Source organism: Pelobates fuscus, chromosome 5 (genome assembly GCF_036172605.1).
Source record: "Pelobates fuscus isolate aPelFus1 chromosome 5, aPelFus1.pri, whole genome shotgun sequence".
Lineage (NCBI taxonomy): Eukaryota > Metazoa > Chordata > Amphibia > Anura > Pelobatidae > Pelobates > Pelobates fuscus.
The window spans coordinates 67876401-68924924 of NC_086321.1; the positions used below are offsets into that span (position 1 = coordinate 67876401).

The 1048524-nt window shown below is 41.0% G+C and overlaps 4 protein-coding genes across 4 annotated transcripts; 2 read left to right on the plus strand and 2 right to left on the minus strand.

The window, feature by feature from the left end:
* Positions 1 to 1841: 1841 nt before the first annotated feature.
* Positions 1842 to 119068, minus strand: NPR3 (natriuretic peptide receptor 3). The gene is made up of 9 exons (XM_063456836.1): positions 119006 to 119068; positions 116922 to 117663; positions 98090 to 98212; positions 76596 to 76762; positions 41963 to 42098; positions 32012 to 32106; positions 20718 to 20844; positions 5024 to 5108; positions 1842 to 2318 (listed from the first exon to the last, which is right to left on the minus strand). Exons 2-9 carry the CDS (start codon positions 117595 to 117597, stop codon positions 2213 to 2215), a joined length of 1515 nt encoding a protein of 504 aa, XP_063312906.1. The 5' UTR covers positions 117598 to 117663; positions 119006 to 119068; the 3' UTR covers positions 1842 to 2212.
* A 123326-nt stretch (positions 119069 to 242394) lies between these two features.
* TARS1 (threonyl-tRNA synthetase 1) lies at positions 242395 to 277987 on the plus strand. Its single transcript, XM_063453962.1, has 19 exons — positions 242395 to 242565; positions 245813 to 245893; positions 248064 to 248254; positions 249270 to 249393; positions 250665 to 250786; positions 252390 to 252507; positions 254370 to 254434; positions 256396 to 256474; positions 257581 to 257727; positions 259170 to 259268; positions 260839 to 261005; positions 261623 to 261785; positions 263142 to 263279; positions 264797 to 264874; positions 272760 to 272860; positions 273041 to 273145; positions 273488 to 273560; positions 275107 to 275221; positions 277602 to 277987. The coding sequence occupies exons 1-19, from the start codon at positions 242506 to 242508 to the stop codon at positions 277748 to 277750; spliced, it is 2175 nt and encodes a 724-aa protein (XP_063310032.1). The 5' UTR covers positions 242395 to 242505; the 3' UTR covers positions 277751 to 277987.
* A 124044-nt stretch (positions 277988 to 402031) lies between these two features.
* ADAMTS12 (ADAM metallopeptidase with thrombospondin type 1 motif 12) lies at positions 402032 to 946098 on the minus strand. The gene is made up of 24 exons (XM_063453964.1): positions 945848 to 946098; positions 917500 to 917855; positions 772301 to 772472; positions 686870 to 687066; positions 674289 to 674372; positions 673613 to 673737; positions 635584 to 635733; positions 632930 to 633073; positions 630556 to 630700; positions 615748 to 615840; positions 591543 to 591688; positions 585249 to 585418; positions 584257 to 584387; positions 567796 to 567916; positions 549133 to 549377; positions 543813 to 543945; positions 499478 to 499604; positions 488391 to 488601; positions 483926 to 484987; positions 460600 to 460752; positions 459535 to 459708; positions 447586 to 447732; positions 443058 to 443214; positions 402032 to 402711 (listed from the first exon to the last, which is right to left on the minus strand). Exons 1-24 carry the CDS (start codon positions 945972 to 945974, stop codon positions 402572 to 402574), a joined length of 4710 nt encoding a protein of 1569 aa, XP_063310034.1. The 5' UTR covers positions 945975 to 946098; the 3' UTR covers positions 402032 to 402571.
* Positions 946099 to 997010: 50912 nt separating this feature from the next.
* RXFP3 (relaxin family peptide receptor 3) lies at positions 997011 to 998921 on the plus strand. The gene has a single exon (XM_063456837.1). It carries the CDS (start codon positions 997251 to 997253, stop codon positions 998523 to 998525), a length of 1275 nt encoding a protein of 424 aa, XP_063312907.1. The 5' UTR covers positions 997011 to 997250; the 3' UTR covers positions 998526 to 998921.
* The last annotated feature ends 49603 nt before the right edge of the window (positions 998922 to 1048524 follow it).

A 1048524-nucleotide genomic window follows, 5' to 3' on the forward strand; every position in this document is an offset into this window, starting at 1 on the left:
GTAAAACCTAAGGAATTCTTATTTCTCATGAAATTATAAAATGCCCACGAGGTATGCTTAAAAAGGAGAGATATTTTAAAATGAAAAATTACTACTATTAGATGATTTTTTTCCTTAAGTATTTTATCATATTATTTTAAAAAAAATTTTTTAAATACACTGCGTACTAAACATTGGGTGGGATGAATGCGAACTTGCAAAATTACATTTTCATTTTTTTGCTGCTTTGGTCTAAATCAGAGAGGGCCCTAATATCATTACAATGTGGCCCAATGACAGGGGTCCATCATATTTAACTACAAAATAAAATGCTTACTGTAGAAGCATTCCTTATCTCATTGCAGATGAAACCCTTTTCATGCTACTACTATTACACTAAATCACAGATTACCAACCTAATGCATTGGACACATTATGGGTCTCTGCCAAAAGCATTGTCACCTCACACCAGCTTGCTGTTTGGCCATTTCCCCATTTCAGAATATCCAAGGTTGAGTTAGTAAACTGTTTTGGTTGCCACAATTTTTTCATAAAATGCTTATTTTTATTTTTTTTTATTATTTATTTTATTACCGCTTCATTAGTTTGCTGCTTGTATTCTGAATTTGGAGAAATGTTGCATAAAGTATTTTGCTTGAAAGGACAATGTTCAAATAAAAAAAATATATATATATATATACCTCAATGAAAACGAAGTTGTATTTATTCATTCATATTTTTATTTTTTGGGGGGGTTATTTTTAAAAATAGCTTGCAAAAGCTGCAGATCTCTTATCTGCAGCCTTTGCAAGTCTTCCCCTTCTACATTAGCCCAGACTTTCTGTGACTGTCCAATCACAGACTTCCCAATGCCGCTCAATGAGAAGTCTTAGCAAGGCAGGTGCTCCAGGCATTTGCTGCCTTTTCGGTTTAGCTCCATTGAGCTAACCAAACCAGGAAGCAACAGGACCAGTTGTCTGATTGAGGCTAATTTATAAAATGTAATTTTCTATTGCAATCTGCATCTTTTGTAAAATAAAAAAAGAGGACACACTTGTCACACAAAATGCACTTCAGCAAGCTAAAATGCTTTAGGTGTTTGAAGCGTTCCTTTAACTTATTAATAAAAGGAACATGATTAAAACAAAATTGTGCATTCCTCTTTAAAAATGCTTGTTTCAATATCAGAAATGAAATATATATATATATATATATATATATTTGTGGATCAGAACATTTAAAAGCATTTATAGATAGTTTAATGAGTAACATTTCTAGCCACTAATAATGTTTGATGGTCCCAGGGCCGGTACAGTTTGCATCAAACGGGTTAAATTTAAATAAAATGTACACCGTAAACCTCCAGTCTAATTGTACAGCTGGGTTGTGCTGAAGTGAAGTGTTTTATTGCAAGGTTCTGCAACTTTCTCAAGATCACAGTCATGGCTTGTGTTCACTCAAAGGTGATCTTCACATTTACAGCTTGACGTCATACCAAAGGTTAAACTGCAAACCAACAAGGTGGACAAAATCACAGGCATGAATGCTTCATTGTATTGGGGTCTACCTAAACCGAATCAATACTAACTCTGCAGTACTTTTTTGTGAACATGGAAAAAAAATATATATAAGACCCATATTTGTTAAATCTTAGCAATTTACAAGTGGAAATTACCAAACTAAAAATATAAGTATATATAAAACCAGATGTAGCCATTGTTCACTGCTTAAAGCTCATGTAAAGGTCTCTCTGCGTTGTACACGTGCAATTATGACACAACTTGTTTTCAAGGACAGAATTGTTGTGCAGAATATTTGTGTCACAATTGTCTTTTTTTTTTTTTAAACCAATGCACCAAATAAACTCAAAGCTTAAAGTGCTGATTTCAAACCTTAACCACGAAATAGCATCCACGGACCAAAATGAAGAAGGTCTTTTACAACTCAAAATGAAATGCACACAACAATAAACAATAGGTAACCACCTATTTTAGGAACTTACTTAAGCATTTAACCGTGTCTCTTTAAGGCGTCTCTTTTTTCCCTCACGAGATGAAAGGCCATGTGGCATAATTTGATTAGTAAAGTGTTCCTGAGTTTCTAATAGAAATTAAAAAAAATAATAATTATAATAATAGGATTCTACTGCTCTGATGAATGGGTTCATTTAAAAGTCCCATCTAACACAATGATGTCTTTGGTTGCTTTTTAATAGAGAATGTGATCATGTTCCTTATGCTGCTGAAAAATGGGATCTAATGGAATCTTCTCTAAGTTGCCTGTGTTTTCCGATGTCATCTTGCCGGTTTCGTCTTTCAATGGTTATTCTGTATTTCTTCCTGTAATGGAAAGAACACAATATACAGATATGATTCCATCCATCAATTCTTTAGTTTAAAGGGTTACTCAAAACATCATAATCATTAACCTCCCTGGCGGTATGATTATGTCAGGAATTTTGTACCAAAAGCGGTACCATTTTTTTTGCATGGAAATTTGGTGTTATGTATTGTAGGCCAGTAATTACTTTCTTAAACCTGACCAAAAGTACTCTCAGATGTGATAAAGTTCGAAACATAAAATCATGAATTATAATCTAATAAATAATATACCGGTTCCCATTTTCTGTTCCTGGAAAACTTGCTATGCAGAGTAGCTGATTGCTGCTCGTTGTAGCGATTTGTCTCCGTGACAATCTTTTCAATGACGTCATCTGTGAGAAATAATTTTGGGTATGCCAAAGGATCATTGTGCTCAACGTCTACCTTCATCCCAGGTGATCCAGTAAACGAAAATCTTGGCGGCGGTACCTCATCCATACCACAATCAATAAGGCACCAAGTGCGCACATCACTGAGCTCGGGTGCAGAATCGTCGCTGTCGCTACTTCTCTGGTCACTGTCAGAGTCGGATGACGAATCTTGCCACGAATCGCTATCGCAGTCGCTCAATTCTGCGAGGGGCTCTGTGTCGCTGCCGCTGTCACTCATCTGATCCAAACCCGCTTTGGAGATGCTAAAGTGACGCTTTGATGCCATGGTAAAAAAATTATTTTATGGGCAGAAATTACAGCAAAAAGGGCAGGCAGGGCAGTGTAGGATGATCAAATTTCAAATCTGAGGTGATCTGTGTCAAATCTGAGGTGATACAATGTAATCTGACAGGATTTCACTGTATCACCTAACTTTATGTGTGTGTGTCACTTTTATGCTTGAAACATTTGAATTACCCACCCAGTTCCGCCCCCATGAGCCTCTGCGGCTCACAGAGACGGAACCAGGAAGTCAGATGGAGGCATCCGCCGGGGCTCTCACCGGCAATCAAGGCGCGGGGACATCGCTGGATCGCAAGGAGAAGGTAAGGAGACTCCGCTGCCAGCTCTGTTATCTACCCCGAGCATGACTCGGGGTTACCGCTTCTGGCAGCGAAAATTAACCCCGAGTCACGCTCGGGAATACCGCTAGCCTGGTTAAAGCACACTGTAGTAGTTATGATACATGGAGTATCTTGACCCCATTCCCCAGTTATGAGGTACACTGTTTAGCAACAATTTGCCCATCTTACCTAGGTCCATGCCAGGCACTGAGCCTCCTTTCAGGTCTGTGATGGACCTCCAGCTTCTGCAGAGTAGCAGAAGTCAAATGCTGATCCCATCGTCATTCATTAACTGAGAGCATCAGCTGACCGATCTCAGCCAATGATAATCTGAGTATAGAATTATGCACAGAATTGACATTAGTCAACCTGGAACTCTTGGTCCAGGCTAACTATTGATACCACAATCACACTGCTGGAGGTGGAGTTACACCTCCGGCATTAAGGGGGTTAAACACAGTATGTGCAGAGGTTTTGTTTTAGCAAAAAGCTGCACATACAGAACCCAGGCACCATGACCAGTTCCAATCACTAAACTGGACATGGTGCTTAGAGTAAACTTTTAATAAAAAAATTAACACTTAAAATAAAATTTATATATATATCAGAACTTCACAAAAGGCTAGTTCTGATGGATCCTAATTGAGATATAAAGTCTTTTTTTTACATTCAAGTAAAATTCACTCAATGACATTTTATCCAAGGCAATCTTTGACTGGTGAGTGTTGTTTCATTCCAAACAAAACCTCCCATTCTCCTATTTGCCAACAACTACTCTCTGTACATGCTATGATGCATACATGCAACCCTGTCCAAACTCGACCTGCATTTCTCACTGGATGTAAGCAGCCTAGCATACAAGTAAGCAGAACTGCTCTACAATGTTGTTCACATTTTCCACTGTCAAGGTTTTTCACTAAACTGTAAATTGTTGTGTACTAAAAGTGAAGTTACAATTTTAGGCCAAAAGTATAAATGATCTATGTACGATATGTTTTAACTTTGACTATTTTGAAATTTAGTGTGATTGGGTGCTTATATGTTACACCAATTTGCTGAAAACTTTGCTTTGGATGGCTGCAACTGCTGGGCTGCTGAGTTAACTCATCCAGGGGCTATTGGGCTCCCATTGCCATCTGACATTGTATAGACTAGCGTAGAAGTCTACTTCAGAATTAGATGAACTGCAGTAGAGGGGCTTAAGGGGTGCTATGGGACTCTCCTGACTATGGAACTAACGTGACATAAACCGAGTGAAACACTGTCTCTTTGAAAACATTTTGACACAACCTGAGGGGGACGTGGCCCCATGATTGCTACAATGAATTCTAGTGGATATTCTTCTTTAAAAAGATAGTCCACTCATATTCCTGGACCAATACAACTTATGTGTATTTGATTGGCTATATTTATCTCCCTGATTAAATATCTACAGTTTTGTTTAGCAATATGGGAAAGGAAAGTTCTGTAGCTTTCTGCACAATAAACACATCCCCTTTAAAAGCCTAAAACCAGTTGGACACAAGCCAAGGGACACTGATGCTTAATGTTGACTTAAACTTTCAATTCTATTGTCATCTCACTTCAACACACTGTGTGCTAGTAAGTAAACATCTTGATGACGTGCATTTGTAAACCCTGTTACTTCCCTAAAAACATTTTTGCTTACCTAAAAAAGTAGAACGTCATTAACAATCCTGTTCCTAAAAAGGCACCAACAACAATTCCTGTAACGGCTGATTCCCCAAGGCCACCTGGATGAAAAGAAAAAAACAAAAGAGTATAGTCAAAATATTACCTTAGAGGCTGGAATACTTCCACAGAACAAAGTAAGTTCAGATAAAAGTACAATTTAATGTGGTTTCTTTCCAATTGAGAATCTGCTTTCTTTATTGGCACTATGGGCACTCTTTCAGGGCAAAATGGCTAAACGCTAAAGCACCTGTTATCCTGTTGTAGAGTGAATTTTTCCTGATGCTCAGCCAAATGGACAATAGTTGAAGAGCCAAAGGTTAGCCATCATTATTTTTGTTGTAAAAGTCGTAAAACACATTATTTGCAACCCAATTATTCTTTATTTGTCACTATAGCAAGGTTGTCCTGGATTGAGCAGTTAGCATTCTTATTTCCATGGGACTCAACCAAGTTCCGTGCAATCTGCCGAGAAACCAGGTGGGAGCAAAGCTCAAAAATCTTTCTATTTTAGGATCAATTTTGAGAGCAATAGATAAGTACCATTTTCAGCATTTAATACAGATCATACCCAGGTGTATAATCTATAAGACATCTTAACCCCTTAAGGACGCAGCTTCAGAAGCTGGACATACCCTTAAGGACACAAACTATTTTTGCATTTTTTGCTGTTTGTGTTCACCTGCAATTTGCATCACTCTCATTTATTGCATCATCACATACTATATTTTGTTTTTTAAAGGACAAAATTGCCTTTTATTTGATGTGACATATACATATATAAAATCAAATTTATTATTAAAAAAAAAACACATTTTCTACAGTTTTGGTAATAATAGCGTGTGCATAATATGTCCAGCTTAGGAAAAGTAATTCTAAATAAATTGCATGATTTTGCTATTACATGACGAAAAGTCATGATTTTATTAAAGACACGGAGGCGAGTATTGCATATCCCTTTCTTTACTGTTGACAAATAGCAGCAAAGGAAACATACAGAATGAAAAAAGAATGAACATGTGATAACGTAGGCCCCTCCCCCTCAGGTCCCAGTATAACAGGCAGCACTTCCCTTCCATTTCCCTCTTTCTGCAGATGCGACCAAAGAACAATGTCCATAACTAGAGTAATGCGAGAATAAAGTCCCAAGGAATAACAGAAAAAACCGAGGAGGTATAACATCACAAACTGGGAAGTGTGGCCGTAGAATTCATAGGACCGATGGAGGACAGCAGGAGGAGACCAATAAACCGGACCCTTGCTAGACGTCTTGCCAGATTAAGCTGTGGAGACATAAAGGACAGGAGCCAACAGGTTAAAGTCGATACTTGTAACTAGTACAAGGTTACACCAGTGGGAACAAAGACCCTTGTATATACAATCCCACAAAACAATCAATGTTAACATATCCAGTAATATTGAAAACAACAATTATAAGGACGGCCCCACTTACCGTCCCAAACTATAACATAGGTGTATCGTGGTATGAGTAATATGGGTGGGGAGATATATACTTACCAGCGAGAGAGTAACAAAAAAGGGTGGGGCAATACTCGCCTCCGTGTCTTTAATAAAATCATGACTTTTCGTCATGTAATAGCAAAATCATGCAATTTTATAACAAGACACGGAGGCTCATATTGCAAGTTTAAAGCTGATCCATTATTACAGCGAATGTGTGTGGGGCCGGCCGAAAGTAGAATTCTCGGAAGGTAGATTCCCTAGACCAATCAGCTGTTCTCATAATGTCTTCCAGGCGGGCGCCCGCAGACATCATAGAAGAGGCCGAAGCCCCTCGTACTGAGTGGGCGCCGAACACTGTAGTGTCAATGCCCGCTTGGGCCAGCAGCCATTTCACCCAGCGTGATAAGGTAGTGCTGGAAACTGGGTGAAAAGGGGGGCGGAAAGATAAGAACAACTGACGGGAGGCAGTAGATCGGTGTGGTTCGGTGCGAGATTCGTATTCACGAAGGCAGGTCACTGGGCATAGCGAAGGAGAGGCAGGGAAACTAGGGTAGGATACCGCCTTGATGGAAGTCTTAGTGCGTCTGCTGATGTTAAAAGTTACCCCGTCCGGGGTGTATGACTTGGCATCGACATCCAGTGCACTGACATCCGAGACTCTCTTGCATGAGATGAGACAGAGCAGGCACACCAATTTGGCCGACAGCTGTTTGAGGGAGAGTCCTGCGTTAGCGGGCCAGGATGAGAGGAAAGTCAATACAACTGAAACATCCCAGGTCGTGGAGTAGCGGGGCCTGGGTGGCCTTGAAAATCTAGAGCCCTTGACGAGTCGGCACACTAGAGGGTGTTGTCCCGCGGGGCGGCCCTCGAAGCCTTGGTGAATCGCCGAGATAGCGGAACGGTAAAGGTTAATGGTCCTGTAAGCCTTACCGGCTTCGAAGAGAGACGTCAGGAACTGCAGGATCGTTGTTACAGGGGCCGAAACGGGATCCTCGTTCCGAGCCATGCACCAGCTAGCCCAAGCTCGCCAAGCTGACCCATATGCCCGTCTAGTGCCGGGAGCCCATGCTGCCGCCAATAAGAGTCTAGTTGCGTCCGAAACTCCTTGGATTTCCCAGGGTCCCCGGAGATTCGCCACGCCAGAAGTGGGAGAGAGCCCTCCAGCCGGAGGGGATGATAGCGACCCGTCGGGTCTTGTAGCAGGTCGTGGCGATCCGGCAGGAGTCGAGGGTAGTCCAACGTCATCTCGAGTATTTGGGGGAACCAAGACTGTGTCTCCCAGAATGGGGTGACCATGACTAGCTCCGCCCGGTGTTTGCGGGTCTGCAGGAGTGAGCGAGGGATCATGGAAAATGGGGGAAAGGCATAGAGGAGGCCTCCCTTCCACTCTTGTAGGAAGGCATCCACTGCCTCCGCCATTGGGTCCGGCCTCCAGCTGAAGAAGCGTGGGAGTTGAGTATTGAGCCGGGAGGCGAAAAGGTCTATGGTAAATGGCCCCCAAAGAGATGATATGTTGGAGAACACCTTCCTGGCTAATCTCCAGTCGCTGGTGTCTGAAAGATAACGTGAACCCCAGTCCGCTTGGACGTTGTGTAGGCCAGGTAAGTACTCTGCGTAGACCATCAGGTTCCGCTCCAGGCAGAATTCCCAAAAATCTTTCGCCAACCTGGCCAGGACCGCCGACTGTGTACCACCCAGGTGGTTGACATATCTCACCGCCGAAACATTGTCCATGCGGAGCCGAATACATGATAGGGCACGGTCCTTGGCGAAGCTGCGGATGGCGAAGGAGCCTGCCAGAAGCTCCAGGGCATTGATATGTAGTCGGGTTTCGGACTCCGACCACCGGCCCCCAGTTGAGATGCCCTCGCAGTGGGCTCCCCAACCGTGTAGACTCGCATCCGAGTCGATCGTGAATTCCGGCGTTAAGCCGAAGATGGCTTTGCCATTCCACGCAGACAGGTTGAGAATCCACCATCGCAACTCGTCTTTCGTCTCGTTGTCCAGGGAGACTAGGTCTGCGTAGGATGCCCCGGCTCTTAGGTGAGCGATTTTTAGGCGCTGTAGCGCTCGGTAGTGGAGTGGGCCTGGGAACACGGCCTGGATTGAAGAGGCCAGTAGGCCTATGAGGCGTGCCAATTGGCGTAAGGTGAGCTGGGGTCGGATAAGGGCCCTGCGCAATTCTTTGCGGATGGAACGAATCTTGGATATCGGGAGACTCAGCGTCGCTGCCCCCGAATCCACTTGGAAACCTAGGAATTCCAAGCGGGTGGCGGGGGTCAGGCATGACTTCTCCCAGTTGATTATGAAACCTAAGCGTGACAGGAGGTTTATGGCTAGTCGTAGGTGTGAGAGGAGGGTGGAGCGCTCCTGAGCCATGAGTAGAATATCGTCTAGGTAGACGATTAGTCGAACTCCTCGACTGCGTAGCCAGGCCATAACGGGCCGTAGAAGTTTTGTGAAACACCACGGGGCTGAGGATAGGCCAAAGGGCAGACAGGTGAATCGCCATATTTCGTGTCGCCAGTAAAAGCGTAGGAGGTCCCGAGAGGCCTCCGCTATTGGCACTGTCAGGTACGCGTCTTTTAGGTCTAGTTTCGCTAGCCAGTCTCCGTGGAGGAGGAGATCCCTTAGCAGGTGGATACCCTCCATCTTGAAATGGCGGTACCTGACTACGGCATTGAGGGGGCGCAAATTTATGACTGGCCTCGATTGGCCGCCTTTCTTTTCCACTAGGAAGATATTGCTTATTACGCCCGCAGGGCTGGGGGGTGCTAGGTCGATAGCCCCTTTGAACTGGAGGGATGAAAGTTCTTCGTCGATCCGACCGCGATCCTGGATGGAAAAGCGGATCGGTCGAGGAGGGGGAATGTGTGTAGGGCGGCAGGTGAGTTCTATATGGAAGCCCTGAATAGTGGCCAGTACCCAGGGATCTGAAGTGATTTGTGACCAGGCTGGGAAAAAATGTTGGAGTCTGCCCCCTATGTAACCCGGAGAAGAAATGTGTGGTAGAAGGCAACTCACCGTATGGTCGTCTGGAGTTTGGGTTACTCCGAAGGCCTCTGGATCGCCATTGACGTCCACGGGATGGAAAAAACATGGGGCGGGAGGTCTCCTGGTATTGGTGATACTGTTGAAAGGAGCCTCTTCCCGTGCCACGGGATTGGGGATAGTTGCGGCCGGACAGACGGCTCCTGCTTCTGCCGGCCCTGGTAGAGACCCGCCCCTGGAATACTCGCCTCATGGAGGCCTGGGCCTTGTCTAGAGCCGTGAATGCCCCCACATAACGTCCCAAGTCTTTGATGAAGGAGTCTCCGAAGAGGAGTCCTTGGGCGTCTTTGCCCGTCTCCGTAAGGGCGAGGTTGGCTAGTTTTGGCTCAATTTTGAACAATATGGCTTTACGCCTTTCAATAGACAGGGAGGTATTTACGCTCCCAGCAATACAAATTGCTCTCTGGACCCAACCTCTAAGGTCTTCAGGGTCGACCATGCGGTTCTCCGCTCTGGCGTCTTCCGCCAAGTCAAATAATTTGGCCAAAGGCCCGAATATGTCCAGGTGCTTGTCCTGGCAGGACTTCAAAGCGGACTCTAGTCCTTTACGGGGGTTCCAGCCCAGTTTAGTGAGGAACTGGGTCATTTTTGGATCAACCTCTGGGGTGTCACACACCTTGTTAGGCACCAGAGGCCTAGGACACTCCGCCCTCAATTTGTTGCGGGCCGCCTTGCTTAAGGGTTTTCTGACCCAATTTTCCAGATATGTGGCAACGTGGTCGGCTGGGAGCCACTCCGCCGACCTCGGATGATGAAGGTCATCCGGATCGAAGAGTGGGACCCCCGAAGGATCCACGAGGGATGGCCCCGCAGCCGCAGGGTTCCTGGTCCCCGTCTCGCCTCCGGGCATCTCTGCCTGAGCAGAGGAAAGGAGGTCGAGAGCGCCATCGGCGGAATCCGCATCAGAGTCGGAATCTGACTCATTCATAGCCTCCTCATTTGACCCGATTTCTGAGTCGGTGCCGCTCTCAATCTGTGCTCTAGCACATTTCCAAAGCCGCGCCCGTTCTGCCTGGCGCGGAAAGGCTCTTTTGCGTGGATGGGACACGCTTTCTGGGGCGACCGAAGGTACGCCAGTCATGGTGTTTCTGGAGGCAGAGGAGTGTTTAGATTTACGGGCAGCCTTTTTGAAGTCCCCTTTAGATACCTCTCCCTGGGGTGTCGAGGTGCCCGAGAGTTGCTCGTCTGAAGGACGGGGCAAGAGGGCTTGTGAAATGGTGTGGGAGAGGGTGGAGGACATAGACCCCATAGCAGCCATAATGGCGTCTGTCACCGAGCGCTGTAGCGCCAGAAACTGTGGTCCATCGGGTTGGGTAGTCCCATCCGCCATAGAAGGCGAAATATCTGAGGTGACAGGGGCCTCCGTTCTGATTACTGGGGAATCCGACTCCCCAGAGTGAGCGGACCCAGTAGATAGTCTGGGTTTAGGCATGATCAAGGACGTATGGGTTAGTCACCCAAACAATCTAAGCAAAGGAAAAACGCTCTCACCAGGGCCCAGACCAGCGACACACTAAGAGGTAGGGACAGAATGACAGAAAATGGCCGCCGGGAATCTCGCGGGATTCGCGGCACCCGCAAGCTACGCGGAGGAATAATGAAACAAGAAGAAGTGCGCAGAGAGGCGCTCGAGCAGAAGAAACAGACAAGGTTACATAAGCAGGGGAGGTCTGGGCCCTGAGGCTAGTGTATAACGACACAATTATTAACCTTCGAAATAAAAGACTAAATAAATACAAATTAAATAAAAATCCATTAAATTATCAATGAATAGTATATAAGAGAAAATATGGCATGTACTTATCTTTGTGTCAGAGCAGCAAAGAAAGAGGGAAATGGAAGGGAAGTGCTGCCTGTTATACTGGGACCTGAGGGGGAGGGGCCTACGTTATCACATGTTCATTCTTTTTTCATTCTGTATGTTTCCTTTGCTGCTATTTGTCAACAGTAAAGAAAGGGATATGCAATATGAGCCTCCGTGTCTTGTTATAAAATTAATTTATGTGTCTTGTTTTTCAAAGTGCATAATATGTATATGATTCCAGCTTTTTTCAAAAGTTACAGGATACAAAATACAAGGAGTAATATAAAATGTCAATGTGAAACAATTTTAGAAGTTGGTATGTTTGACTTGTAAGTTTAATAGCCGTCACAGAAAACAAAATTGCTACACAAAAGTATATATTTATATAAAGTACACATCACAGGCTATTTATCTAAGGGTATTTTGACACTTTTTTTCATAGCCATTTCCCCACCAATCTCTGTTAAATATTGTAGTTAAATTGTATTTTTTCTGTTGATTGACATACACACATAAAACACGTTTTTTTTAAATGTGTGTGTGCTATTCCTGGTCAAAATCACATATTGCGTTCAGCTACATCTGCGGAGTACAACAATACCCCCATTGTATGCCTTTGCCACTATTTTGGGAAGCTACAATGAAATATAAGAGGCAAGACTATTTCAGTTCCTATAGTTAGAAAATTCAAAGATGGATTTGATGGAGCTATGTCTTATTTTGGGGCATTATAGTAGTTTGGTTGTTCAAATGACCACACAAAGGCCTACCATTCGTGAAAGTAGACACTCCAGGGTATCTCATATGGCATATATTGTACCTTAAGATGTTGTCATTTGTTTACTGTTATATGTCAAACGTTGTGGTAAAAAAAAATATTTTTCACATTTTTTACTTAAGCATTACATTTGTGCTGGGCATATGGTATATTTGCTATGTTCCACCATGATCAAACACCCCAAATTATACTCAGATAACGCTTCTGAGTAAAACAATACCCCCAATGTATGCTTTTGACACTATTTTGTGATGCTACCGTGCCATATAGGAGACCTGGCCATTTCAGGTTTTAATAGTAGAATTTTGAGAAATGGATTTGAAGGGCCTATGTTTCAATTTGGGGCATTATAGTAGTTTGACTGTTTCAATAAACGCAAAAAGGCCTACCATTTGTGAAAGTAGACACTCTAGGGTATCTCATATGGCATATATTGTGCCTTAACATGTCACCCTTTTTTTCACCATTATGTGTCAAGGTTTGTGGTAAAAAAATATTTTTAACTTATGTGTTACATTTCTGCTGAGCATTTTGTATATTTGATATGTTCCAATATGATCAAACAACCCAAATTATTCTCAGATAACTCCTCTGAGTAAAACAATACCCCCAATGTATGCCTTTGGCAGTATTTCGTAAAGATACAGTGCTATATAGGAGACCTAACTATTTCAGTTTTTACAGTAGAATTTTGAGAGATAAATTTGATAGGTTTATGTCTCATTTTGGAGTCTAATATCAGGTTGCTTACTCAAACTTCCCCAACAAAGGCCTACCATTTTTTTTTTTTTTTTTTTTTTAAAGAAGACACCTCAGGGTATTTCAAAAGGCCCATTTTGAACCTTAGCATGGGATAATTTTTTTGCCTGTTAATACCAAGTCTAGTAGTAGTAAGTAAGCATTTTCTCTGCCTTTTTGACACACACTTTGAGATTTTACTGCATAGTTTGCAATCCTCAGGTGTGCTACGGCAGTATTCATGCTTCATGTGTCACTTAGCTATGTCGTCTGAGTACAGCAATACAAATTTGAGACTCGCCCATTTCAGGTTTGTTTCAAACTTTGAACTTTTACGCTGGGTCCATGTCCCATTTCGGGTCAAACTCTGAGGCGCTGTCTGTCACCTCTGAATCCACTGTCAGAATTCTCAAAGCCTCCTGGCACTGAACTTCCTAAGCATTTTGAACTTTTTACACAAGAACTTTAACAAAACAATGTTATAATACATTTTTCATTTTTTTTCAAAATTTTTGTGGATTTTTTTATTTCTATTTTTACCCCTAGCATACGCACTAAACTCCCCAATTTCACATGAACTATCATCCACCCCAGTTAACTAAATACAATATATATATATATATAGTCAGCGGTCAGATAACAGAAGAACTACAACAAAAAATATTAACTGTATTGGGAATTTATTGGCCCTGAGTATGAAATACTTTAAAGCAGTTCCCAATACAAAGGCCGGGTTGAGAGAGACAATCAGGGCAGTAGAAACTGGCTCCATTCGAATGCCCCTCCTGTAACACACCTTTTCTGGGGGGTCTTTTTTTGGGCAAACATGACCTGTCTGAATACCTCTGCTGCTAGGCCCTGCTGATGGCTTCCCACTGTGGCACTCCGTAAGCAGCCCAGAAATTACATTTCAGCGGAGGATTTGGCTTTTTGAAAAGGATGAATGCATTGTGAGTAGCCATTTTCATTAAATAAATGCCCACTTTATTATACCAGGCCCTGGTCTTTCTCATTATCAGATATGGCTGCAGCAGTTGATCAGACAGGTCAACTCCCCCCATGTGCTTATTGTATTGCTTAATGCAGACAGGCAGCCGTCTTGTTTCCTGTCTGCCACGAACTGCAACCCTGCGTGTGTGTTCACTGTGCATGGTAGTCAGGATGAACACCTCCTTTTTGTCTCTGTATTTCAGAGCCAGCAATTCGTCCTGGCAGAGAGCAGCCGTTTCCCCCTTTTTCATTTTTTTCTCTGCCAGAGCCTTCGGGAAGCCAGCGCATGTCTTGCGTACAGTGCCGCAGACCACAGGCTCAAAACAAAATAGCATTTTTTGGAGGGGTATGCTATTAGAATAATTATCAATGTAGAGGTGGTACCCCTTGTTCAGTAGCGGGTTCATTAGATCCCAAACTATTTTTCCGCCAGTCCCAACTACATAAGGGCAACCTGGGGGATCCCAGTGGCTATCTTTACCTTCATATACTCTGAAGGTATGAACATACCCACTGCTACTTTTACATAACTTGATGCCATACCGGGATCTTTTGGCTGGGATGTTTTGCTTGAACCCCAGTCTACCCTTGTACTTAATGAGATACTCGTCTATACATATATTTTTGGGGGGAGTATAAATTGTGCCAAATTCTTTATTCAAATGGTTAATTGGGGGCGGATTTTATATAGTTTATCATACTACAGATGGTCTCTTGGGTGGCACTTTGAATTATCATTGAAGTGCAAAAAACACAGTATTGATTCATATCTGGGCCTACTCATGGTCTGGGAGAAAATGGGATATTGCATACTGGATTTTTGGACCAGTACATTCAAATGCTGGGCTTTGTTATAATGCCTATTAGCATGGTTAGTGCCCAGAACTGTTTTAATTCTAGAACACTGGTGGGGTGCCAGCTCCCTTTTGTGGCAAGGTGACTTGCTGCATTTTGTGCCAGATACTGCGCTGCATAAAGATTTGTCTGTGTAACAATCTGCCTTAAAAATTCATCCCCAAGGAACAGCTCCATAAAATCCTGGGAGCTATAGCTGGTCACGTCTGCCTGAATACCAGGAGTGGCAGTGAACACAGGGATATCGGATTCAAAATTATTACGGGGCACCCAGTTATCAGCGCCAGGAGCACTTTCTTCATCTGTGTCTGGCACATAGTCATCCGCTGCACTCTCTGAGGCAGTGTCGGTTGCCTCAGAGTCAGCCGCTAATATATTATATGCCTCCTCAGCACTAAACCTTCCAAGCATGGTGAAAACGTAGAACTAAATAATGTTTTTTTTGGTTTGTTTTTTAAACTTTTTGAATACTTTTTCTTCCTGAACTTTAATAAGTTTTTTAACTTTTTTAAAACTCAGATCACTGCTAAACACAGTGCTTACACATAGCAAAGCAACTTTTTTTCTCTTTTTTTATACTTTTCTAAACTTTTAAGAACTTTTTTGATACTTTTTTCCCTTCTTACAAACTTTTAAAAACGTTCTAAAACTTTCCAACTTCCTAGCTACCCTAATTCTAGATTCCCCAATTTCCCCTAGTTTCCAACCACCCCAGCTAACTAAATAACTGATAAATAAAAGTAAAAAAATAATAAATAAAATATATTTAACCCCTGAGGATTAAAAAAATCTCTGATCACAGTAAAGTACTGTGATCAATATTGTGATCATTGCGGTCAGTGATCAAAGGGTTAATCCCTGGTAAATTTTAAATCAGAAACCGGTAAAGGGGGTTTTGACACTTTAAAACACTTTGTGTCTGTCAGGGACACAAAGTTGCACACAATCCATTTCTCTCCACTTCAGCACACACACAGAGGTGGAAGGAGGTGGATCAGAAGTCCCAGCAACACTGTGATCGTTGTGACTGGCTGTCACAGCGAACACATGTGCTGGGACAGCGCTATTGGCTGTTGCTGGTATTCCTCAAACGCCTAGGCACCCAGCAACAGCGTTAACCCCACAATTGCGGCGATCTGGCGTTAACTTTAGTAAATGACAGAAATTTTCCATCAAGCGTCCTTAAAGGTAGGTCTGCCTTGACGGAAAATTTCCGTTAATCGCTCTTAAGGGTAGGTTTGCCTTGATGGAAAATTAAGGGGTTAAAATAAAAACATCTCTCCAAATACAACTCTACCAAGCAATTCTCACCTCTGGAACCAGAAGGATTCTTAAGCCAGAGGTAGACAGAAGGCAACTTTTCAGATGTTGTTGCACAGCAGACTTTTGTATGCCTTGACTTTTGTTTTGCATGTGTAATTTTATTTGCTATCTGCCACTGGTCATTGAAGTATGGTCACCATGCTGGTTGTGGAGATAGGCTTGATTTTAACTGCTTGATTTTAACTGCTATCTTGTAAGTGCAATGATTTGTTAAAGGACCACTCTAGGCACCCAGACCACTTCAGCTTGAAGTGGTCTGGGTGCCAGGTCCAGCTAGGGTTAACGAATTGTTTTATAAACATAGCAGTTTCAGAGAAACTGCTATGTTTATCAATTAGTTAAGCCTTCCCCCTAATCCTCTAGTGGCTGTCTCACTGACAGCCGCTAGAGGCGCTTGCGTGATTCTCACTGTGAAAATCACAGTGAGAGCACGCAAGCGTCTATAGGAAAGCATTATGAATGCTTTCCTATGTGACCGGCTGAATGCGCGCGCAGCTGTTGCTGCGCGTGCGCATTCAGCCGACGGGGAGGAACGGAGGCGGAGAGGAGGAGGAGAGCTCCCCGCCCAGCGCTGGAAAAAGGTAAGTTTTAACCCTTTTCCCCTTTCCAGAGCCGGGCGGGAGGGGGTCCCTGAGGGTGGGGGCACCCTCAGGGCACTCTAGTGCCAGGAAAACGAGTATGCTTTCCTGGCACTAGAGTGGTCCTTTAATTTTTAATACCATCTGCACTAGATTCTTTTTTCCACTATCCTGAGCCATTAAGAAGACTCCTCTGAGGATTATTCATCTACTTCCTGACCCTAGTAATGGGAGAAATGTCTTATTATACATCTATCTAGTGAGTTCTCTACCACCCTCACCCTGATATTTTTATTGAAGATACTACACCATATATATCTTTATTTATTTTGAAGAGTATTTTGTAACTATTTATCAGGTTGTATAATATCTTTATTATTCACCGATTTGGTGTTTGTCTACATATACTTCTCATTTATTTATATATCTCATTTAGTACCTTTCTTGGTTTTTTTCTTTTGGTCTTTACTTAAAGGACCACTATAGGCACCCAGATCACGTCAGCTCAATATAGTGGTCTGGGTGCCAGGTCCATCTAGGGTTAATCCTGCAGCTGTAAACATAGCAGTTTCGGTGAAACTGCTATGTTTACACTAGGTCTAATCCAGCCTCTAGTGGCTGTCTCATTGACAGTCACTAGAGGCGCTTCCACGCTTCTCACTGTGAAAATTTATAGTGAGAAGACGCTGACGTCCATAGGAAAGCATTGATACAATTCTTTCCTATGGACTGATTGAATGCGCACGTCGGAAGAGGGAGGAGAGTTCCCCAGCGCCGAGGGAACGCGGCGCTGGAGAAAGGTAAGAGTTTATCCCCTTCAGCCCCTGCAAGGGTGGGACCCTGAGGGGGGGAGGGGGAAGGGGCATAAAGACCTTCTAGTGCCAGGAAAACAAGTTTGTTTTCCTGGCACTATAGCAGTCCTTTAACTCGGAGTGTCTATAAGGGAACACTTTTTTTCCTTAGAGGGCCTATTTGTGTTTTGGGAGCATATAGTGAATTACTTGTTTGTGTAGTTGTTGAACAGCAACCTATTCCCATAACCTTCATGTAACTAAATATTGGTTCATTTTCACTGGTGTTGCAATTATATACCAGTTTGAAAAACTTCCTTTTGAATGCCCTTGCTGCAAACACAATGAGTTGTATTTAAAAAGGAAAAACTAGAGGAATGAATGATGTGTATCAGCGTATGTCTCATCCATGATGCTCTTTACATCATCCTCAAGCTTTCCAGATATTTAAAACAGAAATGATAGAAATGTTATCTTTTGCATATGCTGTGTTCTGTTGCCCACCCACTCAAGCAGTGACCATTCTATGCATACGATTGTCTGTAGATTTTATGTTGCAAAAATCAATCAATTGCACTGATCCATTTTCGGAAGTCCTAGAATTGTTTGTTTATGCTCTGTGCTTCTTTAAAACACATGGTACCTTTATTCAGCTGTATTAATATCCCTCTAACTGGAATAAAAATAATGCATTTCCTTTTTATTAAGCACAAATAAGTTGGCAGCTTTCATTTTGATTAAAAATTGGCTCCACAGGATAGGTTTAGTGCTAAAACACCATGCTGCATGAGTGATGAGATATTGATTTAACAAGCAACGGTAACAACAGGTGCAGCAGTTTCCCCGTCCTTTCAAATAGCTGTTAAGATTTTTAATTAAAAGCAATTTGACTTTAGAGCCAGTATACAAGTAAGTATGACATTTACTGCATCCTATTGTACAGAGAATTATCACTCTTGCCAGCAATGTTCCACTTGAAATAAGACTTCCAATCTGTGCTCTTGGCATATGGGATTATTGTTGCCAGACCTCCACATATGCGTACTGGTTCCTGGCACCTTAAATAATGAATAGTCTGGTGACTGTGGTAATCCTTTCATACACTCGGTAAATACAGCTGAGAACTCTAGGTTTCCACTCATTTTATGTGTCCAGTTTACTCATTTACATATAGATCAAAGAGTTTCCTTAGCTCATCACGCATATTAACTAGGATGGCTTTGCTTTTTAATTCTGTTCAATCTGTAAGGAATGCTAGCATACAAAGGAGCAGAGAACTTGCAGTTTGCCAAAGGACTTCTTATTTTCTCTTAAATAAAGCTCTCTAACAAATACTGTGCATCGTGTGCTACTGATAATACTTGCCCTTTAAAAAGGAACGGTCGCTTCTCAGAATATTAAGTTCACTTATCACTATACCTGACAATTATGCATTTTTGGGAAGTGAAATAAAAATTTAAAGGGATGCTATAGGCACAAAATTAGGCAGTTATAGTGTATAAATCATAACCATGTAGTATCATTGTTCAATTCTCTGCTATTTAAGAGTTAAATCAACTCTAGTCACAACTCTCTGCATGTGACTTGCACAGCCTTACTGAACACTTCCTGTAAAGGAAGGAATTCAGTAGAATTTCCTATCTCTTGCTCTGTGAATAGCCTTCTAGTGCCTGCAGGAGCCTTCTGTTTGTGATTAAAGTTCAAGTTACAGAGCAGGAGATATCAACATCTATAGCAAATTTACAACTGATAGAAAATGAAACCTTTTTTTTTTTTTCATGCAGACTTTGTCAGTCACAGCCAGGGGAGGTGTGGCTAGGGCTGCATGGACAGAAACAAAAGTTATTTAACTCCTAAATAACAGAGATTTGAGCCGTGAGACTTCAGGGTTATGATATATACACCAAAACTGCGTAATTAAGCTAAAGTTGTTTTGATGCCTTTAGTATCCCTTTAAATGTAGATATCCGCACCTCTTTATCCTGCAACCCAGTGCCTATATTTTTGCTCCTTGTCAATCATTGTTGTAATGTTTGGTCTTTGCATCTGGCAGACAGCATAGAGAAACACACAGAGAACAAGATAAATGAAATGTTTCACTTTCTCCTCCTCCTATTTGCAATATTTGCCCTGGTTTGCCTAGTCTGAACTGGATTATAATTTTATTTGCTAAATATCGAGAATAAATTTAAATGAAAACTGAGCATTTCATGAAAAAAAGTTCAACACAAGTTATCTGTGACTTACAATGTTTTTATGCAGTGGTGTAAATTCCAGAAAAGTGACAATTCATCTTTAAAAATGAACAGTAAGCTTGAAAAGGTCAAAAATGCAGCAAACTCGCAAATGACAGACAATATTGAGGAAAATAACACAGCTATTGACTCAAGTTAAGAAGGGCTTGAAAATATAACCCACTTACTATTCAAAATTTCTTGGCATATTCAGACTTGTAACCAGCTTGGGAAACTGAGCTGATCACTAGTTTAAATGATTCCAGGTTTGACTATCCTGATGACATGACCAGAATAAGGGTACAGAGCAAAATAAAACATTTTTTATTATATCATTTTTCATAGACATATGTTTTTCTGTTAACAGCACAGAAGCGCAAGCTATCCTATTTAGGTTCTTATTTTTGTTTGTATTTTAATATCGGCTATATTCTCTATGGCTGTTTACTAAGAGAAAGTTTATTTTAAGCTGACCACTAAAGAGCAATATGTAACAGTTAATCAAAACCAACCAGGCAATTACATCCAGACAGCTTAAACCTGCTATATAATTGAACGTAAGTCAGTAAATTATTTCCACACTAGATAATTTAGTGAACATTAATAATTGGTTTAAGTTGATAAATGTTTTCCGGTGTTTGAAAATGAGCAAATAGTGAGAGTCTGAAATTAACTATTTTAAATTGAGTTCACTTAAACGAAAACAAGCATCATGGGTTATTTTTTTTTTATATTTAATTAAACGTATTATAGTCTCTGTGTGTATTATTTTGCAATACCTACATCAGTAAACACCTTTTTTCAGTGACTCTCTTTGCTTATTATTGCCATGTGAGCCATTTTATATACTCTTTTGTCATAAGCATCGCCTATAAAAACAAGAGCCACGCAGGTAATTAAGAGTTAGGGTGCCTGTATGAACCTTAACAAAACGCACAGGACTTTTTCAAAATGTGCATGGTCTTAACATGAAATTCCATGAGTGTAATCATATACAGTGCATTTACAGATAATGCTGTGCTAATATTTGACATACATTTTTTGATATGCAAAAATAATACTTACATGATTTGCACGTATTCCCTTGATCTGTTTTAGGATAGTCAATTTTTAATCTTCCATGACCCCACGGAAGTTTAACATTCGATCGCATTTCAAAACGCCCTTGAAGTCCATAGTAGTCTCCAATAACCTGCATAGAAGCATACGTGCAGATGGCTTAGAAATAATTGCAATACAACATGCCAGATTTTTAACATTTACTTTACTTTTGGCATTACGGTCTGGTTATACATTAAGTAAGAATAGTCGAGTTCTGTCATAACTATTCTGTGAATGTAATTATTGCAAATTTGACATCTCTGAACAAGGCTTACAAATTGCAATAATCTACTTTTAAGATCACTAATGTTCCAAATACTACATCATTTCTGTTTTGATTAAACTATATCATCCTTAGGACAAGGGGTTAAAACACCTTCAGCTACTTACCTTTATCCATCGCCGGCCTCCCTCGGCGCTGGTTACCTCTCCTCCCACTCCGACGTCGGCTCCCAAGTGGAGCCGAATGCACATGCGCGCGCATTCAAACAGTCCATAGGAAAGCATTTTGCTAAATTATGCAAAAGCTCTAGTTTATCGAGCATGCACAGGGTCTTCCACTAAAGTGTGAATAGTTGTGAATTTGTAAGTAATTTCAGTTGTTAGGTCAAGAATCTAACATTCAGAAAAAAAATGCATTTTTTCTATTGCAGATATTTTGGATTAAAATGTCAAATTCATTTTCACTTTACTTTCAATTTCTGACAGTTCACATTTTATTGAATGCCAGAGCCTAAATTCCAGTTTAACCAAAGCCCAGGCGTAGTTTCTCATCTTTAAAACTGTGTTTGCTGCCATTAGAGTACTTAATAGAAAACACATATTCAGCTATTTTAATGACTAATTAAAATTATTACATTCATTTTAAGAGACACACAATACACTATTTGGATCACTGCAATCTTTATTGGTTCTTAAATGAATTTTAATGAACATATACTCTGAATTCCAAAGATGTGTTTGGATGCATTACTTAAATCCCTTGTGCTTTATCACTTAAGGACTCAATCCCAGCTTATTGCGTACTATTGAAAAAACATGTATGCCCTTAGAAGACCCGCATTACAGATTATTCGGAGGTTGTATAAACTCACTTATCACTGGGTCATTTTAATATTGAGTTATTGTTAAAATCCAAGGACATCTGCATTTTACAGATACTGCAGAGACATTTGCAATTGGAACATTTAGATACTGGATTCTTCTCTGCCAATCTAGATTTTCAATATACACACCCAGTGCAAGTGATGGCTACATTTTGTCACCCCAGCTGTCATAAAGCATGTTTTCCATAATGGTCAGGGATCCATGTCTTGTTATTAATAACCTTTTATCATTTCTGTTATGTCAAAATTGTAAGGGGCTTTTTCAATGAATAGTGTGGATGGTTGAACTGTAAATTGGAAATTTAAAGGGATACCATAGGCATTTTAAACAACTTTAGCTTAAAGGGACACTCCAGACCCCAACAGAACTTTAGCTTGCTGAAAAACTTTATTTGTGAAGAATGTGTTATTTTTTTTACTTTGGAAAAAGTGCAGTTTTCAATAAAAATTGACACTTTTGTAATTATACTGGTTACACCCTCAACCCTGCTTTTAAAGCAGACAACAAGTCCTGTTACTTCCTGGTTTGGTTAGCTTATCTGCACTGAACTGAAGAGGCAGCAGTTGCCCAGAGCACCTGCCTTGCAAAGACTTGCCCTTGAGCTGCATTGGGAAGTCTGTAATTGAACAGTTACATGAAGTCTGGGTGGGTTTAGAAGGAGAGGGCTTGCAAATGCAGCAGTTTTTGCATGCTGTTTTACACTCCCTATGTAAAAATGCATAACTAAATGTATGCAAGTTTTCATTTGGGGTATAGCTACTAAAAAGTGATTTTTATTTATTTTGTATTTGGGCAGTGGAGTGTGACTTTAATGAAGCAGTTTTGTTGTAGATCATGCCCCTGCAGTTCTGCAGCTCAACTGTCCATTTGTAGCTCTTACCACATATCTACTGGCTGTGACTGACACAGCCTGCATTAAAAATATGGTTTTATTTTTAATCACATCTTAACTCACTTTACTCTGTAAATTAAACTTTAGCCACACACAGGGGGCTCCTGCAGGATCTAACAGGTTATTAACTGAGCAGGAGATAAGAAATCCCAAATTAAATACACTGAGCATTAAAGGAAGCTTAAACTTGAAATCTCTCTTTACAGGAAGTGTTTAAGAAGGCTGCGTAAGTCACATAAAGGGAGGTGTGGCTAGGACTGTATATAGTGATTTAACTCTTGCATGGCAGATAATTGAGCAGTGATACTGCACGGGCATGATCTATACACCAGAACAGCTTCATTAAGCCAAAGTTGTTTTGGTGGCTATTGTATTTCTTTAAGACCACAAATGACTACATGGAAGGATCATCCAATTTAGTTTAACAGTTTGAGCATTTGTTTCTAAAATTTTTAGAACGTATTCACTGTTTAGTGAATATACACACAATGGTGATACAATCCATTCCAAACCACGAGATTAACAGGGGGATGTTAAAAAAATGTTGTTGCCTGTCTTTCAACATTCATTGCTTTCTTTGGAATGTCAATAAGGAAGGAACACATACGGAAAAGAGAACAGATTTGAATACACGTATACTGTGTAACTTGTTTCCCATACAAATGAGGATAATCAGCATCACTGATCTCCCTGTTTCAGCGTTAGATTGTATCATTCAACTACAAAAAAATGGATATCTGTAAAACATGATTATGTTATTTAATGCAAAACAGAACGTTGTTTCAGTCTGTAGTTCATGCAAGTTAAGGTGTGTTTGATGGGCATAACCGCTTTACCCAGTGTTTGAGAGGCTGGTCTACTTTTTCAAGTAGAGTGCTTAACTTGTGTGTGGCTTGCCCACTGTCAACTGTCTCCGCCCAAAATTAAAAATAACAATAATAACAATAATGCACAGTATATCCCCTTTTATAATGGGCCTCGGGTTCCTGTTCTGATGGTACAACTAAGTTGTTATGGATGGCGTCACCTCTTTAGTTCCAGGACCCCTCCTTTCCTTTTTTGCATAGTGGGATATCTTTGGGCAAGGGAAATTGGAACGATAACAACTATGCTGATGAGAATACGAGGTATTCCAATGCTTGCTTTAGTTCAGAAAAAAAGGACATCTGGTAGGAAACAGCAGCTTTTAGAAGCATTCATTGGGGTGAGAGAGGAAGGGTTACACAGTGGTGAGAAAATGTTTGTCACATATTTCACATATTTAACACCTTGAATGTTATCAGATCATAATCTAAATACTAGTGGAGATGAAGATATGCACATTAACCCTTTCAGAAACAACATCATGTCAGGAATGTCATCATAAAATAAATTTACTTAATCCTGAAAAGGTTAAACAACTGATGGAAAGATGTGATGCTTTGACAACGTGCATTTACTCACAACTGATTTTACATTCGATAGGAGTGAGTGTAAAAGTATGCAAACTTCTAGATTTAGTGTCTGGTGGCTCCCCGTGGCAACAATAATCTCAAAGCTTTCCGGGAACTATTTTACCATTTGTTCTTACATAAAAGCTTTAACTGGATAAGATTTGAAGGGTTACTTGCATGAAGAATTAATTTCAAGTCCTGCTACACTATTTAAATCTGGTTTAACCCCCTTCACTACTAATATATGTGAGATTCTAAAAAGGATGCTTAAAATGTGTTTAAAACTTGGAATGTGTATTTAGAACATCAAATAAGGATCAAACTGCAATTCCCAGTGTGCAATTCTGAGGACTGCCTAAAAGATTGTACAGATTTACACAATTTAAATTTTAGAGAAACGGTTTTATAGATTATATGGTATCTTCATATCGTACAAGTGGCATAGAAGCAGAAATACAAATTTTGTTACCAAGCACGTCACAAAAGTAGCCTATCAATGTCTTACAAAATAAATCATGAAGGTTAATCTACAATGTATGTTGTCCAATGTGGGTGGAGGGAGCTGCTATTTATATACCTCGATTCACTAAGCAATGTAAATATTACAGTTATCCTTGGGAGTCAGGTTAAAGATACGTGATATTCATTATCACACATCAGACAGGCTTCCAAGCATAAATCAGATCAGAGAGTGGATCTCTTTCTCTAGCATAAGTCCTATGAAAGCAAAATGCTAGGGAAATAGCAGGCATCAGTCTGTCAATCATAGGTGCATACAATGATACTTCTGTATTCAGCTGAAAACAGTAAAATCTGTTAAAATCACACACCGAGAAAGCCGAAACATCAGATGTTAAAAATAAATATATATATTTTTTAAAATAATGAAGTCTGTGAGATCCCAACAATACCAGATGATGAGGACAGCAAGTGTCCTCTCCTCTGTCTACACTCTACAACTCATTGGTTGTGCAGTGGAATAGCCAATGACGCCCAATTTCCTAGCCACTTTTATAAAATATATGGCCCACATGAAGAGCCCAAGAGATCCTATATCTTGGGCCTTGTATAAAAATCATCACCCTATTAAGGGCCTAAGGAAATCATGTGCCTCTCCTGAGTAGGTTTGTTTTAAGGGGTGGTGGTCCTAATAGACCACATACATTTTTTGATTATTTTTTCCATAATGGAGAAATTTGATTGTCTCTCAATGAGAGTAGATCGGATCTCTCTTATTACTTGCTGACCACGTAAATTACATAACTTTATTTTATCATGGGTTATTTTACTTATTTAGTGAGACTATATGCCGGGTATCACTAGGTGTAACATTTTGGAGTTCTTGAAACTACAATGCCTTTTAGTGAATTTCAAATGGTATTGTAGCTTCCATGGTTTTCTATAGCACACTCCAAATGGAACCATTAATTAACTGCCATCTCAGCAGAGTTTAATCAGTTAGTGGACATCACTTTCTGCGTCATTTTGTATCTAATCAAATGTAAATCCCTTCACTGAAAATCTAGGTTTCATTGAGAATTCAGGGATTGATTTAGTTTTGCCTTAATTTTCCGTAGAAACCCAAAATGTAATCCATGTACCTAAAAACCCAAGAGGTCATTTATTTTTGGATGAAAATAATGTAAATGTAAACCTAAAAAAACAAAACAAGAACATTCCAGCTAAATGTTGTAATTAGGTTATCAACCACTACAAACTATTTGGTAATAATCCCCTTTATTTTTAAACAAATTATACCTATCAGCCAGTAGGTGTCCCCACAAAGACATTAGAAGTAGAATTCTGCCTGGTGGGTCTCACATGCAGAACCATCAGAGAGACATAAAAACCTTTCGATAGTGGCCGACCAAAAGTTCAAAAAATTTAAAGTAAATAAGGCTGACATTTTTCCTATATGTGAAAAATATAGTCAATGTAATTGCTAAATATGACACTACATTTTATTATTCCAAATTCTGTCTGTGGCTTACTTAACTAAATTGTGGTCGGAGCATGTTTAAATTGTGGTAGGAACATGTACATGATTAACACAGACGCACACTGTGCTACCAAAGTGTGACTGATCCTTAAGTAATCAAAATTTAATGATAATATTTCAGAATTTGATTCCATTCCGTAAAAACCCTGAGAACACATGGATTGTTTGTAATTTTGTCTTTCGCATATTTTTCCCATAAGAATGTCAATTATGTGAAAATACCTACAGCCAGCCAAAAAACATTTACTTAGTTTTAGAAAAAAAAAAACGTATTTCAAAACAATAAATGTTGTTTATAGCTTAAGCAAAAGGTCCTATAAGCGATTTTCGTCTGCGTCTGTTAGAGATATACTATTTACAAGCTGTAGGGAAAAGTATTTTACAAACACATTAGTGTTGCAGCAGTCATGTAAATAGGTCTATGTTCTCGATGTCAGAAGAAGGGAAACAAACCAAGCACATAGACTTGGGCTGATTATTGGGTCAGCTAAAACATGATGGCACATGATTCACTAAAATGTATATTCACTAAGCCATGAATAATAGCGTAGGTGATAGGAGGCCATGTTTAGAATGGCAATCAAGTATTACATTTATAATAATCTGAAAGAAAATGTAATTGTTTATCTACAGACATTGCACCACATGTATTTATCTTTTGGTATCTAAATACAAGGACATACGGTTTTCAAACTGGAGTGCATGCAGCAATGTATGTATTTTTTGTATAAGCTTTATTGTTAACTAGTGCTTTGTGGCAATGATACTTTTTCCATGACTCTTAATGCACATTGTTTCTCAATTGGAACCAGCTAAGGTGCACTTCCATGCTGGCAGCAAAAAAGTAGTTCTTTAAAATCATTCAGCTACCTTTTTGTTTGGCATAATAGTTACTTGGGGTGGGGGGGGAGGGGTTGGGGGGCAGTGGAGCCTGGATGCCGGGCTGACAATACATGCATCGCCTGAGTTCCTCAAATCGGGTCAGATACTCGCCGATAATCTCGGGCAGCTTGCTCACCTGGACCGGTGCCGACGATCTCCTAGTCAAGGAGACAACGGCGCACCTGGGGATACTAAAATTCAGCAATTACGCTACTGGAACGCTGACATCAAGGCTTGCAGCCTACACAAGCATGGGTTGCGGAGAGACGGCCGCTCTCTGAGTCCTTCAACCGGCGGAGTGAAACCTACACCAGACTCCCCCTACCCCTCTCCCCTTTGGACTGGTGGGGGTATTCCCAGTCTACCCCTGCCATACTCCTTATAACTCAGCTGGCTATACACTGCTGCCTTGCTACATACTCGAGCTGAAGCAATCCCGGCTAAAACGGCCGCCGCGCTTGATTTCACACACACCCAGCAAGAACCATGCCAGACTCCTTTGAGCAACTACTACATAAAGTGGATCTGCTCTTTGCAAGATTCTGGGCGAAGCTGGAGGCTCGTGGAGTGGAGACATCACACTAGTTACAGGAGGAAGGGCACAGCAATGACCAGCGGGAGGTGAGCGGGTCCCCTCCGGGCACACCAGCCCGTGAAGCATCTGGAATTACTCCATCAGGCCCACCTGGGCGTAAGACCACCAGGATATACTACCCCTGCATTTGCCATGGAGGCTGAATAACCACCGCCGCTGGCAGCAACGTACCACCAGGAGCTTCTGCCGTCTCTTGAGAGGGAGAGACTTGGCCTCATGTCAGAGAATCTGAGCTTGTGGCCTTGTAATGCCGGTCTTCCATAAAGCCTGGGACTGAAGGGCTCCCAAGCTCGACTCCTGCCTTGAAAAGCCTCCTGACAGCCTCCACACATCCCCAAACCAGGAATAGGCTGACTATGGACTCTCTGGACAGGGTCACCATTATCCAGACATTGAAATGTCTGCTACCACAGCTCAATGTGTTTAGAATGTTTTATTCTTTTTATGCTTTTCGTTATTACTCTTCACCAATAACTCTACCTCTGCTTTGGCGGGAAATGCAGATATGATTTTTAGGAGTGTGGCCTAGGTGGTTATTCTCAATTATTACCTTTGCGCAGTTTAACATGTTTAAAAAATTACTTGTCTTGGGGCATACTTATCACTATGTTGAGCATACTGCAATACCGTACCTATATCCTGCAAAAGGTGGACTCGATGTCCCTTTAATCCTAGTTAACCCCTACCTTACTATCTACTATGTATCTATGACGTTAATTACGCACCAAGCTGCCTACCTAAACCTGACATCATTGTTCTGCCGCAAACTATTCCCTATATGCATAGCAAGTTATATGTCCTAAGACGCGCAGTGTCACTCCTTTGACAATATTCTGATAAACTGCTTATGTAAACTCTGTTATTAACTTTTTTTTAATTTTGCTGTATTATCAACTGCCCTTTGCTGTTTTCGTTTGTATGCCTACCCTCTTGCCACTGCTGTCGGGGCAGCGCAAGTCTGTTTGTTCCTCTGCCGCACAACAAAAATCAAAATTTACAAAACAGTTACTTGGGAATAAGAAAACCCCACATGGATGAGTCAATAATAGATTTATTGCGGTATTTTTTACACACTTAACTTTCTAAGTCCTTCAGTATTAGGGAAAGTTTCCACACTAGTGCATCTATAACACAATAAATGTGTGTATAGCACCCTCGAAAACAAGGGACATCAATCAAAATGGAACTGTGCTGTATTATTTTAATATAAAAGTTGCATAAACATGTAATTTGAAATACATTAAGTAAATATATTGTTTATTATGTATGTAAGTTAATTTACATTTTTTTTTTTTTTTGTTAACATAATTTTTTCTAAAATATTGCTGTTATGCTATTAAAATACCTCACATTAAACAATATGATATGAAGGCAGTGTGTATGCCTACTTAGAAAAATAAATTATAAAGGATTCTGTTAAAAGGTAATTCACCAAATAGAATTTCAGAATATGTGCAGTGCACTAGATATTGGGTTACTAACCAACTTTCATTCTGTTCTGCCTTTCTTAACAAACAATAATCCACGGAATGTGCTTCGTTTAATGTATTTTTGTTCTGTAGTGCTATTTAGAGTAAATCATTCATAGTCTCCAGTAATCTTTAATATAATTCATTGTATCAGATCTGCAGAGAGCTTGGCACGTGCATACATTGAATTCCCCGATGTTTAACAATACAATGGAAGGAACGTGCTAAGTAATGTGATTCCGCTTACTTGTACATTCCAGCTAATATCACAAATTAAGTCAATGGCAGTTGCAAGCAAGTATGAAATACAATTCTCCATACTGACACTTTGTAAATCTTGAGGGCTATGGATGGAATTGGTCTCGTGCCATATAAACATTAAACTATAACCTCCGTTCAGGTCATCTGGAGTTTCTAAGAACACTTTTAAAACTTGGGGGAAGGCAATTAATATCTAACCATATAGTTTTACTTCTTACAGTGTCTAAAAGTTGCAGTGATCTGGGAGTCATGATTCATTGGATATCTCCAAACGTCCCTAAATTATCCTAATATATGTCTCTACTGATTTCAATGGGGACATGGTTGAGAAGTTCAATCGAAGGGAAGACTCATTAGAACCAATTTACCATTGAGATTTTCAAAACCCAGTGGAAGCTTGTAAATAACAAATGGTTGAAATATATGTTACATTACAGCTCTGAATTGTTATAAGCAAACAATGATAATAGTAACCTTCAACACAATGCACTGCTGAGTATTTCATTGAACTTCACTGAAATTATCCCATGGAGAAGACACCATTGTTTACCACCTCATTCATATCCCGAATGAGGGCCTCCCCGGTGCCCCATTAGAACATTCACGCCAATTAATCAGAACGTTTCCACTCGCAACCTAGGTGTGAAACCTCAAGAGAAGTAATTAATGAGTGCTTCCTCAAGTGGCCGCTGTTCGTACAAACTTCTTTCCCCCGAAAGAAGGTGCACCCCTTGTCTGGGTTTCACACCAGGACCTTGTGAACGAAGACTAGTGAGCAAGGGACTGAGGCGAGGGTCCCTGAGATTGGTGCGGGCACCCCTGAGGCACTGGCGAGCTGGCCAAAGAGACTATCTCTTTTCCCGCGGGTGGACTTTCCTGTGCCTGGGAGACAAAGGAATTATCCCTTTTTCCTGCACCAAACTCTCAGGCACAGAGGCTCTTTGGAAGAAGACCCTTGGCAGTTGGTGTGGGGAACCCTGGGGATTTAGTGGCGGGCTTCGAGGACAAAGGGAACAGAGTCCTTTCACGTGCTGGGACCCTAGGGAGAGGGAGGGTCTAGGGGCGTGACATTCTATGTGTGTGTGGTCAACCCCTTGCACGGGGTTATGTATAAAAGCCGTGTGTGGCCAATAAATTGGCTGTTGTACCTTCAGGACTGTGTGTTGTCCAGTTACTGGGGGAAAATGGGTCTCTTTGTAGTTTAAATGTCTCCTGATCCACTGAAGGAAGGCAATTAGCAGAGGTAACCGGTCGGGTTACCCGTGGTCCGCTACACGTACAGTGTAACGAAGCCCACACAAAAACATTTACACTCTTTCTTTAGTCTTTACATCTTTACTTTTTCTTTCATCTTCAGTATTTAAGTATTTTTCATGTACATTTTTCAACTATATAATTATATATATATATATATATATATATATATATATATATATATATATATAAATACAATGATATGGTTATATATGGACCTAATATTTTTTTTTACACCAATACAGTCTCTTAAAGATCTGTTTAACATCTAAAACGAACATGATCAAGTCTTTCTGGATACAGAAGGATATATAACATTCTTTAAGATTAAGATCACAAAGCTAAACCCGTATGCAAACAGCTTACATCACTATATTTCTAAAATACAACTAAACATCAGTTTCTTTTATCTAGACACAATACTTTTATCTGCTGGGAACAAGCAGATGGCGAGTAAGAGTATTCCATGTGTGTGATTGTATGTTGTAACCTTTCAATCCTTGTGCTAAATAGATTCTACAAAGCAAATGAGGTATTTACATAAAGCACCACTTTTTTATAGTTCACCTTGAGAGAATATATATACATGGATAAATATTAGCCACTATCAGTCCTACAAATGGCCTTTCACAGTTCTTTTATAAGTGATTGATATATCAAACCACCTCAATTAAATTACTAACATATAATGAAACTATTTTAAGAGCTATAGTGCTGCTTACAATACAAGCTCCTGGAAGCATCCTGGAGATGGGAACCCAAGTTTGGTCATGCAGACCCATGTTTACAGAGGCTATACTTACAAAAACTTATTTTGTACCATTATCTGGCACTTTCTAGTCCAGGGGTAAGCAACCTTTGGCACTCCAGATCTCGTGGATCACATCTCCCATAATGCCATATCAGCCACAACGCTGGCAAAGTATCAGAGGAGATGTAGTCCACAACATCTGGAGTGCCGAAAGTTGCGTACCTTTGTCCTACTCTGTGAGTTAGCGATTTTTAAAACAGTTTTATTTTTTTTGTTGTTTTAGGTTAATGGTTTTGTGTTTTAGAAAAAAATTATAAAAAATTGTAACAAACCAAGATACCCAGTTACCTAGTGAATTTTGTTTGGGTATAGAAAGTATAACAATAGATCACAAGTCACACACTGCTTCATTTCACCACATAGTTTAGTTACTATGAGCTACACAGCTCAACTCTGTGCAGTCTAAATTCTGATTGACCACTTTTTAAATTTGAACTCTCTCAGTCTATCACAGCCACACATTGCTGGTGTGAACTGGTATCTCAAAGGCAATGTGCAGTATCTGCCTTAATCTTACTTCCAGATGCAAAACCACTTATGACAAAATGTTCTTACCTCCTGTGTGCCTGCTTCTGGATCGGTCATGGCAATCACAGAAAAATCCCCATATCTATCTCCATTGGCATCGATTGACACTGGTCCAGCAATACCTAGAGAATGGAACATTTTTGAATTTTTAAATAAATTGCTTAAATACCCCCAGTTCCAAGACAAATATAACAGTGAGACCAACACAACAGGAAATCTCATCAGTCTTCAACATTTATGTTGGCAATCCAAAATGAATTGTAATTTCATCCTAGTGTCTGCATTCCTAAAAATACAATATCAGTGTTACACAGCATTCATTAAAAATATGTGACCTCTATATTACGGATATCATAGAACTAGACTAAAGCTATGGGGTAATTGACAATTGTCCCTGGATCCTTTTCAAAACCAAAGTTTTTCATCTCATATTTTGTAAATTCAAATTAGGACCAAACTGGCTAATCGCAAAGTGTTCCATCACAGGGTTCTTTTCAACTCTTCCTGATTTCAATAGCAGTTAAAAACAATATAAACACACAGGCTCGTTTACTAAAGTATGAACTTTCATGAATTCAAAGTAGAATTTAAGCCAAAATAGCCAAATACAAAATTAAGTTGACTTTAATTGGTAGAAAAAAAATTAGATTTCCCTTTGAATTCCTGAAAATTCACTCAGCAACCAATCCATGAATAAGCCTTATAAATCATATCTTGTAATGTCTATTGCATAGAGAGAAAATCAAATGTGATTGTTTTCTTAACTAAATCACAATTTTAGTACAACAATTATACCTGGGTGCCCGAACAAATTGTGAAATCGTGAAAATATTTTTTACTATTTTCTATGTAAACGGATAAAGAACGTTAAAAAATAATATTTGGAAATCAGCACTTCACTGAAATGGTAATAACTTGAGGGCAACAGTTTGCAGACCTCCTGCATCCCAAACCCTTTAAAGCAGCAAGATAAACGACTCAGTTACACCACCTAAAAATTTAAGGCAGATTTATTCAAGCTTGTTCAATATTGAGTGCTGGATTGAGGCTTTGGGAAGTTGGCAAATGGCAATACCATTTAGGCTCCAAACATTGCCAGGTCCACTTTGCTGTATGGTTGAATAAATCTGGTTCTCGTGTCCAAGTGATATTCTAAATGTGTAACAAGTATCAGATAATATCTGTTAGACTGTGTACATTGCTTACACTACTTGCTATCTGATTAATGAAAATATATAAAGGTATTTGCATATGAATATACAGGAAATATTTCAGAAATTGCCAGTAATAAATCATTAAAATTACAGATGGAAACTTAGCATATTTATATAGGTTGTGAAATACAATTTGTATAGTCTAGGCAGTTTCTATGCAAATAATCAGCCAACATTGGCATCCAGGCTTCATAAACATATATAAACATGCAAATATATTTATATACACATTTTTAGTTGCATTGTATATTTAATATCTTGTTAAACAGTGCATCAAAAATTTAATATTAATAAGTATTTTGTTCAGACTAGGAAGCTATCTCTGCTAGCTTATTATACTTTTTAATATAGTGGTGAGTGACTTTTGAGCATTTATTTTACTTGTTTTCAACTGTACATACAATCATTTCATATTCAGTGAATAGATCCTTAAGAGGATCTTATCCATGTGTACATGTGTCACTGTCCCCCCTCCTCTCCCCTGCATGTGTCCCAGTACGCCCTCCCCTGCCGACCTAGTAGTGTGCCAATCCAGAGGTTGCGGATCTTTCATTTTCTCTACCCGGACTGACAGGAAGTGCTCTCAGTAAGAACACTTCCTGTCAGTCTGGGTAGAGGAAACTGAAGATCTTCTACCTGCAGATCAGCACACTACAAGGTCAGCAGGCACAGAAGGGGAGGGGGGACTGGGACAAACTCACGAGAGGGTAGTGGGGTCTGAAACACATGGAGAGGACAGGATGAGGGGCTGTCACACATGGAAGGGTGAAGAGAGGAGGGGGTAGATAAGTAGATCATTCTCTGTGAAGTGACTAAAAGTCAATTCCTGTGAAAAAGGGGTGGGAGGCGGGCTTACAAAGGCTGCAGTCATAAGAACTGCAGCTTTTGCAAGCTTTTTTAGACTATACCCCCAATGACTATATGCATAAAAATATGCATGCATGTATTCATTGAAGATATAACTACTAAACTGTGGATGGGAGTTCTGTTTTTTTTTCACAAGTGTGGAGTGGTCCTTTAAAATTCATTGCAATTTACTTTTTTTATGAAATCAAGACAACATTTAAATTCATGCTGTTAATAGCTAGAATAGATTCAGTAATTTCAAATGTTATTGCATGTGCCATTGACAACAATTTAAGTTACTAATGTACTAATAGTACAACACAGATATTCTGTGAATTTTCTCTTATAAAATATCTTAAAATTTGTTGCACAGAAAATGCTTTATTTTCTGCTGACTTGTAGTTTTGTTAAAATACGAAGTAAAACGTATATTTTGTATCTGTATTTTTCAGTAGTGATATTCTAATGTCCATAAATGTCATGTTTATAAATTGCCCATAGCTTCTGAATTTAGAACTTTGGATAAGGACTACATGTAGAGCCAGTGAAAATCTCATTACAGGCTTAAGGGGCTCTACCCTGGAGTAGACTTCATAAAATAAGCTTTCAAAAATGTCAAGCCTATTTTTCTTCTTGGCATGAAAATAAAAGTTAAATAACAACTCCCTTCAGTAATATAAACACATAATAAGCTAACAGTCACCTCATCAACTTCTAAGAAAATGAATGATATCTTATCTATTTTAGCAACAGCACTGACAGTTATGGCATTAGACCGCGAACAAAAAGGAACATCCAGATACAATTTTCTATACGTTGTAAGGAAGGCATCATTACATTTTTTTTTTTACTATTAAAGTTTTCAATGGTAAAATGGGCTTTGGCTTCTTATGGTACACACATTAAATCTATACAGTGTGCTGGCAAAATTGCAAGTGCATAGATTAAATACCATCTTACCTTGAAGGAACAATCCAAAGTAAAAAAAAAAAAACTATATTCAACAACAGGCTAGTGGTGAGTGGACATTTTGACCCCTGTTGTGTACTAAAAGGTTGCCTAAACCTGCCCCTAACACTTTCATATAAAAGAATCAAATATCAGGTAAAGAGCCCTTTTAAAACCATATTTCTACATATCTGCAAGCAATTTGAATAAATGACATTAGGTGCACATTAAAACATATATTTTTACTATATGTTTATATACATTTTGATCTATTGCGTATATTGTACTCATGTGTGTACTTCTTGTGCTTGCAATGTGTTAAGCTTGGCTCTGTGTAATATAGATAATAGTTATTTTGAGATTTTGTTTTTACATTTAATTTAATGATCGTTAAAATGACAGCTAAATTATTTTTTTTCGTTTTTATTTTAAAGTGATGTTGCCATTTTTCAGCTTTTCATAAAAATGGGATCTATGTGACAAGCTCTATTTGACTGTGTTGGATTTTATTTTATTTCTTGAAACTCCAAAGCAATCAAAAGATAGACATGAGACAAAGTAGTAATATGTGTCACGAAGGCCTCGATTTAATATTGTTGGATAAGTGTCATGATCTGCGCTGTTCTGATGTCTGGACTTGGCTTCTGGTATCCAGTACTCCTGTTACTATTCTTGTTTAGTATTTCTTGGTTTTTGGTTTTCTATTCTGTATCTGGTTTTCTTTATTGCTGGGTTTCTGGGTTCATTCTTATATCCCGTCCCTGGATTTCCCAGTCTCTTGGTTTCATTTAAATGTTTGTTTTTTTGCCACACCCGTTGTTTTCCATTTTCCCTTTGGTTCCAGAGTTCCTGCTGGCAGCTGCTCAAGACTTCTGCCCTTTCTTGCAGGCAAGTACTATTGGTCTAGTATGGTTCTTTTAGTGAACATTAGGCAGTGTAGGACCTGCCGAATATGGGGTACATTGGCGTTGTAGCAGGCTTATGCAATGTATGATCATATAATGTAACTAAATCCCCATACTTTTCTCATTAGTGCTTAGTTATGTCTCCTCTTGTTTTGCCTAATATATCTTGTCTTGTTTTAGTTTGTATACCCAGTCCATGTACAGTCCTGTCCAGTCTTGCCCATGTTATGTTCATGTTTTCCTCATGTCTTGTGTATATGCTCTGGGTTTAGCTTACTATCCTTCTCTGGTTCTGGGTTCTACTAGTTTTGTCTTGTTTTCTTGTTTGGTGTCTATCCTAGCTTTATCTTGTTTCTAGTACTGGATACATTTCAGCATATGTCTGCTCTGGCTTCCACTAAGCTGCTACAGGGTCTTGGTTTGTGGCTGCACAAACGCTGGTGCTCAACACCAGGGGGCGCTGTGACCTCCTACTCTGAACATCAGGCATACTGGGTCCCGGTCCTGCACCGCCGCCCGGACAGTGTCTGGGTCCCGGGCATCGGACCGCCACCCTGACAATAAGTTTTCCCCATGATTTAATATTTTTGGATAAACTTTTAAAATGATTTCGTCAAAACATTAACAGATCAAAAATATATAATATATACCAAAATATATTGAAAACTATCAAAATATTACAAAATTAAAATATTTTCACAATATTAAATCATTTCAACAGTTTATCCAAAAATATTAAATCATTTGGGAAGCTTATCCAACAATATTAACATTGTGGCTGTAATGGTAAATCTTTTTGAATACAAAGTTTCTGCTGCCTTTTTCCATCAGCTGTTGGTTGTCATGGCTTGTATGAACAGGCTGAAGCGGACCCCAGGTAACCTGGCTGGTTACCCCTGCTAATTCCTCTTCTCAGCCAGAATGAAACTGTTAAACCCTTAAGCATCCATTCCCCCAGTAACTAGAAGAGACATAGTTCTGGGAGTCAACTGATTTCATACTGGGCCCACATGGCTTTTATGCCCTGACCCCTAACATGGGGTCTCCAACACAAACTTACAGGGTTTTCCTTCCCAGATAATTGCGTGAGAAAACTATAACTCAACTATCTCTCAGGTACAGAAAAACCTATACAAAATATACAATCCCCTAAAAGTACCCCCATTATAACCAGGAACACCACAAAAGTTACATCCATGGATAGCTCTGGTCTAAGTGTCCACCTTTGCCAAATCTCACTCAGATCCATTTAGCAGAATTGGATTGCAAGCAGGGTAAAGTTTTGACCGGTCGGACACGAGGTGATGGCCCAAAACAGTTACAGGGAAATCGGTGTCCCGGCCAGTCTGCATTCGGGGGTTCCTATGCGGAAACCATGCAAGGGATACTTGATTTCAGGAAGTGAATGCTCCCCCCATTACATGAACGTCGTTCGCATAGTTGTTCGGAAAGTAGGATGGGCAGAGGTATAATCTTTACCAGGGTTTGTGCGAGTGTCTAGCTGAAAAGAGTTACAGGTACTCTATGACCAAGTACTGCTGCCCACGTTCAAGAGACAAAATGGCGGCCACTCTTTTGCCGACCACGTGTATTTGGTTACACAAAAAGGCAGCCACCCAGGGAAAGAATTTATTAATTACTTCCCTTGCGGTTTCGCACTTAAGTTGCTGGTGGGTTCTAATGGGGCATAGGGGTGGTCCTCGCTCAGGAGTCGAATGCAGAGTGTACGTATACCATAACTAATAAAAAGTAAACTTCATGAAATAGCGGTATGTTCCACCACACAGGCATCATTGCAAATCATGTGCAATAGATGCTCATGGTACCGTATTTTGCATGCACAATACTACCTATGAAGGATCCCACAGTCTTGCAGGATCCTACTTAGACTCCGTTTTATACTCTCACACATGTGCAAGAGTACAATAGCAGATTAAGTCATCAAGACTTGAAGTATGGTTTTCAGAAGATGATAGTTCCAAGGAGGACAGCTTAAGTTAAGTATGCCTCCCTACCAGTTCCCTTTTAGCCACCTCAACACAAGCAGACATATTACTTTGTGAGGTCTTTGCGCTCTTCCCAGTTATGCATAATTTTTGTTTTTATTTTTTTCATATTCTATTTGTTGCATTCTTAATTTGTTTATGAAATGTAAAATATAATTTTGATTGATTGATTGACACTTTGAAAAAAGCATCCTGGGCATTTTAACCCCTTCAGGACCGGCCTGTTTTTGCGATGTTTGTACGTTAAGGACCAGAGCAGTTTTAACACTTTTGTGGTGTTTGTGTTTAGCTGTAATTTCCCGCTCTCTCATTTACGGTTCCCATACAAGTTATATACTGTTTTTTTCACGACAAGAAGGGCTTTCTTTACATATCAGTATATATATTATGTCATATATTGTATTTAAAAAAAATAATAAAATATGGTGAAAAATAAAAAAAAAAACATGTTTTTGGACTTTTACTTGAAAAATCTTTTACTTATCTACAAAAGCTAATGAAAAAAACTGCTAAATAGATTCAAAATTTTGTCCCGAGTTTAAAAACACCCAGTGTTTACATGCTTTATTGCTTTTTTTTGCAAGTTATAGGCCTATAAATACAAGTAGGAAATTGCTGTTTCAATATATATATATTTTAAATGTATCAATAGTGACATTGTTACACCGTTATCTGTCATAAATCCCCGAAACACACCTAACATGTACATATTTTTTAAAGTAGACAACCCAGGGTATTCAAAATGGGGTATGTCCAGTTTTTTTTAGTAGCCACCTAGTCACAAACACTGGCCAAAGTTAGCATTTATATTTGTTTGTGTGTTAAAAATGCAAAAAACGCTAACTTTGGCCGGTGTTTGTGACTAAGTGGCTACTAAAAAAAGCTGAACATACCCCATTTGCAATACCTTGGGTTGTCTTCTTTCGCAAATGGTATGCCATCATGGGGCTAATTCTCATTCCTTGGCTACCATACGCTCTCAAAGGCAACCTAACCAATCTGACAAATTTCAATAAAAAAAAAAAAAGTAAAATCAAGCCTTATATTTGACCCTGTAACTTTCACAAACACTATAAAACCTCTACATGTGGGGTACTGTTATACTCAGGAGACTTCGCTGAACACAAATATTAGTGTATCAGAACAGTAAAATATATCACAGCAATAATATCCTCAGTGAAAGAGCTGTTTGTGTGTGAAAAATGCAAAAAACTTCACTTTCACTGACAATATCATCGCTGTGATATGTTTTACTGTTTTGAAACACTAATATTTGTGTTCAGCGAAGTCTCCCGAGTAAAACAGTACCCCCATGTACAGGATTTAGGGTGTCATAGAAAGTTACAGGGTTAAACACAGTGCTAGCAAATTAAATTATCTGGACTTTTGGCCTGGGTTGGCAGGCAGGTCCCTCAAATTGCAATCATTAAAATTACTTAATTAGGTAAAAATATTACATAAATATGCACGTAGAATTTTAATATATATACATATTTATATATTTGACGTCTACGTGTATATTTATGAAATTATTTATGTAATTATGTATGTGGACATATGTATATTTCGTATTATTTTTATTTATTTATTTATACATAGATATATATATCATTACATTCTAAGTATATTTTGATATAAATATATATATATCAATATCAAAATACTGTTAGAATAAAACTGAATATATATATATAATTTTTTTTTAATTATTAAAAATTATTTTTATTTTTTGTTATTTATTTTTATTAACATATTATTTGTATTTTATAATAATATATATATACCATATATATAGTTATTATATATATTGTATATATTCGTGTGTAATTTAAATATAAGTGTATTTTTATAATTATATACGTATATATAAATATAAAAATACACTTAGTGTGACATTATATATATGATATATATACATATATTATATATAGGTATATATAGATATAATACATGTATATATAGCATATATATACACATATTTTTTTTTTTTTACACAGATTTTTTTTTTACACTTTATTTTGGATTTTTCACTTGCAGGGAGACTGCCTGTCAGCACAGACAGTCCCCCTGCAGGCAGACACATGGACACCTATTGCGGTCATGTGATCGAGTGATCACATGGCCGTGGGGTCCTGATCTGCCGAAGGGGGACTGCCTGGGCAGACAGGCAACCCCCCTGGACCGGGTGGAGCACTGATCGCCGCCGTGGGACCGACGGCGATCAGGTAAGTAGCCCAAAACCGTTATGACGGTTCAGGACCGTCAGCAGTCCAAACGCACGTTTTACCGCTGACGGTCCTGAACCGTCAGCGGTCGTTAAGGGGTTAAAGAAGGGGCAAGAAAACAGTCAGAATTAGCATCCAGCTTACACCACTCCTTATCCATTCTGCGTTCTTAGTCTGAGCCAGCTTTTATTAAGTGGCTCAGAAATATGTGAGTTTATCCATTTATTCACTATTTTAAATTATTTGTAAGTTTTTACCATATGATTGTGTTTCCTGTTTTGTTTCTGCAGGAATGCATCCATTGTTTTTGTGTGTGCTCTCACCACTTACATTACTATTATATTTGCACTTATTTATGTGTGGTGGAATGATCCACATAGGTGATAGTAGCACCTTTTTTTATTGTATTTTAACCTTTATATACACACCATTTTATAATATTGATTGTAATTATCAAACATTAAATTAATAATTAATTTTTTTTCAGTTGATTTAATTAATTATTTTCAATGATGTGTTTGAAGACAGTAACGTCAAACCTATTTTTTACCAAACACTGTTTCTTAGTCCCCTACTGGAGTTTTTAGACAGAATTTAAAGTGTTACGAAAGTTCTAAAATCTAAGTCCCCCTTTTCACAGCTATTTACCATCAAATCTTTAGCCCTTTTAAAGGAAGATGAGCGTATGGAACAATAGATGGATCCAATAAAGACAATCTTCGTTTGTTTATACAGAATAGATTACATTTGAACAATGTGCTCATGTTTTTTGGAGATAGGCATGCAGAATATTACATAAGAAAAGAAACCTCAAAAAATATGCCAGCTATGAAAAAGAAACATCGGCAGTTTGGTTTTTATCAAACTCTGCCTTTTACAATAACAAATATGAGAATGGAAAAAAAGGCAATTGCCATTGAATAGATTAAAGAAAACCCAGTGTGCTGCTGTAATGTTTTGTTTATTGCACAAAACAGCATGATAGCAGTTCTTCCCTACAACTGTTGTGTTTGGCTCATTCTTAGTATTTTAATGCAAACCTTCATGCCCTGGATTGTCCGAGATAGAATAGTCACATGCTCGTGCATAAAGTAAAACAGATCCGGGCATTGTACATCTTGTCCATATTTGGTGCATATTTTAATGCTGATAGATCACATATGTTAGAAAATAAAAACTTGACATTCCATGAATAAAGGGAAAATTATTTACGGTGCATTATCACGGGCTGAACAGCCTCTATACACATTTTAAGGGGGTATATTTAGCCCATAGACAAAAAAAACCTCAGTCTTTTAGATTGTAAGCCCACACATTATCTTGCTAAGGACTTTGTATTAAAAGTTGCTAGATGCCAAACTCACAGGCAGAGTATAATGTTCCATTTGTATTAGTACATGTTCATTATTGTCTACATTCTCTCTACTCTACAGCGCTGCAAAATATGTTGGCGCTATATAAATAACAAATAATGATACTCATGAAGACACATACACAGGATTATTCACCATGGAAATAAAACCAACAGGTGGTAAATTATATTGATGATTACTCCACTTTTATTCGAAACAAAACGGTTTGATAAATCTCCCCCAACGGCTCACATATTTATATTTTTAAATAAATCTTGGGTAGACATTCTGAATTAATAGAATGGAAACATATATTATTTGTATTGATTCATATTGTCATAGTTTGTGTGATCATGTAGCATTTCTGTGCAACATTTTCTTTTTAATTATAATACTTTCAAAAGAATGGCAATTACCACTAAGCAGTCCACACTCCACACCAAATAATTATTAACATTTTATTATTGCTCATCGTTTAGTACCTTCATACGTCCTGTTCCACATCTGCTGAACCACTTTGGCTCCATCCTTTTTACTTAACCCGCTTTTCAAAATCTCATGGAAGGCCAGAGCATAGAGTATTATAGCATCATGAAATCCTTCCACAAACATATTAACCTGAAATAGAAGGCAGCAAGGGTTATTCATCCCAGAAAGAACTTTCTTTTTTCATTAGACGTAGTATATCATTTAATGCTGCAGCCTTTATCAATACATTTACATTTTTTGTAATAAATCACAGTAGAACACAAGTCATTTTCATAAGCTTTAATTCTAACACGATGATCTGCCTTTCGGCCCACGTGTCTATTATGTCACATTGCAAAGTTGGAATACCTATTTCGCTTTAGTTGAAAAGATGTATATTTTTTGGTAGTGGTTCCTGATCATTCTGCAGACAGCAGTTGGCCTGCCTATTGGTACACTGTCCGCAGTCCGATATACATTGCTTAGGTGAAGGGTACTAATATGCTCACAACATTTGTTTTCATCTTTGTTTTCCAGTAAAGTCATCAAAATGAAAAAGGACAGAATGCAAACCCTAATATTGCACAACTAGGAAGAACCTCTCTCTTTGAGGCAGTTGAGCCATGGCTGCAAGCATGGCGGGCAATGCACAACATGGCTGAAAAAACTGTTATGCAGAATGTGTTTATGCTGATGTCAATAGTGATGTGGCTGCTATCAGCTTATAAAGCAGTTCCACTCATCCTATGTGATGAGTGCAGGGGCTTAACCACCTATATACATTAACAGTGGTGAAACTACCGCGGTCGCAGCTGCGACCGGGCCCATCACTCAAGGGGGGCCGGCTGCCCTGCGGACCCCTGCGACAATGGTGCCTGCCACCGTGTGTTGCAGCATGGTATAACCACCAGGGCCGCACGTTAAGGGGCCCATCCGGTGGCCCATGCTGTTAGGGTCACCCAATGGTTATGGGTTTCCAGGAGGCCCTGTCAGCGCTGTGGCACTTTAACGGCACGACCGGGCCCCCTTGGATGAGGTCGGAGACTTGGAGGAAGTGACAATCCCGGTCACTTCCTCCCAGCAACCACCAGGAGAGGAGGAAGTCAGAGTGGGAACTCTGGCTCCCATCAGGCTGAGCCACCACTGGACCCCACCCTCACCCTCCTGCATCTAAAAGGTAGGAAACAGGAGGTGTTTGTATGTATGTGTGTGTGTCTGCATGAATGTTTCTCTGTATGTGTGTGTGTGTGTGTCTGTGTTTGTATGTGTGTCTGTGTGTGTCTGCATGTGGGGGTGAACAACGTATTGGGGGAAGGTTGGGAGGGGCAGGGCAATTTTCGCACCTGGGCCCCGTGGTTGCTAGTTGCGCCTCTGTACATTAAACTAGACAGAGGTATTTTGAGCTAAAAATCAGACCCTGAAGAATGCGAAGCTCCATAAAGCAAAACCCTTCAGTTACTGGCTTTAGGATCTAGGTAATCTATTTATTTGAACATTTTTTTGTTAAACTATTATCTGTTCTGTTAAAATCAATGGTGTCAATTCCTGCCTATCTTGATCCTTTAAAATATAACGGATAACGGCTATTACAAGCTTGAACTGTAACACATTTATATGCATTACAAAATATTATGATGTTATTTTGTCATGAGGATTCCACTTTAACACATTGCTTTATAATATATTACTCACATACCAGCTCCATTTAATTTTCATTAAGTAAATAACAATATAGAAGAGACATTAAGTGGACATCAAATGTATATGTGTGCTCCTACACCAAGGCATTATAACCATGGTTATCGTGGTGACATGGGGCGTTAGGGTTCTAAATTGGGGTATATTAGGAAAAATGCTTACTTAGGGTTAGCGGGTCTTTAAGTAAGGACATTATCTATATCAATCCAGGAAGTACAAACACTCAGCTTTCTTTGAACTGTAACTCAGTGTATCCTGGCTGTTAGTGATGGAAGTTAGTTTTCTAAGGATGTAGTGTTGCAGCACCTGCACAAGGTAGTGCATAAAGAATGTTAAAATTACACTGCGCTCTTACGACTGCAGAGCCATTCTATTGGTTCTGCTATCACACTTACCATTATTAAAAATGATGAACATGTAAAGTATACTTATGACAAATGTTTTTGTAAACGTCTAAACGTGTAAACGTCTAAACAGTAACATTTAATGTATTGCGCTGTATCATCAACATAGAATTTTGTATCTGCTGTTTTCCAATTCTGAGTGGGGAACAGGGATGTAATTCTCCAATCTTGGGATGTGTTTGTTTACTCATTGGTCTCCCTCCGTGTCTGCTGATTCTGGATCATGCTCAAGATACCATCTCTGGACTAGTGAAAGGTTTAAACTGTCTACTCTGCATTATAACATTCTACAAAGGGCTGCCAGGAAAAATGTTTCACATCTACTAGTTATTTGGTTTCAAGGCAATGACATGTGTGAGATAAAATGTCAGAATCCAAACGCTATATAAGGCCTGATTAGTGGCCTGTAGACATAGGTAATGCCACACGGATCCAGAAGAAAGTCCTTGGGAAAGCATTGCACTGATTTATCACAGTGTTACATGAAAATAATGTATGATTTTGAAAACATTTATGATTTATATGTATTGTAATTCTTAGCTTATATAGAATTAGATGTAAATATATACCCCCTCTCACATAGGCATGTATGGCTCCCAAAAAGGAGAGTGTTTGCTGGTGCTGACAAGTAATCACTGCTGGAAAGGAATTATTCTCTGCCTTGATCTTGAATGTTATATTCTTTCAATGCAAATCTTGATAAGGAATATAAAAGGTATATTGATGCTTTTTTCTACACCTGCGGTAATACATTTAAAGATCATTTGTAAGATATGAAAGCCTCCTAATATATGTACACATTTCCATAGGAATTAAAATCTAAACCACCACCCGCATTTTATTGCAAAATATTTTTTTTATAGAAGTTGTACGGCCTCATGAATCGTAAATATTTCCTTGTCTGGTAAGTTTACTATCTGTAAACCAATGACAGAATTCCCAAGTTTTTGCTGTGCTGTTTGTAAAATACTTCACTTTCATATCACAAAACTACTGCCCCATCTTGAATTTAGTTTTCTGGAATCTATTCTTTGAAACCTACTTTACAACATTAGTGAGAAGTTATAAACCTGATGGGTAACAATCAAAAGAAAAGTCAGTGAACTCATTTTCCTGAAAACTGAATAAACATCATGGGAAATTTAGATCACAAACATTGCAATAGCAAATGTAACCATCAATGATTTATGTTAGATTTAGGTAATATCACATAGGTACCGACAGCAGTGCTAGAGAAGTGAAATTCTCAGAGAGACATGAAGCAGATTTGACCAGTTCAGGCAATATACCTCAAGGAGAAGTGGAGTGAACATTCAGCAATTACATACATATTGATGGAGTACAAAAGGAACTGGGTAAATACAGTTTTCTCATTGTATTACTTAGAAGGATAGACTTTAATTGCAGCTTTGTGATTGTCTATATCAGTGGTTGTCAAACCAGTCCTCACTACCCACCAACAGTCCAGGTTTTGTCAGTATCTCCATTGGAATAAAAAATGAAAATACATTAATCCTGGATTGCTGGTGGGCCATGAGGACTGGTTTGGGAACCACTGGTCTATATGCTGTAAGTGAAGTTATGGACAACATTTCTATTTGGCCAGTCTAGACCTAGATATTCTCTCCATACACGTTTCATCTCCGCCAGTACATACTATTTATCTCAGAGAAAGAGAAATATGAAGCCATTGATAGGCTGAGAGCTTCAGGTGTGTAAGGAGTACAGAGAGACCTAACACGCAGAGTGTAATAAATAAAAAAATTAAACATATACCATGCCTCTCTGCTGTTTATAACTGGATGGCTGCCCACTTCCTTAAACTAAACTTGACCAAAACTGAAATTCTGGTCTTTCCTCCCTCAAGTGTTAATACTCCTGTGCCTGTCTCCCTCCAAGTCAACGGTGCTACCATCAGCTTCCCCAAGCCGGCTCGCTGCCTAGGTGTTCTCTTTGACTCCGACCTCTCCTTCAAGCCTCATGTTTAATCTATCGCCAAATCCTGTCATTTCCATCTGAAAAACATTGCGCGCATCCGCCCCTACTTAACGCCAGATGCGACTAAGGTGTTGGTCCATTCCACTGTACTTTCTCGCCTTGACTACTGTAATCCGCTTCTCAGTGGTCTTACGTGCTCCCAACTTGTGCCGTTACAGTCCATAATGAATGCGGCGGCGAGGCTCATCTTCCTGTCTGCCCGCACCTCCCATGCCTCACCCTTCTGTCAGTCCCTACATTGGCTTCCTATAAAATATAGAGCTCAATTTAAAATTCTGGTTCTTGCTTTCAAATTTCTACATAATGCTGCTCCCATCTATCTATCCTCCCTTATACACAAGTATGTCCCGTCTAGGCCCTTATGATCTGCTGAAGACTTAAGTCTATCTTCTGTCCGTACTCCCACCTCTGATGCTCGCCTTCAAGATTTCTCAAGGGCTGCACCGTTCCTGTGGAATTTGCTTCCCTCCTCCGTTAGATGCTCACCCAGTCTCCACTCCTTCAAAAAATCGTTAAAAACTCACTTCTTCATAAAAGCGTATCAATTAAACTGTTAATAGCTCCCAACTGATTCCTCTTCTGCAACTGTCACTAGTCTAATACTATCCTTACCTTTTTGTGTCATTTTACCCCACTCCCTCTAGCATGTAAGCTCATTGAGCAGGGCCCTCAACCCCTCTGTTCCTGTGTGTCCAACTTGTCTGGTTACAACTACATGTCTGTTCGTCCACCCATTGTAAAGTGCTGCGGAATTTGACGGCGCTCTATAAATATCCTTATAATAATAATAATACCTTGATGTGGCCGGGTTAATGTACACAATGATAGAGAATGGTCATGGAAGCCAGAAATCCGGAATAGTAATATAACAATAGCCGAGTCAAAGGAGAATAGAAGGTAGAATAGTCAAACAAAGCCAAAGTCAGAAACAGAATAGTACACAATACAATATATACCATGCTATTAGGAACAAATCTTTAACCACAACAGAGCAATGACCTTTGCCCTAGGTCATATTTTTAAAGTGTGGTACTTTAAATTGATAGCCACGCTTTAAACGTTTTGGCGGGCCATGACTTCATCAGTGTCATGATGTCAGCGCGCATGTGCCGCATCATAAAAGGGGGCCAGGCTACAGCGGCTGGTGTTGGAACCGCTAATCCGAGAAGAGGGACCATGAAGAAGGTTCACCTTCACTTGGAGGAAGAGCACAGGCTGTGACCCAGCCTGGGCAACAGTAACAGTTACAGCCTATCAAACTATCCTTATAAAGTGGCAGCTGGGAGGAACTGGGAGGAATTTAGGGGATCCACTTTAGGGGAAAATCGTTGGAAAACTAAAGAAGGAAAGATGGTGCCCAAATACTCCTGTTCCCCATAACAACTTCAATGATCTGAAGTTGTTACGGAGGTTTGAATAGTCCTTTGATTTGGCATGTGTAATTATCCCTTTAGTTTCTCTTAACTATCTGGATACATACATAACATATCTTATAATTCTGGGCTATACACTGCTAATGTAAACCTGCAAACATTGATGGCTTGTTTACAGAATAGCCTATATTGTTCGTGAACTTCATATCCAAATAATAGCACTATTGTCTTATAATAAAAGTAAGAACTTTCTTAGTGGAAAAAATGAACAAATAATATATATATTTAAAAGTGTTCTTTGAAAAAAAAGTTGCTATACAAGAGCATTGTTTATTATGAACAGATGTGAAGGTATAATTTAAGATGGAAACATGCAGTTACCCAACAGATCTGGTCTGGTGACTATGAACAAAATAATGAATATTATAGGCTTGGACTTTCCCATGGCTTTATTAGCTTTCTCATTAACCCAATGTGAAATAGATTACATTTTTTCTTTTCTTGGAATTGTTTTCCTTTCAGCCACTAATAGGTGTAGGCGAAATGTTAATGTTTCCATGGAAAAAAAAGAATACATATTTCACAGTAATAGCACACACATTAGTGTACAGAATACAATGTAGCTGACTGAGGGTTCTGCAAAAAGTTTTCTCACATTGAAAGTTTGTGACTGTATTTCTGTGTACATCCAGTATATGGGAGGGGGGGTGGGGGTGGGGGGGGATAAAAACCAAAAATATAAAGGTTATTGAATTTGACATCATTGAAAGTGGTTTTGAGCAAATTAGAATTCCTTATTATGATGTTACAAGTGACAGGTGAAGAGATATTTAATTAAAAGACTTGTGAGTGTGTCTATAAATGGATTTATGCAATGACCTGGTTATATAAAAGTCTGGAAATAAGCATACCAAAACTAAAAGTGAATTGAGGGCACATCTGGTACATGCATTTCTCAGGAATGGTGCTGCCGTAGAGACCAAAATGTATACAGATTACTTAAACTTACTTATCTCAGTAAACCAATATGGGTATTAATATGGTGGAACTGAATCCACATATTTGTTTTTCAGAAATTGATGATTTTAAGTAGCCTTATAAAATTTAAAACTGTTTTTATGTAGGCCCTGTTCCTTAATCTGTAATATGAAAATAAGTATATAGCTTCTACTTCTAGACATATACAATTAAAAGCTTCAATACATCTTTAACCACCTAACAATTTAACAACTGTTTCCAGTACATGACAAAATGCAGTTGCTGATGCATGTTCTCAAGTCAAGAGATAACATTTTGCCTGTTTAGCACAGCCATGTGTTACTATCTTAGTACTTCAGCGCTTCCTCCACAAAAATGTGAACATATCTCACGGGTTTCCCTGTCTTTTTGATGGGTCTGGTACATGGCCAACACAGATGACGTAGGTCAGCCTCCACTGAACATTCTCAGGAAATAGTGATGACAACACAAGATTTAATTTTCAGAGTATTTGAGCTTGTCAAGTAACAGCAAGCCACAATGTGATTATGTATTGCATACAATATATATATATATATATATATATATATATATATATATATATATATATATATAAATTCCTCACAAATAGAAAATTAAATGTGCATATAATAAGTATTTCTATATGATTATGACCAGGGATGTTAAGCTAAATATCCTGGTGAAGATAAGGGGAATGAAAGCTGGTTGTCGTGTGCCTGACAAGACTTGTTGGCTTATAAGAGGGCAATAAGATTGTTAGAACCAAGACTTATATACTCTTTTTTAATATTTTTGGATAAACTTTTCAAATGATTGTTTTTTTTTTTAAATATATATATGAAAATATTAGATCAGCATTATTACATATGGATACATTATAATATGTTTATATTTAATACAGTGCTCTGATTTACACAGATGGCAGATAAAGAAAGTTATAGAAATGTAGAGTCAACAGAATAACAATAAAAGTTGAATCACTAAATAATGAATTGCTGTCAATTCAAAACCAAAACTGGTAATTGTAGGCAAAACATAGCTGATTTGGAAAAATCCTCCAATAATCTATACGTACAGCCTGGCTGGATTAATTCAAATTTCTCCATTCATTTTTTTGCTGTTTAGAGAATAAACACCAAACGTTTGATTTTGCATCCTGGAGGTAATACAGCAGATACAATTGTCAAACTAATGTCAGTACTTTTGATCGTGTTACTGACTTTGGATTTCCACTGAAACTGTATCACTACACTAAAAAGGACTTGATATCCACTAATATGTTTATCTGTAAGCCAGAGATCAGGGAAAAGCCTGCATAAAACTGATATAAATGAAATAAAAATACACATGGCCTACATTGTGCACAGCACTTTCCCATACCTTTCTAATAAGCTAGTGTTTACGTTTAGAATGATACAAAGTAAAAATGATTCTAAATGTAACCACCAGCTCATTAGAGACAGACTAGAGTTCACCATATAGTTACAAAGTTCAAGAGGAAATTAACAATCTGATCAACAGGGAGAGAAGAACACTTAAGAATGGAGCGAAGTGTAAAATTACTGAAAGTTTGCTGTTGTGGAGCTCTTGGATTCTGTTGATTCCTGTGGAGCTCTGTGACACGTTCACAAAAATCCTACATTAACGAGTTTTATAGTTGTGTAGTTATAAAGTTGTATAATGGAGTACATTCATGCACACCAAGCATTCAGAGCCAGTTAAGAAGATAAACTGCGCGGTAGGAAAGACGGACAATGTAATTTGCATAAAAGAGACAGGGTACGCATACATATTGCATATTATTATTTTCATTAGCAGTTGGTTAAAGCATTAACAATTTGTGTGGCTCTTTATATTTCTACAGTGGGTTTATAGAACAATAAGTCATTTTCAGACAAAAGAAGGCCCCGCTAAAAAGAGCTTACATTTTAGGAGCTTACAAAACTCTTTTTGGACAAGTGTAATAATCTATCCTTGGACAGAAAACTGCAACCAAATAAAATTATAGGCATAACTTTCTGAAAATAGCTAAAACTGAATGAAATTAGTCCTTGGGTTTAGGCTTAGATACTTTAATTCTGCAGCTGTAGAGATAAATGACCAAGGTCGACATAATAGCAGTTTCTTTTCAGATGTGCAGGTACCAGTATAATCCCCACCATGCGTTTTGGGCTTGGTTGAATGCAGACCTTGAAAACTGATTGTTAAACACAGCTAGCTGATATGCCAATATAATTGTTTCCTTGTTCAAGTGCTCAAGAAAGTCTCTTTGGTTAGTACTCAAAAGTTAAAAACTGCTTTCGCAACTTTGAAAATCATAACAGCTATGATACAAGAAACACATATTTTTTTTTTTTTACAAACTATAAATAAGAAATGTCTCTGTGATCCACTTGCTGTTTAAGTCTTTGGGTCATGTAGTAATTTAAATCAAACTTGGCACTGAGAATATAAAAGTCTACTTAAAAAAAAAAAGGATTTGTAATTAAGACTGATTGATTAAAACTTATTAACACTTGCTGAATTTCAGGTTGAAGTATTTTATAAGGGTAGAAATGAAAAGGTTACTCCAAGCTAGGGAGAAAACTATTTTACAATGGTTTGCTATTTACCTCTGTCCTTCCAGAATCTGAGCCTTAAACGGTGGCTGATGAGCTTCAACAAGCTTCAGCAGATCTGTAGAAGTCAAATGGCAATGATCCCATTCATTTCTTATCTGAGATCATTGTCAAGGCATCCTCAGCTTGTAAACAAACTTCTTTGCATAGAATATGCACAGAAGTAACATTAGCCATGTCGGAAAACGAATGGAAACTGATGGAGTTGCACCTCTCACTGCAACATAAAATATATCATGCCCCATGACTACTTTTAAACACCGATCTGGTCATGGTGCTTGGAGTAACCATTTAAGGCTCAGATTTAATAAAACATCTCTTTGAGAAGATGGCTGCTTTCTAAAAAGGAACAAATAAGGAACAGTTTGAAGTATGTTCTTTTTCCTTTATTAACTTATCCTTAACTTTTTGCTCCCTCTATAGGTAGTCTATATCATAGCCACAGTGATTTTATAAAAATGGTATTGTATCATTATGATTTTGTTATTGTGTCTATGGCAATGGTAGGCAACCTTCGACACCCCAGATGTGGTGGACTACATCCCCCATAATGCTATTACACCCATAATTATGGAAAGCATCATGGGAGGTGTAGTCCAAAACATATATGATACATATATGATACTTTTGAAATATAAAAACAAAAGGAACAAAAGGAACAATCAAGGTAGTTCATACAATCAAGGTAGTTCATACAAGAAAACCCATGTTCCCTTTGATAGAAAATTTGATGCCTACATTTCTCTAGATTTCCGTGAGTTGGATTCACTTGAGTCACCAAAGTCAAAGAGAACATGCACAATGACTGGAGAATCAATGGCATGCATAAAATAAAAATTCCATATTGTCCCTTTCGCTTGCCTCTGCCCAAGAGGGTGTGCAGCTATAGGGGTGCATTTTCATATGTGGTGTAACCAAATTTCGGAATAAAATTGATCAGAAAATGTACTTGTTTCAACGAGCACTCGACTGTCAGCCTGAGAGGGTAAGTGGCCAGGGGACCTGCTTTTGTGAGTGATGGACCTGTGAAACAGTACTGAATATGTCTTGATTGGGAAGCTACTTGGAGCAGCCATCAATCTCTATATTGATGGATTACACTGGAATATTCAGAGCTTTTACCCTTTTATAGCACACCAACGTTCATAATGTTCAGATTTTCAAAATATCTATATATAAAAATAACAGGGTGCATTTTTCTGATGCTGAACAACTGCATCTTCCACTAAATTATTATTGCATTTCTCACTGTATTCTTGAGGTTTAAGTCTTTAAATGCCTTGTGCAGATGAATGTACTCTTAATTGTTTCCAAAAATACAGTGCAGTGGTCAAGCATTACAACATATTGACATCAAGTGTGAGAGTCCAGGCACGTGGGTTTTCCTCTCACTCAGCATACAAGCACTGCTGGGTCCAAATCTAGGACAGAAATCCCGAACTCAACCATACAGAGTAAAATTATTCTTCATTAAAACACAGTAGCACATCCGAACACAATGTGCAGGGGGTGGGGGACACAGAGAAAGGAGACAGTAATGCATTTCATGCTGTGCAAGGCCCTTCCATCAGTTGTTTCTCTTTTCTTTTTTTTTTTTATTCCATAATTCAGAATCCTTAATCAAACAAACATGCTCGTCCAATGTGCCAATAGTTTGTTTCGTGATAGGGAAGTGAACACGTGACTCCGAGATACAGCACTTAACTTTCTTAAACACAGAGTTTCTCCAGCCTAAAATCTTTATTAACAAAACATATTACCAATAGTGCTTATGTCACAAGCCCGTGTAACTGAAATGGTATTAATTTAGGGGTTACAATACCTTCTCTTGTGCTCTTCTTTATGCTAATGTCATTCGGGTCATGCACTTTGGTAATAGTTTTTCTGCTGATTGAAGTATTTTTTATCGCGACAATGTTGCTACACAAGCTTTTTATTCCCTTGCTATTGGAACCTAGCTTGTGGTTTTACTTTCATGCTTTCAAACACAATTAGCCAAGCACTCTAAACGTTGAATGGACCTATTCATTTGGACAAATTATTCCCTAGCGGAGAGTAAAATAAAAAAAATATCCTTATTCTGTTGTAGACAGGCTAAACACAAAGCCTGTCTGTCATTAATCCTGCCTGCTTGTGGGTCCTGCTAACGAACACAACACCGACAGTGTTACATTAGAACATTCTACTTATTTAATTTGCTAAAACCACTGTCTTTTAGTCTATGCCATCCATACTTGTAGAAAACCATAATCTGTGTAATTTGTGTCAATGCCTGAACAGCAGTTTGGAATAAGACCAGATATGTGCTGATACATTTTAGGAATTTTAAAAAAGGTATTTCCTTTTCTAGACTGCCCTGTGCTCCCCAACACCATCTCTTGTAACTTAACTTTATCTGCCCTCCGAATGACACAGAGAATTGGGAAAGTTGCCAATACCGTGTTCTTAGTTTCTCCCCTGTCTGTCTTGCCCAATAGCACTGGATATACCATTAATTCCATGGCTTTGTGTGTAAGAGAAATAGAACTTTGGAGTTCTCTCTTGGTATTCTGGACCATAACAATTAGAGTTGGAACGGATAACGTCTGGGATACAGAGAAATAAATATGCCAAGGATCTGCCCTGAAATGCAATCTGGGTAAAAATTGTGGCTGAACATGTAAATATAGCGGAGTATCACTAGACTAGTACTCCACTTTACAATGATTGATTAAAAAACCCAACAATCATTGGTATCAATTTTGACATAATCAATGTTATTGCATAAACAGTAACTGTATATTGTTAATCATGCTGCCAAGGATAACGGTGGCAAGCAAAAACTCTCCCCCTTGGGTGGGAAATGAATAAAGTTTATTAGTGCCTAAAAAAGGGCAAGGTTTCAAACTTGGTTAGTCTTTGTCATGGTTGAGAAAGCTGGTTTTGATTGCTTAAGAAAGAACAAGAATGCTTGAAATATTGCTGTGTTTGAAGCACTAATACACATTTCTTTACCCCTATTTTTCACTTACCTACACACATTTAACGATTCAATGGGATTGGTGGTGTTGTACTTTTTTATTTGGAAATTAAAGTGAACCTGTAATGTTTGTGTTTCATTTCAGCTAAGCCTATTTATTTCTCTGCAATGTTACAATCGCACCATAAGTGCAAAATAGTGAAAAATATGTAAAGGAAAAAAAAACTTTAATTGACAGAGGAGAATTTGCCATGAAGACTTCCTCTTCTAAAAATGGTATTTGCTTTTTATGTTTTGTTTATATCTGAGTGGTCCCTGAGGAAGTCCATAAAAGGACGAAATGCGTAGGACAACCTGTGGTGACTCTTGATTATACCTGCTGTTTTTAACTTTGATGCAAGTGAATAAATAGTTTTTAAGCTACATCCTTTAACTTGCATTATATTGTTTCGTATTTTTTCTCTCTGAAATCATGGTCCATCATTGCTGAGAGTGAACACGAATTTTGGACATCTGAAGATATACCCATTCCCTGGGAAATCACCTACAATGCATTATTTGAGTGTAAGTGGCCAATTGTAAAACATATTATAATTTATTTATTTATTTTGTGCTTCAGAGGAACAAACATTCTTGCGCTGCCCCAACAGCAGTGGCAAGAGAATTAATATACATAGTAAAACAGTAAGGGCAGTTGATAATACAGCACATTTTTGGTGATAATAAGTTTTACAAGCATCGTGGTTCATACAAAAAGAAAACAGGAATGCCTAGAATATCGATCTACGCTGAACATTAGAGAAGTAATTGGCATAACTCGGTGATTGAGAGTGGTGAAGAAATAAATGCCTGTTGGGGTAGTTTAGGTCAGGCATTAGGTGTGTGTCAGGTGTAGTATGTGGTTTTCATCTCAGGTGAGGGCTACTCAATTGTAAGACCACTGGGTCCACATCCCTGTGGATGATTGCGTTTTGCATAAGTTGGGCACTGGCTCCCCAAGATGGGTGTGATGACGAGTGCATATTAATAGGGTTTGTTTGCATCTCCATTATGGCCTGTGGGATGGCTGGTAGGTGCTAAGACCAAGTATGTGCTTAGGTTATGTACCTACACTAGGCGGTGTCATAGCAGTCAGGGTGTAGCTGGTATAGTATTGTAAGCTGTTTCTCATAGTTTCAAGCATACAAAATAAGTGGGGAGACAGCATATTTACAAGAAAAATATTCAAATAAAGATAGAATGGTGCTCGTTTTGAGTAAAAACAGGTGCTTGAGGGTGACTGCGGTGAGTGGTGCTCGCCAGTGGGGTCCGGGATAACACCTGCCGGTCCAGAGGGGGGTGGGATAGCAAAGCGCTGGTCGGAGAACTGGGAGAGCGGCCGTCTCACCCCAGCTCAAGCTCAGTAAGGCCTCAAGCCTCGGTTAACAAAATTCAATGCTGCACAGGGTCGTGTAAGGTATCCCAGTTTACACCGTCGGCAGCTTAGCAGAGTGGGTACCGATCCGGGTCGTAATCGGCGTGTGGCCTGCAGCTAGCCCACAGTTGGAGGAGCTTAGACAAAACACGTCTGATCCGATCAGCAGGCAAGCTCCGCCCCAACATATTATAATTTATCATACACAGTTATGCACTATGTTGTTTTTATTCTGTTCTTTTAGCAGAATTTACCCTATCTTTTTATTTATTTCTCTGCCTAGTTTACAAATAAACGGTTTTGTTATCTTTAACAACCTAAATTAGTGATGTCGCGAACATAAAATTTTCAGTTTGCGAACTTCCGCAAATGTTCGCGAACGGGCGAACCGCCATAGACTTCAATAGGCAGGCGAATTTTAAAACCCACATGGACTCTTTCTGGCCACAATAGTGATGGAAAAGTAGTTTCAAGGGGACTAACACCTGGACTGTGGCATGCTGGAGGGGGATCCATGGCAAAACTCCCATGGAAAATTACATAGTTGATGCAGAGTCTGGTTTTAATCCCTAAATGGCATAAATCACCTAACATTCCTAAATTGTTTGGAATAACATGCTTTAAAGCACGTGAAATAAGGGGTGAGGGACCTACTAAATAACAATAAGGGGGGGACCCCCACCCCTGAGCGGTGGGTGGGGGCCCAAAATAAAGATAGGGGGGGGGACCTACTGTCCTCACCCTGGCCCCCCACCCCTGAGCAGTGGGTGGGGGCCCTAGATAAGAATGGTGGGGGGGGGACCTACCATCCTCCCCCCCGGCCCCCACCCCTGAGCGGTGGGTGGGGGCCCTAAAAAAACAATATTGGGACCTACTGTTACCCCCCTGGCCCCCACTCCTGAGCGGTGGGTGGGGGTCTTAAATAAAACGAGGGGGGGACCTACTGTCTTCCCCCCGGCCCCCACCCCTGAGCAGTTGGTGGGGGCCCTAGGTAATAATGGTGGGGGGGACCTACCGTCCTCCCCCCCGACCCCCACCCCTGAGCAGTTGGTGGGGGCCCTAAAAAAACAATAAGGGGGGACCTACTGTCCCCCCCGACCCCTACCCCTAAAATGACACAGAACACTGTGATTGGATGGCTTGAAAACCATCCAATCACAGTGCTCTGTGTCATTTTACACAGCGTGGGAAAATTCCAAAGAACTTTCCCACGCTGTGTAAAATGACAAAGAGCACTCTGATTGGCTTAAACCCACCAATCAGAGTGTTCTTAGCCTAATTGCAGGGCGGGGCAAGGCTTTATAAGCCTTGCCCCGCCCTGCGTAGCTCAGTCTGCGCGGAGCCCTCCATGGGTGAAGATGGATTATTTTTTGCGCTCGGGTTTTTTCTTTTTCGTGTGGTTTTTTTTGCGCTCTGGTTTTTTATTTTATTTTAAGTTTGTCGGGTATGATGGCTTTTTATTTGGCCTTTTTTGTGGCTGAAAAATGAAGATTTTAGAAAAAAGAAGACGAAAAAATGGTAAGTTTAATTTTTATTGTTATTTTATTCCCCCCTAGGGTGAGGGGAGTAGGTAGGGGATAGCTTGATTTGGGTAGGGGGGGGGTGACTAGGGGCTTGGGACCCCTAGTCACCTTGATTGGGGGGGGAGACAGTAGGTCCCCCCTTATTGTTTTTAGGGCTCCACCCACCGCTCAGGGGTGGGGGCTGGGGGGGGAGGATGGTAGTTCCCCCCCACCATTATTATCTAGGGCTCCCACCCACTGCTCAGGGGTGGGGGCCGGGGGAAGGACAGTAGGTCCCCCACCTCTTTATTTAGGGCCCCCACCCACCGCTCAGGGGTGGGGGCCGGGGGTGACAGTAGGTCCCCCCTTATTGTTTTTTTAGGGCCCCCACCCACCGCTCAGGGGTGGGGGCCGGGGGGAGGACGGTAGGTCCCCCCCACCATTATTGTCTAGGGCCCCCACCCACTGCTCAGGGGTGGGGGCCAGGGGGAGGACAGTAGGTCCCCCCCTCTCTTTATTTAGGGCCCCCACCCACCGCTCAGGGGTGGGGGCCATGGGGGAGGACGGTAGGTCCCTCCCCCACCATTATTATCTAGGGCCCCCACCCACTGCTCAGGGGTGGGGGCCAGGGGGGAGGACAGTAGGTCCCCCCCTCTCTTTATTTAGGGCCCCCACCCACCGCTCAGGGGTGGGGGCCGTGGGGGAGGACGGTAGATCCCTCCCCCACCATTATTATCTAGGGCCCCCACCCACTGCTCAGGGGTGGGGGCCAGGGGGGAGGACAGTAGGTCCCCCCCCTCTCTTTATTTAGGGCCCCCACCCACCGCTCAGGGGTGGGGGCCATGGGGGAGGACGGTAGATCCCTCCCCCACCATTATTATCTAGGGCCCCCACCCACTGCTCAGGGGTGGGGGCCGGGGGGAGGACAGTAGGTTCCCCCCCTCTCTTTATTTAGGGCCCCCACCCACCGCTCAGGGGTGGGGGCTGGGGGGGACAGTAGGTCCCCCCCCTCTCTTTTTTTAGGGCCCCCACCCACCGCTCAGGGGTGGGGGCCGGGGGGAGGATGGTAGGTCCCCCCCACCATTATTATCTAGGGCCCCCACCCACTGCTCAGGGGTGGGGGCCGGGGGGAGGACAGTAGGTCCCCCCCTCTCTTTATTTAGGGCACCCACCGCTCAGCTCCCCCCCACCTCCCGTCACCCATGTATGATGTAATGTTTGTGTTGTCTGTGTATGTGATAGGTGTGATGACTGTGTGTGATATGTATGCTATGTGTTGGCTGTGTGTGATATTTGTAATGGGTGTATTAACAGTGTGTGTATTAACAGTTGTACACACACATATGTGCAGACAGCCACACACACACAGGCAGACAGCCACACACATACACACGCAGACAGCCACACACATACACACAGGCCACACACACACAGAGGTAGACGGCCATACACACACACACAGAGGCAGACGGCCATCCACACACACAGAGGCAGACGGCCATCCACACACACAGAGGCAGATGGCCATCCACACACAGGAAGACATCCACACAAACATAGGCAGACAGCCACACAAACACACACAGAGGTAGACGGCCATCCACACACACAGAGGTAGACGGCCATCCACACACACAGAGGTAGACGGCCATCCACACACACAGAGGTAGACGGCCATCCACACACACAGAGGCAGACGGCCATACACACACACAGAGGCAGACGGCCATCCACACACAGGAAGACATCCACACACACATAGGCAGACAGCCACACACACACACAGACACACACACACACAGGCAGACAGTCACTCACACACACACACACACACAGGCAGACAGTCATGCACACACACACACACACACACAGGCAGCCAGCCATACACACAGACACACACATAGGCAGACAGTCACACACACACAGACACACACACACACAGGCAGACAGTCACTCACACACACACACACACAGGCAGACAGTCATGCACACACACACACACACACACAGGCAGCCAGCCATACACACAGACACACACATAGGCAGACAGTCACACACACACAGACACACACAGGCAGACAGTCACATACACAGTCTCTCTCTCTCACACACACACACACACAGTCAGTCACACACACACAGGCAGGGAGTCACACAGACACAGAGGCAGACAGTCACACACACACAGACACACAAGCAGACAGTCACACACATAGATACACACACACACAGGCAGACCATCACACACACAGACAGTCATACACAGACACACACACACACACACACAGCCAGACAGTCACACTCACAATGACAATCACACATAGTTACCTCTGTTCATTGTGGAGGCAGTGTAGCTCCTGGAGACTGTTTGTTGGGGAAGCAGGGACTCCTTCCTGCTTCCCCTGCAGCAGTTATCCAGCATGTTTAGCTCCGGCCCCGCCATCAATTTCGCCCTGCCGCACAGGAAGCTCTGCCCCCGCCGCAATTATTATTTTTTTTAAATCCCAGCCGGCCATGTGTGAGCTGTGTCGGCCGCAGGGTACCCCCTGCTCCATTGCGCCCTGTGCGACCACACAGCTCGCACACCCCTTAGGACGGCTCTGGCAATAACTGCCACAGTCAGGTTTGTAACCCCATGCCTGTGCTGTGTTTCTGGGCTTCCTATTGTTACATTCGTATAAAAATTAAATTTGTCGTCACCACATACTACACACTTGTGACAGATGTAATGAGCTTCTGCCCATCAGAGCAATATAAAATAAAATACAATTATTATTTAAAAAAAAAAAATATTATTTTCAGAATGTAAAATCCTCTATAAATTGTCAATAAAAAAAAAAAAAAAACAGAAGTCAACATTTGATGACCGTTGTGCTTTAATCTGCTAACCCATTCTATAATTTTTCTAGGATAACATTCTAATAGAGAATCAATCTCCACGGAAACCAATAGAATGTCTCTGCTTATTGCTCTACATTTTAAAAAGTGTGCAGAATTGCTCTTGAATCACAGCCCACTATGTTCCCATAAAGCAGAAAAAGTGAGAATATTTTATTTCACAGATTCCCTTTCTTTTTCTCACTCGTTTCAGTCAATATGAACCTTTCTGTACACACACAAGCATCAATAAGAAAACAGTATCTTCAAGTACGTCGGACACCACTAACCCTAAGGCAAACTGTAATCTATGTAATGTGGTTTTCTACACTAACCTCACATAGTATAACTTATAAAATTTTCTAATTTAGCTACTTTTTATTAATTTAACTTTAAACCAGAAATCTTCTCAAAATGGCATTTGGTGTTCAGTTTGTATATTGACGCTGTCTTGTTTTCTAAAGCATAAACCGTTCTTTTTCTCTTTTCTGAAATTCCAAAAGATGAAGGGGTTATTATGACTTTTCATTTAATTTGGCTTTTGTGGTTTTTATGGCAATCCCCAAGTGACCATTTTATTTCATCCCTGGTATCCTGCGTTTCAGGATCACTATCTTAGGAATGGAACACGGTAGGAGGATACAAAACCAGAGTTTAACAGAGTTGGACAGGCAGAATGAAAAAACATGCTAAACAAATAGCAGTCTGTGGAGGAGATGTATAAAAGATGAGCTTAAAGAGACACTGTAACTTTTTCATCTCATTGAAGTGGCTATAGTGTCTGTAGCAACCTGGTGCCGCCTTTCTGTTCATTGTTAAACTCTTTTTTATGGTTTAATGTCCCCCAGAGAACCCAGCAGCCCATCTCCACTTTTCTGTTTGGGCTAATGAGCATATATTAGCCGTGGCAGCAATAGGTGGCAGTGATTAGTTGAAAGTATTAGCTGACCGTCATTAGGCTATCGCCTATCACAGCTGCCACTGCCGATTATATTTGGTACAACTACCAGGAAGAGTGTAATCTGGCAGCTGGGCTGTAGGTGGCAAGGAACCCTCTTTCAGTGTTAAACTACTCAAAAATGTTTTAACACTAAATTGAGTTACAGCACATTGGACTCTAAGCACTACAGTGTTTGTATCTGTGTGTGTGTGTGTGTGTATTTGTATGTCTTTGTATCTGTGTGTGTCAGTGTGTAGGTCAATATGTGTATCTGTATGTCTGCATGTGTGTGTCACTGTATTCCTGTGTCAGTGTGCATATTTGTATGTCTGTGTATCTGTGTGTGTTACAGCCAGACAGTCACACATGCTCAGTTACAAGCAGACAGTCACACAAGCAGACAGTCACACATGCTCAGTTACAAGCAGACAGTCACACAGAAACACACACACTTACAGGCAGACAGTCACACAGAGTTACAGGCACACAGTCACAAGCAGACAGTCACACACACTCAGTTTCAAGCAGGCAGTCACACACACAGTTGAAGTCACACACAGTTGCAGTCACACACACAGGCAAAGTCACACAAACAGGTACACACAAAGGCACAGTTACATTCACACGGTCACAGTTACACTCCCGCAGTCACACACAGGCAGAAAGCCACACGCAGTTACAGTCAGTTACAGTCTCTCTCTCACACACACACTACAATCACACACAATTAGTCACACACACACACACACACAGTACAGCCACAGTGTAAGCTCGATCGAGCAGGGTCCTCTTCAACCTATTGTTCCTGTAAGTTTATTTGTAATTGTCCTATTTATAGTTAAATCCCCCTCTCATAATATTGTAAAGCGCTACGGAATCTGTTGGCGCTATATAAATGGCAATAATAAATAAAAAATAAATAAAGTCAGACAAAGGCAGACAGTGACACACATGAAGACAATCACACACGTAGACAGTCCCAGACAGTCACACACGCAGACAGTCCCACACACAGCCACAGTCACACAGGCAGTCACAGACAGCCATACAAACACACATAGGCAGACAGACATACACGCAGTCACACACACACAGGCAGACAGTCATACTCACAGTGACAGACAGTCGCACACGCAGACAGTCACAGACAATCATACACACACAAGCAGATAGTCACACACGCAGTCACACACAAAGACAGTCCCCCACAGTGTCACACCCAGTCACAGACAGTCATACACACACACACACACACAGGCAGACAGTCACACACGCAGTCACACACACACAGGCAGACAGTCACACACTTACCTCTTTCCAATGTGGGCAGCAAGGAAGGAGTGTAGGCAGTGCAGTTCCTGTAGCCTATTTGTTGGGGAAGCAGGGACTTTGTTTTAGCCCCACCTCCATCTCATGATAAGCTCTGCCCCTGCCGCTCTGTAAGCCCCGGCCCCACTGCCTTGGGCCCCTCCCCCTGCACAGCTGTCATCCGGCCATGTGTGAGCTATGTCAGCCATATGGCGACCCCTGCTCCATGGCACACTGTGCTGCCACACAGCTTGCACACCCCTAAGGCCAGCCCTGTGCACATATCTGATTGCAGCAGCCTCGCACATTTATTTTTACATTAGTACTGGGGTTGGGACCGGCACAATGTGCCACCTAAATATGGGTAATATACCATTAAAGGGCACTATAGTCACCAAAATAACTTTAGCTTAATGAAGCAATTTTTGTGTATAGATAATGCATCTGAAGTCTTACGGCTTATTTCTCTGCCATTTAGGAGTTAAATCTATTTTGTGTCTGTCCACACAGTCCTAGCCACAACTCCCCTGGCTGTGACTTTAAATGTTTTTGTCTACTGCTCTATAAATGTAACTTTAACTACATACATGAGCCTCTTGCAGTGTCTATCAACAGAGCAGAAGCAGAAGAAATTCTAAATTAAACCAAATTTGCAATTTAGGAAGTATAAACATTAGCCTACTCTTTACAGGAAGTGTTAAGGAAGACTGTGTAAGTCACATGCAGGGAGGTGTGAGTGAGTAGGGCTGCATAAATAAAGTGATTTACCCCTAAATGGCAGAGAATTAAGCAGTGAGACTGCAAGTGCATGACCTATACACCAAAACGGTTTCATTAAACTAATTTTGTTTTGATGACTATAGTGTAATATTCAGTATTTTACAACTCATTGACTACCACAGTTTATAGCTAAATTAGGGTCTCCACATGTACACAGGCTATATTTATATTTGCATTGTAAAGTAGCTTACAATTTAGTGAATAACATTGTAATTTAGGTAGTTTTAGCAAATTAGACTTTATTGAATAGAAAAATTTAAATTTAAATATGATTTTTCTTTCTATACCATCAATTCATATTTTTTCTACTATATATGTAGCCCACCTTGGTAGACACCTACACCAGTGTGAAGATACAGTGAAATATACCTTAGCACCCTACCAAAACTTCTATCCATTTGCAGCTAGAGTTACATTTACACCCATTGTACAGCGCTACGGAGTCTGATGGCGCTATATAAATAATAAAATAATAATAATTTATTATATTTTATGATTTTTACTTAACTTTACTACACTATTATTATTTTTTTCTAACATGTACCTCTTTATCTGGTTTACTATTTGAGGAAGTTACTTCTCCCATGTTTTCACATGAAGCAATTAGTGAGACTAGTTATCACATTAGAAGGGACAGTAGAAATTCCTGTGTCAATAGTGTAAAAAGACAGTGATTAAGATTAGCTCAATACTCATGCATTTTGACGACATTGGGAAGCTAAGCAACTCTTCCAGGTCACTTACCTTCTGATGTCTTCTATTATCATTGATACAATGGACATTCTAGGCACTATAATAATTTCATCTCATGGAAATGATTATGGTGCCTGGATTCCTCTGTTCGTGTGAAGTCATTTTCTAGAAAGTCAACACTGTGAGTGTCCCTGGCAGATCCCAGTTCAGCTGCCACTGGAGCAATGCTTAAGGGAAAAATTACACTATTCCTTAGCTATACCAATTCATACCAGAAATGGGTGGCTGTGATAGGCTGAAATTGGTCAGCTGGCATTCTCAACTAATCAACGGTTAGTTGATTGGGCTAATGCTTTTTCGTTAGTCCAAGTAGCAACACAAAAGGAATGGGCTGCAAGGGACTCTAGTCCTGGTCAGAAGAATGGTGCAAGGGAATTCCAGACATTATAACCATTTGGGTGAGAGCCTAAAGTGTCCCTTTAAATGACCACCCATGTACATATACAATATTAGTTCCTAAAGTACTGTTGTGTCATTGGAGTTTAGGTTCAGCAAAGGCCATAAGAATGAACACTGTTTGATCTGCAGACCTTATACAAATGCATACACTAAATGGATTTTTCTTAGAAATACCATGTAGTACAATGGGAATAAATCTAGTGGGTACAAATTTAACTTTGATTCTAATATTGATTAGAATATAGACTGACTGTTACTTTAATGTAACAAAAGAAAATAATTTTTTACCCACATTCCAGTACTATATGCGACAGTAGTTCTGCTCAAAGAAAGCCTTTTTTTCCAGTGGGATTTTCCTGTTACCTCACATTGATATGTGTGTGGCAGGAGTACTCAATGGAAGTAATCCAGACCACTGCTGGCCAACATCTTGGGGTGGGTCACATACCATTCAGAACCACAGGCTGGGTGCCGAAAACTATTAAATTAATGTTCTAACACAGCTAGAGTATTAAGGGGTTTTTCACTAAACAGTGAGTTATAGTAAATTGACAGAAACATGGGCCACAATTACAATGTTCAAAACAAGAGTGGAGTTAGACAATGAACACGTATTAGAATGTACAAGAAGATGCTAAACAAAAATATTCAATCAATCAATGAGGTTTAAGTATGAATAACCATTTTTGGCCAATATTTTAAAGCAGAGCAATTACCGTGAATAACGGTGAAATGTTACTATAACTGAGCCAATTGCAGAACTGTACTTTTACTAATAATACAAAAGTGTTAAAAATGTAAAAGAAAATCATATCATGGCAAAATAAAGCCAAATAATAATTGGACATATTATACATATTGTATGTGATATAGACAAGCCAATCCAACTGCTGTTTTTTTTTGTTTTTGGATTCATGTTTTTGGATTCATGTCATTTATGTATTATGTTTATTTAAGGGTACTGTTTACTGAGTGAAAGAGTGAAAATATATGTAGCCCCTGCTTTCATAGCTTTCTAAAGCAAAGCATTCTGTACTGACAAGCAGACTTCCAAACTGTAAGCAATGGCTGATGTTCACATGGGTTTAATCTTGAATCCAGCATACAGCGGAAGGTCTTCCTGAAATCTCCCAATTAATGTGCATGCACAGTGAGCACTGAAAATCTGTGATGTCAGAACTAGATAAGCGTTCCGGCAATCTTTCTTGATGAAACATTGCTTGGAAATATAAATCCCTAGGAAGTGGAGCATATCATAATTTTACATGACAATCCCCCAACAAATTTTACTGAATTTTTAATACATTTTTCACTTGTCTTTCACATGTACCATATCTGAATCATTATCTCATCTCTACGTTGGGGATTAGACGGAAGGAGCAGTTATTCAGAATTTAAAAAAAAAAAAATCGATAAACATCCAAGTTAGAGAATAATTTCATTTCAGAATGCTGATCGTGGAATGAAAAACAGCATTTACTGAATTCTTTTCATGCCAAGAACAGAGGTCGCATTAAGAAGTTAGAAACCTGAAGAGTTGAATCTCAGCTTAAAAAAAGCCAATGAATGAAGTGTTAGGAATTATTTTATAGAAAAGGCTGCATGTACAGATACATTGCTGATTGTATTTCCAAAAAATATTTACCATTATATTTGGAATTATTATCACAGAAGGGAAAGTTTGGAGAATCATTTTAAAAGCCTTTTGCTGTACTCCTTATGCTGTCTGATGCAATATGTCATAGTTGTTATGCTCATTTGCATTCAGTGTATGGTTTGAGAACAGGACTTTTGAGGACAACTGTATGTAGAAGGCACAATAATATCTTTGTTGCAGTGTTAGTTTATTAATCGATGTCAGGGCAAGTATATCAATGCACCATATCCCTAGAGATTGCACTGAATTCAAGGGACTATTGGTTACATTTCTATGTAAACACATCTGCCTGAAAATACTTTTCACACTTTAATTCTGCATTTAACAAATTATCAGGCTAAACTCTGAATCATTGGGAACTTGTTGGGGAATTACGGAGTTTAATATACTGTATATAGGAATAGACAGGTAGACAGACATACACACACTGGATCTTAGCTGGATCTTCTTTTATCAGCCTTTATGATCATTTATGTTTGTATTCATAGCTTAATAGGAACCATTGGTCTCTTTCCCAAAGTTCTTGTGTTTTTCCACATCTGACTGATAAAACCATACATGAACAGACTCTAATATTGATGACATATTGTAGATCTGGGCTCATAAACTTGAATCTTTGTTAGGTTCCTCTGTGGTTCTGTCAGGTACTGGATTCTCCCCTTTCAAAGGTTGGTGTGAGTTTCTGGTCTTTCAACAGTAATCACAATCATTGGTGACCAAGTGGTGAGGATCCATTTCAAGGCTTGCTTGATTCCATATTATATATACATAGTTACATAGGCTGAAAAGATACATTTGTCCATCAAGTTCAGCCTTTTAAGCAGTTTTGACTGGTAAGACTTTTCTCCTTTCTTTTGATTTTCATTATTTAGCTCTTTAATATAGTTTTACCATCTTAGCCTTCAAATAGGTTTTAAAGCCTCAAGATGAGCCACGTTTGTTAGGCCACAGGTTTTCTAGGAAAAACAAGGCCAATCCTATGAACTGCACAATAATAAAGCTATGGAAGGACATGTGTACCTCTTCCATGAAGTTTCTACATCTGTCAGGTTATTCCTAAAGGCTGGGAGGCTGGGCATCCATGCAAAAGGTCCAGACCATCTGACTCAGTTTAGGGAGAGAAAATCATTCAGAAGATGATAGTGTTTCTCTTGATGGATAAAGGCTCTTCTGATTTTCAAACGGTACAGATAATAGTGCACCTGATTCACGCAGTGAGGGAATATCTTGCCTCAGATCTTCTCAGTACCAGAATAGTAGTTATGTAACTTATGTTTACTCATGTAACTGCATGAAACCATCTTAATGTCTCTTAAGGTATATTATAATTATGCTAACAAACACTCAGAAATGTATTCAAAATAGATACACATAATATCCATAGTATTGTTTGTTCCTTTAATGCTTTATAATATATGTTTATTGTATGTGTGACAATGTAACGATAAATGCACTATATATGTCTCCTATTATATGTGCAACAATGTATTGGCATGTGCACTCCAGAACATACTTGAAAACAAGAGAAATCTCAGTGTCCCCTTCTCATTAAAATTTTACATATAAATTTAAATAATTGGTGCAAAAAATCAGTATATTTTTTCAATGCTTCAAAGTACATACCAAAAAAGTTGTGGTGGGGGAAAACAAGTGTGGATGAAAACACCTTCCACCTGAAGTGAGTGGATAGTTAATACATTGCTAAACACAAATACACTCAACAGTCAAGCCTTAATACTTGATTTTCCCACAGAAATCTCAGTTTAATAGTGCTCTGAGTACTACAAGGGATTCTGGGTAGGTGTATGCAAATGAGCTCAACAAAGACTTCAATAAAGACATGCTCCTACTGGCATACTTTGCACATGATTAAAATGTAACTGAAAGTACTGTGCTTGTTTAGATGTTCTGTTCCCTAAATGGGCTATCAAAGTACATCACAACCTCAACATCATCGTCTGTCACTGATCCAACTTTGCAGGGCCAGGTACACCACTCTAACGTAAAGGACCCAATGTTTACATCAGAACATCTCATAATTCCATAAATCCTCTATTATCTCAGAGATAACCAAGGCACCACGAGTAAAACAATCTGATTTTCTATTCTCAAGATGTATGCTGACAATTGAACCATGTCATGAACATCTTTAATTGTTTAAATATTTTTACAAATTATAGTATATCAACTTTTTACATATGTGCTATGTAATATCCAGCTGTGATGCAAATATTTATTATATAGATTTTGTCCACGCTACCATTTAAACAATACGTCCACACTTGGTCATGATATGTCAATTCACTCAAAGACGTTTCACTACAGGAACAAATGTTTGGGCATTCACACCACTTCTGATAAAAAGATACCTTTGCATTACAACCCTAAGAATGGTTAAAATAGAAGCAGACTATTACATATTGCCATTACTTGGGAGAATATATGCCACTCATACTCCTTTACCATAAAAGGTTATTTGTTTGAAATAACAAAGTATTCCTAGCATATTTTTGACAAATGTAAGCAAACAATGTAAGCAGAAATGATACACAATCAGCATACCAAAACATCTCTAAGCTATGAATATTGTGCTAAGTGCTCACATGACTTCCTGCAAAAATTCCTATAAAAAACAGATAAAGCAAATAACATATTCATATATCAGTCCAACGTTTTATCAAACGTAGATATTATTTCACAGCATGGATTGAAATGGTTGATAAAACAGTTACTGCTAAGCATTCATGAACTGTGAAGATTTCTCTTTTTATTTTTAGCATTTACATAGTGACAAAATATTCACAGTGATTTAGTTATAGAAACAGGATATTTAGAAGTGACAAATGGTCCTTCTCAAACAACCTACAATCTATGAGGAACTGAAGTAGGGGGATATATATGGTTAGGTGTCTTCCCAAAGGACACAAACTGGTGAGGTGATCTCACCGAGATTTAAGCCTGAGTTTCTCAGTTCTAAGACAGTGATGTTACCACGGCTTTTGAAAATCTGAAGTTATTAAATGCCAGTCACTGCTTATCACTGAAACACGCGATTTATTGACTTATTTATTAGTCTAATATTAGTTAGTCTCAATTTCCCTTCATCTCAGACTTATGTAAGCTATATAAATATGATCATCATTGATAAAGGCATTTCTTAAATTGTAAAATATGACAAAGTCTCTAGGTTTATCTATGTTGAAATCACTGTTATTTTTTAACCCCTTAAGGACACATGACGAAAATATTCAGTCATGATTCCCTTTTATTCCAGAAGTTGTGTCCTTAAGGGGTTAAGGTAGACATATATGGTTATGAAAAAGTTCCCAAGAATAAATTATTTGGATACACACCGCTGTACCTACTAATAACCCACCTCCAAATATAGAAGTGTGACATAGAATGCATTGCTAGTCTTTCTGCCTATATTCCAGATGCATTTCCATAATGTTATCACCAATACAGTGTTTCTTGTTCCAGTTCTAGTTTATTCAATATAATGCGTCATTTGAAACTATGTCTCAATATGCAAAGTCATATATTAGTTTACATGTTTTAATGAAAAATATAAAAATTTTTTAGCTCTGCTTACTTTGAGATGAAAAATTAATGACCTTGAGTTACCCTCTAAATATAAACTTGCGCTTGGTAAACCACTTACATCTCTTATGGTTTTCATTAGGTAAATGTTTTTGTTTTAAAACTAGATTTACATGACTTGAGCTTGTATTTGTCTCCTCGTATATCAATATACAAAACTAGATTACATTCCTTCTGGAGACAAGTTGGGGGGGGAGGGTGGGAGGAGTAGTCTATTTTAGGTTATTCAAACATGGGCAGTTTAACCATCACAAACTATTTTAAAATGTAAAAATAGGAAATGAAACAAAAACTCAAGTACTGGTACATAAAATAGGCTTGGGGGACACACATCTGCAAACTTCCTTACTTCTGAAATGGCCAAATTAAGACATGGGGTTGTGGTGTAACTGGACTAACACACCAGGTGCCATTGACGGATTATCCGAGTGCACACATCCAGCATATGTACACAATCTATTTTGTTTATGGTTCCAAAGTAGAAGTTTGGATTCTAATACAAAAATGAAATTCCCTTATATGTCTACTTTAGACTTACTTTAGATATATCTGATATGCAATTAAAGATGTTAATTAGTAGAATCTTCAGTTATGGCTATATTAAACCCCAACTCATGACTATGAGGAGCTATGAAAATCTTGTTATAAGATGTATTACAAGATCCAGATATGCTTAAATGAAGAGAAAATGCAATACTGCACTGCATCCCCTCTCCTAATGGAATTACTAAATAAAAAATAAAAAATAAAGATATAATGAGTTATGGAAACGTTACAATCGAGAAGTTAAAGATCGATTCTGCCATTGTCCTTTGAAATGTGTGTTGTGCTGTAACGGTCACATATCAAACTTCTAATATCCTTGTTATAAGACTAAATTATAGGACTAATTTGATAACTATACAAGGTATTTCTAATTATTTGTACTTATGTCTGTGGTTTAGGAATATGATATTCTATTTTATCCTGACCCACAAAAACTGCTCACAAGTAAAAACCTGCAAGAATGAGCAAATGGTAGATCCCTAGCCTGCAATGGTAGATCCCCAGCTAGCAATGCATCATGGAAAATGTACAACCGACGGTAATCTTTTTGCCATCCTTGTGCTGGGGAACGGCGACAAAATAACTTCTTGCACCACAGGCCTTTCTGCAATAGTTCTGACACTGGTCTAAGGGGTCCGTTTTAATTGTGATCTCTTGGATGTTTGATAGATAACTACCTAATTTGCTACCCTTACATGGGTTTGCTATATTTAAGGAAGCCAAATAAGGGAGCTATTTCCTAAACAGCAACATGATTTAGTATTCTTATACATGGCAATCCTAAATACGGATCCCGATTTAGGGAGATATAGGCTTAACTGGCAAAAGATCAAAATTAAGAAAACCCATTTTTTACATTTTGATCTTTTAGCCGTTTAGTAGATAATTCCCTAATTTACTATTCTTATTCAGGATTGCTATATATTATCAGATTATGATCATTTAAAACCCTTATCCAGAAATATTAAATCAAGGCTACAGTGTCAGTTACTGGAACTTAGCGTGATGCCATTATTTGTTGGGTTTTTTTTGCTATCTTACTAATGTTTTGCAAAATCTGAATTTAGATTTAAATGCTAAAACTATTAAAATTATGGATTTGTGCCTCCGGTTTTCTCCCTATGGCTTCCCAATATCTGCAAGAAACAGCATTCCCTAATCATGTATAACAGGAATGGGGAACCGTCCACCCTCCAGATGATGTGGACTACATCTCCCTTGATGCTTTGCTAGCATTATGGCTCTAAGAGCATTATGGGAGATGTAGTCGAAAACATCTGGAGGGCTGAAGGTTCCCCATCCTCGATGTACAAGCATACTTCACTCCTAAATTCAAAGCAGTTCAAGCTCCTCCGTTTCGGGCACCAAACACAATGGGATTGACTTTGGCAGTTTTGCAGCAACCAACTGGTCCATCTAATCAGCCTAGTTATTTGTTCTGCTGGAACAGGTTTTGCATATCTTCAACTATATTGAATTCGTTGTTTGTTTTATATGGTAAACATTTAAATCATTTAAAAAAAACAATCAAGTCCAACAAACTTAACTTTTCACACAATTCCTATTGTTTTTGTTGATCAAAACAACATTATATATCTCCTAAAATACAAAGTGAAGCCATTTGAAATTGTGATTTAAAACCAAAACAAATCCCTGGATAAAGTGATTATTAATATTGTTTACACTGCAAATGGCCAAATTATATATCTTTAGATGTTGTAGAACTACAACTACTATCATACTTTGTCAGCCATTAGTAGTGCAAGCATCACAGTTGAATTTTATAATATCAAGAGATCTACCTTTCTGCCACCTCTGGCATAGACTTAATTAATGGGTTACTTTCAACATCGTGACCACTTCAGTGATATTAAGTGGTCGTAGTACTTGGAGAATGTATGTGAGGCATTTCAGTACAGAGATATTTAAGTTTCCTCTTCAGATGTGTAACTCCGCCCCCACCAGAGTCATAAGCCAGCCGGAAATGAGAGTTGGTTAATGTCAAGTCTCTGCATATTTCTATATACAAACACCTATTTATGGGCAAAGAGTCCTCAGCTGACGCTCTCAGCCAATGAATGAGCAGCAGGATAAGCATTACACCTCGACCCATGGCGGAACTACCATGGTCGCAGGGGTCGCAACTGCTACCATGGGAGTCCGCCAGCTATGTGATGCCATATAACCGTGGACTCCAATTCAGTCGCATGCCTCACAGCAGCCCCACTTGACCTCCGACGAGAGACCCACGCCAGCTCTCCAGATAGGGAGACTGGGTGGTAAATGTTTAATTATAATATTAATAATTAGTGAGTGTGTGTGTGTGTGAGAGTGTCTGTGGGTGTGTGACTGTAAGTGTGTGTATGTTTGTATCTGTGAGTGTATGTGAGTGTGTGTGTGTATGTGTCTGTGTCTGTGAGTGTATGTGTGTGTGAGCGTATGTGTGTCGGTGTCTGTGAGTGTATGTTTGTGCATGTGAATGTATGAGTGTGTCTGTCAATGTGTGTGTGCGTCTGTCAATGTGTGTGTGCGTCTGTTAGTGTGTGTTTTTTTGAGTGTCTGCCAAATCAGTGAGTCTGTTTGTCATTGAGTCTGTGTGTGTCAGTGTGTATGTTTGTCAGTGTGCGTGTGTGTGTGTGTGTGTGTCTGTCAGTAAACAAGTGTGTGTCAGATCAGTGAGTCTGTGTCTGTCAGTAACGTCTGTGTGTGACTGTCAGTGTATATACACCACGGAGTGTAGCATGGCCGAACGGAGCAGGCTGCTTTACAGGAGCTTCTGTTTCCTGTACCGGACCGGACTGACAGGAAGTGCTCACTGAGAGAGCACTTCTTGTCAGTCAGGCCAGGTACAGGAAACTGAAGCTCCTGTACCGGGATCCGCTCTGCTCGGCCATGCTACAAGAGAGGTAGGAGGCACACCAGGAAGGGGAGGGGACCACTAAGGGGTGCACCAAGGTATAGGGAGGGAGAGAAACTCTAAGGGACAGGGAAAGGAGGAGGGAAGGAGAGAGGAACAGTAAGGGACAGGGAAGGGAGGAAGTATGGGGGGCTCCATGGCAATTTTTGCCCCGGGGCCCTGTGGTTTCTAGTTACACCTCTGCCTCCACCATGGAATGCTCGGGACCTGGCATCTCCCACAGTTTGCCCATTACCTGAGAATGAAACCAGGGTACTACTAACATCATAACTACTACCCATTAATTATATTGAGTTCTAATTACCCGTTGTAAATAACTTTTTTTATAAATCATTCTGCTGAAACATCAGATAACATTTAATGTTATCTTAACTTTTTTACTACTTTTAGGATTTCTTTAAATTACTACTTATCTTTATCCAACAACGTTTGCTTTGTATTTTTATTGCATCACTCTAAAAAATGTTTTACGGTCATAAATGTTTACTAAGCAGTTAGTGTAGAAGTTCATATATGTGTATATATATATATATATATATATATATATATTTACAGGAACTAAACTTTTATGCATGGTATTAGCTTGGTGAATCAATTTCCAGTTACAATATTATATGTAAAAATGAATTCAGCAAAATGCATGTGTTCATGTCTCATAGAGTTCTCAGCTGCATTAGGAAAGGCAGTATTGCTACAGTGACCATTTTTTTTTTTTATTGATTAGTTGCCTGGGACCTGAACAATATGATGTGCCCTGTTACAATCATTGGTAAGCACTGAAATTGCATGACGACCCAATTTTGAGTTCAGACATAGGGGGTAAGAACTACGGATTAAGTTTAGTTACATGCAATACTGCTATGCTCCCTTAAGGCTAGCCTTCTAGGCCTGGCATAGGCAACCTTCAGCACTGCTGATGTTTTGGACTACACCTCCCATGATGCTTTGCTAGTATTATGTGTGTTAGAGCATTATGGGGGATGTAGTCCACAACATCTGGAGTGTTCTAGGCAATCTTTAGATCAAACAAGTGTAGGGGTTAAGTTTTAGGCAAATTTGTGGGGGGTTTTCAGGGGATTTACTGAGAGTTAATGCTTAGCTAAAAAGCTGAATGCAAACAAATTTACTCAGATAATGCATTTCTAAGGGACTGCCTTTTACTTGACATAGGGATTATGGAGTTACTTAGGCAGGGGGAGATTTGCTGCAAACCTGCCAATAGTTTCACTATGTGCAGTTCTTTTAAACACCAGGGAGTCATAAATGTCCATTTTTTAATGGGGATATAATATATATATATATATATATATATATATATATTTATTTTTTTTCAAAGCTTAAAAGCTATATTATATCATGCAATAGCAGACACGAGGGGATGAATTATACCATCACCTATTCTATGGTTACTAAGATATAGTTACTATTTTTAGTCTTTTTGTCTGCTCTGTAGTAACGAATGTAGCGCTAAAAAAACAATGCAAACAAGAGAGTTTGTAAAACCACAAATATTCTGCAAATATTTGATATATCACCTCCAGCAGTGAGCTACCATAAGACAGATTCACTGACTATAGCCTTCTCCTTTCCTTACCAGTGGTTTATTTATATAGATATTTTGTTTTAATGCAAACTTTGGATGACTGAATATAACCAGTCTATTTAATGGTTGAAGTAGACCAGGAGCAAGAGAGATGGCAAGATAGACAAATTTGATATTTTTAGAGCTCATGGATGGAGAGGCCAATAGAGAATAATGAAAAATTAACAAACATGAAGATGCCAGCATAGTAATTTGAAGGAACATGGATAACCTGATTTATGTTCTGCATAGAATTCTAGATCACACATTGCATTTTAATATTACTGCCATTTTATATAGCGCCAACTTATTCTGCATAGCTTTACAATATTATTAAGAAGACTTCAACAACAAATGAGCCAAACTATTACAAAATTGGACAAGAACAATCGGGTGATGAGGACCTTGATCAAACAAGCTAACAATCTAGAGGATGCGGGGTAAAATAACAAAATAGGAAAGGCTGCATGGTGGATGGCAAAACATGATATGGTGGGAAATTAGCAGAATTGGAAGGTGAGAATGAAGAGGAGAATGGATCCACTAATTAGGTTGAGAGAGTAAGGACAGTAACCCTGGGAGTCCATTGGTTATTCTGAACAAGGTGGGTTTTAAAAGGACATTATAGTCACCTAGACCACTTAATTAAGTTTAAGCTGTCTGAGTGCAGTGGTACTGTCCTTTTACCATACACTGTAAAACGTTTTTATGAGAAACTGCAATATTTATAGCTGGCAGCCACTAAAAGTGCTTCCACTGACTGATTGATGGGGACGCTTGAATGTGCTCACTGCGCATTAGGTCCCCTACGCTGCTCTAAGATGAGCATTGGATTGGACAATCCTCCTATGTGATGTTAAGGGGGGAGGAAGGAAGTGAAAAGCAGCACTGAGGGAGCCCACTAAAGCTCCTAAAACTGAGGAAAAAGTTGTTTCTAATTATCATATAATAAATGTTTTTGCTATTAAAACACTGGTCGTGTTTACTACATTTTGCCACTTATCTTTAAAATTAGCATACAAGAGAGTCACATTATATTTAACTGGAGTCCAACATCACATGGTAATCACTATTTCTAACAAGCCTTTTTTATCTGCATATCCTATTAAACGTGTTTTGAAAGGCATACTGAAACTAAAATTAGAGACCCATCCAAAAAGACTCCCTATCGACAGCAGTAAGTTCCGTGGTATTTCGGTTATGATAGATTCAGCCCCTTTCGAGACAGATGCCAACTTGGTTCTCAAAGTAGCCGGTTATCTGGCTTTTTATGGTTTCTTAAGACCCGGAGAGTTTACGGTAACAAAATATCTGATCTAGAATTATGCCTTAAGATAGCAGACTTAATAAAGATTCATGATAATTATATTTTGTCCTTGCAACGTACAAAGACTAGTCAAATAGGTCACCCATTCCAGTTACCATACTACCCTACTGGGAATATGTGGTGTTTAGTTAAGGTTTTTGACATGTTAAAACATTCTCTCCATAAACGTAATCCCTCTTGTACACTAGATCAATTTTGGTGAAACTTAGGCTCAATACGGCATCTTTCACTGGGCACTCATTTTGTGTAGGAGCTGCTACAGCAGCATCCAGCCACAATACACCCGCACACATCATTTAAAATATGGGACGGTGGAAATCTTCTGTATACGGCAAGTACGTTCCACAACCAGAGAAGGAAGTTAGATCGTCTTTCTGTAATATTTCTATGTAATGTCATAAGAAGTGTTTAATAAAGGTTGATTTGCATTATGTGTTTTTCCCCTGTTTTATTACTGGCCTAACCTCTCGCTGGTTCCGGCACACTCCAACCGACTTTTAGTATATATTAAGTTCATAAGTTTAAATGCATATTTATACTTTATTGGCTGGTATATACTGACCACAAAAAAAAAAGGTGGGAATACTGGAATTGTGGGAGGGATTTAATTCCCTATAAAAACTCCACTAAACCCTCCCATTACCTGTAGCAACATCGTGAAGTAACCCTTCCACCGCTCCCTCTTTTAAACATAACTACAATCTAGGTGGGCCCTCTTTTATTACAGGCCTAACCTCTCATTGGTTCCGGCACACTCCAACCGACTTTTAGTATATATTAAGTTCATAAGTTTAAATGCATATTTATACTCTAGCGGCTGGTATATTACGACCACAAATATATATATATATACACACAAACACACATAAATACATACACTGAAAAATATTGTTTTTGTAAAAGAAAATGGTGTGCTCTAGTCATAGTTTCCCTTTAAATTGCACAGTTTGTTTACAGACAGACACAGTATCAGGCCGTAAACGATCAACTACTTACGTAATCATCATCGTTGAGTACTAGTTTCTGAACAGATCTCTTCACCTCGCTGGAAAAAGTCTCAAACTCTGGTTTCACTGATCTGAGTAGTGTAACTGTTTGGAGGGATGAGTATGCTTTCTTAGCGTCAAGGTCATACTTGTCTCCTCTCTTCCAAGAGCCATTACCTAGGGGAAAAATAAAAGTATTTACCATCTAAGCCAACTACCATATAGGTTCAGTTTCTCTCTTTTAGAATTCAGTACTACATGCTTCCAGCATTCAGTAAACAGAATTGAGCAACATGCTATAGGATTATTTTACAATAATTTATAATTCCAGGTGAGTAGAATTTTTTTTATAGTGGGGACTTTAACCCTTGTGTGCAAAATGACCACAAAAATGGTTGAAGCAAAATATGCTATTGAAATGAATTTCCTTAAAGAATTGTCCCAGAATTTTTTTTTTACTTTCTGCATGAGTATGATGGCACTTCTCTATTCAGCAATACAGACTTGGCCAAAATTCTAGGAGAATCAATCAGTAGTTAGTTAAAAAAGGAATCTGCTTAACGATCACAGAATGTGCAGAGTGCGGTTGCTCAAATGGAAGTTTGTAAAGAATTGCTCAGAGGGAATGCTGGTGATACCAATTTGTGTTTACCTAACTGGTTTTAATTAAAAGGAGATTACACAGAAAATTGTATTTTAGAATAATTGATAATACACCTAAAGTATGAAATAGGAAACTGATAAATAGGGTGTATTATTATTATTGTAAGAATATATATAGCGCCAACATATTGTGCAGTGTGTTAAAGTTATATATTGTGGATATATACAGGGCTGGACTTCCCATTAGGCAAAGTAGGCACTTACCTACAGGTGTATTGCCTGATGGGGCGCCTACTCTACTTTTAAAATGTACACTGTATTCTCACATATACAGACTGCAACAACGCACACTATAAAACATACTGCTATACATAGTGCTGCTACCTACACTGTTACAGACACATACTACTACTGACACCGTATACATAAACACCCTACTACACACACACACACACACACGGCTACACACATTGCTGTAAGTGCTGAAACTCCCACTGACACCATATACATACACACCCTACTACACACATAATACACATACTGCTACACACATTGCTATAGGTGCTGTAACTCCCACTGAAACCTATACACACACACTGCTACATATGTGCACACACTATAGACACTCTATATATGAGTGTATATATACACACACAACAATTTATTTATCATATTTCATCGATCGAGTTGGTTTTTTTTGGAAGGGGAGGATTGGTTGGGGATTGATTGGGTGATTGGGAATTGACAATTCTGTGATTAAAGGTTCCCATGATGTAAATCTGGATCTGGATATACAAGAGCGGAGAATCGACGCAGCGGAAAGGAGGTCAGTGATGGAATCGGGTTAAGTGTTAAAGGGGTATTTTAATTCTTTCCATGCCGGGGTTGGTGTAAAGGATGGAAGGCCAGAGGGAACAACAGTGTAAGGAATACAGCTATGTATTTCTTACACCATAGAATCCCTTTAACAAGCTCGTCGGATATCTTTGCTTTTACTATATATTTTTAACCCACACAGTATATTGAGTTCTTTAAACTTAGGGATATTCTAGAAAACTGTTGTAAAGAAAATGTGTGTATTACAATTTCAGGTGAAGGGTATATGTTGCAGAGAGAACAATAGCAGACAATCAAAAACAGAATACTATTAAATATGGAACTGAAAATTAATTTGCAATAAACTTGTACTATTTTTGTATTATGTTCCTGTTTATATGAAAAATAAAATAAACTCTTTGATACATAAAAGCATTTACAAAATATGAACGATATTTACAGCTAAATTAAGCATGTGTTGAGTGAATGAATTATTTTTCCTCTGGTGAATTTATCTGTAAACCATGTGGACACCAAAACCATTATTGATGGACTTTAGGCATGCCTGGTACACCGATGCTAATAGTGACTTTTTAACCAGTTGACTATTTCAGTGCCAGATGTAGGATAGTGATTTTCATTTTGGTAGTAAATTAACAAAGATCCGTGTGGCAGATGTACTAAGCAGTAAAAAGAAGACATTTATTGATAGACAACATGACAGTCTTATTCATTTCAATATTGTTTTTCAAATTGATAAACTGGCTCTATAGAAAGATAGAGGATATTTAAAATCTGTGCAACTAAACTACTTAGTGCGTGTATCTGAAGCTTTGCAAACATTTAACATGTATTCCATTTACTAAAGAAACATTTAATTCCTGAACTATGCACTCTGGGCAACTGCAGGAGCCTTGATCTAATCTTGGTTTTAAGTATTGTACACATTCTTTGTTTAATAAGCAGTTTCTATTGAATTTAGTGGGGAACTCATTTCGCTGATGATTTTCCAAATACATTTTCCCCAAATTAATCAGCAATTGGTGTTTTTTTTTAATTAAAGGGTTACTCCAAAAACCATGACCACTTCAGTGATTCGAAGTGGTCATTTGGAGTTTGTGGGTGCAGTGATTCATAGCAATATGCTGCACATACAGAGTTTAACCTACATACCAATATTAATTCTGTTCATATTTGGTGTCTGTCGTCATGCACAACATGCTGGCAACAGGCAACAGGCAACCATAGGCGTGCGCACGGGGTGTGCCGGGTGTGCCTGGGCACACCCTAATCCCGCGGCACGCCTATGTATATTGAGACCGACAGGGGAGATCTCAGGATCCCCACTGTCGGCTCATGCACAGCCGGCGCTATCCGAGCGCCGGCTCTGCTCTCAGCCTTCCTCCCCACTGACCCACATGCAGGGAGGGAGGCAGGAGAGGACCCGGCGGAGCTATTGCCGGCAGCTCCGCCGGGTTCCTCTCGCGAGATATGAGCGTTGCCGTGGCAATGCTCAAATCTCGCGAGAGTGAACTCTAGCCCCAGAGGGGCTAGAGTTCACTCTCCACTGGACCACCAGGGAAGGAATCAGCAGCAACAGGATCCCCCCTCCCTACAAAAGGTAAGAAGGGAGGGGGGATAGCAAGTAATGTACCCCCACAATCACCCACACACATACAGCACACACACACATACAAGACCCACAGGCATACACAGCACCCACCCACACACATACAGCACCCACACACATACAGCACCCACACACATACAGCACCCACACACATACACAGCACCCACACACATACACAGCACCCACACACATACACAGCACCCACACACATACACAGCACCCACACACATACACAGCACCCACACACATACAGCACCCACACACATACAGCACCCACACACATACACAGCACCCACACACATACACAGCACCCACACACATACAGCACCCACACACATACAGCACCCACACACATACAGCACCCACACACATACAGCACCCACACACATACAGCACCCACAGACATACAGCACCCACAGACATACACAGCACCTACACACATACAGCACCCACAGACATACACAGCATCTACACACATACAGCACCCACAGACATACACAGCACCTACACACATACAGCACCCACAGACATACAGCACACACACACATACAGCACACACACACATACAGCACACACACACATACAGCACACACACACATACAGCACCCACACACATACAGCACCCACACACATACACAGCACCCACACACATACACAGCACCCACACACATACAGCACCCACACACATACAGCACCCACACACATACAGCACCCACACACATACAGCACCCACACACATACAGCACCCACACACATACAGCACCCACACACAGCACCCACAGACATACACAGCACCTACACACATACAGCACCCACAGACATACACAGCATCTACACACATACAGCACCCACAGACATACACAGCACCTACACACATACAGCACACACACACATACAGCACACACACACATACAGCACACACACACACATACACAGCACCTACACACATACAGCACCCACAGACATACAGCACCCACACACATACAGCACCCACACACATACAGCACCCACACCCATACAGCACCCACACCCATACAGCACCCACACCCATACAGCACCCACACACATACAGCACCCACACACATACAGCACCCACACACATACAGCACCCACAGACATACACAGCACCCACACACATACACAACACACACAGCACCCACAGACATAAAGCACCCACACACATACACAGCACCCACAGACATACACAGCACCCACACACATACAGCACCCACACACATACACAGCACCCACACACATACACAGAACCAACACACATACAGCACCCACAGACATACACAGCTGCAACACACATACAGCACCCACACACAGCACCCTCACACACAGCACACTAACAGCACCCTCACACACACACAGCACACTAACAGTACCCTCACAAACACAAACAGGACCCTAACAAACACACACACAGCACACTACCAGTACCCTCACACACAGTACATTAACAGCACCCTCACAAGCGCACACACACACACACACACACACAAACAGCACCCTCACACACAGTACATTAACAGCACCCTCACAAGCGCGCACACACAAACACCCTCACCCACATAGCACACTACCAGCACGTCACACACACATCACACTAACAGCACCCTCACACAGCACACACACACAGCACAGCACAGTGTGTGTATGTGTGTGTGTATATATATATATATATATATATATATATATATATATATATATATACACATATACATACATACATACATACATATATATATGCGGCGTGTGCTTGTGCTTTAGGGTGCACACCCTAATGCAATAGGCTGCGCACGCCTATGCAGGCAACCAATGGCTGCATGGCCCCCACCCTCCAATGTCATACTTTCAGCCTGTCTTCTCCATGCGTCCCTCGCCTGGCAGCTATGGGGAGTGATGTCAGAAATCAAGAACTAAGCTAATGTGAGAACCTGGACACTAGGCTAGCTAACAGATAGTAGGCATAGATATACAGGCATAGAGTCTATGTCGATAGCCTGAATGGGGTGTGCAATATGTGTCACGTTGTATCCTAAAGTCTATGCGTTGGCTAGAGAGTTTGCTAGAACAATATATAGATAGTTTACCGGGGTGTAATTAAATTAAGTTGGAAGTACCATGACAAGCAACAAAGTCCTAATGAACTCTGTTAACTTGGAATCCTGTCCTGTCACCCTGAGTTTGTTACCTGGTGTCCCACAACGGACGACACTAAAAACTGTAAGCACCTCGTTAGCTTGTGCTGTGCAAATTGCACTGAGAACATTCAGCACATATGCAGAGCACTTTAACAGCATTCTGCACATGGGTTGCCATCCATAGTGGAACTGGCCATAGTCAGCCTGATGTGCTTTTAGGCCAGGCGGACATGCCCCTTCTTCTGACAGACACACCCCTTTGTGCAATGATATGCCAAGTCTAAATGTCAAGATAACCTATACAGAATTTCATTTTTGCACTTTTATTAGGGATATGCAAGACTTACTGCTTAACCCCTTAAGGACACATGACATGTGTGACATGTCATGATTCCCTTTTATTCCAGAAGTTTGGTCCTTAAGGGGTTAAAGGGAATCTATAGTGTTCGGAATACAAATCTAGTCCCCTACTGCATGCCCTAACTTTTCAATTACAGCCTGGGGCGGGAAGCGACACGCAAAAGAATGGGAGGGAAACACACAGAGGGACTGGGGAAAGAAAGATACACAAGGGGGGTCATAAGATACAGAAGAGGGTTTAAGACATACTAAATAGGGGATAAAATACACTAAAGAGGGTAAGAAAATCAAAATGGGGTTACAAGAAACACAGGTAAAGATGCTTTTTCTTTTTTTAAGGGGGAGCGGCAAAATGCATCTTTGCCTGTGTAGCCAAAAATCCTTGCACCGCCCTGTATGTCTGTGTCAGTATGTCTGTGTGTGTGTGTGTCAGTATGTCTGTCTGTGTGTGTGTGTGTGTTAGTATGTCTGTCTGTCTGTGAAAAGTATGTCTTTGTGTATGTGTCAGCGAGTATGCCTGTATGTGTGAGTCAGTATGCCTGTCTGTGTGAGTCAGTATGCCTGTAACAGTGTGTCTGTGTGTGAGTGTGTGTTTGTTAGTGTGTGCTAAAACCAGCAAGTGTGTGTGTGCTTGTTAGTGATTGTGTATGTGATTGCCCAGGAAAAACAAGAGAAAAATTTACACTTGTTCTACAATTAGTCTGCCATTAGCCTCTTTTAAGCTTTTTTTTTTTTTTTTTCATCTTCTGTGAGAAATAATGTAATGCAGGACCTGACATCATTACGATGTCCCTCGCTGCTGTCTCCTCCTCTGCGACGCTCCTCTCTGTTCTTCCGTCGGATGGTGGGCAAGACTGATCCCACCCACCTGCCGAGGAGACCTAATGTGCATGCGCATTACTTCTCCTCATAGGAAAGCATTGAAAATGAATTTCAATGCTTTCCTATGGGGATTTGAGCGACGCTGGAAGTCCTCACACAGCGTGAGGACATCCAGCGAAGCTCTAGCACAGGTTTCCTGTGCTATGAAGGAGGAAGTGACCTCTAGTGGCTGTCTAATAGACAGCCACTAGAGGTGGAGTTAACCCTGCAGGGTAATTATTGCAGTTTATAAAAAAACTGCAATAATTACACTTGCAGGGTTAGGAGTAGTGGGAGTTGGCACCCAGACCACTCCAATGGGCAGAAGTGGTCTGGGTGCCTGGAGTGTCCCTTTAATGCGATCACTAAATAAAATATATATTTTCTATTCTATTGTTGAAAATACTTGATTAATGACATACAGAACTGTATGTAATTACTAAGTAAGCTTTCCACTTGTTAATCTAAACTTTGCAAAAGGAGCCATTAATTTAGACAGTGGAATGCATTTAAGTAAAAACCTTTATTTACTTAAATTAAGAAGACACAATTTATATTTGAACAAATTGCATTTCTCATCTTTTCTCCTGCAGATGATCTAGTCATTTTGCCAAATAGGTAAATATAAATGATATTTCATACTGTTCTACCGCACTAGTCATGCTAGCGTCTTATGTGTTAGGTAAATGACATATTTTATTTGGGAAAAACAAATAATATTTTTAGAACACACTTTTCAGACATTTACTCTCTCCAGTTTAGAACAGGAGAGAGTACTGTCTATGCTGAGTGAGACAATTAAACCTTTCAAAGTTTGTCCTCAAAATAGGAATTGGAATCCTAAATAAAACATGTATTCTCCAATACAGAAGCTGCCAATTTGTTTGGACAGAACCAGGGCAAATCTCTGCAATGCTTTTATATTTATATGATTAAAAACCCATTAAAAGTTAAATATCCAGTACATTCTTTTCAGAGCGTGCTGATACGACAACATGTAGTTTATATTGAATTTAGTTTCAATGTACTTTAAACATCATGTGCAAATTAGTGACAACAACAACATTAATGAGACAACAATACTATACTGCCGAACATTGGGAGGGTAGGAAAGCAAGACTGGGTGAGCTATAAGGAGATGTGTAAGTCTAAATCATTGGTGATAGAGTGAGGGACAGTTACACCTCAAAATGAGATCAAGTCAACCTGGCATGTAGACTGGCAGTTGTATTGGCCAGTCCCAGTCAGGGCTGTCTATATCAGTGGTGAAACTACAGCCAGTGCAGTCGGTGCAGCTGCACCTGGGCCACCGGCTATGGGGGCCCATCGGGTGGCCCATGCACTTCGGCCCACCCGATGGCCATCTTTGACCAGGGGTCCAGTCAGGCGCCACGGTCCTTAACAGAGCGACTGGGCCCTCTGGTCTGTAAGAAGTCGCAGTGCTGGGAGGAAGGAGGAAGTGAACACAAGTCACTTCCTCCCAGTGTACAAAGGAGCCACGCGGGAGAGGGAGACAGCTGAACATGGGAGAAGAGGGAGTCTGAGAATCAGGACCTGGAAAAACCTGGCTCAGACTTCCATCATACTCAGCCAACTGCCACTGGACCCTTGAGAAGCCACCCTCCTGCACAATAAAGTTATGAAAGCGGGGCATGGTTAAAAAAAGTTGTAATCTTTGGATGTATATGTCTGTATATGTGTTATATATGTGTGTGTTAGTACGTGTGTATATATGTATATGTGTTAACTGTGTATGTGTGTGTATGTGTGTTATGTGTGTATGTGTCATCTGTGTGTATGTATGTCTTAACTGTGGGCATGTGTTATCTGTGTGTATAGGTTATGTGTATTTGTGTATCAATGTGTGTGTTTAGGGTGTGTTCTAGGTATGTGTGTGTCTGTGCATTTGTATGTGTGTCAGTGTTTGTATCTGTATCAGTGTCATTGTGTGTGCCTGCTTTTCTGCATGTGTATCAGTGTATATGTCTGTGTATATGTATGTGTGTTATTGTGAGTCTGTGCGTGTATATATCTGTGTGTTTTAGGGTATGTCTGTACTTGTGTACCTGTATGTGTTTCAGTGTGTATAATATTTTTGCCATTTATATAGCACCAACATATTCCGCAGCGCTTTGTCTGTGTATCCGGATGTGTCAGTGTGTGTCTGTACGTGTGTGTGTGTGTGTGTGTATCAGTGTGTGGCAGTGTATATGTGTGTACATCTCAGCATTCAAACTCCAACACTAGACACAAATACACCCCTGCATTCAAACATCAACACTACCCTACATTCAAAGGCAAACACTACACACAAGTAAACTACTGCTTACAAATTGCAACAGGTCATAAAAACACACAACACTACACACAAATACACATCTACATTGACACACACATACTCCATACTTACATTTAAACATGCAAACACTGCTCAGTGCTAAATACAATCAATCGAGGATGAGCATTATGGGAGTTGTTTAACACTTTGGGATCTAACTTTATTTTCATCCTTGTGATAGGGATGCCCAAAAAATATTATTGCACCAGGGACCTCTCTACTTTAATTCTGCCAATGGCCTATATGTAATGCAATATTGGAGCTCTATCAAGTCTAATGATGCAATCGTGCCGAACTTATTGTTTACAGAAGGGATACAAACTTGTAACTGTGGGAGAATAGCTAAGATTTAGTTATCAAATTGGGAGTGTTGAGAGACTGCATGGTTTATTTATAATCGATATAAATAAAACTAATAATAATAATATAATACCATAGGCTCCTATGCAAAGATAACATGTGAGGTCTCTTTCACAGATATCTACAAGGGACTTAAACTATCTCATATAGTTATTTACTAAAGTGAGAATTGTTGGGAAGTCAAAATGGATTTCAAAATTAAGGCCAAAGTGGCCCAAATGAAGCGTAGATGACTAGGATAACATTTCCAGTTCAAATATTTAGGCCTGAAATTTGGAATTCAACTTTAGATTCCTGACTGTTCTCATTTTAGTGAGAGGAACCCTGTCAGAAATTTCCAAACAAGAGCTACACAAGGAGTCATGGAAATATGTAGTCACCCACAAACAGCTCCATTCATGAAAAGAGAATGAACAGAGTACGCAACCAAGAACCTCTAAGCTGAGGTCATACTACAATTCTCATACTTCTCCAAGAGCCATCTGGTAGAGAATTATGGGCATGTAATCTGACAAAATCTGATGAGCGAATGTTTGACAGCCACATTTTAGATAATAGACACTAAATAGTGGCTAAACTTACTCACTTGCATACTTCAATGGTAGTTTTGCAGAATATGACTCACCTACATGACGACGCTAAACTCTGGTTCGTACAACTGAACTGATTGCCATTGTATAATTATATAATTGTATAATGTAACTTTTTTTTTTTTTTTTTTACTTTAGTACGTAGGGTGTTACAGAAAGGGAGCTTTTAAATAATTATATATATATAGCTTATTTGAGATTAATTTGTATCCGGCATCTCAGCACTTATTGCTCTTTTATAATGTTTAGTGACTGCAACAAATCATTGTTCTTTGATAACTGGAAAATGTTATCCACCCACACGCCTAGCAGTTCAGTTTTTCCAATCTTGGTTATATACCAACCCATCATCCCCTCCTAAACTTAAATTAAAAATAAATAGAGTTCTATAACTATTACAATGATGTGTATATTTGTACGCCCTTGTTATTCACTTGCATCTGATTTGAATATACATTAAACTACTGGCTTTCTGAACACATTACATGGATCTAAAATTGAAATAGAAAATTCATAGCTGTTTTTTGTTGACTTTTTTTTTCCAGAAAACTAGTTAGATGTTGGGGCTTTTAGAATAAACCTCTGGTTCTAGGACACTGTGAAGCTTAATTTTCCAAGATGAGAAGCTGAACATTAGAACCTTCTAAACTCTCACAAATTAACAGAGGCTTTAGAAAATGTATAGGGGGATTCTTTAAACATATGTTACTTAAGCTCTATTTGTAGAACCGTTGCACAGCAGTCAAAATAGGTGGATGTCTTTATTTGTCATTTATGGTATAAAAGCAGAAAGTATGATGCAAGGCGTATAACAAGTATGGTGCAATGGACAGGAGACATTGTACTGGACACAGGACATAGTGCAAGGAAAATAGGTTGGTGCTGGGTACAGGATTGAACTATTGAATGAAAAGCTGCCTGCCCCCTTCTACTCTTTCTGAGTGGAAATGGTAATCATGATCTAATCATGACCAATCTAAACTTTGTATTTTTGGTCAACTTCATGTTTTTAAGCCTTATTAGAGGTAGAAAGCTCAATATTCAGTTGAGGAGGTGACCATATTGAGTTGTTACCAGGTGAATGAATATATGTGCATGGCTGCGGTATGACTCAAAGACCAGAAGGAATACATGGAACAGTAAAAGAGGTGATATGCAGAAGGCAGGACTTGAAGTATAGAGCAGAGTATAGGAAATACGGGTCAGGCTGTGGCTGAACCTACCGCCAATTTTGTATGTTTTGCACCCTTTCATATGTTTTTTGTCTTTTTCCGTTCAGGAGTTACTGCACACAAACTATATCCATTCGTCTCCCAAACGAGGACCCCCCTGTGCCCCACTAGAACGTTGACACCAGCAACTTACGTGGAAACCGCAAGGGAAATAATAATGAATGCTTCCCCTGGGTGGCCACCATTTCGTATAACTGAACGCATATGGTCGACAAAAGAATGGCGGCCATCTTGTCTCCCGATCGTGGACAGCGGCACTTGGTCGTCGAGTGCCTGGAACAGTTTTCAGTTAGGCACTCGCACGAACCCCGGTAAATAATAGACCGTTGCCCGTTCTACTTCCCGACCAACTATGAGAATGACAGGCGGGAGATTCATACCCTGAAGTTAAGAGAATCTCTTGCATGGAGTCCGCACAGACACCCCTGTACAGAGACCAGCCGAGGCACCTATTTCCCTGGAACTGTTTTGGGCTAGCACCCTGTGTCCGGCTCGTCAAAACACTACCTCGATGGCATTCCTATTTCACTGAACCGATCTGAGTGATATTTGGATATGTTAGACACTCAGATCGGGGCTATCCGGGGATGAAACTTTTGTGGGGTTCCTAGTTATGGTGGGGGCACTTTTGGGGTACTGTATATTTTGTGTAGATTTTCTGTACCTGAGAGATAATTGAATCATAGGTTTTTCTCACACGATTATCTCTCAGGCACAGAGGATCTTGGGATTGAAACCACTGTGTTATTGTATTGGAGGCCCCATGTAGGGGTCTGTGTATAAAAGCCATGTGTGGTCTAAAATAAATCTGACTCCCAGAACTATGTTTCATCTGGTTTCTGGGGGAATAGATGTTTGCATGTTTTAATGGTTCCAGAGTGAAGGAATTAGCGGAGATTACCCGTGGTCCGCTACACAGGCAACATACCAAAACAGAGCCCAACACAAGTTTGGACAACATCTGGATAATCCATTTATTTTAGAGAGACCAAGAGCAATTATAAAATAAACCAAAACAGAGTGCAAGAGAATACTAAGAAAGAACAAAAACTCAAAAAGCTTGCCCTTCAGTGGGTTTCGGCTCAGTTCTTTTGTAATTTTTAGCTCATTTTCTGCAATTGCAGAAATAACCTGATCCACCTGCATTTCAGATATATTGCTATGCTATGGTTAGTTTGCAAATTTTCAAGCATGCTAGGCTGAACATGCGTTTATCATGGCTAGTTGCACTGAGGGTATGAGTATATAGCAGTACATTGTTGTGAAAGATGGGGTGTAGCTTGCACGTTATCAACTGTGTATTTATATCAGCAGCTCCACCACTAGTTATAAATCAAGTGTGAGTCGCCCCATGAGATGAGACTAGTGAATAACATAATACATGAACGGTTAAGGTAAAGGCATGTAAGGAACTATGACAATAAACTCTTTAGGAGGTGAAATAATGACGTTTAAACGCTTGCTACTTTACGATTAGTTAATGTGCAGAGAGCAGTTCATGTGATCAAAGGCATGGTGTGGAGGATCGGCTATAGTGGGACATGCTTGGCAGGCTGCTGTTTACTGCTTGTGCTCATCCGATCCCTTCTGGGCGCCAGGTGAGTCCCTGATACCTGGAACAACAAAGGCAAATCTCTGGCTGAGTGCCGGGTTCGCGGCTTGAGGTGGTGGAAGCTTGTTTTGTCGGGTGGTCGGATCTGTCCCGGTGGTGCTTCATGTCCGGTGCGGGATTGTGGTGGCTTAAGGTGGAGGCGAGTGCTTGACGTGGGGCAGGCTCTGCATTTCTGTTTGTGCCTCCGGTCCCGTCTTCGATGCCTTTTGCGTTAGTGGATTTTAATGGGGACTGCTTCGCTTAGCTGTGGTGGAGCTTGTTGGGGCTGTGGTGGAGCTTGTTGGGGCTTCCTGCTTATTATTTGCTTCCAAAATTGATTAAAGAGTCTGTCCAGCTTAGACTCAATATCCTGCCATGCTTTGCTGGTACCAGGAGGACACGCGGCTGCCGCCATATTGGGAGAGTCGCAGATGAGTATGTCAGCCTGGGCGGCTGTGCTCTGTGCGTCCATTAGCTCCAGACAGCCTCTCAGGGGTGGACCGGGATAACCCCCAACGGTCCGAGGGGGGGTAACGGAGCTCCTGCCGGGAAGTAGCTGCTCCTGGGCATCCCAGGATCGGGAGATCGGCCGCCTCTCTCGCCCGGTGAGCACCAGGCCACACTTGCCACACGGAGTTGCTGACCGCTATTAAGCATGTCGGGTCGGTCAGGTAGGAGCAACATTGCTGGGTCATCCCCTTCTGGGGTGCAATTCGCTTGTTGATAGCTGCTTAAAGTGAGATATTGAGGGAGTTCACACGAAGTGCGTCTTTCCTCCATGACAGCTAGGCCCCGCCCCCCGGAAGCTGCATTCTTAGTGAGAAGAGGGACAGTGTAGCTGCTGCTGATTTAATAGGGAAATCGATAGCTAGGCTACTGAATTCAGTGTCCACTACAGTCCTGAAGGACTCATCTGATCTCTGCTGTAAGGACAGCACCCCAAAAAGCCCTTTTTAGGGCTAGAACATCAGTCTGCATTTTTTTTTCCTGTGTAATCTAATTGCAGTTGTCTGCCTGCCAGCGTGTGTGTCAGGCTCACAGCGTATACTGTGCCCACTTGCCCAGTGCCAACACTCATATCTGGTGTCACAATAGCTTGCATTTAAAAAAAACAAAAACTTTTTTGACTAATATAATAGCAGTCAGTTTCCTTCACACGTGTGCGTTTCAGGGCCTGCCAGGGCACAGTGTCACACCAGTGCAACTCATATCTGGTGTAACAGTAGTGTACATTAAAAAAAAAATGTGCACAGTGCCAGTGCACAGTGCCACTCATATCTGTTGTCACAGTAGCTTGCACGCATAGTACCACTAATCGAAAAAAAAATGACAGGCAGAGTCACGCCACCCTGCAGGGGCCGTCGTGGTCGTGGTGCTGTGATTCCCTTTGGCCCTAGAATAATGCCCAGTGTTCAGAGGCCACGTACCCTGAACTCGAAAAATTCTGAGGACATAGTTGACTGGCTAACACAGGACACCCAATCTTCTACAGCTTCCACTCGGAACCTTGACGCACCATCCTCCTCCAGCTTAGCTTCGGGCACCTCTCAAGTTACCACTCGCCCGCCTGCCGCCACCACCAACACTAGCACCACAGCCGCTTCACTTGATCTGTCAGAGGAGTTATTTACACATCAGTTGGAAGAAATGAGTGATGCGCAACCATTATTGCCAGAGGATGTAGATAACAGGGATATGTCTCAGTCAGGCAGCATTACACACATGAACGTACGGTGTGATGATGATGATGTTGTACCCGCTGCTGCTTCCTTTGCTGAGCTGTCAGATACAAGTGAAGCGGTTGATGATCACGATGCGTCCGTGGATGTCACGTGGGTGCCCGCTAGAAGAGAAGAAGAACAGGGGGAAAGTTCAGATGGAGAGACAGAGAGGAGGAGGAGGAGACGAGTTGGAAGCAGGGGGAGGTTGTCGCAAGGAGCTAGTGGCACAGTCAGACAGCATGCATCGGCACCCGGGGTCAGCCAGACAGCACGCCTATCAACGCATGCTGTTGCCACCACCAGAATGCCGTCATTGCAGAGCTCAGCAGTGTGGCTTTTTTTGGTGTGTCTGCCTCTCACAACAGTTTGCGGTGTTTGCGGTGCGTTAAACGGGGAGTTTGGTCTGTCACTGTGAAGCGGGCGTAACCCTTACACTACCTGATCGATACAACATCATATCTGATGTTTTAAAGCACGTTATTCCAAACAATTTAGGAATGTTAGGTGATTTATGCCCTTTATGGATTAAAACCAGACTCTGCATCAACTATGTAATTTTCCATGGGAGTTTTGCCATGGATCCCCCTCCGGCATGCCACAGTCCAGGTGTTAGTCCCCTTGAAACTACTTTTCCATCACTATTGTGGCCAGAAAGAGTCCATGTGGGTTTTAAAATTCGCCTGCCCATTGAAGTCTATGGCGGTTCGCCCGGTTCGCCCGTTCACACACATTTGCGGAAATTCGCGTTCGCCGTTTGCGAACGGAAAATTTTATGTTCGCGACATCTCTACTTCTAAATAATACTTCTCAAGTATTTTTGTCACATTTATTATTTCTATAGTCATATATTCCCTCTATCATACTGAGTCACACGGCATGGTATTGTGCCTATAAGTTTTTATATCAACCTTACAATTCTGCGAAAAATTGGTTTGGAGGACAATTTCTTTTTTTTAATAAATAGATGCAAAAGACATATTTAGGCTTAAGTGGAAATAATCTTACAATCACCAAACACCATACAGCAAGGTTTACTCCTTTTGGAGGCATATTATGGACATAAATAAACCTTGAAGTTTTGATGAGTTGTAAGTGGCTTTGATTAAATGTAATAAAACCAAAATCTCTTGCACTTATTGGTCTGGAAAACATGTATCTCTCGCATGCTTGGTAATTGGCAACAGTAACATTTGGTACCAAGGGATAAATGAGTTACATATTTAAATGAATCAGATATATTACAAAGAGCATAAGATCATACAGTGGATTAAATTAAAATGAAAACAGGTTTCCCTCTTTCCATTGTTCTGGAGGATCATAGAACCCTTAAGTGATATAAAATATAAGTCCTAGCTTTTTATGTTTTGATTTTATTATTAACATGTATTATCAGATTTGGTTTAGATACATTCAAAGCTTGCTCTGTGTATTTTTTATTGTGTTTCCTCCAGCCTGAAGTGAAAAGTTATCTTGTAAGCAAGTCAAAATCACTAGGAGTATACTTAAACAATAACCAGAAAAATGACAACAACTAATCATTGTTAAATGTAATTTGTATTTATTGCCTGCATATAGAGCTAATTATTTTTCCTTGCAAATTGATTCCCTCATCCTCCGGGTTCCACAGTAATCTGCTTTGCAGTGTGGTTCCACCCTCTTTATGACTTTCTAGTAGACAATATTAAACCCATAATTGACATTTCAGCACCGCCCTAGAATGCTAGCACTTATATAACTGAATAACTTCAATTGCATCATTGCATTAGCGATTTAGTAAGACCTGACATGTGCTGTGCTCTCCCTCCAATTCCAAGCAACAATCTTTCCTTGAAAAATAAATAATGATTATCTGTGCCACACCACCCAATGCTCCGATCTGTGCCTAGTTTCTAGCTCAGTCATGTGTACGTTGCATTTTAGATACCAAGGGAAAGGAGAAAGGGAGGTCATGCTGTGTACTTAACATTTCAAGTCCAACACTACTAGCCAAGCTTTAAAACTTACTTGGAGGATCAATGGCACAGTTTCCACTGATGAATTCTTGGTGGGGATTACTAGGTATTTACTTACCTCTGCTGCAAATTTCACCAAGGTAATTTTCTTAGTGTTTACTGAGGTTAATAAAAAAGGGACTGTTACAATATAAAAATGTGAGAATTCCTCTTTAAATGAAAGAGCGGGTTTTCTCACGGTGAGAAATTGATGTTTGTAGAAAAAAAAACAGCCTGAAATAAACATAAAGACCAATGTTTTCAGCAGAGACCTCTGGCTAAACAATTCTGAGAGGTATGATGTGTGAGTCATGCCTAAAATTCCATGGGGTATAGCATTTCACTAAACACAAACTAGTCACTTTGTATTCTTATGCTAAAAGGGTGTTTTTGACTCGATGCTGCTGGGAGGTGAGTGGGAGTGTTACACCACATGCACGTAAGAGTTTATTTACTTAACAGCAAATTATGGTGAACAGACAACCAAATTTAAAAAAAAAGTTTGTCCAAAATCAGCATGTTAAACAAGTTTTTTTTTTCATTGTGGCTATTTTTCATAGTTTACAGTTTAGCAAATAAAGCTCAGCTCCATGAAAATGTAAGTTATGATGACTATTGTTAAGTAAATGTATATTTTTATAAAAAATAATACAGTTTTCCAAGAGTGTATATATATATATATTTATTTATTTACTTTCTCACCCGTCCAGGTGGTATTTTCATTTTTTATTTTTGTGTATTGCTCATTCTAGGGTCCTCTACTATAGGCTTGGGAGCCTGAGGGTTCTGAGCAGTATCTGGGAATATTACTGCGTTCACTTTCCACATCCTTTCTAGCTACTCTTTCAAACTTTGTACATATATATATACAGGGAGTGCAGAATTATTAGGCAAATTAGTATTTTGACCACATCATCCTCTTTATGCATGTTGTCTTACTCCAAGCTGTATAGGCTCGAAAGCCTACTACCAATTAAGCATATTAGGTGATGTGCATCTCTGTAATGAGAAGGGGTGTGGTCTAATGACATCAACACCCTATATCAGGTGTGCATAATTATTAGGCAACTTCCTTTCCTTTGGCAAAATGGGTCAAAAGAAGGACTTGACAGGCTCAGAAAAGTCAAAAATAGTGAGATATCTTGCAGAGGGATGCAGCACTCTTAAAATTGCAAAGCTTCTGAAGCGTGATCATCGAACAATCAAGCGTTACATTCAAAATAGTCAACAGGGTCGCAAGAAGCGTGTGGAGAAACCAAGGCGTAAAATAACTGCCCATGAACTGAGAAAAGTCAAGCGTGCAGCTGCCAAGATGCCACTTGCCACCAGTTTGGCCATATTTCAGAGCTGCAACATCACTGGAGTGCCCAAAAGCACAAGGTGTGCAATACTCAGAGACATGGCCAAGGTAAGAAAGGCTGAAAGACGACCACCACTGAACAAGACACACAAGCTGAAACGTCAAGACTGGGCCAAGAAATAGCTCAAGACTGATTTTTCTAAGGTTTTTTTGGATTGATGAAATGAGAGTGAGTCTTGATGGGCCAGGTGGATGGATTGGTAAAGGGCAGAGAGTTCCAGTCCGACTCAGACGCCAGCAAGGTGGAGGTGGAGTACTGGTTTGGGCTGGTATCATCAAAGATGAGCTTGTGGGGCCTTTTCGGGTTGAGGATGGAGTCAAGCTCAACTCCCAGTCCTACTGCCAGTTTCTGGAAGACACCTTCTTCAAGCAGTGGTACAGGAAGAAGTCTGCATCCTTCAAGAAAAACATGATTTTCATGCAGGACAATGCTCCATCACACGCGTCCAAGTACTCCACAGCGTGGCTGGCAAGAAAGGGTATAAAAGAAGAAAATCTAATGACATGGCCTCCTTGTTCACCTGATCTGAACCCCATTGAGAACCTGTGGTCCATCATCAAATGTGAGATTTACAAGGAGGGAAAACAGTACACCTCTCTGAACAGTGTCTGGGAGGCTGTGGTTGCTTCTGCACGCAATGTTGATGGTGAACAGATCAAAACACTGACAGAATCCATGGATGGCAGGCTTTTGAGTGTCCTTGCAAAGAAAGGTGCTATATTGGTCACTGATTTGTTTTTGTTATGTTTTTGAATGTCAGAAATGTATATTTGTGAATGTTGAGATGTTATATTGGTTTCACTGGTAAAAATAAATAATTGAAATGGGTATATATTTGTTTTTTGTTAACTTGCCTAATAATTATGCACAGTAATAGTCACCTGCACACACAGATATCCCCCTAAAATAGCTATAACTAAAAACAAACTAATAACTACTTCCAAAAATATTCAGCTTTGATATTAATGAGTTTTTTGGGTTCATTGAGAACATGGTTGTTGTTCAATAATAAAATTAATCCTCAAAAATACAACTTGCCTAATAATTCTGCACTCCCTGTATATATATTACCTCAAGCTGAGCATTAATGTTTTGATGTGGGGGAATACACGTGCTGTCAGGGGCACTGCATGCTCGGCTATATTATTTCCATGCACGACAAAAATAAAGATTTACAAATATATATATATATATAAGTATAAAGAGAGAGAGAGAGAGAGAGAGAGAGAGAGAGAGAGAGAGAGAAAGCACAAACCAAGAAAGTTATGGTGGGGAAAAATAGTGATTGAATACCCCTTCCACCTGATGCCAGTGGATAGTCAATGTTGAACACAAATCTGCACACCAGAAAAGCCATAAGACTTGCTTACTACTGCAAGGGATTCTGAATGCGCAGTATCACCTTTTTGCCTCATTATTCCATTTTAAAAATTCATTTATTTGAGCTTATTCTTGCTGTAAATGACAGCTTTCAAACACAACTCAGGGAGAGAAGCAAAACCAGTGAATCACTCATGGACAGCTGTTTTGTTGTTAATGCAACTCATCAGCATGAGATTGGTTACTGGCTTGCTATTGAGGCTTGGTGTTACTTGTGGAGCACAAACCAAGAAAGTTATGGTGGGGAAAAATAGTGATTGAAAATCCCTTCCACCTGATGTCAGTGGATAGTCAATACATTGTTAAACACAGATCTGCACACCAGTCAAGCCACAAGACTTGCCATTCCCACAGAGATATCAATTTTGCAATGATGTTACTAATGCAAGGAAGTAGTAACATCATTGCAAAATTGAGATCTCTGTGGGAATGGCAAGTCTTGTGGCTTGACTGGTGTGCAGGTATATATAGTGTAGATTGGATTAATCATATTAGTACAGTAGAAAAGAAGCCAAAATACCAGAGTATGCAGTATGCAATGATACCTTTTTTCTTGGACTAACATAATATTTCAAAGACAGGATTTTGAGAGTTTTCCTCTCTTCCTCAGGTCTGAAGCAATACTGATCAATCTGATAGAGTTTAACACTTAAAACAACTGATGTTAGAGAAGGGGATGGAGGAGTGACAGTATTGCTTCAGACCTGAGGAAGAGAGGAAAACTCTTGAAAGCTTGTTTTTGAAATATTTTGTTAGTCCAATAAAAAAGTTATCATTGCATTCTGCGATACGATTTTTTGTCATATATATATATATACACACACACACACACACACACACACACTTCAACGAAAGCATGGGTTGAGATCCAAAACAACAAACAGAACAGAAACCAACCATGGAATGTACAGTTTTAACCATTTAGGGAACAACAGTGTGGTGTCTTTTCTTGCCTAGAAGCTAGGGTTACCTGCTGATTTACAGCAAACTCAGAGACTGACAGTCTCAGAGAGGAGGATTATGATGCAACCCTTGGCCTTTTGATTTTTAGAACTGTTTCTCCCACCACAGTTACTCAAATGTATCAGGCATTTATGCTTCTCTTTTCCCCCTCCTGTCGATTTTGCTAGTGTAGGTGGATGTGTAGGTGAATTTAAGTGAATGTATTTTCGTCTTTATCTTGGAACTAATAAACGTTTTATCCCTAGTAGAGTGTCTAATAAGGATTAGTAACAATGACTGTTTACAGTAAGTTGTATGTGTTTGTCCCACACTGCACCGCAGAAGAGATTGTTTGAATAATGTTGGACCTTGTAATGAAATTATTTTTTTCACTTATAAAAAAAAAAAAGGCAAGCAAAAACTTCCCTGGCTATCTTTCTTTTCCTTGTTTAGTGACTAGTCAGTGCTTTTAAAATGGCTTGATGATGTGAAAACAAATAGTATATTCAGCCAATCAGAAAGAGGGCAGTGCATACTGGAAAATATTATGCTCTAAGCACAACAGACAGGTAATGTAAACAAAATTATAGTTTGAGTCACCAGAACACACAAAAATAAAAATAAAAAAGTAAAAAAAATAAAAATGTCTATTAAACTTTTTCTGGAGCAGTTAAGCCAGACTATATAAAGCTATGTGCCTAGTAAAATAGAAAATATATCAAAACTTGAATTCGCAAAGCTCAAGGCTCACTGGAAGATATTTATCAAAGTTTTCTGCATAGTGAAAAAAATGTAAAATCGTATTTATCTAAAAAGTTATGGTGTTTTTTATAGTATATTTTCCAGATTCCAAAGGAATTTCAGAAGACCGCAAATTTTCGCTGGTATAAAAAAAAAAAAAAAAAGGTTATCGAGCCTCCCCAGAATGTTGTTCGGCCATGATACAATGTTCAGAGTTGGAAGGGGGGCCCACAAGCATGGGAGTTAAATAGATAGAAACACAAAAGGGTGTGGGGTGATATATACTGAAGTAACATACTTCAAACCTGCATAAATATAATTATCTAGTTATTAGCAAGACATTTGATTTGAGAGTATGTCTGAGCTGTGAGTCCCCATTGGGAAAGTATAGTGCTACAGATTATTACTGTTATTTCTTTTTAAGAATGATGTATTTGCACATTTTATATTTAGCTGCCACGGAATTGTACTGATAAGAAATGGCAACGCTATGTGATCTAATGATGACTACAAACCCAAGCAGATGACTGAATTATTTTTTGTGACATTAATTACCTAGAGGATTTGGCCAATGAGGGGTGAGTGCACATTGAGTGGCAGAATTTGACTGCATGTAATTTAAGTAACAGGGCAAAACGTATTTCATCCATTCAGTAATAACAACATCCCACGATATACAGGAAAGTTAAATTTAGGCTTACTAGGTAATTACACTGACAGCAATACTGTTAAAAAGATAAATACATCGGTATATAGGTAACATTTTAAAAGGTTTAAATAGAAAAACATACAAAACTCTATTTCTATATTTTTAAATGCAACGGTATTAAATGACCTTACCGTAGGTTGAACTGTTGAATAGTTCTATGTTGAAGAAGACGCAATTACAGTTGGTCATGCCTTGTCGATGAGCAGCCAACATGATGTTCCTTACAGTGTCACTGCTTGCACACATTATCACCACTGACAGAGAAGGAAATAAAAACACAGATAACAAGTTAAAATAAAATATCAAGAAATTGTGTTGAGTGTTCTCTGGAAATTTAGTAATGTCAAACCAATAACAACAAAACAAAACACAGAAAACAGCACTGTGCCTTGATGTTTACTATGTTTAAAGGGAATTATCATTTAACTGTTTTTAATATGGTCTAGCAATTATAAATCTATATTACAAATCTAACAAGGACACCGTAAAATCACAACCATGAAATATGATAAAAATCAATACTATATAGAAAAAAAAATACATTCTCTTAAAATGCCAACAAACTGTAAATATTAGCCACACAAGAAGAGGCAACAGGGCTACAATAGTCAGCACTGGTGCCTCCTAATCGGTTCCAAAGGAACTCAAGGGCATCACCCAAAGTAAATTGAACAAAAACTACTAAATGGAGTCAGGATAACTCCTCACAAATATGTGGGGAATCCCTCCTCCATAAACAAGAACCTCTAAATGAATTAAGTATCCATAAATATGGTATAAGCCTTTGGTATAGAGGAAAAATAAAGCAGGATGGGACGACCGCCCACTTAAAGTTTGCGGACTCCCACTCCACCAAAAGAAGTTCCTTAAAAGTAAAAATTTGTATAGGTGGTATAAACCTTTATTAAAGCTGAATATTAGGATATTAAAATGTAAAGAGCCTAACTAGAACAGTAGGCTCTATGTGAAAAAACAAAATCCAAACAAATGTGACATTGTGAATCAACAGAGTGATAATACACCTTTAAAATTCTGGGTAAAGTAGTCTCAAAGGCCACTTCAAGTAGTAAGAGGATTTTAATAGCTATTATAAATATTCTCAAATTTGCGTAATCTAATAGTTCAGTAAGTCGATACCTCCAGAGTATCAATGTACAAATAATTAGTGGCTGTAGTGTGTAGAGGTTGTAAAAAATTGAACCAAAACACAGCCGCAGTGGACGGTTGCTGTCGGATGACAAATACATCTTAATTGTCATCCAAGGATAGCATCCAAGGATAGCAACCTTCTACTGCTTGCCCAAAGACCACAAGAATCTCCAAGTGCAGTAATGAAACAAGTGCAACACCTATCATGTGTAGCTTGGCCATAGTGCAGTTAAATCTTTTAAATCTTTTAATTCAAAAAAATAAAAAAAATAAAAAATGTAAACAGCCACACATAATAGCAGTACTAATAGAAATGGTAAGGTTCCATGATAGTTAATCTGAGAAGCAAAATAAATACTGGAGGAATCATGACCCACAGACCCCCTCAAACCTCTTTTTCTGGTACAAAAGATGGAATGATAACCTGGTCTGATACCTGGAACTTTTATGACCGTCTGGGGAGCTCCCAAATTTAAATTTTAAGACATTAAATAGATAATATCAGTGTTTAACATATACATATGAAATGCAAAAAATATAAAATCTAAGATTTTTATTTTTTTTTACGTTACAGGAACTCCATTAAAAGTTTTTTGTTTTTTTTAGATTTTTTTTACAATTTAGTACATATACCACCAATGGAAAAAATGCATTGAATTTTTTTGCATGTTTTCTTTGAGAGTATATAAAAAAAAAGAGCTTGCAAAAGCCGTAGACCTGCAGTAAACCCACTTTCCTTAACATAAACATTCAGTCTGTGCCAGGATATACACCAATCAGAACCTTCTCGTTGAGAAGCCTTAGTGTTGCATGCGATTGCAGCTTCCATATGCTTCTCAACAAGCTATAGTAAAGCTCACTGAGAATGGTGGAAGGCAGATACACCACAGCACGCCTGTCACCTCCGTTAGCTCTGGGAAGCTAACAGAAGTGACATGACAGCCAAACACGTGTTTCTGTCCCAAATTACAAACGGCTAATTTCTATAAATGTTATTTTTTTGTATTCTGTTGCCACTGGTCGAAGATTTTTTCACATGCGATATAAATGCATTATAATCGCAGGGTAGTAGACCTAAAAAATGCTACACTATTACTGCTGGCTGTCAGGATACTAGTTGATCCAGGACACAGAATTGTGTCACACCTATGACTAAAGGTAACGTCATAGAGGGCCTTAGAATGGCCGGACTTAACGTACCAAAGAATAGTCAGTAAACTTGCTAAGGTCAGGGACACAGAAGGAGACACAATGATGAGGGAAAGCCACAAGTCAAGGATACCAGAATACAGGGAAGTCAAAACAAAGCCAAATTTAAAAAACAGAAATAAACACACAGGAAAACTCTCTCGGATAACCTACTAAGGGAAACCACGACAGGGCAATGAGGAGAAGTAAAAATGTGTTTAAATAAGCCTCTTACAGATCTGATTGTCCGAAATCAGCCTTTGACCCCAGAACGTGCGTGTGCGTCTCGTGCGTGACTTCACACTATAAAACTTCACACTATAAAACTGAGTGGATCTGCAGCAGCAGGCGTCCACCAACATGTAACAGGAGTTAGATATACTGATGCATGTCCGCTGAGCGGCACTTCCGTTATTTTCAGGGAGGCAATTATTGTAGATACCGCAAGGTGAGGATGAATATGTTACACTGGCTCAGGCAAAATTGTAAAAATAATTCATTAATGTGATTAAAGAAACACTCAAAATACCATCACCACTACAACTCATTGAAGATCGGTTGACACTCTCAACCAAGGAGCAAAGCGCTGCACTATAGGGTCTAGCTGAGGTGAACTAAGAGATGCGGTTGCATATGCTCTTCGAGATTAGCAGGGGAACTGTCAACTGGTAAGAATTCAAACAGTTCTAATATGACTACAGACTACTTACAATTGGGGCACCAGTTGTGCTGGTAATGGTGCTCAGAAGGGCAGAATAAAAGAATATCTGGGGCACCAGGTGACAACAATATAACGTAACAAATATTTGTTTTAGTTTATTGCAGACCTACAACCCCTATGATGCTGAGCAAGCTTTAATCACTGCTTTACTAACTAAATATAAGCAGTCATTATAAATAGTGTAAGGCAATGATTCCATCCTCTACTTGGATTTTTTTCCATTATAGGAGCACTGAAATTATAAAGGATTTGCTACTTTAAAATGGCACCATCACGGTCTTCGGACTTTGCATAATTTGCAAAGATCCCGTCAGTGACATCCCTACTTTTGGTCCAGTGGGGGCCAGCCGAGAAAGGTGAGATTTACTTATGTGAACCTGCCCCTCGTGGGTGCCACCTTTTTTTCTGACCGATCCTCTACTACTCCTGAGAGGAGCCAACATCACCGCTGCACTCTTGCACATGCGCAGGAGTTCAACATAGAGGTCTATGATGGATCCCGCGAGATCTTCAACAGATACAGTGAATATCTCTGTAACTGTCACTAGTGATGTCTAGGAGTTTTACACTTCTAGATGGCAGTAGCTCCGCCAAGTGTCTAGAAGTGTCAGGCATAGGAAAAATACTTAGACAAAATAGTTCCTATTTTGTCTCAGTATATCTTTTGACTGGGTAGGAAATTCAGTGAAATTCTAACACAGTCAGTATGAGTACTTCATGAAGATTTTATCTTTATGAAATACTAATTTTACAGGGATGCGGGGGCATCAGTGCCACTTTAAGTTATGGTTTAGTCAGCATAGTTCCATATTAATTAACTTTGCAACTCACTTCACTGACAAGATCTCTACAACCAGGCAAGAGATCTCTCATCTCTCTCCTTCCTCTCACAATACTTCCCCCAACCTCACTCCCTCTGCTGTTCTTTGTTCACTCGCACCCGCTACAGCGGAAGAGGTTCCTGATCTACTCCAGTCCTCCCGCCCCACCATCTGTTCCCTTGATGCTATTCCCTCACATCTCCTCTGTACTCCGTCTCCTTCTCTTGCTCTGCCTCTCACTAAAATTCGCAATCTCTCCCTCTCCTCTGGCATAGTTCCATTACCCTTCAAACAGGCCACTGTAACCCCGATTCTAGAAAGCCCAACCTTGACCCTTAATCCCCTTCCAACTACCGCTCTATCTCGCTACTGCATTTTGCGTCCAAGATCATTAAAAGACTTGTGTATGTGAGATTGACAGACTTCCTCGAGTCCAATTCTCTGCTCGACCCACTTTAGTTTGGTTTCTGTGCTTAGCACTCTGTAAAAACGTCTCTGACTAAAGTGTCAAACGATCTACTCACTGCAAAATCTCATGGTCACTACTCTATCTTAATTCTCCATGACTTTCCGGTGCTTTTGATACTGTTGTTTATCAACAGCTTCTTGTCATCCTCGGTCTACGAGATATTGCTCTCTCCTCCTACCTCACCCACCCACTCTTTTTTTCTTGTGTTTCTTTCTCTGGCTCTTCTTCCCAACCTCTCTCTGTTGGTGTCTCCCAGGTTCAGTCATTGGTCCCCTACTGTTCTCGATCTATACTGCCTCCCTTGGTAAACTAATCAGCTCTTTTGGCTTCCAATATCAATTCTATGTAGATGACACCCAAATCTATCTGTCCTCCCGATCTCTCCCCGCCCTTCTTGACTAGTGTTTCTGACTGCCTCTCTGCTATTTCTAATTGGATGGCTGCCCACTTGCTAAAGCTCAACTTGTCCAAAACAAAACTTCTGGTCTTTCTCCCCTCAAGTGTTGCTACTACCATGTCTACCTCCCTCAATGTTAATGGTGCTACCATCAGCTCTACCACTCAGACTCGCTGCCTAAGTGTTCTCTTTGACTCCGACCTCTCCTTCATTCCTCATGTCCAGTCGATCGCCAAACCCTGCCTCTTCCATCTCAAAAACATTGCACACATCCGCCCATACTTAACTAGATGCGGCTAAGGTGCTGGTCCATGCCACTGGTCCACTCTAGCCTTGATTATTGCAAACCGCAACTCGCCCCATTATAGTCTATAATGAATGCATGGCAAGGCTCATCTTCCTGTCCGCCGCACCTCCCATGCTTCACCCCTCTGTCAGTCCCTGCATTGGCTTCTTGTAAGATATAGGGCTCAATATAAAATTCTAATTCTTGCTTTCAAATCTCTACATAATGCTACTCCCACCTATCTATCCTCCCTAATACACAAGTATGCCCCGTCTAGGCCCCTACGCTCTGCCGAAGACCTCCGTCTATCCTCTGCTCATACTCCCACCTCTGATCCTCGCGTTCAAGATGTCTCTAGGGCTGCACCGTTTCTGTGGAACTTCCTTCCTTTTTACGTTAGATGCTCACCCCCTCTCCACTCCTTCAAAAAATCATTAAAAACTTTTTCACAAAAGCATATCAATGAAACTGTTAATGGATAAAAAAAAACCTCACTAAATATTCAATGAATACTATTGTACCAATCTACTTCCCTAATACTTCCCTTACCTTTTGTGTCACTTTACCCCACTCCCTCTAGCATGTAAGTTCATTGAGCAGGGCCCTCAACCCCTTTGTTTCCGTGCGTCAAACTTGTCTGGTTACAATTACATGTTTCTTAGTACACCCATTGTAAAGCCATATGTAATTTGTTGGTGCCATATAAATATAATAATAATAATATTAATATAAACTCTGTTGCTGTGGTATTATACAGCTTGTGTACTTTAAATATCCTCTGCATACAGTAAACAGGATATATTAAAATACATGCAGGTCACTAGGGATCCCAATAGAGCATGGTGGACTTGAAAAGTAACTGTCCATTGCAAGTTTAATCTTATACACAACCTTCATTGCTAGGTCTTGCTTTAAATGAAACTTACTTTGTTGCACATAATAAAGATCACAGCAGCGTCTTTTCTCTATATGATACATTTAAGATAATCATATGTGTAATATAGATGCAAAGTCACTTTTTCTGAAAGTAAAACAAAAAACAAAAAAACAGAGTTGCAACTCTTTCCCTAAACTGAAAGGAAGATGGTAGTTTATCTTGGTTTTGGGCTTTTCTCTGGACTGAATCCTGAGCTGCAACACAGACTTTCTTTCTCTTCTCTCCCTCTGGTAATCTATATTACAGACTGCAGTTGAAGGACAGCTACAATTTTCAAGGAGGAATATAACCTAAAAAGAACAGTCTAACAACCACCATGACAACATATGCTCCTTGATTATTTATTTATTTTTTTCTGTCCCACTCACCCCTTTCCCTGAACATGTAGAATGAAGCGTAGGTTTATTGTTCCAATGCCAATTTTTATCCACTGCTGTATTGTATTGAAGTGAAGCATACAGCCATGATATAACCTGTAAGCCACCATTGCAAGTTTGTAATCACTTTGAAGGATGAAGATTGCAGGGAATAGGAATTTTCACCTGCCCCCTTTTTTGCTTGCTTCTATCCAAATCTTTTGTTCCTGTCGCCTATAAAGCATGCATAAGCTTTAATCCCTATGATCCCTGGAAAACATTAGGTAACTCAACAGGTACATGACAAACTAGATTTCAAAATAAAAAAAATAAAAAACTGTACATTCCATACATCTTATAGGATGGGAAGAGTTCTATGCATTAAAATAATAACTAAATATATTCATATTATATTATGGATTTCAGAGACTACATTTACCAGGTGTTTTGGAGCTGTTACTCTTATGCTTGTGATGTACTGATCCCATAATGTACTGCGAGACTCTAAGCTGACTGGGTGTCATGGGAATTATAGCTTGGACTGAGCTGACATGGGCCTCCATTTAATATTTTTGGATCAGCTTTTCAAAAGATCACAAACTCTCCAAATTATTTATGTACCAAAATTCCCATAGACGTTAATGGTGACACCTGTAGATAAATAATTTGAAAGACTTTGCTCACCTCATCTGAAAATCTAATCCAAAAGACTGAAATTGTGGCCATTGTCGGATCCTTAACTGCAGGTATAACTGATAGCAAGCCACATAACCAATCGTTGAGTGGTTGGAGTTAAGAGAAACAATGGCATCCTAAATATTTGGAAACCACATAGGTCAATACTTAAAAAAAACACTCCAGAGGTGGGTGTAGACAACAGACAGAAAGAATGGTCATTAAAAAAGCAAAATCAGGAGTACAAAGACAGGATAAGAGAGAAGGCTAGCAAGAACACACAGGATATTTAGAACAGCCATAAGAGGTCAAACCCATAAATGGATAATACAGGCTGTTTAATGCCCTTCCTTAGGTAGAGTGGCTCGTAACACACGTCAAATATTGCACTTCTTCCTCAGGTCTCATGCAAATAACACATGGATAGACTATACGGCAATAATCATTTTGCTAGGTCACGTAGATAATGCTGGTCAGCTGGCATGACTGACACAAGGTTAGCCGCCACTGACATATGGAATCTGCTCAACTTCCCTTATTTAGGCTTAAAGTTGAGCAGATTTCATTAATCTAAGAAAGGATTTTAGTTTTTAACTTTGCTCCTTAGCTGATCTGATATGTCTTCTATGATAAACATCTTAAATAATGTCAGATTATAATTTTAATTTAGTAGATGCAGTTTGCTGGCCTCAGCTTTGTGTTAACAGTAGCAGCTCCAGTCAAGTCTGATTTCTAGTTGTTTGTACAAGTTCGCTTTCAATATGCATAAAAACCTGTTTTTCTTGGCTGTACTACAAGTTCTATTTTTCTACTCTTTGTCTGGTTAATTAAAGCCCATCATAATTAAATAAAGCACACTAGCTGGATATGCCTACATAAATGCATCACTTGCCTAGGGGGTATGTTATTGTTATTTATTAAATACAAGTGCCTAAGATATTGCAAGGCAGCCTCCCAATGCTTGAGTTACAGCAGAGTCATGCTTAATGTGACAGAAATGGAACTGTGCACATTAAAAAACATGTGACAAACAGGAGGATCAGATGCCACTTTTGGATTTGTTTTATCATTTCATCATCTATTTGCCTCTAAAATGATTCATCTCCATTTGGACACATCAGAAACTCAGTGGGAATAAAATAACAAATAAATAAGAGCTACAATTAGTCCATCTAAAAGGTGACCCTAAATATCCATCCGTGCAAAACCGCCTAAGGAGTTAACCCTCCTAATTCTAGAATTCAATTATATACTAAAAGTGTACCTCTAAAGCAGGGGTGGGGAACCTTTTATCTGCCATGGGCCCTTTGGATATTTAAAACATCATTCCGGGCCATAAGAAAATGATCAACCTAAAAATTAGCCCGCTGTATTTGGTCAAAAATTTTAATTAACTCACTCCTAATGTGATGGCTGGAACTGCTTCTCTTTTGGTGTGATGCTAGCTGGTACTGATGATGTTGATACTCGCAGTGTGTGTGTGGGTGTGTGAGAGAGAGCGATGTAGTGTATGTGAGAGGGGTGTAGTGTGTGTGAGGACTGCAGTGTGTGTGGCATGTAGTGTGTGTGAGTGAAGGGTGCAGAGTGTGTGTGTGTGAGGGATGCAGTGTGTGTGTGTGTGTGTGAGGGGTGCAGTGTGTGTGAGAGAGGTGGTGTAGTGTGATTGTGTGTGAGGGGTTGCATTGTTTGTGTGTGTAAGGGGTTCTGTGTGTGGGGAGGTGCAGTGCGTTTGTATGAGGGGTTATGTGTGTGTGAGTGGGGTGCAGTGTGTTTGTGTGAGGGGTTCTGTGTGTGGGGTGCAGTGTGTGTGTGTGTGAGGTGGTGTAGTGTGTCAGTGGTCTTTATTGTGGTGGGGGGGATCTATATATTTTTTTTTTACTTAAAAAGAGTTAAAAAAATGTATGCACCTCCCCTCCTTCTTATCTCTGGCCTTGAAGGAGAGGACATATCACTGTGATCCCTGGTGGTCCAGTGGTTTTGTGTGCACTTTAGCCTGCAGCTTCTCCAGCTGCAGGCTGACTTCACTATTTTCTTCCCGCGTGCACAGCACTGTTAGAGCGTTGCCATGGTAACACCTGGCAATGCTACAACCTGCATTCTCGCGGGAGGATCACAGCCTCCCAGGTCCTCCTCCTATACTGCAGGCTCCCGGGTCCTAGCTGCCTCCCTCCATTCCTCTCCCTTAACAAACTGCCCAGTGACAGAGATCTTTGATCTCCCCAACAGCGCGAAAAAGGCAGACAATGGGGCCGGCTCTCCACAGGCCGGTCCAAATGATTTCTCCGCGGGCCAGATGTTGCCCACCCCTGCCCAAAAGGGACACCAAAAAAAGGTAATTGCCTTCAAAGTAAAAAGAGAGAAGAACAAAGATTATTTATTTATATATGACCTTCATTCAGACTTCTATTAAACAAAAAATAAAAATAAATAAGTAGGCAGAGGGCTGTATGATGTACACTGCTACATTGTTTCATTGATATAATTACTCCTGCATTTTGGTCTTCATTAAATATCCTCCCTAGCTAGTAACTTTTTACATATAATATATATACAATTTACAAGATACTTAGAGTGTTTTGATGTTTCATGTTCCACTATTTAAAGGAACAATATAGTGTCAGGAATACAAACATGTACTCCTGACACTATAGTCCTTGTATGGCTGTTTAGGTGCCCGGCCCCTCTCCAATTGCGCTGAAAATGTGTTTTTATTCACCTTTTCTCCAACACCGCGCTGGTCTTTCCGGGGCTAGCTCCTGCTGCTCCTGCTGCATGGCTGAGATAATCAAACTTGATGATCATACCCAGCCCAATGATTTACCATAGGAAAGCATTGGGATGCTATTGCACTTGCGTGACAAAACGCCACTCTGTGTCTATCAGCATCTACTCATAGAGATGCATTGAATTAATAAATCTCTAAGGAGAATGTTCAGCAGCTCCATGTACAGTGTGGAGACGCTGAATGCCAGTCTGAGTGACAGCTACTAGAGATGTTACTAGGCACTAATGTAAACACTTTTCTCTGAAAAGGTAGAGTTTACATTAAAAAGCCTGCAGGGACTGGCTTATAATGGAAAATTAAGTTATGCAATAACTGAAATGGGACATCTTAATGTAGAAAAGGCAAGAGTTAGGAAGAAAATAATTAATTAGAAAGAGAAGATGGAGAAATATTCTCAATATAGAGAGTATATCGAAAAGTAAGGTTGGGAGGAAAGGAATCAGAGAGGAAGGAAAAGTGAAGAAGATGGAGAAATATTCTCAATATAGAGAGTATATCAAAAAGTAAGGTTGGGAGGAAAGGAATCAGAGAGGAAGGAAAAATGAAGACTGGGAATAGAGGGAATGTTGATGGGGGCAGCAAAATCAGGTGTTAATAGTAAAAAAAAATCCTATTTATTCCATCACTGATGGGAGCCATTACTTTATCTTTATTTACCCAGCTCTGCAGGATACAGTGAAGATATCTAATTTTATTAAAATCTATCCATATAATCCATTGCAATACTTTTTCATTTAAAATCACAAAACTCATCAGTGCACCACATTTATTCCAAACAGCCAATTAATGCAATAAAATAAGAGGTAGTTTAATACTGGCCATTTTACAATAAGTAGAATTATTTTGGATCAAACAATACCCTATTACCCGTTAACCTTTTTGAGGTCAAGAGAGGCCGAGATGTATGCAGCTTATTATTTTTTTTAGCATTCTTACTGAACTTATCTTTGAGCTAAAGTCCGTATGCTTTGTGTGGTGTTTTGTTCAATACAAGTAGCTACAAAATGTGATTGTTAGTTCAGACAGAAGTTGGGATCTCAAGTGTTTCCTGGTATAACTTGTGCCATTGTTCTATGTGCCATGAAACATGGCCTGTTCTGGCTTAAACAGATGGATTGTTAGAGAATTCTACTCATTAAAGAGCTTAGCCCCTGGCAATCAGGGAACTTTCTCATATATAGGGTCAAGAGCCATGCAATTAAGTACGTCTAGCGTACATTTGATCATTAGCGAAAATACTTTAACTCATTGTCTGTTATCTAATCTAATGGCCAGGAACTTGTTGCTTAACCTTTCAGCTTGTGAATGCTTATGAACAGGGCCAATAATTACATGCATGAGAAAGTGAATGCCTAATTAGCCAAGAAAGTGAATACCTAATTTAAACAGTGAGCCACACAGAACAAATCACTCTCCAGGACCTGGACTGTGTTGCATTGTGAAGCCTACATGAAAGAAGAGAATAATATGCTCTCTGTTTCACAACTTACGCAAATGCAGTTTGTGTCTTTTTTTTAATACATAGGAGGGGTGACATTTTAGATTATTAGCAAATAAAAATATAATAAAGTGTAATATCCCATACATTATTTCTGAATGTAGATAGTGATGTATATAAGCATCGGAGTCAAGGATGAGACGTAGCATGTGATAATGTTTATGTTGTATATGTTAATATTGCTAACAGGCAAAATATCATTGAAACTTTGCACATACACATTTAAGCCATATTTAAAATAGTCTACTACTTCACTGTAACTGGAATAATGTTATTAACACTGTATACATATTGCTGTTTGTTTGGAGTTATACATAAATTTACTTTCACCTATGCACTAATGCTTGCCTTATGACAATATCTACTGTACAGGAGCCTACATGGATCAGTGTGTCCGGATCTCCTGAAACGCATCCAGGAAAGGTGGAGATGGGAATGAGAGCAAGCAGAAATAAGAGCCAACACACATGTACAAATCTGAATTGCTAAGTGTACCCTCCATAGTCAGTTTTGAATTGCTGATCCAAAGTGTCTCAAAGTGTCTAACCACATAGTAATTCAATTAGGGTAGGAATATGAGCCTTGTATGGTTAAAATAATAATCTATTTTACTTGAGCAGCCAGAAAGGATTCTGTTAATACAACTGACACAAGTGAAACTACTGACAACAAAGTTCACAGTGTGATAACAGTATCTGCTCTCAATAGAAATAAATTATAGGGAGCCATTTAATGGAGTCCTTACAGCCATTTAATTGTGTGCAAGTCACCAGGATTAAAAAGGAAACGGTCACCTCCCAGGATTTTTAATAATATGTTTACTTGTCTCTATATTTAACAAATATGCTTGTGTGAAGTATGAAAAACAAATAAAAGAGTTACTCTATCTATTAGAACCAATACAGCTCACTTGGGAGTGCCATTGCCCCTTTCCTCGGTAATGGTTCCAACCATATTGTTATGGTTCGCCCTTTTACTTGGGTGCTGCAATTCCCCTGATCATCTTTGGAGGCAGATTTGCAACATTCGGTTTTTGCTAAGCTAAAGAAGCCAGATATCAATCCTGAAGCTCACTGATTGGCTGAGAGCATCAGCGGACCTCACTCAGCCAATCAATGAGCATGTGTGCATCAAAAGCAGCACAGAACTGACATTAGCCAGCTCGGACCTCTGTATATTTCATAGTGAAATGCTGCACATGCAGACTCCAGGCACCATGAATACTTTAAATCACTGAAGTGGTCATGGTACTTTGAGTAACCCTTTAACACAGGGCTGTCCAACCTTGCGGCCCCCCAGATGTTGCTGAACTACAACTCCCATGATTCTTTCAATGAAGCAGATAACCAGGGAATCATGGGAGTTGTAGTTCAGCAACATCTGGGGGGCCGCAGGTTGGACAGCCCTGCTTTAACACATAGATGGTTTTTCAATTATGTAAATTCCAGAGAAATTACATTTCCTCTTGAAAGATAAACAAATGTAATTTTCTTACAGTGATATTTCCTCTTTCCTTCACACCTCTAAATGCTTTTGAAGTGTTCACAGGGTGAAGCATGAAGCAAAATTACTAACAAAACATATTTTTATCTTTGTAACACATCAAGGCAATGATGCCAAAATACTGCCAAGAGCACATGTGGTCAAGTATCTTTTGTGTCTCAAAATGCAGTACACATGCACTTGTACTTGGGAATCCAATTTATCCAGCCCATCTTCCATGCTTGTCTATTTTGGCCCAAGGTTTGACTTCCCATTTCTCTACAATTCCAAGTTTAGTGAATTATTCAATTAAAATAAAGAGACACAACAGTAATGTTTTCTAAAGACTCTTTCTTTATATAAAACTCAGCATTAACAATGCTGTTTGTCCGGTTTAAATAATAGATTCTAACCCACATACATTTGTTTTGTTGTGCAATTTGAGCTCTTATCTTAACCATCTCCAAAAGATTTTGAGCACCAGTTATAAAGCAGATATTAAAATTTTAAAATATACAAAATGGAAAAAAAATCAGAAGTGCTCAGGTGCAAACTGGGAATTGTAAACTCAGCAAAGGAGAAAGGTGCTTAAGTGAAATTATTATTCAAAAAGAAACAAGTTAAAACAACCTTCTTGGCAAGTTTGCCAAACAAATAATCATTTCAGAGGACTTTTGCTATTTTGACTTGAGATTTGTTGCTACATTTAAATAAAGTTTTAAGTTTGTAGCAATAGATTTAAAGGTTCTGGATCTCAGCATGCATTTGTGCTTTCCGAAGCATTTGGTCATTTCAAAGTAAATTTCAAACCTCATTTTGCAAGAGTGCACATACATGGGATAACCTGAAATTTGACATTTTTTAGACCAAAAAGTAAGAGTTTTTTTCTTAACAACTACTGGAACGATATACTGCAATTCTAAATAAGCATCAATAAGAACCAAGATTGACAACAGGGTCATTAGATAGGCAAAGTAATTCTCATATTCTATATCTCTATCTCTGGAGCTGCAACTTTATATTATTTATGGTGAATCCAACAAAGTTTTTCCACATTCTGCACTACTACAAATTCTACTGAATTCATTAGCACAATTGAGGAGTATGCTGAGTTAACGTTCTTAATACTTTTCAAACCCAGGTCTAAAGTTACAACAAATCAATTATCATATCAACACTTGGGTGAAATATTAATTATAATCAGCATGCTGAGATCGAATGGGTACAAAGGCACTTATAATTCTTTGCATTTTAGACTCTGTATCAGTAATTTTATATACACATTATTGATAAAACAGGTAAACAACTGTTTAAATATAAATCCTCTTATCACTCTATTAAAAGGAAAAAGTAATTAAAAAAAGCTTTGCGCAATTACGTTTATACCACTGTTCAGATTTATCAAGGTAAAGCTGTATCAAACCCGTGGCACAACTCTAAAGTGCAGGACATCCTTATTATATCCTAATAATAATGGTCTTGAATATTAATGTGGAAAGAAGTCATTATAGTAAATACAAATACTATCATAAACGTATAAAGAAATGCTATATGTTAAAAAAAAAACATGTATTTCTGTCACTATAGCTTCCAATATCACTATTAAGCTTACTGGCCCCTGTGTAACCTATGTAAAAGTTCAGTCGACTCAACTTTATTCAACTTTGCTCCGCCTCCTTGGCTAAAATCAGCAAAATTGACCACCTCAGGCAATCCAATGCTTCGGGAAGCTATTGCGTATGCACGGCAACATGACGCACTGTGCCAATCAGCATCTCCTCATAAAGATGCATTGAAAGCTGGGAAATGGTTCAGTGTCTCCATGCAGAGCGTGGATAGGCTGAACATCAGTGTTGCAAGTTGTGCAGCACTGACCCGGAAGCACCTCTAGTGGCCGTCTGAATGACTACTAGTAGTGTCCCTAGGCAGCAATGTAAACACTTTTAAATTAAAATGCCTGTAGGGACATGCTATAGAGACCAGAACAACTACATTAAACTGCAGTTGTTCTGGTGACGATAGTGTCCCTATAAGTAACTTCAAGATTCCTCAACATGTCAAGCAAATTTAAAGTTTGTTGAGATTAAACTGTTTAGTTTCATTCACAGACAACACAGACGGAGTGTAGGACGAGATGGCTTATAATATTAAATCACATTGTCCCTCAAGTAAACTATGAAAGTCAGGGACCACATTTGTTTTCCTCTTTAGTGGCGATAGACTTTTGCCCATGTGATTATGTAACTATTTATTTTCTATAGTAGTAACCTATTCAACAGTACTGTCACACAAATTTGCAAGCTTAAACTTGTTATCAAATAGTGACCTGGCCTATATATTCCATAGGTACCAACACTTTTTGGAAGGGCACCAACATTCATTCTTCTTAGATGCCAAATAATAAATTAGTAATTATACACACACCAGTGAGTTCCCATCAACATGTAATAACCAAGAGGGCTCTGTTAAATGTCCCTCCTATTCTTTAACCCTACACTCACTGGGGGTGTAGTTTAATAATTTTGAGAATAGGGGCCTTCTGCTTCTAATCTTTTTAACTATTTTTTTCAATCTAAAGTTGGGGAATATGATGGGGTTAATGGCTTCAGACCAAATAACCTTGTCAAGAAGAGAAGATGCAGCCCTAAGGCTTGAACATTTTTTACAATTGGCATGTTAATCAACTAAACCATCTTGCCTGCTATATAAATTATATTATTTTATATCTTGTAGAAATGATTTAAAGGGACCACAACATATACTGCATATACACCAAAGTATTTTTTATTTAAGGTAAAAAAAAAAAATGGAATGCAAATCTATTATACCTATAGAAAGAGCAGAGTTAATTGATGCAAACAATTGGCAGTACTGCAACAAGTACAGATATTATTATAAGACAACAGAGTCTTGCAACGCATGTCATTTGCATGAATGCTCTATTAGACATAAATATATTTGGCAACAGACTTTCATCAAGTGATGAAATATCATTGAGTAGACGTGTGTGACGGCGTGTCTGGAATAATGTAAGTATGTTGTAAAGCACTACAGAAAACTATAAAGATGGAGATGTCTACAAAAAACACAACAGGTTTTAAATTGAGTTAGCCTTGTAATGGATTGATTTACATAGAAACTATTTATGACATACTGCTTATTGCATTATTGGAAGGGAAGTATTACATCGTACCCAAATTTACACTAATGTCTTTCATGATAATCTCTTTTTAGGATTCCTTATTTTCTAATCACAACCACCGAGTGTTTTAGTCTTTTCCAGACCAAATCAATGCTCATACAATAATAAAGATTTGAGTGACATATATAATCCACTCAAAGCCTTGTTTCAGAGAAGTAATCAAGCGTGGTCAATACTAAATCATTTTAGCTACCATTTCATCTATGTCCTCTGGGGATATGGGGTGGGGGGGGTGTCTTATGTAATCATGTTTTGGAACAGAGTAAGATGATCACTAAATTTGTCAATGAAATTATCCTGTTATTGTTAACTTGGAAATATGCCAAGAGCAGACTAACTGGAGCACATATTGAATAACTTCCCATGAAATAATGTAAATTGGATGTGATTTCATATTTCATAGCTGCAGGGACATTCCTGCAGAGAACATAAATAATTATGTTTGGATAGACCAATGTATGTTTTTGTATATGCATTAATTTATCCTCTTCCTTAGAAGAAGGAGTATTGCCGCACTTTACGAAAAGTTATTTCCCCTTTCATATTCTGCACTTATCTCATTTTCCTACACGAATCAGACCTTAATGTTTTTATACCAGGCTTCCTGCCAGCTCTATGGTTATCTAGACACTCTAGACAAGGGGAGGCCAAAAGGTCGACCTCTTTCTGTTGCGGAGATAAAACTCCCATCATTCTTTGTAAGTCTTAATGTTATTTGAATTGTAGTCTTCCAATTACTGGCAATCTCCCTTTTCAGTCACCCCTGCTCTAGACATTGCCAAAGTTAGAGGATTTCATACATAGGTGTAGAAGCATCTAAGATGATGACAATATGGATTCAGGAACGTAAAAGTGCTCTGTGGCCTTAGATGTCACTTTCCCTTAAATTGGCTAAGGCAAAAAGTATCAATGAACACTTAGAGTGCCCACAGGTAGGTGGCTTTTCCCATGCACAATCATACAAAATATATCTGGTACAGTGATTTCACAAGGAATTTCAGACTGTGACAGTATGTTGTCCCATTACAACTGTTAACATATGTATTTACATATTCTTTAATTACCACCCTGTACTGAACTATATTACTTCCACTGGAAGGATAGTCTAGGCATCTATAGAATGTAAGCTCGATTGAGCAGGGTCCTCTTCAACCTATTGTTCCTGTAAGTTTATTTGTAATTGTCCTATTTATAGTTAAATCCCCTCTCATAATATTGTAAAGCGCTACGGAATCTGTTGGCGCTATATAAATGGCAATAATAATAATAATAATAATAATAATCTACTACCCTTTCTGTAATATAGTGTTTTCTTATATTAACACACAGTCTTAAGTCCACTCCCTACTTCAACCGTGACCTCTTGCTCCCATGCTTCTCGTTTTGTTGAAATTGAGGTCAAGTACATTCATGTATCTCATTTTATCAGTGTGTTGCTGTCAAGTTATCATATTAAGCACATTCATTTGCTTGTTTTATTGTACTGCATCTGTGTGTGATAAACAATTGAAGAAAGTTAGTCACTTCACCCAGGCATTCGAAGGGTTAGCCCCAATCTAAAGGTAGTTTGCATGGGATAACACTTGCATAATGCAGTTTTTCGTTGCTAATACATCTGATACCACGACTGTTTGAGTGGGTATTGCATGAATGTGATCAACGTGAGGCAGATATTAACTCCTTGAGTGTCAGTGTCTAACAGGGTGAGAAAACTAAACAGATTCAGAATGCATTGCACATTACTCTGGAATTGAAAGGGTCAAGTATTTTGCATTAGGTTAGCACTAGCACTAGTAAAGTTAAGCATCAAACTACAAAGAATTATTAAAAGTGCTCAATGGGGTGAACATCTACTCTAATCTCATGCCTTCCCCCAATCTTGAGTAGCACATTGTCTGTTCAGCCTTCCCCTTGGTCAACCCCAGCCAGTGGTAAACGACAGCGTACTGCAGTAAAAGTACATTAGCTCTTTTTGGATTCTCTTAACCTGCTCATTGCCAGTGAGGAAGCAACAGCTCCTCTGGCAGTGAATAGGTTACTAAACCAGACACTCCAAATACTTGTTTTATCCAGTGCAGCATACCTGGCTGCTAAGAATATATTAACTGGCAGTCTAGCTGACGAAGAAAGGTAATGCTCTACAAGTAAACCTAAAACATTTGCCAAGGGTCAGCAGAGGCAAAAGTTAAATATCTATTTGTTAAAAAAAAAATAAAAAAAATTAACTGGCATATAACAGCTCTAGAACATTGAATAAGGGCTGTGTGTATCTGTCATCTTTGGGCATGCTGCAGTTCCCTTGAATATTTTCTCTCTACAAAATGTTGTGCATTATTCTTTATCAAAAACGTGTCTCCTGGCACAAAACTGCAAATTATAACTAAAGAGAGTGACTGCACATTACTCTGTTTAAAGTTGAAAGTGGTACAAGATCTTTTCTCTATGCCTCATTGTCACAATGTCAGATGACAACATGCTTTTTTTTTTTTTTTTTTTTTTTAGAATACTGTCAAATCTACTCTATGAATCTTTGCATGAGATTAAGGAACTTTCTGTGCACTTTCTTAAAAGTGTGGGTTAAAAAAAAAAAAAAAAACATATTTAAATATCCATCCATAATAATTGATTGCACATAGACAGGATAAACCAGATCCCCAAGTATTGGATAAAATGAATTTATCCAATGAACTTGGGCTGCTGTACATTTTACTTGCAATGCAATCAACAGTTAATGTTAACATAAAAATTAGAGGTACAATGAATTATGTCTGGCACTGAAAGAAGTACCAGCACTAGTTAAAAATTGACAAATCCTATGTTAACACTCAAGGGCACCATTTATTAATTTATTTTTGTTCCCAGCACATGAATAATCTTTTGGATACGGTGCTTGCATTATTTTAAGCTTGACTTTTCTAGTAGCCAGTTTAGTGGCCTTTGCAATCCACTGACTATCTTTTCTATATATTACAACATGAGCCTTTTGCTAACACTCACCTCTCTCCCCTTCACTCTTAATGGAATGCACAATCCCATCAGCATCCACGTGCTTAGTTTCATCAAAGTCCTGGACGTTCATGGTATAACCTTCTTCTTTGAAGCTTTGGTGAACCCCTTCTATAGTGAAATAGCAGTTACGCTCCAGTTTGTCATCGCTGTAGAGGAGCATAGCCCTATCCCATTGGTGGTATTTGAACATGGCCAGAAACATCTCTCCCATCTTTGAGTAGGCAGGTGACACTCTAGTTAGATGCGTGTATTCCTCAGCCTTGTGGGTGAAACCTGTTGCCAAAGCACCGGCCGAAACCATGGGTATATTCCAGTGAGAGGCCAGCCTGGCCACCAGGGCGGCTGCATACTCGCACACAGGACCAAGGATCACATCAGGTTTCTGCTGGACAGCTGTGTCTACTAGATTGAACAGTGCCGTGTTCCCGCAATCAGAATTTTGATATGTGACACTGAAAGTTACACCTGGCAACAAAGAGTCATTCCCCTTAACAGATCTCAGAGCATATTCAATGGCAGGCTTAACCCTATCAATGGAGAACATATAGGTGTTATCCTTAGGTAAAATCACTAACATGTTTACTTTGTCCTCCTCCAGTGTGTTGCTCTTTGCTAAAAGAACCAAAGTCACCAAAAAAAAGTTAAATATTGGAAAAGATGACATCCTTCACAGATTCTATTCTCTGCACCTATTCCCTTTGGGTTCCTGGCTCTAGCAGCCTTCTATGCCCTAGACAGAGAATTAAAAAAAAAAAAAAAAAAAAAAAAAAAGGTTACAAATGTAACTCTTATTATGATTCAGTTCAAAAAAAGAAATTGTTTTTAAAGCAGGTCTTTCCTTAATGTTTCAGGTTCTCTAAGGTAACAGCCTGCACTCTCTCAATGATAGAGCATCTTCCGTTTGATCTTATTGACTCTCCTTGTTCCTTAGTATATCCTCTGTTTAAATAGTGTGGCAGCCAAGCCTGTTACCACACATGGTGCACTGAGGAAGACTTTTTTTTTTTTCTTTCTTTTTTTTTTCAAGAGTTACTCATTAACATTCCTGCGTCATTTCTCAGCCATCCGCCTCTTTCTTAAAGCTATACACTCTCCCTAGGCAGCAGCACACAGTATTGTTTTAGAAGTGAAAAAAAAAAAAAAAAAAAAGGCACAGGAAAAAACATCAATTTATATTGCAAGGGGGATATTATTATTATTCCACTGGTTTATATTATATAATCCAATTGCTTTATTGTTAATTGTGGTCAAGATACTTTACAGTTAATTGAAAGAAAAAAATATATATATCAGCATATGTATTATCACCATTATAAATGCAGGTAAAATTGTCTACATTGTAACAGGGAATTATAGGGCCAATACATTGTACATAACTTGTACAGGATAGTTTTAAAGTGTTTTTTTAAAGTGAAACTTTTTTCTTTTGTCATCAAATAGTTTTCTTATGAATAACTGCAGAAATCCAGTATTACAACATAACATACATTTTAAGCCACATTCTGCAGATATTTTGATCCTTTTTACAAGCAGACTCGGTTTTATCACACATATAATAAAAGTATCAATATTAGATTGACAGAAATCCAGCGGTGACCACAAGATAAAGCTTTGCTGCAAAATTGTGTACTTAACCCCTTCATGTCATTGATAATGAAGAGGGAGGGTCAAATGCTTTGGGCCCCCTGTTTTAACGTGACATATTTTAACCCTGGCTATACTGACTCCATACCTTTATTGCTATGATTCAACTTAATTAAAAAACAAAACAAAACAAAAAACAGCAACCTCCTTGATTATTGGAGGATAATATGCATTGCAATATTGCAATGCTGAGACCTCTGACACACCAGAGGTTAAGCACTGGGTGTCTAACTACGGCCACCAACTGCTGCACTTCAACTCCCACAACTCTCTGCTAGTCAAATGCTGGCAGAGAGTTGTGGGAGTTGGATCTCATTCCAGAAAAGCTGCTGTTGGACAACCAGGGGTTAACATATCAATTGCTCATTGATTTTTTTTAAAATGTATTTTATTATTATTATTAAATTTAAATCAGTGAATTTACTCACTGGACTGTCTTGGATTCCCTGCGGCTTCTGGTATGTTTGAGTGCACAGAGTGGAATTACAGCATGCTGCACTGTTGTTCAGTCTATCCATGTGGAACATTCTTTGGGAGTACTTTTTCACAATCTTGTGTAGTGCAGTTGGAATGAGAAGCCGTAGTGATTGAATGGCACCTAAGACTTCTCTGTCACTAGGCTAGAGGAAAAAAATAAAATAATAACATTTAAAATAAAAAATAAAAATAAAAAAAACCCAAAGGGGAATTTTGAAGTAATAACAAGAAAAAAAACAAGTAAACAAAAACAAATAGTTGGCTTTGTTTCCAGAAAGGTGAATGTTTAGCAGCATATGAATAATCATAGGAGAGACGGCAGTTTAACTGACTGAAGGGCTTGTGTTTCCCGGTAGATTTCACTGGAGAGTTGGAGGAGGAGTCGGGGATTACAGAGTGTGCAGTCATGCCGGAGTACAAGCTTACTCTCCCTGTCACAGTGTCTCCAGTCATACGGGCTAGCCCAAAACTTTCACTTTAACCTGAACTACACAGGGTTTTATTCACTAAACTGCCAATTGTGGAGAATTAACAAAGGAATTAAGAAATATTAGCAACATTGAAAAAAAAAAATAGCTAGGTGTCAAATCTCTTTCAGGTTTGGCTATTTTGTTTGCAGTATATATATTTAATTTGCTGTACCCTGGTCAGTTCTCCACAATTCAACTTCTACTGAACATAAAAAACAAAAGAAAAAAAAAATGGTTATGAAGAAGGATATGGTGGCTTTGGAACGTGACCCTAAATAGAATTTTGACGCACGTTCTGTTTGCACAGTCTGACAAGTTTAGAGAACTGGATCATCATTAAAAAGGTCTGTGCCTTGCGCACAAGAAGCAGCATAACAAGCATTTAGCCATTACTATGAGTGTATTATGTTATAGGCACACTTAGTGGCCATCTGAGGTCCTGCATGTTGTAATGAGCAGTGGGACGTTTTCACGACGAATATGCCAAAACTGTAGGTTGTCCATTAGAAGGGATGAATCAGTGAGCTGTTCATGGCATCTAGCTGTGAGCTGCTATTGTATGGAAACAATAGATTTTCTTTTTGATTTTTTTTCTTTTTGGAAACTAAAATGTTGCCTGGAGATTTGAGCACACATTGTGTGACATTAATGGCTTTATTCACTAAACAGTGAATTAAAAAGCAAATAGCAAAACCAAGGCATCAGTTGAATAGTTGAAAAACAAAATCTGAAACATACCTATATGCATCTAACTAGAGTGTCACCTGCCTACCTATTGTCAACCACCCTATGTTTTATAAATTGTCTTTTCAGCTCACCACATCTCACGGTTTATTTATACAGCTCATTTAAGTGGTCTGGGTGCAGTATCCCGTCCCACTTACTTCTGCAAGATAAATAACTGCAGTTTTTGAGAAATTGCAGGACAAAGACTGCCTCTAGTGGCTGTACAACAGACTAGAAGTGCTTCCTGGTCATAGACTTTTGGTGGCCTGACACTGGGCAACCTCGTGCTCTGCCCCTTAAATCCCCATAAAAGCAATGCTTCCCTACGGGGAGGGCCTAATGTGCTCACAGCGCATGCACATTAGCCCTTTCGACCTCATCGGACAGGGGGAACCAACCCAGCGTCGAGAGACATCGGCGCTGGAATCCAGTAAGTGACTAAAGCCTTTTTTTAACCCTTTAGATGCCAGATTGGGGGAATGGAGGACGGAGGGGGGTGAAACAGAGGGTTCTATAGTGTTAGGAATATAGCTTTGTATTCATAACATTATAGAATCCCTTTAACCCCTTAAGGACCAAACATCTGGAATAAAAGGGAATCATGACATGTCACACATGTCATGTGTTCTTAAGGCGTTAATCAATATACAAACTGCTAAGAGTACACATACTTTGTTTTTTTTTGTCAATCTTTGTTTATTAGAATATTTTTCAAAGTATTAAGTGGTACAGAAAATAGAAATAGAATGGCATTTAAACAACACATTAAGGTAAGTAAATACATCCTTCAGGCTGCTACCCCCTTCGAAGCGTATACATCAGGGGTTATGTGGCTTGGTATTTACGTGCGTTGGTGGTTGGACTTCAGTTCGCATGACCCCTAGTTGTCTAATTCGCTAAGGTTTACTGCGCCTCCTTTGGAGGGTCTAGGGGGTATGGAGGTATTACAGTTCTATATTTCACCCTCTGTGTCTCTGTCCTACATCCCAGGGCTCCCCCTGCCTTTTCCCTGTATTTGTTTGTAGCGTGTGTCAGGTGTCCCGGTGTAGTCCGGTTCATGTGGGTAGCCCATCTTCTTCTGTATTAACTAGTCTGTTCTCTCTACCTATTGTCTGTCCTATGTCACATGCCCCTAGGGGGTGTTATGAGACTGTCTAACCCGTTCGTGCATGGTATGTTTGCCTCCAGTTTACGCACCCTGAGATAGAGTCCCCACTATGTGTCCGAGGCGTACCTTGCCCCCTGTGCTTTAGGCGACCTGGAGTACACGTACTTTGATATTTTTTTCTGTACAGTGCATCATTTGTTTTACATACATCAGATGCCTAATCCTATCACTTATCCAATTTCCAACTCAAATTGTTAACCAGTCACCTAAAACTAAGATATAATCCAAAGACCTAATCCTAATTAATCTCTAAAACTAATTTTAACCCATATGCCTAACCTTTACCTATAAAGCCTAAATGAATCCTTTATAATAACTCTTGAAATAAATAGATTACCCTACACACAAGCTATTGAGAAATATAAAGTATATGGTATTTCAATAAATTAATTTAGGGAGTGGTCCACAAATGTACAGTTCACCAGGGGCAACATGAACTGTTGGGCCTGTTTATCAAGTCATGTTATGTGAGCCCGATAGCAAGGAATCAAATTGAATGGTGTTTTTTTATGCTTTTTTTTTAAAAAAAAACTTCAAATTCTTTATTTTTGTGGTGCAAATATTTAACACACGCTCTTGCAATGCCACAACATAGTTTAACAGGTACATGTTATATATGATCACTGCACACATTTTTAAATTAGGTAGCAGAGTTACAGGCTTAGCCAACATGTGTAAAGTATGTGGAAATGCGTAGTGAGTTGTCATCGTTGAATACCCAGACATGTTGATGATCATGTGAAAATAAGTTGTATAACAGGCTTTTAAATCATTAGTACGGGGAAATGATTATTGAAAATAAAAGAGTGAAACATGTACAATGCCCATGAGACTAAACAGCAGGGCCCAAGGTATGCAGACTATATGCACGGTGGTTGAGTAGGTAAGTATGCATTATGAGAAACAAGAGTGATACGCAAGATTAATGAGAGATGTTTAGAGTACCAGATTAATGTAAGACCACAGCATCGTTGTTCAAGATCAGCTGCACAGCAGGTAACCCCTGGTGGTGAGAGCAGAAGGGGTCTGTGGCAGTAAAGTTGCGACTGGGTAAGAATAATGCTCTTCAGGTTAGGTTTAGTCCCAGGGACCGTCCATGCCATTCACCCCTCGCCATCTCTTGTGCCAGGATCATTCGGTCCCGGCTTGAGACTAAGAAGTAGCCGGAGCAGGATGTCGCCAAGTCGTGTGGCAGCCGCTGGGTTCTGCTTGCCGGCACTTGGTGCTTGAGGGAGTGACTAAGGACTCTCGCCGCAGCATGTCAGGGAGTATTCTCTTCTACGCTGTCTCCTTTAGAGTGTCGCTGCTTCCTTCTGCCTGCATACAGCATGGCCTGCGTGTATATAGGCTAAGGCTTGTGAGAGTGCATGGCAGTCAGGCTCCGCCCCTCTTTATGCATCTTTTAATTCCATAGTTACATATTTTCATAGCTGAAAAGAGACTTGTGTCCATCAAGTTTATATTCCTCACATATGTTTTTGCTGTTGATCCAAAAGAAGGAAAAACCCAGCCTGAAGCGTTTCCAAGATTACTCATTAAACACTGAACTGAGCGAATGAAAATCTGAATGGCAAAATTTAGACTCAAATAGCCATACTGTGATTATAGCTGAATTTGAGAATTTTGCTATTTTGATTTTAATCTGCAATGCTTTTAGTGAATAATAACTTTGATTGTATCTGTTATAGAAGAGCAATGATACTCAATGACCTTCTTTAAATGTAAAAAAAAAATAAAAAAATCCCCAAATATTAACCACTGTAGTTTATAAGTAATGCAATACGCATCCCTCTGTACCTATCAGTTTATTGCAGGGTAATGTGACCGCTGATATTATTATTTTATTATTTATATAGCGCCAGCAAATTCCGTAGCGCTGTACAATGGGATATCACAGGTGCAATATTAAAAAAATACCAGTATACTAAAAGAAAATGAATTAGCATTTGTTATTGCTGCATTAACTTGTCATCTAGCCTCTAATATATTATTTTGCTAACTAATGTTTGTTTAGTTTTATAATTTAATGAGCTTTATAAGATTAACAACAGGTCATGGTGCACGTCACAGGTTAAGAAACAAATCAATTGCATGATAGCACACTGCCATCTACTGGACAAAAGACTGATTCACAGCTGCTTAAAACAGGGTAGCCTACTTGTAAATTGTATATATAACATATACATCTGGTTTTCTTTCTATGATTTGTGGTTATTGTTAGAAATGCTACTTTACTGAGAGAGCAATAGATATCTGGAAAAATCTTGATGTACTAAATGATTTCAATAATGTACAGGATGTAGCTATCTTGAAGAACAATCGAAAATGAGCGAGTTAGGTACAGGATATACAGAACTTATGTAACAAATATAAATGAACCCTAAAATGTATTGCCAGACCTTAGAATGGCTGGATTTAAAGTTAATATAGAAAAGTACAAGAAAGGCCACGGTCAGGGAAACAGAATGTGCGTAAATGGTAGACAAGATAAAAATACACGCTCTCCGAAAACCGAACTTGAAACTAAGGCAGGGCACTAAAAAATAGCTACTTTAAGTTTAGATAGCAAAAGGAGGGCTCTGATTGGACCACAGAAGTCACAACGCACTCACATTTGCGAGCATCAGAAACAAGGACCTAAGAAGTCTTAATAGGTTCTGGCGCGCCGCGGCTGGCGTCTCTCATACTTCCTTAAACTCTGAATAGAAGCAAATTGAAATCTGAATTGTGAAATTTAGGTGAAAATATCATCTATTTTAACAAATTCTGCTATTCAGATTTAAATTTACAACTTAGAGTTTAGTGAACAACTGTTATATTCTATAATTGTAGTATACAATAGCCAGTTTGTGCTTATCTGATGTTGCTCTGGTCTTTCTCATTTGAATTGAAAACGCTTAGCTCGAAAATAGAAATAACTTAATCAATAAAACTTCATCCTCTATGCTTTTTGACAAAAAAGAACTCTGGAAGATGCAGGTTGCAAGGAAGTGTTTTTGACCTTTTTAGTCATCCAAAGTGTATTCTAGTCCCTGACTAAGTTAGCATACGTATCCTTGATTTATTTTTAAGTCATGGTACTGCACAAATCAATATGTTTTGTAAAACTAGCACTCAAGCTTACTTGTTCAACTGACCAGGCCCATGTTTCGCTCTGTACATAAAATGGCAAAATAGGCTCATTGTAGGCTTAAATATCAGCATAACCAGCACCTAGGCCACAAAAATACCAATAGCTTATTAACAGTACATATTAATCTGGAAAAGTATATGATCCAAGCATTAAGTAGAATGTGCTGCCCAAAAAAATAAAACAAACCAAACAAAACAAAAAAAAAAGCCACAAATCACAGAAAGTACCAGTTCGAATGCACCATGATCATGCATTTCAAGATCGTCTATCAACATTGTAAGCGTTATATTTTGATGGTCAGTGCTATTCATATATGTTTCAAAAGCATGTGGAACTTACAGGTGTCTGGAAAAACATGGCCAAGCTGACAACAGTACAACAATGTGTGTACATTACATACAGATAATGTACAAATAATTTGTATTAAATGATTACCTGCACTTGGCTGCTCCACCTGCTGGAGAGATGCAGAAATGCTTAAGCCATACACTTCTGTTGCTATACATATTACCAAGCTGCTTTGTAGTTCCTAAAACATTCTTAGTTGTTTATTACCATAACTTCTCCTTCTGTATTTAAAAAACAGTACTTTTACAGATTGCAAAAATATCATCTAAAATCTATGAGCTTAACTAAGACTTTTCAACAGATCAAAATGTTGCTGGGTCTATTAATGGTAAAATAAAATCTTCTTCATTGCTTACACTGGAGTCATATATTTACATTTCAATATACAGATACACTGTCGCACACGCATACGGACACAGATAGACACACACACAGTAACCATCACCAGGCAAATGAGGAGAACCTTACAAGAAGGGCAAATAAAGGATGGACTGCCACGCAGAGAAGGAAAAAGACAGGAGGTCCAATTTTTACGGACGAGGAACCAAAATATGGTATTTTTAATCTATCTGATAAAAAGTACTGCTCCTCAGATGAATCTTTTACAAAAGGGTCTCACATATTTGCACCTTTTAATAACTTGGACAAATTCAGCCCTTACATAGATCTAAACCAGATCTGCCATTTTTTTTTTTTAATTCTTTCTTTTTGCTGTGTAAGGAAATACAATTGTGCTTGCAATACCCCAACAGCATAAGCAAGTATATTAAAGATCACAGCATAACAGCAGTAAGACATTCGAGAGGTTTGCACATTTTTTTGTAAAGGAAAGAGATGATAGGAAACAGGCTAAACAGTACTTCTATACAATATATATATATATATATATATATATATATATATATATATATATAGGAGAAGGAACAAATCAGCTGGTATAGACATGAAATTGTCAACTAAGAATTATGCAACATGACATGTTTAGGTAACAAGAATATTGTGAGTCCACTGGTACCAACACATTCACCCCAATGCCACTGCATAGAAAATAAAATGCATTATAAGAAAACAAAAGCATGTCAGATTAAGATGTAAAATGAGATGAGGGTGGCGTTTGCTTGGGTTATGTTATCTCTACAGTAATGCAGAGAATGCATGATAGTGTGTCCATGGTTAGCCGGTGCCAGGCATCGGGAAACATGAAGGACCTGCTAAATGGTCAGAGGAGGCAGCATAGTGTCAGTTTTGGGGCAAGCTCTCCCAGTCCCAGGTCTGTATGCAGGCCATCATCGCTGAGCCACCATAGTGACATAATGGGATCAAGTACTTTCTGTTAGGGATATAGCGGTAAGTGCAGCGCTTCAGATACCGTCGAGAACTGGCTGTCTTCCACCATCGTGGACGTTGCTTTGGTTTTATACCCCTCATGGTCTGTTGCCCAGGTGGGCTAGTGTGAGTAGTGCCACTTGATTTACAGTCCAGGGCACATTGACCACAGGTCTGGTCGTGTTCTCCGACCCAAATGTATATCTGGGGTCTCCCAGCCTTCTGCGGGTGACCTGTGCCTGTGGAGTAGTCTCCAAATGGACCGAGGTCTAGAAAGGTGTTGGCTGCCATCTTCCAGGGATGAGGTTTCCGCCGCTTCTTCATTCTCTGTTCCCTCACTTTTGGAGTCAAGGTAAGATGTTGTGGAGCAGTCTCTGGGTCGGGGTTTCCTCCAAGACAGGGCTGTAAGGAGCATTCCCTCTCTGCATCTCTCTCTGCACTGCGGTGGATTTTGGCCCAGAAGCTCTCCCACAATTGTGTAAAATCCTGCTCCATGCACTCCTCGTGGAGAGCCCAGGATGTTCCATGCAGGGTCCTTGCTGCTTATCACCGCTGTTTACAATAGTCGTGCGGGATATCTCCCACTGATTCAAAGAGGGGATGGGGGGGGGGGAGAAACAGGACCTGAGACAAAATATTAATCAGGATCACTAAAGTGAATATCTACATACTACCCTTAAAAATAAGAAGTGTATAAAATTCAGTATGGGCTGCGCCACAGGAGATAACAAGATATAAAAGATGGAAATATGTAAGTATAAAAAGAAAGTCCAGGAAGGGGGCGTGGCCGACCACGGAGCTGCATGGACGTGCTTTAAGCCAGCTCCTCTAGGCCCGATTGTGAATCCGCGTGCATCGGAGACTTTAAACAATAATGGGGAACCACAAGAAACAAGGTACTACCCACGAGAAATCAGGGAAGACACCTGTATCGAAATCGGGTACTTTAAACCAATACTTTAAAGAGAACTCAGATACTGATCCCAGCATCGAAAGCAACAAAATGGCTACGCCAGACCAGGGAACAGAGCTAAACCCTTCCAGCCCTTCGGGCTCTGAGCGCTCAATCAGAACTCTAGACTCGAGGAAAGAAGCAGACCTCAGGGAGCTAATCAGAAACCTACCTTCTAAATCCGATCTGGCTTCCATGATGGGAAGACTGGAGGCGAAAATGGAGTCCGTCGAGGCCGCAATGCAACAGGTAACCAACCGGGTCCCGGACCTGGAGGAAGAAAGAGACGTCACACAGGCCCAAATCTCTAATATAGCCAGCATATTAGAAACACAAGGAAACACATTAGCCGGTTTCCAGAGGTATGTCGACGACCTTGACAACAGGGGTCGTCGTAATAATCTGAGAGTGAGAGGCATGCCGGAACAACAGGGAGAGGATGTAACCATGATGCTCACCGAGCTATTTAACTTGCTTCTTAACAAACCAAGTGATAATCTTATTTTATTTGACAGAGCGCATAGGTCCCTAAGACCCAGAGGACTGGCGCAAGACGCACCTAGAGATATTATATGCAGATTGCATTACTTTTCCATCAAGGACAACATCCTCCACTCTCTCAGAGATACCACTCAACCACTCCTATTTCATGGAGCACCGGTTCAAATTTTTCCTGACCTTACATGGTTTACTTTACAAGCAAGAAGGTGCCTAAGACCAATAACGGCACTACTACGTCAACGCTCTATCAAATACCGCTGGGGCTTCCCTTTTGCCCTTATTGTGCAACACAAAGGCACCTTATCTTCTATAACTTCCTTCTTAGATGTCAAACCCTTCTTAAGAGCCTTAGACTTACCGGATACAGCGGTAATGGATTGGAACATACCTCCTACAACCGCAGAAGATACACCTGCTGCTCTAACCCAACGGGGATACACTCCAATGAAGAAGCGCCGTCCAGACAACCGTCTATTCTCCCCCAACAGACGTCCCACGGCAACCCAGAGGGAGATAAGAAAATAACTCGTCACTCCTCACCTCCTACCTTACGGAACGTTTGGAACTTATTCTCACACAACCCTGAGTCATGCGCAAACCCTATGCATCTACCGCTACTACTTACCTCCAAACACCTCTGGATTACCGGAACCCGGCTACACATACACCGGAGATCTGCACTGTAAGAAATAGCTTTATGCGAAACGACACAGAGAATATCGGAGCTACAATCCTTCGTGAGCCGAAACAAGAAGATACCATCACTGGCCTCAGTACTTTACTTCTTCTCTCCTCTTCAGGTCAACCACGCAATGACATTTCCTAATTGGACATCAAGGGGACTCTAACTCCATAGCTGTCACGTATGATTAATTTTAAAGTGGAATCTATGCCGGGTCATCCTGAGTAAGGTTGTATGCCTTTTAACCAATGAGACCACGTAATGTACAGCTTATAATATATGTTTGTTATGTATATAATCTGATATTCATAGCACCACTATCTGCCCCAAATCTCTCTAGCCCCACCCCCCCTTTAGCTACCCACAACTAGAAGTCGATTCATATGCTGAGCCTTAACGATAGGGATAGCAATATACGGTTAAGCTAAGTTAATATAAGTCAATTTGCTTTATACAAAACATAGATGGTACAACCTCCCCTACTAATTACTAAGGCCTTCCTACCTAGCTCATAGTAAGTCAAATTTTACATTATGCCACCAAGGTGAGAGCTAAGATTCTCTAAACTGTAGCTCAAGTCTAATTTCCAAGGTGTATATTGTAACCTGCAATGGGAAAAATTGCGTAAACCTGCTCCTCTTTTCCCTTCCCTTCCCGTTTCCCTCCTTCTCAGTTGGCAACTTAAGCCGTAAGGTTCCAAACCCCCCTACCTATTTGAAATAATTGTTGTTTGCCCAACCAGATTGCATGTTTAGATTCTTGCATTTAATGTACAAACTGTATGTATATTTCAATTGCTCTCCCCCCCTCCTCGCCCCTTCTGGATACCCTCATTCCCTCCCCCCCTCCCCCCCTCCCCCCCTCTCTACTCCTCTCCTACTAGGAGTTTGCGATGACACAAATAGTTACACAAGTTTTTGAGTACCTCGAGACAACCTCTAACATTAACACACAATTGTCTCCTAAACGATTTAAAACTTTAAATAGTGGATATCACTATGCAGGGCCAACAATCGACCACTTGCCCTAGAAATCAGCTGTTCCTCTTGTGCACGGAGAGAGAACCAGCACACTTGTCACTGACTTATAGAGTGACAAAACTCAGACAGGCGTTAGCCTAGCGAACATAACCAGAGTGTCCCGACACAGGCTTGAGGGGGGACCACCTAATCAGGCCCACCCACGCTTACCTGGCACCCCTCAGATAGGCATAACTCCCTGGCTACTGGACATTGGAGTAAAGTTATTTGTCTATTTCTTTTTGTTCCTTTGATTACGGTATTCTGTTTTTAATTCGTTCATTGTTTTTGTTTCCACTTCAATTTACAGCTGCTAAAGCGCTAGTTGATTGCAACCTACTGGTCACCTAACTAATAAAAAAAAAAAAGTAAAATACTCTATTGCAAGGAAAAATTTATAATCACGAAACAAGCGGTCACAGGACCACCCGTTAGAGATTGACTGTTTTTGGCGGTGACAACCCTCCATTCAACACCACCCCTGACCCAAGCGGGTCACATAGGTCACACTTTCTGACTCAACCCCTTGAGGATTAATTCAGACCGAGCAGACTAGACGAGTTAACAACGCTCTGGATTCTGATTACTCCAACCAAGACTACTCTAGGTCTTGGTGATTTCTTTATAGCAATAAAACTACTTTCCCCCTCCCCTCCTCCCTCCTCCCCCCATCTCCTCCCACTCCTCTTGAAAGGCACTGAACATGGCATCTATTAAAATACTAACACAAAATGCAAGGGGACTGAACACTCCCGAAAAAAGAACCATGACCTTAACTGACTTCAAAAGACATAAAGCCGACATTATATTTGTCCAAGAAACTCACTTCCGAGCGGACGCGACTCCCAACTTGCGCAATCATGACTACCCGACGGCTTATTATGGCAACTACTCAGGCTCAAAATCACGGGGAGTTGCGATTTTAATAGGCAGACTCACCCCATTTGCCTACCAAGACCACCAATCTGATGACTCGGGGAGGTTCGTCTTTGTTAAAGGGAAAATGGGAGACACCCAAATAACACTAGCTAACATCTACTTGCCAAATAGAAAACAAAACACATCACTGAAAAAGATACTTCACAAACTAACCTCCTTCCAAGAAGGCATTCTCATAGTAGGTGGAGATATAAATGTCTCCCTAGACGGCGACCTTGACTCTACAGCCGTTCCACAACCTCACCTGACTCAAGTGCGAAAACAAGTCAATAACACACTCTTCGAAGCCCAGCTCTATGACAGCTGGAGATCCATCCACCCTACACGTAAAGACTACTCCTTTTTCTCACCACCCACGGGGACTTATTCCCGGATTGATACTATTCTACTCCAACACAGATTCCTCCATCTGATTAAATCAGCTGCTTATGGGCCAATTACCTGGTCAGATCATGCTCCCTTATCGCTGGTACTGACAATCCCGTCCATACCTAACCCAACATCTCAATGGAAGCTTAACGACCTGATCCTTAACGATCCAGAAATAATATCGCAGTTACGACACACAATTACTACCTATTTTACCGACAACGCACACCCAGACAGCTCACCGGCCCTAATTTGGGAGGCACACAAAGCGGTAATTAGGGGCGAACTGATTAAGATAGCGGCCCAATTAAAACGGAAGAGAGAACACACAATCGCGCAATTAACCCGAGAACTGAAATCACTTGAAAGTAAACACCATCTCGGTCTCAACAGATTGGATGAATATAAAAACATATTAAAAAAGAGATCGGAATTGACCCTACTTCTGCAAATTCATGCCAAACGCAAACTATCGCTAACAAAACACACATATTACACTAAGGGAGGGAAGGCAGGCAAACTTCTGGCGCAATCTCTCAGACAACCCAAACAAACCACTTTCATAGCTGAAATTAAAAAAGACGATGGCACTATATCTCACCTTATGCCAGACATCATAGACTCTTTCCATAAATTCTACTCTAACTTATACAACCTTAACAACTCGCCTCCTTCATTTGAAGACATTCAACAATTCCTGGGTCCTAGGATTAAGCAAACCCTTCCGTCAAACGACATAACTTACCTAGACGAACCCATCACAATAGAAGAGTTCATGAACACTGTTAAATCACTTCCCCTGGGGAAAAGTCCTGGGCCAGATGGATACACAGGAAAATACTATAAAATATTCTCATCTACACTAGCCCAACATTTTACAGCAGCCTTTAACTTACCAAACTTAACGACCACCTTGCCCACTTCGGCACTGGAAGCTAATATATCTCTGATCCCTAAACCAGGCAAAGACCCTTCACTCTGTGGAAACTATAGGCCGATATCATTGATAAACATAGATCTTAAAATTCTGACTAAAATCCTTGCCATCAGGCTGAAACCCTTTCTCCCACTCCTTATACATCAAGACCAGGCGGGTTTCATCCCAGGTAGAGAAGCCAAACACAATACGACAAAAACCATAAACCTCATACATTGGGCACAAAAATACAAAATTAACAGTTCCCTGCTGGCCATAGACGCTGAAAAGGCGTTTGATAGGGTCAGCTGGGCGCTGCTTAAACACACAATGAAACACCTGGGATTCGGCTCTCGATGGCTGACATGGTTATCTACTATCTATTCGGTACCCACGGCAAGAATTCGCATTAATGGCCAACTATCGCGCCCAGTTACTATCACAAACGGCACCAGACAGGGATGCCCCCTTTCCCCTCTCTTGTTTGTCTTAGTTTTAGAACCCTTTCTACAAGGGATTAGAGATAACAATCATATCCATGGAGTTCAAATTGCGAATCAAGAATACAAGGTCATGGCATTTGCGGACGACCTCCTTTTCACCATCTCTAAACCTCTCTCCACATTACCACACATCCTTTCGGAAATGAAAATCTATAGTAAGGTATCCAACTTTCAAGCAAATTTGACCAAATGTGAATTAATGCCTATATACTCCTCTGCCTCCCAAAATAGATTGTTGAGGGAGAACTTCCATTTCTCATGGGCTTCCCGCTCACTTAAATATTTAGGAGTACACATTCCGTCTAACTTAAATGACATATTCGACCTAAACTTCCTTCCACTATTGAAGTCCGTGGCCGCAGATCTACAAGCGTGGCAGAGGCCGTGTTTTGGTTGGTTCTGTAGGACTAATATAATTAAAATGAATACTCTGCCCAGGTTGTTATACCCGCTCCAAACATTACCAATTTCGATACCTAACAAATTTTTTAAAACGGTCAGGACTTTGATCAACAACTTTATCTGGGCTAACAAAAACCCTCGCATAGCCTTCTCAATACTGAGCAACTCCAGAGAAAAAGGGGGTATCAATCTACCTGACCTTGAAACGTACCATAAGGCAATTCACCTTGCCCGAATATACGATTGGTCACTGTCTGACCCAAAATTACATTGGGTACAGATTGAAAACGCCTCCTCCACGATACCCCTAGAAGTACGACCCTGGCTACTCACAAATCCAGCCCAATGCCAACACACAATTGACAACCACCCTACAATTAAGCCCACTCTTCAGACCTGGCTTAAACTTACCAGGACTTCTACGATTGCTCCCCACCCTTCTCCCCTATACCCTATCACGCATAATCCAGACTTCCAAAGAGGGCTTTCAGGAACCACGTACAACCTCTATCACACTGGTAAGGTCATGCAACTTCAAGACATCTTTGATACCAACAATAAAGTTATAAACTTAACACAACTGGTCCCCAATATTACTCCAACTGGTAACCAACGGTTACAATACGCCCAATTAATCCACTTCCTTAAGAAGGCAAATCTCCTACACATAGAGTTAAGGGCACTGACCGACTTCGAACAAATTTGCTCTAACCACACAATCGCCAAGAAAGTACTGTCCACTATGTATAAGCTATTATGGAGAGCAAAGGAATTATCATTGCCCTCTTGCACAGGTAGATGGATGGAGGAACTCCAGATAGATATATCTCCAAAGGACTGGAGTACTATTTTTACGAAAGCACACAAATCCTCCACGTCTATTGCAGCTCAGGAAGGCAATTACAAGCGAATAACCCGTTGGCACTACACTCCGGCTAAACTTCAACAGATACACAGCCTTAAATCGCAGACATGTTGGAGATGTAATCAGGACCCAGCCCACCATGCCCACATATGGTGGCTTTGTCCTCACATAGCAACCTACTGGAAAAGAATACAAACCATGACACAAACAATACTCGGGGCCTCCATGCCTCTCACTCCGCAGTACTACTTGTTCTCCTTACCCCCTCCAGGGATAGGCAAAGACAAAGCATCATTGTTCAGTTACTTAATAATGGCTGCGTCGCAGCTCATACCTAAATACTGGAAACACATGCAGACCCCCTCTACCAGAGAGTGGATAAGTATAGTAGACGAAATCAGACAAATGGAAGCAATAACATTTGCACAAACGAAAAACTTCCAAACCTTCACCAAAATCTGGAAGCCATGGCTCCGCTTTCTAACCACCAATGTACTATCTGCATAGACACAAATTCAATTACTGCCTCCCTCTTCCCCCCCCCACTTCTCTCCCCATTCTTTCTCCCCTCCCTTACTCCCACTGCTCATGTTGTTCACTAACTACTCACACTACACATAGTCACATGCCACTCCTCGCCCAATCCAGAAAATAACCTCGTATACATGGATAACGATTTCTCCGCACAAGACAGTCGATCTTGTCCATACAAGCTCAAAGGGGAAACTTTCTAATCACTAAATGCATTAACCAGCTACATTGCATCAACTACGCTTTGCTTTCTTGTTATGTTATTTTTGTTTTTTGTTGGTTACGTTCTACGTTAAAATCAACATCTCTGTTTTTACAGTCTGACCCACAAATCAGATACTCATTTGCCGTATACTCTGTCAGAATACTTAATTAACTTTTATGTCATTTGAATCAATTACTCTGTCATATTATTGTAATTGCTTATCATTTGTAGTTGTTTCTTGCAACATGTTGTACCACTCTTTTTCCTACTTGCAAAATGAAAATAAAAACTTAAATTTAAAAAAAAAAAAAAAAAAGAAAGTCCAGAAATATATGGAGAAAAAAACCTTTATAGTCACACCAATGGTTTCTTTGGGATATGTTCAGGGTAGACTATGGGTTCTTAGAATCTGGAAATAGTGCCCGTGATCAGTCTCTCTGGTATCCAGTTATATATATATATATATATATATATATATATATATATATATATATATATATATATATATATATATATATATATATATATAAATAAAGGAGAGAAGTAGCGGAAAGGACCCAATAGTGCCGTATGTATAGTATAAAATGGTTATAGTAGAATAGTGATAACGTACTCACAATTTACCGAGCTATAGCTAGCTCTAGCAACAAGCGCTTGTAGTGGTTCAGCGACAACTGGGGCTCAAATGACAATAAGGGGTAGGGAGGCGGCAATAGTACTCTCAGTAGATAAAAACCGTGTGATTAGATTATAATAAAATATACTCACAAAGTAGAGAGCAGGCCAACTGCTCTATGGTATCAGCTTTGGTGGTATGATCCCACCTCGATTTCTTTGGAGTGATGATAAAAAATAATAAGAAAATATAAATATAAAATAGTTTAAAGGAATTTGGCACAAACCTTGGTAAATTATCCAAAAAAGGTTAATTTATTGCACATACAAAGTAAATAAAACATCCAGTAATGCTTCATCAAAATGGGGTAAGAACAAACATCCTGGCTTACAGAGTATATATAGGTGAAAGCTAATGAAAATTGGCGCCAAAAATAGCATCATAGGTAGGCAGCCAATTAGAAAAATAGCTTAATACAAACTTGAAATAGTGTTTAAAATATGAATGAGACAGATAGAAATTAAATTTTATAAAATGTGGATTATTATTAAATGAAAATTATATTAAAAAGAGTTTTGTGGGATTTCTAAAGTTTAATAGACTGTCGTTTGATTTAATGGCTACTCGTGATCAGCCACAATGCTAAATGGGAAATCTAGTGCCAAACGTGAGTCGCGAGTGCGCATGCGTGCGAACTGCGCTCCCACGGCATTGAACTAGTTCTGTGAGCTTTCATCAGTTTTCGTTGTTCGGCAGTTCAGTTGGCTAAATCCGTGGTTTGGTATTTAGTTCGAACTTCTAAACTGCTAAACGGGGGATAGAAGTTGCATTCGTGAATAGGAAATACAAATAGGCGTTCATTCAGCTGAAAAATTGCACTAATTGGGTAATACATAGGTTATAAAAATAAATTTTTATCCATAATAAAAATACACACTTTTAAATCAAAATAAGCAATCATGGGATATATAAAAAAATAAATAAAAACAAGCAATAAACTTATATCTAATTTATAATGAAGGATCTAGTATGGACATAACGACCTTAAAGTGCCAAGTGGTGCCTATATGGATAAAAATATATATATATATTTTTCAAAAATGTATTGTTTATAAAATAAAAAAATAATAATACACAATTTAAAAGGTCAAAGTCTACATTAAGACCATGGGGTGTCAGGGTTTTTAAATTGTACACCCACTCCATTTCTAATCTTCCGAGGATATTATTTACATTACCACCTCTCCATGGGATGGTGCATTTTGTTTATTCCTATAAACTTTAAAAGTTTGTGTTCCTTGTTATGAATAATAAAATATTAAGATACAGAATTATTTGGCTATCCTTTGATGATATTCCTGCAGTGTTCGCCTAGTCTAATTTTAAGGCTCCTTGTGGTCATCCCAACATATTTTAGCCCATAAGGGCATTCAAGTAGATAAATTACATTTTTCGTGTTGCAAGTGATACAATCTTTTATATTATAGGTTTTATTAGTTTTCTTTGATGTAAAATTTGTGGTTTTAGATGATACAGAGGGGTCTGTGTTTTTACATGCAATGCAACGTTTACAATTATAAAATCCCTTTGCCCCAGCTAAAAAAGTACATGTAGATTTCTTGTTTAGTGTATTGTCTCTAGTGTAAGTCATAGTTAAAATGGATTTTAGATTTGGGGCCCCTCTAAAAACGATATTCAGGCGCGTAGGTATAACATCCTTAAGGATATGGCTTTGTTTCAATAGATACCAATGTTTATTAATTATTCTTTTTTTTATGACCACATCTATTATTGAAATTGAAAATAATAGGAAGAGCTGGGGAATCTGATTTCTGTTTATTCTTATAGGTTAAAATATTTTTTGTTTCTTAATCGCCTCGATTGTGTTGTTAGGTGGTGAGTAGTGTTTCTCAACAAATTTGTTTTTAGGACAATAGCTTGTTCATTAAAATCTTCTATGCCAGTACAATGTCTGCGTAATCATAGAAATTGGCTTTTCAGGGCACTTTCTAGCCATGGTTTGTAGTGACAGCTAGACTGGTCAATAGCAGTATTTGTGCAGACTTTTTAAAAGAAAGTTTTTGTGTTGATTTTCCCACCTTTTATAAAAATATTCAAATCTAAAAAATGAATTGTCTCTCAGTATTCACAAGTTAAAAAGATACCTCTGTTGTTGACTTTAAGATAGTTAATAAAAGCATTGAGAGAATCTTCGGAACCTTCCCATATAAAAAATAAATAATCAATATATCTAAAATAGGACACCAGGTTTGCCCGCCAGGCATGCCCTCCCCATATGGCTTGTGATTCCCAATATGCCATGAAGAGGTTGGCATAGCTGGGGGCAAACTTGATGCCCATAGCAGTTCCCCTCTTTTGAAGATAAAAATAATCCAAAAAACAGAAATAAATATTGGTTAAAATAATATTGATACCTTCTGTGGTAAAATCTATCTGGGCATTTTGAATTCTTTTTTCCTCAGACAGAATACGCTTTACAGCTTGACAGCTTATATTGTGAGGGATAATAGTATAGCTGAGATGGGCACTCTAGGAAAAAGACTCACAGCAATAGAGTCCAAGGACGGAGAGAGGGAAACGACAAGTCCAAAATCTAACCAAGACCGTGACAGCGCTGGAGTCAAGGCACAGGAGGAAAAATATCCGCATAAGAGGAGTACCGGAACGGATCTCAGGGGATGACCTCCTGCCCTTCCTCCACCGCATGCTGACCCATATGGGAGCCAAACATGGAGTTGCCTCGGAGATGGTAATGACCGCATTCAGGGTCCGTAAAGTTGCCTCTGCCCCAGAGACATCATTGCTGTAACTAAGAACATTGCGGCCAGATCTGCTATTATTTCTCACTCGAGAGGGCTGAAAAGTTTAAACTTTGAGGGCTGCACGGTAGCTATATACAAAGACCTACCGTTCAGTGTACTAGTGGCGAAACGGCAGTTAGGCCCAGTTGCTGGTAGGCTGCGGGAGGTAGAGATCAGATTTAGGTGGGGAGCGGATGGATCACTGGTTGCGCAGAGAGGAGAGGAAACACTTACCTTAACCCCCGATGGTGACCAGGAGGCATTCCTCCAACGCCTACAAGTGACAGACACACTCCCGAAACGAGCCCATAAGGCCAAGGATAACACTCACCGCTGACCCACCCTGCCTAACACACGCATAATCGGGACACAGATCACCAGGCCACACGACAGCTGACCGATAAAAAGGCCCCCGAGCAAGTAAGACAGAACCTGCACTAGCACTAATTAAATAAGTTAGTTCTGCTGGACACATGTAAATAGTTATGCGCACCTATCTCAGTTAACATGACCCAAACCGGTAAATCAGAGTCACCAGCAAATAGAGGGATAATACCCCGCAACAGACGACCATACTGATATACAGGAGTACACGACAGAGGTCCCCACGTTGAACATACCCCTATAATGTACATAACTGAGACAAAAAGAATACTCTACCCAAGATATGTTGTTGTGGTTGTATCACAGACGAACCAATGTTGGTACCACCCTGTCATTTTTAAAATATGATACAGTTGTGTTTCTATGTATGGAAAATCAATAAAAATACAAAATGAAAAAAAGAAGATGGTCCAATACAGATACTCTGTGTTTTTTGTGTGGGGTCTGAGGGGAGTTTTTCGTACACTTCAGTATGATTAAGTTGCCTAGTTGCTTCTTCTATATACATCTCGCTTGATAGTATGACTACCCCTCCACCCTTGTCTATTGGTTTGATGACTATACTATTATCTTCTTGTAGTTGTTTTATTGCCATTCTCTCAGCTTGTGATACATTGTGGGAATCATATTTAGTATGATGGATTTTTTCAAGGTCTTTTTGAACTAATTTCTCAAACATTAACCCCTTAAGGACTGAGCCAAAAGTACACGTTGTGAACAAAACAAAACGGAAAGAAAACCTGGCATTTGCGCTGTATGTCTGTCCAACCGTAATTCACCTCTTTCATATTAAATGCACCCCCCCCTTATTATATATCATTTTAGTCAGGGGAAACGGGGCTTTCATTTAATATCAAATGTTTAGCTATGAAACATAATTTAATATGAAAAAATGGGAGAAAATAGTTCTACATGACATTTTAACTGTCAATGTCATAATTCTGTTTGCTTTTACTGCAATAAAATACACATTTTATATTTGTATTCAGCAAAGTCTCATGTGTAAAACAGTACCCCCTATGTACAGGTTTGATGGTGTTTTGGGAAGTTACAGGGTCAAATATAGCACGTTACATATGAAATTGAAATTCGCCAGATTGGTTACGTTGCCTTTGAGACTGTATAGTAGCCCAGGAATTAAATGTACACGCATAATGGCATACCATTTGCAATAGTAGACAACCCAAGGTATTGCAAATGGGGTATGTCCAGTCTTTTTTAGTAGCCATTTGGTCACAAACACTGGCCAAAGTTAGCGTTAGTATTTGTTTGGGTGTGAAAAATGCAAAAAAACGCCAATTTTGGCCAGTGTTTGTGACTAAGTGGCTACTAAAAAAGACTGGACATACCCCATTTGCAATACCTTGGGTTGTCTACTATTGCAAATGGTATGCCATCATAGGTCTAATTTTCATTCTTGGGCTACTATAGGGTCTCACAGGCAACTTACCAATCTGGCGAATTTAATGTGAAAAAAATGAAACACAAGCCTTATATTTGACAATTTAACTTGTAAAAAAAAAAAACACCATAAAACCGGTACATGAGGGGTACTGTTGTACTCGGGAGACTTCGCTGAACACAAATATTTGTGTTTCAAAACAGTAAAAAGTATCACAGCAATAATATCGTCTGTGTAAGTGCTGTTTGTCCGTGAAAAATGCAAAAAACGTCACTTTTACTGGCGATATCATCGTTGTAATACATTTTACTGTTTTGAAACACTAATATTTGTGTTCATCAAAGTCTCCCGAGTAAAACAGTAATCCCCATGTACAGGTTTTATGGTGTCTTGGAAAGTTATAGGGTTAAATATAGTGCTAGCAAATTAAATTCCCTATACGTTCGGCATGGGTTGTCAGCCAGGTCCCGCTAATTGTAATTAATTAAGATACCTAATTATGTAAAAATATTACATAAATATATATGTAGAATTAATATATGTATATGTGTGTATATATATATATATATCATTTTTGTAATATTTTTATTTACATATAGGTATATATATACGTATATATTTATGTATATAGATATATTATTTCGTTCTACGTGTATTTTGATATAAATACCGTATATACTCGAGTATAAGCCGAGTTTTTCAGCACATTTTTTGTGCTGAAAAACCCCAACTCGGCTTATACTCGAGTCAATAGTCTGTATTATGGCAACTTACATTGCCATAATACAGACAGGGTCTGGGGGGGGGCTGTGAGAGAGCGTTACTTACCTCTCCTGCAGCTCCTGTCAGCTCCCTTCTCCTCCGCGCCGTCCGGTCAGCACCTCGGCTTGAAATCCATCCAATCACAGTGCTCTGTGTCATTTTACAAGCGTGGGAAAATTCCAAAGAACTTTCCCACGCTTGTAAAATGACAAAGAGCACTCTGATTGGTTTAAACCCACCAATCAGAGTGTTCTTAGCCTAATTGCAGGGCGGGGCAAGGCTTTATAAGCGCGGAGCCCTCCATGGGTGAAGATGGATTATTTTTTTTTTTTTTTAATTGCGTCGGTTATTATGGATTTTTATTTGCCCTTTTTTGGGCTGAAGAAAGAAGATTTTAGAAGAAAGAAAACATCGAATGGTAAGTTTTTTTTATCTCTTTTTATTTTTTATTTTTTTACAGGTTTTTAGTTAATGTTCCCCCCTCATTATTTTTAGGGTGAGGGGGGTAGGTAGGGAGATCATTTTTTTTGGGGGGGGGAGGGTTAACTAGGGTCCCCCCCTTTGTATTTAGGGCCCCCACCCACCGCTCAGGGGTGGGGGCCGGGGGGGACAGTAGGTCCCCCCTTATTGATAATTTTAGGGCCCCCACCCGCCGCACAGGGGTGGGGGCCGGGGGGGGACAGTAGGTCCCCCCTTATTGATAATTTTAGGGCCCCCACCCGCCGCACAGGGGTGGGGGCCGGGGGGGGACAGTAGGCCCCCCCCCCTATCGATAATTTTAGGGCCCCCACCCACCGCTCAGGGGTGGGGGCCGGGGGGGGGACAATAGGTCCCCCCCTTATTGATAATTTTAGGGCCCCCACCCACCGCTCAGGGGTGGGGGCCCTTATTGATAATTTTAGGGCCCCCACCCGCCGCTCAGGGGTGGGGGCCGGGGGGGGACAGTAGGTCCCCCCCCTTATCGATAATTTTAGGGCCCCCACCCACCGCTCAGGGGTGGGGGCCGGGGGGGGACAATAGGTCCCCCCCTTATTGATAATTTTAGGGCCCCCACCCGCCGCACAGTGGTGGGGGCTGGGGGGGGACAATAGGTCCCCCCCTTATTGATAATTTTAGGGCCCCCACCCGCCGCACAGGGGTGGGGGCCGGGGGGGGGGGACAGTAGGTCCCCCCCCTTATTGATAATTTTAGGGCCCCCACCCGCCGCACAGCGGTGGGGGCCGGGGGGGGGAAGGAGAGTAGGTCTCCCCCCCCCCCTTCAACCACTATTGTGGACAGTAAGCGTCCCTGTGGGTTCGGGCTTCAGCTGTCAGCTGAAGCTGAAGCTGAAGCTGTCAGCTGAAGCCACGCCCACAGCAGTGCTGACAGGCTATCAGCACACAAAGCGCGTTCACAGTGCTTTGTGTGCTGATAGCCCGTCTGATGCATTCACCCAGAATGCATCGGACGAGAGGCCTTTTTAGTGCCTCTGAACTCGGAAGTCCCTCTGGTGGCCGTCTGATTGACTGCAACAAGAGGTGTTCCAAGCTTCCAATGTAAACACTGCATTTTCTCAGAAAACACAGTGCTTACAAGAAAAAGGCTCCGGGTAGCTGTAGCACTCACCTGAACAACCTCATTAAGCTGAAGTTGTTCAGGTGACTATAGTGTCCCTTTAATATTCCTTGTTACCCTCTTCACACTCCTGTCATGTTCCTGCCACCACCTTCTTAACCCCTTAAGGAAATGTGGTGGAATCTCGGTAAAAATAAATTTAGTAGGCCGAGATTACCACGTGGCATGTGTACGTGCATATGCTGACGTATCGATCAGTTGGTTGCACGAGGCAAGATACGATCAGTAGTGTACGGAGCATGTGCGAGAATACAGGATGTAGTATTCTCCTCCTCCATTGTGCTGGACAGGCCATGCGGTCAAGCAGGAAGTTAATTCTTATTTGTATTTATTGGTCAAGAGAATGTGCGGGTGGAGCTTAATATGGGAGGAGTTATATGCCTATATAAGGAGCCTGCACTATTGTCCGGGGCTCAGAACTTGCTGTATTTTGGTGACATTAGTCCCTCTGAGTCCCGATCGGTGATCTGAATAAAGAATCTCTTCCTTCCTGAAGAAACCTGTGTCCATCTCTCTGTGCTTGGTTTCCGTCAGTTTCTCCGGTATCATTTGGTGCATTGGCCGGGAAGCTCATCGTTCAACGGTAGATGAGAGGCAGAGGCGTGAGACGGTCTATCTTTGCCCACGTTCTCTACGGCTGCACCCCTGAACTTCTGCGTGGACCTCCCTTCGTCTCGGCGCCACTGGTCTGTTGTCCAGGAGATCATCGGCCTCTACGTAAGAAGTGCTGGGGTGTCCCCGTCGATGAGTGTGAACTCAGGTTCAGGAACGAGGAGGTAAGACGACCGCTGTTTTAGACGGCGTACCCACTAGGGGTATACCGATTGTGCGGTAGGCCCATAAGGGGTTTAAATCTGTGTATGGAATCTGCCCCCTCTGTCGGAGGGAAGGAGCGAAGGCGCACCGCTCAATCGAACGCTCTTTAGTAAGACCGTTTGATTTGGAGTCAGGCGGGGTTCTGTGTAAATAGCCCTAGCCGGACACCGGTGTCTTGTCTAGACTAGCGTTCTAGGGTGTATATTACGTTCGCTAGGTCGGAGGGACCGGGAGACTAAGCAGACTCTGATGTACATTATCGTTTGCTAGATCTCAACCTATCTTGGCTAAGTGGGAAGGCGTGTAAATTTGGAACCCACTAGACTATTGATAGAGTAGAAAGACTAAAAGGGTTCTGTTGTATATTCCGCCCTCTAGTTCGCTATATGTGGTGCTTGGGCAGTGTGGCTAACCAAAACGGATGTAGATAGTTTTAGGTAGTCCATCAAGGTACTGGCCAATAGTTTAGTTGGGATTGTATATGTGTTAAAGATTGTTAGTAAAGTGTATATCTTGTTAGATAGCGCGAGCTCAGCCGTCTAGCGAGAGTGTTAATAGTGTGTTGCTGTATTATAGTGCACGGTACCATAACCCTGTATATTTACTGACATTGTATATAAGTACTAATCATTGTCGTTTATTGCATGTTTAACACCATAACCACTAATAATTGTATTGTGACCTTAAATTGTGCTTTGACCTATGCTAACCGTACTGTAACCGCTGTTTGTAAAAGACGATGTTACTGGGGTGTGTTATAGACGGGTAATTCATATATAGAGAATTATAGCGTGGGTGACTGTATAGTTTCGCCAAAGGGCATAATATTGATTATTTAGTGACTGGTGTAGCAGCTGTGTGTGTACGGGAATTCCCTGAGTGTTTATTGTGTTATTGTGTACGTTTCACTTGGTAACTGTACCACGTGGTGCTGTTGCCGGAAGAAACGGGTGTGACTGTTGAATAGAACGTGTGCATAGTATTCGTTGTCAACGACGCTCCATTGATAAGTAGGGGCGCGTCGGAGTCGACGATTTTGGATCCCTTAGGTTGTATGGTAAAGAATTTTAAAAAGGGATTTACAACATGTGATTTTGGGGTTAAAATGTCCCCTGTACGTTTGGTCACTTTGTGCACTAGGGAGTGGCCTACTTTGGTTGCGGCATGGCCGCCACGTGGCAGTTTGGATCCAAATCTGGTACAGCGTGTACACGTGGCTGTATCAGGTAGGCCTGAACTTTACGGACAGTTTCCATATATTGATTGTTGTAGACAGGCCGTAAACGACTCGCCAAGATGGATTCGGATATGCCACGAGGAGCAATGTCGCCTCATGGTGGCCAGAACTTGTTTGTCCACTAGGACTACGGTTAGGCCCATTTTGGACACGCCCCCTGAGTCCGAGATCCCTATGCCGCCCCCTTACTTCCCTGTAGAGGGAAGTGATACAAGTACAGGAAGTTCCACCCCCACTCACCCATTGTCCCCATCCGCTTCCGCTTCCTCCTCCAGTTCAGAATCCACCCCCCGTCGTACTAAACCTCCCCTTCCGAAACCAATCCCCGTTAAACCCAATTATCCTGATTTGGCGCCACTTCAAACTTCCGGTCAAGCTTCTTCTAGCTTGGCTCGGAATATTTTATTCACCGGCCTTCCCCACAATAGAGCCTCTACATCCCCACGCCTTATTACCCCCCGACCGGAACCCATAACCGACGCCCCTCCACGTAGCCCTATACTAACCCGACAACTGACCGGTACCCAACAACCCAAACATTATCAGATGCCTCTTCGTTTGAATACTGGGTCAGCCTATCTCGATGCCACAGGTCAAATGGTATATGCTGACCCAGTCTTCGTATATGTCCCGTTCACGACTACCGATCTCTTGAATTGGAAGACCCACAATTCCTCGTACACTGAGAAACCACAAGCTATGACCGATCTGTTCACCTCGATAGTTCAGACATATAATCCGACATGGGCTGATTGCCAGCAGTTATTAATGACATTGTTCAATAATGAGGAAAGGACTAGGATTAACCAAGCGGCCATTAAAGCACTAGAGGATGAAGCCCGTACTTTAAATCAAGCCAATCCAGCAGCATGGGCCGCAACGCATTATCCTAATACCGATCCCGAATGGAACGTTAATGGCGCAGACATGCGTCAACTAAAAGCCTATAGAGACGCTATAATTGCTGGCATGAAAGCCGGAGGGAAGAAAGCCATTAATATGTCGAAGACAGTTGAGGTGATTCAGAAAAGTGATGAAGCGCCCAGTGTCTTTTATGACCGATTATTGGAGGCATACCGATTGTATACCCCCTTTAATCCGGAAGACGCTGATAATTCCCGAATGGTAAACTCTGCCTTTGTCAGCCAAGCTTACGGAGATATTAAGCGCAAGCTACAGAAGTTAGAAGGGTTTGCAGGATTGTCCATCACCCAACTAATGGAGGTAGCAAATAAGGTGTACATGAATAGGGAGTCAGAAAGTAAGAAAGAGGAAGAGCGCAAGATGCGTAAAAAGGCGGATATGCTAGCGGTAGCGATCGCAGGCGTAGATAGACGGGGCCCAGATAGAGGCGATAGTAGGTGGAATAGGGAGCCCCTGAGTAGGAATCAGTGCGCGTATTGCAGAGAAGAAGGGCATTGGAGAAGCGAGTGTACGCAAAGAGAGCAGTACGAGAGAGACCCACCGAGGGCAGGTTATGGAAACTTTAGAGGCAGAGCGAGAGGTAGAGGAGGCCCCGGAGGGAGTAATGGTAATAGAGGAAGTAATGGAAACAGAGGAAGTGTAAGAGAAGACCGGTACTATCCCGCAGCGCAAAGGTCCCGCGATAGAGAAGGTAGGGACTTTGTAGGATTGGCTGACACGGTCATGGAGGACTATTGATACCGACCGGGCTCCATCCCCCTTGGTCGAGCGGAGCCTATGGTCGATGTATCAATAGGGGGAAAAAGGAGTGCATTCATGATCGACACTGGTGCTGAACATTCGGTGGTGACTAACCTAGTTGCTCCTCCATCTGGAAGAACTATTACCGTAATAGGAGCAACTGGAAGAAGTGCTGCAAAACCGGTTCTTAAAAGTCGACTCTGTACATTTGGAGGCCACGTAGTAAAACATCAGTTCCTTTATATGCCTGAATGTCCAGTCCAATTGTTGGGACGTGATTTGCTTTCCAAATTACAAGCGCAGATTACGTTCCTACCAAACGGAACAACATCCTTAAAGTTTAATGGACCTTTAGGTATTATGACATTATCCGTACCAAAGGAAGAAGAGTGGCGACTTTATACAGCGTTGACTAGCCAAAACCCTAGGAGTGATGAATCCTTATTCAACATACTAGGAGTTTGGGCAGAGAACAACCCACCAGGACTGGCCCCCAATATTCCACCTATTAAGATCGAACTAAAACTTGGGGTTTATCCAGTAAGCCTATTTTACTGGTTTATCCAGTAAGCCTACGACAATATCACATCCCGCAGAAGGCTAAGAAGAACATTCAATCTTATCTGGATAAGTTCATACGGTATGGTATCCTAAAATTCTGTACTTCCCCCTGGAACACCCCATTGCTGCCTGTTCAAAAGCCCGGTACAGATGAGTATCGACCTGTGCAGGACTTGAGAGCAGTCAATGATGCGGTTGTTAGTATACATCCAGTTGTACCCAATCCGTATAACCTGCTTGCTTTAATTCTGGGCGGGGCTACCTATTTTACAGTCTTAGACCTCAAAGATGCCTTCTTTTGCCTCCGAATTGCCGCAGAAAGCCAATGTATCTTCGCTTTCCAATGGGAAAACGCTGTAACGGGCTCAAAACGCCAAATGACCTGGACAAGACTGCCCCAAGGGTTTAAAAATTCACCTACCCTATTTGGTTCAGCTCTAAGTCAAGATCTACTGGATTTCGAGTCCATCCCAGGAGAGTGTGTATTGTTACAATATGTAGACGACTTGTTGATAGCAGCAGTTACAAAGGAAATATGTCAGCAAGCAACACACGATCTACTACACATTCTCTGGAAGGCAGGATACAAGGTGTCTAGAAAGAAGGCTCAGTTGTGTTTGCCAACTGTCAAATATCTGGGATTCCATATATCTGAAGGTCAAAGGATAATGGGGCCAGAGAGAAAAGAAGCTGTGTGCCAAATACCGACACCCAAGAATAGAAGACAAGTGCGAGAATTCTTGGGGGCAGCAGGCTTCTGTAGGATATGGATTCCCAGTTACGCGATACTGGCAAAACCTCTGTATGCAGCTATCAAAGGTACAGAGCACGACCCCTTCTTATGGACTCAAGAACAACAAACGGCATTTGAAGATGTGAAGAAGGCTTTGATGAGTGCCCCAGCATTAGGTCTACCGGATCACACACGACCATTCTACCTGTATGTACACGAGCAAAGAAGAATGGCTGTGGGAGTATTGACACAGTACTTGGGATCATGGCAAAGACCTGTTGCCTATATGTCTAAGCAACTGGATGCAGTGGCCAGCGGACTTCCACCTTGTCTAAGAGCCGTAGCTGCAGCTGCCCTGCTAGTAGCTGAAGCCGATAAACTCACTCTGGGTCAAGAACTTTATGTACGAGTCCCACATGCAGTACAGACGTTGTTGGATTACAAAGGAAATCATTGGTTTAGTAACAGCCGTATGACCAAGTATCAAGCAATGTTGTGTGAAAACCCAAGAGTGCATTTAGAGACTGTAAATACCTTAAATCCAGCTACCCTTTTGCCACAACCTACTGAAAGTCAACATGATTGTTTGGAAGTGATGGATGAAGTATTTTCAAGTAGACCAGATCTTCGTGATTTTCCCATCCAGAACCCCGATGTTCAATATTACACCGACGGCAGTAGTTATGTGAAAGAAGGGATCCGCTATGCAGGATATGCAGTAACAACAATAGACAAGGTGATAGAAGCTCAGCCACTGGCAAAAGGAACATCAGCACAAAAGGCAGAATTGATAGCACTGACACGAGCGTTACAATTGGCTGAAGGTTTAAGAGTGAACATCTACACGGACTCCAAGTATGCGTTTTTAACCACTCATGCCCACGGAGCTTTGTATAAAGAAAGAGGACTATTGAATTCAGAGGGCAAAGAAATCAAGTACGCAGCTGAAATCCTACAACTATTGGAAGCAGTGTGGGAGCCGAAGGAAGTCGGTATTATACATTGTCGAGCGCATCTGAGAGGAGATGGTGATGTAACCAAAGGAAATCGGATGGCAGATAATGCAGCTAAGCATGCCGCTGAATCAGGAAGACAGGAATATGTGGAACATATAGCTGCTCTTATACCAACTCCACTGTCTCAATGGACTCCAGTTTATACAGCTCAAGAAGAGGAGTGGTTAAAGACTGAACCTGGAAAGTATTTGGAGAACAAATGGTATCAGTTAGAAGATGGGAGAATAGTTATTCCAGCATCACTAGCGGTAGAAATTGTCCAAAACTATCACAACGGGACACATTCTGGGAGAGATAGTACAGAAGAATCTCTCAGAAAACATTTCTACATACCAAGATTGTCCAACTTGACTCAGGCCATTGTACGAAGATGTGTAACGTGTGCTAAAAATAATGCAAGGCAAGGACCAGTAAAGCCACCAGGAGTCCAGTTTATGGGGGGACTCCCCATGTCCGATCTACAAATTGACTATACAGTAATGCCTAAATCTGGTGGACATCGCTACCTACTGGTAGTTGTGTGCACCTATTCAGGCTGGGTAGAAGCATGTCCTACTCGTACAGAGAAAGCAGGAGAAGTTGTGAGATTCCTGTTACGAGAAATAATACCCCGATATGGACTACCCTGCTCTATAGGATCGGACAATGGTCCAGCTTTTGTTCATCAGTGCCTACAACAACTGACTCATATGCTTGGTATAAAGTGGAGGCTTCATACGGCATATAGACCTCAAAGTTCTGGTAAAGTAGAGAGAATGAATAGAACTATTAAGAACCAGTTGGCAAAAATGTGTCAGGAAACCCAACTTAAGTGGAACGTTCTTTTGCCCATAGCTCTGTTACGAATTCGCAGTACACCTACCAGAAGGATGGGCCTCTCTCCTTTTGAAATCATGTATGGGTGACCACCTCCCGTACTTGGTAACTTAAGGGGGGATTTGAGTCAGTTGGGAGAAGGAATTACCCGGCAGCAGGTTGTAGAGTTGGGTAAGACTATGGAGGAGGTACAGAAATGGGTACAAGATAGATTACCTGTGAATATTTATCCCCCAGTTCATAGTTACCACCCAGGAGACCAAGTGTGGATTAAAGAGTGGAATAATGTACCGTTAGGGCCCAAGTGGAGAGGTCCTTATGTTGTTCTTTTGTCTACCCCTACAGCAATAAAAGTGGCCGAAGTGACTCCGTGGATACATCACTCCAGGGTTAAACCAGCAGCAGTCGATTCCTGGCAAGCTACAGCAGATCCAGAGAATCCCTGCAAGATCCGGTTAAAGCGCACGACTCAGTCGGAGTGACGAGGAACCTTGTGGATTACAAATTTTATTGTTTCAGAGATTGGTAAGTGAGTGAGAAGGCCATAATAAAGCCTGTCCGCTCACCGACGTGTAGTTTAAAAGTCAGGAAAAGTCTCGAAGAGACCCCTGTGAAGACGAGCAGAACTCCATTCCCTGCAGCCCTTACATCCTGGAAGCTGAGGTGCCATCGCACGGACGAAGACTGAGGATGACGACGAAAGATGTGTTTCTGATAATGTTTTTATATGTGTATTTTTATATTCAGGAAGGTAGAGGTACCGACACTCCTAGCTGTGAGGTATGCATTAAGACTACAAGAACAGGTAACCATATTTCCCAGACCCTAATTTGGCATTCGCAATACGAGTGTAAAGGAGATGTATCAAGATGTAGATACTTAAATATAGAATATAGTGTGTGCCATTTAGGAGTAGGAGAACCTAAGTGCTTCAGTCCAGAGTATCAACCCCGTACAATTTGGTTGACTCTCAGGAATGGAGATCCTCAGGGGACCCTAATTAACAAAACGGTGTTAGAATCCGTACATTCTTCGGGTGTTCTGTTATTTGATGCATGTAAGGCGATATCAAGTGGTAGAAAGCCGTGGAATGTATGTGGGGATCTTAGATGGGAGAGAACGTATGGGTCTAATGATAAATATATTTGTCCCAGCAGTAAAAATAAGTATGTGAGTCCTAGATGCCCAAATAGAGATTATAACTTTTGCCCATATTGGTCTTGTGTGGGTTGGGCAACTTGGGGACAGACAGCAGACAAGGACATGATTGTGACTAAGTTGCCTACCAATCCATACTGTAAGTCTATGGAATGCAATCCGGTCCATATTCTTATAAATAACCCTGACAAGTTCTTAGATAAATATGGTAATTTATTTGGGTTTCAAATATACGGGACGGGTTTAGACCCTGGGACAGTATTGTTTATAGGGATAGAGACTGATACGGTAACCTCCCAAACTCATCAGGTATACCCTTCCTTTTATGAAGAAATGAGTATAGATAATAAGATCCCCCATAATGCTAAAAACCTGTTCATTGATTTAGCTGAAAGTATTGCCGGTAGTCTTAATGTTACCAACTGCTATGTGTGTGGAGGTACAGTTGAACAATTAATATCTTCACAAGCCGATTATCATATGAGTGTTAGAGGTAAATCTGAATGGAGATTAAAGACCTCCATCATAGGTTATGTTTGCATAGCGAGGAAAGGAATGATGTATAATACTTCTGTAGGAGAGTTAACTTGTCTAGGGCAAAAAGCTTATGATGATACAAAGAATACAACTTGGTGGTCGGCTTCAAATGTCTCAGAACCATCTAACCCGTTTGCAAGGTATGCCAATTTAAAGGACGTATGGTTTGATTTATCCATCACATCTAGTTGGAGAGCCCCAGCAAATTTGTACTGGATCTGTGGTAAGAAAGCCTATTCGGAGTTGCCACAGGACTGGGAAGGGGCATGTGTGTTGGGTATGCTCAAACCATCCTTCTTCTTGTTACCTATTGAAACAGGTGAGACTTTGGGTGTTAAAGTGTATGATGTGAATCATAGGAAGAAAAGGGGACCCATAGAGATAGGCGCCTGGGAATATGATGAATGGCCTCCCCAGCGTATTATAGAGTATTATGGGCCAGCCACGTGGGCAGAGGATGGTACCTTTGGATATAGAACCCCAATGTATATGCTCAACCGTATTATAAGGTTACAGGCGGTGGTTGAGATTATTACTAATGAGACCTCACAAGCGCTCAATCTTCTAGCGAAGCATAATACCAGGATGAGGACAGCAGTATACCAAAATAGATTAGCCTTGGATTACCTATTGGCAGTAGAGGGAGGTGTATGTGGGAAGTTTAACCTGAGCAATTGCTGTCTTCAAATAGATGACGAAGGGCAAGCAATAGCTGAGCTTACTAGCCATATGGTTAAACTAGCGCATGTGCCTACTCAGGTATGGAAAGGGTATAATCCAAGTAGTTGGTTTGGTAACTGGTATGAGCAGTTTGGAGGGCTTAAGGCATTGGTAGGTGGAGTCCTACTGAATTTAATGTTGTGTCTACTCCTGCCATGTCTTATACCCTTAGTAGTTAGGTCTGTGCAAAGCCTGATAGAAAATATAGCAGAGAGGAAGGCTGCTGCACAGATAATGGCAATTTATAAATATAAGGCTCTAGATCAGGGAGAACCAATGCAGGAAGATGAGTGTTGAAAGATTCACATCATAGACAAGTCTGGTCTGGTCCATGGTAACTTGCGGTGTATGCAAACCAAGGTTAAGTGATGCCTCAAGTAATTGTGAAATATCAAGAGGCATCAAAGGGGGGAATGTGGTGGAATCTCGGTAAAAATAAATTTAGTAAGCCGAGATTACCACGTGGCATGTGTACGTGCATATGCTGACGTATCGATCAGTTGGTTGCACGAGGCAAGATACGATCAGTAGTGTATGGAGCATGTGCGAGAATACAGGATGTAGTATTCCCCTCCTCCATTGTGCTGGACAGGCCATGCGGTCAAGCAGGAAGTTAATTCTTATTTGTATTGATTGGTCAAGAGAATGTGCGGGTGGAGCTTAATATGGGAGGAGTTATATGCCTATATAAGGAGCCTGCACTATTGTCCGGGGCTCAGAACTTGCTGTATTTTGGTGACATTAGTCCCTCTGAGCTTGGCTTCCGTCAGTTTCTCCGGTATCAGAAACATGACAATGCTCCCCACAGCCTGCTCACGGGAGGATCGATCTGCTTGTCAGATCCCTCCCTCTGCCTCCATGTCCTCCGACACTGAAGCAGAGTAGGCGTCTGCCGTTTTGAGCAGGCAGGTGCTTACTCTGCATGGATGCCGACCTGCGCCAGCTGTCTCCCCCCTTCTGGCGACCTATGGCTGCGTGCCCACAGAAAGGGGTTCGCCATCACTGCCCTAGGGTATTTCAAATGGTGGTATTTTAACACTTTCCATGCACTAATTCTACCACCAGTCTTTGTCAAACTTTTGGGTAGTCATTTTTTGTGTTATTTTTCTCTCACATTGTACTTTAGGCATGGATTTTCAGTTCCTGTTAAGTGTTACTGACAAAGAACACCCCAATATGTGTTCATCAACATCTCCCGAGTACAACAGTGCCCCCAATGTACAGGTTTTATGAGTTTTTACATTGAAATTTGCCAGATTGGTTGGCTGGGCCTATGTTGCCTTTGAGACCGTATAACAGCTCAGGAATGATAATTAACCCCATCATGGCATACCATTTGTAAAAGTAGACAACCCATGGTATTCAAAATGGGGTATGTCCAGTCTTTTGTAGTAGCCACTTCGTCACAAAGGCTGGCTAAAATTAGCTTTTTTATTTGTTTTTTTGCATTTTTTTAACACAAAAACTGCACTTTTACTTGTGATTTCATCGTCGTGATAAGTTTTACTGTTTCAAACACATATTTGTGTTCAGCAAAGTCTCCCAAGTATAACAATACCCCCCCATGTACAGGTTTTATTGTGTATTGGAAAGTTACAGGGTCAATATAGGGCTTCCCCTATTCAGTTTGCCAGATTTGCTTGCTGGGTCTGTGTTGCCTTTTGAGACCAGGTAGCACAGGAATGTAAAATAACCCCATCATGACATACCATTTTCAAATGTAGACAACCCAGGGTATTCAAAATGGGGTTTGTCCAGTCTTTTGTAGTAGCCACTTAGTCACAAACACTGGCCAAAGTTAGCGTTTTTATTTGTTTTTTTAATAAACTTTCCCCCCCCTATTTATATGCAGACACACACACATATAATACGTGTGTATGCATGTATTTATATATGTGTATGTATGTATGTATGTATATAGGGAAGGCTGGGCCTGAAGTTATGGGAGTGGCTTTATTTCCCTTCTTAAGGATGCCAGACCGCTCCCCATTATTAGACTGAACTGTCGATTTGCATACCGTGACTTCCGGTCGGTGCAAATTGCCATTTTACTTACCTTCTACACAGGGGAACGCTTACCTGGTCCACCCCTACCTTTAGCCGTATTCACAAAGGGAGCCATAGTCTCAGTGGTCCACTTCCAGGTCAAGGCGGTAAGGAAGCCAACCTCGGGAGAAGTTCCTGCATTTTTCTTGAACGGTTTGGTCTTCTCGAAGGGTTTGGTCCTCACGAACTAATTGATTCAAACAAGCTGACTGCTGTAAGTTTTCTTGTTCATCCCGCGAACAGACCTCTCAGGGCCTGCCGGCCTTTCAGGCTTTCCATACGCACGTATCACTTGCTCTGACCCCACAAAATAATTTACCTAATTCTCACAAACTAATGCATGAATTTAAACAAAAGCCGCACAAACACAAGAACCGCAATGAGACTTTGACAACTCACATACGAACGCACGCATTTCAAACTATCCTTCTCGATTCATTCAAAGTCAGCTACCTCACTAACACTATTACTTTTGGTACTAATTAGCAGACACGAACTGGACAAACTACACAAACCACTCAATTCTCATGTCTGTCAATGGATGTATCAATCGGTTAAAGTAGATGCTCGCTAAATAGGTTTTATTAATATGATATTTAAATGGTTTATGGCTATTATGGTGGTATGGAGCGATAAGGTTTTTAAGTATGTATGTATTCCTGCTTTATTATACGTACTGATGTAAGGTTTTTAAGTTTTGTCGACGTAGGGATCATTTGTATAATTTCAAGTTGTTAGTGCTTCTGTTTGTCACTATGTTGAAGTATTTTGTTACTCATTAGACCTGTCAATTCAATACCAGTATGTTGGGGTCATACTGCATGTGTAAGGTCCACTTCTACTGGTCAATTTTGATGTTGCGCAGGCTATATTTGCTGTTGCCTGATATTTAAGTGATACCGTATATACTCGAGTATAAGCCGAGTTTTTCAGCACATTTTTTGTGCTGAAAAAACCCAACTCGGATTATACTCGAGTCAGTGTCTGTATTATGGCAATTTGCATTGCCATAATACAGACTGGGGCTGCAGAGAGTTTACTTACCTCTCCTGCAGCTCCTGTCAGCTCTCTCCTCCTCCGCGCCGTCCGTTCAGCACCTCGGTCAGCTCCCACTGTAAGTCTCGCGAGAGCCACGGCTCTCGCGAGACTTACAGTGTGAGCTGATAGAGGAGCTGACCGGACCGGCGCAGAGGAGGAGAGAGCTGACAGGAGCTGCAGGAGAGGTAAGTAAACTCTCTGACAGCCCCCTCCTCCCCCCTCACTGAACCACCAATGCCACTAGACCACCAGGGAAGTAGCCCCCCATCCCTGCTATGTATAAAGCAGGGAGGGGGGACGAAAAAAAAAATATTACAAATAAAATAATTAAAAATAAATATTAAAAAAATAATAACTAAATAAAATAAAATAATACAAATTAATCATAAAAAAATATTAAAATAATTTTTTAAAAAAATAAAAAATTGCCCACTCCCCACCAAAGCTCTGCAACACACACACACACACACACTGCATTCATACACACACTGCACACATACGCGCACACACACTGCACACATACATACACACACACTGCACTCATACACACGCTGCACTCATACACACGCTGCATTCATACACACACGCTGCACTCATACACACACGCTGCACTCATACACACACGCTGCACTCATACACACACTGTAAATAAATATTCAATTAATATAATTTTTTTAGGATCTAATTTTATTTAGAGATTTACCAGTAGCTGCTGCATTTCCCACCCTAGTCTTATACTCGAGTCAATACGTTTTCCCAGTTTTTTGGGGTAAAATTAGGGGCCTCGGCTTATATTCGGGTCGGCTTATACTCGAGTATATACGGTAATTAATTCAGGTCAAACAAGCGCTTGTCCATTAATTATCTTTACACTTTATCAGTAAATCCTGCCATTGCGCTTGTTTTTTCTTTTTAGGTGACTCAATTGGGTTATTCAGGTTGATTGCCAGTTCTCTTTGTTCAATCCATAGGTGAGGATATCTATCTCCTAATTTAAGTTACATGAGAGCATTGGTTTTTCAGTTATTGTGGTCAGTATTGATATTGCATGAGTCTATATTTTAAGTTTGTCTAATGCCTGGTTGGAGATAGTTTTAATTTAGGTAATGCATAAGCTTTGATTATAAATCATTTCATGCTTTGTCAGTACTTGCTGACGATACACTGGTTCACATAAATAAACATTATTTGGTTTTCACTCAAATTTTACCCTACGCTCACCCGGTGCATTATTATACTCATGTCACTAAGGCTCGATGCCTTAACCTATATCCAACAGCAACACCGTATAACCTGCACTTATGTTTCTACTTTTCCATATCTAATGTAGGAATATGTCTTCTTGTATATGTTTCTATATTCCAGGTCTTTGGCACTTAACCAGGGATTAGATGTTATCACTGGTGCTGTTTAGTAAGTTACCTGAATATTGCCTTGGTGTATATTTACAATTATTTTATTTCACCCGTTATGGTGGCTTCCTTCACTGCTTGCCTAAATTTTACTCAAGTGTATAGAATAGTCGCTTGACTATGTTACCACATTTTATGTCCCTTAACAGCATACCATTTTATCTTAAGTCGGGTTCTACCCTCGAGGAGGTCCTGGGCAGGGCCCCGCAATACTCCTCACATATCCCATTATATCTTAAGGTTTATTATTTAGGACTGCTGCCTTCACTTGTATACATTTTCTTCTTCCATACGGGTCAGGGGTTAGAATATATATTCGTATCACAGGCATTACTATTAGTATGTTTATTACAGGTTACGGAATACTTTTTTAGGGCAACAGTACTCATCATACCCCTTATATTCATTAGGTAGGTCTTTTTATTCAGTTGAATCCACGAACTGGCATTACATCCCACTCATGTACGTTACATCATCGTATCGTTAGGTTCTAGGTATCCACGATTTACTGCACAACCTCCTACTTATGGCCGACCATTACTTTACTACATACCGTATATACTCGAGTATAAGCCGACCCGAATATAAGCCGAGGCCCCTAATTTTACCCCAAAAAACTGGGAAAACTTATTGACTCGAGTATAAGACTAGGGTGGGAAATGCAGCAGCTGCTGGTAAATTTCTAAATAAAATTAGATCCTTAAAAAATTATATTAATTGAATATTTATTTACAGTGTGTGTATGAGAATGCAGTGTGTGTGTATGAGAATGCAGTGTGTATATGAGAATGCAGTGTGTGTGTATGAGAATGCTGTGTGTATGAGTGCAGTGTGTGTGTATGAGAATGCTGTGTATGAGTGCAGTGTGTGTATGAATGCTGTGTGTGTGTGTATGAATGCTGTGTGTGTGTGTATGAATGCTGTGTGTATGAGTGCAGTGTGTGTGTATGAGAATGCTGTGTGTATGAGTGCAGTGTGTGTGTATGAATGCAGTGTGTGTGTATGAATGCAGTGTGTGTGTATAAGTGCAGTGTGTGTGTATGAATGCAGTGTGTGTGTGTATGAATGCAGTGTGTGTGTATGAATGCAGTGTGTGTATGAATGTTGTGTGTGTATGAATGCTGTGTGTATGAGAATGCAGTGTGTGTGTATGAATGCAGTGTGTGTGTATGAATGCAGTGTGTGTATGAATGCAGTGTGTGTGTATGAATGCAGTGTGTGTGCATGAATGCAGTGTGTGTGTGTATGAGTGCAGTGTGTGTGTGTATGAGTGCAGTGTGTGTATGTGTGTGTGTAATGCAGAGTGTGATGCAGAGCCTTGGTGGGGGGTGGGCATTTTTATTTTTTAATTATTATTTAAAAAAAAAATTTGTTTCATTACATTTTTTTATTATTATTTTTTATTTTATTTAACCCCTTAAGGACTGGACTTTTTTTGCGATGTTGTACATTTGCGACCAGGCATCTTTTTGACACTTTTGTGGTGTTTGTGTTTAGCTGTAATTTTCCGCTCTCTCATTTACTGTTCCCATACAAATTATATATTGTTTTTTTCAGGACAAAAGGGGCTTTCTTTACATACCATTATTTATATAATCTCATCTAATTTAATTTAAAAAAAATGAAAAAATATGATGAAAAATTGAAAAAAATACACGTTTTTTGAATTTTATGTGAAAAATCTTTTACTCATCTACAAAAGCGAATGAAAAAAACTGCTAAATAGATTCAAAATGTTGTCCTGAGTTAAAAAATACCCAGTGTTTACATGCTTTTTGCTTTTTTTTTGCATGTTATAGGGCTATAAGTACAAGTAGGATATTGCGGTTTCAAAACATACATTTTTAAAATGTATCAATAGTGACATTGTAACACTGTTATCTGTCATAAATTGCTAAATAACACCCCACATGTACATATTTTTTTTAAAGTAGACAACCCAGGGTATTCAATATGGGGTATGTCCAGACTTTTTTAGTAGCCACTTAGTCGCAAACACTGGCCAAAGTTAGCGTTCATATTTGTTTGTGTGTGAAAAAAGTAAAAAACTAAATTGAACGCTAATTTTGGCCAGTGTTTGTGACTAAGTGGTTACTAAAAACGACTGGACTTACCCCATTTGCAATACCTTGGGTTGTCTTCTTTTGCAAATGGTATGCCATCATGGGGGTAATTCTCATTCCTGGGCTACCATACGCTCTCAAAGGCAACGTAACCAACCTGGCCATTTTCAATGTAAAAATATTTGACCTATATATTTGACCCTGTAACTTTCAAAAATGCTATAAAACCTGTACATGGGGGGTCCTGCTCTACTCAGGAGACTTTGCTGAACACAAATATTAGTGTTTCAAAACTGGAAAATGTATCACAACAATTATATCATCAGTAAAAGTGCTGTTTGTGTGTGAAAAATGCAAAAAAAGTCACTTTCACTGACAATATCATCGCTGTGATATGTTTTACTGTTTTGAATCACTAATATTTGTGTTCAGCGAAGTCTCCCGAGTAAAACAGTACCCCCCATGTACATGTTTTAGGGTGTCGTAGAACGTTACAGGGTAAAATACAGTGATAGCAAATTAAATTCTCTGGTCTTTCGGCCTGGGTTGGCAGGCAGGTCCCTTAAATTGCAATCAATAAAATAACTTAATTATGTAAAAATATTACCTAAATACGCACGTAGAATTTAAATATATATGCATATTTATATATTTGAAGTCTACGTGTATATTTATATAATTATTTATGTAATTTTGTATATCGACATATGAATAGTTTGCATTCTTTTTATTTATTTAAATATACATAGATATATATACAATTTCATTCAAAGTGTATTTTGATATAAATATATATATATATTAATATCAAAATACAGTTAGAATAAAATTTCGTATAGATATATAATTTTTTTTCAATTTTTTATTATTATTTTTAATTTTTTTTATTTAATTTAAATTATTTATTATTCGTATTTTATAATAATATATATATACAATATATATAGTTATTATATATATTATATATATATACGTGTGCAAATTAATTATAAGTGTATTTTTATATTAATATATGTACATATTAATATAAAAATACACTTAGCATGACATTATATATATGATATATAGACATATATTATATAGGTATAATATATGTCTATATATCATATATATACACATATATAATAATATTTTTTTTTTTATTAACTATAACTTTAAATTTTTTTATGATTTTACACTGGCAGGGAGACTGCCTGTCAGCACAGACAGTCCCCCTGCAGGCAGAGACTAGGACACCTATTGTGACCATGTGGTCGCCCTGTTGGGCGATCACATGGCCCCAGGGGTCCTAAACCGCCATGGGGAGACTGTCTGGGCTGCAGGCAGTCTCCCCACACCGGGAGCACCGCCGATCGCCGCCGGGGGAACGACGGCGATCGGGTAAGTACATTTTAAATTTAGGATGGTTCAGGACCGTCGTCGGTCGGCAACGCAAAAATGCCGATGACGGTCCTGAACCGTCCTGCGTCCTCAAGGGGTTAAATTTTATTATTTTTATTTTTTTTACTATTATTAATATATATACACATTTTTTCGTCCCCCCTCCCTGCTTGCTAGCTGGCTGGCCAGGGAGGGGGGCTCTCCTTCCCTGGTGGTCCAGTGGATGGGCACTGTGTAGGAGGGGGCTGTGGGGGCTGCAGAGAGATGTTACTTACCTTTCCTGCAGCTCCTGTCAGCTCTCTCCTCCTCCGCCGGTCCGTTCAGCACCTCGGTCAGCTCCCAGTGTAAATCTCGCGAGAGCCGCGGCTCTCGCGAGATTAACACTGTGAGCTGACAGAAGAGCTGAACGGACCGGCGGAGGAGGAGAGAGCTGACAGGAGCTGCAGGAAAGGTAAGTAACATCTCTCTGCAGCCCCCACAGCCCCAGTCTGTATTATGGCAATGCAAATTGCCATAATACAGACTATTGACTCGGGTATAAGCCGAGTTGGGGTTTTTCAGCACAAAAAATGTGCTGAAAAACTCGGCTTATACTCGAGTATATACGGTATCCTGTTAGGCAGAACTGGATATCTACTTTTACATGACATACCACACAGGTGCCTGTCACAGGTGCCTCATCCCAGGACCCTATTTAGCCTTGTACTGCAGAGAACTCGAGATGGAAGGATTTCCTCAAGTGAGTAACTCATTTAGCAGACTGTTGGCTGTTAGAGTAGGACCTGCCAAAGATGGGGTGCATTGACATTGTGGCAGGCTTATGCAATGTATGATCATATAATGTAACTAAACCCCCATTGTTTTTTGCCTAGATTAGGTGTTTTTAATAACATTTTTTTTTTTTTTTCCAGACATATACCTGGCTTATATAGTTTATCTGGTGCTTTTTGTTTCTAGCCTAGGTATTCTTGTCATCATAAATATCTCCTCCCTTGTTCCCTCTTCTCCAGCCCCATTCCTCATCTCTGTATTTAGTATGTTCTCTCCTTTGTTTAATAGGTCTATGGATATAAGAGGAGAGGAGACAGAGGAGGTAGTGTGCTTAAGCTCTAGTCCTTCACAGTGAGAAGTGCGGAAGCCACTAGAGGCTAGACAGCCACTAGAGGCTGGATTAACCCGAACGTAAACATAGCAGTTTCTCTGAAACTGCTATGGTTACAGCTGCAGGGTTAACCCTAGATGGACCTGGCACACAGACCACTTCATTGAGCTGAAGTGGTCTGGGTGCTTATAGTGGTCCTTTAACTTTGTTTGTCCAGAAATGGTAAAGCCTTTTATTTTTTTGTTTTGTCTTATTGAAGTTGCAAAGGGTTCTAAAACCATTATATAAAATAGCGGAGAAAGCGGGCAACCATGTCTTGTCACATTTTTTATATTGAAATTTTGTGATGTGAATCCTGACCCAATAACCTTTGCTGATGGATTCGTGTAGAGGTCTGATATCGCTTGTAGTATTGAACCTGTGATTCCAATTTGTTTGTGTCGCAACCCACCCTATCAAACGCTTTCTCTGCATCTATTGATAGTAACATTAGAGGAGATTTATTTTTTTCTGTTTCTTCTAATATATTAATTATTATTATGAGATTGTTGATGGCTGACCTCGCTGGTGTAAACCCCACTTGATCGTTGTTAATTAATTGTGGTATAACTATTGTTAGCCTTTCCGCCAGAATAGAAGAGAAGATTTTAATATCAGTGTTAATTAACAAAATCGGTCTATAGCTTTGTCTATTTTTGGGATGGGAACTATGTTTGTTCTCAGCAACTCTCCAGGACAATGTCCTGTTCTCATTATATAATTATGAATATTAACGAGTTCTCCTTTTAGTTGCTCTTTCATTAATTTATCAAATGTATTAGTAAAACCATCTGGGCCTGGGGCAGTCTTTGGTTGAAACTTAGCTATTGATTTGCTAACCTCTATTTCTGTTATCAGTTGATTTATCCTTTTTAGTTGGTCAGGTAGAATTTTTGGCATATGTATATTTTGGAAGAATGTATCTATTTCTTCTTCTTTACCGTATGTTTCTTCTGGTAAATTATATAGATCCTGATAGAATTTTCCAAATGCTTTTCCTATTTTTTCTGGGGTCAATAAATACGTTTCTTTATCCTTTATTTTGTATATTGCTCTTTTGTGTTTTTCTTTTTTGAGTTTATTGGTCATTAGTGCTTCTGATCTATTACCCTTCAAATACCATTTTGATTGTAGGGATTCTAGCTGCTTAGCTGGTTAGCCTTACCCATTAACTGATCATTCATCTGTTTTTCTATTTCTATAATTGTCCTTGCTGTTTGTATGGAGAGTGTTGTTTTATTTTATAGTCGCTTAGTGTTATATATAATTTAGCTAAAGGGGGTATTCCTTTCTTTTTTTTCTCTGGATACCATTTTTTTTGTCATATGACCCCTAATTATGCTTTTGTATGCACAACAGACCGTAATGTCTGGTGTGCCTTTATTTTTATTTTCTAAGAAAAAAAGGTTAGTTATTTTTTTAATCTCATCCACATTATTCTTCTTCTGTAGTGTGCAATCCTTTAGGCGCCAATCTTTGCGAAAGTTATCAAAGGTATCCTTATATTCTAATATAACCGGACTATGATCTAACCACGTTATATCTTTTATCGCTATTTTTTTATTTTTTTTTTGTAAAGTTACTTTTTATTGAGGTCAGTTGACAAAATAAAGAAGCAAGCAAATGTATCAAACATTTGAACGGTGGGACTCGCAGGTCTCCAAATAAATCACATCAGTAATGAAAGTGAGGGATACGCAGATCCACATCAAATAGGCTTACGAGTGAATATGACGTGAGAATGTCCGTTTTGCTTCATTTGTTCCCGGTGTGTTTAAGAACCGGTCAATCTTTATACATATGCATTAACAGTTGAGAACAACATAGTCTTCAGTAAACTACGGGACCCTTGGGTCCCTAAGGGTGTGGGTCAACAAGGCTATAGTAGGTGGATCATAGCGTTATTAAAGAATATTTCAGTAGCACATTCAACAACCAAACATTAGGTAAACATGTGTGCTTGTCGGTGTCAGCATTCATAGTATGATCGGCTTGGGGTCTAGTGTGGCGTTGCCGCCAGTTGTGGTAGTCAGTGTGTGTGGTGTCCTGTCTGAGGAGCAGTTAGTCCTGTGGGGCGTCATCACCCTCTTCTAGGTTTTCCCCTTCGTTCAAGTATCAGGGTGGGCGGTCATCCCAACCCCAACAAATTGGGGAGAGGGGGGGGGGAAATAGAGAGAGGGAGGGGGGGGTGGGGGGGGGTAGGGTTGGATCTGTCGCGGTCGTCCTATCTTCTCCTTGATCTTGAGTTGTGGCACCTTTTCCATCATGCCAGATGTATTGGGGCAACTGGTTTTGGGTGATGTCTTTACACAGTGTGGTCCATCGTTTCTGGGGGGTGGCTACATGGAGTTCCCTAATACGCTGTAGCACCGTAGCCTGGTGGTATTTGTTGAAGTCGGGCAGGGCGAGTCCCCCCCAAGACTTGGGAAGGCTCAGCCTACTGTGCGCTATCCTGGCTCTATCCCCTTTCCATATGTATTTGAGAATCGCTGTCCGGAGCGTTTTAAAGAAGGTGTGTGGTATGGGGCATGGGAGCGTGTGGAAGACGTAGAGTATCCTGGGGAGGATATTCATTTTCACCACTGCGATTCGCCCCTGCCAGGAGATGTGGTTATAGTTCCATCTCCCAAGGTCTCTCAACACTGCGGACAGAAGGGGCGTGTAGTTGCGTGCGTAGAGATCTTTCGCTGCAGGGGTAACCTGGAGTCCCAGGTATTGCATGCTATCTGCGCACCAGTGAAACGGGAATTGTCGCCTAAGTTGCCCGCATTCCTCCTCCGGCACCGTCACGTTGAGGATCTCGCACTTGGGCATATTGAGTTTGAGCCCCGATATGGCTCCGTACGTCTGAAATTCTACCAGAAGGTGGGGTATTGAGTCAAGGGGTTCAGCCAGGAAAAACATCATGTCGTCTGCGTACGCAGCGACCTTGTGTTCCTGCGTCCCACTTCTAAGGCCGAGTATTCTGGGGTTTTTACGCACTTTGTCCAGGAGCGGTTCCAAGGTGAGTGCAAAGAGAAGCGGTGAGAGTGGGCAACCTTGTCTGGTCCCGTTCATGATGTTGAAGCTCTCCGTGAGTGCCCCGTTCACTCGGACTTTAGCGTTCGGTCGGTGGTATAGCGTCCCGATCCAGTGTCTCATTTGGTCCCCAATGCCTGTCCTCCGTAGCGTTTCCATCATGAATCGCCAGTCCACTCTATCGAATGCTTTTTCTGCATCCGTGGATAGCAGAAGTAGCTTCTTTCGATAGAGTTTCGCCGCATGTTGGACCACGAAGAGCCGGAGGGTGCTATCCCTGGCTTCCCTGCCCGGGATGAATCCCGTTTGGTCCGGGTGGACCAGTCGCGGTATGTACTGTCGTAGTCGGGAGGACAGGACTTTTGAGAAGATCTTGATGTCAGCGTTGATGAGCGAGATCGGGCGATAGTTACCAACCTGTTCCGGGTTTTTACCCGGTTTCGGGATCACCGTTATCGTTGCCGCTAGGGACTCCTTGTGAAAGGATGCGCCCTCCCGGAGGCTGTTCAGTGCGTTGACCAACTTCGGGACCAACTCCTTGCCGAATTTCTTGTAATACTCTACCGGAAAGCCATCCGGCCCCGGCGCTTTACCATTTTTGGCCACCTTGAGGGCGAGTTTGACCTCTTCTTCAGTCACCGGTGCGTCGAGCGATTCAGCTTCCTCAGGGGTGAGTGTATCGGGGTTGAAGTCTCTCAGGTATTCTATGGTGTTTCTCTGTTTGCGTGCAGCAGCGGGGCCCTCAGGTGAGTTGTCCAAGTTATAGAGGTTCGTATAGAAGACCTCAAATTCCTTTGCGATAGCCTCGGGGAATTGCGTCAGTGCTCCTTGTCTGGTGCGCAGAGTGTGGACTTGGGCCCGATTTTGTGGGCCTCTTAACATTTGGGCCAGCAGTTTATCCCCTTTGTTAGCATGCCTGTAAAAGAAAACTTTGGAGCGTTGTAACTGTCGCGTATATTTTCGTTCTAGGATGTCAGTGAGTCTTCTCCTTTGTGTGACAAGATCTTTAAAAGTTTGGTCTTGTTGGGATTTCTTATGGCTCTGCTCTAAGGCCGCTATCTGTTCGGTGAGGTCGCGTATCTGCTGTCCATCTTCTCTCTTCTTCCGTGCTGCTATCTGAATTAGGTGGCCTCTGAGGACACTCTTGTGCGCTTCCCATATTGTCATGTCTGTCAGTTCCTCAGTCGCGTTCTCCTCAAAGAACTGACGGATGTGCCCCGCAATATGCAGTCTCGTCGGCTCGTCTAAGAGCAAGGCATCATTTAGTCTCCACGTCCTTTTTGTCGGGCGGTATAAGGGCGACTCCATCTCTACTTTTACTGCACTGTGATCCGACCAGGGTGTAGTTTGGATAGTAGCTGACCTTAGATAAGTCAGGCCTTCCTGCTGTACGCAGATATAGTCAATTCTGGAGTATCGACGGTGTAGCGTGGAGTAGTATGTGAAGTCCCTCTCCGTTGGATGTAGTGCACGCCACGCATCCATGAGCCGAAGGTCTCTGAGGGCCTTCAGGATGGTCCTGATCGTCGAGCTTGGCACGCTGCTCCGTCCCGTGGATGTGTCAGTCAGGGGGTCCAACGGGACATTGAAGTCCCCCCCCAGGATCAGGACTCCCTCTACGAATTTGGTTAGCCTCAACAGTGTTCTGCGGATAAAGCTCGCCTGTCCCGCATTCGCAGCGTATATGTTCGCGAGCGTGTATTTTTTCCCCATCATCTCCCCTTTCACGAACAGGAATCTGCCGTCTGCGTCCGCTATCTGGTCGGAGGCTGTGAATTGGAGTTCGGCCGCGACCAGTATAGCAGTACCTGCCTTTCTCATGGAGGGGTGGTTGCTATAAAAGTTGTTCGGGTAGTACTTGTTTTTGAGTAGGGAATTCGCTGCCGCTCTCAGGTGGGTTTCTTGTAAGAGCGCGACAGAGATATGTTGGCTCCTCAGGGTCCTCAAGAGATGGGATCTCTTTTCCGGGGCATTGAGTCCCCTGCAGTTCTGCGTGAGAACGGTTAAGGGTGATGGGGAGTAGGCCATCGCGGGAAGGGGGGGGTGTCGGCTTCGATCCGCCGGTGTACGGGTCAGGGGCCCAGCCTCGCCGGGCTACCAGCTGCACAGGAAGACAGAGGGAGGTGGGGGGGGGGAGCGGTCGCCTGGGGGCCCAGGAGGGGAGGGTGGGAAGCAAAGGTGTGTGTGTTGGTCCTCTCACAGTAACTCTTATGCTCCTCGTGTGTTAGTATCCTAGTGTGTGTTTATGAGTGGGGGTAGTTACCCCAAAAGTATCCCAACGTGTGGGGTTGGTACTGCCTTTTTCAGGCAAAGTCCCGTGTAACTGGGTGGGCGGCCTACGCTGTACCACTACACAGTGAGTACCGGAGCGGCGGCAAGCGCGGATCCCCCAGTAGTCCTGGTGTACTCGGGTCTAGGTCGGGTCGTGGCTCTCGCCTAGTGGCGACGGTCAGGTGTGTGTGTTCCTTATGGGTCGGGTCGGGTTCCTGTTCCGCTAAACATGGGTCAGTAGGTGTGCACATAGCGGTCGGGTCAAGTGCCAATGTGTACTCTCCATTTGGGGCCTGAGTCGTCCGTCAGGTGTGTCTCGTACCAATGTGGACCCCCAGTCCCCCGCGGTCCGGGCTCTCGGTATGATAGCTGGTAGTGTCATCCAAGCGTATAGAGGAAATAGTGCGCATGGCTGTCGGGAGCAGAGGGGCGGCAGGGGGGGGCGAGGGCGCCCCCCCACTGTACAGCATAATAAGCAATAGGAACATATGTCACACGGTACCTAAACATGAATAGCCCCCCCCCCACCCCCCACCCGGCCCAGCCAAACACCCACCCGCCAGGCAAGGAGTATCGCCTATACATAGGGCAAGTTATAAGTATCAGTATCATTGACCAGACAGTTCAGCATAATCATTATGACATGTTGCACAATTGTCCCCATTGTAGCAGAGCCCCCCCCCCCCGACATGCGCCCCCACCCAATAATGTCGTGGATCTTGTGTAGTCCATTAATAGGGCTGTTAATATATGTGGCCCACCATAACTCTTCCGCTGTACAGTCGCAGCGCTGCTGTAGATAGGGTCCATAAAGAACACCCCCCACTCAGCTCAATACCCCGTCTCCAAGCGGGAGCCCCCCAGTCCCCCCTCCCAAAGTGTCCACATGGTAATATAATGCTCCTTAGTGTGTGTGTTTCCATCAAAAGCTATGCCCCATGGTGGGGAGGGTCCCCGGGGGGACGAGTCACCTTTACGAGTGTGAGGGTAGCAGTTGGTATATGACTCATTATATGTGGTGGAAAGTACACATCCCCGACTGTACAGTGTGCGGTGTTTCCGTTATCTTAGCTGCGACTATGGGTGTGGTGCATGCTACCAATAGAGGTCATACCTCGTGGTGGGCTAGGTCCCTGGGGGGGACAGGTGTATGTCTATCTCAGAGAGTTATCAGTCAATGTGCAGCCCAAAATGGGGGTGGTGGAAAGTACTTATCTGTTCCTGTGCGGGGAATATCGTCTATGTCCTTTAATCGGGTGCGGCATCATCTCCGGACCACGGGGCAGGGGGGAGAGACACTCCGGTCAAGCTAGCCCGCCCGGCTATTCCTCAGCATGCGGTGCCGGGTTGCGCGGCCTGTGTGCTGGGGATCTGCGTGGTGAGTCCTCTCTGCGTCTCCTAGCGGCTCTCTGAGCGACGGGACCTGGGCGCTGTTCAAGGGGTCCCAGTATCCAGTCCGCAACTTCGGTCGGTGGTAGGCCTAGTCTCCTCAGGAATACAGGGACCTCATCTGGCCACCTCACGGGTACCCATTCATTGTCATGGCGAGCTAGCAGGCTAAAGGGGAATCCCCATTTATATGGTATATTTCTGCTTCTGAGCAGTTGCGTTACAGGTCGTAAAGCTCTGCGGGCTTCTAGTGTGAGGGGTGAGAGGTCCTGGTAGAGGGCGACTTCGGCTCCTTGAAACAGCCAGGTTTGTCTGGATCTTTGACATGATGAGGTCTTTCACCCTAAATTCGTGTAGGCAGCAAATGATATCTCTGGGCGAATTGTCTGCATTGCGGGGCCGGAGCGCTCTGTGTGCCCTGTCGAATTTAAAGGTCGGCGGGGCGTCAGGGCCCAAAATCTCCGTGAATAGGGCGGTGAGAGTAGCTTCCACATTCTCATCATTATGTGGTTCAGGGAGGTTACGTATCCTGATGTTAGACCTGCGGCCCCTGTTGTCCAGGTCTTCCGCCTGTCTCCTAAGGTGTAAGAGGATAGTACCTTGTCTGCTTATAGCCAGGTTGTTGGCTTCTATGCGGCCTGACATTGTGTGTTCTGCTGTTTCCAGGGCCTGTATGCGGGTGCCCTGTGCTGCTAGTTCACTCCCCAGCGTTGCGACCTCGGCACGAATAGCCTCATGTAAGGTATCAGATGAGGCCTTTAGGTCCGCTTTAGTGACCATGCTGGCGGTCAGGGTAGTCAGGGCTCTTATGTCTGCCCTGATGTCTGCTAGTGAGAGGATCTCCCCCTCCGGCGGCGTGGTCGGCCCGTCGGCCATCTTAGGGCCCTGTTCAGCTTGGGACGGTCGCAACGGCGTGCGAAGGTATCCGTCCAGCGGTCCGCTCTGTGAAGCGGGCAACTGCCCCCTGGGTGTCTGTGGGGCGTCTGGGCGTTTGGTGCGCCCCATTTAGAGAGTCTGTGCTTCATAATGTGCCCTTATTATCGCTGCGCGGGTCGGAGCTCCGGGATCAAGCGGCCGGTGCCATCAGCGTTCAAGCCACCTCTATTTTATTTTAACCAGATAAAGCATGGTCACATTTCCCAGCATAAGGTCAATTCTAGAATAAGAATTGTATGTTCTAGAGTAACATGTATAGTCTAAGTCTGAAATGTTCTCCATATATCTCTCAAGTTGTAGTTCAATAAATGTTGCAATCTTATTCTTTCAATCGTTCTGGCTCTTCCTATCTTTCACATGATCAATTACACAGTTGAAGTCCCCCATTAATAGTGCCAGTCCTTGTTTAATCTGTTCTATCTACTTGAGGACTTTTGAGATAAAATGTATTGTAGATTTATTCGGTGCGTATATGTTGGCTATTGTAAATAACTTATTATTGATTTTACATACTAAAATGATGTACCGGCCTTCTGGATCTAGTTGTTCGTGTTTAATATCTAGGGAAACATTTTTTTCAAACAGAAAGGTGACACCTCCTTTTTTTTTTTTTTTTAATCCATAGAATCGCTTATGATGGTGGGGTATCTTAATGACCCTACCGTATAGTGTTTTTGTTGGATTTTATCCAGTGTGTTTCTTGCAGGGCGCAGATTTGTACCCTATTTTTTTGTTAAAAACTCTAAGATTGTAGATCTGTTACCGGGTGTGTTGATCCCACAGGCATTTATTGAAACTAACTTAATTTAAACTTTTCTGTCTGTTCTTGGGGCTCTCTCTCTCCAAAGATATTATGAAACTAAAAACAAGAAAATATATATTTGCATTAAAAAAAAGTTTGGAATCAACCTAAGAAGTAGGTTTTGTATGGCATAAGTGCCCTGCCATACAGGATCTCGAGTAATATCAGGCATTACTCAAATATGGGTCCCACTTGTCATGTGGGAAAAGCGTGCTGAGGGTCTACGATCTAGAGGGAGCCCCCCTTCAAGTACTTTTAAGCATATAGGAAAGCGGTTTGCCAAGTTTGGATACCTTACAGGACACCCATAAGCCACACCCACCTTTTACCTTATATCTAATCCTTAAATTTAAAAAAAAAATTTTTTATAAATTATTTTTGTATTCCTTAATCTAATCTCTCTATTTAGAATTATTTCCCCCCCTTTTTTATATTACCCTTTAAGTATTTTTTAGATATCCTTGAGTGGGTGTGTTTATTTATGTTCCCTTAACCTACTTTGGAAAATATATTAATAATCTGTCAGGATCGGGACAGGGATCCAACACGCAGAGTACAAACAGTAGCCAGATACGTATACCGGACCTTAGAATGGCCGGACTAACGTAAGTAGTACCGTATAGAATGGTCAAAGACAAGCCGAGGTCGAGGGTAACAGAAGACAGGTAAGCGAGAGACAAGCCGAATCAAGGGTAACAGAGATAAGCAGAGTAAGGTAAACAAGCCGGGTCAAAACCAAAAGGGATAATAGAATACACAAGCACTGAGTGACTAGAACAAGCTAGAACCACGACAGGGCAATGAGCTAATGAAGGAATCTCTGTTAAATACCCTGTTCAGAGCAGTAACCACACCTCCGAGACGTCCTGATTGGTCCTGCAGCAATTGACTGACAGGTCGATCCAGGGGAGTGTCCTGATGATGACTTCCTGCCTAGATGGTGTAAAAGGCAGTCACTCCCTCGCGGCCGGCCTTGCATGACCGGATAGACCGCGGGGAAGGGAGTCATCAGACCGTCTGGATGGTGGAACAGCTAAGTCTCTACCTCTTTTGGAGGTAGAGACCACAGGTACCCTGACAGTACCCCCCCTCTCAGATACGCCCACCGGGCGGAATGAACCGGGACGAGATGGGAAGCGAGAGTGATACGCCCTGCGGAGACGGGGAGCATGAACATCCTCCTGAGGTACCCAACTCCTCTCCTCAGGACCATATCCCTTCCAATCAACCAGATATTGTACTCTCCCCCGGGAGATTCGAGAATCAATAATAGAGTTGACCTCATACTCCTCCTGACCCTCCACCTGAACGGAGCGAGGAGGGGCTATTGTGGAGGAAAATCTGTTACATATGAGTGGTTTCAGCAATGAAACGAGTTCGGAATGCGTAAGGTATTAGGAAGAGCTAAACGATACGCAACCGGATTGATACGGGTCAGCACCCTGTAGGGTCCAATATAACGAGGAGCGAACTTCATGGAGGGCACTTTTAAACGGATGTTCCTCGTGCTCAGCCATACCCTATCACCTGGAACAAAGACCGGAGCCGCCCTTCTACGTTTATCAGCGTGTTTCTTGACCAACATAGAGTTGTGCACAAGGATTTGTCGAGTTTGATCCCACAACTTCCTCAAATTGGCAACATGAACATCAACCGACGGCACCCCCTGGGAAGGAGAATCCGAAGGAAGAATAGACGGATGAAAACCATAATTCATGAAGAAGGGGCTTGAATGAGTAGAATCGCAAACGAGATTGTTGTGTGCAAACTCCGCCCAAGGAATCAAACCGACCCAATCATCCTGGTGTTCAGAAACAAAGCATCGTAAATATTGTTCAATTTTCTGGTTGGTACGTTCAGCAGCTCCGTTAGACTGAGGATGATAGGCAGAAGAAAAGTTTAATTTAATACCAAGTTGAGAGCAGAAGGACCTCCAAAAGCGGGAAACAAATTGGGAGCCTCTGTCCGATACAATTTGAGAGGGTATCCCATGTAGGCGAAAAATCTCCTTGGCGAATATCTCTGCCAATTCGGGAGAAGACGGAAGTTTAGGCAGGGGAATGAAGTGTGCCATCCTAGTAAACCTGTCAACCACGGTGAGGATAACAGTCTGTCTTTTAGAGATAGGTAGATCGACAATAAAGTCCATGGCCAAACAGGACCATGGTTTCTCTGGAACCTCCAAGGGTTGCAGGAGTCCACATGGAAGCGTATGGGGTTGTTTGGTTTTAGTACAAACTTCACATGCAGCGATGAACTCCTCAACATCCCTCCGTAAAGTAGACCACCAGAAGTCCTTAGAGATCAAGGCGTAAGTTTTGCGAATACCAGGATGTCCCGCCATCTTGCTATTATGTAAACACTGTAAAAGTTCCAGTTGAAAAGCAGGAGGAACGAAATGACGACCCGCAGGGGTCTGTTTAGGTGCGAGATGTTGCAACTTAATGATCTCGGCCAGTAATGGAGAATGAATCCTGAGATTCGTATTAGCAATGATATTGCACTTCGGAACTATAGAAGAAAGAACTGGTTCAGGTACAGTAGAAGGTTCATATTGGCGAGATAATGCATCGGCTTTAGAGTTTTTAGAACCAGGTCTGTAAGTCAGTACATAATTGAAGTGAGTCAGGAATAAGGACCAACGAGCTTGTCTAGAGGATAAGCGCTTAGCCTCCCCAATATATGACAAGTTTTTGTGGTCTGTCAAAATCGTAATAGGGTGTAGGGTCCCCTCCAACAAATGTCTCCACTCCTTTAAGGCTTTAATGACTGCTAACAGTTCCCTGTCTCCGATGTCATATCTGCTCTCAGCCCCAGAAAGTTTCCTGGAAAAAAAAACACACGGGTGTAATGGTTTATCTACCGCTAATCTTTGTGACAGAACCGCACCTACTCCTGTCTCAGAGGCATCGACCTCGAGTAGAAACGGCAAAGTCGTATCAGGATGGACTAATATTGGAGCAGAAGCAAAAAGTTCTTTGAGCCTCTTGAAAGCAGCGAGAGCTTCAGGAGACCACGTCTTAGTTTCTGCCCCCTGTTTGGTCATATTGGTAATGGGCGCAATAATAGACGAGTAACCCTTAATGAAGCGCCTATAATAATTGGAGAAACCAATAAACCTCTGAATAGCCTTGAGTCCCTTAGGTAATGGCCAATCTAAAATAGACTGGAGTTTGTCAGGGTCCATCTTAAAACCTTCCCCAGAAATCACGTAACCAAGAAAATCTATCTGAGACTGATCAAAGCTGCATTTTTCCAATTTACAGTATAGACCATGTTGCAGAAGTTTCTGTAATACCGCTCTGACCTGTCTATGGTGAGTTTCAATCTCCCTAGAGTGTATCAGTATGTCGTCTAGGTAGACAATGACACAATCATGTTGAAACTCCCTAAGTACCTCATTAATCAGATCCTGAAATACTGCAGGAGCATTGCAAAGTCCAAACGGCATAACTGTGTATTCATAGTGACCGTACCGAGTATTGAACGCCGTCATCCACTCGTGTCCCTGCTGGACTCTCACCAAATTATATGCCCCTCTGAGATCTAACTTGGTGAAGATTTTGGAGCCCTTAAGACGATCAAATAACTCGGTAATAAGTGGAATAGGATAGGCATTTCTGATAGTTATTTTATTCAAGCCTCGGTAATCGATACAAGGTCTCAGCGTGCCATCCTTTTTCTTAACGAAAAAGAACCCAGCCCCGGCCGGGGAAGAAGACCTCCTAATGAATCCCTTTTCGAAATTCTCCCGAATATACTCCTCTAGAACCAAGTTTTCCTGAACAGACAAAGGATATACATGGCCCCTCGGAGGCATAGTCCCAGGTAGAAGCTTAATTTTACAATCAAATGGCCTGTGTGGCGGCAAAGAATCGGCATTCTTCTTGTCAAATACTGCCTTTAAGTCTAGGTAAAGGTCTGGTATCTGTCTTTCTGTGGACTGAATAGGAGTCTCAGGTATGTTAACATTAGCTAATGGAGAAACCTTGCATAAACACCTATCCTGGCAACCCTGGCCCCACGAGAGTATCTCCCCTAACTCCCAATCGATAATAGGGTTATGTTTCTTCAACCATGGGTACCCCAGAACTATGGGAACGGAAGGGGATGAAATGAGCAAAAGAGATAAATTCTCCACGTGTAGGATACCAACATTTAAACTAATGGGTATGGTTTCACGAAAGATAACAGGGTCTAGTAGTGGTCTACCATCTATGGCCTCAACGGCCAAGGGTGTCTCCCTTAGCTGGGATGGGAAATTGTTCTTAATAGCAAAGGCTTGGTCGATAAAATTCTCAGCAGCACCGGAATCTATCAATGCCATAGCCCTTACTACTTCCTTCTCCCAAGTTAAGGAAACTGGTAGCAGAAGCCTGTGATCTTTATAATTAGGAGTAGAGGACAAAATAGAAACACCCAAGGCTTGTCCTCTAGAGAGACTTAGGTGCGAGCGTTTCCCGGACGGTTAGGACAGTTCGAGAGTAAATGACCCTTGGCTCCACAATACATACACAAACCCTCTCTTCTCCTGTACTGTCTTTCCTCCTCAGAGAGGCGGGTATAACCTATCTGCATAGGTTCAGGAAGCAAAGATACCGTGGAGTCAGGACTTGGAAAAGCGGGGGCTAACCTAAAAGAAGGTCTCCGGTTCCTCTCTCGAGTGTTCTGTCTCTCTCTTAAACGTTCATCTATACGAGAGATGAACGAAATTAAATCTTCTAAATTCTCAGGGAGTTCTCTGGTAGCAACCTCATCAAGGATTACTTCAGATAGGCCATTCAAAAATACATCCATATACGCCTGCTCATTCCACTTGACTTCTGACGCCAGAGACCTGAACTCTAGTGCATAATCCACCAGTGTTCGGTTCTCCTGTCTCAGGCGCAACAGTAATCTGGCTGCATTAACCTTTCTACCTGGAGGATCAAATGTTCTTCTAAAAGCAGCTACAAATGCGTTATAGTTATACACTAATGGGTTATCGTTCTCCCATAGTGGGTTGGCCCATCTCAGAGCTTTCTCAATAAGTAGGGTGATAATAAATCCTACCTTTGCCCTATCTGTAGGATAACAGCGGGGTTGCAATTCAAAGTGGATACTAATTTGGTTTAAAAAACCACGACACTTCTCAGGAGCCCCACCATAGCGTACTGGGGGGGGTAATGCGAGAAGAAGCACCCACTGTGGCTACCTCTAGACCTAAACTGACAGGAGAAACAGGGGTATTACGCATCTCCTCTGGTGGGTTATTGGCATGAGATAATAGAGCCTGTAGCGCAAGCGCCATCTGATCCATTCTGTGATCCATGGCTTCAAACCTAGGATCAGGAGAAGCCAGCTGACTGTTTGTACTTGCAGGATCCATTGGCCCTGTCGTAATGTCAGGATCGGGACAGGGATCCAACACGCGGAGTACAAACAGTAGCCAGATACGTATACCGGACCTTAGAATGGCCGGACTAACGTAAGTAGTACCGTATAGAATGGTCAAAGACAAGCCGAGGTCGAGGGTAACAGAAGACAGGTAAGCGAGAGACAAGCCGAATCAAGGGTAACAGAGATAAGCAGAGTAAGGTAAACAAGCCGGGTCAAAACCAAAAGGGATAATAGAATACACAAGCACTGAGTGACTAGAACAAGCTAGAACCACGACAGGGCAATGAGCTAATGAAGGAAGCTCTGTTAAATACCCTGTTCAGAGCAGTAACCACACCTCCGAGACGTCCTGATTGGTCCTGCAGCAATTGACTGACAGGTCGATCCAGGGGAGTGTCCTGATGATGACTTCCTGCCTAGATGGTGTAAAAGGCAGTCACTCCCTCGCGGCCGGCCTTGCATGACCGGATAGACCGCGGGGAAGGGAGTCATCAGACCGTCTGGATGGTGGAACAGCTAAGTCTCTACCTCTTTTGGAGGTAGAGACCACAGGTACCCTGACATAATCACAGTTTTTCATAGAATGATTTCATCATATGTACAGTTGCATTCATTTCATCATATATACAGTAGCTATTTACAAATAATTGCAAAACCCTCCATAAATACTATTTGCTTTTGCACGGTTTAAATTCATTATATGGATATGTGTACAGCTGGTAATGATCCCACTGGTGGTGTAGAGGCAAAGTGTTTAGCACAGTACCAAGTGCTGCTGCCTGTATGAAATCATAATAAAAGGAGAAAAATTACAAAAAATTCAAAAATAAAAAAATAAAAAAGGCAAAAAGACAAAAATAGAGTCATTGTGTGCAACAGTCCAAAAATATAGTGCACTATAATAATATCTATATATAGGTGGATCTCACTAGTGATGTCGCGAACATAAAATTTTCGGTTCACGAACGGCGAACGCTAACTTCCGCAAACGTTTGTGAACCGGCGAACCGGGCGATCCGCCATTGACTTCAATGGGCAGGCGAATTTTAAAACCCACAGGGACTCTTTCTGGCCACAATAGTGATGGAAAAGTTGTTACAAGAGGACTAACACCTGGACTGTGGCATGCCAGAGGGGGATCCATGGCAAAACTCCCATGGAAAATTACACAGTTGATGCAGAGTCTGGTTTTAATCCATAAAGGGCATAAATCACCTAACATTCCTAAATCACAATGGATATGGATTGACACCTGTCCTCAGAGACCCTGATACAGAGCAGAATAGGGACTGTTCGCCCTACATAGGGTCAATTGGCAGATATGGATTGACACCTTTCCTCAGGGACCCTGATACACACTGACAGAGCAGAATAGGGACTGTTCCCTCTACATAGGGTCACTTGGCAGATATGGATTGGCACCTGTCCTCAGGGACCCTCATACACACTGACAGAGCAGAATAGGGACTGTTCCCCCTACATAGGGTCACTTGGTAGATATGGATTGACACCTGTCCTCAGGGACCCTGATACACACTGACACAGAGCACAATAGGGACTGTTCCCCCTACATAGGGTCACTTGGCAGACATGGATTGACACCTGTCCTCAGTGACCCTGATACACACTGACACAGAGCAGAATAGGGACTGTTCCTCCTACATATGGTCACTTGGCAGATATGGATTGACACCTATCCTAAGGATCCCTGATACACACTGACACAGAGCAGAATAGGGACTGTTCCCCCTACATAGGGTCACTTGGCAGATATGGATTGACACCTGTCCTCAGGGACCCTGATACACACTGACACAGAGCAGAATAGGGACTGTTCCCCCTACATAGGGTCACTTGGCAGATATGGATTGACACCTGTCCTCAGGGACCCTGATACACACTGACACAGAGCAGAATAAGGACTGTTCCTCCTACATAGGGTCACCATTTTTAGCCCAAGGCAGCTCATCTCATCAGGCCTTTTTTAGTCGAATGTATCGCCCACTGTCAGTCCCTTCGGGATCCATCCCTCAGTCATCTTAATAAAGGTGAGGTAATCTAGACTTTTTTGACCTAGGCGACTTCTCTTCTCAGTGACAATACCTCCTGCTGCACTGAAGGTCCTTTCTGACAGGACACTTGAAGCGGGGCAGGCCAGAAGTTCTATTGCAAATTGGGATAGCTCAGGCCACAGGTCAAGCCTGCACACCCAGTAGTCAAGGGGTTCATCGCTCCTCAGAGTGTCGATATCTGCAGTTAAGGCAAGGTAGTCTGCTACCTGTCGGTCGAGTCGTTCTCTGAGGGTGGATCCCGAAGGGCTGTGGTGATGCATAGGACTTAAAAAGCTCTGCATGTCCTCCATCAACAACACGTCTTTAAAGAGTCCTGTCCTTGCCGGCGTGGTCGTGGGAGGAGGAGGATTACTTTCACCTCTTCCCCTGTTAGATTCCCGTTGTGCTGTGACATCACCCTTATATGCTGTGTAATTTATTTTGCAAATGCTGCATCCTTTCCGACTTGCGGAAATTCGTTAACATTTCAGCCACTTTCTGCTTATACCGGGGGTCTAGTAGCGTGGACACCCAGTACAGGTCGTTCTCCTTCAGCCTTTTTATACGAGGGTCCCTCAACAGGCACGACAGCATGAAAGACCCCATTTGCACAAGGTTGGATGCCGAGCTACTCATTTCCCGTTCCTCCTCCTCAGTGATCTCAATGAAGGTATGTTCTTCCCCCCAGCCACGTACAACACCACGGGTACCAGATAGGTGACAACGAGCACCCTGGGATGCCTGTTGTGGTTGGTCTTCCTCCTCCTCCTCCTCCTCAAAGCCACATTCCTCCTCTGACTGCTCTTCCTCACAATCCTCTTCCAGCGTTGCCGCAGGTCCAGCAAGCGATGCTGAAAAGGCTGTTTCTGGTGGTGGTGGTGATGGTGATCACAACTCTTCCTCTTCACGCTCATCTACGGCCTGATCCAGCACTCTTCGCAGGGCACGCTCCAGGAAGAAAACAAATGGTGTGATGTCGCTGATGGTGCCTTCGGTGCAACTGACTAGGTTTGTCACCTCCTCAAAAGGACGCATGAGCCTACAGGCATTGCACATGAGCGTCCAATAAGTGGCAAAAAAAATCCCAGCTCCCCAGAGGCTGTCCTAGCACCCCGGTCATACAAATATTCATTAACGGCTTTTTCTTGTTGGAGCAGGCGGTCGAACATTAGGAGTGTTGAATTCCAACGTGTCGGGCTGTCGCAAATCAAGCGCCTCACTGGCATGTTGTTTCGCCGCTGGATATCTGCAAAGTGCGCCTTGGCCGTGTAGGAACGCCTGAAATGGCCACACACCTTACTGGCCTGCTTCAGGACGTCCTGTAAGCCTGTGTACTTATGCACAAAGCGTTGTACGATCAGATTACACACATGTGCCATGCACGGCACATGTGTCAACTTGCCCAACTTCAATGCCGCCAACAAATTTGTTCCGTTGTCACAAACCACTTTGCCGATATCCAGTTGCTGCAGAGTCAGCCACTTGTCCACCTGTGCGTTCAGGGCGGACAGGAGTGCTTGTCCGGTGTGACTCTCTGCTTTCAAGCAAGTCAAACCCAAGACGGCATGACACTGCCGTATCCAGGATGTGGAATAGTACCTGGGGAGCTGGGGGGGTGCCGTTGATGTGGAGCAAGATGCAGCAGCAGAAGAGGACTCAGCCGAGGAGGTTATGGAAGAGGATGGAGTAGGAGGAGTAGAGGAGGTGGCAGCAGGCCTGCCTGCAAGTCGTGGCGGTGTCACCAACTCCTCTGCAGATCCACGCATTCCATGCTTGGCACCCATCAGCAGGTTTACCCAATGCGCAGTGTAGGTGCTATACCTGCCCTGACCATGCTTTGCAGACCAGGTATCAGTGGTCAGATGGACCCTTGCCCCAACACTGTGTGCCAGACATGCAATTACTTCCTTTTGCGCAATCGAGTACAGGTTGGGGATTGCCTTTTGTGAAAATAAATTTCGTCCGGGTACCTTCCACTGCGGTGTCCCAATAGCCACACATGTTTTGAATGCCTCAGACTCCACCAGCTTGTATGGTAAAATCTGGCGGGCTAATAGTTTAGACAAGCCAGCTGTCAGACGCTGGGCAAGGGTGCAGTTGTACCTAGATGGGTGTTGGACTTCCCACGACTCAGTTTCTTTTGGCACAGGTTGCAAATGGCATCGCTGTTGTCAGAGGCAGACACACAAAAAAAATGCCACACTGCTGTGCTCTGAAATGACGGCATTCTGGTGGTGGACACAGCATGCGTTGATTGGCGTGCTGTCGGGCTGACCCCGGGTGCCGATGCATGCTGTCTGACTGTGCCACTAGCTCCTTGCGACGACCTCCACCTTCTTCCAACTCGTCTCCTCCTCCTCTCTGTTTTCCCATCTGAACTTTTGCCCTGTTCTTCTTCTTGCCGAGCGGGCACCCACGTGACATCCATGGACGCATCGTCATCATCAACCGCTTCACTTGTATCTGACAACTCAGCAAAGGAAGCAGCAGCGGGTACAACATCATCATCATCACACCGTACGTCCATGTGTGTAATGCTGCCTGACAGACATATCCCTGTTATCTACATCCTCTGGCAATAATGGTTGCGCATCACTCATTTCTTCAAACGGATGTGTAAATAACTCCTCTGACAGATAAAGTGAAGCGGCTGTGGTGCTAGTTTTGGTGGTGGCGGCAGGCGGGTGAGTGGTATCTTGAGAGGTGCCCGAAGCTAAGCTGGAGGAGGATGGTGCGTCAAGGTTCCGAGCGAAAGCTGTAGAAGATTGGGTGTCCTGTGTTAGCCAGTCAACTATGTCCTCAGAACTTTTCAAGTTCAGGGTACGTGGCCCCTGAAAATTGGGCATTATTCTAGGGCAAAAGGGAAATCCCAGCACCACGACCACGACGGCCCCTGTGGGGTGGCCTGCCTCTTCCTGTCATTTTTTTGGATTAGTGGTACTATGCATGCAAGCTACTGTGAGACAAGATATGAGTGGCAATGTGCACTGGCAGAGGTTGGCAGAGTACACGCTGTAGGCCTGACACACCCGCTTGAAGACAAGTAACTGCTATTCAATCTATAACAGTGAAAAAAGGTTTTTGGTTTTAAATGCAGGCTATTGTGACACCAGATATGAGTGGCAATGTGCACTTGCAGAGGTTGGCAGAGTACACGCTGTAGGCCTGACACACCCGCTTGAAGACAAGTAACTGCTATTCAATCTATAACAGTGAAAAAAGTTTGTTGGTTTTAAATGCACGCTATTGTGACACCAGATATGAGTGGCACCGTGCACTGGCAGAGGTTGGCAGTGTACACGCTGTTGGCCTGACACACAGACGCTTAAAGACAACTGCTATTCAATCTATTACAGTGAAAAAAAAGTTTTGGGGTTTTTAAATGCACGCTATTGTGCCACCAGATATGAGTGGCACTGTGCACTGGCAGAGTACACGCTGTTGGCTGACACACAGACACTTGCAGATAACTAACTGCTATTCAATCTATAACAGTGAAAAAAATAAATTTGTTTTTAAATGCACGCTATTTTGACACCAGATATGAGTGGTGGCACTGGGCACAGTATCCACTGTGAGCCTGACACAGAAGCTGGCAGGCAGGCAGGCAACTGCAATTCGATTACACAAAAAAAAAAAGAGCAGACTGATGTTCTAGCCCTAAAAAGGGCTATTTGGGGTGCTGTCCTTACAGCAGAGATCAAATGAGTCCTTCAGGACTGTAGTGGAATCTGAATACACTAGCCTAGCTATACATTTCCCTACCAAATCAGCAGAAGCTACACTTTTCAGAAGGTTCAGAATGAATCTAAAATGGATACTGTACAGGAGGTGGGAGGGTCTGGAATGGAGGGTCTGCTGCTGACTGGCTGGAATGTGTCTGCTGACTGTGAGGGACAGGGTCAAAGTTTAGTCAATGATGAAGAATAGGGGGCGGATCGAACCGCGCATGTGTTCGCCCGCCGTGGCGAACGCGAACACGCTATGTTCGCCGGGAACTATTCGCCAGCGAACAGTTCGGTACATCACTAGATCTTACCAGTTTGAATATCCTCTTTGTCTTAAGAACTGAGAAAGCTGGAGGGTTTTCTAGTAGTAATAAAGTAGATGAAAATGAATTTGGTGAAACTACTCCAGCAGGCTGACAAGGCAAACCTTCCTCTGTAGTGTAATGATCCTGCTGCAACACCATCTGATGTAAAGATCACCTCACTGACACCAGGTGTGTATACGTGCGGTCAGAGTTACAGGCAGTCCTTGGGCTGCGCGCTCGGGACGTCCATGTCCCTTCAAAGGCCCCTGACTTGAGTGCGGTATTCATATTTATTTGTTTTTCGATATTATGAGGTTTTACCGGGGTTAACCTTGAATACCTGCACCTAAGACGTGATTGAGTGCCAGCACACATTGTATTTGTGCTTATTTCTGTATCGTTATATCTTGTTTTTCTTAGTGTTTAATGTGCAATTATACAATTTCCTTCTTAATTTAATTTGCGTCTTTTTTCTATAGGTGATTTATTTTCGTTTGTGTGTTGTTTAACTTATTGTCTGTGTACTTCATCTTATCCTGCCATATTTATACTTTTCTCCTTATTCTTTACTTTTGATATTGATTATTCCCTTTCACAATCTCTCCCGTGCTTATAAATTCTCTTGTATTCTTTCTTTTCTCCTTTTTTCCCTTCAGGTAGTTGGAGCCTCACTGTTTGTTGATGAGTGCTTGGGGACACTTCTAATGTTATTTGCAGTTAGCCAGTTTTTTAGGTCCTCTGCTTGGTCGATAGATGTAGTTTTTCCTTTGTGTGATATGATAATTTTAGTTATATCTTTTTGTTATAATATTATATCTCAAAATTGTTGTACTGTCAGAGAAAGTTTTCCTCTTTTTTCTGGTTGGCCATGAAAGGTCCTGAAATATTTTCAGGGTTTCATATTCTTTAGCGCATTTTTTGCTTCTTATAGGTCTCATTATTTGAGTCTTGAGTTTAAAAGAAGCGCAGCATATCAACACATCTCTTGGGAGGTGGTCTGGGACTCCTCTCGGTTTATATACTCTATGGCATCTCTCAATAGTAGGTATTCTGAAGTTCCATTCCACATCTAGATGTTTGATAAAATCTTCTGTGTATGGCTCCGGGTTTTTTGCAGCTACTTGCTCTGATATTCCTCTGAGTCTTAAATTGTTCAGTCTTGTTCTATCTTTCAGGTATATCAGTTTGTTATCCATTTCTGTCATTTTTCTTTACAATGCCAGGTGTTCCTCTCTGTGGACTTTTTCTTATTCTCTTTTTCCCTTCTCTTTTTTTTTCAATAAATTCCTTCTACCCTTTTCCTTTAATTTATTTATTTGTTTTTCTTGCTTTTTAAAATCTCCTTCTCTTCCTTTCTTCCCCCTTTGTCTATTTCGTCCTTTTCCTCCCCTTTTTTTAAACTTTCTTTTTTAATTGTCACTTTCCATTATTAATATAGTGCTGGGTTAGTGCAGGAGTTAAAGGAAAAAAGTGAGTGTCAGAATACTTGGCAAATGAGCAAGGACGGTATGTAAAGGGACTGGAAGGAACAGCCCACACCGAAAAAAGGCAGGGAAAACAAAAAACAACCACCTGCCCCCCAAAAAACAGAATTATAGAAATTACATGGGGATTTACCCCCACCTGAATAGAGCTATCAGCTAAATCACTCAACCCTGTGAGAGAAAATTACAAAGGCTTTAAGCCCTTTTCTCTTTAGTACCTTATTATTCTACTGACCAGGACATTGAGTATTGCTAGATATTTGTTCCCCTGTTTGCTATAAGCGTGCATTAATGTGTCCCACACTTAGCTTTGGATGATTTTCCCAGGCTGTCATGCATTCCGTATCCTCCTGTCGTGGCTGGCTGTGTGGTATCGCTCCAACCGGTCGGATTGCTGGTGACTCCCCCTCTCTTTACCCAGCATCAAGTTCTGCGCAGTCCTGAGTGGGGCTCTGTGTCATGCCGTGGGTATTCACCACCTTGCTGACTCCTGGTCGGCTCCCTCCGTCGCCCCCTCAGCCGCGTTACGCGAGGATGTGCGCGCTCCCGCTACGTCATCACTCCACGCCCCAGCCTATATATATATTTGAGAATAAATAATAATTATACATTTTATTTTTATACCAGCAGGGGGTTCAGGCACTCCCCCTGCTGGCAGCACTGTGGACACCTATTGCGGCCATGTGACCGCTCTTTTAGAGGGGTCACATGGCCCCTGGGGGTCCTAAATTGGAAAAGGGGTACTGTCTGGGCTCAGTCTCCCTTAGAAGAAGACCGATCGCCGGTGGGGGAATGGCGGCGATCGGTAAGTACATGAGGAGGGATAGGGAGGGGGTTCATTTTTTTTAAAATAATTTTTATTTTCTTTTTTTAACTTTTTTGTTAATTTTTTACATTTTATTTTAACTGAGTGGCTCGACCCCTCGAGGCACTCAGTACAGGCAGAGCATCGGAAGCCTGCCTAAAGGCTTCCGATGCTCTGCACTACACTGCCGGGCACCATGTGCGGCAACCCGGAAGTGATTGCTCTGGGGGGAGCAATCACTCGGGTGCTGGCTGTGTGGGGGGGTATTACACGATGCCTCGATATTGAGGCAACGTGTAATACCTTAGAGTGGCTGGAAGCAATCACGATCGCTTACAGCGCTCAAATTTACTACGGGCATATGAGGTACATCCACGGTCCTCAAGGACCGTATTTTGTCGGACGTACCTTATACGTGCGAGGCCCTTAAGGGGTTAATAGGCATGGCGGGATGCTTATTACAGACTACATTCCTCCAACCGTCTCTTTTTTTTTTTTTATCCTAATGTCCCTCTTTTCTGGGATCTCTATACTATTTGTGTCTAAGTGTATAACAGAGTCCCACAGCATCAATACTCACGGTAATATGTCTTTGTAAATGTGTAAATCAGTCTGTGTAAATAAAATGTATTGCTATAGTTCTAAATTACATTTTAGTTTATAAAATGCTATAAGTAAGTCACCTAAAATGTCTCAGAACACCCTCACCCCCGGCCCCACGTCTAAAATTAAAATGTTCCTCTTTGTTTAAAATTTTGGAAGGTACACAGACACAGCAGTAAGTATTATGCTTATCTCTTCCTTCAATTGCAGGAAAGGAAAAAAATAGTACAATACTCTAACAAAAGTGAATGCTTTACCCTTACAGGGTTACTCCAAACACCATAGCCACTTTAGTGATTTCAAGTGGTCATTGTGCTTGGAGTGTGTATTAAAACAGCATTTGAGTAAGAAAACTGCACATACATCATTAAAGTATGTTTTTGTGTTAGGGGCAAAAAGGCTGAATAAAAGAGAAAATAAGTGTATCAAAGTGTAGCATAGTGTAGGTAGAGAAAAAGTTGGTTGTGGTTTGCCAGAACCGACTATGCAGTAGGCCTGTAAATAAAGAGGGCCTACCCATGAGGTGTAATGAAAGGTATAGAAAGAGGGAGAGGAGGGTGGGGTCATGCAAATCGTTAAGGCACGTACGAGACAGAGGAAGGCAAGTAGTGGGTTTAAATAGGGAACCATGCCCCTCCCACAGCTGCAGGCCAAGCCTTCACATTTGTGTTAGGGGCAAAAAGGCAGAATAAAAGAGAAAAGGAGCGTATCAAAGTGTAGCATAGTGTAGGGAGAGAAAAACTCGGTTGTGGTGTGCCTGAACTGACTAAGCTGTAGGCCTGTTAATAAAGAGCGCAAAAGTAGATACGAGCAAGAATTTATTACAAACAACAAGTGAAAAAACATAATTACATGGACATATTATTAAATGCATGTCTAAGTTCTTGTATACAAGGTATATACAAGGTATATACAAGGAATATCTGAGGACTTCCATCGACCTAGAGTTTTAATTATATGGACTGGTATGTTCTTGCTTGAAGTTGTGGATGCCGCCCCTATTCTAAAAGAGTGACCAGAATAGTCGGATGGATTGAGACCTAGTCTTGTGTTTAATGATCTGATGTGTGTCATTAATTTCGTTGTTGTAAGGACTGAACCATTTACAGATAACAGTGGTTGGGAAGCTTGGATACTAAGAGAAAGTAAATAGGTGTCCAGGACTTTAACCGGGCACCATTTATTATGCGTGCAGTAATAAGGAATGCTAACGTGTTGTCCATCTTGGGTCGTTTTTGTGCGTGGTAGAGAAAGTACATAATAGTCCCCTAGTTTAGACAATATTGCAAGTTGGTCGTGGTAGTTGTGGTAACTTCTCGGGGCCTAAGAAAACCATAAAAAGTCAGGTATATTGCAGTTTTAATTATTAGGTTGGTGAGTTGATCGAAAGGGACAAGCATCTAATAGGTCTGACAGAGAATGAAATAGTTGGATGTCGATACGTAATCTCTTGTGTGTTTGAGCGTGTCTGGATCTCTGAATGCCTCTGAGTATGGTTTTAATCTGGTACGAAGACATGAAGCTGTGTTTGTTTGGAAATATGTTCAACATGTGATGTTGTATACCGGATAGGTATAGTTTGGTATTATGGAATAATGCAAGTTTGAGGTGGCAAAAAGAAGCAAAACCTAAACACAGATAGCATTGCAAAAGAGTCAGTAACGTTATATTCTAATAAAAACCTCTTAAATAAGGAGAAAGCACTTTCATATGCTATGCGCGTTTTAGAAGAAAGTGCCAGTCGAGAAAGATGACGGCCGTGAGAGTCCATGATCAGATCGGTTAGTCCATGATCAGATCCTGAAACGTAGGGGTGTCAGTGGCCATGGGAGAGGCCGTAGGCAGAGCTGTGTGGAATACCAGGAAATGAAATCGAGACAGTCTGTCAGAAGCAATACTTGCAACACCTGGTACATGAATACAGATCAGAAAAAATTGACTAGCTGCCAACCAGGTTAACTTCCTAAGGAACCTCATAATAACTAGAGATGACGAATGCCCTTTATTAATGATGTGACATGTGGCTTGGTTGTCTGAGAAACAGCGTACCGGACAACCCGACCCCGCGACACAGCAGTTGCTACAATCAGGTACATTTCAAAAAGAGCAGAGGTAGTGGAAAATCCCTCAATGCTCAGGACTTGTGCAGGCCAAGCACCCTATAGCCATTCATTTTCGGAAATGGCAGAGAAGCCGGCGGTGGCCACAGCGTCCGTACATATTGTGGGTGAATTTTCTGAAATTACAGGAACGGACATACTCCTCCTGTTCCATGAGAGTAAGAACCTTGCCACATGAGCAGATCCGCTGTGGCCTGGTCATCTTGCGTGATCCAGCTGTCATCGTTAGGAAGATCGAGAAACAGGGATAGTAACCGAAATATAAATGCTCGGCCTTGAGGAATAATCCTCACAGCAAAATTCAAGGACCACCAACAAAGATTGTAATTCCTTCCGACAGCATGACCTGGTTTGTATATATCGATCAATGCCATGAGAGTACGAGATGTATTTTATCTTTGGGCAGACTGGCCTGCATGGTAATAGAAACAAGCTGTATACCCTGAAAGGTAACAATGGTATTCGGACCTTCTGTTTTCTTGGGTAAAACTGGTACACCAAATAACAGGAAAAGAGCAATGGCTTATTTAAGGCTACATGGGGGAAAAGTGTTCTCTTCAATCATAAGGAAATCGGCCAAATAGTGTATGACTGCGGGACATCTATTAAAATTAAGGAGCAACCAGCACAGAGTCTCCGCAAAAATATCAAACAGTTTTGGGCTACTTTTAGAACCAAAAGTAAGCTGAGAGAAGAAGTAATATAGGCCCTTCCATTTAACACTGTGCAAATGCCAGAGTGTTGGGTGTATCGGAAGTAGTTTAAAAGCATTGACAATATCCGTCTTACTAAGCCAAGCAGCTACCTCAGCTTTTATGATAGCCGAGATGGTTGTCAATCATGGAATAGTGCAGCGAAAATTCCTCGGATGGAATTAAGGAATTCAAACTAGGAATTTACATCGAATAAGGGCCGGAGAGGTCAATAATCAACCTCTGTTTCATGGAGATCTTTCCGGTGACAATACCAATAGGGTTCGTCCTCCATGAAGTGAAAGGCGGATCTTGAAAAAGGACCTAAAAGAAAACCCTCAGCGACCTACTGTTGTAGGAGTATCAACCGCCTCCAGGTGTGCCAGGGCCGATTGCAGGTTTTTACACTCAAAGATACCCGACGGCATATGTATAATGCCTGTATGAAAACCCTCAGAAAAATCAGAGAGTAAGAAATCAACCAAGTGTCTGGATGGTTGAGAAGACAACATAGCTGACAAGGTAGTCACATTAACAGAGGTTAAGTATGGTTTGGGATATAATTTATTGGGGCACATAGTTTTTGCATGTGCACGGAAACACTTGGAACAAACATGCAAAAGCCTGCAAGCGCTAAAACTGCAGGTACCAGCATTAAAGTTATTACAGACTTGGGACTTCCCCAGAAAGTGTAAGGAGCATCCCAATTTATCCTTGATGACCTTGTCAGGTTGTGTAGAAGGGGAGGGAACAACAAGGGCGGAGGAAACCTCGGCTCTACTGGGACAAAGATTCGTAGAATGAGTCATGGAGGAGCAAACTGCACAAGCTGGAGTTCTTAGACCCGCAAATGTCTGCAGAAGAGTTCCGTGTCCAGTTTACTCCAATTCAACTTGAAACCAAACTGAGCGAATGCTGCAGATACCTTATCAGAGAAGGACCTGTGGTAATCGTTAAAAGATGTACCGCCGTATTTGTGTCCCAGGTCCACCAGATTGTGCAGGTAAAGGTCCAACTCTTGTCTCCTAGCAGGGTAGACCGAGCACAAAACATCCCTATATAACCCAAATGCCAGGACAAACTCCGGGATGGAGAGCTTCCTGTTAAGCCTGGGGTCCTGGGCCTTGATCACAACCAACAATTCACCATAGGCGTAAGTCTTATTATCTACGATATCCTGAGAGGCAATGAGGAGCAAAACTAGGTTTACGTCCTTGCCTTCCAAGATATCTTTCCTAATATTAGCCGGGACCATATGGGCCGGATCGACATCAAGCGGAGTATCTACGCTGGCCAACAAATTACCCGGTCGAGCCACAGGAGGTTCTGCCTAAACAGGAGCGGGAAGACTGGCTGTCGACTCAGCCAGAGTGTCCGTTTCTAATTTCTCCAACCTCTGATTGATCTGCCCCATAGATGTCATGAGTGAAGACAACATGGAGTGAACATCAGAGGGGTTAGCACCACTCGGGCCCTCTCCTGCATCAGCGTTATCCGTGGAGGCATGCAGAAACTTGAAGAGTTCAGCTTTCCTAGCGGTTGTTGGGAACGGAATTTGACATCTCCCAAGTTCCACAGTGATGCGAGGAATAGACCAGGATCTGATGGAGGTAGGTGTAGACGAATCTCCTCTGCGTGAAGGAGTACCAGACTTAGGCAGAGTGCCGGGCAGGAATAAGTCTTTTCCACCATCTGGTATTTGAGACATGCTAAATAAAAAAAGAAGCAACAATTAGTGTATATATGACCAATGTGAATAGAGGAACTAAAGCGGCCTGGCTTACTAGCTAGTGCCAAAACAATTAAACTACACCCTGTTCCAAATTATTATGCAAATTATATTTTTCTCATTTACCTAAATGATTGATGTAAATAACAGTCAGCATAATTCTCGTTATCAACTATTAAGAGTACAATTCAAATTTTATTGAACAAACTTCCTAATGATAACAGTATTTTTTTTAAACTTAAAAAACTTACAATGCACTGTTCCAAATTATTACACACTCTAAGTTTCAAAACACATTATAGGTTGTAAAGAACTGAAAATTGTAATTTGTTGTGTTTGCAGTATATTTACTGAAATCAAAAGCTGTTTCAATCAAACTTATAACAACATTGTAACAGGTCACGTTACATTTTAACATAGGATCCCTTTTTTGATAGCCACTTCACAAGTCTTGCATCCATTGAACTTGTGAGTTTTTGGACAGTTTCTGCTTGAATTTGTTTGCAAGATGTCAGAATAGCCTCCCAGAACTGCTGTTTGGATGTAAAGTGCCTCCCACCCTCATATATCTTTTGCTTGAGGATGCTTCAAAGGTTCTCAATAGGATTGAGGTCCGGGGAGGATGGAGGCCACACCATGACTTTCTCTCCTTTTATCCCCATAGCAGCCATTGATGCAGAGGTATTCTTTGCAGCATGAGATGGTGCATTGTCATGCATGAAGATGATTTTATTACGGAAAGCATAGTTCTTCCTTCTGTACCAGGGAAGAAAGTGGTCAGTCAGAAACTCCCCATACTTTGCATAGGTCATCTTTACACCTTCGGGGACCCTTAAGGGGCTGACCAGCTCTCTTCCCATGATTCCGGCCCAAAACACTGTCCACCACCGCCTTGCTGACGTCGCAGCCTTGTTGGAACAGGGTGGCTGTCCACCAACCATCCACTACTCCATCCATCTGGACCATCCAGGGTTGTAGGGCACTCATCAGTGAACAGGACTGTTTGAAAATTACCGTATATACTTGAGTATAAGCCGACCCGAATATAAGCCGAGGCCCCTAATTTTACCCCAAAAAAATGGGAAAACTTATTGACTCGACTATAAGACTAGGGTGGGAAATGCAGCAGCTACTGGTAAATTTCAAAATAAAATTAGATCCTAAAAAAAATTATATTAATTGAATATTTATTTACAGTGTGTGTATATAATGAATGCAGTGTGTGTGTGTATGAATGCAGTGTATGTATGAGTGCAGTGTGTGTATGAGTGTGTGTGTGTGTGTGTATGAATGCAGTGTGTGTGTGTGTGTGATGCAGAGTGTGATGCAGAGCCTTGGTGGGTGGTGGGCATTTTTATTATTATTTTTTAATTATTATAATTTTTATATATTTTTTTGTTATATTAATATATATTTTTATTTTTTTATTATTTATATTTTTATTTATTTTTCGTCCCCCCTCCCTGCTTGATACATGGCAGGGAGGGGGGCTCTCACTCCCTGGTGGTCCAGTGGCATTGGCAGTTCAGTGGAGGGGGGCTGGCAGGGAGCTCTTACTTACCTCTCCTGTAGCTACTGTCAGTTCCCTTCTCCTCCGCGCTGGCCCGGTCAGCTCCCAGTGTAAGTCTCGCAGCCGCGCTATGACTCTCGCGAGACTTACACTGGGAGCTGACCGGACCAGCGCGGAGGTGGAGGGAGCTGACAGGAGCTGCAGGAAAGGTAAGTAACAGCTCTCTGCCAGCCCCCCTCCTACACAGCCCCTTGTCTGTATTATGGCAATGTAAATTGCCATAATACAGACAGTGACTCGAGTATAAGTCGAGTTGGGGTTTTTCAGCACAAAAAATGTGCTGAAAAACTCGACTTATACTCGAGTATATACGGTAGTCTTCATGTATTTTTCTGCCGGATGCAGCCATTTCTGCTTGTGAGCATTGGTTAGTGGTGGCCAAATAGAAGGTTTATGCACAGTTGCAAAACTCTGGAGGACTCTATACCTTGATGTCCGTGGGACTCCAGAGGCACCAGCAGCTTCAAATATCTGTTTGCTGCTATCTGCTGCTATGTAATGGTATTTTAGCAGCTGCTCTCTTGATCCGATGCATGGATCTGGCAAAAATCTTCCTCAATGTGCCTTTATCTGCACGAACCCGGCTGTGCTTTGAATCAGCCGCAAATCTTTTAATAGTGCGATGATCACGCTTAATTTTTCGTGAAATATCTAATGTTTTCATACCTCGTCCAAGGCATTGAACTATTTCACTCTTTTCGGCAGCAGAGAGATCCTTTTTCTTCCCCATATTACATGAAAATGGTGCTCTGCTTAATAATGTGGAACACCCTCCTTTAGTAGCTTTTCCTTAAATTGGGCTCATCTGGCAATCTAATTATCACAGGTGCCCGAGATTGTTTTCAGTGATCAAAAGAGCCCTGAGACACAATGCCATCCATGAGTTAGTTAAACTGAAAAACAAAATATGTAATCTTTGTGACACTTAAATAGAATTTGCATAATAATTTGGAACAGGGTATAGATCGGTGACAGATGAGGCCCTGCTAGATGCCAAGCGGCAAGAGAGGCGCTATGTGTTGACGTGAGGGGATAACATGGCCACCTAACGTACTGTTGGCCTCTCGGTGACTTTTACACATAAGATAGAATGGGAGTGACAGGTGAGGCACTCTCTATGCCACACTGAGAGGTGACTAACTATGATTTAGCCAGAGGGGTGTAGTACCTCAGAGTATAAGGATGGGTGTTGGCCTCACGGGACCACTAACATAAGGCGAAGAGGTCAAGGGAATTACCACTATTGGATACCTAGGACCATAACAGCCAGCCACAGCTAACTAAGAGGGGAGGGCAGTGAGTGAGATAAAGGATGTACCTGAGGAACGTGTAACGAAAGTGGGGGTTAACAAGGGAGGATCGTAAGGCAGACCGTATCTGGAGTGCGGAGTAAGCACGTCAGAGTCCAGGTAGTCAGGCCGTATGGAGTGTGCCTGGAAATTGGCAATAGAAATCTCGTTGGTGTACAGCCCACAAGGCTTGTATGGGCCAGATCGTAGACCCAGTAACAAAACACATAACGTACCTGCCTGAAAATAGTGTAGTACAAGAAGTATGGCGGGCAAACGTGGTCCAGCTATGCAGTGTACGAAAACAGGTCAGACTTAGCGATGGGGCTGAAGAACCTTGGTATCAAACTGGACCTAGAACCGGAACACAAATGAAAAAGCGGACCTGCATACAAAACCCATATTCTGAGGGAGTGCACACAAAAATAAAAACATCAAGGAAAACAAGCCACAAGAACACCAGAACAAACACAAATAATTTTTTTTTTTTTAATTCTTCTTTTTTTTTATTAACGAACGATAACCAAAAGAACCACTAGGGGCTAGTCAAACGCCAGGAGCAAAACCACGAGGGTGTGGAGAATAGACCCAAACTGTGATGACGCCATGGGGCTGCGACCGCGGCGCTACGGCAGGATAAGTATCTTACGATTCAGAAGAGATGTATGGTTCGCATAGCCAAGGCTTGGAGCGCCAGGGATGACAGGAGAGCCGGATCAGAGCCCAGAATGACCGTAAATGAGCGGAACAGTGGGAGAACAGCAGGACCAGGTAAGAGAGTAAATAGCGACCGGAACCAGCGTCATGCAAATCGCTAAGGCACGAACGAGACAGAGGAAGGTGAGTAGTGGGTTTAAATAGGGAACCATGCCCCTCCCAGAACTGCAGGCCACGCCTTCACATTTATATTCTTAACATTGGAGTGTTCCTTTAAGCACAGTAGGAAATGGTTAACATAAAATGACCTGTTATGCATATAAAGCAACAGAGATGTAGAACCAATTAAAATGGCCAAGTCCACTAAATATATTGTCAAGAAAATAAAAGACAAAAGTCTCAAAATCATAGACTGTAAAGGATGGAATCATGATAAAATTTAGTTACAGTAGTGAAATACATGTCCCTGAGCACAAAGGAGTTACCAGTTACTAATAAAAAAAAAGTCATCACAAACCATTCTCTGTACAGGAATAAAAAACATACACAGATAGTGAAAAACTGAGATCAGAAAAAGAGAATACAGTTAAAACAACATGGAGCCTGAGACAAGTGCCATTCCAAATCTTTCCACAATCCATTTGGCCACCGCTGTCCTAGTGGAAGAAAGGAAATAAGGAAAGGGTAACTGAAATAATAATAACTAACCAGAACAAACATACACTGTGAGTGATATATACAAATACTGAATAAAACACAAAAGTAATCCCTGAAAAAACACACTCAGAAGAGAAAGGGGATGTTGGAATGTTGGTAATGTTATTTATTGTATAGGCTGATGGTTAATTGGTGGTCAGGACTCAGGAGTGATGCCGGTATCTGTATCTGTGAAGTCCCTAGTATGGGTTTTGATTTTATATTTTTTTCTTTATTACTTTAGAGAGTAAAATAAAGAAAAACCCATAGTCTAGTAAAATGAAGAACATAGAGGGGTTATTAGATTGCAGCAATGACAAGCTATTGCATATTGGCAAATGTTTTTGTGTGTTAGAAATTTGGAAGGTTAGAGTAACTGAAAACTATTTCAGGACAGAAGGACGTTCGGGAAAATATTTATGAGAATCATGTGTGAGCATTCATCTTGTCAGACAGTTTGGCACTCGCTGTCTCGTAGAGAAGGGTGTTGGACAAGGAAGCTGCCACTTTCTCTAAGAAATTCTGTAGTACATACAGGCATTCTCCTCAGCTATGCATTCCTCTGGAACAGCAAATCCCATTGTGGTTTGTGAAAGATATTTGGAAAGGGAGTAGGTGTTTTCTAAAGTACCCCTCCTATTTGAAGCAGATTTCTTAAACGTTGATGGGTTTATTAAGGACAAAAAGAAACCAGATTTGTTGAGAGACCAGAATACAGAGTGAATTGATAAAAAATGGTTTAAACATATCTATTAATTAGACTAAACCAACACTACTGCTGCAAAGAAATAGGAAAAGACTGCAGTATAAAACATCATTGAGAAAAGGTTGTTGGGCTAGAGAGTCCTGCTATTACTTGAAAAGACACTGGTGAGAAATAATTCAGAATATGGTAGACCATAATATTGGTTTGGTTGAGGCACTCTATAGAACACATCAGAAAACAGTAGAGGGTCCAGTTGTTCTAAAATTCTTCTTTACAAGCCATTATTGAGTTTATACATGATAAGACAAGTCATCTGTACCAGTCTGTATGGTTCGGATGTTTATCTAACTTTTTATGACAGACCAAGCTCTTCCTTGAGTTACACGATTCATTAAAAGGATAAATAATTCAACTTGATAAAGGCCAGTTGCAATGGGATATACCTGTATCTTTGGTGCAAAAAGAAATTATGTAATGTTTAGGATGGATTTAAGTCTATATTGTACTGTACTTTATGGTTTTAGTAAACCATATCCTGCACAGTCTTTCTTGAACATGTTCAAGAAAAACTATTGGCATCTTCTGATATCAGTCGAAATCTTGGAACACAAGCTAGTTCCTCTGCAGACTCTCAGTAGCTTCAAGCTCACATCATTGTATCTGTATGCCCGATCCTAAGTTCCAAGTGTCTGAGCCCGGAAGTCATTGACACTCTTGTTGCTGCCAAGAAAGATTTCATCAGTATAGTGTACTACAGAATCTAGAAAAAAAAAAAAATTCCTCCTGGTACAGGAAGATCCACTTCTACTCCAAATATAGGAAACCACAACAAAAAACAATTCGCGATATGGCTGTGTGAATCTACAGAGAAAACATAAAACAAAACATAGTGTGATATTGTTACAAAATGCAATATTCTGTGCGCCGCAATCTATTGCACTCACTAGATATAGGTAAGTAAAAGCGCTCTTAGGGTGCCTCCCCTGGTATAATGGGGGGCCAAACAATCCTTCTGTTCACCTCCGGATTCTTATTCCACCAAAAGACATCCACAGGTCAGGGTTCAAAATTAAAGAAAATGTATTCAATAAAAATATATATAGATATATAAGCAGTCACCAATTCAGCATAGGATATGGATGCAGAAAAAGTAGTCCTACGCGTTTAGTTCGTTATGAACTTCCTCAGGGACCGCAATAAAATAATCACCATGTATAAATACAAAGTACAGAATAAACATATCCTAAAACAACCCCCCTCCCTGTGTCCTTAAATAGGGCTAGTCCCTTAAGTCCATTGGTGGATTCAGTGGGTGTAGATCCTTTTCTTTTTTTGATTGGAGGAGGAAACCACCTCCATCAGCTGTTTCTCACTATTCCAATCTGAAAATAGCGCCTTTTTTCGGCAAGAACCGGAAGTCATCATCGCCGAAACCGGAAGTGACGTCGCGGGTACATCCCAGCGGTATTGTCTCCATAGCAACCGGACGTAATCGTCTCGGCCACAGTTAATATGATCAAAAGGGAACTAATTACAGCCCCCAAAATTCTGCTAAAGAGAAAGGTGTTAATCATATATGATTTAAAATACTTTCAGTTATTGTATGCACTGAATATTAACAGCACTTATTATCAAGTTATATTAGTCACTAATTTAATCATCAAAATCTGTAAGTGTATTAAATCAATGTCTAACCAAAAAGTGGTCAGACAAAGAAAATATATAAAGTAAAATAATCTTATACAAATACACCAAAAAGTTTCAATTTTTAGTTTTCAAACTAAAGAGACTTTTAGCTTAGAAATTCCACCATTTAAAAGTGAAAGGGTCTCTTATTCTTAAAGGAACACCTCTTCAAAAAAATATATATATGAACTGTTGTCACCAAACAGCCAAACCACAATTCTTGGCCGCCGAGATTCCACGCGACGTATTAGTCCGGCTTCACTACTTCACATTTTAAAAACGAACAGGACGAACAAGAATTTACCACAAACGTATGAAGGCATACTTTTGTTCGCAGACATATCCGCATTCACCTTGAGGAGGCGGCGGGAGTTCAGAGCTGTCACGAGAACCTTGCGCAACAGACTTCCATACTGCTTGGGATACCCAGTGAAATTTCTAATGCACAGAAACGGAAAGATCTGCACGCTAACAACTCCGGAGGAGAGCAGGAAAACATGGAGAACGGACTGTCCGGAGCCGCCAAACACATCCCAAGGAGAAACTAGGATCATGCCAAGCTGGACGAAGACCCGACGCAGAGACCGCTAGCACACAGACATTTGTTTCCTTCAAACTTTAACTTCCAAAAACCTCAGTTACAACCCTCCATACTCAGGCTATGAACTCTACACATGCCGTAGATAAGAAGCAGCGATTTACTTTATGTTTTGTGTTCTTTATAATGTGATTTTATATGCATTTACATGGGATCATACTGGTTTAGTGCTGAGAGGACAGGAGGGTGGTTATGTTTAGGGGATGTGGCAGGCACCCGGGGGTTGTGAGTGAGGGGGTATTATATTGCCAACCTAAGACCCTTGGACACTTGTGTTACCCACTGACCCGAGATTCTTACGGATGCTCCCACATTAGAACCACCAGACATATTGCATGAGGCCCAGCCTGGGCGCACGATGTAGCTAAGGCTGACCTAAGGCTACAACCTGATCAGATATGGGCTGAGGGGGGTTTCCCACCAGCGTGCAGCGTGCCACAGTGAGCAAGGTGACCTCCCCTCAAGATAGACCGAGTATTGGCCATGTCCTAAAATAGCACAATCTACTCTGACCTACCCTTGACTCATGTAAACTGACAAACACAAAAAAATATATATATACACACACACACATATATATATATATATATATTTTTTTTTTTTTTTCTTTTAACCCTTTTGCTATATATACTCAAGCTGCACTGGAGGTTAAACTCAAATTCCTTAACGCCAACTATCTGATAATGAGCACCAAATGAGAATTTGGCCATGTCGGCCTTGCTAGTTCCAGGAAGGAGCTCTTTGCTTCTACCCCCGCCAGCGCTATGCCACTACTATGGCACGGTTGTATACATGTTATTGCATTATTGTTTTCCCTTTGTTTATCCCCTTTCTTTTCGCATGGCCAGGTAGGTGGCCATAAACACAGCTCCATACGGCCAGGATACGTCCTCTCCAGGGCAATGCTGCATCTTATCAACAGCAACAGCAACAGGGGAAGGACACCCAGCTGGATACAGCTGGGACGGGTGAGCCCCCACAGGACACAGACTCCACACACCAAAACTTCTCATGATTTATCACCCTCCATGAAAATATGTACTTTTAATGTTAGAGGTTTGAATATATCAGTCAAGCGACACCTATTATGCAGGGAACTTAAAACGTTACAGGCGGAAATAGTCTGCCTCCAGGAAACACATTACAGAATGGATGACTTTAGAACACTCATGCAGGAGCAATATCCACACCAGTTTCATTCCACCAACCCCACCAAAAGCAAGAGGACCAGTTATGATTAGCAAAAATGTGGCATTTACTTTTCAATCTAGCGAAATTGATGTATTGGGTTGTTATGTTTTTCTGGTTTGTCTTAATAATATGCAATACACGATTGCAAACATATACAAACCAAATGTGAACCAAAGCAACTTTATTCACAAAATATTCGGAAAATTGTCTAAACAGCAAAGGGGACTGACTATACTTTGTGGGGATTTCAACCAAACGCTAGACCCCACACTGGATATAACCCTATCTCCATTTAGTAAAAGCTTTAGGAGCCTTAAAAATGGCTGCCAACAACTGCAAAAACTCCTACACACACACACAGCATTTTTACGACGCTTGGTCGATAATGCATCCCCATGACCGTGCTTACACTATTCCCCAGTGCACAACTCGTATTCATGCATTGACGGGTTTTATCTACCCGATTCTGCACTCTCTCAGCTATCACGGTGTGAAGTAGGGGATATGACATGGTCCTATCATGCCCTAGTTACTTTAGAGCTAAAGGACCACTACGAATTTATATTAATTTACCCTATTGCGAGTTTCTGGGTTCGTCCAAGAATTACGGACTAAACTCACAAACTACTTCAGATGATAACTCCACTCCTAGGATGCCCCCTTGCACGGTATGGAAGGCACATAAAGCGGTAATCAGGGGTGAACTTATAAGACGGGCGTCCTTCCTACGGAAGAAGGCTCGAGAAACACTTACCCAATGGAAATCTGAACTTTATCACCTCAACATTCAGAACCAAACTGCACCGTCACGGGACTTGAAAACTAGAACAGCACAACTCACACAAAACATCCACTGACAAGCGTTAGAACAAACCGGATACCATCTTCAATGGTTGAAAATTAAGAATTACACACAGGGAAACAAAGCTGGCAGGCTTTTAGCATCATGACTCAAAACTAGGCAAGCCAACCAAAAATGGGCATTTCTACTCTCAAAACAGGGAACGTAAATTATGATACCTAAAGCTATGAGTGGCGAGTTTGCAGGGTATTATGCAGATCTATATAATCTGAAACACAATGGCAAAACTCCTCAACCATTAGAGGAGAACATACAGGCTTACTTAAAAAACACTGACCTACCCGTCCTCACCCAGGAACAAAAAATACACCTGACGACACCTATCACCACTGACGAGGTACTGACAGCTATAGATACCCTCCCGACAGGAAAGGCGCCGGGAGCAGATGGGTTTGCTAATACATATTACAAAACCTTTTGCATCATACTGGCCCCACATCTAGTATAGCTGTTTACAGAGGCACTAACAGGCCGGTCTCTCCATACGGAGATACTGGCAGCACATATTGTCACTCTTCCCAAGCCGGGAGAACCGCCAACACTGGCCGAAAATTTCACGCCAATATCTCTGTTAAACAGGGATGGAAGCTTTTTGCCAAGATTTTTGCATTGAGACCGGGCAAAATCCTTTCACACATAATCCATACGGATCAGGTTGGGTTTTTGGCAAGCGGTCAGGGATCAGAAAACACCCGCAAAGTCCTCGATCTTATTTACAGTATGAAACGTCTCAACAAGGGCGGGGAATTGATCCTCCCATTAGACGCAGAATAAGCGTTTGACTGTCTCCATTGGCGGGTCCTGGAGGTGGTCATGAAAACGTTTGGGATACCAGAGGGGTTTTTGGATGCAGTCAGGGCCCTACATAGCTCGCCCACCACGCAATCTCTCTAAAACTGAGCTCCTTGTCTTTCCTCCTCCTAATACTGATCCTCCTCTTACGCTCTCCCTTCAGTCCATCCTTGCAAGCGCGCTGTCTTGGCATCATACCTGATTCTGGCCTCACCTTTGAGCCTCACATCCAGCATGTTGCCAAATCCTGTAGATTCCATCTTAAAAACATAGCCCGCATCCGCCCCTTTCTTTCACCAGATACTACCAAGGAGCTTATCCATGCTCTAGTAATTTCCCGCATGGATTATTGTAACCCTATCCTGACCAACTCCTGTCCGTTGTCTGCACCCATACGGCCAACTCACGCTTGCAGGACTTCTCATGGGCGGCTCCCTTCCTATGGAATAGCCTGCCTACTGCCATCAGACTCTCCCCTAGTCTTGCATCTTTTAAGAAGTGCCGTAAAACCCATCTCTTTAGGAAAGCTTATGGCCTCCAAGACTAACCTCTACCTCACATACCTGCCTCTTGCTCTCTCCTAAAGGGCACCTTATTTGACTGCAAATTCCTGTCCTAATGTGTTTTACACCCCACCTCCTATAGAATGTAAGCTCGATTGAGCAGGGTCCTCTTCAAGCTATTGTTCCCATAAGTTTTTTGTAATTTTCCTATTTATAGTTAAATCCCCCTCTCACAATATTGTAAAGAGCTACGGAATCTGTTGCGCTATATAAATGGCAATAATAATAATAATAATAAAAGTGGTAAATGCAGGCTTTTTTATAACTAATGGAACGAGACAGGGATGCCCATTGTCTCCCTTGCTCTTTAGCTTCCAGGATTAAGAATAATGCAGCTATGCATGGGATTAGCATAATGGAACGGGAATATAAATCCAACCTATTTGCAGACGACATCCTACTTACCTTAACACAGCCCCATATCTCACTCCTGAACCTATTTAAGGAGATAGAAGAATACGGGAGGATTTCATACTACAAATTACATGTCTCTAAGAATCAGGCTATGGGAATAGATCTGGCTGCGCTCCAAATCAATTTCCAGCTGGACTGGAAGTCCGACTATGTAGCTTTCTTGGGCCTCCACATTACAAAAACACTGGATGATCTGTTTAAATGTAACTATGAAAGACTACACAAAGAAATGGCCACAACGTTACAATCCTGGGAGGGGAAATACATTTCATGGCTAGGCGGTGGTGAAGATGCTCCTTCTCCCTAAGCTCCAATACCTCTTCTGAACCCTCCAAATTCAGGTCCCCCCACTCCTACATCACTAAAATACAAAAAAAAAATTCTCACACTTTATATGGGACCGAAAGAGGGCATGATTCGCCACTAGCTTTTTATGTGCAGTGGGGGAGGAGGGCAGACTGGAGTTGCCGAATTTTAGGGGGTACTACAGGGCGGCTTTGCTCTCTTCGGTGGACACAACCGCCCCAGTGGATCACTATGGAAACTTACTGGGCTGGGGTACAGAAGCTATATCAGATATTTTGGATACCGACAACACTGAGACCAGACGTTCCCTCTATGCTTCCCATGGTGAGACTTTTACTTTGGATGTGGGACGCAGTGAGAGACTGTTTGTGTTCTGACCTACTTTGGTCGAGGGCCACACCTGTCCCGAGCATACACTCCATAAACCCAACTTTTAATTATCCAACATGGACAGAGAGGGGATGTACCCATGTACATCACCTACTACAGGGAAGATGCATACAAGACTTTCCTGACCTTCAGGCTAAATTCAAACTACTGAGTAGGGCGGTCTTTTCCTACCTCCAATTAAAGTACGTGCTGATGGATTCTAACAGACATGACTCTAGTCTCACCCCCCTGTCGCTGTTTGAAAACGCTTGTATAGCTCCGACCACACCCAAGAAATTACCTTCTCTGATATATAAAGCACTTAACCAACCTGACACCAGAGACTGTGACAAATACCAAAATAAGTGTCAGATAGACCTCCAACAGACGTGTGCTGGCCCTACGTAGCAAAAAGCATTCAGCTTTCACAAGGGCAAAACGTAATGCACGTCCCACCTAGAGTTTATGCAAAACATTTACCCTTTGTTGGTAGATGGTGCCGACAAGATTGGCAAAAATATATCCAGGCCTGCCGGACACGCGTTGGAGATGTCTAGGTGCCGCCGGCACGATGTATCACATATGGTGGACATGCACCTCACTCCGACCCTTCTGGAGGATGGTCGAGCATACTCTCTCCTAGATACTAAAGGTTCGAACCAAGCTGAAACCAGAAATTACCTTGGTGTTTATTAACCCAGATAGGTTTTCTAAAAGTGATGTGATTCTGGTATATCATACGCTCATAGCAGCCCTCTCCCTCATAACTAGAGCATGGAAATCCGTTGTAGTTCTCGCACGCTGGTCCCTCTTACAGCAGCTTACTATAAATTTAGATTATGAGAATATATTGAGGAAACAACTCAAGTTCCAACAAGGTGTATGTCTTTGTATTACCAAATTGGAAACATACATAAAGACACTGCCATTGGATGCGAACCAAACATGATTCGGCAGTATACTATTGAGATTAAAAACAAATTATAATAAACGTATATCTTATGGTGCATACCATACAAATATGTCTACACGACATAATAATAAATAACTATCTGTTATACAATAAAAACTGTAAGACTAAACTGGAGAGGCTGATAAACTGTTTTTTTAAGGAGAATGACCCATCGGATACATCAAATCTAAATACCTGGTGCTCCTTTAAAGCAGTACTGAGAGGGTACCTTATAAAATTAAACCATGAAGTTAAAACTAAAGAAAAAAGACTAGGAGACTTGTATATTGAACTTTATAAACTTACAGAGGACAATAAAAAAGAACCCTCAATAGAGAAAGGTAGAAGACTAACGGAAGTCCAAAATAATATTGTACAATGTTTGAATATCAAAACAGCGAATAATATTAAAAAACTAAAATTGAGATTTTATTGTAGAGGGAATAAGACAGATAAGATGTTATCCAATAAATTGAAGAAACAACAGGCCAACGCTCAGATATTAAAGATTGTACACAATCAAATAACCTACACAAATCCAAAAGATATTGGCAATTGTTTTAGAGAATACTACGGAGCGTTATATAATATCCCTGATGAAGCCCCTATAAATAAGATTAAACAATACCTGACTAGTACAAACCTTCTAAAAATAGATCAGACTCAGAAGGAGAGTCTAAATAAACAGATCACAGAGGAGGAGGTAAATCGGACCATAATGAGAAGTAAGAAACAAAAAACTCCCGGCCCAGACGGATTCTCTAATCTATTTTTTTATACATTTAAATCTATTCTGAGCAAACAATTGGCATTAGCATTTAATAACGCAGTGCAAGTGGGTAGTTTCCCGGAAGAGATGACAAGAGCAAATATGCTGCCCATCTTGAAACAGGGAAAAGATCCAACTGCCATGTCCAGTTATCGGCCCATATCTTTAATCAATTCTGATGTAAAAATATTTTCATCCATTCTAGCAGACCGTCTTAAGAGTATTACTAGAACCTTAATCCATAATGACCAAGTTGGCTTTATACCAGAGAGATGGGCAGGTTCCAATTCAAGGAGAATTATAGACATTATAGATAACGCCAACAAGAAACATATTCCCCTTATGACTTTAGCAGTTGACGCAGAAAAAGCTTTTGATAGGCTGAATTGGAAGTTCTTAGAATTATCTCTAGAAGCATACGGAATAGATGGCTGGATGCTAAGAGGTATTATGTCGGTATATAAAAACCCTTCAACTAGAATAGTAGGCCCAAATGTCTGCTCAGACTGGGTATATATAAATAACGGGGTGAGACAAGGTTGCCCGCTCTCCCCTTTGTTATATATCCTCTCCATAGAACCACTAGCGGAAAATATTAGGAATAATGAAGATATAAAAGGCTACAAAATAAGGGATAAAGAATTTAAAATCAGCATGTATGCGGATGATATTCTGCTATCAATCACTGACCCAATCAGCTCTTTGCAACATTTAATGGAGGAAGTTAGAAAGTATAGCTACCTAGCCAATTACAAGTTAAATAATGAAAAAACGGTTGTTATGGGCATTGAATTAGACAAGAAAGCAAGGGAAGAAATTAGTAAAAAATACTCATTTATATGGGCGCCCCAGAAATTCGATTGCTTAGGTATAGTTATTACTAAGAATTTAGACAGAATGATGGAAGAAAACTTCTTAAAGTTATTAAAAAGTACAAACTCTTTACTTAAAGAATGGAGAAATATGCAGATTACCTGGTGGGGCCGTATAAATGTTATTAATTCCTATATTATTCCTAAATGGAATTATGTATTCCAAATGATTCCTTTAAAGATCCCAGCAATATGGCTGACGTTATTTCAAAACAATTTGGAAAATTTTATCAATAAAGGAAAAAAAAATAGAATTAATAGAAATATTCTCTCACTGAAAACCAAGGAAGGGGGATTAAATTTCCCCAATATAAAAGTGATGTATTGGGCAAATGTGATCACACATATGTACAGGGCCCAACTAGCGGGTGCCAAAGAAGAAAGTTGGTTTAATATTGAAATGGAAGATCTAGGTTTGAAAACCCCTGAGGGCATGATATGGAATACGAAAAGTCTAGATAAAATGGGGATCGACATTAACAATAATAGGATATGGGCCCAAATGATGCCAGTTTGGGAGGAAATTAAAAAGAAACTAGATTTGAAATTTAAAATAATGGATTCGGCAAATCTGAGGATTGTAGAAGCCAATCTGTCCAATTTGTCTTTAGAGAGCTGGCGAGTACATGGTATAATTAAAGTGTCACAGATATTATCTTCAGACAAAATAATGACTTTTAGTTCTATTCTACAAAAATATCACCTCTCTCAACGAGAGAGCTTTAATTACCTGAGGCTTAAATATTTTTTGCAAAAACATCTTAGTAGAAAGATAGGAAATTTATTTACTATGTTGAAACTAATATTCTCAAATCAGGCCATACCTAAAGTCCTGGCTAAAGCTATAGAGGTAATTAGAAATATTAAAGAAGTGTCTAGTTTTCCACAAAAGGATAAATGGGAAAAAGACTTAAGCTGTACTTTGGAACACCAAGATTGGTGTAAAGCCATAAATAACACACGTAGTCAGGTCCAATGCTTAAATCTCTTGGAGACCCACTATAAGGTGATTTATAGATGGTATTTAGTCCCGAGTAAATTATCTCAGATATACCCAGGAGTTACAGCTAGATGTTGGAGATGTGAAAAAGAGGTTGGTTCATTTCTCCACATATGGTGGAGCTGCTCAAATATTCAGCTTTCAATTGTGAGATTGATAAGGTTTATTAAAGATTTAACAGGAATAGAACTCGAAAGGAAACCAGAGGTAGTTCTGCTACATATGCAGTGGCCGAATATGTCACACTCAATAAGAAGTTTTATAATTCACTGTTGTATCGCATTTAAAATTGTGGTGGCACGGAATTGGAAATCAAATCAAATTCTGCCCTGGGAGGTTATTAAAAATCAAATTAACCTCCAGGCGAGGATGGAAAGAGATTTAAGTATACCATATCTGAATTCCCCAAAAAGATTTGATCTATGGCAAAGTTGGGTTAATAATTTAGAAACTATTCCCTGAATCATTGAGCGAAAAGAGCTCAGTTGTTTCCCATTGAATCAGTGGCCTGAGTATAGATACCCCCCCCCCCCCCGGCTTACCCTCTGGCTTACCCCCGCAGATAATGTTGCACTATGTATTGGGTTTGTTTGTTGGAATAAGTACTGACCTGTTTTTTATGTTTATTATTATGCAAAACAACCCATGTTTTGTTTGTCGGTCTTTCTGTATAAGTGTTTTGAAAAAACAATAAAAGAATTTATAAAAAAAAAAAAAAATATATGTCTACACGACAACACTTGATCCAAGCCCGCAAGCAACCCCTTGCAACCAGTGACACAAGGAGGTAAATCCTGATCAGTCCTGCATAGAAATAACCCCAAACAAATAACGATATGGAGTCCCTACATCGGTTGACCTACCAACACCCACCATCTGTACATAGTTCTACCCTATACATGGGTACTGTTGCACATATGGGAATATGACTCACGAATGAGTGGATATGGTCTGTATTAAGGAGGGAGTCATGAAGGGTATAGGCGGAGATGGGGGATCTCCTCGTCCCAGATGACAAGTTGTAGATGTCTCTCTATTGGGGCATGGGCCATGGCCAACATACTACATTAACCGAGAGTGGGAACATGTACATGTATATAGACAAGTATCAATCTAATGTTTATTAATGTATATGTGAATGTGAGACTACAGTACACTACTATGCAATCTTAGTGCTATCTACCCATTGTGTTGCCTCACAAACCCAACGCTGCAAGCGGCATGCCTAAAACTGAACAAATGTTGTGCAAATCTGAACTGTTATCCTTACCTTTCCCCCTTCTCTCTTCTGTATACAAAGATGATAAAAATAATAAAAATTTTCAAATTTGGAGAGAAAAAAAAAAAAGTTACCACCCATCATCTCTAAAGTCCAGATATCTGCAATCGGTTTCTGCACAAAAAAAACAACAAAAACTAGAGACTTTGCATCAGAACCATTTACCTCCAGTTTCTTCAGAGCAGTATCCAGATTTCTTCCTTCTATTAACTGATACCTTAGTGAGATTTTATTTTAGTCCTTTCAGCACTAAGTGAAGTTGCATTTCAGCTGGAAGACTGCAGTCAATGTTCTTACATGGAAAACTGTATTTTTGATAGCAGTGACTTTGGCTAATAGACTTGTGGAACTTCAAGCTTTAGCATCTGCTCCACCTGATCTGGTTTTTCATTTGGATAGAGTTCGGTCACAGTCCTCAAAACTTGAAGGGGCAGAAATCTTGTTGTGTAGTGTGTCAAACGCACAATACAGGGCTGTATGGTGGGTTGGGGGGGGGGGGGGGGGGAGGGGTAAACAGACCTTTTTATTGTTCAGATAGGTTGTTTATGCTTTATAATGGGAAAAAATAAGGTCTAATGGCATCTAAGTTCCCTGACAAGATGGGTTAAGGAAGCTATCATTCTAGCCTACAAATCTTCCAATGTTCTTCCTCCTCTTAACTTTCTCTCCTCTTAATGAAGGTTAATTCCACAAGGGCTATTGCTGCCTCATTGAATTCAGCTACTCCTACTCAAATTCGCAAAGCAGTTACTTGGTTGTCTCTTCACAAGTTCTCCAAACACTATAAATTAGACTTACAGGCCTCTGAGGATATACGAAGAAACGAATGATGAATAGGGTAGATCCAATAATTCACATAGCTATATGCAAACCATTGAAAAAGACCCCATTCATTGCCTACCTCAAAGCTGCAAAGTAGGGGGTAACCCAGAGAAAATACACAGAAAAGGAGACCCTTGAAACAAGGGGATCCTGAGAAGCAACTTTGGACACGGAAAAGGCACTTGAATGCCCGGTAACAGGAAAGAGAGAGAGAGTAATAGGAGAATGAACAGGTGAGAGATAATGAATCATAACCTGTACCCCCAACTTGCTTGATATATCATACTAGTACAAAATAATAGTAAAACTAGATGAATAGCCCCGCACGAGGGCTATAGAGGAGTAACAAACAAGAGAACCCCCAAAAATATCTCTCCAATAGCTGCCTAGTATGATATGTGGATACAACCACCTTAACTAGGGCAAACACACTAAATGCCTGCTACCGTTGGCAAACCGAAAAGTCACCTAATAAAAACTATAAAGTGCTACCTAAAAGTGTAAGACAAACATAAGAAAAATAAAGTAAAGGAAACGCTCGACGCGCGTTTCAGCGTGTATGCACGCCGTCGTCAGGAGCTAGTCAAACACTGTGTGCTCCCAGGCTTCTTAAATATCCGACATATCATGACCAGATGGCTTGCAGCTGATCGAGGCAAATTGAAGGTGTCATTCTGTCCCACCTCCTATGCCGCATCATAGCCGAGTAGTGCCTATGCATTGGTGGAAGTGTGGGTCAATCATAAGGTGATCCCACAACGGATCCGCCTATCCTCATTGCTGCACACACTCGGCGGCGGTCATAGGTTCAACAGCATGTCCGTCAAATGTGGGCGGACAAGGGGGAGGGGATGCAGTAACTAGCAATCCAATCGCCCTGAATCCTTCAATGCTGGGCTGTCCAGCTAAGTGGGAGTGTGAAGCTCCGTCAAAGAGGCGGGGTTTCATGTCAATCACTCAAATCTGGTAAAAGGGGATTATTCACTAAACTAGCACATCGCACATACACCGATTATGGTGCTTAACGAGGGCTAATAGATAAATAAACAAGCCACTTATGAGTGCCCACGATGGAAGATCATATTACGACATCTAACCCAAGCTTAAAGGTGGAATGAATGCTGCAAGACCAACTTTATAACTCCACTATCTTAGAGGGTTATGCTAATGCATAACATGGGTTAATACATCAAACCCATATGCTGCAAAGAGCTACAAAGAAAGACAGAGAGAGGGGCCATTAGTTAAACTGCGTTAAATGACAGTCCCTCAATTAAAGGGATAGTACTATTAAGTCAGATAAAGAGCTAGTGATTACACACAATGTTGTTCCAAAGAACAGATGACAAAAAACAAAAAAACTTTATTATTTACATATATACACCATTGCGCAGTCAGCAATTTAAGGATTTAAAAATAGTTCTAAGAGGGTGACTAGCCTATTAATCGTGGATGTTATAGTACCCTTTAAACTATAAAAATGGAGTAAATGAGAACCCCTCATTGAGTCCTTTAGGGGAGAGTGTTTTTAATTTGTAAATCCAATAGGACTCCCTTTGTCTCAATTTGCGGTCCCAGTCACCTTTACGTTGGGGCTGGGGTATAAGTTCTATGCCCATAAAACGTAATCTGCTGGATGAATTAGCATGATATAACTTCAAATGTCTGGAGATAGGGGTTTCCAGTCTCCTTCTGACAGATTTACAAATTAAAAACACTCTCCCCTAAAGGACTCAATGAGGGGTTCTCATTTACTCCATTTTTATAGTTTAAAGGGTACTATAACATCCACGATTAATAGGCTAGTCACCCTCTTAGAACTATTTTTAAATCCTTAAATTGCTGACTGCGCAATGGTGTATATATGTAAATAATAAAGTTTTTTTGTTTTTTGTCATCTGTTCTTTGGAACAACATTGTGTGTAATCACTAGCTCTTTATCTGACTTAATAGTACTATCCCTTTAATTGAGGGACTGTCATTTAACGCAGTTTAACTAATGGCCCCTCTCTCTGTCTTTCTTTGTAGCTCTTTGCAGCATATGGGTTTGATGTATTAACCCATGTTATGCATTAGCATAACCCTCTAAGATAGTGGAGTTATAAAGTTGGTCTTGCAGCATTCATTCCACCTTTAAGCTTGGGTTAGATGTCGTAATATGATCTTCCATCGTGGGCACTCATAAGTGGCTTGTTTATTTATCTATTAGCCCTCGTTAAGCACCATAATCGGTGTATGTGCGATGTGCTAGTTTAGTGAATAATCCCCTTTTACCAGATTTGAGTGATTGACATGAAACCCCGCCTCTTTGACGGAGCTTCACACTCCCACTTAGCTGGACAGCCCAGCATTGAAGGATTCAGGGCGATTGGATTGCTAGTTACTGCATCCCCTCCCCCTTGTCCGCCCACATTTGACGGACATGCTGTTGAACCTATGACCGCCGCCGAGTGTGTGCAGCAATGAGGATAGGCGGATCCGTTGTGGGATCACCTTATGATTGACCCACACTTCCACCAATGCATAGGCACTACTCGGCTATGATGCGGCATAGGAGGTGGGACAGAATGACACCTTCAATTTGCCTCGATCAGCTGCAAGCCATCTGGTCATGATATGTCGGATATTTAAGAAGCCTGGGAGCACACAGTGTTTGACTAGCTCCTGACGACGGCGTGCATACACGCTGAAACGCGCGTCGAGCGTTTCCTTTACTTTATTTTTCTTATGTTTGTCTTACACTTTTAGGTAGCACTTTATAGTTTTTATTAGGTGACTTTTCGGTTTGCCAACGGTAGCAGGCATTTAGTGTGTTTGCCCTAGTTAAGGTGGTTGTATCCACATATCATACTAGGCAGCTATTGGAGAGATATTTTTGGGGGTTCTCTTGTTTGTTACTCCTCTATAGCCCTCGTGCGGGGCTATTCATCTAGTTTTACTATTATTTTGTACTAGTATGAAATATCAAGCAAGTTGGGGGTACAGGTTATGATTCATTATCTCTCACCTGTTCATTCTCCTATTACTCTCTCTCTCTTTCCTGTTACCGGGCATTCAAGTGCCTTTTCCGTGTCCAAAGTTGCTTCTCAGGATCCCCTTGTTTCAAGGGTCTCCTTTGCTAGGCCTCTGAGGATACTGTTTTTGGGCATAAGATGTTACAGGCTGTGGTGAAATTATGTCTTCCCAACTAGGGGTGATTGCTTTTCTATCTCAGTTGTTGTGCACTTCCTCATCTGGAGGGAAAATATCAAATTTTCCTACCATATTTTTGTTTTTCCTTAGGATTAGGGACAGTGCATGTATATCGACCTCTATTTATTAAATATATTTTTGCAATTAATTAGTTTGTGTATTTTCTGGGGTTATGTGAGTCGATTGCTTTTTTATACCTTAGAGAGGAGGATTATTAGGTGTCTAGCTGCCTTTTCTTGTCCAGACACAGGATATCCCTCTAATCCTAAGGAAAAATAAATTTACGGTAAGAAATTTGATCTCTTGCTATGTCATCATGGGGTATTGAGTGTAGATTCATGTAAAAAAAAAATAATTCATACAATTGAAGCATAAGGCGCCAACATTAAAAATGAAGAAAAAGAAAGATGTCTGAAAAGGTGCCAGCGTGATGTAAGCTTGTATTGATCAGTTTACATCACAGCATCATGTACTGAACAATTGCAGAGAAAAAAAAAACATGACAACAAAAGACGTGGGGAAACAATGTGCAGTTTAATTAGCCATTTAAAACCCACAAATTAAAATCAAATAAAGATAGAAAAACACAAAGTTCTGTTCATTCTCTAGCCAAGGACCTCCAATCCTAGTATTAAATGCCAGAGTAAATTCACATTAACAGAAAACTACGGAGGTGGTTTTTATGCTATTGTGGTCTAGACATGTATTATTATTTTTTTAAATTGAAATCTGCCAAAACAATGTGATCACTTTTCATTCTGTATATCCTCTGTTCATATGTGGATTTTCTCTGTACACACGGAAATGTGATTCAACTTTTATTTACATACAAGTGTGTCCACATAAAGTGTTTGCCCCCAGCAAAAATAATGATGTCTCAAAAAATAATATTGAGTAAAACATAAGTGCTGCTCAGTCGCTAGAATCCCATTACTCTATTACTTCTCCTCTCTAACTTGTGTCTTAAGATGAATAAATGCCTGAAGTGTGAGAGGACAGACATCTTTCAATATGAGGGTTCTACCACTTAACAGCTTCAAAAAGTACCACCCTGTATGTTGATTTCAGAATGACATGTATGATCTTAGACTGGACTAAAAATTCTGAGGCTGACAGAAACTTATTGCTTGTGTTAACTTAAAGCCAATGTTACAAACAGTCCAAGATCTAAGAAGCCAGGCAGGGCCGGTGCAAGGATTTGCTGCCCTAGGCAAAAGAAAAATCTGCCGCCCCCCCCCCCCCCCCAATGTGACATCACAATGCCCCACCCATATGATCTGCCATATGAACTAATGCCAGTGCTGCACACAGTGTATGTTTACATTAAAAGGCCTGCAGGGACAGGCTATAGACACCAGAACCACTTCACTAGGCTGTAGTGGTTCTGGGGACTATAGCATCTCTTTAATGTGAGGTAAATTAGAGATTAGTGTCACTAATAATATACTAGATTGCCTACTTACAACCAGGTGAGGATGGTGATGGGCTTTGGATGCAGTTAGGCTCCATTGGTCTGGTGTACAACAGGATCTCTGGAGGCTGTTTGTAACTGTGGTCACAAAATTAAATGTTCTGGGAGAACGGGAAGCAGCTCCATTTTTTGGGGCCCCTTATACAGCTCAAGGTCTGGGCCCCCAGGGCCTGACAGTGTGTATGCCCATAAGGCCCACCCATAAGTCCACCTACATGTTCCACCCACGAGTTCGCTCACAGGTAGTGGAGTGTGTAGGGGATGTGTTATTGTAGAAGATCTAATGTGTGTGCTTATGGAATATAGTGTAGGGATACCGGTTTGTGTAGGTGATGCAGTGTGTTTTTGTGTAAGTGATAGAAAGCAGTGTGTGTTTGTGTATAAGGGATGTATTGTGTGTTTCTGGTTGTGTGTAAGGGATGCATTGTGTGTTTCTGTGTATGTGTGCAAAGGATGCATTGTCTTTAGGTGTAAGGGTTGCATTGTGTGTGTGTAATAGATGCATTGTGTGTTTCTCTGTGTGTAAGGGTTGCATTGTGTGTGTGTGCGCGCACGCGTAGTGTGAAAGAGCTCCCTGCCATGCCCCCTGTCCTATAGAGCTCTCCCTTCTGTCTCTTAGAGCTCTCCTCCTCCCCTTCGTGGTCTCTCTTCTCCTCCCCCGTCCCTTAGTGGTCTCTCCTTTTCTCCCCGACTTTCAATTAGTGGTCTCTCGTCTCCCCCTTAGTGGTCTCTGCTCTTCTCTGCACCCTCCCTTGGTGGTCTCTCCTTCACCCCCCCCTCCCTCCCTTAGTGGTCTCTCCTCACCCACCCTCCCCTAGTGCTCTCTCCTCCACACACACACCATCCCTTAGTGGTCTCTCCTCACACCCACCCACCCTCCCTTAGTGGTCTCTCCTCACACCCCCATCCCTCCCTTAGTGGTCTCTCCTCACACCCCCATCCCTCCCTTAGTGGTCTCTCCTCACACCCCCATCCCTCCCTTAGTGGTCTCTTCTCACACCCCCATCCCTCCCTTAGTGGTCTCTTCTCACACCTCCATCCCTCCCTTAGTGGTCTCTCCTTCACCCCCCCTCCCTCCCTTAGTGGTCTCTCCTCGTCCCCCTCCCTCCCTTAGTGCTCTCTCACCCCCCCCAGTCTCCACACTCATCCCCTCACTCAGTGAACTCCCCCCCCATTCTCCTCACCTCCCCCCCCGTGTGTTCTCCTCACCCCCAGCCCCGTGTGTTCTCCTCACCCCCGTGTGTTCTCCTCACCCTCACCCCCCGTGTGTTCTCCTCACCCTCACCCCCCGTGTGTTCTCCTCACCCTCACCCCCCGTGTGTTCTCCTCATCACCCTCAGCCCCCGTGTGTTCTCCTCATCACCCCCAGCCCCCGTGTGTTCTCCTCATCCCCCCCAGCCCCCGTGTGTTCTCCTCATCCCCCCCAGCCCCCGTGTGTTCTCCTCATCACCCCCAGCCCCCGTGTGTTCTCCTCATCACCCCCAGCCCCCGTGTGTTCTCCTCATCACCCCCAGCCCCCGTGTGTTCTCATCACCCCCAGCCCCCGTGTGTTCTCATCACCCCCAGCCCCCGTGTGTTCTCATCACCCCCAGCCCCCGTGTGTTCTCATCACCTCCCCTTCTCTGTGTAGCCTGGCCGAGCTCCTCTCCGGTCCGTGGTACAGGATTTTCTGTTTCCTGTACCCGGCCGGACTGATAGGAAGTGCACACTGAGTGAGCACTTCCGATCAGTCCGGCCAGGTACAGGAAACGGATGTTCCTGTACTGCGGACCGGAGAGGAGCTCGGCCACTCTACACACAGGGAAGGTGCGGTGAGGAGAGAGGCAGTGCTGCAGCCGACTGAGGCCCTCTATAGAGCGCTCAGGCGGCTGCAGCATTAGAAGGGCCAGCGATGAGGGCGCAAGGCGCCCCCTCCTTTGCGGCTACCTAGTTCGCCTTATAGGAAGCGCCGGCCCTGAAGCCAGACTGTAAGATGTAAGGTTAAAAATAGTTTTCATTCTAGAAGAAAAGTTGTTGTGGAAATAGTTTTTGATGAAGTGAGAGTAAGCCTGTCCAAAATAACGTTTTATGAGAACACTGAGAATAAACAAAAATGTAAGTGGTTGCTTTTTAGTAAGTTTCAATGCAGGTTTACAAAAACATTTCATATAGTATCATTATCATTATAAAGACTACCTCAGCTATTTGCATATCAGACTGATCTCACACACAAAGGCAATCCAGGATCAAAAGATCAGCTGGTCTCTCTGCATGAGAGCTACAGCAAATACAAGCAATCGCTCCACCCTTGTTTGTGCCCTGTCAAAGAAGGGATGCCTTGCTCGAAATACAATGGCAAGGCAGTCCACAATGGATTACCCTTTTTGACAACTTATAGACTTTTTGCTTCAGTGTTCTTACAGAGTCTGTTTATGTTTGCATACATTCCTGATAAAATCATAAATTCAAATGAGATAAAAAAAATGTCACTGCTAAAACGATCATTTCATCTCTAAAGTTAGGGTGGTAGGTTTGAATCTAAGGCCACATCAGGCTTTCAAGCTTCTGAGATAATATTTTATTGAGGATTCAATTAATTTTATTTAGCAAAACAAGAAGTCAAAATTATTTCATTCCAAGAACCACATATCTATAAACTATCTAGGTTTTAGCCAATAGAGTCAATCTATTAGGTATACTTTATATCCATGTCTTCATTTATGTTTGATTGGAAAGAGCAGCACAAGGTTTCTGCTTATTTGTGGAAGTAGATAACTAATTCAATAAGCTACTGAGTTATCTACAATTTACATACCAAAATCTGCTGGTCTCAAAATATTTTGTAGTAATGCTTGTTTATGATAGTTGCTATAGTTCTTTCAAGAGGCTATAATGTAATGCTACTTTTAAGAAAAAAGAAACGAAGAAAAGAAAAAGCCAAGCTTTAAAAGGATCACTATAGGGTCAGGAATACAAACATGTATTCCTGCCCCTATAGTGTTAAACCACCATCTAGCCCCCCTGGGCCCCTCATGCCTCCATAAATATAGCAAAATCTTCCTGTATTCAAGCCTGAAGCTGTAGATCTGCATGCTGTTTGCCTCAGAAAAACAAGCAGTCGGCTGACATCATCAGAAGTGGTAGCCTGCTACAATCACAATGCTTCCCCATAGGATTGGCTGAGACTGTCAAGGAGGCAGATCAGGGGCAGAGCCAGCATGATTCAAACACAGCCCTGGCCAATCAGCATCTCCTCATAGAGATTAATAGAATCAATGAATCTCTATGAGGAAAGTTCAGTGTCTGCATGCAGAGGGAGGAGATACTTAATGTGTGGATGCCTTTTAGGCAGCCATGACCTAAGAAGGATCTCTAACAGCCATCTGAGAAGTGGCCAGTGAAGTTATCACTAGGCTGTAATGTAAACACTGTTTCTCTGAAAAGACAGTGTTTACAGCAAAAAGCCTGAAGGTAATGATTCTACTCACCAGAACAAATTCAATAAGCTGTAATTGTTCTGGTGACTATAGTGTCCCTTTAAAATTGGCATGGTTACTTGCAAAAGAAACAATATATGTGAAGGCAGTATAAAAAGTTTACAATTTAAAATATATTTTACGGAGATGTTAAGTTGTCAAGTGATTTCTATAACCCTCATTAAGCAATTTGGAAAATCTGTAGATCTGTTCAATACAAACTCAGCAGAGAAACTGCAAAGATCCAGATGAGTGTTACAGGGAAACAGTTCTCAGGTCAGTGAACAATCTGGTTTAAGCAGCTTTCATGCAGTTCTGGTTTGGCTTTGATTTCTCAGTATGTTCTTTCTGGTTGGACTTACTTCAAGATATCTCACGAAATATGGTTCGTGGAATGATCATCACAGTATCACAATTATTGCAGTAACTGTCCAAGTTCAGGGCCTTTGACACAATCCACATTAAAATGTGTCTAGTAGAAAACAATTTGGATAACAGCAAAATGAAAAAGACAAGGAATAGGAAAGTTTAACTAGAAAGTTACACGAGATGCTAGCTTTTTAGCCAGTCATGTAATGACAGGAATGAATAAGTAGATAACTCCCTAATTCCCCACGGTATTAGGGAGCTATCTACTAAAAGGCTGAAAGACCTAAATTGGTCTTTCAGGCAAATTTACTAATACTAAGTAAAGATTACTTAGTATTAGTAAATTATGCCCCTACTCGCTGTAACGCAAGTAATTTGACTCCTAACTCTCTGATTGGTTACTTAATCCACCAATCAGAGAGTTATGAGTCAAATTACACAGCGTGGGAAAATTCCCAAGCTGTGTAAAATGACACAGAGCACTCTGGTGGATTTCAAACCAACCAGAGTGCTGTGACAGGTAAATGTAGAGACTCTGATTGGATGGCTTAACCCCACCAGAGTGCTCTGAGCCTAATTGCAGGGCGGGGCAAGGCTTTATAAGCCTTCCCCCGCCCTGCAGAGCTCAGTCTGCGCAAAGCCCTCGCCGGATGAAGATGGATTATTATTTTTTGCAATAGGTCGCGTGTCGCGGGTTGGGGCTCTGGAGGGGGGACCCCCTTTTTTTTTTCTTTTTAACAGCGAGCAGCCACAGTTTGCTCACTGTTTTCTAGACATGCCCCTATTCGCGGTATAGTGAGTAGGGGCAAAATTTACTAATACTAAGTAATTTTTACTTCGTATTAGTAAATTTGTCTGAAAGACCAATTTAGGTCTTACAGCCTTTTGGTAGATAACTTCCTAATACCGTGGGAATTGGGGAGTTATCTACCAAGCGGCTGCAAGAGAAGTCCCGAAGTGCCGAAGTCCCGAAATGCAAAAGTCCCGAATTTCGGAATGCCGAACCAAAAAATGTTCCCCATGCACATGCCTAGAATTCTCTGCCTGAAGAGGTAGTTTTATCAGAGTCTATACAAATGTTTAAACAGCAACTGGATGCATACTTGCAAAAAACATAATATTCAGGGAAATAAATTTAAATTTGTGGGTTAATAACTTCTTGATTCAAGGATAAATCTGACTGCAAATTGTGAGCTAGGTTCCCATCTGCATATACAGAGATCGGTGCTAGGAACCTGGCTAAGCCCAGCACCAGTCCCAATCAGCTGGTGACAGCCTGGGAGACCCTGTCTGGGTCTATACAGACCCTGAAGGATCATTACAAAGCAGCCTGCATCCCCACAAAAATATTTCCTGAATGGAGTTAAAAGGCACTCTGCAGCATTGAGTTTCAGCATTGCACAAAGCTAAAAATGGCCCCAGTTGTCTCACAGGTGACTGAGGTATCCACTGATACCAGGGGTTAGTGGTGTGAGCAGGAATTTAACACTGTGCACACCAATATAACTAAGTAGGAATTTAAATGCCTATTTAAAGAACCGCATGTAGTGCATCAAAAAGTCTGGGGCCACTAAAATTGGCTTCAGCAAACTCAGAGGAGCACCAGGTATCCAGTGATACATGAGGTTAGAGGGATAAAACCGTGCTCACAACACAAGCTTCTTACAGTCATGCAAACAGCTTATCTAAACGTTCAGGGCCACACAAAATAGCCCCATCAGACAGAGTGGAGCCCCAGGTATCTATTGATATCTGCGTCCCCTGGTGTGAGCAGAGATTGAACCCTGCACACACCAAAAATGCAAGGCGTTCTATGCCGTCTTACAGGTTTTAAAGGCCACTTTTTATGTAGGGCAGCATAGAACACCCTTACTGTGTTAAGGTGTTAATTTAGGTCTCCCAATTTTTAAACGCTTGAATTCAAAACTTTTACACCTTTGTATACTGACGTTATACCTTAATAACCTTTAATTGAAATTACAAGGAGTTAGAATATATATTTACTTTTAAGCTAATTTGTCTTGCAATATTGGAACAGGATTCGGAGTAAATTACGCCTTTGGCAAATTTGGCCTATCCATATGACAATTGCAATTCGTTTAGGGTGTTGTCTTGACCCCCAAATTCAGCAGATCTCATTGCAATTGAGCATGTGTGGGATTTGCTGGAAGAACAAATCCAAACCATGAGAGGTCCACCTCGCAACTTACAGGACTTAAAGGTCCTGCTGCCAATGTCTTGGTGCCAGATACCACAGGACAAGTTCAGAGATCTTTAGGAGTCCATGCCTCAACATATCATTGTTATTTTGACAGCACAAGGGGGACCTACATGATATTAGGCAGGTGGTTTTGAATTTGGGGGGGGAGGGACAACATGATATTAGGCAGGTGGTTTTGAATTCGTGGCTGATAAGTGTATATGCAAATTTCCTGTGTAAACAAACATTCCCACAGCAATGTACATTTTCACCCCCTCTACTAAACCCCAGCCAACCCTCATCTACTAAACCCCAGCCCCCACCCCCTCTCCCCTCCTGTTTACTAAAACCCTTAAATGAATTTAAAAAAAAAAAAAAAATAGCCAACAAGCAGTATCCGGAGTCCAGCCTCTGGCATACCCCCAGTGGCCCCATTCCACACCTTTAAAAAAAAGCGGATCTTCACGTTACTCGTTGAAACCCTCACACACACACAGAATCACTGACAGACACACACACAGACAGTCATACACACACATAGCCATATACCTATACATACAGAAAGCCACACACACACATCCATACACACAGACAGCCACACACACACTGGGTTAGTTTCTTACCTGGGGTCTAGTGGGGCTTCTTACCATTAATAACAACTCTTTGTACTCTATTTTTAAACCAATGTTCTACCCAAGAACAAGAATTTTCATCTAGACTGATTTGAGTTGAACACTAATCTAATGTGTGGAACTGTATCAAATGCCTTGGCAAAATCCAAATAGATCACATCCACTGCAACGCCCTGACCAATACTTCTACTTAAATCTTCATAAAATGCTTCATAAAACCATGCAGATTTTTGCTGATTACCTTGTTCTTCTCAAGAAATTCTTGAATATTATCCCTTAATAACCTTTCAAATACTTTTCCAGCCACAGTAGTTAAGCTCACAGGTCTATAATTTCCAGGAAAGGATTTTGAACCCTTTTTGAATATAGGAACCCCATCTGCCTTCCTCCAATCCTCCAAACACTTCCTGAAAGAAAAGAATCTTGAAAGATTAAAAACAGAGGTTCACTTATTTCTACACTTAGTTCTGGAAGTACTGGTGGATGAATACGGTAAGGCCCTGGAGCTTTATTTATATTAACTTTCTTTAGTTGCTGCAGCACGTTGTCTTGAGTTTACCAATTACAATTTTTCTGCAAGTTTTTAGCAGCTATCATTTGCACATCTATTGCCATGGGTTCTTCCTTAATATATACGGAGGAGAAATAGCTATTTTAAATTTCTGCCTTTTCCTGGTCTTCATTAACTAACACGCCTATTCCAGTTTTTAGTGTACCTACACTTTCATTTTTGTTTTTTTATTTATGTACTTAATGCTTTGGGGTTGGTTTTGCTCTCATTTTGAAGTTTAGCACATCTAATCGCCTTTTTGCACACATTATTGGCTTTCTTATATCTTTTATAGGATACATCTGATTTGTCCGATTTAAATGCCCTTTTCTTATTTTTAATCACTTGTTTTACTGCTCTACTAAGCCACATTGGTTTCAATTTGTTTCTTTTATATTTATTACCCAATGGTACATACTGAGAAATGTGCCTTTCTAATATTTGTTGGAAGATGTTCCATTTAATCCTCAGTGTTCTTTTCACTAAAGCGTTTATGCCAGTCAATATATTGTAAAGCTGCCGTTAACTTATAAAAATTGGCCTTTTTAAAATTATATGTATTAGTATACCTCATGTGCTTTTGTATTTCTGAGTTTATTTCAAAAGACACTATAGTGTGATCACTATTTCCCAAGTGCTCACCTACTTGAATGTTGGTCAAAAGATCAACGTTGATTGTTATAACCAGGTCCAGACAAGCATCTTTTCTAGTTGGTGCTTGTACAAGTTGTGACATGAAAACCTAATTCCCTTTGCTGAGCTACTAGTCCCTCTGTTCCAATTTATGTCCGGGTAATTAAAATCTCCAATAATTAAAGTGTTACCCAGATTTGCAGCTTTCTCAATTTGCTTAAACAGCTGTTGTTCCTAGTCAATATTAACATTAGGTGGTTTATAACATATTCCAAACAATAGTTGATTGCCCTTCTTTTGCCCCAAGCATATATTTACCCGCAAAGCTTCCACATTTTTTTCATCACATTCCACTTGCTTAAGATTTGGCTTTAACTCATGGTTGACATACAAACATACCCCACCACCTTTCCTGTTTTTACTGTCCTTCCTAAATAGTGTGTACCCATTTAAGTTAACTGCCCAGTCATGTGTCTCATCCCACTATGTTTCAGTTATGCCTATTATGTCAAATTGTTTAGTGTATGCTATTGCTCTAGTTTCCCCATTTAGTGATATAGGCTCCTTGCATTAGTAAGCATATACGGAGCTAAAGCCCATCTTTCTGTCCTATCTACATTTTGTAGATTGCTATGACCCTCCCCCCTACTACTAGTTTAAAATCTCCTCCAACCTTCTAGCCATCCTATCCCCCAGCAATGCAGACCCTCTCCCATTTAAGTGCAACCCATCACTGCTATAAAGGTTGTACCCAAGTGCAACGTCGGCACAGTGCTCTAAAAACCCCAAACCCTCCTTCCTGGACCAAGACTTCAGCCACGCATTGACCGCTCTAATCTCCCTCTGCCTTTCCACTGTAGCGCGTGGCACAGGTAATATCTCAGAGAATACCACCTTGGAGGTCCTTTTGTTAAGTTTGCTACCTAATTCCCTGAAATCATTCTTTAGAACCTTCCATCATCCTCTTACTTTGTCATTGGTACCAACATGGACATCCCCAGCCCCTCCCTTCTTACCTGTATGTTAGCTGTAGCCTTCTGTGTATCTCTTGCTGTCTTTTTTTTTTTTTTTCTTTCTTTCGATTTCCCTCTTTTCCCTTTAGGCTTGGTGTCCTTTCTTTTTGCACTATTTGTTTTATGGTCGTGTTCTGGTCACACATTTCTTATCAAACTTGTTCCTTTGGTTTTTCCTGCATTCCGATCACTGGAATACATATTGGAATTTAGGCCGCATCATACATGTGGAATGGCACAATTTACAGTTTTCAACTTCCGGTCTCCCCTTTTTGCATGGAGGTTCAGGCATCAAGAGGCTTCCTGATGCTTGCCATCGCTTCTGAATTCCTGTGGTCAGACATTTCCTTTTGTACCTTTGCTGCAAGTAAGTGCCCTTTTTCTATATTTTTGTTGTGCTACCATTTGTTCCTTATTAACTTTCCCATGCTTATATCTTTCTCCAGGATTTCATTCCTAGTTCCTGGGTTACTGCTAAAGTCAAGTACTTATGTGGCAGTTTTTATGGTATATTAAATATAGATACATTATTATTCTATTATTAAATTAAACACTTTATCTTCTCTGGTTTTGCTTTACTGGATATGGGAGTGTTAGAATAGTATTTTCCTATTCTAGCTGCCCATTTCAAGATGGAATCTCCCAGCTATACATAAAAAAATAGGTTGTACTCCAGAAGTTCTTAATAATACATATTTTAATGTTTTTGAATTTATACTTTAAAAAAATGCTCCATTATCTTGTCTGCTGCTTTTTCAGTTCACCTCATAAATCATCCTCCTAGAAAAAGAATAATCGTAGATCATGGACTTCGGTGCAGCGCCATCTGTTGGTTAAAGACAGATTATGCACATTAATTCTGATTTGCATAAATGTGAAGTGCAGACAAAATGCTCTGAGATTTAGATTTTATACGTTTCTCTGATGCCCCCTTATATGACAGTTATGTATTTTATCGTGCCTCTATAGAATATGTTTATGTACTATTTTAAGTAGCTCACCATAAGTTAAATGTAGCACTGTTAAAGGTTGGTCACAGTTTTAAAATAAATAAATTATCCAGTTCCTTTTGGAACAGTTTAGTCCTTTTCAGGAGCCAAGTGATAGAGTCTAAGAGTCTGTCAGACCCATAAGCACAAGAGCTAAACCCAAGGGCCAAAAAAGTCTTATAAAGATGGTGCCAAAAGCAGGTAAAGGGATTGGTTCCTATCTGGAGGACGGCATGGGGTCCAGGAGGAGGCACGGACAACATAGCGGGACAGGTCTAGATCCTAAACCAGGGACCAGCTATTCCCTTTTCCTGTTACACCCAATATGTGAGGCCTTGAGAAGGCTATGTCAGGAAGAAGACTGTGTCTTGTCTAAAACCAGCAGCTGGTCCTTCAGAGTGCGTCGGGATTCCAGCGATAGCCAGTTTAGCTCTTTTAACATGTTACAGTGGTGAGTAAAGTAGTTATATTCTAGTACAAAGCGACAGAATGAATTATATAACGTATTAAGTTTATTAAGGTGGGTTTATGGTGCGGGTGCATACCCTACATCCCCATTATCAATGACTGCCATTAGCATTTGTTGCACTGTTTCCTTACTGTAGGGCTTAGGCAGGATTTGTTTCTATCCAAGCCACATAGTTTTGGGTAAAGTTTTGAAGAGATTTTTTCAATGTGAAGGCCAAAGGATAGATTGGGGTCTTGCAACATACCTAGATATTTAAAAGAGCAGACTGATGTCAGTGTGCTATTCAAATTTGTTCTGATACACAGTTGATATTGTAGTTTATGTAATTTAGGTACAGTTCCTAATAATGAACAGTTTTGTCAGTGTATAGGAAGAGTTTGTTATCCGCTATCCACTTTTCTACCTCTGTGAATTGGTTTTGGAGCACAGCCTCAAGCTGCAGGAGCAGTGGTGTACCTACTACGGTCGCAGGGGTCGCAGCTGTGACCAGGCCCCTCACTGCAGGGAGCCCGGCTGCAGCCACGACCCATGTGACCGTGGTCTGCCCAGATGCCGCCCCCTCCGTGTTCCCCATGTCATCGGGGGGCCCAAGAGGTGGCCCGCTGGCCACCTAATGGACCCCCCGGCGGGCAGCAGAGTTCATGTCAGACGCGGCGAGGGAGATGTGTTCTCTCTGCTCTGCTCCCTCACGCGCCGGTGGAATATGATGTCATATTCCGGCTCCCAGCATCAGTAGACAGCCGCTAGGGAGCAGAGAGAACACAGCTCCCACGCCGCGTCTGACAAGAACTCTGGACCCCGGGGACAGATCGACGACATTTGAATGAGGTCAGCTGTAACCCAGGGCAGGTGTGTCGCTTTTAGTTGCACTTTACGCAGAGGGGCATGCAAATTCCAAACACGCAAGAGTTTGGACTGAAAAAAAATGCAATTGCAGAGTCTATATCTGGTATTAGACCTAATCTGTGCCATGCAATGTTCTTGAGATCGTTTAAAAAGTATTCAAGATTAAAAAATTTTTAAAAGACGTGGTGATTATAATCTTGGGATTTAGTGGCCTTTATTTTGCGTATGCAGTACACTAGACAGTGGTCACTGAAACTGTTAGGGAGAACGTGTTCTGTGAGGACAACTGGAGAGAATCCAATCTAGCAAGGTATGGTTATGGCTTTTAATATTAATGCAAGTTGGGGGGAAATGAATAGTGTTATCTGCAAAGTTTTAAACAGCGTACATGATTTATTATTTTTAGGATTCAGCCAATCAATATTAAAATCTCCAAAAACCGGTGCACTGGAAATCAGATTGGGATGTGAGCGGGGCGGAGCAATGACGTAGCGGGAGCGCGCACGTCCTCGTGGAACACGGCTGAGGTGCCGACAGAGGGAGCCTACCAAGAGTCAGCAGGGAGGCGTTTACCTACGGGATGAGAAGGGGCCCCACTCAGGACTGAATAGGACACAATGCCAGCAAAGAGAAGGGGTGTTCATCAGTAACGAGCGGCTGGAGCAACACTACACATCCAGCCACGACCGGAGGACACGGCACTTGTGAAAGCCTGGGAAAAATCATCTAAAGCCAAGTGTACACAGTATTGCACGCTGACAGCAAATAGGGGAACAAAGGTTTAGTGATATTTAATGTTTTGGCCTGCAGTATAACAGGGCCTTGAGGTAAAAAGGATTTAAAACCTTAGCAATTTTCTCTGGCATATCAGATAATTCCTTTCCGGTAGGGATAAACTCCCATTTAATTCCTACCCTTGTGTTTTTTTTGCTGTGTTTTTTTTTTTCCTGCCTCTGTCTGTGCGGACTGCTCATTCCAATCCCTATATACAATGTCCTTGTTCAGTTGCAAAGTAGGCTGATCCTACTTTTCTTTCCATAACTCCTGCAATCACCCACCATTTGTCAGGGTACCTGAAGCCTCTACCTCTGAGAGAGGTAGAGACTTAGAAGTTTATCCGTCCGGACGGCATGTCTCCCCGGCCCCTCGCGGTTCACTCGGTCTTGCTAACGCCGGCCGCGAGGGAGTCACTTCCTTTTATAGCAGGAGGACCAGAGGTCGACGTCATGACGCCAACCCGGAACGTCCTGTCACTCAAATCTCGGGAGACGAATCAGGACTCGCCGGAGGCGTGTCTTCTCTCTCTAACCAGGATACTTAACAGTGGCTCTCTCACTTACTCATTGCCCTGTCGTGGTTCTAGTCTGCCTAGTCACACAGTGCTTTGTTATTCTCTTGTCTTTTGGTTTTGACCCGGCTTTGGTATTTACTCTCCTGTCTTTCTGTTATCCTTGACCCGGCTTGTCTCTCGCTTACCTGTCTTCTCGTTCCCTCGACCTCGGCTTGTCTCTGACCATTCTATCGTAGTTCTACGTTAAGTCCGGCCATTCTAAGGACCGGTATACGTATCTGCTACTCTTTGTACTCTGCGTGTTGGATCCCTGACCCGATCCTGACATTACGACAGGGCCATGGATCCTGCAGGTACAAATTGTCAGCTTGGTTCTCCTGATCCTAGGTTTGACGCCATGGATCATAGGATGGATCAGATGGCTCTAGCACTACAGGCGCTGCTATCACGTCCTATTAATCCACCTGAGGAGATGCGTAATACGTCTGCTTCTTCTGTGGGTTCAGGGCTAGAGGTAGCTACTGTAGGTGCTTCCTCCCGAGTTACCCCACCTGTACGATATGCTGGTTCTCCTGAGAGGTGTCGTGGGTTTTTGAATCAGATCAGTATCCATTTCGAGCTACAGCCCCGTTCCTACCCTACTGATAGGGCAAAAGTGGGATTTATTATTACCTTACTCATTGAGAAAGCTCTGAGATGGGCTAATCCGTTGTGGGAGAATGATAATCCATTAGTCTATAACTATAATGCCTTTGTAGCTGCTTTTAAAAGAACTTTTGATCCTCCTGGCAGGAGGGTCAATGCAGCCAGATTACTGTTGCGCCTTAGACAAGACAACCAAACACTTGTGGATTACGCACTAGAGTTCAGGTCTTTGGCGGCAGAGGTAAAATGGAATGAACAGGCCTATATAGACGTATTTTTAAATGATTATCCGATGTAATACTTGATGAGGTAGCGACAAGAGAGCTTCCCGAGAATCTGGAAGACTTAATTTCCTTTATCTCTCGTATTGACGAACGTCTAAGGGAGAGGCAGAATATTCGAGATAGAACCGGTAAATCTTCCTTTAGACTAGCACCATCATTTCAAATTTCTGAAACCAAGACTCCACAGGTTTCAGAACCTATGCAGTTAGGCCTTACTCGTCTGTCAGAGGAGGAGAGACCGTACAGGAGAAGGGAGGGACTGTGTATGTATTGTGGAGCCAGAGGTCATGTACGTTTGAGCTGTCCCAGTCGTCCGGGAAACGCTCGCACCTAAGTTTCTCTAGAGGACAGACCTTGGGTGTTCCTCTACTCATAACTACAAAGAACATAGACTCCTATTACCGGTCTCTTTAACTTGGGAGAAGGGAACTTTAGAGACTATGGCATTGATAGACTCCGGCGCTGCTGAGAGTTTTATCGACCAAGAGTTTCTCACCAAACACACTATCCCATCCCAGTTAAGGAAGACACCCTTGGCTGTTGAGGCCATTGATGGTAGACCTTTAGTTGAGCCTGTGATTTTCCGGGAGACCACACCTCTTAACTTAACTACTGGTATTCTACACAAGGAGGAAATATCCCTACTACTCATTTCATCTCCTTCTGTTCCCATAGTCCTGGGATACTCCTGGCTTAAGAGACATAACCCCGTTATAGATTGGAGATCAGGGGAAATAGTTTCGTGGGGTCAGGATTGTCAAGAGAATTGTTTAAAGAAAGTGTCACCTCTTTGTAGTGTCAACACACTTAATAACGCTATCGACTCTACCAAAGTACAGATACCGTCCTTATATCAAGATTTAAAGGCAGTATTTGACAAAGGAAAGGCTGATACCTTACCACCACATAGGCCTTTTGATTGCAAAATTAATTTACTTTCTGGCACTATGCCCCCCAGGGGTCATGTATACCCTTTGTCTACGAATGAAAACTTAGTTCTAGAGGAGTATATTCGTGAAAACCTAGACAAGGGGTTCATTAGAAGATCCTTAAAAAGAAGGATGGTTCTTTAAGACCCTGCATTGACTACCGAGGTCTTAACAAGATCACCATTAGAAATGTATATCCGATTCCCTTGATCACCGAGCTTTTTGATCGATTAAAAAGTTCTAAGATTTTCACTAAGTTAGACCTTAGAGGTGCTTATAATTTGGTGAGAATTCACGACGGAGACGAGTGGAAAACTGCATTCAATACTCGATATGGGCACTATGAGTATACTGTAATGCCTTTTGGTCTCTGCAATGCCCCGGCGGTATTTCAGGACCTTATTAATGAGGTTCTTAGGGAGTTTCAAGATGACTGTGTGATTGTATACCTTGATGATATACTTATACATTCCAGGGATATTGAAACTCACCACGGACAAGTCAGAAGGGTTTTACGCAAACTTCTTCAGCATGGCTTATACTGCAAATTAGAGAAATGCAGCTTTGACCAATCCCAAACTACCTTTCTTGGTTATGTGATTTCTGGGGAGGGGTTTGAAATGGATCCGGAGAAGCTCCAATCCATATTAGATTGGCCTTTACCTAAGGGTCTCAAAGCTGTCCAGAGATTTATTGGTTTCTCCAATTACTACAGACGTTTCATTAAGGGATACTCCTCTATCATTGCTCCCATCACCAATATGACCAAACAAGGGGCTGATACTAAGAATTGGTCTACTGAAGCACTTCTGGCTTTTAAGACACTCAAGGAGCTGTTTGCTTCCGCACCAATTTTAGTTCACCCTGATACTACACTACCTTTCCTACTCGAAGTTGACGCTTCTGAGACAGGTATAGGTGCCGTTCTGTCCCAAAGGTTGGGTGTAGATAAACCATTACATCCTTGTGGATACTTTTCCAAAAAATTGTCGGGTACTGAAAGCAGATATGACATTGGTGACAGGGAACTACTAGCGGTTATAATGGCCTTAAAGGAGTGGAGACATTTATTGGAGGGTACCTTGCATCCTGTTACTTTTTTGACAGATCATAAAAACTTATCCTATATTGGAGAGGCTAAACGACTATCATCTAGACAGGCTCGTTGGTCCATATTCCTCACTCACTTCAACTACGTACTCACATATAGGCCAGGTTCTAAGAATTCTAAAGCCGATGCCTTGTCTCGCCAACATGAACCTGCTGCCGTATCTGAGCCGGTTTTGTCCTCTATAGTACCCAAGTGTAACATTATCGCTAACACTACTCTCAAAGTCCATTCTCCGCTGCTTGAGCAGATAAGGAGCTTGCAGCATCTGGCACCTAGACTGACTCCGCCTTCCAGACATTTCGTTCCTCCTGAACTCCAATTGGAGCGCTTACAGTGTCTTCACGAGAGTAAGGTGGCTGGTCATCCGGGTGTTCGCAAGACGTATTCTTTGATCTCCAAGGATTTCTGGTGGCCTTCGTTACGGAAGGATATTAAGGATTTTATCGGAGTTTGTGAGGTCTGTACTAAAACTAAACTACCGCATTCGCTTCCTTGTGGCCTTCTACAACCTCTGGAAATTCCTGACAAACCTTGGTCCTGTGTGGCAATGGACTTTATTGTGGATTTGCCTGTTTCTAAAAGGCACACTGTTATCCTCACCGTAGTCGATAGGTTTACCAAGATGGCCCATTTCGTACCTTTGCCTAAACTCCCGACTTCTCCTGAATTGGCGGAAATCTTTGCTAAAGAGATTTTTCGCTTGCATGGGATTCCTTCGGAGATCACTTCTGATAGAGGCTCCCAATTCGTTTCACGTTTTTGGAGATCATTCTGTTCTCAATTAGGCATCAAATTGAATTTTTCGTCCGCCTATCATCCTCAGTCTAACGGAGCTCCCGAACGAACCAACCAGAAGATTGAGCAATACTTACGTTGTTTTGTTTCCGAACACCAGGACGATTGGGTCGGTTTGATTCCTTGGGCGGAGTTTGCGCACAACAATCTTGTTTGTGACTCTACGCATTCAAGCCCCTTCTTCATGAACTATGGCTTTCATCCATCTATTCTTCCTTCGGTTTCCCCTTCCCAAGGAGTGCCGTCGGTTGATGTCCATGTGGCCAATTTGAGGAAGTTGTGGGATCAGACTCGACAGATTCTTCTACACAATTCTATGCTGGTTAAGAAACATGCTGACAAACGTAGAAGGGCGGCTCCGAATTTTGTTCCAGGCGATAGAGTTTGGTTGAGTACTAGGAATATTCGCCTTAAAGTTCCTTCCATGAAATTCGCTCCTCGTTATATTGGTCCCTACAGGATCTTGACTCGAATTAACCCAGTGGCGTATCGTCTAGCTCTCCCAGCTACTTTACGCATCCCGAACTCCTTCCACGTGTCATTACTGAAACCTCTAATCTGTAACAGATTCTCCTCCACAATCGCCCCTCCGCGCCCTGTTCAGGTGGAGGGTCAGGAGGAGTATGAGGTTAACTCCATTATTGATTCTCGTGTCTCCCGGGGGAGAGTACAATATTTGGTTGACTGGAAGGGTTATGGTCCTGAGGAGAGGAGTTGGGTACCACAAGAGGATGTTCATGCTCCTCGCCTTCGCAGGGCATTTCACTCCCGCTTTCCATCTCGCCCCGGCTCCTTCCGCCCGGTGGGCGTATCTGAGAGGGGGGGTACTGTCAGGGTACCTGAAGCCTCTACCTCTGAGAGAGGTAGAGACTTAGAAGTTTATCCGTCCGGACGGCATGTCTCCCCGGCCCCTCGCGGTTCACTCGGTCTTGCTAACGCCGGCCGCGAGGGAGTCACTTCCTTTTATAGCTGGAGGACCGGAGGTCGACGTCATGACGCCAACCCGGAACGTCCTGTCACTCAAATCTCGGGAGACGAATCAGGACTCGCCGGAGGCGTGTCTTCTCTCTCTAACCAGGATACTTAACAGTGGCTCTCTCACTTACTCATTGCCCTGTCGTGGTTCTAGTCTGCCTAGTCACACAGTGCTTTGTTATTCTCTTGTCTTTTGGTTTTGACCCGGCTTTGGTATTTACTCTCCTGTCTTTCTGTTATCCTTGACCCGGCTTGTCTCTCGCTTACCTGTCTTCTCGTTCCCTCGACCTCGGCTTGTCTCTGACCATTCTATCGTAGTTCTACGTTAAGTCCGGCCATTCTAAGGACCGGTATACGTATCTGCTACTCTTTGTACTCTGCGTGTTGGATCCCTGACCCGATCCTGACAGCATTAAATTAAGTTTAAGAAAGCCAGAAAATCAGATAAATGAAATAAAGGAAAAGGTGAGAGAAGGAGGAGATTAAAAGTAAGCGGAAAGGTAGATAAACTAAATAGAGGAAAAGCGGAAAAGGAATTCCTTTAAAAAAGGGAGGAAAAGAGAGGTGAAGGAATATAGACAAGATGGGGAGGAAAGAGAGAATAAAGAAAAGTAAGGAAAAAGGATAAGAAGGGCAAAAGATAATTGGATGCAAGTGGAAAAAGAAGAAGTGAGGGAAGATAATACAACTAATTAAAGATATTAAGGATACAAGAACCTCCAGGAGAGCGCAAAACAAAATGGCCATGAAAAAGACACAAGATGGTAAACAATTAAGAAAAGAAACACACCTCTTTTTTTTCTCACCACAACAGCCAAGAAACAAGACAAATCTGGAAGAATCCCTCATGACAATTACTACTACAGAGGGAGATATCAACAAGGGACACATAGAGGACAACCAAGGGAAGGAAGGAGTATGACCACCTACTCAAACATCTGGATAATCAATTTGAGAAGATGCAAGCCAACACCAGGGACATCAAGAAAGAATTACTAACCCGGATATTGAAAAGAAAAATGACAGAAATGGAGAACAAACTGATAGACTCAGAAGATAGATCAAGGCGGAACAACTTAAGATTCAGAGGAATATCAGAACAAGTAGCTGTAAAAAATCTGGAGCCATACATAGAAGATCTTATCAAACATCTAGATGTGGAATGGGACTTCAGAATTCCTATAATTGAGAGATGCCATAGAGTAAATAAACAGAGAGGAGTCCCAGACCACCTCCCAAAAGAGGTGTTGATATGTTGCGCCTCTTTTAGACGCAAGACCCAAATAATAAGTGCCATGAGAAGGAAAAAATGTGCTGCAGAATACGAAACCCTGAAAATATTTCAGGAACTCTCCTGGCCAACTAGACAGAAGAGGAAAACCTTCTCTGACAGTACAACAATCTTGAGAAAAAAAATAACATCATCAAGTACCGTTGGGGATTCCCCACAAAAAAAAAAAAAACATATTTTGACAGAGCAGAGAACCTAAGAAATTGTCTAACTACAAACAACATAGGAAGTGGCCCCAAGCACTCATCAACAAATAGTGAGGCTTCAAGAGGTACTTAATTTACAAGCACGGGAGAGAGTATGAAAGCACAAGGGAATAATTAATACCCTAAGTAAGGAATAAAGAAAAGTTCACAAATATGGTAGGATAATATGTAATACACAGTTAAAGAAAATAACAACATAAAAATGGAAATATCTCACCTATATAAAATAAAACACTCAATTTAAATGAATAAGGAAAAATAAGATATAATGACACAGGAAGAAACACATTAACACAAGGATATCTAAAAACACTTGAAGGGTGAAAAAAAGGGGGGGAAATAAGCCTATATAGAGCAATTAGATCAGGAAGAATACAAGTTTTAACACGAATATAAAAATATATAAAAAGATTCAAAAAGAGAGAAAAGGGAAAAATAAAAGGGAAAACAAAGGGGGAAAAAAAAAAAAGGAAAAAAAAAAATCACAATTTTTTTCCTTAGGATTAGATATAAGGTAAAAGGTGGGTGTGACTTAAATTATGGGGGTCCTGCAAAGTATTCAAAATAGGTAAACCGCTCTCCTATATGCCTAAAAGCGCCTGAAAGGGGGCTCCATCTAGATCGTATACACTCAGCACGCTTTTCCCACAAGACAAGTGGGACCCCTACTCGAGTAATGCCCGATATTACTCGAGATGCCGTATGGAAGGGCACTTCTGCCATACAAAACCTATCTTCTAGGTTAATTCCTGTTCGATACAAATATAAAATTATTTTCTTGTTTTTAGCTTCATAATAAATTCTGGAGAGAGAGAGCCCCAAGAACAGGCAGATAAGTTTAAATTAAGCTAGTTTCAATAAATGCCTGTGGGATCAACACACCCGGTAAAAGATCGATAATGTTAGATTTTTTAACAAAAAAAATAGGGTACAAATTTGTGCCCTACAAGAAACACATTGGAAAAAAAATTCAACAAAAATACAATAGGTTTGATATCCCATGAACAAAAATATATAGGTCAACAACAAAGAATACTAAAAATAAAACTAAATATAATTGTATATATGGGCAGCTGTACACCACAGACGAGCGACTAAAATACAAAGTGTAAATTATAACACAATATGTCCATAAGGTAATAGTTCAGGAAAATATTTATCGGTATAGTAAAAATAAATGTGAAATATAATGATATAAAGTGTAATATAATATAGTATCTAAAAACACTGCTGCTCAGAATAAATAAAAAACACTTGAACCACAGATACAGATCTAAACATCCAAGGTCCTAATGCTGTGAAAGCAACTAGGACCAGAATGTAACAATAAAGGGTATAATGAATCCGAAGTAAAAATGAAAATGCCGGGGGGGCGGGGCCTGATGGCCGACCAAGATGGACGCATGATACCGGAGCTCCTCATGCAAAGCTTCCAAATAGCCTAATGCTGGACTCTTAACTTTTGGCATAAACCTGCACATTAATGCCGAGGAGCACCCTAACGAGCAAGAAATCCACTTTGCCGGCTTTCTTGGCGGGCATAACTTCAGCAGCCTGCCGACATACTCGGCGGGGGAGGCGACCGAGCCTCTGCCCGAGATTGAAGATCCCCCGCTGTTGAGCCCTGTCCCCCCCCCTCTGGACCGGTGGGGGTTATCCCGGTCCCCACTGGCACATTCTTGGGGACCCCTATAGATCGCCTTAACACCCAAGCAATACAGGAGGCTGTAACCTACTACCCAAGATGGCTGTTGTACCGCAGACTACACAGCCCTTCCCACAAGCAATTACCTATGCTGAGGCGCTCCTGCAGGCCTTCGACAGATTGTGCGCCCAGTTCTGGGCGAAGCGGAGTACACGCACGCTCACCACTCTACCTACTAGCCCAGGCGAACTCCCCACGCTCGGGTCCGCGAACCAGCACCACGAGGCTGGTCCATGCAAACGTGGCCAGCATGGGACATCACAAAGCAGGAGACCCAAGCACCGGATGCAGGGGGCGCACAGCTGTCGCGTCCTGAAGGCAAGGAGAGGAAGACAGGGGCCGCGGCGGTGGCCGCTCACTGTTCCCCGCCAACATGTCACGGCGAGCCGCCCTGGAAGAGGCAAGCATTACCTGCATGGCGGGAAACCTGCCGCAACAGTGGAGAGCTGGAAGCTTGTTCCTGCAGCTGCCCGGCTCAGTACCACAACATGCCGTCCACAACATAATGGACAATCACACACGATCAATTGCCTTCCATCTGCGGGTATTGGCTGAGCAGACCAGTAACAAGTAAACTTGTCGGAGATAGACTGTTTTGTAGGCCAGTAGCTTATGATCTTTGTCCTGTTTCCCCTATGAAGCTAACGTCATAGAACACTCGCTTTAAATTGCTTACATCGCTTTAAAATTCTTATGTCGCTTCTCAGAAGGGGTCAGCACTGTATATTAGCAAGCCATACGCATGTGTTGCGGGTTATCAACACTTACTCTATTAGCGGACCCTAATGGACTGTATGTACTGATTAAGCTACCCAACCAGTGGTATTATCTCCTGTAATTAAGTAACTACAGTTCTATGTTAAAGCCTTAGTATTCCTCTTTCAGTTGGTAAAAATAGCATTTTATAACTTGATTATATTTCCATTCTACGTTTCAATACACATGTTTAAGCCTGACTAAATAAAAAAAATTGTGCTTGTTATTCATGTATCCCGCATGTTACACGTGGGAAAAGCCAGAGGACTGCTTTCGGGGCACATCTTGCCAGCCTGTATTATATACTTGCACTAAAAAAATAAAGAATAAAAAAAAAAAAAAAAAAATGAAAATGCCACAAGAAAAACAAGATAAAAAATGTATATACCCATATATATATATAGTAACAGCCAATGTCCTAATGCCGTCAAAACAACTAGAACCAGGATGTAGCAATATGGTGTAATGATATAGAGAGTAACAACAACGAAGGCTAGATCAAAATAGTAACATCACAAAAAAGGCATAGGAATATCCCTTTAAAAAGAAAAAAAAACAGATTTAAAAATAAAAATAAAAATCCAGGGGTAGATTAGCTAAATAATGAATAGCATAAAAAAGTAATGACCTGAAAAATAAATTAAAAAGAAAGGCAGGGCAACTCTATAACCATATACCTGAAGCATCAATATATAAGAAAATGAGCACAATGATATACAAAAGTATATCCGTGGGGGGGCCCTCCACAAATATGGAAGCTGTAGTAAGTAAGGTTGGCAGTGAATTGATGATTTAAGCTGTATAGTGCCCAGCAAGCTCAACCCCCGGGTACCTGAGTCAGACGGCACAGTTGTGAAATGATGTTCCGTGGATTAGATGAAAAGAAGAATCTCCCAATGTTAGCTGTAAAGGGGGAGCACAACCAGACTGGTAACACGTGGTACGCCGCGGCAGGTATCTTCAAAAAAAAGGTTGTGGCAAGGCAAGTGGAGCAGCGTGTAGATGATGATGCAGGTGATGATCACGTGGAATAGGAACGTCTACGCGTTTCGTCTCTTAGCTGAGACTTCAAGACTCCAGATCCTCTCCACTAATGAGGCTTATATACCTAAATGGGAGGCATAATTGCCTAAATGGGAGGCACCAAATTAACCCATGGAGGGTTCATTCCTTTGGAACAATTTACTCAACATACAATTTGAATAAAAACAACAATAAAAACATATAATGCTATAGATAAATATATCTTATAGAGATAGATCAGTAACCCTGATTCTGTATATGTTGGAACATTTGTTATAATCATATACATGACACAAAAAAAAACCCATATATATATAAATAAAAATCAGGGGGTTAATATGGAATCGGTATCAATTAGAGAACTATTGAAACTATAGGTACATGTAAAAGCATATAAATAAATAAAAATCAGAGGATTAATATAAAATTGGTATCAATTAATTAGAGAACTATTGAAACTATAAGTACAAGTAATATTAGAAAGTGAGAGTATAATAGTTATATAGTGAAACACAAGTCCATTAGACCAGAGATAGCATAGGGTAATTATATTTTTAAAGACGTAGCTGGTGTGGCAAACCTAGCAACTTCTAGACTGTATTGTAGAAAGGTTGTCTGTACTATGTGCTGTGTGTATTTTGCTATGTGTACTGTGTGGTATATGTAACTTTACTGTGTATCTGGGATTATGGTAATTCGCCTGCTGGCAGCCGTAAGCTACCAGCATGCGAGCACTTCGTTCGACGAACAGCGGCTATCCGGGCTGTTCGTGGAACGAATGCGGGCTCCCCTGATAGACCACACACTTAGAGGCGTGTGGCGCTTGTTAACCGATTGCAACAATGTTGCAATCGGTAATTAGAGGCTCTCCTGGGTGGCCGTCGTTCGGCTGCCGACCATGCGGCGGTCGGCCATCTTGGATCGTCTATTCTTCAGCGGTGTTTGGTCGTCGAGCACCTGGAACCGAAATCGGCTACTCGATGACACAAACACCGCTGGACTTCCAGACCGTTCGGGAGCCCGGTGTTCGGTAGGAACGTTCCCCTAAGTGCAATCGGTAGATTGAGGGGAACTTCCATGTATAACTGTATTTGTTGCGGCGTTCGGTCAGTTCAGCTGGGAACTGAGCGGTATCCTCTCAAAAGATGCGCTCAGCCCCCAGCTATCTACCGAACGTTCGGTTAACTCTGTATACCGAATAAAACTCAAACGGTATTTTAAAGTAAATTGTCAGCTTTGCTGCACGAGGGGATAATCCACTTAATCGTCCATTTTAGTGGGAGTATCCTTCTCGTGCAGCAAGGCCTGTTGGGAGAATTATGTTGCATGATGGGATAAATCCCCTGGAACCTCTGTAAGAAAACCCCTTGCATGGGGAACTGTATAAATATGCAAGCTTGTGAATATGCAAGCTTGTTTGACTCCCAAACTGTGTTTCGTCCGGTTATTGGGAGGATTGGGATATTGCCTTACTTTTCAGCGCTGACTGTGGATTTACCTGTGATACCTGCGGAGATCGTGGACTCTAATACTGCACTCCGCTACAGTTGGTCAAGTTCCTCATTAAGGCCATGTGGGGGTAAGAGTATTTCATTTGTAAATCCATTTGGATTCCGCATCTATGAGAACTCTTCTGCGCTTAGCAGTATCCCCAATTGTAGGTATAGTTTCAATGCCCATAACAGAGACATCTAAGGGATTACTGTTGTGCACAGACGCAAAATGACATGCTACTGAGGACTTTCTATCTTTATGAAAAATCGCATATCTATGCTCCCTAAATCTGACTTTCAATGGCCTAGTGGTTTGGCCCTCGTACTGCAGGCCACATTTACAAGTGAGAAGGTATACCACAAACGTAGAATTACATGTAATCCTGTCATTAGTAGGGTACGTTATCTCACTCCTAAAGGATCCAAACTGAGTGCATTTGTGACACATAAAACTACATGTGAGGCATCTCAGGCTCCCACATCGAGAATTCCAAGAGGCACTTAAATTGTTAGGATGGATTTTATTTTCAGTGTTGAATTTTGAGGGGGCCAGAATATTCTTCAGATTCTTACTTTTTCTAAAGGTAACCCTAGGTTTGTCCGGGATGCTGGATTTGAGTAAGGGAATCTAACTTTAAGATTAGCCAGTGTCTATATAAGATATCTATAATTTCATCAAATGCACAATTGAACACAGTAGAGAAAAAAGGCCCCTTGTTTTGAGATATATCCCTCGTACTGATCGTGTGTCATCTTTGCACGGGGATTTACTTTTTACAATAGCTGCAGTATCTCTAGATGTTTACTGGACTCCTCTATAGGGGATAGGACTGAGTGACAACCTTTCATAGGGTTCGTAGAAGAAGAAGGTATTAGTCGGGCTCTATCTGTACTTCTTGCTTTCTTATAGGCTGATAGAATAGATTTGGGGGGATATCCTTTATCCAGGAAACGGACACTCAACGTCAATGCTTCTGTTTCGAAATCATAAGTTGAAGAACAATTCCTACGTAGTCTGGTGAATTGTCCTTGAGGAACATTACGTATCCACGTAGGATGATGACAAGTGGCATGTAAAAACCCATTTACATCCACTTTTTTCTGAAAGGTTTTTATGTGAATATGTTCATTCGCTCCCCAAATTAGAAGATCTAGAAATTCTATTTTGAGCTTATTTTTATTGCAGGTGAATGCTAGCCCCCAGTCAGTAGAGTTGAGGTAGACCATAAATTCCTCTCTCAGTCCAGTCACCATTCCAAATAATTAAAATGTCGTCAATAAAACTGCGATAAAATATAAGATGTTTGTTCCACTGTGGGTTACGTAACAAGTAAGATTCCTCCCAGAAACCCATAAAGAGGCTGGCGTAGGATGGAGCAAAACTTGCTCCCATTGTTGTCCCCTTAGTTTGAAGAAAAAAACATGTAATTAAAAGTAAAATAATTATGTGTAAAAATAAAAGATGTAAAATCCATAATAGTTTGGGCTTGGGTTGAAGGTAGGAGAGGATCAGCAAAGAGGAAGTGTTGCAGAGATTGTAATCCCTTTAGATGGTTAATATTTGAATATAAAAGCAGTGACATCAATGATAACCTAGATATAGGTGTCCTTCCAGTTTATATCCTGTATGAGGGATAAAACATGACCTGTATCTCGTATATAGGATGGTAGGTTAGGAACATAACATTGGAGATGGAAATCAACCCATTTAGAAAGCTGACATTGGACGACCAGGGTTTTTTTTGAATATTTTTTTGTATTTTGGGCAAATAAAATATAGAGACATCCTCAGCTGAAGACAGGAGGTATTATTTTCTTTTTTATCAATAGTTTCTTTGTTGAATACCTCTTTAATGAGTCATTGTAATTCTTTAGAGAAACGTGGGGTGGGATCAGAAGCTAACTTCAAATAATAGTTCTCATTACCCAAGATTCTTATAGATTCCTTAAGATACTGGTCTCTGTCAAGTACAACTACCCCCCCCCCCCTCCTTTATCAACATTTTTTATAATAATCTCCTTATATTTACTGAGCAATCTTTCCCATGTTTGTGATTCCTACTGAACCAGACTGAGAGACCATTTAAAAGCTCAGAAACCCTTTGCAGGTGTTATGTCTTACTTAGCTGATTAGAGTGGGACACTGTGAGCCTAGAATTTTGCACCTTTTCACAATATTCTAATTTACGGAGATTGTGGAGTTGGGGTTTTCATGAGCTGTAAGCCATAATCATCGCACTTATGACAAATCATGGCTTGAACTATCTTGCTTTGCATGTAATGCATCTCATATATTAGTTTCCCCTTTTACGTTGCATTACTGAAATAAATGAACTTTTGCACGAGATTCTAATTTTTCGAGTATCACCTGTAATAAAAATAATATCTATCCCCAAAAAAGAAAGGAATACCTCCTTTAGCTAACACATATATATTTCTCACACTAAGCGACTATAGAAAACAAAATAAAACAATACCCTCCACACAAACAGCAAGGAAAATTGTAGAAATAGAAAAACAGATAAATGATCAGTTAAAGGGACACTGATCAGTTAAAGGGACACTGAACAACTTTAGCTTAATGAAGCAGTTTTAGTGTATAGAACATGCCCCTGCAGTCTCACTGCTCAATCCTCTGCCATTTAGGAGTTAAATCCCTTTGTTTATGAACCCTAGTCACACCTTCCTGCATGTGACTTGCACAGCCTTCCATAAACACTTCCTGTAAAGAGAGTCCTATTTAGGCTTTCTTTATTGCAAGTTCTGTTTAATTAAGATTTTCTTATCCCCTGCTATGTTAATAGCTTGCTAGACTCTGCAAGAGCCTCCAGTATGTGATTAAAGTTCAATTTAGAGATTGAGATACAATTATTTAAGGTAAATTACATCTGTTTAAAAGTGAAACCAGTTTTTTTTTCATGCAGGCTCTGTCAATCATAGCCAAGGGAGGTGTGGCTAGGGCTGCATAAACAGAAACAAAGTGATTTAACTCCTAAATGACAGTGAATTGAGCAGTGAAATTGCAGGGGAATGATCTATACACTAAAACTGCTTTATTTAGCTAAAGTAATTTAGGTGACTATAGTGTTCCTTTAATGGATAAGGCAGCCAAGCAGCTAAAATCCCTACAATCAAAATGGTATTTGAAGGGCAATAAACCAGAAGCATCAATGACCAATAAGTTCAAAAAGGGAAAAAAAACAAACAAAAAAACACAAAAGAACAATATACAAAATAACATATAAAGAAACTTACCTACTGACCCCAGAAAAAATAGGAAAAGCATTTGGAAATTTCTATTAGGATCTTTACAATTTACCAGAAGAAACATATGGTAAAGAAGAAGAAACATACGATCAAGTTCATCAACAAGCTCAGAAAAATAATTTATTAGAAGAAACAGAAAAAAATAAAACTCCTCTAATGCTACTATCAATAGGCGCTGAGAAAGCATTTGATAAGGTGGGTTGGGGTTTTAGGTTTGCAACATTAAAACAATTTGGAATTACGGGTCCAATATTACAAGCGATATCAGCCCTCTACACGGATCCATCAGCAAAAGTTATAGGGTGAGGATTTACATCACAAAACTTTAATATAAGAAATGGGACAAGACGGGGGCGGGGCCGGACCGCCGAGCTGGATGGCCGCAAGACAGATCAGCTCCGGCAATTCATCTAACGTTAAGCCCTGAAATCATGATTCTCGAATGCAAGGCTGACCAGCAACGGCGGCCCTCAATGAGCAGGGGACACTGGATCTGAGGAGAGGCTGGCTCCTTGAGCTGCAGTCCCTTGGAGGAGAGACCTTCACTGTCCCGGTGGGGGCCTACTGTGGCGGTGAGCGGGACAGACGGCCGCTGCTCCGCTATCCTGCCTAACGGTGCCCACTCAGGGACCTAGGCCCACGAGGAACTGGCCCCGTTTCCCCCCCTCTGGGCCGGGGAGGTGATCCCGGCCCTCACCCCGGGGCCCCGACCGCTCTAAAGCACCGAGGACAAAAGCAACCTCACAACCTTGACCCGCAGCCTCTATTAAAGATGGCGGAGGCCATGTGCGCCAGTGCCTATGCAAAGGAACTACTATCTGTCTCCCCGCACTACTTGTAACCTGTGCAGCTCACAGACATCGCCGGACTTAACACCCGCAGCAGCTACCACGCAAATTCAAGTGCCCCAGCATGACACTCACCATAAGACACTGGAGCCAGGCGGAGGAGACGGAGACACAGTCAAGCGTCACATACCATCGGAACACAGCCTGTGACACCTTACTCTCCACACAAACCAGCCTCCCACGCTGGATGCCGCAAATCACCCTCGGACAGCCGCGAAGCATCTCCCGACGACAGCTGCAGGAACCGAGACATATGCAAAAGCCCACAGGAAACATCTGTATGTAACGCAAATGTAAGTTACTCTGTCAGGGTTAACCAAACTTACTAAGCATACTCATGCGTGGCCACAGGGGCCTAAGGGGTGAACCTTATCCTACAAAGTAAAAGCAACCACCTAGCTTCTTACAAGAAGCATGCAATGCCTACCTATTTTGCTCTACGCTGCAAAGCATATACTACTGTTGCATAATACTCGACTTATTATTCTACTTTACATGCCTGAATTGTTAATCTTGTTAATTCCCATATTGCTTAAAACAGGCACAGTTCCAATCTTATACATGTCTCAGGGACATATTGATCGACGAAACGCTATGCATGACCTTAATTAACTCTATTGTCGCACGTAATATATCCACACACAAGCTATGAGAAATAGAACTGACCTCTCATGTTAATATCAAATTGTGCAAGTACTACCATGTACTTCGTTGTTATACCTGTAATTGAAAAGTTTGTGGAATGCCGTTGGGGTACCACATACGCGTTGTTATATCTTTATGCACAACAAAAATAAAGAATTTAAAAAAAAAAAAGAAACGGGACAAGACAAGGCTGCCCACTTTCTCCGTCATTGTACATAATTGTTTTAGAACCCTTAGCAACTTCAATAAGACAAAACAAAAGAATAAAAGGCTTCACCAACAAGTCTGGACAAACAAAGTTAAACATATATGCAGATTATATTCTATTAACATTAGAAGATCCTGAAATCTCTGTCCCAGAGTTACTGAAGGAAATACAAATATACTCTAAAGTTTCAGGATATAAAATAAACTTAGAGAAATCAATATATATGGTTAAAAATATGGATAAAAGAGTAACTAACTTTCTTGTACAAAATATTGGGCTTCTAGATAATAAGGATAGACTAAGTTATTTAGGTATAATTATAACGCCAGATTTAAAAGATCTAAGACAAGTCAATTTTCTACCCTTACTAAAACATACTAACAAAAAATTAAAGGGTTGGGAAGGACTAGGCTTCTCTTGGACAGGTAGAATTAACATTGTAAAATCATGCATTTTACCAAAATGGACATACTTATGGAGAATGATACCTCTGAACTTCTCAGAAAATTAGTTAGCATTATTACAATTTGTATGGAGAGGCAAAAAAGCTAGGGTGAAAATGAAAAATGTAGCTAGGTCAAAGCAAGACGGAGGTTTGGGTTGTCCAGAAATTAGGCAGTGCTACATGACTAGCAGACTCTTTTATATTTTGCTCACCCAAAGTAATATGGCAACCAAAGAAACTTGGTATATTATGGAAAAAACGAAAACAGGGGTAAAATTTGTCCTCATTATTTTGGATTTTAGATCTGAACAAAAAAGCGATTGAGGGCGCACTGAGCAAATCACAGATACTCAAAGAATTAACGAGCTGGTGGGATAAAAATCACATGCAATATAGGATTCAGAAATAAAATTATAGAGGTGCTTCCATTTTCTATGATCTCAGATATGTTGGAAAACATAAAAATAGACACCTGGAAAACTGGTGGGTGGAGGGGGTCAGGGAATTCAAAAATATAACAGTGGAGAATAAAATCAAACCCTTTAGGCAAATTATGGATGAATTTAACATCTCCAGGAATGAAACCTACAACTACCTGAGAATTAAGGGTTTCATTTCTGAATATTTATCCAAGAACAATGAGGAGAAAAATCTAAAACTCAGACATCTCTAAAGAATTATAAAATCTATTGGCAAAAATGCGCCAAAGTTATATATGGATGTAGGCATGATAAACCAATAGGACTGATTAATAAATGGGAAAAAGAACTACATGTTTCTATAGAAGAAGAATGAACTAGTTCCCTAAATGAAATATATATACACATATACATTGCCTAAATCTCACAGAAACACAATTCAAACTCGCTAATAGATGGTATTTGACACCTAAACGTCTAAATAGAATCTTTCCAGAGACATCAGACAGGTGTTGGAAATGCAATGTCAATGAAGGTAATCTGATCCACAGCTGGTGGCATTGCGCTCCTATAAGTCAATATTGGAAGAATGTAATCACGGTAATTTATCAAATAACTGGAATGAAAATAGGTTTTAAACCTGAAGTAGTTTTATTAAATCTAAAGTGGCCCAAATTGCCAAAAAAAACAAAAAAAAAATACAAATGGTAACAATACATATTATTACGGCAGCTAAACTCCTACTAGCACGTATTTGGAAAACAGTGACTATTCCACACACCCAAGAACTAATTACTCAAGTTATATGGCAAGCGAAAATGGAAAAGTGTTGTAGCGGAGCCCTGGTATTCCACAGGTTAACTCCACTATAGATCCCAGTGAGGCTCAGGAACAAGTAGTAAAAACACCACGAAGCAATAATTCCAGCAAACAAGTAATCCACGAATATCCCCATACAGATCCCAATGACTGGACGACACACAGCATCAGGAGCAGAACTGACGTTTAATCCACACAGTCTCCTTATAAAGCATTCTACCATGCAAGGGAGGGATTCACAGTAATTAGTACAGTATCCAATAGTGTAACCGTTACCTCCCACACATCTCCTCCCCTCAGTATGACATACTGTAGTTTTCCCCCCGAGTTCTGAATGTACCCCAAAACAAGTAGTTACAATAATACACAAGGTGGTATCCGAAAAGGGTTCCATGGGTTTTGGCCCTGCGGTCGGTCTTTGTTCGGGATGTAAAACACACATAAAATACTGCCATCCACGATTAATCTTGTATTCGTATGGACCCCCTTGTTTGGTACTTTGAACCTACTGAACGGGAGGCTGATTAGCCTTCCCGTTCGGGAGTTACGGAGCCATGGAGGTCTCAGCGGTGTTCGGGTAATCGAGTGTCCGATTTGAGTTCCAGACACTCGATGACCAAACACCGCTGAGATTTTCGTGCGTAAGATGGCTGCCGCCACGTGTTCGTATACCGAACGGCAGCCACCCAGATACATATCTAAAGTACCGATTAACCTGCGGTTAGAGAAGTGTGAACGCTTAATAAGTTACATACTTCTCTCTGGGGTGGTCTATTGGTTCGGTAGTTTACATTCGTATGGAGTACGGATGGAAACTACCGAACAATCATTCGAATCCCACATACATTTTAACCATAGAAACAGAAACAACACACGAATTGCAATATTATTACAGTCTTTTAGGACAGCCCTGGTACCATCTGCTACAGGGGTATACTAATGAACTTAGGAAACCGATGCACCCAGATAGAAAACTGGGACATATGGATAAATAAACTGGAATCCATAATTCAAGAACCGGCATAATGGAGTAAAAGTTCATATGGATCCCGAAGATCCCACGTTAACGGGCAAACAATAAAGGACAGAACAATAAACAATGTAACATCATACATAATAGTGTGTTCTCTCTCTCCAAGGACAGGTAGATAAAATAAATCAACAACGAAGAATCTATAACAAGAAGCTAGATAAGGTAGGGGGAGGGACTAGAGCTCTTATACCTATAAATGTATTAAACAAAGAAGAGAATATATCAATACAGAGATGAGGAATGGGGTTGGATAGGAGGGAACAAGGGAGGAAATATTTATAAAACAATAAAAAAAAAAAAATGGAAAGGGTTTCTTGCCTCACTTGTGTCAAACTACAATTCAAAGCAGAGGTGAGGGAAATCCCCCACATTCGATGAGTTCAACATATACTTAAATTGCTAATCGTGCAAGATTATTATTATTCATATTAACATTTATATAGTGCCAAGTTATTCTGCAAAGCTTTGAAGTGGTGTTAGCGTCTCTTAACGTTTTCACTTAAAGGACCACTATAGTGCCAGGAAAACAAACTCGTTTTCCTGGCACTATATAGTCCTTAGTTCCCCCCACCCGCTGTGCTGAAGGGGTTAAAACCCCTTCAGCCACTTACCTTAATCGAGTGCCGGGCTCACTCGGCGCTGGTGACCTCTCCTCCCCCTCCGACGTCAGCTCCCGAACTTCAAACCGCCCATAGGAAAGTATTACTCAATGCTTTCCTATGGACGTTCTGCGTGCTCTTTTCCTATTGAGCGCAGCGGAAGCGCCTCTAGAGCCTGTCAGGAAGACAGCCACTAGAGGCTGGATTAACCCTGCTATGTAAACATAACAGTTTTACAGCTCCATTGTTAAAACCTGGGGGACCTGGCACGCAGACCACTTCATTGAGCTGAAGTGGTCTGGGCGACTATAGTGGTCCTATAAATGCAATTCAACTCATTGAGAAATGTATGACTGACCAGTTGTACGCTTGCGTGATTTGTTCACAAAGCAATATTCAAAAATATTAAGATATAGGTTTTTCCTAAATGCTTGAATTAATTTCTTCAATTGAGTATTCCTTTAAGTATCTCTTGTGTAAATTATAAACAGAACTATCACTACAGAGATTAAACAAGGGCAGCACTTCCACGATTAAGTATTTAATTTTAACAGTATTAGTGACTAAAGCATGACCTTTCAGCAATTCGAATTTAATTTCTAATTTTAGTTTTAAACAACTGCACTGGAAGAATGCCAGCTACTTGTTTGCCTAAACATGTCACTTCACTTCCAATTCTTGAAAATTCACACTCCAATGAATATAACCCTCACAGTGTCATAACTGAGTGTTTACACAACTAACCACCTGAAGCAGGACAGCCCTCCCCTTGTCACTGCCTTGTCACAAACTCCACATGGACTAGAGGCAGCATGACGTCATCATTCCAAGCGAGGCCTGGATTCTAAACGTAGAGCATGAAACCTCGTCGTCGCAAAGCTATAATGGTGCTGCGCGCTCTTCTGTTTATAACTCTGTGCCACTGAGGGGGGCGCGCGAACATGACGCACGTCCGAGCGCGGTTTGCGATTCGCTCTCTGGGCACAAGCCCTCTCTTGGAGTGGGCGGAGCTAAGCGCCTCGCTGCCTGCTATTGGCTGTTTGCGCCTGTCACGGGGTTTAGTAGTAGTTTGCCGGTTGCATCAGCCGGTGATTGTCAGTTCTTTCGGTTTCTAAGCAGGAATCACCGGATCAGCCCCGGCACACTATGAGCGAGAACGTAACCGAGCAACTGGGCAGCATGAACTTGAACAAGGGAACCGATAAGGCAAGTACCCGCATGGCGCTCCCTGCCCTATGGGACTTCATGGGACATGTGCTGCTGGGGGAGATGGGGCTTAATCTGGTTAATCTTTGTTGTAATGGATTTTGGCTTTAATGACCTGGTGGAACAAGGAACTATTGTAATAATGTCTAATAATTCTACCAATGGCACGGGGATTGGGGTTTAATAATTCTACCAATGGCACGGGGAGGGGTGTTTAATAATTCTACCAATGGCACGGGGATTGGGGTTTAATAATTCTGCCAATGTCACGGAGTGGGGGGTTTAATAATTCTACCAATGGCACGGAGTGGGGGGTTTAATAATTCTACCAATGGCACGGAGTGGGGGGTTTAATAATTCTACCAATGGCACGGAGTGGGGGGTTTAATAATTCTACCAATGGCACGGAGTGGGGGGTTTAATAATTCTACCAATGGCACGGAGTGGGGGGGGTTTAATAATTCTACCAATGGCACGGAGTGGGGGGTTTAATAATTCTACCAATGGCACGGAGTGGGGGGTTTAATAATTCTACCAATGGCACGGGGATTGGGGTTTAATAATTCTACCAATGGCACGGGGAGGGGGGTTTAATAACTCTACCAATGGCACGGGGAGGGGGGTTTAATAACTCTACCAATGGCACGGGGAGGGGGGTTTAATAACTCTACCAATGGCACGGGGAGGGGGGTTTAATAACTCTACCAATGGCACGGGGAGGGGGGTTTAATAACTCTACCAATTGCATGGGGAGTGGGGGGGTTAATAACTCTACCAATGGCACGGGGAGGGGGGGTTTAATAACTCTACCAATGGCACGGGGAGGGGGGGTTTAATAATCCTACCAATGGCATGGGTGGGTTAATAATCCTACCAATGGCATGGGTGGGGGTTAATAATTCTACCAATGGCATGGGGGGGGTTAATAATTCTACCAATGGCACGGGGGGGGGGGTGGTTTAATAATTCTGCCAATGGCACGGGGAGGGGGGGGTTAATAATTCTACCAATGGCATGGGAAGGGGGGGGCTAGTCATTATTCTAACAAAATGGTGGACTAATTATTATTCTAATACTGGGGATGGGGTTTAATAATTATTCTAGTGGCATGGAAAGAGGCTAATAATTACATTTTAGTGACATGGAGGACCAGTCATCTATAATGGCTTATTTTTCTCTCGCCTTTAACCCCTTAAGGACCAAACTTCTGGAATAAAAGGGAATCATGACATGTGACACATGTCATGTGTCCTTAAGGGGTTAAAGGCGTATCTACCTTAAGACTCATGGCCTGTTTTTGATGTCTGCTTATTCTAATCTAGACCATTATGTTGGGCGTATAGTGCACATTATGCAGTCAAAGCAGTTGTTCTGCCCTGTTACTTGTCTAACTAGTCTTCATCTAACCAGAATGTGGTCTGTTGTATGCCTTTGTAAATAGTAAGGTCATTTTTATATTGAAGATAATCTGACCGACTATGCTGCATTGGGTATCTTAATGCGCTGTCGATTTATGTTGCTCATAACCGGCACAGTATCTACCTTCACTCTAGTTTTTCCAGCTAAAGTATTAAAATAAAAGGGTGTGTCGCTGAATGTACCCGATGGTGTATTTTCTTGTTTGCTTGATTAAAATTCCTAATTGATGTTTAAACTATATTTTCCCATAGAAAAAGGGTAAACTTCAGTCTGTAAATAGGGCAGTCTTACAGCATGGAAGATGACTTTGGATGTCAACATAAAAATTAAAGGGACACTATAGTCACCAGAACAACTACTGCTTATTGAATTTGTTCTGGTGAGTAGAATCATTACCTTCAGGCTGTAAATTACCTTCAGAGAAAATGCAGTGTTTACATTACAGCTTAGTGATAACTTCACTGTCCACTCCTCAGATAGCTGTTAGAGATACTTCCTGGGTCATGGCTTTAAAAAATGCACCTCATCAATTGGGGTCTGTGGTCAATCCATTACAACCTATTCCTCATAGTACCAGTACCAGGGGCTACATGGCACCATGGGCTTCAGAGCACTCCATGGCCCTCTGCCCTAACTATACATGGATACTAAATTTGATTTTAGCTAAAAAGTCCAATGTCATTCTGATCCAAATACTTTAATAATCAGCCTTCATAGGAAGAAAGCAGGGTCCTGGTGCGTTGAAGAAATATTGATTTTTCTACTTGGTGTGGATGCCCTTAGAACATGTTCTCTTCACCTGTAACTGATAAATACATTTTGCTGCATTGCGTGTTTGTTTACCTACGTGATTCTGCTACTTCACTGTTCAGCTGATCTCTCAAATTAAATAATTGTGGTATCCTAATGCCTCAGCGTGTTTCATTAAGATATTTGTGCATATTCTCTGAGCTTTGTGATTGTAAAATGAATCAGTAGATACAATTAAAGGGATACATTTTTGCATCCAAACAACTTTTAGTTTAATTAAGCCGTTTTAGTGTATACAACACGTCCCTGCAGTTTCACTACTCCATTCTCTGCTATAGAGGAGTTAAATTACTTTTGTTTCTATTTATGCTGCCCTGGCCACACCTCCCCTGGCTGTGATTCACACAGCCAATATTAAAAATGGTTGCATTTTCAATCAAATGTTACCTTTCTTTAGAAGTTTTTATATCCTGCGCTGTAATTTAATCTTTAATCACATGCGTCTCCTGCATGGCCTAGAAGGCTATCCGAAATTCTACATTAAACAGACTGCGTAATAAAGGAACCGTGAATATCTGCTTTCCTTTCCAGGAATTGTTCATGAAGGCTGTTCAAGTTACATGCATGGAGGTTTAACTAGGGCTGTATAAACAAAGTGATTTAACTGCTAAATGGCAGGGGATTAAGCAGTGAGACTACAGCGGCATGATCAATACACCAAAACTGCTTCATTAGGCTAAAGTTGTTTTGGTGCCTATAATGTCCCTTTACCATAATACAGCATTTTGTCTGTTACTGTCATTTGTACCGGATTGTGGTAGTGTAAGGAACTGTTGTGGGACAAGGATACATATTTATTTTACACTAACTTCTGATTGCTAGAATACATCTTGCAAAGACAGTAAAGTTTTAAAACAACTACAGTTATATATATTATTGTTTCCTACATCTCTCTAGACTTGGTTAGGAAGGTCTTATAAAGTATAATTGCACTTTATTAATCTTTGGCATCTAGGGTTCTATGAATCCCTGTAGCCATGTATGTCAAAAAACGCTAACATCTACTTTTATCTACCAGCCAAAAGTGGAAGGGGGAAAACCCAAAGAAGCAGGAAAGAAAAAAGGCAAGGATGGATCTGGTGGTGATGGTCGTGCAGAGGTAAGATGGCCAGAGAAAACAGAAAAAGTTGGATTTTTGGTTTGTGTTTGGGTAGCATTATCTTAGTTGCTGTCTGCTGTTAAGTTATGAGATTTCTTTGTGTGAAATTTGGAGATGCTTACTTAGAAAGAGTAATGGCTAGACATTTTTTATTAAATAACTTCAGATTACTGTGTTTTTCTTTTATGAGACGAAAAACCGCAGAATACTATTACACTTATCTATACTCCATTTCTGAGTAAGACTCCTCTCTGCAGTTGATCACCCTCCACTGACATCATTAAAGGACCACTACAGCCCATTGTAGTGGGTATGGTGCCTGGAATGCCTGCGCACCCTCCAAGAGTAAGCAAACAGTTTAAGGATGGTTTTAACAGTTACATGGTCCATGGGCACTCATAGCCACTGCCCTGTTTACGAGTTGCACGGGTCCACTCTCATTGGCTGAGATTGTCAGCTGAGTGCTTTCAGACAATGAAGACAGCCCTGAATTGGGTTGTGCTTATCAGGAGCCAAAAGTGGCGCAGGCTCCTGTGGAACCCAGATACGTTGTTAAACCATTGTTAAACTGTTTGATTCCTGTCAGAGGGCGCCACCGTATGTATCTAAACACCAAAAACAATTAAGCTAAGGTTGTTTTGATGCTTTGAGTGCCCCTTTAATAGTTTTGAGGAATGGAAGTCACATCAACCGTTTACACTTTGGAAATATCCATCAGCAGCTTTTACTATATGCCTTCTGTGTGTGATACACATAATGCCATATCAAATTAAGTAGCTGCTATTACGGAAGGCATATCAGTAATCTAGCTGTTGGCAGAACAAAGTATTCACATTCATCTGGTAAATAGTGGAGTAGATCCAACTCTTTACTAAGCAGGGTCCTGCTGCTTGCACAGATGTCTGGAAAAGGCAATGTCCAATTCTTTTTTTAAAATTTTTTATTTTTTTATTTGCATTTCATCGTTTCAGAATTTTTCAGGTGTAAACATTTCCTCTTTATACTGACCTTTTTAAATTAGAATTGCTTAGAAAGGAAATTCATTCATAGGTTACAGTTATCAATTCTTTTTAATGTTTGTTAGCCTGGAGATAATTTTCTTTTTTTAATTTTCCAGCACAAATTCTCTCTGGCAAGTTCTAGGACTTGGAACTATCTAGCAGGACCTAGCTTGTAAGATAGCGGTCTGTTTCAGAGGTTTAAGACCCTTGCTTTGGTCTGCCTTATCCCATGACCCCACAGTTGGAATAGGGTCTAGGAGGGGTAAAATACTAATCATTGTCAACCGTTCAGGCTAATCTTTAGTTTGGGGATCATCCCAATCGGCAAGGGAGCAGCAGTGACTTAAACCTGTTTTGTCTTTGTCTGTATACCTTTCTGTTTACAATGTTGATTCCGTAATATATGCTGTTTTAGCCTTACATTGAGATTGCTGTGGCAATGGTACATTTTATAGGGGTTTTCCATGTATCGTACCTACTATAGTAGATATGAAGCCAGGGGTACTCGTGTGATATTTTACGATAAGTGAGCAAACCATTTTTTCTTAATTGTTTCCCTCTTACTTAGTTAATACTGTGCACCTGGACTGTTGCCACGTCAACTGAATGGCATCTGGCTTCTTTTGAGCTGCAGAAGCAGGATGCCTATTCTGTTCATTCACTCTTTGTCTTAAAGTGTCAGATAAGTGCTCTCAACCAAATAATGAACATGAGGGCATTGAATATGCACAGAATTAACATTAGCCAGCCTTGAACACTCGTTCTGTCTGCTGGAGGTTGAGTTACACTTCCGGACAATTTTTTTTTTTTATTTCAAAATTTGAAAGCATGAACTAGCAAATGTTCAAGTAAATTATAATTGTATAAGTTCATAACTTTCTAAGATCAAAATAGCTGTATATTCTGCAGGTTTAGTGACGGCAATTACTTCTACAATGTGGAGTGCTAGATGCAGCTTAGAGTTGGTAATATAAACTCTAGTTGTGTATAATTTTAATATATCGATTTCAGTGTATCATTTTTATAAATTGATTTCACTGGTACAATATACTGGCTAACTGTACGTCATACAGCTCATTTAAGGCAGACCATGTTATCCACAGGATTGTGCCCGACATTAATCATTATTTAACCGTGGTGCTTTTCTATTTCTTCTTTTTAATCTTTAGTTGAATCCTTTACCTGAATATATCAACCAGAGGCTTGACATTTACAATAAACTGAAAGCAGAACATGATGCCCTTCTAGCAGAGAAAGCCACAAAGGACAGTAAACCTATCAAAGTCACCTTGCCGGATGGCAAACAAGTAGATGCCGAATCTTGGAAGACCACGCCATATCAGTTAGCCGCTGGGATCAGGTAAAAACAGACCCTTGTAGCAGCAACAGTAAAAACATTAATTTCAATGAATTTATGGGAAAATACTATTGACTAAATTTTGCCGCAGATTTTGCCGCATCTTTGTTCCTGGCCTGTATGTTCTAGTCTAAGACTTAAAAAAAATCAAAAACAAAAAAAAACCCCAAAGCATGAGCCATAAAGCTGCCTCCTTTGGGAATTTTCGGTAGATATTTTCTGTGGATAACTGCATTGAGCCTTTCACAGATACATATTTTACTGCATTCGGAAGAAATTGTAGGGGAACAGATGATTGTAATAAATTTTACTCTAAATCTATTTCTGTTTTTTGGTTGTGAAAAAGTAGTGCGTTTTTTTTTTTTTTTTTTAATTATTATTAGTTTTAAGTTGTGAATTTTTATCCTCACATTCTTGTTTGTCATTAATAGACTAGGTACAAGGATTCTCTTCTTATGTTATCTTGTGAAACTTGTCCTCTCCCTATTGTTGTTGGCTCCCTACTTTATTTACTAAAAGCATGCTTGAGTTGAATTTATGCCAAGTTTAAAAAAAAAAAGGAAATGATTTTTAATTTCGAGATACACTGTTATAAAATCACTAGTGCATAAACCTGTTCTTTATAGTCATGAATATGTTTATAGAGCGGTATTTAAAGGGATCCCATCACTTTAATAATGTGAACGTGTAGAGATCCTGAAACTGTATATTTTTTCTTTTCTACTGAGACCATAGTAAATAAGCACAAGGGTTCAGTAATTGTAACTGTTGGAGGATGAAAAGTAGTATTTTGACAGACGTGTACTTAGTGTCCAAATACCAGAAATTGCTTTATTAACTCAGTAGGCTGATCACTTTTTAGCTATGGTCAAAACAATGCCAGTGGTCAAGTTGTTCTTCTTGACGTTTATAAGATCTGCATTAGAAATGCTGTCTTTCTTGTATGTTTTGACCCTAGTGCCTGTTTTTCAAGTAAATGTACAATGCTAATTCTATGTGAAATGTTTGTGTTTTACAGTCAAGGTTTGGCTGATAATACTGTTATTGCAAAAGTAAATAAAGTTGTCTGGGACCTTGATCGCCCGCTGGAGGAGGATTGCACTTTAGAACTGTTGAAATTTGATGATGAAGAAGCTCAGGCGGTAAATATTGAATAGTGAAATCCCTATTTAGTTTTGCTCGCTATGTTCATTAAATTCACTGTGTGAGTCTGGAATTCTGTTTGCGTAGTTAGTGTCACCCATAGCACTGCAGTGACTTATAGTGGAAACAATTTGTAAAATAGTGTAGAAGTGCTAAGTATACAAGAAAAATAACATTAACATTTTCTATTAATTGTCAAACTCGGACTTCTCATTAGCACTGATTTACTTAAAGGACCACTTCAGCCCAATGAAGTGGTCTGGGTGCCAGGTCCCCCTAATTTTAACCCTGTACCTGAAAACATAGCGGTTTAACAGAAACTGCTATGTTTACATTAAGCGATAATCCAGCCTCTAGTGGATGTCTCCCTGACAGTCACTAGAGGCCGCTTCCGCGATACTCAGTGTGAAAATTGCATTGAACTCACACAGCGTGAGTTCAGATCCCCATAGGAAAGCCACTCAGGAGCTGACGTCGGCAGCGGGAGGAGAGGTCACCAGCGCCGAGGGAGCCCGGCGCTGAATTAAGGTAATCCACAGTGGGAGGGGGTCCACGAGGGAGGTGGGGACCTAATAACCATATAGTACCAGGAAAACTGGTTAGTTTTTCTGTCACTATAGTGCTCCTTTTTTTTTTATTATTTCCATTTCTCCAAGATTTCAGTTCATTGTCTGCATAAAGGCAAAAACGATATACCATATAGTAACACTAAAAAAATCCCTCACAGCCAAAGTAATTATAGCTTTTTGCCAAAAAGAAATAGTGTAAGGAGTCTGTGTAACCCCTACAACATCTGTGTCTGTCCCCTTTAAACAATCCAAATTACTGCAAGCAAACACCACACATTTATTGAAAAAGAAACCAAAAATAATTGAAAGAAATTAGTTGAGGTCTTAATCCAATATATTTTGCTGGCAAATTGAATAGCTTACAAGGAGTAGATATCTTCCACACTCTAGATGTTGCGGACTACATCTCCAGTGATGCTTTGTCAGCATTATGGCTGTAAGAGCATTATGGGAGATGTAGTCCACAAGTTCTGGCGTGTCAAAGGTTGCCTACCCCTGGCTTAGTGTACGGTTTACAGTTCAACTTTACCTGTAACAAACCATATTCTTTGTCAGTCACAAAAATTCCAAATTAACTTTTCAGTTTAACTGCTTTTCACAGTTTTGTAGTTTTGAGATTTATCTGTGAGTGGATCAGTTTCATAGCTGTGATTGATGGCTAGTATTTGTGCCTTCTTTGATTTTCTGACTTAACTTACTAGGTATACTGGCACTCGAGTGCACACATTATGGGAGAAGCGATGGAGAGGGTATACGGCGGTTGCTTGTGCTATGGACCACCTATTGAAAGTGGTTTTTATTACGACATGTATCTTGAAGATGGGTGAGTGGATTATTTATTTTCATTGTACTGTATATCTTGTCAAGTACCTGCAGCACTTTAACATAACCTTCCCATTTAGTAATGAGGTTGCCGGTTAGCATATTTCTAACAAGGTGTAAAATCTCAATCCCTAACGTACTGGCCACCACATAGGTAGATGTACATCATTTTGTTGTAGATTTCCGTTTCTCTGTAGCATGGAGTGTATTTGAATGCAGGGGCATTTTTGTATAGTTACTCAATGTGTCTGTGTGAAAGCTCAGTTTATATTTGTATAAACATTCTATCGCTTGTGAATGTAGGGAATTCAAAACAGCCAAGGTGAAAACAGGATTGTCTTAAAGATGTTTTCTAATTTGACTATTGTAGCCCAAATTTGAACAAATCTCCCTTTGCATTCCCAGAAATTCTCACTTTAGTGAATAAGCCTGTACATTTCATAAAAGTACATTTTAATGCCAAAATAAAATGTAAGCCACCTGATAGCAGTGCGCTTATATAGTCGCTGAAGCACAACTCCTGTGGGGCGGAGCTTCACACGGCTTGTAGAGGCTCTAGTCCAGGGATAGGCAGCCTTCGGCACTCCAGATGTTGTGGACTACATCCCCCATAATGCTCTTACACCCATATTGCTGGCAAAGCATCATGGGAGGTGTAGTCCAAAACATCTGGCGTGCCGAAGGTTGCCTATGCCTGCTCTAGTCCAAGAGTCTCCAAGGTCCCCTGTTGGCTTCCCTCATACCTCAAATCTCTATTATAGCAGTAACTGTCTAGCTGGAGCCCAAATTCCTCTTTCCAATAGTGAGAATGCAGTTGAAAATTTTGAACCATGTTTCCAATGACCTATAAATATGTTGGCTATTTTAGCTTTATGTTTGTCGTTTTGTTCACTTTAACATTTCTGACTTTCACATTATTACTGTCTGACTTATTGTTCATATCTTGGAACTCACAGCGTTTCGTGTATTTGTTTGATATTGTCACTGGTATCAAGCGTTTTGCTTTAGGAAGAAGTCACTCTGTTGCTTAGATACTGACTACTAATCTGAAACTTAAACTCAGTCTTTTGGAAGATAATGGCAAATCTGACAAAAGCAAACAGATCCAGTTTGAGACAATGGAGTGCAATGTTTCTAAATGGCTTTTATGTTACCTGATCTAAGTGGCCCTTGTTATAGTACTTATTTAAAATCCTGTCTAATAATGGACGTGGTTAATGGTTTTTTAAAGTTTAAACAAATAGCTGTAGTAAATGTGAAATTCTTTAACACAGGAACCAATATAACCAAATCTTCACAAATCTATTTTTATTATTTTGTGTACTCTTTTATAGTTGATGTATAGAAAACATAATTTGTTTGTTTTTTTGTTTGTTTTATTTTTTGTTCCTTTTTATTTTTTTATTTTTTTTGTGGGGGGGTAGTTTTTATATTTATAAAAACTGCCCCATTAAAAAAAAAATAAAAAAAAATTCTAACTTTAAAGATGTTTTACCAGAATACTTCAATATTCTGCTGTATTGACTAATATTCAAATAAGTCAATTAGAAGGTTATTTACATGCATTCTACTTTATATCCCACCTTTCACTGTCTGCTTGCCAGTGGTGTGTCCAGCAATGACTTTACTGGCCTGGAGAACCTATGCAAGAAGATCATGAAGGAGAAGCAACCATTCGAGAGACTGGAAGTTAAGAAAGAAACTCTCCTGGAGATGTTTAAGGTAACAAGCTAAATGGCTGTGGGATAATCTGGCTGCCACACAGGAAACGGACACATTTCATTGTTTCAGAATACAGCTACATGTCCATATTGTGCTCGTCGTGTTTTCCAGAACATGAGATGTTGTAATTTATATTCCTTATCAATTGGCTATAAGTAATGTATTCATTTTTCTATATTCTGTGTATGCATCGATAGTGAAACTCACATTCATTTAGGCTTACATTTCTTGTGTTGTATGTGGGTTTGTTTGTTTTTGTTCGCTGTATAAAGACAAAATAAGTGAAGCTGTAAAGTCAGATAGGTCCATTTCAGTTGTCCTATTCAGTATCGGTCAGATTTTAATTTTACTCCCTCTCAGCAATTTTCTGCACACTCAGATTACTAGTAAAAGTTTACATGTTAGCATTTTAGTGAGGGATTTAGTTTCCGCCTGATTTTATCATTGACTTGAGAAATAGCCTAGGATTAGAAGTCTTTTCAGTTTACTTAGGGCTGGGAATGCAAACAGATACAAATCTACAGGTGAATGAATGACCCATAATAACCGGATATCCTGAAAAGCTATGATAGGTGCTGGTGTAAGACTGGCCAGCCAAACCTTTTCCTTCAGGGTCCAATTTTGCAAATCTACCTAATTGGACCACGGTAATTAGAAGCTCAGATAAGTTTGTAAACCTTATCTCTTGATTACTTGATTAACTTGTCTCTTGATTACAGTAATTTGAGGACCTGTGTATTTTGACTTTTTTTAAATTCTGAACATATACACAGCATGTCTCCTGTGCATGGTCACAATCTGTGCTATTGTACAGTATAACATTGTGTTTGTGTAGTATGTAATTGTTGGCATTTTGGTCACACAACTGATAAGATATCAGCATGGTTAAAAGAAAAAAAAATGCAGAGCACAAACTTATTGCTTAAGGAGCTTCAGGTGTCGATCTTGTACTGTCCAAAGTCTGTTCTTCAAACATGTTAAACAGGATGTGGAAAGGGATGCTGGAATTAACAGGGCCTTATTGATATGCATCAGGTTAACTTTGCTTTCTATAAGTAATGATTTCTATGCTGGGTGTAACCTTTGAGAATAATAAGGTACTTTATAGTGTTTGTGATTTTGAGTGGTTTTATTCTAAGAACATTCCAGCTTTTTCATGTGGATTGACAGGGCACCCAAAACCCAACCCCTCTGCTTGGGATGTCATAGGAGGAAGTTTGAATTGTGTCCAAAATATTTGTACAGGTGTGGGATGCAACTGTGTCGAATCACTGTACACCCTATTGGCACTGCTAAAGGCTCCATGTAGAGCAGGAACATGTTTTAGGGAAAGAGAGAGAATGTATCCCAGTGTCCTTGCACCATGAGAACTGCCCGTTTAAAGTGATTTTAATATATAAGCTAGAAAAATAATTATTCATCTATATTGCCTCCTAGAGCACTAAATCTAAAATGTTATCATAAAGATAAATTATATTATTTGATATTAGAGCTTTTATAAGCAAGGCATCCATGACACCAACACACTGCCTTAACTGTTATCACATAAGCAATATGACAGGGACGGCAGTCACTTCCTATAATGATTTTTAAATATCACTACGATGCAGAGAAGGAGATCTGCCCACAAGAAGATTCTCCTGCTCTATTCTGTCACTCAATCCTTGGAATATGCTGATAATTGACATTGGGGCAGGGATACCGTATTTTCAACTTTAAATATCCAAATCTAAAAATTTGCTATTGATTTATGTTTTAATTGTTTTTTTTCTTTCAGTAGAGCACATGTCTATGTACCAGTGAGTGGTTGAACAGCAAGTGTCTGACATTTTTTTTTCCCTTCTTTTTTGTTCTTCAATTAGTACAACAAGTTTAAGTGTCGAATTCTAAATGAGAAGGTAGATACACCAACCACAACAGTATACAGGTGAGAATTCATTTTATGTTTTAAATCTAACATTTATGCAAGAAACAATGTGCAGTGTCTCTGTTCCCCTTAGTCCTGCAATGTAAAACATTCCAGTTCTTGAGAAACTGCAATGTTTATATTGCAGTACTAAGACTGCCTCTAGTGGCTGTTTACCAGACAGCCACTAGAGTGGCTTCCAGGAATTTACTGGACTCTGGGTCCCCTAAATAAAGGACGTTCAGCATCAGTGAAATCCACAAATGCTTTCCTATGGGGAGGGCCTAATGCACACGCGCGTTTAAGTCCCCCATGTCGGATGACGTTGGGAGAGTTTGTGTGCTGACCCAATGCCGAGGGACATCAGTGCTAAAATTGGGTGAGTAACTTAAGTATTTTTTAACCCTTTAGGTTGAGGGGGCTCTAGTGTTAAGAATACAAATCTGTACTTCTCACACTATAGAATCCCTTTGATTATTCTCTTTATTTTGCATCAATAACATTGGACAAAAATTTAGGTTTCTCTGGGTTTTCATGTAGCTCAACTGGAAAGGTAATAATTGAAGTACTCTCTTACTGTGCCCATGAAGTTGTGCAAGTATTTATATGATGACCTCAACAGTGCTATAATAAGCTAACTGAGTGTCTTTCCTGGTGTGGACTGTGGGAGCTACTAAGCCTGGCACTTGCAAGTCCAGGGACTTCAAATATACAAAATATGGCCAGTACCAAATAATAATGGTCTCCTTACAACCCGCCATGTCATGAACTTTCCTATGTCTATCCTTGCCCAAGGTGAAAAACAATTTAGAATGGAGGCCTCTGCAAAATGATCTACAAAGAGTACTGGTTAATGAATTTAATTTTTTGTAAAGAAGAGCCTTGTGATGAGAATCCAAAGATGTGATATAATGGTTCCCAATAATTTAAAAACAGAGAAATACTGAAAAACCCTTTGTTCTCTAAATTGGATTGTGTTGACACCTCCCAGTGTAAACACATAGGTTAATCTGGAAAAAATACAACCCCACGGGGGTTTGTCTGATGAGATCCAGGTGTTGAGAATGGTCTTCCTGGCAGCCACTTTTGAATAAATTTAGAGTGCTTAGGGGGAAATACTGAAATGTACAGTTTCAGAGATAGCAGCACTGGAAAATGTAAAAAAGATTCAATATTGGTATACATTTCTGACCAAAATTCACTTATCTTAGATCAGCCACAAATTAGTGGAATAAACCAGCCCCTTCCATCCCACATTTCAGGCATTTGCAAGAGTCCAAATTTAGTTGGTGTTGGGAAGCCGTGACCAAATAGGCATTTACTGCACTCCACTGATGGGAAAAGGGATTTAGTGATTTATTTGTCGTTTTGAGAATGTCATCAGTGGAAAGAGAAAGGGTGGAAAAGCTGTCCATATGTAAATACAACTTATTGGTATAGGGTAATTAACTATTTATTTTTTTACTGGTCTGGGATAACCTGATGGAGTAACAGGGTTAGGCATATTGACAAACTAGAGAGTCTAGGATGTTGGGCTAGACATTGTTTTGTAAATGGATTACAACTGAAAGTATATTATTGTTTGAATTTGTAAGTAAGCAAAAAAGGGAATGTGAAGGAAATGGAATTTGTCCTGATGTGTAAGAATTAAAATGTTATAATTGTGAAAGTATAAACTGTCACCAATATAGGGTAAATAACTTTTATGCCAGGAGTACACAGTTAGGGTTGTTATACTGTTGTGAAAATAAGCATTAAGATGGATTGTGAGAAATCTCTTGAATATTGATATCGGTTTTTGCATAAATTTAAAGGTGCGCGTTAAGCTCCGAACCAGGTTTAATTTTTTTTTATTTAATTTTATTTTCACCATTCAACAATGTGAAATTGCCCTTTGAGAAACATAGGTGTAGCATATTGTATTAATGTATATAATGCTCTGTTTTAATGTAATTTCTTTTTCCCTTTTTTTCTGATTTCAGGTGTGGCCCTTTAATAGATCTGTGCAGAGGACCCCATGTGAGACATACTGGAAAGATTAAGGCTCTAAAGATCCATAAGGTATTACATTAATACCTCCTTAATGACAGAGGCAGTTGTCCAACTTCTGAACTAAAACAAAATTTTAAATTTGTGCTATGTGTTTCACATTAAGTACATGCATATATACTATTTATTGTTTTTTCTCTGGGTTTCTTTTTTTCTTCTTTTTTTTAAATCAAAGTCCTAACGGCAATAAAGCCCACTGTTTTTTTAAGATGGAATGCCGTTAAAGGATTAAAGCATTAAAATTTAAGGGATTTACATCTGTCCCTGCTAGATGGTCTGTCTTGTTTGAATTGGGAGAAGAAAGTTGATAGCGGATAGGACAGGAACCTTTAATAAACCCAAATTCTGACAATCCACAAAAAACACTTATGTATTTACACATACTGATCTTCACATATCTAATTTATAATTGCACTGACAGGCATCATATACACCATTGGGTCCTCATACCTTGAAACATTATACATAGATTGTGCATTCACACACATACATACATACATACACATTGTGTCAGTCTACCCATATATCTCTGCACTGCATTCACGTAGACTTCATGATACAAATAAGCCTTGCATTAAAGAAGCACTATAGTAATGCAAAACTGTATTCTTAACACTAAAGTGTAACTCTGCACCCCCACTCCCCACTGGCTCCGCTTCTGTCTTTTCTGACATGCGTCGCACATGCATTAGCCCTGCCTCATAGGAAAGCATCGAATCAGTACTTTTCTGTGGGTGGACTTGACACTGGACGTCTTCGTCCAAAGCGTGCGGATGTCTACTTTGTGTCCCAGAACTAAACTGTGTGAAACAGCAGCAAGCGCCTCTAGTCGCTGTCTTGTAGACAGCATTTAGACGCAATCTTAACCCTGCAATATAAATATTGCAGTTTCTCTAAAACTGCAATGTTTAATATTGCAGTTTTAAGAAGACAGAGACAGTGCATCCAGATCACTTCAATGAGATTATGTGATCTGGGTACCCATAGTGTCCCTTTAAAACCTAAAGCCATCCACATGCATTTGAGGTATAGAACAAATTTTAGCTGTGCAGCTAGCTCAGGACTTCGTGCCCTGATTACTGTGTTACTCTGTTTTAACCTCATATTTTTTTCCCCAGAACTCCTCCACCTACTGGGAGGGTAAAGCAGATATGGAAACACTGCAGAGAATTTATGGAATTTCCTTCCCAGACTCCAAAATGCTGAAAGAATGGGAGAAATTCCAAGAAGAGGCCAAAAACCGAGACCATCGAAAGATTGGAAGAGTGAGTTCAGCCAGTCTTGGTTCAGTGGTATTTTAATCCCTTGACATTCTAGAGGGGGGATTTAACTATAAATAGGACAATTACAAAAAAACTTACAGGAACAATAGGTTGAAGAGGTCCCTGCTAAAATGAGCTTACCGTCTATAGGAGGTGTGGGGGGTGGTAAAACACAATAGGACAGGAAAGGAGAGAGTAGAGTGCTGCCCGTTAGGAAAGAGCAAGAGACAGGTATGTGAGGTAGAGGTTACTCTGGGAGGCCGTAAGCTTTCCTAAAGAGATGGGTTTTAAGGCACTTCTTACACGAGTGGAGACTAGGGGACAGTCTGATGGGGGTAGGCAGGCTATTCCATAGGAAGGGAGCCGCCTGCTAGAAGTCCTGCAAGCGTGAGTTGGCTGCATGCTTGCGAGCAGCGGACAGGAAATGGTCACGGAGAGAGCAGAGACACCGAGAAGGGGCATACCTATGGATCTGTGAAGAGCTATAAGAGGGGCTAGAATTGTTCATAGCCTTATAAGTATGTGCTAGCACTTTGAATTGACTCCTATAGGATACAGGAAGCCAATGTAAGAACTGACAGAGGGGTGAGGTGTGAGAGGACCGACTAGAGAGGAAAATCAGTCTGGCGGCAGCATTCATTACAGACTGTAGTGGGGTAATACGCCTTTTGGGGAGACCAATCAGGAGAGGGTTACAATAATCCATGACAGAAATTACTAGAGCATGGGCTCCTTAGTAGCATCGTGTGTAAGTATGGGGCGGTTGTAGGGCTATGTTTTTAAGATGGAATCTACAGGACTTGGTAACATACTGGATGTGAGGCTCAAAGGTGAGGCCAGAATCAAGTATGACGCCAAGATAGAGTGCTTACAAGCATGGGCTGATGTGGATACAACTAACTTAAAGGGAGAGTGAAGGAGGAGTATCAGTATTAGGAGGAGGAAAGACAAGGAGTTCGGTTTTAGAGAGCTTGAGCTTGAAAGCGGGAGGACATCCAGTCAGGGATGGAAGAAAAGCAAGCAATGACACGGTGCAGGACGGCAGGGGAGAGGTCCGGGGAGGAGAGGTATATCTGGGTGTCATCAGCATACAGGTGGTAGTGGAATCCAAAAGAGGCAATAAGTTTGCCAAGAGAGGCAGTATAAAGAGAAAATAGAAGGGGACCAAGGACAGAGCCTTGGGGGACTCCAACAGAGACAGGACGAGAGGAGGAGGTATCATTAGAAAAGGAGACACTGAATGAGCGTTGGGAGAGATAAGAGGAAAACCATGAGAGGACGGAGTCACAGAGACCGAGTGATTTGAAGAGTTTGAAGAAGGATTATAATGATTACCATATCCTTTATAAACTTACATATTTAGAGGCTTTTGATTGTAGAATTTCTTATAATTACATTTATTCTACTACATCGGAATTAATGTGTGCGTTTCTATATTGTCACAGGAACAGGAGCTTTTTTTTTTCCATGAGTTGAGTCCGGGAAGCTGTTTTTTCCTCCCTAAAGGAGCCTATATTTATAATCAACTGATCGACTTTATCAGGGTAAGTAGTTTTTGAAATGTAGTCAAATTGCTCTTACTTGCTTGTCCTTGAAGGAAAGACTTCCTTCTGTTGTTCCTATCATTTTAAATATTTACAGCTGGTAAACTAGGACAGGCCATAATAGTCATTTCTAGTATTCTTGACCATCAGGATTTATTGGGTGCCAAAGAGTTATATAAACTAGTTTTACACTTATGCCAGATCATGCTTCTAACTTTTGCAAAGTGTCACTTTGTCACAAAATTCAACCTTTTTTTCTGAGAAATGCATTGAAATTTGTATTTTTTTTTCTAATATACGCTAAAGCGTATCCCATCACATTAGCCATGCTGAATTTATTTTTTAGTTAGGTCTATTGACAATAGTAGCCCGCTGTCCTATGTTGTGCTATTGCATCTGGGGGTTTGCAGTTAACTCTTTAGTGGCACATCGACATTGCAGATGGGTTTTCCTAGCTTCTTGGAGTGCATTACATATCTGTCTTTTGACTTATGCCCTCAATGTGTGCCCAGTAACTGAAGTAATCCTTTGGCAGTGTTATAACTGAGCAAACCACTGATATCAGTGGAATACCTGCTCTGGTGGTTGTAAGATGCTCAGAAATTAGAATCCTTGTGATGTTGAGTAGTTTAATTTGCTTTCCTAAACTCAAAGAGTAAAACCAAAAAAATTTAACGGCTCCTGCTAAAAGTATGTTGTAGCTGTTGATCAACTACCGTATATACTAGAGTATAAGCCGAGTTTTTCAGCACATTTTGTGTGCTGAAAAACCCCAACTCGACTTATACTTGAGTCAGTGTCTGTATTATGGCAATTTGCATTGCCATAATACAGACTGGGGGCTGTGGGGGCTGCAGAGCGTTTACTTACCTCTCCTGCAGCTCCTGTCAGCTTCCTTCTCCTCCGTGCCGGTCCGTTCAGCACCTCTGTCAGCTCCCAGTGTAAGTCTCGCGAGAGCCGTGGGGTCATAATGCGGCTCTCGCGAGACTTACACTGGGACTTGCAGAGGGAGCTGACCGGACCAGCGCGGAGGAGAAGGGAGCTGACAGGAGCTGCAGGAGAGGTAAGCAAGAGCTCTGCCAGCCCCCTCCTACACAGTGCCCATCCACTGGACCACCAGGGAGGGAGAGCCCTCCTCCCTGCCATGTATCAAGCAGGGAGGGGGGACGAAAAAATTAATACAAATATAAATAATAATAAAAAATACACACACTGCACTCATACACACACACTGCATTCATTATATACACACACACTGCATTCATTATATACACACACACTGCATTCATTATATACACACACTGTAAATAAATATTCAATTTAATATAATTTTTCTGGGATCTAATTTTATTTAGAAATTTACAAGTAGCTGCTGCATTTCCCACCTTAGTCTTATACTCGAGTCAATAAGTTTTCCCATTTTTTGGGGGTAAAATTAGGGGCCTCGCCTTATATTCGGGTCGGCTTATACTCGAGTATATATTGTACTTTCTTTTCTTAGTTTTGTGGAGATTGGGTATTTTTAAAAATGCTTTCCACCACTTATTTAATTTTTTTTTTTACTTTGTAGCAAGAGTACAGGAAGCGAGGTTTCCAAGAGGTGGTCACCCCAAATATTTACAACAGCAAACTGTGGCAGACCTCAGGACATTGGCAGCACTACAGTGAAAACATGTTCTCATTTGAAGTTGAGAAGGAGATCTTTGCTCTCAAGCCAATGAACTGCCCTGGACATTGGTATGGAACCCTACACACTTTGTTTATCTTCATGTTACAGGCAAAGCCTGAAATCAGCAGTTTGATACAATGATTAGATATTGTATAGACTACCTGCTCTATGCCCAAAGAATGGTTAAAATCGAATTGCTAAAAATGGGAAGGAATAGAAAAGGGGAATGGAAAGGAAGCGAGTAGAAAGAAAGGAAAAGGAATAAAGGGACTATCCAGTGCCAGGAAAACAAACTAGTTCTTATAATTATTTTTTTTGGATACATTCCACTGATGGTATCTAGAATTCCTTGATGACATTATTTTCTCTTAATATCCTATGTATATTTCTTTTTTTCCCCCTCTCTCTTCACATAGGGATGGTTAATAAGACCGTTATATTCTATTTTCTAGGGCTCCTTTCTAACCCCTGGGCCATAGGCAACTACCTATGAGCACTTTATGGTGAATCCTGCTCTGAGATTACTTGTATCCAATGTAACATACCACTGTGTATAAGTAAAACGCCTAGATGTGTGCAGTCCCTTTTTACTTTGTGTTATAGTTTGTTTTATTGACCGGTTGTAAATTTAGAGACTCTTAATAAAATAGTAAATAAAGCTGATTTCATGTACACATTTATCTAGTCTAATGTTTGATAACCGCCCTCGCTCTTGGAGAGAGCTGCCCTTGCGGATGGCTGACTTTGGAGTTCTTCATCGTAACGAGTTATCGGGGGCCCTGACAGGACTGACCAGAGTAAGACGGTTTCAGCAGGACGATGCACACATATTCTGTGCCATGGAGCAGGTAGGGAACGCAGACTCCATGTGAAGATGCAATGATATTAAACTTCTTTACGTAGTATTGTGAACATTAAATAAAATATCCAAGGCTCTAATAGTAGGTTGGTTACATGCCTAGATGATCCATATTTTCACAATGCTATGAACTGGTATTTGCTTACTGCATTAGAAAGGGTCTTGACTATATTGTACAAGTAAAAAATGTAGATTGTATTTATTCTCACAAAAGGAAGCAAAGTCTTAAATTTGCAACATTTCAAATTAAGCATGCTACACAGTTGCGTCAAGTCTTCACAAGATGCCTTCATCAAGTTACAGAACTAGCACCTTCCAATTTATATCAAAGGGTAGAGACTTCATTTTTTAAAGGGTTACTCCAACCACCACGAAAACTTCAGTGATTTGAAGGGGTGATGGTGGTAGGAGTATGTATGTGCAGTGTTTCTGCTTGAATAACAGAGCATCCAGAAAATTATTGTTAATTGTGTGCAGGGGGCTAGCTGTACCCCTGGCACACGTGACATTGGCAGCCTAGAACGTTGCTCCCTCCTGCATCTCTCTGGTGCACACAGACCTTTTTTTTTTTTTTTTTTTAAGCAGTCTAAATGGTCCAATCACAGGCTTCTCTATAATTGGCATCTTAACACTAAATCACTGCTTGCTTTTACTGTTTCTCATACTAGAATGACTTATAGACTCAAAAAAGGGCTTCTGGGTAAATCAGAACTGTACATGTGTAAAGGACACCCTCAAATGTGTGTCTTCACGGTTTCAGGTGACTGGGTAATTGATTTGAAAGCCTTTCTTTATACTAGTCTGTTTCACAGTATGACTGAGACAAATCCATTAAATTTCCTGTTAATGGGAATAGTTTTTCAACGATCACAATTACTTGACTTTGACAAACTGTCTGCTGTCACGTTATTTTTATAGCCAGTTTCTTTTACGTATGGTTGCTTTTTTTATGATCATATAAGGGAAATCTATACAGTGAGGGGAAAAAAGTATTTGGTCCCCTGCTGATTTTGAAAGTTTGCCCACTGACAAAGAAATGATCAGTCTATAATTTTAATGGTAGGTTGCTTCTGTGGACAAAATCTTTGTGCAGCAGTTTTAAATAGTAGTGTAAATTGTACACAAGAGGGAACAGTCTGTAATCAGTATGTACAATGTATTTGTGCAATTTTTAGTTGTATTGTGCCTTTGTGAGCATTGTACGGTTGAACCATTACTACTCCAGTAATCCATGCAGTGTGAGCTACCTCTTCACTGTCCACTAACGGAAAGCCAGTGCAACATCCCTTCATAATTCTAAAACGCAATTAGTTACCAACGCTTAATTTTACTACTTCAACTTCAGATTGAAGAAGAGATCAAGAGTTGTCTGGATTTCTTACGCTCTGTTTATGACGTCTTTGGATTCACGTTCAAACTGAACCTCTCTACCCGTCCAGAAAAGTTTCTTGGGGACATTGAAGTGTGGAACCAAGCTGAGAAGGTAGGACCACACTGACTGGTTTATATGTGTTTATATTGACCAAGTAGTCAAAAACTCTACTGTATGCTCATCTCACTTGGGGTGCGGCACTTCTAGCTGGCTTCACTGTTGGCGTATTCGTTTGGATTTTCTCATTAATTAAATGATTGCTAAACCTTGGTACTCCTGCTGTTGTGGACTCACTCATCCAAATGACTTGCAAAGGATGAAAAATGTAGTCCTCAACAGCTGCAGCACAAGAGGTTAGTCATCACAGTCCTGTTTTACTCATGGCAAATGAAATGTGTTAATGTGTTTGGTATCCTTTAAAGCCTCATTAGCTTTGAACAGCTGCCTCAATCTGTTCATAGTGAGCAATGAGCCAAGTTCATAGCTTTAAGTCATGTGATGCATTTATCTAGCAGTGATAAATGGAATGCATCTATAGGCTATTGCTAAGACTCAAAAAGGTTTATTCACTAACCTGTAAATTAAAAATAGAATTTAAAAATTTAGGTTAAAATGTACCCCGTGGCTGAGATCATGAAATTTGATGAAATTGGCTCCAATCACCATCTCCTAGTAGAGATGCATTGAATCATTGCCTCTCTTTGGAAAGCGTTCAGCATATTCAGGCAGAGTGTGGAGACGCTGAATGCCAGTGCTGCACGCTATGCAGCACTGATCCAGGAAGCACCTTTAGTGGCAGTCTGAGTGACAATGTCTCTAGGCAACAATGTTATTACTGTAATTTCTCTGAAAAGCATTGCTTACATTGAAAATGTAACACAAAGAAATGCAGGAAAAGTATTGTGTTACATGTTCTCTCCTCAGAGGGTTTGAGGGTTACCTTCTGTTGGGCCGCTGCCTACCTTACTTCAATTTTATTAGCGCTGACCCTTTTCTTATTTTTCTAACATTGAAAAGCCTGCATGGACATGCTGTAGACACCAGAGCAACTACAATAAGCTGTAGTTGTTCTGGTGAACACAGTGTCCATTTAACTTTGCAATAGGGTTTTATTTTCACCATAGCTCAGCGTTAAGTCACTGTACCCTCAACTTTGACGGGAACTTAGAGTTCACTTTTTAAGTGAAAATAGGTGAATTAAAACACAACTGGCTTGGATATTGTTTTCCAATTCATCAGGTTTGGCATTAATGTTTAAATTCACATTGAATTCCTCACAATTTTACTGAATTACCCTGCAGAAGATTCACAAAATTGAAGAGTCCTGTAGTACATAGATCTCCTATTTTCAAAATGGATGTCTTCGTTCAGCTGATGTGCTGACTGGGTATTTCTATACTGTGTGTAAGACCCAAATAAATTAAAGGACCAGATCTCTGATGGGAATATAACTCCAAGAGAATGCTATTCATTGTTGATTCTGTAACGTCCTTGTCTATAGTATACTGTGCCAAAGCTGACATCGTTTGCATCCTCTCGCTAAAAGTTCATTTGTGGCGCCTGAAGATAATTCACATCTTTATTTCATACCATAATCCAAATTCTCATAAACAATATTTTATTTTCAGCAACTTGAAAACAGTTTGAATGAGTTTGGAGAGAAGTGGGTGTTAAATCCAGGAGATGGAGCATTCTATGGGCCCAAGGTTGGTTTTCATATTTTTTTTTAATTTAATTGCATACTATGTGTGTATATACAGTAATTTTTCCTTTATTTTCAGTGTTTGTGTGCTGAGGATTAAAGTATGTTATGTGCCTAGTTAAATACTTTTATTTATTTATTTTTATGTTTCATGTCTCTCCATCTGCCTTTGTCGTGATCTTAATCACTACCATTTTCTATAACACTCCTCCATCTTACACCTTTAATCTGCCCTACCAAATCCCTATGCACTTCCTTTCCACTGTAACCCTGCCATAACCCTACTACATGCTTCAGTACATCCCCATCACCCCGGCTCTGTCACATCGTTCCCCGTCACCCCGGCTCTGTCACATCGTTCCCCGTCACCCCGGCTCTGTCACATCGTTCCCCGTCACCCCGGCTCTGTCACATCGTTCCCCGTCACCCCGGCTCTGTCACATCGTTCCCCGTCACCCCGGCTCTGTCACATCGTTCCCCGTCACCCCGGCTCTGTCACATCGTTCCCCGTCACCCCGGCCCTGTACCATTGTTCTGCCTGTCCCACATTGTTTTGGACATCCCCAACACTACAGATCTACCTGCACCTACTCTTCTTCACAATTCTGTCATTTCTTTATGCAATTCCTTTTCACCGCAGCTTGGGCTCATTGTTCTGCAATTTCCCATCACCACAGCTCTGCCGCATCTCTCTGCTCAACTCTATAACCGCAGTCCTATGACACCGTTCTGCACTTCATCTTAAACAGCCTTGCCATTTTGCCGTGTACTTCCCAACAACCATAGATCTTGCACCCATGCCTCTTTATGTTCCACTGCCGTAGACTTTCTGCATTACTTTGCACTTTTCATAACCCTCCGTCACCGTAGCCCTCTTGTATCCCTCTCAACCTCTTTATCACCATAATAAAATACTACTCATCTCTTTCTTTCTGTTACTGCTTCTCTTTGCGTAACATTGCTTTTGGTCAAACTTTATTTACGCCAGAAAAGGGTAAACCGAGTACAAAACAGAGTACAGTGGAACCTGCATTCCTATATATGTGTAGCGTTGCAAATGCTTTCAAAGTCTCCTATAGTGTATACAAACCTCATTCACTGGCATTTAAAACATACCAGATAGTAAAATCCGTTTCTACATGTTATTTAGAGGATGGTGTAGTTCCTTGACCAAGCACAAGAGGGCATTCTATGCGTTATGGATGGATTATTTTAGACATAAATAAATTAACAGGGTTTTGCTCTTATGCTCTGTATATTTATCAATAAATATATTTAAACTCCAGGAAAATCTTTCCTTCATGTTCTCTTTCCAAGTGCCACCATCAGAATGCAGTCCGTTCAGGACTTGTTACATTGGGCTACTTACTAAAGTGAGAATTGTAAGTGAATTTCAAGTTTAAGGCCAATTAGCTGAGCTATAGAAGCATAGCGGATTTAGAGATTTTTCTCCAGCTTGTCTATTTGAAGTTTCAAATTCACTTTCAATTCCTGGTAAATCTCACTTTGGTGAATAAACCTGGTTTAGTTATAGCTGAATGAACTTTGACACAAGGTTCCACTTTATTTAACGCCCAGCTATTCATATAATTCCAGTCTGTTTCAAGACACGACAAATTCTATGGAATAATGCTTGTTTCCAATATGGTGGATTTATACAGTGAGAGGTTCCAAGAGCTGCTGCAGGAATGTCTAAAATTGATTGTATTCTCCTGGATATTGGCACCTGGAGACTAAATTAAAGGCTAACAAACCAAACTGATGAAATACAATTTTGCTTATTCGTCTGTGTGGATCTACCATCCTCCCCCCTGAATCTGATCTAGTGTCAACATCAGTGTGTTTTGGTAATTTATTCTCTAACTTTCTGTATTTTGAGGTTTACATCTAGAATACTGTTTTTTTTTTTTTGTTTGGTTTTTAAGAGGTAAACCACATCAGTTGGTGGAGTTTAACGTTGTATCCATCTTCATTTAGATGGTCAATGCTGTATTTTCTAGTAGGGATTTAATTTGGCAGCAAGGCATCCAGCTCTCCACTATGCAGCAAATAAAAGCACAGAAGAGAATATTTACAAGTGTCATTATTTATTCAAGAAGATTTATAAAAATAAAAAAAAAAGAAACTTTAAAAGAACACTCCAAGCACCTTACCACCTCAGCTCTCTTAAGTGGTTATAGTGCCAGAGGTGCTCTGGCGCCCCACTAGTGTAAGCTGTTGAAACTGTTTTTGAATGGTTTGACTTCCGACTTTGGGTGTGCTGGATGCCACTTCCCACCTTCACTACTAATGTCGAAGAACCAGTCGCTTCTAAGCAGGATGCAGAGTTTAGCTCATTGGCTGATCTTGAGTGGTTATGGTGCTCGGAGCTTTTCTTTAATTTTGTAGTGATATTTGATGCTGGTTTATTTTAGTTGTGTCCTTTTCTCAAAGTCCAAATCTGGTTCCTGCCATCCCTGCAGTTATAAGTACTTACATGTTGACATTCTTTGGTATCATAATGTTATGCTCCTAAGAATTGGATTCATAACTTTGTACTCCAATCCTGGTGAACAGGTCTTCTCTGGTACCTCGTCATAGCCACCATACAGCTTCAAGACATGTCCGATTGTTCAAAAACCATAATCTTTAGTCGATAAGCTCTGGATGTTTTCTGAACCATATTCCTCATACTGTCTAATCAGCTTAAAAGTTGCCTGGGCATCGTTGAACTATAGTTCACAAATATGCGTCTGTGCCATAAAGGCTCTAGAACATTTTATGGCTAATGATCACGGCATGATGATTGCCTTAGGGATTTTACCATGGTATTTCACACAAAAAAATAATTGCATTCTATTAATTGCCTTGCAGGATGTGATAAAATAAGACAAGTTTACGATTTTTATTAAACCCAAACATACTATAATTTTATTAGATTTTTTTTGCTTATTTGCAACTTAAAATAAAAGAGGAAGTTATTTCAATATTTCTTAGATCATTACAAGTAGCCGAGAGACTGTCCTCAAGGGACAGCTTGTGTGGACCTGAATCTAGATCGCTTATTGACTCATAATAAAATATATTGCACTTTTTGACGAATAGTTTTCCGATTGCATGAAAGCCTTTGCTTGAGTAACACGCTACATCCCTCTGGAATTCAGAGTATATGAGAGACTGTGCATTTGTGTTCTGCATTTGCATAGCTAAAAACAATCAAACAGTGGTCAGTTAATAAGCATGGATATGCTTTGTAGTTAAGAGAGACTAGTCAACACATGCCAACCAGAATACAAATGAAATGAAATTGCAATAGCACAGCTTAACATTGAATTCATGAATCCAAACCCATATCATTCTCCTGTAGAATGATACACTGTTAAAATGTAACTTTTGCGCCAGTAAATCTAAAGAAAATGTGGGTAACAAAGAAATTGCAGTTTAAAAAAAAAAGAATGGATTGTAATATGTGGATTTTGCTAAGAAACAGAATAAACTAAGGCTAACTAGATTGATTTTTTTTTTTGTGTGTGTGTGGAATATGGTCCATTAAATATGTCATTATTTAAATCAGTCCAGTAACGTATTGTATCTATGATGGGATTGTCCTTGTCTACCTTGGCTCCAACACAAGTGGCAACTTTTTCACTTGGGTCCTAAGGCAGCCACAACCGTACTGAAGAATTGGAAGACTTAGTGATATCAGTAGGCTAATGCGTGCCCTCATTGTGTACAGAATTTCGAGTAACAATATTTCTAAACCCAACAGATGCACCGCATCAAGTTTTCAGCATTATAGGCACCCAGACCACTTCAGCTTAATGATGTGGTCTGGGTGCCTGGTCCAGCTAGGGTTAACCCTTTTTTCTATAAGACTGCTATTCTTTCTAGAAACTGCTATGTTTATAAATGGGTTAATCCAGCCTCTAGTGGCTGTCTCATTGACAGCCGCTAGAGGCGCTTGCGTGCTTCTCACTGTGAAAATCACAGTGAGAAGACGCCATCGTCCATAGGAAAGCATTGTAAATGCTTTCCTATGAGACTGTCTGAATGCGCGCGCGGCACTTGCCGCGCATTCAGCCTAGAAGGAGAGCTCCCCACCCGGCGCTGGAGAAAGAGGTAAGTTTAAACCCTTTCCTCTCCATCCAGCCCGGCGGGAGGGGCTCCCTGAGGGTGGGGGCACCCTCAGGGCACTATAGTGCCAGGAAAACGAGTATGTTTTCCTGGCACTATAGTGGTCCTTTAAACCAATTTAATTGTGTATTATATTTGGGAACTAGAAGGTGATTTTTTTTATTACTTTCGGACACCACTAAATCCTTCTTTGGAGCTTTATGATGGATGTGCTCCAAGAGGATTCACAAACTGATTTACTTCTCTTTTGAGTTATATTTGCTGCTTAATTGTTTTTTCACAAATACATGTATTCATGGTGTTTTACTAGAAGCAGTCACACAATATCCTAGCTACAAGGTAAGATTTTTAAAGCCTAAAAATACATGCATTAGTAGTTATACTACACACAGCTATACTTCCGTTAGACAAGCACCTGTAGGTGGCACTGTTGTAACACTACAAACACCATCCCTGATCCACTGTAAAGGACACCTTTATTGCACTAGAGACTCTATTTTCAAGGACTTTATCCTTTTTAAGAATATATAATAACTTTCAAGGATTGCGGCATACTCGTTTGCATTAAATTTTTTTTTTTTTCATTGCATGAGGTGACTTGTTCCCAAACTATATTTTTGGTGTATGCCTGTTCTAACCTGTGAATGTTTGAAAAATTGATATATGTAACTTTTAGATAAAAAAAGTGAGTGTTCTGGATTTATAACGACATTGCTGTATAAAATACTGAACCGTGAAGCAACCGACCTGAATGGCCGCACGCCAAACGAGCTCTCCAGCAAAACAGCACATTGGGCCTGATAACGAGGACCCAGCTGAACAAAACCGGCATAAACTGACCCACAGACTACCACTAACGACATGGGTCGTAAAACTAAAAAACCGAAGCCCGACAACCCACGGCAACATCAAAGTATAGGAGACATGTGGAAACACGCGCTGGGCGCCCAAGGCCCAAACATGGCCGCTTACGACGGCTACAGCTCGGAAGTATCCAACGACTTTACCACAGAAGCAGAGATGGTGACTCCACATATGGGGATGCCACCCCGCCAGTCACCTCCCAGATGGAGTGTCCCTTTAACATTAAAGAAACTAAATCAGAATGCACAAAATATAGGGAGGGCTAGGTGGGAGTGCATGGAAGGAAGATTAAGCGGGGAACAGTGCTCCGGCCAGTCGTGTCACGTGTGCCCGGCATGCAACCTTTCCCTGGAACAAAAGTGCAGGTTACTCTGTATGTGCGTTTAAAGCAGAAATTGTGCACATACACACTCCTACCACCATGACCACTTCTAAAAGCAGAAGTGGATGGAGGAACCCTCTAATAGTAAGGTGACATCTTAACAAAAGGAGTTTCCATGTTTCCAAAATGGTTCCTCTGCTTTTATGGCCACCATGCCTTATACCATTCATAATGCAGTCACAACAGGTCAATGTGTTGGAATGGGGTGCAAGAAATGCATTCTTTCCCGCGGCATGCAGTCACCAATCAGATTTAGCATCAAGAGTGGGGACCTTTTTCTCATGTTGCTGTCAGATTCTTTACTTGTTAGGTAGATTGGAGAATCCCATGATCTCTCTAAGATCTCTCATCCTCCATTTGAGACTTCCCACTTTTTTACATAGCTCTGGTAAGTTGTATAAACACGGATACCACATTTAAAATAATGAAAGCAAAAATTAAAAGTTTTGTTCCCTATTCTCTGAACCCAGCGTCTAAGCTAGAAGAAAAAAAAAAAAGACCACCTTGTCAAACGGAGCAGTAAGGAATAGGTGTTTTTAACACTTAACTTACCTTTCAATTGCTCTTACCTATTTGGCCTATTATCTACTTGACAGCTCACTAACTGTGCTTTAGCGTTGTTGAACGTGTAAATACCATTTAACTTGTAGTGGAGAAATGGACACGATTAAATTAATTGTGTAAAGTAACAAACGGAATGGATTTACCAGGCAAGATGAAGTACGTACAACAACGCTAGAGGGATGTGCTCAGCTCAGGGGCTGTCAGATAGATAATCGTGCTATACATCAATGCACAGATTGTATACATTGTCGCATCCACTAGAAGCTTTTAGATATTATTTACACATTATGATTAGGCTTCTAAAAGACTGGTTTTGACACAATCATTTGGGGGGATTAAAATGTGACTGCTTATTACATTTTTTTTAGTCTTCTTATTAAATTTAAATTTAACCTTCAACCCATTTATTTTGGCAACAAATCCCTTGCTTCTCCCCCTTCACATCCATTTCTGTCTTTTGCTAATCTGTTCTTTAAAGAATGCTGAAGATTCCATATTCCTTTCAATACCTGTAAAATAATGACAGTCAGTACCAAGTGAGATCGATTATTTTTCCCATCATGCATATATTAAATCAATGACACGTGACATAAAACCACTGTTTGCACAATATGTTTCTCTCGCAGTTGGGGACTTTAGAAACTCTCCAGGGCTTTGTTGTGTGGCAAATGATGTTACCGACCCCTCGTTAAAGAACACATTCTGTGTTTGACTTTAAAGTAAAATGATTGATTTCTTTTATTTTCCTCTGCGGAATGCAAGCATTGAGAATCCAGATAATGAACAGCCTGTTTGCCGTGATTCCGTTGGGATAAACTCAATCAAGAAAGACTTGGGTGAAAATATATTGCTTTTGTCAGTGGAAACTAGCAACAGATAATTAAATTACCAAGATATTTAAAAATTTTTGCTACTCCTTTAAATACTTTTTGCTTTGTTTTCTTTTTCTCTACTTTACCCCTAATAAGAACGTTTTTAATATGTATGTATGTTCTATCTATCTATCTCTCTCGATAGGACTCCAAGGTATTTTTAGGAAAAATTAAAGTTCTTTTATTCTATCGACATTTCAGTTTTACAATAATAACTTTCTTTCATTAAGATATATAATATATATACTTTTCAACATACTATATTTCTCTCGGGTGTCAACAAAATATGTGTTGGTTACATATATCTCTTGTGGGATGTTATACGTTCATGCTGATGTGCAGTAGAGATACCATACACGGTGTATAATTGCCACTTCTCCTGAAAATCTGCTTTACGCTTGCTAAAGTCCACTTCCCTAAGAGCTAACCCTCACAGAGTATACACAAACTGTCTTGTTGTAAATTGTAGCATTGACTTTATCAGTACTGTAGCATTAACCCCTTAAGGACACATGACATGTGTGACATGTCATGATTCCCTTTTATTCCAGAAGTTTGGTCCTTAAGGGGTTAAAAAGTTACTTTGTAAAAAAAAAAAAAAAAAAAGTATTTAGCCCCTTAACCCCTTAAGGACCAAACTTCTGGAATAAAAGGGACTCATGACATGTCATGTGTCCTTAAGGGGTTAAGGACCAAACTTCTGGAATAAAAGGGACTCATGACATGTCATGTGTCCTTAAGGGCTTAAGGACCAAACTTCTGGAATAAAAGGGAATCCAGACATGTCATGTGTCCTTAAGGGGTTAAATACTTTAGTGGGTTAGGTAACTCCAGAGGTTGTGGACTACATCGCCCTTAATACATTGCCAACATTTTGGATGTAAAAGCATTATGGGAGATGTAGTCTAAAACTTATGGAGTGCCAAAGGTTGCCTACCCCTGTACTAGGCCTTTTACCATAACGTAAAAGAAAAAGTCCTATAATTTGCTCTATAATGTACTTGCTGTCAGACACATAGTGATACTGACCTTGAGTTTTATTCTTAGCACACCAATCCATATGCTAAAATGCTGCTGTACACTTTCTCTTTTAGATTGATATCCAGATTAAGGATGCGATTGGAAGATACCACCAGTGTGCTACAATTCAACTGGATTTCCAGCTGCCAATTCGATTTAACCTCTCATACGTTAGGTCAGTGGGAATACTAAATTAGTGCTTTGGGGAAAGTTGACCATAAATATGCACATTTTCTAAGCAGGAAAAGTCACTACATTGGAAAATACATTGCCCTATTCAATTACTTTAGGCTATAATTTTTAAATCTTCCAGCTTGGTGAATAAATGTTAAAGTCTTCTCTTTATCTTTTGTAGCCCGGACGGCGATGACAAAAAGAGGCCAGTGATTATTCACCGGGCCATCCTGGGCTCTGTGGAACGAATGATTGCTATTCTTGTTGAGAACTATGGAGGGAAATGGTAATTTAAACTATTTACACTGCATTTAATGTAATAAATTTCCTCTTTTTGATGATAGAGCAGCTTGATCATATGTAAGGTTTAATCATTCGTGTTTAAGACTTTTATGCACTTTACCCTGATTTTCCTCTCTTCGTACATCTCACTGTTATTATTTACTGCACATATTTAATATGTTACCAGTTGTGATTCATGGTATCATAGATATTTAGCCAGTTGCATCAACTGCCTATCTGCACGAAAACCGCCTTTTATCGGCACCAAAAGTCTGTGTTTTGTGATTAAAACACAAATTTTACTTTATTTATTAATCCTGTTAACATGATGCTGTTCATTTTACAGGCCATTCTGGCTCTCTCCTCAGCAAGTGATGGTGGTACCAGTGGGGCCAACTTGTGATGAATATGCCCAAAAGGTCAGACCAGAAATTTGTATTTGTTATCTCAAACATTTGATATTTGTCTTGATCACACTTAAACTTTTTCCTGCGAGATTTTGAAATGCTGATTAGTTTAAACATTTTAAACTATTTCACCTGAGTATAGGTTCACACCTGAACTTGTGACTTGTACTGATAAACGCATGTGAGGATAATAGCCAATCAGAATCTGTACTTTCAAAATATTAGCTGCTTACCTCTCACCATTCCCCTGGTATATAAATATATATATATATTCTACTTTTTTGATAATGTTAAATTCTGTGTATCTATAACCTCTTAAAGGACCACTATAGGCACCCAGACCACTTCAGCTTAATGAAGTGGTCTGGGTGCCAGGTCCAGCTATCTTCTTTAAAGATAGCAGTTTCCTTTAAGGACCAATGACAAACTTATTCCGTCAAGGTTGTCCATGCTGCTGGTAACTGGGAGCCTCAGGTATCATTTTATTCCTGCGGCTTCTCTCTGTCAGCTTGGGCGAGAATTAATGGTGGCCCCAGACTGACCGATGCTCTGTTTAAATCCCCTCTTGTTAAAATGCAGTGTGAGCAGAGTTAAGTCCCTGCTCACACCAGGGAGTTACAGGTATCACTGTAAGTGGCATTGATTGACAGGTGAGCTGCATGCTGAACTCAAAGGGAGACAGTAGTGTAAGTAAAGTTCAATCCCTGCTCACACCATGAAACCCAGGTATCAATAGAGCTCAAAGCAGACAAATGCATGTTAAAGGGAGGCACTAAGTCCAAAAAGTCCCAGGAAAGCAGCTCTACACATAAATCAGAAACTCCTCACCAGAAGGAAAAAGTAAAAAAAAATCAACAAAATGCAGGGATGGGTTTAGTACTAGAACTACAGTGTGATGTGATTATGGTGCCAATAATGTCTCTTTAAAGTATATAATGTCTCCACTAGTTTAACTGCAACGTTCGGGTTAAAAAAAAACCTTTTAATAAATCTGTCTTCGATGTGGGATAACCAAGAAAGGGATTACCAGCTGCGGATTTGCCCTCAATGCATGTCTGCTGGTGATAGAACCTGACTGAAATTATCATAAAGAGGAATAAATCTTTATCTGTCTTCATGCAAAGCCCTTTATTAAAGAACAGTTCCCAGCAAATATGCTGAAATGTTATAGTATCACAGAATGTTAATGTGAGATTACTGCAGGTTTTAATTGTGTGCAATTTTGTCATACTTATATGCACTGCGTGTTACTGTGGCTTGTGGTGCTATCGAGCTCTGTGATTTACTCCCACACAAAGTATTCTGTATGCTTAGAGTTATAATGGGTAGAATAGTGAGTACATAGTTATTTGAGTCTCTACAAGGCACTTTTGCTCCAAAAAAATGTCTGGACGATATCACTTAGAAGGAGGCAGAAGTATGAATTTCCAGAATTCAGATTATAGGCAAGAAAGTTACATTTCCCCAATGCTATTGACAATCTAGTGCTTTAACTTAATTTTTTTTTCTGTCAATTTTATTTTTTATTGTTGATGTATCGTCATTTTGCACCGTGTAGGTCAAGGAGCAGTTCCACCATGCTGGCTTCATGGCAGATGTCGATCTGGATCCAGGCTGCACTCTCAATAAGAAGATCAGGAACGCACAGTTGGCTCAGTACAATTTCATTCTCGGTAAGAGGCCATTTGTCCTTATTATTTCAGATGAATTGTTGACATCTTCTTCTTAAAAATCGAAATATTATTTCAAACCTTAGATTGGTACTAGTTTCGTACTGGAAACATTTTCTGGTTTAGATTTTTTTTTTTTTAAGTTTTGTCTTGTTCGTTATTTTGTGTTTCTATACATAGTATACATTTTTGCCATTTTTCTTTGAGGAATTATTTCTCACGTGTTTTGAATAGTCTCATCTGACAGCTATATGTGGTTTGCTATACCAGCGTGTGGTAGAAACACTTATTTTAGTCTTACAGAGATCAGCGGCTTCCAATCTATTTCCATACATTTCAATATGTCTGTGCATGCGAACATCAACTTCCAACTTAGATATTTTTTTTACCTCCCTTGTGAATACTGCTGTGCTACGCTATAACACATTTTCCCCGTTTTACAGACCTTAATTACTCAAGTTCAGTTTTTATAAAACCCCAATTTTAAAAAGTTCCAGCTTTATAAACAAAATAAGCAAAAGCTCTCCAAACTTGTTTTCAGTTTTACTGTTTCACGGAAAAACATTTTAATTCATTTTCCAATCGATTCAATACCGCTAGAAAGGTTTCCACGTGATCTACAGAAGCTGCTATTAAAGTCTATGGGACTTTTGGTTATTAAATCATTTGGATTTTTTTCTAACAGTTCTAAATCATTTAGACAGCTTATTAAATCGATGCCTTGGTTTAACAGAGGAAGCTGCCCTCATTTTACAGACTGTGCATTTACTGCTCAGTAACTACGCATTTCATTCTAGCTCTTTTCTGATTGGATGAATCTACCAAGTAGTTTAGTTTATGAAAATATAGATGTGATGTTTAGTGGGTCCATTAGATTTATTCTCCAGTCTCTCTCTCTCTCTCTCTCTCTCTCTCTCTCTTTAAAGTAATGAGAACTAACTTTATAGTAAATGTGATTTGATACAAACATCAGTTATTTGTTAAAGGGACACTATAGCCACCAGATCAACTACAGCTTATTGTATTTCTTCTGGTGAGTAGAAACATTCCCTTCAGGCTTTTTTCTGTAAACACCGTCTTTTCAGATAAAATGCATTGTTTACATTACAGCCTAGTGATAACTCCATTAGCCACTCCTCTGGTGGCTACTAAAGGTGCTTCCTGGGGCAAGTGCTGCAGAGTAAGCAGCACTGCAATTGTGTCTCCACCCTCTGCATGCAGACACTGAACTTTCCTCATAGAGATGCATTGATTCAATGTATCTCTATGAGGAGATGCTGATTGGCCAGGGCTGTGTTTAAATCATACTGGCTTTGCCCCTGATCTTCCTCCTTGACAGTCTCAGACAGTCCTATGGGGAAACATTGTGATTGGCTCAGACCACCACTTCTGATGATGTCAGCTGTTTCAGAGGCAGACAGGGGCAAAGCCAGCAGCCTCAGACTTGAATACAAGTAAGATTTTACTATATTTGGCGGGGGGGGGGGGGGGGCAGGGGGCTAGATGGTGGTTTTAATACTATATGTTCAGGAATACATGTTTGTGTTCCTGACCCTATAGTGTTCCTTTACGGTTTTACTAAACATTCTATGTGTGGACTAAAATGCTCCCAAAAACAGGAGATAATAGTTGCGAGTTGTTCTGTTTGGGCACATTTGTTATGGATTATACTGTCTTCTGATTTATCATAGCTCTATTGATTTAGGAGGGAGATTGTAACTTTATTAATTTATACATACATACTAGTTCTGGAGGTACGGCAGTACCAGGACAGAGCATGGATTGGACAGCGATAGCTGTTTCTCCTCCCTGTTCCAAAAAACAATTTTAATAGATTGTGGTATAATTGTATCCCTATTGAAACCAACCATTTGTAATTCTTATAGTGAAAGTACTGTCTCATGACTTTTGAGTCTTCTCCTTTTTAGATGCTTGACAAAAATATGATAAAGTGCTCTGTTTTCCTTTTTTTCCCTCTTTTTTTAGTTTAAACTCTGTAGTTTAACAGCAACGCAAACAGGTATAATATTTGACATGGTACCGGTTTAGGGATCCTAGTAAGAGATCTCTAAATAGAACTCAATGATAACCTGCTTAATAAAAGTTTGAAGGATAGGAGCTTGAGAGAGAGTAGATTTAGAGAAAGATTTGCCGATACCTGTCTGGAAGAAAAGCTAAAATCCATAATTAAGTTCTAGATTCTGTCTACTGTGACTCTTCTGCTGGATGGTGTCCTTTTGTCCTGTTCATAGATTGTTTGGATTCTTAAAGGTCGAAGGAAAATGTTCTGTCCTTGATGCTGTGTGTGTCAGCCACATATGCATATATAATACCAATCTGTTTAAATGTTTTACATTTGTTTACTTATATATATTTTTTTTAGTGATTGGAGAAAAAGAGAAAACCAGTGGAACAGTAAATATCCGTACAAGAGATAACAAAGTACACGGCGAACGTACAGTTGAAGAAACCATTGCGAGACTTCTTCAACTCAAACAGTCACGAAGCAAACATGCAGAGGAGGAATTCTAGTTACTTTTTTTTTTCCAGCTGAAGAAAGACAGAAAATGTTTAAAAAAGTTGTTCATCATAAATTTGAGATACCACTAACTGAGCCAAAAAAACAAACTATGTATTTTGTCCAGTGCTTGTTAAAAATAAATACTGTTCTCAGGGGCAAAGGAAAAAAAAATTCTGAATGGATCGTTATCGTGCATATTGTCTGCTCTTTTCCCAAATGTTACAAAACAGTCTATTGATTTATATTTTTTTTTTTTTTTTTTTAATTCTTTATTTTTGCAGTGCTTATAATGGTTACAGGCATACATATGGTACCCCAACGGCATTCCATACGTTGAATTCAAAGCATCAGTTACAGTGGGTAGTAGATAGACAATGCACCTTTTTTTTTTTTTTTGGTAGTACATAGATAACAAGCTGATAAGTATTGCATTATTGTTTATCATGCTAGGTTAAGTTTGCGTTTAAGATTGCGTGTAACTCAACCAGTCACCCATCGGGTTGTAGTTATGGTACAATGACGGCAAGTTATGACACAGAGATTGCTGATCCATGTATAGAGATAGTGTGAATAGGTTAAGCTTATGCTACTAGGTCTGGTCGTATACTAAACATAAGAATATCTTATTGTGATTTGTGGTTAGCAGAGTAACAGGCTCTGGTTGAGTGGTAGTATGTGAAAGACTGCTTAAAATTAGGAACGTGTTATGAAACAGGGAAAACAATTACAGTGTTCAAGACATCCAGCTATGCATATTGGTGTACAAATATTAAGAAAAAGTAGATAAAGCAAGAAGAGAGAAAAGAACAGAAAAATGTGAGGTATCAAGCATTACTGGTTCAGTCCAGTCCACCCCTCTCAGCCGATGCCGGCTATGGAAGCTTGACAGGTGGGCCGGGGATAGTAGCAGTTCTTAGTGTGTACTGGAGTTGCCGCTACCCTGCCGTGGACATGGTGGTCGCCAAGCTTGGGTCGTATGCCGGAATTCCAACCCAGCTGTGGGGGAGCGTGGCGTCCAGTTGTCGGGTCTCCTCTCCTGCCCCGGAGCCTTGTGAGAGCTGGTGCCTTCCTGCCACGAGCCTGGGATCCGTATTGGTCCAGGGTCGTCCCTTTCGGGATAGTGCGGTGAGTTTTGGTCGCCCAGCTAGGTCGTCGTTTCACTGCTCTCCGCCTGTGTGGCCGGCACTTTTGGGTATTGTGCCCAGTTACTCTCGGCCCGGGAAGGCGTGTAGTGTGGGATTCAGTAGCGTGGAGCTTAGTAGTGCCCTGAAGAGGAGGGGGGTCTTGCTGGTGTGGGGATTTGCGCTGGGTCTTAGGGCGGCCTGCTTGGTTGTCTCGCTCCAGTGTGGGCGAAGGTGGGTGTGTGCACCCAGTACGTGTGGCCTTGCGGCCTGCCATACCGGCTATCGGTGGCTGCGCGGCCGCCTGAAAGGCCAGAGATGGGCGCTCGTAGTGGCGTCGGCGGGTGGTTGGCCTAATCCACGAGGCCACAAGTTGTGCTGCTCGCTGGTAGGTCACCCCTCTGTCCAACAGTGTTGTGCAGAAAGTCAGACACAGCTGGTCTAGGGCTTCCAGAGGATGGGGTGTAGTATGGCTGACCTCTTTCTTTTTCCATGCTCCCCGCTGGACGGCCATTTTGGCTGGGCCTCAAGTGCTTTGTGGGATTGCGAGTTGTGTGGTCGGTACAGCTCGCTCACAGTTTTAGGGTGCTTGGTACAGTCGCTTGATTGATTGTGCCGGGATATCCCTCACCGGCCAGGGGGGGTGAACGGGGTCTTGGGGATTACAGCGCTTTCCGCCGAGCCGCTGGCGGGGAGGTCGGCCGCCTCTCCCGCGCCTGCACCCGTTGGTAGGCCGCAACCCTATCTCCGCAGCAGGTCGCCTCTCCGAGTCCGGCGATCCGGCTAACTGAGCCTCGGGGGTCTCACCGCTACTCTGCTGTGTCAGATTGGTAGGTTCGGTGGGATATTTTCAGGTACACGTCGTTTATTTGCCGGTTCTCGTACGGAGCTCCGGTTTGGTGCGACCAGTCTGTTCGGCGACCAGGCCCCGCCCCCTATTGATTTATATTTTTATATTGCACATCCTTTCTTTATTCCTTTTGTCTTCTAATTCTGACTTGTTGGTGTATATTTTTTTCAGTTATGTTCAGTGTCCATCCAGCTGATTTATAACAACCAACACTTCTAAACACAATGTACTGTGGATTATTCAAAACACCTAGCAGCACGAACAAGGTTCTTCTCCTCTTACATAGATTAGAACAAACTTTCATTCAGTAAAATGTCAAGGCTTTAAACATATTGCTAACATTACTAATAAAGACATGTATGTGTCTTTACCCTGTTCTAATTTTATTTTTGTTGTAATAACTGTTTTGGACTCTTAAGGTTTTCTGTCTACTTTTTCCTGTATAGCAACATCTCACATGTGAACAATTGCAAAATCACTTGGGTAATCATAAAAAGAATGTTCTAGTGAGCATTCATACATTTAATTTTTTTCTAGATAGACTTGGTGGTAGTGACTAAGTATATATCAAAGCTGCTTATACAGGAGAGAATTAAATTGCATCTCAGTTGGATAGATGTATAAGTGTCAGTAGGAGAAAAGTGCAATTTTGGTGAAAAATAGAAAATGTGCATCAATCAGCAGGAAAGGTCCATTGGTTTCCATAGTGATTGATACATATTTAGAAATTTGTATGCTGTACGTTTTTATAAATAGACGCTGATTTTGTTTCCTAAATGTATAGAACTGTGTGTGTTTTTCATGCTCCGAGACGATAATGTTAAAGCATAGTTTTATAATGTACAAGTACTTTTCAGTGTGCTTTGTTCTCTTATATGAGATTGCTGATACAGGGGCTTGGACAGGGTGATTCTAAAACATTATTTTTTTATTTTTTTTTCTATTTCAAAGTGCTGTATGGCAAGTATAGCATTTTCTGTGTGCTATGATCATATTACTGAAAGTCTCGGATGTCTTGCAGACTGAAACAGAATTTAATACAGAATTGCCCTGTATTTGGCTCCATACATTGTGCTCTCAATCCTGAAGTTTCAATCCCACCAATTAAAAAGGACCCCACCGTGCAATGGAGATAATGTTATCAAGCTCGGTTCCGAACTCTTTTCCCACACACCATATTTTGGTCAAAACAATTAACTTTTTGTTTTTGTCCAAGCACCATAATCATTACAATGTGTGCGCCTGTGTTTGCAAATGATACGGACATTAAAATTAGATAAGTCAATATCGTGTAAGGAGGGTATTACTTCGCTGCAAAGGGGATTGGATAAATTGGGGGAATGCTCAGTGAAGACAGCATTTAATATTGATAAATATAAAGTTACGCATGTTGGGTTTAGGAATGCACAAGTAACTTGCACTAATTGCAACTGAATTTGGGAAAACGATAAATGAGGACTTTGGAATAACTATAGCCAGAGTAACTGGACAAAATCTGGTGAAAACGATCGCAATCCAACTGCAGTGCTAGCTGGCAAATACTCTAAAACCCTCTGTGGGGTGAAGGTTTATGTATATGGCTTATCAGTGTTTACTAGCCAACTGCCGCATGACAAAAAGTATAAACCCCCCAAAAAACCTTATGGGGTCATATAACCATAATGGATGTAATGTATCTCCATAAGTCACCACATCACTGTGAAATGATGGGTGTACATACTACTCCCCTTTGCCTCCAATTGTAGGCATTAGGTGGGGACCTTATGTCTGCTCCCCTGGTTCCCACCCATGCTGGCGGGTGGGGGCACTCATATTTAAAAAAAAAAAGAGGGTGGGCTTAGTCCTAGTGTCCAGGCCCCCACCAATGCCGATCAGTGGGAACCCTAACATTTACAACAAGGGGGGCAATCTACTGTCACATCCCTCAGCCCCACCCATGCCTGTAGGTCTTGGCCACAAAATAAATAGGAGAACTATTGTCCCATGTGTGGCAGGCGGGTGCCTTAAATAGCTATTCAATAGGGGGTGAGCATAACATTGTCTCTACCCTCAAAATAATAGTAACCCCTGTGGGTGGCCAGAAGTCCCCAATCCCATAGCCAGCCCCCAAAAATAAAGTCCATACCCCCATCACACTAATTCTAATTTTTGTGAACCATTTAAAAATAATTTCAAACCAACCAATCCGATTGCTCTGACAGATCTTTCTTCTCTCAAGACTTGGCTGTCAGATGCTGTTATTGGTTGGCTTGAATATATTTAAAATGGTTCACAAAAAAAAGAGAATCTGTAAAGCATATTCTATATTTTCCAGTCCTGTGTATGTGTATGTGTGTGTGTGTGTGTGTGTGTATATATATATATATATATATATATATATATATATACACACACGAATGATTGAGTAATGCAAAATAAATACATATTTGGTTTTATAAATCTTAACTTTAGCTTAATAAAGCAGTTTTTGTGTATAGATTATGCCCCTGCAGTCTCACTGCTCAATTCTCTGCCATTTAGGAGTTAAATTACTAGTCACACAGCCTTCCAAACACTTCCTGTAAAGAGTCATCTAATGTTTAAACTTAATGGTGTTACCTATAGGCTCTTGCCACGGCCGCATCAAAGCTTACCCATAGGAAAGCTTTGAATCCCTGCTTTCCTATGGGGGATTTGATGATAGGCATTCTAATGCAAAGTGTGAGAAAGTGCAATGCTTTCTGAGGTAGTAAAACTCTGGAAACATCTCTAGTGTCTGTCTGGAAAGCAGCCACTAAAGGTTGAGTAAAACTTGCAATGTAATAACTGCAGCTAAGATAAATATTCCTATGAGTATTCTCATATGCCTGTCTACCCGGGATGAAACTGACCTTGTCAAGATGAATATACTTTGAGAGAATATGACTCAGGTGTGAAGTAAGGAGTTTTGCAAAGCGTTTGGCATCAGTGTTAAAGAGAAATACGTCTAAAGTTATCAGGGAGGTGAGGCTTGTTAGATTTAAGTATAAGAGTAATAGTAGCAAGCAAAGAGTCCTCATGAAAGAGGTTGCCATCAAGCATGGAGTTAAAAAGGAAATCTTAGTGCAGGAAAGTGTTGTTGTAAGCAGCTGTGATTCCATCCTTAATTAGGTTTCATTAAAGAATGAAGTACAATCCCTCTCTGAAGGATGACGAGTCCTCCAAAGATCCACTATATTACGCACCTGAATCCAAGTGGCAAAAGAGTTTATCTCTGCTGTATAAGTTGGGTGGATGAGATTAACCATGTCTCTGAGTGATTAATTGGGTGGCAGAGCACAGCGTTAAAATCACCTCCAATAATAAGAGAACCTTCTTTATAAGTATCCAAAAATACAAAGAGAAATTACCAAAATTCCATATCTAGTGTAGTAGGAGTATAAACACAATTCAAGGCATTTGGCCAGGACATGACTACAGTCCACCCCAGATAACTAAAAATGACCTAACATCAGAGGGCCTAGCCTGAGCATGTCAAACCTGTGGCCCACAATTAATATATTTGTGGCCCGCCTGCCCTGGGGCTGCGACCAGCTGCAACACAGGAAAGATATTTCCTGTCTGATTCTTGCCTTCCCTCCCATTGGGGAGGGTGGAGTGTCTGTCTGTCTGCAGAGCAGGCCAGCCACTCCCCTTCCCACCTGCTCGCAGTGCCAGAGGAGCATCTGCCCTGCTTGCAGAGAAGAGCAGGACTGGAACTGGAGGACGGGTGGCTCATCTTAAATTAGAAGAAGAAGGGCTTGGGGGATCTTCCTGTGTTTTGTGTTAAATTGGGAAAAGGGGGCAGTATATTAATTTGGGATGGGTGAGGGCCAGTGTATTAAATTAGGGGGGTGGGGAAGTGGGCACTGTATTAATTTGGGAAGGGTGGGGGCCAGTATAATAATTTGGGTGAGGGAGTGGGGGCAATGTAATAAATTGGGAGGGGGAGGGTCAGTGTATTAATTTGGAGGGGAGGGAGGGCAGTGTATTAAATTAGAGTGGTGGGAGGAGGGGCAATGTATTAGATTGGGTGGAGGGAGCAGTGCATTAGATTGTATTTAAAGGGAGACTCCAGGCACCCAGACCACTTCTGCCCATTGGAGTGGTCTTGGTGCCAACTCCCACTACCCTTAACCCTGCAAGTGTAATTATTGCGTTTTTTATAAACTGCAATATTTACATTGCAGGGTTAAGTCCTTCCCTAGTGGCTGTCTACTAGACGGCCACTAGAAGAGACTTCCGTGTTCATGTTCATCAATTTTTAAAACAACGCTGGGCGTCCACACGCTATGTGAGGACCTCTAGCGTCGACGAAATCCCCATAGGAAAGCATTTTATAATGCTTTCCTATGGGGAGGTCTAATGCGCGGCAATTGCCACACATGCGCATTAGATCTCCCCCGTCGGCGGGGGAGGAGTGTAGGCGGAGCCTGACCCAGCGGCGAGGGATATCGGCACTGGACTCCGGTAAGTCACTGAAGGGGTTTTAACCCCTTTAGCAACTTGGGATGAGGGGTGGAAGGGAGAGGGGCAGTAGAGGGTCCTGCAGTGCCAGGAAAACGGATATTTTGTCCTGGCACTGGAGAATCCCTTTAAGGAAATGCATTGGATTTGTCGGCAGTGTATTAGATTGGATCTGCATGGAGGCGCTCCCCATGGAGATGCTAATTGGCCTCGCAGCTTTTTGCCACACATGCCCAATAGCCATTCAATGCTTTTCTATGGGAAAGCATTGGATTGACTAAGATCATCAAGTTTGATGAGCTCAGCCAATGAGAATATCACACTCGTAGGACTTCACAATCAACAAGATAACGTCATTTGTTTTTTACTGCTGTGCAAAAGCATACATTCACCATATCAGTCCCATTAACAAACTGTTCTTAATATGTCAAGGTAGTAGGACTGAAACATTGGTTACATGCAAATGCACGTCTCCTTAAAATAAATTTAGTATTTTGTTTACTTTGAAGCTCTACGAGCGTGAGGACGTCCAGTGTCAGTTAAGCAACTTTTGTTATACTGTACCTTTCTAAATAAACCTATGTTTCTATGAAAACTGAAGTTTTTGTTTTATTGCGGCCTGTGTTAGCCTTTGCTTTTGACATGGTTGGCCTAGCCTATTGCAGACAAAAAATACCAAAAGCCAACTAATAAGTACTAGGGAGAGATTATTTATTTATTTATAAAATATTTTACCAGGAAAGATACATTGAGATTTCTCTCGTTTTCAAGTATGTCCTGGGTCAACAAATCATTGCATTGTTACAATTAGGGTACAATAAAATACAAAAACAATATTAATACACAATAAATACAAAATTTAACATAGAACAGGTAGGAAATATATAATCAACCATGACAGGTGCATTCTGTTTTGAGGTATGTAGAGAGGGATCTCTTAAAGGACTTTAGGCTTAGGGAAGATCTTAAATTGTGCGGGAGGTCGTTCCACAATTGCGGTGCTCTGTAGGAGAAGGAGGATCGGGCTGCTTTCTTTTTATATTGAGGTAGACTAAGTAAAGTGTTGGTACTGGATTGGAGGTTATAGGAAGTGGGAACAGCCAGGGAGAGCATTCTGCTCAGGTAGGGTGGGAGTTTCCCAGAAAAGCTCTTAAACACAAGGCTGGAAAGATGAAGGGTGCGTCTGGATTCCAGCGACAGCCAATTTAGTTATTTTAGCATGTCACAAATGTGGGTCCTGTAATTACATTGTAGCACAAATCGGCAGAACGAGTTATACAATGTGTTGAGTTTCTTAATGTAGGATTGCGATGCAGATGCATATACTACATCCCCATAATCAATGATTGGCATCAGCATTTGCTGTACAATCTTTTCCTTTACTGTGACAGTTTGTAACTATTTTGTTAACACTCAAAAAATACCAATATTTTGTAGTTAGACTGACAAGTAGGGTAGTTTTTTTATGTTTATTTTTTGTAATTTTTTTGTGTTTATATTCTTCTACTATTTTGATATCTATGTTGCTTGAGTGTTTACCATTGTTTCATTTTTGTCCCTTATAGTGTTTACTAGAAATCCCTTTTTTTGTTTTTTTTTGTTCCAGTTTTTTCATTCCATGTATTCTTTCCTTGTCCTTATTGCAGTATCTCAATGCATTTTTATATAATTTTCACCGTATCCCTTATGAATTATTTAAGTGTATTATTTTATTATTATTATTATTTTGAAAGACCATCAACAGAAAATAATAGTCCCAAGCATACCTGATTTCTCCTGAAGAAGTGTGTTTCTAAAGATTTTTTGAAGGAGTGGAGACTGGGTGAAAGTCTAACGGAGAAGGGAAGGAAGTTCCACAGAAAAGGTGCAGCCCTGGAGAAGTCTTGGAGGCGAGCAACTCGATGTGGGCGAGCATCAGATGTGAGGATAGACGTAGGTCTTTGGCAGAGCGCAGGGGCCTCAACGGGACATATTTGTGTATTAAGGAGGATAGGTAGGTTGGAGCAGCATTGTGTAGGGACTTGTAAGCAAGCACCAGAATCTTAAATTGAGCCCTCTATCTAACTGGAAGCCAATGTAGGACAGAAGGGGGAGGCGTGGGAGGTGTGGCGAACAGGAAAACGAGCCTCGCCACCGCATTCATTATAGATTGCAGCGGTGCAATCTGGGAACACGTAAGACCACTGAGAAGGGGATTGCAGTAGTCAAGGCGAGAAATAAGAAAAGCATGGACTAGCACCTTAGGCGCGTCTGGTGTTAAATAAGGGCGGATCCGAGTTATGTTTTTGAGCTGGAAGCGGCAGGATTTGGCGATTGACTAGACATGAGGGGTGAAGGAGAGAGAGTCAAAGAGAACACCTATGCAGCGAGCCTGCGAGATAGAGGTGATGGTGGTGACGTTGACGTGAAAGGAGATAGACACGGGAGTAGCAACATTTGAGGGAGGAAAGACCAGAAGTTCTGTTTTGGACAGGTTGAGTTTAAGGAAGTTAGCAGCCATCCAGTTGGAAATCGCGGAGAGGCAGTCAGAGACATGAGTCAAGATGGGCGGAGAGAGATCAGGAGAGGACAGGTAGATTTGTGTGTCATCTTCATATAAATGATAATGGAAGCCAAAGGAGCTGATGAGTTTACCAAGGGAGGCAGTATAGATAGAGAACAGTAAGACCAAGGACAAAACCTTGGGACACGCCAATAGAGAGGGGTTGTGGAGAAGAGGCAGAGCCAGAGTAAAACACTAAAAAAGCGCTGGGAGAGTTATGAGGAGCACCAGGAGAGAGTAGAATCCTGTAGACTGAGATTACAGAGAATGAGAAGAATCTGTTGATGATCAACAGTGTCAAAGGCAGCAGAAAGATCAAGGAGAATTATAATAGAGTAATGGCCGTGATATTTAGCAGCAATTAAATCGTTGGATACTTTGGTCACAGCTGTTTCAACAGAGTGACGAGCGCGGAATCCAGACTGAAGCGGGTCAAGCAGAGCATTGGATTCAAGGAAGTCTGTCTATCTCGCATACTAAACTCTCTCAAGGATCTTGGAGGCAAATGGCAGTAGCGATATGAGGAGTTGGGGTCATGGTTGGGCTTTTTCAGAATCAGCGTTATGGTTGCATGCTTGAAGGGTGAAGGAAATGTGCTAGAGGAAAGGGAGAGAATAAAAATTTTAGTGAGAGGAAGAGCAAGAGAGGGAGACAGAATGCGGATGAGATATGAGGGAATAGGATCGAGGGAACATGTGGTGGGGCGGGAGGACCGGAGCAGAGCGAAAACCTCTTCCGTTGTAGTGAGTGGGAATGAGCGAGTGGGGCTGGGTGAAGTATTGGAAGGGGAGGGAGAGAGGTTAGAGATCTCTTCCCTGATTGTAGAAATCTTATCAGTGAAGTGAGTTACAAAGTTTGAGACGGACAGGGTGGTAGAAGGAGGGGGAGCAACAGGGTGAAGGAGAGTATTAAAAGTGTGAAATAGTTGTTTGGGTTCACGGGAGAGTATGGTTATGAGGGTATTGAAGTATATTTACTTTTGCAGAGGAAAGAGCCAGATTGTAGCATACATTTATAGTGGAGGAAGTTAGGTGCAGAGTGAGACTTTCTCCAACAGCATTCAGCAGTTCTTGAAATTTTTTGGAGATATCAGGTCAACTTGGTGTGCCAGGGTTGTAATTGGGAATGCTTGCTGTGTTTAAATGTAGGAGGTGCCATGATGTCTAGTTGAGAGTGAAGTTGTAGACTGAGGTTGCAGAGTTAGGGTAAGTGAGATTTTAGAAGGGTAAATGGAGAGTTTGGAATTTGGTGGAGAAATGCTGGAGATCAAGGCAGTGGAGGTTTCTGCGAGATCTCTGCCTATTTTTCTTTTCATTACCTCTGTCAGGAGATTTTCAATTGTAACCCAGTACTGTATCACTTTTGGGCAGTCCCACCACATGTGAATACCTTTAGTCCACATCCCCTTCAGCATTAATCGGAAATGGTTTTGCCCATCCTAAATTGCTTAACTGGTATGGTGTACCAATTTTAGAAGGGTTTTGTAACATTGTTCAAGGTGTGCCACACAAATGGATGCTTTTGGAAGTGGTTTCCCAGAAGTCTTGCCAGTCCCCTCCCTCGAGTGTTTGCTTCAAGTCAGTTTCCCATTGTGTGTTATAGGTAAGGGTCCTTATCATCAGGGGAACTTAATTGGGCATACATTGTGGTGATCAAACTTTTTTGTGGGCTTTCAATCATGCAGAGTTTTTCAAATAACATTAATGGGGCTTGTGCAGCTGCACATACTTGGTGATGTCTAGCGTAGTGTCATAGTTGGATGTATCTAAAGTAGTCTCATGTGGTTAGTGGGGCCTGTTTTTAAGTCGTAAAAGATTATGAACGTGCCATTGTCATAGAGTTGACAGTTTTTTTCTAACCCAGATAAAGTCATTGATCGACGTTTGCAATGTTTTAAACCCCTATGTTTTTTTACATGTGTTTTTCATTTGTAGAATGCAGTATATGGTGGCAATGCAAATTGAGCATGCATGGATTGGGGTCATTTTTTTTAAACATCCCAAGTTATGGAAAATAATCTGGGATATCTCTTTATGCCATGATATATAATATGTCCCGCCATGCACAAGTTAATTTTATTTGTTGTAGCTTCCACTATATAAATAAGACTTCTCATCTAGCACTGTTGTACATACACACAAAGGCTTACATTATTCATTAAATGGCTGGTGGGATTTATTTTGTTGTTTGTAATAATGGATAAGGTTGTGTTTCAATATATTTCCCTTTCAATCTCTTTCTTTTGTTATTGCAAACTGGAAAACTAATGAGGGTATCTTCATTTGTTCAGGACATAATTACCTTAATACAGTGAGGATTATCTTCTCAATGTTCTTCCTAGAAATGTATTTTACATGAAGCTTATAGTATAATGTATTGCCCTGCAGAGTGCTTGCTGTATCACTGAGGAATTCAGAAAACGCACCTTATTATCCCTTGAAGAAGGTTTAAACAGTGTTATTTTTTCAGTTTGGCATGACACAAAAGACCAGCAATTTTGCATAGTTTGCCTTTCACTTGTTCAAACATATCATCATGTACCAATTTTAAAGCATAGATAGTGCTCTTTTGTGATAACTTACATGAATATCCTGTTACTTATTATCAATAAATTATATATTTTTTTAAAAAGTGAAAAAATAAACAAATTTTGTCACTGTTTTGTCTATAACAATTTGTACAAAACTAAGGTAGCTGCAGAACAATACCTAAAAATAATGTAATTAATTAATCCTGGCTCGAAAATGCCTCACATGGATTCGATTTTCTTTCTTTTATTTTGTTATATATAGGTCATATGTTACAGCGAACGCATTAGAGGGATACTAAGCATTTAAATAATATTAACTTAATGAAGCAGTTTGAGTTTTGTATATCACTGTTCGGAGTTTAATCAGTTTTGTTTATGTTTATGTAGCCTTGCCACACCTCCCCTGGCTCTGACTCAAACAGCCTATATGAAAATATGATTTTATGTTCAATCAGCTGTTGAAGAACAGTGTGTTCACTTTAGAAGTTATCTTCTGTTCTGTTAATTAAACATTGATTCACACATTTAACACATTTATTCACATTTAAAACACACTTTGCAATATTGGATTACAAAAAATGTAAGCTCTTTTTCAGGAAGTGTGTAAAGGGGCTGTGTAAGTGTCAGCCACGGAGGTATGGCTAGGGCTGCATAAATGCAATAATTGAAATCCTAAAAGGCAGAGAACTGAGCAGTGAGACTGCAGGGGCATGATTTATAAACCAAAATTGCTTCTTTAAAGGACTCAAGTTACTCTTGGCTCTATAGCAGGGGTTCTTAACCTGTGAAGGGTGCCTCCCCTGGGCAGGTGCAAAGGTGTTAGTGTGGAGGTGTGACATTCCTCATTAACATTTTTATAAGTGTCTGGATAATCAAAACTCATAAAATCAAAGTGTTCGGTAAACGAAACAACGGCTGTTTTTGAGTGTGGTTGTGTTTGGTAAAATGAAGACTACCTGTCCATTTAGTTTAATTTAGAACCCATAAACTTTTACCAAACCCCATGGTTGGAAATGACTCACACAAAACTTGCTTACAACAATTACAAGAACAGTAGAAGATCAATCAAACGACAACTCAGCACTCGGCGTCCATTATTGTTAGCTTACAATGCACAGTCTGATTGACTGCAACAGTGGATATTTCATTTTAATTAGTGTTAGATTAGTTAACAGTTTGTCTTTCCTCTTCAATCAGGGCCGGTGCAAAGAATTTTGAGTACATAGGCAAAGATGCATTTTTCCGCCCCCCAAAAACATCTGCACCTGTGTGCCTCTTAACCGCCCTTTTGTGTTTCTTATCCCGTCTTTAAATATCTGACTCCATTTAGTGTATTTTATCTCCTATTTTTGCCTTTGTGTGTCTCCTATGTCTCCTCTTTGTATGACTCTTACATCCTCCCACATTTTGTGTGTCTTACTCCTCCCAGACCCTTTGTGTGACTCCTTTTCTCCCAGCCCTTTTGTGTCTTTTACTCTTCCCAGCTCCTTTGTGTGTGTCTCTTTCCTTCTCAAGCCCCGCTGTGTGTTTCTTTCACATCCAGCCCCTCTCCCCGTCCCTTAATGGTCCCCTCCCTTCTCTGACCCTTACTGTTCTCTCTCCTCCTTTCCCTGTCCCTTAGTGTTCCTCTCCCCTCCCCCCTCTGTTCCCTGTCGCTTAGTGTTCCTTTCCCCCCTTCCTCCTTTTCTTGTACCTCAGGGTATTTCTCCCCTCCTCACCCACCCCCATAGTGGTCCCCTCCCCTTCCTGGTGTGCCTCCTACCTTTCTTGTAGCATCGCTGAGCGGAGCGAATCCCGGTACAGTGAGCTTTTCATGTCAGTCCTGCCAGGTACAGGAAACAGAAGTTCCTGTACCACAGTACACTCCGCTTGGCCACGCTACAGTCAGGGTGTATAAACACTGACAGTCACACACACTCAATGACAAACACACAGACGTCTCTGACAGCCAGACTCACTTATCTCACACACTCATTCATTGACAGACACTCACACGCACACTGACAGACACACACACACACTGACAGACACACACACACACAAACTCACAGACACACATACTGACAGACACACATACTCACATGCGCACACACACTGACATACACACTCACACACACTGACAGACACACTCACTCACACACAAACTCATAGACACACTTACACACACACTGACAGACACACATACTCACATGCGCACACACACACACTCACACACTGACAGACACACTCACTCACACACACACACACACTGACAGACACACATACTCACATGCGCACACACACACTGACAGACACACATACTCAAACACACACACACTGACAGACACACATACTCACATGCGCACACACACTGACATACACACTCACACACACTGACAGACACACTCACTCACACACAAACTCATAGACACACTTACACACACACTGACAGACACACATACTCACATGCGCACACACACTGACACACACACACTGACAGACACACTCACACACAAACTCACAGACACACATACTCACATGCGCACACACACACTGACAGACACACACACACACACAAACTCACAGACACACATACTCAAACACACACACACTGACAGACACACATACTCACATGCGCACACACACACTGACATACACATTCACACACACTGACAGACACACTAACTCACACACAAACTCATAGACACACTTACACACACTGACAGACACACATACTCACATGCGCACACACACTGACACACACACACTGACAGACACACTCACACACAAACTCACAGACCCACACACTGACAGACACACATACTCACATGCACACACACACTGACACACACTGACAGACACACACAAACTCACAGACACACATACACACTGACATACACACTCACACTCACATGCACACACACACATACACACACACAGTAATTAATAAAGTAATTAATAATAAATAACATTTAAATTTCCCACCCAGCCTCCCTACCTGGAGTGCTGGTGTGGGTCTCTCATTGGTGGTCCAGTGAGGCTGCTGGGAGGCGTGCGGCTGAAGTGGATTAGGAGGCGACGAGAGAGCTCTGAACATAGTGTGTATAGGGGATGTAGCAGGTGTGTGCATTGGGGCTATCGTGTATGTGTGTGTGTAGGTGATGTAGTGTGTGTAGGGATTGTAAAGAGTGGTATTTAGGGAATGTAGTGTACAAAAAACAAAATATAAGTGGAGCTCTGAGATACCTGTACAAACGAATTTGTTGAATATGTAGGAAAATATTATAACAATAATCTGTAAATAATAGACAATCAAATCATAGTGCAGATATTTGTTGTAAAATATGGATAATTATACAATACAAATTGACAACTCACAAATATAGAAAAAACAATAAAATTCAATTGATCAAAATAACATAAAATAAGTCCAAAACGCGTTTCGCCAATGATTGGCTTTCTCAGTTGGTATATTTGTCTTGCTGTATCTTTCTCCTCTTTTATATGGCCTTGATGTGTAGATTGCCGGCATCTGTGAAACCGGAAATTCACTCCGTGGAACGCACATGCAGCTGACTTATTTTATGTTATTTTGATCAATTTCATTTTATTGTTTTTTTATATTGAATTTTTATCTTTATCAAATAAATTTCGTCTCAACTACTTTTGGATTTTCCCTGTCCACATCTATCTCTTACAATTGGAAGTGGAGGAGACCAGGAGGAGACAAAGAGAGGGAAGTGGATCTCCCTTAAAAGGATCCCAAGGTGTATACCACTAGAGCCAGGTGGCCTCTTGGCTCTATATTTGTGAGTTGTCAATTTGTATTGTATAATTATCCATATTTTACAACAAATATCTGCACTAAGATTTGATTGTCTATTATTTACAGATTATTGTTATAATATTTTCCTACATATTCAACAAATTCGTTTGTACAGGTATCTCAGAGCTCCACTTATATTTTGTTTTTTGTACACTACATTCCCTAAATACCACTCTTTACAATCCCTACACACACTACATCACCTACACACACACATACATGATAGCCCCAATGCACACACCTGCTACATCCCCTATACACACTATGATACCTCCTCCCCTTGCCCTGTCTCAGTTGGAGTTCCCCAAGGCTCCGTCCTTGGTCCCCTTCTATTTTCTCTTTATACTGCCTCTCTTGGCAAACTTATTACCTCTTTTGGATTTCACTACCACCTGTACGCTGATGACACCCAGCTATATCTCTCCTCCCCGGACCTCTCCCCTGCCGTCCTGCAACGTGTCACTGCTTGCCTTTCTTCCATCTCTGACTGGATGTCCTCCCGCTTTCTGAAACTCAATCTCTCAAAAACTGAGCTCCTTGTCTTTCCTCCTCCTAATACTGATCCTCCTCTTTCGCTCTCCCTCCAAGTTTGTGGTACCAACATCAGTCCATCCTTGCAAGCGCGCTGTCTTGGCGTCATACTTGACTCTGGTCTCACCTTTGAGCCTCACATCCAGCATGTTGCCAAATCCTGTAGATTCCATCTTAAAAACATAGCCCGCATCCGCCCCTTTCTTGCACCAGATACTACCAAGGAGCTTGTCCATGCTCTAGTAATTTCCCGCATGGATTATTGTAACCCTCTCCTGATTGGTCTCCCCAATAGCCGTACTGCACCCTTACAGTCCGTAATGAATGCTGCTGCTAGATTGATTTTCCTCTCTAGTCGTTTCTCTCACACCTCACCCCTCTGCCAGTCCTTACATTGGCTTCCTGTATGCTATAGGAGTCAATTCAAGGTACTAACTCACACCTATAAAGCACTGAACAACTCTAGCCCCTCTTATATCTCCTCACAGATCCATAGGTATGTCCCTTCTCGGTCTCTCCGTTCTGCCCGTGACCACCTCCTGTCCGTTGTCCGCACTCGTACGGCCAACTCGCGCTTGCAGGACTTCTCGCGGGCGGCTCCCTTCCTATGGAATAGCCTGCCTACCGCCATCAGACTCTCCCCTAGTCTTGCATCTTTTAAGAAGTGCCTTAAAACCCATCTCTTTAGGAAAGCTTATGGCCTCCAAGACTAACCCTTACCTCACATACCTGTCTCTTGCCCTCTCCGAAAGGGCAGCCCACCTTATTTGATTGTAAATTCCTGTCCTAATGTGTTTTACACCCCACCTCCTATAGAATGTAAGCTCGTTTGAGCAGGGTCCTCTTCAACCTATTGTTCCTGTAAGTTTATTTGTAACTGTCCTATTTATAGTTAAATCCCCCTCTCATAATATTGTAAAGCGCTACGGAATCTGTTGGCGCTATATAAATGGCAATAATAAATAAATAAATAAATAAATATGTTCCCTACACAAACACACACATTCTCACTCTCTACAGCACCTAGCCACACATATTACAGCGCAAGTATAACACAACTGAAACCGACCTATTTACACAAAACAACATACCACTATCAGCTCATTCTACACATGCAATGCCACAAGCAGGCTCCAAACGCACAAACTTTGTGTACACTTTCCTGGTCCTTTGTCCTCTGGTATCCCACTTATGGAGACACCAGAGACAACTCACAAGCAAACACAGCATGTTAATACGTTTGCTTGTGCAGTGCAGAACAAATACAGGGCCTTTTTCTCATGCAAGAGCTCTTCTGCAGAGCTCTGCGCATTGAACCAACATGCTCACTTTGAGAAGGGGCGTGTTTGTCATCAGTGACTGTGGAAAACTCTCCTTTTTATCCGCGTTTGCCACAAGCTCCTGGAGAAGCCTGCTTGCCAGCCTCCTGCCCACAGACTATGGGCCGTGCAGGGAAACCTGTAAAAGACTACCAAACTTGACTGACTGTTAGCACCGATTTCCCTGGAACTGTTTTGGACATTATGACCTCCAGAAAATTCCTGAACCCCTGAACCGAGATGGGTGATTTTTAGATATGTTGTTCACCCAGATCGGGGGTATCAGGGGATGTGGACTTTTATGGGGTGGTTTTAAGGTACTTTTTGGGGTTTCATAAAATTGTATGTTTTTTCTGCCTTGGAGATAATTGGGTTAGATTAGTACAGTTCCTGATTCAATTATCTCCCAAGCACAGAGGAGGAATTCTATTGTTTGTGTATGGGAGTGTCTCACTGTATGACTCTGTATTTATTTTTTTGTTCACTTTGTATCCCTGTGCCCAACAAGGCCCACCTGGGTGTCGCCCTTGTTGGGAAACTTGCATAAAAGGCTAGTGTGCCTCCATTAAAATGCTATTCCAGCTTACACTCCAAAACTGTGTGTTGCCCTGTTATTGAAGGGAAAGAAGATTTACTCCTGTGTCTGCTGTTTCAGCTTACAGGGGATTCAACGGGGAAAGTCCTTGTAAGGACTAGAGCTAATTCCCCATTCATCTCCAGGAAGGAGCGGTTCCAGGGCCCCAGGCAAGCCACGGCGACTGAGGACCAGAGTGCTGAGGTTTGTCCCCTGTTCCAGCTAGGAAGCAGTACTCTGGCAGAGGTACCCAGTCGTAAAAGAGGTGACTGTAAATAGTGCAGTCAATTTATGGGCAGTCATGAATGTAGGCTGGTTCCCAAGTTATAATAGATTTTGGCCACGTAGTAAGAATAACAAAGATTAGTCATACACCAGGTAGACAACATACTTTACAGCAACCTCATAAAAACTGTGAGGCAAACATGGGAGTAAACCTACAAAGATACATGTTGTGTTTATAAATGTGTAGGAAGCCTTTGAATTTGATTCCAATTTCTATGAGAGAAGAAAAGAGTAAAACATTGTTCACTGGTTCTTTGATTGGGTACATAAAGCTACTCAGAAAGCAAGATGAGCTATATAAATATTTTACAACACGTTTTAGAACCAAATATATTCTGTATATAACTTAAAGGAACACTATAGTCAGGGGCAGACTGACCGGTCGGGCACTTCGGACATGGTCCGAGGGCCCGGCCGGGAGGGAGGCCCGCCATCAGGGGGCCAGCCGCCCCTTTAAATGCTGCAGCTGCCTGAGCGCTCTCTTAAGAGCCTCAGGTGGCTGCAGCTTCTCACCTCACCCCCCCTCCCCTGTAGCGTGGCCGAGCTGCACTCCGGTCCGCGGTGCCGACCGGAGTGATAGGAAAGTGCACACTGAGTGTGCACCTTCCTGTCAGTCCGGCCGGGTACAGGAAACAGAAACTCCTGTTCCGCGCGGAACAGGAGTTTCTGTTTCCTGTACCCGGCCGGACTGACAGGAAGGTGCACGAGTGCAGCTCGGCCACGCTACAGGGGAGGGGGTAAGAACAAAGAGGGAGGGAGGGAGGGGAGGGGGTAAGAACAAAGATGGAGGGAGGGAGGGGAGGGGGAGGGGGTAAGAACAAAGAGGGAGGGAGGGGGGGGGAGGGGGTAAGAACAAAGAGAGAGGGAGGGAGGGGGAGGAGGGGGTAAGAACAAAGAGAGAGGGAGGGAGGGGGAGGGGGTAAGAACAAAGAGGGAGGGAGGGGGGAGGGGGTAAGAACAAAGAGGGAGGGGGAGGGGGTAATAACAAAGAGGGAGGGGGAGGGGGTAAGAACAAAGGGGGGGAGGGGTTGGTAAGAACAAAGGGGGGGTGGTAAGAACAAAGAGGGGGAAGGGGGGGTAAGAACAAAGAGGGAGGGGAGGGGGGTAAGAACAAAGGGGGAGGGGGGTAAGAACAAAGGGGAGGGGGGTAAGAACAAAGAGGGAGGGGAGGGGGGTAAGAACAAAGGGGGAGGGGGGTAAGAACAAAGGGGGAGGGGGGTAAGAACAAAGGGGGAGGGAGGGTAAGAACAAAGAGGAAGGGGAGGGGGGTAAGAACAAAGAGGGAGGGGGGAGGGGGTGGTAAGAACAAAGAGGGAGGGGGAGGGGGTAAGAACAAAGAGGGAGGGGGTGGTAAGAACAAAGAGGGAGGGGAGGGGGGGTAAGAACAAAGAGGGAGGGGGTAAGAATAAAGAGGGAGGGGGGTAAGAACAAAGAGGGAGGGGGGTAAGAACAAAGAGGGAGGGGGTTAGAACAAAGAGGGAGGGGGTAAGAACAAAGAGGGAGGGGGGTAAGAACAAAGAGGGAGGGGGTAAGAACAAAGAGGGGGTAAGAAGAGAAAGGGAGGGTGGGGGTAAGAAGAGAAAGGGAGGGTGGGGGTACGAAGAGAAAGGGAGGGGGTAAGAAGAGAAAGGGAAGGGGGAGTAAGAAGAGAGAGGGAGGGGGGAGTAAGAAGAGAGAGGGAGGGGGGAGTAAGAAGAGAGAGGGAGGGGGTAAGAAGAGAGAGGGAGGGGGCAGTAAGAAGAGAGAGGGAGGGGTGGTAAGAAGAGAGGGAGGGGGGTAAGAAGAGAGAGGAAGGGGGGTAAGAAGAGAGAGGGAGGGGTAAGAAGAGAGGGAGGGGGAGTAAGAAGAGAGAGAGGGGGTAAGAAGAGAGGAGGGGGGAGTAAGAAGAGATGGGGGAGTAAGAAGGGGGTAAGAAGAGGGGGAGGGGGGAGTAAGAAGGGAGGGAGGGGGTAAGAAGAGGGGGAGGGGGGAGTAAAAAGAGGAAGGGGGAGTAAGAAGAGGGGGGTAAGAAGAGGGGAAAAGTAAGAAGAGGGGGTAGGGGGAGTAAGAAGAGGGGGTAGGGTGTAAGAAGAGGGGGGAGGGGAGTAAGAAGTGGGGGGAGTAAGAATAGGGAGGAGTAAGAAGAGGTGGGAGTAAGAAGAGGGGGAGTAAGAAGAGGGGGAGAGTAAGAAGGGGGAGTAAGAAGAGGGGAAGGGGGTAAGAAGAGAGTGAGGGGGGAGTAAGAAGAGGGGAAGGGGGTAAGAAGAGAGTGAGGGGGGAGTAAGAAGAGGGGGGAGTAAGAAGAGGGGGAGGGGGGAGTTACCACGGCAACGTTACGGCTCTTGCGAGAGTAAACTCTAGCCCTGGAGCTACGGGCTAGAGTTCACTCTCAACACTGTGACCACCAGGGATTCCTGGTGGTCGCAGTGGTGAGAGTGAACTCTAGCCCCATAAACACACTGCCCCCACACACCATACACATTCACACACTGCCCCCCATACACCCACACACACCATACACATTTACACACATTGCCTTACACACACACACATACACTGCCCACCCATACACACACAGCCCCCCATACTAACATTGCCACACACATACACAGCCCCCTCATACACACATTGCCCCACACACCCTACAAATTCACACACTACACCCCCTCACACACACTGAACCTTTCACACACACTGCACCCCTTACACATTGCACCACTGCTCCTATACCCTACTACAGCCTCATATCCCAGCAGACCCCAGGTAAGTTGTCAAACTGTTCTTAAACAGTTTGACTACTTACTCTGAAAGGGGGGCCCGGCCCTCCTGGCACCATAACGACTACACAGAGCAGTAGTGGTTATTGTGCATGGATTATTTCTTTAAATAATCTACAAGTGCCCCAGTAGCCAGCAAGCCAGCCCACAGGCCAGCCAGCCAGCCCACAGGCTGGCCAGTAGCCAGCCAGCCCACAGGCCACCAGTTAGGCTTACAGCCAGCAAGCCCACAGCCTGCCAACCGCAGGCAGCAAGCCACAGCCTGCCAGCCAGCAAGCCACAGCCAGCAAGCCACAGCCTGCCAGCCGCAGCCAGCAAGCCAACAGCCTGCCAGCCGCAGCCAGCAAGCCCACAGCCTGCCGGCAGTAGCCAGTAAGCCCACAGCCTTCCAGCAAGCCCACAGACTGCCACCCAGCAACAGTAATTAAGGTAAGAAGAGCCAACTTGGCCTAGGTATCAGCGAGCTATGTTGTGTTGCTATATTGTGAATAGGAACCAGAGTGTTGGAGAGACCCCCCTCCAGGCCCCATTAGACTCCATTGTAGTCTCTAATGGGACCTGGAGGAAATTCTTTCTAACACACTCTCTAAAGGACACTGAGATAGCCTCTGCTAGAAAGACCCCCCTCCATGGCCCATTAGCCCTCAATTGTAGTCTCTACTGGGGCCTCGAAGGGATTATTGCACTTTTGTTCCTTGTGTCTAAAGATTGTGTAGGGTGTGGCTGGAGGCGGTGCATGGAGGCGGGACATGGGTGGCGCTTGCTGCGGAGTATGGGTGGGACCTGTCAGGGGGCCCTTGATTTATTTTGCCCGGGGGCCCTGAGGGTTCTCAGTCCGCCCCTGACTATAGTCACCTAAATAAAGCAGTTTTAGTGTATAGATCATTCCCTTGCAATTTCACTGCTCAATTCACTGTCATTTAGGAGTTAAATCACTTTGTTTCTGTTTATGCAGCCCTAGCCACACCTCCCCTGGCTATGATTGACAGAGCCTGCATGAAAAAAAAAACTGGTTTCACTTTTAAACAGATGTAATTTACCTTAAATAATTGTATCTCAATCTCTAAATTGAACTTTAATCACATACAGGAGGCTCTTGCAGGGTCTAGCAAGCTATTAACATAGCAGGGGATAAGAAAATCTTAATTAAACAGAACTTGCAATAAAGAAAGCCTAAATAGGGCTCTCTTTACAGGAAGTGTTTATGGAAGGCTGTGCAAGTCACATGCAGGGAGGTGTGACTAGGGTTCATAAACAAAGGGATTTAACTCCTAAATGGCAGAGGATTGAACAGTGAGGCTGCAAGGGTATTTTCTATACACCAAAACTGCTTCATTAAGCTAAAGTTGTTCAGGTGACTATAGTGTCCCTTTAACTTGTTTCCTCATATCAGGGTTATGTATATTCAAGGCTGAAAAAATAAAGAATGTACTGAAGGCAAAAAGGCAGATGTTCTTGTACTGATTATACAAATACATTCTGTAACAAATACTATTATTGTATTTAATCAGATAAGAAGAACTTGTTTCTGTGGAACAAGGCTATATGAGAAATAAGATAGTTTTTATTCCTTTTGATAGTTATTTTATCTCAGAACAATACGGTACGCGATGTACTTGCCAACTGGAAAGTAATTCTGGAAATACTTTAAACTGAACCCAAAGTTAAAAATAAAAGACAGGACACTAAGATCAGCCATTAAGGGACACTGTAGGCATCCAGACAACTTCAGCTCATTGGTCTGGGTGCTGTGTCCCTTTTGCACCTAGTGCTGCAATTTAAACATTGCAGTTCCAGAGAATGTTTAAATTGCAGCACTAAGTCTTCCCACAGTGGCTGTCTACCGGAATTGTAACAGACTTTTGGTCCGTTATCTGACGCTGGACATCCTCACGCTCTGCATGATAACCTCCAGCATCAGATTTTTCCCCATAGGAAAGCACTGATGCAATGCTTTCCTATGGGGATGTCTAATGCGTTCGAGTTTTTAACCTTTATTACCGGTGAGGGGGGCAGGAGAAGGGATCGATAGTGCCAGGAATACAGCTTTGTAATCCTGACACTACAGTATCCCTTCAAGAATCCCTTTCAGCAAAATGTTATGTGTGATGCAAAAACCACACTGTTCATAACTCTGGGGACACTATCCCTATGTGAAGCATTGTGGTAGATGCGTCTCATGGGGATGCTTCTCATCATGAGTGAATTGGGGAATTGTGGGAAACTTGATAAAATCAAATGCAGGACAATTTTAAAAGCAGTTCTGAGATACCAGACACTGAGGCCGAATTCCACTTGCCAATAGGATAATTGCAATAGGCATGCGCAGCACATTACATTAGGGTGTGCACCCAGAGAAAATTACCATCTTAATTGTACTTAAAAAAAATATTAATTGCAAAACTAATGCAGAACATGTAAATGGTAGCGCTGGTAATAATCTAGTTATGGAGAGATAATGATCTTTTTTATATATATATATATATATATATATATATATATATATAGATATAAAGATAACACAAACGCTTGCAAAATTGTCCATATGGATGTAGACAGATACAAAGAAAATCTTTTGACCCTGCATTAGGGAGTTCTTGGGCACACCTGGAACGTCCATTGCACAAACCTACACCTGACTTGCAGATTTGTTTCAGACCAAACTGCAATTTGGCTTAATTTGATTCCGGAATTCCAAGCCGAAATATACCCACATTATGGACTAACCAATCTACACAATGCTAAACATGTTTGGGAGAGGGGTGTCAATATTATTAATTCCACCTTTGGTGCCAAAAAGAGAAATAATTGATGACTAGGGAGCAGTCACTAAATGTTTATTGTATTCACAGATTAAGTGAGAAGTGTGCAATACAGGGAAGATATGAGGAGCAGTGATATATTATGCATTTAATAAATATATATTAATTAAGATAATTTTTTTTTTTACTCTTGTTTTTCTTTCTATTTGTTACTTTTTTTTCTCACTTGATTTGTGAACTAAATGGCAGAAAAAAGCTCCTATCAGCACACTGCTAAATATATATATATATATATATATATAGTATTACATTATGCATTTATTTTGCAGCACACTGATTCTCCCATTTTTATGCTTTTTTGGTTTGTTCCCCTGATTCAGTTTCCGAAATGAAATTCGGCTGATCTGGACCGGCATTCGACTGAATTTCAGTTGTCTGAAAAAAACGTTCTATCTTCAGAGAAAAATTTTGCAGAACCAAACATTTTTCAAAGTAACCGATGATAATGACTATACATAAACAGCCAAAGCAACACTGGAATGATTTAAAAATCAATGATTGAGAATCTGTGGAATTATATAAAAATGGCTTGTCACTTTAACAAAGCTTGAGTAATTTTGTCAAGAAAAATGGGGGAAAAAATAAAGAACCTAAATGTGCAAAGCAGATAGAATCTTGCCCCAAAAGATTCCTAGCTGTAATTGAAGACACGTGTTTTTGCATTGAAGCAAGAAATGAATTCTTGCGCAACCAATGCTTATAGCCAATCACTGCCATAAAGGTTGGATGATCTTTATAATGCCGAAGTGTGAATTCCACACTATGAATGCAGGCAAGAAGGGGCCAGTCTTTTGGGTGACTCCCAAATGGGTTGACAATAAATTTTTATTATCCAGAAATACAGAGACACCCCACCACACAGTTTTGTGTGCCATATACTCACACATTTGATGGCCAGATGTAATCACAAATATGTGTTTTCTTTAAGGAGGGCTTATTTATTTATTTATTTTATATTCTAGTATATTGATGGGACATTTACAGGACAGTATGTCATAAATGTTCCTTCTTTCTCCATAGCAACCAGTCACATAATGCATGGTATTATTCCAAAGGATTATCAAGAGAAAATGACAAGGATAGAATATCAGAACTTGCAGAGAAAATCATCTATCTTTGTGTATAGATCACAACGGAACTGACAACCACATACTAGTATCTCTCATTACATTATCATGTGGCTTTGAAATAGAAAGTACAAATTGTACCTTGTGGCTTCTAATCAGAACATGACATCTAGAGTCCTTCAAGCCACCCAGCAACTTTAGGCCAACAAAGCTGTGATTTGATATTTATGATTATTGCATGTACCCTTCAAACTACAGAGAGAACAATGTGACCAATTTCTACTACATTAAGTAATGTCTTAAATATATCATTCATAAGCAGATGCCCAATGTTTGCATATTAGGAAACCAGATTGTCACATAAAACACAGTTAAAGGGAAACTCCAGATCCCTAAAGCGCTTTAGCTTGCTGAAATACTATGTGTGAAGTATGTGTCCTATTTTTTATAATTATAATTATTTATAATCCACTAAGGTAGATCACGGAAAGGGCAAACTTTATTGTAGAACATGGTTAACAACATGTCATAGAAATATGTGCAGACCTCATAAGTGACAGGCAGTCCAAAATCTTCAAAAACATTTCAATTAATGCAGCTTCTATCTTCCGCAGGGGATTCCAAGGTTAAAAAAAAAAATGCAATGATACAAAAAAATAAATAGGGAAAACATGCACCGGCCAGAAGGGGGAGGGGGTGGAAGCAAAAATATGAAAACAAAAACCCTTACAGTAATTCTGGACGCGTTTCGCGTCTGTCCTGATGTTGATGAATCCAAGCACAATAACCACTACAGCACAAGTTGAGTACTTACAGTAAGGTAGGTCTTTGGAATTCCTGGCACCATAATAGTGTTGTGGTTATGATGCCAGGAGTTCTATGGTGTAAGGGTAAGTAGCCAATTTGCTAACACCTGGGATCCACTGGACTGGCATCTCATCCTTTAGGTAAAAACATATAATTTGAGAAGTAATGATATCTGCAGTCAAAGCTCAAGTTTTTTTTTTTGTTTTGTTTTTTTTTTACTTATTTGTTTAAACTGCTCTGCACCTTAAAACCTATTGCCACCAGTTCACCAAGCAGGTTTTACAATATTATACATGCTCATTTGATCAATTAATTTCAGATGGTGTCACAAGGCTGATTATTCATTAAATATTTATATAATTCGAAATGAATTTAGGAGAAATGACAATATAATTAAAATGGTTATCATAAATTATAAATACATGTCATAAGAAAATACTATTAATTATTAATATTAACTTGCAAGAGCTGTCACCATTTCGATTTGATTGGGATAATGATTAATTTTGATCATTGTGATTTTCAGAACTGCTACACAGACTTAATAAAAGCTTGTCAAATTAAATGAATATGTCATGTTTTTATAACTCCTAGCATCACTTAAAAGGAATAATCATAAAGGGGAGTAGATCATTTTAAGAAGAACATTAGCTATCAGCTGTTTTCCTATTTCTTCTCTAATTAACCTCTTTTTTTTTTTTTGCTGTTGATGCCTCCTGTAAAAGAATAAAAAGGCAACAGCGCTACGGAATTTGTTGGCGCTGTATAAATAATAAAATCATAATAATAATAGCAGCAAATGAAGTATAACTCCTGTCACTACTTGTGTGTATGTACAGGCATTTTTCAATCTGAATTAATTAAAATGGAAAGCACAGTATAATGGGCAGATTATTCTCAAAGGGACACATTAGGCACTACAGCCACTACAAATATTGTAGAGGTTAAGATGCAAAGATTATTTGAATGATGACCTTGTGCAGAGAGAGACCGAGCAAAACATGATAAAACGCTTCAGTAATTGATGAACGTTTAAGGACCAAACTTCTGGAATAAAAGGGAATCATGACCTGTCACACATGTCATGTGTCCTTAAGGGGTTAAACTTTACATACTTCAAGATTACATTTTCAATGTGCATGTGGAAAGAAAGAGAGGGAGAGAGAGTGTTTATTTTGTGGCAGATTAAGCCAAAAGGCTCATCAAATCTTCCAATAAATCATGTGAAAACTAATTAGTTTACAGGATATACTTATGTGTATCCCAGACATTTTTTTAATTCCCATTTAACAGGTTATTTACTAAAAAGAGAATTGTTAGGAATTCAAGATGAGCATTAAATTTAGGGCTAAAGTAGCCAAACTGGAAGCATAACTGATTTAGAGATTTTTTTTTTCCAGTTCAGTTACTGTAGCCTGGAATCTGACATTCAATTTAATTTCAAACAATTATCACTTTAGTAAATAGCCCTTGCAGTTTTTTTTTTGTTACCATTTCTATTGTAAAATTTGGAAATCTACTTAATGGATCACTCCCCTTTTCTGTAAGTCTGTTACTTTTTAGTTAGCGTCTTAAAACTTTTCCCTAGTCCGTGAGAGCCTTAACTTTATTAATATCCCCTTTCTCTCTTCTAAGCTGTGTATTTATGAACCATGAACTCTCACTTTGTAAGTTTTTTTTCTTTATTTGACTTTTATTCAATCTCACAATTGCAGAGTTAAACATGGTGAAAGTGACATCATATAAAACGAAAAACGTATAGATCAGGTCAGCATAGAAAATAGTAGGCAAACAAAAGTAGAATAAGTGTTTTAGTGTTAAAAGAGATGGTAGCTTAGATTCTAAACAGAACACTGTACATATAACTCTGGGTGATATAACTATTGCTGCACAAATGTAATTGGTTAAGTGCGCTTAAGGCTAGTAATCACCTCAAGCTTATTTGCTAATGTCATTCTCAGAAACCATAATCCAGTGTTGCATCGTAGGAATATTATTAATGCGCACAGTGTATAATAGGAATGATCACTTGGTAGAGGTGGTAGGATGGATTGCAGCTCTGGAATGGTTAATTTGCTCATAAACGAATATGCTATGTGTCTGATCACAGAAAAAACATTTGCAAAATACATTATTCATTTGAAATCAGGAGTGGGGTCTCTCTGCCAACGTGTGAAACTTTTCACCCCATGGGACATTTCTTAGACTCCATGGCTTCACACATTTCTGATGTATTTTGTTCATCAGACCTCTGTCTTTTTGCCATACTAATTGACAATTAGCAGTCAGGAGCAGGGCCGGCCTTAGGCCTTTGGGCGCCCTGTGCGAGAAATCTTCACAGCGCCCCCCCTTCCCGTCCCCCCCTCCCCCACTCCTTCCCCCTTCCCACACACCCTGTCACACACACACACAGGCAGACAGCCATACACACGCACACACACAAACACACGCAGGCAGTCACACACAGACAGCCACACACAAACACACACACAGGCATAGAATGTGACGGCAGATAAGAACCATTCGACCCATCTAGTCTGCCCGGTCAGTCACACATAGGCAGACAGCACACACAGACAGTCACACACACACAGACAGAAAGTCACACACACAGTCACACACACACACACAGGCAGACAGCCACACACAGACAGAAAGTCACACACACAGACAGAAAGTCACAAACACAGACAGTCACACACACAGCCACACACAAACACACACACAGGCATAGAATGTGACGGCAGATAAGAACCATTCGGCCCATCTAGTCTGCCCGGTCAGTCACACATAGGCAGACAGCACACACAGACAGTCACACACACACACAGACAGAAAGTCACACACACAGTCACACACACACACACACACACACACACAGGCAGACAGCCACACACAGACAGAAAGTCACACACACAGACAGAAAGTCACACACACAGACAGTCACACACACAGCCACACACACACAGGCAGACAGTCACACATACAGGCAGACAGTCTCACACACACACACACACACACACACAGGCAGACAGTCACACACACACAGACAGTCACACACACACACACAGTCACACACAAACACACACACACACACACACACACAGACAGTCACACACATACACACACAGTCACACACACACACACACACAGGCAGATAGTCACACACACACACACACACACACACACACACAGGCAGACAGTCACACACACACACACACACACACAGACAGTCACACACACACATAGACAGTCACACACACACACACAAACACAAACACACACACACACACAAGCAGACAATCACATAGTTACCTCTGTTCCTTGTGGAGGCAGACAGGCAGTGCAGCTCATGGATTCTGGTTGTTGGGGGAAGCACAGGGACTCCTTCCTGCTTCCCCTGCAGCAGTTAGATGGCATTTGAGCTCTGCCCCGCCGCACGCTAAGCCCCGCCCCCGCCGCACACGATTAGCCCCGCCCCCTTCGCACGCTAAGCCCCGCCCCACCGCAATTTTTTTTTTATCCCGGCCATGTGTGAGCTGTGCGGCCGCAGGGCGCCCCCTGCTCTATGGTGCCCTGTGCGGTCGCACAGCTCGCACACCCCCAGTGGTGTATCCTCAGGCGCCCCCCTCCCGCCCGCGCCACCCCCATCCAACCCTTCCCCCCGCCCGCACCACCCCCACCCTTCCCCCGCCTTCTAAATACACACACACACATTCACTTACAGATACGCATACACTAGCTAACAGAAACACACACTCGCTAACAGAAACACACATACACTTACAGACACACACTAACAGACACACTCACTAGCAGATACACACACACTCACACTAACAGACACACACACACGCACTAACAGACACACACTAACATACATACACATACACACACACACACAAACAGACATACACACTAACAGACATACATACACACACACACACACTAACACACACACACACACTAACAGACATACACACACACACACTAACAGACACACTAACAGACATTCACACACACACTAACAGACATACACACACACACTAACAGACACACACACTGACATACACAGACATTCACACACACTAACAGACATACACACACACACTAACAGACATACACACACACTAACAGACATACACACACTAACAGACACACACACTGACATACACAGACATTCACACACACACACACTAACAGACATACACACACACACTAACAGACATTCACACACACACTAACAGACATACACACACACACACACACACTAACAGACACACACACTGACATACACAGACATTCACACACACTAACAGACATACACACACACACTAACAGACATACACACACACTAACAGACATACACACACACACTAACAGACACACACACTGACATACACAGACATTCACACACACACACTAACAGACACACACACAGACATTCACACACACACACAGACATTCACACACACACACACATACTCACTCACTCACATATTTAACCCTTTTTTTTTTTTTTTTAAATTTAACCCCCCCCCCCCAGCCTCCTTACCTTTGGGAATGCTGGGGGGGGGTGTCCAATTTCTCCCTGGTGGTCCATTGGCTGCTGGGCGGCGCTAGCGAGGGAGCACTTCCCCTGAGCTGTCTGCTCAGCTCCCTCGCGCGCCTCAGAGTGAGGCTGGGAGCCGGAATATGACGTCATATTCCGGCTCCGCCTCCCAGCCTCACTCTGCGGCTTGCGAGGGAGCTGAGCAGACAGCTCAGGGGAAGTGCTCCCTCGCCGGCCGGCCGCCCGCCCAGCAGCCCGCCCGCCCTGCAGCCCATCCGGCATGTCTGTTAGCCGCAAGGCTAACAAGACATTTGCCTTGGGCATTTGGGGGGCGGCTTTTTTTGCCGCCCCCTGGAAAATGCCGCCCAAGGCAAATGCCTTGTTTGCCTCGCGGCTAATACGCCCCTGAATACGCCCCTGCACACCCCTAAGGCCGGCCCTGGTCAGGAGACAATCCTCTGCTAAAAGTCATAAACCAGAAACCTTAATAATAACAACCCAGAGATGAATAATTGTGCTTCCTGTTACACAAATTCAGAACGGTAAGAGCTCACCCTACAAAATAAGTCTAAACATGACTAGTGCAACTTAAACTGTTTGAAGGAACTGAGCAAGTCTGCTATATTACATCATAGACAGGTCTTGTAAGATGTGTAGGAAATTGTTCAATTGCGACCAAAAATTATTTCCGTATCACGCACACAACAAAAGAGAAACATGTTTTGTTTTTTTAAAACTCCTTTATAAATATTGGTGCTAAAATTGGCCTAATGATGAGAGAGAAAGTGTAAAATAAACTTTCACAGTTACTAATTTCCTCTTTTATAATGACTTACAAGTCAGTTTGGAAACCTGAGATGGGGCAAAATTGTGTAATGTCAATGGAATGCAAAAGAGTATGAGTTAGTGTGCTTACTTCGGGAGTCAAAGCTAATTTTGGTTGAGTTCCAGATACTATCATAGAAACATAGAAACATAGAATGTGACGTCAGATAAGAACCATTCGGCCCATCTAGTCTGCCCAATTTTCTAAATACTTTCATTAGTCCCTGGCCTTATCTTATAGTTAGGATAGCCTTAGGCCTATCCCACGCATGCTTAAACTCCTTTACTGTGTTAACCTCTGCCACTTCAGCTGGAAGGCTATTCCATGCATCCACTACCCTCTTAGTAAAGTAATACTTCCTGATATTATTTTTAAACCTTTGTCCCTCTAATTTAAGACTATGTCCTCTTGTTGTCATAGTTTTTCTTCTTTTAAATACAGTCTCCTCCTTTACTGTGTTGATTCCCTTTGATCCCCCCTGTCCCATCTTTCCTCCAAGCTATACATGTTAAGATCCTTTAACCTTTCCTGGTAAGTTTTATCCTGCAATCCATGAACCAGTTTAGTAGCCCTTCTCTGAAGTGCTCCCCTGGACAGAAAATGCCATTACTTTAGCAGCTAAATAAATAATTAGGATTTCTGTTAATTTATCCTTTTTATTTTTAACTGTTAGTATAAATTATATGTTTATTTGACATCTATTTTTCTTATGTATGCAATGTGAGTTTTCTTTTTTTTTTTGGTCATACTAAATAATCCTTTATTAAGTTCTGCCTTAGTCTGGTAAATTATTTGTTGAGACCCATTTAATAGCATCTTTGATTACATGGATATTTTACTAGCACCCCATTTATAAATTGTTATGGTGGTGACAACGTTTAACTTTAGAGTTACATGTCATTGAGGTTAAGTGGGATTTTTAAAAAAAAAAAATGTTACTGTCTGGTGCAGACAAATAGTGATTTATTAATGCTTTCCAAGTGACAAGCATGCTTTGAGTAGTGTGTGCCACGACAACTAAAGTGAGAATTGTTGATAATTCAAATAAAATTTTAAATTTAAAGGACCACTATAGTGCCAGGAAAACATACTCGTTTTCCTGGCACTACAGGGTCTCTAGATCCCCCCCATCCTCAGGGCCCCCCTCCTGCCGGGCTCTAAGGGGTAGAAGGGGTTAAATCTTACCTGTTTTAACCCCGCCGGGCTCCCTTGGCGCGGGGAACTCTCCTCCTTTTTGCCATCATCGGCTGAATGCGCATGCGCGGCAAGAGCTGCGCACATTCACCCAGTCCATAGGAAAGCATTCTCAATGCTTTCCTATTGAAGCTGGCATCTTCTCACTGTGAATATCACAGTGAGAAGCGCGGAAGCGCCTCTAGCGGCTGTCAATGAGACAGCCACTAGAGGCTGGATTAACCCATAGGTAAACATAGCAGTTTCCCTGAAACTGCTATGTTTACAATAGAAAGGGTTAAACCTAGATGGACCTGGCACCCAGACCACTTCATTAAGCTGAAGTGGTCTGGGTGCCTAAAGTGGTCATTTAAGGACAAAGTATCCGAACTGGAAACATTTCCCAAGTCAGCTATGCTTTCCGTTTGGCTACTTGGCCATAAATTTAAAATTCACTTTGAATTAATTTCAAATTTCTAACAGTTCTCACCTTATAAAATAAATTAAATATTAACCCTATAGTATATAATGCATAAGTTAAAAAAAATCAATGAAGCACAACTAGATGCTAAATGTGCACACACAGTTCTACATACAATTTACTGAAGGACCAAACAACAAACATTTCAGATTACCCCTTGATCAATACCAGAAATGTCCTTACTTAATTAAAGTACACTAACATATATGTATATATATATATATATATATATATATATATATATATATATATAAACAGTAGTGCAAACAAATACAAAATTAACCCAGACCCACGCCCAGTAAAGAGATGTATCCAGACACTATCAGTTGCCTCAGCCGTCATTTTCACGCTATTTGTTGGGGGTTCCACAAGATTGGCACGGTCACATGTTGCGTTCTGACGTCAGATGCAGGGTCTGACGTATTTGGCATTTGGCATTTGGCTGTTGCGAAGTGGAAAAAATACCGAATTGTTTGATGAATTTTAACCAGATTTCAAAGTCACAAATATATTAAAGTGAAAATAAATAACAACATTTCGGGTGGATTTGAGCCGAATTTACACTTCAACAACAGCATAAAGAGTCACGTTGTTGGCAAAATATACAAGATCTGTCTGAAAAGTATCCAGTTATGTAATATGAAAAAAAGAGACATATTGTGATACAAGATACAAGAAACATTGTACATAGGACAATGACGCATCAGTCCCCTTCAAAGTAGCACCTTGGGACCTCAAACAGTTCTTCCGGTGTCTTTTTCACCTTACAAAATACTGTGCAAATTCCTTTGTTGGAATCGCCATCAGCTGCCTCATCGTATTTACCTGAATCTCATTTATGATCTGAAATTTCTTCCCTTTCAAATGTGGAAAAGTCACAAGTCACCGGGAACCAAATCTTTCAATAGATTCTTGACCATTTTGAAGCATTTGTACCACACTTTTATTTGCCCTGCGCAAGTTGCATCATCCCCGAAAGCCTTCTGAATCATCCAAATAGTTTCTGCGATGGAATGTTCAATACAAAATTTGATGAATATTCCTTGCTTTACTCGCTCAGTCATTTTGAATGTGATGGACCACACAGTACACATGATCACTCAACAGCGTCTAGTGCCCCCACTGACTAGTACAGTGAAGTCGTCATTGTTCATGCATGCACATTCCAGTACACTCTCCTTGGCTTCATAGCTTACATCAATGTCACTCAAACTGTTCTCCTTATATTAGCAATAGCTGGACTATTTCCAGACAGACCTTATATAATGCATAGTATGGGGGCACAATATCAGTTGCTCATCTGTATATATTCTTTTGTAAAAAATATATGTGGACAACTTGGATAATTTAAAAAAAATATTAAACTGGTGAGATCATCCAGGGTTGCCTGCGTTATGTATTAGAACTGATCTTATAGGCGAGAATCAGTCTGATATGCAAATGGTATAGGCTCTCTTTGTAATGGGACAAGTGAGCAAAAACTATTTTGAGATCCATCAAAGGGCAAGCTATTGAGTTTTTCTAAACCTCGAACCATTCTCATATTCTCTATTTTTGCTTCAATGCAGAATAATTGTCCTGTTTTTAAGTGGGAAAGCTCTAATACAAAGCTGAAGCTGAAAAATTCAATTTTGTCCCCAGAATGGCCGTCAGATTAATCAAGAAGCATTTACCCTACATTGAAAAATTATATCCTTGAATATTCTGTTTTTGCAGGTATGCATCTAGTAGCTGTTTAAACATCTGTACAGACTCTGATAAAACCACTTCTTCGGGCAGAGAAATCCATATCCTTATTGTTCTTATGGTAAAAAAAAACATTCCTTTGCCTTAGACTAAATCTTCTTTCTTCCAATCTAAACGCATGACCTCATGTCCTACATAAAGTCCTGTTTGTGAACAGGTTACCACACAATGGTTTGTATTGGCCACAAATATATTTGTATAATGTTATCATACCCCCTCTGAGGCGAGAAAAAATCTTAAATAAAGATTGACAAAAAAAAATAGTATTTTTGCCTCACATTTGCTGCGGATAATAGAATGGTCAAAAGACAACGTCGGGAAGCTCTGGAAAACAGTAGAGGAAGCAGAAGCGGGCAAACCGCTTTCTGGACTACCCTGGGGCCGAGAGTCAGTGGATGGGAGGGAGATGTCCATATACACACGACACACTCTGAGAGTGTGGAGGAGGGCCTCCAAAAATGGTAACATGTCGCCATTCTCTTCCCCCCTCCTACCCCTAACACACAATCCTGACTTCCCCCCGGGACTAGACCCGAGAGCCCTTCACAACATTCTTCCGGGCAAGACTCCTCGCCTACACCACATCCTCCATGCAGGAGAATGTAAACCACTAACAGCTCTACTAGGAGAGACACCCCCGACCTTCATGCACCAATTCAGGTGCACCCAACTGAGCAACTTCATTCGAACCCACAAGGCTCAGCGCTCACTAGGGGTCAGACCACAATAGAAGCGGTTAGCGCACGCCCAGATCTGCTTCTACATGGAATATCCTATCTATACTCCATGCTACAACTAGAAACCCCGTCCGAAACACCCCTCTTCATGGGAAAATGGGAGACGGCCCTACACATCACACTCACGGACACGGAATGGGAATCCATCTGCTACCTAACACACCACTGCTCAACACATAGCAAAACACAAGAGACAGCATACAAATTATTAACGCATTGGTATAAGACACCACACCTCCTACACCAAATTGACCCAGATCACTCTGACCAATGCTGGAGATGCGAAAAGGAGGTAGGAACCATAAAACACATTTGGTGGGACTGCGAGAAGATCAAAACATATTGGGAGGGGATCCACACGGTCCTAAAGAAGTTCTCGGATGCACCCCCCCCCACCGGAGCCGGCGGCAATGCTCCTACACCATACAACTGTCCCCCACTCCAAGTACAAAAAATCTATAACCATTAGAATACTCAACACGGCCAAACAGGTACTCCCCCAATTCTGGAAACAAACCGTAACACCCCCGCTACTAACATGGTTTAACCAAATGGAAGAACTTAGGAAAATAGAGGAACTGCCGATGACGGCCAACCTGACCCATAAGACTTACTTGGACATATGGACACACTGGATCCTTGAGACAGCAAAAGAAGGATTCCAAAGGAGACTCAGAACTAACGGACACCAAGACACGGACAGATAAGACCAAAACCCACAATACACACGACTGGAGACGACGGACAGCGGACGCACCCGAACTCCCTCCCACCCCCGACACCCCCCGATGACCTAAGCTACACGCCTGCCCCAGCCCCCAAGACCGCACCAACCTTAGGGAGAACAACGGACTCCGAACAGAGGCTTACCCAGCCACTATGGGACCCCAGCTAACAAGACACACAACCCTGGCAACTAACGAGCCAAACACACCTCTGACTTACCATATCACTCAGCCCCCAAGGGGTCAGACACACGAGAGGTGGGCCCTGACATAGCAAGGGGTTAAGGAAGACAGGGAGGGAAGGAGCTAACTCTCACTTCTGCTGAAGACAGCAACATACGGACTAAGCTCCAACTGCTCTGGAGACTTTCACTCCACCTGCCTCCCACGCACACTTAAGCACGCAGGTATTGGGGGTGCTTTCAACCACCTTACACTCGAATACTTGTCCAATCAGAAATATAACTAAACCGACAAAAGGGACCTGCGAGTCCGACAACAATGTGGGCCTGCGTGCCCGAACTGTTACTGATGACTTACCTTGCATTATAATTTGTTAAGGAGACTTGCGAGTCTCACAGCTTTTATATGATTGAACGATGAAAGGAGAAATAATAAAAATAATATTTACAAAAAAAAATAAATAGTATTTTTGTACAATTACAATTATTTACATAGCATAGCACTATACAACAGGTAAACAAGACAAACGCTTAATCTTACTAAACCATGACTGACATACTGGAACAGTAGGTGGAGAGGGCCCTGCCCAAGCAATATTACAATATAAAGCAGTGGTTTCCAAACCAATCCTCAAGGCATGCCTACCAGTCCAGGATTTAGGGATTACCCAGTTGTGGCTAAGATGTTTTTAAAAAGAAGAAAAAAAACACCTTGGCACAACTGGGTAATCCCTAAATCCTGGACTGGTAGGCTGCTCTATGGACAGGTTTGGAAACTACTGATCTAAAGGGCTAGCTGTATAGATCAGAAATGTTGAGCTAAGGTCTCTCAGCTATTGCCAGATAATAACTAATCATGATAAAGAATTATGGGAGCTCTAAAAACAATAGCTGAAGCTAGTGAGTTTGAAGCAACTCATTTATAGACAATTTACATTTTACAATGTAATGATAGCCCATGTGGAAATCCAATAATTTAAAGAACATTCCAAATGTCATGACCACTAACGCTCTCTGTAGTGTTTATGCCCTCTCTAATGTAGCTAATCAAATTGTTTGTTAATGGTTTGACTTTTTACCTGTAGTGGTTATGGTGCTTTGAGTTTTACTTTAAATGTTCTGTAGGTTCAGAAGGTTTTTGATGATGAATTCATCCAAAAGATAGAGCTCCTTCATTTTATTTAAAAATACTTAGCTAATACAAGTGAGTTATAAAAAAGTTAATGAGAACTCAAGGTCAGACCACTATTTTTTAAACTCTGGTATTATAAATGAAAAGTCATCTTGAATAGTACAATAATCAATGTCACCAAGGCTATCTGCTCTAAATGTATTAAAAAATATGTATTTTATTTATACAATATACACATTCAGAATGCATTACATAACAATACATTATAGGTACACTTGTTGAATGAGCATTGCAGACAAAAAAAGAATGATAAATCATAAAATTAGAAATGTTAATGCAGAATTAAATAGAAAACTGATCCATTACCTGAAATTTTCCAACAAATAATTACTAAAAAGGAAAGAACTCTACACTTTACTAATGGAGCATTAAATACAATCATAATCCTCTCAGAGGGGATATAATTGCATTTGACACATTCAATTCATTGTCTGTAAATCTATTCATAAACAGGGCAAAAATAAGACACAAGGTTATGCATTTAGACTGCATTTAGACTGGAAGAAAGGAGATTTAGTCTAAGGCAAAGGTACGCCTTTTCACAGTAAGAACAATAAGGATGTGGAATTCTCTGCCTGGATAGGTGGTTTTATCAAAGTCTATACAGATGTTTAAAAAGCAATTGGATTAATACTTGTAAAAACATAATTATCAGGGATATAATGTTAGTTAGTGGAGTAAGAGCTTCTTGATCAAAGGAGATATCCGACTGCCATTCTAGGGGTCAAGCAGGAACGTTTTCCTAGTTTGCTGCAAAATTGTAAGTATATCAGACTGGGTATTTGCCTTCATTTGGATCAACATATATATAGAAATATATCACTTTAAAACATACAATAAATAAATATAGAGACTCCTAAAATTGTCTCACCACAAACACCCAAAATAAATGAAAAGGAAAAATTAAAATTACAGAGTATATAAGGAGAACTCTAAGAGAATACAGAATACACCCAAACATGTATATACAAAAAAATATATAAAACCTGATAAGGCTGAAAAAAAACAATCCAGGAGAGAAAATATTACACAATAGTGTAATATGTGCAAAAAAAGGAAACATGGGGATGCGGATGGGTGGGTGGGAAGAAATGCACTCACAAATGTAGATGACATATAGGCTCTTCTCTTCTGCTGAGAGAAGATTCTCCCTTCAGTACACTGTAAGTGGAAAAGAGTGTTTTTTACTCTATTTCTTACAAGTGAATATAATTATTAAATATTGTGTTCTATATAGTATTGTACAATTGGGTGCCATTTTTATTTTTTCAGACCTTGATTTCATGTGTTTCTTTTTTTGTATATATTACGCTATTGTGTCATATTTTCTCTTCTAGATTGTTTTTTTCTCAGCCTCTACAGGTTGTATATAATTCACAAAATAACTTCCTACAAACAAAATCCTAATCTTACTAACATAGATGTTCCTTATTATCATGGTTTAAACTAAATAAAACACGTTTCACCAACCTTACAGAATGTCATTTGCTGCACTCTGGTCCTTGCTTGCAGCATAGTATGCTGCTTCCAGCCATCATAAGAAAAAACTTAATAAAAGTTTCCCCCCTTACCTGCCTACCAGGAAGGGATTTATTAAATTTACTGCTGCTAATTAATTGCAGCTGAGCAGTGTGTTGGAGTCAGTCTTGACTCCTGGCCTGGACTCTCTTTCTCTCAGTTGTCTGTAAACTGAGTAGTGAAGCATCGGCCTGGCCTACTCTCCAAACGCTCAACCCCAGGGTCCCACATATAACCATATTTCTCATTATGTTGCACACAACACATACTCCTCCTGAGGCTAAACGTCATATGCCTCTCTAAAACATTTAGAGGGAATATACACACATCACAGAAAACACCATGCACCTTATCACACTGTTAAATAAAAACTAAAACTAAAATAAAACCAAATGCATGTACATATTTATAGTTCAAATAATATCATAGGTTAAACCCCAAAAGAAATATCAGAGAAATGAAGAACATATAATGGAGAGTCATTGTAGGAACATCCAAATATAAAAAGCTCCAAGCAAATTGTCACCTGCATTCTTGTATGGCACTCCTAACATATTTCTTAATGCACCAACAAAAATGTATTTACATTCCCCCAGTTATTTACATACTTATTTTAAAGAGTGTGGATTTTCAGTAATTTTTAAACATTTCTGGGGGCATTGTTGTCAGAAGAAACAGCATAGCAAAGAACAAAAAACAGCATAAGGAATTTTAAATACCACTTCATACAGTGATAACCTTCTAACCTGTTTAATAAATACTAGTGATCAACTTTATTATAATACAAATGTATGCTTTTATGACAACCGCAAATTATTTGCAGAACAGCAAAATACATTCTAATGACATCAACAAATACAAAAATAGTAAACACAATATACTTAACTGACTAATATAAAAGCTGAGAACTCCATACAGCAATTAAAAAGGTACTCATAATTATAGTGATGTTATAATGCCCCAATTATAACACTGTTTATGAAAATGAGTGTCAATACAGCAGTATATGTACCTCATGAACAGCATTGATTAACTACACCCAGTACTCACAAACAACCAAGCCCTGCAGAATCTTTTAAGCAGAGGTCTCATCTCTTGAAGGCTGCCCACCCTCACCACCCCATGGTCATTACCATACTCATAAATAGTGCAGATCAGCTGTTTTTCAAAACACACCAATCAAGTCACTAAACCTCTCCTCACCTGAAATCCTTCTGTTAACAACCTGCACCCGTAACCATGGTTTAATCACTCATAGGGATATGTGTGTGTATATATATATATATATATATATATATATATATATATATATATATATATATAAACAGAAATAAAGATATATATATACCTATGATTATATACATGCATATGTATAATCTTCATATCTATACAACAAAACACATTTTCTCTAAATAATGTTCTCCCTTCTATTTTTCCCTTTCACACTAACTACACTCATTACTAAAATATCCCTATCCTTCTGCTCACCTCTCCCTGGCAACATCATCTTCATTACTTCCACTTTACTCCCCTTCCCTCTCTATTCATCCCATGCTCTCTACATATTCCTTTCCAGTCTATCTCCTCTAAAGTCTCCCAAATCCTCTATATATATGCCCTCCTACAAAACGTTTAAATCCTACTCCCACCTTCACTTCCTTTATCCTTCTGCTCCTAGCAGCTGGCAATGTCTCTCCAAACCCCGGTCCCATCTCAGCAAACTTACCAAGTACTAACTCAAGAAACCACACTAATCTCATACCCATTTCATGTTACTATTCCTCCAAATGCTCCTTCAATACTGCGTTCTAGAATGCATGCTCCATTTGCAATATTACAAAATCCACTGCTGTCCTCGACCTCTTCATCTCTCGTTCCCTAGATTTACTAGCCTTTACAGAAACATGGCTCTCCCCCTCTGACACTGCTACCCTTGCATCTTTATCCTTTGGTGGTCTTCAACTTACCCACAACCCAAGACACTCTGAATTTAAAGGTGGTGGTGTAGGGTTTCTCCTCTCACCTAACTACTCCTTCAAACTTCTACCTAGCCCCCTTCCCTCTCTTCCCCATCACACAAAATTCATTCGATTCACCTTTTCAAACCCTTCTCTGCTAACATTTCCGTTATTTATCATCCCCCTGGTTCCCCACTCCGCTTCCTTGACCACTTTGCTGCCTGTCTACCCTATTTACTCTCTTCTAATATTCCATCCCTAATTCTCGGGGACTTCAATATTCCCATTAACCCACCTTTGACCTCAGCAGCCTCTAAACTACTTTCAATTACTTCCTCTCTTGGGCTATCGCAGTTGGCTAATTCTCCCACCCATGTAGCTGGCAATACCCTCAACCTCATCTTCTCTAATGCATGTACAGTATCTAATATCCGCAACACTCCATTTGCTCTCTCTGACCACCACCTCTTATCATTTGCTCTCGAGTACCCCCTCACCCAACAACCTCAGCCTAACCCCCACAACTCAGGAGGAGCTGTCACCTGATATTGATTCACAACTGCTATCCATCCCATCCCTCTCCTGTCCCTCACGGGCCACTCCCAAATATAACACTACCCTCACCTCTGCCTTGAGCCCTGCAGCCCTGCTCCAAAAATGCACCTCGAGGAGGGCATGCTCACAGCCGTCGCATACTAAATTGACACACTACCTGCAAAGATGCTCCCATTGTGCTGAATGCTCCTGGAGGAAGTCAGACTTTCTCCATTATAGATTCATATTGTATTCATACAGTGCAGCCCTTGCCCTCACCAAACAGTCATACCTTTCCTCTCTCAATAGTCTCCCGAGATAGCTCTCCAATTCTGAAGAAAAAGACAAGTTGCCAGCGGTACAGTTGGAAACAGGTAGGCCAGAAATGGGACCAACCTGTAGAGAAACGTCCATGACCTCTGCCTCTAGTTCCTCTGGCTCTGTCTGAGCCTCTGTTGTAAATGGACCTCTGTGTAGTGGTCGGTTAGAAAATGGATGAAGGAGGATAGGATCTGGAGCCTGTAGACCAGAAGCTGCTGGTGACTCAGCTCTGCTGCCGACCAGCTCTCCAAAAAACAGCCCTGTTCAGTGGGGCGAGAAAAAACAGTTTGAGCGATGATTGCACCTTACTTAAGGTCATAGAAAGGTTGACGTGCTTTTCCACTTTGGCAATGAAAGGTTCACCGAAGAGAAGACCTTTTTGATCTTAATTCCAGCAATTTCATGTCAATTCTCAGCAGTGCTGATTTGCGCCGTTTGGCACAAAGTGTGGCATTGGCATTGCCTAGCAGGCAGATTGAACGCTGGACCCATTCTTGGAGAGCGTTAGGGTCAAGCTGTGTACCCTGGGTGTGAGTCAGGTCAGTAAAGTAAAGCAGTTTTGCTGTAGGGCCGAGGAGATCCAGCAATTTGTCTTGCGTGGCTTTAAGACCCTTTTTTAATGCCTTTCCATGGGTCCCGGCCTGACCGAGACCTAAAGACCACTACAGTGGTGTCAAACTCCAGTGTAATGGCCACTTTGTCAGGCAATGGTGGTGTTGGGTTTGCACAAACTTCTTTCTCCATGGGTTTAAGGAACCAGTAATGTACGAACCGAGCCAGATGATCTGGGAGTCTCCATTCTGATGACCTCGGATGTCGGATAGTGCGAAGGTAGAATAGTGGGATCCCTTCCTTGCTCATCCAGGAAAAGTCCATCTTCAGGCATCGTGGTCACCAGGCAGCTCAGGGTGTCCTTGAGGTGACCTTCTTCCTTCAATACTATTTCTCTGACATACTTAGAAGACGTCTGAGGCATATCCTCTGATCCTCCAGGTATAGGAAATGGGGCTCACCACAGGTGTACACCAGAGCTGTACCTCATGAGATGATCAGTATACAGTGCACGTAACAAGCACTGATAGTCCTGTATCATATGGGGACTTATCCCAGTAGGATCTGCATCAGCAGGACCCGTATATGTTTAGCTGGGGGCTAAACCCAGGTGGTGTGCCTTGATAACCCAGAGGACACCCACGTCAGTAGATAATATACTTGGCACAATATGGGAATGATATGATTACCTGGGGGCTCACCCCGGGTGGTGTGCCTTGAAAACCCAGAGGACACCCGCATCAGTAATTGTACACTTGGTACAGTTTATAATATATCCATGTTAAAGGGTAGTAGTGATTGCCCTCAGACAGCATATAATACACTCAGTCCAGAAATTCCACATACATCTTATATCCAATACTGTATTGGTAGTCTTGTATCAATTGGAGAAATGACAGGCAGTATAAGTGATCCGGCAATATGAAGTAAGTACCTTCAGTTGATATACAGTACTTGAATGGGGACAGGTAGTGGTAATTCTAGTCCTGAGGTCTACTAAAGTCCTGATCGAGTGAATCTGGAATGAAGATCTGAGGCAATCAGAAAAAGAAGTGGAAGATGAATGAGTCCACGAGGTGCCAGACTCCTTGTGCCAGACTTGCCCAGAACCCTGGTAGCGGGCAATGTGTTGTGAGTCTAGTAGGTGCCAGTGAAAGGGGGAACACCGTGTAGTGGTACAAAAGGGGGATTCCCTTGAGTGATATGGGAGACATAATAGCCTCATAAAATTGGGGTTCACCCAATAAGACCCCACCGTGAGGTTTGGTACCTGAGAGGGGCTCACCCTCTGAAAAGACGCTCGGAGGTGTGTAATTTAATTACATTGGGGCTCACCCCGTTGTACTCGAGAGCCGTAACCCCTTGGTCTGCAAGAGTATTCAGTCCAATCACATAGGTATTAACATTGCAAGTAAGATACCATATGTTACGGTTGCCTCCAGGCTGGCTGGAAGTTGGACCGTAGAAAGGATGCTCCTAGCGCTCACCAAAGGACCATCAGCACCGTAGCCACCATAAGCACTGCGAACTCCACGAACCACCGCTGCTGGGCTGGTATCTCGCCGTCTGCTCTGCGCCCTGGACCTACGACCAGGCTCCAGGTTCCAATAGGTGAACCTTTCCCTTCTGTAGAGCGAAGCAGGATCAGGAACAAGAGCTCTTACAAGAGCTCAACAGCTAAGGGATTATGAAGAGCATAGCAATCCCTGTAGTGATTATAGCTGTCCCCTACAAACATGAGTCAAGGCTGCAAGTTAGAGGGTCAGAAGAGGTCTGAAGTGCTGGCACACCCAACCTGGCTTTTATTGAGGTACAGGCAAACAGGACACTCCCAGGGGGAGGCATAAAATCACCAATAACAGCAAAGTGCAGCCCACAGGTTCCCTCCCCTCAGCTTGGGAGATAATTGAGTTTCCTACTGTATCTACCCAATTATCTCCAAGCTAAAACTTACACATTTTTATACATTTCTATAACTTTCCCATTTTACATGATACATTAATAAAACTTACATTTTTATGAACAACATAAATTGGGGAACAACATACTCAAAATTCGTGAGAATCTGTCCAGTGGTTCCAGAGATATTAAAAAGTCTCTTTGGACCGGCCGCACGCCTGTTTGCATGCCCACAAACAGTTCCACAGATTCAGGCTGTGTGGTCGGTCTATCTCTGCCCTGAAAACCAGTAAAGTCCCATCCGAAGACGGTGTTCGAATAGTCGAACGCACTTCGACATCTGTCGAAGTGCCGAAGTAAACCGCGGTTAAAACCTCCTCGGGGGTCGCTAGTTGAGGACGATCGGTTTCCCATAAAAGGATGATGAAGTCCCATTCGAACGGGTGTTCGGACGTTCGAACGGGACTTAGTCTCTGGCTGTGGTGTCGAAGGATATGGGCAGGTACAGGTCACCGCTGCCACGTGTTCGAATGTAATGGCGGCCACTTCGACTACTTCGGCGACTTCGGTACTTCGGCGGCTTCGGTACTTCGATTGTATCCGAAGTTCAGTATCGAAGTACCAAACAGTTAAAGGATCCAGAACAACATACCAGAATCCTTTGTGCCTGAAGGTAAGTCTTAAAAGGTAATATATTCCAGGGCCATAGTCACGAGGAAGGAGGCTGGCCATTAGGCTTCTCCACAATCCAGGGAAGCAGGGCAATGTTCTATTTAAAAGGCCAGTTACAAATAACGATTTGTAACACCATATCTTTGTAAAGTCTGCTCCGGTAGAGCTATACGTAATAATAATCTGGGGGCTCACCCCAGGTGGCGTGCTGTGAAAAATCCAGAGGACATCCACATAGTAGTAAGATACACATGGCATAGTACAGAATAATCTCAGTGGATGAACAGGTCTGTAATAATTCATTGGTATTGTCTTTTAGACAGCCATATGTAGAAAATCCATATATATGCTACACTGATGCGAATAAATTCCAAGTATACACCTGTATTAGTCCTTTGTACAAGCAGATTCAAATAGTTTTAGTAAGCAGTACCTTCCACAATAGGTATATTGGGTAGCAGGTTGTGAAATTTCTATCCGCAGAGTCCAGACCGAGTGATTCCCGATCTAGAATTACAGAAAAAGGATGGTCACCGGGAATCTCGCGAGATCCAACATGGCTGCCGTTCACGTGCAACGGGCCGCCAGCTGCCGCCCGCCAAAACTAACCAATATATTAAGACTAACCCTGCAAACCCCCTCCACCCTATGCACACCCTAACAGTGTCCCCTGACAGAAGGATGAGCGTGAACGTGGCGAAAAACGGCCGTGAGACACCAAGAGCCCTGAGGCTGATAAGGCAGAGGATAGTTAGTGACAGTCTGAGGGAATAATGCCAGAGGGCAGAGGAGGGAAGAAAACTCCAAATAATATACAAAAACACCAATAAAACCCCAACAGTCATGAAGTAATAGATGAGGGGTGACAGAGAAAGTAGAAACAAGTCTGAATAATCAATTTTAAAACAGTGAAATCTAAAAGAATAAGGTAGAACAAAATACTCTGACCTGTGCACTATCTGGAGCAGCAAAGAAAGAGGAAGGGTGTGGTCTTACAGGGTCTTTTGTGTAACATCCTCCTTTTTTCTGATTGGTTGTTTATGGTTCTGTGCTGCTGGAGATTTTCATTTTGTCATGTTGTAAAATTATAAATGCAACACTTTTGTTTTTGCCCCCATTTTTCATGAGCTGAACTCAAAGATTTAAGACTTTTTCTATCTACACAAAAGGCCTATTTCTCTCAAATATTGTTCACAAATCTGTCTAAATCTGTGTTAGTGAGCACTTCTCCTTTGTCGAGATAATCTATCCACAGCTGTGGCATATCAAGATGCTGATTAGACAGAATGATTATTGCACAGCTATGCCTTAGGATGGCCACAATAAAACATGGAACCTATCATTAATAAAAAATTAATAACGGACATGGAACCTATCATTAATAAAAAATTTCAGATAAGAGACCATTTAACCTGCTACTCAAAGGGGGTAATTTACATATTAAAATGCCCATGTAACCTTGTGTATGTCGGCCGAACAATTCGAAATTTGAACACCAGAGTGGCAGAACACACAAGGAATATAAAAAATGGGGTAGAAACACATAGCGTCTCAAGTCATTTCAAAAGAGTTCATAATTCAAACCCAGACGGAATGTTTTTTAGTGCAATCAAATTGGTGAGGAAAGATTGGAGAGGGGGAGACTACACCAAAAAAATAGGAAGGGAAGAAATGAAATTAATTTACGATTTTAATACCATGGTCCCACATGGATTGAACAATGACTTTGAATTATGTCATTTTATGAGCTAATAGTCCCTTTCTATAGTGTTAAATGCTTTTTAGTCTTGGGAAAAAAATTCTTACTGATTACATTAATTTCCCACCATTTTTAAAAAAATTCTGTATACCTTGTAGAGACATCCATAAACTGCCACTAACATGTTACCTTTTAAATCCATCTATATATGTGCTTATGGGATACCATTTATCTGTTAAACTTTGTGTGAATCATCTATTGAAAGAATCAAGCCAATATGTTGTTTGGTAGTTAGACATAATAGATTTGAAACGGAAAAAAAAAAAAAAAAAAAAAAAAAAAAAAAAAAAATGAGATTTTTTTGCATGTTTTAAACTATGTCCCCAATATAGGTTGTGTCTTTAAGAGGTGGAACGCATATGCGTTCCACCAGAAAAAGCCAACAAAGAGGAACACATAGAAACGAAACGCTGGAACGCATGTGCGTTCCATCGCAGTGAGGAATATGAAAGCGGATGCGCATTGAACCAAGCGCCGGAACGCACGTGCGCTCCACCGAAATGAGGAATCCGGAAATAGATACGCACGGTGGAACGCACGTTGCGTTCCACAAGATGAAACCCGGAACCCGGAAGTGGGAGAGGGAAAAAAAAGGCGCACAGAATCCGACCAGTGGAGGATATTTAAACAAGAAAGAGAGGAAAAGATCCACATAACAGCCAACTGAGGAAGCCTTTTGTAAGGCGAAACGCGTTTTGGACACTGTTACAGACTATTGAATCAAACCAGACCAATATTTGGAACTTATTTTTTATCTTTTGTTTTATATATATATATGTTTGATTTTATATTTGAAATTTTTATCTACAATAAAGCACCTTTTTTCTGGAACTCCTTTGGGATTTTGCATCTCTATTAGCAGCAAACTTAAAGGGAAAGCACAAAGCACCAAGCACCCTTAAAAGGAAACACCGATCCCCCAAAGAGAGAAAAAGGATTGGGACATCCTTGAATGGTCCAGAGGCGTATACCACCTGAGTCATATGAGGGTATGACTCCAGGCTTGTGAGTTACAATATTTCAGCTTATGCACTTTTAATGCCCATTTTTACAGTGTTGCACTATTGTCTGTATATTTTTGTTTTACAGAATACCGACTGTATCATATTCTTAGGAGCTCCACCTTTTTGTATGTATGTGTATTATATGTTTTGAAGTGGTGTAGGGGTTACCACTTATTAGGTGTTTGAGCACAATCTTCCAATTAGTGCACAAAATTGGTTTTATTACTTATATTGTTTTAACCCCTTGCACGAAGTGGGAGTGATAACTATTGCAATATGGCTTTAATTGAAAGTAGGGAATACTCCACTAATAACATAGATCAAATGTTTGCCTTAACAAATGACCCACCAACCGAAACACCATTTGTAGACTCAGAGAAATGTAAATACAATTTAGAAAAAACCCTAATAAGAGAGATGAAAATCAAATGGGAGGTAGCTACCCTAAAAAAATATGTGAGGGAAAGAATCACACCAAGAGGTCTCAGATTCCAAAAAAATCCTTCCTTTGATAGAGAAGATGATGGTTTTATGACGGGGTGGAACAAAATGTTGGAGGGCTTCTCATTTAGCACAATGGGCTATATTGTTTCCAGACGAGAAGAGACCCTAACACAAATAGATAAAGACATCAAAATCTGGAAAGATAAAATAAGTGAATCCACTAATCCTGAGTTATATAGTCAAATAATGAGGGATCTAAAATCCAGAGTAGAAAAAATAGAAAAAGACGTGATTGAAGTAAAAAAAAGTAAATACTTGAGGGACAAAAATGACTATAAAACGGGTAACATCAATATCATAAACAAACAGAAATTGAGGTATAATAAAGAAATAATACCATATAAGAGATATGATGATCACTCACAGAAAACGAAATATATAGGAAAAAGAAAAAGTAGATCACCCTCTAGAAACAAAAGAAGCGAAAGAAATCGGTCACCCCCCAAAATAAAATATACAGACAAATATAGAGAACAAAGAACAAATATAGCACCCAATTGGAGATTAACTAGGGAACAGAATCAAAGAGATAGAAGAGAGGAGAAATGGTCGGAACCACAAAGACAGGAACAAACCTTCCCCAGATGGAGAGACCACAGGAGAAACTGTTCTCCTCCACCCAAATATACAAACTACAGAAGCTACAGCCAAGTAGTCAAGTTAGGCCCTCAAAAAACTGAGGAAACAAGAGGTGCGACATGGAAGAGAGATGAGAGGAGGAGAAGAGACGATAGATATTCTCCAGAGTTACATAGACATAGAATAGAGAGGATAGATGGAGAATACTCTGAACCAAGACAAGGAGACGCATCTATATCGACTCCTTTTCAGAAGGACCTAACAGCAGAGAGATCGAAACAACAACGCCAGATCAGGATTTGGGAACCTCCAGGCAAAAGACAGAGATCGGCAACAAAAGAAAGAGAGGAAGAAAAAGAAGAAGAGAGACATACGGAGAAGAGAGGAAAGAGATAAATTCAGAAGGAATCTTCAACCTAACGGGGAATGAGTTACCCGTAGGGGAAGTAGCAATTCTACAAAAAGGTTTGAAATTTGCACCTACCTCTGATCTAAATAAGTTCGATTTTTTTATAGATATCAATAAGTTTATTAGGAATCTGAGCCTAAAGAAATTTTTCCATAACAAAGAAGAGAGAGTGAATGATGAAGTACCATCAGAGTATATACACACAGAGCTGAAATTAAAATCAGATTTTTTTCCAAAGCATCTCATCTCAGATGAGATAAAAGCTTTCGAAATTATGGTAATGAAAGATATAAAGAAAATCAAACCATTAAATAGATACCAGCAAAATATGTCAGTTAAGGAGAGAGGAGAAATAAAAAAATTAAAACAGAACCAAGAAATTGTAATTAAACCGGCAGATAAAGGAGGGGGTATAGTGGTCATGCCGAATGACAAGTATTTACAAGAAGCGGAACGAATCCTTTCAGATCCAGGCACGTATAAAAAATTAGAGAATAATCCGATAGAGAACATAAAGAAAAAATTTGATGATTACATTGAAAAAGGTTTAGAAAAGGGTATTCTAACTATTAAGGAAGCCAAATACTTGTCAACTCCACATCCAAAGACACCAGTATATTACCATCTCCCAAAAATACATAAGAATAAGGAAAATCCACCGGGGAGACCTATCATATCTGGGATAGATTCTATCTCAGCCAAGGTGTCGGAGTACCTCGACCATCTGCTACAGCCTCTCGTGATAAAGAATCCGGCGTATCTGAAGGATACCATTCACATACTACAATTAATGGATGAGATGACCTGGAAAGAAGGGAATTTTTTGGTCACGTGTGACGTGACCTCACTTTATACTATTATACCGCACGAAAAAGGCCTTGAAGCAGTACAGTATTTTTTAAACAAACACAATTTTAAGGAGGAACAAATTTTATATATTTTAGAAGGTATTCACCTGATCTTAACCAATAACTTTTTCTGGTTCAATGAAACTTTTTACCTACAGGTTAGGGGAACGGCGATGGGCACCAAGTTCGCCCCCAGTTACGCAAACTTGTTCATGGCCTATTGGGAGGAGCAGTTTGTGTATCAGGGACACCCATGGGGGGCGGACTTGGTGTGCTACCGCCGCTTCATAGACGACATATTTTTCATTTGGACAGGCACAAATACAGATTTGAATGATTTTATTTTGTACCTAAACAACAACCAGTGGAACATCGTTTTAACAGCACAGATTAGCCAGAACACAATCAATTTTTTAGATTTAGAGATCAACATCAAAGATAATAGGATCATAACACAAAACCATTTCAAAGAAGTCGATGCGAATGGGTACATTGACAAAAGAAGTTGTCATTATGCCCCCTGGTTAATTAATGCCCCCAAGGGCCAGTTCTTGAGGATTAGGCGTAACTGCACTAATGACCATGATTATATAATACAAGCAAATATAATCAAAACACAGTTCATACAAAAAGGATATGAGGAAGGTAAACTCCAGACTGCATTAGAAGAAGTCCTAAGAATCCCTAGAATAAATACCTTGAAGTATAAGGATAAAGAAAAAAATGGAAAATGGAACGGCAACAACGTCCCATTCATATGCAGTTTTAACGGAAACAATAGAAAAATAAATAACATTATTAACAAACACTGGCATATCCTAAAAGACGATCCAATTTTAAAAAATATTTTATCAGATAAACCCAAAATAATTTATAGAGGGGCCAAGAACCTAAAAAGCACTTTAGTACAGAGTTGCAATAAAAAGAAAACACCCGTAAATAGTACTTTTTTAAACATGAATAAAGGGTTCTATGGCTGTGGACAATGCCTAGCATGCAGAAACACCAAAAGCAAGAAAAGACACATCACGGACATGGAACCTATCATTAATAAAAAATTTCAGATAAGAGACCATTTAACCTGCTACTCAAAGGGGGTAATTTACATATTAAAATGCCCATGTAACCTTGTGTATGTCGGCCGAACAATTCGAAATTTGAACACCAGAGTGGCAGAACACACAAGGAATATAAAAAATGGGGTAGAAACACATAGCGTCTCAAGTCATTTCAAAAGAGTTCATAATTCAAACCCAGACGGAATGTTTTTTAGTGCAATCAAATTGGTGAGGAAAGATTGGAGAGGGGGAGACTACACCAAAAAAATAGGAAGGGAAGAAATGAAATTAATTTACGATTTTAATACCATGGTCCCACATGGATTGAACAATGACTTTGAATTATGTCATTTTATGAGCTAATAGTCCCTTTCTATAGTGTTAAATGCTTTTTAGTCTTGGGAAAAAAATTCTTACTGATTACATTAATTTCCCACCATTTTTAAAAAAATTCTGTATACCTTGTAGAGACATCCATAAACTGCCACTAACATGTTACCTTTTAAATCCATCTATATATGTGCTTATGGGATACCATTTATCTGTTAAACTTTGTGTGAATCATCTATTGAAAGAATCAAGCCAATATGTTGTTTGGTAGTTAGACATAATAGATTTGAAACGGAAAAAAAAAAAAAAAAAAAAAAAAAAAAAAAAAAAAAATGAGATTTTTTTGCATGTTTTAAACTATGTCCCCAATATAGGTTGTGTCTTTAAGAGGTGGAACGCATATGCGTTCCACCAGAAAAAGCCAACAAAGAGGAACACATAGAAACGAAACGCTGGAACGCATGTGCGTTCCATCGCAGTGAGGAATATGAAAGCGGATGCGCATTGAACCAAGCGCCGGAACGCACGTGCGCTCCACCGAAATGAGGAATCCGGAAATAGATACGCACGGTGGAACGCACGTTGCGTTCCACAAGATGAAACCCGGAACCCGGAAGTGGGAGAGGGAAAAAAAAGGCGCACAGAATCCGACCAGTGGAGGATATTTAAACAAGAAAGAGAGGAAAAGATCCACATAACAGCCAACTGAGGAAGCCTTTTGTAAGGCGAAACGCGTTTTGGACACTGTTACAGACTATTGAATCAAACCAGACCAATATTTGGAACTTATTTTTTATCTTTTGTTTTATATATATATATGTTTGATTTTATATTTGAAATTTTTATCTACAATAAAGCACCTTTTTTCTGGAACTCCTTTGGGATTTTGCATCTCTATTAGCAGCAAACTTAAAGGGAAAGCACAAAGCACCAAGCACCCTTAAAAGGAAACACCGATCCCCCAAAGAGAGAAAAAGGATTGGGACATCCTTGAATGGTCCAGAGGCGTATACCACCTGAGTCATATGAGGGTATGACTCCAGGCTTGTGAGTTACAATATTTCAGCTTATGCACTTTTAATGCCCATTTTTACAGTGTTGCACTATTGTCTGTATATTTTTGTTTTACAGAATACCGACTGTATCATATTCTTAGGAGCTCCACCTTTTTGTATGTATGTGTATTATATGTTTTGAAGTGGTGTAGGGGTTACCACTTATTAGGTGTTTGAGCACAATCTTCCAATTAGTGCACAAAATTGGTTTTATTACTGGCCACAATAAAAGACCACTCTAAAATGTGCAGTTTTAACAATGCACATTTTATCAATGCACAATTAATGCCACAGATATCGCAAGTTTTGAGGGAACGTGCAATTGACATGCTGACTGCAAGAATGTTCACCAGAGCTGCCAGTGAAATTAATGTTCATTTCTCTACCATAAGCAGTCTCCAAAGACGTTTCAAAGAATTTGGCAGTACATCCAACCGGTCTCACAATTGCAGACCACATCCAGCATCTTCACCTCCAAGATCGTCTGAGACAAGCCACCTGGACAGCTGCTGCAACATTCGGTTTGCATAACCAAAGAATTTCTGCACAAACTGTCATAAACCGTCTCAGGGAAGTTCATCTGCATGCTCATTGTCCTCATCGGGGTTTCGACCTGACTGTAGTTCATTATGGTAACTGACTTGAGTGGGCAAATGCACCCATTCTATGGCGTCTGGCACTTTGGAGAGGTGTTCTCTTCACGGATGAATCCCGATTTTCACTGTATAGGACAGATAGCAGACAGCGTGTACAGCGTCATGTGGGTGAGCGGTTTGCTGATGTCAACATTGTGAATCTCGAGTGGCCCATGGTGGCGGTAGGTTTATGGTATGGGCAGGCGTATGTTATGGACTACGAACACAGGGGCATTTTATTGATGGCATTTTGAATGCACAGAGATACAGTGACAAGATCCTGAGGCCCATTGTTGTGCCATTCATCCACGACCATCACCTCATGTTGCAGCATGATAATGCATGGCCCCATGTTGCAAGGATCTGTACACAATTCCTGAAAGCTGAAAACTCCCAGTTCTTGCATGGCCAGCATACTCACCGTACATGTCACCCATTGAGCGTGTTTGGGATGCTCTGGATCGGCGTACAATACAGCGTGTTCCAGGTCCTGCCAATATCCAGCAACTTTGCACAACTATTGAAGAGGAGTGGACCAACATTCCATAGGCCACAATCAACAACCTGATAAACTCTATGCGAAGGAGATGTGTTGCATTGCGTGAGGCAAATAGTGGTCACACCAGATACTGACTGGTTTTCAGACCCCCCTGGACCACCCCAATACAGTAAAACTGCACATTTTAGAGTGGCCTTTTATTGTGGCCAGCGTAAGGCACACCTGTGCAATAATCATGCTGTCTAATCGGCATCTTGATATGCCACACCTGTGAGGTGGTTGGATTATCTCGGCAAAGGAGAATTGGTCATTAACACAGATTTAGACAGATTTGTGAACAATATTTGAGAGAAATAGGCATTTTGTGTACATAGAAAAAGTCTTAGATCTTTGAGTTCAGCTCAGGAAAAATGGGGACAAAAACAAAAGTGCTGCGTTTATAATTTTGTTCAGTGTAAGACAAAAGTTTGATAGGATAAAAACAAGATTTGCAAATTTATTTGATGAAGTAATACAATATCTGTATTTTGTAACTTGTTTCATTTGGCAAAATGGTGCCATTGTTAAGAAAAATGGTTACTATTGCTACATTATAGTGTGAAACAGTGTTTATCTGTAAAATTTGACATGTGATAAGAGTATACCTGGATTATTAAACTGTTTAAGAGGGGGGCATGGTTTGTGAAATGTATGGACAATCTATATTTCAGGAGGGTATTGTAATAGGAAGGAAGTTTGAAGATCATTTAACATTACACAAATGCAATGTCCAACAGATGGCAGATATAATGAGAAGAAATAAGAATGTTTTGGAGTCCATGTAATTCAATGTTAAATGGTATAATAATAACATTGATATGTCAATAAGCCATTGTATTGATAGTGCACATTTCTTGTTTTAATGCAGGTAAACGCAACAAATCTGACAATTAATAAGGAAAGAATTCCTATAGACAACAGGACATCAGCTCTTGCAAAATTTGATGGAAGCTTCCACAGAGTCAATTTTATATAGAAGATGAAGAGACTTCAACCAAAGTCAATAACTAACACGAACATACATATCAATACCTAAATATCATTGAAAGGAAAGCAGACAATGAAAAGTTATTTAATAGTTATGAGTGCATTGATACCAAGAGAAAGAAAATATAAATGTGTAACACAGAGAATAATATCACAAATTATAGTATTATTAACTATTATATTATGACCTATACATATGATGTTGACTAATACATGAGCAAGTAAAACCAGAAGGATGAAAAAATTAAGCTCGTGAGTATTTAACTATAACGAGTGTGTTCAATAGTAATTTTAATAGATTTTCAGGAATTAGGAAATTGTGGATATTGAGGTGAAGTAAAACTAACTATGGTAAGAAAAGAAAACTAAGTAGGAATGATTCTTGTTGATTCATTTTATGTAAGTGTATAAATAATGAATATAAGATTCATCCTTATACTAACACTGAAAGGCATTACACAATGCACATCACACATAGAAACACATTACAAACTAATATACAGATGGTACGTTATACCGTCTAGACTGTGTGTCTCCCTGAGGAAGTGAGCGCAGAGCTCACGAAAGATGTAGGAGTGAGAACACAGCGAACACCAATACCATCACGTCCTAGGACGATCTGAGTGCCGGATCACGATCCTCCGGCTTCAATCTACGCGCGCAACCAGAGAGACGTTTGAAGCAGGCAGACGAGCACACTACACAGGATCCATTTTCAGCACAAGTACAAAGTAAACAGCCACGCTACACAGGAGGATTCCTGAGACTGTTTCAATCTTTCAGCTAACTTTGTAGCATCTAAAGGGATCACTTAGATAGAATATACTACAAAAAAACAGGTTGGATTACATCTCTGAATTTTTACCCACTTTAAGACTTTAGATATTTGCTTAATGTGAGCTAGACATTCAAGCTCTTTGTCTTTTGTTTTTTCTCTTTTCTATTTAAGCTTTTAGAAGCATCAAATATGTATTTTTTCTTAAAGAATTTTTACTTGCTTTTTAAAATTCAGAATACAGGATTTTTTCTTTTACTTAAAGCTATATGTCCCTCTGCACTCTTTTCTGTTTTTGGGTAGTAATATTGTATATATAGGAAATACTAAGGACTTGTAAATATTGTATTTTATCAATTTATAATATTGTTCTCCAAGTAGTTATGATGTAAAAGAGACAATTGGATATCAACACATAGCTGAAACAGAGGGTGTTTAATGTAAAATAAACAGTAAGAATGATAGCATCTTAACCTTCGAAGAATTGTTATTTACCAGGAATGGTGGCTATATCTTGACGTATACTCCAGGACTGTGATAAGAAAGTGATAGGAATAATGTATGAATGGACAAGTCACTGACATTGTGTTATGGTTTTAAGACTAACCATAAACAGAGGCAATTATAGAATATTGCATATTATATTCACACATTAGATATGGGTGTCTGGATTGAGCATAAGTGACAGATGTTATCAATAAGGTACAATGGCTTTCTTTGTCTGATAATTCTGGAATGTGGTTCCGAACCAGTAGAAATCATATGAATGTTCTTATTTCATTGGTTTAGCTACACAAAGAAATGTTGTGTCACATACATCCTTTATTTAACTGGAGTGCTGAGGGTAGGTATGCTGCATAGTGCATTTTTTAACTTCTCAGATTTTAAGGACAACGTCTCTATCTCTCCCTTACTTAATCCAGCAATTAACATCTGCTGTTGAATTTCCATCATTCTGTAACATCCTTTGTTTTTTTTGTCTTCATTTAAGCTGAATAAACCTAAATAATCACAAGTCTGATGCATATTGATATTTCTAACTGACACATATTAGAATTTTATTAAAGACACGGAGGCTCCTATTATGCATAACTCTTTCTTTATTCCCTCAGCAGCAAAGATAGAGGAATATAAATATTATCAAAATGAAAGAAAAAAACTGTATAGGCACACAGGCAACCAATCACATAACAGAGGAAGTAACTATAAAAGGCCTGTGTCTCCCACAATCCCCCTCTTTCATTGCTGCTCCCTCAGACCAGCTAAGTATTTTGCTCCTCTTGTGTATTCATGCTCATTGATTTTATCTTGTCATTGTGCTTTTATATACATGTTTGTTGATTACACTGAATTGTTTACTGTTTATGTGACTATTTTTGCGCTCTGGTGGTGTGCCTGGGGAAATCCCCATTTGTTTTAGTGTTTCCCCGCCGGGGAGATTCCTCTCCGTGCTCCCCTGTGCCTGCGTCTACCCTGTTGCTGTGAGTGGTGCGCTGGCCTCGGGCGCCGTTTTCCCGCGGCCCTCGGCCGACCGCGGCTCTCCCCTCAAGCTCGCGAGCTGCCCACGCGGGTAGGGTGCATGCGCCCCTTCCCCCGCCTGGAGATCGGTATCTGCTAGGCTTCCATGTGCGGCGGCCATTTTGGAGGCAGAACTCCTTGCAGCCGGCCGCATTTTCTATCCTGCTCACGTTCAGCCTGCCGCTCTTCTTGCAGGCCACTGGGTCCCCTGGGCACACCAGCAGCCAGGTTATTCTCTGTTTTTTTTCCTGTGGGTTACTCAACCCTGATATTTGCACTGTTCAGTTATTGTCAGGGATTCCCATATATATATATATATATATATATATACCATTGCTATTTTGCTGCTTCTATGCAGGATAGGGATGAGGGGCCAGAGGGCCTTGCTGAGGACTTTACCCAAGATAATCCTGAGGGTACTGTAGCCTCCCAAGAATTTCAAGCCCTACTGGATGCTACTATTGCATCATCTTTGCAGAAAGCCTTTGCATCTGCCATGGGAGCGGTGTCATCATCATATTCCCAGTCCTTGCAAGCTATGCTTTTACCCTCTATGGCGGCCCCCACCCTCCTAGGTGTCAGGACCCCCCCGCCTTCCCCAGCCATGCCTGGAGCCCGTATGGCGACGGCTAAGGCTAAGCATGTCGACTCCCACTCCTCGATGCAGGTTCTACCTGCCATGATGGACACGCTTGAGGCGGTCACAGATGGCACGCCTCCCATGCGCAAAAGAGCCCCTGGCCAGGCTAAAAAGGCTAGACTATGGAAACGGGCTAGAGCCCATGTGGAAGGGTCGGATACCGACCGGAGTGCGGAGGCTGACTCAGACGTGCTAGAATACGTCTCTTATAATGAGGTAGAATCGGGTGAGAATTTGCCACCTACGGGTGTGACCCTTTCTGTGACCCCTTCTGGGACACTACACAGGGTCTTCTGGCTGGCTCCGCCTGGGATGGTGCGGCACTGTTGAATCCGCAGGGCAACCCCCTGTTCGACCCAAGCTATACGAACTCCTGGACGCCGCTAAAGCCGGCGACTCTGCCCTTGATGTAGATGTAGCCATAGAATGGGTCCAACGTGCCATTTGTCTCCTGGGGAATGCGAACACCGCTATGTTGGCTGAGAGACGTAAAGCAATTTTGCTGAAAATTGACCCCAAGCTAGCTACCATGACTGTGGCAGAGCCGAGCTCATCCAGCGATGAGATGTTGTTTGGTGATACCTTCGTGAAGGACCTCGGGTCCTACGTTAAAACCTTTACGGCCATTGATAAAGCACAGGCCAATATGAAGCGTGTGTTTGTGGAGGGGCCGGGCACAGTAGGAACCGTCCACCCGGCCGTCGATTCCGAGGCTCATTCCGGGCTAACGGAGGTTCCTTCTTTCCCTCCCGGGGATTCCAGGATCCGAGGACACCTCTCTTCTTCTCATGGGGTTCCAGATACCCCCGTGGTGCCACTTCAGGCAGACGTCCTTATGGTGAGTACCCATTCTTCCCTTCTCGCTCCAGAACGGGTGGCGGGCAGGTTGGCCTTGTTCTTCTGGGGTTGGGCGGCTGTGACCTCAGACACCTGGGTGCTCCAGTCAGTAAGAGGTTATCACCTCATTTTTGTCTCTCTGCCTGTCCAACTTTCTGTCCCCAGAGAACTGTATCTTCCCTCGGAACAGGAGGAGTTGATTTTGGCGGAAATCAAAGAGATGCTTATGAAGGGTGCGATAGAGGAGTTGCCGTTTGCTGCCCCAGGTTTTACGAGCAACCTCTTCCTAGTACCAAAGAAAGAGGGTGGTGTTCGACCAGTGATAAATCTCCAACCCCTCAATGCGTTCCTCCGTTATCAGCATTTTCAGATGGAGGGCATCCATTGCCTTAGTGACCTCCTCCGTGCGTCGGACTGGTTGGCAAAACTGGATCTAAAGGATGCGTATTTCACTGTCCCCATTGCGGTAGAACACAGAGACTTCCTCCACTTCACCTGGCACGGGAAATGGTGGCATTTCACATGTCTACCGTTCGGTCTATCCTCGGCTCCTTGGCGCCTCCGTATGCGTGACGTACGCCTAATTATTTATCTGGATGACATTCTAATCATGTCCCAGTCCAGAGGTCAACTGCAGACCCACGTGGAGTGGACGGACAATCTGCTCCAGAACTTAGGATTCATGATCAACTGGGACAAGTCGATCCTGACCCCAGCTCAATCGATGGAATTTTTGGGGTTCAAGGTGGATTCCATTCAACAATTCCTATATCTCCCGAAATCCAAGATGAAAGCCATTCAGAAAGAGCTTTGGCGAGCTCTTCGAGTGTCGGATTTGTCCATCAGACAGTTGGCAAGAATTATCGGTCTACTCGCAGCCTCCATTCAAGCAACCTTTCCAGGTCCATTACACTACCGAGCCCTCCAGCGGCTCAAGGGATCGCACCTCTGCTCAGGTCATTCTTACGAGTCCAGGATACGGCTGGACGAGGAATCCAGGGATGAACTGGTGTGGTGGTTGACACACATGGAGGCTTGGAACGGAAGAGCCATTTTCGGTTCCATACCGGACGTGGTGATAGAATCTGACGCCAGCTTACACGGCTGGGGGGTGCGTTGTGGCAACGTTTCCACAGGAGGCAGATGATCCGAGATAGAGAGATCCTTACACATCAACTGCCTGGAACTCTTGGCAGGGGCCTTCGCGATTCGCAGCCTTACCCCAGGTCGGGTGAATTACTGCGTTCTCCTCAAGATGGACAATGTATCGGCAGTACGTTATATAAACCACTTGGGGGAACCAAATCCAAGATGTTGGCTCTATTGGCGAAGGATTTTTGGCAATTTTGTTTGTACAAAAATGTCTCCGTGACGGCAGAACACATCCCGGGTCTGGACAATTCGGGGGCCGATTGGAACTCGAGACATTTGAGAGACTCGGGAGTTTGGCACTTTCACGCTTCAGTGTTTCGAGGCCTAGACAGGTTATGGGGACGGTTCGTGATGGACTTGTTCGCATCCCGCCTGAACAACCAGTTACCGGAGTTTTACAGTTGGAGACCAGGCAGCGGTGGCGATGGACGCTTTCCTTCAGGAGTGGCCGACTGGCCGCCTATATGCCTTTCCCCCGTTCAACATGATTGCTCGCACAATCTCGAAGTTGGTTCGTCACGATTGTTCCCTGATGCTGATCACCCCTCTGTGGCTATCTCAGCCATGGTTCCCACACCTGATGGAGTTGTCGATAGATTATCCACGGCTGAACCCGGGTTTTCAGGAACTCCTCCTTGATCCGGATTGGAACTCACACGGACTGGTATTACAGAACCAATTGCCTCTGATAGCGTGGCTCCTTTCAGGGGACCTTGGAATGTCCCAAGCGACTCTCCTGCTCCTCGATAACGCCTGGGCTCCAGGTACAAGAGCAGCCTATCGCGCTTCATGGAGTTCCTGGTCTGGGTGGTGCATGGAACGGTCAATGGATCCCGTATCTGCCCCTCTCCATATGATCTTGGAGTTCCTCACACACATGTTCGAATCGGGTAAGGCGTATCGTACTATCAACCTTTTCCGCTCAGCAATTTCAGCTGGACATAGAGGAATGGATGGTTCGCCCATAGACAAACATCCTTTTGTGTGTCACCTTCTCAAAGAACTTCACCTCGCTCGACCTTCTAGGACTCGTTTTTCTGCATTCTGCGATGTCAACGTGGTGTTACAATTTTTGTCGTCATGGTACCTGAACCAAGACTTGACACTTAAACAAATCTCTTCTAAGTTAGTGATGCTTCTCTGCTTAATTTCATGTAAAAGGGTGTCTGACGTCAGGGCCCTTGATTGGGATGCCATTACTTTTACCCCTAAGGGTATCTCGTTCAACATATCCAGAAGGACTAAATCAGCATCCAAATCTTTTGTATACCCTAGATTCTCAGGGAATCCGGCATTATACCCGGTAGAGTGTCTAAAGGTATATCTGGATATTACACGGCCTCTTCGTTCTTTGGACTTGCATCTGTTATTCATATCATTTAGGTCTCCATACCGGCCCGTATCCACCCCAACTTTGGCTCGTTGGATACGCTGGCTTCTCTCTTTAGCTGGCGTTGACACTTCTATCTTCAGGCCCCAGTCAGTACGTGGAGCCATGCCATCGAAAGCTTCTACAGTTGTCTGTCGTCTGGAGGACATTCTGTGGGCTGCGGATTGGTCTCGGGAGTCGACCTTCCGTGACTTTTATTTCAGACCGATCAACCACATCACATCTCAAGTGATAGCACAGCTTTAAACTTGGATAATAGGAGCCTCCGTGTCTTTAATAAAATTCCCAGATTTTACTACTAACATGACGTAAAGTCATGATTTTATTAAAGACACAGAGGCAAGTATTATTCCCACCCGTCCTCCTGATATTGGGTCATTGGATGAGATGCGGTTGTATTTTCAGGTATGTTACTATCTGGTCTGGTTCTGGTGTCTTACATATTTAAATGATTACACTGTTGATGTTTGGTTTTATATGATTATATACTAATAGTTTTTTCTATAATATAGGTTGAATTCCTAAAAAGCTATTGACTTTTTGCTTGGTAAGTCTTCAGTTTGGAGTTTGGTTATTACCATATTTCTCTCTCTCTTTTAGCTTGAAGTTATCGTTTGGTTCCGGTTTTCCTACTCTTGCCTGGTCTTCGGTTCTCGCAAGAAAGAGGGGGATTGTGGGAGACACAGGCCTTTTATAGTTACTTCCTCTGTTATGTGATTGGTTGCCTGTGTGCCTATACAGTTTTTTTCTTTCATTTTGATAATATTTATATTCCTCTATCTTTGCTGCTGAGGGAATAAAGAAAGAGTTATGCATAATAGGAGCCTCCGTGTCTTTAATAAAATCACGACTTTACGTCATGTTAATAGTAAAGTCTGGGAATTATAATATATATATGTTTATATATATATATTAACATCATGGCAAGCCACCCTACAAGAAGAAAGAAGAGGAATACATATATATATTATAAAAAGTTATTTTTCTACACTCTCTTACATGTTTGTAAGTTCTGTAGGGGTTTAGTATCCTTGTACTACTTTATAATTTTCAATGACACTAAATTAAAAAATAAAAATAGAAAGAAATCCCTAATTATAAAGCCTGAAATCGGTAGTATATAAACATCATGTCAGAACAAAACAGATGATTGCAAGGATTTCTGCTGCCCTAGGCAAAGATCCATTTTGCCGCCCCCTCATGTCACTAACTCACTGACAGATACACACTGGCAGACACACACTCACTGACAGATACACAGACACACACATTCACTGACAGACACACACACTCACTGATAGACACACACACACGCTCACTCATTGACACACATTCACTCACTGACACACACTCACTCACTGACAGACACACACACACACTCACTGACATACATATATACACTCACTGACAGACGTACACTCACTCACTGACAGACACACACACACACTGACATACATACACTCACTCATTAACAGACAGACACACACACACACACACCCTAAGCGAATGCCTAGTTCGCCTAACGGTGGTGCCGGCCCTGAGTATAGGGAGTGTTGTCTGTTACATTAAGCATTCTGAATCCCAATTATCACAAATATCCCCCAACTGATAGAATATATAGCCCTCCTTAAAGTTTAATCTCTACAATTTAGGTTACACAGTTCTCAGTTAAATACTTGAGGCATCACCCTTTCATCTACTATCTCAGATCCAGCTAGCCACTCGCCTCCTTTTAATGTAAAATAAAATTGGACTTCTCTTGTTGCTGTCCCCATTTTTTCCCACTTTCTTTTTAGTGGTTTAACTTCTGACTGGCTCTTGCAGTGTCTGCTCCCTCCGCAGACACAGTTAGCATAAGCTGATAAGTCACTGTGCTTTTTCCCCCCCACACTCAGTGGTGATAACTGACACAACAGACTGGATGGGTGGGAAAGTTTTGCTCTTGTGAGGGTAGAAGGGTTGAGTGGGTGGTCAATTGCGCTCCTACTTTTTTTGTTTAATTTTTGGATACATTTTCTATTTTGAACTTGAAATTACTTCTACTCCCTATTTTCATTAACACAAGATTGCGAAAGGAAAATTATTACAATCAATCATTCTAAAATTAAGTTTTATCACTAGAGATGTCCCGAATAGTTCGCTGGCGAATAGTTCCTGGCGAACATATGCGATGTTCGGTCCGCCCCCTATTCGTCATCATTGAGTAAACTTTGACCCTGTACTTCACAGTCAGCAGACACATTCCAGTCAATCAGCAGCAGACCCTCCCTCCCAGACCCTCCCACCTCCTGGACAGCATCCATTTTAGATTCATTCGGAAGCTGCATTCTTAGTGAGAGGAGGGACAGTGTAGCTGCTGCTGATTTAATAGGGAAAATTGATAGCTAGGCTAGTGTATTCAGTGTCCACTACAGTCCTGAAGGACTCATCTGATATCTGCTTTAAGGACAGCACCCCAAAAAGCCCTTTTTGGGGCTAGAACATCAGTCTGCTGTTTTTTTTTTCCTGTGTAATCTAATTGCAGTTGCCTGCCTGCCAGCATGTGTGTCAGGCTCACAGCGTATACTGTGCCTACTTGCCCAGTGCCACCACTCATATCTGGTGTCACAATAGCTTGCATTTAAAAAAAACAAAAAACTTTTTTGACTGTAATATCATAGCAGTCAGTTTCCTTCACACGTGTGCGTTTCAGGGCCTGCCAGAGCACAGTGTCACACCAGTGCAACTCATATCTGGTGTAACAGTAGTGTACATTAAAAAAAACCTAGAAATTTGACTGTGAAATAATAGCAGTCAGTTTCCTTCACACATGTGCGTTTCAGGACCTGCCAGGGCACAGTGTCACACCAGTGCAACTCATATCTGGTGTTACAGTAGTGTACATTTAAAAAAAAAAAACACTTTTTTGACTGTGAAATAATAGCAGTCAGTTTCCTTCACGCGTGTACGTTTCAGAGCCTGCCAGGGCACAGTGTCACACCAGTGCAACTCATATCTGGTGTAACAGTAGTGTACATTTAAAAAAAATATAAAATTTTGACTGTAATAGATTGAATAGCAGTTAGTTGTCTGCAAGCGTGTGTATCAGGCCTACAGCGTCTACTCTGCCAACTTCTGCCAGTGCACAGTGCCACTCATATCTGTTGTCACAGTAGCTTGCACGCATAGTACCACTAATCAAAAAAAAATGACAGGCAGAGGCAGGCCACCCCACATGGGCCGTCGTGGTCGTGGTGCTGTGATTCCCTTTGGCCCTAGAATAATGCCCAGTGTTCAGAGGCCACGTACCCTGAACTCGAAAAGTTCTGAGGACATAGTTGACTGGCTAACACAGGACACCCAATCTTCTACAGCTTCCGCTCGGAACCTTGACGCACCATCCTCCTCTAGCTTAGCTTCGGGCACCTCTCAAGTTACCACTCGCCCGCCTGCCGCCACCACCTACTCTAGCACCACAGCCGCTTCACTTGATCTGTCAGAGGAGTTATTTACACATCAGTTGGAAGAAATGAAGAGATGCGCAACCATTATTGCCAGAGGATGTAGATAACAGGGATATGTCTCAGTCAGACAGCATTACACACATGGATGTATGGTGTGATGATGATGATGTTGTATCTGCTGCTGCTTCCTTTGCTGAGTTGTCAGATACAAGTGAAGCGGTTGATGATGACGATGCGTCTGTGGATGTCACGTGGGTGCCCACTAGAAGAGAAGAAGAACAGGGGGAAAGTTCAGATGGGGAGACAGAGAGGAGGAGGAGACGAGTTGGAAGCAGGGGGAGGTCGTCGCAAGGAGCTAGTGGCACAGTCAGACAGTATGCATCGGCACCCGGGGTCAGCCAGACAGCTCGCCAATCAACGCATGCTGTTGCCACCACCAGAGTGCCGTCATTGCAGAGCTCAGCAGTGTGGCATTTTTTTTGTGTGTCTGCCTCTGACAACAGCGATGCCATTTGCAACCTGTGCCAAAAGAAACTGAGTCGTGGGAAGTCCAACACCCACCTAGATACAACTGCTTTGCGAAGGCACATGATCGCACATCACAAACACCTATGGGATCAACACATGAGTACAAGCAGCAGACAAACTCAAAGCCGCCATCCTCCTCCTGGTCCAGCATCTTCAGCCACGTCAACCACTGCTGTCCTCCTTGCCCCCTCTCAACCATCCGCCACTCCGTCTCTCGCCTTGAGCAGTTCCTGCTCATCTGACCACAGTCAGGTGTCTGTCAAGGACATGTTTGAGCGTAAGAAGCCAATGTCACAAAGTCACCCCGTTGCCCGGCATCTGACAGCTGGCTTGTCTGAACTCTTAGCCCGCCAGCTTTTACCATACAAGCTGGTGGAGTCTGAGGCGTTCAAAAAATTTGTAGCTATTGGGACACCGCAGTGGAAGGTACCCGGCCGAAATTTCTTTGCACAAAAGGCAATTCCCAACCTGTACTCGATTGTGCAAAAGGAAGTAATGGCATGTCTGGCACACAGTGTTGGGGCAACGGTCCATCTGACCACTGATACCTGGTCTGCAAAGCATGGTCAGGGCAGGTATATCCCCTACACTGCGCATTGGGTAAACCTGCTGATGGCTGCCAAGCATGGAATGCGTGGCTCTGCAGAGGAGTTGGTGACACCGCCACGACTTGCAGGCAGGCCTGCTGCCACCTCCTCTACTCCTCCTACTCCATCCTCTTCCATAACCCTCTCGGCTGAGTCCTCTTCTGCTACTGCGTCTTGCTCCACATCAACGGCACCCCCCCAGCTTCCCAGGTACTATTCCACATCCCAGATACGGCAGTGTCACGCCATCTTTGGTTGACTTGCCTGAAAGCACTCCTGTCCGCCCTGGACGCACAGGTGGATCAGTGGCTGACTCCGCACCAACTGGAGATTGGCAAAGTGGTTTGTGACAACCGAAGAAATTTGTTGGCGGCATTGAATTTGGGCAAGTTGACACATGTGCCGTGCATGGCACATGTGTGTAATCTGATCATACAACGCTTTGTGCATAAGTACCCAGGCTTACAGGACGTCCTGAAGCAGGCCAGGAAGGTGTGTGGCCATTTCAGGCATTCCTACACGGCCATGGCGCACTTTTCAGATATCCAGCGGCGAAACAACATGCCAGTGAGGCGCTTGATTTTCGACAGCCCGACACATTGGAACTCAACACTCCTAATGTTCAACCACCTGCTCCAAGAAGAAAAAGCCGTTAATGACTATTTGTATGACCGGGGTGCTAGGACAGCCTCTGCGGAGCTGGGATTTTTTTTGCCGTTACTGGACGCTCATGCGCAATGCCTGTAGGCTCATGCGTCCTTTTGAGGAGGTGACAAACCTAGTCAGTCGCACCGAAGGCAACATCAGCGACATCATACCATTTGTTTTCTTCCTGGAGCGTGCCCTGTGAAGAGTGCTGGATTAGGCCGTAGATGAGCGTGAAGAGGAAGAGGAAGAGTTGTGGTCACCATCACCACCAGAAACAATTTTATCAGCATCGCTTGCTGGACCTGCGGCAACGCTGGAAGAGGATTGTGAGGAAGAGGAGTCAGAGGAGGAATGTGGCTTTGAGGAGGAGGAGGAAGACCAACCAAAACAGGCATCCCAGGGTGCTCATTGTCACCTATCTGGTACCTGTGGTGTTGTACGTGGCTGGGGGGAAGAACATACCTTCAGTGAGATCACTGAGGACGAGGAACGGGACATGAGTAGCTCGGCACCCAACCTTGTGCAAATGGGGTCTTTCATGCTGTCGTGCCTGTTGAGGGACCCTCGTATAAAAAGGCTGAAGGAAAACGACCTGTACTTGGTGTCCACGCTACTAGACCTCCGGTATAAGCAGAAAGTGCCTGAAATGTTACCGAATTACCGCAAGTCGGAAAGGATGCAGCAGTTCCAAAATAAATTAAAAAGTATGCTTTACACAGCGTATAAGGGTGATGTCACAGCACAACGGGAATCTAACAGGGGAAGAGGTGAAAGTAATCCTCCTCCTCCCATGACCACGCCGGCAAGGACAGGACGCTTTACAGACGTGTTGTTAATGTTGGACATGCAGAGCTTTTTAAGTCCTACTCATCGCCACAGCCCTTCGGGGTCCACCCTCAGAGAACGACTCGACCGACAGGTAGCAGACTACCTCGCCTTAACTGCAGATATCAACACTCTGAGGAGCGATGAACCCCTTGACTACTGGGTGTGCAGGCTTGACCTGTGGCCTGAGCTATCCCAATTTGTGATAGAACTTCTGGCCTGCCCCGCTTCAAGTGTCCTGTCAGAAAGGACCTTCAGTGCAGCAGGAGGTATTGTCACTGAGAAGAGAAGTTGCCTAGGTCAAAAAAGTCTAGATTACCTCACCTTTATTAAGATGAATGAGGGATGGATCCCGAAGGGACTGACAGTGGGCAATACATTCGACTAAAAAAGGCCTGATGAGGGGGACGTAACAGGGATTAAACTGAATTTGAAGTAGGAGGACCGACCAAGCATCTTTTTCCATCTCCCGGTTCCTAAAATCTATGCCATATACACGTCCCCTGGTAGGGGACGTAACAGGGATTAAACTGATAAGAATAGTACTACTTAACACACCACTCCTATCTGGTGGCACATTAGATTACACGCGCAGTGCCCCAAATTTGAAGTAGGAGGACCAACCAAGCATCTTTTTCAATCTCCCGGTTCCTAAAATCGATGCCATATACACGTCCCCTGGTAGGGTACGTAACAGGGATTAAACTGATAAGAATAGTACTACTTAACACACCACTCCTATCTGGTGGCACATTAGATTACACGCGCAGTGCCCCAAATTTGAAGTAGGAGGACCAACCAAGCATCTTTTTCCATCTCCCGGTTCCTAAAATCGATGCTATATACACGTCCCCTGATAGGGGACGTAACAGGGATTAAACTGATAAGAATAGTACTACTTAATACACCTTATAATAATGCAGAGAGAGGCAACGCAGAGAGAGGAGTCTGAAGAAGAGGAGTCAGAGGAGGAAGGTGGCTTTGAGGAGGTGGAAGACCAAACACAGCAGGTGTCCCAGGGGGCTTGTTGTCACCTTTCGGGGACCCTTGGTGTTGTACGTGGCTGGGTGGAGGAAGAGACCTTCAATGACAGTGAGGACAAGGAACGGGACATGGCTAGCTTGGTATCCAACCTTCTGCAAATGGGGAGTTTGCGGTTTTGCAAATGGACTATTTGCGGTTGTTTGCGGTGCGTTAAACGGGGAGTTTGGTCTGTCATTGTGAAGCGGGCGTAACCCTTACACTACCTGATCGATACAACATCATACCTGATGTTTTAAAGCACGTTATTCCAAACAATTTAGGAATGTTAGGTGATTTATGCCCTTTATGGATTAAAACCAGACTCTAGATCAACTATGTAATTTTCCATGGGAGTTTTGCCATGGATCCCCCTCTGGCATGCCACAGTCCAGGTGTTAGTCCCCTTGAAACAACTTTTCCATCACTATTGTGGCCAGAAAGAGTCCCTGTGGGTTTTAAAATTCACCTGCCTATTGAAGTCTATGGCGGTTCGACCGTTTCTCCCGTTCGCGAACATTTGCGGAAATTCGTGTTCGCCGTTAGCGAACGGAAAATTTTATGTTCCCGACATCTCTATTTATCACCTTTATTTTTTTTTACTTTTTAAATTCAAATACAGAATAATCTAATTTTGGCAACTCAGTACTGGCACTGCCAAAACGCCCGCTCTGTGTAGGGATTAGACCAGGGAACATTGTATTCGTTTTTGTACATTAGCACAATCCTAGGCAGTTTCTGGCAGTTCAAATGTTTTTTTTAGAATATTGACATGAACTAAATTCTTTCAACCCCCAACTGTTTTTGTTCTGTAGAAGTGCTTCAATAGAAGCAAATTTTGCACCCTGCACAAGTCTACTATTTTCTTTTGTTATCAAACACTGTACTTCTTTAGGAAATCACGAGCTTCATAATCAAGAGACACGGATTGGCATGAAAAGTTTAGTTTCGATAATCAATGAAATGTTTCAATAATAGTCATACTGCGGCTGAGGCACAGAGATGGCGTGGGCCTGAGGCACACACACAGCTCTAGCAGAGCATATTAAGTAATTTTCATTATATCACTTGGGAAGTGGGTAATGGATGAACAGGGAAAGTAAAATGCAATAAACCGGACACAACACATTTTTTTTTACTGATTTTTCACTAGTCACATCAATCAAGTTATCTTGGAAATCAATTTACCATAGGGAGCTTAGGTTCCTTCCTATACGTTTTATCTGTTTACCATAGATGATTAACTAATAATGTATTTCAAAAAATAAAAAAGAGAAAATAAGTAAGGCACATTTGCAATTTATTTTCTTTCTCCCCCCACTCCCTCAGTTTGTACCAATCTGTTTGCTAATTGATTTTCAAGTACTGTAAATCATTTTGAGCAGTAATATTTCAATTGGTATACGTGAGAATGTATTTTTGGTGTTCATAACATGTGGAATGATTTGGGGTATTGGTTATTCGTATTATGTAATCAAATTTACTTTGTTTATAAGTGTTCATAACTCATCAACAATACACTTGATTATTTAATCTAAGCTATAGGAATTAAGTTCACTTATCCAATAAAAATCAAAATAGTGTCAAAAGTAAGGGAATGGGTAGGGCGGAGCCTGGATCGCAGGGAGAGCCGACGCATGTCGGCCAAGCTCCTGCGGTTCTGCTGGAATAAACCGCATCTTACACTTACCCGCACGATGGTTTCCCCTGGAATCAGATAACGAAGCCTGGGGGCGACATGGGAAAAGGGCTAAGAAGCCCTATAAGAGAAGAAATCATGACGGTGACTGCAAGAATCTAGGTGATGGAGAATTACATCTTCTTCTATGAATCACAGGCAAACAGATACCAGCTACAGGCCTCCCACCAGGCCATGCATGCCAGTATGGATGCCCTCAATGATGCGCAGAGGTGCACCAACCGGAAAATCTGGGGTATAACCGACACAATCAACGGGCAAGAACTGCCACACTTTACTAGGTGCCTAGTGGCCACTCTCCTACCCCAACGCCAAGCCAAAGGCATACAAATCAACCACTGCTTCCAGCTGCCTAATTTGGCTAGGGTTCCAGCCGATGCCACACAAGATGTCCTGGTCCGCTTTCCTCTGTTCGAGGACAAAACAGCGATTCTGGAGGCTCTACAAGGCAAAACACCCTATCAATTTGAAGGAATGCGACTTCTCTTCTTACAAGTCCTCTACCACTCCACTTTAGGCTGTAGGAGATCCTTTGCACAGGTCACAAAGGCCCTACGATCAGCCAATATCCCCTACAGATTGGGTCCATCCCGTATATTGATGGCTAACAAAGATAGACAGTCTCACCACATTACATCTGTGGCCGAGTCCGCAACCTTCCTACCAGCACTGGACCTCACTCAGTTCAAAGGTACCCCGGCAGAGTCGAGGCAAACCTGGAATGTATCTAGAGTTGTCCCCTTCACCCCTCATGCAGCAGTGGACACTGGCTGAAAATAGCATGATACCTCAGCAACTCACAAGGAGACGGACCTGACAAGGGTCCTATTTCACTCATACTTTGCTATAATGTTCTTGTGTTGATTCTGTAGGTCTCCTATTAATTTATTTTACTTAACTGTATTTTATTGAATTTAAATACTCTTTTTTTTTCAATAATAGACAAATTAAGCTAAAATCTGCCGGTATCTCTGATGTGTTATACTCTAGGCCCCCCTTTCTGCTCTGGGGATATGGTGCACACTACCCATAGTCTAAACACTCGCTGAGCTCCAGCACTTATATGACACCTCGCTTAAGACCCACGGATTACTATTAATCACACAAGTGATCTCTGCGCTTACCACACCTGCAGGAGTTTTGCAAAATCTCCACCTGATCATCACTTTATTAAACCCCATTATTGCAGCACTTTTTAGACCAAGCCCTCACCTTTCATTTCTTTTATTCATATTATTTTTAAAATAAAAATAAACTAGTGTTTTGTTTTAAATATAAAAGATAAATACATGCCGTTTTGTTCCAGGCACCTTTCTGCTTCACTAAATTTTGTCCAATGTTTGATTGATATTACTGTGTCTTTACATGCAAATATTGTTCTGCTATGGTTTGTATTTTATTTTTGTTTAATCTGTTCAATTGGTAAAGTAAAAAAAAAAAAAGTTTTGTTTTTTAAAAATAGTTTTTTCTTTTCCTGTGTTCTGTTTTTCCCCCCTCTTTTGTGCTGCTGCTTGATTGATTTGTGGAGTGTTCATTAATTGCACCTGTGTGGGATTTGTATCCCCATAAAGGCACACCCCTATCTCATTGAGCTTGCTCACATTACTTGAAAGCAAACACTATTAAGTAGACTCTTTCAAGTAGGAGTTAGAAAAGCAGGAGTTAAAACTAACAAGGTAATTGTTTTATTGTTCTGTATCTGGGGAAATGAGTGTTAGCAAGATTGGTGGTTTGCCTCAATGCACATCTTGTTGCATGTATGGATGCCTGGATGTACCCGTCCAGGGTCCATACCTCTGTGACAGTTGTGTGCGAGTGGCTTCTCTGGAAGCTCAGATTGGAGATCTCGAGAAGAAAATCGCAACTTTGAGGGAGATTGACAATCTTGAGAGGAGTCTGAGTTTAGTCGGGACAGGTAGTGGAGAGTGAGGAGATAAGACAGATGGGGAACAGGCATGTAGCTGGGTGACAGTGGGGCAAGGAAGCGGGGGGGGGGGGAGAGAAGAGGAAAGGGCTAGCTAGTCCTGATTTGGTGCAACCTAGCAGATTTGCCCGTTTGAGTGAAGATGTTGGGAGCATCAGCTCAGGAGTAGCTGTATTAGAGGAAGCTGTTACTTCTAACAGCCGTGGGAACAGCCCCTTTAGTACGTATGGTGATCAAAATGTAAGGAAGGCAAGACAGGTTGTGGTGGTAGGGGACTCTATCATTAGGAGAGCAGATAGGGCAATCTGCCGCTCTGATCGACTCAACCGATTGATTCAAGGATAAATCTGACTGCCATTCTGGGGTCAATAAGGAATTTTTTGTCCTAGCTTGTTGCAAAATTGTGCTTCAAACTGGGGTTTTTTTTTGTTTTTTTTTTTTTCTCTTTTGGATCAACAGCAAAAAACAGGTGTGAGGAAGGCTGAACTTGATGGACGCAAGTCTCTTTTCAGCTATCTAACTATGTAACTATGTAACCGGACAGTATGCTGTCTCCCGGGTCCTCGGGTCTGGCATGTTGCTGGGAGGGGCTGGGGATGACCCAGCGGTCATGGTCCTTGTTGGTACCAATGACAAAGTAAGAGGAAGATGGAAGGTCCTAAAGAATGATTTCAGGGAATTAGGTAGCAAACTTAAGAAAAGGACCTCCAAGGTGGTATTCTCTGAGGAGATATTACCTGTGCCACACGCTACAGTGGAAAGGCAGCGGAAGATTAGAGAGGTCAATGCGTGGCTTAAGTCTTGGTGCAGGAAGGAGGGTTTTTAGAGCACTGGGACGACTTTGCGATTGGGTACAACCTTTATAGTAGTGATGGATTGCACCTAAATGGGAGAGGGTCTGCAGTGCTGGGAGATAGGATGGCTAGAAGGTTGGAGTAGATTTTAAACTAGTAGTAGGGGGGGAGGGTCATAGCAATCTACAAAATGGAGATAGGACAGAAAGGAGATGGGCTTTAGCAAAGTATAAGGGGGTGGAGACGGGGGAGGGTCAAGCTCAGAACAGAGAAACTATGTAATGTTGATAATTCACAAAACGTACAAGTGACTCATGATATTAAATGTATGCTTACTAATGCAAGGAGCCTAAATAACAAAATGGGGGAACTAGAGGCAGTAGCATACACTAAACAATATGATATAATAGGCATAACTGAAACATGGTGGGATGAGACACACGACTGGGCAGTTAACTTAAATGGGTACATGTTATTTAGGAAGGATATGAAAAACAAGAAGAGTGGTGGTGTATGTTTGTATGTCAACCATGATTTAAAGCCAAATCTTAAGCAAGTGGAATGCGATGAGTAAAATGTGGAAGCTTTATGGGTAAATATCTGCTTGGGGGAAAAGAAGGGACACCAACTATTGGTTGGGATATGTTATAAACCACCTAATGTTAATATTGACGAGGAACAACAGCTGTTTGAGCAAGTTGAGAAAGCTGCAAATCTGGGTAACACTTTAATTATTGGAGATTTTAATTACCCTGACATAAATTGGGACAGAGGGACTAGTAGCTCAGCAAAGGGAATTAGGTTTTTAAACTTGTTAAATGACACCTTCATGTCACAAGTTGTACAAGCACCAACTAGAATGGACGCTTGTCTAGACCTGGTTTTGACAAACAACATTGATCTTTTGACCAACATTCAAGTAGGTGAGCACTTGGGAAATAGTGATCACAATATAATGTCCTTTGAAATAAACTCAAAAAAACAAAAGCACATGGGGTATACTAAAACACATAATTTTAAAAAGACCAATTTCAATAAGTTAACGGCAGCTTTACAATATATTGACTGGCATAAACTCTTTAGTGAAAAGAACACTGAGGATAAATGGATCATCTTCCAACAAATATTAGAAAGGTACATTTCTCAGTATGTACCATTGGGAAATAAATGTAAAAGAAACAAATTAAAACCAATGTGGCTTAGTAGAGAAGTAAAACAAGAGATTAAAAATAAGTAAAGGGCATTTAAAGCATTTAAAGCGGACAAATCAGATGCATCTTATAAAAGATATAAGGAAGCAAATAATGCGTGCAAAAAGGCAATTAGATTTGCTAAACTTCAAAATGAAAAAATGATAGCTAAAGAGAGCAAAACCAATCCCAAAGCATTTTTTAAGTACATACATTCTAAAAAAAACAAAAATGAAAGTGTAGGTACACTAAAAACTGAAACGGGTGTGTTAATGAAGACCAGGAAAAGGCAGGAATTTTAAATAACTAATTCACCTCCGTATATATTAAGGAAGAACCCATGGCAATAGATGTGCAAATGATTGCTACTAAAAACTTGCAGAATAATTGTAATTGGCTAACTCAAGACAAGGTGCTGAAGCAACTAAAGAAAGTTAATATAAACAAAGCTCCAGGGCCTGACGGTATCCATCCACGAGTACTTAAGGAACTAAGTGTGGAAATAAGTGAACCTCTGTTTTTAATCTTTCAAGATTCTTTTCTTTCAGGAAGTGTTCTGGAGGATTGGAGGAAGGCAGATGTGGTTCCTATATTCAAAAAGGGTTCAAAATCCTTGCCTGGAAATTATAGACCTGTGAGCTTAACTTCTGTGGCAGGGAAAATATTTCAAAGGTTATTAAGGGATAATATTCAAGAATTCCTTGAGAAGAACATGGTTATCAGCAAAATCAGCACGGTTTTATGAAGAACAGGTCATGTCAAACTAACTTGATTGCGTTCTACGAAGAAGTAAGTAGAAGTATAGATCAGGGTGTTGCAGTGGATGTGATCTATTTGGATTTTGCCAAGGCATTTGATACAGTTCCACACAATAGATTAGTGTTCAAACTCAAGGAAATCGGTCTAGATGAAAATGTTTGTTCTTGGGTAGAGCATTGGCTTAAAAACAGAGTACAAAGAGTTGTCATTAATGGTAAATTTTCAAACTGGACAGAGGTGGCAAGTTGTGTCCCTCAGGGATCTGTTCTGGGACCCCTTCTATTTAAAATGTTTATAAATGATCTTAAAGACAACATTGAAAGTCATGTTTCAGTGTTTGCAGATGACACAAAACTCTGTAAAATAATACAATGTGAGCAAGATATTACTTTGCTGCAGAGGGATTTAGATAGACTGGGGACTGGGCACTGAAATGGCAGATGAAATTTAATGTTGAAAAATGCAAAGTTATGCACTTTGGTGTAAAGAATACACAAGCAACATATACCCTTAATGGAAGAAAATTAGGGATAACAACACACAAAAAGGACTTGGGAATTGTTATAGACAACAAACTATGCAGCAATATGCAATGTCAATCAGCAGTGGCTAGGCCAGTAAGGTATTGCCATGCATGAAAAAGGGCATTCATTCTCGGGACGAGGATATAATTTTGCCTCTTTATAAATCACTGTTAAGACCACATATTGAATATGCTGTGCAATTTTGGGCACCTGTTCTAAAGAAGGATATTATGGCACTAGAAAAAGTGCAGAGGCGGGCTACAAAATGAATAAAAGGAATGGAACATACCAGCTATGAAGAAAGGTTAACACATTTAAACCTCTTTAGTTTAGAAAAACATCGCCTCAGAGGGGATATATTAATATTATACAAATATATTCGGGGCCAATACAAACCATTGTGTGGAAATCTATTCACAAACCAGACTTTACATAGGACACGAGGTCATGCGTTTAGACTCGAAGAAAGAAGATTCTTCATACTTGAAAACGAGAGAAATCTCAATGTATCTTTCCTGGTAAAATATTTTATAAATTAATAAATTAATAAATAAATAATCTCGTCTAAGGCAAAGTAAAGGTTTTTTTACTGTAAGAACAATAACAATAAGGATGTGGAATTCTCTGCCTGAAGAAGTGGTTTTATCAGAGTCCATACAGATATTCAAACAGCTACTTGATGCATACTTGCAAAAACAGAATATTCAAGGATATAATCTTTCAATGTAGGGTAATAACTGCTTGATCCAAGGATAAATCTGACTGCCATTCTGGGGTCAAGAAGGAATTTGTTTCCTAGGTTGTTGCAAAATTGTGCTTCAAACTGGGTTTTTGCCTTCTTTTGGATCAACAGCAAAAAACAAATGTGAGAAAGGCTGAACTTGATGGAAGCAAATCTCTTTTCAGCTATGTAACTATGTAACTATGCACAACTAAAAATAAAATAAAGAATTTTAATTAAAAAAGTACCGGGATATTGGGGTTGTGATCTTGACACCTACATCTTAAACAGCTTATTGGCTAATCAACACCTGTTAACATGTCAATAAATATCACATGTGAAATTGCTATTTACCTACTTGAATTCAAATGTTTTATGATTTTTTTTTGGAAAGTTAAAGAGAAGAATGTTATTTTGTTAATAAAATGTGACAAATAACCAAAGCACTACTCAAGAAAAAAATAACAGTTAAGAAAATTCATCTGATTAATCTAGACATTCTGTTATATTGGTTAGTAGCTGTTTTATAATGGCAATATAATAATTAGTGTTTGAACAGATTTTAATAATTAAAACATGCTTTGTAAACTTTATCTAGTTGCATCTGTTATTTTAATTAGCTTGTATAACATTTCTATTAGCAAATTTATTCCTTATCACAGTCATTTCATAACTTGGCAAATCCTCATATGAATTGTAGTCATCATTGAACTTAATTTTCTCGCTTAATTAACTTCAAAGTTTAGGGAAATGCCAAGAACGTGTTCTTGTGGACTGATAAGTCCACAATAATGCGAATTATGTAAGTTTCATCATAGTTGAGTTTGTGGAATATTATGGCAGGGCCGGCGCCACCTGTAAGACGACCTAGGCAGCCGCCTAGGGCGCATCTTACCAGGGGGCGCCGGATCCCTGTCCCAGGACCACTGGGGGAGGGGGGTGAAGGAACACAGGGGGAACGGGGGTGGGGAGGTCCACTAGGGGTTTGGGAGAGGGAGGACCACTAAGGGGGGAAGGAAAGCCAAAGGGGGGTAAGGAGGGAGGACTACTAAGGAGAGGGGAGGAGGGTAAGGACCACTAAGGGGGGGGAGATTACCACTAAGGGGGTGGGGGGAGTAGGGGAAGGTCTACTAAGGGGTTTGGGAGAGGGAGGACCACTAAGGGGTTTGAGAGAGGGAGGACCACTAAGGGGGAGGGGGAGTGAGAAGACCACCAAGGGGGGACTGCAGAGGGACAGGGGGCCAAGGGAGAGCACTAAGTGACAGAAGGGGAGAACACGGAGGGACAGAAGGGAAGGGGAAATCAATAATTGACCGGAGGGGAGGGCACTATGAATTTTTAAAAAATAAATAAGGAGCTGTTCCCCTCTCAGTCCCTATCTTACCCCACAAACCCTCTCTTTTACACTACACACATACACAATGCATCCCCCCCCACACACACAGAAACATACAATGCATTCCTACTCACACACAGACACACCCGAAACACACAATGCATCCCTTACATTCTCTTACATAATTAATGCACCCCTTACAGACACACACTGCATTCAATTACATACACAGAAACAAACCTTGCACCCCTTACACACACACACACACACACACACAGAAACATACAATGCATTCCTTACACGCAAACACACACTACATACCCTATAAACACACTACATCCCTTACACAAATTGCACACATAAAACATCCCCAACTCATGGGTGGGCCATGTAGGTGGATTTATGGGTGGGCATTGTAGGCGCATGCCCCCTGGGGGCCCAGACCTTGAGCTGTGTAAGGGGCCCTAAAAAATGGAGCTGCTTCCTGTTCATTAATTGTTGTGAGCACTGTTAAAAACAGTCTCCAGAGAGCCTCTTCTACACCAGACCTGTGGAGCCAGACTGAGCCCATCATCAGCCTCTTGTCCTCATCTGGTGGTAAGTAGGCAATCCAATATATTATTAGTGGCACTAATCTCTAATTTACCTCACATTAAATGGATACTATAGTCATCAGAAGCACTACAGCATAATATAGTGGTTCTGGTGTCTATAGCCTGTGCCTGTAGGCTTTTTAATGTAAACACACTGTCTTTTCAGATAAAAGACACTTTGTGAAGACTGGCGTTGGCCCATATGGTAGAGCATATGGGCGGGGCATTGTGATGTCACATGGTGGGCAGGACATATGGGGGGGCGGCAAATTTTTTTTTGCCTAGGGCGGCAAAAATCCTTGCACCGGCCCTGATTATGTGCAGGAATTTGCAAGAATTCCTTGAGTAAATGTTTGCAAATGTCTAGAATGTGTTTCCTGTTTTTTTTTTTTTTTAAAGTTCATTTATAGGTTGCCACAGAAATTATGTCCACTACTGCACTATGTAGTTCTTCTCCATTTATATACTAAGTGAGGAAGTAATTGAATTGGAGGACATCACTATCAGACAAAGTTATCATGCAATAAAAAGTTAGGGTGGAAATGCATACATCCCAACTTATTGCATGAGATATGCTGTTGGTCTCTAGATATTGACAGAGCGTATTGCATTGATTCACATTTTAGTGTTGTATTATTTTCAGAATTCTGGTAACTTGAGGACCGTGAAAAAGATGCTGACCACAAGGACCTGACGATGTATCACATTGTGAGATCCCACCACTAACTCACCTTTATTATCATATGGGCAAAGTCCCACCTAAAAGGTATACTCAAAAGGAACAAAATGAGTTGTGGATTTTCAAGAGTCAACATAGAACCAAACATTTTCAGATTTTTTTTCAATACATATTACAATAGGTCCACTGAAACTCCACTGTTACAAATTCATACATAATTACTTCCATGCAAAATGTAGAATTCGCTTGATACAATCTGTATTGCAGTTTGCCGTTGGAAAGCTACAGGATAAGCAATTGCTGGGCTTTTGCTTCATGCTTCATTAATGAAGCAGTCCAGCAATATACCTTCATTCACTCTCTGGGCAATGTGATTGCTTTGGAAGCCAATTACAATGATTGTACAATTTGACTGACAACATTTAACACATGAGTAACATTTAACACACTTCACCAGAAAGTGTGAATTTACAATGGAACAAAAAGTCATGCATGAATACCTAAATTGCTTCAATGAAGGTTATTAATGAAGGTATTGAATTAATATGTCAATGGTGTTTTGTTTTCTTTCTCCATACAGTCACTGAAAAGTAAAACAACAAGGGAGTGAGAACTGACTTGAAGAATTAAATCTAATATTAGTTAGAACAAAATTCTTACATAGCTAACTTGAATAACTTTGTCTACTTGAGCTCTTAAGGCCTGTGTATTATTATCATCATTATTATTATTATGTACACCATCGTATTACCTAAGGCAATGCAGATCTTTTTGAAACTTTTTATTAAGTCAAAGATTGCCTGTGCATCATGGAAACTATTGATCACAAACATTTTTGGGGAAAAGTTTTCTATGGAGTGATACAATTCAACTGGCATAAAATGTCACATGCATTTTTGCTAATGTTTTTGCTAAGTAACTGTGACAAACTATACTATTATTTTTTTTTTAAAGCCACCAGAGCAACTAACCCCATAATGCTATTATACTTTAACTACGGTACATCCATAATGGGAAAGTCGGTGCTTGGAAATGGTTGTGCTGCAAAGTTTATTTCATATTTATCTATTCTGCACTTTTCATCCAAGTAGTATTTGTTGGGGTAAGGGATATAACTACTCCCAAGTGGTAACAGGACCTCTGTAAATGATTTATCGAAACAAATTATCTTCAATGTGTCTATCCAGTAAAGACCAACTTTGTGGAAACGAAATGTGAGAAATTGTTGGAGATGTGACCTGTTTGAATTTGTGTTCTGACCCACGTTCTTCAGATACAAGTAATTTAACTTCACTTAAATCTATGACCACTTATCTGATGGGCATTAAAACTACACGGAATGGTTATATGATGTTTAGGAAATAGCAAGTTAAATCATTGAACATAGAATGTTTTTGGAACCATAGAATGGCAGTTACGAGTTATATGATGCAATCTTTTGCAGATGGATTAATAGTTTACCTTGGTGAAGTTAAACTATTTTTTTTGTAATGGAAATTTGTATTATATTTTAACAAACAGTGAAGACTTGGAAAAAAAAAGTCAGAAAAAGGTCAAGACAATTTCGGTGATAAATAATTGAAATCAGAGATTGATACTGTGTGTGTAAAACAACTTCGAAAAGTCTTGATCCCCCTGTTCAGTTGTCAGGATCCCTCAGCATCAGCATCTCTCAGAGATATTCCATCCTGATACCCATATTTCCCATTTTCTATGTACATTACTAAGTCTTTTTAAAAAATAAACACACTGGCTGCAGGAATTGTGTCCACGTTTCACTTGCTTGTTCCTTAAGATTTAGAAGTTTACATTTTGCCGCAATAATTTGTTATCACTTTCTCTACCTTATTTGGTTTGCATTATAGACTCATTCTTGCAGATATCTGGATACAAACGAAATAATTCAAAATGTGAAGGTTTAAATATTCCAGTTATCAAGCTGGATTTCTTGGACATCTTTTGAACTCCGAAAGAAAATGTGATAAATTATGAAACCTTTGTGTGAAAGCCTTTATGTAGCAAACTATACTCCATTATATAAGTCACTCATATCCCTTTAAACCAAGTTGACCCCTTACAATCTAGGAGTGGTTGTATTCATGCTTCAAAAATGTTGTTTTTTACTCTAACATTTTTCTTTACTCAGGACGTTGCCAATTAAGTTGGATTATCACGATTTGAGAAATTAGTTGGATAAGTGCTAACTTTTTTGTGGTCTGAAAAAAGAGCAAGGGCCTTTAATTTTATCCAAAAACGGAAGTGGTCTGGGAGTTCCTTACCTTCTTACCTTGCTATCTCAGATGTTAAGATGGAACTCACCAAGAGGATCTTCAAGCTGGGTAGATATTGAGGGGTAATTCAATCAGATTCCTGCTGTTGATTTCCCTCCATTCCCTCCATAGGAACAAGACTTATGGGTATTTAAATGAAGGGAAAATCAACAGCAGAAATCCGATTGAAAAAGCCTTTTCAACAAGGTGAAATGCGTCTTGGACAGCCAGGACTTTTACATTGACCATTACTATATGGTATTTTTATTTATATTTTTTATACATGTTTATTCAATAAATAGTTTTTATTTTTCACTGAGTCCTATGAGCTGCAGCATATTATTCCTGCTTTAAAAGAAGAGTTATGCCCTCTTAAAGGCACAGTGCCTATTATACTGAGAGCCCAGTCCACATTGGCTCTCAATAAGGTCAGCAAGTATTTGCACCAACTTTATTGTCATATTGGTTTAAAGGATAACACACTAGGATTTTGTTCCATTTCTCTTTCTCCATTTTATGAGTGCCTAGACGTCAATATAGAAGAAGTCTGGTATTCTCTCTAAATACCTCTGCGTTTCTGACTTGAGCCTATCCTTCCCAGGCTCTAAGCCATGTGAGTTTGTTATATTTGACCTTTACCACCACATTGTTAAGTTCTAAACATACTACACTTTATTGTTCCCATGTATCTCTTTCTCCAGATATTCTTATATCTTAAATGTGTATCCCTTATCATAAGGGTAAGTTGTTAAAAATTAGCGCTCCACTGGGTCTGTTTGTTGTGACAATCTTGTCCCACTCAAATTACTCCACATTCTTACAAATATGCATGCATTTAATTATGCATTTTTTCTTTGGGGGTATATCTAAAAACAGACCCCACCACACTCTTCACACATAAAACGTTTCAGCAAGCTAAAGTTCTTTATATGTCCGGAGTGTCCCCTTTTTAACACTATTAAAAGGCCATATTTTAATTAATTTCCATCAACCCTGTCTCCTGCTGAGAGCATCAATCATATTTTCAGTGTGGGCTAAACCTCTTTTGCATATCCCTGTTTGGGAAGCACAGGCTTGTTTCCCATAACAGGTTAAAAGTCCCATAGTGAGTAAATAAAATGTATCTGTTCTCTCTCTCCATTGTCAAATTACTTGTACAAAGCTGCTGCAATAAACCATAATAGCTGTTTCTCTCCTGTCTCCATGCTGATGCTGATTACCCTCTCGCACACAGGCTGCCCCTCCTCTCTACTTCTCTTTCCAAATATATTTTATTAAAGATATATTTTTACACTAACAACAACTTTTACAATGAAAAAAGAAAAAAACACATTTGTTATACATACATTCTGATGACAATAACCAATTCATGTATACATAACATGACAAAACAATACCTAGTTCAGATAATCACATAATATAATAAAACATGTTGTTAAACAATTTTCTTTATACAAGCAATCAAAACCTGTATTCTCTTTTAATCTTTGTTTCCCATTCGTCCCAGTAGTGTATAAGGTTATCTAACTGCAGAGAATGTTGTCTGAGAGCCAGTTCGTACCCCTTATTTTCTAGTATATAATTAAAAACTTCTTTAATAGTAGGGGTTTTTGTTGACCCCCAGTATTTGGGGATGACCGTAGTAGCAGCTAAAAAGATATGTCCACTTATAATTTTATATTTTTTTTTCAATAGTTACAGGGAAGAATTTGAATAATGCCAATTCTGAAGTGAGAACAGGAATATTAGAATTTACTTTAGATTAATTTATGTATTTCCTGCCAAAATTGTGTAAGTTTAGGACAATACCAAAAAACATTTGAAATCGAGCCAATCATTCTACAGTTTCGCCAACATTTATCTGAATATCTGGAATACATTTTTCATAATCCCTACTTCCTCTTGCAGGTATTGTGTTCCCTAAAACTGAGTTCAAGCAGAAGAAAGGATAGTTTCCCCGATAACGTGCATGTGGAGTACAGCCTTATTTCTGTGGTTATGAGCACAGGATCAACTCAGAATGAACTGGTAGGGAAAGGGGCTTTTAAAACGTCAGATTTTTGAGCAATTTAGACATTTTCTAGCAATTCCACAAGAACAATGTATAGATGAAATCTAATTCTCTATCATTTAATCATTTAAGATTAAGTTGTATTATTTGTCATGGCTGATACCCTTTAATGGTAATAGGATTTGAGAGAAGAAAACATTGCATTAGCGTTTTTAACAAAATTCCCTCTATGGAATAGAATGCTACATCTGATTGTTTTAAGCTGTATATCTCACCATCACCGGCTAAATAGATCAAGTACAAAATGTTGTTATTCTTGCTCTCAAATAATATATTTTGAAATTAGATCCCACATTTCTTCATGTGCTGATCTAAAAACCCTTAAAGGTTTATTCTAGTTGTGAAATATTCTGCAAGTCTACCAATGTTGAACAGATGATTAACTTGTCATAATCTCAATCTGCCTGGGGTTATATGAGTGTTCAGTAGATTAAAAAATATAGTTTGAATGCTTTTTGACCGAAAATTATATTTTTTTCTCTATGTATGTCATAGGAAAAAATCTGACATTTGTTCAAGACTCCATGATGTACCCTGTTATACTTGTGCTCAGTGTCTGTCAGATTTTGATCTGTATTTATCTTTAGCAAGATTGTATTTCCTAGAGGTTGCATAACTTGGTGGTGGTTCTGCTTCAGTGCAGAAATAGGGTGAAAAAAAAAATGAAAGCAAGTTAGAAAAAAGAAACACGAGAGACATTAGAATTACAGAGTTATCTACTAATGTGTGAATTGTTAGCAATTCCTTCCAGTTCATTTTAGCGACTCACCCCGCTACTTGATAAATGTATTAATTTCATTTCATACTGAGTACATCATAATAATCAACGTGGTGTTTGATCTATAGTGAACACCTGCTGCCTCCTCTGATATTATGAAACTGGTACTCTGCAAAGAGATATATTTCCCAGAAGAAAGTTGGGTGCAATTTTGTAACCTGACAACCAAAGTATTTTATCTCTGGAAAGAGGAGAAATCTAATTTAAAAATAATACTTGCAACTAATTCTAAACCGTTTCTCAATGATGTATCAATGAAATTAGTATTGCTGTGCAAAAACAGGAGCTTACTAGAGATGTGAATATATTGCAAACTTTCCATTTATAATTCCAACTATGACCTCAATTTAATCCCATTATCAAAAACCCCTCGATAATAAATTTGACTGTTCTTGGCTGATATTTTTAAATCAAATTTGGCTGGATTTAATGTTAGCTGAAATTCAAGCAGCTGAACCCAATAAACAGGTTTGCAGCTAGGAATAAAACTGCAGCTAAATGTGCATTAAAAGCACATTTATCATCCTTTTTTAATAGCTGACCCTGTTATGGTATCTTTGTGAGTCAATATGGTACATATAGTTACATAGTTTACAAGCTCAGCCTTTCTCCTGTGATTGGGGTCCCCAAGCCCCTAGCAAACCCTCAATTAAAATAATTCTGTCCTCCTCCTCACCTACTTACCATCAGAAGTCTTCTTTCTTCTGAAATCTTCTTTTCTCCAAAGGACAAATAAAAAGAAAGCATTAATTTGTGATGCTATTATTAATAAAAAAAAAAAAATCCTAATTACATTTCATTAAATGTAATAAACTCTGGAAAAAGAATGAGAAGTGGACATTTTGTGACCATTGTTTTTTTAGAACAAAGTTTGAGTCCTAAATATCCTTTTAAGACTGGAGTTAGAGGAGGAGTTAAACAACGTTGTGCCTGATCTTCATGAGTTTCCATACTTTCAGCATTTTAGCAGTTGACTCCAGGATGTAATTCGTTCCCCGGTCATATAGTGTCAGACTTATAACATCAGTCATCATTAGTCCTAGAAGACTAAAAGTAGATGGAGCATTAGTAAACAAAACCATTGACATTTTGTTCTTTCTATGATTCTATTAATACCCTGTATTCATTTGAGTCTTTATAAAGTTCTTCCATCGAGCACAAGTAACTTCCTTTAGACTCACTTTAGAAATGATTGCTCTAAAACATACAAGGGGATATATAATGCCATTAGAACGGATTTCAAATCCTTCTATTCTGAATTAATGTCTGCCAAAACCCAGTAGACATATCAGTTTAGATTATTTTGCCCTCATTTTCAGAAAAATAGACAGACAGTCTCTTACTAATCCCGAAGTGAAGCAAAAGTTTGGCATAGCTGAGAAAAATAGAACTAAAAGTGTGCACAATTTAAACCTTGTTTCTGGGCAATCTAACATGAACACAAAAAATAGAACATGACAACAATATCAAAACCATCTCAACCACTGATTCATAAATATAAAAAGTGCATCAATTTCTAAATTGTCCATTCATTGGTTTATGGACAGAAGAATATGGATTTCACATTATATGTCTGTACATGAAAATAAAATAGGATAGAGATGACTATTTTTTCCTGTCGCGGGAGCAATCTTTGCATTTAAAGTTTCATCTACAATCCGTATTACCTTTGTCCTTTTGTACAGCACTTAGGGATATGTTGGTAATTTAAAAATAAATAAAATGAGCATATGGCAAGAAAAAGGGTATATCTAATTTTCCTGTTTTTTGTCATTTTGTCTCTTTCCCCTTCCAAATATGCGACATGTTTTTCTGACAACTCTATTTCACTTTAGATTGCGAAACAGCTAGTACCACGTTCATATTGATGCTTTTGTTACAGTTTTGAGTCTATACAACTTGCATCCCCGTGGATTCAATGCGGCTCCTCTATGATTTCCATCTGACCGACACAATCCCAGATATATTTATTTTCTTTATACTTTGAAAAAATCCCATTCTGCCTTGCAAGCACCTCTTATCTATCTGTTATCACAAATGCTTTAGGGAGACAGAGAGCAGGAGAAACAGACAAAGAGCAAGAGAGATACAGTTCAGATAGACAATGAGATCGAGAAAGAGAGAATAAAGCAGATATGGGTAAGCATAGCAGAGATGGCAAAAAAATATGACAATGTTGCAATGTTATACAAAGATGCCGAATGAGAATTCAATGTCTTTATGTCTTTCTTCATTTTTAAAATATGACTACACTGCAGAACTTAAAGCGGCACTGTCATGCCGAACTTACCTTTCCTCAATCTCTTCATCTTCTCCTCCTCGCTCAGGATCTGTTCTTCTTTTATTCCTGTCTTCTTTAGTTTTCTTTAAAATCATAAGACAAAGTACGGACTATTTGCCTTATGGAGGATTCCTCCGCTTGACCAGCTCTGACCAGCGGAGGAGCAAAGTGTGCTTCATTTCCGCTGGTCAGAGCAATTTTCCCATGATCCTTACCTTTCCTCTGTGTTCCCGCGATGCTTCCTGTCATTTTAGACGAAACTGCCGAATTGCGTTCTAACTGAATGAGAACAGTATGTTAGTTTGTTTTAGAACGCAATTCGGCACTTTGTTCGGATCGGAATTTCATTCGAATGAATGTTTTCTTGTTTTGAAACACTAATATTTGTATTCAGCAAAGTCTCCCGAGTATAACAGTACCCCCATGTACACTTTTTTGAAAGATACAGGGTCTAAAATATGGGTCACATATTTTTACATTGAAAAAGGCCAGGTTGGTTACATTGCCTTTGAGAGCATATGGTAGCCCAGGAATGAGAATTACCCCAATGATGGCATACCATTTGCAAAAGAAGACAACCCAAAGTATTGCAAATGGGGTATGTCCAGTCTTTTTTAGTAGCCACTTAGTCACAAACACTGGCCAAAATTAACGTTCAATTTAGTTTTTTACTTTTTTACACACAAACAAATATGAATGCTAAATTTGGCCAGTGTTTTCAACTAAGTGGCTACTAACAAAGACTGGACATAACCCATATTGAATACCCTGGGTTGTCTACTTTAAAAAAAATATGTACATGTGGGGTTTTATTCAGAGATTTATGACAGATAATAGTGTTACAATGTCACTATTGATAAATTTTTAAAATGTATGTTTTGAAACCGCAATATCCTACTTGTACCTTTAGCCCTATAACTTGCAAAAAAAGCAAAAAAGCATGTAAACACTGGGTATTTTTAATCTCAGGACAAAATTTTGAATCTATTTAGCAGTTTTTTTCATTCGCTTTTGTAGATGAGTAAAATATTTTTCAAGTAAAAGTAAAAAAACATATATTGTTTTCAATTTTTCATCATATTTTTATTTTATTTTTTTAATTAAATTACATGAGATTATATAAATAATGGTATGTAAAGAAAGCCCCCTTTGTCCTGAAAAAAACAATATATAATTTGTATGGGAACAGTAAACGAGAGAGCAGAAAATTACAGCTAAACACAAACACCACAAAAGTGTAAAAAGAGGCCTGGTCGCAAATGTACAACATCGCAAAAACAGTCCAGTCCTTAAGGGGTTAACAGACCTTGGTCTAGAAGCCTAACCATACTCCCAGAATCTAGTAAAGCATTTACATCTCTTCCCTCTACCATTACAGTGCACCAGGGATGACCCTTCAAACCAATCATTTTTGATATACTAAACGAGAGAAAAGAGAGTAATAATCCCTCTCATAACCAGTATTCCATTGCAACAACATTCTCAGGACAGTAATTTGCAATATGTCCATATTCTTTGCATTGAAAACACTTAATGTTAGATTTAGGCACACTTTTTGAGACTTGTGTACCCTATTTACTGGGATCTTCGGAGTCCTAGGTTGGAGAGTTGCAGAAATTCTCCAGCGGACACATACCGCTCCACTAAAGCAACTAGTTCCTCAGCCGTTTCAGGACCACTCTTGCTGACTTAACGCCATAGGGAAATAGGCAATCCTCTCAGGAACCGGTCCATCACAAGCTGTTCCATGATGTGACTGGCTGAATTAACCTCTGGCTGTAATAATTTCCTGGCAAGATGTATTAAGTCAAATATTTGTGACCATACAGCTTTGTCTTGGCTCTAAGCCCATGTGTGAAATCTATGGGCCCGAACCGCTGTTGTGACTCCCAAGTGGACTAAGATTTCTGCTTTCAGCTTCTTGTGGTCACAGGCTTGTGCAGGATCCAAATCATAACATGCCTTCTGTGGCTCTCCACTCATAAATGGAGTGAGGAGGCTTGCCCATTCAGACACAGGCCAACCTTCTCTTTCAGCTATCCTTTCAAAAGCCATCAGGTAAGCTTCTACATCATCTGTGGCCACCATCTTTTGCAAATAGTTACTCTCAGAGGTTTGGAACTATGTGGCACTCCCACAGTATACCTGAAAAGCCTCTCTGATAGGTCCTGAATCTCCTGCTGCATGGCATGAGTGGCATTTTGCTGCTGCTCTTTCTGAGCAAACAACAGTTGCTGCAGGACTGTAATGTGTTGTTGTTGGGTGGCTGTAGTTTGTTGCCGGGCAGTGGTAGCTGGGTGGCTGCAGCCTGCAGTAAAGCCTTAACAACATCCTCCATGTTGTTGGTATTGGTTCCTTTTACAGACTGTCAGTGTGGTGCCCACATTCTCCACCATATGTGTGTGACCTGGGACCATATAACCACACAGTATTAATGATAGGAACACCACACAAAACGTATTTCTTGTAAATGCAGTCTATTTCTTTATTAAGAGGTCTGGCAATTTAAACAAAAAGAAAAACCTTGCTCTTCTGAGCACTAACTGACAGTTTTTTCTAACTGCTGTTGGGCGGTTTACACACTTCCAACCAGGGCCGGTGCAAGGATTTTTGCCGTCCTAGGCAAAAGAAAGATTTGCCGCCCCCCCCCTCTCCCACCCACCCTCCCTTAGCGGTCTCTCCTAACCCCCCTCCCCTAGTGGTCTCTCCACCCCCCTCCCTCCTTTAGTGGTCTCTCCCTCCCCCACGTTCTCCTCAACCCCCTCCCTGTGTTCTCATCTCCCCCCGTCTTCTCCTCTTCTTCTCCCCCGTGTTCTCCTCTTATTCCCCCCTCCCTGTGTTCTCCCTGTGTTCTCCACTTCTTCCCCCCCTCCCTGTAATCTCTTCTTCTCCCGCCTGTAATCTTCTCTTCTTCTCCCCCCTCCCTGTAATCTTCTCCCTCCCCCCTGTAATTTTCTTTTCTTCTTCCCCCTGCCTCCCTGTAATAGTCTTCCCCCTCCCTCCCTGTAATACTCTTCCCTCTCATTCCCTGTAATACTCTTCCTCCTCCCTCCCTGTAATATTCTCCCCCCTTCCTCCCTCCCCCTTCCTCCCTCCCCCCTTCCTCCGTCCCCCTCCCTCCCTGTAATACTCTCCCTCCCTCCCTGTAATATTCTCCCCCTCCCTCCCTCCCTGTAATACTCTCCCTCCCTCCCTGTAATATTCTCCCCCCTCCCTCCCTCCCTCCCTGTAATACTCTCCCCCCTCTAATATTCTAACCCCTCACTCCCTCTCTGTAATACTCTCCCCCCCATTAATATTCTCCCCCCTCCCTCCCTTTAATACTCACCCCCCCCCCCGGACGGGTTGCGGACCGCAGAGGAGCTCGGCCACGCTACAGGGAAGGGGAGGTGAGGCAGTGCTCTACAGAGCGCTCAGGCGGCTGTGGCATTTAAAGGGTCGGCGATGGGGGCGCAGGGCGGCTGCCTAGTTCGCCTTATAGGAAGCGCCGGCCCTGCTTCCAATAATCTTCTTCCCCCTCCCTCCCTGTAATTTTCTTCACTCCCCCTCCCTCCCTGTAATATTCTTCCCCCTGCCTCCCTGTAATAGTCTTCCCCCTCCCTCCCTGTAATACTCTTCCCTCTCATTCCCTGTAATACTCTTCCTCCTCCCTCCCTGTAATATTCTCCCCCCTTCCTCCCTCCCCCTTCCTCCCTCCCCCTTCCTCCCTCCCCCTCCTTCCCTGTAATACTCTCCCTCCCTCCCTGTAATATTCTCCCCCCTCCCTCCCTCCCTGTAATACTCTCCCTCCCTCCCTGTAATATTCTCCCCCCTCCCTCCCTCCCTCCCTGTAATACTCTCCCCCCTCTAATATTCTAACCCCTCACTCCCTCTCTGTAATACTCTCCCCCCCATTAATATTCTCCCCCCTCCCTCCCATTAATACTCACCCCCCCCCCGGCCGGGTTGCGGACCGCAGAGGAGCTCGGCCACGCTACAGGGAAGGGGAGGTGAGGCAGTGCTCTACAGAGCGCTCAGGCGGCTGTGGCATTTAAAGGGTTGGCGATGGGGGCGCAGGGCGGCTGCCTAGTTCGCCTTATAGGAAGCGCCGGCCCTGCTTCCAACAATACAAAACACAAATTTGAGCACAGACATTTTTCAAATAAATGTTTCCATCTCCTACAGAACATGAAGACTCTTCCTTCCCTGTAATCTCTTCTCCTCCCCCCTAATCTTCTCTTCTTCTCCCCCTCCCTGTAATCTTCTCTTCTTCTCCCCCTCCCTCCAATCTTCTCCACTCCCCCCTCATTCCCTGTAATCTTCTCTTCTTCTCCCTCCAATCTTATCCACTCCCCCCTACCTCCCTGTAATCTTCTTCCCCCTCCCTCCCTGTAATTTTCTTCACTCCCCCTCCCTCCCTGTAATATTCTTCCCCCTGCCTCCCTGTAATAGTCTTCCCCCTCCCTCCCTGTAATACTCTTCCCTCTCATTCCCTGTAATACTCTTCCTCCTCCCTCCCTGTAATATTCTCCCCCCTTCCTCCCTCCCTCCCCCTTCCTCCCTCCCCCCTTCCTCCCTCCCCCTCCCTCCCTGTAATACTCTCCCTCCCTCCCTGTAATATTCTCCCCCCTCCCTCCCTCCCTGTAATACTCTCCCTCCCTCCCTGTAATATTCTCCCCCCTCCCTCCCTCCCTCCCTGTAATACTCTCCCCCCTCTAATATTCTAACCCCTCACTCCCTCTCTGTAATACTCTCCCCCCCATTAATATTCTCCCCCCTCCCTCCCTTTAATACTCACCCCCCCCCCCCCCCCGGCCGGGTTGCGGACCGCAGAGGAGCTCGGCCACGCTACAGGGAAGGGGAGGTGAGGCAGTGCTCTACAGAGCGCTCAGGCGGCTGTGGCATTTAAAGGGTCGGCGATGGGGGCGCAGGGCGGCTGCCTAGTTCGCCTTATAGGAAGCGCCGGCCCTGCTTCCAACAATACAAAACACAAATTTGAGCACAGACATTTTTCAAATAAATGTTTCCATCTCCTACAGAACATGAAGACTCTTGTAGAGAGAAATGCTGTCTCACACCCTGCTTGTCCTTCTACCTGTGAATCCCTTACAGGGAAATTTTATAGCAGCCTTGTGCTGATCATTGTCCACAGGTGAGCAACTACCTGGGTGATCCAGAACTCCTGTACTGGATTGCTCACCTGCTGTGCTGCATGTAAACTGTGCAGTGGAGCACTGGCCTCCCTTCACTCCAAATGATCCACCCCACGAACCTATATTAAATCACAGAATAGCTCTTACTAAAACAGACAGGCCTTCTTCCTGGGGCTATTAACTCACATATTCCAATACTTTTGGAGAAATATGCACTCCATTCATAACAATGCCTTGCACTCTGTCACAATACATCATCATCTAAGATGGTCTCATCACTTTCTAGTTCTTCAGAAACATAGAAACTTAATGCTAGAATATATATACATTGCTATTGCATTTCACTATAATTCTAGCAAATTAAATTACAAAAATAAAATAAAGTGGTAAGTAATTTACTATGTATGAATCCACAAAAGGTAAAACAGAGAACAACTGAGATATTAATTACATTTTGGCTGCCATAATTTCACATTTACTGTAACCTGGAAAAAATTGCATGTTCAGTGCAATTTGAAAAAAATCAAAAACTATGATTTATCTTTTCTTATGTGCCAAAAAAGTATGTGCAGATTCCTGTCATCAGGACCAGTACAACCATAAGGCAGCACAGGTGTGGTGGGACTCCTTTTGCCAACTCTTGGCGTCGGCACAGCATGTCAGATGCAGGCCACTCTGATCACCCGCCCTTTTATAAAGTTTCATATGCGTACCGACGTCATAGCGGCAATGCTGCAAAAATTCTCATTATCCAACGCCCCTGATGGTTTTGGGGGCATGGTGTTAAAGCAAAAGATGCTCCTCTATAAGTAGAACACCTGTTGCCCTTGCTCAATGCCCTATTGTGGTTCACTTGTTGTTCCCTCTAGTGCTATTGTTCCCCCCTGATAGTTATTCCCTAATGTTATCCTGATCTCTGGTTTTCCTAGACTTTGGCTATCTCCTGACTTTCTCTCACCAATGGGGCTTGAAGGAGAAAGAGACGGAAAGGGTCTGGGGAAGAAAAACTTGGAATGGCTGGAAAAGGGGAGAAAAAACATGCAAAAGGACTGGAGAATTAGACACACTGAGGGGCTGGACAAGGGGAAAAATAGATGCACAAAAGGGCTGGGGGAAAAAGACACAAAAGGCGCTGGGGGGAGTAAAAGACACACAAATGGGGTGGGGGAGTAAGAGACACAAAAGGGGGAAATGGGGATAAGATACACTAAATGGGGGTGTACATATTCAAAGGGGAGGTAAAGATGCATTTTGGGGGTGGGAGGTGGTAAAAATGCATTTTTGCATGCATAGCAAAAATCCTTTAACTGGCCTTGACTGTTGTTCAGTACCTTCTTTAAAACCCTCATCAACAAGAAGGGGAGATGATGGCACAAAGGAGGAATAACTAACTGCAGGTGAGTACATCCCTCTCCACTTCATGCCCTACACTGCACCATCTAGTGGACATACCACCTGAGTGCATAGACTACCATAATGTGCCAGCCCATCTTTCAGGCAGGATAGATGGATGGATGAATAGATAGATACTATTTGCTCCATTTGACTGTTATTTGATGTAGGTATGCAGCAACACTGTGTGATTGCTATTTGCCAATATATTATTACAGCCAGTAACAGGCTGTTAGCTAAACATATATTTTTATATGATGACAAAGTATATTATTTTGTAAGCTGCAGACTTTTTTCCAAATACATTTGCATAAAGAATAGGCTAATACATTTGTTTAGAAATAAGAAGAACATGCAGTACAATTTTTCATACAACGTACAATTGCAAAAAAAAAAACCACTGAAATAACAGGTTATTAGGGGTTCATGTTTATATTCTTTGTATTTACTGAAATGGATATTTTGTTAATATTTATCTATGCTGTAATGTTTTTTCTGCCTCTGCAATAATGGAATATTTTAAAAGCCCCACATGAGGCTTACTAACCATGGAATAAAATATTATATATTTTATAAAAAAGAAAAATGAAATTGTTAGTATTACTGTATTGGTTTCTTAAGCATGTTTTTTTTTTGTTTTTTTTTATAAATGTTCTAACATTTGTCTAGGGCAATTAGTAACCATGATCCAGTCCTGATAATAGACTGAGGGCACAGTTCTTTAACAGTTCATTTTACCCTGGATAGTTATTAGCCCTCCTAATGCAGCCAAATCACGGTTATCCATTCGTGGTCTCCAAAACAACCCTCTCCTATAATTCTTTCTTATCCAGTCATCCCGTATCATCATCATCTACCCTCTATTTTTAAACCATTTGTGTATCTATTCTTCATTTGTATTCCAATTTTGTCTCACTCATGATCTCACCCTACCTCATCTCTTTCATTTTGTGTCTTTCTCTCCCACTCCCCATTTGTGTCTCGCTCCTAGTTGTGTCTGTGTTCCCCATCAATTACTTATGTTTTTTTTTCTCCCAGGCATCTCCTTAGCAATTATTTCCTCATGTTATTATTGTCCACTGAAGTCTATCTTGCCCTTATATTCCATTGTCTGCCTCCCACCACTCTCCATATGTATCTCCCATAAACTGTTACCTCATTGTTCTCACTGTTTGCTGCATCTTCAACCTCAGTACTTGTCTTGTTCCAACAGCTTCTTTGTGTGACCCCAGCCCTCATAGATCTCTATATCTTCCCTATAATTTATCTTTCTTCCCATACCCTTGATACTCTTGATCTGCAAAATGTCTTCAGTGTAGCTCTGGCACCAGGTGTGAAACATTTTAGGAATTCACTTAAAGGGACACTATTGTCATCAAAACAACTTTAGCTTAATTAAGCGATTTTGGTGTATAGATCATGACTCTGAAGTTTCACTGCTCAATTTTATGCCATTTAGGAGTTAAATCACTTTTGTTTCTGTTTATTCAGCCCTAGTCACACCTCCCCATGTTGTGACTGACACAGCCTGCATGAAAGAAAATGGCTTCATTTGCAATCAGATGTAACTTTGCTTTAAACGTTTTAATCTCCTGCTCTGTACATTGAACTTTAATTACATATGAAAAAAGAAGAAAAATACAGACAGTCTTTGGATAGAAATCAATCCTAGACTATCTGTATAACCTGGAGATAATGTATAGTACAGTAGCATAAGAAATAAACTCGTTACCATGTACTAGGATAGAGCCCAAGAGCTTTCTATAAAGTGTAATATGCTCAAAATTGACAACCCGTAATTGACAGCCCGAGATACCTTAAGCACGCCTACATCTGACGGAAGGTATCCGGCATATTGAATGCCCTATTAGTCTACACACGCCCACAGTACATCTATGGGCGTTCCCTAGCGACTACACGCGAGGCTGTCTGAATCTGAAAGCCCGCGAGTTAGCTCCGCCCTCACGTAGACCACGTGGTTACGCATACCACGTGGCCGGACCCGATACACGGAAGGATTGCCGCATTATTTGAAACACATGGGGAACACACTCCCCTTACACCGATTGGCTGGAGGTAGGGCGATAGTGCTGGCATCTAGAGCATTTAAGAGGTAGGATTATCAGTAGTAAGTTTTCCCCTGACGAAGGTGCACTCTCTAAGCACCGAAACGCGCGTTGAGCATTTATATTCACTGCACAATGACACTGGGCACTGATTGGCACTTTAGCACTATGAATCTCACTTAATTCTAAATCTCATTATCATTTTCTCTTTGTATTCCTATGCCTGTCTAGTTAGTTTACCAGGGAGAGAGGCTTTGTAATTCTTATAGTTAGCCTATTTCAGACTGACTTTCTGATACCTTCTATTTTCCGTCTCCGTGAGGCTCTATTTTTTTAGGAGCATCGTCCTGTTTGGAATTATCTTGTATATAAAAGGTGTACTGCTATGTAAGGTATTTACCATGTATTGCAATAATACATCATGTTGTGTACCTGTATAACTTACAGCAGACACCATTATTATTTGGCTTTTCAATTATTGGATACAGGATTTCTGTGTGACACTGCATTTAGGATGGTAATATTTGGAATATAGGATACTGGACCCTTTCTCATTTAGTCTACAACATTTTTGAATAAAGCTGTTACATAGGATGGGTGATCAGACTATATAATGACATACATTGGATATCCTATATATATATATACCTACCTTGCAGTTGGCATAAGGAATATTAGTTTTGAGCATATTACACTTTATAGAAAGCTCTTGGGCTCTATCCTAGTACATGATAATGAGTGTATTTCTTATGCTACTGTACTATACATTATCTCCAGGTTATACAGATAGTCTAGGATTGATTTCTATCCAAAGACTGTCTGTATTTTTCTTCTTTTTTCATAGTATTTATATTTGGGGTTAAGCCCCATTGAGACCCCTGGAGTCTCCTTACGGTACGTTAGACGCTGGCGTGTGTTTGTTTCTCCCCCTGTTTTCTCTTGTGGGGTTGGAGTTTACAGATACACACACTCTGTCTAATTAGTTCTTTGGTTTTTTTTTTTTTACTTTAATTACATACAGGAGACTCCTGCATGGTCTAGCAAGCTATTAGTAGAGAAGAAGATAATAAACTTTAAATTAAACAGAACTTGTAATAAAGGAAGTGTAAATATTAGATGACTCTTTACAGGAAGTGTTTAGGAAGGCTGTGTGAGTCACATGCAGGGATGCATTCCTAGGCCTGCATAAACAAAGTGATTAACTCTTAAGTGGAAGAGAATTGAGCAGTAAGAATGCAGGGGCATGAAGAATGGTTAACAAATTTAAACCTATTTACTTTAGAAAAACGTTGCCTGAGAGGGGATATAATAACATTATACAAATATATTCGTGGCCAATACAAACCATTGTGTGGAAATCTATTCACAAACCGGACTTTACATAGGACACGAGGTCATGCGTTTAGACTGGAAGAAAGAAGATTTTGTCTAAGGCAAAGGAAAGGTTTTTTTTTACTGTAAGAATAATAAGGATGTGGAATTCTCTACCTGAAGAAGTGGTTTTATCAGAGTCCATACAGATGTTCAAACAGCTACTAGATGCATACTTGCAAAAACAGAATATTCAAGGATATAATCTTTCAATGTAGGGTAGTAACTGCTTGATCCAAGGATAAATCTAACTGCTATTCTGGGGTCAAGAAGGAATTTTTTTCCTAGCTTGTTGCAAAATTGGAAGTGCTTCAAACTGTTTTTTTTGCCTTCTTTTGGATCAACAGCAAAAAACAAATGTGAGGAAGGCTGAACTTGATGGACGCAAGTCTCTTTTCACCTATGTAACTACGTAACTATGCATGATCTATCCCAAAAAACTGCTTCATTAAGCCAAAACATTTTGGTGACTATATAGAATGTTTAAGCATGGATAACTAGGTCCTAAATACTCTTTGCTCTATCAGTTTTATTTAACAAAGTGAGAATTCAAAGTCATTTTCAAATTTAAGCCCAGAGTAGCTAAAGTGACAACATAGCTGACTTAGTTTGCCTATTTTGACCTTATATTTGACATCCACTTTGCAATCTCACTTTTGTAGACCGGCTATGTTTCCTGAACCTTCATCCAATAATAAGAGTGCCAAGGGGGTACAGAATATTAAGCCCAATGCCCAAACCCCTGGCCTGTAGCCTGTAGAGGAACTCATTCCACTCATGCAAGATCTGGAAATGTGCAGAAATTGTCACCATCCCTACGGATTCATTAAATTAAGTTTCAATGGGTCATACCATTGTGTCAGCAAAATGAGGGGTGATTTTGCCCCTATCGACAAAGATTGCTATTTTATTTTTTTAATATATATGTGGACAAAATGCTTAAATGCAGATATTATTTTTACATTCTGTTGTTATTTTCTGTAAGTAATGCCATAAAGTTCCTTAAAAATACCTATAAGCACGGTATTGGGCCATTTTTTTTTATTTATTTTGTCGCACTCACTGTACGTGAGAAAGTTATATTTTCGAACACGTGTGAAATATTGAAAGATAAGAATACAGTAAGCGGTCTAAAATATTTCATTTTTCCAACCCTGTGTTTCAGTAATATTGTTTCTAGCAAAATGTGCTTGGTAGTGAAAGAGCTAAACAACAAAATCCTTCCTTCCTAAATATCCCTAAATATATCTGAACACTGAAGATGACCTATCATATTCAGCATAGTCAACCAAATTCAAAAAGTTCCTGAATATAACATGCCTCTACCTTTCTGAGGCATTTTATTTTTTTTCACCTGGTTTGCTTTTGTCAGGATCGGGACAGGGATCCAACACGCAGAGTACAAACAGTAGCCAGATACGTATACCGGACCTTAGAATGGCCGGACTAACGTAAGTAGTACCGTATAGAATGGTCAAAGACAAGCCGAGGTCGAGGGTAACAGAAGACAGGTAAGCGAGAGACAAGCCGAATCAAGGGTAACAGAGATAAGCAGAGTAAGGTAAACAAGCCGGGTCAAAACCAAAAGGGATAATAGAATACACAAGCACTGAGTGACTAGAACAAGCTAGAACCACGACAGGGCAATGAGCTAATGAAGGAAGCTCTGTTAAATACCCTGTTCAGAGCAGTAACCACACCTCCGAGACGTCCTGATTGGTCCTGCAGCAATTGACTGACAGGTCGATCCGGGGGAGTGTCCTGATGATGACTTCCTGCCTAGATGGTGTAAAAGGCAGTCACTCCCTCGCGGCCGGCCTTGCATGACCGGATAGACCGCGGGGAAGGGAGTCATCAGACCGTCTGGATGGTGGAACAGCTAAGTCTCTACCTCTTTTGGAGGTAGAGACCACAGGTACCCTGACAGTACCCCCCCTCTCAGATACGCCCACCGGGCGGAATGAACCGGGACGAGATGGGAAGCGAGAGTGATACGCCCTGCGGAGACGGGGAGCATGAACATCCTCCTGAGGTACCCAACTCCTCTCCTCAGGACCATATCCCTTCCAATCAACCAGATATTGTACTCTCCCCCGGGAGATTCGAGAATCAATAATAGAGTTGACCTCATACTCCTCCTGACCCTCCACCTGAACGGAGCGAGGAGGGGCTATTGTGGAGGAAAATCTGTTACATATGAGCGGTTTCAGCAATGAAACGTGAAACGAGTTCGGAATGCGTAAGGTATTAGGAAGAGCTAAACGATACGCAACCGGATTGATACGGGTCAGCACCCTGTAGGGTCCAATATACCGAGGAGCGAACTTCATGGAGGGCACTTTTAAACGGATGTTCCTCGTGCTCAGCCATACCCTATCACCTGGAACAAAGACCGGAGCCGCCCTTCTACGTTTATCAGCGTGTTTCTTGACCAACATAGAGTTGTGCACAAGGATTTGTCGAGTTTGATCCCACAACTTCCTCAAATTGGCAACATGAACATCAACCGACGGCACCCCCTGGGAAGGAGAATCCGAAGGAAGAATAGACGGATGAAAACCATAATTCATGAAGAAGGGGCTTGAATGAGTAGAATCGCAAACGAGATTGTTGTGTGCAAACTCCGCCCAAGGAATCAAACCGACCCAATCATCCTGGTGTTCAGAAACAAAGCATCGTAAATATTGTTCAATTTTCTGGTTGGTACGTTCAGCAGCTCCGTTAGACTGAGGATGATAGGCAGAAGAAAAGTTTAATTTAATACCAAGTTGAGAGCAGAAGGACCTCCAAAAGCGGGAAACAAATTGGGAGCCTCTGTCCGATACAATTTGAGAGGGTATCCCGTGTAGGCGAAAAATCTCCTTGGCGAATATCTCTGCCAATTCGGGAGAAGACGGAAGTTTAGGCAGGGGAATAAAGTGTGCCATCCTAGAAAACCTGTCAACCACGGTGAGGATAACAGTCTGTCTTTTAGAGATAGGTAGATCGACAATAAAGTCCATGGCCAAACAGGACCATGGTTTCTCTGGAACCTCCAAGGGTTGCAGGAATCCACATGGAAGCGTATGGGGTTGTTTGGTTTTAGTACAAACTTCACATGCAGCGATGAACTCCTCAACATCCCTCCGTAAAGTAGACCACCAGAAGTCCTTAGAGATCAAGGCGTAAGTTTTGCGAATACCAGGATGTCCCGCCATCTTGCTATTATGTAAACACTGTAAAAGTTCCAGTTGAAAAGCAGGAGGAACGAAATGACGACCCGCAGGGGTCTGTTTAGGTGCGAGATGTTGCAACTTAATGATCTCGGCCAGTAATGGAGAATGAATCCTGAGATTCGTATTAGCAATGATATTGCACTTCGGAACTATAGAAGAAAGAACTGGTTCAGGTACAGTAGAAGGTTCATATTGGCGAGATAATGCATCGGCTTTAGAGTTTTTAGAACCAGGTCTGTAAGTCAGTACATAATTGAAGTGAGTCAGGAATAAGGACCAACGAGCTTGTCTAGAGGATAAGCGCTTAGCCTCCCCAATATATGACAAGTTTTTGTGGTCTGTCAAAATCGTAATAGGGTGTAGGGTCCCCTCCAACAAATGTCTCCACTCCTTTAAGGCTTTAATGACTGCTAACAGTTCCCTGTCTCCGATGTCATATCTGCTCTCAGCCCCAGAAAGTTTCCTGGAAAAAAAACCACACGGGTGTAATGGTTTATCTACCGCTAATCTTTGTGACAGAACCGCACCTACTCCTGTCTCAGAGGCATCGACCTCGAGTAGAAACGGCAAAGTCGTATCAGGATGGACTAATATTGGAGCAGAAGCAAAAAGTTCTTTGAGCCTCTTGAAAGCAGCGAGAGCTTCAGGAGACCACGTCTTAGTTTCTGCCCCCTGTTTGGTCATATTGGTAATGGGCGCAATAATAGACGAGTAACCCTTAATGAAGCGCCTATAATAATTGGAGAAACCAATAAACCTCTGAATAGCCTTGAGTCCCTTAGGTAATGGCCAATCTAAAATAGACTGGAGTTTGTCAGGGTCCATCTTAAAACCTTCCCCAGAAATCACGTAACCAAGAAAATCTATCTGAGACTGATCAAAGCTGCATTTTTCCAATTTACAGTATAGACCATGTTGCAGAAGTTTCTGTAATACCGCTCTGACCTGTCTATGGTGAGTTTCAATCTCCCTAGAGTGTATCAGTATGTCGTCTAGGTAGACAATGACACAATCATGTTGAAACTCCCTAAGTACCTCATTAATCAGATCCTGAAATACTGCAGGAGCATTGCAAAGTCCAAACGGCATAACTGTGTATTCATAGTGACCGTACCGAGTATTGAACGCCGTCATCCACTCGTGTCCCTGTTGGACTCTCACCAAATTATATGCCCCTCTGAGATCTAACTTGGTGAAGATTTTGGAGCCCTTAAGACGATCAAATAACTCGGTAATAAGTGGAATAGGATAGGCATTTCTGACAGTTATTTTATTCAAGCCTCGGTAATCGATACAAGGTCTTAGCGTGCCATCCTTTTTCTTAACGAAAAAGAACCCAGCCCCGGCCGGGGAAGAAGACCTCCTAATGAATCCCTTTTCTAAATTCTCCCGAATATACTCCTCTAGAACCAAGTTTTCCTGAACAGACAAAGGATATACATGGCCCCTCGGAGGCATAGTCCCAGGTAGAAGCTTAATTTTACAATCAAATGGCCTGTGTGGCGGCAAAGAATCGGCATTCTTCTTGTCAAATACTGCCTTTAAGTCTAGGTAAAGGTCTGGTATCTGTCTTTCTGTGGACTGAATAGGAGTCTCAGGTATGTTAACATTAGCTAATGGAGAAACCTTGCATAAACACCTATCCTGGCAACCCTGGCCCCACGAGAGTATCTCCCCTAACTCCCAATCGATAATAGGGTTATGTTTCTTCAACCATGGGTACCCCAGAACTATGGGAACGGAAGGGGATGAAATGAGCAAAAGAGATAAATTCTCCACGTGTAGGATACCAACATTTAAACTAATGGGTATGGTTTCACGAAAGATAACAGGGTCTAGTAGTGGTCTACCATCTATGGCCTCAACGGCCAAGGGTGTCTCCCTTAGCTGGGATGGGAAATTGTTCTTAATAGCAAAGGCTTGGTCGATAAAATTCTCAGCAGCACCGGAATCTATCAATGCCATAGCCCTTACTACTTCCTTCTCCCAAGTTAAGGAAACTGGTAGCAGAAGCCTGTGATCTTTATAATTAGGAGTAGAGGACAAAATAGAAACACCCAAGGCTTGTCCTCTAGAGAGACTTAGGTGCGAGCGTTTCCCGGACGGTTAGGACAGTTCGAGAGTAAATTACCCTTGGCTCCACAATACATACACAAACCCTCTCTTCTCCTGTACTGTCTTTCCTCCTCAGAGAGGCGGGTATAACCTATCTGCATAGGTTCAGGAAGCAAAGATACCGTGGAGTCAGGACTTGGAAAAGCGGGGGCTAACCTAAAAGAAGGTCTCCGGTTCCTCTCTCGAGTGTTCTGTCTCTCTCTTAAACGTTCATCTATACGAGAGATGAACGAAATTAAATCTTCTAAATTCTCAGGGAGTTCTCTGGTAGCAACCTCATCAAGGATTACTTCAGATAGGCCATTCAAAAATACATCCATATACGCCTGCTCATTCCACTTGATTTCTGACGCCAGAGACCTGAACTCTAGTGCATAATCCACCAGTGTTCGGTTCTCCTGTCTCAGGCGCAACAGTAATCTGGCTGCATTAACCTTTCTACCTGGAGGATCAAATGTTCTTCTAAAAGCAGCTACAAATGCGTTATAGTTATACACTAATGGGTTATCGTTCTCCCATAGTGGGTTGGCCCATCTCAGAGCTTTCTCAATAAGTAGGGTGATAATAAATCCTACCTTTGCCCTATCTGTAGGATAAGAGCGGGGTTGCAATTCAAAGTGGATACTAATTTGGTTTAAAAAACCACGACACTTCTCAGGAGCCCCACCATAGCGTACTGGGGGGGTAATGCGAGAAGAAGCACCCACTGTGGCTACATCTAGACCTAAACTGACAGGAGAAACAGGGGTATTACGTATCTCCTCTGGTGGGTTATTGGCATGAGATAATAGAGCCTGTAGCGCAAGCGCCATCTGATCCATTCTGTGATCCATGGCTTCAAACCTAGGATCAGGAGCAGCCAGCTGACTGTTTGTACTTGCAGGATCCATTGGCCCTGTCGTAATGTCAGGATCGGGACAGGGATCCAACACGCAGAGTACAAACAGTAGCCAGATACGTATACCGGACCTTAGAATGGCCGGACTAACGTAAGTAGTACCGTATAGAATGGTCAAAGACAAGCCGAGGTCGAGGGTAACAGAAGACAGGTAAGCGAGAGACAAGCCGAATCAAGGGTAACAGAGATAAGCAGAGTAAGGTAAACAAGCCGGGTCAAAACCAAAAGGGATAATAGAATACACAAGCACTGAGTGACTAGAACAAGCTAGAACCACGACAGGGCAATGAGCTAATGAAGGAAGCTCTGTTAAATACCCTGTTCAGAGCAGTAACCACACCTCCGAGACGTCCTGATTGGTCCTGCAGCAATTGACTGACAGGTCGATCCGGGGGAGTGTCCTGATGATGACTTCCTGCCTAGATGGTGTAAAAGGCAGTCACTCCCTCGCGGCCGGCCTTGCATGACCGGATAGACCGCGGGGAAGGGAGTCATCAGACCGTCTGGATGGTGGAACAGCTAAGTCTCTACCTCTTTTGGAGGTAGAGACCACAGGTACCCTGACAGCTTTTTTGTACTTTTATTTTGAAGAAAGACTATAGAGGTAGGAATAACAAACTTTCTAACGCTCTAGATTACCTGGCCCTCCAGCTATGAAGTCGCCACTGCTTGCCATAAAAAAAGAAAAAGAAGGGGGCGTGTCCTGACCGCACATGTGAGCGGACGTGAGAGACCGGAGCTCCTCCGATATCGCGGCTAACACAGCTTGATATAACCGACGGATCGCCGGCAAAACGCACACTATACAAGGGGAACCGCTCTGCTACCCGATGGCGACAAAACCGCAGAAGAAAATGAAACAAAAAACCATAAATGCCCATCTGGAGAAAACACTGCCGCCGGAACACGGTGAGCAAGATGGCGCCGGTAGGCCGCGATCCCCAGAGTGTTACTCTGATACTGGTGACTACAGGCACAGACCAGACAGCCCAGCCACAAACTCATCCATCAGAGCGATCATGCAAGAATTAAAAACCTCATTTAAAACGGACTTACACCAAATAGCAGCAGACATCAGATCTGACATCAACAGCATTGGGGAGAGGACTGCACGCCTGGAAGAGCACACAGAGGAACTAACAGACGCGCATAACTCCATGGCAGCAGCCTATACCTCCTTGTCACAAAAGATCAAGACACTGGAAGAGAAAGTTGCTGACCAGGAAGACAGAAGTCGGAGGAATAACGTACGCATTAGAGGTATCCCAGAATCTGTGACACAGACAAGTTTAACTAAATACGTTCAAGATCTCTTTAGAGTGCTTATCCCCTCACTAACTGAATCAGAACTGCTCCTGGACAGGACGCACCGTCTCCCTAAGCCCAGACATCTCCCACCTGACACGCCACGAGACACCATTACCAGGGTCCACTTCTACCCTGTCAAAGACCGCATTATGCAGGCAGCCAGAACCACGAGCCACTGGCCAGCGCCCTACAGTGATGTTAAGCTCTTCACAGACCTCTCATCGACCACCATGATAGCGCGCCGCACTTTCGCGCCCATTACTGCAGCGCTGCGGGCAGCGAACGTCCCCTACAAATGGGGCTTCCCCACAAAGCTTTTGATCAAGCGGAATGGCGTGGATAAACCAATATTCAACCCAGAAGAGGGAAAGAGAATTCTCCAGTAATGGGACATTCCACTACAATCTGACAGCCCTAAAAGGGCCCTGCAGACCACCGCTGCACCAACATCGCTAACCAAAGGCTGGGAACACCCAATGAAGACTTCCCGCACACCCTCTGATCGCGGAACCTCCCTAACCTGAAAGGACTGCTGGTTCTAATCAAAATTGGTGTCAACCGAATGGACTAGACGCACAGGTTTTATGTTTTGTATCATTTGCTTAATCCCCTGTATTTTATTTTAACTTAATAATGTCGGTTATACAATACAATTCATTGTTAATGCCGCGACCGGGGGTAATGCCACCCGGACTCACTATGTCATACATTTGTACTGTTGTAGATCTTCAGTGCTATAGATCTCGACATCCTGCCCTTAACGGGCCACCCCCAAGGCTCCCTAGTAGCCGTAAATATCCGTTACTTCAGGTACCTTGATGTCACCCCTAGGTGACACACGGAACATTGTATATAGTTCTCACCCAGTTACCCCCACCCCTTCCCTTGTGCGTATACCGATCACCTGTCCCATTTACGATCTCCACTATGACTCTAAACCCTTAAGAGCTAACAAAACTACAGCAAACCCCGTCATTATACCATGGTGATTAAGATCATGTCCCTAAATACGAAAGGGCTAAATTCACCAAACAAACGCAGGCTGGCCATACAAGAGGCTAAGAAATGTGGCGCTCTAGTAGCATTCTTCCAAGAGACGCATTTTAGATGGAAGGATAAACCCAGGTTTCACTCCAAATGGTTCCCCCACGACTACCACGCTTGCTATACAGCCAAACAGCGAGGTGTGTCTATTTTAATCAGCAAAAATGTAGTGTTCTCTTTGGTCCGTAAAATAGCAGATAGGAAGGGTCGATATCTAATTATCCAATGTTTACTTAATAATGCCCCGTACACGCTGGTCAATGTCTATGGCCCCAATGAAAACCAACATGAATTTATAACCTCAACCCTAGCAATCCTTGACATGTATAAATATGGGGAGGTAATTATTGGAGGTGACACAAATTTCTTACTGGATAGCAAGTCTGACTCGTCCTCTGCTACTGGGCTCTCGCGATATACCATGCAACAGAGAACGGTTCTCACAGCCAAAATTTGCAATACACTAGCTTCACACCGTATGATAGATCCATGGCGCATCCTCCACCCCACAGAGGTGGACTACACCTGCCACACAGCTGCACACAACAGCTACTCCCGCATAGATCGCTTTCTAATTCCAGCTACCTCCATGCCTAACATAGCAGAAGCCACTATTGGTACGATTACTTGGTCCGACCATGCCCCGATTACCCTCAGTATTAAAGAAGCATTTCCCAACAAAGGGACTGGCACCTGGAGACTCAACGAGTCCCTTCTAGCCGATCCATTCGTAGTGTCGCAGATCACCGATGACCTCAAACATTATTTTGCTGAAAACACCACACATGCTACCTCCATAGAACAGGTATGGCTGGCACATAAAGCGGTCATACGGGGTTGCTTTATAAAGCATGCCAGTAGAGCTAAGAAACTAAGGCTAGCACGCTACAACTCCTTAGTAACGGAAATCACCACACTGACACACTCCAATAAACGCGACCCAAGCACGACCACCTATAAAAAACTGTCAGACCTCCAAAACCAATTACGTAACATAGAAATGGCCAAAACATCACACCTATTGCGCAAGGCAAAGCATAACTTTTTTGCCAAGGGAAATAGAGCTGGTGCCAAATTGGCTTCACAACTAAAGGAGAGAAGTGTCGCCTCCAGAATTGCCTTCCTAATAGATAAACAAGGGAACAAGATATTGAACCCACAAAATATTGTTGATCTCTTCGCAAATTACTATAGTGAGCTATATAACCTCAAAAACGACCCCAATATGTCTCTACCGACCCCTAGCGACATCAACGGCTTTCTACAGGACCTCGACCTACCGACGCTAAAAGACGGAGACCTAGATATACTGCAACGACCATTCTCCACAGATGAGCTCGCAACTGTAATCTCACAACTCCCTGCTCACAAATCCCCCGGCCCAGATGGCTTTTCAAACGCTTACTACCAGAAATTCTCAACCATTCTTGCACCACACCTCCTAACGCTCCTTAACCACTGTGCCTCCGTAGGTGCCTTGCCTGATGAGCTGCTGCTGGCCCACATTTCCACCCTTCCCAAACCCGGCAAACCCCCCACACAGTGTAAAAACTTTAGGCCTATCTCCCTGCTTAACGGAGATGCCAAGATATATGCCAAGCTTATCAGCAACCGGCTAGCCCCATTACTCCACAAATTAGTGCACAATGACCAATCCGGGTTCATAAAAGGCCGCCAAGGCTCTGACAACACCAGGAAAATCCTAAATATGCTTTCCTCACTAGACTCAAGAAACTCGAAAGGCCTCTTTCTTGCCCTTGACGCGGAGAAGGCCTTTGACCGATTAAACTGGGCATACATGGTCAAGACTTTGCACAAGTTTAACTTTCCTACATCTACTATTAGGAGTATAATGGCACTGTACCACAAACCAGCGGCCAGAGTCTCCCACGGAGGCTTCCTGTCCAGCCCCTTCCATATCACAAATGGAACACGACAGGGTTGCCCCCTATCCCCCCTACTATACATCCTGGCCCTAGAACCCCTGGCATGTAAACTTAGACTGCACCCCGACATACGAGGCATCCCTATAGGAAGCAAGACATATAGTTTGGCTCTCTTCGCAGACGACATCTTTATAGCACTGACAGACCCCATTCGCTCTCTACCTCATATGCTGACTCTCATAACCCAATTCGGAAAAGTCTCCTATTATAAATTGAACCAAGACAAAACACAGGCCCTACCTATCAACCTACCGAACACCCTAACAGATACCCTTCGCTCCACATACAAATTTGACTGGAGGCATACATCCATCACATACCTAGGGATTAAAGTGGCACCCTCCATCCCGACCACAATAACATCAAACTACACCCCACTGCTGGCACTCTGTAAGACAGAAATGAACAAATGGAAACACACCATGATTTCTTGGCTAGGGAAAATCAACGCCTACAAGATGATGATTTTACCCCGCATCCTCTATGTCATTCGGATGCTCCCCCTCAGAGTTCAGCCCAGTTACTGCAAAACATTACAAAAACTATGTAGTGCGTTCATTTGGGGAGGCAAAAAACCCAGAGTGTCCATATCACTGCTACAGACAGCCACCCGCTTAGGAGGGGTTGGGCTACCAAATATCAACCAGTACTACAAGGCTGCAATTTTATCCTCAGGTGTCCTCTTACATACACCACCCAACACGATACAATGGGTAGACATGGAAAGGGAACAGTTTAGCAATCAATCCCTACTTGACTATTTGTGGACCCCCAAAACTCTGCGACAGAGACGGCAGAACCTCTTCCCAACTACCCAGCTCACAATAACGATATGGGACGAATTCATGAAAGCAATAGGGCACAACACCTACTTTCACCCCAAATCACCTATCACTGCCCTCAGAATGGTAGTGCCAAACATACCGCTACAAGACTGGCGCGATGCAGGGCTTACAAAAATATCCCAACTAATGACAAACAAAGCAGTGACAACCTTCCCAATCCTACAGACGCAGTGGCGACTCCCAAGTCGAGCCACCTTCTCTTACTTACAACTTAAAAGTGTGCTACAAGCACACGCGACACCCCCTCAGGACTCCCAAGATCCACCCTTGCCCACCCCACGCCTGCTATTAGACAGATGCTGGTCCGCTCCTACTAAGCCCAAAACCCTTTCTATGTGTTATAAAGCTTGGCAAGAACTCACACCACACAAACCGTCCCTACATAAAACCCAATGGGAAAAGGACTGTGGGATAACACTGTCAGATGAGGAGTGGCTTAAAGCTCTGAACGGGTTGTCCAAACGGACACGGTGCTTCTCCCATGTGGAAGCCCACAGAAAACTCCTGTACAGGTGGTACATGACCCCACAAAGACTACAACATCTGTTCCCCATGACAGACCCGATATGTTGGAGATGCCACTCAGCCACAGGCTCGCTATTGCACCTATGGTGGTCCTGTAGGGATATTCAGCCTCTCTGGACTACCGCAAGGTATATCTTAGACAACCTAGGCATCCCACAATTCACCCTGACGGCATCTATTTGCCTACTGTTGTTATTCCCAACAGGGATAGATTCAGGCCACAAACAAATTCTGACGTTGGTTCTAATGGCATCCAGAAACCTCTTAGCACTCAACTGTAAATCCCGTGTCTGTCCCTCCCTAGCCCAGTTAGAGGACAAGATAGAGCAATTCCGTTTGTATGAAAGATTAGCAATTACGTCCTCGACTCATGTTCAACAATTTGACGCCACCTGGGAGACATGGGGAAAAATGATTAAAGGGAAATCAGCGAAGAGACAACCACTGACGGACAACTTGTGAACGCTGGCTAGACAGCTCACTGAGACCACTATAACCTCACAATGTAAGTCAACACTGGGACAAGGCTTTTTCTAATGAGCATAGGTAATAACCACGCACCCTTCCCCCACCCTCCCTGCCCAACCCACGGTTCTCCCCTATTCAAGTTCACATCCTCCTCCATCACCGATTCTGGTACCCCAACATGGTCCATACCATCCGTACACATATAGGAATAGAAGGTAGACCGAGACACCCAAAGACTGCCTCAAACATTAGTGACGAAGTCACAGATGTGACAAATCTCAGGTTCAAGAGAAAATGTTGGATGTATTGTCCTGAACATCGTAGATGTGTTAAGTAGAATACCCCATGAATAATTTTACCATGCTGTATTGTGTCTACCAATATATGGATGGAAGTTTTGTATTGATACCTAAACCTCCTATTCTTTATTCTGTACCCTGAATCATTTTTGCTCATGAAAAATAATAAAATATAAATTTGAAAAAAAAAAAAGAAAAAGAAAAACTAACTTACCTACCTTTTACCAGTGCCAAGACTCCCTCAGCACTGCTCACTTCTCCACCTCCAGCGATGCCATTGAGTAGGTATGGTCCTATCCATCTACTTTCCTCATAGAGACCTAATGTAAACGCCATGTGCACATCTAAGCACTGTATTCAATATTCTATGGGCTTCCGTGTCACGTGAGCAAGTTTTATTCGGTCAATGCTGCAGAAGCGCCTCTAGTGGCTGTCAGTATGGCAGCCACTTAAAGGTGGACTTAATCCTGTTAGGTAAACATTTACATTGCACAGTTAAAAGGACATTGCCTTTTGAGATTAAGGGATCTGGGGGATAATAGTGTCCCTTTAATTTTTATTTTATGGGATGTTCACCTCATGATATGTGTGCTTTGGCTATTAATGCTGGATATGATAATGGTTAAATTATGGGTTGATGAGGCCAGTGGTGTATTTTGGTTTTGGGCTGCCCAAGGCACACACACACTCAGTGACAGACACACACACATTCACTAACAAACATACACATTCCTTGATGGACACTCATACACACTCATTGGCAGACACACACACACACACTGACAGATGTACATACACAGACATTCAGTGTCAGAAACACATACACACTCACTGGCAAACACATACACACTCACTGACAAATACATACTCTCTCACTGACAAACACATACAAACTCACTAACAGACACACACATACACACAAACACTGAAACTAATGCACTCACACTGAAACTAACGCACTCACAATGTAATTTTTTTAATTAAATTTCAATCTACTCAGCCTCCCTACCATTGGGAGAGCTGGAGTGAATTCTCAATTTTCCTGGGGTCCAGTGGGCATACATTTAGTGCCAGATAGGCAGTTAATGGAGGCGGCGAGGGAACTCTGATCTTCCTGCTCAGCTCCCTCACATGCCTCTTAGTGATGCTGGGACCGGCGTGACATATCCTGACTTCGGCATCACTAGAGAGAGCGCAAGGGAGTTGAGTAGGAAGTACTCAGGGGACAGCGCTCCCTTGTCGCCCGCCTCCAACATGAACAGATGTCAGCCTCGGTGGGACCCTAAGGTAAACCAGCCGGCCAGTTCTAGGGGCCCCAGGACAAGAGGCTGACAAGGCATCTGCCAGGGCGTTTGCCGCCACCTGGAAAGTGCTGCCCAAGATAAATGCCCTTTCAGCCTCGTGACAAATACAATGCTGGATGAGGCCCACATTGATTGTTATTAAGCCGTGATTACAGCATTCCTGGTCTCCATCTTCTATCCTTCTTGTTTGTTTTACTGCTACAAGTTGAGCTTTTATCTATTAAACAGTTTAGTGAACTGAAAAAAAGCTGCAAACTTCAGGTTAAAGCTGCAACTCTATTAATGCTGCCCAGTTTTCATATTTTAAATAGTTAGAATAATAATATTTGCACATTTTTACCTCAAACTTTTTCATGATTAAAGTTGATATTAGTCAGACACGTTTTTTCAAAACCTGACACCTAATTAATCTGCTGGATGCTTCAAAGCGTCTTACTCAAAAGGGAAACCACAAGTAGCTAAAGAACATTTAACAATTTTAATTTCACACTTGTAATTTCATCAGTACAATAAAGATTTTTCTATTTAAGGGCATTCTTGTTACAATGAGAATTGGTTTGAATAAAATCTAATTTATGAAGTGTTCAGTGTTTTAATCAAACAATATTACATATTGTTTCATTAAAACAAACATACAGTAATACATATATTTACATATGGTATATATAATATAAATATACATATTTATATATGTACACTACATAAAACATAATGCACTCTTGGGAATCTCACAACATCTTGCACTATATGTATTAAGGCCGTTTGGCCTGTATTTGTGGGAGGGGCTTAAATTAATTCACTCCCCTATATAAGGGACACCCCTTACCTGACTCATATCACTTGAGGTCAGCATCAGAATGATTTCCACTTCCGGGTCATCCAGACACCATTTTACCTGATTACTCCATGAGGTTTTCTAAGCAGAGCTGTGTCAGGAATCCAGCCACAGGCTTTTCCGGCCTACCACCTTCTTTCTTCAATCCATCACCGTGGATGGTGTCCAAGTGACTCACAAACCGTAAGTCGACCTACCCGTTACGCCAGGCATCAGTCCCACGGCACCATGCACGGGTCAGGTCCTCACTTTACGGCTGCATTTTGTCTAAGTCTGTTCTAAAACCATTGCAAGTTCATGCATATCATTCGTTTAAACCCCCTACTGGTCTTTGGGTGTACTACAGGCTTCTTAGACATTATCGCATTTCCTGTACAAACCAACGAACCACTGCATTTTTGCCTACACACTGACCCCTATCGGTCATTCAGTGTACTACAGGCTTCTCAGACATTATTGCATTTCATGTAAAAAACAACCACTGCATTTTTCACCTACACACTGACCCCTATCGGTTATTTGGTGTACTACAGGCGTCTTAGACGTTTTTTGCATTTTCATGTACAAACCAATAAACCACTGCATTTTCACCTACACACTGACCCCTACCGGTTTTTGGTATACTACAGGCTTCTTAGACATTATCGCATTTCATGTACAAATCAACAAACAACTGCATTTTCGCCTACACACTGACCCCTACTGGCCTTTTGGTGTACTACAGGCTTCTTAGATATTATCGCATTTCATGTACAAATCAATGAACCACTGCATTTGCGCCTACACACTGACCCCTACCGGTTATTCAGTGTACTACAGGCTTCTCAGACATTATTGCATTTCATGTACAAACCAACAAACCACTGCATTTTTCACCTACACACTGACCCCTATCAGTCATTCGGTGTACTACTGGCTTCTAGGACATTTTTGCTTTTCATGTACAAAACCATAAACCACTGCATTTTCACCTACACACTGACCCCTACCAGTCATTCAGTGTACTACAGGCTTCTCAGACATTATTGCATTTCATGTACAAACCAACTAACCACAGCATTTTCGCCTACATGCTGACCCCTACCGGTCAATCTGTATACTACAGGCTTCTCAGACTTTATTTCACTTCATAAGCAAACTAACTACAGCATTTTCGCTTTTATACTGACTCCTATCTGTCAAACGGTAGGATTAACCCCTTAAGGACATATGACATGTGTGACATGTAATGATCCCCTTTTATTCCAGAAGTTTGGTCCTTAAGGGGTTAAAGGGTATTTTAACATACAATCCGCATTTCTGACCCCTACTGGTCAACAGCAAAACTGTCTTCACATGTCATATACAATTTACCAGCCAATATAAATTACACATAAGATTTTTTTAAACATAACCATAAACCATAAATTAAACTCCAGCACGGGCTCAACTTCAGGTTTAATTCACAATAATTTAAATTTCACATCAAGACCAACAGTGGTTCTATCAACACTGCCACCTACAGGTCTGTCAAGTACGTTGACAATTTTCATGGGGTTTTACAAACACCAAAACACTGACACCTATAGGTCAACAGACAAACAACATTTCACATACCAATCAGTATCCAACTACACTGCCACCTATAGGGCACTCGGCAGATCTCCAGTGCACTTGCATTTTGCAACACCATGTTCACTGACCCCTACCATTCAATAAGACATACAACAATTCACATAGCAAGTAGTATATCAACATCTGGTATAAATACATATATATTATTACACGGTAGCAGACGCATCTGTATATACGTAACTGGTAATATAGTTCACATACATTTTTCACAGCATGCTGCTCACACAACAGACTCTCCCCTAGCAAGGGGACATACAACTTACAAGGTGGGGACAGACCACATTTTCACTTGTACATACGGCACTTAATGGGTTAAGATTGATACATATTTAACCAGTATGGCTACGATGTTTAATATTTACACATCACGGCAGTTTACTTTTCACATATACTGTACGTATTAAGATAAGCTTGGTCTATGCCACATTTCCTTATGCCACATTTCCTTATGCCATATGGTTTTATCCATTCAGGTTAGTTACTACTAAAAACCTATACGGATTGTCAGGTTCAATACCATACTACCAGGTACATACACCTGCTCACGTAGTTATTCATCTCTTACCTTCCCTGGAATAGTAATAGTGTACTGGCAATTAGGGTTCTAGGGCCCAATAGGTATTACCCCCTTTTTTTCTCTGCATTATGCTTCGGTTAGTGGTCCCGCGAGGCCAACACCCCGCCTCACACTCGGAGGCATACACCCCTCGGGCCACTCATGAACTAGCCACCTCGCATTGTATCATAGAGAGGGCCTCACCTGTCACTCCCCTTCCTATTTTCTGGTTACTGTCACCGAGAGGCCAACATCCTGCCAAAACATTCAGTGGCCACACAAATCCCCTCGCGCCAAGCATAGAGCCTCTCAAGCCACTTGGCAACTAGCAGGGCCTCACCAGTCACCAAAAAACACCAAGCCTAATCGTTTCACCTTACGGCTTAGCTAGCAAGCCAGTACAAGAACCCTGGGTATAAATAATAATTGCAATCTTTATTGTTATGTATTTCTCCAAAAGATGGTGAAGAATCACCTCTTCCTAGCACCCCGGCTAGAATTGACAACACCTTCAAGCAGAGGAGATGTTGCTAGTCCAGCAGCAATCAGATCCTGGACGATCCCACACATTACCACCGACCTAAGGAGGTGACAAATCCCCTACCCTGCTACAGCAAGGAAAGCAGAGTTATTCAAACTCCTCCATACATCACCGGACAACACGGAGGCAGGGGAAGGCCCAGCTACATCAACTCAGGGGACACCCAGGCTATGCTAGCCTCACTCATAAACTCATGAGCCAAAAAAATAAATAAAAATAATTTATGATAGACTGGCAATCTCGAGTTGGTCACCACAGCCCTCACAAGGCTGGGCCTCACGCTACTCTACAACCAGCACCAACCGTAACTCGGTTACCTGGTACAATCAATTCTTATGACACAAGACGTTAACCCTGCACGTATGATCCCAGCACATTGGGGAAGCAAGGCATATATATGTGTGATGGTCAGATCCAGGGATTCCAGGTAAATCGGGAACTGACCATCCCTTGGTTGGGTTGGCATTTGGAATATGTAGAGATGTTTATTTGTGCAGGTACCCATACAGAAGGGAGTTTGTCCCAAACAAATGGACAAGCACTCTCAGGCTCCAGGTACCAGCACCTCTGAACTACCAGAGACCATTGATATGAGTAGTTGCATTGCATATAGACTGTTGCATATATGTTCAAATGGTTCAGGGCACATGACAAACCATGTGTCCCAATACAACTTACAAATAACGTACTCACCATCTGTACACACTAATGCATTTTCAACACTAGTGACTCATCACCCTTCCAGACTTGTAGTAGATTTACTAAAGCTCTGGAGCTTCAAAGGGCTCCCATACAGGTATCATAAACACACCTTCAAGGAATATAGCATGCCCTCACTTACAGTCAGCACAACAAAACCATTGGCTGTAAACACACTCATAGCCAAGATTTGCAGAGGGGTCTTCCAATCTCCACCATTTACAGCATGGCACCAAACACAAACACATAGGTATTGTCACAAGGAATCTTCCCTTAAACAAAGACTAACCATAGACTTATTGGCACCACACACCTCCGCTACCCCAAGTATCAACTCCCTCATACCTTCCGAGGAGTTTTCTTACTATACAACACCATTGATCTACCTTTACAGCTATCACTCAAGCATGGGTTGAAGCTTGGTTAAGTAAGACCAATATCATCAACGCAGTAAACGGCTACCACCTACCCTACACACTGGCACTTACATGGCATAAATTGGGAAATCCTTTCCCTGCTCAACTTTCGAGCTACAGATTAGCCTACTAGCGATATTCGCATATACTCTGTGCTGGTTATGATAACATATCCAGAGGCCTTAGTCATACACTATCTAGAAGACTTCTTGTTGATCAAAGATAACATATTTTTCCACTAGAAGCCTCACGGCAGCTTAGTCTTGTTGACCACTTCGGCGTCCCAGTACCCCATAAGAAACAGAAGGCTCAGACACTATCATCACATTACTGGGCATATGACTTGAGTCGGCATCCATACACGCAAGTTACCACAAGACAAATAGGGAACATTTTCAACTACATCAATCACTACCTCCTGCTTAGTACTTACAACTGCAAGGAACTACAATCACTACCTCCTGCTTAGTACTTACAACTGCAAGGAACTACAATCCCTACCAGGTTCCTTAATTTTGCCATGCCAATCATACCACAAGACCATGCTTTCACATCCAGAGTACTTTCCCCTTTTTTCCACACTTCCAACATGACGATCAGAGGATGTCCCTAGACACCTCAGCAACAGCAGACGTGCACATGGGGGGGATTTCTTAACCACTTGGCATGGTAAAAGCATGTTCCTTCCAGGATTGTCTGACACTTCTCCAACCAGATGGTCAGATGCGACGTCTACCACGGGTTTGGCAGTGATCTACCGGGAACAATTGCTTTGGAGCTGTTGGCCATGGCATCCAGGTTTGGAAATTTTTCCACCACCTCAGCCCCTTTGGGAGATCTACCCCATTGTAGCAGCTGCTGTGGCATGGGGTAAATCATGGTCAGGGTCATCAATCCGTTGTTACTCAGACAACTAGGCACATGTCATATCATCAACAAACGCCGCTACTCTTCCATAAGGTCATGATATTTCTGGGGAACTCACTTGGTTGGCCACTTATCACATTTCACTTTCATGTACCAGACGGGGGTATGCATCCCTGCCGACAATTGTCTCATTTATATTCCAGGAATGTTCATCATACGCTTCCTACAGCCGCCCATACAGGCACGGCCACTCTTTTGTTCCAGAGACAAAATCATGGATTAGACATACTCATGAAGCATAGCATGCACTATCCCATTTAGCACTTTCATCCCATACTTGTAGAACACATAACACAGCTTTTTACCTGGCTTAAAGAATCTCATTGGAACACAACATAGCTCAACCTGTCATAACATTTCTCCTAGGTTTTGCTTCTTTTTGCCACCTTAAACTATCTCACACACCATTAATTATATATTTTACAGGCATTAAACAACACAGGATAACCTATGGCCAAAACTACCATAACTTCATGCTATCATACCAGACAAGAATATACTCAGAGGTTTTCAGGAATCCATTCCCCCACAATACTCTCAGAGATTACCAATAGTCATCCAACTTTTCATCCTTATCGGACCTATTAGATCTACAACCATTCAATTATACTACCAAGTCAGCCATTACCAGCCATGCACAGTGCCTTTTATGCCTTTCCCGGTCCAGAGAATCCACTACCATCACCACCACTCAGACAGATCATTGTCTTCAATGATCCCATGTACGTAAACACATATATCATTACCTATTGGCTCTACCACATTCCGAAACGAGTCAACACGGACCAACAGTAGAGATAACATACTATCCTACCCACAACAAATGGTGTCCACTTTCGGTCCTAGATTCCTACCTTCAAAATTCTTCCAGGAATTAAATACTGTAATGCATTTAAGGAAATGTCTGGTTAATTTGTATATATTTGTTGACTGTATTAAATCTTTGATTATTTATTTTTGCCCTCTTTATTTACAGGCCTACCGTATCGTTGGTCTCGGCACACTACAACCGACTTGCTCCCTTTATACTATCCTACGCTTATGCTGGATCCTTACTCCATATACGGCTATTTGCCCCTTACACAAGTATTAAGGTTGTTTGGCCTGTATTTGTGAGAGGGGCTTAAATTAATTCACTCCCCTATATAAGGGACACCCCTTACCTGACTCATATCACTTGAGGTCAGCATCAGAATGACCATCCCACCCACTCCTCATTTCAACACTTTCTCTTTTCTTTCCATTTACTTTACTTTCTTACTCCTTGGTGGGCCCTCTTTATTTACAGGCCTACCGTATCGTCGGTCTCGGCACACCACAACCGACTTGCTCCCTTTATACTATCCTACGCTTATGCTGGATCCTTACTCGATATACGGCTATTTGCCCCTTACACAAATATAGTTTATCATTCCATCTAAATGCCTTTGAGTTTTAAGCTGCATTTGGAAAGATCATGCATCCCCCAACCCTGCAGACAGCACCCCAACCATTTAAGATATCTGGTTGGATTTGAACTCACAGTTCCAGCATCCCAGTCAGGTTCTTGCACTATATATAGTTTCATCATTCCATCTAAATGCCTTTGAGTTTTAAGCTGCATTTGGAAAACATAAGAGACCTGCCTGGATTTGGACTCACAGTTCAAAATAAAAAAATAAAAATAAATAAAAGCTGATTGATTCGTAACACAGTATTCTCCAAAAGTACATTTGTCTGTTTCCTTTAATTTGTTTGTGGTGATGGTGGTGGTGTTGTTGTAGCAGCAGAGGCCGGTACCTGTAATATGTATCTCTAAAGAGGCTCAGAGCTCTTCAATTTGTTCATTGCACTGCATACACTAAGCAATAACCAGGGGAGCTAGAACCAGGACATCAAACTCCTTCTAAAACCAGTGTGGATTGAAATGAACCAGTGTAAAATATTTCTGTTAGATACATTTTCAATCACCTTGACTTTGCTGAGCAGCCAACTTGGCTACAAGTACAAGTCGGTTAAAAAGCCTGTTTAACTAGTCGTATAATAAAATATATTCCACCATGTTTTTATGCAGTGAACATAAATTCCTTCATTATGGAACCAACCCCCATAGACTGTAATATCAAGCTCAAGTTCATAAATAATCCATTTGGAGAGTGCGTTTTTTTTTCCCCCCCTTTAAGTTAAAAACGGGAAACATAATTGTGATCTATACATTTGTTCAGAGATATATAATTGTATGCATAACAAAGGTGGTCTGGAATGCTTTGCTAGGAATCATTGACATATAGACAACTTCAAGCAAGAGAAGCTATATACAGTAGATAAAACATTAATTTTTATAAAGAGAAAAACTTTACTGAAATATAAAGTTGTGTAGCTGTGTACATTCTGGGAAAATAATCTGAGTGTCTAAACATCAAAACTATTGCTTTTAATTGTTGCATCATGGTCATCCTGGATTGATCGTTCTGAACCCTTCAGATTCCTGTTTGATATATCAATGTTCTGTGACCATGAAGTAAACAATGTCTATAAATAATGTATACAGATATCACCCTCTGAAGAATTCTCACATGCAAACTAACAGAGAAGCCTTGATTCTCTTATATGTATGTAATATATATTTCCTTGAATGTTGAACACATCTATTAAGGTATTTAAAGTTTGCAATACTACTACATTTTTGATAAATAGAAGAAGAAATATTGAAATCATATATTTGTTAATTCAAAATTAATGAAGCAACGTTTAGTAGGGAAAGCAGTAAAATAATATAAAATAAATAATATCTATTAATGCATTAACTGTCAGTATTTCATCCAGTTTGTACCAATATTTACACCAGAACACTTGAATAATAATTAGTGCTAGTAGAAAAATTACCTTCAACAACATTGGAAAATGGTATGATGCAAGATAGGCTTGTGCACAGTGGAGACATTTAATTTATATTCATCCATGCAAAATATTCAAGAAAATGAATCAGAATAAACAAAAAGGGCACACAAATGAGCCAATCAGTGACCTGCAAAATATAAATATTATGTATATATTTCCTAGTGTGCTGATTTAATTTGGTTCCAAGATATAGTTAGAAAAAGTAACTAATAGAGAGGAAAAAGAGGAGTAGCAGTAAAAAAAAAAAAAAAAATATATATATATATATATATATATATATATGTTTAAAGGCTGCATGCCTGTATTTGTGGTAGGAGTTAGCATTCCTATACAACCCTACACCCCCTTCTTACCTTTGCCGTTGCGTTCAGCTCAGGAAATCATAGATAGAGCTTCTCTCCTGCTGCTTGGCAACTAGCAGGGCCTCACCTGTCACTGGGTAGATAGTTTTTCGCTTTTGCACTAGTTATAAAGCCAGTTCTACAAAGTTTACATGGATATGTTAACAATTTTAATGCAGGAGTGTGTAGTTTCAGTGCCTGCAGATTACTGCACGTGTGTTCTATATTGGATCCATGTGCCCTTCAAAATTGAACCCCAAGCAATGACTAACTGAGGTGAAGATAGACAATTTGACATACTACTCGAAAACTCACCCTTCCCCTCACTTGGTGGAATGCATAATTCATGGGTTTTCACAAAGTTTCCACACTGGGCTAGTGTCACTCCCTGTTGGTACTTTAGAATGCCCCAACCTCCTATCCGCTGTGTATGACCCGCTAACAGCTGATGATCTTATTGGGAAAGAAGTTCAAAAGGGTTTCCCTTTTCTTCCTGGCGCACAAATCCGATGGGATTGCCACCAGCAAATGCTCGCATAAAAAAACTGGGCTTTATCGGACATGCTGGACACACAACCATTTGACCCTCATACAAATTTGGTCTTAAAAAACACTATGTACTTAGCATTCTATGAGTTCTTGAGGCCTAGGGAGTTCACGATAGCAACCCAATCAGACAGACATTTGTGCCTATTAAAGACTTAAAAACGGTGAACAATCACTATATTTTGTCGCTCAACCATTGCAAAACTAAGCAATCGGGCCATCCGATAGAAGTGCCTTTCTACCCACCCAAGAATTATGGTGCCCGGTCAAAGTTTTAGACACTCATTTACACCACGTTAGTGACACATCCATACATTCAACACTCTTTACTCTGCTAGGCAGTCCCTTCCAAGTTCATGTTCTATATAAGAACTCTGTGCATTAGATTAGGATGGGACTCTACCTCTTACTCTGGGCACTTATTCAGAATAGGGGCTGCATCCCGTATCGATACACCTGTTCACATCATTAAAAAGTTGGAACGTTGGAAATCCGCGGTATACAATAGGTACATACCTTCACCAGAGAAAGAGTTAAGAAAAGCATTTAAATATCTTGTGTTATAATCATGTTTGCAAGAAAGTGTGTTTTCTGCATTCCTTTTTTGCCCTCTTTACTACAGGCCTACCCATATGTCGGTTTTGGCACACCCACACCAACTTCCTCCAATCTCAAGGTATTTCACGGTCTCTGTATTACCGACCACAAGTTTAAAGGCCGCAGGCCTGTATTTGTGGGAGGAGTTAGCTTTCCTATAAAACCCTACACCTCCTTCTTACCTTTGCCGTGTCGTTCAGTTCACCCCACCCACCTCAGCCCTCTTTTTACTCCAACAATTCTCCCAAGGGGGTCCTCTGTATTACAGGCCTACCCTTATGTTGGTTTCGGCACACCCACACCGACTTGCTCCAATCTCAAGGTATTTCACGATCTCTAAATTACCGACCACAAATATATATTTATATGTTAAATAATTATTAAATATATGGTATCTAAATACATTATTACACCGTTTTCATATTGGTCATTTCTTACGTGATCTATGAATAAAATTAACATTTAGTGTCTGTTCCCTAACCATTAATTGTCTTTTTTTTCCCCATCAATCATCATCTCTTTTTTGATGGCATAGAAAGTTTTTATTGTTATATACTTGTGAGTTGGTAGTCATTATCACAAGTATAGATTTATGCCTTCAACTAGAAATAAATGAAAAGGTTTCACTGTCAGTGGAGTAGCTAGAGATTTTGCCGCCCAGGGCTGACCCTGAGTCTGCCGCCCCTATCTTGACCCACGTCATGCCCGTTGCAGACGCAGGATCCGTGGCTGCACCAGACATACCTCTTTTAAGCACTCAACTTTAGCAGTCCAACACAGTTTATAACCTTTTCAAGCTTTCTTAAGATATACACCCAATTAATTAATTGGGGGCATATCTACTAAACAGTGATTTTATGGGGGATGGGGAGGGTATGTTGCCCATTTGGGCAGAGTGTTCCTTTAAATTAGTATTGTTACTGAAGCACATCAGTATATTTAACTTTTTATTGCTGTGAAACGAAACACTTAGGAATGAAATGCAGCTTATTGAATTTAATTTTGTTTACACATTAAAAAAAAATATAAATTTATTTTTTGGCAGGGAGGGAGTGGGTGTGTGGAGGGGGGCTGTGAAGGGTGCAGGGATGAGTAGGATCTATACAGGGAGGGAGGGTGACTGTGCAGGGGAGGCAGGGGAAGAGGGGAGCTATACAGGGGAGGAGTACAGGGCCGGACTGGGAATTAAAAGCAGCCCTGGAAAAAAATATTTACCAGCCCCATAATGCATCGCGCCAGCATAGTGTGCAGATACAGAGTTAGAAAAGATAACTTAAAATTAAAAATTATTACTCCAACGTAAAAAAAAAGCACTCATTGGCTTCAAAATAAACAAAAGTGCTGATTTATTATAAGCAGACGTGCCTTTGCATGTAATCAATGTTTCAGTCCAACTACCTTGACATATTAAGGAAAGCTTGGTAAAGGGACTGAAATGGTTAATGTATGTAGGGCACAACTGTAAAAAATTGACGTTATCTTGTTTATTTTGAAGTCCTGTGGGTGCGCTCTTTACTTTAAATATGTTATTGTGCTGGAGTATGCACCTAGCAACCAGACTCGGACAATATCTGCTTATTACATATGGTACATATTAATGACATTTCTCTGTGTATTATGAATATATAAATGTACATTAATATATGTGTAAATATAATGGGCATGATTATATATATATATATATATATATATATATATATATATAAACTAATACACACATTAATATACATGTCATATACCAGTGGAGGATCCAGAGCCTGATCCCGGGAGGGGCACTTGTAGATTATTTAAAGAAAAAATCCATGCACAATAACCACTATTGCTCTGTGTAGTGGTTATGGTGCAAGGAGTGCCGGGACCCCCTCACAGAGTAAGTAGTCAAACCGTTTAAGAACAGTTTGACAACTTACCTGGGGTCTGCTGGGATATGGGGCTGTAGAAGGGTATAGGAGCAGTGGTGCAATGTGTGAGGGGTGCAGTGTGTGTGAAAGGTTCAGTGTATGTGTGTGGGGGGGGGGGTGTAGTATGTAAATGTGTAGGGTGTGTGGGGAAATGTGTGTGTGTATGGGGGGTTGTGAATATGTGTGTGTGTGGGGGGTTGTGAATATGTGTGTGTGGGGGGGCTGTGTATGTGTGTGGGGGGCAATGTGTGCATGGGACAGTGTGTGAATGTGTATGGTATGTGTGTGGGGGCAGTGTGTCTATGGGGCTAGAGTTCACTCTCAACACTGTGACCACCAGGAATTCATGGTTCACTCTCGTGAGAGCTGGAGCATTGCCGTGGTAACCGCGGCAACGCTCTGTGCTCGTGCGAGAAGGACGCAGAGGAGCCGGCTGCCCGCACGGTGCCTGTGGAACGGGGAGGGAGATCGGCTGGCAGTGGAGAGCCTCGTGGGGGGGGGGGGGGGGATAATCTACCCTCTCCTTCCCAGTCTCTCTCTTAACCCCCTGCCTCTTTCTCCCCCTCTCTTGTGTGTCTCTCTTCTTTCTCCCTCTGTCTCTTTCTCCCCCTTTCCCGTGTTTCTCTCTCCCCCACATCTCTCTTCCCCTCTGTCTCTTTCACCCCCTTTCCCTGTGTTTCTCTCTCCCCTCTGTCTCTCTCTCCCCCACATCTCTCATCCCCTCTCTCTCTTTTTTGCCCCTTTCTCTGTGTTTCTCTCTCCCCCACATCTCTCTTCCTCTCTGTCTCTCTCTCCCCCTCTGTCTCTTTCCCCCTCCTTTCCCTGTGCCTATTCCCCCCTCTGTTTTATTTCCCCCCTCCCATTTACCTGAGAGGAGTGAGTGGGGCCGGCCGCATTCCACGCTGGAGCCGCCGGTCCGGCGGCACTCCTGTCAGGCTGTCACTAATGCTGACTCACTGGGGGCTGAAGGAGTAGGGAGGAGCATGTCTCTCTACCATGCTCCCTCGCGGTTCCCACAATTCCCAGCACAGGAGGTATGTGCAGGGGAGGTGAGACTGTCAGGGAGGTAAGGGGAGAGTGGATTTGTGCAGGGGAGGGAGGGGGGACTGTCAGGGAGGCAGAGGGAATTTGTGCAGGGAGGGGTCTGTGCAGGGAGGGAGGAGATCTATGCAGGTGAATGAGGGGGGACTGTAAGGGAGGGAGGGGTTCTGTGCAAGGGGGAAAGGAGATCTGTGCAGGGAGGGGGGCTGTGCAGGGGTAGTGGGGATCTGTGCAGGGAGGAGGGCTGTGCGTAAAGAGAGTGGATCTGTGAGGGTGCAGTGAGGAGGAGACTGGGCAGAGAGTAGCATACCTAGTGTCCCTGTCAGGCTGCTCTTCCTCTTCACTCTGCAAGTCAGGACTGGAGAAGACTGGTAGTGATCTCACTTCCCATCCTCCAGCTCAGCCTCTTCCCCTCTCTCATTCACTGGTAAGCAGAGCAGAATTGCTACCAGGTCTCACTCAGAAGGGTGGAGGAGGGTCACTGGTAGTATGGGAGCGAGCAGGGACCTTGCCGTCCCCAAAAATGTGCCGGTGTGGACCGCCCTCCCCCGCCCCACCCTTGCTATGTCACTATTCACTATGCTGGTGTGAAAATATATTGTGTGTATTTTTAGTTGGAAATTCCATCAAAAGCAAAGTATCATTCAAAATGAACCTAGGTATACACAATAATTATCTTGTGTAACCAAAATGTCTCAATTTCACCGTTTATACTAATACAATGAGAGGGAAAAACACACACACACACACACCTACACTCACATTCACAGCCCCTCCTTGTGTCTCTTCAGTAGCCCCAATTCAGCGTACCTGGCAGTCTTCTTTGTATCACGGCGCTCTGTGTGTGAGGAGAGAGCAGGGAATGTGATGCCACTTCTCCTCTCCACCCCTCCTTCCAACACATAGAAGGTCATGCAGGCAGGATGCAAGAGACTTCTGCAGCAGTGGGCTCTGGGAAATGGCCACCATCACTGTTTCTTCTGAGGTCAATCTCTTGCACCAACTTCCAAACCAAAAGGTGATAATTATAGCAGACGGCCCTGGGGCTGCGCTGATTTACATGGTGGCAGTCAAATTGATTGGCACTGGACTAAAAAAAGATGCATAAAGAATTGCTAGCTGATACAGGCAAGTGACACCTCTAAACTGCTTGCCGCCCAAAGGCCCTGGCCTCAGTGGCCTTATGGCAAAGCCTGGCCTGGACATGGGTGTATTGCACCAGTGAATTAACCAACTGACTTGATAAGCAATACGGTGGTTGTTAAAAAGCCTGGTAAACTAAGAATCTGTATAAAATCTGTATCAAATTTTTGTAAAAACGGATATCAGGCACTTCATATTTTAGATATTCTTATAAACCTATGCCTATACTTGAGAATGTCATGTACAAAATTGCTAAGGTACAAATGTTAACTCATGATGCATTTTTGCAATGTATGTTGGATAATGAAAGCACATACAATACAACTTTCTCGACCCCGTTGGGCAGAAAGAGAGGACTCAAACCAACTTTTGATGTCTCCGTGGCACGTGAAGAATGTCAACAAAAACATAAAAAACTCCTATGTGGTCTCAATGAAACTGATGGCATACTAGTCGTTAGTTCTGGTGATACAGATGTTGAAGCAGAGCGTGATTATGACTGTAAGCTGTTGACATTGTTGGATCGTTGCAGACAAGTCCACGGTCAACAAAGTTTGTTTCCAAGGGAACGTGTAATCGTCAGAGAGTATGAAAGCTGACCCAGAGAAAATCAGAGCCATACTGGAGATGTAAAATCTCTGCAGCACTTCACTGGCTTTGTTACTTACTTGTAAAATTTCTGCACTTATGTTTTCTGGATGAGAATGCCATTTACCATTAGCTTCCAAAGCACGATAGTGCGTTGTAGTGTCTTTATTTCTTTACATGAGAAAGTCTTGAGGCAAGTCCGAAAACACATCCACCAGAATGTAAAAATGATGTCTGTTTGTGGGTGTACTGTCCATTTATACTGCAAAACACAAATACCAAGCATATGTACTATACAAGACATTGCATGATGCAATGGAGCCTATGAAGAATCCTTGTAACATACTCATAGTGCTCAGAACCTTCCTCCACCTTTATTTGTCAATAGTTGGCACATGTACATCATGCTTCTGGAAAGGTAAGGGTCGTCCTATCATGTGTCTTGCAAATCATTCCTTAAACACCGAATAAAAATTAGCATGATTGGAAATAATTTAATCTACAAGCATATCAAACTTATCAAATGCATTTATTGGCTCAGTTGATAGATTTATGAAACGTACTGTAAACATATTGTAAACATAAAAGCACCAATAATTGAATGTACTAGTTCAACTGTTCTTATCTTTGTTCTTTTGGTTTTCTATACAAGTTTTATTTCTGAATTTTTAAAAGAGAGTATATGACTATTTGCATTAGGTTTAAAAAATATATTAACATTATTTTACATTTTCTGTAAGGGAGCATAGTTTTGATACTTATATAGAATGTAATTATAATTATTAATAAACAGACATGAGAATCCCAGTTATATGGCTCTCGGCAACAAACATTTTGAGAAGTAGATGTTTGGAAAGAAATTTAAATCTGCCAAGCACTGAACTTGTATGGAAGGAATTTTTATATTTTGAAAATATAATGCTCTATTCTGGTATTTCATTGATTTCATAATTTTATTTTTTTACTTTATTTTTGTAATTTACATTATAAAAATTCTGTTGCATAAAAAGTAAATAGAAACATCATGGATTTTGTTGAGTCTGTTATGTCTCAGCCGCCTTGAAAGTGATCTTCTTGCTGCCTACAGGTAAAACAGCACTGATTCTCAATATTTTTCACCAAACATTTGCCGATAGATTTTACAGTTTTGCAGAAGTTTACCGACATTTTGTCCTTTTTGCACTGTGGATCTGCAAAGCAAAAAAAAAAAAAAAAATAAAAAAAAAAATTTACCTAACCTTTTCTTTTCTTTTTTGAGTATTTAATACTTTTGCAAAAATATTCAAATTTAGATAATACTGAATACAATTATACAACCTACAAAATCGAAAATAAATATAAGGATTTGCTCTTATAAAAAAGATACCAGTAATTTGTTCTGAAGTAAAAGTTTAAAATAATAAATCTTTAATAAACGATTGTACAGAAAATTATTTGTATTGATCAATATCTCTCAATTTACACATAAAACAACAGAAATAATGAATGGTTAAACAAAATTAAGTAAAACAAAAAAATAGGTATGCTTATAAAATTATTTAAAGATATTTAAAGACTGGTCACATAATCCAATTTTACCACCAAGCCACGTGATATGTCCAAACTGAAGATGACAGTGCGCACTATATAAAGTTATCACAGATAATAATAATAATAATAATAATAATAAAGCAATAGATTGTTAAGCAACTATGTTGCTTGGTCACCAGAAAGTGGAGATAGCAGGGGTTCCAAAAAAGTGAGAGATAGTGGAATGCAACTGTAACGGAGCTCCGTGTACTCCGACCGAGTACCCTCCGTTGATGGATGCTCCTAGCGCTCTCAGAGGACTCCAAGCACTGCAGACGACACCACAACCACCGCAGACTCCACAACCGCCGTAGCTTAACTGGAGCCGCGCCGTCTTCCTTCCACCCTGGATCGGCTTCTGTCCTCCAGGACCGTGTGGGGAAGACCTCTCCTCCAGGAGAGCGTATCTGGAACAAGCTCTTAAAAGAGCTAAGTGATTAAGAGCTCAGGGGAATATGCAGCGCATAGCAATCCCCAGTGTGATATAGCAGTTCCCTCCAATAACGAGACAAGGCTACGTATTGAGGGTCAGAAGAGGTCTCTGAGGACTGGAACACCCAGCCTGCTTTTTATTAGGATAAGGTACACGCAGGACACTCCCAGGGGGAGGATGAAATTAACCAATAACAGCATAGTACAGCCCACAGGTTCCCTCCCCTCAGATAAACAGTTAAACCAATTATTACATACAATAAAAATACAGTTTTCACATACACACTGTAACTTTAAAACCATACATTCAATTTCAATAAAAGTTGCATATTCAGACTCAGCATACATCAAACATAAACACTTCCAAAAATCAGCCAAATCCCTCCAGTGGATCAAAAGTTAGCTGGAAGTCCTTAATGACCGACCGCAAGCACAATTTCCTGCCCAAAACAGTTCCATAGATTTGGGCTGTGCGGTCGGTCAATTTCAAGCCGAAAAAACGACTAAGTCCCATTTCGAACGGGACTTAGTCTCTGGAGCTGCAAGTTCCGTATGGGAGAAGGTAAGGGTCAGCGGTGTTCGGCAGAATGTGTAGCCGATTTTGGTTCCACAGAATCGTTAGCATACACCGCTGACCGCATTCGAGGAAACCAAGATGGCCGCCGCCACGTGCAATTGACCGGCAGTAACCTCACAGCCTGGGAGGTAAATTGCCTGCACACTTTAACTTCTGGGTGGTCCGCCTGTGTGGTACTTGGTTCAGTAAGCCCTATTTACTGAACCAAGTGGGAGAAAGCCAGGGGCAAGTTATTTTACAGGTCTGGGGACATAGTCTTAAAGGGGCATTGTTCAGCAAAGTCACAATATGTCCCCAGACGGTTCTTAAAGGGCCATACACACCCAATAAATGTTAATAAGTTTTCAGGGGCACAATCTTCCAGGGGCCATAGTCATGAGGCAGGAGGCTGGCAAACATGCTTCTCCACAATCCAGGGAAGCAGGGCAATTTCTCATTTAAAGGGCCAGTTACAAATAGCGATTTGTAACAGCAACCTCCACTACAACTCAGAGAACACTGGAAGCACTCTTCACTGAGCTAAACCCAGCAGTGCAAGGTCTAGCTCAATGGCTGATAGTGATCTGCTGATGCTTCCAGAGAATGTGTTAGCTCTGCACTAGATGGCTTAGCTCTGGATTACTCCTTGCTCTCACAGAGCTATTCAGGGGGTTGGGAGAGGGCTTAGCAGACTGCAAGGAAGATTTAAAATCAGTGGTTATGGTGTTTGTAGTGTCCCTTTAGCGATATCATCTAGTTTATATAATAGACTGCACCTCCAACAGAGAGAGCTTACACCAGAAATGAAAGATGTAGTAGTTAGCAGTTACACCAAAAGGCTTTGTGCCCTGCCTATATCAAGACTTACGTACATTTTTGTGAATATTGTGATCCTTGTCTGTAGATAGCACGGTCCTCTAGGGCAAAAACATGCACAGTCCTTTGGCTTTTATATAATCCAGGCAACTTTATTGTAAATCCACACAGGAGACAGCAGTAAATGTAACCATAAATGAAATAATGTAACACAAATCCCTATAACAAAAAGCCTAGCTCGTCTGAGCACTAACTCACATCAGATTCCCTATCTCTCAGGGGTTAAACTAAACAAAACAATATTGGTTTCACCAACCTAGAGTCTTTGTCCACTCTCAGCACTCCAGTCTTTCTTCTCAGCACTCCTAGTGCTCCAAGCCAGCACTCCCAGTGCCTCAAGCCAGCACTCCCAGTGCCTAGTCTCCTTGATTCTCTTACTGGAGAGAACACCCTCTCTCCTACCTGCTTCCGGAGAGGAAGCCAGCAATCCCCCTGTACCTGCCTAGCAGGGAGTGGTTTATTCCCACTGCTGCAGCCGATTACCTGCAGCTGGGCAGTGTGTTGGAGACAGTCCAAAAACCCTGGCCTGGATCTATGTCTCCCATGAAAACCACTAAACTGTGGAGTGGAGCATTGGCCCTCCCTTCTCTCCAAATACTCCACCCCAGGGGCCCATAACTAAACAACGCTTTGTGTTGTACAAAACACAAACTACATATACTCCCCCTGGGGTTAAATGGCTTCTCTGCCTTCACTTTATCACATATCCTCCCCCCCAGCTCAGACCCATCGGGTCGAGCGGCCTTAAAACACAAACCGTGAACATTCACGTCACCTAGGGCTGTACCAGCCCTGACTTGCTCCTCAGTTACAGGAAGTGGCCTATTGTAGATGGCTGCTACCTTGCCCCCTTGTAGTTTAAGGAACCTCCACCCAAGTGGATAACCCAAATAGTTAGCTTCCTCAAATCCTAGATAACACTTGTTAGCGGTCAAACCGGCAGCCCTTACATTATGCACAATTAACTGGACCTTCATCAGGTGTGCTTCACAGTCCACCCTGTGAATCACCACATCACCAAGGTGGGCAGCTGCATACTCTCTGTGGTGCCAAAGTATCCTTTTCACCATATGCAGAAATAGGGCCGGTGCACCACGCAACCTGAATGGCCATACTTTATGTTGTAATAATCCCTCGGTAGTAGAAAGCGCTGTCCTTACCTTTGCTTTCTCTGTCAGGGGAACCTGCCAATACCTTATGACCAGGTCCAAGGTACTCAGATACCTGGCCTTACTTATACGCTCTTGCGTTTGAGCTGAATGTACTACAGGGCATTTAACATTTACAACCTCAGTGACAAACTCTACCTCTGCCTTGGGGTATGTGCGGGTGTCACCATGTGTACATACAATATTAAACATTTGTCTTATATCACATTTCTCTGGCTGAAGCAGAACACTTTTCAAAGTAGCCTCGCTCCCTGAATCAATTAGTGCTTGTGCACAATTCCCTTCCACCATCACCACTTTTAACTGTGCTGTAACATCACCACCAGTCGCCATACACATCTTTAAGCAGGTCAATACAATCCTATGCAGAGCCCTTAATACTATGTCACATTGTATTGTCTCTTCACTCTCAGGACTGTTATATGTAATATGTCCTTGCAGGTGGCAGTTGAAGCATCTGAGCTTTTTCTCAGTCTGGTCTCGTAGCCATAATGGGACTTTTGGGTACACTCTACCATCATATTTATATTGTCCCAGGCTCAGTATCAGGTTTTCTCCTTTCTTTCCAGTTTCCCCGCTAATATGGTTGTTAGCGGATCTAGGCTGAAGTTCAATACGGTGTGGCTCCTTAGCAGCCAAGTTCCGCTCAATCATCATCATCATCTGCTTCCACATTCGCAGCTTCTGATTTGATAATCTCTCAACGTCGGAGTAACTTTCAAGCGCAAACTTTACAAAGGCTTGGTGTGTAATTAGCCTCTTTCTATCAGCTAAAGGCTTGTCAGGGTCTGCAGATATTTGGTCATATTGGTAAGCCTGCATCTTCTGGAAATGGCGGATAAGACTCTGCTTTCGAATCTTCAGCTGGGTCCACTTTTCATCCCACTGCCACACAAGCCACAAGTCATTAATGTTAAGTTCTGGTTCCACATATTCTTTTCTGTAGAATGCAATAAAGGGGACCCCAAAATGCTGATTCCTCATGAAATTTAGGGCCTCTCTGATCTTCTGTATAGTGCTTGGACCCTTCCTGCTGAAGGTGGCTCCAACTTGTCCACGTTCCAGGTAGTCCGTGCTTTTCTGTTGAGATATTGTTGGTGTTGCAAAAGTATTTCTATATATCCAGTCAGCTTCTTCTTCAAGCTCATCATCTTCATCGCCTGCCTCATCAGGTGATTGTTGGAAAGAGACTTCTACATCGTATGGATTTTCCAACATTCTCAATACCCGCTGTACCTCGCTGAAATCTCCCTTCTCAGCTGCATCAATTGCGTTTTGAGCAATATAATTTCTGAGCACAAATGCCGGATTGTTAGAGTCCATTATTTTCACACGTTCAGCCACAAATGTATCATTATCCCCAGTAGTTGCTTGGTCTTTTGACAACCGAGTGCTGTACTTGTGAAGCCATTCTTCCCAGAGTGCACGGTTATTACTCAGTAGCTGGTCTTCACTGGACTCTTGCAGTTTATTGTAGCGTTCGATACGATTAAGCTCCTTATATATGTTGGCTTTTGTTCCATTCAAAGCAAATAACTGAGGGTTACTCTGCGCTAACATCAGCATCACCGACAGTTGTCTTGGATCCATTTTGGGTTTGAACACCACCTTTAACTCGTCCAAGTTACTTTCAAAAGCTGAATTTTCCAGGTGCTCAACCTCTTCTGTCACCAGCTCATCCTTCACTGGAACAAGTCCCTCCATGAAGGGCTCCACAATACCCTCCATCAGTTCTGCTTGCTCGGCCTTGAGTGGCCACCTCCCAATGTCAGCAATGCTTTCCTCTGGGCTGTCTGGCGGTCTCCCTGCTCCCTCAGGGGTGTACAGAGACGCAGTTATGGCCTCTCGCTGGGTCATGACAGCCCCGGTATCAAACAGCCGGTCAGGCATTCCGAGCTCCGCCTTTAATTCCATGGCTGTGTCCCCAGAATCTGCCAGCTGTTCCAGGTAGTCAGTGCACCCAGGCCTTGTAGCAGCAGCAGGTGTCTCAGAAATATTTAATTCTGCTATGCCAATGTCATCTACATTGTCACTTTCGACTTGGTTGGGCTTAGGTGCAGACATACCCATCTTGTCACGACAGCTTGGTTCTGTAACTGTCGCTCTCTCTTGACTTAGATCAGAAGCAGCTACTTTGCCTTTCTTATTTTGACTTCGTTTTGCCACTACTTCTCTGCCTTGCTTTTCTCTGCCAAACTGTCCAACAGCTGGTTGCACTTTTTGGGTAGCCTCTTCTACTAAACAGTGCACAGTATTTTTTAGCTCAACTGGGGTGCTTTGCTTCTCTCTATTAAGCTCAGCTCCTTCGCTGTTGTCTTCTCTGACTCCCCAAGTCAGTCTGCTTCTCATGCCTTTAACTTGTTCACTTGGGTGAACATCAGCGGCTTCTGCTTCATTTTTCTTTCCCTGGCTGTATCCACTAGCTTCACTTGCACCTTCCGGGTGGGTTTTGCTTACGACCAACACTTGGCCTTGCGTACATTTATTTCTCATCTTTGCAGTTTTCTTTAGGATGTTTCTGCATGCTTTGGTCTTATCACCTTTACATGGTGTATTTTTACTTGTCTCATGCTTTATAGCACACACCGACTTTACACTGCTGGCCTCAGCCACAGTCTTTCTTTCCCCTTTCGTTGCCTTGGGAAGATTTATCAGCACCTTTCTGTTTTCTAATGTCTTTCCAGCATTCTCTTGAAACATGCAAGATTCAGCTCCTGAGCGTGAAAATATTTTTGTTTCTGACTCTTTTCCCAAGACCTCTTTTTCTGTTGTGATGCCATTCAGAGCAAGTTTGAGGCTTTCATGTGAAGCTACAATGTTTTGCTTTTCAAATAAACACTTGTCAACTTCAGTTATCAGTTTGTCTTGTTCTCCCTTCGGAGTCCTCTGACCTTTCTTACTTTGGCGCATGTCATCAGTGTCACCATCACTGCCTCTTGACAATTCTGCTTTTTCCTTTAGTTTTGCTGGTCTCATTACTACCTTTTTTTCTTTTGCTTTTTGTTCCTTGGAGGATCCAGCTGCCTTTTCACCCTCTTCCACATTATCACTACTTTCAGGCTCAATTATATCCTTCTTGCCTTCTGACTCTTCTGCGTGTTTCTCAACATAACGCTTTGCTTCCTCCATGCTTTTCAGCTTGCTAAAGACTTCTTCTACTGCCTCTGTTATCTTATGCAGGATGTCAGTAGCTTGGTTACGGGGTCCCTTGTCCCCACGCACCCTGCAGGGGGCAATCTGCAAATCCTCAGTAAGGGCAGCTCTATGCTCCTGCTGAGCCTCCCTCTGGTTCTTAACCTGTGCAGCCAGGAAATGGTTGGTGTCTTGTTGTATAGCATTGGCCTCTTGTTGTACAGCGGTTGCCTGTACCAGAGCCTTCAGCAGGTCCTCCATTATAGCACCACACAGGTAACAGTCTTAAAGGTACAGTGTTTTTTTTTTTTTTTTTTTTTTTCGATTAGCAGGTCTGACAAAATAAAAGTCCTCAATAAGCAGACCAACGGATGACTGGCACACCCACAGACCCTCAATGTGCTACTGTGCCCGCATTCTCCACCATATTGTGATCCTTGTCTGTAGATAGCACGGTCCTCTAGGGCAAAAACATGCACAGTCCTTTGGCTTTTATATAATCCAGGCAACTTTATTGTAAATCCACACAGGAGACAGCAGTAAATGTAACCATAAATGAAATAATGTAACACAAATCCCTATAACAAAAAGCCTAGCTCGTCTGAGCACTAACTCACATCAGATTCCCTATCTCTCAGGGGTTAAACTAAACAAAACAATATTGGTTTCACCAACCTAGAGTCTTTGTCCACTCTCAGCACTCCAGTCTTTCTTCTCAGCACTCCTAGTGCTCCAAGCCAGCACTCCCAGTGCCTCAAGCCAGCACTCCCAGTGCCTAGTCTCCTTGATTCTCTTACTGGAGAGAACACCCTCTCTCCTACCTGCTTCCGGAGAGGAAGCCAGCAATCCCCCTGTACCTGCCTAGCAGGGAGTGGTTTATTCCCACTGCTGCAGCCGATTACCTGCAGCTGGGCAGTGTGTTGGAGACAGTCCAAAAACCCTGGCCTGGATCTATGTCTCCCATGAAAACCACTAAACTGTGGAGTGGAGCATTGGCCCTCCCTTCTCTCCAAATACTCCACCCCAGGGGCCCATAACTAAACAACGCTTTGTGTTGTACAAAACACAAACTACATATACTCCCCCTGGGGTTAAATGGCTTCTCTGCCTTCACTTTATCACAATATATTCATATATTTAAAATTTGGAGATTAAAAGTTTATGAAATTTGAAGCCATGCAAGTCTGTTAAACTAAAGCAAACTAAAATAAAGACAGTGGCAGGAAGTTAAAAACCCCTGGATATATCTAAGCAAAGGAGGGATGACCAGATTGTATGACAGGCAGTATGTAAAATAAATGTGAAGTTTATACATATGTGAAGAATACAAACTTACCTAATGCGTTACTATATATATATATATATATATATATATATATATATATATATATATATATATATATATATATATATATAAACTTTTTAATGCATAAAATAAATGAGAAAAAGAGTGTAACTCTGTTAAATAAATAAAAAAGGAAATAATTAAATGAACAGGCTCTGCTCACTCGATTTATCTTCAATGTCCCTTCAAACACTGGAAAAATAATTCCTGTGGGATGTTGAAGCTTTTTTTATTTTTTTTAACAGACTTCAAAAACATGTTAAGAAGTACCAAAGACTTAATTAAAGGCGACATGCGATTTATAGTATTGATTTACTTCATCACAGGAATTCAGAAAGATCAATTTCTTACACAAGCAGACTGAGAGATCTCATCACTTCAGATCAGGGGAGGCAAAGCTCAGCTGCTATCTCTGTAGGACAGGGAAAGCGGCAATCATTGGACAGAAACGCAACAAAATAGTTTCCGGTCACTTAAACTGTGGGGCATATTCACTAAGCGGTGCATTGTTGTTAATTGTGTAGCTACTTGGAAAATGCAGGCTAAAATAGTCGCACAGCATAAAATCTTGGCAGACTTGCTTCTGCAGACACCTCAACTTGTCTTGTTATGTATGGAATAGGCTCCATTAATGGTATTTTTTTTTTTTTTCAATTTTCTTGTTTTCTTTGTCATAGGTGGTGAGGATAAAGCTGCAGACTCACTTTGCAGGTTTTTTTTACATTTTAAAGGTTTTTAAAGAAATAATTTTTTTGTCCTCCTAGTCCCCTTATTTTTCCTTTTATTTATCTTTTTCTTTTGAATTTACTATAGTTTTTTGTTTAGCTATAAAAAGTAAAAAGTATGAATTGCTTTTTTTTTTCAATTTGTATTTTTTATTAGAGTTTGGATACTCGTAATATATCTTTACCGTGATATTAAAGTAATAACAAGATTATAACAATTTCAGAGAGTACAACTTCGCCATAATATGAAAGTGTTAACAAGACTATATCAATGTTCAACATCTGGATATAATAATAATATAATAATAATCGTCCGCTGGGGCTGCAGTATTGGCAGAGGTGCAGTGAAGTTAAAGTGGTGACCCTTGCGCCAGTGGCGTAGCGTGGGTTGTCAGCACCCGGGGCAAGGCAAGTAATTTGCGCCCCCTAACCCGTGGAGTGAGCGGGTGATTAGTGACAGAGTGAGGGAGGGAATGGGTGACACAGTTACAGAGGGTGGGGGTGACTAGTGTCAGAGTGCGGCAGTGGGTGACTAGTGACAGAGGGAGGGGGTGACACAGTGACAGAGTGAGGGAGATGGTGACTAGTGACAGAGTGAGGGAGGTGGTGACTGTCACTAGTCACTCCCTCCCTAACTCTGTCACTAGTCACCCCCCTCACTCTGTCACTAGTCACCCACTCCCGCACTCTGTCACTAGTCACCCCATCCCTCCCTCTGTCACTAGTCACGCACTGCCGCACTCTGTCACTAGTCACCCCCTCCCTCTGTCACTGTGTCACCCATTTCCTCCCTCACTCTGTGTCCCTCACACTAGTCACCCCTTCCCTCCCGTTCTCTGTCACTAGTCACCCCCTCCCTCCCTCTGTCACTAGTCACTCCCTCCTTAACTCTGTCACTAGTCATCCCCTCCCTCACTCTGTCACTAGAGTGAGTGGGTGACTAGTGACAGAGTGAGGGAGGGGATGACTAGTGACAGAGTGAGGGAGGGGGTGACTAGTGACAGAGTGAGGGAGGGGGTGACACAGTGACAGAGTGAGGGAGGACGTGACACAGTGACAGAGTGAGGGAGGGGGTGACATGGTGACAGAGGGAGGGCGTGACTAGTGACAGAGGGAGACTAGTGACAGAGTGAGGGAGGGGGTGACTAGTGACAGAGGGAGGGTGACTAGTGACTGAGGTGACAAGTGACACAGAGTGAGGGGGTGACTAGTGACACCGTGAGGGAGGGTGACTAGTGACACAGTGGGGGGGTAACTAGTGACAGTGAAGGGGGTGACTAGTGACACAGTGGGGGGGGTGACTAGTGACACAGTGAGGGGGTGACTAGTGACAGGAGGGGGTGACTAGTGACACAGGGGGGTGACTAGTGACAGGGGGCGACTAGTGACAGGGAGGGGTGAGTAGTGACACAGCGGGGGTGACTAGTGACACAAGGGGGGTGACTAGTGACAGGGGTGTGTGACTAGTGACACAGGGAGGGTGACTAGTGACAGGGGGGGTGAGTAGTGACACAGGGGGGGTGAGTAGTGACACAGGGGGGGTGACTAGTGACACAGGGGGGGTGACTAGTGACACAGGGGGTGACTAGTGACAGGGAGGGGTGAGTAGTGACACGGGGGGTGAGTAGTGACACGGGGGGTGAGTAGTGACACGGCGGGGTGACTAGTGACACAGGGGGGGTGACTAGTGACAGGGGGGTGACTAGTGACACAGGGGGGTGACTAGTGACAGGGGGTGAGTAGTGACACAGGGGGGGTGAGTAGTGACACAGGTGGGGTGAGTAGTGACACAGGGGGGGTGAGTAGTGACACGGAGAGGTGAGTAGTGACACAGGGGGGTGACTAGTGACAGGGAGGGGTGACTAGTGACACGGGGGGTGACTAGTGACAGGGGGGGTGACTAGTGACACAGGGAGGTGACTAGTGACACGGGGGGTGACTAGTGACACAGGGGGGTGACTAGTGACAGGGGGGTTGACTAGTGACAGGGAGGGGTGACTAGTGACACAGGGGGGTGACTAGTGACAGGGGGGTGACTAGTGACACAGGGGGGTGACTAGTGACACGGGGGTGACTAGTGACACAGGGGGGTGACTAGTGACAGGGGGTTGACTAGTGACAGGGAGGGATGACACAGGGGGGTGACTAGTAAGGGGGATGACTAGTGACACAGGGGGGGGACTAGTGACACGGGGGGGTGACTAGTGACACGGGGGTGACTAGTGACAGGGGGGTGACTAGTGACACAGGGGGGTGACTAGTGACAGGGGGGTGACTAGTGACGGGAGGGGTGACTAGTGACACGGGGGGGTGACTAGTGACAGGGGGGTGAGTAGTGACACAGGGGGGGTGAGTAGTGACACAGGCAGGGCCGGACTGGCCCACCGGGATACCGGGAAATTTCCCGGTGGGCCGCGGCACCTGGGGCCGGCATGCAGTCACGGCCAGCCTTAGGATTGTGTGGGGAGAGCAGTGCGGCCGCACAATGCACCATGAGCGGCCGACACAGCTCATTGAAAAATTGATCTTGCCTGTTATAAAACCGACAGAGGCGCTATGACTTGGAACGCAGCCGCATGGACTTGCTCTCGTGCTGCCTGTTGTACTGATCAGAGCAGCTCCGTGTGGCTCGTTCCGGGGGAAGTGACGTCACGAGTGAAAGGGCAGCACAAGCCGCGCGGAGCTGCTATGATAAGCAGTACAGGCAGCACGCTGAGTTCATGAAATTCTACATCAGGTACAGGTAAGGTCCTCATTATCAATGACTGGGACAGGGCTGGAGTGGGGGAAATCATTAGAATCTGTAACTCTCTAAAGGAGTGGGTTTAGAGGAGATTGGGGTACCATTTATGGGGAGAGGGATTAGGGTTTGATCTATTATTGGGGGATTGGGGTACCAACTATGATAGGAGGGTTGGGGAGAGGGTTTGGGGTACTATACATATAGGGAGAGAGATTGGGGTACTGTATATGGGGAGAGATTGGGGTACTGTGTATATATAGGGAGAGGGATTGGGGTACTGTATATATAGGGAGATGGATTGGGGTACTGTATATGGGGAGAGGGATTGGGGCACTGTATATGGGGAGAGGGATTGGGGTACTGTATATAGGGAGAAATATTGGGGTACTGTATATGGGGAGAGGGATTGGGGTACTGTATATAGGGAGAAAGATTGGGGTACTGTGTATATATATATATATATATATAGGGAGAGATTGGGGTACTGTATATATAGGGAGAGGGATTGGGGTACTGTATATAGGGAGAGGGATTGGGGTACTGTATATAGGGAGAAAGATTGGGGTACTGTATATTGGGAGAAAGATTGGGGTACTGTATATAGGGAGAAAGATTGGGGTACTGTATATGGGGAGAAAGATTGGGGTACTGTATATGGGGAGAAAGATTGGGGTACTGTATATGGGGAGAGGGATTGGGGTACTCTATATATAGGGAGAGAGATTGGGGTACTCTATATATAGGGAGAGAGATTGGGGAGAGGGATTGGGATACTATCTCTGAGGAGGGGAATTGAGGTACTATCTATGGGGGAGGATTGGGGTACTCTCTAGGGGGGAATGGGACTTGAGTGTTATCTATGGGGGGGAGAATTGGGTGAGGAGAAAAATCAAGGCCAAGAGGAGAATGTAGTACTATCAATGGGAGAGATGAAGTGCGTGTTTCTACTATAGGGGGGTTTGGGTACTATCTATGGGGGAGAGGAGAAACATAGGCTATTAAATATGGGGGGGTAGGCAACTAACTACAGAGAGCAGAGACTGGGCTTCTACCTATGAGAAATAGGGGAGAAAAATGGACTACAAGCTATGGGGCAGTAATGGGCTACTAGCTATTGGAGATGGGAATGGACTACAGACAATAAGGGATACAAATTCACCACTTCATTCACCCAGACAGTGCAAACCATACACAAACACCCCTGCATTCACAAAAACACCTTGACCTACTACACACCTACGCACCTTTAAGCACATCAAACATCCAGACATGTCCCTGCATTCACACACTGACTCTCCACACACATGTCCCTACATTCAAACACATTGACCTGCTCCATATATGTGCACCTGTATCCATACAAATATACCCCAGCATACATACAAACTGAAGTTGTGTGTGTTTATACCCGAATAAAAAAAATAAAAATATAACCATTTAAAAAAACAAATACTGTGCACAAGCATTTGAGGTGGCTCATAACATTTCACACCTGGCTGGCAATTCAACCCCTTCTTATCTGCATTCACACACCAACATTTCCCTGCACTCCACTATCCTGCTCCAGTTACTAATTTATAAACGTAGAATATATATAGCTGTGTATATACACACACACTCTCACACTCTACATGGTACAATGACTTATGGGGCTGGCATACATTTTTTTCCAGGGCTGCTTTGTATCCCCAGTCCGGCCCTGGACACAGGGGGGGGTGACTAGTGACACAGGGGGGGGGGTGAGTAGTGACACAGGGGGGTGACTAGTGACAGGGGGGGTGACTAGTGACAGGGAGGGGTGACTAGTGACACGGGGGGGTGACTAGTGACACAGGGGGGTGACTAGTGACACGGGGGGGGTGACTAGTGACAGCCTCCTGTCACTAGTCACCCCACCTGTGTCACTAGTCACCCCCCGTGTCACAGGGGGGGGACTAGTGACAGGAGGGGTGACTAGTGAAACGGGGGGGGGTGACTAGTGGCACGGGGGGGGAGTAGTGACAAAGGGGGGGTGAGTAGTGACAGGGAGGGGTGAGTAGTGACAGGGGGGGTTATTAGGGACACAGTGGGAGGGGGGAAGGGTGATTAGTGCCTACCTGTCTCTCTGCTTCCTCTTCTCTCCCAGGCTGCTGCTCCTTCCCCTGCTGATCGGGCTCTGTGTGAGAGGAGTAAACAGGAAGTCCCGCCTCTCCCATCACACAGAGCCGCGAGGGACAGGAGAAGGAGACCTGGCAGAGAGGAGGTGAAGCTGCCAGGTCTCATTTGAGGATGAGGGGGGGGGGTGACATGCAGAGCGGTAGGTTGTGGGGCCCTGCACTCCATCAGGGGCCCCACAACCTATCAATGAAATAGTTTTATTTTTTGCCGTTCCAGTTGGAGAGATCTCTGATCTCTCCAGCTGGAGCATGGCTGTGGAGCGCGCCCCCCCAGATGTTGCGCCCGGTCCAGCAGGCCCCCCCTGCACCCCCCACGCTACACCTCTGCCTTGCGCTGCAGTTGGTCAGCTGTGCGGGAGCTGAAGGTATGTGTGCTGCACCTATGTATCAAGGATTATGAGTGTCTCCTTGACATTGTTGGTATGTACATGCTCTTCTTCGGACCATGATTGCTTTTGGGCATACGCTGCGATGCAGTGTCTTCTTCCCTGGATTCCCTTCTGTCGGTCTCTGGGAAGTGCAACTGGCGGAGGAACTCCTTTTGGTCGTCCATGGAGGTCAGGGTAAGCATCTGGTTTCCCCGTGGTACCGCCAGGGATCCATCAGCTCCCCATCGGTATCTGACTCCTGCTTCCCGTAGTTGTTTGGCAACTGGTGCCAGCTGTCTCCGTTCCGCAAGTGCGGCGAATGGGAGATCCCCATATAGGGCCATCGTGCTACCCTCCATTTGCACAGTGCCCAGGTCTCTGGAGCGGGACATGATAGCGGAGCGAGTCGCCATGTCCTTCGTGACCGCTATAGTGTCTTTGGGTGCGTCTCCTGGAGCTGTTGCAGCTTTGCGGATTCTAAACGCTGAAAGTATTGTGTTGGGGTCAGTGCCTCCTTTAAGGCCCATTGTAGACATTAGGCGGTGGATGTAGGGTACTAAGGCCTCTCCCTCCACGCTTTCTGGTATTCCTCGGAGGCGTATGTTCCGCCTTCTATGTCGAGCTTCCTTAGTGGTGATAGTCCGGGTAAGTTTCTGGACTTTGGAGGTGAGATTCTGCATTGAGTCTTGGGAATGCTGTATCTGGTGCTCCCTTGCACTTTCCTGTGTTTCCATTTCTGTGAGCCTTTTTTGGAGGTCCCCCAACTCCTTCTGTGTGCTTAGTATGTCAGCTCTCCACACCTCTCTCATTTCTGTTAACAGGTCTCTTATGTCCTTTTTTGTTACAGGGGATGACTGCCTCTGATTCTGAGTCAGGACACTGGATGTCAGTCTCTGCTGGAGGCGAGGTAAGACTTTCCCTGTCATCCTGGGATTCTCCTGAGTCCTCCTCCTTACTACTAACTGCGGACGCCATCTTGGCGGCAGCCTGTGGAGTAGGCCTTGCAAACGAGAGCCGAATATCGGTCATTTTGGGTGTCTCTGGGTGGTCGACCTTTCTTGTTTTTGCGCCCCATTGGTGTCTCTGTACGGGAGGCGTATGTGTGGCCGTGTATGGGAGCCGTTTGTCGGATAATTGTCTTACTTTATCGTGCGCTGGTACGGAGCTCGGCAGACAAGACACGCGTCTTGTTCGCTCGGCAGTCGGCCACGCCCCCGTATGAATTGCTTTTTAATGACAAGTGTTATCTTTGACCATGGGCAGGGTTTAGGCAAAGTTATATATCTCAATAAACAGACAATTGTTATAAAAAAAAAAAAAGTTGTTTCTCTTTACTTTATGTTACGCTTCCACAGAATGTCCAGTTGTTTTGCAGAGGATTTACTCCCTAAATAGTGATTTGAAAACAATGGCAAAACTAATAGAATTTTTCCAATTCAGCTATTTTGACTTAAATATCTAAATGTAATTTTTTTTTTTAATTCACTATAATTCGCTATTTAACTTAACTTTCCTGGGTGTCAAATTCATACATTCTGCACATAACCTGTATAAACCCAATTATCTTAAATGACTCACTGATATAAAGGAGAGATTATGATCATGGCAATGAAAATATCTTTCCTTCTCAGGGTGTATAGCAGCGGTTCAAATGGTTATTATTCCCAAATTACAATATTTATTTCGAACCCTTCTAATTTTTTATTCCAACCTCTTATTTTTTTTTTATTTAAATTTGACAATTTTTATTTTGTCGGTTATTCAAAACATAAGGGACACAGAAAAAAAGGTGGGGGAGGGGGTAAACGAGACTGGAATGTTACAGACATATTCGTCACAATGGTACATAGCATTACAGTTTGTACGCATTACACAAGCTTAAAGCTTGGAACTGGTTCCATAAAGTCTTGACACTGACCTAGGTACAATGTTAAGAGACCTTAATAAGTGTGGTGGGCCTTGCTGCTGTTATCCATAGTGAGTTACTATTTAATGTCGCCCTATTGGCAAGGTGGTGCACTGCACCCTTCCCCAACTGGTGTCGGATGATGTCACCCTGCACTTTTCTCTATTGTTTATACGGTAGAAACCCTATGTAAATATGTATTGTTTTTGACCTTTAATTGCCAAGTAAACTACAAACAAAAAACATTTTGTTGTATGAATCAAATATGTATATGTATTTAAAGGACATCTATATATATATCTCACATGTTCTAATCAGAAAAGATTGATTGGATCCATCATGTTCATCCTTCCTTACATCTGTTTTTGCTGTTAATCCAAAAGAAGGCAAAAAGCCAATTTGAAGCGCTTTAGACTTTTCAAACAAACTAGGAAAAAAAAATCTACTTGACCCCAGAATGGCAGTCAGAATTCCCCTTCGATCAGGAAGCTGTTATCCTAGATATTACAAATGATATCCCTGAATATTATGTTATTGCAAGTATTTATCCAGTTGTTGTTTAAACATCTTTACAGACTTTTATAAAACTACCTATTCAGGCAAAGAATTCCACTGTCTTATTGTTCTTACTAAAAATTATCTTTCTTTTGCTGTACACTAAAGCTCTTTTTTTCCAGTCTAAATGCATGACCTTGTATCCTATTTATAGTCCGGTTTATGAATAGATTTACAGACAATGGTTTTTATTGGACCTGAATATATATTTTATAATGTTATCATATCTCCTATGAGTCCCCGTTTTGCTAAGCTAAACAGTTTTTCTATTTTCATTCCAAGAATTAGTTTTATCATGACAATACCTTACTGGCCTTAGCAACTGCTTATTGTAATCACACATTGTTGCCTAGTTTGCTGTGTATAACAATTCCCAAATCCTTCTTCTGCATTGTTATACCTAATTTACTACCATTTAAGATGTAAGTTGTTTGTACATTCTTTACCCCGAACTGCATAACTTTGCATTTTTCCACATTAAATTTCCACATAAAATTCCACATTACATTTTATCTGCTAGTCGAGCCTATCTATATTGCTCTGCAGTCAAGTAATGCTCACACAGAACCCACTTATCACTTTTGCCCAGCTTGAAAATTTACTATTCATGACAACTCTCTGTCTTTAATCCAGTGTTCGACCCAAGAACAACAATTTTCATCAAGACCAATTTATTTGAGTTTAAACACTAACCTTTTATGAGGAACCATATTGAATACCTTTGTAAAATGTAAATACACCACATCAACTGCAACACCCTGATCTATACCTCTACTTACTTATTCGTAGAAGGCAAATAGGTTAGTTTGACATAACCTATGTTTCATAACACCATGCTGATTTTTAATAATAATGTTCTTCCCAATGAATTCCTTAACAGTATTTCTTAATAACACTTCACAATACTTTCCCAGCCACGGATGTCTATAATTTTTAACAAATATGTTTTATTATTTTGTGGGTTACTCCCCAACTTCTATCAGAGTGACAGTGGCCATTTTTTTGTTTGAACTAATCCACCACTAGCCCCCTGCACCATCAGGATTTCTGGATCAGCTCCTATGTTATATTAGTTTTTGAACTATAATTTTTAACCTTTTTGAATAAAGAAACACAAACACACACACACACACACACATATATATACATATACATAAACAAAGATAGCTGCACTCACCTAAATATTCGTACATTATAAGGGTGCTGATGGGGGTCAATTCATACAACATATGAGATCCAGAGAACTCATTCATTCACTAAACAGCTATTTCAAAGCTCACAGAATGTAATGGTTAAAAAAACACCTACCCTAGGAAAAAATAATGCGGCTTTAGTTACACTATTACATTCCGTGAGCTTTGAAATTGCTGTTTAGTGAATGAGTAAGTGCGCTGGATCTTGTATGTTGTATACTTATTTATTTTAATATGTATATGTTATAAATTGTAAGTTTATGTAAAAAAAATGAAAGAAGCTCATCCCTAACTTTAGTATATGACCGGATCCTTCAGCCATATACATCCACCTTGGGTCAGACAGTGTTTGAAAACCGACTCGTCTTGGTGTTCTTTGCTTTGGTGCAGGAAGTGAAGCAGGAAAGATCATAGAGACTGTTATAGAGAATTTTAAAGCTCTGTCTGACCAAGCAGCTTTACCACCTTGAGGATTAAGAAGCTGTTTGAATGCTGTATAAATGTAATCAGTACATCTTATCTAACAGCAGGATATACATAAGTTGCTATAAGCCTGCATTGAAAATAGATTGCTTAAACAGGATGCAGGGTAATGACATATTGGTTGCCTAGCAGGGAGAATGTACAACATTATTTAAACAGAAATGACTTACCAATTTAGAAAAAATAATCGTTGCATTTTGGATGTGAACACGAGAAGAAAGCAACATGTAATTTACTATGTACACATTTTTTTTTAAAAAGTCGTACTATAAAGCTTATAATAATAATCCAACTCTTGCAATAGCCTCGATTTAATTCATAAAAATCTGCAGCAAAATCTATTCCATTCTCCATTCTGTTTTTCAAATTATGTATCTACAGAAGTCATCCTTACATTCCATGTGAATTTTACAGATAAAAATAAATCTAACAGATTGGAAACATTTGTGATGCTGATTCAAACAAATTCAATTGAGGCCTATATGCTGATCAGTCACAACATTAAATCCACCTGCCTAATATCGTATAGTATTGTGCTGCCAAACAGCTGTGATGTATTGAGACATAGACTCCACAAGACCTCTGAATATGTCATTTGGTATTTGGCACCAAGATAATAGCAGCAGGTCCTTTAAATCCTGCAAGTGGCAAGGTGGTGCCTCTATTGGTTGAATTTGTTAAACCAGGAGAGATCCAACAGATACTCAAATGGATTGAGATCTGGGGAAGTTGGATTCGAAGGAAATACCTTGAACTCTTTGTCACGTTTCTCATATCATTTCTGAACATTTTTGCAGTATGGAAGAGTGCATTATTCGGTTGAAAGAGTCCACTGCCATCAGGGAATCCCATTGCCATGAATGGGTGTATGTGATCTGCAACATTCTCTAGGTAGGTGGTATGTGTCAACGTAACATCCACATGAATGCCAGTACCCAGGATTTCCCAGCCGAACATTGCTCTGAGCATCACACTGCCTCTGAAGCCCATGGATCAGCGCAGTCAGAGGAATGGGCCTTGACAGAGCCAAGGAGTAGGCAGGTGGAGCTATAGATTCGGGGGTGGGGTTTAGGGTGGAGCATGCTAAAGGGTGTGGAAAAGTGCGAGTATATTAAGCGGCCATTTTAGCAAACGGCCATTTTAATTCAGAATCTGCACTTACCTGTTAATTGTTGGCAGGCTGTGTGGTTTCTTTTCTTCTGTTTTTCAGATGGCTTCGCTTGAAGAGATCCTGGACGGTGTGAGAGCAGCAGTGAGAGACAGGGGGATGGCATGGCTGCAGCAGCAACTGGCGGTTCCTGGGACCAGCGGTAACCCCCCAGCGGCTGTGGAGAGGCGTTCGGTGCGGAGGGCGAGACCGCCCCAGCGGCTGAGCCCGGGCGTGATGCCCGCAGCGCGTCGGAGACGGAGTCCTTCCAGGGAGGCGAGCGGATCATCGGTTGGGGAAGCAGGCCGGTCAGAGCCAACGCAAACGCCGCCGGCCCCGTCTGCGCGACGTGGCGCCGGTAAGGCAAGGGTGGTGATTAGGCCTGGCATGGTGTCGCGGCCTACCACGAGGAGCGCTGCTCGCAGGACGGCGGGCGGCAAGGCGGCAAATTTAGCGACGGCCTCCGAGGAGACCAGGACCGCAGAGGATGTCGGAGGTGTGGATGGAGCCCAGACACGTCCCGGTGAGTCTGCCGCCGGTTTAAATACCGGCCGGCAAGGAAAGACACTGGGGATTGGGAAGGACGGGCTGACGCCACCTCAGAGGGCAGCAAGGGATTCCAGTGGAGGGGGACTTGATCATGCGGGCGAGGCAAGGCCCAGGCAAGGCAGCGGGGGGACGGCAGGACAGGTCACCCAGCTAGGGCAGCAGGACCAAGTCAGGGCGACAGCGGAAGGGGCTTCCGTTTGTCAGGGCCAGCGCAGCGCTTCCCCAGTGGGAAGGGGAGCGGACAGTGAGGGATTGTCCCAGGGGTATGACACACACTCTGACAGCGGGGTTAGGAGTGTACGGGAGGGCCATAAATGTTGCTCCCGGGGACGGCATGATTACAGAGACAACCCTAGGCCTGCGGATTACAGGAGGCGGCGCGGGGCAGGCGCCAGGCAAAACCGGGCAGGGTGTGTCAGGGAGAGGAGCCCGTCTACTGACGGGTGCAGTAGGCGGGGATCAGTCTGCAGGGCCAGGAGGAGAATGGAACGGCGCAGCGAGTCTGGGTCATCCAACGGGAGCACCCAAGGACGGCCGGATAGTTCTTACGGCCCAGAGGGCCTGGCTACTAGGCGGGAGAGGCACAGGGTTGACGACAGGGAACGTAAGGAGGAAGGGCGGGTAGATGGGCACTCGAACAGACTACCCAGGTGTTCTTCTCCCTACAGGTCACGGAGCGGTACACCTACGGTCCCACGGCGGGATCTGGCGGAAGGGAGTCGGCGTCAATTGGACACCCCGGAGCCGCACGCGGCGGAGGGAAGGAAAACGACCCCGCGGCCTTCCGCGGCCGGAGGCTCTGGCGGTGAGTTGCCTGTTACATCACATTCTGATTCCATGTTAACTTGCCTAAAATCATTGTTAGATTCATGGGGCGGTGGGGAGGGGGCGTCACCGCAATTTTCGAGGGTATGGGTTCCGGAAGTAGGTTCCGGGACGTCGGGTCAGGCGAAGGGGGCGGTGAGTGGTGTCTCCGGACGGAGCACGCCCGAACCAGGTGAGAGGACAGGCTTAAGTTCGGTAGGAGGAGGGGAGGTTTCTGACGCGGCGCGGCAGAATGTACATGTCTCTTTCGCGGGCCCCTTGGGATTTCACCTGAAGTCTGAGGTGAAGGACAGGATTTGGAAAGGTGAGTTTGTAGAGGTTTTTTCTCTCCTTCCTCTGGAGGAGTTCCTTGATCTAAAGGATGAGGATAAAAAGGATGCAAAGAAGGAGGAAGAAGAGAAGAAGCGTAGGTATCGGAAGATACCCAAGACGTTTGCGAACTGGTTGCGGGCTTTTTGCATACTGGCCAGCGTCATCGGGGAAAAGTTTCCCGATCGCTGTTCGCAACTTTTCTGCTACTTGGACGGGATAGGGGACGCTTACCGGGCGTATGGTGGGATTGCTTGGTGGAGATACGATGAGCAGTTCCGCCAACGTTTAGCAGCGAACCCGAGCATGAGATGGGATCAGATGGATCTGCCCCTGTGGATGCGGCTCATGATGGCGCAGAAGGCTGCGCCCTTTCACGGGGCGGCCGGTGCAGCACCTGGAGGAGCGGCGCCGGCCGGACAAAAGAAGGGTTTCTGCTGGCTTTTCAACGAGGGCCAATGTAAATGGGGCTCGTCGTGCAGATTCAAACACGAGTGTTCCGGTTGCGGCGGTACACATGGAGTCAACAGGTGCTTCAAGAGAGGCAAATCGACTAGCGGGGGAGGTCCCAGTGGCGCCACGGCCCCCGCCGCTGCCACTGGGGGCAACTCCGGTGAAGGTAGGCGAGATGCTACCGTGGCTAAAGCGCTACGCTAATCGGGCTGATGCGGAATTTTTGAGGAAAGGATTCACAGAGGGGTTTAGGATACCGTTTAAAGGGAAGGGGTCAGGGACTTTATGTTTGAATTTACGATCCGTTCGGGATCACCCAGGGGTGGTGCGGGACAAATTGATGTCGGAGGTACGGCTTGGCAGGATGGCGGGACCCTATGCGGTCCCACCTTTGCCGAACTTGAGGGTGTCTCCGTTGGGGGTGGTCCCCAAGAAGGAACCAGGCAAATTTCGGTTGATACACCATTTGTCTTACCCAAAAGGGGCGTCTGTTAACGACGACATTGACGCGGCCCTAAGCTCTGTGTCATACGCGTCATTCGATCAAGCGGTTGAGTTGGTACGGAGAGCGGGGCCGGGAGCGTTGATGGCGAAGGTGGACGTGGAGGCGGCTTTCAGGTTGCTTCCTATTCACCCGACATGTCACCACTTATTGGGTTGTTTCTTTGATGAGGGTTTTTTCGTGGATTTGTGTTTGCCCATGGGCTGCTCTATTTCTTGCTCATACTTTGAAAAGTTTAGCTCTTTCTTTGAATGGGTGGTGCGCCTGGAGTCGGCTGGGGGTGCAGTAGTGCACTATCTGGACGACTTTTTGTGCGTAGGTCCGGCAGGGTCCGATCGTTGTGGGCAAGTACTAGGGGTGTTGCAATGGGTGGCGCAGGTCTTTGGGATCCCGTTGGCGGCTGAGAAGACGGTGGGCCCGACGGTATGCTTGAGCTTCCTAGGGCTGGAAATAGATTCGGTGAAGGGTGAATGTAGGTTACCTGCGGATAAATTGACAGCGCTCCGCCAGCGGGTGGGGGTAGTCAGGGGTTCGAAGAAGGTGACCTTGAGGCAGTTACAGTCCCTGCTGGGGAGCTTGAACTTTGCTTGTAAAGTGATCCCTATGGGGAGGGTTTTTTGCAGGCAGTTGGCTCGAGCAACCTGCGGTGCGCGATTGCCGGGTCATTATATCAGAGTCTCCGCTGCGATGAAGGCGGATCTGGATGTTTGGTTGTGTTTCTTACAGGAGTTCAATGGTCGGGTGTATTTTAGGGATGAGGCGACATCATCAGAAGCGATAGGCTTATATACGGACGCTTCCGGGAGCGTAGGTTTCGGGGCCTACCTGGCAGGGAGATGGTGCGCGGAAGAGTGGCCAGAGGCGTGGAAGGAAAGCGCCTTGATCAGGAACCTGGCCTTCCTTGAGCTCTTTCCTGTGGTAGTGGCGGTATCTTTATGGGGCGAAGAGCTCGCGAACAGGAAGGTGATCTTTCATTCTGATAACATGGCGGTGGTGCAGGCAGTTAATAATATCTCGGCCTCTTCGCTGCCTGTGGTACGGTTGTTGAGGCGTTTGGTGCTGCTGTGCATGTCTTGGAATATTGTGTTTAGGGCGAAACACGTCCCGGGATTGTTGAATGTTATCGCTGACGCCTTATCTCGTTCGCAGTGGGAACGTTTTCGGGCAGCGGCGCCGGGAGCTCAGGAGACAGGTCAGTCATGCCCGGCGGAGATGTGGCGGCTCGGGACGTCTTGCTTGGGGGCTTTATAAGAAGTTCCCTGGCGACCGGAACGTGGACAGCGTACACCAAGGTATGGTATGAATGGGAGGAGATGATGGGGCAGTCTGGAGGGGCGAATTCGCCGGCAGGTAGGTTGGACACGCTATTATGGTTGTTGTGTCGGTTATTCGCGGGAGGGGCTTCTCCCGCGAAGGTGGACCGTTACATGTCAGCATTAGCATTTTGGTTTAAATTCACGGGTAAAGAGGATATTACAAAAACTTTTTTGGTGAAGCAGGTGTTGAGAGGCTTTCGTAAAGGACGTAGGACTGTAGACTCGAGACGGCCTGTGTCGTTTAACATTCTGCATGGCTTGACTGAAAGGCTGCATGACGTTTGTACATCTACGTTTGAAGTGCTCTTGTTTACCGTGGCTTTTGTTTGGGCGTTTTTTGGGGCGTTCCGCATCGGCGAACTGGTCAGTTCTAATAAGTCCGGGACGAACGGGATCCGGTTCGAGGATGTGGTGCTGGGGCAGGACAAAGTCGAGATACGCCTGAGGTGCTCCAAGACGGATGTCTTTGGGAGAGGTAAGACGATAATTTTGTTTGCGTTGCCAGGGTCGGTAGTCTGCCCAGTAGCGTGTGGGCACAAATACTTGGGCGTGTGCCCTCAAAGCTCGGGGTGCTTCCTCGTTCACGAGGATGGTCTTGCGCTGTCGCGCTTCCAATTTGTCAGGGTATTTCGCATGGGGCTGCAACAGTTGGGTTTGCATCCCATGCAATTTGGGACTCATTCATTTCGCATCGGGGCTGCAACGGAAGCAGCGCGGCTCGGACTCGGGGATGATCGGATTAAACAGATAGGTCGGTGGGAGTCCGCGCGTTTTAGGTCTTATGTACGAACAGATAAGTTGGTTTGAAGGGGGGGTCTGGTTGGGTTTGAGTTGTGGTGTCGATGCTCTGCTAGTTAATAACTTGTGTTTCTTTCCAGGTCGGGTTGTATGGTTGGTGGGTCACTCCTACGTTTATTGGGCGCAGAAGAGGGCCGCAGTTCGGAGGAATGGAGCACAACTGGGCTTTCTTCAGGACACTGTACAGTTACAATGGTTTGGTTTTCGTGGTTTCAGCTGGCAGAGCATTAGCGGAGTGATTTTTGGTAAATTGTTGGAAGGAAATCCCCCGGACGTAATACTGATACATGGTGGGGGTAACGATTTGGGGCTTATCCCTCAGAGGGAGCTAATTAGGAGAATGAAGCGGGATTTGGATCGCCTCCGGGAGCGGGTGCCGGGAGTGGTTATAGTATGGTCTGAGATGGTTCCTAGATTTAATTGGAGACACGCCAGGGACACAGCTGCGGTGGCGAGATGTCGGGGGAAAGTTAACAAGGCCATGTCTGTTTTTGTTAGGCGGTCAGGTGGGGTCCCGGTCAGGCACTGGGAGCTAGAAGGGATGTTACCTGGGTACTATCGTAGGGATGGGGTACACCTTTCGGAGGTTGGTTGTGACTTGCTTAACCTCGGTTTTCAGGAGGGGATTTCCCGGGCCCTATTTCTGTGTGGTGGGGGGCGCTCAAGACATTAAGGGATCAAGTCTCGGGCTGTGGCGGGATAGGGCTAGGGTAATTGGGATGGAAGTGGATTAGCAAGTGGCTAGGCTAAGCTTAAGTTGAATTAGGCCAGAGTTGGAAGTGGTCTGTTGGTTCGAGCTCATCGGTGGCTCCGAACCTGGTGGTGTAGGGGTGTCTCGGTACACCCCTACAGTTAATAAAGTTATAATTATGGGGCCTCTTTGGTAGGCCGTGTGTTATATTTATGTGTTATTTATATTGTTATATATTGTTTATGGTATGGGGTCATTGTCTGGGTTAATGCTGTACGGATGGGGGTGGGGGTAAATTAATTTATTTGGCAATGACCCCAATTTGTTATCTTGTTTATTGAAAAATTTAAATAAAGCTGTGGACTTTTATTTTCCAACAGAAAATTGGTGTCTGTGTTTATTGGTGGGTTATGGGGAAGAAAATGCCACAAGCCGAATAACGACTGTGCGCATGTCATGAAGCCCATGGATCAGCGCAGTCAGAGGAATGGGCCTTGACAGAGCCAAGGAGTAGGCAGGTGGAGCTATAGATTCGGGGGTGGGGTTTAGGGTGGAGCATGCTAAAGGGTGTGGAAAAGTGCGAGTATATTAAGCGGCCATTTTAGCAAACGGCCATTTTAATTCAGAATCTGCACTTACCTGTTAATTGTCCCTCCCACCCTCCCTAGGTTTTTAGCAGGTCCCGTTTTGTCACAGCGGCGGGATAGGGCTAGGGTAATTGGGATGGAAGTGGATTAGCAAGTGGCTAGGCTAAGCTTAAGTTGAATTAGGCCAGAGTTGGAAGTGGTCTGTTGGTTCGAGCTCATCGGTGGCTCCGAACCTGGTGGTGTAGGGGTGTCTCGGTACACCCCTACAGTTAATAAAGTTATAATTATGGGGCCTCTTTGGTAGGCCGTGTGTTATATTTATGTGTTATTTATATTGTTATATATTGTTTATGGTATGGGGTCATTGTCTGGGTTAATGCTGTACGGATGGGGGTGGGGGTAAATTAATTTATTTGGCAATGACCCCAATTTGTTATCTTGTTTATTGAAAAATTTAAATAAAGCTGTGGACTTTTATTTTCCAACAGAAAATTGGTGTCTGTGTTTATTGGTGGGTTATGGGGAAGAAAATGCCACAAGCCGAATAACGACTGTGCGCATGTCATGTAAATGATACACATGCATCTTGATATCCACCTGTTATTAAAGTAAATGTGATTCATCAGACCAGGCAACCTTACTCCATTACTCCATGGTCCAGTTCTGAGACTCACGTCCCCTTTAAAGGCGCTTTTGGCAACGAACAGAAGTCATCATGGGCACTCTGACTGACTGCAGCTAAATGATGCACTGTGTGTTCTGACGCCTTTCTATCATTGTCAGCATTATGGTTTTTGAGCAAAGGTTTTTGAGGAATTTGCGCTACAGCAGCTCTTCTGTGGGATCGTACCAGACTGGTTGTACTTCGCTCAGCACATGCATCAATGAACCTGTGGTGCCCATGACCCTGACACAGTTCACTTGTTGTCCTACCATGCAACATTTTTAAAAGGTAATAACTACTGCTTACTGGGAACACCCTACAAAATGTGTTGTTTTGTAGATACTCTAACACAGTCATCTAGCCATCACTATCTGGCCCTTGTCAAAGTAACTCAGACCTTTTTGCTTGCCCATTTGTCCTGCTTCCAATACAGGAAATTCAAGATCCGACTGTTCACTTGCTACCAAATATATCCCCTTTGACAGATGCTATTGTAACAATATAATCAATGTTATTCACTTCACCTGTTAGTAGTTTTAATGTTGTGGCTAATCTGTGTTTGTCATATATGTCAATAATCTGAGCCCTAAAATCAAAGGTATAGCTCTTTAACTGAATTTTAAAACACTTTCTTTATAAAAAGTGTTTGAGGACAGGAGACAATAATAGCTCTCAACCGAGCTTATTGGCTATGAGAAGCATTGGATTAGAGGAGAATGCAAAAGACATTAGCAGGCTTGTTGACTTTTTTTTTTTTAATCAAAGGGAGATGAACAAAGGTCACAGCAAATAAAGAAAACTTGTTGTCGCAAACAAAATATTATTTTCAGGACTATAGTTTCCCTTTAAGCCATGCTCAACTGATTCATACAGCCCATCTTGTGCACATTGTTCCTTGACATGAATATGTTGGCTGTTAAGAACCAGCCAATCAGCTCCATGTATAATATATATTAAGAAAAAAATAAGACTACTATCAACTTTCTGCAATTGGTTGAGATAATATTGATTATAAAAAAAAAGTTTATAAAAAGAAAATTAGAGCAAATGAGACAAAGTATAGTTTCATGCATATATATTTTTGTTGCATCTTGTGTATGTTCAAGAGTGCAACATCGTGGTCTATGGACGATTCTGTGAGGCCATGGGAGACTCCATAAATCAAGTTCTTCCAACAGTGATCACTAGTGATGTATGTGGGAATTGATACAATTTGATGGGAAAAGCTTTGCAATTTGCAAACTTTTATCTTGTCCATAAAACAAAAGAGTAACTATTTTGTCTTATGATGCATTTAGATTGTCCTGGATTTTTAGTTAAATACATGATTGTTTTAGAAACTATTAATAAAGTGGTCAGAGGTACCAACGTCCTCAATTGGTACAGGTAATATGATAATCTTTCATATGATATGATATTAATATATGAGTTTATTACATTGCTGCAGAATGTGTTGACACTTTATAAATAAAGTATAATAATATTAATTTCTTTACATTTACTCTTCACTACAAAGAAAAGCAGATTTAACATTTTCTGTCCAAAATGTGTAAGAATGCATTCATTCTGTATAAAAATACATTAAGAATTTAATTCAAGAGGGAATACAAGATGATTCAAATTTCAAAGCATAATACACATTTGTGAATATCTTTGAAGGTTCTATTATATCGTATTCCAGGAACTACGTCTATGGGTATGTGGATGGGATATGTATGTAGAGAAATTTGCTCAGAAGAACTGGACTTACTGATGTATTCCACATATTACACTCTGGGGCATAGAGTATAAAAGACGGCTAAAAAAAATCTGAATATTATATGCACAGGAAATCTGAAATACGGAACACTCACAAGGTTAGAAGCATATCTGGCATGTTTGAGATAAGAGTTTTTTTGTTATAATCTATCAAAGAAAAGCAGCTATTACTTGTGTTATTTATGTATCTTCTCACTGTATCTGTCTGTATTTTCAGAAAGCAGTTGTGATGCTACAAATTTTCAAGGGTTCAAATCTCATTTTGGTCAAGGTCCCTGAGTAATGTCTCAAGATGCCTGTGCATTGACATCAGTGGGTATTCATAATGAGGTGTCAACACTTTTATTAAAGAACGAATCATGTTTGAACTATGCGAAAAGTGGTAAATTTGCATAAAAAGCAATACATTTTGAATATACAAAATTAGATTAGCTGTGTTCGCGGAGATTAACTCACTGTAAAACATAAATGGAAACATAAGCGTTCCTTTCGTAAATGCAATCTATATTTAACTCAAGGAGACCAATGTTTCAGTCCCGTTAGAACAGTTTTCTTGAGTATCAACTGCTAATTATTATGGGTGGGTTCATTCTAAAGTGGCATAAGTAGCGCTCCATAAAATCCATTATGATCCAATAAAACCAGCAGCATCCTTGTGTGTGTAAATTATGGCTGAGAAGACGTGCAAGTATATTTGACAGTATTGTTCAAGTTTTGGAATTTCAGGTCAGCAGAAGAAGGGAAGATGTAAATATTTAATGTTAAATAACGTTTTGTCTGTACATCTTGAAGGTAATTTAGGATAGAGTCCGTTTAATTTCTAAGCGCTCCAGCTCTGTTAATAAAGAGAATACCATTTACTTGTGAAAATAAATATATCGTTCTTTTCAAGGATACCTAGAAATAAGTATTCATTTGAGTCTGATCGTGCATCTAAGCTTTCATTCTGAACTAATGTTAGGCTTTTTAAAATATATCTCCATTTCATCATGCTTTTCGTGATGCCAACAATGTTAAGAGTTCAGACATGCACTTGTATCTCTGAAATATCCTATTTCTTCATCTTTAAAGCAGTTTGTATTTCTCTTCACTTGGATCCAAGCTGACTTGGGCGATTTCTGATTCTTCAATGATAACAAATGATATCTTTGTCCCTTTAATCTCTGTGTTAGCAAGATTCAGTATCTGACAGTTTTATGTTGGTAAGAATTTATATTACTATGCATACTTTCATTTTAAGGGCATAATAATATGACTTGGATGTTCCAATATTACCAGGATTGTATTACATGGCAGTAATTGGCATCATTCTGCAGCCAATTATTTCTTAATTAAATATGCCACATTACCTAGATGATCTGTGATCTGAATGCTAAATGGTTATCTTATATAAAAAAACATTTTCAGTTACCTGGGCAATCTCGGATATCATTCATTGCATTTTAAATAGGATTGATGGGATATTTCACAGTGAGAAAGATCTATTATCCTAAACAAATTATATAAAAGAATGTCTGTGGTTTTATTATATATTATACTTCTGAATTACATAGAAACATAAAAACATAGAATGTGATGGCAAATAAGAACCATTCGGCCCATCTAGTCTGCCCAATTTTCTAAATACTTTCATTAGTCCCTGGCCTTATCTTATAAATAAGATACCCTTATGCCTATCCCATGCATGCTTAAACTCATTCACCGTGTTAACCTCTACCACTTCAGCTGGAATGCTATTCCATGCATCCACTAAGCTCTCAGTAAAGTAATACTTCCTGATTAGTGATGTCCCGAACGGTTCGCTGGCGAATAGTTCCTGGCGAACATCGCATGTTCGCGTTCGCCACGGACGGCGAACATATGCGATGTTCGGTCCGCCCCCTATTCGTCATCATTGAGTAAACTTTGACCCTGTACCTCACAGTCAGCAGACACATTCCAGCCAATCAGCAGCAGACCCTCCCACCTCCTAGACAGCATACAATTTAGATTAATTCTGAAGCTGCATTCTTTTTTCTTTTTTATTATTTTTTTGTTTATTATACATTATCCTCCATAGCCAGTAACCTGTGTTTATTATACATTATCCCTCATAGCCAGTAACCTGTGTTTATTATACATTATCCTCCCATAGCCAGTAGCCTGTGTTTATTATAAATTATCCTCCCATAGCCAGTTGCCTGTGTTTATTATACATTAGCCTCCCATAGTCAGTAACCTGTGTTTATTATACATTATCCTCCCATAGCCAGTAACCTGTGTTTATTATACATTATACCCCCCATAGCCAGTAACCTGTGTTTGTTATACATTATCCCCCCACAACCAGTAACCTGTGTTTATTATACATTATCCCCCCATAGCCAGTAACCTGTGTTTATTATACATTATCCCTCCCATAGCCAGTAACCTGTGTTTATTATACATTATCCCCCCCATAGCCAGTAACCTGTGTTTATTATACATTATCCCCCCATAGCCAGTAACCTGTGTTTATTATACATTATCTAGTGTAACAGTAGTGTACATTTAAAAAAAAAAAATACAGGGGGCTTGTTGTCACCTTTCGGGGACCCTTGGTGTTGTACGTGGCTGGGTGGAGGAAGAGACCTTCAATGACATCAGTGAGAACAAGGAATGGGACATGGCTAGCTTGGTATCCAACCTTGTGCAAATGGGGGGTTTGCGGTTGTGCAAATGGGCTGTTTGTGGTGCGTTAAATGGGGAGTTTGGTCTGTCACTGTGAAGCGGGCGTAACCCTTACACTACCTGATCGATACAACATCATACCTGATGTTTTAAAGCACGTTATTCCAAACAATTTAGAAATGTTAGGTGATTTATGCCCTTTATGGATTAAAACCAGACTCTGCATCAACTATGTAATTTTCCATGGGAGTTTTGCCATGGATCCCCCTCCGGCATGCCACAGTCCAGGTGTTAGTCCCCATGAAACAACTTTTCCATCACTATTGTGGCCAGAAAGAGTCCCTGTGGGTTTTAAAATTTGCCTGCCTATTGAAGTCTATGGCGGTTCGCCCGTTCGCGAACATTTGCGGAAGTTCATGTTCGCGACATCACTATTCCTGATATTATTTTTAAACCTTTGCCCCTCTAATTTAAGACTATGTCCTCTTGTTGTGGTAGTTTTTCTTCTTTTAAATATAGTTTACTTGGGATTCAGCCACTATGTGGTAGATACACTCCAACCACCACAACAACCTTGCATAGGTAATTGAACAAGAAGGTCCCTTGTCACTGTCAAGAAAAAAACATGACAAGCACTTTCAGGAAGCCCAGGAAGCTGGACAAAAAGCATCAGTGTCAATGTCACTCATTATACCTGGAGCCAGCATGTGAGGTGACACAAATGTACCAGCACAGCATAGAAAGACAGTTCAACATGTGTAGATGCTGTGAAAAAGGGACTACTTTGACAGACAAAAGGCTGAGGAGTGTCTTTCTTGTGTTTAGAATTACTGCTTTTTTAAGGTTATTCTTGTGTTTTGTTTGCAAAGTAACATGAAAAGCGAGCAGTTGCTGAAATACTGGAGACCAACTGTAAGGTGAAACAGTTTAGCTCGAACAGTTTGAACTGCTCAATGTGGGTCAGAACTGAAGATCAAAATGTGAGTTGTGCATTTCAAATGAAAGTCACACAGGCACAGGGTGAGAAGCAGTTTAGATCATGATAGATTCCAGCATTTTTGCACTTCAACTTCTATAATTCTCATCTCAGCCACGCAAAAATGAGAAATGCAGAAGTTTCATTTTAAGTTGCCAGTCTGTCTGTCCATCTAATTGGTGTTACAACTCGAAACATTTTATATCTGCATTGAATTTCCCTGTGGCCTCTGGCCATGTCACAAGTACCATAGTTATCTCTTTACCTACCTTATATCAACATGAAACTAATTAGCCTTTGCTTCTGCAGGTAAAAATTATTGCTACTGCAATTATTAGTGAAATTGTTGTTTCACCCAGCTACTGAACTGTGAACTCATTTTAGTTGCTAAAAATTATATACGTAGACGGTGAATAGCAGGAATATATAGGTCATAACTATAATAATAATAATAATAAGCATTACTATCATCCTTTATATCTAAGGAACTAAAACAGTCTACTGTAATTTGTATAAAACCAAAAGTCATTACTGAAAAAAAAAAATTAAAGCTGAATTGAAGGAACACTATAGTCACCTAAACAACTTTAGCTTAATGAAGCAGTTTTAGTATATAGATCATGCCTCTCAGATTTCACTGCTTAATTCACTGCCATTTAGGAGTTAAATCACTTTGTTTTTGTTTATGCAGCCCTTGCCACACCTCCCCTGACTGATTAACAGCCTGCATGAAAAAAAAAAAAAAACTGGTTTCACTTTTAATCAGATGTAATTTACCTCAAACAATTTTATCTCTTGCTCTGTAAATTGAACTTTAATCACATTCAGGGGGCTCTTGCAGGGTCTAGCAAGTTATTAATATAGCTGGGGATAAGAAAATCTAAATTCAACTGAATTTATTATAAATAAAGAAAGGATAAACTTTAGATGACTCTTTACAGGAAGTGTTTAGGAAGGTGTTTAGGAAGGGAGGTGTGACTAGGGTTCATAAACAAAGTGATTTAACTCCTAAATGGTAGAGAATTGAGCAGTGAGGCTGCAGGGGCATGTTCTATACACCAAAATTGTTTCATTAAGCTAAAGTTGTTTTGTGGCTATAGTGTCCCTTTAACGAATGTTTGATTTACTTTTCCTTTCTAATTATTAATATATTTTTAACTTTCCCTTACAACTTTTCCCTGCTTATAAAGTGCAAACTCGGTCCGCTTATGTAGCAGTAGACACAATTTATTATAAACACCATTAATTACAGTTTGGAGAAAAACTCACTTTGCATGCTTAAATAGAATTATAATCTTGATATTTTTGTTTTGTTAGAAGGGAAAAAAAAAAAATATATTTCCAGTATATAAGTACATCATTCAACAGTGTCTGCTCTGCAATTTTGCTGATATATTAATATAGCAAAAAGAACTGGTCCGACAGCACATGCAACTAAAGCATTGCAGAGGCTACTTCAAAGGAAGGGAGGGCCAGTATGCTTGGACGCCGAGGATCCAAGGTTCTGATAAAGCATTGGCACTAAAGACACTAATGAAGACAGATGACATAACCATTAAATCGGCAGACAAAGGAGGGGGAGTGGTGATTTTGAATACTACCGATTATGAAGAGGAGAATCGGAGATTGCTGAATGATGCATCTACATATGAATTATTAAAAGAAGATCCCACCCTCACTTTCACAGAGAATCTGAAGACATTATTGGAATACGGTAAGGAAAGGGGGATTCTCAATGAAAGAGAATTCAGGTATCTAAATGTGAAATTTCCTAAGATACCGGTCTTTTATCATCTACCCAAGATCCACAAGAGCGTACAAAACCCCCCCGGACGTCCCATTATATCTGGTATAGGATCTCTAACAGCAAACCTATCAGAATATGTAGATCAATACTTGCAGAAAATGGTTTTATGTCTTAAATCATATCTCAGGGATTCCACGCAAATTCTTAATGTTTTATCAGATTTTATTTGGGAAGAAGACATGTTTTTAGTAACTGCTGATGTCACCTCGCTATATACAGTTATAAAACACCTTCAGGGATGTGAGGCAGCACAATACTCACTGGCTGTATACTCAGAACTGCAAAATGACCAGATAGATTTTTTAATACAATGTATTGCTTTTATCTTGACACATAACTATTTCTGGTCAGATGGACAATTTTATCTACAGTTGGAAGGTACTGCCATGGGGACACGTTTTGCGCCAAGCTACGCCAATCTATTTATGGGCAAGTGGAAGGATGAATTTATTTGGGACCACTGCCCGTTCTGCGCAAAACTGTCCCTGTGGCGAAGATACATCGATGATTGCTTTTTTATCTGTAAGGGAGACCTGGAATCATTAGAAAGTTTTATGTCTTATCTTAATCACAATCCGTATAATCTTTTATTCACCTTTTCGTATTCAAAAGAAAAAGTTGAGTTCTTGGATTTAAGTATCTACATTGAGGAAGGAAGGAAAACTACATACAAAAACTTTTAAAAAGAATGTAGACTGCAACAGTTTTATACCGTACCACAGTCATCATAAACCAACATGGCTCAAAAACATTCCTCAGAGCCAGTTTAGAAGAATTAAAAGAAATTGTTCGCAGCCGGAAGTATGCAATGTACAAATGAAAGAAATGAAACAAAGGTTTCTAACTAAAGGTTATCCGACTCCACTTTTGGACAAAGCCCTCACAAAGATGCAAAATATCACAAGAGAGGAGACCTTACAGAAAAAGGTAAACATTCAAAGAAAACAAGATCAAGCACCAGCATTTATTACACAGTTCAACAATCAAGCATCTACGGTACAAGAAATTTTGAGAAGGCACTGGGATATCCTGAAAAGTGATCCCAGTTTGTCCGATATTATATCAGACAATCCCCAGATTATCTATACAAAAGCACCCAACTTGAAATTAATGCTGGCACCAACACTAAAATCCACGGCACATAAGCGTAAAGAAATTCAAAATAAAGGTTTTTCAAGATGTAATAAATGCCAAGGGTGTAAAAATAACCCCCAACAAGAGAAAATGAGAACGACTTTCACTTCAGCAATTGATGGAGTTTAAAGTGATGTCAAACATGGATTGTGACACCACTGGAGTAATTTATCTAATTACATGTCCATGTCTTAAGCAATATGTCGGGAGGACAAAAAGGAAACTTAAAACACGAATTTCAGAACATATCCGGAATGTGAAAAAAGGTTTGTTCACACATAATCTATCCAGACACTTCAAAGAAGCTCATGGTGGAAATCCAGCAGGTTTCAGTTTTATGCCTATCGAGAAGGTAGAGACCAATTGGAGGGGAGGTGATCTGGAAAAAAGTCTAGACCAAAAAGAAGCTAAATGGATCTTTACTCTGAACTCCCTAGTACCCAACGGTCTTAATGTTGACTTCGAGCTTAATGCTTTTTTATAAAAAAAAAAAAATTTATATAAAAAAAAAAATAAAAAAAAATAAAAAATTTAAAAAAAAATCAAAAAAAATTAAAACATTTTTTTTTCATGTTATTCTATAATCTGATTATTTATATCTGATCATTTATATCACTATTTCTATTTTTCTATTTTTCTTTTTCTTTTCTTTTTTTCTTTTAGATGACTATTTCCTTTCATCCTGCTCTTCTATTTAGTTTTATCCAATTTTAGGTATATTTGCTATTTTAATATATCCTGTTTTTAGCTCTAACTCTAGTCTTGGTAGATTTGTTCCCATTTTAGAGGGTTTTGATAACACTTTATTCTCCCTTTAGCATGTATGGCTCTCTTCCCATGGAGAGTATCCCATAATAATCCATTAAGTGTCTATTATCTATTCTATTTCATCTCATTTTTCTATTTCTATCTCTATATTTATTATTTTTTTATTTATTTTTATTCTTATTTTTATTTCTATTTTTATTTTGAATGACCTTATGTGTGCCGAGTATATTCTTTGAGTTGAGGGTGCCGGTTGGTCATTCAGTTATTACATTGTTGCTAATGTGATGGTCTCAGTCTAATGAGTTTAATAGCTCTAATCAGTACCTCCTAAGTGTGTGTATTTCTTAACCAGCCAATTTTCTCCCGATATTTGTCCTTTTAATATGGTCTTTGTAATATGGTCTTTCTAATATGGTCTTTTTAATATGGTCTTTTTAATATGGTCTGTCTAAATTAATATTATCATAATATGTATGTTATATTCCATTTATTAAGTTTGATGTTCCCCAAAAGGTATGCTTAATTATTATTATTATAATATGAATGTTATTTTCATTCTGTTGAATTAGAGAAGAAGTGAAGATAAGTATTAAGTTCCGATCTAGGTCCTTTTGATGTTATTCTCCTGAGCCACAGGGATGTGTTACATTGCATTATTATATTTATATGTGATTTGCACTTAGTGATAAAATGACATATATCGCATCCCTGCACTGTTTATGGCTTATTATAAGCTGATCATGTATTTTTGATTTCTATTCTTATTTATTTATGCCTACTACTTTTTATTTTTATTTTATTTTATATCATATTTAAATTTAAATTTCTTTATTTCTTTATTTCATCTATGTATGTTTTTTTTTTGTTTTTTTTTCCGCATTTGATTGAAATGTCTTATTTGCAAATTGCTATTTCTTTATTTCATCTATGTATGTTTTTTTCCGCATTTGATTGAAATGTCTTATTTGCAAATTGCTAATTACTGACTTGTAGGTTTATAGATATATATACTGGTATTAAGCAAGGTACTGATATGCCTCTGATGAAATTGGGCAATACCCTTTGAAACGCGTAAGGCTACAATCCACATTGGAAAGTTTTGAGAACTAAGGCCTGTTTGGAGAAAGCATCTGTTGGCTATCTACTGTTTCTGCCTGACATCACCGAGATGGCTCACCTATCGATGTGAGGTCGGAGGTGGACTAACCAAGACTGCGGACGCCGTCCTCACCGGTTGCTGCAACATCCACTTGGTAGAAGACGAACATCATCCACAGCCATCCAGCATCATCGGTCAGGTTATTTAGCCAATTTTGCTTTCTTCTTTTTTGGAGCAGTTCTATAATATTTTATTCACCTATATTTAGATGATTTACCTTTTTATTAATTAAATAAAATAACACTCTATTTTTCACCTACAAGTTTTTATCTTTTATTGGCATCACACGGATTATACACGGATCCTGTCACGACTTTAACACAGTATATTTTTTATCTTTGATCGCTACAGCCACAATTATCACTCTCAGGCTGTCAGCCCAGATTTTTTTCGGTGAGAGACTAAGCATTTTGGCTGTTAGTCAGCAATACTAATTAGCCCTTATTTTATTTCCATTTACATTTTTATGTTTTGGTTTATTTACTGACATTTTGGATCTATTTTTTCGAATTATCACTAATTTTCTACTTTTGCACTTGATCTTTCTTGTATTGAAAGTATATAAATTCATAAATACCCCAGTTGATCTTGCTATTTCATCCAGCAGATCAAAGGTGGTTTATGATACACACTCTAAAAGACTGGTATATATTATTCATCCAATTTGGGACTTATATATTTATACTTGGACTATTTGCTGCTATGAAACATAATGCTGTGATTTTATACTGAGTATAACTTTGTCTGCCTGAGTACACACATTTGCATTTTAAGAATTTCCTCATTTTTAGAAATTTGAATTTTATTGTGTAACTATAAGGCATTCTCTTCTTTTTATTGTAAAAGCTCCTGGATAAATCCTGGATACATCATTCAACAGTGTCTGCTCTGCAATTTTGCTGATATATTAATATAGCAAAAAGAACTGGTCCGACAGCACATGCAACTAAAGCATTGCAGAGGCTACTTCAAAGGAAGGGAGGGCCAGTATGCTTGGACGCCGAGGATCCAAGGTTCTGATAAAGCATTTCATTCTATTCCATGATACCAAGGTTCTGGGCCATAGTTTTACATTGCATTGATAAACAACATTTACTACATAATATGCTGAAGGAGGCCAGTCTCCATCATAATTGAGTCACAGTGCATACGTTATAAATCAGTTTAAGGGAAGATAGAGCAGCTGAACTATTTTCAATGAACACAAGAAGGTCAGTGTACGAAGGTTAGTGATTATTAGTGGTTCTAATACTTTCAAGAACTCATAGAATCTCGATTTAGGGACAAAAACATTACTTGTTTACAGATGACCTAATCTAACCAAAGACTCTTGGCAAAGAATCAAAGAGTCCATGTAGATGTGTTGATTGGATCCAAATAATAATAAGTATAAATAAGGTCAGTTTAGTAGTTTTCTGTTCATTGCTTCACACTTCATTTGAGATACCCTACAGCTTGGAAAGGGCAGAAATAGGGTAGAGGCTGAACAAGATAAAGAGATAACCAGAGAAGGATTAAGATCCCATGGGGCCCTAGGCCGGTTACCAGTTTGGGGGCCCTCTTCATTCCTTGCATAGGAAAGGTTAAAGGAACACTATAGTCACCTAAATTACTTTAGCTAAATAAAGCAGTTTTAATGTATAGATAATTCCCCTGCAATTGCACTGCTCAATTCACTGTCATTTAGGAGTTAAATCACTTTGTTTCTGTTTATGCAGCCCTAGCCACACCTCCCCTGGCTATGATTGACAGAGCCTGCATGAAAGAAAAACTGGTTTCACTTTCAAACAGATGTAATTTACCTTAAATAATTGTATCTCAATCTCTAAATTGAACTTTAATCACATACAGGAGGCTCTTGCATGGTCTAGCAAGCTATTAACATAGCAGGGGATAAGAAAATCTTAATTAAACAGAACTTGCAATAAAGAAAGCCTAAATAGGGCTCTCTTTACAGGAAGTGTTTATGGAAGGCTGTGCAAGTCACATGCAGGGAGGTGTGACTAGGGTTCATAAACAAAGGGATTTAACTCCTAAATGGCAGAGGATTGAACAGTGAGGCTGCAGGGGCATGTTCTATACACCAAAACTGCTTCATTAAGCTAAAGTTGTTCAGGTGACTATAGTGTCCCTTTATTAGGGACAATCAATCATGGTTCCTGGGCCCCTTTCTAGATAGTTCATTTAAATGCACATGCACTATTTAGGCAGGATATAAAAACAGAAAGGGGAGTGGTTTACATGTTAAAAACTGAATTAAAATCAAGTGTTATGGGAATGGTATGTGATGATACAGCAGAGAAAGTGGGATGCTTATCAGTAGAAATGTTCATGAAAGATAACAGAAGATTTTCAATAACTGAAGAAATGTATAGCAATATATGATATACATTATGCACTTTCGCCATTGAACATGATCCTGCATGGCCTTACTAAGCTGTGCAGGAGAAGACTGGAAGCAAAGTCTGTGGCTGATTGTACCCGGAAAGACCCAGGTTTGAGTAAAATGGCTTGACTGTGGCACTCTTGGCACCATAACCAATACAACGTGCTTGAAAACTTGGAGACTACTTCTAATCCTTTTATGGGAAGCTACCTCTTACCTGATTAGATACTGATTAGCTTATGCACTCGAAGATAAATGTTCTATACACAACTGAAAATTGGCATCTATAAATTGGCAATACATGAATTGTGAATACATATTCATCAATCTCTTTATAAACTTCATAAACTGAAAATATATTTTAACTAAAAAATTTCCATTTAAACCCTGCTTAGAGAATATAAATTAGAAATTTCTTAATTTACAGTAACCGTTATATATGCACAAACAATCTGACTTTCTTAGATGGATGAATGATCGAGTTACCATGATTTTTTCAAGAGTAATGACTAAGAGATGGCCAAGATAATTAGCCAGCAGGCATGCAATGCTGATCTAATGTCATCATTAAAAACTGATGAGGTCTGCTGTATTATGTTGACCTTATGACATGAACTGCAAATGCAAATGCTCATTATAGATATTAAATAATAGAAATCAAATGTACACAAAATGCACTGTTAGGTCTATATAATATAACTTTAGTTGGAAATAACAACTATTGGACATGTGCATTCTTTTCGAACGAAAGCGTTTTCAGACGAAATTCCTGTGGTTTTCGTATTCGTCAGCAGAAACGTAAATGAAAGAGCAACATACCATAATGGAAACGAAAGGAAAGTGGAAATGCCGAATGATTACCTTTTCGTTTCCATTAGCGTGCGCAAAAAAAAAAAAGGCAAGGAGGGAGCCGGCATCTCTACCAGCTCCCTCCTTGTAAAAAAAATTATTACTCCCCCCCCCCATATTAATAAATGGGAGGTTTAATCCTCCTGAATGCCCCTACTCGCGGCATTGCCGCGAGTAGGGGCATGTCGACTAAACAGCGAGCTGCTCACTGTCATTACACACTAATTATAAATCAATATGGGGGTCACTCTGACCCTCATATTGATAACAGGGAGATTAAATCCTCCCTATTGACCCTACTTGCGGCATTGCCCTCCCCAATGTCCCTACTCGCGGAATGCTGTGAGTAGGGGCATATCGCCTAAATTTTAATTTTAAAACACTAGGGACTGGGCGGCTATTGCTGCCCAGTCGCTAGTTAAATAAGGGGGGACCTGACACAGGTCCCCCCTTCCCCCATGGTGTAGGGAACCTTTTCCCTACAGTGCCAGATATCTGTTGGAGATGTGGACAACCCAAGGGTACAACAGCTCATATTTGGTGGCTATGCCCAGTCATCCAAGCCTATTGGCGGAGACTGGTCTGTCTGATCACATCTTTAACAGGTTTTCGTATACCTCACACACGCGGAACGCTACATATCCTATTACATACTAACCCAATTCCTAAACAACACCTTTTGCCACTCAAACATGTTATTTTATCCTATAACTTATAATAGTACTGAATTGTATTACCTGCCAAACTTCAGCTATTAAACATGAAATAAATAATATATATATATATATATATATAAAAAAGAAATATATTATATATATATATATATATATATATATATATATATATATATATATATATGTAAAATGAAAACCGAATTACAATTTGTAAGCATTATACAGTAGTTAAATGGAGGAGATTTTTCCATCGTGAATATGTTGCCTTAAAATGTGATGCGTTTTGAATTCACTGAAATTCACTGTTTAAAATGTTTTTCGTCTTACCTATATTTTGTCTGCAGTCTTGGTTATTGCATTTTTGAGTTTCTTGTGGCTTCAGCTCAATTTCTTCACAAAGTGTGTCATTCAATGTGCTGTTATTATCAACATTGAAACACTCAATCTTCCTCCTCTGTACACCGTCTCCACAAGAAGCAGAGCACTGAAATATTAGAAGCATTAAAATTCTTGTCATTTTTATATTTTAGTGTACTATGGCAGTTCTACCTCATAAACAGAAGACAAGAAAACAGTTTATTTACAGATACTGTAAAATGTTTAAAGTTCTATCTTCGTAAGTGCTTCTCCAAAGTAAGTGTATATTTAGTGCCATGTTATTCTTGGGGTTTCCAGGACTACATTTGCGGTGCTTTCAGGAATGAAGAGCTGCTCCCGAAACTTTTTTCCAGTGAACACATTCAATAATGCCTAATTTTTTTTCCAAGTTGGCCGGTGTGGCCTAAAATTAGAAATTTGCGGTAAATTCACACTTTAGTGGATAACTCTGCATGGACTGGCATGTTACATATTGGAGAAGGATTTGCTGGCATCTTTTAATATCTTCTAAACATCTACCATGTACCTGCCAAGGTATTTAAACTTTAAATTAAAGGGTTACTCAAGCACTTTTTAAACAGAAATGTTTTTTGTGTTTTTTATATTTTATTTCATTTACAATGCCCTAATGGGAGTTGGTTATTCGCCTACTCCTCCAAACCCTGTAAAAGATAAAATTTACTACCTCAGCCTTTGTCTCCATGGTCCAATCAAATGCTTGTAATAGAGAAGCATTAGATTGGAATGTTCACCTGGCTCAGAGTGGATGCGCGGGCACTGAGCAGGGAAGGGGAAAGGGAAAGAAGAGGAGATAAGGAGTTGAAGTAGACAGAGGCAGGGACGTGAAACAATAAAATGGAGCACTTTGGGAAGCAGAGAGAGCTTAATTTAAGAAAAGATTGAAGATCAAGTCTTTCCCTTTCAGGCACTCTGCTATGTCGATGACATTGTAGTCTATTATTCAGGTTTGGCATGGCAGAAGGATCTTCTACCAGGTAGCTCTGGTTACCTTTAAATACATAAAACATGCATGGCTCTCCCCATGTGCTATATGGTACTCTGATGCAAAGAAATAGATACATCACATGCATGCATGCATGAGACTAGAAGAATATAAATGCCTGTAGATTTAAGCAAAGGAGTCATGTAAAATCTGCTTTGCGAAGTTCAAGTGATTCCCAAATAGGTTCAGACAGCAGGCAGTGAGTGGGATGTTGACAGGAATAGTAAGAGTTAGCATACCAACAAATAAATTACAGCTGTGGTGCCTATTATGGTATTAGAGAAGGGATTGGTACTTATGAAGATATTTTGTTTGGATAGGATCCATGAACTTTCAAAGATAACCCAAAAGATATAACTTAAACGGTGAACCTAAAATAATAGATTCACCTAAACTAAATGAAAGGACATGAATATTGTGTTATACTCAAATTTAGAACTATTTTTGGAACAATTGTGCTTTGTTCATAATTGCATTCTGACAGAAGCAACAGCATAAACCCTTTCATGCTGGGACACATGCAAATATGATCACCAGGGTATCCACCTATACCCCAGCATCATATGTATGTGAAAATTGCTGAATAAACCTACATATCGGGGTGAGATAATAGTTACCCCTATGCTCACCCTGTCACAAACACTCCCCACACGAAACCCCAATTGCACTAACCCTATCACAGTCACCCTGTTAACAGTAACCTTGTCACACTAACCCCACACTCACTTCTGCTCACTCACCCTGTCACACTAACCCCACACTAACTCCTGCTCACTCACCATGTTACACTCACCCCCTCCACACTCCAAAATCCAATTTAATAAAGAAGACTGAAGCATGCAAGACAAGAAAATAATAGAACCCGGAAGCCTGGGTTGTTTCAGGAATGGAGATACCCTAACAAGCAAACCAAAAGGAAACAGTAAAGTCTGCAAGCAGATAGAGGGTAAACAAGAGACAGGCCGAGGCTAGGCTAACAGAGATACAGAGAATCAATAGTCAAGTCAAGGTCAGGATAACAAAGAGCGAGAATAGTCAAAAAAGCCCAGGTCAAAAAAACAGTAAATCCAATGCATTATATATACGCACTCTCAGGTTCCAAGAAACACAATAGAGCAATGAATAAAGGACAACAAGGAAGTGTATATACCAGGTTGTTATTGGTTACAGAGGGATGTGATGTCACAAGTGTGTACACATCATCAAAAAGTGCCACATACACTGACAAATGGGAAACCGACTTGGGGGAAACCCTAGAGGACATTGACTGGCAGGACGTTTGGGAGGCCAACACCAAAACCTCCATCTGTGTTACAATGCAGGAACCACACCGGTCCAATTGTACCACATGAAAAAAAAACACCTACCGATCTTTGCTGGCGTAACTGCGGAGAAAAAGGGACATACACCCACATGTGGTGGCACTGCCCTACAAGTAAACCCTTTTGGACAGACATCCAAACACTGATATCCCAAATACTAAGCAGACCGGTAGACCTGAACCCTTTGACATTCCTGCTAGCCAAGCCCCTTGACAACCAGAACAACAATTGCCCAGACCAGAACAACAATTGCTCAACAAAATAGCACTGGCAGCAAGAAGGGCCCTGGCCCAATCCTGGCTACGACCCACCATCCCCCCCCCAAAGACTATGGTACTCAATAAAATTAGAGAATGTCACCTCATGGATAAATTGATGGCCCAAATAAGAGGCGCCACGAAAACATTCACTAAGACATGGAAACCATGGGAAAACTACATTGACAAACAATAAAACAGACAACTAAACAAAGGACACAATACTCAAAAGACGACCAAGACGGATACCCCCCCTGACCCCTCTACCGCTAGGTCGGGATAACCGGTATTCTGGCCTACAGTTCAACACACTACAGCCACCAAAACAAGATGGCAATTTAAGCGTACTGTTACAAAACTTTAACAAGGAACGGACATGGCTAGCTTGGTATCCAACCTTGTGCAAATGGGGAGTTTGCGGTTGTGCAAATGGACTGTTTGTGGTTGTTTGCGGTGCGTTAAACGGGGAGTTTGGTCTGTCACTGTGAACCGGGCGTAACCCTTACACTACCTGATCGATACAACATCATACAGTAGGTCCCCCCCCTCATTATTTTTATGGCCCCCAACCACCGCTCACGGGTGGGGCGGGCGGGAGGACAGTAGGTCCCCCATAGTGATTTATGGCCCCCACCCACCGCGCAGGGGTGGGGGCCGGGGGGGAGGACAGTAGGTCCCCCCCCTTATCCTTATTCCCCTGTATAACAATGTTTGGCATTTAGTGAATATTCCCCATTCTGCTCTGTGTCAGTGTGTATCAGGGTCTCTGAGGACAGGTGTCAACCCATATCTGCCAAGTGACCCTATGTAGGAGGAACAGTCCCTATTCTGCTCTGTGTCAGTGTGTATCAGGGTCCCTGAGGACAGGTGTCAATCCATATCTGCCAAGTGACCTTATGTAGGGAAACAGTCCCTATTCTGCTCTGTCAGTGTGTATCAGGGTCTCTGAGGGCAGGTGTCAATACATATCTGCCAAGTGACCCTATGTAGGGGGGGCAGTCCCTATTCTGCTCTGTGTCAGTATGTATCAGGGTCTCTGAGGACAGGTGTCAATACATATCTGCCAAGTGACCCTATGTAGGGGGAACAGTCCCTATTCTGCTCTGTGTCAGTGTGTATCAGGGATCCTTAGGATAGGTGTCAATCCATTTCTGCCAAGTGACCCTATGTAGGGGGAACAGTCCCTATTCTGCTCTGTGTCAGTGTGTATCAGGGACCCTGAGGACAGGTGTCAATCCATATCTGCGAAGTGACCCTATGTAGGGGGAACAGTCCCTATTCTGCTCTGTGTCAGTGTGTATCAGGGTCTCTGAGGACAGGTGTCCATCCATTTGGATTCAGACACAAAGATGAGGGAAAGCCAAAAGTCAAGGATACCAGATATCAGGGAAGTCAAAACAAAGCCAAAGTCAAATACCAGAAAATTAAGATCAGGAACGCACTCTCGGATAACCATAGGCATGAAACCACGACAGGGCACTGAGCAAGAGGAGAACTGAGCCTAAATACCCCTCCTGTGGATCCGATTGGCTGTAACCGGCCTTTGACCCCAAAGGCAATTATCAGGTTTCCATTTGCTTGATTGCTGCTCAGCACAAACCCTCCTGTGGATTTGATTGCTGCGCGGCACAACTTTTCCTGTCAGGACAGTAATGTTGCTCGGTACAGCTTTTCCTGTTAGGACAGTAATGTTGCTTGGCACAACGTTTCCTGTCAGGGGAGTAAATGTCATTAACCACATTTTTATGTGCGGATGAATACTTGACACTACCATCAATATCTGAGATTTAACTGTAAAGGAACATCCTGATTTCTTCAGACGTACCCCATGACTTATATGTACTATGAGTTGGCTAACTGTGCTTTACATCAAGCATATTAAATTAAATCCTTACGTCTGTCCAAGAGTGTGTTTTCCATCTGAGGCATGGCTTCTCATTGCAATTTATAGTAAACACTGGAATCTTCTTTAAATCACATCGGTCATCTATCGGGCAAATCACTCGTCTTTGCCGAATGCCACTCCCACATGTCTTAGAACACTGGTAAAGTATTAGATGGAAAAAAAAACTGTTATTATAGACATCACATATTTGAGTATCCATCTGTTTTATTGTAGAAACCTATTACAAAAAAATAAATGTGTGAAAATAACCTTCAAGAAATTTGTCCTGGCATTGCATTTTCTTTTTAACTAAAGTATCTGTACTGATACGAGGAAGTAGTTAATTCTGGTTACTATGGGGTCAGGCCCTCATTTTTTTACATTTAACATTACATTGCAAATTTGGACTTTTTTTCTACATCCCAGGAAAGTGACCGTTCTAGCAGAAATGTAATAAAGTAATTTGCCTTTAAGCTATAGCAATCATGTCAGCTTGATGATGATGTTCCTATTAGTTTAGAACAATCAAGCTTTAAAAAATGAATACTCATCTATTTTCAGACTACACTTTTGACCTTATCATTATAATTCTCACTCTGCACTATATGAATGTTAAGATGCTTCAGTACATGAATAGAACAGTGATTGATAACCTATTCTTCAATTTTAAATTGACCTCATTAACCCATTTTTCAATTGCTATGTAACATTTAAACGCAAAATATAAGAATATTAATTTATGCAAGACAGCTTAATTAAGCCTTTCCATATTGCATTAGGTTGTGCACCTTTTTTTCCTATGCTATTTTTAATGGACCTAGTAGATACTATTTAAGGAGCACTAGATGTGTAGGTTAGTTGGCTGTGTGGCAGACTATAAACTTCTGATTAATCCTGTATTGCCCACTAAGGGCTAGGCGATGGCTCCAAAGGGAGGTACATGACATAACAGGCATTGCGACAGAAAATGCCTTCAAACTGTTGCATACATGTAATAGGAAATGAAAAATATTAAACACCCATTTGCGGGGGTTATAAAACAGCTAGAATGAAGCAAGTATCCAAGGAACACACTAGATAAATAGTTTATAATTTTTGATTTAAAGTAACGGCTGACAACAGATGTGGGGGTGAAAGTTAGATATTCCCTGTTAAAAGTATTAGAATTCCGAGCATCTACTTGCTCTACATCCTTCCATGGAAAAAACTCTTGTCTTTAAATATGAAAATCCTGGTTTGTGGAAAACACAGTTTCTTTTCAATAAACAAGGTCCCACAAGTTATGTGACTGCAGACTTTACATGTAATTATTATAATGTGAATCAATAGAGAAATGTTTCTGTATGCTCATTATACAAGGTGAGGGTTTATTGTTTTCCTTTGTAACACTTTTTCAGCAAAATTACTAAAGTAACATTCCAAGAGTTAAAAAAAAAAAAAAAAAAAGACAAAACAAAACAAAACACCAGTAAATAAAGTGATTGTATTGTAGATAAGAAAGAAATCCATTATGTCAACAACAAAAGAAAACGTGAATTTGTATAAACAGAAAAAAATAAAACATACTCCCACACAATCTGTTCGATATAGATCAGAGATAAATTCCACTAATAACTCCTATAATTTTGATTCAAATATTGATGATTATACGTGACACAATGAGCAACACCTTCATGACATGCCAAGTGAAAACTATTTTGAATATTTGAATACCAATCCAAAGTTACCTCCTTTTACGGAGGAATGTGTGTAACCAAGTGCTTAAAGAATAAGTGATTTACAGGCAGCTCTATAAACTTGTGTGGAAATATCCTCTTTTCCACTAAACAATCATATAAACTACAGTGCGGTATAAGTGACAAAGACCTACACCTATAAGTGAAATGCTCAAACACATATAAAGCTTACCAAACGTTATTTCGTTCAATAGTGCAGTATGAAGTACATGCCAAAAAAAATACAAAAAGGTACAATATAGTGCAGATGGTATTTAAAATAAGAATACAGGAATAATAATATCGTAGTGAACTGTGCACTCACATTTCAAGGAGCCTGTATATAGAAACACTGGCTCCGTACTGAGGCTTGTGTGCTTATTATGGTAGCACCACCCTTCCACTTCGGCTTGGAGTAGTTCTCATGAATAAAACATAAAGAGAGAACGAACCAATGTGTAGACTGTAGCAATAAAACACGGATGTAGGATAATAAATGTGGTGCTCACCTGGTCCTGAGTTTATGGGTCCCGGCTCTAAGGTGTATAGGTTTGGTGCCAATTTAAATAGGGATGGCACTGCCCATATGAAGATTCTTAGAGGCTCCAAAAAGGACTTGAGCAGGATCTTTAGTAGAATAACAAATTTATTGGTATATAATATAGTAATTAAAAAATAATAAATGTTAAAAAAAGTCCTTTAAAATGGCCAATACGCGTTTCATTTTCAATAGAGCTTCCTCAGTCAGCTGTAATGATGGTCCTCTGAATCTTCCATTTTAAATGTCCCTTAGGTCCAGGGCCGGCGCTACCATAAGGCGGCACAAGCGGCCGCCTTAGGGCGCACGGACCCGAGGGGCGCAAAAATGTCTGAGTGACCGGCGGGGGCACGGAGAACTCCGCTCCCGCCAATTTCTGCAGCAATCTGCCCAGGAAACGTGCAGCCAATGAGGAAAGGGGGCGGAACAACGAGGAGCGACCGCGGCGAATATCTTCCTAAGCTACAGGCTGCTGGGATATGTGACATCATATCCCGGCGGCCAACTGCTGTGGAGAGAGGAGGGAAGCTACAACAGTGCAGCGGGGCCTATAAGCAACTATAAGAAACAGTAAGTGTGTGTGTGTAATAGTTAGTGTGTGTGTGTAAGAGTTAGTGTGTGTGTAAGAGTTAGTGTGTGTGTGTGTAAGAGTTAGTGTGTGTGTGTGTGTGTGTGTGTGTAAGAGTTAGTATGTGTCTGTGTGTGTAAGAGTTAGTGTGTGTGTGTGTGTGTAAGAGTTAGTGTGTGTGTTAGAGCCAGTGTGTGTATATTAGAGCCAGTGTGTGCAAGTAAGAGTTAGTGTGTGTGTGTGTTTGTGTGTGTTAGAGCCAGTGTGTGTGTCTGTGTAAGAGTTAGTGTGTGTGTCTGTGTGTATAAGAGTTAGTATGTGTCTGTGTGTGTAAGAGTTAGTGTGTGTGTGAGACCGTGTGTTACAGCCAGTGAGTGTGTATTAGCAGTGTGTGTAAGAGACTGTTTGTGTGTGTCTGTTAGAGCCAGTGAGTGTGTATACGCAGTGTGTGTGTGTGTGTAAGCAGTATGTGTGTAATGGTCAGTGTGTGTGTGTGTGTGTGTGTGTCTGTTAGAGCCAGTGAGTGTGTATAAGCAGTGCAAGTGTGTAAGAGACTGTGTGTGTATACGCAGTGTGTGTGTGTGTGTGTGTGTGTGTAATGGTCAGTGTGTGTGTGTGTGTGTGTCTGTTAGAGCCAGTGAGTGTGTATTAGCAGTGCAAGTGTGTAAGAGACTGTGTGTGTGTATACGCAGTGTGTGTGTGTGTGAGTGTGTGTAATGGTCAGTGTGTGTGTGTGTGTGTCTGTTAGAGCCAGTGAGTGTGTATAAGCAGTGCAAGTGTGTAAGAGACTGTGTGTGTGTGTGTGTGTGTGTGAATATAAGCTGTGTGTGTGTGTGTAAGCAGTATGTGTGTAACAGTAAGTGTGTGTATGTGTATGTGTATAAACGAGTGAGTGTGTGATGCAAGGGGGTTACGAAAAGTGGGAAGAAGACACAAAACACATAAAAAAAATGCCAGACAGGGAATACAATATACAAAAAGGGAAAACAAGAGAAAAAGGTAGTAAAATGCACAAAAGGGGCAAAAAAATGGGTAAGAAGGGCAAAAGTGGGAATATTAGACAGACAGGTGAAGATAAATTTTGGGGGCAGCAAAATGTGTCTTCGCCTGTGTAGACAGAAGTCCTTGCACCGGCCCTGCTTAGGTCCTCCTCTTTAATGATCTTAATGCATGTCATCCAATCACAGTGATGTGTATATATTTCTTATTTGGGGAAATTTATGTGTACATCTTAAATTGGCCGGATTTTCGGCGCCTTCATTTACTATTATTTTCATTGGTGAACAGTGGTGGTTGGCGGAAGTGCTCGGGGTCTGCCGGGACGGTTGGCAGAAGTGACATCCAGGACCTCTGTGAGGGCAACTCAGCCGCCGCCTAGAGACTCCCAGAACCTCCAACCCTGCTACACGCCTCTCATGCGTGCGGGTCGGAGGGGGGAGACTGTGACATGTGGAGGGATGGTCCGCGAGCACATCAGTTTGTCCCGCCTATCGGGCATGTCGATGTGCCCGCAAGCTCCTCCCCCCTCCAGCACAACTCTGCAATAGACAGAATATGTGTATAAAAGAATAAGCAGAGAGTGGGGGAGAGAATATGTGGTGGAAGTAAATAATGTACAAAAGAGAGTAGAAAAGAGAGTATACAATAGTTATGATGGGTACATTATATACATGTGTCCAAAAGCTTAATTTGATGTTTATGGTAACCCATAATACTTAAAGTGCATAGAGTGTATTTAAAGTGATAGACTTACATTTAGTGTCAATATTAGATTGGTATATATAAAGATTGATATCCTTATGGATACCATATATACTCAAGTATAAGTCGAGTTTTTCAGCACATTTTTTGTGCTGAAAAACCCCAACTCGACTTATACTCGAGTCATTGTCTGCATTATGGCAATTTACAGACAGGGGGCTGTGGGGGCTGCAGGGAGCTCTTACTTAACTCTCCTGCAGCTCCTGTCAGCTCCCTTCTCCTCCGAGACGGTCCGATCAGCACCTCTGTCAGCTCCCAGTGTAAGTCTCGCGAGAGCCGCAGGGTCATAATGCGGCTCTCGCGAGACTTACACTGGGACTTGCAGAGGGAGCTGACTGGACCGGCGTGGAGGAGAAGGGAGCTGACAGGAGCTGCAGGAGAGGTAAGTAAACGCTCTGCCAGCCCCCTTCTACACAGTGCCCATCCACTGGACCACTAAAAAAATAATTAAAATATTAATATAAAATAATTAAAATATTAATAATATTAAAAAAAATAATGCAATTAAAAAAAATATATTAATAATATAACAAAAAACTTAATATTAAAATAATGATATAAAAAAATGCCCACCCCCCACCAAGGCTCTGCATCACACACACACACTGCATTCATACACACACTGCATTCATGCACACACACTGCATTCATACACACACACTGCACTCATACACACACACTGCACTCATACACACACTGCACTCATACACACACTGCACTCATACACACACTGCATTCATACACACACACTGCATTCATTATATACACACACTGTAAATAAATAATCAATTAATATAATTTTTTTAGGATCTAATTTTATTTAGAAATTTACCAGTAGCTGCTGCATTTCCCACCCTAGTCTTATACTCGAGTCAATAAGTTTTCCCAGTTTTTGGGGGTAAAATTAGGGGCCTTGACTTATATTCGGGTCGGCTTATACTCGAGGACATACAGTATTTCATGTATCCAATAGGATATTAAATCTATATTAATTAAATATGGACAAAACTATATCCTCAATAATCATTAAACCGCAAGGGATTGGACCACTAAGTGGGAGATTGTGTATATAAAATATATTATAAAATATATTTATTTAATGGGTTCCAAAAATGGAGTAAAAAGAGCATGAATTGTCTGAATAAAATTGACAGGTAGAGATGTCGCGAACATAACATTTTCCGTTCGCTAACAGCGAACACGAATTTCCGCAAATGTTCGCAAACGGGCGAACCGGGCCAACCGCCATAGACTTCGATGGGCAGGTAAATTTTAAAACCCACAAGGACTCTTTCTGGCCACAATAGTGATGGAAAAGTTGTTTCAAGGGGACTAACACCTGGACTGTGGCATGCCAGAGGGGGATCCATGGCAAAACTCCCATGGAAAATGACATAGTTGATGCAGAGTCTGGTTTTAATCCATATAGGGCATAAATCACCTAACATTCCTAAATTGTTTGGAATAACGTGCTTTAAAACATCAGGTATGATGTTGTATCGATCAGGTAGTGTAAGGGTTACGCCCGCTTCACAGTGACAGACCAAACTCCCCGTTTAACGCATCGCAAACACCGCAAACTGTTGTCAGAGGCAGACACACCAAAAAAATGCCACACTGCTGAGCTCTGCAATGACGGCATTCTGGTGGTGGCAACAGCATGCGTTAGTTGGCGTGCTGTCTGGCTGACCCCGGGTGCCGATGCATGCTGTCTGACTGTGCCACTAGCTCCTTGCGACGACCTCCCCCTGCTTCCAACTCGTCTCCTCCTCCTCTCTGTCTCCCCATCTGAACTTTCCCCCTGTTCTTCTTCTCTTCTAGTGGGCACCCACGTGACATCCACGGACGCATCGTCATCATCAACCGCTTCACTTGTATCTGACAACTCAGCAAAGGAAGCAGCAGCAGGTACAACATCATCATCATCATCACACCGTATGTCCATGTGTGTAATGCTGCCTGACTGAGACATATACCTGTTATCTACATCCTCTGGCAATAATGCTTGCGCATCACTCATTTCTTCCAACTGATGTGTAAATAACTCCTCTGACAGATCAAGTGAAGCGGCTGTGGTGCTAGTGTTGGTGGTGGCGGCAGGCGGGCGAGTGGTAACTTGAGAGGTGCCCGAAGCTAAGCTGGAGGAGGATGTTGCGTCAAGGTTCCGAACGGAAGCTGTAGAAGATTGGGTGTCCTGTGTTAGCCAGTCAACTATGTCCTCAGAACTTTTCGAGTTCAGGGTACGTGGCATTATTCTAGGGCCAAAGGGAATCACAGCACCACGACCACGACGGCCCCTGCCTGTCATTTTTTTTTGATTAGTGGTACTATGCATGCAAGCTACTGTGACACCAGATATAAGTGGCACTGTGCACTGACAGAAGTTGGCAGAGTAGACGCTGTAGGCCTGACACACATGCTTGCAGACAACTAACTATTACTATTAAAGTCAAAAATTTAAAAACATTTTTAAATGTACACTACTGTTACACCAGATATGAGTTGCACTGGTGTGACACTGTGCCCTGGCAGGCCCTGAAACGCACACGTGTGAAGGAAACTGACTGCTATTATATTACAGTAAAAAAAGTTTTTTTTTTTTTAAATGTAAGCTATTGTGACACCAGATATGAGTGGTGGCACTGGGCAAGTGGGCACAGTATATGCTGTGAGCCTGACACACACGCTGGCAGGCAGGCAGGCAGGCAGGCAACTGCAATTAGATTACACAGGGAAAAAAAAAAAACAGACTGATGTTCTAGCCCTAAAAAGGCCTTTTTGGGGTGCTGTCCTTACAGCAGAGATCAGATGAGTCCTTCAGGACTGTAGTGGACACTGAATACACTAGCCTAGCTATCGATTTCCCTATTAAATCAGCAGCAGCTACACTGTCCCTCCTCTCACTAAGAATGCAGCTTCCGGGGGGTGGGGCCTAGCTGTCATGGAGGAAAGATGCACTTCGTGTGAGCTCCCTCAATATCTCACTTGAAGCAGCTATCAACGAGCAAATTTCACCCCAGAAGGGGATGACCCAGCAATGTTGCTTCAACCTGACCGACCCGACATGCTTAATAGCAGACAGCAACTCGACAGAGTCTTACTTACCTCCGCGTGGCAAGTGTGGCCTGGTGCTCACCGGGCGGGAGAGGCGGACGATCTCCCGATCCTGGGATGCCCAGGAGCAGCTACTTCCCGGCAGGAGCTCTGTTACCCCCCCCCCCCCCGGACCAGTGGGGGTTATCCCGGTCCACCCCTGAGAGGCTGTCTGGAGCTAATGGACACACAGAGCACAGCCGCCCAGGCTGACATACTCATCTGCGACTCTCACAATATGGCGGCAGCCGCGTGTCCTCCTGGTACCAGCAAAGCATGGCAGGATATTGAGTCTAAGCTGGACAGACTCTTTAATCAATTTTGGAAGCAAATAACCACAGCCCCAACAAGCTCCACCACAGCTAAGCGAAGCAGTCCCCATTAAAATCCACCAACGCAAAAGGCGTCAAAGACGGGACCGGAGGCGCAAACAGAAATGCAGAGCCTGCCCCACGTCAAGCACTCGCCTCCACCTAAAGCCACCACAATCCCGCACCGGACGTGAAGCACCACTGGGACAGATCCGACCACCCGACAAAACAAGCTTCCACCTCCTCAAGCCGCGAACCCGGCACTCAGCCAGAGACTTGCCTTTGTTGTTCCAGGTATAAGGGACTCCCAGGGTCTGCACCTGGCGCCCAGAAGGGATCGGATGAGCACAAGCAGTAAACAGCAGCCTGCCAACCATGTCCCACTATAGCCGATCTTCCACACCATGCCTTTGATCACATGAACTGCTCTCTGCACATTAACTAATCGTAAATTAGCAAGCGTTTAAACATGTCATTATTTCACCTCCTAAAGAGTTTATTGTCGTAGTTCCTTACATGCCTTTACCTTAACCATTCATGTATTATGTTATTCACTAGTCTCATCTCATGGGGTGACTCACACTTGATTTATAACTAGTGGTGGAGCTGCTGATATAAATACACAGTTGATAACGTGCAAGCTACACCCTAAACATGACAGCCATCTTTCACAACAATGTACTGCTATATACTCCTACCCTCAGTGCAACTAGCCATGATAAATGCACGTTCAGCCTAGCATGCTCAAATATAACACACTTCTGTCTAAAAAAAATACAAAAAAAAAGAATAAAAAAAAAGAATGCAGCTTCCGAATGAATCTAAAATGGATGCTGTACAGGAGGTGGGAGGGTCTGGGAGGGAGGGCCTGCTGCTGATTGGCTGGAATGTGTCTGCTGACTGAGGTACAGGGTCAAAGTTTACTCAATGATGACGAATAGGGGGCGGACCGAACATCGCATATGTTCGCCATCCTTGGCGAACGCGAACAAGCTATGTTCGCCATGAACTATTCGCCAGCGAACTATTCAGGACATCTCTATTGACAGGTGGAACATATCTATTTAAATAAAATGAGAGTTCGAAGTCTACATTCAAACCCCGAGGTTTTAAAGTCCCGAGATTGAATATCCACCTCATCTCACTCTGTCCTAAAAGTTTATTAAGGTCCCCTCCTCTGGTAAAATTTGGGATAGGGCATGATCTTGTAGTAGGATGGGCCAATGTTTATTTAACATTTTTCTTAGTGCCCTAAAAATTTTAAATAAACATTGGCCGATCCTACTACAAGATCATGCCCTATCCCAAATTTTACCAGAAAAATCCAAAATAGTATTTAGGGGTGCCGCTAATTTAAATAGATTACTGGTAAAAAAAAACCATATTAAGAAAACAAAGGTCACTACTTTCCTAGACAAAGCAAAGGGTTTTTATGGATGCGGTACATGTTTAGCGTGCAGGAATCCAAACAACAAAAAAAGACACATTAAGAAATTCAAGAATTTTACTAATACTGAGGAATTCCCCATTAAAGAACTTATAACCTGCCATTCGAGTAATGTAATATACTTATTGGAATGCACTTGTGGCTTAAAATATGTGGGACGCACCAAACGTAATTTACACATAAGGATTGAAGAATACATCAGAAACATCAAGAGGAAATTTGACGGACATAGCGTATCACATCACTTCGCACTTACACACAACAGTGACCCAAGAGAGCTAAAATGTATGTGTATATATAAGGTTAAGGGTAATTGGCGAGGAGGGGACCTTAATAAACTATTAGGATAGAGTGAGATGAGGTGGATATTCAATCTCTGGACTTTAAAACCTCGGGGTTTGAATGTAGACTTAGAACTCTCATTTTATTTAAATAGATATGTTCCACCTGTCAATTTTATTCAGACAATTCATGCTCTTTTTACTCCCTTTTTGGAACCCATTAAATAAATATATTTTATAATATATTTTATATACACAATCTCCCACTCAGTGGTCAAATCCCCATTTGCGGTTTAATGATTATTGAGGATATCATTTTGTCCATATTTAATTAATATAGATTGAATATCCTATTGGATACATGAAATATCCATAAGGATATCAATCTTTATATATACCAATCTAATATTGACACTAAATGTAAGTCTATCACTTTAAATATATTCTATGCACTTTAAGTATTATAAGGTTACCATAAACATCAAATTAAGCTTTTGGACACATGTATATAATGTACCCATCATAACTATTGTATTCTCTCTTTTCTACTCTCTTTTGTACATTATTTACTTCCACCCCATATTCTTCCCCCCACTCTCTGCTTATTCTTTTATACACATATTCTGTCTATTGCAGAGTTGTGCTGGAGGGGGGAGGAGCTTGCGGGCACATCAACACGCCCGATAGGCGGGACAAACCTTTGTGCTCGCGGACCATCCCTCCACATGTCACAGTCTCCTCCCTCCGACCCGCACGCATGAGAGGCGTGTAGCAGGGTCGGAGGATCTGGGAGTCTCTAGGCAGCGGCTGAGTGGCGCTCACGGAGGTCCGTGACGTCACTTCTGCCAACCGTCCCGGCAGACCCCGAGCACTTCCGCCAACCACCACTTTTCACCAATGAAAATAATAGTAAATAAAGGTGCCGAAAATCCGGCCAATTAAAGATTTACACAGAAATTTCCCCAAATAAGAAATATATACACATCACTGTGATTGTATGAAATGCATTTAGATCATTAAAGAGGAGGACCTAAGGGACATTTAAAATGGAAGATTCAGAGGACCATCATTACAGCCGACTGAGGAAGCTCTATTGAAAGTGAAACGCGTATTGGCCATTTTAACCCCTTAAGGACCAAACTTCTGGAATAAAAGGGAATCATGACATGTCACACATGTCATGTGTCCTTAAGGGGTTAAAGGACTTTTATTGAGGACTTTTTTTTTACATTTATTATTTTTTAATTACTATATTATATACCAATACATTTGTTATTCTACTCAAGATCCTGCTCAAGTCCTTATTTGGAGCCTCTAAGAATCTTCATATGGGCAGTGCCATCCCTATTTAAATTGGCACCAAACCTATACACCTTAGAGCCGGGACCCATAGGCTCAGGACCAGATGAGCACCACATTTATTATCCTACATCCGTGTTTTATTGCTACAGTCTACACATTGGTTCGTTCTCTCTTTATGTTTTATTCATGAGAACTAGTCCAAGCCGAAGTGGAAGGGTGGTGCTACCATAATAAGCACACAAGCCTCAATATGGAGCCAGTGTTTCTATATACAGGCTCCTTGAAATGTGAGTGCACAGTTCACTACGATATTATTATTTCTGTATTCTTATTTTAAATACCATCTGCACTATATTGTACCTTTTTGTATTTTTTTGGCATGTTCTTCATACTGCACTATTGAACGAAATAACGTTTGGTAAGCTTTATATGTGTTTGAGCGCTTCACTTATAGGTGTAGGTCTTTGTCACTTATACCGCACTGTAGTTTATATTTTGAATATTTGGCTGAATTATTTTTTTAGAGTAGCTGGGACTTAGATGTATATTCATCCGAATTGTAATTGCACAATTAGAGCAATTAGAGCTGTAAATGCAGACTGTTCAGACTGCAGAATTAAAAACTAGAGTTGTGCAATTACAATTCAGATGAATTTGGGCAGATTGGCTGTTCAGACAAAATCCATATCTACGAAGAGCTATATGGATATATATGACAAGTGCTATGGCCGAGCAAGTATGTTTAATTTGCTATTTGGAGCATGTTGTACCCCAAAATCGATGATTGATAGGAAAAATGAGGCTAGACCCGAAAGCAAGAGATTAGATAATCTTTTTCCTATTTTAGCCTAGTGTTACAAGTTTCTTGCTGTTAATGGGGATACCATTGCTAATGTGGCGACGTTTTCCATGTCAATGTAAGGAAGATTCAATAATCAAATACCTCACTCCATGGTTTAGCAAGCCACGTCAAGCAGTGTTCCAGATTGCAGGAGCTGTTCTGTTGTGGATTATGTCCATGGGATTGGCAGTGAAAAGGTCTAAGAGCTCTATTTTCCCGAATATCCATGCACTGGACTTCTCTGGTCCTGAAACCACCACCACAGTTTGTGGAGCACTGTTCAAGAAGACATCCAGAAGGTTAAGACATATTATATGTTACTATACTTTACAAGAATGCAAGTATTTGTGGACCACCAAAGTTCTGGATTTAAGGATTACCTACCTCGATCATGTTGTTAGTGGTCAAAATAATTGTTCATTTCATGGTCAATAAAGATAGGTTTGAGGAACATACTATAATTTAACAGCATGCATTCTATTCTGGTTCGGCTTATAACCGGTAAAATGTATGTATGTATAGACCTGATATTAGCACAGAGAAGAAGTACTAGAAGATGAGCTTTAATTTAACAAAATTAAATGAAGATTCTATGTAATGCTTAATCAAAAACTAACTACCACCAACCCCCTATTATACCCAGGTACACAAATTAACAACTAGCAGATATTCTAGCACCATGGTTATACTGATGTTTAATTACATCAAAACAAACTGCAAACATTTAGAATAAAGTAGATGGAAAAAACAAAACGTAATGTTTAATTTCATGTAATCAATGGGGCTGATGAGGGGGTGGGATTCATTGGATGACACGAAGACTTCCAGTTTTTTTTTTTTTAGGTTTTTTAGAAACACTCCCAGATGTTTTGATACAGAACTTGGGGATAGAAACCAGAGAAACTTTGCACCATAACCATAAAACATCCCTTTAAAATGAGGTATGATGGTAGTTAGATGCAAATGTTATCCTTGTGCCAAGCTTTACAGTTCAGAGCTAACAATTAATGTATAGCAACTGCAAAGAGGTCATTTTCAACTGACAGTGTGATGACAGGAGACTGAACATAACTATGCATTGTTTTCCTGTAGACTGGGAGATGTTTCCTTCATAAATTAAGTCTCTGTGAAAATGTTTTAAATTAATTTGGAAAATTTGTAAATTACCTTACTCCAATTTCCTGTCCTCCAACTGGCACAAGGACGGAGATGGCATTTCCTGGCAGGATCTGGCTTTTTTAGATTGTGGCAGTCAGATTCTAAAGTTGTGCTGCAGTCAACTGTTCTCCATTCAGCTCCCAAACCACATGTCGTGGAACACTACAGAAATAAAAGTATGTAACGTGTTAGTGTTAGCAGAAAAAGATTTAAAAAGGCAGTGATTGCTTTTACTTGTCTAAATACAATAATATAAGTGTTTTTGGTTTGCAAAGTAAAAAAAAAATATTATTCAAATGATAGAATATAATATTGCAGACTCCCTCCCCTCTGCCTAACATGTTAATGTTGCAAATATATTACGTCAGAATCCATTGTATTCTTTTGTATAATATGGTGGAATTTATATAAAATAATAAAAAGGGAATTTCAATGCAATAGACAGACAGACAGTAAGCAGAAAAATAAAAATGTTATATTGAAAAATAGCAAAAAATAAAGCAAGGTAGGCACACTTCAATAATAAATACGTGCTAGCCCCTTTAAATGGAGCCCTGTAAGAACTAGATATTGGGTGCTCACTTACATGAGGTTCTATCCCCAGAACAAACCCCAAAAAATGCAAATACAAGTTGAGTAAGGAGCATAACCATAAATGTTTATATACAGAAAAACTTTATTAAATGGGTACACACTGACACCATCTCATAAAATATGAAACCAAAATAAAAAGCCTTAACATATAGTAAGGCAACTGCCAGAATAATTCTGGATATATATATATATATATATATATATATATATATATATACACACGCCAAAGGCGTGATGCATGAAAATAACAAGGTATCAAAATTCCTAGGTAACTGGATTTTTGGATCAACAGAAAAAACATATGTGAGGAAGGCTGAACTTGATGGACTCAAGTCTCTTTTCAGCTATGTAACTATGTAACTATGTATGTAACTGAATGAGATATCCGTACAATTCAAACCCCCCCCAAAAACAGATACATATGGAAAAAATACAGAAAGCATACCAGACCTAGTGAGAATTGAAAAAATAGCAACAGATCCTTCAAGTCCTGCACGCTGCGATGTATGGCCTCAATGGATCAGATTTGTTGTTCCAGCACATCCCACAAATGCGTAATTGGATTTAGATCTGGGTAATTTGGAGGCCAAAGCATTTGCAGTGTCAAACTTGTCAAACTGACTCAGTTAAATTTTGCTTGCCCATTTTTCCTGCTTCCAACAAATGCTGCTGCGTAATATATTTCACCCCCTGACAGGTGCCATTGTAATGATATAATCTATGTTATACACTTCACCTGTCTATTCACATACAATTTAGGAGTGAAATCACTCTTGTTTCTGATAATGCAACACTATCCATTCCTCCCCTAGATGTGACTGACACAACCTACATGACAAAATTGTTTTATTTTCAACCAGACCTTACAGCACAGTGTGTTTACTTTAGAAGTTTTTTTAAAAAGCTCCTGTCCTGTTAATTGAACTTTATACACTAGTATTCACTAGAAATAGTGAACAAAGAGCCTTGGTGCAAGATTTAATTTTTTTTTGAGCCCCTACCACTCCAGACAAATTGACCTCTAATTCCCCCAAAATATCTGTACTTACAGCTGCCAAACAGCCAACTCTATAGTCTAAGGACCCTACATCCACCATGCCAGTTCTCCCTATTTTGGACCCTTTCCCTGTCAATTAACTCTCACCCAGTCCAAATTAGATTTGCCACATTTGCCTGCCTTTTTACCTTCTCTGTTCCAAAATTAGATTTTAACATTTGCCTGCCAATTAACCATCTCCCTTCTCTATTTAGATTGACACATTCCCCTGACAATTAAACCACTCCCTTAAATAGTTGGCTACATTTCTCTTCCAATTAGCCCTTCATTCCCCCAAATAGATCTAATTCTCCTTGCTATTTACACACTGTGGAAGGGCCCTACCCTGGCTCCTAATGTGCTGGGAACTGTCATATTTCTGCCCTCACTGCCTGGCAGACATCTCCTCCTCCTGACTGAACAGCTCCAATCGGTGGCCTAGTAAGGCACTTGCCAGTAACACAGGCACACAAAATGTAGTTTAGACAAACATTCATTCAGTATGCAGCTCCCAATTTTCATGCTGTTCACAGACACACCTTCGATATGCTATACAGAGACATTCTATGCCATTCACGGACATCCTCCATGCACTTCACAGACACACTCCATGCAGTACACACCACATCATACATTTCGCAGACAGCTCATGCAGTCCACAGACACACCACATGTTTGAAATTATGTAGACAAATGAAATAAAATTGATAAATTAAAGTACCAAGGTAGCAAACAGCCCTTCACAGCCAGACATCAAACCCCAGTCCTCTTGTACTTCTTTTGACAGACAGACTGACTCACTCACTCAGCCATCACAGTTCTACAATCCCAAGGCTCACCCAGTGCAGGCTGAAGTAGTTGCCTCCTCTATAGAGATGTCCCGAATAGTTCACTGGCAAATAGTTCCCGGCGAAAATAGCTTGTTCGTGTTCGCCAAGGATGGCGTACATATGCGATGTTCGCTCCGACCCCTATTCGTCATCATTGAGTAAACTTTGACCCTGTACCTCACAGTCAGCAGACACATTCCAGCCAATCAGCTTCAGACCCTCCCTCCCAGACCCTCCCACCTCCTGGACAGCATCCATTTTAGATTCATGCAGAAGCTGCATTCTTAGTGAGAGGAGGGACAGTGTGCTGCTGCTGATTTAATAAGGAAATCAATAGCTAGGCTAGTGTATTCAGTGTCCACTACAGTCCTGAAGGACTCATCTGATCTCTGCTGTAAGGACAGCACCCCAAAAAGCCCTTTGCCTGCCTGCCAGCGTGTGTGTCAGGCTCACAGCGTATACTGTGCCCACTTGCCCAGTGCCACCACTCATATCTGGTGTCACAATAGCTTGCATTTAAAAAAAAAAAACACGTGTGCGTTTCAGGGCCTGCCAGGGCACAGTGTCACACCAGTGCAACTCATATCTGGTGTAACAGTAGTGTACATTAAAATAAAAAACTAGAAATTTGACTGTAATATAATAGCAGTCAGTTTCCTTCACACGTGTGCGTTTCAGGGCCTGCTAGGGCACAGTGTCACACCAGTGCAACTCATATCTGGTGTAACAGTAGTGTACATTAAAATAAAAAACTAGAAATTTGACTGTGAAATAATAGCAGTCAGTTTCCTTCACGCGTGTGCGTTTCAGGGCCTGCCAGGGCACAGTGTCACACCAGTGCAACTCATATCTGGTATAACAGTAGTGTACATTTAAATAAAAAAAAATTTTTTGACTGTAATAGATTGAATAGCAGTTAGTTGTCTGCAAGCATGTGTGTCAGGCCTACAGCGTCTACTCTGCCAACTTCTGCCAGTGCACAGTGCCACTCATATCTGTGGTCACAGTAGCTTGCATGCATAGTACCACTAATCGAAAAAAATTACAGGCAGAGGCAGGCCACCCCGCAGGGGCCGTCGTGTTCGTGGTGCTGTGATTCCATTTGGCCCTAGAATAATGCCCAGTGTTCAGAGGCCACGTACCCTAAACTCGAAAGGTTCTGAGGACATAGTTGACTGGCTAACACAGGACACCCAATCTCCTACAGCTTCCGCTCGGAACCTTGACGCACCATCCTCCTCCAACTTAGCTTCGGGCACCTCTCAAGTTACCACTCGCCCGCCTGCCGCCACCACCAACACTAGCACCACAGCCGCTTCACGTGATCTGTCAGAGGAGTTATTTACACATCAGTTGGAAGAAATGAGTGATGCGCAACCATTATTGTCAGAGGATGTAGATAACAGGGATATGTCTCAGTCAGGCAGCATTACACACATGGACGTACGGTGTGATGATGATGATGTTGTACCCGCTGCTGCTTCCTTTGCTGAGTTGTCAGATACAAGTGAAGCGGTTGATGATGACAATGCGTCCGTGGATGTCACGTGGGTGCCCGCTAGAAGAGAAGAAGAACAGGGGGAAAGTTCAGATGGGGAGACAGAGAGGAGGAGGAGGCGAGTTGGAAGCAGGGGGAGGTCATCGCAAGGAGCTAGTGGCACAGTCAGACAGCATGCATCGGCACCCGGGGTCAACCAGACAGCACGCCAATCAACGCATGCTGTTGCCACCACCAGAATGTCGTCATTGCAGAGCTCAGCAGTGTGGCATTTTTTTTGTGTGTCTGCCTCTGACAACAGTGATGCCATTTGCAACCTGTGCCAAAAGAAACTGAGTCATGGGAAGTCCAACACCCACCTAGGTACAACTGCTTTGCGAAGGCACATGATCGCACATCACAAACGCCTATGGGATCAACACATGAGTACAAGCAGCACACAAACTCAAAGCCGCCATCCTCCTCCTGGTCCAGCATCTTCAGCCACATCAACCACTGCTGTCCTCCTTACCCCCTCTCAACCATCCGCCACTCCGTCTCTCGCCTTGAGCAGTTCCTGCTCATCTGCCCACAGTCAGGTGTCTGTCAAGGACATGTTTGAGCGTAAGAAGCCAATGTCACAAAGTCACCCCCTTGCCCGGCGTCTGACAGCTGGCTTGTCTGAACTCTTAGCCCGCCAGCTTTTACCATCCAAGCTGGTTGAGTCTGAGGCGTTCAAAAAATTTGTAGCTATTGGGACACCGCAGTGGAAGGTACCCGGACGAAATTTCTTTGCACAAAAGGCAATCCCCAACCTGTACTCGATTGTGCAAAAGGAAGTAATGGCATGTCTGGCACACAGTGTTGGGGCAAGGGTCCATCTGACCACTGATACCTGGTCTGCAAAGCATGGTCAGGGCAGGTATATCACCTACACTGCGCATTGGGTAAACCTGCTGACAGCTGCCAAGAATGGAATGCGTGGCTCTGCAGAGGAGTTGGTGACACCACCACGATTTGCAGGCAGGCCTGCTGCCACCTCCTCTACTCCTCCTACTCCATCCTCTTCCATAACCTCCTCGGCTAAGTCCTCTTCTGCTGCTGCATCTTGCTCCACATCAACGGCACCCCCCCAGCTCCCAGGTACTATTCCACATCCCGGATACGGCAGTGTCACGCCGTCTTGGGGTTGACTTGCCTGAAAGCAGAGAGTCACACTGGACCAGCACTCCTGTCCACCCTGGACGCACAGGTGGATCAGTGGCTGACTCCGCACCAACTGGAAGAAACTGAAGAAATTTGTTGGCGGCATTGAATTTGGGCAAGTTGAAACATGTGCCGTGCATGGCACATGTGTGTAATCTGATCGTACAACGCTTTGTGCATAAGTACCCATGCTTACAGGACGTCCTGAAGCAGGCCAGGAAGGGGTGTGGCCATTTCAGGCATTCCTACACGGCCATGGCGCACTTTTCAGATATCCAGCGGCGAAACAACATGCCAGTGAGGCACTTGATTTGCGACATCCCGACACGTAGGAATTCAACACTCCTAATGTTCGACCGCCTGCTCCAACAAGAAAAAGCTGGTAACGACTATTTGTATGACCGGGGTGCTAGGACAGCCTCTGCGGAGCTTGGAATATTTTTGCCACGTTACTGGACGCTCATGCGCAATGCCTGTAGGCTCATGCATCCTTTTGAGGAGGTGACAAACCTAGTCAGTCGCACCAAAGGCACCATCAGCGACATCATACCATTTGTTTTCTTCCTGGAGCGTGCCCTGCGAAGAGTGCTGGATCAGGCCGTAGATGAGCGTGAAGAGGAAGAGGAAGAGTTGTGGTCACCATCACCACCAGAAACAGCCTTATCAGCATCGCTTGCTGGACCTGCGGCAACGCTGGAAGAGGATTGTGAGGAAGAGGAATCAGAGGAGGAATTTGGCTTTGAGGAGGAGGAGGAAGACCAACCACAACAGGCATCCCAGGGTGCTCGTTGTCACCTATCTGGTACCCGTGGTGTTGTACGTGGCTGGGGGGAAGAACATACCTTCAGTGAGATCACTGAGGATGAGGAACGGGACATGAGTAGCTCGACATCCAACCTTGTGCAAATGGGGTCTTTCATGCTGTCGTGCCTGTTGAGGGACCCTCGTATAAAAAGGCTGAAGGAAAACGACCTGTACTGGGTGTCCACGCTACTAGACCCCCGGTATAAGCAGAAAGTGCCTGAAATGTTACCGAATTTCCGAAAGTCGGAAAGGATGCAGCAGTTCCCAAATAAATTAAAAAGTATGCTTTACACAGCGTATAAGGGTGATGTCACAGCACAACGGGAATCTAACAGGGGAAGAGGTGAAAGTAATCCTCCTCCTCCCACGACCACGACGGCAAGGACAGGACGCTTTACAGACGTGTTGTTGATGGAGGACATGCAGAGCTTTTTAAGTCCTACGCATCGCCACAGCCCTTCGGGATCCACCCTCAGAGAACGACTTGACAGACAGGTAGCAGACTACCTCGCCTTAACTGCAGATATTGACACTCTGAGGAGCGATGAACCCCTTGACTACTGGGTGTGCAGGCTTGACCTGTGGCCTGAGCTATCCCAATTTGCGATAGAACTTCTGGCCTGCCCCGCTTCAAGTGTCCTGTCAGAAAGGACCTTCAGTGCAGCAGGAGGTATTGTCACTGAGAAGAGAAGTCGCCTAGGTCAAAAAAGTCTAGATTACCTCACCTTTATTAAGATGAATGAGGGATGGATCCCGAAGGGACTGACAGTGGGCGATACATTCGACTAAAAAAAGGCCTGATGAGGGGGACTACTTAACACACTACTCCTATCTGGTGGCACATTAGATTGCACGCGCAGTGCCCCAAATTTGAAGTAGGAGGACCGACCAAGCATCTTTTTCCATCTCCCGGTTCCTAAAATCGATGCCATATACACGTCCCCTGATAGGGGACGTAACAGGGATTAAACTGATAGGAATAGTACTACTTAACACACCTTATAATAAAGCAGAGAGAGGCAACGCAGAGAGAGGAGTCTGAAGAAGAGGAGTCAGAGGAGGAAGGTGGCTTTGAGGAGGTGGAAGACCAAGCACAGCAGGCGTCCCAGGGGGCTTGTTGTCACCTTTCGGGGACCCTTGGTGTTGTACATGGCAGGGTGGAGGAAGAGACCTTCAATGACATCAGTGAGGACAAGGAACAGGACATGGCTAGCTTGGTATCCAACCTTGTGCAAATGGGGAGTTCACGGTTGTGCAAATGGACTGTTTGCGGTTGTTTGCGGTGCGTTAAACGGGGAGTTTGGTCTGTCACTGTGAAGCGGGCCTAACCCTTACACTACCTGATCGATACAACATCATACCTGATGTTTTAAAGCACGTTATTCCAAACAATTTAGCAATGTTAGGTGATTTATGTCCTTTATGGATTAAAACCAGACTCTGCATCAACTATGTAATTTGCCATGGGAGTTTTGCCATGGATCCCCCTCCGGCATGCCACAGTCCAGGTATAAGTCCCCTTGAAACAACTTTTCCATCACTACTGTGGCCAGAAAGAGTCCCTGTCGGTTTTAAAATTCGCCTGCCTATTGACGTCTATGGCGGTTCGCCCGTTCACGAACATTTGCGGAAATTCACGCTCGCCAGTCACAAACGGAAAATTTTCTGTTCGCGACATCTCTACTCCTCTATTATCCACATGGAAAGACTGATTCATTCTTGGATAAGAAGGGATGGGGCTAGATGGAGAATCCATTGCTACCTGCCACTCATGGAACCTTTCCTGACATTAAAAAACTGTGTTGTGCTCTCAGCTCTGTAGGAGCCCTCAATGCAATCCCTCCCCTAATTGGAGGCAAAAAGTGGTCCCTTAAACTTTAGTGGGGCTCAGTGCCACTGCACCTGCTGCACGAACAGTGGTACCGCCCCTGACTTTACATACAGGAGGCAACCTCTAGCAGACTATTAACAGAATATGAGATGATAAATTCTAAACTAAACACACCGTGCCATAAAGGAAGTTTAAAAGTTATATCTCTCTTTACAAGAAGTGAGTAGAGAGACAGTTTGAATCACAGTCAGGGGAGCTGTGGCTAGGGTTGAATAGACGGTCACTTTTTTTACTACCCAGATCTCCGGTATTAAAAATGACTGATTTTAAGTAAATCTCCAAATACACTGTGGCACATGATGCACAAATAATATTATCCTGAAAAATGTCTCCTTAAAGGAACCTATAGTCACCTAAACAATTTTAGCTTAATGAAGCAGTTTGTGTGTATAGATCATGCCTCTCACGTTTTACTGCTCAATTCACTGCCATTTAGGAGTTAAATTACTTTGTTTCTGTTTATGCAGCCCTTGTCACACCTCCCCAGACTCTGATTGACACAGCCTGCATGAAAACAAAAACTGGTTTCACTTTTAATCAGATGTAATTTACCTCAAACAATTTTATCTCTTGCTCTTTAAATTTAACTTTAAACACATACAGGGGGCTCTTGCAGGATCTAGCAAGCTATTAACATGGCAGGGGATAAGAACATCTAAATTAAACAGAACGTAATTCAATAAAGAAAGGATAAACTTTAGATGACTCTTTACAGGAAGTGTTTAGGAAGGCTGTACAAGTCACATACAGGGAGGCGTGACTAGGGTAGATAAAGTGATTTACCTCCTAAATGGCAGATAATTGAGCAGTGAGGCTGTAGGGGCATGTTCTATACACCAAAATTGCTTCATTAAGCTAAAGTTGTTTTGGTGACTATAGTGTCCCTTTAATCCTAATTTGCCTTACAAAATATGCATTATCATAATGTTACATTTCCGGTTCCGCATTTCTGTAGGCTCTCTTTATTTTCAAAATGAATTTGTACATCCATGGCCACTTCTAGCAATTATTTTTGAATTCAATTCTTTTAATGAAAATTTGTAGCTTAGAAAAATCTCTTGGTAAATATTTTTTTTTTTTTTTTTTAGAAAAGTCTTACACGTACACAGCATTTGTATGTGTCCAACTGCATAGCTTAAAAGTGCAGGCTACCTAACTATTTCTGACATGAAATCTTGTAAAAAAAAAAAATTATATAACACCTTAGCTGGGAAAAGTTTAAAGTAGGTTAAAAAGTAGAAATTCACAATTTTGCACTATAGTAAAAAAAAAGGTAATTTTTTTGTAGAAATATAATACAGCTACAGCTCTAAAGTATCATTATAATTCTCTGTAAGAAAAGGAAGACTGCCTTTTTAATCACTAGTGTCATATCTAAAGTCATGTCAGATCCACATAGTTGAACGATTTTCTTCCTTCTCCTCTTTATTGTCAAATCTGATGTGTCAGTGTCACACTTGTCTTTTGAATTAAGCTTATTCACTCTGAACTTGGAAACCTATTTTGATTACTAAGGATATCACCCATATTCAAGTGGAGATTGAACTCTGTATTCAGAATCAGAACTATGAAACAGCGAATAAAATTTCTTAATATTTTATCCATCTTGTCCTTTCTCTTATTCCATTCTATATCACTGTAATTTTTTTTAATGATTTTTTAATCCCCCAAAGCTCTCCTTATTTTTGTTTCCACTTTAACCCACTCCTTCTAACTCATATGAAGTTTACTTTGCTTTCATATTTAAAATATATATATATATTTTTAATAACACACCAACATCCATGTGTCCTTCTAAAGCCATTTCCGATTGGAATCTTCTCTTTAGTGTCTCTGAGCAAGCAAGGTGCTGCAGCTTCTGGCAAGAGATCGGAAGGCAACCTGAGCACCTCACTAAGTCTATCAATTTGTCATATAAGCAACCTGCAGGTCAATGGTAAATTTGAAAAAGATGGAGCGATCTGTAGCTAGATGTGAGAAGTCAAAAAGGTATATTCAGTTCAAGATCTCACCCTAAATATAAATCACCAAAATGACATTCCAGTGGTGGCTGGGGCTTAACCGCTATAGATAACAAACAGAAATAGAATATCCTCACTAAAAAGAGAACAAAGTAACTGTTTAAACAGGTGGATATAGTCTGGATAATGATAGAAAGCTAGTACACAATTAGAAAAACTATCTAGGAACCAAAATTAAATAGATGAGTCAGGGTAAATACTAAAGCAAACTTGCGTTTCTCTGACTGTAAATTAACTTAAAATAATCCCTATCCCATTTATTTAGGTAGGCCAGGCATCTTAAGGCATCTTATTATTATTATTATGTTATTATTTATATAGCGCCAACAAATTCCGCAGCACTTTACAGTGGGTGGACGAACGGACATGTAGTTGTAACCAGACAAGTTGGACACACAGGAACAGAGAGGTTGAGGGCCCTGCTCAATGAGCTTACATGCTAGAGGGAGTGGGGTATAGTGACACAAAAGGTAAGGATAGCATTAGACTAATGACAGTTGCAAGAGAGGAATCAGTTGGCAGCTATTAACAGTTTAATTGATACGCTTTTATGATGAAGTGTGTTTTTAACAATTTTTTGAAGGAGTAGAGACTGGGTGAGCATCTAACGGAGGAGAGAAGAGAGTTCCACAGGAACTATGCAGCCCTCGAGAAGTCTTGAAGGCAAGCATCAGAGGTGGGAGTACGGACAGAAGATCGTAAGGGCCTAGATGGGACATACTTGTGTATTAGGGAGGATAGATAGGTGGGAGCAGCATTATGTAGAGATTTGAAAGCAAGAACCAGAATTTTAAATTGAGCCCTATATCTTACAGGAAGCCAATGTAGGGACTAACAGAAGGGTGAGGCGTGGGAGGTGTGGGTGACAGGAAGATGAGCTTAGCCGCCGCATTCATTATGGACTGTAACGGCGCAAGTTGGGAGCACATGAGACCACTGAGAAGCGGATTACAGTAGTCTAGGCGAGAAAGGACAGTGGAATGGACCAGCACCTTAGTCGCCTCCGGCGTTAAGTATGGTCGGATGTGCGCAATGCTTTTGAGATGGAAATGACAGGATTTGGCAATAGACTGAACATGAGGCTTGAAGGAGAGGTCAGAGTCAAAGAGAACACCTAGCCAGAAAGCTTGCGTGGTGCAACTGATGGTAGCACCATTGACTTGGAGGGAGACAGACACAGGAGTAACAAACACTTGAGGGAGGAAAGACCAGAATTTCAGTTTTGCTCAAGTTTAGTTTAAGGAAGTGGGTAGCCATCCAGTTAGAAATAGCAGAGAGACAGTCAGAGACACTAGTCAAGAGGGACGGGGAGAGATCAGGAGAGGACAGGTAGATTTGTGTGTCATCTGCATAGAAATGATATTGGAAGCCAAAGGAGCTAATGAGTTTATCAGGTGAGGAAGTATAGACGGAGAACAGTAGGGGACCAAGGATTGAACTTTGGGGGACACCAGCAGAGAGGAGTTTGGGAGAAGAAGCAGAAGAAAGAAAGACTGAAAGATGTAGGAGGAACAGCAGGAGAGAGCAATATCTTGTAGACCGATATTGCGGAGGATGAGAAGAAGCGGTTGATGATCAACAGTGTCCAAAGCCGCAGACAAGTCAAGGAGAATTAGGATCGAGTAGTGACCACGAGATTTTGCAGTGAGTAGATCATCGGATACTTTGGTCAGTGCCGTTTCCACAGAGTGCTTAGCACGGAAACCAGACTGAAGTGGGTCTAGCAGAGAGTTGGACTCGAGGAAGTCTGTCAATCTCGCATATACAACTCTTTCAAGGATCTTGGATGCAAAAGGCAGTAGCGAGATAGGACGGTAGTTGGATGGGGATTTAGGGTCAAGGTTGGGCTTCTTTAGAATTGGGTTTACAGTTGCATGTTTGAGGGGCGATGGAAATATACCAGAGGAGAGAGAGAGATTGCGAATTTTATTGAGAGGTGGAGAAAGAGAAGAAAAGAGTACGGATGAGATGCGAGGGAATTGGATCTAGGGAGCAGGTGGTGGGGCGGGAGGACTGGAGCAGAGAAGAAACCTCTTCCAATGTAGCAGGTGCGAATGAACATAGAACAGCAGAGGGAGTTAAGTTAGGGGAAGTATTGTAAGGGGAGGAAGAAAGATGAGAGATCTCTTCACGGATTGTAGAGATCTTCTCAGTGAAGTGAGTTGCAAAGTCTGAGGCGGTCAAGTTAGTAGGTGGTGGAGGAACAATAGGGCGAAGAAGAGAGTTAAATGTGTTAAATAGTTGTTTGGGTTCGCGGCAGAGTGTGGTTATGAGGGTATTGAAGTAATTTACTTTTGTAGAGGAAAGAGCCAACCTGTATGAGCTCAGGATAAATTTATAGTGGAGAAAGTCAGACGCACAGTGAGACTTTCTCCAACAGCGTTCAGCAGTTCTGGAGCATTTTTGGAGGTATCGAGTCAGCTTGGTGTGCCAAAGTTGTTGTTGGGGGTATCTACGGCATTTAAATGTAGAAGGTACCATGATGTCTAGATGTGAGAAGCCATCTATAGTCCAGGTATAACCCATATATTCCACTAAAGTAGTGGGTAAGTGGCAAACAGAAAGCGATTTCTAAAAAAGAATATATGCAATCCCATTTGGTAATTGCCAAACATATATAGGAGAGACAGCAAACGCAGTCACCTGAAAAAGACCACATATAAATATTTCGCAAAACTCTATATATGGTCCAAATCCAACATTGCCAATTACCCTGGCTACTCCACCTCATGGTAATACCATTGATGGTAACATCCTATGATGGAAATGTTTTTCAAATTGGTAACAAGTGATAGCAAGATAGTTAGAGGTTCATACTGGGAAATTCTGCAAGACATATAGGACTTAGATGGAGGTTCCTCTTCCAAAATAATAATGTCCCTAAACACTTCTTTTAGATCAACAGAATAGTTGTGAAAGGTTGGACATGTAACTAATCTATGACTTATGATGTCTCCAGCATCACGGGTGAACTTAGTGGACCTAGGAATACTCTATTAGTTTTTTATGGATACCAGTAACAAGTGGGTTTAGCAAATGTTCCTCAGGGAAAGCCAGGAAAGACCAAAAATTTTAAATGGCTAAATTAACATTTCCCCGGATATATCCATGGCAGCACTATGTATGGGTATAGCTCCTCCCCTTCTCAATTGGACAGGAACAGCTCCTAAATAAAAGAGACCCCCCCCCCCCCCCCCCATATCCTCTCAGTCTTTTTTTCCTGTCCACTTCTCAGGGACAGTGGAGGTTGCATCTCCTAAAATTTTCTTTTGTGACTTATTCGGGTCTAATTGTACCCCTGGCCCATGGGGAGTTCAGCCTCTCTCCCCATGGAAGCCTCAGGACATGGCACCTCACCAAGGGCGACCCCTGGAGGATTCTCTCCTTAGCGACTGGGGAGCTATGCTGCAGTAACCCTATAGGTAGCAGCTGGATGTGCCAGACCCAGGGAGGTGGTAATTCCCACAGAAGGGTTCACCTACTTGCTGCAACAAATTTGGGCTTCTTGACTTTCCCAATAAAGATGGCCTGCCCTATCCTCAGGATGTAAGTGGCAGTGGATTAAGAACTTACCTGACCGGGGGTGGGCTCCTGTTTCCTTATGGCTGATCCATTCCGGTCGTGGAATGCATGGTGGAATGCACGCCGATATTGCTAGCACTTCAGGTTTCGTCACTTCCGGTTCGTCAGCCTATCTTTTCCCTCTCTCCAGCAGTGGAACGCAGGTAGAACGCACGACAGAGGAAGGCCAGCAGCAGGATTTACTTCCTGGTTCGGCATCCTATATTTAAAGGGTAAGAACCTCTATTCTGTCAGTATGCTGTTTGATGTATCTCTGCATAACTGGATTAAACTTCTGTCTTCTGGCTGCAGGTAAGTTACATTTCTTGTCCTTTTATTATCATTTCTCTATTCCCCAGTCCTTTTTCAAGGCAATAATTGGTTGTTGGAAATTCAAATTTTTTTCTAGCTGCCCATACTATGGATTCCCCCGGTCAGGCTTCGAGAAATAGGTCGCAATCTAGAGGTTCTGAGTAAGTCACTACAAAAATTTTAGACACAATACTATAAAAAAAAAAAAGAGAGTGCATTTCAGACTTCTGACTGGAGGATTTTCAGTTCTGCCCACAGATCCTCATACAAGAAAAAGAAGGATAAGACCCCCTTGTGAAGCTTGTGACGACAAGGTGCTTCCTTGGAAAAGGCTCTGCTTAGCTTGTCTTAAAGCAGCGGCAGGCCATGCTGAACCGGATCCAGATGTTCTCTCTTACATCCGTCAAGCAGTTTCAAAGGGTCTTCGACAGTCTGAGAGGGCTAAGAAAAGACGTATATCTTTTAGCCCAGAGGAATATGCTGACTTAAGCTCTGACGAATATGTACCCCCGGTATTTGAGCAAGACGAGATGTCATCTCAAGGTGAAGAATATGGGGCCTCTCCTGTCTTTATAGACAGTGTTAAAATAGAAGCTTTAATCAAGGCAGTTCGTGATACCTTGGAGCTTAATGATAAGAGAGAGGAGGAACCAGCTTCTAGTAAGCATTTTGCTCACCTGAGAAGGCGCAATCCTACTTCTCCATTACATGAGACCATTGAGGACCTCATTAAGCAAGAATGGAAGAAGGCTGAAAAAAGAATCACTATTCAGGGTCGTTTTTCTAAACTATACCCTTTTAAGGCTACGGACAGTAACCATTGGGACCTTGCCCCCAAAGTAGATGCAGCAATTGTCCGATTAGCCAAAAAGACCACTCTTCCATTGGATGATGCCGGTACTTTAAGAGATCCAATGGATAAACTTATGGACTCAAATTTGTCCAAAGCCTATATAGCCTCTGGCTCTGGGCTTCCTCCTGCTGTAGCCTTGACATCTGTCTCTAGGGCTTTGAAGCAGTGGATGGATGACCTAAAAGAGGACATATCAAGTGGAGTCAGTAGATCCAGCTGCTGGAATCCCTAAGGAAAGTTAAGCTGGCTATTGATTTTTCATCAGAAGCTTCCATAGATTCGGTTAAAACCATCTCCAGAAGCATGGTCCTTACTGTAGCATCAAGACGTGCTCTTTGGCTACGTAATTGGGTGGCAGATAATTCTTTAAAAAATAGCCTTTGTTCCCTCCCCTTTCAAGGAGAGATGCCCTTTGGCAAATATCTGGACGAATGTATCAAAAAGGCAGTAGAAGGACGAAAGGCCTTTCTTCCTCAAGATAGACGTCCTAAAAGATCCTTTCTGCAGGACAGACGTTCCTTTCGGGACAAGGACTTTTGACAATACAGACCTGGTAGAGAGTTTTCCAGATTCCAATCCTGGAAAAGTGGTCTCTCCTCTTCCAAAACCAACCGAGGACGTGGTGGCAATGGCAAGCCTTCAAAGCAATTCTGATGGGACACCAGTCCAGCCCAAGACTTCTTCACTTCTATGAGGTCTGGGCTCCAGCAATACAGGACAAGTGGGTTTGTAAAGACCCTAAAATCCGGCTACTACCTGGAATTCTCGACAAACCCTTATCCCTGGTTCATGTCTACAAGCATGCCTATGGAAACAGAGAAAGCAGTGGCCATTCGGTCTTTTGTTTTTTCCCTTTCAGCAGAGGGAGTTATATGTCCTGTTCCTGCAAAAGAAATTGGGGGTTTATTCCAGACCTTTTCTCACTCCGAAAGCATCAGGGGAGTGGAGACCAATTTTGGACCTTCACGAATTAAACGAAAATCTGTATGTGAGAAAATTCAAGATGGAATCAGTAAGTTCCATTATAAAAGTCATCTCCCCAGGCAACTGGTTAATCTCTATAGACCTTTGAGACGCTTACTTTCACGTTCCTATTGCTCCACCACATCAGAAGTTCCTGAGATTTGCGATTCACAATCAGCATTTTCAGTTTTGAGCCCTTCCCTTTGGCCTGAGCACAGCTCCCAGGACTTTCTCAAAGATCCTGGTTGCCTTAATAGCATATATCCGTCTGGAAGGCATCTCAATATCCCATTATCTCGACGACATCTTGATTCTCTCACACAACAGAGATATTCTCCTTCTTCATCGAGATCGGGTTCTTTTAATTCTTCAAAAATTTTGATGGTTGGTAAACCTCAAGAAGAGTCAGCTTTCCCCCTCTCAAGTTATGATATACTTAGGGGCAAGATTCGACACAAGTCTCCCTATCCTTGGACAGGGGGAGTGGCGGAAACCGCCTCGCCACGGGACATTGGAGGGGCCTGGCTGCCTGCCTCCTACCTGCTGACTATGGACCCTGGAAAATTGGTATGTTTGAACTATATTTGGGCATGTTTTAGTTTATATTGCTGCTGGCCCTTTTAGAATCATCCGTGGACATATTGGGACGTTTGGGAATAATGTCCCTTTAACCCCTTAAGGACCACACTTTTGGAATAAAAGGGAATAATGACATGTCACACATGTCATGTGTCCTTAAGGGGTTAAGACTTCGTAACATATCACAGTAATACTGTCTTAAATATTATGTAGGTATTTATGTGTTCGGTTAAACTGGGGATATGTAGAAATGTGTGTTTTATGTGTTAAATGTATCAGTATGTAATTTTATGTCTTTTACTGTCTTTTTGTCTGCCATGTGGGTAATGGAGTTTTGCCTCTGTCCTTGGAGATAATTTGATTCCTTCCCCAATTATCTCCAGGCCAGAGTGGAGGGATTGTGAGGCATTGTGGGAGGTAACCGGTCTGAGCTGGAAAGTCATGCTGACAGGGGTTTTAAAAGATACTATTACTAACTTTTGAACCCCTGGTCTGATTCATGCCATTTTTTAATATGTTGTTCTCCTGAATGGATTGATTGTGGATATGTATTTTTATGTGAATGTGATGTATGGTTTTGAAGTTATAAATATTGGGTAAAAAGTATATTTTAAACTGTATGAATAATGGGATTATGTGTCACACTAAGGGGAGGGGATGTGTGGGTTGCACCCGTGATGCTATTGGTTATTTTCAACCTCCCCCTGGGTGCGTTCTGTTTGTACCTTTTTGTAATAAAAGCCAGGCTGGATGTGACAGTCCAGAGTTCCTGTTTTACCCTCAAAGTGAAGTGTCTTCTCATTATTGGGGGAAGGATTTATTGCATGCTGTTCCAGTTGACTGCTAGGAGTGTAAGCCTATTCGTATGGTTCCTATTCAACGGTCTACAGCATTCCTATGCTTGAGAAGATTCATATGCTGCATTGGTTCAGTGATTGTGGTGTCTGCCAGAGTGCTTGGAGTCCTCAGGAAGCGCTAGGAGCATCCTTTAACGGAGGTACCTAGTCGGGGTGCCAGGCGATCCGTTACAGGGGGCTTCGTATTCAATCAAAGATCCTTCGTCTTCTGCCTCTGAACTCCATCCCGGCCCGGGAATTTATGAGCCTTCTGGGAAGTTTCTCCTCTACAATAGGCCTTACGAGATGGGCCCAGTGGCATATGAGGATTCCACAAGAAGGGTTTCTATCCCAGTTTGCGAACAAGGGTCTGAATCAAGCAATCTCTTTATCATCAGAGATCAAGAAGGAACTGGCATGGTGGCTGATGAACGAGAATCTATATCAAGGGTATACTCGGAACAATATCCCTTGGGTTACTCTCACGACGGATGCATGCCAATCAGGTTGGGAAGCTCATTTGGGCCTTCTTCATGTTCAGTGGCAGTGGGAAAACAAACAGTATCCTCTATCCTCGAATGTTTTAGAGTTGCAAGCAGTCTTCCAGGCTCTTCTGCACTTTCCTTGTCTGAAACAAAGTTGGGTGAGAGTAAGGATAGACAATACCTCTGCAGTTGCTTACATCAATCATCAGGGGGGTACAAAGAGCAAACGCTTAATGAAAGTGTTGACCCCACTTCTGTCCTGGTCAGAGAAGAATTTGAAGGGGATAAAGGCAGTTTACCTTCCGGGAAAGAACAATCAAGTGGCGGATTTCTTAAGCCGAGTAACCCTGGATCCCACAGAATGGGAGTTAGCCCCTCTCGCATTCCAAAGCATAGTCCAGAAGTGGGGTTTTCCTCAGGTAGATCTGATGGCCACAGCGAAGAATCGCAAAGTGGGAAGGTTCTTCTCGCGTTATTTCGACCCTTTGGCGGAAGACCAGGATGCTCTCTGTTGCGAGTGGAAGTTCCATCTGGGGTATGTTTTTCCCCCCCAACTCCTCTGATTTTCCCCCTGCTAAGAAGGATCCAGCAGGAGCAAGCGACAATTCTCGCAGTGATTCGCTTCTGGCCCAGGCGGTCTTGGTTTCCCCTGTTGCAGAAACTCTCTCAGGACATTCCTCTGAAATTTCCAGATCAACTCAGTCTCCTACAACAAGGTCCGATCTCTCACCCATCTCCTCAGTCTCTCAATTTAAGGGCTTGGAAATTGAGAAGCAACGTCTCTCCAGCAAAGGCTTCTCTTCTTCAGTAATTTATACTCTTCTGAATGCCAGGAAGAAATCCACTTCTTCAGCTTACTATCGTATTTGGGACATCTTCTGTAGCTGGTGTTTGGCACATAATATTTCTCCTTTGTCTCCCAGTATCTGTGACATCCTTCAATTTTTACAGGACGGATTTGACAAGGGTTTGAGTTTCAGCTCCCTAAAAGTGCATAGTTCAGCTATCTCTGCTCTGTTAGATCGGAAATTGGCATTTGATCCAGATATTGCTAGATTTTTTTCAAGCCATTCTTAAACTTTGCCCTCCAGTACGGTCTTGCTCCCCCTCGTTGGGATTTACCTCTGGTTTTACAGGCCTTATCTGATTCTCCGTTTGAGCCCTTGGAGAGTGTTTCTATACTTACTCTTACGTTGAAAACCGTTCTGTTGGTTGCCTTGACCTCAGGTAGAAGAATCTCCGAGCTAAGCGCTCTCTCCTGTGAGTCTCCCTTTTTGATTCTTCAGGAAGACTGTGTGATCCTTCGTACGATTGCAGCTTTCAGACCCAAGGTGGTTTCTGCTTTCCATATGAATCAGGACATCATTTTGCCAGCCTTTTTCCCTCATCCCTCATCGGAAGAAGAAGAGAAATGGCATTGTTTGGATCTGGTGCGCTGTTTATCTACATACCTGAACCGGACTTCAGACATAAGGAAGACATCTAGACTTCTTCAGGTTGCAAGAAGGGTCAAGCCGCTTCTTCATCTCATTTTGGCCGATGGATCATCTCAGCCATTGATCAGGCCTACTCAGCCTCCGGAGTTCCTGTCCCTCAAGGCCTTAGAGCTCATTCTACCAGATCCTTGGCCACTTGGGCAGCTGCAGCCAACATTTCTGCGGATCGCATTTGTTCAGGAGCAACATGGTCCTCCTTCAACACATTTATCAATCACTATCAGTTGGATGTAGTGCGTTCATCTACCACAGAATTTGGTAGAAGTGTCCTCTCTGCTGCCTTATAGTTTATGGACCAATAAACCGTATTTGCATAGTTTTATGCATTGTGGTTATTATTCTCCCACCCTTACTCCTTTAAGCTTGAGTATAACCCATACACAGTGCTGCCATGGATATATCCGAGGAAAACAGAAAATTTATGACATACTTACCGATATTTTCTTTTCCCGGATATATGCCATTACAGCACTGCAATCCCACCCTCTTCTGAAATCCTGTGTTGTTTCGTGGCTTTAAACTAAGACTGAGGGGGTATAGAGGGGAGTCTCTTTTATTTAGGAGGTGTTCCTGTCCAATTGAGAAGGGGAGGAGCTATTCCCATACGTAGTGCTGCCATGGCATATATCCGGGAAAAGAAAGTATCGGTAAGTATGGCATAAATTTTCTGTTATCCTACCGTGAACTCCACTTCTGGCTGCTATCATGACTACTCAGGCAGTTTCTACCTGTCCATTGTAGGGACAGGATAGACTCATGTTTTTATTTTTTGTTCCAGCAGAGTTTGGAACGCAAGACTGTATTCAGGAGGCCTTACTCAGTATATTTGCTGCAAACTGCGGCTCTCTGGAGGCTTCCACAAGTAGTATCTTTGTCTTCATACCATCTAGCCATGTTGAGTCCTATAAATGGCATGAGCACATCAGGCAGATATGTGCGGAGCCCTCGCAGGTTGCATTGTGTTACACTGTGATCGAAGAGTGCTAATCGATTGATTGAAGCCCAAATTGAAATGTAAATGTCCAGTGTGATCCTTGTCTGCAGTTATCAGGGTCCTTTTGGGTACAAACATGCACAGTCTTTAAAAGTAACTTAATTCCAGGCACTTTATTGTTGAGCTTCACCACAGAGACAGCAGCAAATGAAAAAAAAAACAATAATGTAACACAAATCCCTATAAGCAAAAACCTAGCTTGTCTGAGCACTTACTAACATCAGGTTCCCTATCTCTCAGGGGTTAAACTATAACAAAAATAATATTGGTTTCACCAACCTAGTGTCTTTATCAGCTCTCTGCACTCCAGTGCTTAGTCAGCCTGCTGCTTCCAGCCCTTCAAGAGAGAAACAAACATTCTCCCCTTACCTGCCTAGCAGGGAGGGGTTTATTCCCACTGCTGCAGCTGATTACCTGCAGCTGAGCAGTGGGTTGAAGACAGTCCAAACCCTGGTCTGGACCTAATCTCCCAGGAACAAAACAATAAACAGCGGAGTGGAACACTGGCCCACCCTGCTTTCCAAATGCTCCACCCCAGAGGCCCATAACTAAATATTAATTTAAGTTATATACACACACACTCCCCCTGGGGTTAAAGACCATATGCCTCTCTGAACAATGCAGTTGAAATATAAACTCCCTCACAGACCACCCCATTCACCTTATCACACCAGGTACTGGACATTTAAAGCCAATGCTAGCTGATGAAGGCTCCAGATTGGATCCTTTCAGCTACTGTTGTGCCACCATCTTGACCCAGGCACACAAGAGGCTTTTTAAGACAGTGTTATACTGTCCTAATATTTTAAAAATATATTTTTTCTCTTTTCGAGTCCAGTTAACTTAATATTTTATTATTTCTTTATTAGGATGTCTAATTCGCAGATGAAGTGGTCAAAGTGGAAAAAATAAAGACTGTGACTAAGAACAAACACTCAAGCTGTGCAGGATGTAGCTTACCGCTACCTGAAAGTTTAAAAAGATAGAGCAATGAATGATATGAAAGTGAAAGTACAAGATGTCTATAGAAGTGTCAGCTATTATGTCCTGGTTCCAAGATAATTTACAAAAAAACTTTTAGGAAATAACAAAGCATCTTTATAACCTGTCCCTCCCTCGTAAGAATTTAAACCTTTTACCTTGAAGTAAAAGTAAGAAAAGACCAAAAGAACATTCTGATTCTAGTTTAGAAGACACTCCTGTGTTTTCTTCCAGTTCTATATTTTCCAGGGATCTATGAAATAAACTGTCTGTTTTTATTGATGACTATGTTCATAAGTTAATTGAAGAGGTCATTTTGTTATTGAGGAAGAAAGTCCGCATTAAAAAGAGTGTTAAATACTACTGCCATGCAAAGCATGACTCTAATGTCTCTTTTTATAGAGCTAAAGTTGTTTTGGGCACTACACCGTATATTTTCTTTTCCACAGTATTAGAGGCAGTATAGGTCCCCCTTGATAATAAATGTTTGTACTTTTGCAAGCTAATTGGTGTCTTGTTATTATTCTTGACAACTTTGAATCTGCGTAACCATTATAGCAGCTAAAGGTGGAGTTAAGAGTGGGATATGGTAATTTAACAAAATTAAATTGTAGGTTCTGACTGTCCTAACCTTGAGGGACAGCTGCTAAACCCACTTGTTTGTACTGCTGCTATTCCTATGGAAAAAAAATGTGGATGAGTAAAATGTAGTCAGGGCCGGCCTTAGGCCTTTGGGCGCCCTGTGTGAGAAATCTTCACAGCGCCCCCCTTTCCCGTAAAAAAATTATAAAATGTCACCTGAGGAGTACACAGCTGAGGATACAGAGATTTCACCTATGTATTGCCTCAATGCAAATGTAAAAGAAATGTTATATAAATCAAGCTATCCTTTTGAATTTATTATTCCTATTTGTAAAAGACAAAAAATGAGAACAGGTAAGTTCTTCTTCCATAAAATGCGATAAGGAGAACTGTGTATTTTTATCATTATAATAGATGATAAAGTGAAACCATTTAAATACATAAACAACTTTTTCTTCATAATTAAATAAACAAAATCTATTTAAACTTCACATGTCTACCTATTTCAATCTAAGGAAAAAAATATCAATGTGGCTATTTTTAGAGATGCAGGTGTGTATTTTCTGTGAGTGCAATGCAATCTAGAGAAAGAACATTGCATTGTGTTGTTTAATTGTCCCGTATCAAAATTTATAAATGCAGGCTGCAGAATGAATAAGTTGAGTCATAGAGAGCACCCTCTTCCCAGATCGATGGAAAGCATTATATGACTAGATGTGAATTGTCCAAATGGTAATTCACTCTTTACGCAAACATTGTGCAGTTTCATCCCTATGACACTGCCCCTGTTGGAGTGACACCTCTTGCAGCTAAAAGGGTGATCACTGTATGTGGCTACAAGATAAGTCTTTCTAAACCAATAAAATTAATTAGACATATCCGAAAGCTACAAATGGGTTTTAATGTTTTGTTTTTTTAAGAAGTTTTTTTAATAGAGACACTCCAATGGCCACAAACAAAAAACAAAAAAAAAATAAAAAAAATCACTGTTTAGTAGATCTTTGAAAGCTCTCATCGTCTTCACCTAACCGGAATTTCTGTGGCTTTCCAATAATAAACTTCATAATATAGCTCAGTCTTTGCAAGGCTGGTGTTTTGAACAAACTGCAGCCTTTTGAGTTTAGCTCCTCAGAGCTAAATAACTCTGACGGAACAAGACTTTTTGTCTGAATGACATCCTCGCCTTATAACCAGAAAATTACATAAAACCTAAGTTTCACTGCAGGTAGTTAAACATTTTATCCAATCAGCTCACGGATCGTAATTATTTGTAGAAGCTGTAGATATTGTACCATTTTAGGTGTCCATTCTAGTACATTACTTATTAATTAATGTAAGCACTCTTTTTGCTATTTTAGAATTCTACACTTTTTAGAGCTTATATCTTTTTAAGCATATGGGTAACTAAGATTTATGGCAAGCCATATCTATTTTTTTTTACTTATTTGCTACTGATGCTTAAAAGAAATGCATAGACAATGAAATAAAATAAAAACATACAAAATTGCTTTTGACAGATATAAAGTGTTATTATGTTTTGTAAAAATAATAATATTAAAAAAATACCTATAGCTCTCCTTCCAAATATACAGATAAAATGTAAATTGTATTTATATTTTTTATCTATTTCAGGACCAGATCTGTATTTATGCCCTCAAATTGTGTACCAAGTAATAAATAGAAAAATTATGATCTTTTAAAGGTATTTATTATATTGACATTTCATTCCACTCTCTGCTTCAGATCTCTTTAATCCCTAAATTACTTTTATTTAGGAGAACTTTTATTAAAAAACACATGTTGTAAGATGCTGTCAGATGTTAATCTTTCTTACCTCACTCCAATTCCCAGTTATCCAAGAGATGGTATTTGACATACTAAAAACAATGTCAGTAATATTTATATGAGCTTCTGGATTCAATAGGCCAATATAACTTGAATTTAGCTTTTTAGATGTATCTACAGATATATTGGTATTGGTGGCCTGAACATGATCCTTCCCTTCTGAGTCCTTGACTATTGGATCATCTAAATTATTTTCAGTTATCGTAGCATTCTGTTCCGACTCAATGACAGATACAAAGACTTCGATATTGAAAGTTTGTGGAATCTGTGTTGTAACGAGATTGGAAGCTGGAGTTGATGATTCTGTCTGATACGTTATAGTGCTTTTATTGTCCTGTATCATGATAGATTTGCCTTTATGCCTTTTACTTCTGGATTCAATTATGGAATTGAAATCACTATCATCATTTCTATCTGGGTTGTTGGTTGACACAGTCATTTCCTCTGAGTCTGTTTGTGTTTCCGATTGTTCCGTTATAAAATCATATCCTAAAGTAATGTTTTCAGGTTTTCTCGTAGTGGTCAATATAGTAGAAGAATAATTTTCTGTTTTATTTTCAACTTCTGCGCTTGGTGAAGTTTCAGTGGAAACTGTTGGAATCAATTTAGTGGAGTTCAAAATAGTTTTCTTTTTATTATTTTCCACCAGCACAAAGTCATACTTATAATCAACATTAAAATGGGTGGAATTTGGAATTTCATTGATCTGAAAATGTTCTTTGATGGAGTTCACAGCTGGAGATAACATTACTGTAGGAGCTACTGATGAAAACGATGTTGGTAACTTTGTTACGCGAGGTAATCGATTTCTATTATCTTGAAAAATAATGCGTTTCACTGGACCACCTGCTTTTTTGTGGATTACTTTGACTATTTTTTTAACATATTTGTGCTTCATAGGAGCTTGAGGTGCTTTGTTATGAACAAGACATTGCTGAAGTCCACACAAGGCTTTGGAATTTGGTTTCTTCAATATCTCACACGGTTCATTATTATTTTTTGAACACGTAACATTCCTTGTCCGTACTCCACCACCGCATGTGACCGAACACTGCAAAGTAAGGAAACATATGTTGCAGGATTACTTTTGTAAAAAACGTTGAGCCATTAACTTTTTTGATTAGATTTAAATATCCAGATGATAATATAAGGTTCCTTCACAGTTTTTTCTTTTTTAAATATATGTTTAAATCGCATTCTCCTTAGTCATTATATTTAAGCCTCAAATCTCTTTGACAATGAGAGAAAATAATTATGTAACTAAGCTTGTTAGACAATAGTGCTCCTCAACCTATTGTACCTGTACCATTTTGTAATTGTCTCATTTATTGTTAATTTCCCCCTTTACAGTATTCTAAAGCCAATATAAGTTGGTGTTATATAATTGCTAATAATAATAATAATAACAATAACAAAATAAGAGGGCACATTTATCCATTAATTATATAATTTGAGCTTCTTATCTAGCTATATTTTAATTTCCAATTTACATTAAAGGAACACTTTACTCATTTAGGAGTTAAATCACTTTGTTTCTGTTTATGCAGCCCTAGCCACACCTCCCCTGCCTATGATTGACAGAGCCTGCATGAAAAAAAACTGGTCTCACTTTCAAACAGATGTAATTTACCTTAAATAATTGTATCTCAATCTCTAAATTGAACTTTAATCACAAACAGGGGGCTCTTGCAGGGTCTAGCAAGCTATTAACATAGCAGGGGATAAGAAAATCTTAATTAAACAGAACTTGCAATAAAGAAAGCCTAAATAGGGCTCTCTTTACAGGAAGTGTTTATGGAAGGCTGTGAAAGTCACATGCAGGGAGGTGTGACTAGGGTTTTTTTAGTAATACAAAAAGTTTGTTTTTCCTTTTTAAAAGAACATGCTTAATACCAAATATAGCGTATGAGGTCATTTTGATGCGTTAATGCTCTAACTATTCTCAAACAAACATTTGTCTATAAACGTATTACCATTAAAGTCACTTCTTAAGATCTTTGATCATCATCATGTCTATAAGAAGCATTGGATTCTGTGCTTCTCTGTGAGAAAGATCGAATTTGGCCGAGATCATCAAGGTGATGATTTCATAAGAGGCGACTGCTGAGAGGGGTCTTCTTTCCAAAGTTGGATTAAGTGTGTGTTTAATGACTTATCTGTTTTTATTAATTTTAAAAGGCTGACCCATAATATAAAAAAAAATAAAGGAACTGTCTAAGGTTGAAAATACTTATTCTTAACTTTAGAGTGTTTCACTAATATTATTTGGGAGTTAATTTTATGATAGTATCCTCTTAACTTACCTAGGCCTCAATTTGATATTGTTGGATAAGCTTTCCAAATTATATATTAAAATATGAAAAAATATTACAACATTATATATTTTTTCTTAATATTAAATCTTTTTAAAAGCTTATCTGAAATTTTGAATAATTTGAAAAGCTTAAATTTAAACAATATTACATTTAGGCTATGGTTTGTAAGCTTTAGGCTTTATATTTGAGACTTATTTTATCTGTCTAACCCCACTGCTTTTTCATCATCATCAATAAAAAAATCATGCTAGCCAATATGTTTCTACATACTGTTCCTGAGCACATTATTCTAATCTCTCAATGTGTAATAGCAAATTTCAGTAGCTATATCTTTGTTTTACATGACCAAATAAGCTTTGAGAAACATTGGATTCAGCAAAATAAGGTCCCATGACATATTGCACTGTCAAGGCTAAATTAATTTATTAATGATTGACACTGCCCTTCTGAAATTCTCCCATCTTATTTTTAAATGTTCTAAGCATAATTGAATGCACATCTTTTTAATATTCTTGATAATACGTGTTAATCAGCCTACTTTATGATGATGCTTTTATGCAGAATTTGCTGAAAGGTTGATACCCAGCTGAGAATTTTGAGAATTGACTCTCATGATCTTTTGCCATCTTATGAGCAAATCAAAGATTTTACTAAAATTAATATTACTCTTCAATCATTGAAACACTGGTTTAACAGTGACTGATAAAAGTTATATAATGTAACTTTTTGTGTTATTTAAGATTTTAAGTAATTTTGTATATTACATTTCAGCTTCTTGCTCATACAAACACATATTTCCATAGGGCTTTATTCATGTTACATATTATGCTGTCACTTAGAAATGATCTATAGTGACTACACAATGAAGGTAACAAAATCAATCAATATTTTAAAAACAAGATACAAAGTATCTCCCTTATAAATCAAAAGTGGAAAGGCATATAATGTGGAGGTAAAAACTAATATGGTTTACCTACACAGTAATTCCCCACGCTATAGAATAAACAAAACATGACTCCTTCCAGTCCTCACAACAAATATATTCAAAATAGTGGATCTACAGTAGGAATAAAATAAAGATCATAGTGTACTATTATAAACACACCATATAGTAGTATTAATGTAGCACTCACAAACAAAAATTGATTGAAGGCACATCGATGATTAAAGTTGGCAGAAAATCTTCCACTTGTGAATGGTCATGTAGGAGAGAAAATGTAAACAATAAATGCAGACTGGTATGGTGTGTTTATGATAGGACACTATGATCTTTATTTTATTCCTACTGCAGATCCACTATTTTGAAAATATTTTATAACAGCAGGAGATTATGAAATATGTAACTTGTATCATGTGACTTTGGAGTGCTCTACTTTTTTGTTATCCACAATTTTACAAATCTACCCAAATGTATCATAAATCATTAGTGAAACAAACATAAAAGAGGAGACACCTCCCTATAGAGTGATACATTTTATTCACCCAAACCACATTTTGTGTTTTGTAAACTTGTTAAGTTCTAAGATAGGCAACCAATTTGTGGGCCTGTGGTGCAGCTTTCTAATTCCCACCAGCCATGCCTCCAGACTATAAAACCCCAAACCTGCTAATCCTTTGTCTTTTGAATAGGGGTCTGCCACTTTTCGAAAATACTCTAGCACGTTTTGCCCAACACTACTTATATTCTGTCTCCACAGGGAAAACTGAGAAGAGTGATCTCCACACCCCACACAATTACAAAGTTCCCCAATTTGACTGTGACATTTCTTAAAGCAGTTTATGTCTAAGCAGCAAAACTTGTTTTATCATTTTGTATGTATAAGACATGACTTATTAAATGTTTTTAAATGCTCTCATTGTGGAGACATAACTCAAACTAGATTGGAAGCAATCATATAAAGTTCATCCATATGGTACAAATCTAGGCACAACCAACCCAGTATGCTTAGATACATTGGTTATTATTTTGTATTTTAAGCATGTGTTAACCAATCCAAAGTGACCAGAAACATTGAGAATAAGCTGACATGTCATTGTAAACATAACTAAGATGTTACATGTTACATTAGAAAAAATAACAAGTTTATTCAGCTGCGGTGGGATCCTGAAGATAAACACATTTTGTTAAACCAGTCTTACCTCACTCCAGTTGCTAACTGTCCAATCTGAAGGACATAAAACATCTCTGTTGCACGACATATAATCTTTCGGCTTAGTGAGGTGGTGACAGTCTTCCGAGGGAAGAGCTTGTTCATCTGATCCCACCGTTCTGATACACAGGACAGTTCTTTTCTTCTCACCAGTTGTTCCACATGTAGTTGAACATTGTTGCCATTCTGCAGCCCACCACCTGCAACAGAATATCAGCATAATTCTTTTAAAAGTAGGAAGAACCTTCCAGTGGAGATCCAAGCAAGCAAAAGCTAAATCAATGAATATCCTAAATAGAAGTATTATGAAACCAAAAGAAAATGTTTTATTTTCAGATGGAAAAACTGTTTATAGCATAATAAATGCGTGTTAAGTTTTGGAGGAATTGTTGAACATTCCATAAAAATATGTGCAAAAGAGGAAGACATTTGGAAATGCTTTGTATTTCCATCAAATTAAATCAAATAAAAAGACATACTTCCTGGACGAACTCTTTTAACCAGCTTTTACTTATAAACTATTTTGGGCAGTAATCAACTAGAAAACACAAAACATTCAATACCTTTAAACAGTAGTCTAACGGCCTGTTTATACGATCCTGGAATAATTTTATAAATACCACCAGAATTAAAGGTTACTCCAACCACCATGACTACTTCACTTAGAAGTGGCCATGGTGATTGAAGACTGTATGTGCTCCGGTTCAATGTGAAATACAACATAGGGAGATAATTGCACTTTTGTACCAAGGGTTAGTTACACCCCTGGCACACATGACTTTGGTGGCCTGGAGCGTTGATTTGGACTGCCAAATGTCAATTCTGTGCAAAAGTTATGTCTGCAAAATGCTCGTTGGCAAAGTACATAATTAGCTTCTCCCCTGCAGGCAGCACATACAAGAGGAAGTGTTTGTGCCCCATCCCTTACACACTCCATTACTTAAAAAAAAGTTTAGCTTCCTTTCCTCCCTATCTCTGTCCCCACGTCCTCCCTCCCTTCGCCAGCTCAGAATGGCCATATGTACTCTGAGCCGGTTAAACTGTCCACTTTCTGTAAAAAGCCTTTAATTGGACTTCGCAAGGGCTGGTTTTATGTCAGATGGAGAGTGTCAAGAAGCACTGGAAGTCAAAGGATTTAAGGTAAGTTTTAGCCATGTGTATTATTTATTATAGTGTTTGGCGGGGGAGGGGGGGAACCTAAACAATAATGTCCAACAGACTTAAAAAAAAAAAGTGGAAAAAAAGAGTTACCCTTAAGACTGGTTTAACAAAGTATCCTATAGTCTGTGAAACATTCTATAATATGTAAATACAAAGAGATTTTCTCCTAATTGGTTATATTTTAATACATTGGATGGGAATATTGTCACTATTGAGGCATGACTCCATTGTGATATTGAATAGATGTCTTTTTTTATTTGCAGGTGCCTCTATCTATAATCTCATTTTGAATAGTTTTTTTGCAAATGGTAGAAAATGTTATCTTTGATTATTCCATTGATATTTCTCTACCATATATGTGAGCATTATCTTATTGGGTTGTTGAGGCATTTATCTTTTTTTTGTGTTAGAACACAATATACATTGTAGTATGCTAGTCTTACAGGTGTGCAAATGGATGTCTTGCAATTTCTTCAAATTTCTAGACAACAGAACATTTAGCTAATGCTTGTAGTTCTTTCCTTTTAAATCTTATATTATATATTATATCTACATGGGCAAATATAACATACAGTTAGATATTGTGGGATGCAGCTAAGCTTCATGAGAAATTGTCAATGTTTGCCATCACTGATTACAATCAGTATCACTATTATCTATTACTAATGAAATGCATTTGTTTTACGATCATGCAGGACAATAGACATTGCAGTAAAATGTCACTGTGAGACTTTGCAAAAAGTCAGTATTAGAAATGCATTAAGAAAAGTATCCAGACTATTTTCTTCCTATAAATGCTATAAATGGCATTATTTATCATTCCAATGCTGGATTCTATTGCAGTAAATAACACCTGCAATTTATAAGAAACATCAGTTTGATTCTATGTTTAAAAGGTCATTTCCGACATAAAAGGTCCCTTGACTGATAATAACTATAATCAACACATAAAAACAGTCACTACAATGCTTTGTGATGTACATTTTGCTTGGATATGGAATTATGTGAAAATCCAAAGTGCATTGCATTGCTTAGATGTGCACAATCTATATTTCGAATTATATAGATACAACTTTAGCTCCTTCCTACCCCCAAAAATTAAAAGCTAAATTATAGGTTACACAATGAGCACGAAAGAAGCAAAATAGCTGACAGAGAAATATGGGCTTTTTTTTTGTTGTTGTTGTAAGTATAACACTGTTTATATCTTGATTTTATATATGTACGTTGTATGTGACTATACATGCAAAGTGCCATTTGATCCAAACATGTTGAAAACCAAAAGCGATATAGAAATAGTTTCAAACTATTTACATTTTAGATTGATAGATCTTTGATTTTCATTACATCTACAGGAAACATTTGTTTGTTTTGCTTTACATTTGTAAAAACACTAAAAATAGTTAGCATTTCACTAATGTCACAAGAGACGTAATTATAGTTATTGCAAATAAAGCAACCAAAAACAACCCAGACTTTTTCCAAGTCATTGTATTTGAAAAATGTTAAAATAAATATATAATAAATGCATTTCAATAAAAATTCCAATTTTTTAACCCTAAAATAATCTCAAACCCCAACTCGCAGTATCAGTTTTTTATAGAGTTTTCAATTAAGAATATTACTTCTTATCCAAATTGTCTAACTTAACACTAACACCTCTCACTTAAAGCCATTTCTGCATAATAAAGAATATAAGGAATATGACATAGTATTCTGTTAGACTTTTTATTCTATTAAGTGGGACTTTATCAGATTGCCCGCTATGTATACATATATTACCTCCCATTCATTTATTGAGGGCTGATGCATTCCCAAGCAGCAATAATAGAGTACTACTTGAATTCAGTTGACAGAGATACATAAAATGAACTCATAAATAATATTAGTGAAACACTCTAAAGTTAAGAATAAGTATTTTCAACCTTAGACAGTTCCTTTAATTTTTTAATATTATGGATCAGCCAAGTCATTAAACATACACATAATCCAACATTGGACAGAAGACCCCTCTCAGCAGTCGCCTCTTTTGAAATCATCACCTTGATGATCTCACAAAACAAATTAAATGTCTTGTTCATTGTTTTGTGATTAGTCCATTGGCTGTTTCAGAGCTCGGAATTGGGGTATTGGGGGAAATGGGTAAATAGCCAATCAGTCAAAACTGGTCAATTCATCCGAAACTGAACGCAGAAGTCTAACATATTCCCAATGAAAATAGTGTTCAGTTAAAAATTATGTAACTAGAATGTGTTGTATATAAAATCAAATTTAGAATATTGATAGGATATTCATGTTGCTTCTAATTTAAACCAGGACAGTCCTGGAAAGGCAAATAAACAGTCTGCCCTCCACTAAATCTGATATGTTTGATATATTGCATTATTATTATTTTTAATTGACATGTAGACAAAACACAGACCAAGTCTGGAACTAATAAGGCCACAGCTTAACATTCTTTAAACATTTTACAAAAAAAAAATAAAAGAGATACATTTTGCATTTAGACATAGGTTTGACAGTTGACATGCTAAATTACCAGGAAAGAATATTTTATAATCCACAAAAATAAAGGATAATGGTCCGCTGTACTCATTTTTTGTGATTATATACACGTGTGTATATATTTACAGAAGATAAGCTGTAGTAACAAAAACAGCATTTTCTTAGTTTTTTCTCTTACTATTCAGTATCACTCTCTACTAGGTTTTTTTAAATTTATTTTTCTCCCATTTATGCTGCCTTGACTAATAAGAATCGTGCAGACCTCGTACTCATTGGCATGCTATATAGAAACTGCAGGTTAGGTGCCCTACGTACCTAATATACTGTCATGACCCTGTTTTGTGTTTCATACCTTTTTGTATGTTGTACTTTGTCAATGTCCTTGAATAAAACTTTACCAAAAATATTACATTGAAACAAATCAATACTAGTACTATTCAGATATATAAACCTTTTTCGTATGTTGTTCGAACAAATTCTAAATAAATCACTGGTTTGAAGGACATGTTCCATTTTCAAAGCTCTGCACACATCTTGGATTAACAAAAAGTAGGATTATTCACTAGCACAATAATTCACGTAACACAGCGTTTTGTATGGATGGACATAAAGCTGTGAAAATTGGTAAATTCCAGCCAATTCTAATATTTACTAAGGCTATTCCGTCAGAATTTGGTAAGCCTAACCAAATTTGCACCTATAAGCCAGATGGATTTGGTGTTTGAATAAAAAAATCAGTGTTGTTCACATCCAAACTCTGTACAAAGTAACGTATATATACAAATATGTGCAAATAACTGATTTTACTATGAATAGTGACAGAATGTATCCAGCAGGATGCATATTCGCAAGATATTGTTCACTTGCTTTTTGCAACTCTTGAAGAAAGTTCAGAGAAGGGCTACTAAACTGGTTCATGGATTAAATGATAAAACCTACAAGTTAAGGTTATAAGATCTTAACAAGTATAGTTTGGAGGAAAGGCGAGACAGAGGGGATATAATAGAAACATTCAAATACATAAGGGAATCAACACAGTAAAGGAGGAGACTATGATAAACTACCACAACAAGAGGACATAGTCTTAAATAAGTTGGTCAAAGGTTTAAAAATAATATCAGGAAGTATTACTTTACTGAGAGGGTAGTGGATGCATGGAATAGCCTTCCAGCTGAAGTGGTAGAGGTTAACACAGTGAAGGAGTTCATGCATGCATGGGATAGGCATAAGGCTATCCCAGCTATAAAATAAGGGCAGGAACTAATGAAAGTATTAAGAATATTGGGCAGACTAGATGGGCCGAAGGGTTCTTATCTGCCGTCACATTCTATGTTACTATGTTAGGCAAAAAATAATTTGCTGCCCTCCCATGTTTTGACATCATAGTGTCCTTCTCATATGTTCCATCTCACATATGATCCATCCCTTTTTACAATATTTACTTGATTTTGTCCCCCTCAGCCCCACTGTATGTCTCTTTGTTCCCCAGACTATTGTGTGTCTCTTCCCCCCCAACCCCACTGTGTGTCTCTTTGATCCCCCAGTCTCCCTTCTGTGTGTCCTTGTCATCCCCCAGCTACCCTACTGTGAGTCTCTTTGTCACCCATCAGCCTCCCTGCTGTGTCTCTTTGTCACCCCCCCCATGCTCCCTTCTTTGTTCCTGTGTTACCACAACAGCCTCCTTTCTGTGCGTCTGTGTCACTCCACCAGCAAGCAATCCTTTTGTGTGTCTGTGTCATCCCCCCATAGGGCGCTTTGTGCTATGTGCTCCCCTCCTGCCGGTCACCCAGAGACTGTGCCCACGAGGACCTGGTAATGGTATCCTGATGTGTTAGCCTTATGTTAGGAGTTACTGGTCAAGGGAAGTGTATGCAATTTATAGATTAAGCAGTTGAAAGTTTTAAACTGGACAATTCTTCTAAGGTCATCATGCATGTACTGTAAGCTAAATACCACTTTCTCTTATAAATATAATGTAACAAACTAATGTTCCGCTACCCCGAACGTGGGAAACATAATACTAGTATGAATAAAATAGATGAAGAAAATATAAAAGACATGTAATTGTACTTAAAGCTGACACTGCAAGTCCAGATCTTTGTTTATTATATGTACAAATATATTATATATATATATATATATATATATATATATATATATATATATATATAAAATATACTATATCTATATACATACAAAATCCAGCACACTCACTAATTTAGTAAACAACAACTTAAAAGATCAAAAAAATAATTTTTTTTCTTTTCTTCTAAACACCTGACTAATAATGGAGATTTAGTTACAGTATATGATCACACATGCATCAACCTACCACAACATCAATGTTCCCCACTTTTAAACATGTTTGTGTGTGCATAATTTTATGTAACTGTCATTTAGCTCCAATAGTTCATGCAATGTTCACTTTCTAGGTGCAGGTGTTACGTTAATTGCATTGTGTAATTTTTGTCTATTTTTATGCGCTTGAAAAATAAACAGATATTTTAATGATAAAGCATACGTTCTCTCTACATTTTGTTCCAGGACTATGGATTTCAATTACCTTATATTTCAGATCTGTCACCATCACATGATACTCTAAATGTCAGCTGTCTCTTAAAAGTACTCCTTTTTGTCACCTCTACATAAAAAAATAATTGATGATCTGGGATTTACATTTATAAACACTGCATGATTTGACACCATAAAACATGCCTCAGATGATAATGGAAGTATAATTTCACGATGATTAATGTGTTGTAGGGTCCGCTTTTTTGTGTAATTTAGTTTTAAGAAAGCATATCAAGAGATCAACAAGCACAAAAGAAACTTCTAAGAGGTATATTCATAATAGAGTGAACTAATATTTTTCACAAATCACCACCTCCAGACTACAGAATAGAAAATTGTATAATTTCCTTATAGTCATATTTTCTATTTTTGTTGAGAGCGTTGGAAGCAAATATATAAAAATAGATGCATTAGAACACTTAGTAACACAACCTCCACAACATGATAACGCAAATTAAGACTCCTTTGATTTTCAACTGTTTGATATATCAGCAATAGTCAATCTTCTATCTCAGTATGTTTGGATGCAGTTTCAAAACTCTATATGTTCTAATTTGTGTGGGTAAAATATTAGTATGCTTATATGTGTAACCATGAGTGTATATATGTAGTTTGTCCAGGCTGTATGCTCCATTAACCTCCTCCAAAATGTCCTTATTTTGCAATAATTATTGCAACGCTTTACAATAATTGAAAGGGGAAGAGCTAAAGAGGTCCCTCCTCAAACAAGCTTACATTCTTTGAAGACTGGAGGTAGGCATTGATGTATATATTGTGAGGGACACTTACTGTCGAAGTGTCCAGGGACACTTACTGGTGAGGTGGACTAACCGGATTTGAGAAGCATTCTCTCATAAACAAGCACACACAGTAATCACTGCAGCCGGTAAATAAAATGCATCTCACAGGAAAACGGTGTGTCACGAGGAAGTGCCTCTTTAGGCAAAGAATTCCTTATCTGTAATGGTCTTACATTTGGTCCCCTTTCTGACCTCCAATGAGGAGTGTTGCCCCTTCCTATCCTAATTCCTTACCTCCCAAATTGCACAGCGATATGATAACATCAGGAAAAATGAAGCTACACAACTGAATGCACACATACGACATACATATTACATGGATGTATGACAGATAAAACATTGCTTAATAGTGTTAGTGAAGTACATACATACCCTCCTACAAAACTTTCAAATCCTACTCTCACCTTCACTTCCTTTCTATCCTTCTGCTCCTAGCAGCTGGTGATGTATCTCCAAACCCCGGTCCCCTCTCAACAAACACAGCACATACTAACCCAAGCACCCACACTAATCTCATACCCATCTCATGTTCCTCTAGATCCTCCTTCAATACTGCCCTCTGGAACGCACGCTCTGTTTGCAATATAACTAAATCCACTGCTGTCCATGACTTCTTTATCTCTCGTTCAATAGATTTACTAGCCTTAACAGAAACCTGGCTCTCCCCCTCTGACACTGCCACCCCTGCATCTTTGTCCTTCGGTGGTCTCCAACTTACCCACAACCCAAGAAACTCTGAATGTAAAGGTGGTGGTGTTGGGTTTCTCCTCTCCCCTCACTGCTCTTTTAAACCTCTTCCCACCCCCCCTTCCCTCTCTTTCCCGTCATTTGAAATACACTCAATTCGCCTTTTCAAACCCTTCTCCGCTAACATTGCTGTTATTTACCGTCCCCCTGGTTCCCCTCTTCTCTTCCTTGACCACTTTGCTGCCTGGCTACCCTATTTCCTCTCTTCTAACATTCCATCCCTAATTCTCGGGGACTTCAATATTCCTATAAACCCACCTTTGACCTCTGCAGCCACTAAACTACTTTCAATGACTTCCTCCCTCGGGCTATCACAGTGGGCAAATTCTCCCACCCATGTAGCTGGCAATACCCTTGACCTAATCTTCACTTATGCATGTACAGTAACTAATATCTGCAACACTCCATATCCACTCTCTGATCACCACCTCTTATCATTTGCTCTTGCGTACCCCCTCACCCAACAACCTCAGCCTAACCCCCCTCAACTCAGGAGGGACCTTAATTCTCTGGATATCCAACAGTTGTCAGCTGACATTGATTCACAACTGCTGTCCATCCCTTCCCTCTCCTGTCCTTCACTGGCCATCTCCATATATAACTCTACTCTTACATCTGCCTTGAACACTGCAGCGCCACTCCAAACAAGCACCTCAAGGAGGACCCGCCCCCAACCATGGCATACTAAATCAACGCGCTACCTGCAAAGATGCTCCCGTTGTGCTGAACGCTCCTGGAGGAAGTCTCGTACCCAATCAGACTTTCTCCATTATAGATTCATATTGTGTTCATACAGTGCAGCCCTTGCCCTTGCCAAACAGTCCTATTTTTCCTCTCTCATTAGTTCATGTTCCCGCAACCCCAGGCGTCTCTTTGACACCTTTAATTCTCTTCTTCGCCCTGCTGTGGCCACCCCCAAAACTAACCTTACTTCTGATAACTTTGCATGTTACTTCACTGACAAGATTGAACAGCTAAGGAAAGAATTCTCCCCTCCTTGCCTTTCTGTTTCTCAATCACACATAGATCATGCATTTCCTACCCTTCAGACATTCTCCCCAGCTACTGACCAAGAGGTGGCTGCTCTTCTTTGCTCCTCTCGCCCCACCACTTGCCCGCTCGATCCTGTCCCATCTCACCTTATCAGATCTCTCTCCACTTGTCTCGTGCCTTCTCTAACACACATCTTCAACTGCTCACTCTCTTCTGGCATCGTCCCTGCTGACCTTAAACATGCCACTGTAGTACCTATACTAAAAAAACCATCCCTCGACTCATCCACCCTCTCTAATTACCGTCCCATATCCCTGCTCCCTTTTTCCTCAAAGCTTCTGGAAAGGCTTGTCTTTACCCGTGTGTCTCATTTCCTCAATTCCAACTCTCTCCTTGACCCCCTTCAATCTGGCTTCCGCCCTCTCCACTCTACAGAGACTGCCCTTATCAAAGTCACTAACGACCTAATCGCAGCTAAATCCAAAGGCCACTACTCCATACTAATTCTTCTTGACCTCTCAGCAGCCTTTGACACCGTTGATCATGCTCTCCTTCTTCAAACTCTTCAATCACTTGGTCTCTGTGACTCTGTCCTCTCGTGGTTTTCCTCTTATCTCTCCCAACGCTCATTCAGTGTCTCCTTTTCTAATGATACCTCCTCCCCTCGCCCTGTCTCGGTTGGAGTTCCCCAAGGCTCTGTCCTTGGTCCACTTCTATTTTCTCTTTATACTGCCTCTCTTGGCAAACTTATTACCTCTTTTGGATTCCACTACCACCTGTATGCTGATGACACCCAGCTATATCTCTCCTCCCCGGACCTCTCCCCTGCCGTCCTGCAACGTGTCACTGCTTGCCTTTCTTCCATCTCTGACTGGATGTCCTCCCGCTTTCTGAAACTCAATCTCTCAAAAACTGAGCTCCTTGTCTTTCCTCCTCCTAATACTGATCCTCCTCTTTCACTCTCCCTTCAAGTTTGTGGTACCAACATCAGTCCATCCTTGCAAGCGCGCTGTCTTGGCGTCATACTTGACTCTGGTCTCACCTTTGAGCCTCACATCCAGCATGTTGCCAAATCCTGTAGATTCCATCTTAAAAACATAGCCCGCATCCGCCCCTTTCTTGCACCAGATACTACCAAGGAGCTTGTCCATGCTCTGGTAATCTCCCGCATGGATTACTGTAACCCTCTCCTGATTGGTCTTCCCAAAAGCCGTACTGCACCCCTACAGTCCGTAATGAACGCTGCTGCTAGACTGATTTTCCTCTCTAGTCGTTTCTCTCACACCTCACCCCTCTGCCAATCCTTACATTGGCTTCCTGTATGCTATAGGAGTCAATTCAAGGTACTAACTCACACCTATAAAGCACTGAACAACTCTAGCCCCTCTTATATCTCCTCACAGATCCATAGGTATGTCCCTTCTCGGTCTCTCCGTTCTGCCCTTGACCACCTCCTGTCCGTTGTCCGCACTCGTACGGCCAACTCGCGCTTGCAGGACTTCTCGCGGGCGGCTCCCTTCCTATGGAATAGCCTGCCTACCGCCATCAGACTCTCCCCTAGTCTTGCATCTTTTAAGAAGTGCCTTAAAACCCATCTCTTTAGGAAAGCATATGGCCTCCAAGACTAACCCTTACCTCGCATACCTGTCTCTTGCCCTCTCCTAAAGGGCAGTCCACCTTATTTGATTGCAAATTCCTGTCCTAATGTGTTTTACACCCACCTCCTATAGAATGTAAGCTCGATCGAGCAGGGTCCTCTTCAACCTATTGTTCCTGTAAGTTTATTTGTAATTGTCCTATCTATAGTTAAATCCCTTCTCATAATATTGTAAAGCGCTACGGAATCTGTTGGCGCTATATAAATTGCAATAATAATAATAATAATAAGTAAAGTATGTTTATTGTTTTGTTCTTCAAATTTGTTGGCACAAATTGAATCCAACAGTTATTCATAAGAAATTTATAATTTTAAAAAATAATTAATTATGTTGTACCATGTATTAATAAAAGATACTTGGCAAGTTCTAATTGCCTAGACCCTTAATTTAATGAATATTTGACTCCTGAAACTGATTCTTTCTTCTTCTCCCAGTTACAAGTGCTGTGTACCCTGAGTATTGTACAGGAAGATGTTGGCTTGTCTTACTATGTGGAACAGTTGCAGCTGTTTGATACACAGTGGTGTCATTCCAAACCATTGCTAATCACTAAATCTTCTTTTGGGAACTGAATAAACACACATGTGCAAACATTCTACCTGTACCTAGTTATAATAGTTAATGGTGGTGATGCATGTTACCTGGGGGGGCAGTCTTCCATGAGACACTTTTTCTGCTTCGGCATAGGTTGCCTGTCTGGGTCACAGAATGTATTTTTAATAACTCCTATTCCTCTGTTCACACATCGTGCAATTTTCCGCTGAACTCCTGTGAAGCAAATCCAATAATATTATTAAAGACAAGAAACAATGATAGGATGTTTTGTAAAACTGTTTTTTTTTTTTTTTACAGTATATCCCCTTGCTATAACACATCTCTGCTTCCATTTTAATCATTAAGACAAACTATCCCATAGATCATGTGCATTAAACAACCTGAAACGAGTTTAGTTGTCTGGCAAAAAATAATGTCTGACCATGAAAATACCAGAAGCTTTATTGTTCAGTGAGACTATACTATTAGTCATAGCCAACTAGACTTGTACACTGCAGATACATTTGTTTTGGCTGAAACAGTACATCTGAAAATAAAACTAAAATTCAGTAAAGCAGAAATGTATGCAAGTTGCTGTTCAACTTGTAAGAATTTCATCCACAGAACAAGATACAGGAATATGAATGATGAACCAAAGGGCACAAAAATAAGCCAATCAGTGTACCACAAAATATGTGCATAATATAAACATTATATATATATATATATATATATATATATATTTTTTTTTTTTTTTTAGTACACTGATAAGTGCATTTTCCACCATTTTGTTCACAAATTAAGTGAGAAAAGGTGACCCATAATGGGAAAAAGAAGTGGAACAGCAACTATTAATAAATATAAATATAGATTGATTTTTTTTACTGCTCCTTAATTGTTTCCTCACTTCTCACTTAATCTGTGAATAAAAGCAACATTTAGTGCCAGTCCCCTAGCCATTGATCATTTTTTCCCTCCATCAATTTTGGCAACACGGACGAACATGCACATCAATTGCACAAGTAATATGTTTCGTGATTAATCTATATGGATATGCATTGCATTTCATAACAGAACAGATCTTCAAATCTAGAACACACATCAAATTACCTTGACGTCTAAATACAACAAAAGGATAGACGACTTAGGGTTAATATTATGCACATAGGTGCTCACACAGAGTGTTCCAGGTTTGCCCTCATAGATTAAAAAGAGAATCTACAACGATAGAGCTCCATGCTTATCCATATATTTTTGTTATTATCCTTTTCTTTCCACTTGGTTATATTTTTACTTTTATTTCACTGACTCATCACTTACTCTTATTTTCTTGTACGTACACGCAGACATCTCACCACAACGCCAGAGACAGGCACCACAACACCCAAACATAACGGGATCTGTACAATGCCCTCCAAGACGCAGGCAACCTAGCAACGAGAGGCGCCTTAACAACCCCCCCATCCCCCGCCACCCCCTTAGGTCAGGAGCCACACTGAGAGTGCCAGACTGCCACTAAGACATCTAATGGACCGACGTCCACAGAAGCATGCACAGCACATAGCACATAGTACCCAGAAGATACACATACCCTGGCACTAGATACGCACAATGAAATCATCCTGAGATCACGCACACGCGTAAGCTCCTGCACAGCATAACACCTTCATGTAACACAAAGGAGCATACCTCACATCCTACGCCTGTAGTATACCGTGAGCGCAACACAACCAACCACTAGCCTGTAGAAATCTAACTAGCTCCGGGTTTGACTTCAAACATGATCATAATAAAAAAGTGCTAGCCAAGCGCATTTTATGGTATAGCTTGACACTAACCCCAAACACTGAGAGTATACTCACGATTGTTGACTAAATGCAAACTGACGATCTCATGAAATGCTGAATGTAACTTTCTTGTACAACTGAGCACAGAAAAATAAAGAATTAAAAAAAAAAAAGTACTGCAAAATAGTGCTGCAAATGCTTATATATAAAGGGCAGAAATTCTCCCAGGATTCATTCTATTTATGTAGCACAGTTTTGAGGGAAAACTTGAATCTATGTTTTTTTTTTCTCTTGTCTTCTTCACCTGTCATAAAAAAAACAATCTACAGGTATCATGTATCTTTCTTATTACGTTCAACTCTGGAAGTTCTAGTTCTTTTTAATTTTGACCATAATAATCACAATAATTATATTGGCATTAACACAGTACATTATTTATAAGAGGCATACTAGCACAGGATGCATAGTGACAATATATGATGACAACCATGTCCATAAACACCAGAGCACTACAGTTGGGAAAGGTACAAATACAAGCACTTAAACATCAGAAGAAAATGGCTCCACATTCCACTCTGGAATGCAGGTGCAGAAGGACCTAGGCAAGATGGACCAATATATCATGTCCCAATGTGGAATCCAAATGATCTAAAAAAAATAACACAGAGTTCCAAACTGGAACCCAAAAATTAAAATCCAAAAAAACTTCTAATTCCAATTCCAATATTTTAGGATGATATAAAAACTATGTGAACGTAAAAAAAAAAAATGGAATAGTTGATTATATAATAATTCTGGGGTTGTAGCTATATATAAGAAAATAAAGAAATCTCCCAATGCCCACATATACTCCAGGGGCAAGATGGAATTCTTCCACAATTTGATAACAGTTCCATGGGGTTAAAGTATAAACTAGCACTAGACTAGACTTAAATGAACATCTGTACCAGAGAACTTCCAGTATGGTTACATATTTATTTTGTTCATATTCTACAAGCACGAAAACTAGGCATTGGCATTATTTGTTTTCCTCTGGCTATTTAACAGCTATGACATGTTTTTGTGTTTGTGGTCTTTTCAATTTGTTTTGTTATCTGTCTGTGGTAATGTCGGTTACAATTTCCTGATGTACAACTCGATAACTTTTGTTATTTTACTATATGCTTATTTTCAGAACAGTCCTAAATGAGTACTGGAATGTTGATGATGAAAGTGTTTTGTATAATAAGACATTCAATGAATAATAGATGTTATATAAGTAAGACCTTTCTCAGTCACCGAACCAGTTTGCACACATTAAACCTATTAATAGCAATAAAGTCATCTGGTGGAATATATATTTCATTTTTTTTTTACTAGTATGTTACACACATACAGTTAATTGAAATATCTTATTATAAATAACATTAAAGTAGAAAAAAAAAGGTTTAAACAAAAAAAAATTATATTTGCCATTTCAGCTACCGTGAGCTAATTTTGAAAGACACCTTGAGTTAATTTTGCAAATCAATTGTCAATTTATATGAGCTCATTGTTTCATTATCTAAACCCTCACGTGTTTGGAAATTCTCAAGTGCATACATTGCAGTTGTGGCTCATGAACAAAATGGTTAAACATTTTCAAATTTTCAAATTAAGCAAACGGACCAGCAAGCATTTATTCCTTAAACATCATGTAAATATATGAGGTATTTTGCCATAATTAAAGATTATAAAATCATCCTGCATAATTATTCCAGTAGGACTTGAAACTTTCACATATATGATTTTAATCTAATAGCGAGTGACAATGAAAACCACCCATAGTACTGGCCTCTATTGGAGGGAGGGATGGGGGGTGGGTGAAGATAGACCACTAAGGGAGAGAGGGGGGTGAGGAGAGACCACTAGGGAAGGGTGGGGGTGGAGGAGAGACCACAAGGGGAGAGGGGTGAGGAGAGACCACTAAGGGAGGGAGCGTGGTGGAGGAGAGACCACTAGGGAAGGGTGGGGGATGGAGGAGAGACCGCTAGGGGAGGGGGTGAGAAGAGACCACTAAGGGTGGGGGGTAGGAGAGACAATGAGGGGGGAGATGAGATACCACTGGGGAAGGAGGGGGGAGGATAGACCACTAATGGGAAGGGGGGGAGAGATTACTAATGGGAAGAGGGGGGGGGGGAGAATAGTACACTAAGAGAGGCAGGGGAGGAGAGTAGAGACCACTGAGAAGGGGAGGATAGACTAATGGGATGGGGGAGAGGAGAGACCACTATGGGACAGGGGAGAAGAGGAGAGCCCACTAAGGGACAGGGAAAGCTCTATGGGGGTCGGAGAGAGCACTAAGGGATGGGGGAGGGTAGGAGAGAGCACTGGGAGACAGGAGGGGAGAGCTCTAAGGGACAGGAGGGGAGAGCAGTAAGGGACTAGAGGGGAGAGAGGCTGAGGAAGGGGGGGGGGGGAATAGAAGCACAAAGGGGCTGGTAGCACTCATTCCCTATCCTACCCCACAAACTCTTTCTTTCACACTACACACACAATGCTTCCCTATACATACACAGAAACACACCATGTTTCCCTTACACACAGAGAAACATACAATGCATCCATTACACACAAAGACAATGCATCCCTTGCACACATACACAGAAACACACAATGCATCCCACACACACACACACACACACACTGCATCCCTTACATACACAGAAACACACCTTGTATTCCTTACACATACAAACACAGATTCACACAATGCATCCCTTAACCACAACCAGAAACACACAATACATCTCTTACATACAAACACACACTGCTTTCTATCTCTTACACAAAAACACACTGCATCCACTACACACACACTGCATCACCTACACAAACTGGTATCCCTATACACTACATTCAATAAGCACACACTTTAGATCCTCTACACTAACACGTAACACATCCCCTACACCAGACATAGGCAACTTAGGCACTCCAGATGTTTTGGACTACACCTCCCATGATGCTTTGCCAGCATTATGGATGTAAGAGCATTATAGGGGGATGTAGTCCACAACATCTGGAATGCCGAAGGTTTCCTATCCCTGCCCTACACACTCCACTCCCTGTAAGCGAACTCATGGGTGGAACATGTAGGTGGACTCATGGGTGGGCCTTATGGGCATACTCACCGTCAAGCCCTGGGGGCCCAGACCTTGAGCTGTGCAAGGGCCCCCCAAAAATTGAGCTTCTTCACGCTCTCCCAGAACATTGACTTTTGTGACCACAGTTACAAACAGCTGCCAGAGAGCCTGTTCTACACCAGACCAGTGGAGCCAGACTGTAGCCAGAGCCCATCATCATCCTCATCTGGTTGTAAGTAGGCAATCTAGTATATTATTTGTGGTACTAATCTCTAATTTACCTCACATTAAAGGGACACTATAGTCCCTAGAACCACTGCAGCTTAATGTAGTGGTTCTTGTGTATATAGCCTGTCTCTGCAGGCTTTTTAATGTAAACACGTTCGTTCATATGGCAAATCGAATGGGTGGGGCATTGTGATATCACACGGGTGGAGGGGGGCGCAAATTTTTATTTTGCCAAGGGCGGCAAAAATCCTTGCACCAGCCTTGCCTTGAGTGCATTCTATTTTTAATTTTATGCTGCGTATTTCAATGTGGGATATTTGCACCCAGGCAAGCAGTACTATGCTGGTGGAGTGACAGCAGCCTTCTATTGTAGATATATAATTTATAATAAAATAGATTTTCTCACCCCTCCTGGGTGGTATGTTTTTCCTCATTCTTGGGTCCTCTACCAGAGGCTTGGGAGTTTGAGGGTTCTGAGCAGTATTTTAGCTGTTCCTAGAACTGCAATCTTCAGGACAGCAATCTCATATGTCCCACCTGGAATTTTTTGAGAGTCATGGCCCCGAGTGCTCCTATCACAACTGCCTTCACTTTCCACATCCTTTCTAATTCTTCTTTTAGTCCTTGGTATTACTCCACCTTCTCATGTTCCTTCTTCATGATGTTATAATCACTGGGTATTGCCACATCCACCACACCTGCAATCTTTCATTCCTTGTCTACCACCACAATGTTGGGTTGGTTGGCCAGCACTTGCTTGTCTGTCTGAATATTGAAGTCCCACAGGATCTTAGCCCTGTCATTCTCGACTACCCTTTGTGGTATCTCCCATCTAGACTTAGGCAGGTCCAATCCATATTCTGTGCAGATGTTTCGGTACACAATCCCAGCAACTTTCATCTTTTTACCCATCAATCTTTTTTTTTAGGCCATTGGTGGCACTCGGAATCATGAATCAAACAAACATGCTCGTCCATTGTGTGAGTTGTTTTGTGATTAACCTATATGGTGGTGCCAAAATCGGGAATTTTCACAATGTAGCACATGGCTTATGAATTTTCTGTAACTCTACAGTATCCATAGATAGTGATGTCGCGAACACAACATTTTCGGTTCGCGAACGGCAGACGCGAACTTCCGCAAACGTTCGCAACCGGCGAACCGGGCGAACCGCCATTGACTTCAATGGGCAGGCAAATTTTAAAACCCACAGGGACTCTTTCTGGCCACAATAGTGATGGAAAAGTTGTTTCAAGGGGACTAACACCTGGACTGTGGCATGTCGGAGGGGGATCCATGGCAAAACTCCCATGGAAAATTACACAGTTGATGCAGAGTCTGGTTTGAATCCATAAAGGGCATAAATCACCTAACACTCCTAAATCACAATGGATATGGATTGACACCTGACATATGACATATTGACACCTTGACATATGGATTGACACCTGTCCTCAGAGCCCCTGATACACACTGACACAGAGCAGAATAGGGACTGTTCCCCCTACATAGGGTCACTTGGCAGATATGGATTGACACCTGTCCTCAGAGACCCTGATACACACTGACACAGAGCAGAATAGGGACTGTTCCCCCTACATAGGGTCTCTTGGCAGATATGGATTGACACCTATCCTAAGGATCCCTGATACACACTGACACAGAGCAGAATAGGGACTGTTCCCCCTACATAGGGTCACTTGGCAGATATGGATTGACACCTGTCCTCAGAGACCCTGATACACACTGACACAGAGCAGAATAGGGACTGTTCCCCCTACATAGGGTCACTTGGCAGATATGGATTGACACCTATCCTAATGATCCCTGATACACACTGAAACAGAGCAGAATAGGGACTGATCCCCCTACATAGGGTCACTTGGCAGATATGGATTGACACCTGTCCTCAGGGACCCTGATACACACTGACACAGAGCAGAATAGGGACTGTTCCCCCTACATAGGGTCACTTGGCAGATATGGATTGACACCTGTCCTCAGAGACCATGATACACACTGACACAGAGCATAATAGAGACTGTTCCCCCTACATAGGGTCACTTTGCAGATATGGATTGACACATGTCCTCAGAGACCATGATACACACTGACACAGAGCAAAAAAGAGACTGTTCCCCCTACATAGGGTCACTTGGCAGATATGGATTGACACCTGTCCTCAGAGCCCCTGATACACACTGACACAGAGCAGAATAGGGACTGTTCCCCCTACATAGGGTCACTTGGCAGATATGGATTGACACCTGTCCTCAGAGACCCTGATACACACTGACACAGAGCAGAATAGGGAATATTCACTAAATGCCAAACATTGTTATACAGGGGAATATTCAGTAAATAAGGATAAGGGGGGGCTACTGTCCTCCCCCCCGGCCCCCTCCCCTGCGCGATGGGTGGGGGCCATAAATCACAATGGGGGGACCTACTGTCCTCCCGCACGCCCCCACCCGTGAGCGGTGGGTGGGGGCCATAAAAATTATGAGGGGGGGGACCTACTGTATGATGTTGTATCGATCAGGTAGTGTAAGGGTTATGCCCACTTCACAGTGACAGACCAAACTCCCCCTTTAACGCACCGCAAACAACCGCAAACAGTCCATTTGCACAACCGCAAACTCCCCATTTGCACAAGGTTGGATACCAAGCTAGCCATGTCCGTTACTTGTCCTCACTGATGTCATTGAAGGTCTATTTCTCCACCCAGCCACGTACAACACCAAGGGTCCCCGAAAGTATGCTAAAAAACTGAAAAAAGAAAAAAATCTCCCAAGAAGGAGATCTAAAACTGGCATAGGAAAAGGTTAGACAACTATAATAAAGTGATACCTACAAATCCTAGTGAGCATAGGTGTATAATAGAGGGAGAAAGGGAAAGCAGAGTAATGCTTCCTAATACCGTGGTTAGTACCCTTTGTTAAAATAAATTCAGTAATGGACAAAAGTCTTTATTGTATCATTTATAAATAACAAAGGGATACTATACTCATTTCCCTATAGTGACTAATCGTGTAATAATGGTAATACTATTACCTATTATATAATATTGGCAGGGGCAAGGAAATTCCCTCTAAGGAGATGGGTATAGGCAGAGAGTATGGAGACCGGAGTGATAAAGTGTCAATAAGGTGATATAAAGTTAAATGTATCACAGACACACAGCCACCCTTTCTCTTAGCTAGTTTCCAGAAATGATGGATAGGTAGAAGGGCTATAAAGACTCAGAGAGGTCTAAGAAGAATCCTCTAAACTAGCGCTAATCTCCTTAAACACCTTCAAGGGTGTTCTAAGCTAAAGCTCAATCTAAACGTTTAGATGACTGCCTGATTTCCCATCACAGATGCTGGCTAGGAATAACACTGTGCAAGTCAAAGAGTGGGTCTAAGTGCCCATAGTGCAGTAAATTGTCCCTAGTGAAGTGAAAAAGAGAATAACGAGCTGGCGCCCAAGAGAATAACGAGCTGGCGCCCTATCAGGGGAGGTGTATATGGCATCGATTTTAGGAAGCGGGAGATGGAAAAAGATGCTTGGTCGGTCCTCCTACTTCAAATTTGGGGCACTGCGCGTGCACTCTAATGTGCCACCAGATAGGAGTGGTGTGTTAAGTAGTACTATTCCAATCAGTTTAATCCCTGTTTAATCCCATGTGCCTTTTTTTTTGTTTGGTTTTTGAAGCCACAGTGCAACACCAGAGGCCCGAAAAATTAGGCATGTACACATGCCTGAAAAATTAGGTATTGTAAAAATTGATGTTTGTTTCCCAGGCAGAAAGTGCCCTGAAACATTGCGGCTTGAACCCTAGTTGGTGGTGGATAAGTCACGCAAGTCAACCGGCATTCAGAGCTAAAATACAGCAGCGTGTGGACCATTTTTAGCCCAAGGCAGCTCATCTCATCAGGCCTTTTTTAGTCGAATGTATCACCCACTGTCAGTCCCTTCGGGATCCATCCCTCATTCATCTTAATAAAGGTGAGGTAATCTAGACTTTTTTGACCTAAGCGACTTCTCTTCTCAGTGACAATACCTCCTGCTGCACTGAAGGTCCTTTCTGACAGGACACTTGAAGCGGGGCAGGCCAGAAGTTCTATCGCAAATTGGGATAGCTCAGGCCACAGGTCAAGCCTGCACACCCAGTAGTCAAGGGGTTCATCGCTCCTCAGAGTGTCGATATCTGCAGTTAAGGCGAGGTAGTCTGCTACCTGTCGGTCGAGTCGTTCTCTGAGGGTGGATCCTGAAGGGCTGTGGCAATGCGTAGGACTTAAAAAGCTCTGCATGTCCTCCATCAACAACACGTCTTTAAAGCATCTCGTCCTTGCCGGCGTGGTCGTGGGCGGAGGAAGATGACTTTCACCTCTTCCCCTGTTAGATTCCCGTTATGCTGTGACATCACCCTTATACGCTGTGTAAAGCATACTTTTTAATTTATTTTGCAAATGCTGCATCCTTTCCGACTTGTTGTAATTTGGTAACATTTCTGCCACATTCTGCTTATACCGGGGGTCTAGTAGCGTGGACACCCAGTACAGGTCGTTCTCCTTCAGCCTTTTTATACGAGGGTCCCTCAACAAGCACGACAGCATTAAAGACCCCATTTGCACAAGGTTGGATGCCGAGCTACTCATTTCCCATTCCTCCTCCTTAGTGATCTCAATGAAGGTATGTTCTTCCCCCCAGCCACGTACAACACCACGGGTACCAGATAGGTGACAACGAGCACCCTGGGATGCCTGTTGTGGTTGGTCTTCCTCCTCCTCCTCAAAGCCACATTCCTCCTCTGACTCCTCTTCCTCACAATCCTCTTCCAGCGTTGCCGCAGGTCCAGCAAGCGATGTTGATAAGGCTGTTTCTGGTGATGATGGTGACCACAACTCTTCCTCTTCCTCTTCACGCTCATCTACGGCCTGATCCAGCACTCTTCGCAGGGCACGCTCCTGGAAGAAAACAAATGGTATGATGTCGCTGATGGTGCCTTCGGTGCGACTGACTAGGTTTGTCACCTCCTCAAAAGGACGCATGAGCCTACAGGCATTGCGCATGAGCGTCCAGTAACGTGGCAAAAAAATTCCCAGCTTCCCAGAGACTGTCCTAGCACCCCGGTCATACAAATATTCATTAACAGCTTTTTCTTGTTGGAGCAGGCGGTCGAACATTAGGAGTGTGGAATTCCAACATGTTGGGCTGTCGCAAATCAAGTGCCTCACTGGCATGTTGTTTCGCGCTGGATATCTGCAAAGTGCGCCATGGCCGTGTAGGAACGCCTGAAATGGCCACACACCTTCCTGGCCTGCTTCAGGACATCCTGTAAGCCTGTTTACTTATGCACAAAGCGTTGTACGATCAGATTACACACATGTGCCATGCACGGCACATGTGTCAACTTGCCCAACTTCAATGCCGCCAACAAATTTGTTCCGTTGTCACAAACCACTTTGCCCATATCCAGTTGCTGCGGAGTCAGCCACTTTTCCACCTGTGCGTTCAGGGCGGACAGGAGTGCTTGTCCGGTGTGACTCTCTGCTTTCAAGCAAGTCAAACCCAAGACGGCGTGACACTGCCGTATCTGGGATGTGGAATAGTACCTGGAGAGCTGGGGGGGGTGCCGTTGATGTGGAGCAAGACGCAGCAGCAGAAGAGGACTTAGCTGAGGAGGTTATGGAAGAGGATGGAGTAGGAGGAGTAGAGGAGGTGGCAGTGTCACCAACTCCTCTGCAGAGCCACGCATTCCATGCTTGGCAGCCGTCAGCAGGTTTACCCAATGCGCAGTGTAGGTGATATACCTGTCCTGAGCATGCTTTGCAGACCAGGTATCAGTGGTCAGATGGACCCTTGCCCCAACACTGTGTGCCAGACATGCCATTACTTCCTTTTGCACAATCGAGTACAGGTTGGGGATTGCCTTTTGTGCAAAGAAATTTCGTCCGGGTACCTTCCACTGTATCCCAATAGCCACACATTTTTTGAACGCCTCAGACTCCACCAGCTTGTATGGTAAAAGCTGGCGGGCTAATAGTTCACCAAGTAAGAAATAAACCATAAAAAGTAGGTGCGCAAAATAGATGTATCCCTTTAAACAATAGAATGTGTAAAGCATGCAAACTTGTCATGCAATTAGCTATAAAATCGCAAATACAAACACTTATTGGGATAACACCATATATCAAGTGACTTATGCAGGGAAGTGTACACTGTTAAAGAATAAATAATAAATACTTGCACAGGTCTGCTCAGATGGTCCGATCTGGAAATATAAAGAGACACAGACCTAGTGCAATATTGTTGAAACAGATAATTATAACTAAAAAGGAATGTTCCAAACTCACAATTGTGGAGTGGTTGTAGTACCACTCCAGACTATCTCGCTCTGGGAGGATCAGTCCCCTGTGATCGTGGGATCCGATAAATTGACAACTGGAAGCAATCACTCGGTATCCGGTCCGTTTAGAAGTAAAATTCCATTTATTTCAACATAAAAGATGTGTTTAAAAATAACAAACAAGTATATTCCTGTTGCTAGTTTGAGAGTTCAATGAGTCCAGAGTTACGTTTTTCAAAAAAACGAAAGTAGTAGTTCTCTTACTCTGTCTCCGACTCTCCCAGCCAGCGAAGTTACTTCCGACTTCCGGTTTCCGGTATCACGCAACGCGTTTCGCCCCGCCTCTTGGGGCTTTCTCAAGCGTAAATGTGGGTGGCTCCCAATGTCTCTTAAATAGTGTTTACCCAATAGCCCAATTAGTTTCTTGGCAAGCATCATTACTCGAACCTGTTATGCAATACTCATAAAATGCAAATGTATCTCAAAAAACCAACTTCTAGTGTGTCTTATCATTTGGTTACAATTGGTTAAGGATACATACATATGCCAAAACAATGCCCAGAAAATGGAGAGAGGAAATGTGTTAATACTTTAGAATAGAAATTTATACCACAAACATATGTATGAAAAATAATAAAAACGACAATAATTCTTAAAAAGAGCTTGTCTTTTAGTAAAATAGAAGTAATTTAGCATGATGGCTAAATACATATTTAATCAATACATCTTATAAATAAAAAAAAAATTAATAAATAAAAATAGAAAAAAGACAGCCTTAAATATATTCACCGGAAAATTTCACCAATTCACCAGAACCAAAAAAGGGGGATATCTCCTAAACATATACTAATCCATACACGTTATAATCTCTCTATAAAAAGCTAAATGTTAGCTATACTAGTCGTATGTCCCCAATGAATGCCAGAGAGGAATTAAACACTAGAGGAAGTTAAAGAAAATTAAAAAGGTCAAAATCGATATTCAGTCCTATAGGGGTTAATGTATCCATACAGTAAGCCCATTTCATCTCTTCCTGCCCGATTTTCTTAATGAAGTCGCCCCCTCTCCAATCTTTGAATACTCTTTTGATCCCGATAAAAGAGAGACCTGAAGGGTCTTGGTTGTGTGCCTCCTTAAAGTGATTGGAGACGCTGTGACTTGTGACCCCCTTCCGAATGTTATATACATGTTCACGTATCCTTACATAGAGGGGCCGTGTGGTTCTCCCAATGTACTGGAGACCACAGGGGCATTCTAAAAGATATATTACATTAGTATTTCGACATGTAATATGCTCCCTTATATCGTATTCCTTTTTATTTTTAGTTGACCGAAATTTGTACACTATTTTCTCAGTCCGGCGTGTGTCTCTGCACCCCAGGCAAGTTCTACATTTGAAAAAACCTTTCAGGTCCCCAAATGCATTGTTAGTTATCGGTGGGATTTTTTCTTTTATGAAGCTTCTCACCAATGAAGACTTAAAACTAGGTGCTCCCCTGAAGGTGATATTTGGTTTTTCAGGTAATGTATCACCGAGATCTTTATCCATTTTTAGGATATGCCAGGATTTATTAATCACTCGTTTTATTGCTTTATGCTCTGAGTTAAAATTAAACACCATTAGATCTTTTGGGGGGTCCTTTCTACTGTTTATAGATTTCTCTAAAACATCCCTCTGTGTTAACTTTTCTACCTCATGCCATGTTTTGTTTAGAATATCATCAGGATAATCCTTCTCCTTAAATTTATTCAATAGCTCTTTAGCTTGTATCTGGAAGGTGTTGTCCTCTGTGCAATTCCGCCTCAGTCTCAATAATTGCCCTTTCGGGATACCATTGAGCCAGGGTGAATAATGGCCACTATTATATGCCACATAACCATTGGCATCCACCTTCTTAAAGAAGGTTTTGGTCTTCAGTGTATCACCCGCTACGTAGATATTCAGGTCTAAAAAATCAATGGCTGAGGGACTGATATTATGGGTAAGTTCAATTCCCCAGTCATTGTGATTAAGGAACTTCAAGTACTCCAAAAAAGTGTCCTCAGTGCCATTCCATATAAGGAACATATCATCTATGTACCGGCGATAGGCAAGCACGTGTGCACCCCAGCCATGGTCACCATAGATGAAACTTTCCTCCCAATGGGCCATGAATAGGTTGGCATAGCTAGGTGCATACGTGCTGCCCATCGCCGTTCCACGTAACTGCAAAAAAAATGAGGAATCAAACCAAAAATAATTGTTCTGGAGGGACCACCGGATACACTCCAAGAGAAACTTCACTTGTGAGGGGGGTAGATCATGGTATTTCAACAAAAAGTGTTCTACCGCTGCACATCCCCTGTCATGCGGAATGCAGGTGTAGAGTGAAGACACGTCACACGTAATCAGGAGGTATTCTCCCTTCCATACAAAATCTTTCACCATATCGAGTACGTCCATAGTGTCCTTCAAATATGATCTAGTAAGAGGAACAATAGATTGTAAAAATGTATCTATGTATTTGGAGATATTATAGGAGATGGACATAATGCCCGACACTATGGGTCTACCCGGGGGTTCTTCCAGATTTTTATGGATTTTCGGGAGTATATAAAAGACTGGGGTTCTCGGGGATTTGATATTTAGAAATTCGTATTCCTTTTTGGAGAGGATCCCTTCCAGTCTACCCTTGTCCAGAATTTTTACAAGAGACTTTCTTATCTCCCCTAATGGGTCTTTCCTCAGTTTCTCATATATCACCCGGTCCTCTAATTGCCTATTGCACTCTGCCACATATTTTGTTGTGTCCATCACCACCAAGTTCCCGCCTTTATCTGCGGGTTTGATGATGATCTGTTCATTTTCTCTAAGACCCTTCAATGCCTGTCTCTCATCATGTGTGAGGTTCGGCTCTTGTTGTCTCTTTTACAGCTTCTTTAGATCTTGTGAGACCACCCTCTCAAAGGTTTCTATTGCACCCTGTTTTAAATAACTTGGGTAGAAGGTGGACCTGTTTTGTAGATTGGAGTGTTTGAACGGATCTTCCCTCTCAGCCTTATTATATTCTTTATTGGAGTTGAGGAAGAATTTTTTGATAGATAGTTTTCTACCATATTTCAGCACATCAATGTGCGCTGTGAATGGGTCGAACTTTCTAGATGGAGCAAACTTCAGTCCCTTATTAAGCACTTTAGTCTCATTATCACTCAGCGTATAAGTCGAGATATTAGTAATGCCAACCGGAACTATCGGTTGTATCTCTTTTCTTTTTTGTTGTTTCCCTCCTCTACATCCTCTAGGCTTGCCGTCCTGGTTCTTTTTGTTGGAAACTCCCTCCTCATCGGTGTTCTGTCTAAAAAATCAGATCCTTCTTCTTTATCTAGGACTGAATATCGATTTTGATAAGTGTTCCTGTTGGAAGACGTGTAGTGTTGAAAGGTATTTTTATTAGGGGGCATATATTCCCTCCTTTCTTTTTGAGATCTAACATTATCTCTATTCGTCTGATAATTACGTTCAGTTTGGCTATATTTCCTTCCCCGTTTAACAACTTGTACCCAATCGTCTTTCTTTTCTTTTTCATGGGGCTTAGACTCCCTTTCCCTCCACGGGGTTATCTTTGGTTGGGTGGGCTTTTCTGTAACAAATTTTACTCGGTCCTGGCGTCTATAGTGATTCCTCTGTGGGGTTATGTCAGAGCTATTCCTCTCTCTTTGGAAGTTTCTGACCCTCCCCTCCTCATAATCCCTCTTATCTCTCTTATATTTCTTATATTTGGTATCCTTGATTTCCCTTTCTATTTTATCCAGACTTTTTTTAGTTCTATCTGATAATTCATTAAAGTCTTCTGTTCCCACACAAGGTTGCAATTGCTCCTGTATGGAATCAACTTGTTTGTCAAGTTCCGTCAAAGACTCCATCCTACATGAGATAAGGATATTCATGCATTCCATTGAGAAGCGCTCTAATGCCGCATCCCAAATAGCTGCATATTTAGCGTTTTCCTTCTCAAAGGTGGGTTTCTTAAAGAAACGAAGACCCCTAGGGGTAATGTTTTCTTTCAGGTATTTTTCCATTGTGGCAATTTCCCATTTATACTTAGTTTCTTTTATAAGTAATTTCTCCAAATTTTTAAATATAATGTCAATATTACTGTCAGTCTGTTCTTTAATCTCTACCTGATCATCCTCCTGATCAAAAATACACTTTCTCCTTCTATGATCAAAAACTGACATATTCGCAGCCCCTAATTCCAATGTATCAGAGTAAAACAATATAGAATGTAAATAGAATAGGATGGCGCAGAAATATGGAGAAAAAAATTAAAACCAATGAATGCAGCAACCTACAAGGGGATCTGATACAATTCACCAAGTAAGAAATAAACCATAAAAAGTAGGTGCGCAAAATAGATGTATCCCTTTAAACAATAGAATGTGTAAAGCATGCAAACTTGTCATGCAATTAGCTATAAAATCGCAAATACAAACACTTATTGGGATAACACCATATATCAAGTGACTTATGCAGGGAAGTGTACACTGTTAAAGAATAAATAATAAATACTTGCACAGGTCTGCTCAGATGGTCCGATCTGGAAATATAAAGAGACACAGACCTAGTGCAATATTGTTGAAACAGATAATTATAACTAAAAAGGAATGTTCCAAACTCACAATTGTGGAGTGGTTGTAGTACCACTCCAGACTATCTCGCTCTGGGAGGATCAGTCCCCTGTGATCGTGGGATCCGATAAATTGACAACTGGAAGCAATCACTCGGTATCCGGTCCGTTTAGAAGTAAAATTCCATTTATTTCAACATAAAAGATGTGTTTAAAAATAACAAACAAGTATATTCCTGTTGCTAGTTTGAGAGTTCAATGAGTCCAGAGTTACGTTTTTCAAAAAAACGAAAGTAGTAGTTCTCTTACTCTGTCTCCGACTCTCCCAGCCAGCGAAGTTACTTCCGACTTCCGGTTTCCGGTATCACGCAACGCGTTTCGCCCCGCCTCTTGGGGCTTTCTCAAGCGTAAATGTGGGTGGCTCCCAATGTCTCTTAAATAGTGTTTACCCAATAGCCCAATTAGTTTCTTGGCAAGCATCATTACTCGAACCTGTTATGCAATACTCATAAAATGCAAATGTATCTCAAAAAACCAACTTCTAGTGTGTCTTATCATTTGGTTACAATTGGTTAAGGATACATACATATGCCAAAACAATGCCCAGAAAATGGAGAGAGGAAATGTGTTAATACTTTAGAATAGAAATTTATACCACAAACATATGTATGAAAAATAATAAAAACGACAATAATTCTTAAAAAGAGCTTGTCTTTTAGTAAAATAGAAGTAATTTAGCATGATGGCTAAATACATATTTAATCAATACATCTTATAAATAAAAAATTAATAAATAAAAATAGAAAAAAGACAGCCTTAAATATATTCACCGGAAAATTTCACCAATTCACCAGAACCAAAAAAGGGGGATATCTCCTAAACATATACTAATCCATACACGTTATAATCTCTCTATAAAAAGCTAAATGTTAGCTATACTAGTCGTATGTCCCCAATGAATGCCAGAGAGGAATTAAACACTAGAGGAAGTTAAAGAAAATTAAAAAGGTCAAAATCGATATTCAGTCCTATAGGGGTTAATGTATCCATATAGTAAGCCCATTTCATCTCTTCCTGCCCGATTTTCTTAATGAAGTCGCCCCCTCTCCAATCTTTGAATACTCTTTTGATCCCGATAAAAGAGAGACCTGAAGGGTCTTGGTTGTGTGCCTCCTTAAAGTGATTGGAGACGCTGTGACTTGTAACTCTGGACTCATTGAACTCTCAAACTAACAACAGGAATATACTTGTTTGTTATTTTTAAACACATCTTTTATGTTGAAATAAATGGAATTTTACTTCTAAACGGACCGGATACCGAGTGATTGCTTCCAGTTGTCAATTTATCGGATCCCACGATCACAGGGGACTGATCCTCCCAGAGCGAGATAGTCTGGAGTGGTACTACAACCACTCCACAATTGTGAGTTTGGAACATTCCTTTTTAGTTATAATTATCTGTTTCAACAATATTGCACTAGGTCTGTGTCTCTTTATATTTCCAGATCGGACCATCTGAGCAGACCTGTGCAAGTATTTATTATTTATTCTTTAACAGTGTACACTTCCCTGCATAAGTCACTTGATATATGGTGTTATCCCAATAAGTGTTTGTATTTGCGATTTTATAGCTAATTGCATGACAAGTTTGCATGCTTTACACATTCTATTGTTTAAAGGGATACATCTATTTTGCGCACCTACTTTTTATGGTTTATTTCTTACTTGGTGAATTGTATCAGATCCCCTTGTAGGTTGCTGCATTCATTGGTTTTAATTTTTTTCTCCATATTTCTGCGCCATCCTATTCTATTTACATTCTATATTGTTTTACTCTGATACATTGGAATTAGGGGCTGCGAATATGTCAGTTTTTGATCATAGAAGGAAAAAGTGTATTTTTGATCAGGAGGATGATCAGGTAGAGATTAAAGAACAGACTGACAGTAATATTGACATTATATTTAAAAATTTTGAGAAATTACTTATAAAAGAAACTAAGTATAAATGGGAAATTGCCACAATGGAAAAATACCTGAAAGAAAACATTACCCCTAGGGGTCTTCGTTTCTTTAAGAAACCCACCTTTGAGAAGGAAAACGCTAAATATGCAGCTATTTGGGATGCGGCATTAGAGCGCTTCTCAATGGAATGCATGAATATCCTTATCTCATGTAGGATGGAGTCTTTGACGGAACTTGACAAACAAGTTGATTCCATACAGGAGCAATTGCAACCTTGTGTGGGAACAGAAGACTTTAATGAATTATCAGATAGAACTAAAAGAAGTCTGGATAAAATAGAAAGGGAAATCAAGGATACATAATATAAGAAATATAAGAGAGATAAGAGGGATTATGAGGAGGGGAGGGTCAGAAACTTCCAAAGAGAGAGGAATAGCTCTGACATAACCCCACAGAGGAATCACTATAGACGCCAGGACCGAGTAAAATTTGTTACAGAAAAGCCCACCCAACCAAAGATAACCCCGTGGAGGGAAAGGGAGTCTAAGCCCCATGAAAAAGAAAAGAAAGACGATTGGGTACAAGTTGTTAAACGGGGAAGGAAATATAGCCAAACTGAACGTAATTATCAGACGAATAGAGATAATGTTAGATCTCAAAAAGAAAGGAGGGAATATATGCCCCCTAATAAAAATACCTTTCAACACTACACGTCTTCCAACAGGAACACTTATCAAAATCGATATTCAGTCCTAGATAAAGAAGAAGGATCTGATTTTTTAGACAGAACACCGATGAGGAGGGAGTTTCCAACAAAAAGAACCAGGACGGCAAGCCTAGAGGATGTAGAGGAGGGAAACAACAAAAAAGAAAAGAGATACAACCGATAGTTCCGGTTGGCATTACTAATATCTCGACTTATACGCAGAGTGATAATGAGACTAAAGTGCTTAATAAGGGACTGAAGTTTGCTCCATCTAGAAAGTTCGACCCATTCACAGCGCACATTGATGTGCTGAAATATGGTAGAAAACTATCTATCAAAAAATTCTTCCTCAACTCCAATAAAGAATATAATAAGGCTGAGAGGGAAGATCCGTTCAAACACTCCAATCTACAAAACAGGTCCACCTTCTACCCAAGTTATTTAAAACAGGGTGCAATAGAAACCTTTGAGAGGGTGGTCTCACAAGATCTAAAGAAGCTGCAAAAGAGACAACAAGAGCCGAACCTCACACATGATGAGAGACAGGCATTGAAGGGTCTTAGAGAAAATGAACAGATCATCATCAAACCCGCAGATAAAGGCGGGAGCTTGGTGGTGATGGACACAACAAAATATGTGGCAGAGTGCAATAGGCAATTAGAGGACCGGGTGATATATGAGAAACTGAGGAAAGACCCATTAGGGGAGATAAGAAAGTCTCTTGTAAAAATTCTGGACAAGGGTAGACTGGAAGGGATCCTCTCCAAAAAGGAATACGAATTTCTAAATATCAAATCCCCGAGAACCCCAGTCTTTTATATACTCCAGAAAATCCATAAAAATCTGGAAGAACCCCCGGGTAGACCCATAGTGTCGGGCATTATGTCCATCTCCTATAATATCTCCAAATACATAGATACATTTTTACAATCTATTGTTCCTCTTACTAGATCATATTTGAAGGACACTATGGACGTACTCGATATGGTGAAAGATTTTGTATGGAAGGGAGAATACCTCCTGATTACATGTGACGTGTCTTCACTCTACACCTGCATTCCGCATGACAGGGGATGTGCAGCGGTAGAACACTTTTTGTTGAAATACCATGATCTACCCCCCTCACAAGTGAAGTTTCTCTTGGAGTGTATCCGGTGGTCCCTCCAGAACAATTATTTTTGGTTTGATTCCTCATTTTTTTTGCAGTTACGTGGAACGGCGATGGGCAGCACGTATGCACCTAGCTATGCCAACCTATTCATGGCCCATTGGGAGGAAAGTTTCATCTATGGTGACCATGGCTGGGGTGCACACGTGCTTGCCTATCGCCGGTACATAGATGACATGTTCCTTATATGGAATGGCACTGAGGACACTTTTTTGGAGTACTTGAAGTTCCTTAATCACAATGACTGGGGAATTGAACTTACCCATAATATCAGTCCCTCAGCCATTGATTTTTTAGACCTGAATATCTACGTAGCGGGTGATACACTGAAGACCAAAACCTTCTTTAAGAAGGTGGATGCCAATGGTTATGTGGCATATAATAGTGGCCATTATTCACCCTGGCTCAATGGTATCCCGAAAGGGCAATTATTGAGACTGAGGCGGAATTGCACAGAGGACAACACCTTCCAGATACAAGCTAAAGAGCTATTGAATAAATTTAAGGAGAAGGATTATCCTGATGATATTCTAAACAAAACATGGCATGAGGTAGAAAAGTTAACACAGAGGGATGTTTTAGAGAAATCTATAAACAGTAGAAAGGACCCCCCAAAAGATCTAATGGTGTTTAATTTTAACTCAGAGCATAAAGCAATAAAACGAGTGATTAATAAATCCTGGCATATCCTAAAAATGGATAAAGATCTCGGTGATACATTACCTGAAAAACCAAATATCACCTTCAGGGGAGCACCTAGTTTTAAGTCTTCATTGGTGAGAAGCTTCATAAAAGAAAAAATCCCACCGATAACTAACAATGCATTTGGGGACCTGAAAGGTTTTTTCAAATGTAGAACTTGCCTGGGGTGCAGAAACACACGCCGGACTGAGAAAATAGTGTACAAATTTCGGTCAACTAAAAATAAAAAGGAATACGATATAAGGGAGCATATTACATGTCGAAATACTAATGTAATATATCTTTTAGAATGCCCCTGTGGTCTCCAGTACATTGGGAGAACCACACGGCCCCTCTATGTAAGGATACGTGAACATGTATATAACATTCGGAAGGGGGTCACAAGTCACAGCGTCTCCAATCACTTTAAGGAGGCACACAACCAAGACCCTTCAGGTCTCTCTTTTATCGGGATCAAAAGAGTATTCAAAGATTGGAGAGGGGGCGACTTCATTAAGAAAATCGGGCAGGAAGAGATGAAATGGGCTTACTATATGGATACATTAACCCCTATAGGACTGAATATCGATTTTGACCTTTTTAATTTTCTTTAACTTCCTCTAGTGTTTAATTCCTCTCTGGCATTCATTGGGGACATACGACTAGTATAGCTAACATTTAGCTTTTTATAGAGAGATTATAACGTGTATGGATTAGTATATGTTTAGGAGATATCCCCCTTTTTTGGTTCTGGTGAATTGGTGAAATTTTCCGGTGAATATATTTAAGGCTGTCTTTTTTCTATTTTTATTTATTATTTTTTTATTTATAAGATGTATTGATTAAATATGTATTTAGCCATCATGCTAAATTACTTCTATTTTACTAAAAGACAAGCTCTTTTTAAGAATTATTGTCGTTTTTATTATTTTTCATACATATGTTTGTGGTATAAATTTCTATTCTAAAGTATTAACACATTTCCTCTCTCCATTTTCTGGGCATTGTTTTGGCATATGTATGTATCCTTAACCAATTGTAACCAAATGATAAGACACACTAGAAGTTGGTTTTTTGAGATACATTTGCATTTTATGAGTATTGCATAACAGGTTCGAGTAATGATGCTTGCCAAGAAACTAATTGGGCTATTGGGTAAACACTATTTAAGAGACATTGGGAGCCACCCACATTTACGCTTGAGAAAGCCCCAAGAGGCGGGGCGAAACGCGTTGCGTGATACCGGAAACCGGAAGTCGGAAGTAACTTCGCTGGCTGGGAGAGTCGGAGACAGAGTAAGAGAACTACTACTTTCGTTTTTTTGAAAAACGTAACTCTGGACTCATTGAACTCTCAAACTAGCAACAGGAATATACTTGTTTGTTATTTTTAAACACATCTTTTATGTTGAAATAAATGGAATTTTACTTCTAAACGGACCGGATACCGAGTGATTGCTTCCAGTTGTCAATTTATCGGATCCCACGATCACAGGGGACTGATCCTCCCAGAGCGAGATAGTCTGGAGTGGTACTACAACCACTCCACAATTGTGAGTTTGGAACATTCCTTTTTAGTTATAATTATCTGTTTCAACAATATTGCACTAGGTCTGTGTCTCTTTATATTTCCAGATCGGACCATCTGAGCAGACCTGTGCAAGTATTTATTATTTATTCTTTAACAGTGTACACTTCCCTGCATAAGTCACTTGATATATGGTGTTATCCCAATAAGTGTTTGTATTTGCGATTTTATAGCTAATTGCATGACAAGTTTGCATGCTTTACACATTCTATTGTTTAAAGGGATACATCTATTTTGCGCACCTACTTTTTATGGTTTATTTCTTACTTGGTGAATTGTATCAGATCCCCTTGTAGGTTGCTGCATTCATTGGTTTTAATTTTTTTCTCCATATTTCTGCGCCATCCTATTCTATTTACATTCTATAGGGCTAATAGTTCAGACAAGCCAGCTGTCAGACGCTGGGCAAGGGGGTGACTTTCTGACATTGGCTTCTTACGCTCAAACATGTCCTTGACAGACACCTGACTGTGGGCAGATGAGCGGGAACTGCTTAAGGCGAGAGACGGAGTGGCGGATGGTTGAAAGGGGGCAAGGAGGACAGCAGTGGTTGACGTGGCTGAAGATGCTGGACCAGGAGGAGGATGGCGGCTTTGAGTTTGTGTGTTGCTTGTACTCATGTGTTGATCCCATAGGCGTTTGTGATGTGCGATCATGTGCCTACGCAAAGCAGTTGTACCTAGGTGGGTGTTGGACTTCCCACGACTCAGTTTCTTTTGGCACAGGTTGCAAATGGCATCGCTGTTGTCAGAGGCAGACACACAAAAAAAATGCCACACTGCTGAGCTCTGCAATGACAGCATTCTGGTGGTGGACACAGCATGCGTTGATTGGCGTGCTGTCGGGCTGACCCCGGGTGTCGATGCATGCTGTCTGACTGTGCCACTAGCTCCTTGTGACAACCTCCCCCTGCTTCCAACTCGTCTCCTCTTCCTCCTCTCTGTCTCCCCATCTGAACTTTCGCCCTGTTCTTCTTGCCGAGCGGGCACCCACGTGACATCCATGGACGCATCATCATCATCAACCGCTTCACTTGTATCTGACAACTCAGCAAAGGAAGCAGCAGCGGGTACAACATCATCATCATCACACCGTACGTCCATGTGTGTAATGCTGCCTGCCTGAGACATATCCCTGTTATCTACATCCTCTGGCAATAATGGTTGCGCATCACTCATTTCTTCAAACGGATGTGTAAATAACTCCTCTGACATACCAAGTGAAGCGGCTGTGGTGCTAGTGTTGGTGGTGGCGGCAGGCGGGTGAGTGGTATCATGAGAGGTGTCCGAAGCTAAGCTGGAGGAGGATGGTGCGTCAAGGTTCCGAGCGGAAGCTGTAGAAGATTGGGTGTCCTGTGTTAGCCAGTCAACTATATTCTCAGAACTTTTCAAGTTCAGGGTACGTGGCCTCTGAAAACTGGGCATTATTCTAGGGCAAAAGGGAATCACAGCACCAGGACCACGATGGCCCCTGCGGGGTGGCCTGCCTCTGCCTGTCATTTTTTTTTTTGGATTAGTGGTACTATGCGTGCAATCTACTGTGAGACCTGATATTTTTTTTAGGTTGGCAGAGTACATGCTGTAGTCCTGACACCCGCTTGAAGACAACTAACTGCTATTCAATCTATAACAGTGGAAAAAAATGTTTGGTTTAAATGCACGCTATAGTGACACCAGATATGAGTGGCAATGTGCACTTGCATCGGTTGGCAGAGTACACGCTGAAGGCCTGGCACCCGCTTTAAGGACACTGACTGCTATTAGCTTACAGTGAAAAACTTTTTTCTTTTAAAAGGCATGCTATAGTGACACCAGATATGAGTGGCAAAGTGCACTTGCAGAGGTTGGCAGAGTACACGCTGAATGCCTGAGACCCGCTTTAAGGACACTGACTGCTATTAGCTTACAGTGAAAAACGTTTTTCTTTTTAAAGGCACGCTATAGTGACACCAGATATGAGTGGCAAAGTGCACTTGCAGAGGTTGGCAGAGTACACGCTGAAGGCCTGACACCCGCTTTAAGGACACTGACTGCTATTAGCTTACAGTGAAAAGCTTTTTTTCTTTTTAAAGGCACGCTAAAGTGACACCAGATATGAGTGGCAAAGTGCACTTGCTGAGGTTGGCAGAGTACACGCTGAAGGCCTGACACCTGCTTTAAGGACACTGACTGCTATTAGCTTACATGGAAAAACTATTTTTCTTTTTAAAGGCACACTAAAGTGACACCAGATATGAGTGGCAAAGTGCACTTGCTGAGGTTGGCAGAGTACACGCTGAAGGCCTGACACCTGCTTTAAGGACACTGACTGCTATTAGCTTACATGGAAAAACTATTTTTCTTTTTAAAGGCACACTATTGTGACACCAGATATGAGTGGCAAAGTACACTGGCAGAGGTTGGCAGAGTACACGCTGAAGGCCTGACACCCAGACGCTTGCAGACAACTAACTGCTATTCAATCTATTACAGTGAAAAAAAAATTGTTTTTAAATGCAAGCTTAAGCTATTGTGACACCAGATATGAGTGGTGGCACTGGGCAAGTGGGCACAGTATCCACTGTGAGCCTGACACAGAAGCTGGCAGGAAACTGCAATTACATTACACAGAAAAAAAAAAGTAGACTGATGTTCTAGCCCTAAAAAGGGCTTTTTGGGGTGCTGTCCTTACAGCAGAGATCAGATGAGTCCTTCAGGACTGTAGTGGACACTGAATACCCTAGCCTAGCTATCAATTTCCCTATCAAATGATCAGCAGCTACACTTTCCCATGTCTATCTAAGAATGCAGCTTCAGAATGAATCTAAAATGGATGCTGTACAGGAGGTGGGAGGGTCTGGAAGGGAGGGTCTGCTGCTAATTTGCTAGAATGTGTCTGCTGACCGTGAGGCACAGGGTCAAAGTTTACTCAATGATGACGAATAGGGGCGGATCGAACCGCTCATGTGTTCGCCCGCTGTGGCGAACGCGAACATGCTATGTTCGCCAGGAACTATTCGCCAGCGAACAGTTCGGTACATCACTATCCATAGACTAATAGAGGATTCTGAGGATCCCTGCTGTATATTTTATGGGCCATTCGATTATTTTTCCTCAGTTTTTTTTTAATACATGGGACAGGCAAGTCTAGAGGTTAGCTAAATAAAATTATGGAAAAATGTGTTTCATTATCTGTAGTGCCATTGTTAATTGTCAGTGTTCTAGATGTACTATGATTTTAGTTCCCATCCACCCAGCTATCTTATATTAGAACTCATATATATTTACACTGTCAGGCTCAGTACAATGCCATTAATAAGCTTGACAATAAGGTTGACTGCTTAGCTTGTGCCTATGTATGAATTTTTTTTTTAAATGCATTAATAATGATTTATGATCTAATGTTTTAATGTAAAAAAGGACAAAACTGCAATAAATATAGCAACTGCACTAAAAATTTGAACAGATAAATGCCCTTTAAAAATTGCATTATGTCATCTCTTTTATGATGTTCAATAGATGAAAATATTATAATGTATATAATTATAACATAACACCAACATGATATATTAAAGTAGCCCACACATATTTTAATGGATTGAAGGACTCATTATGAAAGCGCCCATTAACATCAGGCCACATGCATATTTACTGCTGTAAACCCAGGTACATCTAATAAAGACAACTCAATATATTACAGTAATTGTTTGGATGAAATGAAATGCCAGTGGACACATCAAATTTGCCAGTGAAATGAAGTGTGGTGCAGGCGTAACTATAGCGACCTGACTACTCGTACAGCTCAAAGTGACAGGAGGTTAATCACGCATTAAACTATTCTCTAAAAAGGACATTTTATTCTGAAAGTCAAATGAAGATGGATGTCTTATATCAAATCAGTGACAGAAGGTGGAGGCATCTTATCAAGCTTGAAACAGCTGTTTTTGTCAGCTAGAAAAATATCCATTGAGTGGCATAAAAGTGCGAATTTTACTTTTTCTAGTATTCGTCACAAGAAATTCTAATATGTCTTGACAATAGTTATATGCTGGATTAGACTGGCACTTTTCCACTGTCCCAACACACTATCCTGAAATTATTTTCCTAGTATAATGCAAAAACAAGCTTCTTCGTTAAGGTACTTTTTTTTTCTTTCTAAAAATTGTCAGATAAAGTCACATGTTATTTTCAATAGCATGACTTGGATTTAAGAAACTAGAATGTCTACTGGCCTTCCACCCCAACACCAAAGTACAGCACTACAACCTAACTGTGTGCCTGTGTCTGGTAAAGCTCGGTCAACTGCAGATGTTGTTTGTCTAACAGTCGATCAGCATGGGATACGTAAGGCCATTTGTGTATTACAAGGTGAAAGATATTGTTCAATTATTGACTCATCTGTGCTTCTGCATACACAACAGGTGCTAGCTTTTTTTTCTGAAACACTCATTCCACAATCTTTTCTTTACTAATGTAGCAACGTTTTTTGATGCAATAATTGTGTTGTCTTTATGGTCGCTTGTAATAAGACATTATTCTGCATAAGCAAATAGACAGAGAATGCATCATAACGTCTACTTTATACAGACGCACACAGTGGCCATTGTACTGAAGCAGCAATTGATTTTATAACATGACAGGAGGCTTCATATTTGCTTAAGTCTCTGTTTACTAGAACTCATCAGCAGCACATTAACATAGAGAAAAGAACAACCAATCAGAAAAAAGTAAAGCAACCATAAAAGGCCCCTCCCCACCAACTATTTCCTCTTTCTTTGCTGCTCCGCATCAAGCACAGGTCAGAGTACCACGGCCTCCTGTTTTTATATGGGTGGCTGTGGGTTATTTTTGTATATATATATATCTTTATTATGTATTTTATAAGGTGTTTATGCCGTCTTTGTATAGTGCTGGGGTTTTTAGTTTAGTCTATGTTCTTTTGTCTGCTCGTTTTCCTGCTCCCTGTGGGGACTTTGGGGGTTTATTCCTTGTCTTTTCCCTCTCCCCAGCCTTCTCTGTCCCACTCGTTTTTCCTTCTCCTTAGTGAGGATTTACATGTGTGCAGTTTTTGTTTTTTCCCTGTGTGATTTTTTTTTCTCGCGGTTCTATGGACCGCCTCCCTTTGTCTGACCGCCGGGGCCGCGGAGTATGACTCCAGGGGCCCCACGTGTACGCTCCCACCCGCTGGCACTGTGCGACGAGCGGGAGCTGTCTCCCTCCCTCCCTCTCTCTCTCCTCGGAGGGGAGAGGGCGAGCTGGCCACGTGGGAGTGGCAGCTTCTGGCCCTTTACCATTCTCCCACCGGCTTCCTCGTGCAAGCCGGGGGAGGGACTACCATTCAGTTTTAGCTGCACCCTTCAGGTGGTGTGCTGGCAGGTGGCTGCCTTTGTGTGATGAACTTTGGTTTGCTCCTCACCACGGTCGCAATAGGGAGTGGAATCCGGAATATCCAGTGTTATGATATCATGTACTATAGATCTGAATTTGTCTTTGTATGTTGCTGAAATTGGAGATTTAGTGTTATTGTTCCAACGGTCTGATTTTTCTGCATATGGATTAGGGATGCACTAATACATATCTGGTCACCATAATACTAGTATATGAGTCCTTGTTAGGTTATGTACATGTTATATGCCTACTTCTACTTCTCCCATGAGATCTTTTTTACGGTTATGTTGGCCATTATTATGATTGGTGTTTATATACTATATATACTACGGCCTTGATTAAGAAATACATCCGGTTACTCCTTGGTATTTTTTTAATTCATTATCCTTTGGTTTTTTCGCTAAACTGTGGATTGGATTTTTTTCACCAGATCACCTCTGTTTCTTGCCACCTGGTGTTGGGGTCTGTGACGCTATATACATATATATATATTTTTTTTTATATGGCTGGTTTTGATGCATTGGTTTGTGTTCCGCTTACTGGTGCTATTATCACTTCAGGTATCCCTGTCTTTATCTCTACCGTGTTGCTGCCCTTTAGTGGGAACACATGTTATTGGACATACCAGATGGTCTTAATGCCCCATGCACCCCCTCTATTTGTCAGGGGCACCTACGGGCGGAGGACCCCCTCTAAAGGTGCACAGTCCACTACTGATTGGAATCCATACGGACTACCCGCAAGAACGCCTGCTTGAACTGTGCCACTCTGATTGGCCTGCTTGAACTGTGCCACCCTGATTGGCCTGATTTGTTACTGCCACACTGATTGGCCTGCTTTGTCTGTGCCACACTAATTGTCCTGCTTGTCTGTGCCACATGGATCGGCCTACTTTGTCTGTGCCCTTGTCACGGAGCGGCAAGCCTACCCACTACACGCTCACACTGGTGACTGACATGCGCTGCCTTACTTGCCTCTGCCACTATTTTGGAGTGCTACCCATTTATGCTGAGGGTGGCATGCCTTCCCTATACTACTGGAGGTCTCGCTACCTCCGGTTACCTCCCTACGGAATCCTCGGCCCAGGGATACTGGTGGCTGGTGGTGGTTCATGTGGCGGTGGCCACCTCCATGGGAGAGGCGTGGGGCATGGTTTTTCCCTCAAACTCTCCTAGGGTGGGGCACTAGAAGAGCCCCTGAAATGGCAGGCGACTCAGCGGAGTCAGACTTTCCTGGACGAGAACAGGCAAGTGCGCAGAAGCTCTATTGGAAGGGTGAAGGCCCTGAACCCAGCTCCGGAAGGGTAAGGCTCTGGCATAGCATCTGGGCCCGATGCTGTCGGCCTTGCCGGCCAGATGCTGCCGCCTGTATGGCACAGGGAAGGAGGTCTTAGTACCTCTCCCATCCATGGCAGCCCTAGCTGAATGGCGGGCAGACCAGTTCCCCTCGAATGGAGGGGACGATTGGAGCAGGGACTGTGACGATGTCCACAAGAGGCAATGGGAGACGGAGGATACATTCGCGCATGAGAAACGACGATTGTAGTTGACAAGGACGCCTCCCTGGAAGCCTCCGTCGAACCCCGTTATGACCCTGAGTAAATTCGACATCTTGAGGCTCGGAATGGTCCCTACCCGTGCACCCGGCACAATCCGTGCATGGCGGGGTCCGCAGACCACTGGAGTGAGAAGTCCGCAGGAAACTTCAGGCCTCCGTCTGGCGCAGGATGGACTGATGAACATGGGCCCTCTACACAGGATGTTCATACTGGCCGCCAAGACTTGTTCAGAGGATGCTGTCCTGGACCGGGTTTCATTACGGGACTGGGCCCGGCACCCCTGTTCCTGTTGGGCAATAGGAAGATTGCTTTCTGCTTAGAACACACAAGAGCTCGCTCTGGGTTTGCAGGGATAACAAGTAGTTGGTACTAAGGTTGGAGGACTTGGCCCCCCGGGCTATGGGTCTTCCCTTTGGGGAAACCATTATAATGAGCTTCATCAACAGGTGGTTCTGTTCACTTCATGGTGTTAAGCCTGGCTTTTCCATGAGGAGGACCTTTCACCATGAATCATCCTTCCACTTCTGGCCCTTCTACTCACTGAGTTCGACCAGTCGTGGAGGGAGTAGGGCCAAGAGGACAGTTTTGTGTATCCTTCAGACGTGCAGGTACCTCAAGGTTTTGTCAGGGATTTATTCTATTCTCACTTACGGGACCCCCTCTGGCTGCGAGTTTGGGTCACAGGACATGCATAACCCTATGTCCCGGTGGACAACGAGTGCCAAAGTTTTTTCGCTATAGTCAGACGGACCTCGCCAATTTCACCTGTCATCCTATTGGCCTATGCGTGGTGGGTCTTCCCTTTATCTGAGCGATCTACCCAGGCCCATCCCATTACAGGGCCCATGGTCGGTGTTGGACTTGGTGTTCCCCATATACCACCTGGAACTGTTGGCGGGATTATTGGCAATTTGGAATTTGCGAGTCACTTCCTGATTGCTGCGCCCTCCTCCGGATGGACAATGCTTTGTCAGGGCTAAGCTTCAACCGCCTGGGAGGAATCTGCTCCCGGATTCTCTTTAAGATTACGAAGGTGATCTACGGTTTGGCTTCCCGCGCAGCCTCCAGGCAGAACTTCGGTCGGGGAGTGGGACCTACCGACGGATTGCTTCTCCAGACGTTGGAGGGATGCCAACGGTTGAAGGATCGCTCGTCCCACCTTCCTCGAGATCACAGACCGGAGAAGACCTTTGTCGACTCATGAATGAACTGACAGGTCCTGACCAGCTTCGGCGGACTCATGGATACGGTTTGTTCAGTGAGGGACATCCTCCTCCACGTGTGTTCCTCGTAGGGAGCTGATGCGTTAACCGATTGGGGGCCTGGACTCTTTTCAGGGGAACCTGGAGTCTGAGACGTTATCACGTTCGGCTTGGACTCCTGGGCCCTTGGGACTAGGCGATGCTATTGGTCAGCATGATGGTCCTGGTGTAGTGGTGCCCAGAACGGGATACAGATTTATTTATGGGCTTTGTAACCAGTGTTCTGGGCTTCTGGTCCTACCTGTTTGACCTGGGACGCCCATTTCGTTGGGCTTTTGTGGCTAGACCGATGGTCCACATACCGATTAGAGGTTTCCAATTGATCAGGACCCGGCTGGTTGGCAGATGTCTCTGAGGTAGGTGATTGTCACAACCTCTATGACTTGGTGTTCTTTTCTTTAGGATGGACGCGCAGTTTGTCGTTCCTCTGGGATTGACCTGATTCTCAGGATTTTTCTTTTGTCTATGTTTTTTGCCCTCTTATTTGTCTTGTTTCCTTCAGACGTGTTTCAGGTGCCCAGGCCTTAGATGTCGATGTTTTCCTTTTCCCTATGGAAGGGGTCACTCTCAGGAGATCTCTATGTACTGGTTGGATTTGTCAGCTAGATTTTACCAGTATTTTCCGTGACTCTTCTATGCACTGAGTAGCGTCAACGCTTTTCGTTAGGTGGCGATTCCTTCACTCTACACCTTTCTCGTTCCGGTCAGTTATTGATTTCTTCTGTGGAGCTATCGATCCAGTCTCGTCTTCTTCCTTGGAGCCATGGTTTTTAGGTTGGCATTGGCGGGGGTGTAGTCGACCTTCTGGACTTTTCGGTTAGTGGCGTGGCGGCCTCAGACTCCGGCATGGCGGGTGCATCTTGCCAGGTCATCATACAGTCAACTCCTGTTTCTGAGAAGGTTTCCTTTCTCCTATTCTAGCTGATCGTGTTTCTTTTGCTTTGCTGTCGGGGCGTTAAAACAGCAAATATGAAGCCTCCTGTCATGTTATAAAATTGTAGATTATACTAGCTTTAGTGTAACTATAATCTTAATTTTATCAATGACAGGAGGCAAATAGTTCCCTCCATGTTTTCACCCTACCCTGGTTCCTTGTTTGTTTTATGTGACCTCCTCTAGTTGATAGGCTGTTCGCCAGGACTGTGTTTAGGTAGGTCAATTATTTGTCTTCCTGAGGGAAGTCAGGGTATGATTTTAGGAATGTTGTACTGTCGGTAATTGATTATGGGTATTCATGTTTCACAGTACATTTTATACACTAATCTGTGTTTTTGACTCTGTTTATCTTGTTTCAGTTTAATGGTTTGTCTACTGACCCAAGTTCAAGATTTTCTTCGGGATAAAGTTCAAGGAGTTATCTACTGTTCCACGCTCATTTCGAGTTTGTACGACAGTCATCAGTTGACTTCATTTGTGTTCTTAGAATGCAACTAATGAGTTATTTTGTTTATGTACTTTTTTTGTCGCAGCTCCAAGAGGAAATAGTTGGTGGGGAGGGGCCTTTTATGATTGCTTTAGTTTTTTCTGATTTATTGTTTTTTTTATGTTAATGTGCTGCTGTGGAGTTCTAGTAAAGAGTGACTTAAACAAATATTCGCCTCCTGTCATTAATAAAATTAGGATTATAATTACACTAAAGCTAGTATAATCTACAATTATGTAGTACCATAAAAAGTTATAGTTTCAGAAAATAATAAACAGTTCTTAATGTCCCTTTATATTCTTTACAGTACAGTAGCCATTGGCAATATTCCATCATTTCCAGTTCATCTCTGTTTGTGACAAAGCCCACACTGAACAAATGTTAGGTGGCAGTTTATATCTACATAATACTGTGCATGCTGCTCTGATAGAATTCTATGATATGAGAACCATAAGGACTAAGATCTCCCTTTATATTTATCTTGTATTGCAGAATCACATTCAATGAAAACTATTAACGGGAAACACTTATACAAGAAAATGGATAATGTCAGTGGCTTCTGTTTGTTTTTTTTTTTCTGTCGTATGTGAGGTGAGATAAAAAAACTAAAGTAATAACATTACAGCTGATCTACTACCATACTATTGTCATCGCAACTGGCTTATTACATTTGTTAAACACAATTAAACAATAATGCACCTTATTTTACCGTTTCTTTTTAAGAAAACATATGGAATGTACAAAAAAATTATAAGGTTTATAGCGTACCATAAAACAGAATTTAATCCAAGTCATTTTATGAGTAAATTCAACTGGTTAAGAGCAGTGGAAAATATTTATTACCTCTTCACCAGACCCAACTACCAATATAATAATGTGTTTCTATTATAACCAAATGTCTGCTAGTTATTGCTTGTTATTGATTAAAAATAAATAAAATGAAAGACCCCAGACCTATTTAACCTTGAGAAACTCAGGGTACCTAAAATCACTAAAATTGAAATGGCCTTGTACCGAATGTGACAAATCCATTCACTGCTGTATGGGACCATTCAGACAATATAGACAACATATGGAATTCAACAATGTCCAGAATTTGTAAATCATGCACTGAACCTTCATGAATTTTGTCTGGATTTCAGCCTTACTGAACTCTGTCGGATGGCTGAGATCCAGAATGAATTGATTAATTCCAGGCCTGTGGCTTCAAATCCGGCTCTGGATTTATAAAAAAAAATCCAAGCTATTTGCTTGATGGCAGCACTAGCAATAACAATATAAGGGAGGCATTGTTCCCTCATATGCCACCGATTGCTACGCAGCAGGTGTGGGCACATGTCCTAGATGTTTAAGACTAGCGACTCTCCTAATTGTTTTAAACCAGCAACTAACAAAATAACAGGTGATGGGTGGGGGGAGAACCTACTGTGCCCTCTGGTGCCCCCAAGTAATTACATTCTACCCCTTAGCCGCCTGGGTGACTAGGGGTCCCCAATCCCCTAGCGACCCCTTAATAAAAATTATCTTACTCTGCCCCACTCACCACAAAAAATTGTGAGTGGGAGGCAATTAATTGAATACCTGTTCCATCATCAGTCTTATTTATTCTAATTCTGTTTTTCAGTCCCCAAAAAGGCCTAATAAAAGTCCTAAATAACTGAAGTTATTTATTTTTATTGGGGTGTAGCTAGGGGCATGGGGACCCCAACCACTGAGAGGGCATGGTAATATTTGATGGTTTCGAAAATGGCAAGTCCACCCCAGTTATTTTATTATTAGCTAGGACCCCACCTGTCACCTATTGGTTTCTGTGGAGTGGAGAAGGGAGTGACACTTATCTCCCCCATTGTTAATAATATTAGGGCCCCCATTTTTCTTCAATGTGCATCCAATCCGAAACATTTGGTTTACCTTTGGTTGCCTTGCTGTCGTTGATAAATCTCTGAATCCTGTGCTTTTAATTGGTTTGCATGCTGATAGTACTGATTTCCAAATGCTTCCTGACATATGATTCATTTGGCTATAGTAAATCTGATAATTGCCAATAATTGCAATGAGAATTCAATAATTTTCACTGGATTTTGTCTAAATGAAATGTTTATTGGATAACCTGGTACAGTTCAATTAACAAAGCAGTAGAAAACTTGATTTTCTACTTGAAAATGAAACCCTTTTTCATGCAGGTTGAGTGAGTCACAGCCAGGGAAGGTGAGACTAGGATTGTATAAAAGAAACAAAAGTTATTGAACTCATAATTAACAAAGAATTGAGCAGTGAGAATGCAGGGGCATTATCTATACACAACAACAGTTTAATGCAGCTAAAGCTGTTTTGGTGCTTAGAGTATCTCTTTAAATAAATCTTTACAAGGGTCAAGATGGTACCAAATTCTTCCAGGAAGGAACTTGTCAATGTCAAACTAGACAGACAATGTACTTTATGTCTTTAGGTTTATGCTTTTATACATGTAATATCTACAATAAGGGGACTACTGTGATAATTCATATAGCAGGGAGTTCTGGGAAATGTGAAGATTGAAATGTGCAGAGAGAAGTTCAAGTCGGGATGGGATAGAACAGGAGTTTGAAGCCAGACCACATTAATTTTTTTATTTATTTTCTAAATCTGGGAAATGTAGGGATGCATATGAAAACAGGTAAGCTATTTTACCATGGGCTATTTAATTTGCGCAAAATGTTCATTGAATTTCTCCAAGTGCCTAGAGTGTTCATTATGACTAGCCACGCATTTATTGTACTATTTTGTTGAATTAATAACATCTGAAAAGCCCCGGGGTTAAAATAAATATGTAAATAAAAACCAAAACACAATTATTGATTAATCCTGAAGGCTCTGTGTAAGAATAACATTTCATGAATCAGTCTGTTAATGTGATTGAATTTTCTATCTGAGTTGGAAAAAAAAAGCCTAAAATGAATTTAAACAGAGCTTCAAACATCCATATATTAGGTGCAAGTACAGGTATGATTCACAATTCTACAGCAGTGATTACATTTTGTGTTGCAGCAGTGATTACATTTTTGTTGCTGGCTTAATTCTCCTTTTAATATTCTTGCAAAACTCAGAGGGAAATAAGATCTTTGCATATTTCAGAAACATCGATTGCAGATTTTTTTAAACTGGAAACAAGAGCACCTATTGCCAGGAAAATGGTGCATTCAGTATACAGATGTCCAAACATATTGAAATCAGCCAAATGGCCTTGAATTGGACAAGTCATAAATATAAATAATATATAAGTATTTTTTTTTTTTAAACATGTCCATGTTTCTGGAACTATCACTAGTGAGATATTTCCAAAAGACAACAAAATCTTAGTTTATGGTTTCTATTTCATTTTTCCGGGTTTCCCCTGTAGGAGTGTGTGCATGCACAAATATGGCATTTCTTTGTAGACACTTGGTGCATCATGGGACAATCATGTCACCCTGAGTATAGAAGTATTGCAGATGTATGAATGATATATGCAACTAGGGAATGTCTTTCATATAGAATGAGTTTGGTGATGCTTGCCATTTGTAAAATAATATTTATAGTATTTTTAATTAATTCTGAAATGGTAACCTTATCTTTAACACTCCAGTCTTCTAGAGTCCTCAGACTGGGAGCTTGATTTTGCTCTCTACTAGGCTGGACAATAGTTTACTCTGTTTGATCTTTGTTCTACAATGTTCATTTCTTTAGAAGTTGTATGCCAATTCAGGCCTTTTTTCCAGCACAGTATCATAGAGAGATTTCCTTGTACAGGCGAGATGACTTAGATATGGTTGCAAGTGGGGTATTTAATATCTCTTCCGAACCATGTGTTCTATAACATACCCCTACATTCCGGATTTAGTCAGATTAGTTTGTCCAATCTTTTCCTAAATATCTTTTTTTTTCTGAGCGCTATAGTTATCATAAAATACATATTATAATTTCGTTAATATGTATTCTTATGTATAATAGTTAAGTTGACAAAACATGAAAATGGGTGGAGATTAAACAAGGTTCTGTTTCAGTTGCCAGCCAAAGATCCCACAATCCATCAGTAAAATTGTTTACCAAAAAAAAAGGAATCCCCCCACACACAGTACAGTTCTTAAAAAGCACAAGAAGCATATAATTGTGAGTAAAATTAACAACTGCCTGTGAATGGGGTGGGAGCTGTAATAAATAAATCTTTGGAGACAGATGTCTGAAGTACCATGACATCATGAATTTGGAATGATGAAATATATGAACAAGCCAGTAGCTTGTCACTATAAGTGTTAATTGCACAAGGCCAAGAGTTTGCCATTTTATTTCAATTCAAAGTATCTGAGGAACAGCCTTGTTTAGATAAGTACCAGTGAAATTAATACACCTGGTTAGGTTGGTAGTGGAGATGCACAGTTTTGAAGGATATATCAGGCTAAACATTATATAAACATTTTTTTAAGAGCATATATTTCTTAAAAGGTACCCATTTTTGGATCAATAGTGCTGAGAAATCATTGCACGACATTAGTGGGGAATTTTATGTACGGTAAAGTGCAATAAGCTGCCAAAAGCCTGGCTTTGGATCAAATATACACATCTCCATGGTCAGTGGCAAAACCAAAATCTAGAATATATGGTAACTAGCAGTTTAAGATTAGATTGCATATTGCTATTCTTTAATATATTCAGGGAGACCCACCAGTTTTAGGACACAATATTTAAAAGGGCACAGGGAACAATTGCCTAAATTTACAGTATTTTCAGACATCTGCACTGCACAAAGAGGGGAGGTGAGGCTTTGTCTCAGGAGTGGAATGCCTTGCCAGGCTGATTAATGATTAAGAGATAGTAGTGGCATTATTACAGGCCTAGAATCCTTGATTTTGTTTTGCACACTATTGTACAAAAAATGGATTCTAATAAAAATACATTCTAAATACCTTCTCTCTATTCCTGTGCTTCTCTCTCTCTCTCTCTCTCTCTCTCTCTCTCTCTCTCTCTCTCTCTCTCTCTCTCTCTATATATATATATATATATATATATGTGTGTATAAACCAAGAAGAAGTGCACTTGAAGGATTTCTTTTATAACATAATTTTCATCACTTTATTAAAGGGACACTATAGTCACCTGAACAACTTCAGCTTAATGAGGTTGTTCAGGTGAGTGCTACAGCTACCCGGAGCCTTTTTCTTGTAAGCACTGTATTTTCTGAGAAAATGCAGTGTTTACATTGGAAGCTTGGAACACCTCTTGTTGCAGTCAATCAGACGGCCACCAGAGGGACTTCCGAGTTCAGAGGCCCTAAAAAGGCCTCTCGTCCGATGCATTCTGGGTGAATGCATCAGACGGGCTATCAGCACACAAAGCACTGTGAACACGCTTTGTGTGCTGATAGCCTGTCAGCACTGCTGTGGGCGTGGCTTCAGCTGACAGCTTCAGCTTCAGCTGACAGCTGAAGCCCGAACCCACAGGGACGCTTACGGTCCACAATAGTGGTTGAAGGGGGGGGGGGGAGACCTACTCTCCTCCCCCCCCCCGGCCCCCACCGCTGTGCGGCGGGTGGGGGCCCTAAAATTATCAATAATGGGGGGACCTATTGTCCCCCCTCGGCCCCCACCCCTGAGCGGTGGGTGGGGGCCCTAAAATTATCGATAAGGGGGGGACCTACTGTCCCCCCCCCGGCCCCCACCCCTGTGCAGCGGGTGGGGGCCCTAAAATTATCAATAAGGGGGGGGACCTACTGTCCTCCCCCGGCCCCCACCCCTGTGTGGCGGGTGGGGGCCCTAAAATTATCAATAAGGGGGGGACCTATTGTCCCCCCCCGGCCCCCACCCCTGAGCGGTGGGTGGGGGCCCTAAAATTATCGATAAGGGGGGGGAACCTACTGTCCCCCCCCCCGGCCCCCACCCCTGTGCGGTGGGTGGGGGCCCTAAAATTATCAATAAGGGGGGACTTACTGTCCCCCCCGGCCCCCACCCCTGAGCGGTGGGTGGGGGCCCTAAAATTATCGATAAGGGGGGGACCTACTGTCCCCCCCCCGGCCCCCACCCCTGTGCGGCGGGTGGGGGCCCTAAAATTATCAATAAGGGGGGGGACCTACTGTCCTCCCCCGGCCCCCACCCCTGTGTGGCGGGTGGGGGCCCTAAAATTATCAATAAGGGGGGGACCTATTGTCCCCCCCGGCCCCCACCCCTGAGCGGTGGGTGGGGGCCCTAAAATTATCGATAAGGGGGGGGAACCTACTGTCCCCCCCCCGGCCCCCACCCCTGTGCGGTGGGTGGGGGCCCTAAAATTATCAATAAGGGGGGACTTACTGTCCCCCCCGGCCCCCACCCCTGAGCGGTGGGTGGGGGCCCTAAATACAAAGGGGGGGGACCCTAGTTAACCCTCCCCCCCCCCCCAAAAAAAAAATTATCTCCCTACCTACCCCCCTCACCCTAAAAATAATGAGGGGGGGAACATTAACTAAAAACCTGTAAAAAAAAAAAAAAAAAAAAAAAAGAGATAAAAAAAAACTTACCATTCGATGTTTTCTTTCTTCTAAAATCTTCTTTCTTCAGCCCAAAAAAGGCCAAATAAAAATCCATAATAACCGACGCAATTAAAAAAAAAAAAAAAAACGAGCGCAAAAAAAATAATCCGTCTTCACCCATGGAGGGCTCCGCGCAGACTGAGCTCCGCAGGTTGGGGAAGGCTTATAAAGCCTTGCCCCGCCCTGCAATTAGGCTAAGAACACTCTGATTGGTGGGTTTAAACCAATCAGAGTGCTCTTTGTCATTTTACAAGCGTGGGAAAGTTCTTTGGAATTTTCCCACGCTTGTAAAATGACACAGAGCACTGTGATTGGATGGATTTCAAGCCATCCAATCACAGTGCTCTGTGTCATTTTACAAGCGTGGGAAAATTCCAAAGAACTTTCCCACGCTTGTAAAATGACAAAGAGCACTGTGATTGGATGGCTTGAAATCCATCCAATCACAGTGCTCTGTGTAATTTTACAAGCGTGGGAAAATTCCAAAGAACTTTCCCACGCTTGTAAAATGACAAAGAGCACTGTGATTGGAAGGCTTGAAATCCATCCAATCACAGTGCTCTGTGTCATTTTACAAGCGTGGGAAAATTCCAAAGAACTTTCCCACGCTTGTAAAATGACACAGAGCACTGTGATTGGATGGCTTGAAATCCATCCAATCACAGTGCTCTGTGTCATTTTACAAGCGTGGGAAAATTCCAAAGAACTTTCCCACGCTTGTAAAATGACAAAGAGCACTGTGATTGGATGGCGTGAAATCCATCCAATCACAGTGCTCTGTGTCATTTTACAAGCGTGGGAAAATTCCAAAGAACTTTCCCACGCTTGTAAAATGACAAAGAGCACTCTGATTGGCTTAAACCCACCAATCAGAGTGTTCTTAGCATAATTGCAGGGCGGGGCAAGGCTTTATAAGCCTTCCCCCGCCCTGCGGAGCTCAGTCTGCGCGGAGCCCTCCATGGGTGAAGATGGATTATTTTTTTTTGCGCTCGTTTTTTTTTTTTTTTTTTTTTTAATTGCGTCGGTTATTATGGATTTTTATTTGGCCTTTTTTGGGGCTGAAGAAAGAAGATTTTAGAAGAAAGAAAACATCGAATGGTAAGTTGATTTTATCTCATTTTTTTTTTTTACAGGTTTTTAGTTAATGGTCCCCCCTCATTATTTTTAGGGTGAGGGGGGTAGGTAGGGAGATATTTTTTTTTGGGGGGGGGAGGGTTAACTAGGGTCCCCCCCCCTTTGTATTTAGGGCCCCCACCCACCTCTCAGGGGTGGGGGCCGGGGGGGACAATAGGTCCCCCCCCTTATTGATAATTTTAGGGCCCCCACCCGCCGCTCAGGGGTGGGGGCCGGGGGGGGGGACAGTAGGTCCCCCCCCTTATTGATAATTTTAGGGCCCCCACCCGCCGCTCAGGGGTGGGGGCCGGGGGGGACAGTAAGTCCCCCCCCCCCTCATTGATAATTTTAGGGCCCCCACCCGCCGCACAGGGGTGGGGGCCGGGGGGGGGACAGTAGGTCCCCCCCTTATTGATAATTTTAGGGCCCCCACCCGCCGCACAGGGGTGGGGGCCGGGGGGGGACAGTAGGTCCCCCCCTTATTGATAATTTTAGAAAGCGAGCTGAGCTGTCAGTCAGACAGCTCAGCTCGCGAACGCGCATTCCGCGCACATGCGCGGTAAAGCGCTCAGGTTCTTCATAGGGCGGCATTCAATGCCGCTCTATGAAGAACGCGATTGGTGCAGCGCGAAGCCGTCCCATTGGGCCCCGCGATTTCGTCATTTTGACGAAAAAGGGGGCGCGGCCGAGCGGGGAGCTCGGCGCTGGAACGGAGGTAAGTTTTTAATATAAAACACCGAATTTTTTTTTTTTAATGAATGAAAGTTCATATAAAAGCAAGAAGGAAGGCTGGGGGACCTGTCTTTCTTGCTTTTATATGGTGACTATAGAGTCCCTTTAATTCATAAGAAGAATATCAAAAAAGTATCAATGTTTCAATCTTTTAACATAGATTTTTTTGTTGTAAAAAAAGTGAAGATTGTGTAATAAAATAAATCATTTGAGAGTACTTTTTATTAGTACTAAAAAACCTCCATTAGAAACCAAGTACTAAAAAATTGAGGTTTTTTTAGTTACCTCCATTTCTGTCTCATTAGAGATTTTTGCCAGACGTTGGCAGGTGGGCTCATCCTCTCATGGCCATTGGAGGTAACTAAAAAACCTCCATTTGTTTAAAAATACATAGGGATTAAGGAGAGAGCGCAGGTAACTTGTTTTTCTTTGCTTTTTACTATATATCGGGGTTGATGTGTACTGTAGTCATTGCAGCCGCCCAGTGATGGGAGTGAGCGCAGGACTTTTCTTTATGCATTTGTATCCATTTTTTGTATTACTTAGCCTTGTTACAATGCAGCCGCCCATCCCATGTGTTCCCTATTAAGGGTTAATAATGTATAGGGGTGTATATAAAAAAATACCCCTTTCTGTCTCATTAGAGATTTTTGACAGAAGCTCAAGGAAGCAAAGTGAATGGTTAGAGTTAGGACCCACCTAGGGGGGTCTGCCATGACGTTGGCAGGTGGGCTCATCCTCTCATGGCCATTGGAGGTAACTAAAATACCTCCATTTGTTTAAAAATACATAGGGATTAAGGAGAGAGCACAGGTAACTTGTTTTTCTTTGGTTAGGACAATGCACCCCTCCACACTACACACATTATTCAAGAATGGCTTAAGGAACATGACAAAGAGTTTAAGATGTTGCCTTGGCCTCAAAATTCCCCCAATCTCAATCCGATTGAGCATCTGTAGACTGTGCTGGAATAACAAATATGATCCATGCAGGCCCCACCTCGCAACTTGCAGACTTAAAGTATCTGTTGCTAACGTCTTGGTGCCAGATACCATAGGACATGTTTAGAGGTCTTGTGGAGTCCATGCATCAACGCATCAGAACTGTTTTGACAGCATGAGGGGGATCTACACAATATATGTTGTGGCTGATAAGTATATACTCCTCTTCCTGAGTTGTGTTTCAAAGATATTGTATACAGCAGATACATACTCCAAGGAATCCATGTATAAAGTGGAATTATGAGGACAAAAATGTGGTTCTTTGTTGAGTTAATTTGCATATGCCTACCCAGAATCCCTCGCAGTAGTGAGAGCACTGTTAAAGTGAGATTTCTGTGGGAAAAGCAAGTCTTGTGACTTGACTGGTGTGTGTATTTGTGTATATGAATGTATTAACTAACCACTTACTTCAGGTGGAAGTACACGTTTTTCCCCACCACAACTCTCTTGGTATGTGTATATATATATATATTAGATATTCATTTCATGAACTGTGTAACACTCAGGAGGACTGTAGAGTGACTCTATAATGTCACTCTCTCCCAGGGCCGGCGCTACCATAAGGCGGCCCAGGCGGCCGCCTTAGGGCGCACCGGCCCTGGGGGCGCAAAATCAGGCTGACCGGAAGGAGGGAAGCGCACTGCGCTCCCCTCCAACCGACGACCTGTTGTAGCGTGGCCGAGCGCCCGGTTTTGCGGGCGCTCGAGGGAACACTCTCCCATGTGTGCTTCCTCTTCAGCTCCCTCGTGCGTCGCATACTGATACCGGAGCCGGAAGATGACGTTATCTTCCGGCGCCGGCATCCCTACGCGGTGCGCGAGGGAGCTGAAGAGGAAGCACACATGGGAGAGTGCTCCCTCGCGCCCGCCCGGGAGCCAGTCAGCAAGTCAGCCAGCTAGCTAGCTAGCCAGCCAGCCAGCTAGCCAGCCAGGGAGGGAGCCAGTCAGCCCAGGAGCCCAGCAGCACCACTGGACCCCAGGGAATCCCTTCAGCACTTCAAAAAGGTAAGGAGGCTGAGGGATTAAATTAAAAAAAAAAACATGTGTTAGTGTGAGTGTTAGTGTGTGTGTGTGTCTGCTAGTGAGTGTCAGTGTGTGTTTGCTAGTGAGTGTCAGTGAGTGTGTCTGCTAGTGTCAGTGAGTGTGTCAGTGAGTGTGTCTGCTAGTGAGTGTCTGCTAGTGAGTGTCAGTGTGTGTCTGCTAGTGAGTGTCAGTGAGTGTCTGCTAGTGTGTCAGTGAGTGTGTCTGCTAGTGAGTGTCAGTGAGTGTGTCTGCTAGTGAGTGTCAGTGTGTGTTTGCTAGTGAGTGTCAGTGAGTGTGTCTGCTAGTGTCAGTGAGTGTGTCAGTGAGTGTGTCTGCTAGTGAGTGTCTGCTAGTGAGTGTCAGTGTGTGTCTGCTAGTGAGTGTCAGTGAGTGTCTGCTAGTGTGTCAGTGAGTGTGTCTGCTAGTGAGTGTCAGTGAGTGTGTCTGCTAGTGAGTGTCAGTGAGTGTGTCTGCTAGTGTGTCAGTGAGTGTGTCTGCTAGTGAGTGTCAGTGAGTGTGTCTGCTAGTGAGTGTCAGTGTGTGTCTGCTAGTGAGTGTCAGTGAGTGTGTTACTGTGTGTCTCTTACTGAGTGTGTTTGTGTGTGTATTAGTGAGTCTGTTTGATGTCTGTTAGTGAGTGTGTGTTTGTCAGTGAGAGTGTATGTTTTGTGAGTGTGTATGTATGTCTGTCGCTGAGTGTGTCTGTCAGTAAATGTGTGTGTCTGTTAGCTGGTGTGTATGCATCTGTTCGTGAGAGTGTGTGTGTGTGTCTTCAGCACTTACCTTTCTCTAGCGCCGGACTCCCTTGGCGCTGGGGATCCCTCCGCCTCTCAGCTCCGAATGCTCTTGCCGCGCACGCATTCAAACCGCCCATAGGAAAGCATTACTCAATGCTTTCCTATGGACGTTCAGTGTTTTAGAATAGCGGAAGCTCCTCTAGCGGCTGTCAGTGAGACATCCACTAGAGGCTGGATTAACCCTCGGTGAAACATAGCAGTTTCTCTGAAACTGCTATGTTTTCAGCTGCAGGGTTAAAACTAGAGGGACCTGACACACAGACCACTTAATTGAGCTGATGTGATCTGGGTGTCTGTAGTGGTCCTTTAATTGTGTGTGCATCTGCATGCACTGGCGTACATACCGCGGTCGCAGGGGTCACAGCCCTGCAACCCCTGCGACCAGGTGCCCGCCGCCATGTGTTGGAGGGGGCGAGGATATGAATGACAACATATCCCTGCTCCCTGTGTACCACACAGCGCGGCTGGCGCCCTGTGATGGGGCTGGGCTGCAGGACAGGACTCCAAGGAGCCAGACAGCATGCATCCAGGGGACAAGATTGAACTGATGTAAGTATGTAATTGTGTATGTCTCTGTATGTGTGTATGTCTCTGTATGTATGTATGTATGTATGTAGGTCTCTGTATGCCTGTATGTCTTTGTATGTATGTTTCTGTATGCATGTATGTGTCTGTATGTTTCTGTATACCTGTATGTCTCTGTATGTACAAATGTATGTGTCCGTATGCCTGTATGTCTCTGTATGTACAAATGTATGTGTCTGTATGCCTGTATGTCTTTGTACGTATGTGTCTGTATGCCTGTATGTCTCTGTATACCTGTATATATGTATGTGTCTGTATGACGGTATGTCTCTGTATGCGTGTATGTGTCTGTATGCCTGGATGTCTCTGTATGTATGTTTCTGTATGTCTGTCTATGTATGTATGTATGTGTCTGTATGACGGTATGCCTCTGTATGTATGTCTATATGCCTGCATGTATGTCTCTGTCTGTGTCTGTATGTCTCTGTATGATTATTTCTGTGTTTGTTTTATTTTAAACGAGGGTGGGGGGCACCAAAATGCATCTTCGCCTGTGTAACTAAAAATCCTAGCACCGGTCCTGCTCTCTCCCTCCTCATACACTACACTCTCAAGTTCAGTATTTCATAATATCAGCCAAGGTAATTGAGAAGAGATGGCTTTAGGCTCCTTGCAAGGCAAATGCACAAGCTGCAATGCTTTATACAATATAGATACATGGTAGATACAGGTTAAGATACAATTTATTATCTAATAATCACATTTTTAGCATGTTATGAACACATAAAGGAAATTTTCCACATCTGTAACGTTATGTAATTTAATTTGAAAAAATAGCAACATATGTGTTAACTAAATGTAAATGTTTCTCTAAAGGTACTTTGTAGTACCATCTAGTTATAGATTACCATATTGTGCTAGTTGTTTTTTTTTTTTTTTTTTACCAGTTTCTATATTTACCTGTGCCACATGTCACACTACAGTCTGTCCAGCTTCCATATTTCCAGACATACTCTGATTCAGTCTCATTTTCTGTATCTTTTTGGATTAAATATTCATATCTAACTCCCGGATTGCTCTCCTGAAACAGAAGCTGTAGAACAAGATTCAAAATAACGCTGAGAAAAATACAATAAAATTGTGCCTTCTTTAATGAAAATTCTGTCCTTTTTATCTAAGCAACAATAAATCGCTCATAAATATTATATAACCTTGATTAATATTAAAGCTAATTAATACCACCAGATGTTTCAAAATAATGAATGATGGATTTGGAAATTGAATTACATTGTCAGTTCATACTTCTCTTATAAATATTGATCATTATTTATGAAAGGCACAGTCTAAGAATCAAAATTATTTCAGCTTGATGAAGCAATTTTTAGGAATAGATGCTGCCTGTCAGTTAAAAAAAAACAGTTGTGTTTCTGGGAAAATGAACTGTTTTGTTTTTGCAATGCCTATTCCTCTAGTGGCTGTCATTCAAACAGCCACTAGGGGGCTCAGACTAAAATAGATCCATAACTATTTACTAACTTTGCATGCTGATGTTCACAATTATTCCATATGATTGTAAACAAGTTATCAAGCGTGAGGACATCACACAGTTAGAGGATTGGGCTCTAGTGAGAAGTCTGTTCTGACACTTAATTATATACAGTATCTCACAAAAGTGAGTACATCTGTCACATTTTTGTAAATATTTTGTGTACAGCATGTATAACAGTGTAAATCTGCTTTCCCCTCAAAATAACTCAACCATGTCTAGCCATGTTGAACTTCCAAAAACCAGTATGAGAGAGTGTGACAGCGATAACACAACATTTAACACACCTGCTCCCCATTCACACCTGAGACCTTGTAACACTAACAAGTCACATGACACCGGGGAGGGAAAATGGCTAATTGGGCCCAATTTGGACATTTCCACTAAGGGGGTGTACTCATTTTTGTTACCAACAGTTTAGACATTAATGGCTGTGTGTTGAGTTATTTTGAGGGGACAGCAAATTTACACTGTTATACAGGCTGTACACTTACAGTCAGGTCCATAAATATTGGGACATCGACACAATTCTAATCTTTTTGGCTCTATACACCAACACAATGGGTTTCAAATGAAAGATGCAAGATGTGCTTTAACTGCAGACTTTCAGCTTTAATTTGAGGGTATTTACTCCCAAATCAGGTGAACGTGTAGGAATTACAACAGTTTGTATATGTGCCTCCCACTTTTTAAGGGACCAAAAGTAATGGGACAGATTAACAGTCATAAATCAAACTTTCACTTTTTAATACATGGTTGCAAATCCTTTGCAGTCAATTACAGTCTGAAGTCTGGAACGCATAGACATCACCAGACGCTGGGTTTCATCCCTGGTAATGCTCTGCCAGGCCTCTACTGCAACTGTCTTCAGTTCCTGCTTGTTCTTGGGGCATTTTCCCTTCAGTTTTGTCTTCATCAAGTGAAATGCATGCTTAATCGGATTCAGGTCAGGTGATTGACTTGGCCATTGCATAACATTCCACTTCTTTCCCTTAAAAAACTCTTTATTTGCTTTTGCAGTATGCTTCGGGTCATTGTCCATCTGCACTGTGAAGCGCCGCTTAATGAGTTCTGAAGCATTTGGCTGAATATGAGCAGATAATATTGCCCAAAACACTTCAGAATTCATCCTGCTGCTTTTGTCAGCAGTCACATCATCAATAAATACAAGAGAACCAGTTCCATTGGCAGCCATACATGCCCACGCCATGACACTACCACCACCACTGATGAGGTGGTATGCTTTGGATCATGAGCAGTTCCTTTCCTTCTCCATACTCTTCTCTTCCCATCACTCTGGTACAAGTTGATCTTGGTCTCATCTGTCCATAGGATGTTGTTCCAGAACTGTGAAGGCTTTTTTAGATGTTGCTTGGCAAACTCTAATCTGGCCTTCCTGTTTTTGAGGCTCACCAATGGTTTACATCTTGTGGTGAACCCTCTTTATTCACTCTGTTGAAGTCTTCTTTTGATTGTTGACTGACACACATACACCTACCTCCTGGAGAGTGTTCTTGATCTGGCTAACTGTTGTGAAGGATGTTTTCTTCACCAGGGAAAGAATTCTTCGGTCATCCACCACAGTTGTTTTCCGTGGTCTTCCGGGTCTTTTGGTGTTGCTGAGCTCACCGGTGCGTTCTTTCTTTTTAAGGATGTTCCAAACAGGTGATTTGGCCACACCTAATGTTTATGCTATCTCTCTGAGGGGATTGTTGTTTTTTTTCAGCCTAATGATGGCTTGCTTCACTGATAGTGACAGCTCTTTGGATCTCATATTGAGAGTTGACAGCAACAGATTCCAAATGCAAATAGCACACTTGAAATGAACTCTGGACCTTTTATCTGCTCCTTGTAAATGGGATAATGAGGGAATAACACACACCTGGCCATGGAACAGCTGAGCAGCCAATTGTCCCATTACTTTTGGTCCCTTGAAAAGTGGGAGGCACATATACAAACTGTTGTAATTCCTACACCGTTCACCTGATTTGGATGTAAATACCCTCAAATTAAAGCTGTAAGTCTGCAGTTAAAGCACATCTTGTTCATTTCATTTCAAATCCATTGTGGTGGTGTATAGAACCAAAAAGATTAGAATTGTGTTGATGTCCCAATATTTATGGACCTGACTGTAGTACTTTACATTGTAGCAGAGTGACATTTCTTCAATGTTGTCACATGAAAAGAGATAATAACATATTTACAAAAATGTGAGGGGTGTACTCACTTTTGTGAAATACTGTATATCAGTCAAGCCATAAGACATGGACATGGCTTACTGCTTAAATTGACATTTTTATAAATGTTGTAAAAAATTAACAACCCCAGTTTGAGAACATTTTGATCCCAAGAGATAAGGGGTTGAGTGAGGTTACTGATCATCATTATTTAAAATCTATATTACGGGCATATAAACCTAGAAAAAGAGATCTATGTTTAGCAACAATATCAGTACTTACTTTAGAACATGCATGATGGTTGACAGCTAATGCTGATATAAAGCACTGCCCTTTGCCAGCAGACTCCTCTGTGAGTTTAGATAAACTAAGGATATTAGGCAAAAACTGCAGGCTTGGTATTTTATTTTTTCATATAATTTGTAAAGGATCCATAATGTAATTAACAATGCCATTTATGATGTTTACTAATATACGTGTTTAGGTATGTGTCCATAATGTGTTAAATCATCCACTAAAATAATTTTACCTCAATGAAGCCATTTTGGTGTATAGGTCATGTGCCTGTAGTCTTACAGCTTAATTCTCTTGCAATATAGGAATTAAATCACTTTGTTTACACAGTTCTAGTCAGACTTCCCTGCATTTGACTTACACAAACTTTACTTTCTGTAAAGTGAAATCTAAAGTTTGCACTTCCTTTATTGCACATTCTTTGTAATTTAGCATTTATTATCTCATGCACTGTTAATAGCTTGCTAGACCTTGCAGGAGCTTCATGTGTGTGATTAATGTTTAATTTACAGAGCAGAGCGTAAATATTTCTAAAGTAAGTTAACATCTGATTGAAAATTAAAAAAAAAAAAATTCATGTAGGCTGTGTGAGTCCTAGCCAGAGGAGGTATGGCTAGGACTACAGAAACATAGTGATTTAACTCTTAAATGCAGAAAATTGAGCAGTGAAACTGCAGGGGCATGATCTATACACCAAAACTGCTTCATTAAGCTAAAGTGTTTTAGTGCCTATAGTGTCCCTTTAAGTTTATAGACCTTTATGTCTAGTTATGAGGGCTTAGTTAAATTCAGGGGCCTAGAGAAGGGGCAAACCCCTTCACACCCACACCATAACCACTGTCATAATTTGGCAAGTAGCCCTGTCCATGACACACAGAAACAGTTGCAATAGGATACTATGCAGTGCCATTCACTTGGACTTTACATCTTTACCTCTGAATTAGGAATAAAATTATTTATAAGGTCCCATGCAATAAAATTCAAAAAGTAGTTTTTGTAGCAAGGAAGTCTGTGATTGTTAAAAATGTAACAAAAATATAAGCTTTTCGTGAATTCTTTAACCTCTTCCCGACTGTGGACATACTAGGTACGTTCGACAAAAAAAAGGTCGTTAATGACCTCGGACGTACCTGGTACGTCCGCGGCAAATATGAGCACTGTACTCACCTGTACCGGCGATCCGCGCCAATCCCGGTCAGGGGAGACTACCCGAGACCCCAGCAGCCCCCCTGCTGCAGCTCAGGCCACCGTGGTCCTCGAGGGCCATATGAGCACCATGATCACATGGCCGCAATAGGAGTCTATGGAGCCGCCAGCAATGCAACGCTCATTTTGAAAAAAATGGTTTGGAAATCGCAAAGTGCTACTTGTACTTATTGCCCTTCAAACTCAGGACAAAATTTAGAAACTATTTAGCACGGGTGTTTTTTGGCGGTTGTAGGTGCAGAACAGATTTTAGGGGTCAAAGTTAGAAAAAGTGTGTTTTTAAAAATTATTTCATCATATTTCATAATAAATGATATGATATGATGAAAATCATGGTTTCTTTCAAGAGACCATTTAATGGCGAGAACAACTGTACATAATATATGTGGGAACAGTAAATGAGTAAGAGGAAAGTTACAGCTAAACACAAACACTGCAGAAATGTAAAAACAGCCTTGGTCCTAAACGGTAAGAAAATTGAAAAACGGTCTGGTCACTAAGGGGTTAAATATGGTAGACAGTGAATTCTGCATAGAAAGAAATTTATTATTTCTGATCTGTAAAAACATTTTAACAAATATTTATGCTAAAAGAAATCCAATTGCCTTATGTAAATGTGCGTGACTAATTCAAGTTTGGAATATTTACACTGCACTGAGATCATGTCACATTAATATAGAACACTGAATAAATGTAATACATTTATTTAAAAGCAGATTTACAACCTTGTTAAGTATTGAGAAAAGCCTTGACATAAAAAAAGCCATAAAAAGTATATAAAATGTAAATTTACCCTTCAGCTATGATGTCTTGCAAAATACTGTTCAGACTTTCAAATATTTTGCAATGTTGATAATCAAGTAGCCCATTTTCAAGCTCTCTTCATGTGAGTCTTGATCATTCTTGACAGTTAATATACCAGAGGTTAAGTAAATCAGAACCGTGTTTAACCAAAAATATTTTTCTTGTTTGTAATCTGTGTCTAACATAACAAGCATTACATCCCCTATCACAGAATTTATAATAAGTCTCCACTTACAAAAGTAACATTAACTACCTGTATCCAGATGGACTCATTTGTAGGGCCTGAGGCTGTCAGATTCTCTAAATCTCCATTCCGCTGGTAATGAAATGTTGTTCCTGCCACTTTGTATTCTCCGTTCCACTGTATTATAAAACCTCCATTTAAGTAATGCTTTTCTGGATCTTCACTTCTAATTGCAAGGAAATTGCCCGCCGCTTCCACTTCTTCGATCTTTATGTCTCTTGCACCTATAGGAATCTGCCCAATGTCAACATAACCTAAATAAAAAAAAAGAATTAGATGGGTATATCACATAGGGGCAATTGGTAGCATGAAAGCCAAGAAGAATTGTGAGTTTGAAATAAATTAATTTGCATAAAAAAAGATTATAAAAGCTATTAAACTTGTATATGCTTATACCCAAGCTTTTCAAAATGTTTCATTATCTCTTGTTCTCAAGTACAGAACTATGATTTGTGAGATTTCACATAGTTCATACATGTGCTGAATGCATTTCAATGTAATAAATTACGTTGGAGTTGCAGCAGGATTCATTATTTATGGTCATCGGGGTTTGTAGACTGGACATCAAGTGAAGCTGTAGCAAATTGTTATTAAAGGAAGGACATTTATTTTTCTACTTTCTCTCTCTATGATTGTCTGCTATATAAAAATGTATTTGTAATTATGTGAATCATACTAATATCTAGTTACAGATCTTAGGAGCTCCATAATTCAAGATACCCTTGCAGAAGAACAGAAGAAAACCAACATGCTCTATTTTGGGAGAAGTGGGAAAATATATTTAGCACATTATATGTAGAGTGACAGGGAGTAACGAAAGAGCCACAGGGGAAGTACACTTTTTAGAGAACGGGGGGTAACCCCAAAAGTAACATAGCAAAAAAGGGAGGGCAAAAGTGTACCAATGTATATTGAGTAGTTGCTCAAAGATACGTAAATGCAGAGAAGACTAAGGTGAGCTATACAGAGTATTCAACTGTAGGACAACGTCTACCTTAGGTAAATTGCTCAGCAAATTTAAGCAAAGAAAAACAAATAAATTTTATTCATAAATGTTAAAACCATAACGTGCTAGTGTACAAAAGTGTAAACCTAAATTAGTGATAACCTGAAATCCCAACATAGGTGTAATAAGTAAAGGAAATAAATAAAAGAAAACAATCTCTTCCAGGACTTTTATATCTATATAGTGGAGAATATCAGGACTGTTGAGTTGTCCCCGGGCCGCTGGGTAGGTGTGTGAAAACCCTCAAACCCTTCTTGCGGTAACACTGGGAAAAAATACGTATATTGTAGGTCAATATGATAAGGCTCCGTCCCGAATTGGGGATGTATAGGTAGGGATAGACAGAGGAAACAAGCACTTGCTCTCCGTGACAACGGAAAGATAGTGGCGGTCACGATTATATAAAAAATGCCACAGTGTAGCTGGATTAGTAACTTATTGATGGTCTAGTTGTTAGATAATTCGTGACCTCCTGTTTTAAGCGTATATTGTTGCAGTGGTAGAACTGTCCATATGATAACAGCAGCCTAGAGTTATAGGTAGTCCCATATAGCATAAATTATCGGCTATTTGTACCATAGCGAACTCCTCCAATAAACCACTGTTAAGTGTGGTAAACAGAGCAGTGGTTTAAAGGAAGAAAAGAAGTTCCTCCCCGTGCCTACATGGGCACCTAGCGATACTCCCGCTTAACAGACAGAATATCTTGAAATGTTCTTAAGTATATGATAACTTAGTGCAGAAAACAAGCCATGTTAATAAATGGTCTAAAGAAAGGAACAGCCAATCCCCGTGCCTTCAAGGGCACCTAACACCCAACCTGCTCGAACAAACAGAGTAATAAGAATATACTTTGGTATATGTTTGCTATATATGGTAAATAAAGCGAAGTTGGTTCGTTGTCTTATTAGGAGAGGAAATTGCTAGTCCCCGTGCCTTCATGGGCACCTAACAGTAATCCCACTTGGTCGCTAAGAGTATCTTGGATGTGCCAAAGCAGATAGTAAATATCGGGGGTCGTTATCGCTAGGTAAGAAATAAAACTGCTGCTGTGACAGAGTTACTCTGCCTTTACGCTGGAAAACTGTGCCTTCGAGGGCACCTCAAATCTAACACCCCTGGAAGAGATGTCTGTCCTCAGAGTAGCGAGGAACTAATAGAGAATTCTAACTACTGGTGCGCTGCAATATAGATCAAATGGGCACACTCCAAGCCTCCGAATCCAGGCGAAGTTAAATACAGTTAGAAAATAGCGTGGTCGCTGGTTACAGTGCTTCCCACTAAATCATAGGAGAAGTACTGAAGGACACCCTGACGCGCGCGTTTCGCCCGACCTGGCTCGTCAGAGGGGAACCGGCCGGTACACTGCGTCTGGTTTAAATCTGGAGGTAAGAATTCCTATTGGATGAGAAAGACCATCGTCTGATAGGTGAATGCTCATTCCGTCATTGATGACGGAGTTAGTAGGCGGGGCTTATTCGCAGAGGTTGCTTAACCCCTTCAGTGCTGGGTATGATGACAGGAACACGAGATACAAATGTTTAGTATTGGAAATACCAATACTTGGAGCAGGCATAGGGGAGAATGAGTGAATTGGATTAGTGGATGCCTATGCTTGGTTGTAGCTCATTATTAATAGGGCTACAGCATGATTATGGTATTCTATCTACAGAGTTATGTCTCTGAGATGATGCTAGGCAGAAGTCTGTATTACTTCTGGTGTATAGGTGGACCGACCAAATAATATATACTCTCCAGTTATAGTGGACTAGACCCCCAGTGTGTGGTGACCGAATGTTACTGAGGTGTCATGTTACATGCTTAAGGCATCGGTATTCTTGCAGTATGTTCATTGGTGTATGGAAGGGGTAAAATTGAACTCTTCGTTCAGACCGTCAGGTGTTAGTGTTTTTAAGGCATAGATCCATCTGGACTCTTTCATCAGGAGAATTTTATTAAAGTTCCCTTTCCTGGAGTTTAAAGTTAGTCTCTCCAGTGCCTGAAATGTGAGATGTGTTGGGTCACCCTGATGGTAGTTGCGGACATGGTTCGATACTGGAGTGGAGATGTTTGGGTTAGTAATGGAGCAGATGTGCTGTAGTATCCTGCGTTTCAGTTGTTGGTAGGTTTTTCCCACGTATTGGATATTACAACTGCATGTAATTAAATACACTACCCTAGTGGAGCTACAATTAATAAACTCCTTAATTTTATATTCTTTTTTTGTTATGGAGCTTGTGACAATTTTGGTGGGTTTAATGTATTTGCATGCTTTGCAGTGTCCACAGCGATAGATTCCAGTAGTCTGCGTTAGCCATGTAGATTGCAGTGGTTTGGTTGGTTGGTAAGTCATCAGAAATAATCACGCCTAAATCACTTTCCTCAGATGTTGAGGTTAGCACTCTATCAAATATTCTGTACTCTGCCCTTGGGTTTTTATGTCCAAGATGCATTATCTTGCACTTATCCACATTAAATGTCAGTTGCCACAACTCTGACCATTTTTCTAGTTTACCTAAATCATTTGCCATTTGACTTATCCCTCCTGGAACATCAACCCTGTTACATATCTTAGTATAATCAGCAAAAAGACATACCTTACCATCAAGTCCTTCTGCAATATCACTAATAAAAATATTAAAGAAAATGGGTCCAAGTATAGATCCCTGAGGTACCCCACTGGTGACAAGCCCAAGCTTCGAATATACTCCATTGACTACAACCCTCTGTTGCCTGTCAGTCAGCCACTGTCTTACCCATTCAACAATATTGGAATCCAAACTTAAAGATTGCAGTTTATTGATAAGCCTTCTATGTGCAACAGTGTCAAAAGCTTTACTGAAATCTAGGTAAGCAATGTCTACTGCACCACCCTGATCTATTATTTTAGTTACCCAATCAAAAAAATCAATAAGATTAGTTTGGCATGATCTCCCTGAACTAAACCCATGTTGTCTGTGATCTTGAAATCCATGTGGTTTTAGCTGTTCAACAATCCTATCCTTTAACATGGTTTCCATTACTTTCCCCACTATCACTACTTTACCTAAGATCACATCAGGAGAGATATTATTCCTTATTGGAGAAGACTCTAGATAGGAGAGCAGGTACAAGAACACACCAATTAAACTCTTAGAGTACAATTTCTTAAAGGAACAATTTAGTGTTAGGAATTCTTATATATATATATATATATAATGAATCCATAGTACATTCACAGATGTACCAAATGATTTACTTAAAAGGGCCTCAATGGAGGATAACCCACAGCATGATCTCAAATGAAGTACAGAGGTGTCTCTAAGTACACCAAGGTACAAAGGACGTACTTCATTTGATTCTAATATGTATTTCTAACACTAAAGTGTGCCTCTGCCAGGGCGGCATCCCCTTTGAACCCCCCCCCCCCATCATGAAAAGGTCGAAAACCCTTTCAGTCACTTGCCTGGCTTCAGCACAGAGAAGTCGTGCTCCCTCTCTGCTGACTTCAACCGATGGGGGGACTAATTGCTCATTCATGACCTTCCCCATTTCCCATTCTCCTTCACGCATTAGGGCTTCCCCATAGGAAAACATTGAATCAATGCTTTCCTATGGAGATTTATAGGATGGTGGATGTCCTCATGCAAAGCGCAAGGACGTCCAGCGTCATTCCCAGGAGTCAATCTGTGTGAAACTACAGGAAGCACCTCTAGTGGCTGTCAAGTTTTCTTTCAAGCACAATGGTACATGTAGCTGTATTTTTACTGTGACATATTTGGAAGAAAATAAAATTAATCTGTTCAAAATGTTGGTTGCAAAATTACTTTGTACTCCATAATAACGAGCTGTTGGCATAGAGGACTATTTGTCTTCTCAAAATCCGAGCAGGTGCTCTTGACTCTGATGAATCATTTAGGGCTTTGCAGAACAGGAGAACACATTGGACCAACTGCAACAAAGGGGCCTGTACTGATGTACTCTTCCCAAATTGTGAGATATATTTATATATATATATATATATACATATATATATATATATTTATAGTGAAGGGGGTAAGGGCTGCGCTAAGAGCTAAAAGCAGTAGTCTATAACAATAGAAACCAGACCAAATGGATTCTAAATGGATTAACAACAACAAGTATGCCTACATAGATGATAAAAAGTCTCACTTAAAACAACAGAATAAAAATAACAGAATGAAAAATAAAGTAAAGTCCGTCCGGATAATAAAATATTGAATGTAGAGGTTGATAAAAAATCATATAAAAGCCTCACTGGTACAGCTGGAGAGGGTAGGGGTACAGTCCTCGGGAGTTGATCAGCCTGGATTGTTAAAATATCCGTATATGTGAAGATAAAATATAAAAACGACAAGCAGCCGATAGTGTAATATAGTTAAATCCAATGGTAAAATAAATAAAAGGGAGATAATACACTCACATTTGTGAGAGCTCTAGCCGGCTCTGGGACGCAGGGCATGTAGCGGTATAATCCCCATTAAAGGATATACTAAAGAGATGCGTCCATCAGTCCGGCCTGGTTTATTCAGTGCTCCAAGGTATATAAAAAACAGCAATAGTGCTCTCAGTATATAAAAGACGAATAATACAATATAAATAAAATATACTCACAAGTATAGAGCAGGAGGTACTGCTCTATCAATACAGCATTGGTGGAATAATCCTCACCTAGGATTTCTTGAGTCAGGATACAATAAAAAATGCCAGGAAGAATAAAAACAAAAAGTGCATATAAAATACAATAAAATGAAAATTGGTCCTATAAAATGGGTAACCAAAAGACTTTTATTGTTAAAATACACAATTTAAAACCATTAACGCGTTTCCCCTTTAAGGCTTTTTCAAAATGGAAGTATAGAAAAAGCCTTAAAGGTGAGACTTTTTATCATCTATATAGGCCTACTTGTTGTTGTTAATCAATTTAGACTGGTTTATATTTTTATAGACTACTTTTAGCTCTTAGTGCAGCCCTTACCCTCTTCACTACTTCTAGTTTGTTTTAAAAAGGGTCTTGAGGTTTTTCCTTTTTTTGGGGTTGCTGCTTATTACCGTATTTATCGGCGTATATCACGCACTTTTTCTCCCTGAAAATAGGGGAAAATCATGGGTGCGTATTATACGCCAATATCCCATACTATTGTGTGCACACTTCCTTTCAGTCCCGCCGGAAACCGGAACCTGAAATTTAAGTTCCAGTACCATGGTGCGCGCTGTGAAGTCGGCCCACGCTTCAAGACAGGTAAGTAAATATGGGACAAGAGGGAAAGTGCACTAAGGGACACTATGGGAGGGGGGGACACTATGGGAGGGGGGGACACTATGGGAGGGGGGGGACACTATGGGATGGGGGGACACTATGGGGCGTGGAGAATACTATGGGAGGGGGGAAGAATACTATGGAAAGGGGGGGGGACACTATGGGAGGGGGGGAAGAATACTATGGAAGGGGGGAACACTATGGGATGAGGGGGGAACACTATAGGAGGGGGGGAGAATACTATGGAAAGGGGGGGGGAACACTATAGGAGGGGGGGAGAATACTATGGAAAGGGGGGGGGGAACACTATGGGATGAGGGGGGGATACTATGGGAGGGGTGGAAATTTCCTGGAATTTCCTTCTGAAAATGAGGTGCGTGTTATACGCCGGGGCGTGTTATACGCCGATAAATACGGTATTCTGTTATTTAGCGCTGACTCTTCCCTCCTGTATATATATATATATATATATATACATATCCAAAAATCTTGAGATAATTTTTGCCCTATAAGATCGACGGAGAATGAGGAAACTAAATCCCTAACAACGATGATATATGGTAAGAGGTGAGTTTTATGAGATGATGATTCATCACGATTTTGTTAAATTAAGGGACCTCACACAGTTCTTATGCTGCTTCGAGAGCACTTCAAAAATATGCCAGGGTAGTGCTACCCATCCTTGGTCCATGAAGCTCAGAAGCCAGATTAAAAATTGAAATATATATCAACAGTGAAACGAGCAATATGTAATGCAACACATCGATTCTCTGTGTTATTACAAATATGGTTATTAAAACGTTACATTCAATCCAGTCTTTCAAGTATTCTATTTATTCTCTGTAGTACAACTTTTGCAAAATGTCTCTGCAATTTTTCTTGATACACTTAAAATGTATCAAAATAAAATTGGAAATTATGCTTCTAGCACATGTTCTTCTACTTGAAAGATCAATGAACTAATATTTCATGTTATCCCAAGTAATTATATTTTCTTATTAATGTAACTACTTTAACACTTGCTAAAAAAAAAAGAAAAAAACGTAAGAATCTAAGAAAATCTTATTTCAATAGCAGACGCTAAAAGAGTTGAACTGTTATTACAATATAAATAATTTTATAGACAAAAGTATTTATAAAGAAGCATTTGCTATTTTTTTCAGTATGAAATAGGGCCTAAAACAATGTCAACCCCATCTACCCCTCATGTTATATTTATGAATGTACAATCTGTCACTGCTATAATCTAGAGTGCCTCCATTTTGTATTCCTGTCAATCATTGTTGTAAGCTCTGTCCTTTCCTCTAATTAGACACATACAGTGGAAGAACAAAATGTTCTGTATTTCCTCCTAAAATGCATTGTGTGCCCAGGTGTGCTTGGAGTAAGGTGGATTGTGATGCAATTTAATACATTTGTAATCTAACACATTGATGCCCAGGTCAAAAAACAACTTAAGTCCATCAAGTTGAACTTGAAACCCATTCTTTTATGATGTTGATAAAAAAGAAGACAAAAAACAAATTGTAGCAATTATGCCACAAAAGGGAAACCATTCCTTCTTGATTCCATGATAGCAATCAGATTTTTCCTTGGATGAACAACCTGTTTACATATACATTAAATTATGTTATTGAATATTCCATTCATGCAAAAAGCATCCAAGTCTTTTATAAAGAAATATCTATAGAATCGGACGACACATTTTTATTCTTGCTGTAAAGAACCCTTTTCTTTGCTGTAAGTGAAAAAGCCTTACTTCGAGTCTCAATGGGTGACCTCTTGTATGTTTTATATTCTTGATAATGAACAGATTAGAACATAGTAGTATGTACTGAACCTGTATATATTTGTATTGTGCTACCATATCTCCTCTGAGGTAACTATTTTTTAAAGAAAACAAAGTAAGTTGGGTTTTCTAGCCTTTCCCCATAACTGATGTTTTCCATCCCCCTTACTAATTTTGTAACTTGCCTGTGCATGTTTACTATATCTGCAATACCTTTCTTTAAAACTGGTTTCCAAAATTGCATCATAAATTTAAGGTGGGGTCTAACCATTAGATTATAAAAATGCAAAATGATATTTTGATCATGTGAAAACAACTTTTTTTTATATATAAAAGCACCTTACTAGATTGTGAAACTACAGGGAGCCATTGCATACTGTTGACTAGTTTGTGATCTATAATTGTTCCCAAATCCTTTTCACTTAATGTTTTCCCTAACTCAACCCAATTTAATGTATAAGTGCCTTGTGTGTTCCTTATTCCAAAATGCTTGATTTTAAATGTATCTGTTTTGAATCTCATCTGCCACTTGCCTGCCCAGCAACGCAATTTATCCATGAATAAATTTAAAAGAAATTTTAGAGTTACATTAAAAAAGGTTTTACACAAGTTATAGGTGATTCGCAATGTTTTATTTAATACTGAAATTTACAGAAAAGTGTCAGTTCTCCTTTAACCCCTTACCGACGAGTGACGGACGAGGTCAGTCACTCAGGGGATTGCCTTAACGACGAGTGACGGACCTCGTCACCCGTTAAAATTAACCCCAGATCGGGCTGTCCCAGCACATGTGCCCGCTCTGACAGCATGTCAGAGCGAGCACATGTGCTGTGTATACTTACCTTCTGCCTCCCTGCACTTCCGGGTTCACTGTGAAGTGCAGGGAGACGGATCATCAGTATCCTGCCCCCTGTTGAAAAAAAAATAAAGTTAAATTAAAATCCCACCCCCCTTTACCCATTTTAATAAAAAAGTAACCCCTTCCCTGCCAATTGATCACTGACTACAGTGATCAATTGGCAGGGATTACATTTTACTATGATCTGATTTTTTTTTTAACCCCTGAGGGTTAATTCTTTTTTTTTGTAACCCTCAGGGGTTAAATGTATTTTATTAATTAATTTAAATATTTTAAAATTATAAATTTAGCTAGCTGGGGAGGGTGGAAGTTAGTGGGGAATTGGGGATTTAGTGTTAGGCTAACTAGGGGTTAATGTTAAAAAAATGTTTTAAAATAAGCTTTAAAAAGTAAAAAAATTAAGTTAAAAAAAGTTTTAATAACGTTTAAGTACAAAATTAAAAAAAATAAACCCTTTACCCAGTCCAAATAAAAATTAACCCCTTCCCTGCCAGTCGATCACTGCCTACAGTGATCAAAATACAGATCACAGTATTATACTGTGATCTAATTTTTTTTGACCCCTGACGATTAACTTTTATTTATTTTTTAACCCTCAGGGGTTACATTTATTTAATTAACTAATTTAAATATTGTATAATTAAATAATTTGCTAGCTGGGGTGGGTGGGAGTTATGGGAAAATAGGGAATTTACTGTTAGTGCTGCTTACTGCTAGTTAGGGGTTAACGGTAAAAAAAAAGCTTAGAAAAATGTTAAATCTGTAAAAAAAAGTTTAACGAAAGTTTAGGAAACTTTAAAAATATTAATAAGCAAAACAAAAATTTAAAAAATAGTTTTAAAAAGTTAAAAAGTTTTAAAAAGTTAAAAAATACATTTAATAATGCTCATTACCACTACACCTGGTACAAGCTAGCGGAAAAATGATCCCACGCTAAGGTTCAAAATATGCCTTTTGAAATATCCCAACATGTATAAACCGGGTAAATTGCTAACCGACTAGTATATTAACACTGTTCCTCGCATTGAGGCCTCTCAACATCTAACTAATAATACTGTTATCATTTGTTGAAATCTCTACAACAATCTCACACCTTAACTACTTAAAGCATGTATAATCTACTGCATATAGCGTGTTTAAAACATAACATTTAAAAATGTGCTGATATTATTAAGCCACAAATGTACAGCTGCTGTATCTATATCTTTTGAAAATGCTGCTGTGGCATTGACACACAATTTTTTACCCCCTGCACAAAGAAAAATAAAGAATATAAAAAAAAAAAAGGCAGAAAAAATGATTATTACCACTACACTTGGTACAAGCTATCGGAAAAATGATCCCACGCTAAGGTTCAAAATATGCCTTTTGAAATACCCTGGGGTGTCTACTTTAAGAAATGGTAGGCCTTTGTGGGGTAGTTTGAATTTAAAACCTGCGAAGATGCTTGGAAATTGCACATAGGCCCAGCGTCAAAATTCAAAGTTCGGTAAAAACTGATATGGCTTGGTCTCCTATATGGCACTGTAGCTTCACAAAATAGTGCCAAAGACATTCATTGGGGGTGTCTTTTTACTCAGAAGACTTAGCTGAGCATAATTTGGGGGGTTTGAACTTAGTGGCACACTTGAAATATACAAAATGCCCAGCAAAAATGCAATCCGTATGTAAAAAATGCACAAAATAGTTTTCACCACATACTTTGTCATATATTGGTGAAATAATGGGGGCATGTTAAGGCACAATATGCACCTTATGAGATACCCTGGAGTGTCTACTTTTACAAATAGTAGGCCTTTGTGGGTTTTTTTGAACAGTCAAACTACTATAATACCCCAAATGGAAGCATAGGCTCATTAAATCCGTCTCTCAAAATTCGACTGTGAATACTGAAAAGGACAGGTCTCCTATATGGCAATGTAGCTTCACAAAATAGTGCCAAAGACATACAATGGGGGTGTCATTTTACTCAGCAGATGTAACTGAATACAAAATAAAACTTTGTACAGAAATAGCACACACCAACGTTACAAAATACACATGAGAAGTTCTTTGTTATAAGTTTGTGTGCCAAAATCCCCAAAAATAAAATTTTACTCCAATATTTAGCAGAGGTTGGCGGTGAAATGGCTACGTAGAAAGTGTCAAAATAACCTTAGGTAAATAGCCTGTGGTGTCTACTTTATATAAATATATACTTTTGTGTGGCAATTTTGTTTTCTTTTATGGCTATTAAGCTTACAAGACAAACATATCAAATTCTAAAATCGCTCCACATTAAAAGTTTATTTTACTCCTTGTGCTTTGTGACCTGTAACTACCAAAAAAAACTTAAAATCCCAGACACATTATATATTCTGTAAATCAGAACAACTAAATGAATTTATTTTTTATTACTTTCCTTAACCTGTACTAAATGTGCACACATTATTATTGCAAAAACTGTAAATAAAAATAAAAATTTTGCATTTTTTTTGCATTTTTCTGTATTTTTTTATAATAAATAAGCATATATATATATATATATATATATATATATATATGTGTGTGTGTGTGTGTGTGTGTGTGTGTGTGTGTTTGTGTGTTACATCAAATTAAAGCCCTTTCTGTCCTTTTAAAAAACGATATATAATATGCGTCGGTGCAATAAATTAGTAAAATGCAAATTGCAGTTGAACGCAAACAGCAAAAAATGCAAAAAATGCCGTTGTCATTAAAGCGGCACTGTCATGCCGAACTTACCTTTCCTCAATCTCTTCCTCTCCTCCCCCTCTCTCGGGATCTGTTATTATTTTCTTCCTGTCTTCTTTAGTTTTCTTTAAAATCATAAGACAAAGTAGGGACTCTGTCTTATGGAGGATTCCTCCGCTTGACCAGCTCTGACCAGCGGAGGAGCAAAGTGTGCTTCATTTCCGCTGGTCAGAGCAATTTTCCCATGATCCCTAGCTTTCCTCCCAGTTCCCACAATGCTTCCTGTCAGTATTGCCGAACGTCCTGTCACTTAGACAGAACGCCGGCAAAACTGCCGAATTGCATCCTAACAGAATGAGCACTGTTTCTCCATTGGTGTTAGGATGCAATTCGGTACTTTGTTCGGATCGGAATTTCATTCAAATGAATGAAACTCCGATCCGATTCATTGCTGTGGCTGCATCTTGCAGCCGCTTAGTAGATAACTCCCTAATTCCCACGGTATCAGGGAGCTATCTACTAAAAGGCTGAAAGACCTAAATTGGTCTTTCAGCCAAATTTACTAACACCAAGTAAAAATGACTTGGTATTAGTAAATAATATGCCCCTACTCGCTATACCGCGAGTAGGGGCATGTCTAGTAAGCAGTGAGCAGCCTGTGGCTGCTCACTGTAGAAAAAAAAAAAAAAAATATTGCCCCCCACCCCTAAATGACGGGTGGGGGCCATAAAGTAAAATAAGGGAGGGAGACCTATTGTCCCCCCCCCCGGCCCCCACCCCTGAGCGGTGGGTGGGGGCCATAAAGATAATGAGGGGGGGGACCTACTGTCCTCCCCCCCGGCCCCCACCCCTGGGCGGCGCGTGGGGGCCATAATGGTAATAAAGGGGGGGGACCTACTGTCCTCCCCCCCCGGCCCCCACCCCTGGGCGGCGGGTGGGGGCCATAATGGTAATAAAGGGGGGGACCTACTGTCCTCCCCCCCGGCCCCCACCCCTGGGCGGCGGGTGGGGGCCATAATAGTAGTAGGGGGGGGACCTACTGTCCTCCCCCCTGGCCCTCACCCCTGGCCGGCGGGTGGGGGCCATAATGGTAATAAGAGGGAGGGGGACCTACTGTCCTCCCCCAAGCGGCCCCCACCCCTGGGCGGCGGGTGGGGGCCATAATAGTAGTAGGGGGGGGACCTACTGTCCTCCCCCCCGGCCCCCACCCCTGGGCGGCGGGTGGGGGCCATAATAGTAGTAGGGGGGGGACCTACTGTCCTCCCCCCCCCGGCCCCCACCCCTGGCCGGCGGGTGGGGACCATAATGGTAATAAGAGGGGGGGGGACTTACTGTCCTCCCCCCCCGGCCCCCACCCCTGGGCGGCGGGTGGGGGCCATCATAGTAATAAGAGGGGGGGGGACCTACTGTCCTCCCCCCCCGGCCCCCACCCCTGGGCGGCGGGTGGGGGCCATCATAGTAATAAGGGGGGGAGACCTACTGCCCCCCCCCCCGGCCCCCACCCCTGGGCGGCGGGTGGGGGCACTAAGTAAATTCCCCCCCCCCCCCATCAAGGTGACTAGGGGTGCCCAAGCCCCTAGTCACCCACCCCCCACCCAAATAAAAAATGCCCCTACCTACCCCCTCACCCTAAAAAATAGTGAGGGGGGAATAAAATTGCTAACCTGTAAAGTAAAATTAAACTTACCATTCGACGTCTTCTTTCCCCAAAAAAGGCCAAATAAAAAACCATCATAGCCGTCGAACTAAAAATAAAATAAAAAACCCGAGCGCAAAAAAAAAAAACCTGACGAAAAAGAAAAAACCCGAGCGCACAAAAAAATAATCCATCTTCACCCATGGAGGGCTCCGCGCAGACTGAGCTCCGCAGGGCGGGGCAAGGCTTATAAAGCCTTGCCCCGCCCTGCAATTAGCCTAAGAACACTCTGATTGGTGGGTTTAAGCCAATCAGAGTGCTCTTTGTCATTTTACAAGCGTGGGAAAGTTCTTTGGAATTTTCCCACGCTTGTAAAATGACACAGAGCACTGTGATTGGATGGCTTGAAATCCATCCAATCACAGTGCTCTGTGTCATTTTACAAGCGTGGGAAAGTTCTTTGGAATTTTCCCACGCTTGTAAAATGACACAGAGCACTGTGATTGGATGGCTTGAAATCCATCCAATCACAGTGCTCTGTGTCATTTTACAAGCGTGGGAAAGTTCTTTGGAATTTTCCCACGCTTGTAAAATGACACAGAGCACTGTGATTGGATGGATTTAAAGCCATCCAATCACAGTGCTCTGTGTCATTTTACAAGCGTGGGAAAGTTCTTTGGAATTTTCCCACGCTTGTAAAATGACACAGAGCACTGTGATTGGATGGATTTCAAGCCATCCAATCACAGTGCTCTGTGTCATTTTACAAGCGTGGGAAAGTTCTTTGGAATTTTCCCACGCTTGTAAAATGACACAGAGCACTGTGATTGGATGGCTTGAAATCCATCCAATCACAGTGCTCTGTGTCATTTTACAAGCGTGGGAAAGTTCTTTGGAATTTTCCCACGCTTGTAAAATGACACACAGCACTGTGATTGGATGGATTTAAAGCCATCCAATCACAGTGCTCTGTGTCATTTTACAAGCGTGGGAAAGTTCTTTGGAATTTTCCCACGCTTGTAAAATGACAAAGAGCACTCTGATTGGCTTAAACCCACCAATCAGAGTGTTCTTAGGCTAATTGCAGGGCGGGGCAAGGCTTTATAAGCCTTGCCCCGCCCTGCGGAGCTCAGTCTGCGCGGAGCCCTCCATGGGTGAAGATGGATTATTTTTTTGTGCGCTCGGGTTTTTTCTTTTTCGTCGGGTTTTTTTTTTTTTGCGCTCCTGTTTTTTATTTTATTTTTAGTTCGACGGCTATGATGGTTTTTTATTTGGCCTTTTTTGGGGCTGAAAAATGAAGATTTTAGAAAAAAGAAGACGTCGAATGGTAAGTTTAATTTTACTTTACAGGTTAGCAATTTTATTCCCCCCTCACTATTTTTTAGGGTGAGGGGGGTAGGTAGGGGCATTTTTTATTTGGGTGGGGGGTGGGTGACTAGGGGCTTGGGCACCCCTAGTCACCTTGATGGGGGGGGGGGAATTTACTTAGTGCCCCCACCCGCCGCCCAGGGGTGGGGGCGGGGGGAGGACAGTAGGTCCCCCCCATTATCGTTATGGCCCCCACCCGCCGCCCAGGGGTGGGGGCTGGGGGGGGGAGGACAGTAGATCCCCCCCCCCTTATTACTATTATGGCCCCCACCCGCCGCCCAGGGGTGGGGGCCGGGGGGGAGGACAGTAGGTCCCCCCCCCTTTTTCCATTAGGGCCCCCACCCGCCGCCCAGGGGTGGGGGCCGGGGGCTGGAGGACAGTAGGTCTCCCCCCCCCCCTTATTACTATTATGGCCCCCACCCGCCGCCCAGGGGTGGGGGCCGGGGGGTGGAGGACAGTAGGTCCCCCCCCTTATTACTATTATGGCCCCCACCCGCCGCCCAGGGGTGGGGGCCGGGGGGGGGGGACAGTAGGTCCCCCCCCCTTATTACTATTATGGCCCCCACCCGCCGCCCAGGGGTGGGGGCCGGGGGGGGGGACAGTAGGTCCCCCCCCTATTACTATTATGGCCCCCACCCGCCGCCCAGGGGTGGGGGCCGGGGGGTGAAGGACAGTAGGTTCCCCCCCGCCTTATTACTATTATGGCCCCCACCCGCCGCCCAGGGGTGGGGGCCTGAGGGGAGGACAGTAGGTCCCCCCTCATTCCCATTATGGCCCCCACCCGCCGTCCAGGGGTGGGGGCGGGCGGGGGAGGACAGTAGGTCCCCCGTTCCCCCCTTATTACCCTTTTTTTTTTTTTTTTTTTTTACAGTGAGCAGCCACAGGCTGCTCACTGTTTAGTGGACATGCCCCTACTCGCGATATAGCGAGTAGGGGCATTGGGGAGATTTTAATCTCCCTTGTGCTATTATGGGGGTCATATTGACCCCCATAGAGTGAGGAGGGGACCTGGGGGGCTTATGAAGTGGTGGGGAGCACTGCTCCCTGCCGCTTCTGTCTTTACATATTGCAAGGAGGGAGCTGCACACCGGTAGCTCCCTCCTTGTAATAAACCGAACAAACAAACGAACACTGATACACAGTGTTAGTTTGTTCGTCTGATTTTTTCTATTCATTCATTCGTCTGTCTGATGAATGAATGAATAGGTGAAATTCCCGTTCGCATGTCCAGGTGTTTCACTGGGCATGTGCGGGAATCTCACAGTCTGTGTAGTGTGGGTAGATGACGTGTCCCACAGGGACTTCACCTACCCACACAAAGATGGCGGCGCCCTGAATATAGATCGGGGCAGAAAATAAAGAATAAAAAATAGGTAATGTGGGGGGCATAGGGGCATTTGGGGATGACTAGGGGGTCGATTGGATGTAGTTGAGGCGGGAGGGGGGTTAAAAAAAAAACGGAATTCGGCATGACAGTGCCGCTTTAAGTGAAAGACAAGCGTCTGAAGCTTTGTCCTTAAGGGGTTAAGGGTTACATAACCATCCCCATAGAAAAATACAGACAAACAAAACATCCTGTTTATTCATTAATAAGAAATGTGAACTATCTAGTTCTATAGAATAATACTAAAGAGCTATACAATAGAGACAATACAAAATTCAGACACCTAACAAAAGATTTGCTTTAGCACTAAATAATACTGCATTGTAAGGAATAGGAACACAAACTCATTGCTAATCAACACTATTATGCTTGAGGTGATAATAAAAAGAGATATATGTACATGTGCAATAAATGAAATTTACATAAATGTATAATGTGCTTAGAGTACCTTATAACAGCAATTCAAGTGTGAAATCTATTAAGCTAAAAAGAATGTCTGACATGTTCTCATTTATATGTTTAGCTCATAGCTTTGTTTATTATTTATATAGTATATGCATCTTTAAAAAAAAGTGTTTATCATACTAGAGAACTAAAGTGGGGTTACACTGAATCTCCATAAGGTATGTTTATTGTAGTACCATTTAAAAGAAAATATATGCAGCATGTTCTTTTATTTATCTTTATATTGATGTTAAGTTCAGGATAAAAAAAAAAATTATATATATATATATATATATATATATATATATATATATATGTAATATATTTTTTGCATGTGTTATGTATTATGGTACATAGTATTTTGTAAAAAAATAATTTAAAAAAATCAGTAATAAAGACATGATCAATAACTCGAATAATATGTTTGCAGTACCCACTGGGAACAGATATATTTGTGTACAATTAGTTGATTCGAAATATTAACGAAACAATATATCAATAGGAATACAAACACGTATTCCTGAAGCTACAGTGTCATTATGCCTGGTTAGATTATTGGGCCATCATGATTGAGTTAAGTTCAGATATTGACATACCTTAAAGCAATATCGTAAATAGTATAGTGAGAGCAAGTATTTATACACCAGATATAAAATAGATAAAATATATTAAACAGGCAATATTACCATATGTCTTGGATGTCCTAAAAATATAAAATAAAGGACATAGTATAGCCTGTATGAAATGAATAAAATAAAATAAATATCATTTTTTTATAATTTCCTGGAGACCGCAATGCTGGAAAAGTAGGTTAAGTTGATCTCTGTCAGAATCCCCTTGTGTCAATTGATGAGAACCAAGTCAGGAAGTACAGGAACAAACTTTATTTGCATAGCATAGCATATAATGGAATCTCCCAAGAATACTGCACTAACGCGTTTCGACCGTTATGGTCTTCATCAAAGTGCTGTAGTATAAAACAAATTTAGCGTTTAAATACATTAAAAAAGGCGCGCATTGTGATTTCTTCGCCGGTATACTTCCGGTTTCCGTCTGTTACTCCTCGTCGTTTAATTTCCGGCTTCCGGTCACGTTGCGTGTCACAGGGCATTTCCAGATCAGCGGTCATATTCCCTTTGCGTTCCAGCGAAACTCTGGTTCCGGTCAGCATCAATGAGTTTTTCTCAAATGTCTTTTGTACCATGTACATAATATAAATAAACAGTATAAAGAGCATCCATTTTATACATATTTATCCATTCTTTGTACTGCTATTCGGAACTTTGGTGGGAAAGCTTATTGGAATAAAATATTTTACTCATTTTAACACAGTAAAAATTATTGAAAAGGATAACATATATATGGGAATATGTCATATATCACGAAATATATAAAAACGGAATATATAAAAAACTAAATATAACTTTCTGTGTGATTTGGAGTGACTCACACTTGGTGATTTGAGCACTTTTTTACCAATATTCCTTCTTTTTTACTGTGTTTTATTAGTATTGACATACCTTAACCTTATCACCGTGCCAGTCTCCGTTCTGCCGCACCAACCCGGGGCTTAGGTCATCAATCTTGAAGGTCTTAGCCAACCCAGTGCTTCCCCAAGGGAAGCATTAGGAAGTTTGTGTGCATGCGCAGCAAAACCTCTCAAATGCTTTCTTGGTGCACAATTGATTAAGAACTGAGTCTAACTTGGTTCTCACAAGGGAAGCGCCAATGCACCCAGACCACTTTATTGACATGGGTGCCTTTAGTGGTTATTTAATATGTATATCTTTTATGCTCTGTTGTTAAATTTTCCCAGTTCTAATTGCCACCTAATAATGCAATCTACCAATTCTAAAAATAGTAAACAGAAATATATTGAATATCAAGATTGTACTTAGTAAATGTAGACTCTTATGGCAATCACCAGTAATCAGGATCGCTAAAGTTCTGATTTTTTCCTGAACTCTAAATAAAAAATATGGTTTGATATCAGCCTTGGGTCTGTAATTGTTAATGATCCATTATTTCACCCTTCTATAATAGATCACAGTTAGGATCCTCAGTGCCTCTTAACTGTTGGTGCAAAGTCTTACACAATATATGTCTGCGTGATTCTCACATTTGAGAAACAGATCATGAAAACACTGGAATAGAATCATAGAAACAACCTTTTGTATGCCAGTGTAACAGATTTAAATCATTACACAAATCTAACTGTTGAAAAAAAAATCTTACCAAATCCTTCAGTTTGATCAAATTCTTTTTTAATTGTGTGACAGCTTGAACCATCTCCAAGACACACTCCACACCGATCCTCTGTAGCATTTGATTCAATCTCAAAGTCACAACCAACAGTCTGAAAGACAAAAGGTAGGAATCTATTTAATCACATTTCAGTTTGTAGTTTTATCTACAGAATTTGTGGCCATACCATATACAGCATTAGGTCGAACTGTCAATTTTGTTACACAGATGATTTTTGATTTGATTAAAAAACAGATTAAACACAAACTTGGATTTGAAGACCTTGGAGTGCATCCCTTCTTTTGTTTATTATATATTCAACATAGGGTTTGCACCCAGGCAAGTAAACTATTGAATTTTTTGAAAGTGGTATGCCAAGCATATTTATAATTCATATATATATTTCTCAAATTTACAACTCATTACACTGATCAGCCACAACCTTAAAATCACTGACAAGTGAAGAGAATAACATTGATGATATAATTTCATTGGCACCTGACCTGTCAAGGGATGGGACATATTAGAATTTAATGTGTCGGAAGCAGAAAAATGGGCAAGCAAAAAGATTTGAGTGACTTTGATAAAGTCTAAATAGTGATTGCTGGATGACTGTCTTGTGAGATGTTCCCAGTATGCAGTGGTTCGAACCAACTAAAAGTGTGCAAGGAAGGACAAACAGTGAACCGGCATTAGGGTTATGAGTACCCAAGGCTCATTGATGCACGTTGGGATAGAAGGCTAGCACATCTGGTCCGATCAGACAGAAAAGCTTTTGTAGCTCAAATTTATTAAAAACTTAATGCTGGCGATGATAAAATGCGTCAGAACAGTGTATTGCAGTTTGCTTCATATATGGCTGCATAGCCGCAGACCGGTAAGAGAGCCCATGATTACCCATGTCCACCTCCGAAAGAGCCTTCAATGGGGATGTGAGCATCAGAACTAGACCCTGGAGCAATGGAAAGAGGTTTCCTGATCTGATGAGTCACATTTTCATTTAGATCAGGTCAATGGTCGGGTGCCTGTCTGTCATTTACCTGGAGAAGATATGGCTGCAGGATGCACTATGGGAAGAAGGCAGGCCAGTGGTGGCAGTGTTATGTTCTGGGCAATGCTCTGCTGGGAAACCTTGGGTCCTGCCATTCATGTGGTTGTTAATTTAAAAAGGTAACACCTACCTAGAGATTGTTGCAGACTATGTACACCTCATGGTGTTCCATTATGGAAGTGACCTCTTTCAGCAGGATAATGGAGCCTGCCACACTGCAAAAAAATTGTACAGGAATAGCTTGAGAAACATGACAAAGAGTTCAAGGATTTGCCTTGGCCTCCAAATTCCCAAGTGCTCAATCCGATTGAGCATTTGCGGAATGTGGTGGAACAATAAAGCAGATCCATGGAGGACCCACCTTGCAACTTGCAGGACTTAAAGGATCGGCTGCTAATGTCTTGGTGAAAGTGGAGAAAGCCCTTATACAGGTGAAAATTCTCTTGAGATTTGGCTGTTCAAGCACTCTGATGGGTTAGCTTAGAAGGCAACCCATCAATTGGATCTTAGTCATATTGCAGAATGCAGGAAGTTTTCCCACACTTTGCGATAGCTGACATAGTGATGGATTCCTTTTACTGCATATATTTATTCCAGCATTTTTTTTGCAGTTCAGGTATTTTTTTAATTTTCAATAATTGTGTCAGAATTTATGGATTTTTATTTGCCCTTTTTGGAGGCTGAAGAATGAGAAGAAAAAAACCTCTGAAGGTAAGTAAAACTTTTTTTTACAAGTTTTAGATTTATTGGTCCCCTCCTCACTATTTTTAGGATTGGGTAAGAAGTTTATTTTATTTTATAATATTATTATTTATTTTAGTGGTTAAGGACTCCTCTTCACCTGGGAGGAGGGGCGGGGGTGACCATACCAATATTTGGAGGGGTAAACAATGACATATCAACCTCCCTCTATTCTATTATTAGTAGATGCTCGACAACAGTAGAATACACATTAGGTTGAATTAAGACAACAACTTGAGGACAAATAGTTATGAATCCAAGCAGATTGGTTGCAGACTTTCTATGGTACTCCTGAAATGTTTTGCATATATACATGTCTCAATCCAACTACTAAGGCTGTGGATTTATACATGGCACACCTAGATCGCACAAATAGGTAGATGCAGATTGTGACGAAAGCACCTTCGTCACTGGGATTTGGAGAGGCCTGCTTGCGAGCCTCTTGCCCTGTGGCTATGGCCCCTGGGATGTATTGCCCTTTAAAAACACTATTTGTGCATATTGGGACTTGGCACAATGCCCCTTTAAACTTTCGAAGTGGTCGAAGTGGAACTTCGAACCACCGAACAGCCAGGCCACACACAAGTGGAGTGTGCAGCCTATTTAACTCCCAGGTTGGGAGTTAACCACAGCCAAATTGCCGAACGGCTGGGTGGTCGCCATTCGTATAGTCGAACACGTGGCGATGGGCATCTTGTTTAGTCGAACGTGTTCAGATGTGTTTTGTCATCGAGTTCATGGTACTCAAATCGGACAATTCGAACGGCACTTTAACATTGACTATGTGCACGAACGGTCCCCGTTCAACTATTTGAACTGAACTTAGACATTGAAAATAGACCGGCCGCACAGCCTAATTCCCTGGAACTGTTTTTGGCATGAAATTATACATGCGGGCGGTCAAAAGAGACTTCCAGGAATTTCCTGAACCCCTGCTCTGATCTGGGGGATTTGTGTATGTAACGGAGCTCCGTGTACCCCGACCGAGTACCCTCCGTTGATGGATGCTCCTAGCGCTCTCAGAGGACTCCAAGCACTGCAGACGACACCACAACCACCGCAGGCTCCACAACCGCCGTAGCTTAACTGGAGCCGCGCCGTCTTCCTTCCACCCTGGATCGGCTTCTGTCCTCCAGGACCGTGTGGGGAAGATCTCTCCTCCAGGAGAGCGTATCCGGAACAAGCTCTTACAAGAGCTAAGTGATTAAGAGCTCAGGGGAATATGCAGCGCATAGCAATCCCCAGTGTGATATAGCAGTTCCCTCCAATAACGAGACAAGGCTACGTATTGAGGGTCAGAAGAGGTCTGAGGACTGGAACACCCAGCCTGCTTTTTATTAGGATAAGGTACACGCAGGACACTCCCAGGGGGAGGATGAAATTAACCAATACCAGCATAGTACAGCCCACAGGTTCCCTCCCCTCAGATAAACAGTTAAACCAATTATTACATACAATAAAAATACAGTTTTCACATGCACACTGTAACTTTAAAACCATACATTCAATTTCAATAAAAGTTGCATATTCAGACTCAGCATACATCAAACATAAACACTTCCAAAAATCAGCCAAATCCCTCCAGTGGATCAAAAGTTAGCTGGAAGTCCTTTATGACCGACCACAAGCACAATTTCCTGCCCAAAACAGTTCCATAGATTTGGGCTGTGCGGTCGGTCAATTTCATGCGAAAAAACGACTAAGTCCCATTTCGAACGGGACTTAGTCTCTGGAGCTGCAAGTTCCGTATGGAAGAAGGTAAGGGTCAGCGGTGTTCGGCAAAATGTGTAGCCGATTTTAGTTCCACAGAATCTTTAGCATACACCGCTGACCGCATTCGAATGACTAAAATGGCCGCCGCCACGTGTTCGGCTGCCGAATGGCGGCCACCCAGCACTCGGCAATTAACCTGCAGTAACCTCACAGCCTGGGAGGTAAATTGCCTGCACACTTTAACTTCTGGGTGGTCTGCCTGTGTGGTACTTGGTTCAGTAAGCCCTATTTACTGAACCAAGTGGGGGAAAGCCAGGGGCAAGTTATTTTAAAGGTCTGGGGACATAGTCTTAAAGGGGCATTGTTCAGCAAAGTCACAATATGTCCCCAGACGGTTCTTAAAGGGCCATACACACCCAATAAAAGTTAATACATTTTCAGGGGCACAATCTTCCAGGGGCCATAGTCATGAGGCAGGAGGCTGGCAAACATGCTTCTCCACAATCCGGGGAAGCAGGGCAATTTCTCATTTAAAGGGCCAGTTACAAATAGCAATTTGTCACAGTGTATATGTTGTTTACCCAGATAAGGGCTATCCGGGCATGTATGTAATATTTATGGGGATATGTTATGTTTTGGGGTGTTTTCTGTACTTTGGGGAAAATGTGTATTTTTTTGCCTGTGGATAATTAGGTTATTCTATTAGCTACTTTAATTATATTACAGGCAGAGGGGAGGGTTTGTTTGCTGTACATGGGAGTTTCACAGACTGTGTGTTTGTTCTTATTGGTCTGTAAAATTGGGAATGCGGTGTTCCATCAGGTCCAGGTGTGCCTCTGGCCTGAGGAATTGTATATAAGAAAGCCTGTACCAATAAAGCCTCAGACTTGTTCTACCCTTCATGAAGTCTTGGCTCATGTTTGGGGGACTGCTATAATCACTATACTCCCCAGAGTATAATCACTAAGCTCTTGTAAAAGGCTTGTTCCTGTTCCTGCTCTCTGGATTAAGAGAGGTCTATCTACTGGAAGCCGGATCCTGGTCTTGGATCCAGAGTGGGTGGAAGACGGCAAGACCCCAACCAAGCTGCATTGCTTCGTGGGGTCTTCGGTGGTTATGATGTCTAGTGGAGTGCTTGGAGCCCTCGGGAAGCACTAGGAGCATCCATCAATGTGGTGCCAGGCAATCCGTTACACAGATTATACCCAAAAATGTTATATTTTAACCTGTTCCAATCTTTGTACGATGAAAGTGGTGTGTTCTCTCTGTGAACAACACATAGAAACATAGAATGTGATGTATGTAATCTTGTTATTTTTCTCTTCTGTACATGACTGTAACTTTCCCAATAAAAATCTATAATAAAATAAAAAGAAATGATGAAAGTCTAAACGTAATCTGTCAAAAGTCAAACCTGTATTCCTGCATATTTTTCCTTGAAATGGGAGTAAGAATTAATGGAACAATCACCTTTGTTTTTTTTTGGTTTTTTTTAAATAAAGCTCTTCTCCTGCTCCCATGCAAAACCGAGCTTTCTTTTATATCACAATTGAGTTTGCTTTTTATGTTGCACTGTTGAGTTTCCTATATCAAGATGTATCATTCAATGTACCACATCTCATGTTATATAGCTCAGGGTGGAAATAATATATCCTTATGACAACATCTTTCATATTGCTCTTGTAGAAAAACAAAGTATCAAGAATTTTATAAAACATCTTGGAACCTTACCTTTTGAAAACCCCAGGTATAGACAATATATCTTATATAATATCTTAATTGGTTTCCTGTGTGCAGTTGACCGCTCAATTTATTCACCCCCAGCTTCCTTCTCATTTTCTATTTACTGTACCCTTCTACATTAGAAAGCACAATTGAAATGTTACTTAAAAAATGAAATATTTAAATTAAACCTAATGTATATAAATGTATATGTAGTTTCAGTAAATACACTTGCTCATCCAAGTACCGAGGGAATTCTTATGTGTTAAGAGACCTATGGTAATTAATTTGAAATCATTGATTTTTCTTGATGTACTTCCAAACTCCAAAATTGGAAACACTAAGTGGTAGATGGAATCAACAAAGAAGGTATATTTGGTGATAAAGGACTCCTTTAGTGACAAGAGCATGAAAACGAGCTCTATGTCTCCCATTGCCTGCATATCTGCTCCTCTCTGTCACATCCTCTCCCTTCTGGTCTCTCAGTCTACATGTTACTCTCAACCCTCCATTGTGCCTGTAACACATGTAATTCTGTGTGCTCACTTCCTTAAACGCAACCAGTCAAAAACAGAACTACTGGTCTTTCCTCCCTCAAGTGTTGCTACTCCCATGTCTGTCTGTCTCCAAGTCAACGGCGCCACCATCACCTCTACCTTGCAGGCTCGCTGCCTAGGTGTTCTCTTTGACTCCAACCTCTTCTTCACCCCTCATGTCCAGTCGATTGCCATATCCTGCCGCTTCCATCTAAAAACATAGCCCTTATTTAACACCAGACGCGGCTACTGCAATTCCCTTCTCAGTGGTCTTACGTGTTCCCAGATTGCACCACTGCAATCTATAATGAATGCAGCGGTGAAGCTCATTTTCCTGTCTGCCCACACCTCCCACGCCTCACCCATCTGTCAATCCCTACATTGGCTTCCAGTTAGATATAGGGCTCATTTTAAGATTCCGGTGCTTGCTTACAAGTCCTTACATAATGCTGCTCCAACCTACCTATCCTCCCATTGGCAGAAATGCCTCTGCCATGTGTTCTTGGAGGGGCCTGCTTGCCAGACTCCTGCCCACAGACTATGGACCCTGCAGGGAAACCTGTAAAAGACTATCGAACTTGACCGACCTTTAGCACTGATTTCATGGAACTGTTTTGGGCATAGGACCATGTGCATGGTCGGTCAAAATGATGACTTCCTTGAAAATCCCGAACCCCTGAACCGATCTGGGTGATTTTTGGATATGTTGGTGCCCCAGATCGGGCTAACAGTGAATATGACTTTTTGGGGTACTTTTGGGGTGTTGTAGTATTGCATGTTTCTTGTAGTGATAGATAATTTAAATATATGTTTGTGTACTCAAGTAATTATATTTCAGGCACAGGGGAGGGATTACCCTGTTTTATGTGGGAGTGTCCTGGACCTGAGAGTCAATATAATCATGTGTATGTTTTTACTTTAGTCTACTCTCAGGACCAAGTGGGAGTGCCCCTTGCATGGAGACCTGCAAATAAGGCCAATTGTGGTTGCCAATATATTAGTTTCTGCCTACCCTCAACCTAGAGTCGTATCTCATGTGTAGGGGGGAACAGCTGAGCTGTATCTGCTCTGGGGATTGCTATATCACTATACTTCCCTGGCTTATAATCACTTGCTCTTGTAAGAGCATCCTGCTCTGCTCTCTGGCTTAGGAGAGGTCTACCCACTAAAAGCTGGATCCTGGTCTTGGGTCCAGGGTGGGTGGAGGACAGCGAGACCCCAACCAAGTTGTAACGCTGGAAGTGGGGACTACAGTGCTGATGGTGTCTGGTGGAGTGCTCAGGAGTACTCTGAGGTACTAGGAAGCAGCGATTGGCAGAGGCACCCGGTCGGGGTGCCAGACAGTCCAAACACTTCCTAATACACAAATATGTCCCCTGCGCTGTGCCGAAGACCTACGCCGCCTATCCTCTGTCCACACTCCCACATCTGATGCTAGCCTCCAAGAGTTCTCCAGGGCTGCACCTTTTCTGTGGAACTCCCTTCCCTTCTCCATTAGACTTTCACCCAGTTTCCACTCCTTCAAAAAATCTTTGAAAACACACTTTCTTCAGGAAAGCATTTCATTTAAACTGTTAGTGGATTTCCATCTTCTTCCTCCCCTCTCCTGTAACTGTCAAAAATAACCTACTAAGTTCTCAGTGATTACTTTTCTAGCAACCTATTGCATTAGCCCTACTTATACCCTTTGTGGCACTATACCCACCTCCCTCTAACATGTAAGCTCATTGAGCAGGGCCCTTAACCCCTCTATTCCTGTGCGTCCATTTGTCTGGTTACAATTACATGTCTGTCAGTCCACCCATTGTACAGCACTATGGAATTTGCTGGCACTATATAAATAATAATAATCATGATCACTATGCTCCCTGTTTAACCCCTTAATGACGAGTGACGGACAAGGTCTGTCACTCAGGGGAAACCCTTAACGACGAGTGACGGACCTTGTCCGTCACGCGGTAAAATTAACACCATATCGCTGCAATCGCGGCGATCGCGGGGTTCATGGTACTCCGGTCTGCCTCTGTACTAGAGGCAGACCGGGAACACCCCATCGGGCAGCCCCAGCAGCAGTGCTCGCTCTGAGAGGCTGTCAGAGCGAGCACATGTGCTGCATATACTCACCTTCCACCTCCCTGCACTTTGGGTTCACTGTGAAGTGCAGGGAGACGGATCAGTGCTGATCCTGCCCCCTGTGTAAAAAAAAATAAAGTTTTAATAAAATCCCACGCCCCTTTACCCATTTTAATAAAAAATTAACCCCTTCCCTGCCAATTGATCACTGACTACAGTGATCAATTGGCAGGGATTGCATTTTACTATGATCTAATTTTTTTTTAACCCCTTAGGGTTAATTCTTTTTTTTTAATCCTCAGGGGTTAATTTTATTTTATTAATTAATTTAAGTATTTTAAAATGATATATTTAGCTAGCTGGGGAGGGTGGAAGTTAGTGGGGGATTGGGGGGATTTGGTGTTAGGCTAAATAGGGGTTAATATTAAAAAAAGTTTTAAAATAAGCTTTAAAAAGTTAAAAAATAAGTTAAAAAAACGTTTTAATAACGTTTAAGTAAAAAATAAAGAAACACCCCCCTTTTACCCAGTCCAAATAAAAATTAACCCCTTCCCTGCCAGTCGATCACTGCCTACAGTGATCAAAATACAGATCACAGTATTATACTATGATCTAATTTTTTTTAACCCCTGACGATTAACTTTTATTTATTTTTTAGCCCTCAGGGGTTCAATTTTATTTAATTAACTAATTTAAATATTGTACAATTAAATATTTTGCTAGCTGGGGTGGGTGGGAGTCATGGGAAAATTGGGAATTTACTGTTAGTGCTGCTTACTGCTAGTTAGGGGTTAATGGTAAAAAAGAAAAAAGCTTAGAAAAATGTTAAATCTGTAAAAAAAAAGTTTTAAGAAAGATTAGGAAAGTAAAAAAAAAATAATAAGCAAAACAAAAGTTTAAAAAGGAAAGTTCCAATAACCAACCATCTAAACTACTCCAAATTGGAACATGGACACAGCGTAAAACTTCAAAGTTAGAAAAAAACTGAATGGCTGTATCTCAAATGTGCCCTTCAACATCTACATATACCTGGCAAAGGTACATACGGGGTTTTTGCTGTACTCAGACCACATAGCTGAGCAACATATGAAGTCGTAGCACACATAGGGTTTGCAAAATATACTGTGCAAACTCACTTTGTGTGTCAAAAAGGCAGAAAAAGAGAGGCGGAGTCTAACCACTGAAGCGAACGGCCACATGGCCGCAGAGCTCTGGGACAAAAACGGAAAAAGCAACTGATAAAGGGGGGGGATACACCACCCTAAACACACATCAGGGGGAACCCCTACCTCACCCGAACCCCATGGGCCGCAAAACCAAAAAACAAAAGCCCGACAAGCCCCGGCCGGGCATGAACATCGGGGACCTGTGGAAGCAGGCCCTGAGCACCCCAGGCCCCAACATGGCGTCCCTACACGGCGGCTGTTCAGTCTTCGATGACGGGACATCGGATGAAGCGGAGGGGGAATACTTACCGGTACCGCAGAGGCACTCGCCGGCATGACAGGTACCCCCGCCGCCTGCAGCGCCCTCCACGCCGGTCACAATGGAAGCGATCAGCAAGCTAATGGCGGACCACAATCAAAAAATGTCAGCAGAGGTGGCCACAATCCGAGACGACCTGCGCAGTCTGTCAAGCAGACTAGGAGTTGTGGAAGGTAATTCCAACACCCAGGCAGACCAAATCAAAGAACTGCAGCGGGCGGTCACAGAGCTTAAACAACACAATATCCTCACGGAACGCAAAAAATTGAAAGTTCGGTAAAAACTGATATGGCTTGGTCTCCTATATGGCACTGTAGCTTCACGAAATAGTGCCAAATACATTCATTGGGGGTGTCTTTTTACTCAGAGGACTTAGCTGAGCATAATTTGGGGGTTTTGAACTTAGTGGAACATACGAAATATACAAAATGCCCAGCAAAAATGCAATCCGTATGTAAAAAAATGCCCAAAATAATTTTTTACCACATACTTTGGCATATATTGGTGGAAAAATGGGGGCATGCTAAGGCACAATATGCACCTAATGAGATACCCTAGAGTGTCTACTTTTACAAATGGTAGGCCTTTGTGAGGTTTTTATGAACAGTCAAACTGTTATAATACCCCAAATGGAAGCATAGGCTAACTAAATCCGTCTCTCAAAATTCTACTGTGAATACTGAAAAGGGCAGGTCTCCTGTATGGCACTGTATCTTCACGAAATAGTGCCAAAGACATACAATGGGGGTGTCCTTTTACTCAGAAGACATAGCTGAGCATAATTTGGGGGGTTTGAACTTAGTGGCACACTTGAAATATACAAAATGCCCAGCAAAAATGCAATCCGTATGTAAAAAATGCACAAAATTGTTTTTTACCACATACTTTGGCATACATTGGTGAAAAAATAGGGGCATGTTAAGGCACAATATGCACCGTATGAGATACCCTGGAGTGTCTACTTTCACAAATGGTAGGCCTTTGTGGTTTATTTTTTTTTACACAATCAAACTACTATAATACCCCAAATGGAAGCATAGGCTCATTAAATCCGTCTCTCAAAATTCGACTGTGAATACTGAAAAGGACAGGTCTCCTATATGGCACTGTAGCTTCACAAAATAGTGCCAAAGACATACAATGGGGGTGTCATTTTACTCAGCAGATGTAACTGAACACAAAATAAAACTTTGTACAGGAATAGCACACACCAACTTTACAAAATACACATGAGAAGTTCTTTGTTATAAGTTTGTGTGACAAAACCCCCAAAAAACACAATTTTACTCCAATATTTAGCATACGTTCGTGGTGAAATGGCTACGTAGAAAGTGTCAAAACAACCTTAGGTAAATAGCCTGTGGTGTCTACTTTATATAAATATATACTTTTGTGTGGCAATTTTGTTTTCTTTTATGGCTATAAAGCTTACAAGACAAACATACCAAATTCTAAAATCGCTCCACATTAAAAGTTTATTTTACTCCTTGTGCTTTGTGACCTGTAACTACCAAAAAAAAACTTAAAATCCCAGACACATTATATATTCTGTAAATCAGAACAACTAAATTAATTTATTTGTAATTACTTTCCTTAACCTGCACAAATTGTGCACACATTATTATTGCAAAAACTGTAAAAAAAACACAACATTTCTCATTTTTTATATATATATATAGACAGAAGCGTGTGGAAAAACCAAGGCGCAAAATAACTACCCATGAACTGAGAAAAGTCAAGCGTGCAGCTGCCAAGATGCCACTTGCCTCCAGTTTGGCCATATTTCAGAGCTGCAAAATCACTGGAGTGCCCAAAAGCACAAGGTGTGCAATACTCAGAGACATGGCCAAGGTAAGAAAGGCTGAAAGACGACCACCACTGAACAAGACACACAAGCTGAAACGTCAAGACTGGGCCAAGAAATATCTCAAGACTGATTTTTCTAAGGTTTTATGGACTGATGAAATGAGAGTGAGTCTTGATGGGCCAGATGGATGGGCCCGTGGCTGGATTGGTAAAGGGCAGAGAGCTCCAGTCTGACTCAGACGCCAGCAAGGTGGAGGTGGAGTACTGGTTTGGGCTGGTATCATCAAAGATGAGCTTGTGGGGCCTTTTCGGGTTGAGGATGGAGTCAAGCTCAACTCCCAGTCCTACTGCGAGTTTCTGGAAGACACCTTCTTCAAGCAGTGGTACAGGAAGAAGTCTGCATCCTTCAAGAAAAACATGATTTTCATGCAGGACAATGCTCCATCACACGCGTCCAAGTACTCCACAGTGTGGCTGGCAAGAAAGGGTATAAAAGAAGAAAATCTAATGACATGGCCTCCTTGTTCACCTGATCTGAACCCCATTGAGAACCTGTGGTCCATCATCAAATGTGAGATTTACAAGGAGGGAAAACAGTACACCTCTCTGAACAGTGTCTGGGAGGCTGTGGTTGCTTCTGCATGCAATGTTGATGGTGAACAGATCAAAACACTGACAGAATCCATGGATGGCAGGCTTTTGAGTGTCCTTGCAAAGAAAGGTGGCTATATTGGTCACTGATTTGTTTTTGTTTTATTTTTGAATGTCAGAAATGTATATTTGTGAATGTTGAGATGTTATATTGGTTTCACTGGTAAAAATAAATAATTGAAATGGGTATATATTTGTTTTTTGTTAAGTTGCCTAATAATTATGCACAGTAATCGTTACCTGCACACACAGATACCCCCCTAAAATAGCTAAAACTAAAAACAAACTAAAAACTACTTCCAAAAATATTCAGCTTTGATATTAATGAGTTTTTTGGGTTCATTGAGAACATGGTTGTTGTTCAATAATAAAATTAATCCTCAAAAATACAACTTGCCTAATAATTCTGCACTATATATATATGTTACATCAAATTAAAGCCCTGTCTGTCCTTTAAAAAACGGTATATAATATGCGTCGGTGCAATAAATTAGTAAAATGCAAATTGCAGTTGGACGCAAACAGCAAAAAATGCACAAAATGCTGTTGTCATTAAGTGAAAGACAAGCTTCTGAAGCTCTGTCCTTAAGGGGTTAACCTCCTTTTGTTGTTGTTTATTTTCCCCATTCGCTCCCACTGTCCATATTCCTTTAATTTGTCTCCACATCAGAAAATATAAGAATCACTCAGCTAGATTGCCCGATAAATTGGGTTGTGCATATATATGGCAATTAATGAACGTGTAAAAATTTAGTTTTACTTTAGCATAATACGATTTCAATGTCTCTTTATATTCTACAAAATAACACATTTTCTTTGCTAGCCATAAAATACATGAAGCTATGGAGGTTTCTGGGGGATTTTTGTTGTAAATCTTTATTCAAGGCAGGGATTTAAATGTCGATGTCCAAGCCAATAAAAGGAGGAAGTTTTAAGAATCTTTACAAGAGCTGTCTGTCAAAATGATTGAGCCAATGATTAATCCATTTGTGCTGATGTGAGTCTATAATGAAACCCTGTATTGTTAGAGAGACCTGAAGATTGACTTTACAGATCCCTAGGCTTTGTTATTTACTAAAAGACAAGAACCATTTCAATTATTTACTGTGTGAAATCATTATTGTCAATTCCTTCAACATCTATAAAACCAACTTAGCTAGCAGTAATAATACCAGGCGAATGTAAAAAAAAAAAAAAAAAGAAAGAAAGAATGAACATTTCAAAGTAAGATGAAATTATGTCTTTAGAAAAAAATAACAAATAAAATAAAATGATGGTGTTTTGTATAGAGACCTTCAATGAAATGATAATTTTTTGACAATTTGATGCAATTTAGATTACAATTGATTGGCAGCAGATGATAACTATTCCCTCTGTCTTCTATCTCTGTTTCCTTGTTGCTATCTAGTCTTAAGTCATTCAGAAACAACAAACCACATAATTGACAACATTACACATGTGGGCACTGAATCATTATATAGAAAGGTCTGTAACTAAATGCAATGTTTATTTCCATTCAGCAATGCAAGGTTTTTCTGGTTTCAGGGTTTTTTCTTTTGGGGACATCTGAGATAAGTCCCAATAAGGATCAGGTCAAGTGCAATTCCAGAGCATTTCAGCCTGCAATAAGAGTAGTGAATGTCCAGCCCTACGTGGATACTCTGCATGACTGCCTACCATATGATGTCAAGGGTAATTTTTTATTGTGACCCTCAATTCTCTAAATGTGAAGTTGTGGACATTTTTCAATCTTTATTGCTATGTAGGGATATGGAGTGGAGACCTCATTGCTGACTCTATTATAACCAGGTGAGGTGTCTGTGTGCCTGCTTTTAACTATTTCTTTAATTTAGATGCAGCATTGTTACATAGTTGTCTAGGTTGGAAAAAAAAGACTAAAGTCCATCAAGTTCGACCCTGAAGCCCAATCTTTTATGCTGTTGATTTAAAAGAAGGCTATCTCCAATTGAGCCACAAAAAGGGAAAAAATACGTTTTGACTCCATAATGGCAATCAGATTTCTCCCAGGATCAGCAACCTGCTTACATACATATCAATTATATCCTTGAAAAAATATTCTGTTTATACTAAAAGGACTCTTCAAATTATCTACAACACTTTCTGTTTGAGCATTTGGCTGGTATCCCTTAGCACTTCTTGAGCTAGTGGTAGATGTGTCCAAAATCTTTCTTTAAGGGCAAGTTAATGCTGAATGACAAAATAGCTATAAAGCAAATTGCCTTAAGCAATATTGCTACCAGGTGGGTGTTTAGCATTATTTTAGATATACCTTGAAGAAACAAATGCATAATTAAATGCGTGCATGTTTTCATTGGTATATTTACTAAACTGTGATTTTTTTACAGTGGGATGTCCCTTTCAGGACTACCTAGATAGTGACAGCATTCCTTTTGCTACTTGTACAGTCTGAAGTTGAATATAAAGGGAAAGGATACTGGCTTTCATAAAATGACCTTATTCCGGCACATACTAGTAATTGGTAATTAGCCCCATATAGCTTTCTTTTTCAGCAGTTATTGTTACTCTGATGATCTATTGTTACTTCAACATTAAATTTCTTTTTTTGCATGTGCTGTTTCCATTATTATGTCCACCCCATGCGGCATCTGTAGGTTGCAATTAAATTCACTGATCACACGATTAAACCTGACGTGGATAAATGAGCTGGCTCATATAAAGTCCTCATGATTGGATGTGATTAGGCAGTTTTCTCACAGGTACAAAATTATTTTTCCACAGTGAAAAGTATAATGAGAGGGATTAAACATATAGATTAAAAGTGGGATCTGCAAAAATCCTATTCAGTAATGCATACAGCTTTCTTAGGGACAGTGCAGTACAATTAAAAGAGAAAATAACTACCTTGAAAATAAGGATTAATTGTGCTGTTTATAATTCAGAATAAATTACAGGCTCAAAGAAGAAAAAAAGAACACAGCTGGTTTTGTTTCGTGTTATGCAATGCTTACCTTGATTTGTCTGTATATTTCAATATTAATGAGTGTTTCTGTTTTTGTTTTTGATTTTTCTTGCAATAGATCGGGTTTTATAAGATGCGATTTCACAAATAGAACCTTTTGGACTTTGGAATAGTCTTTTAGTAGATTTGTATTTCTAGAACTCTCTCTATTGTCCTAATCTAATCAAATGCCTCTACAGTTTTCAGCTGTGATAAAAAGTCCAAGATTGCAGATAGTTATGAGTAAGGAACCGTGTCCCATACATATTTTGCAGGTGATCTACTTTTCTCTATACATCTTACATTCAAACTCATTTTACGTAGTTATATCGAGTCAACACCAGCACAGATAATATGGCACATTTTGTTTGACCCTTGTAAGAGCACAGCTGGTTACTTATACAAGTTAAACTCTACCATTAATGTCATATGCTACAGGACCCATGCTTGTTTTAGGAAAGTTCTCCTCCAATCAAAGTACATGGTCCCTATGTAGGGAGCTGCTACTTTAACTCAAACGTGGCTGCTTATATTAGGACAACATGGATGTGAGGTTGATATGCATAACTTGTGGGCAATGATATGAATGGTCTATTGGGATGATCATGATGATATGGATGACTTGATTCATTATGTTGATGGTTGGTTTAGGTGAGAATGATTAGTGTTTGCTAAGTATATAGAGGAAAGGTACCATGGGCCATGATATAATTGCATTAAATGAGCAGCTGATAAGGAGAAATGTAATGAGTCATAGAACATAATTGTAATAAAACATTTATAACTGGAAGAAGGGACAAGATTTGAAAGTAAAAGACATCAAATAAAAGGCAGGGGAGGAGGGGGCATGTGATAAGTGGCATAGAATAAGGGACACAAAAATGCTGGTGTGATTGGATACTTGGGTATATGAAGTTGCTCTTGAGAGCTTATGGTAGCAGGCAGTTAGTTAGAGAAACATACAATATTTTCTTTGATTAGTGTTCATATACCGTTACAATTATAGGCAGTATTGCATAGGTCATTTTTACATGCATGCATAGCATTTATTGATCATATCTGTAGACTACAGTGAGGAGAGCACTATCAATACTTAGTCTTTTTTTAAGTGTTCCTGGAAATCTTGGTAACTAATGGGGACTCAATCCAAAATGGTTACATCACCTGCACACCACAATATTAACATTAACACTGGGTTCAATTAGACAGCATTCTAGTTAACGCTATATTATTTTCTAGATAATTTGTATTTTTTGTAATTAAAAAGCTATTCCCTGATTTACACATAATAATTCAAGAGATATAAAAAACACCTTGTCACGTTCATAGGAATGGTACATGGGTTCTAAATAGAGATAATATAATCATAAAATAATTATAAAGAGAACACATGACTACTCCGATCATAGAGGTATTACAGGACCCCCCTTATAAGCAGCACAGAGATAAAAGTGGCTTGCCAAATATTAAAAGGAATTACATCAGTTTCTTGCATCAAGTCAGATGTTGGTTAGGTATATCATAAAAGGGATATCACAGAACACCTAATTCTACAAAAGGGTATCTAAAATGGAAATGATGCTTTCATGTTTTCTGAAACTTGTTCTGTAATGTATATAGTCAAGGAATGAAACATCACAGAGCAGCAATCAAAGAGCAGCATCACATTTAAGTAAGTGAAACACATGAAATACCTTACACATGCCATTAATACAGACGTCTCTACTGTTTTCTTCAAAGCACGGAGTACCATCAATTACTGAGTCCAGCAACTTATCAGCAAAGTTAGCACCCACGGGCTTGCAGTTGAGTTCGCACGGATTAGCTGCATGAAATATAAATACATTTTTAGTATGTTATTTGTAGCAAATAATTTCAATTAAGGTTTCATGTTTAATCAGAAATTGTGGGATTAATTGTGAGTGATAGTATATGATTAGTTAAATAATTTTCAATTTAACAAATTTAAATACTAATGCAGTTTACTAATTTATTTTCTATTTTAGCTGTGCATCTAAATATCAATTTATCTGCTAAATGTTATTACGCACATCTTATATATATATAGTAAAATGAAGTAATATGTTGATTATACATACACTGAACAAAATGTATAAATGCAACACTTTTGTTTTTGCCCCCATTTTTCATGAGCTGAATTTAAAGATCTAAGACTTTTTCTATGTACACAAAAGGCCTATTTCTTTCAAATATTGTTCACAAATCTGTCTAAATCTGTGTTAGTGAGCACTTCTCCTTTGCTGAGATAATCCACCTCACAGGTGTGGCATATCAAGATGCTGATTAGACAGCATTCTTACAAGACTAAAACATACTCTCTAAAATTAATTGTTTCCTTCTATCGTAATTATCCTATAGGTAGGCATCTGTGTTTGTATGTGCGTGTGTGTTTGCAATTTGTATACCAAGTGCATTTTAATTCTGATCACTATCTCTACTAAGAAATTGCTTTTATCTAAGTACTGAGTTATATCATCTAAACTAAGGGTAGGCAAACTTTGGCACTCAAAATGTTGTGGGCTACATTTGCCCTGATGCTTTGTCAGCATTATGACTGTAAGAGCATTACGAAAGATGCAGTCAAAAGCATCTGGCAAGCCAAAGGTTACCTAGCCCTGTTCTAAACCATTAGTCAGCTCAACATGTTATTTTATTAATGACATACCTGTATTATACAGAGGAATCCACTGATACAGTTCATTTTTGTATGGTACAGTATCAAATTCACTGCATTGCATCTGACGGAAGGATGGAGTATCCTTAGGGCATGGGAATATTTTACAAATTCTGTATCTTTTTCTTTCTCCAGTACAGTACTTTCCTCCATATTTTGGCCTGAGGAACAAGACTTCATTTAAAACATAACATAGTTCAAATTATGCAACTTCACAAAGAAAAGAAAAAGCATCTTACATTCCTTTTATAGAATCAGAGTAGGCAGTTTACAATTATATCTTAGTTCTTCTTCTTTTCAAGTTACTTTGCAAAATAATAAAACAAATGACAGCCTAATTTTTTTTATTGCACCTTAACGCCTCAATGCTCTGATATATAGTTCAGTTATTGCAAGGTCTGTGAACTTGTTTTGTTTAAATAACTTAAGGCTGTTCAAGTTTAGTTTATATGTCAGAGATTTCAACGGCTGAGGCTTGTGAAATATTGTCTGGATTGCCTTTTTCATAAAATATTTAGAGTTAGTGCTTGCAAGGGTTCTCGCTGGTAGGCAGTGAATTTAAAGAAAGCATGTCCGGGAGTTTATTATGTACATATGCAGTAAAAAAGTATATTCTCAAGATCTTGTTACATGTCATTATATGTTGTGAAAAATAGGAATTTATTACCGTATTTATCGGCGTATAACACGCACAGGCGTATAACACGCACCTCATTTTTAGAAAGAAATTCCAGGAAATTTCCCCCCTCCTCCCATAGTATTCTCCCCTCCCCCCCCCTCCCATAGTATTCTCCCCTCCCCTCCCCTCCCATAGTATTCTCCCCTCCCATAGTATTCTCCCCTCCCATACTATTCTCCCCCCCCCTCCCCTCCCATACTATTCTCCCCCCCCTCCCCTCCCATACTATTCTCCCCTCCCCTCCTATACTATTCTCCCCCCCCTCCCCTCCCAAACTATTCTCCCCCCCCTCCCCTCCCATACTATTCTCCCCCCCCCTCCCCTCCCATACTATTCCCCCCCCCTCCCCTCCCATACTATTCTCCCCTCCCCTCCTATACTATTCTCCCCCCCCTCCCCTCCCAAACTATTCTCCCCCCCCTCCCCTCCCATACTATTCTCCCCCCCCCTCCCCTCCCATACTATTCTCCCCCCTCCCCTCCCATACTATTCTCCCCCCCTCCCCTCCCATACTATTCTCCCCCCCTCCCCTCCCATACTATTCTCCCCCCCTCCCCTCCCATACTATTCTCCCCCCCCTCCCCTCCCATACTATTCTCACCCCCTCCCCTCCCATACTATTCTCCCCCCCCTCCCCTCCCATACTATTCTCCCCCCCCTCCCCTCCCATACTATTCTCCCCCCCCTCCCCTCCCATACTATTCTCCCCCCCTCCCCTCCCATACTATTCTCCCCCCCTCCCCTCCCATACTATTCTCCCCCCCCCTCCCCTCCCATACTATTCCCCCCCCCTCCCCTCCCATACTATTCTCCCCCCCCTCCCCTCCCATACTATTCTCCCCCCCCTCCCCTCCCATACTATTCTCCCCCCCTCCCCTCCCATACTATTCTCCCCCCCATTCCCCTCCCATACTATTCTCCCCCCCTCCCCTCCCATACTATTCCCCCCCCCCCCTCCCATACTATTCTCCCCCCCCTCCCCTCCCATACTATTCTCCCCCCCCTCCCCTCCCATACTATTCTCCCCCCCCTCCCCTCCCATACTATTCTCCCCTCCCCTCCCATACTATTCTCCCCCCCTCCCCTCCCAAACTATTCTCCCCCCTCCCCTCCCATACTATTCTTCCTCCCCCTCCCCTCCCACAGTGTACTTTCCTCCCCCTCCCCTCCCACAGTGTACTTTCCTCCCCCTCCCCTCCCACAGTGTACTTTCCTCCCCCTCCCCTCCCACAGTGTACTTTCCTCCCCCTCCCCTCCCACAGTGTACTTTCCTCCCCCTCCCCTCCCACAGTGTACTTTCCTCCCCCTCCCCTCCCACAGTGTACTTTCCTCCCCCTCCCCTCGTGTACTTTCCTCCCCCTCCCCTCCCACAGTGTACTTTCCTCCCCCTCCCCTCCCATAGTGTACTTTCCTCCCCCTCCCCTCCCATAGTGTACTTTCCTCCCCCTCCCCTCCCATAGTGTACTTTCCTCCCCCTGCCCTCCCATAGTGTACTTTCCTCCCCCTGCCCTCCCATAGTGTACTTTCCTCCCCCTGCCCTCCCATAGTGTACTTTCCTCCCCCTCCCCTCCCATAGTGTACTTTCCTCCCCCTCCCCTCCCATAGTGTACTTCCCCCCCTCCCCTCCCATAGTGTACTTTCCTCCCCCTCCCCTCCCATAGTGTACTTTCCTCCCCCTCCCCTCCCCTCCCCTAGTGTACTTTCCTCCCCCTCCCCTCCCCTCCCCTAGTGTACTTTCCTCCCCCTCCCCTCCCCTCCCCTCCCCTCCCATAGTGTACTTTCCTCCCCCTCCCCTCCCCTCCCCTCCCCTCCCATAGTGTACTTTCCTCCCCCTCCCCTCCCATAGTGTACTTTCCTCCCCCTCCCCTCCCCTCCCATCCCATAGTGTACTTTCCTCCCCCTCCCCTCCCCTCCCATAGTGTACTTTCCTCCCCTCCCATAATTACTTACCTGTCCTGAAGCGTGGGCCGGGTTCACAGCGCGCACCGCGGTACAGGAACTTTAATTTAAGGTTCCGGTTTCCGGCGGGACTGAAAGGAAGTGTGCACACTATTGTGCACACTTCCTTTCAGTCCCGCCGGAAACCGGAACCTTAAATTAAAGTTCCTGTACCGCGGTGCGCGCTGTGAAGCCGGCCCACGCTTCAGGACAGGTAAGTAATTATGGGATATCGGCGTATAACACGCACCCACGATTTTCCCCCTATTTTCAGGGGGAAAAAGTGCGTGTTATACGCCGATAAATACGGTAATTAAACAGCAAAGTATAGTGAATTGAAAACTAAACGGAAATATTAGGTAATAAGTATGTAACCAATAGTATGTGGATACAGCTAGAAATAGAAAAAGAAAACAAACTATAGTGCGATACAATTTAAACAATATAACTTTGCATAAGACTGCACTCACAGGAAGTGTAGATTTACCAACATGTAAAAGGTTCCTCCCCTGATGACATAGGAGACTGAACTACACTACCCGTTCTGATGACTTTCACCAATGATATATGAGGACTTCAGCAGGTATATGGCACAAATGAATGTATTAAAATGTATAAAAATATCAGCTATCTAAACACCCATACACCAGAAACATCAATTAAGTATAACTACTGGTGGATGTCACATAATATCTATATTGGGTAATTAGTGCTGTTTTTGAAAAAAAAAAAGTTCAACACATCTATAGCAGTTGTCTATATTAGCCTAAATTTTCTTACAATTTGGTGTTTAATGAGTAAACCCCTTAGATATGTATTTGCATTGGCTGGATTAGGCAGAGTAGGCACCTGCCTACATGTGCCTGACCACTAGGGGGCACCTGTTTACAGCACATATGATGTATCTTTTTAAGCTTAAATAGGCTAGTGGGGAGAGATACATACCTGGAGATTTAGCCATTGCCATCTGTTGACTAGACAGACTAAATAGCAGGGCTGCAGGAACAGTTATAGTGGGTGTACAATTCAGTGCCGTCCCAGCTCCTCCAGTGTATTTGTGTGAGACTGAACAGGAAGAGGAAGGAGTCCATTTCCATCTCGCTAATAACCTCTCACACAGAAGATGCATTACAGGTGGAGCAGGAATGGTCTGAATGACACACACTGTATAACAACTCCTGCAGCTCTAATATCATCACTACGTGGCTGGTCTACTGAATACACAATATGGCTGGTGTACTAAAGACATAGGTGGGTGAGAACTTTGTAAATAGCCCTTCAGCGCTCAAAGTCTAAGCCTGAAAAGAAACCCTTTACTTTAATCCTATGTTCTAACTCCATTTAAAAATGAATCACCTCATGTACCCAAATGCTAAATGTAATCCAACTTTAGCCGTAAGCCAAATAATCATAAACAACTTTTATACTACAACCTTAGCCACATGCAAGCTGTTAATCTTCTTAACAGTAAAAACCTTATGTAATCTAACTCTAACATTAACCCCTATCTAACCGAATCCCTAACCATTTATATCACTATGTCTGACTCTGCTTGCGTTTACAGAGTTGTGTACACTCACTATACCGACAGATTCACACAAAACGAACACAATACATTACAAGCAGAGCAGAAATATGCACATACACACATTTATGCATATGCAGTTGTCCAATATAAATATATGTCTTTTCATAGAATCCCCCTAACCATTTATATCACTATGTCTGACTCTGCTTGCGTTTACAGAGTTGCGTACACTCACTATACTCACAGATTCACACAAAACGAACACAATACATTACAAGCAGAGCAGAAATATGCACATACACACATTTATGCATATGCAGTTGTCCAATATAAATATAGGTCTTTTCATAGAAACATAGTATGTGACGGCAGATAAGAACCATTTGGCCCATCTAGTCTGCCCAAATTTTCTAAATACTTCCATTAGTCCCTGGCCTTATCTTATAGTTAGGATAGCCATATGCCTAGCCCACGCATGCTTTAACTCCTTTACTCCTTTACTCTACCACTTCTGCTGGAAGGCTATTCCATGCATCCACTACCCTCTCAGTAAAGTAATACTTCCTGATATTATTTTTAAACCTTTTCCCCTCTAATTTAAGACTATATCCTCTTGTCGTGGTAGTTTTTGTTTGGCATGATCTCCCTGAAGTAAACCCATGTTGTCTCTGATATTGAAATCCATGTGTTTTTAGATGTTCAACAATCCTATCCTTTAACATGGTTTCCATCAGTTTCCCCACTACTGAAGTAAGGCTTACTGGCCTATAGTTGCCCGACTCCTCCCTATTACCTTTCTTGTGAATGGGCACAACATTCGCTCACTTCCAATCTTCTGGGACTACTCCTGTTAACAATGATTGGTTAAATAAATCTGTTAATGGTTTTGCTAGTACACCACTAAGCTATTTTAATAGCTTTGGGTGTATTCCATCAGGTCCCATTGACTTACTTGTCTTTACTTTTGACAGTTGAAATAGAACCTCTTCCTCTGTAAACTCACGTGTAATAAATGACTCATTTATCCTTTTTCTTAACTGAGGTCCCTTTCCTTCATTTTCATCCGTAAATACCGAACAAAAATATTCATTGAGGCAGTCAGCTAGACCTTTATCCTCATCTACATACCTTCCTTCTTTTGTTTTTAATCTAACTAATCCTTGTTTTACTTTTCTTTTCTCATTTATGTATCTAAAAAAAGTTTTGTCCCCCTTTTTTACTGACTGTGATATTTTCTCTTCTGTGTGTGATTTGGAAACTCTTATAACTTGCTTAGCCTCTTTCTGCCTAATCTTATAGGTCATTATGTCTTCCTCACTCTGTTTTTTTTTTTATAATTACTAAATGCTAACTTTTTGTTTTTTACTATTTTAGCCACATCTGCGGAGTACCACAGTGGTTTCTTGAATTTTTTGCTTTTACTGACAAGCCTAATGCAATTTTCTGTTGCCTTCAGTAGTGCAACTTTTAAATAATCTAATTTATTTTAGACTCCATTTAAATTGCTCCAGTCTGATAATGACTCCTTTACACATATTCTAATTTTAGAAAAGTCTGTTTTTCTAAAGTCTAAAACTTTTGTTTTTGTGTGGTTTGACTCAGTCACTGTTCTTATATTAAACCACACTGACTGATGATCACATGATCCTAAACTTTCACCTACAGTAATATCTGATACCAAATCTCCATTTGTTAACACTAAATCTAGTATGGCCTCTTTACGAGTTGGCTCCTCAACGACTTACTTTACTGAGAGGGTAATGGATGCATGGAATAGCCTTCCATCTGAAGAGGTAGAGGTTAACACAGTAAAGGAGTTTAAGCATGTGTGGGATAGGCATAAGGCTATCCTAACTATAAGATAAGGCCAGGGACTAATGAAAGTATTTAGAAAACTGGGCAGACTAGATGGGTCGATTGGTTCTTATCTGCCGTCACATTCTATGTTTCTATAAGTAACAATCCTGAAGGACTAAAGGTATATAAATGCTTATAGAATCCTAAGATTGCATTATTTAATGATTATAAAACACAAATTCAGCATTATGAATTCTTTATATCACATGATTTTATTTACTTTCACGTTGATGTCTGAGCATCTGTTTATGAGTGACATGAGATGTGTTGGTGCTATACTCACACAGGGCTATTACATTTCCTTTCTGCGCTCTGTATTCCAGCTCCGCATGTTCTTGTGCAATGAGACCAAGAGCTCCATGCACTCCATCCTCCATTTATAGTTTCCGGCTGTTTTCCTACAACAATACATTTACCATTGAAACACCACTGGAAAAAAAAAAGAATAACATTTTAATTTATTTGTTTTGTAAGAGGTTTAAAAAATTGAATCAAACACATATTGAGGAGCATAAACACATGATTCCTCACCTTTATTTCCCAGTCTATTTTGATGTATGCACATAATAAAAACTATTGTTACCTTTTATGTTCTGCTTTGAGCTGATTTATAAGAAGATCATAAATGAGACAAAGCTATTTTTTCCTTCATACATATGCCTAAAGCAAATGAAAGTCAAGTAGATTTATAGTTTATATCTATATTCCATGCCTTGTGTGCTGTAATATTTGAGTAATGTCTAGATTTTCTATAGATCTATTGATGATGTATAATCGAGCATTATATAATTTAGTCATTTCCCCCAGAGAACATTGGCTAGTATTGTCAAAAGCTTTGGTGATCTAATTTTGCACTGTTATGTTAACTATTATTGGCTGAGCAACTGTAGCGTTAGTAACTAGCCTGGGCTAGTTTTACCACAGGTATTTTAGTTTGCGCAAGTAAAAACAAAAAAACTTGCTCACCACACAAAGAATCATAGCCCTCAGCATTTGGAACACTGAAGGTTGTTTAAGCTTCGATATTTTAAGCTTGTGTTACCTTTCACTATGTCCATAGCAGCTGTGGCTGAAATTGTTGGCCTCCAATGATGGAGAATGGCACACCAATAACTAGTTATTTAATGTTCCACAAATAGCTCTTTAACTGTACCACACAGAATAGTAAATTAAGGCATGAGTAGAATGTTTGATCTTTACCATTTCCACATTCTGGAACAAGTATAAAAAAAATAAAATTGTCAACAACACATTCGTCCCATGCAGCTTGAGTTTGTGAATGTAACTAGCGCTAATTTTAAATTAATAAATATATCCTAAAATAATATCTTCAGGTTACTTTTTTAAATCTTCCATCTGACCACTAATTGGTAATGAAGAATACAGTTTTTTTTCTTTGTTTATGAATGATAATATAAATTCTTTATAGTTATTCCCCCTTGTCGGCCCACCTCCCCAAGGAATCTCGGTATAACGTATATGGTATGTGTGTGGATGTTGAAGTATGGGTATTTCTGGGTTTTTGGGGGCTCTTCTTCTTTTATAGTTATAATTTTTTGTACGACTCTTTTTACTCCTTCTCTTTCTCCTGTATTTAGAGTGTCCCAATCCTTAGCATTCAAAATAGGTATATTTCATAGGGCTTCCCCATATTTTGGGGTTTAATGCCGTCTAGGGTTAGGGGCAGCCGACTGTGATAAGAATAGGAAAAGGGGAAAAAGGGGTATGAACTTGGAAGTGAATAATCGATGAAGACTAATAAAGGGAATAGTTTATAACCCAGTTTGGGTTATTATAAGTACTCATACATTGTAAATTGATAAACTGTCCGTTGTCTTTGTCGTTTGTTGTCTTTGTCGTTTGTTGTCTTTGTACTTTTGTATTATGTTTCAAAGTAATATTATTGTAAAGTATTTTTTATGTAAATTAATTTTATATACTTTGTGATAAAACTAATAAAAATATTTAAATAAAACATTTTAAAAAAATATAGTTTTTTTTCTTTGTGTATGAATGATAATATAACACATACAGCTACAACTTACCTATGTTTCCTAGTAAATATTTATTAAAGGGACATTCTAAGCACCAGAGCCACAACAGCTTAATATAATTCTGCTGCAAATGCTGCCTTTTTAAAGAAAATGCAATAATCTAGCTCATTAGTATAAAACTCTAAGGTTAGGAATTCATATTTCTTTAAGAAATACCAAGTGGAGTGTAAACGCTGGAATGTAAATTAGTGATTTATAAATTTGCCGTTTGGAAAATAGTTGGGCAATTCCGAGTTTAAAAAGTACTGTCCATTGTCTTTAACTGTCTTTTTTATCGTTACTTGTTCATAAAATAAACAGTGCTGGGTATTAATTGTCCTAAAAAACATTTCCTATTGTTAGTTCTGTATATTTCTCTGTAAAACAATCTCCATAGGATTTAATTTACTAAACAGAAATTATAGGGAATTGAAAAACAAACTGATAAATTTAGGCTAATGCAGCCAAGCTGTGACTGGAACTGATTGGGGGGAGTTTTCCAAATCATTAAAGTTCAGAGTTTAGTCAATAAAACCCCTTGTGTTATGAAAAATTACATAGAAACATAGAAACATAGAATGTGACGGCAGATAAGAACCATTCGGCCCATCTAGCCTGCCCAATTTTCTAAATAATTTCATTAGTCCCTGGCCTTATCTTATAGTTAGGATAGCCTTATGCCTATCCCACACATGCTTAAACTCCTTTACTGTGTTAACCTCTACCACTTCAGATGGAAGGCTATTCCATGCATCCACTACCCTCTCAGTAAAGTAATACTTCCTGGTATTATTTTTAAACCTTTGTCCCTCTAATTTAAGATTATATCCTCTTGTTGTGGTAGTTTCTCTTCTTTTAAATATAGTCTCCTCCTTTACTGTGTTGATTCCCTTTATGTATTTAAATGTTTCTATGATATCCCCCCTGTCTCGTCTTTCCTCCAAGCTATACATGTTAAGATCCTTTAACCTTTCCTAGTAAGTTTTATCCTGCAATCCATGAACCAGTTTAGTAGCCCTTCTCTGAACTCTCTCTAAGGTATCAATATCCTTCTGAAGATACGGTCTCCAGTAGTGCGTACAATACTCCAAGTGAGGTCTCACTAGTGTTCTGAACAATGGCATGAGCACTTCCCTCTTTCTACTGCTAATACCTCTTCCTATACAACCAAGCATTCTGCTAGCATTTCCTGCTGCTCGGTTACATTGTCTGCCTACCTTTAAGTCATCAGAAATAATCACCACGAAATCCCTTTCCTCAGATGTTGAGGTTTGGACTCTATCAAATATTCTGTACTCTGCCCTTAGGTTTTTACATCCAAGATGCATTATCTTGCACTTATCCACATTAAATGTCAGTTGCCACAACTCTGACCATTTTTCTAATTTACCTAAATCATTAGCCATTTGGCTTATCCCTCCTGGAACATCAACCCTGTTGCATATCTTAGTATCATCAGCAAAAAGACATACCTTACCATCAAGACCTTCTGCAATATCACTAATAAAAATGTTAAAGAGAATGGGTCCAAGTACAGATCCCTGAGGTACCCCACTGGTGACAAGCCCAAGCTTCGAATATACTCCATTGACTACAACCCTCTGTTGCCTGTCACTCAGCCACTGCCTCACCCATTCAACAATATTGGAATCCAAACTTAAAGATTGCAGTTTATTGATAAGCCTTTTATGTGCAACAGTGTCAAAAGCCTTACTGAAATCTAGGTAAGCAATGTCTACTGCACCACCCTGATCTATAATTTTAGTTACCAAATCAAAAAAATCAATAAGATTAGTTTGGCATGATCTCCCTGAAGTAAACCCATGTTGTCTCTGATCTTGAAATCCATGTGTTTTTAGATGTTCAACAATCCTATCCTTTAACATGGTTTCCATCACTTTCCCCACTACTGAAGTAAGGCTTACTGGCCTATAGTTGCCCGACTCCTCCCTATTAACTTTCTTGTGAATGGGCACAACATTCGCCAACTTCCAATCTTCTGGGACTACTCCTGTTATCAATGATTGGTTAAATAAATCTGTTAATGGTTTTGCTAGTACACCACTAAGCTCTTTTAATAGCTTTGGGTGTATTCCATCAGGTCCCATTGACTTATTTGTCTTTACTTTTGACAGTTGAAATAGAACCTCTTCCTCTGTAAACTCACGTGTAATAAATAACTCATTTATCCTTTTTCTTAACTGAGGTCCCTCTCCTTCATTTTCATCTGTAAATACCGAACAAAAATATTCATTGAGGCAGTCAGCTAGACCTTTATCATCTTCTACATACCTTCCTTCTTTTGTTTTTAATCTAACTAATCCTTGTTTTACTTTTCTTTTCTCATTTATGTATCTAAAAAAAGTTTTGTCCCCATTTTTTACTGACTGTGCTATTTTCTCTTCTGTGTGTGATTTGAAAGCTCTTATAACTTGCTTAGCCTCTTCTGTCGTTCTGAGTGTTATGCACAGGCAGAACTTCAGAGAATGACAGTGTGGAAGCAACCTGCCGTATATCATTGGCAAAAACACTAAAAACTTCCTTAACCTCTGAAACCTCATTGCAAGCCAAGTCATTTGTCCCTAGATGGACAAGTACATCCAATTCCCTTTCCTGCTTTGCTCGCTTAACAATATTACAGATACGTCTCCTGTCTCTGTGAGCAGTAGCTCCAGGAAGACACCTCACAAGACCACCATTGTCCATCTCCACACCTCTTATGATGGAATCCCCCAACAACAACTGCTTTCTATTAGGCCTCACCATAGTCTCCAAGCCTCTCTCCACAACATCACTAGCCTCAGTGCCTCTCTCCACAACACCACTAGCCTCAGTGCCTCTCTGCACAACACCACTAGCCTCAGTGCCTCTCTGCACAACACCACTAGCCTCAGTGCCTCTCTCCACAACACCACTAGCCTCAGTGCCTCTCTCCACAACACCACTAGCCTCAGTGCCTCTCTCCACAACACCACTAGCCTCAGTGCCTCTCTCCACAACACCACTAGCCTCAGTGCCTCTCTGCACAACACCACTAGCCTCAGTGCCTCTCTGCACAACACCACTAGCCGCAGTGCCTCTCTCCACAACACCACTTGCCTCAGTGCCTTTCTCCACAACACCACTAGCCTCAGTGCTTCTCTCCACAACACCACTAGCCTCAGTGCCTCTCTCCACAACACCACTAGCCTCAGTGCCTCTCTGCACAACACCACTAGCCTCAGTGCCTCTCTCCACAACACCACTAGCCTCAGTGCCTCTCTCCACAACACCACTAGCCTCCGTGCATCTCTCAACAACACCACTAGCCTCCGTGCATCTCTCCACAACATCACTAGCCTCAGTGCCTCTCTGCACAACACCACTAGCCTCAGTGCCTCTCTGCACAACACCACTAGCCGCAGTGCCTATCTCCACAACACCACTTGCCTCAGTGCCTTTCTCCACAACACCACTAGCCTCAGTGCTTCTCTCCACAACACCACTAGCCTCAGTGCCTCTCTCCACAACACCACTAGCCTCAGTGCCTGTCTCCATAACACCATTACACTCTGAAAGTGCAGAAAATTAATTATGTAGAGCAACAGACTGTGCAATATGCCTTTTATCCACAACTCTAAGTCTACCAGATCCTACAGTGATCCATCTGCCATTCCTATTATGTCTCTGCGGCAGTGGGTTTGCAGCAGGTCCAGCCTGAGTTTGTTTACCAGATAATTTACAAATCTCAGACTTTAAAAATACAATCTCCTGCCGCAAGATAGAGAACTGTCTACAGATTAGACAACAACCAAACTTCCAAAAAGTGGAACGTGAAACAAATGCATAGCAAATATAACATTGAACTAACTCTGCTTTTCCAATGAGGTGAATAATTTAAATCAAACAAATCTTAACTTTTTATTTATCCTCCTGAATACCTCAGATTACCTCCAGGTTATCTCCAGAATATCTCCAACCACACACACTTAGAAGCAACACTCTCCAGAATATCTCCAACCACACACTTAGAAGCAACACTCTCCAGAATATCTCCAACCACACACACTTAGAAGCAACACTCTCCAGAATATCTCCAACCACACACTTAGAAGCAACACTCTCCAGAATATCTCCAACCACACACACTTAGAAGCAACACTTAGATGAAGCAACCAAGCTATATTAGCCAAGCTAATGACAACAACCCTTATATACTCCTAAAATCACCACCCACTAGGAATGTTTAACACCTGGGTAGGCCTCTGCTTATTTGCAAACAATAGCTAATTTAAACAGCAATCAATAGCAGGTAGCTAACTAATCAAATCAAATGCCTTATAATTACCAACAGGAAATCAAACCTTGTGCAATCAGTAACCTTTTCCTACAGATGAATCTTACCTGTAACAGTAAAAAAGAAAACTCTTAGCACAAATCTTAGACAGTTGAAGCTTCTGTAAAACTCTCCAGAATATCTCCAACCACACACACTTAGAAGCAACACTTAGATGAAGCAAACATTCTTGTTAATTATCAAAATTTCAGATGGCTTTCAGATTAGAGAAACACTTCAAGCACCATAGCCACTACAGCCTGCTTTAAGAACAATTTGTCAACTTAGCTTGGATACATTAGGCACCTATTATCACCTTCTCTCTAGCCAGAGGCTCTGTGAATTTAGCTCATATAATATTTAGCTAATATACTGAGGAGCACTAACTGATGATTTGGCAGTGCAGGACTTAGTTCACTGGTTGAAAGGACACAAGTGAGACTCTTAGCCATGAGGCATCCATGAACTGCATGGGTTAGCTCAGGGGAGCCAACGGAAACTTAACATTTTGTTTTTTCTAAGAAAGTGCATTTTATCAGTTAACAAATATTTTAACTCTTAAAGTAAATACACACTCTGTGTGTATTTGTCTGTCTATCCATCCATCCGTCTGTCTGTCTGTCCGTCCATTGATCCATCTACACACATTTAAATTTATTTATGACTTGTTTTATTTCTATTTATAATTCGTTCAGGTGTAAAAATGTATGCACATTTGAGATACCTATTGTTTCTGTGTATCATATTGTTACTTCATATCCATTAACATGACTATTTTAGCAGTAACCAATGTTACATTTTCTATACCATGTATACCATATTAAAGCTTGGTTTCTATTTTCATAGTCTGAAGGCAAATAATTAACTTTCTATATAATTTTTAATTACATGAAAGACTGCACAAATGCATGGTGGGAGATAAGGACAATTTAATGAGTTATTCAAATGAATTCCTCAGGCCTCGACAGCAGTGTGTTTTTTGAACCTGGTTACATGAACTTACATGAGAATAACTGAGCTCCCGATTGAAACATTTATGGCTTACATGACTAGATCTGGATAATGTGCATGACAAATTAAGGCACGGGGCTGGCTTTGGGGTTCAAGATTGAAATAATTATTTATGGTTAGTGTTGTCGAACGGCGAACGCGAACTTCCGCGAATGTTCGCGAACCGGCGAACCGCGCGAACCGCCATTGACTTCAATGGGCAGGCAAATTTTAAAACCAACAGGGACTCTTTCTGGCCACAAAAGTGATGGAAAAGTTGTTTCAAGGGGACTAACACCTGGACTGTGGCATGCCGGAGGGGGATCCATGGCAAAACTCCCATGGAAAATTGCACAGTTGATGCAGAGTCTGCTTTTAATCCATAAAGGGCAGAAATCACCTAACATTGACACCTGTCCTCAAAGCCCCTGATACACACTGACACAGAGCAGAATAGAGACTGTTCCCCGTCCTCAGAGACCATGATACACACTGACACAGAGCAGAATAGAGACTGTTACCCCTACATAGGGTCACTTGGCAGATATGGCGGGGTCGTGGGAGGGGGAGGATGACTTTCACCTCTTCCCCTGTTACATTCCCGTTGTGCTGTGACATCACCCTTATACGCTGTGTAAAGCATACTATTTAATTTGATCAGCATGGCCACTTGAGTTTTTATAGTTTTCACGCTGCTTGTAGTTTATATATGGTTCACAAAAAATCAAACAAACGATAAAGTAAACATGTAAGGATTCAGAATATTCTTTCAAACCCTTACACATTGTGTGTACGTATTTTTTGTCTTAAGTTTGTGGCTTTAAATAGTTTTATGTTGTTTCTATGATGTGCATAACATGTTCTTGTAAATGTTTGTTAAATTTTTCCTGGAATTGTAATTTTTGAATCTGAATAAAGATAGTCAAATCCCTGATACACACTGACACAGAGCAGAATAGGGACTGTTCCCCCTACATAGGGTCACTTGGCAGATATGGATTGACACCTATCCTAATGATCCCTGATACACACTGACACAGAGCAGAATAGAGACTGTTCCCCCTACATAGGGTCACTTGGCAGATATGGATTGACACCTGTCCTCAAAACCCCTGATACACACTGACACAGAGCAGAATAGGGACTGTTCCCCCTACATAGGGTCACTTGGCAGATATGGATTGACACCTGTCCTCAAAACCCCTGATACACACTGACACAGAGCAGAATAGGGACTGTTCCTCCTACATAGGGTCACTTGGCAGATATGGATTGACACCTGTCCTCAAAACCCCTGATACACACTGACACAGAGCAGAATAGGGACTGTTCCCCCTACATAGGGTCACTTGGCAGATATGGATTGACACCTGTCCTCAAAACCCCTGATACACACTGACACAGAGCAGAATAGAGACTGTTCCCTGTCCACAGAGACGATGATACACACTGACACAGAGCAGAATAGAGACTGTTCCCCGTCCACAGAGACCATGATACACACTGACACAGAGCAGAATAGAGACTGTTCCCCGTCCACAGAGACCATGATACACACTGACACAGAGCAGAATAGGGACTGTTCCCCCTACATAGGGTCACTTGGCAGGTATGGATTGACACCTGTCCTCAAAGCCCCTGATACACACTGACACAGAGCAGAATAGAGACTGTTCCCTGTCCACTGTGGCGAAACCAACCTCGCCACTGGGCCCTCGAGAAGCCTGTTTGCTAGCCTCCTACCTGCTGACTATGGCCCCTGGGTTATTTGGGGCATATTGTACTTTATATTGCTGCTACTGGCCCTTTAAAATCAGCGATGGACATATTGGGACTACTGTCCCTTTAAGACTGTGGAGCATATTCCAGTATACTGCCTTTAATATTACATATGTATTTATGTGTTGAGTTTAACCTGGGATATGTATGCAGCATTCATCTGATTGTTCGGTAGAATCACTCCATTCATTATATTGAGTGAAACTACCGAACAACCAGACCACCCAGGAATAATGTGTCTCCAATTACAGTTTGCAACAATGTTGCAAACGGGTAATTGGCAATCAGTGTAATGTATTCTTTGTCCTCTGGGTGGCCGCCATTCGGGAAACAAACACGTGGCAGCGGCCATCTTAAACTACCGAACAGCGGTGTTTTGCCGTCGAGTGTCTGGAACTAAAATCGTACACTTGACTAGGCAAACACCGCTGAGACCTCCATACTTCCAGAAATTCGTATAGAAACTACCGAATGACCCGCCGTTCGGTAGAAAGAACCCCACAAACAAGGGAATTCATTCAAACCCTCTCCAGGCTCTATAACACAGGCAATTCGTCTGTTTTCATTCCCTTGTTTGTGACCGACCGCAGGGCCAAAATGCATGGAACTGTTTTCGGATACTTTACCCATGCGGTCGGTCAAATCTTTGGAACCCCATATCTCCCGAACCGTTCATCCGAATGACTTGAATTTTGAATATGTTGTCCCCCTGAATAAGGGCTATCCAGCGATGCTGGATTTAAAGGTGTACCCCCTGGTTTTGGGGTACATCCAGAACTTGGCTGGAAAAGTGTACCGGATAATTGGGTTTAATGTTATCTGAGGGGAGGGGATGTGTGGGCTGAACCATGTATGTGATTGGTTATTTTATGCCTCCCCCTGGGTGTGGCCTGTATGTGTATTATTGTAATAAAAGCCAGGCTGGATGAGACAGTCCAGAGTTCCTGTTTTACCCTCAAAGTGAAGTGTTGTCTCATTATTGGGGGAAGGATTTATTGTATGCTGTTCCAGTTTGACTGCTAGGAGTACAAGCCTATTCGTATGGTTCCTATTTAATGGTCTACAGCATTCATATGCTTGGGAGAATTTAAAAGGTTTCTCAGGATTTGGTGATTGTGGTGTCTGCCAGAGTGCTTGGAGTCCTCAGGAAGCACTAGGAGCATCCATTAACGGAGGTACTCAGTCGGGGTGCCAGTGGATCCGTTACATTGGTGGCAGCGGTGGGATGGCGTCCTAGTGTGAGGTAAAGCAGCTCGGAGACACAGTTCGTTTAGATTACAAAGGGAGGGCAACGCTAGTACCCGTACAGCGTCCCTATCCACAAAAGAAGCAACTGCAGCAGGGCAAGCATGGCGCCCAGTTACAGTCAAGAGAGGTTTGACGCTGTGTTGAAAATGATGCTGGCTTTCTTTGGACCAGAACCCCCGGAGGAGAAATACATACAGAGCATAAGGAAAGCAGCGGCAGCGTATCTGCAGGGTCTAGCAGATTTAGACAAAAAGAGAGCTGAAGGGGTCGTCCTTCCTCCCCAGCGGCAGTCTACGGTTCAGGGAGAGGAACCTGTTATCCCCTCTCCCCAGCGGCTGAAGGTGTGTAAGGGAGAGGAGTTTGTTACCCCCTCTCCCCAGCGGCAGCTTAGCACACCAAGGGGAGACAGTAAGCCCCACACCAGCGCAGATGGGGCCGTGGTCTCTGCGCCCGAGTTACAGGGGGCAGAGGTAGTGGGTCCTACCCCCCAGCAGCAGCGTGATTTATTGGGAATTGGGAGCCCAGTCTCCACTCCCCAGCGGCAGTGTGATTTGTTGGGAATTGGGAGCCCAGTCTCCATTCCCCAGCGGCAGGCTGAGTTACAGGGGGCAGAGGTAGTTGGTCCTACCCCCCAGCAGCAGAGTGATATGCCGGGAAGGCAGTGTGAAGTGCAGGGAGAGGAGAGCAGCGTCCTCCCTCCCCGGCGGCAGGCTGAGTTACAGGGGGCAGAGGTAGTTGGTCCTACCCCCCAGCAGCAGCGTGATTTTTTGGGAATAGAGAGCCCAGTCTCCGTTCCCCAGCAGCAGGACACTGCATTGGGAGGAGAGACAGTCGGTCTCCCTCCACAAAGATTGGAAGTATGCCTGGGAGAGGAGATTGTTACCTCCTCTCCCCAGCGGCAGACTGTTCTAATGGGATAGGAGCTGGCTACCACCTCTCCCCAGCGGCAGCTTAATGTACCAGGGGGAGACTGTAAGCCCCACAACTGTGCAGATGGGACTGTGGTCTCTGCACCTACAGCACAGGGTGTAAGGACAGTCAGTCCTGTCCCCCAGCAACAAGGCTGCTTAGCCAAAGGGGAGACAGTCGGTCTCCCCCACCAACAGCAGAGCTGCGCAGCTAAAGGGGAGACAGTCGGTCACCAGCAACCAGGCTCCAACCAGACTACTCCCGTGGTAGTGCTGGCATCAGGGCAGAGTACCGCTGGTCTCTTCCCACTCAGCAACCCACCAAAACGGCCTACCAGTCCCCCACACAGCCGTGGTGAGGCACCTGGACAAGTTTTTCCCTTACTCAGGTGTAGTAACCATTTATTGTGGGTGGGCTGTACTGCTGTTTCTGTTTTGTGGGTGGGCTGCTGGACTAACAAGGGCACTGACCGGCAAGAGGTCAGGTACCCTGTTAGTCTGTTTGGAAAAGGGGAGAAGTGTGGCGAAACCAACCTCGCCACTGGGCCCTGGAGAAGCCTGTTTGCTAGCCTCCTACCTGCTGACTATGGCCCCTGGGTTATTTGGGGCATATTGTACTTTATATTGCTGCTACTGGCCCTTTAAAATCAGCGATGGACATATTGGGACTTTTGGGACTACTGTCCCTTTAAGACTGTGGAGCATATTCCAGTATACTGCCTTTAATATTACATATGTATTTATGTGTTGAGTTTAACCTGGGATATGTATGCAGCATTCATCTGATTGTTCGGTAGAATCACTCCATTCATTATATTGAGTGAAACTACCGAACAACCAGACCACCCAGGAATAAGTGTGTCTCCAATTACAGTTTGCAACAATGTTGCAAACGGGTAATTGGCAATCAGTGTAATGTATTCTTTGTCCTCTGGGTGGCCACCATTCGGGAAACAAACACGTGGCGGCGGCCATCTTAAACTACCGAACAGCGGTGTTTTGCCGTCGAGTGTCTGGAACTAAAATCGGACACTTGACTAGGCAAACACCGCTGAGACCTCCATACTTCCAGAAATTCGTATAGAAACTACCGAATGACCCGCCGTTCGGTAGAAAGAACCCCACAAACAAGGGAATTCATTCAAACCCTCTCCAGGCTCTATAACACAGGCAATTCGTCTGTTTTCATTCCCTTGTTTGTGACCGACCGCAGGGCCAAAATGCATGGAACTGTTTTCGGATACTTTACCCATGCGGTCGGTCAAATCTTTGGAACCCCATATCTCCCGAACCGTTCATCCGAATGACTTGAATTTTGAATATGTTCTCCCCCTGAATAAGGGCTACCCAGCGATGCTGGATTTAAAGGTGTACCCCCTGGTTTTGGGGTACATCCAGAACTTGGCTGGAAAAGTGTACCGGATAATTGGGTTTAATGTTATCTGAGGGGAGGGGATGTGTGGGCTGAACCATGTATGTGATTGGTTATTTTATGCCTCCCCCTGGGTGTGGCCTGTATGTGTATTATTGTAATAAAAGCCAGGCTGGATGAGACAGTCCAGAGTTCCTGTTTTACCCTCAAAGTGAAGTGTCGTCTCATTATTGGGGGAAGGATTTATTGTATGCTGTTCCAGTTTGACTGCTAGGAGTACAAGCCTATTCGTATGGTTCCTATTCAATGGTCTACAGCATTCATATGCTTGGGAGAATTTAAAAGGTTTCTCGGATTCGGTGATTGTGGTGTCTGCCAGAGTGCTTGGAGTCCTCAGGAAGCACTAGGAGCATCCATTAACGGAGGTACTCAGTCGGGGTGCCAGTGGATCCGTTACATCCACAGAGTCCATGATACACACTGACACAGAGCAGAATAGAGACTGTTCCCCGTCCACATAGACCATGATACACACTGACACAGAGCAGAATAGGGACTGTTCCCCCTACATAGGGTCACTTGGCAGGTATGGATTGACACCTGTCCTCAAAGCCCCTGATACACACTGACACAGAGCAGAATAGAGACTGTTCCCTGTCCACAGAGTCCATGATACACACTGACACAGAGCAGAATAGAGACTGTTCCCTGTCCACAGAGTCCATGATACACACTGACACAGAGCAGAATAGAGACTGTTCCCCGTCCACAGAGACCATGATACACACTGACACAGAGCAGAACAGAGACTGTTCACCGTCCACAGAGACCATGATACACACTGACACAGAGCAGAATAGAGACTGTTCCCCGTCCACAGAGACCATGATACACACTGACACAGAGCAGAATAGGGACTGTTCCCCCTACATAGGGTCACTTGGCAGGTATGGATTGACACCTGTCCTCAAAGCCCCTGATACACACTGACACAGAGCAGAATAGAGACTGTTCCCCGTCCACAGAGACCATGATACACACTGACACAGAGCAGAATAGAGACTGTTCCCTGTCCACAGAGTCCATGATACACACTGACACAGAGCAGAATAGAGACTGTTCCCCGTCCACAGAGACCATGATACACACTGACACAGAGCAGAATAGAGACTGTTCCCCGTCCACAGAGACCATGATACACACTGACACAGAGCAGAATAGAGACTGTTCCCCGTCCACAGAGACCATGATACACACTGACACAGAGCAGAATAGGGACTGTTACCCCTACATAGGGTCAATTGGCAGGTATGGATTGACACCTGTCCTCAAAGCCCATGATACACACTGGGGGGAGCTACTGTCCTCCCCAACCCCTGCGCGGTGGGTGGGGGCCATAAATCACAATGGGGGGACCTACTGTCCTCCCCCCCTCGGCCCCCACCCCTGCGCGGTGGGTGGGGGCCATAAATCACAATGGGGGGGCCTACTTTCCTCCCCCCCGGCCCCCATCCCTGCGCGGTGGGTGGGGGGCATAAATCACAATGGGACGGACCTACTGATAGGAGTGGAGTATTGTTCATATCAGTTTAATACCTTCCGCGTCTCCTATCAGTGGACGTGTATATGGCAGCCATTTTAGGAACCGCACACCTGGGACCCGAGCAAGGTCACCTCGTTCAAGCTGCTCTGGTTCCTTGATGAGCCAGCTGCCCGTGAGTTAACATGTCCCGTGGAGTAGCACTCTGTCCTGTAAAGCCTCACCACAAAAAAATTAAATAAATAACAGCACTTGGAGTGGTGAGTTTAGTAAATGTTCATATCAGTTTAATACCTTCCGCGTCTCCTATCAGTGGACGTGTATATGGCAGCCATTTTAGGAACCGCACACCTGGGACCCGAGCAAGGTCACCTCTTTCAACAGGCGACATGATTTGGCCCTGTAAAACTATCCTGGATATTCTCTACAATTTCTATGGATATGGGATTGATTTATGTAACAGGGAGATGGAAGAAGATGCTTGGTCGGTCCTCTTACTTGAAATTTGGGGCACTGCGCGGGCAAGCTAATGTGCCACCAGATAGGAGTGGTGAGTTTAGTATTGTTCATATCAGTTTAATACCTTCCGCGTCTCCTATCAGAGGACATGTATATGGCACCCATTTTAGGAACCGCACACCTGGGACCCGAGCAAGGTCACCTCTTTCAACAGGCGACATGATTTGGCCCTGTAAAACTATCCTGGATATTCTCTACAATTTCTATGGATATGGCATTGATTTATGTAACAGGGAGATGGAAGAAGATGCTTGGTCGGTCCTCTTACTTGAAATTTGGTTCACTGCGCGGGCAAGCTAATGTGCCACCAGATAGGAGTGGTGAGTTTAGTATTGTTCTGATCAGTTTAATACCTTCCGCGTCTCCTATCAGTGGACGTGTAAATGGCAGAGATTTTTAATTGTTGAATCACCTCCCCTTTTTAGGCCAAGGTGGGAAGATGCTTAGACCACTGGTATATTGGTGCCATCTTGGAGGATTTTTTTTTTGTTTGGTTTTTGAAGCCACAGTGCTGCACCAGTGGGCCTAAAAATTAGGCATGTACACATGCCTGAAAAATTTGGTATTGTTGCAGGCGCTGCTGTAGCAGCGGCCAGAAAAATTGATGTTTGTTTCACAGGCAGAAAGTGCCCTAAAACATGGCGGCTTGAACCCTAGTTGGTGGCGGATAAGTCACGCAAGTCAAACGTCATTCAGAGCTAAAATACAGCAGCGTGTGGACCATTTTTAGCCCAAGGCAGCTCATCTCATCAGGCCTTTTTTAATCGAATGTATCGCCCAGTGTCAGTCCCTTCGGGATCCATCCCTCATTCATCTTAATAAAGGTGAGGTAATCTAGACTTTTTTGACCTAGGCGACTTCTCTTCTCAGTGACAATACCTCCTGCTGCACTGAAGGTCCTTTCTGACAGGACACTTGAAGCGGGGCAGGCCAGAAGTTCTATCGCAAATTGGGATAGCTCAGGCCACAGGTCAAGCCTGCACACCCAGTAGTCAAGGGGTTCATCGCTCCTCAGAGTGTCGATATCTGCAGTTAAGGCGAGGTAGTCTGCTACCTGTCGGTCGAGTCGCTCTCTGAGGGTGGATCCCGAAGGGCTGTGGCGATGCATAGGACTTAAAAAGGTCCGCATGTCCTCCATCAACAACACGTCTTTAAAGCGTCCTGTCCTTGCCGGCGTGGTCATGGGAGGAGGAGGAGGAGGATGACTTCCACCTCTCCCCCTGTTAGATTCCCGTTGTGCTGTGACATCACCCTTATACGCTGTGTAAAGCATACTTTTAATTTATTTTGCAAATGCTGCATCCTTTCCGACTTGTTGTAATTCGGTAACATTTCCGCCACTTTCTGCTTATACCGGGGGTCTAGTAGCGTGGACACCCAGTACAGGTCGTTCTCCTTCAGCCTTTTTATACGAGGGTGCCTCAACAGGCAGGACAGCATGAAAGACCCCATTTGCACAAGGTTGGATGCCGAGCTACTCATTTCCCGTTCCTCCTCCTCACTGATGTCATTGAAGGTATGTTCTTCCCCCCAGCCACGTACAACACCACGGGTACCAGATAGGTGACAACGAGCACCCTGGGATGCCTGTTGTGTTTGGTCTTGCTCCTCCTCCTCCTCCTCAAAGCTACAATCCTCCACTTCCTCACAATCCTCTTCCAGCGTTGCCGCAGGTCCAGCAAGCGATGCTGATAAGGCTGTTTCTGGTGGTGATGGTGACCACAACTCTTCCTCTTCCTCTTCACGCTCATCTACAGCCTGATCCAGCACTCTTTGCAGGGCACGCTCCAGGAAGAAAACAAATGGTATGATGTCGCTGATGGTGCCTTCGTTGCGACTGACTAGGTTTGTCACCTCCTCAAAAGGACGCATGAGCCTACAGGCATTGCGCATGAGCGTCCAGTATCGTGGCAAAAAAATTCCCAGCTCCCCAGAGGCTGTCCTAGCACCCCGGTCATACAAATATTCATTAACAGCTTTTTCTTGTTGGAGCAGGCAGTCGAACATTAGGAGTGTTGAATTCCAACGTGTAGGGCTGTCGCAAATCAAGCGCCTCACTGGCATGTTGTTTCGCCGCTGGATATCGGCAAAGTGAGCCATCGCCGTGTAGGAACGCCTGAAATGGCCACACACCTTCCTGGCCTGCTTCAGGACGTCCTGTAAGCCTGTGTACTTATGCACAAAGCGTTGTACGATCAGATTACACACATGTGCCATGCACGGCACATGTGTCAACTTGCCCAACTTCAATGCCGCTATCAAATTTTTTTCGTTGTCACACACCACTTTGCCGATATCCAGTTGCTGCGGAGTCAGCCACTTTTCCACCTGTGCGTTCAGGGCGGACAGGAGTGCTTGTCCGGTGTGACTCTCTGCTTTCAAGCAAGTCAAACCCAAGACGGCGTGACACTGCCGTATCCGGGATGTGGAATAGTACCTGGGGAGCTGGGGGGGTGCCGTTGATGTGGAGCAAGACGCAGCAGCACAAGAGGACTCAGCCGAGGAGGTTATGGAAGAGGATGGAGTAGGAGGAGTAGAGGAGGTGGCAGCAGGACTGCCTGCAATTCGTGGCGGTGTCACCAACTCCTCTGCAATGCCACGCATTCCTTGCTTGTCAGCCGTCAGCAGGTTTACCCAATGCGCAGTGTAGGTGATATACCTGCCCTGACCATGCTTTGCAGACCAGGTATCAGTGGTCAGATGGACCCTTGCCCCAACACTGTGTGCCAGACATGCCATGACTTCCTTTTGCACAATCGAGTACAAGTTGGGGATTGCCTTTTGTGAAAAGAAATTCCGGCCGGGTACCTTCCACTGCGGTGTCCCAATAGCTACAAATTTTTTGAACGCCTCAGACTCAACCAGATTGTATGGTAAAAGCTGGCGGGCTAATAGTTCAGACAAGCCAGCTGTCAGACGCTGGGCAAGGGGGTGACTTGGTGACATTGGCTTCTTACGCTCAAACATGTCCTTGACAGACACATGACTGTGGGCAGATGAGCGGGAACTGCTCAAGGCGGGAGACGGAGTGGCGGATGGTTGAGAGGGGGCAAGAAGGACAGCAGTGGTTGACGTGGCTGAAGATGTTAGACCAGGAGGAGGATGGCGACTTAGAGTAGGCGTGCTGCTTGTACTCATGTGTTGATCCCATAGGCGTTTGTGATGTGAGATCATGTGCCGATGCAAAGCAGTTGTACCTAGGTGGGTGTTGGACCTCCCACGACTCAGTTTCCTTTGGCACAGGTTGCAAATGGCATCGCTGTTGTCCGAGGCAGACACACAAAAAAAATGCCACACTGCTGAGCTCTGCAATGACGGCATTCTGGTGGTGGACACAGCATGCGTTGATTAACGTGCTGTCGGGCTGACCCCGGGTGCCGATGCATGCTGTCTGACTGTGCCACTAGCTCCTTGCGACGACCCCCCCCTGCTTCCAACTCGTCTCCTCCTCCTCTCTGTCTCCCCATCTGAACTTTCGCCCTGTTCTTCTTCTTGCCGAGCGGGCACCCACGTGACATCCATGGACGCATCGTCATCATCAACCGCTTCACTTGTATCTGACAACTCAGAAAAGGAAGCAGCAGCGGGTACAACATCATCATCATCACACCATACCTCCATGTGTTTAATGCTGCCTGCCTGAGACATATCCCTGTTATCTACATCCTCTAGCAATAATGGTTGCGCATCACTCATTTCTTCAAACGGGTGTGTGAATAACTCCTCTGACATACCAAGTAAAGCGGCTGTGGTGCTAGTTTTGGTGGTGGCGGCAGGCGAGTGAGTGGTATCTTGAGAGGTGCCTGAAGCTAAGCTGGAGGAGGATGGTGCGTCAAGGTTCCGAGCGGAGGCTGTACAAGATTGGGTGTCCCGTGTTAGCCAGTCAACTATGTCCTCAGAACTTTTCAAGTTCAGGGTACGTGGCTTCTGAAAACTGGGCATTATTCTAGGGCAAAAGGGAATCACAGCACCACGACCACGACGGCCCCTGCGGGGTGGCCTGCCTCTGCCTGTCATTTTTTGGGGGGATTAATGGTACTATGCGTGCAAGCTACTGTGAGACCAGATATGATTGGCAATGTGAACTGTAACAGTTCTGCAGAGCACACACTGTAGGCCTGACACACCCGCTTGAAGACAAGTAACTGCTATTCAATCTATAACAGTGGAAAAAAAATGTTGTTTTTAAAAGCACGCTATAGAGACACCAGATATGATTGGCAACTGTCAAAGCACGCTGGCACAGGTCTGCAGAGCACACGCTGAAGGAAGGACTGACAGAGCCGCTTGAAGGACACTGACTGGCTGCTATTAGCTTACACTAGAAACCTTTTTTCTTTGTAAAAGCACGCTATAGAGACACCAGATATGATTGGTAATGTGCACTGGAACAGTTCTGGAGAGCACACGCTGAAGGAAGGACTGACAGAGCCGCTTGAAGGACACTGACTGGCTGCTATTAGCTTACACTAGAAACCTTTTTTCTTTGTAAAAGCACGCTATAGAGACACCAGATATGATTGGCAATGTGCACTTGAACAGTTCTGCAGAGCACACACTGTAGGCCTGACACACCCGCTTGAAGACAAGTAACTGTTATTCAATCTATAACAGTGAAAAAAAAATTGTGTTTATAAAAGCACGCTATAGAGACACTGGAACAGTTCTGGAGAGCACACGCTGAAGGAAGGACTGACAGAGCCGCTTGATGGACACTGACTGGCTGCTATTAGCTTACACTAGAAACCTTTTTTCTTAGTAAAAGCACGCTATAGAGACACCAGATATGATTGGCAACTGTCAAAGCACGCTGGCACAGGTCTGCAGAGCACACGCTGAAGGAAGGACTGACAGAGCCGCTTGAAGGACACTGACTGGCTGCTGTTAGCTTACACTAGAAACCTTTTTTCTTTGTAAAAGCACGCTATAGAGACACCAGATATGATTGGCAATGTGCACTTGAACAGTTCTGCAGAGCACACACTGTAGGCCTGACACACCCGCTTGAAGACAAGTAACTGCTATTCAATCTATAACAGTGAAAAAAAAAATTTGTTTTTAAAAGCACGCTATAGAGACACCAGATATGATTGGCAATGTGCACTGGAACAGTTCTGGAGAGCACACGCTAAAGGAAGGACTGACAGAGCCGCTTGATGGACACTGACTGGCTGCTATTAGCTTACACTAGAAACCTTTTTTCTTAGTAAAAGCACGCTATAGAGACACCAGATATGAGTGGCAACTGTCAAAGTACGCTGGCACAGGTCTGCAGAGCACACGCTGAAGGAAGGCCTGACAGAGCCGCTTGAAGGACACTGACTGGCTGCTATTAGCTTACACTGGAAACTTTTTTTCTTTGTAAAAGCACGCTATAGAGACACCAGATATGAGTGGCAACTGTCAAAGTACGCTGGCAGGATTGTGCAGGGCACACGCTGAAGGAAGGCCTGACAGAGCCGCTTGAAGGACACTGACTGGCTGCTATTAGCTTACACTGGAAACCTTTTTTCTTTGTAAAAGCACGCTAAAGAGACACCAGATATGATTGGCAACTGTCAAAGCACGCTGGCACAGGTCTGCAGCCTGATGTTATAGCCCTAAAAAGGGTTTTTTGGGGTGCTGTCCTTACAGCAGAGATCAGATGAGTCCTTCAGGATTGTAGTGGACACTGAATACCCTAGCCTAGCTATCAATTTCCCTATCTAATCAGCAGCAGCTAAACTTTCCCTCCTCTCACTAAGCATGCAGCTTCAGAATGAATCGAAATGGATGCTGGGAGGGAGGTTGGAGGGTGTGGAAGGGAGGGAGTGCTGCTGATTGGCTGGAATGTGTCTGCTGACCGAGAGGCACAGGGTCAAAGTTTGCCCAATGATGACGAATAGGGGGTGGATCGAACTGCGCATGTGTCCGCCCGCCGCGGCGAACGCGAACACGCTAAGTTCGCCGGGAACTGTTCGCCGGCGGACAGTTCGGTACATCACTACTCACTAGGTATGGAGCTTCAGACCAGCCCCAGTTTTATAGGCATATAGTGGTAAAATCCCTACCAATTGATTTAGGTGTCTTAAAATTTGGTAAATACAACCTCAGATGAACAACAACATATGGCATATTGCACAGTGCCATGATTTATTTAACAAAAATAAAGCAAAAATGAAAAAGTCATGTGTGAAAAACTAAGTACACCATTAGTGCTTCTATAGAAATTAAGAGGCTAAGTAGCAGACAGGTTCTGCTAATCAATTGCCCCTGATTGATCATCAGCAAGTGTAACCACCTCTATCAGAGCAGTTCACTGGTCTGGAGTATCCAGGTATTTGTTAACACAATGCCAACAATGCCAAGGAGTAAATACATCAAATGATCTTAAAAAGCAATTGTTGCAGCCCATCAAACTGGGAAGGGTTATAAGGCCATTTCCAAACAATTTCAAGTCCATCATTGTACTGTGAGAAAGATTATTCAAAAGTGGAAAACATTCAAGAGAGTTTCCAATCTTCCCAGAATGTTCCAGCAAATTCACCCCAAGGTTAGACCGTGCAATGCTCAGAGAAATTGCAAAAAAAAAAGACAATAGTTGCATCTCAGACAGTACAGGCCTCAGTTAGCATGCTAGATGTTAAAGTTCATGACAGTACAATTAGAAAAAGACTGAACAAGTATGGTTTGTTTGGAAGGTTTGCCAAGAGAAAGCCTCATCTTTATAAAATGAACATGGCAGCACGGCTTAGGACAAATTTATTGGAACAATGTCCTTTCTACGGACGAGATAAAAACACAGTATATCAGCACAAGCACCTCATACCAACTGTCAAGCACGGGGGTGGAGCAGTAGTGTAACTTTCAGTCATTGAGTCAACCATGAACTCTTCTGTGTACCATGGTATTCTAGAATCAAATGTGAGGCCTCTGTCAGACAGTTGAAGCATGCAACAGGATAATGATCCCAAGCACACCAGCAAATCTGCAACATAATGACTGAAAAAAAAGAATCACGGTATTGCAATGGCCAAGTCAAAGTCCAGACCTCAATCCGATTGAAATGCTGTGGTCGGCCCTTAGAAGAGCTGTGCATAAACAGCTGTGCCAACAAACCTCAATGAACCGAAGCAACGATGTTAAGAAGAGTGGGCCAAAACTCCTCCACAATGCTAACATACTGATTAAACCATACAGAAATCGATTACTTCAAGTTATTGCTGCTAAAAGTGGTCCTACAAGCTATTGAATCATACGGTGTACTTCGTTTTTCACAAATGGCTTCTGCATTTTGGCTTAATGTTGTTAAATAAATCATGACATGGTGTAATATATCATGTGTTGTATTTACCTAATTTTAAAACCTGATAAGGCACAGATTATTGTTAATATTTCCTGATTTGTAAAACCATAGAATTCAAAGAGGGTGTACTTAATTTTTCCCATGACTGTATATGTATATACATACTCACACACACACACATACCTAGGGTGCACAGAATGCAAACAAGAAGGTGGAAAAAGAAGAGTATTTTACTTCAAGTTTGTTTAGTCACTCATAAGAGTCATTTTCATTTGGAAAAGTAGAAACCTCTATATTTCAAAGGATTTAAACAGCAGTATAAAACATATTGCCACAATTAGATCATATCACTCATAAATTACATGTGCAAGTGAAAGACCAAATAACAGAAATCATCTGTTATAAATAAGACTGCATAGAATGTAATTTTACACTTTCTAACTTGAAAATGAATAATTTGTTTATTTCTGTAAACCCATCATTTTTACTGATTGTAAACTAAATTCTATGAATACTAGTAGAGTACTGTGTACACATTTTGTAATGCATTTCAAAAAGAAAAAAACAATAATGTTTGACATTAAAATGATGGAAAAACAGGTTTATTTTATTTGTTTATTATTTTTTTATTACCAAGAATCCGATCAGTATTCCAATATAACTTGTCTGTAAGCATCATAAACCGGAAGGAACAAGAATAGTTCCCACGCATTTCTAGTTTGTTTTGGAACTCTTTGGATCTCTTTTTGCAAATCACTGTCTTACTAAGCTCTGCTTCCATTTGTTTTCTAAATCATTTTTAATCATTTCGAAGTCATTATGTTTCTGAAAATGAGGATTAGGTTGGAATAACCATTTGTATATTCTTACCAAGTCCTTGCTTCATTTCTATTGTAAACATATAGCTTAAAAATAATTCTCATTGTCGTTGAAAAAAATAAGAAGTAACATTTTATCTTGATTTAATAATTTGCTATTGTTATTGATCAACTTATTTATATTTAATGAGTTATTACTTATTTCACATTTTCCTGTGTCCTTTCCTAGTTTTTTTTTCATCAATGGTACATATCTTATTAGAGATTGCTCTAGTCTACACATATACTGTTTTGAGGTTCGTTAAAAAAGTCTTACATCTTTATGAGGAGATGCTGATTGGCCAAGGCTGTGTTTGACTTGTGCTGGCTCTGGCCCTGATCTGCCTCCTTGACAGTCTCAGTAAATCCTATGGGGAAGCATTGTGATTTGCTCAGACCAACACTTCTGATGATGTCAGCAGACACAGGCAGTTTCAGTGTCAGACCGGGGCAGAGCCAGCATCTTTGGACTTGAATACAAGTAAGGTTTTACTATATTTAGTGAGGCTAAGGGGAGCCAGGGGGGCTAGATTGTGGTTTTAACACTATAGGGTCAGAAATACAAGTTTGTGTTCCTGACCCTATAGTATTCCTTTAATTGCTAAATTTATTAGGATAATGTGTTGATCACTCTCTAGATTTCCTGTATACCCAGATGAAAAGAAACCATACATTTAGCAATTTAGGAACAAAGAAAAAAAATATCATTATGACAGACACTTGGTAGTAATGGAGCCAAACAACTATTTCAGTATGATATGTTTGATCATCCTTTATGACATGTCCAGCAGTGGTTTCCATAACTCGCATGTCTGTGTATGGACTTTTAACCCCCAAGTATTCAGTAGTTTTAGTTGCTGGTCTTTTTCTTCACTCCATTGAATCTGAAGGTCTCCTTTGTCTCCATGTTTCCTTTTCTTGGTTTACATGTCTCTTTTGATCAGTAATTCTATAGATTAGTTAACTCTCTGTTTTCTCAGTGCAATGGTCTCTAACCACACAAAAAAAAAACAAGAACATGTGTCTCTTTTTAGCCCATTTGTTCTTGTGTCTTAGGTCTCTTAGACTCAGTCCCTAGATCTCTTCCATTGTTTTATCCATATGTTTTCAATTGTATTTCTGATTAAATATATTGGACATGTGCTCCTAGAACTTTAGAATGTGAATGGTCTAGCCAATGTACAGTAGACCACATGAACATGATTGTAGACTGGAAGAACGGTTAATATTGTATATAACACATTTAAAACAGAACCCTTAAACTCTCCCCCTTTTATTTGGATCTGACTCTATAGATCTTGGTATTAACATAGTGAAGCATCTCTAGGGTTTACATAGGACGGTTCGGAATAGACAAAATTGGCTCAGATAATACTTAGAGCCAGTGGGTTGAGGAGGGGTCATATAAGTGACTCTAATAATATAAACTGGAGTCTCTAGCTTTTGTATTTGGATCACCACGAAAAATTGTAGTGTATAGCATAAAGCACTACCTTATATTCCAAGGCTGGTAGCTGCTAAACTATTTGTTTTAATTGATTCAATTGCATATATTTGATATTTTTGATTTTTTTTGGCATGCAAATAATCAAATGAGTTGGTATATGAGCTGCAAGTCATGCCCATTTAATAAAAAAGTCACCTTGTTGTCGCCACATCTTGTTCCATCTGCTGCAGCATCAAGTTTTGATCGGCAAGAATGATCTACTAAGCACCACAATGTCTGGCACACGTTCTGAAAGAGAAGAGTGAGTTAATAAGTGTTTATAATTATTATGAGCAATCATATATAACAGATAAACAGAGTCCAAATTAGCTAACGAACTTAATATAGAAAAATATAGGGTATACAAACATATACATGAGACATATCAATTACATCTGCAGGATACTAGTAGAGATAAATTCTTCTAGTGCCGTGACAATTCCTCATTCCTTCATCTCAGCATATGCTATGGCATCATATCACTGTGGTGAATAAAGCAATAGAGGCAAGTAAAAACCATACTCACCTCTGGTGCATATCTGTGTTGGGATGAATTCATAATCCTTTGATGCCTCAGGTGCACTCATGCACACTGAAAGGTATCTCAGGTACGCGACAGAGAGATTCTTTACGTGTGCACATGCCGTCAAGATTTTCTCTCGAGGTGCTGGACGTGAGCATGAAATCTATATTTTTATAGCTGTTTTTAGATATAATTTAACTATAGGATAATTAAATGAAGGTGACAATATTGACAGCATACAAAGAATATGCAGTTTATGTTCTTTGATCATCTTCAATTCCTTCACTTGTTAATAATTTCATACCAGACACAACATTCATAAAGAGGGACAATATTCTGGGGAATATGGCTCTAGAAGCAGCCAGGGGCTGTGAATTTAGATGACTGCATTATCTACCAACAGCCAATTACATAAAATGAGCAACTAATTTTGAGATACACCATAGTAATTCATATGTGTCAACTATCTTCTATCCACACAAAACATAAAGGGAAGAGCATAATTGGGCTAACCAAGGAGAGCATAATTATGTGGGTCCCAAAGAAGGACATTTGATAGGTATGTGAATTATCATAAGTGAAAGAATAGAATAGCTTGAGGAAACAACAACATCAAAAAAGTTCCAATGTAATGTAAGTGTACCTATAAACAAGGAGAGATGGGAGTAAGGTTCCGTCACTACTGGTAAGGAAATAGATTGATAACCAAAGCTCCAAAGAAAAGAAAATGCATAAACCCTCAAGGATAACAGGAAAATGGCCATTATTTAAATTACACATCACAGCTAGGACATGTAAGGGAGCATAAGATCAATGTTGATGCGTTTCATGCCTTTATTGGCACGTCATCAGACAAAGGTACAGTTGTAATCAAAATTATTCAACCCCCATTGAAAATTAGGTTTATTGTTGAAATTTACACTTTCATCTGTTAGTTACACTTACAATTTATATTTCTCTAAAACATAGAATATTAGATTATATATTATTCCTCTGCCGGAAAACTAAAACAACATTTATAGTTAACCACAACTTCACTTTAATCTTCTTTTTTTTGTTTATCACTGTCAGGAAAATGGTGTTCAGAGATTCACCCTTTGAGATAAAGAGCATGTCATTTGAGGTAGATGCAATAATGATAACCATCTCAACATTTCCCTGAGCCCCTTTCAGCAGGCATATTACTGTAACACATGGCAAAAGAAATTTAATTATACCCTGGAGACTGTTACTACAGTATAAGCATCAAAGAGGAATCCAGTAATAGATCAAAATAACCATCTCAGTTCAAAAATGTTGCAGTTACTACAGCTCGTTCATAAGGTCACACTATGTGAAAGCAAGAACTATCTCCTATTAACTGACTTTGTTAGCAGGAAGATGTAAATAGTGTTAGTCAAATAAAGAATATAATCCTAGGCACGTTGTCACTGTAGGGATCCACAGTGAATTGATACATTAAGAAAATCTCTATAACGCAAAGGAGATTTCCTGCCAAACTAAAATAATTTACTTATACATATCTTTGTTATGTTACTCGCACCAAAGGCATAATTAAGTCACAAATACTGCCAATGTCGTAACTTTAGGGGCTCAATCAGTTGGTACTCCATTTACTTGACTTACATTAATGTTGTTAATGAAAGGCTGGTTTCAAAAGGGGAAAGAATAAGAAACTAAACTTTGAAAAAAAGAAAAGAAAAAAGAAACGCGTACTCATTAACTTATTGACTGGTGATTAGCAGTCAGTGCAACATTCCAGGTGATAGGAGATAAGATAAGGAGATAAGTTTAAAGGAAGAGAGCTATATATGTGTCTAAGCATGTATTGGTGGTATTGGACTAATACTATTGCAAAGAAAAACAGTGGAAAGAGGAAATAGAAGGGAGATGAGTACTGAGCTTTAAGAGATTCCAACTGAAACATACTGTAAAGTGGAGCTGATGAGATACAAGGAGATGTTGATGGAGCAGTCAGAGAGGTAAGAAAGAAAAAGGGGGGGCCATTAAAAAATGTAAATGCCAACTTCTTAAACACAAATCAACACTTTCAACAAATCACAAATTAACAAATTTGAATTCCCAATATATAAACATAAAAAAGAACCATTCTGCCCATCTAGCCAGCCCAATTCTCTAAATATTTTCATTAGTCCCTGGCCTTATCTTATAGCTTGGATAACCGTATGCCTATCCATCCCATGCTTACACTTCCTTACTGTGTTAACTTCAACCACTTCAGCTGGAAGGCTATACCATGCATCCACTACCCTCTCACTAAAGTAATACTTTCTGATACTATTTTTAAATCTTTGCCCCTCTACGTTAATTTTATATTCTCTTGTTGTGGTAGTTATTCTTCTTTTAAATATACTCTCCTCCTTTACTGTGTTGTTTCACTTTATGTATTTTAATGCTTCTATCATATTTCTCCTGTATCATCTTTCCTACATGCTATACATGTTACGATCCTTTAATCTTTCCTGGTAAATTTTACCCTCCAATCCATGAACAAGTTTGGGAGCCCTTCTCTGAACTCGCTCCAAAGTATCAATATCCTTCTGTATATACGGTCTCCAGTACTGCGTACAATACTCCAAGTGAGGTCTCACCAGTGTTCTGTAGTGTACTGCGAATACCTCCCCCTATACAACCAAGCATTCTGCTAGCATTTCCTGTTGCTCTATTATATTGTCTGCATACCTTTAAGTCATCTAAAATAATTACCTATAAATCCACGTCCTCAGATGTTGAGGTTAGGACGGTGTCAAATATTCTTTACAATGCCCTTTTTACACCCAAGGTGCATTATCTTGCACTTATTAACGTTAAATGTCAGTTGCCACAGCTCTGACCATTTTTCTAGTTTACATAAATCATTTGCCATTTGGTTTATCTCTCCTGGGACATCAACCCTGTTGTAAATCTTAATATCATCAACAAAAAGATATAGCTTACCATCAAGACCTTCTGCAATATTATCAATAAAATATATTGAAGAAAACAGGTCCAAGTACAGATCCCTGAGGTACCCCACTGGTAACAAGACCTTGCTTCAAATATACACCATTGACTGCAACCCTCTTTTTCCTTTTACTCATCCATGCCTAACCCATTCAACAATATTGTATTCCAAACTCATTGCAGTTAATTGATAAGTCTTGTATGTGCGACAGTGTCAAACGTTTTACTGAAAACTAGGTAAGCAATGTCTACTGCACCACCCTGATCTATTATTCTAGTTACACAATCACAAAATATCCCTAAGATTAGTTTTGCATGATCTCCCTGAAGTTAACCCATTTTGTCTCTGATCTTGAAATTCCTGTAATTTTAGTTGTTCAACAATCCTATCCTTTAACATAGTTTATTTTACTTTCCCCACTTCTGAAGTAAGGCTTGCTTATCTATAGTTGCCTGACTCCTCCCTACTACCTTTCTTGTGAATTGGCACAACATTTGCTAATTTCCAATCTTCCTAGACTACTCCCATTAACAATGATTAGTTAAATAAATTTGTTTTGCGAGTACACAGTTCTTCTTTTAATAACTTTGTCTGTATCCCATCAGGCCCTGTCGACTTGTCTCTAACTTAGACAGCTGAAATAGAACATCTTCCTCTGTGAACTCACATGTAACAAATGACTCTCTTTTTTTTTCCTAACTGAGGTCCCTTTCCTTAATTTTCATCTATAAATACTAAACAAAAATATTAATTGAGGCAGTCAGCTAGACCTTTATCCTCTTCTACATACCTTCCTTCTTTTGTTTTTAGTCCAATTAATCCTTATTTTCTTTTTCTTTTCTCATGTATGTATCTAAAAATGTTGTATCCCCCTTTTTACTGACTGTGCTATTTTCTCTTCTGTGTGTGATTTGGAAGCTCTTATAACTTGCTTTGCCTCTTTCTGCCTAATCTTATAGATTCGTCTATCTTCCTCACTCTAGTTTTTTAGTTATTATATTGCCCACTTCTGCACAGTATTACAGTGGTTTCTTCACTTTTTTGCTCTAAATGACAAGTGTAATGCAATTTTGAATTGCAACTTTGAAATAATCCCATTTCTCCTGGACTCTATTTAGATCGCTCCAGTCTGATAATGACTACATTACGCATATTCTAATTTTAAAAAGCCCTTTTTTTCTAAAATCTAAAACTTTTGTTTTTGTGTGGTGCAAAACATCACTGTTATTATATTAAACCACACCGACTGGTGATTACTGGGTCCTAAACTTTCACCTACAGCAGTATCTGATACCAAATCTCCATTTGTTAATACTAGTATGGCCTCCTTACGAGTTTGTTCCTCAACAACTTATTTTAGAGATAATCCCAGGAGGGAGTTTGGAATATGTGCACTCCTGGCAAAAGCAACTATTTGTTTTTTCAGTTCACATGAAGAAGATAAAAGTCACCCGTGATGAAAACCCCCCCTTCAATGTAATTTTAGCTATCTTCTCAACTAGTAGATTATCTAACTCTTCTACTTGTCCAGGAGGTCTATAAATCACACCTACACGAGTTACTGTGTGATTACCAAATTCTAACGTAACCCAAACAGACTCTATGTTCGCTTCACTAACTCATATTTGGTTATATTTTACGCTATTCTTTAAATACAGAGCCACCCTTCCCTCTTTCCTGCCTTTTCTATATAAAGAGTACCATGGTATTGCTGTGTCCCAGTCATTTTTCTCATTATACCATGTCTCAGTAACAGCCTAAATCTACATTCTCAGATGCTATTATTGCCACAAGTTCATGGATCTTATTCCCTAAACTGCGAGCATTTGTAGACATGACTCTGAGGTTATCATTTTTTAACACACTTGCTACAGGCACATATAAACCACTTTAGATAATTAATAACCAGCATTACACAACCGGAAATTTTGGCTATGTGTTGTGTATCGAAACTCAACAGAGAGAGAAATCTTGAGTACATTCTCAAACAGAAAATAGATTTTGTGGAATAAGTAGCTGGCTACATTCCATGCTTGTGCTTTGAATAAAAGCTGGGATTTATCACCTGTATTGCCTTTTGTTTGAGTCCTAGACAATGACTCATATTTCATATTTTGAATTCTTTTTAGCAAAGAATATGATTTGTTTTTCTTCTTTGTTCTTTGTCTTACAGACTGGCAAAATATTTCAGTAATTTTAGACGCATACATTTGTTTGAATTTGTTACTGTAGGACATTTCCGCCTGTATATCAGCTTTCCATTAATTAATACACATGTTATTGCTACATATTCACATATTACATATTTAAACATTTTTGTTAATAAAGTTAATAAATCCCAGAAAGTAGAAATCATGGATATATATTATATTTTTTCTTAACAGTTAAAATTAATATATAAAATGAAATGTTTGCCTTTCCATTTTTAGAGAAATATTTTAGTCTTCTTCAATAGGCTGAAATGAATACACTATAATAATATGATTTAGCACTGTACAATATTGGAAACAATTATGTGCATGTGTAATTGGTAATTAAGTTCTTTCAAACTGCATTTGAGTATTTTTGATACGGCACATTTGTTTATATATTACCATAATATTTTAATTAAGTAGTATTTTGCTTTACAGGACTTCAAATATACTAGCACTTCACAATTCACAATAATAGCACTTTAAATGCAATGTGATGGATTTCAATATAGTATTTGCACTTGTAACAGCACTTTATTATCATAGCGATGGATGGCACTTTAAATGTCTAGTGTTTAATATCTTTCCTTAGTATTTATATGATATATTGTCATATTCCATACTTTTAATGGAGGCAATTAAATAACTATATAGTCATATATATATATATATATATATATATAATCTTTTTTGAATATATATATATATATATATATATATATATATATATATATATATATATATATATATATTCAAAAAAGATTTAAGGGAGCACATTAGGTCTTCAATTCAGTGAAAAAAGTTATTGTATTTTTTAGAAAAAATCAACGTTTCGACCCTCCTGGGGTCTTTATCAAGATCTTGATAAAGACCCCAGGAGGGTCGAAACGTCGATTTATATATATATATTCAAATATATATAGAATAAATACATTAATAACATTAAAAAAGGGGAAAGGTAGTAGTAGAGATAGAGCAATTCTGGATTTCTATATATCTAGGTATATCTTTTTATTATTTGTATTAGTTTGGAGTTCTGTAAATTCATAATGATAAAATGATTGGTGTTAATGAATTAAGTATAAGACCAGTAGGACTGCACAAATTAAAATAGAGCCATGGCTGGAAAGACTGTTTCAAGTTTTGACATGAGATCCAATGGGAAATGGTGGAGTGTAAGAGAAGGAGGAACTATCCCCAAAATATGAGAGAGGAAAAGAGGAGACAAGGTCAGATGAAGTACATCACTGTACACGTCAGAAGAAGTGAACTAGGGATTACTACATGCTTGCCGGTGAACAAAATCGAAAAGAGAAAGAAAAACTGCTGTAGTATGTTTTAAGCATGTTTGCTGTGTGAGCTTTCTTGAGAGATACATGTCTTTCAAATCAATAAATAAATAGGGTTGCTGTTATGCCATTGGGTTATAGCTGGTCTCTCCCTCAAGCATTTGAAGATTGAGGATTAAGTGTTCTATGGTCTGTGGGAAATGTTCCTTCACATATCAAAGCTATTTAAACCCAGAGTCAGTTGGAAGGGCTCTGGTATATGTGAGTGCTGTTTTAAAGGGATTTATCAAAGGGTTTTATGTTTTGTTTCTTTTTTTAGCACCAGTGGTCTTAGAGTTTGTTTATATTTTTCAGATTTTTGTGTACTATTCCCAATGATAACAAAATTACTGTGTTAAGTATTATAATCTATTGTAAGTTTAGAGCATCACGACTGATGGGATACAGTTTTTATGAACACTGTAAAGCGTTATGATTGATGCTATAACAGATTAATTATTACATTTTATTATAGTATTACACTTTAGTTAATTTCTCTGCACTAATATAAGTACTTTTAAAAGTACCTTTTGCACATATAGATGCTTTAAAATTTCACTTTGCACATTACAATTTTTTCCCTTACACCTGTAAGACTTTTTGTGTCGTTTCCTGACTTCCTAACTTAAAGTTACTCATATTAGTGTATTATATTTTAGACTAAAACATACTATACATTACAAATTCATATTTCAGATTAGAACACATTTTAACCCCTTAAGGACACATGACATGTGTGACATGTCATGATTCCCTTTTATTCCAGAAGTTTGGTCCTCAAGGGGTTAAACAGTGAGAATTTGTGCTACAGATATAAATGTACAAATATATAAAAATAAAATACATGCCAATCAAATAATGCTGGTATAGAATGTTAGGAGATGTTTCATTAAGGTTATTTACATATGGCATGGTACATATTTATTACTGGCATTTATAAAGCGCCAACATATTCTGCAGTGCTGTACAATTGGGAAAAACAACACAACAGGAACAGACCAATACAACAGGTAGAGGGCTCTGCCCGTGAGCTTACAATCTAAAGGTTAAATTGGGAAGATGAGAAAAGAGGTAGCTGAGGGATTTGTATGTGATGGCAGAGATAGTTAATAGTATAACTGCAGCAGCTGATAGCATGTGAAAGGAACGAGGAGGTGATTGGATGTGGTTCCAAACAGCTAGAAGAGCATGTTATATGGTTAGAAAGAACCGGGGGGGGGCAAGAGGGTGGGTAGAGCTGAGCAAAATTAAAAGGCCTTGATGCAGGGATGGATGATGACTTCGGGCTAAGAAAGAGTGATAAAACAGTGACTTTAAAAGGAATTTACATCTGGGAGTGGCAAGTAGGGGTTGAATGGGGGTTGGGGGGTAGAATGGACCAGGCTAGCCATTTATGATGAAAAAGTAAGTATTTACCAACCAAAATTCTAACAGCCAGATTATTAATGACTACATGTAACATCAAGTACAAAATGTTACAGTAGTAAACTATATGTAACAGTGTTAGTATCTGTGATAATTGTGATAAAATTCCAATTAACTAATTAGGTATGATTGATTGATCACTAATGAGCAAATTAATCTATTATAGATAGTTAAGATGGCACTTGTCTGTAACTGTGTCGCACTAAGAAATTCAACTAAGCTGACATTGCATAAAATACTTAGACTGTGTAAGATGACATTGCATAAAATACTAAAACTGTATTGCGCTGATATTGCATAGAATATTCCATAGCGTGTCTGGCCAATATCCAAAAAGGCCCTTGTGTGTAAGAGAGGGACTTGGTATTAGAAAGATAAAGAGTAGGGACATAGATAGATAAGATGCCGCATGTGTCTGGCATGGGCCTTGGGGGTCATGACCGGCCTGATCAACCGTACTGACTACCTAACGTGCGTGACAAGATACATGCTGGGCTGCACTGATAAGAAATACAAACTTGGTAAAAAGTATAAAAGACGGGGAAACTTGGCACTCACTTGGAGAACTACCCACCTGTAATGCGGACGCGTGTTGCTGGTCTCTGCTGTTCCCAGAGAGGGTCCCTCCAAGCCTGACTGTCTGAGTTCCCCCGGTCGTGCAGCGAGGACGTAACCAAGCCCCCTCTAAATGGTGATGTATACTTAAGTTGATATATCTAGATACTAAGCTGTTTTGATGTGAATGCATGCAGCTACTTAATGAGAATTAAGCTTATTTTGTCCTGGGTCCCTTTATGGACAATAAAGTGTGATGTGAATTATTATCTGCAACGTGGTCTCTGTGTGATTTCTGTTTCCTATAGCTCAATATACTCATTCCGAAGTGGGTTGTGTGCCCGCCAGTATCGTTATAAGCCTTATTAGGTAATTGATTATTACTTTTTGGATATTGGTGCTTCATGAATTTAATGATTAGGCACAACATTTTGGCGTAATCGGCAGGATGAGTATTAATTGAGCAGGGAAACTTGAAATCAATTTAGTTTTGAAAGTTGTTAGAATTTGTTTAGAGTTTGCTGGAACTGTTTGCGTAAGATAAGAAAATTGTGTTTAGGACTTGTTAGAACTGTGTATGTAGATAAGGATATTGTGGTTAGAAATTGTTAGGACTGCTTAGGCGAATTGTAAGTACAGTTAAAGTGAAACTAACATTGTATAAGGTTTAATTTTTGCTGCGACACGGAGGAAAGAAAAGACGTTTGCAAGCTGTCAGTTTCTTCCGTGCGTTGCAGTAAAATATGTTATAGAGATTTTAAGTTTAGGAAACAAACACTACAGTTTCTAAAGTTTCTTTTGAACATTGTGTAAACTTGAAAATGTTTGCATGACTTTGCAAGAGCAAAATTGGTGAGTGAATGCTCGATCTAACAAGATTGAGGAGTGTTTCAGAAGATTGATTGAAGAATGCAAGTTGTGCTCAGTTGGTAGACGCCCCTATACATCTTAACGGTGTGTAGAACGCCAGTGCCGCTGGGGAGCGATACCCTCAAACAGGCTAGCGTCCTGGATGAGGCTGAATTGCTGCTAATTTAATAAGCTCAATACCAGGTATTGAGATAAGGTCACCAAAACCACGAGATTGTTTGGGGTGATTCTGGCACGAATGGGTGATTGTGCTTGGTCAGTTAACAAGTGCCCCTACGCACCTTAACAGGTGCTGGAAGCCAGTGCTGACTAAGGAAGTGAATGAAACGGTTGTTCCTGAAAGTGCAAGACTGTTGGCTCGATTCATAGACGCCCCTATGCACTTTACGGAGTGTGTAGAAAGCCAGTGTGGTCGGGAAGCGCAAACCTGCAGCCAAATTAGTCATTTGGGCAGGCTTGAGTGAAACATAAAACAATAAGCCAGACACTAGGTGTTTGGATTAGTACATATTCAAGTGAAATTAACTAAAACACATAGTACACACATCCCCCAAGGAGTGCAAGTATATTCTAAATCAATCATAGGGACTTTGCACAATGTTTAAAAAGAATAAGAAACAAGGTGATGATGCCATCATTCCCGGATGGGAGGATGAGCCATATGCGGTGATTGCCAGTGAATGGGCCCGTTCAGCTGGCAAGGGTAACGATGACTGTGAAAAAAGTGAAATTGACATGCCTACTAACCTTCTTGATTGCCTGACGAAAATCCCAAAAGATAAGTGGCAGAAAAGAGGTTGGGTAATACTGAATGCCTATAGACAAACACACAAAGCTAAATGTCTTATGGAAAAAGAAAAGCGTTTGTATGAAATGTTATTGCAAAAATCTGTAATGAATGTGACTAAGGCTAAGGGTAAGGTTGGAACTCGTAAGATTAGCAAGAGGAAGATGCAGGTGTGCCTGGCTCAGGTAGGATCCAATTGGGATCCTGACACTTGGGATGGCAACATCTGGAGTTCAGACGATGAGTCTGGTGGAGTAAATGCTTTGCCTGTGGTCATAAGAAAATTGGAGTACACTGACCTGGGGCAAATTAGCAAGACCTCCATGGAAGACTACACTCAACAGGAGATGGCTGACATTCTTTCAACCTTCAGGCAGCGGCCAAAGGAACCGCTGGATGAGTGGGTTGTGAGACTAGCCGAGACAGGGGCGGGAGGCATCAATCTTGATGCCATGGACTCGCCAAAGTTAGCCACTATCTCAGAGGATGAGAATGTCAGGAGGATGCTGTTAAACGGACCCCCTGCCATAGAGGGGAATCCGGCTTCACTCACCCTCCTTGAGCTTGTCCAGATAGGGTTAAAACTGAGGTATCCATCTGTCAGTGACTGGCCAGATAATGACAAACCTTGGTACGGGCTGACAGATGCAGTAAGGAAACTGAAACAGGAGATGGTCAGACAGGCTATCCAGAATTCCCAACAGCTGGATAGACTGATGGAAATGCCTGTGACAGTTCAAATGAGAAATAAGATTATAAAGACCGCCCCTCCAGCATATAAGCAGGTAATAATGACACTGCTTATAAATCAAACAGGAAACTCATTGCAATTGGTTACTGAAGCCATTATGCAATTGGGGGAATTGGGAGACCTGGGAAACCTGTTAGGAGACCTGGGAGACCTGGAGGTGACGGACTCTGACCAAAAGGATTGACTAGTGAGGCAGGCTCCAGTGATTGACTTTTCAGTAAAAGACCACAGACCCCATGTAAATGTAGAAATTCACTGGAAACATAAAAATGTTGAAAGGGTTACTGCCCTTGTGGACACTGGAGCCGAAACCACCTTAATTTATGGTAACCCTAAGAAATTTTCTGGATCACCCTATGTGATCACAGGTCTGGGAGGTAAAAGGACAGAAGCAGTCCAGACCTGGGTAGAACTGAAAATTGGACAGTTGCCCAAAAAGAAGTATTCAGTTTTAATTGTCCCCATACCTGAATACATAATTGGTATTGACATCCTTGACAACACTGTGATACTCTCCAAGTCAGGACAAGACAAATGGGAATACGTGCCCTCGGGCAAATGTTATTTGAGAGAATAAGATGAGTCATATCTTTACAGGCAAAGCTCATTGGTCCGGCTGTTATTGTGATGGTTGCGCTTACTCTACCCCTTTTGGTCGAATCAGATACCAACAACGAGATTGGAGGTTGGGACCGGAGTGATTCCGCAGAAATGAAGTGGAAAGAGATCGAGATGCGAGTAACCTGCCTGACTTATGACTGTCCAAACATGAGGGCAAGCCTGTATGGAGAAGGCTATTTCAGCCACAACGACACTGAGAAGATGAACTATATTAAGCTGCCGCACGGATCATTTGATATGTTAACGTTAGAATCTACAACACCCTTTGGCTGCCATATACTATATACACATGTTGACTTTAATATTACTTCAGAGGAACTTACCCAATATTGGGTGGGTTACGCAAATGAGCAAAGCACAAAGCGGACATACACTGTTATAGAGAATAGTGGTGCAACCTACTGCTGCACTAACAGCACCCCTGATACCTTTACCTTTAAACGTTCTGATGTAAGTTGTATAAATCACCCTATCCCTTCAAAAGGATTCTATTGGCTATGTGGGAGATGGGCTTATAAAAAACTCCCATGTAAAATGCAAATTGATTGTACCTTGGGAATGGTGATGCCCGCCATTTACCCTACTAAAACTTTACCTGAAAGCGCCCATCATCATTGGAGGAAACGAGACACCGGGTTATCAGGGTTTAAAATGGATAGAAACGCACAGTTTTGGGTCTCTCTTTTTCCAATGGTGGGGGTGGGAATGATGATAACTAATTTAAACCTTTTAATTGATTCCCTTGATGATGCCTTTAATAGCACAGGACTTGCTATTAGCTTACTTACTTATGAGCAAGAACAGATTAGACAGGTAGCTTTGCAAAATAGAATAGCCTTAGATTATTTGCTTGCAGCAGAGGGGGGGGTATGCAAAAGAATAGGAGGCAAAGCATGTTGTGTGTGGATAGAAGATAAATCAGGGAAAGTTAAACATGAGCTTCATCACTTAGAAGAGATACAGAAACGCTTTAGAAAACCACTGACCACAGATGACTTGGAACACTGGCTAGCTAATGCTACACAAGACTTTGACTGGACATTTGGTATAGGATCATGGATAGGAGGACTTGGGATGAAAATATTAAAGGGAATTGTGTGGTGTGTTTTTATTATACTCTGTATTTACCTATGCTACAAAATTGTTATTTGCTGCATTCAAAGAGTAACTACATTTAAAAAGCAAATGTTAGAAGTGTGATAAATGTTGTTTAGAGATAGAGAATGTTAAGCGGGAAGAGGCATGTCCTACGGGTGACCCTCGACTCGGAGAGCTTTAGTGCATGAATTGGTTCCAGGTGTGAATGGAACAATATGGGGATCAGTGGGTTAATGGGCTTGCCCCCTGCTGATAACCTGAATGGCATGCGTAAATGTGTGAGGTTTTGCTCACTGAGTGATCAAGGGATGGAATGTGATAATTGTGATAAAATTCCAATTAACTAATTAGGTATGATTGATTGATCACTAATGAGCAAATTAATCTATTATAGATAGTTAAGATGGCACTTGTCTGTAACTGTGTCGCACTAAGAAATTCAACTAAGCTGACATTGCATAAAATACTTAGACTGTGTAAGATGACATTGCATAAAATACTAAAACTGTATTGCGCTGATATTGCATAGAATATTCCATAGCGTGTCTGGCCAATATCCAAAAAGGCCCTTGTGTGTAAGAGAGGGACTTGGTATTAGAAAGATAAAGAGTAGGGACATAGATAGATAAGATGCCGCATGTGTCTGGCATGGGCCTTGGGGGTCATGACCGGCCTGATCAACCGTACTGACTACCTAACGTGCGTGACAAGATACATGCTGGGCTGCACTGATAAGAAATACAAACTTGGTAAAAAGTATAAAAGACGGGGAAACTTGGCACTCACTTGGAGAACTACCCACCTGTAATGCGGACGCGTGTTGCTGGTCTCTGCTGTTCCCAGAGAGGGTCCCTCCAAGCCTGACTGTCTGAGTTCCCCCGGTCGTGCAGCGAGGACGTAACCAAGCCCCCTCTAAATGGTGATGTATACTTAAGTTGATATATCTAGATACTAAGCTGTTTTGATGTGAATGCATGCAACTACTTAATGAGAATTAAGCTTATTTTGTCCTGGGTCCCTTTATGGACAATAAAGTGTGATGTGAATTATTATCTGCAACGTGGTCTCTGTGTGATTTCTGTTTCCTATAGCTCAATATACTCATTCCGAAGTGGGTTGTGTGCCCGCCAGTATCGTTATAAGCCTTATTAGGTAATTGATTATTACTTTTTGGATATTGGTGCTTCATGAATTTAATGATTAGGCACAACAGTATCATTATAGTAAAGTAATAATCTAGAAACATATGCATGCATATGGTAGACAAGCATAATTATTTGAATAACTCAGAAATTATATACTTATTAATGGGAGCATTACTGCATTATATAAGCCATAATTGTAATTCTATTTCTGGATTTATTTTAACCAAGCTAAATTTAATTTAGTAATGTTAATAGATATATAATCATAAAAGGAAAATATAAAACTGCTGTTCACCCTATTTCCACATTTGTGCTCTAATGTACATGCTTAAATATTGATTGAATATGACCTTGAATTATAATGACGGTCTAGTTGTATATGAAAAAAATAATTCATACTACAAGACTATAAATGGTTTTCCAAGATCTTGGGTCCTTAAAAAAACAATAATTAATTGACTACTGGACATCCCTACTAACAATTTGCACACACAGGCAGACTTTTTATGATAAATTCAAGTTAATCATTAGAGTCAATTTACCTTACATTTCTACACTATTTATACTATAAATTGAGCTGCAGATAGTTTGGCATTTTTATTTCATGGCTGCATTCTAACAGTAAATTTATTTATCTTACAATCTGCTTCGATGAACTACAACACATAAACAAGATGTTTTGTAAAAATGAAGTATAAACTTACATCCACAAAATCACAAACAGTTGCATTAGGTCCATATTGCAGTTGACACTGGTGGCTAAGATCATATAAGACTCCAGGAGCAACCAGTGGAGGTTTCACATCTTTCTTTATTGGAACATCATCAAGACAAAATCCCCATCCTCGACTAAAAAAAAGCCAACATAAACAAATTATAATTTACAATAGAACATAATATGCTTTTATTATAAATTCCATTTTCTTTGTCTTTGTTGCTTTTGGTGCCTTAAGGAAAGTCTAAAATCACTGTCAATACCATTAACAGTTGTACTTTCTTTCACATTAACTATGTAGTCATATGGTGTAAAGTTATTTGTCAGGAACATGTATTTTTTATATTATTGCCTTTTTAAATAATTCTGTTCTTCCTTTTAGTTTATAAGTCCACTGACAACATTGTTTTTAAGACCGCCCTGTCAGTGAACCTGGTAAAACTGTCGTCCTACTTTGCCTTTCATGTTTCAACTAAATAATTTTTGAGGTCTCAGAATCTCCAACTCAACTCAGAACTGATTTTCCACTGACCTCCCTGGAAATTCCTTCAGAATCTACAAATTGGATCTTTATACTCACCCTGTATCCTGCATTACCCATTTGGACTTCAAATGTTTCCAACTCAGCAGCTGAAAGCTAAATTAACTCTTTTTTCTGCACTCGGCTACAGCCAACCAGTTTACGAGCCTGTATATTTGTGTGTTTTTTTTTCCATAATGTAATTGCTTTCAGTAGGTTTCACTAATTTGCCTCAAGACTTGGGCAAATCCCCATTTTCTGTTACTTTCTTACATTTCAACAATCTGCCGTGAACTTGGTTTGTATTCCTACTACTAATTTGTTAATTAATTTACTAGGTGAAGCGACTTATTTTATTCAGCAGGACTGCTTTTTTTTCTCTTTATATTGTTCACAATCAGTTCTGATTCAGAGTGTGTGATGTAAATAAGACTTTTGTGTTTATTATATTTCATCATTGACAATAAAGGTTTCTGCAATTTAATATACAATTTTCTTGTTTGATCTGCAAGTAACAGGAATGAATATGACATTACATATTGTTGAATTAATGCTATAAAAAATATACAGAGAACATTCTTCATAAAAAATACTCTTGCTATTAAACAACAAAAAGCAAACAAAACTCCACAACTATTACTTGAGATGCTTTAGGTAAATATAAAAGTTATTGATGTACTCAATATACTCTAATTACAACAATGTATCACTATCAGAGTAAATATAACAAAAAATAAAAAAGGCTGAAAATGCAGACACACGTGCTAACCACCATCACTATTTCACACAGAGAGCCAGAAGTTCTCTGTCTGAGCCAAACCTGGTGTTTAGGGCTTAACTCATTGACTGAGAGCATTCTGATATTCTGGTGTTCTCAGCCAATGATTTAGCCCTACACTGCACAATTTAGCTCTAGAGAGCTACCAGAAGCTCCTACATATTTGCTTCTGTCGTTTGCCTAAAGTAGTAGAGGTTGGGAATAATGCTTTGTGGACTCCAGGTAATAAATAAATCCATAGCACCTTAAAATAAAGGTTAGGGTGAGTCAAGTACACCTAAAAGGTGGTAGTTCTCAGCAAAATACCAATGATGAGCAATTCCAGAAATTTGGTGAGTTTCTTTAGCCAATTAATTGAAATGAAAATGTATAAACAATCTGGAAAAAAAACAAAAACATGCACATATATCAAACATGCTGCAAGCTCAATTCTGGAAAGTATTTTACAAGTGGGATTATTCATTATACTCTTAATTGTAGTAAATTAAGATCTGATCTTGAATGTTTTTCCAATTCAGTTGTAGCCACAGCTTGGCTATTTTTGCACCAAAATGCTACCATTCACATTTTAATTTACTATAATTCAGAATTTAGTGAGTAATTCTGAGCTTTCAATGAAATCAAGGGTGATTCAACTTGGGGGAAGTTGGGATCCTTCAAAGCTAAAGTAGCACAAAGAAGCAACATTCAGTTCAACATTGGAGGATCTGTTGTGATTCTCCCTGAAAAAGATCTACAGAACTCCATGACAAAAATGGAATAAAATGTAATACAAAAGCCATGATATGGTCCAAGCTCACATCAGTAGTGATTTGTTTAAATGAATGCTTATCTCCACTAGGCCTTAGCTAAGGTTCCACTCTGCGTACATTACTTACTAGAAAACTTATTTTTTTGGCATTTTGTCTTTGTGCGCAAGCATTACTTTACCTAGAATTACATTGTATGAACAGTAGCACCACAATTCACAATCTCATTTGCTTTCTATTTGTTTGTTATATAGCTGTTTTTCATGTGAACTATGATGTTTGCTAAAATCATGGAGAACAGACAAACTTGACTTACTCTAAGAAACGTGTGATATATTCTTTACTACATAAGGACCATGTAAGAGGTGAGGAATCATATTTCAGTTGTCGAGACATAATGTATGGGTGTCTTCCAATAAATTCGCAATCATTACCCTGTCCATCATGATGAATTCCAAAACTGGAGGGGGAGAAAAAAAATCGCAGCATATATGTAGTTTGTTTTTACAAAAACAGGACCTTCTGAAGTCAGTTTCTTATAAAATTAGAATAAAACATACAGACAACCGTAAAATGAACTCATCAGAATGCCATGTAAGACTTAACTGTTTAAAAACATAAATAAATACCATCTTAGATTCTTAGAATATATTCCCTCAGTCATTAGTCCTGCTTATCTGCACATATTAAGCTAAATCATACAGTAGATTTGAATATCAAACACTAATTTATGGGCATATCATTAGATTATTCATATTAAATTACTCAAATATATCATACATTGAAATTAATGGAAATTGCCTTAACAAACATACATTTAAATAACTTTCAGAAGTCAACTGAGTTGCTATAAATAAATGTGCTAGCATTTGGGCAGGTTTAGTCCTAATGGCTTCCTGTTTACTTGTCTTAAGTCTTGGAATGGCAGTTAAGTTCAAAGGCAATTTAAATATATTGTAGGCTAACATGATATTGTACCTAAAAAGTAATGCGCAATCACGGTGATTGCTAAGATTACGGCATTAAAACTGATATCTTATTCTCCAGGGTGTCTGGAGCAGAGCATTCCTGCAATATTGTTGAGAGATTTATAGGTTGATTTGTCAGTCTGTGGCAGGTAACACAAAACGAGTTTAACTGCAAATAGCAGTTTAAATAAATAAATAGCATTTTAAGTTTTTTTTAGCAGACTATTTTTGGAACAGCTGGCTGTGGGACACTTAATTAAGCATGATATATCTCAAAATTATAAAATTTGAAACTGGAATTGAGGAGGTGTGGGCCAATGAGACAATGCACTCCATTATTGATAGTATCTCAAAAAACTACAAATCCACCCGTGAATTGAGTGATCTGTGCCAACAAAACAAAAAAATATCAAAAATGCACTTAACTTAAAGGTACAAAGCTTCCCACGGTTATCTCCCAGCTGATAACCATATAACGTGACTGTACAGAAGATAGGAAATGTAGGGATCCTGCTAGTATACCTACAATAAAGGACAAAACATAGCGCAAATATTGTCTAAAAATATAATATAATGTAGTGATTTTATGCACTCACAAATTCCAAGTTGTTAGAGCGTTTTATAGGTGCCTCCCCACGATGTGGATGGGGGGTTTGAACTCCCTCCTCAAGTGATAGCCGATTGGGTGCCTGGGCTAGCGAGATGGTCCAAAAGCTCCAGCCAAAAGGATACTCCAAAACGCAATTTATTCACACATAAAGTAAGTAGGTATACAAAAGCATAAAAACAAGTATATTAAATGTCCACAGGTCCTACGCGTTTCATTCTTTTTCAAAGGACTTACTCAGGGACCACTTTCTATAAAACAAAGTAAACATACAGCAAACCAAAAGGCAATCTGAGGAAGTCCTTTAAATAAGGATGAAACGCGTAGGACCTGTGGATGTTTTATATACTTGTTTTTATGCTTTTGTATACCTCCTTATTTTATGTGTGAATAAATTGCTTTTTGGAGTATCCTTTTGGCTGGAGCTTTTGGATAATTTCGCTAGTCCAGGTACCCAATCGGCTATCACTTGAGGAGCTAGTTCAAACCCCCCCACATCGTGGGGATGCACCTATAAAGCGTCCTAACAACTTGGAATTTGTGAGTGCATAAAATCACTACATTATATTATATTTTTAGACAATATTTGACCTATGTTTTGTCCTTTATTGTAGGTACACTAGCAGGATCCCTAAATTTCCTATCTTCTGTACACTCCATTATTGATACCCTGAAGCAGGTGTTCTGAGAACCTACTTTTCATTACATAGTTTAAGAAAAGAAGAGAAAAAAAATCAGAAAAAAATAAAATAAAATAAAATATGGATTGAGAGACAATGAGGCAAAGGGATTAAAATTAAGATATTAAAGTTTCAGATGAAGGTCACTTTAACAAAATACAAATATCGTACCTAAAACCTACTAGGTCTGAGACAAAAAAAAACATGTAAAGTACCTGTGGAGTAAAAAGGTAATTGCAATGATCTACACAATAAAATTAGCAAGGTACGCTTGATGAAGATACTGTCATGTCTGACCCATTGAATTTTGGACAAACATAAACCCATTTATTTATATAATACATTTATTAAATATAACTAGATTTATTAGACTGACTAATGATATCAGGCAAAAAGTTACAGCAAAGTCTACTAGATGGAGAAAAGAAGTGGGGTTGTTAGTGCAGTAGCATATGTCAAAGACATTATGTGTTAGATAATGGAGATAAACAAAGTAAAAAAAAAAAACGATAGGTAGAAAAAAGCACAAATAATATGTTTTGCCTCAATGAAAAAAATACAGCTTACAAAACACCAATGTCTGGCTTGATTTTATCCTTTAACATTACAAAATATTATTACCCAAAATGGTCATTACCCATTGTACCAAAACATCAGAAAGGCACAAGCATGTATTGTAAAACAATGTGTCAAACTGCTGCTCCAATAAATATACCTGTGTCCCAGCTCATGTGCAATAGTAAAAGCAACTGGGAGACCTGAATCCTCATTAATGTTGCAGCTTCTGAATGGCTGACACATACCAGACAGATGGGAAAGACCTAAGGTTTCACAAGGAATGTTTCTGCCGGCACAAATATCTTTCCTGTAGTGAAGTAAATGGAGAACATATATTATACACAAACAAAGATGAAGCAAGTGTCAATGTAAGCCAAAAAATATGTTTGTTTTTTAATTCATACAAAATGTGCAAAACTATTTCATTTTTCTATTTTAAGTATATAGTATAGTATCACTATATTAAAGTAATGTAAAATGAACAAATATGTTACACTTAAATATTTGGTAAGAATTTTCTTACTAACACTTTTAATACTGTAGCAAATGGTAAAATAGTAAAACATTTCTGTGTGTTCAGAAGTGTCTTTTTTTAGACAGTTTTTTTGTCACTATTGCCGAACTGTGATGCCATTATTTTACAAATTCTCATAGTTCTCTATCTATAGAATATCCCGCCCATACTTTTAATTTAATTCCACAATTAATAAACATAACGTGAAATTTCTTAATGTTTAGTCAAACCCTAATCCTCTATACAAGAAAATTTTTTTGAACATTCCCATGATGCCAGGCCCATTCTGCATTCCATGACTAGCAACATACTACTCAGCCGCTGCCTCTCTTGTCTGCGATAGTTTTGACAGAAGACACAAGTTCTCCCTTCTTTGTGTCTTGTTGCTACTTAGATTATAGTAAATTAGTGGCACAGTTGTAGCGGTACTTACCTTATCCGGGGGCCGGCCGAGGTCCTCAGTTCCCGCCGCTCGGGGCTCGGATGACGGCGGGCACTGACCGCGGGATGCAGTCACGTGTCCCGCCTAGCTCCAAGAGCGCACCGCGCGTCTCGAGCACACTCTTAAAGGGGAAGTGGGAGCCAAAAACTAAAATGGTCTCCCATTGGCCCCTGTCATCCCACATTCCCCATACACTCACATTTTGGGGGCGTGGATATGACAGGGGCCAATCAAATTAAATGTTAGGGTATTTATACTTACCTCTCCCTTAACTCCCTGCCCTATCGTGGTTTCTATTTCAGTTCCCTTTAGCGCTTGTTGTGTTCAGTTGTGATTTTTCGTGCTTGACCTTGGCTTTGTATCTGACTCCGTTTATCTCTTTATCCCTGTTTTGTCCTGTTTGCCGGCTTACTGATTACTGTGTACCAGACCTTGGCTAGTTCTTGTTTTTGCTGTCTCTTTGTACCCTTGACCTCGGATTGTTCCTGACTCTGTATTTCTCTACATCTAGTCTGGCCATTCTAAGGTCCGGTAAGACGTATCTCTGCTCTATATTGTCAATTGTTGGACTAAATCTTGCGAGTTGGGGTAAACTACCGTGACATTACGATAGGGCCATGGACCCTGCAGATTTAGTTCAGCAAATGGCTTCTCATGAGGCTAGATTTCTAAAGCAGGATCACCATATGGATCAGATAGCCCAGGCTCTCCAGACGCTTTTATCTAGAACTACTCCGGTAACCGTACCAGATCCTCCTGCACCTCTTGTCCCAGATGTATCTACCATGCCTAATGCCTCTGCACATTTAACCCCTCCTCCTAGGTATGGAGGGGAAGCTAAGACATGCAGGGGATTCATTAATCAAGTGGAATTCCACTTTGAGATGAATCCACGTTCTTTTCCCACTGATAGGTCTAAAATTGGGTTCCTTATGCACCAACTTACTGATAAAGCACTTGAGTGGGCGAATCTTATTTGGGAGGCTAATGGACCTATGGTGCATGATTTCAATAGCTTCCTTACGGCTTTTCGTAGAACCTTTGACACAACTAAAAGGTTGAAGAATGCCGCCAGAGCATTAATGAGAATTAAACAGGGATCTAGGTCTGTTGCTGACTATGCTATTCAGTTTCGTACCCTTGCTTCACAGGTAGATTGGACCAACAATGGGCTAACTACTGCATTTACAGAAGGTTTATCTGACACTTTATTGGATGAGGTAGCGGCTAGGGATCTTCCTATCCCATTAGAGGACCTTATCGACTATCTCATTGATATAGACAATAGGATTTGTGACAGACTCTATACTAAGAATAGGAATAGACGTTTTGTTACATTAAATACTCCTAGAGTTGCTAATCCTGAGAGTTTCAAGGTATCAGAGGAGGAACCCATACAATTAGGGGTTGCCAAACTCTTTGATGCTGAAAAATTGTATAGGAGAAAGGAGGGACTTTGCCTGTATTGTGGTAGGAAGGGCCATATGTTGAAAGAATGTCCCGTGCTTCCGGAAAACTATGGCACCTTAGGCCATATAGGGGACTGGTCTTGGGTGTGATATCTAAGTCCCCAAAATTGCCTCTTAACCAATTACTTCTCCCTGTTTCTCTGCATATGGAAAGGAATTGCATAGCTGGTAACATATTAGCCCTGGTCGATTCAGGGGCAGCTGAGAATTTCATAGATTCTGGTTTTGTTAGGGAAAACAACATACCCATTAGAGAGAAGAAGACACCCTTGGCCGTTGAGGCCATAGATGGTAGACCATTATGCTCCCCAGTTATTACACATGAAACTGAACCGTTGCATATGTATACAGGGATTTTACACTTAGAAACCATTCGGTTTCAAGTCATCACCTCTCCTTCCTCTCACATCGTGTTAGGGTACCCATGGTTACGTTCTCACAATCCCATTTTTGACTGGGAGTCAGGACAAATAGTATCTTGGAGTGATGCATGCCAAGAGTCTTGTATCGTTAAAATCACCCCTTTAAATTCTATTAATGTTCTTACTACTCCTCCTTTGTCTCCTGTTATACCTCCTCAGTACTTATCTCTTAAGTCTGTCTTCGATAAAAGGGAGGCTGACAAATTACCGCCACATAGACCCTACGATTGTGCTATCGATTTATTGCCTGGCACTATACCTCCCAAAGGTAGGGTGTATCCTTTATCTCCTCAAGAAAACCATGTCATGGAGGAATATATTAAAGAATCTCTACAAAAGGGGTTTATAAGGAGATCCTCTTCTCCGGCAGGGGCTGGGTTCTTCTTTGTGTCGAAGAAGGAGGGCGATTTGAGACCTTGTATCGATTATAGGGGTCTAAATAAAATCACCATAAAAAATGCTTACCCTATACCTTTAATCACGGAATTATTTGACAGGCTCAAACACGCCACTGTATTTACTAAACTGGACCTTAGAGGTGCATACAATCTAATACGTATAAAGAAAGACCATGAATGGAAAACTGCATTCAATACTAACACTGGTCATTACAAGTACACTGTGATGCTTTTTGGTCTTTGTAACGGCCCAGCAGTGTTTCAAGAATTTATTAATGACGTCTTCTTAAAGTTTATTCACACATTTGTAATAGTGTACTTGGACGACATATTAATATATTCAACGGATTTGCATACTCATCATATGCATGTTAAAACAGTTTTGAAAACCTTTCTTGTTAATGGACATTATTGTAAACTAGAAAAATGCTTATTTGATCAATCTGAAATCCAGTTTTTGGGGTATTTAATTTCAGCTAAGGGTTTTCGTATGGATCCCCAGAAGCTTTCTGCTGTCATAGAATGGCCTCTACCTCAAGGTTTAAAAGCCATTCAGCGTTTTCTTGGTTTTTCTAACTATTATAGATGCTTTATTAAAGGTTTTTCTTCTATTGTAGCGCCTATAACCCGTATGACTAAAAAGGATGGTAATACTCGTGTCTGGTCCCCAGAGGCGCTTGAGGCTTTTGAATTTCTTAAGACTACGTTCGCCTCTGCTCCTATTTTACAGCATCCTGTCCCTTCTTTGCCTTATATTCTTGAAGTTGATGCTTCTGATATTGGGGTAGGTGCTGTCTTATCTCAAAGAGAATCACCTGAATAGCCATTACATCCTTGTGGCTTCTTTTCCAAACAGATGTCCAAAGCCGAAAAGAATTATGACATAGGCAATCGAGAACTCCTTGCTATTATTTTAGCACTTAAGGAGTGGAGACATCTATTAGAGGGTACTAAGGATCCCATCCTCATTTTTACAGATCACAAAAACCTTTCCTACCTTAGTGAAGCCAAAAGATTGTCTTCTAGGCAGGTCAGGTGGTCACTGTTTTAATCTCATTTCAATTATATCATCACCTACAGACCAGGTGATCGTAACACTAAAGCCGACGCTCTGTCCAGACAATTCGAAACTACCGACAAACAAGAGTTTGATGATACCCCTGTCATTCCCCCGGACGGAATAATAGCCACTACGGTTCTATCTATTTCTTCTTCACTCTTGCAAGTTATACAGGCTAAACAAAACATGGCACCTAGAGAGAGACCTACTGATAAACTGTTTGTTGATGTCCCCGAAAGACGGGACATTATGTCATTATATAATGACACCAAGACTGCTGGACATCCTGGTATTTCTAAAACCTTGTCAGTAGTTCCTAGATATTTTTGGTGGGCTTCCTTACGCAAGGACGTCACCGATTACGTACAGGCATGTACTACTTGTGCCAGTATGAAATCTTCTCATAGAGTTCCTTGTAGGTTGTTGCACCCGTTGCCCATACCCGAGAGGCCTTGGTCCAATCTAACCATGGATTTTCTTGTTGAATTGCCTCCTTCGAATTGTAAAACAGTCATCCTGATGATAGTGGATCGTTTTTCTAAGATGGCTCATATTGTGTATCTTGTCAAATTGCCCTCTTCCAAGGAACTTGCTTCTATCTTCGCCAGGAAGGTGTTTCGGTTGCATGGTAATTGTATCCGATAGGGGTAGCCAATTTATTTCCAGATTCTGGAAAGCCTTTTGTTCAGAGATGGGTATTTCTCTCTCGTTTTCCTCCGCTTACCACCCCCAGTCTAATGGAGCTGCTTAACGTGCCAACCAATCCCTAGAGCAGTATCTTCGTTGTTTCGTATCCCACCATCAGAACAATTGGGCTGACCTTCTTCCTTGGGCTGAGTTTGCTCGTAATAACGCTGCTCATGAATCTTCTGGTAAAAGCCCTTTTTACGTTGTTTATGGCCGGCATCCTGTTGTTCTTCCAGCTGCATTCTCCTTACTGGGCATGCCAGTTCTGGATGAGCATTTGTCTGATTTACGTACTACTTGGGAGCAGGTTCAGCGTTCTTTGGTGGACTCCGCTGCTCGCCAAAAGGTTCAAGCTGACAAGCATCGCAGGGCGGCTCCATCCTATGTCGTGGGGGAGAGGGTTTGGCTTTCCACTCGCAATATTCGCCTTTGTGTGCCTTCTATGAAGTTGGCTCCTCGTTTTATCGGTCCTTTTCGTATCTTACATAAAGTTAATCCTGTTTCGTATGCCTTGGATCTTCCTAGGAACCTACGTATTCCTAACGTCTTTCACACCTCCTTGTTGAAGCCCCTCCTGTGTAACCGTTATACCTGGCATGTTCTCCCTCCGGCCTCCTATTTCTGTGGAGGGTCATGAGGAGTTCGAAGTCGCTGCTGTGCTTGACTCTCATTTTCTCAGGGGTCGCCTCCAGTACCTGGTGCATGGGAAGGGCTATGGGCCTGAGGAACGCAGTTGGATTTCCGCTGAAGCTGTTCACGCTCCTCGCCTTGTGCGCTCCTTCCATCCTCCCCGCCCGGTGGGCATGTTTTCGGGGGAGGGGGGTACTGTAGCGATACTTACCTTATCCGGGGGCCGGCCGAGGTCCTCAGTTCCCACCGCGCGCGGCTCGCTCGGGGCTCGGATGACGGCGGGGACTGACCACGGGATGCGGTAGTGGGAGCCGAAAACTAAAACGGTCTCCCATTGGCCCCTGTCATCCCACATTCCCCATACACTCACATTTTGGGGGCGTGGATATGACAGGGGCCAATCAAATTAAATGTTAGGGTATTTATACTTACCTCTCCCTTAACTCCCTGCCCTATCGTGGTTTCTGTTTCAGTTCCCTTTAGCGCTTGTTGTGTTCAGTTGTGATTTTTCGTGCTTGACCGTGGCTTTGTATCTGACTCCATTTATCTCTTTATCCCTGTTTTGTCCTGTTTGCCAGCTTACTGATTACTGTGTACCAGACCTTGGCTAGTTCTTGTTTTCGCTGTCTCTTTGTACCCTTTACCTCGTATCGTTCCTGACTCTGTATTTCTCTACGTCTAGTCCGGCCATTCTAAGGTCCGGTAAGACGTATCTCTGCTCTATATTGTCAATTGTTGGACTAAATCTTGCGAGTTGGGGTAAACTACCATGACAACAGTATATAACTGACAAATCCCAGCACTAGCTGATGCTGTGGCATGTTTTTACAATTGAGTATAACAAACAGTTAATATCTGTTGTCTGTATGTTCTAGTACTCCATATAGAATTTTAGGTTTGTTTTTTATTCCAGTAAAGTTTAATCCCCTTGAGTAAACTTTTTAAATCCTGAGTATTTTATTATTTCAAGCATAACAAGTACACATTGAATTAAATGTTTGTAAACTGAAAGAAAAATTCGTTTTGACCAGCACCAAGAGTGCTAGAATAAAGCATAATGAAAAATGTCAAAAGTATACATTTCAAATTCACAGTGACAAAATTTAATTATGGAACAAAATCAGGTGTGAAAGTTGAAGGTAGGAATGTTGCATTCCAAAATTGAATTATAGAATGTAGAACACAAAGTCAGATCTTAACAGAATGGGGACAGAGATAACATTGAAATCAATTATTAGCCTGTTTGAGGATCACGTAATTGACATAACAAATAAACAAAACATATGTGGAACCCTGAGTGTTAAATTTTTGTGAAAAAGCCCACAAAAGAAGTCATGCACACTTCATAGAATGGAACTTTTAACTTGCAAAGTTAAAAACATAAAGTAAAAACATAAAAACAAGCAGGCTAGAAGAGTCATATTTATGACTCACAGCAATAGCAAAAGCTATACATTACTTATAGATATGGAAATCTATAAACAATCATGTAGGAAAACCAATGAGGACTTTCCATTTCCATATATTCATATATTTGGTGACCTTAATTGATGACTACTTCCAATACATCATGACACATTTCATGACATACAACAATGAATAGCTGGAGATGATTCAAGAATGTTGTAAGAACTACCAACTACAATATCCAAAATAAATAAGAATAATTCATACAGATAGTGGTGGAAAATACATAAAAAGGATGATGAAAGAGCAGGATACCAAACTTCTGTGGTCATACAAACAAAATAGAATGTTAGAAAAACAGAAATGAAGCCTAGTGCAGATGACAAAATCTATACTTATATGGATACCACACTCTCCTGGATTTGAGGGTGCAAAAGGGCCTGAGGTTTCTCCAATCCTCACAATGTGATTTACAAAAAAGTAATAATGGTCGGCCCTGTTGTGGGCCGAAACGTTGTTTTGATTCCGCTCCAATAAATCTGCCCACTGGGTAGAACTTGAGTGCCTGGACCATCATTACTTTTTTTGCAAATGACAAAATATATACTGTCCGATCTAAATATCCTTAAAATTGTCAGAAAGCAAGATTAAGCCACAACAGGATATTTTGATGCAAACTTATTTATACATTTCAACTAAAATATTACAAGACACTATAAATCCTTCTTTAACACTAACGCCAATAAGTACCGCGCATTGCTGGCCTGCATGATAGCGAAAAGGAGAGCGGCTACATATATCCCCAGGATGAGGACAGGAGAAGGGACCCCAAAACAAATGCCGCCAGATATCGCGGAGGTCATTCGGAATTACTGCGTGAACCTATACTCACTCCCAACGGCCGCGGGGGCACAGCCAAATGATACCATGGAGAGACAGGTTGAACAATACCTTGCAGCCCATGTGGCAAATGCCTTAAACCGGAAGCAATAATTGAACTAGAAGCACCCATCACGCCAGAAGAAAAAGCATGGGCCTTAAAGAACACTAAGTTGGTCAAAAGCCAAGGCTCCGACGGCCTACTGTCATGATACTATAAGCAGTTTGCAGATATCCTCTTGCCCCGCCTGCTAAAAGCACTCAACTCCATAAGGGAAGGACAACAGATTCCCCCCACAAAGCTAGCTGCGAACATCTCCCTGATACCCAAAGAGGGCAAAGATGTAGAGCACTGTGCAAATTACTGCCCAATTTCCCTACTTATAAATGAAAGTACAGAGTCACAGCGTGTTACCCAAATATATACCAACAACACTCAAAACACCCGTGTGGTAACCTCTCTATCCACACTAAAAATCACAGCAAATCATATACATACAGTGGGTGGAATGTTGTGGTTCAGGATAAGATACAATGATGTTTAAGGTCGATGAAGTAACTGTGGAGATATGAATATACAAATACCTAGTGCAATATTGTACTGTAAAATAAAGCTTCAACATACAGTATATAGCTCAGTACTCACAAGGAGGGAGCCAATCGGAAATGGCTCAATCCTGACGCCTGTGGGATAGTTAGAAGGGATCCCACTCCCTTCCAAAGTGCAGGTGCTTTTCTGTATCTTTCAAAAAGGAATGTCCACGCCAATGTGAACTTGGGGACTAAGTCCTTTTATTGGTAAGATAAAAGTGGATATACAGCACAGCAAAGTGCAATGAAATAAAAGCAAAAAACAAAACAAACTTGATAAAATCACTGAAATAGTGCTATAGTAAAAAAGTCCACTATGGGGTAAAAGAAATTACTTGCAAAACGCGTTTCGCCCAAGTCCTGGGCTTCCTCAGTTGCTACAGGTGTCTTTCAGGTATTTTGTTTATATACCCACTTCGGAGGGTGTTCATTTCCGGGTTCGCGCCGGTATCTCCACTTCCGGTTGCATATCAGTGACGTACTTCCGGTCCGCGGTCCTGTTGTTGGAACGCATGTGCGTTCCAAATCGTCAATAACTTTATTGTTCTTTAGCAAAGTCCCATATACATGTTAAATCCAATGTCCACTTAATGAAGTGGATAAAAGAGCAGAAAGTGTTAACAGATCTTCATATTTAGACCATCCAAATGGCTGGAAGTATATAAATTCAGTTATTATTGGGAAAATATGATAATGGGGGAAACAGTAAGCTTGTTGAGAAGGTGATTCATAAGTGGAACGTACTTCATTTAAAAGTGCATAAAATAAATACTGTGGTAGGAAATCTGTGGTTAGAGCATCAATAGGAGTATATAATTTCTAAACAGAATTTAAGGCATAAATAATTATAAAACGAAATAAAAAGAAATACTAAAAATGAAAATTGATATTAAAAAGTTATAAACAGAATTAAAAACTGTAAAATCACTTTTCCATACATGTTATAAAAAATGGCATATTTCAAAGTCTGCATTGAGGCCGTTAGGTATGAGGGTGTTGAAATTAAAAATGAATTTCATCTCTTCTTTGCCTAGTTTATTAATATAATTGCCTCCCCTCCAATCCTTTTTAACTAATTTAATTGCACAAAAGAATAGTCCTGTAGGGTCCTGGTTATGTCGAGTCTTAAAGTGTTGGGAGACAGAGTGCGTTTCCAGACCTTTTTTTATGTTGCGGACATGTTCTGCAATCCGTACATTTAGAGGTCGTATGGTTCTTCCTATATACAGGAGATTGCATGGGCATTTGAGTACATAGACAATTCCCTTTGAATGGCATGTGAGGTGGTCTTTAATTTTATATGGGCGACCTATTATTGTGCTTATGTCTATGAAGTGTCTTTTACTGTTTTTAGTGCCTCTACATGGTAGGCACTCTCCACACCCGTAAAATCCTATCAGGTCATTGATAAAGTGCTTAGGTGCTGTGGTTTCTAAATTGCTTCTAACCAGCGCATTTCTTAAGTTGCTGGTGCCTCTAAAAATCATTTTTGGTTTGGGAGGTAAAATATCCTTAAGTATGGGGTCGTCTTTCAGGATATGCCAATGTTTATTGATGGCTTTCTGTACTTTTCTAGCATTTCCATTATATTTACTGATAAAAGGGACTCCTTCGTAATTGTGTGTCATTGTTTTAGGTTTGTATTTTAAAAGTTGATTTCTTTCCAGGAGTCTAACTTCTTCCATGTCTTTCTTTAGGGTGTCCTCATTATACCCTTTCTCTATGAACTGTTGTTTTATGTACTCAGCCTGTTTGGTATACTCCGTTTCTTCTCTGCAGTTCCTCCGAATTCTTTTGAACTGCCCTTTGGGGGCATTGGTTAGCCAGGGCTTATGATGGCAACTATCTCTGTTGATGTAACTGTTAGAGTCCACCGGTTTGAAGTAGTTCCTGGTAAAAATACGTGATTCTTTGATATAAATATTCAAATCTAGAAAGTTAATGTTGTTGTTACTCACTTCACTAGATAGTTTGACGCCCCAATCATTGGTATTAAGGAATTCTAAAAACTTTGTTAATTCACACCTACTGCCTGTCCAGATAAAAAATATGTCGTCTATATACCTGCGGTAGGACACCAAGTTCGCCCTCCATTCATGGCCACTAGAAATAAAGGATTCTTCCCAGTATGCCATGAACAAGTTTGCGTAGCTGGGGGCGAACTTGGTGCCCATCGCTGTACCGCAGATCTGTAAGTAAAAACAATCTTGAAACCAGAAAAAGTTGTTGGTTAAAATTAGTAAAATCCCTTCTAAAATGAACTCTATTTGTTCCTTTTTAAAAGATGACTTCTCTAAAAAGTATTTGGCTGCTTCTATTCCTTTATTGTGGGGGATGGCACTATACAATGAGCTGACGTCACACGTGACTAGGAAATTCCCTTCTTGCCACTCCGTCTGTTCTAATATTTGTAGCATGTTAATAGTGTCCTTCAAGTAATATGGCGTTTTCACTACTAAAGGTTGCAACATGATATCGATATATTCGGATACCCGTGTGGATACCGAGTCAATACCCGATATAATCGGCCTGCCTGGTGGATTGTGTTGGTCTTTATGCACCTTCGGTAGGTGATAGAATACCGGAACTTTGGGATAATTTATGGACAAGTAATCAGCTTCTTTTTCATTGATAATCTCCAGTTCTTTTCCTTTGAGGATATATTTCTCGAACTTTTTTTGTATTTCACTCATAGGGTTTGATGGGAGCTGTCGGTACGTCAATGGGTCCAACAGAATTCTGTCCGCTTCTTTGATGTAATGCTCTTTGTTGAAGATGACAATCCCTCCCCCCTTGTCCGCCGGTTTTATTACGATGTCCTTATTTTTGCTCATCTCTTTGATAGTTTTTTGTTCTTTCCGGGATATGTTTTGTTGATAAGGGGTGGTTTTCTTGATCTTATTGATATCTTTCATGACCATGATCTCAAAGGCCTTCATTTGGTCCGAGATCATATGTCTCGGAAAAAATGTGGACTTATTTTTGAGGTCAGAGTGTATGAAGGTGTCATCTTGTATAGTGGTTGGCACTTCCCTTTTATCGTAGAAGAACTTTTTCAAGGATAATTTCCTAATAAAATGGTTAAGATCAATAAAAAAATCAAAAGAATTAAAATCTGCTGTGGGTGCAAACTTCAAGCCTTTTTTTAAAACCAGTGTTTGTTCCACTGTAAGATCCTTCTGTGTCAAATTAAAAATGCCTTTTATATCCGTTTCCTGTTTCTTTTCTCCCTGTAATGTTGTTCTTGCTCTTCTTCTTCTTCTTCTATGCTCCTTTGTCTCTTCCCAGGGGATTCTTGGGGAAGAGTCTTCTGGGACCACTGCAGTCTGTTGTTGGTTGGGTCCTTCCGAAAAAACAGGGAGGACGAAGATGCTGTTCTCATTGTTGTTGCGTCTTGCCTTAATTGTGTGTGTGGTTCAACAGTGTTTGTTATTCCTAAATCCCTGTTCCTCCTATTTTCTATTGGTTTCTTAACTGCTCCATTTTCAGTGGATTTCCTTGGTGTTCCATTTTTAACCACTGAACTATAACTTCTTCTGTCTTCATTCGAAGTGTGCCTTCCTGGTCCTTGGATATTTTGTTCCCGGTATGTGTGGCGACGTTGTCCTTGTATATCAGGTTCCCACCGAGTGCTTTGATGTTTTGGTTGGGATCTCTCTCTATGGTTTCCTGGTCTCTTTGATGGGGATCTCCCTCTGTAATTGCCTAGTCTCTTGTGATTGTCATACCCCGAATATCCTCTCTTTCTGTCGTTCCTATTCTTGTAAGGACTTACTTCCCTTGGTTTTCCATTTCCATTTTGTTTTCTTACATTTCCTGTTTTATAATCGTTAACATCCCTGAGATATTTTCTTTTTTTGGTTTCTATCACCATATTTTCTACTTTATCTACTTTCGTTCTGATGTCCTTAATTATATTATTAAAGACTTCGGGGCTGGTGTTTTCAATGAGGCTCTCTTTCCACTTAATAACATCCTCATTGAGTTTGGGCAGGTTTTCCTCCCTTCTGGCTACAATGTAGCCCATAAGGCTAAAGGAAAAACCGTCCAACATTTGGTTCCAACCTGTCATAAAGTGAGGGTCATCTCTATCTGAGGTAGGTTCTTTCGTGAATCTGAGCCCTCTCGGGGTTATTCTTTCGTTAAAGGACCACTCTAGTGCCAGGAAAGCATACTCGTTTTCCTGCACTAGAGTGCCCTGAGGGTGCCCCCACCCTCAGGGACCCCCTCCCGCCCGGCTCTGGAAAGGGGAAAGGGGTTAAATCTTACCTTTTTCCAGCGCTGGGTGGAGAGATCTCCTCCTGCTCTCCTCCTCCGATCCTCCTCTTCTCCTCCCCGTCGGCTGAATGCGCACGCGCGGCAAGAGCTGCGCGCGCATTCAGCCGGTCACATAGGAAAGCATTCATAATGCTTTCCTATGGACGCTGGCGTGCTCTCACTGTGAAAATCACAGTGAGAATCACGCAAGCGCCTCTAGCGGCTGTCAATGAGACAGCCACTAGAGGACATAGGGGGAAGGCTTAACTAATTGATAAACATAGCAGTTTCTCTGAAACTGCTATGTTTATAAAAAAATTAGTTAACCCTAGCTGGACCTGACACCCATACCACTTCATTAAGCTGAAGTGGTCTGGGTGCCTAGAGTGGTCCTTTAACGTATTTGTTTAATGTTGCAATCTCCCATTTGGTTTTCATCTCCTTTATTAATGTTTTTTCTAGATTATATTTACTCTTATCAACATTATTATAATCTTGTGCCGGGGTACTGTCTTTCCCCCCTATGAAACACATGTCTATATTTTCAATACGGTAGTTCCTGTTTTCCAAAAATGTCATTTTGAAATGAACTAAGGGACGCTTAACTCTGTGAGAGGATATCAATACAATATATAAATGAAAGTACAGAGTCACAGCGTGACCATTTTATTAGGAAATTATCCTTGAAAAAGTTCTTCTACGATAAAAGGGAAGTGCCAACCACTATACAAGATGACACCTTCATACACTCTGACCTCAAAAATAAGTCCACATTTTTTCCGAGACATATGATCTCGGACCAAATGAAGGCCTTTGAGATCATGGTCATGAAAGATATCAATAAGATCAAGAAAACCACCCCTTATCAACAAAACATATCCCGGAAAGAACAAAAAACTATCAAAGAGATGAGCAAAAATAAGGACATCGTAATAAAACCGGCGGACAAGGGGGGAGGGATTGTCATCTTCAACAAAGAGCATTACATCAAAGAAGCGGACAGAATTCTGTTGGACCCATTGACGTACCGACAGCTCCCATCAAACCCTATGAGTGAAATACAAAAAAAGTTCGAGAAATATATCCTCAAAGGAAAAGAACTGGAGATTATCAATGAAAAAGAAGCTGATTACTTGTCCATAAATTATCCCAAAGTTCCGGTATTCTATCACCTACCGAAGGTGCATAAAGACCAACACAATCCACCAGGCAGGCCGATTATATCGGGTATTGACTCGGTATCCACACGGGTATCCGAATATATCGATATCATGTTGCAACCTTTAGTAGTGAAAACGCCATATTACTTGAAGGACACTATTAACATGCTACAAATATTAGAACAGACGGAGTGGCAAGAAGGGAATTTCCTAGTCACGTGTGACGTCAGCTCATTGTATAGTGCCATCCCCCACAATAAAGGAATAGAAGCAGCCAAATACTTTTTAGAGAAGTCATCTTTTAAAAAGGAACAAATAGAGTTCATTTTAGAAGGGATTTTACTAATTTTAACCAACAACTTTTTCTGGTTTCAAGATTGTTTTTACTTACAGATCTGCGGTACAGCGATGGGCACCAAGTTCGCCCCCAGCTACGCAAACTTGTTCATGGCATACTGGGAAGAATCCTTTATTTCTAGTGGCCATGAATGGAGGGCGAACTTGGTGTCCTACCGCAGGTATATAGACGACATATTTTTTATCTGGACAGGCAGTAGGTGTGAATTAACAAAGTTTTTAGAATTCCTTTTACCAATGATTGGGGCGTCAAACTATCTAGTGAAGTGAGTAACAACAACATTAACTTTCTAGATTTGAATATTTATATCAAAGAATCACGTATTTTTACCAGGAACTACTTCAAACCGGTGGACTCTAACAGTTACATCAACAGAGATAGTTGCCATCATAAGCCCTGGCTAACCAATGCCCCCAAAGGGCAGTTCAAAAGAATTCGGAGGAACTGCAGAGAAGAAACGGAGTATACCAAACAGGCTGAGTACATAAAACAACAGTTCATAGAGAAAGGGTATAATGAGGACACCCTAAAGAAAGACATGGAAGAAGTTAGACTCCTGGAAAGAAATCAACTTTTAAAATACAAACCTAAAACAATGACACACAATTACGAAGGAGTCCCTTTTATCAGTAAATATAATGGAAATGCTAGAAAAGTACAGAAAGCCATCAATAAACATTGGCATATCCTGAAAGACGACCCCATACTAAAGGATATTTTACTTCCCAAACCAAAAATGATTTTTAGAGGCACCAGCAACTTAAGAAATGCGCTGGTTAGAAGCAATTTAGAAACCACAGCACCTAAGCACTTTATCAATGACCTGATAGGATTTTACGGGTGTGGAGAGTGCCGACCATGTAGAGGCACTAAAAACAGTAAAAGACACTTCATAGACATAAGCACAATAATAGGTCGCCCATATAAAATTAAAGACCACCTCACATGCCATTCAAAGGGAATTGTCTATGTACTCAAATGCCCATGCAATCTCCTGTATATAGGAAGAACCATACGACCCCTAAATGTACGGATTGCAGAACATGTCCGCAACATAAAAAAAGGTCTGGAAACGCACTCTGTCTCCCAACACTTTAAGACTCGACATAACCAGGACCCTACAGGACTATTCTTTTGTGCAATTAAATTAGTTAAAAAGGATTGGAGGGGAGGCAATTATATTAATAAACTAGGCAAAGAAGAGATGAAATTCATTTTTAATTTCAACACCCTCATACCTAACGGCCTCAATGCAGACTTTGAAATATGCCATTTTTTATAACATGTATGGAAAAGTGATTTTACAGTTTTTAATTCTGTTTATAACTTTTTAATATCAATTTTCATTTTTAGTATTTCTTTTTATTTCGTTTTATAATTATTTATGCCTTAAATTCTGTTTAGAAATTATATACTCCTATTGATGCTCTAACCACAGATTTCCTACCACAGTATTTATTTTATGCACTTTTCTCAACAAGCTTACTGTTTCCCCCATTATCATATTTTCCCAATAATAACTGAATTTATATACTTCCAGCCATTTGGATGGTCTAAATATGAAGATCTGTTATCACTTTCTGCTCTTTTATCCACTTCATTAAGTGGACATTGGATTTAACATGTATATGGGACTTTGCTAAAGAACAATAAAGTTATTGACGATTTGGAACGCACATGCGTTCCAACAACAGGACCGCGGACCGGAAGTACGTCACTGATATGCGACCGGAAGTGGAGATACCGGCGCGAACCCGGAAATGAACACCCTCCGAAGTGGGTATATAAACAAAATACCTGAAAGACACCTGTAGCAACTGAGGAAGCCCAGGACTTGGGCGAAACGCGTTTTGCAAGTAATTTCTTTTACCCCATAGTGGACTTTTTTACTATAGCACTATTTCAGTGATTTTATCAAGTTTGTTTTGTTTTTTGCTTTTATTTCATTGCACTTTGCTGTGCTGTATATCCACTTTTATCTTACCAATAAAAGGACTTAGTCCCCAAGTTCACATTGGCGTGGACATTCCTTTTTGAAAGATACAGAAAAGCACCTGCACTTTGGAAGGGAGTGGGATCCCTTCTAACTATCCCACAGGCGTCAGGATTGAGCCATTTCCGATTGGCTCCCTCCTTGTGAGTACTGAGCTATATACTGTATGTTGAAGCTTTGTTTTACAGTACAATATTGCACTAGGTATTTGTATATTCATATCTCCACAGTTACTTCATCGACCTTAAACATCATTGTATCTTATCCTGAACCACAACATTCCACCCACTGTATGTATATGATTTGCTGCAATTTCCCTACTTAACTGCAACCTGAAACTATTCACCAAAATCAATGGCTGCAGAACCATCTACCTGATTTGATTAATCCGGACCAGGTGGGATTCACTCCCAAGAGAGAAGCACAAGATAACACTATCCAAACACTCTCCCTGCTTCATCTAGCTAAGCGCGGCTCAGAGGGCCTTCACAGACATTGTCCACAGACGCAGAGAAGGCTTTCGACAGAGTAGAGTGGAGCTTCATGTTCTCGGTGTTGGGGGCAGTAGGCACTCATGATTGACTGGATCAGAGCTCTATACATGACACCTACAGTGAGCGTGTGTGTCAACAGAACCTTCACGGAAACCTTCCCGATCCACAACGGCACTCGACAGAGGTGCCCACTATCGCCCTTTCTCTTCGTCCTTGCCCTCGAACCCTTCCTAAATGCAATACAGAAAACTCAAAGCTAGAATTAAACACGATACTCTCACACTACCAAAAGATGAGGGAGGCTTGGCCCTGCCAGACTTCAGAGAATACTACCAAGCTACACACCTCTTGTGGATAGTGGAGTGGACCAAACACGGAGTGGCCAAACTGTGGAAGGAAATAGAATCAGACCTGATCGCTAGGCCAATTTTGGTCCTACCATGGCTAGAACAACAACAAAACACACAACTGGCCGCATCCCATCCCCTCATCAGCGCAACCTTGCAAGCTTGGATGCACGCAAGCATTCACGCTCACACTTATTACCTTGCCATCCCCTCTGCTACCCATAGTTTACAACATGGCTGTTCCCCCTGGAATGGAAGCCAGGACTTTTCAACGTCTGCTGAGACAGCGGCTCCCCCAGATCCGCCAATCCATGACAGGTGGGAAAGTTTGAACAATCGATTTACTAGTAAACATTTTATGCTTGCTTTAGATACAGACAATTGGCAGACTTTATATCATCAACTATCCCTGGACACTACATTTCGAGAGACCTCACAGAATTCGAGGGGTTTATCCATCCTCTACAGCATGATCATGAGACTCCGGAAAACACTTACCCTGAGATTCATGGGGAATTAGAAGGAAGCATTAAACACCACGTTCACACCTAAACAGTTGTCCATAATATGTGACCTCATGCAACACTGTGCCCACTCTAATGGAGTGCAGGAAACCACATACAAACTACTCTCATAGTGGTACGGCACCCCACAAACCATACATTCATTCAACTCCACCACAGAAGGTAAATGCTGGAGATGTGGCAAAGAAAAAGGTAATCTCATACATCTATGATGGGAATGCTCCCTGATATTAGACAACCATCTACAAAATAGTGCAACAGTTCTCAGATGACCCACCACCACTGCAACCGGCACCCCTTCTCTGGCACCACACAAAACTGCGCTCCTCAGTATACAAAAAATTCCTAACGATCAGTATCCTCAATGTGGCTAAGAGCCTGATCCCACTCTACTGGTAAAAGCAGACACCCCCACCTATGACCCTATGCAACACCGACTTCCAAGCACTCATTCACCAAACAGAGAACCAAGGCGAATGTGCCCCATGATGTCTCAGACAGAGACGCAGCATAACTACACATCACACCTGACTACCCGCCCTGAACCAGGTGTGCTCCATGACAACAGGTCAACCCAATACACCACCTTACTATACCCACACCGTGCTGCATGTGACATACACCCATTGGACACTATAGCAACACAAGAGCCTCACAACACCCACGCCGACTCCCTCTGAGGACAGCAAGACATAGATGCCTACCCAACTAAGGGTATACATATAACGCCCCTGCCACATGAACACATCCCAGGCATACGACATACAATATGACCCACCAACACCTCACAGGCCACCAGCTGAAGCACGAAACATAAGACGTGAATACCAAACTCCACACCACATGATCACTATCCTTACATCCTTACACTATCCTTACACTTACATAGACAAGCACATATCTCCTCTTCCTCAACGCCCTCTTTTTTTTCTCCTTTTTCTCACCCTGTTTCCCCCCCCCCCCTTTTATTTTTTTTCTTCTCCCCACTCTCCTTCTTTCCCCCTGCCGGCGCGCAGCCGGGCATATTCCAGGAACGTGATGCAATTCATGAAGCATCACAACCCGAGACAACTAAAGAATCTCTGGTTACTCTCCATGGTCTCATCACCCTCACAGATGAGAAGACAAATCACTGCCTGTAGCCTAGTGAAGAGACCTCACATTTATGGTCTCCATCGGCCAATATCCTGAACCCGTAGGAGTCGCGATGAGACTCCCATAGGAGATCTGCGATAACCACTCCACAGGGCTTATTGATTAGATAAGACAGGTGGGGGGGGGGGACATATGACTCCCACCACTTACTCCCAATAATCCATATACACCACTCACGTCCGCCCGGCCACACGGCCAGTCACCAATACCATAGTGCACTACTCTGACACTGAAAGTACCCTTCACATAACCGGATGTGGTGGGGAGAAGGGGGGGAAGGAGGGGACATCACTCCTCATGGCCGAAACCGGCAAAACCTAGGGGTGAGGCGGGTGTGGTTGGCAACTGAATCAATACACACATGCCAAACCCGGGGGACCCATTTAGTACTCAAGACTACAGGAGGGGACCAAGACACCTGCATACCAGGCTCAAATATCCACAGATTTCGAATTGTTTCTTAGGAAAATGTAAGTCCATCATACACCCGAAAATAGGGACCTGCACTTTCTCGCAATATGCTGTGAATCTACTCTTACTATGAGACCGGCATGTCTCAGCTCTCCTTACTCATGTGGAGATCTGCTTATCTCGACTCACCAAATGTCACTTATATTTGCATTTTCTCTGAAAAATTGGAAAAAAATTCTTCAATAAACAGATATTTACAAAAAAAATATTAGAAGACACAGCCGTAGAAGGAGTAACGGTTGCACATACTTACTATGCTAAAGGTTATAGAATTCTGCAACCAATAAGAGAATTCTGCAAACTTGAATAAGTCACAGCAAAGTTGCCTAAGGGAGATGACAACAAGTAAAAAGAAGAAATCCCTTCATCTGGATGTAAAGCTATTGGAAACTATAGGCTTTTAAAGTCAGCTATATTGCAAAGAGAAGCATTGACAGATACAAGGCAAGGTTAGTTACTAAAGAAGACCATGATGAAACTTGATCATTAAAGATACTGAATTTTTTCTTTCTAGTAGTGAAGTATCACCCTATCGAATAACAGGAAAAGCAATGCAAGCAAAACACTTATATGTCAAAGTTGTTTTGAGAACACATCAAACATTTTTAAGACAAGCTGCAAGAACATGGAATCAAAAGGTGAAAGGCATGCTTATAAAGAAAGTAAGATTCATGCTTATATTCCAAGACTCAAAATGACAAATAGACATTCATTCGAATTTATTGCAAATACATTATAATTAATAATTAATTATAAATACGTTTACTAAGTATTTTCTGAATTAAAACAGAGCTTCAAAATTAAAGAACATTTGTCCTTACGATGCATAATAGACAAGAAACCAACAGCACAAACAATATAAAATGGAGATATCTGCTGCACAATGTATAATGCAACGTGTTAACATCATACAATATTCTTTTAAATATTCAAGGGCAATATAATAAGTGTGCTGAATAAATTGACCACTTTTATGAAACAAAATTATCATTTAGGAATTAAGTTAAAAAGAAAACCTTCATGTAGCAAGAAACAGATATATATTTTGATACACAACAGTAGCAGAAATGTAGCTATATGCAGGATTTTGAAACAGCAATCCATAAACCTATTTCCATTAAGTTCACAATGTTGTTAGTGCTATCCATTCTGTAATGAACCTCCAACCACGTTAAGGAATATATGAAGCATGATGAGATTTCTCATGCATTCCACATTAAAAATGAAGTGTTCCTGTAGCATTCTGAATGTAAATGAATGTTAGCAGGTATTAGTTTGTTTTTCTTAACAAAAGGGCATCCAATTAATATATATATATATATATATATACTGTGGAGGCTCCCAGCAGGCTCGAGTTTCCTATATTGCATATATGAGTATAGACCAGGGGTCGGCAACCCGCGGCTCCGGAGCCGCATGTGGCTCTTTTGAACCTTTGCCGCGGCTCCGGGGCGGATACTAGGGAGGGGAGGAGGCGCATTGTGCGCCCTGACACTCCCCACTGTGGCGGGCGCTGTAGTTACGCACCGTCCTGACGTCTCCTTCCCGCCCGCTGTCAGATCGGAGGGCAGCGGCGCGCATGCAGGTCTACGACTGCGAGGAGGAAGATGACATCCGTCCAGACTCCCGTCAGCAGCAGCAGCAGCAGCGTGCCAGGCACCAGTGTGAGGTAAGTGAAGTGATGCCTCGGGGGGGGGGGGGGGGGGGGTGTGAGCCCGGCCCACACACTTACACAGACAGAACTTAAAGACATTTTTATCCAATTTAATGTGCCACTAGTGTACAATGTATTTTTTTTTTTTTTTTTTTAAAGTGTAATTTATATCATATAATAAAACATAAATCCCAAGTATTCCTATTTAGGAGGAGAAGTCCCTATTTCCCAAATTCCTTTGTCACTCATTTCTATCATCATTGCCCCTCTTTTCTAGGAGCTCCATTTTGTTGGTGAGTCTACAGCAGAGCTCCACCAAAATAATACTGACAGTAGTATGTCTTTAAACTACAATAAATGTGTCTGAGTCTACAGCACAGCTCCACCGCAATAATACTCCCAGTAATGTGTCAGAGTTTGTAACAGAGCTCCACAGTAATAATACTCCCAGTAATGTGTCTGAGTATATAACGGAGCTCCACCACAATAATACTCCCAGTAATGTGCCTGAGTTTATAACAGAGCTCCACCACAATAATACTCCCAGTAATGTGCCTGAGTTTATAACAGAGCTCCACAGTAATAATACTCCCAGTAATGTGTATAACGGAGCTCCACCGCAATAATACTCCCAGTAATGTGTCTGAGTGTATAACAGAGCTCCACAGCAATAATACTCCCAGTAATGTGTCTGAGTGTATAACAGAGCTCCACAGCAATAATACTCCCAGTAATGTGTCTAAGTGTGTAACAGAGCTCCACAGCAATAATACTCCCAGTAATGTGTCTGAGTGTATAACAGAGCTCCACAGCAATAATACTCCCAGTAATGTGTCTGAGTGTATAACGGAGCTCCACAGCAATAATACTCCCAGTAATGTGTCTTTAAACTACAATAAATGTGGTTAGAAATCGGTCTGTATAAATAAGATATATTGTTCTTCAAGTATTCCTTTGTCCATTTGAAATGTTAGGAGGCATGTTAATACTTGTTAATAGATACTACTTGAAATCTGCTGTAGTAAACTGTATGATCAGTCATAATAATGAAATTAAATGTGTTACGCATAACCAGCTTTTGTGGACAATTGTGACCATAATACATAAAGGGTAACTGAGCATAGCGCAGCCATAATCCTTAGTAGCTGGGTTACTAATACTTTGTTGTCATCTTTTTAAGCAATCAGAAGGAAAAAAAAGTGACAACAAAGTTCTTTTTATAATGACGAGGATGACATTGGGCCCTCATTATTAATTATTATTTACATCAGGCACTGATTATGATTTATAGTAGACTGGGGCCCTGATTAATTTTCTATGGCATTTTGGGGCATTGATTTTGCTATGGGGCCCTCTGATTTCTAATTACGTCCCTGTTTTGGACCCCCGGTAGGCCAGCCATGGATAAAGGCAAGAAAAGAAAAATTTCTGAAGAAAACAGAGTGTTTAATGATACATGGACAGAATCATTTGCATTCTCTACTGACAAGACTGGTTTACCAGTATGCTTAATATGTGGTGAGAAATTTGCAAACAACAAAAAGTCAAATATTGCAAGACATTTCCACAATAAACACACAGCCTTTGCTGAAAAATATCCAGATGGAGATGAGAGACGAAAAGCCATTGCAGAACTTATGAGGAAGGTTGATAGGAGCAAAAATAATTTCAAGAAGTGGGTGAAGTCTGCAAATTCCACAACATATGCTAGTTTTGTAGCCGCTCAGGAAATAGTCAAGCACGGGAAGCCGTTCACAGATGGAGAGTATATAAAAGAAGCATTCATTAATATTTCGGAACATCTATACATGGACTTCAAAAACAAGAATGAAATTGTGCAGAAAATCAAAGACATGCCTCTCTCTGCGAAGACTGTTAAAGACAGAACCCTAAAAATGGCAGAAAACATTAGCAAACAGCAAATTCAAGACATTAATTCAGCTGTGGCGTACTCCATCGCCTGTGATGAGTCCAAAGATAAAAGTGATATTGAACAAATAGCGCTGTTCTGCCGATATGTGAACTCTTTTGGGCCACAGGAAGAACTGATTGAGCTGATACCACTAAAAAACCAAACAAGGGGTGAGGATATCTGTAAGGCTGTCCTGGACTTTTTAAGTGCTAAAGAAATAAACACCAACCACCTGGTCTCAGTGGCTACTGATGGGGCACCGAGCATGAGAGGAGCACAGAAGGGCTTTGTGGCTCTACTGCAGAAGGCGCTGGGTAGAACACTGCTGTCATTTCATTGCATCCTGCACCAAGAGGCATTGTGTGCTCAAACATTTCCCCCTGAATGCACAAAAGTGATGGATGTGGTCATTCAGATTGTTAATAAGATAATGGCAAAGGGTTTAAATCACCGCCAGTTTCGTTTGCTATTGGATGAGGTGGAAAGCACATATTCTGACCTCCTGCTTCACAACAAGGTCCGGTGGCTGTCCAGAGGCGAGGTGCTAAAACGCTTTGTCACATGTTTGGAAGAAGTAAAAACCTTCCTGGCCAGCAAAGAGCTCACCTTTGCTGAGCTGGAACAGCCAGAGTGGCTGGAAAAATTACATTTTATGGTAGACATGACAGCCCATCTAAACACGCTAAATACAACCCTTCAGGGGAAAGGAGGCACAGCCCTGCACATGCTGGAGGAGGTTTTGGCATTCGAGCGCAAGTTGACAGTGTTTGTCAAAGATTTCCAGAGAGGTACACTGTCTCACTTTCCCTCTTTGAGAGAGTTCAAACAAAGTCATGATACGATAAATTTGGAATATTTCAAGTCTGCAATCACCGCAATGCAAAGCTCGTTTGGGAAACGATTCTGTGAGTTCAGAGAGGAAAAAAACACATTATCCTTCCCTGTCACTCCCCTGGCGATCGATCCATCCCTATTGAATATGACTGCATTTGCAGGTGTAAGTCAACCTGATCTTGAGATGGAACTGGCCGATATAGCCGACAAAGATATATGGGTGTCCAAGTTCAAATACTTGACCGCTACTCTTGAGGATGTTGCCTGTCAGAAGGCCATTCTGGCTCAGAATCATAAATGGAGTGATATTGAAAACCTTCCCAAACAGGACAAACTTGTATTCGAAACATGGAATGCCATCCCCAACACTTATATAAACATGAAAAAGTATGCATTTGGAGTCCTGTCGATCTTCGGTTCCACATATGTATGTGAGCAGGTCTTCTCCAACATGAACTATATTAAAAACAAACATCGATCACGCCTCACAGATGACAGCTTGCAAGCCTGTGTGAAAATGAAGGTGACGTCTTACAGCCCTGATGTGCAGACACTGAGCACTGAGGTTCAGGAGCAAAAGTCCCATTAACCAGGTAAATTAAACATTTTAATTAGCTATTAATTTGCAAAAATATATTTTACATTGTTAAGTGAAAGTCCTTGTTTTCTTCAGATTGACAGCTGACTGCACGATCCTGTATATATAGCATTAAGGTAAGAAACAATATATGCAGTGTTATATTTGTTTTAAATGTCGCAATGGTTTTGCGGCTCCCAGTTTTTTTTTTTTCTTCGGAAACTGGTCCAAGTGGCTCTTTTTGTCTTAAAGGTTGCAGACCCCTGGTATAGACCATAAAAACTGAATAGATTAATCTTAAAACATAAGCTGTATTATGCAGAATTAACACAACCAGTCATAACATAGGACACATTATATATATATATATATATATATATATATATATATATATATATATATATATATATATATATATATATGCATTATGAATTACTGTGATCATTTAGCACTGTATACTGACTGCCTGTGATCATTATCAGAAACTCTGTCAATACTTTGTGGCTCATAGAAGTATGAACCTTCCATTTGGCATGGGAGATTGAGATATATTTCTTTTTAATTCTTAAACAAACAGTTCCTCCACTAGTGACCTTAATTCTTGAGAAATTCACAGATATGAACTCCATTACATTCAATAGCCACAGACACAGCTTTAAAATTACTCTGTCACCAAAAATTATCTAATTATCTAAATTTTATCTCATCTGTTTTTATATTGCTCCCTGTGTCTGAGCTTTACTTTATTTATTACCGAGTGCTCTAGTTTTTATTAAATACATAAATAAAAGTAAAGACTACTTTTCTTCATTTTTAGCAGTCAAGTTGAAAACAATTGGCAAGGTTCTGTTTCAGTTGCCAATCAGATTTACCCACAATCCATCAATATTGCTGCACCCAAGTATTTAGATCCAGCACAATGCCTGTATCATAGAGCAGTTAGCCTGCCCTATACATTGTGAGTATATTTTATTACATTTTATATACAAGCATTATTGTACTGAGAGCACTATTGCTGTTTATTATCTTCTCCCTGAGCTCCAACTTCTGGAATAAAAGGGAATCATGACGGAATATATCCGTCATCTGTCCTTAAGGGGTTAAAGAACCATGTCAAAGAACGCTCACCACATATCCCAGAGGCGGGGATTATACTGCTGTATGCCTACTACACTAGAGCTAGTATAAGCTCTATTAAATGTGAGTGGATCTACTATATTTAAATACTTTTTATCCACTTTTGGAACATACTGCACCATCACTGTTTTTTGTTTTATCTCCCCCCCCCCTGGCTGTCTGTCACTACACCCAAGAGGATACTCACCGCATATCCCGTAAGCGGGGATCATACCACTGCAAGCTATTCATACCAGAGCTGGATTAAGCTCTACAAAAAGAGCGAAACTCTACAACTTCAGAGACCAACATAGGACCAAAGTTCCATTATACTGGACTCTATTTCAAAATGATTACCTCAACCAGGACTTTTAATTTCATTTACTTTGCTCACCGTCGCAGTCCCATCCCTTTGTTTGTTTGTGACTACGTGGCTACTAAAAAAGGCTGGACATACCCCATATTGAATACCATGAGTGGTCTACTATAAAAAAAAATATGTACATGTGAGGGGTGATTCAGAGATTTATGGCAGATAACAGTGTTACAATGTCACTATTGATCAATTTTAAAAGTATATATTTTGAAACAGCAATGTCCTACTTGTACGTATAGCCCTATAACTTGCACACAAAAAAAAGCTAAGAACATGCTAACATTGGGTATTTCTAAACTCAGGACAAAATTTAGAAACTATTTAGCATGAGTGTTTTTTGGTGGTTGTAGATGCATAAAAGATTTTGCGGGTCAACGTTAGAAAGAGTGTGTTTTTTTAAATGTTTTCATTATATTTTATCATTTATTTTATAGTAAATTATATGATATGATAGAAATAATGATATCTTTAGAAAGACCATTTAATGGTGAGAAAAACAGTATATAATATGTGTGGGTACAGTAAATGAGTTAGAGGAAAATTAGAGCTTAACGGTAAGAAAATTGAAAGACAGTCTGGTCACTAAGGGGTTAAAAAACCCTATTATTTTAGAATATCTAATATTGCATAGAGCATACAATTAAAATTAGATTTTGTTACACTTATATTAGATACCCATGCCTCAGGTAGACCTTTATTGTGAACTAGTTGTGATTGTTTATCATTACAGGTAGCATTACCTAAACAGAAACAGTTGAAGAGCTCCCTGTCACAGTGCTGGTATTGCCAATTTGAAGCATAGGATCTTCACTGTTGCCAGAATATTCAGTTTACTAAACTAAAGCAACTTAAATGATTCAGTCCAGGTATTCATAGCAAAACCCAACTAAGATCAAAGAGTTTATTTTTCTTTCTTCTCTTTTTGTCCTCGTTCTCTTTCCTGTCCTCTGACCTCTCCTGCTTTCTGTAACCTTAGTTTCTACGCAGATCAGAAACATGTACCACATTATTATTATCATTGTATTCATAAAGCACCAACACATTCAGTAGCACTTTACAATGGGTGGACTAACAAACATGTAATTGTAACCAGACAAGTTTGACGCATAGAAACAGAGAGGTTGAGGGCCCTGCTCAATGAGCTTGCTTGCCACTGGGAGTGAGGTAAAATTACACAAATGGTAAGGGAAGAATTAGGGAAGTAGATTGGTACAATGGTATTTAATGAAGACTTAATGTGGTTTTTTTTGGAGCCATTAACATTTTAATTGATATGCTTTTGTGGAAAAGTGGAGACTGGGTGAGCATCTAACAGAAAAGGGAAGGGAGTTCCACAAGAACAGTGCCGCTCTAGAGAAGTCTTGGATACGAGCATCAGAGGTGGGAGTACGAACAGAGGATAGACGCAGGTCTTCGGCAGAGCATAGGGGCCTAGACGGGACATACTTGTGTATTAGGGAGGATAGATAGGTGGGAGTAGCATCATGTAGAGATTTGAAAGCAAGAATGAGAATTTTATATTGAACCCTGTATCTTATGGAAAGCCAATGCAGAGACTGATAGAGGGGTGAGGCGTGGGAGGTGTGGGTGGACAGGAAGATGAGCCTCACCGCCGCATTCATTATAGACTGCAATGGGGCAAGTTGGGAGAACGCAAGACCAGTGAGAAGCGGATTGCAGTAGTTAAGGTGAGAGAGGACAGTGGCATGGACCAGAACCTTAGCCGCGTCTGGTGTTAAATAAGGGCGGATGCACGCTTTGTTTTTAAGATGGAAGTGGCAGGAGTTGGTGATAGACTGGACATGAGGGGTGAAGGAGAGGTTGGAGTCAAAGAGAACACCTAGGCAACAAGCCTTCATGGTGGAGCTGATGGTAGCACCATTAACGTGGAGGGAGACAGAAACAGGAGTAGCAACACTTGAGGGAGGAAAGACCAGGAGTTCTGTTTTGGACAAGTTCAGCTTAAGGAAGTGGGCAGCCATCCACTTAGAAACAGCAGAGAGGCAGTCAGAGACCCTAGTCAAGAAGGGTGGGGAGAGATCAGGGGAGGACAGTTAGATTTGCGTATCATCTGCATAGAAGTCTTGAAGGCGAGCATCAGAGGTGGGAGTACGGACAGAAGATAGCCGTAAGTCTTCAGCAGAGCTTAAGGGCCTAGACGAGACATACTTGTGTATGTAATAGGTAGGGTAGACAGGTGGGAGCAGCATTATGTAGAGATTTGAAAGCAAGAACAAGAATTTGAAATTGAGCCCTATATCTTACAGGAAGCCAATGTAGGGACTGACAGAAGGGTGAGGCGTGGGAGGTGCGGGGAGACAGGAAGATGAGCCTCGCCGTCGCATTCATTATGGACTGTAACCACGCAAGTTGGGAGCATGCAAGACCACTGAGAAGCGAATTACAGTAGTCAAGGCGAGAAAGGACAGTGGAATGGACCAGCACCTTAGTCGCATCTGGCATTAAGTAGGGTCAGATGTGCGCAATGTTTTTGAGATGGAAACGACAGGATTTGGCGATAGACTGAACATGAGGCGTTGTCACATCCTGTTCCTAGCTGTGGATCATTCTGGCGATGGCTTCTGGTATCCAGTACTCTTTTTACAATTCTTGTTTAGTTTTTCTTTGTTTTTCTGGTTTTCTATTCCATGTCTGGTTTTCTTTATCCTGGGTTTTCTGGGTTCATTCCTTTATTCCGTTCCTGGAATTCCCAGTCTCTTGGTTTTCTTTAAATGTTTGTTTTATGTTGCCACACCCATTCCTTTTCCATGATTTATTTTGTTTCAGTTGGTTCCTGCAGGCAGTTGCTCAAGTTCTCTGCCTTTTCTTGCAGTTAAGTGCTGTATGTGCTTTATTATGGTTCATTTAGCAGACATTAGGCAGTTAAAGTAGGACCTGCCAAATATGGGGTACATTGGCGTTGTGGCAGGCTTATGCAATGTATGATCATATAATGTAACTAAATCCCATTGTTTTTTCACATATAGTACTTAGTTATGTCTCCTCTTGTTTTGCCTATTATATCTTGTCTTGTTTTTTTTTGTATTCCCAGTTCATGTGCAGTCCTGTCCTGCCCATGTTATGTTAATGTTTCCCTTATGTATTGTGTACATGTTCTGGGTTTAGCGTCCTTTCCTTCTCTGGTTCTGGGTTCTAGTAGTTCTGTCTTGGTTTTATGTTTGGTGTCTATCCTAGCCTTGCCTTGTTTCTGTACTGATTACATTCCTGCTGCAGAGCCTCCATATTCAGCTCCTGGGAGGTCTGCTTATTTCCAAGCTCCTAGTTCCTGGGATCCACTGAAGCTGCATCAGGGTCCTGGTATGTGGCCACACAAATGCTGGTGCTCAACACCAGGGGGCGTGCGGTTACCCTGCTCCAGACCCTGCTAATCCACTTGTGACAGACCCCTTTTGGAGTAATAGATACCATCTCAGAGAATTGCCGTTGTACTTGGATTATTGTGGATTTCGGGTACTTGTGGATCCGTACGGTACACGCAGCCACGTGGAGAGAACAAAGGGTCGCGGCCATTTTGACCGCATGAACTAATGACCGAACACTCACGAACTTTCCACACGACGAATTTCAACCTTACCGGTAAACTACGCCCATGCTGGTCGACAGATCCAAAGTACCGAACTAGAGACACCAGATCCAAGAGAGAGTTTTCGTTTATGTTATATGGTTCCTGAGTAAATGGTGCAAACGTGTATCTAGCGAACGGCCCAACCGATCTAGGGGATTTTCACGTATATTGTTCCCTTAGATCTCCGTTCCCTAATACACGTAGTACAGTGCATTTTCGTTATATATTGTGTGTGTTATTAAACGTGTAATAATCGTGAAATATTCTGCCCGGTACAGTGGGAGTGACTCCCACTGTAAATGTATTATCTCCTCCGGATACGGGGAGGAGTTGTTGTACGGCATAAAAGCCCGAGTTGCAGAATAAAGATTATTCCTACTTTGACCCTCAACACAGAGTCTCGTCTCGTGCTTGGAGGGGATGGCTATTATGCGGATTCGTATTTGCTGGGAACCTGTTATGCTTTAGCTGACTTCATCTTGGGGGGGAAAGGACACCTTCTCAGCGGCGTAACCCCCTACTACACCGGGGTGCCGCTACACCACTTCTACACTGTGACTCCTTCTTTCAACATCAGGCATACTGGGTCCCGATTGTCCGACCGCCGCCCAGACAGTGTACTACACCGGGGTGCCGCTACAATTGGTGGCAGCGGCGGGATCGTTCTTTCACCCCAGAGGGACAGCTACCGAGAGCAATCAGGATGGAGGCCTACTACGGAAGGTTGAAACGATCTACCCTAAAAGACTTGTTGGAGAGCCGTGGTCGTTCGGCTAGCAACAAAAAGAAAAGAGACATTTTGGCAGAATTGGTCGCATTGGACTTAGCTGAACAGAATGGCGAACTGGGTGTCGAACCAAACCCAGAACCGGAGATCGCATTGGTCCGAACCCCGGAAGACGAACGATTCGACCACGAGGTGAGGGTAAGGCTGGCTCACTACGGACCAAACCCCTCACCTAGGATCGTGACTCAAGTAATTGCGGCGGTCGATGCCAACCGGCGCCAGACTTCAGCCAGCGCCAGTCCAATTGCTGGGACTTTTCAAACTCCCGAGGAAAAGAGGAAAGTACACTTTGCCGCTTTTAAAAATTTTGTGGAAACAGAGGGGGAGATTGACCAATACTTAGCGGATTTTGAGCGTCAATGTGCCCTACATAAAGTACCCTCCGAGGAGTGGGTTAAAATTTTGTCTGGCAAATTATCCGGACGAGCCAGTGATGCTTTCCGGGCGATCCCGGACCATGAGGTGGGAAATTATCGCTTGGTCAAGGAAGCTCTATTGTCCCGATATGCGGTAACCCCCGAAGCATATCGGAGACGCTTCCGGGAATCCCGAAAGCAAACCGGTGACTCCTACACCGAATGGGCCTGCCGATTACAACGCACGGCTGGCCACTGGATGGATGGGTGCCAAGCTACCACCGCGGAGGAGGTATTACAATTGTTTCTGTTGGAGCATTTTTTTGAAAAGGTGGACAAGGAGCTCAGAGAGTGGATTCGGGATAGGAGACCCCTTACCCTACCCGAAGCCGCCCGGTTGGCCGACGAGTATGCAGACGCCCGCAAACCCGACCCCTCGGTCCAAAAGACAGCTCCCCGAGTAGAAAGCCGCCCCGTCGGCCCTACTCCAACCACCCCCGCTAATCAACCTAGCTACAACACTTCCTCCCGCTTCGCCCAGTCCAGTGCCACGGACCGCCGGCGGTGCCATAGGTGCCAACAGGTGGGCCACCTGAGAGACAAATGCCCACTAGATCCAGCTCGACAAGCTTCTTGGAGGAAGCCCGCTGAAGGGAACACCCGGCCCTTTACCTCAGGGGCCCATTGCATTGAAGACCAGCCCCTGGGGGAGGAGCAATGGGAAATTTTGCACGAGGCCAACCCCCTATATGCGGCTGCCGTAGACAACCGGCAACATCACCGACAAACAGTTCGAGTAAATGGACAAGTTGTCAGTGGATTACGAGACACTGGGGCCACCCTAACATTGATCCAACACGACCTGGTCCCAGAAAAAGAACATACTGGACAAACGGTGGCCGTTAGAGTGGCCGGGGGTGCGGTGCATCGTCTCCCCACGGCCCGAGTGCATTTGGATTGGGGGGTGGGAGCTGGCCAAGTGAATGTGGGCCTGATGAAAGGGCTACCAGCGGAAGTCCTCTTGGGAAATGATTTGGCCCCTCTGTTGTCCGCTTTTGCCCCTCAAGGCCCTGCTGGAGCCTGCCCTGTCACCACCCGGGCTCAGGCTCGTGCCATTGGAATCGGTCCGCCGGTCGCGGAGACCCAGGTAAGATCTAACCCTCCGACTGTGACCTTAGGACAGACCCCCTTAGACTGGGATACCCCTGAGACTTTTGGGAGGGAGACGCGGGAAGACGTCACTCTACGAAAGTATAGGGATAAGGCTGACAAAAAGGAACCAGGGACAGATGGGGAAAGCTACGAGTGGGTGGGGGATAGACTCCCCCAGGAGCCCGCAACAGGTAAAAACCCCGTCCCGCAGAAGCAACTAGTGCTACCGAAAAAATACCGGCAAGAAATCCTGAGGATCGCTCACGATATACCCTTAGCTGGCCATTTAGGAGTACGTCGCACGGGCCATAGGATTACCCAGAATTTCTTCTGGCCAGGGTTTAACCGGGACGTGCGACAATACTGCAGAACCTGTGACACTTGCCAACGGGTGGGTAAGAGGGGAGATCGCCCGAAGGCTAAATTAATGTCGATGCCGATCATTGGGGAACCTTTCTATAGGGTCGCCGTCGACATTGTAGGCCCCCTAGCGCGACCTAGCCCATCCGGTAAGAAGTACATTCTTACTGTGGTGGACTATGGGACCCGGTACCCAGAGGCAGTACCCCTGTCAAATATTGAAGCTGTGACGGTAGCCGATGCATTGGTTAAGATATTCACTCGGGTGGGGTTCCCTAAAGAAATCCTATCCGATCAGGGAACCCAGTTCACTGCCTTACTCACACAGCAGTTATGGAAAGTGTGCCACATTAAACCCCTGCTCAGCTCCCCGTACCACCCCCAAACTAACGGTCTCTGTGAGCGCTTTAATGGGACTCTCAAACAAATGTTTACGGACGGTTGCAGAGACTGGGAGAGATTCTTACCCCACCTGTTATTTGCGTATAGGGAGGTCCCCCAAGAATCTACGGGTTTTTCTCCCTTTGAGTTATTGTATGGGAGGAGGGTGCGAGGGCCCCTCGATCTCATTCGGGACCACTGGGAAGGGGAAACCGAACAAGCAGGGACGCCTATTGTGCCATATGTCCTGGAACTCCGGGACCGCATGGAGCAACTCTCCCTATTGGTAAGGGAGAATCTCCAGGCGGCCCAGGGGCGACAGAAACGATGGTACGATAGGGGTGCCCGGCAACGACTATTCCACATAGGGCAGAAGGTATTGGTGCTAAAACTGGTGAAGGACAACAAACTGCAGGCTGCGTGGCAGGGTCCTTACAAGGTTCTAGCCCAACTCTGTGATACCACCTACCTTATTGCCAGCTGTGCAGATGAAAGGATCCAGCGATGTGAACATGTTGAAGGAATACCAAGAAAGGCAGGAAGATATTCACGCTGTTTGTGCCCCAGCTACGGATGACCCCGAAAGGTTACCCCTACCTGACCTGCTAGAAAGGGAGACTCACCCCGACCCAATTAGCCTAGTGAAGCTGGGAGATCGACTGAACCCTACTGAGCTGGAGCAAGCTAGACAGCTCCTATGGGAGAAACAGAGTACCTTCTCCCAGGAACCAGGATACACCACCCTGGCCATACACAAGGTAGAAACCCCAGGGCAGGCCCCCCTCCGACAACCCCCTTACCGTATTCCGGAAGCCGTCCGGGATGGGATGCTAAAGGAAATACGGGAAATGACCCGGCTGGGGGTCATTGAGCCATCAGACAGTCCCTGGGCCTCTCCCGTAGTCCTAGTCCCCAAGAAAGACGGAACCACTCGGTTCTGCGTAGACTACAGGCGACTGAATGAAAAGACTACCACTGACGCTTACCCCATGCCCCGGGTAGACAAATTATTAGATCGCATAGCCAGGGGTAACTATCTCTCTACCATAGACCTCTGCAAGGGTTATTGGCAGATCCCCCTGGCCGAGGATGCCGTCCCCAAGTCGGCATTTGTCACCCCGTTTGGCTTATACCAATTTAAGGTCATGCCATTCGGGATGAAAAATGCCCCGGCTACGTTCCAGCGAATGGTGGATCGGCTCCTCGATGGATTCCAGGAGTTTGCGTGTGCATACCTGGATGACATTGCGATCTACAGTGAGTCTTGGGAAGAACATTTAGTCCACGTAGGAGTAGTACTAGATAAGATTCGGGCCGTGGGCCTGACACTAAAACCCGAGAAGTGCCATTTAGGAATGGCCGAGGTCCAATACCTGGGTCACCGAGTAGGGTGTGAAAACCAGAGGCCGGAGCCTGCCAAGGTTGAAGCAGTAGCGAACTGGCCCACACCTAATACTAAGACCCAAGTATTGGCCTTCCTAGGGACCGCCGGGTATTATAGGCGTTTTGTCCCTGATTATAGTACGATAGCCAAGCCCTTGACTGACTTGACCAAGAAGAATTTACCTAGACAGATCCTGTGGTCTCCCGCTTGCGAAGCTGCATTCCAATCTCTCAAACATGCACTTGTTAATGCTCCTGTCTTGGCTGCCCCAGTACCTAACAAACGTTTCCTTGTCCATACAGACGCTTCCATGTATGGACTGGGGGCTGTGCTGAGCCAAATCGGGGAAGATGGAAAAGAGCATCCGGTCGCATACCTCAGCAGAAAGTTGTTACCGAGGGAAGTGAGTTATGCGGCCGTAGAGAAAGAGTGCCTGGCCCTGGTATGGGCATTGAAAAAACGAACCCCTTATCTTTATGGACAAGAATTTTCCTTGGTAACCGACCACAATCCATTGGTATGGCTTAACCGGGTCGCAGGAGACAATGGCCGATTGCTAAGATGGAGCCGTGTGACAGACCCCTTTTGGAGTAATAGATACCATCTCAGAGAATTGCCGTTGTACTTGGATTATTGTGGATTTCGGGTACTTGTGGATCCGTACGGTACACGCAGCCACGTGGAGAGAACAATGGGTCGCGGCCATTTTGACCGCATGAACTAATGACCGAACACTCACGAACTTTCCACACGACGAATTTCAACCTTACCGGTAACGTACGCCCATGCTGGTCGACAGATCCAAAGTACCGAACTAGAGACACCAGATCCAAGAGAGAGTTTTCGTTTATGTTATATGGTTCCTGAGTAAATGGTGCAAACGTGTATCTAGCGAACAGCCCAACCGATCTAGGGGATTTTCACGTATATTGTTCCCTTAGATCTCCGTTCCCTAATACACGTAGTACAGTGCATTTTCGTTATATATTGTGTGTGTTATTAAACGTGTAATAATCGTGAAATATTCTGCCCGGTACAGTGGGAGTGACTCCCACTGTAAATGTATTATCTCCTCCGGATACGGGGAGGAGTTGTTGTACGGCATAAAAGCCCGAGTTGCAGAATAAAGATTATTCCTACTTTGACCCTCAACACAGAGTCTCGTCTCGTGCTTGGAGGGGATGGCTATTATGCGGATTCGTATTTGCTGGGAACCTGTTATGCTTTAGCTGACTTCATCTTGGGGGGGAAAGGACACCTTCTCAGCGGCGTAACCCCCTACTACACCGGGGTGCCGCTACACCACTTCTACACTGTGACTCCTTCTTTCAACATCAGGCATACTGGGTCCCGATTGTCCGACCGCCGCCCAGACAGTGTCTGGGTCCCGCTCACCGGACTGCCACCCTGACAGGCGTGAAGGAGAGGTCGGAGTCAAAGAGAACACAGAGGGAGTGAGCACCATTGACTTGGAGGGAGACAGGCCATCCTGACAGGCGTGAAGGAGAGGTCGGAGTCAAAGAGAACACCGAGTCAGTGAGCACCATTGACTTGGAGGGAGACAGACACAGGAGTAGCAACACTTGGGAGGGAGGAAAGACCAGAATTTCAATTTTGGTCAAGTTAAGTTTACGGAAGTGGGCAGCCATCTAGTTAGAAATAGCAGAGAGGCAGTCAGAGACAGTAGTCAAGAGGGACGTGGCGAGATCAGGAGAGGACAGGTAGATTTGTGTATCATACGCATAGAAATGATATTGGAAGCCAAAGGACCTAATGAGTTTACCAAGGGAGGCAGTATAGATAGAGAACAGTAGGGGACCAAGGACTGATCCTTGGGGGGGCACCAACAGAGATAAGTTGGGTAGAAGAAGCAGAGCCAGACAAAAAACACTGATAGAGCGCTGCGAGAGGTAGGAGGAGCACCAGGAGAGAGCAATATCTTGTAGACCGATATTACGGAGGATGAGAAGAAGCTGTTGATGATCAACACTGTCAAAAGCCACAGACAAGTCAAGTTCAATTAGGATAGAGTAGTGACCATGAGATTTTGCAGCGAGAAGATCATTGGATACGTTGGTCAGTGCCATTTCCACAGAGTGCTTAGTGCGGAAACCAGACTGAAGTGGGTCTAGCAGAGAGTTGGACTCGAGGAAGTCTGTCAATCTCGCATACAATGAGTTTCATTTACTACCTCACAAAGTAGGGCTCTTTTGATTACATTGTTCATAACATTAGTTAATGTTTGAGGCTCTAGTGCACAAATTTCTGCACAAATGTTGTCCTTGAGCAGTTTGTTCACTTACATCCGCTCTTTCAGATATCCCCACAAGAAATAATCAGGAGCTGAAAGGTCAGGCGAACAAGTAAGTCAATTAATCTTGGAATTTCTTTAAATTAACCTCACACTGAACAGTTGTGTTAGGATGTTCATTGTGTCCTTGGCTGCACTGGCAATAGCCTCATCCTGTTGACACCACATTTCAGTATGACTTTCCTATTTGCATGAAAATAATGGACCTTCCATTTTAAAAATAAGACTCCGTTATAACATTTACCAACAACAACAAAAATGAACTACTAACAAATAGGTTATTTACCTGTCAATTCCTACTCTGGATTTTTTGCCTACCCTTTGTTAGGGTCCTGCAGACACCCATTGTGCATGTTTTGTTGTTTTGTTTTTCATGAAGAGGAAGGTTTTATCACCGCTATCCATAGCAAAAATTGGCTATTTATTGCTTCCATTATTTTCATTGTTGTTTTTAATATTGTATTGCAGTATACTGTTTATCACAAGGAATGCCATTGTTAAAATTAAATAGCAATAATCTGAAGTGTATTTGTGCCCATTTTACCCATACATCCCTCAAAATAGGAAAACAATAACAAAAAAAGTGAGGAAATAAAAATGAACAAGCAACTCAATATTGCTAGTACTTGCAGGTCAACAGAATGTTCTTCAAGTGGTTTCTCTGTATAAAATCAATTTATTAGAAATAAAATGTCTTTGCTTTATTTCTTCTTTTTGTACTTCTTTTTAGTAACTGCAAAATATATATTGCAGCAACTGATGAATTTTGGAGCATATCCTCATTCAATGTTTGCTATCCATTTCATAATAGATTGTTGCAGTCAAACATATCTGTTATACTTAATTACAACATTCATCCTTAATAAAAGGAACATTTGCTGCACCAATAAGAGAGACTTATGCAGAATGTTCATAATAATCTCTTAAGCTACTTATAATAAAGAAGTGTATTGTAATGTATGAATATAAAACCATATGTCTTTTATCCTTTAATAATGAACTGGAATTTTTACAACACAAATAAAACATAATTAGACACTGAAAATCTGTTGGCAATGATGCATTCAACTGTGTATACATCTGTTTTTAAATACATACCATATTATTCCTTTAACCCCTTAAGGACCAAACGTCTGGAATCAAAGGGAATCATGACATGTCACACATGTCATGTGTCCTTAAGGGGTTAAACTACAAGAAAATAAATTAATTAGACATCAATCTGTTATGAGGCTAATACTTAGCGTAAGCCTTGATCTGAGAGTTAATGCTTGCCAATCCTGGCACTTGCTCACAATGGTGTCCTGGTTATATTTATATGGGGAACCCCAATGCATTTATCTTGCCATAGCTTACAATTTAGTAAAAAAGCAAAAATTCAATATGTATTCATTTATTTTCTAATCAAACAGTGTTTTATCAGTTTTTTGCTAGTTAGAACTATAGCAGAATGAATAACTTTGAAAACATTTTGCATTTAATTATACTTTATTTATTGCTTTATTTTGATAGATATTTACCACAGACTCCAATCCATGTTCCCAAAGACACCTAGCCCAAATAATAACTGGACATAACGATGCCAATTCCGCTCCTAATACCCATAGGGTTAGATGGTTTCCAATCTCTCAGTCGCTAAAGAGTCCTTCCCCTTAACCTACATAGCACAGATGATGCATTGTCCTCTGATCTGTATTAGATAAAACTAAGCTACCCTACCTCCAACAGCCCCAAAATGCCCTGCTCTCCGCTGTGGCATAAAAACTGATTAATAATCATGTAATACTCTGTTCTGATACAGTAGATAGCATGATTGACAGCACACAGCTACTTTATCAGCTAACCCATGCTGCAAGCCCAGAGAGTAGTCTACTAAGACAACTTTTTATTTTTGCCTGAATTAAATGTATATTTTGCGAGCAGCAGAGACTTTTTACAAAACAGGCAAGTTTAAAAAAACAGCAGAGTTTGAAAAAAACAAAAACAAATTTAGTTACTTTGGCTCAATGAACTGTCAATTGTTTTTTTTACTCACACTTCTACATAGAGATATCATGGTATTTAGCATTCCATTAAGACAGAGGAAGAGAGGGCTTGGAAAGCAATTACTTAAAGCATTTTTTGGAACATTGTGATAAGTACCTGGTTAATAACACTGCAACGTCATGATGCGCTGGGTGCACATCGCTCTTTGGATTTATGCTCTTCTGCCATTTACAAAAGCTGGCAAGGGTATGATCAGCATGATGAACTATTTTGAGTCCTTCCTGATTTAAAAGAGGTCATTGCAGATGTTAATCATATCGATGTCATAATTGAACATTGATAATATCAAATAACATTCACATAACACAATATTCAATGCTTAATGAAGACACGTATCGGTCAAACAAAATATTCACTACAAGAAAATATATTGAAAATATTTACTTATCTGGACTTGCCTGTAGGCATGGAAGAAGATAGCAAGATGAAAAAAAGAGCATTGTTGCAGTACCTTGTAAAAACATTTTATTGGACTGTATTTTGCAATGGCATGCTTTTTTGCCCATTGCTTCATTTGTTTCTCTAAGCAACTTTCTAAAGCAGGTGTAGGCAGACTTCGGCACTTCAGGTGTAGACTAAAGTGCCGAAGGTTGCCTACCCCTGCTCTAGAGCTGTTAGTTCCTACAAACATGTTATTACAATTTAATGCATGTCTGTTTGCGTGCATCTGCTTAACTCAAATGATATAGCTTCTCAGCATTTGTCTATCTTTATGGAATGATTGTACCCAGCTAGCAATATATATTAAAACTTACAAAACATAATTATTTACCTCTTCCTCTTCAAGTAAAATCAGACGGACCACTTTAATATGAATTGCGTTGCCAATGCTTGGATCATGAAACAACCCTGCAACCTGTTTTAAACAAAGAGAGAGGTGTGATTATTGATTATTTGTAACTAGACAGAATTAATTGTAACAGCAGCTAATGCCAATCAATGTTTCCAGTTTTCAGTGTCCTTTGAAACTGAAAAGAACAAAGCATAATTGCAAAGCTCTTTGAAGCTGTTACTTCCTTCGTTCTCTTTCTTTTCTCGTTATTTTATTAACAATTTACTGGAACTATTAAAGATAGCCACATTTCATATATTATTACTTGTAGAGTAAAAAATAGATAAAAACAACAATGAAAAAGCTAATACGGAAGAAGGAGAATTAACAAGTACCAACAGGGTTATTAACTAAATTGAGAACTTAAAGTGAATTCAAATTTAAGCCCAAAGTATTGAACTGAAAAAATACTTCAAGTCAAATATGCTTCCAGTTCATCTACTCTGGGTTCAAATTTGAAATAAATGTCAAATTCACTTTTAATTCCCATCAGATCTCATTTTAGTAATAAAATCCCTGCAAACATATTTTAGACTGCACGTATGCACGTTACGATGTTGATATAAAGCAAATACTATTTGGTTCAAATTGCTAAATATTGAAATAAACTTCATTGGTTTCATAATGATGATTACACTGACGATAATCAATGTAGCACTGTGCTTCCGAATAGCACCTACTTTTGTCCTTATGAATCTTTCTCAAAATAACAAAGGTTGATCTTCATGATAGTTCATGTTTCAGATCCAAATAATGCGTGGTTGGGTTGTTATTGGGATGTCTATCATTGTCCAGTGTCACTATCTGGCATTGAGGAACATGTAAATCAAGAAAGCTGGAAGTCCATAGCTGTAGTATTTGTTGTAGAGGAGAACACATGTAATAGAACAGACACTAATCAGGTGCTACACAATTAGGGCTGTCTCCAATCTGACTCTCTCATAGCAAATACAGAACTATTGGGCACTCTGGTTCTCTCCAATTGCACTTTTGTTAAATATCACACCATAATGTTTCAGTTTTAAGAAGAGCCTTTTTCAAACAAATGACTGTGTTCTGATGTCCAAATGATTAAACTCCTATCATATCCTTTACATTTGTATTTCCAGTAATGTATATTAATTAAAACAACATATGCAATATATGTTATCATTATTTGACGTTTTACAACATTTTAAATTTTGCCTTGTTTAAAATTAACAAACATCCAGTTTAAGAGAATGTTTCCACATTTGCTCAGCAACAGAAAGGCATCTCACTATGTATCCATATTAAAGGTTACACACTGTACTGTAATTAGATTTTTATAATATGTATCATGACATCAGTTTGCACATAATAAGATTTTTCCCTGCATAGCCGGTAGATATAACATATTGTTATTAAATCTTCCTAATTGCCTGTAAGGCAGGTTTACCAATGTTCTGGATAGTTAGATTTAAAGAAAATGTCTATATTTTATGCAGTGTAATTCAGTTTTATGCTGGTAAATGATGTCATCTGTAATATAGTCTAAAACGGTTATTGTTGATTTTGTTCATTGTGTTTAAAGGTATCAAAGTTCATTAAGTATCTTGATTTTTACATCTTTTGACAAGTGTAAAAGTTTTTTACATATATATAAATATAAAGAAATAACCTACAAACATATAACTTTGACATAACTTAGACACAGTACAGAGACAGATACAGACCAGGAGCAACCTTTTAACTTTATCTTTTAGGTTTTCTAGTCGTATCTCTTAAGAATTCAATATATTAGATTTAAAACTTTTGCGCAAGGTATACAAAATTTGTTTGTCTATGTTTTAAAATTTTCCCAGCCATATATCAAATAGATCTTGTTTTTTGTGTTGTTGGTGGTTGAATTGGGCAATTATTTTTCCATACGAAATTGGAATTTCATTTGACTTAAGTAATGATTTTTTTTGGAAGGAAATATTAGATTTCCAGTTCCTGGCAATCACGATTTTTGTCGCAATAAGACAGTGAATTCACAAACATCTGTATTCTTTTGAGATTACATCTAATTTCAAATGTAATAAAGCTGTCTCTGGGCACCATTACAAATTTTCATCGGATAATACATTGAAACTGTCAAATGCCTACTTCCAGATTGATTTGACTAACGGACATGACCACTAAATGTGTGTAAAAGTACCCGACGGATTTCCACATCTCCAGCAGTTCGGGATATAATTAGAATACATTTTGGATAGTCTGGATGGAACTAAATACCACCATGTATATATTATATTGGCATTCTATTAGAGTAAGACAGTATATATGTTTATATAACTATCATAATGAAGAACACCATTCAAATTCTGAAATCTTCAATTCTTACTCCTTGTTCCAGATATTTATTATTTTTAATGGTTTATCATTTATGAATTTGATCAACTTATTAACCTTAGAGGTAATTTTTTTAACCTTCTCATGAAAGAACATTAGTTTCAGATGCTTTTGAACTACTGTTGAACTCTTTAACAGAATTGTTTTTAAAAATATTTTCATTCTTAGAAAAGTAAATATTTCTTTATTTGATATTTGGTATTTTAATATAATATCTGGAAAATATATTAAATGGCAAGTCTTTAAGATTTTTTTTGTCTTAAACCCATATATTTCTTTATTTCATCCCATGCCTGGATTATTTGAGCTAGTATGGAAGATTTCTTGAATCCGTGAATTCCTCGCCACTATTACACCATAAAAAAAAATGTAAATAACTATACATATATATAGAATAAAATTACATATATATATATATATATATATATATATATATATATATACATATACATAAACCAATAGAAAGGAGTGCACTCAAGAGGACTTCTTAGAAAAAATCTGTTCAGTTTATTTTGCAAACGTGCAAACATTCAAAGACGATCAAGTCGATGTTTCAGTCCTCGAAGGACTTTTATCAAGACAGTGAATAGTGGGAAAAATGGTGATTTAAATACGGTAAAGCAGAGTTCTGATTGGAGAGTGAACTATACGAAAGAGAGGTTGTGATGTCATCAGTGCTGTGTGAAAATTCAGAGAGCGTTATCCCGGATAGAAATTAACCCTATTGAGTGTGAACTAGTGATAAGGATGTAAAGAAAATGAGCTGCCAAGATACGGAAATTCCGCATACTCCGACGTATTTAAAACACAAGGATGATACGTAAAGAAAGGAGGATAAGGGTGCCACCCCAAAATACAGATCTACTAGAGATCTAAGGAGTAAGTACACATATACAGATACCGGACTGGGATGCTTTTTTTCACAATCCACGGCGGCATTTGGTCGCCTAGCAACCACGTTTTTTCCCCCTGTGATATGTCATAACGTGATGACGCAATCGCGGCTTCCAGCACTTCCGGGTTAGTCTCGGCTTGCAGGTGATGGGTTCACGAGATTTCTTCTCACTTCATTGGTAAGTCACTTAATTGTTATATGAATATATTGTCACGTGTGTATGTACAGTGGTCTTGAAAAAGACCTTTAGGGGTCGAAACGTCGATTTTGTTCACCTAAATAAACCAGTTTCCACTTCATTGAAGACCTGTGAGTGCACCCCTTACTTTATGTTTGTGTATATATATATATATATATATATATATATATATATTTTGTTATAAAATTCGGCTGTGCTGTATAGTGTTCGTTAAACAATATAATATACATATGTCAATGTAGGCTTTGGTAGCACTGCATGCAGTCTAAGAGATTTGAACATGAACTAGGTTTGAGTACAAATTGCAAAACTGAGACTGTGATTATAGTGTAATTGGAGACCTCAGGATTTACAATGAAAAAGCATTCATAATATAATTATAAACATTTGAGTTTCAGTTAGCTATGCCGAAAGAGCTTCAGTACCTGGAATAATTAAATGCTATTATTTGTGAGAGGTGTACTGGGAGATACATTGTAAGAAAATGACAACAGGGGATGAATTGGGAGAACTGTACTGAAAATCAAGGAAGCCTATTGGGGTACTTTTGTAATGACATGAAGGGGTGCTGCCCTGGAACAGCACTGTCACTTTAAATGTGGGAACCCATTCAGCAAAGAAATAAATGCCAAGACACAAATAATTAGGATAAATCAAGAGATATATATATTTACAGGAAACGAAAGGAAAACGCAAAACAATATATATACATACACATACATACATACACACACAAAATATATACAGTAAATCAAAATTAGCACTAATCGTGCAGGCAACAAATACTGTAATAGTCCTTGGGTATAAGGGTAGGATTGTGCAGCTACCACGAGTATCAGGTAGGGCACAGGTCCAGAGTCACAAGACAAATATAGTGATATCAAGATCCAAAGGAGAATCAATGAACATATCTGCAGGGACAGGATCACTGGTAGTAAAGCCGGGACCACGGAACCAGAACACAGGATCGGAGGACACAATAACGAAGGACCAGGAGGACACAATAAAGCAGGATCAGGAGAACACAGGACGAAGACCAGGAGACACAGGACACAGGTCCAAGTCAAAGTATGCAGGAGCCAGGAGCACAGGGAAACAGGAAACAAAAGGCAATGTGGCAAGGAGTGAGGGGAGAACCCAAACTAAATAGGTGCTAAACAAGGACCAGGTGAAGTGCTTAATGAAAAGAAATCAGGAACAGAGCCAAACAGAAACAGTGGTGAGTATGAGTACTGCACGAGGGCAAATCAGCTAAGGAGTGTTGTGACAACTTTATTGTATTTATTGACTGCTGGTAGGCAGAGAGTATTAATTTTGGGTTTACAGAAGAGAGAGGAATTAATCCAAGGAGCACTGTTAGTGCCAGTACCAGTGGTATATAAAATGTTGAGGTTAGCAAAGAAAGTGAAATATACTTTGAGACAAAGAAAGCATTTGGTGTATGTTGTCATTATGAATGTGGAAGTGCCTCGAGTGGACATGGTTTTATTAGATGTAGTTTTGCTAGACAGGAAGTGGGGACTATGTTGTCCTTGTTTTTTAAACCAACCTGGCTCTATCCTCCTTCCATGCAAGCCATTACCTTCTTATTATATTACAAATCAACCATCATATTCTACACTGTTAACTCACAACAATCATAATTCAACTCACTGCAACTCACAGTACTCTGCCTCTGTATTCACACTAACCCTATCATCACTTATTCCTTCCCACTAACCACTGCACCCCTTAAAGCCATGCTCTGCATAAATACTCCTCACGCAGTTACACTATCACAAGTATTATACGTTTTTCTGGCATACTATTCTTGCAATAGTAACAACTACTACTACAGCAATAGCCTTCAGTCAGAACACTCCCAACCACATGTACTCCAACAAATAACACTCACCAAATTCCATTACACATTTTTTTTCCTCTGACCATCACATAGTGTCTGATTAATCACCTGAAGTTCAAAACTATAACCTTATCTCCTTGCTTGTAAAGCTGAGCAGATTTATCACCAACATAATTTGAAGATGTGACATTTACAAATGGTCTGTTTATCACATTGGCCTGTATACATGATGTTGGTTTGTAATTTCTTGCACTATGCATTCCATTGCCTTATAAAGCATACACATCCATTTACAAACTTTAGCATCTTCTTTTCATAAGGCAAAAATGTGGTTCTTTGTTGAGCTCATTTGCATACGCCTACCCAGAATCCCCTGCAACAGTGAGATTACTGTGGTAAAGTGAGATTTATGTGGTAAAAAACAAGTCTTATGGCTTGTCTTGTGTGTGTATTTGTGTTTAACATTGCATTAACTATATATATATATATATATATTTTTTTTTTTGCACAGCCTGGACAATCAATATAAAATGAATAAACATGCATTGCTGTGCATTTCTTTTCACAGAACAACCAAGATGCTCTTGTGAGACATAAGAAAAGCAATTCATTGACTTTCTCGTGCATGCAAGTTTTGTTAACTCATATATTTCATTTTCCAACAAACTGGAGGAGGGAAAAGAGTAAAACATGAAAATCTTCAATGTAGCGAGCAATAAAAGAATGTGTATATTTATATATTTGTACATTTTAAAAAATATATATTATAGTAGAAAAAGTGTGTATTGCTGAAGAAAAAACTGGTTCAGTATTTTATTAAAATATTTTTTAAAGATATGGCTTTTTACTGCTGAGAAATAGCACGACCCCTGTTTTGCCGACTACATGAAATTGTAAATCCAATCTAAGCTTGTTCATGAAAAGATAAGTTTTCATATTTTACAACTGCAATAAATCATTTTTAAAACGAAGTTAAACAGAGTAATGATTTCAGTCACATTTAAAGTGATGAATTTTGCATGTTAAAGACACTGTGTCTTATAATATAACAGCGTCTCTTTTAATTTCACAGTCATTTTGTATTTATTTACATCATACTAACTTTTGTTAATGAATGCATAGATAAAGAATTATTTCCAAATAAATTATACTTACTTCCACACTTGTTCTCTGCAGTGATACACTGTGTGTCTTAAATTCCCAACATTCAGTGCTCTCTTCTCTTTGTTAATGCATTTATATTTAGGTGTGGTTATTTTAAGAATGTCTTTTGATCAGTGCATTTGCCTGGAATTTCTGTGTAAATGCATGAAGATGATGTTTTGTTTATTACAAATGCTTTTAAATGGACAGTCCTAGACGGGAACTAACTTTTTTTTTAATTTGAGTATATAAAATAATAATTAAAAACATAGATATTTAACTGCTGTGTGCACAGGCAAGTGTAATAAGTAGACAAGACCCAGTCTAGAAAAGGAAGAGAATCCAACAATCAAAGCATATCATTCTGGTGTAGATTTTTTTTTTTTTAATTATACCAAAAACCACGGCCCATCAGCAGTTTAAAGGTCCAATAATCACAAAGGATGAGTAAATCTGCTCAGGTATACTGTGGCTAATATGTGATTATTGACAATCTAGTTGCCATTTTGTGAATGGGGTTGTTTATGTCATTCCACGAAGACTGATGCTAACCTAACTAGGACTTGGAAAATCATCCTTCATAATAGTTTCCGGACCCCAAAAAACGTTTAGATTGCTGAAATCCTTTATGTGTGATGAGTGGGTCCTCTTTTTCATTTTACAAAAAGTTTAGTTTTCAATAGAATGTGGCATTTTTATAAATAAAAATTGCTACAAACCCCTGGCTTTCAAACAGACATCTGGTCCTCTTTATGTCCTGGTTGTTTAGCTGAGTGGAGCTAAGCTCAAGAGTAGGGTAATTGTCCAGAGCACCTTCCTTTCAAAAACCTCTCATTGAGCTGTAGGGGAGGACTCGCACAGGCAGCAGACCAGTGATCTGAGATTTTTGGAAACTCCTTTTAGATATATGCCCAATAGAAAAATGCATAATTAGATTAACACATGTGATGTGAAGATACATTTAACCAAAGACTGTTTCTGTATCCTCCAAGATGGTATCACCTGTAATATTAAGTTTGGCATCATCATTGCTGTACAAGCCAAGAGGATGCAAATGCAAATGAGAATGTCGATGTGATCCCAAGGAATGTTAATGCAAATATATTAAAAGGGTTATGACTTGTGTGGCGGTACTTACCTCACCTGGGAGCTGGCCGGGGTCCTCAGATCGAGCCGCGTATGGCTCGAGCAGTCCTGCTTCCACACGCGCCGCGCATCGCTCAATTTTCCCTTCTGAGCGGGCCGCGTGCACTGGCCACTATGAGCGTTCACGCGGCCTGCCTGGCACTATGAGTGCGGCTCACATCATGAGCGTGCTCTTAAAGGGGCAGTGAGAGACAAAACTAGATTCAGGCTCCCATTGGTCCACGTCATTCTGATGCCCCCACACACGCACGTTTTGGGGGCGTGGGTATGACATGGGCCAATCAAATGTTGGTTAAGGATATTTAAACTTTCCTAACCCTTTCCTCTTTACCCTATTGTGGTTTCTGTTTCAGTGCGTTCTCTGATCTCTGAATTTATCTTTAACCCTTTCCTGTCTTGTTTGCCCATCTGTCTGATTACCATGTACATGACTCTGGCTAGTTCTTGTTTTCACTGTCTCTCTGCTACCTCGGCTCGTCACTGATTCTGCTTTTTCTCTGTGTAACGTTTAGTCTGGCCATTCTAATACGTTTTCTAGTCTAGTTTCCTAGTCTTGTCCTTTTCCATCCTAAATGCTGCATGTTGAGGTTTTACACCGTGACAACTTGCATGATATTATCCCTTTCATAGCCATAAATAACCATAATTCCTTCACTGTACAGTCTATAGACTACTGTACTGCTTATTATTTAAAGTATTAAAGCATTCAGTGTAAAAGCAAAACTAAACAATAACACAACATGTAGGCTTTGATATATACAGCAACATTAAAACAGCCATCATAAAGTTAAAATTGACCTGTCAATAAAATGATATTAATTCTTAAAGTAACAATGGCTCAGCAGTATTTTAGTAATCTTTTCCAACATACTTGTCATAGAATAAAAATAAAAAAAACTGGGGCCAGATCAACCCACCCTCTTTCTTTGTCTGTAGATGTGTTAAGATTTAAACATATGCAAAATGTGCTCTCAGTCAGGGAAAGGCAATGTACATGCTGGAAAATAGATTCTAAATGCAAAAACAATAAGGAATGTTAGTGAAAATGTATCATTAGAAATAATTTGGTGAACTTTTTACTTCAGTTTTAATACCATTATTTAGTGTATAAAAATCTGTTGTTCATTTAAGTTAACATGTGTACTTTAGCATTATAATATATATATATTTGTCACGGCGTTTATTCGGCTCCACAGGCGAGTGACCGCTCTCAATCATTGCAGTCACATGGAGAGGAGGGAGAGTGACTTACCTGGATCCGGGCAGCATGCCACAATCTACACTGCCACTACAGTCCCCAGCCAGTCCATTAACAATAAGGATGCTGTCCACTACAGTTTCACAACCCAATATAGCTCCACCTTCAATCAAACAGCCCAATTCAGCAAATTAGGAGTGTTGTGGTTTCCACTTGTTGGTAATCTGAGAGTGCGTTCTTGTTATTGTTTATCTGGATTTTGATCTTGGTGTGTTCCTGTCTATCCCCTATTTTGCTATCCTTGACCTTTTGGCTTGTCTATTAATTTATGCTTCTGCCTGTGTCCTTGACCTCAGCTTGTTACTGATTATTCTTTGTACTTTAAATCTGGTAATTCTAAGGCCTGGTAATATCTTTATCTACATTAGTATGTTCTCCGTGTTTAACTTAATTCTGCATGTTGGGTCACTGTATCATCCTAAAATATATTATGGTAAGGTAGGTAGGTTGGAGCAGCATTATGTAGGGACTTGTAAGCAAGCACAAGAATCTTATATTGAGCTCTACATCTAACTGGAATCCAATGTAGGCGTGGGAGGTGTGAGCAAACAGGAAAATGAGCCTCGCTGCCGCATTCATTATAGATTGCAGAGGTGCAATCTGGGAACACATAAGACCACTGAGAAGGGAATTGCAGTAGTCAAGGCGAGAAAGAACAACGGCATGGACCAGCACCTTGCTGCATCTGGTGTTAAATAAGGGCGGATGCAGGCTATGTTTTTAAGATGGAAGCAGCAGGATTTTGCATTCAACTTGACATGAGGGGTGAAGGAGAGGTCAGAGTCAAAGAGAACACCTAGGCAGCGAGCCTGCGAGGTAGAGGTGATGGTGGCGCCATTGACTTGGAGGGAGACAGACACAGGAGTAGCAACACTTGAGGGAGGAAAGACCAGACCATACATCTGCCTAATTATGACTCTCTGATTGACTTTCCATCCCTTTGTTTGTCAAAATGATTCTTTGGGTTCTTTATGATGATCCTCTGAATTGTACCATTTGGAAATTATCTCAGAATTTTCTACAAGATTGTAATTAGAGTATGTATTAATTTAGTAATTAAATTTTAATCTACGGATTCACTTCAAGGTATTAGCTAAAATCCACATTTAAAATGGCGACATTCCATGCAAAGTATAGGAAATCAGACAGTTATCAGACTGGTTATCAAGGTTTAAAAATAATTTCAGATAGTATTACTTTACAGAGAGGGTAGTGAACACATGGAATAGCCTTCCAGCTGAAGTGGTAGAGGTTAACACATGAGGGAGTTTAAGCGTGCATGGGATAGACATTAGACTATCCTGGATAAGGTCCTGGCTAATTAAAGTATTTAGAAAATTGGGCAGACTAGATGGGCCAAACGGTTCTTTTCTGCCGTCACATTCTATGTTTCTATGTTTCAATGTATCGTCCCCAAACTGGCTACTTAGATTCATATTCAGACATTACAATGTTCATGTTTTCTTTTCCAGGAAATTCATAAATCGGTTGAGGCTTGATTTCTAAGCAACTTAACATTAACTCAAAGTTATCTTTGTGGAAGGAAGAACCATTTGGGATAATATGGATTAACTTAATTAATTTGGAGGTTATGTTAACAAAATCCAGTGAATAGTAAGTTTAATGAATATTCCCTCCATTTTATAATCTTGAACACTATTTTTTACTTGGCTGGGAGATCTCACTCTTATCAGTTTTATACTGGTCCAGGTTGTTCCAGGTGGTTATGAGCTTTATAATGGAAAAAAAACAGTCAATACTGCAAGTTAAGCTGCATGTAAAGTGGGAAGTGTTTAACAAGACTCCACATCCAAATTATTAGGTGATAATAATTAAATGTCAAACGAGGAGCCACTGTGACTGTTTGTAGGTAAAATAATGAACTCTTCAACAATATTCTGACTTTTCCATATTTGTTTTTCAGTGGCTTTATATACATATATTCCCATATGCCTATTGTCACGACAAGGGTGCATAATTCATTATTGCACTGTGGAATATTGTCCTTTAATGTAATTTGTGTAGTGCGTAGATGAACTGGCTGGGTGGTAGAGGTGGTATTGTCAATGTCAAAAGGGTTAATTTAATTGTATGGGAGGTCAGAAGGTTTATAGCCTTAATTCCTCTTTGAAGCTTGGACCCCCACAGAGGTCAGATGACAGAAGGGTTAAAGTAAATTGGATAGGAATGTGAAAGGGGTCAGATGGGGTGACCAATCAAAGGCTCTGCAAGGTGTGAGATTCTACACTTGAAAAGATTGAATGTCTGGTACCAATGTAAACTAGCTGGCTTCAGCCATATGGCCTGTACTTTTTAATTGATGAGGTAATTTCTTTGATATGTTCATTAGCCTTGTGTTCAAGTATCATATCCAAAAGAAACATTAATATGTGCCCACAGACTAATTAAGCCTAATTTTTATTATATATAAATGTCGAAGCACCATCTTCTAAACAAGTCTAAAGATGATTGGTTTAACTTAACCATATGGGAAGGGATCGGGGTGTCTGCTATATTGGGTCACAAGTAAGAAGTATGTCGTATCTACGGAATGGAGAAATTGTAACAAATTGCAAGATGAAATTATTATTTCTGTGGCAAGTACACAAGAGGAGATTTAACCAAATGTTTCCATTTGGATTGATGTTGGTCTGAAACACAAGGAGATGGTCACTTATTGTCTCTATAGAAACGTCTTAATTCCACCTCTAGGACAAGCCTGGTAATCCACAGGGTATATATCCAATGATACTGAGGGTTGTAATTGTACTTGCTTGAGGGCCCAGAATCTAATTCTAAGTGAGTCACCATCTTTCCTACCAGAGACCCCCTGGGGCAGAAATTTTACTTTGAAAAGCTGAAAAGGACTTCTGTTATTTCAGCCCTTCTGTTTTTATCTGTCGTTGGTGTAAATAATTTGTTTATCATCTATTTTTTGCATGCACTGTGACTATTTTTTGCTCATAATAAATATTCCTTTATTAAGTTCTGCCTTGGTCTGGTAAAGAATCACGTTACCTGAAGAGACTAATTAGTATTTTGCAATTACATAGATATTGTGCTACGTTACATTTGGTGGGTTTTATTAGTAAGTTTCCTGGGGGACCAAGGCACCCCATTTATAAATTGTCTTGGTGGTGGCAGCGTTAAAATAGTAATAGTTATATTATTATGTTTAAGTGTGGGTGGTGTTTAGGAGGATTTTATCATTATTTGCGGTCTAGTGCAGACAAATAGTGAACTTTAACCCTTTCACCACCACAGCTACGTCACGCACACTCTTGAAGTAGGGTGCGTTGGTGACACCTATATCTGCATATCTTTTTGCTATTGATATTAAATATAAGGAATTTATATTAATACATAGAAACTAGCATTCTAAGTCTAAGACTGTATTATAGATAGACCATCAGGAAAGTCACAACATACTAACAGAATTAGTAGAAAACTCCAATATAAAGAACAAACAAACAAAATACACATTACAGATCCACTGAATGCTTGTCTGTCATTTAACTGCATCATGGATTCTTCATTTGAGTAATGGGTAACCTTGCAATAATATATGACATTATTTACTTGTGTCCTATTCCCCTTTGGTATTGCAAATTATGCCTGGGAATGGATTTTTATATACCAAAACACAACATATATCTTATTTGAATGCATGCATTGTACATACCATGTTCATTATCGTAAATATATAGGACTCCACATTGTCACTGCCATGATATTCAATCATTTTAGTATCGGCAACAACTAGTGTTTCCACCCATCTCTCTTTGCTCACTGATCGTTGTGAAATCTTTCTGTCTTTCCGATGTTTTCTTTCCCACTGTTCCCGTTGTCGCTCTTGTCTGAGAGCAGAACTGAAGCTGTCTACGATTAAAAGCAAAAGATAAGGAATTAACATAGTAACTGGGTCGGAAATAAATGCAAGTTTATCAAGTTCAATATGTCACTTTATCATGAAGATACTTTCCTTCTGATAAACTTGCTAAAAAATATCCAGTCTTTTCTTGATAGTATCTGCAGTATTTCATAGAACGTCCATTGTTGGTAGTGAATTCCAGGGTTTTATACTTGTATATGATATATTGTATATATACAAAACAATACAATACAATGCAAGTATGAAAACCATTATCTTCTCATTTGCTTTTAATAATTTGTAGTTGATGTCTAATATAGTATTCATTGAATACAAATGCCACAGCTGTAACTTTTTATTCTTAAATTGTGATTTTTTTTATTAACAGTACAAATAATCAAATAGAAGGGTGAGAATTGTGTATAAATAAACAACAATAATACAAGATAATGATAAATAAATGAAAAGAAATCACACACTTTTGCTTGTTTTTTTCTTTCTGAAGTTGTTTTTGTGACTATAGAGTCTGTTTAATACTTTCTGGGTAGGTAATTTATACACCACTTGTTAGTCCAAAAACATAATACTGGATTTACTGTGAGCCTTAATTAACACTGTACAAAATAAGGAGTTGACATTCACTATTTCAGACGTTACTTTATTTCTACCCTCTTTTTCCTCACTTTCCATTTCTTTACCCTTGTTGTTCATACTAAATTACAGAAATGCATTGTCCTAAAAGTATTCACATAACATATACTTGATTGTCATATCAGGCTCATCAATATTTAGTTTGTTTGTTTCACTTACATACCTTGGATAAAACTCTCAATAAAAAATATTTACATCCAATCAAATATTTATATTAGTTTATTATGTATGTATCACTTTCGCAATTTTTTATGATCTCAATAATTTTATGCTTGTGGACAGTTAGTAACTGTGCTGCAATATGCACTACATTTTGTTTTACATTAAATATATCATATATAGAGATTTATTTTTTTTTAAAAATTGTTTTTACTGCTCCTCATTTCCCCCCTCTATTGGCCATGTCTCACTTGGTCGGAGAATAAATCAACATTTAGTGGGTATCCCCAGGTCATCAGTCATCTTTTGTTTCCATCAACCATTTAATTTAGCAGCACAGACAAAACTCCAAATACCAAATCAAAATAACATGTTCAGCGATCGTGACACTTGTTTGCTCTGTTATACATCCTTATGGTTCTCCGGAGATACAGAATTCAGCCGAACGGCTGATCGGCCCAAATTTGTTTGGAACGCAATTCGCCCGAATCTGAATGTGCAAGTCTAACATTCATCATATATTATGAATAATGTTGTTACTAACACACCTGGTACCCACATTTATCTATTTTTAAGAATAAATCTTCACTAAATCCTTGCAAACTGATCTTCCTTTTGTTTAAATCTTCCCTACTTTCTTGCCAGTTTAGGATTGTAAACAATTTTCAAGTAATTTGTATTTTGCATTATTTTGAAAGTGACACTCCAGGCACCAATACAATTTATGCTCGTCTGAGCTTGGGGTTTTGGACATAAAGTACTGCTGTTTATTTCTTACACTTCAATTTTCACTTTTCATTGTATGTCTATCTGTCTGCCTGTGTATTTTGTTTATAATGTATTTGTAATTTTGCCCCTGTGGGTGCACACATTATGTGAGTACCGCTGGCCTTCTCTGAAAAGAGAACCCTGCACAACTCTTAATAAATGAGTGCTAGCTGTACATGGAAGCAGTGTTTTATTATTTTGCATCATACCAAAATCACTCTTAAATTTTATATAAATAATCAATGGTATTTTGCATTTCGAATGCAGCTAACTTGGCTCTCCCCAAGTTAAAAGGCAATCCAGGCATGCCTAGAAGGATATCAGCTACACTTTACCGACAATGCCTAAAGAAGGCCAAAACGATTGTCCGGGGTTGCTGTATCTGTTGTGCAGAGAGAACTTTGGCATTTTAGTTCTGGATTGCTCTTATGGGTGGGATTAGTCTTGGAATATGTACTCTATTTAATGCCACAAGTGAGAAAAAACTATTTTGAGACCTCGGCGACAGTTACCGAAGGGCAAGCTACTGAGTTCCTCTAAGCTTTTGTCTGTTCTCAGAGTTCTCATATTCTTATTATTTGTATTAGAATGCAGCTAAGTCTATTTTGACTTTGAGGTTGGCTGCCTTGTAACCGTGATGGGTTCAAAAGGTGCAGGATGGAGATGATGCTGGTAGAGACTCTGATTGCTGATGCTTTAGCATCTTAGGAGGGATATGGAGCTAGCTGGTTTAATTATCAATTGGCAGTACCCTTCTCTTCCTCAGTGAGATACAATGTAACCACTGAAAGCTGCTTTTGTCAATGTACAGCTCTTTCCGGATATCTCACATGAGAAATGAGAACTGTATATGTGTATATTTACATTACTTTGGTTGTGTTCTTTTCATTTCTTTTCTCTTCTTCTAGAATTCCTAATATTCCCTTAACTGCTAAATCACTAGGTTTCCAAGGTTTCGATTGTGTAGATTCTCCATATTTGCTACTTCATTAGATATCTGTTTGTGTTTATTGCTATTCCCATAAGAAATATATTGGAATTATAACACAATATTTACCTGTCATATATCTGTACCTTTTTTTCGTTATGAAGAGAGAAGATACATCTTTACATTTCATATTTCCATATATTTATTCATGATTTACTTGTCCTTTAAACCTTTGAGATCAAATGATATAAAAGTTCTGAACCGAACCCTGTTCAATATAAGTTTATAGTCTGAAGTATTGTGATGAGTATGTACTGTTCTTTTAAATTAACAAAGTATAAAATTAATATGCCTTGGTGCATTTTTATATTTCACTAAATATATTTCCTATTTTTCACTCATTATACAGCTGGAAACACTTGATATGTTAATTGTATGTACTATTGTGTTCACTAATGCTTTAGCCTGCATACACATAAACAAATTCTTTTTGAAGCCATTAATCTAACACCAACTTAACATTGAACTTTTCTTCATATGATTGGCAGTGAATGTAAAATTAGAATTAATTGTTATGGAAATAGTATTTTCAGGGGAAATGACTACAAATATATAAAGGCAAAAGTTAAATATTTAACAACATTCATAGAAAAAGTTCCATATCAGCTCGTTAACACTTCCATTCTTTTAATTTGCATAAGCATCAGGTCAACAGTGTATACTTTCTAATTAAGAAGCAACATATTTACTGAGAATTAGTCTTTCATAGCATTCCTTGGCTGGCGCTGTAGTCTCCCAGGTTTTTCAGATGTCTACAGAAACCATGGAAGAATGCAAATTATTCTAAATATGTATTCTAAAAAAGTGTTTTGATAGAAAAATGAAAGCACCTCATTATACCGATTTGGCAGCCATGCTAATGTTTTATGTAACTTTACAAGTGATAATATTTTGTGAGACTAGCTAATCTCTTTACTTAACTGGAATAGATAGGTGCACTAAAATTCAGGATAATCCGGGTCTGTCAAACCATTATTTCTAATATCTGTTCATATAACGGAGGAAATCTAAAGGGGCACACAGCACCTTACAGCAAGTTGACATTTGATTAGGAACTGTATAGCACAAACCTAATCAAGCTTTGTTTGCAATAAATTCCGTAGTATACTACGCAGCAATAGATTTCAACAATTATATAAATGAAATATTGAAATTCAAAACGTGTGTTTATTACCTAGAACCTCCAGTCTAATTTGAGCATTTCATTAAAGTGACTCTGTCACTTTGCACGTTCTTTTAAAATTACAGGGACACTGTTGGCACCAATACAACTTTACAGCATTTGACGAAATTTGGCCTTGTTAATATGCAACTTATTTTTTATTTTTTGCCTACTCAAATCTTTTTCATTTTTGCATCCAAAAAATGTTTAGCTCACTCAGTGCTGTCAGTGGCTGAGCTATGTGCATACATTTTATAAGGAAGTATTTTTTTGGAATGAGGGGGCGTGTCTAAGAAGTCGGGCTTATGGTGCAACAGTCTGCAAAACAGTAGAACACTATAAAGATTTGAGCATGCAAAAATACAGTATATATTAATGAGGCCAAATTCTATAAAGCTGAGTTGCTGCCCAGAGTGTTACTTTCAATATTTCAGATTCTCTCTTTCTCTTTGGTTTTATTTTTAAATTCATTTTAGTTTTTAGTTATACATAAGACGACATAGTCCTTTTTTATCATGATGTTTTCAGCAACTTTTGAAAGGAGGTAGATTTTTTTTCAAATCATGTATTTGTATAAGAATTAGAAAAATAAATCCATACCTTTTAGTATATGACAGGATCCTTTAGCCACATACTTGCACTTTTGGTCAGACAGTGTTTGAAAACAGATGGTTAGTCTCTCTGGTAGACATGTGCACCAGTGAAATTTTCGTTTCGTACCAATGAATTCGTACTAAATAAAAATTAAATTTTTCCATTCCGAATTTCGTCCGTAAAACATTCATTTTTCGGATGAAATTCGGTAAAAAATAATTCGTTTTCCTCCTTGTAATAAATATAAAAAATTCTCACCCCTGCCTAAATTAAAACCTATGGGGCTCACTATGACCCCCATATTAGTAAAAGGGAGGTTAAATCCTCCTGCATGCCCCTGATTGGTTACCTGTAAGGCTCTGCGTCAAATTGCAGGGCATGGGAAGGCTTTATACGCCTTTCCCTGCCCTGCAGAGCTCAGTCTGTGCGGTGCCCTTGTTGTTTACAAATAATTTTTTTTTTAAGCGTCGAGATTATTTTTTTCGATGTGTTTTTTTTTGCGTTCGGGTCTTTTATATTTTATAAGTTTGTCGGGTTTAATGGATTTTAATTTGGCCTTTTTGGCGCTGAAAAAAGACATTAAATGGTAAGCTTTTTTTATTTACATATATTTAGTTTTATTGTTCCTCCCCTCACAATTTTTAGGGTGAGGGGGGTAGATAGGGCTTTACTTTATTTTTTTGGGTGGGGGTGTGACTAGTGGCTTGGGGACCCCTAGTCACCTGGGGGGGTATTTTTTATTTAGCCCCCACCTGTCACCTATGGGTGAGGTCTGGGGGGAAAATAGGTCCTCCCCATTGTCTTTTAGGGCACCCACCCGCCACTCATGGGTGGGAGCCGAAGGGGACAATAGGTCCCACCTTATTGTAATTTAGGGCCCCCACTCGCCGCTCATGGTTGGGGGCCATGGGGAGGACAATAGTTCTTCCCCCATTGTCATTTAGGGCCCCCACCCACTGCTCATGGGTGGGGGCCAGGGGGAGGACAATAGGTCTCCCCTCCCATTGTTTATAGGGCCCCCACCCGCGCTCATGGGTGGTGGCCGGGGGAACACAATAGGTCCCCCCTTATTGTCACTTAGGGCCCCCACCCACCGCTCAGGGGTGGTGGCCGAGGGGGACAATAGGTCCGCCCTTATTGTCATTTAGGGCCTCCACCCACCGCTCAGGGGTGGGGGCCAGTGGGGGGGGCTTTTTTTTTTTTTTACAACAGTGAGCAGACACAGGTTGCTCACTGTTTACTAGACAAGTAGGGCCCAATATAGTGAGTAGGGGCAGATTAATAACTAATACTAAATAATTTTTACTTAGTATTAGTAAAGTTGGCTGAAAGACCAATCTTGGTCTTTCAGCCTTTTGGTAGATAGCTCCCTGATACCATGGAATTAGGGAGCTATCTACTAAGATGCAGCCGCAGCACGGTTCGGATCGGAATTTCATTCATTTGAATTACATTTCGAACGGAATTAAAAGAACCAAATGTTGTCCTAACATAAATAAACAAACTGTTCTCATTCTGTTAGGGTTAAATTTGGTAGTTTCACTGGCGTCCTTTCTAGCCCCAGATGAAGGCGCAGTATTTTAGCGCCGAAACGTACGTCAGGCGTTTTTATATTGCTTTATGTTAGTTTGTAGTTAGTTTCTTTGTGATTCAGTTTAGCTTGTTTTTAACAATATATTTTTTGTGGGGAGAGCATGAGGAATGGGATTTTTCCTGTCTATGCAGGATTAGAAATCATTATGAGGCTTGACAGCTCTTATTAGAAATTACTTTGTCATAAGTGGTATGTAGGGAATTGAGGTTACTCAGTAATGTGTATATATATTTAAATTCTTATTAAACGTGCATATTTATGTAATATTTTTACATAAGTAAGTAATTTTATTGTTTTATAATTTGAGGGACCTGCCTCACAACCCAGGCTGAAATTCCAGAGAATTCAATTTGCTAACATTGTATTTAACCCTGTAACTTTACACGACAACCTAACACCTGTACATGTACATATTGTTTTACTCGGGAGACTTCACTGAACACAAATATTAGTGTTTCAAAACAGTAAAACATATCACAGCAATGACATTGTCAGTGCAAGTTCAGTTTTTTGCATTTTTTACACACAAACAGCACTTTCACTGATGATATCATTGTTCTGATATGTTATACTGTTTTTAAACACTAATGTTTGTGTTCACCAAAGTCTCCCGAGTATAACAATACCCACCATGTACAGGTTTTATAGTGTTTTTGAAAGTTACTGGGTCAAACATAGGGCATGATTTTCCTTTTTTTTTTCATTTAAATTTGCCTGGTTGGTTATGTTGCCTTTAACAGCGTATGGTAGCCCAGGAACGAGAATTACCCCCATGATGGCATACCATTTGCAAAAGAAGACAACCCAAGGTATGACCAGTCTTTTTTAGTAGCCACTTAGTCACAAACACTGGCCAATGTTAGTGTTCATAATTGTGTTTTGCATTTTTAACACACAAAAAAATATAAATGCTAACTTTGGCCAGTGTTTGTGACTAAGTGGCTACTAAAAAAAAAAAGACAAACTGGACATACCCCATATTGAATACCCTGGGTTGTCTAATTTAAAAAAAAATATATGTACATGTGGGGTGTGATTCAGAGATTTATGACAGATAACAGTGTTACAATGTCACTATTGATAAATTTTAAAAATAAAAATGACACATTTTGAATCTATTTAGCAGTTTGTTTCATTAGCTTGTGTAGATAAGTAAAATATTTTTCAAGTAAAAGTCAAAACATGTTTTCTTTTAAATTTTTCACCATATTTTTTTTTTTTTTTTAAGTAAATGATATGACATGATACAAATAATGGTATGTAAAGAAAGCCCTTCTTGTCCCGATGAGAGAGAAGAAAATTACAGCTAAACACAAACACTACAAAAGTGTTAAAACAGCCCTGGTCCTTAACGTACAACATGGCCAAAACAGTCCGGTCCTTAAGGGGTTAAAGGTGTGTGTTTATTTCTCTAATAAATGAATCATCTTCTGCTAACAGACATGTAATTGCATTTGATTTTTTGTTCTTTCTCTTCCAGCCTGCTAAGTTATATCAGGCCAGCAGAGCCAGATTAAGTGCCCAGTGGGCCTGGAGCTGAGAATTATGATGGGGCCTAATTACAGAATCTTATCGACCAAAAACACTAAAACAGTCATACCTCCCAAGCGTCATGTATCTGATGGAGATGGTGTTGGAGGTAAACTCAAAGGATGCAGCTATATAAAAACACAAACTCTATGCTAATCTCTCTCTAATTTATGTTTTCATCTTTCCAGTAAATCCAGAACCCCTAACAGCAGTGTCGAGTGAAGCAGGAAGTCAAAGGGAAGGGTAAAAGGGTGTGCCACTGACACAAATCACATGACCAGACCTGCCAAAAGGGGTGAACATGCCCAAAAAGGGGGCATATCTGTCCAAAGAATTGGAAGGCCAGCCTGGCATGAGTGCTGTCCAACTAAGGGCATACTATGCAGGCAGCACCCAGAACTTGACATAAATGCATCAAATGATGAGCCTACTCCACGCTTTCTAAGGACTGTCCCCTAGCCCTCACATGTCCACTTGTCTCCTTATCGTCTTACTCTTAAGCTTCCAAACTTAAAGGGACACTATAGTCACCAGAACAACTACAGCTTATTGTATTTGTTCTGGTAAGTAGAATCATTCCCTTTAGGCTTTTTGCAGTAAACACTGTCTTTTCAGAGAAAATAACTCTACTGGCCACTCCTTTGACGGCTGCTAGAGGTGCTTCCTAGGGCAGTACTGCCTAGTGTGCAGCACTGCCATTCAGTGTCTCCACCCTCTGCATGCAGACACTGAACTCTCCTTATAGAGATGCATTGATTTAATTTATCTTCATGATGAGATGCAGATTGACCAGGGCTATGTTTGAATTGTGCTGGCTCTGCCCCTAGTCTACCTAGTTGACAGTCTCAGCCAATCCTAGGGGGAAGCATTTCAATACATGATTGTGTTCCTGACCCAATGGTGTTCCTTTAAGCAAGAGTATGTGAAGAGTAGTTAGGGTTGCCACCTTTCTTGGAAAAAAAAATACCAGCCTTAATCATTTGTATAATTAGTTATGCGTGACATCACATGATGTAAATCACAAGGAGTGACATAAGAGAAAATTCTGTAAAGCAGTTTGAGTCTGCTGTATAGAGGAATTGCTCCCAGTGTCTCCCTGTTTCCAAGTCTCGCAAGTCACCCAGTGTCTCAGTGTCCCTATGTATCACAGTACCCCCATGTTGCACAGTCCCCTAGTCTCCCAGTGTCGCAGTGTCCCCATTTCTCCCAGTGTCCCCATGTCTCAGTGTGTTCCCATGTCATTAGGATACTAGGGAACACAGTGAGACATGGGGACACTGAGAGACCTGGGGACACTGGGAGACATGGGGGCACATGTGAATACAGACATGGGGACACTGGGAGACATGGAGACACTGGGATACATGTGGACACTGAGACATTTGGGGACACTGGGTGAAATGGGGACACTGAGACACAAGGGACACAGATACATGGGGACACAGACACTGGGAGACATGGGGACACTAAAACATTTGGGGAACTAAGACACTAGGGACACTGGGAGACATGGGAACACAGACAGTGGGAGACTAGGGGACCCTGGGAGACTAGGGGATACTGAGACACTAGGGACACTGGCTGGGAGACAGACACTTGGGGACACTAGGAGACATGGGGAGACTTGTGGACATAGACATGGGAGACATGGGGACACAGACATTTGGGGACACTGGAAGACATTGGGACACTGAGAGACATGGGAACACAGACACTGGGAGACTAGGGGAAACTGAGAGCCATGGGGACACTGAGCCACTAGGGACACTGGCTCTGGGACATGGGGACACTGTGTCCCTAGTGTCTCCATGTCCCAATGTCTCAGTTTCTCCCAATGTCCCTATGTCTCACAGTGTCCCCTAGTGTCTCAGTGCCCCATGTTTTCCAGTTTCCCCAAGTATCTCAATGTCCCCAGGTATCCCAGTGTCCCCTAGTGTCTGTGTCTCCATGTGTCCCCTAGTGTCTCAGTGTCCCCATGTCTCCCTGCAGCCTTTCACCCCATCCTTCACTTACCTGAGCTGTAGAGCTGCTGTCTGGACTCTCTGTGCTGTGTAGCTGTTCCCCCACGGATCAGTGAGTAGTAGAGAGAGGCTGGGATATGCTGTAACTTCCTATCCCTGCCTCTCTGACCCCTACTGGCTGGTGCTGGCATTGCAGAGTAATGTCCGTTTATACTGAGAAAATTACCTGCATTTGTATTGCCGGTATTACTGCAATACCGGCACGGCCACGCAGCCTCAAATACTGGCTGTGCCAGTAAAATAAAATAGTGTGCAGCATTAGATTCAGCTCGCACCGCTTCCTTTGGTTTTCAAGCAGCATCAAGTTCATAACTAAACATATGTGAACTAACATTCTATGAACTAACATTCTAACAGCGTGATGCAAACTCAAATAAATTCATATACATCGATTGCTTAGATATGTTTCAGTGTACTAATAGAAAAAAAAAACACTGAACAAACATATCTATTTTTTGAGTATGGGAATGACCTAAATTTAGTGGGAAATTAAGCTGAATCACATATGTTACTCAGTGTTTTTTACAATAAATAAATCAGAAAATGAGGATACCTGAAGAATATCACCATTGCAGTTTTTTTTTATTCTTTATTTGTGGTTTTCATAAAGTTTATGACATGGTAACAGGTAAAGAGTTAGGAAGTAGTATAACATCACATCATAGCATTGTATCACATGTTGACATTTGATCACTACTGCAGTTTAAACTTTTGTTATAATGACTTGTGAATTCAATCTAATCTAGTCTACAGCAGAAACATTTTGGAACTTTTTAGGAGCTTGATAGAATTAACAATGAGTGCGTGTCTTTATATAAATTAAGCTTGTGGTATTCAAGGAGTGTCGTGCTAACTTATAAGCTGTACAACGTGTACGGAAAATATTAATTGGCTATGTTTTGTATATCTAACTCGTTATTTCACATAAGCCTGAGGATATTAAACTTTAAAAATGATTCCTCTAAAGTTTTGAACTATTACTAATTCAATTCTTAATTTAAATTCTTTATGATGAATGGTTGATTAAAATGTAATTTTCCATATTTTTGTGCGGAGCGCTGTAGATGCACTAAGAATTGAAATATGTGTGCTTTGAGCATCATATTTTTCCTAAATACATGTGCCGATGGGACTGCATATGTTAAACTTATTTAAGTCTGTTCTCAGACAGAAAGCATCCACAATAATTGTAAAGAAAAAAAAAAGATATAATCCAAAATATGTTTTTAGTGTGAACATAATATATTCAAGTTATGTATTTGTTTTAGAAGTTAAAGAATATTAGTTCAATGGGCATTCGATGACTTATGTTTTAAGTGAGTTAACAGGCCAAATCTAGTTGCTTACAGTAAACACATGGTTAGATTGAAGTGTATCCTGATTAGCAAGAAGTGAAAAAGCAGGTTTGGTGCTGACAGTGGCACTCCAGGGTTTAAACAGCACTGTGATTATAATATCAATATGACATGGCAGACATATGAAAAAAAGGTTCTTGACACACGTTCATAACTTCCATCTTTTCCTAGTTAGTGTAAAATGGAATGCACTGCATGTCAAAGAATATTGATTGAACTTTACTTCTGCAGAGGAAAGACATGAAACAAATGTGTTCAATATTGCATCATAAGATCAAATAGTAGTCTAAGCTTCGTTTTATTCCAAGGAGAGGATATATATTTCCTTCTCAGTTGATCTGGAAGTTAGGAGAAGTTAGGGATGCAATTCCTTAATTTAGACATTTCAGATGGGTAACTACATTAACCGTGATAGACAGTGCCAAGGTTATTTATCAGTGGATAAGAGCGTTTAAGAATATGTTTTTTCTCAATAATCCGTTGACTGGCATTGCATTTGATTAGTTAACCTCATTATATGATATAAAATGAATAACTGTCCATCCAAGCAAGGGGTCTTAGATCGGGGGGCCAGGTCACCCTTTAACAGTGCACTAGACTGGGCTCCTGTCACAGTGTTAGTTCCCTTGGCAGCATGGTGGGAGGAAGTGAGTTCAGGGTACTTCCTCCAAACTTGCTGAGAGACGTGCAGGGTGGCAGTAGCAGCCACATACACAGAAGGAGGGAGGAAAGCTTAAAACTATGGCTAAGGCTACGCTAATTGTTACTTATGTTAGTGTGTATATGTGTACCTGTGTGTCTGTGTGTCAGTTTGTATGTCTACCTATGTTTGTATGTAACTGAGTGTGGGCATATCTGTGTCAGTGTGTCAGTGTGCGTGGCGTGTATATGTGTGTAGCAGTGCATACATCCCAACATTCAAATGCCAACACAGCACACACATACGCCCCAATATTCAAATATTAAAATGAACACAAACATACCTCTGTATTGAAACACCAGCAATGTACACAAATATACCTCAGTATTGAAACACCAACATTGCATATAAATACATCTCTGCATTGAAGCATCAACATCGAACACAAATACACCCCATGTCAACACAGCCCTGCATTCAAACACCATTACTATAAACACACCCCTGCATTCAAATGCACACACTACATACAAACACACTGCTGCATTCAAATGTCAACAGTGCATACAAACACACAACTGCCTTCGAACGCCAACACTTCACACAAATATACTTTTTTATAGTTGTAAAAAAAATATTACATTTATGAAATTATGTGAAGTTGTTCTTTGTGCTCACTTTATTCTGTTTGTGCATGTGTGTGTGTATATATACATTTTATGCAAATCTTTTAATTTTATGCATTCGGCTTTCATATTGAAATGTAACTGAAATCAAATAGCAACATTTAGACAATAATGGTTGATTATAGCTATAATATGTTGAAGAGTTAGAACATTTTTGACAGAAATTTGCCATTCACATTTTATTTAGCTGTAGTTTAAACCATTTTTTAAAGGGAAACTATAGTCACCCAGACCACTTCAGCTCAATGAAGTGGTCTGGGTGACAGGTCCCTCAGGTTTTAACCCTGCAGATGCAAACATAGCAGTTTCAGAGAAACATTGCAGGTTTAAGCCAGCCTCTAGTGGCTGTCTTCCGGACAGCCACTAGAGGCACATCTGCGATGCTGGAGGCATTTAATGCTTCCATCACGCAGAGCGTCCATAGGAAAGCATTGAGAAATGCTTTCCTATGGACACTTTGAATGCGCGCGCGGCACTTGCCGCGCATGCACATGCTGCTCTGCTGACGTCGGCAGAGGAAGCTGACGTCGACAGGGGAGGAGAAGTCACTAGCGCCGAGGGAGCCCCGCACTGGAAAAAGGTAAGCTGCTAAAGGGGTTTTAACCCCTCCAGCGCCACGGGAGGGGGACTATGAGGGTGGGGGCACCCTCGGGGCACTATAGTGTCAGGAAAACCGCTTAGTTTTCCTGACACTATAGTGATCCTTTAAGTTAAAATGTCTATTATGTGTGAATTTCCTGAACTTTACAAAGACAATAGATCATGCTAATTTGCAAGAGGTCAGAGGAGGCAGGCAAAGATAGCAAGATCAAGCTTTGTTACCTTCTACCCCTCTTAGGGGACCTGAGGGTGGTTGGGGGCGCGAGCTGTATGGGCGCTGGCGTGCTTCCAGTGCAGGATCTGGGTGTGTTTGTCTCTTCATTGCGGGCTTTGTTGGATCTCTGGGAGTGCTGCACAGGGGTTACTCCGGCAGTGGGGCTGGCGGGGTTGGACAGTCAGGTTCTGTTCGCGTGGGGGTGTCGGCTACGGCGGGATCATCCCCTTTGGGGTTGGCTGGTCCATCCTCGTCTATCTTGGTGACTGTCCCAGTAGTTCCTGTTGCACTGGTTTCTTCACCCATGCCCGGGCTTGGGGGCTGCTAGTGCAGGGGAGGTGGCGCAGGCGGCGCATGGGACAGCTTAAATGTACTGGTTGGGCCTTCTGGGCCTACACCGGAAACCTGAGGTTAGGGAGAAGATCTGGAAGGGTGAATTTGCTGACATTTTCTCCCTGCTTCCATTGGAGGACTTACCTCCACCGGACAAGAATGGTGAGGAATCGGAAAAATAGAGACAACGGCTTCATTTTCTTAAGATTCCGAAGACTTTTGGTAACTGGGTTCGGGCCTTTTCTATCCTGGCCAGTGTCATTGGGGAGAAGGCCCCTGCCAAGTGCTCGGCCCTTTTTTGCTACCAGAATACAATTTGGAACGCGTGTCAGGTGTATGGGGGCCTTGGGAGGTGGTGGTATGATGAGCAGTTCCATCAGCGGCTCACGGTGCGCCACGCGGTGGGGTGTGACCAGATGGATATCGGGCTATGGCCCGCGATTATGACCCAACCAGGGGTGCACCAAGGGTGCTTATCGTTGTTTCTCAGGGGGCTGGCACGGCAAGGACACAATCTGCGTTGGCCGGTTCCCATTGACTCGGTTGTTGCTGGCAGTTCAATGAGAACCAATGCAAGTGGGGAGCAAGTTGTAAGTTCAAGCACGAATGCTCAGTTTTCAGGGGATCCCACCCCGCTTCCCGGTGCTTCAAGCGCGGGAAGGTGGGGGGAAGACTGATGCCTTGGGGCCTAAGGGGGAGGACACCGGAGCATGTTGTCGCGACGAGAAATCCGTCCATAAGAGAATGGTTGTATAGAGTTGAAGGGATAAAACAGATGGAGGGAATAACCTATGTTATTGTGAAAAATTACGCCACCTACACCCGGATATGGGAACCATGGGGTTGCTTTATACAAGAAGGCACAGAATGCCCCCCATCAGGTACCTGAGCCAACACGTTCATACAACACAATTATAAAACTTATGGTGTAAACTTTAGGTTATTTAGCACACACTAAAGACGCACGAGAAGTTAAATATCCGACACATCTCGTATCACCCCACTGAGCTAAGAGTGTCAGTTATCTTTTGTGAGGTCGTTGGCTCTGTTATTCTTCCATCACGATTAGACATTGTCACTGGCAAAACAAGACTCCACACTGGAAACCTAACATATATATAATGTAACCATGTTTTATAGAAAGAAACAACAATGTATAAAAATGTAACCAATATGTTTTATTATATTATTGCTGAAGTCATAAGTGAATTACGACAACCTACACCCGTATAACGCATAGTATAACATTTATGCGACTCTAACAGGAATCAGAACTAGGTTTACAATGTATACACTGATTTAAAAAAATTTCATTTGTTTGTATCTGCTCTTGTATAACTTATGCATTACCTTGTACAAAAATCCTGTTATATTAATGTTCCAATTGGTAAATTATCTCTGTTATGCTGAACAAAATTAATAAAAATGATAAATTAAAAAAACAAAAAACATTCCATGGATGTAATTGATTTTGTTCATATTCATATGCATTTACCTAATATATTCCTGTTTTTGAACTGAGCGTTTATCTTCTCAGTCTAACTGAAGCTGCATTTCTTTTTTTTTATCTTCCCAGAACTTAATGACTCCTTTTCCTATCCATCTTATGTTTAATGTAGTTCCACTCTTAACTTGCAAATCATGTTAATTGCATCTCATTTATGGCAGATCAATAAGGTATTTTCAAAATTATAAGTTAATTGGTATTTATCAGAAAATAAGCACCAATTAACTTTTACAATCAATAATGCTTTATTGAGCTATGTGTGTTGTTAAACATGACCTAAAGGTTCAGTAAAGATAAGAGAGTTGTTGAAGAGTTTAATGTTTTCAAGATGTTGGAACAAGGGAGATCTTTTACAGAGAAACACAGTCTTTACATTTGACAGTTAAAAACCAAAAATATTATATTTACTAAATGAAGAGTTTTAGCGCATTCAAATCCCAATGCAAATCTTACATAGCAAATCTGGAGAACAAATCTCAAATTATTTTTTGTTTTTGTCATTTTATATCAATGTTCGGATATGCCATTATGTCCTTCAAAGCCTGGGCTTTAACTTGGTTAGGATCGATAACTGGGACTCCCCTTTGTCAATTTGAGCCATATTTAGTAGCTCCAGGCTTACAGATGAGCTGTATGCATACAGCCCTTTACATGGTATTTAAAAGCCCACGGCTGGAACTTGTTAAATCCTTGCTCACACCAGGGAGACTCAGGTACCATCATCAAGCTGCCCTGGCCCACCTAAATATAGCAACAATTTACCTTTATTCCAGTATGCTGCTGCTGGCTCTGCCCCTGATCTGCCTGTTTGTTTGGCATCATCAGAAGTTGTGTTCTGAGCCAATTGCAATGTTTTCAAATAGGATTGGCTGAGACTGTCAAGGAGGCAGATAAGGTGCAGAGTCAGCACAAGCCAATCACAGCCCTGGCCAATAAGCTCCTCATAGAAATGCATTGAATCAATGCATCTCTATGAGTAAAGTACAGTGTCTCCACACAGAAAGTGGAAACACTGAATGGCAGTACTGCAGTATGCAGCACTGCCTCAGAAAGCACATCTAGCAGCCATCTGAGGAGTGGCCAGTGGAGGTATCATTAGGCTGTAATGTAAACACTGCATTTTATCTGAAAAGACAGGGTTTACAGCAAAAAGTCTGAATGAAATGATTATACTCACCAGAACAAATATAATAAGCTATAGTTGTTCTAGTGACTATAGTATAAGTATAGGGTTATGTTTAGGATATAGGGTTAGGAGGTATGGCAAAGGGTTAGCATTATATATGATTAACTGCAATCCTGACATTCACAGTTTTAATATAACCACAGTGTATGTCTGTTTAGTAAGTTAACTAGTATTCTATATTTATCAAAGAAAAAAAACCAGGGTCTTCCAAGAGAGAACGTACAGGTGCAACAGGATATAGGTTTCACCTTTTTGTTCTCTCTTGGAAAAGCAGGCCCTTTGCCTCTTTGATACTTGAATGCAATTTTTGGTAACTTTTTATAGCATTATATTTAATTTTAATAAAGACTCTTGGGAATATAACAACTACAGCCCCCCAACCAATAAATCTCATTCCAAATTATAAATAGGAAGTGTTCACTTCACAATGTCAATATGGACACTACAGTGAGGCCCTTGGTTCTCTGAACCATTCTTAAAAGGTTTGATATTACACTGGCCGGTGGTTCCAGGGGACTCTAGGCTACATAACCACTACAGTGGGCTACAGTGGTTAGGTTTGTTGCAGCAAACCTATCTGTGGAGTATTTCATTTCAAAAGTACTCTATTTTTCAATGTCATGTCTAACTCTTGGAGACATGACAGATAGAGATAAAATGCACCATGAAAAGAGCTATAAACATTTACATGACAAAAGCTACATTCTTCCATATGAATGTGCCATGCACATCATCACACACATACATACACATAGAAGGAGCCGCACACGTCTATATTAGAGGAACCATAATTCAAGACTGATCTCAATGTGATATTCAGGATTCTAAGGCTAAAACCTTTCAAGCACAGGTATGTCAGAAATCACTGCTATTCAAATATTCAGAATTATTATTATTATTATTGCCATTTATATAGCGCCAACAGATTCCGTAGTATAGCTCTTTCCCTGCATATTTTTTTTGCAAATTTGACAACACATTCATACTGTAAGTCTTATTATTCCATTTCTGAGAATATTCACATGCTCGTAACATAGCAGTCCTTGTCTGTGCTACCAGTTTCACTAAATGTTAATACATAGAAACATAGAAACATAGAATGTGACGGCAGATAAGAACCATTCTGCCCATCTAGTCTGCCCAATTTTCTAAATACTTTCATTAGTCCCTGGCCTTATCTTATAGTTAGGATAGCCTTATGCCTATCCCACGCATGCTTAAACTCCTTTACTGTGTTAACCTCTGCCACTTCAGCTGGAAGGCTATTCCATGCATCCACTACCCTCTCAGTAAAGTAATACTTCCTGATATTATTTTTAAACCTTTGTCCCTCTAATTTAAGACTATGTCCTCTTGTTGTGGTAGTTTTTCTTCTTTTAAATATAGTCTCCTCCTTTACTGTGTTGATGCCCTTTATGTATTTAAATGTTTCTATCATATCCCCCCTGTCTCGTCTTTCCTCCAAGCTATACATGTTAAGATCATTTAACCTTTCCTGGTAAGTTTTATCCTGCAATCCATGAACCAGTTTAGTAGCCCTTCTCTGAACTCTCTCTAAGTTATCAATATCCTTCTGAAGATATGGTCTCCAGTACTGTGTACAGTACTCCAAGTGAGGTCTCACCAGTGTCCTGTACAATGGTATGAGCACTTCCCTCTTTCTACTGCTAATACCTCTCCCTATACAACCAAGCATTCTGCTAGAATTTCCTGCTGCTCTATTACATTTTCTGCCTACCTTTAAGTCATCAGAAATAATCACCCCTAAATCCCTTTCCTCAGATGTTGAGGTTAGGACTCTCTCAAATATCCTGTCCTCTGCCCTTGGAATTTTACGTCCAAGATGCATTATCTTGCACTTATCCACAATAAATGTCAGTTGCCACAACTCTGACCATTTTTCTAGTTTACCTAAATCATTAGCCATTTGGCTTATCCCTCCTGGAACATCAACCCTGTTACATATCTTAGTATCATCAGCAAAAAGACATACCTTACCATCAAGACCTTCTGCAATATCACTAATAAAAATATTAAAGAGAATGGGTCCAAGTACAGATCCCTGAGGTACCCCACTGGTGACAAGCCCAAGTTTTGAATATACTCCATTAACTACAACCCTATGTTGCCTGTCATTCAGCCACTGCCTTAGCCATTCAACAATATTGGAATCCAAACCTAAAGATTGCAGTTTATTGATAAGCATTCTATGTGCAACAGTGTCAAAAGCCTTACTGAAATCTAGGTAAGCAATGTCTACTGCACCACCCTGATCTATAATTTTAGTTACCCAGTCAAAAAAATCAATAAGATTAGTTTGGCATGATCTCCCTGAAGTAAACCCATGTTGTCTCTGATCTTGAAATCCATGTGTTTTTAGATGTTCAACAATCCTATCCTTTAACATGGTTTCCATCACTTTCCCCACTACTGAAGTAAGGCTTACTGGCCTATAGTTGCCCGACTCCTCCCTATTACCTTTTTTTATGAATGGGCACAACATTCACCAACTTCCAATCTTCTGGGACTACATGCTCATCAGGTTGTACCATTGCATCTAGTTTCTACTCTAAGAATCATTACAAATCAATATACAATACATGTGTGTCAGTTCAATGACAAAGACAGGCTTGTACAAAGATATTAACTACAGTGCTTGGTGAATCCTGCATTAGCAACTCCACACTAAGATCCTCCACCCTAAGGCATTGGCATGCATAAAAGCAGCATCTAGCTGTAATACAGATCATACCAGAATATGTTCAGGGGAAATAAACCTGGGTATATCTGGGCTGTCACCAGATAATATGGTCACAAAGGCTTATTTTTATTAAAGATTTAAAGGTCCCAATGTCCCACTGCTGCTTTGATTTCGACTGTTCCAGCAGTGAGTGGTGGTACATTCACCAACATAAGAACAAAAATGAAAGATTAAAACTTAGCCTTTGTTGTATATTAATTAAAATATACTGTATTTGGAAAGGTTACCATATAAATAGTGACAAATGGTGGTAAATCAGACGAATAAATGAAAGTATTTACAAATATGGAATGAAATTATCTATATTGGTGTTAGAACTACTAAATGTCCGTATAGAAGTGAAGTATTTACAAAACCAAATGAAGATTAAGTATTTACAAATAGAAATAAAAAATGAAAAACAACCTTATAATAATAATAATAATAATAATAATAATGAACCAAATATGTGTTGAGATAGAACCCAAGTTTATAATAAAATAGTTTAGTCCTATATCCTCAAATTATAGTGGTTCTGAATCACCCTGGTGTTCAACTGCATAGAATGTACAACTAAATGTCTTCCAGAATAAAGCATTGCAGCATTTCCAGTGCAATATTTGACCTTTCTTTATATTTCTAAGATATTCGGACACTCTCATGTGAAGACATCTAATTGTTCTTCCAACATATAGTAAACCACAATGTCATTTTAGTAAGTATATAACACATTTTAGGAAACAAGTTTACTGATCTTTCATTTTAAGTTTTTTTTTTAAAATATTCTTCAATATCTGTGTGCCTATGTGCCTTGTTATGCAGCTAGTTTCCCTGCAAGAGGAACATGAGCCCCATTCATAAAATCATACACTCTTGTTTAACCCCTTAAGGACACATGACATGTGTGACACGTCATGATTCCCTTTTATTCCAGAAGTTTGGTCCTTAAGGGGTTAAGAAATGGCTGGCTTTGTTGACCTTAAACTGCTTTGTACTAGGAGACTTTTTATATTTTTAGAACCCCTGTATGTAATTGATAAAAGGTTCTTTAAAATTGGGTAGTCTTGCAAAATGTGCCAAAATCTCTGAGTTGAACTATGAACGTTCCTATTGTTTCCGTTAAAATTAGAAATAAAATCAGCTGGCTCGCTGCCTAGGTGATCTCTTTGACTCCGACCTCTCCTTCACGCCTCATGTTCAGTCTATCACCAAATCCTGCTGCTTCCAGCTCAAAAACATTGCGCATCCGATCTTATGTAACGTCAAATGCGACTAAGGTGCTGGTCCATTCCATTGTCCTTTCTCGCCTTGACTACTGTAATCCGCTTCTCAGTAGTCTTACATGCTCCCAACTTGCGCCGTTACAGTCCATAATGAATGCAGCGGCGAGGCTCATCTTTCTGTCCACCTACACCTCCCACGCCTCACCCTTCTCTCAGTCCCTACATTGGCTTCCTGTACGATTTAGGGCTTAATTTAAAATTCTGGTTCTTTCTTTCAAATCTTTACATAATGCTGCTCCCACCTATCTATCCTCCCTAATACACAAGTATGTCCCGTCTAGGCCCTTACGCTCTGCTGAAGACTTACGTCTATCTTCTGTCCGTACTCCCACCTCTGATGCTCGCCTTCAAGACTTCTCGAGAGTGCATCATTCCTGTGGAACTCACTTCCCTACTGTGTTAGATGCTCACCCAGTCTCCACTCCTTCAAAAAATCATGAAAAACCCATTTCTTCATAAAAGCGTATCTATTAAACTATTAACAGCTCCCGACTGATTCCTCTCTTGCTACTATCATGAGTCTAATACTATCCTTACCTTTGGTGTCACTTTACCCCACTCCCTCTAGCATGTAAGCTCATTGAGCAGGGCCCTCAACCCCTCTGATCCTGTGTGTCCAACTTGTCTAGTTACAACTACATGTTTGTTCTCCCCCTCCCCCCCCCCCCCGTAAAGCACTGCGGAATTTGTTGACGCTATATAAATAATAACATAATAATAATAATAATAATAATTATATATTAGAACTTTGGAAGCCTGTTTTAGTATCAATTACTGAATAATAACTCAAAAGTATCATTAGGCATACCCCAACATAAGGAAAATTCTATGTTCCTGTCATACATGAAGAATTGAGAGATCGTGTATTCTTTATTATTTATTATTATTATTATTGCAATTTATATAGCGCCAACAGATTCCGTAGCGCTTTACAATATTATGAGAAGGGATTTAACTATAAATAGGACAATTACAAATAAACTTACAGGAACAATAGGTTGAAGAGGACCCTGCTCGATCGAGCTTACATTCTATAGGAGGTGGGTGTAAAACACATTAGGACAGGAATTTGCAATCAAATAAGGTGGACTGCCCTTTAGGAGAGGGCAAGAGACAGGTATGTGAGGTAAGGGTTAGTCTTGGAGGCCATATGCTTTCCTAAAGAGATGGGTTTTAAGGCACTTCTTAAAAGATGCAAGACTAGGAGAGAGTCTGATGGCGGTAGGCAGGCTATTCCATAGGAAGGGAGCCGCCCGCGAGAAGTCCTGCAAGCGCGAGTTGGCCGTACGAGTGCGGACAACGGACAGGAGGTGGTCACGGGCAGAGCGGAGAGACCGAGAAGGGACATACCTATGGATCTGTGAGGAGATATAAGAGGGGCTAGAGTTGTTCAGTGCTTTATAGGTGTGAGTTAGTACCTTGAATTGACTCTTATAGCATACAGGAAGCCAATGTAAGGACTCGCAGAGGGGTGAGGTGTGAGAGAAACGACAAGAGAGGAAAATCAGTCTAGCAGCAGCGTTCATTACGGACTGTAGGGGTGCAGTACGGCTTTTGGGAAGACCAATCAGGAGAGGGTTACAGTAATCCATGCGGGAAATTACCAGAGCATGGACAAGCTCCTTGGTAGTATCTGGTGCAAGAAAGGGGCGGATGCGGGCTATGTTTTTAAGATGGAATCTACAGGATTTGGCAACTTGCTGGATGTGAGGCTCAAAGGTGAGACCAGAGTCAAGTATGACGCCAAGACAGCGTGCTTGCAAAGATGGACTGATGTTGGTACCACAAACTTGAAGGGAGAGTGAAAGACGAGGATCAGTATTAGGAGGAGGAAAGACAAGGAGCTCAGTTTTTGAGAGATTGATTTTCAGAAAGCGGGAGGACATCCAGTCAGAGATGGAAGAAAGGCAAGCAGTGACACGTTGCAGGACGGCAGGGGAGAGGTCCGGGGAGGAGAGATATAGCTGGGTGTCATCAGCGTACAGGTGGTAGTGGAATCCAAAAGAGGTAATAAGTTTGCCAAGAGAGGCAGTATAAAGAGAAAATAGAAGGGGACCAAGGACGGAGCCTTGGGGGACTCCAACCGAGACAGGGCGAGGGGAGGAGGTATCATTAGAAAAGGAGACACTGAATGAGCGTTGGGAGAGATAAGAGGAAAACCACGAGAGGACAGAGTCACAGAGACCAAGCGATTGAAGAGTTTGAAGAAGGAGAGCATGATCAACGGTGTCAAAGGCCGCTGAGAGGTCAAGAAGAATTAGTATGGAGTAGTGGCCTTAGCTTTTGGATTTAGCTGCGATTAGGTCGTTAGTGACTTTGATAAGGGCAGTTTATGTAGAGTGGAGAGGGCGGAAGCCAGATTGAAGGGGGTCAAGGAGAGAGTTGGAATTGAGGAAATGAGACACACGGGTAAAGACAAGCCTTTCCAGAAGCTTTGAGGAAAAAGGGAGCAGGGATATGGGACGGTAGTTAGAGAGGGTGGATGAGTCGAGGGATGGTTTTTTTAGTATAGGTACTACAGTGGCATGTTTAAGGTCAGCAGGGACGATGCCAGAAGAGAGCGAGCAGTTGAAGATGTGTGTTAGAGAAGGCACGAGACAAGTGGAGAGAGATCTGATAAGGTGAGATGGGACAGGATCGAGCGGGCAAGTGGTGGGGCGAGAGGAGCAAAGAAGAGCAGCCACCTCTTGGTCAGTAGCTGGGGAGAATGTCTGAAGGGTAGGAAAGGCATGATCTATGTGTGATTGAGAAACAGAAAGGTAAGGAGGGGAGAATTCTTTCCTTAGCTGTTCAATCTTGTCAGTGAAGTAACATGCAAAGTTATCAGAAGTAAGGTTAGTTTTGGGGGTGGCCACAACAGGGCGAAGAAGAGAATTAAAGGTGTCAAAGAGACGCCTGGGGTTGCGGGAACATGAACTAATGAGAGAGGAAAAATAGGACTGTTTGGCAAGGGCAAGGGCTGCACTGTATGAACACAATATTAATCTATAATGGAGAAAGTCTGATTGGGTACGAGACTTCCTCCAGGAGCGTTCAGCACAACGGGAGCATCTTTGCAGGTAGCGCGTTGATTTAGTATGCCATGGTTGGGGGCGGGTCCTCCTTGAGGTGCTTGTTTGGAGTGGCGCTGCAGTGTTCAAGGCAGATGTAAGAGTAGAGTTATATATGGAGATGGCCAGTGAAGGACAGGAGAGGGAAGGGATGGACAGCAGTTGTGAATCAATGTCAGCTGACAACTGTTGGAGATCCAGAGAATTAAGGTCCCTCCTGAGTTGAGGGGGGTTAGGCTGAGGTTGTTGGATGAGGGGGTATGCAAGAGCAAATGATAAGAGGTGGTGATCAGAGAGTGGATATGGAGTGTTGCAGATATTAGTTACTGTACATGCATAAATGAAGATTAGGTCAAGGGTATTGCCAGCTACATGGGTGGGAGAATTTGCCCACTGTGATAGCCCGAGGGAGGAAGTCATTGAAAGTAGTTTAATGGCTGCAGAGGTCAAAGGTGGGTTTATAGGAATATTGAAGTCCCCGAGAATTAGGGATGGAATGTTAGAAGAGAGGAAATAGGGTAGCCAGGCAGCAAAGTGGTCAAGGAAGAGAAGAGGGGAACCAGGGGGACGGTAAATAACAGCAATGTTAGCGGAGAAGGGTTTGAAAAGGCGAATTGAGTGTATTTCAAATGACGGGAAAGAGAGGGAAGGGGGCTGGGAAGAGGTTTAAAAGAGCAGTGAGGGGAGAGGAGAAACCCAACACCACCACCTTTACATTCAGAGTTTCTTGGGTTGTGGGTAAGTTGGAGACCACCGAATGACAAAGATGCAGGGGTGGCAGTGTCAGAGGGGGAGAGCCAGGTTTCTGTTAAGGCTAGTAAATCTATTGAACGAGAGATAAAGAAGTCATGGACAGCAGTGGATTTAGTTATATTGCAAACAGAGCGTGCGTTCCAGAGGGCAGTGTTGAAGGAGGATCTAGAGGAACATGAGATGGGTATGAGATTAGTGTGGGTCCTTGGGTTAGTATGTGCTGTGTTTGTTGAGAGGGGACCGGGGTTTGGAGATACATCACCAGCTGCTAGGAGCAGAAGGATAGAAAGGAAGTGAAGGTGGGAGTAGGATTTGAAAGTTTTGTAGGAGGGTATGTATGTAGAGGATTTGGGAGGAGTTGGTGGAGATAGGCTGGAAAGGTATGTGTAGAGTGCATGGGATGAATAGAGAGGGGAGGGGAGTAAGGTGGAAGTAATGAGGATTGTGTTGCCAGGGACAGGTGAGTGAAAGGATAGGATTACATTGTTGTATACCCGAATCGATTTTTCCAAACTTAACCTCATTTTCCTAAATTGTCAAAGAACAGACACCAGAAAGTAGGCATGATTTAAGCATGAAATTCAACAAATACATCAAGATGACATTAACTAAAATGTTCAAATCCTTCATAACTGCTCCCTGAAACCTTTTTCTCTGCAACTAATACTGTTTAATACTGACTCCTATTACACAACCAAATGATTTCCTTAATTTCCTACTTCATCAAATAATATCTTCCTGTATGTTCTCTTAATATGATTCAAGGAAATGTCAAAATTCCTTTTACATCAAGCTGAACTTTGTATGGTAGTAGTTATTCATAATAAATTTGATGCCACAATGAGGTTACTCCTTTGCAAGCAATTATTTGCATTTCAGAAAACTGTCACTTCATTTGACGTTGTCGATGAAACGATAAGCACGTTAAAAGAGCATTTCATGACAAGGGTTGTACAAGAAAACAACTAGTTTAAAGTTGCCTTTTTTCTCAAGGCATTTAAAAAAAATAATTAGAATTTTCAATACAAAATGAAGTGTAAATTACTTAGGCTGTGTTATGCTTTATTGCCTATCCTATGAGAGTTTTTGCATGAGCTTAATTTATAATTGCTGCTTTTAAATGGAGAATGGAGATTATAATTAATGATCAAGAGATATCCCATAACATATATTTATTTTTCAAAAGAGAACATTTATTATCAATTTTTGTTTTGAGCAAAAAATTGTGGTGCCCTAGCAAAAAAAACAAAGCAAAACTAGCTATAAAAATAAAAAAGCTATAGAGTTACCCTTTAGGTGTTACCAAGATAGATTTAGATTAACCCTGAAAGGCAACTTTTAGTGCTAAAAATAGATAACATTCATGCTTTCAAGACTATAGGCTCCTTTATGTCCACCCCCTTTGCTATTAAAAAAAAAAAAAAAAGTTTAAAATAAATTACTTACCTCATTTCCAGTGCCAGGACATCTCAGCGGCAGCTGTACGTGCTGCCCGATCTGCTTCAATCCAATGCTTCATTTATAAAAGCAATGAATTGGAAATTGGAAAAGTATGTGTAGCCAAAGGCAGGAAGACAACCACTAGAGGTGTGTTAAACTCTGCAATGTAAACATTCTACAAAACTGCAAACATTAAAATAAAACCTAAGTAATTTACATTCAGAATTACCAGTAAGAAAGAGAAATGCAGTCAATTACAAATGGGTCAATTACAGAATTTTAAAGTAAGCGAGAATAGCATTCTCTTTAACCAAAGCATTGGATTAATAGTAACTTTTCTTTCTGAAAATAATGGAGATTAATTTTGATCTGTACAGATGGAACATTTTATTTTTGTTAGCTCCAACATCTTCCACAGCTCTTTACAATGGGTCCATGAAACATACAAATAAAATTAACTTACAGATTTGACTTACAGGAACAAGAGGCACTGGATGCCTCCATCGAACCATCAAGGGTCCTGCAAAGAATGGCCTCCTTGAACCTCCAGCAATTAAACCCCCTGCTGACTAAAGGAGGCCACACACAAACTCTCCTACACACAAACAAAACTCAGACTCCTTCAAACACAAAATTCAGCCACCACACACAATATACTCAACCAGCAGACAGAAATGAAAAAAACTGACAAATCAGAAACTGGGAACAGGAAATACAAGGAATGCCCACTTGGCTACTAGAATCACATCAGGGCAACAAGGAGTGGGTAAGGTAAGTATATATAGGATAATTGTGTATGCCTGATCCTATAGTGTTAAAACACGTTAGGTGGTTGGCACCTCCTTGTCCCTCTTAAAAAGGTATAAAACTTTATACCAGCACAGCCCAGTTCTACTGGCACTGGGTCAATCCCTGTAACAATACCTTACCTTTCCTCCTCGGTCCCGCACAGCAAGGCATCCTCTTCCGGTGAGCGGCACAGCCCTTCTGACGCCGGCCGCTCACACCGCTCGTCGTCTTATGATACGGCGCATGCTCGCCATAGCCGTCAAGTAAATGCCGACGTAATTCGTACGCGGCCACGCCCCTGGATCTTTTGGGGGAGTGGTTTTAAAGCAATATACCCCACACTATAAAAGGGAGCCCCTGACAGTGGTAAGGTGCCCTAGTGTGGTTCTTGTTGGTTCCGATAGTGCTCTTAAGCTACTTTATTGATTGTTTCCTGGTTATTGACTATTGGCTTTCCTTACTGACTACTCTACCCTCTGGTTCCCCGTACTTTGGCTAGGTTATCGTTTATCCATCTTCCGTACTCCCTTGATCTCTGGCTATTCCTTTTGACTACTCTAAACGTTAGTCCGGCCATTCTAAGGTCCGGTATATGTTCTATTCTGGGTTACACTCTGTGAGAAGGGGTCACTATCGTGACAATTCCTGCCCCACCTCCTTGGCTGAGATCATCAGAATTGATAATCTCAGCTCCCATAGGAAAGCATTGCGAGACTAATACACACCAACCCCAAAATGCTGCACCAATCAGCATCTCTTCATAGATAAGCATTGAATTAATCCACATTATGTGGAACATACAGCACTGACCCAGGAAGTACCTCTAGTGTCTGTCTGAGTGCCTGCCACTAGAGATGCTTAACTTATATTGGTCCACATCATAAGGTAATTCCTTATGATTCATGGATGGTAGAAATTCTTATTTGCATGACTGAAGATGTCATCATTATGCTCCAAATTCGGTCTGGTGAATTTGCCATTTGGAGCTGCATTGGGGTCCACGAAAACCCAGACACTTATCAACGTGCAGCGTCGAAGAGAATGCTGGGGGACCAAGGTAAGAAGCATAGGTTTGCGACACACAGGCACATTTAACCACCACATGCACCACGAGAAACTGAGCCCAGTGCTCTAGGAGAGAGCATCCTGCCAAGTGTCCGGGCCTGGGTAATCTTAATCCCACTCTGATTTATTTTTTACCACTACTGTCTAAAGTCTGAATGTTACCTGTTCATAATAGTAAACAATCTGGTACCATCCAAGTGCTTTTGGATGCAAAATCTCTGGTTTCAATTCTGTTACTTTTGGTCCAGAACACAATTCGCTCATAAACGTAAAATAACTTAGAAAGAAAACAAAAGACTTTAAACTCAACTTTATTCCACTGTAATCCACTGTTGGAACAGTCTTTTTTTGTGCAGCCACTCTGCTTCTTCCAAAGTCATCAATACTGATCTTGGACTAATTCAATGCTTCTCACTGGGAAGCACTGGAGACCTACTCCGCAAATGCCTTCCTATTACCACGCTTTGCCAATCCAATGCTCCTCTATGAGAAACATTAGTGGCATTTGACATCATCATGCTGTCTGACAGCCACTTGGAGCATTTTTTGTCCACAAACAAAAAACTAGTTGTCAAGGTTTTGAGCACATATATTTTCCTGTCAGATATTTAGGCATATGTAATTAGCATTATTTTTTATTTTATTTTTATTTATTTTTTTACTAAGGTTACTACATATTTAGTCTGCAATAGACAGATTCTCAAAAGAATGAAAATGTTTTTGAAAAGCTTTTGCAGTTAATTATTTTTTCCAGTAGCTGAGTACAATACATCTTCAGATTCTTCTGTTAAATAGGTTGAGTTCAATAGGTAAGCTATGCTTTCTCTTCATGTTATGATGGTTGCTGCCCTATTACAACATTCTGAGAGTGTATCTGTATAACAACGTAAACCCTTTCTTAGAAATATGAAAACATCAATATGCTGTGTTTCCCTGAACTAGGAGTTTATTTTCATTGAACACCAGTAATAATAATAATTGAATTGGGCTGAAATGAAAAACACATTTGCTAAATACAGGCCAAATAGCAGAAACATTATATGTTATGTTACTGACTCTTTTATGGCCTACGTTTTGTAAATCCCATTTTTAATTCACTATAATGTACTGTCTAACCTAGGCATGTATAAGTGGCACACCAGGTGTGTCTTGTTACACCCTAGTTTGTCCTCTTTTTATATTAAACAAAAGTCTCAGATGCAAAAAAACGCTTGGATGCAAAAAAGGGTTAAACGTGTGATTTTAGGGTCTAACCCTATTTAGAACATCTAAGAATAACTCATGAAGACTAAGTGTTTGAGGTTAACAGAGTGAGGGAGTTTAAGCATGCGTGAGATAGGCATAAGGCTAACTTAGACTAACGATAAGGCCTGGGACTAATGAAAGTATTTATAAAATTGGGCAGACTAGATGGACCAAATGGTCCTTATCTGCCGTCACATTCTATGTTTCTATGTTTAATCCCACTTCCACCAAAATACACAATAGTGTGCACACTTCCTTTCAGTCCCGCCGGAAACCGGAACCTGAAATTTAAGTTCCAGTACCGGCGGGACTGAAAGGAAGTGTGCACACAATAGTGTGCACACTTCCTTTCAGTCCCGCCGGAAACCGGAACCTGAAATTTAAGTTCCAGTTCCGCGGTGCGCGCTGTGAAGCCGGCCCACGCTTCAAGACAGGTAAGTAAATGTGGGATATCGGCGTATAACACGCACCCATGATTTTCTCCCTATTTTCAGGGAGAAAAAGTGCGTGTTATACGCCGATAAATACGATATATATAGTTGCCAGAAAGATTTCCCTCAACGTATTGTAACTTTGTAACAGGGCTAAGGTCAATTACAGTAGGGTAAATAGTTCACACTAGTTGTTGGAATATAAATGAACATTATTTGATGGTTGGTCAGAGTCAGATCTAGACAAAAGTCTAGGTATAGTCTACACAAAAAGACAGTCAAACATTCTTAATATGAACAAGAAGACTCATTAAGAAAAAAAAAATGAAACATCCCAATTTTCTTGTCCCAGACTTTTGAGTAATTTTTAAATAAAACATGCTATATTCTTTATAAAAAAATTTAATGTACAACTATCAACTCAAACTGTTTAACCCTTTAGTGACCAGACTATTTTTCAATTTTCTCACCATTAAGAACCAGGGCTGTTGTTACATTTCTGCGGTGTTTGTATTTAGCTGTAATTTGACTCATTTACTGTACCCACACATATTATATACAGTTTTTCTTGCCATTAAATGGTCTTTCGAAAGATACTATTATTATCATCATATCATATAATTTATTATAAAAATAATTATAAAATATGCTGAACTTTGACCCCCAAAACCTGTTACGCACCTACAACCGCAAAAAAAACACCCATGCAAAATAGTTTCAAAATGTTGTCCTGAGTTTAGAAACACCCAATGTTAACATGCTCCTAGTCATTTTTTGTGTTATTTTTAACACACATTGTACTTTAGGCATGGATTATCAGCTCCTGTTATGTATTACTGCCAAAGAACATCCCAATATGTGTTCAGCAACATCTCCTGAATACAGTGATACCAACCATTTACAGGTGTGTCAGTTTCTCTGGGGGCTAAAAGACCTTATTTAGAGGGTGCACATTCCAGTTTTCCAACTTGGAATTTTCACAGCTGGTCATCATGCACCCATGTCCTATTTAGGACAATTTTGAAGCTGGCCAATGTAATTTACCCCCATCAAACCATATATTTTTGAAAAGTAGACACCCTAGGGTGTTTCAAATTGTGTTATATTAACACTTTCCATGCACTAATTCTACCACCAGTCTTTGTCAATCTTTTAGGTAGTCATTTTTTTGTGTTATTTTTCTCTCACATTGTACTTAAGGCATGGATTCTCAGTTCATGTTACTGACAAAGAACACCCCAATATGTGTTTAGCAACATCTCCTGAGTACAGTGATACCACCTGCATAGGTTTCTTGGGTTGTTTGGGGGTGAAATGCCAAACTTATGACATGTGTTTTTTTTATTAAATTTGACATATCTTTTTTGCCTATCTTCTTTTTGGGGGCCTTTTTACATATTCCAATTTATTTTCTTGCCATGAACGTGCATATATTTGTAAAGTTGACACCCCAAGGTATTGTATATGGAGTGTTTTGATGCCTTTGATGCAACCATTTTAGCCACAAAATTGGAGAAAATGTGCTGTGGTAATTTTTCAATTTTCATTTTTACACAGACATTTGTATGTGATTTAGGGGAGCCTGTTGTTGGTTATTGCAAGAAAACACTTCAGGTTGTTTTCTGCAAGGCCTCCTGAGTACAATCATGCCCCCATGCATAGGCTCATATTTGCCGCAGATATACTAGTCCTAAGGACTGGTTTTATTTTGGGAACCTACCTAGTACGTCCGCAGTCCTTAAGGAGTTAAGTGTGTAACACAGTAACACAGAACACAGTCAGTGCAACAATTACTGCCCACTAAGAGCTGAATGAAATAGTCTAACAAACTTAGCCATTGACTGATCCAGCAATACTTGGTTTTTGTTTAGCTTAGCCCAATGCTGTAATAACTTTATTTATTCATACTGGAAGTAGAATACTTCATATTTCTAAACCCTCTAAAGGGAGTGGAGTTTAATCTAATATAAAGTTATAGAAAATAGAGTAGGAGAGGGAAAAAAGAAGAGGAGTGGAGTTAGTGAGTAGATTTTGGTTAGTGGGCATCTCGTTCCTCCACCCAACAGCAAGCTATCATAACCTAGAGCTTGGATACTGCATTGTGACACTGAATGCATTCTAAGTCTGCACACTGATCTGGATTCCCTACAACTAGTAACACATTACTTGTCTCCCAAGCCAGGAGCCACATTGCTTCTCACAGGTGCCCAGACTGCTGACTGGGCTTCAAAGAGCTGGGGCCCCGGACAACCCTCCTGATTCAGAGCTCAGGACAGACACAGAGAGAAGAGCACATCTTCCTAGCAGCTGGAACTGTGTGAGCCTGTGTGCTGCTCCTGGTAGGTTTGGGCTGTGACATGCTTGGAGCTATTCTGCATTGGGATGAGGATCCGAGGTGACCTAAACTTACTCAGGTCATCCAAACCACAGTTTATACATTTTAACAGCTACAGGATAGGAGCAATGTATACTATATACATTATTTGAAAATAAGAAAAGTGGTAAACCGCGCCAGAAAAATGTGTTACAATAACTCTTATTATTGTATAAACTGTGGTTTGGATGACCTATGTCCTGCTGGTTCACTGCTGCCTCAAACATTTTTGGTTTTATAGATAGCGCCTAAACTTCTCTTTACTTATATACATTATTTACTGGTACAGGAGGAATGTATATATATTAACTACTGATACAGGAGGAATGTGTATATAGCATATTAACAGGTACAGGAGGAATGCATATATATTATATTAACAAGTACAAGAAGAATGTGTATATACTATATTAAGTCTTCACTTGTGTGCGAGGCACTCAGCACACAGGCAGAGCATCGGAAGCCTGCCCGATGTCTTTGAATGCTCTGTTACACTGCCAAACCGGAAGTGGTCGCTCCTGGGGAATCCTTAAGGGGTTAAATATAATAAACTTTTTCACAAAATATGAAAGAAGATTTTTTTTAATGAAGTATATTTTAAAAACAAAAAAAGAAAAAACTCGTCCCTAAATGTGATATATGATGATCCTTCATTTATAGAAATGCACTTTGGATCAAACAGTGTTTGAAAACCAACAGTTAGTTTATGCAGGGAAGACTGTTGAATTTGAAACACCGTTCAATCAAAGTTATATGCATATGGTTGAAGGATCCTGTTATTTACTAAAGGTATGGATGAGTTTTGTATTTTTTTTTACATAAACTTAATTTCTTCAAAACGTGATGGTATGGTATGGTATGGTGTACTCTTAAAAGCTTTATTAGAGGACTATTAATTAAGTATGGTTCTGAACTTAAAAGGAAGAAAGGTGATAGTCTCCAAAAATTAAGAATTAAATTGGCTGAGAAAGAATATTTAAATAAAAAAGTAACAACTAAAGAACTAACTGAAGAAATAATCAAATTAAAATTATCTATTAAAGATAAAATATATGATTCAGTAAATAGGACCCTTACACTTCTTAAACAAAGATGGTACCACAATAGTAATAAAATAAATAGAGATCTCTCAAATAAACTTAAAAACTATAATAAAGACAAATCTATATATAAAAAAAAAAATTTCAGGTGATTGCCATCTAACCCTACCAAATGATATTGCTAAAGCATTTGTGGACTACTATAGTTCCTTATATAATCTGGACGAAGTTAAAGCAACCGACCTAGAAATCGATAGATTTTTAAGTAGCCTTAAACTCCCTAGAATAAAAAATTTAAATCTAGAAAGACTCCATGCTCCAATTTTATTAACGGAGATTATTGAGGCAATTAATAACTTAAAACCTAATAAAGTGCCTGGTCCAGATGGATATCCGGCAATATTCTATAAAACTTTTCTTAATTCCATTTCTCCTATCCTATTGGAAATGTTTACAAAGGTATCTACAGATCTTCCCTTCCCAAAAGAAATGATGATAGCCTCAATAATACCTATTCCAAAGCCCGACAAGGATCCTACTCTAATTACTAACTATAGACCGATCTCATTGATCAATACGGATATTAAAATATTCTCTAGTATATTGTCCAAACGTCTTAAAGATACTATTAGTGATATAATTGGAGTGGATCAGTCAGGTTTCGTAAAGGGAAGAAGCACTACTGATAACACTTGCAGGATCTTTAATTTAATACCGTATTTATCGGCGTATAACACGCACTTTTTCCCCCTGAAAATAGGGGAAAAATCGTGGGTGCGTGTTATACGCGGATATCCCATAATTACTTACCTGTCCTGAAGCGTGGGCCGGCTTCACAGCGCGCACCGCGGTACAGGAACTTTAATTTCAGGTTCCGGTTTCCGGCGGGACTGAAAGGAAGTGTGCACAATAGTGTGCACACTTCCTTTCAGTCCCGCCGGAAACCGGAACCTTAAATTAAAGTTCCTGTACCGCGGTGCGCGCTGTGAAGCCGGCCCACGCTTCAGGACAGGTAAGTAATTATGGGAGGGGAGGGGAGGGGAGGGGGCGGGGGAGGAAAGTACACTATGGGAGGGGAGGGGAGGGGGAGGGGGAGGAAAGTACACTATGGGAGGGGAGGGGGAGGAAAGTACACTATGGGAGGGGAGGGGGAGGAAAGTACACTATGGGAGGGGAGGGGGGGAAGTACACTATGGGAGGGGAGGGGGGAAGTACACTATGGGAGGGGAGGGGGAGGAAAGTACACTATGGGAGGGGAGGGGGGGGAAGTACACTATGGGAGGGGAGGGGAGGGGGGGAAAGTACACTATGGGAGGGGAGGGGAGGGGGGAAAGTACACTATGGGAGGGGAGGGGGGAAAGTACACTATGGGAGGGGAGGGGGGGAAATACACTATGGGAGGGGGGGGGAAATACTATGGGAGGGGGGGGGAATACTATGGGAGGGGAGGGGGGGAATACTATGGGATGGGGGGAAATACTATGGGAGGGGAGGGGGGGAAATACTATGGGAGGGGAGGGGGGGAGAATGCTATGGGAGGGGAGGGGGGGAAGTACACTACGGGAGGGGAGGGGAGGGGAGGGGGGGAAGTACACTATGGGAGGGGAGGGGGGAAAGTACACTATGGGAGGGGAGGGGGGGAAATACACTATGGGAGGGGAGGGGGGGGGAAATACTATGGGAGGGGAGGGGGGGATACTATGGGAGGGGGGAAATACTATGGGAGGGGAGGGGGGGGAAATACTATGGGAGGGGAGGGGGGGAATACTATGGGAGGGGAGGGGGGGAGAATACTATGGGAGGGGAGGGGGGAGAATACTATGGGAGGGGAGGGGGGAGAATGCTATGGGAGGGGAGGGGGGAGAATACTATGGGAGGGGAGGGGGGAGAATACTATGGGAGGGGAGGGGGGAGAATACTATGGGAGGGAAGGGGGGAGATTACTATGGGAGGGGAGGGGGAAGAATACTATGGGAGGGGAGGGGGGGAGAATACTATGGGAGAGGAGGGGGGGAGAATACTATGGGAGGGGAGGGGGAGAATACTATGGGAGGGGAGGGGGGAGAATACTATAGGAGGGAAGGGGGGAGATTACTATAGGAGGGGAGGGGGGAGATTACTATGGGAGGGGGAAGAATACTATGGGAGGGGAGGGGGGGGAATACTATGGGAGGGGGGAGAATACTATGGGAGGGGAGGGGGGGAGAATACTATGGGAGGGGAGGGGGGAGAATACTATGGGAGGGGGGATACTATGGGAGGGGGGAGAATACTATGGAAAGGGGGGGAGAATACTATGGGAGGGGAGGGGGGGAGAATACTATGGGAGGGGAGGGGGGAGAATACTATGGGAGGGGGAATACTATGGGAGGGGGGAGAATACTATGGAAAGGGGGGGAGAATACTATGGGATGAGGGGGGAACACTATGGGATGAGGGGGGAATACTATGGGATGAGGGGGGAATACTATGGGATGAGGGGGGAATACTATGGGATGAGGGGGGAATACTATGGGATGAGGGGGGGGGATACTATGGGATGAGGGGGGGGAATACTATGGGAGGGGGGGACATTTCCTGGAATTTCTTTCTAAAAATGAGGTGCGTGTTATACGCCGGTGCGTGTTATACGCCGATAAATACGGTATATAAAATGAATGAAAGCAGATTGGGTTCGGTTGTGATGGCCCTCGATGCCGAAAAGGCCTTTGACAGGGTCAACTGGAGATTCCTTGACTCTGTCTTGGGCCGGTTTGGCATCGAGGGCCAATTTAGGAGCAAGACTATGACACTATATAAGAACGCTTCAGCAAAAATCAGTAATCCTTTTTTCGACTCAGATATCTTCGAAATTAATAATGGTACTAGGCAAGGCTGCCATTTGGCCCCACTATTATACATTTTGTCAATAGAACCCCTAGCTGCCTTGATCAGGCAAAATATTAATACAAAAGGAATAGTAATGCAAGAAAGTGAAGTTAAGATAACTTTGTTTGCAGATGACATTATTCTTACTTTAGTTAACCCTCAGGTGTCAATTACACACCTTTTAAGCGATATAGCTATATATAGCTCCTTTTCTAACTATAAAATCAACATAAAAAAAACCCTAAAATTTATCCTACATATTACCGTATATACTCGAGTATAAGCCGAGTTTTTCAGCCCATTTTTTGGGCTGAAAAACCCCAACTCGGCTTATACTCGAGTCAAGGTCTGTATTATGGCAATTTGCATTGCCATAATACAGACCGGGGGAGAGGGGGGCTGGCAGAGCTGTACTTACCTGTTCTGCAGCTCCTGTCAGCTCTCTCCTCCTCCGCGCCGTCCGTTCAGCACCTCGGTCAGCTCCCAGTGTAAATCTCGCGAGAGCCGCGGCTCTCGCGAGACTTACAGTGTGAGCTGACAGAGGGAGCTGCACGGACGGCGCAGAGGAGGAGAGAGCTGACAGGAGCTGCAGAACAGGTAAGTACAGCTCTGCCAGCCCCCCTCTCCCCCCCACTGAACTGCCACTGGACCACCAGGGAAGGAGAGCCCCCCTCCCTGCCATGTATCAAGCAGGGAGGGGGGACGAAAAAAAAATAAAATAAGAAATAATAATAAAATAAAAAAATAATAATAAAAAAAATAATAAAAAAAAGGGGGTATAAGGACCACTGTGGGAGGGGGGGGGGTATAAGGACCACTATGGGAGGGAGGGGGTGGGATAAGGACCACTATGGGAGGGAGGGGGGGTATAAGGACCGCTATGGGAGGGAGGGGGGGGGGGATAAGGACCACTATTGGAGGGAGGGGGTGGGATAAGGACCACTATGGGAGGGAGGGGGGTATAAGGACCGCTATGGGAGGGAGGGGGGGATAAGGACCACTATGGGAGGGAGGGGGGGATAAGGACCACTATGGGAGGGAGGGGGGGGGATAAGGACCACTATGGGAGGGAGTGGGGGGATAAGGACCACTATGGGAGGGAAGGGGGGGGATAAGGACCACTATGGGAGGGAGGGGGGGGATAAGGACCACTATGGGAGGGAGGGGGGGGGATAAGGACCACTATACCACTATGGAAGGGAGGGGGGGATAAGGACCACTATCGGAGGCAGGGGGGTGGGATAAGGACCACTATGGGAGGGAGGGGGGGAGAAAAGGAACACTATGGGAGGGAGGGGGGGATAAGGACCACTATGGGAGGAAGGGAGGGGGGGGATAAGGACCACTATGGGAGGGAGGGGGATAAGGACCACTATGGGAGGGAGGGGGGGGATAAGGACCACTAGGGGAGGGAGGGGGGGATAAGGACCACTAGGGGAGGGGAGGGGGAAGTAAGGACCACTAGGGGAGGGGAGGGGGAAGTAAGGACCACTAGGGGAGGGGTGAGTCAGGACCACTGGGGGAGGGGGGTGAAGGAACACGGGGGTGGGGAGGTAAGGACCACTGAGGGAGGAGGAGGGGAGGTCAGGACATATGGGGGGGGCAAATATCCTTGCACCGGCCCTGCACACACTGCATTCATACACTGCATTCATACACACACTGCATTCATACACACACTGCACTCATACACACACACTGCACTCACACACACACTGCACTCATACACACACACACTGCATTCATACACACACACACTGCACTCATACACACGCTGCACTCATACAGACACTGCACTCATACACACACGCTGCACTCATACACACACACGCTGCACTCATACGCACACACTGCATTCATTATACACACACTGTAAATAAATATTCAATTAATATATTTTTTTTAGGATCTAATTTTATTTAGAAATTTACCAGTAGCTGCTGCATTTCCCACCCTAGTCTTATACTCGAGTCAATAAGTTTTCCCAGTTTTTTGGGGAAAAATTAGGGGCCTCGGCTTATATTCGGGTCGGCTTATACTCGAGTATATACGGTAAGTGATGTCGAGAGAGAATTAATAACCAAGCAGTTTCATTTAGCTTGGGCTAAAGATGAGATTGAATACTTGGGGATAAAGATTTCTCTTGACATCCCCAGTGTAATCCAAATGAACTATGAAAACCTATTTGGCAATCTACAACATCAAATTGCCAAGTGGAAACGAATAGAACCATCTTGGATTGGTAGAATAAACATGGTTAAAGCATTTCTGATACCGAAACTCTTATACCTTTTTAGGGCAATTCCATTTAGAATTAAGATAGAAACGCTCAACCGGTTTCAAAATCTTTTTTCCAACTTCATATGGGCTAATAAACCTCCTAGGATTGCTTTTGAAATACTACATAGAAGCTACCCGAAAGGAGGCATAGCATTTCCGGATGTGTATAAGATCTATGAAGCCTGTAAAGCTTCCCAGCTATTAATGTGGATGAATATGGATCAAGATATCTTATCATGGTTTAGCATAGAACAAGAAAGTAGTCCTAAAGATAAACTACCTATTTTGGTATGGTTAGGCCTACTAGACTTAGTTGTATTGGAGAATAATTTTTTCCCCAATGATATTCTAAACGATATGGTTATAACTTCTAAAATACTTATGAAGAAACTTAATTTGAAAGATAGAATATTTTACGACACCCCAATAGAAGTTCTACGTTATATATTGATAGATCTAGACATTAAACCCTGGCTCCAATTAGGGATAAATAAGATCTCTGACTTATGTGAAGGAAATAAACTGATTATATTTAACCAACTACAATTGAAATATAACATACCCACAAGCGATATATTTAAATATCTAAGACTAAAGAATTTCTTAATGTCTAAATCAATCTGTAAAGAACATTATATAACCTTTCAAATTGTCAATAGTCAAAAAAAGGAAGTATCGCTAGATTCTCTAAATTGTTTGACCTAATGGACCAGGACTTTCAAATCCCTTCCTTTAAAAAGTGGGAAATCGATATTGGTAAATCTATACCTTTTGTAGAATGGATTGGAGGTACTCAATTAGTGAAACAATCTATTCATAATATATCAATATTAGAAACCCATTTTAAACTAATCTATAGATGGTACTTTGTTCCAGCTAGAATGCATAAGATCGATCCTACTCATAGTAAAATTTGCTGGAGATGTGGACTGGAAAACGGTACAATATATCATATATGGTGGGAATGCCCTAAATTAAACAATCTAAAAACTCAAATGTTTGAACTAGTAAGTTCTTTATACCCAGATATTAAAGAGATCAGCCCACAAATGTTTTTGTTTAATATAGGTCCCCCTACACAGGATAACAAGTTAAATAGACTATTGACTCATGTTTTCTTTGCAGTCAAAATCAGTATCGCTAGAGTGTACCCCCTGACTGGACAGAAATCATGACCCAAATTGAATTCCAGCGTAAAATGGAGATGAGTTATGTTTTTAACTCACAAAATAGGAAAAATGAGAAAATCTGGTCCCTCTGGACTTCCAAATATCCAAATCAGATTTAAATATATTTCTGCACTGTCCTTTTCTCTCGCAGCGGCCCGGGTGGAGGAGGAGGGGGGAAGAGGGGGAGAAATCTTAATTTTAATTTTGATTTCTTAATTTAATAGTTATTTTTTATTTATATTTGTGATTGTTATAGAAGTTGACAATCCTTTTTTTTTCTTTTATTCCCCCCCCCCTTTTTTTGTTTTGTTTTGTTTTTGTTTTTTTGTTTGTCTGTGTGTCTATTTTTAATGTTTATACATAATCTAAATATTTTGAATATTTTGATAGATATCATCACTTATATTGCACGTCTATATTAACATGGGAGGTTATTATCTAATGGCATAATTATGATATGCGTGGAATGATGAAGTCTATATGTTATAAACAAATGTGATTTTATGTATTTTCTGAAACTTTTTTCCTGAATAAATATTATAAATATAAAAAAAAAGAAAACCAACAGTTAGTTAATGCAGGGAAGACTGTTGAATTTGAAACACTGTTCGATCAAAGTTATATGCATATGGTTGAAGGATCCTGTTATTTACTAAAGGTATGGATGAGTTTTGTATTTTTTTTTTACATAAACTTAATTTCTTCAAAATGTGATGAAAGGATTATTATACTAAAAAAATAGTTTTGAGGTGACTGTTGTACTTTAAGCCTGTATAATGAATAAAACTAAATGTTCTTTATTATATATTGTTCAATAATACACCTGTACTGTCATGCTGTTTACTGAATAAAAACCTAAATTGTTTTACATTTTTTAACCTATAATGTAACACAGGATGAGCGCAACCACATATTGCCCTAAACTAAAATATCCACTCTTAAAAAAGTGAATAATTTGCCATTATCTCATATATAATATTTCAGCACTAGAATTTAGCATTACAACGTTTTCTAAACTTGTTGTAGTGCAAATTTTATACCAGTAAGCAGTGTTATGAAAAGATCAATGCATGTCAGTTGAAAGAAGGCTTGAAGCAAACATGCATTGATCTTTGACGCTGTGCTCATTAAGTTTTGAAACCTAGACAAAATAATCTGGAGCACAGATTGCAATTTATCCTCAACAAACCACATATCTCAGATAATTTATGAAGTTTGACTTATTGGCTATATTCCTTTTTCACACATTCACATTTTCTTAACACTTAGTGTTGGGTTGTGTGTGTGTGTGTAAACAGACGGTGAAATGAGTTGGGTTTAATGTATTGGTGACCTAAGGTGGTGGCTAATGGACCTTAACAAAACAAAGCATAATATACAACATTTAAACAATCTCATATTTTTGGTTGCAGGGTAACATATCACAGAGGCATGGACATAAAGCTTCTCTGAGTTGAAAAATTGTAAGCAGATGTAACATTTGTAGCCAGATACTGGATCCCTAGTCAACATAGGCAGTTGAACAAAGAGTAAATTGTAAAGTGGTTGATATAAACATTTGTTGGAATTAGACTTCTATTAACTAATTGTTTTGTACTTGGTTGAATGCTCATATACCAGGGTTCACTGTCAACACAAACTCTATGAATTTAGATCTAAACAAGAAAAAATAAATCTGTTCAGTTCAAGGAAAATTAGGTATTTTATGAGTTGACATTAATATCTAAGTATCTGGGTGTTCATGAAGGTTAATGATTAATCAAAGATTGCTTGATGAACCAAATAAACTCAAGAGCATAAAAACAGTCAGTGGTAACAGGAGAACGAAACAACATCTAAAACAAAAATTCTATAATTGGAAAATTCTTGAAAGTCCTAAAGAAATGCAGATATATAAGCTAGAGCTGTCATCGTATGTGGGCAGAATGAGAGAGCAACATACAAACACATATGCACACAGTCACATACACACAAACAAACACACATACAATCAATCAGAAAACTTCACGCAGACCATACAGTTCCACTTTTTCAAAAACTACCAAGACCATGTTATGCACCAAGACTATATTTCTCATAAAGTGGTTGAATAATATAGGTCTGAGCTAAATTGTGTAAAAAAAACATCTTTGCAATTTATGGTTATAGTGAATGAATAAAAAGACTTCCCAACAGATTTTCCAACTTGTATTGTTTTCAGGGAAGAAACACAATGTTTGGGGTATGTTTGTTTGTTTGTTTTTTGGAACAAATGCCTTAGCTGAAATCAGTTCAAGAATTGTCATTACTTTACAGCAAAATTGATCCAGGGTATTTCTGATGTATCCTGTCAAATAATTTTAATAATGGGAAGCAGAGTATGTTTTCTGATATAGTTATGTTCCTTCACTGATTCAAGTAAATACATTTCCCTTCCTAATCCTCCCCCCCTCACTCCCCCCCTCCTTAAAATTATGGCACATCATGGCATCATTTGTTCTTTAACTATTTCAGTTAAATCGTTGAGTTTATTAATTTTTAAAACAGCACACCTTATAGCCCAGTTGCATTAGCTATTATATAATGGTACAGTAAGTACTAGAAATAACTGACATTGCTTATGACATATGCATAATTGCTAATTCATTATTCATATTTTAAACTTAAAGCATTGTAAACAAAACATTGACTTGATTGTGATTTACAGCGATAAATACATTGGAACTAGAAATAACTATGTTCTGGCCCTTTGGAAAGTCAAACAAATTATTATTTGAAGTAGAGTATATTGAATAAGGTCAATGTCCTGCTTTTGAAGCTATTCTTAATTGATACTAATGTTGAATAAACATTTCGTCTAAATGGAAATTTTAATGAGTCACTTAACGAACAGTAGGACATCAGAACTGTACATGAACACCTGCTGCAAACATTTTCTATGATAATCTTTAGGTTGCTATGCACTAACATTCACTAGACATAAATGTACATACTGATTAGTTAATTATTCTGAATCATAAAAGTTGAAACAAAGAAGGCATTTTTAAATTAAAAAAGTATTGAAGTATTGTACAAACACTAACAGACTCTGCTCTGCAAACACACACTTTGATTAAACAGGAAATGGTAAAAATGAGTTTTCTCTATACAAAAATGTCTTGATATTATACACTGATCAGCAACTACATTAAAACCACCTGTCTAATATCATGTAGGACCCCCTTGTGCTCCCTAAACAAATGCATTAATCCATTGTACTCCCCATTGGGCTAATGCATTGAGGCATGGATTTTGAACATGTTGAACATGTTGAACTCTTTCCCATGTTCCACAAACCATTAGTGAGTATTTTTTGCAGTGTGCCAGGGTGCATTGTCTTGCTGAAAGAGGCCACTACCATCCAGGAAAAACATTTTTATGAAGGGGTGTACGTGATCTGCAACAATCTCTAGGTAGGTAGTACATGTCAAAGTAATATCCACATGAATGCCAGGACTCAAAGATTCTCAGCATAACACTCCCTTCGCTGGCCTGCATTTTTGTCCCCATACTGTATCCTGCTGTTACCTCTTTTACAGGTAAACGACAGACACGCACCCAGCCATACATCTGATCTAAAAGAAAACATAATTTATCAGACCAGGCAATCTTCTTTCATTGTTGCATGGTCCAGTTCTGACACTTACATCCCCATTCAAGGTGCTTGCAGTGGTGGGCAGGGGTCATTATAGGCACTTTGACGGGTCTGCATTCCTATATGCAGCAAACTCCAAAGCACTGTGTATTCTAACACCCATATATCATGACCAGCATTACATATTTTTTAGCAATTTGAGCTACATTAGCTCTTCTATGTGATTGGACCAGAAGGGCCTTCGCATCAATGAGCCTGACGCCTGGTCACCAGTTTTCCTTCTTTGCATCAATTTTGTGTAGATAATAACAGGAAATCTCCACAAGACGTTATGTTTTGGTCATGCTCTGACCTTGTCTTATAGCCATTACTGGTGTCTGGCAGCCTCAAGTGTCTTTTTAAGAAATTCCTACCTAGACACTTTTTGTGTTTTGCTGTATGATTTTAGGTGTTTGGGGAGTAAGCCTTAGCGTGGCAGCAGTCACCATATTTTACACACTTATTGCCAACATAGTGTTATTTGGTCTAGTCATCACTATTTAACCATTGTCAAAGTCACTCATAACTTTTTGCTTGCCCATTTTTCCTGCTTCCAACACATGGAATTCAAGAACAGACTGTTCACTTGCTGCCTAATATATTCCACCCCTTGACAGGTGCCATTGTAACAATATAATCAATGTTATTCACTTCACCTGCCAGTGATTTTAATGTTGTGGCTGGTCAGTATACATCAGGGGCGTACCTGGAGCATTTGGCACCCGGGGCGGATATTTGGCACCCCCTAACCCCATCCCCTTAAAAATGTTACAAAAATATGTTATGTCTTTAGCACTGAGCAGTGTTTTTATTTTTATTTTTATGTATTTAGCACCAAGCACTGTTTGTGTGTTTGAATGTAAGCATGTTTTTGAATGGAGTATGTGTGAGTGAATTTATGGGTGTGTTTGCACGTATTGGCATTTGAATGCAGAAGTGCATTTTTCTGTAGTGTGGTTTTTGAATATGGTGGTGTGCTTTTATGTAGGGTTGACATTTGGATGCAGGATTGTATTTGTGTGTAGTGTAGGCGAAATGCTGAGATGTATGCACATATACATACATACATACATACATACATATACACACACTGGCACACATACACAGACACATAGGTACACACATGCAGTTACATAGAAACAGTCATACACAGACAAACACTGGCACATACAGATAGACACAGATACACACATATAGATAAAAACACACACACATACAGACACAGAGAGAGACACAGGCACAGATACACATACAGACACATTGATACAAATACAAACACACAAACAGATACACAGACACACACTGACACATACACATATACCAACACACATACAGATACACAGACATATATGTATAAGTGACAATACTATTTGTATAGTGAATGCAGTGTGTGTGCTTGTATAGTGGATAATGATGTGAGGGAAGGGGTGATGGTGGGGGGGTGAAGTGAGAGGGAGCTCAGGAGGGGTGAGGATGAGAGGGAGGGGGTGATTGTGAGGGGGGTGATTGTGAGAGGGTGATTGTGAGAGGGAGGGGGGTGATGAGGAGAGGGAGGGTGGGTGATGTGAGAGGGAGGGGGGATGGGTGATGGTGTGGGGGGGTGAAGTGATAGGGAGGGGGTCATAGTGAGAGGGGGTGATTGTGAGATGGAGGGGTGATTGTGAGTGGGAGGGGGTGATTAGGAGAGGGGGTGATGAGGAGAGGGAGGGAGGTGATGAGGGGGGGGGGGGTGATGAGGAGAGGGAGGGGTTTATTGTGAGAGGGTGGGGGGATTGTGATAGGGAGGGGGGTGATGAGGAGAGAGAGGGGGGTGATTGTGAGAGGCAGGGAGGTGGGTGTTGGTGGGGGGGTGAAGTGAGAGGGAGCTCAGGGAGGGGGGTGAGGATGAGAGGGAGGAGGTCATAGTGAGAGGGAGGGGTGTGATTGTGAGAGGGAGGGGGTGATGAGAGGCAGGGGGTGGGTGGTGGTGGGGGGGTTAAGTGAGAGGGAGCTCAGGGAGGGGGTGAGGATGAGAGGGAGCTCAGGGAGGGGGTGTGGATGAGAAGGAGGGGGTCATAGTGAGAGGGGGTGATGAGGAGAGGGAGGGGGTGATGAGGAGATGGGTTGATGGTGTGGGGGGTGAAGTGAGAGCGAGCTCAGGGGGGGTGATTGTGAGAGGGAGGGGGTGATTGTGTGGGGGGGGTGAAGTGAGAGGGAGCTCAGGGAAGGGGGTGATTGTGAGAGGGAGGGGGTGATGGTGTCGGGGGGTGAATTGAGAGAAAGCTCAGGGAGGTGGGGGTGATTGTGAGAGGGAGGGGGTGATGGTGTGGGGGCCGAAGTGAGAGGGAGCTCAGGGAGGGGGGGTGAGGATAAGAGGGAGGGGGTGATTGTGAGAGGGGGGTGACTAAAAAATTAACTTGGTGGTCAAGTGGGGTGGTCCAGTGAGGTCCCTGGTGGTCCAGTGGGGTCCCTGGTGGTCCGGTGGCCCTCATTTCCGGTCTGCAGTTCCGCAGAGCTGCAGACCATGGATCTCGCGAGATCCAATCAGAGCGTTGCCATGGTAACCCGCAGCAACGCTCTGAGTGGGCAGTGCTCGCGAGACACATGGTCTGCAGCTCTGCGGAGCTGCAGACCACCGGTCTGGGTGATCGGCGCAGGAGGGGCATTGTAGTCTGCCCCAGGCACCTGCCTAGTGAGTGGCACCTGGGGCGGACCGCTCCCCCCTCCCCCCCCCCCTTAGTATGCCACTGGTATACATTCATTATACGATATAGTGAAGCTGAATCAGGGTTAAATTCTGGACCATTACAGGTGCCAACAAACAAGGGTATTAGTAAAATTTGGAATATGCAGTTATTCAACAGTTAAGTCATTTTTATTTTGTGTACCTGACCCCATCTGCATTATCATCACAATTTTTTTGTACTTGCCAGTAGTTCAGATCTGGACTGCTGATTTGCTTAGCCATGTATGTAAATGGTATTCTCTGTAATGGCACAAACAAAATGGTATTCTCTGTAATGGCACAAACAAAAACTACCTGTATGAGGACCCTTGATGGGCAAGCTTTTTACTTGTTGTCCATCTTCAGTTTTTGTTGCTAATACCTAACTAGCAAAATGCTCACACTTGAGTTGTTGTTTGTTCTAAGTGTTCTCTTGCCATCTGTTTTGGTCAAAGGAGGAATACTTTATTAAATGGACAAGTACAAGAACCCCTACAACTTGATGTAGTGGTTCTCAGGCCAAACGACTGCATTTTCTAAAAAAAAAAAAGAAAAGAAAAAGGCAGTGTTTACATTGGGATTTAATGCCACCACCTGGATGCAGTCCTGCAAAGATTGATTCATCCACAAAGAAATGAGGAGATGCTAATTGCTGCAATTCAGTGATTGCTGTGAATGTGCCCTTGCCTCCTAATGCTACTCTATTGGAAACCAGTGGATTGGCTGAGATGGTGCATCCTCGGCAGAACAGTTGCACCGGGGAAATAATGTAAATCAAAAGCTTTATTTACTTAGTTAAATGGCACTCATTAATCAAATTAGTTAGTTTATGTTATGAGTACATGTTTGTATTATTAATGTTAGAGTGTTCCTTGAACCAATGTCCCATGGAATTGGGTCGGGGTTGTCCTCCTCCGATATCAGCAAATGGTACAAACCTAATGCACATATACGGTAAGTGCCGCACACCCTTTAGGCTTTCCCCATAGGAAAGAAGGGACTCAATGCTTTCCTATGGGTTTTTCATGCAAAGCGTCAGGATGTCCTGCATTGTTTCATGCTGGACATGAGATGAAGTGGTCTGGGTCCCTATAATGTCTCTTTAATGACTTAGAGTATTACCACTGGCCACTGACCAAGCACCATCACCACTATAGCTTAATGCATTGGTTATGGTGCCAGGAAGTAAGGAGTCAAACAGTTTTTGAATGGTTTGACTTTTTGCATGGTGTCTGCCAGTGTCACACACCACCTCCTCTACTAATGCCAGAGAGTCAGAAACTGTTAGGCAGAAATGTATGTTTACTCTTCTGAGCTAAGCCCTGCAATGTAAGGCATAAGTCAATGGCTGAGAGTATCAGCTAGCCGCTCTCAGCTAGTAAGTTAAGCCCTACCCTGTATTGAACAAGGTTTGTGTGTATCCATATTTTAAATAAATGTTATTCTACATTTTTAAAGGGTGAGAAGGATACCTGAGAATCGATTAGAGTTTTAGATGTCATTTTGGCTCTTTTTGTTGGCATAGAAAGTGTTAACAAACCTGCATTGTACCATTCCCATGTTGTGTTCTTCAAAACTAAAAGTCACATTTCTAAACAGACTAATTCTGGAGCCTTGAGAATGGAATTTATTGTGTCCCAAGAGGTTAGCTATGACTCTCCAATCTCAAGTTGGCTTTAAAATGTATATCAACATTAACTCCTGACTAATATACAGGCATTTGTTTAACTCTGTTATAAATATTAAATGTATTATAATATTTACTGTAATTGAATTTATTGAATTTATAACATGTTTATTACCTCTTGGCAGAGCTGGTCTTTAGCTGGCAGTTACCCAAATTCGTGAAATTGTTTGATATATTTCCTCCTAAGTATTTTTATTGCAATAATTTAGTCCAGTTTATTTTAATTGCTGCAACTGCAATTATACTAGTGTTACAAAAAGTAATCCTGAGTGTTATTATAATTAATCTCTCATCAAACGAGATAAAAGACATACTACAGATATGCTTATCTTTGAAGAAAAGTTTGAGTTAGTTCTAAAACAATGAACGTTCAACTGCTATTCCAATGAGATGATGAAGGTCGACATTTTTCACAGATTGATTATGCTAACTGTCCATAAATATTTGTATAAATGTCATTAAATAATGAATGTTTTCATAATAGATATTTTTTTTAAAAGCAGCTAAATCACCCTGAGGGCTATTTTCTTATTTTGAGTAAACCTCCAAAGGTAACACATGCTAGCTTCTTTTCTGTTGAATCCATGGATGCAAGCCATGGAAGTTATACTTAACTAAAGCCCTCCATTTCCCCAGGTAATACCATCTTCTTTCTTCAGCTATTTGCTCCACTGCATGAAGTAAAACTTAACTGAAGCCCTCCATTGCACCGGGTAATACCATTTTCATTCTTCAGCTATTTGATCCACCACAGGATTCTATATTTACAAACTCTCCTGAGGCGCAACAAGAACCCTTTTCAAAAGTTGATGGAGGAAGCTTCACTAATTTGGAAAAAGTTTAAAGAGGTTTTCTAGTGCCTAGTCACCTGTCCAGTTCTAGAAATAACAAGAATTAGATTTCGGTGGTGGGCACCAATCAATGTGATCGCTGTGTAGCATGCCGCTATATCTTTAAAGATTCAAAGATTATTACTAATACCAAAAGGAGAGTCAAATTTCCTGTGAAACACTGTTTTATTTGCAATACCTCTGGAGTAGTGTATCTACTCACTTGTAAATGTGGTATGAGGTATGTGGGCAAAACATTATTTTAAAAAGAGAATTATGGAACATGTTCACTCTATAACATCCTTAAGGGATATGCCGGTTGAACGCCATATGAAGACATACCATAAAGACTCCTTATGAGGTATAAAATTTGCAGGTCTCGAAAAAGTGTCTCTGGGGAAAAGGGGTGGTGATCTGGATGTAGCCCTTAGAAAAAGAGAGTGGTACAGGATCTACAAGTTAGATATCTTGGCACCCAATGGTTTAAAGGAGGGCTTTACTTTCACCCCCTTCATTGGCACATAGGGCATGAACCTAGAGTTACTGAGGAAAGGGATTATCATTATCTTTATCATTATATCAGTTTTTGAACACAAGGTTGCTGTAGTCCATTTTCAGTATAGTTAAAAAGGATGTTTACATTTTTCGAACAGTTTATAGTCAGTATTTGCTAGCCCTCTAGTTTTTTGGTAGATTGTTAACCATGTGGTAACCTTAATAATATTCACCTCTGTAATATATGACTTATTTTTGTGAGTATCTATTAAGTTATACATTGTACCGGCCAACTAAATCTGCCCTTACACAGTTACTGTGGATGAACGATGAGTGCTGCTCCTATTTGCCACATTCACTTACCGTATATACTCGAGTATAAGCCGACCCGAATATAAGCCGAGGCCCATAATTTTACCCCCCCAAAACTGGGAAAACTTATTGACTCGAGTATAAGACTAGGGTGGGAAATGCAGCAGCTACTGGTAAATTTCTAAATAAAATTAGATCATAAAAAAATTACCGTATATTAATAGAATATTTATTGACAGTGTGTGTATATAATGAATGCAGTGTGTGCGTATGAGTGCAGTGTGTGCGCATGAATGCAGTGTGTGTGCGTATGAGTGCAGTGCGTGTAGGAGTGCAGTGCGTGTGTAGGAGTGCAGTGCATGCGTATGAGTGCAGTGCGTGTGTGTATGAGTGCAGTGCGTGTGTGTATGAGTGCAGTGTGTGTATGAATGCAGTGTGTGTGTATGAATGCAGTGTGTGTATGAATGCAGTGTGTGTATGAGTGCAGTGTGTGTATGAGTGCAGTGTGTGTATGAGTGCAGTGTGTGTATGAATGCAGTGTGTGTGTATGAGTGCATTGTGTGTATGAGTGCAGTGTGTGTATGAATGCAGTGTGTATGAATGCAGTGTGTGTGTAAGAGTGCAGTGTGTGTATGAGTGCAGTGTGTGTATGAGTGCAGTGTGTGTATGAATGCAGTGTGTGTGTAAGAGTGCAGTGTGTGTATGAGTGCAGTGTGTGTATGAATGCAGTGTGAGTGTGTGTGATGCAGTGTGTGTTTGTGTATGTGTTGGGGTGGGCATTTTGATTATTGTTATTTTATTATTTTAATCTTTTTTTGTTATATTATTTATTTATTTTATTAATTATTATTTTTAGTTTTTGTTAGATTGTTATTTTTTTTAATTATAATTTTTTTATTTTATTATTATAATATTTTTTTTGTCCCCCCTCCCTGCTTGATACATGGCAGGGAGGGGGGCTCTCCTTCCCTGGTGGTCCAGTGGCATTGGTAGTTCAGTGGGGGGGGAGAGGGGGGCTGCAGAGAGCGTTACTTACCTTTCCTGCAGCTCCTGTCAGCTCCCTCCTCCTCCGCGCCGTCCGGTCAGCTCTTCTGTCAGCTCCCACTGTAAGTCTCGCGAGAGCCGCGGCTCTCGCGAGATTTACACTGGGAGCTGACCGAGGTGCTGAACGGACGGCGCGGAGGAGGAGGGAGCTGACAGGAGCTGCAGGAAAGGTAAGTAACGCTCTCTGCAGCCCCCACAGCCCCTGTCTGTATTATGGCAATGCAAATTGCCATAATACAGACTATTGACTCGAGTATAAGCCGAGTTGGGGTTTTTCAGCACAAAAAATGTGCTGAAAAACTCGGCTTATACTCGAGTATATACGGTATATCTGGCTTTAAATTCTCATTGAAGGATCATTGTAATATAATATACATGAATACATCTTAATCTGATCTTCATCTCAATATGACATTCGTCATAGTGAGTATACCAAAGGTGATTTTGATAGGGGTGGGGGCGGTTTAATGTCTCTATTGAGACATTGGTTCAAAGTAAATCCCGCCTATCTCCCCCCAGACCTTCTGTGTCTCTTTTTCCTCTTCTCCAGTCCCTCTGTGTCTCTTTCACCCCCAGCCCATCCACAGGCTCTTCTGTGTGTCGCTTTCATCCCCAGCCCCTCTGTGAACTTTCTCAACCCCAGGCCCATCTGTGTGACTTTCTCCATCCTCATGTCCCTCTGTGTATCTTTCTCCCCACTCAGGCCCCCCTTTGTGCAACTCTCCCCTCCATGTCTCTTAGTGTTCCTCTCTCCTCCCCTCCATGTCCATTAATATTCCTCTCTCCCCTTACCTGTCTCTTAGTGCCCCCATCCTCTTAATGTTCCTCTCCCTTCTCTTTTAGTGTTCACCCCTACCCCAGTGTTCCTTTTCCCTTCCCTCCCCTGTACCTTAGTGCCCCCTTAATATTATTCTCCCCTCCCTCTTTTTTAGTGTTCTTCCCCCCCTCCCCTGTCCCATAGTGTTCTCCTTCCCCTTCCCTGTCCCATAGTGTTCTCCCCCCTCCCCTGTCCTATAGTGTACTTCCCCCCGTCCCATAGTGTCCTTCCCCCTCCCCTGTCCCATAGTGTTCTTTCCCCCCTCCCATGTCCCATAGTGTTCTTTCCCCTCTCCCCTGTCCTATAGTGTTCTTCCCCCCCTCTCCTGTCCCATAGTGTTCTTTCCCCCTCCCCTGTCCCATAGTGTTCTTTACCTCCTCCCCTGTCCCATAGTGTTCTCCTCCCCCTTCCCTGTCCCATAGTGTACTTCCCCCCCATCCCATAGTGTCCTTCCCCCTCCCCTGTCCCATAGTGTTCTTCCCCCCCTCCCCTGTCCCATAGTGTTCTTTCCCCCCTCCCCTGTCCTATAGTGTTCTTTCCCCCCTCTCCTGTCCCATAGTGTTCTTTCCCCCTCCCCTGTCCCATAGTGTTCTTTACCTCCTCCCCTGTCCCATAGTGTTTCCCCCCCTTCCCCTGTCCCATAGTGTTCTTCCACCCCGTCTCATTGCTTTCCTTACCACCCCACCCATCTGAGAGTGTTCCTTACCACCTCTCCTCCCGTGTCCCACAGTGTTCCTTATCACCCCCTCTCCCCTTTCCTGTGGTGTTCCTTACCAACACCCTCCCCTGTCCCATAGTGTTCCTTACCAACCCCCTCCCCTCTCGCATAGTGTTCTTTATCCCCTCCCCTGTCCCATAGTGTTCTTCCATTCCCCTGTCCCATAGTGTTCTCCTTACCACCCCACTGCCCTGTCTCATAGTTTTCTCCTTACCCCCACTCACCCATCCCATAGTGTTCTTCCTTACCACCCCCTCCCGCTGTCCCATAGTGTTCATCCTTACCAACAACCCCCGTCCCTTAGTGCCCCACTCTTCTCCCCCCCCTCCCCCCAGTCCTTACCTCTCTTTGTAGCGTGGCCGAGCAGAGCAGACAGAGGTACAGGAAATTCGGTTTTCTGTACCCGGCCAGACTGACAGGAAGTGTTCTCTCAGTGAGCACTTCCTTTCAGTCTGGCCCGGTACAGGAAACTGAAGTTCCTGGACCACGGTGCGCACTGCTCTGTTCGGCCACGCTACACAGAGGGACAGGCAGGAGGGAGAGCTGTGCGCCCACCTCCTGCCGGTCACTCTGATCTAGCACCCCTGGGCCAGTGCGCTTGTGCCACCTTATGTACGCGCTGGCCCTGCCTGCAGGACTACTAACTACTTCCTGCTGTGGAAAAAGTGCAGGAACTCCATTCCCATGCGTTCCTGCAGGACTCGAGCATTGCCCTTGAAGCAAGACATTCGGGCTTCATTATGGTATATTGGCTACTTAGTATCCACTCTAACTAGGATGAGTTCTCATCGAATTGTAACAGTTTTCTCTCTTGTTTGGTTAACTTTGTTGCCTATTCAGTTGTACATAGGTAACATATGGTTAAATCCTACAATAGATCTCTTCCTTACTTTGTGTACTAGACTTACACTTGGCAATCTAGACATACCCTTGGACTCCCTCTATGCAAAATATATCCAATTTATCTAATTTAGCCAGCTCCTCCATGTCTATGTATACCTCCCCTCTCCCCTATGCCTGTAGAGGCTTTTTAATTGGTCTTTCTGTCTTTTCTCTTTTTCAATTGCCCTCTTGCTTATACTCAATAAAATTGTGTGTTTTTTTCAATTATTTATTGTTATTTTTTTTTTTTTACTATATTGTTTTAAAGGGACCTTTCGTGTCTTTTGAACCTTTGAGTCCATTAGACATTTACGTGTTTATTTATATGTGATATATAGAGTAACTCCCTTAGCACACCATCTGTCCCCTTCAGGCACTCGTCTTTAGTTAGAGTCCTATTCACCTCAAGGAGACCCAATTATCAATCAATACCTGGGACTACCTTCGGTGAGCTTGGACCATTTTTAGAAGCCCCAGACTGTCACACGAGCTGCATGCAATGCTAAAATCAGCATGGCATGTAGCTCTTTAAATAGACATTTGAATGCCTATAGCTAGATCGCGATGGGAGCAGGGTCACATAGAGGTGGAATTACACTTGGGCAGCAGATAGGTTAAACTCTGAATGTACAGTGTTTCAAAGCAAAATGCTGCACATACAGACTCAAGGCACCATGACCATTTCAAATCACAGAAGTGGCCTTGATGCTGCGATTAAGCTTTAATGAGCAAGAGGTACCTGGGCACCTCTTTAAACCTGAACTAAAAGGAAAAGAAAAACCCCTAGAATAGCCCCTGTACCTGGTTTATCACTAACCTCCAGTTCCTCCTCTGCATACAGGGTGAATAAAGCAAGGGATATTTTTTTAACCCCCTCCAGCTAATACATGCATCCCAGAGATGTCACACTTTTTTTTAAATTGGCCACTCACTTTCTCAGGCAAAGGGTTTTGTTTGGTTGTTTTTTTTGTTTTTGTTTTTTTGTGTGTTTTTGCCATTCATACAGTGGCGTACTAAGGGGGGGGGGGGTGGGGGGGGGGGCGGGTGCCACTGACTAGGGGGGTGCCATGACTTGCAGTGTCATGTGTCACCCCCCATCATTACGCTGCGCACAGCCGCAGCACCTTTGCGGCCAAACACCGGCAGGACTTCCTTCTTTATGAGGAGGAGGGGAGGAGCATTGTGGGCCGCGGCGTCGCGCAACGTGATGACGACGTGCGCAGCGCCGTCAGTCCGCCTTCACGGATCTTAAGCGGAAGGATCCATTTCCGGGCGGTGAGGCACCCAGTGGTCGGACTCGGCGGGCAAGCAAGGCATCATCAAAATGTAAGTATAAAGTAGTTATTTTATGTCTGGGGCTGAATTAATTAAAGGGGGGGTGTATTAACTAGAGGGGGGTGTATTAATTAAAGGGGGGTGTATTAATTAGAGGGGGGTGTATTAATTAGAGGGGGATGTATTAATTAGAGGGGGTGTATTAATTAGAGGGGGGTGGATTAATTAGAGTGGGTGGATTAATTAGGGGGGTGGATTAATTAGAGGGGGTGGATTAATTAAAGGGGTGGGTGGATTAATTAGAGGGGCTGAAATAGTTAAAGGGGGGTGGATTAATTAGAGGGGGTGGATTAATTAGAGGGAGGGTGGATTAATTAGAGGGGGGTGGATTAATTAGAGGGGGGGTGGATTAATTAAAGGGAGGGTGGATTAATTAAAGGGGGGTGGATTAATTAGATGGGGGTGGATTAATTAGATGGGGGTGGATTAATTAGAGGGGGTGGATTAATTAAAGGGAGGGTGGATTAATTAGAGGTGGGCGGATTAATTAGAGGGGGCGGATTAATTAGAGGGGGTGGATTAATTAGAGTGGGTGGATTAATTAGAGGGGGTGGATTAATTAGAGGGGGGTGGATTAATTAGATGGGGGTGGATTAATTAGAGGGGGTGGATTAATTAGAGGGGCTGAAATAATTAAAGGGGGGTCGGATTAATTAGAAGGGGTGAATTAATTAGAGGGGGTGGATTAATTAGAGGGGGGTGGATTAATTAGATGGGGTGGATTAATTAGAGGGGCTGAAATAATTAAAGGGGGGTGGATTAATTAGAGGGGGTGGATTAATTAGAGGGGGTGGATTAATTAGAGGGGGCGGATTAATTAGAGGGGGTGGATTAATTAGAGGGGGTGGATTAATTAGAGGGGGTGGATTAATTAGAGGGGGTGGATTAATTAAAGGGAGGGTTGATTAATTAAAGGGAGGGTGGATTAATTAAAGGGGGTGGATTAATTAGAGGGGGTGGATTAATTAGAGGGGGGTGGATTAATTAGAGGGGGTGGATTAATTAGAGGGGGGTGAATTAAAGGGAGGGTGGATTAATTAAAGGGAGGTGGATTAATTAGGTGGGTGAATTAATTGGGGGTGGATTAATTAGAGGGAGGGTGGATTAATTAGAGGGGGTGGATTAATTAGAGGGGGTGGATTAATTAGAGGGGGTGGATTAATTAAAGAGGGGTTGTGGATTAATTAAAGAGGGGTTGTGGATTAATTAAAGAGGGGGTGAATTAATTAAATAGGGGGTGGATTAATTAAAGGGGATGTGGATTAATTAAAGGGGATGTGGATTAATTAAAGGGGGTGCAGCACGGGGGAAGTTTATTTAGAGGGGGTATGTTTAATTAAAGGGGGTGCAGGTTTTTTTTTTATTAAGGGGGTTGCAGTATTTTATTTATTAAGGGAGGATGTGCACTGCAGATTTTTGTTTTTTATTAAGGGGGTGTGCAGGGTTTTTTATTAAGGGGGGTGTGCATGTTTTTTTGTTAGGGGGGTTGTAAAAGTTTTTGTTTTTTATTAAGGGGGTGTGCAGGGTTTTTATTAAGGGTTTGCAGGATTTTTTTTAATTAAGGGGGGTTGTGCAGGTTTTTTTTTTTTTTAAGGGGGTGTGCAGCTTTTTTTATGTGTAGGGAGTGTATGAAATGTATGTGATCGGGGTGCAGGGTTTTTATGTGTAGGGAGTGTATGAAATTTATGTGATCAGTGTGCAGGGTTTTTATATGAAGGGCGAAGGGCAGGGGTTTTCTAGAAGGGGCGAGACAAGGGGCTTTGTAGAAAGGGGCAGGGGGGGAGTTTTCTAGAAGTTTCTCACCAGCCCCTTTCTACAAAAGCACTGGTCTTCCCCCTTCTACAAAAATGGCGCATTTATACAAAACCTCTGCCCTAGCCGCTACATCTTTTGAACTCAAATCCCTTTCCTATGCTATTTCTAAGGATCCGCTCAATAAAGTGGTATGGGTGCCAGGTCCCTCTAGTTTTAACCCTGCAGCTGAAAACATATGTTTCACTGAGGGTTAATCCAGCCTCTAGTGGCTGTCTCACTGACAGCCGCTAGAGCCGCTTCCACAATTCTCATTGTAAAACTCACCGTGAGAAGACGCTGGACGTCCATAGGAAAGCATTGAGTAATGCTTTCCTATGGGCAGTTTGAATGCACATGCGGCTCTTGCCGCGCATGCGCATTCGGATCTAACGTCGGCAGGGGGAGGAGAGGTCACCAGCGCCGAGGGAGCCCGACGTTGGAGAAAGGTAAGTGGCTGAATAGGTTTTAAGGGGTGACCTCTTCTCCCCCGCCGACGTCAGCTCCCGAGTGGAGCCGAATGCACATGCACGGCAAGAGCTGCGCGCACATTCAAACAGTCCATAGGAAAGCAAAAAATTGTGGGTGTTTTCTTAAATTTTTATTATGGGGGGGGGGGGGGGTGCCACACTCAGGGTCCGCCCCGGGTGCCAAATGCTCTAGGTACGCCCCTGCATTCATAGCCAAAGAAACTTTGCCGTTTGTACAGTTTCTGTTGTGGGATTTGTTTTCAAACGTCTTTTTTGGCATTGCTTCAGAGATACAGCAGTTAATAAACAACATGTTGCCGTACATTTGCAGTGATGCCAGAGAAAATTAACATTGGATTCTAGTAAATCCCCTGTATGTTATTTAAACCAATATGAGAATACTCTAATGAGCTGAAGTGTAAATGTACATATTTTTTATTTTGGCATCAAATGTCTGCATCTTAAGTCAAAGTATTAAATAAAAAAGGTTTTCTTCTACACTTGTAATATGGAAGTTCAAAGACAAATAACTTTTAATATTATAAGATTACAGCTCTTTGCCAGAAATATTTGGAAATGAAGGATGTTTGTTTGTTCCCGGCCTACAAAGGATTATTTTAAACTGAATTAAATTGTTTAATTGCTTGCCTTGAATTTATTTAGCATATCAGCTAAAACGACAGCTGTTTCCTGTGATTTGAGATTTCCAAGCAAATATACAAAATTGTTTCATTTCTTTAATTCTTGTTCACCCAGGACAAGTCTAAGCATGCCAGATATGATTTACTAAAATACAAGTTAAACTGGTTAATTACATTGTTACTGTTATTATTAGATTTTCATTAAAAAAATGGCACTAATATTTACGGAGCCTAATTATGAGAAATAGCTACAATAAATTGTAGCTCATAAAACAGTAATGAACACATACACACGTGTTTGAGAGCCTTGAACCTTACAGATTAAAGAGGAAAACCAAACGCAGGGTGTGTGTGATGAATTCCACAGAAAAAAACACAGATTGTAAACTCATTCATAAATTGTAAGCTCGTTTATAAATTGTAAGTTTGTTTGAACAGGGCCACCTTCCTCTCCTGCCTCTATTATATTCTATATATAAATTACTTGTTCTCAAATGTCCCCGTTTTATAATTGTTAAGTGCTGGATAATCTGTCACTATATAAATGATAATAATCAGGGCCGGCCTTAAGTGATCAGGTGCCCTGTGCGAGTCCAACACGTGGTGCCCTCCCTTCAGCAAAACCCCTGGCCCTTCTACAATAGCCCTGTTCCGCCTACTACAAAACCCTTCCACAAAACCCCTGCCCCCCTTTCTACAAAAACCCTGCCCCCCTTTTTACAAAACCTCTGCCTCTTCTACAAAACCCCTTCTCCCCCTTTAACAAAACACATGCTATAATTATTTATATCTACTATACAGCAATGTACAAATAATATCACTGTCCCCTCTTCTACAAAACCTCTCCCCTACACCAAAACCCCTAGCCCCTTTTTTACAAAACCCCTTCTATAAAACCTCTGCTCCTCCCTAAACCAAAACCCCTTCCCCAAAATCCCAGCTAGAAAACCTCTGCTCCCCCTTCTGCAAACCCCCACACACACAAAAACACCTGCCACCCTTAAAAAAAACAACAATCTATTTAATAAAAAAAAGCAATAGTTATAACAAGAATGAGCAGACTCACATTGAAGCTTGCTGCTCCCTGGACCCTCCTGACAGTGTCCCACACTGCCAACCTTGATACCAAAGCACTGACGCCCTCCCTCACACTCACTGTGCGGATCCTTCCGCAAATGACTGTGGAGGCGGAGCATGCTCTTCCTCCATGCTCCTGAACTCCTCTCTCTCCTGGCCGCTGCTCTCTTCATAATTTGCAAGTCAAGTGCACAGCACAATGCACTTGACTTGCTCTGCACATGACTCGGGCCGGCCTGTGAGTGACTGAGTGCGAGCTGTGTCGGCCACCTGGCGCCCCTGTTGCCATGGCGCCCTGTGCGGCCGCACAGCTTGCACACCCCTAAGGCTGGCCCTGATAATAATAATAACAACATAGCTAAAATAAATAAATAACTGCATATCTCAGTTTGGAACTTGGGAGTGTTAGATACAATGCCTGTCTGTGTTTATGTGCATATCAAGCTGGGAACTCTGGGATAGTTTTGGAAATACGATTTCTCAAGCTTCTATGCCTCAAAATCAACTTAAAATATGCAGGTGATGCATAACAATATTATTTTGATTTTGCGCTTTGGGGAGTTTTATCTTTTGGTCTCACCACAATATTTTTGGTACCTAACTAATATAGGTATAAGAGAAATGTATGGTAAGATGTTGGTAATAGGGAATAGAGGTTGACAAACCTCTGATAAGCAGCATAAAAATATGGTTTGTTTGGAAGGGTTGCCAGAAGAAAGTCTCTTCTCTCTAAAAAGAACATGGCGGCATGGCTTAGGTTTGTAAAGTTGCAACTGAACAAACCACAGGCCTTCTGGAACAATGTCCTTTGGACAGAAGAGATCAAAGTGAAGATGTTTGTCCATAATGCACAGCGCCACGTTTGGTGAAAACCAAGCACAGCATGTCAGCACAAACACGTCATACTAACTGTCAAGCACTGTAGTAGAGGAGTGATTTTTGGGCTTGTTTTGGAGTCACTGGACCTGGAAACCATACAGTTACTGAGTAGACCTTAAAGCTGGGTCAAAATTAGGTCATGCAAAAGGATTATAATCCAAAGCCCACTAGTAAGTCCACAATGGAATGGCAGTCAAAGTCCTGACCTCTACCCAATTGAAATGCTGTGGCGGGTCCTTGAGAGAGCTGTGCATAAACAAATGTCAGCAAACCTCAATGAAGCAAAGAAATGTTATAAAGAAGAGTGGGCCAAAATTCAAAATGATATCAGAGACTGACAAAGTCATACAGAAACGATTACTTCAAGCTATTGCTTCTAAAGGTGGTTCTACAAACTATTGAATCATGTGTACTTAGTTTTTCACACATTGCTTCCTTATTTTGCCTTTACTTTTGTCAAATAAATCATGACACGGTGTAATATGCCATGTGTTGTTGTTCATCTGAGGTTGTATTTACCTAATTTAAGACCTACTAAGGAACATTGTTATTGTGTCCTGATATGTAAAACCATAGAATTCAAAGATGGCGTACTTTATCCTATGATTGTATATAGTGGATGCAGAGTGTGTGTAGCGGATTAAGTATGTTTGTAGTGGATGCAGAGGGTGTGTATAGTGGATGCAGTGTGTGTATATAGTGGATGCAGTGGGTGTGTTAGTGGATGCAGTGTGTGTTTGTGTAGTGGATGCAGTGTATGTATAGTGGATTCAGTGTATGTGTTAGTGGATGCAGTGTGTGTTTGTGTAGTGGATTCAGTGTATGTATAGTGGATTCAGTGTATGTGTTAGTGGATACAGTGTGATTTTATGTAGTGGATGCAGATAGTGTGTATAGTGGATGCAGTGTGTGTTTATGGTGGATGCAATATGTGTGTGTGTGTGTGTGTGTATAGTGGATGCAGATGGTGTATATAGTGGATGTATTATGTGTATAGTGTATGCAGTGTATGTGTAGTGGATGCAGAGGGTGTGTATAGTGGATACAGTGTGTGTATAGTGGATGCAGTGTATGTATAGTGGATTCAGTGTATGTGTAGTGGATGCAGAGGGTGTGTGTAGTGGATGTAGTGTGTGTTTGTTTAGTGGATGCAATGTGCATGTTTGTGTCATGGATGCAGCATGTGTGTAAATATGTGGGGTAGGATAGAGTCTGCATTTTGTGGGCAAAAAGCTTTTCATTTAAAAAAAAAATATATTATGTAATTGTAATTTGAATCCCCCTCTCAACCATTTACCTGTGGCCAGAGAGAGGGAACATTACACCACTCCTTGGTGGTCCAGTTGTATTGTGCAGGCTGTAAGCTGCCATATAGTAAAGAGAGGGGCCAGCAAACATAATCTTCCCCTTGTGGCAGGTCCTGAATATCTCTTGTGAGCCCAGCATGCATGCCATGTGGAATGTTGCCCCATAACATTGGGAATCTGCTGCAGGGGGAAGATGGTGCTTGGTGGGCTCCCTCTTAACTATACATGCAGCCAGTGACCAAGGGGCATGTAGGGGAATATATATATATTATGCACATTTGAAATGTGGGGCCCAGGTCCACCATGCCCCCTAAGGCAGCTGCATCGGTTGTACCCCCCCTAATGGCGGTCCTGCCTGACACATATAACCAAAACAGTCTGTTTAAGTGCTCACAAACTATTTCTGTTTTTCACACTATTGAAATGTTATTAAGATTTTGTGATTGGGAGAGGATGGCGTTAAGGTCCAGAAAAAAATGAATACAGTTTTACCTTTTTATCTTATGTAGCTTTTCACATGTTCTGCCCAGGAATGGCTACTGGTAAATAGAAAATTCCAATTCCTAACCATATAAATATTGCTGATGTGAGATGGATTGTAAACTGCCTCAACTCTAATTTCTTATAATGCATCAGTAGATTATACCTGTATCCCTCCAATATTGGCAATATTGATGTATGTTTTAATGACTCTACCTAATCATCAAAAGAACTCTTGTTTTTTTCCAGGCTCAATGATGACAGTATAAGCAAAATATTAACAGTCAATAAATAAATAAATAAATAAATCCTTCTGCTTGGCTGCCAAAAGCTAAATCTCCCCCCGAGTTTTGCTTAAAAGCTGCTACCAGTCTTCCACAGAGAGATTAGGCGTTTTATCACTCCAAGGCTAGGTGATCAAAGGCACAAGTTGATCAAATCAACCCAGGGCATGCTCTATAGCGAGGGAGATATCGCACAGCATAATGGAAGCAGTTGATAGAACAGTGACTTGAAATGAATGTCAGAAAGAATTCTGGGTGGTATGTGTAAAATCTTCATAGACTTTAATAAGTTAATAATACTTATTTTTACTGTAAAAGGCATTTTCAAAGTAGCTGTTCCCACAAAACAATCGTCTTAATGTTTTATCCTCAAGGCTAGTTCTCACTGTGACTCTTTACTATTATTCAATCATATTGTATTAAAGACAAATGTTCAAAGAGTCTGTGGAATACTGGACAAGTTTACACATTTATTATTCAGCCAAAGCAACAGATTTATTAATCAAGAACTTAATATATTTGTAAAAAAAAAAATGATATTAAAAATTATCTGATTCTCTAAACTATTAAAAAATGATATACAGATTTACACAGCTGCAGTAATTAGCAATTTACAACTCTCAATATTGTTTAAAACTATTCTCATGGGAATCTTTAAAGAAACACTGTACGCATCATAATCACTATAGCTTTGCTGGTTATGGTGTCAAGAGCGCCCTATTGCCCTCTCTGAGTAAGCAGTCAAAAACATTAAGACAATATTTTTTAGGGACTATAACCATTCTAAATGGTGTTGAATAATGATCGTTATTTTATATATTTGTCTTTCACTGTATATAGATGATTTGCCGGTTTGACAAGGTTCGATCCTTTCCTTACTCAGTGAGACAGATAGGATTTGATTTAATAATTTTTAGATATACGCTTTTAACATAGGCGTGCGCAGCCTATTGCATTAGGGTGTGCACCCTCAAGCACAAGCACACGCGGCGTGTATATATATATATATATATATATATATATATATATATATGTATATGTATGTATATATATTCACATATATACACACACAAAGCTGTGTGTGTGCTGTGTGAGGGTGCTGTTAGTGTGATGTGTGTGTGCTGGTAGTGTACTATGTGGGTGAGGGTGTTTGTGTGTGCGTGCTTGTGAGGGTGCTGTGAATGTACTGTGTGTCAGGGTGCTGTTTGTGTGTGTGTGTGTGTGTGCACTTGTGAGGGTGCTGTAAATGTACTGTGTGTCAGGGTGCTGTTTGTGTGTGAGGGTACTGGTAGTGTTTTGTGTGTGTGTGTTAGGGTCCTGTTTGTGTTTGTGAGGGTGCTGTGTGTGTGGGTGCTGTATGTGTGTGTGCTGTATGTGTGTGTGGGTGCTGTATGTGTGTGGGTGCTGTGTGTGTCTGTGGGTGCTGTGTGTCTGTGGGTGCTGTGTGTCTGTGGGTGCTGTGTGTCTGTGGGTGCTGTGTCTCTGTCGGTGCTGTGTCTCTGTCGGTGCTGTGTGTCTGTGGGTGCTGTATGTGTGTAGGTGCTGTATGTGTGTGGGTGCTTTGTATGTCTGTGGGTGCTGTGTATGTCTGTGGGTGCTGTGTATGTCTGTGGGTGCTGTGTATGTCTGTGGGTGCTGTGTATGTCTGTGGGTGCTGTGTATGTGTGTGGGTGTGCTGTGTATGTGTGTGGGTGTGCTGTGTATGTGTGTGGGTGTGCTGTGTATGTCTGTGGGTGTGCTGTGTATGTCTGTGGGTGTGCTGTGTATGTGTGTGGGTGTGCTGTGTATGTCTGTGGGTGTGCTGTGTATGTCTGTGGGTGTGCTGTGTATGTCTTTGGGTGCTGTGTATGTGTGTGGGTGCTGTGTATGTCTGTGGGTGCTGTGTGTGGGTGCTGTGTATGTCTGTGGGTGCTGTGTATCTGTGTTGGTGCTGTGTATGTCTGTGGGTGCTGTGTGTGTGTGTGTGCTGTGTATGTGTGTGTGTGTGTGCTGTGTATGTGTGTGGGTGATTGTGGGGGGTGGAGGTGGGGGTACATTATTTAATATCCCCCCTCCCTTCTTACTTTATGTAGGGAGGGGGGATCTTTCCTTGCTGCTTTCCCTGGTGGTCCAGTGGAGGTGGGGGCAGATCAGTTATCCCCCCTCCCTTCTTACCTTATGCCTGGGAGGGGGGATCCTGCTGCTGCTGCCATCCCTGGTGGTCCAGTGGAGAGTGAACTCTAGCCCCGCATGGCTAGAGTTCACTCACGCGAGATCTGAGCGTTGCCGCGGCAACGCTCAGATCTCGCGAGAGGAACCCGGCGGAGCTGCTGGCAATAGCTCCGTCGGTCCTCTCCTGCCTCCCTCCCTGCATGTGAGCCGGGGAGGGGAGGCTGAGAGCAGAGCCGGCGCTCGGATAGCGCTGGCTCTGCATGAGCCGGCAGGGGGGATCCTGAGATCTCCCCTGCCGGTCTCAATATATAGGCGTGCCGCGGGGATTAGGGTGTGCCCAGGCACACCCGGCACACCCCGTGCGCACGCCTATGGCTTTTAAATGGTTTCATATTTTTAGTTAAACTTTTAAACTGATTTAATATTTTTTTTAAAATATTTTATTATTATTTTGATATTTGTTTTCAGATTTTGCTATATTATTTATTTATGATATATATTTTTATATGTTTTAGTATTTCGAAAAAAATACATCATTTTAAAAGTTTATTCAAAAATGTGTATATTTTTTTTATTTACATTTTTTTTTTTTTTTTGGAGTGCATATAGAAAAAAGACGAATAGGCTTACAATGCCCCAACAGCCAAGGGTAGCACACCAACAATAACAGTGCAATAGACAAGATACATTGTGAGAGTACAGGACTAGTTTTTTGTTTTTGTTTATTCAGGTTAGTCAAATATGTCTAAAGTGAGTAGGTTCGACTAAGTGAAAATATTAGCTTGTTAGACATGGATATCAGTTGCATAAAACTAATATATGAAAACATGTTTAATTTGGTAGTGTAGCTACTTTAAAGTAGGGTTAGAAAAGGTAAATTAAATGGTAGCTGGCTAGACAATTGTAAAATAAAATAATAATAATAACAGCACTAGAAACGTTTTAATAACATGTTAGAGTATAACCCCGAAGAAGCCCCTTTGTAGGTGGCCTAATAGGAGAGGCATGTGGTGTGTGTCATGAGATGTGAAAACATACTTATTTAGTGTAGTAAAGACATATAGGACTGAACAATATGACAGGTGGGGCACCCATCAAAGTAAGAGGGTTGAGGTGGGTAGCCATAAGCTGTGCGGTGTTGAGTCTGCATATCGGCTTCATCCTATGACTTCCATGGGCAGAATACTTAATTGCGGCAGGATGGAATACTATAGGCCCTTGAGCCCAGATGTGGACTTGCTGCTCCAGTTGAAGAGCGAGATCAGGGTCTCCCTCTGGCTCAACAGGCGATCCGCAAGATCTAGCTGGTAGCCACAGCTGGTGTCTCACAAATGGTCAAAAGGGGGTAATGGGGCATATGCACAGTGCTGTATGTTGCTGGGCGATCCTGGCCTGGGAGATCGGCCACTTCTCCCACCCAGTGCTGCTTAGGCCACAGGGTTCAATCTTTATAGAAAACAAGCTCCAGTCAGATCACTGACCTCAGCAGGCTGCTTCAGCTAGCTTAAGGATCAGGTAAGTTGCTTGGCATTAGTTAAATCGGGCTTGTAGAGTCAGAATAGAGCTTTTATTGCCAGTATAGGAGAGGAGCTCAAGCAAACCACATCTCTCCACCATGGCAGTCAGGCTATGCCTCCTTTATCCAAAAATATTAAATAATTTGAAAAGCGTATCCAAAAATAGTAAATCAAGGCCATATTTAATAGACTTGTGCATGGTGAGAATATTTGACTCGGCATAACCATTTTCAATAAAAGTAGAAAAGTTTTGAATGCTCGAATTTGGGCCGAATGCCAGTTAATTTATGGCAGAATTCATGAACCAAAACAGATGAACCAAAAGGAGCAATAATTTGCTAATCCATGGAATACACACACAATCTAAGTACTGTATCTAATTTGCCGTATATTGATAAGAGCATTTTCCCACCATTTGGTTCATAGATCAAGCGGGAAAATGTTACCAACAGAGGGGAAAACAGGAGGAGCATTAAAATAAAAATCAAGATTTGTATATTTTAAAAACTTGACTTGCTCGGCCATTGCACGTTTTTGGTTGTTCCATGATTCTGATAAATTTTGGTTCAAAGTTCGGGTATTCAAACAATTGGCCAAAATCTGGACGAATTGCAGTTCAGCCCGAAATCAATCTCTAAGTCTAATAGTTAGTGTAATATGTGAAAATATTTGCTCTAAAGCTGCGTACCATACCGTCCACAAGTCAATAGTGAAAAAAAACTAAAGCAGACATGCAATCATGAGGTTTTTCGTTGTTTTTAAAATGAATTATTACAGAGCATGTTGCAGGGTATGAGAAGGGATACATCAATTAATCTGATAATGAGATATTTTACATTGTGAAGGTTGAACAGTAAAAGACGAGCATTATTTTCTCCATATTATTCAGTTTAATGTTGCTATAATGTTGAAGCTGACAACCAAATTATGAGACTGGACAATATAGCACACAAGTACTGCAATAATTATATAATGCATGGAATGTAGGTTCCTTAGAGAACCTAATGACATCCTTATTGCAGGCATCCTTGTGTTACTCACAAATGCAATTTGAAAGAATGCTAGAGATTAGGAGTTGCCTTATTGCAGTAATTATCTGACGTAGGGCCAAATGCAATCACTGGACAACAATAACAACAGAACAATTATGCTTTTAGATATAAAACAGCCATGTGGATTTTGTCATATAGATCTTACCATAATTACTGTCCAATTATAGTAAATTGTGTTAAATTTTACCTTTGTAACATTAATCCCATCATTTTCCATGTGGTCAGATTGATTTCATGATTATATTCGGTATATACTGTAGCTTTAGCATACATTTACCATTCAGTGTTTAATATTTATCTGTTTTATATTTAGCAGTCTTGTGCTTTATTATTGACATTGGTGTTTTGTTTTTTTGTTTTTTAGATCTCAGCCTTTGGCACTAGTACTTGACAACAGTACAACATAAATTCTAGCTTTTATATTTTTATATATTTTTTTAAAATATGTTCCATGTTAAAGGTGAACTTCTTACCAAAATTATATAACTGCTACTTCCCAAGATCAATATATATATTTAACAATTTTGTTTTTGTGAAGTGTGACTTATAAAATCAAATGTAGAAATTAACATCTATTCAGCAACTGGGCGCATCCATCTTAAATTGTTGTGGGGCTGGAGGGAGGCAGAGATATTCTGACGTGTGGCTGGAGGAAGGTGAAGGTTAGACAATATGAGGGCGGAGTAATGATGTTATGGGTGGTGATGGAGTTACAATGATTGACCAATCACATGATGGTCATTTAGATGAGGAATGCGATCCAAAATGCAATCCAAAAAGCAGTAGGTTGCCTAAGACAAAAATCATTTTAAAAAGTTTAAAAAGCCATTTTCCAAAACTTTTCAATATACGTGTGTGGCGGAACCCACCTCACCACTGGGCATTGGAGAGGCCTGGCTGCCCGCCTCCTACCTGCTGACTATGGACCCTGGTAAATTTGTCCTTTTTTTTTTAAAATTCTTTATTTTCATTGTGCATAGGGGGGTACAAACATGGCTGCAATGCCACAATAGTGATTACATGCCTTCGCAAAGCTGACAATACTGTTACATGGGATTAAACTGCACACATTTTAAATTGTTAGAGTGATGCTGAGTAAATCAGGCTAGTAAATGCGAGTAACATTAGCAAGAGGTATTTACGAGAAATAAATTGACATGACTGATGTAGATTAGTAGCCTGCTGAATTGCTAAACATTATAATAAGCAAAATGGACAATCTGTCAAAAGACACGAGTAGTTCAGTAAAGCGTCAGCAGTAAAAGTAAAAATTAGCATGCAAACAAGCAGAGTCATATACAGTAACTTCCAGCATTGAGAGTGAATTTCTAGTTTACACAGGCTTATGTGGTTGTGTCATGTTAGCAGGAATATTTTACTGTGGACATTAGGGGCTAGCTCTGTTGTGTCAGGTACGTGATGAATGAGGTTTGGAGTTAGAGCAGTAGCCTATGTCAGGGTGTTATAACCGCTGGGTATGTATATAGAGTGTTGGCTGAGGTTAGTGTGAGTTGTCAGGATGGTCACAGCAACAGAATGTGTGGGAGAGTGATATAATAACAGTATAGGAATCATGGAGACAGAACGAAAGTCACTTTGATATTTGTGCGCTATTGGTTCTGCCGTGTGGCTAAGGAAGTTCTTGGGTCCCTCAGCCAATTCCCATTATGGGGTAGCTCCGTGCGTGGGCTTTCTCCCGAGCTCCGGCTCCTGGGTCGTTAAGCCTATGTTTCTTCGGGGCTCCAAGTTGCGCCTCTTCAAGGGTGTCCCGCGGTCTGGATTTCACTCCAACGCTAAACTGTGGGGTGGACCTCCATGTCATGCCTCTGTTAGTCGCAGAGGCTGTAGAGTGGAGGTACGCCATACCGGTCCCAGGTTCTGGTGTCATATGAGGTAGATGTTTGTTGGGCTTGCCTGACGCTCCAGCTCCTGTGTTTTTGGGAGCGAGTGTCGGCACCCATGCCATGCGGCTCCCCCGCCTGCCTCGTTGGTCGCTGGTGTCTGCTTTGGGCGGCAGTTTTGGGGATTCGAGGTAGGGGCCCATAACAGCAGCGCCGGGTTACCGGGCGGATCCATGGGGCCACCGCTTTCACCGCTTGTCTGCGGGTTAGGCCCTGGTTGCAGAGTATCGTCCAGGAGCTCTTACAGTGCTGATCAAAAGCCTCCAGGGGCCCTGTCGCTTGTTTGGTGCTTGTGTCTGTTGCTGTGGTTTGCTGCTGGGCCGCCATCTTGGGTGCGGCTCCTCCGCGTCTCTGTTCCCAGAGAGACTCCTAGTTGCCGGCCAGTGGGGACCGGGATGACCCCCACCGGTCCAAGGGGGGGGTAGGAGCAGAGTGGGTCTGCTGGACGTACCAGTCGGCAGGGAAGTCGGCCGCCCTTCCCCCCTTAGCCGTCTGCAGGCCTCAACGTGTAGCCGCGGTTTACGGTACCGTGGATGCCTGCGAAAGGTATCTGCCTTGTCGTCGCAGTATCCCCGGTTGACTTAGCCTAGTGTGGCGTCAGTCGCTTGGAGGTTTCCGGGGTTTTTCCCCAGAAGGTCAGTTCATCGAGCGGGAGTTCAAGCCGCACACGTCCACTCAGCTCCGAGTTCAATCTCCGCCCCCGGTAAATTTGTACTTTTGAATGCAATATTTGGGCATATGGTATTTTATATTGCTGCTACTGGCCCTTTAACCTCCCTGGCGGTATTCCCGAGCGTGACTCGGGGTTAATTTTCGCTGCCAGAAGCGGTAACCCCGAGTCACGCTCGGGGTAGATAACAGAGCTGGAGCTGGTAAGATGTACTTACCTCCGCCGCGATCCGCTTCGGGAGGACTGCCTCACAGCCCAGGCAGCCCTCCCACGGCAAATCAGGCCCACGGGGGCCATGTGATCGCTCTCAAAGAGCGATCACTTGGCCCTCTATAGCTGGCTGTGGATCTGCCAGCAGGGGGACTGTTTAAAATATCAGACAGTCCCCCTGCTGGTGGGAAGTATAAAAAAAAAATAAAAGACAAGTGTAAAAATAAATTAAATATATTTTTATATATATATATATAATATGTATATATATTATATATATAATATATATACATATTATATATACCGTATATACTCGAGTATAAGCCGAGTTTTTCAGCACATTTTTTGTGCTGAAAAACCCCAACTCGGCTTATACTCGAGTCAATAGTCTGTATTATGGCAATTTGCATTGCCATAATACAGACTGGGGGGAGAGGGGGGCTGGCAGAGCTGTACTTACCTTTCCTGCAGCTCCTGTCAGCTCTCTCCTCCTCCGCGCCGTCCGTTCAGCACCTCGGTCAGCTCCCAGTGTAAGTCTCGCGAGAGCCGCGGCTCTCGCGAGACTTACACTGGGAGCTGACAGAGGGAGCTGCACAGACCGCGCGGAGGAGGAGAGAGCTGACAGGAGCTGCAGGAAAGGTAAGTACAGCTCTGCCAGCACCCCTCTCCCCCCACTGAACTACCAATGACACTGGACCACCAGGGAAGGAGCCCCCCTCCCTGGCCAGCTAGCAAGCAGGGAGGGGGGACGAAAAAAAAAAGATAATAAAAAAAAATTAATAATAATTAAATAATAAATAATAATACAAAAAAAATTATAATATAAAAAAAAAAATAATAATAATAATTAATAATATATCAAATGCCCACCCCCACCAACACATATACAAACACACACTGCATCACACACTCACACTTCATTCATATACACACACTGCACTCACACACACTGCACTCACACACACTGCATTCACACACACTGCATTCATACACACACTGCACTCATACACACACTGCACTCACACACACACTGCACTCACACACACTGCACTCACACACACTGCACTCATACACACTGCACTCATACACACACACTGCACTCATACACGCACTGCACTCATACACACTGCACTCATACACACACTGCATTCATTATATACACACACTGGAAATAAATATTCAATTAATATATACGCACACACACTGCACTCATACACACACACACTGCACTCACACACACACACACACTGCACTCATACACACGCACTGCACTCATACACGCACTGCACTCATACGCACACTGCACTCATACGCACACTGCATTCATACGCACACACTGCATTCATACGCACACACCGCATTCATTATATACACACACTGTAAATAAATATTAAATTAATATAATTTTTTTAGGATCTAATTTTATTTAGAAATTTACCAGTAGCTGCTGCATTTCCCACCCTAGTCTTATACTTGAGTCAATATGTTTTCCCAGTTTTTTGGGGTAAAATTAGGGGCCTCGGCTTATATTCGGGTCGGCTTATACTCGAGTATATACGGTATGTAACGTCATACAAAGTGTATTTTTTTTTTTTTTTTAAATTCTTTATTTTTAACAAGGTTGAACACCATTAATACAAACAATATTAATACAAACATCACATATCTGACTTATTCATGGGTTTAGGCATGGAAAAGGTACGATATACAAAATAAAACACAAGTGTTTAGCAAGATTAATAACTTATTCGGCAAATCGTCTTTGAATCGTTCCAGATATGTGAGCGGTGTCCTACCAATTTTCAATATATATAAAAAATCAAGGATATCTGGTATGGCCATCCTGCCAGAAGTAGAGGTTCATAAGTCAAAGCTTACTAACACATAATAGCAGAGCCTCCAAAATATCTGAGAATCCCGCCCCTCCCCGGTGTCTGGGGGTGCTAAATGGCGTGACTATATGCAGTGATCGGTAATCTGTGCTATAGTGACCCTATCCAAACAGTACAGGGGCGGGGTTCATTAAATCGTGGTGGATGTAGTGTAGCCATACACATGAATATTAAAGGAAGTAGAAGACATAGAAGAACTTGAACTAGGAATATGAAAGAAAATAGGGAAAGAAAAGAGAAAAAAGAGAAGAGTCAGAAGGGGAGGAGGGGGACGTGAAGGGGGGGGAAGAGATGGGAAAGATGTGTGGGAGGGGTTGGCATAGTCACAGAGCCCCAAGCTCCCGAATAAATAGTCATGTCTTGTGGTCCTGACCTAACCTCCCTGTACCCGCCTGTGGGCAGCACAACCCCCAAGGGGCTGTCCGCCCCCTGGTGGTGTCCCAGCGTAAGCCCCCATGTCTCTGCAAAAAGGAGAAGACAGGTCCAGCTCCCGTGGGTCCTAATCTCCTAAGTTACTATCTACCCAAGGTGCCCATATTCTATCGAACTTCGCATTCGTGCCCCTGACCTTTGCAGTGAGTTTATCCATGAGGTAATTATCCTTGATTTTCTGCAGCAACATGCAAAGTGAGGGAGCTGAGGGTTGACGCCAAACCTGCGCAAGGGCCCGCCTTGCCGCCAGAATCACCCTATGGACTAACTTTTGTTCAGTCCTGGTCCAGTCCTCCAGTGGCCGGGCCAGGAGGAATACCCATGGGTCAAGCCCTACCTCCCTGCCGAAGATATCTTTCAATAACCCCGCTACCTGCCCCCAGAAAGTCTGGGCCACAGGGCATTCCCACCACATGTGCAAGTAGGTTCCTTTTTGCCCACAACCTCTCCAGCATACGTCCGTAGATAGCCTATGCATTCTACAGAGCTTCACCGGGGTGGTGTACCACCTGAACAACAAAGTGTATTGTAATATTAATATAAGTATATATATTAATATTAAAATACACTTAGAATGACGTTACATATATATATAATATGTATATATATTATATATATAATAGATGTACATATATATATTATATATAAATACGTATAATTAAAATAATAAATAAATAAAATAATAAAATAAATAAATAAAATATTGAAGCCAAATTTAATATAAATTATATATGCATATGTAATTTCATTCTAACTGTATTTTGTTATTAATATATATATATCGGTAACAAAATACACTTAGAATGACATTCTATATATATCTATATATATATAAAATACAAATAACCGCAAATATATATATATAGATAAATACATATAATTGCATAAAAGATTACATTAGTTTACACGTAGAATTTAAATACCTATAAATGCATATATATTAAAATTCTACATGTATATTTAAATAATCTTTTAACGTAATTATGTGATTTGATTAATTAAAATTTGATTGACATGCCTGACAACACAGGGAGAAAGTGCAGAGAATTTAATTTGCAAGCACTATATTTGACCCTGTAACTCTCCAAAACACCATAAAACCTGTACATAGGGGGTACTGTTTTACTCGGGAGACTCAGCTGAACTCAAATATTCATGTTTCAAACTGGTAAATTGTATTACAACGATGATATTTTAAGTAAAAGTGACGTTTTTTGCATTTTTTACAAGCGAACTGCACTTTTATGGTCTATATTATTGCTGTTTTAAAACACTAATATTTGTGTTTAGTGAAGTCTCCCGAGAATAACAGTACCCCCTATGTACAGGTTTTATGGTGTTTTGGAAAGTTACATATAAGGCTTGCATTTCATTTTTTTTTTCACATTGAAATTTGCCAGATTGGTTATGTTGCCTTTGAGAGCGTATGGTAGCCCAGGAATGAGAATTACCCCCATGATGGCATACCATTTGCAAAAGTAGACAACCCGAGGTATTGCAAGTGGGGTATGTCCAGTCTTTCTTAGTAGCCACTTAGTCACAAACATTGGCCAAATATTAGTTTTTTGCTTTTTTCACACAAAAACAAATATGAACGCTAACTTTGGCCAGTGTTTGTGACTAAGTGGCTACTAAAAAAGACTAAACATACCCCACTTTTAATACATTGGCTTGTCTACTTTTTCAAATGGTATGCCATTATGGGGGTAATTCTCATTCCTGGGCTACCACACCGTCTCAAAGGTAACATTACCAATCTGGCAAATTTCAATTTGAAAATGGAATGTTCTATATTTGACCCTGTAACTTTCCAAAACAACATAAAACCTGTTAATGGGGGGTACTGTTGTACTCGTGAGACATCGCTGATTACAAATATGTGCATTTTTTTGCAGTAAAACCGTATTATGACATTCACAGTTAAAATGTCAGACGGAAATGCAAATTTAAAAAAAAATCTTATTTTCTCACATTTTTTTTAACTTTTATTCATAATAAATGATGTTCCATATATGAATAGTTAATGATAGATTAAAGCCCTGTTTCTCCTGAACAAAATGATATATAAGTGTGGGTGCATATAATTTGAAAGAGGGGAACTACGGGTAATATAGCAGACATATAGCACAAATTCCAGTTTTTGTTTACATTTTGTTTTGATCAGAACGTGCACTATTGACTCCGTCCTGAAGGGGTTAACTTCTCCTTGCGATCCAGCGATGTCCCCGCGCTGTGATTGCCGGTGAGAGCCCCGGCAGATGCCTCCATCTGACTTCCTGGTTCCGTCTCTGTGAGCCGCAGAGGCTCATGGGGGCGGAACTGGGCGGGTAATTCAAATGCAAAAAAATGGTACCGCTTTTGGTACAAAATTTCTGACATAATCATACCGCCAGGGAGGTTAAGGGCCATCCGTGGACATATTATGACTTTTGGGAACAATGCCCCTTTAAGACTGTGTAGCAGATTGCATTCAGGCTGTCTTAAATATTATGTATGTTATTATGTGTTCGGTAAAATTGTACATGTGTATGCAGCATTCGTCTGATTGTTCGGTAGAATCACTCCATTCATTATATTGAGTGAAACTACCGAACAACCAGACCACCCAGGAATAAGTGTGCCTCCAATTACCGTTTGCAACAATGTTGCAAACGGGTAATTGGCCATTGATGTAATGTGTTCTTCGTCCTCTGGGGGGCTGCCATTTAGGAAACAAACACGTGGCGGCGGCCATCTTAAACTCCCGAACAGTGGTGTTTTGTCGTCGAGTGTCTGGAACTAAAATCGGACACTCGACTAGGCAAACACCGCTGAGACCTCCAGACTTCCAGCAATTCATGTAGAAACTACCGAACGGCCCGCCGTTCGGTAGAAAGAACCTCACGAACAAGGGGATTCATTCGAATCCTCCTCAGGCTCCACAGCCCAGGCAATTCATGTGTTTTCATTCCCTTTTCTGTGACCGACTGCAGGGCCAAAATACGTGGAACTAGTTTTGGATACTTTTGCCATGCGGTCGGTCAAAACTTTAACCCTCCATAATTCCCGAACCCCTGGTCCGATCTGGGTGATTTTTGGATATGTGTCTCACCCAGATCAGGGCTACCAGGAGATGTAACATTTAAAGAGGTACCCCTATGTTTAGGGGTACATCCAGAAACCCAGGGAATTTTTGTCTGGAATAATGGGATTATGTGTCACACTAAGAGGAGGAGATGTGTGGGAGGTAACTGGTACATTATTTGCTGTTGTACTAATTGTTGTGGATCCCTCCCTTGCATGGGAGAATGTCTTAAAAGAAGGTTATGTGAATAAATCTTCAGTTCCTGCTTAACCCTCAAAGTGAAGTGTTGTCTCATTATTGGGGGAGGATTTATTGTATGCTGTTCCAGTTTGACTGCTAGGAGTGTAAACCTATTCGCATGGTTTGTCCTATTCGACTGTATACCGCATTCATATGCTTGAGAGAATTTATATGTTTCTCCGGTTCGGTGGTTGTGGTGTCTGCTGCAGTGCTTGGAGTCCTCAGGAAGCGCTAGGAGCATCCATCAACGGAGGTAACCAGTCGGAGTGCCCGTCAATCCGTTACAACCTGGTTTTGTCTCATAGTCTATTACAAAACTCAGGACAAGAATTAATGTCCTCTAAAACTATTTTTTTTGTTGTTGTCAGTTGTCATCTAATTTCTACATGCTATTCCATGAGAAGTATTTACAATGTTTTATTCAAATGGTAATTTACGTGACTTCTCTCACCTATGCACAATAGATGCGTAAAAAGTGAAACAGACAATAATTGAAAAAAAAAACTAATTTAAGTATATGTTTATTGGCTAACGAAAGATAATTTTTATGTTACATAAAAACATAGAATGAGATGGCAGATAAGAACAATGTGGCCCATCTAGTCTGCCCAATTTTCTAAATACTTTAATTAGACCCTGGCCTTATCTTATAGCCTTATGCCTATCCCACGCAAGCTGAAACTCCTTTACTGTCATAGGTGTGCGCACGGGGTGTGCCGGGTGTGCCTGGGCACACCCTAATCACACCTCCGTGCTGCACTACCTTTGGGCAGACTAACATGTCGGGTCCTCGGTCTATGACCGAGGACCCGACACAGGAGGGGGCCGGCGGCGTGCACACAATGCAGCCGGGTGAGAGGCCCCTCCTGTCCGTCTGCCCTGATCCTCAGTCTGCAGCTCCGCCAGGAGTGAGCTGCAGACTGATGTATCTCGCGATCTCCAGCCTGTCAGAGCTCTGCCTGGAGATCGCGAGACTCACCATGTGGTCTGCAGCTCACTCCCGGCGGAGCTGCAGACTGAAGAGAGAGGGCGCCCACTGGACAACCAGGGAAGGTATTTAAACCCCCCTCTGCCCCCTGTCACTCACTGCCACCCCACCCTGCCTCTGCACCCATACCCCCCCTAACCCCTGTCCCTAGCCCTCTAACCCCCTAACCCCTGTCACTACCCCTCTACCTCCCTAACAACTGTCACTACCCCCCTAACCCCTGTCACTACCCCTCTAACCCCCTAACCCCTGTCACTACCCCCTAACCCCTGTCACTACCCCCCTAACCCCTTAACCCCTGTCACTACCCCCTAACCCCTGTCACTACCCCCCTAACCCCTGTCACTACCCCCCTAACTCCTGTCACTACCCCCTAACTCCTGTCATTACCCCCTAACTCCTGTCACTACCCCCTAACCCCTGTCACTTTCCCTCTACCCCCTAACCCATGTCACTGCCTCTCCACCCCCCAACCCCTGTCACTGCCCCTCTACCCCCCTAACTCCTGTCTCTACCCCAACCCCTGTCACTACCCCTCTACCCCAACCCCGTTCACTGCCCCTCTACCCCCTAACCCCTGTCACTACCCCCAACCCCTGTCACTACCCCTCTACCCCCCAACCCCTGTCACACCACTCTACCCCCCTAACCCCTGTCACTGCCCCTTTACCCCCCTAACCCATGTCACTGCCTCTCCAACCCCCTTAACCCCTGTTACTGCCCATCCACTCCCCCACCCCCTGTCACTGCCCCTCTACCCCAACCCCTGTCATTACCCCTCTATCCCCAACCCCTGTCATTACCCCTCTATCCCCCTAACCCGTCACTGCCCCTCTACCACCCCTAACACCTGTTACTACCCCCTAACCCCTGTCACTAACCGTCTACCCCCGCTACCTACTGTCACTGCCCCTCCACCCCCCCACCTCCTGTCCCTCTACCCCCCAACCCCTGTTGCTGCCCCTCCACCCTCCTAACCCCTGTCGCCCACACAGTGCACCCCTCACAATCATACACACTGTACCCCACACACACTGAATCCCTCACAATTACACAAACTGTACCCATTACAATTACATACACTGTACCCCTCACAATCACACACACTGCACCCTTCACAATTACACCACACTGTACCCAGGGCCGGCCTTAGGCATTTGGGCGCCCTGTGCAAAAAATCTTCACAGCGCCCCCCCTCCCCCCTCCCCCCCTCCTTACCCCTTCCCACACACCCTGTCACACACACACACACACACACACACAGGCAGACAGCCACACACACAGCCACACACAAACACACAGGCAGACAGCCAAACACACAGAGGCAAACAGCCACACACACACACACACACAGACAAACAGTCAAACACACACAGACAAACAGTCAAACACACACTGTCAGACAGCCACACACACACAGTCACACACAGACAGACACACACACACACACACACACACTGGCAGACAGTCACACACACACACGCGCAGACAGTCACGCACACACACGCGCAGACAGTCACACACACACACGCGCAGACAGTCACACACACGCGCAGACAGTCACACACACATACGCGCAGACAGTCACACACACACACGCGCAGACAGTCACACACACACGCGCAGACAGTCTCACACACACACGCGCAGACAGTCACACACACGCGCAGGCAGTCTCACACACGCGCGCAGACAGTCTCACACACACACGTGCAGACAGTCTCACACACACACAAACATAGGCAAACAGTCACACACACACAGGCAGACAGCCACACACACACAGTCAGACACACACACTCACTAACAGACAAACACACTCACAGACACACACTAACATACACAGACACACACTAACATACACAGACACACTAACATACACAGACCCACTAACATACACAGACACACACTAACATACACAGACACACTAACATACACAGACACACACTAGCATACACACACACACTAACAGACACAGACACACACTAACATACACAGACACACACTAACATACACAGACACACACTAACATACACACACACACACACACACACACACACACTAACAGACACAGACACACACTAACATACACACACACTCACCCACATTAACACATATTTTAAAATTTATTTAGACACAATGCTGGGGGGGGTCTCTTCCTCCCTGGTGGTCCAGTGGCTGCTGGGCGGTCGGGCGGCGCTGGCGGGCGGCTGGCGAGGGAGCACTTCCTCTGAGCTGTATGCTCAGCTCCCTCGCGCGCCGCAGAGTGAGGCTGGGAGGCGGAGCCGGAATATGACGTCATATTCCGGCTCCCAACCTCACTGTGCGGCGCGCGAGGGAGCTGAGCATACAGCTCAGAGGAAGTGCTCCCTCGCCAGCCGCCCGCCAGCGCCGCCCGACCGCCCAGCATTTCTGTTAGCCGCAAGGCTAACAAGACATTTGCCTTGGGCATTTGGGGGGCGGCTTTTTTTGCTGCCCCCTGGAAAATGCCGCCCAAGGCAAATGTCTTGTTAGCATTGCGGCTAACAGACATGCCGTGTGAGCTATGCGGCCGCAGGGCGCCCCCTGCACCATGGCGCCCTGTGCGGCCACACAGCTCGCACACCCCTAAGGCCGGCCCTGACTGTACCCCTCGCAATCACACACACTGCACCCCTTACACGCTGCACCGCTCACAATCACACACACTGCACAGCTCAGCTCACAATCACACATACACTGCACCTACGTATACTTGTATTTGTGTGTGTGTATGTATATATATATATATATATATATATATATATATATGTGTGTGTGTGTATATAAAAATACATATACACGCGGCGTGTGTGTTTGTGCTTTAGGGTGCACACCCTAATGCAACAGGCTGCGCACGCCTATGTTTACTGTGTTAACCTCTACCACTTCAGCCGGAAGGCTATTCCATGCATCCACTACTCTCTCAGTAAAGTAATACTTCCTGATATTATTTTTAAACCTTTGCCCCTCTAATTTAAGACTATGTCCTGTTGTTGTGGTAGTTTTTCTTCTTTTACTGTGTTGATTCCCGTTATGTATTTAACTGTTTCTATCATATCCCCCCTGTCTCGTCTTTCCAAGCTATACATGTTAACATTCTTTAACCTTTCCTTGTAAGTTTTATCCTGTAATACATGAACTAGTTTTGTAGCCCTTCTCTGAACTCTCTCCAAAGTATCAATATCCTTCTTAAGATACAATCTCCAATATTGTGTACAATACTCCAAGTGAGTTCTCACCAGTGTTCTGTACAATGGCATGAGCGCTTTCTACTGCTAATACCTCTCCTTATACAACCAAGCACTCTGATAGCATTTCCTGCTGTTCTATTACATTGTCTGCCTACCTTTAAGCCATCTGAAATAATTACCCCTAAATCCCTTTCCTCAGATGTTGAGGTTAGGACTGTATCAAATATTCTATACTCTGCCCTTGGGTTTTTACTTCCATGATGTATTATCTTTCACTTATCAAAATTGTTAGTTGCCACAGCTATGACCATTTTTCTAGTTTTCCTAAATCATTTGCCATTTGGCTAATGTAATGCCAACCCTGTTACATATCTTTGTATCATCAGCAAAAAGACATACCTTACCATCAAGATCTTCTTCTGTAATATCACTAATAAAAATATTTAAGAGAATGGTTCCAATTACAGATCCCTGAGGTACCCCAGTGGTGATAAGTCCATGCTTCAAATATACTCCATTGACTACAACCCTCTGATGCCTGTCATCCAGCCACTGCCTAACCTATTTAACAATATTGGAATCCAAACTTAAAGATTGTAGTTTATTGATAAGCCTTCTATGTGCGACGGTGTCATAAACCTTACTGAAATCTAGGTAAGCAATGTCTACTGCACCATCCTGATCTATTATTTTAGTTACCCAATCAAAAAAATCAATACGATTAGTTTAACATGACCTCTCTGAAGTAAACCCATGTTGTCTCTGACCTTGCAATCCATGTGATTTTAGAAGTCCTATCCTTTAACATGGTTACCATTACTTTCCCCACTACTGAAGTAAAGCTTATTGGCCTATAGTTGCCCGACTCCTCCCTACTATGTTTCTTGTGAATGGGCACATTTTCTAATTTCCAATCTTCTGGGACCACTTCTGTTAACAATGATTGGTTAAATAAATCCGTTAATGTTGTTGCTAGTACACCACTAAACTCTTTTAATAACTTTGGGTGTATTTCATCAGGCCCAATCGACTTATTTGTCTTTTACTTTTGGCAGTTGAAATAGAACTTCTTCCTCTGTAAGCTCACAGGTAACAAATTACTATTTTTTCCATTTTCCTAACTGAGGTCCCTTTCCTTCATTTTCATCTGTAAATAGTGAACAAAAATATTCATTGGGGGGGGGGCGTGGCCTGGCAGCTCGAGGGAATGGTCGTGTTAGCCGTCAGCTCCAATGAGGGTATACAATACACAGCGATTAGAAACGCATTACTGACCGTTATCATCTACCAAAGATAACCGCCCGTTCTCTGAAAGCACCATGGCACAAAGATCAGCAAAAAAGAGCAAAATGCGCCCAGCTACGCTGCAGATCGCGGCATTAACCTCCCCGCGGCTGTCTCCACAAAATGGCGCCGGAGGCCCTTCATCACCCACGGCGTGCTCAGACAGGAGTGACAGCACCTCCATCTCGCTGGGAATGACTTTACCAGTGTCTGAAACTACTCTCCACAGAATGCTGCAAGAGCTGCAACAATCTCTTCAGGCAGATTTCTCTAAACTAGCCCGGGATGTGAGGGCAGATATCCAAGCAATTGGAGAAAGAACATCTTTATTGGAAGACAAATCTGAGGAAATAATCGAGGCCCATAACACACTAGCAGGGGCCTATGACTCCTTGGAGGAAAAAGTCGCCTTCCTCACAGCAAAGATAGCTGACCATGAAGACCGAGATAGGCGCAACAATATCCGCCTGAGGGGGATAAATGAAGATATTGGGCCATCAGTACTGAGGGAATACACCACAACCCTCTTTAAAACCCTATGCCCGGAACTTACAGATCGGGATCTTTGCCTGGACCGCATCCACAGACTGCCAAAGCCCAGATTCTTAGCGCCATCTGTACCCAGGGATGTAATCACTCGAGTGCACCATTTTACAGCCAAAGAGCAGATTATGCGCGCAGCGCGGAACGCCAACAACATACCAGCACAATATGCAGGAATCAAGCTATTTGTGGACTTATCAGCTGCTACCCTAATGAAGCGTAAAGAATTTGTGCCGATTACCAAGGCGCTGAGAAACACCGAAATCCCTTACAAATGGGGTTACCACACATGTCTCCTTCTCAAGAAAAATGGTACAGATCACCAGATAAAATCAATACCGGACGGGTTGAAACTTTTTAAGGACTGGGGCATTACTATCGAACTAACGGAAGATAATACCCACACTAAAGATACTCGCACGTCGCCCACGAAAATCTCTAAAGATTGGGCTCACCTGACTAAACACAAATGAGACTGTGCAACACTAGTCGCCGGCTGGCGTAGTGAGTTACTTGCCATCTTAAATGAAGATTCATGATGACACGTGAGATTAATCGTATACACTAATTTGGTTAACATATGTTATACTCTGATCAATATGTCAGATATGTTTAATATGTTTCTGGTTTTCATCTGTATGACGCACCTTTGCTCACTAGGTAACAAAACACTAAAAAAATTTATTTTTGTTATTGTTTATGATTGTACCTGTGATATAAGGGATTAATGAGAACGCCCAATGACCAACCAGTGGTAGCTGGAATCATTAATATCCAGACGCACTCTAAAGATACCAGAGGTCAACCGTATTATATACAATTACCCTCCCCCACTCTGGCTCTATTGGGCCGATACTTTTTGTTCTGATGCCGGACATTATGCTCTGGCATGTCCTGATGTATATAGTTGTCTTACGGCTGATTGTTTTTTCCCTATCTCTCCCATACCCTCCACCCCCGTCACGGACTACGCTTTCATGTACCAATGTAGAACAACTTTCATTGATTATTAGCAGATGCAGATATACACATGCATGTTTACTCCTAGCCATAACATTTGTCCCGTGCACATACCCAGGGGCAACATATATGAGAAGGTATGTAGTTCATGATAGGACAGACTTTGGTATTCTAATCTATAGACGACACCTGGTGGTAACAATCTATATAATACAAGTAGACAAGGATAGTAAACGATTTAGGCTACCCGTGTGGGTACTAGACACACAGATCTCACACCAGCGTCAACTATGGCTCTAACCATACTGTCCCTTAACGCCAAAGGCTTGAATTTCCCCCACAAGAGGAGACTAGCCCTGGAGGAAGCAGTTAAATTAAAAGCGAGTATCGCCTTTTTTCAAGAAACCCATTTTCTAAAATCTAATATACCTAAATTTTGTTCCAAATCATTCCTGACGGGATTTCACACAGGATATATGAAAAAGAAAAGGGGGGTGTCTATATTGGTTCACAAAAATGTGGCTTTTTCGACCCATAAAACAGTAAGGGATAAAGACGGTAGGTTCCTCCTCATACAATGCCTCATAAACAATGCACCATATACACTTCTAAATATATATGGTCCCCACGACAACCAAGTGGCTTATGCAAACAAAATAATTTTGTTAGCTCAATCCCACTCGTTTGGGACGCTCATCATGGGAGGGGATACGAATTTTGTCCTAGACAGTGGATTAGATACAACCTCCGAGAACTCTGTCACAAAGGCATCAGCTCAAAAACGCTCTAACATAGCGGCACAACTTAGATCAGCAATACACACAGCGGGACTGTTGGACATATGGAGGGTCTTGCATCCATCAGATAAAGACTACACGTTCCACTCCCAAGCACACAATTCATACTCTCGTATCGATCGATTCCTGATTCATACGTCCACAACACCGAACATATAAACAGCACACATCGGTATTATAACATGGTCCGACCATGCTCCTATTACTATATCAATACAAGAGAAATGTTCCAATATAGGACGAGGTACATGGCGTCTCAATGAAACGCTCCTGAAAGATCCCCAGATACTGATCCAAATCAAAGACGATCTTGATTCCTATTTCGAACTAAACACTACTCAACACTCCTCCATAGATATAATTTGGCAAGCTCATAAGGCAGTGGTAAGAGGGTTATTTATTAAACATGCCAGTCGCGCAAAAAAGAAAAGAGAAGAGACGTATAATAACCTTATCAAAGACATAGTAACCCTCACGCATGCCAACAAGACGAGCCCTACATTGATACAATATAGTGAACTGAGGAAACTCCAACATAAACTACATGAAATAGACTTAAACAAAACCAATTATATACTGCAGCGATGTAAATACAAATTTTTTGCCCATGGGAACAAATCTGGTTCTGTATTGGCATCCAAGCTAAAGGCACGCATGGCCAACTCTCGAGTAGCCTGGCTACTATCCTCAAATAAATGCAAAGTGACTAATCCCCAAAATATTGTGGAAGAATTTGCACAATATTATAAAACACTATATAATCTTCGGGATGACACGAACACACATACCCCATCTGTGACTCAAATACAAGAATTCTTATCCTCGGTTGACGTCCCTACGTTAACACAGACAGAAATCGATCTTCTTATACAACCGATCACCGAAACAGAATTGTTAAAAGTGATCAACCAATTGCCAACACATAAATCGCCAGGTCCAGACGGCCTGCCTAACATATGTTACCAAACTTTCTCCAGGAATCTCATCCCCTCCCTTGCAATGCTCCTGAACCATTGTTTTCTCACAGGCAATATGCCACCCGAGATGTTACAAGCCCATGTATCCACGTTGCCAAAACCGGGCAAATCACCCACACTATGTCAAAACTTTAGACCCATATCGCTTCTAAATTGTGACACGAAAATCTATGCTAAAATCCTAGCTGAAAGAATGAAACACATATTAACACGTATCGTACATAACGACCAATCAGGATTTGTCAAAAATAGGCAAGGTTCGGACAATACGAGAAAAATCCTGAATGTTCTCTCTCATATGGAATCAAAGAACATGGAGGGCCTTCTCTTAGCGCTGGACACGGAGAAGGCCTTCGACAGACTAAACTGGTGTTACATGACACAAGTCCTAGAAAAATTTGGATTCCCTACTGCTTTTATACAAGGAGTCTTAACTTTATATACCAACCCCACAGCTAGAGTGTCAAATGCGGGTTTCTTGTCAACGCCCTTCCCGATAACGAATGGCACCCGCCAAGGATGCCCCTTATCGCCCCTATTGTTTGTGTTATCATTGGAACCTTTAGCATACAAAATACGAAACAGCAAAGAAATTACAGGGATACATATATCTAACAAAGAATACAAATTATCCATGTTTGCAGACGATGTTCTGATCTCTCTATCCAACCCGACACAATCGCTCCCCCACCTCATGCGCACTTTAGACGAATATAGTGCAATCTCATACTATAGGCTGAACCGGACTAAAACACAAGCACTACCATTACGACTTACATCACACACAAGCACTAAAAGAAAGATTTTCCTTTGACTGGAGGCACACACACATTACATACCTAGGTATTAAGATAGCATCCACTCTTAGGAGCATAATCACACATAATCTATCTCCCCTGCCGCTAATGTGTAAGCAACAACTTCATAAGTGGAAAGGAGTTATGCTTTCATGGTTAGGCAGAATCAACGCAGTTAATATGGTGGTACTCCCGAAGCTGTTATATGTGTTTCGGATGTTGCCGATCCCACTGTCACCTACTCTAACCAAACATATACAACGCACAATCACAATGTATATATGGGAGCAGAAAAAAACAAGGTTACCACTCTCCCTGTTACAGACCCCAGTAAAAGAAGGAGGACTTGGAGTCCCCAATATTCTCCACTACCAGAGGGCAGCTATACTGGAGACAGCAGTTAAACTCGCTGCCCCAAAACTTATGATACAATGGGTAGACTTAGAAAATGAGTATAACCCGAAAGGCTCAGTGACAGATCATATGTGGACACCAAAACGTCTCAGAGACAATGCACGCTCCCTATTACCACTATCGAAATTTTCGGTCCAAGCATGGGATTACCTGCACCGGAATAGCAAGACCGAACACAAATTCTTACCTTGGGCCCCACTAACATCGCTCAACACGATTTCACCCTGGCTATCACTAAAAAAAATGGAGAGATTTGGGAATCCTCCGTATTAATGACCTATGCAGACAAGACAACATCATACCATTCCCGGAATTACAATCCAACTACAAACTACCCCACTCTTATATATTCCCCTATCTACAATTGAAAAGCATAATAGAAGACAAGGTAATTAAGACTGTAGAAAGAGAGCAAACCCCCAGTAAACATCTACTCATATTGTACGAAAGATGCCACAAAACACCAATAAAAAACAAAACTTTATCTATAGGTTATTCAGCATTATATGAACAACTCCCTGCCCCGGACTTTAAATTCAAGTCCCAATGGGAAAAAGAATTGCAATTACATTTTACTGATGACCAATGGTTAAAATCATTACTGGCGTTAAAAGGAATAACTTCTTGCTACTCCCATATAGAAGCCCATAAGAAGTTACTATTTAGGTGGTACCTAACGCCAGATAGGCTTAATAGAATTTACCCGGGCTCCTCGAATCAGTGTTGGAGATGCGCCCATGACATAGGCACTATGTCCCACATTTGGTGGGAGTGTACTCTTATTGTCCCCCTTTGGGAAGAGGTTAAAGAACTATGGAGCAAGGTTCATTCCCATACACTAAAATTAACGCCGAAGGTATGCCTCTTTCTAGTTATGCCTGAAGATATATCCCAGCCTGATAAACAACTGCTCGCAATAATGATAATGGCTGCGCGTCACCTCATTGCCACTCACTGGAAACAAAACACATGCCCACCCTTACCTTTGTTGCATCGAAGTATTCAAATGTTTCTAAAATACGAACTGATGTCAGCACACACACCCAAACAAATGAAAAATGCTCATTATAGCTGGCAGCATTGGAACATCATACATACAGAATAAATAGGCGATAGAGATGGGGCCTGCCATTAGACGAGCTACATTGTAGAAGTCTCCACATAGTACACTATGTTGTACTACCCCTGGGTTGCTAATATAATTTGTGGCACATCTTGTGCAATGTACAATGTTTGCAATGTGTATTCTGTGAAATGTACATTTGTATAAAATTTTGCGGATCCGTGATCCACCCTTTTTGTTCCCTTGTTCCCTTTTTCTTTTCTGTATCCCTTACCCCTCACCTATCGAAAAAAAAAAGAAAAACTTTCAATAAAAGTCAAATTTGAAAAAAAAATATTCATTGAGACTAAATCTTTATCCTCTTCTACATACCTTCCTTCTTTTGTTTGTAATCTAACTTAATTTACTTTAAAGGACCTTAGTGTTGTGAAAGTTTGCAAAATATCCCACTTTTGTTAACCAATAAAGGTAACACTGATACAATTTTTTATTGATTTATTCTCATTTAGTTATCTGGCATGGTACCAATAAAACAATTATTCATAACATACATTTACCAGGTGTATTCTTGCTCCCTTCCTAACCTGGAGCTCAGGCTCCACTTGGGGTCACCTTGAACTGGCACATAGATAAAAAGATGTCCCTGCTTGTCTTTGTTGAGGGAGCGTGGTTGAGCGAGCATGGTCTGTACTGATATTAGGAACAGACTGCCTTACAAGCAACCGTGTGGTCCCCCTGGCACCTTTGGATAACTCATAGCACCAGCAGGGTACTACTGGGCCATCAGAGAAGGTAATAAAGTGGGGTGGAATGGACATACATACACACTCTTCACTCAGATGCACATACACAATTCAGTCACCACACAGACACACTCAGCCTCACCCTTCTCAACACACTCAATACTCCGTCACAACACTCAACACACACACACAGGGGTCTGGGAGGGGGCTCCAAGATAGTACCCTACCTAGGGTCCGGGGCAACCATAATCCGGCTCTGGTTATTACCTTATAAGAGTATAGTTAGTGTAAAAAAAAAATTATTGTTTAAATAGAGTTAACTTCAAAGAACATCAATAAGCCCTAATAACACTGCTCAAAATTCACCTAAATGTCTTATGATAGAGCACATATATAAAGCAAATATTGTCCCTACCATTTACTCCACACGATCGTCGTTCAGTCAAAGGAAGGTCTCTGCGATTTCTGTGTGCATTGTGTATTTCTCTATTGTATATGACATGTTTATGACTCTTTCCTGCTGCTTGTGAAGAATTTGGAAAAGGCTCAATAAAATAGTCTCCATGGGAAAGGCGAAAAAATCCAGTCTGAAAGAGATGACCAATACGAGATATGAAAACAGGTCCTTTTCATCAGAGCATTACACAAATACAAAATCTCTGTAATAAATGTACAGTGGGATTAATATTTAGAATATATTCACAGGTGTAGAATGATGAAACCAGCAGGGCATATATTTTCTCAGCGTCAAATTACTCCACTTTTATATTTCATACAGAAACATGCTGCGTTTTACATTTATCTATCCATTTTTAATTTCTTGTCTATTAAAAACAAGCTGTTCGATTAGCTTCCGGAGTGTGTTTGAGGCAAGAGGATTATAATGTTGATTTGCTCTTTTAAAAAATAGAAATTAGTGTTTGTTTGCTTTTTTACTATATAAAGCCTGAAGCATTCAATAATTTTTATTTAATTATTTGCATTGCATTAGAACTAGAGATAATTGTATTTGTTATCTATCTGTACAGATAGATTAGATTAGATTTTACTCTGAGCACCAGAAGCAACTTCTTAGCATTAGTAATACATATCCAAGCATTACCCGCACTGTAATGTGAATGATGTCTCCATTGCACTGAGAACAGCAGTACTCTGAAGGAATCTATTTAGTAAGGACACCTACCTGAGTCCTTTTAAATGTCCTTGCCATTGATTGGTACCCAATTTTAGATTCACACCCAAGCAATACCCACATACAAGCTGATCAAAAATAGCCAAACTTTGATAATTTTTTTTTTTTTTTTAATTCTTTATTTTTGAGTGCAGAGCAAATTACAGGCATAAACACTGACTTATACAACACATGGGATCAGCATAAACAGTTAGTACGGATAGTCAAGAGATGCTGCACTATTTTTTTTTTTTTTTTTTTAAACAAGTTTGAGACATGAGGGAGGCAAGAAAGTGATTTAGAGAAGATTTGCATATTTGCTTAAGCTAAACATACACATCTAATTTCTTTATCAAGGTTAAGTTTATGCTCAGAATACTTGCTAGGTATGAAAGGTCGCTTGATGCATCTAGATAGCAGTAGTTTTACAAACAGGCTAGTGTAGTTTGGTCATATTTGATATTCAGACTGGGTCTTGTGATGTCGCTTTGATGCTGTTTTCACCATGGCCGTTAAAAGCTACCGGTGCTGCCTCTGTGGGGAGCCGTCGTTGTGGTGTTGCTGAGCCTCCAAGACAGGGGGAGTTCTGTTGCTGTCCAGTGCTTGCTCTGTCCGTTTCATGTGGCAGTGGGTGAGTGTCCACTAGAGCAGGCAGCAAAACACAGTCCAGTCCAGCCCTGCCGCACTCTGAGCCTGTTCGCCGGCTTCCCTGGTGTTGCAGCCGTGATGCGGAGTGCTTGTCTCGCTTCCCTGGGCAGGGTCTGAAGGCAGGGGTTACAGTGTCGGCTGAGAGCGCTGGGAGTGAGTTGTTTCTCCCCATGTCTTCTGTGCACATGGCATCCGCCATCTTGGGCCTGGCTGTTAGGCCCCACAGCTTCAGTCGCCATATTTTCGCCAGGGCCTCGGGGTGAGGACTGGGATCACCCCCACCAGTCCAGAGGAGGGCAGGAAGGTGTGTATGAGTAAGTAAACTGACTTGTTACTTAACTCACCATTTGTGAAAGTGCACATGCAGCCCATTTGCTGTAGACTTTACAGCTAGTCACCCACAATTAATCCTAAAACCGTTTGATTGGACAGAACACTGGTAAACATGAAAGTAAAGCCAGGAGGCAAAAGAGAGAAGATCTTCACTTGTTGCAGAAGCCAGAACGTTAATCGTTAGATTTTATGGTGCTCCCTAGAATATTTATGTTAAAATAACTGCACATTTCTATTTCAACATACAGAATGCATAAACGACATTTCATTTTGCACACTTTAAGCAAGAAACAATGGAGTACACAAAGAGGGAAATTGGTGGTATTGAACCAACTTGTCATAGTTTTAAAAGTAACAAGATATATTTCACAAAAATCTGCAAATATTGTCAGTAAGCAATTGACCACAACTATGGAAGGTCCAAATATAGAAAATAACTACAATGTGGATACAGGCACCTATGCATAATGAGGTAGTAGCTGACCTTGACTTTGCATTTGATTGCAAAGTCAGTTGGCACAGTTACCTTTGATCATATTTGGAAGTATGCCAGGTTTCTCTGAAAACTCTGGGTTTAACAGGTTCACAAGGCCAGGAAGGTGTAATGTAGTTCTGCCCACTCCATACATAGCATAGCACACAAGATAGGCAACCTTGATCTACCCATCCCATTGATCAGTCCAAAATACTTTTATTGATGGGCATAATGCATTTGTGTGTAGGACTGATTCCTATTTTCATAGTGAGATCTCTAAATTGGAGTACAAAAGGTTCTCAAATGGAATTGGTAAGAAGATCACAAAGGAACCTCACAGAGCATTGATCTTAAAGAATGGTGAGGCATGGATCTTTTAAGTATACAAATGATAAAAAAAAAGAAGGTATATATATAAAGATAAACAAAACCAATACACCAAATAAGTCAAACTTAATTATTTAAATTGGCAATGTGATAGTTAAAGCTGAATCTCACTAATGTGAAATCTAAATTCTGTTTGTCTTTTGGTTGTCTCACTTAAACATTCCTACACCAAGTACAATACTTGCTTAGTGATAAAGTGTTGTATGGGAGCTGGTGACCCTTTTACTTTGAGAAGGATAATTGAGTCAAGATAAATGTTATCTGATGGCATAATGCATCACAGTTACTGACATAGATGTTATCATTCCTACAACGATAACTGTTCCTATAACATTGAATGAATTTATAAATAGTTTTATGATAATAGATGTATCTTTTAACTATCAATCTGTGTGATACCTCATTTTGTAAATGTTGGTGTATTGAAATTTGAAAATGTGTCCATTGAACTAATTTTTTTTTCTCAGAAAATGGTAGATAAAACGTAAACTAAAGTTTTTCATTCTTGGAGTATTGCAATATAAATAGGTCTATCATTTACTTGTGTAAAATGTGTATGTTTAAAAGTGAATAATTGGTTGCATTGGAACAACATTTAATCCCATGCTTGATGTCAATATATTATTTTTGAACAAAAGAAAAAAAGGTCTGACGTAAAAAAAAACATATACTAGACATAAAAAAAGTATTTTTTATATATTTTTTTCTAAATGATGCGAGTGAAAAAGTAAATAAAAATGGTTTATTTTTGTAAATTCATTTTTAATATTTAAAAAATCTAACTAAAAACTGCAGTGATAGTAACTATAAATAAATATATTGTTTAAAAAAAAAATAAAGTTTCATGTGACTCTGAATCACAGAATGTTCTAATATCCAAGAAATAAAAGAGTTTATAAACCATTGGAGGTAGTATGTGACCAAGGTCACTAATTGTTCTATTTCCTGCTGATTCCAAAATATACAATTTGATCTGACTCATTTCTTGGTATGACAGATTGATCTGTTTCAGCTCAGTGATGTCAAATACAAAATAGTTTCTGTTCACCTGTTCTGTGTTAAAACTACTACAACACTTACCAGAGTCTTCAATTGATTGGAGTAATTCACCCTTTCAACTCTACTAATCAGAGGCTAGTATGAAAATAAAAAAAATCCTTTTACGGATGTGTTTAAGCCTGCTGTGCCCTTATACTCCTCAGCTGCATGTCAAAACTTCCATTTGATCTTTTTGCTCTGTTTGTGAAGTTTTTGATTTCTTTTTTATAAGTTTCTCAATTTTCTTTTTAGATGAGGTCTTGGCTCCATCTCCCTCCAGTTCCCCATGCTATCGAGCAAGTCAAAGGAGGTCTACATATAAAAGGAAGTATGTTTTACAGTAAGAAACTTTACTACATGTTATATAATATAAACACTAGAATCAGAAAAGCAACAATTTCTTGGTCGATTTTATCAATTTTCTATTTTAACATATGTTCTTGATAGTTTTTGCTACAAATAAATGTAAAAAAAATAGCAAGGTTAGGTTTTCAGGTCACATAGAAAATATGGTTGAAATAAATTGTCAGTTTAAATGTAGTTGTTAATGTTTTTACCATCTGTTCTTCGTAGATTAAAGTCACAGAAAAAGTTCAATATATAGAATATGTATATTAATACCACTTTTATACTGATGACCACAAGAATGACCACTTTTTCCCTGACCTCTCGCCATCCCTCCTTAATTTCGTCATCCATTGCTTCTCTTTCATCTCCGCAGAGATGAAAGTTCAACCTTGAAACTTCTTATCTTTCCTCCCTTCCCTAACACAATCCCTTTAGGTCAACAGTGTCACCATTAAATCTACCCTGCAGGTTCGCCACATAGGTATCCTCTTCTAATGACTCTTTCATTCTCTACATCCAGTCAATCTCCACAAAAATGCTTATTATGCATACTTTGCATTCACCACTTTCGAACCCCAGATACATCCATAATACTTGTATATGCTGTCATTACCTCCTCTGTTGCCTACTGCAACAGTGGTCTCCATCAATCTCAGATGACCCCCACTACATTAAATTATGAACTCCACAGTTAGACTCGTCTGTTTAGCCTCCCATTTCTCTCAAAACTCACATAAGTCAATATTTGAACTGACTCACATTCCTGGATTCAAAATCCTAGTTTTTACTCCATAACTGTTCCCCAACTTACATATCCTCCTAACAGATAACTATGCCCCATCCTCACCACTTCAATCTGCCTATGGCTTACAAAGTGGAAGGAAGGTGGAGGGAAAAAAATAAATAACATAATTTTAAAAAATACTGATGGGGCAGCAGTGTTAAATAGGGGAAACCTTTAACCTTTATATCAAATACTAAGAAAAGGGGGGCAGAGCTAGCGCCCAACGGGACCAGTCGCATGCTTGCTGCTCTCCCGGCTTTGAAGCACTAAACGGCAATAAAGACGACTGACCAAAGCCACTCACGACCTGACAGACTGTCGGTAAAAGCACCCACACTGATGGGGAGAAAAACCAACTGGACCTATGGCACGGCAAGACCTAACATGGCGTCTGACTCTGATAACTTCATGGACAGCTCAGAGGACATCCCCTTACATAGCCCTGAAAATCTAGGGTATAAGCCTTCACAGCCGACCGCTGGCTCCTTTCACCCGGTCACCACGGAAATACTCACTAATCTCATCAGAAATCTCCATAAAACGCTCTTCGCTGAGATATCCCAGGTGAGGAAAGATGACAGGGGGTTCACAGCAGTGGAGCAGACCTCCCAAACAAACACAACACAGGTCCTAGAACGCAATTTTGTTTAATAATGGATATTAAGGGTTTAATACAATTTAATATCTTCTCTGCATTCCAAGCAAGTGATCTGTACGCAACAATGGCAGCAACCTGATGTGCACTGATTACAGGAGGGTTGTTGACCTTTGCTGATTTGCTGCTTTTTTATTATAATACTAAAAGAGGAATTCAGATAGTAAGTCTCATAAAAGATAAATTTGGCAGAATAAAGAGGTGAAGACGGCTCTCTTCAAAGGAGATTATAATCTGCCATACATTTAAAGTTTTTTTTTTTTTTTTATGATACTTACCATTTACCATTTTTAATTTGCCTTTGTTATTTATTCTGGCCAACCGGCGTCATCGAGGCACGCTAGCACAATTAGTATGTCATTTGTTGATGGGAGACCTGTTCATAATTATTTGACACTCAGAGTATGTTAAAGGACCACTAAAGACATCCAGACCACTTCATCTAACTTCACCCAGTGATTTGGGTGCACTGGCCCTATAGTCTTACACTGCAATGTAAAAATAAAATTCATTTGTGTAGAGGTGCAGAGCTCAACGCAGATGTCATTTTTCATGGATCTTTTATAGGCATCAATTAAATGCACTTGGGAAGGGCTTTTAACAGCCAACCGTTCCTCACCTGAGTGCCCGTTCTGTGTTCTAACCTCATAGGGGTATTCTGTATATTCTCTGTTTACTGACTAGTTCCCTTGATTATTCTGTGTTCTGTGTTCGTGTTGGCTCAGTCTGTTATTCTGATCCCTTCCTATATGCTGCCTATTTCGTGAACTGGCATGTTTATTGATTACCTAGGATTCTTATGTCCATGATCTTAAACCTGGGTATTATTTATTTACATCTATAATAGATGTATTTATTTTCCATTTAGTTAATCTACTCCTTGGTTGGTAATATGCCCTTCTGTTACTTTCTGTATCTTCATTAAGGGATCAGAACTTGTCAGGCCAGTCTGAGCATAACAGTTTGGAAACGTCCTGCTAAATGTCATTGCTAAATAAAATAAGTAAATTGCTTCTAAATATCATTATAAGTAAGAAGTCCAAGAACATACAAGTATTTGAATCGCTATAACTGCTATCTCTACATTTGCTCAATGATACAGTTATTGTGAAGATTGAAACAGTACACTATAAAATGGTTATATTTATTTAAAGTTGCTTTTTATCCAAAGACATTTTTATCTTGAATTGAATTAGAGATGCATTTAATGTAGATAGCCATGACCTGAGGGACAATAGTAGCTATTACTTTTCTAGGACTTTTCTGACCTTTAAGCTACAGTCTTTTAATAGTATTGAATACTTTGTCGTGGTTCATAAACATGTCATTGAGTCTTTTATTCTAACTCCTCTAGTTAAAAAAACAACGGCACACTGTGCTGGTCTATTTCACAATAATCCTGGGGACTTTTTCTAATATATATAACACCAGTTTATTTTCTGAATCCTGCTGCTAATATAAATAGTTACATGCTTTTCTTTTCGTATTTATGCTTATTCATTGCTTGAAGAAAAACTATTATCATATTCTCCTATTTCTTCCTTGTTCTGTACATGATGTTTCTTTCAGACTGTGGAAACAGGGGTCTTAAAGATACCAGAAATGGGGGACGCTGGCTGTTTCCCCATTGGGCTACTGACCTGTACTCAGAGGTGCACATCCACCCGCACACAGCTGTCACACAAAGACATAAACACTGCTACATACTTTCATGCACACACAGCTATGCACTTCCTTATGCACACATAGTTACACTCACCAACACACTGGTATCTACACACAGCATTACATACACAGGAACACACTCCCATACACACTAATGCACACACAGCTATTCACTCTCATATAAAGACATATCTACATACTGCCATAAATACACACTCAAAGCTACACAGTCCCATATACACATATAGCTACATACTCTCTCTCACACACACACACACACACTACACAATACATTGCTTCCTAGCATTTACAGTATGGATGAACCCTCTTTGAAGGCTGCTTCTTTACATTGTGTGCACTTGCCAACCTTAACAATGAAGTTCTGTTTTAAATAGGTTTTTATTAGAATCTGCCACCTCCATAGCTTTACTAACATCAGATCCAGGTTCCCCACCCTGCCCACATCAGTCATAGGTCATCCACAGTAGTCTCCAGTAGTGTCATTATGAAGACACTTTGTCGTAGTTGTGGCCATAGTGATGGAAGGGGGAGTGAAGCATCTATAATCTGTTATGTAGTCTATCAGTATGAGAGGCAGGCAAACGAGAGAAGCAAATGAGGGAGAGATGTATGCACACACCCCTCGTGAGTGCGGGATACAGGGGAAAAACAAAAAAAAGTAAAAGTGGTTTGATAATGGAGTGGGGGTCGGAGAGAGGGATAAAAACGGGGAGGGAGCGATGTTGATTTCCTCCCCTGGTCATCCTCGTAAATCCATAATCCCACCACACATGCAGGAATGTTCCAGTCTCTTTTCTGCACCGCCAGCAGAGACCCGGTACTGTAGGGTCCCAGCTATGTAGAGAGTAGAGCTTCGAGACAATCTTGGGTACCATTGAGTCCTGGATGCAGAGACTTTGAACGCCTTTAAATCTTTAGTAAGGCATTTTGGAGGGGGGGGGGGGATTGAGAGCATGTATCCGACCAATTGTATTCTTGCTAGTGTATGAAGAAATGTGGGTGGGAGTTTAAGGAACAGCTCTCCTAGTGGACAGACCTCCGCCGTGGAGGTAGTGATATCACACATACACGGGAACTGGTTATTTTGTAGTATCATCCCAAAGGAACAATGATGTTCTGGCCTGCAACTTCAGAATGCCAGAACTTTAGTAATGAAGTTGGTTGGAGCCAGCAAAGATGACAAACACCGATACCCACTTTAAACAAAGTACAATCATAGCTCTGATGTGGACTTTATAAAAAGAGAGGTATACCCAGGATTTGGTGACTTTCCTAATAAAAAGTTAACTGTAAGGTTAGTTAGGGTCTGGAAACGGTATATTGAGACCTAAGGTATAAATTATTCATATGGTCTCTGGTATGGTATGCAAGGCAATCGTACCTCCATCTCTCTCTTTCTCTCATGCATGGCGAATCTATGAATTCTTTGTAAATTTCACAATTGAAAATCTAAGAGACAAGTACAACCAGACTGAGACCATTTAGAAAAGTTTCCCAACCATTCAAATCTATCTTGCATATTGATACAGTTGAGTATAAAACATATTGACATATTGTTTAGATGACTAGTAATGCAAATCAGTGTAATGAACAGGCCTTGTGCTTTATCACTGGGAATTATAACATTTTCAGTTCAAGTCACTTGGCCTTCACATATTCAGTGGAAATGAAGATGTTTGGGATATCGGATCTGCAAACTAATCTGCCATATGGTTATGTGATTAAATGTAATCCTCGTCACGACCCATGCTGGTATGGAAACTATTAAACTAAAGCATTTATTTTAATTAGTATTTCTCTTTCTATCTCACCCTGTGAGTGTCTGTAACGCTAGTAAAATATGTTTATTGTCCCTGACACTGTGTCCATATTTTTTAACTATTGCAGTTAAGAAGCTGCCAGGCAAGGTTAATGATTTGGTTAATTTGTATGACTTTAATACGGGAATATTTCTGGTCAAGACCTTTGTTTCCATAAGAATTTATCACAACATAAGCAATTCAATTTGATTCTTACGTGTGCAGCATCTGAAGTCTGAAGTCCAATTTTCCCTTCGGGGAACTAGACATTGGTTCTTTTTTTAGAGACATGATTAAGTCCCTTAAAGGGACACTATAGTCACCAGAACAACTACAGCTTAATGTAGTTGTTCTGGTGAGTATAATCATTATATGCAGGCATTTTCATACAAACACTGCCTTTACAGTGTATGGGAAAGCATTGGATTGGCAAAAAATTCTGATTATGTCACCAAGGGGGCAGGATCAGTGCCAGCGGACTTCAACGACGCTCGAAATAAGGTGAGATTTTCATGCTTTTAAAGAGGTAAGGGGGCGGGGGGGGTGGAGGGGGCAAGCCACCTAAATGGTGGGTTTAGCACTGTAGGGTCAGGAATACATGTTTGTGTTCCTGACCCTATAGCGTTCCTTTAAATTCCAAACATATCCTCACAAACATGGGGTCTTTTTGGAAAGCAAATCAACTTTACTGAATTGTAAATCTTCTTGACAAGTTCAGCAAAAGACAGAATTTAAATATCACCTAATCAGTTCAGCTGTTAGAGTCTCTTGAGTTTTCATACACAATTTTGGGAAAAGTTCCAGACAACTAAGAGGAAGTAGACATCATTACATGTAGTGAATTACTTTTCGAAGAACTTCTTGAGTATTCGGTCATCATATAATCCTCTATGGATTAGCTTTTTAAGTGCTGGCTACTATCCATTCCATCATTCTGTTGTCATTCTTTAAGTTTGGGCACACTTTGTCCTGGACACCTATCAATTTTAGCCATGATATCTGCTAGAAGACACCCAAGTGGGACTAGCTAATACCTAAGGGAACACCTTTATTATCAAAAACAGTTGGCCATATTGCTAAGCTTGGGACAGTATTAAAAGTAGACCCTAAAATATAAGTTTAAATTACAAATTTATTGGGAATGAACTAGAGTGTAATCCCTGTTTCTATAATCTGTCAGCAAATAGAAACTATATTTTCCTGAGACGTGGATGAAACCCCAGTGTGTATTTTATTTAGATTCATTTCGCAAGTTACATGAGATATGATACCAGTTTGTTACATAAATGATGAATTGATATGTATAGTCACACAAATGTTTATAGAAATGATGGGCTGTATCTAAGTTTAAATTTACATTAAAAAAAACATGTTTGTATCATATCACAACAACATATATTTAGAAAAATCAGGATTTATAGTTAACTAGATCTCTACGCTGACCGACTTGGAGTCTCTCCAATTCAAATGCATTCATTGAAATTATCTGAACATTTAGTGCTGAACCATTAGACAACTGATCCTAAAAGACTAGACATGAAGAATGATTCTATTCTTCACACCATAAAATTTAAATTTATATATTTAGAAAAATCAGGATTTATAGTTAGCTAGATCTCTACGCTGACCGACTTGGAGTCTCTCCAATTCAAATGCATTCATTGAAATTATCTGAACATTTAGTGCTGAACCATTAGACATCTGATCCTAAAAGACTAGACATGAAGAATGATTCTATTCTTCACACCATAAAATTTAAATTTATATATTTAGAAAAATCAGGATTTATAGTTAGCTAGATCTCTACGCTGACCGACTTGGAGTCTCTCCAATTCAAATGCATTCATTGAAATTATCTGAACATTTAGTGCTGAACCATTAGACAACTGATCCTAAAAGACTAGACATGAAGAATGATTCTATTCTTCACACCATAAAATTTAAAAAGTATGTATATATATATATATATATATATATATATATATATATATAATAGAACAATATATATATAATAGAACAATATATATATATATAATAGAATGTCCAAAAGTAGATGAATGTCAGCGCTGTGCAGTAGCCCCAAATAAGTATTTGTGGGGAAGCTAGGTATTGAGATAAATATGTATGATTTCCACCTCCACAGCGGTGGTTCAGGAAATTAGGAGTATTCTGTGTAAAGTTTGTATTCAACAGCAGTGATCACAGTAACGTATCTTCAAAGATACAAACAAAGCAAAGAAGGTGCAACACCGTTTATTAATGTCATGTAAAAACGAAACTCCAAATCCTCATACACAACTCATACACAGTAAAAACATGGTGTTCAAATGCTACTTTCCATCAAGACGTCCAGAATATATGGCAGATAAGCAGTGTGCTAAAAGTATTAGCACTCCGTCGGTGCAGTAGAAGTTCAGAGACTATCCATGGATCTAGCCGCAATGCTGCTGGTTCAAACGGAGGTATGACAGAGCACGTTATCGCCAAAGGAGTCTGCCTGGAAAGATAAGATGAAAGGCTTCTAGCTCATCCACGCGTTCCGCCCGTACTCAGCAGGCTTTTTCAAGATAATGAGTTTGCCTCCTCTTGTGATTTATATACCCTGTCAGATGTAGCAGAGAGCATTTTCTCTTAAAGACACAGGATTCCCTCTGTGGCAGAGCTTTTCATGTCTAAAACATCTTGATTACAAACATTTCATTATAGTCAATGCAGGGTACATTCAATGAATATTGTTAATCTAAACAAATGTATATAAAAAGCATAGATGACATTCTGTTTAAACAAAATTTAAACAGTAGTAAAATAAATGTTATAACTTATTATTTGATAGTCAATTCAAAGGTGGATTGTACCCCTTCTAAATCACAACACTCCAATAAATTTGTGTTTATTTAGTAAAAAGAACCCTTTTATTTTTGTACATAAATAAATATACTTGAACATCAAAAATTATTTAGGTGTATGTTACAAACATAAAATAATCTGATTATGTTCTACAAATCGAGAATATTCTAAAAAAAAAAACACTCTAGATAACACTGGTTATAATAAAAAATACATAAATAAGCTAAGTGATACACATTGATAAAAAAAAAATAGGGTTAAAACATATATATATACATATGCACAATACCTTATCTATAGAAATGACCTAGTGTCTAAAAATATGCTAATTAGATAAATGCACCAGGTAGTTTAGTAAAAGAATAAAGAATTTAAAACCTTATCCTTAGAAAATAAAATATAATTCTATACAACATCGGGGTGGATACAGGTTTATGAAATATTGATTATTTCTAGTACGTTTTCAAAGATTTTTTTTAAGCAGTGGAGATTGGGTGAAAGTCTAACAGAGAGGGGGAGGGCATTCCATAGGATCGGTGCAGCCCTAGAGAAGTCTTTAAGGTGAGCATCAGAGATAGGAGTAATAACAGAGGTTAGACTTAGGTTTCTGGCAGAGCGTAGGGGCTTAGATGGGACATATTTGTGTATTAGTGAGGATAAGTAGGTCGGAGCAGCATTTTGTAGAGATTTGTAAGCAAGTATCAGGATCTTAAATTGAGTCCTTTATCTTACTGGGAGCCAATGTAGGGACTGACAATGGCGAGGTGTGGGCGGACAGGAAGACGAGCCTCACCGCCGCATTCATTATAGACTGTAATGAGGCAAGTTGGGAACACGTAAGACCACTGAGAAGCGGATTACAGTAGTCAAGGTGAGAGAGGACAGCAGCATGGACAGGCACCTTTGCCGTATCAGGTGTTAAATAGGGTCGGATGCGCACAACGTTTTTGAAATGGAAGTGGCAGGATTTGGCAATTGATTGTACATAAGGGGTGAAGGAGAGGTCAGAGTCAAAGAGAACACCTAGGTAGCAAGCCTTAGTGGTAGAGCGGATGGTAGCGCCATTGACTTGGTGTTACACAGACAAGGGAGTAGCAACACTTGAGGGAGGAAAGACCAGAAGTTCTGTTTTGGACAGGTTCAGTTTAAGGAAATAAGCAGCCATCCAGTTGGAAATAGCAGGGAGGCTGTCAGAAACATGAGTCAAGAGGGGTGGTGAGAAATCAGGGGAGGACAGATAAATTTGCGTATCATCCGCATTGAAATTATACTGGAAGCTGAAGGAGCTGATAAGTTTACCAAGGGAGGCAGTGTAGATTGAGAACAATAGGAGACCAAAGACAGAACCCTGGGGAACACTAACAGAGAGGGATTGGGGAGAAGAGGCAGAGCCAGAGAAAGGAACACTGAATGAGCGCTGGTAGAGGTAGGAAGAGCATCAGGAGAGAGCAGCATCTCGTACACCGAGATTACAGAGGATGAGAAGCTGTTGTCTTCAACTCACTTACTATCCAAGACTTGAAATCAATATGTTAATGCTTCTTAAACCATCCTGAGTCTTGCAGTTGCATAAGTTACCTCTTCCAAACTATGTATTCACACAAACAAAATCCAAGAAAGGGAGAATTCCTTTATTTATAAGACAACTTGAATGTGCAATTATGTGTGTGTGTCTCTAACTGATGTAATTTCACAGAATTAATACTGCTCTAAAAGTAGGGGATTGGGTTGGAACTTGCTTGCAGGCATCCAGAACTTCCACTTCTTGGGATATATTTATTTTAACATGGCTATTCTAAAGACCAGCAGTATCGGTTTCTATCCGTGCTTATATTTTCACTCTTTGGTGTTAAGGATCGGGCTGTTTTATGTCTACTGTCAGCATCAAACTTGATCTAATTAATCATTTTTAATAAGATTTTTTCATGATTTTATATTTTTAAATACATTTTAAAACTTTTGAAATTACATCCCATTACCACCCAGTTATTAGAAAGGCAGTGGGACTGTTCCCTAATTGATTTTATTATGGGTTTTTTTCCCCCAGAGTTTTTATTCCCCTTTCTTTTTGGATTTTATTTTAGCCTTTTTGGGGAGCTGAAGCAAAGAAGAGTTACAAGAAAGAAGACATCTAATGGTAAGTATGATTTTGTTTCTCTACAGATATTAGTTTGATTGCCCCACACCACCACTATTATTATGGTGAGGGGCTAGGTGGGGTATTTAATTGGAATGGAGAATTTCAGTCAATGATGCATTCACATTTGGATTCTGACTAAATGGCCAGAAAACATTTCAACTCATCTTTTTTCATTCTTCTGATTACAAATGCATATGTCTAATATGTATTTTTTTTAAAAGCTATATATAAAAAAAATATTAAAACATTTAAAAAATATATATCATTTTAAATGTATTGAAAAATATTACGTCCTTAATGGCCTATATTTCATAATTTACCAAAATCGCTCTTGCTCCTTTTTTAAGCAACAGTACAATCTTTTCTTTTTCCTGTTAGATAACTTATTTATCTCCAGAATATTCCTACACTTTCCAAATATATAACTGCTGAAATGAAAAAATAAATCCCTGCTTACTACATCTTTTCTTTCACATCATGTTCTGTAATCATGCCTTAACACCTCCTGTATGTGCCCTGTCCAACTTTTTTCATAATTATTGGTACGTTAGGAATGGTCTAACCAGGTCTGGAGGCACTACGGGTGGAAATTATTAAAGAGTGCAACTCCACTTTGTACACATCATGTTCAAGACCAGGAGTCAGCAACCTATGGCATTTGTGCCGTGCATGGCAATTTTGGAACTTTGCAAGGCACTCAAGGCTGCCAGAGACAAACAAGCTTTGGCCTATCAGGAGTCCCAGTAGGTCTTCAGATATCTGTTGCAATTTGAACAGGGATTGCAAGTGGTGAAGGACAATCCTCAATATAACCATTGCAGCACCTAGAGGAAATTAGCTCAGATCACCTCCCAGCACTGGTGAACAGGAATCTGCACTGGAGTAGAGCAGGCCACAACAGCTATCACAGCTCCTGCTCTTGATCTGCACCTGGCCATCCCAGTCCCCACTGGAACACTTGGACACCACCCACACTGCTCTATGAGAAGCAATTGAATAGACAAAGAGATGACAACATCAGTGGAGGCAGAGCAGGTGCTGCATGGGGTTAGCCTTGGCGCAAGAAAAAAAGGAAGTATAAAAACAGCTTTTTTTTATTCTTTATAATTACAATTAGTTTGCTCTGAATTAAAATTGGAGTGTTGCACTATAGCATTAGGAATACATTTTTTTTCCTTTAATTTCAAAACCATTATCTCTAATTTTCTAGAAGTTCAAATTCTTAGGACCTTATTTTTTACATTGGATACTAAGCTAAGCTCATCAACACTCTATTCTCTGTTTGTTCAATCCCATTTATTTATTTATTTATTATTGCCATTTATATAGCGCCAACAGATTCCGTAGCGCTTTACAATATTATGAGAGGGGGATTTAACTATAAATAGGACAATTACAAATAAACTTTCAGGAACAATATGGTGAAGAGGACCCTGCTCAAACGAGCTTACATTCTATAGGATAGTATATTTGTCATTGTTTCTGACTGTATCCATGCTAGCATAACACTCCTCACATCTTCATTTCTTCTTTTATACATTATTTTACAATTTCTACAAATATATCTCGTTTTTCATATATCAAACTGTTTCCTCTCTGCTTATCTTATAATTGTATCTCTTTACAAAATATTGGCAGAGCATTTGTTCAAAAAAACATGATATCAATAGCACATAAATCGAGGCTAAAACAACAATATCTCTCTTAGACTACTGTGCAGAGAAACTGAAAAAAATATGTCTGCAAGAGGACGCACACACGCACAGACAAATATTACATTGATAGGATCTTGCCCAAATTCTTGTACATTCTAATAACGCAGAGAATAGATTTCTTATTTCAAATCAAATAGTTCATGTATCAGTTTCCATTGTAAATGTAAACAGGTTTTACCATTTTACAAGCATAGACATGGGGTAAATCAAGCAATATGAAAACCTCTGCTTTTGATAAAGAAAATGCTTTGCTTAAATGGAGATGTTTATATTTTCTTAGATATGTTTATGCTTGACATTTACAATGTATACATGGACATGACTCTGAAGTCAGGTAAAGAATATATCGTAATATCGTCAATGTTTTACTCATAATTCCATATATATGTGTGTGTGTATGTATGTATAATGTGAAATTCCTCTTCTGCGTCACCTACATAACCCAAGGCAATCTTTGCAAAGAGTACATTTTGAAGCAGCAACCCTGAATTACTGTATTTCCACAATTCTTATAGAATTTCATGCTGAATATATAAAAAAGCACAGAGAGCACTGGATTAAAATATAGCTTTTTATTCATAAGTTATGATCTGTATGGAACACTGACTATACAGATATCTGTGATTGCAGCCACACCTGTGATTAATGGATGGCATTGAGATAGCTAAAATGGCTGCCTGGCCTTTGCCCTGACCAACATATTGGGTAAGCCTAAAGAAGGCATAAGTAACAACTATATGATTAAAAAAGGGATATTGAAAATCAAAAACAGATCATAAAAAAGTGGGGTTAAAACAGGCATACAGGTTAAATAGAATTAAAAATAAATAAACAAATAACTATAGATGGACAGAGTGTGGGAAACACACTCCTGGAGGGCTGATTGGCCTGTTTAAATAGGTCAGACACTTTCCCAAGGGTGGACTCAGAAGGAATGCCCAATAATCCAGCTGAAAAGGATTTGGAAATACGTTTTGGTATCTTATATATTTGTTTTATTTGATTTTTTATATATATTTAAATGAAGTATATTCTTTACTTTACTTTAATTATCTGCCATCAGTTTCCTGTGTATCAAAGAAGGTGGTATGATCCTGAACCATACAAAAAGCATATACTGAGCCAGGTAATAGGCTTAAGCTTTGTGTGTATAATATGTATAATAATTCTGTGTGAATGTGATATAAATTGAAAAACAGTATTGTACTATATTTACTTCTTTCTCCTGAGAGCACTCAGTTACCATTTGGAAAAAGAAAGACACTTCTGAGTAAAACTTCATTAAAGAGGGGAGTGGTTACACAAAGGAAACAAAAAGTCTACAAGGTCTAGGTTTTTTAGCTCTGAAAAATGTGAGTGTGTCATTAAAGATACTATTTAACACTGTGAGTATTAAGTTTTACACTATTTTGTATTTTGTTTTTTTTAAGGAATACACAGTGAAATACATAAGTTTTTTTTTTTTTTTAAACTGCTCTTTGCAGGACTCCTGACATCCGGTATCGCAGTCATATCACCGTCAACTATCAGAGTGAAAATAAAAACAAAGTATATGCATCGTCAGCTTGACGCGCCTTTTGGCGGTGACACCGCCTTTCTCATAAGCTAAAAAGGCATCCACAGGAAATCAGCGTTTGGAAGGTGTATAAACACACCTGTAGCGGGAATAGGCCAATCGCGGGGGTTATTGTATAAGTGTGGGCGGAGTTAACTCCAGAGAGGAGGGGAGACGTAATTCATCTCAGTGCGCATGCGCGGCTGCAGTGTGAATTCCGAGAATCAAACAGCCCGTTTCTATGGTTTCCTTTAAGGAGCATAAACTGCGTGTAAATACCCAGAAAAGGGGATGACATAATTAGTCTAATTCTCATGTGCCCACAAACTATCGAGAATAGTAGTGGTATAACCCACCTAAGGAGTGGAAAGATTATATATTAAAATGCTAGAAACTGTGTTTCTATGGTATCCCACTCAGTTATATAGCGATGAATAAGAGCACCCAAGAGCTGCTGATGCATATACTTTGTTTTTATTTTTACTCTGATAGTTGACGTGATATGACTGCGATACCTGATAGACTCTGAAATCTTTAGTTTAAGGGGCTGCCTCGAAGCAGCAGGGGTGTGGCTTAGCTAACACTAGCAGATAATCGGATACTTTTCTGTTTACCTTCAGTTTCAGGGTTTATATTGGAAATTGTTTGTCCTACCCTCTACATACAAGCATGTCAAACTTGCGGCCCGCGGGCTGCATGCGGCCCACAAGAACCATCTTTGCGGCCCGGCAAGCCGCGAGTACATGCTGGTGTTATAGCAGAGTAGGCACCTGCTTTCCCCATATTGCAGGTGCTTACTCTGCTAAAACTTACCTGGCTGGGGAGGAGGGGACGGTGGATGCAGCGAGGGAGCTCAGTGTTCCTGCTCCTCACAGCTCCCTCGCACAGAAAGCCATGTGGGCAAACAAATGTGTCTGCAGCTTTGATAGACATGTTTGAGATCTGTACACCAGAAACATATTAACATTAAGATATATAGTCCACAGTACAGGTTTGAAAAACGATTGTGGTATCCAACCATTATTTCTGCAAAGATAATCAGACTTTATGTAAGAATCATAGGCATCCAATATTGAACATGCCTGTTAGCCACAGTTCATCTCTCAGGATGAGATATTAGACCTAGTATGTTTTACATAAACCTGAATTATGGATGTGCAATGATTGATCTTGCCTGTCAAATATTTCTTTGTCTTCATGATATGTCACTGAAAATTTAAAAATTACACATCTTTTTGACAGTAACATATATTTGCAAAGCAAAATGGTTTGGTTTACAATGTGATGAGTTGACAATCGGCAATCCTTAAACATGCATCCCTGCCAGACAAGAAATATTTTAAAGGATTTTAGATTTGACCAGGGAGATGCAGTTTCTTGTTTATGTGGTTTCTTTAATAATTAATAAATACTATGTTACATGAAAAGCTGTTATGCATATAGTCCTTGCGTTGTGTAGTGGGCACTTTACATAGATTTTCCCTTCCTTTTACCTATTTAAAAGTGTGTGGCCCTCCTTAATTACTTAAATTTTTAGTGTAAGTCATTCCCAAGTAACCTGACATAATAAAATAATGCTCAAACTGCCATATATGGTGTCCAGGGATACACTCGTTCTGTAGAATTTTCAGAGTTTGAAGCTTGGGCACATGTGAACACCTGTTAGTGACATCTCAGTAGGGCTGTTTTGTACCCTGTGCATGTACAAGTGTCAAGAATCACGGTTTAGTAGATAGAGCCCAAAATGGAGTAATTGGCTGAGAGTGCCCGCAGCAAGGTACAGATAAGAGTACGGGAGAAGCGTAGTCAGACAGGCAATGGGTCAGGTCAGACAGCACCGGCTCATAAACTGAAGAGAAGACAAAGGCCAGATACCCTATAATCAGGACAGGTACAATGCAGCGACTGAGTGTAGCAGGGAGCACAGAATACTGTATGAGCAGGTTTAAATAGGAGAAAATGTACACACCTCCTTAGGTGTGTGAGGATATTTATAGGGTGATACATATTAAAATAATATTTTTATTAAATAAAAAAGTAAAATGAATGTAATAATAATAATATAAAAAATTGGTATATTGGCACTGTTCCCCTTGATTGATTTCAAGCTAAGAGTTACCCACTATTTTAACTCTTGTAGACCCTGGAGTACATTTTATTAGAAAATTAGTATTTCACACATTAATCACAAATGATTATACAAATAAAAATGTATTATGACAAATAATAATACAAATTATAATAATAATAATAATAATAATAATAATAATAATAATAATAATAATAATAAAAATAATATGTAACATGCGTAACAATAATCAGTGAATATTTAGGTATAACATAAGTATACAATATGGCAGCAGCTGTGAAACAATTAAAGATAGCTCAATAGCAACAGTTATATCCATATAAATACAATTTTCCGCAAGATTTGCTACAGAAAACGTCAGCTTTGCTAGACATTCCTTAACACCGAACACATCATGGTATCTCACAGCAGCACAGCTTACAGCCATAACTTTTGCTGTCAGTTTGAATCACACTGAGTTAACTCACTCACTACTGGCTACATTTCTCACATCGATAAGTTCATTTTTCTATTCTAACCAGATTTTTACACTGCAGATGATTAACTTTTTAAAGATGAACTATCCCTAAATTCAGATAAGTCAATATCTCTAGATAATAACTTGATATGCTAATGTAGGCAAATTACCAGTAAATATATTGTTCATTTATTCCACCTGCAGAAATGGAATGTCGAACCATATTTTTCCTCAACTAATTAAGATTTCAAAGGTTAGGAAGCTGATCAGCCTTATCCAGGTATATTTCTGCTCTTAGTCAAAATGAATTAATTTAAATTAAATTAAACCAGCATATTTGCCAGCTTTCTTGGTAGAAATTATTTAGGCTTGGAGATATATTCCGCAGATGGTTCAGGACCGTCATCGGTATTTTACCTCTGAGGACCGCTGACAGTCCTGAACCATCACAACGGTATTATGTACTTAACCAATTGCCGTCGTTCCCCCGGCGGCGATCGACGATGCTCCCGGTGCGGGGAGACTGCCGGCAGTCCAGGCAGTCTCCCCGCGGCAAATTAGGACTCTGGGGGCCATGTGAGCGCACAACAGAGCGGTCACATGGTCACAAATGGTGTCCGAGTGTCTACCTGCAGGGGGACGGCCTGTGCTGACATATATATATATATATATATATAATATAAATAACTAGAAAAGCTACAATTTCTAGGGAAATTGTGTGAATTGTTCAGTAGTCTACAACTGGAGTGGGCAGAGTAACTGTTATTATTTATTTATATAGCACATTTAATTGCAACGTTGTTGCCCAAAGTGCTTCACAGTTACATTAAAACATACATTTATAAGACCATTAGCAGGTGTACAAAAGGCCCTGTCTATGACATCACTTGCTGCTCCAGCCTGGCACAGGTCAGAGTATTTTGGCGGTTGCCATCTTCAAAACTATAAATCCTACAGCGAAGAGCTTTATATCGTGAGAATCACAAGACCCAGACCTACATTTCTGATAACTTGTATCTGTTTCTCCTCTGCTGTAAAATACTTTCAATTGAAGTAAAGGGCAATATTCATAAGAATGATTGGCATGGATCCAATATGCAAGCACCTGGTTCCAAGTCAGATGTGTTGATTTTTACACTTAAGTAGAATTTTAAGGCTTCATGAGCTGATCAGACATGTGCCGCGCGAAATCTCGATATATCCTCAATTAATGCCTTACTATCTACACCATTGCACCCTACTTTAATCAGCTGGGGGAAGGCGGCTGATTTCCCTGCTCTGATGGTTGCTGGGCAGACCAATCTCCTCACTTCTACTCCTGCTGCACCAGTAGGGGTTATGCCAGTCCCCACTGGACTGTCTTTTTCAAATAATTTAGTTAGCTGGACACAACAAAACATTCTAAGATCCTCCTCCGGTGTCGCCAGCTCTAATGCTGACCTGTGGAGTTCTCAATGACTCCACTAAGCACTCTTTATTGGAAGCAATTTCCACAAAATTCTGGGCAAAGCAGGAGGAGCAATCGGCAGCTTCACATCTCCTGCATGGGTATGGCCTGATGGGACAAATCCTGAGGGTCAGATGAGCCCCCTCCAGTCAAAACACACCGACAAGCTCATGTCACTCTCTTCACATACCCACATGGGCTGAGGGCCACCAGGTGCTGGACCCCACCACACCAGAAGCGGTCCATTCTTCACAAGAATATATATATATTTTTTTTTTTTTAAAGACACCTACCTATAATTTGTTGCAACTTGACTAACCTGAGAAGTGGGATTTGACTCACTTTTCACCAGTTCTTTGTGACATTCACCATAATTTGCTGCTATAAAATTCATAGTAAATATAGTTTGGAATTAAGACAATTTTAAATTTTATTTATTATTCAACTATTTGTACTTTAGAAAACTTATTTCAGTACACGAGGGAAGCGGACAGATTTGTTCCTATGTTCTATATCTGCATCCTGTCACTGAAATGCAAATGATAGACATGTATAACGATGGGGCTGAAGCTATTGATCAAAGAATATAGACTTTGTGCCTCTATTAATAATGTACTCATTATCTATCAAAAAGACATGCTTTGCATATTCATCAAGTGAAATGCTAATTAAAATAAACTTCTAATTAGGATATCATAAACAAAAATGTATGTGCTGTATTAGCCAGTGGCATTTTAAGGGTTCATTATTTATTTTGCCTGCTGCAATGTAACAGTGATTACAACATTTCATAAGATTGAAGAAGCTTTAACATGAAAACAAAACATAGATTAGGATGAAACACTTTGATTGTAACAGTTTGATTTTATAGAAATTGTAGAAATACCACTTAATCCCTTCCTATCCAAGCATAAAGGAAAATTATTAATAAAATTGTAAACAATAAAACTTATATATATCTTGTTTCATACTACCATAGAATGATTAAAATAACACTATTGGATTAAGAATTCAAATTTCCCCTGGTAACTATTTAGGCCACTGGCCTGCACAGGAAAGCATTGAGAGGCTAGTGTAAATGCATGGCAAAAGGCCGCTTTGCGCCAATCAAACGAGACCATCTGATTCAAATAGCGGAGTTTCATAATCTTTCATTGGACGCATCTATAGGGGCTGTCTGGGTGACTCTAGAGACATGTAAACCCGTCTAGAGACGTGTAAACATTGACATTCTAAAGAATGTTTTCACTTGCAGGGTTAAACTGCGGGCGACATTGCACTGACAGCACTTCATTGAGATGAAGTGGACTGGGTATCTATAGTGTCTCTTGAAATTATTAAGGAATAAGAAAAAAACAATGTATGCATAGGGAAACCTCAGTGGTAACATATGTATATTTTTTAATTTTCGATTCATGATCTATCGCTTGTATCGAAAGAGACATCTGTGTGCAAAAAAAAGCAAAAGAAAGCTGTGTCCATATATAGGAACCAACAAAAGGGTCTTCCTTTCTACCACTCAGTAAATACGACAGAAGCGAGATCGGAGTCAGATTCTTTTCTCTCATTAGCCTCGATTTAATATTGTTGGCTAAGCTTTTAAAAGGATTTAATATTTTTAAATAAACTTTAAAAATGATTTAATGATGTGAAAAGTATTTTAATTGTATAATATTTGTAATTTTTTTAATGTTTTTTTATATTATATATTGATAGTATAAAATGTTGGGGGGGGGGGAAATCACTTTTTTTTTATTTTTATCAAATATATTAAATCTTTTGAAAAGCTTGTCCAACAGTATTAAATCAAGGCCAATGTATGCTGCATAGAGAGATCTTACAGCGGAGGAGCTTTGTTCAAGGACAGAAAGATAAGAAGGGAACATTCAGCACTACTGACCATTGTTTACTGCTGCTCATTTCCTATGTTCCAAGTACAATTAAAAATAGATTTAGGCTGAGTGCTCACATGCTGTTGAGATTGAGTAGTAGATTTTTGGCACATGTCTAAACATGAATTTGATGTCAAATATTTATCATTGTTCAATGTTGATTCTCTATGAATAAAAAAAAAAAATCTAAATCAGTTCATTTAGAGATTATTTTTTTTTCATATATATATAGAGATTTTGATCAACTAAGTTATGTTTACATGGTGTGAAAACTAAGGAGCAGCATACACGGTAAAATAACTATCAATGAGAGAGGTGACTGTTCGCTAGTCATTTTCTAGTTGGTTGTAAAAGTCATGTCTTTCAGCTGTCTCGCACTGCCGAGATTAATTAGTGAAGATATAGTTAACTATTTTATACCCAAGTACTAAAGCCTGATGTCTTAGCTTTGAACAATCCTGCTGGCAGCATTGACTGATAAGTAACAAAAAAATAGGTAAGTACTCCCTATTGGCCGCACTCTCCAGGAGTGAGATGCACATGGTACTCCCTATAATTACACCATTTGTGTGATAAGGTGCCGATTGTTGCTACACATTGTGGAATAGATAAATAAAAATACCGTGAATGGATTCTTTGGCAGAAACGAATTAAGATCCCATGGCGCCCTAGACAGGTTAATAGTTTGTCTCCTCTCCCTCTTTATTCTTCACGAAGAGATGGTTAATAGGACCAAGCAAATTAATGGTTATGAGGCTCCTTGTCTAACCCCTGGCACTAGGCAGCAAGTTGTTGGACTTGCCTATGGCGCAAAATAATCTAGGATAGGCTCTGATCACATCCCCTCTTTTCATCTCACCCCAAAAATGATGGACTTAATTTTATGAATCTAGTGGAAACCCCACAGTTTCCGCAGCTCCCGTTGTGTCAGGTTCTGTGAGATGGAAACACACAGGTCAATTGTCCATAGGTCCCGTCATCTATCCTTAATGTAGGTTCAAATCTAATATCTATAAGGAGAGCATATACAGTTGCAAGAAAAAGTATGTGAACCCTTTGGAATTATATGGATTCTGACTGGGCCACTTCAGAAGCGTATTTTCTTCTGTTTAAGCCATTCTGTTGTGATTTACTTCTATGCTTTGGGTCATTGTCCCAAAGCTGGTAGACAGATGGCCTTAAGTTCTCCTGCAAAATGTCTTGATAAACTTGGGAATTCATTTTTCCTTCAATGATAGCAATCCGTCCAGGCCCTGACACAGCAAAGCAGCCCCAAACCATGATGCCCCCACCACCATACTTCACAGTTGGGATGAGGTTTTGATGTTGGTGTGCTGTGCCTCTTTTTCGCCACACATAGCGTTGTGTGTTTCTTCCAAACAACTCAACTTTGGTTTCTTCTGTCCACAGAATATTTTTCCAGTACTGCTGTGGAACATCCAGGTGCTCCTGTGCAAACTGTAAACGTGCAGCAATGTTTTGTTTGGACAGCAGTGGCTTCCTCTGTGGTATCCTCCCATGAAATCCATTCTTGTTTAGTGTTTTACGTATTGTAGATTTGCTAACATGGATGTTAGCATTTGCCAGTGACTTTTGTAAGTCTTTAGCTGACACTCTAGGATTCTTCTTCACCTCATTGAGCAGTCTGCGCTGTGCTCTTGCCGTCATCTTTACAGGACGACCACTCCTAGAGAGAGTAGCAGCAGTGCTGAACTTTCTCCATTTATAGACAATTTGTCTTACCGTGGACTGATGAACAGCAAGGCTTTTGGAGATACTTTTATAACCCTTTCCAGCTTTATGCAAGTCAACAATTCTTAATCGTAGGTCTTCTGAGAACTCTTTTGTGCGAGGCATCATTCACATCAGGCAATGCTTCTTGTGAAAAGCAAACCCAGAACTGGTGTGTGTTTTTTATAGGGCAGGGCAGCTGTAACCAACACCTCCAATCTCATCTCATTGATTGGACTCCATTTGGCTGACATCTCACTCCAATTAGCTCTTGGAGATGTAATTAGTCTGGGGGTTCACATACTTTTTCCACCTGCACTGTGAATGTTTACATGGTGTGTTCAATAAAAACATGGCAACATTTCATTCTTTGTGTGTTATTAGTTTAAGCAGACTGTGATTGTCTATTGTTGTGACTTAGATGATGATCAGATCATATTTTATGACCAATTTGTGCACAAATCCATATCATTCAAAAGGGTTCACATATTTTTTCTTGCAACTGTAGATGGCAGGGCCAGACTGTGGGGGGAAAAAACAGGCCTTGAAATAATTTCACATCAGCAGTTTGCCTCCATATAATACAGGACAAGCAGGTAGCTTTACTCCTGGTGCAATTATTAAGTGGCACAGAAACAGCTTTCTTGATCTTTTTCCCTTATTATTTTTGCCACTCACCTATCTTTTATATATGCTTTCTTTTCCAATAATTTTGGATCACTCTCCACTTTCCACATCTGCATTATAAATCATTAATATTCTGCTTCCACTCAACTTTTACTTTAAACACTTTCTTCCTGCTGTCTCTCTACATAGTTTAACACCAATCTTTTTTCACTGTTGCTTTTTTTTCCGACTGTTTAAACCATCTCTCTGTATAATAAATCTCTTTTCCTGTTGCCTTTTAAATGTTGCCCTTTCCCATATTCACTTTCCATGATGATTCTCACTGATACATCTATCCCCATGCCACAGTCCAAGCTGTCTCTCACCATGCTGTCTATTTATTACTGTCTCTTACCAAGCTATCTATCCTCATGTTTTTCCTTACTGCTGTCTTTCACCCAACCAGCTCTCCACACCTCTTGCCTCTGTTATAGTCTGTATTATTATTATTATTCTTTTTTATAAAGCGCCAGCAAATTCCATAGCACTGTACAATGAGTGTCTAAATGACTTCTTGTCAAGTATTGTCAATAATTGCAAAGCAATGTGAAATATGTTGGTGCTATATAAATCATAATAATAATAATAATGTATCTAAAGTATATCTCCCTCAGGCTGTCTCTTATTACTACCGCTCTCTATGCTTTATGTCTACATGTTGTCTGTTACTGCTGTCTCTCACCCATCTGTCCATAAATGCAGTCTCTACTTAAACCTCCCCTTAGTAATACTTCTTTCCATTCTTGGTATCCCATATTGTCTCTTACTGATGTCACTCAGTTCACCCATTGTCCATGTACTCTATCCCCTTGCTGCCTTATTGATGTCTCCCCACTTTGTCTCTTAATACTTCTTCTTTCTAGACTGCTTGTCTGTATACCTATTGTTTTGCCTTTCTGTACATTATCTTACTGACATAGGTTTCCATGCTGTCTCTTTTATTATTGCTAATTCCCGTTGTCTCTCACTGCTGTCACACAGTCATCACATGTCCTAATTCTTGCTGTCTTATCTCTCCATTTGTTTAATCCTCACTCCTTCGTTTGATTGACTCTCTCACTTCCTTTGATTGACTTATTTCCCCTGGTAGATCATAGGTGAGAGCCCACTCAGTTAGAGCACAGTAAGTACATGAAATGTGATTGGCAGTCAGATTGACTCAAGCCAAGGGCAGCCAACTGGAAAATCTGGTTTCCGAACATTCCAAAATGGTCATGGTATAGTATTGCCAGCCTCTTGAAATTGATACTATCCATCCTGTCTCAAACAACATACAACACCATTATTTATGTATATTGCACATTGTAGACTTGTGTAAAGTGGCCAATTAATATTCGATGTAATTTGCATGTTAGTTTTCTACATCAAAATATTTTTTCTACATTATTCTACAGTGTGAAAATATGATTTTGCTTTACAAGCTGTGTAATAGCAAACTACCTCTCGATGTCTTGCGACAATGCTAAGATAGGCTGTCTAAGATTATGGAAGGGTTAAATCCAGGCCCTATATTTTCTCGCTACATACAAAAGAATAGGGTATTATTATTGTATCTCACAATGACCACCATAACTCAGCTAACAAAGCAATTTCCTTGACTCAATTTCATTCCATAATTTGAATTGAACTTCTAGCTGTAATATCTCCTATTCTTTATCAGCTCAGCACATAATACTCTATTATTTATTCTCCTTTGGCAAACACTGCTTGCCATCAAGAAATATTGTATCTAAAATTTTTGCTTGTATCCTTTTCCATTCCGCATTTCCTTTGTAACAAAATTAGTGAATGTATTTCTCTTTAGATATTTCTTTGGCGGAGATGTCATCCGTGTTAATGCCTCCAACCCAACACACAATAAGTTCACTACCTGCACAATACCATTAATTCCTTCTACAACAAAATTGCCTAGACATGTTAACTTTGTTTTGAATTGCAAAATTCATTTTCGCTCATAAAGCTTTTTTTTTTTCATAACTATTGTATTGCTTTTTTTTTAGATGACCCCACTTCCCAAAATATTGAGTGTAGATATATGTGTGCATTCATGTGTGTGGTGTGCAATTGCTGTATTTGCATATCAGGTGCATGTAGACACAGTATTCTAAGTTACCTCCCCACCCCCCCAAAAAAACAACAACAACATCCTTTTACCCCTATGGCGTTCTTGGGGACGCGGCTATAAATGCCGGCAGGCGGCATAGCACGTCCACGCCATAACCTGTACATATATCTTTTTTTTATATATTCTGTATATATATATATATATATATATATATATATATATATATATATATATATATTCTTTGTGCTTTTTCTCACCCTCACAGGGTTAAACCTGACCACCTATGCTAATTCTCTTACACCACGTCATCAGGTGACGTCACACTACCTCGTTTTCATTACCACACCCTCCAATCAAACTCTTTTCTTAGGTAGATAAAAGCCACAAGCTCACATTGTAAATTGTCTTGAAAAAAGTCTGCATAGACTGAAACATCGACTATTTTGTTAATATATATATATATATATATATATACATATTAATTCTACATATATATTTAAGTAATATTTTTACATAATTAAGTCATTTTATTAATTACAATTTGCAGGACCTGCCTGATAACCCAGGCAGAAAGTCCAGAGAATTTAATTTGCTAGCACTATATTTAACCCTGTAACTTTCCAAGACACCATAAAGCCTGTACATGGGGGGTACTGTTTTACTTGGGAGACTTCGCTGAACACAAATATTAGTGTTTCAAAACAGTCATATTTATTACAGCGATGATATCATCAGTGAAAATGATGATATAATTCTTGTGATACGTTTTATGGCTTTAAAACACTAATATTTGTGTTCAGCTAGGTCTCCTGAGTATAACAGTACCACTCATGTACATGGTTTATGGTATTTTCAAAAGTTACAAAGTTAAATATAAGTTGAAATTCACCAGATTGGTTATGTTGCCTTTGAGACCATATGGTAGCCCAGGAATGAAAATTACCCCCATGACGGCATACCATTTGCAAAAGTAGACAACCCAAGGTATTTCAAATGGGGTATGTCCAGTCTTTTTAGTAGCCATGTCGTCACAAACACTGTCCAAAAGTGGCGTTCAAATTAGTTTTTTTGCATTTTTCACACACAAACAAATATTAACGCTAACTTTGGCCAGTGTTTGTGGTTAAGTGGATACTAAAAAAGACTGGACATACCCCATTTGCAATACCTTGGGCTATTATTGCAAACTATTGCAAATGGTATGCCATCATGGGGGTAATTTTATAACATGACAGGAGGCTTCGTATTTGCTTAAGTCTCTCTTTACTAGAACTCCACAGCAGCACAGAAAAAACAACCAATCAGAAAAAAGTTAGGTACTATAAAACTCCCCTCCCCATGCATCATTTCCTCTTTCTTTGCTGCTCCGCACCAGTACAGGTCAGAGTACCACTGCCTCCTGCTTATAGTGGGTGGCTTTGGGATTTATTGCTTACATTCAGTTTTTTCGACTCTATTTTGTAGATTGCACTTGTTAAATTTGGTCATAGATATATTTATCTTCTGTAATCTATGTATTTTTTTCTTGTGAGATTTTATTCTTAGGTATTTATTTATTTATTTATTTCTGCCCTTGCTGGATTTGTTCCATCAGGGTGTTTTATATCTTGTGTGATTTATTTGTCCCCTGCAACTTCGCCTGTAGTTTCCTATATATTTGTGGGGGGTCTTTGGGTTCCTTGCTGCCTTTTTCTTGGGCTTGTGTCCCCCCTGCCCGTTTCCCTTGGATTGTGTGTGCCGGTTTTTGTGCATGCTATGTGATTCCGCCTTTTCCTGGCGGTGTGTGTGCCGCTCGGGGCGTCAGGAGGCTTACTACATCTGCCTCCTTCGACCCCCGAGCTCCGGGACCGCGGATTTCATCTCCGGCGGTCCCATGTACCTTGCCGGCCGCGGGGGTACTCGCGTGCGCTTCCCGCTAGTACCCAGCGGCCGGATCTTCTTTCCCCACGTGGCCGCTCGCCGCGGCCGCCTCCGCCCGCGGACCTCGTGTGTCCGACCGGGCGGGGGAGAGTTCGACCGGGAGAGAGTGCAACCCCCCCGTCGGTACTATTCATTTCTTTGCTTGTTGGAGGTCTACCTCCACCCAGTTCGGTTTTCCTACTGCATGTCAGTTTGTTCTTTCATTAACTGACTACATGCAGTTTGTGTCATAGGGGACAATGTAGTGATTTTTTCCCTTGAGTTTTTATGTCCAGATAGATGTATGTACTTGTATATATGTATTTATGTAGATTTGTGTGTGTGTGCATGTGTGTGTGTATAGATGTTGAGCTGTGTATATTTAGATTTCTTTTACTGGGGGTACATGCCTATAGGCAGTATACCATATACTGCTCTGTCTGTGACACAGAACTTATTTTACCCTGTAGGCGTACTTCGTACGCTTACTTCCTATGGGGGCCTGTACCCTGCATGCACCATATCTACTGTATTAGTGGCCTACGTCTGGCCCATCATTGCATGGTACACCAGGACATATTATGTCACTCTGATTACTGTGGGTTTAGCTGTCATGTATATCACGGATTGCTGACAGTTGCGTGAACAGTGTATATCTCAATTACTGTGAGTCTGTCCTGACAGTCTAGGTTACAGATTGCTGTGTGTTTTACTGTCAGTGTATATTACAAATTACTGGGAATTTTTCCTGACAGTCTACGTCACAGATCGCTGTGAGTTTACTACAGTGTATATCACAGTTTTTCTGCGAGTTCTGCTATCCGTGTGCTTCGCAGTATATATTTTTTATTTATTTTTGTATTTATTTATATATTTTTTTCTGGCCCAGTTATGAGGACTCAGATGAGTCTACTCTGGTTTGGATATCCTGTCCATGGCACATATAGACATGACTGGACCGGGCTCTGACTACCTGGTATGGGAGACCAGTCTACGCTGTTACTATACAATTTAGTCAGGTCCTTGGGGAGAGCCATTGAGTTGGCTACTTAGCCCTACTCCTGGGAGTTTCCATGGTTACAATAGCCTTCAGGGATATGATGTTGCTAACCTATAAGGATGCTAAACTTTTCAGACGGACCCGTGTGGGCAGGTGCTTACCGATTCACTGTTTTAGGAAAGTATCGCTCAGCGTATCTTACATGCATGGACATGAGGATCACTGGAACAACTGCCGCGTCTACCCACTACAGCTGGAATACCACGGTTTGCCTGCTGGGCATTTAGGGGCTGCCGGTCCCGGTTCAGCTTACCCACACGGCATTACACTGTCTAATAGGGTTGGTGTCTACGGGTCCCATGTCACAAGTTGCCCTGAGGATCTGCAATTTTTAGGGACCTCTACCCGAACGCGGAGGTCCCCGTTGCTCATTCAGTACCCATTGTAAAGCGCTACGGAATTGGAGGGCGCTATATAAATACAGGGCTATAATAATATCGTGGTATACACAACCCATTGATTGGCCTGCTATGTCAGTGCCCATAAGAATGGCCTGCTATGTCTGTGCCCATAAGAATGGCCTGCTATGTCTGTGCCCATAAGAATGGCCTGCTATGTCTGTGCCCATAAGAACGGCCTGCTATGTCTGTGCCCATAAGATCGGCCTGCTATGTCTGTGCCCATAAGAACGGCCTGCTATGTCTGTGCCCATAAGAATGGCCTGCTATGTCTGTGCCCATAAGAATGGCCTGCTATTGTCTGTGCCCATAAGAACGGCCTGCTGTTGTCTGTGCCCATAAGAACGGCCTGCTATTGTCTGTGCCAATAAGAACGGCCTGCTATTGTCTGTGCCCATAAGAACGGCCTGCTTTTGTCTGTGCCCATAAGAATGGCCTGCTATTGTCTGTGCCCATAAGAACGGCCTGCTATTGTCTGTGCCCATAAGAACGGCCTGCTATTGTCTGTGCCCATAAGAACGGCCTGCTATTGTCTGTGCCCATAAGAACGGCCTGCTATGTCTGTGCCCATAAGAACGGCCTGCTGTGTCTGTGCCCATAAGTATGGCCTACTATGTCGGTGCCTTTTGCTTGGCCAACTATTCTGTGTCCATTAGTTTGGCCTGTTGGGCCTGCTCTATCCCCTTTTGGCCGCAGGCCTGGGGGAATATCACTGGGGAGAAGCCAGTGCCCACCAGTGACATGGAAATGGGCGGGTGTCCGGACAAGCACCATTGCCATACTACCCAAGAGGACACCAATATACGGCCATCTGAATATGGTAGGTAGGGTGAAGGCCCTAAACCTCAGACCTAAAGGACGGCACTTCTCCGAGGAGAACTTTGCAAGGACAAGGACCGGTACTCAGACACCTTCAGGAGAACGCGGTGTTTTCCTTGTCTTTATCAACTAACTCCGTATCTGTCTCCCGGTGTCCATATAACTATCGGTAGTTATTCCTGCGTAGGTTAGCTCCTGGCCCTGTTCAGTGGGGCTTACTTGTCTTGCCTTCCGGCCTGCCTTTTTGTTGCGGTCACCGGCCCGCCGAGCCTCACGGTCGTGCCCGACCGGCACGACCGCTCCGACTACACGAGCTTACCTGCTCGTCGGCGAGCCGGGAACCGCGCATGTAGTTCTTCCGGGCATCACGCCCGAATCCAATATGGCGCCGACCACGTGGTCGCGTCTATGGATAGCCCCGCCCCCGAGAATTATACTAACGTGTGCGTGACGTCACGACGTCAACGCACACGCACGTTCTGGGGTCAGAGGTCGCCCTCTGACCAATCATAGCTTAGAGAGGGGTATTTAAACCCCTAAATCACCCTAGTACTTTGCCATGTCGTGGTTTCAGTTTCCTGGTTTCCTGAAAGTGCTAGTTTCGTGTTTCTGATTTCCTGGTATCCTGATCCTTGGCGTTTCTCTGGTTATTCTGATCTCTGGTTTCCCTGACTTGGCTTGTCTTATCGGTATTGAGTATTCTCTGGCTTCCTTGACCTCGGCTTTCCCTTTGACCATTCTCTGTCTCTAGCGTATTAGTCCGGCCATTCTAAGGTCCGGTTTACGCTCTGTCCTGTTATTTTTCCTTTTCTGACTTATGTATATGTATACATAGTTTCTGCGTGCTGGACCACATTACTAGTCGTGACATTACGACATGGCCATGGATCCTGCAGAACTATGCAAACATATGATCGCCTGTGAAAATAGGGTGGAGGATATGGACCACAGGTTAGACCAATTTGCCCAGGCATTTCAGACCTTGCTCCAGAGGACTGCCTATTTAGAGGTTCCTCCTGTACCACCTGTGGTTCCGCCTCCTGTAGTGGTTCCCGTACCACATAAACCACCGTCCATAACCTTGTCACCGCCCCCTCGTTATGGAGGTGATTCTAAGGAATTTAGAGGTTTTTTAAACCAAATAGAATACCACTTTGAGGCCTCCCCAGGTTCATTCCCAACAGATAGATCTAAAATAGGCTATCTGATGAACCAATTAACTGGAAAAGCCTTGACTTGGGCTAACCCCTTATGGGAAAGTGGTGACGCAATAGCCCGTGATTACAGTACCTTTCTTACGGCCTTTAAGGCTACATTTGAACCTAAAGGCAGGGAGAAGAACGCTGCCAAAGCCCTTATGAGAATCAAGCAGGGCAGTCGTTCTGTAGCCGATTATGCAATAGAGTTCAGGACATTAGCATCTGAGGTTGATTGGACCAATAGCGGTCTGGTGGCTGCTTTCTCTGAAGGTTTAGCTGAGAATATACAAGATGAGACTGCAGCTAGAGACCTTCCGGTTAATCTTAATGAGTTTATTGCCTACATGATAGACATTGATAACCGGCTCAGAGAGAGAGAGAAAAACAAACAACGTAACAGACGTTCTAATTTGTCCATAGCTCCTCGTTTCTCTAACCCAGTGGTGAGTAGCCAAACGCCTCTTCCAGAACCTGAACCCATGCAATTGGGTAGTGCTAAACTCACTGAGGCAGAGAGACAACACAGACGTAACGAGGGGTTATGTATGTATTGTGGCAAGAAGGGACATCTAAGATCGTCATGCCCAGTTCGGCCGGAAAACTTGCACACCTAAGGCACGTACGGGGACCGACCTTAGGTGTGATGTATATGTCCCCTAAATTGACTAAGAACCGTTTCCTTGTCAAAGTAACCTTATCTTTCGAGAACACTACTGTTCAGTGTGAGGCTATGATTGACTCTGGGGCAGCGGAGAATTTCCTAGACAAAGAATTCTCTGCAAAACATCTCCTGCCCTTAAGACATAAAGAGAAACCTATAGCAGTCGAGGCCATTGATGGAAGGCCTCTTACCCAGCCTTTCATCACACACGAAACTCTGCCAATCACTGTTTCAGTGGGTATTCTCCACTCTGAAGAAATGACCTTTCAAATCATATCTTCACCTACAGTTCCGATAATACTTGGTTTCCCTTGGCTCCTGAAACACAATCCACGTTTGGATTGGATTGAAGGAGAGATTGTGAGTTGGGGTGAGAGATGCAAAGGTGTTTGCTTTAAGCAAATCCCACAACCTATTGGCACCATTAATGTTCCTGTTACACCTCCCTTGACCACACAAACTCCACAGCAGTATATGGATTTGAAAGAGGTATTTAACAAGGTCCAGTCAGAAGGGTTACCTCCTCATAGACCTTATGACTGTACTATAAACTTATTACCAGGGACTATGCCTCCCAAGGGAGGAGTCTATGCCTTGTCCCCCCAGGAAAATCTTTGTTTGGAGGAATATATTAAGGATGCTCTCAGAAAGGGTCATATCCGTAGGTCCTCCTCACCAGCCGGGGCTGGATTCTTCTTTGTCTCTAAAAAAGAAGGAGACCTACGCCCTTGTATTGATTATAGGGGTTTGAATAGGATTACCATAAAAAATGCCTACCCTATTCCCCTTATATCAGAGCTATTTGACAGATTGAAGGGAGCTCGAGTCTTTACCAAGCTCGATCTCCGAAGTGCATACAATCTAGTCAGGATTAAGGACGGTCACGAATGGAAGACCGCATTTAACACCAGAATGGGACATTACGAATACCTGGTTATGCCGTTTGGATTATGTAACGCTCCAGCGGTATTCCAGGATTTTATTAACGATGTCCTAAGAGAGTACCTTCACATGTTCGTTCTAGTGTATTTGGACGATATTCTCATCTATTCCACAGACCTAGAGACACATCACGAACATGTGAGAATTGTTCTGAAAACCCTGTTACAGAACGGCCTTTACTGTAAACTGGAGAAATGCCAGTTTGACCAAACGGAGATACAATTCCTTGGATACGTTATATCTCCGTCTGGTTTCCAGATGGATCCTCGCAAACTGGAGGCAGTCTTACAGTGGCCATTACCCAAGGGCCTTAAAGCTACTCAACGCTTTATAGGTTTTGCGAATTACTACCGCAAATTCATAAGGGGATTTTCCTCCGTGATTTCCCCTATAACCAATTTAACTAAAAAAGGAGCAAATTGTATATCTTGGCCCAAAGAAGCAAGAGAGGCATTTGAACGATTAAAATCTTTATTTTCCTCAGCATCTGTCCTGACCCATCCTGATCCATCCAAACCATTTATCCTAGAGGTGGATGCATCAGAGACAGGAGTTGGAGCCATTCTGTCTCAAAGAGAAAGTCCTGATATGCCTTTACATCCCTGTGGATTTTACTCTCGCAAACTCACACCTGCAGAGAGGAATTACGACATAGGGAATAGGGAACTTTTGGCCATTGTACTTGCCCTTAAGGAATGGAGGCATCTCTTGGAAGGTTCCAAAGAGCCACTTTTGATCTTTACTGATCATAAGAATTTGGCTTATATTGGGGACGCTAAGAGACTGTCCTCTCGTCAGGCTAGGTGGTCATTGTTCCTCTCCCGATTCAATTTCGTAATTACATACAGACCGGGTACTAAAAACACCAAGGCAGATGCACTTTCTCGGCAGTTTGAGACAGATGAAGTTCCGGAACAGGTGATATATCCCATTGTACCTCCTGAATGCCTCATTGCCACTACAGTTTCCGAAGTGTCTTCTCCACTCTTCTGTGCCATAATAGCAGATCAAACTCAGGCACCTGTGGGAAAACCTCCGGACAAACTGTATGTGTCACCTCAGTTTCGAAAGAAGGTACTAGATTTGTTCCATGACAGCCTCACAGCGGCCCATCCTGGAGTCCATAAAACTCTCTCTGCCATCTCCAGGAGATTTTGGTGGCCTGCTCTTAGAAACGATATCAAAGATTATGTTGGGGCATGTCAAATATGTGCCGTTTCTAAAGTTCCTCCTAGGTCACCTCCTGGACTGTTACAACCACTGCCCATACCTAGTGCTCCATGGACCCACTTGGCCATGGATTTCATTGTGGATCTACCCAGTTCAAACGGGTTTAATACAGTCCTTATGGTTATTGATAGATTCACGAAGATGGCACATTTCGTCCCACTTAAAAAATTACCATCTGCTCAAGATCTAGTTCAAATATTCTTGAGAGAGATCTTTCGGTTGCACGGTGTACCCAAAAGCATAGTATCTGACAGAGGTACCCAGTTTGTTTCTAGGTTTTGGCGTTCCTTTTGCAAACAATTGGGCGTCGAACTCTCCTTTTCGTCAGCATATCACCCTCAAACAAATGGAGCAGCAGAGAGGGCGAATCAGTCTTTAGAAGCCTATTTACGTTGCTTTATAAATGCCAATCAATCTAACTGGTACGAGCTCTTACCCATGGCTGAGTTCGCCAGAAACAACGCCACTCATGAATCTTCTAATCACAGTCCATTCTTTGTTAATCAGGGTTATCACCCCACTGTTTTTCCGTCTGCATTCTCAGACACAGAAATCCCCGCTTTGAACACCCGTTTAGAATCGATTCATGATACCTGGGATTCCGTCCATTCAGCTCTGCAAAAAGCCTCATTACGAGCAAAGGTCCAAGCTGACAAGAAACGGGGCGCTAATCCTGTCTATCTTCCAGGTGACAGGGTGTGGCTCTCCACAAGACATATCAAGCTTAAGGTCCCGTCCATGAAATTTGCCCCTCGGTACATTGGTCCCTTTCGAGTTACCCAACGTATTAATCCAGTGACCTATACTTTGGCACTACCGGCTCATATGAGAATAGCGAATACTTTCCATGTGTCTCTGCTCAAGCCCCTTACTTGCAATCGCTACACCAGGGTATCCACTCCTCCTCCGCCCTTGGTAGTGGGTGATCAAGAAGAATACGAAGTCCGTTCTATCATGGACTCCAAACTATCCAGAGGTGTCTTGTCCTATCTCGTTGACTTGAAGGGTTATGGTCCCGAGGAACGTTGTTGGGTTCCTGCTGACCGGGTCCATGCGCCCCGTCTTATCCGGTCATTTCACAACCGCTTTCCTCTTAAGCCGGGTCCTTCCCGCCCGGTGCGCGGTCTTCGAGTGGGGGGTACTGTTGCGGTCACCGGCCCGCCGAGCCTCACGGTCGTGCCCGACCGGCACGACCGCTCCGACTACACGAGCTTACCTGCTCGTCGGCGAGCCGGGAACCGCGCATGTAGTTCTTCCGGGCATCACGCCCGAATCCAATATGGCGCCGACCACGTGGTCGCGTCCATGGATAGCCCCGCCCCCGAGAATTATACTAACGTGTGCGTGACGTCACGACGTCAACGCACACGCACGTTCTGGGGTCAGAGGTCGCCCTCTGACCAATCATAGCTTAGAGAGGGGTATTTAAACCCCTAAATCACCCTAGTACTTTGTCATGTCGTGGTTTCAGTTTCCTGGTTTCCTGAAAGTGCTAGTTTCGTGTTTCTGATTTCCTGGTATCCTGATCCTTGGCGTTTCTCTGGTTATTCTGATCTCTGGTTTCCCTGACTTGGCTTGTCTTATCGGTATTGAGTATTCTCTGGCTTCCTTGACCTCGGCTTTCCCTTTGACCATTCTCTGTCTCTAGCGTATTAGTCCGGCCATTCTAAGGTCCGGTTTACGCTCTGTCCTGTTATTTTTCCTTTTCTGACTTATGTATACATAGTTTCTGCGTGCTGGACCACATTACTAGTCGTGACACTTTTGCCTTCTAGCTGAGATGGAATTTGCGTTCTACTCGCATCTACGTTTTTGTTGTCTTTTTCGTTTTCGTGACTTCCTTTTCCTTTCGCTCGGGTCGTCGAGAGGCCTGACTGGACCTCCTCCGACCTCCCGGGTGCTCGTGGATTGCGGAGAACGTCTCCAGCTTTCCTCAGACTACCAACGGTTCGCCTGGACCCCGCACGCGCGCACGGGATCCGGACGGTCAGTTGATAGTTTTTTCCCATCGTTTTCCCGTAGATTGCCCTCAGCCTTATGCTGATACTCGTATTTGGTGTACCCTTTAGTTGGTCACCCTGAGTCCCTAGGGACCCTAGCTTGGATCACAGGAGGGTGCGGCCCTCCATCTCTTCAATCCGAGAATATTTTATCTGCTGGAGCAGAGAGCGAACCTCTCTCAGATACGTTACCGGACACTGATTTGTTATTAGAGGGCGCAGCCCCCCCTCAACCTCAGCCGGAGACTGAGCTGGATACAGGGGTCATGTTGGAGGAAGCATTCTCATAGAGAGGAACGGTCACGGATGCTGACTCTACTGTTTGGTTATTTACGGGTGCGGCCCGCTCAGGCTATCAGCCGGACGTTAGCACGATATTTGATCACATTAGTAGAGAGCGCGGCTCTCTCATGCACTCGACGCTCTACGGTGACTTCCATTTGTTCATCACACAGGCTTGTACCTGTGCAAGACACCAATGTCTACAGGGAGGGGCGTCCCTCCTGCATTCAAGTAGTTCTGACGTCCGTGCTACTGATTTCGATATAGAGGACTGCCTGGTCATGCAAGATATCCATAGGTAGACTGGTTCCCTCTAGTCTATCTCCTGTAATGGAGGGATATTCTCACAGTGGTATAACGAGGGGTGACTCCCACTTGTTTATACACATTCCTGGAGATGGTACGGCTATCGGATGGAACTCAGGTATTATGTGAGTGCAGGTTTGGGTATATTCTGCACCATAACAAGCAGAGGATTGCTTTCTGTTTTGGATATCCGGACCATTGTGAACAACTGCTCAGACAGTTTCTCCCGTATTTAGGTGGCAGGAGATACGGGGACCTTCAGGGAGCAAACGGGCTCTACCTTGCTCGGGTAACAGGATTAAGGAGAGCCTACTACCCGCTCTAAAGGTAAAAAGCCGTACGTATGGTTCACAGGGTACGACCGGAAACCCCCGTTTTGTCTTGACCTCCCCGGTCCTCAGATCTTGGGATAAGATGGCAGGACTGCCCCGTCTCCTCGAAACGCATGCCGGGTCATCAGGGTTCGGAGATGGAGGACCCTCCGTCTATACTCTAGTTATCCCTCACGGGAGCCATCTTGTTGGATTCGCGCTACCCTACTTTTCAACTATCGTCGAGGAGACCTACGAGACCTTATGGTGGTACCTGGTATACCCGACTCTCACACAGACATCTTTCACTCTTGGACGAGGACATTTCAGGATGAAAATCTGCGTTCCTGTTTGCACTTCCCATTCCTTTGAGGTTTTCTGGGATTCCCTATTCCCAGAATAGTCGACCACCGTTCCTCCACTCAAGTTCAGTTCGGAACCCTGAACGGACGTCTTCTGGAGCTTTTTCTCTACGGCGTCCGAAGTTTACACGGTCCGTTTGGACTATTGGAATCACTTTGTATACGGCTGGTCTGGCCACACTCTCATTGTGTGCGTTATGAATTTATGCTCGGATGAGTCACCCCACCGGGTAGGACAGGAAGGTACGAAGATCCTCCTCGGCTTCTATTGCGATTTTGGTGGTGGTCTTCGGTGCATTCCTTGAGATTGGAGATCTCCCTGCAAGGCTGCATCGCCGAATGGCCCTGGCACGATCGGTGGAACCGCCTTATGGGTCATGAGTTGAGACTTGGTGTCAGTTTTCTTCTCGCGACCCTAGGTCATAGAGCGGATTTTGAAGTTATACGACTACAGGAATGTGACTAATAGGTCAGCTTGCTAGCTCATGGACCGACTTCTAGGAAACGGTTTGCTACGCCACGTACAATGGATTTACCGACGGAGGGTGCCTTTTTCCGTATTTGAGATACCTTGTCGGTTGGCATCTTCTTTGACCCGTCGACTGTCATTTATCGTATTGGAATGTCCAATTAGGATTACTCTGATATTTCCTGGAATAATTACCAGCGACACAAACAGCGTTGGATTGGTGAACTGAGCTTTCAAACAGCAAATACGAAGCCTCCTGTCATGTTATAAAATTGTAGATTATGCTAGCTTTAGTGTACCTATAATCTTAATTTTATTAATGACAGGAGGCGAGTATTTCCCACCCTTTCTTGTCCCTCCCTTGTTTTATGTTATAGTTTAGATTATCAGGTAGGTATGCAACTCTGTTTGTTGTCTCTGCTACCTGTCGCTTGTTCCTTATGTCTGTTTTTTTCCTTTTATAGGGTTGGGATATTTACATATTAGGTTAATTTGGTTGCTACATTGGACATCTTCATGTTTATTCGGAGTACATTTCATTGGATAATCAACCTGTTCGATTCTGCTTTTTATCTCGTTTCAGTTTACAGTCCATCTACACTATCGAGTTTGACGGTTACACTTGGATGGTGGACATCGTTATATTCATCGTATCTAGGACTTCGTCTCTTCCCCATGATGTTCTCTGCCTTTTATTCTGTTTTGTCGCAGCTTGAAAGAGGAAATGATGCATGGGGAGGGGAGTTTTATAGTACCTAACTTTTTTCTGATTGGTTGTTTTTTCTGTGCTGCTGTGGAGTTCTAGTAAAGAGAGACTTAAGCAAATACTCGCCTCCTGTCATTAATAAAATTAAGATTATAGGTACACTAAAGCTAGCATAATCTACAATTCTCATTCCTCATTCATACCGTCTTAAATGCAACATAACAAATCTGGCGAATTTCAATGTGAAAAAATTTAAAAATGTAACATGCTATATTTGACTCTATAACTTCCCAAAACACCATAAAACCTGTACATAGGGGTTCTGTTTTACACGTGAGACATCGCTGAATACAAATATGTGTATTTTATTGCAGTAAAAGCAAACAGTATTATGACATTCACAGTTAAAATGTCTTGCAGAACTAAAAAAATGAAAAAAATCTTAATTTCTCCCATTTTTTTTATATTATGTTCATATTAAATTATGTTTCATAGCTAAATATTTGATGTTAAATGAAAGTCCTATTTCACCTGAATAAAATTATATATAATATAGGCCTTAATTCAATGCATTCCAATGGGGGATTTAAACATGCTGGACGTCCTCATGCAACGCTTAGAAGCACCTCTAGTGGCTGTCTGCATTGTAGGATTAAGGGGATAGGGGCACTGCTTATGGTGTCCCTCTTTAGTTTAGCATTGGGTTACATTTAGTGTTTAAGAGAAGTTAAACCTCAGATTAATGGGCGTTGGTTTTTGGGGGTTCAGGCTTTTAGTGCTTTAATTGTTAGATTAAGGAAATGTTTTGCTTAGGTTTTAAGAGGGGTTAAACTAAGGGTAAGGGAAAATGGTTGTTTAGAGTGTTTAGCAAAGTACTTACCCTCCTATGTCTTCTGTAGTTCAGTCAGCCTCCTGTGATTGTTATACAGTGTGATAATTGAACGCTGTCCCTGCTCCTCATACAAGGTATTTCCAGTGTGAGAAGTTACTAGTAGGCAGATTGGAAATGATCCCTTCCACTTCCAGTCCAGCATCACACTGGAGGAACTCTGACAATACACACGTTTCACACTCCCTATAACCTACCCCATGCCAACTAACCTAAGCTCCAAAAGGTGAGAACACAGGACATCCCATTGTGGTCACGTGCCTATATGCTTTTGCCTACTCTGTATGAAGGAAATTCCTGCTCTGCGTGTAACTGACGTGCAAAAATGAAAAGTATGACTTTGACTTAATACGCTTTCCAAATGATCCAATACTGATAGAAACGTTTTCAAGGGCTTTATTCACAGAAGTCACCAGTAAAGTACTGTATTTTTCGCTCCATACGACACACTTTTTTTCCCCTCAAAAGTGAGGGGAAATGTCTGTGCGTCTTATGGAGCGAATGTGAAGGTTTACTTACCTGTCTTGTAGCGTGGGCCGGCTTCACAGCGCGCACCGCGGTACTGGAACTTCAATTTCAGGTTTCCGGCGGGACTGAAAGGAAGTGCGCACTCAGTGTATTTCTGTATACACACATACTGTATCTGTATTTCTTTTTTAGGAGCTTGTAACTAGACTGGAGATCTGGTCTGGTAGGAGGAGTATTTATACCTTTATTTCCTGTCCTAAACAGCCAAGTGGGCAGAGCTAACCCTATCGTAATGTTGCCATGGATATATCCAGGAAAAGAAAATTACGGTAAGTATGGTGAAATTTTCTTCATTTACAACTTAATATTATTCTTTATACTAATTTTGTTAAACAAAATTGCTTGATAGTATAATCTAAGGGCATTCTGTAACCACAAGAAAGTAATATGCCATGCAATAACGAGTGAAATCTGATTTAATATTTGTTTGGCTGGATAAGTAGTAGATATGGATGCAGAGTTGGTCCATAAGGTGTCCTGAAAAACCCAGGAAGTTGACATTAGGAAAAATCTTTAGAAATCTCCACTTCTAGCTTCTACTGAACTACTATCTAACTACCTACATCAAAAGGAAGACAAACTGAAGTGAAGAGTTAACATCATTGTGGATGTTTTTTGTCTTATGTGACAGCAATTACCCTGGGCTAGAAACACGTGGGGTTCTGGATTTAGTGTTTTGATGTGATTTATGGCGGCATCCTGAGAATGGCAACATATGGGGATAGTTTATTTATTTTTTGTATTTTTGTGTATTATTCAAAGTACACAACTTTCTCAGACCGGTTTCATAATTCTATATGTCCATTTTCTTTACTTGAAATATGTGTATGGAGGAGAATATAAGACTCAGCCATAATAGGACGCTATCAATAAAGTTGCATTAACATAATTTTAAGTTGCCCATATACTTGGTCTATTCTATAATTTTTTTTTGTGTGTATTATTCAAAGTACACAACTTTCTCAGACCGGTTTAATAACTCTATATGTCAGTTTTCTTTACTTGAAATATGTGTATGGAGGAGAGTATAAGAATCAGCCATAATAGGACACTATCAATAAAGTTGCATCAATAGTTGAAATGCATACGTACGTTCCAAGACCGGCACGGCTGTACCCAATGAAATTTTGCCGCGATGGATGACATCATAGAAAAACGATGGAAATGAAAATCGAGACCGGGTGCCTGTAATTTTCAATTACCGATCGCATATAAAAAAATCACCGATCCTGAAAGGAGTCAAGCAACTGAGGAAACCTCTGTAGAAGGCGAAACGCGTATTGCCATTCAATGTGGACTTTAATGTAACATTGTTATTTGTATTTACTTTTGATTTCATTAAAAGATCATGTTTTAACCTCTACACTGCCTGAGTGGATCGTTGAAAGCAGCTAGAGGACGGATAAAAAATTACTACACTTGTAGGGAGTGGGATCCCTTACAATTATCCCACAGGCATTAATATTGAGCCATATTCATCTAGCTCTTTCCTTGTGAGTACTTAATCACAAAACTGCTATCTAATTATCCATGTACTTTATGATGTTGCACTAGGTGCTTGTCAATACTTTTGTTTTCGACAGGGCATTTTATTGCATACCTGTACATCACATCCTTTACCCAAGAACCAACTATACTCCACCAATTGTGTATGTATATGACATATGGGGATAGGTTTGAATTTGTGAGGGTGGGTCATGATGGATTCATGGGGGACTAATTTTCTGAGTTTCACAGTTCCCTCCTATATCTAAGTCACCCTGTGCTTATTGGGGAGACAGGCTGGCTTTCCCAGACCAGACTTCCAAAGACTGATTGGTTGTGAGGCTTCCATGCACCCCACCAAAACTTTGTGGAACTGCTGAACAGATAGGAACTTTGTAACAGCCTGCTGACACTTTAATCTGAGGTAGGTGGGACCCCCTGTGATAGATCATGGTGCTATTTTGCCAGTTAGTACACTCAGGAACAAACTATCTGGGGATGCCACACATGGGTTTTTTGATGTTTATTTTTGTTTTTTTGCACCTTGTTGTCTGGAGGCTGATTAGATCAACATTTCTTGATCTAGTTATCTCCCATAAACTGAGTCGCCTAGGGGGGATCTCCATTGTTTCAGTTAACAACCTGCTGCCGGAGGTGTGTGGAAAAATATGTGCATTTGAACCAAATAAAGTGTCTTTTGTTTTCACCATTCATCAGGTCTAAGCTGATATTTGGGTGAGCTGGTATTATCATTGAAAGTGACCTGCTGGAAAAGGAGTGATATTAACTGAGATAGTCAGGCTGAGTACAGATCTCTGTGACATGTTATAACTAAGAATTGCTCTAAATGTCTGCTGCAAAGTTAATTGCTTATTAATGCCAACTCAAAGGTGCAATAATGGATTTGATTGCATTATTTAGACAATTTGTGGAGTCTGGTTCATAATTAGTTTTCAGCCTCCTCTTGGACACATGTTTAATTAGTGGCCACCTACTGTCTTGTTTACATATTACTGTCCCAGATAGATTTAACTGCTAATTGTAGCTACTGAAGCAGCATAATAAATTAGTGACAAATTAGTTACAGAATGTAAAATGTTAAATGAGCCTAATGAGCAAGTGACAAGTTACATTCTTCCTAAGATTTATCAATGTTAAGGATTTTCATATGGCCTCTAAATAATCTGCAACTAGTCAATCCATTGAAATATAAATTATGCTCTGTAAATTGAAGAAGTACTCTTGCAGTGGCTTTCCCGTATCGCAAGGGTGGCCAAAGGGTAGATCCTATCTATCTCTCACAATGCTTTGCTAGCTGGGGATTTACCATTTGCCCATCCTTGGATAGTTGTATTTTACATTGAGCAGTGTTTGTGTGTCTTAATGTAGGCATGTTTTGTATGGGGTATGTGTGTGAATATAAGTGTGTATTTGCATGTAGTGTTGGCATTTGAAAGCAGTGGTGTACTTGTGTGGAGTGCTTGCTTTTGACTGTAGAGGTGTGTTTGTATGTACTGTTGGTGTTTGGATGCAGGCATGCAGTTGTGTGTATTGTTGTTTTTTGAATGCAGCATGTGTTTATATATATATTATTTGTGTTTTAATACAGAGGTGTGTCTGTATGTACTTTTGACATTTGCACGCAGGGTTGTGTTTGTATGTAGTGCTGACATTTGATTTAGGAGTATATTTCTGTGTAGTCTTGATGTTTCAATGCTGAGAAGCATGAACCTATAAACATACACTTCCACACACACTGATATACAGACACACATTGATACACACACACTGACACTCATGCAGATACACAGACACAGCCTGAAACACATGCATACACAGAGATACACATGGAGATTCACACACACACAGATACACACCAACAGATATACAGATAAACAGACAAACACAATGACAAACATACAGATACATAGACACACAGATACACACTAAAAAGCTATCCAAATTAGTTTAGCTTTCAAAGTGACTGTAATAATAAATCCACAAGTGCTTTCTAGTGCATCCAAAATTACATAAAGTGCTTAATAAAGTACAATGAAGTGTCAAATAAGTGCAAAATGCAGTGACTCTTAAAACCTTAAAAGTGCTTACAACTTCACAGAAGTGCTAAAATATTGTGCAAATAAATACTTAGCAGCAAATAGTTTCCATGGAAGTTGCAGTGACCTCAAAGACAAAAAATAAGACAACATGATGCAATATATCAAAATAAGGTGTTATGGTATATGAAAGAAAGTTTCTCATAAGTGCAGTATTTAAAAAAACACTATAATATTAAAAGTAAATAATAGAACCACTCACGTGTTCAGGAGCCAAAAATTCCTAATCTTTTCAAGCGCAGTGCATCTCTTAATAAGGATTTATCTTGAAATCTGGATCAATGTCAGAGGTGCTGTAGAATGGTCAGAATGTTGCTGTATATCTTCTGGGAATATCCCATAAAGTACCATTCTGGCACCATGACACCATAACCTCCCAGAGTGCCAATATCCAGATATAAAACAAAAATCATCTCCAAACACTTTATTATTGTAGCAAGGTCTCTAAACCCTACCCTCTGGATGAAACTGTCCTTTGTGACGCGCTTTGTCCGCCTCCTCGGGCTTCTTCCGACAACATCATGGTGTACAGTCCATCCTTTTAAGTATCTATCACCTCCCCTTTCTTCCACCTATTGGCCTCGACCAATAGGAGGAAGAAAGGGGAGGTGCTAGAGACTTAAAAGGATGGACTGGACACTATGATGTCATCTGAAAAAATGCATCATGGGGAACATCATCGAGAGGTGGACCCAAGATTGCCACGTAACCAGGATGTGCCGAAACCTGGAGGTGACGACATGATGGTGGCGTTTTTGTGTTTTATTCATGCTTTATGAGTTGTGATTATTTGCTGGCATACCCACCACCAAAGTAAGAGTTTTTAACCTTTTATGCTTAATAAATATTTTGATACTAATCAATTAGGGTTCCTGGCCTCTCTATTCCTCCTATACTGCACAGATATTGAACACCTTTCCTGTCATTTGATCTGTGGGAAATATCCCTCTCCAGTGGAGCCATTTCAACCCAGAGCCAGGGGTGATAGGGCTCTGGTACACGTGAGTTCTCTCCCAGAAACTCTATTATATGTCTATGGTTTCTTAAGTCACCACAACTCCGACACAATGCATAAAACAAGCAAGCTAGGGGCGGGACCGGACCGCCATGCTGGCTGGTCGCACACTTGACAAGCTCCTGCCAGAAACTTGAACACAAGCTGCTAAAAAGCCAATAACCGACACAAACTGTGCCTACGAGCAGTCAGCAGAGACCGGAGTGGCTACAAATACAACCGGCGGAGCTTTAAACTGGATACTGATACACCGTGGGGAGAGCTGGTGCATCCAGAGCTTGCAGCCTACTAAAGTTAAGGGTGAGGCAGACGGCCGCCACCTTACCTACCTGCAGAACGCCACAGATCAGCTCAATGAGGCATCACCTCCTCGGACCCGTTTCCCCCCCCTCTGGACCAGTGGGGGTCATCCCGGTCCAGACTGGATCAAGGCACATACCTCTGTCGACCCCTGCAGCAGCACGCAGACTAAGCATGGATAGCGGTGACAAGATGGCGGACAAGCATCCCTCATCAGGGCTCACATCCACGCAGCCTCAAGAATATCAACATACCACAGCGGACAACACTCTCCAATGGCTTGATGACATCTTCCAGCGGTTTTGGGAAAGACTGGAGGCGCGACTGTACCAGCCTCCACATAAAGCAACGAAAGAATTGAGGAGTAGAGGGGACAAGAGGCGGGAAAGGCCTCTCTCGGTCAAAGCTCATATGCCAGCAGTAAGCCTCCACACTACACGCCTACCCGGGCCGAGGGTCCTGAGGAAACTACCTCGACGGCATAGACCACAATGCAGGAAGACCGCCCGCCGCTGGCGGCGGCAGAACGCCCGGGTCTTCCGACACGCCCGTCAAGGGAAAGACACAGCCTCCTGGAGCCAACGAGTCTGTGGCCTACAGATGCCACCCTCCATACAGGCCTGGGGCTGGAGGAGGTCTCTGACCCGCCCGCTATACACCGTGGCACCATGCAACCCCACGGCCCCTGTGACTCCTCCACTGAGAATGGGCATTGGCTGAAAGTCAGAAAGTTGGTATGCAAACTCTGCTACTGTTAGCCCCAAGGGCCGCGGCACCAGATGCACTCTGTGCTAACACAGGCTTGGAAGATATGCTTGCGACAGGGGGCAGAGTCCCAATAGTCTGCTATGTTCCAGTGATATACTCAATGGCCTAGGGTGTAATGCAGAATAAGCTATCATACCAGTGTACATGCCTACCTAGTCCAGTTTTGTTCATAGCGTCTGTTTTGTTTTCAATCTTTTTTTTAATTTTTTATTATATTAACCTAGCCAAGCAGATGTTGCACAACAGTTTACTAGGGGTTTACTGCTCCCTACTCTGCTACTGTTAGCCCCAAGGGCCGCGGCACCAGATGCACTCTGTGCTAACACAGGCTTGGAAGATATGCTTGCGACAGGGGGCAGAGTCCCAATAGTCTGCTATGTTCCAGTGATATACTCAATGGCCTAGGGTGTAATGCAGAATAAGCTATCATACCAGTGTACATGCCTACCTAGTCCAGTTTTGTTCATAGCGTCTGTTTTGTTTTCAATCTTTTTTTTAATTTTTTATTATATTAACCTAGCCAAGCAGATGTTGCACAACAGTTTACTAGCCTGCCGGGCAAAATAACACACCTGTTTATTCTATGTGGGCCTACTAATGTCTAACCCTATCTTGACTTCTGAGCCTGAGCTTGACTAACTGCTGTAGGGATACGCAGGCACACTTAGCATACTACCACGTGCATAGTTTACCCAAATGTGCCTTTTGTTCGTCATGTTTCATGTATATCGTGCCTGTCCAGTGTAAATCTAGCTTGACGTAATATGGCTTTAGCGGGCTAACTCGCACATAGTCTACTTACCACTTACGTAGTATGTCTAATCATCCTAGCTTGTTCAACACTAAACTTGTTCCATTTCCCATACTAGTATTCTGACAAGCGCAGTTTAAGTTATCTTTAATATATTTTTACGCTATAGTTAAGTTTAGTTTGTGTGACTATGTTTACATATTATAAAATATGGCAATTTTTCATGGGAGTGTACCCCAAATCATGTTGATACCTTTACTCTGTATCACTTTGCAATGACCCCCATCTTTATTCTGTGCCCTGTGACTCAAATGCCATAATAAAAGAAAGATTGAAAAAACAAAAAAAAAAAAAAAAACAAGCAAGCTAGAAAAAAAATTACCTCTTACCTAATGGAATTGGACAATTTTTGCCAGTTTTGCTACTTTGGTCTAAATTTTTCAAGATAAATAACACATCACCAACATTCATGATTAAGTGAATAAGCCCGATGTAAGCAAGAATTGACATTGCTCAAAATAAAATGATTAAAGGAAAACGAGGAAAAAACATTTTCCTTTTGTTAATCACTGAAAAAGCAGATCATGCATGAAGTAGCTTTCGGAAACATTTTTACATCTTTTTGAAAGGTAAATGAGCTTAAAATGTGTTACTCCATTAAAACATATTATACTTGGCACTTGGCATCTGCTTTAAAATATGATGCAGTAAAAGCAAACAAATTAAATTCACTAAGCTACCCAGTCATTAATAAACAAGTGACAGCTTAGTTACACGATGCAAAATGCTTTCTAAGACTTGTCAAACGCTTAAATGTATTACTGCCTTGCTAGAGATTTTTAAACCATGCATCAAAGCATCACGTTACAGTAAATTATTTAGAGTAACATGTAAAGAAAAAAAAGCATGTTTCAAAATGAAGTATCAAGCTGTGAAACTTTGATACATTAAAAATCCACAATCATCATTAAATTAACCATTTTGATATTGAAAGCGGTGAACCAATTTAATCAAATGTTAAATAATTCTATGCACCAATGCTTTATTGTAGCTATTTCTTCTGCTGTTTTTAATTATGCTTTAATGTAAAAGAGTATAGTTAGACAACATTAAATATGTTATAAAATCCGATTTGACATTGTATTATTAATTTTATTTTATTAATCAAAGAAACCTTAATTTTAAAACAGACAGGTGTCCTCTCTTTGTTTATCTATATTATACGTTGTTTTTGAAAGTGACTGGGAACAAACGTTTTTGTTGTATTTTGATTGGATAATAGTATTAAGCAACCAAAAAGATTTAATTTTGAACGCCTTCAGTTTTTTCAGCATCTCTCTGCGTTTCCCTTTTTCTACTACCACCTGAGAAAATAAGCAATACTTGTACATGCATCTATGAATTTCGCTGTTTTGGATGTTAACTTTCTCCTCTTCAAAAATATGTATAAATGAGCTGACTTTTTTTTGTTCTGCAAAATTATTTTTATGTGTAGAGTCCCATTTACATTCCTCAGTATTCCAGTAATAGTTTTTACTTTGCAGCAACATAACATTCTCGAACATAGCTCCATTCTAACCAACTGCATCCCTGCAGAGGGACTGTAAATGGTGGACCTTCCCCTATCATCCCACACTTTACAACAACTTTTGTAGATCAAACTTCACAAACAAGAAGCAATAGCTAAAAGTAGGAGAGAAACTAAAGTAAAAAACACAATGCTTATTATTCAGATAAGTTAAATAAGATACTAATATTTGCTTGGTAAGCGAGGTGAAAAAATTGCAAGGACCAATAAAGCAATCCTAAAAAATAAAAAAAATATTGTGTAAAACAGTAACTCAGTGAAATTAAAATAGGCATCCCTAAATTTTCATTAGTGCCAGCCCAGTTATTATTGAGTACATGTGAATAAACAGGTATATGGTATAACTCAACAATATTAAAAACAATCTCTTTATATGTTTATCTTTCATTAAAATATGCAGAAAGGGAATTGTCACCTTTTTGTTTTATATAATTTGATAAAAAAGCACAATTTAGATTATTGCACTGAAAAGAAGAGGGCAAGTTACCTAAGAGATATATTTAGAAAATATACAACTGAGCTCTGTTACAGTTGTTTTGTTTGGTTATTATGGCTCCTTCTCTTCTTGTTGATTGGTGCCTATTGCATTATATATTATAAGCAGGCCCGTCGCTACCAGGCAAGCTAACCAAGCAATTGCTTGGGGCCCCGAGCTGGCCTGGGCCCCCAAGCAGGGCCGGCCATTTCTATAAGGCTGCAGCCACCTGAGCGCTCTATAGAGAGCCTCAGGCGGCTGCAGCACTGCCTCTCTCGTCATCTCCCCTTCCCTGTAGCGTAGCCGAGCTCCTCTTCCTCCTGTCAGTCCGGCTGGGTACCACGCGATACAGGAGATTTTGTTTCCTGTTCCCGGCCGGACTGACAGGAAGTGCACCCTGAGCTCGGCCACGCTACAGGGAAGGGGAGGTGAGAAGAACATAGGGAGGGAGGGAGGGAGTAAAAAGAACATAGGCGGGGGAGTAAGAAGGACACGGGGGAGGGGAGTAAAAAGGACACAGGGGGAGGGGAATAAGAAGGACACAGGGGGAGGGGAATAAGAAGGACACATGGGGAGGGGAATAAGAAGGACACATGGGGAGGGGAATAAGAAGGACACAGGGAGGGTGGGAGGGGAGTAAGAAGGACATAGGGAGGGGAGTAAGAAGAACATGGGGGGGAGTAGTAAGAAGAACATAGGGAGGGGGGAGGAGTAAGAAGAACAGGGAGGGGGGAGGAGTAAGAAGAACAGGGAGGGGGGAGGAGTAAGAAGAACAGGGAGGGGGGAGGAGTAAGAAGAACTCTGAGGGGGGAGGAGTAAGAAGAACACGGAGGGGGGAGGAGATGAGGAGAACACAGGGAGGGGAAGGGGAGATTAGGAGAACACAGGGAGGGGGAGGTGAGGAGAAGGGGAGATTAGGAGAACACAGGGAGGTGGATGGTGAGGAGAAGGGGAGATTACGAGAACACAGGGAGGGGGTGAGGAGAAGGGGAGATTAGGAGAACACAGGGAGGGGGTGAGGAGAAGGGGAGATGAGGAGAATACAGGGAGGGGGTGAGGAGAAGGGGAGATGAGGAGAATACAGGGAGGGGGGTGAGGAGAAGGGGAGATGAGGAGAACACAGGGAGGGGGTGGAGAAGGGGAGATGAGGAGAACACAGGGAGGGGGAGTGAGGAGAAGGGGAGATGAGGAGAACACAGGGAGGGGGTGAGGAGAAGGGGAGATGAGGAGAACACAGGGAGGGGGGTGAGGAGAAGGGGGATAAAGAGAACACAGGGAGGGAAGTGAGGAGAAGGGGAGATGAGGAGAACACAGGGAGGGAGGGTGAGGAGAAGGGGAGATGAGGAGAACACAGGGAGGGAGGGTGAGGAGAAGGTGAGATGAGGAGAACACAGGGAGGGGTGAGGAGAAGGGGAGATGAGGAGAACACAGGGAGAGGGTAAGGAGAAGGGGAGATGAGGAGAACACAGGGAGGGGGGTGAGGAGAAGGGGAGGTGAGGAGAACACAGGGAGGGGGGGTGAGGAGAAGGGGAGATGAGGAGAACACAGGGAGGGGGGTGAGGAGAAGGGGAGATGAAGAGAACACAGGGAATTTTCAATTGTTGAAAATGTTCAAGTTTTATGCACATTATATGCAACAGCAGTATTTGCACTGTAAACCTTTTTTATTTATATAAAGTGTGAGTGAACTTAAACTGTATGGCTATGCTGTGGTTCCTGTAGGCTTTGCGGGCGGGGGGGAGGGGAGGGACCATGTCCATTTTGCTTGGGGCCCCCAAATTCCTTCAAACGGCCCTGATTATAAGTTCAATGGTTAGCATGTCTCAGAGCTATGTATAGGTAATACCATTAAATATAATGCATGTTTGCAGACTTAACATTGCTCAGAAGGAAAAATAATTAAGGGGCCATATACAACATGAGTGTAACATCTGCCTTCTGGTTTACGTTTATTAGCAGTAACCCACATGCTCACGTTCCAGAGAAGTGAATACAAAAAAAATCCTTTAATTTAGCCACACCAAAAAAGTATAATATAGTTGTCCAAATTACCAGCAAACATGGTAGAAATACATATCACTACATCTTGGAAGCAGCCATTGAATTAAAATAAAGTGACACTGTAAGCACCGTATTTGGTCCATCTCATTAAACTGGTTATCGTATCTAGAATCCCTTGGTACGGTCATTTTATTCAGCATTAAACAGTTTTTCATGCTTTTATGTTTTAATGCTAAACGAGAGACCCTGACAGTAAATCCCATCTGTGCTGCTTTGGCCAATGAGGAAGTATTAGCCTGAGCAGCAATGATCATCTGTGATTGGATGAGAGTGCCAGATGACTTCTTTTAGCCTATCAGAGCTCCAACTGACGGGATGAATGGGTATGACTACAAGGAAGTGTGTAATGTCTGCCTTAGCCACACCTCCAGAAGGGGCCGGACTGTGTTTGGCCAGGACACTTATTTAGTGTTAAACTGCTCAGATGTTGGTTAACACTGAATGAAAAGACAGTGCCAGGGAACTCCAGGCAATATGACCAATTCAAAGAGATGAAATGGTTGTAGTGACTACAATGTCCCTTTAATCAGAGTTGTGCTTTCACCCTTATATATTGCAGATGCAGACAACAGAAAATGAGCATTTAAAGAAGCCACAACGCTTGCATGACTCTCAATGTGGTTTACAGTAAAACATGGACTGATGTTGGATCCTGAGAATTGGTTTCAAAATCTATAAAATATGGTTATAATTGGGCTGAGAAGAAATATTATATTGTGTATGTATCTCTTCAGTTACTGAATGGAACAGAAATGTGTTGCAATATCAATTATATAAACCGGCATTCATGGCAGAGTGACACATTGTAGACATGTCATACTGTGAGCTTCTACAGATAAATGTAAGGACAACATTAGTCTGAAAGTTCTAAATTTCTGCTGTTTATATGCAATAAAATAATGATATTAAAAAAAAGGATTTTTGTAGCTAAACTTTCACTGTCAATCGCAAAAAAAGAACCATATTTCATGGTACCAATCATGGTATAAGACTAATAATTTAACAGTATATTGAGGAGGTAATATTTCTAATAAGAACAAAATAACAATTTTGTCTATAGATTTGTTTTTAGTAATGACAAAAAAATAATAAAACAATGTACATAAATGGAATAAAATATATTTTGTGATATATGTATTAATTTATAGAACAGATTGTGGCCTACATTTTGAAATTCTATTTGAATCCACTTTCAATTCCTGTAAATCCTCCCTTTAGTGATTAACCCTGTATGTTTATGCAGCTCCCCTTGTTGTGACTCACACTGCCTCCTTCACACATCCTGAAAATTGAGGTTTAATTTGTAAACTAAGACTTATATTCAGTTATTCACCAAACTTTAAATTGCAGCAATTGAAAATTCAAATAGCATAATGCATTATTTAGGGCAAAATGTTTAAAGATTCTCCAACCCTGCTTGGAGTTGTAGCCTGACTGTTTTAGCCTACATGTTACCGAGTTTTTGTGAACTCCCTTGCCTTTCCAGTCTTTTTTACCCAGTTCCAAATTTATGTATTTATCCATTGACAATGAATGCACTCATAGGAATTAATAATAATCAAAATAACTGCTTTGTTATAAAACAAATTGAAAAGACAAAGTTTCAGCCTGGTTTCTAGACCTAGGTATTAGGGCTAAAACATTTGTTTGCACATCGTATGCTTAAATTAGTAGTTCATCTGTTTGTTTAACCCCTTAAGGACACATGACATGTCTGACACGTCATGATTCCATTTTATTCCAGAAGTTTGGTCATTAAGGGGTTAAACATCCTATAAGTTCACTCTTGCACACTGAAGAAATCACTATGCTGATGTAATGTAATGTATTATTAGGCTGGTTTTCCACAGTTGTGGTCTGCACCTCTATTGGCGCAGATCACTTTAAGAGCGTACCTCAACTGGACCACCAGTGATTTTACTCTCCTACCAAGAGGTAAACAGAAAGGAAGCAAATGACAAACAAATGACTAACTCACAGACTCGACCGCTTTCATCAACATACTGGCACCACACACACACACAATACTCAACCAAACTCAGATTCATCGACATACAGAATTCATCCACCACCTACGCAAAGTTCAACCAACACACAGGCACAGTCGTTCTTCCTTCCTCCCACATATGACTCTGAGTCTCTTTCACACACACACACACACACACACACACACACACACACACACCCACACAACGCACAACCACTATACACAACACTCAACCAACCACACACCTGTGTTCAGAGAACAGAGCCCAAGGGTCTAGAAGGATGGCCTAATCTGGCATCCTGTCTAGGGCCCTAAAAATATTAATTCAACTATGGGTGCATTAAAACTACAGCTAAAAGTGTTTCGAGTTTCCCTAAGATTCTCCAAGATAATTATATCAACAGAACAAGTAAATACAAATGGGGTTGGAGACGTTGTGTTAAAATTTTTGAATCATCTCTAGACTGTGAGATAGAAGCAGATCTATATATAGGAATAAACAGAATTTTAACTAAAATGGATACTATGGTGTTAGAAATACAAAGTAGTATTTGTAGCACTATAGTTTGCTCTGGTTTCCCTCTCCCTTGAAGCTCCCTCTAGTAGATAAAGAGTTAAAACAAACTTTATTTACTTACCCGATCCCACCACGATGTCCCTTGATGCTTGATCTGACAGGGAGACCTAATGCGCTTGCGCGGCTTTTATTGCTGCGAGCGCATTAGGCCCTCCTCATAGGAAAGCATTGACTTAATGCTTTCATATGGGGTTTTAACTGACACTGGATAACCTAATGCAGAGAATGTCCAGCGTTAGTTAGGCGACCTACAGTCCAGTAAAATCACAGAAGTGTCTCTAGTGGCTGTTTTAGTGATGCAATGTAAACATTGTAGTTTCTCTAAAACTGCAATGATTTACATTGCAGGACTATGTGTGATCTGGGTGCCTATAGTGTCCCTTTAACCATTTAGACAGTATAGATGATATACCTTTAAAAGATTGCTGTTACTTCCTAAGGTTTTTAATATTCTATTTACCTATCCCCTATGCGTAGTGAATATGGATTTATGAAAAATAAAATGTATAAATCCACACATCTATCCTGGATCTAGGTGCTTCAAACCTTTGGACCCTGTCAATCAATATTATAAATGTTGCTATTTTCTGCCATTTAGCATAGTTAGAGGAAGAAGAGAATCCAAAACAACATTTCTGTTCTAATCCTCATTTGCCTTGTGTGCCATAGGTGTGCCTGGATAAAACTGGATTGTTATATGACTTGCTAAATATTGGTTATATACATATACATAATTTTAAATGGTGCATCACATGGTAAGAGGTTAACACAAGTTACAGATGATTTTCAATTGTATCAATTCTAGAGAAGTGACAGTTCTGCTTTAAGTAAATGATAAATGTTTTATTAGCAACAATGAATGTAGCACCAGTACATTTATCAACAATTTGATTTGTATTTAAATAACTCTTTAGTATGTGACAAGTTCTATAACGCCAACCATTTTCTTTTTCTTTTTCTTTTAAAGTTTCAACATATTTCTCTATGCATGATTAGCACCTAATAGTCCCACTGTCACTTACGAGACCTCACATTGAATTAATTGTTACATTATCATGTTCATGGAAGCATAGCATAAGGAGATAATCAGTAGCTGTGTTCAGGGTAATTGCTGTATCTATATCCAAATGAATCCCAAACAAGGACAATAGATATCACTAGAAGCATGATCCAGGAAGAGTACCTACCGGGTTTACAACAAATGCAGAATTTTCAGAAGCTATTTCTCCAAACAAATTCAGCTAAATCTAAAAGAGCACTACAGCATACAAACATCTATAGTGACCTGTTAAATCTTTAGGTTCTCGGTGAGATTTACTTAGTTTTCTTCCCTGCCCTGCTGTTCACTCCACAGCTGGCCCACCTTCCTGGCTAAGATCACCAAAGGAAAGCATTAGGAGGTTAGTGCACCTGCGTGGCAAAACACTGCGCTCCACCAATCACATTTCCTCATAGAGATGTATTGAATCAATGACTGTCCTGCAATCTTTGCAGGGCCAAACCCAGGAAGTTCTTCAGGTGATAACCACTAGAAGTGTTCCTAGGCAGTAATTTTCTTTGAAAAGGCAGCGTTTACAATACTAAGACTGCAGGGACATGGTATATACACCAAAACCACTGCAGTGGTTAAGTTGTGGTAGTTATGATATTAGAAGTGCCTGTTAATAGATTTGTATACATATATAGTTATTGACATTGTATATACCATATTACATGCAATCCCTTAACGCAGTGTTTCCCAACATAGTTCTTAAGTACCCCCTAATTGTCCAGGATTTAGGGATTACCCAGTTATGTCTAAGGTGTTTTTAGAAAAAGAAAAAAAAACACGTTAGACACAAAAGGGTTATCTCTAAATCCTGGACTGGTAGGGGGTATAGACTGAAAGAGAAAAATTAAAAAAGAGATAATGGAAGGGAACATATGGACATTTTCTTCTCTTTATACAACCTTCTCATTGTTGCCATATTTTGTTAAATGAAGCCATAGTCTGGTTAACCTTTGCTGTCAGCTTATCCATAATCATTATGTTGTATGTCTGCCATTTTAGGGACTTTGTTTTTTAACAGTCTTCTGACTGTTAAGGAGATTAAAAAAACACACTTTTTCTAACTTTGAACCCCAAAATCTGTTACACATCTACAACCGTCAAAAAACACCCTTGATAAATAGTTTATAAATATTGTCCTGAGTTTAGAAATACCCAATGTTAACATGCTCTTAGGTTTTTTTTTGCAAGTTATAGGGCAATAAGTACAAGTAGCACTTTGCTATTTCCAAACGATTTTTTTTTTTAATTAACGCAGATTACATTGTAACACTGATATCTGTCAGAAATCCCTGAATAACCCTTCACATGCATATATTTTTTAGAAGGTTTTAAACTTGGGGTAAAACTTGGGGTTTTACTCTTTTCATGCAACCGTTTTACCACCAATCTATGCCAAATTTAAAAAAAATAAAATAATTGGTGATTTTTTTTTACACACATAGCAATTTAATAATACATGTACTGAGAACTTTAAGGGTTCCTTCCAAAGAACACCACAATATGTATTCAGCAATATCTCGCAAGTACAGTGACATCACCCATGTACCGGTGTGTCGAGTTCTCTGGGGGCTAAAAGACCTAATTTGGAGGGTGTGCATTCCAGTTTTCCAATTTGGAATTTTCACAGTTGGTCATCGTTTTTAAAGCCAATGTAATTTACCCCCATCAAACCATATCGTTTTTGAAAAGAAGACACCCTAGGGTATTTCAAATGGTTGTATTTTAACACTTCCCATGCACTAATTCTACCACCAGTCTTTGTCAAACTTTTATGTAGTAATTTTTTTGTGTTATTTTCCTCTCACATTGTACTTTAGACATGGATTTTCAATTTCTGTTATGTGTTACTGACAATGAACACCCCAATATGTGTTCAGCAACATCTCCTGAGTACAACAGTGCCCCCAATGTACAGGTTTTACGGGTTTTTGCAAACTTACAGGGGTCAAATATAGGGCTTTCCCCTTTTCCGTGTTTGCACATTGAAATTTGCCAGATTGGTTTGCTGGGCCTATGTTGCCTTTGAAACTATATAGCAGCCCAAGAATGAAAATTATCCCCTCATGGCATACCATTTGTAAAAGTAAACAACTCACAGTATTCAAAATGGGGTATGTCCAGTCTTTTTTAGTAGCCACCTAGTCACAAACCCTGGCCAAAATTAGCATTTAAATTAGTTTTTGCATTTTTCACACATAAACTTCCATTTTACCTTTGATATTATCAGTATAATACATTTTAGTGCTCTAAATCACTCATATTTGTGTAGAGTAATGTCTCACGAGTACAACAGTATTCCTCAAGTACAGGTTTTATGATGATTTGGAAAGTTACAGGGTCAAACTTAAGATTTGCCAATTTCTGTTTTTGTAAATTGCTATTTGCCAGATTGGCTATGTTGCCTTTGAGATGGAAAATTAAAAATGAAAATTAACCCCCCCATGACATACCATTTGAAAATGTAGACAACTCAGGGTATTAAAAATGGGGTATCTCCAGTCTTTTGTAGTAGCCACTTAGTCACAAACGCTTGCCAAATTTAGAGTTCATATTTGTTTTTTGCATTTTTTCACACAAAAACTGCACTTTTACTGGTGATTTCATCGTCGTAATAAGTTTTACTGTTTTAAACACTCATACATGTGATCTACTTACTGGAGTGCCCATGTGGACTCCAGTATGTTGGCATGACAACTAGAAATCTCAAAACAAGGCTAGCAGAACATTGCCGTAATATTTCTAAAGGTTACGGAAATCACTCATTATCAAAGCACTTTCTGATACACAATAAAAATCCTAAATTACTTAAATGTATAGGTATTGATACGTGTGAAATTTCATGGAGAGGAGGAAATATCAAAAAGACTCTAGGAAGTAAAGAAATGGAATGGGTTTATAATTTGAAGACCATCATCCCACTAGGTCTTAATATAGAATTTGATCTTTTTAATTTTTTGTAAAAATAAAAACATATATTCTTATTATCATTTTTTTGTTATCATTTATTATTTATTGTATATTTTACTTTTTATTTTATTTATTATTTTTTATATTTTATATTTTATTATTTATTTTTTATTTTATTTTATTTATTATTATTATTATTTTAAAATTATTCTCTTATTACTCTTCAAGTACATGCTATTCTGCTATACTTACCTTTCATATGCATATATTATTCAAATTTATGTTTAATTTTATTGACATTTCATTTACTTCCATTTGTTGTTATATGTCTAGCAACCCTTGTCGGGTTTTGAACTCAGCCACCGGCACCATACAGCCTTTCAGGATATCTTCTCTTACCATTATCGTTCACTCCGCACCCAGAGTGTCATGCCCGGAAGTTGTCCTTTGCTGGACCGCGTGTGCGTTCCACTAGGGGATGACGCGTGCGGTCCATTTACCATCACGTGGCGCGGCCTCATTTACTTCCGCGTCACGTGATGCTTTTATTCACATGATTTATGACACTGTATACACTCGTTTTTATATTTCTTTATATCCAATATGTCCCACATCTCACACTATGTTGTAACATATTTCTATATTTATCTTTTTTATAAATTGTATTGTATTCCCTCCTATGACGCTGGTGACGTCATTTTGGCGGGAATTTTAAACCATTTGTGTATTTCAATGTTCCCTATAAAAGTACTGTATGTTAGGTCTGTTTTTCTTTCTGTTTTTTATATGTTTCTACTTGATGAAGCCTATTGTGGCGAAACGCCTATAGAAACCCTTTGTTTTTTTAAATCAAAGTGTTATTAAAGGAATATTTGGCTATTATACACTGGTTTGCCACATTCCTCTTTTCACTTGAGTATTATATTATTTGCTATTTTATTCTATGCAAGTTTATTGTATCCAGACCTAATTACCATTGGTTTTCCACCATATTGGAATACTAAGGAATCCTCAAGGTGGGGATTATACCACCCATACGCCATCCACTGAGCAGTACGTCTGCTCTATATACGGTGAGTATATTTTATTTAATTTTAATTATTCTATCACTATACAGTGAGCACTATATATTTTTTATTTTCTTATCCCGAGTTGGACTACTCCATCATTTTACTAAAGGACCAAAGAGGAGCACCACATATCCTTGAGTGGGGATTATTCCACTTCACGATATCCATACCAGAGCTGGATTTAAGCTCTGAATATTGTGAGTAGTTCTACTATTATTTACACAATATCCACATTTTGTTTTCAAACTACACCATTGGAGTTTTCTCTCTCTTCTGTTCTTCCCGCATATTCATCTTCAAACTACAGATATACATTCGGGACGCTACATACCCTTTTGACGGACCACTAGGACCACCATTTGCACATTTGGACATTTTATATTTGGACTATTAGGTACCGTTGTTATTCCAAATTTTATATTATATTTGGACATTTTTTCGGACGATTTGTCACTGCTGCTAATCTTATTTTTATATTCCTATTCTTATATTATTATTTGTTATTTCCACTTGTTTTAGGCGCACCCTTATTCCTTCTTTTCTCTCCACTCATATTTGTGTTCAGCAAAGTCTCCCCAGTATAACAATACCCCCCATGTACAGATTTTATGGTGGTTTGTTAAGTTACAGGGTCAATATAGGGCTTGCTCAATTCAGTTTGCCAGACTGGTTTGCTGGGTCTATGTTGCCTTTTTAGAACATATGGTAGCCCAGGAATGTGAATTAACCCCATCATGGCATACAATTTTCAAATGTCTCCCGAGTATAACAATACCCCGCATGTACAGGTTTTATGGTGTTTTGGAAAGTTACGGGGTTAAATATAGGGCTTGCCAATTACATTCTCTGGACTGTCTGCCTGGGTAGAATGTATGTGTGTGTGTGTGTATATATATATATGATGAAAATTCTTGCACTCACGCTATATCCAATAGTGCCAGGTGCCAAAGCCTGCAGGTGTTCGTCTTTTTTGATCCTGAGGAAAGCCCAATGAGGGGCTGAAACATTGATCTTTTTAATGCATACCACATAAAGTACATTGAATTTTATGAAGACCGAGGATTGCAGCCTTATTTGTGGATATTATATATGAATTAATTTTTTTGAAATATATATTATAATTGTATAATTGTATGTATATGTATGTGTTTTTGCCTCATAATTCCACTTTATACATCGATTCCTTGGAGTGTGTCTGCTGCATACAACAGCTTTGAAACACAACTCAGGAAGAGGTGCAATGCAGGTGAACCACTCATGTACAGTTGTTATTTCAACTCATCAGCATGAGATAGGTTACTGGCTTGCTATGGAGGCTTGGCATTACTTGTTAAGTACATACCAAATAAGTTGTGGTGGGGAAAAAAAGGGTGGATGAAAACCCCTTCCACCTGAAATAAGTGGATTCTTGGTAGGCGTATGCAAATGAGCTCAACAAAGAACCACATTTTTGCCTCATAATTCCACTTTATACATCCATTCCTTGGAGTGTGCCTGCTGCATACAACAAATTGAAACACAACTCAGGAAGAGGTGCAATGCCAGTGACCCACTCATGTACAGTTGTTATTTCAACTCATCAGTATGAGATAGGTTACTGGCTTGCTATGGAGGCTTGGCATTACTTGTTAAGTACATACCAAATAAGTTGTGGTGGGGGAAAAAGTGTGGATGAAAACCCCTTCCACCTGAAATAAGTAGATAGTTAATGCAATGGTAAACACAAATACACACACCAGGCAAGCCATAAGACTTGCTTTTACCACAGAAATCTCACTTTAACAGTGTTCTCACTACTACCTGGTATGTCCGAGGTCGGAAAGGGATTAAATAACCTATGTAATCACCAAGATCACTTCATCTCAATGGGTGCCATGGCCCTGCTTTGTTTTTACCACAATGCAAAACATCGCCATTTTAGAGATGCAGTGATGTTTACCTTGCGGGCTAAATACACCTCTAGTGGTTGTTTTCATGACCCACAACCAAGTCAGACTGCGTTTGATATCCTCATTCATTACCTAAGGACTTTGAATGTCCACAGATGCATCTCATACAAAAGCACTAGAATCAATGCTAGTCTACGAGAATAATTTGATTGCTGGAGTGTATGCAACTTATGTCTGCAATGCTTCTTTATAACAAGCATTGGGTTGGACAAAATGTGATTAAAGGATCACTATAGAGTCAGGAACACAAACATGTATTAAAATCACCATCTAGCCCCCCTCGGCACCTCATGCCTCCCTATATGTAGCAAAATCTTACTGTATTCAAGCCTGAAGCTGTAGCTCTGCATGCTGTTTTCCTCAGTAAAACAAGCAGTCTGCTGACATCATCAGAAGTGGTAGCCTGATCCAATCACAATACTTCCCCATAGGATTGGCTGAGACTGACAGAGGCAGATAAGGGTCAGAGACAGCATGATTCAAACACAGCCCTGGCCAATCAGCATCTCCTCCTAAAGATGAATTGAATTAATGAATCTCTATGAGGAAAGTTCAGTGTCTGCATGCAGAGGGAGGAGATACTGAATGTGTGGATGCATTTTAGGCAGCCATGACCCAGGAAGGGTCCCTAACAGCTATCTGATGAGTGGACAGTGAAGTTATCACTAGGCTGTAATGTAAACACTGCATTTTTCTTGAAAAGACAGAGTTTACAGCAAAAAGCCTGAAGGTAATGATTCTACTCACCAGAACAAATTCAATAAGATGTAGTTGTTCTGGTGACTATAGTGTCCTGCTCAGAAGTGGCTGTTTGGGCACTTTATTGCAGGCAAGCAAAGTGCTATTTTAATTGTTTTTCTTTTATGCAATGTGAGCCACAATATAAAAAATGTTTTAAAATTAAAGATTAAAGATACATAAAGATTCAAGTGCATTGATTTACACTTAAGGTATATTGGTTATTTTGTACGCATTTTGTGAGCATTTCTTGTTTTGTGAGTTATTGAATTACTATCCACATTAATACATTAATCAGAATACAGAAATCAGAGACGAAATCTGAAAACCTATTAAATTATGGATGAACTGTAAAGGATATAAATTATTTTTCAGAAAACATTTTAATTTCTGTGTGGGCTGCAGAACTGAAATCTACTGGAAAATATGTTGTTTTCCTCAAGTTTTAACTGGAAAAATTACTAAATGAAATCAGTGCAATGTATTTTCATATCAAATTATAATGTTTAAATTGAAATAGATCTCTTTTTTCCTTTTGAATAATAAACTCATCTGTTCATCCAGCAAGGTATGTGAGTATATTATAAAAACACATTGGCCTAGAAAGTTTAATGCTTTTTATAGTCTGTTAAACTGCCTTCATTTAACTCACCGGAGATCTAATGGGTACAGCAGAACTCTCTATATCGAGAATCAATTTAACCCCTTAAGGACCAAGCTTCTGGAATAAAAGGGAATCATGACATGTCACACATGTCATGTGTCCTTAAGGGGTTAAACTACTATTTGCAAAAACAAAAAATGTTTTTAGCTGTGAATTACATCAAATTCACTTTGTGACGGTAGTGCCATCACATGGGGTTTCATACGGACATTTTGTGTACAGCTCTGGACTATTCCTAAGTTTAAGTCACCCTGTGTCCATTGTCGGAGCAGGGTGTGTGTGTGTGTAATGTGGTTGAATAGGAAGCCAGAGGGGACGATACCTGCCTGGAAGAAGGGCTGCAGTAGAATAGGCAGAGGAGACTATACCTGCATGGAAGGAGATCTGCTGCCTTGTCAGTTGTAAAAGCTCCAGAAGGACCCAAATCGAGCTGCGGCGTCTGGGGCAGAAGCGTTCCAGGATCCCTGCAAGTGTCTAGGAAGCGGATTTGGCGCCGGTACCCAGCTGGGGTACAGGGATCTCTTTCACATTTAGTGGCAGTGGTGGGATGGCTTCCTAGTGACTGGGGAATTATCCCAGGGATACCAGCGCATCTTCTGGGTCACCTGCACATCTTCCGGAGAGGGAAAGTGCTAGCATCCGTGCAGCGTCCCTGTCTGGAGAGGAACTCGGGAGCATGGAGCGAGCTAGCCCCCGGGCAGTGTCCCCATACAAGGAGGAGTTCCAGTGGAGACTGCAGAATGCATTTACCCAGTATAGTGGCACTGTACTGGAAAAAGGTGAACTGGATATTAGAGACCAGGTCTGAAGGCAACTTTGGGAAGAGGTCGTGGAGGAGAATCAGGTTCTCTGGGGAAAATCCCTCCCTACCCCAGAACAGCAACATCAGAAGCAATTGGATCTACGGATACTTTTCTTGGGAGAACAGCCCCGGAGGAATGGGTGGTTCAACTGGAGAGAATTGGTGGCAGATGATGGCTACCAGGCTATACAGTGGTATGCGGTCCAGCAGTACCCATGGGTAGCCGATGATGACCCGCCAGAGGGTGAGGAATATAATGGCCCCAGTCTATTGTGGGAGGCCGTTGAGGAGGAGACTGAGTTTGGAAGTACTGCGATATCCAGACTCTGGGACATCTAGGGAACTTAAGCAAGACGTCCAGGATCTCATTGAAGTGACAAGCCTGGAAATCGATTTGTTCTACCTGGCCGTTACAGAGTTTGGGCTTGAAAAGGCGTACAGACGACTGTTCAACTCTGTGCAGCAATGGGCCATGGAGGCTGGAGATTTAAAAGACCTTACAGAGGAGGTAGAGAGGACCGATCCCCCTCCCCAGTGACTGCAGGAGTTACAGGGAGAGGAGATGATTGGTCCCTCTCCCCAACAGCAGCAGGTATTCCAGGGAGTGGAGACAGCCAGTCTCACTCCCCAGCGGCAGAGTGGATTACAGGGAGGGGAGACGATTAGTCTCTTTCCCCAGTGGCAGCCGTAGTTGCCGGGAGCGGAGACAATCAGTCTCCCTCTCCAGCGGCAGAGTGCAACCCAGCATGCAGTGGTAGAGGTAGCCGGCCTCCTTCCCCAGCACAGTTCGAACTACCAGTGGCAGTCGGAGTTACCAAGAGATGAGGATGCAGATCCCCCTCCACAGTGGCAGGCTGAGTACCAGGAGTGGGGACAGCAGGTCTCTCCCCCCAGCTGAAGCTTGGGTTTCCAGGAGTGGAGAGTGTCAGACTCCATCCCCAATGAGAGAATGAACTTATAGGATAGAAATTTGTTCAGGAAACTACAAGGTTGGCCGCACATTTTGGGGCGGATTGCCGGACGTTTTGGGGCGGGTTGCCAGACTAACTCGGGCACAGATCGATTGGAGGTTTGGGACCTGGTTAGGGGAGATATGTGACAGTAGTCACCATCACCTGGGGTTTTATATGGACATTTTATGTAGAGCCCTGGATTATTCCTATGTTTAAGTCAGCCTGTGTCCATAGTGGGTGCAGGGTGTGTGTGTAATGTGGTTGTTTGGGGTTAAAGGTTATTGTGCTCTCCTGTCTTGCTAATACTTGCAATCACCTAGGTGGATTTGGTTGTGGAGCCTGTACGGAGCTGTACACGCCACCTTTTGGTTTCAAGGATCTAGCAACAGCTACAGTTGCAAGAAAAAGTATGTGAACCCTTTGGAATGATATGGATTTCTGCACAAATTGGTCATAAAATGACCAATGGCCTTAAGTACTCCTGCAAAATGTCTTGATAAACTTTTTTATTTGGGTGGGGGGGTGACTACGGGCTTGGGACCCCTAGTCACCTTGATTGGGGTGGGTTTATTTAGGGCCCCCACCCACCGCTCAGGGATGGGGGCCAGGGGGGGGAGGACAGTAGGACCCCCCTTATTGTTTTTCTAGGGCCCCCACCCACCGCTCAGGGGTGGGGGCTGGGGGGAGGACAGTAGGTCCCCCCTTATTGTTTTTTAGGGCCCCCACCCACCGCTCAGGGGTGGGGCCGGGGGAGGGGAGGACAGTAGCCCCCCCATTGTCATTTAGGGCCCCCACCCGTCACCCATGGGTGTGGGCCGGGGGGAGGAAAATAGGTCCCCCCCCTAATTGTTATTTAGGGGGCCCCCACCCACCCGCACAGGCTGCTCACTGTTTAATAGACATGCCCCTACTCGCGGTATAGCGAGTAGGGGCATAATTTACTAATACTAAGTACTCTTTACTTAGAATTAGTCAATGTGGCTGAAAGACCAATTTAGGTCTTTCAGTCTTTTAGTAGATAGCTCCCTAATACCGTGGGAATTAGGGAGTTATCTACTAAGCGGCTGCAAGATGCAGCCACAGCACGAATAGAAATTGCGATCCGAACAAAGTACCCAATTGCATCCTAACACGAATGGAGAAACAGTGCTCATTCTGTTAGGATGCAATTCGGCAGTTTTGACGGCGTTCTGTCTAAGTGACAGGACGTTCGGCAATACTGACAGGAAGCATCGTGGGAACAGGGAGGAAAGCTAGGGATCATGTGAACATTGCTCTGACCAGCGGAAATGAAGCACACTTTGCTCCTCCGCTGGTCAGAGCTGGTCAAGCGGAGGAATCCTCCACAAGACAAAGAGTCCCTACTTTGTCTCATGATTTTAAAGAAAACTAAAGAAGACAGGAAGAAAAGAAGAACAGATCCTGAGAGAGGGGGAGAAGAGGAAGAGATTGAGGAAAGGTATGTTCGGCATGACAGTGCCGCTTTAACAATTATGTACTCTCTCTCTTTATTGCTCGCAGCAGTAATGCTGATTTCTCTGCCGTGATACGTATTGCTTACCAATGCTTAAAAACAGAATATAAAATCTAATTCAATTTTAATTCATATGTTGAATTTAGATAATATTGGTTAGGAAAAGCTTTTCCTAAAGGAAAAGATTTGGTAGACATGTTTGAGTGTGGAGAATATATTTTTCATTTATGAAATTCAATAATGCTGTAACCAATATTATATTATTGAGATCCCTGTTGCATCATTTGATCAGTATCAATTCCAGGTATGTCAGGATAACCCCTATGTAAAAAGGTCTATAATGACATGGACTATATATGAAATAATATTCCTTCGTCTTATCAGTAAACATGATGTTAGAGGGATGCTCTAGGCACCAACATAGCTTAAGCTTAATGAAGCACTTTTGCTATATAGATCATCATTTAGCTTTCATTATTGCACAGTGTGTTTAATTTCGAATTTCTTATCGCCTGCTCTGTTAATTCCCTACTAGAGCCTGTAGCAGCCACCTGTGTGTGATTAACGTCAAAAGTTAAATTAACAGCGAGAGACTATAGAAGAATAGAATAGAAGCTACAGGACTCCAACTTTATATACATATATATGTAAATAAGGAAATAGTGACCTACAACCACTTACGCACCTTAGCCCTTTTACAGACGAAAGACTATTTCAGATACCTGCAGGCAGGGCCGGCCTTAGGGGTGTGCGAGCTGTGCGGCCGCACAGGGCGCCATGGAGCAGGGGGCGCCGTGCGGCCGCACAGCCGGCCGGAATTTAAAAAAAAAAAAAAAAAAATTATTTTTTTTTTTTAAAATTTCCGGCGGGGGCGGAGCTTACCGTGGGGCGGGGGCGGAGCTAAAAGCGCCGGAAAACTGCTGCAGGGGAAGCAGGAAGGAGTCCCTGCTTCCCCACCAAACAGTCACCAGGAGCTGCACTGCCTCCACAATTAGTGATTGTCAGGTGAGTGTGACTCTCTGCCTGTGTGTATTACTGTCTATGTGTGTGTATGACTGTCTGCCTCTGTGTGTCTGTGTGTATGACTGTCTGCCTCTGTGTGTCTGTGTGTGTGTGTATGACTGTCTGCCTGTGTGTGTCTGTGTGTATGACTGTCTGCCTGTGTGTGTCTGTGTGTGTGTGTATGACTGTCTGCCTGTGTGTGTCTGTGTGTATGACTGTCTGCCTGTGTGTATTACTGTCTGTGTGTGTGTGTGTATGACTGTCTGCCTCTGTGTGTCTGTGTGTATGACTGTCTGCCTGTGTGTATTACTGTCTGTGTGTGTGTGTGTGTGACTGTCTGCCTCTGTGTGTTTGACTGTCTGCCTGTGTGTGTCTTTGTGTATGTCTGTGTGTGTGTGTGTGTGTGTGTGTGTGTGACTGTCTGCCTCTGTGTGTCTGTGTGTATGACTGTATGCCTGTGTGTATTACTGTGTGTGTGTGTGTGTGTGTGTGTATGACTGTCTGCCTCTGTGTGTCGGTGTGTTTGACTGTCTGCCTGTGTGTGTCTTTGTGTATGTCTGTGTGTGTGTGTGACTGTGTGTGTGTGTGTATGACTGTCTGCCTGTGTGTGTGGATGTCTTCCTGTGTGTGTGTATGGCCGTCTGACTCTGTGTGTGTGTGTGTGTGTCACATACATCCAATACACGCATATCACACACTTTTAATACACCCATTACAAATATCACACATAGCATACATATCACACCTACTATCACATACACAGACAACACAAACATTACAGCATACATGGATGACCGGGGGGGGGCGCTGTGAATATTTTTCGCACAGGGCGTCTAAATGCCTAAGGCCGGCCCTGCCTGCAGGTACATGACTTTGGATAACTGCAGAGGTTAAGATGGCGACCGCAATACCAATGACTTTATTTGAGAAAATGTGTTTTGAAGTAACCTCACAAACTAAATTGATCACGATACTATATAAGCATCTCAGTTCCGAATCCGATGAATGGGGGACATTGAGGTACACAGAGAAATGGGAGGCCAACCTGGGAGAGGTACTGGAGTCGATTGATTGGCAGGGAGGCCTGTGCAAAAGCTTTTTTTTGTATAACCTTGCAAGAGCAGTCATGTCAGACATTGTTAAGGTGGTAAACCACTCATATAAAGAAATACCAGATGAAACTAAGCGCCACTAATGTATGTTGGCACTTACGTGGGGAAAATGGAACCTACATACACATGTGGTGTTCTTGCCCCATGGTAGCAAGATTTGGCAAAATATAATTGATCTTAGCTCATAGGTCTTACAAAGGAGAATAGAACTAAACCACTGGGCCTGTCTATTATCTCAACCCACAGAAGGCTTGACTAAACATTAGAAGAAACTCCTGAATATGATTTACCTAGAAGCTCGTAGGGCATTAGCACAAAAATGGGCAAACCATGGAACGCCATAGATATGTCTCATAATACAAAAAATAAAAGACAACTATCTGATAGAGAAATTAATGGCACAAATCCGTCACTCGATAAATACATTCAACAAAGTCTGAAAAAATCTTTGAGAACAAAATGATACATATTCTGGTGGAGGGAGTACTGCTGTCCGGATTGAAGATGGGGTGGGTAGGGGGCTGTCCACTGGCGTTGCAGAGCAGATATTGGATATCTTCTTTTCCGCTCCTATAAATCTCCTGATTTTTACGGCACAACATACCTTAACTCTCAAATGCCTTGTTAGATGTAGTGGCACCTCTTACTGCAGGGGACTCTGGTCAATTCAGAGGTACGAAAATTGAAAATTTATAATGGATTTTGTTACACTCCAAGCGATACCTCAGGAGCATGTGCCCAGACTTCAAGGAGACGATCTAATGTTGTTGATTTCTATTACTAACCTCTTTTCATTCCTCTCCTTTCTAATTTCCTCTTCCTTGTTAGATTCTTTGTTTTTATAAAAAATTAAAAAATTGATGGTCAGAGCGAATGTGGCATCAACGAGACTGAACACACTAATTATATCATGTATAATTTTAAAATGCAAACAATGTCATGTACCGTTAACAGCATCCTTTGTACTGTCATACTATGGGTAACTATATTGTTCATGATGTCCATACGCAACAAGGTATATCATAATTTGAGACATTGCGGGTGCTGTGTCAGACACATAACTGCCTGACTGTCACTCTTTAAATAAAGAATGATTTTTTTTTAATTAACAGAGCAAGAGATTAAATCATCTAAGTAAACACACTGTGCTGTAAAAACTCTGCCATTTTTTTTTTTCATGGAGGCTATGTGAGTCACTGCCAGGTAAGGGGTGGTTAGGGATGCATAAAAAAAGTAATTCACCTCTTAAATGGCCAAAAATTGTGTAGAAAGCCTATAGGAGCATGATCTATACACTAAAATCACTATATTAAGCTTAAGTTATTATTACTTACAGCAAGCATGTCAAACATGCGGCCCACAATGGGCATCTTTGCAGCCCAGCGAGCTGCAAGTGCATGCTCAGTGATATAACAGAGTTTGTACCTGCTTTCCCCACATTGCCGGTGCCTTCTCTGCTAAAACTTACCAGGCCGGGGAGGAGGGCCAGCGAGGGAGCTCAATGTTCCTGCTCCTTATTGATCCCTCATGCGCGCTGTCTGTAGTGAAGCTGGGCGCCGGAATATGACGTCATATTCCCGGCACCCGGCATCACTAAATCACACGAGAGAGCAGTGAGGAGCAGATAGAAGGTAGAGGCCCCACATCGGCTCCAAAAGGTAGGGAGCAATAAAGTAAATGATGTTTGTGTAAGAATGTGCAAATGTGTGTGTGTCTGTCAGTGTGTGTGTCTGTCTGTCAGTGTGTGTGTGTGTGTGTGTCCATGAGAGTGTGTCAGTGAGTGTGTGTGTCTGTCAGTGTGTGTGTCTGTGTGTGTGTGTGTGTGTCTGTCAGTGAGTGTGTGTCTCTGTGTCTGTCAGTGAGTGTGTGTGTGTGTCTGTCAATGAGTATGTGTATGTGTGTGTCAGTGAGTGTGTGTATGTGTCTGTCAGTGTGTGTGTGTGCCTGTCAGTGTGTTTGTCAGTGAGTGTGTGTGTGTATGTCTGTCAGTTTGTGTCTGTCTGTCTGTGAGTGAGTGTGTGTGTCTGTCAGTGAGTGTGTATGTCTGTCTGTGAGTGAGTGTGTGTGTCTGTCAGTGAGTGTGTATGTCTGTCAGTGAGTGTCAGTGAGGGTGTTTCTGTGTGTGTGTCTGTTGGTGAGTGTGTATGTCTGTCTGTTTGTGTCTGTTGTCTATGAGTGTTGTCTATGTGTCTTTGTGTGTCTGTCTGTGTCTTTGTGTGTCTGTCAGCAAGTGTGTGTGTGTGTTGGTCAGTGTTGCATTGGCTGCGACTGGACAGTGGAGTACCTGGAGGTGCATGGAGGCACGCAATGCCATGTCACATTCTGACGTGACATCGACGTGCTTCACCTTCACAGGGTTTCAAGAAGTAGCGGGAGGATCAGATTTGGCACAGGGTGTGGACGGCACCATTTGGCCGGATTCCGGAGGCGCATACTGGCAGCGACAATGTAACTGGAGTCTGCTTGTTGGCTAGAGGGGGGTACTGGTATTTAGTATATGGGGGGGACTGGGATTTGGTAGAGGGGGGACTGGGAGTTAGTAGAGGGGGGTGCTGTGGTTTAGTGGAGGGGGACACTGTTTTTTTTTATACTGTACTTTTCAAAATAAACCTACGTTTCTATTAAAATTTAAGTTTTTTTTTTTTTTTGCTGCCCACATAAACTTAAACTTTGTTTATGTGGCCCGTGCTAGACATTGAGTTTGACATGCTTGCCCTACAGTGTCTGTTTCATTTATTATAATAAGTTACTTAGAAATGTTGACCAATGTTTACACCGTAAAAGACTATGTCTTAGCATTTGAAGGATGTCAATTAATTGACAAACTAACTATTCTTTTTTCCACTTTATGCTTCTGCCTTGCCTTACCTAATACATATTAGCATACAAAAGAGGGGGGAAAAGTATTTATCCTCTAATTACCAAGATCTGTACTGTCAAGTTTTGACATGACTGCACAAGAGAACTCCCCCACTCTCTTCATTATATTTCATCATTGGAATTAATAAATTAAAGATCACACCAGTTTTCTCATGTAACATTTTCAATCTATCTATGTATCTATAAACAAACTTAATATAAAAAAAATCAGGATTTGAATAATTAATTTTCTTATATTTTTTATTTCTTGAAAAAAAAAATATATTAACTGAAAATAAAATAAAATAAAATAAACATATATATGTATATAGGCTTTGTGTGTCATTTAATTAGATTCACTTCACAAATGTTTGACAAGGTTAAGCAAATCCTTTGAAATTACTACAGCCCAGGCATGCCATCAGTCCTTAAGTATTTAAAGCAGCTTTCTTACCAGGAAAGATAGACTTTACGTTTACCAGTCAAGCATAGTAGCTGTATTTTTTTTTTTAAAGCCATTTAATAGTTTTAATAGATAACATACTTCAGTCTACTATTATTCCAAGAACATCTAAAGCATCTAAGAGCACCTCTCATCTGAACAGTGATAAAACGAGGAGCAGCTAATTCTGGAGAGGAGGCCAGTTACGTGCTGGGAAATATTAATTTGTTACTAGTAACAGGAAATATAAATGCACTAAGTATAGTTAAAAATAGTTTGCAGGTAACAGATCTGATTTAAAAACAATTTGACATTAGGCATGTTTGTTGGAGAAATATAGTTTTTTTTGTTGTTTTTTTTTGCATGCATTATGTGTCAGGTGCAGGGCTGCCATCAGGGGAGTACAACTGATATGGCTATAAAGAGCCATGACCGCCTATGGCCCTATATTTCCAAAGTGGTTATATATGCATATATACACTTGTGGCATCCTGGCCCACTGCTGTATGGCATGGTGAAGTTTCTACTTCTGGCAGATCCTTCTCAAAGCCTTCAGCTGTCAGAGCTTTGTAGTGGGATAACATGGCACAAATATGTAATTGGCGAAAGAGGGGAAGGGCATGCCGGAGATGGAAGTTGGAGTCACCTGGGCTCTCCTTTACTATACAAGAAGGCAAGTGAGGAACATACACAGTGCCACTGGACCACAAGAATGTAGTGTCCCCCTTCACTGGCCACAGGTAAGAGGTATGGAGGGGGGAATACACTTCAATTATAATTTTGTCCTTCAACTGAGTGCCTTTACGATAGCTCCCGGGCCAATCTTTGTTATAAGGACTGTCCTGTTGTACCCAACAGGCAGCATAAAGAAAGTATACAGGGTCGATGAGTATGTTTGTCTTCTCTGAACTTAATTGTAATGTAATTTGCTAAATATTTAACATAAATTTAAAAGAAAACACAGTATCACATGAATGAAGAGAGGTTAACACAGATTAACTAGTTTCTTCTTAACACAAAGGAATTTCTCAGAGAAATTGCAGAAGCCCTGTCATGTTTAATGATCACTCAGAGACTCTCAAAGAAATACAAATTTTCAAAAAAAAACTAACTGAATTTTGTTTTTAGTGAAAATCCTGAGATTTGGTAGCACATCTGTACGTGTTTACATTATACAGCAAAACCCAAATATTTGTAACACGCTGTGTTTATAGTGTGATAATTGTTCAACCGTGTTCATGGAAACATTTTCTAAAATGTCAATACTTTGTATTGTCTCATACTCTATAAAATGAACACATGTAATACTGTCTACATTAACAGATGTGTACACCTGGATCCTGTATATATCCTATTATCGGAAGACTTGTGTTAGTGTTTAAGTATCACGATAATAGCTTAACAAATAAAATAAAAAAATTTAAATTAGCAAAATACAGAATATTTCTTGGATGTATACTGGATTTATTTTGGTTAATATTCAACGATGATATAGATAGATACATGTTAAAATTAAAAACCTGCACAAGATTCTTCCGAGACTTGTCTTTATATTTTGTTTTAGTAAAAATGTTTGTAGAAAATGTAATCAGACAATTTGTTCATGCATGTTTTGAGCCATCTCAAAATATAGATTTGTCTTTTCACGTTACTATAGCTAAAATTGTGCTGTAAGCTTTGGAAGCGCACATTGAGATGGCTATATTTTATACACCATTGCTTTCACCTTTCACTGTAAAATAAACATTGCATATTCAGGCCTTAAAAAAATATATTATTACTTAACAGTGATATTATTTTTTGTATCAAGACTATCTCAGACTATATTGTGTCTGCAAATGCCCTTTCCTGTCTAATCATTTTTGTTACGTAGTTATTGAAAAAAAATAAATCCTTTAATATATCCAACATCAGGTTGCCTTTAGTCTTTTTTTATTGTTCTTTAATAAGTTAACAGCCTGATTTAGGGCAAGGTTTTTTTTAAATGTCTGCATAATAGTTATATAATTTGGAGTTGGTAGTGAAGACTTTACATAGAGTTTACAGTTTTTTTATACAAAGTCTGCATTTTTTCCATGTGAAATTCAAGGAGGTGTTAGTCCATGATTTTTGCATCAAAATTGCATGAGTTTTGCTCAATGCAGAAACATAGCACTGTTGATATGCATTGTGAGACATGTTAAGGAGCACTTTCTGGGCACAGTGGGTTCTGTGGCAAATGAGGTGATCAAGAGAAAGGCTTCAAAGTGTAGATGGTAGAGAGAGTTTACATGGCGTTATCAATTTTATACCATGCTGGGCACAGTGAGTTGCTTTGTGGTACAGTGAGTTGTTTTGCAAATTAAGTAGTAAAGAGCAGGGTGTAGGGTGTAAGGCTGTAAGATTGGCCATGTGCAAGCCATTTATATGCAATGGCTCATTTAGGCTTCAATTTAATTAGCTTTCCAAATGATTAAAACATAACCACGAACATCCTGCTGAATAACTAGCAACCCGACACGCTATCACCCACAGAACATCTTGCTGATACTGCAGATGCCGTTCTTTCGGTCCCTGGGCTCAATAAACCAAGATACATGGCACACAAATTGAAGGTGAGATGGAACGCATATCGCAAAAACTCACACCCACTCACCTCGAAGCCCCAGCATAATATAGGCGAAATACTTCAAACCCCTAATGCAGCACGGTCCCTGACCCTCCAAGAGGCCTCACCACTAACATCAGGCGATGGGAACCCACAAGACAGCCCTTCACCGAGCCCTCAAGAGCTCCCACAGAGCATGTAAGACTGTGCACCAGCTTAAAAAAGTGACATATAAGCCATGCTGGGAGGCCTACAACACAACCTTAGGCAGATGTGGAAAGCAGATCCGGCAGCAGTTACTACAAAAGTGCAAGCGGTGACCGCACACACTCAAGTGAGCGAGGACGAAGTAAAAGACCTGAGACAGGACACCCACACATTGGGAGAAAGCGTACAACATCTGCAATCCAGAAGCAAATATGGCCAGACAAGTAAACCTACTTGATGACAGGGGCAGACACAAGAATCTCAAGATCAGGGGTCAAGGAGTCGATACCGCTGGAAGAGCTACCTCATTTTATCAGACACCTAGCGGCTCCAGTGTTGCCAACGAGACAGGCCAAAACCTTTGTATTTGATGGGATCTACAGGTTAGCTAAATCCCCATAAGCCCCAAACGCAGCTTCGCGGGACCTCAAATTGCAGTGCCAAAGAATGTCTGACAAGCTGGGACTACTGGCTGCATTGCATGGAAAAACACGCTATGAATTTGAAATGTGCCAACTCTCCTTTTTTCAGGATTTAAGCAGGACTACACTAATCTGGCGCAAAATTATGCCATAGTGAACCAAACTTCTCCAAGCAGCAGGAATCGCTTACAGATGGGCGACACTTGGGACACTCTGAGTAACAAAAGATGGACAACAATCCAATGCCACTGACCCAAAAGATGGCCAAACATTGCTAGCAGCATTGAGACTCCCTCAACATAACGTGGACTCTATGCTACTGTCTAGCCCTCAACCCCAGACCACACGCACTTCTGCTAGCTTTGTACCCAGAGAGAAGAGAGGCGCCACCACCTGAGCCAACTCCCATCTGCTACAGCTGTTTCTCTTTTCAATCATAATGATATGTTCACGTACCTTATTCTCTAAGTGTGTTTAACCCAGTTTATTTTACCTGTAAATTGCAAAATGCACTTCACAGGTTCATTGCCCACTGGACAGAAGCAATGCACCCCTCAAAAACGCTCTTTTGCTCCGGTGACATTGTCCCCCCATAACCCCATGGTAACGGGAACAACTTGAATAAGAGCCCACCTCCCTTAACCTGCACCAAGCAATTAAATAGAAATGCCATCCATATGGCGGCACCTTAATGGCTCAGATAGGTAGTACAACGCACCTAAGCTCCTACTTGACTAGACGTACACTTCTAGTATTCCACAAAAGGATTACACCTCACCACTTGGCCTAGTTCAGTTTAATTTACGCAACATTCTCTAGAAAACAGCACACTGTAAACCAAAGTGACCTCCGGTAAGCCAACCTCAGTAACCTCTAATGTACCTGTTTGCAGCACATGATCCTCCAATGACACATATTATTATGTCTCCATACAGACTAGACTTACACACATAGAACACACTAAGCCACCAATACTTTATTGACTTTACGGTTCATTAATAGTGGTGCTGATATTCCCACCCAGACGAGTGGATCACACTCTCCCTATCTCAAGTCACACCTCTCACAATCCGTTTTACTTAAAAATGTGCGAATTGTATCACCTTGTATTGCATGTGTTATATTATTGTGTAATGTGTAAATGCCGTCGGGGCTCTACACGTAAGCCTGTTACTTGCTTGCATAAAAAATAAAGAATTTCCAAAAAAGTTAGAAAAACTTTCCAGATTATTTATCTACTGATGTCACCCTTAACCCCTTAACGCCGTTACGGCGTTTCATGCCGTCGCACTTTAAATGGGCTTTAAAGCCGTTGCGGCGGCATGGAACGCCGTAACGGTTTAAGCCCCCAGGAGCCAGCAACTACTCACCTCCGCCGCGATCCTCTTCTGGGGGGCTGCCTGAGAGCCCAGGCAGCCCCCCTCCGGCAAATGAGGCCCCCGGGGGCCATGTGATCGCTCTCAAAGAGCGATCACATGGCCCCCTATAGCTGGCTATGGATCTGCCAGCAGGGGGACTGTTTGAAATATCAGACAGTCCCCCTGCTGGTAGGAGGTGTAAAAAAAAATAAATAAACATGTTTAAAAATAAATTAAATATATTTTAATATATATATAATATGTATATATATATTATATATATAATATATATACATATTATATATATGTAACGTCATGTAACGTGTATTTTAATATTAATATAAGTATATGAATTAATATTAAAATACACTTAGAATGACGTTACATATATATAATATGTATATATATTATATATATATAATAGATGTACATATATATATTATATATAAATACGCATAATTAAAATAATAAATAAATAAAATAATAAAATAAATAAATAAAATATTGAAACAAAATTTTATATAAATTATATATGCATATGTAATTTCATTCTAACTGTATTTTGTTATTAATATATATATATCGGTAACAAAATACACTTAGAATGACATTCTATATATATCTATCGTTGTATAAAATACAAATAACCGCAAATATATATATATAGATAAATACATATAATTACAGAAAAGATTACATTAGTATACACGTAGAATTTAAATACCTATAAATGCATATATATTAAAATTCTACGTGTATATTTAAATAATCTTTTAATGTAATTATGTGACTTGATTAATTAAAATTTGATTGACATGCCTGACAACACAGGGAGAAAGTGCAGAGAATTTAATTCGCAAGCACTATATTTGACCCTGTAACTCTCCAAGACACCATAAAACCTGTACATAGGGGGTACTGTTTTACTCGGGAGACTTCACTGAACTCAAATATTAGTGTTTCAAACTGGTAAATTGTATTACAACAATGATATTTTAAGTAAAAGTGACGTTTTTCGCATTTTTTACAAGCGAACAGCACTTTTATGGTCTATATTATTGTTGTAATATGTTTTACGGTTTTAAAACACTAATATTTGTGTTTAGTGAAGTCTCCCGAGAATAACAGTACCCCCCATGTACAGGTTTTATGGTGTTTTGGAAAGTTAGAGAGTCACATATAAGGCTTGCATTTCATTTTTTTCACATTGAAATTTGCCAGATTGGTTATGTTGCCTTTGAGAGCGTATGGTAGCCCAGGAATGAGAATTACCCCCATGATGGCATACCATTTGCAAAAGTAGACAACCCGAGGTATTGCAAGTGGGGTATGTCCAGTCTTTCTTAGTAGCCACTTAGTCACAAACACTGGCCAAATATTAGTTTTTTGCTTTTTTCACACAAAAACAAATATGAACGCTGATTTTGGCCAGTGTTTGTGACTAAGTGGCTACTAAAAAAGACTAAACATACCCCACTTTCAATACCTTGGCTTGTCTAATTTTTCAAATGGTATGCCATTATGGGGGTAATTCTCTTTCCTGGGCTACCACACCGTCTCAAAGGTAACATTACTAATCTGGAAAATTTCAATTTGAAAATGGAACGTTCTATATTTGACCCTGTAACTTTCCAAAACACCATAAAACCTGTTAATGGGGGGTACTGTTGTACTCGTGAGACATCGCTGATTACAAATATGCGCATTTTTTTGCAGTAAAACCTAACAGTATTATGACATTCACAGCTAAAATGGCAGACGGAAATACAAATTTAAAAAAAAATCTTATTTTCTCACCTTTTTTTTTATTTTATTCATAATAAATTATGTTCCATATATGAATAGTTAATGATAGATTAAAGCCCTGTTTCTCCTGAACAAAATGATATATAATAAGTGTGGGTGCATATAATTTGAAAGAGGGGAACTACGGTTGAACAGACATATAGCGCAAATTCCAGTTTTTGTTTACATTTTGTTTTGATCAGAACGTGCACTATTGACTCCGTCCTGAAGGGGTTAAAGTCTATGGGAATGTTTGTAAATAAACCATTTGGAAAATTATCTAACAATATTAAACCATTTGGAAAACTTATTAAATTATCCTAGTTTTTCTTACAGTTCTGTAGAGGGTTGCATTGGGTTTTACTTTACTTAACATTTGCATGCCTTTTGCAACTGGCACTAGTCAAGAAGAAGAAATAATCCTTGACAGATATTGCATGACACAGAAAGCAATTACTGAATCGAAATGTCATTACAATATTTTACTTTTTATGCTCACCAGAGTAAATTTTAAAGGGACCTAGTGAGAAGGATTAGTACATCCTTCCTTGAAGAGCCAATGCATGTTTTTTCTTAAAGTCTCTTACCGTGGTGCCCCTCATTTATTGACCAGTCCCACCTAACGTTCTCCTTAAAGGTATACACTAAGTGCCAAAACAACTTCAGCTTAATAGAGTAGTATTGGTGTATATATCATGCATCTGTATTTTCTCTCATTATTTTCTGACCCATCACTTTGACAACTTTTGGTTTTCTGTTACGTATTAAATACATGTGCCTAAAACCATCTGACAGCTATGAAGAGACTACCAGCTGCCACATCCAAAGTGGAAAATATACACCTATGGGTCTCAACAGATGGCTTTGGTTAAGTAAAACTCCTACACGTGAAATGTAAAAAGATATATAAAAATGACTGTTAATTTAAAGTTGCAGGGTAAAATCTACAGAGAAAATGACTTACATAACATATTCCACACAAATCCATTGCTTCTAATTAATACTGATTTCAAGATTATTATTTTTTTAAATGGAAAATACATTACAATGTATACAGCACATTTAAGGTCTATTGAAGCAGTGTTCTAGCTGGTGAAGAAATAAAACAAAACGTTGTCTTATAATTTGTTGTGACCAGTTTACAGACCACCAGTCCCATAGAGTTTGAATAGATGGCACCATGTTGGCTGATATCATATATCCAGCACATTTGAGTGTTGTACAGGTGCTGTGTGGGTGCAATGTATGTAGTAGAAGAGTATGGATGCAACACAAGGGTAATTAATAGAAAATCTAATTTAAAATTATCATTGACAAAATGATACAATATATTAGCTCATGAGACAATCACCTGAACTAAATATTGGGCGAACTTTATAATCACCGTCAAAGCCCATGGCAGCTATAAGACTGTGCATTCTTCATCTGAAGTCATCTGAAGAATTTATACTTACTACAAAGCTGTACAGACATTTGGTATGCAGTGTGTCACAAGGCTCCTGCGTGAATTTGGGATTAGTGATGATTTAGCTAGGCCTAATCGTACCTACTCATAAAAATATTTTAGCCAGGTATTAAGGTGATATATTCTCCTATGACACTTGACACTAATGCAGTGGATTTTGTCAGCCAGGGAATCATCCCAAGATAGAAATAACACTCAAAAATGTTTGACACAAACCAGGTGAATTGGACCAATTGTTTCCTTGCTCCATAACCACAATTTTCTTGCACCATAACCACAGCAGGCAGCTGCAATAATTATGCTGCTTAGAGTATCCCATTACTTAGGGTTCTATGTAAAAAGATAGTGGGACATTTTGTAGGTTTATTCTCAGCAGGTAGATGTAGTCTACAGTACTAATTACTGACATTCATTGTTGACGTTATTTCATTAATGATTTATGTCATTAACAATAATAATAATAATAATAATAATACAAATAATAATAATAATTAATACTTTAGAGGGACCACTGAGGGCAGCATGCAGACTTGATTTCCACCATATGGTTTCCTTTTGTTAATTATGGCATGTTATTCTTGCAGTGACACCATATGCCTGTCTTGTCTAGGTAAGTTACCTCTCTTTGTGCCTCCCACTGGGAAAAAACAGAGAGTTAAGAGGATGCCTGCCCCTCTTCCACCATATATCAAAGAACAACGTTGACACCATTATGTTAGCACCATGTGTGACCAGAGCATCGTACATGTTATAAAGTGATGTGGGGCAGCAGCACACAGAGGGGTGTAGAGAGGGTGTCCAGGAAACTAGTGACTCTATAACATGGTACCTGATTAGTGCAATATCTGTGGATATCGTGACATGTTGTGGATGAGACTTAAATATGAATAGTTATTTTTAAAATTACTTGTAGCCCCTTGTTGCTCCACAACTTGGCAGTAGCCTTGGTTACTCAGGGACCAATGAATGCAGAGCTGGACTGGCCCACCGAGATAGTGTGACGGCTTACTTTCGGCCCAGGGTGCTGTTGCCAAGTTCGCACCAGCACGGGGGTGGGTGTGAGGCGAGCAATGCAATTGCCCGATGAAAAGCAGGAGGGTAGGTGCTCTCCTACTGCCGTGGCCAAGCGCACCACAGTAAAAGAGCTTCTGTTTCCTCTACCCAAGGGAAAGCAACTAACAGCTTCCTGTCAGACCGGGTAAAGGAACAGAAGCTCCTCTACTGCAGTCCGCTTGGCCATGCTGCCAAGGTCAGCAGATACAGGGGACCTGTAAGGGAGGGGGAATTCAGACAAATGGAGTGGATGGAGGTGGGATTAGAATGATGAAACTTTAACTATAATAGCAGTTCAATCACTTCACAAAAGTATATATTTGTAGAAAGTATTCCCATCAGGGAATTTAACTATAAGTATTTGACAGTTTTAATTTAATCATTTCGTCACCAAACCAGCCAAAACTGATAGGCACATTTCAGTTTTTGGTGATTTTCCCAAATGTGTCATTTTAAAACCATGTATGACCCCTGATTTGTATTCTCCTACCTTCACAGAAAGGTGCAGCAGTATTCTACATGTATATCTTTGCCTGGCATGTGGGGACTTATAGGGTCACATTAGAGATATGCCCTAATTTTGACATTCTACTTTACTTTCCTCCCAGATATGTTATTAGTTGGCAACACTATTTGTGTCACCATACTATGGCACTTTTTTAACTATATAATTAACTCTAACCTCTAGTTGCAACCCTAACAATAATGCTAATCCTAACCCTAATGCTAATCCTAACTATATTGTTTAGAAGAGTGACCCCATGTTCCTTTATATAGCCAAATTGTTAGGAAATGCAAAGAATTAATTTAAAAAAAAAAAGTTTTTGAAAAAAATCTGTCTGTAGATCATTTTATCTAGTTATGGTGGCTTAATTTAGTACCTTATAAAAGCAAGTGTTTCATACATAAATCTAATCTATTATACATCATTTAAAACAAGTGAGTGGCAGGTCTCGATTAAAATTACTTAATTTAAAAATGTAAGTATTATCATCTATAAATGTCAAAATGCAAGTTTGATAAAACATTGCCAAACATTTTTTTTGCTATTATTAATGTATTCATTTGTAAGTTGCATTGTTCACATGGAAAAAACATGTCTTTATTATATTTAATATTATGTTAACTGTGTTATTCACAATATGGCCAAGAACAGTTTTGCAGTATGTATAGTTAATTAATTTAGATAAGTACCCTGACTTCATTCTCTTAATTTCTCTTTAGTCTGGGCAGTTATTTGATTATCTGCTTCAGAAGTCCATTTTAACCAGTCAGTGCCTGGCTTTTCACATCCTTGAATTCTACTGGGAAATTGATTATTATAAGTGTGTGTATTTGTACGTTTTCTTATGGGTATCAAAGGTTGTTTGATCATAGGATGTAATTTGTTTGCTTTAAAAAATATATATTGTTTCAGAGCAACAAATCTTAATTCCATTATTGCTTTAAAAGTAAAATTGGCTATTTTTTTTAAAACTGTAACACGCATGGATTATTCACATAATCAGTTTTAAAAGTAATTTCTATGCCAAAATAGCTAACCTAGAAAAATTGATAAATTGAAGTCTTGCTCTCCCCAGCACCTTTGCCAGCATATTAATAAGGTGAGAGAGAAACAATTAATGTTAGTACATAGAAAGAGACAGATATTGACAGACGATGGAGAAGAAAAGAGAAGGAGCAAAATATATAGAGAATATAAAAATACAAATTAAGAAACAGATAGAATGACATGTACTGTTAATAGGTTAGTGCAAATGCATTGCATCTGAACATACATTGAGCAACAACTGAAATAGCTAAACCTTTGCATTAAAATATGTTAATGGATCTTTGCTTTACTTTATACAAGTAAGTAGTGATGTCCCGAACTGTTCGCTGGCGAATAGTTCCTGGCGAACATCGCTTGTTCGCCACGGACGGCGAACACATGCGCTGTTCGGTCCGCCCCCTATTCGTCATCATTGAGTAAACTTTGACCCTGGCCTGTACCTCACAGTCAGCAGACACATTCCAGCCATTCAGCAGCAGACCCTCCCTCCCAGACCCTCCCACCTCCTGGACAGCATCCATTTTACATTCATTGTGAAGCTGCATTCTTAGTGAGAGTAGGGACAGTGTAGCTGCTGCTGATTTGATAGGGAAATTGATAGCTAGGCTAGTGTATTCAGTGTCCACTAGAGTCCTGAAGGACTCATCTGATATCTGCTGTAAGGACAGCACCCCCAAAAAGCCCTTTTTAGGGCTAGAACATCAGTCTGCTTTATTTTTTGTCAGGCTCACAGCATATACTGTGCCCACTTGCCCAGTGCCACCACTCACTCACTGGTGTCACAATAGCTTGCATTTAAAAAAAACTAAACTTTTTGGACTGTAATATAATAGCAGTCAGTTTCCTTCACGAGTGTGCGTTTCAGGGCCTGCCAGGGCACAGTGTCACACCAGTGCAACTCATATCTGGTGTAACAGTAATGTACATTTAAAAAAAAAAAAATAATTTTTGACTGTAATAGATTGAATAGCAGTTAGTTGTCTGCCAGCGTGTGTGTCAGGCTCGCAGCGTATACTGTGCCCACTTGCCCAGTGCCACCACTCATATCTGGTGTCACAATAGCTTGCATTTAAAAAAACTAAACTTTTTTGACTGTAATATAATAGCAGTCAGTTTCCTTCACTAGTGTGCGTTTCAGGGCCTGCCCAGTGCCACCATCTAACAGGGGAAGAGGTGAAAGTAATCCTCCTCCTCCCACGACCACGCCGGCAAGGACAGGATGCTTTACAGACGTGTTGTTGATGTGGACATGCGGAGCTTTTTAAGTCCTACGCATCGCCACAGCCCTTCGGGGTCCACCCTCAGAGAACAACTCGACCGGCACTGCCTTAACTGCAGATATCGATGAACGCCTTGACTACTGGGTGTGCAGGCTTGACCTGTGGCCTGTGCTATTCCAATTTGCGATAGAACTTCTGGCCTGCCCCGCTTCAAGTGTCCTGTCAGAAAGGACCTTCAGTGCAGCAGGAGGTAATGTCACGAAGAAGAGAAGTCGCCTAGGTAAAAAAAGTCTAGATTACCTCACCTTTATTAAGATGAATGAGGGATGGATCCCGAAGGGACTGACAGTGGGCGATACATTCGACTAAAAAAGGCCTGATGAGGGGGACTACTTAACACACCACTCCTATCTGGTGGCACATTAGATTGCACACGCAGTGCCCCAAATTTGAAGTAGGAGGACCGACCAAGCATCTTTTTCCATCTCCCGCTTCCTAAAATCGATGCCTTATATACCGGTCCCCTGATAGGGGACGTAACAGGGATTAAACCAGTAGGACTAGTACTACTTAACACACCACTCCTATCTAGTGGCACATTAGATTGCACGCGCAGTGGCCCAAATTTGAAGTAGGAGGACCGACCAAGCATGTTTTTCCATCTCCCGCTTCCTAAAATCGATGCCTTATATACACATCCCCTGATAGGGGACGTAACAGGGATTAAACTAAAAGGAATAGTACTACTTAACACACCACTCCTATCTGGTGGCACATTAGAGTGCACGCGCAGTGCCCCAAATTTGAAGTAGGAGGACCGACCAAGCATGTTTTTCCATCTCCCGCTTCCTAAAATCAATGCCTTTTATACACGTCCCCTGATAGGGGACGTAACAGGGATTAAACTAATAGGAATAGTACTGCTTAACACACCTTATAATAACTCAGAGATAGGCAACGCAGAGAGAGGAGTCTGAAGAAGAGGAGTCAGAGGAGGAAGGTGGCTTTGAGGAGGTGGAAGACCAAACACAGCAGGCGTCCCTGGGGGCTTGTTGTCACCTTTCGGGGACCCTTGGTGTTGTACCTGGCTAGGTGGAGGAAGAGACCTTCAATGACATCAGTGAGGACAAGGAACAGGACATGGCTTGGACACAAGCTTGGTATCCAACCTTGTGCAAATGGGGAGTTTGCGGTTGTGCAAATGGACTGTTTGCGGTTGTTTGCGGTGCGTTAAACGGGGAGTTTGGTCTGTCACTGTGAAGCGGGCGTAACCCTTACACTACCTGATCGATACAACATCATACCTGATGTTTTAAAGCAGGTTATTCCAAACAATTTAGGAATGTTAGGTGATTTATGCCCTTTATGGATTAAAACCAGACTCTGCATCAACTATGTCATTTTCCATGGGAGTTTTGCCATGGATCCCCCTCCGGCATGCCACAGTCCAGGTGTTAGTCCCCTTGAAACAACTTTTCCATCACTATTGTGGCCAGAAAGAGTCCCTGTGTGTTTTAAAATTTGCCTGCCCATTGAAGTCTATGGCGGTTCGCCCGGTTCGCCCGGCTCGCCCGTTCGCGAACATTTGCGGAAGTTCGCGTTCGCCGTTCGCGAACCGAAAATTATATGTTCGCGACATCACTACAAGTAAGTAATGAATTAGAAGAGAACTTATCATTTAAGCTCACAAGTGGGTGCATCTGTGCATGACATTTTTAAAAATCTATTTAGAACCCTATTATATCTATTGGACTCTATTCTCCAGCCTACATTTATTTCTCCTGCAACACAGCATAAGCTTTCAAAGCACAAATGGGCAATTTTATTGAGCTAGTATAATTCTGTTTTAGTAATCCTAAATTGTTATATGTAATGTATTTATTTCATTATTTAGAGTCAGCCATATTTCTGCAATAACAGATTATCAGTTGCGTTTTGCCATTGCAGTATGTTCGAGATACAGGGAGACAAAAGTAGCACACATGTACACACAACTAGGCCAACTAGACATGTAGAATCAATGGTGGATTAAGTTAGGTGCAGGTTGAGTAAATGTTAGGGTTCAATGAATAAGGGTGTTTAAAAAGACAATGACAGAAAGGATTATGGAAAAGTGAGTCTCAGCGTTTGAAAACAGATTAGAAAAATCCTCCTAGTGTGTGAGGAATGAATTGATCAGTAATGGTGTAGGATTCATGTCAGGAGAGACATCCTGTGTTGACATTCCTAGTCATAAGGAGAAATAGTATGAGTACATGAAAGAATAGATAGAGTGCTTGTCAAGTTACTGAGAAAATTCCAAAGGTCTCACATAGTAGAGAACCAGAGAGTTTCTTAGCACATTTTATATGCACTATGGCAATTATTGCATTTATTCTTGGTGCGATATAAATATAGTTATACATTTTAGAGTTCTAACGACTTAACTTATAAGAACTATATAATGCTGTTTTAATTTGAACTATTATGGCATATACATTAAGCCTATTATATATATATGTTAAGCTGTTTGTTCAAGTTTAAATAATTTTAACTGCACATTAAGGCAAATATAATCACTGAATGCCTACGTCTTTCGCAAAAGTAAGATTCGTGCTGCCCTGATGCTGATTTGTGTGTAGTGTTTTGTAAAGACTTCACATTATCTATGTCCTTAAAAAAAATTGATATCTGTTCCTCAAAAGCACAGAGGAACATTGCATTAATGTGAATGGGCCTTTAAATACATATTACCCACAATCAAGAAACAATAAGGAGATAGCCAGAGCCAAATTTGTGTCTCATGCACCAATAGGCACAAATATGTTATTGAGTTAACAGCATTCATCATATATAATGAGTGTGTTCATCCGATTGGGTAACAAAGCCCTCATAAAAAATGCTTTGAAATTGAATTAAAATTGAAATGCAATGAGAAAATACTGAGGAACGTGTTGAATTCTGGCTAAATGTGCAAAGAGGTTTAAGCTTCACTAGCTTTCCCCTCCACATCTTGCAATTGCAATTTGTTATTAGATGCACACACCTCTTGATCAAAGCTTCTTGTGGCAACGATTGTTTGACAAGACAAACATTTTTTGGAAGAAAATGAAAAGCACCGCACACTAAGGGATCTTCAGCAGATTGCTTAGGAATGATGGGGGATGAGGTCATAAAGCAAAAAAATAATTAAAGTTTGCAAGTACGACTGACCTAAGTGATTAAATAATGCAGAAGTTCCTAAAAGGTGGAATCCCAACTTCTGCAGAACTACGAATCCAAAGGTTTGTGCAATATGTTTGACGCCAAACATTTCTTGGTATCTAGCTTTAACAGGCTAAACGAGAATTAAAGAACATAGGAAATCTATTCTGCTATTGTATTAACAGAGGTTTTATTACTGACAATTTATAGCATGCTGTTGTATGTGATTGCAAGCTGTTGAAGTAGAAAATCATTATTATGACCCATTGCTATGCACTGATTTTCCCACTGGGAAATTTATGGATGTATAGGCGCAACAAACAAAACGTGGTATACAGAGAAACCAATCTAAACCTCAGGGAAGCGCAGATTCATTTAAATCATTTTCACTGCACACTGTTTCTTAACATCTCCCTTACTGCTTGCTGTACATTCACTGTCATGGTGCAACAATTCCACAGCTTACATGTTTTCACTGGTTCCAACAAGGTCCCTGGAGTATTATATTAAGAGAGCTTGATGTGCAGTTACACATACAAATAAACCTTATGTGCAATATAGATGATAAAGATGTCAATGCCACAGATGGTAAGGAATGCAAATGGAAAATGGCTACTATATTGCCTTTTAGGAATAGTTCTTAAAGGTACACTCCACATTGCAAACATGATACAGCCTTTAAAATAAGACACTCACATAATATGTTTTTGTTTCTCACATAATTTGTTTTTGTTTCAGGTTCTTAAATTGAGGTTTCCAGATCCAGGAACCCTTAACATTAGTTACATAGTTACATAGTTAGATAGCTGAAAAGAGACTTGCGTCCATCAAGTTCAGCCTTCCTCACACCTGTTTTTTGCTTTTGATCCAAAAGAAAAAAAAAAAAAAAAAAAAAAAAAAAACCCAGTTTGAAGCACAATTTTGCAACAAGCTAGGACAAAAAATTCCTTATTGACCCCAGAATGGCAGTCAGATTTATCCTTGAATCAAGCAGTTATTACCCTACATTGAAAGATTATATCCTTGAATATTCTGTCTTTGCAAGTATGCATCTAGTAGCTGTTTGAACATCTGTATGGACTCTGATAAAACCACTTCTTCAGGCAGAGAATTCCACATCCTGATTGTTCTTACAGTAAAAAAACCTTTCCTTTGCCTTAGACGAAATCTTCTTTCTTCCAGTCTAAACGCATGGCCTCGTGTCCTATGTAAAGTCCGGTTTGTGAATAGATTTCCACACAATGGTTTGTATTGGCCCCGAATATATTTGTATAATGTTATCATATCCCCTCTCAGGCGACGTTTTTCTAAACTAAATAGGTTTAAATTTGTTAACCTTTCTTCATAGCTGATATGTTCCATTCCTTTTATTAATTTTGTAGCCCGCCTCTGCACTTTTTCTAGTGCCATGATATCCTTCTTTAGAACAGGTGCCCAAAATTGCACAGAGGACACTCCACTGACTAAATAGAAAAATAGAATTAAATTTAAAAAACAACACTGTTTACTAAATATACCCCCAAAGAAAACATGCATGTAATTAATTATGTACTTTTTTCTTTGTGGGGTATATGTCTAATACAGCTTTAAAAGGGTGCAGATCTCTTGCCTGCTGTATATGCAAGGCCTCCCCTTCTAACCCCACACAGACTTTCTCTGGCTGTCCAATCACAGATTTCCCAATGCTGCTCAATGAGAAGTCTGTGCAAGGCAGGTGTTCTGGGCAATCTTTGCCTCTTCAGTTTAGCTCCACAGGAAGTGACAGGACTGGTTGTCTGATCGACAGCCAGGAGGGTGTATTAAAGGGACACTATAGTCACCTAAACAACTTTGACTTAATTAAGCTGTTTTGTGTTTTAATGCAGCCTGTGTCATTCACAGCCAGGGGAGATGTGGCAATGGCTGCATAAACAGAAACAAATGTGATTTAACTCCTGAATGGCAGTGAATTGAGCAGTGAGACTGCAGCGGTATGATCTATACACCAAAACTGCTCAATTAAGCTAAAGTTGATGTGGTGAATATAGTGTCCCTTTAAGATTAATTTATAAAAGTGCCAATTTCTATTAAAATCTGCACTTTTTGTAAAAAGAAAAAAAGCAACTCATCACACATTCAGCACTTCAGAGACCTAGGCTCTTTAAATTATATAAGACTTCTCCACTATTAGTTTAAACTGTTTTGGCGGGAGGAGGAGGGATATGAAATATTTTTATTAAGAGGATAGGATCTGTATAAGGACATTCTTAAAACCTAGCAGTTTAAATAGTTTTATGCATTTTAGCAGTTGTCACCAAGACAAATTGCTTAATATCATCAAAGGAAAAATGTTACACATGGAAAGAAATTACATTGAGTATTCTGATTTTGGAGTATAAGTTAAATCTTAGAATTTTTTTCACTAGGAAAATGTTAAAAATAATTTTTAATACAAAATAATATTCTGCACAGTATCATAATCATCTTTCCACAGAATTAAAAAGTGTATTTCATAAGAGCAAAATCATTAGATGGAATGCTGAGCGCACACAGCTGGCCAGAACTTAGCGCCTATAGTTCCTAGATACACATGTCATGTATTTGATACGAGTCAAAATTTAAGTTTTTAGGCAAATCGTTATCTAGTATTGAAAAAGTCCTTTGTTCCAGTGTTCCAGTATTGCAGAACGTAGACATTGTAGGATTGACCAACTGGTTTCTTGCATCGTACTGGACATTAGTTACAAATCTGCATGTAATTCCCCCCTTGATGCTTCACATACAAGTTCTAGGATCCAGAGAGAGAGTCTACACATTAATTTTCAGTTTTCTTTTGATCGTGTTCAGTAGTACTGCTGCTATTCTTAAACGTATACCAAGCACTGAAAGCTGCACAGTGGCTGCAGACATCTAAGTGCTTATCTTTAAAGCTATGTGTACACTAAACTATGGGCGATCTCCCTGCACGGATTGCCTCCCTGCAGACACATACTTTCAAGTCTGTTAAAATAAGCCCTGTTTGTAGTCTTGATATATAGCAGTTATGAGTTAGAGGGGTTTCCCCTTACACATCTTGGAAAATTTAGCATGCTCTGAGAACCAAGACATTTTCAAAAAAGATAATAACATTATGGAACCTAAAGAGAGAGTGCAAAGCAACATCAATAGGATTGAAGACCGGTTAAAGAAGGCATAATCTTGGAAGATACTTTCGTACCACAAACCTTTCATTTTATGATGGAAAAATGTCAGAAATCAAGTTCCTTAAGATCTAAGAAACAGGCTGACGCTGAGAAACTCTATTAATAAAGACGTACAAATAGGAATTATTTCAATGTAAATCTGAATCAAATTCCCGTACTTGTTTTTAGATGATTTTGCAGATTCCCTTTACCTGTGCTGCAAATTTAGTTAATTAAAAACATAATTAAAGAGGAAGGGGACAATGCGAGACGAAAGATGACAGTTTTATAATTTTTTGGGCGATCACTGCAGTTCCGAGCATTTCTGATGGGAATCCAGTTCTGACTGCATCAGTGCACTTTATGAACCTTGTAATTATTTTTGTCTATTCAGATGCACACTTCAGAACTGCATTGGTTAATGTGTTTTGCCTTTTTATAGACAGTCATCATTCAGGGGAACCTGATCCATATTATCCTTCTTTTTATTACCAGAATGATGAGTGAAGTATTGATGTTCAGATATTAAAATGGCCCTTTGGCACTCTAATGACTAAATAATGGAACCCTATTAAATAGATGGTTCCACTGAATGGTTCTTACGTACACAGGTTTTATAAGGCATAGGTCATTTGCATTGTTCAATCAATAGGTGGATTTTCTGGTACATAAACTGCAATAGATTATACAATAAATACGAATAAATGTTCCTTGCACATCTTCATTCATATAGTACCATTAGAGAGTACAGTATATAATGGATATATAATACCAGTAAGATTAAGGTCAACATGCATACCTTAAACAGAAAATATCTTAATCCTTTAGATTCTTCATTCACCTATGAATGCTGCGTTATTAACTAAATCCTTGCTGGAGTAAAAAAAAAGGCTCCAGATTAATAACGAAATAACAGCAGAAGCAAATAGTCAGAATTGGCACACTTTAAATAGGATTCTTATTTATTATTCAACAGTATGGTATAGTTGTGCTTTTCTATTTTAGAATTATTTAGTTTTTCTTGAATTGAGTGGAGAGACTTAATTAAATTCCCAAGCCCTAATTATAAAATGTATGCTAATTGGCGATTCCCATTCAGGTTTTATTAAGTGGTGATTTTACATTCAGACTGCCAACACGGACCCGAAGACATAATGTTTCTCGTATTTAGAGCTAGCATCCTGCTAATTGCCTACGATGAATATTTCTTTATGGCTGGACCTCTGATACACACACATTTGTCTACTGTTAGTTTGATTTTACTTATTGTGTTAAATGAACACTATAGGAACAGCAATAGAAACATGTTTTCCTGGCCATATAGTGTTAGAACCATGTTAGGTGGCCAGGTCCCCTTACCCCCTTTAAAACAAATATTTCAACGCTGTGTTGGTCCACCAGGACTGGCCACTTTCCCATAGGAAAGTAATAGGAGGCTAATTTGCAAAATGCCACACTGCACCAATCAGCATCTCTTCATAGAGATGCATTGAATAAATGCGCCTCTATGAAGAAGCATTCTCCATGCACAGTGTGGAGACGCTGAATGTCAGTGTACTGACCCAGGAAGCACCTCTAGTGGCCGTCTTAGTCATTGCCACCAGAGGTGTTCCTAGGCAGTAATTTAACCACTGCCTTATATCTGAAGAGCCAGTATTTACATTAAAATGCATGCAGAGACATACTATACTCACCACAACAACTGCATTAAAGGACCACTATAAGCACCCAGACAACTTCAGCTCAATGAAGTGGTCTGGGTGCCAGGTCCCCTAGTTTTAATCCTGCAGCTGAAAACTTTGCAGCTTCAGAGAAACTGCTATGTTTACACTGCAGGGTTAATCCAGCCACCATTGAGGCTTCAATAATTTTCACTGAGTAAATCGCACTGTTTAATGCTGGACATCTTCAAAAAAGATCCTGGTAGGAGAGCATTGAGTAATGCTTTCCTATGGGCGGCTTTGAATGCATACGCGCCTCTGTTTATGACGTCGATGAAGGAGAGGTCACCAGTGCTGAGGGAGCCTGGCACTGGATTAAGGTAAGCAAATAAATTATTAATTTACCATTTATTTGCCGTGGAACAGAACATATTTGTATTCCTAATGCTATAGTGTTCCTTTAAGCTGTAGCTGTTCTGGTGACTATGGTGTCTCTTTAAAAATAGTTAACAGTCACTCTAAACACCATACAACTTTTGCATCCTTGGAATGATTATGATACAGAGAGCATCCTGCACCTGGTCTTTCTGCTAAGAGCGACGTATAACTACAGCTATTTTGTATTAATAATCACAGCCATAAGCCAGTTCTTTCATAAAACTTTGGAGGGGTGTTCTGAATAATTAATTCAAACACCATTTCCACATTTTAATCACTTTATTCTAAATGCTAAATGCTTTTGACTTTAGATTCTTTTGAGGTCCATATAGACAGGGCCGGCCTTAGGGGTGTGCAAGCTGTGCGCCCGCACAGGGCGCCATGTAGCAGGGGGCGCCGTGCGGCCACACAGCCGGCCGGGATTGAAAAAAAAACAAAACATTTTTTTTTTTCAAATTTGCAGCGGGGGCGGAGCTTACCGTGCGGCGGGGGCGGAGCTAAAAGCGCCAGAAAACTGCTGCAGGGGAAGCAGGAAGTAGTCCCTGCTTCCCCACCAAACAGTCACCAGGAGCTGCACTGCCTCCACAATGAACTCCACAGGTAACTGTGGGATTGTCAGGTGAGTGTGACTCTCTGCCTGTGTGTATTACTGTCTGTGTGTGTATGACTGTCTGCCTCTGTGTGTCTGTGTGTATGACTGTCTGCCTGTGTGTGTCTGTGTGTGTGTGTATGACTGTCTGCCTGTGTGTGTGTCTGTGTGTATGACTGTGTGTGTCTGTGTGTATTACTGTCTGCCTCTGTGTGTGTCTGTGTGTATTACTGTCTGTGTCTGTGTGTATGACTGACTGTCTGCCTGTGTGTGTCTGTGTGTGTGTATGACTGTCTGCCACTGTGTGTCTGTGTGTATTACTGTCTGCCTCTGTGTGTGTGTCTGTGTGTCTGCCTGTGTGTGTCTGTGTGTATGACTGACTGTCTGCCTGTGTGTGTCTGTGTGTGTGTATGACTGTCTGCCACTGTGTGTCTGTGTGTATTACTGTCTGCCTCTGTGTGTGTGTCTGTGTGTATTACTGTCTGCCTCTGTGTGTGTGTGTGTCTGTGTGTATGACTGTCTGCCTCTGTGTGTCTGTGTGTATGACTATCTGCATGTGTGTGTCTGTGTGTGTGTATGACTGTCTGCCACTGTGTGTCTGTGTGTATTACTGTCTGCCTCTGTGTGTGTGATTGTGTGTATGACTGCTTCTGTGTGTATGAGTGCCTCTGTGTGTATGGCTGTCTGCCTCTGTGTGTATGGCTGTCTGCCTGTGTGTGTCTGTGTGTATGACTGTCTGCGTGTTTGTCTGTGTATATGACTGTCTGTGTGTGTGTGTGTATGACTGTCTGCCTCTGTGTGTGTGTGTATTACTGTCTGTGTCTGTGTGTATGACTGACTGACTGTCTACCTGTGTGTGTCTGTGTGTGTGTGTGTGTGACTGTCTGCCTTTGTGTGTCTGTGTGTGTGTATGACTGTCTGCCTGTGTGTGTGTGTGGATGTCTTCCTGTGTGTGTGTATGGCCGTCTGACTCTGTGTGTGTGTGTGTGTGTGTCACATACAACCAATACACGCATATCACACACTGTTAATACACCCATTACAAATTTCACACATAGCATACATATCACACACAGTCATCACACCTACTATCACATACACAGACAACACAAACATTACAGCATACATGGATGACGGGGGGGGGGGGGGCGCTGTGAAGATTTTTCGCACAGGGCGTCTAAATGCCTAAGGCCGGCCCTGCCTGCAGGTACATGACTTTGGATAACTGCAGAGGTTAAGATGGCGACCGCAATACCAATGACTTTATTTGAGAAAATGTGTTTTGAAGTAACCTCACAAACTAAATTGATCACGATACTATATAAGCATCTCAGTTCCGAATCCGATGAATGGGGGACATTGAGGTACACAGAGAAATGGGAGGCCAACCTGGGAGAGGTACTGGAGTCGATTGATTGGCAGGGAGGCCTGTGCAAAAGCTTTTTTTTGTATAACCTTGCAAGAGCAGTCATGTCAGACATTGTTAAGGTGGTAAACCACTCATATAAAGAAATACCAGATGAAACTAAGCGCCACTAATGTATGTTGGCACTTACGTGGGGAAAATGGAACCTACATACACATGTGGTGTTCTTGCCCCATGGTAGCAAGATTTGGCAAAATATAATTGATCTTAGCTCATAGGTCTTACAAAGGAGAATAGAACTAAACCACTGGGCCTGTCTATTATCTCAACCCACAGAAGGCTTGACTAAACATTAGAAGAAACTCCTGAATATGATTTACCTAGAAGCTCGTAGGGCATTAGCACAAAAATGGGCAAACCATGGAACGCCATAGATATGTCTCATAATACAAAAAATAAAAGACAACTATCTGATAGAGAAATTAATGGCACAAATCCGTCACTCGATAAATACATTCAACAAAGTCTGAAAAAATCTTTGAGAACAAAATGATACATATTCTGGTGGAGGGAGTACTGCTGTCCGGATTGAAGATGGGGTGGGTAGGGGGCTGTCCACTGGCGTTGCAGAGCAGATATTGGATATCTTCTTTTCCGCTCCTATAAATCTCCTGATTTTTACGGCACAACATACCTTAACTCTCAAATGCCTTGTTAGATGTAGTGGCACCTCTTACTGCAGGGGACTCTGGTCAATTCAGAGGTACGAAAATTGAAAATTTATAATGGATTTTGTTACACTCCAAGCGATACCTCAGGAGCATGTGCCCAGACTTCAAGGAGACGATCTAATGTTGTTGATTTCTATTACTAACCTCTTTTCATTCCTCTCCTTTCTCCGGCCCTGCATATAGATACATTGGTTCAGATTCAGCTTTCCAACATGGTGTCTGTCTGTTTGATGCTTCTATAATTTTAGTTTATATCTCATTAAATATTTTTGCACTGGCTATTCTTGACCAAGGAGCCGTTTAGCCTAAATCCATGGACATGCTTAGGGCATGTGCCAAGGTGACATTGACATAACGTAAATTTGTATAATGTCGTCCATTTAGGAACTTACTTGCACTCATGTGCCAATCGGAAATAATGATCTTTTAGAAGATGAAGAATATCATGTATATATAAATGGTGTTTATCACTAAGTTAGTAAAGTTTTTGTTTCATTTTGATGTTTGTATTATAAGTAGGTCAGATGGTAATAAAACCAATAGCTTAGCTGCATTTTAGCTTAATGAATATGATTTACTATTTTTGTTGCTTGAGATTTTAATAAAAATTAGCATTTGTGTGCTTGCATATTCCTTAATTCTACTTTGATGTCATTGTCACCTTTTTCGTTTACCTTCCAAAGTTAATTAAATTAATGATTTGAATACCATTCCATCTTCTCCACTGTTAAGATAAAAGCACACACGTTTATATTTTCCACATTTTCAGATCATAGCTTACTATTTTAGATTTATCTTAAGCCCATTTTAAATAATACAGTTTTACATTATTTTGTACATTGCTGTGTTGTCTTTATAAATTATTTACTTAAATCATAGCCAGTTCTTGATTTTCCCATGTCCACATTTTTTTAAGGTAAAAAAGGAGGATGCATGGGGCTCTACCAGATACATTATTTCACCTTTACAAGGTTATATTTTTATAGTCAGTATTGTTGTGAAATCAAAAATTTGGAAAGTGAATTTAAAATGTAAGGCCACAGTAGCTGAACTGATATCATTGCTGCCATAAATTTTTCCTTTTCCGCAATCTTGACCTTAAATTTGGAATTCACTTTGAATTCACAACAATGTCATTTTAGTAAATGCCGCACGTGTCTGCAGGGCCCTTTTAATGATTGAAACACGAATGTGCTGTTCGTTGTGTTGACGTTTGACTCCCATTTTTCAAATAACTAAAAAGAGAACTTTAGCTCCAGAGGCATGTCTGCAGGCATTGCAGTAGAATTATTAGATGGAAATCAAGACTGATTAATAGAGTAATTGGATAAGTAATTCATGTTGGGAACAAAGTATTTTTTTTTTCTACACAAATACTCTGTTTGAAGACACATTATTGTAAGGTTTATTATTGTCAAACACTATGAAACACAGAAAGATTAATTTCAAAAGAGTTCTGGGACACCTCAATTTTGTCTGTCTGCAAGCAAAAGAGGTTTGTAGCTGGTAGGTCATATATTGATTGTTTTGGTGGTTAAATACCAAATGTGAGCCGTCTTATAGCAGACACGCAGTCGGGTCTTATTTGTGGGTATTATATTTATGCGTGCCAAGAGACTGATTAAACTGTAATGTTTTGTAGAGAGTGTGGGTGTTTCACAGACAAGTCAGCAATAAAATCACTGAATCACTGAAGGGAATGCATTGTCTATCAAGACATAAGCAATTCAATTCAGTCAAATGTATTTTTTTAATTCAGTCGACCAAATTTTGTTGAAGTCATGATTCTGCTTGTGCAAACAGTTCGGGAAAACATATTCCGGTGAACCAAAAGGGCACGTGAAATGAGCATAAATATATATATATATATATATATATATATATATATATATATATATATGTATATATATATATATATATATATATATATATATATATATATATTTATGCTCATTTCACGTGCCCTTTTGGTTCAAAAGGGCACGTGAAATGAGCATAAATATATATATATATATATATATATATATATATATATATATATATATATATATGTGTATATATATATATATATATATATATATATATATTTATGCTCATTTCACGTGCCCTTTTGGTTCACCGGAATAGGTTTATTTATTTATTTTTATATATATATATATATAAAAATAAATAAAAATAAAAATAAATAAAAATTGTCCTATCACTACCAATGTTCATTCAGTATTTCCTTTTCTAATAACACCTCCTCCCCTCATCTTGTCTCAGTTGGAGTCCGCCAAGGTTCTATTCTTGGTCCCGTTTTGTATTTTCATTATACTGCCTCTCTTGGCAAACATATTCTTTCTTTGCGATACTGCTACCACCTGTATGCTGATGGCACCCAGATATAGCTTTCGCCCTTGATCTCTCCCCTGCTTTCCTAGAACGTGTTACTAGTTTCCTTTCTTCCATCTCTGATTGTTCTTACTCATAAGATTAATACTCTTCTTTCACTCTCCCTGCAAATTGATGTTACCAACATCGGCCGATCCTTGCAAGCTTGCTTTCTTGGTGTTTTCTTTGATTCTGGCCTTACCTTTTCACCTCATATCCAGTCTGTTGCAAAATCCAGCCAGTTCCACCTTAGAAACATTGGCCGTGTTCACCCCTTTCTTTTTTTTTTAATTTGTAAATTTTTATTCTTTTATAAGCATACAGTATACAAGAAATCAGTAGTTGTATAAGACAAAGTTTCACTGTAGTGAAGGAAATAAAATCCGATAAAACATAGTACATGGTATTACAATAATGCATTGATGGCATGTGAATACAATTTGTGGTATAGCGTTAAACAGTGATAAGTTGTAAACAATATAATTCTAACAATAAATTTTTCTAACAATAAAATTTTCTTAGTTTACCACCTTGTAGGCTGTATGATAAGGTAATTAGAGATATTATAGTCTGTCTACGTGGTGTTGAAGTGTCATATGAAGTGAGTGATTGATTCGGGCTCAAGGGTGGTGGTGGCGAATTCCCTAAGAGGTGTGCTTGTTGAGAGAAGGGAGAGAAGGGGTGGTTGAGTGGCTGGAAATTGGCGTTCTAGTTAAAACCATGAATCGTGTCCAAGGTTCCCAGATGGCAGTAAATTTTTTGAATTCTTTTGATATTGCATATGTTATCAGTTCCAATTGTTTGATACTTTCTACTCTCCTGATCCATTCCCTTATTGTGGGAGCTTGGGGTTGATTCCAATATTTAGGGATCAGTTGAGCTGCTGTCATGGTCAAGAGTTTGAATAATGTGCGCTGTGGTTTATTTAGAATGAGGTTCGGGGGAGGTTCTTGGAAGAGGAACTGTAGCGGAGCTAGCGGGAAAGTAATGTTCATTAAGGATTGAATAAGAGTGTGTATTCTACTCCAATATTTGTTTATAACTGGGCATTGCCACCAGACGTGGGCATGATGTGCTGTGATGTTGTCACATCTCCAGCATTTAACGTTATCAGTGCCGTGTATTTGGTGGATTTTCTCTGGAGTGTAGTGCCACCTAGAGATACGCTTGTAGTTACTTTCTTGTGCTATTAGAGAAGTAGAAGTTCTATGCGATGATATGAAAATAGCTTGCCACTGTTTTGGGGAAATCTCTGTTTGTAATTCCTGTGACCATTTTTATGTACATTTTGGAGGTTCTAGTGGTTGCAAGTCTCTAATTGTTTGGTAAAGAGAGGATAATAACTTTTTTGTGATTTTATGGTTCTCGCAGGTGTTTTCAAACTCTGTCAAAGAGCGATTACCATCTGGTAGAAGATTATTGGAGGTAATAAATTGTTTTAGTTGAGTATAGTGTAGTATTTGGTTACCGGTCGGGGGAATGGAGGGGAAAAACTGTTGCATTGATTTCAGCGCATTATTGGTGATCACATCTCGGAGCCTCAGCGTGGATCCACTGTGGTAGCTAGCATAGCCCCCCCCTGATTGGCCTCCCTGGAAACTCGGGTTATTGGTGAGTGGGTATAAAGGCGAGGGATAGGGGGATATCTTGGTAGTGCGTGTCAGTTTGTACCATAGTTGTAACGTAGGTGTGATGGTAGGGTGGGGACCATTGAGGGATGTGAATTGGGCTGGTGAATTCGATAGCCAAGTACGGTCTTTTAAAGGTATGTCTGAGAATTCGTTTTCTATTTGCACCCAGTGGTGAGCTGGCACAGGCCTTGTCCATTCATAGATCCTGCTTAAGTGGATAGCTTTGTGATATGAGATAATATCTGGAAAGTTCAACCCTCCCTTATCTTTGCTTTTTATAAGTGTTTCATATGCAATTCTTGGTTGTGAGTTTGACCATATGAAGCTAGTGAATGTCTTCCTAATTTTGGAGAAGAAATTAGCATTTAATTGGATTGGGAGGGCTTGAAGAGTGTAGAGTAGGCGTGGGAGAATATTCATTTTGATGATGTTGATCCTACAGAACCAACCGAAGCATGGTTTATGCCAATTGTGTAGGTCATTAATAATGTTGCCTAGTAATTTGTGAAAGTTGAGGTCGAAGATAAGTTTACGTGTTTGTGGTATGTGTACTCCCAAATATTTGATAGAAATGGGTTGCCAAGTGAAATGGAACCTGTTTCTGAGTTGAGTGTTCAGGTATTTGGTAGAGTGGATGGGCAGAAGGTCACATTTGGTTAGATTTGCCTGAAAGTTGGAGATTTTGCCGTATAGTTCCATTTCTGAAATGATGGTTGGTATGGTGGTTAGTGGGTTTGCTATTGTGAAAAGGAGATCATCAGCAAATGCCATGACTTTGTATTCATGGTTATTCACTTGAAGGCCTCTGACGTTAGGGTTGTCTCTTATCCCTTGGAGAAATGGCTCCAGGACTAGTATAAATAGGAGGGGTGAAAGTGGGCATCCTTGCCTCGTCCCGTTAGTGATTGGGACCTGTTGTGATAGTTGACCATTTATACGTATGCGTGCCGTTGGTTTGGAATAGATTGCAGCCAACCATTCCATCCATCGTGGGCCAAAACCCAGGGCTTGCATCGTATGTGTAATTAGAGACCAATTGACCCTATCAAATGCCTTTTCGGCATCTATTGCAAGAAGTGTGCTGTGAATTTTGTGTGTTTGGGCCCAGTGAATCAGGTTAAGGATTTTCGTTGTATTATTTTTCGCTTCCCTACCAGGCACGAATCCCGCCTGATCCGTATGTATTAGGTTTGGGAGGAAAGCTTTAAGTCTATTCGCCATGATCTTTGTTAAAATCTTAAGGTCTTGTCAGGGTACCTGTGGTCTCTACCTCCGAAAGAGGTAGAGACTTAGCTGTTCCTCCATCCAGACGGTCTGATGGCTCCCTTCCCCGCGGTCTATCCGGTCATGCTAGGCCGGCCGCGAGGGAGTGACTGCCTTTTACAGCATCTAGGCAGGAAGTAGTCATCAGGACACTCCCCCGGAACGACCTGTCAGTCAATTGCTGCAGGACCAATCAAGACGCCTCGGAGGCGTGGTTACTGCTCTGAACAGGGTATTTAACAGAGCTTCTTTCATTAGCTCATTGCCCTGTCGTGGTTCTAGCTTGTTCTAGTCACTCAGTGCTTGTGTATTCTATTATCCCTTTTGGTTTTGACCCGGCTTGTTTACCTTACTCTGCTTATCTCTGTTACCCTTGATTCGGCTTGTCTCTCGCTTACCTGTCTTCTGTTACCCTCGACCTCGGCTTGTCTTTGACCATTCTATACTGTACTACTTACGTTAGTCCGGCCATTCTAAGGTCCGGTATACGTATCTGGCTACTGTTTGTACTCTGCGTGTTGGATCCCTGTCCCGATCCTGACAGGTCTATATTTATCAAAGATATTGGTCTATAGTTTCCACACCCAGTTGGGTCTTTACCCGGCTTTGGGATGAGTGTGATGGTTGCCTCCAGTGCAGATCTAGGAATTTGGTCTGATAATTTCTGTGTGTTATATGCCTCGGTGAATGGTCGTGCTAGAATCGATGAAAAAGTTTTATAATATTTCCCTGTATATCCGTCTGGCCCCGGGCTTTTACCTGAAGGCAATGACCGGACTACACTATAGAATTCTTCTAGTGAGATGGGTTCATCTAAAAATGTTATTTCATTAGGTGGAATTGTTCTCTTAATTCTTGGTTGTAAGTATGTAAGAATCTGTTCTTTAGTTGGTTGTACTTTTGAGATATTATAGAGATTGGTGAAGAATTTATGGAATTCGTTGCTGATTTCAGGCATGTTTTTTGTCAATTTCCCAGAATCTGTTTTAATTTCTGGGATGAAAGTGGTTTGTTTATCTGGTTTCAACGCTTGCGCAAGCAGTCTCCCAGCCTTAGCCCCCTTGGTGTAGTAGAGGTGTTTTGTCATAGTAACCTTGCGTCTAGCATGGAGATGTAGAGTTGTCGTGTTTTCAGATCTTTTTGATAAGATTAGTTTGTATGTGTCAAGGGTTGGGTCACGGTCATGTTGTGTAGATTCTAGTGATTTTAGTTCTCTTGTTAATTGGGCCACTCTTTGTTCTCTATTTCTTTTAACGGAGGAGGCAATTCTGATGAATTCCCCTCTCATGACTGCTTTGTGGGCTTCCCAAAGGAGAGGCAGTGTTGTTTCCGGTTTTGTGTTCTCCTCAAAGTAGGTATTAATTGCCTTGTCTATATGTGATATGTTGTCTGCATCGTTTAGGAGTAGGTCATTTAATTTCCATTGAGTGGAAGGGTGGGGCAGATGTGGGATGTTTATTGTCACTGTCATCGAGGCATGGTCCGATCAGGTAATCGGACCGTATGCCGCCGCTGTCACTAGAGACAGGTACCTGTGTTGTAGAAACATTGAGTCGATACGGGAATATGTGCCTGTTGGCGGAGAGTAAAAAGAGAAGTCTCTTCGTGAAGGATGTAGCAACCTCCAGCATTCAAACAATTGTGCTTCGTACAGAGTAGAGTTTATCGTTTTTCTGATTTGTGTCAAGTGTGGTTGTAATTTGGCTGTGGAGTCTAGTTTTCCGTCTAAGGAGATGTTCATGTCTCCCCCTAATATTAGGATACCTTCCTGGAACTCTGAAAGCTTCTGCAGAACTTTTTTCAGAAATTGGTTTTGTTTTTTGTTAGGTACGTATAGGTTGACCAACGTTACCATAGTTGTGCCTAATGTCCCTTTCACAAACAGAAATCTACCTGAATCATCGGTAAGATGTTCTCGAATGGTGAATGGGGTATGTCTCCCTATCAATATCGCTACCCCTCTCGATTTGGATTCTGAGAAATGGCCATAGTAGCCCTGTGGATAGTCCTTATTACGTAATTTTATGTTTGTACCTTTGCGTAGGTGCGTCTCTTGAACGAAAACTATGTCCGCTTTCTGTCTGCGGAAGTCAGATAGAGCTAGTGATCTTTTCTCAGGGGTGTTTAGGCCTTTGGCATTTTGCGTTAGTAACGTTAATGTTGTCATTATTAGGTGTGTGCGCTAAGATGGTATCTGATATGGAAGTTGTAGCTTGAGCTTCCTTGTCTTATAGTTATATGTATACACTTCAACAATTGTCTATGTTAGATGTACGTCTTCGTGCAAATGTAGCACTCAGATTTGCAAAAGGTTATTTAACCACTCGTTAACAGAAACGAAAAAAGGAAAATGAAAAATAAAAAGGAAAGAAAAATGAACAAGTTAAAAGATAACAGTGATAATATACGTAAAAATAGCTACCTTGTTGTACAATAATTGGAAAATGTGTTTGGATAGATATCTAGTTTACAAGGCTTCTTTGAGAGCGCTGGTGGTCCGTGTAACCGTAACCGGATCGGTAACACCAGGGCTCAGAACCCGCAGTCCAGCAACCAGGCGGTAATTTTAGCCTGAGCGGGGTTCTGTATTGACTAAACGTACCTTACCCCTTACAGGAGGGGTTTTCTCTCAAATAGTGAGAGTATGGGTAATCTATCTAGGCGCAACCGATAGATACCCTTTTATAACTGGGGAGATCCTTGTGGCGTTACTAAGGATCCTGGGTGGAGCAATCCTTTGTTATATACAATTATTTATCTTGAGAGACATGAAGAAAGGTCAAATACCAGAGACCATAATGAGGCGGATGAATAGGGGTCTAAATAGTGAATCTGGAAGAGGAAAGGAAGGAGGGAGAAAGAAATGGGAAACGGGGGAGGAAGGAGAGAAAGAAGGAAAGTAAGTAATTGGGGGGGGGTCAGGATGGGAGAAGGGTTCAGTTCGCTGGCTAGAGTGAGGGGTTGAGAGGAGAGGAGAAGGACATTGTTATTCAAACAATTACATACATATCATGAGGGGTGTGGGGACTATACAGGTAATTATATCTTAATTTGTGAGAATGGCCTTGAATAAACAGGTCTCACTTGTAATATGGATTGACATATCCTGCATTATACACATACTACACAATACATAGTATATTGGGTACGACCTGTACTCTGAGCTGACAGACAAATTTGACCTGTTGAGAAGAGGTGGATGGCTCTTTGTTGGGGTCGGTATTGCCCGCTTATAGTCCAGGCTTGTCTCTTATACGTCCTGCTTAGCCCTCTTCATTCCCGGTAGTCCAAAATTGAAGAGCTAAAAAACTGTTAATTAGGAGAGTTTGATTCCGCATTAGAAGGGTATAGGATTAGGGATTATAGGATGGAGTGGAGTATTCAGTATCCGCTTCCAGATGAGGTTTGGATAGAGTGGAGTAATTGTCATCTGGTTGACCGTTGTATATTATGGGTCGTGAGTTATAGAATATTGAATCATGTTAAGGGTGTAAAAGATCTCTTATTCTGGAGATTGCAGGTTCCTGCGGGTTATAGTGTTCGTTGGTAGTCTTGATCTTTGTGGTGGCGAAATAAATCGTTGGTCATTCCTTCTCTTTTTAGCTGGCATAATCCAGCGTTGTCTCTGGGGAAGGCTTGCTGTATCTTGCTGTGGCTGCAGCCCGTTCCAGTCCAAGACTGTGGTATTCGGTAAGTCTAGTGCCTGGATGAATGGAGGAACGTCTAAGATGGATGATATCGTTATTAACGTGCCTTTGTGATTAACAATTAGGGCGAATGGGAATCCCAAGCGATATCTGATATTTCTGTTCCTTAAGTGTTCGGTAATTGGTTTCAAGGCCCTGCGTGCCTGAAGAGTGTAACGGGAAAGATCAGGGTAAATCTGTATGGGGTGACCGTGAAAGAGGAGGGGTTGGGAAGTTTCCCTGAGTGATTTGAGGATATTCTCCTTGATTGAGAAATAATGGATTCTGCAAATTATGTCTCTAGGGGTATCAGGAGTTAGGCCTCTGGGGCGTAATGAGCGGTGAGCTCTGTCTAGTAAAATTATGTTATCGCTTTGTTCCCCCAGAATGAGATTAAAAAGCTCAGATAAGATGGAATCTAAGCTCTCACCTTGGGATTCTGGCAGGCCTCTAATCCGCAGATTGTTCCTCCTCCCGCGGTTATCCAGGTCGTCGATATGTCTTTGTGTGGCTGCCATGTTAAAAGCATAGGAGTTTAATGTTGTCGATATATTTGTTAGTTGGGCTTGTGTTATATCCCTCTCTTCCTCCAGGTCTACCACTCTGAGGTTCAGCTGGCGGACCTCCGTGCCTATCGCCTCCATTTTCGTATGGAATGTGGCTTCCAGCTTATCCATCGAGCTCTGAAGATCACTTTTCATGCTGTGTAGATCATTTTTGGAAGGTAAGTTCCTTAGTATTGTTTTTAAATCCGCATCGATTGTTATGTCTGTCGAGGTGTGTGAAATTTCTGAGGCAGATGGACTAGTTGGTTGCGGATCTGTGTCCGCCATTACGCTAGCTGTGGTCGCGGCCTCCTCCTCGCGGTTCGAGTTGTCTTTGAAATAACGGGTCAGGGCTCCCGATTTGGTGGAAGGAGTTTTCCCAGAGTGTCCTTGTGTTGGACCCTGCTTCTTGTGATTGCCCATGTCTTATGTAAGTCTCCGATTATTATGGATTGGGCCCGGTTCCTCAGGAGCTAAGTCAGTGTGCGTCCATGTAGCTCCGTGGTCGGCCACGCCCCCCGTTCACCCCTTTCTTATCCAAGATGCTGCTATGAAGCTTGTTCATGCTCTACTAATTTCTTGCATTGATTAGTGCAATGTCTCCCCAGTGGCCTACTACATTGCTACAGTTAATAATGAATGCTGCTGCCAGACTGAGTTTTTTCTCCTTTTACTCCTCTCACACTTTGCTCCTCTGTTAATCCTTACAAAGGCTTCCTGTACCCTATTGGAGACAATTCAAACTAGTAACACTTACCTATAAAGCTCTAAACAACTCTAGCCCACATTACATATACTAAGTCACTAATTCGTAGTTACGTCCCTCTGTCTCCACTCTGCCAGTGACCTTCTCCTTCCGCTGCTCATACCTTCACTGCTAACTTGCTCTTGCAGATCTTATTGCGGATGGCTCCTTTTCTTTGAAACAGCCTGCTTACTTTGACCAGATTCTACCCTAGTCTTCAATCATTTAAGAAGTCCCTCAAAACCCATAATTTCAGAAAAGCGCATGGCCTCCCACAGTAACAAATCTGAATCTTGCTCTCTATTTTGCTACTTTCCCATCTTGTCTCTTTGTTGCTGTCCCCCACTCTGCCATTCCTATTGTGTTTTTATACCGAACATCCTCTAGATTGTAAGCTGGTTTGAGCAGAGGCAAAATAATAATATATATTATTAATATTATTTATTAATTTATCTATGTATCTCTCTCTCTCTCTCTCTCTATATATATATAAATATATATATATATATATATATATATATATATACACATATATATATATATATACAGGTGATACTCGAACAATTAGAATATCATGCAAAAGTTCATTTATTTCTGTAATGCAACATAAAAGGGGAAACTAATATATGAGATAGACGCATTACATGCAAAGCAAGATAGTTCAAGCCGTGATTTGTCATAAGTGCGATGATTATGGCTTACAGCTCATGAAAACGCCAAATCCACAATCTCAGTAAATTAGAATATTGTGAAAAGGTGTAATATTCTAGGCTCACAGTGTCCCACTCTAATCAGCTAAGTAAGTCATAACACCTGCAAAGGGTTTCTGAGTCTTTAAATGGTCTCTCAGTCTAGTTCAGTAGGAATCACAATAATGGGGAAGACTGCTGACCTGACAGTTGTGCAGAAAACCATCATTGACACCCTCCATAAGGAGGGAAAGCCTCAAAAGGTAATTGCGAAGGAAGTTGGATGTTCCCAAAGTGCTGTATCAAAGCACATTAATATAAAGTTATGTGGAAGTGAAAAGTGTGGAAGAAAAAGGTGCACAAGCAGCAGGGATGACCGCAGCCTGGAGAGGATTGTCAGGAAAAGGCCATTCAAATGTGTTGGGGACTTTCACAAGGAGTGGACTGAGGCTGGAATCAGTGCATCAAGAGCCACAACACACAGACGGTTCCTGGACATGGGCTTCAGATGTCGTATTCCTCTTGTCAAGCTGCTCCTGAACAACAAACATCAGAAGCGTCTTACCTGGGCTAAAGAAAAACAGACCTGGTCTGTTGCACAGTGGTCCAAAGTCCTCTTTTCTGATGAGAGCAACTTTTGCATCTCATTTGGAAACCAAGGACCCAGAGTCTGGAGGAAGAATGAAGAGGCACACACTGCAAGATGCTTGATATTCTAATTTTTCAAGTATCACCTGTATGTATGTATATGTATATGTATATGTGTATATGTGTATATGTGTGTGTTTATATATCATTTGTTCTATATTCGGTCAATATTTACAATTTTGAGCATTTGGTTGCATATTTTAGGAGGTTTATTTCTTCATTTGATTTATTTCTTTAAGTATTTCTTTGATTTAGTGGCTGACCTTTAACAATCAATCATCGCTTTATCACGGGTGTCGTACCCCAACACATAGGAAAGAGGAAAGGTGGATCTGAAAGGCGTATTACCAAGCCTTAGAATGGCTGGACTTAACATATTAATACAACAAGAAACAGGGTCAAGATAAATCAAGGACCGGAATAATAGAAATACTCAGAGTCAAGACAAAGTCAGGGTCAGGATACCAGAAATCACAAGTCCAATATGAAGCCGAGGTCAGGATACCAGAAATCACAAGTCAAATACAAAGCCAAAGTCAAACACAGTAAATCACAAGGGAATCACCAAGAGAACTAAACGAGGAACCAAACAGAAACCACGAAACGTCAAAGAATGGAGGCTAAAACAAGCCTTAAATAGGCTCAAAAGAGTTCCCATTGGTCCACGTCATCTCTGCAAGCCCAAAAAGCACTGGGTCGCCTCGATGACATGGTCCCTTTAAGGTAATGACATCATGGCTTTAAAATTGTGTTCTATTCCACCTCCCTTCCTATATTCTCAATACTTCTGTTTTTTTTTAAAGTTGCTGCATTCATAGCCTTGTTATTTTATGTTCATTCTTTATGACTTCTTTGTTAATTGTTTGTTTAGCTAGTGTTACTTCTTTCACTGATAGTCCTAATAACAGCATTGATTAGCAACACCTAGTACTCACAAGCAATCAAGCGCTGCAGAAAAGCCAAAGCAGAGGTTTCATCTGAACAAGAGGTGGCTGCGCTTCTCCTTTCTTCTCGCCCCAACACTTTCCAGCTTGATTCTGTCCCATCTCACCTTATCAGATCTCTCTCCCCCTGCCTTGTGCCTTCCTTAACACACATCTTCAACTGCTCTCTCTCTTCTGGCGTTGTCACTGCTGACCTTAAACATGCCAATGAAGTACCTATCCTGAAAAAACATCTCTTGACCCGTCCTCCCCCTCCAACTATTGTCCCATATCCCTGCTCCCTTTTTCCTCAATTGTCCTATTTATAGTTAATTCCGACATCTCGTAATATTGTAAAGCGCTACGGAATCTGTAGGCGCTATATAAATGGCAATAGTAATAATAATATTAGCTATTTCTTTATTTGGTAGTTGCAGTGCGTCCCATGAACCAGCAGAGGGAGTCATTCGCAGGACTGAAGGTAAGTATTATATTCAGGCCATGTGGAGCATTCAGGCTGTGCGGCCCCAGGACTAAGGCAATGAGGTCACGTGATGCGTTTTGCCCGCATGGCCGGAGGAGAGGAGTGGCGTGGGTGCCGGGTAAAGATACGTTTGTGACACTATTTTCTTAGTGCAATTGATTGGGCACCTAATCACAAAGCAATTAAACATATTCAGCCAGTGTCTGTGCTGTTTTCTTATTTCACGATATTTCTATTGGGCGGCACGGCATTAGATAAATTGAAGGGCCAGCTGATTGCCCAAATTCAGACAAATTGCAATTAATTTAAAAACATATTTTTATTCTACACTATGAAAATACTCACTTTAAAGGGACACTATAGTCACCTGAACAACTTTAGCTTAATGAAGCAGTTTTGGTGTATAGAACATGCCCCACTGCTCAATCCTCTGCCATTTAGGAGTTAAATCCCTTTGTTTATGAACCCTAGTCACACCTCCCTGCATGTGACTTGCACAGCCTTCCATAAACACTTCCTGTAAAGAGAGCCCTATTTAGGCTTTCTTTATTGCAAGTTCTGTTTAATTAAGACTTTCTTATCCCCTGCTATGTTAATAGCTTGCTAGACCCTGCAAGAGCCTCCTGTATGTGATTAAAGTTTAATTTAGAGATTGAGATACAATTATTTAAGGTAAATTACATCTGTTTGAAAGTGAAACCAGTTTTTTTTTTCATGCAGGCTCTGTCAATCATAGCTTGGGGAGGTGTGGCTAGGCCTGCATAAACAGAATCAAAGTGATTTAACTCCTAAATGACAGTGAATTGAGCAGTGCAATTGCAGGAGAATGATCTATACACTAAAACTGCTTTATTTAGCTAATGTAATTTAGGTGACTATAGTGTTCCTTTAAGGCACATACAACTTAAGCACACAAGATACTAAGGGGGCAGAAACCAGAAGGCATGTTCTTTGCTTTTGGCTGTCAAACTTGAAAAGCAGACCCACAGCAGAAAAAAATAATTATAAAAAAAAAACGAATGCAGTTGTTAGAACGTGCAGCATGAGAACAATACCAAATTCAAGCTTCTTACGTCTTTTATACAAATGGGTGCTTACTCACTGCTTTTGATACAAATATAGTTGGGTGCAGTCCTACTTGTGTTTGTCAAGCATTCTGAGGGATTTTACTAAAATCCAGTCTATCCTAGCACCCGCAGGCTACCACCTCTACTGCCATTTAGATAAATCTTTATTGTTAGCGTTTGCTAAGAATGTTACTTTAATGCATATAATTTTGGCCTGTATTCTCCCTTCTATATAATTGTAGTCGTGACCAGGTATCTGTTGGCATCATACAATGTTTATACTTAATCTAGGATTAGCAATTACTCCGTAATAATGAAAGACAATTTCCAGAACCTAACTATATATTTAGAAATAAAATATGATTTTTATTTTTATGTATTTATTTTGCAAAGTGAAAGTTAGGATTTACACTTATTCCTGAAAATTAAATAACTTTCCCATATGCAAACATTCCTGCATAGTAGAAGATTAACTTCTGCCCATTCTTAAAAAAGTAGAATACTCTTAACTTGTTCCAGATCATTACAATTTTAGCTATAAAAGGTGCTTGTTACATTTGACATTTACTTTTTTAATTCTATTTAGATTCTGTACTTTTTTTTCAACTATTATTAAGTTAAATGTGCTATAAGCTTAAACATGAAATCCCTTATTATTGACACTTTCTCTCTCCAAGGCTTCTAAATCATGCTTGCTATCAGTTTACAAAAAGCTGATTGACGGGATAAGCCCCAGCATGTATGACCTGTGTTGTGAGATTAGTGTAATACTATCAATGTGGTAACAGAATGCAGGAGCAGAGGACAGCCTGTCTGGGAGTTGCAGGCAGTGCTGGAGCTGAGGCACTCTCCATTTATGGGGGAAATTATTTAAAATGACAGTAAGAGGGTTTTCTGCGTTAAATGGATATTCTACCTTTAACCCCTTAAGGACACATGACATGTGTGACATGTCATGATTCCCTTTTATTTCAGAAGTTTGGTCCTTAAGGGGTTAAAGCATTAGATACTGTCTGCATCATGACATTTACAAGGTATTCAGTTCACTCATACAGATTAATTTATTGCTGAGATTATGCACTAAACATTTAGGATCACATCAGGGAATTTCAAAATTAAAGCTAAAATAAAAAACAGACGCACTCTGAACAATTTACAGTTTAGTGAATCGCTAAATCAGGGTAAATGAAATTAGAAAGCTCCCTGCCTTAGTTTAGTGATTCACATACAATTTAATTATTTTTCAAAACAAAATACAGTTTTATCAAAGAGAAGCTTGTATTTGCTTTCACACAACCTGATAGCTTCTTGTATGTTTTGTTTTTCTTTGAATTCTCTGCTTTTCATTTTTTTTTTTTATATATATCTTTGCACAGTACACCTGGCTGTTCTGGCACATCCACAGCATACCACCCAGATTAATTTAACTCCCATGGTGCCATACACGACGGTACATGTGTGTATAGGGAACTTTTCTAAAAAATGCCATAGCATGCATGCGCTTGTATGCCATTATCCTGCAGATGTCCTGCAGAATTGAGTGTTTTTTACTGACTCTCTCTGCACCTCTCTCCCCAGGTAGGCATTTTAATAGCATTCACTGGTTGGAGGGAATGAAGAACTGTCACTTTCAGATAAGTGACAGCTCCACTTTAGGCTTCATAAAACGCACTTACAAAAGACTATACTACGCTGACGTCTACAACAAACAATGTTCTCAGGACTGTCAGTCAAATATTAAATAAAGATGTTGGTGTATGGTTCATGGAAAGGTCATTCAGAAATAGTCTATCTTTTCTTTATTAATGGAAAGAATATCGATGGATTGAAAATTAAATCGCTGTTATAATATTAAACTACATCTGGAATGTGCTAGGACTCAGTAAGGCCATACATTTCATACAGCCATTTATTTTATGACCTGTATATTTTATTTCTCTCTATAATTGATTTTTATTTATTTTTTAAATTCTTTACTTATTAACAGATAGCGGGACATCAGCTGCAGTTGAACATGAAGAATCTTAGGTATAACCCTTGAAACAATCCCTTGTAAGATAATCTAATGGTAACACTAATTTGACATTAAAAACGAAGAATGCATTTAAGTACTTTGCTTTATTGCCATTAATGTTACCAGCTACTTTATATGTAGTGTCGGACAATTAGCAGGGTGTTATCTGACTCCAGGGTAATTATATCCATGTAATGTATGGAAACTAAGACTTGTTATTATTCAATGTAACATTTGCATGATCAGTACAGATTTTATCTATGTCAAACACTATTTATATTTCCAGCAATTACAGATACACTACTGAGCTGACATGTCTAGGAGGCTTTTCTCACTCTTCTTTGTCTTCGAGGCTCTTTTTTCACTTGACTATGACCTTACTCATTCTACATCTTCAAGACACAGTTGAAAATCTAACTCTTTAAAAAAAACTAGCATAAAATTCAATTAGCACTGGCTCTAATGGTGTCCTGATGTTCAGGGCTGGATTTACATATCAGGAGCCTGTAGGCACGAAAATCTAAAACGCGCTTGGCCTCCCTCCTCCATCCAAAATAAAAACAGATACAGTTGGGTTAATGCAATTATTAACTGGACATTGCAGACATAAAAAACCACATATAAAACATATGAATGTGCATATTTGTACTTGTAACACATTGTGTTTGAAGCTGTGAATATAGGGATTGAAGGGTCATTTGCAAAGTACTGACCCTTCTATAGTTGACATTAGAACTGCAGGAGCTATTACACAGTGGGCATCACTGATTGTTGCCCCTACTTCTCCTCCAAGGCATTTCATGTGTGAGAGGCTGTTAGTGGGCAGATGGGAAGTGACCCCTTCCACACCATCTCCTGCCTCACACACAGACACTGAAGGGGCTGGGTCAGCGCTGAGTTTTACATCCTCTTTTACTTTCCCTGCAGCTCTGTGGTCAAGCATAGGAGTGTGACTAAACTGCAGTGGACACTGGCTAAGGCTCCTGGTGTTTATCTCCCCTCACCAGCCAACATAAGCTCCAAAAAGGCAAATTAAAAGTGAAGTAAATAGGCACCCCCTATGGGTCAGGAGTCTGTAAGCAACTTCCTGTAAGCCTAATGGGGAATACAGCCCTTCTGATGCTCGCTCCATAGCCCAGATCGTCCTCCTAATCAATTTCCATGGGGATTATTCAAATCTCCAAAGCATTTTTTCCAGCTTGACTGTTGCTCTACATGGTGCGATTTTCTTTTCATTTCCCTTAAAATTCCTAGTTTAATAAATAAAAAATGAATAACTTTTCCATCTGTTTTATCCATCTCATACACTCTCTACATTGTAAGCTTGGAGGCAATGCCCCATTAATATGTTACTGCGTTTTATTTTAAATAATAGACATTGTTTTCACAAGCATAACAGGCATTCTACAAAAATACAGTATTTAAGGCAAGTTTTGTTCTGTTTTTCTGACAAAACATTAACTGTTTTTGTGTACAAATGATGTAAATCACACACAAATAGGCACCTGTAGGCATACAATTACAGCTAAGGACACATGAACACATGACGGAAATATTCCGTCATGATTCCCTTTTATTCCAGAAGTTGTGTACTTAAGGGGCTAATATTTGATTATAGGCTGACCATTCTCGTGTTTAATCAAGTGAACTAAAGATATATATAATCCTAGGTAGCCAGAAACATATAATTTGTTATACAGGATGGTAAGGATAACTCTCAACATATCAAAACAACAGACCACTACTTCCTTGTCTTGACTGGCCTCATTACTTTCTTTCTTTCTTTCTTTTCATTTTATAATGGATTACCTATTTATTATAGTCAAATGGGGCTCAGCTTCAGCCTTGAGTATGCTTTTACAATAATCACATGACTATTGCCGAAAACTTTACATATTCATTGTATGGTGCAAAACAGATGAAAAGCAGATCTATAACGCACAAACACTTAGCCCTATACAAGTACTTGGTACTTAATATAAGTAACAATTTAGAGCACTTTAAAAAAACAACATCATTGTGGTAGAAGTTCTGCATGTTTCCATGCCCAGGCTCTCAGTGAATAGTACGCTGCTAATGTAATGCATGTGTGGGAGGGAAGTAACATATGTTATGTCATATTGCCACTTGTTAGCAATTGGTGCTGGAATTTCACTGTATACAGTGGACAAGGCGACATGAATGACTTCTGCCGAAATCCTGCTTTGACTTGCAAAGGGTCTGGGTAGGAGGAGGTATTTAAAGACATATACAGGAAGCATGTGGGAGCTAAAGAATGAAGAAATGCATAAAGTTTGGGACACAAAATCTGATTATTTAGCTAAAGTTGTTTTGGTGCCTACAATGTCTTGATCAAAATAGCCGAACTAGAAAAATTCTCCAAGTCTGAATTCTACAAACCTCCAGATAGACATTATATAGTATCCTTCTTTCCTCTTAACCCACCCTAATGTCCTCATATTATAAAACACCCACATGAGTTATTATCTAATGTTTACTACAAGAATCAAAGGAGAATAAAGCAAGACAGTCACAAGTAGGGAAAAAGTCATAAGTGAAGGTACGAATGTGCTTGTGAACAGAATGAATATGGTAATTTTTATGTTCAGTTCTTCAAAAATGTTTTCCTTATTATATAGTTATTAAATTGATATCAACAACATTGTGCAACCAGATGTCATGGAATGTTCCAACAGAAACTACTGAATCCTGTGTTATCAGATATAGGGAAAACAGATATCAAATATGGTCCTCAATTTATTATTTTTGGATTAGCTTTTTTTTTTAAAAAGAGTTCTAATTATGAAACGCAGGCAAAACACATTTATTTTATTTCTTATGGGTTTCATATTCAACTTTAGGTTATAATAAAATGGCACAATCAAAAAACAAAACATGGCAACCAAGAAAAAGAAATGTTCAAAAGTCTGCATACCCTTAGTTCTTAATACTATGTATTGTCACCTTTAGCATCAAATCAGGGTGCATTCTTTTGTAATAGTTGTCTATGAGGCCCCTAATTCTTGCAGGTGGTATGCTGCCCATTTGTCTTGGCAAATTACCTCAAGGTCATGCAAAGTCTTTGGTTGTCTTGAATGAACCACGTGTTTTGAGATCTCCCCAGAGTGGCTCAATGATATTATGCTCAGGAGACTGTGATGGCAACTCCAGGACCCTCACCTTTTTCTGCTCTAATGAATGCAGGGTCAACTTGGCCTTGTGCTTAGGGTCATTGTCATGCTGGAAAGTCCAAGGGTGTCCCATGCACAGCCTTCATGCAGAAGAATGCAAACTGTCTGCCAGTATTTTCTGATAACATGCTGCATTCATCTTGCCATCAATTGTCACAAGATTCCCCATGCCTTTAGAGCTCACACACACACAAAACATTTGTGAGCCACCACCATGCTTCACAGTGGGGATGGTATTATTTTTACTAGAGACCTTGCTGACCCCTCTCCAAACATAGTGCCTGTGACTATAAAGCTCTATTTTGGTCTTGTCACTCCAAGTGTGCCAGAAACTGCGAGGCGTGTCAAGGTATTGTCTGGAATATTGTAACTGGGGTTTTTTGTGGCATTGGTGCAGTAAAGGCTTTTTTCTGGCAACTCGACCATGCAGCTAATTTTTGCAGTGTTGTCGTATTGTACTCCTTGAAACACCAACACCATATTTTTCCAGAGCAACCTGTATTTCTCCTGAGGTTACCTGTGGGTTTTTATTTGTATCTCGAACAATTCTTCTGGCAGTTGTGGCTGAAATCTTTCTTGGTCTACCTGACCTTGGCTTGGTATCAAGAGATACCTGAATTTTCCACTTCTTAATAAGTGATTCAACAATACTGATTGGCATTTTCAAGACTTTGGATATCTTTTTATATCCTTTTCCATCTTTATAAATTTCCATTACCTTGTTACGCAGGTCTTTTGGCAATTCTTTTCTGCTCCCCATGGCTTATTATCAAGCCTGCTCAGTGCATCCACGTGAGAGCTAACAAACTCAATGACTATTTATACACAGACACTAATTGCAATTTAAAAAGCCACAGGGGTGGCAAATCAACCTTTAATTGCCATTTTAAACTGTGTGTGTCACCTTGTGTGTCTGTAATAAGGCCAAACATTCAAGGGTATATAAACGTTTGAGCAGGGCCATTTGGGTGATTTCTGTTATCATTATGATTTAAAAAGGAGACAAACAACTATGTAATAATAAATGGCTTCATAAGATCACTATCCTCTAATAAAAGACAATCTTTTTTTACATGATCAGTCATATTTTAAAAATCAATGACAAAATTTCACAATTTTTGCCAGGGTATGCAAGCTTTTGTGCACAACTGTATATTTATTTATTATATTTTGTTTATATTTGAAACAATCCTTTTAAAGGGGTATCCAAAAATATTAAATAAATGCCATATTTAGAAGACAGAACCCTCAGCACAGAGCAATAAGCTATAATGGTCTATTTATTCAGCCATCAAACAAGATGTGACAAGCGACACACCAATCTCCTATTCTAATTAATCAAATATAAAGACAGACCCACAACATTTAATTTAAGGATTGCTGCACCTTCATACTGCACTAGTGTCTATCCCACCAAACACTTTTTATTTATCACCAAATGACATGTTGGCTAATGCAATGCTTTTTTGTTTTTAGTTCTGTTAGTTCTGCCATTTTTTTCACACATTATCTAATTTACTAACATCCCCAAAACAATGTTCATCTTCAATTTTTCTTTCACCTGTCTGAGAGACATCATTGAGTTTACAATTGTAAAAAGTAACCCAGCAATGCATAATGTGGAGTGGATATTAAAAATAAAAGTTACAATTTTAAGTGACTGTTAACTGTATCTGATTCTATGTTGCCATTAATCTGTAGATACTTTCTTAATGCAGTTCCACGTTTCTTCCCATTAACTGCAATGTCCTCCAGGGCGTATCAGCTATGTAAAAAATGTACAGGTGTCTGGTTCAGAGATTTACTTGAGCTTCAAGGCACTTTCCATTCTTACTCTTTGTCTAGCTTCCTAAATTAGCTGATCACATGCTAAATGTGAATGCCCTCATAAACCAAAGGTTCAAATATCTAGACACAAGTGGGGTTCTTAGCCTTTTGTTCTGTTCTTTTGTTTTTATCAGCAACTAACTGCATCATGATGCAGTTTAAAAATGGTTTCTAGCACATTTTACCATATGTTTGTTCAATCTAAAACAGCTACGAGTACTGTAAAAACCAAACCAAGTTAAATATTTTCACTACCACAAGGGTGTCACTAAATCAATTTGCTGGTACTATCATGATTGGAATGAACGCTCACCTCGTAGGCTTCTAGTTTGTGTTTTCCTCCTGCACATGTTATCTTTTTTTGAACTTATATTGATTTCAAATCATTACAAAGAACAAATCATATCACTCAGGATTCCACAACATCTCGGCTCATAGAATTCATGTTGTTCATCTCTACTATCATTAACCTTTGTTACATAATTTGTGTGTTTAGCCCAAATGGTATTATCAGAACCTTAAAGATGTATTCCAAGGTCCTAAGATGATTAAACACATCTGTTAGAACACTGTGCAAAAGAAACCCTGATTTATTGTCTTGGATTTCATCTGTGAGAATTGTCCTGCTACCTACAGATAACAAGGTAGAATGAGACTCATGAAGAATTGCTGGTCCAGTTGTAATGATGTCAAAAAGTTCATATTGTCTATCAATCAAACTGGTATAATTAGAATGGAGATACCGATAAAGGATCCGATAGATTTTCATGAAAATATGTATTTGTGGATAATAACACAGCACAGGCTCTTACAGCAGGACACTGCAAATTGTTCAGTGACCTAAGGTCCCCCGCACTAACTTTCCATAAAGTTAATTTGGGTCATGTTATTGTTGTATTGCATGAGAGAGAAGTTATGTGAACTACAAAAATGATTAGCATTATTATATCTAGACATCTAAGATTGAAGACCCACAAGGCCTACTACTTTAATGTCCAGGCCAAAGGTTATACCAGAGGTCATTTCTTTTTGTTAATCCATCCATCCATCCATTCATCAAATATCTCTTTTTTTCTTTAATATATATACACAACTGATCGCAAAACAAAACATAAAATAAGTAGAACAGAATGTTACATTGATACGTGATCTATTATAAAGCTCCTTATTTGCATTCAGTGAGATGATATACATTTTTACTGTATCATCCATAAGTTATATTAAAATATTATTCCCACATGTTTAGATCCAAACTGCGTATTTTTCTTTATTGAGATGTTATTAAACTCAGGGTTTTATTTACCTGTTTAAATTAAATCTTAAGTCTCTAGAAGGGCAGATAACACTCTGTTGCATGCTTGTTCTCAGATATTTTTCCATATTCTCCATGCAGTATCACCAGATGACTCAGTTTGTGTCCCCGAGGAGATTGTGTGGCCATGGTTGTACAGAACCGAATTAGAGGAAATTGTAAACAATACCTGGCTTTTAACTTGAGAGGTTTTATCTTTCAGCATGATTTGGGCTTGCTCTTGGCTTAGTGAAAATAAATTCTAGTGATAAAATATGCTCTATGCAAGGAGTTGGATTGAGCTAAACTAAAATCTAAAACTCAGCTGAGCTGAGATTTTGTTTGTGTGTTCTGAGGACAGCTGTTATGCCATACTTTTTGCAAGCCAATTGACTTCAACTCACTATGTAGTAAATTACCATCATTAATTGTGTCATAGTTACATAGGCTGAAAAGAGACATGTGCCCATCATGTTCAGCCTTCCTCACATTTGTTTTTTGTTGTTGATCCTAAAAAAGGCAAAAGAAAAAAACTGTTTGACCCCTGAATGGCAGTCAGATTTATACTGGATCAAGAAGCTATTACCATACATTTGAAAATTATATAATTGAATATTCTGTTTTTGCAAGTATGCATCTAGTTGCTGTTTGACCATCTGATAAAACCCCTTCTTCAGGCAAAGAATTCCACACCCTATTGTTCTTACGGTAAAAAAAACAAAAAAAAAACTTCCTTTGCCTTAGACTAAATCTTCTTTCTTCCAGTCTAAACGCATGTAAAGTCCTGTTTGTAAATAGATTTTCACACAATAGTTTGTATTGGCCCCAGATATATTTGTATAATGTTATCATATCCCTTCTGAGACAATGTTTTTCTAAACTAAATAGGTTTAAATGTGTTAACCTTTCTTCATAGCTGATATGTTCCATTCCTTTTATTAATTTTGTAGCCCGCCTCTGCACTTTTTCTAATGCCATAATATCCTTCTTTATAACAGGGGCCTAAAATTGCACAGCATATTTAAGATGTGGTAAACAGTTATTACATTGAGCCTGTCAGATGAAATTAAAGGACATACTACAGTCTTTATATTGTGTTAGGGTAGTTTTAACCTTTACGTTTTAAAGTGTTATCAGAAATAATATTTCCTCCATAACATTGTATTTTATCACTGTCTGTACTTTGTATTAATCATATTACAGTGTGCCATGCAGCTTGTTTAAAAAAAAATGTGATTTTTATTTAGTTTTATATAGTTTTATTAGGGACTTCTAAAAACTGTTCTTGCATGCTGTGCAATAGAAAGTTGTCAGCTACAGAATTTGATTGCTTGCTGACATCACATATTCTCTGCCATCTTGTTTTGTTAACTGTACCTTGAAAATGGGGATGATTTTGTAAGATAGCTGCCTCCGCACTGAAACATGGACAAATCTTTAAATATGAATATTGCAAAAAAAACTCCAATTAAGCATCGTGACAAAGTCATACCACAATCCAGCCACAGTCAGGTCCTAAAAATACCGTATTTTTCACTCCATAAGACGCACTTTTTTTCCCCTCAAAAGTGAGGGGAAATGTCTGTGCGTCTTATGGAGCGAATATGAAGCTTTACTTACCTGTCTTGCAGCGTTGGCCGGCAGCACAGGGCGCACCGCGGTAGTGGAACTTGAATTTCATGTTCCGGTTTCCGGCGGGACTGAAAGGAAGTGTGCACAAGCTGAGTGCGCACTTCCTTTCAGTCCCGCCGGAAACCGGAACATGAAATTCAAGTTCCACTACCGCGGTGCGCCCTGTGCTGCCGGCCAACGCTGCAAGACAGGTAAGTAATTATGGAACAAGGGGAGGGGGACAGTATGGGAGAGGAGAATATGGGGAGGGGGGAGGAGAATATGGGGAGGGGGGGGAGATGAAGTCTATGGGGAGGGGGGGGGATGAAGTCTATGGGAAGGGGGGGGGGATGAAGTCTATGGGGAGGGGGGGGGGGATGAAGTCTATGGGGAAGGGGGGGGATGAAGTCTATGGGGAGGGGGGGGAGATGAAGTCTATGGGGAGGGGGGGGAGATGAAGTCTATGGGGAGGGGGGGGAGATGAAGTCTATGGGGAGGGGGGAGATGAAGTCTATGGGGAGGGGGGGAGATGAAGTCTATGGGGAGGGGGGGAGATGAAGTGTATCGGGAGGGGGGGAGATGAAGTCTATGGGGAGGGGGGGAGATGAAGTCTATGGGGAGGGGGGGGAGATGAAGTCTATGGGGGGGGGAGATGAAGTCTATGGGGAGGGGGGGAGATGAAGTCTATGGGGAGGGGGGGAGATGAAGTCTATGGGGGGGGGAGATGAAGTCTATGGGGGGGGAGATGAAGTCTATGGGGGGGGGGAGATGAAGTCTATGGGGAGGGGGGGGGAGATGAAGTCTATGGGGAGGGGGGGAGATGAAGTCTATGGGGAGGGGGGAGATGAAGTCTATGGGGAGGGGGGGGAGATGAAGTCTATGGGGAGGGGGGGGAGATGAAGTCTATGGGGAGGGGGGGGAGATGAAGTCTATGGGGAGGGGGGGAGATGAAGTCTATGGGGAGGGGGGGGAGATGAAGTCTATGGGGAGGGGGGGGAGATGAAGTCTATGGGGAGGGGGGGGAGATGAAGTCTATGGGGAGGGGGGGAGATGAAGTCTATGGGGAGGGGGGGAGATGAAGTCTATGGGGGGGGGGAGATGAAGTCTATGGGGAGGGGGGGGATAAAGTCTATGGGGAGGGGGGGGAGATGAAGTCTATGGGGAGGGGGGGGAGATGAAGTCTATGGGGAGGGGGGGAGATGAAGTCTATGGGGAGGGGAGGAGATGAAGTCTATGGGGAGGGGGGGGAGATGAAGTCTATGGGGAGGGGGGGAGATGAAGTCTATGGGGAGGGGGGGGAGATGAAGTCTATGGGGAGGGGGGGAGATGAAGTCTATGGGGAGGGGGGGGAGATGAAGTCTATGGGGAGGGGGGGGGGGATGAAGTCTATGGGGAGGGGGGGAGATGAAGTCTATGGGGAGGGGGGGGAGGTGAAGTCTATGGGGAGGGGGGGGAGATGAAGTCTATGGGGAGGGGGGGAGATGAAGTCTATGGGGAGGGGGGGAGATGAAGTCTATGGGGAGGGGGGGGAGATGAAGTCTATGGGGAGGGGGGGAGATGAAGTCTATGGGGAGGGGGGGAGATGAAGTCTATGGGGAGGGGGTGGATGAAGTCTATGGGGAGGGGGTGGGTGAAGACTATGGGAGAGATGAGAAGACTATGGGAGGGGGGGACACTATGGGACAGGGAAGAAAAAAAATATTCTGTACAAACTGTCCCATAGTAAGAAACACTATGGGACAGTTTGTTCAGAATATTTTTTTCTGGGTTTCTTCCTCTAAAAACTAGGTGCGTCTTATGGTGAGGTGCGTCTTATGGAGCGAAAAATACGGTATATCGCAAGGTTATTTACTAAAGTTTGGATTTTGTCTAAATGGGGAAAATTTCGGCAAATTTCAGAATTCTGACTGGAGGAGCAAATTCTCACATTTACTTGCATGAAATATGATTTCAAAAAATATAAATATGTACTTGTGTATGTGATAGTGTTTTTTTTTTTTACAATGCATTTCAGTATTTAAAAAGGTATTTCAGCTGATCGCATAGAATACCAACATAGAGTGATTTTAGAACAGGGTTTACTTAAAGACAGATATATACAAATACACACAATGTTATAATGGAACAGACACTTCGTCTAGGGTTTGAAGTCAAATGCAATCTGGAGACAGGTGATTTCAGGCTCAATAGCTTTGTACAAGCTTTCCCCTTCATTCACAGAACTGGAGTCATATGTTCCTCATTCCATATGTGGATCCACACGTTCCCGACTCTTCTCTCTAAAAGGAAGATGCGTTCTCCACTCTGTCCCAGTGTGGTCTGTTCTCATATGTTCCTCAGTAAAGTAGCAGAGGTTGCGTCTTAAACTGCAGCTGTGTGAAAACGCTCCGGTTGTCCCAAGAAAGAGAGTCATCTCCTTACAGTTAGTTGTCCCTGATAACTAGTGGATTCTGTATTAAATTGATTAATTACTCAGCAAAGTTCACTTCTGCTAAATTACTACAGCCAATTTCTATTACCTTCTGAATTACCTATGCACGACTAATACACTATTACACTGACTGAGCATACCTGAGCAGGCTCTGTGTAGGGGCGGGACAAGGCTATCAAGAGGATAGGGTGGCCATGCTAAAACGCTATGTGCATGGTGCTGGTGCCCAGTCCTATTTTTGCTTGGACAGTACTCCAAAAGGTGAGACTGTTGGCACCTATGTCTGAGACAACCCTACTAATAATCTTACTTATAATTCAAAAGTTTGTAAAGGTACTGCAAACTATGGCAAAGAAGTTTCCTAGAGGGTCACTCTAAGCACCATAATCAGTACAGCCTGTTATTCTAAGGATGGAGACATTATCTAGTTCTTTGTCAACCTATTTTAAAAAACCTGTAGCCCCAGACGCCAACAGCCCAGTCCATCACTTACCAGACTGCTAATGCGGAAATTCCAAATCTACAATAGCAATGGCAATTTAATTCAGCCTTGGTAGCATTGTTGGCTTGTCATGTCAATTGATACACTCAGTGAATCAATGCAGTCTAAATTTGGGTGAGAGAGCGCATCATCAACATTAGCAATCTTGAAAGTGAGGGCCATGTAAATTGGTTTCTGAGGGTGCCTCAGTTTATGCGAAACTGCTTAAAAATAGTTTGACATAGAACAGGAATGGGGGGTGGGAGGAGGGGGTAGAGGAAGAGGGTTGTACTCATAGCCTTCTAGCATTATAACCCCTACAACAGGTTTCAATATTTATGGTGCTTAGCATGTCCCTTTAATACAGGCTTCCCCAAACTCCGGCCCACCAGATGTTGCTGAACTACAACTCCCATGATTCTATGAATTAAATAGATAGGCTGAGAATCATGGGAGTTGTAGTTCAGCAACATCTGGAGGGCTGGAGTTTGGGGAAGCCTGCTTTAATACTTATAGTGCACACTACCTTCAGGAAACAATGATGAAAAAAAGTCTATTTGGACTCCAGTTTTAGAAAAGTTAAATTTCCAGCATTTAAACGTGGCCCTAACATGAAATCCCCCAGAGCTGCTGTCCACTGACTGCAGATGGCTGTTTTGCTTGACATCTTGGAAGGAAATAGTGATACATAATAGTTCCTCACAAGCAAAACAGTGTAATTAGATGTAATACATTTCTTGTAAACTCTGTTGGACAAATGCCACAAATGATAGAAGCAGATGTGAATCTATCCTAATAAGAGACATACAGTAAACTCCTTCACTACCAAGAACTCATAATGAAATGCATATAGACATTTCTTTGATCAACGGGATTGGTCAGAATTCATTACATTTGTGTGCATTTACAAAAATGTCAATGTTAATATATTCGGTCCTCTTAAATAGTATACAATAAAAATATTGAAAAAGAAAGAATGGTGTCTTTTACAGTATCACTTATCCAGGAATCCTTTATGGGTTCAGAAATGAATTTGTAGAATTACATTTATGAACTTTATAATATTCCATAGATGTGATATTAACATTAAATTATAGTTACATACCTCACTCATGAGCGTCTCTAGGCACACCTCCACCCCACTCCTGATTCACTTTAATACTGTCAGGATCGGGACAGGGATCCAACACGCAGAGTACAAACAGTAGCCAGATACGTATACCGGACCTTAGAATGGCCGGACTAACGTAAGTAGCACAGTATAGAATGGTCAAAGACAAGCCGAGGTCGAGGGTAACAGAAGACAGGTAAGCGAGAGACAAGCCGAATCAAGGGTAACAGAGATAAGCAGAGTAAGGTAAACAAGCCGGGTCAAAACCAAAAGGGAAAATAGAATACACAAGCACTGAGTGACTAGAACAAGCTAGAACCACGACAGGGCAATGAGCTAATGAAAGAAGCTCTGTTAAATACCCTGTTCAGAGCAGTAACCACGCCTCCGAGGCGTCTTGATTGGTCCTGCAGTAATTGACTGACAGGTCGTTCCGGGGGAGTGTCCTGATGACTACTTCCTGCCTAGATGCTGTAAAAGGCAGTCACTCCCTCGCGGCCGGCCTAGCATGACCGGATAGACCGCGGGGAAGGGAGCCATCAGACCGTCTGGATGGAGGAACAGCTAAGTCTCTACCTCTTTCGGAGGTAGAGACCACAGGTACCCTGACAGTACCCCCCCTCTCAGATACGCCCACCGGGCGGAATGAACCGGGACGAGATGGGAAGCGAGAGTGATACGCCCTGCGGAGACGGGGAGCATGAACATCCTCCTGAGGTACCCAACTCCTCTCCTCAGGACCATATCCCTTCCAATCAACCAGATATTGTACTCTCCCCCGGGAGATTCGAGAATCAATAATAGAGTTAACCTCCTACTCCTCCTGACCCTCCACCTGAACGGAGCGAGGAGGGGCTATTGTGGAGGAAAATCTGTTACATATGAGTGGTTTCAGCAATGAAACGTGAAACGAGTTCGGGATGCGTAAGGTATTAGGAAGAGCTAAACGATACGCAACTGGATTGATACGGGTCAGCACCCTGTAGGGTCTAATATAACAAGGAGCGAACTTCATGGATGGCACTTTTGAACGGATGTTCCTCGTGCTCAGCCATACCCTATCACCTGGAACAAAGACCGGAGCCGCCCTTCTACGTTTATCAGCGTGTTTCTTAACCAACATAGAGTTGTGCACAAGGATTTGTCGAGTTTGATCCCACAACTTCCTCAAATTGGCAACATGAACATCAACCGACGGCACCCCCTGGGAAGGAGAATCCGAAGGAAGAATAGACGGATGAAAACCATAATTCATGAAGAAGGGGCTTGAATGAGTAGAATCGCAAACGAGATTGTTGTGTGCAAACTCCGCCCAAGGAATCAAACCGACCCAATCGTCCTGGTGTTCTGAAACGAAACAACGTAGATATTGTTCAACTTTTTGGTTAGTGCGTTCAGCAGCTCCATTGGACTGAGGATGATAGGCAGAGGAGAAATTCAATTTGATGCCTAGTTGGGAGCAGAATGATCTCCAAAAACGGGAAACAAATTGGGAGCCTCTGTCAGAGACAATTTGGGAAGGTATCCCATGCAACCAGAAAATCTCCCTGGCGAATATCTCCGCTAATTCGGGCGAAGATGGGAGTTTAGGTAAGGGAATGAAGTGAGCCATTTTAGTAAATCTGTCTACCACAGTGAGGATGACAGTCTGCTTTTTAGAGATAGGCAAATCAACAATGAAGTCCATTGCCAGACAGGACCAAGGCTTTTCAGGAACCTCTAAAGGGTGCAGAAATCCGCATGGAAGCGAATGGGGTAGCTTGGTCTTGGTACAAACTTCACATGCCCCGATGAATTCTTTAATATCCTTGCGTAAGTCAGGCCACCAAAAATCTTTAGAGACCAGCGCATAAGTCTTGCGGATACCAGGATGCCCAGCCACCTTGCTGTTATGGAGACAGCGTAGCACCTCCAGTTGGAGAGCGGCAGGAACGAAGTGTCGATCCCCAGGAGTCTGTTTGGGTGCCAAATGATGAAACTTCATGATCTCAGAAAGCAATGGAGAGTGAATCCTGAGATTCGTGTTCGCGATGATATTCCCCTTAGGAACTATGGATGACAGAAGTGGTTCAGTTATAGTGGATGGTTCATATTGACGAGACAAAGCATCGGCTTTAGAGTTCTTAGAACCAGGTCTATACGTAAGTACATAATTAAAGTGAGTGAGGAACAAAGCCCAGCGAGCCTGAAGGCGGACAAGCGCTTAGCCTCCCCAATATAAGACAAGTTCTTATGATCCGTTAGGATAGTAACAGGGTGTAGTGTCCCTTCCAGTAAATGTCTCCACTCCTTTAAAGCCTTAATGACCGCTAACAGTTCCCTCTCCCCGATGTCATATCTGCTCTCAGGCCCAGAAATTTTTTTAGAGAAGAAACCACAAGGGTGTAACGGTTTATCCACCCCTAACCTTTGAGACAGAACAGCCCCAACTCCTGTCTCAGAAGCATCGACCTCGAGCAGGAAAGGCAGAGTCGTATCAGGATGAACTAGAATGGGAGCTGAGGCAAAAAGTTCCTTGAGAGTCTTAAAAGCACCAAGAGCCTCCTCAGACCAGAACTTAGTATCAGCCCCTTGTTTCGTCATATTGGTAATAGGTGCAATGATAGAGGAGTAACCCTTAATGAAGCGCCTATAGTAGTTGGAAAAACCAATAAACCTTTGGATAGCCTTGAGTCCTTTGGGCAAAGGCCAGTCTAAAATAGATTGGAGTTTACCAGGATCCATTTTAAAACCTTCCCCAGAAATCACGTACCCAAGAAAGTCTACCTGAGACTGATCAAAACTGCACTTCTCCAATTTGCAGTATAGACCATGTTGCAGAAGTTTGTGTAACACCTTTCTGACCTGTCTATGGTGAGTCTCAATCTCCTTAGAGTGTATTAGTATGTCGTCCAGGTAAACAATAACACAATCATGCTGAAACTCCCTAAGTACCTCATTAATCAACTCTTGAAATACTGCAGGAGCATTGCATAGTCCAAATGGCATAACAGTGTACTCGTAATGGCCATACCGGGTATTGAATGCCGTCATCCACTCGTGACCTTGCTGGATTCTCACCAAATTGTAAGCCCCTCTGAGATCTAACTTGGTGAAGATTTTGGAGCCCTTAAGACGATCAAATAACTCGGTAATCAGTGGGATGGGATAGGCATTTCTGACAGTTATTTTATTTAAGCCTCGGTAATCGATACAAGGTCTCAGCGTGCCATCTTTCTTTTTAATGAAAAAGAACCCCGCCCCGGCCGGAGAAGAAGACCTCCTGATGAATCCCTTTTCTAAATTCTCCTGAATATACTCCTCTAGAACCGAGTTCTCCTGAACAGACAAAGGATATACATGGCCCCTTGGAGGCATAGTCCCGGGTAGAAGCTTAATTTTACAGTCAAATGACCTGTGTGGCGGCAAAGAATCGGCATTCTTCTTGTCAAACACTGCCCTTAAGTCTAGGTAAAGGTCTGGTATTTGTCTTTCTGTGGACTGAGTAGGATTCTCCTGTATGTTAATATTAGCTAATGGAGAAACCTTGCACAAACACCGATCCTGGCAGCCCTGGCCCCACAAGAGTATCTCCCCTAACTCCCAATCAATAATAGGGTTATGTTCCTTCAACCATGGGTACCCCAGAACTATGGGAACGGAAGGAGACGAAATGAGCAGAAGAGATAATTTCTCCACGTGTAGGATGCCAACATTTAACTCAATGGGTATGGTTTCACGAAAGATAACAGGGTCTAGTAGTGGTCTACCATCTATGGCCTCAACGGCCAAGGGTGGGAAATAGTTTTTACTGGCAAAGGCTTGGTCGATAAAATTCTCAGCAGCACCGGAATCTATCAAAGCCATAGCCCTTACTACTTCCCTCCCGCAAGTTAAGGAAACTGGTAGCAGAAGCCTGTGATCTTTATACTTAGGATTAGAGGACAAAATAGAAACACCCAAGGCCTGTCCTCTAGAGAGACTTAGGTGCGAGCGTTTCCCGGGCGGTTAGAACAGTTTGAGAGTAAATGACCCTTAGCTCCACAATACATACACAAACCCTCTCTTCTCCTGTACTGTCTTTCCTCCTCAGAGAGGCGGGTATACCCTATCTGCATAGGTTCAGGAAGCAAAGATACCGTGGAGTCAGGACTTGGAAAAGCGGGGGCTAACCTAATAGAAGGTCTCCGGTTCTTCTCTCGAGTGTTCTGTCTCTCTCTTAAGCGTTCATCTATACGAGAGATGAACAAAATTAAATCCTCTAAATTCTCAGGGAGTTCTCTGGTAGCAACCTCATCAAGGATTACTTCAGATAAGCCATTCAAAAATACATCCATATACGCCTGCTCATTCCACTTGACCTCTGACGCCAGAGACCTGAACTCTAGTGCATAATCCACCAGTGTTCGGTTCTCCTGTCTCAGACGCAACAGTAGTCTGGCTGCATTAACCTTTCTACCTGGAGGGTCAAATGTTCTTCTAAAAGCAGCTACAAAGGCGTTATAGTTATAAACTAATGGGTTATCGTTCTCCCATAATGGGTTGGCCCATCTCAGAGCTTTCTCAATAAGTAGGGTGATAATAAATCCTACCTTTGCCCTATCTGTAGGATAAGAGCGAGGCTGCAATTCAAAATGGATACTAATTTGGTTTAAGAAACCACGACACTTCTCAGGAGCCCCACCATAGCATACTGGGGGGGTAATGTGAGAAGAAGCACCCACTGTGGCTACCTCTAGACCTGAACCGGCAGGAGAAACAGGGGTATTACGTATCTCCTCTGGTGGGTTATTGGCACGAGATAATAGAGCCTGTAGCGCAAGCGCCATCTGATCCATTCTGTGATCCATGGCTTCAAACCTAGGATCCGGAGAGGCAAGCTGACTGTTTGTACTCGCAGGATCCATTGGCCCTGTCGTAATGTCAGGATCGGGACAGGGATCCAACACGCAGAGTACAAACAGTAGCCAGATACGTATACCGGACCTTAGAATGGCCGGACTAACGTAAGTAGCACAGTATAGAATGGTCAAAGACAAGCCGAGGTCGAGGGTAACAGAAGACAGGTAAGCGAGAGACAAGCCGAATCAAGGGTAACAGAGATAAGCAGAGTAAGGTAAACAAGCTGGGTCAAAACCAAAAGGGAAAATAGAATACACAAGCACTGAGTGACTAGAACAAGCTAGAACCACGACACGGCAATGAGCTAATGAAAGAAGCTCTGTTAAATACCCTGTTCAGAGCAGTAACCACGCCTCCGAGGCGTCTTGATTGGTCCTGCAGTAATTGACTGACAGGTCGTTCCGGGGGAGTGTCCTGATGACTACTTCCTGCCTAGATGCTGTAAAAGGCAGTCACTCCCTCGCGGCCGGCCTAGCATGACCGGATAGACCGCGGGGAAGGGAGCCATCAGACCGTCTGGATGGAGGAACAGCTAAGTCTCTACCTCTTTCGGAGGTAGAGACCACAGGTACCCTGACAAATACAGCCCAGGGACATAGTCACCACAAGGCCAACTTGGTCTGTGCCTACGCTGGTCAAAAGGAGAGAACTACAGATGGTTTTAATTATTATTATTTTTTTATAATTATTTTAATATCAGGTCACTGTTTTGAGAACATCTCATTTTAACCCCTTAAGTACAGATGACATGTGTGACATGTCATGATTCCCTTTTATTCCAGAAGTTTGGTCCTTAAGGGGTTAAAGTAGGGTTACTGTCAAGTAACCCCACTACTCGAGCAGTATTTAATGCAATAGTAGGTTGCAAGCCAGGGATGAGGTGGCAAGGCCCTACGTTATTATTATTATTATTATTATTATTATTATTATCATTCATATAGTGCCAATATATTCTGCACGGCTTTACAATTACAGAATGGGGATATCTGACAACAACTAATTGACGTACAGAATACTAACATACACAAGAGGTGAACAAGGCTCTGCTCATCAAGCTTACAATCTATGAAATGTCTATGATCAACGAAGTGTCAATCTGAATAGCCATATAGGAAGCTGGAAAGAGGACGAGTATTTCAGCGCACTGCTCTTCTACTTTCCCCTAGACAGCAGGTACACTAGCATTCTGGACCCCTTCTGTTCCACTACCTCCAGTCTTCACTGCAAATTGATGATGGGCTGCAACTCAAGCAGAAGAGTATTATGTCTACTTTGTGTGTGACAATGGTGCATAAATTTGGTCTGTCTTAGGACAGCTAAACATCTGCATCCCTTTGCATTGAACCTTGAAGGGTCATTAATAGTGTGCAGGGAGAGGTCATGGCACCATATACAGTAGCTAAGATCAATGCTTCCCTTGACACACTGACGTTTACTGTACGAGCTGGACCTTGTATCAAATGAAACATTATTCTGACCTCTGTTGATAGTAGGGAACTAGCATTCACTCAAACCACACACACAAATTCTAACTAGCTACATGCTTATGTATGAAGAAAATGTACTATGATACATAAACGTTAGATGTTCAGCTGTTTATGATTCACAGCCACTTTAACAGCCTGAATGAACCAATAGATAGGTGTCACATTCTTACTAAATCCTACTTGACTCCTAGCCCCACGACTACAGCTGACATTGTTGTCCATTAATCCACTGTTACTGCCACTTCCCTCTGCTACTGCCTCTGTTCAAAACAGAAAATAAAAATCGCTCATCACCATACTTTTTTTAACTCATTTTTTACGTTAACGTCAGTGTGGATTATCATACTGAACAGTGTGGAGTTCTTCTTTGGATTATTATACTGAACAAATAATTTAGTCAAGTGGCCAAAGGTATCATAAACCCTTGGCTCACCCCTACTATACTTCCATCTCTACTTTATTACACTTCGTTGTTTTGGCACAAGATTCACATTAGGGATTACAATCCTAATTGAGCGTAAAGTCTTTATTTAAAAAATGTAATTCTCATAGTCTCCTTATATTCATTAGAAATCATTTTCAAGCTTGGGCAATGCTATCTCTGCGTGCTCTGACTTAACAAGAACATCTATTCTTGCCAAAGTGTTTATACTTGCCGGCATGCATCCATTTTAGAAGCTTGGCAAACACAAATATATACCTCAGCTAACCATCTGAACTTTTCACACTGTGATGTTAGTGACTGAATGAAGTGCTTTCCCATCTGGCAATCAAAGGGTTAACAGCATTTGTATAATGAATAAAAAAAATATTTCCTATGGAAACCATTCGTCCTCTAGACCAACAATATTTTCTGTTGTAGATCCAAGTCCACATATTTTGGCTGGACATTTGTGCAACTTATGCTATTCACATCTGACACAAAGTTTCCTGGGTTACGAATAAAAAAACAATGCCAAAACCTGGGGGAAAGCATTTTCTTGGACCATAGTGAGTGGAATGCATTCAAAGTTCACTAACGTGACATGTAGAGCGGACCTCCTGAGGTTGACCTCACTACAAGGAGTTCAATAAGGGGAGGAAACGTGTAGATTGTCACTAAATAATGATTTAACATGGGTGTTTGTAACTGCTTTGAATCATTTTGCTTATCCTTGTACAACACTTGTTTTTATAGCTCTGTGATATACTCATAAACACTGCACTTTACTGTGAATTTTACTGCTGCGGAGCTCTGTGATATATTCATACGCACCACATTTTACTGTGAATGTCATTGCTAAAAGCAAATTATTCTCCAAGAAAAAGATGTACTAAAGGTAAAGGATAGGATAGAGGGGCAGATGGACATTTAGCCTCAGAAAGGTCTAGCTCTCAAAAAATATGAACAAGCAGCATTTCATTATAACAGGACATATCACAAAAGCATTTACTTCATTTCCCCCACTTATGACACCATTTCAGTAAATTAACTTTATCGCGACCATGCATACCTGGGGGTCCCCTGCTGCGCCTCTGTCCACTCCTCCGGCGTCGCCTATTGCAAGGACAGATGGCCGGCATCCCTGTGACTCATTGACGGGGTGTTGCAGCTCCCCACACCACATTGCAACCCGCGGAAAGCTCCAGCCGAACCCACGTGTAAACTCCAAACACTCTAGGCCCGTGCCAGCCTCTTAAAGGGATAGTACACCTGAAACATCTTAAAGGGCTAATCACTGTTTAACCAATGATATGTGAGAGGTGGATACCTCTCCCCTATATAAACCCAGCTAACCTCTACCTCAGTGCTCAGGTATACTGTGCTCTTCGGTATATACACTTCTGTGAGTCCTGTCTTCATCCAGCCCTTAACCTGCCAGTTATACCGTTCCTGAACCTGCGCTGCCTCCCCTTAATCTTGGCTTACCCTGACTACGAGATTGTCTTATCCCTAATTGGTACCTTGCTTTTGGCTCACTACTATATCCTGGGCCCCACCTGTCAAAGGCCCAACAGAACCATACAACACATTATCAGACAGGCGTAATAAACACACAATGTGTTAATGTTTAATGCCACTGGAAGGGTTATTCTCTTAACTGAGTTTTTTTTTTGACAAGACCCTAAATTGGAATGTTTCTCAACTAAGTTTTCCCTATGGCTATTTTTGGCCTATAGCCTATATTGTAGCAAACTCAAATTTGAAAAGCAAAATTCAGGCAAACATGCTAACTTGTGGATATTCTCTAAGCTCAGTTATAGGCATGTTTTAGGTATTTCACCTCATGCTTGTCATCTGATTTGAGTTTAGCTGATAAATCTTTTTAGTCAATAAATGTATTTATTTATAAAACATTTTACCAGGAAAAATACATTGAGTTTTCTCTCGTTTTCAAGTATATCCTGGGTAATAAACCTGAAAGTGACTAAATAAAAAGACACTTCAAACATTACATGTTGTTGTTTAGGGTCACTAAACATCTGTATTACAACATGCTGTGTTTGGAGAGACTCTCTTTCTTTGGTTTACCGTGTTATCTCATTTTTTGGGGGGATTTTGGAAAAACAAGCCCTAAAATCAACTTGCAACATAGGATTTATTAATTTCCAAAAATCTGTTACCACGGGAATACTGTGAAAACCTGGACTACTGTTACGAGGCCTGGATAGGGAAAAAAAAACTTGGCTAGTGTAAAGGCATCAGAAACAGAGCAGTATTATTTACTAAACTTGTAACAGTAGTGAATTGGAATCTGATTTGTAAAAGTTCGGTATAAACAGCAGATCTAGAAAAAAAACTCAGCCTTAGTCATTACTTAATTATTTTAGACTGAATTTTGCCATTTTGATTTTCAATTCCCCACAGTTTAAAGATGAGTAAATAAACTCCTCAAGTTCTACCTTCAAATTAATTTTTTTTCAAAAAAACGAAGTCATTATTTGCTTAATTTATTCGTAAAAGAAATGCCTATTGCCAAAACAAAGTTTTTTTTTTTTTTTTGGTTAGGTTAGAGTAGACAGTTTCCTATTTATTTGACAGCCTTATAGTTTTCTGTTATTCAGTCAGGTGAATCATTTTAGAATATATGAGTGGGTTGCATAAAAGGAATGTTTAAAAAAAAAAAAAAAAAGGTGCAAATTCATCAGCTTAATAACGCCTTTATTCTGCTATCCTGCAGAGGCGTGTGACAGCCTATGCATCACCATCTGACCCAGAATGCTTTGCTGACCAACAAGTGTCCTTATAATTTTGTGACTTGAGAAATAAAATTCTACATCATTAACAAAAGAAAAAAATTGCATTTTTGATCAAACAAGCTGTTCGCAAGACTATTAATTGTAGGCTGTCATCACTGCAATTAAAATGAGTGGGTTTTTTAATGTATTTTTTTTGTTTTTTTGTACTTTTGTTTTCCTTTTTGTTTCCTCCCCTCTGCTAACACAAAGGCTATAAGCCAAAATTACACTGTGACTGTGAGCCTTATGAAAATGAATATGTCAGCAAGAGCACTTCACACAGGCCATTATGACACACTTTAAATGACTTGATTTTATTTATTTAACCTGTTATTATGAAATAATTTGGCACAGAATATAATGCTAGAACATGGGGCCCATATGCCACTCTTTAGGAGCAAACGTCAGATGTGGGCCAAAATCCCTTGTCCCTATTTTCTAAAGTTTTCAAGGGGTACAGTTTATTTGGTTCAAAGGATAACATTGCAGAAATATAACATTATATGAGTTTAAAAATCAGCTTGTTTAAATACAATTGTAATTTAATAAGATTCATTTTTCAGTTGAATAAATAGCTCTTTGAATAGCTCGCAATTAACTCTTTGTTTAGCTATATTTGAGATGTAATTCTACATATAGCTCTTCTGTGTGCAGGATATGATCTAATATTCAACATCCAACCTGTCCACTCGCATTTAAGGCTCCACTTGTGGTTTCCACCCGTAGTGTTTACATGTTGACCAGGACCTACTTTCCATGTTGCTATGAATGTATTGGACTAACTGGATATTATGTATCAATAATTATTATAGGAACAGGAAATATGGACCTTACTATTGCCTCATAATATAGGCAGCAGTATGGGGGTTAAAATTGAGAGGATTCCCGCCTACTTCCCCTCTGATCTCAATATGGTGGCATTAGGCTTTTAAATTGATGACATTCGGTGCCCTGAAACTATCTTCTACCTACCTTCTAGCCTTCTACATCCTCTAACTCAATATGCTATAGGTGAGCATTTAAAATTAGAATTACTGAAAACCCATTTTGGGATGGAACTTTTTAAAGTTCTAATGAGAATCCAGAAGACTCACATATACTCCGTGCCCACTGTGTATGGGTTAATAATGGTTTATAGGATCCAGTAAACATCCTTGCTCCAGTAACCATGAAGATGTGTTATTTTATTCATATGCGGGGGTGAAGGGCAGGACCAATTGAAAATTCTCTTTTCACATATTTATGGGATTTTACCCCAATTTAGTCACTCAAAAAGTCCCCTCCATCACACAGGAGATGAAGGGAGGTGTGGGTTGGAAGCTGTTCGCTGTTAATGTCCTCTATTTTTGCCATGCATTAGACTTATATGATTTGAGGGAAAGAGTATTAAGAAGGTCATCCCTTTAATTATGGGAGTATCTCTGGACTACATAATTGAGGTTGTATCATGATATTCAGGTGATGTTGCAAGGTGAATATGAGATATCCACTAGCTCTCTAATTAATCCTTACACCATCATCTATGGTGTGATGGAACACAAGCAACCATATTGCCATGTTCCTCCAACTTAATAGGAGGCCTGGAGAACCCTATTCAATTTAGTTATATTTTTTATTTATTTTAAACATTTTGCATTTTGATTGCACAATATTGTGGCATTAATAATGTTATGGGTTAATGAGTTTGATAAAAAGTTGATTTAAATATTTTTCTTCTTCCTGACATCTTTAAAATTGCCATCCATTCATATATTTTCTAAATTAAATGTGTTTATTTTTTTCTCATGCAAAACCTTGTCTTTGGCACAAGCTCTTTTTTTCACTACTCCAAAAATGTTGCATGTTTTATCACATGCAAAAAAATCTTTAAGTGGCGGCTACAGAGCAGCAAATTAAGTGAAATATTTTCATGTTGGCTGTTTTATTATGAATTCCTTGTAATAGAGTGTATCCATTAGAGCTTTTTCCCCACTTAAAATCTCTCAAAACACATAACTCACTATCACACTTTCATTTCTGTATTTATTTAGACTTGACAAGTTTATCATTCTAAATGTTCCAATCGAGTCAATTAATTGTGTTCCCAGTGTTTATTTTGGCACATTTTACATCTTAGCAATAATTTGAGTATTTATTTTTTTCTGAGAGAACTTGCCTCCACCTAAACTCTCTTACACTTTATCATGTTGGCACTGGGATTCAAATATGTAAAGATTAGAGTCCATGGGGACTATATTGAAATAATCTAATACACTTTTCATAACACATCTCAGATTCTAGCTGCTACATTGCAGCCTCAGATATCTATGAAATAATTTAATTCCGTGTTATACTGCTGCTTAGATATGCATAAAAAGTAGATCTGCAACAAACCTTGAAAACCTTGAAAAACTGGAGCAATCACCCTTAGTACCAATGGAATGTTGCATGATTAAATTTTTTTGTGAAATGGTGATTCGTTAATTTTAGAACTTTTCTCCACAAATGTTCTATTTGTCTACACCAGCAGGAAACAAGTAAGGAACAGGAGGAAGAACAAATAGAAAAAAATATATATAGAAATAGTTTTTGAGAAAATGGTAGGAAAACAGGTTGTGGTGCATTGGATAGCACACCTCCTGACTTCCAATCCAGGAGAAATTGTGTTATTATTATTATTATTGCCATTTATATAGCGCCAACAAATTCTGTAGCGCTTTACAATATTATGAGAGGAGGGATGTAACTAAATAGGACAATTACAAGAAAACTTACAGGAACGATAGGTTGAAGAGGACCCTGCTCAAATGAGCTTACAGTCTATAGGAGGTGGGGTATAAAACACGTTAGGACAGGAAATATCAATCAAATAGGGTGGGGGTGAAGCAGGAGGAGAGAGAAAAGCACTGTCCTATAGGAGAGAGCAAGAGACAGGTATGTAAGGTTAGAGGTTACTCTGGGAGGCCATAAGCTTTCCTGAAGAGATGGGTTTTAAGGCCCTTCTTAAATGATTGAAGACTAGGGGAGAGTCTGATGGCGGTAGGCAGGCTATTCCATAGGAAAGGAGCCGCCCGCGAGAGGTCCTGCAAGCACGAGTTGGCCGTACGGGTGCGAGCAGCGGTCAGGAGGTGGTCACGGGCAGAGCAGAGGGAACGAGAAGGGGCATACCTATGGATCTGTGAAGAGATATAAGAGGGGCTAGAATTGTTCAGTGCTTTAAATGTATGGGTTAGCACTTTTAATTGACTCCTGTAGGATACAGGGAGCCAATGTAAGGACTGGCAGAGGGGTGAGGTGTGAGAGGACCGACTAGAGAGGAAAATCAGACTAGCTGCAGCATTCATGACAGACTGTAGTGGGGCAATATGGCTTTTGGGGAGACCAATCAGGAAAGGGTTAAAGTAATCCATGCGGGAAAATACTAGAGCATGGACAAGCTCCTTGGTAGCATCCTTGTTATAAAGGAAGAGAGCAATATTTATTTTCTATAAATATTTTATTTTTAAGTTTTTTTTTTTTTTTTTGCTTTTAACCCCTTAAGGACACATGACGTGTGACATGTCATGATTCCCTTTTATTCCAGAAGTTTGGTTCTTAAGGGGTTAAAGGTGGGATAAGGTAGAAACCTATTATAGTTTAGCACAAGTGGTTAAAAGAATCTAACATATGGCAAGGGAAAATAAATAAAGAATGAAAGATAAGTTTGAGGAAGTAGTAGAGCACAAGATAACTTTTTCTAACACAATAAATTTAGTAGAAAGAGAAGAAAAATAAATTTACACGTGTAACACAAGTTGAAAAATTGGATATGAAGAGAGGACACAGTCCAGAAGTCACAATAAAGAACTTTTCTTTTTTTTAGGAAGAAATTTAAATTAGTAATGCACAAGCAATTATAAGCATCTATTACACAGTAAGGGAAAATAAATAAAAAAGATAAGAAGTAGAATGTAAGAGGATACCTGTTACACAACATATTTGAGAAAAAGGAAATTAAATATATATTATGAGAATTATAAGATGCTACTTTTTTTTCCCATCTTGTCAAGGGTAGTTTGATAACATAAGCAACATGGCTTTTGCAAAAGCCTATTAATTCGCAACATATTTGAGCACTGTTATACACATGATAGCTCAATGCGTATCCAACAAAACATTAGTAGTAGGCTTGCCTAGTTACTCGTCAAGGGTTTTTCCATTTATTAGACATAACATATGATATAATATAATATAATTAGAGATGTCCCCAACAGTTCGCCAGGAACTGTTCGCCGGCGAACATAGCATGTTCGCGGTCGCCGCGGCAGGCGAACATATGCGATGTTCGGTCCGCCCCTATTCTTCATGGAGGTGGGAGGGTCTGGGAGGGAGGGTCTGCTGCTGATTGGCTGGAATGTGTCTGCTGACTGTGAGGTACAGGGTCAAAGTTTACTCAATGATGACGAATAGGGGGCGGACTGAACATCGCATATTTTCCCCCGTAACGGCGACCGCGAACAAGCTATGTTTCCCAGCGAACAGTTCCCGGCGAATTGTTCGGGACATCTCTAAATATAATATAATATACGTCCTGTGTGCTCATCTCGTCGTTAACATTACACAATTGGTACAATGCAGTAAGGGTAGCGAGATGTCTAATAAGATGCAACTTTTAACATAAAAATCAGAGGGGAAAATTTTTTTAAATCTATAATCTGATGTATGAGACGAAGAAATGTCATAATTTTTCTTTTTTTGGCTTTTCTTCCTTTTTCCTTTCTCTAATTTCCTCCTTCTCTGTCTTCCTCTTATTATTCTCAGCCCTTGCTACGGTTATCCACCCCCCGCACCCTCCAAAGTTTAAAGGAGGGAAAGGAGAGAGGGAACAGAGAAAATAAAAGGAAAATAAAGGTTTAATAATCTTTTCAAGATTGAAGGAGAAAGGGTTGACTCCCAAGATGTCCGCTTAGAAGGGAAAGGGTTGTTTAGGGTGTGAGGGGATTGATTCACACCAGTATGGTGATAATCCAGAACCCAAGGGAATATCAACTTATGTTATTATTGTTGTTTTATGTCTGTTTTTATGGCATATGTAGAGGCATTCGGCGGGGGGGGGACCTCCTATATAGTTTTAGATATATCATGAAAGGGGATGGTTTGGAATTTTTCTCTTTGAATATTTGAATATTGAAAATATTCATTTTGCTTGACAAACTTAAAAAGGAGCACATAGATGTTTGTTATTTACAGGAAACTCACTGCAGACATCTAGATGCTCTTCAGTTAAGAAATAAATGTTTCCCTATTTTGGAGCACTCTTCCTTATTGGGGAAAAACAAGAGGGGGGTTTTGACTATGATTTCAAATAGTGTGAAATATGAAGAGATATATAAAATGATAGCAGTGGTGTATTTTGGATTTGTGCTGCCCTAGGCACAACTAAATTCGGGCAACCCCAAAATCTAAATTTGCCCCGCCAATTTGTGTCAAGGCCACTTTTTTGACTGACAGACACATGCCCTCATTGATACATGCACTGATAAACACTCACTGACAAATACACAGTCATTGGCACACACTGTTTAACCAAGACACACACTGACACACCCACTCACTGACAGGCACACACTCTCAGATACACATAAAATGACATACACACACTGACACACACTGACAGGCACACCCATTCTCATTGAAAGACACACACACTTTTACTCACTCACAGACACACACTGACAGCTACACTCACTCGCTCACAGTAAGGTGGACAGCCCTAAAACACGAGGCAAACAAGTAATTTGTCTGGGAGCTTGGGGTGTCATTTTTTTGAAAGTGCCTCCCTAGGCAAATGCCTTGTTTGCCTTGTGGTAAATACATCCCTGAATGATAGATATCGAAGGAAAATATCTCTTCCTGATATGCAAACTAAATTATAGGAAATTCTCTTATTGTTTACGCCCTCAATAAGAGGCAGGTACATTTTATTAATAGTATTTTTTCTAAGATAGGGGATATGATTCAGGGAACCTTCCTATGCGTGGAAGACTTAAACTGTGTGACTAATGTCGACATGGATAGAAGCTGGATTCTTCTAGTAAGAGAATGGCTAAAGCCTTTCAAAAAACTTTGGTAAGGTTTAATCTTTATGACACTTGGAGAACCCTTAAACCAAATGAATGTGATTGGACATGATTTTAACAACAAATCTGGCTATTAGGGTCTGTATTAGTTGGGAGATTGGCTTATTTGTGTGGTCTGACCACAACCCAGTTATTTTGTAATTAAATTGTTCGTACAATCTGAGAGAGAACTACTGGAGAATGAGGAACGCACTTTTCAACAATCCTAAAAATTTGGAAGACGTTTGTGTAAATACTGAAACATTTTTAAGGAAAATTGGGATATAGATACAAGTGGCACAAATGCATGGTGCACATTTAAATGTGATACCCGGGGCCAACTCATTCAAATGGAAATTCTAAATAATAAAAACAGACTAAAAAATATATCGGAATTATTTATAGAACTTTATAAGCTTAAAACCTTTAATAAAATTAGTCCAAACCCAGAAATAACAAATAAAATAAACACAATTAATCTAAAAATTAAAGAATACATGATAGAAAGTGGTATGTATGTGTGTGTGTGTCTCTGTATTTATGTGTCTGTATGTGTGTGTGAATGTATGTGTCTGTATGTGTATGTGTGTGTTTGTATGTGTCTGTGAGTATGTCTGTCGGGGGTGTGTGTGTGTGTTTCTGTCTATATGTATGTGTGTGTCTGTCTGTCTGTGTGTTTGTCATTATGCATGCATGTCTGTATGTATGTGTCTGTGTGTCTGTCTGTATGTGTGTGTATGTCTGTCTGTGCCTCTGTATGTGTGCAATTGTCTGTATGTATTTATGTGTCTGTGTGTATGTGTGTGTGTCTGTAAGTATGTGTCTGGGGGGGCCCACGGATTGGATGGGAGAGGCATGGATCAGTTTTGCACCGGGGCCCCATGGATTGTGTGTACGCCACTGGGTATGATAGATAAATGTCTCCATTCAACTCCAGTAGAAGCCTTGAAATATAACATTCCAGATATGAGAATTCATTTAGGTCTCCTGGGAAAAAAAAATAAAAATTTGCAATCTATTTGTTGGTACCAAGTGCAAAAATCTAACTCAACTTAAGGATCAGCGCTTCCCTCCTGCTGATCCCTCATATCTTGCGTCCCCGGGCCGGTGCGCCCTCAGGGACACGGCGGCCCGGGCAGTGCTGCAGCCACCTGTTGCTCTCTATAGAGCGCTCAGGTGGCTGCTGCATGAGGAGGGCCAGCGCTCCAGGCGACGCCCCTAACTAAGGAGCGCCCTAGGCTACTGCCTAAGTCTCCTATAGGAAATGCCGGCTCTGCTATAATGCCATGTTAAAGGGATATCTTCTTTACAAAATCTGGCATAAATGGTTAATGAAATTCCGAATTAATTAAAGTAATGCTCTAATAGCATAGAAATTTGAACTAGCATACCCTTTTAGGTACTTTATCAACTATTAAAAGGATGGGGGAGGAGGGAGATCCCCACGCTAAATGCCTCTAATGTGTGTAAGTGTCATTTTCTAAATTTAAACAGGATTTCCATATATTGGCTTTTCATAGATTTAAAGAAAATGTAGTGAAATTTAATAAAGGTTAAGTTAGTATAAAAGAGTAAATATTGGTTAGCCTACTGGAAATTGAATTTTTAAAGAGAATTTGTATAAATTGTATGTTGTTGATGTTTGTTTATTTGTTGAAAAAAAAATAATAAAGAAGAAGAAAAGTCATGAAAATGACAAAAGAATATTACAAGAATGTCTGCATCCATGCATAATTCCCACATATAGTAAATACGGTAAAATCATATATTTCTAAAATAAAATGATCTAAAACTGCTAAAGGAATCTTTATCAATCTCTGCAGTCCTTATCAATTCTCACTGACTCCAAAATCAAAGTTCTTGAAAAGGGTCTTTATTTTGCATTGTCTTATAATTTCAATCTTTTTTTTATACGTTAGTTGATGTTAACTGTTTTGTTAGAAAACTGACCCTTTCCGGCCACTTTGCTCAGGTAGATTCTGATGAGGTTGATAGTAAGAATTATGATAACATTCAGGCCTTGTGTGATGTGTCAGTTTTGTTCCCTGGTGAGTTGAGTCTGTTTCATTTAAATCACTATCTCTTGACAACACTTGTGAAGCTCTACAGATAATTGATAAATGATATCAATAATCTCTTTCGTGACACATTTGAGAACAAGAGTAATTTATACCCCATACAATTAAGGGGTAAATGATTGAATTATACCATTGCTTTGTAGAGAAAGATTTATGCTGTTTAGCTAACTTTACACCCACACAAATAAAAAAAAAACACAGAAAATCCAATTTGTCTAGTTCAGGCCATAAAGCCATTAAAGAATTGAAACATGACTATGACATTTTCACTCGTCAGGCCGATGGTTGTTCTTAATAAAGATGACTATTTAGATGAAGCCTTACAACAGTAGAGAGATGATTGTACATACTTTATTTAGGTGGTTATCCTGGGAAAATTTATTTCGATATATACTGCTGTCCTCATTTTTCCATTTTATAAAACTTAAATATAATTTTAAAAAATCCAAATTTTTGAACCATAAGAAATATTGTTATTAGTGTTATACTTTTTGTTGTCTTTTTGATGCAGACTCTGCTAAATTCCGGGATTATTTCTTGAGTCCATTTTTGTGTCTATCTGCAATCTCTAGGATGCTAATGTGATGCTAACTGTGAACTTGTAGAGTCCATTGACTCCACCTTCCTGACTGTAGGAATACCATTACCCACTTAAACTACCTTTACTGTTTGAAATTAAGGGGGAGATGACATTTTCAGCAAACTTGCAGACATTATTATACTAGTGGCTTCAAGCAGATACATTTCCTGTACAGCTTGGTGATCAAATGTGGGTGAGTGAGGCTTTATGGACTAAATTACATTCTATAAATACATGAAAATTATAACATTAATACTCAATGTTGTTAGTGAAGTGATTAACGCAAAAATTCCTTTAAACAGCTTAAGGTTCATAATCACATCAGAACATGGGGTAACCTTTCATCTCGAACACCAAAAACCTTTCATTGGCATAAACCCAAATAGTATTTCCATCCATGCATCCATAAATAATTATAAAATCTATGGTATAAGATGGGTACTCTATAGAGTGCAGCAGACGAAAAAAAGTCCCCATTGTTACTCTTTCTCCTAGCTCCTGTTTGCTTGCATTGTGATGGTTGACCTTTGGTTAAATGCATTTTGCCTAGCAATAGCAATTTCATACTGTAAAAGTACATTTTAAGGAAAAAGAACGAGAATGTTATGTAAAGTTGAAATACGTTTATGTTTGCCCTTTGCTCAGTAATAATACGCTATAAATAACAATCAATCGCTCAACAGTGCCTTTGAAAGTGATAGGATTTGCAGCAGCTTTTTACTGCAGTTGGTTATTGATCCTTTTCGAGATTTCACATCTTGATTTATTTTTTTTAATATATCTCATTTTCGGTTTCATTTAAAAGCAGTGAAAAAAGGTCGAATGGAAGAAAATACTAAAATACTAGAATTTCTTTCCATACAGAACCATAAATAATTCTTCCCTCATCCCCTTCTACACCTTGGGTGTGCATTATTTTTTTCTAATAATTCAATGGCCTGGAGTCAAATATTCTGCTTATACTACAGTTACCACACCTCGAAACATTGTTCAGATGATGTATTTCAAGACGTTTGTTAAGTTTTTGTCATTAAAACACTCTTGTATGTAGGACTAATTTCTTACGCAACTGTAATGGGATCAAGAGCTGTCTGGAGCTACTTTAGCCGTGCGTCTCCCTGAAAATAATGCACACCTTAGAACGTTCGTCAACCAATCAGATTGAAGCATTCAACGGCCCTGTAGCATAAATAAGAATATGTTACATAAAATACATAAAAATATTTAATGTAATAATAACCGATGGTCTCTCTTAGAGATGAATTAAACTGCTCATCAGCTGTCCATCTTTGAACTAGTATTGTAGTGTTCCCCATTTACAAAATGTCTTGAGAAATGTACGTATTTTTCTAATTTTTATAGATTGGAAGCCGCTGCTTTACTTACAGTGTCAGCTGATGTTCTCAGCTAATTCCTGTTTGAAGAATCTCAGAAAAGAGAAAGGGGCGGGGCTAATTGACACCAGAGAGAAGATTATGGGTTTAAATTATCCGTGAATTGTTTAACTCCTGATGGTAAACCGGCACCAGTGTTCTCCTGGCATAATGACAGCTTCATTCCGATGAAGTTGTTATGGTGCCGTGGGTATTTCTTTAAGTGTCACTAATCAGAGTTTGTATCTTTATAGACAGGAATATGAGCATGTTTCACATGATTGTAATATGCGGTGTTTATTTCTTGAAATTAGACATTTCAATATTTTGCTTTCCTCAGTTAAACATAAATGTTCGCTGTGCTTCAATAATGTTCACAATAAATGAGTATGCGCTTAATACAGCTGCGAAATCCACAGAATGTATCAGCTATCTCATTATTATTATTACAGCTGAACACATTATTTCTAATAATGTAAAACCCTGCCGCAAATCTCCCCCCTGTACCACCCCCCCTCCCCCCCCCAAAAAAAGAAGCAAAGCAGGCACAGAACATCATCATCTAAATGCAATGGCTAAATCAGGCAGCTGGTAACACTGGTAAAATGGCTGTCAATAGATATTGTCTGTCTGGTGTAAGCTGAGAAAGCAATTTCGTTTACAGAAAAGACAACAGATGTTATTTTAAATAGTGTACGGTATACAGAATACTTGCAGCTGCAGCAAAATTATTATGTCGAGAACACAGTTGTCCAATTGTAACTATGTAAATGTTTGAAAGGCATTCTAAATTGAGAGATACGCCATTCAGGAAGTGCCTTTTCATTGCTCGCTGACGCTTGCGTCTAGTGCTCACTATATGCATATTTACTACTTCTAGCTCCAAAATTATTCTGCATTATTGTTAGTAAAGTATGTTTATAAAACAGCAAAAATATTTTAGCAATTCATTAAATCAGAAAGGCGACCTATACCAGAATATAAACTTTAAAGTGTCAAGGGATGAAACAGAGAGAGAACTGTGAAGAATGGATAAGTTGACTCCCAAACAAACAGTGTGTTAAAACTTGCAGTCTAGAAGGGAAAGGGTTCAATCATTAAAATGAAATTGTGGTGATATGAGAAAAATTTGAAACACTTAAACTGAAATGCCAACTATCTAAATGTTCTATACAATATGATAGCTAAATCACAATAAAATATGAGAACCAAGATAAAATCAATCACTTTGCCCAATATGTATTATTTGAAATAGAGGGCATCACTTGCATATGAGCTTATGTTATTTTGTGTTTTTGTTAGCACAGTTACACTTATAAAATGACAATTATGTATATAGCACAAACATATTATGCAGCAAATAATGACCATATCCCAAAGTAAAACACAATTTCACCTGTGTTCCCTCGTATGAATACTCAAAATCATGTACCAGATAGTAATTGCAATAACATAAGAAGGCACTTCAAAAAAACAGAATTTACATTTTTATAGTGAATCATATAAACGTCTTATGTATAAGGGTGCAATCTCATAATAAGCTTTTTACAATCTTCATCAGGAAACAGGCTTCTTCTTCCTTACGTAGACCTCCATGTAATGTTTTTAAAAAAGATTCAATAGTGTTAGAAAAAATTTCTAAGTGATGTATCTACATAAATCCCCATAGACTTTAATGGTGACTTCTGAAGAAAAATTCTTTGGAAGGAACAGTATTGAATCATTTGGAAAGCTTATTAAAGGGACACTATAGTCACCTGAACAACTTTAAATAAAATATTAAGCATTTCACAGTACTGGCTACTACAAAGCTATCTCCAGTCCAAAAAAATACTGGACTTCTCCATTTTGTCTTATTTTCGTTAAATGCATCACGACACAATGTAATATGTCATGTATTTTTCATCTGAGGTTGTATTTACATAATTTTAAAGGGTCACTCCTCTGCCCATATTAAAAATAAATAAAAATCACTGTTTTGTAGATATACGCAAAATTAAAACTTGCATGCATTTAATTATGTATTTTTTCATTGGGGATATAGCTAAAATCAGCATGCAAAACCTGCAGTTCTCTTGTCTTGTCCTTTGTAAGCTCTCCCCTTCTAACCCCGCCCAGACTTTCTGTGGCTGTCCAATCACAGACTTCTAAATACAGCTCAATGAGAAGTCTTTGTAAGTCAGGTGCTCTGGGCAACTGCTTCGTCTTGAGGTCAGCTGCATTGAGCTAAAAAAAACAGGAAGTAACATTACCTGTTGTCTGCTTCAAAAGCCAAGTGGGTGTAACCAGGTTACTGGTTTACTTTTATTTATAAAAGGGTACATTTCTATTGAAATCTGCATTTTTTGCAAAATGAAAAAAGAAGATCCACTCTACACACATAAAGCTTTTCAGCAAGTTAAAGTTATTTGAGGGTCTGGAGTGACCTTGTAATACCTTCTAAGGAACGGATGATTGTTATTATATCTTGCTATGTAAAACCGTAGATAGATAGATAGATAGATAGATTAGAATTTTCCTTTAAGAAGAGTTTTGGTAAAGCAGATATAAAGTATCTCTCTTGTATGCCCAAGTTGTCAAAATTGTCTAAATGTTCCCCATGAATTGCTTGCGGCACGCGGTGTTCTCATCTTTTGGCATACTTCCCGCAGCTTCTCGCGAGATTTACACTGGGAGCTGACCGAGGTGCTGAACGGACCGACGGAGTTGGAGAGAGCTGACAGGAGCTGCAGGAAAGGTAAGTACAGCTCTGCCAGCCCCCCTCTCCCCCCAGTCTGTATAATGGCAATGCAAATTGCCATAATACAGACCTTGACTCGAGTATAAGCCGAGTTGGGGTTTTTCAGCCCAAAAAATGGGCTGAAAAACTCGGCTTATACTCGAGTATATACGGTATACTTAAATAAACTACTGTATACTCCTACTTTGAAACAACAAACTGTTTCGGTGAGACAGTCATTTAAGTCCATGAATACAGTAATAATATAGACTTACCAGCCCATTGCAGGCGCTAATAGCAGCAAATCCACGCTCTAGATTCTCTTGCACAGTACCAATAAGGTGGCAATTTCTTCTCGAACGTGGGGTAATTTTTGCACTACTGTAGTTTCCAGCCCTCTTTTCTAGAATGTAGTTATCGGAGAAGAATCCATCATGAATGCTTAGGTTAAAAAATAGACTTCCTGTTTTATAGTTGATAGAGTAATGTGCCGTTTGAGAAGTAAGATCACGTTTTCTTCGAATAGTTTTAGCACCATGGAATAAGTTAAATGATAAAAAAGTTCCCTTTTCATCCACTTTCACTGGTTCAACGACATCATACGTAGCTGGTGAAGATCTTGCTCGGTGCTCTGGAAAAGAGTAACCAGATAGAGAAGTTAAGATATGATGATAATCTTTAATGAAAATGCAGGTATATTTATTAAAAGCTACATTTTATGTAATTTGTATAATGTAATCAACTTTAATGCATGTTATGGTTTAAGTATCCATAAATCTATCTTGTGGACAATCCATGAAATCAGACAATGTCCCTAATTATCGCCAATCAATCAGTAATAAGAAAAAGACATAGTCTGTGACTTTATACCATATCTGATACCTTATTGTACCTCTGTATGTGTCTTTTTAAGTGTATTTTTATTATTCTGTTACTTCTCTACTCTCCACTTTTTGCCCTTGGCGCATACTGTACTCCTTTTAGTTTTTGTTCTTTGCTGTTAGAGGGAATCCCGAATTCTCCCCATCTCCAGGTGCTGCCTATAATATTTTTGTTATGTTATCTATAGCACTGCTCTAACTTATTTATTTTGCATTGTAATCCATAAATTTGTAACTTATTAACATGAAATAATGATGTTATATGAATAGCTAAAAAGCTGAAAAGTTATTGATTTCTACAAATTGTCACATAAATAAATTCAGGAGTTACTTGAATATGTCCAACAACAGTTCTAAATAATAAACATATAACAAAGGACAGCGCAATGTATGTAATGTATATCCCCCAAATCACATCTCTTTAACACCGAAAGATTTGGTTTATATATATTTGCTATTTATTTATTTACTAATTCAGCTAACTGGCCACATTAACTGATTTGGACTAATATATGCAATCCCCATGTAAATTTTCAACAATTCCTGATTTAATGAACACCACAGTAGCAAAATATGATGTAAAAATATTTAGAATACAGAGAAAGGTATTTTTCTAATTTTTCTAAGCCCTAAATACTTATTAACCCTTATTAGGAAACACATAGGGTGGGTTGCAACTTTGTAACATGGCTAGAATACTAAAGCAAATTCAAATATACAGAAATAAGTCCTGCGCTCAAACAATTGTGCACTACCAAAATCCCTATGCACATTTGTAAATCAAGTCCCTTATACACACACACACACACACACACACACACACACAGATCTATATATATATATATATATATATATATATAATGTAATGTATTTAATGTGCACAATCCACACACTGGACATAATAGGTATGGTGCCATCTGCCATGTGTATGCCTTTCTATTACTCATTCACTGCTGATGTCCCACTGACCATTCCATAATATATGATATCATTGGCAAATAAACACTCAGGCAATGTTATAACTGCAAGTTATTGCAAACATTGATCACAGAGCAAGCCTGCAATTTTGCTTACTGACTGAGGGTGATTTTCTTTTTAAAATTCTTTATTTTGTTGTTCGCAAGATAACAGACAAGGCCAATGATGCCACGACAGAATTGTCAAACACATAAATTCAGACATAGTAGGACATAAGCATGGCATGCATATCATGGGCACATTTTCTTTAAGTAGAATAAGTAAGACAAGATTAATGTTGCGTGTGTGACAGAGCAGTTGAAGCATATGAATAAACATTATCATATGGTCATGACAATAACTATGGTGTTGAGATGCACACATCGTAGGAATTAAACCACAGGGCTTTGTCATCATAGTAATAGTACAGCGTGGTAGGCCTCATGTGTATGAAAATAAACTTAAATGCCAACAGGTCAAAATTAATCAAAAATATAGAGCAGACTGGTATTCACTGTTATTATGCAGTTTGTTAGTCTTAAATGTTGCCAGAGTTCCCCTTCACCCAACTCCAGAAGTCGGCAGGCCGGTAAAGTAAGCCGGAGGGTCCGAGTATAGCAGATTGGTCCTCTGGATGTCATCTTGGCACTCCGCCTGCGCTTGTATCCACCAGTTAGTGCCAAGGGCCTTCTTGGCCGGTGAGTCATGCATGGATGGAACATGCTTGTTGGCTTGGAATTTGGCCAAGTGGGAGTGAGCACAAGGGCCAGTGCAGTGTGGTGCGCCCTCCGTTGTAGGGGCTTCGTGTGGTGTCTCCGTTGCATTGCTGCTCTGGTGACTGGCGGTGGAAGTCTAGTCAGGCAAATTCGTCTTGCAAGACAGTTCTCAGGAGCTAGTAGGAGTGAAGGTAAGTCCCTGTGTATGTGTGTGCATGATCCATAGAAGTCCAAAAGTGGTCAAATATTGCGTTGAGCCACTTCAAAGATTGTGCCACTATTTGTGAACAGGCGAACTCAGGCCGCGTTTGTCGGAGGCCGCGTGGAATACTCGCCGCCTCCATCTTATGGGTATGAGCTGTGTCAGAGTGTTGGGAGAGATGGCTGTAATGATCCAGGATGTTATTTGTCACAAGTCCGTGGGGACCAGGATAACCCCCGGCGGCCCAAAGGGGGGCAGGGGGAATGGGGATGCAAGGTATGTCTGGAGAAGCACACCATCGGACAGGATGGGAGATCGCCCGCCTCGCCCATCTGATGGTTTGGCTAGGCCTCGCTGGGTCTGCCATCTAGGAGACAGAATGCCAACCACAGGAATGATCCAGGGTACCTCGGCTGGCTCGAGGTGCAGGTAAGTTGCAAAGCATATCTTTTGAGCTGGCTGGTAGTCGGTTGTTGCACAAATTTGAGAGATCAAGCCAGGAGCTCACACAAAGAATGTCCAGCCACCATAGAACTCAGGCACCGCCCCTTTTTCAAATATATTTATTGATACATTTTTAAATAACAATAATATTAATAATTACAAAAGAAAATTTAGCACTACAATTAAACATGGGAATTTAAATGTATGTTTAAATTCATTGATATGTCATATAATAGTGCAAGTGAAAATGAACAATACTAATAAAAATATTATAGAAAGAGATGATTGTTTTTGAAGTTTTTTATATTAAGGCATTAAAAATGAATATCAGTATAAAAGAAATCAAAGCAAGGGCCTGGTCGGGTGGAAGTCAAGGAGAAACATGGTATTGATGTCTAATGTTCTCCTCCCACATAGCCCATTCATGTTTTAGAACAGATACAATATCAGAGGGTATGTGGAGTGCTAGCTCACAATGCGTACTTTCAAAGACTGATTTAAGAGAATGATTTTCAACGTTGTGATCCAGAAAATTTAACAAATACACAATTTCTCTCTGCATATCTCTTGTAATTCGGTTGTATAAGGTCAAAAAGGAGTGGGTAGGGCTTGAGGCAAATTTCAAGTTAGTTTTAGTCATGGTCTTTTGACTAAAAAGTTTTTTTAGTTTTAGTCATATTTTAGTCATCTGAACTGTTTTTTTGTTTTTGTCTAGTTTTAGTCTACTAAATCTCCAGTAGACTTTAGTCGACATGACTAAGATCTAAAGGGTTTAGTTAAAGCCTCTATCTGTCTCTTTGACACCCCCCCCCCTTCCCGCCGGGCCCTCTGTGTGTCTCTTTCTCTCCATAGCCCCATTTGTGTGTCACTTCCCCTAGTACCTTGTCTCTTTCTCCCCCAGACCCTCTATGTTGCTTTGTGTCCCCTATTTCCACCATGCATTTCATCTCCCCCACGTGTATCATTCCCCCAGCTGCCAGTGTGTCTCAATTCATTCTCTAGCCCCACCACGTGTTTCATTTCCTAAGCCTCCTTCTGTGTCTCAATACCCCAGTCCCCCATGTGTTTCAATCTCCCAGTCCCCCATGTGTCTAAATTCCTCTCCACTCTACCCCATGTGTCTTACCCACCAGTGTTAATTTTCCCAGCAAATTTAAAATTAGTTTTAGTCATATTCCTTTACTAAAAAGCCATTTAAAGTTTTAGTCGTATTTTAGTCATCTGAATTATTTTAGTTTTAGTCATGTTTTTTCTTTTCAAATAGTTTTTATTGATACATTTTGAGAAAACATAATATAATTTTATAAACAAACAAGTAATGAACACTGTGCAATAAAGAAAAAGAAAAATTAAAAATTAAAAAATTTAGAGTAGAAAAATAAAAATAAAATAAAAAAGAAAAGAGAAAGAAAAGAAAAGAAAATATAAAAGTAAGAAGAAAAGAAGGGGGTGGGAGGGTCCATCATTTTTAGTTGATAGTAAAAATACAGGTAAATCATTAACCCCTTGACGACCGATGACGGTTCAGGACCGTCATCGGAAACATCCCCTTGAGGACCAATGACGGTCTGGGGGTACTTACCTGATCGCCGTCAGTCCCCCGGCAGCGATCAGCGCTCCTGCCGGTCCAGGGGGACTGCCTGTCTGCCCAGGCAGTCTCCCCACAGCAGATCAGAACCCCGAGGCCACGTGATCGCTCGGTCACGTGGCCGCAATAGGTGCCTGTGTATCTGCCTGCAGGGGGACTGTCTGTGCTGACAGGCAGTCTCCCTGCAAGTGGAAAATCAGAAATACAGTTTAAAAATAAAGCACTAAGTGTAAAAAACAAAATTATATGTATATAAATATGATATATATACATGTATTATATCTATATATGTGTATATATAGCATATATATAATGTCATACTAAGTGTATTTTTATATTTATATATGTACATTAATATAAAAATACACTTATATTTATATTTAAATTACACATAATAACTATATATATATATATATATTTGTGTTCGGGGCATTCTCATATGATATGGAATACTCTGGTGGAGAGTAATACAATAAAAGGAAATAGTCGGTTGAGGTGTGCCGAAACCGATGTATGCTGTAGGCCGGTAAATAAAGTGGGCAAAAAGAGAAAGCAAGATAACCATTTATTTGGTAAACATAAATACATTAAATACATACACATTAATTAGGAAGACATCTTAATGAAAGCCCTCCTAAGCTCTTGGACTGGGTGTGGGATGTAGGTGGCGTAAGCTGAGGACTTCCACCGACCCAGTGTTTTAATGACATGAACGGGAACGTTTTGGCTAGAGGCTGTGGAGGCCGCTCCAATTCTGAACGAGTGCCCCGAGTAGCTACTAGGGTTCAGACCAAGCCGGGTGATAAGCATTCGAACGTAAAGCATGAATTTTGCCGTGGTGAGAATGATACCATGCAACATTAGTAGAGGTTTTGCTGGTTGTGATGATTGCGTGGCTACGAAAACGTCTAATAATTTAAAAAAAAATTATATATATATATATATATATATGTAATTTTATTCTAACAGTATTTTGCTATTAATATATATGTATATTTATATCAAAATACACTTAGAATGTAATGATATATATTTATGTATAAATAAATAAATTAAAATAATACGAAATATACATATGTCCATATACATAATTACATAAATAATTTCATAAATATACACGTAGACGTCAAATATATAAATATGTATATATATTAACATTCTACGTGCATATTTATGTAATATTTTTACCTAATTAAGTAATTTTAATGATTGTAATTTGAGGGACATGCCTGACAACCCAGGCCGAAAGTACAGAGAATTTAATTTGCTAGCACTGTGTTTAACCCTGTAACTTTCTATGACACCCTAAAACCTGTACATGGGGGTACTGTTTTACTCGGAGACTTCGCTAAACACAAATATTAGTGTTTCAAAACAGTAAAACATATCACAGCGATGATATTGTCAGTGAAATTGAAGTTTTTTGCATTTTTCACACACAAACGGCACTTTCACTGATGATATTATTGCTGTGATACATTTTACTGTTCTGATACACTAATATTTGTGTTCAGCGAAGTCTCCTGAGTATAACAATGCCCCATATGTAGAGGTTTTATAGTGTTTGTGAAAGTTACATGATCAAATATAAGGCTTGATTTTACTTTTTTTTTTTATTGAAATTTGTCAGATTGGTTAGGTTGCCTTTGAGAGCGTATGGTAGCCCAGAAATGAGAATTACCCCCATGATGGCATACCATTTGCAAAAGAAGACAACCCAAGGTATTGCAAATGGGATATGTTCAGCCACTTAGTCACAAACACTGGCCAAAGTTAGCGTTTTTTGCATTTTTAACACACAAACAAGTATAAATGCTAACTTTGGCCAGTGTTTGTGACTAGGTGGCTACTAAAAAAGACTGGACATACCCCATATTGAATACCCTGGGATGCCTACTTTAAAAAAAATATTTACATGTGAGGTGTGATTCGGGGATTTATGACAGATAACGGTTTTACAATGTCACTATTGATACATTTAAAATATATATATATATATATTGAAACAGCAATTTCCTACTTGTATTTATAGGCCTATAACTTGCAAAAAAAAACAATAAATCACGTAAACACTGGGTGTTTTTAAACTTGGGACAAAATTTTGAATCTATTTAGCAGTTTTTTTCATTAGCTTTTGTAGATAAGTAAAAGATTTTCAAGTAAAAGTCCAAAAACATGTTTGTTTTTTCAGTTTTTCACCATATTTTTTTTTTTTTTTTTTAAATAAAATATATGAAATGATACAAATAATGGTATGTAAAGAAAGCACTTCTTGTCCTGAAAAAAACAATATATAACTTGTATTGGAACCGTAAATGAGAGAGAGGAAAATTACAGCTAAACACAAACGCCACAAAAGTGTAAAAACTGCTCGTGTCCTTAAAGTACAACATCGCAAAAACAGGCCGGTCCTTAAGGGGTTAATGTGTATGCTATTTAGCAGATCTGCATACAATTTACCAACAAACACCTTACAATATATATCTACGGAGTCGACTAAATCTAAAAATTTTTAGTTTACTAAAATCTGACCAAAATTGTTAGTCGACATAATGAACACTGCGTATTTCTAACTGTTAAATGTTTTGTGTTAAACAATACCCACATAATCAGCAGTTTCTATTTCTGCTGAAATGGGAATAGTTGCACCCTATGACTACAAACTTTTTAAAATATATAAATTATAGCTACAGAAATATTTATTCGGACAGATTGTATAGATAGACTTACAAACAATGTCAATTGATTTCATCTTGTTTATATTGACTCTTGAAAGCTCCTGATTTGGCCATGCCATTTCTCATATTTGCTTGTATCTTATTGTCTGTAGCACTAAAAAATATTCACTTTTCAATATATCTTGGGTAAAATGGCTGAGTATGGCCATGTCTCTGCAGATCTCTGCAGAGTTACATTACAAAACAAGGTACTTCAATGACCATTCTGTGTTTTTCTCATTGTGAGCATGGCCGTACTGGCCCACCGGGGTGGCTGGGTTGAGTATTTATGTGCCACCGGGTGGCCGGTCCGGTGGCACACACTCTAAGGGGGGCGGCCGGTGGCCGCATTCCACGCTGGAGCCGCCGGACCGGGTGGCAGCCTCGCCGGTCTGGCGGCACTCCTGTCAGGCTGTCTGTCACTAATGCAGACTCGCTGGGGGCTGATGGAGGAGCATGTCTCTCTCTACCATGCTCCCTCACGGTTCCCACAATTCCCAGCACAGGAACCGCGAGGGAGCATGGTACATAGACATGCTCCTCCATCAGCCCCCAGCGAGTCTGCATTAGTGACAGACAGCCTGACAGGAGTGCCGCCGGACCGGCGAGGTTGCCACCCGGTCCAACGGCTCCAGCGTGGAATGCGGCTGGCCCCACTCACTCCTCTCAGGTAAATGGGAGGGGAGGGGGGAAATAAAACAGAGGGGCACAGGGGAAAAAGGGGCAATAGAAAGATGGTGGAGGGAGGAAAAAGAGACAGAGGGGGAGAGAGAGAGACACAGAGGGAAAAAAGGGGCAATAGAAAGATGGTGGAAGGAGGAAAAAGAGACAGAGGGGGAGAGAGAGAGAGGAAGGGTGAGAGAGACAGAGGGGGAGAGAGAGAGGAAGGGGAGAGAGAGACAGAGGGGAAGAGAGATGTGGGGGAGAGAGAAACAGAGGGGAAGTGCGATGTGGGGGAGGGAGTGTCAGGGACCAGGAACCAGACAGAGACAGAAGTAGATGCAAACACACCTTTATTAATAAATAACAAATAAATAACAAAAGCAAAGTCCAGGAATCAAGCAGGGGTCAGTCACCAGAGCGGGTAGTCAGACAAGCCAGGATCAGGAGCACGGAGAGCAGCGGAGTCAGGAACAAGGCCGGAGTCAGGAACCAGGAGCAAACAGGAAACACAGGAACAAGGAGACTTCTGGGGATCAGGAAACCACGCAAGGGCAAGGAGGTTCTGGGCTTAGCTGCTTAAATAGGCAGAACTGATTAGCAGCAGGGTGATTACTACTCACAGGTGAGTAACCGTGGCAGCAAGCAGAAGCAGCTCATAGTAATTGCAGCTGAAAACTCAATCACTGAAACAGAAAGGGTTGCTGTTTAAAACAGCAAAGAAACCCTGACAGTACCTCCCCCTCAACGACTCCCCCCATCTCTTCTGGTGGGTCCGGGTTTCATGGGGAAGCGGGCATGATAGGAACGAAGGAGGGATGGTGCATGGACATCAGAGGCTGGAACCCAGGAGCGTTCCTCTGGACCGTATCCTTTCCAGTGCACCAAGTATTGGATCTGTCCTCTGAAGACCCGTGAGTCAATGATGCTGCGTATTTCATATTCCTCATGATTGTCAATCAGAACAGGACGTGGACGTGGCACTGAGGTGGTATAGCGATTACAAACCAACGGTTTCAAGAGGGAAACATGGAAAACATTTGAGATGCGCATGTTAGCAGGAAGGTCAAGTGCGTAAGCTACAGGGTTAACCCTTCGAAGTATACGAAATGGCCCAACGTATCGGGGTGCCAGTTTTTGTGAGGGAACACGGAGGCGTAGGTTACGGGAAGACAGCCAGACCCTCTCTCCGACCTGATAGGTAGGTGCAGGAAGGCGTCTGCGGTCGGCCTGGAGTTTGTAGTTCTGCATTGCGCGTTGCAAAGAATTCTGAACCTGCACCCAAGTGGAACAGAGTTCCCTGAGATGTTCCTCCAATGCCGGTATCCCCTGTGGCAAGAACGTATCAGGCAACATGGATGGTTGAAACCCATAGTTTGCCAAGAATGGGGATAGCCGGGAGGAGGCATTAATCGCACTATTGTGGGCAAACTCCGCCCAGGGTAGCAGATCAGACCAGTTGTTCTGGTGGTCAGAAATGTAGCAACGCAGAAACTGTTCCAGTGTTTGGTTAGCTCGTTCCGCTGCACCATTGGATTGTGGGTGGTAGGCCGAGGAGAAGGAAAGCTGAATTCCCATTTGCGTACAAAAAGCTCTCCAAAATCTGGACACGAACTGGCTACCCCTATCTGAGACTATCACTTTGGGTAACCCATGCAAACGAAAGACCTCCCGAGCAAAAATTGTTGCAAGTTCCTGGGAAGTTGGTAGTTTTTTCAAGGGAATGCAATGCGACATCTTCGAGAATCGGTCAACAACCATGAGAACGACTGTATTGCCACGGGAGACCGGAAGATCTACGATAAAATCCATGGATAAGTGGGTCCAGGGTCGTTCACCATTAGGTATGGTTTGCAGGAGACCCACTGGAGGGCGTCGTGGGGTTTTATTTTGAGCACACACAGGACAGGCAGCTACAAAAGCGGTGACATCCGAACGGAGACTAGGCCACCAAAATTGCCGGGAGACGGACCATATTAACTGGTTTTTGCCTGGATGTCCAGCTGCTTTGGGGTCGTGGTATGTACTCAATAGTTTCGTACGGAGGTTAATAGGTACAAAACAACGGCCATTAGGTTTCTCTGGAGGAGCATTACTTTGTGCAGCCAGAATCTCCTCGCCTAGGGGTGAGGTGAGGTTAGTACGGATGGTTGCCAGTATATGGTCCGGAGGAATCACAGGAGTAGGGGTTATCTCCTCTCTAGATGGAGGGGAGAACTGTCGAGACAAGGCATCAGCCCGAATGTTTTTAGTACCGGGCAAGTAAGAAACCACATAATTGAACCTTGATAGGAAGAGAGCCCATCTAGCTTGCCGGGGGGAAAGCCGCTTAGCTTCGGAAAGATATGTAAGGTTCTTGTGGTCTGTGAGGATGAGGATTGGCACTGAAGTACCCTCAAGAAGGTGCCTCCATTCTTTGAGAGCCAAAATTATGGCTAGAAGTTCTCTATCACCAATCTGGTAATTGCATTCCGCCGGGTTTAATTTCCTCGAGAAATACCCGCACGGATGCCTGGAGCTCTCAGGGTTAGGACGTTGAGACAGGAGGGCGCCTACTCCTGTCTCAGACGCATCGACTTCAAGAATGAATGGTAAGGCAGGGTTAGGGTGTGCCAGTATAGGAGCAGCAGCAAAGGCGACTTTGAGAGACTCAAAGGCAGTAATGGCTTCTTGTGACCAATGCTGTGGATCAGCATCTCTCCTGGTCATGTCCGTGAGAGGTTTAGTCAAGGAAGAAAAGTTGCGTATGAACTTCCGTTAATAATTGGCGAAGCCCAGAAAACGTTGTATAGAGCGAAGACCCGTAGGTCGAGGCCATTTTAGTACCGCCGAAAGTTTCTCCGGATCCATAGAGAATCCAGCATCTGAGATAACATATCCCAAGAATGTGACCTGTTTGCAGTGAAACTCACATTTCTCCAATTTGCAGAACAGATTATTTTCTCTAAGTCTCTGTAGAACACGAGAAACGTCTGCGTGATGGTTCTCGAGAGATGTGGAATGGATCAGAATATCATCAAGATAAACCACCACACATTGCTGCAGCATATCTCGCAGGACGTCATTTATAAATTCTTGGAAAACCGCCGGAGCATTGCAAAGACCAAAGGGCATTACTAGGTATTCGTAATGGCCGCTCCTGGTGTTAAATGCGGTTTTCCATTCGTGGTCCTCTTTTATCCGGACGAGATTATATGCCCCTCTCAGATCAAGTTTGGTGAAGACCGTTGCTCCCTTGAGGCGGTCAAATAACTCCGTGATTAATGGAATGGGGTAGGCATTCTTAATAGTAATGCGATTGAGACCCCTATAGTCGATACAGGGTCTCAACTCGCCATCTTTTTTCTTTACAAAGAAAAAGCCGGCCCCGGCAGGAGAAGATGACTTCCGAATAAAACCCTTAGACAGTGCATCGGTAACATACTCCTCCATGGCTCGATTCTCTGCTACAGACAGTGGGTAAATCCGGCCCCGGGGAGGATTGGTACCCGGTTGGAGTTCGATACCACAGTCATACGGACGGTGTGGTGGCAGAACGCTGGCTTGACCTTTGTCAAATACATCTTGGAATTCTTGGTACTCAGCGGCTAAGGAAGAGGCAGAACATGCGCCCAAAACTTTGACCGGTTTCTGGAGACAGGACAATGTGCATTTCTGGGACCATGATAATATCTCAGCTTTGCGCCAATCAATTGTGGGGTTATGCTTCTGTAACCAAGGGTATCCCAAAACAACCTGGTAATACGGAGAGGAAATGACCTGGAATTGGATCGTCTCATGATGTAGAGCCCCTACAGCCAGAGATATGGGCACGGTTTCTTGGGTCACGTGGGTTGGCTGTATTGGTCTGCCATCGATGGCTTCGAAGGCTAGTGGGAAGTTGCGACACTGTAAGGGTATAGAGTGCTTTGCTGCAAATGCACAATCTATAAACAAGCCTGCGGCCCCAGAATCAAGAAATGCCCGGGTTTCAATGGATGAATCAGGCCAGGAGAGGATAATAGGCACCAAGGGTTTGCGCACACATATCTCTGGGTCTGCAGAAAGACCACCCAAGATCTGCCCCTGACAGTATCTTGGGTGCGGGCCCTTTGCCGGACGAATCGGGCAAAACTTTAACACGTGACCGTGGTGTCCGCAGTATAGGCACAGACCCTCCCTCCTCCTAAAGGCTCTCTCCTCGACCGAGAGGCGTGAGAAGCCTAACCGCCTTGGCTCCACACAGACAGAGGACTCAGGACCAGGAGGCATGGGAGGTGACGGAGGTTCGGGTGGGCAAGAAAAGCTCGGTGCCAAATTTACAAGAGGCCTCCGCAGGCGCTCCTTGGATGAGGATCTCTCTCGGAGTCTGATGTCAATGAGGGTGACAAATGATATCAGTTCCTCGAGATCTTTAGGTAATTCTCTGGCTGCAATCTCATTTTTAAACACATCGGAGAGACCCTGTGCAAAGGCAGCCACGAGAGTCTCTTTGTTCCAGCCACCTTCTGCTGCCATGGTACGGAATTCACTGGCATACTCGACAATAGTTTTTGTGCCCTGAGCATTAGACATGAGTAGTTCGGCAGTAGGGGTGGAGCGAGCTGGAATATCAAAAACCCTTTTGAAGGATGCAACAAATTCAGGGTAATTGTAAATAATAGGCTTCTCTGCCTCCCAGAGAGGTTTTGCCCAAGCTAGGGCCTTTTCAGACAGCAAAGAAATCATGAAGTGAACTTTGTCACTGTCTGTAGGAAATGCCTGGGGCAGGTTTTCAAGGTATCCTTTAACCTGATTTATAAATTCTCTGCACTGTGCTGGGTTGCCCCCAAAATACTGAGGGAGCGGGACAGACCCAGTCATTTCTCTAGCCGCTACAGGTTTGGAGGCTACAACCGGTGCTAGAACAGGAAGTGAGGCAGAGACGGCCGCAATCGCAGGCTGGCCGGGTACTGGATCCAGATGGGCATACTGGTCCAAATGGTGGTTCTGCTGGTCCCACCGGGTAAATAGGTTAGGTATAGGTGTCTTGCCTGTACCATCTGTATTCAGGGCCCTTGCGTAATGTCAGGGACCAGGAACCAGACAGAGACAGAAGTAGATGCAAACACACCTTTATTAATAAATAACAAATAAATAAGAAAAGCAAAGTCCAGGAATCAAGCAGGGGTCAGTCACCAGAGCGGGTAGTCAGACAAGCCAGGATCAGGAGCATGGAGAGCAGCGGAGTCAGGAACAAGGCCGGAGTCAGGAACCAGGAGCAAACAGGAAACACAGGAACAAGGAGACTTCTGGGGAACAGGAAACCACGCAAGGGCAAGGAGGTTCTGGGCTTAGCTGCTTAAATAGGCAGAACTGATTAGCAGCAGGGTGATTACTACTCACAGGTGAGTAACCGTGGCAACAAGCAGAAGCAGCTCATAGTAATTGCAGCTGAAAACTCAATCACTGAAACAGAAAGGGTTGCTGTTTAAAACGGCAAAGAAACCCTGACAGGGAGACAGAGGGGAAGAGAGATGTGGGTGAGAGAGAGAGACAGAGGGGAAGAGAGATGTGGGGGAGAGAGAGAGACAGAGGGGAAAAGAGATGTGGGGGAGAGAGAGACACACAGGGAAAGGGGGAGAAAGAGACAGAGGGGGAGAGAGAGGAAGGGGGAAAGAGAGAGACAGAGGGGAAGACAGATGTGGGGAAGAGAGAGACACAGGGGAAGAGAGATGTGGGGGAGAGAGAGACACAGGGACAGGGGGGAAAGAGACAGAAGGGAAGAGAGATGTGGGGGAGAGAGAGACAGAGGGGAAGAGAGATGTGGGGGAGAGAGAGACAGAGGGGAAGAGAGATGTGGGGGAGAGAGAAACACAAGGAATGGGTGGAGAAAGAGACAGAAGGGAAGAGAGATGTGGGGGAGAGATAGAGGGGGAAGAGAAATGTGGGGGAGAGAGAAACACACGGAAAGGGGGGAGAAAGAGACAGAGGGGAAGAGAGATGTGGGGGAGAGACAAACACAGGGAAAGGGGGGAGAAAGAGACAGAGGGAGAAAGGAGAGAGACACACAAGGGGAGGGGGAGAAAAAGGCAGAGGGGGAAGAGAGAGACTGGGAAGGAGAGGGGAGACTACATCCCCCAGCCCCCCACCTCCCACAAGGCTCTCCACTGCCAGCCGATCTCCCTCCCCGTTCCACAGGCACCGTGCGGGCAGCCGGCTCCTCTGCGTCCTTCTCGCACGAGCACAGAGCGTTGCTGCGGTTACCACGGCAATGCTCCGGCTCTCACGAGAGTGAACTCTAGCCCTGGAGCTATGGGCTAGAGTTCAATCTCACCACTGAGATTACCATGAATTCCTGGTGGTCGCAATGTTGAGAGTGAACTCTAGCCCCATAGACACACTTCCCCCACACACACACCATACACATTCACACACTGCCCCATGCACACATTGCCCCCCACACACATACACAGCCACACACACACACACACATTCACAGCCCCCCATACACACATTTCCCCACACACCCTACGCATTCACACACTACAACCCCCCCCACACACACACACACTGCACCCCTCACACATTGCACCACTGCTCCTATACCCTACTACAACCCCATATCCCAGCAGACTCCAGGTAAGTTGTCAAACAGTTCTTAAACGGTTTGACTACTTACTCTGTGAGGGGGTCCTGGCACTCCTTGCACCATAACCACTACACAGAGCAGTAGTGGTTATTGTGTATGGATTTTTTCTTTAAATAATCTACAAGTGCCCCTCCCGGGATCAGGCTCTGGATCCGCCACTGATATATGACATGTATATTATTAATGTATGTATTAGATATATATATATAATTATGCCTAATATATTTACACATATATTAATGTACATTTATATATGCATAATACACAGAGAAATGTCATTAATATGTACCATATGTAATGAGCAGATATTGTCTTGTTGCTAGGTGCATACTCCAGCACAATAACATATTTAAAGTAAAGAGCGCACACACAGGACTTCAAAATAAACAAGATAACGTAAATTTTTTACAGTTGTGCCCTACATACATTCACCATTTCAGTCCCATTACCAAGCTTTTCTTAATATGTCAAGGTAGTTGGACTGAAACATTGATTACATGCAAAGGCACGTCTGCTTATAATAAATCAGCACTTTTGTTTATTTTGAAGCCTATGAGTGCTTTTTTTTTTACGTTGGAGTAATAATTTTTAATTTAAATTCTCTTTTCTAACTCTGTATCTGCACACTATGCTGGCGCGACGCATTATGGGGCTGGTAAATATTTTTTTCCAGGGCTGCTTTTAATTCCCAGTCCGGCCCTGATTGTGAGTGATTCATTAGTTTCTAAAAGCATCCACAGTGCATTATTACAGAGCTAAAAGCCTCCAAAAAGAAGAATACTTTAACATCAGGGTTTGTCTTTTGTTGAGCCTAAACTGTGTACTTGTGATGGATGGTGAAAAAAGGTTTCTGCATTAGAACACTTTATGTTTAGACTAGAGCTTTTGAAACAGGGGGGTGGGCAATTAAGCAGGTAACAGACCAGACATTGTTTTGATTCACTGGGAATTGACTTAACAGCAATAAAATGAAAACCTCTATTAATATTTTTGTTCTATAGAAACAAACTAATGCACCATTACACACGTTCCTTTGAGTTTTAAAAGAGTTTGAGTTTATAGTCAGTTAAAGTGTATTTGGTTTTGTAAAACTAGTTCTTACCAAAATGGTCAAAAGGAGATTAAATTATTTACTCTGTCTGTAAACATATGGAAATGTAAATGAATAACACAGCTCCTGCTACTCTGGTTACCTATGTCATTTCACATTCCTTGTCTGACAATTTAGTACCATAGGCATCGCGTGAGGGCACACAATGCTCAGTGTATCATCTTAACTGTTCTGGCGTCTGATGAATGCATTTGTCAAGATGACTCTTCTGAACCTTGCTGATCCTATATATCACATTCATCTTAATATAAACGCATACAGATAAGGATCTTGATTCTTCATGTAAGCTCTATTGACACCTGTCAAGGTATCCTTTAACCTGATTTATAAATTCTCTGCACTGTGCTGGGTTGCCCCCAAAATACTGAGGGAGCGGGACAGACTCAGTCATTTCTCTAGCCGCTACAGGTTTGGAGGCTACAACCGGTGCTAGAACAGGAAGTGAGGCAGAGGCGGCCGCAATCGCAGGCTGGCCGGGTACTGGATCCAGATGGGCATACTGGTCCAAATGGTGGTTCTGCTGGTCCCACCGGGTAAATAGGTTAGGTATAGGTGTCTTGCCTGTACCATCTGTATTCAGGGCCCTTGCGTAATGTCAGGGACCAGGAACCAGACAGAGACAGAAGTAGATGCAAACACACCTTTATTAATAAATAACAAATAAATAAGAAAAGCAAAGTCCAGGAATCAAGCAGGGGTCAGTCACCAGAGCGGGTAGTCAGACAAGCCAGGATCAGGAGCATGGAGAGCAGCGGAGTCAGGAACAAGGCCGGAGTCAGGAACCAGGAGCAAACAGGAAACACAGGAACAAGGAGACTTCTGGGGAACAGGAAACCACGCAAGGGCAAGGAGGTTCTGGGCTTAGCTGCTTAAATAGGCAGAACTGATTAGCAGCAGGGTGATTACTACTCACAGGTGAGTAACCGTGGCAACAAGCAGAAGCAGCTCATAGTAATTGCCGCTGAAAACTCAATCACTGAAACAGAAAGGGTTGCTGTTTAAAACGGCAAAGAAACCCTGACAGGGAGACAGAGGGGAAGAGAGATGTGGGTGAGAGAGAGAGACAGAGGGGAAGAGAGATGTGGGGGAGAGAGAGAGACAGAGGGGAAAAGAGATGTGGGGGAGAGAGAGACACACAGGGAAAGGGGGAGAAAGAGACAGAGGGGGAGAGAGAGGAAGGGGGAAAGAGAGAGACAGAGGGGAAGACAGATGTGGGGAAGAGAGAGACACAGGGGAAGAGAGATGTGGGGGAGAGAGAGACACAGGGACAGGGGGGAAAGAGACAGAAGGGAAGAGAGATGTGGGGGAGAGAGAGACAGAGGGGAAGAGAGATGTGGGGGAGAGAGAGACAGAGGGGAAGAGAGATGTGGGGGAGAGAGAAACACAAGGAATGGGTGGAGAAAGAGACAGAAGGGAAGAGAGATGTGGGGGAGAGATAGAGGGGGAAGAGAAATGTGGGGGAGAGAGAAACACACGGAAAGGGGGGAGAAAGAGACAGAGGGGAAGAGAGATGTGGGGGAGAGACAAACACAGGGAAAGGGGGGAGAAAGAGACAGAGGGAGAAAGGAGAGAGACACACAAGGGGAGGGGGAGAAAAAGGCAGAGGGGGAAGAGAGAGACTGGGAAGGAGAGGGGAGACTACATCCCCCAGCCCCCCACCCCCCACAAGGCTCTCCACTGCCAGCCGATCTCCCTCCCCGTTCCACAGGCACCGTGCGGGCAGCCGGCTCCTCTGCGTCCTTCTCGCACGAGCACAGAGCGTTGCTGCGGTTACCACGGCAATGCTCCGGCTCTCACGAGAGTGAACTCTAGCCCTGGAGCTATGGGCTAGAGTTCAATCTCACCACTGAGATTACCATGAATTCCTGGTGGTCGCAATGTTGAGAGTGAACTCTAGCCCCATAGACACACTTCCCCCACACACACACCATACACATTCACACACTGCCCCATGCACACATTGCCCCCCACAGACATACACAGCCCCACACACACACACACACACATTCACAGCCCCCCATACACACATTTCCCCACACACCCTACGCATTCACACACTACAACCCCCCACACACACACACACACTGCACCCCTCACACATTGCACCACTGCTCCTATACCCTACTACAACCCCATATCCCAGCAGACTCCAGGTAAGTTGTCAAACAGTTCTTAAACGGTTTGACTACTTACTCTGTGAGGGGGTCCTGGCACTCCTTGCACCATAACCACTACACAGAGCAGTAGTGGTTATTGTGTATGGATTTTTTCTTTAAATAATCTACAAGTGCCCCTCCCGGGATCAGGCTCTGGATCCGCCACTGATATATGACATGTATATTATTAATGTATGTATTAGATATATATATATAATTATGCCTAATATATTTACACATATATTAATGTACATTTATATATGCATAATACACAGAGAAATGTCATTAATATGTACCATATGTAATGAGCAGATATTGTCTTGTTGCTAGGTGCATACTCCAGCACAATAACATATTTAAAGTAAAGAGCGCACACACAGGACTTCAAAATAAACAAGATAACGTAAATTTTTTACAGTTGTGCCCTACATACATTCACCATTTCAGTCCCATTACCAAGCTTTTCTTAATATGTCAAGGTAGTTGGACTGAAACATTGATTACATGCAAAGGCACGTCTGCTTATAATAAATCAGCACTTTTGTTTATTTTGAAGCCTATGAGTGCTTTTTTTTTTACGTTGGAGTAATAATTTTTAATTTAAATTCTCTTTTCTAACTCTGTATCTGCACACTATGCTGGCGCGACGCATTATGGGGCTGGTAAATATTTTTTTCCAGGGCTGCTTTTAATTCCCAGTCCGGCCCTGATTGTGAGTGATTCATTAGTTTCTAAAAGCATCCACAGTGCATTATTACAGAGCTAAAAGCCTCCAAAAAGAAGAATACTTTAACATCAGGGTTTGTCTTTTGTTGGGCCTAAACTGTGTACTTGTGATGGATGGTGAAAAAAGGTTTCTGCATTAGAACACTTTATGTTTAGACTAGAGCTTTTGAAACAGGGGGGTGGGCAATTAAGCAGGTAACAGACCAGACATTGTTTTGATTCACTGGGAATTGACTTAACAGCAATAAAATGAAAACCTCTATTAATATTTTTGTTCTATAGAAACAAACTAATGCACCATTACACACGTTCCTTTGAGTTTTAAAAGAGTTTGAGTTTATAGTCAGTTAAAGTGTATTTGGTTTTGTAAAACTAGTTCTTACCAAAATGGTCAAAAGGAGATTAAATTATTTACTCTGTCTGTAAACATATGGAAATGTAAATGAATAACACAGCTCCTGCTACTCTGGTTACCTATGTCATTTCACATTCCTTGTCTGACAATTTAGTACCATAGGCATCGCGTGAGGGCACACAATGCTCAGTGTATCATCTTAACTGTTCTGGCGTCTGATGAATGCATTTGTCAAGATGACTCTTCTGAACCTTGCTGATCCTATATATCACATTCATCTTAATATAAACGCATACAGATAAGGATCTTGATTCTTCATGTAAGCTCTATTGACACCTGTCATCATACCTTCTGAAAGTAGCAGGCATCTCACTGGCTTATGTCCCCCTAAGACTAAGACCATTTGTTACTCAGCTAACTCTCATGACCGGTAGCTTTGTGTTTCATATGTTCAGGCTATTGATAATACACTATTACAGACAAACTATTGTCTACTGTTTATTGTGTTTATGGCAGCAGTTACTAAACAGAGATAATCCCTTTTTGTCCCCCATTTAAACTTTTTGTAGGGTCAGAACCCCCACGCATTTAGAAGATGTTATGCTGTGAAAGGCACGTAATGACAACAAGTCAATTAACTTGGACTTGCTGACCCAATGGCCATTTTAACTCATGCTTGTATCTGATTTTGCTTACTGAAGTACCAAGGTCTGAATATGTTTAAAGACTTATAATTTTAGTCTATTCTACAGTGACAGTCTGTAAGTTCAATCTTACCTAGTGTATGGACAACAAATCCTTTGCTATTCAGGTTCTTCATTTTACTAAAGCATAAATTGTGTAGCGGTAAATGCAAACTTTAGCCCAAAATAGCAATACTGCAAACAGTTTCCAATTCAGCTACCTTTCTAATTTTACTATTTTGGCCCAAAATCTGCAATTTTCTTGTCAATTTGCCACATTTGTCTTTTTTAGTGGATACTCCTGCATGATGTCATTGCTATATTTGCATGGGTGATGAGGTTGTTTAGTTAGCAAGGTAATTAATATTGAGGGACAATGAACTGAATCATCTTCAGATCTATTACTCCTCATTCCGGTCAGGTCCTTGACCATCATTGGTCCTTAAGGGGCTACTTGTTTGAATGTATTTGCATCATAAGACTTGTATGAATCTATATGCATCTCAGTCAGGTCCTTGAATGTCCTACGTTTTAGTATTGGCAAAATCATAAAGCCATGCTATTGTTAACTAGGCGAGACATTTCATTTTAGAATACACTTAAAAGTTTTATGATGAAATAGACCATCATTGGCTCTTGAGGGTTTATTTGTTTGAATGTATTTGCATCATTAGACGTGTACGAGGCTATATGTAGCTCTATAACAGAGAAACATTGCCACTCCAGATGTTTCAAAACTACATTTGCCAAAATACTTCGCTAGCCTTCGGGTTTGAACCAGCATTTATTATCTTCTTTTTTTTCTAAAGCTGTTTTGACGAGTATGAAAACACATTCTGAATATTTATCCTTTATCGTCTCCCTAAATTTGTAATTGAAATTCAAGTTGATGACAACACTGAGCTGAAAATATTGGTATCTGTCAAATTAAATTACTTGGATGGAGAAAGTGCCTTGGGGAATAATTATTATACATACATCAAGCAGCCTTAATACATGAGAAGGGTGAAAGGTCATTGCAAGAGAATAACTATCCCGCGGTGTTCTCACTGCAAGGAATATCTCCAATCTTAATCTGGTGTATACATTTTGCACTAAATAAATATATGTGACTCAAATTAGTATATATTAAATTAAAAACATGTTTAATCTTTTGCAGAGTTGTCCAAATGTGTTTAACGCATGATTATAAGACAGGAGGGAACTGCCTGGTGACAATTTAATTTACATTATACCAGCAGACAAGGGAGGGGAGGAGTATTGAATAATTTGAGGACTATCAAAAGTAGATTAGAGGGACGTATTTACTAAAGAACAGTTTTATGACTCATACAGAAGTGAGTCAGATGCAATGTGAGTACAGCTCAAGGGCATACGGCTAAGCTAAATGTATTTTGTTAATTGATGATTTGCTGAGCTGTTTAGTTTCGTTCCCTGTGCCCAAGTCACATTCTACACTGGTTTCCACAAAAAAATTGCCTGAAAAGCTTATTTGTGAGGCTGGTTAGTGCAGTTTGTGATGAACATGGTACTGGTGTTGCCATGAAGAAATATCACCAAATTTACACTCCAGCTACCCTTAGCTGGACACAAGGATTTTTGTTTGTTGAGCAGTTGAAGTGACAATTTGTATGTTATACAAAGGAATTGACAACTCTCAGGGGTCAATCTCAGTTTGTAAAGACTATTACCTGCTACCAATTCACATTATACTCTTTAAAAGACCTGCGGTGTGATGATTAATAATTAGAAGGTGGTTTCTAAAAGAGTTCTAAAATAATCAACTTTATCACAAAATGGATTTTCTTTGCTTGATAATTGTGTCATCAGAGCAGGCCATGTGCAGCATTTTGCTATTAAACATTGCACATACAGAAGGTAACTCTTCTGTTGCCAGTGGAGTAACTCCACCTCAGGCAGCATCACTGGGGCGTCATAAGCTAGCCCAGACGTAGAGTTTTGGTCTGTCTAATATCAATTCTGTGCATTTTTTTATGCACAGATGTCCGTTCCTTGACTGAGAGCATCATCTCATTGCTCTCAGCCAGTGAATGAACATCTGTGCATAAAAAAAAAAGCACAGCATTGTGCAGAAGTTAAATGCCAGGATTGGCATTCAACTTCTGCTGCTCTGCATGTTGTACATCTAGTGGGACCCATGCACTCAGTGCCTAGTGGGACCCATGCAAGAGGGCAAACCATTGCAAATTGTTTGCTCCATTTTTAGGGAATGGTACCAGGGTACTTCTAGCATCATAACTCCATGTTTGAGTTGGATCAACCCTTTAAATGGTTTAGTGTGCAAATGCAAATTAAATATTTTGTATACACCATTTTCAAGCACCCATTATTTAAACCGAATAAACACACTCTGCCTTCAGACACTCATTTACTTGCTCATGATAACTCTTAAGTGTAGGTTTCCTTGGGGCAGAGCTGATCCTGCACGGGTGCATGGGGTGCACAGTGACTAGGCTCTCTCAAGATAGGGTGAGCAGCACTAGGCTCTGCCCCCTCATGTTAGGTCCCACCCCTCTCATTACGATCTGCCACCTCACGACCAGTGATGGATGGCAGAACTGGAAAGCAAAGGTTACAAGCTGACAAGCTGTTTAAGGATACTTTGACATCAGCAGGCTGTTTTGAAAAAGAAATTGGCTAAGGCACTGATTAGTCATTTGGGCACATAATTGCACCGATTAGTCAATTGGGCACAAAGATGGTACAGATTAGCCATTTGGGAAAAATATGGCCCTGACTAGCCATTAGGGCAGAAATATTACACTGATTAGCTATGTGGCACAAATAAAGCACTCATTATCCTTTTGGGCACAAAATGGCACTGAAGAGCTATTTTTAGGCTAAGATAGCACTGATTAGCGGTTTAGGAACAAAGATGCTATGTGGGGACAGATACGTACCTGTGAAGCTGTGTGGGGACAGAGATGACCCTTACCAGCTGCACAGGGACAGAGATGGTCTTGACCAGCTGTGTGGGGACAAACATATTACTGGGAAGCTGGGCACAGATGATATTGACATGCTTTTTGGGGATGAAACTGGCATTGAAGGAAGTGGGTGACATGTTACCTGGTAGTGAGTAGTGGTGGAGTGGTTTCCACAGACAATTGGCGTTGTTAAAGGTGTTTTGTTTTTTGAAAGGCAGGAGTTAGCAATATGGTCACTCCCACCTGGATTTGCCAAAATTGTATATGCACCCAGGCATCAGTGACATTAGTAATTAGTAAAAAGGTCAACAAACATTATTATTATTATTATGTTGGCTCCTGGTGGGGAGCTTTGCCATGTTCCTTGTGTATAAATATTACATATGTTTGAAACAGGCAGCATAAAGTTAATAGATCACAATTTATGTCAAGAATTAATTGAGCAAACATTTTTCCAAACAAGTCCTTTACTTATAACATTGTAGAAAAGGCAAGGAGAGGTCCACCAACATGACTCTCTTGGTGTTATTAACATTTTATTTTGATCATTCACAAACATAATTTCAAGATTTACAATTGTGGCAGATCCATTCTCCCTCTCCCCCCCCCCCCCCCCCTCCAATAACTGGACGAAACACAGTCCTGGAGGTTACAACACTGACTGACTTTGTTTATTTTGTACACATGGTTTTTACAGACACAGGCCCCTACATGGGGTCTCCAACATAAAAACAACAGGGGTTTCAATCCCAAAAAGCTGAAGGGGGAGGAAGGACAATGCATCTGGGTTAAACTGGGCTGGCTATGTCTCTGCGGCAACGTCCTGCTGTGACTGGAAAAACGAGGGGGAAAGGGGGAGAGACACAGACAGCAATACATTTCACTTCTATACTTTACAGAGCTGCTGCATATACAGGCACAATACCTGAAAGGCATATAAATACATTGGAAAACACAGCGGGACCACACGATACAAGGGGAAAACACACAAATATGCAGTGGGCATGGTATTTAGTGACGGCGGTCCGTCACAACAATCAATTCATAGAATATAATGGTTTAAGGCTATTATGTGGTACATAACAAGAGCAGTGGTGATTTGGACAAAAAATACTGTTTTTTTCCAACTAAAAGTTACTCCAATCAAAAAAACAGTGTGTTTTGCTGTAACAACGTTTGCTGGTCCCACTCGCCCAAAAAGAAAAAAGAGAAATAGGAAATACCTACAACACAGAGCCAAGGCAAATTTTTCCCTCAGCCAGATCCTCTTCTGGTGAAGTCACTCCTATTTTATGGAGCAGGAGAGTTGTCAGGGAGGATGGGCGGGAGGGGAGGACTTGGGTGGCATAGAAATGGGGGGCATGCTAACTATGCACATAATTAACTTTAACCAGCTAATGATGCTCTAATGGAGATTCATGGAGGTAGACACACCCAAAGTAACAAATTATATTTTCTCTGAATGTTCAGCATTTCATAATGAAAAGCTTACATGAAGACCATGAAGTGGTCATGGTGCTTGGTGTAACCCTTTCACTATTTTTTCTGGAAATGTGTAAATTAGTTGTTAAGTAGTGACTCATTCTAAGGAATATTCCCATTGCTGTCCATATTGCTGAGCTAAATAAATGACCATCAGTAAAATATAAATGATTCTTGCACATGGTTCCATATTGTTAAAAACTTTTGATATTTGCCTTTGCAAAGTTTTTACACTGATGCCGGCTATCTGAATGATGGTTATATGGAGGTATTGCTGACTATACTCACTCTATGTAATGCTTAAAGGACCACTATAGTCACCCAGACCACTTCAGCTCAGTGCCAGGGTGCCAGGTCCATCTAGGGTTAACCCTGCAGCTGTAAAAATAGCAGTTTCAGAGAAACTGCTATGTTTACTATAGGGTTAATCCAGCCTCTAGTGGCTGTCTCATTGACCACTGCTAGAGGTGCTTCCACGCTTCTCACTGTGATTTTCACAGTGAGAAGACACTGCCGTCCATAGGAAAGTATTGAGAAATGAGGAATGCATGCGCATTCGACAGATGACGTCGAAAGAGGGAGAAGGGTACCCAGCGCCGAGGGAGCCCGGCGCTGGAGAAAGGTAAGTGTTTAACTCCTTAACCCCTCTTGAGCCCGGCGGGAGGAGGACCCTGAGGGTGGGGGGACCTATTAACATTATAGTGCCAGGAAAACAAGTTTGTTTTAATGGCACTATAGTGGTTCTATAAAGCAATGTAATTAGAAGTGAATGACTTTTCTTAGCAGGGTGAAAGAGATAACAACTACAAGATAAGATAAGAACAATGTCATCCCTTAATTGCACAGCTAACCATTCTTTAAATAGGGGTTTGTAACAGTTCTTATCTATAGATAAAATACAGGAAATGTCAAACTATTTTAAGACAACAATGTGACTAAAATAAAGTCTGCTCATACGCATTTAAATACTAAAACAGCATTAAGAACGTAATAAGAATTGTCACATTATTATTATTATACAGCAGTGTTTACTAATGATCAGATGCAATGCACGTTTATAACATAAAATATAGCTCTATATTTAATTTTTAAATTATTGTATCTTGAATGGCATATTTAGGGTATATATCCACCCGAGTCCCTATATATTCAGGGGAAGGTTTTACTCACCTTTTCTGCCATGCCGCACCAGTCTCACTATTGCTGGCCCACCTGGCTCCACCTCCGTGGCTGAGATCATCAAACTTGATGATCTCAGCCAATTCAATGCTTTCCTATGGAAGCATTGGAAGGCTATTGCACGTGCGGGTCAAACATTGTGCTATGCCAATCAGCATCTCCTCATAGAGCTGCCTTGAATCAAAGAATCTGTATGGGGAATGTTCAACGCCTCCCTGCACATAGTGGAGACGCTGAGTAGGAATCACCTCTAGTAGCCATCTGAGTGACTACCACTAGAGGTGTTACCAGCCAGCAACGCAAAACTGCCTTTCCTCTGAAAAGGCAGAGTTTACATTAAAAAAACCTGCAGGGACTGACTATAGACACCAGAACAAGCTCAACCAAAAATGTTAAATCAAGACCAATGAACTTGATTTAACATAAAAAAAAAATATTATTGTAAATATAATAAATATCAATGCAATGAGGCTAGAGGGGGCACATGGAGAAGGGAAGGGAGGGGAGAGCACGCTTACCCTGGCCGGGGCACTGCCTGCAAGTGAGAAGCTAATTACGCGTGTCACCAGCACACAGTGCGCACTGACAATAGATGTACATTCTGCACAGAAATAACATTGAAACTAGACCTTGGCACAATAGTGCAAATATCCCTGTGTGTGCTGCATTTCAAGCAGAAATGCTGCACAAACAGACTCCTACCACCATGACCACTTCTAAAAACAGAAGTGGGCATGATGGTTGGAGCAATCCTTTAAGTATATATATATATATTTTTATGCCTCCTCCTTTTTCTTCCTCTGGTCGTGACTTCTCATCTGATTAGTGAATAAAATCAACATTTAGTATCTGTCCCCTAACCATCAACCATCTTCTTTTCCCATCAATCTTTTTTTTTTTTTTTTGGCGCCAGGGTGGAACTTAAAATAACGAAACAAAAAAGATTTGTTCATTCATTTTCCATTTAATTTGTTTTTTGATTCATCCACATAGCAATTTGAGTTATGGAATTCAGAAGAACCGGTATAAATGACAATGTGTGTGATCACACACACAATGAATTAGGTCTGACTCCTGAGATTTGGGTGGTCTGCATTGTTGCCTTTATTTGAAAGAATGGCTGAAATTTTATATTTATATTTTGATTCCTAATAAAGCAATTTTGAATGGAGGCTGCAGTCCCAATTATTACTCAGGAGTTAATTATTTTCTGTGTTTGGCCCTTAAATTGTATCAATATCTAATGACCAAGGATTCCGGACCAAGATTACTGCACGTGACCTGTATACTGAATTCTAGAATGGGGCAATTTAATGAGTGACTAATGCACATGTTGCCTTTATTGTTTATTTTGACAGGTTTGCTGCACTACCCATTCAGGGCTTTGGGAAGGGCTCCTACATCTGCAACTGTTCATTTACTTATATTACAGTAAAACCACACTTGATAAATGACTGTGAAAAATATATAATAGTAAAAAATCTCAGTCATGTTATGTACACTTGACTAATTATTATTGTCTATGTATAACTGCTCTGATCTAATAAACTGCTTCATAAAACAAGTCCACAAACTGCAGAGTCTGCTGACCCCTTTTAGTATTTACAAGTGGCTGAAAAAACGTCAATGAAACCTGATCCAAATTACCCCATTAACATCAGTTTACTGCCAAAAGCTTTCTGTTGTTTTTACAAACAGCTGTGTGCATTTTATATTTGCTAAACCCAGCTGAATACAGGCTGAGGGAGAAATGTGAGAAATACTCGAAAGTGTGTGAGAGAGAAAGAAATTTAAAAAAAATGAGAGATAGTGAAGGAAAGGATGAAAATCTGAAGAATGTGAAAGAGATATAAATAAAAAAGAAGAAAGTGGGGTAGTGAGGCTGGAGAGATAAAGAGGGGGTGAGAGACATAAATAACAAAGGAGAGAAAGGGGTAGGAGAGAGGATAAGAATGGTTGGATAGAATACAGAAAGAGGGGAGGAGAAAAAGGTGGAGAGAAGGAAGAGAGAGAAAATGCGAGTGACAGAGAAAGAGGGGAGTGGGAAAAAGAAGGGTATGGAGAGAAGGATGGGTTTGGAGAGAAAGAATAGAGTGGAGAGAGACAAAAATGTGAATGAAAGAGAAAAGTAAAAACAGGAAAAAGGGGGGGAAAGTGAAGGGGACAGAGAGAGAAGGAGAGGAGAGAGAGAGAAGGAGAGGGGGAGATAGACAGAGAAAATGAAAGGGGGAGAGAGAAGGAGAAGGAGAGAGAGAGTAGGAGAGGGGGAGAGAGAAGGAAATGGGGAGAGAGAGAAGGAGAAGGGGAGAAAAAGAAGGATAGGGGGAGAGAAAAAGGAGAGGGAAAGAGAGAACTAGAGGGGGTAATAGAGCATGAGGAGGAGAAAGGGAGACAGAAGGGAAGGAAGGGGGAGACAGAACGAGAATGTGAATGAAAGAGAGAGAGGAGGAAAAAAGGGGGATTTAGAGAGAGCAACAGGGATAGGGGGAGAGCATGGGGAGAGGGGAGACAGAGATATACTGTGTCAGAAAAAGTTAAAAACAAGAGCGAGTGAGAGAGAATAAGAGAGGGAGAAATTGTAGTTAATTGTACATGTGGCTGCATTGCATAATTGCTACATTTAAAAGCCTCAGGCAGTTTTAATTCTCAATCTCCACATTAGATGCAATTTGCATTAAGCGTGTTCTTTGATGTGGCATTACTGCAATAGATTACTTGACCACCATCAGCTATTTACTTGCTATTTACATACACAGCACTCCAGGTCACAGTGAAATCCCACAAATCATTATATTGACTATATGAAATCCTCTTAAAATCTTTTAGTTAGTTATTTGCATAAAAAAATATGATATAAAGTTTTGCAACATGGCAATGGCTTGTTTAACTTTGTTATTAAAATATGAAACAAATATTATTTTAAGAATTATTTTAGCTTGCACATTTTTTATCTTACAGTATAAAAAAAAAACATATTTGATTTTAACATTTTGCTTCTAATTCTACGACCACAACACATGACCCAAAATCTCATTTAATGCATTAGGTGCGGTGTATTAGTAAAGAACTCTACCCAAAGGATACAGAGGGAAATGTCAAACTAGCTTCTTGGGAAACAAGATAATTTTATCTTTTCTCACAATGTTAGCAATCTGTTAGCATCCATTCAGCAGATGAAGAAGACAGATTGATGTGAAGAATCACTGACCTTGTCTCTTTTCTGGAAAGTGAAAATTTCTCTGCTGAAGTTTTATACCGTGGCACGAAGCCAAAATGTAAAAACATTGAATTAAAAAAGACAGAGTGCTGATCCAGTCCCTCTGCACACATAGCATCTCTGAGACGAGGAGAGCAAAAAAAGGAAAAATTCATTAAAAATCACTAGCAAATCCACACAATACAGTACTATAGCAGGGCAAGGAAATAGCCCAGAAGAAGCAAAATTAGTGTTAAAAAGATTCAAAAAAGGAGGAAAAAGTGCATTCCTTTTTTTTTTTTAGAAAAGGGGAGTGATTTGTGTTTCTAGTGTCTAGTTTCTCTAGAGGAGTGTTTAATTTAGGAGTTTCCAGGGAGTCCCTCTTCTGCCTAATTTAAATAAACTCAAGCTGCATTAGGATTCAGAGTTAACTTTTCAGTAGACTTTCAAGGCAGATACCTCTGCTATTTAACCCTATTCCTGCACTGAACCCCACAGAAACATTCAGCATTAGCACGGCTAAGCAGGATCATTGCCTTAAAAGATGTTTTGTAGGATGACCTTAGGAATATGTTTATTTGGCAGAACTTGCGGATTTAAAAAAAAAGTAAATTATCTCGATTTCCTGTGTCTTTCTAGTGAGTGTGGGAGCTGGGAGGTGGTGTTTTTGCTCTACATGACAGAAATGCAGATAAACTTCAGGAACATTGCATGCATAGTTACTGTGGCATATCACACTATAGCAACTCTTTGTCACTAGCAAATCTATTCTGTATCTATTAAAGAACAGCTACATTTCACGTACAAATTTGGTTCTTTCATTTATTAATACACATTTATTAATACACTTTTTTACACTAATACACTAATAAAGTCTAAAATTACTTTTTTTACTTCTGACTGATTGGTGAATACTGACATGTATTACAATTTCAGTAACAATTACAATTATATATATATAACGGCCACGTATTCCGCAGCATGGTACAAAAGGTAAACAAGACAGACATTTAAGTCTAACAAAACATGTATGACATACTGCAAGAGTATGTGAAGAGGGTTCTGCTGAAATGAGCTTACAATCTAAAGGGTTGTATTAATCATGATATATAGACATAAATATATACATGTATATACCTTAGAAAAGTTGCAGTCATAGCTGACCACCTGGATAAACAGACAGACAGAATAAACGTGTGCCTACTAATTGCATGTAAGCCATCGCTGTGAAAACTATGCAAATAGCTATTTGAAATTACACTATGTTAAAAAAGAGCAGCATCATTCTACTGTCATCAACACAGGGTTACTAGTGCTCTCCTGTGTAAATCAACAAATATTGTAAGCATACTAAGGCACATATCCACCAAATAGTGGAAATCAAGAATACTTCCCATGTCCTCAGTATTCCATAAAATATATTTTAATTCACGAAAACAAAAACAAAAACAAAAAAATACCATACGGTTACTTTGCCTGCTGTACATCACTGATTTACTGAGCACAAGAGGATACACGTTTGCTAACTATTAGTTGGGACCCCAGTCATACGCTTTTAAGGATTTTCAAGTTCATGAATACAGAATAGGTAGCCATAAGAGTATTCTAGAGACACAGTCCATCTACGTATATGCCACAAATCTTCTGTTTGACAAAGTTTTTTTCCAGAAAAACACACGTCTTTGTTATACTATACTACAAGGTGTCCGGATTTGGGGATATCATTCAAATTCCCAATATCTGTACCAATATGTAGCCAAATCATGAACTAAATGAAACACCTAATGGCCAAGCATCAAAACAAGAGAATATTGATTGGAAAGCAGATGGCTGAATGCTTGGTCACGGCCACTAAATGTTGTCTGTCTTCGCACATCAAGTTAGAAATGAAAAATAGAAGGGAAAAAGGGGAGAGCAGTAAAAGAAGAAAAAAATATGTTTATATATTATATATTTAATAAATATATCGTAACTCCTCCTACATATCCAATAGCTCCTCCTACATATGCAGCCACTTTCTATTTTTGTCACTTCCCCTCCCTGCTAATAAATGCATGTTTTATGCACATACCGGTGCTAGGTCAACATAAACTCACACTCACACCCTGTTTAGGATCACAACATTTTCCCTTCTCCTAAACATGATTCATAGGGGTATGTGGCTATTTTCCAGTTAGCATTACTGCTGGGTTAACATTTGAGACAGACGAGAGGTAAACTTGCTCCATTTCTATTTGAGTACCCTTGTGCATTTATCTTTTCATCCCTCCCCTATTGCTCTACCCCTGCTTCCTCAGGGTTCAATTATTTTTCATATTGACAAAACAGCACTTTAAAGGATCATTATAGTGTCAGGAAAACAAACTTGTTTTTTCTGACACTATATCATCCTTAGGACCCCCACCCTCAGGGTCCCCCTCCCTTGGCACTGAAGGAGATAAAACCCCTTCAGTTACTTACCTTAACCAGCGCCGGGCTCCCTCTGCGCTCGTGACCTCTCCTACCCCGCCAACATCAGCTCCCGAGTGGAGCAAGAGCCGCATGGGCATTCAAACAGTCCATAGAAAAGCATTTCTCAATGTTTTTCTATGGATGTTCTGTACGCTGGATGCAATTTTCGCATCCAGCGTCGCAGAAGCGCCTCTAGCGGCTGTCAGGAAGACAGCCACTAGAGGTTGGATTAACCCTGTAATGTAAACATAGCAATTTCTCTGAAACTGCTTTGTTTACAGCGGAAGGGTTAAAACCTTGGGGAACTGGAACCCAGACCACTTCATTATGCGGAAGTGGTCTGGCTGACTATAGTGTCCCTTTAAAGCAGAACTCAAAGTTTTGTCTAGAAGTCATATAAATTGTAGAGCTGATAATGATTAGACTTCTTGGCTTTTTGCAAGCATAGTGTGTGATAAGAGAAGGACTTGCAGATTCTTCTGCCCATGAACAAGTGTTTCTAAGTCCAAAGAGTGTACATGCCATGCAGCCCTGTGGAACCAGATATTTCACACAAAAACTGTATTCATTTGCACTGATCAGCCACAACAATAAAATCACCTGCCTATTATTGTGTAGCTCCACCTCATGCTGCCAAAACTACTCTGATGGCTCAACATTCAACAATGTATCCTGTAATATCCACAGATAAACAAGTGGATGGAGATATGGGGAATTTGGAACTCAAGGCAAACTCTTTGTCATGTTCCTCAAACCATTTCCATTCTTGAACAATTTTTGCCATGTGGCAGGGTGCATTATCCTGCTGAACCAGACGACTGCCATCAGGGAACACCATTATCGTGAAGAGATGTATGTGGTCTGCAACAATCTATAGGTAGGTGGTATGTGTCAATATAACATCCACATAAATGCCAGGATCCAAGGTCTCCTAGCAGAACATTGCCCAGAGCATAAAACTGCCTCCGCCAGCCTGACTTCTTCCCATAGTGCATCCTGCTGTCATCTCTTCCCCAGTTAAGTGATGCACATGCATTTCGCTATTAACTTGATCTAAAAGTAAACATGATTGATCAGATCAGACAACCTTCTTCTACTGCACAATAGTCCAGTTCTGATGCTCACGTCCCCATTGACGGCACCTTCGGTGATCGACAGGGTTCATCATGGCCCTCTAACCAGTCTGTCACTTCGCAGCCCCATATGTAGCAAACTGTGATGTATTGTGTGTTCTAACACCTTGCTGCTATGGCCAGCATGCAGTTTTGTTTTAGCAATTTGATCTAAAATAGCAATTCTGTGTGATCAGATCAGACTGCCTAGGCTTCTCTCCCCATGTGCATGATTGAGCTTTGGACGCCAATGACGCTGAATGTCCTTCCATGCACCACGTTTGGTAGGCACTAACCACTGCATATTGGGAAGATCCCACAGTACTGGAAATGCTTTGACCCAGTTGTATAGCCATCATTATTTAGCCCTTGTCAAAGTCACTTAGATCTTTTTGCTTGCCTTGAAGTTCAAGAAGTGACTGTTCACTTGCTGCCTAATATATCTGGCCCCTTTTCAGGTGCCTTTGGAATGATATAATCAATATTATTCAGTTCACATATCAGAGGTTTAAATGTTGTGGCTGATCAGTGATAGATCTATTTTCTACTCTGTTGTGAGAACACGAAAAGCAAATAAACACAGAAGGTACCCGCTGCCACCTAGTAAGCTTTATTCCAGATGGATTACAGAGGGCTTGATTTAATAAGCTTTCCAAGTGATTCAGTACTGTTAGAAAACTTTCCAAATAATTTATATATAAAAGTCACTATTAAAGTATGCGAGAATGTTTGTAGATAAATCATTTGGAAAGTATTGAATCGTTTGGAAAGCTTTTTAAATTAAGGCCGCAGAAAGAAATGCCAGGGAAACCAAAAATTGCAAAGATGTAAGACAATGTATTAAAATATGATCCAAACAATCATTTTACCAAAAACTAGCTACATACCTCAGTGAAAGATTAACAAAACCAATTTGAAATCATAATGTTAACCTTACAAAAAACTTATAGGGACTCTATAGTCACCCAGACCACTTCATCTCAATGTCCCTGTCCTTTTAACCCACTATGATGAGCTTTTAATTGGACTATCACAGAAGAGGCCACTCCTCATGTGTGAAATTGTGGGAGGTAGAGAGGTAAACATCACTGAGGGAGCAACAGGCCATAATAAAAAGAGAAAGGAAATAAAACACCAATAGTGTGACATTGTCTTTAAAAATTCTATTGAGCAATTTTAATAAAATTTGTTTGGGCAGTATCCTAAGCTCAGAGTATGGGGTGGTTTACACCCCACCGTATGGGTGGTTTACACCCCACCACAAGGATGTCTATGACAGGAACTGAAATAACTAAAATATAAAATCAGAAAGTCACTGCTTAGTAGATCTGGAACATTATTATCATAAACAAATAAAAAAAAGTTAATAAATAAACAATGACACGTTTTACCATTTCGGCTTTATCAAAGTGTAGATATCCAAACATAATGTGTAGAATATGTATTGTTTTATGTTTATTATCTTTGTTAAGCATATGATTACGTATTGTTCATTGTTGTGGAGCTTTGCCTTCTACTAAAAAACATGTGGTTTATGATAAGCACGTATGGATCTATTCATTAAACAATCATCTAGAGCAGGGGTAGGCAACCTTCGGCTCTACAGATGTTTTGGACTACATCTCCCATAATGCTTTTACAGCCATATTGCTGGCAAAGCATCAAGGGAGATGTAGTCCACAACATCTGTAGAGCCGAAGGTTGCCTACCCCTGATCTAGAGTGACTTGAGAACTTCCTTTGACATGCAAGATCAGTATAACAGACATGTAAAGCTCCAATCTAGTTGAATTTAAAGAACCACTAAAGTTACCCATACAACTACACCTCTATGAAGTGGTGTGAATGCAGTGGACCTGTAGTTTTAAACCTGATATGTAAAACATTTCAATTTTGTAGAAACTTCCTCCTCCAGAACCAAGTAAAACTCATAGCAGCATTTGATTGGAGGGACATGACATTTTGATTGAAGCATTGGATTAGAAGATATTGCAGAATTTGTCAGCAGGCATGCCGACATCTTCGAAGGTGGTATGGACAGGTGCAACGGAGGAGTCTCAGAGTTGGAGACAATGTAATTAATCTTTATTAAACCTTTTTAGCAACAAACGTTGGTGGAAAGTGCTGATAGCAGCAGAAAGGTAACCAATGGTCCCCAAAGAAATAAATATTGTTCCCTTTAAGATTTTATACTGTTCATCTAGTTTAGCCTAAATGATGCAAGTCACTTTTCGAGTCACTAGAGCTCACAGTTTGTCATACACACTCTATGCATATTATCTCTGTTTACTTTTTTTTTTTACCATTTTCTTACATGTATTGACTGCATCTTTCTTTCCAGATATTAATTACACCTTTTCTAATTTTCTCTAAATTGTTTCTTAAATAGTATTGTTGCTCTGCGTGCAAGCAAAACTATGGCTTTATTCTATGTAATTTGATAGTATCTGCTTTTATTAAAGTATTCACTAATGAACGACTTCTGGAAAGATGTGCTACTGATCAGAAAACACTGATTAGAGCAGCAAAAAGAACACTTCAAATACAAGAAACAGACACCGAACATATGCACAAAAATAAATTGAACATAACTTCCAAAATGTAAAATAAAGAAAGACTGATGGTCTAGGTATGGTGTGTGGCCAGGGACCAAATTGTTAAGAAAATATTTACTTAACATCATACCCTACTGATAGTTATGGTATTGTTGCCCAAATCGAATGTATTTTATTTAAATATGCACAAGCCTAAAATAGTAATTGAAGTGCAATCACATCAGGCTCTGTTATACACTCATATTTACCAATATTCTAAGCTCCTTAAAACAGAGGGAATTCTGAATGGAACAGTGAGATACATGATTTTTTGTTATAAATATGAAGTGTCCCCCGTAGTCTTTAAGCCTCATCATAGTCGGGTAAAATAATAGAAACAGCAGTCTGGTTGAGTTGATGCTTAGAACATTTTTGTTTGTTTGTTGTGCAAGCGCGTATCTTTGCATAATCATCAACAATTGCATCAATTGTCTATGTGTAACACTAGTTTTACAAAGATAAACTGTTTTCATGTTTGGCAAACATATGGAAAAGAATCTATGCTCTTTGACACATACCATAGGGAATAATGCTGTTTGATTGTCCAGCTGTTCCAGAATTTCCCCAGATAATTTATGAAACTTTCACAAAACCCTTTTTGTTGAGCTAAAAGACACTGGTCAGAGGTACGTCTTAAAGTAAATGCTGTCTTCATTTTTTAGAGTTAGATATTATGTAAAAATAACAATTTTATATCTCCAGGATCTATGAGATTTAGTCATGAAACTAAATATTTTTCAATAAACAATGAACACTAATAGGTTTATTGACTAGAGACTAAATTCTTGGAAATTCAATGTTAATTAAAAATGAATTTCAAACTTTAGGTCACACGACAAATAAAAAAATAAAATAAAAAAAATAAAAAATATCAGCTATGTTTTAAAGTTTAGCTACAGTATGTTAACCTAAAATTTATAATTGTTAGTAGGGATGTGCATGGGCAAAACATTTGGTTCGGTTCGGCACTTTGGAAATTCGGGACTTTGATTTAAGATCTGATTTACTAAGTTCTGATTTGGTGATAGCGGTACTTGTCCAGGCCTGTCGGGGTGGAGTCAGGGAACATGGTGGCCAGTGGTTTGAGTTGAGCGCCCTCACACCACAGGCGAATATATGATCAGTCCGTCCAGTGAAGATTGTGGAGGTCAGCCAGGGATAAACCCCCTCCTAGGCCTGGGATGTGGGTGATGGGCGTTAAGAGGTTATGGGACGTGGTCAGTCTTTGTTTGTAATGCAGAAGGCACCACACTTTAAGTGTGGCATCAATCATGGGTTTCCCATTCGGAGGGAGCTGAATGTGAGTTTGCCATGCCAAAGCTGTGCCGGTAGCTTGCTTGCGGTTCTCCATGTCAACCCATGTTTTCGTGGTCGAGAGAGCATGCCAGTCAATTACTCTGAGCAAGTGAGTTGCATGATAGTACCCAATTACCTAATTTGGAGGCTAACTCCACCATGGGTCTTGGGCAGTTCTAGTTGAGTGTTACCTATCCTGGGTGCTCTATTGTACCACACCAGCCATCTAATGGTTGTGGAGATTGCCTGGAAGAATGCCCAGGGAAGCTCCACTGGTATCATTTGAAAGAGGTATAATAGCCTTGGGAGGACATTAATCTTTGCGGCCGAACCAGGATATGTATAGGCCGGACCAGGGATGCATGTCCTTCTGAAGGGAAGCGAGGAGTGGGAGAAATTTCAGTTGGTAGAGGTTTGACAGATCAGTGGGCAGCCAGATACCTAAGTATTTGAGTTAGTCATGCACCACAAGAAGTGGAATTGGTTGCGGAGATGGGTCTCCAGGTCGCAGGGTTTCGAGATGTTTAGTGCTTCAGATTTGTCCATTTTTAACTTAAGATGGGAGAGTTGGCCATAGTCTCTGAAAGTATGCAGCATGTTGGGCAGGGACACCTGTGGGTTTTCTAGGAAGAAGTGCATGTTGTCTGCATAGGCCGCAATCCGATGTTCGTGTGGCCTATGGTGAATCCTATAATACCCCCATCCTGTCTGACTGCCTCCAGGAATGGCTCTAGAGAGAGTGCAACAAGAGGGGGACAGAGGACAGCCCTGTCTGGTGCTTTTTCGTATAGCTAAGGGGGCCAAAAGAGCACCATTTATCTGTACCCGTGCAGATGGGTTCGTGTACAGGGATGATATCCATGAGCGCATATGGGGGTCGAACCCCATGTGTTGGAGCGTGAAATCCATATATCTCCAGTCCACCCGGTCGAATGCTATTTCCACGTCCGTGGAGAGCAAGACCAGATTTTTCCCCTTCGTACGGGCGGCATTGGATCACGTTGAGGGCACGGATGGTGTTGTCCCTCGCCTCCCTACCCGGGAGGACATGTGTCTTTTATACAGGTAACAAGCTGACTGTCCTCTTAAAAGTTTGCAATGACATCCAAAGTGGCATGGAACAGGGAGACCTAACTGGAGCTATTTTCCTTGATTTTGCAAAGGCCTCTGACACAGTAGACTATGACATTCTACTGCACAAACTCCAAAACTCAGGTATTGGTGATTGCCCACTAACCTGGTTTCGATCATATGTATCGGATCTTTCGCAATATGTATCCATTTCTAACAGCAAATTCCTCCCTCTCCCAGTCACGTGTGATGTTCCCCAAGGTTCCATTGTCGACCCCATACTATTCACATTATTTATAAATGATCGGCCTAATGTCTGCAAATTCTCAAATGTACACATGTACGCAGACAACACAGTCATCTATGCAAGCAAATCCGATCTACCGCAGCTTGAGGCTGTGCTCCAAGACCAGTTTACAGAGGTAGAAAAGTGGAAAAAACTCTTCCTAAACACTGACAAAACTGTCACAATGATCTTTGAAACAGTACCTAAATTACACAAATTACACAATTCCCACCTATCCATCAAAATTAATTCAAATAGCACACTGGCCGCAGTCCACTTTATCAAATACTTGGGTATGTTTTTAGACCCCAATCTATATTTTGGCCTCCACATAGAAAGACTTGCATCTAAACTTTATCCAAAACTAGTTGCCCTGTACAGAAACAAATCCTGCCTAAGCCCTACAGTAAAGGAAAAGATTGAACAGCAAATGCTGATGCCAATCATTGATTATGGGGATGTAGTATATGCACCTGCACCGCAAACCCTCCTTAATAAACTCAATACATTGTATAACTTGTTCTGCCGATTTGTACTACAATGTAATTACAGGACCCACCATTGTGACATGCTAAAAGAACTAAGCTGGTTGTTGCTGGAATCCAGACGCACCCTTCATCTTTCCAGCCTTGTGTTTAAGAGCTTTTCTGGGAAGCTCCCACCCTACCTGAGTAGAATGCTCTCCCCAGCTGTTCCCACCTCCTATAATCTCCGATCCAGTACCAGCACTTTATTTAGTCTACCTCAATACAAAAAGAAAGCAGCCGATCCTCCTTTTCCTACAGAGCACCGCTATTATGGAACGGCCTCCCGCACACTTTCAAATCTTCCCCAAGCCTAAAGTCCTTTAAGAGATCCCTCTCTACATACCTCAAATAGAATGCACCTGTCATGATTGATGATATATTTCCTACCTGTTCTATGTTAAATTTTCTATATATTGTGTATAATAATGTTTTTGTATTTTATTGTTACTATGTATCAATGCAATGTTTTGTGGACCCAGGACATACTGAAAACGAGACAAATCTCAATGTATTTTTCCTGGTTAAATATTTTATAAATAAATAAATAATTATTAGGAGCACTCCCTATAAGAGAGTGCTCCTAATCTCAGCTCGTTACCTGTATAAAAGACACCTGAGAGACAGAATTTTGCTGATTAATAGGGGATCAAATATTTATTTCACTCATTGACATGCAAAATTGCAAATCAATTTATAACTTTTTTGACATGCATTTTTCTGGATTTTTTTTTTGTTATTCTGTCTCTCACTGTTATAATACACCTACCATTAAACTTATAGACTGATCATTTCTTTGTTAGCGGACAAACTTTCAAAACCAGCAGGGGAGCAAATACTTTTTTTTACCTCACTGTATATATATACCAGGGCTGTACTGGGAAAAAAAATTTGGCCTGGCATTTGGAGGTACAGCAGCCCAGTGGCAGGGGGTGAGGGCGAGAGGGGGCATATCATGCCATCAACAATGACACGCATGCCACCTCAAATTGAACATGTTACTTTACTGTCCCTCCAGGGCATCTTATGTAGAGAGATCTGTTAAACTCTGTATTTACACAGCCCTGGTGATTATGTATGTGCGTAGAGGCAGTTGTTTGTTTGTGGTGTATTTTCTGTGGTTAGGGACTGTAGCGTGTATGTGTTTCCAGTAACTTTAAAGTTTGTGAGTCTAGTCGCTGTTGAGATTATGTGTCTGTCTCTCTAGGGGTTGTAGAGAGAGAGCGCACTTCTGTGCATTTGTCTATTGGGTGTAGTGTTTCTAGAGGGTGCATTGTGTTTATAGGAGATGTAAGAGGCCTGTAATTGGGCCACCCAAGGCCCTGCTTACATAAGGAGGTATTAATTAGTACTCTATTGTGCATTAATTAATAGTACCCAATAGGGCATTCTACATACAAAAAGGTCTCCAGCTCAAAAAAGAAACCTTTTAGCTTAGTATTTTGTTTTTTGTTTTTTATTTCTCATTTGTTTTCATTTTACTGTTTAATTGTTATGTACTTTTTTATATCTGATGCTCTTGCTTTGTTTTAGTTTTTGTTTTATAGAATAAAAGCAACGACTACTTTACAGTTAACATAGTTTTACTTTAATGATAATACTATTCCATCCATCTATTGTGTGAAAAAATTGATGATAAATATATTGTAAAGATGTTATTACTTTTATTACTATTCTTTTGTTACTCCTATGTGTATATAGTATCTTCCTAAAAAAAGATGCAGTTTGCCTGGCATTATGCCTATGTTATGTCCACAAGCTGTGCACTGTCTGATGCTGTATACACAATTTGTGAGTTAAATCTGATTGTATGTTTCCACATCTTCTGTTGAGGCCATATTGGAGGAGGCAGCTGATATCATCAGTCAAGTATTCATACATTCATATATTTCCAATTTCCCAAGCACAATATATTCAATTTGCATTTCAATCTGAAACCAACATTGCCTGGCTATGTTCACAGACCTTTCACTTTTTGGTTTATTTTAGTCATATTTAAATCTTCCTATCTCTATGCAGGTATGCCAGAAAACCAAACAAGCTACTTAAAGATTGATCAATTTTTTACTTATTTATTTATTTATTTATTTATTAAACCCAAAACATTGGGATTTCTTTCACTTTAATGGAATAGTTGTATTGAGTCAAGCACAAATTATTGTGAAGGGTTAATGCACCAGTACGAGGGTTTTATATATTGTTGCGTTGTGCCATTATAGCAACTTCAGAGAATCCCTTGTAGGGTTTCATGTGATTATATTTTTTCTGCTTCCTCTGCTTCAACTTTTTCAACGACGGAATATATTTGCACATGTGTTTTGTTTTTTTTATTGATTTTGCTAAAGCACCTTTCCTGACCGTCTGCTAATGTGATTTATTTTTCATGGAAATCTTCCCAAGTCTCTGTTTGTGAAGATCTTCCCTTTATAATTCACTCTATGCCATTTACTCTATGCAGAGCTGCATACATCAGTGAAGTTTATCCACTAACCTGTGAACTGTGTTGAGTTGAAAAATAATTGCAAAATGTATGCTGAAATAGATGTTTCCACTGAATTTCATTTTCAAATCCGCTATTCAGTTTATGTGATTCAGTGCAATTCAAAGCTAATAAATAAATAGACGGTAAGTGCAATCTCAGAACATTTACTACACCGTACTTTGAGTGTTTTTTAGAATAAGGTCAATGAGAAAAAAATACATTAATTCTTACATTAAACCGAGATATTTACCCTGGAGACCAACTGACTTATTATTTCTCCATGTGAGCTGTGGCTTGAGAAGATATGGTATAGTTAGAGGAACACTATGACATTAGAAATAAAAACTTGAATTTCTAATGTTAGAGATTTCGCTTCATTTGTTAGATAGCACGGGCCCCCTGAAAAGTAAAAATAAATGGTTATTACTTATTTTTTAGCTGTTAGTGCACCGCAACGGCAACTGTAGTAATTAGTAATCTAGCTTGAAAAAACATCTTTAATATGCCGTTGATCCCATAAAATGCAATTTGAAGTGATGGCCAATTATACCACGAAAAGGGGAAACAAATCCTGCATGACTCCACAATTGCAATCAGAGTTCTCTTTGGATCAAAAATCTGTCCAGATACATATTAAGTATGTCCTTGATTATTCAGTAAAAAACAAACAAACAGAATTTGAAAATATATATATATAGATATATATATCTACAGAATTCGAGAAGGCACCCTCTTTGTGAAAAGAATTCCACATATTTTTTTGCTCTCACTGTACAGAAACCATTTCCACTGCTGTAATCATATACGTCTTTCTCCCAGTCACAATTGAGGACCTCTTGTCTGTCATATATTCATCCTATTTAATAGTTTAGCACATAGTGGTTTGTACTGACCCTGCATATATTTATGTAGTGCGATCATATCCTATCTGTAACACAATTTTTTTTTTAAAGAAAACAAATGCAGTTTTTCTAGCATTTCTTCATAACTAATGTTTTCAATTTTTCTTATTAAATTTGCAGCTCACCTCTGCACATACATAGTTACATAAAAGACTTAAATTCATCAAGCTCAGCTTTTCTCACATCCGTTTTGCTGTTGATTTCCAATTTGCAACAATCTAGGAAAAAATTCCTTCTCAACCCCAGATTGGCAGTTAGACCTCTCATTTGATCAAGAGCTGTTACTTGACATATTACAAATGATATCCCTGAATATGTTTTTGCAAGAATTAATCTAATTGCTCTTTATAGATGTGTACACAGTCTGATAAAACCACGTCATCAGGCACGGAATTCCACATCCTTGCTATTCATACTACAAAGAACCCTTTCTTTTGCCTTAGACTACATCTCCTTTCTTCATGTCTAAATAGTTAAGCTTGTGTCCTGTGTATAGTCCTGTTCATGAATAGATTTCCAGACAATGGTTTGTATTGGCCCCACATATATCTGTACAATGCTGTCATTACTCCTCTGCGGAGCCATTTAAAAAAAATAAAAATAAACAGTTTTACATTTCTTAGCTTTTTTCATAATTAAAAACTTACATTCTTTTTATTAATTTAGTATCTCGCCTGTGTACTTTTTCTAGTACCATGATATCATTCTTTAGAAAAAGTGACCAAATTGCACAGCATAAGGTGTTGTATTACCAGTGGTTTATAAAAAGGCAAAACTGTATTTCCATTTGAGAATGAATTCACCTTTTAATGACATTACCTTACTGACCTTATCACATGCTGCTTGACATTCACTACCATTTAGAATGTAAGTTGCTTTTGTACTCTTCACCCTAAAATGCATAACTTTATATTTCTCTTTATTAATTTTCAACTGCCGTTTGACTGCCTAGTACCCTAATCTAGATATAGAGCATGCATTGTTTGACAAAAAAAAAACCAACACTAGAACTTCTCCCAGGGAAAACAATAGAAAAAATCAAATAAAAAATCAAGTAAACATAAAGTAAAACAAACAGCCTAAAAAACAATTATTAACCCAAATAGCATAATCACACACGCAGAAATGCAGAGAAAATTAACAAAGATTCAATGTGAAGGTGATGTATTAAATATGATTGTGCTTGCGCCTTGGTATATATAAAACATAGAAGAGAGTGAAAAAACAAACAAACAATAAAGTCAAAATATCGATAACAAGAATATAGGTTGGAGTGGAACCACACTAAAAAGAAAAAAGGTCAAAATTAAGCAAGGAAGAAACTGCGAGTGTGGAAAAGGAAGAAAGCTGTACAAAAGACAGAGGTAAGAGAAAAAGAAAAACAGAAGAATGAGTGAGTAGGGAAATATAAGTAAAATATAAAGAGCAGTCCAGTCCACTAATCCTACTCATTGTCTCCCAAAATGCTATGGAGATGATAAGACTTAAAAAACAAGTTAAGAGGTCAGAGGTTAGTGTAATTGCCAGGGGTAGGTCCACACAGAGAATGGATAGCACTGGACTTAAATCCCCCCCCAAAATATGTGCTGCCAAAGTTCTTACGTCTCAACACAAAAATTCTATTAAAAAGTGGCATATAAAGAAGTATGGATAGATATACACTATATTGCTAATTTAAATGATACACTACATTGCTAATTTAAAATTCATATCTTATTAACAGGGTCCTTGCACAGTCAAGTTAACACTATTAGAAAGCAGATTTCATGATCCAATTAAATAAGAGGAGTGAAGAAGACAAGAGGTGACCATAGTAAAGCATACTTTTGAGGAGAGTCTCTGGAAGCCATTTAAGCAGTAAGTATTGCAGTAAGCATGTTCATCTCCATGTTAAAATTAGAGTAGGACCCACCAATATTGGGGTACTGTGACTGTGGTGGACTAATGCACAGTGATTCCCAGTTGTTTGGCAAGTTAGGAGCCTCTTGTAGCTCTTGCAAGGAGTATAATTGGCTATTGTGGCCAACCACCAAATGGAAAAGGTGACCCAACATGTCAGCTATATTAGCTTGAGAGAAAATAGGTGTAAGTCTTTTCTTTTACAGAGAGTCAAGGGGGGCAAGTTATGGAAGAAGCCTTAAGTTGAGTCCCCATGTGGGTCCCAACTCCTTGGAGCTTCCATAATAAGTTATTTTGAGCTAAAGTAGTGCATTCACAAAATCATGTCTTCCTGGGTTGAGAAGGGTAAAGCTGGTTAGCTCCATCCATGAACAAATCTTTGGGAGAGCTGAGGGGATTCCCTGGGGTCCAGTAGTGCTGCTGGGCGGCCGGTCACCGGGCTGGCTGGCTGGCGCGCGAGGGAGCACTCTCCCCTGAGTGCTCTCTTCCCAGCTCCCTTGCGCGCCGTGTACTGATGCCGGAGCCGGAATGACGGAATTTTCCGGATCCGGCATCACTGCGGTGCTCGAGGGAGCTGGGCAGAGAGCACTCAGGGGAGAGTGCTCCTTCGCACACGCCAGCCAGCCAGCCCGCCCGGTGACACCAGGGCCAGCCTCAGGGGGCCCTGAGGTGGTCAACTCCTGGTCCCCCCAGGAGAAGAGGCTGGCAAACTGGCATACATACCGGGTCGCAGGGCATCCAGGCCCCTTGGTGGGCTGGGCCCGGTTGCAGCCGCGACCCCTGTGACCGCGGTATGTACGCCAGTGGTTTACAGCAAAAAGCCTGAAGGTAATGATTCTACTCACCAGAACAAATTCAATAAGCTGTAGTTGTTCTGGTGACTATAGTGTCCCTTTAACCCCTTAAGGACCAAACTTCTGGAATAAAAGGGAATCATGACATGTCACACACGTCATGTGTCCTTAAGGGGTTAATTTAAAAAAATCACAAATAAAAATGCCACAAGGTTGTGACCTCTATTTACTACAGAGAGCAGGCTATAAATATGAATTCTATAAGTATCCAGTGAAAGACAGCAATGATTAGTATAGTATCTTCCCCTAAGAAATGACTAAACAATCCTCCTGTGATTCTTCATCAAGCCACATGAGGACAATCGGCGAACATGTTATCGTGTTATAAAGGTTTTTCCCAGTTGAGGCATAGAGCTCTGCTAGCTTTTTAGACCACCAGAGAAGTGCCCCTTGTCCATGCCAGGAATGGTAAACATTTTTGTGGTTACTAATAAAAAAGTATCTGCAGACTTGTATGTGGGAGATGATGTGACAGCAAAATCCAGAGATTCGCCTAATGTATACAATTCATAAATCTTGTCTCTTTACTTGTTTTTTTTACTTGCTAATATCATACAGCTTTAAAGTTGGAAGTTAAAAGAGGTCAGGAGGGAGGGTTTGTCCTTGCAGGCAAAAAAAGAAGAAAGTACTATGTTAGCATTTTGAACTTTGCTATTATTTGTTGTAATTCGAATTTGCTACATGTGGCAGATTACACCATGCATACTGGATATCATATGTATGCAGTTGTGGTGCATGTTCCCCTCAGGCCATTTCACTGTTGCAAGTACGAGCAAGTTTTCTGTTTGAAAATCTAACATACTGGATATGAACGTGCAGTTGGTAACACTGACAGACATTACCTATGAGAATAATGTTTACAGCTTTTAGAAGACGAAGATACAGTAGAGGCATTGGACTGAGAAATTGACAAAGGAGTTGTGGAGTCAGAGGAAAGGTCAATATTGGTGTAATTGTTGATGCTTCTAATAATGAGCTTGTTATTATAGTGAGATCTTGAAGATTATTAAAATGCATCAAGTGAAAAACACGTACCGTATGCAAATAAATCACAATTTCAGTCGTCAATCACTTCTTAGGTATACATTAAACATCCACCCAGGACTTATAGCAGAGGTCATGCTTTTGTTATACTTTTCTGAATGTGATATCATTTATCTAAATAAAGAATTCTTCATGGTGGAAAAAATGTGTTTTGTTTAGATCTATTGATTTGATCCAAGATTTCAGGCCATGTGGCATTTAGTTTGGGATGAATTTAAACAATTTTGGGGGAAAATCCATTTGGATGAACCAACATGGCATGAAAATGCATCTTTTAGTGTACTGCAAAACATATACTGTGCATAATCTAAAATAAATATTATTTTATACACCGAAAGGCATATTGTCACTCCATTTTTTTCATAGATCAATGAAAAGAAGTAACTAAATGAGAAAAAAAGGAGCACTAAAAAAATACATATACTATATATATATTTTTAAATATACTATATATAAATATATGTTCCAAAAGAGGAACCAAAGTTATTGGAGTAACACTTTAGGATAGAGCAAATTAAATGAAATTAAGCAATGAAATCCCGAAATAATAACTGTGCAAAAAAATAGGGTATTTGTAATAAAACTAAAAAATATTATATATAAGACAATACCATAACATAACTAATGCTTTCTTTTTAGGAGTTCCTTTATTATTGCTTGGATATATGTCACATGGTATGTCTACTAATTGTTAAAAAGAGGGGAAAGGCGAAAAAAACAAGATGGGTAGAATAACTTCTTAAAACGACATAAATGCCCCAAAATTTACTTCAATGCTAGTGTTAAATAAAACTTATCATAATAACGGACTTAGAGAGTGTGTATCCACTTGTAAATTGATACGATAATTGAAATTATTATATCAATGTATTATTATTTTGGGATTTCATTGCTTAATTTAATTTAATTTGCTCTATCCTAAAGTGTTACTCCAATAACTTTGGTTCCTCTTTTGGAATAAAAATTTCGATTTCAGTTTAGGGTTAGGCCCTTGAAGTTGGAGGACACTTATTAAGGACCTTGTTTGTTCATCCCTCTTGCTATATATAAATATAGTTGTTTTTTTAATTCCTCTGCTTTTCTTTCCCTCTATTGAATAAAATCAATAGTTAGTTGCTGTCCTTACCATAACTCCTCTTTTTTCCCACCAATCATATTTGTTTTTGTTTTTTTGGCGCCACAGACGGAACTCCGAATCATGGGCTGTAATGGACTACGTCTGAAGTACTAAATCCTAGATAACTAATGTGTGTTGCACCTAAGTACCTCATTATTCCCTGTTTAGCACAATCTTTATTCCAGCATGTTCCATTGACACCTATGTGTTTCCCAGTTTATGTGAAAATAGTATGGACGTTAGTTTAGCTCAAGCATCCCTGGGTCAGATGATTTTACAAGCAGCCCTACTCCAGCATAGAGGAGGACCAATAGAGGAGAAAGAAGTGACAGAGTTTTCTTTTAGGGGATTTAATTGCAATGAGGGTAGGCTAACCTGCAGTTAGGACATTGAATTCCGAACACTAGAATATTGAATTAACAATCTGGAGTACATTGGGAGGAACTGAGATTATCCCTCGATCAAATTGAGGTTTCTTGATGTAAGTAATGTATATGCATCTTTATAGCAAAGGACTACTAAGATACATTTTTCTGAATTATTGCCAGTACCATTTGGACAACAGGAAGCATTAATGCCAACAAATATTTTTTTTAAAATATTTCTATATTTATCTATACAGTTTAGGTGTAGAGAACTTTGGGATATACACATTGATAGGGGTGTGCAGTCCCCAGCATATACAGTGCTCAGCCTATATTAAATTCATGGAGGTGTTTCCAGTGCCTGCTATAATAGCAGAACTAGATTACCCTTTAGGTGGCACAGGTGTCCGTCTAGGACCCAGGCTCAGACCAGGGCTGGTGCAAGGAATTTTGGCTACACCCAGGGACCTTTGTGTGTCTTTTTCCTCTCATGCCATATAGACATAGATATGTAGCAGCACACAACCATACAGGAACACAGATTTATTCAGGCACAAGTTCACAGAGATAAGCAGGCATACAATCCAACAAACAAAGCCATACAGGCACACAGTCATACAATCTACAGATACAGATACAATGTCATACAAACACAGACATACAGACACACACAGAAACAATCAGACACTGTCATACATAAACATACAGACACAGGCATCTGAAAACATACATACACAGTCATACACAGATATATAGTCATACAGAGCAGGGGCAGATCCAGAACCTAATCTAGGGAAGGACACTGGTGGTGGGTTGTAGGCTGTAATTAAAGAGTTAGCGGGTGTTGCAGGGGGTTAGTGGGGGGCAGGAGCTGTAGTTGAGGGCTAAGGGCTGTAGTGGAGGGCATGTGCTGTAATTAGGAAGGTTAAGAAATGTAATATAAGGACTGAAGTAGGTTGATGGCTGCAATTATGAGAGAGGAGCTGAAGTGCGGGTGATATGTGTTGCAATTCGGGGAAAGGGGTTGTAGTGGGGAGGATATGGAATGTAGTGTGAGGTAAGGACTGTAGGATATGGGGTGTAAAATTGGGGTTAGGAGCTATAGTGGTGGATAAGGGCCGCATGGGGGGGATGTAATAAAGGCTGTAGTTGGAGGGATGTGTAGAAGGTATGGCAGGGGCTGTAGAAAGGGGAATGGAACTATAGAGGCAGGACAGGAGCTGTATATAGGGGCAGGGGCTGTAAATAGAGGGACAGGGGCTATAAATGGATGACAGGTGCTGTAGACGAGAGGACAGGGGCTATAGAGGGGGCTGTGGTAGGTGCCACATGGGCTGTATAGGAGGCAGGGGCTGTGATGGGGGTACAGGTGCTGTGGAGGGGTAACAAGAGCTGTAGAGTGGGGGCACATGGGCTGTCGATGGGGACACAAGGCATGTGGGGGGGTACAGGGGCTGTAGAGGTGAGTCACAGTGGCTGTAGAGAGGGGACATGGGCTGTAGAGGGGGCAGGGGCTGTGATGGTAGCCAGATGCCATAGAGGGGGGCACAGGGGCTGTGGTGGTGGACAGGGTATGTAGATTGGAAGACAGGGGCTGCTTAAATAAAGAACAAATGACAATTTAAATAAATAAAGTGTATTTTCCCCTCCCTGAAGCTTACATTGAGCCAGGGAGGGGGAAACTTTATCCCTGTGGTTGCGTGGGAGCAGGAGCAACAGCAGCAGCAGCAAGCAGGCCAGATCCACTTGGGAGTCTGGGAGAACAGCTGTGGAAGTCCTCACATCATCAGGAAAGATGCATTAAATACTATGGAATATTACCAGCATGAGTATGGGCTCTCCAACTGTTTCCATTTACGTGGTATTTCCTGAAATGGCAACGGACCCTGGCTAAAACGTTCCTTAGCTTAGTTAAGTTTATGCATGCTTTTATGTAAATTCTTAAATTGTAATGTAATTCCATTACATTCAAATGCATTAAAGTCTACTGATTTGATTGCAGATTTAAGTTGTTTATGTCATTTTTCCAATAACATCTGACCATTAAATTGAAAAGAGCTTAAATTCAAAGGAAGCCACATTCATCTCTATATCAAGAACAGACTAATATATAAATTGTGAGAATTCTTACATATTGAAACTCATAGGATTATTTACTAAAGTGAAAATTCATAGTAAATGTAAAAGTTAGCGGGGTTGGGGTGGAGAAGAGACCAGTAAGGCAGGGAGGGTGGGGTGAGCAGAGACCATTAAGGGAGGGGGGTGAGGAAATGCCACTAAGGGACGGAGGGAGGGAGAGGGGGGTGAGGAGAGACCACTAAGGGAGGGGGTGGAGGAGAGACCACTAGGGGAGGGGGTGAGTAGATACCACTAAGGATGAGGGGAAAGCAGAGACCACTAAGGGGGAGGTGGGAGAGGAGAGACCACTAAGGGTGGGGGTAGGAGAGACAACGAGGAGGTAGAGTAGAGTCCACTAATAAAAAGGAGGGGAGATGAGAGACGACTAATGGAAAGGGGGAGGAGAGACCACTAGGGGGGGGCAGAGGAGAGCAGAGACCACTAAGGGGAGGGAGAGGAGAGATCACTAATGGAAAGGGGGGGAGAAGAGGAGAGTATACTAAGTGAGGCAGGGGAGGCAGAGGCCACTGGGTGGGGTGAGGGGAGAGACGACTAATGGAAAGGGGGAAGTAAAGGCCAATGGGGGGGCAGAGGAGAGCAGAGACGACTAAGGGACAGGAGAGCAGAGGAGAGACCACTAAGGGGCAGGGGAGAGCTCTATGGAGGGGTAGGAGAGAGCACTAAGGGATCGGGGGAGCACCAAGGGACGGGGGATGGTAGGAGAGAGCACTAGGAGGGATGGGAGGTGAGAGCACTATGGGAAAGGGGGCGGGGAGATCACTAAGGGAAAGGAGGGGAGAGCTCTAATGAACAGGAGGGGAGAGCAGTAAGGGGCAAGAGAGGCTGTGGAATGGGGGGAAAGAGAAGCACAAAGGGGCAGGTAGGACTCAGCCCCTATCCTACCCCACAAACTCTCTCTTTCACACTACACACAATGCTTTCCTATACACACACAGAAACACACAATGCACCCCTACACACACAGAAACACACCATGCTTCCCTTACACACAGAGAAACATACAATGCATCCATTACACAAAGACAATGCATCCCTTGCACACACACACACAAACACACAGACTGCTACTCTTACACTCACACAGAAACACAATGCATCTCTTACACACACACTCACTGCACCCCTTACACACACACACTGCATCCGTTACATACACAGAAACACACCTTGCATCCCTTACACACAAACACACACTGCTTTCATTCCCTTACACAAAAAACACACTGCATCCACTAAACACACACACTACATCACCTACAAAAACTGGTATCCCTATACTACATTCCATAAGCAGTCACTTTCGATCCTCTACACTAACACGTAACACATCCCCTACACACTCCACTCCCTGTGAGCGAACTTATGGGTGGAACATGTAGGTGGACTTATGGGTGGGCCTTATGGCCATACTCAACATCAGGCCCTTGGGGCCCAGACCTCGAGCTGTGCAAGGGGCCTAAAAAAATGAAGCTGATTCACGTTCCCCCAAAACATTGACTTTTGTGATGACAGTTACAAACAGCCGCCAAAGAGCCTGTTCTACACCAGACCAGTGGAGCCAAACTGCAGCCAGAGCCCATCATCATCCTCATCTGGTTGTTAGTAGGCAATCTAGTATAATATTTGTGGCACTAATCTCTAATTTCCCTCACATTAAAGGGACACTATAGTCCCAAGAACCACTGCAGTTTAATGGAGTGTTTCTGGTGTCTATTGCCTGTCTCTGCAGTGGCCCTGCATTATAGTATCCTTTTTCCATCAAACGTTGATAGGCAATCTGATTTTTAACCTTAGACCAGTCAGGAGCTTCTCCCTCCTTCCATCATCTAGCTATCAATAATTTAACCACCTTTTTTACAAAAGACAAATGTTCCATTTCAAAATGATATACACATTTTCTAGTTTTGCTGGGATTATAATTCCAGTCAAATCAGAAATCAAAGCATAGGCCTTCATCCACAGATTTTAATTTTTTACATTATTAGGGAGCAGGGGGGGGGGGGGGGGGCACATTTTTATTTTGCCTAGAGCGGCAAAAATCCTTGCACCAGCCCTGTTTAACACTGTCAACAAGTGGTTTAATTAGCAGTATTTGAACAATACATTAAAGGGACACTATAGACACTAAAACAACTTAAGTTTAATTTGAAGTAGTTTTGGTGTATAGTTAATATGCTATAGTTAATATACCTCTGAAATCTCACTGCTATTTAGGAGTTAAATCATTTTTGGTTCTGTCCATGCAGCCCTAGCAACACCCCCCTTACCTGGGACTCACACAGCCTGCATGAAAAATAATAATTATTATTATTTTTCAATCAGAGGTTAATTTACTTTAGAAGTTTTTTTTTTTTTAATCTTCTGCACTGTAAATTTAACTTTAATCACACACAGAAGACTTCTGCAGGGTCTTGCAACTATTAGCAATGCAGGAGAAAAAGAGTAAATTAAACAGACTGTGAAATAAAGGAAGTGTAAATATTAGATCTCACTATGCAGGAAGTGTTTAGGAAGGCTGTGCACATTACATGCAGGAAAGTATGACTGGGGCTGCATAAACAAAGTGATTGAATTCTGAAATAGCAGAGTGGTGAGACTGAAGGCGGATGAGCTATACACCCAAACCTCTTCATCAAGCTAAAGTTTTGGTGACCATCGTATCCCTTACCTGTTACCAGTTTTATAAAACAACTGTCTGGTCTGTTTGGTGTATTATTATTTAATTGAATTGATAATAATAGATTGTATGTATTTTTGTGTACTATATCTGTATTAATATATAAGTAGAATGAGAATAACATTTTTAAAAAGGCCCTTATATTTTTTCAATGGATTTCAGAATAATTTGCTCACCTTTTGTGAGAAAACAAACATGTTTTTGTCCTAAATATTATAAGAATTGTGATTCCGTTATCTATGTTTCCTAGGGTCATGTTATGATTGCTAAATTTATTGAAATGCAATTCTAAACAACTCTTTAGATGTACGCAGCGATACCTGGCTGAGATCAAGAGGAGTTGCAGTTAAACAGCAATGAGTAAATCAACAGTGTCTAAACTAAACTGCCATTCCCCACATACATCATACAAGCCGAACTTAATTTTGACCCACACACAGAAACTCCTTCAGGAAACTAATCTCCAATGATAGTGCTATTAAATGTCATGGAAAAGAGAACTATAATTATGACATTTAAAATTCAGCAGAAAATTTAAATGATTCATCATTAACACATTTTTCATTAACACACAAATTACCCTTATCTACTATAGATTGAAGAGATAATGCTATGTTCAATATGTGAGCATTGACCTCAATCCCACATTTCCTTTCAAAACTGAACATTTATTGTGCCTTTACAAATTGCATGGTATTTTTAAAAATGTAATGACTGAAAAGTAAATTTATGTAAAGTTATATCTCCTGGGGTATTATAATTATTACTACTATCAATAATAATCTATAAAGTGTCAGCGCTTCAAGTAGTCTTACCCTTAGTAAAAAGGGAAAAGTATTACAATATAATATTGTAGGTGTAGTCTTGATTCACCCCCACAATGGTGAATGTGCACTGACCGGATAATAAAATATATAATGTTCAGAAATGGAATGGTGTAGAGAATCCACAGTTCAGAATTGCAGTAATGTCTTTGTAAAAATTACTTCAAACAAGCTAAAATTCAAACACAATTTATTCATCAAGTATTTAAAACGAAATATCCTTGTGAAAAATAGAAATATTTAAAATAACGAAAGTGGTATAAAATTTTTTAAAAGCTACTATTAAGTCCAGTACGTGCAGTGTAGCAGTGACTGGATGAACCAGGAACTAGATTCGCACCCAGTTATGCTAATAATTTTATGACCTTCTGGGAAGACTTTTTTATTTGGGAAGGCCATCCCTGGGTGACAAATCTAGTCCTCTACAGATGCTATATAGATGACTGTTTTTTTTTTTTTATCTAGGAAGGAGAAAAAGAATGTCTATTAGAATTTTTAAAGTACATAAACACTTATGATTTTAACTTATCTTTTTACCTATAAATATCACCGTACGGAAATAGATTTTTTTTAGATTTGGTGATCTATGTTGAACATAATGTCCTCAAAACAAGGACTTTTTTTTTGTTAAAGTGTGGATGTCAACAGCTTTATCCTGAACTCGAGCTGCCACTACCCACCTTGGATCTATAATGACCCTTTGGGTCAATTCCAAAGAATAAAAAAAAACTGTACAGACGGGTCAGTCTGTCAAAAACAAATTGAAATTATTAAACAACAATTTGAAGAAAAAGAATACAATAAAAAAAAACTATTGAATAAATCAATACAGGAAGTTAATAAGTTGGATCGAAAACGAATATTACAACCTCGGGACCAGAAAACTGTTGAAAATTATTTTAACTGTCCTCTTACAGTTCACAGTCCATACCTCTAAGAAAAATAATACAGAAAACTTGGCACTTTTTACTTCAGGGCCTTCTTTTAGGCACAGCCCTATCTCCCAAACCTATAATAGTTTTCAGAGGAGCACCAACTATATAACAAAAAATAGTAGACACTTTCCAAGCTCCAGAAATTAAAAAAGCATTTTTCAAATGAAAATAAAGGTTTAATCAGTGCAATATATGCAAAACTACAGGGCCACCTTTTGGTAATATTACTAGCTTTCGATCACATAAGACCAATAACACCTACAATACTGAAGACTGCATCACCTGTCATTCAAAGTAGGTCATATATCTATTAGAATGTGAGTGCGGTCTTCAATATGTAGTCCGACAAGGGAATGCCCGCTTTGGACGAGCACCTCGCCTCCTTACGGAAGATGTGGGAACAGGTCCATGCTGCTCTTTGTCGTGCTGCTGCTACTCAAAAGAGGTTTGCTGATCGTCGTAGGTGTGCGGCTCCTTCTTATGCTCCGGGTGATAGGGTTTGGTTGTCCTCTAGGAATCTCCGCCTTAGGGTTCCCTCGATGAAGTTCGCGCCCAAGTTCCTTGGTCCCTATAAGGTGTTGCGTAGGGTGAATCCTGTATCCTACTCCCTGGCCTTGCCCCCTTCCATGCGCATACCTAACACCTTTCACACCTCCCTTTTGAAGCCCTTGCTCTGTAATCGGTTCTCTGGGTCTCTCAGGCGTTCCGATGCCCTCCGTGCGGTCTCTAGTGACATATATGAGGTGGCTGCTCTCCTTGATTCTCGTTTCTCTCGAGGTCGGTTGCAGTATCTGGTTGATTGGAAGGGTTACTGGGTTTCTGTCTCTGACTTGGACGCGCCCTCTTTGATCCGCTCCTTTCATGCGCGGTTTCCTTTGAAGCCTTCGGCTTCCCGCCCTCCGGGCGGTCCTCGAGGGGGGGTTATGTCAGGGCTCCGCGGGCAGCGGTGAGGGGAGGCTGCAATCTGCTCGCAGCACTCACCCTCGGTCCGTCGCACTCACCCGCGGTCCCCCCTCCTCTTACCGTTCGGCGAGCGGCGTCCTCTCCTCTTGACACGCCGCTCGCGTCCTCTCCTTCTCCTCCCCCCAGCGGCAGCATGTCTAACGCTGCACGCTGGGAGCCGGCACCCATATCAGTACGCCGGGGTCACTCACGTGACCCGGCGTTAAAGCGACAGTACAAAAATCACAGTGGGGGGTATAGATACCCCCCACGTGTGTTTGTTAATTCTGATTGGAAGTTATCCAATCAGAATTAAGGCTAGGATATTTATACTTACCTTTCCTGCCTCTCAGTGCCCTGTTGTGGTCTTTGCTTTATGTATTGATACTGAACGTGTGCTTTCTGGTTACGTACTCTCTGGCTTGTTATACTGACTTTGTGACTTTCTCCTACCCTTTGACCTCGGCTTGTTTCTCGTTATTCTGTTTTCTGGTTCCCCTTACTCGGCTTATCTCCTGACTATTCTGTGTGTGCTTAGTCCGGCCACTCTAAGGTCCGGTACTGCACACTTTCTGTGTGTGTGTCTGTGTGTGTGTTAGCGTGTTGGGTTCCCCGAATCGTGACATAAGTGAAGTGATGGCTTACACATGGAAAGTTCTGCCACAGAAGGACACGTGTCTGTAAGAAATCCGGACAGGCAGTATAACTTTACATGGTATATATGTACTATGATAGAAGGGCTCCTCACTATCTTGAAAAAAGCCGGCCAAGCATGGGCGAATCGAAAGCCGGCCAAGCTTCCATTCATTTACATTTTCTATGGTACCAGCAGTATATTTCTAGCGGTTTGAAGCAACGGCGTCCCTCTGGCTTTATTCCAACTTTTACGGCTTAACGGAAGGGTAATACTGGTTCATCCACTCACTGGTAAACTGCATGTACAGAACTTAATAGTGTTTTTTTTAACAATTTATATACTACTTTCGTTATTTTAACTACTTTTTTAACTACTTTTTGTTTTAGAATTAGAAATTGTGTTAGAATTTTAGCTTGTTTTAAGTCATTTTTACAAAGACATTACTGCAATTCTGAACTGTGGATTCTCTACACCATTCCATTTCTGACCATAATATATTTTCTTATTTGGTTCTTGCTTTGTTAAATGTTTATTTATTTTGGTTAGTGTTAAAGTTATTGCACTTATAGTCTTGTTACTTTATGTTCACCATTCATGACTTTCATCTATATAATATCTCCCATTCACTTATATCTTGAACTCTAAAATGTTTTCTCATCTGCCTTTTTCCTTGATTGATTTTTCTCGCCTCAATATCTGCATGTGTCTCCACCCATAATTGCAGTTTTATCTCACGCTAGGCTCTCTTACACACTAGGCTCTCCCTAAACATCAGCATAAGGACTCAGAGCTAAACATGCTTGCAACCAAAGCCATATGCAGAAGTAGCAATTATGCTGTCCATGATTTAGTCATCACACATACCCTAAACTTACTGGCTCTAACTGAAAACATTTCTCTTTCCCTCTGACACTGTTACCTCTGTCTCATTATCCTTTGGGGATCTTCATTTAACTCACACTCCAAGACAATCTGACAGTAAGAGTAGTGTAGGGTTTCCACTTTTCCCCCACTGCTCCTTCAAACCTCTATCCACCCCTTCACTCTCTTACTCCTCATTTGAAGTTCATTCAATTAACCTGTGCAAACCCATCATTGAAATCATTGTGTCAGGAATCCTGGAACCCGAACACACAGACAGAATCACTAAAAGAATAAGTCTGTTACACCGGTCCTTAGAATGGCTTGGTTAAAAGAACAAACAGAGTCAGTAGAGCAAGCTGGGGTCAAAGGAGTACAGAGATCAGAGAATAAGATTAAACAAGCTGAGGTCAATAGATAACAGAGGACAGGATAAACATAGATGAGCCAGAACACTTTACCAAGAAACATAATAGGAATGTGCTATTGGGATATCAAGAAACCACAACAGGGCAACAAGGAATGGGTGAGGTAAGTATATATAGGCATCACTTACACCTGATTGGTCCTTTTCCATTTGGAGTTGACCACTATTCATGGAAGGTACTTGAATTTCCTAATCTGACCTCTGACGTCATTCATGTATGCCGAATTCGGCTTGTTCGGTCGCACATATATATACACTGCACGCAAGTGTACAGCGCCAGACGGAATGCCGGAGGGGATCGCTGCACTCGGAGCTTTGGCGGGATGTAAGCGGGCAGGAAGCCTGACACATTGCCATTATTGTGCTTCTGTTCTTCTCTTCCTTGACCATTTTGCTGCCTGGCTTCACTAACTCCTTTCAAGTAATATTCCTTCCATAATTCTCAAGGACTACAACATTACAAGTAATCCCCCCCTGACCTCTGTAGCCTCAAAACGTCTTTCAATTACGTTCTCCATTGGGCTATCCTAGTGAGCTAATTCTCCCACACATGTAGCTGGCAATACCTTCGATCTTATTTTTTCCGATGGATCCATAGTCTCTTATCTCTTTCAAACCCCATTTCCTATCTCAAATCACCACCTATTATCGTTTATAATTGAGAGCCCCCTCACCCAACATTTTCAGCCTAACCCTCCTCAACTCAGGAGAGACTTGAATTATCTGTGTGTGTATGTTGTGTGTAAACTGACACCCTTATAGTACTAACTGATACAATAGAAAAGGTTTGTGTTGTGAGAGCAGATGTCAGGAGAGAAAAAACATCTGAAACTATGCTCTATGCAGCTGTACAAGTTAGCAGGAACTTACCAGGGATCAACTTCCACTCAAAATATGTGAATAAAAAAACCAAAAATGTTATGGTGGGGAACAATTATGATTGAAAACCCCTTCCACCTGAAGTCAGTGGATAGACATTAAAATGTTAAACATATTATCTGCACACCAGTAAAGCCATAAGACTTGCTTTTAGCACAGAAATCACAAAGTTGCGATGATGTTGCTACTGCAGAGGATTCTGGGTGGGTATATGCAAATTAGTTCAACAAAGAATAAACATTTTGCCTCATTATTCCATTTTAAACATGGATTCCTTGCAGTTTGTGTTTGCTGTATACAACAGCTTTGAAACACTGAGTAAAATAAAGATATTTAAAACTATACCGATCTTAATCAATCTCTGGACTACTAATGTAATGTTTACAGAAAGGCTTAAAATGTCCCGATTTTTATTATTAACACTAAAAATAGAATAAAACAAAGTTGATTCGAGGTATTTCCCCCAACCTGGTCTTCCCCAGGGACCATGTAACATAAAAACAATGACAAATAAAAAAAAAAAAAAAAAAAGTAAATTATCATAAACCCTCCCCTCTGGAGTCCCCAATATAGCACCATAATTAGCTGCTCCACTCCAATCCTTGGTGTGCAGTCACTCTACTTACAGCCGAAGATCATATCGACCTGAAATTTTTAACCATGCTGAAAGCATTTCATTAGCAGTCCAGAGATTGATTAAAATTGGTACAGAAGTGTGGCAAACGTGCCTATGACACAAGCTCCTGGAGGAGCCTGCTAGCTAGCCTCCTGCCCCAGGACTGAGGGCCATATGCAAGGACCCTGTTTGGGAGCTAAATCTCTTCATCCACCATTAGTAGCTTGCCATGGGTGCCCCTGGTTTGGCACTTTCCCTTCATGCGAATGGAATCAAAAGCTGTCTCTCTGGTGGCCGTTCACATGAACCAAACCCACAAATTGTCCTCAGCGGTACTTAGCCATGATCATTATGGAACTAAATTTGGCATGAGGACTTCGTGGGTTACCAGTCACCTCAGCGGAACTTAGCCGCAAATTTTATGGAACTGTTTTCGGCATGAGGTGACCGTGCGGTTCCCGGACAACATGGTTTGCGGGTTTGAACCACTTTGAAATCAGCCAGGAAAAGGGCTTTTTGGAGGAAATGTGCATGAGACTAAGGGGAACAAACGCTACCTAAGAGCCAGCCAAAACACCCCGTATTGCGGCCGCAGGAGCTCCCAAAAGTTGACCAGCAAAAGAACCAAACGTCCTGGAACTGTTTTGGGCAAGGGACCACATGTGCGGCCGGTGAGAACGTTAACAAGGTGGCATTTACCCTACACTGCACGGATCTGAGCGCTATTTGGAGAACTTGGGCACTCAGATCAGGGCTATTTAACAATGTATTATTTGTGGGGTTATTTTATGTTTATATGATGTTTTGGGGTATTTTTATGTTTTATATTTTTATGTTTGCCTCTCTGTTCCTGGGAGATAATTAGCTTACCGGTCTTTAACGCAATGATCTCCCAGGCACAGAGATTTATGGGAATGCACTTGCATTGTATTGTGTGGAGACTCCCTGCTGGGAGTTGTGTATATAAGCAGACCACTGGGCCATAATAAAACTTCATGTATGCTTCATCAAGTGTAGGCTGATGTTTGGGTATACCAGAGCTATAATGACTGCTTCACTTGGGACTTGGGATAATTACAACGAATACACTCAGTCAGAGTATAGGGGATCCGTTACAAGAAGTTTTAAATATCTTTATTTTAAATATTGATTTACTACATTTACTCATGTGGGCAATATGCTCAAATGCAAACATTATTTTACATCCTGTTGCCATTTTTCATGAATACCTGTAAGCAAGGCACTTGACCATTTTTATTTATCTATATTTGCCACACATACTGTATGTGAGAAAAATTACATTTCTGCTTTCATACTAAGACCAGACCCTGTGTAAAATATTGCATGATAAAGGACGTGAACACTAAAGATTATAAAGTTAAAGTTAATTAAATATTAATAATTAAGTTCAGAACACCAATGATGTTTGTCTATTACGTGCAACTATGAATTTTAAAGGTGGTTTATTCATAACTTTTTAGGAATATATTACATCTCAATCAAATATATCAAATAAAGTTATGTTATGTGACATTTATTATAGTTTTGTTGATTTAGTTTTACTTGTAATGGTAGTATTAGTTGCACGGGTAAATGTGTTGCAGCAGACGGAGGCTGTGATCAGAGGGAATGGCCTGAGTCCTTTTCATGTAGAGAATATTGTTATGTAAACAAAATGTTTACTAGACTTGTGCATTTGGTTTTCAAACAAATTGCGAATCATCCAAATTTTGGGCAATCGGTATTTCAAAATCTCAAACTCCAAAGTGCTATAGTGACCCACCCTGGAACAGTGTCCTGGGAACAGCTTCAAGTGATTAAGCTCTCCTGCAGAGAGTATAGCTGACCTACCCAAACACTTGTCCAGACTGAGTGAAGGGTGAAAAGTGTCAGGGTACCTGTGGTCTCTACCTCCGAAAGAGGTAGAGACTTAGCTGTTCCTCCATCCAGACGGTCTGATGGCTCCCTTCCCCGCGGTCTATCCGGTCATGCTAGGCCGGCCGCGAGGGAGTGACTGCCTTTTACAGCATCTAGGCAGGAAGTAGTCATCAGGACACTCCCCCGGAACAACCTGTCAGTCAATGGCTGCAGGACCAATCAGGACGCCTTGGAGGCGTGGTTACTGCTCTGAACAGGGTATTTAACAGAGCTTCTTTCATTAGCTCATTGCCCTGTCGTGGTTCTAGCTTGTTCTAGTCACTCAGTGCTTGTGTATTCTATTATCCCTTTTGGTTTTGACCCGGCTTGTTTACATTACTCTGCTTATCTCTGTTACCCTTGATTCGGCTTGTCTCTCGCTTACCTGTCTTCTGTTACCCTCGACCTCGGCTTGTCTTTGACCATTCTATACTGTACTACTTACGTTAGTCCGGCCATTCTAAGGTCCGGTATACGTATCTGGCTACTGTTTGTACTCTGCGTGTTGGATCCCTGTCCCGATCCTGACATTACGACAGGGCCAATGGATCCTGCAAGTACAAACACTCAGCTGGCTGCTCCTGATCCTAGGTTTGAAGCCATGGATCACAGAATGGATCAGATGGCGCTTGCGCTACAGGCTCTATTAGCTTGTGCCAATAACCCACCAGAGGAGATACGTAATACCCCTGTTTCTCCTGTCTGTTCAGGTCTAGAGGTAGCCACAGTGGGTGCTTCTTCTCGCATTACCCCCCCAGTACGCTATGGTGGGGCTCCTGAGAAGTGTCGTGGTTTTTTAAACCAAATTAGTATCCACTTTGAATTGCAACCTCGCTCTTATCCTACAGATAGGGCAAAAGTAGGATTTATTATCACCCTACTCATTGAGAAAGCTCTGAGATGGGCCAACCCACTATGGGAGAACGATAACCCATTAGTTTATAACTATAACGCATTTGTAGCTGCTTTTAGAAGAACATTTGACCCTCCAGGTAGAAAGGTTAATGCAGCCAGATTACTGTTGCGCCTGAGACAGGAGAACCGAACACTGGTGGATTATGCACTAGAGTTCAGGTCTCTGGCGGCAGAAATCAAGTGGAATGAGCAGGCGTATATGGATGTATTTTTGAATGGCCTATCTGATGTAATCCTTGATGAGGTTGCTACCAGAGAACTCCCTGAGAATTTAGAGGATTTAATTTCGTTCATCTCTCGTATAGATGAACGTCTAAGAGAGAGACAGAACACTCGAGAGAGGAACCAGAGACCTTCTTTTAGGTTAGCTCCTGCTTTTCCAAGTCCTGACTCCACGATATCTTTGCTTACTGAACCTATGCAGATAGGGTATACCCGCCTCTCTGAGGAGGAAAGACAGCACAGGAGAAGAGAGGGTTTGTGTATGTATTGTGGAGCCAAGGGTCATTTACTCTCGAACTGTTCTAACCGCCCGGGAAACGCTCGCACCTAAGTCCCTCTAGAGGACAGGCCTTGGGTGTTTCTATTTTGTCCTCTACTCCTAATTATAAGGATCACAGGCTTCTGCTACCAGTTTCCTTAACTTGGGGGAAGGAAGTAGTAAGGGCTATGGCATTGATAGATTCCGGTGCTGCTGAGAATTTTATCGACCAAGCCTTTGCTAGTAAGAACAATTTTCCATCCCAGCTAAGGGAGACACCTTTGGCCGTTGAGGCCATAGATGGTAGACCACTACTAGACCCTGTTATCTTTCGTGAGACCGTACCCATTGATTTAAATGTTGGTATCCTACACGTGGAGAATTTATCTCTTCTGCTCATTTCGTCTCCTTCCGTTCCCATAGTTCTGGGGTACCCATGGTTGAAAAAACATAACCCTATTATCGATTGGGAGTTAGGAGAGATACTCTCGTGGGGCCAGGGCTGCCAGGATCGGTGTTTGTGCAAGGTTTCTCCATTAGCTAATATTAACATACCGGAGAATCCTACTCAGTCCACAGAAAGACAAATACCAGACCTTTACCTAGACTTAAGGGCAGTGTTTGACAAGAAGAATGCCGATTCTTTGCCTCCACACAGGTCATTTGACTGTAAGATTAAGCTGCTACCCGGCACTATGCCTCCGAGGGGCCATGTATATCCTTTGTCTGTTCAGGAAAACTCGGTTCTAGAGGAGTATATTCGGGAGAATTTAGAAAAGGGATTCATCAGGAGGTCTTCTTCTCCGGCCGGGGCTGGGTTCTTTTTCATTAAAAAGAAGGATGGCACACTGAGACCTTGTATCGATTACCGAGGCTTGAATAAAATAACTGTCAGAAATGCCTATCCTATCCCACTGATTACCGAGTTATTTGATCGTCTTAAGGGCTCCAAAATCTTCACCAAGTTAGATCTCAGAGGGGCTTACAATTTGGTGAGAATCCAGCAAGGTCACGAGTGGATGACGGCATTCAATACCCGGTATGGCCATTACGAATACACTGTTATGCCATTTGGACTATGCAATGCTCCTGCAGTATTTCAAGATTTGATTAATGAGGTACTTAGGGAGTTTCAGCATGATTGTGTTATTGTTTACCTGGACGACATACTAATACACTCTAAGGAGATTGAGACTCACCATAGACAGGTCAGAAAGGTATTACACAAGCTGCTGCAACATGGTCTATATTGCAAATTGGAAAAGTGCAGTTTTGATCAGTCTCAGGTAGACTTTCTGGGATACGTGATTTCTGGGGAGGGTTTTAAAATGGATCCTGTAAAACTCCAATCTATTTTAGACTGGCCCTTGCCCAAAGGACTCAAGGCTATCCAAAGGTTTATTGGTTTTTCCAACTACTATAGGCGCTTCATTAAAGGATACTCCTCTATCATTGCGCCTATTACCAATATGACCAAACAAGGGGCTGATACTAAGTTCTGGTCTAAGGAAGCTCTTGGTGCTTTCAAGACTCTCAAGGAACTTTTTGCCTCGGCTCCCATTCTAGTCCATCCTGATACGACTCTGCCTTTCTTGCTCGAGGTCGATGCCTCTGAGACAGCAGTTGGGGCTGTTCTGTCTCAAAGGTTAGGGGTGGATAAACCGTTACACCCTTGTGGTTTTTTCTCTAAGAAATTTTCTGGGCCGGAGAGCAGATATGACATCGGGGAAAGGGAACTGTTAGCAGTCATTAAAGCCTTAAAGGAGTGGAGACATTTGTTGGAGGGGACCCTACACCCTATTACGATTTTGACGGACCACAAAAACTTGTCCTATATTGGGGAGGCTAAGCGCTTATCCTCTAGACAAGCTCGTTGGTCCTTATTCCTGACTCACTTCAATTATGTACTGACTTACAGACCTGGTTCTAAAAACTCTAAAGCCGATGCATTATCTCGCCAATATGAACCTTCTACTGTACCTGAACCAGTTCTTTCTTCTATAGTTCCGAAATGCAATATCATTGCTAATATGAATCTCAGGATTCATTCGCCATTACTGTCTGAGATCATTAAGTTGCAACATCTAGCACCTAAACAGACTCCTGCGGGCCGTCATTTCGTTCCTCCTGCTCTTCAACTCGAACTTTTACAGTGTTTACATAATAGCAAGATGGCGGGACATCCTGGTATTCGCAAAACTTACGCGTTGATCTCTAAGGACTTCTGGTGGCCTGCTTTACGGAGGGATATTGAGGAGTTCATCGCTGCATGTGAAGTTTGTACTAAAACCAAACAACCCCATACGCTTCCATGTGGATTCCTGCACCCCTTGGAGGTTCCAGAAAAACCATGGTCCTGTTTGGCCATGGACTTTATTGTCGATCTACCTATCTCTAAAAGACAGACTGTTATCCTCACCGTGGTTGACAGGTTTACTAAGATGGCACACTTCATTCCCCTGCCTAAACTCCCGTCTTCTCCCGAATTGGCAGAGATATTCGCTAAGGAGATTTTTCGCCTACATGGGATACCCTCTCAAATTGTATCGGACAGAGGCTCCCAATTTGTTTCCCGCTTTTGGAGGTCCTTCTGCTCTCAACTTGGTATTAAATTAAACTTTTCTTCTGCCTATCATCCTCAGTCTAACGGAGCTGCTGAACGTACCAACCAGAAAATCGAACAATATTTACGATGCTTTGTTTCTGAACACCAGGATCATTGGGTCGGTTTGATTCCTTGGGCGGAGTTTGCACACAACAATCTCGTTTGCGATTCTACTCATTCAAGCCCCTTCTTCATGAATTATGGTTTTCATCCGTCTATTCTTCCTTCGGATTCCCCTTCCCAGGGGGTGCCGTCGGTTGATGTTCATGTTGCCAATTTGAGGAAGTTGTGGGATCAAACTCGACAAATCCTTGTGCACAACTCTATGTTGGTCAAGAAACACGCTGATAAACGTAGAAGGGCGGCTCCGGTCTTTGTTCCAAGTGATAGGGTATGGCTGAGCACGAGGAATATCCGTTTAAAAGTGCCCTCCATGAAGTTCGCTCCTCGTTATATTGGACCCTACAGGGTGCTGACCCGTATCAATCCAGTTGCGTATCGTTTAGCTCTTCCTAATACCTTACGCATCCCGAACTCGTTTCACGTTTCATTGCTGAAACCACTCATATGTAACAGATTTTCCTCCACAATAGCCCCTCCTCGCCCCGTTCAGGTGGAGGGTCAGGAGGAGTATGAGGTTAACTCTATTATTGATTCTCGAATCTCCCGGGGGAGAGTACAATATCTGGTTGATTGGAAGGGATATGGTCCTGAGGAGAGGAGTTGGGTACCTCAGGAGGATGTTCATGCTCCCCGTCTCCGCAGGGCGTATCACTCTCGCTTCCCATCTCGTCCCGGTTCATTCCGCCCGGTGGGCGTATCTGAGAGGGGGGGTACTGTCAGGGTACCTGTGGTCTCTACCTCCGAAAGAGGTAGAGACTTAGCTGTTCCTCCATCCAGACAGTCTGATGGCTCCCTTCCCCGCGGTCTATCCGGTCATGCTAGGCCGGCCGCGAGGGAGTGACTGCCTTTTACAGCATCTAGGCAGGAAGTAGTCATCAGGACACTCCCCCGGAACAACCTGTCAGTCAATGGCTGCAGGACCAATCAGGACGCCTTGGAGGCGTGGTTACTGCTCTGAACAGGGTATTTAACAGAGCTTCTTTCATTAGCTCATTGCCCTGTCGTGGTTCTAGCTTGTTCTAGTCACTCAGTGCTTGTGTATTCTATTATCCCTTTTGGTTTTGACCCGGCTTGTTTACATTACTCTGCTTATCTCTGTTACCCTTGATTCGGCTTGTCTCTCGCTTACCTGTCTTCTGTTACCCTCGACCTCGGCTTGTCTTTGACCATTCTATACTGTACTACTTACGTTAGTCCGGCCATTCTAAGGTCCGGTATACGTATCTGGCTACTGTTTGTACTCTGCGTGTTGGATCCCTGTCCCGATCCTGACAAAAAGGAACCGGTTTCTTATGGTCAAGTTGCCTGCTTATATAGACAACCACCAGCCACACAATACAATGCAAGCCCCGCCTAAAGATCTCTGTGCCTGGGAGATAATTGAGTTAAAGACCAGTAAGCTAGGGTAAACACAAAATACAAAAGAAAAACATGAGTGGAGACTGGGTGAGCATCTAACGGAGGAGGTGAGTTCTACAGGTGCAGTCCTGGAGAAGTCTTGAAGGCGAGCATCAGAAGTGGGAGTACGGACAGAAAATAGACGTAAGTCTTCAGCAGAGCGTAAGGGCCTAGACGGGGCACACTTGTGTATTAGTGAGGATAGATAGGTGGGAGCAGCATTATGTAGAGATTTGAAAGCAAGAACCAGAATTTTAAATTGAGCCCTATATCTTACAGGAAGCCAATGTAGGGACTGACAGAAGGGTGGGGCGTGGGAAGTGCGGGCAGACAGGAAGATGAGCCTGGCTGCCGCATTCATTATGGACTGTAACAGCGCAAGTTGGGAGCACGTAAGACCACTGAGATATTATACATATTATACATCCCCAAATAGCCCTGATCTGGGTGCCCAAGTTCTCCATATAGCGCTCAGATCCATGCAGTGTAGGGGAAACGCCACCGTGTTAAAATTCTGACCAGCCGCATACGTGATCCTCTGCCCAAAATAGTTCCAGGGCATTCGGTGCTTTTGCAGGTCAACTTTCGGGAGCTCCTGCAGCCAAATTATGGAATGCTCCATCTGGCTCTCAGGGAGCATTTGTTCCACTTAGTCTCAGGCACCTTCCCTCCAAAAAGTGCTCTCCTGGCAGGTTGCAAAGTGGTTCAAAACCCCAGACCAAGTTGTCCAGGAATCACAAGGTCACCTCATGCAGAAAATAGTTCCATAACATTCGCGGCTGAGTCCCACTGAGGTGACCGGGAACCATGAAGTCCCCCTACCAAAAACACTCCCATAGCGGTCTCGGCTAAGTACCACTAAGGACCATTCATGGGTTTCCTCATGCAAATGGCTGCCAGTGAGATAGAGTTCGGTTCCATTTGAATGAAGGGAAAGCTGCTAATGGCGGCTCTGTAGGGTAACTGTCAGGATCCTATCCTGACAAACAAGACTTTTGTTCCTTTTATTTCTGTTCCTTTAAAACAAGTTCCTGCTCTGATTAATTTCTACCACTAGTTGCCTCACTTTCCTCTAGTTCTGAATACTCACCTGCATATCTTTGATTACTTCCGCTACAAAAGGCAACACCCAACTAACCTCATGGCCTGTACATTGAAGTTGGTGATTTACCTGAAACACTTCATATCCTGGCTCCTGTGAACCTGCTTCAGACTTACCTTCAAACCTGCTCCATACCAACCGGCTCCAGACTTATCCAGCCTGCCTCTGTAACCAGCCTACCTCTTTAATCAGCCTGCCTCTTTAACCAGCCTTCCACTTTTACCAACCTGCCTTTGTTACAACCCTACCTGAAAATTACAGACATTCTTTATTATTTGCAAGTAGCCTGTTCTGTGGCAAGTATCCTGTTTTGTGGCATATTGCCTAAATTCTGTTTTCCCTCAAGTTTCATAATATGTCTAAAAAAAACTAATACAGTACCTGAAGTCAACCCTGGCATAAGTCTCCTATCTGACCTGCTCAAGATCATGACAGTAACTCTCCAACCAGGAGTTTGTGGCAAACGTTCGTGTGAAGGAGCGTTTGTCACCTATAAATTATGTAATTTATAAATATATAATTAAATGGGTTTTTTTTTTTCTTTTCCTCCTCTTTTTCCCTCTGTTGGTTAATTCTAAATTGATCTGTGTAGCAAGTGGAGCGAAAATACAAATCAAAGTACTTCAAATTGTACACATAATAGTTATATTTTGCAGTGCACTGATTATCCAATTTCTGCATCATATTGATTTATCTGAATTGCTTGACTTGGAATGATTACATGGACGAAATTTGACAGAAGCAAAATGACCGAAATCTGGATCTCCCAATACAAAATGTATTTTCAGACAAATCTGTTGGAACAAACAAAATATTTCCACCGTACAAAAGTCTAATCATAACACAACACTATACTGTGTAATGTTTAAAAACGCATTATACAGAGAGAGAGTTTCTCCATTTCACTGAGAGAGCTCTATGTATATATATTATCTATTTGCACAAATATTTTGTAGTGTTTGTATTCTTGGGTTTTTAATTCAGCATAACTGATACTAAATAAATGAACTGATACATAATGAACTTAATAAATAAACCCTAAATAAAACACCTTTTTCTTTGAGTAATTATGAGGTGTTTTTTGTTGTTGTTTTAGTGTTGTTTTTTTGTTGTTGTTTTTTTGTTGTTTTTTTGTTGTTGTTTTTTTATTGGAGGGGAGGAGTTGTCCTATAACTCTTTTTTACATAGTTAATATTCAACATATTTCAGTATTGCATACTTTGAGAATATTTGGCTTTAGTTGAGAATAGACTAAATACAGTGCTAAAATAAACTTCAGATACAGTAGTGACTTCGCTTACTGCGCAGTCATGTTTGTTTATGTGTCTCTGTGTGTGGCTGTTTTCCTTTCTCAAACAGTATCCCCTTCTGTCGAGACAATGAGTCACGAACACATTAAAATTAGAAGCAGGATAAATTCTGAGTTCCTTTTAAATTCATACCAAGCAATGTTATGCCTATCGTTTTATGAATAACAGTGTTTACATCTCTATTCTCTATTGGATACATTTTGACTTTTCTCCTAGCGTGTTTTCCCGATGAAGCCATCCTTTCTTTAAAAATGTTCCACTTTTCTGAATAGCAGACTATCTAAAAAATATTCTGTGCTAAGCTGGAAGCTGAGGAACTTGCTGTCTGATAAGTTATAAAACAATAGTAATTCATTGTTTTGACAAATACAAGTAAGTGAGGCATATTCATACATATTGCATGTAAATAGATCTGACAGATCTGATAGCATCATTTGGAGGAGGTAATATTGAGAATATCAGATGACGAAAGCCACATTTTATAAAACACAATAAATATAGGTGTTTCAAAAGAGAAGAACATATTATTACCATCACAAGAGCACTTTTTTCTGAAATTTATAAAAATCATTTAAAATAGATAAAATAGGTGCAAACTGAAAAAAACTCCAAAAACTTAAATAAAAAATAAAAAGAATAAATACTTTCATGGCTTTTAGTGCATCCATCTATTTTAGCAAACTACAGGCACGATTGCAAGCAGTGCACCACTATTTTCAGATAAAAAGTTAGCAATATTTGGTTTGCTTTGGCTTCAGGTTTAATCGCAATCAAGGAACACAATACCACCACACCAGAAAAAGAAAAAATTATAATTATAAAAATTACCTATATCCGCCTTTTAAAATATAGTTAGGTTAGATATTTAACAATATTTTTCAAAATCCAAGATGTTTTTGAGGTGATAGTTGCACTTCAATTTGTTGTTGAAAGTCATCATGAAAAGTCCCAATGGGCTAATTAGGAACTGCTCAGCCTGGTACAAGATAAGATTCAAAGAAAGGCCCTCTCATTGCCACCACTTACTCATTGTGTGTGAGGAATGTGGCTGAGTATGATTGTATGTGAGACTTGGCTAAGTATGATGGTTGAGTGAGCATGATATATATGTTTGAAGTAGGCTGAATGCATTACAATTATAAAACAGACACAGAAGCACACACACAAAGATAGACACAGACAGTGAAAGATACATTCAGACATTCAGACAAACATGGACATTATTATTATTATTATTATTATTATTATTATTATTATTATTATTATTATTGCCATTTATATAGTGCCAACAGATTCCATAGTGCTGTTTACAATATTATAAGAGGGGGGGATTTAACTATAAATAGGACAATTACAAGGAAACTTACAGGAACGATAGGTTGGAGAGGACCTTGCTCAAACAAGCTTACAGTCTATAGGAGGCATTGGCGGATCCAGGGGGGGGGGCAACGGGGCAATTGCCCCCCCCGAGATTCTCCCCTGCCGGCTAGTGCAGGGCTGGCATTGCCCAAGTGCCAGCCCTGCATTGTGCCTGCAGACCGGGGAGGGAGATCAGTGATCTCCCTCCCCGGTCCGCAGGCACATTACTGACAGCCGACCGGAAGGGGAGGGAGAGAGGACCCGGGAGCTGTTACCAGCAGCTCCTCCGGGTCCTCCTCTCGCGAGATTTGGAGCGTTGCCGCGGTTACCACGGCAACGCTCCAAATCTCGCGAGAGTGAACTCTAGCCCTGGAGCGCGGGCTAGAGTTCACTGGAACCACTGGACCACCAGGGATTCCCCACTGGGACCACCAGGGATCCATAAATATCCCCCCTCCTCCTCAATAAAGGTAAGAAGGGAGGGGGGACATAAATATATTTTATTAAATACATTTTATTTTTTTTTTATTAAAAAGCCTCCCTTCCCTCCTCCCCTTCCCCCCATACACACTGCCCCACATACACTGCCCCCATACACACACTGCCCCCATACACACACTACACACACTGACCCCATACACACACTACACACACTGACCCCATACACACACTGACCCCATACACACACTACACACACTGACCCCATACACACACTACACACACTGACCCCATACACACACTGACCCCATACACACACTACACACACTGACCCCATACACACACTACACACACTGACCCCATACACACACTGACCCCATACACACACTACACACACTGTCCCCATACACACACTGCCCCATACACACACTGACCCCATACACACACTGACCCACAAACACTGCCCCACATACAAACACTACACACACTGCCCCCACATACAAACACTGCCCCCCATACAAACACTGCCCCCCATACACACACTGCCCACAAACACACACTGCCCACAAACACTGTCCCCATACAACACTGTCCCACAAACACTGTCCCCATACACACTGCCCCATACACATACTGCCCCGCACACACTGCACACCTATACACACACAGTGCCCTACACACACTGCTGCCCCCCATACACACATTGCCCCAAACACATACACACAGTGCCCCCCATACACACACTGCCCCACACAGACATACAGTGCCCCCATACACACACTGCCCCCTAACACACACACTGCCACCCTTACACACTCACACTCACTTCACCGCTCACACACACTGCACCTTTCACACACACTTCACCCCTAACACACACCACTTCTCCTATGCCCTATATCCCAGCAGACCCCAGGTAAGTTGTCAAACTGTTCTTAAACGGTATGACTACTTACTCTGGGGTGGGATCCTGGCACTACTGGCACCATAACTACTACACTGAGCTGTAGTGGTTATTGTGCTAGGATTATTTTTTTTAAATAATCTACAAGTGCCCCTCCCGAGATCAGGCTCTGGATCCGCCACTGATAGGAGGTGGGGTGTAAAACACATTAGCACAGGAAATAGCAATTAAATAAGGTGGGAATGAAGCAGAGCTAAAGGAGGGAGTAGAGTGCTGCCCTTCAGGAGAGAGCAAGAGACAGGTATGTGAGGTAGAGGTTACTCTGGAGGCCATAAGCTTTCCTAAAGAGATGGGTTTTAAGGCACTTCTTAAATGATTGAAGACTAGGGGGGAGTCTGATAGTGGTAGGCAGGCTATTCCATAGGAAGGGAGCCGCCCCTGAGAAGATCGGCAAGCTCATGTTGGTCGTATGCGTGCGAGCAGCAGACAGGAGAAGGTCACGGGCAGAGCGGAGAGACCGAAAAGGAGCATACCTATGGATCTGTGAAGAGATATAAAACATATACACAGGCAGGCCCATACAAACAGACACACAACAATACAGGCGTACACAGTCACACACAGACACACATATACACAGGCAGGCACACAGACACAAGTACACACACAAGCACACTTATAGACACAGACATACATAAAATGGCACTTCTTCAATGGGCCCGTCCATCCGTACTGGGAGAATCCCAGGGCCTGCTCACAATAGCAACCAGTGTGACCCTCATAGTTCTGTCCCTGACAAGTCCTTTGGGTTCAATTCTGCTACTGAAGTCCTGGCCAGTACACATTCTCAGCCAGAGAAAGAATGTACCATTAACTGAATGAAATCAAGGTTTTGTAAATGGATGTCATAGAATTTAGGTCTACAGTTACTAGCCAAAATGTCTAAGATGTTGGCATGCCAATAGAGGTATATCTTCCCCGTCCAGAGTTCACATGCAGACACAGATTTTCACAGCATTAATGTGATCCCCAACCTGCATGGAAACCAAACAGTTTTCTGCTGCATCAGGTATGGTATTTATTTAGTATTCCAAAACAAAAACAAGAGCTCTACATGTAGCTCAATGTCAGTCCAATATAATAGAAATATCAGATGATGTAGGACAATGTGTACCACGACAAACAGATGAACCAAATGTCAGCAGCTCACCAACGTTGTAGGACCAAATAACACTTAAACAATATCTTCTTTATTGTGAAATCATGTTAAATATTTGCCTTGGAAGTGTTTTGGCTCTGTCTCCCACTCTGGCAGCCTATAGACCCTGCTAATGGCTCTAAAGAGAAAGAGTCCAACATTAAAACAATGAAGAAACATTGTGACTTTAGAATTAAAAGTGCACTCCAGACACACACCATGTACCAACACAATTTAAGTGCATTTGAAAGATTTTTGGCTCATATTCATGCTGTAATTTTCTCCACATTCAAATCTCATTAGTTTTTTTTCCAGCATAACTCCACCCCCTTAGCTAAATCACTTTTTTTCATCAAAGCAACTTCCCTATTAGATGTACTCTGCGAATACTAAGATCAGCCAATGTAAGATCAGTGTACGGTGAGCTGCTGACATCCCACCACCACACAGCCAATCATTATCCTTTTACTAATTGTCCCCTCAGGGCCATCTTAAATGTTGATTAGACCATAGGCAAGCATTTGCTTGGGCCCCCTGGACCCTCTATTTTCTAAAGTAGAAAGGACCCTAGTGCAATAATTGTTTAAGCCCCCCCCTTCCCCATATTGCAAGGGTGGGCAAAAGGTAGAACCCTATCTGTTGTGCAACTCCAACAATGCTTTGACAGCTGGAGCTCTTCCATTTTCCCATGCTTGCAGGGTTCTGTGTAGCACTGAGCAGTGTTTGTGTATTTGAATGTAAGCATGTTTTTGTATGGAGTATGTTTGTGTAAATGTAGGGGTGTTTTGCATGTGGTGTTGGCTTTTGAATGTGGTGTTGGCGTTTGAATGCAAGCATGCATTTATGTGTATTGTTGGGTTTTGAATGCAGAGGTGTGTATATGTATATATATATATATATATATATACAGAGTATGTTTGTATGTAGTGTTGGCGTTTGAATGCAGGAGTGTGTTTGTATGTAGTGTTGAAGTTTGAATGCAGGAGTGTATTTGTGTTGGCATTTGAATGCTGAGATACATACACTGCTACACACACACATACTGATACACATGCACACTGTGATACACGCACATGCACACTGAAACACATGCAAATACACAGATATACACACTGACACACATGCAGTACAGACACACATACAGATACACAGCCTGACACACTCTGATACACAAACACACAGATATTAACACTGGTACACAAGCAGATACTCTGACATTCACACTGACACACATGCAGATATACTGTCAGACATAATTACACACTGACACACACAGATACACACACTGACAGACATGCTGACACACACATACACTGACAGACATACTGACACACACAAAAACTGACAGACATACTGACAGACAGACATACTGACAGACATACTGAAACACACATGACAGACATAGTGATACACAGGCAGACATACTGATACGCATTGTGATACACAGACTGACAGACAAAGTGACACACATTGACAGACATACTGATACACACATTGAAAGACATACTGACACCCACATTGACACACACTGGCAATCTGACACACACACAGAAACACGCTGACAGACATACTGACACACACACAGAGAGAAATACTGACATACACACAGACATATTGACAGACACTCAGACATACTGACACACACACAGACAGATATACTAACACACACACAGACATACTGACAGACACACACACAGACATACTGACAGACACACAGACATACTGACACACACTGACACTCAGACAGATATACTGACACACACACACAGACATACTGACAGACACACACACACAGACATACTGACAGACACACAGACATACTGACACACACACTGACACTCAGACAGACATACTGACACACACACAGACAGACATACAACATTTACTTTTGGAAACCCACCCTTCATTTTCCTACCTTTTGCTGGAGGGTGGCTTCCTGGAGTCCAGTGTGGTGCCTTAGGTTGTTGGGAGTAAGGATCAGACTCCCTAGCAAATAAGAATTTTCCCTTAAAGTTCAATGGGAAAAGTGGTGTTGAATTACTAAAGCTAAACTTATTTTTAGTTACAGTATCTTGCCCTTGGCATCAAAAACAATAAATGCACAGTGAAGCCACTGAGAAAATGACAATAATTATAGAATAAAATCATAAACAATTATAAAACCAAGCTTTGAGAAAATGTGCATGTGGTAAACCTTGGGAAAAAAATTAAGATTACATATTAAATTAAGGTTAACATGTATTGCAAGAAATTGGCAGAGCCTAGCTGCCAAGCTGATCGGACGCGTGCCCAATGAGCTCCTGTATTATCAGTCCTCACACAGTGTAAAACCACTTCACTGTGCACTAAACGAACAGGAAAGGAGCCGATGACTATGTGATATTATCTGACAATCTTTACCAACAGGAGCCTACGGGCAAAGGGGGCTGCTCCTCCTATTCCACCTTCCTCCCGTGCGACTCACTGTGGGAGGAAGTGACTCACGGCAGTCACTTACTCCCAGTGCTGCCGAAAAGCAAGGGCAGGGTTTCACTATTAAAGGGCCACCGTGCTCGACCGAGCCTTTGCTGATACAAGCCCACCGGGTGCCCGTAAGTCAACCTGGTGGGCCTGCTTGGTATGTGATATCCTGACTGCACTGACGGGCCCGTGGGGGATAAGGTAAGATTAGTGGGGGCAGCAGGGCCCACAGGGCAGCTGTCTTTTGCCCCCCAGCTGCCCCGTTTGCATCACGTTAAAGACTGCCCTGGGTCAACTTTACCCTTCGCAAGTATTTGAAATACTATAAAGATGCACTGTTTGCCCTCTAATCAGAAAGTAATTTATTTAAAAGGGAGACGTGGCTAAGGAATGGAGTTAGGCTGCATACAGAAGCAAAACCTTTTACTTTATATATGAAGAACTAAAGAGATTTCAGCAAGGAGAACAATACAACCAAAACCCATCAAATGTACTTAGGTTGACTTGGTGACCAGACAGTCCTTTCTACACGGTCACCTTAAGCAGATGCTCAAACATTTCCATATACTGCAGCCTGTGAGCTTTACAAATTACCATAATAATAGGATACTTACAATAAAAAGTGAAATAGTAATTAATTCCATACATTAAACCCTTAGTGATTAATGATAATGCATCCATAACTCAATATGGAGCAACACAACAATTGTCCATCAAAGCTTCCATTTTTCATGTCTGCAAATAAGATAATGTCACACATACTTAATGATGTAACACATTTGTACAAACTCTATATCATAAGAGGCAACAACACCTGCTTTATTGGACGCTTAGCTTCCACTAATTATAAACTAGCCAAGACATGTATGTTCCATTGTAGCCCTAGAAAAAGCCCCCCCCCCCCCCAGCTGTAGCCATAACCCCATACACAACCCCAATCTTAGCCTTAACCCTAAACTAGTCATAAGACTAACTTTTGCCTTAATCCTAAATATAGCCATAAGTCTATCCTTGGCCATATTATCCTATCCAAGCTACAGTTGCAAGAAAAAGTATGTGAACCCTTTGGAATGATATGGATGTCTGCACAAATTGGTCATAAAATGTGATCTGATCATCATCTAATTCACAACAATAGACAATCACAGTCTGCTTAAACTAATAACACACAATGAATGAAATGTTGCATTGTTTTTATTGAACACACCATGTAAACATTCACAGTGCAGGTGGAAAAAGTATGTGAACCCTTGGATTTAATAACTGGTTGAACCTCCTTTGGCAGCAATAACTTCAACCAAACATTTCCTGTAGTTGCAGATCAGATGTGCACAACGGTCAGGAGTAATTCTTGACCATTCCTCTGTACAGAACTGTTTCAGTTCAGCAATATTCCTGGGATGTCTCGTGTGATTCGCTTTCTTGAGGTCATGCCACAGCATCTCAATTCGGTTGTGGTCAGGACTCTGACTGGGCCACTTCAGAAGGCGTATTTTCTTCTTTTTAAGCCATTCTGTTGTTGATTTACTTCTATGCTTTGGGGCATTGTCCTGTTGCAACACCCATCTTCTGTTGAGCTTCAGCTGGTAGACAGATGGCCTTAAGTACTCCTGCAAAATGTATTGATAAACTTGGGAATTCATTTTTCCTTTGATGACAGCAATCTGTCCAGGCCCTGACGCAGCCCCAAACCATGATGCCCCCACCACCATACTTCACAGTTGGGATGAGGTTTTGATGTTGGTGTGCTGTGCCTCTTTTTCGCCACACATAGTGTTGTGTGTTTCTTCCAAACAACTCAACTTTGGTTTCATCTGTCCACAGAATATTTTGCCAGTACTGCTGTGGAACTTCCAGGTGCTCTTGTGCAAACTGTAAACGTGCAGAAATGTTTCGTTTGGACAGCAGTGGCTTCCTCTGTGGTATCCTCCCATGAAATCCATTCTTGTTTAGTGTTTTACATATTGTAGATTCGCTAACAGGGATGTTAGCATTTGCCAGTGACTTTTGTAAGTCTTTAACTGACACTCTAGGATTCTTCTTCACCTCATTGAGCAGTCTGCGCTGTGCTCTTGCAGTCATCGTTACAGGACAGCCACTCCTAGGGAGAGTAACAGCAGTGCTGAACTTTCTCCATTTATAGACAATTTGCCTTACCGTGGACTGATGAACAGCAAGGCTTTTGGAGATACTTTTATAACCCTTTCTAGCTTTATTCAAGTCAACAATTCTTAATCGTAGGTCTTCTGAGAGCTCTATTGTGCGAGGCATCATTCACATCAGGCAATGCTTCTTGTGAAAAGCAAACCCAGAACTGGTGTGTGTTTTTTTATAGGGCAGGGCAGCTGTAACCAACACCTCCAATCTCATCTCATTGATTGGGCTCCAGCTGGCTGACATCTCACTCCAATTAGCTCTTGGAGATGTCATTAGTCTAGGGGTTCACATACTTTTTCCACCTTCACTGTGAATATTTACATGGTGTGTTCAATAAAAACATGGCAACATTTCATTCTTTGTGTGTTATTAGTTTAAGCAGACTGTGGTTGTCTATTGTTGTGACTTAGATGATGATCAGATCACATTTTATGACCAATTTGTGCAGAAATCCATATCATTCCAAAGGGTTCACATACTTTTTCTTGCAACTGTATAACCCCAACCCTTGAAATGGCTCTAACTTTAGCCATATCCCTAACCTTAGTCATACCCTTAACACGTTAACCATTACAATAAAATATATACTTTTTTACTTGTATTCCATCGCATTTTATAATAAGTAAAAGAAAAATTTACACATCTGATGAACACGACTTTAAGAGCAGCGATGCAGGATCGCTGTGTAAAATAAATGGCACATGAAGCAGTATAGCGAACAAAGTGACAGGTAGGTGATGTTTCTGTGGTCAACATAAATTACATAAGTATCATATGGAGGGGGTTGAGAGAGTAAAAAGGAAATGAGAAAAAACTAATTTAACAAAGTATAAAATAGTTTATTTGATAAAAAATATATTTTATGTTTTATACAGATTCTAGATTGGATATCTTAATGGATGTTTTTTTAATATATATGTTTACATGTTAGGATGTTTTAAATGAAACATACGAGATTGTCTGTTAAATGTGTTAATTATGTGTTTACTAAAGTTAATTCTATAGCATTAATTAGCAAGCTTGAACTTGAATTGAGTTTGGGACCTTCCAAGCAATGTGTGCATTATGCAAGATAAGGTCTATTATTAAGTATACTTGGAGATTTGTTTCATTACAAACTGCAATTCCTCCTAATTTGTGCCGATCCGCTGATTGTACTAATTCCTGAACTCTGAGTCGAAGTGTGGCTGAATCACAAACCAAATGACTTGCGCAATGGCCGAGCATGTTCATATGATTCAGAATGAAAAATTATCAATGATTGATGATTAATGGGAAATAAAATATGATTAATGACTGGTGAACAGCCACTAAATGTTAATTGTACTCACTGATCAAGTGAGAAGTGACCAATAGATATATATACATATAAATATAGCTTTTTTTTTAAAAATATTTTTCCTCTTCTTCTCTTTATCGGTTACGTTTTCTCACTCGTTCTGTGAACCAAATGGTGGGAAACTTTGCCTATCAGTGAACAGCAAAATATAAATATAGTACTTATATCATGTGTATATTTTGTAGTACACTGACTGACCCATTTTTGCTCCTTTCTGTTTTTTATGATTTGTTTCCCCAACTCTTTCCTCATTACTGAAACGTGGGTGGACAAGCCAAACCACATTATGGACAAAATTCAGGTGTCCCAACATATTTTTATTTTTGAGATGAAACAACTTTTTACACTGTGCCCAAGTCTATTATTAAATACCCCTAGTAGGAATAATTTATTTGTGAGTAGCTCACACTTTCTATAGGATATTCAATAAAAAAATACTGTATTTTAATGATCATTTGGTACAACTCGTTTTGTGCATGGCTGACTTTCAGTCAAAAAAAGCATCAACAAATTCCACAGTATTATACAATAGGTGGAGTAGCAGAAATATATTTGCAACAAGGCGAGCTGGACACGCAGTAACAGAAGGTGTTGAGGGCCCTGCTGGAACGAGCTTACATTCTAATGAGAGTGGGGTAAAGTGGATCAATAGGTAAGACTAGGATGTTTTTCGTGTAAAGGAAAAAGTTGGTTACTAGAATAGTTTACATTACAGTGAAGTTTATTTGATGACATGGTTGCAGGAGAAGAAGTAGGATGGGTTATCAAGGTGCAGGGAGGTATTATTGATATACTTTCTTAAGGAAGTGAGTTTAATGGTCTTTTGAAGTAACTGAGACTCGGCGAGAGTCTAATGGAGCAGGAAAGGGAGTTCCATAGGAACGGTGCAGCCCTAGAGAAGTCTTGAAGGTGGGGGTCAGAGGTGCCATGAATCTGGATGTAGCTCTGTTACCTCTTATTGTCATTCAAAGATCATTTTATTTCCAACTGTATCACGCTCTATACTCTAATGCTGAGTTATTAGACATTTAAACAACCCTTTTGCTCATGAGCTGTATGTAATATTTGTTTTATTGTGATCCTCAATGTTTTAAGCAGTCAGCTTTTTACTGCCTTTTATTTTCAATTACATATTTGCATAAATATGTAATTGCCTATTTTGGAAAATATAACTCTCAGAGAAAGCAAAGAGCTCTGTGATGATGGAATAAATATATCTAATAAGTGCAACTCATGTGCTATCAATTTCTATAGTTTTTTTTTCTTCCTGAAAGTAAATCTTCCTTATCCATTGAAACATTACCTCCCCCTAGTGTACATGCTTGGAATTACTGTCAGTAGGAGAAAAAGAAGAAACTTAATTACACTTTGCATCTTCTCAGCTGAAATTTGTCTGACAATCGTCAGAAAATGATCTGAATCTCCCAGCCATTTAATTAAAGCAATGCATTTTTTTTTTTAATTAATATTATCACTTATTTATAAAGTACCACTTTTGCGTTAAATAATAAAAACAAAATAAACCAAATAAACAATTGAAACATTGTACTTAGCTGGAGAGATAAAATGCCTTCTTCTTTGCCAAATCTGAAAATCATGCTAATATATATATATATATATATAGTAACCTATGTCCCGTTTATTTTGGCAATGTCCTCACTGATCTTGCTTGTTTGCTGGCACTGCTACACTGCAATGTACATTGAATCCGCAGATTTCCCCTGTAAAAGACATTCAGTGGTTTTACAAGGCACAGTCAGGTTTTATTGTGTTTTCCGTGCTGTGGTTCGCTAGGAATCAGACTTGTTTGAGCTCTCACGCTTGGCTGCTTGCTAATGACTTTGAGCACCTTCAGGAGATCCCTTCAGAACCCTGGAGAGCACCAGGCAGAACATCGTGTCAGCACTGCGCATGATTTACCTCCCGGATTTCACCAGCTCTGCTCACCAGGATGACGGAGACAGCAAGCAAAATATAAGTTAGAAGAAGCACGGAGAATTCGCAGAGTTTGAAGGAAACCTCTGGATAGATTGTATTGCATGGGGTGTGCTCAGATGAGTTCAGTCACTCTTTCTTGGAGCTGAACCTAAACATCATTACAGAAAGAGGCTCTCTACTAAATATAAAGAAGATCTCCACTAAACCTTGTTACAGAAAGAGGCTCTCTACTAAATATAAAGATCTCCACTAAACCTTGTTACAGAAAGAGGATATCTACTAAACCTTGTTACAGAAAGAGGAACTCCACTAAACATTGTTACAGATAGATGATATCCATTGTACACAAGGAGAGGATCTCACCTCAACATTAAAAACCGGGAGAGGATCTCCACCAAACACTGTATTCCAGGAGAGGATCTCACCTCAACATTAAAAACCGGGAGAGGATCTCCACCAAACACTGTATTCCAGGAGAGGATCTCACCTCAACATTAAAAACCAGGAGAGGATCTCCACCAAACACTGTATTCCAGGAGAGGATCTCACCTCAACATTAAAAACCGGGAGAGGATCTCCACCAAACACTACTCCAGGAGAGGATCTCACCTCAACATTAAAAATCGGGAGAGGATCTCCACTAAACACTGTACACCAAATCGCCATTAAACATTGTACAACAACCAAACTGGATACAGTTCCACCTTTAGGAATGCGGAGTAGATTCCACGGGTTCTATGTTCCACTCCTCCCTGAGCTGGATCTGAACTTGGTTCTCTCAGAAATTATTCATGCCACACAGCCATTTGCCCAGTGAATCAGGTGTGTTTATCATGGGATGGATGTCAGCTGCAACCTTACTTATTGCTTAATGGCAACAAGAATGCAAGAAGCAGAGCAAAGCGATCTGCTGGGGATATTGCCACTTTTCCTAGAGGAGAGACAACTCAACAGGACCAATGAGTCCTTACAGGACTTATTCAGGGGTTTTAACTTTGAGAAATCCGATATCATTGGAGATAGCACTGCCATAGTGAGGATCATAATATCCATCGTTTACTCGGTAGTGTGTGCCCTAGGACTGGTGGGCAATGTGCTGGTGCTGTACCTCATGAAGACTAAGCAAGGATGGAAGAAATCTTCCATCAACCTCTTTGTCACCAGTTTGGCTGTGACGGACTTCCAGTTCGTATTGACTTTGCCCTTCTGGGCAGTGGAGAACGCATTGGACTTCAGCTGGCTTTTTGGCAAAGCTATGTGCAAAATCGTATCTTATGTAACAGCCATGAATATGTATGCTAGCGTGTTTTTTCTCACTGCCATGAGTGTAGCCAGATATTATTCTGTGGCATCAGCTCTTAAATCGAAAAGAAGACCCATTGGGTGCTCTGCCAAGTGGGTCAGTATTCTGATTTGGGTTTCTGCTATTTTAGCGTCCCTACCAAACGCAATTTTCTCCACAACTTCAACTGTGTCCAGTGAAGTGCTTTGTCTGGTTAAATTTCCAGTTAATAATGGTAATGCTCAGTTCTGGCTGGGACTGTACCATGCTCAGAAAGTTCTACTAGGGTTCTTGATCCCTTTGGTAATAATTACTATATGTTACCTCCTTTTAGTAAGATTTATCACAGACAGGAATGTAAGCAGCTCCAGCACCAAGAGAAGATCTAAAGTTACCAAATCTGTAACCATTGTGGTACTTTCATTTTTCCTGTGCTGGCTTCCTAACCAAGCCTTAACCACCTGGGGTATTTTGATCAAAATGAATGTAGTGCAATTTAGTTATGAATATTTCACCACCCAGGCTTATATATTCCCCATCACTGTGTGTCTGGCTCACTCCAACAGCTGTCTCAATCCCATCCTGTACTGCCTGATGAGGAGGGAATTCCGTAAAGCTCTCAAGAACCTCTTCTGGAGAATGACATCTCCATCGCTTACTAACATGCGCCCTTTCACAGCCACCACCAAGCCGGAGCAGGACGAGCAGGCACATGGCATGGTGCCCTTGAATCCTGCTGAGCCAGATGTGATTTGTTACCCACCAGGGGCTGTGATCTATAATGGCCGGTATGACCTACTGCCTAACAGTTCTGCAGATCAGCGTTATTAGACATCTGCCCAACAATCTGGACGTTATAATGGAACATCTGACCCTTTGAGGAGCTCTACCAGGTGTTTTGCGCTGGACTACAGTCGAACATTCTCCTGATTGTCTGGTGATTCTATCAGGTATTTTGCACACAATACCTGGAACTTTCGGAAACCCAAACACATTACCACTTAATACGGGTAGTCTAGGTGGAATTAAGGGGTGTGATCCACCTTCCTAATGAGCATCTATAAATTGGGTATGTACCATTGATGGAGTGGGATAGGAGAGTGGGTTTTTAATGCCTAGCGTTGTAATCCTACCATAGCCATTATCAAAGAGAAGTTTATGAAGAAACGTTAGGAGCATAGATGAATAAGTAATAACTGCCTATCAGAAATGGTTTTATTTTGTAAAGAGTGGAAAAATTATATACATATAAAAAAAAATAGCTTTGTTTATATGCTTGAATGAAATTCATACACTTTTTATGTTTCAGAAATCTATTTTTTTCTATGGAAATCATCTGTTAAAAAAAGGCATTTTAATGTAACTATAATGACAATTACCAATAAAGGGTATTTTGTATAAAACCAGAGTTATAACTACACAACCAGAAACCATCACTTGGAGCAACATTCTAACAGTGATGCAATATCCATGGGACATTACATTTATCCTTCTTATTGCGCCACTTAACTCAAATAACTCTGTATCTGAAAGTGCTATTTTGCAATTTTCTTTTTTTTTTTTTTTGGTAAATTCTTTATCATTCATTAGGAAAGAATAATTAGTAATCGGTAATATTTGCATACACCAATGGAAATACATACCTACTGTACACAATTATTTTAAGGTATGTATGAAGATAGTATAGCTTTTTATATATAGTCCAGGCTTTGCATAACTTAATGAGACATGCACAAACACATGAACCATTTTTAAAAGCCATCTGTTCAGAAGCACATTTTGAAGTTTTATGATTGTACAGCCATATTATGACCCATTTAACCATTACAGCACATTGCTCATGCCGTTAGCAATGAAATGCCATTTATAATTTAGAGATGAAAAACAAATTCTGTGTTTTCTTTTTCATTTTCCTGTCATATTTTAATGGACTTTGTTTTGTAAAAAAAAAAAAAAAAAAAAAAATATAATAAAATAAATATTTTTATCCATGATTTTAACCCCTTAAGGACACATGACGTGTGTGACACGTCATGATTCCCTTTTATTCCGGAAGTTTGGTCATTAAGGGGTTAAACAATGTGTTTTCTCCTTTTTCTTTACTTTTTCTTAATCTTAAGTGTGTCCATTTCATGTGCAATAGGGCGTATCATGGTAAACTAAATGCATCACTTTAAAACACAAACTAGGTTTTACTCAATGCAATTAAAACCATTAAAGGTTTTAAAAAAAAACATAACCCCTGATTAAGGACATGTTATGTTGACCGCTGTCTATAGATGCTCTACTTGGTTTCCCTCGAAAGCAACACCGCCAACTTGTTTAATTCCCACACATTTTTGATGTAATGAGTTTAGTTAATGATCCTAATCGGTCAGAAAAAGCAACGTGTGAGTGTTTTATTTTATTTTTAAACTTCACATTTAATTTACATGCATCCTGTGTATGTCCTCATTTATTATATGTGTGGAGTTGGAGTCTGAATGACTTTTTATTTATAAAAAAAAATAAAAACACCATAAAAATGCTATAAATTGAAAAAATTGTCAAACGGGGAATTTGATAGTTTTCTGCATGATAAAGTTCTCATGATTACTGTTGCATGAACCTGCATTTTCTGCTTCATGAGAAATTACTTTGATTTAATCCTCCTGTACCATGCAAGGTCTGCTTAAGGTGCAACTTAATTTCTAGCTCAAATTAACGATACCCAATAGGACCACTGCTTTTTTTGAGATGTGACGCGTTTGTGACCCTTTTGGCCCTTTTGCCTCGTGTTCATTCCACCACAATTTACCCTTTAAGTGCACCAATATATATTATAAATCATATTTAAAAAAAAAAAAAGAGAAATAGGACTCTTTTGATCTCCTACATGTAGACAAAATGCAATATAAAATAGAATACAATTTAAAAAAATTTAAAATTATATCGTTTTTTCTTGTTGTTGCAGTTTTACATTTAATCATTTTGATACATCAAATACAATGAAAGTACAACAAAAGAAAACTAACAGATTCAATAATTAGTCCTGATTGTTAAAATGCCCAATTTAGCAAGGATGCAAATTAAGGAGTGAATTATGGTTTTAAATCTAAAACTTTGCAAAGTTGGGCAACTCTAATAAAAGTCACATGATTCATAATGGCTACACTATATGTTTGTAGAAAGTACAGCCCCCAAGCTATGTAACCAAGAGTTTATTGACACTTTTCATTTAACAATTTTATCACAAACCTAGGCCAAATTAGTTATTTGTTTCTGTTATATTTTTATTTTTTGTTTGGCAATTTACAGGATATGCATGTCCCACTACTGCAAACAGTACATTGACACCCCACATGTATACCTTTTCCACCAATCCTGTCCCTAATCCAAACCTTAATCCAACTAATAATCCAACCTCTGTTTCTACCCATAATCCAATTACACCAATAAACCAACCTAAAATTCCAACCCCTAATCATATCTATACTCAAAGCCTGCATACCACCCTTCAATCACATCTTCCAATTTAACCCCTTAATCCCACCTCTGATGGATTCCCTCTGCTTGTGTTAATACTGACATCAGCAGAGGGATTTCATAGCTCAAACAGTACAAAGGTCACTGTGAGCCATCTTTGCCGCGTGACTGCAGCATGAGAAGGAGAACTACCTCTTATGCTGCAGCTCCAGCAGACAGAGATTGGTGCTTGGCAGTTGAAAAGCCCAGTTCCGATCTGTGACTAAGCGTCATGCAGGGAGACCTCCCCAGGTCATTTTTAGACCCTGGATGTCTCCCTCATGGTAGGGGCGACTGTGCCAGGCTTAGGGCACATTATATGGATTTTGGCACATTTGAAATTACCTCTGCTGAGTGTGATCGCACTATTTAAATCCATTGAAAAAGCTATTTGCAGCGTTTACTTTGAGCTCTGCACATTGCTCTTCTGTCAGTCTTGGACCACTATTTGTGGTCCCAATTTACAGAGGGTGAACCCCAGGTATTGAAAGATACCTGGGTGTCGCTAATTTTAAAAGGCAGCAGGCTGGGATCAGTGACTAAAATACCATGGTATTTAAAGGGCTATGTGCTGAACTCACTTTGAGTGCTGCACACAGCCCATTTGTCAGTCTGCAGCCACTTACTGTGGCCCCAGCTGATAGAGTGGACCCCCTGGTATGGGAAGATAGCTGGGGGTTCTTGATACCAGCAGAGATTGAACTCCTGCTAGTACATATACTGAATGATGGTATGCCATCACTGGTTATGGAAGCCCTGCACTGCATTATGTCATAGAGTAGACAGGCATATGGTCCTTAAGGGGTTAAAGCAGGCTTCCCCAAACTCCAACCCTCCAGATGTTGCTGAACTACATTATTCTCAGTCTATCTATTTCATTCATAGAATCATGGGAGTTGTAGTTCAGCAACATCTGGTGGGCCAGAGTTTGAGGAAGCTTGGGTTAAAGGATGGATTTAAAGATTGATTCTCCAACTTGATGTAAAGTGCTTTAGTTTTTCCATAATCCACACATTAATATCTGCCAATTAGGATGAAAAAAGAAGTGTGTATGAGTGCTAACTCACTTAACCCTAACAATGCCACTGTAAATATAAACAAAACATCCTACGAGAGTAAAGTATTTCTAGTAATCACTCTACTAATATTGCATCGGATTGGCTGCTGGTTGGGGTGGCATCCATAATTTAGGTCCCATAAATATAGTGTCCTGTACTTTATCACAAAATATACCTGAATCTTTAACACAGTAAATGCATTGTATATCTGTTGTTACATACCTTGTAATTGTTTAGTTAATTTTGAACTTTTCTGATGCACTAGCTTGAACTAAAGTTAAAACTGTACTGATCTCAGTAAAATGACTTACAAAGCATTTACTGTATAGTCAGTCAGTAATAATTAGAAGGAAATTTAAATTGCTGCATAGCACAATATAATATGTTAAGAAACCATAGGCAGCACAAAAGCTTTTCTAGCAAAGACCTCTTATTTTTGTTCCCCCTCTGCTGGGACAGAATGTCAACAAGGAAGCTGTCTAGTTCAATCTGAATATTCAGAATATTTTTTAGCTTTAATCAATGAAGAACTCATACCTCCAACTTCATGGGGCCAAATATTTTGGAAATGGAAAGAAATAACTCTATGATAGCATGGTCTGACCTGGTTAGAAATAACCATAGACAAAAGGTTACTTCTGAAAAAGCACCATGTGAAAACGAGTAAGAGGTATTATCTTGGGAGAAGGACCGATGCTATCTACCCATGTCAAGCAATTGTAAAAGTTATATGAAGTTACTGAACACCTTGTCATGATCACCAAATCGATGAGATCTAAGGGTACCTGCTCTACTGTGTAATTTTGGTTTGTTATGGATGTTGGGGTCTAACCTTCCTAAGTAGGATGTGGTTATTATTATTATTTATTATTATAGCCATTTATATAGCGCCAACAGATTCCGTAGCGCTTTACAATACTATGAGAGGGGGGATGTAACAATAAATAGGACAATTACAAGAAAACTTACAAGAACAATAGGCTGAAGAGGACCCTGCTCAAATGAGCTTACAGTCTATAGGAGGTGGGGTATTAGAAACATTAGGATAGGAAATATCAAGTAGGAGTGGAGCAGAGCTGGAGGAGAGAGCAAAGCACTGTCCCATAGGAGAGAGCAAGAGACAGGTATGTAAGGGAGAGATTACTCTGGGAGGCCATATGCGTTCCTGAAGAGATGGGTTTTAAGGCCCTTCTTAAATGATTGAAGACTAGGGGAGAGTCTGATGGCAGTAGGCAAGTTATTCCATAAGAGAGGAGCTGCCCGTGATAAGTCCTGCAAGCGCGAGTTGGCCGTACGGGTGTGAGCAGCGGTCAGGAGGTGGTCACGGGCAGAGCGGAGGGTACGAGGAGGGGCATACTTCTGGATCAGTGAAGAGATATAAGAGGGTCTGGAATTGTTCAGTGCTTTGAATGTATGGGTTAGCACTTTGAATTGACTTCTATAGGATACAGGGAGCCAATGTAAGGACTGGCAGAGGGGTGAGGTGTGAGAGGACCGACTGGAGAGGAAAATCAGTCTAGCTGCAGCATTCATTACAGACTGTAGCGGGGCAATACGGCTTTTGGGGAGGCCAATCAGGAGAGGGTTACAGTAATCCATGCGGGAAATTACTAGAGCATGGACAAGCTCCTTGGTAGCATCTTGCGTAAGAAAGGGGCGGATGCGGGCTATGTTTTTGAGTTGGAACCTACAGGACTTGGCAACAAACTGGATGTGAGACTCAAAGGTGAGACCAGAGTCAAGTATGACGCCAAGACAGCGCGCTTGTAGGGATGGACTTATGTGGATATCACTGACTTGAAGGGAGAGGGAGAGAGGAGGATCAGTATTAGGAGGAGGAAAGACAAGGAGTTCAGCTTTAGAGATGTTAAGTTTGAGAAAGCGTGACGACATCCAGTCAGAGATGGAAGAGAGGCAAGCAGTGACACGTTGCAGGACAGCAGGGGAGAGGTCCGGTGAGGAGAGGTATATCTGAGTGTCATCAGCGTACAGGTGGTAGTTGAATCCAAAAGAGGCAATACGTTTTCCAAGAGAGGCAGTATAAAGAGAAAATAGAAGGGGACCAAGGACAGAGCCTTGGGGAACTCCAACTGAGACAGGGCGAGGGGAGGAGGTATCCTTGGAAAAGGAGACTCTAAATGAGCGTTGGGAGAGATAGGAGGAAAACCAAGAGAGGACAGAGTCACAGAGACCGAGTGATTGAAGAGTTTCAAGGAGGAGAGCATGATCAACTGTGTCAAAGGCAGCAGAGAGGTCAAGGAGAATTAATATGGAGTAGTGACCTTTGGATTTGGCGGAGATTAGGTCATTAGTCACCTTGATAAGAGCGGTCTCGGTAGAGTGGAGAGGGCGGAAGCCAGACTGAAGAGGGTCAAGGAGAGCATTGGAATTAAGGAAGTGAGACACACGGGCAAAGACAAGTCTTTCCAAAAGCTTTGATGAGTAAGAGAGCAGGGATATGGGACGATAGTTAGAGGGGGAGGACGGGTCAAGAGATGTTTTTTTCAGGATAGGTATTACAGTGGCATGTTTAAGGTCAGCAGGAACAGTGCCAGAAGAGAGAGAGCAGTTAAAGATGTGTGTTAGGATAGGCACAAGACAAGGGGAGAGAGATCTGATGAGGTGAGATGGGACAGGATCGAGTGGGCAAGTGGTGGGGCGAGAGGAATGGAGAAGCGCAGCCACCTCTTGTTCAGTAGCTGGGGAGAAAGTCTGAAGGGTAGGGAAGGCATGATTTATGTGTGGTTGAGAAAGAGAACGGCAAGGAGGGGAGAATTGTTTCCTTAGCTGTTCAATCTTGTCAGTAAAGTAACATGCTGTCAGGATCGGGACAGGGATCCAACACGCAGAGTACAAACAGGTACAGGATACGTATACCGGACCTTAGAATGGTCGGACTAACGTACGGAGAATATAGAGAATAGTCAAAGACAAGCCGAGGTCGAGGGAACGAGAAGACAGGTAAGCGAGGAACAAGCCGGGTCAAGGGTAACAGAGATAAACAGAGTAAGTCAAACAAGCCGGGTCAGAACCAAAGGGATAACAGAAATACAAGAGCACTGTGTGACTAGGCAGACTAGAACCACGACAGGGCAATGAGCAAATGGGAGAAGCAAGTTTAAATACCCTGGCTCGGAAGGGTAGACACGCCTCCGACGAGTCCTGATTAGTCTCTGAAGGATTGAGTGACAGGTCGTTCCGGGTTGGCGTCATGACGTCGGTTTCCGGACGTCATGCTAGAAAAGGAAGTGAGTCCCTCGCGGCCGGCGTTTACGTGACCGGATGGACCGCGAGGAACAGAGGAAACAGCCCGTCCGGACGGATGGACGTCTAAGTCTCTACCTCTCTCGGAGGTAGAGACTTCAGGTACCCTGACACATGCAAAGCTATTAGCTGTAAGGTTAGTTTGGGGGGTGGCCACAGCAGGGCGGAGAAGGGAATTAAAAGTGTCAAAGAACGGTCGCATGGCCGCAGTTCTCCGGGCCAGACAGCTAATAAATCGTGGAATAAGGGCTTTCACACCCAGCTTACACTCGCCAAGAGAACGCCTAAGACCTGCAAGAACCAGATGGGTCGGAAAAATAAAAAGGCAAAACCCAACAGCCCTCGCCAGAACAGGGATATCGGGGAACTGTGGCGGCAAGCACACGAGGCGGCGGAGGCCAAGATGGCGTACTTACATGGCGGCTGCTCCGACTTCACGGAGGGCTCCTCAGACGACGAAGGGAGTACCCCCGTGGCGGCCAAGCTTGCCCCAGTGATCGCACAGGCGCAAATCCACAAGAAAACCCCTACTCCAGTACCCATGGAGGCGATCAGGGACCTAATGGCGACCCATCACGAGAAACTCGCGGCCGAGGTGGCCCTCATAAGAGGTGACATTCAGGGCATAACGACGAGGCTGAAAGCGGTGGAAGCCTCCTCCACTGATCACACCACCCAGCTAGCGGATCTCCAAACGGCAGTCCGGGCACTACAACAAAAATCCTGGCAGCAGGAGCAACAAATCTCTGCACAGGAAGACAAGAACCGCAGAAAGAACTTAAAACTCTGGGGTGTCACCGACTCAATACCAGACGCAGAACTACCGCACTTTGTCAGACGGCTCATCGCTGAGCTACTGACCCCTAAAACTGTGAAAGCAATCACCCTGGAGGGCCTCTTCCGCACACCAAAACCACTGAAGGCCCCGCCGACTGCCCCGAGGGACCTAATAGTCCAATTTCAGTCCGCCAACGATAAGAGAGCGGTGCAGGATGCCATTAGAAACCAAGCCACCTACCACTTCGAGGGGATGACCCTCTCCTTCTTTGCGGACCTCTCTGGTGGGACATTAGCGTGGAGAAGATCGATGAACGCATTCACGGCCCTACTTCGGCTCCATCAAATCAGGTATCGCTGGGGACCCAGCCGCACCATACACATTGACAAAGGTGATGCCAAACACAGTATCAGGGACATGCAAGAAGCGGTGGCGATATTGGGCCTGCTCAACTTACCCACAGACTCGCTCACAACCACACCGTGCCCACCGGGCCGCACAGTCACACTAGGAAGAGATGCCTTGAATGCCCCAGAGTTTATCCCCAGGGAGAGGCCTTCAGACCCGTACGCCAAGGCTACCACTTGAAGCTGGACTCCAACCCAAGTGCACACTTCTAAAAGCACGCCAGACTGTAATGTGGCAGCAGGACCGGTTTGACTACTACTGGCAATATAGCCACACATATGACACTTCTTATCACCGCATTTTTTCATTTTCCTTTCGTTTTTATTTTTCTCTTGCAAGCTATGTTAATTCGTTATTTTATGTTTTTTCCTTCCCAAAGTAACCTCACGATTGTAGATGGTTAATCTGCTTTCACTGTAAGCCCTAGTATTTGCCTGAAAAATGGAAGGCCAACCAAGCTTAAACACCACCTATGTAGTGGCACGGGCCTCGGGCCCCAGTTATTTGTTTCAGATTTTATGATGTGTAATCCGTAGCCTTAAATGCATGGTAGTCTACATCCTGTGATGACTATGCCCCAACTCTGCACACCCCATGTATCCCTGGAGTATATAACTTATAGCCGTGATGCCCATAACGAGCTTGGCAGTAAATGCACACTCATTAGGTACAGCGACACTATACATCGCACAGCGACACATATGAGGCCGTGAGCCTCACCACCCATAACAATGCTACTACGAGCTCCTGATACTAACATAGCTCATGAATATTAGCTACACAACTAGCAGACTCATACGCCGGGTAAAACCGCCGAGCCGAACGAATACCTAAGCCAACTTGTACAACGCACAACCCTCACATTACGTAAGTAACTACACCGAATACCATACGAAATCGCACTACATTTAGGAACGAAGGGCCACAAGCACTTAACCTAATTTACTAAGGGGGTCGGACAGATTAAGTATACTCATTTAAAACGGTGCTGTATGTACTGTCACACCACACTGGCAGCATGTCATGAAAAATGCGTTTAGCAGCGTAGTCATGTCTGCCTGTTGCTCTCTCTCGAGCATAATAATAGGTTGCAACACTGTTCCCCAATTGTTAAACATTTATCTCTAGTTTATGTAAATGTTACCAGGCCTATAGGCATATACAGACCGACAGCCATAACGTACACTCACATATTCCAGCAACGCTTAGCATATATGTTTTATACTGAAAAAAAAAATGTGCTGAACCAGCGAAACGAAGCAAGTGTTTCATTATGATAGTTAAAATTGTATGTACTCTGCTTCATAGTGTTGTATGCATGTCCTTGCACTCGTTATTGGGACGGTGCAGGACGACTTGTTCACTTTTGCACAATAAAAATAAAGAATTTAAAAGACAAAAAAAAAAAAGTGTCAAAGAGACATCTGGGATTGCGGGAGCATGAACTAATGAGAGAGGAAAAGTAGGACTGTTTGGCGAGGGCAAGGGCTGCGCTGTATGAAAGCAACATGAATCTATAATGAAGATAGTCTGCCTGGGTGCGGGACTTCCTCCAGGAGCGTTCAGCACAGCGGGAGCAACTCTGCAGATAGCGTGTTGATTTATTATGCCAAGGTTGGGGTCGTGTTCTCCTCGAGGTGCATGTTTGGAGTGGGGCTGCAGTGTTCAAGGCAGATGTGAGGGTAGTGTTATATGTGGAGATGGCCAGTGAGGGACAGGAGAGGGAAGGGATGGATAGCAATTGTGAATCAATGTCAGCCGACAGCTGCTGGAGGTCAATAGAGTTAAGGTTCCTCCTGAGCTGAGGGGGGTAAGGCTGAGGTTGTTGGGTGAGGGGGTAATTGAGAGCAAACGATAAGAGGTGGTGATCAGAGAGAGGAAATGGAGTGTTGCAGATATTAGATAATGTACATGAATAGGAGAAAATAAGGTTGAGGGTATTGCCAGCTACATGAGTGGGAGAATTAGCCCACTGCAATAGTCCAAGGGAGGAAGTAATTGAAAGTAGTTTAGAGGCTGCTGGGGTTAAAGGTGGTTGATTTCAGTATCGATGAAGCAGTTGTCTAAAACAATGGTATTTCTTACATATAAGTAGTGATAACTCATTGTGTTTGGCAAATAAACATGAAATAAACACCTTTCAAACACATGGTCAGATACATTTGGACTAGCTGCAAAAGAAAATGGGTATCTTGGATGAGGACACTTGTGGATCTAGTAAGTTTCAAGCTCTTTGGCATGAGACTTATCTTCTAGTGAGAGTCAGTTTCCTAACATTAAGGGATGGGAATTTTAGAATATTTAGTAACTGTAACAGGAACTTCCCCGGGTATTCTTCCTGAATTTGTGGAGAAGAAGAGAAAAGTGTCACGACACTCCTTAGCTGATTTGCCCTCGTGCAGTACTCATACTCACCACTGCTTCTGTTTGGCACTGTTCCTGATTTCTTTTCATTAAGCACTTCACCTGGTCCTTGTTTAGCACCTATTTAGTTTGGGTTCTCCCCTCACTCCTTGCCAGATCATTGCCTTTTGTTTCCTGTTTCCCTGGTTTCCTGTGTTCTTGGCTCCTGTGTCCTGTGTCCTGTGTCCTGTGTCTCCTGGTCTTCATCCTGTGTCCTCCTGGTCCTTCGTTATTGTGTCCTCCGATCCTGTGTTCTGGTTCCGTGGTTCCGGCTTTACTACCAGTGATCCTGTCCCTGCAGACTTGTTCATTGATTTTCCTCTGGATCTTGATGTCACTATAATTGTCTTGTGACTCTGTACCTGTGCCCTACCTGATAATCTTGGTAGCTGCACAATCCTACCCTTATACCAAAGGACTGTTGCAATATTTGTTGCCTGCACGATTAGTGCTAATTTTGATTTATTGTATATATTTTGTGGCCTTATCTGTGTGTGTGTGTGTGTATGTGTATATATATATATATATATATATATATATATATATATATATATATATATATGCCATGTATGTATGTGTGTGTGTGTATATATATATATATGTGTGTGTGTGTGTGTGTGTGTGTGTGTGTGTGTGTGTATATATATATATATATATATATATATATATATATATATATATATATATATATGCTTTTATCTCCACTCTTCCATTTTTGTTCTCCTGTCCTTTTTGTAATGACATGAAGGGGTGCTGCCCTGGAACAGCACTGTCACTTTAAATGTGGGAACCATTCAGCAGAGAAATAAATACCAAGACACAAATAAATAGGATAAATCAAGAAATATATATAATTTACAGGAAACCAAAAGGAAAACGCAATATAAAATGTAAAAATATAACTGACTATGTCCATTTTGGTAAAAAAAAAAAGTAGAAATTTGCATTGAATTAACTTTGAATATCTAAGTATTAAAATCACAGTTTAATGAATAATGCAGAGTAAAAATAGCCATTGTATTTAGCTATAAAGTTATTCCGGTAGCATCTTCCAAGATTGAAGTTTCAGTGCTTCATCTTGGAAACAAAGAAAATAGTTACTTGTGCACTATCCCAAATCCCTATGAGAAGGGTGTTTTTCTAAACCCTTACATACTTATTAACCCTTAATAGAGAACACATGGGCTAGCATTGTAACATGGCTATGCAATACAAAAGAGTACAAAAATAACTCCTGCGCTCAAATTCCCACTACTCTTGGGCATCAGCAATTACTATAGCACACATCAGTCCTAATACATACAATTAAAACCAAAGAAAAGAGTTACAGGCCACTGCAGTGGTACTAAAAACACCCAGTTATTTATGTGCATAGGGATTTGGGATAGTAACTCTTTTTTATTTATTTTTTATTTTATGTATCGGGGTTGTGTGTACTATAGCCATTGCTGCTGCCCAGGTGGTGGGAGTTTAAGTGCAGTACTTATTTTTGTATAATTGTAAATTATTAATTTAGATAGATCATCCCATGCAATTTTCAGGTAGTTGACCCTGAAAAGAAGTTGGTTAGTATGGTCCACTTCCATATTGTGTGAGGTAATCAGTGTCTTGTGCATCCAGCATATGGAGCATTCAGAACACCTTCCATTATTTTCATAGTGGGGCCTTTTAAAAGCTGGCTGTTCAAGAGGCAACAAGAGCAGTGATTAAATACACAGAAAAGCAACAAAATGGAGATAGATATACCTATAAGCTAGGAAGAGTCTGGATCATGCCCATGTACAGGAATCCAAAGCAGAGAGATCTTGGAGTCACTTTAGCACCATGTATCTGTGATTGATGGATTTTTTTTTTTTTAAGCATCATCCAGTAGGGCACTACAGGCTAATTGGACATTTTCTTAAGATAGGTATTGCTTGCATGTGTTTGATGACAACTAAGATCAAGAATTATTGCAGAACTTCAGAAGGGCATGTCTGCTCGTATATCTAGTGAACATCACAATCACTGAATGTGGTTAAAAGTCGACAATCTTAAATATATGTTGGTATACAATGTGAAATTCTCTTTGAATTCTTTACAATTCACACATTAGTAAATAACTCTGACATTGCACTGATCAGCACATGACAAATGTTCCTTGAACTGATTACATTTTAAAATGCAATTTTGCTTTCAAAAGTTATGAACAACTGGTTTTGGAAGTCATAACTTCAAGGGTTAAATGTGGTCTGGATAAAGAAGGTGTATCATGAAAAGGGAACTTGATGTGATATTCACAGTAGGTTTTCTAAATACTTTCAAACGCCAGAATGATGTGCATGGCATCCATCAAATATCCACTATCTGAAAATCGTACATGTGAATGACAGATAAAAAGCCAGCTGACCTTTTTAGTCTACTCATTTAATACATAAAACGTCAAGCTTTCATTTTGATTAGTTCCTCCTCAGGACAGCCAAGTGTCTATCCCCAACCTTCTTCCAATCTCCTACGCTAGAAAAAAACAGACAAATGTCTGGTGCAAGTTCAAGGTGAGCTCAATGTAAGTTGTAGACAAAGTGCTTAACAGTACATAGAGTATCCAGCAATATATCACTCTGGGTGTCCACCGTGAAACAAACTAAGTGCACATCAGTGAATAGTGCTCTGGAGTGCTGTCAACTCAATGCGCGTTTCGGCGCAACTCGCACCTTTCTCAAGAGATATGAACAAGGCACTCTCAAGTCTCTTCATTTAAATAGGGTGTAAGCCCACCCATAAGTGAGGTAATGCGTCCAATCCGTTGTTGGTACGTCAAAGTATTTTCAGGTGCCGTAGTAAACGGCCGTTATCTACTAATTAGCTCATAAAGTACTTTTTCGAGGAAAGAAACAACGAGAATTTTAATGCTCATGCTATGTCCTTGAGAGAGGTTTTGTGTAGTGGATATGATACATTTACTAAGCTATACTGTTTTAGATTACTTCATAATGCTATATACAAGTAAGAGTTTATCCTCTTATTAAATTCTGCTGTAGTGATCTTTCCAATAAGGATACATAGGGATTAACTTTACCACACACAATGTACTTTGGATATTAGTGCAATTTTTTCATATCGAAAAAGTACTTTAAGTGCTGGGTAAGAGGTTTCCCTTTAAGGAGCTAATTAGTAGATAACGGCCGTTTAATATGGCACCTGATAATTCTGTGACGTCCCCAATGATGGATTGGACGCAGGACCTCACTTATGGGTAGGCTTACACCCTATTTAAATGAAGAGACCTGAGAGTGCCCTGTTCATATCTCTTGAGAAAGGCGCGAGTTGCGCCGAAACACGTGTCGAGTTGACAGCACTCCAGAGCACTATTCACTGATGTGCACTTAGTTTGCTTGACGATGTGGCTAGGTTGTTTGGCTATTTCAGCTTTAGGAAAGGGCTCCTTAATGGATACTGGGAACTGACCTTATACCTAACAGTGGTTAATCCCCTTTTTCTGTCAAAGAATATCTGTTGTTACAATATTTTCAGCCCACTTGTCACACTAGTTTGTTCACGTCTGGAGACACTTTTTTCAATTTTAATCTTTGCTAATAAAGTTCTATGTTTTTATCCTAATGAAGTGGCTTCTACCCATTTATAGTAATCTCGTAGTGAAACCTCCACTCTGCTGGGTTTCTCGAACTATTTTTTACTTCTATATTGATCAGTAACGGTTACCCTCTGTTTGAGATTACGTCAGTAACCACATGTGAGGCTCCTGTATATGATTCATATGCAGTAGTCACTCTCGGATTTAAATATATATATATATATATATATATGTTTGAATAATCAATATTATATGAATAATATATATGGATATTATAATTTTCAAAAGTAGAAGACAGATTAGTATGCTTTTTCTAAGTGCATTTTTTAGACTTTTCTCACCCTCTTAACTAGTGCTATCTTCTTACACCTTAAACCTTAATCATAAGAAATGTATTTTATGTCCCATTCAGACCTCCCACTCATTTCTCAAAGCCCTCATAGCACTGGCCTTTATTATCAAAAATGCTCAATGTTATTGCCTTTTAGTTGTAAACTTTAGATGCTCATGAGAAGAAAAAAAAAAGCTGAAAAACGTAATTTTGGAAACCACAGAGTTGACTTAAGTATGAGACTTTGGAACACATTTATAAAAGTTCTAAAATTGCAAAGATATTAGAGGGGAGGAGACCTGCTGTTCCTTTGGTTTTCATGGTGATGGCGGCATTTGATTATACTGATTTTCATAAGTAAAAATGTTTTGGCATTGGGGGAGGTTTGTGATAAGTAATTTAATTTGGGGGCCAATTTTCGGAGGGGATCCCTGAATCTCTATTAATGAGTGAATGGTGATGAGTAGACAACAGTCTTCAAATCTTAAAAAATTTAAACTGTTTAGTTGGTTAGTTTCTTCAAATTGGCTATTTTTATCCAAATTTAAAACATGATGCCAAACTCATTGTTTAGAGAGACAAACGTTATATAAATTTTTTTTTAAAAATCTGTCATTTTCATTTCGACAGTACCTAGCTCATGATCTGAAATCATTTGAATGCTTTGTTTGTTATAATAATTAGCACTGCAAAGAAACTTTTCTTTTTCATGGATGAATCATTGCAATCACCAACTAATGAACTATTATGAATTATTAATTGTGGTGTAGAAAGTGTCTACATTTCTGATCCATGTGTCATTTATTTTGATGTTAATTATGTCTTGTATATATCAAGAGTATCTAAAATAATCTTTGTAAAGTAATTTTCATTCAAAAAAAAGAATAATAAATTAGCACTAATACCACAACTCAGAAATGGTGTCTAAACACTTCAACAATTAAATCATCCATTTAAAATGCATTCAAATGCTACATGTTGAATGTGCATTTATTTTTGCGTTATTTTTTTTTTTTTTTAATAAACTTTTATTTAGGATAGTTGCAGCAAAGGATTCAAAACAACATAAGTAAAACATAAGTGTGGACACAAACCTTCTCGCAAAATATTCTCCCCAGTGAGTAGCACTGTGTTCCTCATCCGGACGCCGGCTTTTCCGAGGCTTAGAAGAATGTGTGCCGCTACAATTAAATTAGAGTAGCAAAGATTTAAAAATAATATCAGGAAATATTACTTTACTGAGAGGATAGTGGATGCATGGAATAGCCTTCCAGATGAAGTGGTAGAGGTCGACACAGTAAAGGAGTTTAAGCATGCGTGCTATAGGCACAAGGCTATCCTAACTATAAGATAAGGCCAGGGACTAATTAAAGTATTTAGAACATTGGGCGGACTAGATGGGCTGAATGGTTCTTATCTGCCGTCACATTCTATGTTTCTACAACATCTTGATGAGGAACACCCAGTGCTGCTCACCGGGGAGAATATGTTGTGTCCACACTTATGTTTTACTATATCTGCACTGAATAAAGCTTTCAAAGTGGATTGGCTGCCATTCTGTTTTCTTGCCTGGGTTCAACCAAGTGACTATTATGTGGATCTTTTTAAGCTGCCAAAAATTATAGCAGGATTTGCTGCTCTTTATTTGTGAGTTATGACACCTTATAGCTAATATATAGTTATTTTATTACTGTGTTACACTATATTTTGTTTTTTCCGTTCTCCTTATTGTAAAATTTGAGCCACACTGAATGAACTGTGAATGGTATTACAGATGATATATTATTCAATGTAAGTGTTATGTACACAATGTGAAAATGGCACAAATATTTTTGGTTTGCACTTTATTATTGCACTTAAAGGTTGATTGCACTTCACTGTACTTATTATTGATGCTCTTTATGATTTGTTTCGGCACCCTATAAATGTTTAAAAAAAAATGTAAAGCTACAGCACACATTTTTTTTCTACAGACAGTTACAGCAAATGTGAGGTGTTGTGACACATCGTAAATTCAAAAACAATTGTCAATGCAGGAGGCTAGTGAACATGCATGGGCAAATGGAGTCTAGTGCACACATGCACATATGGACCATCTTAGGAAGATGGCAGTACCAATCACTTGGAAGTGCAGAAGAGATACACGGCTCACCTCATTCTAGTGAACTCTTCATTACTGTTTACCAATATATGTTCAACATAACACGATGCTAACACAATTGGCCTCGCAAGGTTCCCTAAACTTTGGCCCTCCAGATGTTACTCAACTACAACTCCATGATTCTCTGGCTATCTATTTATTTCAAATAATCATGGGTGTTGTAGTTGTGTAACATCTGGAGGGCCAGAGTTTGGAGAGCCATTTTCTAGTGCAATCTTAGTAAACCATGAGGCCTCACCACTAAGCAATCTCTATTTAAACTATCCCTTTTTTTCTAACCAATGAAATCCATTTCCAGTAGCTGAACGATGATGGAGATTGTCTTTCTAAAGGTTTTACACACCATGCTGACATGAAAAGCATGCTTGCATTCTCAAGGCTCGACAATGAATCTACAACGCTCCACTTACAATAAAACGTTTACATACTTGAGCATCAAAATCATTTTCTGTATTTTGTACATTAACTAGATAGGTTTTGGTGCTTAAATTATTGCTAATTATTGCTAAAGATAAAAAAGTAAGACAAATATTAAATAGCCACACATTTAAAATGATCTCAAAACTCATGTAAAATTATCGCAGGAACCCAAATATTATAAGCCCTTATGTTTAACAGAAAGAATTAAGGTTGCTTCAGTCAAGACTTAGGAGGGGGAGGATAATGATTCTGGTTAATCTCAACTTCATTTGGAATTGTGGCTTGATTGACTTGTACCTGTTCATAATGTGCAATAAAGATTAGTCTTTCACTCATTCTCTAAAGTCCAAATGCGCACTGTATGGATTGGGGCAAAACCATCCAGCTGCATACGAGGCCACTCAGACTACAAAATCCAGACTATTTAAGTGTCCATTATTTAAACCATTGCTTTGTGAATCTTTCAAATCCTATACTTTCCATTTTAACCCAGACACCGAATGCATGCGACATTTGCTACAAAGGAAAATGAATTTGGTCGTTTTCACAGGATTTTTTCAATCCATACAAAATGCGATCTTTAGATAATAACCCAGTTAATTACAAAAAAAGTATTATAGTGAGAGCAGAGGGTGACACTAAAACTGGTGGAGGGGGCGGTGGAGGGAGGGGGCAGTGGTAACAGAGTTTCTGTCATTGATTAGTAATTCTAGTTTTTGCACAGCATTAATTAACTCTAATGTCAGATGCCGTAGCAGGAGCTGACCAAACAAATACACTGTAAACTCTGGCATGAAAAGATCATTTCATTTGACAGCAGCCTTCAGTGTGTATGCTTATAAGCATGCCAATTAGTTCCACTAAAGATCAATGCAAAAAGTAACTAGCGTGTGATCATGTGGAAGACACAAATTCCTGCCAATTCCATAACAGAAAAGTAGCAAGTATACATTTACATATAATATAAAACATGAAACGCCATTATTACTGTGGGGATTTTGTGGTGCAGCAAAGCAGAAGTCATGGCTAAGGAGTGGAGGACAGTGAGAATTGCAAGTGAGGAGAGCAAGTGAGTTATACTTCAGCAACAAGAAAATACATAATATACCATACAGGCTAACACTCTTCACACATTTAGTGTCTGAGTATAATAGTGCAGTCGAAAAAGGGGGGAAATTGAGTAACAAAATAGTGATGCATTTTTAATCTTGCTTTCAGAGAGAGGGGTTAGTTAAGATGCCTTTTTGCACAAACATAGGGTTAAAGGGACACTCCACTGCCAAATACATTTTTTTAAATCACTATTTAGTAGATATACCTAAATGAGAACTTGCATGCATTTAAATATGCATTTTTTTTAATTGAAGTTATATCTAAAATCAGCTTGCAAAAACTACAGATCTCTTGTCTGTAGCCTTTGCAATCCGTCCTCTTCTAACCCCGCCCAGACTTTCTGAGGCTGTCCAATCACAGACTTCCCAATGCAACTCATTGAGAATCTTTGCAAGGCAGAGTATTGCCAAAGTGCCTCATTCGGCTGACAATAAAACACTAACCTGTTATATGCACTGGAAACCAATTGTGAAAGGGCTAAAAAAGGTTGCACATGTAGTGAAATAAATAAGTCACTGACAGGTCTAATTTCATGCCTGCCTGTCTGCTTTTAACCAAAAAAGAAAGAAAGATCATGTGTTGTGTAATCAGATGCGAATGCTAACATAGAAGCTCACGCTAAAGCGGATTTTATCATTTTTATTTAATTAGATAGTAGCCATATTGCGTATACAACCAATAATTAGCTTTTTATATATTTTTTATTTATAAAGCATAGTTACCATTTCTGTTATGCCAGTTTAATGTCTGTCTTTTGTTTGATGAAACTTTGCATTTGTTTGCTTAGGTAGTCAGCATATTCTGATATTTGAACATGAGCTCAGCAAGCAATGATTAAATTAATTGCTCATTTAAATGTGGGTAGCCATATGGTACTGCTTTAATTGATCTTTCTATAAATCCCCCGTGGTCTGCAAATAGCTATTGCCTTCCGACTCAACCTACCTTTCAAGTGTTCACTGTAACTAGTTTTCACATCTCAGATTGTGATATCTTCCCATTTATGCAGTGCATATTTATTTGCATCCATTTTTTTTAAATTATTATTTATTTTATAAAAGGTAAATTTATGGACAAAATCAGTAAAACAGTTAATAAAATCTGTCCAAAACACCAAATGTCAACATTCAACCTATTTCGGTTCCAGAAGAGAGTAGGAATCTTCATTCTGTGATGCACACTACTTCACTCGTGTGTTTAATTTAACGACTTCAATGTCAGCTGAATAAAACCTTCCCTTTTCATTACGGAGACATCCCCCAAACTCTAATTACACTGGAAGCTCTTCAACTATATGACTTCAATTCTCCAATGTGTGGTTTTATCTCTTTTGTTAATCAACTTATAGATTTGTGTCTTGTTTTGGAAAGGAATCCGACATGCATATTGCATTATCAATGATAGATCCATTTCCCAAACTCCAAGCTGACGAAAGACAAAGCACAAATAGATAGAATACTTGTTACAATGGTAGTTGAAACACTTGCGTCTCTTGATTCCTAGTAACCCTGACCTGGCTTGAATTTTCATTCTGTCCATTCTCTGGTATCCCTCAACCTTGGTCTGTCTCTAGTTACAATCTCACCGTTTAAGCCCTGCCATACTAAAGTCTGTATTGAGGCTGGTTGTAACTAAAAATCTCTTAAAGGCTGCTTGGATAAACAACGTGACACCCAGGCAGCAGAGACTGAGGTACCTGATGTGAAATTGTGTAAGGAGGGGAGCAGCAGGCTGCGCAAATAGCATCAGACCCTTCTAGAGTTCCGGCTGCCTGTGTCTGTAACAGTGTTTGCTTATGTGTAACAGAATTCTGTGTATGTGTAATGGTTTGTGTGTATCTGTGAGTGTATGAGTGTGCATATGTGTAACTGCATGTATTTCTGAGTGAGTAATCGTGAATATGTGCAACAATGTGTTTGTGTGTATGGGTTAGTGAGAGTGTGGGCCAGTTGGAACTATACTTTTAAAAAGCAAAAGCACTTCGCTAGTGATAAATTGCAGGATTTTATTTATTTATACATATATATATATATATATATATATATATATATATATATATACACAATAAACAATACACAAGATCCAGCGCACTCTCCTATCTACTAAACAGCAACTTCAAGGTTTACAGATTGTATTAGTTTTTAAAAACACCTAATCTAGGCAAAAAATAATGGGGATTTAGTTACATTATATGATCATACATTGCATAAGCCTGCCACAACGTCAATGTACCCCATCTTTGTATATATATACACACACACACACACACACACACACAAACACATGCTATATAAAACAGGTCATGAAACCAGACAGTGCATTCCTGGTTTGATTGTTTTTTCATTTAAAAAAAAAGCAAACACACAAATTACATGTGGTAAAAATTTCAATTATCCAGAAATAAATTAGAAGATCTATACCAAGTCCCACCAATACTCCAGCCACTTCTAGCATCTGCCATATTGGTTTGCATTAAAGGAAGTGTTTACCATAGGTGTGTGCGATGTTTATGCAAACTTACCATTGGCTACTATGGGTGGTAAGTGTGTGAACATTTGAGAATTCCTAGAGCAGATGTTAAACCATATGTCATGAAACATGTGCCAGTACAGAGGCCACTAACACAAAGCGATGTCTTTGTGGATTCACAGTTCAGCAAAGTTCAACTGCTAGAGAGAAAAAAAGAGAACATGCTTATCTTTTGCATGCGTTCAATAACCATCATGAAATTGTCCAAGAGAGCTCAAAGAACTTGAAGTATCTGTGTGCATGTGATTATCTAATAAGGCATACAATGGATTACAATATTTATTTTCGCAAATTAATTCATTCAAACAGATTTAATCATTTGGAAGATCTGTGTAAACTGGAGTACCACCTATGTATCGTGATAACTAAAATTTCACAGTCATTTTACTTTAATCATTTGAGAAAAAAAATTAAAATAAAATAAATAAAAAAAACAAAACAAAAAACTTAATCACAAATAAACTTTACATTGAAATAAAAATAACAAATTTCAGATGGCGTATTTTTGTTTTCCTTGTATTGCACTATAATATACTTTATATGCAACGAGAATGTTAGCAACACTTTATATGCTCAGGTTTAAATACATTTTTTAGTTCTACTACTTGGAGCTTGGGAATCTAAAAATCATTGCAATGTTTGTGACAGTAGAAAATATGGTTAATAAGAAACCATAGCAACAACAGAGCTGTGTCCTATTTTGGAGACTTTAAATTAACAGTAGACAAAATACATAGCATAAAGAAATGCTCCTACTTGTACACTAATAATGCCTCATTTTCATTTTGTTTAGCTGTATTGTGATGTACTCACCTCTGTTTATAAACAGATAATAAGACAATTTTCCATATTTTAAAATAGCGATTAAAGCTGAAAATAATGTTTTTGTGAAGTATGTTTGGACATCAAGTGCGGTATTTTAACAGATGATTACAGTCATGGGCAAAAGTACACCCTCTGAATTCTGTGGTTTTACATATCAGGACATAACAATAATTTGTTCCTTAGCTGGTCTTAAAATTAGGTAAATACAATCTCAGATGAACAACAACACATGACATATTATATAGTGTCATGATTTATTTAACAAAAATGTGCAATTTGTGGAAAAGCCAGGGTTTTAGCATTTTGCAGATCTGGAGCATTCAGGTGTGTTAGCACAATGCCAAGGAGGTATTGGTACACATAGGCTGGCGACCTGAATGAAGTGGCCCTAAGGGACATTCTCTCCTTCAACCAACTTTCAGAACTAGGCTCTGACCTTCTGGTCCACCTCAGAAGACTTTTTAAAATACAGCAACTAAAGAAAGTTAATATAAACAAAGCTCCAGGGCCTGACGGTATCCATCCACGTGTACTTAAGGAACTAAGTGTAGAAATAAGTGAACCTCTGTTTTTAATCTTTCAAGATTCTTTTCTTTCAGGAAGTGTTCCGGAGGATTGGAGGAAGGCAGATGTGGTTCCTATATTCAAAAAGGGTTCAAAATCCTTGCCTGGAAATTATAGACCTGTGAGCTTAACTTCTGTGGCTGGTAAAATATTTGAAAGGTTATTAAGGGATAATATTCAAGAATTCCTTGAGAAGAATATGGTTATCAGCAAAAATCAGCACGGTTTTATGAAGCACAGGTCATGTCAAACTAACTTGATTGCGTTCTACGAAGAAGTAAGTAGAAGTATAGATCAGGGTGTTGCAGTGGATGTGATCTATTTGGATTTTGCCAAGGCATTTGATACAGTTCCACACAAAAGATTAGTGTTCAAACTCAAGGAAATCGGTCTCGATGAAAATGCTTGTTCTTGGGTAGAACATTGGCTTAAAAACAGAATACAAAGAGTTGTCGTTAATGGTAAATTTTCAAGCTGGACAGAGTGTCAGGGTACCTGTAGTCTCTACCTCAGAGGAGGTGAGAGACTTAGACGTTTATCCTCCCAGAGGGGTTGTTTCCTCCGTTCCTCTCGGCCATTTACAAGCCGACCGCGAGGGATCCACTTCCTTATATGACGCGACGCTCAGTAGTCGACGTCATGACGCCAACCCGGGTCGACCTGCCAGTCAAGTCCCGAGCACTAATCAGGACTCGTCGGGGGCGTGATTACCCTCTAGAATCAAGGTATAAAGTAAGGCTTTCGGCATCTGCTCATTGCCCTGTCGTGGTTCTAGCCTGTCTAGTCACTCAGCGCTCTTGTATTCTAGTTGTCTCTTTGGTTCTGACCCGGCTTGTTTGTACTACCCTGTTTATCTCTGTTACCCTTTGACTCGGCTTGTCTCTCGCTTACCTGTCCTCTCATTCCCTCGACCTCGGCTTGTCCCTGACTATTCTCTACTTACTCCTTACGTTAAGTCCGGCCATTCTAAGGTCCGGTATACGTACCTACCACCTGTTTGTACTCTGCGTGTTGGATCCCTGTCCCGATCCTGACATTACGACAGGGCCAAAAGATCCTGCAGGTACAGACACTCAGGTTGGTCCTTCTGACTCTAGGTTCGACGCCATGGATCACAGAATGGACAAGATGGCTCTAGCACTACAGGCGTTACTATCTCATTCTAGTAATCAACCAGAGGAGATGCGTAATACTTCTATCTCTCCTGTGATTTCAGGTCTAGAGGTAGCCACTGTAGGTGCTTCTTCCCGTATCACTCCACCTGTACGTTATGCTGGCTCTCCAGAGAAGTGTCGTGGTTTCTTAAACCAAATAGGTATCCATTTCGAATTACAACCCCGCTCCTATCCTACAGATAGGGCGAAGGTTGGATTTATTATCACATTACTTGTCGAGAAAGCTTTGAGATGGGCCAATCCATTGTGGGAGAATGATAATCCGTTAGTATACAATTATAATCCCTTTGTAGCTGCTTTCAGAAGAACGTTTGACCCTCCAGGTAGAAAGGTCAATGCAGCTAGATTACTGTTGCACCTTAGACAAGAAAACCGAACACTTGTGGATTATGCACTAGAGTTCAGGTCCTTGGCGGCAGAAGTTAAGTGGAATGAACAGGCTTATATAGATGTATTTTTAAACGGGTTATCAGACATAATCCTTGACGAGGTTGCTACTAGAGAGCTTCCTGAAAATTTGGAGGATTTAATTTCTTTTATTTCTCGCATTGATGAACGTTTAAGAGAGAGGCAGAACACTCGAGAGAGAAACCGTAGACCTTCCTTTAAACTAGCTCCTTCATTTCAAAGTTCTGAATCCACAACCTCACTTCTTCCAGAACCTATGCAGATAGGCAATACTCGCCTCTCAGAAGAGGAGAGACAGTACAGGAGAAGGGAGGGGTTGTGTATGTACTGTGGAGTCAGTGGCCATTTACGCCTAAATTGTCCTAGTCGCTCGGGAAACGCTCGCACCTAAGTTTCTCTAGAGGACAGGCCTTGGGTGTTTCTATTTTGTCCTCTAATCATAATTATAAAGATCACAGGCTTCTGCTACCCGTTTCTTTAACTTGGGAGAAGGGAGTACTAGAAACTATGGCATTGATAGATTCCGGAGCTGCTGAGAACTTTATCGACCAAGTTTTTGTTACTAAACACACTATCCCATCCCAGTTAAGGGAGACACCCTTGGCCGTTGAGGCCATAGATGGTAGACCTTTAGTTGAGCCTGTGATTTTTCGTGAAACCATACCCGTTAAATTAACTGTTGGTATCTTACACGAGGAAGACATATCTTTATTACTTATTTCGTCTCCATCTGTTCCCATAGTCCTGGGGTATCCTTGGTTAAAAAAACATAACCCTATTATTGATTGGGAATTAGCGGAGATAGTCTCATGGTGTCAGGGTTGTCAGGACAGGTGCTTACGGACAGTGTCACCGCTTGGCGCAGTTAACACACCGATTAATTCTACCTACTCTACAGAGGTACAAATACCGCCTCTGTACCTGGATTTAAAGGCAGTATTTGACAAAAAGAATGCTGATTCTTTACCTCCACACGGGTCTTTTGATTGTAAGATTAATCTTCTACCTGGTACTATGCCTCCCAGGGGTAATGTATATCCTTTGTCCACTAAAGAGAACTTAGTCTTAGAGGAGTATATTCGTGAGAACCTTGAAAAAGGATTCATTAGGAGATCCCCCTTCCCTGCCGGGGCTGGGTTTTTTTTTGTTAAGAAGAAGGATGGTACACTAAGACCTTGCATTGATTATCGAGGTTTGAACAAAATAACCATTAGAAATGCCTACCCAATTCCTTTGATTACCGAGCTCTTTGATCGTCTAAAAGGCTCCAAGATTTTCACCAAGTTAGATCTCAGAGGGGCGTATAACTTGATGAGAATTCAGCAGGGACACGAGTGGATGACGGCGTTCAATACCCGTTATGGGCACTATGAATACACAGTAATGCCTTTTGGTCTCTGTAATGCACCGGCAGTATTTCAGGACCTAATCAATGAAGTTCTTAGGGAATTTCAACATGACTGCGTTATTGTATATCTGGATGATATACTTATACACTCTAGAGAGATTGAGACTCACCACAGACAAGTCAGAAGGGTATTGCGCAAGCTTCTTCAACATGGCCTGTATTGCAAATTGGAGAAATGCAGCTTTGACCAATCCCAGATAAACTTTCTTGGTTATGTGATTTCTGGGGAAGGGTTTAAGATGGACCCGGATAAGCTCCAGTCCATTTTGGATTGGCCTTTACCCAGGGGCCTCAAGGCCATTCAGAGGTTTATTGGATTCTCCAACTATTATAGGCGCTTCATTAAAGGTTACTCTTCAATTATAGCTCCTATTACCAATATGACCAGACAGGGGGCTGACACTAAGAACTGGTCTACTGAAGCCCTTCTTGCCTTCAAAACACTCAAGGAACTGTTTGCTTCTGCACCAATTTTAGTTCACCCTGATACGACTCTGCCTTTCCTACTCGAGGTAGACGCCTCAGAGACAGGTATAGGTGCCATCCTGTCCCAAAGGTTAGGTGTGGATAAGCCCTTACATCCATGTGGTTTTTTTTCCAAGAAACTATCAGGTCCTGAGAGCAGATATGACATTGGTGACAGGGAACTACTAGCAGTTATCATGGCTTTAAAGGAGTGGAGACACTTATTGGAGGGCACCTTACATCCTGTTACTATTTTGACAGACCACAAGAACTTGTCCTACATTGGGGAGGCCAAGCGCTTGTCCTCCAGGCAAGCTCGTTGGTCTTTATTCCTCACGCATTTCAATTACGTGCTCACTTATAGACCTGGTTCTAAGAATTCTAAAGCCGATGCTTTGTCTCGCCAATATGAACCTTCTGCCATATCTGAGCCGGTTTTGTCTTCTATAGTACCCAGGGGCAATATTATCGCCAACACGAGTCTTAAGATTCACTCTCCGTTGCTTGGTGAGATCATGAAGTTGCAACATCTGGCGCCTAGACAGACCCCTGGGGCAAGGCATTTCGTTCCTCCTGAACTCCAACTGGAACTCTTACATTGTTTTCACAACAGTAAGGCGGCTGGGCATCCGGGTATTCGCAAGACATGTTCCTTGATCTCTAAAGATTTCTGGTGGCCTTCTTTACGGAAGGATATTAGGGATTTCATCGGAGCATGGGAGGTCTGTATGAAGACTAAGCAACCTCATACGCTTCCATGTGGTTTGTTACATCCCTTGAACATTCCAGAGAGACCATGGTCCTGTTTGGCTATGGACTTCATTGTAGATTTGCCTGTTTCTAAAAAACAGACTGTGATCCTCACGGTGGTTGATAGGTTTACTAAGATGGCTCATTTCGTGCCCTTAACTAAACTCCCGACTTCTCCTGAATTGGCGGAGATATTCGCGAGAGAGATTTTTCGCTTACATGGGATACCTTCCGAAATTGTTTCCGATAGAGGCTCCCAATTTGTTTCACGTTTTTGGAGATCCTTCTGTTCTCAACTTGGCATCAAATTGAATTTTTCTTCTGCCCATCACCCTCAGTCTAACGGAGCTGCTGAACGTACCAATCAAAAGATTGAACAATATTTGCGTTGTTTTGTTTCTGAACACCAGGACGATTGGGTCGGTTTGATTCCTTGGGCGGAGTTTGCACACAATAATCTCGTTTGTGATTCTACTCGTTCCAGCCCCTTCTTCATGAATTATGGCTTTCATCCTTCCATTCTTCCCTCGGTTTCTCCTTCCCAAGGGGTACCGTCGGTTGATGTTCATGTTGCCAATTTGAGGAAGTTGTGGGATCAGACTCGACAAATTCTCCTACATAATTCCATGTTGTTCAAGAGACACGCTGATAAGCACAGAAGGGCGGCTTCGGTTTTTGTTCCAGGTGATAGGGTATGGTTGAGTACAAGAAACATTCGTTTAAAGGTTCCTTCTATGAAATTCGCTCCTCGTTACATTGGCCCTTACAGGGTTCTGACTCGAATTAACCCAGTTGCGTATCGCCTAGCTCTTCCAGCTGCCTTACGCATTCCTAACTCCTTTCATGTTTCCTTACTGAAACCGTTAGTCTGTAACAGATTTTCCTCCACTATATCCTCTCCTCGCTCTGTTCAGGTTGAGGGTCAGGAGGAGTATGAAATCAACTTCATCATCGATTCTCGAATCTCCCGGGGGAAGTTACAATATCTTATTGACTGGAAGGGATATGGTCCTGAGGAGAGGACTTGGGTACCTCAGGAGGATGTACATGCTCCTCGCCTCCGCAGGGCTTTTCACTCCCGTTTTCCATCTCGTCCCGGTTCCTTCCGCCCGGTGGGCGTTTCTGAGAGGGGGGGTACTGTCAGGGTACCTGTAGTCTCTACCTCAGAGGAGGTGAGAGACTTAGACGTTTATCCTCCCAGAGGGGTTGTTTCCTCCGTTCCTCGCGGTCCTCTCGGCCATTTACAAGCCGACCGCGAGGGATCCACTTCCTTATATGACGCGACGCTCAGTAGTCAACGTCATGACGCCAACCCGGATCGACCTGCCAGTCAAGTCCCGAGCACTAATCAGGACTCGTCAGGGGCGTGATTACCCTCTAGAATCAAGGTATAAAGTAAGGCTTTCGGCATCTGCTCATTGCCCTGTCGTGGTTCTAGCCTGTCTAGTCACTCAGCGCTCTTGTATTCTAGTTGTCTCTTTGGTTCTGACCCGGCTTGTTTGTACTACCCTGTTTATCTCTGTTACCCTTTGACTCGGCTTGTCTCTCGCTTACCTGTCCTCTCGTTCCCTCGACCTCGGCTTGTCCCTGACTATTCTCTACTTACTCCTTACGTTAAGTCCGGCCATTCTAAGGTCCGGTATACGTACCTACCACCTGTTTGTACTCTGCGTGTTGGATCCCTGTCCCGATCCTGACACAGAGGTGGCAAGTGGTGTCCCTCAGGGGTCTGTTCTGGGACCCCTTCTATTTAACATTTTTATAAATGATCTTGAAGACAGCATTGAAAGTCATGTTTCAGTGTTTGCAGATGACACAAAACTTTGTAAAATAATACAATGTGAGCAAGATATTACTTTGCTGCAGAAGGATTTAGATAGACTGGAGGACTGGGCACTCAAATGGCAGATGAAATTTAATGTTGAAAAATGCAAAGTTATGCACTTCGGCGTAAAGAATACACAAGCAACGTATACCCTTAATGGAAGTGAATTAGGGATAACAACACACGAAAAGGACTTGGGAATTGTTATAGACAACAAACTATGCAACAATGTGCAATGTCAATCAGCAGTGGCCAAGGCCAGTAAGGTATTGTCATGCATGAAAAAGGGCATTCATTCTTGGGACGAGAATATCATTTTGCCTCTCTATAAATCACTGGTAAGACCACATATTGAATTTTGGGCACCTGTTCTAAAGAAGGATATCATGGCACTAGAAAAAGTGCAGAGGCGGGCTACAAAATTAATAAAAGGAATGGAACATATCAGCTATGAAGAAAGGTTAACAAATTTAAACCTATTTAGTTTAGAAAAACGTCGCCTGAGAGGGGATATGATAACATTATACAAATATATTCGGGGCCAATACAAACCATTGTGTGGAAATCTATTCACAAACCGGACTTTACATAGGACACGAGGCCATGCGTTTAGACTAGAAGAAAGAAGATTTCGTCTAAGGCAAAGGAAAGGTTTTTTTACTGTAAGAACAATCAGGATGTGGAATTCTCTGCCTGAAGAAGTGGTTTTATCAGAGTCCATACAGATGTTCAAACAGCTACTAGATGCATACTTGCAAAGACAGAATATTCAAGGATATAATCTTTCAATGTAGGGTAATAACTGCTTGATTCAAGGATAAATCTGACTGCCATTCTGGGGTCAAGAAGGAATTTTTTGTCCTAGCTTGTTGCAAAATTGTGCTTCAAACTGTTTTTTTTTTTTTTTTTTTTCCTTTTGGATCAACAGCAAAAAACAGGTGTGAGGAAGGCTGAACTTGATGGACGCAAGTCTCTTTTCAGCTATCTAACTGTGTAACTATGTAATCATACATTAGAACGTGCAATTGTCCAATTTAAGTGGAATGCTTTCTGACTGTTTTCAATTTGCCCTTACAAAACCAACCAGAAAATATTACTTATGACTTAAAGGTTGTAATCTAAAAGGGGAAACGTAGATACACTGTCTTATATTATATTGTTGGAATTTCTTCAAGAAAGTTAAAAGAAATGATTGACAACCAGCAATAATAATAAAAAAATCTTGAGACCAACATTCCAATAATCACAGACTACCTATATATAAAAGGTTCAAAACACGTATTATTTCTTCTTATAATTGCTAGCTGTTTCTCACTGTCCTATCATGTATATTGTATCTTTGTCAATAAATTGATTTGTGGCGCGCTGTACAGATGCCAGCATGTTTCTGCTCAATTTCAGATAGGATTGGTCTCTCCCTCACATCTCCGAACAGCAACAGTAAATTCTCATATTTTTTTTGGGGGGGGGGGGGTGGGGTTTAACAGATATACAAATATACAGATTTACAAATATAATTTTACAGACAACTTTGTCAGCATGGTCGTATTTCTGCCTTGGGTTGGAATTTCATTTATCCACAATCCACAATTTGAGTTTGTTAAAATTTTTACCATAAACAAGATGTAGTTCCCTAGCAGATATGGTTTTAAGAATATAGTAGCTCATTTAATTGCGATTAGAGGTTAGAGCAACGTGGACAAGACCCATGCTGGCAATGTTTCTCTGTTTATCCTTCAATACATTACACTGGATGGTAAGAATTCCTGACATGCATCTGCATGACTGAGCTCAGCAACAGCAATGGAGGTACGATTCTAAATGTTTTCAGTCTATTATAGAAACCCAGAAGAGAAATAACCTACATGGTGTAAGACAGTATATCAGCACAGCCACCAACACTGCTCACTAAGCACCTAACATCAAGGGATCTGAAATGATTATTACTGATACCAAATATGTGTTTGTAGGATGTTAAAAATATAATTAAATGTAGAAATCCTCTTCTTTATCCTACAACTGGGTGCCTCCATCTGAAATCCGTGTAAATCATTGTTATAAGTTCTGTCCTTTGCACCTGGACGTCAGAGTAGAGAAGACAGAGAGAAGAGGAGGAATAAAATCAGGGGTCAAGTCCTGGGGAATAAAGTGTGGGAACTCACCCAAGATTCACCTCCTCCCCTCACCCCCCCCAAAAGAAAATAATATACACTTGTATGCATATATAAACGCGTGCACACACACTCACAGACACATACACACACACACACACACACACTCACAGAAACACACAAATTATATATTTTTTTAATTTAAAAATGTCCACCCAGCCTCCCTACCTGGAGAGCTGGCGTGGACCTGTCCCTGGGGTCCAGTGGGGCTTCAGTGCAGCGGGCGGGTATCTCCCTGTCAGACGCGGCAAGGGAGCTGTGTTCTCTCTGCTCTGCTCCCGCTCACTACACATGCTGTCTACTAATGCTGGGAGCCGGAATATTATTATTATTATTATGTTATTTATATAGCGCCATCAAATTACACCTCCCGGCATCAGCAAACTGTGCTCGAGAGTGACTAGCAGAGAGAACACAGCTCCCTCGCCGCGTCTGACAGGGCGACAGCCGCCCACCAGGGGGGTCCCTCAGGTGGCCATCAGGCCACCTCTTAGGCCCCCCCCCATGACAGGAGGAACACAGGAGGGCATTTGGGGCGGCATTTCTTGCCACCCCCTGAGTGCCTGCAGCAGCAACGGGAACGGCGTTCCTGCTGTAAAAAAAATGCAGGAGCGCCATTCCCACGCGTTCCTGGAGGACTCAAGCCTTGAATAAAATAGTGTTTTGATTTATCCTCTTCGTTTGCAACGTTTGAATTTGCTTTGCCCTGTATGAGCTGGATTATTATGACATTTGCTAAAAATACATACATTTAAAAAAAAAACATGTTTTATTCAATTGTGTCATTTATAGTGTAGTTACAGTTCCTCTTTAAGTATGCTCCAACTACAGTAGGGGTAGTCAACCTTTTTATACCTACCGCCCACTAATTCATCTTTCTTGATGGAAAAATGTCCTTACCGCCCACCAGTTTTCGATTTTCTTTAAAGCAAGTGAGGAATAATTTGTAGAAACTATTTAAAAAAAAAAAAAAGTATCTTTTTATTTCTACTTTATGCATGTTTATAATGTTTTCAACTTTATAAAGTTTAATGAGAAAACAATAAAGTAACTTGAAATTACCTTTAACTAATAGTTAATGCTGCGAGAATATTTGGTATCTGGTTCGATTTTTGTAAGTGACAAACTAAGGTCTTTCGGTGATATTTAGACGATTCCTCCGTTTACTCATAATATGTTTTCTCATCTGTGCATCAGCTCCCCTCCTCTCCCTCCTCAATTCCCCTCCCCCCCTTTATTTTCCCTTTTTTTTTTCTCCTTTTCCTTTATTCTTTTATTTTACCTTCTTTATAGCAAAGCCCAGCAGGAAGGCTGAGCTAGATAGCCCACTTATTATTTTAGCCAACAACAATTCTCTCCTTCTCCTTCCTATATTTTATATTTTCCTTCTTTCTCTCATTCTACAAGTACTCTGCTCCTTCTTTCTCCTATTTTACAAGCACTCTGCTCCTTCTTTCTTTATAAGTACTCTGCTCCTTCTTTCTCCTATTCTACAAGTACTCTGCTCCTTCTTTCTCCTATTCTACAAGTACTCTGCTCATTCTCCTATTTTACAAGTACTTCACTCCTTGCTATTGTGTATCCCCCTACTCCAACTCCTGCCCTTCCTCTACCTGCATGTTACACTCATTCACGAGTGCACACATTCGTACGTGTGCACCCATTCATATGTGCGCACACACGCGTTTGCTGGCATCTGCACGCCCGCACTTCCTGCTAACCACTGAGTGCGCAAGAGATTAATAGAGAGTTCATCTCTCTGGATGGGATGAGGATTTTGCTTGTGCCTGCTACCGCCCACCTGGAATCCTGAAACGCCCACGAGTGGGCGGTAAGGACCAGGGTGACAACCCCTGAACTAGAGAGATTAAAATCAAAGTTTTTTTTTTATAACACAGCTAAATGCACATTGATCAGGAACATCAAGCGTAATAAAGAAAAAAGTCAAATAATTCCAGAAGAGCAATCTTTTATACTGGGATTATTCACTAAATAGTAAATCATAGTGAATTGAAATCTAAAATGTAAAAAGTGCCACATTTGAAGAATTCTCTAACTCAAGTATAGTTACTGCTTGGCTATGCTAGCCTGGACTCTATAGAAGGGCTTACAATGTATTTCTTAGTGAATAAACCCAACTGTATTGCAATTTGTGTTGACATTTTTCCAAGTAAAGAGGATTGTGCTGGGATCCTTAACTGAAAAGCAGGAATGACGGAGTTGTGAACCAGTCCATTAGCAGCATGTATTCACATTAAGCCATTGGAAGAAGTGAAGTGAAAACACAATTTCAGTAAATGGATAATTCACACATTCTCACGCACACCGTGCTTGTGTATTGTAAAGCTCATGTAAGCATAGATCCACTAGATAGAATAGAATCTTTCCTTCTATCACCTAAAAGCAAAGCCACACACATAATATAGCAGTAAATAATGTGTGGTGCTGCTTTAGGTGATACAAGAAATAAATATAAATACATATTTGATTTTTTATTACACATAGCCAATAGCAATGCACTCCATTAAAAAAATATATTCAGGTGCTCAAACCTCCAACCAGTCACTAAAACAAAATCCAAGTAGAGGTGCACTCATGGTTCTCCTTATCTAAAAAAAAAACAGACTGAGTGTCCTTCTAAGTGCTAAAGCATGTTCTATCTGGATTTTGATGATTTACTATACTTTAATGCAGGGGTAGGCAACTGTCGGGACTCCAGTTGTTGTGAAATACATTTTCCATAATAGTCTTACAGGCATAATACTGGCAAAGCATCAGGGAAGATATAGTCTTCAACATCTGGAGTGCTTAACGTTGCCTACCCCTGCTTTAAACAGTGTTTTAATTAAACTCATGGGAACATGGATAAGAACCCAGAGCTAAGTGTGACAATCTTAACACCAAGACGTGCTGCATACTTGCAGCTGACAAGGGCATTCTCTCTAGAACAGTGGTTCCCAAACTAGTCTTCAAGGCACCGATACCAGTCCAGGATCTAGGGATTACCCAGTTGTGTCTAAGGTGTTTTTAGAAAGAAAAAAAAAACACCACCGCCTTAGACACAACTGGGTAATCCCTTAATATTGGACTGGTACGGGTGCCTTATGGACTGGTTTGGGAACTACTTCTCTAGAAAAAACATTGAGTTGGACCTTACAGCATAGGTGATCTCAAATGGCCAATCTTCACAAAAACTTAATGGAGATGAGAAAATTACAGATCTCAAAATGTTATAACTTAGAGGGGGAATAATACATAAACAAGGTTTGTTATAAAAATGTTATGTGTTTATCATATTATATTCCTATATTTTACAAATGTCCTTTATTTCACATTTATATATCAAAATTGCACTTGCCAATATTACGGTTAGCCCAATTATAATGCCCATTACATATGGTAATATGTTCTCCATTTATTTCTTCCAATCTTCTAATCATCACTTGCAATTATGTTCTTTAGTCAGATGTACTAATTCCAATTGCGTTCACAATTTCTGGCGTGGGCTCTCATTTGTAATTTTATTCAATAGTAATCAAACATTTACTCATTTCCATAATTACTTAAGCAATCAATTTATAATGTGTTTTTTCTTTTCTAGAATATCATTCCATTCCAGAAAAATATAATTTATACACATAAAATATCATATACCCATAGCAATATGAACTGCGATGCTTGCCAATGCCATCAACTTTTGACCTTGGTAGCAAGTACAAATGGAGAGGCTTCTTTTATACACAAAAAACATACCTCACATATGTCAACGTGGATGGTCCTACTACTGTGAAGCTGTTGAAGTTGCAATATATGATGGATATCATGAACCCCGTTTCATCTCACCCATCATCACTTGCAAACACCTCCAGATACATCAAACATTAGCGGTTCTTAGTTAGTTAGTATTTTTTCAATGCTAGCTCCTACCTAATAACTGCAGATGACCAGTTGTTATAGACTATTTAGAGGATTTCTTAAAAGTAGAAAAGCATGACACCACCCCTATCAAGATTAAACCTACAATTAAATTGTTAAACAAATTAGGGGTAACAATTTTAGAAGATAAGACTGAGGGTACTTCTAATAAAATTACATTTCTAGGGATTCAACTCAATTCAATTGCCATGGAACAGGATCCTAGAATACTTGAAGATGTGTTTAATGCAAGGCTTTTGCCCCTTATGGAACTCCAGACATTGCTGGTTTTTTCTTAATTTTGCTATGAGAATCATCCCGCAAGCTCACAACCAGAGCTTTAAATTAGATGAGCATTTGCATGATACCATTGCATCATAGGTTTACAATTTTGTTTTGTTTTTGGTAGTAAAGTTGTACATTTATATACTTTTTGCCCACTTTCTTGGAGGCCTAACCTCCAGTCTGTTTCGGCACACCACAACTGACTTTCTTCCCTATAATTTTGTTTATTTATTTATTTACATTTTTTATTTTCGCACTGATAGACAAGCAACAGTATGAAATATTAAGCTTATGCAAAAGCTAAAGCATAGTAGGTTGTGGGTTATGGAAAGGAAAGTTGTGTCTATAATTTATTTTTTATTGGCCAATGTCCTTAACATAGAAACATAGAATGTGATTGTAGATAAGAACCACTCGGCCCATCTACTCTGCTCACTTTTCTAAATACTTTCATTAGTCCCTGGCCTTATTTTATAGCTAGGATAGCATTATGCCTATCCCACGCATGCTTAAACTCCTTTACTGTGTTAACCTCTACCACTGTACTTGGACCCATTCTCTTTAATATTTGTATTAGTGATATTGCAGAAGGTCTTGATGGTAAGGTATGTCTTTTTGCTGATGATACTAAGATATGTAACAGGGTTGATGTTCCAGGAGGGATAAGCCAAATGGCTAATGATTTAGGTAAACTAGAAAAATGGTCAGAGTTATAGTAACTGACATTTAATGTGGATAAGTGCAAGATAATGCATCTTGGACGTAAAAACCTAAGGGCAGAGTACAGAATATTTGATAGAGTCCTAACCTCAACATCTGAGGAAAGGGATTTAGGGGTGATTATTTCTGATGACTTAAAGGTAGGCAGACAATGTAATAGAGCAGCAGGAAATGCTAGCAGAATGCTTGGTTGTATAGGGAGAGGTATTAGCAGTAGAAAGAGGGAAGTGCTCATGCCATTGTACAGAACACTGGTGAGACCTCACTTGGAGTACTGTACACAGTACTGGAGACCGTATCTTCAGAAGGATATTGATACCTTAGAGAGAGTTCAGAGAAGGGCTACTAAATTGGTTCATGGATTGCAGGATAAAACTTACCAGGAAAGGTTAAAGGATCTTAACATGTATAGCTTGGAGGAAAGACGAGACAGGGGGGATATGACAGAAACATTTAAATACATAAAGGGAATCAACACAGTAAAGGAGGAGACTATATTTAAAAGAAGAAAAACTACCACAACAAGAGGACATAGTCTTAAATTAGAGGGACAAAGGTTTAAAAATAATATCAGGAAGTATTACTTTACTGAGAGGGTAGTGGATGCATGGAATAGCCTTCCAGCTGAAGTGGTAGAGGTTAACACAGTAAAGGAGTTTAAGCATGCGTGGGATAGGCATAAGGCTATCCTAACTATAAGATAAGGCCAGGGACTAATGAAAGTATTTAGAAAACTGGGCAGACTAGATGGGCCGAATGGTTCTTATCTGCCGTCACATTCTATGTTTCTATGTTTCAGCTGGAAGGCTATTCCATGCATCCACTACCCTCTCAGTAAAGTAATACTTCCTGAAATAATTTTAATAATAAACCTTCAACCAAATCTATATCTATCTAATTTGTGGTTGAAGGTTTAAAAATTATTTCAGGAAGTATTACTTATCTTATGGATATATATATATGACGCAGAATAAATCCAAAGTAAAACCATACAGAGAAAATAGGTGTTAGCTATGTCTAATTGGTCTAAGAAAATAAAAGAAAATCACAAAATAGGAGAAAGTAAATGTGGTATGCCAATCAGATTATTGGGAATAAGCATTTATAAACAATTATAATCCTTCTATAATTATAAAGCAGAGCTGCAAATGCAAGTATAGGCCTTTTAGTACAATTTAATTAACCAATTCACATCAGATATAAGTGATAATGGGGTCTCTTTAATGAAGGGCATGGTCATCCAATATGTTTTAACCTAAATGAGAAGACAGCAGCTGAACAGATCATCACAAAAATAAGAAATGGCCAATCAATATAAAAAGGAATAGCGCTTACATTGTTAAACACCAAAAATCAATGCTTTGATTGATGGGGAATTTGTAATCTAGTTAAGTGGACTGTTAAATGGATTTGTAATAAAATATATATATATATATATATATATATATATAGGTTTCTGTTAACCCAAAAGGCAATCATCCCATCTAACAATCTTGGGTTTGCTCCTTTCCATGTGCAATCCACTATAAAAATAAAATAAAATAGAAATAGAAATATCACTGGTGTGCATGACTATGCCTTGATATGCCTTACATAAACTTTTGCTCCCCATTTATAACTATCAGTTATTTGCCCCTCATTGTTTTTGTATAAAATGTAAAAAAAGTCTTCAAAATATATACACTTGTAATTTAAAATTTTAAAAGTTACACAATCTTAACCAACATACAGTAGCAACAAAATAAGTCCACTAAAGGTGAATAGTAACAATAACATTAAAATAAAGATAAATTAAAATATATTGATACAATTTATATATAATCACTACATAGACAAAAGTATTGGGGCACCTCTGAATTATTGAATTCAGGTGTTTTAATCAGACTCATTGCCACAGAGGTATAAAATCAATCACCTAGCCAGCTCAGTGAAGCTAGATATTCCACAATCAATTGTAAGTGGTAATTTTGGATAGCGGAAGTGTTTAGAAACAGCAGCAACTCAGCCATGAAGCAGAAGACCACAAAGTCACAGAGTGCTGAGGTACATGGTACATAAAGGTCGCCAATAGCTAAAGGGTTCCAAACTTCCACTGGCATTAGTATCAGCACAAAAACTTAGGATCTTCATGGAAAAGATTTCCATGGCGGAGTAGCTGTAAAATGTAAAGTGTACTGTAAACTGAAAAGTTTGGAGAAAGCCATTTTCTATTCCAGCATGACTGTGCCCCAGTGCACAAAGCAAGGACCATAAATACCTTTCAATGAGTTTGGTGTGGAAGTACTTGACTGGCCCACAGAGAGCCCTTTCCTCAACCCTATCAAACACCTTTGTGATGCACTGGAATGGAGATTGCAAGCCAGGCCTTCTCGTTCAGCATCAGTACCTGACCTCACAAATGCACTATTGCATGCATGGACAAATATTTCCACAGGAATAGTCCAAAAAAATAAAATAAGAAAAATAATCTAACTTTTATTTATCAACATTTCGGTTTAGAATTAAAACTGTGGGTTGAGAGCTGTGGGATGACCTGACTTGATTTCCTGCAGTTAACAGAGGCACACGCTACAAATGAGCTATTCCAGCAGTCTTACATGTCTACAACACTTCTACATTGCATGCAAATTAATCTGAAGTCCACTACGCTGTCAGATTCTTTTTCGGTGTTACAGGTGCATTGGAGGTTGGGGGAGGCAACCAATGTTGGGCGACGTTGGGCACATATCTTGAGGCTACCCAGCCAGTGGTTGAACAGTCAGAGGAGCACTATCACAGGGAGCCCAGCTAGGGCACCCCCAAATCTGCGCTTGTACTTTGAGCTAGAGTTGGTGCCTGCTTACCTGGGTGGCAGGTGCCTACTCTGCCGATATATACCTGAGTGGAAGACAGGCGACAGGCGGCGGTGAGGGACCACTGATCTGACAGTTCCTCTCCTCTCCCTCGTGCACCCTCTGTGATGCTGGGAGCTGGAATATGACATCATGCCATCCCCAGCATACTAAACAGAGCGTGGGAGGAATGGTCACAGCACAGCACCATGGAGAGGGCTTGGACCAGCTTTCCCAAAGGTAGGTCACTGGATGGGCCTCAAAAAAACTTTACAAAATTTGTGAGAGTGTGCAAGAATGTGTGAGTGTTTGTGTCTGTCAGTGTGTGTCTGTCTTTCAGTGTGTGTGTGCCTCTGTCTTTTTCAGTGTGTGTGTGACTGTCAGTCTGTGTGTCAGTCACACATGTGAGTGGGAAATACACATGGGGACTAGAGACACATGGAGATACTGGGGGGGGGAATGAGACACGTGGAGGGGCTAGGGGGAGAATGAGACATGTGGAGGGGCTAGTGGAGGGGGAATGAGACAGTGGAGGAGCTGAGAAAAATTTGAAGGGGTAGGTGAGACACATGGGAGGGGATCCAGAGAAATTTTAGCATACATCATATACTGTAAGCATATTTTCCAGAAATCTTGGCTGCCCTTGAATGACATATTCCTAGCCTTTCTACCCTAGCATATAATACGGTCAAATTTACTTGTCTAAATACATGTTGATGGGTCTGTGGATGCAGGTTTCAAACCGTTTTGCTGGGTTTTTTTTTCTTTTCTTTATTACGCTTTTTTTTTATTTATTTAAAAGTGCATTATCCTTGACATGTGACATGTGATTTTTGTTATTTCACTTACCTACTATTCTGCTTATGACATGATGTTCCAAGCTTGTATGCATATCTCCACATTGCACAAAAAGAACAAAAAAAAACTACTTTCATCAGGACCTGATCCTGGTCAGAATAAACATTTTAATTAAAATCTGAAATATGATGAACAAAAGTTGATATATATATTCCCGGAAGAGTGCACTTAGAGGACTTGAATAAACTTCAAATAAATGCTTTTATTGAGCAATAATGTGCAGAAATATGCAGTTCAGGTCGACGTTTCAGTCCAAACTGACTTTTTTTGGCACCGAGGCATTGAACAAGACCGGTTAAACTGAGTGCGGGGAACCAGGATTATATATATATATATATATATATATATATATATATATATATATATATATATATATATATATATATATATATATATATATATATATATATATATATATATATATATATATATATATATATATATAAAAATACAAGAAATGTTGCACTCACTGTGGTTACAATTTCACTGCCGGGTGCTTGTCTGGCAAAAATATAAAGAAAAAGTAGATAGCACTCCACGGACTCACTTTGTTTAAAAATAAAATGTAACTTTTAATGCTCCAGGTTAAAAAATCGACGTTTCAGTCTGACCAATCAGACTTTCATTTTGTCCTGATGAAAGTCTGATTGGTCAGACTGAAACGTCGATTTTTTAACCTGGAGCATTAAAAGTTAAATTTTATTTTTAAACAAAGTGAGTCCGTGGAGTGCTATCTACTTTTTCTTATATATATATATATATATATATATATATATATATATATATATATATATATATATATATATATATATATATATATATATATATATACACATACAATGTTTTAAAATATTACTTCAATTCTTAAACAATTATCTCAAGATGAGAGAAGATAAGAAATAAATAGCACGGAGTGCATCATTTGCTTTAACAATTGATTATTATAAATTTGTTTTAAGAACTCCTTACATGGATATATCTTTGTGCGATAGATTTTATTGTGAGATTTAATTATGCTCACATGCACATTTCAAGTTTTTGTGAAGAAAATGTAAAACTTTTGTGTACTGCAATTTTATATCTTGCATATTTTAGAGAACACAATTTGATTTTTTATATATATATATTTTTACATTTTTAATGTATCTATTGAGATCCCTTTCAGTAAAACTAATCGTGGTTGCTGGAATCTACCGGGCACCTATCTCTCCGGTGCACTCCCTTTCTGACAAAGCCCAACTACCTGGTGAAACTGTAGCTCAAAACCAAAAAAGTGAACTGTTGGTTTTTGGAGATTTTAATATTGATTGGCTGAATCCTAAAAATAATAAATCATGTACGCTGTTTAAAACTTTGCAGCTAACACAATTAATTTCCTCCCCACATCGCATTAATATTAAAAGCCAGAACCATACCTTGCTCGATTGGATTCTCTCCAGTTGTCCTGACAGAATCCAGGAGGTGGGCGTTCTCCCTAACAGTTTCAGTAAGCACTGTCTAGTATACTGCAAATATAGGCCACTAAATCCTCTCCCAAGATTATAATCACCAGGTCTTTCAAAAAATGTAACCTTGAATCCTTAAGAACATACCATGGCACAGATTAGGTACAATACCAGATCTAGACTCTGCAATTGCATTTTTTTTAGTCCGAGCTCTTGCGGGTTTGTAATTTGCATGCGCCTTTGCGTAAAGTGTGACTCAAAGGGACACACCTGCCCTGGGTTACAGCTGACCTCATTCAAATGTACCAGTTTAGAGATTCACTGTGGTCAAAGTTCAAGCATACTGGCTTCATGAACGATTACTGTACTTACAGACAATGGCAAAATGCATGCACAAAACAGAAAAGGCTAAGGCCCAATATTTCAGTGAACAACCCAAAATTTGAACAACAACCTAACACAAGAAACTTCTGGAAAATCATAAATAGCATCCACCCCCAAAACCCACTCCCAACCCTCCACTGTCAAAATGGACAACCAAACACTGCAACACCCCCTAGATGTAGCAAATGCCTTTAATAATTATTTTGTTGGATGTGCTACCACCCTGGTTGCTAAGATAACAAATGACACTCATTTTCAGACCACAAATAAAGATCAGGCCCTGCCAGATCTTCAAAATCCTCATATAGAGAAATTCAATTCTAGACATGTGCCTGTTAGTGTCATTAATAAACATCTTCATTTAAAAATGAAAGAAAAAAAAAAAAAACAGTGTGGACCAGATCAAATCCCAGCAATGTTGCAGAAGCTCAGTGTGCCAGCAATTGCTAAACCGGTCTACCCTTATATATGAATCCCTGGTGTCAGGATACATACCCAAACTTTGGAAGACTGCAAACGTTGTACCTATCCATAAAAGTGGCGACAATACTTTGGTATCTAACTATCCCCCGATATCATTGCTCCCGGTATTGTCAAAAATCTTGGACAAATGTGCCCATACGCAACTATGTGAATATTATCAACAATCAAATTACCTGACCCCTGATCAATCAGAATTCCATCCAAATAACTCAACTTCGACTGCCCTCTTAAAAGTTTGCAATGACATCCAATTTGGCATGGAATAAAGAGACTTAACTGGAGCTATTTTCCTTGATTTTACCAAGACCTTTGACACAGTAGACCATGGCATTCAAATAACTTAAAAAAAAGTCAGGCATTGGTGATCGTCCGCTAACCTGGTTTCAATCATATGTTTCGGAATGATTGCAATATGTGGCCATTTCGGATGGTGCTTCCCTCCCTCTTCCAGATACGTGTGGTGTTCCCCAAGGCTCCATACTCTACCCCCTGTTATTCAAATTAATTATAAATGATCTGCCTAACGTCTGCAAATCCTCAACTGTACACATGTATGCAGACGACACTAATCTACGCTAGTAAACCCAAGCTACCACAGCTTGAGGCTATGCTCCAAAACCAATTCACAGAGGTAGAAAAGTGGATAGCAGATAAACTCTTCCTAAACAATAATCTTTGGAACTGTACCTAAATTACATAAACTACAAAAACAAAAACTATGTATTAGAACAAATTCAAATAGCACACTGACAGCAGTCTGCTCTTTTAAATATCTAGGTATGTTGCCAGACCCCAATCTATCCTTTGGCCTTCACATTGGAAAAATCTCTTCAAAAAACTTTACCCAAAACTAGGTGCCCTGTACAGAAACAAATCCTGCCTAAGCCCTACAGTAAGGAAACAGATAGTGCAACAAATGCTAATGCCAGTCATTGATACGCACCTCAAACCCAACTTAATATGTTATACAATACATTCTAGTACAAAGTGGCAGAATGAAATTACTTTACCCACCACTGTGACATGCTAAAAGAGCTAAACTGGCTATCGCTGGAATCCCGACGCACTCTTCATCTTTCCAGCCTTGTGCATAAGAGCATTTCTGGGAAGCTCCCACCCTACCTGAGCAGAATGCTCTCCTCAGCTTTTCCCACCTCCTATAACCTCTGATCCAGTGCTAGCACGATATTTAGCACACCGCAATACAAAACTAAAGTGGCTCGATCCTCCTTTTCCTACAGAGTACTGCAATTATGGAATAACCTCAGGAACACAAATCTTCATTCAATCTAAAGTCTTTTAAGCGAGCCATCACAACATACCTCAATACAGAATGCACCTGTCATGGTTAAATATATTTATTACCTGTTATGTATTAAATTTATATATGTGTGTATATATATATATATATATATATTTCGTATATTGTAATTTTGTAATATTGTATCCTATTGTAACAATGCAATGTTTTGTGGACCCAGGACATACTTGAAAATGAGAGAAATCTCAGTGTATCCATCCTGGTAAAAATGTTTTATAAATAAATAATCTATAACTGCCTTCAGTAATTAACTTACTAGTTGTGATTTTCGTATCAGTTTTAAACCTTTCAGGTTTTTTTTTTATGTCTGCAGAGCAGCATTTTTTCTCATAACACAGTCTACACCATTGTGTATTTGTCATGTTAGAGATCTATATATTCATATTTCAACTGGCAGATCATTATTCAAAACCTCAGTGTATAGATAGATGGAAAATGAGTTATACACTGTAATGAACAAGGAATAACAAACATGGCATACTGTGTCAGGATCTCCTGATCTGCCCAGTATTAGCTAAATTAAGGCTGGTCGTTACAAATAGTTGCCACCAGGGAATATAACTATCCCTAATCAAACACATGTCCAAAGGCTGCCATACGTTTAATGAAACCATAACCCTAGCACAAACTAACTTCGTGTCAGGGTGGTAGTCCGGTGCCCGGGACCCAGACACAGTGTCCAGGCGGCGGCGCATGGACCGGGACCCATAATGCCTGATGAAGTGGGAGTCTTCAGCGTGGAGGTGGATTAGCAGGGTCTGGTGCAGGGTAACCGCACGCCCCCTGGTGTTGAGCACCAGCGTTTGTGCAGCCACAACCAGAACCCTGATTCAGCTTCTGCGGATCCAAGGAACTAGGAGATAGGAAATAAGCAGACCTCCCAGGAGCTGAATAGGGAGGCTCTGCAGCAAGGGTGTATCCAGTACTAGAAACAAGGCAAGACTAGAGATAGGCACCAAACATGAAAACAAGACATAACTAGTAGAACCCAGAACCAGAGAAGGATAGGAAGCTAAACCCAGAACATGACACAATACATAAGGGAACATTAACTAAACATGGGCATGACTGGACAGGACTGAACATGGACAGGTATATACAAACTAACACACGACAAGATAACATAGGCAAAACAAGAGGAGAAATAACAAAGTACTACATATGGAAATCATGGGGGTTTAGTCACACTATATGATCATACATTGCATAAGCCTGCCAACAACGCCAATGTACCCCATATCTGGCAGGTCCTACACTGCCTAATGTATGCTAAAACAACCACAGATTAAGAACACATATATAGCACTTACCTGCAAGAAAGGACAGAAGCTTTGAGCCGCTGCCTGCAGGAACTTTAACACATAATGAAAGCTGGAAACATAAGGGTGTGGCAAATAAAACAAACATTTAAAAGGAAACCTGGAGACTGGGAAATCCAGGGACGAACTATAGGAATGAACCCAGAAATCCCAGCATAAAGAAAACCAGACACAGAATAGAAAACCAAAAACCAAGAAATATTAAACAAGAATAGCAAAAGGAGTACTGGATACCAGAAGCCATTACCAGAATGATCCGCAGCCAGGAACGGAACGTGACACTTAGGTGGTTACCCCAATCTCCAAAACAAACACACTAACCCTATCCCTACCAAAAATGATGAAATAAATAGATACAGAATAGTGAAGCAATCAAACACACATATGAATTGCTGTAAATTATCCAATAGAAAATTGTATTAAAAGATACTGCAATACTTCCTCATGTTGTACAGTACAAACAAAAACACAAATGCATACACACGTTTTATCCTCAAAAATGCATTGTTTAGTATAGAATGTTGGCTTACCATGCCTACACAAGGTCCACATCTGAGAGAAGACATTGTAAAAACTTCAGTAACACTATAGAAGGTATGAACCAAAAGAGAAAAGAAAGAGGAAAAATCCCCTAAGGGGTATTCCTGTGCTGGCAATAAAGAAACAATGACAATTAAAGTAACAATAACAATTGCCTACATGTCCTAGAGAGTATAGCATGGATATTAGAGGGAAAAAGGAAAAAATAATGATAATAAGGGAGCAAGAATATGTTGCCTAAATAATCGATGTAGTGCCCTTTGTTACACTAATAGTGGTGATAAATCTTTATTGAGTCTTTAAATAGTAACAAAGAAGCACGGACTTATCCCTATATCTGTATATAGCTGCAGGCAGGAGATACAGAAGACACAGTGATTGGTACTTGAAAAAAGAGAGATGGATTGCTATCTATCTCAATGTAGCAGACAATCCTATTGGTGTCTATAGTTTAAGTAATTACCACTGGTGCTGGGCTAGTAGAGGAATAAAATAGTGAAAGGGGAGAAGGAAACATCCTCTACTAAAGAGACCTCTATATTAGTCCCTGGTCTCCTGGAAACACCTTCGAGGGTGTTCTAAACTAAGTCTGAATCTAGGTATTGGAAAACAGCCTGCCTAATCAGCCTCAAGCTTTACTCGCTAGGATTAGCACTGAAAATGAAAGATGGGTCTAAAAACCCATGGTGCAAGTAGATATCCTTAGGTGCATTAAGTGCATAAGTGCATTGGTGAAGTGAGGAGAAAAACGACGAGCTTTTCACCCGACGCGCGTTTCGGTGTATAGTAACACCTTCGTCAGGGGCTGAGCAATTGTCCTGGCGAAAAACCGGGACTTTTAAACGCCCGTTAACCAATCGGGCGCAGGATTCCCCCATCGTCATCAGTGACGTTTTCGGGATGTACCCGCGTCACGTGTGACGTACCATATCACATGGTCCAGGGTAGCAATAGGGGAGGAGTCAGTAGGAGGAAACTTCATATGATTGACGGATTAGTTGTCTCTATCCGCCGTAGCTTAACAGAGAGTTGTGACGAATCCCTTGGGGAACTCCTTGCCACATATATGCTTGCGCATTCTGACATCAGCTTGGGTTACAGGTAGAAAGTATTGCATGATAACAATTAGAGGAATAGAGATGGAACTATGTAAGCCATCTTAAAGAGTGGAGTTGTCCACTACCATGTTTAGTTAAATGACAGATCAAAGACTGCTTACACAGCATTAAAGTGACAGTGTAGGCATTACATTTTTATAAAGATTAACTGTCATATTTGTCCCTTATCGAAGCCAGTTGATCAAAGTCGCTTTGGAGATTATACACTATAAATGGGTATACAGTCTAATATTCTTATATTGAGATAAATTCTACAGTAATAAGTTGGAGTGTATGCTCATAATATGTGGAGAAGTGTATAATATGAAAAGGGTGTGGTCTATCTATATACTGTAAAGGTTTAGGGACAGGCTCCAAATCTGGAGGCTCCTTTTCCTCATACTCATTATATGCTCTGTGGAGCTCTTTCATAGACTGTAAACTCTGTCAAGCTATTTGTATGAAGTGGTGCAATGGGAGGGTGGTTAATGGTTGGTTAGGCGGACAAATGCTCTATTTGTAATGAAAAAGTGCTTTATGTGGAAATAAAAAGGTGATTACTATTTACAAGTGTCAAAGTTTATATTTAGAGATCATGTAATAAATGGGGAGTAGGTAAAGCCTTCGTTCAGACCGTTTGGCGACAGGGTTTGTAAACGGTAAATCCAGTAACATTCCCGTTTCCTGATGCATTGGTCCCAGTTGCCTTTCCTTTGGTCTTGTTTAATGAGTTCAATGCCTTGAAACCTTAGGACCGTGGGATCTCCCCTATGTACAGTTTTGACATGTCTAGAGACCGAGGTCTCTATATGTCTTGTTGTTTTCACTGCATTAACGTGTTCTAGAATCCTTCTTCTAAAGGGGCGAAAGGTTTTTCCCACGTACTGCATTGGACACTGGCAGGTGATCAAATAGACCAAGCCCTTGGAACTGCAGTTGAAAAAGGAGGGGGTGTCAAAATTAAGACTTTTGGAGCTGTTTGTAAATGTTTTAGAATCCTTTCTGATGAAACTACAGGCTTTGCATCTACCACATTTGTAGGTGCCTTTGAGATTATTGATCAGCCAATGTTGTGGCACTGTAGTCCTCTGAAATGGCTGTGGACAAGGGAGTCCTTAAGATTCATGCCTCTCCTTGCCACTAGGGATACTTGTGGTGGAAGAAAATCCCTCAGTTGTTCGTCCTGTTTCAGCAGGGGCCAGAACCTGTGCATGATAGATCTCACGCAGTTCCATCCCGCATCATATGTGGCTACGCATCTGAGTTGTTTGTTGTCTGGTTCCTTCATTTTCCCATATGAGGGAAGGGGGTGAGGATTTTCATCTCTTATTAAACTCTCTCTGTCTGTAAGAAGGGCTCTATGATAGGCCCTGTTCAGACATTTGTTTGGGTACCCTTTTGACCTGAATATAATGCGTAGATCTCTGGCCTTTAATTTGAAGTCCTCAATGTCTGTGCAGTTGCGCCAAAGGCGCAAGTACTGGCCAATGGGGATCCCTTTCTTTTGGGGAGTAGGGTGATGGCTCCTCCAATTAAGTAAGCTATTTGTAGCTGTACTTTTCCTGAATAGATTTGTTTTTATACTCCCATTGGAGTTCGGGATAAGCGTAAGGTCCAGAAAGGTTAGGGTGGGAGTTCCCACCTCTGTAGTGAATCTGAGATTCAAGTCATTCTGATTGAGTGTCTGTACATACTGTTGGAACTGTTCCAAAGTGCCTGTCCATATGATTACAATGTCATCTATATACCTTTTCCAGTAATAGATGCATTGAGTCAGGTCACTAGGGGGGTCCGTGAAGACTATCTTCTCTTCCCACCACCCCAGGTGCAGGTTGGCATAGGAGGGCGCACAAGACATCCCCATAGCCGTACCCTGCACCTGGTGGTAGTACAATCCGTCAAACAGGAAGAAGTTGTGTGTCAAAATGAACTTGAGTAATTGAACCGTAAATTCGCTATGTTGGTCTAAGTGGGCACCTCTTTTTTGTAGAAAGTATCTAGTATGTTTCAAGCCTAGGGAGTGAGGGATGGAGCTGTAGAGAGACTCTACGTCTAGACTACAGAGCATAGAGTTTGGAGGCATCTGAATTTTAGTCAGTTCTGCCAGAGTTTGCTTTGTATCTCTCAGGTAAGACGGGAGTTGAGTAACCAGTGGTTTCAAGATTTGGTCCAGATAGACACTTGCGTTCTGGGTCAAATTATTGTTACCGGATACTATTGGTCTTCCGGTCAGGATGTTCTGCTGTTTGTGTATCTTCGGCAGGCTGTAGAATGTTGAGATACGTGGACTGTCACCTAGGATATACTCGTATTCATTTTTAGAGATGAGATGATCATTCAACCCTTCTATTAAAATTGTTCTTAATTCCTCTTGGAATTTTGTGGTTGGGTCATGTTGTATGACCTTATAGGTACTCTCATCAGTTAGTATTTTCTTCGTCATTTCTACATAATTTGGAGTATCCATAATTACGACATTGCCTCCCTTGTCAGAGGGTTTAATTGTGATTTAGGCTTTACCTACTCCCCATTTATTACATGATCTCTAAATATAAACTTTGACACTTGTAAATAGTAATCACCTTTTTATTTCCACATAAAGCACTTTTTCATTACAAATAGAGCATTTGTCCGCCTAACAAACCATTAACCACCCTCCCATTGCACCACTTCATACAAATAGCTTGACAGAGTTTACAGTCTATGAAAGAGCTCCACAGAGCATATAATGAGTATTAGAAAAAGGAGCCTCCAGATTTGGAGCCTGTCCCTAAACCTTTACAGTATATAGATAGACCACACCCTTTTCATATTATACACTTCTCCACATATTATGAGTATACACTCCAACTTATTACTGTAGAATTTATCTCAATATAAGAATATTAGACTGTATACCCATTTATAGTGTATAATCTCCAAAGCGACTTTGATCAACTGGCTTCGATAAGGGACAAATATGACAGTTAATCTTTATAAAAATGTAATGCCTACACTGTCACTTTAATGCTGTGTAAGCAGTCTTTGATCTGTCATTTAACTAAACATGGTAGTGGACAACTCCACTCTTTAAGATGGCTTACATAGTTCCATCTCTATTCCTCTAATTGTTATCATGCAATACTTTCTACCTGTAACCCAAGCTGATGTCAGAATGCGCAAGCATATATGTGGCAAGGAGTTCCCCAAGGGATTCGTCACAACTCTCTATTAAGCTACGGCGGATAGAGACAACTAATCCGTCAATCATATGACGTTTCCTCCTACTGACTCCTCCCCTATTGCTACCCCGGACCATGTGATATGGTACGTCACACGTGACACGGGTACATTTCGAAAACGTCACTGATGACGATGGGGGAATCCTGCGCCCGATTGATTAACGGGCATTTAAAAGTCCCGGTTTTTCGCCAGGACAATTGCTCAGCCCCTGATGAAGGTGTTACTATACACCGAAACGCGCGTCGGGCGAAAAGCTCGTTGTTTTTCTCCTCACTTCACTAATGCACTTATGCACTTAATGCACCTAAGGATATCTACTTGCACCATGGGTTTTTAGACCCATCTTTCATTTTCAGTGCTAATCCTAGCGAGTAAAGCTTGAGGCTGATTAGGCAGGCTGTTTTCCAATACCTAGATTCAGACTTAGTTTAGAACACCCTCGAAGGTGTTTCCAGGAGACTAGGGACTAGTATAGAGGTCTCTTTAGTAGGGGATGTTTCCTTCTCCCCTTTCACTATTTTATTCCTCTACTAGCCCAGCACCAGTGGTAATTACTTAAACTATACACACCAATAGGATTGTCTGCTACATTGAGATAGATAGCAATCCATCTCTCTTTTTTCAAGTACCAATCACTGTGTCTTCTGTATCTCCAGCCTGCAGCTATATACAGATATAGGGATAAGTCCGTGCTTCTTTGTTACTATTTAAAGACTCAATAAAGATTTATCACCACTATTAGTGTAACAAAGGGCACTACATCGATTATTTAGGCAACATATTCTTGCTCCCTTATTATCATTATTTTTTCCTTTTTCCCTCTAATATCCATGCTATACTCTCTAGGACATGTAGGCAATTGTTATTGTTACTTTAATTGTCATTGTTTCTTTATTGCCAGCACAGAATACCCCTTAGGGGATTTTTCCTCTTTCTTTTCTCTTTTGGTTCATTAATCTATCTGGGTACAAGCCCTTTGGTGGGACTGGCACCACCTCCTGACCACACTCCCTTGTCTCTCCTGCCCTCTCGACTCCATCTTTGAGGACAGCTGGCAAAGACAGACTATAGAAGGTAAGCTCGATTGAGCAGGGTCCTTTTCAACCTATTGTTCCTGTAAGTTCTTTGTAATTGTCCTATTTATAGTTAAATCCCCCTTCTCATAACATTGTAAAGCGCTACGGAATCGGTTGGCGCTATATAAATACCAATAATAATAATAATAATAATAATAACTGTTTTAACAGGGAAGCTTTGTGTTTTGCCTTGCAGTGTG

What these genes read in the sequence shown, in the direction of transcription:
- NPR3 (XM_063456836.1), bottom strand. Translation starts at nt 117,597, where the DNA reads ATGTCATCTTTTCCAATATTTAACTTTTTTTTGGTGACTTTGGTTCTT. An exon ending in TAAGAGTGAAGGGGAGAGAG is followed by an intron (nt 98,213 to 116,921) that starts GTGAGTGTTAGC and finishes CTTCTCTGTCAG; the next exon opens with TGGTGATAATGTGTGCAAGC. An exon ending in GTGGAACAGGACGTATGAAG is followed by an intron (nt 32,107 to 41,962) that starts GTACTAAACGAT and finishes TCCATTCTCTAG; the next exon opens with GTATTGCTGGACCAGTGTCA.
- ADAMTS12 (XM_063453964.1), bottom strand. Translation starts at nt 945,974, where the DNA reads ATGCTATGTGTGCAGAGGGACTGGATCAGCACTCTGTCTTTTTTAATT. An exon ending in GTATTAATGGCATGTGTAAG is followed by an intron (nt 567,917 to 584,256) that starts GTATTTCATGTG and finishes TTTGTCTTTCAG; the next exon opens with ACTGTTGGTTGTGACTTTGA. An exon ending in CAGTTAGCAACTGGAGTGAG is followed by an intron (nt 484,988 to 488,390) that starts GTAAGACTGGTT and finishes CTTACTTTGCAG; the next exon opens with TGTTCGGTCACATGCGGTGG.
- TARS1 (XM_063453962.1), top strand. Translation starts at nt 242,506, where the DNA reads ATGAGCGAGAACGTAACCGAGCAACTGGGCAGCATGAACTTGAACAAG. An exon ending in TTTAACCTCTCATACGTTAG is followed by an intron (nt 272,861 to 273,040) that starts GTCAGTGGGAAT and finishes TATCTTTTGTAG; the next exon opens with CCCGGACGGCGATGACAAAA. An exon ending in GAGAACTATGGAGGGAAATG is followed by an intron (nt 273,146 to 273,487) that starts GTAATTTAAACT and finishes TTCATTTTACAG; the next exon opens with GCCATTCTGGCTCTCTCCTC.
- RXFP3 (XM_063456837.1), top strand. Translation starts at nt 997,251, where the DNA reads ATGGATGTCAGCTGCAACCTTACTTATTGCTTAATGGCAACAAGAATG.